The sequence below is a fragment of the Pseudopodoces humilis genome, chromosome 9 (genome assembly GCF_049639895.1).
Source record: "Pseudopodoces humilis isolate 2021_Gansu_Grassland_sample_001 chromosome 9, ASM4963989v1, whole genome shotgun sequence".
NCBI classification, from domain to species: domain Eukaryota; kingdom Metazoa; phylum Chordata; class Aves; order Passeriformes; family Paridae; genus Pseudopodoces; species Pseudopodoces humilis.
In genome coordinates, this window is record NC_142208.1 from 420,955 (window position 1) to 1,388,561 (window position 967,607).

The window sequence follows — 967,607 nt, forward strand, 5'->3', positions numbered from 1 at the left end:
CTATTATTGCTATATAATAAAGGAAGGCAGGAAGGCACAGAATTGCTGTTCATTTTAATTCTTATCCATAGGTCAGAAGCACATGTGTAAGTTTAAGAGTGTCTTTCCCCTTTCCTGAGGTGAACACAGATGCTCAGAAGTATCTGGTGATGTTCTCAGTGCCTCCACAGTCCATGCCCAGCAAGGCACTTAGGATCTCAGCTGATGTTGAGAGCAGGTGCAGTGTGCATTCTGTGCTGTTCCACCTCAGACATCCTGCTGGGTGCCAACATCAACTGGCTGTCTGCAGAGGCAGCCTGAGCCTGGAGCGGTGAAACACCAGGCACCCTGAGCCAGCTGGGGCTGGGGGCTGTGCAGAGAGGAGTGTGCTCCTGCTGATGAATCCTGAGGTGTAAAATACTGCTGAGCAGGTAAGGAATGACACAGTGTTAACCAGTGCTCCTTAGGCACGAGCATTCCTTTAGGTGTGCTGCTCCTGCAGTGAGCTGCAGCAGGGAGACACTCCAGCCCCACATGGAATCAGGATCTTTACAGACCTTGTCCTTGGACAATCCCCTCTTTGCCTGCCGGTGCTGATTTCAGTGATTCACTTGTCTTTGCCCATTTTCTGTCTGTCAGATAAGCTGCATTCAGCTTCAGAAAGGTTTCATTATTCCTTCGTGTAATTCTTGTTCTTTATTGAAATTGGTTCAATAACATAAAGTGTCAAAATGGGAGTTTTACATGGCAAGAAGGGAGAAGGATTAATTCCTTCTACTGTAAAATAGTCAGAATTGTCCAGGGCAAGAGGAATATAATTTTCTCGTTCTCCTTCTAAACCATACATAGGCAGTTTTTTTTGGAAAGGAATAAAGATGATGCACAGAGCTGATAAAAATCCGTCACTCAGCGTTCAAGAAATTACAGTAAATCGGAATTAAAACATTTAGAGCACATTCCATTTCAGATCATACATAAATTATGGACAAATGTTCATAATATAATTAGAAATTTTAAAATACCTTCTTTTATTTTTCTTTATTCAAATATTTATGCCTAAATAAAGGACTGTAAAATACAATAAAGCTCAAAAGTGAATTTTTTGTAAGAAAGTCATATTTCAATATAAATCTTGCCGTCTTTCACGTATCCCTCTTGGAACTAAATTGTTCCAGTTCCTCCAATCTCTCTTCATTTGCCTTTTTCTAGACAGCCTGTGTCTCCCTGTGGCCTTCAGTTTATTCACTTGCATGCAGTAATTCCAGTAAGGGATTCCCAGTGAAAGAGAGCAAACCCTTTCCCTGTATAACAGCACTGACTGCCCCCTCTCTATACCCCCAGCCCACGCAGCTCACAGCTGGGGCTGCTGCTGAAGGTGTCAGTACAAACTGACATCACCTTTGCAGGACTTTCTGGCTTTCATTTCAACTTACTGCCGTAGATTCAGTAATAAATTGAATAACTGGAGTTTGGAACTCAGGTTTGTTCTAAAGTGCTTTGCTGCTTTGTGCCGTATAAAGGAAATAGGAAGGTCCCTGATGTATTGCTGGCTGTGTTGTTAATGACAGTTCAAACAAATTAACAGCTCAGTAAAAGTTTACATTTCAGATACATGAATAGTATTTCAAGGTTCTAATTCAAAAATCATTCCCGTATTTTAAGGACTTGCTAAAATAGTGCTGAGGCATTTCTTAAATGTGAGGCATAGGAAGTTTCTGTCCATGTCTTGAGGCTCTGAGTGTAGTACATGAAGAACAAGTGGCTGTAGTCAGGAGTTGCTCCTGAAGGAAAATTCCCATCAGGCCTGGACACTGCTGACATTTCCACACAGCTCTTGCTGCAAGAGGCTCCCTCGCTGCCCTTGGCACTGAGAGCCACAGCCCCTCGGGCCGTGCTTATTCTCAAAAGGAGGACAGAAATTTGGGATTGTTGGTTGGCTACAGCTTGCACAAAGTTTTAATGTTGTCCTCATTTTCTCCATTTTAAAATTGCCTAATTTTAATATTCTTTTCAGACGTAAAGGAGCGTGATTTTAGATGGTTTAAAAGTCATCTGATGACATGGAGATGATTTCTGTTGTTTAATTAATTTATTGTGGGTGTTTCTATCACAGCCCATCCATCTGCAGGTGCTTTTCAGAATTTTTCTGATATTATTCAAACTATTATTTAAATTCCAGAACAAAACCCAAAAAATGAACATTGACTATTTTTCTTTGCTGGCCTGCATTTACTAAAAATATTTATTTTCCCTTTTGTGACATTCCCCCTGGTCACAAATGCTAGAAAATAGATTTAATTCCTATGAAATTTTTGTGAGTTTATATCACATTTTTATAATTTACCATAAAATTATTGAAGTACTTCAGTTATTTTAAGTTTATTGCCTTATGCCTAAATTTTCAGTGACACTTGTTATATGTGACTGTCAATTTACTGTCTCCTTTCCCACAAGGATATGTTATGAGCTCTTTTTACTTGTCATATAAAAAGGCAAGAGTCTATTCTTCCCAGCACTAAAAAAAAAAGGTTGTTTTTTTTATCCACCACATATAAGGTATTTGTTTTTTTCTTATCAGTCTTATGTAATTCTGATAAATCCAAAGAGGCTTGGACCAAAGTTTCAAATGGTATTTTGCTAGAGGAAATGTCGGTGTGCAGAGAGCCGGATTTGGACCATGATAGTCACGTGGAAGCTGTGTGACACGTATCTCTTGGCTCATCACACTGTTCAAAAAAAGGGAAGAGAGGCTAAAGCAGCCATGAGTTTCTTACATGTACAACAAAAGGCTTGAGGAAGGGGAGTGAAATAGGAGATAAAGAGTGGTGAGGAAAGACTATTAGAGTAGAGGAAGATTAGGTGAAAGAGAATATTAGCATGGAATAAAAGGTGAAAAAAGCATATGCTTTTTATATGCTGATTTATGCTGTGCTACTTACATCCCCTGTAAGGGGCCTATTAAATTTAAGCCACAAAGTGCTAACTGGCAGACAAAGGACATCGGTGTGGGGAGGAAGGTCGTTAGCTCATCTGAGTTTGAAAAGATGACAGCTTCCAGTTCCATACAGCTCTCATTTAATTTGGGGTTTGTTCGGGCTTGCTTTCCCCCAGACAAAAGCTCTGTTAAAGCTACTGGCCTGTACCCCCATGCAGGGAAATGCAGCATTCCTGCATCTACAACTGTCACTATTGCTGTTTGTTGATGGCACGTGGCTTTGATTTGAGATTTGGGTGGTTTCTTCCTAAAGCAGGACAGAGACTCCAGAGAAGTTCTGCAGGCTGCACACAAACTTGTGGATATTGGCAGTGCTGGCAGAAGACGAGTGCCTGGTGCAGCTGACTACCAAAGCCACACCATTTATTTAAGCCTTGCCTCAAGCTTTCTCTCCTGTGTGTGAGGGCAGCTCCTGAAATACTCTCACTATTTGAGGCTGCAGGAGGTGGCAGGCAGGACGGGATCCCAGCGTGGTTCAGCTTGGCACACACCTCAGGAGGGTTGGAGTGCAGCCCCGCTTGAGGCAGCTGGCTCTGGGCTGCACGAGGCTTTGTTCAGTCCCAGCATGGAGCCCACAAGGAGGGAGGCAGAAGCACCTCTGGGAACCTGGGGCTCTGCTGGGCTTTCTCAGGGAGGGAAAGGCCTTTCATCTTCCTGTTCCTCGAGCCCACAGAGCTTCTTCCCCCTGGCAGCCCAGCCCTCGTGTACTGACAGCTGCCCTCATTTTGGTGTCTGCACAACTGAGAAGTGTGTTCTGTCCCAGTGTGTTCTGTCCCAGGGTGTGTTCTGTCCCAGTGTGTTCTGTCCCGGTGTGTTCTGTCCCGGTGTGTGTTCTGTCCCGGTGTGTGTTCTGTCCCGGTGTGTTCTGTCCCGGTGTGTTCTGTCCCGGTGTGTGTTCTGTCCCGGGGTGTGTTCTGTCCCAGTGTGTGTTCTGTCCCAGTGTGTTCTGTCCCAGGGTGTGTTCTGTCCCGGGGTGTTCTGTCCCGGTGTGTTCTGTCCCAGTGTGTTCTGTCCCAGGGTGTGTTCTGTCCCAGTGTGTTCTGTCCCGGTGTGTTCTGTCCCAGTGTGTGTTCTGTCCCAGTGTGTTCTGTCCCAGGGTGTGTTCTGTCCCGGTGTGTTCTGTCCCAGTGTGTTCTGTCCCAGGGTGTGTTCTGTCCCGGTGTGTTCTGTCCCGGTGTGTTCTGTCCCAGTGTGTTCTGTCCCGGTGTGTTCTGTCCCAGGGTGTGTTCTGTCCCGGGGTGTGTTCTGTCCCGGTGTGTTCTGTCCCGGGGTGTGTTCTGTCCCAGTGTGTTCTGTCCCGGGGTGTGTTCTGTCCCGGGGTGTGTTCTGTCCCGGGGTGTTCTGTCCCAGTGTGTTGTGTCCCAGTGTGTTCTGTCCCGGTGTGTTCTGTCCCGGTGTGTTCTGTCCCGGGGTGTGTTCTGTCCCAGTGTGTTCTGTCCCGGGGTGTTCCGTCCCGGTGTGTTCTGTCCCGGGGTGTTCTGTCCCGGTGTGTGTTCTGTCCCGGTGTGTTCTGTCCCGGGGTGTTCTGTCCCGGTGTGTTCTGTCCCGGGGTGTGTTCTGTCCCGGTGTGTGTTCTGTCCCGGGGTGTGTTCTGTCCCAGTGTGTTCTGTCCCGGTGTGTGTTCTGTCCCAGGGTGTGTTCTGTCCCGGGGTGTGTTCTGTCCCAGGGTGTTCTGTCCCGGGGTGTGTTCTGTCCCGGTGTGTGTTCTGTCCCGGGGTGTGTTCTGTCCCGGGGTGTGTTCTGTCCCGGTGTGTTCTGTCCCAGGGTGTGTTCTGTCCCAGGGTGTGTTCTGTCCCGGGGTGTGTTCTGTCCCAGGGTGTGTTCTGTCCCGGTGTGTTCTGTCCCGGGGTGTGTTCTGTCCCGGGGTGTGTTCTGTCCCGGTGTGTTCTGTCCCGGTGTGTTCTGTCCAGGGGTGTGTTCTGTCCAGGGGTGTGTTCTGTCCCGGGGTGTTCTGTCCCGGGGTGTGTTCTGTCCTGGTGTGTTCTGTCCTGGTGTGTTCTGTCCCGGTGTGTTCTGTCCCGGTGTGTTCTGTCCCGGGGTGTTCTGTCCCGGTGTGTGTTCTGTCCCGGTGTGTTCTGTCCCGGTGTGTTCTGTCCCGGGGTGTGTTCTGTCCCGGGGTGTGTTCTGTCCCGGTGTGTTCTGTCCCGGGGTGTGTTCTGTCCCAGGGTGTGTTCTGTCCCGGTGTGTGTTCTGTCCCGGTGTGTGTTCTGTCCCAGTGTGTGTTCTGTCCCGGGGTGTTCTGTCCCGGGGTGTGTTCTGTCCCAGGGTGTTCTGTCCCGGGGTGTGTTCTGTCCCGGGGTGTGTTCTGTCCCCGTGTGTTCTGTCCCAGGGTGTGTTCTGTCCCGGGGTGTGTTCTGTCCCAGGGTGTTCTGTCCCGGGGTGTTCTGTCCCGGTGTGTTCTGTCCCGGTGTGTTCTGTCCCGGGGTGTTTTCTGTCCCAGGGTGTTCTGTCCCAGGGTGTTCTGTCCCGGGGTGTTCTGTCCTGGTGTGTTCTGTCCCGGTGTGTTCTGTCCCAGGGTGTGTTCTGTCCCGGGGTGTGTTCTGTCCCGGGGTGTTCTGTCCCGGTGTGTGTTCTGTCCCGGGGTGTGTTCTGTCCTGGTGTGTTCTGTCCCGGGGTGTGTTCTGTCCCGGGGTGTGTTCTGTCCCAGGGTGTTCTGTCCCGGGGTGTGTTCTGTCCCAGGGTGTGTTCTGTCCCGGGGTGTGTTCTGTCCCGGGGTGTTCTGTCCCGGGGTGTTCTGTCCCGGTGTGTGTTCTGTCCCGGGGTGTGTTCTGTCCCGGTGTGTTCTGTCCCGGTGTGTGTTCTGTCCCAGGGTGTTCTGTCCCGGTGTGTTCTGTCCCGGGGTGTGTTCTGTCCCGGGGTGTGTTCTGTCCCGGGGTGTGTTCTGTCCCAGTGTGTTCTGTCCCGGTGTGTTCTGTCCCGGGGTGTTCTGTCCCCTTGTCCGTGGCATGGGTGAAGGTGTTAAGGAGGATGAATCTCAGGATAGATCTGTGTGTGAGGTGCTTGTCACAGGCATCGAAAATGAGTGCATCCTTATTACCATCACCCCCTGATCTTTTCAATCCATCTGTCCAGTCTGTAAGGGCCTAACAAGAATTGTGGGAGATGCTGTTGAAAGCCTTGTCAAAAGAAGTGATATCCGATGCTCTTTCCTCATCCACAAATGTGGTTGTTTCACCGTAGCAGATCATCAGGTTGGTTAGGTTTGATTTATCCTCAGTAAATCCATGCTGACTGTTCCCAATCCCCTTATCCACTGTATGCCCAAAAATGTGTCCCAGGAGGACTCCTGCCATTTTCTGACTCACTTGGGTTGTCCGGCCTGTTCCCCACACCGACCTTTTGACATTTTTGAAGACACTTTCTCCAGTTGTTGTGTTTCTTCTGTTCTCTGTAAATTTCCAAGTGACAGAGAATGGCCTTTAAGGGACGCACCCAGTCTCCTCAATCCTCTCACGTGAGACTTGTCGGGTTCCTATGACTTGTAAGGATCAATCCCAAACGGTTTCTTGTATGTTACTGCTGGTTCAGTGGCTCTCAGAACCTCTGGAACCCAAGTGCAGAGGCATTTTTGGAGAAGGCCAAGGCAGAGGTGATGTTGAATAGCTGACTTTGTTTGTCTGCTCTTTGTCACCTCCTCATCAGGCAGCAGAACTGGATTAACCTCCTTCAGCCTCTGGCTGCTAATGAAGCAGCCACTGGGTTGAATCCAGATTTGTTGATTGCAGCAAATCAACCTGTAACAGTTTCCTGACTTAGGAGAAGAAGTTGTATTTTATTTTACAGGTATTAAAATTCTAGCCATCAGAAGAAAGACTGGAACATGAGGGCTTTACAAATATGAAAAATAATGTGGCTGTAAGGGTATAATATTTGAAAATAATGAACTATAATTGTGTTAGTGAATTATGAACTGTAACAAGTTTGTTTCTCTGAGCTGTGGGACAGTTTGTGCCTAATAAAGCTCCTGTTGCTCAAGTTGTTTTGTATGGCTTAGAAAGAATCAAATAGTATTTGTTATTTTCAGTGAAACAGATAACAAAAACATTGACTTAATTTCTCTTTTCTTTTTAGCTTCATAAAAAACTTAAACCATCTATAATTTGCATGGATATGTGATTTTCAGAGTTAGTTTGATACTTGGTTTTGAATTCTACTGTTTCCTGACACTGAATTTTTAGCTTATTAACATAAACAGTTTTTTGGTGTAGTTTCAGGGATTTAATAGGTTTATGCCAAGGACTGTAAAAGAAAAATTACATTATTTGTGCTAGTTAAAATTTTAATAAGGTTATTTACATGTTTTAAAATGAATCCTATATGTAATGAAAAGAGCATTTCCACTTTTCTCATCTCATATTACTTTTTTTAATTTCATACAATTATTTTCTTACATGCTTTAGATAATTACAGGTCTTATCTGTATGAAAAACCAGTATTGGCATCTGTAATTTCATGGCATTAAAAAAAAGGGAAAACAGAAGCCCAGGCTTTTGTGTTTGAAGGGAGGCGCTGCTTTGTGTAAGGGGACATTTGGCTCTTTGGAATTGTTTTGTATTTACGATTCACATTTGAAATTTGCTTTCCTAAGAGTGAAAAATCTGAAAAATCTTGTGAGTAAAGCTTAGCTTTGGATAACTGGAATTGTAAGAGTGTGTGTAAGAAAGTCACCCATACTGACTGAAGGTAACTCATTACAACAATATGTAATTTTCAATAAAACAGTGCAATTGAGGGTAAGTAGAAATTACATTGGCATAACATGAATTCAGGGTAAATGAATAAACAGAAGAAATGATCTATGTCCTGCTAAATTCTAAGCATGCCAACAAGATAAAATATAGCTTCTGCTCTGTGGTATCATTCCATTAGAGCTTATTTTTTCAGCCTTCAGTAACATCAAACATAGAAATACCAGTAATTATGGTGCGGTAGATCTTAGTGAGTCAGTCATGGGTTATTGAGGTTGCCTTTGGAAGGGGAAAAATCCACAAGGAGACAATTATGAGAATTTCTTGTAACTGAGATAGACACCACCATGTTAATGAGAATCCTAAAAAACTCAGGGTGTCCTTTTCCTGAACCAGGACACAAGCCAGACAAAACTGGTTATTTTTCTTTTCCATGATGATCAAATATCCTGTAATACAGCAGTTTTCACTCTGAAAGCGTTTTATACAAATGCTGGTGATCCTTCTTGCCTCCTAGAGTGATGTGAAGCACACTGGTCCTTTTTTGTAAACTCTCTGTGGTAAAGGAGCCCTTCTGTCAACACCTGAGATTGACAGAGCACATGAAAGAAAGTGCCAAAACAATATGATAAAATCTGTGTGAGACATTAGGTACTCGCAGGGATTCTGCTCAAATGCATGGTTTCCCTTGGTTTTTCATTTAATTTTCCAGAACTGAATGTTGACAGACCGAGTACAGAGGTGTTCTGCAGGGCTGCTGTTCCCCTTCCCTGCCAGGTATCCTCTGGCTGTTGAGGAGGGTTTGGGTGGACCTGTGTGGATGGTGCTGTGAGACACTTGGGAAAGGGACGGGGGAACACCAGTGCAGCCTGCCAAAATGCCACTGCTGCTGGGAAAAAGCTGGAGAAAGATTTACTGGCATTCTCTCCACCTATAGAAACAGACTACTCTTATATTCCAGTTAGGACCACAGATTATAACATTAAAAAACGTACACTAAAATGAGAACATGATACATTCCTTTCTTTGCCTTTGAAATCAAACTGAGCCCCAGTTCCCAGGCAGTGAACTGTGTGACTGGAGTTGTATTCCTTAAGCATCTTTTGAGCTAACAAAAGCCACTTGGACCTGTTTGGAGCAGCATATGTGCTTTTTTGCCTGAGACAGACCCAGGCATTTAAATACAGATCATGCATTTATATCTGGTTTAGGTGTGCACCTTGATTGGAAAACCCTTTGGTTTTCCCAGATATCCTTGTGAATGAAGTCCTTAAAAAATACATAACATAAAAGTTAGTAAATGCTCAACACTTCATTTGTGTTTGTTTAGTTCCAGTACTCTCAGATGGCATTTTAGTGCTGCTTCTGCAGCCTGATGACGATGGTAACAAATATCTGTGATAACTAATGTAATTAATTAGCTTAATTGTCATCGGTTTACTGGGATAGACACTTTTAAGAGGAGGCCTTAGCAGTATTGTACATGTGTTTTATATAAATAGACAGTTGATACAGTGTCTTTTACATGTGTTTTCAGACATGAGTGAGAAAGGTACTACACCCAGGGCCTTTCTTTCCCTATACTTTCAGAAAGATGGAATTTTTCCATCATCTTCCTAAGTCGTTTTTCTTTTCTTTAAAGAACAGCTGTGTCAGACTTCCTGCCCTCCCTCACTTTTGTGTAAAGCATTTTTCCTGGTGCTCGATGGAATTGATAGCGTATATAAAATTTATGGCAGCGAAAAATACTATCCGTTGGGTAAAGGGAGGTTTCCACATTTACCTGGGGAGCTTCAGAATGAGGGTTATGAAGAATATGAACTTTGATCTTGGTAACCCCCTTCCTTCCTTCCTTCCTTCCTTCCTTCCTTCCTTCCTTTGGAAACGTGGGAGGTCCGTGAGGGATTTTGGAGACCTGCCGCCACAGGCTGTGACAGTTCAGAGTCACCTGGGGTCCCTCCTGGCTGTCCATCCTTCCTGTGCGGGTTCTGCCCTCCATCCAGTGCCCAGCTCACTGTGCCACATGTGCTGGGCCAGTCCTCACAGCACTTGGGTTTGGTGAAGAATCAGCCAAAGGCCAGGAGCTCGCTGTGCTGCCTGAGCAGCAGGGAGCTGCAGGGAACAGACACCTTTTTACTGCTGCTTCCTTCGCCCCCTGCTCTCTGCCTGTGCCTGCTCACCTGTGAGCGTGCCAGGGGGTGACAGATGGGACCCAGCAAGGCCAGGCCAGGGCTTGTGCTAGCCTAGAGAAGAGTAAACCAAATTGTGCTTAGCGTGGAGTTCCTCTTCAGCATCCTTCTCTGCTTCTCAGTGCACCTGGGAAAACAGATGATTGTAGCCCTGCCTTTGCCTTCCAGTCTCTTTCCCACCTGGCTCCTCTGAGGCTTATTTTGTTCCTCAACCTTTCTTCTTCCTGAAGTGCCTTCACTTCAAACCACAGTGTTTTCAAGAGTATTTACACCATTTTTGTGAGTCATATGTTATCATAAAGTATGTTTTACTTACCCATTGAAACACTTGTTCACAATTTCTGCACTTCATAGTTGTGATAGATGAGAAATTAATAATATAGACAGGAGACTTTTATAGTGTTTTTTCGAGGCACCCTCTTTTGAATCTACCTTCAAATATTGCAAATGCTTGTACTGTCCTACAAGCAGCTCTCTAGAATGCTTGAGTGCATCTTGAGGTGTGAAACACACCTCCTGTGTGTGGTTTGGGTGCCAAATAGCTCAGCAGGTATGTTAATAAAAGTGTAGTTCAGTTACAATCCCTGGAATTGCAGGTCTCATTAGCTGGTTGTTTGGCCCATAACACAGGCAGAGTAAATGCATATTCCTGTGGTTCAAAAATATTAAAGCCATTGCTGCAAAAGAACTTTAAACATTTAATGGACTTTTATTTCCAAAATGGGATTTTTTCTCCAGCAGTAGGAAAGTTTTGGAAGCCTCTTTTAATACTGTCAGGGTAAATACAAGCATTTTTAATAATACTCTAAGTTCTTACAGCAACCCTTACTACTTTTTGATGTACACATATAGCTACCAGACCAAGATCCTTTCTGCAAGGTATTTTTCAAGCCTATTGCAAAGACAGGCTTGGCCCCATGGAGCTTCCAAAATGAGGGCTACCCTATAGCTCACTTGAAGCTAAATGTTATCTGGGGCATAGTTTTAATTGTGGATCTTACATGTTTAGAAGTGTGGGAGTTCTGTTTCCCTTTCTGCATTCCCCAGACATCTCCTGCTGCTTGTTCTTCCTCCAGGTTGTGTGTGAGAAGCTGGTGTAGGCAGGGGTTGGTGATCCAGAGCTGTGTTAGAGCCACAAGCATCAGCAGCCCTGAGCCAGGTAGATTTCTCTGAGCCCTTCTCACAGCTTCTGCTGAGATGGAACATACCTGGCAGATTTGTCACTGGCACCTAACTTTCTGTCCTCATCTGGAAATGGCAACTGTCTGTAATGCAGGGGTTTCAGTGGCTGTATTTTTCTGTGCTCCAAACAAGTAAACAAGAATGAAAGGGAAGGAGTAAACAGTAGCATTCATGAAAAGCACAAGTGGTAACCTTGGAGACTGAGAATGAAGGGTGCAGGGCTGTTAATTTATTTCCAAGCTGAAGTGCTCCAACAGCCTATTCATATTTCCTGTATAATGCAGACATCCCCATTCCAGGAGCAATGCAAACAGAAAGCACATCTTCCCCTTGCAGCTTGGAATGTGCCTCTAGGGGAGGAGAGACTGTGCCAGAGCAGCCAGGTTTCTGTGCCATCGGGCTGGGATGGAGGCTCTTGCTTTTCCTTTCCCTTTAGAGGTGGCTCTACCTTGGGCATGCAGAGCAGTGCCCGGTAGCACAAGGCATGGTTTTGGTTTTGAATAGAAAAGAGGCTGTGGGGAGGAGAGGTGTGTGTTACCTGGCTGCTTTCCAAACACGAGGAACTGCTGCCAGTCGTCTTTCCTTGGCATAGAAGATCTATCTCTGTTAGCATCAGGAAAGAACAGTTGTGCTGGTTTATGTTTATTACATAATGAAATGCTAATTGCTTTTACTTGCTGCTTACAGTGCCTGGGATATTTGGAGCTGGAAGTAATACTTTTGATATTTCTGTGATGAAAAAGGAGGTTTGGATCTGTACTCCTCTGCTAGCTATAGCTGGTTGTGATTTACTTATGGTGGGAGTGTCATAGCTAAGCTGTAGTAAGAGGAATTAAAGTTCTTGAAATGTGCAACAGAACAAACACTGTTCAGCTCTGCAGTTTCCATAAAATGACGTGCCACAGGTTCTCCTCTGTTGGTTGTGATATGGCAGCACGTGCGTGTGGCTGCAGCCCCAGGATTTCTTCTTGTGCATTTAATATATTTCCATTTGCTCCCAGGCTTTCGGCTTTGGAGCAGATGTTGGTAAGTGCATGGCCAGTGCCAGAGAGAGATTTGGTAGCTGGACTGGCAGCTGGGAGATGGTACCTCAGCCCTCAGGGCTCCTGAGGCTGTGTGGAAGTGCAGAGCAGTGCTCAGGCCCACAGTCCTTGCTCCGTGTCAGCAGCGTGAAGCCATCACTGGAGCCAGGGGAGTGTCCCCAGGTGATCCAGCCTGAGCTGCACCTGGGACAGAGCATCCCTGGGACAGATGGGGGCTGGTCCATCATCCCTGCATGCCTGGAGCTCCCTGCTGGAATCCAGGAACATCCATCACTTGTCTGCCTCTTGCTTGACTCGGGAATCTGAGCCCGATTTCTATTGCCCTTCCACCTGCTGAGAGCTGAACATCCTGCTTCATTTCCTGGCGCTGTGGAAGGGTCCCTGTTGTGCTGGGAACACGAGGAGCGCCGAGGCTGGGGCTGAGGGCACGTCCCTGGAGCTGCTGTGTCACCTGGCAGCAGTCTGACTCGCCTTGGAGCCTGCAGCCTCTCGCAGGGGAAAGAGCATCCAGCTCTTTCTTCTTAGGGTTTTCCATTTCATCCTTCTCCTCTGGAAATCTAGCTTCCTTGCTCACTTGAATCAGATGTTCTCTCTGTTCTCTTACAATATATTATTAACAAAAATTACACGTGAAAGAAAGATTTTTTCATCTCCCACTCAAAAAAAGAAAAGAATGTGAGAAAAACCCAACAAATCTACTGATTTTCTAATTCTTTCTCTGATTGTTATGCAAAACTTTCTGGGTTTGATTTGTCCCTTCTCTATCCCACTTCACAATTCTTTTTAGCGTTTTTCCTTTGTTTTCAGCTTCATCTTTATATAAATGAAAAATAAATGAGTTTTCTTTGATTAATTTAATTCTAGAAATTAAAATTAATTTAGGATTTGTATCAGTTTTACTGTTTCTCCATCCTTGTGGACAGCAGCATATATTGCTTTTCAGATTTTCAGGCTATGATCTGATTTACAGACGCTTCAGTGATTTTTTCTTTATGCTCATGTTTGAGAATTCCAAGAAGGACCAGAGGTACCTTTTGAAGGGATTTTTTACCACAGAGGAAAACTCAGCCTGGCAATGTAATTTTAATTGATGGTCAAATGGACTGGTCAGACTACCCAAAAGCCTAACATAGGCAATGCTTCCTTTTCTAAATGCTAGCTTTTCTAAATGCTACCTCAGTAACAAATATTCTTTAAATGCAGAAAGATGTGCAGTTAAATAATACTATCACAGAAGATTCCCAGATGCTTTAAGGTAATTCACACTGGGTTTGGATTGGTGGTTGGTTTTTGTTGGGTTTGTTTTTTGTCTGCTTTTTCTGCATCCTCATTTCCTCCATGGTGTGTCAGGCATATGGTAAAAATATTACAGGCGCTGGGATAAATCTTTCTGCAGAAGGAACAGCTCTGAAATGAAGGTTGTGAGGTTATTCCGTGGCATTGATTCATAGAAAAACAGATGGTTTATCCCAGAAATTAACTGGGATAGTTAATTTGGCATTTGCCATGGCAGTTCTTTCAGAAACTATAGAGTAAGTAATCATCTCAGAAGAGAGGATGCAGCGGAGAGGATAAATAACGTGATACCAGTGGGAACTTTGCACTGGACTATAACCTCAGGAAAATCACAGGAAAGCACCGTAGAAAGACTCAGACACAAGTGAGACCAGACTCTGAACATGATGGGATCTGAGAGAGGGAAAGAGGGAAATTCAGTTCAGCTGTGTTTAGTCGTGAATATTCAAAGGTTGAGCCATCGGGGCTTGTTGGCAGGACATGGGCACTGCTGTGGTGGAGCCTTCCTGTTCCTGGGCACACAGACACTGCAATCATTGCTGGCTGTGCAGTGGGAATGTTCCTGTTCCTGGGCACACAGACACTGCAATCATTGCTGGCTGTGCAGTGGGAATGTTCCTGTTCCTGGGCACACAGACACTGCAATCATTGCTGGCTGTGCAGTGGGAATGTTCCTGTTCCTGGGCACACAGACACTGCAATCATTGCTGGCTGTGCAGTGGGAATGTTCCTGTTCCTGGGCACACAGACACTGCAATCATTGCTGGCTGTGCAGTGGGAATGTTCCTGTTCCTGGGCACACAGACACTGCAATCATTGCTGGCTGTGCAGTGGGAATGTTCCTGTTCCTGGGCACACAGACACTGCAATCATTGCTGGCTGTGCAGTGGGAATGTTCCTGTTCCTGGGCACACAGACACTGCAATCATTGCTGGCTGTGCAGTGGGAATGTTCCTGTTCCTGGGCACACAGACACTGCAATCATTGCTGGCTGTGCAGTGGGAATGTTCCTGTTCCTGGGCACACAGACACTGCAATCATTGCTGGCTGTGCAGTGGGAATGTTCCTGTTCCTGGGCACACAGACACTGCAATCATTGCTGGCTGTGCAGTGGGAATGTTCCTGTTCCTGGGCACACAGACACTGCAATCATTGCTGGCTGTGCAGTGGGAATGTTCCTGTTCCTGGGCACACAGACACTGCAATCATTGCTGGCTGTGCAATGGGAATGTTCCTGTTCCTGGGCACACAGACACTGCAATCATTGCTGGCTGTGCAGTGGGAATGTTCCTGTTCCTGGGCACACAGACACTGCAATCATTGCTGGCTGTGCAATGGGAATGTTCCTGGGCACACAGACACTGCAATCATTGCTGGCTGTGCAGTGGGAATGTTCCTGGGCACACAGACACTGCAATCATTGCTGGCTGTGCAGTGGGAATGTTCCTGTTCCTGGGCACACAGACACTGCAATCATTGCTGGCTGTGCAGTGGGAATGTTCCTGGGCACACAGACACTGCAATCATTGCTGGCTGTGCAATGGGAATGTTCCTGTTCCTGGGCACACAGACACTGCAATCATTGCTGGCTGTGCAGTGGGAATGTTCCTGGGCACACAGACACTGCAATCATTGCTGGCTGTGCAGTGGGAATGTTCCTGGGCACACAGACACTGCAATCATTGCTGGCTGTGCAGTGGGAATGTTCCTGGGCACACAGACACTGCAATCATTGCTGGCTGTGCAGTGGGAATGTTCCTGGGCACACAGACACTGCAATCATTGCTGGCTGTGCAGTGGGAATGTTCCTGGGCACACAGACACTGCAATCATTGCTGGCTGTGCAGAACGTTCCACAGGCTCTGCTGGAGAGCCTTGTGAGGTACACCAGCGAGAACCAGAAAAGGCACTTTGTATTTTGCTGCATTTCTAGCATTCTGTTCCATTTTCTGGGTGGTTATGAGAATGTTTTGAGGGACATGGGCAGCAATACCACAGCCAAAGAGAAAGCCAGCATGCATTTCCAGTCATGACTGAGCTCACTTAACTAGCCAGCGTTTCCCAGTCTGGGTGCATGGAAATGTGTGCTCAGGTGGCAGTAAAGAGCTGCAAATGCTGTTGAAAATGGGGATTAAGGAGACTTCTGTGCGTGTTCTAAAAACATATGCAGCAGCAACAGTAAATTTAACCATGCATGTGGAGTATGATCAGCTTTTATGCTGGAGGGAAAACACTCGGGAGTGATACCTGTGCTTGAAGTGCTCAGGAGCAGGGATCTTTCTCCCTGGAGCCTCACATCTTGCTGGCTGAAGTCAACAGCCACATTGCAGTTAATTACAGAAGTGCAGTATCAAATTTATACAGCATTTAACTGCATGTTTAAGTGTTATGAGAATCTACAACGTAAAGGGATATTTAGAAATCATAAAATATAACCACTCATCACCGTATGTACCTTCCAAGTAATGACAATTAGGGAACTGTTGATAAATGAGCAGAATAAAGTGAAATCTCTTGCTAATATGAGAAATGCAGAGCTTCAGTATCGGTAGCACTGATTTTCTTCCTGTGTTGTTGTGCTAGTGGGTAGCTGAAAAGCAACAGCACATTGGATGAGAGTTGCAGTAGGTATAAATGTACATGTTAGAAGAACCAGCTGTTCCTGCCTGACAGGGATGTGTTATATATAAATATCCAGCACATAAAAATATAAAAATTCAAAGGTAGAACAAAATATAGTCTGTATGATTTGTAAAATGCACAGGTTTTATAGTATTGTAAATTCTTTTCAGAGACAATGGAAATGTTTAAGACATGCATATATAAGCACTAATCATCAAATAAGTATTGATAGTTAAAAGTTTGGTCCTCAGACAAAGCTTCCAAAATAAAAAGATGAGATAGTAAAATGACAGACACAGATCATAAAAGATATAAAACCCTTGAAGCAGTGATGAAGCTGAAAAATGATGTAATGTTTGAATTTGCAGCATCCTTTGGAGGTAGGGTGAAAAATAGAAGAGGAGGAGCAGAATGTCTGAAGGGGGCCTTGTGATAGTGTAGAGCTGATCAGGTGTAGGTCATTATTACAGTTTAAAGCTAAATCTTTGCAAAAATAGCAAAGAATAAAAAACCCCCACAAAACCAACCAACAAACAACCAAAACCAAACAGAACCCCCACAAAAAAACCCCAAATGAACAAAACACCCCAAACAACAAACATCCAAAGAAACCAGCCCGAGCCCCCGTATTTGATGGAGGGATGTGTGGTCAGAGATAGGCTCAGGAAGAAGAACCCCAGAACTGTAAAACAATGAATATGGTATTAAAGAGCATCTCATACTTCAGGGAAATAGTGCTTTTAAAGAGTCTCTATTTCTGCCATAAGAACACGCTGTGAAACGTGTTCCTAAGCTCAAGGAACATTTCACAGACAAATGGAAAGCCTCCTGCTCTGTCCAGCTTATCAAGTCGTATTCAGTCGCCCATGAATCCATGTTTTTTGAACACCACGCAGGATAGTGATTGGAGGGGAAAAAAGGGAAATTTTGAAAGCCCTCAGATTTCTCTAATAAAGAGGTATTCTAAGTTTTTGGATAAAATATTCCTGTTAGCGGTAATGCTATCAGATTGGCCTGGGTATCTCTGGAATTCCAGCTAAACTGCACAGAACTTGGCAATGAGCATGTGTCAGTCCTTGACACGGAGTTTAGAAGAGTGGTTTACTGAAATAACTCATCCAAACAGATGTATTTCTGAATAGCAAGAATGATAGGCAAAAAGGAACATCTTTCAAGTGACACTCTTCTTGGAGTTACTTGGCATTGCAAACTGCAGAGCATCTGGTTTAGTTTCAAATGCCTTTCCACAGAACCCCCTCTAATGGCCTGCGTTATTTTCAGCTGTGGAGGTACCCGTGTGTGTCTGGACCTACCCCTAAGGTATCAGTGGACCTGTAACAGTGCCCTGCATCCAAAAAGCTTTCTACAATGTAAGGAGAAACAAGTCATCAAGATGCTTAACATGCCAAGGCCCCCTGTTCCTTCCAAAGAAAGGTGGAGCAGCCCTTCTTTTCCCTGAAAAACTGCACCTGAGAAGGCAGCAGGAGCCAGGGGAGCATCCTTGAGGCTGTCAGGGAAGTTGAGGCTGGATAGCAGGAGGATGTTCTCCCTGGGAGGGTGGCCAGGCACTGCCCAGGCTCCCCAGGGCTGTGCTCAGGGCCCGAGGCTGCCTGAGCTCAAGAGACATTCAGATAACGCTCTCAGGCCCAGGGTGGGATTTCTGCAGGGCTGGGGGTTGGACTCGAGGATCCTGATGGGTCCTTCCCATTCAGTGTATTCCATGATTCTGTGGAATCTGTATCATAGCTCCATCTTCAGTAAATTGCCTTGAAATGTGCTTTGCTGATTTGGCAATACTGTGATTTTATCTCTTTTTCAGTAACCCTTGTCCCCATCAGATTCTTTTGCTGTGTTTGTTATGATATGGAGTGTGTTACTGCTTCAGAAATCTCCGTGTGGGGATGTAGGAAGTTTAAACCCCTCGAGACTCTCTGATCAAATAGGGCCATAGCAGCACTTACAGTGCTGATCAAATGCACTTTTTACATCCTCATCCACATCTCAAGTGTGGGATCAGAAGCTGCTTCAAAGGAGCAGGAGGATGGAACTTCTTTTAGACACTTTTGCAGTGCGTATCTCCTGGACAGAAAAAATCTTTCTAAAGCAACATTGGACACAAAAAACGCTAGTCTTTGCTATGACTTTTTTATTATTGTCTCCAGTGAAAATTTTCAAGAAATGCTTTCATTGGCCTCCTTTAGCATCTTATTTCTTGCTAAGGAGCTGATGTATAAGAAAGAAATTTAACTTTTGGACAATTACAATTCTGAAGTCAGCACATTCTGAGTGAGAAGGACCTTAAATAAGCTCTCACTCCCCTTTTGATCCTGGTGGTAGAATGGGCCCGAAATCCAGCCAGCTTTCCTCTCTTTTGAGCTATGAGTGAAAATGGAGACCCACTGTAGAAACTCGCCTTGTAGGCAATGCTCACATCTTTGCTCTCAGAAAAGGAGACTGATTTGTATCTCACTGTTCAGGCTGCTGTTGTAGATGGTGTACACGTTCTGAACAAAAATTAGGCTTCAGCCCCACAGGCTGTAAAAGTTCTTGGCAAGTTACAGAACATAGCTTGAAACAGAACAAAATTCAGGATGGCCAGTGCATCAGGCAAGTTCCAAGCCAGACTGCTGCTAGGTAATCCCTGTAGTTTATTATGAGGTATTCTAGAGACAGAGGCACTAACTGGCAGTGAGGAACAGATACTGCACAGAGCATGATTTATTCTGGTCCCAGCGCTGCTCTACAGCAGTAGCACAAGTGGAAGATTCACAGGAAGCTGAAACTACTTTAGATCAGTGAAACTCCTTCACAAGTGCCGTGCTAGATGCAATACCTCTGCTTTTGTTCTGGTGCTGGATTTGTAACTTGAAGGGATTCCAGTGGACCATGCCATGTGCTATTGCTTACATTGAGGGATGGCAAAGCTTCTGTAGGAGCCTTCAATGCAGAAGTGTTTGACCATTGCCACTGGCATCCCAGGCCCTTTGCTTTTTCTAGGGGTAGGAAATGGTGCTTCTTCAGCAGACTCATAAAGGAAGAGCTTTTCTGGGACCTGTTGAAGTGCTGAACATGTTGCCAGGGATAGCTTGTCCCTAAAGCAGTGGGGACCATCCAGCACAAGCAGCTGGCCAATGTTCATCAGCTCCACACTGTGAAGCAGTCAGCAGATGTCTCTTTTCTCCTGCCAGTGCCAGGTTAGTGCTGGGGCTGTGCACAGCAGCCTCTCAGTGCCTGGGCCCCATGTGGCCCACAGCTCCCTGGCCTCTTGCTGGAGAGGCAGAGATCATTCCTTCCCCTCCTTTGCCAGGCCACACAAGGCAGATCTGTCTCCTGCCAGTGTTGTTGTGCTGGGGTTCAGCTTGTGAGGACTCTTGTGAGGAATAAAGGCAGGAGAACAGACTGTTAGCAGAGAGCTGTTTCCACTTTTGCTGCTGGGGACAGACACAGCCTTCCTGCCTGCCGTGCAAGAGAACAGACGTGTTTGATGGGGTGCTGTGCACTGATGTGCAGGGCTCAGCCCTGGGTGTGTGTTCTGGAGTGCAGCAGCTTGTTGTGAACGCAGGCCTCTGTGCACTCCTGAGATTTACACATGTGCACACACATCCCTGGCACCAAGGAGTGCTGAAAACATCATTGACTTCCTTCCCCTTCTGGGACCGGCACAGTGGCATAATGAGATTGAGGTTTTAGAAGCTGGCTCAGCTGTACATGCAGTATTGATGTAGTAGAGTGGACAGAGTCTGGATGCAGTTGAAAGGCCACAGCAGCTGCTTCACCTTACATACAGCCTGTAGGGTTCTCATGGGAAAAGGAGAGGGACAGATGTCTCAGATGTGCTCTCAGTGCCTTGTCAGGACACCCTACCAGCTGTTCCTACCAGGTATCTCTTTGTTTCAATACAGTTTTCAAATGTTTCCATTCCAAAAAAACCCACAAACCCAAAAACCCAAATCCCAACCTTCTTGAAAATGTTTGCCAAGTTTACCAAAGGAGGAAGATGGTTTCAGACAAATGTTCCTTTACTTGCCATAAATAAATCAGATGTTGGCTACATGAACATGTCTTGTTTACAGCCTACACTGACAGTTAACCTCTTGGAGACTTTCAAGTAAAACTCATCTGCAGAAATCCAACAGGCTCTGAAAATGTCTGGGTTTTTTTGTTTGGTGGTTTTATTGGTGGGGTTTTTTTTGGCATAATGTATTGTATACCTCCCTGTGGTCTTGAAATTACCTGGTCGTCAAGAATGAGTTTACACACCTGTTAAAATGAGTGCACTCACAGATGCCAACAGAAAAAGATGCATAAGGATATAGTTTATGTATGCAGGTTGCACTCTAATAAAATCCCAGTCTCTTCATGTTTCCAGGTTTGTGAATATTTATCATCATAAGCAAGTAGCGGAGGGAGGCTTGGCTGAGGAAGTCATTGTCACCAATAGAAGACAAACATCCTAAGAGAAAGCAGGTTCTTGCAAAGTCCCAGGTAGAAGCTGTTGACAGTTTCCCCTGTGTCTCTTAAGTGGCCCTGAGCCAAACCAGCCCCATAAATTGAGGTGCTCAAGGACAGCATGTAACAGAGCAGACATCCTGCCAGCAGCTCGCAGGTGCCCAGTAAGGATCCCCTCATTTGCTCTGAAAGCAGCTGGGTGAGCTAATTGTGAGGCTAAGGAAGCATCAGCAGGTTGCAGGAAATCCATTAGTCACCTCTGCGGTATTCCTGCTAAATTCTGCTAAATTCTGAGTGCATTTAAGCAAAGCTGTTGCTCTCAGTGCTGCGGTGCAGAATCCAGACAAGTTCAAGGCTCTGGATGTAATCAGCAGATGTGTGTCAGTAACTAAAACCAGAAGCCTCTCTTGCAGTACCAACCCAGCACAGAAGAGCAGCAGGAGCAGCTGGAAGCAGCCTTTGCTTCCATGACTTTCCTAGGCACATGCAGCTTGTCACTCCAAGGGGATCTGGCACTCAGCACGGGATCCAGTTCTTGGAAACCACCCGTTGTGCGTGGGAACAAGTCCAGGGGGTTTTACGTTTGCACATCAAGTGTAGAACAGCAACTGATGCTGGATCAAGCATAATGGCAAGGTTGGATGAGCTACTGAGAGAAATGGTGGTACAAAGGTAACTCTTCAGGGAAAAGAGTAGATTATCCCATTTGAATCACTGTGTGAATTTATATTGAATCAGGATTTTGACTTAGGAAGTGTCTACCATGTTCTTCACCTCATTTAGAAGCTCTAAAGCTGGTTCATTTATAGTTTTCAGGCATTGCTTGGGTAAAGTAGTTTGGAAAAGTGCTGATATGCCAAGTGGAAAGTCTTCTAAATTCGTTGTGACTATTGAGTGCTAGATAAACCTTTATCATCACTCTCTTCAGCTCCATACACAGCAGGATGAGTCCTTACAGAGAGAGCAGTAACAGTTCGGTCATTTGTGCTCGTACTGAGCAGGGCTTGGCTCTACATGGATTTCCCTGGAAATCCCAATCTACCCAAGAGGGTGAGGCAGTGATTTCTGCCAGACTTGAGCCAAAGGGAAGAAATCTGCTCATTAGTTTTGGTCAGGCAGTAAAGGGATGTCTGTGCTGTTCTGCTGCTGATGCTCAGGCTGTGTCTCTGTGCTGCTGTGGCCTGGCTAAGGTTGCTTTTCTCCCCAGTGGTTATTCCAGGCTGTGCTCTGGCTGTGTGCTGGCAGCAGTGCTGGTGACACAGGGATGTCTTGTTCCTCTGGCCCTGGCCCCAGCCCAGCAGCGAGGGGCTGGGAGGGGACACAGCCAGGACACTGAGCCCAAGTGACCCAAGGGATGTCCCAGAGCCTGTGGGGCCGTGCCCAGCACACAGAGCCGGGGCAGGAGGAGGAGGAGGAGGGGACATTGAGACCCCTGGCAGTCCATGGGCAGCAGGGCATGAATTCCCTGCTCTGTGTTCCTTGTACGTGCAGCTGGGGCTTCACCCACTGAGCTGTCTGTACCTCAGCCCCTGAGCTTTCCCACTGTTACTCTTAGGATTCTGTCCCCATCCCAGAGGGGCAAATGAGTTAGAGGCTGTATGGGGCTGAGATGCTGGCTGGGGGTAAACCATGACGGTCTCTGAAGGGCAGTCTTTCAGGCTGAGGAAAAAAAATAGGTTGTTTGGTATCTGCAAACAACACTTCTTTCTTTGTTGTGAGTTACCAATACCTGAATGAAGTATAACATATAAGTATATATATTATATATACTTATATAAGTCCTGCAATTGCTCAGAGAAGGAAAAGAGGACATGAAATGTATCATGAAAGGGAACAAGGATGGAGCATTACAGGTCTGGTTTCCTCCTGATGCACATGGTGCAGTAGGAAAGGAGAATTTGCCAGGATGACACACTGGGAGCAGCTGCTCCCACCAGCACTGTGAGAAAGCATGCTGCTGGTTTCACAGATTCATGCTCTCAGACACTTGTGTAGCCAGTCATATGTCATTTTAGGTACATGTTTATATTGCCACACAAGCATCCAGGAGTAGCTGTCTGTGATTTTCAAGGCTTGATGCATCCTGTGGAATCTGCTCCATCAGTCAGGCTGTGGACAAGGAAATAGCATTATGGAAAGCAAACATCGTGGTTCTTGTCTGCCTCAGTCCAGCTGGTGAAGCTCCGAGTGTCCAGGAACACTTGGTGCACACAGAGCGTGCCTGGGACAAAGTGCTGCTGAAATGTAGAAGATGAGGGTACACAGAGTGTACTCTGTTCATGTGACTGACTGACGAGAACAGAACTGTGCCAGGGCTGTGCACGTGCCCTGTTACTGCTTTCCAGGCTGGAGAAGTGTCTCTGCAAAGCTGCGGTGGCAGCCCCTGCTCGTCACAGCCCTCAGGAGCTGCAGCAGCTGGCAGCTCTCCCTAGAGCCCCATGGCATTGCACTGCTGCCAAACATGAGGGTACAGGCTGAACCCAGCCTTGGAACTTGGTGGAATTTTGGAGTTGCAATTTTCAAGAGGTTCCCTCAGTGGTGTGGTCTGCTTCTCTTATTAAATGCAAATACTAGAAATGTAGTATTCAAGTCATACAATGTTTCTTCCAATGCTCTTACGAGAATGTTACCAACATTTCTAGTTTATTATATATAACAGAACAGAAATACTGGCTGTATCCTGAACTCACCACTTAGAATGCAAGTATCACGAAAAAGCTTTTAAAGTATTACATGTTTTGGTAGTGTTTGTGGAAATCAAACCTAATTATCGGAATAATATTATTTTTATATTGAATAAAGTTTTATATAGTTGAATAGTATTATTATTCAACTCTTTCTCTAATTATCCAGCATCTCCTCTGCACTGATGCAGCTCTGGTGTCCCAGCCAATGAAATGAAGTGAATGTTAAAGTTTATATACACATGCACAGTTCAGGTTAGCAAATGAAAAGTACATGTTGGATATGATGTTGCAGAAATAGTGTTTAATTTTGGTCCCTGACTCGGTCTCTCAGGCTGAACCCACGTGTTTGTGTCAGTGCTGTGGGGTCTCAGCTGGCTGTGTCTCTGGCTGCTGCAGGATGCTGGCTTTTCTCTGGGATCCATGCTGCAGTTCCATTTGAGTGCTCAGGGTGTGCTGCCTGCCTTGGGGCCGTGCTGTGGGGAATTGTTTCCGAGAGCAGCCAGCCCCTGGAGAGCTCAGGGCTGAGCCCTGCCTGGGACCCAGCTCCTGTGTGCCTGGGGACCTGCATTTATTTGTGCTTCAGCAGCCCTGCAGCACCAAAAGGGGCCTACAAGACAGAGCTGGAGAGGCATTTTTTACAAGGACGTGTGGTGACAGGACAAGGAGCAGAGACTTCAGAGTGAAAGAGAGAGGGTAGGTTTTGGTTAGCTAACAGGAAGGAATTGTTCCCTGTCAGGGGTGCCCAGAGCAGCTGAGGCTGCTCCATCCCTGGAAGCGTTCAGGGCCAGGCTGGATGGGGCCTTGAGCAACCTGGGCTAGTGAAAGGTGTCCCTGGCCATGGCAGGGGATTGAAACAAAATGAGCTTCAAGGTTCTTTCCAAGCAAAGCCAAACCCTTCCTGCGATCTGTGATCTTGGGGCCTTCAGTAGCAGTAACTTACCAGTCTGCCTGAAATACCCTGTTCTGTGCAGTTGCATGACCTGAAGCATCATCTGGTTGTTTTTGCTGCCTCTGCCTGCAACATGCCGAGTACAACAGCAATTTGCAGTTTACTCTCTTTTCTGCTTCTGCCACGTCCTTCACTGTGAAGCACAGGCCCTCAGTGCAGTAGCATCTGTGTGGGTCTCCAGTACAGAAACAGAATTAAGGTTTTTTTTCTTCCTTTGCAGAGCAAGGCAGTTCTTTATAGAAGGATCAGCATGATGAGCTCACTGGTTTTCATGCACTTGTTTGCTTGTATGAAGGCTTTTTCTGTCAATGGGAGGAATGTTTAGCATCTGATTTTCTGAACTGAAAAGATTTCCCATCTGTATAATTAGCCTTATTTATACAATTAGAGCTTAACCACTAATTGCTTGGTTTTTTTTCTTAGTTTGCTTCCTACCATGTAGAATATTAATCAGACAGCTGATATTGGAAAGTCAGAGATTGAACAACGTTGTTTTTCGTGTTCCTATGAGGAATGCACTTGTCACGGAAGCAGTGAATTTTTGAATGTTATCTAAACACAACTTAATGTCAGCATTTCTTCCTGAGTGACACGATGATGAATTCTGGAGAAAAACTTGTCATAGTGAAATTTCATCACATAAATAATCCAGTTGTGCCAGGAAAGTCCATAAGGACCTCAAGGCTCTGCAGCTGCCAAATACAGCGCTTAACATAAGCCACCCTTCTTGTGATACCTGGGTAATATGCACTGAACACTGCCAAATCTGCTTTCTATAACACTTCATGGACCTTTTTAGAACTAATTTAGTGTCTTCAAATGCATCAGTGTTTATAATAGCAGCATGTGTTCATGTTCTACATTGTCCTTCTCTGTGTCTCTGGCATGGCAGGGGCTGTGGCGCATCCTGCACGTCTTAGAAATCAGTAATTAGTAATTAGTGATTCAGTTATCCAGTAAAAACAAAACAGTGTGAACATCCTGGTGAGTGAGAGCAATCACACTCAGTTACAGAAAAAGACAGTCCAAACTTGAATGCCATCTAATAATAATTTACTAGGCTAAAAAGATAAAGCATTTAGTCATAAACTGGATCATCTTTATAGAAATCTGAAAGATTTTGGAGGTTGTGTAAGGGTAGCAGTGGAATTATGATGATAAGAAACAGCAGAGGCAGGGTTATTTCTTCTTGATCCCTAAGCAATCCTGCCCAAGAGAAAGCAAGGTACGCACAGTGGGAGCTGCTCAGCTGCTCGTGTTGGATCTCTTCTCTCAGAGAAGCCACCTGTGTGAGGCTGCACACCCTTGTGAAAAACATATACTTTAAAAAAATTATATAAATTATTTTTAATAATTATATTTTAATAGGAATTATATATTTATATTTTATGAAAATATAAAATAATTATATTTTAAATAAATATATTTTTAACATATATTTTTTATATAAAATAAAAAAGTTTAATAGACAATTAGGAGATAGAAATAAAGTAAAATGTACAAAATACGGCCGGGTGTCTCTGCATTCAGCCAAGAGAGCACACCTTACTGACAAAGGATTGTCCCTTAAAAACAGAACCCTCCTACATATCCATAAATTCTCATACATATTCACACATTTCTCTTAAGTTTTGGATGTTCCTTTGTTTAGTTTTTACCTTGCTCCCTTCCCAGGAGATCAATCTTGGCACCGCTGGATTTCACACTCCCTGAAAACAGAGGTACAATAAATTCCTCGCTTGGAGGGCTTGGAGGACTTGGTGTCTTCATCTGGACAAGATAATATAAAGATGCAGGGGGGGTTTCTGACTATCTTTTCATTCTCTGGGTTATATAAACAAAAGTAGTTTTTGCCTTAATAACCTTCTACAGCCTAATATATTTTATACCACTATTTCTAAGTTTTATCAATAACAGAAATAAAAGGAACTATATTAATACAGCAAAGTTTTCTAACCTTATACATATAACATTAATATTTGCAAAAAGCCAATAATACAATATGTATCTATAACACCCTGCAAGGCCTGCACCCGGCAGTGCTGTGCTGCACACCCTGCTGATTCCTGCTCATTAAATAGGAACAGACAAATAACTCCTGCTCCTCCTATCTGTAAAATGGAAATGACAGTGCTAAGAAGTTTGGATGGAAAAGTTGTGCTCAGGGTGGTTATTTGTGATGTTTTAACCCAGCAATGAAGGCGGGATTAATGGTCAGGCAATTTAAACAGACTTGCAGGATTTTCCCAACTGGGAGTGCCAGAAGTAGTTTAGCTTCAGTAACTAAAATCAGCCATTGATCCAGCTCTTATTACTGTTACTACAGAATATATAAATCCTACTGCTTCTGTGTGCTGCTTTGGTTTGCAGAGCCATACAGCCTTAGTTCTCAGCTAAAAGCACACCTGCCTGTACATGTGCCCCTCTTCTCGTCTGGGAGCTGCTCTGCTAATACCCTGACTTGTTTTCTGCTTAGGTGGCCACCCATTACCAGTTTGTAAACAGTTCTACATTTGGGGTTTCCACTACTTTTTATAGCCTTGTGAGGCAAAAAGTGTTCATGTTCAGTGCTTTCATTTGGAAAAGCCCAGGCTGCAGTGCTATCACCATTGTCACTATTTCTGGCTAATTCTGTAGAGAAATCCTTGAGCTTCAGTGAATTCATACAGTAGGATATGGCTGGCAACAGACAAAAATTCTGGTATTTCAGGCAATCTCATAAAAACTGTCAGGACTGTCATTAACTCATAACTCTCTCTGGAATGTCTCTTATGTCTTTTAGGGCTTCTGAGATCAGCCTTTCTGTTTTGCCAGGCTGAAACTTTTCCTTCACAGCATACAGCTCCCAAATGGCATATTTAGCTGTAGCTGTGTACTTTCCTTTGTTCACACCAATAGTGTTAACAGTATTGGGTTGAATTAAACTTTACTAAGACTGCACTTAGGATCTTCAAATGCTTTTCTCCAAAGCACTTCTTCCTCCTAAGAGAATTGGGGGGAAAAAAAAGCCAAAAGGAGCCTAATGCTTAAGAATTCCCATAAAGAACTTGATTGCTGTCACTTAGTGAACCAGCCACACATATCACACTGATCTGCAAAGTTTTTACAGCATTTTTTTCCCCTGCAAACTCACTGAAAGCATGGGTACCTAAAATGTGTGGACAAGCTTGAGGCACATTGAAAGTCTGAAATTCTGACCTCAGATTCAAGTTACATCATGAATAGCTTAAATTCCTTAGCTGCTTCAGTCAGACTGGATTGTCATATAAAATGTTTCAAATGAAATGAAGCAGAGGATTTCAGTGAGGGGTGGCTGCCCTTACCACTGTGTCCCTCTTGGAAGGTGCAAGGAGTGCAGTGGCTGGTTTCCCAGGGCTGAAGCAGCCTGGAGGGGATTCCAGCAGACTCAGGGCTCCTGAGCTGCTGCTACAAGGATATATTGGAGAAAAAGCCTTTTGTAGTTCAGTGCTGCTGCAGGACTTCCTGGCAGTGTAAGCTGTGCTGACATCTGCCAGGCTGCAGAAATTCCACAGCAGGGCAAACTGCACTCCAAACCCCGCTTTCCAGGTGGGATGTCACACAAGTAAGGGTTATTTGGAAACCAAAGTGCTTCTGAAGTTGGTGAGGAGCCCAAAGGAGCGCAGGTGAAGCTCTTAAGGAGTGCTGGCCTCAGGGCAGCCACTGCAGCACCCACCCTCCCTTTCAGGAGCCAGCTGCTGCACTCAAATAAGTGAAATAAGTGAAAGGACCTTTCTTTCATCTCCTTTCCAGGGTGGTGTCTGCTGTCTTTACACTTCTTCATCGTTTTTAGTCAAAAGTGGATCACTCTTAGTTTCTTCTGGCAGTTGTAGACTGCAGCACTTCCCCTCCTGGCCCTGGGTAATTCCCAGTGCTGGTACAGGTGCTCTGCTCAGGGTGCCAAAACATTCCATTAAAGGCAGAAACTCTGTTTCCATCACTGCTGTGTTCAGGACACCTCAGATCTGCTGCTTTGTGGCTAGCAGGCTGCCAGCTTCCTGGCAGTCACGAGTATTGATTCCCATACCCTTGTCTTGTAGGCAATTCTCTTTTTTAATCATTACTCACTGAGCAAACTGGATCCAAATAAATTGACATAATAGTTAAGGCCTCCTAAGAGCTCCACTCCCATCTCCTGAGGTCCTTCTTAGCCTCTAGGATTTTTATAAAGATCTATTTCCCCTAAAAATAATTACATGATAACCTAATTACTTTGTTACAGTTCTCATAATTAACCTTGCTGTGTTTCAGACTTGAAGAAATTAAATGGAACATACCTATATGAATGCTACAATGATAGAACACTATATTAATCTGAAGAACTTACTTCTGGTTTTTTGTTTAATTTTTTTGGTCTTGTTGATAGGTTCACTAAGCATCTTCTCAGCCACTGCCAAATAAAAATAATATTCACCTGATTTTCACTGTAAATCAGTAAAAACATAAGTGGTATAAATAGGAGGAAGGAGCAGACACATGGGTTTATGCTATTCTAAATTTTCATAGAATCGGCTAGTGTGCAACAAATGTTGATGGGCTTGAAGTGTGGAGTGGAAAAAGTGCATGCTGCAAATCCAGTGTCTTGTCCTAGTTTGTAGGTTGGGTACTTCCTTATCTATTCCCTTTACCAGTACAGAATTCTTGAATTCTGCTTTTCTTTTACGTTTTTAAAATTCTGCTTTCATTTGATACAGCTAGAGAACTGCATTAAAGCCTCCTTGGAACAGATTTAATTTTATTCATTGTTCATCAGTACCTTCAGAGTGGTCTTGGAAAGCAAATTTCCTGCTTACAGTTCCTGAGCATTTCAGATTCTTTCTGCAGCTTTGTGTTTGGCGACTGGGTTGGACCCACCTTGGACCTGCATGAGCAGAGCTTCAGGCAAGCAAATCCCATAAGGTGTGTGAAATGTTGACCGGGACACTTCTGCTTTTAATTCTCAGCATATTTTCTAAAATTTAGTAACACTTTGAGGATCAAGGATAAAAATAAATGATCTGAATACCTAGCATGTCTCTACAAATAGCAGTAGAGAGATCCCACTCTACTGGCTCTCAGAATGTTGGAAAATATTGCATTTTATTTTGTTTTCACATATAGAGAGTGTTTCAAGGAGAAGTCAGAGGGGAATATGGCTCTTAATTTTATGCAGGATAAAAATCCTTCGTGAGAGAGAATCAAACTTAATTAATTTTGCTATCCTATATTCAGTATTTAAAGTCTTTTATCATTTTCCATATAAACTAGATGTTTTGGGGGTTTTCTCCTATTATTTTCATAGTGGAAAATATATTGCCTTTTGTGAGGAACTCAGCTTGTTGCTGTGGGTGATTTTTGACGAAATTCCAGTGGAAGAGAGCAGAGCTCTGCTCCTCTCCTGTGTGCAGGGAGCGGTTTCAGCCCCAGCTGAGCTGGGCAGCAGCGGCTGCTCCTGCTCGTCCAGCAGTGGCACCGGGCAGCACCACGCTCCTTTCAGGGCCCAGTGCACGTGCTGCCATCTCCATGCACATTTCCCCAGTGGGCAGCTCGGGGCTCTCCAGCTGAAGGGCTGAAAATGGATGTTAGCTGCAAGCTGCTGATCCCAGGGCTGCCAGCCACAGAGCCGGGTGATACTGCAGGGAGAGTGAGCCCGGGAGTGGCCACAGCCTGGGGCAGCACAGGGGAACCAGGGGCCAGAGAGCAGCCAGGGCTGGCCTGTGCCCTCCTGCAGCCTCTGGAAATGCAGCACCTCTGCCCCAGGGCTTCTGCCCCATCACCTCTGTCCCAGCACCTCTGCCCCAGGGCTTCTGCCCCATCACCTCTGTCCCATCACCTCTGCCCCATCACCTCTGCCCCAGGGCTTCTGCCCCATCACCTCTGTCCCATCACCTCTGCCCCATCACCTCTGCCCCATCACCTCTGTCCCATCACCTCTGCCCCTGCACCTCTGTCCCATCACCTCTGCCCCATCACCTCTGTCCCAGCACCTCTGCCCCAGGGCTTCTGCCCCATCACCTCTGTCCCATCACCTCTGCCCCATCACCTCTGCCCCATCACCTCTGTCCCATCACCTCTGTCCCATCACCTCTGTCCCAGCACCTCTGCCCCAGGGCTTCTGCCCCATCACCTCTGTCCCATCACCTCTGTCCCATCACCTCTGCCCCATCACCTCTGCCCCATCACCTCTGCCCCATCACCTCTGCCTCTGCCCCATTACCTCTGTCCCATCACCTCTGTCCCATCACCTCTGCCCCATCACCTCTGCCCCATCACCTCTGTCCCACCACCTCTGTCCCATTAGCTCTGTCCCATCACCTGTCCCATCACCTCTGTCCCATCACCTCTGCCCCATCACCTCTGCCCCTGCACCTCTGTCCCAGCACCTCTGTCCCATGACCTCTGTCCCATCACCTCTGTCCCACCACCTCTGCCCCATCACCTCTGCCCCATCACCTCTGTCCCATCACCTCTGCCCCATCACCTCTGTCCCATCACCTCTGCCCCTGCACCTCTGCCCCATCACCTCTGTCCCATCACCTCTGCCCCATCACCTCTGCCCCTGCACCTCTGTCCCATCACCTCTGCCCCAGGGCCTCTGTCCCATCACCTCTGTCCCATCACCTCTGCCCCTGCACCTCTGTCCCATCACCTCTGTCCCAGCACCTCTGTCCCATCACCTCTGCCCCATCACCTCTGTCCCATCACCTCTGCCCCATCACCTCTGCCCCATCACCTCTGTCCCATCACCTCTGTCCCATCACCTGTCCCATCACCTCTGTCCCATCACCTCTGCCCCATCACCTCTGTCCCATCACCTCTGCCCCATCACCTCTGTCCCATCACCTCTGCCCCATTAGCTCTGTCCCATCACCTGTCCCATCACCTCTGTCCCATCACCTCTGTCCCATCACCTCTGCCCCATTAGCTCTGTCCCATCACCTGTCCCATCACCTCTGTCCCATCACCTCTGCCCCATCACCTCTGCCCCATCACCTCTGCCCCATTAGCTCTGCCCCAGCAGCTCAGGCAGCTGGAATCTGCACATGCACAAAGCACAGCTTGGGTAATGAAAGGAAGGAATTAACTGGGGTGGAGAAGGATGTGCAGAGTTGATGAGAGGAGTCAAAAGGGGATGGTTTTCCCCACTTTAACTTCTCTAAAAGCTGCTGGAGCAGAGCTGCTGGAGCACAGCTGCTGTACTCAATTCTTTTTGAGTGTCTTCTGTCACTAAGTTTGATTTGAGGTAGACTCTTGTATACTGCTGTAGAGAGAGGAAATTCCAGACTCTGAGTCTTTCCAATCTCCTTTACCAAAAATGCATGCAGGATTTTTTTTCCCATCTATACCTTTATTGTCACTAAGCTCTTCTTCTATATCTTCATCATTTTATGACCCTACAGATTCTCATCAGAATTCTTTCATCTGTGTTTTTTGTACCTTTTGAGAGCTGTTCCTTAAATATTTTTTATTTTTGTAAGTCATTTATATTGTATCTATCTACCTGAGCTTTTGGGTCCTGGTTTATTCATCTGGACATGGAACCACTTACTTTGCTGTTCAGAACACTGGGTTCTTCAGGCTTCTCCTAAGTTTCTAGTAGGTGAGATTTATTTGTGAACAAAGTTATTTCTGAACACCCTTCTTGCTGCCTCTAAGAATTTTACATGTTTAAAAACAAAACAAAAAAACAAAACAAAAAAAAAAAAAAAGAAAACCCTGTCCAGGCACTGCTTCCAGCAAAGCCAGGAGTTTGTTACTTCCTCCTCTCTGAGTTTCCTGGCTGTCCATGAAGTTCTGGTTCCAAACATGTGCCAGGATGTTTGCCACTGCTCTGGGCATAAGTGAAGCTCTGCCATCAGTGTCCTGCACAGCTGAAATACGGCAGTAACAGTGGTTTTCTTCTTCTTGCCCAGAATATCAGTTTTGTGGGATCACAGCTTATTAAACTCACTAGAGGCCTTGGCCAGTTAGTTTTAAACTACTCTAACATATGATTCCACTTACTGCTTGGTACAGCTTACTCCACATTTGATATATTCTTTGATTTTCACGTTCCAGGGGCTCTGATTGTTTTCTTTTCCACTAGGCATCCTGTATGTTTATTATTCACATATTTCATATTGTCAGTTCAAAGTGTGTAGGGCAGCAAGGAAGGCAGGCAGGTTTGGCATCTTACTGCTTACATGGCTGCAGAAAAACATGTAGAAGTTATTTTTAATCTCTGTAGAGCTGTTTTTTTAGGTAGAACTGTTGCTTTTCTTTGCTGTTTCCTATGTGATTATTTCTAGTTTCCACACTATCTGTTATATAACTTCTTTTGACTTCCCCAGAGAGCTCTTCTGCACCCATCAGCATTCTTCCACTCCTGTTTCAGCAGCTTTGCACAAAGCTGGGAGGTGACTTACCCAGCCTGTAGGCTGCAGCTTGGAGCTGAGCTTCCTGAGCCCCGAGTGTCGTTCCCTCGTGTGAGGAGGGTTTCTCATGAGCTCTGTTTCCAGCTGGGTCAGGAGCTCAGGAGGCCTGGAAGTGCTGGCTGCTGGGCACTTGGCTTCCAGTGTCACCCCAGGAGCTGCTGTGCTGTATCTCTTGAGCAGGGCAGGATATTCTTCACACTCGGGAGTTTTTAATTTCCCAGTGGACCTACGGCCTTTCCCAATTCATCCTGTCAGTGCTGGCCAGTGGGCTGCTATGGATGCTAATTTTAAAGCAGGCAGCATAGTGCCTGTGGAAATTACAGGCCACGTAGCTTTCTCTTTGCCTGGGAAAGTGGCCTGGGAATTCATAAGGAGGAATTAAAACAATCCTCAGAAATAGAAAACAGCCCTGCAGGTGCTGTTTGTCTGTTCCTTGTTTTCTTGCAAGAGAAGGTCGAGGGGTGGTGAACCCCACTGACCAATGATGGTGATGTGTTAGTTTACTAACCAATAAGAGTTTTCTTTTCTGTACTTTCACAGAAAGTATCGGTCTATAAAAAAGATCTGAGGCAATAAACTGAGAAAAATTTTCCTGATCGACTCCCAAGAGAGTCTGTGTCGTTCTTTCGCCGTTCCCAATAGAGTGACAGGCTGCTGCTTGTTTCCTTCTTGGAGCCCAGATAGACCGAGACAGCAAACTTCACCCCATTTCTAGCAGTGGCTTTGCAGGCTGAAAGCATGTATCTGCTGGATTCACTTTCCACAAAACAAGGCTAATTTCTATGGCAGAATCGGGGCTGAGGAATCCCAGGCAGATCTCTTCACACACACCCATGTGTTCTTGACATTCACAGTGTCTCCGGTAATTTGCCTTTTACACAGCAGGGCACCTCAGCAGGTGCCTCTTCCGTGTCTTCTCCCAAGTATGTTGTGGTGTTCAACAGCTTCTCTGTGAATCCCTTGGGATTGCATTGCCTGTGATTCTGGCTGTGGCTGCCTGATGTGCCTGGGGTGCGTGAGGAGGGCTCACTGCCCACGTTTGGTACAGCTCTATCGAGGGGCACGCTGCTGCAAGCAGAGCATGGGACAGGCATGCATTCATTCATTCATTCATTCATTCATTTATTCATTTATTCATTTATTCATTTATTCATTTATTCATCCATCCATCCATCCATCCATCCATCCATCCATCATCCATCCATCCATCATCCATCATCCATCCATCCATCCATCCATCATCCATCCATCATCCATCCATCCATCCGTCCATCCATCATCCATCCATCCATCCATCCATCCATCCATCATCCATCATCCATCCATCCATCATCCATCCATCATCCATCATCCATCATCCATCTATCCATCCATCCCTCATCCATCCATCCATCCATCCATCCATCATCCATCCATCCATCCATCCATCCATCATCCATCATCCATCCATCCATCCATCCATCCATCCATCCATCATCCATCATCCATCATCCATCCATCCATCCATCATCCATCCATCATCCATCCATCATCCATCATCCATCCATCCCTCATCCATCCATCCATCCATCCATCATCCATCCATCCATCCATCCATCCATCCATCATCCATCATCCATCCATCATCCATCCATCCATCATCCATCCATCCATCCATCCATCCATCCATCCATCCATCATCCATCCATCCATCCATCCATCATCCATCCATCCATCCATCCATCCATCATCCATCCATCCATCCATCCATCCATCCATCCATCATCCATCCATCCATCCATCCATCCATCCATCCATCCATCCATCCATCCATCCATCCATCCATCCATCCATCCATCATCCATCCATCCATCCATCCATCCATCCATCCATCCATCCATCCATCCATCCATCATCCATCCATCCATCCATCCATCCATCATCCATCCATCCATCCATCCATCCATCATCCATCCATCCATCCATCCATCATCCATCCATCCATCATCCATCATCCATCCATCCATCATCCATCCATCATCCATCCATCCATCCATCCATCCATCATCCATCCATCCATCCATCCATCCATCATCCATCCATCCATCCATCCATCCATCCATCCATCCATCCATCCATCCATCCATCCATCCATCATCCATCCATCCATCCATCCATCCATCCATCCATCCATCCATCCATCCATCCATCCATCCATCCATCCATCCATCCATCCATCCATCCATCCATCCATCATCCATCCATCATCCATCCATCCATCCATCCATCATCCATCATCCATCCATCCATCATCCATCCATCCATCCATCCATCCATCCATCATCCATCCATCCATCCATCCATCCATCCATCCATCCATCCATCCATCCATCATCCATCCATCCATCCATCATCCATCCATCATCCATCCATCCATCCATCATCCATCATCCATCCATCCATCCATCCATCCATCCATCCATCCATCCATCCATCATCCATCCATCCATCCATCCATCCATCCATCCATCCATCCATCCATCCATCATCCATCCATCCATCATCCATCCATCCATCCATCCATCCATCCATCCATCCATCCATCCATCCATCCATCCATCCATCCATCCATCCATCATCCATCCATCCATCCATCCATCCATCATCCATCCATCCATCCATCCATCATCCATCCATCATCCATCCATCCATCCATCATCCATCCATCCATCCATCCATCCATCCATCCATCCATCATCCATCCATCCATCCATCCATCCATCCGTCATCCATCCATCCATCCATCCATCCATCCATCATCCATCCATCCATTCACCCAGAGCCCCACAGTCACTGTCAGTAACACGGGGTTTGCACTGTCAGACACAAAGCACCAACTTGCCACTCTCAGAAGTGACTTTGGTCTCGGTGAGAAATAACAACTCCTGCAGAACATGGTTCATGGAAATGCAGCTCAGCCTGGGGTCACTGCTGAGGTTTGCCACCTGTGTGCCCTCCTGCTCCCTTCCAGTGGGCTCTGGGTCCTGCAAGCACATCAGCAAACAGCTTACAGGGACGCCTGTTTTAACAGCAAGGTTGAACATCTGCCTCTTGTGATCAGTCACTGTCCCATTAAAAAATCATTCCTGGCGCTCAGTCAGCCAAAGGTACCCTGAGAACAGCCTGGTGCTTGGTTCAGTGGGCGTTTGGGAGTGGAAGGAAAGCAGCTGGATTCACACAAAATACCATTTGGTGCTAAAGCCTCCCTTTTGTTGCTGGCTGGAGCCAGTGCAGACCTTCTCATGTTCCTCACTGGAATTTGGCACGAGCGAGCTCTTACAAACACGGCCCCTGTGTTTATCCAGTTGTCTCCTGCTTGTTTCTACCAACCTGGCTTAGGCCACAGTGGAGTTCTGTGTTTGCTGGTTCTTGTTAAGCGTACAGCTGTATATGAGAATTAATATCTGCTCAGTGAGTGCCTGGAAGGAATCCCTCTGTTCCCCTCACCTGCTTCAAGTCTTACAGTTTGTCTGGATATACAAATCAGTCTCGTTTCCTACTTCTGTCCTTTCAAATTTAAATTTTTTTCATGCTTTCTTTAGCCATCTCAGAAAAATTTCTGCTCTCGCAGACATTAAAATTTGAAACTAATTATGAATGTAAAATTATTGAGAAATAATGAAAATCAAATCAAATAGTCAACCATTGTGTACCAAACTGGCTGCACCGAGACCCCATAACATGCCCAGTGAGTATTTCTTGGATTTTAGCTTTGGTTTTGACTGCAGTAATTACACATTTGGAAATGGCAATACTTGATTTGTTTGAAATGACTGTTAAAAATACTTGCAGTTTTCAATATCGTAAAAATAGCTTTAAAATTTGAGAGATTGGATTTGTCTTTGATAGTCACAAATCTTCTAGCCTTTTAGAGTCAGATTTCAGGTATTATTTTCAGAGATTTTAGGTATTATTTTTGCAAGGCTAATGCTATTGGTGTAGTGTAAATAAGCAGACTTTGAAGATAGTAACAAATAACGTTTAAAAAACCACCAAAACAGCACTTGACAGATTTAAAATAGGTTTGTTTTCTCCCTGTTTTTCTTTTGTTGCTGTTGTGCACAGCCTTGCAGGCAGCATCGCTCCTGTCACAAGTTGAGTGCATGACAAATCCCATAAGAGAAAACCCAAACGCTCAGGTCTCACCCGGTGCTGCTGAATTCCAGGCTGCCTTTGCTGTGCCCGGAGCGGCAACCGGGTCCCCGGCTGTGGGCAGCCTCGGCAGGAGAGCTGTGGGTCCAGGGAGCCGTGTGCCCGGGGAGAGCTGTGTGCCCAAAGCCTGGGGGAGCTGTGTGCCCGGGGAGAGCTGTGTGCCCAAAGCCTGGGGGAGCTGTGTGCCCGGGGAGAGCTGTGTGCCCGGGGAGAGCTGTGTGCCCAAAGCCTGGGGAGAGCTGTGTGCCCAAAGCCTGGGGGAGCTGTGTGCCCGGGGAGAGCTGTGTGCCCAAAGCCTGGGGAGAGCTGTGTGCCCAAAGCCTGGGGGAGCTGTGTGCCCAAAGCCTGGGGAGAGCTGTGTGCCCGGGGAGAGCTGTGTGCCCAAAGCCTGGGGGAGCTGTGTGCCCAAAGCCTGGGGGAGCTGTGTGCCCAAAGCCTGGGGGAGCTGTGTGCCCAAAGCCTGGGGGAGCTGTGTGCCCAAAGCCTGGGGGAGCTGTGTGCCCAAAGCCTGGGGGAGCTGTGTGCCCAAAGCCTGGGGGAGCTGTGTGCCCGGGGCAGCTGTGTGCCCAGGGGAGCTGTGTGCCATGAGGAGCTGTGTGCCATGAGGAGCTGTGTGCCATGAGGAGCTGTGTGCCATGAGGAGCTGTGTGCCCAGGGGAGAGCTGTGTGCCATGAGGAGCTGTGTGCCATGAGGAGCTGTGTGCCCAGGGGAGCTGTGTGCCATGAGGAACTGTGTGCCCAGGGGAGAGCCGTGTGCCATGAGGAGCTGTGTGCCATGGCGAGCTGTGTGCCCAGGGGAGCTGTGTGCCCAGGGGAGCTGTGTGCCATGAGGAGCTGTGTGCCATGAGGAGCTGTGTGCCATGAGGAGCTGTGTGCCCAGGGGAGCTGTGTGCCATGAGGAGCTGTGTGCCATGAGGAGCTGTGTGCCCAGGGGAGCTGTGTGCCATGAGGAGCTGTGTGCCCAGGGGAGCTGTGTGCCCAGGGGAGCTGTGTGCCCAGGGGAGCTGTGTGCCATGAGGAGCTGTGTGCCATGAGGAGCTGTGTGCCCAGGGGAGCTGTGTGCCCAGGGGAGCTGTGTGCCATGAGGAGCTGTGTGCCATGAGGAGCTGTGTGCCATGAGGAGCTGTGTGCCCAGGGGAGCTGTGTGCCATGAGGAGCTGTGTGCCCAGGGGAGCTGTGTGCCCAGGGGAGCTGTGTGCCATGAGGAGCTGTGTGCCCAGGGGAGCTGTGTGCCATGAGGAGCTGTGTGCCCAGGGGAGCTGTGTGCCATGAGGAGCTGTGTGCCATGAGGAGCTGTGTGCCCAGGGGAGCTGTGTGCCCAGGGGAGCTGTGTGCCATGAGGAGCTGTGTGCCCAGGGGAGCTGTGTGCCATGAGGAGCTGTGTGCCCAGGGGAGCTGTGTGCCATGAGGAGCTGTGTGCCATGAGGAGCTGTGTGCCCAGGGGAGCTGTGTGCCCAGGGGAGCTGTGTGCCATGAGGAGCTGTGTGCCATGAGGAGCTGTGTGCCATGAGGAGCTGTGTGCCCAGGGGAGCTGTGTGCCATGAGGAGCTGTGTGCCATGAGGAGCTGTGTGCCATGAGGAGCTGTGTGCCCAGGGGAGCTGTGTGCCATGAGGAGCTGTGTGCCATGAGGAGCTGTGTGCCCAGGGGAGCTGTGAGCCTGAGCCCCCGGCACCGTGGGCAGCTCCGCCTGGGACACGCAGCTGGAAGGATGCTGCTGCTGCTGTCAAAAATGGGGCCTGGACTCATGAGATGGTAAAAACAAGAAGCCAAACTGTTTATTTGATGATAAAAGAAATACACCAACAGAACTGGGAGCCAGGCTAGCCTGAACTCCGCAGTGGAAACCCAAGGAGGACAAGCCCCAGTCTCGTTCTGCAGTCTCTTTTTTAAGTCTTCTCCACCCACCGTGTTTCAATCCGCTCCCCCTTTGGTCCATATTCGGGGGCTCTCATTGGCCTTTACCATTGTGCATCCTCATTCTCTCAGGGTGTTGAATGATTGGTCCTTCTCTCCACCAATAGTTGTCCTTGATGTGAATGTCATCCTCTGGGAGCCTGTCTTCCGGAATGTTCTTTGCTTTACTTGAATCCTTCGCCACCCGACATCCACTTCAAACCATTTCCATCCCTCCTCTAGGATCCCCAACCTCCCAATCACAAATGAACAACCATTCAACTCCCAACTGCACACCATTAATTAACTTAACTCATTAAAATATTTATCCTAGAACACTGATAACACTGCTGCTGCTGAATGCACAGCAGTGCTGCCTAAAACCTGTGAGAGAGCTTGAACCCTTCTGGCTCTTAGGGTGAGGTGTTCGTACCCCACACGTTTAATGGCAGTGATTCCCTCCTGCTACAGATCAAATCCAGCAGTACAGATAAATCCAAAAGGTAGCTTCAAACAATGGAGTCCAGCTAGATGTGGGGGCCGATGGGGTTTGTGCTTTATTTACCTTAAAAGATTTTTGAAGCTAAGTCCTGTGCAGCTGTTTGAAAATGTATGGAATTCATTTTGAAAGCAATCCACTTGGATGATAGACATGGCTGTGATTCCAGCTGTCAGTGCCAGGAAAGCCTTTGGTTTTGTCCTGTGAGCACTCTTTAATAACAAGTCTCACATTTAGGCTTTTGGCTCCTGAAAGCCAATGATTCCCTTCTTGGTGTGCAGCTGAGGGGGATGCAGCCTGCTGGTTTAGCTTTGGGTTTGTGGCTGTCCCTGGCTGCCCGGGGCCGTGCTGCGGGCACAGCTGAAGGACAGGCTCTGGTGGCAGCCCAGTGTCACCAGCTGCACCTCGGCTGCCGAGCCCAGCCCGAGAACGCTGTCACTGCCATTGCCTCTTGTACACAGATGGCCTTTTAAAATGTGCTTGAACTCCTGATAGATTTCCAACCATTTCCAATTGACAGCCTCCTTACAAATACCCGTTTTGAGGAACGGGAGCCAGCATTTCCATAATGGTGTTTGGTCGTTCGCACAGCCATAACGTTGGAATATAATGAGGAAAATTGGCTGTGCCAAGGCACGAGCGTTAATTGGAAGTAAATGCCAAAAGATGTTTTTGTAATGAATGCATCGGTATTTAAGTAGTTTCCCATCACTTTAATATCAAAAATGTGCCGGGATCTGCCAGCTCACTTGGTAATCTTGGCTGATTCCAGGGAAGTTGCACACAGTCAGTGGCCCTCAGCAGCGCTGTTACACGCTCCCCGGGAGCTGGCCATTGCTTGCTGCCTTTCACAGCCCTGGCAGCAAGTGCCAAAGGGACTGCAGCTTTTGTCTAGGCAGAGTGCCATCCTGTAATTCCAAGGGACACTCCAGGACACCACTCATGATGCTGAATAAGGACCTGGAACGTTTTAGTGGCCCTGACTTGGCTCAGTAGAATGTGCCTGCGCGTGGGGGCTGCGGTGCAGAGTGGGACATGGCATTTACACAGCTGAAGTGGAGGTGGATGCTGCTGCCCGGGAATTTCAGGGCTTGCTTTGCACTGCCCTGGATCCTCACTGTGCCACAGCACAGCAGGAGCAAAGTGAAGCGCAGCAGGGCTCTGAGAGCCACTTCATCTGCACAGCCCAGCTCTGAGCGGCTCTGAATTAAACTCAGCCTAGTTACAAAGCAGGGCTGCTGTGATACTGATCCTGTCTCGTGGCCAGTCACGGGCACTTCCACCCAGCAGTGCCTCCTTTTCCATTCTACTGGTGGCATGACAAAGCAGGGAAGTGTTGCCAGAGTTATACTCCAGCTCTCTCATCTGTCTAGAAACCGGCTCACCCTGGCTGTGGCAGTGTTTTAGACAGTATTTCCATCTTGTCCTGCTGCCCACTCGTGATTCCTTGGCAGGTGTTGCTGATTTTGCTCCTGCAAAGGTTTTTTGCTTTCTCTTGAGGCTGTGCCTGTTTCATCTCCCTTGCTTTTTAAGTGGAAAATACTTGTTTTTTCCAGAGAGTTTGAGGATGTTTCTTTCCCGTATTTTTCTGTATTACTGTGTAATTTTCCTGTTTTTGTGGGAGAAGGTGCTGCCTCAAGAGCTCCCAGAAGCTGTGGCTGCCATTTGATTTCTGTGTCGTCTTTCCTGTTGTGGGAGGTTTGTAAGGGTATTTGATGTAAGGGAGGGGAAAAAAAGTGGAGGAAAACTGATCTTACTTGAGGGAAGGAGGGTTTTGCTGTGAGCATTCAAGGAAGTAAATTATTTTCTGTCAGGACTCTCATCAGGTCTTAATTGACATTATAGGTAGATACATATCACACTAAGGAAGCCTAGTCATGCTCCTCTTTGAAAAAAAAGTTGCAACCCCTGACATTATTAAGGTGCACTACAGATAATTTTTCAATAAAAATAGCTGTATTTTCTCTCAAGTAGCTGATTTTTGTCTACCTTGTGTAGATGTATCATTCTTTACAGTGTTGTAATTGAAAATGAGGCTTAGTACTTGTTCTTTCCTTAAAGGATGTCAACAGTCAGTGTTTTCAGTCTATAAACTGACGCTCGGGACGGAGCTGTCGGTTCCCCTGGGAGCAGCGAGTGTGCAAAGGGATGTGTTTCCATGGCCCTGCTAGTGAGCACATGGGCTGCTGCTTCAGTCAGCTGGGCCTTCATTCCCGGGTGTGAATCCATCACCTTGGAGCTGCAGCTCACAGAGACACCGTTTCCATGGCCAGGTGCTGCAGGCAAGTGAGGCTGCTGAGCCATGAGTGGGCTTTGTGTTTGTACAGATCTTCCTGTTGGGACATCCAGTAGCCTCAAAGAGTCCAGCTGGAGTCCAGAACTCATCCTAATCATCTTGCAGGTGTCCTACACAGATGGAGATGTCATGGAAGTGCTTTTGAAGCACTCCTCCCTGTTTAAATACCATCATTTCTGTCTTCTCAATGTTGTGCTGCTGTAGCTGGGCTCTTGCCAGCACCGCCAGCCAGAGGAGTCTTGGAGAAGCCAGGAGAGAGCAAAGACCTAAGGTTTGAGCAAATGTTCCCTGTTTGTCTGGAAGTCTGCTATCTGCCCCTCCCACCCAAAGAGGAAACAAATATTCCAGTTTTGCAGCAGAACTTCTAAAGGACAAATGATTAATCTATTGGCCACGTATTGCTGCTTATCAGACCGGAACTATTAGACACTGATCTGTCTTGGAAGGACTGTGAAGAATTCTGTTACACTGTGTACAAAAATACCTTCACTCAAATAAAACAGGAGCTTAGTTCATAGGCAAGGGGCCTTGTTTGGGAATTTTTCCAAATCTATTTTTATCTCAAAAAATACTATCCAATCTGTGGAAATTTTTGTTTAGGGTCAGGTATTTCTTCAGGAGTTTGCAGGAGACAAATGCTCTGTCATGGAGTTAAAGGGTAATATTGGAGCTGGATGTGGATGGTCTTTCCCTGTGCTCTTAAGGATACAGAGCTAGCTGGCATGAGAGCATCCTCAGAAAGAGAAGCTGGGGCCTGAATTCTGTCATCTTAGTCAGAAAGATGTCCTTAGTCCTCGTCTCCCACGTCCCAGCTGCCCCAGGCACTGTTTGCTCTTTGCTGCTGTGGCCTTGGCACAGACACTGAGATGGGTGATGCAGTTGTGTGTCCAAGAGAGGGCAATTCCCCTGCTCCCACAGAAGTGCCAGTGCACTGTAGGGCTGCACTAGCAGCCTGTCCTGCTCTGGGATGAAATTGCACCGGGAGGGCATCACACAACTGCGAAATGGAGACATGGAGATGCTGGGCTTGAGCTGCTGCCACCTTCACCCTGGGAACTGCTCAGCCCTTCACCCTTCTGAGGGTGCTGCATTTATATGCACACCTTCATCTTCGTGACTTCTGGAGGGAGGCTCCCCTGTGACCTACTCACCCTTTACGGGACAGGAAAAATCCTTCAGGAATTGTAAGCTGCAGTTCTACTGAATTCCAACAGAGAAATGCAATCATCAGCCTGTGTTTAAAATTCTGGTTCTACCTTGTGTTGAGCATGGCTGTTACAATATCCTTTCGTCCTGCTCTCACACACAGCAGGAGTGTTTTCCAGTCCATTTCACGGCAGCATCCTGGAGAAAGCTGACCTCCTGACCGTGTTTCACTGCACCGCTCTGCTCGTTCCGCTGGGAGACGGCATGAGCAGCACGCTGCACACACACAGCGCATCCTTTAGGGAAGAGATGTGCCCTGGCAGCTTCAGCTGGGAACTGCACAATGACAGGACCATTTCAGCAATGTCTATTTTATCCAGGCCCAAAAGGAATTGCAGCCAGAAGAGCGTGCTGAGGGGTCCAAGCAGGACAAGCCTGGGACAGCCCCATCCTGCTGTCAGCTGCAGAGGAACTGTGCACACACAGCACTGCCAGCATTGCTGGACACAGCTGCAGTAGGTCACTCGACAAGAAATGTGTTTTTGTCACTCATCAGTCACTAAATTCCCCTAATATCAATGTCAGGAACGCCTAATTACACACAGATGAAGGAAGGGTTGCAGGGAAGTGGGCTCACGGACTTGCAGCTTGCAGGAACACAATGACCTTGTCCTGCAAGTTTCTCTTTCTGGGGCCATGAGAGGAAAGGTACAGTTGGATTTTGGTTCACACATACAGATAGCGATGAACACAAACATGGACGCTGCCTTGTGGTTACAAGGATCTGCTTTTTCTGTGCTTGATGCTCTAAATGTGTTTAGAAAGATCTTTATCTTTTCTCAGTCTTGGGAAAAAGTAAACTAGTAAGTTTTCTACTCCTCTCTGCCTTTCTCCTTTCCCCCTCATTTCTGTTTTGTAATTTTTACTGCTATATGATTTGGTTTCCTGCCCAGACAGAAAAATGAGAGTTTCCGTCTAGACAGGAGATCTTTACTCTTCCAGAAGACAGGTTTTTAAAGCAGAGGTTAGAACAACATATATCAATGTTATTTGCTCTACACACCCAGTCTAGGTAGAACCAAAACTCTGTTCCTTAGCTGTCACTTAGGACCAGAGTAAAATCTGGTCCCTCCCTGTGAGAGCTCACAGTGATTTAACCTTGTACAGAGCAGACTGGAAAATGCTGCTGCCACCATGCACACACTTGTCTGCAAAGGCTCCTGACTCCACTTCTCCCCAGTGTAGCTGGGAGCTGCTGCCTGGATGTGTGGGAACCTTGGGGAGACAGGGAATGCCATTGTGACAGCCCCTAACCCATCTGATCTCCTGGTTCACTCCTGCAATGCTTCCAGCACAGCCACTGCAAGGGTACATTTGGGGCTGGTTTACAGAGAGGCCTTTTGGAGCAGCTGCAGTGTATGGATTATTTTGTTTCAAGGAAGCCAGGTGAGATGAATGGATACAGCCAGAGGAGTCTCTCTGTTGGATTTTTAGTGCTGAATTTTTTGTTTACTTGAAAACGAACAAACTGCTCTTAATTATTTTTTCTTTAATGAGCAAAGTGGCTTAGATGTGCAGTGTATCAAAGCAGCTGTTGTGAAGGCCCTGATGCACAAGAAGGCAGGATTGCAAACAAAGCTGTTGGCTTTCAATGGCGTGGGAATTATTGGAAAGATAAGGGGAAAGAAGTGGAGAAGGATGCTGGGAAACACTGACTTGCAGTATCACTGTCATGAAAAAAAGCTTTATTTCCAGAGGAAAAATGCTGGGGAGCTAGAGGAACTGAACATCTGAAGGCTTTTCTTAAAGGAAAGCTGAGTTCTATGGGAAGGAAAGAGCTGCAGAGTTAGGGGAAAAGCCAGTTTTGTTGGCAGGCAGTGGATGGTAGTGGGTTACACTGTGGGCTGCTGTGCATCCTCTGCACATCACTGGGATTTCAGCAGGTGGAAATCCAACCAGATACGATGTCCTCATGTTACTGCCACAGGTCAGTTTTGTTGGAGGTTTGAAGGCTTTTACTGTCCTTGATGGGAGCAGCAGCTGCAGAGGGGCTGACAGCCTGGAGCAGGACTAGGGGTGCTTTGGAGGTGCAGAGGGATGTGGAGCTCACAGGACAGAAGCTCAGAGCTGAGAACCTGCTGCTGTGGCTGCATCAAAGCAGACATTGAGGCTCTCCTCAGCTCAGGAGTTACTTGGGCCACAAACAGCAGAGATGGCTGCACTTTGCTGATGGTTGTTATAAGTGAATATTATATTATTGGCTTTTTGCAAATATTAAAATGAATGTTATATGTATAAGGTTAGAAAGCTTTGTTTTACTAATATAGTTTCTTTTATTTCTGTTATTGATGAAATTTAGAAATAGTGGTATAATACACATATATGTTAGACTATAACATGATATTAAAGCACAAACTACTTTGTGTTTATATAACCCAGAGACTGAAAAGATAGTCAGAGACATCCCCCCTGCATTCTTAAAATTATCTTGTCCAGAAGAAGACAGCAGTCCTCCAAGCCCCCCAAGAGAAGGATTTATTGCATCCGAATCAGAGGATATAAAACCCAGTGGTGCCAAGAAGATTGATCTACTGGGAAGGGAGCAAGGTAAAAACTAAACAAAGGAACATCAAAAACTTATGAGGAATGTATGAATATGTATGAGAATTTACGGATATGTAGTAGGGTTCTGTTTTTAAGGGACAATCCTTTGTCAGTAAGGTGTGCTCTCTTGGCTGAATGCAGAGACACCTGGCCACATCTGTAGATTTTATTTTTATCTCCTAATTGTCTTTTTATTAAACTTTTAAATTCTTAATAAAAAATTATGAACCTCATTTTTCACATGGTTCTTTGGTGGGTTCAGGTATCTACTGATAAACTAGAGAAGACTTCAGCTTTTATTCTTTCTATGAAGGTGTTCACTGAAGGCAGGCACAAGGGTTAACACATTCAGGGCAAACCATCAGCTGCAGGAGATGTAATGGAGATGAGCAGAGTGGCACTGCTTCCAAGGAGATGCTGCTGATTTACAGTGAGGGTCTGCAACTCAGCCTTTTCTCTCCATTATTTTTGTCAAATAAATAGTATGTAGTTAGACAACAGGCTTGGAAAGATAAGTCAGGAAAACACACCAGGATATTAATGCCCTTGTAAGAATGATTTGTGTTTTGCTTCTCAGAGATTTGGGAGGAAAATGTAGCAAATGAAAAAAATGAAGTTATTACTGTATTATTAAAAAATCAGCAGGCTCCACAAAACCTGGAGCTGGATTGCTATCAAAAATCAGAGGTATTGTGGAGCTTGATCTGAAACTCTGAAAATTATTACACAAACATAAGTATAAATCTTGAGGCCAGTATTGGGTGGCAGTTTAGTCAATGACAGGTGAAAAATCAAAGTGAAAGCACTGTGAATATCTCAGTAAGGCAAAATAATATACATTTATCTAGCACTTAACATTTCCAGGTTGTATGGCCATTAAATCATGCAGCAAGCTGCACTGATCTCAGATGCAGGGAAAGAAAGGCCGTGCCATCTTTCTAGAGCCTCTGTAGCTATTGAACAAGCTGATGTTAGACTGGAGGGCCATGACTTAGAATTACAGGTAATTTCAAAAAGTACTAAGAGAATGAATGCTTTCTATCTAGGTTTAATAAAAACTAACACGTGCTTAGAAGTGAAGCCCTTGGAAAACAAAGTAATTGGTGTTTGAGACTGCAGTGGTGTTGACTGGAATGTTTTAAGAGAATAAACTGGCAAACAACAGATTATGTCTTTCTGAAGAAAAGTTAAAAAAATGCTATTGAAAAGTGCTTTAAAGACATTTAAGGAGCTGCACTGGTGAAGAGCATCCAGCATGCAGCGATCCCCAGTGTGTGTTTGCCTTCCAGCCCCTTCCTGCCAGGGCCAGCCCAGGGCCTTGGCCCCTCCTCAGCATTCCTGGAGAGCAGTGAAAGCTGCTCAGAAAGGCCGTGGGGAACAGCCTGGGTTGTGCCTCAAGTCAAGTACACACTTGATTGGGATTGGAGAAAAGAAAACTGAACCAAACATTGATAATCTGTCCAAGTAGAGAGGTGACTGATCTCCCTGGGGCTAATTCTGTCTATGAAGTTACATCCATGCCTAGAGGGTTTCCTGAATACATTCACAAACTTCATTCACTCTCAAGCTGTGGGAATAAATCAGGGTAAGATCACAGAAATTGGTGTCTCTTGGTTCTGAGTGACTTCCTGACGTTGCTGCTTGACTTCACTGCGGGAGTAGGGCCCGAGTTCTCAGGAAAGGGACCGTGTTCAGGGGCTGGGCTCTGGGGGGATTTCTACACTTCAGTCTCACACTAATTTATTCTTGTAGTTGCCATATGCGAGGGCTTTTCATAATTGCCATCTGTGGAATGAAAGGCAGTCCAGGCTGCAGTGTGCACCGTTGCAAATATTAGAAAATCTGGCTATTATAAAAAGTTGTAAGAACTTTATGCAAATGTTCCATCTCCAGTGGAAGGGCCAGATTCTAATATCACGCATGATGCACCGTAACAGATTTTTCCTAGGTATGCTGGGATGCCCACACTGTGCCTGAGATTAGAATACGTTCCAAAAATGGATTATTGGGATGTGAAACAGCCAGTGATGAGGAAAATCAGATTTTACTGAGCTTTCTTTTTTCTTCACCGTTACTATGTGAGAATTGGCTTTCAGCATAGTTCTTGGTCTTTGTAATTCATTAGGAAAATTGGCAATAAAATAATGTGACAAAATGTGAAAACTAGTTTTCCCCCTTAAGAAATTCACATCATCAAATTAGGACAGAGAAGTGATCTCTTTACATGCAGTTGCTCAGAGCAACTGGCAAATTTGGGCTCCAGGAAGCATCCTCTGAAGCAGAGAGCGTGGCTGCATTCCCAGGGGATTGCCCTGAGGTGCTGTCAGCAGGCACCGGTGGCAGTAAGGTTCTGCTGGTGTGCAGGTTAATTTACTCTGCAAATCCTATTATCAACTTATCTTCATTTGTTTAAATCCCCACATCTGGGACCTTTAGTTTTCCCCCGTATCCAGATACTGTCTTTTTTCTCTCGTCTCTTTGGGGAGGAGGTAAATGAGATTTGGATCCAAGCCATAATTATTCTGGGAAAATCACCCTGCGGCATTGATTTATATGCAAAATGTTGCCCTGCAGCAGCTTGACAGCGACACTAGGCTAGGAAGGCCAAGGCAGCCTTCCTCCAGGGTTTCTCTCCTTTTTGAACACTACCTTGATGCTCCTTGTCTCATCTTCAGCGCTCAGGGACCCAGGTTTGGGAACAGAAGTGTGGCTGTTGTGCACTCACCTCCAGGGAAGGCCAGCACTGGCCAGCTGAGAAGCTCCCCTAGGACTGGGAATACTTGATTTCCTAACTGGAGGGGAGCAGCTCTGGCAACACTCCAGTTCGAGCCCCTCCTGACTCAAACTTCTTCAGTCCTGAGTGGCAGCTGCAGCAGCTGTCCCTGGGTTTGGGATAAGGGAGCTTTCTTGGAATGCTCCTCATGGTGCACAGGGGTGGCTGATGCTCTGAGTGCGGTGTTCCCAATGATTCCCATGGAAATCACTGTAGCAGCTGGGTCTGAAAATCTGGTCCCTGCTCTGAGCCTCCCTGCAAGGGAGGGAGCAAACCCTCTGAGGTGTTTTGAGGGATCATTATTGCCCAGCAGCGCTGCTGTATCCAAGCTGAACAATTTTTCCTTCAGGATTCCTTCCAAGTGAGGGCTACCTGTGCACACCAACAGCAATGGCAGATCCAGGGGTTTGGTTTTTGGCTAAAACCAAAAGTGGTCCCTTCAAATCTAAATCTAAGAAATGGAAATGTTTCTCAGTTGTCCCTGAGAGCAGCACCTCTGAGCTAGTGATGGTCTCAGACCACCTGAGAGACGCTGTCAATCTTTAGAACTTGCAGGCAAAGTAACCAGATACTAATGGCAAAATGTTTCTGTCTTTGGGAAAATGTGATAAATCTGCCACTGTGAAGGGGCAGAGAACTTTAGCAGGAAATACTCGTTAAGACTGACTATGAATATTCAGTATACACCTGAAAGCCCACATAATTACTATATTTTAAATATTTGCTTTTCGAATGTTGTTTTAGGTAGTCATCTATCTTCAGATATTCTCAAAACATCATTCATCATACATCTGTCTAAGTGCTAGCCAGATGCTTTTGAACAAGTTGCTTTTTTTAGGTGTATATATTAAAGTATTCCTTTTCATGGAAAGTTTTGAGTATAAAAATTACATATCTGCTCATCTTTACATAACAGCATAAATTTCAAAATACTTTTTTCTTTATAACTATAGTAGTTTATATCAGAAATACCATGGAAATTAGCTGAATAAATAACTGCAGCTGTAAAATTTTAAGGTGCAGCATCTTCAAACAATTTAAATTATATAGGCTACAGCATCAAATGAAACTTGAGTGCTCTGCATCACGATGGTGCTGCTGCTGAGGCAGGATTGCAATGAGGATATTGTTTGTATGATGTTTTGAACTTCATAAAAGCACTTTGGATATGAGAATCCCCATATATTCTTAGCTTTTTTCATGAGTTCTCTGGTCCTTATGTTCTCTGCAGCCGTATTGTGAAAGAAAATAAGAACAGGGTATTGGGAGATATGGTGTGGTTAATTACGATCCCCTGCTTCATCAGGATGACATCGTGGGGTTGTTTTATGAACTCAGTCTACACAACTGTAAATAAAAGTAAATTTCATGTTCCACCATGTCTCTAGCAAAGGTGTCCCAGGAATGTAAGGATGGAGGAGCCAAAACCATCCCCAGTGGTGTGGCCCTAAATGTGAGGATCAGCCCTCTGCATATTCTCAGTCACGGAGTGCTTTGGGTTGGAAGGGACCGTAAAGACTGAGATCTGCATCATGTCCACTGCTGAGTGAAATGATCTCTGTGGGCAGGTCAGGTAACTGTCTCTGATCAAACTCTCCTTTGTGGTAAATCCATGAAGCTTCGTGTGCTTCACTGCACCTGTGTCAGAGGAGGAGTTTATCCAGATTCTTTCTCTGCAGCCTGTCAGTATGCTGAATGGACTCACAGTTACCTCTCCAATGTTACAGGTTCACAAGATACTTTGGACTTGAGAAATGAAACCCAGACTGATGAAAATGATTCTTTGACTGCCACACTACTGCTTTTAAGAGTAATACCAGCTTAATATTGAGGAGGTATATATCAAAACCCTAAAATGAGCAAAGTGTTGTTGCCAGTAACCACAGAGGTGTGTTCAACCACTGTTGAAAAGAAACACAAGATTGGCTACATTTATACTTGTTCCATCCACAGCTCTGTCAGGGATACAATTTCAAAAACTTTCCATGTGTAGATACTCAGTTGTGGGGTTTTGTTCTTTCTCTAGGCATGCATAGATTTTAGCCTGCTTCCCTTAAAAGAAAAAGGTTAGTCACAGTGAAATATTCCTTTAGGTCCAGTCACCTGTAAGAAAATTTGTACTTAATAGCTCTTTTTCAGCACAATGGGAATCTTCACTTTCTTCAGTACTTTTGTTGATTGAAAATGGTTATTCTAAATTATTGTTCTGTCAGCTGGGGGAAGGGTGGTCAGTAAAAGAGAGGCGTTACATCGGTGCTGCACGAGCAGAGTCAGCTGTACAGCCACGAGTGTTTGAACTGATGCTGTTTGCTTGGTACAAGGCTCTTCTGGGGCGAGGGAACTTCATTGCATTGCTTTTCTGAAAGTTACTGCTTTTGGAAGTGGAGCTTGGGGTGTGGTGGAGCTAGCAGTTTGCTTTATTCTTTGTTGATAGTATCAGGTTTTCAGAAAGCCACATCCAAGCGTGAAGAATGCCCTGTGATCGGTGTATTACCTCGTGTCTTGGACACTGTCAGTGGCACTGGGAGCACAGTGCTAGGACTCCTTCTCCAGAACATCCCCCCGTGACAGGCACATAAATCCGTGCCATGGGAAAGTGGAAACCTGCAGAAAGTGTCACACTGCATTTATTTTGTTTCTTCTGTGCTGTTCATGTGAGCGAGTGGAAGGAGCGAGTGCCCCAGCATCCCCTTCCAGCTGTGCCTTGCTGACTGCCACAGGTCTCCCCAGAACGGAGGGAGCGGTGTGGCAGGAGCTGCTAAAAGCACTAGTTAGCACTGTAATTAATGGCTCTGGACACGGGAGGAATGCTCTCCTCCCGAGCCTTGCAGACACAGTATTTCAGTTCCCATCAGTCTTAGGGCATGCATTACCCCCTTGGGTATTACCGAGAACTGCTGCGTTCCTTTATTCCTGCAGCTGCATGGAACTGCAGGGAAATGAATTGGCTGCTCAGACTCATCCCTGTCTGCTGCAGCTGCTTCTGCTGCTGGAGGAAATGAGGGCTCAGGGATTGCCTGGCAGAGCTGTGAGATGGAGAAGGGCTTGTGGAAGCAGCCAAGTTTGCCTTTCAGGGAGAGTAAGATTTGTAACGGGAGCAGAGCCTGAGTGGAAGATCAGGGATAGAAATAGTTTGATATTATTCAGGCAGCTAGCTGGTTCTCAACAGCTCTTGAACAAAGTCTCCAGGGATGGAAGGCACTTCAGGATCTGGTAGCAGGAGGGCTGCACACCTTGGGATGTGAGCAACACCTTGCAAGAGGTGCAACCCCTAGAATAATGCAATACCTGTATATGAGTGTAATTCTTGGAGGAGGAGCAAGTTATAATTTTTAAGATGGTAGACAGTTCACTGACAAATTCAGGTAGGGAAAAATAACAGTCTGCAGGAGTTAAAAAGAAATGAGAATGTATTCTGTGTAAGTCTTGGCTAAAGGGAGTCCACTGTAGGAAGAGAACACTGAAATGGTTGTGTTACTGAAGTGTGTCATTGATACTTTCATGTCTTGTTTTAACTCTTCTGCACATCCCCGTGATTTGCACGGAGGGCACTTGTGGTGCTGAGAGCAAGACCCAGCCAGGGAGGGCTGGAGGAGAGAGGCAGGGCTGGGCAGTGGGCAGGGCTGGGCAGAGCAGCAGGCAGGGCTGGGCAGGGCTGGGCAGGGCTGGGCAGGGCAGAGCTGGGCAGTCACTGGGCAGAGCTGGGCAGGGCAGAGCTGGGCAGGGCAGGGCAGTCACTGGGCAGGGCAGTCACTGGGCAGGGCTGGGCAGTCACTGGGCAGTCACTGGGCAGGGCTGGGCAGTCACTGGGCAGGGCAGGGCAGTCACTGGGCAGGGCAGTCACTGGGCAGGGCAGTCACTGGGCAGTCACTGGGCAGGGCAGTCACTGGGCAGGGCAGTCACTGGGCAGTCACTGGGCAGGGCAGAGCTGGGCAGGGCAGGGCAGTCACTGGGCAGGGCAGTCACTGGGGGCAGTCACTGGGCAGTCACTGGGCAGGGCAGTCACTGGGCAGTCACTGGGCAGTCACTGGGCAGTCACTGGGCAGTCACTGGGCAGTCACTGGGCAGGGCTGGGCAGTCACTGGGCAGTCACTGGGCAGTCACTGGGCAGGGCTGGGCAGTCACTGGGCAGTCACTGGGCAGTCACTGGGCAGTCACTGGGCAGGGCTGGGCAGTCACTGGGCAGTCACTGGGCAGTCACTGGGCAGTCACTGGGCAGTCACTGGGCAGTCACTGGGCAGTCACTGGGCAGGGCAGTCACTGGGCAGTCACTGGGCAGGGCAGTCACTGGGCAGTCACTGGGCAGGGCTGGGCAGTCACTGGGCAGTCACTGGGCAGTCACTGGGCAGTCACTGGGCAGGGCAGTCACTGGGCAGTCACTGGGCAGGGCTGGGCAGTCACTGGGCAGTCACTGGGCAGGGCTGGGCAGCGGGCAGGGCAGGACAGCAGCTGCCCTTGGCAAGCCGTGGCCCAGCTGAGATAAGTGACACTGAATGCCTCATTCAGGGAGCCTGGCCCATCCTAATAATGTCTGTTGGCCAAGTGCTGCCTTCCTCCCGAATGGCTGTACTTGCTGTTTCAGGGGAGCTAAGGCTGGTTAACCCTTCCCATCCCTGCCTCAGTATGCACTGAGCGCAGCGCCGGCTGCCCAAGCGCGGCCCTTCTGCTTTAGGAGGCACCTCGGTTCTTCTTTTGGGGCCTCTGGCAGGAACATCACAGCTCTCCCTCCTGGCTCTGAAGGGCTGGGTCAGTGCTTTGCTGGCAGTGTCACAGGATTATCTTTACAAGCTGGGGACGGGGGAGTTTTGTTCTCTTACATAAACGGGAGTTTTTGATGCAAACAAAGTGTCTGGATGTTTTAGGGAGGCATGCTGCTGCCACTGAATATAGGTAGCCTTGATGAACATTTGAAAATACTTGAGAACTGGTAAGTTAAATATTGCACTGCTAGGGGCTTCTCACAGTTAAAACTTAAGACCGAAGCTAGGAGTTGCAGAGCCTAATGCTGCTAAAATGTACGTGCTTCACTCTGAACTGAAATTCTGCTGCTTCAGTAACTAAGAAGAAGTATTTCTTACACTAAAAATACTGTGTTGAACATCAGGAAGTCAAGTTATATCAGCTTAATATTAAATTAATGTTCATTCATATACATCATTATCTGATACCATAAGCTGTGCAGCTGTTCATGAAATCTGCATCCATTCTATAGTTTGTGACACAACTTGACAGCTACTTTAACCAGAATCCCCACCATGTCTAATCTTGTAGTTATCAATTCAGCCATTTTTACATGTGCTTTTTAATAAATGTAAATCTTTTTCTCTGTGTGTATTCCAGCAGTGTGCCTGTATGTCCTAACTGTTACCCACATGGAATTCTCCTTCGAGATCCTTGGGCACGTCAGGAGCAGTGAAAAGGCACTCGGCACTTGGACATGTCATGGGCAACTTTAATCTTTTATGATGGAAAAAAAGCTGAGCCTATAGAATAAAAATAGTGCAAAAATTGTTCCTTGCTCTGGAAAACTGTCCAGATTCTACAGGCTGGAAGTAATAGAGCTCTAGAGAGACTGTGTTCAACCAGGTCACTGGGGGCATTGTGGCTCTTCGTGACAAGAACATGACCGCAGCCCTACAATTAGTAGCGATCCTCCTTGGTTTCCTGTGTGCCTTAGATTTTTCCAACTCACATGTGCACTGTTTCTGTAAAATTAACGTGTCCTGGTAGATTATTAAATGCAGTTTCCTGGGTATGGAATTAATTACTCTTGGCTAAGAACTAGAGAGAAACCAACCAATGAAGGTGGTTGCAGAATTTTCTAAAAAAGCATTAGACATTATTTTAGTCTGCACAGTTGGTTCCATACTGGAACAGTCTCTTTGATTGCATAAATGAAGATTAGATGTGGTCAGGTATGACCTATGAGAATATGTGAATATGAGATAACTGCTTTTTCTTAGGATGCCAAATCCAGCAGCTTTGGACAATCATGCTGCTATTTGTCTGGAGATTGATTACTGTGAAAGTTATTCTTAGGGGTTATTTGGAATTCTTGCTTACTTTCATGGCTGAAAACAGCCTCCTGTTTTCATGTCTCCAACAGCTCTAGGGAAAAAGGAAAGCAACATTCCTGTGGAGAAATTGTTTCCCCCCACATCATGAATTAACTTCAGCACTTAGAAATGAGTTCAGAGTTCATGAGTATCTGAAGCTCCTCGCTTTTCAAAAGCTTTGTTTCTCTTTGCTTTTGGCTCCATTTGGAGTAGAAGAGTGGAATGGAAATGTCATTTTTAGGGATTATGCTTGTTCTCCCTGATCTGTCTTAATTGTGTAGGAATTGAGACAGATTTTCTTCTTTCTGTTCTTTGACTGGGATCAGCAGCAATATAACTGATAAAAAATGGCATTGGCTCTGGCTCTGGAAAAAGGACAGTTCTTATGAGGAGAAATAGCCGTTCATTCAGGGACGAGACAGTACCAGCTGCAGCGACGTATTTTCCTACACAGATGAACTGTGAAGGTTTGTCAAGCCAAGAATATTGAGTGTGCAGAAAACCAAAAGTTCCCAAATCCAGCGTAGGTGAGCGGGAACCGAACGGGACCTGGGAAAGTGATGTCCTCATAGAAGTGAGAGCTTCTCAGGAACAAACCCTTGTCACTGCTGTAGATGTTTCATTGCATTTCTTCATCTCCAAGTATTTCTCGTACGCTCTGACATGGTGTGAGGCTGTGCACGGCTGGCAGCTCCCAGGGTTGGCATGGCTGGAGGGAGCCACACGCCGTGGAGACACCTGCCAGGGAGGGAACAGGCCAGAGTGGGTATGGACAGCCCGAAATAAAAACCTCCTGTAGCCTTTGAGGGGGTACTGCCAGCACAGGCCACTGCTCTGGACATGGATTACAGAGATCTGTGTTCAATCTCCTCTGGCAGCCATTGTAAATCACTGCTGTAACTTTCATTACTGCCTAGGCAGCTGGTTTGTTGAGTTCTATTGAATGGCATTAGTTAGTTGACTTAATTCTGAATTCCAAAAAAGTCACATTTAAATTTAACGTGTCTCGGGTTCAGTCGATCTGAGAAATAAAATACCTGAGAGGGTGTAAGAAAACCTAGCTGACATTTTACTGGAAGTGTGCCAGAGACAGTACTGAAATAATTCAAGTTATGTATGAACATGCATAGTTAACTCTTTTCCCCTCCTTTTCTCAGGGGGGCAAGAAAAGAAGGAACAGAGTAGTGCTCCTACTGTGTAATATTCATGAATGATGAGGATCACTTTATTTTTCTTTCTTTGTGCCTTCACAGGCTCACCCCATGCACAGTTCTTTGTGCTCTTCGTTCACGTTGCTGTCTCTTAAGCCAGTTTCATGGTCATGTTCCTTCTGGGACAGTAATTAACTGTTAGTCATTATATCCCTAGGGCTTCTGGTATCATCCTCTGCTTTTATGTGAAGGTCTCTGCCATCATCTCGACTTTGGAGCAGTTTTGGGTATCTTAGGAGTGACTTGGGGCCACTCCATCAGAGCTTGATGTTAAAATGTAGAGCATGGCCGTGACAGCGTTTGTCACATTCTGTGTCCTGCATACCTTGGTTCTGAGCCCACCATCTAGAGGCTATTTCTGCTGTACCTCTGGCTTTTCTGTACTCTAGGGTGTGTCCTCTTGCCTCCAAGGCAGCCAAAGCAGGAAATCTGGAACTAAAGCTATAAACCCTGAATCAGCTGGTGCAGAACAGCTGCAGAAGCCCTGGATAGGATCTACACCATGCATCCAACATGTGTGAGTGGATCTCCATTGCTGCTGCAGCTTCTGGGCAGCTTGGCTCTTCTGTATAGCAAACTAATGATCTGAAACTTCCTTCCTAACAGCTGTGCAGTCATCTCTTGTCTGTTATTGTCATTCCAAAGTATTTGTTAAACCGGTGTTCATCCTCCAAACTTCGGATGCAACAAAAGCAGAAAATGGAGCAACTCATGTAACCTGCCCTTGACTGCCATGTTTACACAAGATAACAGAATTGGAGGGGAGTTGGCACTAACTAACTGTCCTGCAGTGCAGATAGTGTCCTAATTAAGGGAATCTTTCCCTAATTCAGGTAAATTAATTTTTAGTGTTAGTTTTTTCTAAGCTAAGAAGGGGGATTGCAGTGGACAATTTTTAACTGGTATCTTTCTTACTCCATGGGGTAAAACTTACAGAGAAAACAGCAAATCTGAGAAGAATATTTATAAACTTCCATATGTAAAAGGATCTGTCATATAGAAAATGGCTCACATTTTTAGAAAATTAAATATCTACTTGAAAAAGTAGTAATTTTTTTAAAAAATGGAGTGTAAAGCAACCCTCTTACCATTGGGGTTAGGCTTAGGAAACACTGGTGTGTCACATATCTGTTGCACAGCTGTACTCAGGGCTCTCTGAGCTGCTCAGAGGATGGGGCTCATTTTAAATGCAGCTTTAAAAAAGTTCAGTAAGACTGAGCTGTCAGTAACTGAGGAACCTCTAATCAAATGTACTGGGAGGGTATGATACGCTCTAAAATCAAATCCCTGTAATTGTGCTTTCCTGCACCTGTGTGGAAGGGGTTTGTTCCATCAGGGGATCCATTTTGCCTCTGCCTGGATATGAAATTTTATTTTAAATGTGTCCCAGGGCTTTTTCAGTAGCTGTGAACAAAGTCCCACAGGGGACACCAAACTTCTGAAGTGGATGCCAGGGAAGCTTTGACCCTTGCAGACAGTATATTCTAGTGGTGATTGAAGAGAAATTCATTTGAATAAGGTAATTAAAATCAAGCTGATCTTGATAATTATCAGATATTTATTTTTCTGGATGAAACTGAAAGGTTTAACTCTGTGTGGCTCTAAAATGAATCGTGATGTCCTGCATAAAAACCCACCTTATGAAAAGTAGTAAACAATTATAGTAATGGTTTTACTGGAAGATGAAAGAATCTACCAGGTAGATACAGCAACACTTAAAAAATTGATGACTTGTGTATAAATAAAAATGGAATTCCCTCCTCCCAGTAGTGCTGTCCATTGAGCAATAAATCAAACACCAGAATCCCCCTTTCCAAGGCCCAGTTAACTTTGTGTTTCCTCTTGCTGGCTCTCCCTGACCACACAGTTCCTGGAGTGAGCTTGGTGATCACTGACCCTGCTCTTCCTTTTGCTCAGCGGTGCTTGTGGCTGCTGAGTGCTGCTCCCATCTGGGAGCTGCCTTCAGCAAGCCATCCCTCCCTCTTCAGCCCTGCCCCTGCAACAAGGACTCCATTCCAGTTGGTATAAAATAGCAGGTTTGAACTGCATTGTACAGCACCCTGCTGGTGTGAAAGCACGGCTTTATGGTGTTCTTTCCAAGGCACACCTCCATAACTCATCTTCTCATTTCTCTACATTCTGCCTATATGTGTTCTATAAATCACTTTACCTTTTATTGTCTCTGTACATCCCAAAATACATCGAAACCTAAACTTGGCGTGCAAAAGTAATTTATTCCTGAAAAATCCAATTAGTATTTATAATGTTAGCTGCTTGGTGCTTCCCCTTTTTTTGTGGCACTCGCTGTTCACACTGCCATCCTCCTTAGTCTGTTCTTTCAGCTCAGTATTTCCACGCTGTTATTAAAGAGTCTGGTTCAGATGTTTTGCATGGCAGCACCTATGCTCTGAATCCAGAGCACAAAGGAATATTACAGGGTATATAACTACCGCTTACTTAGAGTATTTTAAGTTCCACATGGTGCAGAATGATTAATTTCTTCACACACTCGAGGTCACCCCAGGTACTTTTCCGTACACATCCTCTGGTTTGGCTGTGTGTTCTCATTATTTGGTATCAGATGGAAAGGTACCTGCTGTAGGTTTGGCACTGCTTGCAGCCCAGCTAAGGGCCTTGTCTCCCGTGCTCTTGGTGTTTCTGTTCAGGAGCGGAGGGAGGGGGCTGCTCTGCCTCACTGAGGAGCTCCTTGGGGGGCAGCTGCCCCTTCTGCTCTGCCTCTGAGAGACCTCCCCCCTCCAGGGGACAGCAGCAGAGTTGTGCCAGTGGCTGCTTGGGATCTGAGCCCTGGGTCAGCCGGGTCCTCTCCCGAGTCACAGCGTGTTCCACGTGGTTCATTTGGTCATCGTCTACCTCTGACCTGGTCACCTCACTTTACCACAAGCACCTCGCTTCCAAGAGGAGCAGATATCTGCCAAAGGCCTCTTTAGAGAATCAGGGCTGATGTTAGAGTCATCCTGATCAGAATGCTGGCAAGCACTGATACTGAGTGCTTTGTGTGCTGTGTTCAGAGCAACCTCAGAGCCTCTCATGGTGCTGGTGGGAGGAGGTCCCTGTGGCTGTGCCCTGTCCCAGCAGAGCGCTCCCAGTGCCAGGCTGTGGCAGCAGGAGGGTGTTAGTGCTGCTGCCTGTCCCTCAGTGCCCCTGAGCACTGTTCTGCAGTGCACATTAGCTCCCCACTGCCTGCCATTGCACCTCTTTGCAATCGCTCCTTGGCACAGTTAGTCGTGTGGAAAGCCCAGAGCGCGTCCCAGCCCGATTGTTCCCTGAAATCAGGCCTGTCCTCAGTCACCAGCAGCCATCACAGAACCTTCCTGTCAGCCTCAGACTTGTCTGTGGTTAGGCTCAGGCACAGGATTTATTACAGCATCTCTCTCTCTTCAAAAAGCAGAATAGAAACGTTCTCCTGCTACATTCTGAATCTTCCCAAGAAAAGCAAAGTTTTGCCACAGGCAAGATATTTCTGAAACCCTTGTAATATCTTTTGGGATATTATCACTGGAATCAACATCCTTATTTCTTGAGGATCTTTATAGATATTCACTGCCTCAGCCATGCCTTTATTAATGTGTTCACCATTAGCTGGGCCCTGCTGAGACATCGTGAGTTTCCATCCTCATTTTCCTCAATACCTAGCAAAGGCATCTGCCCTTTCCACTGCAGCTTCACCGTGCCTGATATCCCTTCCAAGCTAGGTTGTAGTTCCCCAGGTTTGCATCACGTCTCTGGCTTTTGGTCTCAATCTTTGCCATATTTATTCACTGTTCTTCCACAAGAGTCTTTTCTGCAATTAAAAGATACGTTCTTCTTTAAGTGCAGCATCTGAGGTGGTCCTTCCACTGCTCTCCCCGTGGAATCTGAATGTGTTCCTCAGTTTGGAGACTTGCAGGAATTTGCTGCAGGAGTTTTTAGTCATCTCCTCCAGAGCTGCTGGTCCGTGTGCATGTGAGTGCCTGAAAACATCCTCCTCTCTCTGACCTCTGCTTTGCACTGACCAGCAGAGTCAGTCTCCTGCTGCCTCTCCCTCCCTGAGACCCAGGGCAAATGAAATAGCATTCCTGTAAAGCTCAGGTGATTTCCATTTCAGGAGCTCATGCTCTCCTCTCTGTCACCCTTGTTCTGCCTCGGGCTGTTCCAGAGCAGGAGCTCTGGCTGTGCCCCTCAGAGGCTCCAGCAGAGCTGCCCAGAGGAAGCCTGGCCATTGCAGGGGCCACATTGGTGTAGGCTGAGCCATGTGCTCTGTGGAGGCTCTGACACCACAGTGCTGCAATTCCAGAAAGTTTAACTGGCCATCTATGGTGTGTTTGTGGATGTGACAGAGAATTTGGGGGTTGTTTGGGGCTGGAACTTTGTACTGTGTATGTGGAACTCCTGGGATCCTGCAAACACTACCATTCATGTGGCACAGGGATTTCCAGTGCTGTACCTGAATTTGTGTAACTCTCAAATCTTTTAGCAACCATTGCATCCCTGAAAATTGTACCAGCTGCTTAGCTGTAGCTGGAGATGAAGCACATGTTGTTTCAGTAATTTTCCCTTAGAGCTGGGAATGCTAATAAGTGAGGAGAGCTGAAACAGATGCCAGAAAATTAAAATCAATTGATTTTATGTATAACGTTAACAAGGCATTTTATCTTGGTGACAAACAGTGCTATCTTAAGTAAGCATTCATTTGACCTGGTGGCTTTGATATCAGTTGCTATGAATATCCATGTAGCACCTATTAACAAGCCTGCAGCTTTCAAGGATTTAACAGAGTAGTAAAGAAATATAGATGTGAAAATAAACTGACCTGTAAGTGATATTTTTGTAGGGAAAAGGAAAAAAAGAGCATAGTATAGTGTGTGTGTGGGTATATGTACATATAAAATATAGTCAGTATATAGTATATGTAGTTCAACATAATGCAGGGCATTAATAACCATAGACATTTAATAAATACTGTCTCATGAACAGAAAATGGATATTAATGGTGACAAGTTTCCAAAATTAAAATTGGTCTCAGATGAGATATTTAAATTATGGAAGTTACGTTGTGTGTCCATAGGAACAAATCAAACAATGAATGGCTGGCCAGCATAAATGCATAATTAATGCTTTATGCCAAAAGGATCTGTACCAAAACAGTTTTCATGTTTCCATAACATTGAAGGAAATTCTCTAAAAGAAACTTAATTTGCGATACAGAGCTGATGAAATGATGGTTCTACTGTCTTTGAAGGCTGAAGGGATGCTTACCAATTTTCCTGAATTCTAGGGTAGGAATTACAATTACTTCAATGCCTTCCCTCATTTCACCAGCTGCATTCCTAACCTGATATAAGCCCATAAGGAATCTTTGAACTTCCTCCTCTAAAGGTATTGGAAAACTCATTTGGCAGGTCTGTGTATCAGCTTTACAGCTGTGTCAGGATTTATTTACACAAGAGGAAGTTCTTCTTGCAATACCTTTACTTTAGCCTAGAACTACATTAAACTTCAATAACTGGATCAACACCAGTTTATGTCAGGAAAATCTGCAGCTCAGCACATTTCTCCCTTTTCATTCTGTAGCTTAATATTGTGATGGTGTAAGTTGAGCAAAAAAAAGTTCTAATTGTTGATGTTTGATCAAGTCTGATGGTGCTAGGAAGAGCAAGGGCTTAATTCCTGTGCTTTGTGGGAATCCATAGGCTGTGAGAGGAGGAATCTGCCTTAGAGCTCATTGCAGGTAAACACAATCATTGATTTCTGCTTCGCTTGGTTGAGCGGGTGCTGATTTGGGTTTTTGGGTCTGTTTTGAGGGAATAGCATTAGGGTGGTTGAGATCTAACTATTGATTCACAGCCTAATCCTTTTTGATGTATTAACAGCTAATCTATGGGGAATGTGAAATGAAACACAGATGCTCAAACTTTTGTTTAGCAATACTGCATAAAGAGAAGTGTGGTTGACCCGACACCTGTTAATGCTGACAGCCTGATCCCCTCAAAGTAGGTGCCAGACTCCCTTTGGCCTGAACTGGGAAGGATTTTTCCATTTGCAAGAGAAAAGATTCAGTGCTCTTGCAATGAGATTTGATCCAGCTCCATCAAAAGTCAAAGTGTCTCCAATTCTGTTTAATGCAGTTTGCACTCTGTAGCCAGCATTACACCAAGTGGCCACTCCAGTGTTCCTTTAGAGCCCAGCAGGAGCACTCATTGACATCAGTGGCCCCACATTTCTGCTCTGAGGTTTCTCAGCACACAGTGGCTCCCTGAAAATACTCCCTGTTATGGTTTGAAATATTAAACATCAGGCAGGATTGCTGACAGCACTGTAATATTGAAGACATCTGTCTGTTTCATAAATATATTATATTTGGCTTCTCAAAAGCAATGGAATGTCAGATCATACAAGAATCAATTTAGACTGGGGAAGTTCAGCCCGGGTTTAATTCCAGGGCATCATCATTTACATTGCTCAGCGACAAGAACATGTTCTCACTTCCTTGCTTTGGAAGGAGCTGCATTTCTGTCTTGTTCTGTGCAGAGTAATCTCCAGAGATGCACACACTTAATCCTGAGGAATTTGCTGAGATGATTTGATGTTCTTTATGTTTAGATGGCAGTAGAGCTCAGGATGTTTGTGGCTCTGTGCCTCGCAGGTCTCCAGTGTCTGTACATTAGTTACAGGGGAAGTTGCCAGTTTCAGACAGTTGAAAAATACCTGCACCTCTTTTCATACCTTAATCCAACAGGTGTTCCTGCCTTGCTTCATTTGAAAGGAGTAGCTCAAGCACGAGACAAATCAGTGCTTAACTCATTACTGAGTGTACTGGGCTTTCTTGCAGGAACACCTGGGTAATAAATCCTTTCTGGACCTCGTCTTTCCTAGGAGATGCTGTTTTCCCCTCCAGTGACCTTCATCATCTCATTGTGTCGTGTGTCATCATGCAACTGTCTCAAAGTAACCAAAAAACATCTATAGTCCTGTTGTCTGAGGGTAGTTTAGGTACTTGGAAGGTATTTTATAGCAGGGCTGTGTACTTGGAAAGGGAATTATTCTGGACAGACTTAGGTGTGTTTTCCTTTTAGAGGACACAGTAAACAATTCTGGAGCTCATAGACTAGATGACCAAAGATAGTGCAAGCACTTCAAAAACAAAATAAAGGAAATTATCAATTGCTGGGTAATTACAGATCAGAGTATTTCAGAAACAGGCTTTTTTACGGTACTAACATTGGATTTGGTCAGATTTTATCCTTTTTTCTGTGAACAGTGGGGAAAAGGAAGAGGGTGGAAAGGCAAGGAGAATTCCTATATTCTAGTGCAAAGACTTGGGCTCTTAACAGTGCTTTTATGCCAAGCTAACACTTCCACCATGAGGAAAAATACACAGAGGCTACCTTTTGAAAGAGAAATGGAGGTCTCCTAGATGTGGTTTTGTTATCATTTCAGAGGAAGCTTTTTAAAACCTCTCTCTAGGCAGGGTGGAAGAATCTTAACATTACCATAAAGTGGATCTGTCATCCTTCAATCTGCTTCAGGAGTGCCTTTAAGAAAGAGAAGTACTCCGGGAGATTCCTTACCTCAAATTTTAACAGATAATCTGAGAAAATCCATCTAATCACTGGAGCTGGGAGAAAGCTTGTACAGGTGATTTGTAGGCTGTTTAAATACCCCCAGGTGAAACAATGCTCTGCTTTAGAAGGAAGGCTGCTTTTAGTAATCTTTCACTAGGTGTGTAGCCACATTTCTTTCGTGGCTTACTTCCTGCAGCTGAAAGGAGCTTATCTTCCCCAGCAGTTTGTTGTTTAATGAGATACAAATACCCCTCTGAAATGTTTTCATTGTGATAAAATTCTTTGAAATTGCATGATTTCTCATGATGTTTTACATTCGGTTTGTGTGTCCTGTAGAGCGCCGGGGATGAATCAATGTCATGTGATAAGAAAGACTGATGTTATCACTCCTCCTGCCCAGACTGCAGCTGGATCTGCGGGGTGAGAGTTTCAGGAAGGTAAAAAACATAGTTTCATGGTTAAGGCAGTCGAAAGCTGCCCCAGAGAAATGGAGTCTGGCTATGTATCATCTCAGCCCATGCCACAGCGTTCCTGTCAAATCCAGGGAAGTGGTCTGAGCTGTCATTTTCTTCACGGCCTGCTACTGACTTCTCAGGTGACAGCACTGAAACTCGGGGCACTTTCGGGAAGCAGCACACAGAGAACGATCAGATGGAGCATACACACAGGTTCTGGGGCCAGCACTGTCGAGGGCCCTCATTAGTCACACACTAATAATAAACAATGTCCCCATGGCAAGGGTGCAGAAAGGTGCAGGGCTGTGCTGCCACGCAGGGATCACACTGTGCTGGTGAAGTGGCTCAGCAGAAACCTCAGAGTTTCCCAAAAGGAAATACAAACAAACGGACACTTGTGAAGCTGAGGAAATACAGCAATAAAGGATTGAGAGTATTATATAAAGTATTTCTCTGGCAGTGAGCAAGCTGCTACCATTTCTTTGGGAAGGGAAATCTCAGCAGGAGCACTGTCGGAGAGCTGCACTCCGGTGTGTATCCTTGCTTTGGATTTCCCGGGTTTTAGATCACAGCTGAGCATCCAGTAGCTGTGGCTTTTTGTCCTGTCTCTTCAGGTAAAGGTATGAATAATGATGTTCATTTGATTTTACGTTGCATTAGTGATTGACCTGGAAAGTTTCCCTTCTCAGATCTCCAATAGCAATGGCAGTAATCCCACGTGCAATACCTGAGAAGTGGATTAGGGATAATGAGAGGCTGTTGTAGTTCCCCTCTCTCCTGACACTCTTGAGACCTCTAATGGGGACATCCAGAAGAGGCAGACTGCAGGGGGCTGGCAAGGACCTTTTTCACCAGCTAGTTTCAAAGAGCTGAGCACAAAGAACACAGTGGATATGAAGTCTTTCTAGATTGGTGTAATCTAGAAATAGAATATTAGGGAGTCAGAGAAAAATCCTCTACATAATCTAAAATCTTTACAGGATTTTTCAAATCTGTTCCTGGGCAAGTAGTCCCACTATACTGGAGGAAAATTAACAGAAAATGGCCTTATTAGTGTCTTTATTTATTTTTCAAGACTGAACAACTCAATGATTTGTATTTTCAATTTAATCACACCAACTGATGTAGGAAATAACTGGAAATGCAGGTTTGACCTTGCACAAGCAGACTGTGTAAAATTCAATGTAGCAAAGCTTGCTTATTGAATATTGTGCAGTAATAGAATGTTTTTTGCATTGTGCAGCTTGCCAACTATGTCAATACAAGATAATGATTTGAGCAAATTACACAAGTAAAGAATTAGAAATGTAACTGGGAAAAGGAAACATAATATTGGGTTTGTAGCAAGAACTCGTTTTCTATGATAAAACAAATTTGTAGTTTGATCTTTAAAGCAGAACACAAAAGGAGTACTGAAGTACTTGAGATGCAAGGTCTGTTACAGAATAAAGGAAGTGTGAAGACAAAGAAAGTAGTCTGATGGAAACCTAGACAAGGGCAAAGGAACTCTTGCTGGGCATTGCTAAACATTCCTAGCAAAATAATTTGGTTATTCAAAATAAGAAGTTGATGGAAATCATGGTAGGGAGAAAAAGAAATAATTTAAGAATAGAAAGTTCAGGTTTAAGAACTTAATGTAATTTATTGTCATTTTTATCTTCACTTAAATCTTCCTTAATACATTCAGGCAAGACAGGAGTCACCGAACTAGTGGAAGGGCAGAAATTCCTTCAACTTAGAAAGTACAGCTGCTTATTAAAGAGTTTTCCAGGCTCAATGTGCTCAGGCTGGAAAGGAGAGCAAAGGAATGTGTGTGACTTCACGGGCCTGAAAGGTGTGCCCAGAAAACAGCCTCCTGTGACAAATTCCTGATTCCACTGGAGCCTGGGCACAGCCTGGGGTAGGGAAAGGAGACCTGGCTGAGTCAGGGCAAAGGCACACTGAGCTGGCAGAGGTGCCCAGGCAGGGACAGAGGCTGTGACACACGGGCAGAGCAGCCTCCAGCCTGGGGACACAGGCTGTGACACACAGGCAGAGCAGCCTCCAGCCCAGGCAGGGACACAGGCTGTGACACACAGGCAGAGCAGCCTCCAGCCTGGGGACACAGGCTGTGACACACAGGCAGAGCAGCCTCCAGCCCAGGCAGGGACACAGGCTGTGACACACAGGCAGAGCAGCCTCCAGCCCAGGCAGGGACACAGGCTGTGACACACAGGCAGAGCAGCCCAGCCTGGGGACACAGGCTGTGACACACGGGCAGAGCAGCCCAGCCTGGGGACACAGGCTGTGACACACAGGCAGAGCAGCCCAGCCTGGGGACACAGGCTGTGACACACAGGCAGAGGTGCCCAGCCTGGGGACACAGGCTGTGACACACAGGCAGAGCAGCCTCCAGCCCAGGCAGGGGATCTGCTTGGGAAGCTCTGCAGGGATGCACACTGCTCTGCAGGCATCTCGGGTGTGCCACAGGCATTCCCTGCAGGCCTCCTTCCATCCACGTGTAGCCTCCAAATGTGAGCAGAAGAGCTCAGGGAGTGCTGTAGCCTGTCCTGGTGGCTGTGAGGCCTGATGAAGGAGGGGTGAGCAGTTTCTGATATGCTGTTCTACTGATCATGTTCTCTGCCTGTTACAGGGGAGCTGCTTTCCACACACTCCTGTAGGTCCAGAATGTCTGTGGGAGGCTTCTGTCTCCCTGACTCTTGAGGAAAGAAATTCTGGTGGGACATCAAGCATTTTCCTTTAAGTAGTAGAGTAAAACCTTCTCATTCCCTGGAACTTAAGAGGTGTAGAGTCATATTCAAATAATTAACTGGAAGAAAATCCTCTGAGTAACTGGATGTTTCCACTGATGTTGAACTCTGTTAGAAAATGACCTTATGGTCAAAGAGAGGTTGATTGCAATGGTTTGTGGTATTTCTTGCTAACAACACTGGTTATTTTTGTTAATCCACTCATTTACACTTCTGTGTTGGAAGAAGAGGGCCCAAGCCCTTCAGTGCAAACATCTTTCATACAAGGTAGATGTGTTTTTTCCAAAGGATAATTTCTCTCCTGGTACAGGTTCTCATGAAATTATAAATTCATTAATTTGTTAAAATACCTTAGTGGCCTGGCACAAGTGCAAGAGGGTGTGATTATTCCTGAGTTATTAAGGGAAGGATCATTTAGATACAGAATTTCACATTGCTTCATTGAAAAGAACTGTTGAAATAGGTTTTTAGTCTATTAGACCCCTCAATAATCCTTTGGGGGAACTCACTAGCGTGCCTGAATGATAAAAGGCATAAAGATAGCTTTCATCAAGTGAAATTGTTAGTGGTGCATATCATGCTTGAGATGCATTATAAACTGTGTTTATGATGTGAGAAACCTTGTGATAGCATCTGATGCACTGCATAAATCATTGCATCCTTGGGACATGATAAATGCAGAGAAATTTAATTCTGGGACAGTTCTTAAACAAAATAGATCACCAAACTGTATAAAAATTGCTCCTCACATTACTTTTTGGCCTTTGGCTTATAAAGTGTGAATAATGCAGTCCCTGTCCTTTTCCCATCCTGCTCAGCTTTAGGTACAGGGTGTGAGGGAAGAGCATCAAGGCTGGAATGTTTTGGCCTGCATCCTTTGAGTCAGGTAGAAATAGTTAATCACGTGGCAGAAGCAAGCTTTGGGCCATGATTAATCCCACATGTTGAGAATTATCTTTCAAAAAATTGTTTGAGAGAGGGCATGAGCCTTTTTTTGAAAGAAAATGAGAGCGCTTGCTAGAGAAGAGTATTTTCAACATCCTGTTTGTTCAGTAGATACCTAGTGAGAGAACTCAGCTGAATATGTTTGGAAGAATTATTATTCAGCAAATGAAACCCTTTCAGAGGGCTGTTATCCCAGTTTGAAATCTGATAATGTATCTTGGAAAGATGAAAAACACTTGGGAGGGTTCAAAGAGGCAGGGAATAAAGGACATTGCAGATTTTTGTTCATCATGGGTTTTTATGTTTACTGTATTTCAGTTGTGCTTTTATAATGAGCTGGCAGTTTTATCAGCTTTCTGCTTGTCAGTATTTATTTGGAATTTAAATTTCTCAGGAGAAGTCTTTAATAGCAGAATTCTCAAATTTTTTAAGGCAGGAAAATACCCCTCCAAAGCCAGGGCGTGCTCTTACAGCCTGTGTGTACAGTAGTCCGTGTGCAGACTGAGCTGTGAAATGGCTGGAGAAGATGTGCAGGAAGAGATCTATGCAAGCTGCAGAAAATATTTTAGTAGCTTTAATGAAATACATGAGTTCGATAAAGCAGTGTAATGTCCTGGGCAGAGGTACTGCATGTGTTTATTCAGGGACCTGCAATTGCTTTAATCTCTTCTGTAACAATGATAAAGCTGTTTGTGTTTTGTTAGCAGCAACCCCTGTTCAACCCAAATTCAACCCAAAATTCTCACCTGGTCTTCTGGGTTCATTGACACAGAGAGGATGAGTTACACTGCGGATTTACATTGCCAAGTTTCAGAAAGCAAGAGGCAACACAGAAAAGGAAATGCTGTGCTGCTGGATAAGTGGGGAAGGCAGGCTTTCTGTGCTAGAGTCTGAAGGGAATTTGTGCCTTGAATAGACTTCCCCCGTGTTGAGAAGTTCTGCTTTGTTTCTTTAATACCAAGAATATATTTGGTGACTCGATAACACTGTAGGGAAGCATGATCAAAGGCAGGCAGGGAGTTAGACTGGATTATCTGTTTGGAGCTGATCTTGTAAACAGGCACAAAGATCTTCATCTCTGGTGGAAAGGCCACAGAGTGCCATGATAGTCCAGGCAGGAAGAACCATCAGCAGAGTTTCCAGGAGTTTCAGAAGTTCTGAGCTTGTTTCTCAGGGGCAGAGTGCACAGAGTAGTTAATTTGAAAATGTTTGTTATGCCTATAGAGTGTATTATTCAGGTTTACACACTTTTATCCCACTTCTTCCTCAAGAATGGGCTTGTTTTATTCCTTGTTCCATTCAGTGAAGGGGACAAAGTGTTGCTTACCTGCCTGTGATGCACTTAACAGGCATCTTTTGTTCAGCTCATGGGTAAAACTGAATAAATTGAAGTTTACCATTTTCTCAGTGTGCCAATTGCTGAAATAATTCTGAGTGTGTTTTTTAAATGGTGCTGATTTGATTTTTTAAAATACTTTGCAACAATTCTTTTTTCCTTTGTCCACTCTTTTTGGCCCAGCAGAAGGTGGGCCCACCAGTGTGTCAGAAACCAATGGGTAAATAAAGTACAGTAGTTAATAACAGAACTTCTGCAGTTTTCAGTGCTGATGCTATAAAGCTTGCACAGGGGAAACATGAAGCAGATGTTGCCTTCCTTTTTAGCAACAGCAAGGTCAAAACTACACTATAGCCTTGGACTGTTGAAATCCATCAAACTGTTCATGGTTTTACATCCCCAAAATAGAAAGGAGGCAAAGAGCAGGAAAATGCAAAGTGGCCTGCCATCTTTAGCACAAATTTAAATTAGGGTCTCCTTCAACTATTTCAAAAATAGCAAGCTTCATACTTAATTTATGTCAAAACAAAGCCAAGGAATTGTGGTTCAGCATTTCACTTTGTAGGTGGAAGAAGACAGATAAGGAAATACCATATCTGAGAACACGAGACTGAAGAGTTTATGCACCTTGTTTTGACAACTCTTACCATTTTTACCTTTCTTTAGTGCATGTCTGCTATATCAGTTCTTGTCTCACTGTTATTTTCTCCTTATCATAGCACTCTAGAAGCTCTCTAGCTTTATCTCTCAATAATTTGAAATAGAAGGAAACATGCTAAATTGAGGGACAATTCCAGGTAATTTACTGCAGTTCAGAAACAGGAGACTATTGGCCCAATTACAAGTTCTTTGGTCTCTTTCGTTAACATTAACTCTCAGAAACATTTTAATAGCCATGGGGACCAGGTTTGTTGATTCCAAATTCATAGAGCTCCATTTATTCCAAGAATGGCAAATACAAAGAAGGCACTAAATGGTCACGAGTGTCACACATTCATTGGAAATCTCTGTATAAAATAGGGCAAATCTATATGAACATTAAAATAAATTATAGCTATATTAAAACAACACCTGCACTACTGAAATTATTTGGTAAATTGTTAAGATTGGTCCCTGTTTCATATTGATCATTGGATGCATTCCATTACAACATACAAAACAAGGAAGATCTGTATTAATCAGTGCAATAAGGTAAATCCTTAACATCTGAGTGTAGTGAATAAATGTTTTGATTAAAATGAATTAGAAGCAAGTCTTTCTTTAGTATGTTGCGTATTTTATATTGCCATAGTTTTAGATGTCCTTAAGACACTTAGATATTTGTTCAAAGAGTGGCAGTCTGTGAAAAACTAGGTTCACATATTTTTTATATAGAATTTAAAATTTTAATAGAAAGACAATTAGGAGATAAAAATAAAGTTAAGTATACAGATGTGGCCGGGTGTCTCTGCATTCAGCCAAGAGAGCACACCTTACTGACAAAGGATTGTCCCTTAAAAACAGAACCCTACTACATATCCATAAATTCTCATACATATTCACACATTTCTCTTAAGTTTTTGATGTTCCTTTGTTTAGTTTTTACCTTGCTCCCTTCCCAGGAGATCAATCTTCTTGGCACCACTGGGTTTTATATCCTCTGATTCGGATGCAATAAATCCTTCTCTTGGGGGGCTTGGAGGACTGCTGTCTTCTTCTGGACAAGATAATTTTAAGAACGCAGGGGGGATGTCTCTGACTATCTTTTCAGAGTCTGGGTTATATAAACACAAAGTAGTTTGTACTTTAATATCATGTTATAGCTTAACATATATGTGTATTACACCACTATTTCTAAATTTCATCAATAACAGAAATAAAAGAAACTTTATTAGTACCACGAAGTTTTCTAAACATACACATATCTCAGAGCCCTGTAGCATTAGGTGGGGGTTTTTAATTTACCATTGACTCTAGCAGGCAGAAGAAGATTTTGAGGGGAAGAAGCCGTGTGTTGGTGCAGTACCGCAGGTGCCGCTCGTTAGGCCGCAGACCCGTGCCGCTCGCGCGGTGCCGTGAGGGGAAAGCTCCCGCGGGCCGGGGCGGCGCCGCCTTGGCTGAGGGCAGGACTTGTGCTCTCAGCTGGAAAACACATATTCGCCGGCAGTTCTTAACAGCTCTGACTCAAAGAACGCCACAAAAAAAAAAAAGGGAAAAGAAATGCCAAAGTAATGGTAGTTGCTGGCTATAGCTGAGGGGTTTCTGTCAGAGAGGCTGTAGCTGGGTGGCCTGAAGGCACTTCCAGCAGCGGCGAGAAAAGATTTATCTGAGGTAATTTTTTTCTTTCTTTAATCCTTCTTCTATCTGCTTTGTATCTTTTGGGGGAGTAAATAATCCTTTTCCGATTTTGGGCCTCAGTGATCCAGCATTGTGACAGAATCTTGGGAAAAAGCTCTGGTAAAATTAGGCCTCAGTGTTAACCCTGATGATACAGAGTTCTCGTTGAAGAGCAGAGACAGCAAATAGTTCCAGGTAGAAAGAGAAATCTGTCGACAAAAGGTTGTTTCTAAGAGAAAAAGATGTAAAGAGATCTTAGGTTTTCTGTGGCATATATGATGATGACATGTGTTATGTGATTATGTTCTGGGAAGGGCCTCTCATTAGGGCCGTGTGGTACAGCGGCCATTTTGTTTTCTGAGGGGCTGGTAGAACATCAGTGTTTCGTGCTGCATCCCAGTGAGCTCCCCTTTATTCTCTTTCCTTTAAACTAAGAGAAATCACTGTAGACTGAAGATTTCTCACTGCTTATGACAATCACAACTTGAAGGGAAACTTCTTAATACTCCTGTTAACATTTCTATTCACAGTCTTGAGGGGGGAAAAAGAGAGTGTACAAAAAGATCCCCAACTATAACCCTTTCAAAATGAGGGTTTGATTTGGGGTTGTTTGTTTTTGTTTGAGGATCTTGTTGCTTGTGGGTTTGGGTTGGTTTTTCTGTGTGTGTGTGGTTTTGTGGTTTGTTTTGTTTTTTTTTTTAAATCTCTCTTCTCCGCTCTTCTTCTCCACTGTTAGTTGGCTAAGACTTGTCTGGCAAGTGTGAGTTGAGTCACGGGCAACAATCTGTCCTGCCTGTCTTTCTCTTGGTCTGGATATCAGGCATGAGTGTGGTTGATGGGAGTAAGGTTCCTGGATCCTGATGTTAGCTGCTCTTTACCTGTCAGATTAGGAAGATAAAACCAGGCACTTACACTTGGATGTGTTTCAGCTGAGCTCTGAGCGAAATGGTTTAGAATTTTTAGAGAAATCCGGGTTTGATTTATAAAAGCAGGTTCTTCTAATTTTTGTGTAGAGCTCCATCTGAGAGGGGCAGTGGCACTGTACATTTCTTTATTTCAAAAATCCAGTGGGAACACGGTAATTTTGATTATCTATCTGTCTAGACATAGGTATCTCCTGGTTTTGCCAGGGGGAGTATATTTATTTAATGATTGATAGCACAGTTTTCCCGTGTGTTAGCTGCCTGGGGCTGACACGGTGTTATTCTTGGGCAGGGGCCTCCATGCTCAGGTGTGTAGGACTGTTCTCTGGAGTTTCTTGACCTAGTGCCTCAAAATTGATTTACCCTGTGGCATTAGCTGCCTCTCACGGCATGTCAGCTTTGTCTTGCAAGCCAGTAAAGATCAGGCCCCGGAGCGACAGCAGCACTAAAAGCTCTCTGCTCCTGTTACCAGGGAGCGATAGGCGGGGTCAAGGCAGGGGCCTGGTTGCTCGCTTACTCCAGGTACTGTTGAAAGCAGCTACTCGTAAAGATCCCGTTAACTTTGCAAACGGAATAAACTAGGCCCAGCCTTCAGTGATTGAATGTAGATAACTCCTGAGCTCTCTGGGAGCTGTTGAAAGCTTGTGCAGTATCGAGTATTTGCTGAAACAGCAAATTAAGATGCCTGTGAGGTTTGAGCAGTCACCCAGGAGTGAGACCTTTGCAGTTGAGGCTGGCTTTGTGTCAGGATTTGTTCATATATTCACAGAGGGTAGAAGTCAGCCCTTCTCTGACAGCCTGGAGCTGGGAAATCCCTGGCCCATGGCGGCATTCGTCTATCTGAGACCTAACTCAGGATCCAGCTGGGCAGCTTTCCATATGTGCTTCTCACTATCGTTCAAAGCTGGTCCTGCAACCTAAGTAACTTCTTAGCTTGTCTCTGAGCATGATGGTACCGTCATGTTAATGTGTGTAGGGAAACAGGTTTAATTTTTTTGTGTTCAAATAAGTATCAATTTTAACTGTTCCCTTTAGTCGTTCTTTAGAGATCATCATTGCCCTTCCTCCTGAAAGAGCAGTAAGCTCAGCCTAAGTGCTTTGAGAGTGCTGTGTCTAAGAGCAGACACATTACAGCTCACTTCACACAGGGTAACTCCTATTTGCAGCAAAGTGTGTTGGCTGTTTTTCAGCGTTTCCCCTGCCAGTAGGACTGTTCTAGGTCCTACTGCTCACAGGTCAATGAACAGCTCAGAGAAAGCAGGAAAATCCCCATTTGTGATCAGCAGTGGCTGACTGCTTCCTGAAACCTGGGATCACACAGACTTTGTGTGTCAGTCACTGAAATGTATCCATTTTCTAATTTCTTCCTCTTCTCCTCCAGTGAATTGTCCTGGTTAATTTTATGTCGTGTTAAAGCATCCACTTAATCAGTTTTTAATGTATTTAAATGCAGCCTTGTGATTTCATTAACTGCCTCTTGTCTGTATTGTGAGAGAGCACTTGATTTACTCTGCCTGTACACTCCATTGCTTTGAGTTCTTCTGGCAGATCCCAAATTAATGAATCACTGAGGTGAATGGCATCATTTAATATTTGTTCACGTAAGACTCTCTGTTTCCCTAACAATGCTCATTGTATTCCTCTTAGACTCCTGCTGCTCCTGCTCTTGCAGTTCTGGAAGAGCACTTGTGGGTTCATAGCTTGGTTATAATTGTCTGTGTACCCTGTACAGCATGGCTCTTGTCTGTGTTCAGATGGCTTTGCACAGGCACCTCGGTGAGCTGGGGTTTGTGTATGAACTCCTCTGCAGTGGGGTGGTGTGACCCCAGTGGGTTTGTACATGAACTCCTCTGCGGTGGGGTGGTGTGACCCCAGTGGGTTTGTACATGAACTCCTCTGCGGTGGGGTGGTGTGACCCCAGTGGGTTTGTGCATGAGCTCCTCTGCCCAGTGTGACCCCAGTGGGTTTGTGCATGAACTCTGCAGTGGGGTGGTGTGACCCCAGTGCGTTTGTACATGAACTCTGCAGTGGGGTGGTGTGACCCCAGTGCGTTTGTGCATGAACTCCTCTGCAGTGGGGTGGTGTGACCCCAGTGGGTTTGTGCATGAACTCCTCTGCAGTGGGGTGGTGTGACCCCAATGGGTTTGTGCATGAACTCTGCAGTGGGGTGGTGTGACCCCAGTGGGTTTGTGCATGAACTCCTCTGCAGTGGGGTGGTGTGACCCCAGTGCGTTTGTACATGAACTCTGCAGTGGGGTGGTGTGACCCCAATGGGTTTGTGCATGAACTCTGCAGTGGGGTGGTGTGACCCCAATGGGTTTGTGCATGAACTCTGCAGTGGGGTGGTGTGACCCCAGTGCGTTTGTACATGAACTCTGCAGTGGGGTGGTGTGACCCCAATGGGTTTGTGCATGAACTCTGCAGTGGGGTGGTGTGACCCCAATGGGTTTGTGCATGAACTCTGCAGTGGGGTGGTGTGACCCCAGTGCGTTTGTACATGAACTCTGCAGTGGGGTGGTGTGACCCCAATGGGTTTGTGCATGAACTCTGCAGTGGGGTGGTGTGACTCCAATGGGTTTGTACATGAACTCTGCAGTGGGGTGGTGTGACCCCAATGGGTTTGTGCATGAACTCTGCAGTGGGGTGGTGTGACCCCAGTGCGTTTGTGCATGAGCTCCTCTACCCCTCAGCCACATGGGGTGGTGGTGTGACCCAAATGCTGTCACAACACCCCCAGCTGGCTTCCAGATTTAGTCACTTTTCTAATCCTAAATTTCCATAGTCACATCACTCATTATTTCATTGACTGGAATGGAAGCTGAACTGAGTCTTTTAATGGAATTATTAGTAAGGATGAAGTAATCCATACAAGCAAACTTGTCAAGTTTATATTGTCTTCATTTACGACTAATAGTCTTATCATAGGCAAAGTTCTGAAAAACAGTTCTTTGTGCTGAAAGAGGCTTCTGAAAGCAATGAAGCAAGTCATAGTTTAAAATACAACTTTTTTTTTAACTATTGGGTAAATTATAATAATAGTAACAAAAAAGTGCCCTGTATTTTGTCTTTTGGTCTTTTGCAGGCCAAAATACTATTATTTTTTAAAGATGGGTTTTAAAAAACATCAACCAGGTGACATTATATGTTACTATTATTTCTATTATTTTAAAAATTACTAAATTCTCAATATACCCCAGTTGATGATAATCCTGTGCTAATATAGTAAAAGACATTAAACAAACGTGGCGAAATTTTTTTTAAAAGAGGTTAAAGTATGAAGATCTCTCCCACTGTGTTGAGGAGAATTGGGGAAGGCAGTATTTTGTTATAATATGCAAATAAATATGCAGTATGCAAGATTCCTGTGTTTCATTACTGATTTTTGTCTCTCCCTGACACATATAGGCACTGTTTTTCAGACAACAATTTTTCACTTAATGGTGCTAACTCTTGTTTTTCTCTTAGAGTTTTTCTGCACCATGTTCCATAGCACTCCATCAGCTGAGTCTGTCACACAGACAGAATGTGTTCCTGTAAGCCCTCAAACGTGGCCCGAGCAGCAGAATGGTGCCTCCACCCCATACGGAGCCACAGGAGTTCAGGTGAGAAAGCAGCCATTGAAGCACATGAATTTTAGAGGTGAACTGCTTTTATGCAAATGCGCCAGTGCAAGTTGGTGATTCAAATGTCTGTGGGCTAGATGACAGAAAATGTGTTTCTTGGTTAAAAATTCATCATAAAGAACTTCAAAATACATTCTAAAACAAGAACTGGTAAAATAAATATCAAACAGCTGTAAAGCAGTTTGAAATATGACACAGTTTTTTTCCTTTCCATTACTGTTTCTAATTTTGATTAATATTATTAGGGTTTTTATTTTTAGATGAGTTATTTTTTAGTATCTCCCTCTTTAGTTTTTGCACTAGTTCGTCTGAGGTGATATTTTAAAGAAATGTCCTACAATCCATGGGGTATTGGCTTTTTAATGACATGGAATTTCCACTGGATTGGCAGTGGAGGCAGTGTTTGACTGTGCTGGCAGAGAGGTTCTTTTCCAGTTCCCTCTCTGGTCAGACAATTCAGAGTGGAAGTTAAAAGGTAAGATCAATATAGTGTTACAGCGATTTATGTGGATTCACAGTGAAATAAAGCCTTATTTACACAGTGAATATAATGATCATCAAACATATCTATCTTATTCAGAAAAGAAAGCCTTTTAAATTAGTACATCACAGCCAATGTGCTTGTACACTCTTTTTAAAAAAGATTTACCTCTCAAGGAGAGGATGCTTAGCTAATGAGTTGCAGTAATGATTCCTGACCTCTCTGGTTTGTTTTGGGATCTTTCATTTTGTTTTTGCTTTAATTTTTTTTAGTCATAGAGCTTTATGTCTTGAATATTGCACTGGTAGTTTCCACAGTGGTTTTGAAAGTGCAGTTACATTTTCAACTAATTATAGGTATCAAAATTTCTTTTTAGACTTGCTTTTTATCATTACTGGAGAATTGTACAAAAAAATTTAGACAAGCTGAAATCTTTTATTTCTTTATATACTGTAATACTTGGAAGTACTTTTGCACATAGGAAGTGATGAGATTAGTAACAAGAAAATACTGTAAAAAATTCCAACAGCTTTTATCTTAAGGTATTGGTCAGTCAGCACGTAGAGTACAAGTGATGTAATTTCCAAAGTAGTTTCTGTTCTGAGCATCCATGGTTCCCTTCTCCAGAAGTCTTGTCACTGGTTTCTTAGGATGGGAATCTCTGCTTCTGTCTCTCTCGGTTGGTGTACGTGGGTGTGGGCTCCCCCACTTTGTTTAAACCTGTCCCATTTCATTTTCACTAGCCTCAAATCTGCTTCACAGCCTTACCCAAAGCCATGACTTCGTAGACTCGATGTAGGGTTGTTTCCTGTACTTGTGTCACTCAGAAGATTCCCCAGTACTGAGGAGCTCCCAGCTGATTTGTGGGTAGCAGATATTCTACAGAATGTACTTACCTCCTTCAGCTGTTGCCTGTGAGCCTTTCTTTGTGAGGACATCATGAAACAGGAATTTTAGGGCAAAGCCAGCACAAGGGAAGTTCTTGACCAACAGTCATGTAGACACTGGAGTGAAGTTAAATGGTAAAGAGTGTAATTAAACCAAGGAGCATAATGTGTACATATCACATTTCCAGGTAGCACACAGTGAATTGGTTTTTCTCCATTCTGCGTTCTTGTTTAGTTCAGACAGGCTGTGGAAGACATGTAGACTGGAACTAAAAAAGCTAGAAATGGATAGAAATAAGAGAGTAAGGGCTTGAAAAGGTAATAAACTCTTACTGCAAATACTCATCTTTGAATATTCTTGTTAGATGCAAAGCAGAAAGTATTGAAACTTACTTACCTGATTACTTTCTACCGCAAGTCCAAGTGGAATAACGAGTTAACTTGTTCAGTATTTACTGCTGACATTCTTTCCCAGTAAGTAATGCCCCAAAGTACAACTTGCTGAAATCAATGAAAATATGTTTATTAACTATGAGGTTATACATCAGTCTCTGGAACAGTTTAACGTGATTTGTTACATATCAGTTAGTCAAGAGTTAAAAGCTTCTGCATGATTTTTTGCCTCTCAGCGCAGTAGTGGATGGTGACAACTGTCACAGTATTTCTAGAGCCTCTTTAGAAAATCATAATGTAGTTTCTTAAAGGAGATGCTGAACTCCCTTAAGAAGCTGCCAGTGTTTCAAAACGTACTAAAGCCTTTTCTGTACGCTTACCAAGAAAATACAAAATTTAGCAGTAAGTTTATCACTTACACGTAAGACTGATGTGGGCACAGCCCCAGTAGGTAAAGTGCAGTTCTGTGTAGGCTTCAAAGGTCACTCCCCACCTCTGGTGTCGTCAGAAGAGCTCTTGCTGTTGTAAAGCCCAAGTCAGGCAGAGTAATGCCCAGTAATCTGTAATGGCTTCAGAGGACTGGTGTACAGCTGGGCTGGCAGGATGGTCTGTAGTTCCTGCTGGTCACAGCCTCACTCTGTGCCTTTCAGCTCCGCCTAACCTTGCAGCCTGATGGCGATTCATGAGTTATTTGCTTTCAGGGATCTCATCCTTAGAGCATGGGTAACACAGTGAAGCCAGCTACAGAAAGATGCTCTGTGGAGGAGCTGGGCGTTTTAGAAATGCCAAAATGCAGGGTCATGGTAGGTTAGGATAAAAGCCTTGAAGTTCTTCGGTGAAAGAGAGTGAGGCTTCAGCACAGTCTTTGCTGCAGCAAATGAAACTGAAGATAAGGAAAAAGAGGATGAGTGCTCTGAACAAATCCCAGCAAGATGTATTGTAGCTGGAAGATGTTTTTTTACAGAAAACAAGGTTGTTAACCCCATTAAGGTATGGAGCCAGAATACTGAGGGACCCCTACAAAGGGGAAGTCTTACAGTAGAGTCCTAGAGTGCTCTTTTCAGGGGGTAAGCTGATAGCTTACAAACTCTTCCCTAAGGGCAAGAAAGGGGTGTGGGGGTCACAGAGCTGTTAGACATCTTTAGGGGCCAAGAAGTTGATGCCTTTGTTTTTGTTTTGAATGTCAGCTAACAGGGCATTGGGAGAATCTTTGAAGTTTTGTAAAGCAAAATATCTGAGAGGAAGCAATTTATTAATTTTGACTTCGCACTGAATACAGTTTTTAAAAAATTTGTTTGCTCCTTGTCTTTACACTCAGGACCCTTCCATATAGTCCTCCCTTCATTAAGCAGAATCTGTTTTCCCTGGGGAAATAAAACCCACGGAGGGACACTCTGCTTTTCCTCCCTGAGCAAATCTTCCTCGATGACTAATGTCTCAATTGCTATAAAAAATTGTAAAGATGACCATTAACTTAACCATTGAACATCTCATTTAAAAAAACAACATCCTGAAAGATGACACTCTTCTGTACTCTTTCATTGACAGCAAATGTGAAAACATAGTTTAATATTCTGAACCAGGTTTTCAGTTACAGAATTCCAGAGAGGAGAGAATAATAGTGAAGTTGGCAATTGGCATACCAGACTTTGCAACTCATTGTTTATATTATAGTTCACCTACTGCAAAAGCTCTTTGTATTGATGTCATTATTCAAAGAATGACTGCAGGTTTAGGACAAAATTTGGATTAAATGTATCTGTGCTCCAGAGCTGACAGTGGCATTGCACCACAGGTTCTCCTGTAGGTGGATGCTGGTGCAGGCTGTGCAGGGACACTTGAGCATTGGCAGCGCTGGAGAGGTGCTGGTCAAACACGAGGAGTTCATTGGTTCTTGAGCAGCTGCAGAGAATACACTGCACTTTCTGAAATCTCTCTGTAGCCAGGTTAGTTGCTTCTCATTCCCTCAGATATCTGAATTCCCTGCAATTAATCCTCATAGTTGCAATTTCGATAGTCTGTCTTTCTGCCGTGTCTTCTTGAAGGAGCATTCCTCTTCTGTCACTGCCTCTCAGGGACACCAGCCCGGGCCTTGCCCTGCACCACACGGGTACGTTAGACCTGAGCCAGCCTCTGTTTCCCGTCTTCTCTATATTCACAGAATAGTGAAAATGGATGAGTTTTTTACTCTCTACAGAAACACCCTGAGCTCTTGTTAAGCATCATGTGCCTCTTACTGAAGCTTGCTTGTAGAGCAAGTGCTTGCAGAGCCACCTGGGGTGTGTGCGCAGCGCGTATGCACAGCTTTGGCACAGGGACAAGGGCAGAGGCCTCTTTGGAGTCAGCACTGATCATTCAGAAGGGTGTGACCAGCAGTGCTCATGGCTCTTGAAATGGGGCAGAATATTCTGCTTACTGTATGCCATCTCTGCTCATGCTGTGGGAGTTTGTTTTGCAGGGTTTTGTTTACAGTTTTATTTACAGGCACAGATTTGGGTTTGGATTTTGTACACAAACTTAAGTTTTGGCAAAACCACAGCTCTTCTGCATACCAATCTGACTCCAGCATAAACAGTGGTGCAGTGTGAGGGCAAATCCTTCAGAAATTATTGAGGATGTTATGAACCTCAGAAATAAAATAAGGAGTTAAATCCCTTGAATTGAGATTCTATGAAAATGTAAAAATGATGGATGTTGGGTTCTTTATACGTCTTTTTTGCTGGTTCTGTAACGCAAGGCTGCATAATAATTTGTTAATAGGATCTGATAGGTAGTTTTGGCAAGGTGGTCTGTGATGCACAGTTTGCATAAAATCCAACCAGGCCAACCAGGTGAGTACAGGAAGAGCAAGAAATGCTGAGTTTTCCACGTGAATGTTCACTAGATACATAAAATACATAGGAGATTGAGATTTTGACAAAATGTAGTCTTGAGCCATTCCAGCATGGTTTGTATAGTGTTTGCCAAGCATCTTATTTCTGCCCTCTCCCTGTGTTCTGAGAAATTATGCTGTCACTCTCAGCAGATGACAATCTCCAATACCTGGAGGGAAGGAGCAGCACACATAACGTGGACCGTGTAGTGTTGAGCACTGGGATTTTAGAATTGTTGCCTTAAAACATGCATACAGATAGAAGCTTTTGAAAGGTCAAGGCCAATAAGAATACATACTTGCAGGTGCCAAAATTACATAGGGATTAAAGAGACTACATGGGTAAGTTAACATATGAAAAATTCACTAAGAGCAGTTATAAAACATATATTAGCTTATCTCTGAAAGTCTGCACTGAAATCCACTAGTTTTGGTTTTCACACTGAACCAGGGATTTGCTTTGAAGATCTTTGGAGGAGAGATTTCTTCAGTGGTAAAAACATGTCAGCCTCAGAAACATATTGTAATTGCTACCATGAAAATGTATACTACATTGCTTTCAAATCAAAATTTCATGCAACACTACAATCAACACCCCATCAATGGATATTAGAAATAAAATATAATGCAAATGGTAAACAACTCTGTATCTAAAAATCAAAATAAAAATGCACAGTTAATGCAAATTGCCACGGATGAAGGAGAGAGACTGGAGATGATTACAGAGCTCTGTTTCATATTTTGAAGTAATAACCTTTGGGTAATACATTCCTGCTGTTCATAAGAAAAATGTACATCATAAATTGTTCACAGCCCCCTAGTCACTCAGAAATAAAAAACCCCATTGAAAATACATTTCAGAAATAGTATGGTCTCTCTCTGGTCAGATTCCATCAGCAAAGCATGAATTCTAGGCAGTTTGTGTTCATCATCACCCTGCATGAACGGGATCCTCAGCAGTCTGTGTCTCTCTGGCTTCCCTTGGCTAGTGATGGGGGATGTATTTTCTGGGTGTGGGACAGTTCCAGCAGCTGTCAGCGCCCTCCCGGAGTTCCTCCACGTGTATTGATTCCTACATTTAGTGTTTGAGGTGGTGAAAAAAGACAGGGACTGCTTTCCATCCCAAAACAGCAAATTGGAGGGCACAGCAAAGGCAGCAGAATTCCAGGAAAGTGTTCTAATGAATAAGATGTTGTTATGATTGTAAATACAAATACCACAAACAGGTATCTCATGGAAGAAAGAATGAATGAGAGGGGGAAAGGAAGGAATAATAAACTGCTTGGAAAAACCGAATATCCTCATCCCTTGAAATGTAAACAAAACTGGAAAAGAGTGCTGTAAAAGTGAGGAGCTTTAAATGGAGAACTGCATAAAAAACCATAACACCCAATTTAAAACCATAGTACCCATAATGTTAGTGATAAGTCTTTTTGTAGTGAAACACGCTGGTTTTGCTAATTTTCTGGCAAGGAATCTGGAACTAATGTTCCATTAATATAGTGGAATACAAGAGGCATCAAAACAAAAGGAGTTTTACAGTAAGACCATATTTAAATAGTCTGTATTACTAGATACCATATTATTAATGTAGCAATATATCAATATATGGTACATCAAAGGGACAACAAGGCTGACTGTTGAATACAGTCGAGTATTTCAAATTAGGTTCAAGTCATCCACTGTCTGTCATTAAAGTGTGAATACTGTTTTCATCATTTTCCAGTTTCTGGATGAGAATTGGGGGCTTACTGTTGGAAATACTTCATCGATCAGCATGGAGAAAAGTATCTCTATCTTTGTTTATTTCACTTTTTCGAGGACAAAAGAAATGAACTGGAAAGCCTGAGGCTAGAAGCTAACCAAACAGAAAAGCTCAGGTGGAATGGGAGTGACTGATGGGATAGGAGGAGAAAGCTAAGCTGTTGGTGTGATCCTTGAGAGGTAGCTAGGTCTGGGTAATGAGCAGGATGGTCAAACATGTTCTAAACACTAGAAGAAAGTGATTAGAAAAAGCCTGTCACTTGTCCCTTCATTTCTTTCCTCATCTACTTAAAATACTGTGTCTGTTGGGCATCACCAAACATTCCATTAACAAAAGTTTCCTCTAGTAAATCCTAACGCGCTGTTTCTGGCTTCTCTCGCAGACAGGCTCAAATCCTTCACCTTTGCTCTGTGGTGCAGAGCTGGGAGCCCAGCTGTTCTTCCTTGCTTTGTAAGCAGAGGTCTCCTGAAGGAGCCAGAACTTTGAGGTGTTGGATGGCTCCTTTTTACAGTTGCACACTTGGGAGCCCAGCTCTCAGCCTGGATGTGTGGCCTGGATTAAAGTAGTTGCTGACAAAAGTAATCAGCTGAAGGACTCGTTTGGTGCCCATCTCTTAGGTTTGGGTTTCTTGCTGTTAAGAAGAGGCAGATCCACAGGTGTGCTGAACTAGAAGGAGAGTCAGGCGGCTTCCAGGGATGCTGAGAGAATGCAGAGTGAAGCAAATATCAGGGGCTTAATCCAAGTCTGTGAAATTGCCAGCCTTTCACGTTGCTGGCAGTGAAACCGCTGTCCTTGAAGCCAGCTAGTTGGTAATGTAAAATTCTGGCAGTGCTTCCCAGACAATCTGTTGAATCTGTTGATGTTTGCAGCTACAAAAGCTTCAGAAAAATGAACGCTTGTGTGTGTGGGCACTTCTGCATCTCTGTATGCCTATATACTGTATGTTTTATTCTGATAGCTCTCAAGTAAAAGAGCAATAAAAATTTTAAACAGCTGCCCCTTCTGATAGCTGCTACCTTGGGACTTATTCCAATGCTTGTTGAAAGTCAGTGACAGAGATCCCATTACCTTTACTCATGCAGGATCAGGGCCTTCTATGACGTGGTCAGTCCTGCTGAACATGTTTTCAAAGAATATTCACTTGGATTAGACCATGCACTGGGCTGCACTAACTCATTTCTGCTTTAGCTCTTCCTAAGTGTTCTGGTTCAGGCCTGTTGGTAACTAGGGATGTCTGTCCATGGAAACAGACCTAGCTGAGTAAATGTTGGAACAGGCTCCTGGAAACAGGTTGTAAATTTATGACCGTTCATGCAGAAGATCTGAGGAAATTCTTCCTAGCAAAGCATGCAGTTCATGGGTTCAGTGGTTAACACAGAAGTGGTTTAAACCCCAAATTCTTCCTGATAATGAACTGATCACATGCAGGCCACAGACAGAGAAAGATCCACCCATCCTGCGTGGAACAAATTTACTTGTCAGGGTGTTTGTTTACTTGTACTGTCCCATTCTCAACAACACAAAGCAAAATAATACCTAACCTTCTAAAAGATAATGCATTTTCTCCCTAACTGTGAATATGTATTTTTGGAGTATAGCATTTGTCCATGGAGGTGGCAGCTTCTTGCTTTGTCTTAGTAGAGTCTGCTATTTGTTACTGATTTTAATGCTGCTCTTCTTAAAACTGAATTTATTCAGACCAAAATGCCTCTACAAGAATTCTACATATGTCACATACATTATGTTATTTCAGGAGGGAATAGAAAAGAAAATCCTCTGCAGAATTGCTTCAGAAACCAGGTTTTGTTCTTGACTTTGTTGTTTTATGCACTCTGCTTCATTGTGGCAGGAGAACTGAATGCAAACGAGAAAAATCAGCCCAATCCCAGACACCAATTCTGTGGGATTTAATTTAGCAATTGAAGCTCCAGCTTGAATTTTTTCTAGAAAATTTGCAAGTCAGATTATTTGAAAAATCTAGACAGTCTAAATATTTTTTCCTAGGCAGAGGGGTGTTTTGGCTTTATCTTTCTTATCTATGTATTTTTTTGCAGAGACTGGTGACAAAAGCCCCCTGCTTTGGGACTGTTTATGGGAATGTGACATTATCTCTCTGTGCCACTGTCTCTCTAGGTTCCAGCAGAGTGATTTAGAAGTCCAGGGATGTCTCCTCCGTTCTGAGAACTCAGTTTTCTCTTGTTTTCTGTCTCTTCTTTCTCCACCTTGGCAGAAGCTGCCGTGCAGATAGTGCACAGATGAAGGGTATCTTCTGAAATCTGTGCCAGTATTTTCTATCTTTTGTAATTAACTTAAGACAATAATGCTCTCTTCTAGGAGAACATTTTATTTCACCCTGCATTGCTGTCGCTTTACACTTAAATCAGAAACAACACAACCTTTTGTGTGGAATTACTGTATACTGATACAAATGTTTGATCTTTTCTTCAAGGTGATTCTTTATATGAGGATGCATATGCAGCTGTTTCATTTGAAGGGCCCATTAAAATCTTTGCTCACTTTTTAGCTCTGGGACTGGATGAATTTCTATTCAGGTCTGCTGAGCTGGGACAAATGTGTTTGTATTTTAAGTAACTTCCATTGTTACTTAAAGTTACCAAAGTTGATACAGCACTGAGCTCTGAAAGTCTGGAAAGGAGATAATATTAATTTTGTCTAGGTCATCTCCATCATGGAAGTTGATAGCCACTTTTCCTTGTAGCTATTTCTGTGTACTAGACACCAGTTCCTGGGATGTGAAAAGCCAGGCTTTCTCATCGGCTGTTTGAGACTAGGCCTCTTCCCAGTTTCCATAGCCCTGCTCTAAATTGCTCATGCACTCATTTATTTCCCTGTTTTGACCATATCCTTTCCCTCCAGCAAAGTGTGAGAACTGCTGCTTGATTCACAACCACTAGTTTAGTAATTTTGCTACAGCAGTCTCCAGACAGTAATCCATGCAAACATATAATGTGCAAATTGGATTGGTTTCCATGGAGTAAAATCCAGTTCTACTCTCCATCAAGTGTGAGGTCTGGCTGTTGAGCAGGGATGAATGAGCACTGGAGTGATCTGCCCCGAGCTGGCTGGGTCCTGTGGGAGCCTGGAAAGAACAGGCGAGAGGAGCCCCTCTCTGTTCTGCCTTTCTGCTCAGGGAGGGACTGAATGACCTCTGAAGGTCCCTGACAGCTCCAGGCTCCCTGGATTTGATGATGACTTGTGTTTCATTCATCAACTTGTAGTTCATAGGGGATAGCAGCACATGCTGAGGTGGGACCAGCCGAGACTTTAGCGCTTCCTCTTTTGAACCAGAGCTGAGAGAGGGGATAAACTTCCTTCCCTTTTTACCCCCTCGGGATAACCTTTCTTTCCCCCATCCACACCTCCTACCTGTACCAGCTGTGCTCAAGGCAGGACACCCTCTTTCCCTGCTTTTTCTGCATTTGATTCTCCATTGGCCACTTCCATGTGTGAGCCTGTCCAGTTCTGCCCTAAGAGTTCAACAACTTCCAGCTGCACCTGCCCTGCTTCTTTGCCCTCCTCAGCTGCTGAGGGTTTGAATCTACCACACAAGAGGGAGGGTTTTTTTCCTGGACTGGTGTTTCATGTGGCGTGTGCATTCCTCTTAGCTGGCTAACACATAATTCCCATCTGAAAGGTTGCTTATTCTAGCCAGAGTGCCTGCAAGAAAGCGATCATCTTAATACAAAGGCATCATGAGTAGGTTGGCAAGTATCCTAAAAAAACAGTGTTGTTATTAAAACATTGCCTTGCTCACTCACCAAGTCTTTCAGCGTATCTTGTGGATTTTTTATTCTTTCTGAACATGTTTCTGGGTTATGCTCTCTGTGATCATCTCTTTGACTTCCTTTGCGTCTCCGAGACAGACTGTTGGTGTTGGAGCGTTGCTGCTGTAGTAGTAGTGGTTCACACAGAGTGCAGAAAATCTCAGCCCAGCTGCTGCAGTGATCCCTTTGTGAGCAAAACACAACTTGTGTTTGATTATCTAGGTTAGACTGCATGTTTACTATATGGACCTAATTGATAGGCACTGGTATTTATGAACAAGTCTCAAGAAAATGGTCTGAGGAAAGGAAGCCTCCTAAACTGTAATCTCTTTTAGATTCTTCATTAAATGATACCCTCATGTTTCAAGGCAGTTTAGTGTGCCAGTAGTTTTAGTGTTTAAACTAATCCACTGAGGAAAACCAGAGCCAAATGGTTAATATAATAAATACTGAAAGCAGATTATTTTACTCTTTGGATCTATTCCTACAGTGCTATACAAAGACTCCTCCGTTGGTTATTAAGAATTTAGGGCATGGATGAATGTCAGTGGGAGTCTGTGGAAATAATTCCTTTGACTTCAATTGGATTAGTATCAACTTCTTATGAAATAATTGTAGGAAATCACTGTGTAGGACCTATTGCTGAAATTCATAGAAATATCAGACTAAAAGGAACAAATACCCAAGACCATTTCCTTGTGAGAGACAGACAAGTGAGATGCCTTCCACGAGCTGAGAAACACATCTCTTTTAAAACATTTATAAAATGCTTCAGACATGCAGCCTTAATAAAATCAACGTTCTTTTGGGGATAAGCTTTACTGAATCAGGGCCTGGTAAATGTCTCTGGATTATGTAGATCTGCTGTCACACAGGAAACCTGTCTGTTACTGCATTCCAGATAATCATTTGCAGAAACTTCATAGCATTATGAGAAAAAGAATTTAATGATAGAGTATCAGATTGTTTCCAGATGCATGAGCAACTATACTTTGTTGAGCCTCTGAGAAAATGGTCTCTCACATTAGTAACCTGTAACTAAGCATTTGTCCAATTACTTAATGATTAGGTATTCTTAAAATTTCTTTTCAAAGGAAAAGTAATTGATCTAGATTAAAGCGATACTTTTCTTGAAGGGAAAGCTATGTCAGGTGTTGGAGAGGTGATGTAGTGACGAAATTAAATCTGATTGCATTTTTTGCTTTGCCGAGTTGTGTATTTATATTACATTTATCAGTAAAGAATTAAAATACCAATTATCGGTCTCAACACAAAAGCAGATGTTTGTGTCTTATAATTCAATATATACGAGATTGTTTTCTTCTAATTTTTGATATCTCATAGAAATACATTCAGTATTCAGCCAATAAAAGCATTTTTACATCATCCTTATTCCCTTCCAACCCCCACTGAACTTTAAAACAGTTGTCCTCAGTTGAGGAAAAGATTGATTTTTCATAGCCTAGTCTATTCTATTTTCATAGAGAAAATATTTTTTATTTACAGCTGAAGGATATAGAGATAACTATTTTTTGGGAACATTGCTTAACATTTCCATGTAATTGACTTTGAAAAGCATTTAAAATATCTCTGTAATTTTGAAACACTGTTGGGAGAATAGGAAAACTCATCTAGAAGTTTTTATAGAAGATGAAATGAAGACTCAGCTGTAGGTTTCTTTAGCAGTATATTTATTACCTGTATAACTAGGTGAAAGCAGAGACCTGTTTTCTTTTCTACTTGATTCGTGGCAGAAAGGAATCTTCTGTATTGATGGTAGCATTATGCAAAAGAGTACGTATCAGAATTCAAACTCTTTAATGCGTATTTTAAAAATTATTTGTGGTTTTAATGTATTTTCAGAGGTTCTCTATGCAGCTTCATTTGTACCTTGCAAGTCATAATGAAGGTGATGATCATTCCTCTTTATGTGAACAGCAGTGGGCAGCTGTCAGAAACATTTTGGTGTTTGTTTAGGGCAAGGGTGGCCACAGAGGGATGTAAAAGGGGAAAGTCAGTGTTTTCAGCCAATTCTTTCTATTTTTCTCAATGTAAAATGGAGCTACTCTAGCTTTGACATAGTTCCAGAGAGCAAGCTGGTTGGAGAAGAGCAAGTCATCAAAATTCCCGGATAAGAAGTCATCCCATTTTTCTTTCTGGCATTTAGTGGTGTCTGCCTCCCTCTGGGCAGGTTCTTCCATCTCCAGCCTGCTGCAGCAAGCTCTCACAGCAGAGGCTTTCCCCAGCTTCACTGAACCTCAGCCTGCAGTGTCTTCCCTGGCTCAGAGCAAATTGTGCCTGTGCGCTGAAGCAGCATTGCAGACAAAATCTTCCTGTCCTTCTGGGGTGCTGGATCAGTACAGGCATTCTCAGGAGTTCTTGCAGTGCTGGGAAGTGGCCAGGCCTTTGAGGAGGGTCTGTGTTCCCCAGTGTCTCCGAGCAGCCCTGGGTACGCCCTGCTTGCTGCACTGGGGCGCTGGCCACCAGGGACTGCACAGCCACTGATGGATGATGATGATGATGGGTGCTGTGCAGCCTTCCCCTGGCTGGGATTTCAGCAGGACATCTGCAGTAGTGCAGCCTGGGGACAAGCTGAGCTGCAGCATGTCTGGGCTCTTCATGTGCACGGTTCAGCGCTGCTTTAAAACAAGGAAATGGAGGGTGTTGCGTTTCAGGCTATGGCTAAACTTCATTAAGAGGTCGGGTTTCTTCAGGCCGAGTAGGAGCAAGGTTTAATCAATAATGTAGCTTTGCACAGGTTTGATTGATTGAGCCTTTCATGTACTCATGAGATGGAGGAATGAAGCACAGAATGTTCCCTGGAATAAGCAGCGGATGGTCCTTTCAGGGAAATGGCTGTTCTCTCTCCTTGGGGCACAGCCCCACCGTGCTTCTGCATGTGATTTATGATTCTGCGCACACTGCACCGTCTCGTGAGACAGGCTTGCACTTCCCGCATCGTCCTGGTGATCATTCACTTCATCTGTTCCAGCCTCACTTCCTCTCTACTGAATAGGAGAAATCTGAATGGCACCTTCTGTTTTAAAGTGAGTTTTCCTCTGGGTCGTGGGTATGACCTGATCTTTACAAACAGAATTTCAGTAAAAAAACTTTGCTGAGTTTCTGCAGAGCAAAACTCTGGAAACCCTGGATGGTGAAGTATCAACCCAGCCCTGGATGCTGCTTCCTGTACCAGATAGAAGTCTTCTAAGATTAACTTGAATTTTCCACATGAAACTGAGAAGTCTTCTAAGATTAACTTGAATTTTTCTGCATGAAACTGAATTTAACTATGCTTATGCAACCAGTTTATGCTGAAATATATATGTAAACATGGTACAGGGAAAAAGACACTTTTGAGGGGCTTCTGAGGATATGAATAAATTGGTAAGGGCACCCTGAAACTGATACACACGTTATGTAAAGGCAAACTACTAGAATCCATACCTTTGTAAAAAGAAAAGTTGTTAATGCTTCTACAATAATTTATTTATAGTATATTATATAATGCTCTTTAAATTCTGGTGACAAAGACTTGTGTAAGTCCCATATAGGCACTAGGATGCACTTCAGTTTGGTTCATTTACTGTTTACTGGGATTTCAATTCTGCTCTCCTCTGCCAATAGTTAATTAAAAACTTCCCTATTACTTGGCTACCACTGAAAGAATGTATCTGAGTGGATGAAAGTTCCAGCTCTACAAAAGTTGTGGTATTTTTATTCACAATGTTCCCTTGCAGTTTTTCTCCTCCATGTAATATTGGTGCTGATATTTTTAGCTCTGTCAGCCTTAAACTCCAGAATTTTGTTTGATAGTTCAAGAATGTTGCAAGATTTAAAAAAATCCAACTAACCAACCAAAACCAACAAAGGACGGGTGGCTTGCATGCTGAGTTTAAGATTGGCAAATGCAGTTTTGTTTTATTCTAGTTATTTTTGTTCCTATTACTTTTCCTTTCTTTTGGGTATTTTTTTTTAACGTCTTGATACACTAGGTATGTTCAGCAATGCATGCAGCATTTGAGAGGTTTTCTGAACACCCTGTAAATTTTAATTATCTGGTTAGCTTTTCTGCCAATGTCAGTATTTTTCTATGTGCTCTGAGCTAGGTAACCATCTCTGGTGACTAATTCACTAAGAAGATTTTTGTTTAGCCTCTAAAATCCAGTTTTTAGAAAATGGCCTTTCAAATTGAAATAGGTGTTGGTGAAGTTAAATGAATTTTGCCTAGTCTGCATTAAAAATGTCAACTGCATGAGTCAGTGTATTTGTTTGATTGGGTTTTATTTCAAAATACGAGAGTAATGGTTAAACAAAAACCTCTTTAACCAGTGCAGACCAGTCATGTTAATGAGAGAGTATTCCCAGAAAAAGCCTAAATCAGAGCTAGGTTAACCATGAGAAGTCGTGTAACTGGGACTAATTTGGCTCCTGTTCTCCTGGGTTCCTGCCTTGGATAGATAGAGTTGAGTGTCTTGGGAAGAGCTGTCTATATTCTGTTCACCTCAACTTCAGAAATACCTGCCCTTTTTTTTTTTTTCCTAAAATGTCCTGATTGTGCCTGTGCTTGGCCTTGTTTGCAAAGCAGGTAAGATTTCTGGTTTGTCAGCCCTTCTCTGACAACAGGGAAAACACAGTGCAATTCCCAAGTATCACCAGGCAGTCTTTTATTTGTTTATCTGCCTACACCAAAACAAATCCCAGCTGGTGGCAGCAGGTTGGCGTGGAGCCTTGGGTGGGCCCAGATTCCTCCTAGAAAGGTTATTAATACCCTTGAAGTAAAACATGTACTGAAATGTCTTAATGGGGGAGAAACACTCAGTTCCTCTTGGAAAAGTAAGCTTCTCTTTTTAAATATTTACTGAGTTATCAGTACACAACAAAGCTCTCTTGCTAACTGATCAAACTGCATTTGCAGGTGTCAGAGGTACCTTGCTACAGCAGAACCTTGAGCTGTGTCCATAACGTCCAGAGGTCTCATCAGGGATGAAAGTCACTCAGCATCCCTGGGTTAAAACATGGCCTTTGTCTTCTTACTCCTGGTTATTCACAGAACATGCTGACATTTTTTTCACATGCTAGAGTTATGCCTTAAAAGATTTCTCCTTTATGAAGCTGCTTTGCTATCTCAAATGTCAGCTACAGATCATCAGATTCATTTCTAAAATGAATTTTAATGTATCACAGTTCCTTCTCCTATTTATACTTGACTATCTCCAGCACAGAGCCTCCAGATACAAGATACTATCCAAATCCTACCTTTAATCTGTTTGTGTTTATATTCATAGTGTCAGTTAATGTTAAGAAACTGTATATGGGCGTTAAAATATATTTTACATAATCACTAAATATCACTAAACCTTTCCTTTGTAGAAGCAAATCCCAAGAATATACAGAAGATTATTATTTCAAATTAAGATACAGACAAGGCAGTGTGCATGGTATGCATGTTTACATACTTGGAGCTGAGGATGCAGGAGTGGCAGGCAAGGAAGTGGAGCTTTTTGTGTGTGTGAGGAGATGTGGTAAGCAAGGAGGAAGGACAGAAGTGAGGGCCAGTGATGGTTGGTGGGAGCACAGACGTTGAGCAGGACAGTGAGAGGCAGCTTTCGCTTGGTCAGTGATGTGTAGGGGCTACAGAGGAGAGCACAGGTCATTGCAGACAGGAGCCTGGGACAAGGAGTTAAAAAAAATAATTGTGAAAAGGAGCCAGAATAGAAGGGATCTGCTTGGCTTTTTACAGGAGTCAGGAAAGGAGAGTGGGGTCAGGCAGCCTTCCTGATCCTCCACCCTGAGCAGCCTCTGGAGCCCACCAGAACAGGATGGCAGCTGCCTGGCAACTCTTCTTCCCCTGGCAGAGCATTTCATTGCCTTCAGCCACTCCTAACACTGCTGGGAACTGTGGCTTTGAAGCTTACTTAGTTGGGTGTTTTCCCTTAAATTTTTAAAAATTTTTCATAACTTCAGCTTGGAGTGCTTGAGTTTGATGTTTTTAATATTGTATTCTGCAGAACAGTCAAAATCACTCCAAGAAAGAGATGAATCTATTGAGTAAAAAACAATGGTAGATATGTAATAATTTGGACATTTGGGTAGTAGCAAAGGGTAGCCAGTCAGTGCATAATAATTACTTTCCTGTTTGTGTTAGCACAGCCTTGTACTGTCACACTTAGAATTAATGTTACCACTGAGGTGGAATTGTGAAAAGGCTGTGCCAGCCAATTAAAATGGTAATATGACTTCAGAATCTGTTTGTGATCGTATCGATTCCTTCTTATGGAACGCTTCTCTGTGACCTTTTCCAAGCACATACTGTACTTTTCACACTTTTGTAGATTAATCTTGTAGAACAGTATTTTAAATTGTCACACAGTAGGCTTGTAGAATTGCATAAATTGCCAAAAAGATGATAAAAACTACAGTGATTCTGTGCTAAAGAGCATTAGAGCACTGCCAGCAGATCATGCAAAGTGCCTCTGAAAGTCTACTGGGAACCCCCCATAGCAGAATGAAAATCACAGTAGAGCAATTACGAAGAGGAAGATGTCTTTTATGAAGACACAGGTATTTGTTGTGGTGGGAAACTTGTTTTTAAAATGTACTGCAGCGTTAGCTTTCAGAGAAAATTTAGAATAAGAACAATTTAGAGTTCATAAAGTTTAAAAATATGAGTAAAAAGACGTTTTAAAATTTGGAGGAAAGCAGTCACTACACTGGAGTCTGTTGAACTATAAAATGTTGGACATGCACTTCATTCCTCCAGTACTCAGGTGTGAGAGACGGAACCTAAAGCAAAATCCCACACTGGAGTCCAACTCAGAAGCTTTACAAGTCTGAACCTTCAGACAGAGACCAGTGAGTTAGGTGTGATGGGAATTGACCTTTCTGGAGAGAATTCTTGGGGAAGGGATTGTGCAAATGGATTTTAATTGTGATGAAAAAACGCTTTTGAGTGTCATAAGGGCAGGAAATGAATGTGCTGCCAGACTTTCTAAGTTAAAGGAGATTCCTTGGCTCAGAGAAGAGAGGTAAACACAGATGCAGTGCTTATTTACTACTTGCTTATTTGAGCCAGCTCTGCCTGTTTTTCAGGAAGTAAGAGGAATGAACAGCAATTTCTTAAGTGTTTTCTTATAGGTGACAGCTTTGCCTTCCACTGCCAAGCTGGTCTGTAGGTCTCTTGTCCTTTAGAGTGCCCACACTGCTGAGTGTGCTCTTTACTGTGTGACTCTCACTCATTTCCTGCATACTCCTTGAGACCAAATCTCTTCAGAGCTCCCTTCAAAACTGGGGCTTTTTTGGGCAGTATTTGCTGGCAGCTCAACATTGTCATCTTCCCATCCGTCACCCTGCCCAGCATGGCCTGTGAGTAAAATAAACCCAAGCTGAAAGTGTTCTGAATGAGGCATGTGGCTTTATATGGGGTTTATATTCGTCATTCATTGGATATTTGATTTTAATTCTAAGCTCTCTTAACCATCACTTTCCTTTAATTTTTAATTTGTTACTACCTTGTCTCCTTGATTATCAAATTGCTGAAATCAAATTTCTGTAATCAAATTTCTTCCTGTGAAATACTTTGGTACTTAGCAGTAAGGGCTAGACCTTCCAGTTCATCATCTTTGTGATTTTTCTCATGCTTGGAGTATTTCCGTGCTGCTGGAGAGGCAGAAACAAAGGGCCAGCTTGCTGGGCAGTGTGTGCTGGGCAGGCAGCGGGGAGCTGGGAGCTGGTTTTAATCTACCACTGCTTCTGTGAGATGGACTCGCTGCCCTGGGCTGTGGGAGCGCCCCAGTCACTGCAGTGCTCTGGCTGGCACAGATCTGCTTTCCCACGCGCTTCCTTTGCAGCCAGGATGGCCAAAACATGACCAGAAGGCTGGGATTCCATCTTGTTTCCCTTAGTGAGTGTTTCCTGGAGAGACCTCATCAGAAGCAACCGTCTCCTTTCTGTATTTGCCTCCTCCCATCCTAGGCAGAGGCAGACAAAGAAGCTGTGGTGAATGCCAGACTGCTTTACCCGCCTCTCCCCTAAAGGGTGCTAAACCTGTCAGGTGAGCAGGGCGTTGTGGAAGCACATTTCTGTGTGCAGTGGGTGCTTGAAGGAACACTCTTGGAGATTCATAGATCTCCACTGGAATAGCCAGGTAGCCTGTGCTGGCCCAGGGAGGCCACAGTGCTGCTGCCCTTGCTGCAGACAGGTAGAGATGGGACTAGACTGGTCTTGGCTGGGCTTCCTTTGAGATCCTGTGGGCCTGTGCAGTTTGTGGGAAGGTCAGTTTAACTTGCTTTTTGATGCTTTTGCCCATCATGTGCAGTAATGTACGCTGCTGTGCATCTGCAGAAGCGCTGTGATAGCTTTGTCAATATGCTTCACTTGCTGGTGCAGGAAGATGTGTGTGGACCCAGAGAAAGGTAGGAATTATTTGGATAGTGCTGGGGAGTTGTTCAGCATGGCAGGCACCGAGGCTTATACCTAGCACCACTGTATAAACTCCCTGCAGTGTGAGTTTTGGCACACAAGGGACTGTGGGGAGTGTGGATGGTAAGACCAGAGCCTGGGAGCGAAGAGTTAAGTAAATAGGGTAGGCACACTCAAGTTTTGAAAACATCACAGATATTGAATCAGCTGAATGTAAATATATCTCTTTTACTTGAATATACTCCCAGGCTACATATCTTGCATTTTATTTAGCTTCAAGTCTGAATTTCTGCTAAGAAGATAAAGATTTCCTTGTTGGATCAATTTCCCATGACAAAATGTCTGATTTATAGACCAGTGCTACAACTGTCTTTGCAACCTTTGTCTGTGTAAATCTTGGATCTGATGGCTGTGCCCTCTTAGAGGTAGTATTAGCACGTCCTTTCAGAAATGCTCCCAGATCCACCTCTGAAGACTTTCTGCTCCTGGTGCTTTTCACCCACAGCTGAATTCCAACTGAATGAACACATAGGTATCGTGCAGTGGCAGCAGGCAGTGCTTGCAGCCACACAGAAAGCCTGGGGAAAGCTCATGAGCTGCATCACTTCTCCAGCAGCTCTCCCCCTGTCCATATGGCCTCTCGAGAGTTCTTTTGGCATCAGTGGGAGGTAATGGTGGGCAGTTTGCAGCAGGAGCAAAGTCCCCCCGAGCATCCCGAGCGGACACCGGTGCATTTCTCGCAGGAGATGCGGTGTGAGGTCTTTGACTTGGTGACTCATCGTTTCCGGAGGCACCTGGAATGCTGGGCTCACCACATCGGTGTGAGCCCATCTGGAATGATCTCTCAGCCCACATGACTGTTCTCGTGTATGTGCAGCTCCTTGCTGAAATTTTAGGGTAACTTGGTGTAATAACTGAAGCACGAGCTGGCCAGTCTCCAGTCTGGTGAGCCACTCTTGTCAGTCAAGTAGAACTCCATTAAACTATCAGCTTCTGGTTTCAGTATTCCTACATGAAAACAGATTTTCTCTCCAATATTCACAGGTTTGACAGAGAGCAAAATATTTCCGTTTCCCCCAGCAAACAGCTTGTCCTCATGTAATGACAGTTTTCCATCTGCAAGAACTGCCTTTTTGATACCACAAACCACCTGAGGTGAAAATGTAACTGACTTGCTCTGCTGTAAACCTGCCAAAAGTAAAATTATTTTTGCCTGTAGCAAGAACTGTTTTCGTGCCAGTGTATTTTCCAACTTTGCTAAAAGTTACATACTTCTGATTTCATCAGAAGAATAGCTGGAGCGTATCTCTTGGCAAATTAGCCTATTTTATTGTGAATCAAGGCAGCAGTTTTATTTGGGACTTCAGGCTTCGTATTCACAGAAGAAATCTCTGGTGTGTCAAATTATGTCTTGTAAGTACCTGAATCTGAGATTCTAAATCCCAGGTAAGACAGAGAAACAGACCCATTTCTGGAAATAAAGGGAACTGCAAGTTTGCATTTTCAGCTCCTTTTGAAGCCAAGGCATTTTTGTTTTGATTTAGTAATATAGATTTAAGTATGTAATGCATTAATTTTGAAAATATTTGACCTAGAGAATCATGTATTAGTTACAAATGCTCCAGTTAGAGAGAGAGATTTCCAGAAAAATGACATGGGAGAAGAAGAAAACAAAATGATTTGTGTCTTTAGAGGTCTGCATTGTGGTGTTTTGGCCAGCATCATGTTCTGACAGACTCTGAGGCCGATCTCAAATATAATTTTTTATTTTAAAATAATACAGTTTCATCACTTAGAATTGACTTTGAACAATGACTTTTTTCCACGCACTGCGATTGTCCTTATATTAGGAGATATTTAATAAAGAGGCATTACTTGCCCTGACCTTGCCAGCATTCCGGAGGATTTGACGAGATCTGTCATGTCCTTAATGCAGTGCAGCATTCTGAATTCTAAAGAAGGTATTCCTTGTGTGCCTGTGCGAACCTTGGCCAGCAAAGGGACTCTCAGAGCAGAGTGTAAGCCTCAGAAACCCGCAGGCTTCTCCTGCTCTCTGATCTAAACCAATGGCACTGCTACAGAGTTTTCCTTCCCATAGTCAGGAATATGTTGGTGCTGGGTAAAGCTTTGTTCTTGCCGTGCTTCCTATTGATGCCAGAATCCTTCTGCCGTGGTTCCTTTATGCCAAACAACCTCGCCTTTTCCTGGCGTTACCCACGGCAGCATCTCGCTTCTGCTTAGTTCCGTGACTGCCCAGGTCACAGGAAGGTGATTGTCCCTCAGAGGGCCGGGAGCTTTGTCCTTGTGCTGCTGCACACCCTGTCTGTGCCCTTTGTGTGCTCAGAGCCCAGCGTGCTTGTGGTGGGGCTCAGGGGCTCCTCCTGCGCTCCAGCCTGGGTCACAGCGTGGCCACAGAGCCCCTGATAGCAGCAGTGCTCTCCAGCCAGCATCATCCACTGCCGCAAGGATGGAGCTCCTAAATGAGCTGCTATGGAGTGTGAAATACAGTGAGAAAAATACCAGTACAAGATACCCAAGTATTCATCACAGTTGCTTCCTAGGAGAAAAATATTGCTCCCAGTGAAATCAATATCAATATCAGCATCTCTGTTGATTTTTGCAGAGCTGAGAAAAATTTCAGCATGGAATAATAAGCCTTGGCTGCCTCTTTTCCTGGTCCTATTTGCATTTCATCAAGTAATGGAGTATCAGCTACAGCACATTAGAAAAGCCAATCTATATTCTGACTGGCTGTGGACTTGGTAATTTGACAGCGCTTTAAGTCAACATTACTTTAAAGTATTTTTAATCACAACAACATGAAAAATAGCATGGATTATTATTCCACTAGGAAATAAATGTAAAAATGTGTAAAATGGCAAGACAGTTAAAAAACCCCAAACCCTGCTAGAAGAGACTCTTTTTAAAAATATGCAAGAAAAGCTGAACTCTCTGACAGTCTAAAAATTGACAGTTGAATCATCTTAAAATAATCCAGTGAGAGCTGTCCAAGTGTAGTCCATCAACAACTGCTGGGTACCAAGTGCCCTGGAAAAGGCATTGCAATCCCCCAAGTTAAACCAGGCATTCGGCATTTCAGGGCATCTCAGTGCAGTAGTGTTTGTGTGATAAACACGCAGACCAGTGTTAAATCGTGTCTTGACTTCTATTGAACCAACTAAAATGTTCCCCAAATTAAAATATTTAGAACAGAATATCGAGTCACAAGAAATTAAAGAGACATTCCACATATTGATGTATATTATATGCATAAATCATCTTGAAAGTATTCTGAGTGTCACATTGGATATAAGCAAAGAGTCATTACATTTTCTGTGTGAAAGAATTATTAGGCTGCAGCACCACATTGGGGCTGTGGTTGTTTTGATTTTGACAGTAAATCATTTCAATAGAGATGGAATGCAAAATGTTTCAAGCCAAACCTTTAGGGAAATGTATAGGCACTGTCAGCATATCCTTAAATATTCTAGAAAAGAAAAACAAAATTTCAAAAATGAGAAGATTCATCACGAAAAGAAGGACAATCTCAGTCTAGAATTTCTGGAAATGAAACTGCTGTGGTACTAGTACCAAATCATAAAGGTCACAGGGGTTTTTCCTTGGACCTGTAGGTCTGAATGATGGAACAGTAATGCCACACTTCCTTGGAAACCAGCAATAAAACACAGGAGAAGTCAGATGAAATAAGTTTAATATGAGGATCCTTAAATATCTGGTGGTTTTAACCGGTCTGGATTGATGCAGTTCTTACCTCAGTACACAGCATTTAGATCACTTGGAGCAGTTGCTTTGCTGTCCCTCGGTGTTGCTTTACAAGGCTGTGCTTGTTCTGAACCAGGGTTCAGAGGAAGGTCTGTGGCTCTGGCACAGGGTGGGTGTTCGTGGATTTTCACTGTAGCCTGTGAAGACAACACCAAAAATGTCTGCTCCTTAAAACAGAATTTTAGTTTGTAGTAAGGGCGGTGCCAAAGTGACACCTGTTCAGCAGCACAAAGCCTTAGGCTAACAAGTTGTAATGCATGGTAAAAACAGAGATGCAATGCACTTAGTACTGTTCTGTTCCAGTCCATTCTGAACAACAATTTTTATTCACAAATTGTTATAACACCATTCCAAGTACATGTAGTTGATCTACTGAGTAGCTTTCCAGCAACACTCAGTTGGTTTTGGGTGCCTTGTAAAGACTGCCTGACTTCTAAATCAAACTTGTAAATCTATCTTGTAAACTGCAGTTGTATAGTACAAGTCCACTTGCTCAGTCTGTTTCCATTCTGGGCAAAATCCTCCCTCCCTCTGGAAGCAGAAGAAACGTGGTTTAAATGTGGAGGAGAGTCCCCATGTCTAGGGGAGATCTGGAGGAAGTTACTGTTTGGAACCATGGGTCGTGTTCACAGACTCAGGCACCTCTTGAAAATCCTATTGCTTTCTCCTTTACCATTCTCTATCCATTGTGCTGCTGCGAATCCGTAATTCCTTCAGCCACAGATCACATCAGTGCTGACTTTGTACCTTTGAGCTCTGCATATAGCATCTCAAGATTACATGGCATTTTTGCTTTCTTACAGCTATTATGGACCAAGAATCACTGTTCTTTTGTGTTTCAGTCTTAACTGCAAGTGGTAGATGAGAAATGATGGGAACTATGCGTTCCTACATGTAAAGCCAGCTGTTCTTGCAAGCAGTCTGTGCTCTGCACTCCGGGCTCCACAGGTGCCATGGCAGTTGTTGTTGCTGTAGCATGCCTAGAAAAATCGGTGTGATCTTCATGATCTCTTGTTCATTGGGGTATCCTGTCAGTGTCAATGACCTGAGAACTGAAATCTGTTACAGGTACCTCATTTTCTTACAGGCATTTAAAATTAAACTCTCCGTGTTATGTTATGGGATCCTTTTTCTCTCACCCCCCATACCCCTGGTAACATCTTAAAAGCCTTTTTTTAATATAGTAAATAAAAAACCAAACCGGAACTCAGGCCTTACTGTGGGAAAAAAAGCCCAGAAGACTGCTGTTAGAAATCTCTTCTTCATTTGCAAACCTCATCCTGCGGTATAGTTCTGCTGGTCACAGTTTGTACGTTTGTTTGCAGCTGCTGGATTTCAGCATTTATCTCGAACCATTGCTGTCATTACCGACCACAGCACTAGATGGTTACAAATCCTTGAAAGGATCCTCTCACAGGTAGCATGGTCTTATGCTTCCTTTTTCCAACACCTGAAACCCAGACCTTTGATTCAGGCCTTCATTTTCTCAGAACTTTTTACTCAAATTATTTCCACTATGTCCTTATATAGAAGTTTTGGGCTTGGCATTTATACAGCTGTTCTGGATCTGTTCTCCAGGCAGTAGATTATTTTTCCCTTTGTAAATAACTGTGCCATTTATCTTTCGTGCTTTGGGGATCCAGATTTATGTTCCGCTTTGAACAAAGTCAGGAGAATCTGCCTTTCATCCAGACAGAAAGGCTGTGATGGCTCGTTCCTGCCATTAGTAGCATTTTACACTCATTTACATTCCGTGTGGTAACTGCTGCCTTTGGCTGACAGTGTCAAGGCAGGACCTGCTGCCTGCCTGACCAGGTTGGGGCTGCTTCTGCTGCTCTGCACTGCAGGAAACTGCTGCAGTCACAGTAATAATGAGAGCTAACGAGCCTGTCTGTCTGCTTGCAAGAGTCCTGGCCTTCGCTCGTTTATTTGTTTTCTGTGGTGGAATTAATGGGGACAGCTGTTCCTGTGGGCAGTATTAATAAGGTCACTATCATATAATCGGTCTAATAAAGTACCTTTTTAAAAGTTTAGTCTTAGATGCAAATAGAAGATAATTAGCTACATAGAGTTAGAGTGATCACTGCTTAGTGGTAACTGATGGATGAAAAGTGGTGGGAGTCTTCAGAAGCAGTTTCCAAGTGTTTAAGTGGTTATTAGTGTGAAAACCTGTCAGTGGCCTGGGAGGTGTATTAAAAGTTGTCAGATGCTTTTCACTGTCTTGTTCTCATGTTGATTACAGTGGGGGATTTTTGCGGATAGTAGAGAAATACTTCCATTTTGCTGTTTTTCTTGTAATTAGCAAACTGGTGTGGGAAGATGTCAGCGGGACATAAGTGATGTTTCCTGATGTGCAGGAGGTAATGTTTCAGAGTGCAATCAGCAGCTTCTTAAAATGGGTTTTGCAGCCATGATATGACAAGGTATCAAATTAAAGCACTCCAGTAATTTAATGTAGTTTATTTCATGTAGCTTTCACATATTACAGAAGGATTATCCATTCACTGCCTAGTCATTTCAAGATTTAAGCCAAAACAAAATTCTGTACGTATTCAACAGAGTATGTATTCCTTTTACTTATCATTGAAGTGTAGACAAACATTTTCCTACGTGAAAGTCAATTTGATAACCTAATAATGAAATAATTTTACCTTTGTGAGTACACACGTCATAGTTTATAAACTGAACGAGTTGCAAATACAGAAGGCCGTTTTCTCAACTGGTAAAAAAAAAAGGTATGATTTACAGTGGGTTCACATCTGTGAATTACTATGTGCCCATTGTCCCAGAAATCTCAGTATCCAGATAGAAATGCCATCATTTATATCAATTCATGTATATAACAAAAGAGTGTCAGAGATGGAGTAGTCATCTGCACAAAGGCTGCCTAAATATTTCGGGGCCAGGTTGAAGAATAATAATAGGGGGAATGTGACTTCTCAGGGACCCTATATAGGAGGATCTGTTTTCAGCCTAATAAAACTGCAGCTCCAGAAAGGGCAATTGGAGAAGCCTAATTATTAATTTATGATTTAATAAGAGCCTGCAGGGATGGGAGACTACCAGCAATGGAGTGGGATGTCACAACTGTAAGTCTTCAGCCACTTTGCAAGAAAAGACAAACTCTCTCTTATTGGTGAGGCCTTTTGACCTTCATTGCAGGCAGGCAGTCAGCCCTTGTGTGTGTGTCACTGTGACACTCAGACATCCTCCACGCAGTTCCCATTGCCTTCAAGGGTAAATGATCTTACCCTGCATTGAGAGGCTCTGGAAACAGCGCACACCGAGCACTCCGTACAAAGGAAAACAAGATGGCAAAGAGAGCAGGGAAGCGCATCCCAGTCTGAGATACCATCATTCCAGAACTCCTCACCTCACACACTCAAACTGCAGGGTGTCTGGAGGATTTAAAAAACATCCAGTGAGCTGCTGAGGACAGAGAAGATGCTTTATGACTCCTCTATGAGGAGCTGAACAAGAGGTGAACGAATGTAAAGCCCCAAGATAGAAAGCTGCTGCTAATAAGAAGACTGGAGCAGCAGCTGTCTCGGGAAGGAAATAGGAGATGTAAGGAGCAGGGGTGGTGGGGCAGTCAGCTGGAGGTGTCCTGATCCAGAAACTGATGAGAACCAGCAAGTGTGGGCCTGAAGTAAAGCCAAAGTGCTGTACCAAAGGAATTCAGTGGTAACAGAGTAGATGTAGCAGCTGTCATCATGCAGCAAAGGAGTGCTTGATTTGTGGCCTGATGAAATGTCCAGGGAACATGTTCATTGACTAAAGAACTTCAGAAATGCTGACTGAATCAGAACAGACCCAGTAGTTCTAAAGGACATTAAGGGGTATTCTGGGGACAGGAGCCTTCAGTACTGGGCAGAGACAGCTTGTGTGGAGTTTGACCCTAAACACGGGAATGATGCATCCACGTAGGGGCAGTCCTGCATGTGCTGCCGAGTGGACAGCACAGTGAGGGTGTTTGGGTGCTAGACAAGCTCACCTAGGCTGCCCTTTGCCAGATGATTTGTCACAGCTCCCTCCAGCCCAGGCTGTTCTGGGATTCTGAGCTGTGTAGCTGAGTCTGTGTTGGTGGCAAGAGGCAGAGATGGGACATTCTCCCCGAACAGGCAGGGTGCTGCAGGAGGAGCTGCCTGCAATGGGAGCACGTACCAAAGGAGCCAAACCTGAGTGTCCTTGGGGACTGGCAGCAGCAGGGGACACAATTATGAAGGCTTGTCTTGACAGAGAAATCTGGGAAGCTTTAGGAGAGCTGCCAGACAAGAAGCAGCAGAGGACTGAGAACAGACTATCTCAGGAACCACCGAGAGAGTCTGTAGGCATGACTAGAGACTTTTCACTTCCTTACTGACCCCTAAGAATGAGACTGGTTGGTGCTACCCTGAGAGGGGAGATGCTGGTAAATAGCCATTTCCTGTGCTCTATTCAGTAACCAAATGAGACAGTATCTCATGGCAGATGCCAGCTCTTCCCTACTTACGACTACCTGTACTCATTTTCATATGGTCCAAGGTGTTTTTCTTTCCATTTAACACCTCTGTACTTTTAGCAAGCATTAATGTAAATTAATACATTAATGGAGCTGTGGTTTTCGGGTAGGTGACAGGCCACAACCCCATAAACTGAGTCATGACTGTATCAGTTAAGGATTAAAAGAGCAGAGGTTCTTTGTGCATCTTACAGGAGTTTCTCCTGAATTTTGTCAGTTCACCAAAACAATCAGTATTTTTCATCATTTGAACGTGCATCCAGGTATGTACCCTGCAGAGGAATCAAAGCAGTGGAGAAAATCACCGGTGCTGCACCGGTTTTCAGTGTGGTCTCACCCTCCTCTTACTGCAGGAATGAAAGAGGGACCACAGGAATATTCAGAGCGTGATCCCCAGTGCTCTTTGTTGTTTTAAGTGAAAATGTTCTTCTGCAGTCGTAGGAGTGATATATTTATGATCATAACAGCTCACATTTCATGGTGAACATATTTGGGGTGATGGCAATTCTACTAAATACAGATTTCCTTTAAAAAGGTTTAATGTTGGCTCTGTTAAAAGAGAAAAAGCATGTTATGGGAGCAGATGGTGTAGCTTCTTTTTATTCTTGTTGCTGGAGTGGAAGGTTCAGAAACTATTACTGTTTTAAAGACCTGTGCTCTCTGTGGGAGTGCTTGGTAAGCCTGTGCTCTGTGCTTGGGTGTTAATACTTGACATGGGATTGAAATGATTGACCTCTTAGGTAAAATACCAAGTCCTTCAGAAATCTGCCTTTTTATTATCTCTCTGAGAAAGGAGCGAGAAGCAGCTACTTGGGGCTGTTGTAGTGCATGTCTAAGTGTTCCTCTCCAGTTTGTCCCCAGGAGGTGAGGATGGCAATGGCAGGTTTAGCAGTGCTGGGCTGAGGCAGGGAGCTCAGGTGTCCCCAGGGATGTGGGAGTGCTGGTGCTGAGCTGCAGACTGCCACAGAGCTGTGCTCCTGCCTGCTCTCCCTGCCTGCCCAGTGCAGCGGGCTCAGGGCCTTCCACGGGCTGTTCACAGCAGCCCTTCTCATGAGCTTTCAGTCCCGTCCCTTTCGCTGAGAGTCAAGGGTGCGCTGCCGTATTCTTAAAGCACACGGTGTAATTATTGGAAATGGTTATTAAAGGAGGTGCCATTCCTTATGCTAGCATTATCTTGGGATAAAACATAATTATAGTCATAGAATTACCGGGAGAAATTACTTCAGTACAAGTGAATGACATAGTAATGAGGAGGTGTATTAGGTGAAATTACAAGAGAAGAATCACAAGCGGAAGCAGCAGACTATTTTCACTTTGAAATAAAATTATTTATAACAAAGTGTTTCTCTTGCACTTGTTAGCTTCTGGGGGGAATATATTTTTAAATGGTGTTATAGACACAAGTAGAGCAGGTAATTTTTTCTTTCAAGACTAGCTAGACAATGTTTTAAGTAGGAAAACTCAATTTCCATCTCAGTTTTCAAATCTTTCTGTTGAAATGAAAATGTATCAGAATAAATTATTATTATAAGCTAAGAAGCAAAAGTTGTTTTTTAAAATTAGTATTAGTAACATGTAAAATGATAAGAAAATAGATGATACGTGATAATTTACAAAACGCAACATTCTGTAGTAATTTGGTTTTCTGGAAAAGCATTTGCACCTAAGAAGTTGGTTTCTATGGTAGACAGGCAGGAGTATTGTCCTGTTTCCTATCACTAAGCAGCAAGATGCATTTAAATTTAAACATAAATTTAAAAAAAGAATGTTGTTATTTCTTATGTCTAGATATTAAATCCAGTTGAAAATACGTATGTTTAAAAAATGCTTGCACTGGAAAAGTTTTCTTCTGTATACACGCATCCAGTTTTAGGTTCCACTTGTTTTTTTGCTTTTAGTAAGTGCTAATCCATGAAAGTAATCCCTGGCACTTTTTATTGAACTATACATTTTTATGGGGTGTTTCATTCTATTCTTAATTATCCTATTTTCACCCTTCTGTGTGAATAACATGCAGAGGTCCACAATGGTAGTGCTGCTTTAATATTTCCAACATTTCCCAGTTTTGTGTGCTTACAGTCTATTAAATTGGTGTCCCATAACTATACATACAAGAAGAGGTGAAACTTTGTATTTTTCATGGTGTTTTGGACAAGGAAAGAAAATGAACAGTAGAAGTTTTCCCAGCCCATCCATATTTTGTGCCTTTCCTGGTACGCATGGAAAGGGGCACGTACATCAGAGTTAAAAAGTCCCTTCTCACATTGCTTCCCGTGCAGAAGCCTTTCATGGCAGGTAATCAGCTGAAATTAGGGTGTCATGCACATGTGTTCACATGCTTGATTTGGGTCCCTCTGCATTTTCTTGTGGTGAAGTTCCTCCTGTTTGCCCCACTTCAAGCCCAATGCTGAATCAAAGCTTTTCTGCAGTAAAGACAGACAAGTTCCATTTCAAAATGGAAAGAATGGTTAATTAACATTTTGAGGACCCTTGACCAGTTGTCTTGAAATTTTACAGGATATTTGTCCTTACTCTTTTAAGCTATGCAAGGGCTTTTCAAATAAAAAACCAGTCTAAAGGTAATGAAGGGAGGAAAAATTGGAAATTAAAATGTCAGATGCACTTAGCAGTATCTCCATAAGAAGTCCATTCTCTGATTAAAGCGTGAGCAATCAAAGCTTTGTGTGTCCAACATGCTTTTAGGCCAGATTTATCATACTTTGAGAAGTGGACCTGCCTAAAAGCCAAACCTGAAATAGCTTTGCTAGCTGTATTTTAATTAGTATTTCTTTCTTGAAAGCCCTAAGATAGTGCTAAATGCTTAAATAATCTCAACACACTCTGTATCTGTAGAACTGGGGCACTGAAGAGAGAAACGAGGAACCTGCAGTGGTCTTTAAAACATCACCAAAATTCCCAGGCTCTTAACTGAGTGGGAGATAATTTAAGAGGCTGCTTGAAGCCTGCTGCTGTTATTTGATGTAGAACAGTGAGCTCGGGAGCACTGAGCCATCCACAGCCCCTTCACTGCTGTTTGGGGAGTGGGAATTCTCCTTTTCCTCTTGCTCGGTGTTTCCCAGCTGGGTTTGGGGTTCCCAGCGATGATCAAAGGGCTGTGGATCAGTATGTGAAAGTGGCTGCAGGTGAATGAAGCCTTCTTCCATGAGTGCCGTGGAAACCTTCCTCTGGGCCCTCCTCAGGCCACTGCAGTGGGCACTGGGACACTGGCAGTTCTTGAACAGAAGTGTCACAACATTGTCAAAAATCCTAATGAGGCTTACAGTTGAGGCAAATCAATAACAGTTTATTTCCCGTGTTTGATGTGTGAAAGATTAATAGATTACATTCCTTTTTTTAAAACATCATATCACTGTATTGGGATTTCCATTTGCTAAGATTTTCTTCTATATGCATTACAGATAAATTCTTACATTTCTAGCTGCAAGAAGAAGACACAAAACAGGCTCTCTAGTGGGGGTGTTTCCTGCCTGTTCTGGGAAAAAAATCCCTATTTTTGCATGTATGCGTCTTTACTGTTTCCACTCTGCTGTACTTGTAAATAAATTATGATCTCCAAAAGGATATTTCTTTTATCTAATAGGACTAGAAATACCTTTTCTGTGAGATATAAACAGTATTTTGTTTTTCATGTTGTTGTTTGTAAGCAGACAAACTTGTGTCTTTTTAATTCTTAAAATCAAAATTTTAAAATTCTTAAAATAGGTGACAAAACTCCCTGTGTGTGGATTAATTTCCTTTGAAATGTTTTCGCCACTGTTTCGTTTTTCACTTTTTATTTTTATTTTTGGGTTTGGGGTGGTGTTGGAGTTTTGGAGGATTTTTTTGTGTTTTGTTGTGGAGTTTTTCTGTGTGTTCTTATTTTTCTTTCTTTTAAACACCAGAATTCAATGGATGTTGAGTATTTTTGTGCTACTTCATAGCATCTGGAAAGACTAAATTTCCACTGTGGTGGTCTGCAGCCTGATGTAGCAAGACCCAGAGACATCCCGAGGTCTGGTATAAGAAAATTAATAACTTAGGAAATAGGAATACCTTAGGAAAATGACAGCAGAGCAAACATAAAATTGATGTTACATCAGTAGACTTAAATACCGGTGCCTGTTGCTCTAAAATACCACTCCAAGCATTCTGAAAGCTGCATTTAGTGCATGAATAAGAGCATGGGAGTAGAAAGCCACTCAGCAGGGGAAGGCAGGAGCTGCCCCAGGCCAGAGGCAGAGGCTGCAGCAGCCCAGAATGAAATGGCCCTGGTTTGCAGGTGAGCCTTGTCACCCAGCACTCCCTAAACAAGCCTCAGGCATCTCCAGGGGGTCCACTGCACACTTGCCACTCTTCCTTCTCCTATCTCCTTTTCTGCTCCTTCCCAGTAAAACTCCTTTTGTTCTCCTTTTCCACAGAGCTGCTTTTCTGCTTTCTCTTCAAAAGGCAGTTCCTGATTTTCTTAGGGCAACTTCTCCACGCTTGGAAATTGCTCTCGGGCTTGCAAGACTTGAGTTGTATGTAGTTCTGCTTTCTTTTCTTTGTGTTTCAAGTGCTTGTGTATTCTGTAAAGCACCTGAGTATCAGTTTCTCAGTAGCCTCTGGTTTATGCTCATCAGAAAAGTAATGGCCACCTACGTAGGTACAACTGTTGGGCAAGTGTTTCTTGGAATGGTTTAGATTTAGGCTTTCATTTCTTTAAAAAAACCCCAAAAATGCAAAAGAACGCCTATTGATTGACCCCCCCCCAAAAAAAAATTAAAAAATGTTGTTTTGAAAACCTACTATGCGCTGAAGGTCTGATTTTTAAAGCCTTTATTTTTGGTGACGTTAAACACAACAAGACACAGCAGAGGCTTACTGGCTTGATCCAAATCTCTCAAAATAGATCATATATACATTGTATAGCATTTTTCTGGGAATCAGGTAGAACAGATATCTCGTGGAATAACAGAATCTTACTCCAAGATCTTGTTCCCATATCATGGCTAGTGGTCTGAATTACGTCTGCTTCCTTGTGTTGAGGCTTATGATTTATATCCATTTCAACTTAGTGGAATAATAGAATTTCTCACAAGCAATTACATTACCAGAAGTGGTAATGGACAGAGCTAGCATTCACATTCATCCATAGTCATTTTTGCAAACAGCAGGACAGTGTCAGACAGCATTACTAACCTAGTACAGGGGAGGGGATTAAGGGATTTGCAGAATTGGTCATGTATGCTTTAAAGGATCACTAGTATTTAGAGCACTGTATTTTGACTGCAGAATACTCTTCTTCCAAATCGTCCTGCTGAGCCTCCCATAAGATTGGAGCATAGGAGCAATACAGTGAATTGCAATAAAAACACTTCATATTGTACAGTGGACATGGATCACAGTGAGTGGACAGTTGATTGCAGTGGATAAAAACTGATCAGTAAAGCCCAAGCAAATAATTCCAAACAGTTGCTCCTTCTGTCTAGTAGTTCCAAACTTGTTTTCAGTTTTACCAGTGTATGCAGCTGCTAATGAATATTCTAGGAATTAAAAGAGAGAAGCTTAGCATGAAGACACCACTGAGAATCCTTTAAATCAGTTTATTGGAATCTTGACAGAAGTGAATGTAAAACATGTTGGTGTGAAATACATAACTAAAGCAACACCCTACTGAGGTAAACATTGAAGAAAGAAATCAACCCTCTGTGGCAGCTGCTTGGTGACTGATCCCAGAACTGCCAGCCATAGAAAAGGTTCTCAGAACATCTAGGGCTTTGCTGACTTGCAGATTACTTGCAGGTACCTCTCCTGTCTCTCCAAATACTCAGAAGCTAGAAACTTCCACAATTAGGGTAATGATTTCTACCCTTCTCCATTTGCAGTCTGATCCCTGCACTCAGCCCCATGGCAGCACATTATTTCTGCAGCGGGCAGGTGCCTCCTCCGTTGCTCAGGAGATCAGTGCTGCTGGTGGCTGTGTGGGACAGAACCTGGCACAGAGACTGAGATACCCAACCCTCAATAAATGTGCAGTCTCACATTGGATAGATGAGATGCAAATTCTACAGGCAGCCTTGATTTTAACAGTTCCTACTGATGTAGCATTCAGTGTTGTAACTGTAATAACTTTTATTAAAATATTCTTTGGGTTTCCTACAGCTTTTTCAAGAAAAAGCTGAAAAAGCCCCACTCCACCAGGGCTGACTTTTTCATACCCTGGGGTCCCAGCAGTGCCCAAAGAGCAAAGTCTTGCAGGCCTGTGTTCTCTGCATGCTGAGATGGCGGTGTTGGGGATTACTCTTTACCTGCAGCAATTCCAGGACTACAGAGGACACTTGACTCTCAGGTTTCACAAATAATTGCTGGTGGAACTTGGTTTAAATTACTAAGAAACTGAGAGGAGAATATGTACACTGACTAAAAAATGCTCTGTCTATGTCTTTCAAGCTTTGCATTTCTTCTGCACTATCCCCTTCCATCCTGCCACAGTGAAGCCTTTTTGACAGAGTCATATTGTTCCCTTTTCCCTCCTGAGGACTGTGCCAGCCCCACTGGTGATTTTTAGTGGCACTTCTGCTCTTCCTGCCCTTTAAACTCTAGCCTACTGATAGCTTTCTGAGGTTTTTGTCCAGGCTGTATATTTGCTCTTTTTCTGTCCTAACAGAGAGTTGTTGACACTGTCCTATTGAAGAAGATGGGAAAAAGATGTCTGTAACAGAAAGAGCAAGCTGCTTTCAGATCTGTCTTCAACAAGGTAAAAATAAGAGGGAATTTCATATGCAGTCAGCAACTTTTTTTGTATTTGAAATGTATGTGTGGCGGCAGTAATTACTTTCCTCAGCGATCTTAAAAGATGCCAGAGTAGTATTGCCTGAGTTTCAAAAAGGGCAGTCTGGGACAGATTCATGACTTGGGTTTTGTGCAGAGTCCTTACATTTGTGAGAAACGTTGAATAGTTCTAAATGGATTCCAAATAGTCTAAAATACAATGTTAGCTAATGCTGAGAAGAGCAGCAAGGATAGCACAGTGTCAGTGGAAGATGTGTTTGTGTGCTGCCATGTGCAGTTCTGTGTGCAGCATGCCCAGTGCTGCGTTCCCTGGGGACAGGCTCACCCCAGGGAGGGACACTCATGGTCTGTCCGTGCTGGGAGGTGGCAGTGACATGGAGGGCACATGATCGCCCTGAAGGGATGGCATGCCCTTAGAGCACAGCTCCTCTGAAGGAATGTCTTAGAAGCTGCTTCACACATGTTTCTGCCTCTTACATACACACTTTCATTTACTAATTACTTTCAGCTTTAGTCTAAGGCTCTTTTACTTTAAAACATCTGTCCTTACACAGAGCAAAAAGATACTTTTTTCACTTAGTGCTTAGGAAAATTTTTGAATCTGACGCTGTACATTGTCATGTTAAAATCAAGTGTAAAAAAAAAAAAAGAGCTTAGTGTTGACATTACAGGCCAGAAAGTTACTACAAAGAGAGATATGTGCCAGAGAAGGTCTGGGATAAATAATCTGTGTCATAATTTCATATAATTTAGTGTATTTTCTTTGTTCATGATTAACTGGTAAGTAGAAGTAATCTTGAACTTCACTGGGGGAAAAAAAAAGTGATTTACTATTAATTATTTGTAGCAGAAGTCATGAAGATAGGTGCCTGGAAAAGCTGTCCGTTGTGTTGGAAATATTTAAGAACACATTAGACAGATGTGTCAGAATGGCTTAAGCAGATTGAGACAGCTGGTGAGGGCATAGGCTACAAAACTCCTGCTCTTTGTTACTGAAAACTACGAAGGCACTGGAGAAGTAATATAAATAATATGTAATATTTGTAGTGTCATGTACAGAAATACAGACAGATATTAACACAACAGGTGATTGGGCATTTCTGTGCAGCTCCAAGATTTTTACTGAGCTGATTCCATTCCTTAGTAATACTACAAGTTCACGGATTGATTTGGGGTGCTCAGTAGTGAGTAAGAATAGAGATAAATGGAAAAAATGGTAATGAAATGTGGGCTTTTTCAAAAACCAAAATCCACTTTTTACTCACTTAAGTGCCCTGCTCCACTGAAAATTTCAATTCTGGCACTGTTCCATAACATTCTCGTGCAGTTGGTGTGAGTTTAAGTATGCCATAAGCAAGTTAAGCTGTAATTTCTTTGCTGTGCAGGGTCACAGCACAGTTCAGATTCACAGCCTGCCCTCAGTCAAACCTCCTCAGCACCTTCTCTCTGACGCCTCAGAGTGCCTTAAACCTAATGATGCTTCCCAGCAGTTCTGAGAGTCTTAACTTTATTAAAAGCACATGTTCATAACTCTACATGGGAACACAATTTTCCTTCAGGGGTAGAAAGGAAAGGAAATAAATGTGGATGTGGCTTATTAGCCTCATGATAGCAATCAGTTTTCTTACCTTGCTGTTTCCCCAGCAACTGTTTGTGGTTGTCCCCAAAATGTGTGCTTTAAATAACTCTGTTATTTCAGTCTGAAAGACAAAGGGCCAACCTAAGAAAAATAGATTATCTATTACATATTACTTGCAGTAGAAATATTACCAGTTATTGATGTGCATGCCTCAAAGCGATTAATTCTGGGGGCTCTGGTATGGGTTTCTTGAGAACAAGCTGGACGTTATCTGGTGGTTAATTTTTCCCCACCCAGAACTGGAACATTTTCCATACTGAGCAAAGTGGTAAAGAAGCTGCTGTACAGACTGTATGGTGTTTGGAGACTGCTAATTACGTTTCCACTGGCTGCAGCAACCTCAGGGGTTGCTATGTTGATGTTCTGCTGAGATTATCATCAGCATTTCAGTTTTTGAATGCAAATCGTTTGATTATTCAGCTTAAGTTTGGCAATGCCTTTATGACACTAATGAAAGTGGTGTTTTCTCATGAAAATGTATGTCAGGACCATTGTGCTCACGAGAACTCGAGGGACCTTTGTTACCTGGAAGGGAACTTTCCTTTCCTGTCTGGAGCTCCCTTTCACAGCATGTCCTTGAGGGACCTTGAGAGGCATTGTCTCCTACTTCAGAGTGTGGGTTTGGGGCAGTTTTGTAACTTGTTAACTTCAGGACACCACTTTCTCTGTGCAAAGGCTGCAGTAATTTCTGCCAAATGAGCCTGCAGTACGCAGTGGCTTTCATTACATGACTGTGGAGCTGGTGGTCACAACAGAGGTGGAATATCTCCATGGAAGGAAATGTGATCTATTCAAAGACCTCTTTCCCCCGTGTCTGCCCTCCCCCCATATTTTCATTGCAGGTGAATGAAAGGCAGCTTCTACTTCAATACAAATTAAATTAGTTATTATCGTATTGATTTCAACTGGGCTAGTAGCAAGAAGCAATTATAATGAGTGGGAACTGAAAAGGTTTACTGCTGGCCATTTTAATTCACAAATGGCCTGTTTAAGAATGTCTTACATGGGAGAAGCTCCTGTGAGGCTTCAGAGGAAAGTGTGCCTGAGCAGCAGCAGTTCAACATGTAGGCAGAAGTGATGAAGCTTGGCAAACATCCATACCTGTGTTCTGGAGGTCTGTTATATGGCACACCAATGCAGTGTCTGTTAAAAATATCATCATTAAACTGATAGAAGAAATTACAGGAAGTGATTTGAGGAGGTGTAAGTAATAGTAATAGGAAGAAATTGATTAAAATAAACTATAGTAGACTCTTCAGGCTGGAGGGTAACTCACAGCCAATTGCTAAGGCACAGCAATTGAGTGTTCAGCCCGGTGGTTATTACACTTACTTCATGGTCATAGCCAACATTTACATGTCTTCATGCCAAGTCCAGAACAGAAGAGGAAAGAACATGGCTAAGGGTTCCTGTCCAGTGAGTGTCAGAATGTTGGTGCATCCCATTTCAACCTGTATTCACCTCACTCTTTCTGGGAGACTTGAGGCTCATACCCTCTGCTGCCAGCTTGCCCCATTGGTCAGTCCAGCTCTATTTCTGCTGCCAGGAGCCTGGATCAAACCAAAAGAGTTGGTTTTGAGAATACTAATGAGGGTCTGGTTTCTGGCTGCAGAGGAGAAGGTGTGAGTTGCCAGTCTGGCCACAAGGAAGGCACTGTGCCTTTTCACAGCAGGGAAGGATGAGGGGAGAGTTCTACAATAGCATCTCAGCAAGATGGTAAGAGATGTTAGTTTGTTTATTCCAGCTCAGGATCTGACCCTGGCTCTGGAGCTGTTTCCTGATCTCAGTATCTGTTTCATTTTAAGGGCTTCATTTTCGGTTTAGATTTCTAGGAGAGATGCAGAGCTATAAAGCAATAGCAAAGGATGAGTAAGAAATGTCTAATAATAATAATTCATAGATATCAAGGGGTTTCTAAGTTGTGTTTGTACAAGTTACACTTGTGCAAGTGTTTCAGTCTGTTGTAGGTTCTGTTTCTGCCTGCTGCCAATGTTAACCAGAAGAAGGCCATATGAGCATGCAGTCAGAACTAGATAAAAACCCTGCCTTCCCTGTCTCTGTTCTCTGTGCTGCTCCTGGTTTTGGTACTGAAGGAAAAACAAGCTACTTGGCACAGCAGCAAAACAGACTCCCTGCATTTGGGGATTTTGTAGAACTGCTTTGTTCTAAAGGTTTTCTTCTCAGTGTGTTGAAAATTTCAATCACAAAAAGTCAGCCTAAGTTGTAAATTGTAATGCAGTCTGTTTAGATGTGTCTTGTGATTCATCTCATGTAATCGGAGGTGATGATTCAGTGAGCGCTTTTAAAATATTCATTCTCACAATCGTTAGGAAGTATCTCAGGAATTCACAAAGCTGTCATTGCTCAGTTCTACTGTACTGTTTGCACACTGACAGTTTCTGGCACTTCAGCACATTATTAATGTGTGGCTTGGTTGTTCACTTAATATCACAAAATTATTTGTCATTATATAGAGGATACCTGGAAATGATACCCTCTTCCTTCTCCCTGTAATCCATGTGAACATCTAAACTTTGTGGGCAGCAGAGGTGGTTTCTCTAATGAGAGAAAGAGCAGTATTTGGTACATGCTAAAGCATTCTGAAGTGATCATCAGCACTTGGCTATTTAATAATTTTTTAATAATATCTAACGGTTCGTATGATACAAAATTTGAAGATATTACAGTGGCTCTGAGATGTAAACAATTAGCAAGAAATTACAACCGAAATAAGATTTAGTTCTGTTTTGGATTGAAAACTATGGTTTTGTCCTGTGGTTTGCATGGAAATCCTGTGATGTGTGGGGTACATAGCACTTTTTCATGAAATGAGAGAGCCTCTGAAAAAGTCTGGAGTTACTGTGGTGTCCACATTTGAGACTCCTAGTCCTTGGGGTGTAAAGGGCAGGGTCTGCAGCGCACCTCTCCATTCCCAGGGCAGGGCTACAACCTCCAAGGACTCAGGAGCTGCCCAAAAGCTGCGCAGGGTGAGCAGGATCAGTGTGGAGCTGCTTGGGCACCCCAGAGTGAGTGGCAGGAGCGGGGTTCAGGGAGCGCCTGGGACTCAGGGATGGCTTTAACCCTCCTTGAGAAGTGCTGTAGTTCAGGCCACAAAGGGAAACGGGGCTGAGAATCTCCGAGCACAGAGATGGGTAAACAAAATTCCCTTCCTCACACTTCTAAAAGAATAGAGCAATGCAGATGATGTAGAATTAGTTAGCATGGAACTCCCTTTTATATGGCTTTGTGAGTCATAGCAGGGCTGAAAACTGACATTTGCAGTTCCTTTCTTTGTGGAAAAATTATGTCAAGGTACCTGCTATGGGAAGCTTGAACCGTTAAACTGAAAACTGGTTTGGAATAGGGAAAGGTCCCTTCATACTTTGATGGAGGCCAAAGAAAATGTCTATATAAGTTGTGTTTGGCTGGGGTCAAAGCCTGAGATGGTGCAGGATTCCTCTCAGCTTGTTAGGAAAAAACCAGTGGGGTGGTCAGTGCCTTGCTCCATGGGCCACTGTTGCATAAACCCCCAGACCTCTGTCAGCTGTAAAATGAGGGGGAACTGCTCAGTGCTCAGTGTTGAGACTCCTGAGGTTGGGTGAGAGCAGACCTGTCCAGGGAGATTTTAATGCATCTGCAAAGCCTTTAAAGGGGGTGGCAGCATCTGAACTTAGACACCCCAAAGGCATGAGGCTGCTTCTTTGGATTAGAGAGAAGGGGAAGAGACAGTTAATTTCTGCTTCTGAAGAGAGAAACCCTTAAATCCTTTCTAAATCCTTACGGGGATCTGGCCCATTCTCCTGTAGTTTTATTATGTGCTTGATGGCTGTGAAATATTGGAAGGAGATTGTATGTGATGATATAATGAAGGGTCCATATGTAGTATTACCATCTTCCTTACGAGTGTGGTTGCTGCTGTAATTACCTGTGCTCCATGCTGAGCATGGCAGGAGTGAGATGGATACACATACCTTTTTGATTGTATCATCTATTTTTGTTCAAACATTATCTTACTTTACCATTGCAGTGTAATTAGATGCTCTACACAGTGAGATGGATGGTGGAATTTTTCTGCTTGGTTCTTCTAAGGTGCAGAAGGAGCCCTTGTTGTGAGCTCTGTAGCTCAGCTGCTCATGTGTTCAGTACATTATCTATAGCAACATGGAATGCCCTGTAGCTCTGGCAGGAGCCTGAGGGTGTGGCAGATACAGAAAGGGCGAGAGGCACCTAAAGAGATCATAAGCTGTTTGAATCCTAAATACTTTGGGAATTTTTTGGGTTAAAATTTCAAACGGGATAGGTTAGATTCAAACAGAAAAGAGCTATGATAGAAAAAGCCTGCAGCTACCACAGACAACATTGGAATAACTGGTCTGTTTTATACCAACCCTTAAAGAGCATAAATAGGTACAGGTAATTGTGAATTCTTTACAGTCATATTCTAGGTGTTGCTAGCACCACATATTTGGAATCTGGAAGGTCAGTTAGTGTATTTTTAAGACATACATACAGTGATCTTTAAAAAAAAAAAAAAACTTAAAAAAATGATATTACAGCATATTAATGTTAGAGTGGCTTTCAGTTACATTTCAGCACAAAGTATGTAAGCAGGGCTCTGTTAGGCACAATGAGAAGCACAAGCCAGCAGCTGAAAGTTGTGTCATTCCCTTCATGTATTAAAAACCTGAACAGAGACTGTGGTTTCTCTGCTGGCCTTGGCATCCAGGTTTTGCCTGGGAAATGAAAAACCTGGCTGTTCCACAGAGTGTTGCTGCCCTCTGACTGCCCCAGTCCTGCCCATGTGCCCTCCATTGCCATGTTTAAAATAGTTTGGACTCAGATTCTGCTGAATGTATGTGTTGCTGTCTGAAAAATGTTGGTAGTGGTTTGCTCGGTTTTCTGAAAGAGAGGAAGAACTAAATAAGTTCTGAAATGAATGCAAAACAGTTTAGGAGCGTTGTGTTTTCAGCTGAAAATTTTCATGTGTCACAAGTTCACAGGTAGTGCCGTATTTTGTTTTGTTTTGAAGGCAGTTCATGGTAGGATGACATTTCCTTTGTCTCAAAACAGAAATCTGTTGTTTTCTGTATACTGTCCTTGCTTTTCAGAGGGTCAGTTTGCCTTTTTGCAGCTCTGTACAGCTTTAATACTCCTGCCATCCACTGCCATTTCCAGCACAACTGAGTAGGACTGCACATGAGGCTTTACAGATCTGTGTACCTCTGTTCTGCTGGTGTTGAGCACCCTGCCCTCAGGGTTCTGCTGTGCCCCTGCAAGGCGTGCAGGAGAGCAGAAGGAAGGCTCTCTGGGGCTGCTGGATAAATGAGAACCAAGAGGCAGACGTGGCTCCAGGTGTCTCATACATCAGCTGTGTGCTCCAGGGCGGTGACAGTGGATTCAAATGGCAGTGTTGGGTGGTACTGTGCCAGCTGGCCCATGTCACACCTTCTGCAGGGAGCCTGGAGCCCCTGCCCAAGCAGGGGTCTTCTGCAAGTGCCAGGTCCTGTCAGCATTTCTACATCTGCGCTGCTGGAAATGGCAGAGAAACCAAAGACCTTGTGACTGACTGTTAAACACTGCTTGCTTCCTAAGGGCTCTTGAAAATGTGTCTTAAAAAGTCTTGAGATGTAAGAGTCCTTGATAGTCTTAGGAGTACTGCTAACTCTTCCCCACTTGTTGAAAATGTGAAAACTCCAGCTGCTACAGGCAGTCTAGAAAAAGCTGTCAGAAGCACACGCTGGCTGAGAGCTGGTGTGTAATCTGGTGAACAAATCTAGAGCTGTTCAAAAGTTCTGGTAAACATCAGTAACCTATTCTCAGTGATCAGTCTTGGCTGGGTCACTTTCAGCTTTGTTGGCCATGGTCTTTACACTGTTAGAGGTTCCTCTTTCTTGGAAAACAAATCTGTTACTTCTTCAGAACAAAATCTCCCTAATTTTCAAGGCTGCAGATGCCTTATCCCTGGGAGCAAAACTGACAACAAACCTATGTAGACATTGTAAAGTCATGACAGTTTTATTAAAGACCAGGGCAGAAGAAAAGCAACTCACATCACTTTTTTCTCCCATACCTGGCAGTGGCTTGGCATGCAGTTTGTACTGAGTGTGCTTTTGGGAAGGGTTGGCATGCAGGATTCATCCTCCTCTTGTAAAGAAGTGGTAGCAGTTCTAGGGCTTCATATGGGGGAGGTGGTGTCTGACTCATGGAAAAGATGTGTGAGGAACTCTTGGGCTCAGAGATGGGGAGGTTTGTGTTCTGCTCAATATTTTGTCACTTGCTGTACGGCTGTATTAAGGGTTTATTAAGTGTCTTAGTTTGATGTCATACACACCATCCTCCTAATAGATGTTTGGATTTGGAGCAGTATCTCTGGGGTGGACAATAAGTATGCATAACCACCTCATCATTTCTATGTAAATGATTAATCACGAGATAAATAGCATCAATAGTTTAAAGAAAAAGGAGTATGTAACTTAAAAAGACAGTTCTCCTTCTACAAGTGATTATGGAGAGGCATAATACAGAATGAAAACTCTTCTCATTTCTGAGTGGGATGTGGTTAAACAGCCCCTTCTGTGATGACTGGATTTTCAGACTGATTCAGGGTCTGATGGAACCTCATCTACACACACTTTTATTTCCCCTCTGTATCAGCAAGAGTGAGGGGAGGCGTTTTTGAGGAAAGTACTTGGGACCAAAGGATCTTAAAGAGCCGACAGATGTTACCTTTGCCATCACAGACATTTTCTTTAATGCCTGGAATTAGCTGAATGTGAGCTGGTTGTTCAGCCTCTGGAGAGCCCCGGTGCCTCCAGGGTAAGCAGCTTGGGCACAGCAGTTGGACCCTACAGTGAATTTCTGAGCACAGCCACGGAAATATCACCGGCTTTACCCCTTTGCTTTGCTTCTACATGCATGACTGTGAGAATGAGAAAATCAGAGTAAATGAAAGCAATCTGAATAACCACACCAGCAAAACTTCCTTTTATTTAACACACTATGCTTCCACTGTATTTATCAATTCTGTTTTACTCTTCACCTCTTACTAAACCTAAATTGAAAGATCAGAGATAAAAAACACAAAGAGAGGGAAGGATCAAGTTTTATCTCACTGAAAGGAATGGCAGAGGTCCCATTGACTTCAATGGCTGCATCTCCTTTTGTGCTTTCCTTTGATTCAGAAGTGTGCTTTTGAAGCACATCATCAGCACTTACTGTGCTTTGGCTCACATCCTGAAGTGTTTGTGGAGACAAACTGAGTTCCTTTGAATTAGACTGAGCCTTGAGGCTGCACTCCAGAAGTACCTCACGCACCCTAAGGAGCTGGCAGCCCATGGGAGGAGAGTAGGGCTAACCTAAGTGAAGGTGCTCTCTAATGGATGTAATGTTGGACATTAAGTTGTGGGTGCTGCTGTTTCATTTTGTGAGGCTGCTGCTGCTTGGCCACAGGATTGGCAAATACAGACAGTGATGCTGTCTGTCCTGCCGTGGTCACAAGAACTGATGCCTTGAGAAGGCCGACCTAGAACAGAGGCTGGACAGAGTTCAGAGTAAAGCAGGGACTTATTGAAAGGCCTTAAAGGACACACCTGGGGCAGTGCAAGGGCCCAAGATGGACCTAAAAATGGTCACCAAAAATGGTCCACTGGTCGTGAGGAATCACATTTTTATAAGTTTTAGTCCATCTGCACGTTGGGGTTAAGTGTCCAATCGCTATTTCAGGCTATGAAGTCCCATCCTTGTTTTCTCTCTTCAGCCCACTGCTGTCAATGCTTTTGGGCCTGAAACTTGTAACCAATCCTTGGTATGGAGCTAGAAAAGGAATTGTTCTGTCTGCCTACTCTATGAAGAGAGCTCACTAATACTTAACATGGAACTCAAAACTACACATCTAGGCAGCGCAGAATATGAAAAGTATGAAAGCTAAACCTGAAGGCAACAACATGAGCAGTGAACCCAGGATTGCTCTGGGTGGTCTTTGTTTAAAAGGCACTGTACTTCTTGGAGTGGTAATAGCTTCCTTTGAATGTGTTGACTGATGTGATGGCTTACAGAAGTGAGGAGTGTTTCAATTGAGATGCAATTTGAAATCAAAAATATGAGAAGAAAAGAGATATTTGAAATGAATTTGAAGCTATGATTCATCCTCTGCGTTTAAAAATGGGTTTTCTTTTACAAAATTGTTGTTACAAAGGTACTGTCAATGTGCTTGACTGATCTAAAGCATACATGTCTTGAAGAAGATGACACTTTTAGGATGCATATCTGCAGAACCAGCTTATCATCGTGAATTAAATACTGTGTTCAGAGTGAAATAGCTGGGCAGTATTTGCATTCTTTCTAGTACTGTAATAGTGCCTTGTGAAGCGTCAATGTTTAGTCTTTGATTGGTTTTTTAAAGGAAAATTTGGAAGGAAAAATTGGAAAACTCTTTAAATTGGAAAACTCTTTTGTGGGAGGGAACAGGAACATATGCCCAGTAGGTGATTTTGTGCATTATTTTAACTCTGTGTGGTCTTACAGCACATCTTTTTAATTGTGACGACTTTAAAATATAGTATTAGTGATCTGAATCAATTAGAGCTAATGTAAAAATCAAGGGCATAAAACGACATTGTCACATAGCATGTGTTTGCTCATTAAATATGACAGTAACTCTGCAGGGGAAATTAATATTGATATGTATATTGAAACAGAAATATGCTGGAGAGGATGAGAAGCTGAGCACTACTCTGCCATCATTAATAGCGGCAAAATAATTAATATTGACTACAACTTCTCATATGCTGAGGGTTTTATGTCTGTTCCTGCCATTTCATTTCCCTGAGACAAATGGTGATTCCGGTAACCCTGCTGCGTTCCAGACAAGGATTACTCCATAACTGGGTCAGTTTTCCTAGCTACCCTTATACTAAAATGTTTTTGTGAAAACTGGGAGACTGTGCTACAGCCTACCCAGGTTTTGTGGTGTATGTGAAAGCAGAAGCAGTCAGTGTACATACTAAGCTTGCCACAAACGTCTCCATTTAGTTATCTGTCTGTCTTTGCAGGGTAATCAAATCTGTGTCACTATTGCTGCTGTGTTCTCTCTGGTAGCAAGCCAGCAGCTCTTGTGTATTTGGGGTAGGGCAGCAGGCTTTTGGGCCAAACATGCTCCTTTTTGTTGCTTAATTTTCAACTGGGGGATTTAGAGCTGTATCAAGATGTATATCTAAATTGTATTTCAGGAGCATTTGCAAATGTTTTGACTAGCAGACTTTTGTCTTACATCACTGCAGTTGGGTAAAGCTCTAGTATATTTTATTTAATATGTAGAAAAATTGTTCAATAGTTAAATAGTTAAGAACATGAAGCACATTGTAAATCAGTGATGTGCTGCTAATCTTGCATGGTTGTTGCCTATAAGAAGTGCCTCATCTCTATTGGGATTCTCCAGTAGGACAGTAAATGGGACACAATGTGCTGATACGGTTTCCTATCGTTCTCCTCAGTTTCTTTGCTTTGTTCCTACTTTGTCTTTCTGAAATATGCATCAGATATAAGGAACTCCCACTACAAAAGTTCCCATAGTAACATCCCTGAGGAAGTGGGAACAAACTGCATGCCAGCAGCAGGCTCCTGGTTTAGACACAGCTGTGGTGCCAAGTGCCTTTGGTGGCTCAGGCTCTGGCAGCTGGGGGTTTCTCCCCCCCTGGCAGCTCTCCCAGAACAGCCCTTCCATGTGTGCTATCTCTGGCACAGGGGCCTGGTGCTGTAGCTATGCTGCAGTCACTGCTGGGAATTAAAACCTGAGCACTGCATGAGGGCTGCAGGATCTGATGTGCCTTGAAGCCAGAATGACTTTTTTGGTATGTGTGTGTTCATTTTTATAACATCCCTGAGTACCACAGGAGAGCTGGCTCCACTGCTCTGCAAAAAAAGTACTATTTTAGTAGTGAATTCTGACCTTTCTCCCATGTCAGATGATGGCCTGTGACCCAAAGGAGCAAGGCAGGTAATCAGACTCTTAATTACAAAACCGTGTGTTGTGGCTGCACTTCACCAGGTTTCTTACTTGTCATAACTTAGCCAGGGGAATGATAATGGAGTATTTCCTTTGGGAGCAAAATGATATAGATTGTTGAGCTGGCTCAAATGCATTTCACAGAAATAGCAGCAGTGCCAAAAAGGGAGCTCTAGTAGAAAAAATGTGTGCCTATGAACATGCAAGTGAGTGTGAACAGTCTGGTCATCTTCAAAAATCTGCTGCATGTGGAGTGTGTGAGCTTTGGGAGAGCTGCAAGGATTTCTGTTTCTCGTTTTGTTGATTGCAGGTGTAAAGGCCAGACCGACACAGCACTGCCAAAAGTTAGTTCAAAGCCAGTGATGTGCACTCTGCTTAGGTACTTGTGACTACTCCTTTTCTAGTGTTTAAACCTCTCCAAATAAGCCTGGAGTTAACAGATTGCTAGAAAGTAAGTTTTTGAGACAACTTCAATTTGGAAACAAGTACTGGTATAGAGGTACTGAGCTGGAAGTCAAGAAAACAGTTTCATTAATGGTGAAAACATGATGCAATTGCCACCTTTGTTAATGAATGAATGAAATAAACCTTCCATGCAGAAGATGAGGTATAAATCATTTTGGATAATGGTCCTCAAATGAACACAGGAGTCTGGAACATTTTATGGAGGTGGTAAAAATTAAGGAGGCATTATATGTGATGCATGTCAATCCATCAGCATTGTGATATAACTGTGCTCATTTGACAGCCACCTTTCTGACTGGCTTGAGTGCATCAAGAAAACACAGTGATTAGGAGCCCCACAGCAGAATATATGTCTGTGCTCTATGAACATTATTCCGGTTATCCAGTTTATGCTGGAAATTTAATTACAGAAAGGTGGACTTCCAGGAAACAATGTATACGCAGATCTCTTCAGCAAGAGAAAGGAATTTGGTTTGCTTGCTGTGCTGGGATTTTCAGATGTTACAAGCTGGGAAATGCAAATTGAGCTTTGTTTTTCATTCCAATACATGATTATTAATTAATAGAATTGTCTTTATAGGCATACTGTATATTTTATTACTGAAGTGTGGGAGCATATACTGCATTTTGCAGCCCAAATATCGTAGACACTTAGTTTTAGAATGAGTGTGCAAATCCAGGTGGAGATGTGGTCATAATGGGTTTGTTGTACAGCACCTTAACCACTTTCTTTGGGACTGAAAAAGGGCTCATGATTTGATAATCCTGTCATAACCAGGGCTCTTCATGTCGGAGGAAATGAGGGCAGGTGGAGAGAGAAACGTGCAGAGCAGTCACCGAGGTGTGATCATCGGGGGCTGCAGCACAAAGACAGACAAATCCAACTGTGACCCAGCTGATGAGCAGGAGCTGCACAACAGCCAGAGGATAACACTGAGCAAACAAAGACTCAGCTGTCCAGGTGAGCAGTGTGCTCTTCAGAGCAGCCTAGCAGTGCCAGCAGCCAGGGGGACATCACAGCAGTCATACACAGGGTTAGGAATATTGATAGGAACTGGAATAATGGGGTTAGGAAATCTCCTGTTTCAGAGGAACTTCATGTTAAATCTCGTGGACCTCATGCAGTCATTATGTGCAAAAAATCTCTTAGATAAATATCAAAGTCTAGGTAAGTCTACTTCCACTTCTGAGAGTGGAGGACTGTACAAACAGACACTAGTGTGTTCCTTTGCAGCCTGGCGCTCTATTTCTGCATCCTCGGGGAGTGGGGATTTCAAATGGACAAAAACATTTTTGGGTCTGTCTGGCAGAGTTTGGTTTATTTCCCATAATTTTATTAGTTTCAGTAAAATACAAAAGAAAGAGGGTAATATGCCAGAATAAATGTGTGAGCATAAAGACCAGCTGTTCTGCTCTAATATGAAAAATCCTTTTAAAAGAAGAAAGGGAAGTAATGAACCAAGTATTTACAGGGTAGATCCAAGGAAGCAACACTGTCACAGTTCCAAGACTGCTTGGCACAGGTAGCCCTTCAACTGGGAATTATTTATGATGTACACAAGTACTCTTGGCTGTGTGCAAAGTGTGAATGCCTGCTCAGTAGTGCAGTGCTGAAGGAAGGACTGTTCTGGGCATGCTATACCCCCCAAATTCTCTGCTTACTGCCTGGAGCCCCTTGAATCAGAATGTAGGTCAGAGCACAGCCGAAGGTTGTTTCCAGTTGTCACATGGCCCAAAGAGGCTTTCAGGCTGCACTGTAATTTATGGATCCGTGATTGCTTTCAGCTCTATTTCAGTCGAGCACCACTCTCAGAAAATAAAGCACCTACAACATAATAACTTGTAATGACATTCTGCGGGGGGATTTACCTCAGCTCACACTTACTCAGCTTGAGAAATGAGTACTGGCTATGTTTATATGACATGCTTTGTAAAAGGAAATCTTTGATGAGGAATTATCAGAGTATAAGTAGACTGCTGCTGTGCTGAAGACAGTTCTGGATTCTGCTCTGTACCAGTGTACCACCATGAAGTGTAAACTGGAGTGTTTTTTCTCTGAAGGTGCATGGCAAACAGAAGCTGTGCTTTCAAAAGCGTGCCAAAAGCACCCGGTAAAGCTGGGGCTTTGCAAGTGCTTGGCCTCTTGGCTGATGCTCTTGAGCTAAACATTAATGCTCTTCAAGGTGACAGGAATAGAAACAGCCCAACACCGGGCTCTTCTGAAGGGCTCTTGGCCTCCACACAAAGCTTCCAAAGCTGGGGAGAGGCCTTCAGAGGAGCGTCTGTGAGCTGGGAGCTCTGATCCAGCCCCACTTCTCCCCAGGACTGCAATCTCAGAAACCTGGAGCTCACACAGCTCTGGCAGACACGCTTTCTCCTCCTTGCAGCCGTGCTGCACAAAACCAGGACTGCACAAGGAGCTTAGACACCTAATTAAGAGTTTCATCTTCATGCCCTCATCTTCAGAGTAAGATTTGCTGCTTTTGTTTCCCCTTTGGCCCAGGTGTCATTTTAAAAATACTTTTTAAGGTTTCCCAGTGAGTTTTAAGGACATTTCCTCCTGTAAGGATTAGTTTCTTGTCTTCATCTGTCAGTTTAAATAGATAAGACTTTTAAATTTACGATATTGCCTTTTTTTTTTTAATATGTAAGATACTGTGTGTTGTGAAGGAGGAAACTGCAGGTTTTAGTTTACAGAATCTCAGAATGTGCTGAGTTGGAAGGGACCCACAAGGATCATCAAGTCCAACTCCTATTACTTAGTATCTGTTTAATTTCCTGGTAATCACTAGAGATAATTCTGATAGATCATAGCCTATTTATTTTTTACACTTTTTCCTGTGTTGGAGTTAGAAATACATTATTTTGCTTTTTGCACTGTTATTGTGGAGTTCTCAACTGGATTCTCTTGACTGGATTTTTGAATAGAGAGCATTGTCTCTTGATGAAAATAGACTGAATTGTGTTCTAAAACGCTACCATCACTTCCTAGGCAGTAGGTAAAATAACGATGTGAAATTAATTTGTCAGTGCCTTATTGCAAAACTGGTGCAAACGTGAACAAATGTGAAATGAGGACCTGCTGTGCTCACAGGATGTGTGAACTCTGCAAAGGGCAGACTCTGGGAGCTGGTTCAGAAATTTAAACACTCTGTGAGTGAGTGTTTAAAATAATTCCAGGGAAAGGCGTAAAACTCTAAAATAAAGCCAGCCCACCACCACAACAATAAACAAACAAACCCCCACAAAAACACCAGCAAAAACAAGCAGCCAAACAAAACCCAGCAAGTCAGTGAGGGTTTGCATTATCCACTGTCAGATCTTTCTAGAGGAAAGATTTGGAAGCATTGACATAGGTTGTGTCACGATAATCAGGAAAATCATGATAATCTTATGAAAGCTACTCTGACCTGTGCTTTTCAAAGGGAGCCTCAGATCTCTGTGATCTTACCTGCTTATGGGGAGTGCATGCTGTGCTTAGACATTGAGCTCCTGGGAAGCATCACTCAAATAGGGACTACTCAACATTTGTACAGTCCAGAAAACACCCTAATCATACCCAGCAAGGCTTGCAGCTTCTGTTTCTGCAGTGAATTCCACAAGAATGCTGTAGAATGTTACTTACTGGTTGGAAAGCTAACATTCTTCTTGGTGAGGGGGGAATCAAACAGGTTACTTTGGTAACCTTAGAGGTAGAAGGTGTCTCAGAGAAGAATACTTTATAAAGGAAAGCAAAACAAGACCATGGTTTTCAAACTGTCTGATAGTTTGGGAGTGGTAATCTGGCTTTGATGAGGCTTTTTGAATTCGTTACTGGAAGAAGGGAAAGTTGTTCTGAGGATGGGGTACTGCCAAGAAAGGTCTTGGGAAACCCACAGTCATGTAGAGTGTGACTCTTGGGGTGTATTGGGATGAAACAAAACAGTCATAGACCATTAAACAATTCTTTATTTGATAATGATGGATTGGAGATAGTAAATTTTATGTGGAAAGTGGGAAAGACGTTCTTTGGTGTTATGATATTGTCCTGAAAATTAACAATGCTTGTTTGGTATCACAGGCTCCATTTTGGGGGTTGGCAAGGCAAAATCCCAGTTTTAAGAATTTTGCTTGTAAATAGGGTTTTGAGATATTGCAGTGCTGAGGAGCAGAGATGCCAGGGTCCCCTTTAATGCTGATAGGGAAGAAAGGTATGAGGAGCACTTCAGACACCATTACACATGACTTAGGAGGAAATAGCTGTGTCTGATTATTTAGGATTGGAAAGGAATTATGTTAACTTGAAAATACTGTTGATGGCAATTACATTACATTTGAGTTTCTGACATTAAAGATAACGGAGTTGGAGAAATTAAAGTGACTGTGGAAGGAACTTTAGAAGGGCTAAATAATGATATTCAAATGCCTGTAAAAGGAAGGGGATGGCTTTTTTTTTTTCCACTTGTTTGCAAAATGATACTTGCACATTGAAACAGGTATTACTTTGGTATTATATTTGTCATTACTTAGCCCTAATAATTCTTATTAGAATTAGGTTGGTTTTCAATGAGTGTGGCACTCTCAGATCCTCATAGTAGCCTCTTTAAATTAGCTGAGACGTTGGAGTATGGCCTGGATAACTACAGTGGTATTTACTGTTCATGCCTGTTCATTGACCAAGAACAGTCTCCTTTAAATCTGCTTTGTTTTATTAACACCCTGTGTTAACATTTCCTGATTTCTGAGGGGCCATTTCGGCATTTTCAAAAAGTTGTTATTTCACTTCATGTTCTAATTTCCGCAAGTTAATCAAGTTGCTTTTCTGAAATGAAAGGTGATTGTGTGCTAAATGAAATAGCTGAAGTAACAGATGTAGTTAGGGATTGGAGTCACGAGTGCTGTCCTTTCCCTCACCTGCAGCTGTGAAGGGAAAATGCACAGCAAGTGCCACTGAATATTACAGGTGTCGAGGCCAGCAGTTGTGGTGTGGCAGCTCACATTTCCAGCTTTCAGTTGCCACAGACACCAAGGCTTATCTCTCAGAAGAGTGGCATGATTGAGCTGCTGATGTCATTGTTTTGGTTGTAGGTTATTACAGCGATGATTATTAGAATTATTTGTATTAAAAATGTGTATTGAAATAACCAGTAAATTTTATTATTTACAACAGTGATTGAAAACTACTTAAATTGTAGTCCATATGGATTGAATTTCAGTACACTGAGTTTTACTAGAAGAAAAAAGAGAAACTGAAGGTTTCTGTGCTGTGAAGTAGGAAATCCCTCGGCAGAAGCAGTGCTTTGGAAATCACGTGTGTTCCTTGAGCTCAGGCTAGATTCAGGTTTGTTTTGCCCCTCTTTGTCCCACACAGCTGCTGTGCCAGGGCCCAGCTGTGGCACTGCAGGTCCCTGCAGCGCTGCTCTGCTCTCCGTGCCTGCTGTGAGCCACACAAAACCACAGGAAAGCTTGGAAGAGCTTTAGCTACCAGATCATTTTCTTCTGAGTAGTTTGCATGGGGACTTAATTATATTATTCATTATTTATAAGTTACCCCTTTAATCCCTTTTCCCTTAAAATATCTGTTTCTTTCATCTTTTTGGACATGACTCTGAAATTGAAGTGCAAAAATACAACTGTGTCTAAATCTCTGCTGATTTCTTGGAATTAATGTGTTTCTTTACTTGGGTTTTTTGCAAAGAAATACTCTTCAGGCAACCAGCTGCATTGAGGGAATGAACAATTATGCCACAATAAACTCACAAGTTTCATGTCAGTCTGTGGCAGCTCATTTTCAAAGTGCAGTTTTGTGTTAATGTTGAGGGAGAAAGTGTGGAAGTGTGGTTTTTTTTTTTTCCTTTTTTTTTCTTCCCCTGCTTTCCCAGAGCCCCTCATTTTTTTGGTGATTTTTAATGCCATTGTGATATTACATAGCTAATTACAGTGATGATTTATTTTCATACAAAACACCACATAACCAGCCAGGTCAAAGGGGATGTAGTGGAGAAATTGTGGATGAAGCATTTAAAAGAAGTATCAATCGGAATGGATATGAAAATCCAGGAATGTCGTGTAGGATTAAATTGCTTATCTTTATTTAGGAATTGCAGGTTGCTAGTTGAGCATAAGGACATGATTCTAAACTGTGGGTGAAGCTTTAAGGATATTGAGTGTCCATGTTGTTAATAGCTTTTTCTCCCTGAGCTGCTCATGAGAGGAAACCTCCACATGTACTATTTTGAGTAGCTGGAGAAATAAAATCATGTTTCCTCTATGAATTAGCCTATTGTTTATTAAAATAAAAATTTCCTATTGTGTAATTCCTCTGAAATTTTGGTGGCTTTCTTCTGCAAGGACAAAGCCAGACCTATTCACTGTGTGTCCTGTGCTTTGAGCACTGCCTGTGCAGAAAATTCTCAGTTCAGAATGTTTGTAGGTGTTCTATTTAATTGTGGTGTCAAATCCTGCAGTTCTCTGTCGCAGTCAGAGGCGTGACATTTGTCCAGGGGTTTCAGTCATTAGATAAAAAATTGTAATAAAATGATTGCTCATTTATATAATGCTCTGAAGCAAACAGGAATCAGGTTGCTGCTGACAGCAGTAGTTTTAAATGAGCCAGAGTTCTTAGACAGGCACAGTAAACTCTTGTCCCAGTCCCTTGGAGGAGCTGGCCCGTGTTTGCTGTGCTGGCCAGAACAGCGACACCTGTGCTTGGGCTGCGGCAGGATCTGTGGTCAGGGGGACAGGGGGACAGCAGGGACAGTGCCAGGGGTATCAGGGGGACAGCAGGGACAGTGCCAGGGGTATCAGGGGGACAGCAGGGACAGTGCCACAGTGCCAGGGGTGTCAGTGGGTACAGGCTGAGGGACAGGATGTGTGTGCTGCTGTCCCAGTGCCCTCAGCTAGTGCAGTGCACTCTATCCCCGTGTGCCCAGCAAGTTCCTCCCTCAGCATGTCCTTGGATCTCTTGTGCTTTCCATCCTGTTTATCCAGGCACCTGTTACACTCCCTGCCTCACTGTTCCTCCTGTGTTTTGATTGTTCCATTAAAAGGAAATATTGCAGCATGTGAAACCTGGATCCCAGGCAGATTTTTGATCTCGTGCTACATCTGGAGCCTTTTGTATGTAGAGGTTTCTTGTCACAAATGTAGGCTTTACACTTGTTTTTAGCTTCGGTTTGGTTTCTGAGCTCCTCCCAGACCACAAGTCCATACACATCTCTGGACAAAAACATTTTTTTAAAACTTTCTTTAACTGTGATTTTACCTGAAGTGACCTTTGCTTATGAAAGCGAGATAGTTACTGGGATGGTGAAGAGGAGTAAATTACTAGGTACTAGAAATATTCATGTTCTGTTAAGATCATGACACCATTGCTAATTAAACAAATAAAATCTTAAAGATTTTTCTCTCGCTCCGTCCATTTAGTCTGGGGCTGTTCTTCATGATACTTACTCTGTAAATACCCAAAATGTTTATTGATCACCACTGGCAAACTATTCTGAGTGGAATTCATTAAATAAGCACATGGGAAGCAACTCCATCTGGCTGTAGAAAATGAAATGAGTATTTGGTAGTTTGTGAGTTCACGATGGCTGTGTAAGATCCACCACATGAATAGAAAGTGAGTTTGGAAACCTTAAAAGGTCATTACCAAAAAGTAACAGTTTTATTACAATTATTAAAACTTATATTGAGCAAAGTGAATCTTAAAAGTCCTGAGTTTGTAAGGTAGGTTTATTTAGAACTGCATTGTTCCATAATCTGCAAAAAGTAAGTACAATGGATAGTAGCTAGAGGCCTAGAAAAGTGAAGGGACAGGAGGATGGAGTAGGGATGAAAAACCTTACAAATACTGTGATCCTTGAAGAATCACATAATTCACAGTGCAGAAATTATACACACTGCAGGGGATAAACACAGGCTGATAAACACAGAGAAGGGACAAGGAAGAGGAGTATCCACGGAATGGATGTTGGCAGAGAGAAACAAATATTAGAATGAATACAATGATAGACAATAAAACTTCGCTTCAAAGTCCTAAAAGTACTTATTTTGAACTCCTATTTTAGTAGGGGTTTTCTGTTTTAAAGTCTAGACATATCCTAAAACTACAAACTGTAAAGACAGTGGTGTATCCATACTTAGTAGAACCTGTGCTAGGTACAACAACAGGCACAAAAAAGGTTTAGATCCAGTGTAGTCAGGGGCTTCTTTCTGGTGTAAGTTTTTGTGATATTTCTCATTTTTCTCTTAGTTGAATTTGGTTAGAAAATAGTGTGCCACAACAAGTGAATAAAGCAGAGCGTCAGTGGTTAGTCACTTCGGAATTTCAGTTCTAAGATACCTCATTCTTCCTACAGCATAATCTAAATTTAGCAGTGTAATTTTTAACAGAAGGGAGGGGATTCCTTTGATCTGATAAAATGTTCTTAATTTGACAAGCCTCTACTCAAATGCAGCATGTTAAAAAATCTTACAGAAAGAATGCTAACAAAAGATTAAACCAGACAACAGCATGGTGTTTGTAAGAGGAAAGAACTTGCCAAAGCAATCTTTCTACAGTTCTCTAACATTTTTCTGTACTGTAAGGAACTTGTGCTACTAGAAAGAGATTGGTAAGAAAATAAAGCTGAAATGGAAAATGCTTCTCCTAACAACAACAGTAGCTAAGAGGTAATTGTAGTTAAAAGAGTTCTCAAAGAGTGAGGCAGTGCTACATTAGCTTGATATCTGGTTTTGTTAGGGCAGATTTTATATTTCAAAGCCGTGTTAACATCAGTCATTGAGTTAAAGATCTAAGTGTAGCATAGCTGAGTCTAACACAATGCATTTGATTTTGCCTTTTGATAGTTCAGTATCCTGGAGGATATTCCTCATTTTCAAACAGGCTTTCCACAGACTCAGCATTAATCATTATTGGGACAGCTCTGTAATTGACACCAGCACTACTTTCTTCTGTTCTTGAGGTGCTTACAAGTTTTTTCACATTTCTTAAACTTGTTAATTCCAATACTAATATTTTTTTCCTCAGTGTTGACTCATTCCTTTGTTTCAGCTTACTGTGTTCTTCCCCTCTTTCTTCCCTGTGCTACTCATGGTCATAACTCATTTTCTCCACATCCATAAATGGCTCCAAGGAGCAGGCATTTCTAATTGAGGACGTTTCAGAAGTTCAGTTCAATGATTCATGAAGGAGCAGGTGAATGCCAGACTCCCAGGTTGCTGGTCCAGCATTTCACAGCTCTGCTGTAATCCAGATCTCAAACACATGGGCTCAGTACTTCCAGCCAGATGACTTCACAAGGCAGTTCTATTGCTTTAGCCCTTTCTGTAAAGTGGCAAAAACAATATGAGCAATAGGATTTTTTTCAATTTATTTCCTTCATTTTTAACCTTAGTAATTACTACTTTCTGTCTTAATTTAGATGTCACTGTTTTCAAGAGAGGTCTCCTTGCACAGTGTCACTGGTGAACACCGTAAACCTGTAGTGAAATACAAATGCTGCTGGATACAAACCTTAGTGGAGAAACCAAAACTCACACATGTCAAACAAATACCTGCTAGCTGAGATTGAAAGCATGGCTGCGTGCACAGCTTGTGCAGTTTGTTCTGAGAAGCACTGGACATGTGGTGATTGCCATAGCACTTGTTGATATTTAGAGCTAAGGACAAAGAGCTGCTTTGTGGTAGCTGTGTTAGGGCTTTGTACTGAAGGTCACACTGAACCACCCCTCTGTCTCTCCCTTTCTTCTTGTTAGGACAGAAAACACAGGAGCCAACAGAAACCATCAGACGCGCTCTTACGTAATGCACGTGCCTAAGCAATATTCAGAATTTCTCTTCCGTGATGCTCTCTAGATAAAAAAAACACTCACTTTAAAAATTCCTATTTCCTTTTTTTAATTGCCTGTCTAAGTACAGCATCTGCCTTTGAGCAACCAGAGGGCAGGTTCCTGTTAGCAGAACTGAGCTTGTGACAGGAATACATCAAGGCACAAAACACTGTCCCTTGTAGTAAATGATCAGTTTTTAAGGGTAGCTACTCACCTGAAGTTGTAACCAAGTGCAGTAGAAATCCTTGTGAGGCACCTGGATATATATTGAGGCATCTGCAGACCTTCAGCTGGCAGAGCTGGCAGCCACCTGTTGTCTGTGGAGCACCTGGAGACAAAGTGTTCGCTCATCAGTGCCCCGTAGCAATGCCCTGCTGCTGCTGGAGCGTGGGCAGGGAGCCAGCACAGTCCTGTTACACTCAGCCAGGTCATGAAGGATGTTGCTGGAGTATCCTGTGTTCGTGTTTTCAGCTTTTTGACTTGGCTTGCTTGTGTGAAAAATTTGATTAAGGAATGTTCTTGCTGAGAATTCCATCTTGTAGATCTTCTGTTCTTCCACATCTGTTGTTGTGCCACGGTCAGCGTTCCCAAGAGGTTGGAGATAAAGTCTCGAATCTTAGATTTGAGTGATCTGGAGCTTGGATGTTTTGTCAAGTATGAGAAATTGTGGGTTTAGATAGTGGTTACACATATCTCAAAGAATCTCTTCCAGTTGAAGTGAGAACCCCTCCTGTAAAAATCTAATTTCCTTGTTTTAAATACAGCTTTAAAGGAAAGCAATGCTATATGTTCTTGAGACAGCATTTCATCTTTTGGAAGGCTCAGAATTGTCCTTGTCTGGAGGGTAATTCTTCATGTAATAATTAAGTGTTTTGCTATGAAATACACTTCCAATTTTTTTGTCACTGCCTTTTGTTCTTCTGTTCTGGTGGTCTGTATATCCATGGGAAGTGAGGAGGGAGAGAAGAGAGGACTGCACTGAGTTATGCTTTGGTAAGCTGTTTTTGTAATGGCTTGATTGAGGTTCTCACTGTGAAAGAGCTCGCTGTCATCAGTTTTAAAGTGCTTTAGTGGCTGTACTACATCAGTGCAAGGTGATGCTCGTGTTCTTGCTCGCCAGTGCTACAGGGCGTGGGTCACGGCTGGCTGTGGATGGATGCACACGTGCTTGGACCCATGGAGAAATGGTGCACTGCTCTCACTCCTGGCAGGGAACAGCAGCTTTATTTCCCTCTGCCTGCCAGAGGCCAGGCAGGTGTCAGCCTTTAACTGGCAGAGTCTTAACTTTGGAGTTTTGTTTACAAAATCACAGCAGACAGGGGGCACTCAGTTTGCACAGGCTCACCACTCCTTCCACAGTAATAGACAACAAAGGTATTTTCAATTACTTTTGTGGCCCTTATTTAATTTTTCAGGGTTTGCTGATGATAAAACTTTTCTTTTTACTATCCCCTTCCTATTCCTTTTTTCATAACCCTGCACCACCTTTTCTTATTTAATTCCTTACGCTGTCCTTACCTCTCTCCTTTGAAGTGTAACTCCCTCAATTTACTTTGTCAGCTACCCTAGCAGCTGCTGCACTTCTTACGCTTTTTATTTACTTCCATGCTTTTTCTATCCCTGTCCTCTCCTTTCAGACTCTTACTCTTTTTTCCCAGTGTTGATTTTGCAGATATTCTGGAAACAAACAGTCCTTGCAAACCATTTGCTGCACTGGTTTATCTTTTTATTTTGTTTGCAATCTGTTTTACTACAGATTTCAAATTTTACAGTTTTGTTCTCCTGAGTTATTTTGCAAATGCTTAATGAGGAAAATCTTCATCTCATGGATTGTTTACTAATTGTGTCTTCCATATGTTTATATGATTAGCTTTTCTGTTGAGGGATTTCATCACTTTCATCACATGCTTAAGGACTGTTTTTTCCGGAGATGATTATATGTAGCATAGTGCTGGAAAAGAATATGGAAGCACTAAAATCTTTACTTTCTGTCAGATGGAGTCTTTGAGACCTTGCATGCTAAACATTCTGCAGAACCTGGTGTCATGCATATTCTGAAGAATACGGGGTTTTGCTGCTAATCACTTTGAAACCTACTGATACTAAACCCAGTCTTGTTAGCAGCTTTCGTCTGTATTTGGGTTTATTCTATGTCAGACACAAACATTTGTTTTTAAGGCACGAAAGCCAACGGCTGTGGCCACACAGCTGGCACGGTGTTTGATGCTGTGGTTTGGAGCAGACTTAAGAATCTTCAGGTTATACGTAGATAATCTTTGCCCTTTTACCTCCTCAGTTCAGATCTCTTGCCTTTGTTCATACCCAGCCTTGCATTTCCACTTCCCTATTGATTGATGTTCTTGAGGCCCTCTCAGCTTTTTGCCACCCTTCTTCCAGGGTTCACAGAGCAGGCCTTGGATTGCTAGGTTTCAGTGGGAGCCTTTGTCAAGCTCTCAGTGTTGAGTTGTTTTTTAATATGCTGAATCACCTCACAAACTAGCAAATCTCATCTCCAGTCACTTCTGGCTTTTGGAAGAGTAACTGGAGATGGGTGGACAGATTGAGTCAGCATTTCAAGTGGGCAGCACGTTGCTTAATATGATTTCTGCTTGTGTTTTAGTTTTGAATATGCCTACAGTATCTTGTAGGAGGCAGGGAAGAGCTAGAATTCTGCCTGTCATTGAAATTAAATGGGAGTTTAAGTCTATTAAGGGTTTTGGAAGGATTACAGTTTCTGCACGGATGAAATTCACAATTTCTTTATGGAACCATCCTAGAGGATGTGCCTAAGCAGTGTGAAGCAGTTCAAAGTGTAATGCTTATTGGTTTCAAAGCACAACATGACAAACATCGGCCAACTCCCACTCTGTGTTTATTTCTTTCTGATTGGGGAAAAAGAGGAAGAGAAATAGCAGAACAGGACATGAGTCTACCAGTCTGTGAATAACATATGAGCTGTTCTTGCCCAAATGAAGTCACTCACAAGGATCCGTTCTCTTCCACAGGGATATAAATCATCCTTTGTGGCAAAGGGTGTTCCGGGGGGGGTCTGTCTTAAAAGGTCCCTTTAAAATTGTACATGTGCATCCCTTAAGGCTGTAGTGCTCTTCTAAATCTGCGTGGTCTGGCTCTCTCTGCCTGAGTTTGGTCTGTGCAAGGCAGCAGAACTCAGCAGAGCTTCCCTAAGGCCCAGCTCAAGCCAGAGACTGACTGTGCATCCTTTAGTGACAGCCAGGGGAGCCCTCTGGCAGCAGGGTCAACCCCCATGTTATGGGGTTACACAGAGACCTGTGGGGGAATGTAGTTCCCATGTCTATGGCTTGTCTTCACAGGTGCAAAGCTTAGCTGCTTGTCACTGCTTCTTCATTTCCCTTACACATTTGTTCCTTTAGTTATTTGTTTAACGATCTCTGAACTACACTGCTGATGATATCAGGATTACAGGGACAGTACTTTGGCACCAGAGTGCCAAAAGACACAGTCCTGTTGTCATTTGGTCACTGGCCTAAGTACAGGAGTTTTTATGGGTTCAGCAAGAGAAGCTGTTATCACATTTTCTGTAAATAGGCTCCTGAGTTGAGTGAATTGCATTGTCCTTCAGGTCTCGAGCAGTGGGTCAAATCAATTGTGTTCAGCTTGTGCGTGCTTTAGGCCAGCCCATATTCAGAGCCCTGTGTTAGTGAGGAATTGAGCCATTGGCTCTGCAAGCACTGCATCTCTTGGCAGTGAGGAAGTAGCAGGCATCCTCCTCATTGCCTGTGGTACCTTTGCTGGGATTGATAAACAATTCAAAAGACCCACACAGACAGAGCCAATGAAAGAAATTGCTTCTTGAAAACTGACCTGACAGTAATGTATTTCCTGTTCAAAACACTGGGTGGTTTTGGATCTTGAAGGGACTAAGCCAAACAACACAAGCAGCCATTTGCTTAGTGAAACTTTGATGGAAGTCATAAGATTAGCCTGTTAATCACACTCATAGCCCTTCTAAGATAAAAGGGCAAGGCCAGTGTTGTGCTCTGTGCACAGCTGCACCAGACATTCATTTCCCTCTGCCTTCCGCTGTCCAGACAGGCGGTGATGTGCTGGTTGGAAGTGCTTACAATGAAGGTGATTTTTAGGGAAAATGTGGCAAGGTGGTAAAGCAACAGATTTACAGCTGGTAAAAACCGAAAACAAAGTTTGTCTAGAGTTAGTTCATAATTTTTCAAATATTAGATCAAGAGCTACCAAATATGAGAAATTACTGTGGGAAAAAAGAGACATTAAGACAGTGTGCCTTAAAATTGCAACAACTAAAGGCAAAACAAGCAGACCAGACATGTAAACCCACGGAGGATGCACAAACAGCTGCAGTAGAGCATCAGGTGGTAAGAGAACCTAAATATGCAAAGGTGAGCTTACCCTGGTGTAGGCAGAGGTTTGCTTCCTTTATGGGTTGCACAGTTACACTGCAGGCAAATGACAGAAAAAGGGAAGGATAATAAACACAGGAAGGGAGGATACACACAGTGAGACCCACTTCTTGCAGCGCTTTCCCAAATGCACAATTCTGCTCAGAATTCTACTCCCATTGAGGGATGGCCGTGCCAAGAAGGCCGATTGCTGTGGCTGCAGTTCACATGAGCGAGCAGGGAAAGCAAGCAAGGTCCCTGCCATACAACACAGACTGAGGGATTTGTCTTCAGTGGGAGCTCTCTTGTGCCTCAGCTGACACAGCTTGATACTGCTGAGGAAAAACGGGCTGTGGCAAGCCACGGGCAGAGGAGCTTTCAGCTGCCACCCTTTGCCTTGGAGCAGTGAGCAGAGGATGTCACTGAGTTATTCTGTCCCTGCACTTCACAATCCAATCTAACAGTGGCACAGGTGTGGAAGCTGAGCAATGCACTTAGCCCACAGGCTTCATGTAACACTGGATGACAAAATGTCAACTATCAGATGAAAAATAATAATGCTATTTATCTTCTAAGACATTATGTAAGAATAAAAAAAGACTTTAATGAATGATCTGCATAAAGAACGATTTATTAAAATTTATATTAAATATATGTAAGAAAATATTGGGTGATAACCATGAGGGGAAAAAACCCCAATGAATACTCAGAGAAGCAAATCAACAGATGTAACAGACAGCTGTGTGAATATGGAATAAAGACAGTCGCTACAATTGCCACTGTAGACCAGCTTTCAGGGGGAGAAATATATATATATATATATATATAAAAAAAGTTAAAATTCCAGAAGATGCTTCCAGTGCAATCACCCTGAGATAAAATGTTTCCCCTAGTATCTATGCTATGATTGTGCTGGTATTACCAATACGTTTCTTGTGTGTCTGGTGCTAAGCCATAGGTCAGGTTCAGATCTCAAAATCATGTCAAGGAGCAGTTTCTGAAGGCTTTTTTTTCCTGAAAACTGAAGATTAAAATAAGTCATTTCATGGAAAATAACTGCATGTCATTTAGCTTCCCAAAATGTATTAATTTTCCTTCATTGTTCCTGCACACAAACATCAAACTGGAAAAAAGGTGGAGTTTCTGGGGGGAACAGTCCAAATATTCAGATTGGGTTCTCAAAAATAAATAACATGATTAGGGTATGCTTACAGCTCAGCTTTATTCTTAGTCCATATAGGATGGATAGTTTGGTAAAACAAATGTGGTCTTCAAATTCAGTATCTCATTTTCGCTTTGGCAGTGTCTTTTTTCTGAAAAATCTACACCCCTGCCAACTCTTATCAGACAATGTTGTCTTTCATTTCACTGAACTAGAAAGATAATTTTGTGAGCCCATCCAGAAAGGGATGTTCAAATTTCTAGAGGTTTTTGGATTAGTTCATTTTTACTGTCTTGGACAAACTGAAGAATGTGATCTGAGCACTGAAGTAGATGGAGAAGTTCAGAAGAAGAATGAGATGTGTTCATGGACACGTGGACTCATCTGAGCAGTTTTGATATGCATTGTGACAAGAAAGCATTCAGAGATGCAGGATCCCAGAGCTCTCCCAGCAGTGTTCTGAGACAGCTGTGATCACAGACTCCAGCTATTCTTCTGCATTCAGAAAGTCTTTAATTACAAGGTAGGGCATATATTCAAATGATGTTTTAATTTCTAAAGGCTTTTTTGCCTTTGAAGAACTTGACCACAGCTGATAGACTTTATGAAGCCCCACAGCTCTGCTAAGATTAAATAAGCAGAATTGCTCATAAAAACTGTGGTAGATGTGGTAATTAATTTTTTTCCATCAGAGAAAAATGCCAGAGAGCGCTTCAAAGAAACAAACAAAAGACAGAGGAGAGTCGGCAGGATGAGCAGGGGAAGGGAATTGCGTGGAGAGCAGATGGGCTGTTGAAGGCTGTCCCAGCAGAGTGCTGCCAGGCTGTAAGGGAGGCACAGTCCGTGTCCTGTGCTGCAGAGAGGGTGGCAGGGCAGCACGGGGCACGTCTGGTGGCTGTGCCTGAGGCCAGCCGGGAGCTGGGTGCCCAGGCACGAGCAGCATCTGTGTGCTCCGAGACCCTCACACACGAGCACGGCCTCGGCCTGTGTTCCTGCTGCTGCTGGCAGCACATGGCTTGGTGGCCTGCCTGTGCCTCCAGCTGTGCCCCGCAGGGCTGGCACCTCCGGCTGTGCTTCCGGCTGTGCCGTGCAGTGCTGGCACCTGTGGCTGTGCCTCTGTCTGTGCCCTGCTGTGCTGGCACCTGTGGCTGTGCCTCTGTCTGTGCCCTGCAGTGCTGGCACCTGTGGCTGTGCCCCTGGCTGTGCCCTGCAGTGCTGGCACCTGTGGCTGTGCCCCTGGCTGTGCCCTGCAGTGCTGGCCCCTCTGGCTGTGCCCTGCAGTGCTGGCACCTCTGTCTGTGCCCTGCAGTGCTGGCACCTGTGGCTGGCAGTACTGCAGTGATGCTGTGCCCAGCCCCTGGGGCTGTGTGAGAGGCTGCAGCTCCTCTCCCAGGCAGGAAAGCCAGCCCAGCCCAGCCCAGCCCAGCCCAGCCCAGCCCAGCCCAGCCCAGCAGCAGCCCAGCCCAGCCCAGCAGCACAGCCCAGCCAGCCCAGCCCAGCCCAGCAGCAGCCCAGCCCAGCCCAGCAGCAGCCCAGCCCAGCCAGCCCAGCCCAGCCCAGCAGCAGCCCAGCCCAGCCCAGCCCAGCCCAGCCCAGCCCAGCAGCAGCCCAGCCCAGCAGCCCAGCCCAGCCCAGCCCACCAGCCCTGCCCAGCCCAGCAGCAGCCCAGCCCAGCCCAGCCCAGCAGCCAAGCCCCGCAGCCCAGCCCAGCAGCAGCCCAGCCCAGCAGCCCAGCCCAGCCCAGCCCAGCCCAGCCCAGCCCAGCCCAGCAGCAGCCCAGCCCAGCCCAGCCCAGCAGCAGCCCAGCCCAGCCCAGCCCAGCAGCAGCCCAGCCCAGCCCAGCAGCACAGCCCAGCAGCCCAGCCCAGCCCAGCCCAGCCAGCCCAGCCCAGCCCAGCCCAGCCCAGCCCAGCCCAGCCCAGCAGTGACTCTGTGTGCAGGTGACGAGGGGAAGGTGGCTCCAGTGTTCCTAAAGCACTGCATTAGATAGTAATAATTCAGTAATATCAGGGGGCTCCTAGGCAGATGTCTTGAAAGCAGAGACTGAATCACTGCTGTGAGGCTGTTTCAGCCTTGTGTTCTCTAGAGGCTTTTATGGTTGTGCTTGAATTTCAGTCTTTTTCCTTTCCATATTTGGGCTTTAGGAAAAGAGACAGATTTAGCACTTTACCACAACTGCTCTTGCATCAAGCAGGAATTGTTCTGTTCTGTGGCTACTAAAGAGCATTGCCCGGTGTATTTAGTTAGCTCTAATTAGCTGCTGTAAACATACAGGGATGTTTAGATTTCATACATTTATATGTATTATATATTAATTACCAACAGTATATTGCACACAAATAAGGTATTATTATAATATCATATAATTATAGTCTTCAGATCTGATAAGCATCTCCAAACATCCAGAGGGATAATAACTGGAAGTTGGAATGTGTGTTGGAAGGGAAAACAAAGTGCATTTGCATTGGCCCTAGCAACTGTGGTTTTCAGTCTGTGTTCTCTACTTTCATATAGCAATTTCTACTAAAAGGTACTTTTTTTTTCAGCAGAGAACAGGTTTTAAGCCACTTCTAGCTTCCCCTTACCTGATGATAGGTTCCCTGTGTTACAGTAAGTTGATTCCTTGGCTCAACAATCCATGCATTTGCCTGTTGAAAATAAACTCTGTTACAGTTCCTCCTCAGAATCCTGTGTTTTTATAATAATTTATTTAGTGGAAATTAATTAGTTAGTTAAAACAGAATTGTATGAGGTCTTGCTGAAATGTAGTCTGTACACTTTAAATCAGTCATGTGTCCAGTTTCTGCCTCATTTAATCAAACTCTTGGAAATTGTATTAAGGATCAGGAGAAAGGTTGTAGTGGATATTCCAGTCCCTAGAGACATAAAGGTTTTGTGTTAGATCTGGTCATGAATTCTGGTTTAACTGGCTTTATCAGGAATTGTGATTCATTAAACATTAGGCATCGTGTATGACTGCAGCTGTTAGAGAGGAAATGTTTCTCTGCTGGTAAGGATAGAGGTGGACTCAGAAATTGTGATTTTGGGGCTCCCCTGATGGCAAACCATTGTTCAAATTCTGCTCTGATTATTACTCTAATTACACAGTGGGACAGCTCCAGCAGGAAAAACTGGGATAAGCCTATCTCAAACTAATTCATAGGCTGGTTGTGTGGTGGCATTTATTAACATCGTGGGAGTTCCAAATTCAAATCCCTGTTCTGCCAATAAATGATACAATTATGGAGTTGTTATGTGTTATTTCTTATCAGCTAGCATTTTTCCCCCTGTTCTCAAGAGCCAAGTAAAAGGATGACATTAAAATGTAGTACAAATTGTATGATGTAATTTGCACAGGCAGAAGAGAAAGAGTTCCAGAAAAGCAGAAGATGGAAGGCACAGGATGGGCTCTTCCGATCCTCCCTCATGTGCTGTCTCTAACACTTTACAGCTGCTTCAGGCCAGGTGTCCTTTCTGCCCTGGGAAATTCCTGCTCCACTTGCTTTGTGTGTCATTCCCATTGTCCTGAAAGCTGTGTGTGAGACCTGTACACATCACATGTCTCAGGGGAGTCAAAGAAGTAATATATTCTATTTGGTTTTGTGTTGGGTGCTTTGAAATTGGGAGGAACGAGCTTAAAGGTCTGAGAACACTTCATGGCAGCAGTGGATGGCCCTTGGTATTCAGTACAGCTGAGGCTGTCTTACAGTGCAAATAAATACTCATTTAGGCACTCCGTGGCCTCACCAGATGCTGCTCTGCATGGTCAGGGGCTGGTTTATCACTGTTTTCTTATGCCTTATAGAAATAAACACAATTATATCTACGATAGCCACTTGCTCTCAGCCACACGGCATTGATGTTCAAATGCTCCTTAGCATTGTTCAAAGCTCAAAAAGCTGCTTTAAGGAACTGCAAACAATGGAATGCTGAGATAACTTTCACATCTTTCTCGTTTAACGTAGCCATTACTTCATTCCACATTTGGAAAAAGATGTGCTGTGTGTTTTTGTCATTGAATTGCACAGGAACAGAGAGAGAGGGAGGGGGTTTCAGGCAAAGGAGGAAGCGATTCCGGCGTGGAGGCGTATGCTTTCATAGCATTTTAAGGAAGGGGATGCATGGGATTAGGCATATCCAGCTTAATTCTGTGTAAGTAAGGATTTGGATCCAGATCTGCACAGGGTGTTAGGATAACTCCACTGAAGCAGACTGTTGGCATCAGCTTTGTTTCAGATTGCCTACTGGTACTGCTTGACTGTCACGTGCCATGTGTGAGCACAGGTTCTTTGCTGCTGCTTCTCTGCTCTAAACGTACACACCTGAGCAGGACTGAAACCAGCCCTGCTGAGACCTGCTACAGCTCCCACTGAAAGCTTGTGCCAGCGAGAAGTAATTGATGTTACAGGCTTTCACTGATTTATAAAGGAAAAATTACCCTAAATATTGATTTCAGTCTTCCATTAACTGTTGGAGTAAATGTTTCTTTGTAGGGCAGTTACACTTCAAGTTGTTGTAACAGTTTGAGAAAATCCAAATACTTGTTTCACTTGATACTGTTTTGTGGCTTTTGTGTAAACCTGTGTGAAATTCAATTTATCAGTTAATGGATAAAAGGTGTAGTCAAAGCAATATAAATCAGTCTTGTTTTTTGTGTTAGACTATATCCCTGGGAAAATCATGTGGCAAATTAAATAGAAGTTAAGTCAGAGAATCTGTAGAAGCTGTATACCTCTAAATGCTGTCTTGAAATTTCATTCAAGTATCATTTTTAGGTACTTTTCAGTTTGGTAATCACTGTAGGCCAACCATGAAAGTGTGTGCTTTCAAAGATATATTTCTATTGTGTTTCTTAAGTAATCCCACGATCTCCATGATTCTAGTTATTTTTCTTCATTTTGCATTCTTGTCTGAAAAGAAAAAAAAGGGGGGGGGGAATGATGAGAACTCAAATACAGTAAGAGAAAGTCAAGATTGATTCTCTGATTTTGACTGAGCCACTGCTTTCTGGTGTTCTTATCTGTGGCAGACTTGAGTATCACAGCAGCCAAAAAGCAGAAGTGTGTTGTAACATTTCTGCTGAGCTTTGTGCACTCCGGGAGGTTCAGACGTGATGGTTCTCACACAAGGACCGCTGCTCTTCAGAGGAGTCTCAGGAGCCTGAGGCTCAGCTTTTGGAGTTTCTGATGTGCTGTTGGGATGCAGTTGTGTGTAGAGTTCTGCCAGTAGTCCCAAGAGGAAGAGGAGCTCCAGGCTGGGAGCGTGGCCACATCAGTGTGAGACACGGCTGCAGGGCTGAGGCAAGCTGCTCCCTTTGGCTGTGCTCAGCTGGCTGGAGCCTGGGAAAAGCAGCAGCCACTGCCTTGGCTGAAGGGGCTCCTCATCCTGTGTCCTGGCTCTCTGCCAGCCCAGCCCAGCCCAGCCCCATCCCCTGCCCCCTCACTCCACAGAGGCTCCTGAGCCTGCGGTGACCCCGTTAGCACAGAATGCTGGGGTGGCTTGGCTTGGAAGGGACGTTAGAGATCATCTTGTCCCCCCTCCTGCCCAGAGCGCGGACACCTCCCCCTGCCCCTGGCTGCTCCAGCCTGGCTGTGGGCACTGCCAGGGATCCAGGGACAGCCATTCTCTCTGGGCACCTGGGACAGGGCCTCAGTACCCTCCTTTGGTCATGGAAGTGCAAGTGAAGAGACTTTTCTACTGATCTAGGTAGACTAACGTCAGAAAAACTGAAGATTACCAACTCTTAAAATGCTAGAAATGCTGTCAAATTGCCCTAGGTTGCATATAATTAAATCTGAACAAAACAATTTTGGTTGTTTTTTCCAATGAGCTCTGTTTTCCTGAGTTTTTCCCCAAACTCGACTTTGAAAATGTGTGGTATGCATTTAATTTTTGAGCCATATGTGAACATCAACGCTTGGGCTTCACATGTCTAACATTAAACCCCTTTGTTAGGGGGTGTAAGGCTTTTGTTTGATACAAAAGGCATTGAGACTTTTAAATTTTAAATTGCTTTTAAAATAGAATTCAGTATCCTAGTCAGATTCATGTCTTTGGAACTCTAACTACTAGGCAAATGAAAAGAACCTGAGAAAACAAAAGAAAAGCTTCTGGAAGTAGGGCGTCTAAATTTGCACTTTTAAAGTTTTCCTAACATTTGAAAGAATTGATTTGTGAAAAGAACACTAGGTATGATTCATTGAGAGGAAATGGTGCAAATTGTGTTAAATATACGCTCGTCCAGGCAGTGGAAGTGAAGATGTTGTAGCCAATATTTTTGGTGTGGTTGGTTGGGGAGGCTGCTTGACATGGTTGCTAGCAGGAATGAATTGTCCTGGGCAGCAGGAGTGAAGAGCAGGCTCTGTGCTTTGGAGCTGGGTGTTTATTCATTTCCCAGTCCACAGGGAAAACGAGGAGGGCACTTTGGAGCTGGGTGTTTATTCATTTCCCAGCCCACAGGGAAAATGAGGAGGGCACTTTGGAGCTGGGTGTTTATTCATTTCCCAGCCCACAGGGAAAATGAGGAGGGCACTTTGGAGCTGGGTGTTTATTCATTTCCCAGCCCACAGGGAAAATGAGGAGGGCACTTTGGAGCTGGGTGTTTATTCATTTCCCAGCCCACAGGGAAAATGAGGAGGGCACTTTGGAGCTGGGTGTTTATTCATTTCCCAGCCCACAGGGAAAATGAGGAGGGTTGCAGTGCTCAGGACTGCAGTGGGTCACGGTGTTTCCAGCCCAGAGCCTCCATCAGCCCTGGCTGCACGTGGATGGATTCTGCTCCAGCCAGCCAACTTGGGCACTTGTGTGCTGCACTTAGATAAAAGAGGAAAACACAATTCATTAAGGGGATAGAACATTGGAGGAGTAAATCCTTACAAAAGGAAGGCCATGTAAAATCCCAGCTCAGGCCTGTCACTTTGGACAGTAGGAACGGACTGTGGGAAGAGACTCAGCTGAAGCAGGGGTAGGAAAGCAAGTTCCATAAGCATTGGCTGTTCCCAGGGGTGGTGCTTGGCTGAGTGACATTGCTGTGATTTCACTGTTGTGTAACTGCTGAAGGCCTGGCTGCTCACAAAGGCCTGCCTTTTGCAGCAAGGCTGTTCTCCTTGGCACTGCCTGGGGACCCTGTGTCACACCAGCCTCAGTCTTTAATAGCCTCCTTCTCCTAAACCTTTTGTTTCTCTTCTCCATGATTATAGTTTAGATACCACGGGGTGATACAATAAAAGAAAAACATACTCTTTTCTTTCCTTCATTCTGATCATTCACTTTCCTCCATCAAGTTGCAACTTTACTTTCCTCCAGAAGCCCACAGACTGATGTGACAATCTTTGGAGTACTTTTGCCTTTTCATTTTCTCTTAATTGCTTACCTGAAGACCATGTTTGCAGAGAGTCTGCAGAAGTGACTTCCCTTGGGTAAGTCCCTTCTCCAGAGTGTTGGCTAAGCCTCCAGGAGTGAGCTTGGCCTCTCAGTGACTTGCTTTAGGCAGGCAGGACTTTGTTCCTAAGGCTTCACTGCCTTTTGTAGTTTTAATGTGTAAAAGCAGTACGAGAGCAGTACGAGATAGCAAAACTCATAAAGAACTAGCAAAAGGAATTCAGGACTGTTGGCAGTCAACTTCTGTGTTGAGAAAGAGCATCAGGAAGTGTAGGAGAATGGAAGATGTGCCTAACAGACCAGTTTGACACTCTGCAGTCACAACTGTGTACAGCCTGTGAAATAGGTAGTAAAGAAGCTCTCCAGTTTTCAAGGAGGGGTAAAAAAGGAGACCTCAAATTCCTGATAAAATAGATGTAATAATATGTTTCAGGACATGCTGTGTAGCATTTACCTGCCTCAGTGTTGGAATATACTCTGATTGTGATAGAGCTCACTCGATGAAATCTGCTTTTGTGCACCCCTGCTTATCTGAATGAGTGAATTAGTGAAAACAGGACGTTTATTAGATTAAAATTCAATGGGTTACATTCCTTTCACAGGGTTTGGAAGCCATGTGTGCTTTAAAAAATTCAGCAAGAAAATGGTGTGGAGAAAAGAAAGCAAAAGGAGGAAGGGATGAAGACTGCAGCAATCATATTTGTTGACAAAAACAAATCTAGGAGGGCTTGCTAACATTTGTGAAGTTGGACATAAAAGACTGTAGGAAGTACAGCAGTTAACAGAGAGGCAGATGTTAACAGAGTAAAATGCAATCAGGATGAATACAAAGAGGTTCTCACTCTGTAAAAGCCACCAGTGAAAAACATAAACCATGGGAATGCTGACTAAGAACCAGCATTAGAGAAACAGGATCATGGGAGTGCTGAATTGAACATAAGCATGCAGTGTGGGGGTGCTGCAGAAATGCAAACATGGGGATACAGCTGAAAAAGGAGACTTCTCTTTCTACTAAGAAGAGTGAGTTTTCTCAAAGACAATTCTCTGGCTGAAGCAGTATCATCAGAATTGTTAGGGAGAATGTTCTGCTGGGTCACTGCTTCAAAGCGACACTGACCCACTCCATGAAATCTTCCTGTCTTCAGAACTGGCTTTTCAAAGCCTTTGCAGATGGAACTGTGATCATTCATTCCCTCATGCCATTAGAGAAATTGTCCCTTACAGCCTTCCTGTCTGTCCTGCTTGCAGAGCACTGCTCCTCTTCTGCAGAGAACAATTCAAATTGCTGCTTTGTTCCGTGTAACCTGCTTATTGTTGTGTCTCCCCATTGAGTTTTCAGCCTCCACCTAAGGAGCATCCTAGAAGTTCTCCAGCAGCTGTTTTTCCATTACTTCCCCGTGCTTCTGCCACTTCAGCTGACCTTTTGTGCATAGTCTTTGCAGCTGAAAACTAATTATGCTACAAGGAATAGAGAAGAACTTTTTTTTAAGACAAAGGTTTTTGTGCTCTCCTTTGGTTAATCATCAGCTTTTCCATTGCCACTAAATTAAAATAAAGCCAGGGATGGAGGGCTGTATAAATTGGGATCCATAGGAGGAAAAAGGTGGATGTTTTGTATTAGAAGCTGGATCTTTCTATTATAGTTATTTCCACTTCCAGCAACTTTCATCTGACTCATGCTTTGTAAATGGTGTCTTGCAGAGATCTTTCAGAGGCTTCTTTGCTTAATTTTCTTTTTAGCATTCTGTTGATTTATTTCCTCTGTTGCCATCTGAATCCTACTTTATATGGCTTTTGACAGATGCTTCTGGTTTTAACGTGCTGCAAGCTATGGCTGTTAGTTTCACATTGTACATTTGCTCTGCTGTTGTATATTCTGGATTGCACTTTGATATTATTCCCTTTTGGTCTAATAATGCAAAGCCATGTGCAATTTTAGCTTCAGAGTTATGAACTAGACCCATAAAATTCTTCCCCACATAAACAATTGCTGTGTTTGAAGCAGAGGCTGTTCTGTGAAGCTGATGGGTGGTGTGCGTTGTCCTGACTGAGACACACGTCTTTCACTGAGCTCTCTTATTAGCAGCTCCTCGTGCAGGTGGCACAGCAGTTCTGTGCCAGGCTGGTGATGTTACTGTTCAAAAGAAACAAAGCTATTCTTGTAGTTACTTCTGAAATGATGTCTGTGTGCAGTACCATATTCACTTGTACTTGAACATTATCTAGGCTGTTGTACGGTGAGATTAGTTTAGTTACCTTGAAAAGAATTTAGAAGTTCCTAGTTCTGAAGTGATGAAAAATAGGTAGGGTTGTATTTTCTCTGCAAATCCCTCAGACACATGGTAAGCTTCTGTGGTAACAGCTGATGGTAGATAGAACTGCTGAGAAAAAAAGGACTGATAAATCAGAAGTATCACAAATCAGTGCCCTTACTGATAACAGCTGTGGTCACGAAAATTAAGAAAGATTTTTCAAAATGTTGGAATCAGAGACAGGAGGATGAAGGAGTCTCTCAGAGGTGACAGATAGTTCTGGAACAGCTGACAAAGACAGCAGCACTTGTGCCAGAGCACAGTCCAGAGCAAATGTGTTGTCAGGAATTGTGCATTTCCTGCTGGGGGACATCCCGTTCTTCATGAGCAAAGAAAAGTGGTGGACAAGGGACTGCAGTAAGTTTGCCCAAGTGGGGGGACAAGAAACTCAGGAAACAATTTGGTTTCTTACATTCTGTAACAAAGCTGTAAGGATCTTACTTCACTCTGGTCTTTGCAATTCAGTGTAGCTGGGGTGTGAAACAAGAACAATTAATGTTAAACAATGAGATTTGCCCTCTGGAAATTTACCTGTAAAGAGGCTGTGATAGACAGAGGGACTCCATCCTCATGGCCTTGGCTGTATCATTTATGGATAGAACAGCTTCTTCCATTAAACTGTAATTCACGTAGTTTTAAATGGAATCACCAAGAAATAATAAGAGATCAGGAGATACATGATTTGGAAGAAAAAAAAAGAAATCACATTTCCAGTAGATCAGTTTGCTTGGTTTATATCAGCAAGGACATTTAGATCTTTTCCTTTAATGGTGATTCAGCAGGGGAAGGTCTGGAACCAGGGAGCTGACACGTGACAGAATGCTGAAGACACTTAGGCGTGAAGAACGTGGTATGTATTGGTGGACTTGTCAGTGACTTCAGGAGAAGTCAGATCCACACTTCTTCAGTGAAGCACTGACTCAGAGTCACAGGAGTGGGAACAGAATAGCAGAAAGGCCCTTGTTTGTGCTTGGCTTTGGGAGAGACCTGGCATGTGACGCTGGACAATTCACTTCATGAACCTTGTTTGTTCCCCACTTGGGCTCTGAAGGGCTTGGCCAGGGCTGGCTGCTCCTCTGGGTACCTGCAGGCTCTTCCCAGGGGGGCTCTGCTCATCCTGGAGGCACCAACAGCCCTCCCACAGCAGATCCCAGTGCCTCTTGCTCTCTGCAGCTCAGCAACAGAGGGATCCGTGCTTCCAAGGACATGGGACAAAAATTCCCAAATTACCTTGCTTTAGTGACCTGCAGTTTTCCTTCTCTGTTCATTATTGTCTAAACACACTTTTCTATACTTGCACATCCCAGCAAAGCACAGTTTGTCGAGAAAAATCAGTGTAAGAAGATCATGCTGGCAATTTTAAGTCATTTCCAGCCTAAATTGCATCTATAGTGTGCTTCTGCTAGATTGTATTTCCAAATCATTTACTCAATAATAGTGCAGAAATATATATATATATCTATATATATATATATATATCTTGCAGTCTGAAGTCTTCAGCTGTTAGTTTATTGGGCTTTAATCCATTTTAGTGCAGAAGGCTGCAAATGTCTTAAAGAGAAGAAAAATGTATACTATTCTCTTCTGTAATCTTCGAAATTGCTATACCATGTTATTTTGAAATGATTAGTTGGAAGCCTTCATTAAAACTGAATGCTGATGAAGAAGGTGTTGGTGCTTGCTTAAGCACTGCTGTAAAGGACTAATAACAGTGGTAGTTGGTGTAATGTCACTCTAAAGAATACTCCATGATAATAAATAATCTCATAATAACTAATCACTCTGAAAAGTGAGAAAAGCGAGTTTGAAGAGGGCTGGTATGGAGTACTGCTGTATTTCAACATGAGCTGGTAGAAACAATGTAGGATTTGGGCCACAAATTAGAACTATGGAAAAGTCACTGTTTCAGCTATAATGTGAAAATTAAAACATGGCAAAAGGTAATGAGGAATTAGATGTGGAACATGACTTTTCAAGTTACTGCTGTACTGCCTTGGCCCAGTTCTTAGCAACAAATACGCAGCTCTGGTAGAAAGGGACCTTAGAAATGGAATTTATCTGCTTGCCCTTTAATGACTGATTATTCTAGCTGAAAATGCATTTTGTGGTATGGATTTGCATTTCTTGAAGTTTTAAATTTGCAAGTTATTCTTAAAATTGAAATTTGACTGTGGAGATAGCAAGTTGTATTAAAGCGACAAATATAGCTGAGAAAAATGAGGCACTCGGGAGCACAAGGGGAGAACCTCTGTGTTTATATTTGAGACATTGCCACCCCAGTTTGCATTTTGATGAGTAGAGTGAGATCTGAGAACAGGAAATCTTTTGCTTCTTAAAGAGAACGAGCAAATGAAGTGTTACCCCAGAGCTCCTGACTGTCCCATGCTAAGATCAAACCGACACCATCTAGCAAGATCAGCTCTAGTGAGAGTTTTCCAGCTCTTTGCACTGTCCTGCTGCATCCAGAATTCGCTGTGCTTGTTTGAGCCCTCCTTTTGAGGTGTTCCTTTTCACTCTGCCCTGTGTGACTGTGTTCTCCATTCCCTGGCACTTGTGCTGTTCTGCTTTGCAATCTGCCTTAGAAGCTCTCTCTGCAGCCCACGGGAAGTGGAAGATCTCACCAAATGGCTGTCTGACTCTGCTGTACCTTTTCTCTTCTAGGTCTTTGTGTTTTCTCTCACCAAACTTCATTCTTTCCCTTTCATCTCTTCTGGCTTTGTTTTTATTCTCTTCAGTTTAAATTTAGCTGTCCTAAAGTCAGTTTTATCTTCTTGGTCTGCACAACACGTGTCTTGGCCTTGACACTCCTTTTTTTTGTTTATTTACAGGTATTGCCCTGTTATCTTTCCTGCCAGTTAACTTTCTTCTGTGCCACAGGTTTAATGTGTTAGAAGTGAAATTGTGTGTTATGCTATTCTTGAAAACAGCATGGTCCCAGCCCATCTGGAAGGCTGCTTTCTCTGCTCTTCCCCCTTGCTCGTTATGTGCCACGTTATTTCTCTGTTTCTAGACCAGTCGTGGGAAGCACAACAAATCCCAAAGCCCTTTTACTTTATGGCCTCACTGTGGACTTAGCTGTGACATAATAACGTGAGCCCTGGGAAAGCTACAGTGCAAGTTTCAGGTTGTTAATTAGAATTCCCTTGCTCTTAGCAGGGAAAATGGGCATTTCTGCTGGATAATTCAGCACATCTTCCAAAGCACTCAGGGAGTTGCAGCAGGAGGTTTGAAGCTCTCCTTGCAGGGGTCTGTGGATGCTGACTGGAGAGGGAATCTGGCAGTCCATGCCCACCTGCCATCAGCCAGGCACCTCTGGCATGTCCCAGCTGTGTCCCTTAGCCCAGCTGTGTCCCTTAGCCCAGCTGTGTCCCTTAGCCCAGGAGTGTCCCTTAGCCCAGCTGTGTCCCTTAGCCCAGATGTGTGTCCCTTAGCCCAGATGTGTGTCCCTTAGCCCAGCTGTGTCCCTTAGCCCAGATGTGTGTCCCTTAGCCCAGATGTGTGTCCCTTAGCCCAGGAGTGTCCCTTAGCCCAGATGTGTGTCCCTTAGCCCAGATGTGTGTCCCTTAGCCCAGATGTGTGTCCCTTAGCCCAGGAGTGTCCCTTAGCCCAGATGTGTCCCTTAGCCCAGCTGTGTCCCTTAGCCCAGATGTGTGTCCCTTAGCCCAGATGTGTGTCCCTTAGCCCAGGAGTGTCCCTTAGCCCAGATGTGTCCCTTAGCCCAGATGTGTGTCCCTTAGCCCAGATGTGTGTCCCTTAGCCCAGCTGTGTCCCTTAGCCCAGATGTGTGTCCCTTAGCCCAGATGTGTCCCTTAGCCCAGATGTGTCCCTTAGCCCAGGTGCGTCCCTTTGCCCAGATGTGTCCCTTAGCCCAGATGTGTCCCTTAGCCCAGGAGTGTCCCTTTGCCCAGATGTGTCCCTTAGCCCAGATGTGTCCCTTAGCCCAGGTGCATCCCTTAGCCCAGCTGTGTCCCTTAGCCCAGCTGTGTCCCTTAGCCCAGATGTGTCCCTTAGCCCAGATGTGTCCCTTAGCCCAGGTGCATCCCTTAGCCCAGATGTGTCCCTTAGCCCAGATGTGTCCCTTAGCCCAGGTGCATCCCTTAGCCCAGATGTGTGTTCCTTAGCCCAGCTGTGTCCCTTAGCCCAGATGTGTGTCCCTTAGCCCAGGAGTGTCCCTTAGCCCAGCTGTGTCCCTTAGCCCAGATGTGTGTCCCTTAGCCCAGGAGTGTCCCTTAGCCCAGATGTGTGTCCCTTAGCCCAGATGTGTGTCCCTTAGCCCAGGAGTGTCCCTTAGCCCAGATGTGTCCCTTAGCCCAGGAGTGTCCCTTAGCCCAGATGTGTCCCTTAGCCCAGATGTGTGTCCCTTAGCCCAGGTGCATCCCTTAGCCAGGTGTGTGCAGCAGCAGCTGTGAGGAAAGGTGGAATGACAGCAGCAGGATTTGGAGACAGGTACATTCTCTTTCTTGTCTCACGGGCTCGTCTGAACTATGAACATGATTGTGATTTATACTCTGAAACAGTGAACTGGTCTCAACTTGCCCTGCAGAAATAAATCCCTCTGAATTTTCCTGTTTCTTTGCTTCTTTTAAGTTTGAACAAAGTCTTATCTCAAGGCATAAGACTTGGAAAATAAAGATCTGTTATCTCAGAGTCATGAACCAAACACCAAATTTAGGCAGGGGCTGTGAACATGTGAACAGCAGATGTTTCTTAATTCATCTGCTCTTTTTTAAAAGAGGAAGAAAGCAAAACAGAGTTACAGGACATAAGGCCAGTAAATGAAAGACAGTTCTTACAGAGGAACATCTTTCCAAGACAAATGCACAGGAGTAGCAATTGGCTGTTTCTGTGCTTTACATGCCATGGGTGACTAGCAAAATATTGTAACTTTGTAAGGTAAAGTCTCCTGTAGTTACCAATATTACACAATTTGTATTTTTTTTATAAAAGATATTATCATGAATCTCATGAACCATTTATTACTGCTTAGATTCAGGAACAATTGGGAGTTTTCTTACCTTGAGCTTACAGAGACCACATCAGGGAGGAGTCTTGTGAAAGGCATAACGGCAGTGCAAATGAAAGGAGTAGGGGTTTCTCTGTTTTAATTCATCCAGGTGTTTGCTTATAGAACATCATTGTACCTTCCTAGAAGGAGCAGCTTTCCCACAAAGTGCAGAGGTGCTTCAGGAATGGCCTGCACTTGATGGGATAATGGAGATTGCCAGGGGAGCAAGCAGCTCTGTGACACACCCGTGTGGGATTGTCTTTTAAACATCCCTTTCCCACACCCAAGTGCACCTTTGCAGGGGCCCAGAGCTACACCTGGGAAGGTGTCAGTTGTGTTTGATGGGAACACTGCATTTATTTCAGAGCCTGCAGATGTGCTGACACAGGATCTTTGTTGGGAAGGTACTGACTCTGAAGCTCTATTTCAGTCTCCAATTCGTGGTGCTCACCAGCAGCAGGTTTTGTTTGTTTAGAGCTAAACTTGTGGTGCTTGAGCTGAGGGAGGATGACCTGCAGTGAAGTGTTTGGGAGGAGGAGGAGGGGGTTGAGGTGATATTTTGCCTGTGTGCTGACACAGAAGGTATTTGCGTGGATCGGTGTTTGTGGTACAGCAATCCTCGTTGCGTGGTGCTGATGGCCATGTGCTCTCCACACTGGGGGCAGGTGTGTCTGCACAGACACACAGACAGACACACACACACAGACACACAGACACACACACAGCTTCAGAGCAGCCTCAGCCTGGAGCCCCCCAGTGCAGAGAACAGTGGGGCCCTGCAAGAGGAGCGGGAGCTCTGGCACCACACATCTGGCCTTGCCTCCCCCAGCTGCCAAGGAGCAAACTGCAGTTTAGCCAAAAGAATAAAAGGAGGTCTTCCAGAGTTCCAGGGAAAACATCTCACTTGGATAGTTTATTATTTTTTACTTCATTTTGCTGACATAACCAGGGCCTCAGGATGAGAGATGTGGAAGAGTTTATCCAGCATTAATCTCTTTTTAAACCAAGGGTTGAACAGCATGCGATACTTTCACATGATAGTGTGCTCTATAAGGAGCAATAAGAATTAAACAAAATAATACCTGCTGGTGCTTAATTGACCAGCATTCACTTTGAGCCAGAACTGAGGCTGGAGTTCTTTGGGAAAAAGACTTGTGATTATGTAATGAAAGATGATTATAGCTCAGGCACAAGGGAATATGGATTACATTTGCAGAGATACCAAATGCCAGAACTAAGATTATTTTTTGCACCTGTAGCATCTGGTCCTGTGAGAAAGTAAATTAGAATAAATATCCCCCCTGTTCTTGTACAATGACTTTCTTACATTCTTATGAAATATTTTTAATCTACACTTGTGGAATTCTTCCTCCCACGTGAGAGATAATTTTTACATGGAGCATCTGCCGGTCATTTATGCATCCAGGCCCACAGAATGCACATGAAAAGAATGTCTCAGGGAATTTGACTTGTAGGATTGCAGTGAGAGAGCTTCGACACATCCCTCGAGGCACCGTCCTCTCAGCATCGTGGTCATCCAGAAATGGATCTCTTGCTCAGAGAGCAGCAAAAATCCATCCCCCCAAGTCTTTTACTGTGTCACAGTCACACCTCCTCTGGTGTGAGGGATTTGCAGCTCGGCTCCCGTTCGTCTGCAGTTTGACAGGGTGGCACAGGGTGAGGCAGTATTCTTCAGAGATGATTCTCATGCTTTCAGACCAATATTCTGCTGGAATGAGACTTCTTTGGTGTCAGCAAGAACTCTGGAGTACTCAGCTCACTTTGTTCTTGAACTTATTTTCTCATTGCAGAATATGCAGACCCTTCTTATCCCAGCTCTGCAGGATGATTAGCTGCACTGTAAACAAAGGATTTGCAACCAGGCATTATTTTCTGTTCCATTTTAATGTGACTGTCCGTAGGGTACACAATTTAAGTTTTAATTGCTTATTAAGAGTAGCCATTGCAGTCAGATAATTCTGGGAAGAAAAGGGAAAACAAATTACTTGCAACTAATCTATGTTCCATTTTAGCACCCTGAAAATGAAAAGTTGCCAGGAGAGTGGGAGGGAGGAGGAGGAGGAAGAAACACTGGTTAAACACACATCATTCTTTCCCCAAAAGTCAATAACAGCTTACTCAAATTTATTTTCCAGATTTTCAGGGCATTAGGAATTTTTGCACCCACAGACAGTAGGTTGTTGGATGTGGAAAATTGTAATAGAAAGAGGTGGAAGCTACAGTCTGCAATTATGTAGTAAAGAAGAGTCCAGCAGTGTGTTGTAATCTCCTTTTCTCCTAGGAATAATAGCATGGTGGAAGTTGTTTTGTAGCACTGATGTGACACTGCTGTCTCAGAAAACAGGTTTTAGTAAGTTTTATTTTTAGTACTTCTTAGAGAAGCCAGCTGTGTGGTTGTCCTTATATAAAAAGTTAGGGTTGTTTTAAAAGTTCCTTTTGATAAACGAGGTGTAAGAACTCACCTGAAGAAAATGGGTTTTCTGTGTACTAATGAGTTTCAGTCAATACTTTCATAAGACTTTGTGATGGAAATTGTCTTTTCACAGTGTTTGCAAAGGCAGATAAGAAAGGAACTGGGCACCTTAAGATTTCCAGAGGAAAAGACAGTTGATGTAAGGAATTGGACCTTGGTCAAGGAAGAAGTCCAGAATGTGTCACTGATGGGATGCTTGGTTCTGTTAGGAAATATTCATGTGGGCTGTCTATTAAAAATGGTTTTGCTGACTCACAACCAGCCTACAAAACAATTGCCTTTGTGAAACCCTGAGAGCTAAGGGCAGAGGCAGCAGGGCCGTGCAGGGGAGCAGAGCCTGAGGCAGGCTGGCAGAGATGTGCTGTGTAAAGGGGGGTGCACAGCCTGCTGCAGGAGCGTTTGCTCGGAGCGTCTGGTGCCCAGGCTGGGCGGGGTTTTACAAGCCAAGGACCAGGCACAGTGGAGGGAACGTGTTTCTATACATTCAGTGGAGGGAAGGTGTGTCTGTACGTTCAGTGGAGGGAAGGTGTGTCTGTACATTCAGTGGAAGGTGTGTCTGTACATTCAGGGGAAGGAAGGTGTGTCTGTACATTCAGTGGAGGGAAGGTGTGTCTGTACATTCAGTGGAAGGAAGGTGTGTCTGTACATTCAGTGGAAGGAAGGTGTGTCTGTACATTCAGTGGAAGGTGTGTCTGTACATTCAGTGGAAGGTGTGTCTGTACATTCAGTGGAAGGAAGGTGTGTCTGTACATTCAGTGGAAGGTGTGTCTGTACATTCAGGGGAAGGTGTGTCTGTACATTCAGTGGAAGGAAGGTGTGTCTGTACATTCAGTGGAAGGAAGGTGTGTCTGTACATTCAGTGGAAGGAAGGTGTGTCTGTACATTCAGTGGAAGGAAGGTGTGTCTGTACATTCAGTGGAAGGTGTGTCTGTACATTCAGTGGAAGGAAGGTGTGTCTGTACATTCAGTGGAAGGAAGGTGTGTCTGTACATTCAGTGGAAGGTGTGTCTGTACATTCAGTGGAAGGTGTGTCTGTACATTCAGGGGAAGGAAGGTGTGTCTGTACATTCAGTGGAAGGAAGGTGTGTCTGTACATTCAGTGGAAGGTGTGTCTGTACATTCAGTGGAAGGAAGGTGTGTCTGTACATTCAGGGGAAGGTGTGTCTGTACATTCAGTGGAGGGAAGGTGTGTCTGTACATTCAGGGGAAGGAAGGTGTGTCTGTACATTCAGTGGAAGGTGTGTCTGTACATTCAGGGGAAGGAAGGTGTGTCTGTACATTCAGTGGAAGGTGTGTCTGTACATTCAGTGGAAGGAAGGTGTGTCTGTACATTCAGGGGAAGGAAGGTGTGTCTGTACATTCAGTGGAAGGTGTGTCTGTACATTCAGTGGAAGGTGTGTCTGTACATTCAGTGGAAGGAAGGTGTGTCTGTACATTCAGTGGAAGGAAGGTGTGTCTGTACATTCAGTGGAAGGAAGGTGTGTCTGTACATTCAGTGGAAGGAAGGTGTGTCTGTACATTCAGTGGAAGGTGTGTCTGTACATTCAGTGGAAGGAAGGTGTGTCTGTACATTCAGTGGAAGGTGTGTCTGTACATTCAGTGGAAGGAAGGTGTGTCTGTACATTCAGTGGAAGGAAGGTGTGTCTGTACATTCAGTGGAGGGAAGGTGTGTCTGTACATTCAGTGGAGGGAAGGTGTGTCTGTACATTCAGTGGAGGGAAGGTGTGTCTGTACATTCAGTGGAAGGAAGGTGTGTCTGTACATTCAGTGGAAGGAAGGTGTGTCTGTACATTCAGTGGAAGGTGTGTCTGTACATTCAGTGGAGGGAAGGTGTGTCTGTACATTCAGTGGAAGGAAGGTGTGTCTGTACATTCAGTGGAAGGAAGGTGTGTCTGTACATTCAGTGGAAGGTGTGTCTGTACATTCAGTGGAGGGAAGGTGTGTCTGTACATTCAGTGGAAGGTGTGTCTGTACATTCAGTGGAGGGAAGGTGTGTCTGTACATTCAGTGGAAGGTGTGTCTGTACATTCAGTGGAAGGTGTGTCTGTACATTCAGGGGAAGGAAGGTGTGTCTGTACATTCAGGGGAAGGTGTGTCTGTACATTCAGTGGAGGGAAGGTGTGTCTGTACATTCAGTGGAAGGAAGGTGTGTCTGTACATTCAGTGGAGGGAAGGTGTGTCTGTACATTCAGTGGAGGGAAGGTGTTTCTATACATTCAGTGGAAGGTGTGTCTGTACATTCAGTGGAAGGTGTGTCTGTACATTCAGTGGAAGGTGTGTCTGTACATTCAGTGGAAGGTGTGTCTGTACATTCAGTGGAGGGAAGGTGTGTCTGTACATTCAGTGGAAGGAAGGTGTGTCTGTACATTCAGTGGAGGGAAGGTGTTTCTATACATTCAGTGGAAGGTGTGTCTGTACATTCAGTGGAAGGAAGGTGTGTCTGTACATTCAGTGGAAGGAAGGTGTGTCTGTACATTCAGTGGAAGGTGTGTCTGTACATTCAGGGGAAGGAAGGTGTGTCTGTACATTCAGTGGAAGGTGTGTCTGTACATTCAGTGGAGGGAAGGTGTGTCTGTACATTCAGTGGAAGGAAGGTGTGTCTGTACATTCAGTGGAAGGTGTGTCTGTACATTCAGTGGAAGGTGTGTCTGTACATTCAGGGGAAGGAAGGTGTGTCTGTACATTCAGTGGAAGGAAGGTGTGTCTGTACATTCAGTGGAAGGAAGGTGTGTCTGTACATTCAGTGGAAGGAAGGTGTGTCTGTACATTCAGTGGAAGGAAGGTGTGTCTGTACATTCAGTGGAAGGAAGGTGTGTCTGTACATTCAGTGGAAGGTGTGTCTGTACATTCAGTGGAAGGAAGGTGTGTCTGTACATTCAGTGGAGGGAAGGTGTGTCTGTACATTCAGTGGAGGGAAGGTGTGTCTGTACATTCAGTGGAAGGAAGGTGTGTCTGTACATTCAGGGGAAGGAAGGTGTGTCTGTACATTCAGTGGAAGGAAGGTGTGTCTGTACATTCAGTGGAAGGAAGGTGTGTCTGTACATTCAGTGGAAGGAAGGTGTGTCTGTACATTCAGTGGAAGGAAGGTGTGTCTGTACATTCAGTGGAAGGAAGGTGTGTCTGTACATTCAGTGGAAGGAAGGTGTGTCTGTACATTCAGTGGAAGGAAGGTGTGTCTGTACATTCAGGGGAAGGAAGGTGTGTCTGTACATTCAGTGGAAGGTGTGTCTGTACATTCAGGGGAAGGTGTGTCTGTACATTCAGTGGAAGGAAGGTGTGTCTGTACATTCAGGGGAAGGAAGGTGTGTCTGTACATTCAGGGGAAGGAAGGTGTGTCTGTACATTCCCAGTTTGCTGTGTGTGCCATGGAGCCCTGGCCCCAGTGTGAGGCAGGAGGAGATCCCTGAGCCCCAGGAGCTGGGCACTGCTCCCAGCTGAGTGGTTGCTGGGATGCTGAGCCTGGGCCATGGTGCTGCTGCTGGCCTGAGGAGCTGCCTGGCCCTGCTCTTGGCTTCCCCGGAGCTGCTGCTTTGGAACAAACGCTGACACACATCTGAGTTACCTCCTGCCTTTTCCCCTCCAGGAGGATACAAGACACAGGCTTTTTATGCACCTCATTTAGTCATCTATTAATGCATTAAATCCTTAGAATAAAAGACTTCCTGGAGGACTGGAATGATATTTCTGTTTCTAGTCTGCTCTGCCAAACAACAGAAGTTAAAAAAAGGGAAGAAACTTGTAATAGCATGATTTCCTTCAATGCAACTTGTTGGTGTACTTTGAAATTACTGCTTAAGTTTTAATGTCAGTAATATTTGAGTGGTTTAGGTTGTTATTAATAATTGACCTTAAGTACTTGCAATGAGCTGCTCAATTTCTAATCTGAATTTATGAAGTCTTTAATAATACTGTGCTGGAAAGCAGTGATGAAAGGGAAATAAAGCATATGCTTCCAATCTTCTCATAAACCATTTTTTCTGCAGAGAAAATATGGGGTTTTTTTGGTAAGACTCAGTTCTTAAATGATAAAGAAGAGGCATTTTATGGGCATTGCATTTACATAGTTTTCTCACATTATTGTTTTTTACTTAAATTAGCCTTCTGTCACCTCCCACTTACCAGTTAGAGTGGTATTTTTGAAGGGAGATGTTCTCTGCAGTTTCCTAATTAAAATCAAAGAAAGAAGAACACACTCCTTTGGTTTATTGTTTTGGTTATTTTTTATGTGTTTTAATAAAAGATCTAGCTTCATAGATAGGAAGCATTGGGCACAGTATTACATCAGTATAGGTGCAGCTGAGATGGTCTGAGAACGCAAAGGATGAGTACATTTGTCCTGATGCTGTGGAGTTACTCACTGGAATGTGTTCAGCTATTAATCTCTAACAGCTCGTGGTGCTGTGACAGCGTTACCCCTGCTCTGCACTGCTGCTCCACTCTGCAGTTCTCCAGCATTAAAACCGGGGGAACGACTCCTTCCTTTCACCCTTTGCTTTTCCCTTTGTATAAAGCCCACATCTGGGGCTCTGAGGCTCTGTCCCCTGGGTGTGCCTGTTGAGCAGGGTGGAATCCTTCAGTGCTGCTGTTACACTGACTGTAATTACACAATAATAATAATGAACAGATTCTTACTTCCTCAGCGTTTGCCTTTGCTGCTCATTGTTGGGAGGGTGATTCTCTTCAGTGTGTTTTAATAAACCCCTGTTGACATTTTTTCACAACTCTTCAGCTCCTTGTGAGGATCCCTTTTCCACAGCTGCTACACTGGGCTTTTATTTGAGTTGCAGCTTATATTAGCTGACGAGATTTAGGGATTTTGTATGTAAATCAACCAATTACTCCACCTCCTTCCCCTTTCCCAGCGTTTGTGCCCTGGGAAATGGATGGCACTTTCTCAGGGGAATATTTAATGGTGTTAATTTTCAGAAGCAGAGAAAGGACAGACGCTTAGAGCTCCCCCCATAAAAAGTACACAAAGATGGATTTGTCCTTAGCATGCAGTCCTTAGACTGGCAGTGATGCAAGTTCATAGGCAGTGATTTCTGACCATATTTCTACTCCTGCTTCCTAGCAGGCAGATCATCAGTGAAATATTTAAAGATACAGAAAGAGTACCTGCATGAAAAAATAAAATGAATGCTAGTAGCTTGAAATGAAAATGATTTGTTTATGCTCTTTCACAGTAAAATATGTTTTAATTTTTTCTCAGCTGCATTGCTGCAGTGATTTGAAAGTTTACCAGGGGCATTATTATAAAACTGGAATTAAAGCTCAGCCTACTCAATTTATCTGTATCATAAAGCAGTCAAAAATGCTGGTGGCAGTTGAACTATTGATAGTTTATCAAGTTTTATGGACTAATGGAATGTAGATCACCAGTGCTTGTGTTAATAATGATTTTATAGCACTGTTTTTAAACAAAGGCAATGATTAAAGAGTGTTGGTTAAACAATGTGTCTGATAGTTCTCCAGAAAATATTTCTTCTTTCTTCTTCCTTTTTAATTGAACTGAGAAGCTCTAAGAGTGGCAGTTTACTTATTGAAGGAGAGAGTATCAATAACCATAAACTGGAGAGCAGCTAGTAAACATGCATGGATACTTTTAATGAATTCTTGATTGCAGAGTGGCAGAGCTTTGCCTCTGGATGCATCCTGCCCCCAGCTGCAAGATTGTACAACACAGCAACCACACTGACCTGCTCTAAACTGCAGAGCTCATTGTTTTGCAGTCAGATGTCACTGAGCTGACATTTGGTGGAATATGCAGAGTGTGTCTAAGTGTGACACCCAGCAGGATTTGCAGGAGGATTGCTTTGGCTGGTTTTTGTCGCTCATCCTGAAGGAGGTCCCATTTTCAGAAGTGGCTTGGGTGGGAGATCTGAGATCTGCATTATTGACTGCCCTGAACAGTGTGAAAAATGAGGTTCACATATTTTTTATAGAATTTAAAAGTTTAATAAAAAAAAGACAATTAGGAGAAAAAAAATAAAGTATACAGATGTGGCCGGGTGTCTCTGCATTCAGCCAAGAGAGCACACCTTACTGACAAAGGATTGTCCCTTAAAAACAGAGCCCTCCTACATATCCATAAATTCTCATACATATTCATACATTCTCCTTAGGATCTGTGGTGTTCTTCTGTTTAGTTTTCTCTTGCCCCTTCCCAATAGATCAATCTTCTTGGCGCCATCGAGATTTACATTCTCTGATACCAGAAATGCAATAAATTCCTCCCCCAGAGCTCTGGTCACTGCTGTCTTCATCTGGATAAGAGAGTTTACAAAAGAAAAAAAGGGTCTCCAGCTATCTTTTTCAGTCTTTGGGTTATACAGACAAAAGTGTTTTTTGTTTTAATGCTATGTCATAGCTTAACATATATGTATTATACCACTATTTCTAAGTTTCATTAATAACAGAAATAAAGAAGACTATATTGTTACAGCTACATTTTCTGATCTTATAATATTCATTATAATACTTGTGAAAAGCCAATAATATGATATGCATTTATAACAACAGGAATGGGCTGAGAAGACAAAAGTTCTGCCATGGCTGCCCAGGTCAGGCCTCTCATGCAAGGACAGCTAAACATGGGCAGGTTCCAGTGAAATCCCTTTGCAGGGACAGAGGTGCAGCTTCGGGGAGTGTGTGTGAGCCAGAGCCTGTTCTCATCGTGTCACAGCAGTCACAGCACTGCCCAGCCTCCGGGCCCTGGCACAGGGGATCACAAACACCACATCAGGCAGCTGGGCTCAGTCAGTACTTTCATGAAGCCTGGATTCTATTACTAAAAGCCAGAAGCTGGAATTCTCCAAAGCCATCTGAATAAGATGAAGCATGAGACTCGTCTGGGTTGCTGTCTGTAGGGCTGAGTCACTGAAACCCTTTCTTCTGGCTGTCACCTTGTGTCTGACAGTGCTGAGTAGAGCATTGTTTCATCTCTTCTAAGTGTGAGCTTGCTAATAGCTTGTAAGAATCGATTCTTGTCATTTTACTGGCATGGGGGAATTTGTTATTACCTTCAGGCCTCTCAGCTGTGGTTTGTATTGTACCCTTTTTTTGTTGGCTAGGGAGTAAATGCACCTTGGCATTGAGAGAAATTATTTTCATGCAGTAGTTCCTATAAAATTAATCTGAATTCAATACAAGGATAAGCATTGTCGTTCATCAAATAGCATATTTGTCAGGGGCAAAGCTGGCTTGACTTAGGGAATTTTCCTTAATTTATTGGCAACTAACACAGACTTAATTAGTGATCCAAATATTGAGAAAAAAAGCCAAGCAATTTCTCCCCTAGAGAAATGCTTTCCCTCCCCTCTCCCCAGGCTCGGGTTCAGCCCATCACGTTTCCATGTGCCTTCCTCCTGCTGTTCCTGCAGGTGTTTTCCCCTTGGCTCTGAACTGGAGGGGTGCTGGGAGGTGCTGGGATGCTGCAGTCACCTCTTCCCCCGATGGGATGGGTGCTCCTGGCCATGCCAAGGGCTCTGCAGAGCTGCCTGTGCCCGTGCTGTGGGCTGCAGGGAGTGCTCACTTCAGCCTGCCTGACACTCTGAAGGGCTTTTCTTTACTGTGTTGGCAGCTACCTTGGCTTTCTCCTTGGTTCATATGCCAGCCTCTTCTCCAGCGTGTTCTGGTGTTCTGCTGCTCAGTGTCCATCCTTGGAGGGCAGCTAGAGTGTGCTGCCAGGGCAGGAGGAGCTTTGCATTTCATTCACTGCTCCAGTTTTGAGGGTAGGAGTACTGTGGAAACAGAAAGGTGAGAAAGATGTTTCAGGTGACATTACCTGCTGTTGTACTGGCACAGCCTGGGTACGAAACCACCCAGTCTCCTTTCCTCTGTACCTGCTGGTACATCTTTTCTCTGTAACTTCAGAAACTCTGGAATAGCTTTCTTCAAATATTTTAAATCCTTGGGGGAAAATAATAGAAGGGATTGACTTACAGCTTTAAATTACTTAAATAACAGGCTGTTAATTTAAAGCTGCATTAAATGGCAGCATCCAGCAAGGGAAGAGCTCCCCTCTTCTCATAGCATATGCATTCTGGATGTTTACTTCATTCTTTGTTTGCTTTTTGGTTCCCATCCATCATCGCCCATTAAATCACAGGTCTGAGAAACTGAACCTATGAGGCAACTTTAATGTTTTTCTGTGTTGCTCACAGTAGAGGAAAGAGATGAAAAAACAAGTTGAAAACTCAGGCAGCCCCAAGTAAGCAAAATTCCTGATCCTTCAAAGACAGGGTTTTTTACTGAGTTCAAAGCATGCTGCATCAGACTGATGTTCAGCACGAGACACAAGTCTCACAGTTGTTGATGGTACTCCTTAAAGATTTCCTTGTGCAAATAGCTGAAGATCAAGCCTGAGCTACCTTGTGTGATATTTTTCCATTAGTTTAGCTTTAAATAATTGAAGAGTCAGTCCCATAAAAGTCATTAAGTACCTAGGCCCATCACATTTGGTGGGGAGTAATCTAGGAAGTCTCTAAGTGTTGACAGGACCCTGGGTGGTTTATTGGAGCTTCCTGTCAGAAGCAGAGGTGCCTGAATCAGTGTTGTCAGCTCAGCTGGTGCCTGCTGAGACCAGCTACATGGTGGGATATCTACACCTCAACCTTCTCAGACCCAGCAATCACAACTGCTGTGAGTCCAGGGACAAGGCTGTAAGGGGGTTGCAGTCAAGTGTTTAGAAGACATTTTCCCTTTTTGTTTCTGTTTTCAGTTGGTTTTATTAGGTTAAGGATATAAAACCAGGAAAGATCTCATGTTTTTTGTTATCTGTACAGTAAGAGTTGTAAGGACTGGTTGTGGAAAGGGCATTAGAAACCAGGGGATGGATGAATTTTCTCAGGCTGTCCTGGATATCATTCTTTTGTTAAAGTAAGCTGACTGTTTGAAATACACAGTGAAATTTTGCAAAAGCAGAGTGCTGGGTGGATTCCTATCCTTTATGCAGTGGCCTCTAGAGCTCCCTGGGTCCTTGCAGGCAGGGGGATGCTGCTGTTGGGATCCCAGCTTGCACAGCTCAAGCTGTTTGCCTGCAATAACTCAATAATGTTCCCTCACCTTCCATTCCCACCCAAGCCTCCTGTGTTGGTTTGTGGGATACATCAAGTGACTCCTCAGGCTGCTTTTTTAGGAGTTCAGGTTTTTCATGCTGTATTGCATTTTTATGCTTTCCTAAGTTTTTTGCCTTTAGTGTGGCCATGAACTGATGAAATGTAGATAACTCAGGATTGTGGATGACTTCTGAGTTAACAGAAGGTGCTTGTGATTTATTGATGTTGTTCATGTAAAGTACTGAAGGGCGGTTTCTTACAGATTTAGTTATGTTGTCTCATTATTTATCCAGCAGTTAACTGCAACAAGTTCAAGTCTATCTTAACACCTGTTTGATGATAGGTACTTGCTAAAAATACTTAACAATAAACCTCTGCTAAGCAGTAGCATTGCTAAGCAGGATGGGTTGGGATGTTAAAGGCAACTTTAATAAAAAGTGAACCAAGGAAAAAAGAACAAAACATAATAAAGCCCCTAGAAGTGGAGGGGTATTTATTGGAATTCATGGCATGATATTTGTACATTGATTACGGTGTAGTGTCACACATCAGGCACGTCCCAGAGGTTGTGTGTGTCAATACAGGGATTTGAGGGATCTCTGTAAAGTGCTAAGGAGTCAGCCCAGGAAACCTGAGAACAATTTAAAAGTCCCCAGCTGCCTGCTGAGATGAGCTGTGGAGGTGAAACACCCAGCTTAGAGCTGCTGTTGGGGTTTTCCTCAGTGTCACCTGTGCTCACCTACTGTGAGACACCAGGGCCTCTTGCAGCATCTTCTCCTGCTTGGCATTTAAGTGCCTGTGGTCAGACAAACTGTGCTGACTTGTTACCATTTCCTACATCCCAAATGCTGTTGGTGTGAGGGGAGAATGGCAGGATGTTCTCCTCTGGCTGATTCCAGTGTTAAAAGTAATAGAGAGCTTCCAAATAACCCAGAAAATGAGCTGTGAAGTTTGCAAGGCACAAGTGCTTTCTGAATGTCTTTGTGTTTATGAAGGTGCTTCTTATGGGGAGAAAATCCCTCAAGAATGTTAATAGCCTTATGCTGTTATTAATGCAAATATATCTCCTCCTCTTTTTCTTTCTCAGTCTCTTTTTGTCTTGGGCTGTGAAGTTTTATTAAGAACTGAAATACATTTTCTAAAGATTTTGCTAGTGCCATGGGTGCCTAGAGAATTTCTGTGTCATTGCCTCCAACAATTTAATCAATATAATAGTACTTTCCAGGCTCTTCCAAATGTGTAACCGAGGTGAATCTATTCCAAGTGCATTTTGATTTGTATCGTTCATCCTTACCTGAGTGATTCATTTCAAAGGTGAGGATGCAGGTGAAGAAAGGATTGTGGGGTTGCCTTGGTTTTGTATATCCTTTATTTCTACAAAGAAATTCCAGAGGAGGAAAGTACTGCAGATAGTATTTAGAAACTAATTGAAATAATAATTTGCTGTTTGGTTACGGCTGTGTAAGAATAAGTTGGCACAGCTCTCTTTGGCCCAAAACAAACACCTGTGCTTGGAGAGCAGGGCTTTGCTCTGGCTAAACAGCATTCCAGTTCCTCCTGGCCTGGGAAACTGGGGAGCAGGTTGTTAGATTTGTGCTCATTCCATGTTGAAAAAAGCTGGAAAACCCAGGGGATTGTGAATGAATTACAGTGGCTGGTTCTGACCAAAGTCTCATGATAGAAGCAGAAAGTCTGACTGTCAAAGTAAATTATTCAAATACCTGCTGAAGGCTTTAAAAAATGTATGCTGCTCTGAAGGTTTGTTATGACAGATAATATGGCAAATAATTCCTGTACTGTGGATCCTTGGAAACAAGTTCTGGCTCATCCAATATCCTAAGCAGGGCGAGGCAGTTTTGGTTGAAGAGGAGTAATTTGCGTTCCTGTGGCTGCAGGAGACCAGAGCTCCACGCAGAGAGCACGTGTGCTCAGCAGGGTGTGTTACTGAGGAGCTCAGCAGCAAACACAGCAGGCTCAGATGCTGCGAGCACCATTCTTCTGGACCTCCCCACACTTCCTAAAAGTAAACACAGCTGGAGCTGCAGAAATGCCCTGCTGGCTCTATGGTATATGGGGCCTTTATATGATTGATGGACAGATGGATTCTGTACTGTGTGTTTCCATGGCTGAAATAACGTGCAATTCCCTAGACTCAGCGTTTGGTCCATATGCATTCTTTTTTATTTCACACAGTACTATTCCAGGAAGGAAACTGCTCTCCCTCTTCTTGTTCATTAAATAAGACTTCCAAAATTTAGTTATTATCAGGAATAACTTTATTTTTCTTTTAGTTTTTAAATTCAAGCAGTTTGTCTGCTGGTGGCCTTGCACCTTTGCAGAACACAGTGTTTGCGAAGTGACCGTCAGCAGACCTAAAATCAGCACTGACATTGATAAAATTATGTCAGTAGACACAATCATTACAGGATTACAGCATGAACAGGAGTGGTTTTAATAGATGCAAAGGTGATGGTTTAGGAGGATAATATAGACACAGTGCTTATTTTATAGCGATTTCATTTTCCTGCAGGTTTGCAAAGTCAGTGCAGTACTTTGCTGTGCTCCCTACACAGCACTCAAGTTTCAACTTGAACTGTTCCTGGGGGAATGGAGCTTATTGATGCCAGGCTTTCAGTGGTGTAAACAAATCACACAGAAACATTTGTTCCACGTCCAGGAAATATGGCACATGCTATTACAGCCTAATTTAAAAGGAGTTATTAATAACTAAAAACTGCCCATCATCATTTATTCCAGAGCTTAATGGAGGATAAATGCTTAATATCACAGAGAACTGGCTCCCATTTTGCTGTCAGTTTGTATATGCAGCAATTCAGCCTCGGGTGACAGTGAGTTTGTGGGGTGGAGAAGGGAACAGTAATTTGAGTTTTAAAAAATATTTTAGGTAATTTAAGATCTCTTGTTAGAACGAGCTAAATTCAAATAGATTCATAATCTGAAAATAATCTCTCACAGTGGGGACCTAATTTCAGTAATATGATAGAGAACTTTTATTGTACTACTTAAGGCAAATTCAATGAGAATTTGTGTTAAAATCTATTTTTTAAGTGCATTGGTCAAGGTCCCACCACCATTAATGGCTGTACACAGAGCAGAGTCATTTCTTTGGTCACCCATTAGCACTGCTGAGCAGTTACACTTCAGTTTCCCTTTCAGCTGCTCCTGCAGTGACCTTAGCCTGGATGTATCTGCTGGCTCCTGAAGTGTCTGAGGTGAAAGAGGAAAGAGAAGGAACGCTAGTGTGTTAAACCCAAAGAGAACCATCTAGCTCAGGATTTGTAGCTCATGCCTTTCCTATGCTTCCTGTCACTGGTGCTGTTGACAGCTTCTGCCAGTGCTTCATTCATTTCTGTGAGGTTTGAGCTGTATCTGGACACACACATCGGTGGTGTCTTGGGGAAGGACAAAACTTGTTCAGGTTTACTTTGGGGGAGCCTTTCATCAGGCTGCTTTTGTTTGAACCTGCCTTTGCTCTGTATTTTATGTGTATAGTGAGACACTCAGACACTCGGGAATCTTCATGTAAGACCTAGTTTGTATGAAACTGGGAATTGTGACCTGTTGTGTATCAAAATGTGAAGTCTGTCTGCTGGAAGTGTGTTTGCACAAGTTGGGTGTGAGCAGCTATCAGTGCCACATAGGGGATCTCCAAAGTCATCCTGACATACTGATTATTTCTGAAAACCAGGTAATTTTCGTAGAAATTGGGACAGCAGGGACAGGGGTCCATGAAAAGAAGGAGCAAGAGGGATTGTCAGTTGTCTGTCTGAAAAGTAAAACATCTGTCTTCCGTTTGAACTATGTGCTCAGATCCTGGAAACTAGCTGGGTGTTTTTTCCTGGATTTCTGCTCATTTACATCGTCATGTATTTCCTTGTAATCAGCCGTATCATCTTCTTGTGGTTAGCTGTGGTAGGTTCAGTCATGGTCCCTGGAGCTGCTTTCAGGTCAACAGAGAGCTGACAGGAATCTGGAATGTGAGGGGGAAACCAGCCTGTGTACCGTGTCTGTGCCATGAGCAGTGACAAGGAGTGTGTTTCTGAGCTCCTGAGCCAGTCACACCTTTGAAGATCTAAACATTTAAACACTGATAGCAGCACAAGAGCTTCCATTCATGTGAGATGCACAAATGCATTGTGGACAAAAGCCAGTGTGAAGCTCCTTGGACAGGAGGTTTACAGCTCAAAGACAGAAGCTTTCCAAGTGTGATGGGTAAAATCCAGCAGCTCACTCCCTCGCCCCAGTGGGGCAGGGGGAGAATTGGAAGGGCAGAAGGGAGAAACCCTGTGGGTTGATAAAGTCGTTTCAACAGGCAGAGCAGATCTGTGCACCCCAGGAAAGCAGAGCAGGAGTTGATTCCCCGCTTGCCATGCTTGGGCAGGTGTTCATCCATCCCCAGGAGAGCAGGGCCCCAGCACATGTGACGGTGACTCGGGAAGACAAACTCCATCACCCTGGATGTCCTCCTTCCTCCTCCTCCTCCTGCCCCGGCTCTGTGTGCTGGGCACGGCCCCACAGGCTCTGGGACATCCCTTGGGTCACTTGGGCTCAGTGTCCTGGCTGTGTCCCCTCCCAGCCCCTCGCTGCTGGGCTGGGGCCAGGGCCAGAGGAACAAGACATCCCTGTGTCACCAGCACTGCTGCCAGCACACAGCCAGAGCACAGTGCAGACAAGCTGCTCAGAGGAAAATCAGCCATATTCCAGCTGAAAGCAGTGCACCAGGAAAGAAGGCCCAGGAGCTGGTGTGAGTTACTTACTCAGGGGAAACATGCAGCAGGAAATGTTAATCACCAAGTCCATGGTGAGTCTCCTCGGATCTGCTTGCTGAAAATAACAGTTCAATCCATTCTTCAGTGTGCAGGTTCCAAATCGGTGCAGGAGACAAATCTGTGTTTACTGGTGATCTCGAGCCATTCTCACCTTATCTTACATCTTCTTTCTCCTCATAAATCCCCAACTGCTCTTTGTTAAGAGGGCACTCCTTCAGACTGTGCTGTTTAACACTGACAGTGTGTGCTGCCTTGACTGCAGGAGGGTGTTGTCAGAACTTTCTTCCTATAATTACTAGAAAATTTAGCAACCTCAGAGGATGTCCTCTGAAAAATTTTCATTTCCAATGGCTGTGTATTACCAGCCTGTGCCTGCTTGCCTGTTCTGATTAAACATGGCACCTTGAGGCTCCTTCTGTTAAAGTTTAGTTAGGAATTACTGCCTCTGAGGATATACAGAGTTTTTCTTCAGCTATCCTGGCTTCTTTAGTAGTGTCAGCTTCTGTTACAGAAAGAAGCCAAGCAGAGTAAGCAGCTTGGAGCTTCTGTTGTCACCTCCTGGTGAAAGCCTTTACTGTCTCCTGCTTCCCACTTCATCACTAACATTCATGCTGGCCACCGTTGTTTCTGGTACTAAAGACCCAATCCAAACTAAGTCCAGCAGGAATAAACAGTCTCCAGAGACCAGGAAAGACAACTTAACGTACACATTCAGGGCTACTCTGCAGAGTGGGTATGGCTCTGAAATCACAGCAAGATCCACAGCTCCTGCTTCCAGAGAGTGCTTTTGCCTTTGAATTTCTGTCCCCATTTCAGGTGGAGCTGTGCCCCCCTTGGGAGAGAGCCCCCATTTCATTTCCAGGTGCTTGAAGCTCTGTGCTCTGTGGAACATTATCTACCCGTGTTGAGGCCATTAGCAGCATTCCCAGAGATTGCCAGGGGAGAAGCCTCTCTGCAGTTCTGCTCTCTTGCAAACTGTTCTGTTCCTCTGGCCTAGCACCTTCTTAGCATGTGCTCCAGGAATTGTCACTGAGTAAATAATGGTCTGCTGTCATCAGTCCTCAGCATCAAATACCTCAGCAGTGAGACAGAGCTGCCAGGGAGCTGAAAGCTTTTAATCCTACACACAGATCCACCACCCATAATTTCAGTCAAATGTCTTTTCAAGGATAGACTGACAGATTTAAATCCTAATGGCAGTCTATAAATTCTGCAAGACAGGCTTTTAATATCCTAGTCTATGGCTATACTTTGTAATTCTTGAGAATATTCAATCTATTCCTCCTTCCTCATCCCCTTTCTAAGAAGCCATCACAGGATCTTGAAATCCTATCATTATTTTATCCAGTTGCTATAAAATGAATCTCCTATACACTTTGATGCAAATGAGTTTTTCAGAAACTTCTCCCCATTTAAAAGAATGAAGGCTAGAAAACATTTTGAATTTTTTGATGCAAAACTTTTTATTTGGCGTGGTGTCCCTCTGGGCAGCAATTGTCACTTCTCAGGCTGTAGGGTGCAGACACCCACATCACATCACACCACACCACACCACATCACTGCAGCCATTCTCAGCAGGTAAGAACCAGTCTCGGGGAGTTCCAGGGCCTGCTGGTGGAGTTTCCTGTAGCTCACCTTTAAAGATGTGCTATTCCAGCAGACACCTGGATCTGTGTGAGCCAGGGCCAGCTTTACCTGCTCAGGTGCACGAACAGAGCATCGCTTCTGCCTCTGCAGCGAGCTCAGGGCGGTGTGGGATCCTCGGGCCTTGGTGTAACACACTAAAATGATACTGGATCCGTAACCTAGAGCGGGATTCCTTTGCCAGTGTCATTTCCAGGCCTCCTCAAGTTCTCCAGCTCATTCTGCCCCCAAACAGCAGTGGAAGCTCCCTCAGGATCCAGCTGCAGGCACTGTGTGTGATGGAAACGTGGCACAGCCTGCCCAGCTCCCCTCAGCCTTTGAGATGAACACTGACTTGCTCCTGCCAGGACCCAGAGATTCCAGTCAGAGTTATCTGTGGGCAAAGTCTTTGGGAACAAAGCACTGAGCAAATCACTCTCTTTATTTCTGTGAATATTCACTTGGACTTTTAAACTAATTTATGTGGAGTGCTTTGAAATAATTCTGTGTTTACTGTTCATTTTCTCTCCTGTGAATTCTCACAAGTAGCCTGAGCAGGATCTGACTGTGAACTACAAAATATGTGTATCAGAATTCCCACTGCTCTTATTATCTAAACTATTCAGTGAGGAAGAGAATACCATTTAATTTCACAAGTGATGGTAAAGAATCTGTTTGTGAAGATAACTTCGGAATGTGTTAGGCAAATTAATGCTGGTTAATAAATCTATTCAATACTTTTTCACTAGATGTGAGTTTCACCACGTTTATGAAATGACTCCTTTCAGTTTCTAACAGTTCCAGTAAGAATTGGGTCTGTGTTAACAGAATTGGCTGCTGAGGCCATAGACAAGAGCCTAGACCAGTTTAGTCTCAGTCTCCCCTGTGTAACACTGACTTTAGCAGTGCCAGCTTTGTTAGTCTTCAGACCAGGACCATGCCTTTACTCTGTGTTCATTAACTGCATGTACCCCTGTCTTCCATGTAATTCTTGTTAGCACTTGAGAAAAAAAGGACATTTTAAACAACAATGTACTAAAATATGAATAAATTATTTCTCCAGAACTAGGAAAAACAGCAGAGTTTATAGTAGATGCTTTCTCAACACATCTTCACATTTAAGAACGTTGAAGCTTATTAAAAAGCCAATGGGAATTTAGATTACCAGACCTCTGAAATAATTTTTAAAAATCCTTTAATACATACATATGGATATATATATATATATACCTATGTATACCTTGTATGGTTTTCAATGAAACATTATTATTATTATTATTATTATTATAACATGATGATGATGATGATGATGTACTTGAGCAGTGTTAAGCTGACCCACTAAGTTCATTAGGAAGGACTTTGCTTAGTTACTGTCTGATCTGTTCCACTGAAATATTCTTTGACTTCTGTCCAAAAGAGAAAGCTGTTTAGTACATTACATACAGAATTTCAGTAAGAAATGAGAATTTAATGAGGTGTCATGAGAAATACAGGGGGGGTTTATACACCATTACATGAAATAGGATTAATAATTTTAGGAAATGACCTACAATTATGTAGAAATACAGGAAGCAGGCTCGGGGTGAATTGTTGAAGAAAAGCAGCCTCAACAAAAGTGATTTTTTTGTTTTGTTCAGGAAGCTGCTACTTAAAGTAAAACACTTCGCTTTTAAAATTCAGAATTACATTAATGCTCCCTGCGTGTTCACTGTAGCAGTAAATTACAAAATTTATTACAATTTAGAGTTAAGAAAACAATTTGTTTTTGAGGTATGGTAGCAAGGAGGCAGCAATGAAGAAAATAATGAGTTCATGCAGTATATATGTATATACCATAGGGGTAGCGCTGCAATGCCTGTCCATCAGTACACAGCAACACTTGCACATGGTAAACACTGGAGTTTGGAGGCCACATTCTAACTTGAGATTGAAATCTGTGGCACTGTCAGAGTTTTACCCCCGCTGGCAGATAAGCTGCTTCTACCTTTTTAGCCAGGTTCTAATTTTTGGATGAACTTTTCACTCTGCTGCTGCCCCATGTCACCGTGTCAGCTCTGGCTGTGCACAGCTTGCTGTGCTCCCCTTACAGAGCAAAGTTTTGTGCTAAGAGACATTCCATGAACCTCATGCATCTGTGGAATTCAGGAAGTGCAGCTTGAGCTATGTCACAGGTGTGCTGCTGGAAATCTCGTGCAGTTCTGGAGGAGCAAAAGCAGAACCTGGTGTGAGTTCAGCAATGGCTCAGGACTGATCCGGAGCAGCTCTGCCAGTCCCTCTCTCACAGCTGACACCAGTACAAAAACACTTCATGTTTTCATGGAGCATTCAGCTGACAGTTCTTGCCCTTTCTTCTTTCTCCTTCTAAATGTCTCGTATTTTTTACACAAAAGTATTTATTCCATAGCTCCACTCTGTGGAGTTTAATATCTCTCCTACCTTACAACAGCATCTAGAAATACATTTTTTTATATGCAGAACCTTGGAGGTGTAAAAAAAGAACTGCAAAACCTAACTCTGTTCTTTTCTGGCTGATTAAAAGCACAGCAGTAGGAGTTAGCTGGCTAAGAGCAATCATTAAGGATTTCTTTTTAAGAGTTTCAGAAAGAGTTTCTTTGGATTCATTTTCACTTAGAGAAGTCTAATTTACCTCTTCAAATCAAACTTCAGAGGGAAATAAATAAACAGTTGAAATGTGCTCTTAGAAACTACTTTTTAGTACTTCTGATTTTGCTGCAGGTGCATCTATAAATGGAAAAATGAGATTCAAAGGCGTGATGTTTAAATGTCAGTAGACTTGGGAGGCAGTGTGATAAATGGGATTGTTGTGTGTGCTGTGGGAACTGCCTCATCCAGCCTTACTCCTGTGCTGGGACAGCTTTGTTCTGTCATCCTGCTTTGTGCTGTTAATTGTATTGGTGCCAGGACTTCTCTGTTTATCACAGACCTGCTACCTGGCTTCCAGTTTGGTGGCTGAATATTCAAGCAGCTGTTTGGGATTTGGGATTACAGATACAGTGCTGTGCTAATGCAAAGTATCCATTTTTGCTTGAATTCACTGCTTTTACAGAAAGTATATACTTAATCAGCAAACTTTGAGATTTGAGAGTGTCTCAGCTGCTAAGAATTGTCCCATATTTTTACTGCTATGTAACTTGTTTCCTGGTGATAATTACTCTTCTCATCCTTTACATTGAGACTATCCTGGAAAAAATTTAGTAGCCATATGCTGAACATGCTTTTCAACCCAAAAATAGCAATTCCAGCTTGTTTCCTTGCAGTTTCAGTAGTTTGTTTGTCCTGAGAGGAATCACTGTGTGTGGCTTGTCGCACACACAGTCAGGAGCTCTTGGATGTCCCTGTGGCTCCTGCATATGCCTTCTCCAGGCTGGGAAGAATCCAGAATCCAGAATGCTTGCAACACTGGGGGAAACTGTGACTAGAAAATGAACAGATAGGACATAGGCAAAAATGGAGCTTGCCTCTGGTGTTAATTACTGATACAGAATTACACTTTGATTAGGCAGATGCAGTAAATCACTGTCAAGGCTCCATATTGAAGGCTATTATTGATAATTAATTTGATAACTAGGATGTGTTTCTTGCTCCTTGTTTGCAGTATGTTATCAGTAAGCTTAATAGTCTTTGATTCAAAACCAACTGAAAATCATTTTCTGGCTATATAAAACAGTAACTTCTTCATTTTTCTGATGTTAATCTCTCTTTAATGGCTTCTGTGGAAGGATGTGTTTCATCATCTAGCTGGTGGCCTTAAATAGATTTTCCATTTTTTCTTGAATCTGACTTAGAATTGAAGGGAGGGATTACATAAATAAGGTTTTGACTTCTGGTAAGCTTCCTGTATGATGTGAACTGACTGCAGCAATCCATTTACCTTTCCCTCATCTAGGATGCAGTAACTCAGTGTATCCACCTGTGGGGGGCTGGCCCAGACTGGACAGCAGGTGCCCCCCAGAACTCCTCCTCTGGCCCTGCCCTCCTCAGCTGGAGAGGAGAAGGAAATGCAGTCACAGGCTCCTGCTACCATCCTGTGCTAAACAGACTCAGCTTGGGGCAGTTTGTTTCAATCACAGTAGGACTGAGAAGTAAAGCACCTTTCATTAATCCTGCCCTTCTTCCCAGGCTCATCTTCACCTCTGAGTTCTCTGCCTGCCTCCCCACAGAGGCACAAGGGGACAGGAACAGAGGCACGGTCTGTTCTTCAAATGTTCCTGCTGCTCCTTCCTCCTCAGGGGGAGGATTGCTCACACTCTTCCCTGCTCCAGCGTGGTTACAGTGTTAGTGCTGCCCCAGCTCAGGAAATCCTGACTGAGGCAACGTTACATGGGAGAGAGCTGATTTAACACCCCTGTCCAGGTCTTGTGTCAAGACATGGCACGGAAAGATTTCACATCTCAAATGCTCTGTACAGGTGTGCAGAACTAGGGGAACTGCAACCAGAGAGATCATAAGCATTCTTTATGTTAGAAATTTGTCTAAATAATACTTAAAGTTGTTAATAATGTAAAAGCCTGACCTATGTAAGTTTGGCAGGAAAAGTGCTGAGTGTAGCAGTTTGAGGGAAATACCAGCAGTACAAGCAGATGAGATTTCAAAGGTTAGAAATGCATGTGCAGGACAGGAAATAGTAAGAAGCTTTTGTTTTTGGTGATGAGGACAGCTTTCTCAAGCAGTCCTTTCAGCTCCCCCAGATTACTTCCTCACCACAGGGGCATTTCAGTAGCCAAGGAGAGCATGGTTACAAACTTATGGAAGGCAAGGTGTGGCTGGGGAGCTCGGTCACTGCAGTCCTTGTTGTTCATAGTGTGGTGGTGTAGGAGCAGCAGTGTAAAGCCAGGCTGTTGTACCTGATACACATCAAGTAAATGGCTCTGAAATGGAGATGGTTATTACTGCTGTGCTAAAGTTGGATTAAACCACGTTGCGGTGCTTTGCAAAGCGCTACACCCAGGATTTTGCCATGCTCTCCTCAGTGAGGACTGTGCCACGTGACAGCATAGGCTGTAAAAATACCCAAACAGCTCAGAGAAACAGCACATCATGTAGAGTTCTTTAGATCCTAGCTGATGTATTTTTCTTTCTCTTTTTCTAGGAAAACTTACTGGATTGAAATTTTTCAGTATTCCATAACAATCCAGAAGCTCATTGTACATAAAAGTGTGTCCCTCAAAGAGGCATGGATGAACAAACTGTGAACAGGCAAAGGCTTCTTCAGAGCACCCAGCAGTCCCGTCCTTCCTCTGCGTGTGAGCACGGCTGGCTTTGCTGCTCTGCTGCCTCAGGGTCAGCCTGTGCCTCGGGATCCGCCTGTGCCTCAGGATCCGCCTGTGCCTCAGGGTCAGCCTGTGCCTCGGGATCCGCCTGTGCCTCAGGGTCCGCCTGTGCCTCAGGGTCCGCCTGTGCCTCAGGATCCGCCTGTGCCTCAGGATCCGCCTGTGCCTCAGGATCCGCCTGTGCCTCAGGGTCAGCCTGTGCCTCAGGGTCAGCCTGTGCCTCGGGATCCGCCTGTGCCTCAGGGTCCGCCTGTGCCTCAGGATCCGCCTCTGCCTCGGGGTCAGCCTGTGCCTCGGGATCCGCCTGTGCCTCAGGGTCCGCCTGTGCCTCAGGGTCAGCCTGTGCCTCAGGGTCAGCCTGTGCCTCGGGATCCGCCTGTGCCTCAGGGTCAGCCTGTGCCTCAGGGTCAGCCTGTGCCTCGGGATCCGCCTGTGCCTCGGGATCCGCCTGTGCCTCGGGATCCGCCTGTGCCTCGGGATCCGCCTGTGCCTCAGGGTCAGCCTGTGCCTCGGGATCCGCCTGTGCCTCGGGATCCGCCTGTGCCTCAGGGTCAGCCTGTGCCTCAGGATCCGCCTGTGCCTCAGGATCCGCCTGTGCCTCGGGATCCGCCTGTGCCTCAGGGTCAGCCTGTGCCTCAGGGTCAGCCTGTGCCTCAGGGTCAGCCTGTGCCTCGGGATCCGCCTGTGCCTCAGGATCCGCCTGTGCCTCGGGATCCGCCTGTGCCTCAGGGTCAGCCTGTGCCTCGGGATCCGCCTGTGCCTCAGGGTCAGCCTGTGCCTCGGGATCCGCCTGTGCCTCGGGGTCCGCCTGTGCCTCAGGGTCCGCCTGTGCCTCAGGGTCAGCCTGTGCCTCGGGGTCGGCCTGTGCCTCAGGATCTGCCTGTGCCTCAGGATCCGCCTGTGCCTCAGGGTCCGCCTGTGCCTCAGGGTCAGCCTGTGCCTCAGGGTCAGCCTGTGCCTCAGGATCCGCCTGTGCCTCGGGGTCAGCCTGTGCCTCAGGGTCAGCCTGTGCCTCGGGGTCAGCCTGTGCCTCAGGGTCAGCCTGTGCCTCGGGGTCAGCCTGTGCCTCAGGGTCGGCCTGTGCCTCAGGGTCAGCCTGTGCCTCGGGATCCGACTGTGCCTCGGGGTCGGCCTGTGCCTCGGCTCCCGCTGGCCTCTAAGAGGAGGGAACTTGCCCTTCCCACACCTGCTGCTTGCTCCCTTTCAGTAACCACAAGTTCTGACTTCATCTACAGACACAAAGCGCTTCTCTGCTCTTCACAGTTGTTTCCTGTGCAGCTTCTGAAGGTTACACATGAACACTGAAACAAAACCATGCCAACGTTAATGTAGCACTGACTTCTTGAAGACAAATGGCTCCACAGCGTTGTTTGAGCTATCAGATGTTTGTCTGCATGTTGCAAAAGCTGCAGCTCCTGAGGTGCCGCTCTGGAGAGCAGCTGATGTGAAACACCTGAGCAATGACCCTGCTGGCCTCATCATCCCTCTCAGCTGTGCCTGAGCAGCAAAGGAGCAGCACCTGCAGCACAGCGGGCACAGCCCAGCCAGCCCCAGGCAGCCCCGTTCCTGAGGAGACAAAGCACAAAGGAGAGGAGAAGGGGAAGCTGTGCTTTAGCTGCTGCCTTGGAATGGAGGAGAGGAGTTGTGAGAACACCATTTCACAGCGCTGCTTGGGCTGCCTCTAGCAGTCACTCCCAGTGAGGAAGAGGAAGGAGCAACCCCTGCTGTAAATACAGGTGTTCTGGACTGGGACCTGGAAGAGCAGCTGCCAGCCTTGGGAAAACAAGGTAAGAGAACCAGAAATAAAATCACACAAACAGATGGGCATGGGGGCATGGAGTAGCACAGTACTTCCTTGACTTTTGGTGAAGACATGTTGGAAAGTTCTAGCACATCTTTACAGGTCTAGGATTATCCAGGATCCAAATGAGCAGTGGAGCCAGTTTTGGTTTTGTGACTGTTTATGGGGAGGATTGCAGCTGGTGCTGCTGTGGCAGGTCCCTGGCGTGCCTCACTGGCCTCTGGCAGGAGCAGCCCCAGCTGCTGGCTCCAGTGACCCTGGTACGTGGCACAGGGTGACAAAGGCTGCTGTCCCCCGGGCTGTGCTCAGGACACTGGGGTCGTGGCAGTGTGGCTGGGCTGTGTCCAGGTGATGTGCTGTCCTCTCCAGCTGTGGCTGCTCGGCCTGTTTGCCTCTGGGCAGCCTCTGTCCCCGAGTGTTGGCAGTGTTGGTGCTGCAGCAGTGAGCTCTGGCTGCAGAACAGGCCCCTGGAGCTGCCTGCTGCTGCTCCCTGGAAGCCATGGCCTCCTGGAGAACGGGGGACTGGGCTGAAATCTGGGGAGAGAACGGGTGAAACTGTGCAAGCAGATCCCTGGATTAGTGATTACACTCTGAGAACGTTTGTGTTGGAGTATAGGTCAGAGTATTGGAGTCGCTCTACAATCAGAAGCGTGTCTCAACTGTGAAGCAGCTGTTACTGCTATAAGGGCTGCTGCTCCTTGTGTTTATGTACCCACTCCCCATATATTTCCAAACTTTGCATTTTCTAGTGCTTTCTTTGTCATTTTGATGCACTGAGTGTAGGTAGTTTCAAATTTTTATCTTTCTAGAACTGCCGGTTAATGTAGAGCTCAAATGCTACCTGAAATTATCTTAATTATGGGCACAATACGGGTCAGAGTAATTTCCATATAGGTTACCTCAATAGAAGTACCTCTTGCACTTTAAAAATAAATGCATGTTCTGCAATAGCTCCTTATTACTGTCAGTATTGAGGTGTATCAGCCAGGTAGGGCAGAGCAAGTGCTTTTGGAGACACAGATTTATCATAGTTTACGTGGCCTTGTGGCATATGACAACTGCTAAAATTTCAAGGCTCATAACTAATAATGCTGGCACTGAGAAAGAGGCAAAGAAGTCATCAGGAGAGGTAATATTTTCCTGCCCTGAAACCAAGTAAGAGTGGTGAGGAGAGAGGCTACTTCAGGAGGAATCATTAAAAAAACCTGCCAGCATGGAAATGCTTTCATATTTTTCTCAATAAAAATAAAATTTGAGGATGACAGCTGAGAATTGAAGCATTAGAGTCAAGAAAATGTCTTGGCCTAGGAATAACTAGGAATGAGGGGGAAAAAAGGAAAGAGGGAAATAGGTTTAAAAGTTTTAACAGCTTAGAATCAGTAAGTTAATGTTTTATACAAAGTGTTTTCATTGCCTCAGTTGCTGTTGTGGGATTAAATCAAGACTTCTTGCAACAGATAAATGTGTAATTTTATTTTGGAGAAACCCTCAGCCTCTTTTGCATCATCTCTAAGAGATATATTAAAGGATTTACTGGTTTGTGTAAATCTCAGAGACAGCAGGACGTCATAATTTATAACTTGTTAATAATGCATGCTGGGTGTCTTTTATTGTAGAGTGAAAGATCATTGGGTTTGTTGGGTTTTTTTTAAAGAAACATTTGTTTCATTAGCAGTGTGCCTTCACAGACATCATATCTATCCTGCTCTCTTAGAAAGGTGTTGGAAAAGTTCTGGTTTAGGCCAGAATTTCTAAAACACTGACCATTACTAGAACATTCTAGATTTTCAGATCGATTTTATTCTTCAGTGTAACATAAGTTGCCTTCAGCTACATCAGTAGTTGTGGTCAGACACATTAATACTAAATAGCAGCAGGATAGCAGTTGTCCCAGTGTGCCATTTCACAGTTCTTCCTTTGGCACTTGGCAGGCCATGCCAAGCATTTCTCTGGAGCGCTGTCTCCCCTTCCCTGGCCAGCCTTCTGATGAGAGACAGCAACAGAAGCTTCTTCCCTAGCAGGCCAAAGTACTCAGCTGCTGAATAACTACCACCTGGCACACTTGGACCAAATTGCTAATTAAATCCTCCTCCCCCCAGAATTAATATGAAGTTGCAGGCTAGAATCAGAAGGATTCTATTAGTGCCTTCTAAATTCCATCTAGCAGAGAAAATAGCTGGTGTATGGAAACAGCCTTTACTGTACCTTCCACTCTGACATTGCAGTTTTATTCCTTGTCTTTCCTGTTCTTACCCCTTTTCTTAGGTATTCCTAAAATCTGGTGGTCTGAACTTTGAAAGCTTGAAAGTGTTCGTGGTGCATTTGGTTTATTCGTGGTGCATTTGGTTTATTCGTGGTGCATTTGGTTTATTCCACAGCTTTAGGCACATGGCAGTTTTCATTTCCACTTACAGTGCTGGAGACAAGCAGATGATGGTTTGAGTGAGCAAATGTTTTCAGTGTTCTTTCAGTTATTTTTGGCCTGTAGGAACCTGGGATTTCCTCGTGGGTCCTGAAATCAAGGAAATTTTAGGTATTGGACTGTCACTGTGGTTCCTGCCAAGAAGTCATGAGAAAGTTGGGTTGTAGGAGCTGCATTGATGAGCAGAGACAAATTGTTAGAATTACATTCTTGTATAATGAAATGTATTTGCCTTGCAAGTGCTGTGAGTGGGCTGGGCTTGTTTTCCTGAGTAAGCAGTTAAATGATTTGTAACCATTTGAATGGTACACATGAATAAAAAGAAACTGCTCATATGTGTATTTGCAAGGCCACTGGCAGGCATGTAAAACTTATTTTTGCATCAGCTTGTTCTGAATTTATCAGTTATTTAATGGGGAATTATATAGGAGAGCATTTTAAATGGAAATACAATACCAATCTTGATCGGATTTTTTTTTTAAATCTCTGTTTTCAGATCTGGGATGTGTTACGCTGTGGAATGGGAGAATTTACTGGAATCAGACCAGATACTTTTACCTTGGCTAGGAACATCATTGCCTGATGTGTATTGGTGGAAAACCACATAGTGCATAGGTGTAACTCTGACATTAGGAATTGCAGGAATTTGCCCTTACAGGAAACCTTTTCCTGCATCATCAGCTCAGGCTCTGTGATGCTCTTATGGACAGTGCCTGACACAGATGGGAGCTGTGCCTTCAGCAGCCTCAAAAGCAGGTTTTGATCACTACTTGAGGAGCTGGCTGCTATGCTCTTACCTCATTTATGTTACAAAAATTCAGTGCATTTTGTTGTTTTGCATGGAGGGGGTTCTGAGTTTTCCCAGTGATTGATAAAACACTGAAGGACTTGCATACTTAGTTTGGTCTAAATGCCTCTAAATTAAAGCTCCCAAATACACAAAGGAATGCAAACATGCGGCTTGATCAAATAAACTATCAACAGCTGGCTTATAATTAGAAAAATGGTTGACTTCTGTGATGATCAGCTCAGTTTTACTCGTATTTCATCGGTCAGAAAACACTCTGAAAACCAAAATCAGGAGGAGCTGGAGCTGGTTTCAGCACAAAGACGTGGCCAGGGTCTCCTGTGCAGCCATCAGTGAGCGGGAGGACCCCAGCAAAGAGGTTGTGGATGCTGCAGTTTGGAGAAATTCAAGGAATTGAGTTCATGGAAGACATGGCTGTGAAGAGATGCTGAATTTATAGAAATACCATCCAAGTCATGACATCCCTAGGCCAAAAATAGTTGACAGTAGAGTTTTACCTTAGAAATGCTTATTGCCTCTCTTGGAGGCAGGATGACCTTTGTCTGACAGAGTGCTGCTTTTGTGATGGTGAAGTTCTAGTCTCATTTTGCAGCTTGTACTGGCAGAGGAGTTGGAGTCACTTCTGTAGCCCAGATCATGTAAGATTTATTACAGAGTAATTCACTTAGGGGCCCCAGGGCTTGAAATACCAGTCCAAAAAGGAGAGAACTCACTACAATATTTTTTTTTTTAACAGACATGCTGTGATCTTGCTTATTTTCTAACCATGATTTGTTGGCATCTTGCAGCCTTACCCACTCAACTGACCTGTTAAAATGCACACTGAATTCCTGTTGAACTGTAGGAATATATAATATCTTTACAGAACTCAGAGAATTTTTACACAGATAAGTGGAAATTAGAAATCTAGTTTTGTACTGAAAAAATTTCTCTGAATTGCAGGACTATATTAAGCCTTTTCTACAAAGGTCAAGCCGCATCCACGACCTGAACATTCTCCACAAGAATCTGCTTCAGAATCTGTAGTTTTTCTTGGGCGTTGCTTTCACTGCTTTATTTCTGTCCCCTCAGTCCCTTTGTTTAGGAGAGCAAAATAATGAATTTATGAGAGCAGCAAGTGACTGGTGGGTGCTCTGATACCCAGCAGGTGTAGTTTGGTTTGTGTCTCACGAGCAGGTGGCTTCAGGAGCGGGCAGGCTTTGGTGGTGTGGGCAGATTTGGTTTGCAGAGTGAGCGTTCGGGTCAGGAGCCTGGCCCTGTCCCACTGGCACTTGGGGACAGTGAGGAACATCCCTGCCTCTCCCTGGGGCACTGCAGTGCTTCCCTGCAAGGCTCACAGCTCCTGCTCGGGCACAGCTGTGCCAGGAGCCCTGGCTGGCAGCTCTGAGCCAGAGGACGTGATCACCTTGTCCCTCTGCACTTCTGGGGCAGCTCCAGCAGCTCGTGGCTCCCAGGGAAACTCCAGACTGCATTCAGTGTGTGTGTCTGGCACACAGATGTCACAGAATGCAGTTCATGCTTACCTGAAACTGTTCTGATTAAAAATAGGAGATTTCCCTATGAGGAAATCCTCATCTCCTCATCCTTCACATGAGTCAATAGGGACAAGGTTTCTTCATACCTAGAGCGAACAAAAATTTGTTGTGTGCCTGTTTCTGTTTTCAAAGTAATCTTATGAAGGAGAAGGCAGAGATGCTTTCCATCCCCTCTAGTTTACTCTCCCCAAACACTGTAGGTAGGGCATGCTGAAAGACATCTTAACCAGGCATCATCTTCGCCTGTTCTTTTTCTCTTAGATCATTCCTTGAGCTCTCACTCAATGGAACTGAAAAAACCCTCTTTGTTTTACTGTGTCCCTAAAGCTCGTGCCATTTGAGTTTCAAAGAGTCATAGAATCCCAGTGTGTTTGGTGGTGCGTTCCATTCCCACCTGCAGGACAAAGCCATTTTGGGAGAGGCTCGACCTCTTTGTTTCCAGGGCAGAAAGGACACCCAGCTGACCAGGCTCAGAGGCTGCTGCAGGACCAGATGAAGCATTTCCTGCAGAATAATACATAACACTTCTGCAGTCTCAGAAGCTGGGGTGTTCCAGTAAGAGAGAGGAAGGCAAATTTATTTTAGAAAAATAGGTAAAAAATACAAACAATTCATGCAGTGGGTTACTATCACACATTTATCCCCTCATTTATTCTAAACATTTAATTAAATCATCTTTCTTCTCTTTGTTCAGCTTTGTTGCTTTTTATTTATAAAAGTTTTTCATTCTCTTAATGTTTGCTCTTTTGTCTCACACTTGCCTTGTCACACTTGCTCAGTTTAATTTTAGGGGTTTCAAGATGTTCTTTTTATTGTCTGCCTTCTTATCAGATCAGTTTCTCAGATTGCTGCTGCAGGATACTTAAGGAATGAGACTTTCATCTGCAATAGTTGGCAGATTGCATCAATTTGTGGTTGAGGGAGAAAGAAAGTTATGCATGTTTATATTACACAACTTTTTGTAGTGCAGAGATGTCTTTGCTGCTCACTCCTGTGTTAGATATTTTGTGTTATGGCTTGGATACAGCTGTGCTCCCTGGAATGTCACTGGGACTCCCCAGGGCTTCACTCAGCATCCCTGACGTGCTCACAGTGCTGTGTTTCATGTTCAACACATGATAAAAGCATTCTCCAAGTGCTGCAGTTCCACCACCTCCTCCCTGCTGCTTTCTTCCCCTCTGCTTGTCCCAGTCCCAAACCCAGAGTCGGTTTCAGTGACCCTAAGTGCGAGGCCCACAGAATTTAATGAGGCTGTTAAGCAACTTGAATGTAGGTAATTGCTTAAATACATTTCTGGATGCGTACCTAACCAAATAAAAGACTCTATTAATAGATCATTAAGAAGCAATTAACTCACTGTTTTTTCTTCTCACCTTGAGACCTGTGATTGTGACAGCATGTTATTAATTACTTCATAGCTTCACTTGGGACTCTGGCTGTATGTGATGTCCTCCACTGTTACAGTGTTTAATTTGGCTTCATTGGGGCTGGGCCAGACCCTGATGGAAGTAGAACTTCTTTGTGCAGTGTAGTAAATGGGAAGCCACGCTAAGAATGGCTGAGCCACAGCCAGATCAGTGCACCAATAGAAGGCTGTCCATTAGCAGGAATTGTGCCCATAGCACAGCTGGGCCTGTGCTTGTTGTAAATAAACAGCTCATGCAGCTCTGGCACGGGTGGGCAGTGCACTTTCCGTGTTGGTGTGTCCATGGGCTCTCAGGCTGGCTGGCCAAGGATGTTTCCCACTGTGGATGTGTCTCAGGCCTCCTCTGGGACCCTGTGCTGTTCCATCCCCCATTTCCTGGACACCTTTCTTGTTGGAGAGCCACTCTTGGGTTATTCTCATTTCTGGCATCACAGCTTTGGTTAAGTCCTGCACCATGGCTGGTCTGAGTGATAGAAAAGCCATTTCGAGCATTGTCAGCCACAGCCAAACACGAGTCAAAGGCTTTAGTGAAGCCAGCAAACAAGAGATGATTACTGAAATGTTTGAACACGACTGATTGAGCTCTTGAGGTTTGTGCCTTGTCCAAGAGTATGTCATACCAATCCACATCGATATTCTGAGTTGTTTTTTGATCTTTGCATCCTTTTTAGAATAACAACCTTGCTTTCATGCAGTATCAATGCCATTGATTTGTAGTTATATGTTTCTTTTAGTACTCTTTTGCAGGTCCTGGAATGTACATTGATCTTTTCCAGGGACCTGGCTGCCCTCCCGTTTCTCACAGCTCCCTGCCCATAGAAATCAGCTTTACACTGTTGCTGCTCAGGAAGCTGCATTGGTGCATGGTCCCCTCTCGGAGCTGCATTTTGTTCTCACAGCAGTGTGTGCTGCTGTGCACAGAGCAGTGCTGGTTCTGTGTTCCCTGCTCAGGGTGTGTTCATCTCCTCCTCACCCTTCTGTGCCCTGTGCCAGTGTTATTGCTGCCTGCTGCTGCTCGCTTCCCTCCTCCCCACACTTTCACCTTCCACTGGGTGTGTGGGACAGGAGCTTCCAGCAGCACTGCAGTGACTCTGGCAGGAGCACCTTGAGTCAAATGGCATTTCAACTTCTCATTAGTGGTACACTGCTTGAGCTCCTCCTCACTGCAGTTTCTTTCAAATTTTTGCTGAATTAGTGTAAATTATTCTCTAATTATATATATATAGTATCCTAAATAACACTTGGTAGCTTATCTAGGAGGCAGCCCTGTTTCTCAGTAATGCTCCAGTGTCATGTTTTTCAAGAAAATTTAGTCATATATCTTCCTGAAATTGGTTCTTCTACTTTCTGTTTGGATTTTGCTTTCAGCTTTATCAGTGCTGGAAAGGAAGTGTCAGTGCCTGCAGTTTGTGTTAACATACACAAAGCTGAAACTCAGCATATTCAGAACTTCTTTTCCTGCTGCTTTGTGCCTCTGGAGCACAGCAGTCACAACCTGCACTGGTTTCAGTGTGGGGGTGTACGTGTTTTGCTTGGACAGACTTCCAGTACAGAATTCCACTAGTTACCAGCCTTTCATTTTAGTTTGCTCTTATTCTTGACATTTTTCCTTCATCTTTCCCAACTTTGGTATTCACTAAGGTAAAATATTAAGAGCCTCTCCCTTTGAAAATACAACTCTTTTAACTCTCATTTGTTCATTCATTCCCAGTGCAGGAGTAGCTGTGTAGGCTGTGATTCCCTGCTGTGGTATGAAGGACCACTGTGATCTTTGCCAAAGTGTTTAAATTACTTTGATGTGACTCATGGCCAAAATTCCCAACATATCTGCTGGTTTTAATTGTATATCATTTGCTGTTAACGCAGTCATTGCAGTGCAAGATGCACAGAAATTACACCCACAGATGTCTTTTCTTAAATTGTATTGATTTTGATTTTTGCACTCAGTAGCCACTATATCTGAATTTGGCCAAGTTGCTGCATCATAAAAATAATTTCTCAAAGTCTAACCCTTATCTTCCATCCTAAACCTACTGATTTCCCACTTTGATGAGAGCAGGAGGGGATTGAGGGGCATCTCAGTGATTTCTGCACTTGGTTGGGTGTGTCAGGTAAATTCAGCCTGGCCTAACAGGAAATGAATTTCCCTCACACTGGAAAAGGTGAAGAGCTTTCTCTGTTTCTGTTGAGCAATCAGAAATTGCTTTTCCTATTCAAAGGTCTGTTTGGTTTACAGGATTTCTCCACCTTTAAGAGGATGCACCCAGCACTGTTGTGCTCTAGAACAGGATGGAGGTTTTGGGGGTTTTACAGATTTTAGAAATAAGGTGTGTTGTGTAAATACTTGAAGGAATGCAGTTCTCTCCATGATGTCAGAAGTGATTGTGCTGATGGTCTCACCAAAACTTCCTGCACGTGTTCAGCATGTTCTATTCTCATTTTGGATTATTTTCTGGCTCTTTTTCTCAGTTTAACAGCACAGTACTCTACGTGGAGGTTACACAAACTGAAGTTTTAAGCAGGAGCTTTTCTAATAGCAGCAGTGGCAATAAAGCGATGCCCTTAGTGTATGAAAATGGAAAATACATTCTAGAAGTCTCAGATCTCTTTTAAACAGCTGAATTAAATCTCAGGCATTCTTAGAAGAAATATTTTGATTTGGGGCTGTGGATATGAAAGATTAAGTTTAAGAGAAATTATTCTGAGACCAAGTTGACGCAGAGGAGATGATGGAAAATATTGTAAAGCCATATTGATAGCTTTGCCGGAGTTAGTGTGTGTGTACAAACAGGTGAATATATGTTGATTTCACAATCTAGACTTCATTCTGCAGCCTTACAGTCGTGGGTAGTGCTGCTTCTCTAAAAGAAAATGTCCTTTAATGAGTATCATTATTTTCTCTTGAAAAAAACTTACTTATTTCTCACGTGAATGCAAGGGATGAAAGGTTTTAGGTACTGGTGTTACTTTCCTGGGTTTCCTATTTCTGAATCAGCAGTGCTGTGCATTAGAATTTCTCCAGTGTTGTGAGCAGTAGATCTGTGTGAGGAGCAGGGCAGGATTTGGCTTTCCCCAGACAGAAATGAGAACTGTAAGGGCTGGAAGAGCAGAAGATCCCTTCTGCCTGCTGCTGGCACCACGGAGTGCAGCAGGTCAGGGGAGAAGGGAAATAAATGTGTGTCCTCAGTGAGGAGCTGCCATCTGCCTGCCTCGGGATCCAGATGTCACATTCCTCAGCAGGCACAGAATGCAACAACTGTCTCAGGGTTTACTTGGGGGGAAATTCCGCTTGCAGGGAGGAGGCAGATGTGAAGTAGACATAAAGATTTTTGAAAGTAATTAGAAAAGATTGGATATTCTGTTTTATACTCTGCAGAGATTTGTTCCACCTGGTTTACTGTTATTACAAATCTTGGGAATATCCTTGAAATGTCAAATACGACAAAAATGTTTATGCCTTTTTACTATATGTGCAAAGTGTTTGGGTAAAGGCTTTTGAGTGCTTTTTTTTAACCCAGCAGTCTTTCCACAGAGCTGAAAACTCTGTTGTTACTGAACCACTATTTTAACAGTGTGCTTTAATTTTAGAGAGTATTTACAACTGTGTCAGTATAATAATTAATGTAACCAGGATCTAAGAACTGAAATTGGTATTGCTCAGCAAAACATATTTGTTCTGGCTGAGGAGGAAGCTGAGTGCATTATGCAGAATTCATTGTACATCAGAATGTGCTCTGCCTACAACAGAAAAAACAAAATCCGTATTCAGTTAGAAAGTTGAAAAAGGGGGCTTAAATAATTTTGTATCACTAAGTGATGCTTTTTATCTACCCCATGGTTCTGTTTTGCAGCAGAAGTCAAGCTGGGACAGGGTTTGCACCAGCTTTTGAAGTCCAAATCAATTTAATTTCAGCAGTAGAGGGATGGTGGTGGCAGCTCTGAGGCAGCAGTGCAGTCTGGAGGGAGAAGCATGCATTTGCCTTCAGTCAGCCTGGGGCTGAACCTGGAGGCATCCCACCATCACTCTCATTGTCCTCAGAAATGTTCTTTCAAGTTCCTGTTTGTATGTGTGTCACACTCCAGGAACATCCATGCCAGAACTGTCCATCCCAGAATTTCTCACTTTACCTGGATGCTCAGCACTGCCTGTGAGCAGGGTTTGATCCTCGGATGGGCAAAAAACAGCGCACACCTTCAGCTCGCTTCTGGCTCGTTTCTTGCGGCAGCAGAGCATCATTGCATTATCCCTGGGCAGCCCTGCAGCTGGGCCATGGATCCCTGGATCCGGGATCTCTGCCCCTTGCAGTGCTGGGACAGAGCAGCAGAGCATCATTGCATTATCCCTGGGCAGCCCTGCAGCTGGGCCATGGATCCCTGGATCCGGGATCTCTGCCCCTTGCAGTGCTGGGACAGAGCAGCAGAGCATCATTGCATTATCCCTGGATCAGGGATCTCTGCCCCTTGCAGCGCTGGGACAGAGCAGCAGAGCATCATTGCATTATCCCTGGATCAGGGATCTCTGCCCCTTGCAGCGCTGGGACAGAGCAGCAGAGCATCATTGCATTATCCCTGGATCCGGGATCTCTGCCCCTTGCAGCGCTGGGACAGAGCAGCAGAGCATCATTGCATTATCCCTGGATCAGGGATCTCTGCCCCTTGCAGCGCTGGGACAGAGCAGCAGAGCATCATTGCATTATCCCTGGATCCGGGATCTCTGCCCCTTGCAGCGCTGGGACAGAGCAGCAGAGCATCATTGCATTATCCCTGGATCAGGGATCTCTGCCCCTTGCAGTGCTGGGACAGAGCAGCAGAGCATCATTGCATTATCCCTGGATCCGGGATCTCTGCCCCTTGCAGCGCTGGGACAGAGCAGCAGAGCATCATTGCATTATCCCTGGATCAGGGATCTCTGCCCCTTGCAGTGCTGGGACAGAACCTCCTGGGAATTGCACAGTGCTTTATGGACACGAGCATGGTCACACATGGGGTGCTGAGGTTCTTAAATCACACTTGGCAGCCTACAGTTTAAATAAATGTGCTGGATTTTGCACAATTGCCCCCTAGCTCTCTAACCTTCTTACTGTTAAAAATACACTGCTCCCAGCCCTTTCTTCTGTTGCCTCTGAGTCTTTGCCTGCTCCTATTTAAGGGAATGCTTTTGTGAGAGTCTCCTACAGGAGGCTCAGCACTAAAACCAGTCCTAAAACAAAAGGAACTTTTAGAGCTTTTCTGCATTCTAGCAAGAACAGAAAATGGGAAAATATTGGAGACATTTTTATGTGAAAAAACTGATGTTTGGGGTAGCAGCTTTCATCCAAAATCCCTGTGTTCAAGAAGGAGATTGGTTTGTCTCTCACAGCCTGCAGGATGTTTACAACTGCATAGTTTTAATCTCTTTATATCAAAAAAAAAAAGAATGTTACTGACTTAGGGTCTTGCCTTTTTGTCAGCTTATTGCTTCAACAAGCTTCTTAAGGTGACAGGGCATGAAGGCTTTCCCTGGTGCACATAAGCAGCTCTGTGAAGTAAGAATTCCTGTAAGTCTGAACTCCTTATTCCCGTGCTGAGTGGCTGTACAGCCAGTGTTACATTTGGACAGTCAGTGACATCAGTGAGTTACAGGTGCTGACTGTGTGCTGCTTTCTAAGAAAGGGAAATTCTCTTGTGAAATACAGATTTTTGTTCAGTTTTGGATGCTAAGCCACATATGTGAAAAATCTGTTTGTTTGGTGATTCTGTCTTGGCTTGTTTTATTATTAATTTTTCAACAAACTGATTGGTTTTGGCCTGTGACCTTTACTGTCTCAGCAAGGCCTTTGCCTCTGGCTGTATATGAATCTGAAATTCTGGGTTTATTACCCCACCCTGACCAGTGTCAATTTAAAACTGACTGCAAGATCATGCTATGAAATTAGGCACTGCATATGTATTTATAAAGTAATATGTGAGTCCCTGCAGTGTAGATGCACTTAATGAAAACCAAAAGCAATGTAGCCACTCTCCATTGGGCAGCTTTGGATCTGTGACAGGTGGTGGTACACCAGTGGAATTGTTGCTTTACATTAATTTTGTGTGTGATGAAGAGACACAAAGAAAATTATTTGAAAACCTTGACATGCAGAAGCCAGCAGATGCACAAAGCCAGCTTGTTACCATATGGTTCCAGTGTCCTTTGGCGTGTTTCGTAGCAAGTTCAGATCCAGATCACATCGTCAAACACAAATTTCAAGTAAATGCTTTCCTGCTTGAAGTGCCTATCATTGCTTGGCTAGAGCAATATGATATACTGTATATGATATAGTGAAATATGGCTGGGTCCAGGGCACCTTTCTGTTCAGAACTGCTAGAAAGAAGGGCACTTGTGTTTATAATTGTTATTTTTGTGTCCTTATATTTTTAAACAGACTTAGACCCTCCAGAATTGCAGCCCCCTAGATCTGCTTGACCAGTCACCCTGGCTGGGAGCTTTGAAGGGATCTCCTGAAAGCCACCAAGAAATGACTGAGTTATAGTGTTACACACCGTCTTCTCAATTCAGTCACAGCTACCAGATGAAACCCAGCTTCCATGGCTTGGATTTAATACTGGCTGGTAGTTCCCAAATTGCCTTTCCTTTTTCTATTTTCTCTCCATTCTCACTGATGGTGCATTTTTATAAAAGCAGACAAAGGCACGGGGCTGTGCTTTTGGCCTGGCTGAGCCTCAGTGATGAGTTTGCCTTTCTGTGAAGCTGATGTTGGTGTTGAAGCTCCCCCTTTCTCTGAGTAGGCAGAAGGGAGGTAATTATTCACATATCAGTCCATTGCTAGTGGTTTTGTTGATATGAAGCCTACAAGACACACTGCAAAAGCAGTATTTTGGTGTTACAGACAGGAGACCAGTGGTGTTCTTTTCTGTTCACACAACTGCCAAGTACATATCACTAGAGGAAACTGCTTTAATTATTTGGTATTTCCTTCTTTATTCCATGTGACCTAAAGCAGAATAGCTCCCATGGCATAAATGCGTGGTTAGAGGATTTTTCAAATGCTCATTTTGTACCATACCTATTCAGACCTGTTGGGAAACCTGTTGAAAATGGTTTATTATTTTGGATTTTGCTTTAAAATGGCACTGACAGGAGTAATTTTTATGGATGTCTCTGCTAATGGCTAGAGATTCTAAGGTGGAAGTTGTACCTGAGTTTCCATAATCTGACCTGCTGTGGTTGTGTTTTCCATGTTATTTTCATTTTGATAGCTTTTTCAACAAATAGTTGAACAGCATGAGCTATCCACTTTCCTCTGTGCAGTGGCCAAAAATGACCTGTAAGGAAGGGACTGGTGAATGTGCTTTGGATACACCTAAGAAATACAGCAGCCAACCTGGCCACTGCCTGGTACCGAGTTCTGTGGCTCCAGAGTAACATTTTAGCAGATTTCCCCGGAGCCCTTGATACCACTGAGCTGACTTGGACAACAGAAAAGTTCCCCTGTAGTGGTGCAGAATCTTAGGGGACAGTGGTTCTTTCTCTTGGAAAGCTCAGCAGCCTCAGGTGGGAAGTGTGGTGATGTTCAGGCATTTTCTTCCTGGCTATTTGAGCTGTGTCCCCCGTGTGAAAACCCCTTGGATCAGGGAGGATATGTTACAGGCCTGGGTTGTGTCCGTGACAGGTCAGTGGTTCAGGAGGAGCTTTTGTGCTCTTTCTATTTCACACTTATTTTGTTGAACTTTAGGAATCTGAACAGTGGAAGCGAGTCCAGCCCTGTTTTGGTGCTCAGTTTTATGGGAGGAATCCCTGGTTGTGTCTGTGAGCAGCAGCTCTGGAGGGTGGGGGAATGCAGGAGTCACAGGGGATCTGGGAAAAACGAGGTTCACGTATTTTTTTTATAGAATTTAAAGGTTTAATAGAAAGACAGTTAAGAGATAAAATATACCGATGTGGTTGGGTGTCTCTGCATTCAGCCAAGAGAGCACACCTTACTGACAAAGGATTGTCCCTTAAAAACAGAACCCTACTGCATATCCATAAAGTCTCATACATATTCATACATTCTTCTTGAGTTTTGGATGTTTCTTTGTTTAGTTTTTACCTTGCCCCCTTCCCAATAAATCCATCTTTTGTTTTACTGAGTTTCACATTCCCTGATAACAGAAATGCAATAAATTCCTCCCCCAGAGCTCTGGTCACTGCTGTCCTCACCTGGACAAGACAATCTAAGAATGGAGGAGGTCTCCAACCATCTCCTGCAGTCCCTGGGTTATACAAACAAAAGTATTCCCCACTCCAATACCATGCCATAACTCAACATGTGTATATTATACTGCCATTTCTAAGCTTCATCAACAACAGAAATAGAAGGAACCACACTAATACAAGAAAGTTTTCTAACCTTATTGGAATGAATGGTATATGTATATTTGCAAAAAGCCAACAATATAATATGTATCTATAACAGGTCCAAAGCTGGCCTCTGACTGAGGAGGGAAAATAGGGAGAAGTGTCCCTTGGGAATGGATCTTAAAATTCCCATTAAGGTGTGTCCTGCCATTATAAGTCACAAAGGTTATAACAGTTTTGCTTTTTAGGGATTACCTTTAATACCTTTTGGCTTCTGCTGGTGGAGGAAGAATGTTGTGTGAGAGAGGAAAATCCAAGTTATGTGAGAGGAGCTGCTTTTGATATTGTGACTTAGACTTTGCCTTCAGGTTTAGGGTGTTTAATAATCCCCTAAGATGAGTTATGACCAAGACAAATTCTTTAGCTGAATATATAAGCAGCCAATAAAGTTAGCTTATCATTACCATTTGTGTTTAAAAGCTTGATTAGTCGTGGTATTAATCCTTTGATCTAATTCATTTCATTTAATTCAAACAGCACGGGCTAACTTACTGGTGTACTAATGTAACCATTATTTGATTTGGCTAGTGAACATTTGATTAAGAAGCTGCAGTATAATTAGCACTTAGTGACACTGCACGTGCTTGTGTGCTTGTGTTCACTCCCATCACCCAGGGCTGGTGGGGGTGGTCTCCTGCAGGCACTGCCTCCCACCCTGCTGCTGTACTGAGAGGTCACCACAGCTGCCTGGGGAGCCGTGTCACTGGGGGACAGGGGGCACACAGGGGACACTGGGCACGTGGGTCACACAGCGGGGACACTGGGGCACACGGGGGGACACTGGGTACACAGGGGGGACACTGAGGCACACTGGGGACACTGGGGTACACAGGGGACACACACAGGGGGACACTGAGGCACACAGGGGACACTGGGCACATGGGTCACACAGCGGGGACACTGGGTACACAGGGGGCACACACAGGGGGACACTGAGGCACACAGGGGACACTGGGTACACAGGGGACACACACAGGGGGACACTGGGGCACACTGGGGACACTGGGCACGTGGGTCACACAGCGGGGACACTGGGTACACAGGGGACACACACAGCGGGGACACTGGGGACACTGGGGCACACAGGGGACACACACAGGGGGACACTGAGGCACACTGGGGACACTGGGCACGTGGGTCACACAGCGGGGACACTGGGTACACAGGGGACACACACAGGGGGACACTGAGGCACACAGGGGACACTGGGTACACAGGGGACACACACAGGGGGACACTGAGGCACACTGGGGACACTGGGCACGTGGGTCACACAGCGGGGACACTGGGTACACAGGGGACACACACAGGGGGGACACTGGGGCACACGGGGGGACACTGGGTACACAGGGGACACACACAGGGGGACACTGAGGCACACTGGGGACACTGGGCACGTGGGTCACACAGCGGGGACACTGGGTACACAGGGGACACACACAGGGGGGACACTGGGGCACACGGGGGGACACTGGGTACACAGGGGACACACACAGGGGGACACTGAGGCACACTGGGCACGTGGGTCACACAGCGGGGACACTGGGTACACAGGGGACACACACAGGGGGACACTGAGGCACACTGGGGACACTGGGTACACAGGGGACACACACAGGGGGACACTGAGGCACACTGGGGACACGGGACAAGTGGCTGCACTCCATCCAGAGCCCGAGAGTCACCACTCCAGCTCGGGGGATGCCATTCCCTTTGTAAATATTGTATCATGCTGTAATAAATAAATGCAAGTAGAGCTTTTCAAACAGAGATAACCAAAGTTGGATATCTAATTTAATCTTGAAAACAACTGAAATTTCTTTCAGAAGTGCCTACATTTATGTTAGAAACTAGTTGGTCAAGTGTTTATTTCTGCTTCTGAAGTTATTTGTAACAAAATTAATCTAATCTGAGTTTTACTAAGTGGAAAATTCATTTTCACTCTCTTCCTCACCAACAAAAATATTATTTCTGAAGTTTGATATGCCCATTTCCTATGCAGTAATTTTGGTGGGAAAAAATAGAAATTAAACATTTAATTTAAATGATGCTTCATCTTCTAATGGTGTTTCTGCCAATTTTCAATAGTTAATGGCAGTGTTAATGAAACTTGATTTCTGAGCGATTACACAACGAGTTTCATACTGTTAAATGAGTAATTAGGACCCTTTGTTGGGAAGCCAGAGTAACAGCTAACACTGTGTGTGGGGATTTAAAATCCAGCTGAAATTCTGTGCTTGTACCAAATGTCCAGGCTGGACACGGAATGGCAGAACCATAGAAACGTTGGGAGCAGAGTGGGCACGGGTGAGATCAGAGATCAGCGTGGCACAGGGAACGTTCCAGAATTCCATCACCCCGCATTGCTTGGGATGCTGCCTTGTGCTGGGACATGCAGAGGCTCACCTCGTGTGGGGCTGCAGAAGGGAGGAGAGAGCTCCCAGCCCTGCAGGAGGAGCAGGAGCCCCAGGTGCTGGGTGCGTGCCCCGCGCTGGGCTTTGGGCTTCGGGGTTTGCACTGGGCTCGCCCCTCGCTGCAGCACGGCTCGGGGCTCGGCTACTGCAGGAGCTGCTGCTCCCTGCAGGGGGGTCCTCACCTGGGCCAGGAGCCCACAGGCTGAACCTGGAGATGGCCAATCTGCTCACTGACTGCTCCTTCTTGGCCCAGGGCACCGTTCTACTCTACCTTGCAATTCCTTCTTGCTTTGAAAGTGCTGCTTTCCCTAAAGGCAGGAGAATCCTTTCCCTGAAGCACATCCCTGATGTTCATCCTCTTCTACTCACGTTCCTATGTAGGTCTTCAGTCAGTGGCCCAGAAGTCTGTCTGTCTGTCTTCTTCCCAATGCCTGATGGTTTTTCCCTGCAGTTCTTTCACTCTTGTCCCTGCAGCTCGAGGACTTGCTGTGTGTGTTCCTGCCCAGCCATTCCCTGCAGAGCTCCCCTCCCTTACAAAGGGCAGCCCAGCCCTTGAGTTCTTCTGCTTTGGCTGAGGAATTATGTTTGGGCTTTCTGTTTGTTTTCTTCCAAATGTTTCCCTTTTCTAACTCAAACTTTTGTGAGGACTCACAACATACAGGCTGCTCTAGGGGTTTGAGTCATGCTTTTCACCTCATGCCTTTGATTTCTGATTTTATTTCTTGCATTTGAGGTGCATGGAGTGTGCTGTGTTTAGTGGGTGGTGCTTCCACAATCCCTTGAACTTGTAAAATGCACATGTAATTATGTGCATTATTTCTGGCTTTCTGCAAATGTTTCTGCTTTGCTCTGTGCTACCAATTATTTCATATACTGGGAAATGTTGCAGGAAGACGTGATGCAAGCATTCTGTGACTTCATTGCTAATGTATGCGTTCTGAGATATATTAATCTGTTCTACAGAGCACTACAAGCTTTCCAAGGTAATTTGGTTTTTAGATTTCTTTAGGTTTAAACATTGAAAAAGGAAGTTTTCCCAACTGAGCTGATCTGAATACACAGTAAGAGGCTCTGATTTCTGTGCTGCTTTACCACCTTAGAAGAAACTTCAGTTACACTTATGGTTATAAATTATTGTTCTTAACTGCAGTAAAAATTCAGCAACATCCTGAATATCTGCTTTAATTTCTAAAGAACACAGAAATCTTTCTCAGTTTGATGTAGCCATTCCAGTTTGTAATTACATAAGGTCAGGGTAGAACATCAGTAGTGCTGAAGTATTCCACTGTGAGTACTGGGAGAGAAATGCCTCTGCTAAGACTTGCTTTATTAAGGAAATAAGCAGTGTATATACAAGGAGCTGTAGTCATGGAAGTATGTAACCAGGAGCAAATTAATTGCACTGCCTTCCTTAAATAAGATCTCAGTAAAAGAGGTGAGGTTGAAACTTGTTATTTCACCTGCTGAGTTTCTTCAAATCAAATTTAAAGGGTAATTGATCAGGAAGATAGGAAAAAAATTCCTGTTTTCTGTGGAGTGTTTCTGAAGAGATGCTGATGAGTGAGGAATCACCTCAACAAGGCAACTCAAGCACTCAACCACGAGGAACATGCAAGGCCTTTCCTTCTGCTGTCTGAAGTCACCTCCTGAAATCTGGTCAGCTTCAATTTTGCCAAACTCTGCTTGTGCCACTGTTTCCAGATCTGATTTCCAGATCTGATTTCCAGATCTGATTTCCAGATCTGATTTCCAGATCTGATTTCCAGATCTGATTTCCAGATCCTGTCTCTATTCAATAAATAACATGAGAATATTGGGTGTAGGACACAGGTTTTAGCAGAGGGTAGTGCAGGCTGTCTGTAGTTAGTAGGTGTGGAATAGGATTTGTTTTTCCTTATGCAAATCTCCTAAGTGTTGTCCATTTCCAAGCCTTGTAAAAGTCACGATTTGGTTATCCATGCAACCTATGCTTCCCTTGTCTGGCCCTTTCAGCTTTGCTTATCTGTGGAGGCTGCTCTGCTTTGCACAGTGAAATGTTTTTATTTACAGGCTCACAGAGGAAAAGAATTGAAATAAGGGTGCACTCCCTAGATCTAGAGGTGAGAGCCCATGCCCTTGTCACGGTGTTTGGTTGGTTGGTTTGCACTGGCTATGGGGCAGGGTGACACAGAACAGGTTTTTTGTGTTGTTGGTGCAGATGAAGCAGAGCTGTGAGCTGTGCTGTGTTCTGGAGCAGCCTCGGTGCTGGGGAGGCTGTGAGAGCCCCACGTACCCAGTGGTGCCCGTGGGCAGGTCATGGAAACGGGGTAAAATCAGGCTGGTGTGCTTCATACTCACCTTTTATAGCTCACATTGGGATAAAGACAGCAAAGTTTGGGCGTTTTTGGGGTTTGTTTCTGGTACTGTTGTGTTTTTTAAGATTAGCATGAACAGAATTTGTAGTGTTGGTTCCTATACTTGCTTAGATTATTGGTTAACATTCAATTTAAATAATGTCATTTATTTCTCCTGCTGAATGTTCCTCAACTTCTGTAATTTAGGCTGGAATAGCAGGTGGTGCCTTTTAGCTGGAATATGGAGTGCCAGGTGTAGCATGTGTCACATGAATGACACAGGTTACCTGTAAAATTTACTCCAGTGCATTGTGTCCTGGCTTTCTTTTCAAGGGGTGGCACAGCCCACGGCCTTTCCTGTGTCTTACTTAGCTAAAGGAAATAAAAGTGACTAACTGGAGTGTTGGTCATATGGGATCTTGAACAAATACGACACTTAGTTGTTAAATACTGAAGGAATTTTAATCTCTTTCTAAACACGAAGTCCCTTGACTTCTTCTCAAACAGGCCAGAGTTTATTTTTTTTTGTTGCAGTTTATTCTCCTGTCTTGCTCAGAACTTACTGTTAGGTGTAAGAACATTTCCCTTGTTCTCCAGCCATCAGTGCATCAGCAGTGTGCAGCCCTGACACGTCACATTGAGCTTGTCAGTCATTCTTTGTGTCATCTTAGGGGGGTTTCATCCAAGGCTTTTGGTTCAGATGAAAACTAAAAAGTTCTTCAGCTAAAATAAGTTCTCTGTGGCTGTCCTCTCTTCTGCTGTGTGTGACACAGGATAGAGTTCATGGTGGGAGAGTCAGAGAAGTGAGCAGGGTGATGAGAAAATCTCCTGGTGCTCAGTTACAGCAGGGAGCAGTTCAATCATCCCAGCAGTGCTGGGTGAGTGCAAACTCTCCCAGGAACTACAGACAGCAAAACAGCTTCCTAAAGGCAGGAAAAATGAAAGCTGCCTTTGAAGGTGCAGACATATGGAGTACAATAAAAACTTGTTGCAGTGGCAAAATCAGGTTTTGCCTTTACATCAATTTAGAATGGCTTTCATTATAATTAAAAGTTATTATATGATTATTATATAATTATAATTAAAAATAATTTATATTAAAGTTAATTATATACATTTTTAAATTACATCACTTGTGTTGCTTTATAATAAGTCTCAGGCCAAGTGACTTTACCAAGATATCATACATGAAAAAGCTGAGAGTCTTAAATTGTGCCTCATACTCTGGACAACAAATAAGCTTCAGCTCAAAACTTTTGGCACAGAATAAAATATAGTTAAAATGTGTGCATGTTAAAAACCATAAAGTCATACCATATTTGAACCATAAAATGTACTGCAGATGTGGTTTTCCTTTGTACAGTCTAATTAACATGATTAGTGGATGTGGCCAGAACGTGTGGACAGACTCCCTTGTTCCATTCATCTCCAAAATTCACCATTGGGTGAATAAAAGTGGTGGTTTTGCTGCTGTACTGCAGTGTAAGTACAAAAATCAATTTCTTCTGATTTGGAGATGCCAGGTGCCTTCTGAATGTGGTAATTAGTGATCCTGCAAAGATAGTAGAAAAAGTGAAAGCGATGTCAAGAGAAAATCCATCTGTAGAGGAAAAATCAATGTTTTTGATTCATTTCAGTTTCTCATTTTACAAACTTCATTACATCCAATTCCATTATGAAAATCTACTCTATCAATATAGGAAATAATTGGAAGAAGAAAGTTCAACTGGATTAGATAATTAATTTATCTAAGTCTTCGAATGTTTCTGGGTTTTTTTCAATCAGATATACCAAAATTACAGAAGCTCATGTTATTGGTCTCGTGCACAAAAGCTTTATCCAGATAGGTAATTCTGGTCTGTGCTTGTCACAAATTCCTACTGAACTGATCCCCCCAGAGCACAACAGTTTGCATGGTAGCAGGAGCTGCTGGGGGTGGAAAAGGCTGCCAGGCTGTTCCTGCTCAGCTCCTGCTGCAGTGCTGCACCTGGGGCATGGCATGGCCAGCGAGGTGTGGGGGCTGCTCCTGCTGCATGCACCGGGGGTACACTGGGGATGGACTGGGGAAACACTGGGGATGCACTGGGGCTGGACTGGGAATGCACTGGGGCTGCCCTGCCTTCCTGGTGTGCCGTGCATTTAGCAGCAATCCTGCTCTGTCTGCTGTCCTGCTCCCCTGCAGTGCCATGCATGCAGTGCTCCTGCTGGGAGGGGATAGCAGGGGAGCCAGGAGCAGAGCATTGCCTGCAGCCCCTGTGCATTGCCTGCAGCCCCTGTGCATTGCCTGCAGCCCCTGTGCATTGGGAGCATTGCCTGCAGCCCCTGTGCATTGGGAGCATTGCCTGCAGCCCCTGTGCATTGCCTGCAGCCCCTGTGCATTGCCTGCAGCCCCTGTGCATTGCCTGCAGCCCCTGTGCATTGCCTGCAGCCCCTGTGCATTGGGAGCATTGCCTGCAGCCCCTGTGCATTGCCTGCAGCCCCTGTGCATTGGGAACATTGCCTGCAGCACCTGTGCATTGCCTGCAGCCTGGCATGTTTTGATGGGGAGCAGTAGGCACTGCTTCTTGAACTTCCTTGCAGTGTTGCAGATCTGTTATGTCCTCACCTAGGTGGCTGAGGGAAAGCAAAGGGCTCCCCCGGAGATGCAGAATTAAAAGACAAGTACAAATGTGATGCTTTGGGGAGAGCTCAGCCTCTGAGAGCAGAGGATGGAAAGCAGTGTCTCCAGAACTGGGAGCCAGCAGGACAGAATTAACAAGCAGTGGCAGAAGTGGCTGAAGTATTTCAAATACTTCTGCTCATCCCCTTTGTTACCGTGGTTCTCAGGAGAGCTGGTTTCCTTGGGGCTCCTGTAACAAGAGATTGCAGTGCAGGGCTTCAGGAGACCACTGAACGATTCCTGATTGTAAAGGAGAAATCTTGGTTTCTACTCTCTGTCAAAATGTCTTGTTTTCTTTTATGACACATGGTTTGCCATCTGTTCTCAGAGCACACAAGTTTAAGGATGGGAATTTTTAAAAAATGACCATTTTCTAAACAAGGAAATAGTCTGGCTGTTGCCAAAGCACAGATCTCAGGGAGAAGCCTTGGCCACTGCAGTTAGGGTTGTTGACTTTGTAGGTGAGTGCTCCTCTGTAGGTGCTGCTTTAATTCTTCAGTGTTTTGCTACTAATCCCAGTTTTATCCTCCCTTTAGGTATCAGAATCTTTAGGCATTACAGTGGGCAATTAACACAGCTTGCCAGAACAGCTTGGCACTCGAGTAAAGAGGTTGGAGTCTTACTGCCAGGGAGGCAGTGTGGGAATGATGACAATTAGGCTGAAGCTGGCCAGTGGATCTTCTACTCATTTAAGGAGAGCTAACTACAATGGAAAATCTGTTTACAAGGGAAAAAGAGATATGTTGAAGAAATATAGGGAGCTTCTCTCTCTCTGCATCCCACAAGTTAGACAAGCAGGAGCAGGTTGGGATTATACTGATATCACAGGACAAAGAGAAACCTTTCACTCCAGAAGCAAGGATGGAATTCAAGTAAATATTGGACAGGTAGAAATAATGTTGAAAGCATTGCAAGTGATCCGAGTGCTGTTCAGCTCGTGTGCTTCCAGCAGGCTGGTCCATGAAGGTGTTAAACCAGCACTTGGGGATGTGTCAGTCCTAGCACTGCCTTTCCCCTCTGCCGGCAACGTGTCCCTTGAATCCCATCTTCAGAGAACTGTCTGGGGAAAAGGAGGAGTGAGCTTGGTGCCTTTCACAGTCCCGACCGCGTGCTGGCAGTGCTGGGTACGGGGTGGGCACGTGGAGGAGGAACTGCATGCGCAGAAAGCTGCCAGAGGCATTTCTGCAGGAAAGTAGCACTTCCCTCTGTCCCCTTGGGAAATGCTGCCCTAACAAGGGAATTCCAAACCTGGGATTGGCCACGTTCTGTGAATGTCACTGCTCTCCCCTTCTGCCCTGGGCTCAGCAAGGGGTGCACGTTGTCCCCTGCAGCAGATTGGCAGCAGCAGCAGTGCAGAGGAGAGCTGGGCTGGCTGCTGGCACCCACTGGAGTTCTGGCAGCCCACAGCTCCACAGCTGGGGTGAAGGTGCCAAACAGGGAGTGGGGACAGCTGGAAAGCGCCAGGAGACGGCTGTGGGCAGGCACTGGGAAGGGGGCCATGCCCAGGTGGCACAGCAGCTGGACTTGGCAGAGGTACTGGAACTGGCACCTTAAAGCTTTGCCTCCATTAAGTATCCAGCTCCAGGGAATTAGAACACTTTGGCTTGTGACTGGATTTCTGAAAACCTAAACTCCCGTTTTGGTCACAGGCTGAACCCATTTTACTGTGAGATCTATACCTGGGAGTATCCAGTGCAGGCAGTGGCTTACACACAAGCTAAAAAAGCAGAATAGAATAGAGAAGGGCTGGGACAAGAGGAGTGAACACAGAACAGCTTGGCAGGTTTGAGTCTTGAATTGCACTCCAGTGACAGGGTTGTCTACACTTTTTATTTTTAGGCGAGATGATGGGTTTAGTTCCCAGTGAGTGCTGCAGATGGAATCCCTGGGATGGATCCAGTGACTGAAACATTAGCACGTTTGTAGGTGCTGCATTCATTGCACAGCCCTGAGAACAAGAGGTTCTTGGGGGGGAACGGGGAAGAGCAGCTGAAGGACAGGATGCTGGGGGAAGTGAAGCATATTAGTCATTCTTGTTAACAACTACTTGTCTTGAAATTATATTGGCTTGTGTAATGCTTGCAGCTAGACAGAAATTATTTCAGTGATAATAGAGCTCACCCTAAGCCAAAAATTTGTCTCATTTCCCTTTCTTTTTATAGCATAATAAGTATGAATATCCTATTCAAACTCTTCAAAGGTTTGCAGACATAATTATTCTGTGCTTATTTTTAATTGCTGGGGGCTTAAGTTCCAGTCTGCTTTCTGACGAGACGCAGTTGCTGTACTTTTGCCATAGGATGCTAACACTTTTTTCCCGATCAGATAATTTAGAAAATCAGAAAATTGAGGCTGAGTATGAGAAGCTGCACCTTTATAAAGTGAAACATTCAGGTACTTGTGTACTTGCTAAGAATTCTAACAAGTTCAGTTTATCGATAACTAAGTAATATGTAATTACAGAAATATATTTAACTACAAATATATATTTAATTGGAATAGTTACCTGAATTTGTTACTTGTATTTTATGAATGTGTTACAATAGTCATTACTAATGTGTGTTGTAATAGGTATAAAATATAAACAGGTACATAAGAGAGGGTTATTTTCCTGGCAGCCAGGGCAGAGACATTATGGGCAGCTGGTTTGCAGTGTGTGCTTGGGCTCTGCCCCTCTCTGTGGTGAATATTTCTGCACAAAGTCTGTGGCACCTGTATAATCCATAAGGAATCACAGGTGTTGAGGGTTTGGAGTGAACCTTGAAGACCATCTTGTCCAAAACTTGCTGCTATCCCAGCTTACTCAGGGCCTTATCCAGCCTTGGACACTTCCAGGGATCTGGGGTACCACAGCCTCCCTGGGCAGCCTGTGCCAGGCGTCACCAGCACCCTCACAGTGAATAATTCCTTCCCCACATCTCATCTACAGCTCCCCCTTTCAGTTTGTACCCAAGATGTAAAGTAGCAGAGCTCTAGTCCTCTCTTTTCTGTCCTCAGCTCGCTCCTTAGTGCAGGCGAGTTAAATCAAAATCTTGCAATATGCACCCCGAAGTTCTCTTGGATAAACTGATGGAACCCTTCCCGGCAGCAAGTTGCTCTGGCTGTTTTATTGACTTATTTTCATTTGAGGTTCTAAGGAGCACATCCCCAGCAAGCTGCAAAGCCCCCGGCCCCAGTGATGGCTGGGAGGACGAGACTGGGTTTATAGAGGGAGTGGAAGGCACAAAAGACCTTTTGCTGTTTTCTCCCACTCTCTCAGCCATGCTGGCTGGTTTGGTGTGGTGCAGTGTGGGAGCAGTTTCCTATCCTATCCACTGGTTTCCATCCAGTGCTGGAGCTCAGGGAATGCAGCAGCCGAGGCACAGGGGCTTGCTGGAGCAGGGAGCAGCAGCTCCATGAACCCTGCAAGAGCAGGGCCTGTCCCACAGCCCCGAGTGCAGGGAACTGAGAAGTGCAGATCCTGCACAGGGCATCTCTGCTCTGCTACATCATCTCTGCTCCACCCACCTCTTGCACTGCAAGCTTTCATCTGAACTCCTGCTTTTAGGAAATGAATTCCTCAGCTTCCAGATCCTTGGACCACAGCACCACATTCCTCCTGTTGATGAGACATCTGGGGCTTTAAAGTATTTTCATGGTTTGTTTGCCATTTCTGCTTTGGATGTATTTTGTTTTTCTTCATGCCAAGAAAGCTCCCAGTGAGTTGTGGTTTATTATAGTTATTATTTGAAAGGTATTTTTCAGTGCAGCACCACCACTTGCGGTGCACGACACTAAACCCGTGGCTTTTTAATTAACACCGCTGCTGCATTTCCTGCCCTTTAACTAAACACAAGTGTGTAGCATCGTCTGCTTGGTCGTTAATTATTATTTAATCACTCATCTGCTGAATTGCAGATCAAATGAGTATCAAATGAGTGCTCTAGCTGTGCTCTGTCCCCCAGCCCCAGGGGCGGTGGGGGGTTCATTCCCTGTTGTGTGTACCCAGGCAGGGCTCTGGGATGCTGTACAGGATCCTGCAGGGGGCTGGGGGGGCTCCCTGGGGCCCCGGCTGTGCCAGAGCTGCTTCTCCAGCCCCGATGTTGGCACGCAGGGCTGCGGCAGGAACGGCACAGCTCGGGCACTCTGCGAGAGCCCTGGGACCCCTCTGCCTCTGCCAGCACAGCCTGCTTGCTCCCTTCTGCTTCTGAATCCAGCCAGAGGCAACAAGGGCTCGTTCAGCTCATTCCCTGAGCCTCACGCACTGCCAAGGCACCGGAGTTCAACCAGGAGCAGCACACAACGGATAAGCAACATCTGGAAGCAAACATAGGTTTTACATAGAATTTTATTATCTGCTGCTGATAAAGACATTTTTTTATTTTTTGTAAAAAAGAAAACTTCTAAAGGTTCATGAAAGAACTTGCTGTATAAACATTTCCCAAATGCTTCAGTTGTGGACTCAGAAAATGAAAGACACAAGCCTTTCAAAAAGCACTGCAGGACCTGTAAAACACCACTCCAGGCCTGATGTCAGGCTGCTCACTGGTGTTCTTTAGTAGAGATGCAGCTCTGGAGTTTGCCTAGTAGTACCAGGCTATGTTGGGAGAAAAACTACATCAGCTGTTGGGGAAAAAAAAATAAATAAATTCATATCTTTGGGATTTATGGAAATGACACTGCCCTGTCCTCTCAAACTAACGAGCTTCAGCAATGGGGCTCTCACCTTTCAGTGCTCTAGGGAAAATTTCCACTACTTTGCTCTGTAATGTGGCAATGGGGAGAGGCCAGGGCAGGCTGATGAAATGATCTGAGCTGCTGAGGGCACCGTGGGGGGATGTGCTGGTGAGGGACAGACAGAAACTGGGCTAGCAGGGAATGAGGAGCTGCTTGGACTAGAACTTACTGAGCAGTTCATCCTCCTTCCCAGTTCTCCCTGGTGGCAGGGAAGCGGTGGTTCCCTGCTTCCCAGACTGCCTGTGAGGGCTAATGAGCTGGGCTCCTTACAGCTCCAGGATTTCTCAGCCAGGAATAAACCTTTTCATTTGGGATTGAGTGGGACCCAAGATAAATTTAGTCTACGTTGAAATATTGTTCTTTTGGCTCTTCTCAACAACCTGCAGTGGGTTTTAAATTCCTTGTTCATTTAGAGGGTGTTTTTTATGTAATAAATCGGTGTGTTGAGCTCAAACTGGCTACTGAGCATGGCCAGGGTAAGAGCAGAGCCTGGCAGTGCAGGCAGGAGATGGAATGAAGCATGGAGAGTGCTGTGGGGATACTGATGCTGTGAGCACACCTGGCAGGCCCTGAGCTGCAGCCACTGAACCATTCCCACAGCACTGACAGCAGCTCCTCGGGGTTAAATTAGTAACGGGATCCAGGGCATCGGCTCTGAACGCTGCCCGGGGTCACTGCGGTCACTGGAGCCGGGGTCACTGGTGTCACTGGTGTCACTGGAGCCAGGGTCACTGGTGTCACTGGAGTCACTGGTGTCACTGTGGTCACTGGAGCCAGGGTCACTGGAGTCACTGGTGTCAGGGTCACTGGTGTCACTGTGGTCACTGGAGCCAGGGTCACTGGTGTCACTGCGGTCACTGGAGCCAGGGTCACTGGAGTCACTGGTGTCAGGGTCACTGGTGTCACTGTGGTCACTGGAGCCAGGGTCACTGGTGTCACTGCGGTCACTGGAGCCAGGGTCACTGGTGTCACTGCAGTCACTGGAGCCAGGGTCACTGGTGTCACTGCGGTCACTGGTGTCACTGCGGTCACTGGAGCCAGGGTCACTGGTGTCACTGTGGTCACTGGAGCCAGGGTCACTGGTGTCACTGCAGTCACTGGAGCCAGGGTCACTGGTGTCACTGCAGTCACTGGAGCCAGGGTCACTGGTGTCACTGCGGTCACTGGAGCCAGGGTCACTGGTGTCACTGCAGTCACTGGAGCCAGGGTCACTGGTGTCACTGCGGTCACTGGAGCCAGGGTCACTGGTGTCACTGCGGTCACTGGTGTCAGGGTCTCTGCTGTCACTGGAGCCAGGAGGGTTTCAGGGCACTCACCCCAGGGCTGTGCCAGCTGCCAGGGCTGTGCCAGCTCCCCTGCTGCCTCTGGAACCCCAGAGGAGCCCCCAAAGGCAGGAGACAGTGCTGAGACCTTGGTGCAAACAGCCTGGAGGGAACTGCAGCTGGAAAAGGTGATTTTCTTCCAAACTTCTCTCCTTTTGTTCCATTAACTGATTGCACTGTCAGGGAAGGTGGAAGAACCATCTGTAGAGATTTTAATTCACTGCAGTTTGACAGCCCACAGAGTCCTGAGCTTACACACAGCAGCCCCAAGGGAAGGGCACAGCTCAGGGTTGTTCTTGCTGCCCACACTGGGCTGGGTCAGGTGCTGCTGTGCAAACATGGTCAGGAATGACCTGGGGCAGCAGCCCAGAGTGTGGAGCCATCCCACAATGGCAGGCACACAGTGAGCTCTGGCTCTGCCTTCACCTCAGCAAATGCAGGAGGCCAAAGGATTTAATGACGGCCAAGCAAAGACATCTTGAGTAACAACTGCAGTCTGGGAAAAAGGCATGATGTGGCAAAAAGGCAAGTTAGGTCTGTCTAAAAAAATAAATACAAGTGGATTTCAGATTCCATAGTATTTAGAAAAATTAGTTTTTTGTAAGTACACCGCACAGGTCTGGCCTAGCAGGATTTACCCTCATTACACACTTTGAGTGCAGCTGTTCAGCACGCACCTGCATTTAGGACTCGTTGTCAGAAGGAACTTAATTCCCTACACTTGCTTTGGAAAAGTCTCCCCATTGCTTAGAGTCAATATTTGAGTATTTCACACACTGGTATCAGAATAATGATTTATTTCAAAGTTGTTCTTTCTTGCAGCAATTAGGGAAGTTTCTTATTGTTAATGTCTGATTTATCTGGCACTCAGCAGATTTATTGGGGCTCACAGAAGGGAGCAGGACACGGATCCCTGTTCGTGCTTCCAAAGGCCTCCTGAAGAGCTGCCATCCGTGCTGGCTCGCAGGCAGTGCTTTTTGTAGTGCATGATTCCATCCACTTTGTTCCTGCACTTCGTGTGTTTCACCAAACATTTTCAGGCTCCCATTTCCACGGCACAGCCCCTGGATGCTGGAGCTGGGCTGAGCAGCAGTTTGAGATGCTGTGCCACAAAGCAGATGTGCTGCAGTGGGAGCCTCTCTGACACTGCTGAATGAATGCAGCTGCAGCACAGACACCGCAGCTCGGCCCTGCAGGAGAATCTGCTTCCTTTTCACCTCTGTGCTTCTAATCAACCCAACAGCATTTCACATCCTTTCAGCAAGTGTTATCTTACAGATTTAGAGCAAAACATTGACATACATAATTATTAAATAAGTGGGGGAAAAGATGAAAAATCATTGGAAATTTAAAATAGGAAGACATAATAGCAAAACATTAGACCATTTCTCTGCCCCTGAATTCACTCATGACTTGCACAGGATGGATTCTCTTCTTTGCAGAACCTTTCCTGACAGCAGCATAGATTTCTTCCGGCTTCTCTCTTTTAATCAGGGGCTTCTTCTCTGGAGCCTTCATTCTCCACATGACAACTGGATGTCGTGGGCCGGCAGGACTCTGAATCTTGATGATCTTTGTGGATGCGATGTAGGACATCTTCACTGTCTGCACCACAGAATTCATGAGATTTTTGGCGGCCTGAATTAGTGAAGTGACGCTGTCCAGCTGTAACAGCAAACAAACAGCAGCTGAGAAGTCAGTGTGCTTTTAATCACAGCAGGCATGGGAATAAACAACAGTTAATAAGGAAAACTACCAGAGACTAAGCCATAACTTCTGTATTTTCCCTTGGTGTGTTTGATCACTGTACTCGTGCTCTGCTGCTCAGATTATTTGTGATGTACAGAAACTGGTGCTGGTGGAGCGTTTGGGAGATAATGCCAATTGTTTTGGTTTTTTCTTTGACAGGAATTCACGCTGCTGGTCTGCAGGGCCCTATTGCAGTTACTGCTGATGGGTAATGAGACCAACTTGAGGGAAGAGCTGTGAAAATGTGAGCCCTTGCTTCCTTCGTTTCAGCACTAGGTAAGGCCTCAGCTGCTCCTGTCCCATTCCAGGCTCACTCAGGAGCAGTGCTGGGATCCTCTCAGCTGTCTGGCTCTGGCACAGCTGCTGAACCTGTTCTCAGCAGTCAAGATTTGTACGGGACATTAGAAGTGGGACAGCCCCATTCTATGGAAATGGCAGTGCCTGTGTGGTCTCTCCAGCTGCTTGGGCAGTGCCAGCCGAGGGCAGAACAAAGCCCGTGGGCTGTGGGCACCTTCCCCAGCACTGGCACTGCAGGGTGTCATCCTCACTGCCATGGACAGCACACAGGAGCTGGGGAAGCTCTCCATGGCTGGGCTGGAGAAACAGCAGCATTACTCTCCAAAACGGGAGAGCCTTGGCACTCCAGCTGTGAAACATCCCCTCTGCTGAAACGTTTGTGTAAAAGCACTCAGGCCACTTCTCTGAAGGGTTATCCCTGGGTTTAGTGGCAGAGAGATCCCATCCTTTGCCATCCAGCCCAGCCCCAGAGCCTTGGGCAAGGTACAGATTTACAAACTGGGTTATTAGGAAAGGTGTGAGGACTTCTCCCTTTGCCAGGCCAAACAAATGGATCAGGTGAGGGAGGTGTGTTACTATTGTCTGGCTTCACTGCAGTTGTGTAACACAAATGCAAATAAAGCAGAATAAAAATGCAGCCACGAGGTTGGATTTAGTTGCAGTTTGGAACTTGAAGCTCTGAACTGGCAGAAAACTCTTGCAGTTAATACAACACACACTGCTGCTCTCTGGAAATGCAAAAAATAAAAAACCAGGAGGTATGTGATGGCAAACTGAAGCACTGGCAGAGCAGTAACACCACTACGAGACTGCTGGGACAAAGGAAAAGTTGGTTTTGGTTCTGTGGCAGATGGTGAACGGGCTCCAGAGGAAGTTCTTGCCCTGAAGTTTCCCAGTGACTCCAGCATGTGTAATTGCTGCACCTTTTTGAAGCTGCTGGGTGATAGAGGCATGTGAGGAGAGGGGTGGCAGGCTGGGCAGCAAATAAATTCCTGTTTGCATGGCAGGAAAAAGGCTTCTAGAAGAACCTGGAAGCATCCAGGCAGGATGCTACAGAACTTCTGTATTGACTTCTTCCTGTGGAACGTGGAGAGTGTTGAGGTGAGCACTAGAACTTAGCTGGCCTTTCCTCTCCTGTGCAAACTGAACAGTTCCCTCCTCCTGCCCCCTGCAGCTTCACAGATCCGCTGTGGAACAGCCCAGGGCTCCTTCACCCCACCACTGGGATCAAGAAAACTGATTCCATGGTTTCTTAAACTATAATTGTAGGTATCTACTACAAGCAGCAGAAGAGCTTGAGGGGTGCCTAGTTTTGATGAGGCTGTAACTGAAAATCAGCATGCAGCCATGTCAGCCTCGTGCTCTGGCACAGGCTCTGCGAGGGGACCCCTGTCAGCTCCAGTGTTTCAAATGCTCAAGAGCCAAAGGCTGACTCCAACCCAAGGGCAGAGCTGTTCCAAGAGGCAGAATTCCTGCCCTTGTCAGAGGAGCTGTGCCCCAGCACTCCAGCTGTACAAAAGATGCCCTGAGCCAGAGCAGTGCAGGTAGCTGGCCCCAAGCTGTGAGAACAGCTCTGTGTGTCCCCTGCAGAAAGGCAGTGACCTGGAGTGTGACTGAGGTGTGTGACCTGGGCTGGGCTGAGCCAGGACAGGCTGGGAGCTGCAGGGACACTCAGCTAACGCTGCCCTTTAGCACTGGCTGTGTCCTCGTGTCCCTTCAGCTTTCTGGTGCATCTCACATTTGCCTTCTGTTGTGTTGGGGCGGGGTATTAACTGCATTCAGAATCTTGGAGCAGCTTTTAGAGGTTTTTAGCTGTGTACTACAGATGGTAACAATCAGGCCATACATTCAGTCTCTTTTTGGGCTTTAGAGAGCAGCTGTTTTCCCACCTCAGTGCCAGTGACACTGAACAGTTTGGTGGAAATCTGCTCTTCTGTAAAACTGCTGTACTCAAGAACTGTCTTCACTTGGATGCTTCTATCTCAGATATTCAGCAGGCTCTTCAAGGTCTCATATCCAGGAAAACTGAAGAAATGAAACTTGGCATAAATGAAAGACTGATAAAATATTCATTGAGCGTTTAAGTTCATTTCACTTACAGAGATATAGCTGCAAACTCTGCAGTGCACAGCAAGCGGTACATAAAGATTCACTAGCAAAACAAACAAACCAACCAACCCCAAACTAAAAGCTGTTTCATTTTTGCCTAACTCCACTTCTGCTCTTTCAGCATTTTCCACGGAGATGCAACATCCCAGCCTCCAGTATTTTACAGGTCTGACTGGGGGAGTTAGGAGAGTAATTCATTAAAGGCTTTAGGAAAAACATCCCTTTGCCTGTCCTGTGAGCATTAGGACTTGGCTGCTGCTGCAAAAGGAATTGAGAATTATTCTGGCCACTGTGATTTCACACTGGGGTGGAACACACAAGATACAGAGCAGGTGAGAATATTATTTAAGAAAAAACAACCCCACCCCAAATCAGGCTGGCAGCTCTCATGCTGAAATCCACTCTCCCATCTCAAGTGCTTTTACTCCTCCTCTGCAGTAAGTCCTGAGAGCAAGCAGCAAACTCTCCACTGAATATTGAAGCTGAAGGAAATAGATAAGAAACTAATCTTGAAACTTTCAGTTTGTTTACACCTGTTGTAGTTCTCTCACTTCTATGAAGGGATTTCCTGTCTCAGCAGCAGAGGCAGTCCATTGCTGTGGAATGCTGAACAAGGTAATGAGTGACATTACAGTTGACGAAGAGAATCATGGCTTAGGAACTGAAGAGACCCCTTTGCTGCCCAGGTATTTTCTGTGGGGTGCATTAATTCACAATTAGTGAAGATTTAGGTTTTTCATACAGGTGGAAGCTGAGAACTGAACGTCAAATACGGAGTTTTTTAGCAATGTTTGAGGTCTAAACTTAAAATTCTTTTTGAAACAAGGTCAGTTATTAAGAATTGATTTTAATTGAAACGTGGGGTTCATTAAATACATTCCTAGAAGCAGATTTCCTTTGGTACTGTATATCCAGAGACAAAGACTGAATTTTTATTTCTGTATTTCTTAGACAGCTACATCTGAAAGTAACTCAAGTTCTACATTTTTGGGGAGAGCAGTGAGTGTGTGAGTAGTGCTGCATTTCAGGTAAGGAGTCCTTGCTACATTGTGCTTTTGATTTGAATCCTGCTTTTTTACTAGGCATAGCTGTTTTAAATCATTTTATGGTTCTCTCACTAAGGTTGCTATATAAAATAGTCATTTAATCCCTTAAGATTAAAGGTAGCAGAACAATCCAAACAGGTGCTAGGAGTGAAATCTCGCCTGTTGAAGGCACTGGAGTTCTTGCTGGGCCCTGGCCAGGATTTTACCACCACTTACTTGCCTGGTTTTTCCCTTTTTCCCCCAGTCAGAGTAGTGTTAATTCCTTTCCAGTGGGGATGCAGATCCTGTGATCAGCAGGACAGTGGCACCAGAAGATGGTGACTCCGTCACGAGCCGTGGGTGCCCCTGCAGCTGCCAGGGAACACAGAACTGGCCCAGGTCCAAGCCCACAACAGCTGGGATGGGAAATGAGCCAAAGGCAGCTTTGCCATCGTGGTTCTTTGCTCTGGAAACTGTTCCTCAGTGTACCTCAGCTCTGCTCTCCCTCTGCGATACTGCACAGATCTCATCCCCATGGACGTGGCCGCAGGAAATCTGCTTCACTGCTTGAGTGGCTTTTCAAGGAACTGAGTTTTCCTACAAATGTGGCCATTCCATTGGTTACCTGTGTCTGTGTGTCCTTCAGTGACTGCATTCCAGACCCCAGGGGGGTCTGGGGTTCATTCTATGTTTGCCCCATTTGGAGGTAGGGAAATTGAATCTAATGGACTAAAAACCAACCATTACCAGAGTGTGCTTCAGGCTAAGCAGGATTCAAAGAACTGAAACTGAGTTCTATAATTAGCCCAGGCCGGTGTCCAAGTTAAATGATAAACAAGTTACATTAAGGGCTGTGAAACTCTTCCTGTGCAGCACCATGATGGAGCAGATGCTCGGCCAGGCGGTTGCCTCAGTCCCTCCCCACTACTGCTGCTTTCCCTTACAGGGAGAATTTTAAAAAAAGGAATTTTTTTTTAAAAGACAGGCTCTTGAGAAATGGGAACAGTGGCTTAATATAAATCCTTTCCTTGCTGTTGAGGAAGAAATTGAGTGTTTGTTGCAATAATCTTGTACATACACTGAGGCTAAGAGCTGGGAGACACATCCTGGTTTTGCTAATTACAGGAGCAATTATTACTAGGAAAAGTTAGGTGTCCTTTAGCATACATTACCAGAAACACTTCCTGCTCCTTTCAATTAGTTTTTCTCAGTAGATGCAGTTTAGAAAGCAATAGTAACTGAGCTCTCTGTAAGTGATTGACAGGAAAATCTGTCTCTGGCTTTGCTTCCAAAGGCCTGGGTTTCTGTATCCACACACCTGCCACTGTGTGCTAGGCAAAAGCAAGAAAGGTGTAGTGGTACTTGATATAAAAAACCCAGAGTGAAGCACTTCTGTCAACTCTCAGCAGATGAAATCTTGTGTCAGCTCTTGGGGTTAATGTCAGCTTTTAGAACTTGGGCAGTTTAGCACTTTCAGAGTCAAATACTGGGGTAAGGCATTTCATTCATGCTGGGAGGCCCTGTAAGGAACATCCCCATCCATTCAAACAGGCTGAACCAAGAGCTCTCAGGAAGTGCCAAGGACAAACAGCAGCCAGGAGAAGGGATGTGGAGCAGGAGCTGTGCTCGGTGGCAGAGCAGCCACCGTGGATCTGAAGGGACGTGGGATGCTGCTCCACCAAAGCCCACCCAGCAGTGAGAGCAGGACAGCAGCACTGGAGGCAGAGGAACAGAGCAGGTACCTGTGGTGACTCGAGTAGGCTGTCAGGGCAGCCCCTGTTCCAGTGTGATTCCCAACTTGCTGCTTTTAGCCCCTTGTTCCCTCCCTCCAGTCCTGCTGGAGCCACAGCAAGGCTGTTGAGCCCATCTCACTCCTCTTGCAGGGGGAAAGCACAGCCAGGAAAGCTGAAAGGAGCTGAAATACACTGCTCCAATCTCTTGACCTGCCAAAGGGGCAGCTCCTCTCGGCAGCAGCTGAAGCCCTTGCAGTGTGGGGAAGGCGTGGGGCCGTTCCCTGGGGTCTGCACATCCAGGGACTGGGACAGTGTCAGCCAAAGGCCTGGGGACACAGATCCTCCCTTGTGTTTTTACAGCTTTGCTGCCTCTGTGTTCACCTGGGCTTCAGCCTTCAAAGCTGGAACTCATTCATTGCAGTGTCCTGCTGGAAACCTGTGATGTATCAGGCCTGGGAACTCAGGAAAGGAAACAGATACTTCAGTCCATCCCTGAAGAATGGAGTTAGACACATTAAAACAGCTGCATTTGGCACAGAAGCGGCCTGATGTCAGTGTTTAAGGTAAAGTCTGGCTCTTGAGATAGCAGGGACAAGAGCTGAAGATAAACAGACATCTGCAGGTGCAGCAGAGTGAAACAGCCCTCAGTGCACAGGTGAGGCTGGGGTAACTGCTGGGGGGCACTTCTGTGCCACTTAGCAAATTCTGGGACTCCCGAGAGCTTCCTCTTCCAAACCCTTCCCTTACAAGACCAAAAAGCTTTGTCTCATGTGCCAAGTACAATATAGAAGAAAAGATGATAACAACTCTGCATAGCACAAACCAGAATTGCCTGGCAAAACTCATGGAGTGCAATATTAGTAGGTAAGATATGTCCATTTTCTGTGCTGTGATACAGTTCTCTCTAGCTAAAGCCACTGTTGGACAAAGAGCAAGGTGGCAAGGTAAGGTGCAGTGCTTGTGAGGTAGCAGCTAATCCGCTAAGTGACTGTAATTACTGGCAATCTGCATACTGCAAATTCACCCCCTTACTTTGTGCCTGAAGAGGCACCAGTTTAATTCACACAAGTAAATGTCCATTTCCTATTTAACCACTCCTAATGAAGACTCAGTGAATCCTCCCCATTTGGACTTGTGCAGATTACAAGCAGCAGTACTCACTGTATGCCATGGGCCTGTGAAAGACTAAATAGTGAGCAAGAATTTTTAATGAGTGAAAATAACAAAAGTGCAGTGAATGGAGAAGGTGATGATCCACATCTCTTCCTCTCTTTCTCTGTACAGGACCCCTTCCAACCTCCATAATGGGGGCTGGCTGGAAATAAAGCACTGGAGCTTGGGGCTGGACAGTGAGAAGGCAAACTACCAGAGCGTGGGGGCTGAAGTCCAGAAGCCACTGCAGGAGGAGAGCAGAGGGAAGAGCTGTCAGCTGGGAAGTGCACAAAGCATCCCAGCTGCCCCAGGGCCTAATTAACCTCCACTAATGACAGCTGGGTGTGAACAGCAGGTGAGAAACCTTCCAGGCAGGGCAGACAGATCTGAAACAGCTGAGGAGGATTGAGCTGTGTTCGTGGATTTCAGCACCGTTTCTCATGTGTGTAATGCTCTTTGTTGCCTTGCAGTGCCAGGTGGAGCGTGCTGGCAGCCAGCAGCACCTGCCCCAGTGCAGGCAGGAACCCACAGTGCTGCCCTTGTGCCATGGCACCATCCAGGGCTCAGCTGCACCACCAGCTCAGGCTCCTGGAGCTGCTCCAGCACAGCATCATCCACAACTGCTCTGCTTCAAGGAGACGGCTCTTTCTTTTACACATCTGCAAATATGTGACACTACATCCTCTGCTCTTCATCCCTCCCTTCCTCTCAATTTCAGCTTCAAGACAGGCTGGCTGGGTTATTTTTTAATGAACCTTGTGAGAAGGAGTTTTCCTTGAAGGTGAGTTAAATCCAAGATCCTTGTGCACAGTCCTAGGGCTTGGAGAAGGGAGGTGTGGGGTGGATGTAAGAGCCATCTCAGAACAGTGCTTTGATGTGTGGATTCCAGCAGGCAGTGCTCGTTCTCCTTTTGTTTCTGCAAGTGGATTTGTCCTGTGGAAGTTGGTGGTGACCTATGGGAATGTGGAAATGTGTCATTTCTCACAGGAGAGGAGCTCTCCCCTCCCTCTTCTGCTCCAGAGCCTGTCCCAGCTCCTGCAGGAGGAGGGAGATGAGGGAGGGACTGTGAGGAGCCAGGGGAGGGGTGGATACCCAGGGAGGGCATTTCTGGCACACACACGAGTGCAGGAGGGAGCAAACAGTGGAGGAACCTGTGAGTATATGATTATTATGATTATTTCCTAATGCTCCTGCTGGTAGATTTCTTCTCCTGTAGCAGGTCTTCGCTGACCACAGGATCAGTTTAGTTTCAGTTCTTTGGAGAGTCACAAGTTTTTCTCTTAATGCACAATAAAACCTTTTTGATCAGCAAGGGCTGGGCCTCTTTTTTTTCTTCTTAATCATCTTGCTGACTCCTTTAATGATTCTCATTCAGAGAAGATCAGGACTGGGAGAAAATAAAACATAATCATATTCCAGCTACAGTTCTGGCTCCTGTATTTTCTGATGGAGTTCTAATACTGTCTTCTGGGGAGGGAGAAGGTGGGAAGGGGGAGAAGAACCCCTCTGCTTTCTCAGAGAACTTGGGTTTGTCACTTTTTTCCAAGGCCAGCTAACCTAGACATGAGATGAATTCCTAAAGCCCCCACATGCACTCTCAAAGCTGGAACTCGCTCCAGCTTTTAAGGAAAGCAATCCAATAACCAGCCATTCTATACCACTAGTGCATTCCTCTCCCTCTAGAGAGAAATTTATCTGTACAATGTAAATTCTGCTATTCTTCTAAAATGGAAGCAATTAAAACTTAGTTAAATTAATACAAAAGGCCATCACTGCTCGGTTGGGCTGCAGTCTCACATAAGGACAGTTTTAATTGCAGGGAGCAGCAGAGCACAGTCAGTCACAGCCTCCCCTTCCCAAGACAGTGACCAGGGAGAGTTTTTTTCAAGTTTCTAGAAATTTTTCATAACCACGGACAGCAACCAACTGTGTCTCTACTGTCTTTAAAAGGTGAGTTAGAAAGGTGAGTCTCTCTTGGTTTTTTTCCTATGTAGCACCCATATTATTAAAAAAAACAAAAAGAAAATGCTCCAACAATGACCGTGTTTAAAGATCAGTTAAGAGAGGAGCAACCTTGCAGAGTCTCACCTTGATTTCACAGAACATCCCAAGGCCTTTCAGATCTCTAAGCACATTCTTCATTTCCACTGACTCCCAAACTAAGCCCCCACCTAACTGTGTGTATTGAACCGTGTATGTTGAGCATTTACCTGAATGTGCAGTTGTCTTTTTCAAGTTTCTGGATGCACAAAGGACGAATTCTCACCCTCCTCCCTTGAAGCAGGGTTAGGACCTGCAGTCATCTTTTTGGGACTATTAGTGAAGGTAAATTTGGGGGTTCATTTTTAGAACTTAAAATTTTTGCACTAGGTGGATTATGGGCTGTTGACAGGGGTGACACAACAAAAAAGGTAAAGAACGTGAGTACTCTACAGCAGGAGACAGAAAGGGCAAGAACCAAACTGGGTTCCACCATTTGGCTTTACTGCAACCCACACCAGTCACAACTGCTTGGGAAAGGAAACAGGTAAGGAAGAGAAACTTTGCTAATGTGCAGCCCCAATGACAATAAGCATTTGCTTCAGAAATTAGACATTAAATTAAACTTAACTGTGTGTTCCAGAGGTGGTGTCTAAATTACCATTTGAATAGCCAGCACAAGTATCCTTACAGAAATGTTTCAAATCTCACCTCAGCAACAAAGGTTTAATTTCTGGTCAGTTTATAAACCATATAACATTTAATAATATTTTAGTGAGAATTAGGAGGCAGAAATAGGTAGGTGGGGATACTGATGGGTAGAGGAGACAGCTCTAGAGCAAGGTGTGGGTAGAGACAGGTGCAGGTAGGGACAGACAGGGCCAGGTAGAGAGACTGACAGCTCTGGATGGATGGAGAGAGGTGACACATTCGGACAGGTAGAGATGGGCAGTACCAGGTACTGACAGATAGACTCCTTTGACAGGGAGAGGCAGTGCCAGGTACAGATAGATCCTGACAGAATCTGCACCATTTCAGCCGATTCTGTCAGATTTTGGCAGATTCTGACAGACTGGCAGTGATGGAGCCAGATCTTTGACAGGGGTTGTGTCAGATACTGACACTGTACAGAGAGAGTGATACAGATGAGGACAGGTGCAGTAAGTGTAGCTGGACAGAGACATGTACAGGTAACTAATGATAGCCATAGATACACAGGTACAGGTGTGTGCAGACAGAGAGGTGTAGACAGGTAGAGCTACATCCTGCTGGGGGTAGATAGTTATGGACAGGTACAGCTAAGTGCTGGGAGGAGAAGACAGGCAGACGGAGCTACAGTTGGATAGAGACACATGGGGAGAAGTACAGGTACAGACAGGTACAGGTAAATATAGAGAGCTGTAGAGCCAGAGCCACATACAGAGAGAGGTACAGGTACATACACACAGGAAGACACAAGGAAAGAGAGACAGATAACCTGAGGTAGGTGTAAGTGGATAACTGATAGAGATGGCTGCAGTTGGAGCCAGGCAGAGCTGGATGGAGCTCGGTACATAGGGACAGCTGTGGAGCAGGATGCCCAGAGACAGATGTGCACAGCTGGCTGGTGATGGGTAGAGATAAAGCTGTTACCTCACACACACAGCAGTGCCTCACACATTGCTGTATTTGGATTGCAGGATCCATCACCTGCTGAAGTTACTGCGTGTGCCTTGCGGGGTCCCTCACCCACAGGTTAGAAGTGAACTTATTGATGTAACATGTTGAATTTATTGTTAGTGTTGGGTTACAAGTTAATTGTTATTTAATATGAAGTGTTTCTAGCCCATAGTTAATGTTTGTTGTTAGGGAGTTAGGGTTCCCATGGGTTTCTAAGGGAAGTGGGTGAGGTCTGTGATGGGTGTGGGAGGTGGTCAGGTGGAGATGGGGATGGTCCAGGGCTGGTCAGGTACTGCGTGGCGGTAAGAAAGGTTCAGCAAGTTAAAAGAACATTCCAGAACATGACCTCTGGGGTGATGTCTGCAGCAGGAACATCCATTGGTGGAGAAGACAACAAATCACTCGATGCCCTGGGACAATGATTGGTCTGGAGTGCACCATGCTAATGGACCAGTCCTGGACAAGGGGGAGGGTCTGTAAAAGGGGTGGTGGGGCTTCACTTGGGGTCCTCCTGTGGAGCCTGATCTAAGGGAGAGTGTCTGGCATTGCTGTCACAGGGTCCAGCCTGATCCTCACTCTTCTGTTGCTGTTTTTCTTCTTTTTGGTTTAATAGAGGGCTCAACTTTGTTTTTCCACCCATAAAGTCTGAGCCCGTTTCTAACACACGAAGGTTACAGCACACACCTCAGGGGATCCAGCACCCACGTACCCCTCTTGGGAAGCACCACCTTGCTGTTCCTTTATTTATTGCTGCAGACCTGTTGGGTGCCCCACAGCATTTTTATCCTGGCCTGGAACTCCACCCCTGCCATGTTTTTATTGTGTTCAGACACACAGAAGCATATTCCAGCTGCATAAGCCAATGCAGCACATTTTCAAGTGGATTCCAGTTCTTCAAACCCAGCTCCTTCAGAGTAACAGCAGTACCACAGTGTGCTTTGAGAACTTAGAAAGAAAAGGGGAGTGTTAGAAAGAAAAAGGGAGTGTTTCTCCTTTAAAGCCAGAAGTCTTGCGCTCCACTTTCGCAGAGTCTCGCTGTTGAGCGAGTGTTAGAAGAGGAAACGGGATTTGGAGTTACTGGAACACGCAGCAAGCACAGGCACATCCAACTCACAGTCTAACAGAGTGCTTGATGCCATTTTTCTACTTACTGCAGACATGATGAGCTCTCCACCAAGGTTCTGGATTTCTGCTTTAACCTGGCTGCAGATTTTGAGCTGATGTGAGTACAGCTTGATCTGTTCTAGGTAAGCCAGTAAATCCTGTTTGCATGACTGGTCTGGGCACTGAAAAGAACAATAAATAAAGCATTTCAGTAACTGCTGACTCAAAATGATCTCTCAGGAATCACATTAAAACTTCACTGAGAAGTATTCCATTTGCAGAGCTTTGCTTTCAGTGCAGCTGTATCAGGCTGCAAAGGTCATTCCTCTTGGGAAGGTTTTTAATGCTGGAGTTGGAAGCTCAGATTAAGCCTAAAATTCCCCATGTGCACGCTGTATTTAACATGGTTGTGCTTGCCTGAGCAGCATTTCTAAACACATCCTTTAGTGGATGGAGTCATTACTTCAGTTCCTCAGATGATCTCTAAGAAAACACCTCCATTAACAGTGATGAGGGCAATCCAAACAGATTTTGTGGGCACTGTAACCATACCTGCACAGGCATGTTAACATCCGTATCTCAGGTTTTATCTTGTCATACGACCTATAGGGGTTTTTATGTTCCATCCAAAGCGTATTGAACTCAATCTACAGATCTTCTCTAGCAGTGGGAGCAGCAGAATTAGAATGGATTATGCAAAACTCACTGATTTCAGTATTTTTAACAATACGGATTTACATTACAGAAATAAAGGCTCTTTCAAACCTGTTTTCCCCCCTAAATACTTGGAGCGTGGTGTTGCTCTGTGGGTACCAGGCCAGCCACAAAAGGCTGGGTATGAATTTCTCCCAAGGCTGATTTTCCATTTCTCTGGCAGAATACAGGGATCCTAAGGGGGATGGGAGCCCCTGCTGCGCTCCCCCAGCTGCACAGAGTAAGAGTGATAAAGAAGCAGGAGGTCCCTGCAGGTTTGCAGCCCTGGGTTTGGCCCAGGTGTGGTACTTCCATGATAAATACACCCCTTCCTTTCCACAGGAAACTCTGCTAAGCTCTGCAGACTGAAAAAGCACGATACATCCCCACCAACTGCACACTGCCAACAATCACCTGTGGTTTCACTGAACTGTGGTCAGTGGATTTAAATCCAAAACTTACCAGGAGCCAGAAAAAGCACCAACTCAACTCCAAAAATATTTCAGCTCCTGGCTTTGCTGAAGCATCAGCACCTGTTCAAAGGGTGTGGCTGCTGTTCTTCATGGCTATGCAAAAACGTCTGGTTAAGCAAGTTCACGCTTTAGACTTAGTGAAAGGTGACAGTGAATGAGGAAGCTCAGAGTGTTCAATTTCAAATTAATTACAATGACTTAACACCAGTCCTTACCTCATGTTCTGCTACATCCATTACTGTTTCCTGTATTTGAACACAGATTACAACAAAACCAGAGCACTTCCTTGACATGCTATGTGTGACGTTTTCAAAATGCTAGAACATTCTGGAAAACTGCTCTAAAATACGTCTTTATTTCTTCCTTAATAAGCACTGCTTTAATATAATATAAATATTTATATAATGGTAGCTCAGTCTTCAGAAAACTGGAATACTCACTGTTTATTTAATTTAATTAATAAATTATACTTCAAGTCCAATGAATGCAATGCAATCCCTTAGAGCATCAGAATTCATAACACCAAGAGGGTGTGCATTCCTGGAATGAGATTCGTCCTACTCCATTTTTTTCTTCCCTTAGTTACACTTTGTTTTTATCCCTGTGGCCAGAAAATGTCAAGAGAAAGGTGTACAGGGTACCTACATAGTACCTCACCCAATTACAGAAGTTCAGACAATGAATATTCCGCAGTTGCTCAGAAGCAGCTGCTACAAGCAGCTCTTGCTCACCAGTGAAAGCGAGCACTGGGCTGCAGCAGAAGGACAATCAGTAAGTTCTGAGTTTCACCAGCCCACAGGCAGCTGCTGGTTACCAGTTCATTGCTGCACACCCCTGACTGCAGAGCCCATCACACTCTGACAGGATTTCCCCACACATCCTGTGGGCAGGGGTGTTCTGTAAGAGCAGCATCAGAACTGACCTGCACCCCACAGATGCAGTGGTATTTCACCCAACAGTGTCCACCACAACACCCAAACAACTTGAGCAATTACAGTGATGTGGTGTTCCAAAGCAGACTGAAATCAGAATTCAGCATGCAGGTGAAAAAGCCACAGCAGTTGCACAGGAGCTCCTGGCCACAGACCACTCTGGGTTTGGCTTGCTCTCACTTCATCCCTTTGCCAGCAAAGGCCAGAGCATTTCTCTACAGAATGCACATGTGTCTTTACAGGGATCAGTGTTGGGGATAAGCACCCCCACCTACCAGGAAGGTGTGCTGTGCACAGACAGGAATAAGCAGCTCAATCCCAAAGGGATCATTTACACGGTGCTTTCCTGATCACCGTAATTAGCTGTGACAAACAGGGCTCTGAGTGACCCCACTCAGCACCTGCCTGCCTGCCTGGGATCCTCGTGGGTGCAAAACAACTGCAACATTTCAAACCAGGCTGATGTACTCCCTGCCTTCCTTGTCTTAGGGCTTCCAGGTCACATTAAGTAGCAAATTCTTCTGTCAGAAGGAACAAAACCCAAAAATCTTGTGACAAAAGGAAATGTTCCCTGATAATGAGTTTATAATGCACTTGAGATTCACGTGCACAGGTTACTGTTGATGCTGTAACCGTGAGGGTTTTCACCGTTGTTACTCTGAGCCATCCCAGAAGTGCCTGTGAGTGGACTGAAATACATCTGAGTTCTGCTCGTGGGACCCCACTCTCCCTTCCCTTCAAAAACAGCAACAGGGAGCTGTAAAAAACATACAGATCCTCTTCCACATAACAGAAATTCTACATAATTTAGCTGTTAGCAAAAGGCAACATGTGAGACACTCCACTAAAAAGTCTGAATGCTGCTCAGGAAGGCACTGCTGGCAAACACATTCCTGAAAGGCTTACCCAGTTTGGCCCAAATTCAGAGAACAGTTATTTGGTAGCCCAGAGTGATGTAAACTTCATTTTAAGACCCCAGGAGCCCAGGGCATAGGAAACCTGGCAAAATCACAGCTGAGAAAAGGAATTTGAAAATACCTTTGAGATAAAAAGAACCACAAGGATGAGAGAAGAGCTTTCAAAGGATAACTCTGCACAGCCAAAAAGGGTTCCAGAAGTTAAAAAACCTCTAGCCATGCAAGGCATGAGAGGATCATAGTAAGAATATCTGTAATAGGAGGAATAAAGCAAGATCCTCTTTTTTTCTAAGTGTGACACCTATCTAGCAATACTTGCCATGGTGTTCACCACAACTGGAAGGGCTGCTTGGTCCATCTTTTCATTTGTGTGTGGGTTTTCCTGGTTTTAATACTTACAATGTAATGTGAAGCTGCAGCTAAAATCCCAGCAGCACCTGTAAGTAAGCAGGGTCCTTGAGATGCACAGAACAAATCCCAGGGGTCAGTGGCTCTGGGTGTCAGCTGTGTGCAAGCTCTGAGCCAGGACAAAGGCAAGGAGCTGCAGTGAATTCACCAAAAGCTTCAATAACCTCAGTGATGTCACATTTCCCAGCAGCTCTGAGGGGACACAAATTATCACCACTGATGGTTCAGGAATACTTCTTCCTCACACTCATTGGTGCATGTTTCTAGTCTGGAACTGCTGTAGTAATACAGCTGAAATATTTTTTTCCTGAAAGAAATATTTCAGTGGAAGTGGATTCCCTGTCCTAAAACCAGCAAGAATTTATGACCCTTACTCATCTTTGGCTTTGCTATCTCATCGTTTTCTGGAACGTATCAGTGACAGGTTTGAATTTTAGTCTGTAATAGATAAAATCTTGAAAGGAGCTGCTGTCCAGTGCTGGAAGAATGTGTGTAAAGATCAGGAATAGGGAATCCAGACACTTTACCTGTTTTTTCCACAAATTCAATCATAACTGTATAGATGCAGAATAGAAATTCTCTGTTATGTGGAACTGAGGGAGACACACACCAACCACTAACAGACTGTGTTGTTTCCTAGCCAGTACAGCAGAAAAGCACTGAGCATGGAGATGATGAGTGAAGGGAAGAGACAGAGCACGTGAGGGTGTGCAAACAGTGACTGTCCTGTGCTGCCCTGCCCCTGAAAGGCAGCCACAAAGGAAGAAAAGCCTCAGGTGTGCCCTCTGCCATTTCCTGCACACCTGTGCAGGTGTTGCACGGCCCTAGAGCGACGCAGCCAGGCTGCAAGGGAGGCTGCAAGTGTGCTCATGTGTCACTGCAGCTCCCCGAGGCTGCTCAGCTACCCTGCTCCTGCTGGGCTTGTCTGGGGGGACACTGAGCCATCTGCTGACCTAAAAATCCACCAGCTGTGAGCACACCTTCCAGCTCAAACACTCTGCATTTCATGGTGATAAGTAACTCAAAATCGGACTTATTTAAAATAGCTATAAATAAAAATTAAATGCAAAACCAAAATTCACCTTCAAGCTGCAGATTTGCAGAGGCCAAAACAGCCAGTGTTGTGGGTAGGGAGCAGAGAAGGAAGGTACAGTGAAAGCGTGGACTCTAACTCTGCAGAGAGGGACAAGAAAGCGTTCTGGAGCCGGACAAGTCTGTCCTTACTAAGCTGAGACCAAGCAGCTGCCCAGAGCAGCAGAGCTGTGTGCCAGTGCCAGCACCTGTGTTCCCACAGCTCACCTGGAGCAGCTCCCAGTGCTGCCCCCGTGCTTCAGGCAGCTCAGTCAGGAGCCAGCACAGCCAGCCTGGCCACAGCAATCCTGTGCTGGGGAAGCTGCTGCTGCACAGGGACCCTGCAGTGTCCCAGCCACCCGCGTGGGGCACGGCCAGGACAGGAGATCCCAACTCCCCAAAGGCTATTCCACAGCAGCTCCATGGAGTGTTCATGTCCAGCATGGGGAACTCACCTGGAAGGGGCCAACTGCTGTTCAGGGACAGGCTGGGCACCGTCAGCACGTGCTGGGCCTCACATCTTTCTCTCTGCTCTCAGTCCTCTCTCTCCCTCCCTTCCAGCATCAATATTACTACTACTACTACTATTATATTATAAATGATTAAACTTCTTAGAACAGCCCATGAGGTTTCCTTTTCTTCCAGTTCCAGGAGTAGGTGACCAAGCAGCTGCATTGCACTCAGTTGTCAGCTGGGGTTAAACCAGGACAACAGCTTTTTGTACAGCTATTTATATACAATACACCTTAATATGTTAATAATAATGATGTATCTATTAAAGCAGCCATGAATATATATATATTTTAGATGTGTATATACACACCGTGTGTCTCAAGTGTTGCACTGACAGCTCCTGGGAGCTCACAGATGTTCACACATGCAGAAATGCACATGCAGCTCAGTGTGTGTGCCCAGACACGTGTGATGTGCGCACACATCCACGCAGGGTGAACGTGAGCACACCATTGACAGCAGCTCCACTCAGAGGTTCAGACAGGCTCTGTGTCCAGTGCCTCAGAAGTGCTCCAGAGGTGTCCCAGGCACTCCTGCAGGAGGTGGCAGGGCTGGGGGCAGCAGGGCTGGGGCAGGGTGCCTCACCTGCTCAGCGATGAGCCGCGCCAGGACGTCCATGCGCGAGCCCGACTCCGAGATCATCTTGGCGGCGTTGATGACATCGGATGTGTGCTTCAGTGGGCCTCTCCCCCTTCAGAGGAAACACAGACACTCAGAATAAATCACAGCCATGCAAACTAGCTGCAGAACAACTCAATTCAACAACTAATCCATACACAAGTGACAATAACTAAATCCCCCCACAACTCTTTTCATGTCCCACACATTTGTATTGTTTGGCACCAACGGGACGCAGAAGTACCGGGAAGATGTCACAGTTTCTTCATATTCAAAGTACAACCCATGCCAAATCCTGATTGTAAGAAGTTTCCTGGGCAGTTTGCTGTTCCCAGGGTTCCCATGCTCCTCTCCCATCCATGAATTTTCTAGCAGTATGTTCCAAGTTCAGCTCAGAGTATTCTGAGGGTCATTATGAGTATCCAGTCAGAAAAAGAGTGGGGTTGGTTTGGTTGGGCTTTTTAAATGTCATTGGTGCACCCAAGCACAAAGAGAGCTACATGAACAGAGCTGCAAATCAGCTTACACATGCCACTCACAACACAGCTAGGCCATATCGAAAAAACACTTCCCAAACAATTAGAGAATTTCTTCACAATTTCAGTCTAGGAAAACAGCCAAATTCTTGTGAACAGTCTGCCAAAAAGTCAGACTCTTTCTCTGTGTGCCACTCTCCCAAGCCCAAACATCTGCTTTAATTCCAGGAGAATTTTTCTAAGAACTAAGAAGTAAAATGTCAATATTTAATGTAAGAAGTATGACCACCCTTCTCTTGACATTAGCTCGAGCCTCAGCCTCCAATGCTGAACACTTCTCTAAACTCAGCACTTAATTTACTTCATGCATGTATAAAGTAAGCAGTGCCGCTGAGCTCAGCTTTGCCTTCCAACATCTTTAACAGGAATATTTCTAGTTTTACTATGCATTTAATTTCCAAAAGCCAAAATCAATTTACAAGTTCTGCACCGGACAAAGGAATTAGACAACATGAAAAAATGAATGTAACTCTTTGTTCAAATGAGAAGACCCCTTTCCTCAAAGTCAGGATGGTTTCACATGTAAAGAGCATTCCAGTAGAAACCTCATTTAGCCTAAAAACATTACAGTATGGACCAGTACAAACCCTGCAGTCAGGAAATGACAACATGGCAGATAATGTTCAACCTCTTCTTGATTAATCATACTGCTCAGCAAAGAACTGCTGGTCCTTGGGGGAAAGCATACTTGACTAATTACAGCTCCTTACCCTCAGCTTTGGAAGCCCACATTTATTTGGAATAACCTAGAATCCAGTATTTTACACATCACTGTCCTACAGAAAGGCACCTTCTTGTCCTGGCAAGCCATGGTCAGATTGATCAGTTCATAAAGAATTACAGTGTATGTGGGGAATGAATCTGCAAATGCAATCTCTGTATCTAGGATGAAGTCCTTGAACCCCCACACATATCCTTCACTTCCTTTCCTGGGATTTTCCCTTTGGATCCTTTATTTTACAACCCAGTTCTTTTCTGTGCCACTGGCTCCTCGTTCTTGGCACTGCAGCAGGTCCCAAGGCCAGAGGTTTGTCAGGCACCCCCAGCACATCCTTCAGCTGCTCCACGAACTCCCAGTGCCCACCCTCCTGGCAAGGTCCAGCCCAGGAGCACCAAAGGTGAACACAAGGCAGGATGAGAACGGCCAGAAAAGGAGAGATGGCACAAACAGCTCAATCCATTCTGCCTACGTAATTCTTGCATCTGCAGCAGCTGTGCTGGCATTTGAAGCTGGCTGAGTATTTTGAGGGTGAAGTTCTCCCAATAAACCAGCAATTTTCTTGTGCCCTCAGAGATGCAATGAGAATGAAACAATTCCACCCAAAAGAATGACTTCAGACAAAGGCAAATGAGCACAAGTGTGGCCACCCTCAGAGCCACCCTCGGAGCACTCAGCAATGACTGCTTGGAGACTGCCCCAGGAGGCACCGACTCCACCAGTGCTTCTGGTTCTCCCCTACAGCCCCTAGGAAATGTGGGGTGTGCTGCCTCTGAGCTGTCAGCCTTGAAATGGCAGTATTTAGGAATGCCTCAGCCTTGTGTTACAAAGAGCTGAACAGCACAGCACAGGAAGGTACAGGCACAAAGAAAGCTCCTTTGCTACACAGCCAAGAACTATCTGTGCTCCTTTCTTACCTTCCTGTAAAATCCAGAGCCTCTGACACAGAGCACAGCCTTAGCTGCCTTGGGGAATGGCTAATAATAATAATAATAATAACAACAATAATAAGCCCTTAGTCCCAGTTTATGACGTTGGGAAATTCTGAGTACTTGGGAAAGCACACCAGATCTGCTGAGTCCCTGGCCAACTGGAAAACGGAGAGAAAAACCAAAAAGCCCATGGCAGGATGCTGGTTCAACTGCAAACACTGAATTTGGCCATAAGCAATCTACTGCTTAGAGAGTCCCTCCAGCACTTCTGTATGGAGCCAGAGGGGCTGCTCCAGTGTGAACAGTCCCCAAGGTACACACAGCTGATAGCCCACACAAAGCTTTCCTGCTGCTTTCCCTGTTTGCCAAGGCTGCAGCTCTGCCAGGGATTCCAAGGAAGGGACACAACGGGAAGCTGTGCAAAAAGGACAATGTCACAAACATAAGGAGGGATGGAGAGTTTACACCCACAGCAACGTGCAGGTCTGGAGTGGGGCACAGGGAGAGCCTTCGAGGGGCTCCAGGGCTGGGCTGGGAGCAGGTTCAGAGCTCCCCTGCTGGAGGTTCAGCTCAGTGAGGAGACACAGCGAGAGCCTTCGTGTAGGAACCCAGAAATGGAGAGACATTTCTCTGTCTGTCCTGTTCTCCAAAATGACATTAATCTTGCCTGTCACTGACAGAAAGGCTTCCAAATATCCCTGGGCAAACCAGGATTGATAAAAAATTAAGTAGAAAGTAGTAGAACGTTTAGGATGTCACTGAAGTGAAAAATAGAGATTTTAGAGGGTTTAATACATGGAGTAAAGATGGAGGAAAAAGGGTGTAAGTTCTTAGCTCTCCTTCTTCCTTCTTCTCCAGGATTCTGCAGTTTTTAGAAGCACAAAGAGTGATTGGTTGAAGGTCAGTGACAGTTTTAATTGTGTAAGTAGATATAGAAAATTTATTTGTTAATTTATAAAAGCAATACACCTGTCTATTGTTAATTGGGTAAAAATGGATATAAAGATGAAACAGCCGCCTGCTTCGGGGCCATTTTGTGCCTTCAGAGCCAAAGTGAGGCAGGTTATGGTGAATTGAACTTGTGCAGAAAGTCTGGAGAGACCTGCCAAGTTCTGTGATAACATCCTAATAAACAGGAGAAACAAGATCCTAACGAGCTTTGGAGTTTTCTTCAGGCCCAGAGAACTGAGATAAACGGAGCTCCCATGGAGGAGTATCCCAAAGGAGCTCGGCTCAGAGGAGCTGAGAAATCCATTTGGAGAAGTGCAACATCAAGCAGAGAAAAAGTTTCAAGGGGCTCCAGGGCATGCTGGGCTGGGAGCAGGTTCAGCTCAGAGAGGGGCACAGCCCTGGGGTACTGCTGGGAGCAGGTACAGCTCAGTGAGGGGCACAGGGAGCAGCCCTGGGGTACTGCTGGGAGCAGGTTCAGCTCAGAGAGGGGCACAGCCCTGGGGTACTGCTGGGAGCAGGTTCAGCTCAGTGAGGGGCACAGCCCTGGGGTACTGCTGGGAGCAGGTTCAGCTCAGTGAGGGGCACAGCCCTGGGGTACTGCTGGGAGCAGGTTCAGCTCAGAGAGGGGCACAGCCCTGGGGTACTGCTGGGAGCAGGTACAGCTCAGTGAGGGGCACAGCCCTGGGGTACTGCTGGGAGCAGGTTCAGCTCAGTGAGGGGCACAGGGAGCAGCCCTGGGGCGCTGGCACCACTGCCCACGGAGGGTGGCAGAGTTCCATCCTCTGCCCTTACCAGCTGTAATTCAACAAGTTTCCTGGCTTTTGGTGAGTAACTGCCAGGTTCAATGCATGTAATGGTACCAGTGCAGCTGTGCACTTTGTGAATTGCCACTTCCCCTGAGTTAGCATGAACGCAGCATGTTCAGAATGCCACTAACTCACATTAACTCCCTGAATGCAGATGTTAGAGACACAAAGTCTATTAAATCATCTAGGTTGTTTTCCCCAGCCACTGCACAGCTTCCTACCAGTTTTATATGCTCTTGCACTGTTTTTCTGGCAAGTCTGAAGTATGAAAAAACACTTTGCCTGAAAGGTATTGTTTCCCTGAGCTATCCATCTCACTCTCAGGAATGCTTTTGCAGATATTTAGGTCTTTCTCTGTATCACTGTAACAGCCTCCCTTTCCTCCTACAGACTCTGATCCTCCTCCACCACATGCTGGAGCATCCCAAATTGTGGTGGCTAGAGCAGACCTGTGAGCAATAGCTCAGGCACCTACAAGAAATAAATATTAAAAAAAACAAGTACCATCTGCTGGCCAACATCACAAAATTTCTCCATTGTGGAGTTTTCCATCTCTTCCCCTAAAGAAATTCTAATTTGTTTGCTATGGAAACTGTGTAATATTTAAAAAAAATTAAATAAAATTCAAGTGAGCTTTAATCTTACTTGTTTTCCCCTGCTTCCAGCCTCTAATGTTTAAGGCCACACTTCACCTCACACTCAGTTACTGAAGTTTGTCCCCAGTGATTTCACTGAGTTCATAACCTACAACAGTAGCCTGCATTCACTGAAAGGAGGATCTAATACATTTTCCTCACAGTTTATTATTCCCAGGCATAAGGCCTTACAGGCTGAGCAAGCTGATAACACATTCAAGGTGATGAAAAACAAAGACGACACAAAGTATGATATTTATAAGCAATTATATCTCCCCAAGGTAGTGATGGATTGATACTAGAGCTCAAATCAACTGCTCTATCCAACAACAAAACTGGGAACAGGCCATAAATAATATAGAGAGAGACATCCAAGTCTAACAAGAAAGAAAATGGATTATGTACAAAGAAAGCAGTTTGGAGGACCTCAACAGAGGTACAGGAGAAAAAAAACCCCAAAACTTCACCTCAATGTTTCTTGAAAGGTACAATCACAGGAGGAAAGGAGCTGGACTGTGTAAATCAGTACAACACCAAGGGTTTGGGTAACTGTGAAAGAGAGCCTGAAGCCTCTCAAATCTCATCGTTCTTGCTCCAAGCCAGGACAAACCAAGAGCAACTCCATCCCTGTCTGCCTGAACTTTTCCACAGCCATTAGCAGACATGGCTATGGGGCATTATTTTCTGTTTTCCTTCACACTGGAATCTCACTCTGAAAAGCAGTGATACTCTTAATTCTTAGGCTAATGGAAACTTCAGCTCCAAACCATCTTTGCCATGACCTTTTCCAGGAAGAGAAGCTCTCCTGTCAGCAAGCAAGGCTGGTGGCAAACGCCCCATCCTCGCCCTGCAGCAGCAGCAGCTGGAGGGAGCTGCAGTGAGCAGAGGCTGAGGAGCTCCCAGCTCCCACCCCAAGGCATGGACACGTTTCACAGCTCCATGGGGTGAGCTGAAAGCCTCTCTGTCAGCTCCAACGCACTGCCCTGAGCTCCAGGCTGTGAGCAGCTGCCATCAGGCCTGCCCTGCAGCTCCCACTGCCTGCACCTTTGCCTGGGGCACTGCACAGGAGGCTCAGCTGCAGCCCAGTGCTGAGCCAGCAGCGTATCTCTGGCTCTTCAAACCTGAGCTCAGCACAGGAGTGGGTCTGGCAGTGCTGGCCAAAGCCAGGCCAGCCCCCACCTGAGCAGCCTCAGCCTGCACCACCTGCCAGGGCTCCTTGGAGGTGGGAGTGGACTGGGACATTTCCTGAGGTCAGGAAGGTGAGGAGCTGCCATCCAGGTGACCAAAGTGTCACTTCAGGTACACGTTTGTGCTAAGGAAAGCGCATTACTTACACTGCTGTGCAACTGTGTAAGGTACAGCCATTGCCTTACCCAAAGATACTCCTACAAATAAGAATTACCTTTTATAGACACTGCTGTGGTTCGTTAACTCGGTTGTCACATTCCAAGGTACCATTTGTACCTCCTGCAGTTCTTCCCCAAACACACCGAGTGTTTCTCCTCTCCTGCCTCCCACTGCTGCTCTGCAAGGCTCTTTAGTACAGGCATGGTAGGAAATCTGGATTCCAGTCACACATTCTGATCTCTATGCCATGAGCTGCTTCTGCAGTTTGCTTTTTGTTTTGTTAACCCAGTGATTGTGTGCAGTCCTGGGAGCGGGGATGAGGATTCACACCTCGCTCATTACAAGTGCTCTGAACTTACTGAGTCATTTGTTCCTGCCGGTCACTCTGCCTGCCCCTCCCAGCTGAACATGCACAGTTTCAGATGAAATCTCTGCTTGCTGTTCAAGGAGGAAAAACTAGGCTTTTTAGAACCATGGCTATAAACAAGGATCCCTTTTATTACACCTGGCTGCACATCTCTATCAGTTACACCTACTCAAACAGGAGGCAGCAGAGCTCCTCAGGAAATCCACATGGGGAAAAGGAGATTGCACAGGTGGATCCCAGAGCTGACCTCTGCCACTTTGTTACAGCTGTAGACACAAGAGCAAGAAAGATTTTTGTTTCATGCACTTTCTGTCACTGTCTGGGTGGACAGGTTTGGAAATTAGAACTCTTAATGCTGGCTAAAACTAAGTAACTGAATGAAGGCCAAACCCCCACTCGACATTTGCAGGTGCAGTGGCTGAATCAGATCTATTCCTTAACAAAATTAATGTAATACAAATGAAAGCGTGGCCAGATGAGAAAAGGGCAGAGTGAAAAAACCATTAAAAGGCATGAAGTAAACAACCATAAAATCATAATAAATAGTATTTTGTAGATAGAAATACCTCTTGTGAGTAAAGGAGTTGAAGACTACAAAAATATCTGGATTCTATGGACCCAAGAAGGGGCCAGTGGAGCTCTGGGCAATGTGAACACAGCATATACATGTCTCTGTCTACTGTGCAATTCTGGAAGTGAAAATGGGTTTAATTCAGGAGTTTCTCTTCCTTGCTGCCCTCCAGCACTGGTAATAGGGGCAGTCTGTGTCTCCCTCCAAGAAGAGTCAGGGAGAGGAGTCCAGAAGCAGCAGCTCTGTACAGCAAGAGCGGGGTGATGCACACAATCCCAACAGGAGTGCCTTGCAGAGGAGTGTTGGTAAAGCTGTTCTGGGCTGGTACCGCTGGGACTGTGCAGAAGCCAGCCCCTGCCCTGGTGCCCTCCCAAACCTCTTGGCAGCAATGCCAGCAGAGCAGCTGCCCCAGGTATCTGTCAGCTCCAAATGGTGGCTGCTGAGGGCAAATAAATCCCAGCAGCTTGTAATCAAACAAACAACAAACAGGGAGGATGTAACAGAGACGAGTAACAGCCCACATCATTTTTCAAGCATAAATATTGTCCCACTAATGGAAAATAAGCTTTTATGGCTCCTGGAAAGATTAGAAGCTGTAAATACCATGTATCTTCAGGCAGGGTCTGAAACCTTCTCCTGTTGCCTGAACAATACACAGAAAACAGATGAAGTCATTGCTAAGGAGATGCCAGACTTGGAAGAGCACACTCCAAGAGGGACTGGCTGCCACAGCGGAGGGCAGAAGAAAAGCAACTTGATTTCTGCCCTGGGCTTGGAGCTGCTCAGTTGTTCTTCATTCTTGGCTTGAATGAAGGGAATAAAGAGAATGCTTAATGAACTTACATTTGATACTGATGTGGAATAAAAAAGAAGCAGGTAATTCTTAATTCCAAATCTGGCCTCCAAGCCTGAGATAAGCAGGAAGAAAAAGTAAATGCAATGTCAAAAAAGATCCGTGCCCTCAGGTAGGAAAATCCAACACACAGATACACATGGAGAGTCAGTCCCTACATGCTGGAGTGAGAGGCACAGAGAGTGTGCCCTTATCTCTGATACCTGGCTCTGACATCCAAGAAAACACTGAATTTCACATCACACCCCGAAAACAACTGGTAAAGTTAAATAGAAAAGCTAGAAGTGTGTGTAGATTAGAGAGTTTTCTTAAGTCACTGGGTGAAAAAGTTAAAGTTTGGAGTTTAAACTAGTTTAGAGAGCAGAAGACAAGATGGAGGATTCAGGGTGTTGTCTCTTGTCCTTCTTCCTTCATCTACTTCTTCTAGAGGTTTTTGGGTGGTAGGTAGGTTTTAGGTGATTGGATAAAGAATGTTGCAGTGCAGCACTCAGGTGTTGGGTCATTGGGTCACTAAGAAAAATAATTTCCTTGGCATCTGTTAATTGGGTAAATGGGCATATAAGAAACCTTGGAGAAGATCTTTGTTGGCCATTTTGTACCTTTCTATCTTAGTGCACGTAGCTCCTTGTACCTTGTATATATGTAATGTAGATAAAAGAATAAACAACCGAGTCTGAACAAGGGAAAACTGCCTCTCTCTCATCAGTCTCAGTCCAAGGGGAAAAGAAGCCAACCACAAATGTCCTATCAAGACACACAACAGTTCAGTGAGAGGCCCTGAGATCACAAATCCAGCAGGATCAGCACCAGCTGCAGAAGAAGAGGCACTGCTTCCAAGGCTCAGTGTGGCAGGGGAACAGGCACCACAGCTGGTGCAGGGGGAGCTGTGCAGCACCAGTGACCCCCTGGCAGCTCCTGGCCACAGGCACCGCTCCTGGGAGCTGCACTTCCACACCCTCCCCTTCTCCAAGGAACAACGGGAACACAACTCTGCCTAAAGAAACAGTGAAAATGATGGCCAGTGCAAAAATGCATGGGATTAGTTAAAGGCTTTAGACCTCTGCACCAGTGAAATGGGAATTGAAAATTACTGTTATTTACAGCAATTTTTTTAGATCAATACAACTTTCTATCAGTCCTATGATGCTTTCTTTTTCTGCTCTACTATCTAGATACTCATTGTTGATCTCACATTGGTAGTTTTCTTATCTGGGTCATTCTTCTCTCCCCAAGTCCCCAGTGCTCTCACCAGCTCTACTAAATAAAGCCAAGCCATGATTTAGAAGGCTTTGCTCTGTGAGAGACCCAGTCATTTATTTCTGTTGCTCGCTCTTGCTGTCTTGTGCAATCCAAGACCAAAATACAGCTACCAAACATTTTCTCAGCCCTTCATACAGCACAGAAGCAGATTTTTCCAAGCCCCTCAGTGACCATCAATTTCAATTCTGATGGCCATGTCCAAGACTCCCTGAGCCTCAGTAAAACCACGGCCAGTTGTGGTCTCTGAGGAAAAGCTGAGTGCTGTGGTAATTTCCCAAAGCACCTGGCAGAGCCTGTGGTACGTGTGTAGCTCACCTCCAGCGGCACAGGCGTGCAGCAGGGCTTCCCCACCCACCTGCTGCTTCCAAGGACACGGTCCCTGCCTCTCTGCTCCCTGGGGTCCATCCTCAGTTCTGTTCCTGAGCTCCCAGGCCTCTCCCAGAGCAGGCCATCTCCAGCCTGTGACAGCCAGCAGGACTGCACCACGACAAACACAGCACCCTTCATCTGCAGTGCTGATCTGAGCACACAGAAACACAGCAGGGGCCCTTCCCTAACCACCCCCGAGTTCTCTTCCTCTCTGCTGGGATAAATGAAGTCACAGTCCAGCTGTTGGAACATGACAAGGACAAACAGGTGTATGTGTAAGCTCCCACACTCTGTTTTGTCTGCTGAATAAAGCTTGTTAGAGCAATCCAGGTGCTGAGAACTTGGCTGCATGGTCAAAGCTGAGCACTGCCAAACAACTGCACCACAAGTATTTCTGGTCCCCAGTTTTAAACAGCATAAAACCAGAAAGGAATTCCTGCTCCAGAATGCAGTCCCACATAGCAGAGCACTGCTTTATCATCCTGATAATATCACTTGTGGAACTGAGAAATCCTGATATCATTCAGAGGGAAAAATGCTGATATTACTTGAGCAGCTGCTGATAATAGTATTAGCTGTCAGGGATGCTTCACAATTTGCAACTGCCTGTTAAAACAGCATGGAAGAGAACACACAGCAGCAGCAGTCAGTCAGGTGGGAACAGAGGAAGGCATGTCAGGAGAGAAGCTGTACCTGCAGCCTGCGAGGCAGAAAAGCAGCTGAAACTCTGACTATGATTTGTTAAAGCACAATTCTGACAAAGTCATCACAGCAACAACAGAACATGGGAAGCGAAGCATCAAAGGGCTATGTCTGTACTGGTCTGACTCTGAATATTTAAGTGTGCAGCAACCAAACACAGCAGGGTCTGGATGTTTACATGCAATATTGACAGAGATGAAAAACAAAGAATTGTGGGATTTTCCCACACTTACACTTGTGCACACACACAGATAACCTTTCCCTTCACTTCTAGATCCCAAAGTCCAAATCTTCTCTAAGACATTTGCAGTTCTCTTGCAACCCTGACGAAATGAAAACATGTAATTTCTTTCCAGTTGAGACCAGCTGCAGGAGGTACATATATCAAATAAACAAACAGAACACCATATAGTTAAATACTTTTACCTACATATAAAAAAATAACATTATCAATATCTCATTGTGATCTAAAGATGAAAAGCACTTTACAAAGCTCTTTGTTGTTGCTAAATTATTTAATCAGTGATTAAATCAGATTAAACTGATTAAAAAAAATCAAGTCAAAAGCCTGTAGTGATGGAAAAAGGAAAGTGGAAAGAGAAGAAGTTGCTGTCCTGCAGCAGGTCTCAGCTGGGTATAAACTGGACTCTGACAATGCATCTTAGCAAAGACTGTAAGAGAATTCCCAATATCCAAAGGTGTCCATCTGTGTGCACAAGTCAAAGTATGGCATGTCTTGGATTTTCATCTCTGTAAGCGCGTATAAACATACAAACACTTTATGTTTGGTACTAGTTTGTTCAAAAGAGATTAAGTTATAATCAAAGCAGTGGTTTGTACAAGGTAGTGCACCTGGAGAGATCTGATTATGCCTTTTATAGGCAGATGGCAGCCACAAAGCTCAGTAATTCCAGAGGAAATGATTTACAGCTGTAGGAACTGGTTTCCCCAGTTTGCAATCTGCCAGCCACTTTTTGCTGTGGCACCAGAAAACTCTGGTTTCTCCCAGATTCCCTGTGATGTGTTTCTCCCAGCCCTACACAAACACCATTCCTACAGAGAGAGGCAGCCACAACATCTCAGGTGTTCTGCTGTCTCAGCCAGGTATCACCTGTGCCTGCCTCTCACCTCTTCTTGCTCTCATTATCTCCCAGATGTTTCTCCATCTCCTGCTTCCAGATCCAGCTCTTCAAAGGCCACTTACATTTCCCTGGCTAAGGCCAGCAGACCTTACCAGTCATGGGCTTTAATTTGGATGCCTGTCATTTTAATCACTGTTATATACCCACAGTTATTGTTTCAGGGACTGCAGAAAAGTCCCTGCTCTTTGCCTCATCAATCCGCCTTCTCCCATTTTTTTGTGTCATGAACAGAAATTATCTGGAGGTTTGAACCTCTCTAATACAGGAAACCACCCAAGAGCCTCACAGACTGGGTTTCAGGAATTTCTGAATGCTGTCTGTGAGCAGCAGCCATTGGGCTCTGACCAAGTATCATTAAACTTTGAGCTCTGAATGCATAGCATGCTCTAGAAAAAGCAAGTCTTAAGTGCCTGGAAGGAGAAAAAAATGCCACAGAGACTAATGAAACAAAATAGGGGTGTTGAGCAGTGCAGGGCTAAAACAGAGAAATGCCTCTTAAGTCAATACTGTCTTCTAAAATCCTCTGGCTATGCTGTAACCTGAAACATTCTCCTTGCTTTTAAAAGTGTATCTTTTCAGTTCTCCAATAACAACAAGCAAATAGATTGTCCTGAAAATCACTACTAATGTCTTTTCTTTACAAGAAAGGAAATCACCTACAGCCACATCTACACCCAGACTACTTCCTTATCCTTTCAGAGCGTGCCCTGCAGCAAGGCCTGCTCAGCAGCATAAACTCAGTGAATCCCAAAAGGTAAAGTTTATGGCTTTATGACTGCTGTACTATCATTTTTTAGGGTATTTCTTCCTGACTTAATTATGTCATTAAAAACAATTCCATTAAGGGCAGAAGTTACCTTTTGGAATGTCCCATCAGAGCACAGACACTCCTGAAGTGAGCAAGGCTGGAGTGGCAGGAGCCTGGGCTGGAGCACGCAGCAGGATCTGCTCTCACCTGTTTAACAGTGTGTAGGAACGAGCAGAGAGCACTTTCCCCCGGCCTCAAGCAGGCAAGAACGCTTCTGCATGCAGAAAATAAACCAACACCAAATATATCCCTGCCATTTAAAAACACTAACTACTTGAGGATCATTAGGTACTCTGGTAGATGCATAAACATCTGAATTCAGAAAGTCCAAGCTAGAGGTTGAAGGTGCTGATTACCCTCTGGACAAGGAGCTGTAAAGAATCTTAATTACATCATCACAAACCCAGTTGAAAATACAATGGTGCACTTTACATACCCATGGAAAAAACCATGGGTGGTAGCAAAAGAAAATGTAGCCACTGTGAAGAACTGGCTTCAAAAGAATTTTTAGATTTTTCAACAGCTAACAAAGCAAACTGATTATCCAAAAATAAACATTGGAAAACCCAAACTCGGAGTTCAGAGAGCTCTTTTTCACGAGCTGCAGAGACAAAAAGACTGCCATGAACCAGAGTCACAGCAGGAGAGCTCTGGTTCAGTGACACCAGGTCATGGTGCCAGCTGTTGGATACACCCGAAAAGCTGGAACCTAGATGTGCTCTCTGATCAAGCTGTCTTGTTGCACTTTACACTTTTAATCTGCTTTTTCCCCTAATCCAACTGAGCACAGGCCCACTGATCATCTGAGAGGATAAACTGCAAATCAAAGTAGATTAATTATTTTGTTTGCCACAGTTCTCATCATCAACCACCACATCTGTTTTGTGGTAAGAGAGCAACACACCTTGTGGAGCCACTGCCTACACGGAGAGAGCACCTGCAATCAAAGATCCTGTACTGAGATTTCAGCACCAGCCAAGGAAACTGGGAGCTCTGGGAAAGCTGACACAGGCACAGTGCTGGGGGTGTGAACACAGCTTTTAACACAGCTAAGCTAAGAGCTAAGAGCTGTGTCAACAACGCAATCTTATCTCAAATTTTCTCATTCCCCTTCAATAGCTCTTCAACCACAGGAATTAAAAAAAAACTCATCCAGATCTCAAAAACCACAAAACTGTCCAAAAAAGTTGTGCTGTTTGGATTACCAGGGGGAAGGAGGGTATTTTTGAGGCTCGAGACTGCACACTGGTCGTGTCTCCAGGTGTTTAACCTCTAATCATGAAAGCCCAAACCATTTTCCCTTCAGTCAAGGCTGCTGAACTGCCAGACTGCAGCCACTGGGGACACCTCAGAAAGAACTGACAACAAAAAGCACCTTCCTGGGTGAATCAGAGCTCTGACGGGTTCCTCTGCCCACGGGTCTCCAGAAGCACTCGTGGGGAAGCAGACACTTGTACCCCTCGATGCGGCAGGGAAGAGGCTGAAGTGCTGGACAGCAGCAGGAGCAGGGAGGCCACGCTACAGCCAGAGCTCTCAGGCACCCACAGCTCTGCCAGGGAGCCTCAGCACAGCCCCCTGCACTGGCCCTGACCCCCTGGGTTCTGGGAGCTGGCTCACAGATCGCTCCTGTCCCTGCCCCACTGGTTCCCTGCCCCACTGGTTCCCTGCCCCATTGGTTCCCTGCCCCACAGGGTTTGGCTCAGCCCTGCAGTGACCCCACCCCGCCCTCCCTACAGACACCCCCAGCTGCTCTAACAGCTTCACAACCCTCCCAGTGCTATTGTATTTAATAATATTTAATATTATTAGTAGTTAAATTAATTAATTAAATTAATAGTATTTAATAGTACTACTGTATTTAACTATGCAGAAGGGCACAACAAAGGGATCAATCTTCAAGAAAACCCCCAGAAAAATACAAGGTAATACCAAAGTCTGATTTCAAAACTCACCTGGGCTACCAGTGAACTGCCAACAATTTTGCTCCAAAAGATGTATTTGGCTAAAGGGATATTACATTATAGCAAAATTTCAGGGTGCCCACCTTGTGTTTGGCAAAGAAAAAAACACCATTATGAAAGATTCTGTAACTGTGATAAATGCTTTTTAAATTGGATGAAGTTTAGGATGCATAACATGGGAATAGGAGAAATGTTGGGGTTAGGCAATCAATTCTGTGGTAGTTAAACCACTGTATCTTATACCACTATTGTATCTGCATTTAACGAGTGCTCAAGTTTTGTCTTCAGAAAACAATGGCAATTTTTGCCAGACTGGCACATTTCCCAAGGGGAGCCATGAAGCTGAGCCCTCTGCACATTCATTATAAACTCAGCAGTAATTGGAATTAAGGGGGCTACTGAACCTAGAGAGGAACCAAACCAGGAGCATCAGAACCAAAATGCAGCCCCAATCCTGTAATGACAGGCTCTAATCTGGTAGTGGAAGACAGTAAAATTCACCTTTCAAAATTAGTTCATTCCACTAACAGAGTTGTATTTTAGAATTTCTCAGAAAACTGTCCTCACCCTGCCTGTTTTTTTTTTTTTTAAAATGCACTTTCAGTGTTGCAAACTAAAACTACTGGCATGATCTATACTGTAATTAAAACATTTTGTAGTAAAGAAAGAACAAAGTACTCATAAAAAATGTACATTTTATATTATATATGCACCTAGCACATCTGCTATGCCACTGGGACAGATGTTTATTAATATGGATATCTGATCATATTGCTAGACTGCTAATGGCTCAGTAATCCATCTTCTAAATACCACACCACTTTCTGATAATGTGCAGAACCAATTATCAAAATATTTCCAAAAAAGTCCTGCTTTACTGCTATGGCCCATGAAAAGCACCATTAATTTGCAGTTTGCTTCCAACAACAGGGCACAATAGTTACAGCACGTTCTGTTTATAACAAGTATGTTGTGTGAAAGACTTAGAGACATTCCCTCTAATATGGCAACTTAAAACTTCAAACTCTCAGGATTAGAAAATCTCCCCTCTTCTTGCCACAGTACTACAGATCATGCCCTTGCCTTGTAGTGAGAGTTTTGTTAGACAATTAGTTCAGTTAATTATGGAAATGCTGAGCATCAGCTGAGCATCACTGCTTTAAGTTTTCTCAAGCTGTATAAATAATGGTTTATTAAATTAAAGACCATAATAGCCTTTTCTAATATGCCAGCACTTAACTACTGATGTCCACTACACATTTGTCCTCACCCTCACTGTGGACATATTCTCTCACCAACTCTTTGAATTTCTAAGCTCTCATGAAGGTACAGATGAAGTTCACTTCATTGCAAGTTCACTAAAGAGGAAAAAGTACCTGGCTGTAAAATGCAAAGAGGAAAGTACTTTCAGAATAAAAATCTCTGCTTAATGACAAAGAACAGACTTAGAGTGAAATGCATTTTCTTTGTACTTCATCAATTTGATATGTGCCTTGCTCACACTTTGGGAAAAGCAGTAAGTAAACAAATTCTCATTGATATGGTTGACTCGGAGCTACCACCAGCCCTGCAGTCCCACAGGGAAAGGGCTGCTCCCATCCTGCCACATCTGCCCCATTTTTCATTGTGGGCTCTCCTCACTGCTGCCCTTACATAAACACAGTGTAACACAGAGACCCTGTCAATGGAATTTCTCTTGTCAGCCCCAAGCACTCAAGTATCATGAGTCAGGCTCTAAACCACCACTGAACTGGCATGAACACCAGGAGAATTGAAATGATACATCTGCAGTTCTTTGTATTTACTTTCTCTTTCCCAAGCCTTCAGGGGTCCCATTTTCAGGATTTGCTCAGCAACCGTGAAACTTAATTAAAAAATGCTGGGGGTAGGTGAGTTTCTCCTACAAGAACATGTCCCCAGTGCCAAGACATGAAATAATACACATACAGAGATTCTTAGTAACGTTCTGAGTTAGAAGCCATGATGTATTATATGAGTCTCAAAAAAGAGCAGTTAAAACATGTCAGGTCTTCATTTCTGTCTGCTCATCAAAAAGCAGCGAGGAAAGCTCTCTTACAGCCACACAGTGCTGAGAGGTAAATGGGAGTACGGCAGGAGAATACTGGTACTAAAAAAACCCAAAACAAAAAGAACCCAGGGCAAAGACCTGAGATAAATGGTTAACATGGGTGCTGTTTGCTAGAACAGCCTTTGGCAGGCAGTCCTGTTCAAAACTTACCTCACTTTGCTTTCCTCTCCACCATTTTAAGAATAAGGAATTTGCTACAGAACACTGGGGTGAGAAAGAGATCTCCCTGCCCACAATGATGCAAGAACTCACCTGCTGAAAGGCCTGGCTGAGAGACTGCAAACTGCAGCCAGAATTTGGGGCTTACAGAGATCATTCCTTACTGTTCTGGACTGCCTGGTGCAACCTCAGCAAGACAGGCCATTCCTGATTACATTAATTAGGATTAATTAATTACTTGGAGGTTTTCTTACCAACACAGAAGGCAGGAGACTTTTCTGAAGGGACACACAGTTTCTGCAGATGATTGTATTAACACAATTGACACAATTCAGCCAGGCAAGGTACCTGGCATCAGCATCATTGTCACTGACACTTTGCTTGTCAAGTGTTGTGTCAAGATAAAGCATTTGAAAATATGTTTGGCACAGGCTATCCAGTGAATAATTTTTTTTTCTTGTATCACATCAGGTAAAATTTCCTAGGATGGAAAAGGGGAAGGGAGCATTTCAATTGAATAAAACATGCCCAAAAAATAATGTGGTAGTTCTGAACAAAAACATCATTTCATATGATTTTTCCATCAGTATTAAACCACTTTTTTTTTTCCCTAAGGCCTTAAATTATAGCAGCAGCTTGTTTCTGCAAGCCTACAGGATTTAAAATTGAAGAGAACTTCTAAGTAACTTCTTAAGTTACTGCCTTGGCAAGAAATGCAGTACAACAGCTGCTTGTTCACTGAAATCGTGACAAAATCTTGAGGGTTTCTGCTGCTGAGACAGCAAAGATGTGAAGAATGGCCCTGAGTAACTTAGTGAGGACTTCCCTTACAACAACCTCATCATCACTCCTCCTCCTGTTGGTCTGCCTACTGTCAGCAGCCAGGGGAGTGGTTATCTGAGTGGTTCTCCCTTGGGAATGTGGGATGTGCATTCCCAACACCCACAAGGGGCTGATGCTCCAACAGCAGGCAGCCAGCACCAAAGAGCTTTGCCATCCTGGGGCCTTTGGCCTGCCATGTCCTGGACAGCAGCTGCTCTGATGAGAATCTGATGGACGGGGCTGAAGTGCCCTTTGAGGAAAACAACTAAAAGGAAAACACCACAGCTAGTTTAAAAAGATAGAGGAAATGAAAGAGAAGTAACTCATTGACTCTCTAATTATTCCAGACTGAACTGCTGGTCCCAAAAGCAAAGTTATGGTTTGTGCAGAGGAAAGCTGCAACCCTGTGTGGAAAACAGAACATCCCTGACATGGGCAAACTGCAATGACTGATCTGGACAGAACCTGCCTGTCTACAGCCCTGAACATAAATGTTCAGGCAGGCATAAATGCAAAATTCAAGGCAATACTGAATGGAAGCCCCTTCCAGCAGCAGCAGCTCCCTTGGCAGCAGCTCCTTCCTGCCACATCCTGTGCTTCCCACACCATGCCAAACCCTCGGTGTAACACAGCACTGAGCTCTCGCAGTTCCTGCTAACAGATGTCCAGCATCTGCTGTCTGCAGCTCCTGCCTTCCTGTACAAGCACTGAGAACCCTTTAAGGAAATCACTTGTAGAATATTCATGTTATCCTCATCTGCTACCTCTGACTGGCCCACTTGAAAAGCAGTATCAACACAGAGCAGGCAGAAATAATGAAGACATTCCAGAGAGAGAAACAGAATCATGCATATTCCGGTACAGAAACCTTGAAGCACTAAATTAACTGGCATCTATGATCTGTTTATAACTATTTAGCAAAAGAAGTTGCTTAAGAGCAGAGCATTACCATATGTCTAGCAATTACCAGAGGCCCATAGGTACCAAAGAGGTTTCTCAGCCATTACCCACTGAATATGCTGCTCTGCATAGATGATTCGGCCAACAGGAAAAAGATGTTTAAACCAATGAACAAAACTGAAAATAAAACACTGCTTAACGCTAGAAGTAGGTCAAAGCTGTTAATGTAAATGGCCAAGTCTCCTAATTTTATACCTAGCTTTCACAGTTTGCCTTCAGCTCTAGGGAGAGACAGGCTCCCGTGAGGGCAGCAACAGAGCTAGTGATCAAGGCATGCAGGTGGGAGTGGGAAGCTGATCTGAATGCTGAAAAGCAGGAGCTACATTTCAGTTTCCTCCTCCTGTGCCAGTGCACTGATCAGAAGCAGTTTCTCCACAAGAGCACTCATTCCTGGGGCAGGCCTGCAGGGAGAAGTGTGCTCACAACACCTCTCCCCTCCTCCTTCCAGCCCTGCTTGTGTTTTACTTATTTTCCCTCTTGGTATATTGGGGACCTGTGGCCTTTCCATCGGCCTAGAGAAGACATCAGTGACAGTGTCAGCTACTTCTTTTAAGGGAGCAATAGAGGTGCCTGTGCAGGGATGATGCCAATGGTCTGTGGCAGAACTACAGCAGGGATCTCTACACTAGCTTTTCACTAGGTTTACCACGAGATGAAGTGGCCCTAGTGACCTCTCAAGCTCCCTCCATTAGCTCTGGCCACACAGCAGTGTCTCCCCTTCCCTGTGCCAGCCCAGAGCTCCGCAGGCAGCGGCGTTACGGGATCCCATAACCCCCACGGCCTCCCAGCAGCAGGAGGGGCTCTCGTGTGACCTGAACAGAGCAGGACTGAGAGAGCTCTGAGAAAATCCTGTCAAAGAACATCTCATGTTTAAACCTACCATGCAGATCATCCCTCGACACTTCTGCCTTCAGCCATCCTCTTACCAGCTCAGGGCAGCCTCTCTCTGCCCAGCAGTCCTGTGCCTCAGCCTGCCAACGAGGCAGGAGGGTGGAGAGGTAAAACTGCTGCTAACCTTTATGGACACCAGTACTCCAGCTAAGGCTCAGGTGCACTGAGAGATGCCAAATGCTGCTGCCAGTGGCAATAAGGAAAAGGAGAGTTCTGATTCCCAAAAGGAGAAGGACAGAGTATCCCAAAAGTATCAAAACAGCAGCTGCCAAAGGTACTGAACTGAAAAATGTGGGTTAAAAAATGCCATATAGTTTTGGAAGAAGGAAGTGTGAAAAGCATTGGCAGGCTATGCAAACCATGAAAGGTCCTGGTTTAATTAAAAAAGGTTGGAACAGACTCCAGTTGTAATTTCAGCAAGAAACAGCAGCTCAGCACTGTTTCTGTTGTTCACTGTGCTCCCAAGGTGAGCATTTGCACAAGGTTTTTCTCAGAAGTATGCAAACTCCAGGAAGAAAACTAAACTAAAACATTACTAAATAAAATTAATTGCATAGGAAATACAGTAAGAGTGCTTGCAACCCTGCAGCTCCTGGGAACAGTTATGTTCTATTAGATGGCAACTCCATCCTAGCCTGACTCTTGGCCATAAAGAAACCAAAGGTTCTTTCCTGTGGAAACTATTTCCTGTGGGTTGAGCACTCAGAGAGAAGCAAGTCAGACATTTGGTAGAGTGAAGAGAGGGATGAGAAATAATACAGGAAAAGTGATTTTGGAAAAACAAAAGCCTTAGCTCTCTGAAATAACCATGCTTTCATCTGCACAGGGTGACTACAGCAAGTGCAGCAGTTATCAGGCTAGGGAGGAGGGGAAAGCAATAATAAAATCACTATTTAGGAACAACTGAAATTACATACTTCAGTAGAGGAAATTCCAACTGTACTTCTTCTGCCCAGCCTAGAACGTACTTCTGGCATGCCACACAACCAAAGCCAGACACACCATCTGGGGAGCCTGTAGCTGATTTGGATACAGCTGGGCACCACACCAACCTGGTTCTCGGGGTATGCTGTGCCTTCACTTCCCCTACACGATGAGAGCAGACATGTCCCAAACACAAAGAGACAAAACCTGGTTTTTCTCCAATGGATTTGAACTTATTGTACACGTGAATGTAGAAGAAAATTGTTTGTGTCATAAAATCTCTTTGCTTTGCAGAGCGTTACTTAAGGCCGCGATTTTTCCCCGTTTTATATTCCGATAGAGAAACAACCTTGATACACAAAGTTGACAGCATTGCTAAGGGAAAAGAAGCAGGGGGAAGTTGGCAGGGAGGTCCCTGTCCCTTATTCCCCTCTCTGGAGCGCCCACTTGCCTCCCCACCGAGATCAGAGTGGCAGTGGAGACACCAGCACCCCTTTACTGCAGTCGTCCCATGCCAGCAGCCACAGGCACCCCCTGAGGATATCAGCAAATCCTTGTCACCAGCTCTGCAAAGCCTATTCAGCCTCCAAAGCAATTCCCACTGATCTGCTTCCTTTCTGTTTCACTATCTCTATTTCACTAGTCATTTTTATGTACCCCCATTAGGGGCTTTTTGTATTACCAAGTTCACAAGCTCTGCAGTGACAGCTCCAGGCTTCTGTTTCACCAGCCAGGTCAACAGTGCACTAACTGCCATATATCTATTCTTCCACAATAAATTGTCCAGGGAAATGGGGGTGTACATCATACTCTGAATATGACTGATCTCTGGTAAGCAAAACTTCCATTTCAATCGGTATTAAATTCACAGGGAAAAAAGGTAATAATATTTTATGTCAAATTTCTGGTCCTAATTAATTCACTGCTGTGCCTACCCTTCCAATGAAGGGGCTGATAACTGCAAAAGTTTCCAGTCTTATTTCTTGGAAGCCTTCCAAAGGTTTAAGCTTCTAACTTCTGCTAATTAATTCAGGAGGAACCTGAACATATGGTGTTATAGCCAAAAATATATAACATATACAAAATATAGCAAATAAATCCCATAAAAATAGGCCTATATTTTAAAGGGTAAAAAGCTGGGAGAGGTGCTTTGCCTTTTTAATGACTGCTTCTTTATTTTCCTAGGAGACATTGCCGGGTGCTCTCACCCAACAACAGCTTGAGCAAAACAAACATAAAAACAAGACTTGCGTCAAGACACTGAAGCTCAAAAGGCAGGTTCCATGCGGTGCCTTTGGAGAAGGCACACAACTGCCATTGTTATGACTTCCCTGAACAGTGTCACGAGGACAGAATTGCAGAATTCCATCTCATCACCCATAAGCTCCATCCACCGCCCACACGGTCTCAGCTCCCGTTCTGAAGGCAGGGGCAGGGCCGAGAGCCCAGGGCTCAGTGAGCCTCAGTGGTGCTGCCCAGGCTCCGGTGGGCTCCTGGCACAGCCCCCAGCCCCAGTCAGGCTGTGCCCTGCAGCCCAGCCCAGCCCTGCCCTGGCTCCAGGGACAGCTGCCCCAGCCTGGCCCCCAGCCCTGCCCTGCCCTGGATCTCAGGGACGGCTGCCCCAGCCTGGCCCCAGCCGGGTGCAGCCCTGCCCTGCCCTGGCACCGGCTCCGTGTCCCTGCACGGTCCCCGGGCAGGCGCTGCCGGAGCTCACCCACCCCGTGTGTGGCGGTGCCCGGCACAGCGAGGCTCAAGAGCTGGGGCTGTGCTGGGATTACCCTCGGGCCTGGCCAGCCTCTCCTGGGACAGCTGGGGCATCCCCCAGTGTCTCAGCACAGCTCTCCTGCTGCCCCCGGTGCTGGGGAAGGCAGAGGAGCAGCCCAGAGCTCTGAACCCAGCTCTGCCCAGCCCTGGGACACGCTAAGCACACCCTGACCTGCTGCAAGGCACCCTGGCTCCCAGCTGGGCCCGCTGCCGCTGCCACAGGCACTGCTGGCACTTGCTCTGCTGTGCCCAGAGATGTGCCACCACAGCCCTGCCCAGGAAATCTGGTCTGGAAGATGTCAAATCCCTGCCTGAAGTCCTCTCCATGCTCCTGATGCCTGAGAGCTCTGAAATCCCTTTGTCCTCTGACTACAGCAGACCCTAAAGACGAAAGGCAGAAGAAGATGGCTCTTTGTGGCACAAGGCATACAGCCTGCAATGTACACTGTGACTTGCAGCTGATTTGCTTCTGGTCCTGGCTGGACAGAGGCTACACAGATCAGTTTGTCTGCCTTATCTGTCATTCTGCTGCACTTGACTGTGTCTCCATTCTATTCATTGTTTTTGACTATACATATGAAGCATGGACCATAAATCCTCATGATCCTCTTTGCCCAACCAACAAACATCTCAATCTCTTCACTTTCTTCCTCAACTTTCATGCTAAGGGTTGTAGTACTAGATACAAACAACTGTTCCACTGACTGTAACATGCTAAGAATGCACTGAAATCTTACACAGGACTACAGGAAAAATAAAAAGCAAACAGCTGTTCCCTGTGATTGTTTTGAAGATCCCCTGCCTCAGGTAAGTAGCAGTCCTGCCTGGAGACAGGGAGCCTGTGTCAGTACTGCTTTGCCCTGTGTGTGACTAACACACCAGCACAAACCAACAATTTCTACACAGACAGCACCATTAACAGCCTTGCTGTTTAAAATGCAACACATTTTCTTGGACTTCAATTTATAAAATTCTTTTAGGATGTGGAGCATGTAATTGCTCTAATCAGAGGGATTTATCTTCGCAGCTTCCATGACTACAAGGCATCTTACAGCAAGCAAGAAATGATTCAGAAGTGGCTTCACACAGTCCAGCAGTAAGTCAACTAAACACATCACACAAGTAAACCACCACCAGAATTTTTAAGCTGAAAACTTTTACACAAGACTTTTAACCAGATGACTGGGAGAATTCTTTTTGTGAGAATGTGTCTGGATTTCTACCTGTAGATATGAAATTTAGGAGACATTTCCCATTCCAGCTGCAAATGCCTGTTCGTTTAAAATCAGTTAAAACATTATCTTAACTTTCATGTCCACATGAAAAAGACTCCATTCATTAAAAAGGTTCAATTCCTGAGCCCTGTATCAATGTCTGGTTTTCTTGCAAGAAAATAAGAATTATAAAAAATGGTTTGCAAGCATTGGCAATATAAGAAGTTGAAACTAGGAAAGTCAAATATCAAGCTAAAATAATTTTTGTCACTCTTCTATCTAAAGTCTGACTGTAGCGATTAAGCTCAATAAAAGGACAGTATTATGTTCGCTTTCATTTCCTTTCCAAAGAAATGGAAGTTGCACAAATAAAGTACCTTTTTTAAAACAGTTTTTAAATGAAAGAACAAACTGTGAATGCCTCACCCTTCCAAGGAAAGAGGCAATAGATAAACTGAAATAATTACACGTGCCTATCGTATAGAAAGATATCCACAATGCAATTACGTCACTGAGAGAAGGAAGACATAATAACAGAGCATCTTTCTGTCCTGATATTCACTGAAGAGCTTTTATTTTCTCAGACACTCCAGAACAATTTCAGGGAGTGAGAAGTCTCTCCTGCCTGTACCAGAGCTCGGAATGTCATGTGCAGCCTGCAGTCAGCAGCATACTCAGAGCTGAGAGAAAATGCGTGCTCTGGCTTTGACAGTGACGGCAGAGAACAGAAGCGCCTAAAACGGTCGTGGTTAGGGAACAACAAGTGACACCAAAGAACAGAAGCCTGCAAAAACAAAGCTGCTGCACACAGGCCTGTGTATGTACCTGTCCTCCTCCTACTGTGACGCTGACAGGCAGCTCCAGTTCATCCTTTCCCTTCAGTGTGTGCACTCGAGTCGTGAGTCACAGCAGAAGCTGTTTCCTGAGCGCAGCTTCGCACACAGCTGCTGCAGGGGGAGGAAGAAAGGCTGTGCTCGTTATTTTGGCCAGCAGTGTTCACTGGCCTGGCTGCCAAGAGCCCCCCGTGCTTTGCTGAGCTGCAGAGAGCAGCCATGGCAGGGCTGTGCCCTGATCCCCACACCCTCTGCAGCTGCACGCTGCCGCCACCACAGCCCGTGCACCGAGGGAATTCTGACCGCTTAATCCCCATCAGAAGGATCTAAATCGCACTGAGCACTCGTGATCTACTGTGTTTGTTTAATAATACTGCTATGGATGGTAATTGTGCCTACTACGGGAAAGTAAATCCACTTAGCTTGCAAATTGGATATATAAATACTTGGAGTAACACTGTCACAGAGCCAAACTGTTAAATTATTTTTGTTTCTTTAAATGTTTCTCTTTTGGTTCTAAGACTTCAATCCATCAGGTGATTTTCCCTTTGGAATAAGGGTTGTATAAAGTAAGTAATTTTTTTTAGAGACTTTACTGTCGAAGAGATGAATATTTAGCACTTAATTATTAGAACTATATTGAGTAGCAACTACCAAATCAGATTAAATACTTGCTGGTGTATGTATTTAAGAATCAGCTGAAATTATTTCTACGATAAAAATGGCAGAAGCATCCACAGAAGTATCATATGAAATATCACATTCAGTGCAAGTACCATTAATGAAGACAGAGCAGTGGTGTAAAGGAAATTCAGGCTCGGTCACGAGTTTTTGAGACGGGCAGGAGGACACAGATACTGGATTTCCACCCCCAAAATCCTGATTTATCAGTGCACACATTAGAAGCTCTGGAATGTTCAGACAGAAGGAGCGGCATCAGCTGACTGTGCTCTGTGTTTTATCTCGCCACCTCTCCAGGATCTGTCACAGATCCGAGCCCGTGTTCACCTGAGAGCAACGCTGGCAGGACAGGGGCCTCTGCAAACCCCTGAGCAGCACTGCCAGCACTGCAGCTGATGCAAAACCTGCTTCACCCACCCTGCTGGAACAGGAAACCCTGCTGCCTCTGTTCCATGAGGCAGGGATGATAGAACACGTGCAGGTATGCACACAGCTGAACTGAACCGCTCAGGAAACAATCTACCTTAAAGAATGTCTTCACCTAAGGAACACAAGTAAAAGCTGCTCTTAACACAGAACCCAAAGGAGAGGTTCACCTTCTTTGCCCAAAATCATTGTCTCCAACATAACTGTCCTTTCTGGTAACTCAAAACTTTCATAACCTCCAATCTTCAATTGATTTTTGATGAAATCATTTAAAGCAGAAGTTGTTTGTTCTCATACACAGCTTATGATGCAGACACTGAGTAACTGCGGGCTCTCAAAAGCATCCCAGCCTGTTTAATGGAACAGGGCTGAGCAGCCAGCGCCCTGGGACAGCAGGGAGGGAGGGACAGGGGAAATTCCTACAAGTATCTCAAGCTGAACTGTGACTGCAGTGACACCCACTTCAGGGGCTTAGGAATCCAGCTACCATGACCTTTAGTGGCACTGGCAAACCAGACTGGTGACGGGGATCAGGCTGAGCAGGAGAGCTGGGACATGGGATTTCCACAGGGCTGAGAGGAGCTGATACAAATCTGAGGGCTGGAAGGGCCAGAAAAAGGCAAGGAAGGCAGCAGATTTCAGGGTGCAGTGAAAAAGCTCTGGAGAATTTCAAAAGCATCTGGCTGCTGGATGGGAAATAGGAGGATCACAGGTAACTCTGAAGTGGGAAGGGGCACAAAAGGAAAAGCAAATCAAATAGTGAGTTTTGGTGAGGAGTTTGATGGATGAACTCAACTAGGCATAGAACCCTCATCTGTCCTCTATGTCATCCGTGTGTCTCACGCTCTCTTTGAGTGCAGTAACTGCAGAACTGCCACCCTGGTTTGCTCTCCCATGCAAAGAGCAGAAGCCCAGATGAATTAAGGCTGAGGACTGTGGCTAGTGCCAGGTGAGGAGCCCTGCCCGACAAGGCAGCTGCACTTGGCGCTAACCAGCAGTACTACAGACAGAAAAGTTCAGCCAAGCTGCAATCCTTCAAGTACTAGAGAATTACATTTAGTCCTACTACAGGATACAGGGGGACAGCTTTTGGAGAATGACTTTGCTAGATTTATTTTTTCCTAGTCTTGTTAATTTGTTTTGATATTTTCACTATATTTCTCATATTAACTCCAATATTGATGCCATTTTAGAAACAAATGTCAAGAAGCAAGAACAAATATGAGATGCTTTCAACAGTTTGCTGAGAGCTGCACTCTTGTTTAAAGAAAGAGTCCATATGGCCCCATTTGGAATCTAACAGCCTACAGAGTGGTTAAGAGGTAAAAGCCCAGCGATTCTCATTTACTGCTTACACCACAGAAAAGTGAAGGGGATTGTCCCAGAGACTTGAACAGGCACAAACTGCAGCACCACCAGAATTCCAGCTGGTCACTGAGTTGAACCCATGGGCTGCATGCTGGCAGGACAGGCTGGGGACCAGCCCAGCCAGGTCCATTACCAGCACTGGTCTCCCTGTGCTGCATCTACCAAACCCCTGGGACACAGCAGCAAGCTCAGCCTGCTGTCCCAACCTTACCTGAGCCCTGGTGCTACCTTTCCTATCATCAGAGTGCTGTGAAAATCCTGCACAGAGACATCCTGCAGGTCTCTGAAGGAACTTTTCCTGCTACTCAGGGCTCAACCAGTAAAACTACTCAAAAACTTCACAGCAGAGCTCCCTTTATGCTTAAACCATTGACCTTTCCTTGCTCCTTTCTCAACAGGAATTCTAAGTTCCACTGTTGTGATCCAAAGCACTGCTTGAATTAGATACACATTCCCTTATATGAGCAAAATGTACTTAGGTATGTTTATTGGCAAATACCTTTTTAATTGTAGGTCTGCTTTGGCAATAAAAAACAAAAACCCTGCTCCACTTATTACACAAAAAGCTTAGGGAAGAACAGAACAAACCAAATGCAACCCTGGGATTTTTCTTGCACATTTTTAGCCAGTTGGGAGCAAAATGAGAATATTTTCACTAAAATATTATTAAAACCGTTACAGCAGGTCAGGCCTTTTCTTGCCATTTACTTCTACAGAAGACAGAGCAAAAAAACCCAAACTTTGAAAATCACTCACTGAGATTAAATACCAATGAATGCAAGGTAATACCATATGAAGAACAACAGCAATCAGCTTATGTAACGAGCCACTCAAATACAGAAATTTACTGTTTGTCTGAGTAGATTCTGATGTAACAAACACAGAATGTCAGGATCTTTTATTTCTTCCACACTCAAGAACTTGAGAGTTACAGTGGTGAGCTCAGACCCTAAGGTGAGTTGGTGCTTGCTGTGGGTTCTGCAATATTCATGCCCTGGGTGTCCAGAGAAGGGCAAAGGAGCTGGGGAAGGGTCTGGAGGGGCTGAGAGAGCTGGGAAAGGGGCTCAGCCTGGAGCAAAGGAGGCTCAGGGGGCCCTTGTGGCTCTGCACAAGTCCCTGACACGAGGGGCAGACGGGGGGTTGAGCCTCAGACTCTGCTCCCAGGAGACAAGTGCCAGGATGAGGGAATGGCTTCCACTTGCACCAAAGGGAGGTTTGTGTTAGGCATTAAGGCAAATTTCTCCACTGAAAGGGTAGTCCAGCATTGGAACAGGCTGCCCAGAGAACTGACGGAATCACCATCCCTGCAAGGTTCAAAAACATGTGAATGTGGCACTCTAGGACACGGTTTAGCAATGAACATGGTGCTGCTGGGTTAATGGATGGACTCAGTGACCTTAAGGATGTTCTCCAACCTAAGCAATTCTATGATCTGTTCCCAGATTTTCGCAGAGCAGGAGGTGAAGAGCCAGCTGTGCTTCTCAGCACATACAACTGCACCTTGGACAAGCAACCAGAGGAAAAGCCACAAGAGTTCACCCATTGCTCAGACAAATACAAGTCTTTTTTTCACCAGAATCCATCTGGCATCATTAAAGAAGCAACAAAACTTAGGGAGATATTAAAAACCAGCTTCATAACGGATCTCGGATTTCTCCATGCAGGTCTTTATCCCCTCTCACCTGCAGGTGGGTTTGCAAAGTGCCAGTGTGGTAAAACGCAACAGGAAGAGCCTGCAGCAGAGCCCAGCTCTGTCCCAGCTGGTGCAGCTCACTGACACTCACAGAGATACAGAGAGATTCTTTGTACCCTGCACCAAAGCACTGACCTTACGAGGCCCTAAGTGTCCTGCAAGAGGGGCTGTGTGCTAAGACTTCACTCATCAGCAACTATTTTACTGTTAACTAAGCCAGGGAAGGAAGGACAGACAGCACCACCAATACCTTCCTTTGTTATCATCAATTTGATGAGATTTACACAACATTTAATTCAGAGCATGGCAGAAAAAATCTCCTGCACTTAAACTTGTTTCCTGTTTTAAGAACATCACCAAGCACATACTGGCTGCAGAAAGGAATACCAGCTTTGAGAGCTATCTGCTGTGGTACTCTGCATTCTTTAAACCACATCCAGCAGCACCAGAGCTGTGATGGAAGCAGCAGCAATAATGGGGTATGAAATATGTGTGAGTCTGGATGTGTACTGTCACACGTGTACAGCGTGTTTTATGCTTGACAGCATGCTCTGATACAAGTAGAAAGAACAACAGATGAGACAAATCTACAGCTTAAAATCGAGATTATTTTGTTACTTTTTCCCTTTCACTGAGAGCAGAAATAGAGTGCTAAAACATGTGCAAAAACCTTACCAAGAAATTAATAAGAGAGGACAAGGGCACAAAACTGGGGATAAGTATAGTTCAAAACATGAAATCCCCCAACACTTCAGTGCTCCTACCTGATGTGTTGCATTAGCTGAGCCACTCAACTTTGCAGAGACACTGTGAGCTGACATTAAAAACTCTCTATTTGCTGCTGTAGCAGTGTGACAATGGCCTCCAGCATTTCTAAGTGTCCAAGAAGCCTTTTTTATGTACTTACCTTGTGAAGTCAGTCATTTCCATCATAATCACACACATCCTCTTGGCCAGAACGATTATGTCATTGCTGGTATCATCCCAGATTTCAATCTCAGCATCAAGCTTACTCTTGACTTTCTTAAAGTCAGCCACTTGCTCAGCTATCTTTTCCTTTTCAGCTTCAGGCAGCTGAGTCATCTTGGCCTAAAACAGAATAATTTGATTTGTAAAACATCTATGCCAGAGTTATTTTCTTTTTTTTAAACAAAACCACTACTGCACATTAATAAACACTGTTTAAACACACTATGGCCTGAGCCAACTGTTTGAGTTTGAGCACTTCTAAATTTCAAAATTTGTTTGTTGTCACTGGTTTGAGCCAAATAAATAATCTCAGTGCAATGGGGATAGTGCTGCTCCTGAAACCATTAATTTTAGCACAGTGAGAGAAAGAAGATGAAATTCTTCCAAAGAGCCTTTATGAAATATGACTGATACATTTTCCTATTTCTTAGGGCTAAGGAGCCTACGTAGATTTAGGTATGATACATGTAAAAGTTACAGAATGCAGTATTGATTCAGGTATGGAATAATCAATGAAAAGGGTTAATTGTCCTGAAACACACAGGTATGCTCACTGTCTCTTCTGAGAAGGTTCTACATTCTCATTTTAGGAGCTGAGAAAGATTTAATTGTTCACACATGCATCTTCTGTGTTTGCAGAAGACGGATAGATGAACATGTCAGAATTCAGGATGTAAGATTACCTAAAGCTCCTGAAAATGCAGCATGGTGAGAGCAATGTTTTTGCTTCATGCTGTTCCTGAGCCCCAGCCTGCTGCAGTCATGGCTCAGACACCCCTGTGGTGTCAGGACAGCCAGGGCTGGGACCCTGCACGGCCACGTGGAGCCGCTGGCCCTTCATCACAGCTCCTACCCCGGGAGACAGGGGCTGCTCCTCATGGCTCTCTTGCCACCGGCAGCTCACAGCTACACACAGCAATTATCAACACACTCCCATTACTCTGTAATTACACAACAAATATTTTGTCACTTATTCTTGTTTAGAAAACACCTATCACCAATAAAATGGAAAGTTAAGGCCATGGCTGAATAGTTTACAGTTAATAAAATGGGTAATCAGTTCTATACATAATGTGGATGTTTGTCCAGCCGTGCCTTTTCAGAGATTCTATTGACACTGGAATCACTGTCACAGGGTTAGCTTTCTCACTTACACAAATGACTGAAAATGACAGGTCTCCCAGCACGTACCTGTAACTGCACTCACAGAATCACACAATACAGAACGGTTAATGGTGGAATGAGCTGTCTTACAGTGGTCAGAATTACCCTACAGTCCCAGAATTATAAAGCCCAGCTATCTGAAGGCTACTTCTCCCATGCTGGCAAAAAAACCCAAAATGAGCTACAGAGGGAAGAGAACTTTTATGATCTCATACATGTTTGCTGATGGGTGGATGTCTGTGGTATTTCCTAGCCCCCAGCTTCAACACTGCTTGGAGTTCAAGATCACAGGCCTGGATCTTGAAACCACAAGAAAGATGACATTTTAATGAGGGAACTGTGACATAGAGCATCCTGCTACCTGCCAACAATAATGAGCTTCAGGTGGAATGAGACATTATCCATTGGAACAAAGGCCAAAAGGAAATTGTAATTCTGACCTCTTTTCTCTCCTTTCCCTCATACTGCTTTAAAACTATGTCTGACAAAATAAAGCAATTGTATGCAGAGCCTTTTATGTACAGATTTAATTTTGTATTGAAATATGCAATATAACACTAATTGTGAAATAAAGATCTAAACTGAATGACTATTACATCAGTGCAGGTTTATTTTGTCCAGCAGGAGAAAATTATTTTTTCACTACCTCTAAGACAAAATGTTATCATTACAGTAGCAGATAACAGTTAGGACTAGGTGAGAGGAGAAGTTATAGCTGTGGTATTTCCCTTCCTCCTATTAAAAAAAAAAAAGTACAGATTTTTTTTCTTAAATGTCTCTGACTTAACTTTTCTGAAGGCTGTTTGTCCCTGGTAGCTCCAACACTGGAGTTTGTGTTATTTGAATTGTCCCATTTGCAACCTGAGACTGCTGTTTCCTTTCATTACCTTCCACGTTTCAGTCAGTTCTCCATCAAAGAAACGAACTTTTAAGGCCATGTAAGGACACATGGGGGGAAATGGTGAAGATTTTGACTCTTCTCTCCCTGGTACATTGCTGGCCAATGACATCCCAACCCTAAGAACCACCCTTTTGCCTACCTCTGTCTCCAGCTGCTCTCCAAGGATTTGACCTTCACATAAACTTTGATTATGCTCTTGAAACCTCAGACTGACATACATTTTTTTCTTTCCTGACCCCTAAAACCAAACACCTGGCCAGATCCACACCAGCACCGTTCTTACCACTTACAGGGACCAGGAAGGAAAGTAAGGCAACAGAAAGCAGCACAATACATTCAAGCAACATCAAAGAATCTCCCTTGAAAATTATCTAACACTGCCAGCTTTGTAGGCTGCAATGTCATGTAACTCCAGGGAAGAGAAGAGGAAAACACTGTTCTTCTGCAATTTGGTAGGTTACAAGGAAACAAACCCCCGTTTCCCAGATGAGCACATGAAAAACTTCTCAGAGCTTTTACAAGCAAGAACACAAAATAACCTGCTCGTCACATACTGCAGTTATAAGGTAATGGCAGGGATCCCAGAAGAACGGATTCACATCCCTACTTTGTCTTGAGAGCTGAGGTTTTCATTCCACCAGAGCCTCAGCAGCCACAAGAAGCCCTCTGGTCTGTTCCTGCTCTCCTGCTGCAGTCAGCTGAATATTTGGTGGAAAAGAACAGGACCCCTGCAGATCACTCCAATCTATTTCAACCACGCTGCTTCACAACAGCTCCAGTTGTGACCCTTACCTGGCTTTTTCTTCAACAAACTTTGCAGACCACTGTTGTAAAACACACATGTGAGCTGGGCCCTGAGCAGCCTGAGCTGGTGAGGGGCATCCCTGCCATGGAATTAAATGATCTTTGAGGTCCCTCCCAAGCCAAATCATTCCCTGATCCTGATTCTATTTGAGTGCCGGTATGTTCATATGTGAAATCACCGAGACACCTCTGAGTCAAAAGGGATTCTGTTAAAATGAGTAAGACATGCCCACTACCTTTGGCTACAACTTTTCCAACCGAGGGAATAGCTCTGTGAGTTTGGAGAAAGAGGTGACAGGGATGATGTTGGATGTTCAGCATTCACAGCCAGGTGAATACACACCCCCAGAGATGAACTGGGAGGGTGTGGGATGCTGACAGTGGGGAGAGGCTGTGTTTCTTTACTACCTGCTGTCACCAGCTGCCTGCTCCCAGTTTCGAGAATTGCAGCAAGCCTGCTGAAGTGCAGCATTCCTTAAACAAGCTCAGAGTGCCTCGTGTTCTGCCATGACAGCTCTGCTGCATTTTTAGATCCAATATAATTGGATAAACTGGATTAAGAGGTAAAACTATTGGGAGATAGTAAACAAAGTGTTTAATGCCATTTTTGCATCAGCCTTCACTAAGAAGGTTGGCTTAGACGATGCAACTATGGCATATTAATGTAATTTCTCTCTGTCCCGGGGACACAGATAAAACAGCATCATGCCCTAGGTCTGGGCTTCAGCAGAGCTTCGCCATCATGTCATCCTTAAAAACAACCTGGAGAGGTAAGGGCTGGGTGTGATGTCCAGTGGTGATGTGATACTGGTTAGCAAACTGCTTGTAGAGCACTCAGCAAGAGCACAGAGCAAAGCAGGGGAGCCACCAGGAGAAGCTGTGGCGTTCACTGTCAGTGTTTGCCCAGAGCACACACCGCACACTCACAGGGGAAGGGGCTGGTTTACAACTCCAAGCGACCTTGGGAACTGATGTGGAGCTGTCACAGGGTGTGACACTGCAGCTGAGACAGGGCTCACCCCTGAGAAAAGTCACCAGCACACAGAGCTGACACAGAACCAGCCACAGGCAGCTGTGTGTGTGGCCATTTGGGGCTGATAAGAAAGGCAGACCTCATACAAAGCTCCTTCTGCACTATGCACACAGCAGGAAATCGTGCAAACCTCACACCTGAGCTGTTGAGAGCACAGGTGGCCTCACACATTTTGCAATATAAAGTATCTGGACACAACATTCAAGAATTCATTAAGCAGCTGCAGAGCACCCACAGGAGAGAGAGACAAAAAGGACATAAAGGAAATGCTACCTTGAAGAGTAAATAAAGGTTACTGGAGTTACTCATCGTGGAGTCTCCAGAAGAGACAGGCCATAGAAAAAGGATGTACAAGTACATTAAAAAACCCCAAACATACAGAAAGGAACCTCACAGTCTCTGTGCCCATTGCAGATGAGCACTAATGTGTTAATTGCAACACTTGAGGTGTAAGGACAAAACCTTCCAACAATCCACCCATTCCAGTAATGAGCTAAGCAGGCAGAGCGATGCAATTGTTCTTGTGTGGGTGTCAAGAAGAAGAAGAAAACTGATTCTGTCCTGGCCAAATGGCTGGATAAGTCAAGTTCTTGAGGTTCTTTCCAGCTCTACTTTGTACAAGTACACAATATACTGCTACCTTGAGTATTTCAGTAACTGAATCTCTCCCCTTTATGGAAATTTGGGTTGAAATTGGCAAGAAAATGAAATGCTTTTGTCTATCAAAAAATATTTTCAGTCTATCATGACTCCTGACAGGGAATTTTCTGCTATGTATCAAGTGTCAAAATTACTATTCATAGAACCTACTGAAAATTACAGTAGTTATTTTCACTAAGCTTGAATTCTTATCAGTATTTCATGCTTGTGTAGAGCTTTGATAAAAAATAAACTAAAAAAATATTCTGAAATTGGCTTTTTGATTAACAAAACAGCACGTGCTTCCTGTTAATGAACATCAGCATTTCATTTAGTGCAGGAACTCAGATGTACAGTATTTGCTACTTGAATAAAAATTGGTAACTAATCTGATGGCAACCCTAACTTCCCTTCTAACTACTTTTTATGCAAGTATCAACATCTTTTCTTGGTCTTTGCTAGTTTATCCAGGCTCTCAGAGTTTAGTAGATTTGTAGAGCTATATAACTAACTGCTGTATTTAAAAATGAGATACAAATAAAACAATGAAATAACTTAGCCTGGATTTTCTCATTCACAGAACACACTGAATCAACTTTTTATCTGCCCAAGTTGTTGCACAAACACAGTGTGCAACAAAACTGTGTAAAAAATTATCATAAGCTCAGACATTTTTGTCCATGAATTCACAAAACTGTCTGCAGAACTCTGAGAAAAAAACTGTGTGTGTGGCTGCCTGAAAGAGTTCTGCTCTTGCCATCTCTACATGGATTAAGTTGTGAGGTAAAACATTTTGCCTTTTCCTCAATATGTTCCCCTTAACCTGCAGCAGCAACTTAGAAATTAAGCAAGCTGTTCTCATCACTAATTTACCAACTTCAAACACTTGTAATAATTTTTCCTGGTCATTAACAGGTACGTTGTCTTCTAGGCTGAAAATGAACTGGGCAAAATCTTACTCAGGCTTCTCTTCAAGACAGAACCCCACAACAGGAAGCCACCACCTCCCTCAGGGAATTACTCTGATCATGATGGCATCAATTAGTCTGTGATAAACTTCCACAAACTGCACACCTGCACCAGAGGAGAGCTAACCTTCAGCTGGGGAAAACTGCACTAGCCCTTGGATCCACGAGCAGTGCCTGTTTTATAGCAGCTAAGGGCTTGATCCTAAGGAACCTCTTCTTCAAGGATGTAAAATCACCCTACAAATAAGCATCGGTATTTTTATGCAGTTTAAATACCCAGAGATCTCACAGCACATTGCCCAAGCTGACCTGGATCCCCCAGCCTGGGATGGTGCCACAGGCACTATCGTATTCATCTCAGAAATAGGAAATTATCTGAGGAAAAAGATCAAGGAAGAAACATTTTCAAGTTGAGTCAGGAAGATAAACACGGGGTCAAGTCTCAGTCCTGCTATCTCACCACCACTAACCTCTACTCTCTTTATGGAGATAGAGTCTGAAGGTGTGATTAATAATACGTAACTTCTTCATACATAAGGGGAACAGGATTTGCTAGTTAAGATGTAGCCTTTGTTACAAGTGGCATACTCACATCATATCTGGTTTTATAAGTTGTGATAAAAACAGAAAGAAAAAAGGCACCAGCTCCCCATTGGAGCAGTGAGAGATGTGACATCGAAGAAATTACAACACTCTTGACAAAGCAAGAGGAATCAAGAGTGTTCCTATGCAGAATGAATATGGAGCCAGATATGTATAAATAAAACTGAATTATTATAGCTGAAATGCCCAAGAGAAACAGCTCAAGGAGGAGAGAAGGCTGCTCTGCAATCTTGCCAAAGCACTTCTGTCAACACTGCACGCAGCAGCCTCCCAACAGGACCCAAACTGCACCACACAAAACCACACACTGCCTAAACCTTAACCTCTGTCTTCCCTACACAGAGCCCTCAGATTGCCAAACAGCTTCTGGGTAGAAATCTTCAACTATCAATATCAAATAGAGTTCCAAATAAGGAACAAACAAACCGCTCTTGTTTGCTGCTGCAGCAGCAAATGGATTTTAGGACCTCATAAGATGCCTTAAGATGTTTAAGATACCCTTTTTAAAAAAGTGTGTGCAGGTGTCTGTCAATATGATACTTTAGGCCAAGTGCATACATGTGTAATTTAGTCAAAGCTGTAATTTTCTGTTGTTTCTGGGGGGTAATGTGCCATTTATGGCCCCAATAACAGGAGCTGAAATCTAGGAAAATTGTTCCTTGAACTATAGTATTAGGCTTTAAGCCATGACCTCTATCTAGATGCCACAAAAAGGAACATTTACAGTAAGTGTATTATTTTAGGCAGAAATGGAAAAAAGCTAGAAATGTCCATACTATAATGTTGTGGCTGTATTAACCACAGTCTGTGTGTAACAGTCCCACCTCACGAGGAGAAGCACACCCAGAGACACCTCCCCACAGCACCAACCTGTGCCTCTGACTGCTGACAGCAGCTAGCTCCCTACCTGCCACTGTCTTCAGCATCTACTTGCTTTGGGCCCCCCAGGTATGCATTACTCACGGTTTTCTTTTCAAAGAAAAGCATTCCCTTCAAGGAAGTACTCTGGTTTAGCTAATATCTGCTTTAGACTAACACTGTGATGAAGTCTCAGTTTCAATAATGGAATTAGAGCTAGTAACAATTCCACAGCAGTCAAAGGCTGTTACCATACAAAAGTGTTGGAAAAAGCTGCTGTAGGAAAGCAAAATGAAATTTTGGTGGTGGTGGAGATCCCTGAAATAAAAAAAAATATTGCAAACTCACTTTAATTGACACTTATTAGAGAAGTAGATCACACATGAAACCGTGACCTTTGAAAGCTTTAGTGGATCATTTCTTACTCCATTTTGGTATCAAGTATCTACAAACTCAGGAGCACTCGTGCCTGTGGCAGCATTTGGCCACAGACAGGCCCTGCCCTGGGTCCCACTCACCCGGTCTGTCTTCCCCTCCGTCTGCACGCTGGTACGGCTGCGCGCATCCTGCTCGTCCTCCAGGTCAGACACATCCTCCAGCTCCTCGGCAGTCTGTGGAAGAGGCAGCACAGGGTTATTGTCTGGCACACCGGGGAAAGAGCCTGGCTGCCCGTGTCAAACACACCCGTTTGCTCGAAGGTAAGGTGTGACCAACACCAGCCGTCACTAAACTGTTTAAACTGCTGCTAGCAGAGGTGTCTAACGAGAAACCTTTACATGACAAGAATGGACTGTGCATGCATCACTTACCAGCTCCATTAAGCATTACGAGTTCCTGCACTATCAGAAAAAATAACTCTCCTTAATTTGCTATTTTTATACATGGCATTATTTCATATGCCACTGGCTGCTCCTTCTAGTCACATCAACTGCCAGTTGATTCTGTGGTTCTGTTTCATTTACTACAAAAAATTTTCTATACAATCCAGGTCTTCAGATTTATTTACTGCTTCTCTTTTACCAAAGTATTCTTAAAAGAAAAAGGATTTCATGCAGAGGTTCTGAATTTTATCATAAATAGCAGCAAAAACCCACAATGAACGTGACTTTATAAAGGACACTAAATAAAACATTAAAAGCAAGCTTCTTCTATCAGCAGAACACTGCACAATGAAGCATACAAGGTTTTTGGGATTATGAACCACTTAAAAAATAATATTGATTCTGCCAATGAAATAGGGCACTCGTGAAATTTTCCTTTATCAACTAAATTCACATTTTTAAGAAGCAAAAGTATATAGAACCAAGCTCCACAAAGCTCGTGACAGATTCACCACCACCACCTTGACATCTAGAGTTCCAATTAGAGGGAAATCCTGATGTTCCGAGTCCCCCAAAAGCCTGACATTCCAAGAGAAACCTGACAACACCAGGACTCTTAGATAACCTTAGTAAAATACAGGCAGAAAGAAACCCAGCCATTACTTTTACCCCGTTTCCAATCAAGTCAAATAGAACGTTTTTAATCCAGAACTGCTGTATATTCCCACCTTTACTCTGTTTTTACTGGCAAGGCATATACAAAGCTGATCTGTTGAGAGGGCACTGCAGGGTTCTGTCAGTTTATTTCTGGGTTCACAGCACGGTGCTGGCACTGCATCACCCTGAATAGATGCACCTGCAGCATCTGCATCCTTTGGGAAAGCTCCTCTGTGGCCCCAGGGCGGTACCTGAGCCCCAGAGCTCAACTGCAGCCTTGAAACGAGGCTCCAATCACACTCCATGCTGCAGCAGCACAGTTTCACTCACTGAAGAAAATCACCATTTCTGTAACACTGCGAGAAATAACTCGATGCTGGCGCACAAGCTGGCAGAAATAGAATGCTGGGGGTGATAAATACACCTAAACTTCCTCAAGAAAACAGGCAATCAATTTTTGGGACAAAGATAAGCATAAAGCTACACTGCCAAATTGGGGGAAAGGAACATCTTATTTTCAGGCAAAGACTAACATTGTGATGAAGTCTCAGTTTCAATACTGGAATTAGAGCTAGCAAGAATTCCACAGCAGTCAAAGGCTGTTACCATACAAAAGTGTTGGAAAAAGCTGCGGTAGGAAAGCAAAATGAAATTTTGGTGGTGGTGGAGATCCCTGAAATAAAAAAAAATATTGCAAACTCACTTTAATTGACACTTAATAGAGGACCAATAACATAAAGGATATTAAAACAGAGTAACTTCAGCTTCTCAGGATTACACTGACTCCCTCAGGCAGGTAGGAGCCTTGATGAAGTTTACAGAAAAAAGAAATAATATTCCTTTTAAAGTTAAACAATACTTGGGTTATTTATACAATTTTAAAAACCACGTGGCAATTTGATAAAATTAGTTTGGCATTTTCCCCCCCAGTGATCACAAAGGTGAATTCATGGCAGCAGAGCACCGTTTCTTCCTGGGTGAACAGGAGAATCCCACATTTCCAATACAGGGATTCTTTCTTCTATAAAACATGGAATTAAAAATATTGTGGCAGGGCAGAATGGTTAATAACCTTAAATCAGTCACATTATACATAATTGAAATTTAGGTAATGTGTTTAAGAGCTTTATACTACTTTTACCCCATAGCAAACTGTAGATATTTACAGAAATGGTTATTTTAGAGCCATCAAGAGAATTTTGTAGAACTCCATTGATCCCTTTTTCCTGTGAAGTCAAGCTATGTAAATTTTACCAGCCTCAACATGGAAACCTTAGCCAAGAGGTCAGCAAAAGGACAGCAGGATAAGCCACCTCTCAGTTCCTTCCAAAGATGCAATCATCACTGCCTTAACCCAATCTGGCACTTTACAAAGTGCAAATGGTAGAGCAGAGATCTCCTTGAGCTGCACTGGATTCCCTCTCCAGCTCTTATTCACATGCAGAACACTGGCTCAGGCTCTAAGTGCTGCTCTCCCAAAAACCCCTCGTGGCCTGAACGCTGTCAGAAACCTTTCTGGTTTGAAATTGCCTATGTCCTTTCCATGTTAGTGAAACCTGTTTGTGGCTGGGGTGAGAAGTTCCCTGCAGAAAGCCCACTCTCCCAGCCACAGGACTGCACTCCCATCGAGCTCTGCCCAAGTCATGCTCTCCAAAGCCCACATCTGCCAAGGTCTGAGCTGTTGGTACCACAGAACTCAGGAAAACAAAACAAACCTCTCCAGTTATTAAAGACAAAGGACATTTACAAGCAGAGGGAAGCTGTTGATTTATCAAAGCTTAAATCACAAAAAACTGTTGTTATTTTCAGACACATCAAAAACTGAAAAAACTCCCTACTGCAATAATGAGAACAACAGAAGTAGTTACTCAATTGTTTTCTCTCCTTATAAGCTCTTTTATGTAATCCAAAGCAAAATCTGTGGTTTCTTTTCATGTTGCTCTTGTGATCCACTATTTATTACATACCTGAGACACACTTGGATCTGTTAATACGAATATTCCACGTGCCAACACATGGCTATTCAAAAGGAATGCCTGATGACTGCATGGCTGAGCCGGTATGAACACAGAATAGTGTGCTCACATCAACAAACAAACTGCAGCACGGCTGGAGGAGAGGAGGGAGAAGCACAGAAGGAAGCTGAGAGTGTTGGTTCAGACTCACAACTGCCTGTGACAGGAGAGGGAGAGACCTGAGTACTGTAGTCAGTGACACAATGAACACGAGACAGAAATGGCAAATTCACAGTGAGACACACTAGGTATGGGATTTCCAGTAAATGGAAGGAAGAGTGCTGAAGGGCAAAATGAAGCATAAGACTCCAGCAACAACAGACTCATGTGTAACACAGTGGTAAACGGAGTTTAGAAACAAATTTGAACAGAGAAAAATGAAGTTTCCAGCGGCCACAGGAGCAGAACTCTTGAGTAGTCTCCCCTGGAGGTGCTGGAGGAGGAGAGTGAATTCATTCCAAGATAGAGCCTGAGCAGCCCACACTACAAACAAGGTGCTGGAGCAGCTGGCAGTGAGAGCGAGGCACGAGGGCACACAGGACACCTGCCCCAGCCCAGGAGGAGATTCCTGTCCTTGCTGAAAAGCCTTTGCTGATCCTGACAAAAACACCTTCTATTCCTACCCATCCATTCCAGGCTGTAATTCCATTACTGTGGCTGACAAGCTACACAAGTAGTATGTACTCCTGTTCACATTCCAATGACTGTAATAAATCTGCATTCTCTGTGGGTTTGCTACTGAAAACTCAGGCTGAGGACTCCAAGTCGTATTTATAACCAAGTCTAATATTGATGAATTTGACACCTTGCTGGTGCTCAACTCCAAGCCACAACAGCAAGTCATTACTACTGCACCCAGGTGATTTCAGGATATGAATTACCTTTCCATCTATGAAATGAAAACCACCCTCTGATGACAAACCTTTTAATTTGCTTTTCTACAAGGGTTTCAAAGAGAACAATTAATAAAACCAAGGTCTGGCCCTAGTCTTTAGATCTCTGCCAGTTCTTCTTAACCGGTTGCAAATGGGCTTTTTGGTGTGTCTGGTTTTTAATCCAAGCTTTGTAGAACAATTTGTTTGACTAAGTCTCACAGCATCTTCTCCAACACAAAGTTTTTTATGCAAATCCTCCCCTAAAGTAATTATCCAAAGAACTTTATCTGTATTATTTGCTTGTAAACGTCACATACAAGCCATGGAACCATCAATCCTGCCAATAAAGGCTCTCAGTTGCTAGAAGATAATGCACATACACAACATAAATGGACAAACAAGCACCATGGTGTGAAAGGAAGCCATCTCTTATCTAACACTCAGTTAAATGCTGACCTTCACACTGTCATTATATGCTTTTATGTTCTATCTTATCTTGGTGTTAACAGCCCCATCAGTCATTCTTTTTCACAGATCAATACTAAAACGAAGAGCAGACTAACACCATAACAGGAGCTAAGCTGATGAGTGATGTCTTCATTTTACTACTGCAAATGCAGCTATTTGTGCTAGGTAAATCCCACAGCAACAGCAGCAATGCTTGCATGCACTCCAGGAGGATCAGAGTTTGTCTATTATGTCCTTCAGTGAGCACACTATGGGTTTACGGAGATTATCTATTCTACTGTGGACATTTGCCTAACACCCAGATTTTGAATTTTCATTTTGAACGTTTCATCCTGTCAGGCTGCACGTCACTCAGTGTAACAAACCACAGTACATGTATCACAGAAATATAATGCTCTGCAAATATTTAGCTACCCAGTGATATTTTTGTGTATTAGTCACAACATCACCATTATCCCACACTTAATTCTGCCAGATGACACGCTGCCAGAGCAAGAGTTTTGATGCACTAGAAAGAGAACAAGAAACTGCAAGCACTGTTTATCTCTTCTGACTAGCTGAGTAAGAGCCTCACATAATTGTTGCTATCTCGTCATTTAAAGTACTTTGTACGTGTTTTTGCTAAAAGCAGCTGAGTGTTGAAAACAAGAAACCCCACATCATAAAGGTCAAATTAAAATTCTTAATCTGTCAATATTGTGACATCTCTATGCCATGGTAAATACCATCCCTATTCTTGAAATCTCTTCTTGGCAGTTCCCTTAAAATGGTATCTTTAGCGTACCACACTACTGGGGATCTTGTTACAAAAAACCAACAAATGATTAATTAGGGCAGAGAGCAGAATTCTATCTTTGACAGCAGTATTGTCACCAAGCACTGGCAAGGCATTCGTCATCAAACTACAGTAAAATCATTATCCTGCCATAGCCTGTACACATTTTCATTTTCAAATGTAGGTACTGAACATTTCTTGTTACTAACAGAGAAAATTCTGCAGAATACTTTTTTATATATTAAAGTTGTAATTCCCATTAAGCTCAGTGAAAATATAAACTTCGGTGAAGAACAAAGAATTCAATTATAAGTGGTGATCTTTGACACTAAAATACTAAACTATTTTCAATAATAAAAGATGTTGTAGGATGAAGAGTAAAACTAAGAAATGCTGTGAACCCAAGGTATGGGGCAAAAGTTGCCTCGTTGTTACTGGATGTTTGGAGGTTTGGTTTGCTCATTTCACAAGTCACAACATTCTGCTCCAGGAGATTAAGATTAAAAAAGTTGAAATTAATCACCATTAGAGACATCAAGGCAGATCAATATCCTGACTCCAGGTGACAATTCCAGGTCTCACTGGGCATACATTAGGATAACATTCTTCTCAACAACCAGCCAGGAGACAGGGCAGACCTGAGCTGAGGAGCATAACTGAGAAGTTTCAAGTGAAAATTCTGAGTACTGCCCTCTGAAAATCCTTTTAAATAAAAACTGTGAAGTTGGCATGGCTAAGTAAATTGGCACAGAAAGTTTTAGCACCTGTTTTCTATCCTAAGCTACATTTTTTTGTGCTGGGAACATACATTTCAGCCTTGTTTTCATTGCTTCCTCCTTCCTTTCCCCAACAGTACTTTGTATGTATGCCACTCTCACGTAAGGCCTACAGCAATTCAAACAGAGATTTACTCCTGGAAATACTGACCTAGTTATGCTGCACAAAAGCTCTGAACATATCTTTAACTCCAGAAAGTTGGAGGAAACTTGACAGCTGCCTGAAAATCCCATCTAGTAACAGTATTGCAGCCAAAAGGGTGGAAAGACACCAGCAGGGTAAGATTTATAAACAAGGACACAGTTTTATAAAACCAGCAGCATGACCAGAAAAGAAGCTAAGATTTCAGGGGTGCAAATCCTTCACCAGGTTATCTGAGGACTCACTTAGGAACCTGAAAGATTCTCTTTTCCAGGTACTTCATTTCAAGGAAGCCCTTTTTTAGGTGTAGCTTTCACAAAAGAATTTCAAATCCCTAGGAACAAAATATGATCAAACACAGGTATTACAATCACACAGCTCTGCTCTAAGCCAAGCCCCTGCCTTGATTCCACAAGAACCATGACAACTGCTACACAGCTTCATGCAAAGCACAGCCTCTACTTATGTTTATTAATTAAGAAAAAATCACCATATGGCTTAGAAGCTTCCATTTTCAACTCAGAAAACCAATACTTAACAAGAATAGAACCGGAGGTTTTAATACAAGTGATTTGCTCTTCAGCTATCTAAAATGTATTCCCTGTTTCCTCTGCTGGGTTGACACACATTTGCTCCATCTAGTGGGAAGCTAATTAAGACATTCATGTTAATGGAAATGCTTGTTAAGCTGTTTAAAAATGGATCATGAAAAACAAATTAAGCCATTGTTCTTTTGCTAGTAATCTTCATAAAGCAAATTATATATGGCCTTATATATGAGCAGTTTATAGCTGTGTTTGAAATAGGCTTCTAAACATCACCTCAACATTTGAAAATGAGAAGAGATTAGGCCTTGTTTTCCCTCTCAACTGCATGTATTAAAGATAAACTCAAACATCTTTACTGTTGGCCTAGCTAACCTCAAAGGCAGCCAGAGAGGGGCTCTGCATTTTGCCTCTGTGAGGATTCACAGTGGATTCATTTTTAATGAAGGCCGGAGGAACCAAGCAGCCGAGCACTGACTGCTCACACTGCCAGTGACCCTGGAGCCAGCCTGGCCCATGGTGCCACTGAGAGGGGCTCCTGTCAGTGTGTCCCAGGTGCTGGAGCCAGCCTGGCCCATGGTGCCACTGAGAGGGGCTCCTGTCAGTGTGCCACAGGTGCTGGAGCCAGCCTGGCCCATGGTGCCGGCTCAGAGGGCAGCGCTGCCTGGCTGGGCTGGCCTGGGAACCAGAGGAGCACCACGGCAGGGCTCGGTGGCAGGGCTGGCGCAGAGCAGAGGGGTGGCTGGAGCACTCTGCAGCCCCAGGGACAGCAGGCAGGGAAGGGCAGGGCTGGGGCAGAGCAGAGCAGAGCAGAGGGGTGGCTGGAGCACTCTGCAGCCCCAGGGACAGCAGGCAGGGAAGGGCAGGGCTGGGGCAGAGCAGAGGGGTGGCTGGAGCACTCTGCAGCCCCAGGGATAGCAGGCAGGGAAGGGCAGGGCTGGGGCAGAGCAGAGCAGAGGGGTGGCTGGAGCACTCTGCAGCCCCAGGGACAGCAGGCAGGGAAGGGCAGGGCTGGGGCAGAGCAGAGCAGAGCAGAGGGGTGGCTGGAGCGCTCTGCAGCCCCAGGGACAGCAGGCAGGGAAGGGCAGGGCTGGGGCAGAGCAGAGCAGAGCAGAGGGGTGGCTGGAGCGCTCTGCAGCCCCAGGGACAGCAGGCAGGGAAGGGCAGGGCTCGGTGGCAGGGCTGCAGCTGGGTGCACTGACACAGTCTGTGGCAATGGGCTGAAGGGAACCTTCTAGAACTCACCCAGGGAAAACACAAATATTGTCTCTAAGCAGACAGAAGCTCCAAACAGAACGAGCTGGGGCTGCCTGACTTTGGAGCAGACCAGCTGCAAAGGCCTTGGGCTCTCGGCACAAAGAACATCTGGCAGGAGCCAGCGGCCTTCCTTGGCAGCAGCACACAATGTCCTGGGATGGAGTGAGGTGTGGCAAGGTAAATCCACTTCGAGAACCAGAGAGTTGAAATTCTACTTTAAAACCACATGATAGATTCTGCCTTCCTGCAGAATCTCCTTTTCCTCTCCAGAAGCCTCCATTTTTTTTGGAGTAGAGTATATCCCAAAGCCAAAACAAAACCACTGTTTCCAGACAGATGAAATGCAGGAAAGAAACTGCTTTTGGAATACATCAATATATTAATGGTAAAAAAGGTGCAGCGAGTATTTCAGTTTGATGTGGTTAAAAACATCTCAGGGATCAGAAAAGACAAGAAACAAGAGACAAAAAGAGACAATTCAGAATTGCACAAGAAATGCAGGTTTATCAGATGAATAAAGCCTGAGCAATGGTAGCCCCCTCAACAAATATTTCTAACATGCCAGATCAATCTGTTTCTGTCACATGAATTATGCTAAATGATCACACTACAGAATCTCCCTTGGATACATTAATATATTCCTCAGCAAAAGGTTGCCAGTGAAAAGTGCATTTCTCAAACCAGAGTAGATGAAATTATTAACTGCAACCTCAACATCTGCTCAAGCCTCTCCAGTCTCATCCGAGCCTCTGTACTCTCTGAGCTGCAAGGAAAGCAGATCATCTTTGGAAAAGATACACAGAACAAGCGTGTCCATCACAAACTCCTCCCTCACTGCAAAATGCACACTGTAAGCACAGCCTGCTCCTCAGAGTACAGGTACCACTGCTGTCATGCTTCCCACACATTCCCACCCAGGACCTGACAATTCTGCTTTAGCAGCTACTCCTCCCAGACACTCAGGCAATGGAAATGAAACCATTCTAGCCATGAATCCTGTATCCATCACTTTAATTATCAAGAGGCTTCAGATGCCTGGCACAGGCACCCGCCCACCCTCAGTCATTCAGCAGCCAATGGTGCTCAAGTGAATGATCAGTGCCAGCTGACGTGGAACTAAGGGAGCCATTAAGGCCATCCCTGTGCAAACCAGCCCTCATGTCCCAAATCACTAATGGATTTGGGAGGCAGAGAGCCTTCCACACCAAGCAGCCTCTCCAAACAAAGTGGAATTATTAAACACACACCCACCCACCCAACTGCCCCTCAAAGAACACTAGCTCAGGTCTAGCTTCTGAACAAATTATCTATTACATGATTTCCTTAGATTTCTTGTAGATGCTAAAATTCCTGTTTGTATATGAAATGAATTCTTCCATCTGGGAAGGTTTTGTGAGCGAGTTCTGTGAAAGGCAGTACAGAATATTCCCCTCTAAGATATCAAATGAGGAAGTTATTCAGACCAGTACTTTGCACATTTTTTCATGATAGGCAGCTTTGACAGCCTCTTCTGCCCAGTGAAACAGGAGAGACTCAACACAACTCTGTCATCTGCTAACAGACTAACAGAGAGAAAACTGGCACAAAGTCAGACATGAGAGCCTTAATATGTATGAAAAATGACCAGAAATCTTATATGTGAAATTTGGTTTTCTTCATGTCCAAACTGAATCTTCCCCCTGCAGTCAAGTTTATTTTCCGTGTACCCGTTATGAGTATGTAACACAGATTTTCTCCAGTCTCGTACACCAAGATTTTGCATCAATGCAAACAACTATCCCATCTTCCCTTCTCTTCCCTTTGGTTCTCTGTTCCCTGGGCTAATTAGGACTGACACATTTGGTGTTTTTCTCATAGGTCACATTTTCTAATGATCTGATTATTGTGCTGCAGTAAATCAGAGTGCACTTGCTTAAACAACTAGGGAATTTTGGAGGTTCTCGCTGCTCATTTTGGCACATAAACCCCTCATTTCTTTTATTTTTAACTAAGGTACCTATGGAGCTGAATAACTGCAACCAATCCTAACTGAGTAAAACCTTGCTCGGTTGCATGGGCTGAAATTGGTCTTTCAGACATCTCCACTACTACCTGACTTGAACAGTGAGTGAACAGCAAGAACTAATGAATCTGTACACAAATTAATCATAAGCAGCCTAAATTGAATCAGTAACTGGCACTGATAGAAATATTTTTTATCCCATGGCAATAGATTTTAAAAAGTCTTTCTTACAACGACAGAACAGAATACAGGGACCTTTTCTTTAATGCAAAGAGGAAAACACACATGATGAATACTTGCTAGAAAAGCACTAGGAATTACAGGGCAGCACAGGCTAAAGAGGATGCAGCAGCATGACATTCCTGAAAATAAAGGCAAGCACACTGTTGTAAGTACCTGCTGGCACAAAGACAGCAAACCTTATGAAATATGCCCTCCCTTCAGCTGAGAGCTGAGCCTCCACTGCAAGTGCTGTATCAAGGGCTGGGCACTGCACTTCCCAAAGGAAGGACACAGCTGGAGAACAGGATCCAACAAGCAACAGCACAACATGAAAAAACCTCCAAAGAAACCCAAGCTTTGAGTGTACAGGAAACAAGCAGAAGGATATAATCCATCCTTGATGGACATGAAGTGCTTTAGGATGCCAGAAGGACATGTGTGGACTGGACTGAAGGAAGAACTTTCTAAAGGCAATGGAGTGGGGCTGACTGCTTGAAGGCACCTTCCAGCTGCCAGCTGTGGATGTTTCTAAGAACAGGTCAGACAAATGGACACTGGGAATTATTTAAGTTAATCCTGATCTGCACAGGAGACAGCATTGGTAAGAGTTAGTTCGGTATCTTTAGAGTATGTATTTGATTGCTTCATTTATCTTTGGTCAGCTAAAACTCAGAATTCATGTATGAGTTACCCTTTTCCAAAGAGCCTGGCACCCCGTGGGGAGGCCAGTTTTCAGGCTTTACAAAAGACAATTCCTACACTACCTTAGCATGAGGCATGAGAAGTGAATCTGCATATAAACAACACAAGACAAACTGTAAGGTAAGAGGAGAGAAAATAGAAAAGAAATGAAAAAAGGAGGGGAAGGAAAAGAAATTGAGAGGACACAACCACCGCTGTGTCAGGCAGGACAATGCATAGCAATGCCTGTGATGCAGCACCATGAGTCCTCAAAGAATACTATACTACATCTTTGTGGTAAGCTATTTGTGTGGGCTGCTGAACGGTCCCTGACAGGAATTTCAATTGCTCCTCTCACCTTCTCTTTGTGGAGAATGGTATTTTTTGGCAATTAATACTGCTCAACCTTTTTTCTTCCCCAGGCAGTAGACAAATCTCAGAGCTCATCAGCATACTCAAGAATAAACAAAAAGGAGCAGAAATGTATCACAGCCTAAAGCTGAACTCTGCCTGGTAAAAGCTGCCTGCCAAAGCCCTGAGATACGTGGCAATCCCACAGGCTGAGTAGGACTGACCCATTCCCCCTCTAAAGAGCTGGGCTGCAGGTACTACTCGCTGCTGAGCTTTCTGGAAGAGAAATACCAGGAGAAAAAGCAGCTTTTTACTGATCAACTAAACACAAACTAAAATTTCATCTCAGTTTTCCTGTACCAGGTGAGAAACGTGAGAATTTTGGAGGGAGAAAACAGTCCTGTGAGTTATAAATTCAGTATGTTCTACAAATGCACGGTTGCAATTTAATATGCCATTTAATAACCCCAACATGGAAACAAGACCAACACTATCATGCTGGATGATCTTTTCCTTCAGGAAAAAATAACTCCCTTTCTGCAGTTAAAAGGACAACCACAGTGAGTCACCTGCTTTCTGACCTGTGAGTTTCCTCTAACTGCACGAGCAAATCAAGCAGCCCAGTTTGAGATGGAGGAAGCTGGAAGATGCAAGGTTTAAGGCTGTATTAATGGAATGGAACCACCAAGTGGAAAGAAAAGCCTAAGTTTAGGCAGACACAATTTCAGGCTTCATCTCTCTTGGGGACTGGCTCCATTTCAGTAATAAGTGATTAACTGCAAACCCCAGCATTGGTAAATTAATACACAACTTCCACTGATGTTGCTGTGCTTAAAATCTGGGTAAGTTCTGCTTCTGGCTCCACTCACCAAGGTGACACACAGATGTTTCATTGGCTGCCCTCAGAGCAGCCAGACTGAGCCTCCCACTCCTACACATCCAGGGCACCAGTGTGACCTCGCATCACCTCGAGCACACAGCCAGTACCATGATGGCCTTACCTTCCTTTGCTATGTTTTGCATTCCCTCACTAAACTAGCACACAATTATTCATGTCTGTTTTTCATTTGGTGGATGTTAATTAAGTCTGATGCTTGTTTCTTTACACATTTGGAATGCAGCTTTCCCAAACCCACCAGCATTTCTGAGTGTATCTGACACAGGTCCCTGTGGGGCCAGCCAAGCTCCCAGCCACGGCACGCCCTGCTCAGGCGGGATGTGGGATGGGATGCCAGCCTGGCTTCTCCCTGGGGCAGAAGGGTCCAATCCCCACTCTGAGCACACATCAGCAACAAACATACAGCTGACACTTGCTGATTTCCTCCATGCACAAAGCACAGGCTGCTCAGAAAGCAGGCAAGAGGCAGGCAGAGGTGTGACAAACACAACACACACTGCGGAACAAACGCAATGCCAGCCCCCTCAGGGGCTCTGACACGAAGCTGTGCTGCCCCACCAGGGAGCCCCTGTGCACACAGGAACAAGGATCCTCCTGGAAAGGGATGAGATTGCTCACAGGAACGAGGAACCTCCTGGGAAGGGATGAGATTGCTGGGGTGGGGCCCCCCAGCTGCTCTGGCTGCAGGGTGACTGAGGCAGGGCCCAGGAGACAGAGCCGTACCTGTGTGCGGCCCCAGGTGCTACGGCCTCGCTCCGGATCCTTCCAGCGGCTCCCTGTCCCTCACGTGGACATGCTCTGCTGCATCCTGACGTGGAACTGGGACTCCTGTGGGTGCATTTAACACTGCAGCACATTCCAGGAGATTTCAAAGGCTAATCACACTGGCCCACATGATCATTTCTCATGTGCCGTTTCATGCTGGACCACGTTCAGCAAAAAGGAAGGCTTCTCTTTTGCAAAAGAATTATGTTCAACCTGCTAAATAATCCGGTTTTCTTCTATTTTCTGTAATTCTATGCAGACTACCTCATGAAGACCAGGATCACAAGGCACTTGGAGCAACTAACTCCTTTTAAATTAATATTATTGCCCCAGTTTCTAATAATTGAAGGACCTGGTACAGCAACTACCTTGGAGGCCGCCCTGTTGCTGTTTGCTAGGCTACACTGGAGGAATGGTGCAGTAAAACCACAATTTCAACCCAATCCATGTGCTAGAGGATACACAGCACTCCCCTGCTGCAACACACTTCCCTTCAGTACTCATACACACTGATTTTGCTGATAATATAATGAAGGGAGTCCTTTGTCTCTATTTCAAGAATATGCTGGAAATCCCAGGGTTTCTCAGGAAATTAGGTAGCATCAGTTTTGTCAACCTCTACCGAATTTTTTCAGGTAAAAAGGACTCACAAATACCATCATCAACCTGGCAGACCCAGTGGAGGCTATTTTTTCCCCCAATTCTCTGGAGAAGTTTTTCCAAGGTTTCTTTTTTGTGAATCATTTTCCCTGCTATCACTACATCTCCTTATGTCCACCTCCCTTCATCACTGCACTGCAACCCTGAGCACACTTTCAAGGAAACAACCTGGTGTGATTCAAGTTGGCAAGCAATGCTAACCTAAAAAACCCCAAACCAAAAGGAAGGAAGCTGTCATTAAAAGCAGAACCTCAATTCAAATATACCCATGGAACACTAAGGAATTCTAAAAACAGAAACCAAAAGAACTCAGGGAAGCAATCAAGAACCAGATGATTACAAACCTTTTCCCCTGTCACTGTGCTTTATCAGCAAGGACATGCATGACAAGAGGAGCAGGTCTGACACTGTTACACCAGTGTCAAGGCTCAGAATGGCACAGACCCCAGCACTGCTGCCCTACCCCTGTGCCAGTGGAGCTCAGAGCACAATCTAACACATATCACTGAACTCCTCAAGGCTCAGAATGGCACAGACCCCAGCACTGCTGCCCTACCCCTGTGCCAGTGGAGCTCAGAGCACAATCTAACACGTATCATTGAAGTCCAGGGATGTTCTGAACACATTTGTGATGTACCTCATTGCTTTTCTGCGCCACACCAGAAATATCCATCCTGCCACATGAAAGGCTCCACAGTGATAATGGCAACAGAGAGATTTCAATTAAGCCATAACCTTTCCAGAGCACTGTGATCAGGGGTGAAGGGAAATACAGCCAGACCCAGGCTGAGCAATGGAGATCTCTGAGGCAGAAGCACCAGCACTGACAGGGCTGCCTGCAGCACCACAGCTCCAGCCTGAGCTCTCAGTGCTGCTGAGAGCTGCACTCTCCATTCCTTGCCTTGCTCATACTCCAGTGAGCCATGTGGCAGGAGGCATATTTTAATGGAGTATCTATGATTTGTAACGCTTTTACTGTGCTTCCCCCAGTTTTGGTTCCAGTAATTCAGTCTTTCCCTTTTAACAGCATAATATTCATTCCATTTCTCTGGGAATATAATTTATATTAGACAGTAAGCACCAAATGGCAAGGAAGGAATACACATCATTTTTTCTTGCCCTAAGAAAAAAAAAAAAATCTCAGCAAAGATTTTAAATGTTCCAGAAAAAACTACTGTTATGTGCTTAAGTTTCCAATGAGCCACTAAACTAGAGCTATCAAATAATTCTGGAAGGTTCTGTCTTTGTGAAAGAGAAGGGCAATTTTGTGAACAATTAAAAGCATAATCACGTGTGACGCTTGCAATGTAATTTAATCCCTAGATGGGAAGAACTGACATTTAAAGGAGTATGTAAGTCCAAAGTGTTTATGGCACCTGTAAGCACACTGACTCCTGTATGTGACCCAGTAATCCCAGCACTGGGACATTTCCATGGAAAGGCATGTAGCAATTTGCTGCTGAGGAGCTCTTATTTCACAGCCCTGCACGATGCCTACGGCTGCATCGTTTGGGCAGAAGACAACACAGATTTGCCAGGATGGATAACTGCACATGATCTTACAATGGATGCAGTATGCAGGTGACACCACCACCACTATCTACCTCTGTATTCAGCATCTCTGAAATCATTTCTTATTTTTGTGTGTATGTACCCATAAAGGTTTTCCTTTTCTCTTTCTTTTCTTAAACAAAACACAACATCCTTTCCATTAGCTGACAAACTGGAAGGCAGGCTGAAGAAAATTTCATTTTTAACTGGAAAAGATGGGTCATACATTCCTGTGCTGAATGTAAACAATGAGGCATCAACACAGCCAACAATAGCCAAAGTATAGAATAGCAGCAGCATGCACTGTAGCAAACAGCTTCCTTACGTAAGCAAGCTTAACACACGCTGTTGCCTTGTTTGACCCATCAGTTCCCCATGGCTGTTCCAACTCTAACAGATAAAATGAAAAAGCAAACACTGAAGTCAGTGGGGCCCTGGATAACACTGCTTTCAGCAGCAGGTTGGACCAGCTGATCTCCTGAGGTCCTTTCCCTCCGTGAGCCTCTGTGCACACTTCTCTCCTCCTCCCCCGCACTGAGAAGAGGGTGACACCAGTGAAATGTGTGACAGTGAAAAGTAAGATGGGGTGCAACAGATACTGCAGTACTTCTGCCTTAAAAAGAAGGCTCCATTACCCATAATATCTTGGTTAAAATGAAGACCAACTGACTAGTATTAAAAGAGTTTAAAGCAATGGGGAAAAAGCTAACAGGTGTTAAGACAGATGAACTCCAGGTTTGAGCAGGGCGCTGCCCCAGCGCTGAGCTCCTGGTACTACTCTGAATTCTCACCTCCATTCCTGTCTGCAGTCACCAGGGTGGTGCACACGAGCTGCTGCTGCTTCTGAGACAAGAAATCTTCCCCATCAGACCTGTACACACAGCTGGCCTGACAACACCAAGTGCTTCCTCACCAGCTTATTAGAGCTGCAATTAGAGAGACTGCTCCTCCAGCACACGCACAGAACACCACAGGAGCTCTACAAACTGCTCCTCAGAAGGGGGCAGCTGCTTTGGACATCCCTCTTCCACTGCAAGATTTCTCTGTACAGAAATAACAGAACACATGGACATTAAAGGACCAGTTTGGAATTGCACACAGGAGGATAAAGGGGTGCTTGTTTTTCTACTGTTCATTCTGTATGTAAAAAAGATCCCAGAAGCTAAAACTGGCAATCTCCCTGTAAAGCCTGAGCAAATGCCTGGAGCATGGGAATGAGGCAGCAGTCAGAAGGATGGACAAAGAACTAAAAGTTAACTAAAAAGTTAAAACCTGTTCACCTCAAAGTGTAGAAATGCAGAAGCACACAAAAGCAGGCAATTTCTCTTGCCTTTTGTTAACAACAACAAAATAAAAATCCACCATTCCCAACTACCCTGTGGATGGACTCTACTTCAATGTTTAAACAAAGGGGACCTGAAGAAGGGGAAGGAGGGGGAGCACCCATCCTTGAGTGAAATAGTGTTTTATCTGTGCTCTGGCTTCCACTCCTGTGCCCTTGATGGGAAGGGTAAGCATGTGCTTTTTTCCTCTTCTGTGTCTCTCCCTGAGATGTAAATACACTACCTGTTTTTAAAATCAATAAACTATCTGTATTTCTACTCACCGTATTTTTTTTCCCCTTGTGGAAATACCTCAGCTTTAAAGACCAGGGGCTTGTTATGGCAATTGGGGAAACTCCAAACTAAAGCTACTTCTTAGGGTAGCATCCTGCCCACATATTAAGACAAATGGGTGCCACTTTCACGGAAAAAACAAGAAGTGGGTATTATTTTTTAATTATTATTAATTTATTATATACTTATATATAATATTATATATTATATTTATTAATTATTATTATTACACTACTGAGTAGCTCCTTGCTCTGTAAAGCAAGAAGTCAGCAACACTATCCCACCAAGAATCAGAAGTCATCTGGTTTGCTGAAGATATTAAAGGTCCTAAACCAAGGAAACTGAGACCTTAGAGAGTTTGTTACGTGGTACATAAACATGAAATGGAAACAAATTGATATGTACAGCTGTTTGCCAGAAAAGAGGGATTTGCTTTATTTATCTGGGAAGACAAACTCCCCTGGTACTAAATGGAGATCAGCATTTTTAAAAATGTCTGCATGCTAAATTGAAATGTATGCTGATTGTGTCCCAAAACTGTTTAGTACAGAGCATTTTGATAAGCTCTCTGCAAGGTAGAGTCATAATAATAATGATTGACTCGATGCTAATAGTGATATCAATTATAACATGGATTTGTACATTATGAGAAGGCTTCCTGGGTATCCTGTAAGAACACAGACATTTTTAGAAAGTAGGTAGATGAATTCAGATAAGAAAAGTAACCAGTGTGGGACAGTGCTCTAAGTTTTCCCAAAATGGTACTTCAAGGTTGGTGATGGTGACTGGAGATGTTAAAAGCCAGGGAATGTGGCAGGGACAAGCAGCTGCCAGCAGCTTTTACCTGCAGGTGTGCACACATGACCGTGGCACTGAAAGCTTTGAACTCACCTCTTAACTGGGTTCTACGGCACTAACTGACATTGTCCTTTTATGTGACTCTGCATAAAAACCTGAAAAGGGAAGAGGTGTCCAACTACCCCTAATAGACATCAGGTATTTCTGCTGCACTCTTTTTTGAAGACCTCACATGAGCTCATTCTTTTGCAGGCACACTGCATGCAGAGATACCAGTGTGTGGTAGGACTGAAGCTGACAAGGAGCTGGGGAAGGAAAGGTCCTGACCTACTCAGGTCAGCCACAACCAGAAAGTGCTGAGAGGTGCAGGACCAAGTGGCTAACTACTGCTGCAAAGGTTCTGCCTCTTGTGCAGCTGGTGTAGGACAGAAAAAGAGAAAGGTTTTTATCAAACTTCTCAATATGAGTTTTTACTGGATTAGCATCTCTCCTGTATTTCAGACCAACAATGAAGTTGAACAAGGCTGTATGAACTGTTCCTTGGCTGTCTGCTCCATGAGGTCTCAAGAACAAACAGCAGGACTGCAGTAAATGTCTGCCTTTCTCATATGTTTCCTTGTTTTGCTTTGAAACAGAGGTTCAATTCATGCCTGTTATTGCCTGCATTGGACAGGATCTAACTCACTTGGACTACAGAAGTAAAAACAGGCAGAAAACCCTGCAAGTGCAGATCATTCTGTCATTAGTAAAAGCCATGGTAGAATTTAAACTAGACACTCATTAACAGGCTGGAAGGTTCTCATCACTTGCTACCTTCCTGTCCTAGAGGTCCATGTTCTAAAACTTCCTGTACCTCTGCTGGGTGTTAGGTAATGAATTCTGCTGTCAAGTCTCTTACTGAGAGAAATCAAGCGTACTGAAGAACTCAGAAGTTCTGTTAAGGATGAATTCCTACATTTCTTTAAAACAGGATGAAAAACCACGCCAAATTTGCAACCAACAGAAGAAAAAAAAAAAAGGGAACCCATCCTAAGGATATTCTGAGAAAGCCAAAACATAAGAAAAAGCATTTATGCTGTAGACTGTTGAATGTGCAGCCAACCTGAGTCTCACTTTCCAAAGGAAATTAAACCACCAGTAAAAACAACAGTAAAAGACTGTTAGGTATAGAAACAGGAATATTAGGGATTTGAGATGCAGGGAGGATCTAATTGAAATGAAAGTATCTAGGTTAGACAGAAAAGAAGAATGAATGCATTTTTCAGTTTTGGGGGGCCTGGGGATGGATATCCCATACACCATGCTGCAGGGAAATCTAGGAACAACGTGCAAAACAAACTCAAAAAGCCTAACACCAAAAACTCTTGAGGGAACCTACGGTCTCCATGCCAGAATCCTGAGAGAAACAGCACAGAGAATACCTGTGCTGTTAGGTACAGCAGAAAAGGATTTTTAATAAAAAGCAGAAAGGATTTTTAATAAATGCTTTACAATGTTAAGAACAAGTATTTCAATACACATGCTCCACCTCTCACAAAATTAGGGAACATGGGTTCCTCACTGCTTCCAGGAAGATAAGAATAGTAAAAGCATTTTTTTGCATAGAGTGTATGAACCCTTTGCCCTCTTTTTGTCTCTGTAAAACCTGAACAGCTGCTCACTTGTTTATCCTCCAAAAAGAACAAAGAATTCTGTGAAACTTCTGACTTGGTGACTCTGTTTCCACTGTTCTTGGTGTAACTGTTAGGATGACTATTAGTGCTTCAGCTACCAGCAGTCACTATTCTTTTGAAGTCATTCCTTTCCACTGAGTTTATAGCCGAATGGGATACTGCTAGCTGTTACTTCAATCCCGCTGTCTCATGTTTTTCAAATAAAAACACCTCCATACAGAAGTTTTTGAAAAAGTTCAACCATTAATCTTAACGTTCTGCAGCATTTAGTATGTACTGTACCAAAAGCCATCAACCTGTTTCCTTTGACTTTTCTGCATGTTTACATGGCAGAATTGCTTTTAATTGTACTTCCTAATCTAACTTATTTCTGTGACATCAATACCCTGATTAAAATGTTATCCAGATAATGTACAAATGCTCCTGTGCAAGATCAAGCCCACAAAATCTCTAAAACACAGCAAAAATGAGATGCTTAGAGTCAAAAAATGTCAGAGAAATGTAGCTACACCCTGGATCAACTATCTAGTTATTGGAAATGTTATTAAGCATGTGAACAACTAAAAGCATCTTATGGGGAGCAGCATCCCGGTGCTCCAGAGGAATTTCTATTCCTGCTCCGCAGCACAACACATCTGCCACTCTGTAGCTGCTCTCCAGTGTTACATTACAGCATGCAGGATTGCAATGTATGTTTTATGTGTCTTTGGTTCAACTTGGACATTGAAATGCAAAGCTGATCATTTGCATTAACAATAGTATTGGGCAGCATTTTACAGTTAGGAACTCTATTTTTAAAAACGTTTTCTCTGTGTAATTATGTGTTTGAAATGCTTCCTGAGAAACTGATCTGGAGAATTTCTGCTTTTACTGCCACGTTTTATCACCCCCTGTGAATGAGTGGTCTTGTTGATTTACATTTCTCAATTATTTTTTGATTGAGTTCTTCCCCTGATTCAGCCTTGCACTCAACCCCCATAATCAGTGAGGTGCCAGAGTCAGCACACTGGCCACAGAACACTTCATTTCTTCACCTTGGCTGCTATGAACTGTACACCTGAGGAACCACCACACTGACTAAAGCTTCTTCCAGGAAACTGGCATTGTCTGCAATGTATCTAACCAGGAATGCAAATAATCCTGACTCAGAAAATGGATACCAGGGTTTCCTCAGCACTCCCTGTGCTGTCACTGTCTCTAAGGGAGGCTGGAGTAGCTGACTAACACTGCACCAAAGCTCAGAAAAACCTCCCCATGGCTGTGGCTGAACGATGGTATTGATTAAGTAGAAAGCTCCTGTTCTTTCTCACAGTTTTTGTAGTCTCCTGAGCTCTCATGAGGACCTGAAAGCAGCAGTGGAAGATGGCCCTGCAGAGCCACTCTATCACTGCTGTGCACTCCGGTGGTGTGCAGTGACTCACGTTCCATGGGTGCACAGCACAGGCACTGCACACCGGGCAATTCCTGGGATTTTCCTCTCATAACCCCTTTCTGAGTGACTGTCCACATACATACACCCACCACAGAGCACTCTGAGGAAATACAGCTTCCTCAGAGCTGTGTCTGCCTCCTCACAGAAACTGACTGAAGCCCTGCTACACTCCTCAGTGCGTTCCCAATTCAACAGAAATGCAAAACTCCTGAAAGAAATGCTCACGCATGACCATTCAAGTCTTTGAGGACTGGCCACAGAGAAGATTCAGATCTCACTGAGAAACAGAAGCAACTTTGTAATCTTTAAAGACCCAAGAGCCCCTCAGTCACTAGGGGAAGGGAGGGATGAGCAACACAGGCATTAATGGAACTTAAGTAGAAAAAAAAAGGAGATGTCCTACTGAAAACTTTTGTGTTCACTGACACAATAACTGAGTGGAAGATCTAACAGCATCATCCAGAGTCTGGTTTGTTTGGTTTGGAGCTACATCCAGCTCCCAAATTCTTACTGCTCTGGGGTACCTGTTGGATGTTTCAGGGTCTCTCTGCAGTACACAAACGGTTTCCTGACAACTGCAATAAGGATGAGACATTTTAGCCATTTTCCACATTTTAATTCCTACTTTAACTCCACACTGCAGTATGTTGAGACTAGTATTGTTCACATTGGAATGGTTTTGGTTGGAAGGGATCTTTAAAGGCCACCTAACCCAACCCCCCTGCAATGAGCAGACCAGTTTGCTCAGAGCCCCCTGCAGCCCGGCCTTGAATGCTTCCAGGGATGGGGCCTCAACCACCTCTCTGGGCAACCTGTGCCAGTGTTTCACCACTCACACTGGAAAAAATTTCTTCCTTTTGTCCTAAATCTCTCCTCTTTCAGTTTAGAAACATTACCCCTTGCCCTACCACACCAGGCCCTGCTGAAAAATCTGTTCTCATCTCATTTATAAGCCCCCTGTAAGCACCCAAGGGCTGCTGCACAGCCTCCACACAGCCTTCTCCAGCCTTTTTTGGTTTGAATTTTAAAAATAAGCTGTTCTGATTCAGTGTCTGAACTTCAGGAGAAACACAAGGGTAAATGCAGTGATTGCAATTGTGTAAGACAAAGAAATCAGGTTAAGTCTTCTGGTGTAAACTGAAAGAACTTGATATGGGATTATCAGAATCACCTGGAAATACTCTCTCCTACATTCCACAGGCTGAAGCTGAAGAACTACAAGATGATTTGGTTTTGAAGCTGTAAGTTAGTAATTAACAAAGCAAAGGAAGATCTTTACAAACCAAACATAACTACGTATTTTTAGAGAAGTAAATACATTTTTATGCAGCGTTCTGATGTGGTCCTCAGTGCAATTCTAGACATCTGGAGTTACAGTCACACATGTTTCACTGTAACCTGAATTTCCCAGGGCAGCTGGACCTGGATATGAGCCTGGGGACACTTATCACACACACACAGTTCTGGATGCTCCCAAAACGCCCTGACATCCAGAGCCATCCCAGAGAGGAGTATGACAAGAACTTACCCGGATCATCATGACGGAGCACCTGATGTTATGAATCGTATCGTACACCTTCTTAGAAACGTCCACAAACTGGTTGTCATCAAAGAGATGTGCTGTGTTCTTGCTTAAGCTCTCCAATGCAATATTTACTTGACTAATAAATTCTGGAATCACTGTTAAAAAAAAAACCAACACAAAATTCAGTGAGCATAAAAAGGGTAGGACATGTAATATTTTTTCTTTTTGGCAAAACACCTGACATTGATAAAAACTTTATTTTCTACAAAGCATTACAGTAATGGTGCAATTACTTTTAAGTGAGAACACACTTGTAGTTTTTATCACAGTTATAAAAATGCCCATGGTGAGCACATAAGCTGTGGGTGGTTGCACAGTATTACAAAGAAGAAAGAAATTTTAAAAGTGGAGCTGGGGAAGCAGCTGTAAAAATTTGTTGGTGATTTCAATAGCACTTTTACCCAAAGAACCAGGATGAATAACCTGGCTTGCAGTTGGAAGCATTGCCGAACAGACTGCCACTATTTCAGAATCTGCTTTCAGTCAGAATGGAAATGTAACTAGCAGAAAACTGGTGCTTATTCTTCACCTGAGGAAGTCCCCCAAGTGTAACCTGAATTTACCAGGGCAATTTATCCTGTTTGATTCAATCAAACAAACCGTGCATTTTGAGTCAGCTGGACATGAACCCGTGCTTTACCCAGAATATCCTGGGCATTTTCCTCTGATGCTGCAGGGCCTTATTCTGCACAGTGGCCTGGTAGCACCACATCACCCTCGACCCTTCACAGCAATCTGAAACTTGGATTCCAGCACAGAATATGGAGGAAATGCAGATGGAAAACCCATCACACACAGAAGGACCTCAAACAACCCCAGACCAAACTCATTTCCTGTCCCCTGGAGCCTGAACACAGAGAAGAAATAAATGCAAAAGGATAAAACTCAACTTGTGTTATATTCAGGATGAATCACAAACCTCATGGTACTAAAGCTCTGTCTCTGGCAATGGGCTGGTTTCAAACACTAACACACTGTTTGTGTTCCACAATTCACAAACTCATAACACATGAAAGCAACACTACCAATACAGTAAATGTGGAATGTTCCAGGCAAACTTTGAATTATGTAATAAATTTGTAGGCAGACAAAGCCTCAGCTGAAGACAACCAGATTTCTGAATTAGAAATCCTGGCAATTTAATACTTTAAGTAGTAGGAAAGGTGCTTCAATAATGCTTTCCCCCTAACTTTAATGAGGAGACTCACATAACCCTTGGAGACACTTAAATTCATTCTCAGATTACAGTAACTTCAGCAGTTGCCACGTGATTTGAAAAACAGGGTATTAAAAATCAGTGCTACCCTCCTCAGATTATCACTGAATAGTCTCACCTTCAAAAAGGTCTGTGGAAAGATTTATAACGAGACAGAAAAAAGACAAGGCGCATTTTTCATTTACAACCAAATAAAAAATAAAATAAATAAATAAAATAAAATAATTAAGGAGAACACGTGCGTATTTATTGTACGAAAAAAAAATTCAAAGAGCCACCACCGAATGAGAACCTTCCATCATTTCATAACTTCTTTTTCCCAGGTAAACAAAGATTTTGGCCCCTAGATTATCAAAGTAATTCAAGTGAGCAACCCAGGCTGCACTTGGGTACAAAGCCAGCAGCATTTCAGATGGGGCTTTGCAGCAACAGTGCTTTTACACAGACAATTTAAACACAAGACAATGCTGCAATTCTAAAATACGTAGGCACCAATCTGCAAATGAAGTGTGCAAATACATCTGGGTGACAAACAGGCCTGATTTCCTGGTCATTTCCCCTGGAAGCCATTAGATAACTCCCTCAAATCCAAGACTACTGGGATTTAGTTCAGTTCTGAGCTCCCAACCAATGATTTTAAAAACAAAACAAAAAAAAGGACATGTTGGTGCACGTATGAACTCTTACCCATGGATAGCTGATATCCAAAATACTTCATAGACCTTCATGGTCAGGCAACCCTCTGAAATACTGCTTTAAGTGGACCTGAATAACACCAGTAATTGTCCATCTTTCCCCTAGTGGATTTATTTTCCTAGGCAGCCTAAATATAGCGGACAAGTGGACGCAACTGAAAACAGGTGGAAATGATTCATTTTCTCAGTCTTTCAAAAACAAAATTAAACAAGTAAAATTTCAAATATCACGTGTTAGACAACTGGGAAGTACTATATTTTAATGGGGATTTGTTTATTTTATTTGTACATTTGTTTCTCCTGCAACAAAAATTAAAAGCAAATTTCCATATGAGCATCTGTAATTCTGCTTTCCCTGAGGGAGAAGGTGCAGAAAGGAGGATCTTTGCAAAATACCAATATGCTCATAAGCATAATGTTCAAAGTTCCTAAAGTAACTAAAGCTTTCACACTATCAAAAATACGTTCTTGAAATTAACCTAATTTGTTTTAGAATTTATCAAGTGTTCCCTAATTCCTCTGTTCTTTTAAACAGTATTATTCATATTTCCTTAGGAATGTTTTTCTTAGTTCTCTAAAATTTATGCTTGATTTTGTTATCTTCAATCCAAACCAACTAATGAACTCAGTGTGCAGTTTAACAGCTGTCAGGGCCCAGCTCTTCATACAGAAATCAAAACTTCACTCACCCCTTTATTCCAATTTGCAACTCTGTGCCTGTTATTTTTAACAATAAAGTGATCAGGAAAACAGAAGGCCACTGACAACAGGTGAGAGCAGGAGCCATGCGCTTGCACCTTTTAATTCAGCTCTGTTAAATGATTAACACCCCTTGAGGCACCATCAAAGCAGCCTGACAGTGAAAAAGCAACAGTCTCCAAAGTTAAACTGTTCATGTATCCAACACTCACCTAAAGAACATCTTAACAAACACACCTGACCAGTTGTGAACAGGCAACACCTCCTAGAACTGACCAAGAAAAAAATTACTTCTTTCTTTACATTCAAAAGATTTATGGTTTATACTCATGGGTTTTTATGATTTATAGGGTTTTATTTTATATATATGGTAATTTATGGTTTATATTTTATTTTTATGGTATTGATCAGGGAAAAAAGGGAAGAAACTGGTAAACCCACAATTTATCTCGAGAAAAAGAATCTGTGGCAAATAACCAAAGTTTCCCTTCAGTGTTTATCCACATGTACAAAGCCTGTCCTAGATTGACTTCATGATGCTTTATCCCCAGTGCTCTGTTCTGTTTAGGCTGGATATTGAGTTCTGCACTTTTAAGACTGGTTTGAGAGGGAAGGGGGGGAAGAAGCTGCAGTTTGTTTGCAGAAATTGCACTTGCTCCCCTGCACTCCTGCTCCCGGCCTGTGCTGGCTGCAGCACGGACAGACAGCAGGACAGAGCTCACCTTTGCTTTTTAGTCACTTTTTTTAAGCAAGCTGAGGCAGGGAAGTTCCCCAGCCTGGGGCTTTTCTGGCCCTGCTCTGGAGTGGAACCCCAGAAATGCCCCAGGAGCTCAGGCCTGTGCCCCACCGGGCCTGGGCCTCGGCAATTCCCAGCACCAGCAGGACCCGTGAGAGACAGAGAGCAGAGCTACACCCCACGACAAGGACTGTCTCTATATGACTCTCGTGGTTGGCTTCTTTTTCACCCTGAACTGAAGTTGATGAGAGGGAGGCAGTTTTTTCTCTTGTTCAGACTTGGTTATTTATTCTTATCTGCATTACATGGATACAGGGTACAAGCACTAAGATAGAAAGGTGCAAAATGACCATCAAAGATCTTCTTCAAGGTTTCTTATATGTCCATTTACCCAATTAACAGATGCCAACTAAATTATTTTTTTTAATGACCCAACACCTGAGTGCTGGACTGCAACATCTTCTACCCAATAATACCCAAAAACCTCTAGAAGATGAAGAAGAAAGAAGGACAAGAGACAACACCCCGAATCCTCCATCTTGTCTTCTGCTCTCTAAACTAGTTTAAACTCCAAACTTTAACTTTTTCACCCAGTGACTTAAGAAAAATTTCTAATTTACATATTTACATTCCTAGCTTTTCTATTTAACTTTACCAGTTGTTTTCAGGGTGTGATGTGAAATTCAGTGATGTCAGAGCCAGGTATCAGAGATAAGGGCACACTCTCTGTGCCTCTGACTCCAACAAAGGACTTGCCGAACCTGCCATCTCTTCACAACACGAGAGCTTGCATGTTTAATATTGTTCATTTTCTATGCTTGTTAAAGAAACAGGTTTTTTTCACTTTTCTCCAAAGAAACTTTTTCCCCAACCAGCTGGGGGAGGGCCACTTGAATCCGCTTTCTAGAGGGAGCCCTTTGGAAGCTCCCCCAAAAATAGCCAGTGGTGCCAGCAGACTGGGAAAAGGCTGGAGAGCTCCCACTAGAACAAAGAGTGAAGAACTACTCCTTCAAAGGCAGCTCTGAAATGCAAGTGAGAGCACAGGCAGTGACTGAAGCTCTCTGTGGCATAGCTTCAGAGCCCAGCTACACACACTGCAATCCAGCTCTGCCGTAACTCCACTGCCCTTTCAACACAGGAGGTGACTCTCCTGGGCATTCAGCCACCTGCAGACATATTCTGTACCCAAACAAAAATCATTAAAAAAGATGATTAAAAAAAAATAAATTTGGGCAAGTTGGAATGAAAATATGGTTTTCCTTCTAAAGACACAAAAATCGAGGCAAGTTAACTAGTCACAAATTCCAAAAAGCCACCTGAAGACAGAAGTATGCTCAAGTAAGGCCTAAAAAGCTCCTGGATGAGTTTCATTTGAAACTAGCACGCCAGCAGAGCACTGAAGTAAAGCAGCTGTGCAGGCAGGCAAGTTAAAAGAGGTGTGTGCAACCCAGACCTACACCAAGGCACAGGTGGTGGCAGCGTAAGAAGTGACTTGACACAGGAGGTGTGTACCTCAAGTGTTTTATTATTCCCCCAGAACCTCACCACCTAGCATCAGTCAGTGGGACGGATGGATACACAGGCTGCTTCCAGAGGATTTAAGCAGTTTTCCAGTTGAAAGAATTCACTAGAAGCGTATGATTGTAAAGATTAAAAACACAGCCACCTCTTAAATGCAAGGTAATACTAAAGAAAGTAAGAAATGTAGTTAATAGCCACACAGCCTTTATTCAGTACTTCTTTATTTAATTACACTCTGAGACCAAATAATAGTTCGCATTTCTTGTCATTAAAAAATAAGCATTTGTAAATTTCTTCTGGAAAGGTATCTAAGAATTTCAGATAACAGGAACACTGCATATTCCAGTAAGTCAATTTTACTGCTAAGTATTGTATCTACTCTTAATGTCAATTCAATCCAGAATAGTATATTAAGAATTAAAAAATAAAACCCATCTAAGCTGAGGCAACTGTGCTGGCTAAGGGACACCATGTGAAATAAAAGGGATCTGCTGGCAGGAGCCTGAGTCACAGCACCCAATGTGCAATTCAGAATGGAACAGATTGTTTCAGTGACTGATGGAGATTGCTTCGTTAGAAATGCTCCAAAATACATTGAAATAATAATGGAATTACTGAAAAGAAGAGTACTGGGCACTCACTGCAAAAGGTTGAGCTGAGTAACACGAACAGGTCTGGAAACTCCAACTTGTGACTGTTACAAATCCACATAATGCAATCCTAACAGCAAGATCAAGCTGCTTCTGAAGCTGATTGCACTGTGGTACAGACCCCTAACTCAAGCCACTCTTTCTGTGATACAAGGTTAAATTGGTAACTTTTTACCATGTAACTGTATCCTACAGCTCTCCAAGAGATACATTTACATATGTAAACACTCATACACACACGTATATATATACATATATGAGAGAAGCACAAGAGCTGTGTGATTACATGGATTTGATATACCCCTTATATTAGCCTTCATATTCAATCACCTCATTTGGTAACAAGCTTAGAGGTTTCATACAGGAAAAGAGATTAACTATTTGTGTAACCACAAGTTAAGCTGAAACATCTCGTACTCCTCCGGCAGTCTCAATCTCAAACCAATGTATGAGAGGCACAATCTCAGAATCCCCCATTGTGCCCACTCCTCTCCTTGACTATTTGGAGCATAAAGATCTATAAATTATCTTCATGGAACTCAGCAGTTCATGCTAAAGTTGCTGCATAATGACAGTGTAATATGCCATGAAGTAGCCCAGGCAGAGGCCTGATGCATGTGAAACATCTCCTAATAAAGCAAGCCGTAATCAGTATCTGCTCCTGGAAGCCAGGCTGTGCCAGCTGCAGCTGTGCAGAGGCATTTTGCAGCTTGCAAAGCTGGCAGACTGCTGGCAGCCCCACAAGCACACAGCTGAGCATGGAGATATGTAAGTATACAGAGAATTACCTAGCTGTATACAAATGGACATCAGGAGTATTTCTGCTGCATATGTTTACAGACATTTACACAAAAACTACGCTGAACACGACAGCAGTTCTGTGGTACTACATCTTCACAGCTAACAAGGGGAAGATTTTTAGGAGTTAACTGTCCTGAATATGAGAAAATATTGATAGTGAGTGAGACCTAATTACTGGCAGCGTGTGTAATTAATGAGTGACAATCCAGTAAATTGCTGCTTTTCATTCTGAAATGGCTCTAATTTATTCCTCCCCTAAACACACCCAATGGTAGTGATTCAGCTTCCTACCTGGAACACACAGTCATTCTGCTCTGCACTGAGAGTTTAGATGTACACACCAGTCCCTGCTCTCTGTAAAGCACGGGCACAGGGGACTGACTGACTGACTGATTGATTGTTTGATTGGGACTCTGGAATTCCTGGACTCTCCCCTGCACAGGTGCCCTCCCCACAAGCCTGGCAAAGGCCTGGAGCACTGCACCTGGGAATGAAAGCAGTGTCCTGCATCTGGCCATCACACTTGAAGGCTTCAGTGGGATCCCTCACAGGGATATTCAACAGGGCTCTCTGTGGGCATGCTTTTGAGGAAGTAGATGAGTTTCCCTGTGTAAGGAACTCATTAGAGACAGGTCAGAGCATTCAAAAGAGCAGAAAGATCATTTAAATCATTTACATAATCCTCCTTTTGAAGCCCTCTACCTAATACATTTTGCTGCCATGCTCAAGGACAGACTGACCATGAGATCCTAGAAGAGAATGGCATTTCCCCCTAGGAAAGATGAGAGCAATTTCAGAATTTCTTTCTCATTCCTTCGCAGACAGGGTGGACCATGTGGGCCTGTCTTGTCTCATCAGTCCCATGCTACAAGCAGGGCACCCATGAGCTGTGGAAACAAGCACCACCCCTCAGTTCAGCTCCCAGCCCAGAACATGCCCTCCCTTCCTTCAAGTGCAGTCCCTGGGTTTCATTTAGAGCCATCTGCACTACGTGCCATGGCACACAGATACACAGAAGCTATGACTAGCACATACCCAAAGTCTGTACCTAAAAAACCCCAAACACAGCCAGAGCTCAGGCAGCAAGAGCAAGGAGACAATTAACATATCAGGCAATTTCTACAGGCTGCTGACCAAGTACTCCCAAATTGGGGTTTTCCAAATGGACTGAGCAGGACACGGAAAATACCATAAAAAGGATATTAAGGTCCTTGGCAGGGGTGGGAGTGACTTCATTCTACGTAAGAGAGACTATCTGAACAGACAGCAGCTTTTTAGTAATTTAAGTGGGAAAGTGAAGTGCTGAGAGTTTAATAAAAATAAAATTGCAACCGCCCCAAACCCCTCTCTGTGAACCTTGTTTGGCTTCATTGTAGAAGCTTTGTGCTATAAAGCACCCAAGCTAGAGAATGTTAATTCACAAAACCCTTCCAGTCACCTGTAAGGGAGAAGGTGGGAAGAAACCTTTATTTGCAGATTTGCAGTTACTTGTGTGTGGTCCCCAGCCAGCACTCGGGAGTGCTCGGTACCGGCAGCTTTCCGTGCACTACAGGAACTTTAGCTCAGGACACAACACCAGTGTCGTTTCACAAGCTCAGAACAGGCAACTGAGCCTCATTTTCCCAAATATAACTATGCTGACGACGAGTTGGTCTTCAAAACATTAACAGCAGACAACAATTTAAACACTTCATTTTGAAATGCAGCCAGCTATTTTGGTAGATTACTAGAAATATTGTCTTTTTAGAAATGTGGTTCCCAGTGGGTGTAGCATCAACCTAGAAAACCTGAAAGTAATTGAATTAACCACAAAGAATAAAACTGCACAAGATTCCAAGCTTTTCTTGGCCCAACGACAAAAAAAAAATTGCATCCAACTGGGAAACATCAGAAAATTAATACAGCTTTTTCGGCAGAGTCAGATACCGTGTCTTTGACATATGTTAGCAAACAACAAAAACATACAAGACAAAATGTCCTTGGACAAAATGTATTTGTGAAAAGGGTCACTACATTTTAGTTCTATGGTTACTACAGTAACTTGGAATAACTGAAATAATTTAATCAAGAAGAATTATTTTTCATGGAAGACTGCTGACATTTAAAAAGTAAGCACAAGAAAAATACAGCTTGGTAGCCAAAATCTTCAAATACTTAATTACAATGAAATACCAGTAAATGCTGTCAACTGCAGAAAAGATATTTTTCTGAATGATGCCAGAAAAAGACTGTCTCTAAATGTATTATTCAGGGCTAGCCTCAGAATGATTCAGAAAGCAGTGATCGTGACAGACTGACTGTGTGCTCCTGCCTTTGCTGCAGCCCCTGGGAGCAGTGGGACTCTGTTTGGTGGGACCACAAACACTGGAACCAGCCCAAGGAGCAGGGACCCAAGGGCTGCACGACAGTCCCAGCCAGTGGCAATGGGTGCAGTGGATTTGGAATGGCTCTAACTGCTGAAGCCCACCATGTCAGCTTTCATTATTAGAATAAGGTATACTGAAGTGGATTAAAATCAAGAGTCAGGAAGGGCTGCTGGTGCACTCAGTGACAATGTTTAACTGCAGCACACAATGGCTCAAGAGCAATAAACCTGCTAGCTGCAGAAGGTGAAATACCAGTGGGCAGCTTGTTTGGGGCATGGTGACAAACTCCAGTGGCTCTCTCTAAGGGCTCAAAGCAGGAACCTGAAAGGGCTGCTGGCCCTCAGCATGCCGACCATAACTGCATCCTGCATTACACCTTCTGCCCTACAAAGAAACCCTGTCTTACGCAACTGCCCCAGAACATCAAAAAGAACCTTCTTCAGTATTTACCTGCAATCTTTCCATCAGCTGCTGCATAAATAAATCAGCAACATTTCAGGCTATCAGTGCTAACGCTGTTATCAGCGGGGAGAGGCTCCTCAGCTGAAGGCTGCCCTGCACAAGAACAGAAGGGCTGGAGGATCAGCTGTAACAGGAACTGACTGCTCTGCACGGCCACCTCGGGAAACTCCAGCTGCACTGGACTGCTGACCGACGACAGAGGGACTTGCCAGTTACATTTCCTGCTACATCCCATTCTGTGCAGAGGCTATGGAAAGGCTGAAAAGGTTCCCAAGACTTTTTTCTTCTTTACTTTACTTACAAAGACTGACTACAAGAAAGCTTCCTCTCAACCTGCAACACAGACAATCATAATTTTACAGATAATCGTAATTTTCCTCCAAGATACAGAACATCAGACTGTTAAAGATTTAAGAAAGTCAGGTATCAGCTCACAAACAGTGGTTAGAAACTGAATAAAACTACTCTGAATAGAACTAGCATTATTAGAAATGGAGTCAAACTAGCATGGCTTCTAGCACTATTAAGATACAAACTCTAAAGGTGTTTTTAGGGACAGGTTCTTACTTGCCTTACTTATCTCACACAATAAAGATATAAGGAAGACAAGCAAACAAACAAAATAAACACAAGAGGACTATGTTGTTATTTGAAAGAAATCTGAAGCGCTGCTGAAAATTTTACTATTAGCTCTAAGGAGAAGAAAGTAATTAGCACGGTTTGAAATGAGCATGCTGAAGAGTAAACAAACACCAAAAAACAGAGCACCTACAGGTTTTAGATGCTTCTTTGCCTACTTGGAAACACATCAGACTGAACCGCACTGATGGACTGTATCCATTTGCAATGTTTCTATGCTTGACCACTATTTAATACATAATACCTCATACAAGAGGTTTGTATTAGCATTCTGGAGAAACTTGCAGATTTTGAACCAAGTCTATGCAAGCATTTTTATACTCCAAGTCCTTCTCAATAGTAACAGTATGTACTTCTAATAACAAGCAAGTCACTAAGCAGAGAAAGAACTCTTTTCTAAGAATCTGAGATTACTACAGCAGAGTACGAATGCTCATATTAAAACATTTAATTACCCAGAAAAGATGGCTCTTAGGTGAATGCAGCTGGTGTCTAACAGGAAAAACCAGGTAAAAACCCTATATGCACAATTTGATAAGGACTCTGCGTATCAGCTCCTTAGACAGAAGGCCAACACAACATCACATCAGTCACAGCTTTGTCCAGCTAAGTCTTGAAAACCTTCAAAGGCAGAAATACCACTGCATCTCTGTTGCAGTGCTGCACTGCACAGAACACATCCCCTGCTCTGCCCTCTCTCTCCCTGGTTTTCTCCGCTGCACCTTGTGGCCACTGCCCTCAGTTGTGCCACCTGTCTCTGCCACCAGAGTCCCTGCAAGTCTCTTGGGAAGCTGCAGGTTCCTATCCCTTGTCCCTGCACTGCCACCTCCCAACTCTCAGTCTCTCCCTGCTCTCACCAGTCTCCTGCGCTAAGGCCCAGCCCATCCTCAGTATCCTCAGTTCTCCAGAAAGCTTTTCCCCAACAGTCTGAGTTTGGCAAGGCCTACTTGGCAAAGTGTACAGTGAGTACCATCCTCTTTCCAAGGGTCACATCCTTAGATCTTTCCCATCTTATTTCAGCACTCCTCTTATAATCCATGTATCAACTTTGATGTTTGGCATACAATCATGAGATATTATTTTACCATGAATGCTTCCTCAGAGATCTGTTTCATGGTACTTCCTGAAATCTAGCCCCCCCCCCTTCCTAAAAAAATAATCATATCAAATCCAGCAGTGTGCAGATATCATCTAGAATTGCTCACTAAACACTTCTGACTTCAAATCAAGGAATCAGTTCCAGGCAATTATTTTAAGCCTTCCTCAACATCAAAAATAAGGTTCCTGGGAAAACACTAATGTTCACAAGGTATAAGGAATGTTACTTGAAGCTTCAGGTCAGGAAAGAAATTGTAAAATTGAACCAGAAGGGGAAAAAAAACCCCAAAACCTCCAACTAAACAAGCTGTTGAAACATGTATGGGTTTTCCCCAAACATTCCTGTTGATTAGGAGGGTCATCATCAGTTTACTGCCTAACCTGGCTGCTATTCCATGAGCAAAGCATGGCTGCTACTTTATAGTACTTGGGAAGGGTAAGGAATTCCACAAAAATTTTTTGCACAATAGCCAAAATACAGACCTTCCCATCTGCTGACTGAAGCTGTCCACCTTTGAATTTTTAGTGCCTGACCACAATCTAAAAGGAGTGTGTGTGACAGTTGTACATTCCTGCACGAGACTCTGTGACAAATGCTTCAACTCTGATGGATGCATTCCTTACACTTCATCCACTACCTACTGAATTATTCCAAACAACTGCAGCTGTTTAACAGCACTGGCTAAACTCAGGAGGTGGTCTGCTGTTCCCATGTGACACAAAACAAAACCTGCAGCAAACAAAAGCAGCTTCAGAGACGACCTTGCCCAGCAGTGGGATTCTGGCAGAAAACAGAATAGTCCCCAGAAAGCGAGGAGAAGCACTATTTACAGAAATTTATTTGGCATACAATGCATTCAATGCCACTTCTCCAAATACTGCCATGAGTGGTGGTGACAGACTTACTGAGACAAGGTGAGCAAAATGAAGACAAGCTCATCATTTATGATTTCAGCAAGAATCAATTTTACTACATTAACAGATTTATAATCCAAACATACATACACAGGCATATATAAATCCTAATGAATTTATGCATATGCTCCCCGAAACAGGAGCTACTGCATCATTTCCAGATCTAAAAGTTCATGGTTTCTAGGGAAGGAAGCAACAAGAGCTGAGGGCATGCTGCCAGAAATGAATCACTAAAAAAATCTTAAACAGAGTGGAGTCAGATGCATGTAGTTGGAAATATTATTGGAGGGAGGCAGGGAAATAATATAATTTTATGATTATGATAAGGCATGTAAAATTATGAATTTTACTTTAAAACATAAAAATGTATTCTATGCAAAAATGAAAACTGTGAAAGATGCTTTTTGTGAATTCCCATTTGGAAATTATCTCTATGAAGAACTTAAGAGTAAGCTACAGTTGAAGAGCAAAAAGATACTACAATTTTTCAAGTCTTAGGAAATCCTTACCAAGACTGGATTCATATTCACAATTTAAACCAAAACAGTCCTCACAGATACTGTGAAATAGAAAATGAACTCTTAAGCACTGATAATTTATGAAATCAAGTTACCCAATTCACAATCCTGCTTAGGAAGCAGCAAATCATGCTCTGAGACATGTAAATGTTAGAAAAGCAAATGGTCAGAAGAGTGGTAAATCCCGAAGTATTTCAAAGTCTTTAGTCCATACTGGGAAAGGCCAGAAGGTAGATCTGACCAGCTGGCTCCAGGACACATCAGATGAAGCCAAAACTGCTCATTAAGAATGCTCCTAAAACGTTCCTATTGCGAAAAGCTTGTAAAACAGACAAAAATTTCAGCTTCTGTAAGAAAGATGCCATCTCTAACATACTACACTGCTCTAAAAGACAACAGGACAAAAGGATTCTTTAGATGTGGAATGCCAAAGGAAGCAAATGATCAGCTGGTGCCTGAGACACAGCAAGTGAACCATGGACAGGTGCAACAGACAGCACACTTGTAACTCCCCAAAAACACAGAGTAACAACAGCATCGGGGTTTGTAGGTGCAAGAGTGCAAGGTAATCATCATGGCAAGAGTCATGAGATAGAGCTGTGTCCCAGAGGCTCTGGAAAACACATTCCAAGTATCTGCAAAGGTTACACAGCTGGAAGTGAATGAAATGCCCTTAACATTACAGAGGTCAAGGCACTTAAGAGCTTAATGCAAGTAAGTCCCAGCTGAAATGAAGGTATGGTTTTGATAGGGGCATAGAGAGAACCTTGGCAAGTTTGGGAGTTTACTGCAGCGAAACACAGTGAAAGGGACAGCAGGAGTTCCCTGATCACCTATGGGGAGGGCCGTCATTAATGAAGGGACTCTAGTGAACCAGACTGGTCTAGAGGTCCTTGAGATCTAAAAGAGAGCTATATTAAAAGGGATATACTCAAGAATATACAGACACTGCGAAGTCACAAGTTACCTCTTAATGTAGCTCCGAGTGAGAGAAGATTTATCACAAAACATCACATACAATGACTACAGAAGGGCAATTCTACTTAAAAGAAGCCCAACAAACCAAAACCCCAGCCTACTAAACACTGGAGAGAGAAAAACAAAAAGCCATTACTATCCATTACTACAGGGCCTATGGAATTGCAGAAGCAAAGACAACACTGGCGTTCAGTGGCGCCCTGGCTTTAAGGAAGGCTTCCCCAAGTGTCCTCTGCTCCAAAATCAGACTGCAGGTAAAGCAGGCTTCACCAACTTAGCAAATTCATTACCATGGAACAAGATTTAGAATTCACCCAACATCCTCACTTTTCCAGTTTTTCCACCATTGTTGCTCAAACCAAGAGACCCTTCCCCCACCTCCCTCCCTCTCCCCATGTAACTCAAATGGAGCAGGACCACAGGTGCCAAATCCATGGCAGGTAACAGAAAGGTATTTACAATCCTAACCCAGGAAAACGACCTAACAACCAAAAACAAATCAAAACTCAATTGAACAGCACAAAAACCAAGTTACTACCTTCAGAAACACGGATTTATTTTGTAACAGCACTGCATTTTAAGCGCTGCTCTCACTAAGGTTTCTCTTGAGAAGGAGGAAAGCTCTTGGAGGCTCGGTGTATCCAAGGAGTGCTCTGAGCAGGGCCATCAGCGTTGGGCACTCTGAAGAGTCACTGAGCAAGGCCTGGGGGAGCAGGGCACTCAAGAGCAGTTTCCTCTCAACACTTTAAATGATCACTAAGTGCAGCAGCATTTTAAAGAAGCAGATGTGTAGTTAAAAGCACCTTAATGCCCACACAGTGCCCATAATCAACACGGGCATTATGCTGCTATTAACAGTGAAGCAAAGATATTTTTTGAGCTAGAGGAAAGGAGGAAAAGATTGACAAAAAGAAATTACAATGTTCAGGGTCATTTTTTGATTACCTGGAACTCCAAAAATGTTCCTACTTCCCCCTATTTTTCAGAACATTCTTACATCAGAAGCAAAATCCAGTTTTTAAAGCCATGATTTTTAACAGAATTTCACAGAAAGGTCAGAACACAGCCCTACAAAAAAAAGCCTCACTGCAGACACCACCAAATGGAGGTTACTGACTCTGTAACAGAGCAACAGCCACAAGAATGAAGGGTTATTGCTTAAGTCAGTCTTACAATCATCATGTAACTCATAAAAAAAGCATATTTTGGGCTAAGTCATGTAAATACCCTCAGTGGTTTTCTTGGCCCATTTTTTTTCTTTGTCCTTTTAGCTCTTAAAATAATTCTGCCAAACAGTTTCTCGTAAGCTGTTCCTTGTCTGGGTTGTGCACCAATTTCACAAGGTCACCAGTTCCATAACCTTGTGTGCTCAGGCCTTTCGCCTTCAAATGTTTTAGGGATTTTCATTTTTTTATACTTTGAAGTGACAGGAATCAATCCTCTTCTTCAGCAGTCTTTGGGCTTCATAAGCAAGGGCAAAAATCACTGAATACTAAACAGACTTGAACAGCAAGTATTCTCTTTAGATCTCATCCTGACACAGATGAACAGCTGGTGAAAAATAGTTTCTCGTTAAAAACTTGCCTTTCTAAATTAAGAAAAACTTAGGATTTTTTTGTGTGCCCCACAGAATGAGTAAGGTTCATTCACCTCGTTTTAGCCACCGCCAAATGAACAATTTAGAATAAATGTGGTCATATAGGTATCTTTTGTCCTACAACAGGAGGTAAGGACCTTCAAGAGCCCATTCATTCCATCTGAGGATCCAACCTGAAGCTACTTCTTGGGAAAAGCCAGTGAAGTCTCTGGAGGTGCTCCTCTCTCCCCATGCTGGCTCAGGTGGCTTTGCCAAAAGGTGACAAAGTAAGTACAAAGTGTCAGAGCGGGCAGGAGAAAACAGACGAGCCCCTCTTGCATTTCCTCTCTGGAGGGTGTCCTTTGGGTGAAAGAGAGTGGCATTCCCGAAGAAGAACAGACAATCCCTACTGCAGAACACTCGAGGCAGGGGACAAAGGAAACTGACAGTCATTTCACATAAGCTGCTGTGACAAACCCGTAAACTGGAATTGAAAAAGTCAAGCGAAGCAGCCAGGAAAATACAAGCCATTAGCCTGTGCACGTAAGCTTGCAAGAAACGGGAAAGGTGAATAAAAAGCCCGAGATGGAAGGAGGCTTGTGTCACAAAACACCACTGTCTTTTTATGGCTAAGATAAATTACCGTTTCCCAGAGAAAAGCAATGCAGTAGATTTAATCGACCCTGGAGAATCAATTAATAAATTACTGTCCAGGAAAGCTCTGTTTCAGGTGTTCAATACTAATATAGGGCTGTACAAGTGCCCACACTGAATGGCCTATGAAGGGAAAGGGGAGACTGGAAGGTGACCAAAATAGCAATCTTGGGACCAGGAAATAAATACATGCATTAATGTAAATATATAAATTCATTCATACTGGCACATAATAAGATGATAAAATATGCTGCCAAGAAAGTAACTGAAGCCTTTGAAGGTTTTAAAGAGAATCACTGAACACAAACCCAAGCACTTCAGGATGTCTAAAAGCCTGATGGCTTTGGCCCACTGCAGACTTGATGCAGTTAAAATACTTCCCATCTTTTGTCTCCACCCTTTTCCTTGATTTTTTTACAAGATCTGTAGACATATAAGTAACTAAAGAATTTACATATGTATTTACACGTATATGTATATCATTATACTTCGGCATTAAAGCAGGACTGCAGACCAAATTTACAACGCAGACTTTTTACTCTATCAGCAGATATATGCCGTAATATAAATTGTTGACTTAAATTTAACTCTGGCACACTCTGGCAGGCAATAAAATAACAGAGGACACTGGTATTTAAAAGTACAGAACAAGATCACCCTTCCAGTTTTGAAGAAGAAATACCTCAGGATTTTATAAACAGAGTTCCAAAAGGTTTTGTTTTGCTTTGCTACAACAGTACACAAACCCTACCAACAGCTCATACATACACCAGACTACACCTGAGCTCAGAAAACACACCCCAGTTTTTAATACTCACTTGGTGGCAGTATTAAGGTAACACTGTTGAATAGCTCACTTCATCTTAAATATGTCTGATGTCCTCCAGCTGAAGAGACAGATTCACTGATCTTATGCTCTTTCCTCATAGACTACAATGCAAAGAATTAAACATCTTTCTTTTCTTACAGATTACCTCATCATATATTCTACAATTTAACCTTTATCTTTGTTTTAACTAACCGTTAATACATCTGATGGTCTTTATGCACATTTTCTCCCATCTGTTACCTCCAATTTGCATCCTTCCTATTTCTTCTCCCATTCACTCTTCCATTTTTGTTTTTAGTTCTCTGCTATTTCCACATATGCTCCTTGTCTGTAGTTTTTTCACTAATTCTAGACTCTGCCTACAATTTCTCATCAGTAACATTTTGCCTCTTCCTCAGGGATGTTCTCTTCCTAAAGGATGTCCTTCACTGCCTGAGGTTATCTGTGAAAGTTAACTGAGGAGGTTATGGCAGCATAAACACAGAGTTCTCTCCTCGTGAAGTGTCCCCTTGCGATCAGCTGGGCCTGAAAGACCCAGCTGGGATAGAATGGTTTAGGTTACACCTGTGGGCTGCAACCTACCTGCATTTTACCTGTGAGCTGAAAAAGTTCAATAAAACAAAAGCAAGCAGCACTCCCACAGCTCTGTATCTGTTCACTGCAGGTCATATAAATACAGCTGAAAGTGACAAGTACACGTGTCTTTTTTCACTCCTATTGAACAACATAAAACCAGCAAATTCTTTGAAGTACTGTGAAGTCATTTGAGATGTGACCGTGCTTGATGTTCTCTGAAATAAGCAAACATGCCAACCACAACCAGTTTTATATCTCCCTGTCTTCTGCAGACAGGCAGGTTTAGGTATATTATATATATTACTGCCAAAGCAAGGCAACAGAACAGAAATCAGTGTCAACTCCTAATGTCTTTAAACACTATCAGTTTCAAGAACAACGGGCTCAGCTTTTACATGAGAATCAAAACTATGCTTTTCTATGCTGTTTCCCTCTCAGTATTTGTCACAGGACCTCCAAATATCATCAAGAATCAAGGAGTGCAGTGGCAAAAATTTTGCAATTTTCTCATCAAAATACCAGAAAACAAGATAAAACCAGGCAAGCCTACTGAAAACTCTTCCCACTGTTTCTGTCTCTTTTGCCACTTGACTGCAATGTCAGTTTACTCTTGTTCACATGAAGACAATTCTGCCCTGGACGTATTTGAACTTACTAAGAAAGAGCTCAAACAAAATTCCCATCTTTTCTTGTGGTAAAATAAAACAAATGTCAGTTAAATGTAAGGTACTAGACATTGTTTAGATTGACTGAGCTAGGAATTAGACTTCTGAGTTCAGGAAGCCAAATCCTATATTCTAGAGACTTGCCAGATCTCTTAGGAGCAGTTTAACTGCCCAACTGTTAGACTTGCAACCATTTAAAATATGGAAGTACTGGGAACTAAATAGATTTATTTTTTTTTATTTTTTTTTAAATTAAATATACATTATGACAAGCCAGAGATTCATTTATGGAAAACACAGGAACCATTTACAGAATAGTGCAGTTACACCCCCTGTGGCCAGTAAAGGCATTTTCCAATATAGGATGCCCTCTTTTTTAATATTATGGAAATGGAAAGGAGACTACTAAACATTTTAGAGCGTTTCAATTTTGCTTTGCAAAACTGAAGACTTTTTGGAGTATCTGATTACTCCTTAACAGTGTTTTAAGTGGAAGTAGACACAAAGCATGCACCTGATTCTCTGAGTTTGTCTTTCACCTGCTTGAGCAGGCATGGTCAGGCCAGCGCAGGGAAGTGGGAAGCTGCCACCTCATTATTTACAAGTCTCCAAATAACATTCCACGCATTAATGACCCCAGTAACACTCTTCTATAACTCAAGAAACCTCACAGAGACCATGTAATTCAAATAAAATTTTACATATTTTCCATTTTTGCTCCGCATGGTCTCGTCCTAACTCGAGAGCTCGCCACAAGGAGAGCAGAGCCCTCAGAGGGAACGAGCGGTGCCGCAGCCGCGCCCAGAGGATTCCCTTGGGAGGTGGCAGCTGAAGGGAAGGTGACACGCACTGGAGCTCCAGCCCCCAGCCTTACCAGCCCTGCTGAGATGCTGCACGTGCACCATGACTCCCTCGGTGTAGGCCCCTGGCTCGTAGCTGTCCATCTCGCCGGCCACGATGTGAGCGACCCTGGCGGCGCGGCCGCGGATGGCGCCCGCCGCGCGCTCCAGGCCGTCGGCGTCCTGCTCCCGCAGCGCCACGATGCAGCGGTTCACGTCCTCCAGGATGTGGCTCTCTGCAAGCACAAGGGCACAGCTTTAACACCTCCTCGGGCACCACACACCGCTTACACAGCTGGGCTGCACAGCTTACAGCCCCAAACCTGCGCTTCAAGCTCTCCAAGCAATTTACTGCTGCCTAGAATTCAGAGGCACTGCAATGCTCTCCTCCCAGCAAGAGCAACAATACAAAAAAATACAAAAACCACAAAACCTTACCTACAAAGTAAATATTTGCAAAATAAATAAAAATTTATTAAAGCTGCTACTTTATTGTTGAAACCTTCTTAGGCCACTGTGACAACATCTTCCATAATGAGATGTGTCTCCAATGACAAACAACTGCCCAACAACTAAATTCACTTTTTAAATCAATGCCTTAGGATGCTCATGCTAAATCAAACTCTAAAGTAAACTACCACCCCTCTGTCTTTCCTAGATATACATTTTTCAACTGGCAATAGTGAAGTTGTATTTGTGCTTACCAAACCAGCCTTTGATAATCAAGTATGTAGAAATGGGGAAACAGCAGCAGGAAGGACAAAGGAGAAAATACTGGTAACTAAAGACTAAAACCTAAACCAAAGCATAAGATGCACAAGTAAGGATTCAAATCAAGCTAGAAGACAGCAGCGTCAAGAACTACAGAGAGTACAGTTACATAGTATGTTAGTATTTCCATCTATACAACCAATATTGAAGAATGTACTCTTCTTTTTCAGGCAAAGTAATGCAAATATGAAATTAAACTTATGGTACAAAGGTAGTATCATAAAATACATTTTAAAATGATAATATGTTTCCTGCTTTACAGCTTAAACACGTCCTAAAAACTTCCCTACTAGCTGGTATTGCATTTCCTTTCCTACACAGATTTGCAATCTGCTTTGTCTCCCAAGAGAGCGTACTACAAGAACATCAGAAGTGCACTTTGTGAAGGCAATAGATCTGCTCTGCCTTCAGAAGTACCAGTGAAACTTCCCTTGCACTAAGCCAGGAATTAATTCAGAACTTACAGTTTTCCTGTTAATTCACATGACTGCCATTCTGTACACGAATACTAAATTATGTTTTATGTTATGCAATAAATTAGACAATCACAGTAACTTGGACAGATAAAACACACCATTAGGTAATCCTGAACTACTACCTGGGTCTGGCACGACTATCTTGGGATTCTGCCTATGCAAAAACCTATGAACTCTGGTTCAGCTTCTGAAATGGCTCCATCACAGAACATCTCTGGAAACATAAAACATCCTTATCCTTTTCAGCTCCACATCACCACCTCCCCAGTGTGCAGAGGAAGAGGAGTTTAGCAATGCTGCCCATGTCAGCACTGAGTGCACAGCGGTAGCTGCACCCAAGGAGTGCCAGCTCCACACAAACAGGGCACTCAGAGCCCTGGCAGCTGCCTCGGCCCCTCCAGTGTCAAAGACAACATGACCAGCTGGGAACAAGGGGCCAAATGAGCAGGCACACAAAGGTGTTCCAGGCTCTAACCTGTGCTCTACAGCTCATACCCAGCTTTCCTTTGCCAGCCAGCTCTTCCTGTGGGCTCCCACAGGAGGAGGTTTACGAACAAACTGGTTTGTTAACGTGCACAACGATGGGGAGAGAGGGCTGACATGCACAGAACGCAGGAGAAAAGACTAAACAATCCCACTTCTGCTGCCACAGTTACATCCAAAATGAAGCAGTATGGGCCACCATTGTATTAGTTTTAATGCTGTCCATGTGTTAGCAGAGACAGTGACAGACTGGACAGTGCAACCACCATTTCAAGGGCCTTGCTGTGAAGGGTACACTGCTTTTTATGGTCCAGCAAAGACAGCAATTAAAGAGCTTAATCCTGTGTAAACAGAAAGGCAGGGCTCTTCCAGGTCCTACCAAGCAAAATCTCATAATGGAAAAACACAGTTACCTGGTTATTTCATATTATATGACTCTCAGGGGCATTAAAAAAATAGAACTGCGTGTGGCCTCAGGGACATACTGTATGAATGGAACATGTGGTGGAAAGCTCACAGTTTCCCACCTTTCTAAGGGATGTTTACAAACAACGCTCTTCTAGAACAGCAAACCTGAGAGTGGATGCTCAACAGAAATGCAATTAGACCTGGGTGTTGTAAGCCTGAGATTCCCATCAGCAGCTTCCTTCCGAACTGACAAGACTACTTTTAAACCATTTTAGAGCTGGATACAAACTACACTGTGAAGTCTGCTCTCAGGAACAGATATCTCAGGTATCTGTGTTCCAGAGATGACAGAGAGGGATACTGATTTTATTAATCTTGTACTGTCCATCCACCTTGTAGGAGAAAAGCAGCACAAGAGCTTTTCTTGCTCCATCCACCCACCCCCAGATCACGGGAAGGTGCCCAAAGCCATGTGTGCAGCACACACTCCCAAGCCCTTGGCAGCACAGCACCACATACACCCTGCACACTCAGAAATCACAGGGGAGCCTGTCCCCAGCACAGCCACAGCCAACAGGCAGCCTCTTGCAATGTTCTCAAGCTCTTCCCAGAGGAGCTACTTCACAATCAGTAAAACCTGGCTTAATTTCATTTTCCCAAGGCACAAGTAAGCTTATACATTTCCCTCAGGAGATCTAATAGAAAAGAAATAGCACTGATGTCCAGCTGAGATTGTCTCTGCCTCTATCTTTCTTTCAGATACTTCTCCTCCTATACCAAATGCATGAGGTCAACTTTTGATTTCCAGCCAAGTATCTTACTTTCCAAAGCAGAAAAGGAAGATTAGGATGATGGACCATCTCTTTGTCACAAGTCAATGTCTAGCAGAAGAGTTAATTGTAGCAGCAGATTGATAGATGTTTAAGGAAATTGTCAGATTGCCATGGTTGCCATGGCAGTTATCACAAACAGTGCACTGCACCTTCTGATTGCCCTCTAGGATTTTGGTGTTAGTCAATAATGGCCAAAAATCATATCTCAGCTGAGCTAACCAATGGCTAATAAAGCTGTCTGAAAAGGCCATGACTCAGACTGTCTCTGGGACAAAATCAATAGCTCTTCCTCTGCACGTCATCTAAGAAAAAGACAGGTGACGCCCTTCCACTCCACTTGGCACTGATAAGGCCTCAGTTGAAGCACTTTAATTAAACTTTCTCTGCTCAGCTTAACAAAAAATAAAATTGTGAACTAAATGGAGACATTATGAAAAAAGAAAAGATAAATAATTACTAGAAATTAAAAAAATTTAGTACCTGAAGAAGCATTATAAAAATCAATTTGGTCCCCTGAAGACAAGACAGAAAATAAAACATTCATTTCTGCAAGCCCTAAATCATAAAATTAGGAATGTAAGTAGTGACAGTCTGGCCAAAAAATGATTTCTATCTTTTCCCATCTGTAGGCATGATAAAACGGGAAGCACAGCAACTTTGTACAAGCAGTCTACTTCCCTTCAGATGACTCCTATTCCCTGGGCATGGTACCTTGGAGCACTCATCAGAAAAGGACCCCATGTTTTCCAACAATGGCACTATCCAGCATGGCAAAAGATATGCTCCCACAGATTTGTAATGCTTTGATGAACTCCAGAAAGATATCTGACACCAAGAAAATGGTAAGAACATCCATACTTAGATTTAGCAAGTTTAGTGCCAAAGCCGAGAGAACAAAACAACTAAGTGGAAAGTGCAAGTCCCGGTAAGCAATTCCTCGTTATCGCCTTTCTTGTATTCAGATAGGAAAAAAAAACCAACCCAACAAAACACAAGTTAATCTAATTCCCACCTTTTTGCTACATACTGAAGTTCAGACAATGCTCAAGGCTAAATCTCCATCAGCAATCTTATGAAATAGATTTTCTTGGCACTTGCAGCTCTTTTAATAAAATATCAATATTCTACAAGCAAGACAGTGTCTTAGTCACTACTCAGAAACAAAATCACTGGTAATCACTTAATGTCCAAAGCTCCTGGCAATTTCAAGAGAAAAATTTTTAAATTAATAGAAAAGTGTAGAAAAATAATTACTTTGAACAAGGAAAATACATATCCTTTCTTCTCTAATTGTATTGATGTTCTTCATCTGCCAAATCTAAGAAACTAAATGATAATTCCTAATACTGTTTGTTGCTAATCCATCTGACAACATTGCCATTCTGTCTCAGAAAGGTGGTACTATAACAGGCAGGGTTCCCAATTATCTGGTATTTAGCCAAATGCATTCACACTTCCAAAATTCAGCCAAATGCAATTCACACTTCCACACACAAAGCTGTAGAAGCGTACATGTGTCTACTGTCCGGCTTAAAAGGCAAGGAGCACCCAGAAAGCCACAGGTTAAAGCTTCACCTCAGTCCCTGTAATAATTATGGAGCAAGACCTCGAGGAAAATATTTCCAGGCACCAGAAGGGCAAGAAGATTATTAGGAATAAGCAGTACTGATTTACTACTGGGGGCAAATCAAGCATGGACAGGCTGCTTGCTTTCAGCGATGAAGGACTTCCCCTGCCTGGGGATGGGGCCGTGCCCTGGTCATCCCTGACCCCAAGGACACTTGTGCCAGTGTCCCCAGGCTCCCCACAGGGAAATGATGGGCAGGAGAACAGGAGTCAGGCCTGCAGGCTCACTGAGGAGCAGGACAAAGCTGCATGAGGACAGCTGCTCCTCAGGAAGGCCAGGAGGAAGCTGGCACCATTCAAAGGCCACACAGAAGCCACCCTGAGCAGCTCTGCAGGTGACATCGACCGGGCAGCCTGGCTGGTTTGTACCCCAGAGGACCGGGCTGACACCCAGAGCAACCCTGACAACCTGGACCAATGCAACAACAGGCTCAGCAGGAAAGCAAAGGAAACTTGGGACTTGATGCAAGGGAATAAAATAGTTTCTCCATTATGAGCATGAGGAAACATTACTTCAAATTGCCTGTGAAGACCAGAAATTAACTGATGCAGACAAGTGGGTGCAAATGCTGTTGTTTCTAGATGCTAGAGAAAATTAATTTATTATTCCCTTTGTGGCAGACTTTTTCAGCACTGCTTAACTATAACCTCCCTCTGAAAGGGGAATTGTGACTCCAAGAAGGATCAAGCACACACATGAGAAGCTTCCTAAATTAACATGTATGCCTCATGTTAATGGGACAGATTTTCCTGAAGGAACATGCCTACAAAATTTGCCAGAGTGGTCCAGGAAACAGCAGGCTAACTTGGAAAAAAGGAAAAAATCTCAGAGTATCCAGTACCACAGGACGTAAGACAGAAATATGGCATCTGTCTCTAACAGTGAGCTGGAGGCTGCAAGCCAAAAGCTAGAAGACAACAGAAGAAAAAGAATGGAAGCTGACTGTGAGGAAGGAAAAGAGGGAATAGCATAAAGGTACCCCCCTAGGCAATGTTCTTCAGGATCTACCATTATCTGAGCGGGTCCCTACAGATTATTTTTCAGGGAAAACAGACACATTACTTCATACTTTTAGAAACTTCAACCTGTAGTCTGAAAAACTGGCTTCAGTTCTGTTCCCAGAAAATACTAACTGAAGTGTGTATTTCTTCCAAATTTTACCTTAGGGTGAACAAAGCATTGACTGAGTTGGCAGCTTCTCCTTAAGGTTCATTTTCATTCGCATATGCATGAATGAATCTTGAATGTCAGTATCTAAACTCATGAAAGCTAAAAAACACCCACAAAAAACTCACAGAAAAAAAACCATCAACAAAAACAACCCAATCCACACAGTAAAACCAAACTCACCCAAAATTCTCTGCCACATCACCACGAAAATAGAAAGTATAAAAATAAGTCTTAAATAAGTATCTACTAATTACAGAGTTGGCAGCCCAAAATTATCAGTTTAACTGGCTGACAAAGGTTTCAGATTACAGAAAAATTTCTCTCCCTGCATGAGTGAGAATGTTACAGTAGTATTAATCCTTTCCAGAGCTTAATCTCTTTCCCTCATTCCTTTTAACATGATTACAATAAGATTTGGTTGGTTTGAGATGCTAACTACTTCAACCCTTGTCCTCCGTTTCCTGGGCACAAAATTCGGCCGGGTTTCTGGACTGTCAGCTTCCCTGTTCAGCATCCAGATGTATCCCAGAACCTTGCTGAAATGAAGGAAGCACACTCTCAGCACGTTTCAGTGTCTCTCCTCTCCTAAAGCTTTACACAAGCCAAGCCCAGAGAGCCCTGAAAACAGGGAAAGCACACAGGCCAATTTGGATCTAGGGAAGGATCTGGAGAGAGCATAGGCAGACAAGAAGCAGACCTGGAAGCACGAACACTGGGAAGGCAGAAAAAGTGTCCACACAACAGCTGGGCAGGGGACACTTGTCCATCTGCAGACTTGAGCTGTCCCCTGGGCTGTGAGCCCAAGGAAACCCTTCCCTCCAGACACTCACGGAGCTCAGCCCAAACCCAGCCCTCCTCAACACACCCTTCTTGTGTGGGCCAAAGGAATCACTGCTTTTAGGACAATCCACCTCACCCTCTACACACACACAGAAAGGTCTGCAAGGACCCAGGTGCCCATTTCTCTTCTCTGCCTACAATCACCTAAGAATGCTTAGCTCCGTTTTTATTCTAAACTTACAGGAGATGGTTCATACTTACCCTCAACTGTGTACAGAGGCAACATAGAACTTTTAATGTATCAGTAGTCTCTAAAACGCTGGTGACTCTGTAGGACCAGACGGGAAAACCAAAGAATTGGGAATGGTAGCAAGACAGGAAAGAGGAGACACTGGAGAGTAAATAAAACAGAGCATCCTTGTTTAATCCTTAGAAATCACTGTAACCACAAACTCCTTTTCAACTGCTACTAAATTCCAGAATGAACATGCAAATTTTACTCAGACTAGGCATGCTTCAGCTATGAACCTAGATAATTTTATGCTGATAACCCATGTAATCATGTTATTAACAATTATCTTCTAGAAGAGCACTATCCTCACCAAAGAAGCTATAACCAAAACCACAGAATTTCTTCCAAGAGAGTAATTTACCTTAACAAATTCATCAACTTCAACTTTGAGAAGTACAATGGAATAAACCTCTTCAACCTTAATTTGACCACATTAACCCCTGATAACAATGACCAGAATGCCATCTGGCCAACATGAGGCAGCAAACCTTTTTCTAGGAAACCTTTTTCTGTCTCAGCTACAGCAGGGAGACTGATACTTCCATGTGCAGTTATTTACATTACAATTCTCATGCTGGGGTCTGGGACTAGATGAGTTTCAAGGCCCCTTCAAGCCCAGACCACTCTATGATCTCCTAAATCTGCTCACAAATGTGGGGACTGACAAATAGTCCCCATTTCCTCTTCTATAGCAAGTCCTACTTCAACTAACCTGCTTTATTCACCCAGGTTTGCTAAATTGCTCCAAAGAGTAGCTAATACTGTATTAGGTGTAAATATTTTAAGTACTTCCAGACAGATCCAAGAAGCCATGAGGTAATCTGCATACATCCTTCTCCTCTGTCAATGCTTTTTAGGTATTTAAATTTTAGTGAATTCTAGAAAAACATTGCCACATAACCCTAATTCTGCATTAACAGGTTAATTTGCCCTGGTTTTTCACCTCTTCAGTGGGAGGGTGGCAAATGAGCCGTAACAGTCAAAATGAAGCTGCTGAGGACTGGGGTGGGACAGATGGGGAATCCCTGCAAGGACCATGGGATTCACCATTCACAAAGAGCTCAAGGAGGTTGTTCTTGTTCTGAATACAATACGGAGCCAGCTGTGAGCAGCAGGATAGACTAGACCTTCATGTCCCATGTTTCAGGACTGTGTGATGGAGAAGGAAGAGCAGTGAGGATTGCTGGCCAAGAAGAGCAGAGGCATAGCAGGCTCCCGAAGGACTGGAACACGCCCTTCCCCAGCAGCAAGGCCTTTTACAGACTGTGACATACAATTGCTCTGAACATTTGCCACAGACTGGCAGCCTTCATTTAGGCTTTTCTTTTGAGCTTGTTACCTTAGATGTAATAATTACTTTTCTCTCTTCATTTTAGCTAAGGGATAATGGAGAATCATTTGCCTTATAAAATCCTGTCACATTTTCCCTCAGTATGTGGCAGCCAGCTCAAAAAATACGCAGCATAACCATTTTCTTTATACTCAGCCTGGGCCTGTTCCCTTCATTCCACCACACTGCACAGCCAGAGCATTCATTATTCTCCTCAGAACATTCCCTCTCAAAAATTACAGGAGACAGTTTCCCTTTCTGTTACTTTTATAAACCTCAGGTAAAAATTCTGTGAGGCTTCTTTTTTCAGGAGACCCTGACCTACAGAAGGGGAGAGACTTTTCCTGGCAATTTTCTCCTTTGTTTTTTCATTACCATTAGTTTTGCAGCAGCCTGCTGGAACTGTCTGTGGGAGAATGCTGAACTACAGGACAGCATTTTCCTTCAGCATGTAAGCAGAGGACTGTGTTATAAAAATGCTCCAAAAGCCTTTGCTTGGTCTTTTGTGCCTCACCCTCCTGCCCGGTTTCAATGCAGAGTTGCTTAAATGCCCAATTAATAAAAGCAGATAAAAGCTACAAAGGGAAAAAATAACATAAAAATTGCAATAAATAAATAAATAAATAAAAAGTTGTATTCTCAGTGCTGTGAAAGTCGAGATTCAATTTTCCATATCATTTCCTCTGCCAAAAGAGAAGAACTGAAGTCTGCACTTTTATTGCCCCAGGTGAAATATGAGCTGGCCCTAAATAGGACATAAATAAATTTGTTTTCTGCCCTTCTATGGCTGGGAAATAGAAAATTTATTGTTGCTTTCTAAATTCTGCATTCAGAATCCAAATCTAGCTAAAATATTGTCTAACTTCATGAAAATATTTCTTAAAAACTCAGAAAGGCCTCAATAAATCATGAGTCTTTAAGTCTAAAATGGCAAAGGCATGTTTTCTCAGTAAGGGATTATCTGAAGGATTAGTTTATGTCAGGAATTAGACTGAGACTTATGTCACTAGAAATGAAAAGTCTTTGGAACACGGAAATAACTAGCCAGATTACAGGGAAATAGCTCATAGCACCTACCTTACAAATCAATGCACAGCTGATATAACCTAGTTCATAATTTCAGGGCAGATGCTACAGAATGAAGAGCTGGCAATCTTCCCACTCTGGACCAAACAGCATAAGAAGAAATTTGTAATTACTAGGGAATATTCAGTGTCTGTCTTTGCATCAGCTGGAAGGTTGGACAATTCGTCACCTTCAAAAGATTTCATTTCCTCTGGTGGGCAGAGGGGAGAATTAACTAATGTGGTAATATCATCCATTTCCTTCTGCAAGATCAGGGGTGTAAAATTGGAGAGCTTTGTGTCCCCTGTTTCACAGTGTGTGCAACAAAGCAGACTATTATGTTAAATGGTGGCTATTTCATTGGTCTATAAAATATTGTTAAAAGATAACAGCCATCTGCCACTGCTAGATAATTGCTCGGGTGAAAATACCGACTTTATGGTAATTATGGTAATATTCTCTTGTTACAGTTTTGTACCTGCTATAGTAAGCATGTGATCAACACCTAATAATACTTTTCAACACACAACAACCAATGCACCAAGGGGTGAGTGTTAACAGAAAAAAATTCATTGATGAGACAACTGGGGTAGGAAACTCCCAAGTCTCCCTACAGAAATGGTAACTTTTAAGCTGTGACAAACTTTGTGTCTGTTTTCCTGGTGGATAGTCCTCTGCAAATTGCATTGTTTGTGATTGAGGAGTTACCTCTCACCTGCAGAGAGAAAAGCTGCCTCCTCCTCATTAGATCAGTTTTCCCACGGAAGTCTAGGCTGGTACCATTTTTGGTCTTGGTGGAGGACAGGTGCTGCTGGTTTGTTTTCAACTTGTTGCAGTTTCAGAGGACCTAAGTTTGAGAGGTGAGCTTGGTTTTATTGCACTACCATCCACCAAATTTCTGCGACCAAATCTGATGTATCTGCTGAACTTAGGGGCAACAGAAGTCAGGGCCTAAGTCAGCCTTTGCATACCCCACGTACTCAATTAGCACTCTGATTTCATACCTGGTTTTTTCCTCCCCAAGTGCTAAGGGTTCCCAGCTTTGTAGCAAACGAGCACATGTCCTATCCAGCTGCTGGAGGTTCCAAAGGTAGGCTGCCTTTGGATGATCAAGAAAACTCCCTGCTATGCTAGTGCTTGATAACAGCTTCACAAGAGGGGACCTTCAGCGAATACATCAACAGTCAGCTTCTGCTCATCTTGTGCACATCTGCAAGTCTGTTTTCTCATGTTTCACCTTGAAACAACAGCCAGATCTGACATGCTGCTTCCAGTAATAAAAGCACACTCCAGTTTCAGAACTACAACACAACTGGAACCTGCTCTCCCAGATAAAGATTTTCTATCTTATCCTTGAAACACAGTCCCGCATTCTGCGCCACGGTAGCACTGTCACCTTAAACTCTTAATGCCATTGACCAAAATCTTCCCTTACTATTTGGTTGTGATTATTTTCATACCAGTTCTTGGGAACACTTGTATACGTTTCCAGTAGGCCTCCTTACAAAAAGCAAGCAAAACAATTCCTGCAAAGCTGCACAAAACCATTAAAAGCTACTGCCACAGCTGCAGCTGGAAAGCCATTAGCAAGCAGCCTGTTAGGAAATAAACACACAAAAAATTACTCCAAATCTCCATCAAACCCATGCATCTTACACCATGCTTCAAAGGCTGCCAAATCTCAACTCAGCCAAATCCCATACAAAGTGAATTCCAAATGCATCAGCCTTCAAAACTTTTGAGGAAGATGCCAGTAGCTTGCAAAGCTTGTGATGAGAAACTAATCTCAGCTAACAAGGTCTCAGCAGCAACTTACTGAAATTCAGTAAGAACAGAGCAGGAATTCAATATGAAATTTCAGTTGCTAGATGGAAACCTCAAGTCACTGAAATGCCAAGTCCACTGCTGTACTGCACTACCCAGCTCCTTAGTCCTGCCTACTTGCTCAGTCACTTCGTGCATCCCATTCACTCTTGCCTTCTACAGCTCTCCAGAAGTTCAGCACTAAAATACTCCCACCATAACCTCGCTAACAAGCACAGAAAATGTCGATTTAGAAAATACTCATTTCAAACAGCAGGTTTTCATGGGACAACACTTGCCAGAACGGTTCCCAAAATCAGCCTGTGGCACATAGTCAGATCTGCTGGCTAGGACATGGCATAACCAAGCAGTCCCTAAGAACACAACCACTGCCTAACAAGCATAACACATTGTAACGTTTGCCCTTGAGTCTAAGCCAGGAGTGCTGCTAGAGCAATTTGCATTTAAATCACCGTATCAGGACTGCAAGCTACTTCTGAGCTAAGGACACAGGATACTGATATCGAAGGGAGGCAGGAGACAATGCAAGATTTTCAATTAAAACACAATGGATATCGTGACATCAACAAATCTGTCGGAAGAAGACATTCCTCTAAAGAAAACTGAAAATGACTCGTTGAACTATCTGTTTTGACATGGAGCATCACAAGCTCTATTTATTGTAATAAGAGAGTAAGAAAGATAGATTACTGTGGTGCTGACTTTTGAGGTGGTTGGGAGGAATTCAAGGCAATCAGAAAGGTGTTTCTGCTGGCAAGCTGGTATAAACCACTGTATAAAAGAGGAGAGAGAGATGGGAATAGTACAAAATGAAGAAGAGTCCAAGTAGCTCTGTAGAGCAGAAAGCTGTGAATCACAAACTGGAGGCACCAGGGAGGAGTGAGATAAGCACTGCAGCTGGTAACTGCATGCTGGATTTCCAAAAGGCTCTCAACTGCTACTCCCCGAGAGCTGAGATGGCATAGGATAAATGACAGATTTACTGGTGTTACTCCTTACAAGAGACAAAACAAGGGGCAGAAACAAGCAGACAGTCTTCCCAACTCTGTAAGCCAGCATTTCCACAGGGATTGGCTCTGAAATAGTGTAATTCAAAGCCTTCAAAAGTAATATAAAAGGAGAGTACTGAAGTAATAACAGAGGGAATTTTTCTTGTCTTGTCTCATTCCAGGCAGTCAAAACTGACAACAAAGAACTGAACACGGAATCACAGCACCAAGTGATCAGTGAATTAAGCAAACCAGCTCAATGCCAATGAACTCAAATGTGTAATGAAAAAAACCCCAAAGCCAACATAAAATACTGACCTGACCTATAAATTGGTTACTGCAGTTGAGCACAGAAATTTCTGAAGCAAATTAATAAAACTAGAAACACACCAGCTCAACAGTACTTAAAGGCAAATAATGCTGTGATTTCCCAAAGATATATCTTTACCATCAGGTATTCTAAGATTCTGCAAATAGTTCTTGTCCTTACTTCCACTTAGAAATACCCATTTTAGCAAGCAGCAGAACTAAACCTCCTCCACCTCCACAAGATACATCCCTACGTTGTCGAAATGACAGCTATTATAATGTTGTGGAAGAAAGAGTTTAAAAGAAAGTGTATGGAGAAGTAGAGGGCATTCCCAGAGAGGACAAAGCAGTATGATGGTTTTGACAGAATTTCCAGGCAGGTCATTAACAGCTAAGAGCTGCATCACCTACACACAGATCCAGCTCTTAGTCCTGATTAAAAAGGAAAAATTCAAGGCCATTTTCTTACAGGCCAGGTGAGAACAATGAAGAGGGAGCTTAACCATTTTTTAAGTTTAGCAAATTCATATTTATCCTGAAGCACATTACAGTCAGGCTGAGTAAACCTGATTTAAAACTTACTGAAATCCACCATGTAATTTACCTTCCTGTTGGAACTGTAATTAAGTGCATACATCTCTACTTAGATTCTTATGCTTATTCTCCTACAAAAAGCAAGGCATGGCATTTTGCTATTGCAGGTGCCAGAAGGCCAGCATAAAAACATCGAATTTAATCTTAAGTCTCTGAATAGCATCTTGCTGGTTTGGGTTTTTTTCCCCAGGATCTCCATTGCTATGCTAAGGGCGAATCTGTAATTGGCAATTTTTGTGATGTATTTATCTGTAAACATGCTACATGGACTGGAAAAGTGGTAATAAACTGAAGCAGAACTTTAAACCACCGGTGGAAAACAAATTATATCACGAGAGGTAAGCAAGACAGAAATCTGAATCATTCCCTTACTCCCTGCCCAAGTATTTACAGTGTCTTTTGCAGTTTGAGTGACCTCAAATGTCCAGATTGCCATCAGAATGACTAAAACTGTTCAAAGTGATGTGAAACAGCCTGGTCAAAATCTAAAACTTAATGCTATTAATACCTCCATGCTGAGACCTGGCCTCACCATACACAGAAGTGCTGTTTTTTTAACATAATAAAAGATGTGGCAATGTCACGAAGGAAGGGTGATCTTGGCTCTACAAACAAGCCCTAGGGAGCCCCTTGGATCTCTCCATCTCAGAGTCCAGTGTATTTCAGTACCCACAAAGATGAAAATTACTGCATTATTACCTTATCTATTTTGGTTAGCCCAGATGACACCCAACACTTTGTATCTGACTTGAGCAGACCTGTGCATTCTGACAAAAAACAAGTGACCAGTGAGGCACATAAAGCTGTGCCTGTAGAAGCACAGAACTGCACTAACCTCAGACTACCACGCTCCATAATGCAGCCTTAGTGTAGCTGTTCAGCACAATGAACACTAACAAGCATTCCTGAATCACTGAATAAAACCAAAACACAATAAAGTGCATCCAAAAAAAAAACCAAAAAAAAAGATGTAATGTGCTGTTTGCAAGTGGCTCCCTTAAATTAGCAGACAAAGCATTAAAATTTTACCACTCTACCCTACCCACACGCACTTTGCAGAAGGCTCTTTCATTTAGTTTTAATGAGAAAAGGAGGAAAGAAGGAAGGACACTAGAAATTCTACAATATAAACTTCAAAGGAAAGAAATTAGATTTTGGTGTGGAAGAGGAAAGAAATGAGAAATTTTCATGGAAAAGCACACTGAAAGAACCAAGCAAATTTAGGAATAAAATCAGGAGAAATCACTTGTAAAAAGGTTTCTAAACTTCAAAATGCTACAACACTGGATACAACCTTTCAGAACTTTTAACCTGAATTTCAGCACTTGCCATTAAATAAATTTCTGAGCATATCTACAACTTCCAATGGCACGTGAGAAGAATGTGTAGGGATGGACAGGCTCTTCCAGAGTAACTACCACTTTAGCTTGGATGCAGTTTGCTGATGTGTGACCTTTAGGATCACAGATCCTAAAAGAAGCAGGACCACTGCTTAGCAGACACAGTGAACAGAGGTTATGTTAACCACCTCTGCTGCTCTGCACCCTCCTCTCTCAGAACATCAGAGATTAAGTTAAATTAAGCTATTTTTAGCTTGAAGTTTGCTGGTTTTGTTGCAAACAAGAAAAGGGGGTTTTACACTAAAACCCCAGGGCTTTCTCCTCCTTTCACTTGTAACAAAAAGATATTAACACCCCCTTCATTTCTTGGCCTGTTTCCATCCTGCCTGCCTGCCTCCTATGGCAACTATAAATTATTCTTTCAGATTATCTGAGGTTCTGGGGGAGAAAAACCCAGCACTGGGTAGACTATGACACAATCATGGATAAATGAATACGATGCCAGCATCAAGGAAGTTATTTCTTAGAAACACCTTTATACAGAATGTGACACTGGGGAATGAAGAACAGTTCAACAACAGAGTAACTACCACAGGGCAGAGATAAGGATGGCTGGGTGATATTCAGAGAATATAATAAAACCTGGAAAAGTACTTGCATGTAATTGCATTTAGGGATATGAAAAGGCAGACAAACTAAACGGACACTAGTTGGTTTTTTTAAAAAAAATGACTGATGCAAAGTAATTTTGAAGAAATAGGGGAAAGGTCTGCCTCCATTGTACAAAATTGGATAATGCTACAGATCTGCTACATATTTGAAAAAATCTAGCTACCAAGAGGAAATACATCAGACTGGAAGATCAAGGGGAGAATTAATAACATTTTATATTAGTCTAATCTCAGTAAGCGTTTTCTTATGTAGGAGAGAATGACTGTATCATCCAGAACTCTCCCAAAATGAGCCTCTCTGCCCACTGAGTACCAAACAAAAACAAGGAAGACTAAAATTTGGAAATGTATTCAGCTGGAGATGGAGGAAGAAATGCTCAGCAGACTTGGTAAAAAAAAATAAAATCACCTACTTAAGAACTACTTTTTCTAAAAAAGTTATGATTCATAACAAACACTGGGTTGACACTAATGCAGAGATGATTCTATGAAAAGCCTGCAACTGTCTAACTTAAGGTCTCTTAGGGATCAAGTGTGGCAAGAGTGACAACTGTTCAGTGCAGTCAATGGTGCCTGAGTGCAGGGCAGTACGAGCCAAGAACAGCCCAAACTTCACTCAGCTGTTTTATGTTAATGTCTGTTTGTGATTAATGCCATAAAGCCTACAAAGAACACCAGCAATATACACAGGAACAGAGCTGAGACACAGAAGTCCATCTCATGTAGCTCCTCCAAAGAATGCAACAAAAACCAAAAGTAACCCTTAAAGCCAGGAACAGCTTGGAGAAGAACTTCACTGAACAGATACTGACTTCTGTGCAATCCAGCCAAGAATCAGTTCAACAAACCAAGAGGTTTTTGTCAGAATCTTTCCTAAAAGGGTTCAACTGGTTTAGTACTACACAGAAATAACAAAGCACTAGGTCCCCATTCTCCATCCTCCAAAAAAACCTCTTACAGAAATACACTTACATGAATCTACTCTTAATTGATGTGATTCAGATGTACTTCATTCTTCTCTTAGTGATGCAACCAGGAGAAGGGATTTGCCAAGTAGACTTTTTTTACATTTTCTTGCAGTGGATTAATACTAGTTCAGTGTTGGATTGCTTAAGCTTTCTTGTACAATAATAGCTAAGAACAAGCTACAACCAAGATTTGGACCACATATAACTGAAGAAGTTTCACACTAAATTTCTGTAGGATGTTGGAAGTTTGCCCTGCTCTGCACAAGATGCTTTAGTAGAGAATCTCCAGAGCTCTCTTCTAATCCCTATTAGTCTTTAATTCTGCCATTTCGTACACACCACACGGTCACAAAGCCCACCTGACCCACTCTTTCCTAATCAACTACTGAAGATCTCTCCCAGCAGTAGGAACTGCAGCAGCAGCAGCTGGGGCTCCAGACCTGGAGCTGTAAATGCTGGGGGAAGAAGCAAAGCTGGCTATTTGCTCCCTCTGTGACATTGGTAAATTACATCTTTAGAAATAGGCCTGTGGATAAAATACATAAGGTAGGTTCCTTTTTCCTGATTATTTTTGCTCATGTTTAACTGAGAAATCTTCACTCAAATCAAACAAAAGCAGTCAAAAATATGGTGCCTTAGCTCTTGTTCTTGTTGATGGCCATAAAACTGCCCCCACAAAAAGGATTTTCTCCAACGGCTTTACTGAACATCCAATCTTTTGCTGCTTTCCTTGAATTAGAATTAAGTTTATGATGGCACAGGCTTACATTAAAAGGCAACTTTTGTTCTGACACAATGGCATCATACTGTTTCCTACCATGCTTGGAAAAACGAAATTTTTAGATTCCAAGGTAAAGATTACAAGATTGGAAACGTATCTGGCCAATCCATTTGGTGGGAGAAATGTGCAAGGTTTCCCTGGATCTGCTCTGAAAGTCTGTCCATCATCCCAGAACAAGACTACCATAGCAAAGTGAACTATGGCTCTTCTTGTCAGGAGACACTGATTGCTCTCAATTCTTCAATAAAAATATTACTCCATTTGACCTTCTCAAGTTATCGTGAATGATCCTTAATCTTATCACAGAACTTCTGCAGCAGTCTCTGAAGCCTTTTCCTATTTAAGACCCCTCAGGCCAGTTCCTGTAAGGAGCTAATGTGTGGGGGCACCTGTGGATACATTATAAAATCCTGTTCTGTTCACAGCCCTAAGAGTGGCAGACTCTCCAGATTCCGGTGCAGATGGATTTTTGGCCTGTGGCCACCTTTGCCAGTATCAATTTAGCAGTGGAAACTGCAGGGGGGAATTACACAAATCCTCACCTGCGGCAGAAATGTAAGTCACTGCACTCACTGTGACTTCATCAAGTAAAGAGCAGCAAACAAAACTGCTGGTGGGGAAACAACAAACTGGACATCAGACAAAAACCTCACAGTGCCTAATGACTTGTTAACCATTGTTTGGAATGCATTTACCTTAAAAGTAGCTCAATTAAAAGTGCTGATGCAATTACAAGGAACAAAATGCACTTCAGACAAATTGTATTTTAAGAAGGTATATAGAAGGGCAGAGAGGATAGACTTCATTTTACACAACAGAAAAAGGCTCTGTGTCACTTGCAGACTGAACTTGAAGACAAACTTACTCAAACATGAGTAGGAATGAGAAAAGAGATTAACAAGGAAACGTTTTTATGAAAACAAGGCACTTCCATTTTGGCAAAAGAGGAGCTACTATTAAAGGAACGTAAGCATTGTGATATTATAAATATGACAGAGCAAAACTCAAGACAGCAGAGAGGAGGCTGAAGAGAAAGCCCAGCTGATGAAATAATCTTAGTTTGGGCAAGGACATGAAGAGAAGGACACAGAAGTAGCACACAGGTCTGTCATTGCAAGCTCTTCCAGAAGACAACAGAAAAGGGAAAAAAAACCCAAAAACACAGGTCCTGAGAATATTGTGTATATAAACCCACTCCAGATCTTATTTATATGGTCCTTGAAAAAGTTAATTCTGGGACTAAAAGATCCAAGTCTTTTCTTACTTTTCTAACACATGATAAAATTTAAATACTTACTAATTGCAATTAGCCTGCCATTACAATTTCACACCATCATAAGAAGAGGCCAGATATACAAAGGAAGGAAATACAGACATTTCAGATTTTCTACCTACATCCACTAGGTTTACTAAGGCAATTTTGAATAAAAGAGTATTAAACACAGAAGAATCAACATTAGGAAACAAGCCTCAAACTCCATTTCAGGCTAATTGTATGAGGGAGAAGACACTAAAGAGTCAGTTTACAAAAGCAGAGTTGAGGATAAAACTTCAGATTTACCAACATGAATGCAATTACAAGCGTAACAAAACCTGTTTCCTGGAAATTCATGCATCAAATGCAACAGCACATTTTAATTTATGAATCTGTAGACTTCACACCATCATGATAAATGGATGACAGTAATTTTTAAACTTAATGTCAGTGGGTTGTAAAGATTAACACCCACATTCTTCCCTGCATAAATTAACTATCCAAAACCGACAGGCTGAGACTGATTCTCTGTTCCTACAAGGTGTAACAAATCTATGAACAACAGTATCATCATTTATAATGTTTCATAATTACAATGACTTTCTTTTTTTACACAAGTCATTAACTCTTCCTTTCCTTTATAAGGAACAGACCTCCAACTATTTGCAATCAGACCTCTTTTTCACTTGTAGAGACCTGATTTCATCTTTTTTTTGGTTCTGTAGTGCAACTGTCCTTTGAATAAAGTACCATATATAAATAGCAAGAATAAAACACAACTGAAACAAAAAAAAATAACCAATTTCAAAAAGATGCAAGAATCTGAGAAGCAAAGACAAAAAAAAACCCAAAAAACCAAAATAACAACAAACAACAACAAAAAACCACAACCATAAAAAACCCAAGCAGACAAAAGACAGCCAACCTTCCAAATGCTCACAAATCTCCTTCCCTGAGTGCCAGCGGGACAGACAGGAATGTCAGAAATATCTCACCCCTCAATGAGTTAGAGAAGAAATTTAAAATGAACGTGAAAGTAGGCAATTCTCTTGTATGATGGAAAGTTCTGGGTCACCAGAACCACTAGGGAAGATGTGTTTATTGTATTCCCTAAAAAGTGTCCTGTAACTCTGAATGCAATTCTGACCCTTCAGGATTCCTCAGCATCTGCAAGCTCAGCAACTCCAGCTCACACATGAGGAGCTGATTCGTTGGCAAAGCACAGAATCTGTTTCCAAAGGAATCTGTCATTTCAAAAGGCATTTCTCGCCCACAATGCCCATGTTGGCATGAGATGTACAATGCTAATATCTGTAGAAAAAATAGGGCCATTAAATACAGGTTCTGGAATGTGTTTCCTTTCAAACACGATGCAAAATCCTCAATGCACTTTATCTTTCCTAATTACCAAGTAATTTCCAAAAAAGGGCAGATACCATCTTCCATTACCTTTCTAACCTTTCTATTTAGCCAGAGCAGTATATGAACGTTTTAATCCCTCAGAACACAGTAATGGAGCTAATACCCAGTGGAGTAAACCAAAAGTGGATTGCACTGTTCCTTACGATTACTCCTAATAATTACTTCTTTGTTCGTGAATGAGTAAAAAAACCTTCCCAAAGCAAAATGGTGGCACTGCCATAGAGAAACACCTTCTCAACAGAGCACTTAAGAACAAGCATGACGCTTGGAAGCTTAAACAAATTAAATTAACATGTGCCAAAGGGTTCTACCAAAGCTTACAGAAGATGTTCTACACACAGTTTAGAGCAAATACAGCAGTGTTTACCTTTCTTGGACCTCATGGCATGTAGGCCTACGCATCAGTGCTACCTGAATCTGTTTCTGCTTTCACTTACTGTGAAATATTGTCAATCATTCAACTGTTTTCAACTAAAGAACAGAAATATACTAAAGAGCCAGGAGTCTTCTGTGAAATGAGCAGCTGCCCAATGACAGATTTTTCTTTCACACAATTATTAGAATGCTTAATTTTATTCTTCAAGAATTAAAAAAAAAAACAAACTATGAAATGTGCCATTTCAATGAATCATAGCTGTATGGATAAAAAGAATCATTTAGCTCAATGAATCTGACAGAAGGCTTACTACTACAAAATCTCCTGAGTTTTAAAGAGCTTCATGTATTTTATTCATTAGCAATTGACTTGTTTCATCTCTTTATTAACAGCTTTAGCAATACCTGCATAAATTTCAGGAAATTTCAGAAACGGAACATTTGCACTGTAAGCAAGAGGCAGGTTCATAAAGCACTTCCATCAAATGCTAACTAACACTGGGAGAAAACAACTCTCAGGTTATGCTTCGCTGTACAAAGATGCTGAGATACACACAGGAGAGCAGCTATTAATATCTCAGCCACACTACTTGCAGCAAGTTCTACACTCAGACCAAAGTCACTCAGGTACACCAGCTGACCTTGCAAAGCAAGGAGAATCTCCATGCCCCCAGGAAAAGTCTGTATCCCACACCAGCACACTCACCAAGGGCCTGTGCTCACGCTGTCTGCACTTGAATAGCCACACCCTGGTGATGCTGCATAAACCAAATACTACTAACTAATGGAACTAAGCCCAAAGAGAATGGGCAAGCACAGGGCCCACTGACCATACAGACACACAGAAATTAAACCACATTTAAGGCAGATGACATTAACTTCTCTTTCCCTTCCAAGTTACGCAACTTTAAGAGAAATCAAAAAAGGAGAATTATACAAAATTTACATGTGCTTCACAATATAAAGATTTCTAAATTATGCATGTGAAGGTGTATTTTAGCTGGAGCAACACAACAAACAGGCACTGGGCAACCGAAATGCTTTTGTTAAATACTTTTCCTCAGTGAGGAAAAGTTCCCAGTTCCTCAGAACTGGGATCTTTAAATTGCAAAAAGAGAAACAACTGTTTTCTGTCTTCTTTTTAAATGCTGAAGACATTCACTGCTTCAGTAAATACAGTTTACTACCCAAAGCTTCCTCACTGAAGAGATCTATAAAAGTACATTTTGGGTGACAAGTATCTGTGGCACTGAAAATTCCAGAAATTGTACTGTGCATTCCACAGTAACTGGAACACAGCGTATCACAAGAACCCCTTGTTGGAGATATATGCACAGGGATACGCACTTCCTTTCCTCAGAGACTTCTCACAGCTGCAGAGAGGATCTGAAACTGCAGAGGCAGATGAAGCTGTGGGGATGGATAATGTACCCCTGTCACACCCGCCTGGTCAGCCCCAGGGACTTCTGCCCAACTCTACACTGTGCACAGCAGGAATATGCACTGGTTGGAGACATGTGAAATAGCAGCAATGGTTTCACAAATCATTATAAAGCCCCATCTTCCACTGGTTTCCTATTGGAAAGTGATGAAAAGTTTTTAAAGCATATAAAACAACAGCTAGATTTTGAAAATTATCATACCTGATACAGCAAGGAAATCATCAATACTTGTTATATCATCCACAGCTTCAGTAAGAACACGGATGTGATTCTCCCACGTACTCCTATACATCTCCATGTTGTTTTTCACAACTTGACTTTTTGGTCTGGCAGCAAGAGCTAAAGCAGCATTAATAACCTGTACCAAAAACAGACAAAACCAACTAAATAATTATTTCTTCAGAAATCAAATCTTACATTCTATTTAACATAGCAAAGCAGCATTCCTGTTCTCCAAACAAAAGCTTTGCCCAGTTTTTGGTTGTGTTCTCAAGCAGGAAAATACCAGTCAGACGTTGCTTAGGCCACTTTCCATTTCAACTTCAAAAAAAATAAATTAAAAAGCTGATGGAAGAAGACAGCAAAATCCCAGCATTCTGGTTTTAGTTGGAAAATCACACTGTTCCAGTCTGCAAGATATCAAATAAAGGAGGTTTTACTCACTCACACACCCTTCAGGCACACATTTACCCAAACAGCCAATATCACTGCAGTTCTGAGTTTAAGCTCTTGAACATCAAGAGCTTGTTGTGGAGTGCCTCCATTGAGAGAGAGAATCAGCCTCTGCCATGACAAAGTGAGAGGCTTTGCCAGAACAACAGGTGTGGCTTTTAGGATGAGAGGCACGGGATGTAACTCATACAACACCTAGATAAAAGCAGCAGACTGGCTGTACTAAATCAGCTCAGACTAAAACCAGAAATTATATCCACAGATGAGGGTAGAATCCATCTCTTTCAGAAAAGACTAACTGAAGATGCAAACACTGGATCCCAAAGTGATTATTTCTACAGATACTCCTTCAGCCAATTAGCTAGAGAGGTTTTTTCCTAATATGGAAGTCTTTTGATGTTATATACACAAACATTTTTAAATTAAACTCACATATACACTGGGTTGAGGCTGAACATTAACCTTGCACTGCCCTTTTTTCCCTTCTGAAAACTGCTTATTTATCAAGGGAGGAATGATTTTAAGACAACCAAACACCACACAAAACACAGGGAGAACAAAAACAACACACCCTTGCTGCTGAGCACAGGATAGAATTAAAAAGCACAGGAAGAGCAGCAGGAAAAGCAGGAAAAAAACCAACATCTCAAATAAAACATACTACAAGTTATCTTTTGCTTTCTGAAAAAGGAGGCAACCGTCCAAATTGCACACTGGCCCCAGAAAGAGTCACAAAAAGACTTTGCAAGATACTTTAATAAACCAGAATATGGTGATGCATTTACAAGGACAATTCTGCCTTCCCCATTTTGGTCAGCTGGGTTCCTGACTTGGTAACAAACATTTGTTACAGTAAAGGAGAAGAGCAGATGCTCTGATACTGCCAGGTGCAAAAGGCATCAAGGCTGGGATCAAACATGCACCACCTACATGAGCATGCAAGTTGTAATTAATAGTTTTTCCAATTCTAACCCTAAACACCTGAAAATGTTGGAAAGCAGGTTTCAAGCAGTCAGCACATGTATTTCTGTGCAAATCATACATTTTGTTAGGATGCACAGCAGACCCAAAAACTCCATTCAGTGCCTATCCCTACACTGTTGCACACAAGGTATCACCTCCTCTGTTTCAATAGCAATACCCAAGATACATAACTTTTCACATGCAGTGCAATATATAAAAGCTGATTCCCATTTGGCTCTACAGCAGCTTCCCCAACACTTTTTAAAGTAAGAAATTTGTAGGAGTTCAGGTTTTAACTGTTTTTAGGTTTTCATTCCTATCACGCTTGATCCAATTTCACAGGATCAATTTTCTAAGCCAGGAGCTCAAAATTTCACCTCAATAATTCTTAGGTCACATTGGTCCTGTTTTGATTTACCACACTAACTAGTTTAGGTTTTAAAATGCATCCATCAAGACTGAAATACTGAACAGGTAATTTCTAACTTTTCTGTTTAAGCCTGTAATTAGATATTAACTGAAAGTCAAACTCTATTTCTGGTCAAATACAATAAAGTCTCTCTTGCTGCATTTTCTTTGTTTTAGCAGATTTACCAGGTTGGCTCTGCCAAAATTAACAGTGAGACTGAAGAAAGCTGTTTCAGTATCAGAACCGGCACGTTTTATCTTGCCAAAGATAAGAAGAATCAACCTTCGTCTCGCCACACACAATAAAGAGGTGAACTGCTTGTGAAGATCACCAACACTGTTACAGAATGTAGCCAACTTTACAGCTGGGTGCATTTAGAAATGCTGATTACTCAGGTATCTCTGGAAATGAAGTCCCAGAGCCTGCAGTAACTATAGCCCAGACAGGTGGGCACCTGCTCTAACAGCAGACACTGCACTGGCACATCTGATGGGCTGCAAACCATCACCTCTGACCACCTCAACAGCACAAATCAGAGCATTTACCTAAGGCTTCCCTCAGCAAATTCACAGCTGCAACTGAAAGCAGGTCCATCCCACACAAAGGCAGCTAATCCTAAATTAAACAATAAAGGTGACACTGTCCCTTATGGCTTCCCTGGTAAGTTGCTCTAACCCTTAAAATCTTATTAATAAAATACTTAATTGCACTTGGGATAAACATGGCTTCTGCAAGTGTGGAAACAACTCCTAGGAAAACAGCACAGAACAATTCAGACTGACAGCAATGAAATCATAATCCTGTCATATGTAAACTGCAGAGCACACTACAGCTGCCTGGGAACCACATCAAGGTACGAGCCTTGTGAGCCAAGCAAGGCTGCTGAAGTTTGCTTAAGCACAGATCTACTGTCAGCTTTGCTCTATCTGGAACTGTCCCAAAGCCGTGATCCCCATGCATGGTTCAGACCGTGTACTCTCAATCTGGTCTAACAAACCTGAAGACATACATTAACAAATAAGTAAAATGAAGGCTTTAAAACTTTTTCTCCTGTAAAAAGAAGAAAAAAAATCAAAAAAGGAAAAGAAAACTTCACCGTGGGGCATACTCAGACTCACCAACAAAAGCCCAAGTGAAAAATGCCACTTTCTTAGGCTTCATGAAGTTTATTAGCTTTTCTACTTTACCCCAACTATCATCCATGAGGTAGACTTTTCATCTGAATTGGCCTGAAGACACAATGAGAGCAAAACTTACCCAAAGCTCCTGCTTCCCCACTACTTCCTGATCTAAAACAAGACTAACATTTGTTACTGGCCAATTACATATAGCCTTATTCTACCTTATTACAGCATATTAGGCTGTTCAAATTCCATTATTACTTCTTCCCCGTTTGTATTTCTGTGCACAAATCTCACAGTCCAGGCGACCAGAAAGCTGCTACTACTCCTGCCCACTGCTGGGGCATTTCACTAGGAGCTAAATTAACAGTTTTGAAATGAACCCTTGGACTTGTGAGCAGAACCCAGGCGAGGACAGCAAATACAAGCTGCACAGCAGTAATATCCATATGTCCAGGATACATCATACTCTATACATTCCATCAAATGAAAAGCAGCCTCTGAGGTTTAACAGCGCAGCGATTACGCAAGTTGAGAGAAGCTTGAGGACACAGCAAAATGATGACAGCAGTAAGATAATCCTACCTGTTACTAACTGCTGAACAGCTGGTTGCTACATCAAAATGCAGGCAAGTTAAAATGAAATCTGAGGCGTGCACAGACGTGCAGCTTTCAGGGATGTTCTCCTGTGCACAGTGGGTTAAAACAGAATGTGTGGGGCAGAGAAACAAAACACTGTGACCACGACAGGCCCACAAGCCCACACCTGGACACTGCTCACACTGCCAGCTTAAAACTGGGACAGTTACTCCTTTATTGCAGAAGTCACAACTTGGGGACAGCACACATTCATCCTGCCACACAGGCAGGGAAGCAGGGCTCAGTGAGATGGTGCCTTTAGGGAAAGATGAATCATCCAGCCAAGGTCAGGCAGGAGACAACTCAAGGGTAAAAAGTGCATATGCAAGGTCGGGTTGACATTACAAGAGAATACCTCTACAGTCTCTCAATTAAAAAAAAACACAGAAAGAAACTATGGCAAATGTCTGTTATAGCAGTGACTACAGCAGAAGAAAACTAGAAATTTCTGAGAACCTGAATATAAGGATATTCTGAACACCAAAAACTGTTAGTCCCTCTAAGCAAAACAAGAAAAATACCTAAATTAATGCCTCGGGTTTTGTTTGGTGATTATCTTTCTTTTCGGATGAACAGGAACTGGCCACCCAGCTTTACATTCACTTGCACATCCAGCAGATTAATTTCCAACAAAATTAGGTGGGCAAATACATCAACTTGACACTATAACAGCAGAGCCAAGTTCAGTAAAATATTTCTCAAATATGCTCAAGAAATTTACCTCCAAGAATCTAGGAAATGTAATGGAAATGTAAACAGTGCAACAACACCATGACAGGATTTCCTAGGTCACCACTAGGACACAATGGTTCTGCTCAAGAAACCACAGAAACATGCTGGCACTCTGCTATTTTTGTTCTTTTAACACAAAATCATGGGGAACTTATTCCTGTCAAGCTGTGCCTTGTATTTCTCTTAACACAGTGGGGGAGCCTAAATACCCAGATATACCCAAGCTTTGCAAAAAAAGAGTATCTATTTACCACTAAGTAAAAAAAAAGCAAACTTGAAAGCAAAAAACTCCACTATAATGGTAAAAAAGTGCAAGGATATGTGACATTTGCTTTGGCATCTGGCCTATAAAGCTGCAGTAACACAGATACAAAAAACCCATAACAATTTAAGAGCTTTGAAAGCTGAATATCTTGTATACAACATATTTTAATCATAAAATGCATTTCAGTCAATATAAACAAATAAAATCGAGGTCATATTGATAACAGCTCTAAACAATACAGACACATTTTACCCAAGGGCTAAGTGCATTCCAAGAGTAAATAAATTACTGGCTATATTTGTTAATAAAACTGACTCGAATTGTTTTGTAAATTCAGAAGGTAAATTCTAATCCCCACTGGAAACAGCTGAAAGTAGATGCAGAGTAAAGGGAGATTGTTTAATCATTGTATCAAAAGTGACATATCAAGACAAAGCAAGATTGTACTTCCACAAAAAACTGTCATCCATTTCTGAACACAGGAGAATTTCCATCCACAGCCCACTCCTTTCCTCACAACATCCCAGCAAATGCTACCTCAGCAGCATTATCTAGTCCTGACAGTTATGAGGAGCTAAGTCTACATCACCATAAAGCTTCACATTATCTTCAAGATTAAGACACCTACTGCTACAGAGGGACTCAAAAATCCAACAAGAAACAATGACACAGTAAGAACTCAGCAATCCCTAAAACACTAAATACAGTGGTGAAAACAATTAAGACAAATTATGATCCAAGATAAAATTTCCAAGACTATTTGCAATCACTACTTTGGCAGAGCTAGTTTTTGAAGAACTTACTAAGACTTTCTCCTTTCCCACAATTTAAAATGCAGGAAGGAGGGATCTCACTCAAGGCACATGGTTTAACAGTGAACATACCTGACTATGTTTGCTAATAAATTCAATAAGTTCATTATAAGTTTACTTGCTCTGAGAATATGAGGCAACTTGAAGCACTGCAAAAAACAGTAGTGAACAAAGAGTTACATTATCTCACTTAAATATCTAGCAAAAGCTTTCTTGATACCAACAATTAAAGGAAGATTAAACTTCTACATGGTTATTAAAAGCTACTGGCCAAGGAACTTGTGGCTGAATTAAGAGCGTACAGATAAAACAATCCCTCAAGAACAAACAAAACTGTGGGCAAGGGGGTAACCCAGCAATTCTACAAACATTATGGTCTGATACCCCAGGCAAGAAATTAGACACAATTCTGCATGGCTTTGTCTCCTGGTGTCTGGGCAGTGGCTGCCAGTGATACACAGAAATACGTAATCATTACACCAGGCAAAGTTTTTTTGTATTTTATTAAAGCAAATTGTACAATTTCACTCAAAAACAAACCTTGCAACATAGTATAGGCCTGCTGAGAGGCATGATGCACTCCTCAGGAACAAAACCAAACCCACAGACAGCAAGCAGTCCTCTGAATCTCCTCCTACCCCTGTACACTCCTGTTTGGCCTTTACATAGGGACCACATACACATTTCTGAATTCATTTGGAACCCTTCCACAGAAAAGGTACACAAAGTTATCTTTAACAAAACAAACATTTCCATTATTTTAGTTTAAAATGCCACAAAAGAACTGACAATGTAGGCAAGTATTCAGTATTTACATTTGGGTGGATAGCCACTCTTTTTTGGAGACAGACAACAGAATAGGCTGAACACTTACAGCCTGACTCTTAAATGCATCCAACAGCATTTTCCTGCCAGAACTTACTCACTTGACCTGACAAGTGAAGCAGACAACAGATCCAAAATAATGTTGGGATTTTTTTGCAGGGCAGATTTCTGGTTTCTGATTTGCCTGGAACCACAATTTCAGTTACTTTTGCTTTCCTCATTTTGCACTACTGAAACTCAGGTTAACAGAATAAATATTTCTGTTTCTGCCTTTTAGAATACAGTGTCTGTAAGTGACCCAGGGAATGTTTTGGATAGGATTTTCCAAAGGTATCAGGATGGATTGCACAAATCCCCTAGTTTATTTCAAGAACTGAAGGTGCATTTTTTGACTCAACCAAAAAATCACTGTTCCTCTAACTGTATTTTTTGAATTAGTTATACACTCATTTTCTAGGATCTCACCTAGGATCCAGCAAATCACTGGACAGTTACTTTAAATAATTTTAGCTATAGCTTGAATGTTCTAACTAAACAATTCTTTTCTTGTAGCCACAGTTTGTGTATGTGGGGACAACTGGATTCTGCTCAGAAAGCCACAGAACATTTCAGCCAAGCTGATCAAGAATCGAGCAATTAATTCTCAAAATTCTGATTTCAAGGTAAGCATATTCTTAAAATGGAAGGTTAAAATAATCCTCAAGACTTACTGATACATGGAAGAGGAAATTAAAAAACCCAAACATTCTGAGTTCTGCTTATAATGGTTTTGAATATAGAAAAACAAAACAGTGGAAGTCATATCTTCAAAAGTGCTCCATCCAGATCTGGATCTCAGCTACCTGCAGTTCACTATAAATACACTTACCTTTGTGCTCCAAGCGTCTTCATGCAGCAAAGCTTTCTAGAAATGTCAACCTTTTCTACATTTTCTTAGGCTGTGTAAATGCCCTATCACAGCACATCATCAGTGCCAACTACATTGGGATAAATCTTCTTCCCACAGGGGATAGCTGGGTTTGCTGACCAAACTGCACTGAAACAAGGCACCAGCACACATCACACTCCCACAGCCATGGTACAGCTTCCCAGCACATGCAGGCATGACAAAAACTCTCCAGGAATTATTCAGTCTAAGGACTTGATCTCAAAAGGTGTTCAACGTAAAAAGCCCCCGTGCCTAAATACAACAACAAGTATCAATCAAATTAGCTGCATACTAAAATTACAATATAAAACTGAAGCTTATGTAATTAACCTTCTGTTTATTGGATTTTATATACAAGTAAATCTTTAGTCCAATCTATAATGTAATGCATATAAAACAGAAAGGTCCTTGTGGACTATTCACCCATGTACCAAACTTTGGAGAGATGAAATAAAACTGCAATAGAACCTGAACAATTGCAGTCTAACTGCTCTACGGTTACAGTTGTTAAATATTTGCTATGATGAACACACATATGAATTACATTTATAAACTGGGAGAGAGGGACATCAGTAAAGTTCAATATGTATGACATCTACCACTTCATGTACATTTTTAATTATATAATACAAAATCCCAACCAAAACAGCAACAAGAAAATACAACCAACCTACTAAATTAGTATTAATTAGTTCCTCATTCCCTCTTGGGATTTCTAACAAAACCATCACCATTACAAACAAAACTCGTCTTTAATAATTATCTGAATGCCCATGCCCTTCATTTCCTGTAGTATCTATAAGCTATGGTGTGGTCTGAGCTGAAGAAACGAGCTGAAGCCAACAGCAATCTTTCAACCTCACACAAAAACAAGTTACTGAAATGATAGCAGAAAGCTTTAGGAGAGTTACACAGAGACAGGGACAAGGAGGCTGAAAAGCCATCATGTGCCTCTGGAAAGAATGGGTAGAAACAGTCTGGTAAAAAAGTGGGACTCACAGACATCCTCAAGTATATTCCACACCACTCACACAGTCAGACAAATTCCAATTTTTCACCTGTTTCTGCCACAGTCAAAGATCTAAGCAGCAGCAAACACATGCCCTTTCTGGTCCTGGAGGTTTTTGCTGTCCTCCCACAGCCTCACTACATGCCTCTAGCCCCCACTGCAGGCTTCAAGGACCTTGCTAAGGCTTTCCTTGCTGCAGCCTACAAACTCTAGGATCTTCCTGGGCTGCTCCTCTCTCCCAGTTCAACACAACACAGCTGTGAACAGACGAAAAAGCCAACAGCCCATGCAGACCAGATTGCTCCTCTAGCAGGATTAGTGCCAGAACATCACTCAGGTGACGTGCTTGTCTTCACTTACAGCAGGACCAGCAACGGAAAGAGCCTGCTTGCATTAAGAACATTCAGTACTTGTGGTTTAACCCCAGCCAGAAATTCAGCACCACACTTGAAGCCACGCATGCAAGCAAAAGAGAACAAGGAATTCCCATCTTCCAGCACACATCCAGCCAAGCCCAGGACAACAGGGCTCCATCAGTGGTTTTACACACGAAGCCATGTGTGCGTGTTCTGATGTTCTAACAGCCATGTGATCAGAACACTCTCTACCGTACATCCTCTTACTGTCAGAGGTCCATTAGAGCCAATTGCTGTGCAAGACAGCAATCACCATCCTGTTAGCCAGGTCTCATTCCATCTCCTGGGTACCAGAAGCTACACAGGATAACAGTTCAATATTCGAGGAAGTTACTGAAAGGGACAGTTAAAACCCAGAGTAAGGCTATGGCATACTAGGCAAACATATTGTCCACATTATTTTCCTACTAGGATGCCAATATCAGCACATGTGGGAAATAAAACGTGAAAACCAACACCACCAAAGGTTTTCACAGAGCTCCCAAGTCTAAAATTATCTGCAAGTACACGTCGAGTTGCCTCCGTAGCCTACAAAATTTTAAGAACAGTTTTGAAAGTGCTACAATCCCATGATACATATAATGGCATAACCTTATCTGAAAACTGAAATTTAATTCCCATCAATTCATAACATAAAGATATACTGGGGGTAAATAAGCTTGGTAAACAACACCAGAAATTACTCTGTTTGCAACAGTAGCAAAAGCTCTATGACGTAAAACAAAGCTTTTCTAGCTCAGAAGAGCAAATTAAGACTGCCTCCATGTCAACAATAATGCACAATCATCTAAGAGACACAGGAAGCAAACAAACTGCTGCTGTACTTGCTACTTCTACTATTACTTTCAACGCTACTGTGACATCTCCTAATTAATTTTCATTAGGAATTTAGTAAAGCGAGCAGTCAAATTGCTAATATTTTTGCAAACGCAAAATGGGACACAAAATCCCCTTGCAGATCTCGTTACCTCTCTTTGCCACATTTAATGACATTACAGCATTGTAGTTTGCACTCAGAAATTATGAAAACACAAGAAGGGTAGTCATCCATTACCTTGAATTTGATTCTGCTGCCATAAAACCATTTAAAAGCTCTTTTGAAAATCCTGGCAGCTCAGATACACAAATCAAGCAACATTTGTATGATTTGCTCTTTCACCCCTCTCCAGGTCAGATACTCCACAGACTGATGGAATGGCAGGGGCTGGAAGGGCCTGCTGGAGGTGCCTCTGGTCCAACTCCCTGCCCTGGCAGGGCCACCCAGAGCCAGCTGTTCAGGACCACATCCACACAATTCCTTCAATATCCTCCCTCACAGCTCTGCCAGAGTCTCCCCAGAGTCTGACCCCGCACACAGGGCAAGGGAATAGCGTGCAGGGAACAAACAGAAATTGCTGTGCCTTTGCTTTCCAAGCTCATGCAGAAGGCAGTAGAAAACTCCAGAAAGCTTGTTCCACAGCTCATGGGACAGAGGCACACACAAGAACGAGGCCCATGCAGCCCATCCTGCCATCACTGCAGCTACACCAGCTTGTGTACCTCATCCACTTCCCTAAGCGCTTGCCAGACTAAGTGCTTCCATCTGTTCCTACATCCCAGGTGACTGTAGGGTGCTGAGCACTCACAAGAATCCCCATCACACTGCCAGTATTCCTGCTGGAAAACATCTCCATGTTAGCTGCAAAGCTGGTAAGAGAGATGCACAGCTCCCCAGAACTAAGCCATGTCAGATGGATCCACGGATCAGTGATTTTAGCTCCCTGCTTCAACAAGAGCAATGAATTCCTTTGTCAGCCTATGCTATTTACACCGATTACTGCATGCTGCAGCTATTTACATTTTCAGCTCTTTATTGCTGTCCATCCCTCTCTTCCAAAAACCATGCAGAAGTCCATCTCTTAACAGTGGAATTATTTTGCTGTCTTGTACTACTCTAGGCTTTCCTACCCTCCTCCCCAGACTCAGTAGGTTTTTTACCAGGAGCAGTCTCTAATAATGATACTTTATTGCCATTCCTTCCCTCCCTGGCATTATGCTGTAGGAACATCACCAACGAAATGTAGCATCTCAAACTAACTTATAAATTCAGACAAAAAGGATGAAGCTGAAGAGATAAAAAAAAAAACTCCTTTCTAGGAAAAATACTTTCAAGTTTTAAAGGCAAAGGGAAAAACAAATTGTTTATAAAACATTCATAGCACTTTGGTGCAATATGAATTTATAGCAAATGCCCTCCAGCAACTTGAAAAATCTCAGTCTCATATGTTATGCTCACTAACTGCAGGTGAGGCAAGAAGAGGATAACACAGGACAGCTTCTGTACTGCTACAGAAGCTGAGGCTACCCAGGGTTTGTATTTTCATTTAATATTACAAAGCGAGAATTTGTTGAGAATTCTATTCTAACACAACAGATGCTGGAAGATGAAAGTTAAGATGGAAAACCTCAAGGCATTTTGTAGTTAATTATTCTTTCTCCAAGTCCTATCATTAAAGAGCCAAGCAGTCACAGCCAGAATGAGAATTTGAGCAGCACCTAAGAGTAACGGTGGGGGGGAGGTGTCCTCCTTCCAACTGTTTATTAGAGAAGCTCATGCCAAAGCAAACATCTAAGTCTATTTGTACAGAAGCACAAAGTACTGTGCCTTCCAAAATATTTGTGCTCCACAGCTTTAGGATTCACAGTATCCCAATGAGCTTGCTCCAAGGTTTTGAAAATGACAAACCTAAATTGCCATAAACTGAGCAAGATAATGTCCTGCAAATATTAGTGTCAGTACATTATGCTAGGGGATATAAAAAAGATGGCATTCAAAATCACAGCTGAATCCTTCACAAATGTGCCAAGTGTTACACACTTTTCATTAGTTACATAGAATTGCTTCTCATCTCAGTTTATAACCAGATGGTTTCTATCTATCTCTCAATACTTCAGAGAAAAACAGAGCACACCAAAACATTAAGATCCAAGGTCCTACTTGTATCAGTGTTTACATCTCTTCTTTAAAATATCTCGTAATGACTTGGGATCAAATGACTTTCTAAATTTTTTATCAACATCTTGATTAAGCTAAATCATAAAACACTTTGTGTGGTTTTCTTGCATTTTCCTTCCTTTCATGATGTTCCAGGAATCACCCTGTACCACTCCAGTAACTAGCAGCAAGCTCCAGTGAGAGCTCCCTTTCAAAGGAAGTGAGCCTAAAATTCACTATTTCAGATATAGTTCTTCTAAAATATGCCAAAACCTCTGCTCCATACAACTCTCCAGGAATCTTTATGCTATTAAAAAGGCTCTAGGCAGGGCCCTCTGACAAACTGGAGATCATCTCAGCTGTTGCCTTAGGACCACCCACCTCTGATCTCCATTTGTGTTGACACAACTGTTCCAGCTTTAGGCTCAAGGTCGTTCCTCTCAAAAGCAGCAGCTCAGGATTTGAAAGCCGATTAGACAACAAAAATGTAAAACCCTATGAAGAGTTTAGATAGAGGAACCAGATTCTCATCTGCTAATCTCTGGTTTCCCACAGGATAATTCTCTCTATGTTGACAGGTTTACCATCAGAACAACCACACTCTTCCCCAAACACACCACTGAACTGAAGCACAAGGGTAACAAACCCAAAATGGGTATTAGCAAAATAGCTCTACAGATGGATAGCCTTGTTTTTAAAAAACAAAACCTTGTTTGTTTCTGTTGCTTCTTTCCCATGCACTCATTTGAAGTCGAGATTTTGCTGGCACACTGAGACAGTAACATGGATTCCCACTACAACTGACACTGGCCATCTTACTTACCTGACAACAACCAATTCTCACAACCAAAATTGAGTTATATGAAGAGAAATAATTCTTCCTTCATCAAATCATATGCAAACAGGTCTTAATTTTTTTATTCTATTATTACCGATTAAACATTTATGAATGTCATGAAACATTCGTAACATTGCAGGGTCATTATGTGTTTTGCATTGGCTCTAATATAAGTGCCCAGCTTATTTCATTTGTTGAGCAGTCAAAATATTTGATAATCATTTCATTTGAGAAAACAAAAAAGAGGGTTCAGAATCAACCCTCTACATTTTATCTACAGTAGAGTATGATTAATGTAACAAATGCCAAAAGGCTTTCCCCTCCAGTGTTTGCCAATTCTGTAGCTGCCTTTTCCTCCAAGGTGTTTTCTGTAAGTGCTAGGGTGTCTTTTTGAGGCATTTGCAGTGGAGAGGTTTTACTTTATTTCTACTATATCAGATATCGATCCATACACCATGCTTCCCTTCAAGAAATATTTTGCAAAACACATAAAATATCTTTCTTTTCGCTCTGAAGATTTAAGAGCATTGCAGAGTTCCACATGTGAATTTCCCCATCCTGAATTCTAACTGACACGCCTCAAAGGGAATCTAAGAGATAATTATTTTCCCTACGGAATTTTTTCAAATGATATGGAATAATCTGATGTACTGAAAAAATGCAGGGGCTTTAATCTGCTATTTCTTACTTAGGTAGAATGTGAATTGCTTTCATAGGGCATGGTCCTTATCTAAGAAAGCAGAAAATCCTGCACAATGAGCACACCATTAGTAGCAATATAATCTTATCATGTACATTCCACATTCTCTTTTTAGTCAGATCTATAACCATCAACTAATTCGCCCCAGTTTTACCTTGAGATTAAACAAAAAGGAAAGAAATAAACTTGAGAAACTTTCATTTTATTATAGGAAATTAAAAGCCTAGAAACTTAAATGGCTGTGAAGAAAAAAAATCAATATTTTAGTCAAAGTGAGATTTTAGGAGTTTCTGGTATCAGATATGGAGGCTTCAATTTCAATTAAAAAGCTGCATCTGAATGCATGATAACCCATTATAAAAGTGCACCTGACCCCTGGAGAAACAAAGAAGCCTTGTTACAAATCCAGTAACACATTAAATCATGTAGGAGTGTGATGTGAAACACAGAACTCTTCAAGTTTTAAAAACACACATTGAAACTGAATTATTCAAGAGAAAACATTGATTTGTAACATTTTGAAAACATCACACTTCCTTTCAAAGAAATTTCTTTCTCCAAGACTTGCATTTATTCAAGAGGCGTAAGACTTCTCAAGCTTGTTATTGAACATATTAATATTTGCTCTTCATCTTTTATTTCAACTATATTACCACAAAAGGGTAAGAATACTTATGCCACTATGTAAACTAGAGTGTTCTTCAAAGAACTAATGATCTTGAAATTATGCAGCCTCAAGGCTGCAACACAGATCAGATTCACAGGAATCAGTAAAATCTTTGCTCTAAAAGATCTAACTGCAGAAGTTTTTATATCTCTGTAACTCTGAGCATGAAAAAGTGAACACATTTTTGGTACTTAATATCTTAGAAAAAAGTTTATCTGTAGCTGTGCTTTTTTTCCATTCATTTCCTTCAGACAAAAGTTCAGGCTTTTAAATGGGTGATAATCACAAGAATTCATACTTAAACGTTCACTTACACAAAAACCAAATCAAGTGGTGAGTCTTTCAAGTTAAAGGCCAAAATAGGTGCCGCTTTTTAAGAGTAAATTATTCCAGATTTCTCACATTACAATGTTTATTTAATCAGGTGTGATCTCAGAAACAGAGCAGCATGTTTTTGCAATTGCTGTTTTTATAGCTTTTCAGAACTCCCAACCAATGCAGACAATTAACCATTTCTATGTTAACAGAACAAATGAACAGATTACCAAGTATCTGCATTTATCATTTAGTCTCCATTTGCTAGGCAGAGCTGTGTAAATGGAATGGGAACTCAGACTAAAGGAAAACAACTAAACATCCGCATTGTGTGACAATACCACAGTGTATGGTGAGTGCACCGCTGTGGGAATGAAGAGAACAAGGCCTACCTGTGGGCACAAAGTCTCAATGTGATTAGCTGCCATTTGGACAATTTTCGTTCCATCTTCATTTGTTGACAACGAACAAGCAAGATTGGCAACCTTAAATAAAATAAATAAACAAACTTAAATAAGCAAACAGCCTGGTAAGCAAGTACTCCTGCTCAGACTTCAAGCTTGCCAAAAACAGGGAAACCGTGCAGGAGGAAAGAAGAACTGTGGAAAGAAGTGACAGTGATGAGAAATCTTATGACCTCACCCCAATTTAGACTCAGCAGGTAACAGCTGCAGAGTGGTGTTTAGAAAATAGAAGGAAATTTTAAAGCAAGAGCCTAAGGTTTCAGCAGGTTGCCTGTGATCTTGCCCCTTAATTTTTCAGAGCACTTCAAACCATAACCACCTTTTACACTTTTCTTCTTTTAAATTTACTTTAAAGACCTTAAAGCTCAAATAGCACTTACTTTGACTTGTAATTAAACACAAAGTAATTTCTGCCCCGAGCTATCCACAGATCATTCTTTTAATTAGTGGTATGGTTTTCAACTGAAATGATCTCGTCATATAGCACATAAAGTGCAACCAACAGTGACAACGTATAGGAAAACCTGAAATCCATGAAAGAACAAATCTGTCTTCTGTTGTAACATACACCATAGGGATTCAGCTTCCTTTAAAGGAAAAATTTCTTGCACCATGCTCCACAAGTTTAAATGGACCAACAAAAAGCATCTCACTCCAAGTGAGGGTACTGAGATCCAGCAGATCTTTTTATCCTACTGCAGTAGTATCAAGTCCTTCTGTAAACTACTCCATGCCTGTTAACCATCACACCTTCCCTGAAGCGGCTGTACTGCCTACAGCCACTCTAATGTTAATGCAGACCAAAGCCAGCCTGAGAACCAGACCTCTGCAGCGCTGCAAATACAAACACACACCGCCATAGTGGCTTTGGAGTTACCCAAAACTCACACAACGACTTCTACAGTTCAGCTACTGTGAAATAAAGCAAATCGACCTTTATCAACATTTTAGGACACCACTACTAGTTCAATAATGATCTACTACCAAAGGCTTTTATTATTCTTATTTAACTGATAAAAGTAATTACTAGGCATTAGTCAGTGCATAGACAAATTAATTACTTGTCCTATTGAAAATTCAGAAGAGATTAAGAAATGCTTTATGAAGAGGATGACATTTAGAATGCAGGGCCTTCCACATACACCTGCACAAAAATACATCATACAACTTTCCCTGGTTTCCCAATACAATTCACTGGTTCCCTACCCATGTTAAGGATTATCTTTCCACATAAAAACCAATGGCTAAGACCGAAGAAATCCAGTTTTCATCAATGCACTGACACTGTATTTTCTTTTATTTGAAGTAAACTGCCATGGGTTGTTTTTTTTTTCCTGCAGTATCTTAAAATAATGGGTTTGCTTCTATGCTTTCCTCCATGACTCTTCAGCTTAAACTACCCACACGTGACTTTACATCATCACAATACGACCCTAAAAGACGCTACACTACTCCCTCCCTTCAAAAAAAAATTAAAAAAAAAAAATAGTAAAAAAATAATAAAACAGTTTTTCTTTGGATTGAAGGTCTGGAGTTTTCACTACTGGTCCCAACAATTAATTCATATCGGCTTCAGTGTTTTAAATTCCTTTGCCCCAGCCACTGAGGTGCTTGTGTATCCCTAATGTAAATCTGTGTTCGCTCACATTTTGTTCCTACCCCACCTATGCAAAATGAAGCCCTCTACAAGACTCACTGCAAACATCACTGATTTAAAGAACTCTTTATGTCTAAAGCAGTAACATTGCAAAGGTAAGATAAAAAGGCAATGCCAGCCATTTTTTGCCCACCAGGGCAAAAACTATCAACAGCTTGTTTTTTTCTCTTTACCATAAGGTTCCTCAGGTTTTTCAAATTCATTTGGCAGCTTCCAGAAACACTTTACTTTCATTTCTTGGACTCCACTACAAACAATGTGTGCAATACAGAGCTCCTGTTTATCAGTGAGGTACTGCTCTAAGCAGTTTTGTCCCTGTCTTGATGAGCAAGGCAGACACAGTTTACAGCAACTTTTTATCCTGTTTCCTAGTTACCCTGGCTCCAACATTTCAGTACAAATGCAGTCCTTGATGTAAATTGTATCACAGCCACAGAATAATAAACTAGGATGAAAGAGGTTTCCAGAGATCATGTACTCCAACCCCCTGTTCAAAATATGAGAATGAACTCAAATCCAGTTGGTGCCAGAGGCTCAGTGTAACAGAGCAGCATCTGGGAACAAATTCTCTGTGTGTTACCAGACCACGTGGGAGATCAGAATGGTAAAAAAAGGGTGGCTCTTCTCTGACCAAGCATGTTCAGGTTGGGAAGGAACTCTTAACCCACAAGTACTCCTTTTTATTTGAAGTCAACAGCAATAAGGATTTTTTTCTAATATAAAGAGGAACAACTTTCTGATCTTATGTTTCCCCTCCTGATTCCTCAGCTCTAAGCATTGCTGGGTGATTGCCCAATTCAAAATAGTATTCCCAAAGCACAAGCAGCAAACCAAGGGTGTAAGACTAGGAATTTACTTTAGGCCATTTTTCAACAGCAAACAGAGGTTTGTATTATTTATATTAGGTGTCTTAAAAAATCTATTACGTTAAACAAAGTAGTACTGACTGCTTTGGAATAAACAAATGATGTATTTTGGATGTGTATCTGGAGTTCATACTACAGTGCTACACGAGCAGCAAATTTAGACCTTTGCCTTGCATTTTAATCAATGTTAATAAGACTTCTGTTTCCACGAGAAAATACGTAAAATTTTCTTCTCCTGCCATTGAAGCAGCACTTGTCCACATGTACCTTCTGCCCAAGTAAAAGGGCTCACAGGCAGTCTCAGCAGTAGGTGATAAGGCTCACAGCTATTCTGCCCAAAGACAATCCAGATCCCTGGAAGTCATTAACATCGTCTCAGCCATCAGTACACTCCCTGTTGGTACTTCCCTCACCAGCTCCTGAAGAGAAGTCCTTAACACAAATCCAAAACACAGTAATTCGAATAAATCCCATGGAAAGAGGCAAACACCTGTGTGTAATTCTTCCAAGCAGGTGGAAAGGCATGGGAAAACCTGAGGTCTCTTTTGAGGATATAAAGTTGCTAATAAGGAGCACAAGCTGTTTCAGCAATAGTAGATGTCTACAGTCCATAAGAAAAAAAACAAGCCCTAGCATGGGTAAGACCTTCCTCTTCATCAATACCATACAAATTTTTACAATCTGAGAAATCTTCATTACACCACAGTCTCTCCCCTAAGCATTATAAACTACACAAATACATTACATTTCTTTTGTATTCTCTAGGAGAAACTAGCTTTTCTTAGAGGAACTTTAAACTCAAGTACACTGAAGTCCCCTTAGAGAAACTTCATACTCAAGTACACTGCAACTTCAAAAACAAATAAAATTGCAAAATGAAAACCCAAGCTTCCTCTCAGACAGAAAATAACTGTCCTTCTGAAGAGCAAAGTTTGTCAGAACAAAGAAAAAGCTTTCTTGTAGGCTGCTCTGATTGAAAGCAGAACTCTACCAAAAAAAATCATCATAATTTTCTCCAAACATTTTTAAGATACTAAAAAAGCAGTTACACAGCTTTTCCTTGAAATCAACGAACAGAGAACAAACCATCCTTGATGAGGTTTAGCAACATCAATTAATACACTAATTAAGGCGCAGTGGGAAAGGAAGGCTTTGAGCATGTAAGTGCAGCACTGGCAGTAGATTAAGTATTTCATTAACCTGATGGATTTTTAGATTGTGAAGGCACCTAAGAATGTATTTTTTGATGCCCATTACCTGTACACAGAAGATATGCCAATGCAGATTGCTTTTATTCCAGCAGTTATTAAACAAGCTTCTTACAGGCACTTTAACTGGTGTTTTTACTGGGTGAGGGTTTACCTTTCTGTACTGGGGAGGGGGTTCCTCTCTTTAGCATATGGTGACCCAACAGTTTTTCAAGGTAGAAATTGCTGAAGAGTAAGATTTGTGTATAGCAGATATACTCGGTTAAAAAACCAATTCAACAGATCATACCCCTCTCCTTGATTTACACATTACGTGGGACTTGTGTATCTAGTAGAGAGCACAACTGCAAATGTGTGCCCAGATTTTTTCAATTCCTTTACCAAACAACTGAAAGGCAAAGAAAGATGCACTTAGAGGCCGGGAGAGATACAGCGTACATGAACAAGCTCCCTCTGCTGTCCAAACTTCCTTGGGGTGGAAGGCTTTTTCCCTTGCCTGTGCTCACACAACTGCATTCACACTGTGAATCCCCTAATATTCTCTCCCCAAGCCGAGGATGAAAGCTTTCAGTCATCCTCAAGCTTCATTCAATTTCAGATTTCCCAATGCTTTCCACCTGGTATCAAGGCAAAACAGAAAACACCTGTAGGCAGAACACCTTGGAGAGCCACTAATTACTTGCAGTGGATTTCCAGAAAGGTGTGGTAATTGCCAACAGCCAACTCCCTGAAGCTATCTATAGCTGGAAGTGACAGAGATAACCCGGTATCCTTTCTGGAGACAAAAAGGATGTGTTCCAAATCCCTTAAGAGCCTCAGGGGAAGTGGAAGTTAACATGCAAACCAAGACTGCCTCTTCCCCCGGTGAGGAGTCTTATGTAGGTTCTGCTGGAAAGGAAGAGAAATCCTTGGGAGAGACATTCCAGCCATGACTTAAGGATGTGATACAGTGGTTCAGGAATCAATCATAGTTCATTGTTAACTCCAGGGCAAAAACAAAATGCAAAGTCAAACACAACACAAAAGTGAGATTTTTAACTAGTCAAGGAGCAAATAATCACAGCACTGCCTCACCACCTGTTTCATTCACAGCTGAGAACAGCTTTGCTAATCTACTGTCCACACTGCACAGCAAGAATTAAATGTACCCCCGAGGATTTTTTTCAGTCAAATTCACTCCATTAACTCCCAAAAATAAGTATTTGCTCAGGAACAGATTGTCTGCTAACTAGCAAAATTCTTCTTCTATAAATTGTACAAAATGAGGCAGTATGTTCTCTAGGTGTGATCCCTTTTGCTCCACCAATAGAAGTTCAGTTTCCTTTCATTATTTTACCCAAAGTCCCAACTCACTCATACCATACTGTAAATCACTAAGGATAACCAAGTCGTTAATTCCATTAAAGTTTCTGTTTCCTCTTCTTGCTGAAGATCTCCTGTCCTTTGTATTAAATACCTCCTCCTCAAAAAACTCTTTCACTGAGGAAAGACCTTCCAAAGCTCTGCCTAGGCCAAAATTACCCAAGTCCTTCACTACTAAGGCCAAAGTCTGTAGTTTGGAGATTTTTTTATCCTAGTGTAAAGAACCCACTGATAACCCTACAGAAATTCTTAGTACCATAGTGGCTGGGAAAGTGCTACTAAAATAAAAACTGGCATGTTTCAAATTTCACAAAAAATGAACTTGTGCATCACAAGATTTCAAATACAGTCTTTAGGAAGTTTAAAGTACTGATCCTATCATTTTGCCTCTTTTTTTTTTTTTAACACATAGTAAATATCAGAAAAATTTTCTGATTTTCCACAAAACCAAGCAGAAGTATTTCTTATACACACCTCTAAAGGAACACAAATCAGTTATAGTGTCACTTCAACATGTATATGAATTCTCCCTGGCACTGGGAGGGAGCTAAAAAGGCCTAAGGAGGACAGTGCAGAAATAGACATAAAAACAGTCCAGTAATCCATCGAGGTAGAGGTTAATCCTGAATAATCACAATTCAGACAATATTTGATTTGTAGGAGAGCAACTGAATACTGAGCTAAGGAATACCATTTGAATTCCAGCATTACAGCAGTCAATACAGCTTTCAATATAAATTATATACTCTGTATAAACTCATTATTACTGTTAGCCTGCTCTCTTCAAATCATAAATGAAAAAATGTACTCATGTATTTCCTGCTTCTAATTTCGTGGTACAGAGAAATATCTTCTACAGGTTTTTTTTATGTGTTCTCAGTTTCTACCACTAGCTTTATTCATGAAGCCTTAAGAAGTCTTTTGAGGAAAATGACTGCTCACAAAAAAGAGCCAAAAAAAAAAACCTTCAAAGGTCAACATTAAATAATGACTATACTTTTTCAAGAAAAGCTACACTGATATATGTATGTCTTACAGTCACTGCTGCATTTTTCTATGCATTTATGATTACTTTGTGCATTTTTATGGGCTTAATAAAACTTAGACTACAGTATTTGTTTATAATGAAAAAAAAACATTCCTGTGGACTAAAAACTAACCTCTAGTGCGCAATAAAGTAATATCACAATGTTGCTTGTTTTCCAAACCATTATTCTACCATAAAACTAAATTTCTTTCCCGATCAAGTCAAGAAGTTATACCTCAGGTCGAAAGTTACACTCTTCCCTTTTATTAGCTTTTACTTTTGTGGAGAAAAAATTACAAACTCTACTCAAATATGCATTTAACCTGTATTATGCTGCTTTCCCTGCCTCTATTACATTTTCACCTTCCACCCTTTCAGAAAGACTCTTGAATCTGCTAATTAAATTACAGTAAGGGGCTACACACCTGCAAGCTTCTTCACTCACCTTTCGATTTCTTTCGTACTTCTCCCAGTTTTGCCTGTCTCCATCTCCTTCCATTTTCTGCAGAGCTGAAGTACCCAGCACTACGTCACTGTACCAACCCACCGCTGACTTGACCAGATGAGCTCAACCTGCTGCACCTGAGGCTTATCCCTGCCCCTCCAGGTGTTACCAATCACCTGCTTAAATGGCTCAAACTCCTCAGAGTATTATGCAACTTCAACTCTTTCCTACCAAGCATGTCCAAGATTCTGCTTGTGTAGTTAATAAAGCATATATAAATACCCATGGACTGGATTGTTGAGTTTTGCTGTGGTTTTTTTTTTTCCTAACAGCACAACTGCAAGTGGTTTATTTCAAGTTCCATATGCTCAGACAATTCTTATACAAGTTCGTTTAGGAGACCGTCTTGATGAACTGTGCCTCAACCAAAAGGAAAATGGGTAACACACGCACTTAGAGACAAACACAGCACACATGTAAGGGAAAATACTGCCCAGTAAAATTCCAGAAACCATTTCCTTTTCAATAAAGGTGTCAGGCCTGATGCAGAGCCCCATTAAGCTTTCTCTCAGTGCTTTAAGTCACAGTTACATTTGAGGAATTCAGGTAAGGATTCCCTCTCTAGACTCTGAGCTCTGTTTACAGCCAAGAATAAAGTCTGTATTTGTATTATATAATCATGCTCTGGCAAGCTAGCTGAAGACTCCAGTGAAATAAAAACTGCCTGCAGTTGTGACCTGTGTGTCACTAATGGTCTCTCCAGAACATGTCCCATCTGCACCAGCACCAGACTTGATCCACTGCAGTAACTGAAGTGGCCTCTGATCCCTGAAGAATTCCACAGGCTAAATGTAGCAGCAAATGAAAGCTCTAAAGGTAAACTACTTGGTGAAACCTCCCGCTCAGCACCATTTACTGGAGTGTTAGCAACAAGGGGCTTTCCAGAACTATGCAGTATATTAAACCAGAAAAAAGCAGGGTTTTCAAAAGGATAAAATGGCTATCCCAATTCTGTAATCACATAACCTTCTCCTTTTCTTTATCTCAGCCAAAAAACATGACAAATAAGACAGCAGTTAACCACGGAGCAAGAGGACACCAGTCATGCACAGAAGTAGCCAATTCCTTAAAACAACCGTGAGGAGGAGTAATCACAATTCCCTGCCAGAATACACAGCTCTTGGAGGAACAAGGCACGCACAAGTGCTGAAAACCAGATTAATTAACTGCCCCTAACTGTCTGGCAGTAGCAAAATGTGATCAACATCTATGTTATGGATGAGCAAAGCAATGGCTGGCTCACACAATTAAGGGATGAATATTATGTGCACGTTAAGAAAAGGTTTAGTGATAGATAGTTATGTTATTGTGATATATCTTCCCATATATCTCTTTCCCCTCCCCCTCGTATCGTTGTGACGGGATGGGCTCGGTAGTCGGGGAATTTGGGGAGGGCCGGCAACACCAGACCTCCGATCGAGATGTAAGACAGCGATCTCCACCGAGAGATGGCAAAGGAGGAGCTCACTGACATGACTTAGGGAAAGGCCGGGAGTGTAAAAAGCAAAGCATCCATTTTTGTAGAGGAGCACGTGGCAGATGGACAAATGCTCCCGGTGCTGTGTCCCTTCCCTTATTCAGTCCTTCTGTTGTATTTTGTTAAGGTTTAATAAACCTTTTTCAGTGGTGAGCATCGTTTCTCACAATCTATCACCAGTGGAACTCAGTAAGGATCAGGATGGGTCGAACAGCTCTCAAAACTGCATGAAACCCTCCATCTCCTGCGCTTCAGTAATAAAGAGTAAAATACAACACATACAATAATTTGTCAACAGAATACTCAAACCTGCAGGCCTTTTTAATCTATAAAGCACAGTGAAGACTCAAACATATGCATGAATACATCCTTACATGTTTTCTTATTACTCGCTAGTCAAATATGCCACAAAAGGAGGAAAAAAATAAAGGTCATCCAGCTTTCCATATTCTGCCAGTGGCAATATCTGAAACCCAGCACTCTGAATACCTTCCCAGAGCAAGTACAAGTCCATCTCGCAGTTTAAAAGAAGAAATTTACTGAAGAAAGCAAGTCAGAGCCTAAGGCAGCTTATGTAATACAGAACCACCAAGATCTCCCACTTCACACAAGTACACATCATGTGCATTTAAATAATTCTTTTCAAGCGGTGGCTTTTCAGAAAGAAAGCCAATCCCATTTCCAAAGCTTATCAGGAGTCAATTCCCTCTTGCAGTACTCCTGGAATCTCTCTCCAACCCAAGTGGCTCCCTCCAGCCTTTGGAAAAGACCTTTAGTCTTTTGTTGTCCTGCTTCCCCTAAAGAGGACTCGAAAAAGCGGTAAGCGCAGGTAATACTCCATCCCCAGACAGCTTTGAACTAAATGACAAAGTGTAGAAACTAAACCCCAATAGCAGCCCAAAACCACCCCAGAGCGGGCTGCCTGTCCCTCACCATTGCTGAGCCGCACCCCTTCACCTCAGCGGGCGCCATTTTGCCTCCAGCGACGGAGACTGAAAATTTTATAACTCATGGGGGAAAAAAAACTCCTAACATATTGTTTTCTCTTGTTGCCTCACAGATTTGCTATCTTAGAACTTATGCTGCACACAGTTACCCTTTAAAGCAGCAAGGCCACCAAGGCTCCCCCGTTTCAAACCAGTAAAAACCTCTCCACGTAGAGGACAAAGCAGAAAACTCACGACTGTGGGTGGTTTCACAGGCCCGCCCTGCCCGCAACGCTTCCCCTCAGCACCGGCGGCCAAAAAGGTGGAATTCCGATGAACAAAACAGCTTAATTCCAAAGGCAGGGACAGCAGGATTCCAGCGGCAGATGACGGAAACTCGCGTTGCAAGCGCCATGCGGGAACGCGAAGCCAAAGCCGCCCGCGGCAGCTGCGGCCCCCGCTCCGAACCTTCCAGAAGTGAGCGAGGCGGGCGCGGCCCTGAGCGGCTGCGAACGGCGCCTTATTGCACCCAGCGGTGTGCGGGCTTGTGAGAGTCCTGTCGGTCAGAGCTCCGAGTGCCTGGGGCTCCCAGTGCCTGAGGCTCCCGTCGCTCACAGCGCTCTGTGTCTGTGTGAGGGTCCCGTCACACACACAGCTCTGTGTGTCTGTGTTTGTGAGGGTCCCACAGGACAGACACAGCTCTGTGTGTGTGTGAGGATCCCATCGCTCACAGCTCTGTGTGTGTGAGGGTCCCACAGGACAGACACAGCTCTGTGTGTGTGTGTGTGTGTCCCACAGGACAGACACAGCTCTGTGTGTGTGTGTGAGGGTCCCACAGGACAGACACAGCTCTGTGTGTGTGTGTGTGTGTCCCACAGGACAGACACAGCTCTGTGTGTGTGTGTGTGAGGGTCCCACAGGACAGACACAGCTCTGTGTGTGTGTGTGTGAGGGTCCCACAGGACAGACACAGCTCTGTGTGTGTGTGTGTGAGGGTCCCACAGGACAGACACAGCTCTGTGTGTGTGTGTGTGTGTCCCACAGGACAGACACAGCTCTCTGTGTGTGTGTGTGTGTCCCACAGGACAGACACAGCTCTGTGTGTGTGTGTGTGTGTCCCACAGGACAGACACAGCTCTGTGTGTGTGTGTGTGTGTCCCACAGGACAGACACAGCTCTGTGTGTGTGTGTGTGAGGGTCCCACAGGACAGACACAGCTCTCTGTGTGTGTGTGTGAGGGTCCCGTCACACACACAGCTCTGTGTGTCTGTGTTTGTGAGGGTCCCACAGGACAGACACAGCTCTGTGTGTGTGTGTGAGGGTCCCATCGCTCACAGCTCTGTGTGTGTGTGTGTGAGGGTCCCACAGGACAGACACAGCTCTGTGTGTGTGTGTGAGGGTCCCACAGGACAGACACAGCTCTGTGTGTGTGTGTGTGTGTCCCACAGGACAGACACAGCTCTGTGTGTGTGTGTGTGTGTCCCACAGGACAGACACAGCTCTGTGTGTGTGTGTGTGTCCCACAGGACAGACACAGCTCTGTGTGTGTGTGTGTGTGTCCCACAGGACAGACACAGCTCTGTGTGTGTGTGTGAGGGTCCCACAGGACAGACACAGCTCTGTGTGTGTGTGTGTGAGGGTCCCACAGGACAGACACAGCTCTGTGTGTGTGTGTGAGGGTCCCACAGGACAGACACAGCTCTGTGTGTGTGTGTGTGTGTGTCCCACAGGACAGACACAGCTCTGTGTGTGTGTGTGTGTGTCCCACAGGACAGACACAGCTCTGTGTGTGTGTGTGTGTGTCCCACAGGACAGACACAGCTCTGTGTGTGTGTGTGTGAGGGTCCCATCGCTCACAGCTCTGTGTGTGTGTGTGTGAGGGTCCCACAGGACAGACACAGCTCTGTGTGTGTGTGTGAGGGTCCCACAGGACAGACACAGCTCTGTGTGTGTGTGTGTGTGTCCCACAGGACAGACACAGCTCTGTGTGTGTGTGTGTGTGTCCCACAGGACAGACACAGCTCTGTGTGTGTGTGTGTGTCCCACAGGACAGACACAGCTCTGTGTGTGTGTGTGTCCCACAGGACAGACACAGCTCTGTGTGTGTGTGTGAGGGTCCCACAGGACAGACACAGCTCTGTGTGTGTGTGTGAGGGTCCCACAGGACAGACACAGCTCTGTGTGTGTGTGTGAGGGTCCCACAGGACAGACACAGCTCTGTGTGTGTGTGTGTGTGTGTCCCACAGGACAGACACAGCTCTGTGTGTGTGTGTGAGGGTCCCACAGGACAGACACAGCTCTGTGTGTGTGTGTGTGAGGGTCCCACAGGACAGACACAGCTCTGTGTGTGTGTGTGTGTGTCCCACAGGACAGACACAGCTCTGTGTGTGTGTGTGTGAGGGTCCCATCGCTCACAGCTCTGTGTGTGTGTGTGAGGGTCCCACAGGACAGACACAGCTCTGTGTGTGTGTGTGTGAGGGTCCCACAGGACAGACACAGCTCTGTGTGTGTTTGTGAGGGTCCCACAGGACAGACACAGCTCTGTGTGTGTGTGTGTGTGAGGGTCCCACAGGACAGACACAGCTCTGTGTGTGTGTGTGTGTCCCACAGGACAGACACAGCTCTGTGTGTGTGTGTGTGTGTCCCACGGGACAGACACAGCTCTGTGTGTGTGTGTGTGTGTCCCACAGGACAGACACAGCTCTGTGTGTGTGTGTGTGTGTCCCACAGGACAGACACAGCTCTGTTCCCCCACACCGCAAGGAGCCGCCATCCACAGGCACACACGGTAAATTCTTATGTGTTCCATCATTACTGCGTTACAGTACGTCCTTATGCATTCAATATAGCTTACATTTCAAATATCTTGTAAAAATGTAATTAGTCCTCTCCTTAATTTTCACCCTTCCTTTATCCCTTAAATGAATCAGTAATTTTCTTAGGTTTATTAGTTTTTATTCTCCTCTTTTTCTACTCATGAAAGCCATGTTTCTGTGGCAGTGGAAGTCTCTGTTTCTGTTAATGGAGTTTAAAGGTTCATAAAACATTTTATAAGAAACCCTTGACCAATTTTTGGTGTGTGATTTCTGATCTAGGAAATGTGAAACTGATCACAAAGAAAACATTTAAAACTGTTCATAAACCTTCCAACCAAAACTCACATATAAAACTGTCCAGATTGCAAACTGCAGATTGCAGTGCTGTCTGAAGCGTCAGTGTGGGCTCACCCAAAAGCATGTGCATAGAATTCAAACTGCAGAAATGTGATCACACTAAGTTCACTGAAAAACTCCTGGGGGATTCTATCTTTACAGTACACTGGCCTTGAAAAGAGGCAAATGAGTTGACTGTTTTTCACCGTAGAGTGATGCCCTGACAAGAAATGATCCTCATGCACAGCAGACACCTGTCCAACAGCAACCAAACGACATGCAGGAGTCACATTTCAAAGGAAACAAATCTCTGTGCAGGGAAGTCTAGAATTTAAGTCTACAAATGAGTCCTGGTTAATTAAGCTAAATCTCAGAACATGCTGATCTGAACTTCCTATCACAAAAGGTCCTGGGATATGGCTACTGCTGTCCTCTGTCCCCTCGGTGCCCCAGCTGGGTAAGTGACGGTGATAGTGTGACTGAGGACAGCTCATATGGCGACAGCATGTCTGCACAGGTTAGTTCTGCCTGCTGAGCCTAGCAAGGACCTTCCTTACACCTAGCAAGACCAGCCTGTGTTTTTCAGAAGGTTTTAGAAATTTGTCATTAACTCAGTATTTTGAATGCTAGCCTAACAGTTATTAAAAAGCCATTAAGTACAATGATATTAAAATGTAAGCCATGTGAATTCCTTGGCAGTAACTACACTGACATTACTGCACATCACTCAGTTTTGATGTTCAGATTCTTTTAGAAGACTTCTGCAGAAGATGAATAAAACCAAAGGGAAGTACCTAGCAGGTGTTCCTTTAGTGTCAGCTAAGCTGTCATAAACAAAAACATGTCCAACTTCCTGATAAACAATGATCATTCACCTTCCTTGTAATCAGAATTCTACTCCATGGCTTCCCACAATGTTTTCTGAAATTTTCCTTACTTTTTTTTCCCCCCCCAGCCACTCTTTTTTTTTTTTTTTAATTTCATTTATGCTGCTATGCCTGTATTATAAAAGAATTTGCCCTACTTTTTGCTTTCTTGTCTCAAATACAAGCAAGATATGACATAGTTCCTCTAGGTATTGTGTACAAACTGCATTTCAGAACATAAATGTTTATGAGTTATTTCAGCGTATCTAGAAATTCATGTCACAAAATACAGTCTTGTAAAAAGCATCACCCAGGCAGTGGCAGGAAAAACACTGGTTCAAAAGCCATTTGCCATTGGTAAAATAACCAGGAAGACTCCTAGAGAGGTGGTTAAATTGAGCAAGCCAAATCGTTGCCCAGTCATCAGGAAAATACCCTTTAAAGCATAGAATGCTTTGGGTTGAAAGGGATAATCCAGTGCCATGGGCAGGGACACATCCCACCAGGCCAGGCTGCTCCAAGCTCCGTCCAGCCTGGCCTTGGACACTGCCAGGGACGGGGCAGCTTCTCTGGGCAGCCTGTGCCAGTGCCTCACCATCCTCACAGGGAACAATTTCTTCCTCCTACTCCATCTAAACCTACCCTCTTTCAGTTTAAAATGATGAAGAGTAAACCTCTTCCTTTAACAATTATTACAGCATTCATATTCCAAGGGAAAAAAATAAAAACAAGCCATCTAACCCTAACAAATGAACAGAGAGACTGGTTTGGTATTTGTGAAGCACAAGCTGTAGTAAAATGATGTCAGTATTTTGATGATGAGTGCCTTTTTTGGCACCTTTGGAATTATTCTGTTACAGCTGACTGGCTCATTACAGATCAATGTATCAAAATTATGAGACTTCTGGGGATATAATGGAATCACAATTATCACAATTTCTAATATGCTGAGGAACTTCTAAATCTGGTTTCTGCAGTAATAAAAGGCAAGAAGTCAGTGCCAACACACTTGTGTCAGCTCTCTGTACAGTATCACAGATGTTAAGCAGTGTATCCTGCTGGGGAGGCCACTTCCCTCGGGAGCTCCTGGAACCCCAGCATGCTGCACGAGGTGCCTGACACTTCCAGCTGTTGAAATGCACCCCTCAGACACAGAAAGTCTGCTAAATCTTTGGGTTGTTTATCTGTTTTTCCCTTGCTTCACTTAGGCAATAAAGGCTGTGATTAAGAGGATTAATGAAAATGTCACCATTTATCACCTGTAGTTCAATCAGTAATAGGAAAGTTGGACCTTATTTGATTAATTATACAGAGGTACAAAAATCTTTGCATTATTAATTCAGGACTTGCTGCAAAATGCTAGAACTCTGTGAGCCCCTAAACAGCAAGGTTCAAAGTCTTAAAGCTTACATACACTTAGAAGTACATGCCTGACTTTTACTGAATTTTATTGAATTCATTTTTTTAATTCGCTGTCTTGACCACATTAGCTCTCCATTGGGCATCTGTCCACTAGCTGCAAAACATCCAGAAACAAGTTACCTGTCTTTAAAGGCCTCCTTCCATCTGCCTGCCACCTCTCAATTACTGTTGCCAGACTGCTTCTATTAGAACAGGGTACTTTTTTACATTTAAAAAGAATTTGTGCGTCATTCCCGTGCTGCCTTTAATTTTAGAAGTAATTCCACACAACCCTTCCCCTCAAATACCAATACCATCTTTAGGTGAGGCACCTTTACCTGTTGCAGGCTCCCTGCAAACACCCCCCAGCTGGAGCAACAACTGGCAGCAGTGGGTTTGTAGGCTGCCCCCACAGACTTGGCAAACTCACTGCAATGGGAAAGCTGGGCTTTACACCCAACTCCTGGGCTTACCACCACTGCCTTTGTGTTTCAGACACTAAAACTTTGGTTTTTAAACAGCTGCAGGAAAGAAAAATAAGTGTCCCTTAGTAAAATGAGGTAGTGCTTTTTGGGGTTGATTTTTTTTTTTTTTTTAATTTTATTTTGTAGTTAGATTAGTATTGCTAATCACAGGCTTGCTAAAACTAGTGAAGTCAGCAGTCAGGTTACTCCAATGGGTCCACTGAGGAGTCTGGATTGAACTGAATAAGAAAGGAGCCCCCAGTGCCCACATGTCCCTCGTGGGGCATTACCCAGCCCTGCCTGCATGGGGAGGCGGCACACACGGCTCTCCTGAAGGCCAGAAAGTCAGACAGCAACAAGGGGAGACCAAATGGCAACTCCCAATCACACCAACTGAGGAGGCACAGAAATTACCAAATGAAAATTGGGTGCTTTTCCTCTCAAGAACAAAGCATTAGCTCACTAACAGAGAGGAAAAAAAATAAATTAAAGAATGTGGTGATAAGAGAGGAGGGTTAATTAGCATGGTAATGTAATGAAAATCCACTTCCCATTCATAAATGTTGATCGTGCTTAAAAGAGCTTATCTTATTTACAAAAATGACATCTTAATCTGCTGACAGACACATTTTATTCCCAAAATGCTGACCGCTGTTCTGCATCCCCATCTCCATATGCCAACTCCTCCACAGTTGGATGCTCTCTGAGCAGAAAGCCACGCTGGAGCTCAGTGCCTGCAGACCCCCTTGTGCAAAGGGACCCTGTATCCTCAGGACAGCTGCTGTGCATGCTTCTGTACACAACTAACAGGCAAACACTACCACAAAACTAGATATGAGGATATATTCTACAGCTTGCAGTCTTCAACTGCTATTTTGACATATATGATCATACACTGAAAGTAATAATAATGGGTTAAAGAAGAACAGTAAGTGCAAAGGCAACAGCAAAATAATGACAAGCCCTTGACTTGGATCTTACATCTGGGGATGAAAACCCTTAGCACTGAACAGCCTGAAACTAAAAACTTCCACATAACAGGATTCATGCTTCTTGTCCTCTGATTATACTCCAAAGGAGAATGATAAAAGATTCTGCTCTCTTCTGATATTCTGATAGTTAATAAAGATGTTCCAGTAATCTGTCAGTTTGACCTCTACACACACGGTTTTGAAGTTCTGCCATTGTCAGAAGTAGTTTTGTTTTTCAATGGCACAGTAAAATCAATATTAAAAAAGAGGCAATGAAGGATTAAAATGTTATTTTTACTTTGTGTTTACCAGTCTGGGATTAAAACTGATAGAAATAGGAGTAGTGCTGAGAATACTCAATTCCCAATTGTCTTTGAAGGTGGTAGAAAGAAATCAGAGTCTTCCAATTGACAGGACTTTGTACATGCAGTACTTTGATATTACTTTTTACAAGGCAAAATTAAAGGATTGTTAAATCCATTTTAGATTAAGCTGCTATCTGTCAGGAAACTATACAAGCATATATTTGGTATCAAATCAGGGGGGTTGTTGTTTTTCAGAATTCAAAGAGTTCTATTTCCATGGACCTTAGCTTTTTTGGGGGTGAAAGAACGCAGTCCTTAAGTACTGGGTGTTCAGAGGCAAAAGTAGCAGCTGTCACAGGCTGCTTGAAAGTTGGTTGTTGTACACTCAGGAAAGTACAAGAGTGAGATGATTTGTTTGGGATGTTTTTGTTTCATCTTCCAGGCCTATGGAAAGTTGCTCTCAACCCAATTTTCTGGGTAACTACATTTAAAATCGGACATAGAAGGATGTATCAAATTACATCCAAAATCAGACAAGGTGGCGAATAAGAGCTATCATCTTTTACATGCATGGCAATAAAACAGACTGAAGTGTAAGACTTTTCCCATTGTACTTAAAGAGAAATAGTTACTGTTTGTATAGAAAATAATCAGCAACCTGTTAGATTTTGCAGATTCCATGTTAAAACTGACTTTTGGCAGAGCTGTTTTCCACAAGAGGCAGATGTAGACAGCTTTAGTTCAAGAGCCAGTGGCTGTGTTTTACCTTTTGGGAGAAAGGAAGGATTTTCTTCAGCATGCTTATGAATTTATTGTCAATATTATTTTTGGTTACCAGATACTTGCTATTGTTTCCACTGTCCTCAGTTTTGCAAACATTTTGCAAATGAACTGCAAATGCTGAAAACATTTCATTTTACCATATGTAAGTTCTTCGATATTGTTTGCCAAAATGGCATTGTAATTCTAACAGCATTAAATGAAACATCATTTTTAATCTATGTATATCTAGAACCTCAATATCCTTATAGAAATAGAAACAATATGCATTTTAATAACTCATGGGCTTTTTCTCCTTTACAGCTTTTAGTTTAGTTTTTCTTAAATGCTCTCTTAAGGACAATTCACCTTCAATAGGAATCTGTGCACTAACTTGCAAATTTGTTTTTTGAGCAACACTCTGTGTCCTGCACGCCTCTGTTGCTCTATATCAACACCTCACAACACTGATGCACTTAAATATACCTGCTGTTTGTTACTGTCCCTCGTTTGTATATTGCAATACAGGCAAAACTGAAAAACACATGGCAAGAATTAGGCCACGGGCTGAAGTGTCAAATTTATGTATTGGCAGATCTGAAGTCAGTATTATTAGATCAAACGACAGAGAAAAGGTATATTCGTGTACCGAGGGAAGGGATGAAGAACACAAAGTTCACTTCATCATCGCCTCCACTTCTATTAAATCTCTCTGCCTGGTATAGCTGACCTTTAAACACCGCAGTGGGAGATTTGCATCTGTGCCGAAAGAAAAGATAATCAGAGCATTCTTCCCTGCTCCCATCAAATTCCTTTTTTAATCTCAAGTTCAGCCAGCCTATCACTCCTCCTCTCAGAAAGCATTACATCTCCGTGATGGATCAGCTCAGGAGAACAGGCTGTCAGCTTCCCCAAACCAGAAATTGCCAGTTGCACCAGGCCTGCTTTTCTCCTCGTGTAGATGTGACATTTCAGTCTTCTTCTTACCTATTTTTTGTTCACTGGTACATACTTGTTATCTCAACAGCAGGATTTGCTTTTGTCTTTGGTGGAAGTGAACCAGAGGCCAGAATGCTCCAGTCATCAAAAACAGGCATGTCTCACAGGGGGCTGGAAAGTACACCTGGGTCCCATAACATTTCTCATTATTATTATTTTGCCTTAATTTTCATAATTTAAAATAATGTTTATATTCTGAGATTATTTTGAAATGTCCTAGAAGACTCTTTGAAAATGTTTCCGTACAATCAAATATTTCAACTAGATTTGCAATTTAATTGCAACATTTAAAATGAAAAGCAAATTTCCAAGCAAAAATTAAATGTCAAATCTGAAAGTACTTATTCTTTTATATTATATATATATATAAAATTATATAATATTTTGAAATTTTTTTTTTCAAAATTGCTGCATTTTAATATGGAATTCCCATTAATAACAAGCATTTTCTAAAAAAAAACAGATCTGCGAAGAATTTTTTTAGCCAAGGCTCACAAAGACTTAGACTGCAGAGAGAATCTTAACCCAAATCTTTTTTCATCCTGCAATATATTCTAGGGTTTTTTTCAATGTTACATAATCAATATTCAGACTTAGAAGTATTTGATGCAGTATATGAGGAATATCAGGCACTGCAGCCTAAAATAACCTCCATCAGAAGAATGTTTACCGTGACCCTTGGTGCTCATCAAAACGCTTTAGCAGCTGAGCGTTCATTGCATATGTGGGAAGTGTCCAATGTTGTAGCCCAAGTGGGCAGCTGAATGTGCTTCTGGGGCTTTTTTGCTGTGTAACCAGGACTATTCCTCTTCCTCCACGTACCTGAATACAGCCCTTGCCCTGAGAACAGCCCCTGGTGTGTGCACTCACTGCAGCTGCGGCAGAGTGAAGGTGTCAAGCACTGCAGCTCCAGTCCTTTGCACACTCTGAGCTTTTCCAGTGCTAGTGCTGCCCTCAGAGGCCCAGCTGATGCTCCTGGGAAGCGTGGCTGACGCTCCAGCCTGTGCACCTTTGAACCTCCTGGCTGAGAGCACAGAGCACTTCATAAACTCAGCACAGAGGAAACCTCAGAACACAAGAAAGAAGATAATTACTTGCTACAACCTCTGGAAATAGTATTGCCCCAGAGCTGGTATGGTGCTGTCTTTCCATCTCACTGATGTTTATATACACGCTTCTGAATTGTATTCCTTTGTTATGTCTTAAATCCATTTTTGAAGGAAGGCCTGTAACTTCCAAATGCCAATTCAGAAGGGAGAAAAGAGATCTCGCTGCTCAAGGCGATTTACAGAGGTCTCTGGCCTATGAGGATACTGTTTGTTTCTTAAATTACAGTGTGAGCAGTGAGTCAGTGTAGCAGCAATTTAGCTTAGCTCAATTAACATTTCCTATTCAAAGAGGGCAAAAAGTACCTACTTTCTCAAGACTTGTTGTTTCTATTAGAGAATTCTTCATTTTCAGATTAAAACAGAAACCACACAAAATCTCTCTTGATATTTTAAGCAGTACTTCTAATTTCCATGCCAAATGCACTGTTGGATTAACCTTTGTGAGAAGATGAACTTTTGTTTCTATAATACCCAATTCAGTCTATTGTGTTTATATACAAAACACTTCATAATCTACTCTTCAAGTATCCTCGATCTTTCAAAAACTGATTCAGAAACAGCCCTCAAATACAGGATAGGCCTGGTTTAAACTGCTACACAAAGCATAAGAAAATGCAACATAATGCACGTCTCAAAACAGGCCAACAGTCAGCTCTCAAGGTATAAATCAACTCACCTGATTTCTGGCATCTAAAAATTAGGCATCCAAACACTAAGTTAATCATTTAGTCAAAGAAGAAACATGTGCTTCATTAATCAAGAGAAATCTTCGGAAAATCTTTATCTTGGGTTAAGAGTCAGTGGGGTAAATAAGGTTTCAAACTGAAAAAAGACCAACACAATAAAATCTCAGAATAGCTGCTTGAATTGTTAACTTTGAAAGAAGACAAAGCAAGCAGAGCACCGAGAGGAGTGATACTGGTGGGTGGGTACAGGCCTGGATTAGTACAGGTTTTAGACTGAGCACATAAGGAAAAGCTTAAACTGGAAATAACACAAATATCAATGGCTTGTTTTACTTAAAAATGGACTTAGAGCCTAGTCCTGTAACATCAAAACCATTTTATTACTATCACCACTGAACTTGCTGGCTGCAATAATAAAATCCATTCTTATGTGGCTGGAGATCTGGCTACACAAATACACTGGTCTTTGTGGTCCAGATTCAGAAACTTATTTCTGCATTTACATTTCTGCAGTCAAATGAAATACTGTGACAGGAAAATTAAATGCTGATGGTTTAATCAATATGGCAACAACAGCATATTTACAACTGAGCCATAGAACAACATTGACAAAGGATCTATGAGAGTAGGCAATAGCACTGTGCTGATTCAAATTATTGCTCACTATATTGGGAATGCAGTATCATCTCTTTTGACATGTTGTTCTGCCTTCACTTTCAAATTACTATTATCAAATTCAACTTTGGTGCAACACTATCATCATCAGCCCAGCTCAACCTGAAGCCTGACAAGTGTGTGGAATGTGTTCTGCTGGAACACTGACAGGACAGAGCTGAGACACTGCTTTTTAGAACAGCAGAATCACTGAACTTGAACTCATGATTGGATTCAGGAAAACCTACTTTTTTTTAAAAGAAAACACTTTTTCCTTAATTTGGAGAGAATTAAACTTCAGCATTCATTACACAGGTGATTTCACAGCATGTATCTTCAAGTGCAACTAGTTACCTTTATAAAATGAAAAGGAAATAGTCATAAATCTTCCTTATGCCATAAATATCTTTTAGAAGAGCAATGTTAAGCAGGAATGGACACCCCAGTTTTCATACATGAAGGCAGTGGAGGAATTAAAGGTCTGGACTACTGATTGTACCGTGTATGAGATCCAGGCATGTGGATGCCAGACTCCTCCAAGAATTAGGGTGCCTGAGTAATCAGTAAATTCCCAGGTGATTCAGACAGATTAGCTTCACTTGTTTCAGCCTCAGGAACAAATCAACAGGAAACTGGGAAAAAGCTGTGAAACAGGATTTTCCTTGTGGTCGTGGTGTCTGCATTAACTTGTTATAGATTTTGTTTACACATATTTTAACAAGTTATTTGGAGCAGTAAATAAAATAACTAATGAAGATTTGCAAAAGGGTGTCATGGTGCTAGATGACTAAATGGTAACAGGGATGAAATGCGGTCTAGAGGGATTAAAAGTGAGTCATTTTGTGAGGAAAGAACCAAGTTTCTGTGATTCTATGAAATATCTGGACTGTGTGGATTAGCACACACAGTTCTGCCCTCCCACCTCATGGGCTGCAAGCTGCTGAAAAAGGTACAGGGAAGGGAGCAAACTGATCCTTTTGTGGCTTCCAAAGAAGGAAATTTTTAAAAGAGCAGAAATGCTTTGAAAACAATAAAAAGAAATGAAAGAGTAAGTGGCATGGAGAAGGAAAATAGGGACTGGTGTTCATTTTCTCTTCTGATACCAGAATTCAGAGACAGCAAAAGAAAAGATCATGTATCACAGACACTCCTCTACACAATGCACAGTCAGGGTGTGGAACTCTTTACCACAGGATGCTGAGATATCAAAGTTGACAGTGGGCTCAGACTCACACCTGGAGTGCTTTACAGTCAGAAACAAAGCACACTCAGAATGCAAATGAGGTTTTTCCTTAGCTTTTGTTCCCCTAGACAAAATCTAGGGATTGCCAGCATCTGAGGTGGTTTTCACCTCTCAAAGGTTACAACAGCTCCGCTGTGTCAAATGCCCCACAAAGGCTACTTGCAGCTGAAAAAAGAAAAGCCACCCTTTTTAAATTGTGTATTTAACAATATGGGCAGTCTCGCTCGCATCACTGGCCTTTGCTCTATCAACTGGTTCCCACAAACCACCCAATTCCCTGGATGTCACAAACACACCTAGATGGTAAAACTGTTTTCACAGTTGTATTTCAAAAGCCTGATGTCTCATCTCCCTCACCATCAGCCTTCCCTGGTACACTTGCTGTTCTGTACCTTTCTTTGCAACGTTTTTCTCAGCAGTTTAGCTTTTAAAATATTTTAAGTATACCTACTGTCTCTTAGTATTCCATAGGCAGGTACATGGCACCCATGATCCGGCACTTCAATACTTAGATTATTTTCAGGAGCAGAGATGAAGCCCATTTCTGCAATGGCACACGTGACTGGCCTTTGGAGTTGTATTCCATGACCTCTGTGCTGTAAGGGAATTTGTTGGCTCTTGTATCAGTGCAGGAAATCAACACCAAAGGAAGGAATGTGAGGCCTCCCCTGCAAACACACATACTGTACCTGCCATTTAAGAACCCCCTAATAAAATACAGTAATGCCTGGCAACTTGCTCCTAAGTTACAGGAATTTCATACTGGATTGGATCTCCAATTAACCTGCCATCCTACTCCAGATCTTACAGAGAACAGCCAACACCACACTGTGGAACACTTCCCTGGCTAAAGGCTGGGCTCCTGTCCCAAAGGGGACAAGTGGTGCTTATACATCAGAATTTTCAGCAGGAAACATAAATTCTGGGATAAATAAAGGGGTAATAGAAATAGCAAGGATCCAAAGGCAGCTCTTTTCCTTTTGATCTGTCCTGCCCTTCTGGCAGAATCAGGCTCCCTGCTTTGAGTAGCACTTTTAGCCAGACCTGATTCCTGCAGCACAGGCACTATCCATGGCCCCGTGTTCAGCTGGAAACCAAGCTCCAAGCATATTTGCCACATCTCAGTTCTGAAGCATGTGTATGTTTAAGTACAAACGTTTCTGAAAACCACAACTAGTCAGATCCAAGTCTGTCTATACTATTTTCCTTGAGAAATAAAAGCAAGAGTGCAGTGCTCCACTACATCAGTTGAAAAATACATATATTCTCATCTTAACATGGTTTAGGCCACTAAAATCCAAATATGCTTCCAGTTGGAACTGCTGTAGCAACTGCTCTAATCTATTTAAAAGCTATTACATTTACATAAATTTAACTGGTATTAAACATTCCCCAAAACAGCTGCTGTGCTTCTCTCTCTTACATGGTGCTGTTGGAAATGACTGGATTTTTCTTAAAAATTAGATAAATCTGTTTATCTCCACAAAGCCCCTTTGTGGCCACTTGCTTAGCTGTTAATGCTTTTTTCATTTTTGTTCTGTTTTACCTCAGATAGGCTCACTGTTGATGGATGCAGTACAACTATCACCTAATTAATTTGCTGGAGAGTTTAGCAGTTGATAAATACAGTTTATCAAAAAGCCATCAATCAAACTCTTGCTTAGAGATACTGGTAAGGGCATTAAACCAATGTAAGCAACTTTTAAATGAGATACTTAGTTCTACTAGATATCCCAAAGATAACATAAAGTAAAATTGAAGTTAATTTTCAATAGCAGCCCACGATATAATCCCCAGTAAAGGGACATTTGGAACAACTAATACAACAATAGGAGTTGTGTAATTCAACAAAAGGAGACTGTGTGCAGTCTCTCCTTAGAAGTAAGTTTTCTGCACCGTAGGCAGCACTCTGAGTCACAGCATAAATATAAATATGTACACACACTCACTGTGTGTTCACACATACAGCAAGATCAGTCTGGACTTTGCAGGCAGTGAATCTGTGCAGCCATCAGTCTCTAATCACACACCCACACTCCTGGCCAGCTACTCCTTGCATTTGGGACACAAATTCAAACCCATGAAAGGAAACCAATGCTGGATTTTAGGGTTATGTCTTCTAAAATGAGTAATGATTTGGGTATTTCAGCTTGACTCAGAAATTCAATCAGGTCACTTGATCTTCAGTGAGTACCTGCTCTTAAGTCACTTCAGGATGGTTTAGCTTCAGTATTAAAAATCAGAAAAGCTTGGAACTTGGAGTTTCAGCTTGATTTTGCAGCATGGTCAAAATCAGATACTCTTGTGAATCAAAGAATAACAACTGTTCTTATTGTGTAATCATGTGACCACGAAGAGAAACATAAATGCAATACCTTACTTTTACTTTAGCTCTTTACCTATTTTTCTTTCATTTTCTCTAGATCACTCAAGGTGAATTACTAATTCTGACCCAAATAGTTTTCCTAAGTAAATTTTCAGCTGCAGAGTGAATTCATTGATTTTTTCCCCCCATTTTTGCATTACTGCACACAAAAGCACCAGAAGCTAAAAAACCCCACAAAAATTACTTATGCATTCCTTCCAGGCACTTGAGATAATATTGCTGTGAATTTTTGACTTTAGTATGCCAGCAGTGTTGCAAGCTGCAGCTGAAATGAGTTTGGGTCAGTGCATATTTAGTCACGTTTGCAGGACTGATTGTCCAACAAACCAAAATCTCCCCCAGCCGTGTTTGCAGATCTCTTAGTGCTGAAGAAGAGTCATTTATAAGCCATGAGGAAGTAGAGCCCTTAGAAATGAGCACTGAGTCTCCAGTGTAAGCAGGGATTCATTTAGCACGCAGGCAGGAGCTGGGCTCAGTGATCTGTGGGTCACCTGGATCCATATTTCCACCTGGGAATACGCAGTGACCCTGGCAGCGGGCTCCTGGCTCTGAGCTGGGTCAGAGCCCCACTTCCCCTCCAGCACATCCCTGCACAGCTCACAGACTTTCCCAGCTGGCAAACAGCATTAACACAGTGTCTCCTGAACTCTGGGCAGCAGCTCCTGAGTGCTGTGAGCCAATACTCCCAGAAACACACATTTAGTCAAGCTCCCACAGAACACCTTGGTGGAAAGGCTTACACCGATTTCTCAAATTCTAATTCCACACCATCTAATTTCTATGCAGTGAAATGCTACACAAGCACAAAGCCCTGTGTTCTACTACATACCATTACAGGAAAATGGAGTACATTCACTATTACCCAAGGCCACTTATTTATTCCTTCCTGAAATGACAGCCTTGAACATTTTTTGATAGCTGCCAGCAAAGGGAGTGTTCAGTGGCAAGCCACTCACACCACATATTCCAGAAAAAGTGCAATTCCATCAAACATACCTCCACAAGCCTGCTGGTATGTTCTCGAAATATAGCAGCATATTCCTTTATTTCTTTCTCTCTTCCATTTTTAGCAGCTTCAATGAGAACGAGCAGTGGAACGGTGGTGTCTAGGAAGGAGTCTGAGATGTGATCTATGATGGCTTTCCGGAGCTGCAGAAGAAAGCAGTACATCAGTACCTGCTAACTGGATTATTCGTTAAAGTCTGCTGTAATTATTGTCCATCCCTATTTCTAACATCAACACCTACACGCTGTACTCCTGCGTTATTGGCAATGTAGGTCTGAGACCTGTGGCAGCTACAAGTTCTGTGTTACACAGAGAAATATATTTCATTTGAAGGACAACTTTAATATGCCACTAGGTAAATATGCCTGTTTGTAAGTGTTTGTACAGATAGATAAAACACTACAACATGTACTGGTTCTCTTGAAATCCAGGGAGCCAAACAAATATTCCTCCTCCTCGATGAATAGGCTACTTAAGTGATTTTACATGTGAAAAATTAGTTAGCCCAGACCTCGTATCTCCTGGGTATTCTCCCTTGTAATTCAGATGCCAAGGGAGAAGGCCATTTAATCTTACAAAGAAAATATTAATTCAATCATGTTTGTACTCACAAAATAGCTACATCCCATGACTTCATAATTGCAAAACTACCCAAGTGTTTCTGGGAAACCCAGTGACACGGTCTGGTTTGCAGAATGGCAGCCTTCGTGGTAATTATGTCAAGGAGATTACTGATTGTGCCACCTGATAATGTATTAATAGAGCAAGAAGATCTATAAATGAGGCTGGAGTTCAATTTTCTCTGCTTAAATTAACTGTTCTTGAACTTCTAACTTAAATTATTAAAGAAGTATAACATTCTGCTATAAATTACCTGTCTGAAATTCGGCTTCAGAGAAGCTTGTAACCAATCACTGGGACGTTACTTCACTTAAAAGGTTATTTTGCATGTTCCCTACACATGACAGCTGCTCATTTAGATCATGCAGCAGTACAACAAACACACCAACTGGAACAATAGATGAAGTGCAATTCATTATTAAATGCACTGAATTTCCTACTCCCAGTCCAGTATTTTTGCAGTATATAGAGAAGATATTGATTGGAACGGGGAAGGATGTTAATGTTTCTCAGCTCATCACGCTGTTGCCAAAGCACCATTTCCACTTGGTGTTTTATTCCAAGGTATCTGTGTGAAAAATCAGTAGAAGTAAAGGCTCCTACCAGGAGAAAAATAGAAAAAAAACACAATCTTTTTGATGCTGCTGTGTCTGCAGGTAGGGCAGTGACCATGCACAGCAGAAAGGGTAGTGGAGAAATCTGCTGATTCTCAGACAAGATCTGGATATGAATTCCACCACTGGCTTTCAGATAGCCTCAGCACCTCAAGTCAGCTCTCCTTGACTCCCCAGAGGGACAGACAAACACAGGCAATTTATGTTTGGAATGGTTTCTTTGTCTCCTAACCTACTGCAGCCTACCACATTAGGATACACTGTCTGGATACACTGCATGTTTGCAAAGTCATTTACAAAGACAGAGGCTGTTGGATTCCAATACAAAATTTGATTTCTTACATTCTCAGCTTTATTCAGGCTAGAATTTAAAAAAAAATAAAAAAAAATGTTATTAGAAAGTTTCACTACCAGAAATAAAATACATTGAACCTCTAGTCCTGCCAAGTTACCTGCTAAGATTTCTCTGTTGTAAAGGCTCCACTAAAGAAAACAGATATTCTTGCCTGTTTAAAATTAGGTACATGAATGTGACCTTGAAGAGTCACAGTTTAAAAATTAAGATTGCCATTTACAAAAAACAACAACAAAAACTTGTGGAACCGTCATACCTATGGCAAATGATTCGTTATCTCCAACAGAAATATTCTGGAGTTCTTCCACAGCCTTAGCACAGTGTCACTACAATAACCTCAGGCACATTTGTGGTGAGCTTCAGGTACCCAATTTCAAACCAGCAGCCTCATTTTATCTCTCATTACATAATTCTTTGCTATAGCTTTTCACTGGTTTTCTTGGCTTAATTAACCTCTCACACAGAAATTATCATTACTATTTCGTTCTAAGAAATGCTCTATCCTGCAATTATGCAGCAAAATCACTTCTTCAAAAAAACAGAGATAATGCTGTGTCTTTGCTGAACACAAACAAGTCTGAAATTATGTTCCTGTTGCAGCTCTGCAAAGGAATACGTGAAGCTGAGCATTGCAAAGGATGCCTTGTGTAGCATTAAAGAACAAAGAAATACAACATAGAAAAAGAAGGAAAAGACGAAAGAAAAAAGGAGTATCTGAGGCAATATCTATTTCTTCTCATGCTAATCCTAACAAGCATTTCTCCCATGACTTGGTAAGTCTGTTTCTGACTCTGGCCACTTGTAGGGCCAAATGCTAAAAGCTGAGTAGCCAGGAGGGAGGCATAGGAGCAAAGGACAGCACCAGTAGTGCCAGCACACAATCCTAGGAAAGTTGTGCTATAATTAAACTTCTTCTCATATTTTTAAGTGAAAGAGACACCATCAGAAGAGGGAGAGGAGGGGGAGGAGGATGTCTGACAGATTGTTTTCTTCTTAAGATGCAAGGTCTTACCCTTTGAGCACACTGTTAGAGAAGCATGGAGAATTTTTGTTTTGATATCAAAATGCATTATAAGAAAACCACCGGAACATGTTGTTTATAAAACATGGGGCATAAGGTTGTCAAAAACAGTGGAGGGTAGAGAAAAAAATGCCAGCAGCTGTTTGCAACACTATTCAACATCAGTACTGATGAGCACAGAAAACTCTGTTTGCCTCCACTTGCCTCTTGCCTTACTAGATGACCCTGGCAAAAGTCCTGCACAAACCTCAGAGCAGTTTTTCCTGAGGGATCTCCCTTTCCCGTTTTGAAGCAGAGCCAGCAAGGCCATCTCTTCTGTGTCCAGAAACAGCTACCCATGATGAAGAAATTACATAAAAACATAAGAATATCACCAGGAATAACATTTATTAAAACAACCAACCAGCCAGAACTGCAGAACAACCACAGGAGAAACATCTGTGCAGTCCATTCATGCTACGCTGGGAAAGAACTGGGAGGCAAGAACTGAGTATGGTAATTTCACATAATTACAAATTGGAAGGAATATGCAATTCCTTCCTGGCTGTTTGTGCAGCTCTCCTCGGCAGGGAAGCAGTGATCCAGGTAAAACTGCACACACAGAAATGACACGAACATCTCCAGCACAATACAAGTTAAAATCAAAACAAAGATCAGTTTAAAATCCGTGGAAGTGCTGGCCAAGCTCCTGAAATGAATGCAAATAACTTCCCTTGAAAAGCCTGAGAGTTTTGATAGCTGCCTGTTGTGGGGACAGCTACTGCTGCCTTCAGTCTTGCCAGACACAAGCCTCCCTTCTATCCCCTCGCTGTGGGGTGCAGAGGTGCTCCAGAGGGGCCCAGGGCAGCAGCTGACTGGGACAGCACCTCTCTGGTGGTTTGCTTTGTTGGCTACTACTGAAGAGATTTTAAAAATACAGCTTTATAAGGTTTCATCTTTAAGGCCAGTTTTGCAGAGTCCCAGTCATGCCTGAAAGCAGAGCACACTGCACACCACAACCCTGAATCCACTGAGAGCACCTGATGCAACACCAGCACAGGTACAGAGTATACTAAAAAATAAAGTATCATAAAAGCTGTAGAGTAGAGCAAACAACAATTTTCGTGTTTCTTGTAAAATTGCTAGGAGACAGAATAACAAATGTTTGTAAGTGAAAGCAAATAAGACTGGTGCAGTATCTGCATGCACAAATTCACTATTTCTTGTCTCCCAGATCAGGAATTAGGCATGCAGTAAGCACTCCTCCTGAAACAATTCTTATGCAATTCATATGTATGAATATAGAATTGGAGGAAATAGGTAAAATATTTCTCATAAATGCTTTCCAGTGGAAAAAATGTCAAGAAGTGCAGAGCTGTTCTGGTAAGAGAAAATTACTGGTTCTAGATTGACTATAAATTGGGCATGATTACATCCAGCCTGAACGTTTTCCAAAGGTTTACAGAAAGACACAAATTGAATTAGTGAACAGCTTTTAACCACTGTAACAGAGTCAATAAAGTGTTTTAAGCTAGAGTTTAATTAACTCTTGGAAGGAAATGAATGGAAGGGTTCCTAGATACACTGAGCTGGTGATGCAGGGCTCTGCACTGAACACATTTTGGACAGAATCTAAGCAGAAACCAAATAGCTACTTATTTGAAAATACTGTATTTATATGATATTCTCATTTTTCAAGGCTTCCCCTGACTGATTATGGGAGCAGGAGGGAATTTATTCCTCATCTTGAAGCACAGGCTGGCTTGCAAGACTAAATGTGAAGTTGGGAGGGATAGTCTTCCACCAGGGAGCTGATAAACAGTTTGAGCTGCAGACAGGATGAAAGAGGTGTGCTCTTGTTCTGTGCAGCTGTAAATTTTCATGCACTTGGTTGGGGCAGCCTGGCTGAGAGCACTACTGACTTTCCAAGTGTCTTCTTTCTCAAAAGGCACATTATACACTTCCAGCATAATTCACAGTTTTTCCCCAAGATATTTATTGCAGAGAAAGGGCGTGAACACAGCTGATGCCTACTGCTAACCTTCTTCCCTTCACTGAAGGTGTGGATCCTGGTCCATGTTTCACATTAGTTTTAGGACACTGGGATGTAAAATGGGGGGCAGACTGTGGACTGGGTGTTCCAAGGACCCTCTTGTGTGGTGAGAGGTCTCACAACCATAAAGACCCACCCATAGTGATTCAGTAGTTCCTTCAAGGTGTCTGTCAAGATTATTGAAAATTAAATATATCTTGATGGCCAGAGTACATTACTGATAGATATCTACAGCAAATGTATTTAAACATGTATACATACAGATATATATTCAGTATCATTTGGCAGGGTTTTCTCAGAGTTTTAAAAACTGGTATGTAAATATTCTGTGGAATGGTGTAGTTGTCTTCAATACATTTTATTTTGGGGGAAAAAAATATATTTTCAAAATGCATAAACTGAAAATAGCACATTGGAGAAGACTCCCTGAAGGCCTTTTCCCACCTTTCACTGGCCCAGGTGCTCACCTGCCTGCGGAGGTCTCTGGTCCTCTTGCACATCCCTTCTATGGCCACGTTCAAGGCATCGCTTCTCTCTGCCTTGTCAGCCTGCAACCAACAGGACAGAAAACAGTCACTGCCTGCCTGGGATCCCCCAGCAAGCACATTCTGTGTGTCCCCAGCGCATCAGAGCATTTGGGAAATCGGACATGCCGAAGGATTTTTCCAACATTCATAGTATTTTTCATACATTTCAAGAGCCAGTAGCACACTATTCACAGAATGCCAATTTGTGATGTTAAGCATAATTTGCTGAATCAAAACATATGCTTTAGAAGCAGTATACAGGAACAAAATAAACACTTCTTAACTTCTGAATTGCTGTAATACTCCCAGGGTAATCAACAACATGAACAGAATTATGATGATAGTGATGATAGTGATGATGATGATTAATAATAGTAGTAACAATAACAACGACAATATTTATGGCAATCCATTAATACCCTATTCAAGTGAAAAATAATGTTCTCTCTCTATAAACAGTGTATAAATTCAGGTGCCCACAATGCAGTTGGGTTATGCTTTTGTCTGCAGTGTTCCTTATTTTCCTTCTGTAAAACAGAATGGGCGAGTTTCAAAATGTCCAAGATGTTGCAATGCAAACACTATCCATGAAATGGCAATCTCTTCATCCCACAGCACATTCATCCTCAGCATCTAGTAGGTTGAGTTCTTGAGATACTTGAGAGGTCTGAAGAGAATCAGCTTTACTTTCTAAACAATTTTATTTTTTTATTTCCATCTAGAAGGAAAGTGCTTCTATCATCGTTACCTATTTGAAAGGTGTACTTCACACTCCACTGGACTGCCCAGCCTTTGTTCCCTACAATTTTACCGTAATACTCCTGTGCCTACTAGCTGGTTTGAATTTGGTTTTCTTCCTGTTAGTACAGAAACTACATGAGAATCCAAAATGCCTGGTGAACTTTGTTTGCCTAAAGCAAGCAATCATTGCTCCCTACCTTGGAGTGCCCTGGTCCAAAGGAAAGAACCACAAATAGCTTTACACAAAGCCAGCACACATGACATTTACAGCACAAAGAACCAGACTCTCATAAATGCCAAGCAAAAGCTATGTACACTGACCACGCTATTTGGACTTCACTTACCAAACACTGGGAAGTCTCTATTATGAGCATGACTGTCCCATTTTATAAATAACATTAACATTAATAGGAAAATAATAATATCTCAGTAGGCACCCAGGAGTATAAGCTCGTTATCTATGTATCATACTTCAATCAGAGTTATTTCCTTACTAAAGAAACCTGTGAACAGGACAATAAGCTTAATATTCAAACACAGACTATAGGTGGCAAGCAAAGAACTCTTATATTAAAATTGAATGTGCAATGTCATAAATGCCTTGAAATTATTATCACATATCTATCAACTGAAAGGAAAAACTGCTTTAAAAATTGAGCTTGCATTTTCAGGGAGATTTAGAAAATCTCCTATGACTTATCTCTGAAACTGCCTACAGTCTTTGCAGGGAACAGATGATCAAAACCAGGTCTTGGAGAAAGGTCTGAACTTCACCTTAAAACCTTCAGGGAATTCCTGGAAGTGGATACTCGCTTTTGTTCCACAGCAACGCCATCATTTCTTGTAGCAAGGCTTACACAGGAACTGAAGTATAAATAATGACTCCTCTATTATGCTTTGCAAGCTCTTGTCAACCTTGACAACAAAATGATCCCTTCTGAACTGCTAGGTAAACAGGGCCAGGAAAAACCCTGTGGGTATGACTCAGCTAATGCCTATGCATTTTCAGACTACAAAAATGCACTGGCATATCCTATGAAAGCTTTATATTTAGAGCCTATTTTTCTACAAAAATAAAATAATTGTAAAATATTGGGATATTTTTCGAATTCTCTGGTAATCTGTAACTTCAAAGGTGGCCAGTAATGATACAACTGGCTCTAAGCTAACCTAAACCTTTGAAGCAGCTAATATTAAATAACCTCAGGCAGCAAGCGGCATAAAATATTGAACAGTGAACAAGTTAAAGACACTTTATTCTCAAATCCTTAACATAATGGTCAATGTCTAGAAAGCAAATATAACTATAAATGAAGTTCTTCTTCACCTCATGTTTTCCCGAAGAAATAAATCCACCACAAATGCACTGTAAATGCAGCTTCAGGCTGGAGAATATGGACAGCCCAGACTGCAGGTAACCTCATAACTGCAGACTCTCATTCTTCCCTGAAGAAATGTAAACATCAACAGCCCCACACTCCAGTTTGGGTAAATCCTTAGGAACTTCTAAACCGTGTGCAGTCTTTTCCAGTCGGGGGACACGTGAGATCTCCACCTGGGATTGACCCCAACACCTCCACACTCAGCAGAGTGCGGCTGGCTCACCCCCAGCCATGGAACCCACATGGCTGGGGGTGAAATACTCTGCATCTGCTTGGCAATGAAATCCTTCTGGTGACTGCTGGACTTCAAACAAGCCTATCCTGGAATTGTTCCTTCTTGTACAGAGTGACTGATTCAGGGAAATGTGAATTATGCACATTATTCTGGGTCTGGAGTTTAAAAATCAGACAACTGAGCCTTTCAGTTATTCTGCACTCACCTACTGGTTTTTTCCTGTAAAATATAACATAGTATAATAAATATAATATAATATAACAAATATAATACAATAAATATAACATAACATAACAATATAATATAATATAATATTGTATAATACAATATCACATCACATCACATAATATCACATCATATCACATGACATAATATTATATTATATTATATTGTATTATATTATATTACAAAATATAAAAAAATACCAGCTATGTGGCTCCCTTGTGAAGATCCTAAAAGCAATATCTAGTTCCTATTTCAATGCATTTTTAACATTTGAAACATTTTACAAGCACTAAGTCACAGTGTTATTAATATTCCACAGAGTGAAAGTAAGTATTTTTAATTAACACTGGCTAGCCTGAAGATAAATGCTGGGTACTGCAAATAATACAGGCCCATCTATTTTCCACACTGGCAAACAACATTAGTTGAATGTCACAAAACCCACATGTGCAGAAAATGGTTCCTGCTGGATTTCCATGGAGAGCAGGACACACTTGGGGGCAGATTCTCAGCAGGAACGCGTGGCCGTGTCCCCTCTGGTTTGATGGAATTTCCAGCAGCGAGGTTCTGTGACCTCGCCAGGCACTGCAGAGCCTCCTGCAGCCCCAGGTACACAGGTACAACCCCTGATGTCTGCACAGCCTGGCAGGACTCAACAAGTGTCCAGCCAAACCTCTGCGGGTGCCAACAGCCACCAGCGGCAACAAGGGCTGCAGGAATTGCACACTTTGTAGAGCTGATCTTATACAAAGGACTGGATAGATACTCTGAGGAGGGCTTTAATTTCACTTTGTTGATACTCCTGAAGGCCCACAAATGTTTGCCTGATAGTTGCACTGATCAGGAGATTATAAGGAAGATATGGGCAGAACTACTTGAGTGATCATCTCATCTCTTCTAGTACTTAGGCTAATGTTCCCATATTTAAAGATCCATGCCAGAAATTAAGCACGTGTTCTGTTTCATGGGATATGTCTGTTCCTAAATGGTCATTGCACAATCTTGGGAGGAATAAATAGAAAAACAGTCCAATCTACTAGCATGATTTTCTTTGTTTATTCCAGAACGACAGAACGGTTTGAGGTGGAAGGGATTTTAAAGCCTATCTCATTCCAAGCCCCTGCCATGGCAGGGACAGCTCCCACTGTCCCAGGTGCTCCCAGCCCCAATGTCCAGCCTGGCCTTGGGCACTGCCAGGGATCCAGGGGCAGCCCCAGCTGCTCTGGGCACCTGGGACAGCCCCTGCCCACCCTGCCAGGGAGAATTTCTTTCCCCTGCCCTCTGTCAATCGTCTCCAGCAGCTGTACCATGGCTCTGTGATGAACAGCTTTTGATAGAGGTCCATGTATCCAAAAACAGGATTAGTTAAAAGAAGACTAGCACATTTATCAAAATCAGTTCTCTATGGAAGTATTAAAAAAAAGAAGCCAAGCTAAAAGGTAAACACCAATCAATACTACAATAACTTTATAAATGTCAGAGCTCTAATTAAATGACTGACTGTTTCAGCCTGCGTGTTGACTGAAAATAACCCCACACTCAGCAATTAGAGAGTCCCATACATTGCAACTTAATTTCAAAAAACCCAAAAAACAAACTCTCTTAGGTAGGATTTTAAAGCAAAGTCACAGCCTCTATAGAGACACCAACCTTTTTATTTGTTGTCTGTTGTTGCAATTCTGCGTGTAACGTATAATGTTTGGGGTTTATTGCATATGGAATTTATAAATGGTTCTTTTTTGATTTGGAAAGTCACTGTGAATTCTAATAAAACCATAAGATTATAAGAAAATTGTATAAAAAGCAATTTTACAAATTATTTTGCATGATGAAGCAATTTTGTCATTACTTGGGACATTTCCACACTTCTTTGTTTTTTTTTTCATATACAACTTATAGAAACCCTGATCTTTCAAATCCTGTTGTGGAACTCAACTAAGTAAAGACATCTGCAACATCTGTCTCAAAAAAGCCCCAAAGAAGCCCATGAACCTTTATAAATTCAATCCTGTTGCGGTTTTCATTTACCCCAGCTGGTTCACAGCTGCCAGAACTAGTTAACACTGTGCTTCAGCCATCAGTAACTAAATAAAACTAATGCCACTTGCTACACTCTTTGCTAGGAGGAGACAAAGGGTTTGTCACCTTGAAGGTCACCCAAAGAGAAGGAAATCCCAGATGACTGTTTGCCCATGTGAGAAATGCCAAGCGTGGGGCAGAACCTCCTTGTATTCCTTTGTACCAGTCTGGATACCACTGGGCCCTGGGATTTGTCACTTAAATGCAGAATTCATTTAAATACTATTTTACCCTTTGGTTTTTCAGCTTGTTGTTCAAAGTGCAGTGTCCAAGTGAAAGCCAGGACTGCTGGTTGGAGGTGCCAGGTCTGGTTAAACACAGCAGAACCAAACAACGAGCTCCTCCAAACCTGCAGAACTCAGTGGACAGGTCTCTGTCAGGCTGGAACTCAGAAATAAATGCACCAGTTGTTTACAGTTCTTCTTTTCGAGTATGTCTCATGCTTTCAAACCAAATGTTTTCCAGACCTCTTTGTTCTCCCCCATCTGGAATAACTCCTCGGGCACAAGCAACCCCAGTGAAACATGGAACTATTTCTATTCACATGGAACTATTCACTGCCTCAGAAACCTCTCACATGAACATTTCAGAAGTTATTCAAGGAATCCTCTGACGAGGCAGTTAAGGCAGAACCTGACATTTCTGACATTTTTCCTTTGAAAAGGTAAAAGCTCCCAGGCCTTTTCATGCAGCATTTCAAAGCCTATTTTCACTGTACATCAAAAGCCTGGGAAGGAAAATTAATTTAGAAGTACATTTATTACCTTTATTTTTTAATACAGGAAACACAAATGAATAACCCACAAGTACTTTAAGATGAAAATCACCACCTCCATCAATGACACAGATTCCCTACTCTAAACACGCCCACCCCGGTGTGACTTTTTTAGGACACCTGGCTCAAGAAAACCTATTTCTGTGATAAACAGGTAAGCATATTTTTTTGAAGGGGTATGGAAAATCACATGCAAGTGAGCAAATAAGGACTCCTTCATGTGGAACTGTTTCTCATTACAGACAGGGCTTTTTCCTCAACAGCTTCAATATGAGATTGTCATTTTCCTCCTCTCCAAGCCCTCGTGGAATACTCCCTATGGATGTAATGCTGTGAGACGTGAAGTACCTCGTAAGAAATTAATTATCTCAACTCCACTGCTACAACTGGAGTACTGAGGGCTCTCCTTCCTGTGTCAATTACCCTTTTCCAATCAATGTGCAGGAACAGCCTAGAATTTAAAGCCTCTCAGCACAACTATTTTTTGGCATTCTGTTACATATAGTTTGTAAGACTCCAAAACAGATTTCGAATTTCATTCTAGATAAGCACACATCAAGCAGCCTAAAAACCCCAGAATTTAGAATGCATAACCTTTTAATTATTAGAAAAAAAAATCATTGAAACACTGAAATCTGCAGATCCAAATTAATCCTAAAATCTCAGAAAGAACTATGTTGTTGGAATATGCATAATACTGCACATTTTAATCCACTCTCCAAAACACTGGTGTCAGTCAGCTGAAGGTGTGGAGGGTGGCCAGGTTGTCTCAAAGGACAGAGCTGGGATCTTTGTCCCTGGGATAATAAATTCTCTTGGAAGTGACTGGGATCCAGTCATAAGAGAAGACAAGAAACCTACACCATTCTAAATTTTTATTGTTTCTTTCTAATACCTAAGACAAATATCTCCTTTTATCAGTTTTTCTCCTACTTTTTCACATTGGGGATGTTAGAAAAGTTCAGCATGACTCCAAGGCGATCCTGAAAAAACACCCAGACTTTTCCAGTACTTATTTAGGGACAGGTGTCCCAGGAAGTGTCACATGTGTCACAACCAGTGCGTTGCAGAGCAAATACAACAATCTCTTATTAACAACCATCACTGACTACTTCTAAAGCAAAACCCAAATGCCACAGGCGCTTCATATTTGAAATATGATGGTCTTAAAACCTTGATATCTCTTGATAGAGAAACCTTAAAGGCCAGTCGTACTTTATTTTGGTTTGTCTTCAACTCCAGGCCTATCAGAGGAATCAGCAGGGAGTAAAAAGGACATTAAATTTCTTTTAATCAGATGTTAGTGTCATTCACAGATGATGCAGGAAGGAAAGGCAAACCTAAGTAGAAATAGAGCAATACTATCGAACTGACAGCAAGAAGTATACTTGAGGTTAATCTGCCTTTTACTAAGAAGCAATTTTCTAAGTTTCTAGTATGGAAGTTTTTAATTGAATATCCATCTACCTTTCACCAAAGTGTTCTGGCAGTTTTACAGCAGCAAAATAGAAAATTAGTTGGAAAAAATCTCGTTCTACAGCAGCAGCATAAGACTCTCCTATGATGAACTATCATATAAATTGCTTGGAGATTATATGCTGCTATGAGAAAGAGGAAGGGGATGGAGGGAGAAGAGAATTCAAAATAAAATATAGTGGAGTGCTGAGACAGTCCTTCTCATCCAGATTGTTTAAAAGTCTTAGCTGTACTCTAAATCTGAAAGTTATGGTCTTAAACAGCAGCTATAAATAGGGAAAAATGTCCAGCAGCAAGGCACTCTCATTCTGCCTTACCTAGGGACAGGCTGACTTAGTGCAGGTTCCAAAGTGGCACAGCAAAGGCACAAACTGCATTTTTCAACGAATCAAACACAAGCTTACTGTGGCTTTTGAGGTGGTATTTTAATGTACAATGTGCTACACAAATAGATTCCTGTAGTCTTAAGAGGAGTGGATCAGCACTCAAATCAAACAGCATTAGAAATACATATAATATATATTTAAAAATATATAGGGTTATAGGGTGACTAAAAAATTGTAATTTTTTCTAAAAAATATCTTCCAAGTCCTCATAACCATTCCATGCCATCCAGTACCCTCACACTTTCTCCTTGTATTTCCACTGTATCAAAGAGTACCATGGAGAGATAAGGAAGGTAGAACAGGAAAATTTAGAAGTTTGCTGTGTTGACACACTCATTAGTCTGGGAAAATCTCTATGATATTGTTCATGATCACTCACAGAACAGACATGCTGTGATACTTCTTAACAGAAAACCAAGCACACTTTGATATCACATTGGGTGGCTAATGAAGATTGAGCTCCCTGATTTTCCCTCCCACATAACTTTAGCATTTCTGTGGAGTTCCCCACAAGGAAGCAGCTTGAGATAAATATGGGTGGAGCCGTGACAGAACTTGGCCTACAGACAGAAACCTTAGGAAACAGCTATTTATCCAAGACTTCAGCTCTGAACCAGGCACAGCTTGGTAATTTCAAATAACACACGTGTTATGGATGTGGCTCTGTTCAAAACTGTACTTCTAAATAACAGCTAAATACTGAAACCCCAAACAGACCAAAAAATGTAATTCCATTTAATTATGTACTAATTGTATTAGTTAATCCCTTTCTAATCCAGAGTAATTAATTTCACGTAACACCATGCTGTGATGCAATTTGGGAATGTAGGAGGCTGGGAGGCACAGCAGCACGTGCAGTGAAGGCAAGTCCAGCTTTTAGGGACAGGACTAAGTTAAGTTGTCAAATTTACAAACACTTGAGCTGAAGAGTATCCAGCATCCTGTGTGTGCAGTGAGTCCAGACTGTGTGAATTCCTGTGACACTCGTCCAGCCTGTACAGAGCACTGTAAGGTAAGAGAGGAACACAGGAGGTTTGGGGGAACAGTGGTAGCTGATGCCATCATCTCACTGGGTGAATTCAGTGGCTCCTGAACAAAACACACCCCTGTTTGCAGCAACACAATGAAACGGCTCCAGGGTGGTTATTTACAGACACTCACGACTGCACGTTTCAAATACTCAAGTGATATTTAAAAATCCGCTATTGTTAGCTAGAGAAGATCTCCTCTAGCTCAGAAAGTTTCTGTTGCTAGCACTTGTGGGGAATGAACACAGAGAAGATTGGTAGAAGAGCACTTGAATGATGCTTTTCCACTGAGGCCTGCCAGAAAGGGGCCTTGCAGAGCCATTTACTCAGCAGATGGATTTGGAGAGTGAGAAATCAGTGCATTACTTGGGCCCTTGGATTAGACTCGCAGCACGAGTTTGAAGGTCCTGGGTTCTACAAGAGAGAAAAGCCCCAGTTTGTTAAAAGTAGCAGCTACCAAATGGAACAAGGGAGGCTGTATGGGATGGCATGCAGGGAAGACAACTGAAAATTACAGTCTCCTGCAGGGCTGGGATCTGCAGAATCCTGCATGAGACCAGGAGAGTCTGCTATTCAGGGCATACTCCTCTGCAGTCCTATCCAGAAATACCCTGGGCATTTTCCCTATTTATTTATACACAGGAAAAACACCCAAATGTACCAGTGGAAACATTCAAACTCAGCACGCAATATTTCTGACATTCCGACACAGCAATCATACTTCATGCTGGAAGTTCATTTTCTGCAGTACTTTTACCTTAAATGTTATAGAGAATTTTCATCTAAATTAAAAAGGCAAAGTTTCATGTTTATTTTTTTTTAACTATTCACATCCCAATTAGCCAAGGAATTAATTTTTTATAAATTAATCTAAATTTTCATATAATTGTCATCAGCTCCATGGAAGAATATAGCAAAAAAAGGAAAGGAGAAACATAGACTCCTAGACTTAACTAGAACAGAATCAGTAGAAAAGTCATTAGGAATTATGTTGGTTAAAGCAAAAATATTATAGAGCTCAATTACTTTTTTCCTTTAAGAATTATACTAAGTCCTTCAACTTCCAATGAAATAAATTAAATACCTGGCTGAAATCTAATGAGTAACCTGTTCTTGCTGTAAATGTGTGCTACTGAATTTCAAGTGAAGTTTAAGAAACATTAAAAATACATTAAAAATTAATCAGAAGATTAAAAGCAAAAGGTTAAATAGAATCTTCATAAATACGGTTCCCTAGTTGTACATGACAATTCAAACACTTATAGTTTGCATTTCTATATAAATGCATATAAGATCTACTTATATTAAAGAAATATTCAGGTTGTGTGGACCTGCAATCAAGAAGTGGGCACATCCCACATCCCGGTGTGTAAGGTCTGAAAGGTTTCCTCAGGAAAACCAGCGAGTGCCTGCCCTGGGATGTCCCTCCCTGTCCCTCAGCAGGAACTCGGCACCGATGGATGGGGGCTTGAGCAGGAGTCAAAGGCCAGCCACACTGCCAGCTCCAACAGCAGCTCGCTGCTAAGGAAGTCTCCTTCTTTCTCGGCAAGTGCTTGTGTTTGTCGCTGCAGGGGCAGCCAGTTATCGCTTTTCATTTATTAGCCGGCAGGTAGTTTTGAAGTTTCTCGTGTAATTACTGATGAGGCGCCACCGTGCCAGCAGCCAGTCCCCTCCTGGCTGTTCGCAGGGGCAGCAGCATTTTACGGAACCCTCCCATCTCACCGTGCTCCTGCTGCTCCAAATCTGCTCTAGTGCTCTACATGCATGTGAGCATCTCATCACACAGATACACTCTTCAAACACATCGCAATCCTCACACACGCATATGCAAAAATAAATAGAGGTGAGTATGTCAGACTGCATTTAGCTTACATTCATTATAAACCCACTTTGGACTGAAAGAGCTGCCAAAACCTCAGGCTGATCTGATGAGAGGCTCAAAACAGCAAGTGTACAAACCTTGTTATTTACCGTATTTGAGAGCCACGTTTAAGCATTCCAAATCAAAGAAAAGCCAATTTTATTTTCATTTGGTACAGAAATACTGTTAGTAAGTTCCACGAAAAGAGACTTTAGCATATAGCATGTAGCATGTAGTAAAATTGGAGGCATGATTCTGAGAATGAAGACAATGTAATACTTACTAGATATATTTACTTCAGACTTCCATGAACAAAATCCTTGCTATCATACCAGGAACAGTATGGCAGAATGGAAACCCTCTTCTGTAACCCCTCCCCTCCACCCCTGTTCCACCAAAAGATATCCTGAGCTCCCAATTCTAAAATCACAAGAATTTGTGATTTTATGTCTGTTTGTGTATGTCTGTTTGTGGGGGAGAAAAAAGTGGAATCACTTCAAATATCAACCATTTGCAAAAGTATGAAACACATTAAAAGGCCCGGTGCTGAAAGTGTAACTCCAGTTTGGCACCATCTTTAGTATATAATTATATATAGTATAGTAAATAAATACACTTTCAAATGCACTTGTCTGGAATAGACTTCAGGGTGCCATGCTTCCAGACTGCCACAACAAGCACTGCCTAAAAACAAAGGCTGGAAAGCTCCTTTATTAACTCACTAGAATTTTCACATGGAAAGTGTACATTTAAACACTTCTTTTTCAGGGATATTCAAGGGTGCTATATGTTCATTTTTAATTAGAGTATATCTTCCAAAGTAGACAAATTACCTCTTCAATCACATGACAACATTATATAATTAAAAACAAGCAAAAATAATCATTGAACAAAACCACATTAATGGGATCCAAGAAAACACAGGAGCAATTTTACATGAAAAGGCTTTATATCAGATTGTGCTTATAACTTAAGAGAAAATGGATGCCGTAGTAAACCATATTACTTAAAGCATGAAGCTGATGTGACACTGTGTCTGCAAAGAATGTTAATAAGAGCAAAATCAAAATCATTAGAGAATGAGAATGGGAAAGCTAAGCAGAAAAGGCAAAGTGAATATTCTGGGCAAGGTTTCTTCTGTAATTACAAAAAATAAATTAAATTATGAATTATGGAAGAGTTGTTTCCTACTCAGAAGGCATGAGAGAGAAGGATACTCGAAAATGAAATGAGTTTGCAGAACCAGGGCTTAGTTTTGCTTGCTTAAGACTATCAAACTCCAGCTCATAATTTTTTTAAGGTTACTGATACACTTCTACACTCATCCAAAACAAGAGCAAATTGAATATAACAGAGGTTTTTGCTACCCTCAAGAAACCTCAGGTGGGCACTAAGATGTAAGAGCCACTGCAGGCAGGCAGAGACATCACCTAAATACAAAGTACTGAGCTGAAGAAGCCACACCCAGCGCTCGGGCCTGTGAAAAATAAGGTTCACATATTTTTTTTGTAGAATTTAAAAGTTTAATAGAAAGACAATTAGGGGATAAAAATAAAATATACAGATGTGGCCGGGTGTCTCTGCATTCAGCCAAGAGAGCACACCTTACTGACAAAGGATTGTCCCTTAAAAACAGAACCCTACTACATATCCATAAATTCTCATACATATTCAAACATTCCTCTTAAGTTTTGGATGTTCCTTTGTTCAGTTTTTAACTTGCCCCCTTTCCAATCTTCTTGGTTCTATCGAGTTTCACATTCCCTGATAACAGAAATGCAATAAATTCCTCCCCCAGAGCTCTGGTCACTGCTGTCCTCACCTGGACAAGACAATCTAAGCATGCAGGAGGGTCTCTAATTTTTCCAGTCTTTGGGTTATACAAACAAAGGTAGTTTTTGTTTTAATACCATGCCATAGCTCAACGTACATGTATTTTATACCACTATTTCTAAGTTTCATCAATAACAGAAATAGAAGGAACTATATTAATACAAGAAAGTCTTCTAACCTTATACATATAACATTCATTTTAATATTTGTGAAAAGCCAATAATACAATATGTATCTATAACAGGCCTGACAGCCACAAAGGCTCGTGCACCTTGCAGCATTCAGCCATGCTGAGCACGGCCACTTGGCTGAGAAGAGCCTCAGAGCTTCCTGGTGGTCTCTCTGCTCATCCAGGCTCAGAAACAGCTGGCTCCTCACACACCATCCAGTGGAACTCTGACAGCTAGACAAAGCCAGAGAGAAGCACAGCACCGAAGCTGGAAGACATGCTGTGATCCATACTGCCCAGAACTTCTCCTTAGCTGAAGACATTAAGCCTGTGTTAGCAGAGCAGGTGCCAACTAAAAGATTCTCTGGCTTTGGGGAAATGCCATCAAATCTCTCAGCAGAACCACTTGTGCCCCGAGTGATGCAGAGAGGAGAACAGCAGAGCTGCAGGGCACTGGAGCTGTGTCTGATTTACACCAGCCTGAGCAAAAGGAGAAAGGAACCTTGTGTTGTAAATGACACAGTCAAACAGGATCACTTCATGTACCCCACAGTGGCCAAGTCCAAACCCAAAAGCTGACAGATGTCCAACAGGATGTGCTGTCATTAAGCCATCATGCAGGCATGTAAAAAAATAAGTGTTGTCTCTCTTAAATGAGTCCAGTTTGAAGCGATACTGGTGGATAGAGGCTGAGCAGCTTTTAAAAGGTGTCAGTGAAATCCACCACAAGCAGAAGAACAGCAGTGCTCTGGGAAATCCCTGACGACGTGTGGGCAACGTGCACTGGGAGCCTCTGGGTGCTCTTATCCTGTTTCAAGGAATTTTGAGAGGGAAGAAGGATACTGTAGTGCCTGCACAAACTTCAAGTGCAGGTTTTGTTTAGAACACGTGAGTGCATACACACTCTGCAGAAGCTCAAAAAAAGATGCTTCTAGCTCTGTTCACTTTGTGGATGTTTTTGCAGCAAGCAGCCAACACCAACCTGAGTGCCAGCAGAAATTATGTGCATGGGGGAGATCAAATAGGCTGAGGGAAATACACTGTAATATCCACTTAGTCCTTGTACAATAAAAAGCTAAAGATCCCATGTTATACAAAATATCTTTAACTACTTATCAAACTATATTTATGGCATTTACTGAAAATGTTGCACTTTTAATTTTGCATTCTGAACAGTTTTAAAAGTAGTTTGGTAGCAATCACAAGGTTGGAAATGTGCAATACACAAGTAAGTGCTATGCTTTTAACAAATTTCATCCACTAAAAAATGATCCAACCTAATGCCATCCAATAAAATTTTGAAAGATAAATACACTCAAATCTTACCTGTAACCTGAGCCTAGATAAAACCAAGACAACAAAACTGAAAGGTTCAATGCATTAGTTGAAAGAGCTGGTAAACCTCAATACACTGTACACAATTTTGCTGATAAAGCTAAAAAAAAGAAGAAGCTTCTAAGCAGCACAAACAACACTTTGCTTTCACTTTCATATATAATTGAAATATCAAAGAGAAGCATACTCAGGGGCTCTAAATTATACATGATGGAAATCAGTGATGAAACAAAAATCAAGCAACTCAATTCCAGCATCAATGAACATTCAGCGTGGGGCAGAGAAGGACAGGAACTGCCACAGTTCTCGCTAACTTGAAATTTTGGAGGTTGTTTACTTGCTGACTTATTAGAGAGCAATGTGGTCTTGAAAAGCAGGGCTTTATCAAGCAGTTTTTCTCCAATGTTTTGGAAGAAAAACTGAAGTTCAAGAAACAAAATCATTGTTAAAAATATGCTTCTGTTGTTACAGAAGCGGTGAGCATCCATTATAGTTAGCAATAATTAATCCTCTCTCATTAGCAATTAGTGTCCTGTGACCCCCACCCACTACACCACAGCTCACACAAAATATGGGTCACGCAGTGTTGAAACAGGTAAAGTGCAAGAAAAGACTGATCCAATTTTTAATTCATACTTAAATGAGACAAATTTCTGATTCAATGTACTGATTAATAAGACAGAAAATACCCTAAATTAAATATGTGCACAACATGCACTTATTTAGAGCACAAACAACACTGGTACCGCTCCTGGAATTTGTATTTGAATTAATAGGAAATGTTGCCAAACAGAAAAATGCTTCTAATTTAATTCCCCTCCTGAGCACTGTGTACTGTAAAGTTACAGGAGCCAGCACAGAAGACTCAGAGTGAAACTCTAAAAGCTGCTGGTTCCTACAAAGGATGCTAAGTACCATCTGTGACCTCATGAAGAATTCACCTCCACAAGTTTTGAGACTATCCACCACATTTCTGACACATTCTAAAAAGCTCTTCAGTTTCTGCACACATGGCAGAACCAAATTCAAACCTTTCTTACTTTGTTTTGCTAACAAAAGTCTCATTCACCTAAGGCTCAATGAAGACTACTTGATTCAATTACAAACCAAGATCAGCGAGTTTTGTAAAATACATTTCCTATCTGGGGACCACACTGTGCTAAAGAATACCTAAGTCCCACTTCAGTTTTGACAATACAAAACCTATAAATATTTGCAGATTCTGCTCGGGATGATGCTTCTGTCCCTTTTATTCTTTATACCTTCAATAAAACCCGGCTAGTCCAACGCTACCCATTGTCACCAGTTCCTGAGTGTGTCATTAACACATATCTCACGTGGCCCTAGAGCACAGCGATGCCTGTAGTGATGCTTTGCCACGTTCTCCCAGAGATGAAGGCAGCTCTCGGTAATGGAATGCCGAAGAACAGCTACCCCTAGTGATCACAGAGGCCGGAGATGAACTTCAAAGTCCTTCGTTGTTTACAGCCATTTCTCATTTTCCTCAACGAGCTTGTCTCCAGACACAGAACACACACCGAGCGAAGACAGCACTCAGTATCCAAACACGTATTTGCATTGCAAATAATTTCACCGGGAAGAGCTTTGTGCATAGGTTTGTGTCACATTGTTACAAGCAGGTCAGAACTCCAGCTCCAAACACTAATAAACCTAATAAACCGTCATCTAAAGAGTGAAAGCCCAATTTAAATCGCTCTGCTGTGCCTCCTGCCACAAACAGATCCTTCCCAGGGTGTCTGTGCAATACCAGGAATCCTCCAAGGCACACAGTGCAAGACAGAGGACATCAGTGTGCTCAGACTGCAGCTGGTAGAGCTCCAGATAACATCAAGGAGATCTAGAGCCTGGCACGGGAGAAATACGGAATCATTGAAACGTTTAGCTCAGAAAACACCTTTGAGATCATCGAGTCCAAACACTGAATCAGCACTACCGAGCCTAGCACTAAGCCATGTCCCAAGTGCACACACAGGCACGTCTCACACACCTCCAGGGCCAGTGAGTGCCCAGTGGCAGTGCTGGGGACAGTGGCAGGCTCAGCCTTGCTGCCCCCCGGGCACACCTGGGCTCACGTTCAGCCTCTGGCACCAGCACCCCCAGGGCCTTTCCTGCTGCCTTCCAGCCCCTGTGCCCAGCCTGCAGCTGCAGGGGGTTCTTGTGACCCAGGGGCAGGACCTGACATTTGGCTTGAACCTCACGCCCCTGGCCGGGGCCCACGGATGCAGCCTGTGCAGATCCCCCTGCAGAGCCTTCCTGAGCTCCTGAAGGTCACCACCGTCCCCCAGCTCGGTGTAGGGTACAGGGGTGGCCTCGATGCCCTTGTGCAATAAAGCACAAAGAGCAGCCCTGGTGCCAGCCCCAGCAGGCTGCAGCTCCATGCACAGCACTCCCTGTGCCATCAGCCCAGCAAACAGCAGCTGGCTGAGGCCTGAGCAGAGCTCTGGGAATCACTCCCCAGCCAAACTCCAGGCACACAATTCCTCTTCCTCGTGTGTTGGGGTGGGCACCTGGGCATAGAAGGAGCTCAGGCTGTTCAAGCAGCACCAGCCTTTCATAAACCCAGGCTGGGCTGATCCTCTGGTTGTCCACTTTTCATAAAGATGGGAAAAATTAACATGACTGTTCTGCAGGGCAAGAATGCTCTTCACCAGAGAATTAGGAATGTCTAGGGCAAGCAGCAGTCTTGGTGATTTGTCTCCCCTGAGTGAACACACAGCATGCAGTCAAGCCAGCTAAACACTGTCCACGAGAAGGCATTCCTGATGGATAATTTAGTACCAGCAACACAGACTGTTTGGAGATGTTTTCACCTGGAGCTTTCTGACCACTATATGGGTTCTAATACTTAAGCCCCACAGTTACTTTCAAATATGCATAATACACTCTTTATATCCATCAAAAGAGGGGTACGGGACTAGGAAAACAATTTTTACAAAGAAGTTAAGAAAAAAATTAGCATAAAGAATGTGGCAGGAAATTTAAAGCACACAAGCTGCAACAGCAAAAAGAGATAAAAGTGAGGAAGAAATCAAACATATACTCTCCATTTACCTGAAATAAAGGAGAAAGATGTTTCAGAGCCCCAGTAGAAAAATTCTCCCACTGACCTTAGTGTCATATCGCTGAAAAAAATATGAAATGTCTTTCCTTTTTAAAGTAAGTATTTTAGCAAATTATTTTCTATTACATGAAAACACTATTTCTCTTTTGAAAGGGAAATTGGACAAAGTGTGCTGGCCAGTTAGAAAACAGGGAAGCATATTTTCATCTCTATTGCTCAAAGGAAAATAAGAAATAACTTTAAAGTGTTACTCCCTGTCCATTATTCACCAGCAGGTATTCACTGGGCATAGCTTAACATGAAAAACACAATATATGGAGACAGACTCTTACAAATTCACCTTGGGTGGAAAACAGTTGATATCAAGGAATATTACTTCTAGGGCCAGGGAGATGCGTCTGTCTGCCAGGAAATAAAAGCAAGGTCAAGCCACAGATACAACCAGAAAAAAATGCCATTCAGATGTAAAACTGGAAGTAATTTGGAGCTGACACAGGCAAACACAGAACAGACAAGTGCAATTACCAGCCTGCTTTGATCTGCAGGACCACGTCCTTCCTGAAGCTTCTGTGCTACTGTAGCAAGTGAATTTTACTGCAGAGTATTATGAAGCCTGATGAGAAAGCAGAGACACAGGCGATGCAGCAAAGAGCCGGAGCTGTTTTGGTAAGACAGGATCAGCTGTCACATTGATCATGCCATGACACCGTGTCTCTCATGCTCACCTGCGTGCATTAGAAACTCTGCAAAGCCTTTTTATCTCCTTACACACAATGCCCTAGCACGAGATCCCCATTGGGAACAAGTGCACTGGAGACAATATTCATTACAGTCATGGAGCACGGCTATCAACCTTCTCATCAGCCCTTGTCACAGTGGATGCTCCGAGATTCTCACGTGTGCATCTTTAGTCTATCGTAAAATAAGAATTATAATACTTGAAAACAGAGAGGACTGGACAAGGAAACAGTACAACTTGTAATACCTTCAAAAAGCAGTTATTTCCTGACATACCAAATATGCTGTAATAACAGGAGTAAGACTGCACCTACTGGGCTTACTTTGAAATATTTACACTTCAACATCACAGTCAGGTGTTTATTCAGAACTTTACACTGAAATGGTTTCACAGGCTACACTACAAGTGGCTTTATGTTAACTGGTAGAAAAGAACATTTACATATTCAAACTGTATTTAGGAAGCTCTTTGACATCCTTGAAAACTTGACTGGGTAATTCTGGACTGAGCAGACAGGCTGCCAAAACTCGGTGGGCCAGATTGTTGAACACAGGAACACAATGTGACAATCACAACACCAGCAATAACAACAACAACAGCAACAGCTTCCTGTGACAGCAGGTAAGGCTGTGATACAACTAGAAATGCATTCATATATTTGGTCTCAACAATTTTGATAATACAGGACTCCCTGAGGGCAAAAGAGCAAACAGGATTTGAAGCACATGACGTGAAAAAGCCCGAGTGTCTAATTATATAAAGCACAATGCAGTGGATTGAGCTTGCCTGCTTTGTGCCTCACATCCCTGTTCACCAGTGAACAGGATTGTCACTCAAACTCTCCAGATAAACACCTCTACTGCCTCAGTGCTGTGCATCACCTGGCACCAGAGGTTCACACGGCAGCAGCAGTGCTCTAGCACAGAGGCACAGCTTAGCTGCAGTCTGGCAATCACCTTTAGCACAAGATTACAGGGCTTCGAAGATTTATTGGTTTTCATTCTAGTTTTATTTTGATTTTCTTGTCTGTGCTTCATGAGGATGACCTCTGATGGCCACTGTAAAAGTGGGAGCAAGAATCCTATCAACTACTTTCCTAATGAACACAGGTGAATTTGCACTCTGTGGCCACTACTGAAAATATTCCAGTCATTTCTGGATCACCTTATATGCAATCATTGCAAGCCCTTATGCATGTCTTAGTTTAAAGTGACTGTGATTTAACTTTTTTATTTTGCATTCACATTTACACTATTGTTTAGTGATTTAAACTTTCTGAGGCTATTTCAAAGTCTTCTCTGACAGGGGCTATGAATGTGCTCTGGGCCTCAAACCTTCTCCACACCTTTAAGAGTTCACTTGTGACTGACTTTTTAAAGTTTCTTTCTCTTGTTTATTTTAATTCCTCTGTTCCAAATCAAGCACTAGCACCCCAGATGTTTTTACTTTTGCTGTTTCTGAAAAGCTGCTAAACTCACATGTTACATCTCTACCTGTCCACTCTGACACTTCATTTTTGCAGTTGTTGTGGAAAATGTGTGTACTGTGCATGTTGAAGCTGAAATTTGCTGTTCTCTTCCATTTTCTTTTCCTTTCTAATTTTTTTTTTCCAAAATAAGTGTTCCCAGGACACATTCATATTGTAGCACTTCTACATTAATCACCTGCCAAATGTTCACCGTTCACTAAAAACCTTTCTGTGTTAAAGGAAGCCAATGGAAGTTGCTCATGAAGGAGTAATTCAACTTCTGCTCATAGCCTTTTGTCATGTGGCTTGCTTGTTGAAATTGCCACTAATTTAGAAGTTTTCTAACGTGAGTATTGCTGCTGATTTCTCGCCACTGAACATTTAATTAACAAATAAAAATATACACACACATGGAAAGGTGTTACAATTAGCAGCTGCTAATTCCATTTTAAAGGTATCAATGGCTTTTTCAAGTATATTTGTTATAGACAATTTAGTAACATTAATTTAAAGGAAAAATATTTTTGAAGGCAAAAAGCAAAAATCCTGGGTACTCTGGGATTCAGAGACAATTCTATGAACTTCCTGGTTTTGGCTAGGCCATACTTTATAAGGAGAAAACAAATTAAAGGTGTAAGTAATGTTATTACTCAAAGACAGACCTCTCTGAGACTGATACAAATCACACAACAGACAGTGAACATAGGTTCAGAGATGACAAAACATGCAGGTACCACTTGCTACGGAAGTGCCCAGCTGTAACAAGGCAGCAAAGCAAAATTTAAAGCAGCTTAGTCTCACGTAACAGAGCACTCTAGATACGAAGTATATAATCAAAAGGGTAAGCTCAGATGTACTGCATACCCCCTCAGAATTATGGCATGGAGACACACAGAAAACTTTAATGCTGCTGTTAAAACCCACTCATTAAAACCTCTGTAAACACAGAAAAGAATAAAATCTTATTATCTGCCTTGCTCCTGCTTCTCCAAAGCAAATAATCAGCTTGAGTCTGATGACACCAAATAGGTGTTCAGTAGCATAAGATCCACAGTAGCTTTTCTCAAACTGTATCTTCTGATCCTTTAAGTCCAGAGTTGAGACAATTTTAAGCTCTTTCCTTTTTACAGACTGAATGAGCAGTCCCTGAACCCAGCACAGAGAGCCCATAGCTCAGGATTTACAAAGAGCAGAGACACTCCTGAGAGACACTCGGAGCTCAGTGTCCACTACTTGATTGTTTCATTTACTCTTCCTGCAGAAGAATCAGGTCTAGAGCCAGAGGTTCTTCTGTGACTTGAGTGGCACTCAAGGACCCATGGGTATGTGCACTTGGTTGTTCTGTCAATAGGATCAGTCTGGTGTCATCTCTCATGCACAGGGCAGTGGGAACCACTGCAGAACTGGCAAATCCAACAGCCAGAGGCAGCTCTTCCACTAAGCCTTTCTCACAGGGCTGCTCAAGGAAAGCAAGAACTCCTCCCTGAATTCCCCATGAGGAAACTGAGGCTCAGAATGGTGATGTTATGTGGCCATTGTCACCTTCAGGCCAATAAAAGCCAGAGATAGAAAATAAAACTAAGAAAAGCAATTTAACTCAAAGGGGTCACACCTGAAAACACAACTGAACACACACACGGGGTAAATAACAGTGCAGCCAATGCAATGAACTAGAGCACAAATCTGGATTTCCTGAGACAAGACTCCCAGTGAAGTCAGCATTTCACACCACAGACTCAGTATCCACCAGTTGTCACTTTAACTCACTGCAGTGAGGAAATGCAGTATCACATGAACAGCTGCCATTATCCACCTAACAATCCTAACAAGGCAGGCATGGAAAACTGGATACACAGCCTCCAGTTACCAGCAGCTGAATCATTTCACCTTTCAGTCTCCCTGCTTTTGTGTTCATAAAGCCATGTCTTCATCTTCTAAACATTTTTCCCCCCTTCAAACAGCAGATGGGTCTATCTTCTACTTTGACTTGCTGAGTAATGGAAAAGTTAGCCATCAACCCACAACAAGGTTAAGAGGAATGGGAATGTCAACATCCCTGGGTTTTTCCAGGCAAAAATCAATCTAGAACAATTATCAGTACAAATTCTATTATATTTCCTAGCAGCAATAAAAAGTTTCAAAGAATAAAGGCAATAGCAGGAAAACTTTGGTAAGAATTAACGTTTTGTTGAAGAACAAAATCATCTGCAGGTGATGCAAACTAGAACAATTAGAATCCATTTATTCTAGAATCTATTTATTCTGCTTAACCTGGATCGTACTCTGTGCAGCACTCATCCAAGGAAGGACACAGAAATTAGATGTATTTTCCTGAATAAATCCATACAAATTCCAAAAATGTATTCTGCAAATGTTACAGAGTTGTGGCTACAGAAGGAACCCGAGTTGGCCAGACTACTGATGCACATTACAAAGACACAAATTAAATATTACAGCAAAAGCTTAAATCAATCACTTCCAAGACAAAGGAGTCCCTGCAAGTGGTTTCAGTGTACATCATATAACCTTACAGGCACTGTCATCCCTCTGTCTTGGTCACCATTAAACAAGCAGCAGTGAAAAGCACTTTCTTTTATTGTTTTGTTCCGTGGATTTAGGGATGGATCAATCTTATTTAAGCTCTCTAAAGTGACAGTTGAGAGTGTTTTGGATGAACAGTTCTTTGTTTAGCTATGAAACTACAGTCAAAAGGCAGGTCAGAGCACAGCAAGCTATCATTCATGATTTCTTCTTCTCTCACATTAGGAAGTAACTCTCAGAATGAAATTAATTAATTTTACCCGTCCACACGGTGCTTCCTTTTGGGGTTAAGATAATAAACAAAGATGCCAGTAAATAAAAGTAAGCACTGCCCTTCTGACTGCAGTTGACAGACCCTTTTTTAGCAGAACAAACACAACAAAACACATGTTTTGAAGTTTTTAAAGGCAGAGAACACAACCCCAGCAGCCCTTTTCCTTACCCCTCCCATTCTCAGGTGTTGCTGTTCTGGTGTGTTCAGAGCCCTGCTGAATATGAAAATCACGTGTATGCTGAGGTCTGTCTCTCCAAAAGGACAAAGGATGCCAGGACAGACTGGCTCTGTCCCTGCCACAGTGGCTCAGAGGTTTATCAGCCATGGTGGCCCCAGGGGCTCCCCCAGCACCTCCGTCCTGCAGGGAACAGGCAGGGAACAGGCAGGACTGAGCTCTCAGCAGTCACAGATACCAAACCTGTGCTTGGAGGGGAGGGGCAGAGGTCTCTCTGCAGTCTCCTGGGGAAAAGAGAACAGTGCTGCTTTAAAACTGCACTCTCAGAGGAATCAACAGTAGAGCATCAATACAGCAGCTGTCTGACAGGCACTGTGTACCTTAGAGTGACTGATGACAAGTTAATGCAGGGCACATCAAGTATAAAACCGTATCAAGTCAAAAGGTGAAGGATGGTAGAGTCAGAAACATCCAGCCCAGGCTGACAGCAGCTACTTGTGCACATCTTTAACCTACCACAACAGCCAGTTTGGACAGATTATCAATCACTGTTTTATGAACTCCAGACTATGATCACTGCTACACAACCTTCAGACAGCAGGTATTTTTGGGTCACTAATAACTTGATATTCAAGCTACACCTACAAGAAAGTGGTAAAAGTCCCTAAAAACTGTTCTGTCAATCCCTTCCCTAATTGAAAACATTTCATTAGGTGGAATATTCAGTACAGTGACACTTCCTCTCCTGCTACAGATCACCTGGCACAAAAGAAAGCACAAATCCATTATGATGGGATCAAAACTGGGCTTTGCAGCTTGAGTATAGTGGCTTAGGGAAAGTCTGCAGTCACAGGGCCCATGGGGATCCAGATGTGGAGCCAAAAGCCTGTCCTGACCCCACTTTCCTGGGAGCATGCAGGCTGTATTGCCTGCTGCCACCTCAAGACTGCAGAATGTTATAGATACATATTATATTGTTGGCTTTTCACAAATATTAAAATGAATGGTATGTGTATAAGAACGGAAAATTTTGTTGTACTAATATAGTTTTCTTTATTTCTGTTATTGATGAAACTTAGAAATAGTGGTATAATATACATATATGTTAGGCTATGACATCGTATTAAAATAAAAACTGCTTTTGTTTGTGTAACCCAAAGACTGAAAAAGATAGCTGGAGACCCTTTTTTTCTTTTGTAAACTCTCTTATCCAGATGAAGACAGCAGCGACAAGAGCTCTGGGGGGAGGAATTTATTGCATTTCTGGTATCAGAGAATGTAAATCTCGATGGTGCCAAGAAGATTGATCTATTGGGAAGGGGCAAGAGAAGACTAAACAGAAGAACACCAAAGATCCTAAGGAGAATGTATGAATATGTATGAGAATTTATGGATATGTAGGAGGGCTCTGTTTTTAAGGGACAATCCTTTGTCAGTAAGGTGTGCTCTCTTGGCTGAATGCAGAGACACCCGGCCACATCTGTATACTTTACTTTATTTTTTTCTCCTAATTGTCTTTTTTTTATTAAACTTTTAAATTCTATAAAAATTATGTGAACCTCGTTTTTCACAAGAAGAAACAGCCAGAGCTGCTTTACAGGCCTGACAAGAGGGATGCCATGCTGCCTGCACAGCTCTCCACTGTTCCACAGAGTGCCTTTGCCACACAGGACTCCCATCACAGAGCTAATAAGCCAACTTTTACTGCATTTAGCCATGATAAATCCTCTGGGCTAAAAGGCTGTTAGCATTATCCAGTTTGCAAAGTGTACTTTGCAGTTATGAAATGTTTACGACCAGCCAAGCCTTTGTTAATAACTCAGCAGGATGATCCTGTAATGTAGCTCCTCATATAATGGGAAAGGCACAGTCTCAGTGCTGTTCATATTTTGCTTCTGCATTCTTTATGTGAGACATGCACATGAAATACTGTCCACCACCATTACAGGAACACAATTATTTGCTACATTGAGACAAATAACTTTGGAGAAGATTTTGAGTGGCCTTCAGCACAGGAAAAAAAAAAGATTCTCAGACACCTGGAATCAATTTCAGAATTGATTCTAAAAGCAGAAGCTTCAGAAGCTTTATATTTCTTCAGAAAGCAGAAGCTATAAGAATATAAAAATAACTACTATCAAACTTTACAGAATGACAGGAAGTACAGGAACAGTTCAGTTCTGATATAAGGCTAGTGGCAATTTACTGGTGGGCATGTCAAGTAGATTTGCTTAAGGTAAGTAATTATTAAGAATGAGAAAAATTTGTATAGTTTACTTGCGATATCACATGGAATAAAGTTTTTAAAAAATATCCTTTTTAGGGTCTTTTTTATTGCTCCTACAAAATGGACTCAACATTACAATTGCATTACACTTCACTATGATACAGTATCTTTATTATAGCCAAATTCCCTTTAATTTTCTCAGCCTTTAAGACACCAATCTTATAGAGCTGCATTGTGGTTATTTATTTCTTGTATTTCTTCTGTTCCTAACTTGGTATTCATTTTCTACCTCAGAGTCATATCCATTTGGATGAAGGAGAAAACCCCAAGGCTTCCCAGTTCCGCACTTGACCACCACAAAACTTAAATTTGTTTTCCATTTACTTTCAAATGATTTGTGGAGTGTTTGAGATTTACACCCAAATGGGCGTAGCTCACTGATACAGTCAGAGATCTTGGAAATATCAATTCCCTCTGAACCGCTTAAAAGCTGCCCTGAATGTAAAACAGAAGGGGAATATATGCTGGACATCTAGCATCACATTCAGAAGTGCAAATTCAGCTTTCTAAAACAACCTATATTGTTTAGGATAGTCTCAAACAACTCACACCTACTCCCCTGCTAGTTCATGAGATCTCAGAATTTCCTGTTTGCATTATGTTGACAAGTTTGGAGGGAGGAATATATAGGAATTTATACTTCTGATCTTAAAGGCTAGTTATCCTCTGAATTCTGTTCCAGCATCTTGTATTTTGATGAAGCCCATTAATCTCTAACAGTACAAAACTAACAGAATGAAGGTACTGACCTATTTAGACTTCCCATTAGTCAATATCTGAAAGGCCCTAGTGTATCAAATGTTTGCTACTTTAAATTTCAAGTCTCTGTTTTTATTATCTGGGTCCATTGATTTGTCAATGCTTGGTAACACAACAATGAGGAAAATCACATATTGAGTGCAGCAAAATCCCCCTTCTCACTGTTATAGATACATATTGTATTATTGGCTTTTCACAAATATTAAAATGAATGTTACATGTATAAGGTTAGAAAACTTTGTTATATTAATATGGTTCCTTCTATTTCTGTTATTGATGAAACTTAGAAATAGTGGTATAATACACATATATGTTGAGCTATGGCATAGTATCAAAACAAATATTTTGTTTGTATAACCCAAAGAATGGAAAAGATAGTTAGAGACCCTCCCTCCATTCTTAGATTGTCTTGTCCAGGTGAGGACAGCAGTGACCAGAGCTCCAGGGGAGGAATTTATTGCATTTCTGTTATCAGGGAATGTAAAACTCAGTGGAGCCAAGAAGACTGATCTATTGGGAAGGAGGTGAGTTAAAATCAAAGCCTGCAAAAAACAAAACCACAGGTGCCTTTATTTTTGGAAACAGATGATGTCACTAGGAAAGTTTTTTTCACTGCATAACTGTAAATTAAATGCCTGGGTATTTTTCTGTTTTGGTGTTTTGGGGTTTTTTGGGGGAAAAAAAAGCAACCCCAAGAAACAAAAGCAAAAACAAACAACAACAACAACAAAAAAAAAAACACCCAAAAAAACCCACCAAACATAAAATGCATGTCCCCTGAGCCAGGCAAAGTTTTTACTATTTCTTTAGCCACTAAATTAAAAAACCTGAAATTGGCTACTGGGAGAGCTGGATAAAAACATGCAGAACATACAAAAAATATTTCAGAAATTTGACAGAAAAAAAATAGAAGACAATGCTGCATCCACTGAAGGCAGCAGGAACACTACCACCTGTCCAAATGGAAGCAGAACTGAAGATTTTTTTCACAAGAAAACTTTGAACTACTGGAAACTAAAACACCTCTTTTCAAAAAATACATATTTTTTTGAATTATACACTCAAATTAACTACATTTTGCTGAGATGTTTTTCATTTCAAAAATTCCAAAGAATTTATAAAGCATAAAGTTCAATTGCATTTTCCCAATCTAAAAGTCACACCAACATACTCTTTTCCAGCAGTCCAAGGCATACAGGAAGATGTAGCTTAATGTAGAGCAGCTGGCCTTGATGATTAGAGTGAACTGATCTGCTGAATGACAGAAACTGAGTCCCTGTGTCTGCAAATACAGGCAAATTTTCATCTGCTTTTTTTTGTTTGTTTTGTTTTGCCCCAGGAAGACATGCTAAAGAGCTTGGAATTTCACTACAATTAAAAATGTGGAATTAAAATATATCTTAATAGTATGACAAATTATCTGCTGTTCAGAATCAGCCTGGTTCTGTATTCTCATTTTTGAGGATTAAACTCCTGGTCTAAAACTTCTTTTTGCCTGTCCTAGATTTGGCTCTTTGGCTGTTCCAGATACAATGTCTGAGACAGAAGAAGGGCCTGACTGCCCAAGTACCCTCCTCACATCACAGAGGAAGCTCCACTTGCATCCCCAGCAATAGGTGTGAGGATCCAGGGGAGTGAAAGGCGTTTCCCCAGAGCTGGACAGACAGACAATCAATGACAGACAGACAATGGCAGAAACACAATCACCAAGCAATCACCAGCACACACACGGCTGTTCACAGCCAAGATACAACAGGACATTTCCCTTAAGGCCTGAGATAGTTTGTTCTAAGCAGCAGAAATAACATGTTCTTCTGCACAATTAAGTAATTTTGCTTATTATTCAGAGCAAGAGGCTGGTGTATGCCACAAGTCACTCATGTACAGCCCCTCCACTGAGCAACCTGGAGGGGGGTGTACATACTTATGCAGGGATAATAAAATGGGAGAAGGTGTCCCATGATAGCATGTGCAGCCTTTGTTTACAGTACATTTTACATTGATGGATTTCAAATAAACTAGCTATCACTTCCCCCCCCCAAGAATAAAAGAAAATGGCACATTGCAGAGCAATGCTATCTCCAAACAACAGCTGTACGGGTACTTTGGCGATGGATGGAACTGGCACAGAGCCCCGGCAGCGCTGCCATTCTGGCATTCCCCAAAGGGAATCAATGCCTGATTACATTTAGCATGGCCTCTCTTTTGCTACCTTCGTTACATCTGCTATGAAATCACAATTCTCTCTTTTCATTTCTTCCCTAAGCTTTCTTTGTCCCTGAATTCCTCTGATTACTAGTCCCCTGTTCACAGACTTCGTATCTTTTAAGAGCCAGAGCCTACCCTGGAGGTATTTCATGTAAGGTTTTCCTCCTCTAAATGTGGATCTGCAGCCCTTCATCCCAGGAACTGCAAAAGATCTCAGAGCACACAGTTTGGGGCCATTCCACTGCCTTAAGATTGTAGCTTGTGAAAAAGGACAACAAAAGTTTACTGTTCTGCCTCCATCCCTCGTTCTGGAAGGTTTGCAACTGCAGCAGTCTCTGCATCTCCTCTGGGAAGAAGCTGAAGGAGGCCTGAAAATCTGGGGGTCCTGATGCTGTTGGTGACTTCAGGGAGAACCCAGCAGTAGCTTCCTGTCACCCAAAATGCCTCTTCAGGTTATGTGACAAACTGCTCCTGCAAAGCCATTCTAGAAGCACCACTGTCATTGCTGTGTACTGCAAAGGGTCTCAGACACACCTCTGGCATGCCATTAAGGGTGACAATTAAATAGGTATCAGGTTTTATTAGTTGTGTATCCACCAAAGCCACCAAAGTTAAGTAACACTACAAGAGCACCCTGAAAACACTCACTCTCTTTTGCCCCACTTCCCCTCCCTTGAAGCCAAAAGCTGTAGCCCTGCAGTGGAAGTGTTATAAATGAAATTAGTATTTCAGACAACTAGGTCTATTGAGTTAACAACAGTTTGATTAAAAATGAATACAATTTAATGAATTGTATAGTAATTTGGTATAAAAGAATACAGTTTAGTAAAAGCATACAATTTAGCAAAAAAATTACAATTTATGTATGTAATTTGCCAGTAATTAAGTATGATTAAAGCATAAGCAAAACTGACTGGGGTATGGAGAGGGCTTCTCACCCCATCTCACATACAAAATAAAACAAAACAATTCAAGCTAAATTTATATACTGTGTGCTTATACATATTCATTAATGTTTCACATAAGTCTCCTCCTATTTCTGATTTTTTTGACTTTATGTCACTGTTCCTCATGGCCTCACTTGTTGTTAGGGGGTCTCCAGTTCTCTTTTGGGGGTCTTTGGATGAAGGCTCACACTCATCCTCACTGTCCTCTGGATAACCTCACAGGTTTGCATGTGTGTGCTAAGTGTTGTGTTATGTAAGTCCACTAATCAGTCTTACATTTCATAATTTTCAGGCCCTATGCTTAAAGTCATTCTGACTTTGTCCATCTCAAGGTCGATTTCATTTTGGGACATCACTGATCTCAAAACTACATCCTGTACCTTAATTTTAACATGCAACGTCTGTAAAGGGGCACATCTGCCTTGTAATACTGATTTCTTTGATTGTTTCTAATAATAACCTTTCCAAATAATTACAATTTAGTTAGCATGAATCAATTCCATTTATTACAGAATATTAATTATTAATTATTACAGAAGGAACATGGCCAAGCCTCACAGCAGTCCTATCATGTGGCTGAGGTGAGGGCACAGGGTGTCTGCTGCTTACCCACTGCCTGGGTTTAAGGTAATAGGAGGGGATTCAGGGTACATGAAGGGAGAGCAGCACACTCCTCAGGTGCAGTGTGCTCTCAAATCCGTTCCCTTTCCTTTGGGATTACCAGTGATTACTGGTGCTCTAACAGCACTGACATTGCACATGGGCAAGGATCCCCTGTACTGCAGACAAACCCATTTACCACCACAGCAGTGCTGAATACCTGGGAGAACACATGGGAAGTCTCTGGGATGTCCTCAGGGCTCATCTACTAATCCTCCATGAACACCCATTAATAGCTAGAGAATCACAAGAATGCTCCTCACATTATTTTCAGAGGTTTTCCTCTTACTATAGCATATAGTAAGGTATGAATAAAGCCCCAGGAGACAAGGTAACACAATGTGAAATTCAAAACCTATCAAGAGTAAAATCAGCTCAGAGCTGGCACACACGATCCTGACTGTTCTTAGAACGATGTGTAAGACTGAAGAGGCCTCTGAGAACTGAGCAGAGCCTGCCCACAGCAGGACTTGCTGGGGATGTGTAGCAAGGGGGCCCCACAGTCACCAATGTAACCATTTAAGCCTCATTTTCCTAAGAACCCAAGCTAAACAGCAATTATTTTGTAAAAGCCTCAAGCCAAGAAAACACATCAAATAAGTTTTCAATTTTAAGTGTGAAAAAGTCCAATCAAATAAGCATAGCAGAGGGGGTTTGAGTGCAGTAAAACTTTGCACACCAACAAAAAGAGATTCCTCACACTGACCTCACCTTCTCCCAGCAACAAGTGAAGCCAGCACTGGAAACCAGCAGGACAGAACTAATCAGCTCACATCAGTTCCTGTGCTGGTTTTGTACTCATCTCCTTGTCTTTAGAAGTTTCCCTTGGTTATGGTTATAAATACAGATATTTTTATAACCAAAACAATGTATACTGTGTTGTTGTAGCATTCATTCTAATCTATATACATATCATTTTCATCTGAAGCTCAAACAAAATCTCAAGATGTGGAAAAACTGGTTTTGAGAGAGTTTTTTTTATTGATGATATAACCACTAAAATATGGCTTTACATTGCTAATAATAGTAGCTAGAGTTGTGTTAGTGGTATTGCCTGCAAGAATACACAATAAAATGCAAATAGTAGCATATAAAAAATACCAATTACTTATAACACATATGAATAGATAAACAAATTCAATGTGCCATTAAAATGATGTTGTATTTTTTTACTATATTTTTCCCTCTTTTTCCTCACAGCTTTAAACAATAATGGAAAATGTACTGTCATGCAGAGACATTTACCATTTGTGTACAGAACTGCATTACAAACATACAACCTGAATTTATAATAGACTAGAAATAGAGTTGTGTGAGGAAGCCCTTAACAAGAGGGAGGAATGTCTTCATGAATAAGTACGAAAAATTAAAATGAGTAAGTGCCATATTGTTAGTATGTTGTTGTTCCTAAGTTCTGTCTTTCTATTCAGCTACTCCAAATGATACTAAAAAATACTTATTATTATTATTATTATTAGTCCCTATTTTCCAAACTTCCAAGTCATTGAATTTTGATATGACTTTCTCTCAGCTACCACAGAGGCCCATAAAGAACCATTCACTTAGTTTACAATGGTAAAATGAACAAAAATAATCTTTGCCATATTTCAGTAGAACAATCCACCTGACACAAAAGCAAACCATAAAATGACCCCATGTATGATGTTTGTGCTCACCCACGATTCTTTTTCAGTTCTCCAAAAGATCAGCCCCAGTTAATTTAGTGCAATGTTACACCCAACCACATCCAAAAAAGATCCACAAGTGTTTGGGATTTCACACAAATACAAGAAGGAGTGTAAGAAACCAGGCCCCATGATCCTGTCTCTGACAGAAATCAGCCAGAAATGTTAGGGAAGGTATGTAGGACAGAAAAAACACACACTGGTAATTTCCAAATGATGAGCTCCCACCTGTTGGCAATGTGCAGTACGGCTCGCTGACCTTGGTGAGGCAGGGCTGGCATGCACCTCTCAGCACAACTCCACAGAATTCATTACTCTTCAGCCACTGAACCTCAAAGCAGAAACAATATTCTCTGACCCAGGTGAGCAACTGCACGCCATCAACAATAAATTGCAAGTAATTCAAGCAAACAGTTTATGCCCAAGGGCTAGCATTTGTTCACAAACTATGTCAAAGTTGATAATATATAAGTGAAGAGGAATGCTTGCTCGTGAGCGATTCACAAACAAATGCTGCTTTAGCCTTTCCTTGTGACAAAATGTTTGGCCAAATTCTGTGCTTGGAGGGCTGCTAATTTTCAGTGTTCTCCCCTTTTCTTCACCCCTCCAGGTCTCATCAGGAATGCAGGGATGGGGACTGCAAGGAAACTCCATCTCTTCTGACTCCTTTACTTTGTGCAGCATGAGGCAAACAGAAATCAGCCAGGACCTCAGCCCCACTGTTTTCCATGAACAGTCACTAGCTCAAAGACTCTCCTCTTTTCCCTCTTTCCCCTCCCTCCAATTCAAGATGCTACCTAACACAAGAAACAAAAACACACGTCAGTGACACATGTGTCTCCTGGAATTCCTACTCACACCTCAATGATACAATCTGAAAGAAAAGCAGACTACCAGAAACTGGCTGCTGAAAAACACATTACCTATAGCTTGCACTGATGCTGATTACGTAGCAACAGTAGAAGCCTCTTGTGAATGTTTGTTCCAAATTCCATGTACATCTTCTTAATCCCCGTCAATTTGCAGCACTTTCAAACTACATTTCAAAACAGCTAGAGGGTTTAAACTCAGAATTTGTACTGAGTGGAGGCACAACTGAATTAATCCTGGAATGCAGAACCCGCTCCTGCACTGGAAATTTCAGGCTGGATCCAGGCACCCACGTGAATTTCTCAATGCATAAAACCGGAGGCCATCTAGAGATAGCACTCTACATTCCCTCTATAATCAATCAATAGGGAGAAGACAGCCAGCTCCCAGAGGGCAGTTCAGAAAATGATACACACAAAGAACAGCTACCAAGAGATTGTTAGTAGGAAGGAACAGTGCATCCAATTCCCCTCCTCAGTCAGAAATCAGACACCTGTCTCAGGATATCACACCACTCAGCCTGACATGGTTTCAGGCTGTGCCTCTTGCTTCCAGGTCTCACATGCAGACAGAATAGGTCGGGTAGGGCAGTGCTTCATCTCAAAACAAAGCTAAAAATTCCCTTTGGTTGGTTTTGTTTGTTGGAGGTGTCACATATGCTGTTAGATTATTAAAATACAAGAGGAGGAGGGATTGACCCAATACTACTCCAGTTAACCAGAGAAACTCTGTGCCATAACAAGCCTTAGCTACTGGATTTCTCATGACAGTCCATAAATTAGGTTTCTAAATCACTTGCACAGCTTTGAAAATTTCATATTGAAATACTGAAGATTCCTACAAGAGTCTCCTCCTCTTTTAAACTAAACAATAACATAACACACTAACTAAAACATATATTGAAGTAAAAATAATGCACAGTAAATGAAGCCAGAGAAACAGAGTATTTCCAACAGCTATGCAAATTACTAAAAAAATTATACAGATATTTTCATTCTTCTGGATCTTTTCCACCAAAATAAACTTTGTAGATTATCCACTTCACAGTTCTTAAAATGCATATGCCACTGTAGAAGTATTCACTGTAGACACCACTACTATTTTCAATCTTTGCCATGGGAATTCATGAGTGTCAGCAGAAAGCACGTGCTTCTAGATGCCACTTATGTCTTAGTTTAATAAATATTCTCACACATCAGAATTCCTCACTGTTCTGAACAGTGATGAACAAAATCTACCAGTGCTAAAGATCCTTGCCATCACACCAACCACATTCTGTCAAGCACTTCGAAAAATATATTTTCCTTGGCCTTCCAAGTGCAACTACAGAATGTGTATGAAACCAGCCCCTTAGAAATGGAGGTCTTTTCATTAATAACTGAAATACCTATCAGTGAATCTAAATGTTTTTGTGACCCAAGGATAACTGCCTATGAACAGATGCACGTGCAGTTTGCTGTGCCTGCTTAATGCATTTCCTGACAGAGAAGTCCTCAATAACGCTAAATTTGCCCTAACAGCTAGTGCTCTATAAGCACTAAATGGAGATGTAGGAACTGTGAGGGAGTAGAGAACAGCCCTGGGAGGGCCCTGAGCAGCGAGGGAGGGCCATAGCAGCAGCCCTGTGCTGCGCAGGGCAGAGGAGGGACACCCCCAGCTGTCCTGGGCGTGCTGGGCACTCATCCTCAAGTGCCACACAAATGTCCTCTCCAAGGAACACTTGTATGTCCCCACTGTCTCCCATCCCACCTTACAGAGATCCACTCCTCAGATCTCCTCCCTCAGAGCCTGATCCCTCATGTTCATGCCTTAACCCTCTGCAGTTCCCAGCTCACAAATCCACAAGCCCAGGTACTGACCTTGCATCCCAAAACACTCCATTTTCACGCAGCATCGCAGGTCTCCAAGGGCATCTCCAAGTATCAATACTTTTGCTTTTGTTTCTACTTCTCACAACACCTATTCCAAAGATCTGACTTCACTTGAAAACATGCATGTCTACAAAGGTAATTTTAGTTATCATACACATATAGTGTCTCAAACCTATATCTGACTGGGAAAAATCAAAGAATTGCTAAATATTTCTGAATGCAGAAATCTAAGCCTCCCGGAAAAGAACACTTTATACTCTTACAGCCTATTTCTGAAGTTCCACATCTCAGATCAAACTATTAGCAACATTCCTGCAACTTAGATTTCAGCTTTTGACCCTGGGATGGCAATTTGAAAGATTTGCAATATTTGGGGGGTTTTGGGTGGGGTTTTTTTGCCCATCAAAGTTAATGCTAAACACCAAAGCTAATATTTTCAAATATTTCAATAATTTACAAAACACAACTACAAGCTTATTTTTATTAAATGACTGGGGTTTTTCCCTATCATTTAGCTTCCAGCCCCTATGGTAAGAATCACACATTCAAAAAAATTCCTTAGAACAAACTTTCCAGACTACAGAATGATAGAGCTGGATACATTTATAACATCTATGGAAGTGACCGAGGAATGGAGACTTCAAATCTGGCATCCTAAACCTCATTAAGCTCTTCTACACTAGAGAGAACTGCAACTATTTCTCCTAAAATCTGACTCTGACCCTGAGTGGGGAATCAGCACTGGCCAGCCAAAGGACCACAGCCAATGCCCTCTGGCCCCCGAGGATTTAAGGAATGCAGTGATGTGACACAGATTGCTCACAGCAGCTTGGCTGATGTGGAAGATCCAAAACACAAGGTTTCCTTTCTCTGGCTATTAGAGGAAATCAGATGGGTTAGTTATTCAGTCAATGTTAACTTGTCAAACCACTAAACAAAAATGCATTTCTATTACAGTAGAAAAAAACCATCAGTTATTTAATTTCCTTCAGAGCCTACCTAAAGACAAGAGCATAAGCCCTGTATTAGTTGAACAGAGAAGTCTGTTCACAGCTCTGAGCTGCACTGGTATTTACCAGCTGCAGGAGGATTTTAGAGCAGTGGAAGAAGCGTGAAGCTCAGCCTACCTCCTTCCCTTAATTAACTTTTGAAATATCCCAAAAATGCAGCGTACCTTCAGGGAAAGAGAGTTTGTCCAGCCCCCCAGGCACACTGGATTAAAAACTGGGCCTCGGCAGCAGACACGAGTGTGCCGGGGTGATTGCTGCCAGAATATTCAGATCAACCAACCTGAAAAATTATGCTAGCACTGGTGGCATTTAAAGCTGTATTTTTTACCATCGGTAAGTTAAAATGATTTATATTAATACCATCTTCCTTGAAAGAAAAATAAACCTCAGTACTGAACCTCTTCCAAAGCATCCTCCCTCACTGCAGCATCAAACCATTTAGCTGTTATTAACTCAGTCACACTAAGGCAGATGAGGAATTTACCAATAAAATCTAGGAACACAGTTATCTTGTTCCTCACCTCTGATTTTTGGAATCTAAACAAAACAATAAAATCACTGGTTTCTTTTATTGTTACCAGCGTGTCTTATTTTGCAACAATATTGAGCTGCTTGCTGTCTCAGGGGATTTATGTATTCAAACATCAAACATTTTAAAATTCAACTTCATCTGAAAGTGCTAATGTAATGTGTGTAATCAATTAAGACTGTTTTGTATGTGCATTAGTTTTTATTAATTCTGTATTTACTAGGTGTTAGTTAAATCCAGTTTTCCAACTGACTTTAAAGTAAATACCTTTCTACAGTCCCGAGGAATGAATTGCATTTTGCTGCAACAGCAAAACCCAGTGACTAAAATGCTTCTGACAGAACTTTTCTAATTATTTCAATTCAAATACCTTCCGCTGTGGGAGGCAATTTGGCTGTGGTCTGAGAGCTCTATCACCACAAGTGTCCAAGGATATCACTTTAATACACACTCAGAAAGGAACAAATGCTGTTTATACAAGGTGTCATTCCCACAGAGACCAGACTGGTAGGCAAGTCTGTGTTCTTATAATTCCATTCTTCCTCAGGGAACAATTTCTGCCATAAAAGTTTTATTCCCATTGAACAATTTTAACTTCCCTTAAAGAGAAGAACCTTTTCTCGCTGCAGGATAAACACAATTTTAAAGATTTAGGACAGAAGTTTAACTCATTCCATGCGGGATCCAAGGTTACCCTGCAGCCAGCCAGTTTCTCTAGCTGGAGCCTGCTCAGCATGCCTTTCTGCCTCCCAAGTTGCCCACTGCTATAACCCCGACTAGGGGAGAAGAAAACCACTGTGGCCTAGGTTAGGACCCTGGGAGATGTGCATGCCTGGAGATGAGCATTCCCTGCCAATATGAGAAACGCTCACAGCCTTACGTACTACCATGAAGTGAAACGGTGAGGATGGACAGAGAAATGCTCGCTTCGTTCCATAAATAGTTACAGCTCTGGAAAGAGAAGCAGTAATAAGACACTACTAAATATTCAGTGATTCCAAAGAAATCTCTCAAAACTCTATCACCACAGAATGCAGGACAATATTTTGAATCAAAGATGTAAATGCACCAAGAACTGAAATCCAAAGTACAGTTGGGTTTTCCTTTTCCTCTAATTGTCTGTCTGCTGTCAAATATTCTTCTCCTATCTGTGCTAAGGCCAACGTTCAGGCAGAGCTGGCAGGATCCACTGATTTATCAGTGTATAAAATGCTGTGAAAGTGAAGCATTACAATTCTAACAGCACTGAAGCTGCTGTATGTGCTTTCTGTCTGTTGCAATAGCTTCAAAGCACTAATTAAATAATGGCAGCGACCATTCTGAACTTCCCATTGAAATCAATATGGATCCATGATGTCAAAGCATCAAGCTGTACAGGTCGGTCTATGAGCAGTTCTGAAAAGAACAGCCATATATGTCACTCTTTGTGAGTTATCTTTTGATAACATCTGTCATGTTTTTTTTCAGTCATACCATGAGCTCGTAGGGCTGCGATTAACCCTTTCCATATACTGTTCACTCTGCTCCAGCCAATAATTTATACATTAAAGACCTAAACAGAACTTGTGCTATTATTTGAAGGTGTGCTTGCAAGTGTTGAAGATGTTACTCTTGCCTTAAACAGCATTTCATTCTCTGTTTCATGATCCTGATCCACGATGAGCAGCCAAGCCTAATACTTAATACCTACCTGAACAGAGTATTAAGCCAGAGACTCTAAGATCAAGCATTATACTTGACCTTTTGAATTTTGTTCCAATCAATATCTCAAAAATTGATTTTCTCTTATTCAGTATACCCAGGTGGTTTCATTAAACTGAAAGATTACATGACCTCCCAAAAGGGAGAGGCCACCAGAAACTATTCTCTAGTCTGTGTTATATAAAAGCCCTAATCAACAATCAGTGAGTATCTGAGAATAACAAACACATCCACCTCAATTATTATACAGCAGCCATACCAGCAGTGGTGTCCAGAGGAAATTATGACTGGAATATTAAACTATCAAATTTTTAGACATAGTTAAATGTCTGGCAGCAGAACTCAGCTGGATTTGGGCCGCACAGAAGTGCAACAACAACCCCTGCCAGTTCATTGTAGTAACAATGTGAGACCACGTCCTGAGTCAAATGTATCCAAGGATTCCCACACACCAACTCCCTGGGAAGTGACAACTTCCCCCAAAGTGCACTTTTAACCTCCAGTAAATGAGATGAGCACATTACTGTGACAATTTGTCCCCATCAGCTTGTAAATGCTTTAGTCCTAAGAGGTGGTGAGGTCCAAAGGATAAGCCCCAGGTCCCTTCCCACGGGGCAGCTCTCCAGCTGCTCTGCCCCAGCCTGGCGAGGTGCATGGGGCCCAAGGACAGCACCTGGCACTGACGCTTTTGTACTACTGGATCCTGGCACTGGCCTAATAAATGGAGAGTCCTCCTATTAAAATATCAGAGATCCTGTGGACACATATAAAATAAAAAGAGAATGAGGAATGGCCTTCCTGCAGGGTGCAAACAGCCTTTTGTTGGTGTCATTGCCTTAAAACAGGCTCTCAGTGTAAGCAGACCAGACAGTATTTTCTGAGATCTCTCCCTTGTCCCAAACCCACTTGTTTTGTACAAACTCTCTGCTTCAATCCGACACCACAACCTTCTCCACAGCTCTCATCCCTTCCTGGAGGTGTCTACTCCAGAGCTCTTACAATTCTAATCCATGCAAGAATTTTCCCCACATACAGAAAACCCTGTCTGACAGAGTTCCCTCCTAATCTTCTGCCCTAAACTGCCTCAGTTTCTCATTTACAAGAACCAGGCTTTTTCATTAAAGCTGATTACAATTAACGCAATCATAACTTCTTGGTGCTAAAGAAGTGGATTTATGTTTTTACTATCAGAGATCTTCTGCTTTTGCTTTCTTCCAAAAATACTCTTGCAGATCCAGCAGTCTCCTTTCTCTTTCCTTTCTCTAATGCTTTTGCCTTTGTAGCATCTGCAATTATGTTCTTCTAGGCTAATTCCACAATGCCTACAATCTGGAACTCCTTTATGCCAGCCACCCTCCTGTTGCCTCCTTTGCCTATTTTCTACCAAAAAAGCAAACCCAAAAAAATCCAAAACCACAAAAAAACCCCAAACCATCACACCAAAAAACTCAACATTTTTGAAACTTGAATTTCTTTCAATAAAATTGATTGTAGAAAATATGAGTTAGGATTAGCCTGGTGAAAAAAAAAAAGGTCATTTTTTCAAGCAGCCCTCAAAATACCAAGCATAGAAAAATAATAAACAGAAATTTTAAAAGTGCAGTTTAACAAATGTTTGATCTCAATGAATCATCAAGTCAAAGGAGGGAAAAAACCCAACAAAACAAATTTATTGCATGGCAACACTGAAGTGGTGGGAGTTTTATCTGGCAGAGAAGAAAGAAGAGAAGGAAGGTTAACCATTCAGTGCCTTAAATCAAAGCTGTTATCTTTTATTTCCTTAGTTCATTCCAAACACGTTTGTCTAATTATAAACTCTGGGAGATGCCAGCATTGAAAGCGGGGCGTTGTTGTAACGCAGGGCAAGGACGTGGCTCTTGTGGAACCTGGCACCTGGCAGGCCTGCAGCCCCCTGGGTGCTCCTTCCAGCCCTTCTCCTGCACAGGTGTCCCAGTGGCCCAGCTCCAGTCCCCTGTGACCTCCCCAGTCAGCCAGTGCTGCTGGGAACTGACGGAACGGGGCTCGGGCAGCGCCTCTGCCGGCTCCCGCAGGACCCCTGGGGACCCATCTGTCCCCTTGCACCTGTGTCAGAAGCATCCATTATTGTTTCAGCTACATCTAAATGGGAATGTCAAGGACCTGGATAAAAGGATTATTGCATTTCCCTTGGAATCTTTTTGCCAGAGCAACATCAGTTTGTGACAGTCTTCCAAAAAGGAGAACATCTTCCTTGCCTGCTATAGTAAAACTCCTGTACTAAAGATCATGTGGATGTTTAATTACTTCTTTTGCATTAGAAAGCGATTCAAGTTGGTTTTAGATATTGATTAACAGACATGGCAGGGAGAAAGAAAACACCTCAAGTCCCGGAACAGCACTGACATGAGGCTGTGAGGAACCTGAGGGCTGGTGTCTGACAACTGGTACGGGCGGGACACACACACAGGAGCTACTCACACACGGTGCCATGTGGGTGAACATCAGCAACTTCAACCGACCTTTAACTGCGACCAAGAGGGGCTGAGAAAGGTGAAATATGCCATCTTATATTCTCATCTGCTCTGCAGAAATGAACCTTGCAAACACAAACAAGAGCTGTCACTTTTCACAAGGTGGTGCTAATCTGGCTATCTCAGCCTCTTCCCCCACAGAGCGCTCATCCCAAGCAGCCGGACACAAAAGCTCCCCTCCAGAATGTCTCAGAAGTTACCTGCTTCAGTTCCAGGTTAATTGAGATGCAAACTGGAGACACCGTGTTAGAGCCAGTCTCCCAAACCCTACACAAAGCCATCCAACAGCGTGAGGGACAGCTACCTACAAGAGAAGAACATCTCCCATGCCAGTACGTTTGGACTAAGCAGTGCACACCCCTCGTGGCAGCAGAGCCAAGAACATTTCAGCTCTACGGTGTTTTCATGGCTCCTGACTTCAGCGGGCAGACTGCATTTAACAGAAGAGTCATACTGCTTTTTCATCACATAAAATAATTCCCTTTCGTGGGGAAGTAAAGAGAATGAGAAGCCAGTGCGGCTGCCTGATGGATGTCAAAACCTATTTCATTAAATATAGGTAATGGCAAAACTCAGGAGAGGCAGCAGCACTTTATAGTGATTTCCCATTTATTCATTTTGTTTCAAAGCCAACAAGAACTCCTATAGTCTTAGACTCCAAGAAAACAGAATATTTGCATTTCAGATTTTATCAGTCTTCTAAAGACACTACCTACAGCACACACAAGCATGTTTAATGCATCCTCACAAGCTCTTAGGGAATTATTATGCGCAAATTCAAAATGCATGAATGGAATCAGTATAAAATAAGATAGATGAATCACGCTGAATATCAGGAGCAAACCCAAACAGTGACTAATGGAAGATTTACCTCTGACCTCTGTCCTAATCATGTAAAGTACAAATTAAGAGACAAGCAGAGACAGTAATTAATTCCATAAGGAACAAAAACCAGCACAACATACGCCCAGTAAGTGTTATGCTAAGCCATAAAACTCGGTCAGTAAGTTCCTCCGACAGACACAGGCACACAGGTGTGGGAGGACACTGCTGCTGTGCCATACACATCCCTATCCAGGCACTGCTATTCCTGCTCATCAGCACTCCTGGAAAGCCCTGAAATAGTGCTTCACTCCATATCATCATGTGTAGAGCTCTCCAGAATTTTTTAATTCGTTTGTGTTTGAGAAACTCTCTAATGAATTCATGAATGCTTTCCTTTGCATTCTGCCTCTCCTGAATGGCAACAACAGAAAGAAAGGGAACTGAAACAACGCAGATTCCTTTGCTGCTGCTGCTGGCTGCTTTTGCATTAAACTGTGGCAAGTAAAATAAGGCAGCACGGACACACACGACACTTGGAGCCAGCCTCTGACAAGGCAGCGGCGCACGGAGCCAAGCAAATTGTGCAGAAAGCAAAAGACAAACAGCAGAAAAACCTGGCAGAGACTGCAAACCTGTAAAGCACTAAAAACATTTACTCTTTTTCAAATACATTCTAGGCACAGTGGGATGGAAGGCATCTCATACATTTTTGCTGCAAGTGACCTAAAGTAAAAAATACCAGCTAAGTGGCAACCTAAGCAAGGAATACAAATGTCCCAGAGAAGCACTTGAAAATAAAACATAAATAAAAGACTCGTAAAGTACTCCCAGGGGCTGAGCAAAAGAACAGCAACAGAGGAAAGGTCACTGCCATACCTATCAAATTAGATGCTGAACATTTAAAAGGCTAATTTTGACATACTTAAGAGGATCAGCGACTCTCCAGCCCTTGATCTCTGCATATAACATATTGTATTAGTTCATTATATAATCTGAGATTTAATATTCAAAAAGAGAGAAAAATATACCCATGGAGAATCCCCTCCCATTCTGAAATTCTGCAACTTAACCACATGATAATTAATCCTGTCAGCAGTTGAGTCATTACACTGGAAAAAAACCCTACGGAGAGTAGGAATTCTCCCATTCTCTGCATCCCTGATGTAATTTACAACAACCTTTCCCAAGTAGAAGATCCACATTGGAAGTTTATCAGTCCTAAGGCAATTCCCACCACATAAGGAATGGGCAGTGACAGAATGAAGCTGCAACAGTTCTCCCCAAAGTTACAATAACCCAAAGTTCTCCCCAGAGTTACATCGCAAGCAGATTTGGACTTTGTGAATAACCCCAGTAGTAACAGTTATTGGAAACCTCTTCTAAAGCTGGATTCAGGTAAAACTTGGTTTTATCAAAATTAAGAAGTCTGCAGCTCAACTGTTACAGAGGCTGGTACTCACTGTTTCTCTCATGTTTCTGTGTTTATGAAAGGGTGAAATATTAAATCCTGGTCTTTACATGAACATATGAATTACCGTCTTCTTTAAAATGTTAATCTTTTGATCACCAAGTATCTGCTGCAGAATTCCAAATACCATGGTATTTATGTAAGGTGCAAATGCATTCAAGGACATTTATAGTTTTCTCTTTGGAAATGCTCTGAGGCAGTGGTGTTCTGATACAATTCCAAGAGTTTTATCCGTTTACAAATATCTCAATTCCAACAGCGTATTTCTACTTGACTTTAAATCGCACTGAGAAGAACATTGAAATTGCTATGTCAGATAAGAGCACTGGATCTCTTCCAGCTTTCAGTCTCGGAGCAGCAAATCCTGGGTATCTTAAAGCAAACTGCAAAGATCTTCGTAGGAGACAGCTCTTATTCAGTAACGTGGCCATAGGGTACCTTGGTTTTTCCTTTTCCTGCAAGCTGTGGGTTACTCGCTGGCTTTTACACCGAAACACGAGACTTTTATGTCTTTTAGCTTCTACTGAGTACCCCGTGTGAACTCTTTATGCACTTGAAAGGCACCAGGGCACACCACCTTAGAAGTCCCTCAGGAACCGTATTGTGGGGTAAAATTATCATAGTATGAACTAAACTATTCAGCTGAAATGAGACATACTGGTGATGCAAAGAAAAAACACAAAGTTATATTTATTTGGCTTTCCCTGAAAAGTTCTTCTTTCCTACTTTTCTTATGAATTTCAAACTAAGTAACACTGTAGCACCACTCTATTTACAGCTGCTCTGTATATTAGATTTGTACACAGTTATCTTAAGATTTGAGTTGTTTTTAGTTCTGCATTGATAGAATAAATCACATTCATTTCCCAGAAGCTTTCAGACTTACAAAGAAACACAGGAAACTGCTCATCCCAGAGCAGCAGAAATGGCCACAGGAATCATTTTTGTTGTGTTAATGATATTGGCACGTGTCTATTCCTGCTCTGGATTTCAACCTGGTCAATCTGTCTTTTAAACCACAAATAAATGATGACACAACCATATGCTGGAAGACAAAAGAAATTTCCCTATGACACACAGAGAAGATCCTCGTGTCACGAATCTGTGACAGAAGAGGTTCTCTGTAAGAGCAAGTGGATGGAGGTGCCCCTGCTTTCAGTCTGCCTGGAGGAAAAATGGTTTTAAAACCACCCAGCCCGTGTTTGCCAGTGTTTCTGTTTTCTGCCTGTTCCTGTCACCATTCAGGGACACAAAATCAAGCTGTTGACTCACTCAGGCTCAGCTCTCCTGCGTCTCCACCACATGGGCTGGCCACAGTGCCCACCTGGTTATCAACTGCAGCATTTCTTGCTTTCTGACCAAGAAATTCCTGCACAACTAAGCTGCAAGAGGAAAAGGTGCTTTTAAGCCTCTTACTTACTTAGGAGGTATAGAATGCTGGATGGAAGGATTTAAAAAATACAAAAATACAACATGCCTATACTAATATTCTTGCAAGGAAGAGAAGAAAGAGTGAAAACTCCTTCTCTTCATGTCAGCTTCCTCTCCTCTACCCTTCAGCACTGTGTCCATCAGCAATTAACGGTTTGCAGATATTTACTGTTTTATGCACTTACCGAGTCACTTTGAGTTGGTTTGACATTTCTTTGCTGTCCTATCCACTGGGTGAAAGATATTTAGTTTTAATAAACAGTAGAGTACCCTGACACATAATCCAAAATAAATATGCTGGAACCCAGATTTTTTATTTTTTATTTATTTAATTATATAGAAGTCTGTTGCACGTTTTTTAAAAATCACCCAAACATGTTGGGGTTTGGTTGTATGGTTATTTTTTTTTATTTAATCACGTTTAATTTAAGACAATTATCTTGGGTGACATGAGAAGATGAGCTAGTAGGTCATTTAAATCACATATGGTGATTCTTCAGAGCTCTGTCTGCCAGACACCCCAATGGGAAAAGAAAATGGGAAAATACAGAAAGGAACAGTCAAAACATACCTGCCTGTATTTTATTTTCTTTTAAACCATAAAGTTCTAGTCCACCATTGCTGGCATGGATGAGTGGCCCCTGCCTAAGCAACAGCTGATTACAGGCTGGTTAACTAAGACTGTCAGCATAATTAACGTTCTGAGCCTTCTCAGGAACACCAGGCTACCAGAGCTGGAATATCTACAAGCTGCCACAGCTCACTTAATTGAAAAAGACTTGACTGAATTACTAAAAGCTAAAAAATCTGAAACTTTTGATGAAAAAGAGCACAAACTTTTATTGCAGGAAAATGGCAGAAAACAGCATCAGGCTGAAGCCAGGGAAGGAAGTGACTAAGCATGCAACTGCAGCCACTTGGAATAAATAATTTCTATGCCAGTCACGGTGGGAATGAGCACAATTATATGCTTCTTAACTTTGTTCATGTTTTCCTCTTTCAGTTGCAAATCTGCTCAACTGTCATGTTTAGTTTTCTCTTCGAAATGTTACTAATGCTGTCTAATAACACATCACTCTGACTGTCTCAGACTGGAAATCACAGCCTCAGAACACCACACTGAAGTCCAAGCAGGAGTCCTAACAGAGGAAAGCTGGAATCCCTTTTTTCTCTGTGGAGGTTTTCATGCATAAGCAAGTCAAAGGAGAGACTGGAAAGTATTTTAGAATATTTCAACGTGTCAAATGAAATCATTCTACTCTGCCCTCCTGGCCCCTGTATGCCTGTTTATGCTGAAGAGCAGTAAGACTAGGAAGTACACCTATAAACATCTCCTACTAATTTGGGTCTGATCCTAAGAAATGCTACTTTTATCTTTTGTTTCAAGACACTAAAAATGCGTCAGTTGCAATTTTTGTATGGAAAAGTAAAGGTAATATTCAGTGAATACTGAGGTAATTTTCAAAATGGTACTCTTGTAACATTAGAAAGGTTCTGTAAGTGAACAGACATTGGCAAACTTGCTAACCACAGATATAAGATAAATCTGCACTTTAAATACAAGTCTGTGTTTCTGTATTTGACGACTACACTGTCATCACATGGAATTCTGCTATTTGGCCACTCGAGCTCAAAAAAAAGGCATCCAAAAAAATGGCTCCCATAACAAGCAATAAAAATCACAGTAGATACAGAATAACTTGTGCTGGAATTCCAAAAAAGGAACAGACAGCTCAGCTGATGAAAGGGTATATGTTTGGATATAACTGATGCTGGACAAAAAGTCATGCAAATCATCTATTATGCTTATTATAAGTTATCCTTAAGATTATAAGGATAACCTTATAGAACAATTACATGCCACTATTCTTCTCTCATAAGTGAAATATGAGAGACTGGGACCCCACAAAATTAGCATAAAAGCTCAGGTTTAGAAAACAAGTTATAGTGGTTTCTGATACAATGTGGATGTCATGGGTTTCCTACAATGAAAGTTTTTCCCAGCTGCTTCCCTACAGCAGCCAAGGAGCCACTGCAACCAAGAGATGTTCCAGGGCTGACCCGACAGAATAATTAATTCTACAGCCTCAGCACATAGCGAGATATCAAGGCAGCTTCATCTGGAGCCCCACAGAGTTAAATGCATGGCAGGGCACAGGTCTGAAACTCCTAAGAAATGTGTGAACATGCATCATCTATGTGCACAGCTCCATGCTGTGCAAATGACAAATATTAATCCCTCAGAGATGTACGAAAAGGGCAGGAGTATAAAGGAGCAGCTACAGGCAAAGGCACGAGAGCAGAGGGAACGGCTGAGGAGGCAAGGCCAGCCCTGAGGGTTTTAACTACACATTCACATGGAACACTGAAAAGGTCTGAAGTCTGGCAAACAACAAACCTGTGCAAATGGTCACACGGCTGGCACTGCCCTGTCTTTAGTCAAGCGTTACTGTTCCTCTTCTCACCACCACGACATGCTCAGGGCTCACTCCTTTCCCTGTGCCCACATCTGGACACTGTCAGCATTATTGCTTTTCCCTGGGCCCAGGCTGCAGCTCTGCTTGGATTAGTTACGCAATGACTCCACACCGATGTCCCAGCCCCTGTGGACTCCTCCATGGACAGTTCTGTGAGGTGTGTCCGTAAATCTGGCTGCCCGGGAAGTTCATTCCCTTTGCCGTCCCTCACATGCGTATGCAGAACTGTCCTAGCCAGGCTTAAGTCAGATACCTCAGGAGGCTGCCGTGGCTTCGGGTTTTTCATCTTCATCATCTTTGTTACCCGAAAAGAAGACGCTGTGGGGAGAGGAGGCTGCCGCCCGGGGGGTGAACAGTCGGCAATTCCGATACAAAAGAACAGGCCAATGCTTCTAGGACTCACTGCAATCCTGCAGGGAGGGGAAAGGCGGGGTTGTGCACTCGCTTAGCTGAGTGGGGCTAGCTCAGGCTGGCCGAGCGGGGCGGCTCGGGCTGTTCCTGCCGCTGGAGCCGTCCTGCCGAGGGGCTCGGTGCTGCTGCGGAGCTCCCCTTGCTGCCCGGGACTCCGCCGCTCGCAGCCGCCCCACAACCGGGCCCTTTCGGCGCCCCTCACACCTCCGTGTCTGCGGAGAGAGCACCTCCCGGCTGCTGACTGGGATCCCGGCGGAGTAGCGCCAGGATACGCACGATGTATCGTGATACACAGGAGTATCGCACCGCACACACGATGGGGAAGGCGAAGCGGGAGCCCCCTGTCCGCTGCCGGGGCCGCCATCGCCCGGCAGGCGCGGGGCCGGGCCCGGCTGCCCCGAGGCGTGAGGGAGGCCCCGCCGCCAACAGCGCCCCCTGGCGGCCGGGCTGAGGGGAGAGCGCTGAGCGGCCGGGAAAAGGAGGTTACTGCGCTTCTTCGGGTTTATTATCTTTTAAAATAGCTTTTGTTGTTGTTGCTGTTCTGTCTTGTTACATATATATATATATATATTTTCTAGTAAAGAGCTGTTACTCCTTTTTCCCATACTTTGCCAGGAAGCACCATGGTTTTCAAAGCGAGCGGTCATCTTTCCATTCCAGCGAGGCTTCCACCTTCCTTGGCAGGTATTTGTCTTTTAAACCAAGACAGAGACAAATGGTTCTCCTCAGACCAGCACACCTCATGGAGATACCTGAGGCCACACAAACATTGTGTGGACAATCAAGACAGCAGGCACTCTTCCAACAAAGGCATCCTGGCCCATGGAACAGTGGGAAGCATTTGTGACAAGCCTGGGTTTATTCTAACCTAATATCTCTGGCTCCTTTCACAGAGACTGCAGGCGCAGCCACAGGCAGAGGCCACCAACACAGCCCTGCCTGTCACCCCATCACACCTCCAGGGCACTTATGGTGTGGATCATTCATGCTCTGCAGGTTGAAGCACTGCATGGAACATGTAATTAATTTCTAGCTAACTTCCGTGATGATCTTTCATCCTCCAGCACCTTCTGTTGCTTCTACTCATATTAACTTTTTGGGAAGATGCTGGAGGATAAACCTGAATGGATCAACACTAAATCCACTGAAACAGAAGTGGTCATATCAATTTCAGAGGGAAAGTAAAATGATAGTTTTGCATCTCATGGTGTGTCTCTGGAGGACGAGAATGAAGCACAGGCTGCGCGCCCTTGTCAGAAAATTAACCCACAAACACCAGAGGTTTATGTCCAAAAAGGAGACAGGAGAGTCCTGTAACTTTATTTGAATAAAGGGAGAGCCCATGGGGCATTTCCCCTGGGGTCTTTCAAAGTCTTGGAGCACACAGCCTCCTTTGTATCCCAATTTCCCGGACACACGTCCCTTTCTCAGGGACACTGAGAGGTACAGACTTCCCAAAACATCTAATCCCCAAGACCCCTTTCTAATGTATTACCCCTCTCTTCTCTTCTCCTTGTGTCAATCAGTGGAATTCCTATGGAATTTATGGTTCTTCCCATTGTTTCTTCCATCTCTCAGTATCCAATTTAATTTATCAGCAGACCTAGAGTTTGTTTGTAAAGACAAGTCCCTCACTCCTTTCTCCCTCCAGCAGCTTCAAAGGACAAAAAGCCAGCTGGGGAGCAGGTATGTGTCCAATGCCCCATTAGGATCCATCCCAAAGGATGCAGGCAGTGGCTGCTGTGAGCCACGGTTTGTGCGCAGCCTCACCTCCCTCTGGGCGGTGCAGAGGCCCCTGGGACCTGTCCACAGTGCTGAGACTTCACCAGGAGAGCCCAGCTGGAAAAGCCTCCTCATCCAACAGGCTGTGACAGCGGCACGTGTGTGCTGGTGTCCTCTGCGAGCCATCCCACAGCACAGGGCACACGGACTCACATCTTGATGTGTGTCACACGGGATCCTTCCACCCTCACTGAGCCTGCGGGAGGCCTTGCAAAAGAACAGTTCTTAGCAGAAGAGCAAGAGAGTATTTTAATTTATCCACCTCCCTCAGCTACAATTGACCACCATGGTCCTTTAGGGCAGTACAGATGAACTCCTGGAATAAGATCCTCTCTAGTCTCAATCCTCTTTCCCTATTGCTTCAGAACATTTTCTGGATTTGCCTCGATTTCCCTTGCCTGCATGTTCCCTGGACCTGGCTTTCGCTCTTCTTCTGTCTGCCTTCAGCAAACGCTGCATCCTGAGCTTCCCTCTGCCATCCCACGCTCTGATATTTACACTGGGAGTTATACACCCCCAGCTCTAATCTGATCCTCATGGAACAGCAGGTTCATTTAATCACTGGCTCAAAAATTGCAGACACATTTTATTAGACTTATCTCTCTTAACGATACAGCGATAGCACACTACAGTACCATTCAGAGCAAGCTACTACTGCTCACCCAGCTGGCTCCTGGCTTCTTTATGGGGGAATAAAGTCAAGGGAACGACACCCGGTGTCACTTCATAAAGCCAAAGAGAACACAGCGCGGCACTTGCTAACTGCAGGTCCCCAAAGGGATGTGTGATTCACACATAAAGGCACTCCCTGGCCCCAGAGCTCTGTCTGTGAGCAGAGAAATGCCGTGTTCTGGTCTAGTCTGAATTCCAGACTTTGTGCACTACGAACATAATGCCCTGTAGAAAAGCTCAGACTGCATTCCTGAATGTATTTCTCATGGAAGGAACAGAAACCTTTTAATTCTTTTTCCTTTTTCTCCTCTGTAGCATCATCATTAAATGGATTTTAAAGAGTAAGCACAGAATGTCCTGAGGAAGGCTAAAGTGAGCCATGTGACAGAACAGGGGAAGGCTTTTGATGGATTTGCATGGATCCCTCTAGCAGCTGGTTTCTTGCACTCTGGGAAGTTTGCATCCCTTCCCTGCCCCCTCACCCCCATCCTACTGACACTGGTAATTCTGTCACCCCCTCTTTCCAAGTGTACATAGCAAACAGGTGTACCTGGCAATTACAGCTGCCTTCTCATAATCCTAAAAAACGCACAATTTGCTGATTCCCCTTTCCTCTGTGAAAAGTTTCAATTCCAAGCCAGCTTTGTAGAGGAAGAGGTTTTCACAGTGAATGCCACCTCTTGTTTCACCATTTATTATTTTGGCTGCAGTTCATACTAAGCTTTCCACAGGGAAGTTGCATCTAGGTACAGAGAACTCAGCTGGAATGAATGGAAAAAGAAAACACGCTGTAACCTAACCACGTTAAGAAAACCCAAAACCAAATGTGAAATTAAATTGAAGTAAATTAGTGCAAAATCAGATAGCAGTGAAATCAATCCAGAACAATATCCAGATGGAAAACCCACTGAAAGTTTAACACCAAGAGAAAAATCTGGACTATCACTACCTTAGCATAGTGCATCATTTCCAAACATGAAATTTGAATTTCTCTGTGGTGTAGACAAAGAAAACTATGTGTTCATCACAGGCTCTGCCCAGCACATCTCTTTTCATCTGGATGGATGTTAAGGCATATCTAGTAACACGTTTGCCACTGTATTTCCTGATCTATGCCATCTTCCCCTCAAAAAAAGGCCAGGAAAAAGAATTAGAGTGATCATGGAGTCGTAAAACTCAAAACTTACAAGCAACTCAGGTTCTGTGGTATCTCAGTTTGTGTTTAAAGCTGAAACCCCAAAACACAGACTTGAACTTTGTGTTCAAGACTACACAAATAAATAGAATCTGGCCATATACACTATGACAAACTGGGGGTGCACTGACAGACAAGGTGTAGCTGATACAAGGCAAAGGTATCTTCTCATGTAAAACACAGCTTTAACTTAATTCTCTGTTTGTCACAGTTTATATGGCCAGATCAGTCTGAAATTTTATAAGGAATGTTTCGTACTGGGATTTGTTTCGTACTAGGAGCTTTATTTCCACAACTGGAGAAGAACTTATTGTGCTGTATAAAGATACGGAAATGTAATTTTAAAAAACTCTTTATCAGACTCTGGCACTTTTCCTGCTTGTGTAATTCAAAAAGGATCTCAGTAAAGAAAATTCAATTTGGCAATCCATTAACATAGATTTGATGCTCTCTCTGTTCATGTCTTGATGTCTCACCCCTTTCAGAAAAATGAAAATAACTCTTGGTAAAGAGTGGCTGTTCCCTCTTATTAGTCCAGTATTTTGGCAATTATTTAAACCCTGGGAAAGCTGCTGAAGCTCTGCTGACTCATGGTGGCCAAGAAGCTGCTCTTTAACTCCATAACCAAGGTGGAGGAGGGAGAGGAACAAAAAAAGGAAAAGCCAGAGTAAGGTAAAGTTTGGGAAGAAGGCCGAGTGTCAGCTGTATGCTGAGTTGCACCAATTCTTCAGGAGAAGGGATCTGGATGTCACTGAAAGTTTTAGGTGCTGTGTTTGAACCAGGTGAAGAGCCAGACCTAATTTCAGGCCATTTAAGTTTAGGAACCTAAAAGAGTCACTTCAATGAAGAATTTACCTCTCACAGGCATCTACTGTCAAGAGAGGAAGAGCAGCAGTTCCAAAAGCCAAACTGACTTCCCAAAGGTGTGAAGTGTCCTCTTGCTGCTCCATCAGGAGCAGAGACAGCCCAAGGCAGGGATGGAAAGCCTGTACCAGGACAGCAGACTGGCACACGATGCTGCTGGCAGCAGCTCTGCAGCTCCCCGACCCCAGGACCACACTGCAGCACCCCAAAAAGCTGCAGCACACAACGGGAGATGGTGATGCTGACAGAGACTGATGGAGCAGATAACCCCTTCCCTCTCCAGCAGCCTGTCCCAAAGAGAAGAATTCTCACACAATGTGCCGTGACACAAAAATGTAATTCTGACATGAAAGAAAGGCAGAAATGACTTTCCTCATTTGGGGACTCTGGTTTGGTGCATTAATACCGGTGGGATTACAGCAAACCTGAGGTCATTCACAGCCTAAGGACTAGCACCTGAATGCCTGGAAAATTGTAGCTTTCACCTAGTTTTAAGTTATTCTATTCTCACAGCAGTGAAAAATTAGGGAAAAGCCAGAGCACATTATTCCAAGGGTAAGGATTCTCCCCCAGAAAGGCAGAGCAGTTCTCAGCACTGTCTGGTCGCATTTGAGGACTGCACTCTGCACTCCTAAGGAGCACAACACTTCTCCTCAGCCTCCTGCCCGTTTGTGCACAACAAAGAGCCAGGATTTTCCACTTGCCCACCATCATCTGTGATCACATCCTGCTCGCTGGAGGCAGACTGCCAGCCTGGTGTATTTGCCATTATTTGTAACCATTATTTGCCATTATAACACCATCTTACCCTTGCTCTGCCCAGATGAGAGGATGTGCTCTTTCCCTCCAGCACCCAGGGAAGAAGGGAAAAGTAAGGAAAGCCAAAGTGGCTCTCTTGGTGATATTTGAGGACTGTAGAGCATCACACACAGAAAAAGCTCATCATTATTTATTCACATAAAATCCTGTCCACGTCCTGAGCGACAGTGAAAACAATTCACCTCATTAAGGTACTACACCAGGCTGTTTAGTCTCTGTTGTAAAGCTTCTGGAAGCCTGTGGTTGGGGTGTTAGTGTTGTGGAACAAAGTGACAGCAAGTTGGGAAATAAATGAGCACAGTACTCTCTTCTAACCTCCTGGCACTGAGCCTTTTAACAGAGAAGAAGAAAGCAAAAAGGCAAAATGTCAGCCCCAAAAACATTTTTCACGTTGTGAAAAGCAGTGTCCACGCTAAAGCACTCGCTAAAAGACACACCGAGAGGGCTGATACTTCACTGAAAAATAGCGAGCAACTGCAAAAAGGTTACATGAGGCAGCAAGAAAAAAAAATCCTCCCGACCCAAAATTTCTATCCATGTCCTACAAATGCCACGTCAGCCCTTGAGACCAAAGTCTCAAACTCTCCAGCTCAGGGGTGTGGGGCAACGCACACGGGGCAGCGCACATGGGGAGTGCACAGGGGACAGGGCACAGGGGACGGGGCACAGGGGACGGGGCACACGGGGCAGGGGACACGGGGCAGGGGACACGGGGCAGGGCACACGGGGCAGGGGACACGGGGCAGGGGACAGGGCACAGGGCACAGGGCACACGGGGCAGCGCATAGGGGACAGGGCACACGGGGCAGCGCAGAGGGGACAGGGCACACGGGGCAGGGGACACGGGGCAGGGGACAGGGCACAGGGGACAGGGCACACGGGGCAGCGCACAGGGGACAGGGCACACGGGGAAGGGCACACGGGGCAGAGGACAGGGCACAGGGGACAGGGCACACGGGGCAGCGCACACGGGGCAGGGCACACGGGGCAGGGGACAGGGCACAGGGGACAGGGCAGACGGGGCAGGGGACAGGGCACACAGGGCAGCGCACACGGGGCAGCGCACACGGGGCAGCGCACAGGGCACAGGGCGGACAGGGCACACAGGGCAGCGCACACAGGGCAGCGCACACGGGGCAGCGCACACGGAGCTGCCCCACCGCGCGGCCGGCTCTCTCTCGGGAGAACTCTCTGGCTCATTTGCAAGGCGAGGCAGGCACTGCACATGCCCGCGGTGCCGCTGCCGCTGGGGGCAGCTTTACATAAGGCTGAGCCCGCTGTCGGCCCGCCCCAGTCGGCCGGAGCTCTCGGCATGCGAGCGCGGCAGCGCCGGAGCCGCGTCCCGGGCCGGGCTCCCCGCACCTGCCGCGCCCGGCCGGCAGCGAGCCCGGGGCTGCCAGCATGCGAGCCCGGAAAACAGCAGTAGAAATGCCGCCTTCCTAACTAGAAACATGCTAAACCGTAATATCCGTGAAGATCCCATTACCTAGGAAGATTTTTGACGTTTTTGCTGCGAAGGCTGTGTTGGGATTGATTTATCCTTGGAGTGTTCTGCACGGCTGGCAAAGAATAATGTTCCAAAATCGGTCCGTCTCCCAAGGGGTCCAATTTTTCTTCCTGGGTGTCAGCGAGCCCTGACTCACTACGGTGCAGCTGACAGGGGCTGCCATGCTTGTGGCACACTAAGCAAAAAACAAAAGACCTAAGGACGACCTTTGAACAGCACAAAGGATGGGTATGTTTTTCACGTTATCTTTTTAATTTATAGTTCATAGTTACTGCATAGCCTGTGCTTTAATTACTCCATAGACTTACATTGATGTGATTTCTTATTATGCTTAAATGGCTTAGGGATTGCACCTTTTACCCGACTGTTTTTCAGTACCTGTAGCAAGGTATTCTTAAAAGACCAAAAAAAAAAAAAAAAAAATAAATAAAAAAAAGCTGAGTAAAAAAGAGAAACACAAAAAAATAAAAAAAAAAGCCACTGTGAAAAGCAGTCGAGTTGAGCTAGGGCTTTGTAAATGATTGTTAAGTAGAAGATTTTAGCATGATTGAAAGAAATGACTGATGTGTGGGGGGATAACTTTTCTAAGTTGTTTTTATTTCCAGGTTTCAATGTAATTAGGCTACTGAGCGGATCAGCTGTAGCTCTGGTAATAGCCCCTACTGTATTACTGACAATGCTTGCTTCTGCTGAACGAGGATGCCCTAAGGGCTGTAGGTGTGAAGGCAAAATGGTATATTGTGAATCTCAGAAATTGCAGGAGATTCCCTCAAGTATATCTGCTGGTTGTTTAGGTTTGTCCCTTCGATATAACAGCCTCCAAAAACTAAAATACAATCAATTTAAAGGTCTTAATCAACTCACCTGGCTCTATTTAGACCATAACCACATCAGCAATATTGACGAAAATGCTTTCAGTGGAATACGCAGACTAAAAGAGTTGATCTTGAGTTCCAACAGAATCTCCTATTTTCTTAATAATACCTTCAGACCTGTGACAAACCTCCGGAATTTGGATCTGTCATACAATCAGCTGCAGTCTCTGGGATCTGAACAGTTCAGGGGCTTAAGGAAGCTGCTGAGTTTACATTTGCGCTCCAATTCCCTAAGAACCATCCCTGTTCGAATATTTCAAGATTGCAGGAACCTTGAACTGCTGGACCTGGGTTATAATCGCATCCGAAGTTTAGCGAGGAATGTCTTTGCAGGTATGATCAGACTGAAAGAGCTTCATCTGGAGCACAATCAATTTTCTAAGCTCAACCTGGCACTTTTTCCAAGGCTGGTCAGCCTTCAGAACCTTTATTTACAGTGGAATAAAATCAGTGTGATAGGACAAACTATGTCCTGGACCTGGAGCTCGTTACAAAGACTTGATTTATCTGGCAATGAAATAGAAGCTTTCAGCGGACCCAGCGTTTTTCAGTGCGTGCCCAATTTGCAGCGCCTCAACCTGGATTCAAACAAGCTCACATTTATTGGTCAAGAAATTTTGGATTCTTGGATATCTCTCAATGACATCAGCCTTGCCGGGAATATATGGGAATGCAGCAGAAACATTTGCTCTCTGGTAAACTGGCTTAAAAGTTTCAAAGGGCTGAGGGAAAATACAATTATCTGTGCCAGCCCCAAAGAGCTGCAGGGGGTGAACGTTATCGATGCGGTGAAAAACTACAGCATCTGTGGCAAGAGCACCACGGAAAGGTTTGAGCTAGCACGAGCTCTCCCAAAGCCAACGTTTAAACCAAAACTCACCAGGCCTAAACACGACAGCAAACCCCCTCTGCCCCCGAGCACGGGGGCCACGGAGTCGAGCTCGGAGCCCGAGCACGACACGGAGCACATCTCGTTCCATAAAATCATAGCGGGCAGCGTGGCTCTGTTCCTGTCTGTGCTGGTGATCCTGCTGGTGATCTATGTGTCGTGGAAGCGTTACCCTGCCAGCATGAAGCAGCTGCAGCAGCGCTCTCTCATGAGGAGGCACAGGAAAAAGAAAAGACAGTCGCTGAAGCAAATGACTCCGAGCACACAGGAATTTTATGTAGATTACAAACCTACCAACACTGAAACCAGTGAGATGCTGCTGAATGGAACGGGACCCTGCACGTATAACAAATCAGGCTCCAGGGAATGCGAGGTATGAACCATTGTGATAAAAGAGCTTTTAAAAGCTGGGAAATAGTGGTGCTTTATTGAACTCTAGGGACTATAAAGGGAACGTTTCTCTCACTTTTCTGGCACAGCTCTTCCATGTCCCTTTTTTTGTACATTCATAATACTGGTCATTTTACTCTCATACATAATCAACTCATTGAAATTTAAATACCGCAATCAATGTGAAGCCTGAGCTCTGGTTTAATACAATACCTATTGTACAAACCCTCTACTGATTTCATTAAACTCTCTCCTGTTTTTAAATAGAAAACTTCTTTCCTAAGTAATCCACTGCACCTGCACAAACTGTGCCTCTGTTTAGGGAGAAAAATGACAACCATGAAAAAAAATAATTATAAAGACAAAGTCAGGGTGTCCCCCTCTGCCTCCCCAACCCCAGTCCTTGCTCTAAAACTCACTTTTTGAGCCCAGAATGAAGTAAAGACCCAGGTACTGTAGCATCATATGAATTCTGAGTTGTCTGAGGATAGAGATGGTGCAGGAGCAGCTCTGAAAAAAATGCCTGTTTGCTGCCCAGCACAAGAGAGACTAAAAAGCACCCTTAGGTATCACACCAGAGGCAAAGCAGAGGGAAACCTAGGCTTAATAAAAAATTAAAAATGAAAAGGTACAGTGGGGTTTTCCTGTAGTGCACTATAACACAGTGTTTCTGGGGCTGATAGCTAGCAATTGGAACCTGTTTGTGTGACTTCATACAAAAGGTGCCAGTGTTTATCCCTACATCCAGTTGCCTTTCAGAAAATAGTCAAAAGGCATTCATTAGATGAGGAGCAGAAATTCCTTACTGATGCAATTAGAGGAACTCAAATGTGCAGCAGCAAAAGCAAGACCACTTCCTGCACACATTTGTTTCAGCTCTCATTAGGAATTCTCTTTTCAAGCCTGTCAAAGGCATTAATGTAGCTGAGGAAACCATTAAAATCCGTCATTTTCCTCTATTTCTGTTTATTTGCTGGGCTAGGCTTGCTAAGGTTCTGTGTTATGTTTTGCACAGGGTCCCTCCAATAACTAAATAAAGCTTCATCACTTAAAATGCCAAACACTCTGCATTTTAGACATACTACAGCTGCAAAGAGCTTTCAGAGAAAACTGGTTACTCACTGGTGTGAGAGGAGTACACCCAAAATTCCTTTTACATAAATCAGTGACAAATCATTTTTCTCTCTTACCAAAACCCTAATGACATTTCAGAATTCACAGATACTCAGTTTTAATGTCTTGTCATACCCCAGTGGATCGGGGAAAAATACAGATTTGTAACCCAGCTGTTCCCTGCCTTCCTTCTCCCCAAATAATATATTTTGTGGCTGCAGAAGAATATAATCCCCCCCCATAATTGCAAATAAATCATATTTTGATTATCAGGATTATCAGGAAGGGAGGGGATGAAATAATACAGCAGCACCTTTATAGAATATAGAAGCCAGTAATTTAATTATCTCAATTTTGCAACTGGGTTTGGCTTTGTAAACCCCACCTGGGAGGGAATATTTATACAGGGCTGTTTCACTGCAGCAGATTAGGAAAAGCAAAACCTTAGCAGAAGGTTCTCCTGAATTGTTACTGGAAAAAACCCACTCACAGCTGATCACCTTGAAACATGCTTGATACAATGAAAACAAAGCTAGAAAAGAGCTAAACACACCTGGAGGGGTTTGGGGTGTTGGTTTTTTTTTTTTTTTCATGGAATGAAACCATTGTCATTTTCAAGGAATGCAGTGAGGGAATAGCTGAGGGTGGAAGCTGAGCCCTACAAGAGATTTCCCATTTCCCTGGGTACAAGGCCCCCACACCATTAACAGTGAAGTGCTTGAGACACTTGAGCAGCAGAGCTGTGCCTGAGCTGGACCTTGGAAGCTGCTATTAAAAAGTCAATATACATTTAATTATCTCAGCTACCACAGGATTCCCTTTTCCACCAGCACATCTTGGTTATCTCTGTGCTGAAGGATTAGAGTTTGCTATAAACTTCACGTTCAGAACCATCCCTGTACTTCAGAGGCTTTCATCTCTGCAGTGTGACTAACATTAGGCACAGCCAAAACACGAGAGATTTGCCCCAAAACATGTGTATGTTCATATAGACAAACACACATGTGTGTACAAATATAAATACATATAAAATTAAGATTTTATATTTAGTTTTAGGAGTTCTAACTGCAATCAGAAAATCATTTCATACCATTCCTTTAGAATTTTTGTTATGCAAAAATATTCAATACATCTTCTAAAACTTCTTACTGTACCGTGATTGTGAGAGTGGTCTGTAATTGGGTTGGACTTTATATGCTTTCTTTTGTGTTTCTTTAATGCCATTTTCTAAACATAACTGCTCAGAAGGAACCAATCCACAATCTCCTTCAGAAAGTGATACCTGTAAAATCATCACCAGCTCCCTTTGAAAAATACTCAATTATAGGCATGAAAAAGAAAATAAGGCCAGTCTGCCATTTACCATGGATGGATAAAACAGGATAAAAATAGAGTAAAACTCCAGCATCTCCATTCATGCACATTGTCAGCTAATTCCTGCATTGCCTGGAGAGGCCAGCTGCAGGTATTGCCAAGCACCTGGCAGTGTGGGGTCAGTGTGTAACTGCACAGCCCAAGGCCTGTGAGCCAAGCTTTGGGATCCCATTCTAGTGCCTGTGCCTTAGGAATCCTCTTCAACCAGCCTTAAAACTCGTTGTGAACTCCATGTTTTCACATGGGCAAAACCCACGTGAACCCAGCTAAACTGAGCCTGGCCACTGCCAAATGAAACACTCCAAGAGCGACTGGTCCCCAGAGTCACCAATTCTCATCATCTTGTGGGAATGACTTTGGTCTCAGCTGAGCAACTTGGAGTCCCTGTGCAAGGCTGCCCCTCTCCTGACTGCAAATAAAGCCTCAAAGGCTCCAGCAAAGAAATTCCTCCTTTGCTTCTCTCCTGGAACTAAAATCTTGATCCCGCTTTGTCTTGGTTTTTTTGGATGGTTTGGTGCCAGTCTCTCCCAAAATTGTTAAAAGCTCGCTGGGGTGATGCCAAGCAATCCTCAGAGGATGTCAAAGTAAGAGCCCCAGCAGCAGCTGTGACACCTCCCACAAAGCTGGGAGCCTTCACAAGCACTGCAGGCACCACCGTGAGGAAGGAGATGTGACTGAGTGCCTTCAATGACCTGGCTCCTCCTTAATGGAGCTGGCACCACCTAAATATTGAAATTTCAGGAGAGCAGCAACGGGTTTTGAGGGTGTTTGCAATTTTATTTTTGTTTTTCTGTACGTTTTTGGGGTTTTTTAGTAATTTACTATTCCTTTTCCCGAGAAGTGTGTGGTGTTCTGGGGCTACCACTGAACACCAGGGCTTTTCAAGCTGCACACAAGTGCAGGATTCTTCCATGCCCATTGTCATTTTCACTGGGTTTGCATCCACCTGCATTCTCGAGACAAATGTCAGATGGAATCACCAGACTGCTTCATTTTATTGTAGCACCCCAAAAACGTTAAGGGCAGTCTGACTTTCTCTGTGAGACACAGAGATGATGGCAAAGAGATCTGAGAGATGTGAGGTCATTTTTTGGGTCTCACCAGCAGTGCAGTCCAGTCCCCTGCACCAAGACATCCTCCTCCTCCTCTTCCTCCTCCTCCTCGCTTGGCCTCTCAGCCACTCGGCTCCTGGAATATTCAAGTGCAATTTCAGAGCACTACAGCACACAGAACACACTTCTCTGGGAAAAGGAAATAACTAATGTGCTAAGCAAATTTGAGAAGACTGGTAATGTTCATTCACTGTGTTGAGATCACCTCCAGCAACTGCAGAGTAAGAGAATAATAATGAGAACAAGTGGCTTGAGTATAATGACTGCAAGCTTCTCTGCTGGCTGCTTTTCATGACTCACTATCTGCACTTCCAGAGTCATCACAGCTGAAGGCTTGGCAATGCTCTCTTTTCTTATTGCTATCAAATGGTGAACCTTGATATAAAATCCAATTGCAAAATGAACATAAATGTACAATATTCCTGCAAATACAATTAGAAATTTTCAGTTTGCTGCAAGCAAATGGTCTTTGCTGTCAGACCTCAGTGCTAGATAAATAGTCCGTGGATGAATTTCTGTGGAACAATAGTGACATCCAGTGGGTAGGGAGCTTAATCACAGGTATTTCCTGCATAAATCAACTCACACAGAGATGTGTTTGCCTTTTCCCTTGGCATCCTTCTGTACCACACGGGAGAGGCATCAAACTCTCGCAGCACAGTGATTTCTGAAGTGGGTCTGTGCACAGGAGCCATAACCCACATGCAGTGAGGACATGGAGAAAACAGGAGCAGATGAAAGCTGCCAGGGAATGGTCTGGCCAGTGTGTCAGTCACTACTGCCAGCAAAAGTGTACAAGGGCAGGAGCTCTAACAGGTTTGTGGCCACTGATTTAAAGCTTATTATTTATAAAACACCCCTTTACTAGACTAGAAAATAAATTCAGGCCACAAACAACTCATTCAACTTCCTAACAACAGAAAACTAAAGAAAGTAATTTTTTTTAGTTTATTTTTATCATAATGAGAGACAGATATTATTAGACATGAAAGGAAGGGCAACTCAACACCTGGGAACAAGTCCAAGTTAGAACTTCCTCTCCAAACCACACGATGTCCAAAGAGACGAGAACAAAACGATGCAAGAGCAAATTCCCAAGCAACAGCGAAGTCATACAGTGGCAAACATGACATAAATGTACAGCAGATTTGCTTGGGCAAAACGTTTTGCTGGGTCTGCACCAGGTCTCAGTAGCTCTGGGCCAGTGTTACTGCTGTGATCCTAAAGCACAGTGAAGGAGAGAAGACAATGAAGTCAGGATTACAGCTCTGTTGATAAGACTCAGATTTCAGTGCCCCTAAGAAGGAGCACAGGAACTCATTTCACTCCACCCTGGAGGAAATACAGTTGTAATTGTGACTTCTGATGCCTTCAGGTGCATTGGGAGGTCACTTCCACTGCTAGAGAGGCTTTTGAGAGTGGGGCAGAATGGGATTGTGGTGTGATTGTCTCCTGCAGCCCAACCCTTCCCTGCCATCACCACCAGAACACAGTAGGGCACACCAGCAGTAAAACGTGACTGAGCTCCACAGCTGTGACCTGAGGAGAACACAACACAATAAAAAGGATTTTATCCAATTTTATCCTTTGGGACAATTAGCTGTGAGCTGCTGGCCGACGTTTTACCTACCAGAGAATCTGCAAATCTCACCTGGAACGAGCACAAACACCATAAAAGCAAGAATGAAAAAAAGATTTGTGAGTAGGCAGTATCTTTTTATTCAACCAATCCATCACAGAAGTCGTATCTGTCTGCAAGTCTTGTCCTGCTCGTGCTGTGATACTACAGTGACCACAGCACTGGCATTCTAATGTAAGAATAAGCATTGTTTACTGAGGAAAGACAAAAGGCTAGTTAATTCCTGTTTATTAACTTCTTCCTAAAGAGCTTAATGACCTACTGATGTTTTTACAGGAAATATTAGATATTCCTGTGAAAAATCACAAGTTTAAGATTCTTCATCACTAAAATCAACCAATTTCTTTAAAAAACCGAAATATTTTATTATTTACTTTGCTGTTTGTTACTGTCTCCCACAAACTCTGTTTACCAAAAAGCAGCTGAATGACTGGAGGTGTACCCTTGAAAAAAACTCCTCCAAACCCCCTCATGTGTCACCTTCACCACTAAATCCATTCCCTTCCTGTGTCCATGACCCACACACTGCCCGTGCACCACAGTTCACACTTCTGCCCGAATTTCTGCTTGTCTGAGACCATGTGTCACTTCACAATTACACTTTCACCTTGCTAATTTTCCCAGTGTTTTGGGACAGCCAAAGTCTACTAATACACGGAAGGACATGAAATATCTTCATTACCCACCCAGGCAGGAAATGCATTACAAGGTTTAGTGCTTCACCACAGCACGGAGAGGGAACCAGCTGCTGAGTTCTGTGTGCAAATCCTTTTCCTCCCCAAGCTAAGAATCCCACTAACTAGCTAGGTCAGTCTCTCAGGACCCTCATTCCTCAGTGCCAAAAGAAAGCAAACCCAACTGCAGTGGTAGTGGCATTTCTGCAGCTCTTGGAAGTATTTTAATATATATATTTTTTTTTTAAGTTGCTACTGTCGGGTTCTGGGCATCTTTAGACATCAAGCAAAAAACCTTCTCTTTTCTTTCCTACCTTAGTAAATGAAAGGAAGAAAATACTTTCCTAGAATGTAAGACATTCTTTCCAAAGCTGTGTGGCTGAGATGTTATTGGAAAAAATCGAAACATATTCCATCTTACTTTGGTTGTTTCTTAGGTGATTATTTCCAGCACCTGTAGGAATACTTCTGGCAGGTAAAATGTACATTATCCTAGCTGAACACATCCTCCTGGCATTTATTTTGTGCTTCATGGCAAGTCCTAGGTTGTGCTGTTGGCTCTCACACGTGCCCTTAGGAATCCAGAAATGGAGAGACATTTCTCTGTCTGTCCTGTTCTCCAAAATGACATTAATCTTGCCTGTCACTGACAGAAAGGCTTCCAAATATCCCTGGGTAAACCAGGATTGATAAAAAATTAAGTAGAAAGTAGTAGAATGTTTAGGATGTCACTGAAGTGGAAAAATAGAGATTTTAGAGGGTTTAATACATGGAGTAAAGATGGAGGAAAAAGGGTGTAAGTTCTTAGCTCTCCTTCTTCCTTCTTCTCCAGGATTCTGCAGTTTTTAGAAGCACAAAGAGTGATTGGTTGAAGGTCAGTGACAGTTTTAATTGTGTAAGTAGATATAGAAAACTCATTTGTTAATTTATAAAAGCAATACACCTGTCTATTGTTAATTGGGTAAAAATGGATATAAAGATGAAACAGCCGCCTGCTTCGGGGCCATTTTGTGCCTTCAGAGCCAAAGTGAGGCAAGTTATGGTGAATTGAACTTGTGCAGAGTCTGGAGAGACCTGCCAAGTTCTGTGATAACATCCTAATAAACAGGAGAAACAAGATCCTAACGAGCTTTGGAGTTTTCTTCAGGCCCTGAGATAAACAGAACTCCCTGTGACGGGGTATCCCCAAAGAGCTCAGCTCAGAGGAGCTGAGAAATCCAGGAGTGAAGAGAAGTGAAGAATCAAAAGAGAGAAAAAGTTTCAGGAACAACTTAGTGAATGTTTGAATGCCAGCTCTCTCCCTAGTGTCCACAGCAGTTAGCACTGGAGAATTCACAGCTCGGATTCTTTGGCCACTTGGATTTTCCAGTTCCCTAAAGGCTGCAGAACTCCCAAGCAGGCTCCACGCTGTGGGATTTCCACCCCCTCCATGGATGAGCTGAGGCAGGGCAGGGAAGGAGCAGAAAGCTCCAGGTACAGGCCAGGCTCTCCAGTGAAAGCTGCTCCCTTTGGGATTGTATCCAGCTGGAGGTGAAGGAGCTGTGCAGCCTGAACACTCCAGCGTAGATAATCAGCAACAGTAATACATCAGTGATAGAAATCCACTGAAAACCAGAAATACAGACTTCATCATGTATATTCTAACATGCACACCGTCTCTTGTCTGCTTTTCTTTGTTAAAATGCATTGTTGGCTTTGCAGAAGCAGCTCCTTGGCTGAGCTGTGCAAAAGCTGCAGGTGATACAAGTAGAGAAAGGGACCACAGTTTACAAAAAGCAGACTGGAGTCAAAGAGAAAAACACTTCTGATTTCATCTTAATTAGTGTGCTGTGACTCTCTTTTCAGGCTCCTATAGACTATCCTGTTTAATTTAAAACAGATTGTAGCAAAGGATTGCAAACCTGCAGATGGGAATTTAAACACCCAAATCTCACCCATTTGTTGCACCAGCCAAGCACTTAACCTGTGTTGCAAAATATTATCTCCTCTCCATTTCTGCCCAGGACTGGGCATTTGAGCAAGACTCAAGGGGCTACAAAGTACTCTGGCCAGCTCCATGAAGCCACTCTAAAAAATGACCTCCCCAGAGATTTTGGCAAATTCCCTTTTGGGTGAGGGAGCAGCTGTAGCTCGGTGAGGCGCAGATGGGGCAGGGACAGTGCGAATTGAGAAAGGGTGTCACTGCAAAAAGGACTCACACTGATTCCTGGCATGCAGTTACACTGAACTCACCTCAGAAAATAATCAGCTGTGGTTCACTTTAAAAACCAGCTACAGATTCTCAAGTCTGGTTGGTTTTTTTTAGTCAGAAAAGTTTATTCCCCACGTTCCTCACTAACACCACTCATAGTATTCTTACACAAAAACACAGTTAAAATGTGAGAAGAAGATCATATTTTCCTCTTCAAAGAAGAGTAACATCAAATAAGCATTCCAGAGTTTAGTTAGCACTATCTGTGATCTGACACTTTCGGATGCCAGCATTAGCCTTGCAGCCATCTGTGATATGAGTCATATCCTCAGAGCAGTGCAGCTTCATCCTACCCTGCTCCAGAGCATCCAGCCTCTCCTGAACCCCCTGAGCTGCCCAGCCATATCCCCAGCACACATCCCAGCAATTCCCACTGGGGAAATTCATCCCTCTCACGCTGGGACACCCTTACTGTGCTCCTTCCAGCAGGGGATCCCTCCAGACGGGATGGGAACCCATCTCTGAGCCCTCCTCCCTGGCACAAACAGCTCTCTGCTTTGGGGACTGATGTTTACTTGTCCCTGCTTCCATTTCCCTCCAACAGCAGTTCCCAGGTCACGTTACTGATGCCAAATGCAGCAGAACCTAGCAATATTATTACATAAGTTTGGTAGCTCCAGCTCCCAGACAGAAACTTGTCCTTCATTCAGGACCAGCTTTACCCCAAGCTGTCACCACCCTGTAGCATCCCTGCTGGTGCTGGAGCAGCACCGAGTGCTTCCCTTTTCCAGAGAGCGCAGGAAACGGGAGAGAATCGCACGGGAGAAGCTGAGAGCAGAAACCTGGCAGGGAAAAGGGAGTGTGAGTGCAGTGCAGCTGCCCTCAGCTTGCAGGAACTCAGGTCCAGCAGTTTCCATGGAGTTCTGCTGTTGCTGGAGTTGGGTAAAGCACGGGAATTTAGGCAGCTCTGCACAATTCCTTGTTATCCAAGGATAGCTGCTCTGTAGCCGTAGCGCATCATGGTGAGTTCTGATGTATGAAAGAACCTGAACTCCTAATGGGATGGAGTGCACTGTCAAATCTGAAAGCAGGCTGGATTTGGACTCTATCAGTATCATAAATGAAAAACATCTATATATCAGTAATATTAATAAAATGTATTTTTCCAGAACTACTGATACGTATGCTTTGGCTTCACGTACAAACCGACATGGCAAACTCTAAATTTAACAGAGCCAGTTTCTTTTAAAGCCTCATCACACTAATTACATCCATCAAGTGTGTAAAATACATTTTGTCAGCTGAGAACAGAAGACTTAAATTAAATGTAAATCCTTACTCAGCACTTTAGGCTGTTAATGGCTGTAAGTCGTTAATGAGATGATGAAAAGAAAACGCTCCTGCAGACTCTGTACTGAGAATTTATTACAAGTACTCATTACTTCCACCCAGTGCATATTCTGAAAGTGTCCCACATTTATGTCAACACCCCAGTGTCAACAGAGAAAGATACCACAATAATCTTGTTTGCCTGTAAACGTTCTCGTGTGCGGAAGTGGGGCTTGACAGGCATTTCCAAGGGAGGTGGATGTCCTTCCTCCCTCACCCAGAGGCTCCCAGAAGAGCTGGGGAAAAGGCCTGCAGTAGGGGACACTGCCAGAATGCTATTTTAGCTTCAATTTCTACCATTTTAATCCATCAAACAGTATGAACACTAATGGCTGACGGCACAGCACGCCCAGGATTCTGTGTTTTTATGTGGAATTTTGATAGATCCCCTATGAGAATTAGCTCAGAATAGAACTGGAAAGAGATTTACAGAGCTAAGGATGAACTACAGCAAGAATGGGAAGGACAAGGGAGCTAAAGGAATATATCCCTGTTATCCACAACTTGCAAATTTAATTTCCATTTAGTAACATAAGGATTTATGAATTTTCATCCTTTTCACAGACGACAGGATTTTCTGTCTCTGCCTATAACCTTAAGGAGGGTTATTAAGGGAAACTTCCCAATTGCAGAAAACCCCTAGATCAGGCTTAGTTCTCACTGAAAGGAAAAATGCCATTATTTGATTTCTTTCTTAGATTTCTCTCTCCCAGCCTAGTCCCTTCTTTCCTTCAGTCAGAGCTCCTCTCCTCTCCTGATGAGCTATTTCACAGAAAGGAAAAGAAAATCCAAGAGCTACACTTAAACGTACCAGGTGCCCTCGAATTTCTACCGAGTTGTGCCCCGGTAAAGCCTTGTTTACAACTTCAGCTCCAGCAGCAAGTGAGCTTCCAGGAACAAAGAAATGTTAGAGACATTTTCACAATAGTTTTAAATTGCTTCCCCCAGCAGAGAAGTCTCGTTGATCAAGTAAATAAAATGAGGTACAGGGAAGTGATTCATGCTCAAACACTATGACAGAAAAATAAAATAAAGCAGTGTGGAGTATTTGTACCCTCTGCAGGAACCCTATCCCATCAACTTTTACTGAAAATTAACAAAATGTTCAGAAATTATTATGCATGAGGAAACAAAAGCTATCTCAGATGAGATGCTGTAACAGGATGCTGCTCAGCTAACAGAGAATCGAATTTTTGGTATCAGTGCTTTATTGAGTCACTGTATGGATATGACAGACAAGACACTTCCTTCCACTGCAAAAAGGAAGCAGATTTGCCTGAAATTAATTCCAGAATAGCTTAATTATTAACTAATCTCTCCCAAAGGGATATTTGGAAATGCACTTCAGAAGACCTGTGCAAACAGAAGTGCTGGGTGTATGGACAGGACGCTTTTGCAGGCAGGCAGGGATGCTGCAGTGTATAGCCAGCATTCCTCAGGCTGATGGCTTCATTAAAATGCATGACTCTTACAACTGCAGCTGGATAAGCCATGATCCCTTCTCCTCAGTACCACAGAGCACTTGGTGTCTATTTAATAAGGCTGTTTCAGGATTTAATCAAAGATTTACAATCTACACCCTGGAACAAGGAGTCTCCCCTTTTTAAAAGGTTTCAAATAAAACACTCTCTTTTTTTTTTAGAGATTCTTTCTGAATATCTGTAGCCTGTGCCCCTTACCTGCACCTTCTTTCAATTTAATGCCCATTTCATGCAATTTAATGCTTCCTCTTCCACTTCTCTGCATCCCCAATACAAAGGAAACACAGACACTGTCACGTGTTCTTTCCAGCATAAATCTGTGAGTCCGATTTTACTGAATGAATTAACAGCTTTGAAGGGAAAGATTAAGCAGTGAGGTGCAGGAGCTGATGGAAAGCTGTGCCAGGAGATGAGATGGAGCGGGATTCTGTGGAAATCCACCTGCTCTGGAGCATTTGCTGACACACTGCAGTGCTGCTGCATGCTAGTGCCAGTGAGAAAGGAGGGGGTTTGCACATCTCTGAAGATGTACTGCCATTAAACTGTTTGGAAAACAGTCTGCAAGAAAGGAATGCCTCAGCCAAAATCACTTTATAAAATAGGCCCCTCACTATTTCTGTTATGCATTATAAAAATCACTGGGATAATTACAAAGCTCATTTAGCCAGTAATGGCAAAACGTGTGGACAGACACCTGAAACTTATCACCTTCAGTTCATTTCAGCCCTGACTGTGTCTGAGTCAGATCCTTCCCATTTTGGAGCCCAGATAATTTCTGGCAGTACTCTGAAATGATGCTCTGTTTCAAGGCCAGGTTGGGTAGGGCTGTGAGCAGCCTGGTTCAGTGGAAGGGAGGTGGAAGGAGATGATCTTCAAGGCCTTTCCAAACCAGCCCATTCTATGATTCCCTGATTCATACCCCTAACTCAAGAGCTCTAGTCAAACACCTTCACTAGGCTGGCCTGTGCATCATTCCAGCAGTGCTGGAAAAGGTTCCACCTTAGCTCTCATCTGCTTTCCTGGCCAAGCAGCCTCCTCCCAAAATGCCTGAAAAGAAACTGTTGGCTAAAGATATATTTACCTTTCCAATGGGCAAATTCATTAGAGCTCCTCTTGCAGCTTGCAAAAGGGTACAGGCAGAACCCCCCTGAAAGGGTGTTGAGGGCAGCCTGACAACCCCAGCAAACACCTTTACATTCTCTGTGTGCCCCTGAAGCAACACAGGTCAGGGAACAATCACAACACGTGTCCCTTCTGCTGCCTTCATTCTGTTCAGGAGTGTGGAATGGACAAAGCCAGCTTGTCCCAGGGTCTCCAAGAGCAGCTTTCCCAGGAAAACTGTCAGGGCAGGTGTGTTATTTTTTAGGAGGTGTTGTTTTGCTTGACAGTACTAACGCTGACTACAAGAACAACAATCTATAACTGCCTTATGCCTTCCTATTCTGTTAGTGTTCCACATATCCAGGCTTGCAGAGCCTGTGGGAAAGAAGCCAGTGACCATTAACCTTCACTTTATTTTATGCTTTTATAATTTCAGGAGTTTAGTTTCAGGCTTGCAGCCTTCAGGGCTGCAGAGTTGAGACGAGTAAAATCCAGCAAAGCAGCAAATGTTTAGCATAAGTTAAAAGAGCTTTTCCCGAGTCCCCGTGTCTTTTCTCCTGGCCCTAATGCAAAATTCATTTCAAGGGATTTGATATTTTTTTTCTCAACTTGAAATAAATGCATCAGAGATGCTTTCTGCTTTAGTAAAACAAAGAAATACCTCAAATAAAACTGATAGTGGCCAGTTCAGTAAGTTCCCAAGAAGTCACACTGAGTAGGCAACACCTTGACTGTCTTTCAAAGCCTGAATTTCTTGGCAGTGGACAAGATGAATCAAGGCTGGAGGGATGGCTAGGACAGCACATTCAAACCTTTGTTTCTTTGTATGAATCCAGCAGAAAACCCTATTGCTATTAAAAAGCAGGAAATCCCACTTGTACCATCATGCTCCCCTTTTCTTTGGCCCAGACTGATCCACTGAAGTCCAAGACAAAAGCTGAGTTTTTCCAAAGTGTGCCACAAAACCCCAAGACAAAGCTTAGCCAGAACCCACTGGCCTGAGGACTTTGGGGCTATGGTTACCATAAAGTGCTGAGGGTGTTTTGGGAAGTTTACCCTTCATACATCCTTCATACAGCAGATAATTCCAGACTCCCACGTGCTGCAGTTAGTGAATCACTGCCCTGGAACTGCGGCAGTGCTGTCATGCTCACACGAGGCCTTAGCATTTTTAACGATTTGCTCACAAAATGAGCTTGACTTGTGGTGACTGCAACAAATCCAGTCCCCCCAGCATCATCTTTCCAGCACAGCCTTCCCTTCCCAGCAGAGAGGGGCTGAGTGAGCCCTTCCCACAGCAGCCAGCACACTCTGGAGGGCTCCAGGAGCTGGGATTGTGCTGCTCCACTGAGGGGCTGGCCAGTGTCACACTGTGTTAGGAACCGCCAAATGATGGCACAAACTCTCCAGCTTCAGCTGCAAAAGAGAGCAGAGAGCTGCTTTTTGTTCTTCCAGATCTTCCTTTATAGTTCCCAGAGGATCTGAAAAGGTAAACCTCTCGTTGGCCATGGAAGCAACACATCATCACTGGGAACAGCACCCCTTTGTCACTAGAGGATACAAAATGATTCACAGGAACACCTCTCAGTATTAGAACAGAAAAAAAGGTACTTTTGTTCTCTGACTCCAGTATTTAAAGATCCTTGACAATGACCAGGGATTGGATAATTAAGTTACCACCTTCCCAAGCACACTGGTCATGAGAAATGTCCATCAAAAGACCTTTCTTAGAAGGAATGTGATAAACAACTTATGTTTATAGAACTTCCATGGGAAAGTAACTAAAACTATGAAAACATTATCAGAAGGTTTAATTTTCAGGGCTACACCCCCTGACTGTTTCTTGCAAGTAAACAAGGAACAAACACCACCTGCAAAGGTTGTTTTCCTTCTCCAAGGACTGTTTGGATTCCTCCTTATGATTTCCCAGGCCAGAGTGAAAAAGTTGTGTACTTGACTTTCTCTCAGGTTCAAGGCAGTGCCTGCAGCCTACAAATGTCGAATTTGAGCAGTTCCCACAGGCAGGAACACCACGAGTGCCCTTCACTCCCAGCCTCCCAGAGAACTGCAGCCTTATCCCCGTCCAAACCGGGGTCCCTCATTCAAGGACAGAACAGTTTAATTTAACTTTTACACCATTTCAAGGCTGCACAAGGTGCAAGGCAAGGCAGCAGTGCAGAGAAGGATGGTTTCATCACAAACAGCCCTTGCTGCACGCTGTTTTACAAAGGCCTGAGCCTCTCTGCAGAGGGAAGGAAAGAGGCACCACTGATTCCTCACATCTCCTACAAACCAGGGTCAGGCAGTTCAGGCCATCTTGACCTGGAGGTGAGAAACAGATAATAATATACTGGGTGTCTTGTCCCAGATTCTCCTCAGGGAAAAGAGCCTTGTGTCCAAAGGGTTGGGTTTTTCTGAGTTTTGCAGGCTGAGGGCTTCCAGGAACAAATTCTGTTGGCTTTTCTGTCATTCCCGTGCCTCCTGCTTAGGAAGTTAGTACACAAGGACATCAAGATTTCTTCCAAATTTTATCTTCTATAGGAATTCTACATCTCTCCTCTTTCATTGCTTTGCTCAGTGAATGCAGAGATCATAGCTACCAAGGAAAATATTTTCCTTATTTGGAGTTTTAGTATCAAATGTGGAAAAAAAAAATTAATTTTCCAGTAATTCCAAACTGAAAATAAACAGCTCATCAAGCCAGTTATCTATCAATTAATAAATTAAAGATTATAACATTTCCCCTCAACTGCTTCAACAATAGAATTAATTAGCTCTAATTAGAAATAAATGTCGCTCCTTCAAGTATCTTTCCATCAAAAATGTTGCAGCACCTTTCATGAGGGAGTCTGCAGACACTTTGTGAGACATCCCTGATGCCATTTCTGGTGAGCAGACCCCTGGTGTGGGGTCCTTCTCAGGCTGTGGCAGCGCTGGGAGCGGATGCTCAGCCTCCCACTGCTGTGATTTTACTGATTGTTTCCTTACAAAGGAAGCAGAAGCTGCCTGGGAGATGAGGCTCAGGTGAAGTGAGAGCACAGCACGATGCAGCAGCAAGGGAGCCCCTTCAGACACCTCCACCCAAACTTAGAAAGGTACAGAATTTCCTAAACTAAAATGTGCCCTTAATCCCATAACAGCACACTTGTACAAATGCTGCTTGAAAGCCACAGCCTGCCAAGCCATAAAATACAATTACTCAGAGCTTACAATGGCCACGTAGCCTGTTGTGGTTTGGCAGGCTCTCCTCCTCCAGTGGCAAATATAAAACAGATGATGGTGGCCTACAGAACTTTGGGGAAACATAATGCCTGACAGCAGAGCAACACTGCATGCAAAAGCATTCACCTCCACCAAAATAAACAAGCCAGGACTCTCACAGGATTCATAGCAGCACAGTCATCACCACTGTAACAAATAGAGGGTTTCATTTTACTAGCTTTAAAGGACTTATTCCACTTGGTGAATTATGGCTGTTTTTTTCTAAAGTGGCTCCTAATCTGATTGCTCAGAGATTTATGTACAGTCACAAGGTTGAGAAATTATTATTGGGAATGTCTATTCAGATGAGAACTTTCTGAAAATTGAGATAGGGACTAAAATCAGATTTGATACTTCTCATTTAACAATCTATTATTAATGAGCTTTCTCATTGATGCCAGTGGAAATAATAACTTCGTATTCAAAGTGCCAGACAAAATTCAGTTTCGTTGCTTAACCGTACATGTCCTTCCCAAGGTGACTTAGCAAAAGCATCTTGGTGCTGTGGTAATCATCCAAAATCCCCAGCCTTAAACACAAGCCACTCAATGGGGGTGCTCACATCAGCACCAGCAGCAGCACCGAGCCTGCCTGGGACAGGCTGAAATGGAAATAAGCAGTGATGCAGCTGGCAATGCATCAGCACTCACTGCACCACTGCTGACACGTGTGGCAATGACAGGTGTGTCCAAAACTGCAGTACACCAAGGAATGTACACCCTCAGCTCACAGCCTGCATCCCCAGAGGGGTCAAACTGCCAAAGGCTGCTTTTCCCCACGTGAGGAGGGGGTAGAAGCTGTGTTCTACAGGCTGAAAATTCTCATCCAACTTCTGGTAACCCCACAAAGGAGTTGGAATATTAATGAGAGGTGGCCCTGGAGAAACTCAGAATCAAACCAGAACAGAAGCCAACAGGAAAATTGTTTTCATTCCATTGTGCCCCTGTTTAAAAAGCTCAGATTATGATGATACATGACACAATAACCTACCTTGACTGCAAGGATGTATTTGCATAAGCACAGACAATTGCAGCACCTCACAAAGGAGAGAATTCATACACAGGGCACTGAACTGTTTGTGCTTTCTCCTGTATCAAAGATACCACAATCACAGTAGGAAATGTCAGATCAGACATGCCTAGCAGGCTTTCTAACTGGGAGCAACCTGTGTATAACAAGCAGAAACAAATACTTAAAAAAAAATCCAAAAAGAACCCAAAAAAACCAAACCAAAACAAACAAAATAAAACCCAGACAAAAAAAGACAGCTTACAACAGTCAGAAAATGATGTCTCAGCCCTTAACATACCCCTGCAGGAATGTGGATCACGTATTATACTTCAAATAACATACCTGTAAGTGTTCTCATTACACACTTAGAAATGAAATCTTTTTGTACAGAATTTCCACTAAAACCTTACCATCACTGAGCTCTGGCAGCAAGTTCTGCAGATGAATTTTGGATTGTGAATAACAATATTATAATAAGCCATTTTAAAATCAATTCCCTGTCCCTTGAATCAAATGCTCCTAAACATTTTCCTCAGCAAACTCCAAACCATTTCTGTTTCAACTCATTTTCCCTGGTAATAGGTAATTAGAACTGACCTCAGACTCAAGAATAAAAGGCAAAATATTTACACAAAGGCATTATTAACGTACTCTTCACAAGCCTTTTGAACTGTGTCCAGAAGGACACAATACTCTTTTTTCACTGCTAATGCTTTGTTAAATACTAAAACACTCTTTTTTCACTGTTAATGCTTTGTTAAATACTAACAGCAGATGTCTATAGTTAAACTCATTGCTACCATTGCCACCAGGCAACACTTCCCATTTGTGAATTGATTCTGCTCAGTACACTCGTGCTCCCTCACTTGCATTCCTAGATTTGACTGACCCAAACAATTCCTATTACCTGCACATTTTGCCATTTTCCCTTTCACAGACACTTCAACTTGTAGCACACAAATCTAACCTGAATACCTGAGGGTTCCCTGCTGTTAACCTTCTGCTGTGTGGAAAATTGACCCCTCTGTTTTCCATCTCCAGATGGTTCTGACCACAGAGGAGTAGCTCCCCTCTCACTTCAGCAATGTTTAGCATCCCAAATAGCCTCTTCTGAGGAACTCTAGCAAAGGCTGAGTGCAATAAATTCTGTCAATGTGCTCTCCTTTACCCTGGCAGACAGTACTGATTAGCTGTTGTGCTAAAAGCAAGAAAAGAAAGAAAATATTTTCTGGGCTGCTGCTACTTGAAGAGATCAGTAGTTAGCAGCCCCCATTTACCACAGCCCCTTGAAATGCCATTTAGGGGACTGATAAACTGCTGTACCATCTCCCAGGAAACACATCTGGACTTCCCAGCAGCGCTTCTGGATTCCTCCCTATGGCAAGGCCAGGTAGTTCCCGTAGTGTTATCCTTAATTTAATAGTTTGAGTTGTTTTCTGATTTAACTGTGAGTAGTGCTGGTTTACAGCAGGCTGTGTTTCTATTAGCCTAGACGTATTACCAAGCACTAAGGCTCTGCAGGGTGTAAAGATGTTTTTAAAGAGCTGTTCCCTTCAGCCACACACACTGCTCAGGTTTGCCCTGCCATCACTCCCCAGGCTCTTCCACCTGGGACAGGAATATGAAAATCGAGACTTACCAGGCTAAAAACCATCATTCAGTGATGGGTGTGGAATTCAAATTGATTAGGGTCTTATTGATGTGCAATGCCAAAGTGTGTAAGTTGCAAAAATGAAAATCTATTTGTTTGCGGTTGGCAAATGGAAGCTCGTGTAACACCAGACACAAACAGCAGGCAGGTTCATGAGCAGAGCAAATGTTCAGATCAAGGCAGAGCTACTTCAATTTCTGTTATTCCAACAATCCATGCATGGCTTCCTCCAGAGTACACCAAAAAGAGAAGAAAAATAGCATTATGTAAATATTTGGTTATAAAACACATATAAAATCTGTCACATTTTTTTGTTTATCTTATTAAAACACCATCTTATGAAAACTGATACTGTCTTATCTATTTTCCCCTGAAAAGACAAATGCCCTCTTTATCCCATAAATACATACAGCACAGATTAACATACACTAAGTAAACATTTACACCCTGCACATGTAAACCCATGAGCTGCTGCTTATTAAGCACAATAATTAACTACCACTAAATGGTATGCCCAGATATCCTCCTGGCACTACAGTCCAAACAGAACCTCTTTGGAATGCTGCTCCACATAGAAAGCCAGGCCTGTGTGGAAATGCTGTGCTGAGCAGCCACTGCCATTCCAGATGTTGGAATCCAGAAATGGAGAGACATTTCTCTGTCTGTCCTGTTCTCCAAAAAGACATTAATCTTGCCTGTCACTGACAGAAAGGCTTCCAAATATCCCTGGGTAAACCAGGATTGATAAAAAATTAAGTAGAAAGTAGTAGAATGTTTAGGATGTCACTGAAGTGAAAAAGAGAGATTTTAGAGGGTTTAATACATGGAGTAAAGATGGAGGAAAAAGGGTGTAAGTTCTTAGCTCTCCTTCTTCCTTCTTCTCCAGGAGTCTGCAGTTTTTAGAAGCACAAAGAGTGACTGGTTGAAGGTCAGTGACAGTTTTAATTGTGTAAGTAGATATAGAAAACTCATTTGTTAATTTATAAAAGCAATACACCTGTCTATTGTTAATTGGGTAAAAATGGATATAAAGATGAAACAGTTTGAACATTGCCCATAGATGTTTTCCCCTCACAGTTCCATGTAGTGTTCATTCTTAAATACTTCATTATCTGTAGATGTACATTTAGGAAAGGCATACCCTTCCAGCATCCAGAGCCATTATAATATACCTGTTGAGAGAAGCTTCAGAAAATTGCCTGATGTGCAAAGGCAGAAACACAGCAATTTTCACAGTAATAAAATGCAGGCCTTTATTTACAAAGAAATAGAGCAATATCTACCTTGCAGGTGCTATCAGAGCAGGGGTTATTTTTACTTTCTGTAATAAACTTAAGCAAACAAAATTGAAATGAAAAACTGTTTGCAACTAGGTTAGAGAAATTTTAATGTAATATGGAATATTGTGAGTTCATTGCCAGCTATTATCAGATCAGGATTAGGTGTATTTGGGCTAAGGCTGTCCTTACAGCCCTGTGGAAGGTTTAATATGCTTTCATTCCTGTAATAAATCAGCTGTTTTCTCCTTGCACATAAAATGTTACATACTTGTAAAACAGCATCTGGTGGAGAGAGAAAGGAGGGGATGTGATTGACACAGGAGTCCAAAATCTGCTGTTTTGGATCAAAATCCCATTTTATGATACAGCTTTAGGCATCCCCTGCAAAAGCAAGACTGAACACTTGCTTGCATCGTTCTCTCCATGATACACTATTGACAGTAACAGCTCCCATTATTTTGGGAAGTGATTTGGACAAGCTTCCAGAGCAAAGCAGCATGGAAAAAATATTTTACCCTAATTGTTTGGGGTTTATCCTTCACCAGCCAGTGAAGCATTCTCTTTCATAGCAAAAACCACTGCAGCTCCCACTTGTCCTTGTAGCACCTGCCTGGTATGTCTTAAGTGAAACAAAAAATGTATCAGATGCTGCCAACAAACAGCATTCCTCACAAGGGCCATGGATTTTTACCAGTTTCAGGGCAAGTCTTCAGCCTCAGCTAAGCTCAAAATCCATCACAAAAACATATTAACTAACACTGACTCAAGAACGGATCTAAGCTGTTAATTTTAATCATTAATTTGAATCACCCACCCCCTTAACATAAATCCATAACAAAGCACAGACACTCATCAGTCTGCCTGCAAAATTCATCTGAGAATATATTAACACTTGCAAAAGGAGCTGAGAACCCCCAGGGAAAGGGCCACAAGTGGGGAGACTTTGTCTCCTCTTCCTCATCTGTCTCCAGGCCCAAGGGTAAAAAATGCACTGGCCAAAGTCAAAGGTGTGTTTTCCAAAAGTGGCAGAAGGCAAAAGAACCCTAACCAAATATGTATGTGTTTCTATACAGATGCTGAAAAGGTTAAAAAAGGGATGGGTAGATACCTGTAAGTATGTTTTAAATAATATCAAACACCTGGGGGAAAGAGGTAATTATTGGTACTTTAGAGAAAGGATTTTTAAAAAATGCAACAGCTCAGGTCAGCACAGGAATCGTGTCAGGAAATCACATCACAAATATCTCAGAATTGTATCAGAGCTTGGTGAGATGTACCAACAAGTAAAACAGAATCTCTGTGGAACTCTAAGTCCATGCTCAAATACAGGAAAAATACCTTGTTAAGGACAATCTAATCATTTCCATTTGAGAAGAGCAACCCTGTTGTGCCCAGAGAAACTGGAAGGATTGCTAGCACAGGAAAACAGCAGTAATGGCAGGGTTTAGTTATTTCAGACATGCTGGGTGACAAATCTCATCTGCAGCTTGTACTTCAGGCAGTGACTAGATAAGGGACCCACCAAAAAAATCCACCTTGTGACACAGCCACAGCAGTGTCAGGGTCCCCATCAAGAATATTACTACCAAAAAATGGCACTCTGTAAGGGAGCCTGATACAGGAAGATTCAGTATCTCTAAAGCAGATAAAAGTTTTTTGAAAAAATCCCACTTGATTTTAAAAAGGTGATGCAACTGCAAGCTTGTTAAAATAAACAAAATTTCAAATGTGAAGTATTGGCAGGTGTGTGAAGGTTATGTGAGCACAGCATGCTGGAAGGTGAATATGCACTCACCTGCTGAAAGGCCAACAGCAAAACAGCTTTGTGTTGGAAAGGCGGGTCAGGGAGGGCATTAGCAACAACAGCACCAAAAATGATCATAAAACACACATGGAACAGAAAGGAATATAAACCTTAGCGGGCTAGCTGTAAAAAACACGGTATGACAGGCCACAGAAGACTTTAAGGACAAAACTGCAGCATCACAATAATATTTCACACACCTTCACCATTCCATCGGGAGCAGGACAGCTGCCAGATCTGGGGGACCAAGCTGGACCATCCACAGAAAAACCAGTGACTGTACAGAAACCAGATGGGTCTTTTTGCACATTTAGTACAGAAAATCACTGGGAGGTTTCCATCAATGAAAGGGTGATGCAGCTGAAAATGTGACCAAAAAATGAACTGGCATTTTATTGCAGAATAAATTGAAATAGTAAACGATAAGAACTTGCTAGGACCAGCCATAATTCACCCAGCAATTCAGAAACAATTCACAGATAAAATAATAACCTAATCACTATAATACACATTCCTACACTTTGAAACCTCACCAGCATCAGAAGAACAAAAGACAGCACAAAGGACAGCTTCTTATTAAGAAGCCTTTACCACGAGGACCAGTACAGATGAAACCCATCCAGTGTGGACTGGTAGGTAGGAGCAATAATAAAGGACCAAAGCAACAGGCAAATGGACAGGAACTGTGTCAATTATACTGGACAAAAGGTTAGGGAGAGTTTTTAAAGGAAAATTCATACCTCATGAAGCTATTGAAACTTTATGTAGGACTCCAATAACAGCTGGCAGAGCTTTAACAACTAGCTCTTAATTAAAAGATCTAGAAACCTATTAAAATGATGTCCCTGGAGAGACTGACTTGCAAAATGTAAAATCAACAGTGGCACACACAGAGAATAAAATCCAGCTTTCTGGACTCTCAATCCCACCCGCCTCACCTGGGATTTTCAAAGGTTAACAGGACTGGGCACCAGTGGGTAATTGTTTAAATACTGGAACTGAACATTTTCTGACGTGGTCCTGTGACAAAGCTAGCTCCAGCCATTCCACTAACAACTTCCTGCAATCACTTTGCTATTTCAAGGTATAAAATTGATTCCTGCAGCGGTGCTACTTTTCTGCTTGAACACTGTAATTATACAAATCCAAGTTGCTATTCAAGTTTAAAACAGACACTTTGTTTTTCTTTTGCCATCCCTGCTTCCCTGCCTCCAAAAGCCCTCCAGCCCTGATTGATGGCAGCCCCACGGGTGACACAGTGACACGGTGACAGACACCTCACACAAACACTCTGGAGTTTACAGCACAAAATAAAGTCTGCAGGCAGGGAAGGTCTGTGAGCTCTCCTTTCTCCCAAGCCCAGGGAAGCCTGTGTGTGAGCTGTGCCCCCAGGGAAGGCTGGGGCAGGAGCTCAGCAAAGGAGGAGGGAGATGGGTGGGGGACAGGGTGTTCAGAATCCCCCTTGGAAGCTCTGTTTCTATTCCTCTCCCTCCACACCAGTGCCTGTGCCCTGTGCAGGGACAGCTCTTCTCCTCCTCCCTTAACCCTTCCCCATCTAAACCCTGCACTAAACACAGCCATGGGGGCTGCTGCCTGCTCCTGCCCTGCCCCTGCCCTGCTCCCTCTGAAGATCAGGCACCAAAAAAAGCCTTAGAGACTCACCAAATCCCTGCAGTTTTGCAAATCTAAACCAAAGTGCATGGTGGGTCCTGCATACACTTCAAAGGAAAAAGAGATTACAAATGGATCTTTAAATCTGTGCTAAAAAGCAAGAGTGTAGAAAAGTCGTACACTCACTGTTTCCAGCCCTTCACAGCCATCTCCACTTCTCCACTATTTCCTTAAACAGACCCTTGGGGGACAAGAAATCCCTCCCCTGCTCAGGACACTGAAGGCACAGCAGGCAGTGAGAGCATCCATTCCCTGCCCAGGAACGTTGGGCAGCTCGTAATTAAACTGCAAAGCTTTGGAATGTTTTTCTATTCACTTCTGCAAGACAGTTTTAGACTTCCAGACTACCACTGTGCCTTCCAGAAGAAACATTAATTTAATATGCTATGCTAGTACTTCTCTCACAACACTAAGAGCAAAGAAAAAGCTTTAAAATGCAGGAGAGGTCTGGATTTAGCAATTAAACCTTCATTTGTGTTTAATTTAGCAATATGAGGATTCTGCCAATTCAATGTCTTCAGAATGCTTTTAATATATCTGCATTAATGCACAGCCCATGAGGCAGCAGTGCTGCCATTTCCTCATACAGCTGCTGGATCAGTGGGGAAACCTTCCCTTGGTGTGGCTGGATTCTCCAGTCAGCTTCAGGGAAATGAAACACAAGCAGCTCCAAATTTCAGCTTCAGAAGAGCTGGAATACTTGTTCCTAATCAGAAGGAGATGATCTTTCAAACACACACTCAGTGACCCAACATTACTGTTCAGAGTAGAACGTGAAGCAATTTCTATGTGGAAACAAGAGCCTTTCAAAATACAGGGATGACTGTAACCCATCTATTTTTTATGCCTTAAAAATGACTTGGAATGTAAAAAAGGAATGATGCAGTGTTCCCTTTAAAGCAGAAAGGAATAATGACAGTTCTATTAGTCAGCTACACAAAGGGCCCCATGTCCAGAGTCTCTGAGAAAGCCAAACCGTGAAGTTAAAAAAAATCTGAGGGAGCGTTTTGCTCAGGGAGATGCTTATGAGATCTATATTGCCTCGTTATACAAATGTAAATTCCAGGATGCAGAATATGAAGATTAGCTCAAAGAATGTGCTCCCTGTCAAGAGTGCAATAGAAATCCATTCTTGCAGAGATGCAGGAACAAACCCTCTGTGCAGCAGCTCTGCACAGACACAATCTGCATTTTCTGGCTGCAACTGGGATTGCCCAAATCATGCAGATCTTCCAGAACAGCCTGTTAAAATTGATACCTTATTACCAACCCCTCTTCTCTCAGCTCCCCATACTTTTATGAGTGATAATGTTTTCCTGGCCTGAGTCACAAACTTATTCTTTTAAAACATTTCACATTTATATGAAAGCCAAATTGGCTATCTTCTTGAGCAGTCATGAAACTTGAGTCCTCCCACATGACTCACCCAGACAACACTAATATAATATCATCCCTTTTTTTTTAATATATATATTTGGAATTAAACATCAAGACAGAGTAATTATTTTATTGATCACCAATACTGAAAAAAATAATACAAATGAAAATTTTATTAATTTAGCATTAGAATCTACCCTCCCAACAGTGCAAGATCAGCAATTACAGTACAAAGCAAATTTTTTGTTGGGAAGAATTTTCCCACATCTAGAGTTAGTCAGGGCTCATGTCTCCTTCAGATGTGTTCTAGGTTGTTATAAAGAAGAAAAAGCTTCAGTGCCAGCCCATGATCCCCTCACTTCTTTTGGCTAATGATAACCAGAGGTGTTTCCTGGAACTCCTCTGAGCACCTGTGCCCACAGGGGCTAAGGACACACCACTGTCTGAGTCTGAAAACACAGAAGATTGGGAATAGAATAGAAAAAAATGACCTTTTAGGACAATCCAAGCTCCTGCACGTTCAAGTCTCTCCTCCTGCCTGGAGAACAGAGTCTAGGGAAGAGCATTGCAGGGAGGGGAAGCAGCAGCAGCTGTGCTGGGACAGCACAGACGCCCAGGAGATGCACAGAGACCTGGGGCATTAAAAGGTACCAGGCTCAGGTACCACTCTGAGGTCTCTGATGTACCTGTGAGCACTGCTAATGATTCCCTCCTCCAGAGGAAACCTCTGCTTAGCCTGACAAAGCACCAGTGAGGCTTTGATGCCCTCTTTGTTCTAGGAAAAGATGAAGACAGATCATTTAGCTATTTTCCCTATGCCTGGGACACTGTTCTAGAAACAGGTTTTAGAAAATCAGCTCTTAAACCCTGGGCTGTGCCTGAGATGGGCAGCTGGAGAGAGACAGACTGCTGGGAGGCTTTGCTGTGGTGTTCTTTATGAAATCTGTTCTTTTCAAAGCAGGTAGAGCTGTGATTTAAAGTTCATTACCGCTGTTCCAACACAGCATCTTAACTACCCAGTTCCCCACTCTCTTTTTGAAATAACTCGGTTCCTTTCATCCAGCTGATGAAAAGTTCCATTTTCAGCACAACCCAAAGTAACCACATTTCTCTGTGATTTTGGTTTCCTTGTTTTAACTATGCTGGCTCAGAAGCATCCTCAGGGCGAAGCTCCTTGTGAAGGCTCCTGCTGACAGCAGAGCCCAGAGCAGCCAGAGCAGGCACAAAGCTCCAGGAGCAGCAGCGCAGGGCCAGGGGCCAGCAGGGAGGAGCAGGGTGGGAAGGAGCAGTGCCAGCAGGCTCAGAGCACCCAGCAAAGCTCCAGGGACAGAGGGCTGAGCCTTCAGCCAGCCCCTGCTGCTGACACAAGGAGATCTAAAGTCCATCTGCTCTCTCCAAGGCCTTCAGGACAATTAGCAGAGTAGATAATGAGAGAGAAACTCTTATCAAGGAGGAGAATTTACTGATCTTTTCCACTCCAGGCTGCAGCTTCACAGTTACTTTAGGCTGACCTAATTACAGACTGATGAAGATGACTCTGGATTTTCTCTCTGTCCCTTGCTAGACCTGGTACTGAGCACACTGAGCAGGATTTGGGGTTTCACACAGCGCCATCATTCACTCAAAAAGTAATTTTCCTGCTTTTTAAAGTTCTTAAAAAGTTACTGCTGGGCTGGATCAGTTCCTTCCTTTGGCTCAGCCCAAGCACCTCAAGGGAGCATTAGAGAAAATGAGGTAGAAACCCCATGAGGAGAAGAATTCAGCTCCACCTGGAGAGACAGAAACAGCCTGAGTTCTGGGCACATGAGTTCTGCACCTTTTCCCAAGCACTTCCATCCTGCTCAGGACTGTCCCACAGCAGGAGGCTCACACAGAAAGGCCCTGTGTGCCCACCAGGCTGGAAATAACAGCTCCAGGGCAGCAGTGGGGAGTGGTGACACATCTCAGCCTTCCAGGAACGTGACACAGCTTAGCAAGATGTCAGCAAAGAACATTTGGCTATCAGGGTTCCATAAAGAGCCAGTTTGAAAAAAGCTGTTCAAGTTCTAGAAATCTGTCGCTTTTCTATTTTCACTTCTTTATCTCATTGTTTCATATGAATGTTCAGAGCAGACTTCATACTTGTAAGATCTAAAATGGATGTTTTTGTGGTTTTGGGCTAGAAGACAACATTCTTCACAGTTACCAATGGTCAGAAATTAATCTGTGTGATAAATGAAAAGAGGAAACAATTGGCAACAGCTCCAGTTCTGCAAATCAATTAGTAATCATTCAGAAAATGAAGTAAGAATATCTTTATAAGCAGAATTGCTATCTTCACTTGTCTGCAAATAAGCAATTCACTTATTACCAGCACCTGGTCACACAAGCCATATTTGAAGCTTCTCCTTGGTGTTTCTCAATGACGCTAAATAGCTCCAAAAATTTCCTTTTGGTAATTCCCTAGGCCCTTGGACTTGCTTAGCTGCTCAAAAGCCATTTTTTGGGAAGGAATCCCTCCCTGGCAGGGTGGGCAGGCCCTGGCACACTGCCCCTGGATCCCTGGCAGTGCCCAGGGACAGGCTGGACATTGGGGCTGGGAGCAGTGGGAGGTGTCCCCGTGGATGTGCCACCCAATACTGAGAGCTCATCCCTGCAGAGGAAGGTTTAGGAACCCAAATCCAATTTTGCAGAGTTTCCATAGTCATTTCCTGAGCTGTAATTCTGCTGCCTTATTACACTGAAATAACTGAAAGTATTTCAGCATTTTCTTGGATCACTGTTGCCATGAATATTTAAGGCACTATTCAGGTACACTCAAACCTAGCTTGGGCTCCTCAGCACTCTCACAATTCAGTAGATAGCAAGAGAAAGAGCAAATTCTCTGTCCTGTAGGCATAGAACACTTAGAAACAAGGCTTGTCTGAAAGATGATGCTTCACTTTGTGAGTCCCAGTACAATTTGCTGTAGGATGATGAATAATACAAGTTTTATGTAATTATAATGTAATTATAGCACATGTCTTAAGCTCATCTAAACCAGCTTCTTGGGCTTCACAGAGAACAAATCAAAAAGTTACAGAAGATCATTTACCAAAATAGTTTTTGAGATTGACAACACACAGTCCCCAACATAGCTGCTTTACTGAAAAGTGAGATCAGATTATTCTTAAGAGAAGAAAAAGTAGTGTTTTCCCTTATGTCTTAACCACCAGGAAATATCCTTCCCCTTTTCCTTTCCTATTAAAATAGAGGTGAAGTTAGTGACTCAAAGAAAACTAATGCTGTAAATTATTGACCTCCATAGGTCTGAAATGATGGCTGGTACCACTGAATCCTTGAAACATGGTTGGAAGAAGTAAGTGGAAAAGTTTTCTACGCTACTGTAGAATTTTCTAGTGGTGTGTGCACCTTGTGAAGTCTTAAATACCTGCCTGACAGTACAGACAGAAGTGATTTTCAACAAACAAGTTCTGCTCAAAAGTAGCTTGCACTGAGCTGACTGATCTTCATTTAACATGATTACTTAGCCATGAATTAAAATCAGAACTCTCTGCCTTTTCAGCGTGAAACTCCATTTATCCCAGAGTCTTTTACACTCGATGAAAAATGAAAAGATAATTTCCTTCTGTTTCTTTATGTAATGTAAGCACAGTTAACACGTGTTTGCTGCACCATTCCATTACCCAGGTTAACATGCAGCATGGAATGCCCTAGCAGTGTGTTTATAGAAAACAGAGCTTTTTAAATGCTGCTGAGTGGAAAGAGAGAATTGGAATAAGATGAGTGAAAAATTCATTTGTTCCCTCTCCCTGAGGACAAAGGCATCCTCAGTGGGAAATGAAGAGGAAAGCAGGGAAACAGCTTTGCAAACGAGGATGTACAGAGGTCTGATTTACAAAAATAAAGCGCTCCAGTTAATTCCATTAACCTCTGCCAAAAAGCAGCTTAGGTAGGATTCTTACAAATCTTCAGCCTCACAGAAAGGCAAGAGCTTCTGAGAAGGCTGGATGAGAAGGCCAGGAGTGCTGGCAAACAGCTCGTTCCCCAGGGAGCCCAGAGCAGTGGCAATGTCCCCTGGGGAGGCTGGAATTGCTGTGCTGCTGCTGCTGGGGATGGATAAACACAGGAGCAGGCATGGACACACTCTGGAAAAGTCAGATTGACCCAGTTAGGACATAAATGAGCCCATGGTGTCATCTCCCCGTGCAGAGAGCAGAGCAGCAGCATTTATTCTATGGAGGGCAGGCACAGGCTCAGTGCTGCCCAAAGCTCTCACACCAGCACAGGAGAAAGGCAAGAAAAAGGAACCTCAGCAAAATCAACATGTCTGAAAAGTGCTTTGGGTTCATCATGCAAGCAGCCCTTGCTCGCCTTTCTCTTGTGGCTTTTTTCATACAAAAAGAAATAAGATTTCTGAATTTTAAATGCTGCTAAGTTTAAGCAGTGCAAGGCAGCATAAAGAGGTGTTTATTGATGATATGCTGATTAGCCATCAGCCAGAAAAACTTGTCATCCAGAAAAAAATCCCTGAGCTTGTAACAACAAATACAGCTGACTTCAGTGGGAATGCTGGATAAAATCTAGCACAGGATACAGCTCAAGCTGTAAGCCCAAAGAAATAGTCTTGTGCTATTTAATTGAGAAGCTGAAACTCTGAAATACCCTCCATGAGTTAATGAAAGCCTTGCCCAGGGAGTTGTGAGGTGCCTGAGCTGTGTCTGCTCCCCTCTCCCCGTGTCTGTAGCACTTTGGGGAAAGCAGCAGGCAAGGGGGAATAACTCTGATTAACCAGAGAAAACAGCTGGGAAACCAATTCCCATAACTAATATCTCTGCAATTCCATGGTCCCCACCAATAATTCACCCTGAAGAACTTAAAAAAATATCTGAGAACAGGTCAGAATGAGGGTTAAGAGATATCAAAGCTACCTAATCCACAATGTGTGACTATTACGAATATGGGTCATCAAAATTTTCATGCATGAGACATCGTTATCTTTGTTACTTAATTACATTTCAGTAGAACTGTGGATGAATGGGAGCATCCTTAAAATTCTTCCCCACCATTCCAATTAGTCTGGCACACTTACATTTAGGAGAAAAAAAAAAAATCAAGAAAACCTGAAAATAATGCTGATGGGAATGATTATATTAAAAATTGAATTGGGGGAGAAAAGAACAGAGAGCAGAGTTACCTTCCAATTGGATAAGCCAATTAATATTGGCTCCAGGATATTTTATATAAAGCACAGGAGGTCTAGCAGAATTATTTCACTCAGCTGTTGTGAGCTGATACACTGCCCTCATTTTGCATTTCACAGAAAAGAAAGAAAAAGGTAAAATAATCTAGAGAAAAGAAAATCAGAATATATTTTTTTTGAAATTACCTACGATGTGTTGAACCAGTTGCACTCAGAAAAGATTGACAGAAACCACACAACAATCCTCCACTTGACAAAAACATTATCAATAACAAATGAGGGGGTGGGGAGGGAAACAAGGGGAAAAATCCAGTTATTTGCAATCAAGATTAGGCGGGGTGACCAAAAGAGCTCCTTCCACCTCCAGCTGCAGATTTCTCTTGAGGTTCCCTTCCCCAGGGGGGACAGGCTGGTGTTTGCAGCACATCCTGCACCTCAGGGCAGCTCTCACCTGCTCCAGCTGAGCTGCCAGATGTTGGCAAAGGATACATAAGCTTCTTACAAATAAACCCCACAATTTATCCCAGCTTCTAGGCAACTTTATTACTTCCTACGTTAGGCTATCAAAAATATGAAGTGGTCTTAGGTGAAAGCAATTCAATGGATTACAAATTTGACGGAGAAAGTAGAAAACCAGGCTTAAAAAAAAACCCCAGCACAGATCTACATCTGACACAAAGAGTTTGCTGCACCAACAGATCAGCAGATGAGGTGAACAGTGAGCTTCCAGCACCAAGGAATGACAACATGTCCTAGAAGTTTCTCTCCCCTGGATCAAGCAGTGAAATCAACATTTATTCCAGTAAAGAGAGATTCTGAAACCGCTAAATATAGAAACTACAAATCACAGATTCAGCACAATGAGTAATAAAGATGCCTCAGAAATACAGGAAAAGCAGAAGAAGCCAGCTATGATGTCATGGAGCTCATTTCACATCTACCTAAGGCTAATTACAGCAGGCCAGGCTCAGCACCTTGCAGGATAAATCAAGTCTGTGCTCGCTGCAGGGTGAAGAAACGTGGCAAAGGGATAACACAGATCCCCGATTCCTTACGTGTCCCTGAAACTGGGAATGAGTTCAGCTTTTCAGGGCACACCTTTCTCTCCAGAAATGGCAGTGGTGCATTTCAAGGCAGCTCAGGAGTGCCTCTGGCATCATGCAGAGGTGGTCAGAGGTGACTGTGACCCTTTATCAAGTGTAAATAAATGATAGATACAGATAGAAAATACAGCTGGAGGGTATTTAGCTTCTGGAGGTACAAAAGGGTAACACTGAGCACAAGTGAGGTGTATGGCACTAAGTGTGGAGTCCAGTTTGGTAGCTCATGTGTTAAAGGGAAAAAAAACAAATCAAAAAACTGCTTAACTCATCAGGGAGTTCTGAGGTACAAAACAACCCTTGAATGAAGGGACTAAAAACTTACAATAACCTTGCCTTTGTTATGAATGAAATTGAAATTAGACAGCTAGGTCTATTGAATTAACAGCAGTTTAACTAAAAATGAATACAATTTAGTGAATTGAACAGCAATTTGGTACAAAATAATGCAATTTAGTTAAACCATACAATTTAGTAAAAGCATACAATTTAGTAAAAAATTACAATTTATGTATGTAATTTGCCAGTAATTAAGTATGATTAAAGCATAAGCAAAACTGACTGGGGTATGGAGAGGGCTTCTCACCCCATCTCACATACAAAATAAAACAAAACAATTCAAGCTAAATTTATATACTGTGTGCTTATACATATTCATTAATGTTTCCCATAAGTCTCCTCCTATTTCTGATTTTTTTGACTTTATGTCACTGTTCCTCATGGCCTCACTTGTTGTTAGGGGGTCTCCAGTTCTCTTTTGGGGGTCTTTGGATGAAGGCTCACACTCATCCTCACTGTCCTCTGGATAACCTCACAGGTTTGCATGTGTGTGCTAAGTGTTGTGTTATGTAAGTCCACTAAACAGTCTTACATTTCATAATTTTCAGGCCCTATGCTTAAAGTCATTCTGACTTTGTCCATCTCAAGGTCGATTTCATTTTGGGACATCACTGATCTCAAAACTACATCCTGTACCTTAATTTTAACATGCAACGTCTGTAAAGGGGCACATCTGCCTTGTAACACAGATTCTCTTTATTGCTTTATAATAATAACTTTCCAAATAATTACAATTTAGTTAGCATGAATCAATGCCATCTATTACACCTTTTTAGCATGTCCACCCCTCAAATCCCAAAAGCAAATGGAATCAGACTTGCCTCTCATGTCCCCAGTGCACAGCACAGGCTCCAGACACAATGGGCACACCCAAAACCTGATCCTCACAATGAAAATGGAGTTAAGGATTGCCATTTAACAAAAGCTTTCTGATGTTCTCACCTTCCTTCCACCTGTTTGCACTCAGTGGAATTAATTCAGCAGGCAGATTGTGTAAAGGCAACAGATTATCTGAGTTCAGTTTTCCTCCCTTGTGCCATGCAGTGTTTCTGCCAGCAGCTGGTTGGAAATGCCACCTCGGCAGTCCTGGTGAAATCATGGAGCTCGACAGCACTTTGGAATTCCAAAGCTGCAGAACATGAATATGAAATACCATTGGAAATATCCAAACTGTGAAAGCAAATACAGATGGATTTCCAGAACAGGAGACTTACACAAGTCTGCCTGAGCAAAGGAAATGTGAGCAGAGAGTATTTGACTCAAACAGGGCCCTGCAGCACATGGACAGGACAGCCCATCTCATCCACGGGACTTTGGCACTTCTTAGGTCATTCCAGCAGCATTCCATGTTGCTCTTCCACAGCCCAAAGGTGTAAGAAATTCACTCTGAGAAGAACAGACCTTGTGGTGCATGGTTGTAGAGCCTACAATGCCCAAGAGCTGTTCCTTGCCTGGACAATAGGACAAATAATTTGGGGGTTTTGCCATATCAAGACAAAACACCAGTTCTCCACTTGCCCATACCACGAGGCACTAAAATTGCTATAAATGTCTTATTTTCAATGAATGAATAGTTCTGCTTCTTGGTCCTTACCTAAATTCTCACCTCACAAGCCAACAGCCATAGGTCTTGCTACGACCAGACTCTGTTCCATGTAATAGAAAAAAGAGAGGAGTAGAGAACTGACCTTTATCAGTCCTGCAGAACCTAAACCAGGAGAAAAGGGTAGGCCTGGCTAACCCCAGCTTAGCTGCTGCCAAGACTGCCCAGTCTCCAGGAGAAGCTGGCAGGGAAGCTCAGGTCCCACGGAAGGGAACTGTGTCTGTGCAGGTTTCCCACGCAGAGCACCGGCCGGGCTGTGCCTGAACAGAACACTGCAGATTGAAGCAGCAGCAAACCTCAGTGCAGAGCAGAGCAGCTCTTGGATCAAAACCCTAGACCTGAGCAGCAGCTCCAGCTTTGGAATGTCTCAGTGCTGGACAGTCCTCCTAAGGAATACACTGCAGGCTTTGGGGTCTCCCTGTGCTCAGAATCCTGCTAGGATCAGGCTGGGAAGAGCAATGCACCCCACCCTCATCACGAGGGATCGTGGCAGTGCTGTGTGCCAGGGAATAAGGGCAAGAACAAACGAGCTGTTTCCACAGCACACAGGCACAAAGGTTTCCTGTGAGACACAAAGTATCTGCAGCTCTTCACTTTTGATTCCAGATGTTCCCAGGGTATTCTCCCAAGAGGTGAGACAGATATGACAGGTATGATGATGTGTGCTGCAGCACTGAGGTCACATTAAACCATGGGCAGATCCAAACCAAAGAATGATGGTGCAGATTTGACAAGGCAGAAAAGCAAGCACTGGCAGTCAGATGTGCTCCATGTGCACAGCCAGAGAACATCACAGGACACGGTCCTGGGAACCCTTCCCCTGTATTTGCCATACCCTTGTACCTTCAAGCACTGAAATCCGCACAGCAAACCTCTGCGGACAGGTTTGCTTTCCTTTTAACTCTGCCACAGGAATCCCAGGTCAGGAAAGGTGCAAGCATTTCCCACTTTATTACAGGGAACCAATCCCTTCTATTTCACAAACAATTCACTGCTTTGGGCTTGAAAAATAAACACATGCATTGAGATTGATCTTCCTTGTAGTTACACAGTAGCCCTCTGTCCAGCTTCATCAGACATTTATCAGATTTTTAGCTGCAGGTTACTCAGGAAAGGCCTTGTTCTGTTGCCATTATCATTGTCAAGTAGTTCAATCAAATTTAATGGCATGATTTGTTTAATAGCAGTCTACCCAACACAAGAAAGAATGGATAAATCCAGCTCCCAGTCAGGTTTCTGTCTCATCCCAGCTGGAATTACGCTTCTGCTAACCACACACACGTTCCATGGTAATTTTTTTCCCATCCTTCCCCTGTGCTAGCTTTTCAAGTGGTTCTTAATTAGCTCTGGTTTATTTATGAAAGCATATTTTGCTAGACTTTCCCCAAGAGCTTTAGTAAACAGCTATATTAAGCTCATATTTACTTATCACATCTCCTGTAATGCTTCCAAGGAGGAGGGGGAAGGGGAGATGGTTTAGAGGGGCAGAGCTGTGTTTGGGCTCTGAAGGCTACTGCTACTTGGAGCCCATCTCCTAAGCCTAACTTCCACTGAAAATCTTGTTATTCCAAGCATGGCTGTGTGCAAATGTCCATCTGTCTCCTTTCTCACTGCTTTTTAGCCAACTCGCCTGTTGTGGCCTAATTCAGCAGAAGGAAAAGCTCTTCTTAAAAAAATTCTTACGAATTCTGTGAACAGAATATGGGAGAGTGCCTGTATGAATATTCCCAGAAACACCAAATCTGGGAATGATTTCACCACACACACTTCAGTAGAGATCCCTCTGTGCCCATTTTCCCCCTTTCCTGTCACTTTTAACCCTGTTCTGGCCCAGTTTGACCTCTAGCATTTAGCTGATTTTTATTTTGGAAAGATAAAAGGTGGCACAGTTTGTGTCATTTAAAACTGTTAAGTTCTACAGGATAGGCAAATGAACATGAAACTTAAAAACTTTGAATTTTTACAATGCTTGCCTTTAAAGCACTTAGAAATTAAATTAAACTAAGTTGATCCAAAAGCTGAGCTGCAAAAATAATTTTGCTCTTCTAGCTGACTAGAAGTAGGCTCAAAGTGGAAAAAATTAAAATATAATTCAATATTTCTCAATTTTTAAAACATGTTTATAATTTTTTTGTGTGTTGAACAAAGATGTCAATGAAAATATTTTTTAAAAGAAAATATGCTAAAATATAACTTTTAAATCAACACATTAAAAAAGGGTCGTTCAATTGGTCGGCACTTCTATTCCACAGTGCCAATTTTCTGTTTAACTGAATGGAGTAAATGAGCTTTCTTCTATTTTTCTGACCTTTTATGAGTTGTCTTCTATGAATAAAACATATTTCTGATAGACACCAGGGTTCTCTAAACAAATATCAATGCTTTCCACTTCTGCCTCCCTGGCAGACTCCCCACTGCTTCAAAAGAAACCTCCTGTATCTGCAGCCTTCAGCTGTATTTCTGTTTCAGGATATATGAAAGTTAGAAGCTACAGAAGACAGAAATAAAATAAATATGTATCTTGAAATAGGAAAGGTACAAATGCTACCTCCAAGATTTTCATTGAAGTTCACTGGAGTTAATGTTAAAAACCAACAGGAGTGAATCAAGTAGGATTCCACCCACATGCTCACATTGCTGGTGGCTGGAAGCTTTTTGAAGTCTTGGTGTCTCTCAGAGAACCACTTGACATCTCTTAGAACCACTTCAGTAGCTCATGTTTATTGAATCAAGCAGCATTTAGGAACCTTTTTCAGAAGTTTTCACATTCCTGGCTTACAAATGTCTCAATGATGATGCAGAGCAGTCACTGTAAGTCAGCACCCCTGTGGCAGACACTGATTCCTGCCCAGGGCTGCTGAAGGCCTTACCCAGGAAACTCTGGCACCAACAGAGAAGGGATTTTTCCTTGGAGAGAAAGAAGGGATACATAACCTAGACACAAGGCTTGAAATGTACTCCCATGACTCTTCCCAAAGTTCTGAGAAAGTTAGCTAACTCCTTCCCTTCAACTTCCCCCTCTATAAAAAGGGAATATTAACATTTAACGACTTTGAAGGATATGATGAACATTAAGGCTCAGCTGTAAACTGCTTGAAGGCTAAAAACACTATCTAAAGGCTAAGTATCATTCCCATCATCAGAAATTCATGGTGTATCCTTTCCTCCTCCGTAGATATGAAGGCAGGAAATTATCTTACCAAGGAGATTGATGGCACCTGGAAATTGTAGGCAGCCACCCTCTAAATTACTGTGCATGAGTCACTTTAAAGTATTGCAGTTCTTCCCTCAGTGGGGCTGTACTGGCTCGAGTGTATGTTGTCAGGAACTGATTCTGGAGATGTTTGTGAGGGAGGAATTGTTCCTGAAGATGGCCTGTACATAAAGCACCTGGGGCAAACCTCCCAGCGCTGGAGGAGCTGCTGGCTGTGGTTCAGGATCCCCATCCCAAAACAAGTACTTCAGATCACACCAGACAGCAGCTGTGCTGGTGCATTACACCACCTGCAGCAGCAGCAGAGCCAGACCCAAATCCAGACCTGTTCCACTGAGCTGCTGCAGCTCTCCATTCCTTTCTCCCCATGGACATCATTACCTCTGCACACCCTGGTGGAAAAACCAGTCAAGAAACACTGAAGGTACCGTAACACATCAGGGAGGGAACTGCCCACAGGAAAGATACAAAGCGACTTTAGAGTAAGAACTATCTCTGACTCTTTCCTACAATTCACAGCAAGTTTAAATATTCTCAGCAAGTCTGAATTAGGACAGTTTCCTTGATGTTAGGGGAGCTCTGCTGCTCGATGGGGGATGAAGATCAGTGATTTAAACTCTAAGAAATAACTAAAGCAACGCCTGAGATATCCTGGTAGATGAAACTCTGCTGAAATTTCTTTCATAGCTCCATCTTTTGATGGTCTGGATCTGTTAGTCTTTGCAGGAAGCAGCTCCCCTCTGTTAATTCTGTCACAGTTTCAGTATAATGCTTGAGCCCTTTGGGTTTGATCCTGTGCAAGTGAAATAATATTGAGTGACATTCTATGGAGCAGTGCCAGCAGGTTCATTGAAGTTTAGGAAACTGCATCAGCATCTTTGAGCTATCCTGACACCCACCCTGTGTGCCCAAACTCTCATTTGTTTTTCTGGAATCTACCACGAGACAATCAAGGGTTTGCCCGAAGACCAAGGAACTTTAGTTAAAAATATTTGTCATTCACAAGCTCAAAATCTCAGGAGCAGAACAGTAAAAAAGGAACAGCAAAAGCCAGAGTGTTTTTTCTTACCTCATAAGGCTGCAAAGCGTCTCAGATTTTGGGTTTAGACTTGAAGCCCGGCCATTTGACTTCAGGGGTTAAATTTAAACTTCTAGGATACATCATGAAGGCACTGAGCAAGTTCAACAGTATTTTATGGACTGAAAAACTGTTTTCTTCACTTTCCATCTTACTGCTTCTAGACTCAGAGAGTCCAGCTCTTTCCATCCTTCCTCATATGTATTACCACCTAGGCCTTTTATTCTCCAGCATGTTTACATCCTGACAGCGATGCCCAAAGCCAACACAATGTATTTCCCAAACTAAGGAGAATCCAAACTGCCCTTCCCCTAAGCAGGAATATAATAAGTTTTTCAGCAGTATCTGTTACCTTTGTAAAAATAGCTACGAGCCTCCCATCTCCTGAGATTTTGGTGTGTGCGTGTTTTCCCAGCACGCAGTGGTGAGAAAAGTGAATTTTATGTTACTACATAAAAAATAATCCAAACCTTGCTCTCTTGGCTGTGAGGAAAAGAGTGAAAAATTGAAATGAGCAAACACTGAAGGCTCCAAAACTGAGGCAAAAAATAAAAATAACTTTTAAGTACATTTAATTGCTTTAAAATTCCTCATCTCTGTTTTCCAAGCCTTATACTCTGATTTTGGACAGTACTGTTCATGCCTTTTGACCATTTCCGAAAAATTGCCAGAGTTTCATATAAGAATCAAAGCAAAAGGCATCCCTGAAAATTCCTTTTTTCTGCTGCATTTAGAATAACAAGATGTCTGGTGTTGTCCCAGCGCTGGAGTAATGGAATCATAAGTAACTCAATCCCTACTATGAATTTTATAACTTGATTCTTAACGTCACTTTGCATTTCCTGTTCCCAAAGAAAAACGAGTCCTGTCACGCATGGCTCATTAAGAAGTGTGCTAGGCCGCTTTACACATCATGATTGATGTTGGGAAGAATACTCTGGAAAAACTGAAGCTGAAAATCTCATTTGGATTAAGTTCTTTCACATGATCTCTAAAAATGAAAAATGGTTTAAGGCCAGAGAAAGCAATTTCCACAAGTATTTTCACTGTGCACAAAAGACATGTGAAGCTCTGTCTTCGGGAGATGCAATTCTTCAAATTTAATGTTGATTTTGACTTGACAATTTTAGGGGTGACACGAGAAAAGTAATGTAAGAAAGCAGAGACACATGGAATCGTGCCAGTAGAAGTTAAGGGCTCAAAGCACTTCTCAAGAGCACAAGGTTAAGAAAACCTTTCTATTAATCTTATTTAACACTGCATAGAAAGAGGTGCCAATTTATTCCTAGCAAGCTTTTTTCTTCAGTTGTGCTTGTTTCCACAGGCGAGAAAAATCAAATATATTTTTAACCAACCAGCAACACAGCACAAAAAGACCGTAGAAAAGGTGAGGAACCACTTAATTCTTAAGCTGTCACAGACAAGAATAAGTTTTATTTCTATCAGGAACAAAATAAAGCAAAATGTTGCCGAAGGAATGGCAAGGTACCCGTTCACCTTTCATGTTCAGTGGTGTAGCCAGTGGAGCCCTCAAAGCGCCCTGGAGGTGTCAGGCACTCCTTCCCATGCAGCTTGTTCAGCCACAGCAGAGAATTGGTGTTTGTATGAGAGCAGCAGAGCTGGTGCTGGAGGTGCAGACACCCTGCCCTGCTCTCTGTGCGGAGCCCCAGCGCTCCGGGCACGCACCTCAGCACCTCTCCCGCATCACACCTCACACATACCTGCACTAGCGCTGGTTCTCCATCTCTTCTCCCTCCAGCTGGCCCTTTGTGGTACTGGAGCAGCACCTCAGCACCTCCTGTGCCTCCTGCTCTTCTTCCTCCTGCACTTCTGCTGTGCCTCCTTCCTGCTCTGTTCCTGGCCTTTCCCCTCGTGCTGTACGCAGCAGCTTTGGGGTCTCGGCGCGTGAGAATGCAGCAGCCCAAAATCCCCTGTCACTGCTAAGCTCCGCTTTTAGAAAGGTGTGGGTGGGCATGAATAATTAAACACTGCTAACGAGCCCCAGCTCATCACTAAATCAAACAGCACTGCCCAAAGGTCAGTGCTAACACCTGTAACCAAGAGATGAGCGAGCTGAGCTCCAGAAAGGGGAGTCCCAGACGTGACCAAGCCATTGGCAGGTGACAGGAGCCAGGCTCCCTGCAGCTCACACCCTCAGCACTGGACAGAACTCCAAACAGCTCAGCTTCACTGAGCCTTTGGAAACCCAGGCAATGCTGCTAAAAAGGAAATGCGTCAACTCAAGCAAATAGTTCACTGTTGAGGATAATCACCTAAAAATGGTCACCTGTACTGCTGCTTTCTTTGGTTAGCTGAGGTTTTCTGGTAAACTCCAGGATTATGTAGGTACAGCATATCAATCATGAAACACAAAACCAGCTTATTGGCAATAATGCCACCTTTGAAGTGAGAGTTTAAAAGACTCAGTACTGGAAACCCATCTCCAGTAGAAGCACAGCTTTGGTGCAGAGCAAATGTGGATAAAAACCACGTTCTTTATGAAACTCCAGCACTGGTACTAACGAACAAGGCAGGCAGGTCTCGTTCACACATCCCCACAAAGCTCTGGGAAGCCTCAGGAGTCCCACCCAACCTCTGATGTCGTGGCATGTGCCTTCCAAGAGTGCTTCTCCAGTGGATCTCAAACATTTCACCATTCCTGGATCAATTCTTACTGTTCATGATGTTTCTTAAGCCTGCTGCCAACCTAGGGAAAATGTTAAAATGGAAGTTAAAATGTTAAATGGAAGTTAAAAAGTTAAAATGGAAGAAAATGACAGGGAAGAATTTCAGCCCCAGTAGAGCTGCCAGGCTTTCGTTAGCACCTTTCAGGGGCAGTAAATAGCAGGGCCAGCAGGAGGATGTGCAGGTCAGGGACATTAACTCCCATTAAACCTCTCTTCATTTAGCCCAGGAAGTACCATCTAACACTGATTTTCTCAAAGAGCACCTGAAATTTGGGATGTTTCAGGGAAGATTCCACTGGTCTCAGCCCAGTCTGCCTGCAGTTAAAGCAATCAGTGCCTTGTTGACCATCACAGGTTTAAAAGCTGTTAGATTTATGGATACAGCAAGAGAAATAAAAAGGTGCTGCTGTCTCTCTTTACCAAATAATTCCATAACCCATCTCTCCAGTAAATAACCTATGACTAGGGCCAAGCAAGTCCTTGCAGCAAACTCTAAGATTAAGTGACGATAAAATAAAATACAGCTTCTGTAATGGCTTTTTATCCTTCCAAAAATCATTTAGAATGATTCTTTCCTTGACCACAGCAAAACAAGTGCAGTGTAACCTTACTGAATGCAAAAAAACAATGTGAGGCAGAAATGCTGGAAGCTCAAAAGACAGAAAGTCTTTGCTGCTTCAAGAAAATAGTAGGTAAAACACTTTACTTGCTACGCTGTAAGGAGAATCAGCATCAATTTGAAATTCATCCATTTGATCCAGCATGCCTCAGCTTTCAGCACTGCCCTGTTTCAGGTGTTTAGGAAGCTGTCAGGATCAGGGCAGTGGCCCACTAGGACTTTACATTCCCACTGGTGTTTATGGCCTGAGAACACCAGCAGGCTCTGAAAGCACTGGTGAGTAAAATTTACTTCATGTTTCTGAGTGGATTTTACCACTCACTCCTCTGTCTTCTCACCCAGTGCTTCTCTCATACAGCAATCACTAGTTTTCAGTGATTTTAAAATAACTCTGTGATTGAATAGGTATCTACCAGCATTTTCTCAAAATAATTGGGCGTCTTAGTCTTCCAAATAAATTATAGTGCCAATACAAAGAATTAATCCTAATGAACTCTCTAATAATGGGCCAAATCTTTGGATGCCATCAGTGGAATTTTTACACTGGCAGAAAATTTGGCCCTACAGATTTAATAATGCATCAGCAGATAACTTTTCAGCATTTTTTGGAGGCACAAATTGGAACTCACTAGGTTTCTGCCTAATGGAAGCAGCTGACAGCCAAGAAACTCATCAGCAGTATTTGAAAATTAACTTTCCTCATCCCCTCCGTGCATTCTTAGTGCATTGCCTTCTCCTCCAGCTGCTGGAAGTCACGCTTTTGGTGGGGAACAAACCTGGGCAACAAGGGAATGGCTAAGCCAGCCAGGAATCATTTAGCACATGAAAATGTGCTAAAAGCTCAGCCTTATGATATATTTCCCACCAATGTCTCAATAGTTATAGAGGAAGGATAGGTTTGATATGTCAAAATGTTATACAGCTTGTCTGTGTTCCCACTTTAGTTCATTTAAAGTGAACTTCTGAAAGGATAAATTACAGTATTTGTAATTTTCTTTCAGACTCTTAATATCCTATTCACATCTAAACTGCACTGGCTCTATTTAATAAATGTAATCAGATTTACAGCTTCATCCATTCATTTTTTGTAACAAATGCCATGGAATAAGCTCAGATTCCCAATATGAAGTCTCTCACCACCTGTGTAAGGTAGGAGGAGCAGGAGACAAAAGCAGCAGGTTCAGCTCACGGCCTCTTGGTCTGACTGAGGACTGCACAAGCTCCAGACTGAGGCAGCTGCAGGAACAAAAAGAAGCACCACTTCTTGATGCTATGTTAATTGTTATAATCCAACTACGTCTAATTACTTCAATACTCAGAGTCTAAGAGAGTCATCATTTTCACACTGAATACAGTTACAGCACTTAGACCTGGTTTAATGATGCAGCATCAAAGACACAAGAGAGGTCTAAGTCAGCAGGAACAAATTCATTGCATTTTTCAAGCAAAGAAGCAGCTCTGATTCCTGAATTCTGCCACTTTAGGACAAACAATGTATTTCCAGTTTGATTTCCTACAGGAGGTATCAGCTGAGAGTGAAGGATTTTGCAAAGTACAATTGCCAAAGCAGTATTCACCCAATTTCCTCAGTCAGTCTACAGGTGCAGTGCTGGCTCCTGAATGAAAGGAAATAGAAATCAGTTTTGTATGAGAAGTGCATTCCCTGAGGATCAGCTGATTCCCTTTTCAGGGGAGGGTGTTACTGCCCCAAACTCTCAGCACATGCATCTGTAATTCCTTCTAAAACCTTCCCTGAGTCCATCAAGCCATGTTACTGGCACTGCTGCCTCGTCATGTGCCACAATTAACATCTAATTTCTGAGCCTCACCCCTGGGAAGAACTGCTGCTCACCAGTGCTAACAAAGATGTGCCACCTTGATAAAGCAAGAGACTAAAAACCCTGCTAGTTCTGGTGGAGATGACAGTTAGCAATGGGAATTCTGTGGTGGATAAGCTTTAGGGATAAAGTTTAAAAAGAAGCGAAAATTCAGTGTTTGAATAAAAAAGATTTTTATCAGTGTTTGATAAAAATCTGGTGAGAGATTGTAAGATCATTAATGAGCAAAGTAATTTAACAAAAACAAGTGAATTTATACTAAGGCAATTTGATGATACACCAAGTTATGTGGTATCATCAACACAAGGACACAATTATTATGTTGAAAGAGGGAGATGTCACAGAACAGTGCAGTAAAAAAGGAAAATATTAAAATTGACGGGAAGTAATACAGTCATGCATTTAGAGACTATTTTTTTCCCTGTAAACAATGGGCTTATTCACCAGAGATAACAGCAGGGGAAAAAAATAGGAATGTATTCATCAATTCCAACATTAATATGAGGGAGTAATGCAGTATGGCTTGGAAAAAGGTGAACCTGATTCTAAACACATCAATTGAGTAATTTTCAGTAAAGCAAACGAGATGTTAACATTATTATGAGAGGTACAAGTAATTTCTCCTGGATAATACATCAGGCTGTTCAGCTGTATTTGAGAAAGGGATTCCAAATGAATCTCTGATGGAGAGAACAACCTTTATGACAATCACTAGGATGGATGAAAGGAAATTAACAGCTTGGATTTTCATTATACAAAAGTTAAGGACAAAGGACAAAATTCAGTATATCTCAGTAAATAAACCTCAGAGAAAAGGCAGGCCAGTTTAAACTGGAAGCCAGTGAAATGTCTTTATATTGACATTGTATTTATATTATCATGTAATCAGAAACTGAAGGATTTCTAAAGCAGGAAGATGAGGTCCTACAACAAAATTAGCGGGAGAACAGGGAAGGGAAGAAACAAGAGTTTCAAGAATGAGCTAAAGCAGCAAAAAAAGAGGAACCTCCAGATTGATGTTGTATTAATCCCAACACACTGCTAGGCTGCAGGAACCCCTAGAGATTATCAGTGTAGGTCCCTGAGCTGGCAGGAATCAAGAGCTGGATTGAGCAGAGTGCCATTCCACCAGTGATAAAGCATTTCTCCCCCCAGGTTATGTGTGGCAGGATCTCACACCCACATTAAGCACACAGGATTTTAGGCTAACCCCCTTCCTGAGGTTCTCCTGACTGACTTGGTGTTCATCCCAAACAGCTCTGCACTCTGGGAAACCTCCGAGCTCTGACAGGTTCAGTGCCAAACTGAGCACCACACACACACAAGAAATGCTTACTGAGCTATTTTAAACTAAGACTTCCAAACCTGAGTTCCTTGGCCATCACAAGATTGAATCCAATCTTTGGGAGATGCACAGACCTTTCTCTAGGCCCTAAGAGGTCCCATTCAAACACAAATGAAGATGACTACCAAAAGGAGCAGGGAACATAGCCTGGAACACTTGTTGCAGTCCCCCAGTGAGGCAGGACCTTCAGACAGACGTGTTCTACATTCCCTTTCGCTCACAGCATGCTGAGGGTCACCATTGGGGTTTCTGCAGTGAATCCTCAATTATGAGAAGAGTAGAAATAGGTTTCTATGGCACTATTTCATTCATTTACCAAACTCCTTAAAGGTGACATTTCCCCCAGGTGCTTTCTTGACTGTGTTATTCCAGAAGTTACACTAGTATAAAATCTGGTTTGATTCTCAGGGATTTGAGGTGATGAATGACAAGCCTTAGCACTTAAGTATTCCTGAAGCAATGTGGATGCAAAATATCCCACTCTGTAATGCTTTGATGCTTCTCCAGAGAACATCAGGATTATAATAGAAACCTGAAAGCAGGGGAACAGATGACTTTCCTGAATTCACTGACTTTTAAACTCTCTTGTTTACTGAGGCTGTTGTAGCTTTCAGACAGATCACAGTAAATGCTCCAGGCACTTCAAGTACTTGCATTTGAAAACCCCAATGGCAATCCAGGAGCCACAGGAATCATGGAGTTTATTCATTACCAACAACACAGTCCCTACCACTCTGATCTGTGCTGACCTGCTGAGAGCTGCTGTCCATTAACTGTGCCTGTGGACTACTAAACTGGATGAGGAAAAATTATTTTAGTGTGTATGGCAAAACCCTCAGTTTAAATGGTTGGGAATTTCCACCTCACCCATCTGAACGTCCGCGTGTCCCAGAGCACTCAGCTGAGCACTCCAGGAGCTTTTCACTTTTGGGCTGGCTTTGTGCAGGGCTCTCAAAGCAAACCACACAACACACTACACACAAACTGCAGCCAGCTGAATCAGAGGATGTCCCCCAGGAACGCTGCAGCTGCTTGGGGTGCTCCCTGCACAGGATCAGAGGAGGTCTGACACAGGCAGTGCAGCTCCTGGTGTTCCTCAGCAGTTCTCCAGCCCTTGGTGGTGCTGCTGGCCAAGCCAGCTGTGCCCGTGGTGCCTGCAGAGCTCCTGACCACAAGCTCTGCCCAGCAGCTCTGGCCCATCTCAGAACAGTGGGAGCTGAGGGAAGTCAGTGATTAGCCACAACTCTTTCTGCCTAATGAAAGACAGAATAATTTCATCTGGTACTGTATCACAAGGAGACCCTAGAACAAGGTTAAAGAGTAGAAGGAAAGACTTAATTTTCTCTCAGAGCACCACCCTGAAACCCAGAGCCACTGTTCCCACCAACAGCTCTAAGCTTTCAAACTACCCTGTGCACAACAGGCCATTTTACAATTCCTATTTTCAATTCTTCAACCTGTTCCACAGCAGCTGTGATGACTACACAGTATGAAAGGCTAAAAAAATCAGGCCACATTATTCTTTCAGTAAAATTTGACATTTGAATCAACCTCATTAAATGATTTGAGTCATAACATCAACAAAGGTGCATAAATAACACCTAATTACAATTGCCAAAAAGTTCCTTTGACAGAGTAAAGAATGCTTTGTCCTTCACATCACATCGATTTCAGACCTTTTTTCATAACAAAAATGAAATATACATCAATAGGGAGAGGCACAGACTATCCACCACTACTGTAGAAATGTCCAAAAAGAAATTATTTCACCGGTCATTTTCTTCGTAAAACATCTGAGGCAAAACAAAACTTCTCATATGCTCTTGAGATAAGAGCTCCTCTGCAATATTTCTTGTTGAAATAGTTTCAGGCTGGGCTGTTGAGGAAGGCAATCCAGAGAGAGCCAGGTGAGAGCAGGGCCAGCGTGAGGAGGTGACCTCGGAGCACTCACGGCCACCGCAGTCTTTGGGGATGGCAGCGTGACGACAGCACGGCTCTGCAGTCACAGTGAAGTCATAATACTGGGAAAATTTAATTGGATTGCTTGGCATCTCAGTAAATTACTCACACAGGCCCAGCTGGAAACTAATCAAGCATTGACTCAGCAGCACTTACTCACCGGTGCCATAAAATGATAAATAGTGACTTTCAAAGAAGATGAGGTGTGAGAAGAGGGGAAAGGTAATGAGCAAATTGCTTTGTACACAACTGCTGGGAGAGACCTCCCTAACCAACAGATGCTGCATTCATCACAGTTACAAACAGGCACAACCCAAAAATATGTTTATTTTGGTGGCATTTGAATTATAAACTCATATGCAGATCCCAAGCACTACAATACAAATAATTAGGATTTGCATCCATTAGGATCTGGATGCAAATTTTTCAAATCAAGTCTATTTCTACTAATATTAAATAAATCTTTTAATTTCCTGAAACCACAATATGCAGGTACCCATCTAATGGGGGGCAGGGGAAGCAAGAAAAAAGAAAGAAAAAAAGAGGAGATAATCAGGTAGCCGTATTTACCTTCTAAAATACTCTTAACTAATACAAAACTCTCCAAGGCAGGATTTACCTTGTTCTTACACAATGCACAAATGTTGATTCCCACACCTTCTGGTGATAGTGATATGAAGTAAGCTTTTATGTCTTTGTGAAATTAAGAAAAATTCTTTGTAACTTAAGAAAAACACTAAGAAAAACTGTGCCAAACAGGATTTCATAAACAGAGACAGTGGGCAGAGGAGAAATCTCCTCTGGATCTGTGCCTGAGGCTGTTCCAGGTCTGAGAGCAGGTATGGACAGCCCTTCTGCTTTGCCATTTCACCTTTCTCAGCTGCCAGCAGCAAGAGCCAGATAAGCAGGATTTGGGTGTGATGTATTATCCAGGGATGTGTGATAACTCATATTGCTGGAGTATCAAACTCCCCAAAAGGCACGTCCTGGTTCACTCCTGAAAGCTCACCTGGGAATTCTTTGAAGGTGTTTTTTCTAGATTTTCTGACTGCTTTGTTTTTGTGTTAGACTTCACAGGGTTGGTTCTTGCATCCTTTAAAACCCAGAAATGCAAAATCCTTAACACTCAGTGCTTATATGTGCACATACTCAGGACATAAATTCTGCAGGACAAATTGAAGTGAAATTAGGATTTGCTGGGCCTGTCACTCCTGTGTTCAGATGGTTCCTGTCTCACAATTTCTTTTATATGGGTTGATTAGATTTTTCCTCCAAATTTATTGAACAGTTACTGTGTTAGATGGGACACACAATAAAAAGTTATGCTAAAAATTAACTTTATTATAAAAGCAAGCATTTCCCATGGTGTGTTGAAGCCAATAACTAAGAAAAGCCCTATTCTCCCCTCATGTAAACCTTCCTTTAAACACTGAAACAAACAAAAAAATAAATAAAAAAATGCCATGTAGGAGGTAAACTTATGGAAGTCCATATGAATTTCAAATTAAGTTTGTGACTATCTCTTCCCCTTCTTCACAGACATTTCAGTCCTACTTCAGTACCTGAAAAAAGTGACTTTTCAAACACCTACTGCACATTATCCAAGTAATACACATTAAAAAACTGGAAAAAATGTGGCACAATTTAAAGAAGCACAAACCTTTCTGTTATGCCTAAATGATCCATATTTCAGAATATGGAAAATATTTTAAAAGACAGTGATAAATCCCTTAACTCAAGGCTACTCTTATTAGATTAGCTTTTCTCGGAATAAATGGAGTCTTAATGAAAACTGTCACTAGAAAATGGAACGCAATCATTAGATAAACTATTGAATTACAAATTCCACCCACATGTGAATGAGTACATAAAGTTTTACAATTTTATAAAAGTATATTTCTGCACCAGGGTTATTAAGGAGCAGAGCTAAATGATTTTTCCTTCCCAACAGTTTATTCACCACAAAAAGTTTGTAGCAGCAGCCCTGATGTTGATTTCCTGATTTCTGCTCATTTCCTTGCAAAACTCCATTGCAAATGCTGGTAAGAGTAGTTTTACTCCATGACATAAAGACCAGCCTCAGACTGAGGAAGAGGACAAATTCAAAAAGACAAATTGATCATTTTTTAGTAAAAGCATGAGACTTCAGTCTTCTCGTCCCAAATGACTTTAGATTTATCTTATTTCTACTTTAGCTCAAACACTAAACATCTGCTTATGAAGATATTGGTGTGACTTCTATTCACATTTCATTTACTGTATTGCTGTGACTCTGTCATAAACACAGCCATGCATGAGATTAATGCAGTTTATGAAATAAGAACGTCACTTGTTTAATTTGTTTCAAGTAATTCAGCCCTAGTGCATTTAACAACATAATTAAGTGAACACCAGCGCTGTTCTCTTCTGCACTGTGTCAAGAAGTGCTGCACTTAAACCCGCATCAAGGTCACCTTCCCCCATAACTCTCATAATCCCAAATCACCACACAATAAAAAACCTGCTGTCAGTGGCTGAACAGATTGGTATTATTTTTAACAGCCTCCCAGTATTAAAGAGTTGTGCCACCTCGAAGAGAGGCCAGATTTTAAGGTACGAGGCACGTAGGAATATTAGACACGCACTTAAAATGAATTACGACACTTCCCACATTCCATAAAATTCCTCTTCCTCCGAGGCTCTTCCAGGCCCCTGGAACTGCCCAAAACCTTGCTGGGAAAGGAGGAGAAATGACTCATTACACTAAAACTACCTCACCTAAATGTATTTCCTGCTGCTTATTTGAAGTGCTGTCAGAGGCTGTTTTGGAGCCCCAGCAGGGTGGAAAGGAGAGATCCACGTGCATAACCAGGGCAATCAGCTCCCCACTGCTGCATTAGCAGGCCTGCAGAGAGCTCTCTCAGGCAGTCCAGCTCCAAAATGTGCCTCACAGACTCATTAGACAGGACATTTTCTAATTTCCCCTTTGAGCTCCCAGTACATGTGGCATAGATGGAAATATATAGGTGGGAAACTTTTGTACTCATTTCCCCAAAATTGGCTTCTGTTAGATTTTAAAAGGCTGTGAAATTATCAGGCTCACAGAACAGGATTTGCTAAGTTAAAGGTCAGAGTCCCAAAGACTTTTGTCTGTCCTCATCAATCCTCACCCAACCTAAATTATACTGCCATGCCTTGATTCCTTGAATTAAGGCTTCCAGAAACAATATATTCTAAGAATTCTACCAGGGCATTTGCCTCTACCCAGATTTTTCAGACTAGCTGATTAAAAGCCTCCATTCCTGCCAGCTGTATTGTGTACCTCCCCAAGAACTCACAGTCTGTGCCCTTTTGGGTACCCCACAAACACTGTGCTGCTCCTGAGCTCTTCCTGCTGCAGAGCCCTGCTGAGGGCAGATCCTCCAGAGGCTCCACAAATAACAGCCCTGCATTTCACAGGAAAAAAATAATCAATCATAATATGAAAATAGGGAGACCTGTATAGATCACAATACATTTCACTATTTCATTCCCCAAGTCGGTCACAAAGGTAAATGGAAGCTGTTAGGTAATATTTCTACTGAGTTAGCATTCCTGTAGCTTACTCTGCAGGACAGCAGCCCCCACGAGCTGCTAACTTGAATAGATCATAAAGGGAAGAACCTTTTTGCTGTACAAGTTCTTTTTTTTTTTAACTGTACAATTAGTATAGAAAGGCTGGCAGAGAAATCCTTTGATCCAGGAGGATAATACTATAGAGAAGACCAAATGATATTTTTCTGAATCCCATCACTGGGCAAGAAAGATTGACTTAATCAATCTGGATTTCTGGAACTACTCCATTTCTGCTTTTCTTTTGATCAAGCTATATGTGTAAAGATGCAGTAACTCCAGGCAGGCCAAATTTATGCACCAGCTTCTTTGAACTTCAAACGAGCTTGCTGGACCCTTTAAATTCAATTTTATCTGCAACTCAATTATGGAGAAGTTGTTCTCTCTCCTCTGCCTAAGAAAGTATATTTCCATTTGCAGCATCTCATAATTTCATATAAGCTCCTGTGGAATCCTATTTCCCTTGTCAAGTACGATCAGCTTCCCTGGGAAAGTTATAGACTGGAGTTAGCAACGTATTTATTCACAAAGCTTTTGGTAGTCTTTGCTCCAGGAAAGACGATTTCAACATTTCAAATAACCCCATTCTTGTCACACAGGAAAAACTGAAAATGTTATCTCCCAAGTTTTGTACCATCAGTTTAGTTCTCCCTGAGATGTTGTAGGGAAATCACCTGCTTCAGCAATGAAATGCCTGTTCCAGCTGCCAGAGAGATGTGGGCAGGCAGCGGTGGGAGGAAAGCCCTTGGGAGAGCAGTCCAGCTCAGCCCAGCAGGGGTGGGAGCTGTCCTGAGCCCCCAGGGCACAGCCAGCCCCGGGATAAGGGCCAGCACAGGAGGAGGGGCAGGCGGGACACGGACAGATGTGCTGCTGCACATCTGCAGCCCCGCTGCAAAGCCCCCTTTGCCAGGATGGCAAAGCCCCTCCTCGTACTGCAGCACACAGCGCTGCTGACAAGCACTGGCACACCCTCAGGACTGCTCCTAATCCCTCTGGCAAATCTGAAAGGTGTCCCCTTGACAGAAAATCCTCACCTGCCCTACACAAACTGCTCCAACACTATGGCACTGTTAGTATAAAACCAAATGAAGATGCTGCTCGCCCTCGCTATGTGAGCCCAGGAAAGCAGCTTTTAAACCCGCAGTGTGGTATCCCCAGCACTGCTATCAGATTCCTGCCCTTCCAGTTATGAGTGTTGCTGGTAAGAGAAACAGAGATGGGAACTTCCTACACCTTGTGCTTGGAGAGGAAACTCATGGTACCTGTGCTGCACACGGGCTGTGCCTCCACACTGATCCTCACCCACCGTGCTCTGCCTTCCAGCCACAGCGAGGAGGCCAAAACTGGGAATCTGCTTCATTTCATTAGCTGGATTACGACAAACCAATCAATCTTACCCAATAAAACTCCACTGTCTTTGCCAATAACTTGGCTCTCTAAAAGCCTGGGCGAAACTGTTACAGAGAGATGAAGATAAATCTTGAGGCCAATTAACAGCTCCTGAATTTCAAGCGGAATTTTCGCAATTGTATGGACCTGAGCTCTCAGGAGAAAGTACACAGAACAGACAGCAATTACAGACACTCCCCACTGCTTTAGAAGCAATTACAGATATCCCCCAGCAACTGAATAATTTTCTTTACAAATAAATCTGACAGTGAGAACTTTTTAATCCTTTTTGAATTTGTCCTTAAGCAAGTAGCCTGTGCCAGCTCAATGCTGCTTGCACACTCACTGTGCCCCAGTACTGCAGCACACCGAGCCCACTTCTGCCACTTGCAGAAGAAAACAGAAGAGAGCACAGCCCAGGAACTGAGGTTTCTGAAAGATGCACCAGCCAGGAGATGCCCAGCTTCCAAGGGACAGCTCAGGGCCCTAGAGGTACACATCTAGTTTTGCAAATTACCCAAAAGTTATTTTAACAGTTGTGGTGAATGTATTAATGTAATGTATTAATATTATAATTATTCCCAATGAAATATATCAACAGATTAACCCCCTGATTTCCTTTTACATCCACTGTGCTATTGGCATAAAGCCAGATAGATCAGTTTTGATTTATGATACCGAAAGCAGGAGAATAATTAAATCCATTAACCCACTCTCCCAGAAATAAGCTGTGATATACAGCATTCTAAGTGGCTTGATGAGGAGGAAAAGATTCCATCTAGCCCAAATCTTTTGTAATTCAAACATGAAAGCCCCTGTGCTGTTCATCCTACGTGACTGTCTCTCCCAATTATTGCTACCGCTTTCATCCTCTTTCTTCAGGACAGGGGAAGAGAGGAATTCTATTAAAGCTGCTGCAGAGAGCACACAGAAATGGCAGACATCTATTCTGAGCTCATCCAAACCAGTTCAAGATAAAAGAGAAATAACTTCTTCCACTAGGAGTGAGTGTCTCTGGTGAGAGGCAATATTCTCCCACTGCTCCAGGGAGCCACCGCCAACCAACACACAGAAATGTTCCTCAGGGCCTCGCACAAGGGAGCTGGGGTCCGGTGCAAATGCAGAATTTCCAGTGTTACAAGCTCGCTCCAGGTGCCACCTCTCAGTCACTCAGCCTCTGAAGACATTTCCAGGCTTCAGGCTACCCTTCTGACACGGCTGTGCCCTGCACTGTATGCTGGCAACAGAGGATTCTGCCCTGTTTGCAGGCTCATCTGTTGCCCTAAGCTCTGCTGAGGTGCAGATCACATTTTTCCCAGTTTAACTCAAGGAGGAACAGCAGAGGTGTGATTAGAACACACACTAACAAACAGACCTTGCCAAGAGCCCTGAATGCAGTTTCACAGCCAGCTGCAGAAACCCTGGGCAGTGGGGTTGTTGTCTCTCTCCAGAACAGCACACTTGTTCCTTTACCTGCTCCCCATTTGCTGAAGACAGTTTCTTAGGCTTCCCTGAATCAGATTATTCCTGGTGATTTTACCACCAGTGGAACCTCTCAGTTTCTGAAAGTGAAAACTCTTGTGATCCCTGCATTTGGAGAGACAACCAGCACGACTCCAGCACTTCAGTCACAGTCATGTCTCCATTTGGAGTGCAAGCACAACAGAGAGGTGAGAAGAAAACAGAGCTGAAGAAAAAGTGAACAGATGGGACTTTGGCAGGAATGTCTCTGATCCCACATGAAACACAGCTATCTCCAAATTCTCTTTCAACCTACTCATTGCCCTGTTTCTCTTACAAGGACTATCCTCACTCCAAAGTGTATTTCTTTGATCTACACCTTCTAATTCTGGGAACAATCAATATCACTTGCTAAGCTAGGAACTTCTCAAGAGTAAAAAGTGGGTTTTTTTCTTTTTTGGAGGGCTGGAGAGTGGAGGGCATGGAATGCCAATGCTAAATTCCAACAACAAAAGCCTTCTGTCTGGAAGCTTACAGAAATGTTTAGTCCAAATGTTTAATCCAAATCAGACTTGACAAACACATAAGAGAAGTAGTTTGGTGCCAATTCAAAGTGTCTTTGCAAACTGGTATTTTGGAGGGGCTGAGAGGAGCTGGGGAGATCACCTTTTCCATCACTTGCCCCAGCAGCAATGGCCACAACGCATTCTTGACAGAAGTCTGGCTAATCTGCTTCTGGCTTGGTTCCTGTGAAGTACACTTCTCTATTTCCTCTGGCAGCTATTACAGTTCTTAATTATCCCTAACAGGAGAAGTTTAATCCAATTTAATCCTGTTTAAGACCTGCTTCTTGTTTTACCCACCACTATGGTGGAGAACAGATCTTCCCTCCTGTGAATATCTGAAGGGGTTTATCACAGGTTACTTCATGCTCTCTTGATTGAAGACTCCAAATCATTCTTCTAAGTCATCATTTTTCTAGATTCCAGTTTCTCCCAGTGCTGTCCTTCAGGAAATCTCTGATTATTCTGTAGCTTTACTGACACAGCTCAATGGTTGACATTGTTCCTCTCCAGCCAAGGCCTCAGCAGTGTAAAACATTAAAAGACTGAAGTACCTCATGTGACACATTTTTTTATACCAACATGCTGATGGTGCCCACACAGACTTTGTGCTGAATTGCCCCTCAGGCAGCTGTTTCCCCCAGCACAGGGACCCAGCTGAGCAGTCCCACGTGGGGGCAGAACCAGGCACAGCCCAGCTTTGCAGATCACCTCTCCCAGCTGCCATTCTGAAGCCGAGCTCTGTCCTACATCATTCCTGCAGTCTCCTCCTGCAGTTTCCATCCTCAGCTCCACACATGGAGGAGAGGTTTCTGCAGGCCTTCCCTCGCTGTTCTCCTGACCTGAGAGTGAAACCACACAGCTCAGCTCCCCCCAGGCCCTCACCCACACCTCAGCAGGATTTAATTTCACATTCCCTACCACGCTGTCTTTCACTGCCGGGTTATCCTGCAGCACACATGAACAGCCCTATGTGCAGTACCCACTCTAGCACTGATTTTCCAATTTAGGTCTGCACAGTGGCTAGAGAGCCAGCCAAGGTTACAAACACACCAAACCTCTGCTCTCTAAACATGCTATAAAATACACAAAGCAGGCATTCACATTTCCCCTGCTGTGTTTGTAGCTTCTCTGGCTCTCAGGAAGAAAACTGTGATGCTGATGCTGTGTACCACAAGCAGCCTGAAACACCAGGAGTTTCTGGTATTCCACCAGGAGTTTCTGGAATTCCACCAGGAGTTTCTGGTATTCCACCAGGAGTTTCTGGAATTCCACCAGGAGTTTCTGGTATTCCACCAGGAGTTTCTGGTATTCCACCAGGAGTTCCTGGTATTCCACCAGGAGTTCCTGGTATTCCACCAGGAGTTTCTGGTATTCCACCAGGATATTCTGCTGTTGTGACATTCCTGGGACAGGTGCCAAGCCAGGTATGTCCCACAGCTGTGCCCAGCCCCTGGTGGGGCTGTGGAGCAGGACCCCTGCACTGCAGCTCAGGAGCACACAGGCACCCTCCAAATCCTCTCTCTGCCATTTTAATATACTCGAGTTTGAGAATTCACACGAGAACGTGCAGAAATCAAATAGAAAAGAAGGGCTGCTGTGATTATAATAAAAGCTAATTTACTCACCATGCATTTGTCTACTGCTGCTGTGGAAATTGCTTTAACCAGTCCTAGCTGTGGGCTGAGAATGAAATACACTCTTTTCAAAGCTCATCAGAAGAAATAGGCATTAACGAAGCACTTTGATTTCAGAAGTAAATAAGAAAATTGGAAATTAAAGTTCCCAAAGCAACTAGAAGTCTGTCATATTGTATGTGTGTATTGAAGTGAAAAATTAAAATGCACATATGCACAATGGAGGGACTTAAAGAGCTGCCATGGAAGAGTTAACAGCACAGTATTTCTTCAGGGGCAGAATTAAAGAGATTTCTGTTTTGCCCCCCACCTGGGAAAACAGCAGACCCCAAAAGAACTGAGACCCAGGTCCAGAAAAAGGATTTCCTTGAAAATCAGAAAAAGCATAAGGACTTGTCACCTAGACAGGTTTGAAATCTCCTTTAGTACTGCTCTCCTGGCCAAATGGACTTTTCCAGAGAAAACGTTCTTCCCAACTGGACCAATTCCCATATTAATTCATGTCTGATTGAGCTTTATGTGCTGCTCTTGGTGGAAAGTGGCATCACTTCTGGCAGAGCAGATGTTTCTGCAATCACCGCCGATGAACAGCGAGTTCCCAGGCACCGCGTATCTCACCCTGCTCCCTCTGCAGGGCTGGAGCTTGGGAGAGGCAAATGCAGCTGTGCAGGGGAGCCAGGGGATGGGAGAAGTGGCAGCCAGGGTACAAACCTGACTGTGGCCTTGAAAAATTCCCTGGCAGTGAGGAGATGTCCAGAGCCACCTATCAGAGTGAGGTTTTGTACTTGATACCCCACTATCATGTACTGAGCCCTGGTGTCACACTCAGGTGGGGATCTCTGAAAGGACACCAAATCATAAACTGTTCAGATACTCTCAAATCTTGATTTAGTAAATCCTCTCACCCTGATTTATAATAAGTGAGTGATGATCCAAAGCCTGGATTTGTGGGATTATCCAAGGACTAACAATATATTTGTCAATGAGAGTGAACATATCTGCCACTCTCACTGTTAATTCAGGAGTTGAAAACATTATTATCCACAATGCTTTAAAGGCCAGGTCAGATGAGACATCATCAATTCTTACCATGTATTTGAACAGAGATGTAGTAATGTGTCACATTTAAGTAGGTGCCATAAAAATTGGAAATGTCTGTGAAACTGGTAAGATATTAGCAATTAAAAGAATAAAGGAATGTTTTACAGTGACTAGTTTAAAGATCCCCCTCCTATACTTTCAGCAAGATAACTTGGCAATAAGCAGCCAGTAACATTAGGAATAAATATGTATATAGTTCTCTAGTGTAAACAGTCTTTTTGATCCAAAATCTACTTCTGTATAATACAGACAACACAAGCAACTGCTCAAGTTTCAGCCAAAAAACCAAAAAAAAAAGTGCAGCAGGAAAACCACTATGCTAAAATCTTTCTGTGAAAAGATTCTCACTTAAAAAAAAAAACAACCAAAAAATGTAAATTAAATGGAATTTCTGTTATTCAGTCCAGATTTATCTGTCAACAATCTGCCACTTCCTTTGTTGAGGCTGCAAAGGCTGAACTCTATGAAGGACCCAATTCCCCCTTGGTGGCAAATCAACATTAGATTTGCTGTGAACGTAGCGGTTTGGGATCCCTTTTCAGACATCTGGTAAAAGACCTCTTTGCATACCCTATTACCTGGCACACGAGAAGAGTATTTTGCCCAGAAAAACAGAGCTGGTATTTGATAGTATAAATGTATCAGCCTCCTTTTATATTTGTCACATCTACATAAACATTATAAAACATACATTATAAACATACATAAAAAGAAGGGTAATGTGTGAGGAGTCAGGACACGAGGTAAGGGGCACAGCATAAAGAGCCTCTCCCTCTCTGTGCCCCTCTTCACTTGGTGCTCCAGTACCATGCAAGCCAAGCAATCCCTCATGCCCTGGCTTTCAAGTCCCTCCTGAGTGACAGTGTTTTGCAAAGGAAAGGTGGAACCACATGCTTGAGTCGGGATTTTCCCCCCTGAAAGAAGAAGAGATTGGGATCATCAAAAGGAATGTAGGAAAAAGAGGATAAGCGTGTCCCATCCAGACTTATGGCACCTTAATATCACAAAATATATCAGAAATTTTGGGTGATGTGGACAAAACAGGGTTAACGTTGGAGATGTGCTTTATTTGACTGTCCAAAGCGGTGGTGCAGTGCTGAGCAAGGGAAAAGATGGCTGGCAGGGGCACTGTGAGTTGTTTAATTAAAAGAAGCTATGTCCTGGCCAGGCCTTTGTGTTAAATGATTTGCTGTTTAAGCAACCACCTGTTCCATCAAGTTAGAGTTGGCTCTGACTGAGGAAAAAACATTTAGAGACGAAGCTGAGAAGTATTCATAATTCTCCAACGCTGAAGAAACATCAAAAATTTGAAAGGACATACAGTTCTATCCATCAAAGCAGAAGATTCCATAAAATCAGTATAAAACACATTTGTTGAACGCATTTTAAATGTCAGAAAATCCACTGAGCAAGCACATTCCTGATTACAGAATAAAATGAAAGCAGTAAAGACTCTGCCAATGCTCATTCTAGCACACTCATATGACAGAGCTCTCAGAAGTGCTGAGCTGAGGCACAGAGGGACACCCAGCCAGCCACCAGCTCACACAGCTCTGTCAGCAGCAGGGCTCAGCTGGCCCAGGGAAAGGGACCAGGAATGAAAGCACAACTCAGTGGGTTTACAGTCCCAGCACAACAGGCAGATTAAAAAGAAGCCCTGGCCCAGGGCAACACCACTGGAGAGATCCAGCAATAAATTATTATACCATGGCAAAGATTCCCACAACTCTGACACCGAGCACTGAGGCTCCCAAACACTCCTGCTCCCACTGCATGAGTTTTCCCAAACTGGAAACCCAGACAAGCTTAGCATCTTAAAACCTTCCTACAACACCTGCACCTGTGCTGCTTTTCAGTGCAGGTCCTGCCCCAGCACTATCACCACTCCTCTCATCCTTTGGCTGATTTTTGGCTGCTGATTTCCTTACCTCCTTTAATTTCTCCAAGCAAGCTGCAGGAGCTCAGGATTCCCCTGCCCTCTGGACAGCTCTCCTGGGCTCTGGGCACTCAGGGCTGGAGCAGCACGGCTCTGTCGTGCACCTGCAGCACGAGTAACAAGCTGGGGGCTCAGGTGCACTCAAAATCCAACAGTGCAGAGGCTCTGCTTGCTGCAGGGAAACCAAACCAACATGAAACAGCAGCACATGCTGCTCAAACCTCTCCAGGAACGGAAAGGAAAAAGAAGGGACAGGTAGATTAAGGGTTGAGCCTAGAATGCTCTCAGGATTTGTTTGTCTGTCCTCACTTTCAGTCAAACAACATATGTAGAAACAGCACATTGATTAAAGAGCAGAAAATAAAGAATCTCAGAAACTGACAATCTATTAGGCTGTATGTATTGCTCATAAAGAATAAAAGGTAATTTGTTAATGAAGAAGAAATGAACATATCAACAATTCAATGCAAATCATCAGCCCAAGCAATTGCGTTAGCTTCTCTGAATGGCAAACAACTTTTACCCTCCTCATTTTTGCTCTTTGAAGCTTTTCTTTTTAAACAACAACAAAGAAAAGACAAAGTGTGTTATTTATTCAAAGCACATAACTGCTTTTCAGAAAATGAATTTATTAGAGTGTTTTGAAAGCTCTACTGCAATTTTTACATTTACTCCAGAAAGTGAATGATGGCATCTACTAGGATGCTGAGTGGTTTATCTTACAGATACAACCCAAGATTAAAATTAATTATTCCTCCTTTCCTTGCTGCACTCTTCTCAAGCTGCCACTTACCCTCTGGAGTAGTTCACAAGATTATTCTTTTCATCCCTTTCCTCAGTAACATCAAGACAAGGGTTATGTGTAAATACAGCGTTCTTCATAATTTTACTTTCTTTTAAAGCATCAGTTATTATTTCTATATAGGGCAGCTTTATGGCTGTTGTGAGATGTGGAAGACAGTCTGGTCTGTAGGAGCAGAGAGAGTCGATGCAGCCCGGGCTGGCAGTGCCCCCTGGCACCCAGCCCTGGTGTGAGCAGTGGGGTCTGAGCTGCACAGCCCTGGCTGCAGGGCAGGAACCTCGGGGAGCCCCAGCAGCCAGGAGAGTGATTTCCTGGCACTGAGTGCTCTGCACAGAGCTCTCAGGCAGCCAGAGCCCAGCCTGTGCCTTCCACTGCCCTGCCAGGAACACCATCCTCAGCTGGGACCTGCCTCACACCTCGGGGAAGGGGAAAAACAATGAGAGAGAAAGTTCTCATACGGGAATTCATAGAAGTGAAGTGCTTCAACAGTCAGTAACTTGGCTCTATCTTTTCTCAATCACGATACTCAATTATTTGATCACCTTTCTCTTCCAACACGCTGCCAAATCCCCCGTTTCCACCAATAATCCTGGGAAAAAGCTTCCTCAGCTTCCCTTTTATAAACCCGTGCTTGTAAAATCGGAGTTACAAAACGTGTTGCTGATGTTCATGAGGAGAATTGGAGATTTTTTTTCTGTACAACTGAAAAAATCCATTGCTAGAAAACAAACGTGACCCATTCCAGTTAACTTTACCAGCTTTGGGGTAAAAAGTCTTTCATGGGGAATTTTCCAATATAAATTTGAGACTGGCAGATTTCTGCACCAGCCACCTGCATCTTTGGGTAGCTCAGCTGAATAGTTCTCTGTTCATCTATTTTTAATGTGCAAAGCACATTAGCAAAAGGAACAAAATGATAAATAGCAAACTATTCTTTAAAAAGGCAGAAGACATCTCTGTCACGTCCAATTCTATCAAACATTTCTCTCTTATTCTAAAATCCCCCTAAAGAACTTCTGACCAAGTATTTTAAAAAGAGGTTTGTAAATTAGATGTGACCTCTGCTTGAAAGCTGATTGCGAAACTTGGTCAGAATTTCAGCCTGCCTGCTGTGCATACTAAACCACACAAAAGCAGATTTTGAAAAAGCAGTACTAGAAATTAACCGAGCTTTAATCATTCCCATGCAAGCTCTTGTAGTCGAGGTTTCACACGAAGGCTTTCAAAGCAAATGGCTTTAGAGAGGGGTTTGTGAGAGGTAAAGTTAGCTGAGACAATTCTCTGTGGAATCCCAGGGGTGCCTCCCCAGGCCCCTGTGCAGCACTCAGAAACAGCCAAGCTGCATTCCTGCATGGCTCCAGGCTGCAAGCAGAGCTGCAGCATGCAGCACTGCCCAGGGAACAGCCCAAGGCATGCCTGCAGCCCCTGCCTGCACAGGAGAGCAGCTGTTCAGAAGGGATGTCCTGTGGCCCAGGACTGTAGAACCACAAGAGCACTCCATGGTGACCCACCACATGGAGAATTCCAGCTCTTCCCTCACCACAGAGGCCACTGGAGCCGGGAATGCCACAGCAACATGTGAGCAAGCTGTCACTGCTCCTGTGGCAGCAATCCTGGCAGAGAGCAGCGCTCCTCAGCAGTGACACTCCTGACCTCTTGGTGCTTTAGAAGAGAATTTATGGCTGCATAGTCACACTACCCAGAACCACTTCTGCCTTGGAAGTCCTGACACTGCATCAGAGTGCCACCAGAGCTCTACATCTGGGACAAGTCAGGGTCTGCACCTGAGTGCTCTATTCTGAGACAGTGCAGAAATGCCTAAGGAAATGGAAAGGAAAAAAAAGGGGTCCAGGCCACATCCTGATGCATGACACACATCAGACACTGATCTGCCCAAGCAGCCAGGTGATAACAAACAACTGACACAGGGATTAGCTGCCTTCTGTCCTGACAACTTCATTAAGCCATTTCATTAGTAGCAGCCACCAAGCATTGCACTGGCACTGTTAGTAACTCCATCTATTGGTGCTAGATAACCTTTTTTGTCTGTGTTTAATGTCTGAGATGAGATGAGATGAGATGGTGCTTTGTGACCACCATCCTGCTAAAGGCACGATGGCCTGAGCAGAGGAACCAATCCTTGAAATTATTCTCAAGGCTCTCAGAACTGGTCAAAACACACAGATGGATTTTTTTTTCAATAGAAAATTGCAATTAATGAAATTAATTTAAAAAAAAAGAAAAATATATACACCATATCTCACTAAAACATCTAGAACATTTGGATTAGACTACAATGTTCTCATTACAATTTTAATACACTACTGCCATTTTACAGCTTTAATCAAAATTTCAAAAATCAATTTTGATAATCCATATTGTTGAAGGTTTAATTACTAAGACAGCATGTGACAAAAACCAGTTAGAACAAAATATTCTAATTCAAAATGAAAATATGTCCAAAATGTCACAAGTCCTTAATTGTTTTTTTCATTCTAATTCACACCAGCATCTCTCAGCTTCTTGAATCTCCATCTAAGTGGAAGTTCATGTTCCATCACCAGGATCTCTCCCTAGAGCGAGTGAAGGTGGAATGTGAGGCCTCAGAGTGTAAATTTCTCCTCATTTTGCAAAGCAGCACTATTTCATTATCTTTAACATGCACAGACCCATTAGCACGGGTGGCTCACACACAATCTTACCCTCCCCAAGCACAGAGGGTGATGATTGCCAGCACAGCTTTCCCACTTTGCACCTGCAGCAGGAAATCCCAGCTCAGGCCCAGCACACCCGCACTCCCTTCTCCCTCTCACACAGCTGGGCCTGGCCCCTGAGCCCTCCAGGCTTGTCCTGTTCTCCACAGAATCCCCTCCCTTGTTCCAAGAGCCCTCTGAACAGAAACACATCCTGTCTTGTAAATTCTGTGCAAGTTTCCCTACAGAATTCATGTGTTTAGCTACGTTGTTTGTGCTACTGTCATTTGTCCCAGAAGGATTCAAACTCCATTCTTCTTCTCCAGACCAGAGCTGCTGGAAGCACTGCCAGTGCTGTTCCACACCCATTCTGTGTGCTCCCCAAAGTCCTGTGGGCTCTTGCTGGACATGGGGGGGTTAATACTGTTTAACATCTCAGGCTGCATGAAGAGAACCATCCTCCCTACTCACAGCACCAAAATACTGCAAGCAGCTTCCTTCATCACACAGCAACACAAGCCCATTTTGACCCCAAGGAAACACACTGACCCAAAACAACCGTGCAGCAAGGGCTATCCACTGCTGAAATAAGAAAATAAACATATTCGTATGGGTTCTAGCAAAGATCAAAGGGACTGGGTGTAAGTGGCTGGCTCTAAAGAAATATCCCAACCAGTCTGCCTTTCCCTCACTGCTCAGGGTTTCTTTGAAGAGGAAATTCACTTTACCTGCACAAATCTGAAAGGAATACACTGGCACCAAGTAGTGAGCAGGATGGGGCTTTAAGATCCTGTTTTTTAGGCCATGAAGGGCAGCCCAGAGAGGCAGGGAGGCTGCTCCTGTCACAGCAGCGGTGCCATGAGGATGGTGCAGGAGGGAGCTGTGCCCAGGGCTCAGCACCACACGCTGGGCTGAGCCCCTGATGCCTGCAGAGGCTGCCTGGAACAGAGCTAGACAGGGGTAAAGGAATAAAGTGGGTATTTATTAAAGACCTTCCAAGGATACACCCCGGGCAGAGCAAGAGCTCAGCCGTGGCTCCAGCCAAGATGGGCACCCTGTCAGGAGTTTTCCCACTTGTGTAAGCTCTGGTCCATTTCCATACTGGGGTTAATTGTCCAATTCCAGCTCCAGGTGATGCAGTCCCATCCTCCCAGACTGCTCTCCTCAATTCACTGCTGTTAACACTTCTTGGGCCCGAGGCTGCAGCGGTGTCCTTGGTTCTGGGGCTGCAGAAGGATTGCTGTGTGTGCCTGAGCTGTGACCAGAACCTGCTGACACTCTGTATGAAGTTCAGAGTTACACACTAATGCAGTACAGAATCTGGAAAACATGAAAGCTAAAACTTGAGGCATCAGCCTGGACACCTGAACCTGTGAAACACCTCCCCAGGGCAGGAGAGCAGCGCTCAGGACACCTCCAACAACACCAGGGCTTTACCCCCGGCAGGATGTGGCTCTGCAAACTGCTCTGCTCACCCTGGGGGCTGCCTGCACACCTCTGACACGGTGACTGCCCCTTGAAACCCTGCCAGGGCAGCTCATTAGAGCAGCACTGAGGAGTGCAAAGGACAGCCTGGCTACCAACAAACCATCACTTCAGATTCCCAATGCCTGGCCTGGATTCTGGAGTTAATATTAAACTGGCCAAGTGATGCTTCCCTGCCCTGAAAATTTCGCAGTCCTATGTTGGAGTCTGAGGCACAGATTGTGCCTTCGTCTCTGACATCCAAGAAAACACTGAATTTCATATGACACCCTGAAAATAACTGTTAAATAGAAAAACTAAAAGTGTGTGTGGATTAGAGTTTTCTTAAGTCACTGGGTGAAAAAGTTGGAGTTTAGAGTTTAAACTAGTTTAGAAAGCAGAAGACAAGATGGAGGGTGTTGTCTCTTTTCCTTCTTCTTCATCTTCTTCTTCTAGAGGTTTTTGGGTGGTAGTAGGGGATTGGATAGAGAACACCACAGTGCAGCACACAGGTGATGGGTCATTGGGTCACTAAGAAAAATAATTTACGTGTCTATTGTTAATTGGGTAAGAATAAGTATAAAGATAAAAGAACTGCATATTTCAAGGCCATTTTGTGCTATTAAAGCCAACTTGAGCCAGGCTAAGGGGGGTTGAATTTTTGCAAAAAGTCCAGGGCAGGGAAGACTTGCCAAGTCTTTTAATTATATATGAATAAACACGAGAAACAAGAAGCAAACGAGCCTTTGGAGAATCTTTCCTGAAACAGAACTGAGATAAGGGAGATTCCTTGTGAGGGAGTATCCCAAGGGGCTCAGCCCTGGAGAAACCAAAATCCTACAGCAATAAGTAATACAAGTAGTAGAAGAGCAACAAGTAATACAGCATCCTAAACTGAAGAATTGTTTCATTTTGGACAATTTAATACACAAACAGCCAGCCTGAGTGCCACACAAATGTCAGAGCAGCAGAGCAGTCGATATGCATGGCAGAAATATTTTAACAAGTGCAGATAGTAATACATCTTAGAAATAAAAAAATCTAGCATGTACTGATATACTGCTTGGGAATGTAATGCAGCTTTTTCCCTCAAGAATTACACAGTGATAAAATGTAATAGGATGGCCTGTCAAAGAGGGAAATAAGTTAAAAAAAGGAAATTTTTTCATTAGCATCAATATCAAACAATGTATGTACAGGATGCGATGGTTAAGGAAAAGAAACAATCTATTATTACTTCTGTCACATCAGAAAATAACAATTTTTTATCAGTCAGGTATATACAGTAACCTTATTAAGAACCTTTACTGAGAACTGGTTGATCAGTACATCCCATGCTCCCCATCCATGAAATTTATAAATTATATTAAGCCCTGCTCTTGTTTTTCAAGCTGTGTCTGGTATTAGTCTTCTGTTGTAGTGTCATTCAATTTTTAACCAACATTTTTCTTTAATTTACTTAAATAATTAAACAGAGCCTATTCACTAATGTAATCGGAAATACTTCACTCAGAAGAGTTTTATAAAATTATATTATTCTGCAGAAGTAAACAAAAACCAAAACAAATTATCATTTCATGGTAAAGCCCAAGAACCGAGTCTGATAAAGCGGTATTCTATTTAAACATTAAATGTACATTTCACTTTTCTCCTAGATATATTCTTTTCTATTAAATTGTTGACTTTTCAGTTAGAAATTTTTGGTTTAAACTCTTCCACGTGTTGAGTGTTTCTCCCAACAGCCATTAGGAAGTCTCTTCTCTCTGGGTGAACATACCATTTCTCCTACCACTAACAAAGAACGAGGACTTGATTCCAAGGAGAGCCTCTGCCAAAACTGCAGAAGCATTTTGGCATCATTCAAAGGGGTTTTTGAAGATATATGAAAATGCTCTTGTTCCAACAATTAGAAAATATCGATATGCTGGTGATTCTACTAAAGTGCAATGGTAGCTATATGGCAAACTGGTCTTTTGCCTATTTTTATTATTCTTTGAATAGATTATCATCCACTCCTCTTCGAGCAACACAAACCCACCTCACAGAACAAAGGGAGGAAGGATGTGAGAAGAAAACCTGGAATTCTGTGCAGCATCCATTACATTTGCAATGAGAACAGCTGCACTACACAGTGCAAAATAGACTTCAAATACAAAACACTGCCTGCAATAAACAAACCATTTTAGTTTCAGCAAATTATTAAATCCCAAGGGAATCTGTCTGTATCCTTCAACTAATTCAAAGATTTACACGCAAAACTGGGCATGTGGGGCACATCTGGATTTGAGTCAGGTACTTCAAGGGACTTTGAGACCATAAAAATCAGCAAATGGATTAAAGCAGTCTCAGTATAGGCTTTCCATCTCTGACAGGTACGCCTGGATTAGTCACTGGAAGAATATTACTCATATTTTAAGCTGATTCAGGCTGTCAGTGTTAGATATTTAAATAATTTGGAGAACACTGTGCACAAAGCAACACCACTCCATAGAAACAAACTGTTTGAAATGTAGAGAGGAATTTCTATTGCAACACGCCTGGGACTGAAATCCAAACCCCAGGATTAACACCCTCATTGTTTCCTGTGCCCAAAGAGGCACTTTGAAGTTATGCCTTTAAATGATTGCACACACCAGACAGCTCCAGGCGTGCTTTGGCTCAGCACAGCACCACGAAACGCAGCAGGACACAGAGGTGAAGGGGGACTGAGGGATGGAGGGGCATTGTTTGTGTTTCTAAACCCTTCTCACACACTTCCTAAGGCCCCAGGGTTTGAGATTTACATGGGAATATCCCTGATGCTGTATCACTGACCACTGGATGCCTCAAATTCCCTGGCAGCCAGCTGGGAGTGCTGTGATAGCAGCAGAGCAATGGGACTGCAGTCCCCTGCAGCAGCTGAGGAACATCCTGCCTGACACACGCCAAGCTAATGAAATTCAGCGGGGCTGCATCTGCAGGAAGGGCTTTGCCAGCACACCTCTGCCAGAGCAGTGTGACAGGATTCTGTCAGCTGCAGGTGGGACAGGAAAATCTCTCCTCCAGACAATATCAGGAGAAAAGCATTGAAAAGATCAGCTTTTCATTGTTTTTTTGTGGGTTTTTTTAATTGGTACCCCATGTTAATCTCAAGGTATCTGTAATACAGAATACAAATGAAATACATAGTTTGTTTTCAACTCAGTTTCTACATGCTAAATTTGGGGAAAATCAAGCTAGCAGAGTAAATAAGGCCTCCTCTTGCTCTCAGACACAATACAAATCCCTCTTCATTCCAGATCTACCAGTCTTGTGGCCCTGGCTTACGATATGGCAGGGAAATGCATTTGATCCAAACACTCGTCTCGTTAGGTGAGCCACAGCTGGCTCCAGCCTTTGCACAGCCCCAAACCACAATCACAGCAGAACTGGCTCAGTATCAAGGGCTGACAACTAATACTCAAAATTCAGAACCACGCTGTGTGGTTGCACTGTTTGTCTCAGCACCACCAGACTCTCCTGTAGCCGAAATATCTGCTGTATTTTGGGATACAGCACTTAAGAGAGCATCAGGGCACCTCAGTGAAAGCAGCCAAAGAGACAGCGTGGACTGCAAGGAAGAGCAAAGGTGAATGAGATAATGGCAGCCAACATCAGTATAACTGGAAGATGGAGAGCTCACACAAATTATTAATATGGTCAGTAATAAGAAGGATTCCTCCTCCCTAAGACAGAAATAGAGTGAAAGCTATAAAACTGAGCAAGAAAGATTAAGGTTTGGAAAGCAAGAGAGAGAAAGGGCAAAGTGTAAAAAGGAAGACGTTGGCATCATCACTTTGTCAAGTTCCTTGGTATTTTCTAAACCCCCTCTTACTGGGGTTTTAATAACTTCAGCTCTCACTAAATTTCAAACTTAGCCTTCCTAGTTAGATACACAAACTATACAAAATGAAAAGTAAAGAACCAGCTAAAGATTGTATCAATAAAAACACCTTCCTTTTCTCAAGGTAAACCCATGATCTGTGGAGTCTGGGTTGCGGTTCTGAATATTCAGAGTAGCTAATACTTCAACTGCTGGTTCATTCAGTGCTGTTTATTCTGCTGCTGGTTTATTTCTCTGTAAACAAGCCTGATGAAAATTAATGAGATTGCCTGTTACAGTACTTAGGGGATATGAAAATTGCCTATTACATTGAAATAATTAGAGAAGGAAATAAGATCATATTAATCGCACGCTACAGAAGCCTACCCAAGGTATGCAAACCCATCCTCTGAGGAATACAAAAAATTCTACTTAGAGCCCACCCATGGCCCAAAAAGTTCAACCATCAACCAAACCAGGAACAATTAGTAAAAATCTGTGCAGATAGCCGCAGCTGGTGCTGTAAATGATTGGATAGTGCACCTGGCAGTAGGGTTCAGTGGGTTTTGCTGGTTATGAGAAATACCTGATTACCATGCACAGACCTTGCTCTCCAAAACACAAAATGTGCCCTTGGGCCTGGGGAAGATTTGCTGCAGGACCAAGCCTCAGGCTCTTTAACTGAACAAGGCACCCTGATGTTCAACAAGCCTGGTGTGGACAAGATTAGAACAACTTTTATTCACTGCTTCTTCTACTTTGTGATCCAAGAGGTTTTGATTTAAGGGAGACAGACCTCCCCTAAGCATGAAACAAACCTGGAAGGTAAATCCAATTAATTTCATTGGTTTTCCTCTTAGCATTCTAGAACTTTCAGAGAAGGGAAAGGGGTGCAAGGACCTCTTCCAGGGTCTGTCCACACGAGTTACCAGATGTACAAACACACATTACCTACATGTGTGGCTTAAACACCCCTTCTCTGAGACATCTCTACAAATTCACTTTGCAAAGGTGCCTTTCTTCATCTTTTATTCTTACAATTCCCTCATATTTTAAGCTGACCTACTGATTGCCCAGCAGAGGATTATAACTAGGATATAGAATGATGCTCAGGTTCTCCAAGCTGCAACAAACCTTACAAAGACAAAAGACAGCTTGTTGTGTGTTTTTTCCAGGCACCACTTGGATTGGAGTCCATCATTTATCCAGCATCTAAAGTAAAAGCTTTATCTGATTCACTTGTAGTCCCACGAAGTTCAGCGCTGCTGTTTTTAAATGATACCTCAGTAATTATGCCTTCAGAGCCTAGCTAATAAACACCAAGTCTTGCATACAAATTAAAAACAAATGAGAAGCCTAAAAAGGTTAGTGCTCAGTTAGATATGGATCTAATTGTAATAACATTGTAAAGTTACTTTAGGATAATGCACACCTCTATTAAATATTATGAGCCATATTTCAAGCAACTGAATGAATTAATTTTTATTTAGTCACACACTCTCATACCTACTTCCTTCATTCACTTTACTCCATTAGAACTTGAAGGACTGCTATTTAAAAGAAACAAAAATCCAAAACTGCGGGTTGTTCAAATTAAAAACAAAACCAAACCAACCAACAAATAAAATCAACCAAAAAAATCCACACAGACAAACTAAAAAAAAAAAAAAAAGCAAGGAGATATTTGTCAGGGAGAAGAGTTCTTATAATTTGTTCATTTTTCTAACATCACTAGCAAGCACAAGTGTCTAACTGAAAAAATGGGGGAAAAATGTAATACTTACTCCTTTTTCAGAGCCAAGCATGCAATTAGAGCTAATCAAGACACAAGTTGTTCTCATCTTACAAATGTCACATTCTTTGCAAGAAGGAAAGATCTTAAGTAAATATCACCCTGTTCAACTTTTAGGAAAATTAACAACATGCAAGACAAAATGTCCAGCAGCTAGGAAACCATGGCTCATTATGTCTTAGCTTGAACCCCAGTGGACTGAATCAGTGAAACACAAAATCTTTTCCTTCTGCTTTCTCCTCTTCCTTATCATAAAACGAAGAAGAGAGGGCTTAGCAGCTGTTAGCAGCTGTTTGCTCTGGCATTTCAAAAACTGGTGAAGGTGGCTGTCAAAAGTAGTATGTGCAAATTGCTGAATTTTTTTTTTTTATTCCTTCTACTTTATATCAAATTTACATTGACATAACAAGAAAAATAAATAGAAATAGCCTGGCTGTCCCATGGAACCTATCAGTGGTTAAATGCTCTCTGCACTCTCTTCCAGCTCTCAGAAAACACCAGTTTACTGTTCAAGTGTCCAACATTCAAAGCAAAGCTTCAGAAATTCTGGTCTTTGTTTGTCATGGTGATTTTTACTTTCTAATGCCATCCTAGGGCAATCCTAGCACATTTCCTAGGGAATGTGCTGCACCACAAATTACTAAAAAATCATGTTGAACACTGAACAGGAAAGATTCCTATTCAGATGGACCGTAATTCTAATCATGCACTCAGTAAAGATATTTTTTAGTATCAATACAAGCCATGGGCATTCAGCCACTGAAACAACTGAAGTTCAGACACAACAGCTGCTTCAGTAAGAGGTTTTATTTTGTTTCTACTGCCTGAGAGACACTGGGTCCTCCTCTTAGAGTGACTCAGTGATGGTTTATGAGTCTGAAGAGGTTTTCAGGTTCCTCACCTGCCCTTTGCTGCCTCACTCAGGTCTTTCCCTGATGTGTCTTTCCCCCAGGGATGTGCCATTTAGCCAGACACAGCAGTGAAGGGAAGGCACAAAAAACCTGGTTGGGTTCAGCTGTGCCTCACAATGTGGGACCCCAAGTTAACCACAGATGAACATGTTAGAATAGAAAACCTGCCAAAGCCAAGCAGGACCCGTGAAACATTCCACAAATGCGTACCAGAAAAAAAGCAAAGAGTTCCTCAGTACTGAAAATTCGTGCAACATCTGGACAGGTGTGCCCTTTGAAAAGAAAACACAATTCTCCCTCACCAAGAGGGCATAAACATTTGTGTGAAGAACCATTTTGCTGGTCAGTGAAAGCTACTCTTGCTGCCCATACTTTTGGTAGGTTTTTAATTAATTTTTATTATTTTAATAATTTAAATAATTTAAAATAAAATTATTTTAATTAAGCCTGACCTGAGTAGAAGATGAGTTTCAGAGAAGCAAGAAAAAGCCTGAAAAATCTTTGCCTTTGCACTCAACTCCTCCGTGCCACTGACAAGGAAAACTGGCTGACCTGCCACCCGTCCCCAGGACGTCTCGTGCCCAGGTTCCCACCAGCTGATCCAACAATGCCCTGTCCTTTACCAGGCTTTCCAAATTCAGCCTTGGAAAGGCTGAAGTACACGAAAGAACCACCTAAGAACCGAGCAGTTTGAAGGAAAACTGAGTGGCTGGAGATTCCTGCAGCTTTTTTTCAGCACTTTCAAGGGACAACAATTCAACCCAAAGCACTCACTGCCTTCCAGTGTGGCCTCCTGACAGCGTATACAAATTACCACAAAAAGTAACTTCTGCTAGCTCTACCCCCACAGCTGAATTACTCCTTGGTAGGGGAGCCAGAAGGATCTGAACTCTAAATCCAAGACTGTCACAAATTGGCTCTAACAGATTTATCAGCTCCTTTAACAGAAGTTCAAGGATCTCCCTTGTTTCACAGCGCAGTGGTTTAAAGTAAATAAGTGCTTGAAGAGGCAGACAGTGAAAGAAAAGTCAGACAGGTATTTTCTTTTCGTAACTGGCTATCAGACAGCTCTAGGGCATTCCAGAGAGAAATTAAGGGACTTGTTACATGCAAGACCTGCCTAAATCACTTCTATTGCTTCCATCCTTCAGCTCATTTTATTCTCCTGTTTCAGTGTGGTTTTCTTATTTCCATCCCTCCTTTTCACGATCATCTCTTTTTCAGCTCTATTTCTGTCATCTTTGTGGAAAATATTCCATTGCCCTATTGTAATTTGCCATCATAACATTCTCAAGCCACTCCAGATCTGTGCTGTCCCCTTGTGCCTTTATTTTCCAAGTTTTCATTCTCAGGATTCTGTGGCTGAGTCTTGAAATCGCCCCAAGAGGTCTGAACATCCCACGTCCATGAAATTTAACAAAATACCAAAGTCCTTAGGCTGAAAATATTGCCTCTAATTCTAAACACAATGCAATCAGAAAAAACCACAATTTTGTGTCTAATGAAAGCGCAGCCAAGGTCAGGCAATCAGATCAGAACACAGGCACAGCAGCAGAAGCTTAATAAATGCTGCAAGGCCTTTGCAAGAACCTTTCCCATCTTTGCTGAGATATTCATCTAGAGCTATGAGCGTTCCCCTCCCCAGCCAGTTCAGAACCAAACACACTTCTGCAGGCTGGAGAAAATAACCCATTTCCTGCAGATCCCTGTAATTGCTACAGAGAGACCAGACCCAAATTATCTGCCTCTTTTTTTTTTTTTTAAGAAATAAAACAAAAGGACTTTTTTTTTTTTTTTAGTCTGTGGTAACTTTTCAACTGCCACCGATGATCAAAAGAGAAATTAAAAATAAATAGATTAAATAAAAGAAATAAAAATCAATATTCCAAACACCAGACTACATCCTTTTCAGGACTGAACAGAATTATTTTTTAAAAAATTCTGATATGCCATACAGTTTTGTAAGTAGAAACTTTTAGCTGCACTTTCCATGTAAAGTAAGTCTAGAGCTTTACACTCCCCACTGAAAAGACAGAGGGTTGTGGGAACTTCCCCCTCACTGCACAGAAATTCAATACTATGAATGAAATTCAGCTTGCAGAAGAGATGCTTGAATAGAAACTGCAATTTTAAGGCTTCTGAAGTGCAAATCTAAGATAAGCTGGGGCATTCTGATGCTCGTCTGAACCTGAACTCCAAACAATATGAAGCTCCCGTGTCGCTGGTGATTAAACACTGCAGTGGGTTTTACTCCAGAACTGCTGTCAGAGATGAGAACTAGGCATTCCAATTGCTGGGATTTTATTAGGTTATTTATTCATTTCAAAGAACAGGAGGTTCTTCATGACTAGAAATTTCATTGAGGCACATCCCCTGAGGAATGAAAGCAGGAAGGAAAGATGCACGGGAGGACACAAATAGGGATGTTCCCTGTTTAATTGCAATGCCGGGAGGGTTGAGGTCTCCTTCCCCAAGCAGGAGTATCTCACCTGTATTTCCAAAGGTTCCACAGTCAGTGACAAATTCAAGCCACTCACTTGAAAAGGCACTCACATGAGTGATTATAGCTGAGGTTAATTACATTCTAAAGATAATTGAACTTGAATCCCATCTGAATCTTCTCAAACACATCCAAGAGCACGCACAGCCCTGGCCCCGAGATTGGCAGTGCTGGAGTCAGGGTTAGCCCATGCTGGGGTGGGCAGGGTTTGGGTGGGCAGGGTTTGGGTGGGCAGGGTTTGGGTGTTGTAATGCAGTTAGGAAAAATGGTATGACACAAAAAAAGTACCCTGAAAATGTAGAATTGTAAGTTTCTTCCCCTTATCTTGCTCTCCCCAGTTCCCCTTATTGGTTGTGTAAATTCCTCCACCCCTTTCCCCCTGCCTTCAAAAAGGACTGCTTATCCATACCTCTTCCTCTTTCCCTCCTGCCACCTCACCCCGAAGGATCCCAAGAAATCAAGCTGTGACTGCCCTCTCAGCAAAGGGAAAAGAGCTCGTTTTTAGGTTCTTCTTTGATAAGCTAATCTATCTCCCCTGTCTCCCTGGCTGCTGTGGGTCGGACAGCGGTGGCAGAGTGAGAGGGGACATTGGAAATCATAGCAGAGGGGTACAGAGGGCAGCCCCAGCACCACTCGCTCGCTCACTCGGTAACTGCCCGATTCTCCGCTTTGCTCCCGCCGCAGATCCCGCTGTCCATGAACGTGTCGACGTTCCTGGCCTACGACCAGCCCACGCTGAGCTACTGCGGGGTGCACCACGAGCTGCTGGCCCACCAAGGCTACGAGAGCGGGCGGGACGAGGCTGCGGCCGCGGGGCTGGAGCCCGAGCTGGACCTGAGCACAATCACCACGGCGGCGCGCAGCAAGGAGCACGGCCAGCCGCTGCCCTAGGGACCCCAGTGTCCCCAGCCCGGGGAACACGGGTGACACCGGCTCCCTGCGCTCTGGGAGCCCTGTGCTAATTAAAAGCGAATCACAAAGATTAATTGCTTCCGGTCTACAGTTTGTAATTAGTTCCGTTGTGCAGTATTTTTTTGACTTCAGAGTATGACCCTTGAAGTGAGTCTTTTTCAAAACTCATCCTACCTACCTGTATAAACTGTACAGATGTAATGTATTTTTCATATTGTAAAGTTTCAATTACCGAGAACGACTGGTATGTACAGTACCATAATTTAATTACATCTTCCTTTACGAGCTTCAGTTTCTAAAGCTTCAAATTAACAAAAGTTATTTCTTGTGTTATTAAGTTACTCTGTTTTGTAGGGATCATTTTGTTACTGCTTTTGTGCCCAGACAACTTTAATCTAAAATTCTGTCCTTTGCAGAATATGCACCATTTTTACTGTGTTTAATGTGTAGAATTTTATCTACTGCTTCCAGAGGGAGGGTTTAACTATTCAAACTTCTAGGAAATTCTTGAAAAATATAGCCAAGTTTTCCTAGAAATCAAAATTTTAAAAAAGAAAAAAATTATTATTCTCCTCAAACTAACCTGTTGCCTTGAAATACAGCCTGATTTTTAACAACAAAGCTTGGTTATGCAACTGTTAGTCAAGGCTGATGATATTTTATTGAGTCTCACTGTTCTGCAAGACAATACAGGACAGGAGACTTCACCAGGCAGCTACGAGATCTGCTGTGAGAGTCTGCCAAGTCAGGCATTTGTATTTCTGCTCAAACACAAAGGGGTCCAAACCTACTTCTGTCGCAGGCAGCTGCTGACAGAACAGTTATTTCTGTTATTGACAGGCAACAGAAACAAGCCCTTGTGCCACTCCTAGAATGCAAAATGCTACTCAAAAGAAACACCCACTTGCTGACAAATGCAGTGATTTGGAACAAATGGTCAAAGTTTAAATCCTTTAACATTATGATAAAGCAAACAGGGAAAAAAAAAAACCCAAAACCTTTAAAGAAAAAAAAAATTAATGTAGTATTAAGTCTTTAACAATTACTACATTGCTTATTTGTCTCTCATTTAATATCTGGATTGAAGCATTCTTATATCCCATTCTTTGGTTTTAAATCTTCCAAACTTCTCAATACTGTATGAGAGTAACTTTTTATACCACTACCCACTACCCTGTAATCATAAAAGATTACAGAAATTAGGAAGACATTCTATCATGCTAACTCTGTGAAAAACAAAATGGGAACACGAGCCTTCCAAAATATAGGAAAAAAAAATTTCATATGGTGAAGCGACTTTTTTATAATAAAGAGAAATTATATAACCACAAATCTATTTTTCTGGATCTTTATCCCACCATACTTTCATGTAGCTTCAAAGTGGAAGACTGAATTTTAAAATTACAGGGCAACTGTTTGTGTAAAACAAGGTGAACAGAATGAAAATTAGCTTCAAAAATTGGTAACTAATCAATCTGCATTCAGTGCCTGTTAAGTGGAAACAAAGTGTCAAAAGAGAACACATTGTACTGCTTATTTATTAGCACTTAGATTTTGTAACATATTTTGCATAAATTATTTCCTCTCCGAAACATTAATTGTCTTTTTAAGACGCTTCTTAAACCTTCACACTTCAGTTCCGTATTTCTTCGCTACACTGGTTCTTGAACGTGTGGTCACCTTCCACGGAGCTGGAATTTTCCTACCCGTAGTTTGGAAATAGTTTTGTTAATTTTCCACTGCCAGCAAACACGAGGGAGTCGCTCTGGAGCCCGGTGGCTTTGGGGCTGCAGGACAAAATTACCTGAACCACTCCACAGCAGCTCTTGAGGTTTAATGTTTTGGAGCAAGCCTGAGCTGGAAGGAGCAAATACCACCCTCCCAAAGGTCATTTCAGCTGCTCTTCCTCTGTCCTTCCCATTCTGTACTTCCACCCCCTGCCCTCAGGTATTTGTGGTGTGTGAACAAGGACCTGGCACTAACTCCAAGGTTCCATGTATTTTATGGAGAACTGTACACCATGAGCGTTCCCAGAGCTGGACACCGGTGACTTTAGACAGGGAAACATCAGAAAGTATTTTCTTATGCAGAGACACAACACGTTTTTGATGTAGCTGCTGAAAGAGGCACAGCTGGGTGGACATTCCCATACACACCAACATTTCCCCTTTTCCTCAGTCATGCATCAAAGACTCCCAGTTCCAGACCCACGTGTCACAGGAGAAAGGGTAGAAGCAGAGTCACACAGCTGGCCCCTCACAGATTCCTCATGCTCTCACAGTCACTTCCTAAGCATCTGAAGCTCCAGGCTCTCTGCAAGCCCAGCAGGCCACTCCAGCTCTCTGCAGGATGCATCCAGCATCCCAGGGCCCAGAGCAGCAGGGGGTGTGTGCTCACCCCACTCCCAGACTGTTAAAACATGACTTTATCTAAGAATTCAGTGCATACCCTTTTTTTTATAGCCTGAAACGTGTTATTCTCAGCAAGATGGATGTCTTCAAGAAAGCCAGATGGCAGGTAAGTACCTCCTCTAAAAGATCCTCACCATGAAAAATCCTAAAAGGTTTGGCTACCCCAGAACCAGAGTGACTCCTGAACTCTGACCCGTGTACCCCTGCTTGCTGACAGGCCGTGCCCAGCTGTGCTCAGATTCTTGCTGCACAGGACCAGAAAATGCTCTCATTCCATGGGCAAAACAAAAGTTTGTAGTGGAGTTAATAAAGCCCCAGCCTTGCAGCCAAGCTGGCAAGAAGAAAGGAATCTGTGGATTCCAGTGCTTATTAAGAGGGGGTCACTTTGGTGTAGCCAAAGTGCTTTGCAGTAAGGGCCACACACCAGGAACGGAGGGAGCCAGCAGCACCCAGCTCTGTCCCAGCTGAGTGGCCATACCCTGGTAGCTCCTTTTGGCAAAAGAAGGCTGGGGGAAGTCATCAAGCTTGAAAAATACAGGCTGAGAGACAATATAACCTCTAGCAATAAAAAACCCCAGACAATTTTTACAGTAAGCCTAGGTCCAGGCAATTCCCACCATCATCCATCAGTGGATCACGCTTGTACGTGGCTCAAACACCCATTAGCAAAGCAAGCCCAAGCATCTGACTGGAGGTCCTGTCTAGGGAAGGGGGTGTAGAGAAAGATTAATGACTCATTTGACAAATTTCTGCATGTATCTCAAGACAGTAAATTAAAAAAAAAAAAAATGCATTCATCTATACAAGAAAGCAAATGAGTGCTTCAATTAAAAAGTTATGAAAATTTGTAGTACAAACTATTCTCAAGGGATCTGAGAGCTACCACTAACATAAAACCCCCCCAAATATATCCAGTTTTCAGACACATATTGTAAATATCACACTTCTTTTGGCAGCACACAACACATGGAAAATGCCAGCCTCAGAATCTGTGTACCAGGCTTGCTCTACTCAGAGTCCCTCCATTTCTCTCTTTCTCTCCCAAGGCATGTTTTACCTCTTATTATTTCCAATCCTCAGGCTGGACACGAGAACAGAAGTTGTGCAAAAACCATAACAAGAAGGCTAAAAAAGCCAAAACAGAAGTGCAAGGGCAACACCATGACCTGTGTGATAAGCCAGGATTCTGACTGTCACTGTCACTGACCTGTAATAAATTCTGGATATTGTCTGCAAAGATGGGGAATGTAATTAATGCCATGATCATCTACAGTATCACACACCAGCAGCTGGATTTGGTTCCCAGCTGGGGTAGCAAAAAAGGTGAAAAGGCACAGCTTTACTCGTGTCCTGCAGCCTGATCCTCCTCTCTTGAGGGAAAGATCGTTCTGCTCCACAGTTTTGCACAGGTCCCGGGGGCTGGGGCTTCCTAGAGGCAAATCTAACCCATAAAGGCTGAGTATAATAATGGCTTCACTCAGGCACATCACAGGAACACCTGTCTTGATAGGACATTTGTGGTTGGCTTCTTTTCCCCTTGGACTGAGACTGATGAGAGAGAGGCAGTTTTCCCTTGTTCAGACTCGGTTGTTTATTCTTTTATCTACATTACATATATACAAGGTACAAGGAGCTACGTGCACTAAGATAGAAAGGTACAAAATGGCCAACAAAGATCTTCTTCAAGGTTTCTTATATGCCCATTTACCCAATTAACAGCTGCCAAGGAAATTATTTTTCTTAGTGACCCAATGACCCAACACCTGAGTGCTGCACTGCAACATTCTTTATCCAATCACCTAAAACCTACCTACCACCCAAAAACCTCTAGAAGAAGTAGATGAAGGAAGAAGGACAAGAGACAACACCCTGAATCCTCCATCTTGTCTTCTGCTCTCTAAACTAGTTTAAACTCCAAACTTTAACTTTTTCACCCAGTGACTTAAGAAAACTCTCTAATCTACACACACTTCTAGCTTTTCTATTTAACTTTACCAGTTGTTTTCCGGGTGTGATGTGAAATTCAGTGTTTTCTTGGATGTCAGAGCCAGGTATCAGAGATAAGGGCACACTCTCTGTGCCTCTGACTCCAACAAACACCCAGCCTCGATAGCCTGCCTGGCACAGCAGCTGAGACATTGAACCCAAAGGATACAGACCAAAGCCCAGAGCTGGCTTTCCCTGGAAAGCCCCCACAGATCCCAGCTCTCTGCAGGCCAAGGACTTGCTGAGCCAAACCCCAGTCCCTCTCTGAAGTGCACACAGCTTCCTCAAAGCCACAGCCCATGCTAACATTTACAGCTGCTGCAGCAAGGACGTCTACTTTGACATGAAAAGCTGCCTCTTCCTGTTCTGGCAGCAAGGAATGATTTCCATTTTCAACACAGAACTGGGACTATGGTTGTAATTAATAATGACACACTGCCAACTTCCAGGGAGCATGAATAACATCCTCTCGGTCACCTGGAGGGCAGACTTCATCCAAAACCCTGAGATTTCTCTTAGGGAGGGTGGGGGAGTGTCTATCTTACAATCCAGATTCAGCTAACCAGAAAGGAGAAATGCTTTTTCCCAGCTTTCTCAAATCCATCACAATAGCAAACAAACAATAGAAGTACAGCAAACATTTTTCAACACAGAAGGATCCTTATGAAGCTCTAATAGGTACAAGTTTGACCATAATGATCCATACTTAAAAGCAGATGTTTCTTAAATTCCTCAAAAAAATTCTAACATTTGAGAGAATTAATAGCTCTATTAAAAAATAACAAGGTCAGGTTCCATTTTATTGTTCTACCTAATTACAGAACCTGATGAATTTCAGTTATAAAGTTTCAGAATAAGGTGAACATAATCAGAGATCATGATTAATGTTATTCTAACGAGCTCCCAAGAAATTAACATTTTAGCACTACAACTTTGCCAAGAATTTTTATGTAAGCTGAAGTGCAGCGTGTGCGAGTGTGAAAATCCCACATGGCACGGAGCTTCTGTTCTACTCCATCACCATCAATTTGGTATGTAAATGACCCGCTCTGAGAGCTGCCTCGTTAGGCGGCAACCACAAATGAGCCGGTGACACACAGCTCAGCACCCCCAGCCCTGTGACAGTAAAGCTCCCATACATCCTGACAGGGGACACTTCCGAGTGCCACCACAACAGATGTAACACTAATAATATACAAATGAGCGGTAATTAGTGTAGCTTTGGATTAACAGTAACGTGTGATGACTGCCTTATTAATTGCTCTAGGTCAGCTGACATGAACAGGATGGATGATCTCCTAATAAACACCTAATAAACACCAGAATTCAGTGTGCACTCACACAGGAGTATGTTCCTTCCAGCTTTCAGAGAGAGTATCTCCCACTTTGCATTCCCCAAGAAACAGACTTTTAAGGTGGATGCATTTCAGCAATAGTTCTATCTACAGTCTAATCATAAAATGAAACTTATTTCAAAGCCCAATAATTTAAACATCGTTATACACTAATTCTGTGTTTCTTAGAGAACAAAACCTCATCAACTTTTGCTGAGAATACTCATTAAAAGAAAATGATGTGTCTCTGTAGCACTGTGCATTTCAATAATTTCAGTAGTTTTATACAAGAGTGTGTCATAAATGAGGCATGGAAAGTCATTAACTGAACAATTCATATTGAATCATTTGTTGTAATTTATACTTTCAAAAGAAATAATGAAAGTGATTTATTTTTCTAGTAACGATGATGCACCTCCCTTTTATGTCTGGCTGTTGGTAACTTCATTATTAAAGAACCTGTAAACTTGCACAATTAGACCAGCCTCCACTGCCCAAAAGCCTTATTCTCATTGTCAGGAAAGGAAAAAATACAGCTAATAATGGTGTATCTGAATATGAAAATAGCATTTGTGAACAAGATTTATTTTTGTCTTCTGCTTCAGCATTACCTAGACAGTTCATACTTGTCTTTGCCTTCTGCAGCCTTGCTCTTTCTCCAAAGTCTGGCTGTGACAACAGAGACTGCCAGCAGTAAAAGAGAACTATTCAGATCCTGGAGGGAAATGCCTCTCAGGTATCCACCTCCAGAGCTCAGCAGCTTTGCTGCCAGCCAAGCACGTGCTGAAGCTCGTCTGACTCCTTCCCTTCATCGCTAGCTCTTGCAAATACAGATTCATAAATATAACAATGCTAGAATATGCTAATAAAAATCAACCTTTTGTTTTTTTTTTTCATTCTAGCACTACACAAGGTGAGGTAAAGTTTTGGGGTTTTTATAATCTCTTTGCAGAGATTATAAAAATCTCTAAAAACTAAAAACACAGCTAAAGCAGTGAAGAGATACGACTAACAACTGTCAGCATGAGCTGCCCTAATCCCACCTTTATTGAGTGATTAGAACAGAAACTCTAGAAGTTTCTGGAAAGGATGACCAGGATGCCCTGCCCATCTCAAGGCAAATCCAGCTGTACAGGTGTGTCCTGCTGGGCACGAACAGGAGCGGGCAGGGAAGGAAGGTGAGGGGAAGAAGGGACTGAGCCTCGCTCCCTGTGAGATATGCGAGCAAAAGGGCCCTGCTGTGTCCAGGGAGCTGCCCTCGTGTGCCAAGGCTCCTGGCACAGCCCTCCAGGAATTCCTGGCACCCAGGGATGTTCTGTGCCCTGAGTGGCTGCCAGGGGAAGGCTCTCCAGGGACAGGGATGCCAGCATGGTCTTTACAGTGTGAAAAACGACATTCACTTTCCTGGTCAGTTTTAAAAGGCTTCATAAAAAAGACAATACGAGACAAAGACAATAAAGCCAAGGGTTAAAACTGCTGGGTGCCTGGCTCTCTGATAAGAGCACACCTGTTGCTTTGGAAACACCCTTTATATACCATTTCTTGATGCCTATTCATAGACCTTTATGCATATTCAAACTTTTCTATTAACTTATATTTTCCAGAAACTGTTTAACATAGCCAGTCCTTGGGTCCACCTTTTTGGAGCATGTGTGTTTCTTGGCCTGTGGGTTTAATCCTCTTCTTACCACCTTCTAATCTGGGCCTTGGCTCCTTCTTTCCACACACAGTGAGTGCTGATAGCAGCAGGGTCCCCATCATCTGTTCACTGCAGTTATCCTAACTGAGCAGACAGCTCAAACACCCTATACAGACTATTTACAGCAAAGCAAATTTAACATTATACACACAGCATCCATCTTAATACTTGCCAAAGGCCAGTATTACACCATGGATCTGTAACAACAGCAATCTTGCACCTCACGTGTAACATATGTTGAGGAATAAATAAAAACTGGATTGGTCCTTCTCAAGGTGTTTCCCTAACTTCTTCAAACCCCTTCAGTCTCTGGGGAGCACAGTATCTACATCAGTGGAGTGGAATTTGTGAGCCGGAGAGGGAACAAACACTGAGAAAATTTGCTTTGTAATCCCGTCTCCCACCTGGCTTCATCACTCCAACGCTGCCTTCTTCCTGAAACCTTCTTCCACTTCTTTGTTTCTCCAAAGAGCTCCCTGAATCTACAGTCTCACTGAAGATGCCTGGATCCCAAAGGGGCAGGAAGAGCTGCCTTGTCCTGCGCTGCAGAATCCATCTTGTGGTTCAAACGTGAGGAGCTGCCAGCCTCCCCTCCCACGCTCCCACCTCAGCACTCCTTCACTCCTTTCTTCCCTACCTGTGTGCATTTTGCCTCAGCAATTTTGAGGCTCTGCCTTTATTTTAGCCAAGAATTGAATTAAATTTAAATTAAATAAATTCAATTTTAAAATTTAAATTAAATTTAAATTAAAATACAAGAATCGATTTCAGATAATTTATACTCTTGAATTACATTCTAAGATTCCTTCCTGTAATATGCAAGTATCTTACTACAGACCAAAAATATTCTTTGAAAAAAATTTTTTTTTGCTTGCCAGAAATAAGCATTAATGACCCACTTTGAGAGTTTGTGTCTAAGTTTTTCTCTTACACAATAAGGAAGGAGAAGGGGAATTTATGCAGGGGCATTGTTAATGCTACAGAAATACAAAGGTTCCAAAAAACCTCACATTGCAAGCTAAAACTCGAAGATTTAAATGCAGAAATAATTCACTATTAGTCCTGAGAGAGGATGTAAAGAAAAGGGCTATAAATACCACAGATGCAACTAAGTTATGCCGCAGGAACAAACAAAAATGTGTTTTCAAAATCTGTATGGGCCTCGAAGAGAAGATATTCAAGGCTGGCTTTTAAAAGGAGGTACAGGCTAATAAGGCACAACATAAAGCAGAGGATGAGAAGGATTAAATTGAAGTCTGGACTGGATACACACAGACAAAGCTGAGAATGGGATCCACCTTTCCCAAAGTGAAAAGTATTTCTATTTTTTTTAGCACCAAGCGTCTCCTGCATGTGGCAGTGATCAGTAGGACAGCATCTGAATGTAACCCACTGTCAGGGATAAAAAATTGGCCTTACATGAACTACAAGAACCCAGAACTAAAAGATTCCAGGAAAAAAAAAGCAGACAGACATCTACAAAACTGCTCAGGGAGGCAAATAAATATAATGAGGCTCTAATAGATCTGTATTAGACCCTCAGTTGAGTGCTTTTATGTTAAAAATAACATTGCTAATGGCCTCTTTCACCTAAGAGGACTTCAGAGAAACCAAGGGAAGTGGAAAAGCAAATCAAAGGCAGAATTATTAATAAATAATAATACATGTAAAGGCACTGAAGTATTGCTCATATGAATATTAATTCAATTAGATGGGACATACAATGCTGCCCATCAAGAGCTGATCAATGGTCTGCTTCAGTGGTGTGTTTTGCCATCAGCATCACAGTTTGCTGGACTCTCAGTTAATAAAGGTAACCTTGGGAAAAGATTTAAAAAATAAGAAAGCATCATAAAGAGAAAATCTTTACCACAACTATTGCAGCATCAGTGGTTAACTAAGCTGAAAGAGCAGGAGCTGTGTCTGACTGAAGGGGTTCAATAAGAAAGGGTCAGCAGTGAAGCAAGAGGGGAACCCTTGGGAACCTTACCCTCACCGCTCCCCCAAAGCCAGCATGCCCATTGGAGCTGTCCAAACAGAAATCAGCATCTCACTGGAAAACACCTGCAGCAAAAACACCCAAGAGGGAGAACAAACTCATTCTAGCTAAACAGCAGAAGGGATGGATGTGTAAAATGCAAAGAAAGGAGGGAAACCACAGAGATGCAGATGGAACAGGAAGATCCCAATGATTCGGTGAAGAAAGACTTGACAAAACCGTAACTGCTCATGGTGGTAAAGGATTAAGGTAATGAAGGGAACAGGAAAGAATGAAAATGATAGAGCACAAACCCAGTTACTCCTTACAATGGTTGGAATGCCCTGGGGCAGGGGAGGGAACACACAACATCTGCACCCAAGGAGCTGCACTTCACCTGCCAGGGCTGTAAAAGCAGGTGTTTGTTCCACCAGGACAGCACAGCCAGCACCATTCCAGCTGCTGCCATCACTTCAGCTTGAATACCTCCTTCTGTCTGGACACCTCAAGGCAGATCCATTATTTTCCTTCCTTCTAAAAAAGCTTAGAATTTGCAGCAAAAACTTGCAAAAAAAATTAGGTTTAAAAAAATGCACTTTCTGCCTCCAGTAAAAGCGCACCAAACTCCATAAAATATTCTGCTCCCAAAATTTTTATAAAAATAAGAGCTTTGCAATCAGATAGATGTGATTTAAGGATAATGAAGCAGGTTTTATGGGCTGCAGAATATTATAAATCTTTTTCTGATTTCTTTCAGGGTAGAGGGAAAAGGGGAATTGTTGAAGGAAAAGATGATAGATCACATCTGCCTGTGGGTAATAAGGCTTCCTGTAAGGAGAAATGGCATTCTCTGAATAATTACATACAGTCTGAGGCCAAAAGGGACAGACTCTAGTCCTGGTCAGGAATTCAGCTGCCAGAAAATACTTGTAAAAAATGGGTGAGGAAAATAGGATGAATTCTCACTGGTTATCAACAGTTTTTCTTTTGCTGATTTGCTCAGCTTCAACGCTAGGGTCAAACCATCATTTCTGCTTTCTGCTTTGCAGAATTTTTTCCATTTTGCATCATAAACGTCAGCAGAAACACCAAAATCACAGCACCATTCAAAGAAAGAGAAAAGGGGGAGATATAACCAGGAATTTAACAAACAATTTTTGCTGAAACAGTATTTTAGCAAAAATAATGAGTGTATTTTTCAATTTAAGTTTGTAAGGTGCTACAATAAACCAGAGTCTCAGGCAATATAGGCAAAACCAAAAAAGAACAGCATGAAATGTTTAATAGAGACCATACTCTTTAAAAAAGTAGTAAGAGCCCCAAGAGGTGAGCTGAACTCCTTGAAAACTAGGTGATGCTCTGGCTCCATTAAAGACAGTTGTGTTTGGCCACTGGCTTTAGAGGATTTGATATTCTCAAGTATTAGGAATTTTTGCCCTTGTACAGGAGGTAATTGAGAGTCAGCACCAGAGCTAAGCACGACAGCTTTATGCAGCACAGCTGGACACAGCCCAACACACTGGCTGCTCTCAGAATTAAATGCTCACCTGAGGCTTTTCCAGGTATTCCCTGGAATCAATGAATATTCCCCACTTTCCCCACAGTCTCCTCCAAGAGAGACCAGTCCCCAGCTTAGGAAGCTCCAGAAGTTTCTCTCAGATGAGCATTTTCAGCTGTTCCCAATGAAAATGCCTTCTGCCTTCCTCCCAAAAAGCTCCACCTGAGCAAGGGTCAGAGCAGCAACAAGGAAATTAAGTGACCTTTCTCCCTGCCTCTGAGCCGAAATATAATGCACTGTAACATTCAGTAAAGAGTAAACAATTTAATAACAAAAATTATGCTATCGATCACACCATCCCAGAACATCAAAAGTCACATTTTATATCACAGTTCATAGATCAAAAGCACCAGAATAAGTTATATTTTTCTTCTTCGTAGTTTCAAGAACTTTAGGCTATTTTCTAGGTTGCCATATGTCTGACTTCAGCACAAGCTAACGAGATATTGAGTGAGAAATCATTAGCAGCTGGTCAAGTAAAACCACTCCATCAATCATTTCCATTTCCTTAATGTCAACAATTCTAATTTCAACTCTGGAAAAAAGTTGTGTTTTAAACTGTGAAATACATCACATAGAACAGTGACATTTGATAGCATGCTTTTAGATTCTCAGGTTTATTGTGAAAAAGTCAGTTCAACACATAATGAAGTCATTCTTCCTTTATAACCACCAAACCCAATTCTAAGGAGGAAAAAAAGCTGCTTCATCTAGAGCAGGCAAACAAACTATCACCTATTCCAGAATAAATCTGTAGAAATCCAGAAATGGAGAGACATTTCTCTGTCTGTCCTGTTCTCCAAAAAGACATTAATCTTGCCTGTCACTGACAGAAAGGCTTCCAAATATCCCTGGGTAAACCAGGATTGATAAAAAATTAAGTAGAAAGTAGTAGAATGTTTAGGATGTCACTGAAGTGGAAAAGAGAGATTTTAGAGGGTTTAATACATGGAGTAAAGATGGAGGAAAAAGGGTGTAAGTTCTTAGCTCTCCTTCTTCCTTCTTCTCCAGGATTCTGCAGTTTTTAGAAGCACAAAGAGTGACTGGTTGAAGGTCAGTGACAGTTTTAATTGTGTAAGTAGATATAGAAAACTCATTTGTTAATTTATAAAAGCAATACACCTGTCTATTGTTAATTGGGTAAAAATGGATATAAAGATGAAACAGCCGCCTGGTTCGGGGCCATTTTGTGCCTTCAGAGCCAAAGTGAGGCAGGTTATGGTGAATTGAACTTGTGCAGAGTCTGGAGAGACCTGCCAAGTTCTGTGATAACATCCTAATAAACAGGAGAAACAAGATCCTAACGAGCTTTGGAGTTTTCTTCAGGCCCAGAGAACTGAGATAAACGGAGCTCCCATGGAGGAGTATCCCAAAGGAGCTCGGCTCAGAGGAGCTGAGAAATCCAGGAGTGAAGAGAAGTGCAGAAGAATCAAAGAGAGAAAAAACAAATTTAAAAAGTTATAGAAATCCATCATTTTGTACCTAAAGCACCAAGTACACAAAAGTGAAGAACATGTCAGTATGAGAGAACAGCTCACACATTACGTTACACAAATGCACTTTGCTTGCTAAAGTTTTAATCTTGTAGAGAAAAATTCCTATTTTCTATTTCTTGTACTTAAATTCCAGTTTATGAACAGATTATAGGATGCAAAATGGTTAGGTAGATCCTGAAATATTAAATTTAGATAAATCTCTCTAATGTGGTTATAAATTTGTCAGGATACAAAAACTCCTGCTGATACGATAAGCTGAATCATTGTTAAATGTACTATTTTCATGCAAATAGATCATGAGAAAATAAACTCCTAGCATGCCTACAACTATTAATAGCTTCTTTTATTAAGCAGCTTTCCCCAGCTGCTTGAACACAAAACTGTAGAAAGGCCAGATTATTATCTGTAGATGGCCTGGAAATTTAAAAGCCCCACCAAATTTCACTCTGGCTTTGATCAGTGCAATGAAAAAGCATTCACTGTCACAAACCTACACTAATCTGTGGGAAAAAGAAATTTCTAGTAAGGAAACTTCCCAAGTTACACAGATTCAGTTAAATCAGCTGCTTCCTACTCTTTATAAGTTCTGGAATCCTTGCTTGGTTTTGTTCCTCTAATCTAGCCTTGTTATTCTTAAGCTGTGATGGCCAGAATTTCCCACTGAGCTGAGCCCTGCTGAGAGTTCATTTCATTTCTGATTTTCATATGGCATTGGGAGCTGTAGAGCAGTACCAGTTAAGCCACAAATGATGCATTTTTATTTATACACTGAACTTCTTCCCAAGGGTCATTGCTTGCACTTATTTCAATTGCAGATTTCAGACCATTTCTCCAAACAAAAACAAAACAAAGCAAAATAAACTAAAATAAAAAATAAAAAAAAATTGAAAATAAAAAATAAAATTAAAAATAAAATAAAATATAAAAATAAAAATAAATAAAATTTTAAAATAAAAAATAAATAAAATAAAAATAGAAATATTAAAAATTTTAAAAATTAAAAAGTTAAAAATTAAAATATGAAAATTGAAAAATAAGAATAAAAATTAGAAATAAAAAATAACAAAATAATAAAATAAAAAAATAAATTATACCATACAATAAAATAAAATACAAACCAAAAAACTTTAAAAATAGAAAAATAAAATAAAATAAATAAATAGAAAATAAAAATAAAAATAAAAAATAAAAAATAAATAAAAAAATAAAAAATAAAAAATAAATAAAAAATTAAAAAATAAAAAATAAAAAATAAAGTTTTTATTGACCTTTGAAGTTGCACCAGGGTAGCATGATTCAAATTCTGCATTACGTCCACTCTTCATTCCCTAAGCCATTTATTTACTTCTATTTCATTTATTACTAATGAAAATACACCATACATGTGGGTCCCAGGCCAGTCCTTGAAGAATCACAGTTCATTAAGCTATCCCAAACTGCCCTGCCATGGATTAAATACCAATTCCCAAGGAACATCGTTTTAAGTGAACTCTATTTTCCCTCATTATCCGGTAACTGTGCTCAGCACCACCTTCTTATCCTGAGCATTTTTTAGGAAATGAATCCATAAGGATTTCCTGCTGCTCTTCACGGTTATCTAAGTTACAGGGACTGACCTATAAACTCCCTAGATAAAGGGAATTTATCTGTGAAGATAAATTTGGCTCTTTTGTTACTGGAAATACTCATTCCTCACAGATTTTTACAATCAAGGCAAATGGTTCACAAACTCCTTTCTTAAATATTCCTGCAGTCTCTCTGGCACGTACTCACCTTGCTTTATTGACTGCATTAATTTTTCCCACCTATTTACAGGAAGCCTGAAGCAGGTAGGACAGAGTATTTCTGAGTTCCTGTCCCACATTTAGAAAGGTCTTTACTTTCCCTCCTATTATTTCCTTCTCAGTTACTTCCAGTTATACACAGACTCTTCACTACAAGAATAAGCTAGAGGGCAAAAAAAATAAAACTTCCTTCCTTGATTAATGGACAAAACAAAAATCTAATTCCTCCTGGTCATTTTTTCAGCCTCCCCATTTTACTTCAGTTGTAATAGCTACTTAGGTCTGTAATAGTACTTGACCAGATCTGCATCTGAATAAATGCCACACAAATAATTGTAATATCTGACCTTTGCCAATCACATTTCATCCAGACATGGAATGAGAAAAAGAGGGCTTACTGTTTGCTTATAATTCTATCAATCATTTAAAATGGCATCGACAATGCTACAGACTAACCAGAAAACAGCAAGAACTGAAGCACAACATCAGAAATCAGGATTACAGCTGGAGATTCTCCAGAGGAATCTTTCTTATATTAAATCCTGCCAATTTATCAAAAGCAGAATCTTCCATGGAAACAGAGAAAGCACAACAGATCTTCTGACAAAACACAGGCATATGCTCTGCCAGCTCTGAAAGACAGCCTTGGGAGCAAACTCTGAAAGCTTCAGATCTGCTGTTCCCAGGCCTTCTGGGGAGAACTTGGAGGTATCAGTCCTTGAGCACTCTTGCTCTACAAAAATTCCACTCTTAGAGCTGAGAGAGGCAGGTGCTCCAAGGATCATGATAACCGAGGAGCCAAACAGCCTCGGGCCCTGGCAGCCTTACCCGGGCTGTGTTGGGATTTTCCATGCTCACTCTCATGCAGCAGCACTCTGCTTTCCCCTTGGGATCCAGGCTGGTTCTCCATCCCGAGGATCTGGGCAGCTGCTCCCCAGCTCTCGAGGAGAGGACAGGTAAGAAGCTGCTCACAGCCCTGGCAGTGGCTGTCAGCATCACCTCCTGCATTTCATTTCCCAGCCTTGTTGCGATGAACAGTTGCACGGTTGCACACAGGAGGTGGCTGACAGACTCCAAAAGATTATTGGGCTTCCTGTGTTTCAAATTAGAAACAAGTTTTTCTGATTACTCCAAAGCTGATAAATAAAGGTTCCATTTCCCTGCCAGCTGTAGGACACATGTGAAATGTGAAACGTTTAAATGATGACACGGCATTCCACGTTTCCTTTGCCTGTTCACACCCCTTTCATTCACTTTCTACAGGAACTTTGCAAATTTTTCCCCTATTTCACTTCCTTATTCCTGCCAACAACAGACTGGAAACAGCAGTGTAGAACCAAAAGGGTTCTGTGCACCTGCTCTCTCCTGTGAGCACTGTCCACAATGCCCATGCACTGTCAGTAAATAATGCACATTAATAATGCATTTTTAAATGAAAAAAAAAACCACCAATCAAGTTCAAGTAAATCAAGAGATTTACCTTGTTTTGTTTTCCATTAACTGCTGCCAGGGTATATGTAATTATTACAGTTCTTTTATTTACATGGAATAAAAAATCATTATTATTCTTCATTTCTCCTGCAATGAGCTGAATATATTCAAGAAAATGAAAGGAAGGATTCCTTTACCACTTATCTTCTTTTACAGACTGATAATTCCTCCCTTACAATATCAGGGTTTAGAAAAAATTAGGAACATCGTTACTTGATAGAAAAGATAATCCTAGATTATTCCTGAGTACAGCTCCTAGTCAAGTAGCTGACTTATCATTTCTTTCCATCTTTGTTATCAATCTTCATTGGTTTTAATCCTGATAATGGAACAATGGTTAAAGACAATTAGAATGACCTAAGATAGCAAGGATTTTCCAGTAAATATAGCAATTAGGATCATTTATTTAATGTATTCCACTAAGCACCACAGCTGTCTGATTTAAGACATTTATTTTCTCTGCATACTCAAGGAAAATGTGCCAGTTGGCAACTCAGGCTTAGGAAACAACCACGAGAAGAAGTTCTTAAGAGGTGATCTTGAAAGGACTAAAGCACATTTTTTTATTAATATCATGGGGGGATGGTTCAATTGTTTACTTTGCCAGCCTTCTGATCATACACATTGGTCACAAATGTAATTATACAAAATTATATTCTTCCTTTTTATTTTAATTAATTAAGGAAAGAAGAGTAGCATGTCAGGAACAACAAACAACAACTGGAAATGAATTCACTAAAAGGAAGTTAAAATAAAAGGGAAGTGCCAATAAATGCTGATTGTGACCAAAGACAAGGATATGGGGTTTTTCTAAAAAAAAAAAAAAAATTGTTTTGGTTTTCTTTTCAGAAAGAAGATGGAAATGTGGAATTGGGGTTTAGATCTTCAAATTCCTGATCTCCTTTATTCTTTTAAGATCTGGCTGAAGAATTAATAGCAAGAATTACAATTTTTCTGCAATATGATACAGTACTGATTTCATGAAAAGTGACCATGAACTATTTGACATAAAACCCCATTGTTCATTCTTCATAAAAAAAAGATCAAGAGAAGCTGGGCGAGAAATGAAGTCCAAAAGTCAGCTGACAGCTCTGCAGGTATCTCCATTTCTATCGAAGAGAAGTCACTTCTGGTACTATAAATTAACTATAAATTAACAAGTGCAGCATCTGACAGGGTGCTGGCACACAATATCCTAAATTCAAGTAACTACAGGAAAAGCATTTGGCTTTAGCCATGCAGTAGACCTCAACTTAGGGAGAGCTTTTAATCAACCACTTCCCAAGTGGCTTCTACAAGGTATTTTTTTATAGAGAGAATTCATTACAACAGAATTTAACACACCAACTACTCCTCTTTCATCATCTGAAAATTACCAGAGATTATTAAAACTAAATAAACTTTCCTTTTACTACTTTATGTCATCTCTTGTCCTGGCTTCATTACCTGAATAGCTTTCAATCTTCCATTAGTAAATAATGGGATTTACTGTACATTAAAAGGAGCTGGCAGGGTCACCCAGGACATTGCACAAACACTGGAATTTATTCAAATGCTTAGCATCAGACTCCACAGACTGAAAACAGCAGCAAAGTCTGGACATTATCCACTGCTTAAAGCAGAGTCAGCTCCAGCCAGCTGGGTTTGGGTTTCGGATGGGCCTACAACACCAACATTCTGTGAAGAGTTCCCTGAACTATCCAATTATGATTGGTCTTTTCAATTAGAACTGCTACAGAAACAAAAAGTAACTTCCAACCTGAAACAGAATGGAATTTAGAAATGTATTTGGACAACAGGAATCAGCTGTATTACACCAGAGGACAAAAACCAAAATAAATGCATCTGAAACAGCAGACTTCAGAAGCATTCCCAGAAAAATCTTATGTAGTAACAACCATTTTCAATAAACCCTAAAAACAGGAGAATTCTTGTAAACTAAACAGCTAGGTAGATGCTGAGTTAACAAATACTTGATTATTTTTAATGCTTGTTCACTACCATAATGAAGAATTTATTTTATCTTGGGGAGAGCAAATGTTGCTTTATTGAAGGTTTCTTGAAAAAAAAAAAAATTAGCCTTCAGCAGCCCAGTATATTTTCAGTGCTGCCAGGTATACTAAATACAAATTACTGACTCTGGTAGTGAATCATCCTCCACAGAGCCACTGGTGCTCCTCATGCTACGTTACCCCAGTGCAAGGCTCAAGTTCAGATCTGATTAATCCTGAAATAGCTCAGCTCAGAAGGGTTCAACAGGATCAGGGCTAAAGGAGAGAAAAACTTTCATTATCCTTCTCCTGCTCCCATGAAGAGATCCCAGATTACTGCAAAGGCTGCAAGAGCATCTATAATCAGGTACATTTAACTGCAGATTATTTTTCAGCTGTAAATCTATTTGGGGAATTCACCAGGCTACTTCTGTCTTTTAAGTACACTTAAGATCCTCCTCCTTAACAATTCATATCTAATTTCCCCATAAAACAAAATGTTCACTGAAAGTTAGCATTTAGAAAAATAATTTTCAATTACACATACAGCATACAAAAAGGAAGAAAATCCTCTGTAGGAGTGTTCAAAGTCAACTCAATCATCCACTCAGACAATGTGAACACCAAAATCATGAAAACAACATATTTTCTTGCATAAATGGCAGCATAATATACAATATGGGCATAGCAATTTTACTGGACTACATCCTTTTCTGAAAAACATAATACTCAATAAAGTCATTAAAAAAAAAGCCACGAATAAGAAAAGAACTGAGTGACACTTCCCACCCACACAGAAATTCTTCTAGCTCACATTTTGACAAACCTCAATTTCAAACTTCTCTGGAACACCAGTTTTCTTAAGACATTTGAGTACGAAGAGGACAGTAAAGTAAGAGCATTCAAATCCACTCTTTTGGTAAAAAGGCAGGAATGCAAGTGGTTTTTATTTGTTCAGAAATGAAATAAAGGATTTAAAAACAAGGATTTCAACAAGTCAGTTATTTCAAACCCTTCCATGAATAAGCAACAGCCATTCTGCTCTTGAAGGTTATAACAACCAATTTCTTCAAGCTCCCTGTCAATCCAGTCCAACAGGTTTGGGCCCAGTTCTTCAGAGAGCAGCTACACAGAACTTTGCAAGGTACAGATTTGTAAAAGAAAGCAGAAATAACCACAAAGGACAAGGCCATGATTCCCATTTTTCCCTCCTCAGGTGTCGCTGGCAACCCAGGAAAGCGTTAAAAGTCTTCATCAGGAAACTGAAGTACAAGTAATGTTAAGTTGAGGAATCAGGATGCTTGAGGCATCTGTCCATGCTTGTACTCTCCCCAAGAGTAAGAATGGCAATAAAATACCACAAAAACCATTATTAGTCACAGTCTCCACACCCAGTGGGTGGGTCACTCACCCACTTGAGTGGGTCACACTCAAGTGGGTCAGACCTTGAGCTGCTGTTGAAGAGTGCTCAATACAGAGACAGAACAAAGCATTAGCGCCCCACAGCAATCAAATTTGAGAGTTGAGACAAAGAGCAAGGCCCAAAACTACACCACCAATAAATAAAACCTCCTGGTTTTTCATCTCCTTTCTGGTTTTGGATTGGCAATGCTCAGGTTCCAGTTTGTGAACAGTCAGATCTGAAATCTAGAGAGACACAACAGCCCAAGTCCCAGCTATCCACAGTGTCCCACAGCCAGCCCTTCACCATGGCTACAGCAGGCTCTGCACTGCCCACCTTCTCCTTAAGGGCTCAGCCCCTGTCCCAGGTACCCCTCTGCTTTCAGGGACCCTCATCTCACCCTCACAGCACTTCAAGCTCGTGTTCTCAGGCCCAAACAGGTCTCATAGCCAGCAGCTGTGGCCATGATCCGCTGGTGAAGGACAAGCTTCAGAGCCTTGAGGGAAGCCTGTTCTGTAAATCTCCAGCAGCTGCATTCCCAGCAAGGTTCAGGTATGCCCTACACACAGTACAGAGCAAATCTGACCATTCCTGAGCTCTGCCACAGAGCACACGACATTCCTGCTCAGCCTCAGCTGCCTTAGGCTCCGTGGATGGCCAGGCTTGATTAGCAGTAATGCTAATAATTAAATCTGTACAAGGTGGGAAACTTCACTTCCTGATCTGCCTCAAGGTAAAATGTATCCTTATTCTCCTCCCATTTTCTATCTGGGAGCACCGCTGGTGTGAGAAGGGCTGGTTTGGCTCTGCTCCCTGCCACACACACGGCACAGCTGTGGGACAGCAGGACACAGCAGCTGTCACCACCTGTGGCCTTCACGAGAGCCACAGGCACATCCAGGCTAAATTACCCATATCTGACCCAAACATAAAAACCCAGTAAGAAACAAACATTTTTGGAGTACACAAGAAGGAAGTGAAATCAGAACTGATCAGAAAAATACACTGACCCACATATATATACACACACACATATACATCTCCAACCTCTAGCCATAATGAGCTGAGAAACTGTGAGTTAAAACCAATGAGGCTCAAACATCATGAGACAACATTCAAACAGTAAGGGGATTTCAGTTCAAGAAGGCAGCTCTCATATCATCAGTGTATCTGACCTTTCTTTGCCAGCCCTAACAATCTCAGAGTGATCTCTACTGAGGATGCAGAGAAATTGTTGAGGCACACCTCCCTGTCTGATGATGGCAGAGTCAGCAGCACCTGCAGCCACTTAGTGCTGCTCACAAACTGCACTCCCACTCAATCACAGCTCCATGACCCCTCCTGCCCCCAGGGAAGAAGGGATGTCCTCACTGTGACTGAGTAAAACACGGTGCAGGAAACATGGAGTTCATGTTGCTGCACTCCTCTGAGCTCAGTAACTTCTCATTGTAAAGGATGAAGAGACAAGAGCCTGTCATTAGGAAAAAGCACGTGCTTATAACTATAACTGGCTGCTCCAGTGGATTCATTATTCCATTATTACCCACACTACAGTATGATTGTGCCATTGATAAGACATCAGACCCACAGTAGTAATTTCTGTTACAGGATGCCTTAAAATGCAAATATATCCCATAACAACTATGAGTATGTCTATGAGTAAAACTCAGACAACAACACTACACAAATAATTTCAAAGACTTTTTGAAACAATTCAGAAGAAAAACAGTTGCCTTTCAGAAGAATTATAACTGTATTTGGAATTTACTCTGAATTGCTCTGTGAACAGAAGAACTCACAGGTTCTTGTGGAGAGCATTTTGCTTCACTTTCCATTGTACCATTCACTGTGATAAAACCTCTGTGAAAAAACAGACACTCGCATAAAAGCAAGTATCTTCTGAAAAGATGTTTCTCCCAGCTTGCATTAAAAACTCCACACCAACAAGCTCTTAATCTTCCATGCCCTTGAGGCTTATTAGACACTCTAAATAATTGAGGAAAGTAACAAAAACTATACTCCTTATACTGTTTCAAATGTTAGGGCTAATAAATCCCAAATTCCTGTACAATTTGTCAGGAAAATTATTCCACAAACACCAGAGGTTTATGTCCAAAAAGGAGACAGGAGAGTCCTGTAACTTTATTTGAATAAAGGGAGAGCCCATGGGGCATTTTCCCTGGGGTCTCTCAAAGTCTTGGAGCACACAGCCTCCTTTGTATCCCAGTTTCCCGGACACACGTCCCTCTCTCGGGGACACTGAGAGGTACAGACTTCCCAAAACATCTAATCCCCAAGACCCCTTTCTAATGTATAACCCCCCACTTTTTCTTGAGTTCATCAGTGGAATTCCTATGGAATTTATGGTTCTTCCCATTGTTTGTATCCTCTCTCAGTATCCAATTTAATTGATCAGCAGACCCACAGTTTGTTTGTAAAGACAAATCCCTCTCATTCCATTCATCCATCGGTGGAATCTTTCCCACTGTTTCTTTTGTTTCACTCTGCTAGTTTCATCCACTAGCAGACCCACAGTTTGTTTGTAAAGACAAGTCCCTCACTCTTTCCAAGTTCAAGCACAGCTCCCAAAGAACAAATGCAGAACCTACAGAGAATTTGGGCAGCCAAGTCCTTGGCAATGTTTAAGCTCAGCATTTACCAGGCAGGGCACGTCCACCACCAGCACCAGGGGACCCTGGACGTCACCAGCGCAGCTTCCTGAGGAGGACCTGGGGAGGTGGCACTTCCCGGGTGAGGTGTCCCAGAGGCAATGCAGCTCCTGCTGGCAGCACTCAGGCAGGAAGAAGCTTTAAGGCAAGTGATGAAGCCAATGAGAGAGCCATCTCCAGCAAAACAAAGCCTTTGGAGCAGCTGACCAGTGCAGCTGCTGAGAGGGAGCACCGAGGGATGCAATGGCAGCGAGGAGGCCACGCTTGGGAGTCACACACCGGGAGCACCGATGGAGCAGAGCTCGCCCTGTGTGGATGGTGGGCAGGGAAAAGCTTCACTCACCTACAAGCTGTGGCACAGAGGCTCTGGAGCTCACTCAGCACAGGCCCCAAGCCAGGAGGGCACTCACAAACACCCTGCGGTATTGCACAGAGCACCCCTTGCCCGTGGAGTACAGCAGCGTTGCCAAGGAGAGCAAGGAAATCACAACCCTTAAATTGTGCTACGGTAACAAATGGCTGTCATCATCTTTACGGCTCATTCAATTCCCAGGCCTGGCTTATTGCAGCTACTAATAGAAAAGCCAAAAAGACACTGATAAATCAGCACTGTTTCCTGGTTCTGTCGTCTCTTCTTCGGCGAGTTAGAGCTGTGAAATAAAGTAATTGACATCTGATAATCTTCTCATTGAAAAACTTATTTAACACAGTCTCAGTAACAGCCATAAACTATTCTCAGTGAGAGTGCTTCCTTTCAGCAATAATTGTATAAGATCAAGGGCTCTAAGAGAAACTAAAAACTTTTCATTCCCTCCTGTTATGTAACCTCATATCTTTAAATCTTTTGTATTTTTCCTTTCTGCTTCATTGTCTTTGCCCCCTTGTGCAGTCACTGAGTTCTGCAGCAAATGATATGACATTTTCCCTTACTGTCATATTTCAATAGCTGCTTTCTGATTTTCTCAAGTCAGTGGGGTGGGTTATATATTATTCTTTTCCACCTATTGCACATTACGTACCCTTAAAACCGTGGTTATTTCTGAAGTAGAGAAGATCATCACAAGTTTGTTTCAATAGTCTAAGAATTTAAGACCATTTGACTCAAAATCTTGTAGTTTCACAGCAGACGGGAAAGCGTTCCTGGGACAAACCCAGAGCAATTCTCTGGACTAATACGGAATGCTGTTGACCACATCTGCATCCTGCCAGGTGCTCTGGGTAGAATCAAAGAACCATTCATGTCAGAAAAGCCCTTCAAGGTCATTAAGAAGTCCAACCATTAGAGAAGGAGGCCTTCCCATATAAAACTTTCAGCCACTTAACAGCAAACCCAGACCCACCCTAGAACAGACATTGCAAGAGAAATCCGCTACAGCAAAGTACCAAAGGCTTACATTCCCAGCTAACCAGAGCTGAAGAAATCTCACTCTCTAACCCAGTGTAAAGCACTTCCAGAGAAGTTCCATTAAGGCTGCATTCAACAGCATTTTGAGTAAAAATTTTATAGCACCTTTCTGTGGTATAAGGCCTGAAAGCACAACTTGACTTTAATAAAGCATCTGTAAACCCCCAATAAATAAAGAGAGATATCAAAAAGTACAATACCTGTGAGATGAAAAAAAAAATAGGATATGCATAGATTATTTTAGTCCCTACACTACATTATCCTAAAGACAATTAAGTAAGACAAAGCAAACAAACAGCCTCATTAGAACAGCTTTAGACTGTATTAACTGCTATGACTTACAGAACTGAAAGGAATTCCAGCTTCCCAAAAAGGGAACAAATATCTGTATCACACAATTGTTCTCTCAATGTGCTTGATGAATCATCCTGAGGTATCTTTAGAAAAGAACATTATGCCTACAGAAAATGTTTACAGATGAAAAGCATGAGATTAGCATTGTGTACCCATATTAACAGTATTGAGTCTCCACTGTTTCAACATTTACCTGCCAGACATAACAAGTGTCAAATCCATTCTTTGAATCTAAAAGAAAAATCACTTTCAAAACGCAAACTACGTTCCTTTTCTAACGACTCACAGCTACAAGCATGTCAGACAACCAGATTTCTGGATTTACACAACACTCCTGTCTTCCCAATATAGCAATTTAGTCATTCTAACACTTGGAAATCGGTGCTCTTCTCCTCTTCTGGTGTCAACACCCTACTTGAAAACAACACTAACAGATTGCTTACCTTTTAAAAAACAATTATTTAAATCGTTGCATTCTGCGGGAACAGAGATTACATTTTCAAACTCTAGTCTAGAAGTGGCATTATGAAGAAATTCTTGTTTCTGGCACATAAAGGATTGTCTGTTGTGAACCAGTGACAGCTCACAACAAGCATAAAATAACCCAAACACGTACAGTTTATTTGTGGTATGGCATTTTCCACAGACTTCATATACACCATATAACACAACTCATCCTGGGGATGTGTATTTAGCTTTTGCTTAGATTTCTGGAGGAAAAACTTTCTCCAGAAAGTTCTCAGCAAACTGAGTCCCTTCCAGCCTTTTAAAGAGCACGTAGCGAAACGCTAAAGCGTGCTTTAATTGTTGGTTGAACACTTATCTCCCCAAGCAGGAGGTGCTGAGGCAGCCCCCAGCAGGTTCCTGTGCTGGTTACTCACGGAGCAGAGGTACTGGGCCAGCAGGTGCTGCAGGGCCTGGCGGATGGCGCTGCACTCGGCGATGATGCGCTCGCGGTGCGAGTCCCGCGTGCACGAGGAGTCGGCCAGCAGTGCCGCCCCGCTGATGATCGCCTCCAGCCGCTGCTCCAGGGAGGGCCTCACCTTCTCGTCCTTCACCACCAGAGGATCCAGGGCTATCAAATTCTGCACAAAACGAGGAGTACAGCTGTCTCATTAAGGACTTTTGGGTTAGGTTCTTTTTCCCTTTGGACTGAAGATTGACGAGAGGGAGGCAGTTTTCTCTCGTTCGGTCTCAGTTGTTTATTCTTTTCTTATCAACATTACAGGGTACAAGGAGCTATGTGCACTATGATAGAAAAGGGTAAAATGGCCAACAAAGATCCTCTTCAAGGTCTTTCATATGTCCATTTAGCCAATTAACAGATGCCAACTAAATAATTTTTCTTAGTGACCCAATGACCCAACACCTGTGTGCTGCACTGCGACATTTTTCATCCAATCACTTAGTACTACCCAAAAACCCCTAGGAAAGAACATGAAGAAGAAAGAAGAAGGACAAGAGATAACACCCTAAATCCTCCATCTTGTCTCCTGTTCTCTAAACTACTTTTTTACCCAGTGATTTAAGAAACTTTCTAATCTATACCCTTACACTTTTTCTATCTAACTTTAACATTTGTTCTCATGTATCACCATGAAAACATGCTCATGAATTCCATGTCATATGAAATTCAGTGTTTCTTCAAATCCTAGAACTAAGTATTAGAAACAAGGGCACACACTCTGTATCTCAGACTCCAACATACAGCTAAGAAAGTCAGTTCAGTGAAGCTGCTGCCGTGTTTTTTACCTGCAGGAGATGCAGTGATATCACGGTTCCCAGATGTGCCACTAGCCCTTTCCACTGGAAGCATCCAAACTACTTTTGACCATGACAGGTTCCCTTTTCCCTAATGGGGCTCACAGAGGACATTTGTACCCAAACAGTGTTTTGGTCTCTCTGCCATTCAGAGCCTCAGACCAGAGCTCAAGCTTTGTTTGAAACAGGGGTTCAGTGCCTATAAACTTCAGTCTTTTAGAGATCAGGAGAATCACTGGATTTAACTCAGAGCCAGCAGTGCTCAGCTCACAGCTGAGAAAGTTAAGTCAGATTGCATGAGCAGTCTAATTCTGCTGATTTTTAGTCTAATCAATCCCACACTGTGGCAGAAGTTCACCGCTGCCACTTTTAACAGGCTGAATATAGACAGATAAAAACTGCAGCTTTTGTTTAAGGACATAAATAAAGTGTCCAAAGGACATAGATAGAAGTGTCCTTTTGCTTTTCAGTAGGTAGGGTAAACAAAAGCAGACAACTCTTTTGCCTTGATAAAATTAATTACGTTTGGGTTGTAAACAAATATTCTAAAGAGAAAGAAAAGGAAACAGGAGGTTTTCATGAAATGTCAAAGTAAGTATATTTGAGCTTCAGCATTTGAAGAAACACAAAATGTAATCACTGATGTAACTGAACATCTGAAATGGTGTCATTATAGGCCTGATCCCCAAACCTACACTCCACATACATCTGTTCACCTCTTACATCACATCCATGGGTGATTTCAAGCTCTTAGAACAAATATTAAACAAGAAAACGATACCCTGACGTGGAATTTAGGTGATCAGAACTGATCTGCGCTTATCTAGTATGTGCCAGACAAACTGTAAACTGGAGGATTTTAATTATATTTTTTCAATTTAGATTTAATAGGACAATTTCAGGGCCTGTCTAGCTTAAGCTAGAAACAAAAGTGTTGTATTAGAACATAATACAAAAGCTTAAACAGTGAGGCACGGAGACTTGAGTGACAAGCGTGTGCTGGAGATCTGAAACTCTGCCTCCCTCATTCCTGTTAGAGCCCTGAACACCAAGGTGTTGTGGGGTACTCACATCTGCTCAAGCTGTGCCACATGGTCACTCTTCAGGGCAGCAGCAGCTTCCCTTCAAGCTCCTGTATCTCAAGCAGCCCCCTCAATGCCAAGCTACACATATGGTGCCCACCCTAATGCAAAACACACCTGGCAGGCACGGTACTCAACGCCGCTGCAGAAAAAACACCTTCATTGACTGGGGAAGACTCAGACACACCTGGTGGCCACAGCAAATTATCCAGTCAGCTGGAAAAATGACCGCCTTCAAACCTCAGCTGACCCAAAACAGAAATGTCCTCCTTCGGGAACCAGTTTGGAGAAAGTTTACAGCAAGAAGGACAAATAGCACTGGCCAAAAAGCTACTATGGTCCATCTCTGAATAAAAAAAATCTAGGCAATAACAGCCAGGAAAATATGAGTTCAGACTCTGCCCTACAGCTTAAATTCTTCAAATAATTTCTTCACTTATTCATCATCAATACATCTACACAGGAAAGACTCAAGAAGACACCAGACACACAAGAAGCAGTCTCTTGGTGGGTTTGATTTAACAGGCTAAACAGTGGTCAGTTATTCTTAAGTAGCTTAAAGACTCAAGCATAAGGGAGCACTTCAGGGGAGAGATTCGATCCCTGTGTTCTCCCTCACTGGTACACAGAAACTCAGCTGGATTTGGTGAAGTCTGGAGGGACTTCCAGCCTGTTGGTGTCTCACACAAAGCTGCTCAGCTCAATGGCCACGGTCAGCCAAGGACCACAGAGCAGCTGAACACGCTGCCAGAGATTCAGGCAGGCAGGACCTGCTCATTTTGTGAGAATCTCTTTGCATTCACAAGATGAAAGCCCAAGGAAAGGCATTAGATAACCTGCACCCAACACGCTCTTTTAGAGGATCTTAATATGCAATTAAATTTTAAAGTTATAAATTTGTGTTTATTTACAAATGACACGGTAGTTATAGGGAGCCTTTAAGAGGAATTGTTGAGAATCTAGTGATTTAAGAGTCAGCTGCTCTAATTTTACTGGTGGTTTCCTCACCTATAAATCTTTAATAACTTTCACGGTGCCAGCACTGGCAAAGGAAGAATGATATTGCAAAACATCTAGATACTAGATTGTTGGGTAAGCTCCGAGATACATTTCCACGCTATAAACATTTAATGAGATTTGTTCCCACCAGACTATTTACTGCATCAATCTATTTCATGGCACTGTATTCTCAACAAGAAGATAGAACAAAGGTTATTTCAGGTCCTTAGCCAATGGAACTTTCTGTAAAGCGAGAAAAGTGTCATCATCTAATTCATAAAATCATTTCAGAAGTTAAATGCTCTATAAATTGTGCTTTATCTAACTCACACAGCTTCAATTCCCATTTGTGTAACCTAGGTAAAAATATATTTACAACTTGATAAACAAATGGCTTTTTACAACCGTCAGACTTCTATGTTCTTACATTTCCAAGTAAAAACAAATTCAATTCAAAATGTGATTTTTTCCCATTTTGTGATTATCACAAATTTCAAATTTTAGAGCAGTAATAAATGTTATTGCATTTTGAAATAGTGCTGCTTACATAGAGTCAAGATTAAAATAAAAATATATAAATAATAAAAATACAATCCTTCTGACATTTCTTTTTTTTTTTAATTTTTAAGTAATCCAGGTAAATAGTGGGTCTCTTATAAGGCATCCCATTTGTCATTCACAGTTACACTATAACAAGTCATGTATTAGTCTCACATGTTTCTTTTCCCTTCCATTTATTAGGAAAATAGACTAGGAATTGTAAATTTAAAACCTGTTGTGAGAAGCGAGAACGGATGGCACGTAACGTGCAATTGTAGCCTGTTCCTTTGGGAGGAAAAACCTGACTTTGAACATGACTGAGAGGATCAATAAACTGCCACTACAGAATTTGTGGCATATTTCAATGTATTTCTTTAATTTTCCATTGAAAATTTTAGATAAAAATCTACTACCACCAGTCCTAACATCAATTTTCCTCAAAATGTATCACAGTCTTAGCGCTGGGATGCAGAGATCTGCTAAGTCCAAGAATTCACAATCAAAACCACCCATATTTGCAATTGTCTTTAGAAACATTCATTCCTTTTGTTGATCTGGGCCTACATCAGTTACACCCCATGAGGATCAGGGTCTCACCTACAGGAGATCTTTTACCACTTGGGGCAGGACAACGGAAAATTACACTGGTGGGAGCCAGAGCATGAAAAAAAAGAGAAATTCCACAGAAAAGCTTTGGATGAGGAACAGAAAAAGTGCTGCCTTCCCCCAGGTATTTGCTTCAATAATGGAAGCAGGGATGCAGAGGTGGTGGAAGCATATTGGCTGTGTCACTTCATTTAATGATAAGCAGCAAATATAATGAGGTTTGTGAATTGCTCGATGACACGAATTACAGGATGATCCCAGTGCCACATTCTGCAGACAAGGACTCCAGCCTGCATGGAGCAGCTCCAGTGGGCACTGCCAGCTGAGAATCACTTCAGAGCAAACTGAACTGAACTGCTGGGCTCTGCCCTGACTGCAGGATGTGACACAACTGCAGCTAACTCTGCCCTGGGCTCGAAGGGAGCCAAACCCTGAACACACATGAAGCCTCAGCTCCAAACTCCTCTGAGGAAAGAGATTCCTCTCAATGAAATCATTCCAAGTGATGCTATTTAGACTAGGACTAAGCAGAAAAACAATCCTTAATGCCTTTAGGCTCATCATTTATGATATCAATAGTTATTTTTTAAAAAATAAATAAAGCTTTTTTCCCAAAAATATTGTAATCTCACATATTTACATACCTCAAGCTCATCAAGTGCACTTCCAAGAGTAGCTGTGCGAGATGCAGGTTGCTCCACTTTATTTCCAACTCCTTGGGAAGCATTAGAAATTACATTGAGAGCATTCTGTATTTCATTGCAAATTGAATCCTTGCTGGCTGTAAGGGATGCAACATCTGAATGTTCCAAACAAGCTGAACATATTGAATGTAGGAAAGCAGAATTTTCCTTCAGGGATGCACGTGCTGCAGCAATTTCATCTCGCTGATTGCTAGATTTCAAATCCTGTCAGCAAAAGAACATGCTGTTTATTTCCAAAAGCACTCCAAAACTGACAAGTATAAACATTTTTTCATTTCTATCTCTACTCTGCTTAAGGAAACATCAAGTTAAATTCATCAAAGTTTGTGAAAATGGACTGTAAGGATAGTTACAATTGAATCATCATTACCCCATGAGGAAGGAACAAAGTATGTGTAAAAGAACCACAATTTTTAGTGTGTCTTACAACCAGCACCATGAACTGTCTGTGGTTTTTTTGTTTTTAAGCAGTTTTCCTCTGAGAAGCTGCCCTGGAAATTAGCAGCCTTTCCTCCTGGCCACGTCTTTCTGCAGCAGCAACAGAGAAGGACAGAGGTGCCTGAGGAGTCAGGGCACTCTGCAAGGGCTGCATCTGAACACATTTCTGTGCTGCTTTCCCTGCCCCAGCAGCCTCTGTCTCCAGCACTCTGCAGAAAGGAACAGCAGGTCAGGGATAGCAATCCTGCACTCCAGGGGAAGGGGAAGCATGGAAGCCACCTTGAGGTGCCACTGCCTGCTTCCCTCTGTCCCTGCTGTGTACACACTTAAAGCATTCAGGGATCTTACCTCATCCTATTTTATTATTGACATTTTACCCTGCTCCTCCTGCATCGTGTCCCTCTGAAAAGAAAACTGATAGATATTTGTGAAATGGCTTGGGTGAAGGAGACAGTTAAATCTGGGGGAAAAATAAAAAAAGGGAAAATAGCACATCTGAGCCTGTGGCACCAGATTCAAATGATGAGAAGAGGCACAATGAAGGATGAACAAGTAAATGCATACAAAACTTCTCACAGCCTGCCCACAGGCAATCTGAAGTCTAATTATTTTCCTTTGCATTGCATCAGGATCTATATGCATTATTTACAAAAGCATCACAGTAACCACTTCTCACTGCATCAAGTTTTTAAGTTTATGGCTGAAGAGCATTTGATAGTAAATGAACCAGTCCTGTATTTTTAAAATCTCATTTACTCCAAGATATGCTTTGGACATAGGATTGCATCTTACTTCCTCAGGATAACTTGGAAATCTCGGGGATACAGTAACAAAAAACCAAAAGCAAAGCAAATGAAAGAGATGTAGTCTTAAGCAGGAGTAGACAACAGTTTAACCAACTGATCATGTGAATCAGAAAACTCTTTTCTTGAGTGTATTAACACGTAACGTGTTTTTAAATTTTTAATAAACAAATATATAAATGAATCACCACTGTGCATGAATGATTTTATTGCCCAGTGTGTTCAAAGCCAAATACTACTGCATCTCCAACCTCAGTGAAGCAGCTGTGATTTGTCCAGTGCACTGGGGCCTTGTTCAGAAAAGAAATGTTATTTAAACACTGACTCCGGCTCTAATTAGCGAATCTATCTTTCCTGCAATTATTACAAGACAGCAGACTGCCCTCTTTTCTCCTGTGCTACAAGGAAGCCACAGACCCAGAGATGCAATGGAAAGTCAATGCTCTAACACTTCAGCCTAACTTGCTTCTATTATTAACCATTTCTTACTTTGCCACATCACAGGCAAACAACCAAACCCAAAAGCCTTTAAAAATCATTTTCCCCTGTAATACAGTACTGTCTAATCAGGGCTGAGGGGTTCACAAGAAAACCAAAACTGGTAAGCCAGAAGCACAAAGCCCATACCAGCAGTCAGTAACAAAGTCTGCAAGGTTCAGTAAGTTAATGGTTTTGTTTCACACAGTACTGTGGAGAGATTCAGAGTCATGGCATAGATAAATTATCCTACAAAGAGGCCCAGTTTTCTTCAGTAACATGTTAAAATAAAAAAAAAAGCTCAGACCAATGAAATTCATCACTGCTTTGTTGTTTAGCTGTGAGCTTGGAGAACCCCCAAAGAAGCTGTAGAGCCATTACTCCTTTCCATATTGAGGAAGAATTTATTCCCTGAGATTTTTTTTGTGTGAAAAAGAAGAAACATCTGATAATCTTAGTCTGATCTTTTGCATAAATGGACCAAAAAAAACCCTTGAGATTGAGTGAATCTGCTATCAAAGCTATGCATATGTGGATTATCAGAACAATGAACTAGTTCTTTGAAGGAGGAAGTTAGTCTCTACAAATATCTGCAGTTCACAGGTATTTGTAGACAAATATTTGCTCACAAATGTTCTGCAGCTACTTGACTGCACTTCAGGCTATTTTTTTTTTCTTCATGGTTTAGCACTTTCTTCTTATTCCAACTTCTTTTTTTCTTCTACCATGTGTTTTTCCACACTAAATCATGTTAAGTCATGTGAGACCAGCTGAGATTAAAGATAATCCCATCTCCAACCCCTGCCAATCCAAGAGACCCACTATAGTAACATTTCCCCAGGCTGCTGTCCCAGTCCTTCCAGGACATACTTCTGTGTCTTCCTTATATCTGGTTGTCCATGACAAGAATGGAAAATAAATGGATAATCAGAGATTCCCAGCTGTTGATTGTTCCAGCTAAACCCAGTGAATGGACAAGAAGACTTTCAAGAACTTGAAAACTACCTTCATTGTTAAGCTTTGATTATACTACTTCAATAAGGAGAAAAAAAAAGAGGAAAAAAGAAATCTGTTCTTTATCCCATATAATACATCTAAGGTTTGACAGCCCAATCCAGCTCCTGTTCACTGAGCATTCCCATCAGCACAGCTCACAGGGGCTGGCATCACCATGGGTCCAAATCACGCTGCTGTGTTTTGCACCAGCTGTAGTTTCAAAGCGCACTGCAGTAGCCAGGCTGCTCTCTGCAGAGCCAGGTGTTACCAACCTGAGCTCTGTATCCAGGGAAAACACAGGCACACTAACCCCCACAGCCTCATACTGCTACAGAAATAGGGGACAAAAGCAGTAGTTTTTATCACAGCTTAAACCTGGGCTTTAGCATTCAGCTTTCAATCAGAAGTGACTGCCAAATCGTGCGTAGTTGCTGATTCAAAGACCATAACAAAGCTCAAACTCTTCCAAGTGCATTCATGCACTGTTCATCTGGGCAAGGCTCCAGATGACATATTTCCTAAGTATTGTGTTGTCCTTTTCAGTGGAAGAAAGCATCTCACCAACAGAAGCAAGTGAAGAAGATCAGGGGGCGACACTGACGGGAGCTGACCCCGCGCTGTGTCAGTTCTGCCGAGGAGCGCTGCTCACCCCGGCGCTGGAGCTCACACAGATGCCGGAGCTCACACGGGTGCCGGAGCTCACTCTGGCACTGGAGCTCACCCCGGCGCTGGAGCTCACACAGATGCCGGAGCTCACTCTGGCACTGGAGCTCACCCCGGCGCTGGAGCTCACACAGATGCCGGAGCTCACACGGGTGCCGGAGCTCACACAGATGCCGGAGCTCACACAGATGCCGGAGCTCACTCTGGCACTGGAGCTCACCCCGGCGTTGGAGCTCACACCGCTCAGGGCTGTGCCCAGCCTCAGCTGGGAGCTGCAGCCACACTCAGCCCAGGCCCTGCAGCCCCAGTTCCACAGGCCCGGCACCTTCAGTCCCGCTCCACAGGGGTGCCAGGCTGCGGCTCAGCACAGCCCTGCCAGTCTGAGCTGTGACCACGGCACTGTGAGTCAGCACGGGGCTCTCACCTGGTCACAGCCCAACCTCAGAGCCTGCCTTGGGGCTGCCCCGTGGCCACCGAGCTTCCTGTGGAGCTGGCTGGGCTGAGTCTGGCTGCCACAGCCGGCACTGCCCGGCTCCTGCCCGTGTCTGCCCAGGGATGCCCTGCCTCGGGGAGCAGCTGGGCATGGCTGCACCCCACAGAACCCTCTCCAGGTAAGCGTTTACCATCAGCAGGGATCACCTGGAGTCAGCTCCATCATAAACCTGGCCCTGCCAGCTCTACAAAATGCTCCATTTGCAAAGCTACAAACAGCATGACCTGGTGGCCCCTTTCCTCCACATGAGGCTTTTAAATACATCTGAACCAATGGCATAGACAAGTGATCATAACCACACAAAAAAGAGACACAAACAAACATTGGGGAAAACAGCTGGCAGGATAAAGGCTTTGTTAGCACAAATGAAACACCACTGGATGATAGAGCTGTACTGCACTGAGCACCAAAGGCTCCCTTGCATGCATTCACAGTTAGTTCAACACCATTCAGCCTATCCTTACCAAGCACGATCATAGTACATGCCTGACTGTGAGGAATTCCAAGCTAACATCTAATAAAAAAGTCTTACCTGGCCTTTAAACTCATTTTTTCTGACCTGAGAAATGATTGGCAGCTCTCAGTGTCTCATGGTGTCACTACACTACAGCATGTACAGAGCACAGAAACACCACATACACACACAAAATACAGACTCGGTATGGACAAAACTGCAGGCAGAGCTTGCTTGCATCACAGGCATGAATACACAAAATACGAAGTGTGTATCCATATTACCATAAACTCAGGCCTTCAGTAAACCCCTCAGTCTCTCTCTCAGAAGTCTTTATAAAAGCAGATTATTTGAGATTATTACCGAGAGCAAGCAGGGAAGGGATTCACAGGACCGAGGTTCCCAGCAGAACTTGCTCTCTGTATCCACACCTATTCATTATTCCTCTGACAGGTGTGATACATGACACCAGAGAGCAGCAAAGTTATCTTATACAAAGCCATGACTGCTTAACACCCCTGCTCCTGCCATTTATTAATGTTTTCCAGGAATTTGTTGTTCAGACAGGGAAAGATGCAGTTTCTTTTGATGATTTGGTTGCATCAGATTGCAACTACTGCACAGTATTCTGTCTCCCCCATGCTCTGGCAACTTCTAGCCCAGTTACTGATGCTGGAGCAATGCTTGCTGTCACTTCTCTATCTGCTGTTTCAGGATCTGGTCCCTGCACTCCAATACCCTGCTGTTAACTTGCAGTCTTCCTAGATGAAGTAGCTGATTTGGAAAGGTGGCAAAGCAATTTCTTCCCTATAAGAATTAATCTATTAGCTCACAAAGGTTTTCACCTAGTACAGCTACAGTCACATTTGTCACCAATGAGCTTGCCCAGAACTAGAGCAGGAACCATTCATCAAGGAGAGGGCTCAGGAGGTAGGAACCTCCAGAAGGTCTTATCACATCTGAAAGCTTTAACTAAGCCATTAAAGCTTTCAGGAAATGTTCTGGCTTGGACTTTTTTCAGTGGAAGATGATTCACTGAAAAATGCAGCAGAATGGCATTCATCCACAATTGTTTTTTCTCAGTCTTATTAAACATTTATAATACCATACGTGATTATTTTACTTGTTTCTTTTCTGAGGTTTTAAACTTAGAAGGGATTTGGGGATGTTTATTGGATTGAAAACTCGTTTCATTCTCTGCCTTAGTGGTATTAGGCTACTTACAAACAGCCTAAGTAAATTATTACTTCTGGCAGATCACTTCATACAGGGTCCTCAAGCACTTTCACTGATACACTTCAACAGACAACAAACATCACTTCCACATTTAGCCTGTTCTCTTTTCATAGAGGTGATCATGCCAGAACATACCACATCTGCCACAGGAGTTCAGGATCTCTCCTCCAACAAATGAGCTCAAGTTCCCCCAGGTACAAGCTCCTCCTCATTTCAAGCAGCACATGGTTCTGTTTTTCCTACATTTATTATCTTATTATGAAAGATGGGAAATAATTTACAATAAACAGGTACAGGACTCATATCAGGCAGTTCCACCTGCTCTTTCTTCACAGGTTACATACTCCACAAATCTTCATGCCCTTTTCATGCCCTTCAAACCCTTTTTAATATTAATTTTTAATATTAATTATAATTCCAGATTTTAAAACCATGTACTTCCATTTTTTCTAATTAAAAAAACCCCAGAGCTAAAACCAGCTGACTCCAGTGAATGGGTGAGAGCCTCCTACAGCCTCAGATGCACCCAAACCAAACTGCAGGGAAGATTAAGCTCCTCTAACTTGCAGACACGTCCGACTGACGCGTGTAAAGAGCGTCACTCAAGCAAACAGGACTGAAGTGCTAATCCATCAAAACAAGCTTATTAGCATTACCAATTTCAGCAATGTTAACAGCAGGGTTTGTTTTCACTGCTCAGCTGAAACTGCAAAATGAGCTGGTTTCAGGTATTTATCATGGACAATCCCCCTTTTTTTTCCTGTATATCAATTTGGGTTTTTAAATTTTGTTTTCTGCATACCTTGCAAACACTTCCAGGACAGAAACTCAGAGCGAGAAAGAAGCAGCCATAAGCCCTTGAGCTCTGAACTGAATGTTAATGCATTATATGTGATAGATTTAATACAGAACTGAGAATAAATGACTTCCAGCAGCTGCACTCTAGACCTATAAATTGCTGTGGGTACTACAAAATCCATACAGAGGAAGAACAACTGTATAATTTATAGCATCAGTATCTGTCAAGAAATGCTGCAAATACAGAACTTGATTTCTTCCTTTTAATGTTCCTATTAAAATTAGAAATTATCCTTACCTAAATTCCATTTAGATTAGGAATTTTATTCATCTTCCCTGGTGGCACATCAATGCAGAAGACCATTTAATTCTTACCCCTGTTAAACTAAATTCAAAAAGCATAAACACCAAAAGAGTTTGATAAAATAAACATGTAACAAGTTAAGGACTAGCTTGTGTTTTACATAGCAAATGCTTTGAGGAGATGAGAAAAGGGCAGTGCTCTGATTAGTTATTCCACACAGCAGGCATAAACCACACAAACCCAGAGGATTTTGCATCCCCCCTTCATGGCACAGTGTGAGCAGCCCCAGAGTTTGACCCAATATACTATATTAAATATGTTATATATAGATATATATAAACTACATACATAAATATACTATAAATACATAATGGTAGCTATGAAAGTGGGATAAACTGTAACCAGAATCTAAAAACTGCACAATGCCATTCATTTTATGGAAACATTTCAAAGTTTTGGGTCCCAAATTCACTCGAGCTATAAACAGTTGCTAATGGGTGGGCACCAAACAAGGGATTGCTAAAGGAGGAACCAGACCTGAATTTTTCACTAAGTACCTCCCATCAGCTTGCAGACACACACCAGCAAAGGGGGAAAACTTGTGACTTTTTCCAGACAATAGACACTGCAACAGTTGTTTTTATAAAAATAAACACACAGCACAATCTCTATTAATATCCTTATTAAAGTAATTTCAAAATCCATGGAGGCACAGTGATTCTGTTTTGCTGAAGACATTACAAACAGCTCCAGGACTGCAATCAGTATGGGACTGCATTGCTTAGTACATTTATTTTACCTTAAGAGACTACTGTCTGTTAAACCTCCAATTTAAATTGTAAGTCAGCTTCAAACTTTTATAGCTGAACTGACCCAACTTTTACAGTTTAATTGACTCAATGACTTCCAGGTCTCCCCAAAGTGCATTTTTTATGTAGCAGTAAGGTTGGTAAATGCTGTTTTCTTGATCTCTAAACAGTGTTCAATATAAAAAATAAGGTGTTCAAGTCCCATGAAGAAAATCCAGCTGACTTAAACTGGTCTGAAATACCAGTTTTTGTTTGCAATTTTCGTTGCAGAAAGTCAGAAGTTTCAATACATAATTTCCATTTTCCTAAACTGAATGCCCTGTCAGGGGTTCAGTCACATGAAAGCCCTTCAAACAGGTCAGAACTCAGCCTCACCCCTGTGTCAGACACACAACACTAAAAACAAACCAGGAAACCTGTTTGTAAGTATTATCCCACATGGCATTATTTTCATAGATCTCTCCTCCATCCCCTCTCCATATAAAACTTCAAATTCCAGTTAAGTTTGGTGAAACTTAATAAAGAAAAAATTGCAGGTGAGAAATTAAGTCTGAAAAAGAAAGTTGGCTTACTTTGCACTGGCTTGTGTAACATTTTCCATTACAAAACCCCTGCTTTCACCTGATCCTAATTTTGACAAGTTAATAGGTTAGGCTGAAACTTCTCACATCAGATCTTTGATGAAGGCTGTTGAATTTTCTTTATTTGATGGGGGGTTTTTTGTCCAAAGAAAATATGGGTTCAAGCGCTTTCAGGTTAAAGGCTAAGGAAAGCATTCTCCCCATGTGAATAAAGCCTGAGCAGTATTTTCTGGAGAAAATACCCTTTTTGTGGGGTTTTTTTTGGAACAACTGCTTTAAGATTTGCTTCCTTGAATACTACATAAAGTTGAAATAGCAACAATAAATATAAAGCACAAAACACTACAGAGTGATGGTCAGAGAGAAGGAAACTCTGGCTCCAGGGTCCTGCTCTGAGAGGGTGCACAAGGTGAAGGAGCAGAAACAGCATCCCCAGCTCTTCCCTATTTGTTTTGTCCAACTGAGAATACTTCTTAACTTGAACACTGTCACAAATTCAATGTGAAAAAGCAATTTTCTCTAAATTGGTTTTAAAAACTCTTCTTTAAGAAAGCAAGTTATTCCTCCCTACTAATTATAAACCATGGTATTGAAGCAATCACGTACTATTCTTCCAATTAGTCACTCGGTGCAAAGCTCGGCTATTTCGCACAGAAATAAAGCAAAACTGTACAGAATTAAAGCAATTCTCTGTAATTGCCATGTTGAAGTCTTTGAAGGCCTGATGGCTTGCTGTCTGTAGGATCTTTTATTTTTTCTTGCTGCATCCCACCAAAGCAGGGACATTTCTCAGCCCTCACCTGCAGCTCTGTGCACAGCACCCTCCCTGCTGGGCTTGGGTGAGAAAAGGCTCCACACTGACATGGGCACATCACACAGCACCAGCTTCTTCACTCTCACCACACACTGCCTGAAAAAGGCATCTCCTCCAGCCCTCACACCTTCTCCACACACTCTTGAGAAGAAGAGACTGTCACACCTGGCATCCCATCATGTTAGATGAACCAACAATTGAGGGGGAAAACACTTGTAGAGAAGAGACTGAGGAGGGGGAAAACAGGGATGGAAAAGTTACAGAGCGGGAATGCTAAAGGAAGGAGAGGCTGGGGATTCCTCAAAGGCACCAAGCAGAAAGAACAGCAGGTATGGCACAGCAGGACACGTGGCCATCGTGCCTTGGGCAGCCTGAGATCTTCTCAGGGTGTGGGATTTGACAGGTGAGCACAGCAGCCCCTCCTGACCAGGAGGAGAAAGACATTCCAATATCCCCAAGTCACAGAACACGGAAAGCTCTGTTTCTCTGTCCCATCTCCCTCTGCACAAGACTCTTTTTGTCTCTCCAGCTGTGTGTCAAAGAAGAAAACAACATTTGGTAGATGGGAGCAGAGGCCAGCACCCAGCACTGGAACTACTGCCAGAGAATAATCACAGATCAGACTCCTTAGATTTCATCTAGGAAGGCCCTATTAGCAAGATGAGGCTAAGAAAATCAGTCTGTGCAGTACCAGATTTCCCAAAACCAAATAATTTCTCACATGCAGGACTTAGATACTGATTTTTTTCACATATTATACAGAAACTTAACTTCATATGTCCAGCAAAGCATCAGGACTTTGTGCTACTGTGAGCTTCTCACAAGCAGCCACTCCTGTGAGATGAATCCCATGTTACCAATGATCCCACAGTTTTCCAGTGTCACTTACAATTTGATTAAACACAAATTTGATCAAAAATCCTCTCAAGCCAAGTGGTAAGTACTACATAAGCCTTTGCAAACAATGTGAGTAAATGACCACAACATAAACATCAACAGCATCTTCTTTTATATTTCTGGATCTACTCATTTAAGAGTTGACTTAGACATTTCTTTCATTGACTAGCTAAGTATTGCCCAATTAGTTTAAATGTAATTACTTTCCTCTCATTAAAGTCTCAAGTCTTTTGTTTGCAGCACACTCACAGATTCCAAGGCTTACAAGTACCTATAGGGCTTTTCACTTAGAATTCTGGATGAGTGTTGTAATTTCCCGGCTTGCTGAGACATATCATCTTATAGTTTCAGGACTCTGAATTCCATTTATATAAAAACTGCAGTAGAGTTCTTTTGTCTTGGAAAGTTTATTTAACATAAAAATAACCTTTCTGAAATGTTTCCTTTCTTCTAGATCATTCTTGTGACATATTAATGCAGCATTAAAACTTTTTTCATAAGACAATACTTCACTGTTAAAATGATAAATCACACTCAATGACTATCTAATCAATTTACCTTTTAGATTATTATTAGAACATCGTTTCTGAAAAGTGAACAGAATTTTTAAGAAGTGTAATCCTTCAGAGACCTGATCTTCAAAACTAAGAAGCATAACTGCCACCTGAAAGGGAACAAATCTTTTGTATTTCATTATAATAGTCAATTTTTGCACAATATTGAAGACATTATTCTTGCTCAGGGAAAAAGTTCCAACATTTCTAATATAAATTTCTTTCGTTAGGAATGTGAGATGAGTTGTGCATCTGTATATTTCAAAAGTTTCCTGGATGTCCTCCCACAGTGGATTTGAAGTCTGTGGCCCACTGGGAGCTAAGGTTGCAGAATCAGAGTAAGAGCAGAGGGAGAGGATGTCCCTGCTCTAGCTGGCAGTGGGATTGAGAGCAGCAGCCAGGAGCAGAGCCCCAGCACACAGGCACTGGGAACCCGGCAGGAGGGACAGCAGCAGCTCATGTCCTTCACAGGTGAGGGAAACATGGGAGCAGAGGGAACCATCACTCCAGCCACACACTCAGCTTTTTGTGCTCACCATCAGGCCAGGGGAGAAGGAAGAGAATGGAGGAAGCAGGAAGTGCCCGGGACTGCAGCAATGTTTGGAGGGCTTGCTAAACACATGTGACATTCTCAGGACGCCCATAATGGTAACAGTAAAAAGAAAAGAGATTCCTTTTAACGATGACAGAAATGGGGAGAAGAGCGCCTGGCACAGGGCCACTCGATGGAGAAGGAAAGACCGGTGTTCCCAGGAGAACAGCGGCCAGCCAGGCTCCTGCAAGCCCCAGCCCTGCTGGAGGCTGCCATGGTACTGGGGCTCTCCCCAGCCCTGCTGGAGGCTGCCATGGTACTGGGGCTCTCCCCAGCCCTGCTGGAGGCTGCCATGGTACTGGGGCTCTCCCCAGCCCTGCTGGAGGCTGCCATGGTACTGGGGCTCTCCCCAGCCCTGCTGGAGGCTGCCATGGTACTGGGGCTCTCCCCAGCCCTGCTGGAGGCTGCCCCAGCGCTCTCCCCAGCCCGGCTGGAGGCTGCCATGGTACTGGGGCTCTCCCCAGCCCTGCTGGAGGCTGCCATGGTACCAGAGCTCTCCCCAGCCCGGCTGGAGGCTGCCATGGCCCGGGGCTCTCCCCAGCCCTGCTGGAGGCTGCCATGGCCCGGGGCTCTCCCCAGCCCTGCTGGAGGCTGCCATGGTACCGGGGCTCTCCCCAGCCCGGCTGGAGGCTGCCATGGTACCAGAGCTCTCCCCAGCCCTGCTGGAGGCTGCCATGGTACCAGAGCTCTCCCCAGCCCTGCTGGAGGCTGCCCCAGCCCCGGGGCTCTCCCCAGCCCTGCTGGAGGCTGCCATGGTACTGGGGCTCTCCCCAGCCCTGCTGGAGGCTGCCATGGTACTGGGGCTCTCCCCAGCCCTGCTGGAGGCTGCCCCAGCTCCGCGGCTCTCCCCAGCCCTGCTGGAGGCTGCCATGGCCCGGGGCTCTCCCCAGCCTGGGACACGGACTGGGGAAGGGGCTCACAACACCCTGGCAGCCACACTCCTGCAAGCTCAACAAGCCTTCCTTCCCTCCAAGCACTTCTCACACTAAGCACACAGAACTACAAACTACTCCTCTCTCATTCTAAGCCACGTGGGGGTTCTTTCTGCATTGTTTTGGGTTTTTTTAGAGAGTTTTTTTGTTCTACTTGAGGCTTTTATGTCATTTTGGGTTGGGTTGCTTGGGAACCATTCTCTGAAGGCAAAGAAATTTGTTTCAAAATTGCCCAGGTCTTCAACATAATTTTAATGTTCTTCATCACACGTTCTCTCTATGGAATTATGACCAAACTGGAAACTTTTTAAGTGTAGCATTCTCCTGTTAAACTGGTAGTCATATACTAACATCAACAAGTTAAAAAAACCCACCCAAAAAAGCAATTTAACAAGTGCATACACCTGCATTCTGTATACTTACTCATCTTACAACACCCACACAGCAGCTGTGGCATGTCTGTTATTAACTGTTTTTCCTGCTTTTTAGACACTCTTCTTCCAACTTAGACAAAAATAATCTGTCCTTGTTAAGCAGTCACAGAATGACAACTTCTAGATTTAAAATTAGTCTCATCAATCATTTCAGCACAGAAAAATGCCCCAAATTCAAAACATTTGAAATTCTATTGAGCAGTGTATTAAACAGCTAGCCCTGAAAACTCAGGTTTGTGAAAGTCAGTGAAGTGTTTTCACATCTGCTGCTGATTCAGCCTGTTAGTGGCACAGTAATAGAAAACTGCCAAAAAGCCAACCACATAATAACAGTTGCCCTGGAAAACAATTTTGGTAATTACAGTCTTCTCAAATAATCAAGTAAAAAGCAATTTAATGTCTCTATAAGATGGGTTTTTTCTAACATAACAAAATTATTTCCATATAGCACTTGGATGTTGCATTCAATGGGTGCTACATTGCAAGGAAACTTCCTGATCATTCATGACCATTTACAGTAATTACACAATAAGCAGCAAAACAAAAATACACATTTCATCTGACCTGGCTAAACTGGCGGTTTCAGTAAGCTACAAAAATAGCGGCATAAGTAGATCTCTATAGCAGAGAAAAGGCTATCAGCATGAGAAAACCACATAGCAAATTAGCAACATATTATATGATAAGGGGAACAAAGTTCATTATCTGTCCAGTGTCTAGGCACTTCTCCCACACTGGCTGCTGCACGAGGATGGTGCTCTGCAGGCTGCCTGCTCACAGACACCCCCCAAGAGAAAATCCTGGGGCATACGGGTTGTGCAAGAGACTTTTGTCTTGCTGTCAGCTTGGAAGAACTGCAACACTCCCTAATGCCCTCTGGAAATAATGGGACAATTATCATTAGTCCCCAGTGAGGCTGCTTCATTTCCCCAACACAGATTGCACATTTCCTCCTCCTTCCCCTGAGAGTTGGTACCTGAGAGCACCACAGCGAGCAAAACCTTGCTAATAACATTCTTACTCAGCACTTCAGTGAAACCTACACGGACTAATTAGAAGCTTCTAGAAACCTTTGCAGAGGTGCAGCTCCAAACAGCCCAGTATTCTGCCTAAAATACTCCCTCATCGCACCCCAGTGAAAAATCAGCTGGTGAAAGTTCCCTGAACTCCAGCTTGCTCCAAGTGGGACATGGATGAGGTTAATGCTGGAGAACCAGCGAGAGCTCTGACCTCCAACACCTGAAGTCATTTCTCTTCTGGTTAGAAGTGTTGGAGTCTGAGCCACAGAGTGTGTGCCCTTGTCTCTGATGCCTGGCTCTGAGATCCAGGAGAACAAGGAATTTCATGTAACATGAAATTATGGACATGTTTTCATGGTGTTACATAAAATCAACTGTTAAAGTTAAATAGGAAAGCTAAAAGTGTGAGTGTGTAGATTGGAGAGTTTTCTTAAGTCACTGGGTGAAAAAGTTAGTTTAGAGTTAAACTAGTTTAGAAAAGCAGAAGACAAGATGGAAGATTTGTCCATGTTGTCTCTTCTTTCTTCATCTTCTTCTTCTAGAGGTTTTTGGGTAACAGTAGGTGATTGGATAGAAAATGTCACAGTGCAGCACACAGGTGATGGGTCATTAAGAAAAATAATTTATGTGTCTATTGTTAATTGGATAAGAATGAGTATAAAGATTAAAAGGCTGCACAGTTCAGGGCCTTTTTTTGCCATCAGAGTCAAAATGTGCAAGGTTGTAGTGAATTAAACTTGTGCAGAAAGTCTGGAAAATCTGCCAAGTTTTGTGATAACATCCTAATAAACAGGAGAAACAAGATCCTAACGAGCTTTGGAGTTTTCTTCCTGACCCAGAGAACTGAGATAAATGGAACTGCTTGTGAGGGAGTATTCCAAAGGAGCTCAGCTCAGAAGAGACCAAGAAATCCAGAGGTTTGAGAAGCACAGCAAAATCAAAAACAGAAAAACAAGTTTCAAGAAGAGGGCCTAGAGTGAAGGAACCACCCAGGATGCTTCTGCCAGGTGGAAAGCCAGACAGAAACAATGCCTGTACAGCTCTGTGTTTCCCCAAGCTTTCACTTCTCAATGGTCTTCACTGGTATAAAGCAGGAGAAAATGAGAACTTCAGAGGATACATCACTAAAATAAGTTTTAGCTACTTCTGATGTGAAACAAAAACAACCTGCTTCCAAAATGCAGTAATTGACTTTTTAAAGAGAACAAACCCAAAAGTTCAGTGTGACTGCTCTTTGTGAGAGCTCCTTACCAATACACAGACCAATGTCCTGGCCTATTGGTCCCTGTCGTGCTCAGACTTGGTTCCCACACACAGGGCACAGATCCAGGAGAAACTGAAGAGGATGACTAAGCTTTTAATCATTGAGCTGGAAACAATACCAGCCACAGCATGACCTTCAAATGAGGATTAATTTATCTTCAAAGAACTGGCCCAAACCTTAGCATTAGGTTAAGTAATAATTTATTCAGCAGTTCCTCTCCAGGGAAAGGAACAGAATTTTCCCACAGACTATCCATTAAGGCTGAGGAAAACTCTTCCAAAGCCATTAAAACTCATTATTTCTTCTGCAAGGAGCATTTTTTAGAAATAACTTAAGATAACAAAGGAATTGACTCATGAGGTACTTTGAGCCTACTCAGTACTAAGATGATTCTCTTAGTCAGGCTCTGATTCAGCAAAGGCCCACAGGAGCGTCTCTGAAAACAGGAGTGACTCCATGGGACTGGAGATATAGCTGCTGTTTAACTCAAAGTAAGTATGATGTGGGAGTTGGTAGACTAATAAATGGACAGACAGAACTGCTGCTGTGTGTCATCTCTAATCATCAGAAAAAAGTAAGATTTGAAACTCTGGACTTCAAAGTGCTCACACACCGGTATCAAATCCTTGGACTGTACAGTTCATCAAGTACCATATGGCAAAAATCAAATACTCCAATAAAGTCTTCCTACTCAGTAAGGAATCCTAAAAGAAAATTCATTCTATCACTTAGATGGATTTCTTGGATTTTTCCAGATTCTTCTATTTTAGAAAAGGTTAAAGATTTTGTTTTTTTTAAAGGAATACAAGGCTTCTGATTGATAGTTTGCACAAACCACAAAGCAAAGAGATCATTAGAAAAACCACAGGTAACAAGTTTATCACCTTTCTGTTGTCCAGTCAATAAAGAAAAACAGACATTTAGCTGAAATGAATAGAAGATCTTTGCTTTTCATGATACCAGTTATGAGAAAGCCAAGAACTAAATTATCACAATATGGTGCAGTTAACATAGCCAACAAATCAAAGCAGCCTGTCTGGTATATAAAAACACAATCAAAGAATAGCCAAAATTAAACTCCCTTATTTTCCACTTTCCACGTGAGTGCTCTGGATCTCCAATTCTTCCAGCCAGAGATACCTTTTTTGTCAGGATTACAGTTGTATATCCTCACACCAATAGATTAATTTCTGTAGGACTCAATACTCCAACTCTGTAAACCTTTTTGAAACATTTTTGCTTGCAGCTCCTTGGTGAAACACCCAGTTGAAGGAGGATAAGAGTGTTAAAGGAGGATAAGAGTGTTAGAATAATAGCTATACAAAACTACTTCTCTATTTATGTCACCTGCAGTTCTCTAAATCACATGGATGCGTGCTTTGAAGAATATTATACTTTTGCATTTGCAGTTTACTATCACAGTAAAGGTCAAATGGAGAAGCTACAGTTGACTAAATTACATTATGCTACTGCTTCATTAAGAAGTTTTATGCACAGTCACGATGTAATGAATTACTCACAATATTGAAATCACTAAAGAAAAAAAAAAGCTTTACTATACTCAGAAATACTCCAATGGGTTACAAGCTGAAAACAGATTCAGTAACTCATTCTGTCTCTATTTTAAGTCAGAATTTCTGAACAGTTCCATTTTCTCAGTTCCATTATCAAAAATATTTGCTAAGGACAGTCAGAAAAAAATATTTAATTTGTTGCAGCAGCTTCAGTGCCAAGCAAAAACACCTGAAAATGAAGAGCACATGGGATTTGCACTTACACATTTTACTCTGTCCTCCTACAGCTTTGGTTAGTTTTCTCCTTCAGCAAAATAAAAAGGATGGCCTGGAAAAAATATGACTTGGGCAAACACAGGGTGACCTATGACAAACAGTCACACTGTGGGAAATTGAGAAAAAAGGACCAAATGGATTAATCATCAAAAATTTCCTTCCCTTCTCATGAGAATGAAGGTAGCCTATTCAAAACAGAAACTCTGTCAGATACTAGAATGAAATATAAAAGAATAAGTCAAACACATAAAGGACAAAAATCAACACTAGCAAAACTTAAAAAAAAAAAAAAATTGAATAAGCCAGGGATACCAAACACTGCAAGAAAAGTTCTGGAAACACTGAGTAGGAGGAAGTTGAAGTAAATGCTGGAGAACTAAAGGGAAATCTCTAGAGGAGTCAGATTCTTCTTTGAAAGATAAGTTCACTGAATTTTTTTTTCCCCTGACATTATTTCCAAGATCACTTGCAATCATAACTTAAAAACAAAAAGGATGTAAGATTTCAGATTAATACTGGAAAAAAAACACACGGAAGAGTACTTAAGACAACTTGGTATCCTTCAAATTGCCTAAACCTGTTTAGTTTCATCCCAGCTTACCCTGACCAAGCCTGAGGGTCATAAGTGATTCACCTGAGACCTGCTGGAGTACTAAGGAGATAATTAGAGGACTAGGGGAAAATATTCTATCCTTAAAGTGAGGATTCCACAAAAAGAGGAAAGCAAGGAAGATCAATGGAATAGAAGTCTAACTACAACTCTTAAAAGAAAAACCCACTGCAATCACAGAAAAAGAAAACTGAAGGTAGGTTACACTAACTTGGGCTGGCTCAAGCAATCTCCTTTCTTTCTCTAATAGGACCAGGGGGGTGTGACTAAAAGGAGGTGGCAGTAATGAATGCCATTCCTCTAGCAGGAATGTCCCATGACAAATGAGGTTCAGGAAGCAGGTTCAAAGAACATGCTCTAAATGAAATCAGTGTAAGAACTGTACAAAAACATCATCAGGGAAAACATGCTGGAATAGACAATGAAGGACCACAATCAAATGGAAATATGTATTAAATTAAGGCTTATCAGACCTTTTTTTCTGCAACTGGAAACAACCCTAAATATTGTCAACCAAGGTCACGTAAAAGAGAGAAAGCCAAAAGAGAAAACAAAGATTACAAAGGGCAAGATGAAAACTGAAATAGTCTCAATAACTAGCATAAGCAGACCTACACCTAAAAGCAATTTAGAAACACACATTTCAACATGTCCAAATTGGAAAAAACAAACTGCCAGCTGTATTGCAGGCCTACCAAAAAAGAATCACCACAGGGAATTCACATCTTAATGCAATGGAAACATGCTGCCCTGTTGTAAATCCATCTCCCATTCTGCCTGAAACAAACAATATTGAAGAGAAGTGAATTAATAGATTGTAGCCTGTAGGAACATCTGGTTACCTTTCATCATCTTTAACAATGATAAATCCACAGCTGAAGTGATGTGGAATAGTCGTGGGCACTACAAACCCTGCTCTCTTCCCCCCTCAAAAACTCTTTCCAAAACAAGAGGGGAGGAGAGCACTGGATGTGCACAACAGTCCTCAAAAAAGAGCATTTGGATTTGGAGAAATGAGGAAACTGAGGCTGCAAAGAAAAAAGTTACAAAAACTGTGGGTCATTTTCAAGTATATAAAAAGGAATTGAATCATCCGTTCTCCGTGGACAGGAGAAAAGAAAAAACACAAATATTTAAATGGAAGGAAGAAAAACAAATAAAAGGTGAAATACTTTAACAAGCAGGATAGTGAAATACCAGTACAGATTACACTGAGAGGTTGCAGCACACATAGGGATAGACATTCTACAGGAAAAAACCCAACTGTTGGAACTGGTCTCTTATATATAGTTCTGGTTTGGGACGGATGGATTCTGTAAGACTTCCTGTGCTCCTTTCACACCTACTTTTCTGACTCTGTGAATACACATTCTGAAACATAACAACTATCACAACTCTCCACCAGACTAAGCAAAGAGATTTCACAACCAGTACAGAAGGAAATGTGTCCAACAGAAGAGAGTTACAAAGGCATAAAACTGTTTCCATTATGGGTCAGTAAACTAATCTCAGTTATTTTGGTCACAACCAAACAACTGTCTTGCACAGACTTGTGTAAGAATATCAGGCACTTTGTCAGAACAAGCCAGAAGCACACAGGGTCTGTGTTCTGTGCTTCTGCTCTGTTCTGCAGACGCACAGACAGCTTTGGGGCTAATGACTCCAGCAAATGAGTTTTGCTCAATGCAGCAACTTGCACAGCTCTAAATTAAATGCTACAAAACACAGAAATTTTAACTAATCTAATGAGTAAGATGCCGGTGAAGTACAATAATCTAAAAAGAAGACATTAAAAACAACCATTTAACTAAACATACACATTCTTTTCATTCACTGTGCCTTAGCAAGCTTCTAAACTGCAATACCAGCTAGCACAGATTGCAGTGCCTGGTTCCAGGCTCCTCATTTCAGCAGTGCTCACATCTCAAATCTGTTCACCAAGCTGACCTGAAGTTATTGCACAGAGCAGTGCTTGCTGTGCCAATGCCTGGCCCCCAGGAACCCCTGCCCACACACAGGGTTCACACTTTGGGCTGTCTTACCCAGGACAGGGATAGGAAATCCAGCTGTACTAGCCTTGTGCTGGTGCAGCTGCACGACTTTGGGATCCTTGACCATCTCTGTAAAGCTGCACACACATATGATAGTTTGAATCATCGGTGATGATGGAAAACCACTTTCTTTTGCTTAGTTGTAGTTAAATCTGATTTCCTCCCTACACGTCAAAACCAATCCATACACTCTGTGTCCCTGAAATACGAATTCCAGAACTGTTACCAAAATATATGCAGTAGTGTTTGCTGAGAGGTATATTTATCTTTTTTCACAGAACTTGTGAAAAATAAATAATGACTCATAGTAATATTAATTTTATTATTAACAGTAATAATTCAGTGATGTATCTTCCAAACTTCCACATAACCTGTTCAAAAGCTGTTAGTCATATTTTGGAATCTGTAATGTTACAGTTCTCAAGCTTAGCTCCAAACACTCTCACAAGCCTGAGAGTTTCTCAAACATTCCTGAACACATCTCAAAACTTGTAACTGAAAAATCTCTAGTAAAACACAACTGTTCCATGATTTAAGTGCATATCCTGGCATAGCTTTGCACACCACTAATCCACAGCATCTTTACACGTCACGAGAGTGCTGTAATTAGTGCTATACAAACTGAAAAGCAGCAGAGAGACCTGGTTAAACATCAGCAGGGAAATGGTTTTGCTAAATGTGAAAGGTTGCACAGAATTCAACAGGCATCCATCTCCATCAAGTGGTGCCTTTTCTCCCTCACTGATTAAAATGATGTGCCTCTGATGAGCCTCTGCCATCATCATCTGCCATCATCCCTCCTCTCCAATTTCCACATCTAAGAGCCCTTTCTTTGCTTGCTTTATTGGTCTTGTGAGCGAGCAGGCAAATTACCGACATTGCATTAATCTGTGCTGAGGGCACTGCAGGTCTCACAGCCCTCTCTCTCCTGCAAGCCTCTAACACACAATGTTTACAATCATCTGTTATTATCCTTTTAGACCACCCTGGGTCTTTTTTAACAACACCAAACCAGTAATCACCCTGAAGTGTCTTCTCTCACAGCATGTTTAGGTCATAGCCAGGTCAGCTCTGCATTTAGTGATTGTGAGACCTCGCACAATTACTTCCATGCAAACAGAGTCATTCACCATGGGTTTAGGCTCAGGAACTGCCTTACTGACACTGATGAGCCTCCAAAACTCAGCTTGTTGGTACCCAGCAGCCAGGAGCAGGGCCTGCCCTGGAAGAGAGTGCGTGGTCTCGGGAGGTCTGTGCTTCCAGGGCACCCAGGGGCACGGAGGGCACACCCCAGACAAGGCCAGCAGTCAGTGCCCATGGCTGAGGAGGGAAAGAGCATCCCTCCTCAAAAGCAATGCCCTGATCAACTCTTTCCATTCACACCCCAGCACACAAGGGAACCAGAGAATCATGCTTTGTTTTACAGAACACCTCACTTTAGTCTATACTGGCTCTATTTTAAAATAAGTTTTTGCATATCCCTAGTCATAATTCATGACACCTTCTAATTTTCAAATACAACATTTTTCAGGCATCTTCCTGCTCCCCAATTTCACACCCATCCATAAAGCCATGTCAATCCATATGTCTCCCATTTTCCATCACCACAGCAGTTTGAAAGAAGACAAAGGGGAGGACATTTAAATCACTTAACATGCATTTCTTCACTCTGTGTCTGAATAAATCAGCAGAGAATACAAAAATGACTGCTTCTTCAAAATTACATGGGGAAGGATAGAGGGCTAAGACACTTAGCATTTAAAATATTTTGTTTTCAATTTCATGTTTACAGTGAATGAGTCACCTTCCATTTTCATTTCCTGGAAACTCTGGGTAGATTACTAAATGGACATAAATACTGACACACTTTTTGCACTAAGATCTGAACAGCTGTTATACTCTTTTTCTCCTTGTTGAGTTGTATCACAATCGATTTTGTAAATCCTTTGCTAAATGTGAAAACCTGTGCTGTTAATTTGAACCTGTCAGATTCCTGAACTGATTTTCCCAGTCTGGGAGTCAGCTCCCCAGGCTCAGATTGCCATGGCATAGCCTCTCTCCATCCATGTGAGTTCTGTGTTCTCGGTTTCCCCTCTCCAGGGCAGACAGCAGATGTTTACTGAGCTCACCTGCAGCGGGCTCGGGGGCTGACCATGGGGGCTCGGTCCTGTTTCACTGCAGCACTTACAAAATGTGGTGAGTCAGGCTGCGAACACAAACATCAAATCCAGCCTTGGGGAACGCCCAGCTCTTCAATACCACAGCCCTGCCTGCCACACAGAAATCTGAGTTCATATAAAGCCCCTGAAGTTATCCTTACTTTGGCACACAACCCACAGCCTACCAGAAAGCATGAAAGAACTTTTCAGAAAAGGCAAGGCTGACTGCAAGATCAAAACCATTTCCACCTACATACTCCCTATCCTTAGTGACCTCAAGACTGACAGCTGAAAATCCTAAAATTAAAGCTTCAAAGAAGTTATTGTTGTAATTGCGAAAATTCAGATTTTGAGCTGAGAAAGAACAAGCCTTCACACCTCTCTACACATTTCATAAACAACAGTCACTGCTCAGCAGTCTGTCACTTGCAGTCTTACTTCCTTTTTTTTTTTTAAATTATTAAAAAATTACTTCCTTAATTCCCTTAGTATGTCCCTACAGAGATAAGGACCAGCTTTAAAGGAACACATTTCAAATACTTGTGCTGGCACCCTGGCCCCATCAGAGCTTCAGCACTGACTTAAACAAAAAATGCTCTTCAGATGTCATTTATAAAGGAAAATACTTGTTGGTCACAAGGACATCTTGCAGAAGAAAAGGAAAAGGCCAAGATCACTTTCTTCTGCCAGACCATAAGAAAGAAATTCCAGCATTTGTGACACCTGTAAACAAATAGCAGAAATATCTGCAGCACTATTGAGCTGGCATTTCAATTTTAAAAATTACTCCTACAAATATTATAAAATCAAAAGACTCCCTGGAAAGTAATGATTCCAGTTAACCCACACACAGTTTCAGTCCAACCACTACAATTATGACACAATTTCAAATCTCTCAAACAGCCTTGCTTCGATAATGCACCTCAAGCTAAAATCAGAATGTTACAGCAGCAGAAGAAATGCCACATTCCATCACGAGTGCTAAAATCAAGAATTAGGAAAAGAAATACAATGTTTTTTTACATTGTTTTGGAGATCTTCAGTAAACAATGGAAAATATACCTACTAATTAGTTTACTGAATGTTAGATTCCTCGAAAACTTGGTGAATATGGTAAGAATTTATGTTCAGTAAGGTAACCAGAAAGGCCGGTTTAGTTTGTTTGACAAGCTGCAACGCTAAGCAATTTTTGAACATTATAAAACTGTTAAGGTTAGAATATGTCTTACTGAGTATCCAGACAAGCGAGTACTTATGAAATCCAGTGAGGGATAGATAATAACCATTGCACAAGGATTCTTCCTGAGGCGCTCTGTCAGAAGCACACCCTGTCAGCAGACAGTACGACCATTCTTTAGCAAGTCAGGTTTGAGGAGGAATGCAAACTCCAGCTCTGGAATTTACAAACACCTTAAATCAGACGTGCCAGAACTGCCCAGGAGATGCATGCTCCCACAGACCAGAAAGCCATCCCTACACACCAAGAGGTTTCCTCATGGTGCAGTGGAAGTGCAGTCTTCCTCTCCTGGAGCCCTGTTTCCTCCTCCTCCTCTACCCTCAGTGCCCCACGTTGGAGTCTGAGCCACAGATCGTGTGCCTTGTCTCTGATGCCTGGCTCTGAGATCCAGGAGAACAAGGAATTTCATGTAACATGAAATTTATGGACATGTTTTCATGGTGATACATGAAAACAACTGTTAAAGTTAGATAGAAAAGCTAAAAGTGTGAGTGTGTAGATTAGAGAGTTAAGTCACTGGGTGAAAAAGTGAAAGTTTAGAATTTAAACTAGTTTAGAAAGCAGAAGACAAGATGAAGGATTTAGAGTGTTGCTTCTTTTCCTTCTTTCTTCTTCATGTTCTTCTAGAGGTTTTTGGGTAACAGTAGGTGATTGGATAGAGAATGCCACAGTGCAGCACACAGGTGATGGGTCATTGGGTCATTAAGAAAAATAATTTATGTGTCTATTGTTAATTGGATAAGAATGAGTATAAAGATAAAAAGGCTGCACAGTTCGAGACCATTTTTTACCATCAGAGCCAAAATGTGCCAGGTTATGGTGAATTAAACTTGTGCAGAAAGTCTGGAGAGACCTGCCAAGTTTTGTGATAACATCCTAATAAACAGGAGAAACAAGATCTTAATGAGCTTTGGAGTTTTTGTCCTGACCCAGAGAACTGAGCTAAACGGAGCTCCCCATGGAGGAGTATCCCAAAGGAGCTCGGCTCAAAGAAGCTGAGAAATCCAGGAGTGAAAAGAAGTACAAAAGAAATAGAGCAGAATCAAGAGAGAGGAAGTAACAAATTTAAAAAGTTCTAAGTGGTGCCTCGTGTGATTGGCAGAGAAAGCTCACAAAGGTCTCAGCAACACTGAGGGAGGAAAAAAAGGGGAAGCAGCTGGTTTTTTTAGTATGAGATGGGGAGATGAACTTGCAGGGCCAAAGAACAATGCTGGCAGTCCCAGTGGTGACATCCACCCAGGGAGGATGCGTGTACAAACAGCCACTGCTGTCTGAGTGGAAGAAATAATTAGGCATTTAAGATTCAAATATTTATGTATTTACATAAATAAATTCCAAATTTGTTTCTGGAAAAGAAACTCTAGGAAAGGCACAGTTGGCACAATTTCTGAATAAATTATGTATACAAAAAGGACAGAAGAAGATTTCTTCAGTGTGTATCATCTTTTATGGTCACACTAATTTAACAAAAGAAATAGAAATGTATATAACAATACACTAAAAAGAACTTGTGTTATTTCACAAAGCCAAGGAAAAACCTGAGAGATTATTCACCAGAATTTAAATCCATGTTTCCATTTGATTCATAAAATCATCTATGATATTGAAAATGCTTCTGAAACTGCAAAAATATATGACCTCAAAAGAGATCAAATAAACACTACGAATACTAAACTGCACAATAAATTTGGAATAAAAAATTTAAGTATGCTCTATTCTTCTGGTGTTTAGACTTTGCCCAAATCTGCAGGTCAAAGATGTTAACACTCAGAACATCCCTGCTCATCATCCTTTTTATTTTCAGTTTGTCATTGAAAACAGCCTGGTATAATGTTGTCTCACTAGCTTTTTTGTGCCCAGATCCTATAACTTTACCTCCCTAATGGCTGCTGTGATCAACCATGTGAAAATCATTGCAGCAAATGTTGAAATTGGAAAAAAAAATAAGATTAATTGTGGCTGTACCAGAAGGAATATGTAAAGCACATCACACTGCTCACTTTTAAATAGGTCACGAGCTAGAAGGGAAACGAACACCTCTCATGCACCAGGGAGCTGGGTAATGTTAAAAATGTTACATTTTCTCTGACACCCTAGAATGAATCTACTGACTTCTGTATTACTGTGACAATACTGAAGCAGTTTCACTTTGATAAAATCTATTCATTTAAAAATTAAATACTGTGAAAGCCAAAATAATTTCTCCGTAACAAAATGGAAAGACAGCCACGTCCCATGGTACCCAGGAACAGTCAGATTTCTGTTCACATAGAACCAGACACTGCGGGGCTCAACTCTCAGATCTTTTCAGCCTGGATTTCACCTCAAGTCCTGGAAGATTTACACCCACTGCACATCAGGTATTGACTGAAAGGCTCTCATGTACTTTTTGAGAATGCTTTGGAAAGAATGGGTTATGTCCCAACTCTTCACAAGCTCCTGAAATGCTGTCCATGAAGATTTAGGCCAGCACAAACAGGAATGCTGGCAGCTTCCTGTTAAACCCAGTTTGATCCAAAGCCCAACAGACAGAGCCTTCTCTGAGAGCATCAAACTCTGCATTAGTCCCATGCTTACACAGCTGCCCCTATTTTTGTATTTTTCAAGCTCATGATTTAACAGCAAACACATTTTTCAGGGAAGGTCAGAGGTCCTACTGTTCATAAATCCCTTGAATCTCTTCTCTTTGTAGAAGACAATCACATAACTACATCATTTGGAATCTGTCCTAGAGTGACTTGGTGTTGCTTGTACCCCCAGTCAGCTGATGCTGGATATTGAGTTCTGTGCTGCCAAAATGAGATCTGAGAGTGAAGGAGGAGAAGCGGTGGAAGGTCTGAGGTGGCTGATTCAAACCAGAGCAAAGAGCTTCCGCTCTCCCTCTGTCCCAGACTGTGCTGTCTGCAGCACGGACAGCAGGACAGAGCTCTCCTCTGCTTTTAGTTACTTTTTTAGCTAGCTGAGGCAGAGGGCCCGGGACACGGCATTTTCCAGCTGATACAAAACTAAAGGAGCCAAACTACACCCCACAAAGAGAGCTCTCTCTCTAAATTTGCCATCTCTTCAAAACAACAAAAAGTTCAATTGTTTAATATTATTCATTTTTTATGCTTGTAAATACTTGTTACATAAACAGGTTTTTTCCACTTTTCACAAAAAAAATTTACCTCCTGAACTTGTTGGGGGAGGGAGCTCTTAAACTTGCTTTCTAAAAAAAACACTTCAAAAATTTCTTCCCAAAATTTGCCCTAAACCAAAACAAACACACTATCATACTGAGCTCTCTCTTCACTGATTACGGAATTCTTGCCAGGACATCCCACACTCCCTTCATTTTTAATCATCACACCACCACCAAAAGCATTAGAATGAGTTCTTAAGAAGACTAAATGTGGTTATAACTTCTTCGTCACAGATACCTGCCCTCTTCCACACTTCTACACTGTTATCCAAACACGTTTAGTTTTACCTATGGGTACTAGGTACTACTGCAATTCCTGAGTAAACTTCTCTGAAGCTCTGAAATACTTTCAGAAGCAAGCACAGGTCAAATTTCTTCTTCAAAATTGTTGTCAAGCCAGCACATCTTTCAAACCATTAAAACAATTAGTGCTAGCACTGAACAGAATCTGTGCTCCTAGATCTAGGATCTCATTTCAGTCTGACCTCAGCTGTCACGTCTATTTTAAATGCAAAAGATCCCTTCCAACCCAAACCATTCTGTGATCATTAGCTGAGGACCTACCCCTGGAGAAATGCTGCAAAAACAATGAAGAGAATTTTTGCAGATTTAGAAACACACTTAACATCAGATGTCACTAAAAGAACGCTGCTCCGATTCTCAATCTAAACTACTTCCCAAAATAAAACACTCTGGGTAAAAAGTAAAGTGGAAGTATCATTATCTAAACTCCTCTGTTTTATCTAGAGAAAACTAAGCTTTCTGCCCTCAACAAAAGAAGACAAGGAGAGGCATGTTCACCCTCCAGAGAACACAGTGGAGCTGCAGCAAAGCCCTGTCCAATTCCTGCAACAGTGAGAGATCAGACAAACACCTCATGTACTTCCTGGGATGGCTGAAATAGCTCTGCCTGAAGCACAGACCCAGAAAGCTTCACTTGCTGCAGGGGAGCACAAGATCTGGATGTCTCAAGGTCACACAGAAGCAGTGGCTCTGAAATTTGTTCCAGTAGTACTGATTTACCAAGGCCCTGGAGGGCTACTAACCAAAATCACAGTAAATTTCGTATATAGCCTCTTCTGGCTACTGTTTTGGGAAAGAAAAAATACATGAGAACAAGAACAGCTTAATGTGTGTGGTAAGGGACAATGACCACTTAGACAAGGAATCATAAATTACTATAATTAGAGAAGTTACCAAACGTGAGTAAAACTAAACAAGTAAAGGAAACATTTATTCATATGTTTCAAACATACCTGTGGATAAAACCTCTGGATTACTTCTTACATTTCATGTTCTGAAAGCTTTGGGTTGCAACACCTGAAGGAGTCTTTTGATCTGATTTTGTTGATGCAAAAGGTAGGTACTGACAGCATAGAGCTGCAGTATTTTGCCTGATTGTTTATTCTTTAATTGGGAGTGATGAAGCAGAATCTGCAGCAGTTTGTCTGCTCTCCCACATGTACTGTTACCTATTTTCAGATATGAAATTACTCTAGATAGGCACCACACATTCTGCAGGAAGATTATTCACTAATTCCCTTTCATTTGTATGTGAGCACTCATTTTGTCTCCACACCACTCCTGGGAACTGAGAACTCCTCAGTGCTGCCTTATCCTCCCCAGCCATGGTGACAGTGGTTCTGGTGTGAGAAGCATGAACAGGGCAGGTCAGGATCAGGCAGCAGTGATGAGTACAGTGTGTGATGGAGAATTAAAGAGAACTGCTACAATAACTGCAGTCTTGGATGGCCAGAAATAAGTGATGGAAGAAGTAGGATGTAAGGGATGTCTCAACTGGTTGCTTCTCCACATTGCTAAATCCCAAAATGGCACAGCTACATGACAATGGACTCGTGGAATAATATCTTTTCAGTGCCACACAGTGCTAGAGCTGAAACTTGAATGGTGTTCTTTTGTCTAAACCTGAAATGGTTAGTCAATGCTTGGATTTTATTCTACAGAAGGAAACAATCCCTTATATTCAAAATACAAATTCAGTTCACAAGTCTCACCGCCAGTCAAAACTTAACTGCATTTTGCTGCAGCTTTAACATTGCTAATAAAGTTTCTGCTGATTTCACTAACAAGCCAGAAACTAAAGAACCATGTAAAATCAAAGCTTTTGATTTTACAGCCTGCAGGCTGTTTTAAATTTGCATCTATTTGAAACAGCCAGATTCCTTGCTGTAATTTTTCAGTAATTGCAAGTAGGCCAGCACATCAAAAGTAGGCGGAGCAGCTACACGACGTGTCCATGTCAGCAGCCAGCACCGCTGCGCTGCACAAGAAAGGGCTGCACAACAGGTCCCCGAGGATCAAATGTCATCTCACTGCAAACTTGTGCAGCAAAGCATTACAATTAGCACCGTGGAAAGCTCCTTCCATCACAGTTATCTCCGTGCAGATGTCACTCAGCGCTGCTTTTTAAAAGCCACTTCAAAAAGCATATCCCACCTTCTGCAGCACAGCCCTAAGGTCTGTAAGTATGTTTTCACCAAATGTTCTTCTACCACTAATTTTTTCCTCATTATTTCATCAACCTTTCCCAGCCTTTCAGTTCTGTGGAAAGGGAAGGGGAAAAGAGTTTTTTGTTCCTTCTACACCTCCTGCCCTCTGGTCCTTAGCTTTGCCCAGACATGGTCTACAGCAGCAAAGCTGATAAGGACATGATTTAGGAATCAGCTGGAATACCTGTCTGTTTGTGGTTAAAAAGGCACCCAGATGATAGGCTCAGGCAGGACTCCAGCAGGTTCAAAAAACAACCTAACATTAACAAGAGTCTCCACATTTCTGGGTTGTAAAGATAAATAATGAGCCCTTCTTTAGCTTTGGGCAAGTTTATTTAAAATGGAAACTGTATCTGCCTGTCTGCAGCAGCTGCTGTGATAAAAACATCAGCATTCATTACATGAGTCAGTCAAGAGGGAAAACTGGAGCTGGCAATTCTTTTAAAAAAGTTACCTTAAAATTATGCCTGAATGTGGATGTTACGGTTCCTTAAGAATTCAGGGATTGGTTAAAATCATATCAGAAAGATTAATACAGACTTGCAAGGTATGTACTGTGTGCCATTTTCAAAAGAAACTTTAATCCTAAAAGCACTAAAGCACATATCAAGACTTTATACTGAGTGCTGGACATACCCAAAGCTAACTTATAACAATCTCACAGAGTAGATTAAATTTCTGTCTTCCCCATCACTTTATGAATAAAGGGACTAGACACTGTTTTTTTCTGCATTCAAAAATAAGTTCACCTTTGAGAACAGGTCATCCATGAAAAATTTCAGCCTTAAGGATGAATATTTTGAAATCTCTGAGCATATAAAATAGAATGCCAAAAGAGAAATAGTGTTTCAACTCAAAACATGGACTGGTGTGTTGAACCAACAAGCTTTGAAGGGAGAAGTATCTTCTACTGCAATTTTCTCTTTCCTTGCTAAAAATAGTGATTAAAAAGAAATTCTCTTGATAAGCCACTCATTTTGGAAAATACAGTATTTTTGTTTAAATAATTGCATCAAGGACATATTCATTCCCCTCTTTCAGATAAACTGCATGCAACTAGGAAAAAATATGTACAGTTATTACTGATTCATAGAACTAGTATTAATAGCCCGTAGGTAGCTTTTTTCCCCCACAGAGAATTATAATGAGTCTCTTTTGCACTTTCTTTTAATGACTCCCAGCAAAGACCAGGAAATCTTTCTCTCATCCTTTCCATTCTAAAGATTATAACCTGAAAGTTCACTCTGTATGAGGAAATAAACTGAAAAAAACTCAAGTATAATTTTATCTATCTATTTAGTTAAAAACTTCTTACACCATTTCAGGATTACTATCTCATATTCATGCTGTAGTTACAGGTACCAAAACAAAACCAATCTGATTCTTGAGATACAAGTGTGGAGAGTTTTGGTTTTTATGCTTACTGACTCATTATTCACTGGGTTTATAGTGATATGTAATTCCAGCAGATTAAAACTGGTCTGTTGCACTGTGGTGCAATTCATTACTGTGTGAACATCTAAAGGACCAAATCCCAACCAAATGCCAGTTTTAAGACTGAAGATTATTTTGGTGAATTTTCTGCATCTGCAGTAAGAATATTCAGTGCAGAAGGCAGAGACAAATGTACACCTGTACTGTTCCACTGTTAATAAATCATTTTTCAGAGAACCTCACTGTATGATTTAGCTCCTTTCCAGAATAGCTTGACAGCTCAGATCAAAGTGGCATCCTGTGATAAAATCTCACATATGTGTTAAAGAACAATGTACCTGTCACAAGTTTATGAACTTTAAAAAAAAAGAAAGCCAAACCAAAGCCATGCACAAAACCTACAAGCACTACACACTACAAACTAGTGCTACAATAATTTGCTTTAACAATAAAAAAAATGCTAACAATATCCCTGCATTTCTATCACTAGCAACCTTACATCCTTTTATTTGTTAGAAGTGAACCTGGCAAATCTAACAGCAGTCATAACCTCTATTTACTCCATCTAACCAAATGTCAAGCCAGGGTTTGGTCTGTCTGACTAAATACAGAAGTGCACAATATTTCCCTGTTTCCTATCATGGAAGATTTTAAGAGTTAAAAATCATTTTCTCAGTTGTCACTCTGTGCATGCATGTGTACTGACAGTAGTGATTTCCTACTAAACTTACCCACCTTACAGGAGCTCTTGAGGACCACACAACTGTGATACTTTGGCAGCTCTTTTGTGGCAGGGTCACTGGAAGGACTTTGCAGCAAGGTTCCACTGTCAGGTGACAGGTATGTGGGGATCAGAGGCAGACTATTCTGTTTATCTGTCACTTGCTGGACATTAGTAGAGGAGGAAAATGCTTTGAGCACAGCACATACAAGGCAGGAGATGCAAGAATATCGTCTGTGTCACTACTCCTTGTTGCCAGAAGTATCATGGAATAAGAAATATCATTTTGCAATGCATTTCAAATATCTCCATCATGTCCTATATCCCCTAGAAGCAATTCTGATTTGTTTTTGTTTTCTTCTATTGTTACTCTTTGCATAAATAATTAGGATGCTTTAAACAAAAACACTGTTGAAAATGAAGGTCCAAAACCCTTTGTGTTCTAATAAAACAGGTACAGAATCTCAAGCTGTGTTGTGAACCTGACTTCCACAAATTGTTGCTATCACTGGAAGGGTAAGTTAGCCTTGTTTTCATCTTACAGACTAATTATCTTTTTGATCAGTCAACGTGGTTGTTAGCATATACTTCTTATTACTGTGATTTTATTATTTATCCTGTATTTAGGTACCACGGTCTCCATTCTTTCTGCTCCCCTTTGTTTCAAAGCAGATGTATCAAGACAGATCGTGAAGTGACCCAGAGGATCCCTAAGTCCACATAAAGTCAGTATCTGGTTCCAGTATATGAAATAAAAAATATCAAGAGCATTTAAGATCATAGCAGCCCTGTGAATGTCAGGAAGGACTTAGGAAGGAATCTTGTTTTGAACAGCTGACTGTGGTCTTGTTCAGTGAGTGACTGAGCTGTGCTGAACAGAACTTTTCATCTTGCTGCAGGTGATTAACATTATCTTGACAACAAGCATCGAATACAGCAATTCTACCTGGTCAAAACTCTTCCCTTCTCCTCCCCTGCCTTTATTTTTTTTTACCCCTTTTCTAAAAAGTTTCTCAGAGACAAACTGTTAACAAAATTAAAATAATGTTATGCAATGGAAATAATATTGTTTCAATGGAAACACACTTTTAAAAACAAAATTATTTTCCAGGTTTTTTCAAGGTAAAAACAACTCATAAACTTCTAGAGAGCTCCTGCACCACTCCATGCATATCAATCTACTTAGACATTTAAACAGCTTCACTGGATTATGGCCACAAAGACTGATGCTTTAAGTCTCTGGGTCTCATTTGACTCAATAGGATATTTGTCCACTAAAAAACTGCAGAACCAAAGCCATATGGCCTTTTGGCTTGGATTACAGAATCATAAGAATATTGTCTCTTTACTCTCCTAAGGGTGAGTTAACACAGTCATGGAATATGACCCTAAGGAATTATTTGTGCCTGAAAGCACGAGCCAACTCTGTAAAGGCACAAAGCCTGTTCCTTCACAGGCATTCCTGAAGCAAAGCACTGGACTTCAGTCCAGCAGTAAAAACTGTTAAGAATGGTTAAATAATTTACCATATCAATATGTAATGTACTTACACCGGTTTGGTTCGTGCTCAGCACAGAATCACACAATGTCCCGTGTTGGAAAGGACCCACAACAACCATCAAACTCCAGCTCAACACCAACCAATTTGGAGAGGGATGTGAAAAGAACCTCTTGCTTCAAGGAACCAGTTTGCAGGTCAGCTGTTCCACGATGCTTAACAAGGGACCCAGTAAGCCTGCTTGTGTGAATGATGCTTTAATTAGCAAACCATTAACAGCCCACAGGCTCCACAGACAGAGAGGAATGGAAGTAACAGGTCATATTTCTAAGCTGGTGATCTTATGTCTGTCATAAATAAATCTCAGTCATTTATATCCCCACTAATATCGAGCTTGATAAAAGCCCCACAGTTGAATATAGCAGCCCTCCCCAGTGCACTGTACCTCAGTGCTAATATGAGTGCCCTGTTACAACAGTGCAGCTCTCCCAGTTTCCATCACTGAATTCCTCAGAATGAAGATGAATGTTGACTTGTGTAAACCCCCTGCTGCCCTGTACACCTGCAGACTGCCTTATGCAGCTCCCCTATTGCCCAGAGCATCTGCTCACATTTTACCTTCAAAATGTACTGCTTCTTCACATTTTGATTTCTCCTACAGCTCCTTAATAAAATCTTTCTGGAATCAAATGATGAAAAACTGTAAGCCCAGCAAACTGCCTTTTTTTTCAATGGTAGATTTTGTAGTACCTGAAAAACCACTCTACTTCATCCCCTTGAAACACTGGGGTTTTGTTTATTAATACATTTAATGCAAGTAGGGGCCACCGAAACAACTTATTTCCCAGATGGGAAGGACATAATCTGAAAATACAGAACACTTACCATCTAAGATTTATTCTGCCACTATCTTCTAATTCCTTTCTGAATTTCTTACAACAGCACCATCCATATAATTAAATTCCCAAGAACATATAAACCATTAAAATATGATTCCAAGAATTTGTAATGTGCTAAATAGTCACAGTAAATTCTGTTGAGTTTTGCCAGCATTGCAAAAAAAATACAAGTCATAAATAGGTCACTTGAACCAAGCTCATCCTATACAAATTATTCCAGACAAAAAAAAAATTAGGTTTTTTCCAGCTAGAAATGTGTCTGTAACAGTATTCTATCTTCAATAAAGCTAACATCTGGCTTAGGGGTTTCCTATGAAAATTAAGTCTTTTCTAACCATTCACAGTGAAGAAGACCCTAATCTTAAGGAAAAAGCCCCACAGGCAAACAGTTAAAATATTGTGTGCCACAAGGCAAATAGACGAAAAATTAAAGGAACAGTATATGCTTAGCATTAATGCAATATCATTAAATCTCATCATGACTATGCACAGTATTTGACAAGTTAACATAATATGATGCTTTTGTAGGGTTGGGGAGGGGATGTGCATGCTGGTTTTCAACAGTGACACCCAACATATCCAAATGAGCTTTCAAAGCCTGGGCTCTGCAGGAAATTTATGCAGATTTACTGTTCCTTGCTCTACTTCCAGCCCTTCCACTTCAGGAACATTACAACAGCAAACTGAGGCTGCTGAAATGAAGCAGCCAGGGAAGTTGGCTGAATTGTATGGTGGCAAAAGGGGAGAGTCCCAGCTTGCTGCTCACACACACCAAGCACCAGCAGAGCAGGCTGCAGGGCTCACTCATACAGCCCCACCTCAGCACTGCCAATATCAGATCAACAGAATCAGACACGAGGAGCAAACACAAGAGTGACATTTTCACCATAACAAGGATAAAAGATGGGGGATTGCTTCCCCAGGCTGCCTGATTCAAAGCATGAGCATTCTGCTCATAGAAGCAAACCAGGGCTAAACTGGATCCTTAGACTGGAAGTCTTGACTTGGTCCAGTTATGCAGTTACATATCCTTTTATTAACATTATTTTTGCATTTGAAGAGACCTTTCTATGGGCTCCAAATTTTTCAATACCACAAAAACAAACCTAATAGGTAATGTAAGACAAAACAGAAAAGGTACCCATTTCTTTGCATTGTCTCTGTCTTTAAATTCAGAATTAAACAGCATGTGTATGTCACACAGCATCTGTCTCTCACAAAAAGAAGGAATGGTAAAATTGTAAAAATGTACTCAATAACATCATTTCACTAAGCCACTGCCCACTCTATGGAGTACCAAGCTTACAGAAAACAGGTGCAATGACTACTAGAGCTGTCCCAAAATCCTGTTCATAAACCACATCTAAAACTTCTGGTTTCTTCTTTAGAAATTGTTCAAATATTCACTGTTCAAATAAGAACAGTGAATGATTCTCTGTAGCAGGGAGATTATTGCCATTCATTGTTCTGTTACAGTGCAGCAACCACATTTGTCTGTTCCTGTCATGAAAGCATTGCACTGAATGGACCTGATATGAAAATACAATTTTTCATTTTCTATTACAAAAAAAGAACCTTTCCACTGTGCCACATAGAAATTCACATCAATGTCTAAATGAATTACAGCATACAGGTAAAACCTGTCAATTAAAAACTTCTCCAAGTCTCTACCCACCATCTACAGAAAGATTTAATAGTGGAGGTGGCAGAAATTCTGTCTTATGACAACTCCATTACTTCCACAAGGTATTTATTAGTGCAGTGTGAATAGATCTACAACTACATAGCTATGAGTTCCACAGTTCTTTCGAACTATACTAGTCTACTCTATATTCAAAAAACCTATGGATTAGACATACTGGAAAATAATTAATCTTCCAAGGCAATTGCAAAACAATTGTTACATAAGATTAAAGCCTTTTCCACCCAAAACAACCACATGCTGGACTGACAACTGATTCTACCAAACTACTGAATTTTAAGTCATTTGGTCTGCCACTGCTGCACGTTACAAAATGAAAGCAGCGTACAGGGCTGCAGGAGAAAGTTTCTACAGGTGTAAAAAATAAAATAAAACACAAAAAGCAGCTTTATGATACTGCCTTTAACAAGCCCTGAACCACAAACACATCTAGAGAACAGAATTTATAAGCTCTATGCACTGTGCTGCATTTAAAAAGCATTTTGCACAGGAGAGATGTGCAGCAAGACAGAGTCAAGGCCTGCACAGCGCTGCATGGCAGCAGAACGACACACAACAGGCACAAAATGAAAAAGAAAGCCACAGGTTAGATAAAAGCAAAATCTTTTTCCCTGGAAGGACACCCCAACAGTGGAGCAGGTTGCCCAGAGGGGCTGAACAGTCTGATCCTCAGAAAATTTCAAGGCATGCCTGGATAAAGCCCTGAGTAACCTCATCTGACCCCCAAACTGATCCAAGCTGAGCAGGAGGTTGTACCAGGACTCTCATGAGGTCTCTTCCAAACGAAATTATTCTGTAATTCTCTAATTACAAAGAGAAAGCAAAGGAAGTGGTAGTCATAAATAAATCATTGGGACATTTTTGTGACATATAAAATAATATTGCAGCAAAATTATTATGCAGGGGTATAAAATCTTTATATGAAGGTCCATAAACCATTCTTATAGTATGCATAAACACAGTAAAATTTATGTGCACGGTAAAAAGTCTAATTTAAAACTTTTATGAGATTTAACTAGTTACATTTTATTAGCATTACTTCTTTCCAAAAAAGAGGATTAAGTATTACAATTAAGTACATCTTGCTAAGAGGCAACTAGGCATTTTATTATTTAAGTGATGGACATGCTTCAGCTTTTAACTTTGATTCTCTAACTAAATAAATTTTGTATATGCCAGAGAATTTTACAGAACAATTCCCACCAGTGCTACTAGCACTGCCTCTACAGAACTCACATCATCAATCCCAAAGGCAGCTCTAAGTCAAGCTACATCCTTTGACTTGGAGCACTTTTCATTTTGCTCCCTATGTCCATCATTCTAATTTAACTACCAGAAGAGCAAATGTGCTGCAATAACCCAAAACCTTGTTTTGCTTAAAGCTAAGCTCAATTCACCTAGACCCACCTAGAAGAGGGGTATTTTGTTGTGTGGTTTTTGTTTTGATTCTGGTTTTGTTTTATTAAATGGTGCCTTAAGTGTTTTTATACCTGACTATGCAGAACGTGGGTCAGTTCCATCCCTGAGGCAGCCTTTTGAGAGCACGCAGCCATGTTCACACACATATTTCCTACATCTGTCAAATCTGTATCAGAAAAGACTGCAAACAACGAGATCTTGGCAGAGCCCTTCAGTTTCACAGGACGCATGCACACTGCAATATCCATAAAGAAAAAAAAAAATAAGAATAACCTATGTTCTTCCCCCTGTGGAAAAAGATTAGGCAGGATTCATGCAGCATGCAGGCACAGGCACACACACACTTCCTTAAATTTGTCTTCATTTGTCCTCACCTTTTCAAGATTCTTCACAGCTTCTCAGCTAGGTCTTTGCAATTCTAATGAAGCATTTTCCAAAGCAAATAAAACACTTCCATTTCATTTTCACTAAATCAAGAAGGTGGCCAAGGCCAGGATCAAGAGCTCTTTAGCAAGCCTTCAATTATTGCTCTCTCTAACTCCCTTCCCTGACCGCCCAGGTTCAACTCTCTTCATGCCCTAGCAGGGAACACACCCACCCTTCCATGATGAAATGCAGTTCACTTCCTCCACAGACACTCCCCAGGAGCTCACAGGGGAAAACCTCAAGTGCAGAAGGATACTTGGCTATCATTTTACTTATGTTTAAAAAATATGAAATAGAAAATATTACTCCTTATATTGTCTCTGTACCTATCCTCTCTAATCCTCTCTATTAATTCAGCAATAAAACATCATCAGCATCTCCAAGATTTTGGTTTGCAATCAAATTTTATTTACAGGGAATTTAGCTCTCCATTTAGGTTCAGCTCCTTGACATCCAAAATACTGCTTTAAGAGCCCCCAGTTCTCTTTACCTGAAAAGACAGGTAACTGTACTCTTTGACTATGTGGTCTCACAACCTTTTCCACCTTAGTGAATCCAGTGCTGAACTTCACAACTGCAGATAACCTAAGTTGATAAATGCATTTATTTTTATTTTTTTTTTTGCAACTGTTTGTGATCTAGCTAAAATAAACTACATAAAATTGACCTGTGGTACAGTTTGTACTTCTCTCTCTCACAAATAAAAAAGGATCGTCTCTCCTCCAGTGCTAACCAACCAAGTTACAGCTAAAATTAATATAATTGTTGTTTCATATATAAATATTGACTGAAGTAGGATTTTATTACATGCTATCTCTTAAAAAGTTAGCTCCATGGTTAAATTAATGCAGAACAAACCAAATGTTCTTACTCAAGGAAATAAACAAATTTAAATTGGACACAGGAAAGCTTTCACTGTTCCACAGCCAGCAGAATTCATTGTTATGAGTTTAAAAGCATTGTTACAAGAGTCAAAATCTTACCTACAGAGAAAGTTTTGTTCCCTAATGAGCATCTACAAAGGCCCAGCTTCACTAAATCACATGAAGGCAAACTTGAGGATAGATCAGCTGGGTAATAGCCACTGATAGCTGAAAAGTAACCAGCTGTAGCACTCTCAAACTATAAAGAACTTACAATACAGACTCGTGTTCTAAAAAAAGCTAGACAGCAAATAAAGGAAAACATCAGAGCCTGGTGAGCCCCATCAAGCAAGGCCGAGGTCTGACTGCTCTCCCAAGCCCCTGATGAGAAAAAGAGCCAGAGATGACAGGCCTATCTATCACAGACAATCAGGTGCATTTTGGCTGGGCTGTGACAACGACCTGGACTTCTAGAGCGATGGAGAGGAGGAAGTCAAGGTCGGGAAGGCCCAAATTAGGTTGGGGCAGTGCCCTCTGTCATGACCCAGGCTCTGCCCTCCTTCCTGCATGCACAATGTCCCTGTGAGCTGCCTGTCCACACGAGCACACGCTCCAACACCTCCAGCTGATCCTTCAGAGCCCAGGAAAACACGCTGCTGTCTGTGCGTGGACAGACAGGAGAACAGACAGCAGCTCTGGGGGTGGGACTGTTGTGTTTGTTTGAATCTAATGTGACAAGCACCTTTCTGTGAGCAAAATGAATGAGTCAATACCTTTAGAATGCACCAACACAAACGAGGCGTGGATGACAGATGACAAAGGCTCGGAGGAAGAAGGAGACAAAGTAAGCAAAAAGTGATGCAGAGAAGAATGGATAAGAAATTTAAGTGGTAAATGACTAGAGTGAATTTTAGAAGGAAGCTGCACATGGGATTATACAAATGCAAAATACAGAATGCAGCTTGATGCAGAACGTGCAGGACAAGGGACAGGGATGTGTACAGGAGAGACAATACAAAAAGAAGGCCTAAGTAGGCAATTTGACAAGGTCACGCAGACTGCAATGTAGGAATATCGTCTTGGACTTGAGACAAAACTAATAAATAATTTGTCAGGGTATGTAACAGCGATTTCTCTCTTTAGGGTTTTTTTCAGCCCAGTGTAGCATTGTTCCAGCGTAGCCAGAACCACTGGAATCCAAAGGCTGAATGATTACCAAGGGTCAGAACCCTCAAAAACAGAGCTAACAAGTTCTTCCCTCCAAACAAGGTTGTTAGCCAGGGAAAAGCTAAGAAGCTCCCCTGGCACATAATCCTAACTGGTTACAGAACTTGAGTTCCACAGGAGACAGAGATCCCCACTCTACCTCCCAACCTGCTAACACATGAGAAAAAAACCTCTACACCCTGCACAAAATTCAAGTTTTTTATTTCCTATGTTAATGCTGTATGTACTAAAGCCCTGAAGAATGGCCAAGTACTATGAACTACCACAGGTTTGTCCAGGCCACAGCAGCTGCACACAAGCTTAGATAATGACAGCAAGACACAACTGCTCCTGGCAGAGTCTGCTCTGGCTGCTGCCTGCTATGAGTTCCTGGAGCAAACACATCAGGAACAGCGCTCCTGCAGGATTTGTCCATCATTCCCAAGCATTGTGTTCTCAACCATTTTCCATTCACAGCTCAGTCATTTTGCAAGGCTTTGTATTTCACCTAATCTGATTTTTACGGAGAGCCAAAGCGGAGAAACATTTTATGTGAGAATTAATTTTTCTGTGAGAAGCTGGTGCATGTCTGTCAGGCTGGGATCAATACAATATAACAATCCCCTCCGATAACTCTTTCACAAACTGCTGTTACTGTCATTTGCACCAGGACATAACATCATTCATTAGCCACTCTTTAGTAATCAGAGCTCTGCATTCCAAACTGTTATTGCACTTCTAACTTGCATCCTTTCAGCATCTAAATAGCAGTTTTTCCCATACTAAGAATAAAAAGCACAAAAAAATAACCCAATCCTCAAACAAAAGAAACCTCCCACCACAAACAAAAGCAGTATCTGAGACTACACACTACATACTGCCTCTGAGCCTGCAGAAATGTCAGTTGTCCTCAGACTGAACCTTTTACCTAGGCTGACATAAATCTGTCATAGCCTGACAAAAGGAACTTCAAATATCCACAGAACCTTACCAGCAAGTCCTTACACACCTGTAAATCTTTAACTCTTGGGTGGATGTTAGCAATGTTCTGCAGTAGATCTGGTACTAAGATGCGTGCTCAAGGTCACACAAGACAGCTGTGAGAAAGCAAATCTGAAAATGTTAACAAGATGTTTATATACGTATCTCTGACTTCTCTTTTCTTCCTTTAAAATTCAATAAAGAATTTTTTCTTACAGTCACCACTCTCTACTGCCCCAAGCCATTTACTTTTAAAAAAAGGAAAGAAAAGAGTGTCAAATCCAAATAGCACATACATCATTTTTATAGTGTTCAACAAAGGAAGCATCCTCTCTAAATCTTGCTTTTTCTGTAGAATATGCAGATATGTTACTTCCCAGAAAATTAGGGAATGTATTTTCTCTTTCAATTATGGCTAAGAATTGTATATCACTTTATTAGGTGATGATTTCAACTCATAAAAACATACAAAGCTGTAGATCTAGGAGAGGGACAAAGAACTCAGCACAGTCTTTGAAAATAACATTCCTTTATTACTTCCAGAGATATGATGTCAGCACTTAAACCTCATCCAAACATAAATATTGCTTCTCATGCAGAAGTATGAAAGTGTTACACTTTATAACATTTATAAGATTTGATTTTAACGAAGGAGGAGGATCTGTGTGAAATTCTGAAAGCCACTGCAGTTTGGTGTTGGCTCTCTTGGAGAGGGCATGACAAAAACCTGCCAAACAAACAGCAACGTGTTTCCTATGGAGCGGGCTGAATGAACTCCCCCGGTGATGACAGAGAACTTGGGCTGATCTGCGTGACAACGGGAGACTGAGAGGAAGCAAACTTGACCAACCCTTTTTCAAAGGCAGAAACCAAGCAATTAGTTCAGTCAGCTACACTTAGATTCCTGGGGAAAAACAATTACAGCAAATAATGAAGGATGCTATTTTATTCATCTAGAAATAAATCCAGGAATGAATAATAGTCACCACAGGTTTGTCCAGACCAAGCCCTTCCAAATTAGTCTGGATTTGTAGTCATAGGATTAGTAGCAAATATCTCATCATATGACTGGACTTTTACATAAATAAATGGGAAAAAATTGATTAAATTTCTCTGGAATCAATGGAGATTTTGTCAGAACAGTTACCAGTGATCCTCTGCAACTACAGAAAAGCTTTAAGTCGTTTTTCTGCAGGGGTGTGTTTTGGTTCCTCACTATGGAGCATAGCTTGGATAAGAAAAGAGAAGAGAAAGGGATTTCCTGAGGGGAAGAGAGGACAAGGAACTATTAGTGCACTGTAGGGCAGGATTTGAACTCACAGTAATGTTCATAAATAGGTGTGCTGCTCTCAGATAGGATACTTTAAGGATGAGCACACGTCATCACATGTAGGCAGGAACAGTCAGCTGCACAATGGATGATTTGCAGCAACCAAATAGGCAGCACTTCACAGGAAAGTGAAAAGCTTCACCTCACCTCTGCAGTATAAAACTGCAGCTTTGTTTTTTCCCTTGAGACACTGCTGCCTAACAGAATATTGCAATTGTCACAAAATCAGTTATCACTGCTTCATTAAGAACCATTCTCCTTAGACTCTGACCCCATTTACAATCCCCAAATTCTGGTTTTATCCCACATTAGCATAAGCATATCACAGGAAGTATGATTATATTTCATTAGAAGGAAAAAAATAAGACTAGAGTGCTTATTTTAGCTACTCCTTACTGCTGAGATAAGCCACCCAAGACATCAAATTTCAAATAGGAGACATATATGGTACCATAGGAAATGTTTATGTACAAAATCAGTGGTGTTTCCAAGTCCCCCATGGAATGCACTCAAAATTCTCAACTTTTTAAACTTTTTAAGTCATGTCCTTTTAACGCTACTTAGTTGTCTCTGCAATTTAATTTCTAGCTGAAGATCTCATTTCCTTCCCACTGCAACACTCAGATTTGTATTGTTTGTTTGTTGTTCGAATTACCTGGCAACTTCTTGGTTGAACGTAAGGCATTATCCATCCTTGGCTCCCAAGATATTTCAGCTACATTTATCAGAGACAAGACTAGACTGGAATCTTTTATTCAGACTGAAGGCATCCTGGGCACAGCCACAACTAATTCAGCTTCATAGAAACAGCAACAGTGTGAGCTTTGGAAAGATGAGGGGAGGCATGATGCTTTTCCTCAGAGGCTTAGCATCCGTGCAAAGACAGAAGAATCGCACACATGGAGATACAAATTAAAATCATTCAAGCCTGGAACTGACAGACACCAATCCAACTGAACAAGGGAGCTGTTAAAACCATGGCACAGGCTGGGGCAATGTTGACGGGGGATATGATAAGCCTTCCCTCCACCACTCTGAATACATATAAAAAATTATAAGCACAGGGAATATGAGCACTTTCAGGTGAGCAGGGAAAAGGAAAATCTCTTCACCCATTAAGCAAGCCACAGAGATACTCAGGACAGACAGAAGCAAGGAGCAAATGACAGAACTATAATCATGGGATTACTAAAACAAGTCAGGTGGCTGAGAACAGAATTGTAGTAATTTTTCACTCTCTTAGCTACTGAGACTAATTTGTTGTTTGCTTTTTTAAAAAATGGATGCATAAATCAACTATTTTAATTACACAACATGATAGATGTTGTTCCTATGTCAGGGGGAGATAAGTAGCTACAACCTATAGTCTCATTTTATAATCAATACTGTGTGACCACATATTAAAGGAGAAAACAAAAGAAGGCATCTTCAGAAATCTAATAGGAATCAAATGCCTATATGTCCTTAAAATTACTTTAGAGTAAAGTACAAGGCTTCTTTGAAAATTCCTAAACAAGATCTCAACACATCCAGCCCTAAAATCTAAATGATTAGACAATGGTAGAGTGGTAAATACAGAAGTGAACAAATTCACCCATTTATTAATCCAGGATGGCAATTCAAAAGACGTAATTCTGCCTTTACCCTCCAACAAACAAATGTACTGTCATTCTTAAGTCTGTAGGAAAGAAAAAATGAATTCTCATTCACATTCATTCAATAGCACAAGCCATAAGAAGATCCATAATTCCTACCCTTTAATTTGCATCTCAGTTACTTCACATCTTTTTGAAAGGCATGGATAATGGACAGAAAAGCTACAAGCAGTGATTAATGTACTGCACCTCTTAACTAGGCCCTCTCAGTAGTTAATTGTCAAAAACGTTCATTTGTTTTCTGGTTTGAACTTGTCTTACTTCCATCCATTGGCTCTCCTCATATTTCTGTGTACTAGAATAAAGATTTAGTTAAGTACCTCTATTCCTGACATTTCTAAGCCATAACCCTTTCCAGACAACTTAAGGAGCTCAGTCATGAGCTTTCTATCATCATGCTTGTTTTCTTGACAACAAATAATTCACCCTGAACTCCCTCCAATTTTCAGCATACTTTTAAAAGGTCTGCCACAAAATAAACCTGCCAGTTGATAAGCGATAATCTCCTTCAAAAACTTGTCTCCAGCTGCTGGAGTGGAGCACTTCAGTGAACAAATCTCATGCTGTGCTGGGAGATGGTTAATTTTCTTCTCCGGGCTGTGCTTTGGCTGTGTGCTGGCAGCAGTGCTGGTGACACAGGGATGTTTTGGCCATTGCTGAGCAGAGCTCACACACAGCCAAGGCCTCCTCTGGCCCTGGCCCCAGCCCAGCAGCGAGGGGCTGGGAGGGGACACAGCCAAGACACTGAGCCCAAGTGACCCAAGGGATGTCCCAGAGCCTGTGGGGCCGTGCCCAGCACACAGAGCCGGGGCAGGAGGAGGAGGAGGAAGGAGGACATCCAGGGTGATGGAGTTTGTCTTCCCGAGTCACCGTCACATGTGCTGGGGCCCTGCTCTCCTGGGGATGGATGAACACCTGCCCAAGCATGGCAAGCGGGGAATCAACTCCTGCTCTGCTTTCCTGGGGTGCACAGATCTGCTCTGCCTGTTGAAACGACTTTATCAACCCACAAGTTCTCACTTTCACTCTTGTGATTCTCTCCCGGCAAAGAGAACAATCAAAGGTGAAGAATAAAAGTGCATGTAATCCATTTTAACAAAAAGAAGTGCTATTTGACTGAAGAAGCAAGTCTTCATTCAAAATTAAAACTTTCAAAATGCAAATTTGACCTGTATGCTCATGAAGCCAGCTGCAGTAGTGGTATTGAGGGACTGTGTGAAACAGAACAGGGAATGGCTCTGCTCCATCTTCTGGAAGTACTATTTCCCATGAGCCAAGTAAATTACTGTGTGCCCCATAAATATCTTTGATTCAGCTCTTAACTCCTGCAGTTTCCAACACAACTTTTAAAAACATTTCTAAATATAACAAACATCTGAAAGAAATCCTAAAAAGATTTTTAACATGGATTAATTGAAATGATTTCCCATAGATTCAGTCCTTAAACACACAATTTCCCTGAGGGCATACAATCAACATCAAACAAGCAAACCTTAAATCAGAATACTTTACAACAGGATACTGCTTTTGTGTGTGTGCACATACTAAAGTCCTGTTGTCAACTATTAGATGGCCACATTGATGGAGGCTTCTAGTCCAGACCTGAGTGTCTTTGGACTGTAGCCAGCACTGCCACAGGCATCCTAAAGGCACTGTTAGCACTAAGAACAGCAGCAACTGTGGCAATTTTTCAGTTTGACAGGTGCTAAATACCACTGAACTTCTTTTTAAGTCCATTTTTATTGCAGCTATTGCCCAACAGTCCTTAAATGACCTTACAGCAAGATAATTATAATAAACAGCCTTAAACCAGTGCCATTCCAGCTGAACAATATCTGGAAGACTTCCCTTCAATAGAAGGGAATAGAAAAGGAAGCGTGCACCTACTACAGCATCCCGAGAGCAGAGCTGGCATTTGTCACCGAGTCCTGTCTTATCCCCAAGTGCTTTACCATTTTGTCCTCTCAATTCCCCTAAAAACATTCCTATTGTAAAGGTGTTAATATTTAGGTTGATACAAGCTTTACTTAGCTTTTATTGGATGCATTCCACGAAGTCAAAGAGCAAGAGAAGTTTTAGTACTCATTGTGGCCTGTAGCTATTCTTTGTAGGCAAATTTCAGAGATGAGGCAGTAGAAGGAAATAAAAAGCTTGTTTTAATTCAAAGCAATTGCCAGACTATCTCCTGGACAAGAAAGAAAACGTACATTTCTCAGGCACAGGTTATCTCCTGGCACATTTCAAAATGGCTTTATAGCCTGGCTATAAACAGATATTTTCAACCCAAAGGAATTTCTCTAGTGGATGCAGCCCAGCCATCAACCCAAACAAGTTTGCCACTTGTATACTGCTACAACTCATAGAAGTTTGGTCTATATTTATTAATCAGTCAATGTGGGACATTTTGAACATCCTCTAAAAAGCACAGCTTTGATTTCCCATGTGTCCTGTAAACTTCCCCACTGAAGTACATTGCTATACTGCGCTTCATGGCTCATGTCTGAAGAAAAGGTACAGAGGCAGGTAACTATATTTCTTTCAAAAGCAACATTCATTGCTTTCAGCATATAAACCACTGATTTTAGCACCAATGGATTCACACTCAGATCATGTACAAATCTCCAAACAGATGCAGTTATTCAACATTTTGCCAGAGGACAGAATATACCCTTAACCTAATACAAGTGCATATCAATTGTTATCAATTAAACGTGCACACTCCACAAACATGTCCCAAACTCACAACAGCTTCAGTCCCAAAACCAGATCAGTGATATTTGCACAGTAATCCAACCAATTCTCAACCTTTTCACAAAAAGATTACATTCTTTTCAAAGCAGGACAAAATTCAAAGTATCTTTTACACTAAATACATACATGCATGCACTTTTGAAATCCCTCACTGCAGATTCTCAGGTGGTTTCTACTGAAATGGACACCTCAGTATCAGCAAGCAGGTAAAACACTCCTCACCAGAGCCATGTAACTACTGCTCAGATAAACAACACAAATTAACGAAGACACAGGTAATCTAATCAATTACCTGACATAAATAGCTGCAAGTGAGCTGCCCCAAGCACATGAACTGCTTAACAACACTGACACCAAGTGACAAACCCATGAAAATACAAACCTCAACGACCCCCTCATGGAAATGGCACAGCTTTTACCCTCATGCTCTGGAAGAGGTTGAGTCTTATCATCAAGAGAAAAAAGTAGTCAATACCCACAATGAGAGCTGATGTTTTCACACAAGCTATGTATAACTAACAGAATATTCAACATTAAACATGTTAACAATTCGATTTAACCTTGATCTTGCAAATGCAAGTCAAAGACCACGTGCACTTCCAAGTTTGATGCATACTAACCTCATAAATTCCATTTCCAAAGAAGAAAACATTAGTGGTTTGTATGTACAAGAAGTATCGGATTCCATTAACTTATGTGAATTTGGTTAATTTTCCAAGTAAAAGACTGCAAATAGTACTTCTATAAAGTTCCATTTAGAAAAGTACGTGTTCGTGAGACTTTTAATGTCTGCTAAGTCTCACTTGTTTTGCCTGTGCTCCTCTCTGCTGAGAAACCAAAACCCAGGCAGTCCAGCACCACAAGCATGAAGCAGACTTGGCCCTGCTCCTGCTGCCTTACCTGACACTGCCCAAAGCACAAAACCCAGCTGAGAGAACAGTAACTCTATCAAACGCAGCGGGTTCACCGCTCCTCCTGTTTATGCCCAGCATTCTGTCTTCATACAAGCTTCCACAGTCTTACCTGCTGACGTTTGTATGCCAAGTAATCAAGATTTTCCAGATCTTTTTGAAACTTTTGGTAGGTTTTCTGTAGATCAGATTTACTGGATACATTTCTTAAAGATTCAAATGTTCTTTGAAACTGTGAGGGAAAAGAGAAACCAACAAAAAACTGTCATTCATACAGTTGCTGTGTTTCACTCTTATTACAATTAGTTTCTACTAAATGCTAAGGCTATTGAGCTTTGTCACATCTAACCTTTCACATATTCCTTCTGTTTTGCTTTGAAACCAATCACAGGACTCCAAGCATTGTACAAATGCCCTCTTCAATTAAGTGAAGTCTTAAGTTCAGAGGTCAGACAAAACACAAGCAATCTCTAAAGGTGAGGTCTTTTCCTATGCCAGGTTCCAAGAAGTAATATATTCATACAGATTTAAATACTTTCTTTTCAACTAAGAAAAGTGTATGCAACTTTATACAGACCATGAACTCATTCTATCTATAGAACTTAGAAATCACAGGGTGCTTCTTATGAAGTTAATTTACTTAAGAGTAATTTAAGACCAGATAATCACCTTGGGCAATGTGCTCACATTCTGCGTGAAAACTGTGACAACTCCAATTATACTTCATTATAGACCTTACTTTTAAATTTAAAAGTTCTTTTATCCATACACTATTATTAAAAATAGGACTGGTATTTTTCAGAGACACACAACTCCAGCCCAGCTGTAGGAACTGTAACAGAAAGTTAAGATTTGTGTCAGAGGAGAATTAGATTGGTGGTCCACCTTCCTTGCTACCTTCAGAAAATCATGAGCCTTCTCCTCTGGCTTGCAGTTTTTCCAGCTGTAAATACTCTTCTTCATCTCACGAGCATGTGACAGCTGCAAAGCTGCAGGTGGCTCAGTAATATTTTGTTATCACTGCTATTACCATCAGAAGCAAGTCTATAAACATGTATTTACACTGATATAATCAGGAAGAACTACACACTTGTAAATCCTTCCAAAATATTGACTTAGCCTAGTGCAGCTCCAGGGCCCCAGATGAAGCTCACCTGTGGTACCGGTGCCCAGGGAATGAGGCAATGGACTGCTTTTCTGTCAGCTCTGGAAAACCAAGCACTTCTGGAGTAACTACAGCCCACATTTTTCCATCCCTTTGCTTAAACTACAGCAATAATAAACTAAAACTACAGAATAATGAACCACAGGAGTAGAAGAAAAAAAACACAGAACCAAACCTCCACTCATCTTCTGTCCCTCTTTAAGAAGCTGACAACATAACTGACAGCCAGTGCTGATCATGGATCATCTGGAGCACATGGAGTGCTCCAGAGCCCCTCATTCCTGAGCACGTGACTGAGCTCAAGCCCAAGCTGCACCTGATGCTGAACAGCCCCCAGGTACTTCTCCTTGGAATAATAATAATAATAATCATCATCATCATCATCATCATCATCAGCTGCAGTGGATTTCCACTGACAACTTACAACAGCTTGCCTGGAAACTTCAGGCAAGCTAGCACATCCTGTTTGCCACTCTGCAGCCTTTATTTTGGTCTTACTGCTCTCATAACCAACAGGCAGTGTTCTTATCTACTTGTAATTTATCTTGCTTCTACCTCATTCAGCACTACTAGAGGTTAACTGGACACTTTCTAGTTGCATTTAAAGTGTTTGCTACCAAAAAATAAAATAAAACTCTCTCACCCAAAGTTGTGAATTCTGTGCTGACATGGCTGACAGAACACAACACACATGCGAAGACAAAAGTGCAATACCCTTTATTCTTTCCAGTTGGACTTCATTATCTTCCAATTTTTGTAGGATTTGTTGCTTTCAGATTTTATCTCTGCTCCAGAGCTGATGTGAAAACCTTGCATTTGCAATGTTTGCTTTCACCAGTTCCCACTCCTGGCTATCCCCTTAGCTGGAAGCAATTTAATTACAACATTTGCAAACAAGACCTGAGTTTAGTTGAAGGTAACCAAAAGCACTCCACAGTCCTTGCTTTTTTTCAAGTGTGTATGAAACTGCTCATAATGTCTCTGGCAAGTTCATCATGCACCTTCTGCTTCAAGCCATGACATATTTCTCCAGAGCTTAGGCCAAAGCGGTTGTGCCCTGTTGTGGGATTGAATAATACAGGGAATAAGGTCTCCAATGATCCCCAAACTCACTAAATAAACGTAAGGTACAGTCCTTTTTTGAGGTGGTTGTTTTTGTTGGTTTTTTTTTTAGATGATCATCAACATGTTAGACTAAAATACAGTTGTAGAATCATCATCATCCTTTTAAGGATGTACTTAACCCCACAGCTTCAATTCTTCATTAGCAGGAGCTCTGCTAGCAAGATCACTCGCTTCCTTTCGTCCTGCAGCAACCAAAACATTAATAGTGCATTTGGCTCTCTGGAAAGACATGTAAGAAGCAGCATAAGAGCATGAGCAAATACAAACCAAATGTATAACTCTAAGGGCAACATGCTTCAGTAAAATTGATGGATAACTGCCAGAACATGCACATCTGTCTTCAGATGCAAGGGAGAAACATTTCTTTTAAAAATTTAACTCAGAAGTAAATAAAAAAACAACCAAGCAATTTTAAGAAAACCTAGATAAGCTCTTTCCCCTGCCATCAGCAGGAAATCAGAAACTGTACTTTGGACATAGAAAGGTTATCAGCACATGTGTTAGACTTAAAACTACATCTGGATCTTTCTGCATCATACTTCTATCAGTGTGAACCAGCATTTTGGGGTGAGTGGTAAAAAAACCTCTCTCATCTCTCCTGTCTAGAGGTGAAAAGAAAATTAGAATTCCTGACTGTTTTTTCTCTTACCAATAATCACATAAAATAATGATAAGAGATTCACAGGAGCTCTTTTCTGCCTGTCACATTTCCAAAGTGCTTTGAAGTGTTTCTGGAAGCTGAGAAACTTCCCTTTATTACTTTTGCTCTCCGTGGCACTACTGAGGTAGCTACCTGGACTGATTTTCCCTCTGTGATAAAATCACCTCTCTATGATTTTGTCAGAGCTGCTTCTGTTCGTCAAGTTACCACAGATAACTTCATAGCACAGACAGTGCATAGACAACTTCTTAAAGAGAAGAGCAGGACTTTATATTTGCTAATGTCACAGCACTCCTCTCACAGGAAACCCCAGCCCCACCAAATGGAGAACCAGAGCCCAGCACCCCGGCCCTAAAACCCAGGGTGGATAAGCAGCCCCAATGTCCTGGGCAGGCACCAGCAGACACGGCTGAAGGAAGGCTCCGTGCTCATCTCACTGGAAACCAACGCACAGAGAATGCTTCAACTAAGGGAAGCAACTCTCACTGTCCCATTTTAGGTATCACAAAGCAACAAACACCATCAGAGCTCTGAAAGTGATGGGGATCACAAATGTGGATGGGCCAGAAAAGTGTTACCAACACAGCCCCCTTGCAAGTGTGATGTTCCTGATTAGCATAAGGTATTCCTGCAGCCTCCTCTCAGATGCTGACCCTGGCTTATCTAATTACTAAATATGACTGTAAGCATCAAGACTGAAACTCCTGTGGTCTCACATCTCATACACTGCAATGTCAAAGAGGAGAGACGAGCTCTGACTGAAGTTTCTCCTGCAGTAAAGCAGATTAACAGCTGAGAATCCTCTGCTGTCTTTATGAGCTCCTGACGTAGCATTTTTGAGGGTTTTCTCCACTACTGCCCACGTTCAGGAGCCTTGGAACTTCTGCTCTGCTGTCGTGTGTGACGAAAATGAGACAATAAGATCAAAGAAAAGAGGCTGATACAGAGTGGCTGCACATTTCAAAAGGAAATCATATTAAACTAACTAATCATACTAAAATTTTGATACTGCTTAAGCCAAAATTTACTAGGTTTCATCTCCAACATGAGCCATGAAAATTAATGGCTTACCAGCTAAACAGGAGTCCAGGACACAAAATTATGAGATTATAAACATGCAGTGCAAAGTGCTTCTCTGCTTGTAATTCAGAAACGTGGGAAGCAACACCATTAAATACAGAGTACAAAGCCATATTCCTGGTAACCACCTTACAATGTCCATATAAACAGGAAAAGGGATGGGAGGCAGCAGATCCTGCTTCTCCAGTTTGTGCATGATGCTACTGGACAGACCACACACCTTCAATGTCACTTTATTGTCTAGCTTTATCAAGATGATGTAATCAAAGGGCCTGCTGCACTTCCTTTATGTAGTTTCCTTCTACACAGGCTGGTTCAGATTCAGGGCCAGTGCTGCAGAAGCCACTCTGTTATTCATAAATTTGGAGAAATGGCTCTTTTTCGTCTAGAGCTGCACAAGTCAAAGAGTATTTGTATTTCAGAGTATCAACATTATCGTCTTCCACTGCACCGGGCAGAACAGTAGCACTATTGAACTATTTTTTCCCATTGGTAAAATATTTCTCTTTATTTTCACATGGATTAATATGAGTTAAGGACAAGAAGCAAATTTAACTTCCATTTTGACATAAGGAAGATGTCCATTGAAAAAATATACCTTCCTGTTTTGATAAGGTAGTGGTTCTTTAAAAGACTAAATTATACCAAATGTACTATTTAAATTACCCAGAGATATGGTTGGAAAAAAACCATTCACAACCTCTCTTAAATTCCAATTACTGAACACACATGCTTATGAGAAAAAAGCTGCTCTTCTCATATTTTGCTGTAATGGAATGGGCAATGTGCCTCCTTTGGAGAGGTTTATGGAGAGCAGCTCACAGCTTTTTCCATTCAGAAAATATCAGATGATTTTGCTGTCATTTTAAAAAGGTCTGAAGATGTACACTCCGATGATAAAGCAGATACTGTTTGTTTTGCATGCATTTCCTCATTTCTGCCTCTCAAAGCACAAATGAGCTATAAAATAAATTTCTCTAGATCAGAATGATCTCTGCATGCTTGAATTGTTGAACAGACAAGCCATTCTACATTACACCAACATTGTTGCTGCTATACTACCAATAAATAATGTGCCAGGAGAAGATAATTTCCCAAGATTATTTTCCCAGCCCGGAATTTGCCTTGCCATATTAGTGCTCCAGGGAAGGAAATTTCAAAACATCACTTCCCTATTAGTGTCTCACAAGCACAGCACTTCAGTGGTAGGTGTGTGCTGCTGCAGAGGCCAAATACAGAACAGACACTCCGAAGGGAAGCCTTTAGCAGTGTTCTTTCCCTGACAGCTTCAAAGAGAGTCGACTGCAGTGCAGCTCTGGTCACTGACTGGAGCATGCAGGCTCCAGTCCAAGCAATCCTTTCAAACAGGCCTCTGCTTTTCTAACATCCCACCTTCCAACTCCATCACCAGACACAATCCGGATTTCTCACACTCAGCTCTACTTCTGATGACTTCAAGCATTCTATTAAGCTCTTCTACAAGCCACCTTTAGGTTACACATCTCCCCAAGCTCTTACAACTTAACATTCCAGTTGGAATTTATTATCCCATAGCTTGACAATTATTTATTTTTACAAGTTACAAAGGAGCAGTCAAGAGGCTCCTATACCAAGCACAGAAGTGGATCCAGATTCCTGCTGTGCTCAGAAGGATGCTCACTTTGCAAAAGCCAACTGCTAAAATCTATTCTTTGGAAGCTGCTTTTCCTCTGCTGTTTACTGCACATCACAGAGTGCCACAGAATTTGCAGAGTGTGATGATAAACACTGTATCCCTGATTCCAAACTACTGCATCCCACGTGCCACAGACAAACCTCTGATTGGCAGCAGGAATCTCTGTTTGATGAGAAAATAAATAGGAGTATGAACTAAAGGAGGAGCCAAATCTTCTCTCAAAGACTCCTGTCACCTTCTTAACACTCCTTATGCTCCAGAAGTTCCCCTGCCATGGGAGTGACCCACAACCAACAAAGGAAGGTGGCAAGAAGTTAGAATTTCATCTGGCTACTGCTGTAAAAAACAAGGTTTCTATAAACACGTTAGGAACAAATGGAGGGCTAAGGACAATCTCCATCCTTTATTGGATGCAGTGGGAAACACAGTGACAAACAAATAGAGAAAAGTCTGAGGTACTTCTCTGTCTCGGTGTTCAGTAGCAGGACCAGTTGTTTTCCAGGTACCCAACCCCCTGAAGTTGAGCATGGGGATGGGGAGCAGAACGAACCCCTCTCCAATTCAAAATGAAACATTTAATGACTGGCTGCACCATCTAAGACTCACACGAGTCCATGTGCCAAAGTGATCTGCTGGAGGGTAGGAAGGCTCCACAGATCCAGGGATCTGGATCAGTTAAGCACAGTTCTGAGAGTTGAACCAAGCCCTTAAACCTGAAGCACAGGTCAGCCCAAGATGACTTTCCTCTTTCATTCCACGTAACCCTGCCAAGCTCCTGCTCAGAACATTTTTAATGCTGATGAATAGTCTGCAGGAAATGAGGGAACAGACAGCACTACACTCACAGGGCCCAACTTCACAAGTTGTTTCTTATCTCTAGCCATTCTCTTTTTTTTTTCCCTGGCAGTTTTAAATAAGTCTAAGCAAGCATTTTGTAAAGATCATGCTGTCTGAGGCATTCATGAAAAATATGAAGACTTAGACAGTAAATCTACAAGCATGACATGAAGGGGAAAAAGACAGATAAAACATGTTGGCTCAGCATGGTCTGAAACCGATTAGAGAAAGACAGACTGCCAATGCTCTTTGAATGAATTCTCCAGACTTGTTACTTTCCTGCTGTTCTCTTCCAATCAATAAATTTAAGCGATTCCATTAGTCTGTTAATTCACTTAATTAAATAATATCGAGCATTACTAACCACAATAGATGAGCTGCTAACACAGCTCTGAATCAGAGAGTGCAATACACAAGACAGCCTGACCACATTTTTCACAACTCAGTTGTTTCTTTAGAGACTTCAAACTCTTTAAGCATGGAAGAGTATCAGAGATAGATATTTATTTAAACTCTTCCCTGTTTTAAAAGAAAAAAAGTTGTTTAAAGAAGGAAAAACCTTTCTTTTTGGTGTGATGTACTTTATTTTTTCAGTGAACTCGATAAAAGGATCTTCCTTGTTTGCACTGCACCCTCACAGTCTTACAGGACGGTGAATTCCACAAGTGGCCAGAAGTGTTCTGTGCCAGAATGTGATCACACACTGAGAGCTTGTACTGGCATCTAGAATGCATTATTTACACACACATTTATTCACTCTTTGCTTGGTGAGGATCTGATAGAATTCATTAAACAGCCAAAATTCTCTCCACTTGATTAACAAAACTTCTAAAAAAGCTGATTTCCTGTTCACAAGGCTAGGTTTTTGAACATTTGGGTTGAAATTCCCACCAGGATTATCAAATCATTTCAAACTCACCCATTTGTCTAGTTTTGAAGAGTCACATTTCATTGTGTTTGTGACAAAAAATATTCCATATTTTCAGCATTACCCACTGTTTAATATGAAGACTCTATTACACAGAATTCAAAACCACTCCTAAGCCTAAGCAAAATGCACAGAAAACAATGTTGTTAGAGACTACACAAACTGGAAGGAGACAGCTGAGGTCCATCCTTTTTTCCTACATATTCATCAGCAGACAGCTGTGACAGGTAACAGCAGATGAGGCTTTCCATGACAGCCAGTCACACTGTCTTTGTTTTCTTTCTATTTTTATTCCCAGGTTACCGAGGAAATTAAAGTTTAATGATCCAGAGGGTATTTTGTCAGTAGAAAAATGTATAGTTTTAAACACCAGTGTTGGAATTAACTAGTTTTAGTGAGTGACCAAGGCTAAAAACTTCCAGCACTCTTTGATAAATAGGTTTGAAAAATATTAGATACTTAAAAAGGTAATTCCCCATTAAATGCTTCCATATTGAGCAAGATCTCACTAATACTGTACAGAGTTCTTTGATGATGCTGAACCAACTTCTTTCCTTTTATACATCCAAATAAAGAAAACGTCCTTGATGAGAATTTTTATGTCTTTTATTCTACTATTACGGGTTTTTTTATTTTTCAAATTAATTTTGGCTTAGTCCTTTCTAATGTCTTCATTCTACCCCATGAAAATGATAGTGCTCAAAGACATGGAAATAAAGAGCAATGAAATTTCCCATCTCTAAAATGATAACAGCTGTAACACCCATGTCTGAAGAAGAAGACAATATGGTAGAAATATTAAGGTTTTAGAGCAAGTGCAAGGAAAAACAGCTAATGACTTTTAAGGAGCTGATTTTCAAGGCATATGAACTTGCAAAACCCAAGAGTATTAGAGCTGATACAGCAAAGACAAGGTCTACTTTGACACTGTGTGAATACAACATCTTCTTGTGGGAGCAAGTCCATGTTGAAGAAAAATTGAATTCCTAAGGGAGTTTTTAAGTATAATGATTTCAGCTAAACACTTAGGATAGAGCCAAGTTGAAATTCATTAAAATTTTTAATTGCATTTAAATCTGGCTCAGTTAGCTGTGACCAAAAGTTGTTAGAAACTGAGGGATGTTCAATAGCATATGTTGAAATTGCATTAAGTCGATTTCCTAATTAGATGTCAACATAAAAAGACACCATTACAGCTAATACCACTGTTGTCAAGTTCAACAGCCAGAGCAGAGACTAAATAAATATGCAAAATCTAACACTCTCCTCTAAGAACTAGGGTGAGTCTTTTTGCACAGGCATTACTGAGAGCGTTATACCACAGTAATTTATTCTAAGGGTCCATTTACAAATTCAGTTCTCCCTCCTATTAAGAGGAAGTATGGAAGAAGATGACAATTTAATGGCACTATTTGCAGTGCTGGGGCTCTTCCTGAATGATACTCTGCATTCTTTCATCATTTTCAGTTATTTTTTGTTTTCATTTTCAGATGGAAAAAATGAAGTAAATTAGACAGCTGTTTAGAAATACTGAAACTCTAGTAAAGGAAACACCTAATTTTACTTCTCTCAGGTAAAACACACTCGATACATCTCAGAAGAGAGCATCTAGTATTATGAAAATAAACATTAAAAATGTAATAGATTACTGTGAAAATATTGTAATTTAAGAAAATTTTTCACAAACAGTACAAAAGACATAGGCCATTCCTATTACAGCTGACAAATTTAAACATATAGAACAACACAGAAGTTCCTGCAAGTCAGTGCTCATTTAGCCTGTGGTGCATCTCTAGCAGCTGTCAGTGGAAGATCTCTCAAGCCCAGCATTGAAACCCACACATCGTTTTATTATGAAACACTTCTTCTACTCTGATTTGGAGCCAAATTTTCATTCTCTCATCCTCACCAAGTTGAACTTGCTTCAACATGGTCCTCTAAGTCACTGTGGTCTCCTGTGCCAGGAGGCATTATGAGAAGTGGCACTGATTATTCACCTCTGCCCTGAAATATTAGGAAGTCAACCGAAACTTGTGGTTTTATCAGTCCCTTATAAATTACTGAAAGTATTAGTGGAAAAAAAGGAACCAGAAGTAGATCAAGTCTGCTGAGCTGCAAGTAGCTGAGTTTTCCTGGTCCATTTACAAATCCCATCTAGAAGCTAGGCTTGCCCCAGGTGTTACACGTGTGAGACCCGCAGGGCTCCAGTGCAGGAAGAGTTTGAGCAGCCACACGTGTGGCTGACAGGAGCCTGAGGCCAGCACAGCCCTACTCACCACACTCAGGTGCTGCAGCAGGTAGGCCACGTCCACCATGTCGGCCAGGATGAGGAGCCTGGTGACAGCGGCCAGCAGGGCACGAGCTGCTGGGACAACAGCCTGCCTCCTGGGCAGGGAGCAGGGATCGCTGGTGAACGCCTCTGCTGACACCTGCAAGGCCTGACCTGCAAAAGGAACAAACATTTCCTTAGGCTGGATGGCAGCACCCAGGAAAAATGAAGTCACTGAAGTTCCTCCAGTTATTTGGCAAGTCACCAGTACTGCAAATAAATCTGGTATCTCTTTGTTGCCCTAATGCCTTGAAATGAAGGTCAGTTATTTCAGATCGTGCAGGTTAAAGTTCCACATCTTCCATGATGTTCCCTTTCTGTTCTACAGCATCATTTAATTCTGAAATAATTCCCTTGGCCTTTTCACTATTACTCTTAACTGTACACAACAAAGCCAGGGCCTTTGTTGAACTTTCCTAGTCACTACTTGCTATATTACTATGTACTTTGGTGTCCTTGCTATTAAATAATTCCTGGTCACAGAAGAGAATCAAATATTGCTCTTCTCATTGCAAATATAAGTTAATGGAATGAAAACCTCGTACACTCAGACATCTGATTGACAAAGTGAAACCTGTGCCATGGAGCTAGTGACTGCCAGTGGACAGCGATACACCGCTCTCCAGTGTGAAGTTTGGCAAATGAAATTCAGCAATGTGGACAACAGCGACAAACATCATAAATACCTGAAGGGAGGTTGAAAAGGAGATGGAGCCCACCTGCTCTCAGTGGTGCCCAGCAAGAGGGGGAGAAGCAACAGTCACGAACTGACACACAGGGGATTCCATGTAAGCATCAGCAGATGTTTTTTCACTATGAGAGTGACTCAGCAGTGGCACAGACCAGCCAGGAAGGCTGTGGAGTCTCCATCCCGGGAGATGTTAAAAACCTGACTGGACACTGTCCTGGGCAGACTGCCGACCCTCCCTGACCTGGAGCATTGGAGCAGGTGACCCCCAGAGGTCCCTTCCACCCCTCAACATTCTGCAATTCTGCGAGCAAACACAAGTCAGAAGGGTCAGACTATGACCAAGCCCTTAGAAATGAGTGTGACAGAAGCTGGGATGGCCAGATGAACACATAAAATCATAATCCTAAAGCAGAGCCATGAGATGCAGGATAGACAGATAGGAGCTACAAGTACAAACAGCAGAAAATGACAACTCCAACAACACATGATATCAAAACTTTCTTAAATTGCAGTAGACAGCATGACAGTCTGATGCAATTTAATCTATTTTTAATTCCCATGAAGTGGATATTCTTCCATAATTACATTTGTCACAAACCATGAATCACAAAAAAATGCCCATTTAGTGGCACAAGTAGGAATTCAGACAGACAGCAGCATTCATAGGATTTCAATTATTTTAGACAATCAAACAAAAAAGCAATTCAAAGAACCAAAGCCAGGATCTATCATAACTACACAATCACTGTCAGGCAGATATTTCCAAGACTGTTGAGCACACCCAGATAGATGACTCCCAAAGTAAATGTTGCTCTACCATCAGCTCATCAACGACTGACAGCTACTGCTGTGTCAAATGACTGCTGCTTCCACGTGCCTACAAAAATCTGCTCAGGCACAGGGAAATGTAAAAACACTCTTCAGCCATATGTAATTTTTTAAAAAGTTAGAGGATTCACACCCTCCATCCAGCACCAAAAAACATCCAAAAACTCAAGATGAAAATTCCTTTAGAAACAAGTGAACTGTGAGGCTGTTGGCAATCAGCTGCCAGCTGGTGCCGTGTCTGTACAGAGACTTCAACACCGCCACCAACCGCGGGCAGCGAGCGCCCCTCGGAGACAGCGCTCAGCATCACACTGACAGCAGCCAAATCCTCTGCACTGGTTTAGGAAAGATCAGCGAAATTATGCTTTCTTCTTTTATTTCTTTGAATAGATTTTCTTTCTCCTTTTGAAATCCCATCCAAGCATCACATTTTTCTCTCTTCTGTTTGCATTTAAAACTGGCTCTCTGCTCTCATTTTGTAATTTTAACTGCAGCAGTGTGAAATGCACATGGAATGCAGTGAACTTTATGCCATTCTTGTGTCCTCCTCCCACAAGGAGGTACTGCTGCCAAGAAAGTCCTGTCACCCACTCCTGAACTGCACTATTAGAGGCTGATGGTCTTACAGCTCCAGAGAAATAGTTGACAATAGGAGCCCATTTACTAAGGGGTGGGGACAGACATACCAAAGTAAGTAGAAAGCATTTCCAACATTTCAGTCTCAAACTCGAGAGAACAGAAATACAAACAAGCAAGAAAAAACCCACAATGGTTTATAATACAGAATCCTAGAATGCTTTGTGTTGGAAGGATCAAAGATCATCTAGTTCCAATCCTCCTGCCCTGGGCAGGGACACTTTGCACTAGCCCAGGTTGCTCCAAGCCCCATCCAATCTGGACAATTCCAGGAATGGGGCAGCCACAGCTCCTCTGGGCACCCTGTGCCAGTGCCTCAGCACTTTCATAGTGAAGTATTTCTTCCTAGTATCTGATCTAAAACACCCTCTGTCAGTTTAAAGCCTTTCCCATTCGTACAAAGTCCCTCTCCAGATCTCTTGTAGGTCCCCCATGGGTCCTGGGAGCTCTGGTAATGTCTCCCAGAGCTTTCTCTGGGGGCTGAACAAGCCCAGATCTCTAAACCTGCTTTAACAGGAGAGGTGCTCAACTCCGTGCATCGTCTTTGGGGCCTCCACTGGACTGGCTCCAACAGGTCCACGTCCTCCTTCTGCTGAGGGCCCCAGAGCTGTGCAGTATTCCACATGGGGTCTCACCACTAACAGAACACTTATTAGCTCTTACTTACACTGCCAGGTACAGCCTCAAATTCTGCCGGCATGAACTACCACATTAAGCAGAATAAGTACCAGAGAAGGTTGGGAGTCAAGGTCACATCACAGCACAGAACAATCTACCCTTTCTAAAAACACAAGATTAAACAATACAAGTCACCAGTACAATCACCTCTTCTGTTCCGACAAATACCATCTCCGTCTGCTACAGCAAATAAAAGGATTCTGCTCCAGCCAGCCAGCTGAAGTGACACTATCAGTGTCAGGGCACAGCAGATCGATACCTCCTGCATGTTCCTAATATTCAACACTGTGATAACTCAGATTCTCACAATAGCTTTCTGGAGCTGTTACAGGACATTTCTCTCCTGCCACACAGTCTCTTATTCCACTCAGATACCACTGGATTCTGTTGCACTGCAACTATTTCACCACTGCATATCAGGAAGTTCCATTTCCACATCTCACCCAGTTCTTCCAAAGCGTTAATCAGAGCCACCACACATCCCCATCGTGCCTTACACCCACATCTTCATTCTGCCTTTCCCACTCAGGGGCACCTGACCCAGTGATGCTGATGTCAAAAGCTGTTCTGCAGGGGACCTTGCTCTTGGGTTGATGAAAGGAGTGTACAGCACAGGTTATTTTAAGCCATTTGAGTTCTGCCTCCCAGAACAAAAGTCCCTTAGATGCAGAATACACACATGTACCTACCTCTTCATGTGGAATGAGAAAGTTAAGTTCACTTTTTTTAGATGAGGGGAGGGACAAATAAGAACACAAGTAAGAACACAGCGTAATACAAAAGATCCCTAATACCCTTCCTTTAGTAAATGCCCTTTTAAGTAAGCTCTCCCCTTCTTGCCAGTGAATGGTAGTGTTTTCCAAGCCATCAAACCCTTGCTTCCCCTGTTTAATATCAAAACATATTAAATATGGCCATTCAAAACCTTAAAGTTTTTGTTAGAATTTCCTTTTCAAGAGTAACTTAAGGCTCAAAATGTAACTCCAGCAAGTAACTTGCTTTCAATTCACTGCTCTGTGTGATGACAGGCTTATCTGGGAACACACATGAGCATGATAACAGCTAAACACAAGAAACACTGACACTGCAATAGATAGAAACAAGGCAGACAACAACTGTTGTGTTTCTGACTATATATAGTCAGTCAGCAATGGCAGTAAATACCAAACATTTCAGTTATGCCCATGCAACTGCTTTGAGAGCTGTAAGCCATCACACCTTAACATAAATGTAAAAACTCATCATCCAAAGGATAATGCTAGACTTCAGATTTCTACAGCCACATTTCATCACATGAACAGCAGCACAGTTTTGCCTTAAAATTGATTACATCTCAGGATGAGGACATGAATTTGAGGTTGATATTTAGTGTCAGAAGCATTCAGGGTTGAGCAGTGCTCCTTACACCCTTTGCATAGGGGTCAGCTATTCCACAGAACACTGAATTAGAAGACAATCCTTTGAAATGCTGCACGGGCACGAAATCCCTCAGTGAGAGTTTTTCAATACACTTACTTTGGGGTTTATTACACTATTTTAGAATAAAACTGTGGCCATAAGTAGCCTCCAACAAAGCTTCACCAAATCAGATCAACAGGAAATGGTGGCAGTTCTTCAGTTACATGCATACAATCCACCACCCACACACCTTCCTGCTGACCCACTTAGCATAGCTCCAGAAAAAGATGTTATCAAGATGTGGGTAGGCCTTAAAAAGCACTTTCTTGAGAGGAAACAGAGAACCACTATTATTAAAATGCTTGGCTCCAAGCCTATAACTCTTTGGTAAAACTTTGCAGATGTCAAAGGAAGCAGACACCGTATTTATCCAGGTAACATGTCTGTCAACCCATTATAGCAACACCTTCTTTCAGAGGTCACTAATAGAATCCAATTGAATTTGAGACTCCAAAATCTCATCTACTGACAGTGCCAAGAGCAAGCTGTAGTCAGTGAAACTTTACTCATGTAAATGATTTCTGAAGACCATGAATCACACACAGGTGAATTAAACACAGCAAACATTACCCCCAATCTTCATTTTTATTCCATTCATTTCCTCCTTTATTCTCCAAAGCGTTATTATGAATTGAATTGTCAGAAGCAGATCAAAAAAATTCTATCACTCCTTTAAAAGGAACCCCAAATCAATGAGCTCCAAAAGTAACAAAGAAGTGTTTTCACACTGGCAATTGATGTTCCAAAGGAATAAGTGTTTAATGCTCATGTTGCAGCCCCAGCTGAACAAGTTCAGCGCGTGACACGAGGTGAAACACAAGAGGAGGTGAGACAGGATTTATTCTTTCCAGATCTCAGTGTGCAAATCTGAGTTAGGCTGATGTGAGCAAAATTATCTAAAGCATTTCTTCAAAATTCCATTATCCAGGAAATACAAGCTGTAGCCATGTAAAAAACTTCCTAATTAATTAAAGATTGTCTTAATAAGAGTCACCATAGTGCCAGTCCCACAGAAAATTAAACACTCTACGCTGTACCATGCGTGGCAGGTGGCCTCATGAAAGCTGGGCTGATGACCCACATCCCTTCAAAGAGCTTGAAGTAAATAACATGAGACATTGAACAGCAGCAGGATGTGGCCTGAATAACAGGCAATAAAGCTGCATATGATGTGGCATACCACAAATTAAAAATAGCACACAGCTTCAAAGGTTAAAAATATCTGAAAAATTAAGAAAATGCTACCTTTTTTACAATTGTTTCAACGATTTCTTAAAACTAACCTGTGCAGTTTGGCAAATCCTTGAAGGGAGATGGGCTGCAAGCACTCACTTCATCATTGCATAATGATAGGTGATAACATGGACTTAACTTTCTTTTAAAATGTATGAGGGATATATAATCTACTTTATATATTATTTATTTTTGTAGTTACCCCTGGTCTTGGCTGAGAATCAATAAGTAATACAAAAATATTTCACATTTTCAATTTCTCTATGTATAAAAATCAATATAAAACTATATATTTTATTCTTACCTTGTGTTATCAGCCTGTAATGGATGGGCTAACATTTTAAGAGTACTCCAAAATGAATGATTTTGCAAGAGCCTCAGCTGCTCAGTGTGACAGATAACAGTGATACTTGCTGGTCATAACACTTTTAATCACAAAGGACCTGAAGGTATCTCAGACACCATATGCATAGATCAGACTCTAAACCACAGCCATCTTTGGATTCAGAGGAAGCCAAAAGCAAGTAATCACTGCCCTGAACAACAGCAGAGACTCAGAAACCACCCCAGCTGCATGTGCAAGATGACTAAATAAAATAAATTCAAATTCAAAGAAAAACCTGATTAAGTGCCATCTTTAGTAAGGACAGGATGATATAATTAAAACATACATGAACTTTAACTTGTAATTTCTGCAGGAACACATTTAGGATGTTGGTCATGTGACTCACGGCCTTCGTGCTCACCCAAATATTCCCAGTTTCCACGGGGAAAAGTAAAACTCAAGAAAACAACAAAGAGCCTGAAAGAAAATGGCTACACCATTCTCTGCAGATCACAAAAACTAGTCCAGTTCTGGGAATCAGGTTCAAAATGGAGAGATTAAGTCAGGAGGACACAGAATATGACACCAGTCACCTCAAAGGAGATGCTCTATCGGGAGGGGATGACTTGTGGTAGGTTAAAGGATCTATCCTCCTCCTACTCTCAAAACATACCTCCACACTGGGCTATTATTATACCTTCCCAAATTAAATCCTCACTAATGCACAAAAGTGGGAAGATTTTAGGTTTTAAATTTTTAATGAAAAGGCTTTAATCCGAGATTCAGGTCAACAGTTCTTTTCAAGAAGTTAAGATATGCATTAACTTTCAGTCGTGTTTAATGCTCATGTGTTTAATCATGTTTAGTGTTTAACAGCCACTAAAATGATCAAGAGGCATCCTGTCCTCATGAAGAGAAAAACAAAACCACATTCCAAAACACAAAACTTTCACTGATACATGTATTTTTTTCCCAATGCAGCCCAGCTTGCGCACTTTACCTCCTTATAGGTGGTATCCCAGAATACACAGTTAGACAACTCCGAGTTCAGACATCTGCACATCACATTTCCCACAGATATCCCAGCTTTGCTTTGACACCAGGCATGGTTAAACCAGTTCCTGAATTTACTTACTCTCTTTCCGCACATCAGCGAGAGCCGTGTGAAGTTCCTCTTTAAACACAACTGCTTCCTTGGCAATTTTTTCTCCCTTGTCCAATAGATTCCAAGTGGCTTCTTCCACAGAAGCAAGCAAGACACGAGCTCTTTTGGAACGGCCCTTTTTCTTACTAGAAGGATTCTGTGGACAGTTCACTAATGTTGTAACCTACATTTAAAAGAAACAAGAGGGACAATAATGGTTTAAGTCCTACAAGTGAACTTTTATTGTTTTTAAAATTAAAAAAAAAATGTAATTAAGAATAAGCAGAGAGATTCCCTCTGTTTTAGAAACAGGCAAGCTCAGCATTAATAGCAAGAATGGGCAAAAGCAGTGAATTCAATCTGACACAGTTTTACTGAATACACATCATCTTTGTGTTCTTCCTTCTGTAGGATCAAAGCAAAGTCAACAGAAATGTCATTGTTCTATTAACCCTGATGCCAACTCCTGCCACTGCTTGTTTTAAAATGTGCTCATAATAAAATAAAATAATACCAGTGCTATCTGAGGAGGTTTCAGCAAGGCAGGAATCACGGAACCATTAAGGTAGGAAAAGGCCTCCAAACATCAAGTCCAGCTGTTGAGCTAACATTGCCAAGTGCACCGCTAAACCATGTCCCTAAAAACACCACATCCACGTGCTTTTTGAATACTTCCAAGGAGGGTGACTCCACTGTGTCCCTTGGCAGCCTGTTCCAATGCCTGGCACTCCTTTCAGGGAAAGAATTTAACATCCAATCTAAGCTTTCCTTGGTGCAACTTGCAGCCACTTCCTCTTCTCCCAGCACGTGTTACTTGGGAGAAGAGACCGACCCCAGACTCTTGTCAGGGAGTTGTAGAGAGCCACAAGGTACCCCTGAGCCTCCTTTCCTCCAGGCTGAGCCTCCTCCTCAGCAGATTTGTGTACCAGCCCCTTCCCCAGCTCCTTTGCCTTTCTCTGGACAGGCTCCAGCACCTCGATGTCCTTCTTGTCATGGGGGACCCAAAACTGGAGACAGGGTTCGAGGTGTGGCCTCACCACTGTACAATCACTGCCCAGGTCCTGCTGGCCACACCATTTCTGATACAAGCCAGGCTCCCACTGGCCTTCTTGGCCACCTGGGCACAGGCTGGCTTGTGTTCAGCTGCTGTCAGCCAAGCATCCCCAGGTTCCTTCTCCTCGGAAGTGCTGAGTCTTCCCATACTTTCAGCGTAAGACTTGCAAGGTATCCCAGAACAAATACCCAAAATGAGCACAGACACCTTTCAAAATGCTTCCTCTCATTACAAAGGGGTATCCCAGTGGCCAGAGCTCTACACTCCAAATTCTTCAGGGTGCTCTCAACATTAAAATTGTACATCAATTTGCCCAGGATTTAAATTTACTGCAGTTTAGTCCAAATTATATTTTTACCAATGCACTTCAACATCCATAAAGAACTTATTTTTTACAGACCATCCCACTCCACATTCCTCATCTTCTGAGTACAGCCTCCACACTCCAACAGAATGCTTCTGAAAGACTATTCTCTAAGGCACTGCTTGAGCTGTAACACTAAGGAAAGATTCTCAAAACATTTTTCTTAAGGGTTATAAAGATACTTTAAAGCACACCTTATTTTCATGAAGTTCACCCATGCTTTTTAATCCTCCTGTTCTCTCTGCCAAGACATGGGTAGTACAGTGCTACAAGTGCCTTAGCTCACCTTCAGATCTTGTCCATGAATTCATGCACTTGAGTGCTCTTCATGAATCATCACTTCTAAACGTAACTGACAAATATCCTCAGGGTAACATTTCTATAAACACATCTATAAATGTAAAAGCCCTGACCCCTGTACCATTCATGTGCAATTTGGGGGAGGAAGAACCATCCACTTGACATCAACTGCTCTGGCATGTCACAAGGGAGAGAACAACATAAATAACTCAGGCTCAGATTGTTAAAGAAGGCTTGGGTATTTTTCTGACTGTGGCTCAAAGGAAGAAAATGGAATTATTTATTGCACATAAATCAGCCAGCTGGTAGAGAATGCACTGGGAATAAAAATCTTTATCTTTTATCTTCTCTAATGTCAATTTCAGAACATTTAAGGCAGTTTCAATGACCACATCTTTAACTGTGAGTTAGAGATTACAGGCTGATATCCAATAAGAAAGGCATAAAACACCATCAAAAATTAGAAGCAGCCCCAAAAAATCTACCAATTAAAAGGTATTTTTTAAATTTTATGCATTTAATCACTATTTCACTAGAAGATATTGTATTCTACTTTGCAGGTTTTTACTGTAGTTTTTTTAAGTGCAAAATATCATTCTATACCCTGTTCATTGATATGTTGAGGAGGAAAGGAAATAAAACAAATTAAAAAGTATAAAAAAATAACCATTCCTGCAGGTGAAAACTCTTGACTGTAAGACTGCATCTTCTGCATCACTGTCAGGAAATACTGGAGGCAGCAGCTGATCTCAAATACAAGTCAAAATTTGTTAGATAGCTCTTTGCTCATGGAGATTATGGAAAACAGAAAAACTGCTCTGAATTCTCCAACACAGAACCCCAGTGAGGAATGTAACAACCTTTTACAATCCTACCCAGAAAGGACTGAACCACAGACTAATACAGTGTGCCATTGTCAACAGAGCTTGCTTGTACTGCAGTGGCAGAATACACAGTCACTGACATGGTTATAAGAGAAAAGAAAAACACATCCCCATTAATCCTGCTCAGGATTTCCCAGCTATCAACACCTTCTTGTTGCCATGCACAGCAGGTCCCTCAGCCTAGCTCTGGGAGGAGGAACACACTTGTGCTAAGGGCACAAAGGGTTTCCAAGCCATTTTCTAGGCACGTGCCACCACATCCACAGAGCTGAATCGTGCCTCTGGGACCTGTTATTGCCATTACTTATTAGGCTGAAGGGGTGGGGTTTCTTGTGGGGTCATGGTTATGCCATATACCAAGTTTCTAGGAAACTCTGCAGCAGGTCTTCCAATGCTACATTCAGTTACTGGCAGCACTTAGAGACAATCTCTTAATACTGCAGTAGCTCAGGAAGCAACGTCTTGATACCTTGAGTATCCTAATACTTCACCCTTATCTTACTATAAAAAGTATTTTTAAGCATCAAAACATTCTTTTTTTGTTAACAAGGTAGTTCAGGGTAGCTAGATGTCAATCCCTAGACATTTAGGAAAAACAAGACATTAATTCAGTGGCCTAATGACAACGGCAAAAACCCTGCCCACTGTTTCAAATCCAAAGTATTTCCCATACAAACACTGGCTAATCCCACCCAGTGAGGAGAAGGTGAACTCACCATCTGTAGAACTCCAACCAACAGTGTGTGTTTTCCCTGTGAGCAAACCTCTGTGCTGTGGATAACAGGTGGGAACACAAGCCTTTCAACTTGCCTGTTCTTCATCAGTGATCCAAGGGACTCCAAATCCAAATCCAGGGATTTGTCTACACGTCGTGTCAGCTGAACCATGCTAACTCTGCCAACTACCTTTTCTAACATGCCAGATGCATTGACTGAGAACTAGACTGAGAAGCCTTCCTTTCAAAACTAACATCCTCAAAACACCTGGAATAAAAGGCCACAGACAGAGGGAAACCCCCAGAGCAATTCAGGGAAATTGTTTTATTCCAAGGATAGAGAAGTTGCCAACTCACAGAGGGTTTTACACAAAACAGTTGCTATGTTATTTTCAGAGTTTCATAGTGATCACCACTGCCAAGTGCACGTTGCAGGGAAGGGAGTCAATTCAGCAAGTGATCTGCAGCTATTTCCACAACTGCTTCCTCGTCACTTCCCGGGCTGGTTTTGCCTCCATTTTTTCCTGCATTGGTGCCCTAACACTTAGCATAACTGGCTAGAACAGACTTCAGAGAACCTCAAAGACTTCCATTGTTTCTTTCCTGCCACAGCATTACAAGACTATTAAAAAAATAAATTACAAGAGAAATCTCAAAATAAAGTTAAACTGTGTTCCAAGCAGCAGTTGCTAAAGTGAATCTGGCAAGAAGATAATTTTTATCTGTGACTGGTCCGATTCTCTTTCTAATCACAGATTAATTTTCACTTATTACCCTTCCAGCCTCTCAATCACCCTTTAATCCCTATTTTTATATTTTTAACATTTTCTTTCGAAGGATCCACTCAAAACTTAAGTTTTCCTTCCACAGGTCTGAAACAAGCAAAGCATTAAAATTAAGAGAGGGAAGAAACAGTCAAACTATTCTCCTAGAACCAAAGCATTTCCAATTAGAACAGCCTCAAACTTTTCAATGGTTGAGAAGAGCTGGGAGGAAAAAAAACCCCAAAACTTAGATGGTTTCTTTGTTTTGTTCTGGAACTGCAATTCCTTTGTTTTGTCAGGTTTCTTTGATCCTGAAAAACTCAAATCAAAATTTTCTTTTCTTTGCCTCCTCTAAAAACACCCAGAGTGTTGCAGATGCCTGAGCACAGTCTGACCTACTGGTCTACAGGAGGTTTTTAAGTTCAGTCTATCAAGACATCTATTCTTACTACTCTGAAACTAATTTTATAACCCATCCACATATCCTTGACGACTTCCACAAACCACTGACCTGTTAACTGAGGGTTTTTACACCATCAATCACAGCCAGGCAAAAACAAATAAACAAAGGCAGACAAAATCAGAGAGAGGCAGTTCAGTTAATAGTAGCTGGAAATGAAGTCATGATGGGAAAGGTTACTTTCTGAGGAAAGTAACCTTCCAGAAGGGAAAAGTGAGTAAGGGAGGAAAAGACAAAAAAAAAAAAAATTCAAATGTGACAATGAATAATTAATAAAAGAAAATAAATTGGATAAGCTAGGGAGAGGGAAAGCATCAAATGGGGAAAATACAAGTTTATTTTTAAAGAATTACTTATTTCATGCATTGGAAATCCATTTTCAGTGTATTCTACATTTAAGCCTCTCCTAGAGAACACTGTGCAAGAGACCAGCTGGAACACACAGCATTTACTGTGGCAGACTGGGTGGCAAAGTTGGAAGTGACAAATGAACGACCAGATCTGGAAGGCAGAGCCCTGGAGATCTCCTGAGCCTGAGAAAAGTGCAAGTGAGCTGTGAGTGTGGCTTTCAGAATAGTGTCCTTAGTCAAAGTTCTCCATCCCTAATCCCTTCCCTCCATGGTTACCCAGCTTACTTTCTGCAGCTCTAAAATACCTGAATTATCAGCGGCTCCAGTAATTTCTCCACCGTAAATGTCTGGATCTGCAGATCCCGAGGATCAGTTTTCAGTTTAATGTTTGGCACTTTTGTCGACATTTCACCTGGGTACAAAACAAGAGAAAGGCAATAAGCCAATATTAACCATGACTACAAGCCTCACTGCCTTCTGACAGAGCCCAGAGACTGCCCGTGTGAGTATGAACTGGTTCCATAACAGGCTTAGGATTTCAAGAAATACATTTCAACTTTTCCCACTCCCCATTTCTAAATTGTGAAAAAAAAATATGCTGATACTTACATAAACTGTAGAATCATAAAGTACATATAACTCCTTATATTCACTCACAGATTTCTACATTGACGACATGTTAAAAAAACATGCAAGGATAACTGAATTAGAATACCATTGAGTAAAAGTCCTCTACTAGTCTGAGAAGCAGCTTTAAAGCAAAAATATTAAATTCCATTACTGAATTTATCACAAAACAAAAACATTAATGCATGTCCACAATAACTTCTCCCATAACAATAATCTTATTCCATGTGCCAAATTACAGGGGTAATAATAAGCACCTTAAGAACAAGCAGCATATACAACAGCCCTTTAAATTTCTGGAAATTAACAGCAGGAAAAAAGTGAAACATTTTGTTATTTTATACCCTGCAATAACAAATATTTTTTAAGTGTCAAGACAGATTAAGGTGAGAAAGCCTATTACTGAAGTCAATAAGATGGAAGTAAAGCTAAGTAAGGTCTTTAAGGTGAATAAGTCACTCATTAGGAACTTGATGCAGAATCTACTGATGTGAATTAATAGTTTTCACCAAGTTCACTGGGCCATGGCTCAGGCCATTAGCCTGAAATGTGTGTGTGTGTGAACAAAGAATTACAACTGCTTTAGTTGGATTGCAACCGATTATAGTCCCAAAATAAAAGACATTTTAAATTTTGCAGCAACTTAACTTCCCATAAAACACAGCATGGCAAAGCCTTTTTAACCAATAAAGACTTCAAACACACAAATAGTGGATATCTGTCCTTTTTAAGCAAGACTTATTACAACCATTGTTGCTGTATAAGACAGTAATAAGGTACTGCAATTGTTGCAGGCTGAAGAGATGGATTGTCACCTTCCAGTGAACCTAGCACTGATTTAATACAGTGCTGCAGTTTAGGGTTTCTGTAGCGAGTGGTGTAGGAATGGATCTGGAGAGTTATCCACATTTCACTTACAAGCAAAGAGAATATGAGCAATAATTAAAGAATTAAGGTATAAAGCAATTTAGGGTTTTGCCATTCTTACTAAAGGTTAAACAAGTGCCAAGCTTTTCTTTTATTACAAACTATACTAGCAGCAGACCCAAGTTCCCACAAATTCAGCTGCATCCAGCCAGGTGATAGCATGTGGAATGAACTGATTTTTCAGTTTTAGTTCTGAACCAAAAGACAAAGGAAAAAGAAACCTGAGATCAGACTGACCAGCAAAAAAAAAAACAAACCAAAAACAAAAACAAAACCCCAGTATTCCTTCCACAGATATGAATGGAAAGGGAACTCTAGAAACGTCAAAGCAAATTATCTGCCCATATTTCACACATTTAACAAGCACCATAAAATTCGGGCGTGTGAAAACTGGAACTGCCAGCGGTTGTCTCTGTGCCCAATGCTAACAAGTGGCTCTGGAGGCCGCTGATGTCTGTCGGTGCCACGCTGGGTGTCCGGGGTGAGCTGCAGCCCGCAGTGCGCCGCTGCTGGAGCGCCCCTGGCTGCCCTGCAGCGCTGCCAGCGCCGGCTCCGGCTGTGCCTGGTGCTGCAGTCTCCGAGCACACGGCACAGAAGCTCCCGAGCCGCTTTTGTTGTGTCCACCCCCCTTATTCAAAAGGCCTTTTAAGTCAACGGGATGCCGTCCTCCAGCTTCACTGGGATTGCATCAAACCACAGCATTGTGCGCTCTGGTAAAGACAGATCCTTTTTAGCCATCTGCAATTCACTGGTTTTCTAAATCTTTGGCCAATATTTAATAAATCGCTTTCTATTCACATTAGGAAAAAAAAAAATAAATCTTTATGATAGTGCTGGTTACCAACCCTTATCTTCGATATTTTCACAAATCTCCCAAAATATGGGCACTTCTTGAAATCCATCAGAGCAGTTGCAAACAGATGGTATCGACTGTGCTGTGGATTTTTCTCTGGTCAAACATCCATCAGTTACAAGGGCACAGGTAAGCTGGAAGGAGACAGCGCTTCGTGCTTCTACTGAGACCTAAAGAAACCACCGGCTGACTCGGTTATTTTTCTGCAGACACACTCATGCTTTAACCCTGCAGTGGCTTCCCCACAGTTCCTTGACAGAAGGGTGTCAGCACCTGCTTTACTCAAAATAGAGAAGTTAAACCTTTTTGCTGCTTTCTCTCCATCCTCACAGCACAATCTGCAATAATCAGGTCTTTTCTCAATTTTGGAAGATAAATATGTAGTTGTAATTAAAGTCAGTTCCTGTTACTAGAGGATCACTGTGCTCCAGATTCCCACCACAGAGCACTCTCAAACTCGGGAAGTATTAGAAATCTAACCCCGTTTTTGCAGGTCAGAAAAAACGTGAATCCATGTGTCATGACTTCCCTTTTCTGGGTCGTTCTGTGTTTTTTGCTTGTTTGTTTGTTTCTTACCCTCAGCATATTGTCTAACATCAGCACTTTTATTCTTTGCTTGAGCCCTAAGTTCAAAAGCCAGTTAAGCCAATAATAGCTTTTAGCCTTGAGTCAGGCCCATAATGAATCATCAACTGAAAGTCAATTGCAAAAACTATTGTCTCTGAAAATTTCAGTTATATTCTAAGATATAAATAACTCACTTAAGGGCTCACTTGCTGATTCCAGCAATAATTTTTAAGTAGAATTCTAATGCTTCCTGAAACTTCCTTAAAGCAGGAAGATAAAAACAGCTTTGCAAGGCAATGCAGTGAAAACTACAAGATCTTAAACTATTTTGATAATCTGACTACATATTTTTAGCTTACCAGGCTCTCTTTACTGTTATATACCATATTGGGTAATCAATATTTAAATTGGATTCTTTAATTTATTTATTTTTTTTAATTAAGGTAAGGATAAGAGGTGATAGAAAGAGAAGTACACAGCCAGCAAAGATCATCCTGGGATTTTCTCTGGCATTTCCGCTTATTAAGTGAACCTCTGTCCTTCCAGATTATATTCATTAAGATGACAAAATCTCATGTATGTTTGCCTCAGAAAAAGAAAATCAAAATCAACATTCCACCTTCCCTTTTTTTTTTTTTTTAATGCATTTGTCTACTCCAATATAACATCCCCCTAAGTTCAGCAGGGCCTTCACCGCGAGATATTTTGGTAAAAGGCTGTCTGAGCTCCCACTCCGTTAGATTAACCTTTGCAGGAGGCAATCTCAGCCCTGTACACCAGCAGCTCTTACAACACTTAGGATGTTAAGCATGTGTTACAAGACACAGCTGTGTCCCAGAACAGCCAGAAAAGGAACCACCTGCACACTCCTACCAACCTCGAGATAATGAAAACTTTGTCTTTTCATCAGATGTCAAAACTACTGAGTCTTTCGGTGTAAGAAGGAAAAGACACTGGAAAAACAGCCGAAGTCTACATCCATTTGCAATGCAAAGTGAGCACAGCACCTGCAGCTTTTTTTTAGAATCTGTAAGTACACTGTATACAGACATAAACTAATAAGTGTCAGAAAGCAGAGCCAAAGACATTCTGCATAAATTAGAAAACCTTTACTTCAGAACCCATTTCCTGCTAGATTGTTAGAAAGCCAACAGTGTATCACTCACCTATCCTAGAAAACACATGGTCCATATTCAGCACTAAAGCAACTGTCTATGCAATTCCCTGGTGTGGGGGACTCCAGTGCCACTGCCTTGGCTCACTACTGGGCTCCTGAGGCATCTGCAGGGGACTGCCCGACCAGCTCCCAGTGTATTTCAGGATGACTGACGGGACACAGTGGCTGCTGGACGGGTGGCAGGGGGATGGGCACCCTTAAAGCTACATGGTAGAGCATAGTCAGCGTGGCATCAAAGTTTAGAGCTGGAAAGGTTTTGAACAATTAGATGACACGGAGCATGAAATTACTTACACTTCCACTGGTTATTCCTGGAATTTTCAGCACAGCAACTGTTCTGGCACGCGTTCTGACCGTGTGCCAACTTCAGTCTGGAGGCAATGACTCACTCTCAGACCCCTGAACTGGACAGCAAAGGGATTCATAAAGCTCCCACCCAGGAACCTGGCACCGAATTTGTTTTCTCTGGTGTTTTTCTTTCCTATTGTATGGCACTCTACAATATATTATCCTAGCAATTTCAGAAAATGCAAAAGCCCATTGCCTTCTAAATAACAAAGAAAAGTTAAAGTACTCAGGGTTTGTATTTCTTACCAAGATACATATGGACAGGGAACCTGAGGATTTCCAAGATATTAAACATTGCTGAGAATATGTAATAGAATGTTTTTACTATTTGTTCTTCATTTCAGTATTTCCTATACAGCTTCATTAATTGTCAACAAAAGCACTGAGGGAATAAAATTTGTTAGCCTTTTTGCTACAGTCAGTAAAGCAAGTGCAAATCAGACTTCATAGAAGCCACAAAAACAACTACTGCATTTTCCTTTAATCCTCTAGCTGACACATGAAATAAGATATTCAGGATGCTGAAATCTTCTAGTTCAGGCTAAGACAAGTCCAAGCTGTTGTACTGCAAAGAGAAGACCTCTTGTACTCTGTGGGCCAGACCATGCTCTGGAATGGAGCAGCATCTCCAACACCTGGGAAGGACCTGGCCCGTTTAACACCAGGTAAAACCTATAAAACACCTATAAAATTATTTAAATTTCCAGACAAAGCTGTCAGCTCTCTAATCATCTCAGATTTCATCATTATTTACCACTAGCAACAAGAAACATGTCTATTAATGCACAGACAGCACAAAACAGAGCTGGAGAAGGTGGTGAGATTCAGATCCATTAGTAACATTTATTCACTGAAAGCTACTTTATTTAAACAGGCTTTGCATATCAGTGCAGGCTGGCAATGAAGTAACTGGAAGATTTTTTTAATCTTAGCCCCAAAAATTAAAACCAAAAAAACACAGCACTTCTTTTTGCATTTCCTTTCAATTCTGCCTGTGTTTACTTTCTCCCTAGAGCACTTTTTCAATCCAAATTTGAAGAGCAGGTAAAACTCACAAGAACATAAAATTTCCACCAAGTTCTTCAACATAGTTCTCAGCATAAATAATGTGATACATCATACCCTGCAATCACTCTACCAAGGAAAAGAAAACAGCCTAAGCCTAGTTCTGTATGGATATTGGAGAATCCCCATGGCAAGCAATGGATCATGATTGACCTAGTGGCATCAAAAGGTTTAATTATGGTTTATGAAAGAAAACCAACAAACTTTTGAGGTGGGACAAAGAGTCACACCTCAACGAACTTGTCTCATGCAAACTTTCTTATATCCTGACAGTATCTCACTACCAGTAAACCAAATAATTCCACTCATCAGTGGAGTTTCACTGGCTATGCACCATTGTGGGTGACAGCAGAATTAAAATAATAGTGCTTAAGCTAGAAATACTTTAATAATCTAATGTTTGTAACATTTCTTCCATGCACATTTTTGCAGGTACTGGAGGTTTTGGTCTGAAAACTAAGAGTTCTAATATTTAAGGAAAAGCATTTACCTTAAAAAACAAAACAAACAAACCAATACACAAAAGAAGGTGGTGTGACATCAGATGGCAGTATTTCATTTAAAAAAAAAAAAAAAACCTCATTAATATTTTTCATTAAATTCTGAAATAAAATCCCCAAATCCTTCCCCATGAGAATCAGTGCTATTTTCACTGCGTGCAGCTTGGGCCCAGGACAAGGACTCCTCTCCATTTGAGTGGCACATGGTTCTGCCATGGATGGCTATCTGAGCTCCTAATGATAGGTTAAGGAGGTCTGGCTCCAAGCCCTCCCTTTGGTTATCACATCTAAAGTGTTCCTATCTGTGTTCAGAACCAGAGACCCTGTTCAAATAAAGCTCAAGTTGACCTTCCACTAAAAATAGGATATTGTTCCACTCATTAAAATATTAGACAACACAAATTCCATGAGCTGCTACTAAAAGGTTTCAAATTTTATTTCCTTTAAATACAATTCCCCGTTTCCCCTTATTGCTGTTTGCTGACAGTTATCTATTACAACATTACACTCTCCTTTTTTGCTTCAAAAATGTATCTCAGCTGCAAAGAGGTAAAAAAAACTGGGTTTCTTCTCTTTGTGGAGCTGCTACAAATTTTGCCAACAGATTTGGTTGCTTCCTACCCCTTCCCTACCCCAGGATGCCTCACCATCACATACTGTTTTATATAACTGTTCTCTAACTGATATAAAGGTTTGCATTATTTGTTTTGTCCAGTGACCTAAGTAGTGGTTTAGTATTCTAGAACAGTATCCTTTTCCACTGCTTACAGACACGCCCAAAACAACCCCAAAATCAAGGGTAGCAAATGATTCTTTATATATATATATATATATATATATATATATATATATATATACATATATACATAACATATTGACTCAGATATGCTTGAAAATAAGAGAGAAATGATTCTTAGAAACTGCCTCCGTTTCGATGCTGGCAAGCAGCTCCCAAGCAGATACAAAATCACAATCTCATGAAAAGGGACAGAAAACAGCATTTAAGCAGAGCCACAACCCCTCCAGGCCGTGCCTGCAAACATGGACAGCCCTCAACACCCAGCTTAACTCTTCCAGCAGGGTTCCCACTGCTGCACAGCACCCTGCTTCCTCCAGCAACTCCTCAACCCGTTTCAGTTCACACCAGGGCTCAGTAGAAAACCCCAGCAAAGCTGACAGAGCTCTCCTGGTGGAACAGCTTCAGGAATAGAGCCCAAGGACATTCCAGCCCATCCTGAACTCCCAGTGCAACTCAAAGACATCTGGCTGAAGAGCAGACGTGAAAAAACAACCAAAAAACAACCTGGCTCTGTTCCAAGGTGAATTAATTTCCCAACATCGATCAATGGATTTGATCTAGGAGAAAAACAGAACGAATTCATTATGGTTTCTTCCTAAATGCCTAATTCTTTGTTGTTGGATGTGTCTGGGGCTTCACTAGGTCTGAACACAGCTCTTGTCTTCAATTTTACCTAACAGAGAAGTGTGCTCATAAGGGTTTTGAAATATGCACGATGTTACACTGAATACAAAAGCTTTCCTTCACCCCTCTATTACAATAAATATTTTTTTATATCTTGAATTTTTTTTTAAATGGTATAAAACAGTGCAGTAACTCATTATTTTCACACTGAGGTGTGATAAACACACTTTTACACAAACCTTCCTTCAATTAGGTGCAACTTCCAGCAGATTACCAAAAGGTAAGCTTAATTTTTTTAAATAATAGCATCCGTACATTTTATTCTTCCTTTCCCAATATTCCAAAATGGCTTCTCTTATTTGGAAAATATGCAAACACACTGCACAACCTCAGCTACTGGCTTGAAGTGATAAGATTAAAATATTTAGAATATTCAGAGGGTTTTTTTTTAAATCGTGTCTAGAAATTAATTTTTCAGAAGGCTGGATGAGAAAACCAGCCTTTTAACTTTCTAAACTTTTGAAGTGATTCTTTTATTAAGCCGCTGTAGTTCCACTTACAGCTTCATGTACTTCCAACCAAGAGGAAAACTTCTTACATCCTTCCTACATCCTCCTTCAATCTTACCTTCTGAATGAAGACTCCAAGGAGAAAGGAAACGGCTCAGGGAAGAGCTCCACTTGTGGCAGCTGGACTCCTCGGGCACCGACGGCCGCCTGTCAGTCCCGGTTGGTCGGGAACAAAACGGGAGGGCAGCGCTCAGCAGGAACTCCTCCCAAAACGGTACAGCCCGACTTCACTGACAGCTACTGAGCGCGACACTTCGGGACACCCCAGCTCATTCCTGGCCTTGCAAACCGGGTTTGACACGGGGCTTTTAGGAACTCCATCGGACACCAGGGAAGGCAATGGCAAAGCCCCCGCAAAAATCCATGAGGTTTTAGGCTGAACACGGGAAAGGGGAAGAGGGAAAGCAAAGGCCACCACTGTAAATCCACACTCAAATATAGATGCAACGTACATCTCCTCCATTCACCTTCACAAAATACTGAAAACACAACCCCAGACGGATAATCCCTCCATCTGTAAGGTTTTCCACCGAGACAGCCATTTAAAAAATTAGATATGAGTCAAGTTTTGCTAATCTGCTAACACAGCAAATTAGAGCACCCTGAAGTGCAGTTTACAATACACAAAGAGGACCCTCCTAAAACTCCCAAAAGGCAGAGGCTGCCCAATATTTGCATCTATTCTGCTAGAGACTGGAGATCTTAAATCATTCCCACTGAAAATTTGTACGAGGTCCATGTGTCGGGCTGAATTTTCATTTTGGAAAATTTCAACCCAAGAAGTTTGGCTATTTTTAGTTGATTTAGAGGTTAAAAGAGCACAAAGAGCCTCAAGGCTGAGTAACCAGACACTACCTAACAGCTCTGGGGAGATTCAACAAGGAATGAGGGGGGAAAAAAATCCAAACTTCAGGAAGGAGCACATATTGTGACTACACAGAAGAGAGGCAGGGGTAAAAAAATTACTTGGACACATACAAGATACAGTATTGAAACAGTTGCAAGGAACGGGGGAAAAAAACAATCACATTTAAGCCCTGTCATGTAATGGCCAACTAATTACAAAGTCATCTCTTCTGCACTTAGAGATGCATAGAAGGAATGCAGCAGAAGGGATTATAGATGCAAAAGCGTCAAATATTATTCATATAAACTAAGCAGACTTTCCTAGATTATATAATAATTTATAATGGGGAATTGTACTTCGTATTGCCAGATTAAGCTTACAATTTTATTCATAATTCATTCCTCTCAGGTTCATAATTGAAACTTAAACCCTGAAAAAAAAAATCCTTCTTTTCTCACCTGCAACTCATGAATTTAGAAGGCATGAACAACAACAGACAGATAAGAAAGCTGCTGGAGTAAGATTTAATTTTATGAGTATTGTATTAAAACTATATCATGCAATGCAAGTATAAATCTCAGCACCTGCAGTATTTCTCAGCATTTCTTAGCTCTCTCATTTACCTCATGAATATTATTATTTAGAAGTTAAGAACAAAACCACAATTCACTTCACTGCAAAATTCAATACAGAAAAGTGGATTTATGTAAATGATCCCCATTACACTTTTTTAATCACTACATCTTTGTAAGTGCATCAGTGTTTTATTTATGAAGCAAATTACTCAAGAGGTGAACAGCAACGCTCTTTGTTTTGATGGACTCACTAATGGGAGGTGTGGAAAATGCTCATTTTATTTAAAGCTTTTTGACCCATCATTTTGAGTCATCAAATGAGGAATGGGATTCAGCTGCTTAAGCTAAACACCTAAAACCATTTTAGATACTGTAGGATCCATCAGAAAAGCCTCTCAGACACCCCAGGCCTCCCACAGACTTCAACCACATATGCAAGGGCTGGATGTGGCCAAAAGTGTCTAAAATGGTGCTAAATACCTAAGTTCAGACACCTCTCACAACCGGAGAGGCAACGGTTTTGAGTTCCTGGTGTTTATTAAGAGGGATTACCTCAAAAGCTGTGGTAAGTCCAGGGCAGCAGTCAGAATTGGCAGGGTTTGGACAAGGTTCTTGCCATCCTAGAGCAATAAAAATAAGCACCTTCTTACAAAAGACCCTGAAAGCATTTTCAAATATTGGTGAGGCACCTGCTGGTAAGACTGAGAGGAGTGTTTGTACTAATATGCCAAAAAGAGGCAGCACGGGCAATTATTCATTTCACTGGCAAGATGAATGAAAGCAGAAGTCACTATACCAAAGGAGACCCCCCCAAAACCCCTGGATAAAATATATTTTTGCCTACTTACATGCTCCTACCATTCGTGCCACAGAAGTCAGTCTGAAATGCTGAAAGCTTTGAGCAAAAGACAATCAGGTCCAGGATGTACCAGAGCATCCAGAAACACCCCTCCCTGAGCCACATTCTCTCAGTTAGGAGGGACTTCCATATGCGTCTTTGGCCCGAAATCCTCCCCAGTTTCGTTTTTTTTTTTAAGGGCCGTCGGCCTCATCAGCCTCCTGAAGACACGTGCACCTGCTTTCCAAGATGTCCAGCTCCCCGTTTCCACTTCCCTTGGTTTCTTCTCCTCCCACAGGACACAGAGGTCCTCTTCCCTCGTTCCTTGGGGCGGGCGCGGCAACAGGAGCCAGGAAAACCTGAGGGGAAAAGGGCGCGAACCTGAGGGGAGTGGGGGGGCAGACCTGAGGGGAAAAGGGCGCGAACCTGAGGGGAGTGGGGGGGCAGACCTGAGGGGAAAAGGGCGCGGAGCTGAGGGGAGGGGTCCTGACCTGAGGGGAGCCGGCGAGAGGCGCTGACCCGAGGGGAGGGGTCCTGACCTGAGGCTGAGCGGGGTCTGGCCTGCGGGACCCGAGGGGATCGGACTCGACCGGAGTGCTCGGTCCTGAGGAGGGGCCGGCCCTTGCTCCTGCCCCGCGGGGACGGTCCCGCCGCTCTTCCTTCGCCCCGCCACAGGTAGGTCCCAGAGGGAAGCCGTGCACTAAACCTCTTTGTCGGGTTTGATTTGAAATCATTTAGTGTCAGTGTTCACGTATCCTCTCTTCTGTCTTACACTGGGTTGTTCCAGCCTCCCGTGAATCCCCCTCCAGTTTGATTCAGCAAACAAAGTTCTGCTTTTTTATCTTCTGCTGTAAGACTCTGGGTAGGATTTCACAGCTGTGAATGAGAGCTAGACCTATTGAGGCACTGCACTTACGGCAAACACGATGAAAACTTAATCAATTAAGGTACCCATGAAAAAAAAGCAAATTTTAAATCAGATATAGTATTCTTATCTGCGTTGGGTGAGGACATTCCCAGTCTTGGCCAGTGATCATCCAGGTAAGGAACCTGGCCAATTCACATTTCCACATCTCAGGTACTTGAATTTCATTCCCACAGAAGGCAAATGAAAAATTCCTGTCTGGTGAATAGCTAAATGTACCCCCAGAATGTCAGCAGGGCATGACTGTCTGACCAGACACATCACCTTAGACACAACCCTGTACCCACCAGCATAGATGCCATCATATTTTCTAAAATTATTTTGATTCAGCTAGGCCAAAGAAAATTTTATAATCAGATTCTTTAACAAAATGTTACACTCCTGCAATAACTTTTGATGTTAGTTGTCACTTGAAACAGTTCAGAAATAAATCTGTTTTTTTAGAGAGAGCACATTCCAATATTCTGACTCTCCATTTGCCTTCAGCTATTATCAGTAAGTAAATCCAGTAATTAGTAATTTATTTCTATTTTCAGCTGTTTACACATCTATTTACTTCTAATGGAAGCACTGAGTTAACATATTTCATATTTGTACGTTACTATTTAATCAGCCTTGTCAAAATGATACTGAATCCCTAAGACATAATTTTATGCAAACAATAAATAATATTACCTAAAGAGATGACTTGAAAAACAGCCTGCTCACAAGGCACTAATTCCCATTCCTACTGAGAAACCATGCAGTGTGAAGTTAGTAGCTGGGAGTTTAAATTGGAAAATTAATAATATCACCATGTCAGAAGTGAAATAACAATGACTGACTGAAATTCCTAAACTTAGTTCTGGAGACTTACACAAACCTCCAGACCTCCCATCGCTCAAGTTTTGTTTCTTCAAGCTACCTTTTGGAATTTTCACCAGGAATATTTTTCTTGCCTAGGAAATGCAGGCTATTCAGGTGAGAATAACCAAAGATTAAACAGGGTTATTCAGGAAGATCCCAAGGTTCTCAGACAATTCAACAAAAGCGCATCACCACTGTGTTCCTCCACCTGCAGCCCACCAGTGACAGAAACCAGAGCTGTAAAAATCAAACTTCCAACCCTGAGTGCTAATACTGTACAGCACAGATTTCTGCACAAGCACAGCAATCATACCCCTCACGGGAAGGGTGTGATTAGTACATCTTTAATAGTGTAAAATAACCCATCTGTAGTGGCTTGAAATGGGAGATTGAGCTGAAAGACCCAACAAACTGGAAAACAATGATTAAATGAACAATAAATCAAAGACAAAGTCGTGTAATTTAAGATTTGAAGCAGACAAGAGTAAATCAGGGTCTCCATACCGACGTCTGTGCTCAGAGTGGGGACAAAAGCAGCAGGGAAGGGGAGCCAGAAGCCTGTTTCACTCTCACTGTTCAGCTGGGAACAATGTTACTCTTTACAGTGTTACACACACATCACGAAAGCCAAGTCTCATTAATAAACCTACCATGAGGGTGTTTTTGGCCCAGCGTTTCCCTACCATACTCAGCACAGTCGGACTTCGAAGGCGTATCCGTTTGCCTTCTGTTTTCATAAAAAGGTAGGAAAGGTGTGGATAAACCAAATAGGAACGGGCTTCTTGTTAAAAATCCAGTCAGTCTGGTAAAGATGTATCAAGGGAAAAAGGTTCCAATCCAGTAGCACGCACATGCCCAAATTTGTTAGGAGTATTTGTTAAAAACAAGAATGCAACAAAACATTCTGCTGCATTGATGCCTACAACAACATTCAGTGATACAATTTGATAATCTCGTAACACTCAGCCTGTCATTTCATTAAAATTAAAATAGAACTAATAGCATTTCTCCAAAACTATCTATTACAGAACATGTGATTAGAGGCAAAGGCAGATTCAACAGTCTGCCAACTTTAAGAGCCACATTTTCAACAGCAAAGTGAAAGCTTTAGGATAGAATTGTACAGCTCTTTTTGCACATGCAGGTCTGCCTTCACTGAACAATCAGGCAGGAGCAGCAGCACTTCCTCAACCCTGCCTCGTGCCAGCAGCCTCAAATCCTTGTGCAGGAACACTTGGCTTTACCTAGCCAGCAGAATTTTTTTTATTGCTCTTCTAGGTTTATGTTTATAAAATAAAAACCACCATGGGATGCCAATTAATTCCATGGAAGCTCCCCAGCAGCCATTATATCACAGCAAATGTCGTCATCCTTGACAAACAAACAAGGAAAAGTTGTTCTACGTGTCCTGACCAAAGGAATGAAGCCACTTTGGATTCTCTACCTGCAACTCGCCCCCAGATCCATTCTTAGGCATTCACAGAATGTGAAACTTTAGCCATATATTGAATTTTCTGTAGTAAATTCTTTTTTTTGTTGGCTGTATGGTTTCAGCTTTGCTAAATGATCAACAAAGCTAACAGACAGGAACAGGAGGAATACAGAAGAAATATTCTTCAGTGTGCAGCATGAGTTTTCCTACTGTTACTGGTTTTTTTCAGGGAGAAAACACAAAATTCTGTAGTCTTGTGGTGTAAGCATTATCTGTTGCAGAACACGATTTATGCTGGAGCCATCATTTCATTCACATTCTTCAAGGGAGATGTAAAATTTACTCTTGAATATTCGAAGTTACACATAAGCCAACACTGCTTTAAGTACCTGTTAACTTAGGCAGAATCTAACCTATTTCTTCTGTTGCAAGCATCATAGATTTCCAACAGGAAGAAATGTTAAAACCACTGAATTTGTAAAGCTGATCGGTGTTGATTAAATAAAAGGCCACAGATCCAGTGGTGGAGAAGGGAAGGAACAAGCATTGCAAAAGCTGACACGCTTTTTCTTAGTTCTGCTAGGAAATTAACGCAATTATTAAGAGTGCTTTTTGAGCAATAATTTATACCAAAAAAAAAAAAAAAAAAGAGGGTGGGAAGCACAGTCAGCAATATCACTCCAGCTACTTAAAATAATAATGAAACAAAAACTCTGACCACAGGAATGAAAAATCAGGTAGAATTATTATTTTTACCCACTGCAACACAGGTAGAAAGCCAAATGAAATTTAATTCCCGCTGTGCTACTGCCGGCGCGATTGACTGTTGCGAGCGTAAAGAAATGATCTGCCGCGAATTAAATTACATATAAAGGTCATATGACAGAGACAGCTCGTAATGATTGAAAGAAACAGTAAAACCAGGAGAAATGTTTACTGCAATCTAACGCAACCCCAAATGGCCGCTGTCTCCTCCGCCTCGGGACTGACGCCGGCGGGGCCGCGGCCGCCATTGCTGCGGGGCGGGGCCGCCATTGCTGCGGGGCGGGGCCGCCGGAGCCCATTGGCGGCTCCCATTGGCTGCGCGGGTTGGGGGCGGGGCCTGCGGCGGGCGGAACGCCCTATAAGGCTGCGGCCCGGGCACGGCAGCAGCATCAGCAGCGATGGCCGAGTGGTTAAGGCGTTGGACTTGAAATCCAATGGGGTCTCCCCGCGCAGGTTCGAACCCTGCTCGCTGCGGCCCGGATGGGCTTGGGCTTTTTTTGTTCCTGGCCGGTCCTCTCCTATTCTTTGGCGTGTGCAAGTTTTACCGCTCCCGTCTCTGCCGGCTGAAGGCCTCTGCGGCAGCCAGAGCGATTACCTGGGACGGGGCAGGTCGGAAGCAGGCTGAGCCCAGAGCACACGGCAGGAGCGCGGCCGGACGCCTCTGGATTTTGGCCCCTGGGAGAGTCTCCACAGCCTCTCTGGTCAGGCTGCTCTGGTGCTCGGTCACCGCTCTTCCTCGAGTTCAGGGGGGAGTTCCAGTGCAGAACTTTCCGGCCATTGCCTCTTGTCCCGGTGGTCCCGTTGCTGGGCACGAGGATGCACATACACACACACAATAAGTCATTATGCCATCAATAACCATGAAAAACAGAAGAAGGCAGCATTCCCCGGCCTTCTCTAATTGGCTTAAACTTAGCTCTCACCGCTCAGACGGCCCCAGCACTAGTGAAGGGCTGAAAAATTTGCAAAGTCAAGAAAGAAACAGCTGGAAATATAAAAAACGCCATTTCCACAGGGGTCAAAATAGGCCAGAGCAGCAACAACCACTTTTCACTCCTCTCTCCTTTAAAGACATGAGAAATCCCAACACAAACATATGCAAACCCATTTCCTCTAGCATATTTTGCCTGTGCAACTTCATTTAATCAAGAAACAGAGGCAGGGAAAGAAGAACAACAATAAAGAACGAGGGAACAAACAAAAGTTATTTAAGCTGGCAGCAAAAAGAACGTTTCCAAGTGCTCCCTAGTGAGGCTCCCGGGGATTTCAGGCTTGGGTGTTTGTTTCTCCTAGGGCACACGCAAGTGCGTTGGCAGAGGCAGGCCAAGGATGGACGTGGGGATCCTGGGGAAGGCTCAGATCCCTCGGAAGCGAGAGCCTCCAGCAGCAGCAGGCACCAAAGGCACCCAGACCCAAAGAGCTGCAATAGTCCCTTACCCCTCTGGCCATTCCTGCTCATTCTTCACGTATTCACAGATATCAATCACACAAAGGCTGTGAGGAAGAGGAGGAGCTCACAGTCCTTCACCCAGCAAAAATCTGAGGGCTTTGTGGAAGCTCAGCTGGCAAAGGGGCAGCTGTGACAGTCCTAACAAAGTAAACGTAGTCTGTGGAAGGACTGATGGCCGGAGTCAAACTGCATCTCCTCAGAAAAGCTCTGTCCTTGCTGCCAAGAGAAGCACTTCTGACAAAGCAGCAAGTAAATTGTTTTATTGAAAATGTTGAGAACCACAACACATGTCAAGTGTGAAAAACGAGGTTCACATGATTTTTACAGAATTTAAAAGTTTAATAAAAATGACAATTAGGAGATAAAAATAAACTATACAGATGTGGCCAGGTGTCTCTGCATTCAGCCAAGAGAGCACACCTTACTGACAAAGGATTGTCCCTTAAAAACAGAGCCCCCCTACATATCCATAAATTCTCATACATATTCATACATTCTCCTTAGGATCTGTGGTGTTCTTCTGTTTAGTTTTCTCTTGCCCCTTCCCAATAGATCAATCTTCTTGGCGCCATCGAGATTTACATTCTCTGATACCAGAAATGCAATAAATTCCTCCCCCAGAGCTCTGGTCACTGCTGTCTTCATCTGGATAAGAGAGTTTACAAAAGAAAAAAAGGGTCTCCAGCTATCTTTTTCAGTCTTTGGGTTATACAGACAAAAGTGTTTTTTGTTTTAATGCTATGTCATAGCTTAACATACATGTATTATACCACTATTTCTAACAGAAATAAAGGAGACTATATTAATACAACAAAGTTTCCCATTCTTACACACATAACATTCATTTCAATATTTGTGAAAAGCCAACAATATAATATGTAACTATAACATCAAGACTGGAAACTTTCTGAAGGTCTGCAGCAAATTTTATTTTCTAGAAGGAACCCTCTCCTTTACTGCTCTGACAGATGGAGAGAGAAAGAGCAAACCCCTGTGAAGATGGAATGGAGGAATGAAAATTCATTTTCTGCAGCCTCCACCGGGTGTGACAGGTTAGAGCCATCAGAGCCCGAAGTGAGAGCTCCCAGTTGTGCCGTGCAGCACTGCCGTGACTCAGACACGAGCCCGGCAGAGCCGGAGCGAGGGAGGGAGGCGAGGTTAACACAGCCAAGGGGACAGCACAGGGAGCCTTGTGCCAACAGCAGGGGGAGTGTGTGCACCGGGCTGCAATAAAAATACCCAGCAGAAACCAACCGATAATCATCTGCCCAACAACCCACCCAGTGGCTTTATCTTCTGCTGTGTAATTTCATCAGCTTTACAACGCTGCTTACACTTTCATATCCTGAAATGAGAGATGAGCCTGCTGGGAAGGTGAGATAGCAATGTTGGTGCTCAGGAAATTAAAGATACACAGTATCTCTTTTAATAATCAGGATACTTGCTTCTATTATAGAACATATAAACTGCCTTTCTAAAAAAACTCATTTAAAGAGGAAAAAAAAACAATCAAGGAACGACCGTACCTATCATCCAGCATTACTCAGCCTGAGATTTTAAGTCATATACTGTCAGTATTCATCATCCAAACTAACTCATACACTGACACTTGGCAAATACTGGCAAAACAAATAAGGTTGAGAATGGTTTTATTCTTGACAATCTGTATTCTGCACTTGCACAAGTAAAAAGGCTGCAAATAGAGATATAATAATTTTATATAATTCCAGAATCCCCCCATGCTATTTAGTTTCAGTGTAAGTAAGTGGATAATTGGTTGCTTATTTTCTGTTTGAAATAGCTTCAAAGACCTAGAAACACAGCACTGAGCAACTTTTATCACCATCATCACCATCCACCTGCACCCCACCTGCTGTCTCCTAACTTCCAGGTGAAAACTCCTCAGCCTTCACAAGTCCAGTAAAGGCCAGGCTTTAGCAACACTTTTCCCTGGGCTCCAGAGGACCTGGGCTCACCTCACCACTTGATTTATGTTCATACCAAATCACTCAGAGCTACAGCACAGTAAAAATCAGAGCCCTCATGTACCCAAAACATTCAGGACCCTTTAGTGCCCACCTAAGCACTCAGAAGGGGAACAAAAGACAAAAACAGGAGCTCACCATGCCTTGCAGAGAGCTGCCCTCCTCCAGCCTGAGACTCCCAGGCCCAGATCTAATAAACAGTGTCTGGGTTTGTTGCTGTTGTTCCCCACCCATACTGACAACCCTTTGCTGCTGTTTCCACTCTGCAAAGAGAGTTTAAAAATCTCAGTGGGCCCCTGAAAACCACAAACTCCTCTGTTTGCCTCAGTCACACCTTGGCAGAGCCCGAAATCCACCTCACCAGCCCTGCCCCAGCTGAAGATCCAGCAGGTGAATTATGTTTGGTGCTCACCGGTGCAGGGGCCAAAGCACCACAGTATTGCTGTCAGCTGCGACATTCGCTGCATCTTCCCACCCTACCAGCAAAAAACTTCTACGCAAAAACTTCCACAAAAGTGCAGTCTATTTAAAGAAACAGATGAGCAGGTTGTGCTTGGGGTGTGATCTAACACTGACTAATTTATCAGGTGCATGTTTCTTTACTTTCTAATATGTGAGAGAGAACTGGGCTGCCCACTCATTCCAATTAACTGTTGTTACTGGCCAACAAGTCAGGTCCCTCGTGGTTTTGGGGAATAAAAACAGGCTACACAGGCTCCCCCTTGTTTTCCAGTACATCTGGGTTTGCTCTGTTAGGAACAGATTCATTCAATTTAAGAAATACAGACAATTGGACCATTTCAAGTTTAACATTTACAGAAATAGGGAAAAAAAAGAAGTCTACATTGGTGGCATTGATGTACTGGAGCACCAGTTAGAACCTGCCCTCCTGGTGAGGGCAAATACAAATTACAGGACTGATCTTGAGCAGGTTGTTGCAAAACAAAACTTTTGCCATGAGCTTGTACTGGCCTAAGAGCCTTCCAAATATCTGCAAATATTCATCCAGAACAAACATCCAAAGGTTCTTTGCCAAAACCAACCACGCAATAATTGGCTAATAATGACATCAGTTTAATGACACAGACTATTAGTTTGCTGTTCAAAGGTCTATTGTATGTTCACTTCTCAAGGGAAAGCAGCTCGTTAGGTGCTAGATCATCCATCCATCCATCCCTTTTACCTTTACCAGCAAGTGAAATGGGCAGAGGAGAACCTGGGCTGCTGTCTGATTCAAAGTGCTCCAGCTGGCTGCATTCCCACCTTTTTGTTAGAGGGAAAATTGTTCCCTATTACTTGGTATCCTTCGCATACAGTAAGAGTTTCTTGTTACTACTGCTTGTCATTGTTTCCAGTCCCTCTATAGAAAATGGACCACAAGTCTTTCTTGAGCAAACACCTTTGTATGAAGTAAAGCAGCAAATGCACTAGATAAAAAGCAAACCAGTCATGTTTAACAGTTGTTACACAGAATTATTAATCTCATCGCTCTCATGCACTGAGGCACGTTCCACCTTGGTGAAGCGCTGCACCAACAAGGATCCTTATTGAAATACCGAGGTAAAAACCCCTTCTCCCTTAACCGCGTCCGGCTCTAGATTTTTAAGAGCAGGAAAAGGCCTCCCACTTGGGTGACAGTCTGTGGCAAACTGTGCCTCAGGCAGCACAGCCACACACAGCCCTGCAGCGAGAGCCAGGCCTCACATTGATTCCGCGTGGGGACAACACTGCACTTGCCAGGTGCCACTTCCCATTGCACTGCCCGCGATTCCTAACTGCACTCCTTAAGCTTTTACCCACTGATAACACAAACAACAAGGAATTCCAAAGGAATCTCTGTGGTGGTGGGGGATTTACTTGAAAGGATGAAAGCAACCCCTTTTCTGTATGCATGAAGTTTTATTTGCTGCTGATGGAATCATTTGCCTGCACAAAACCACAATGTCAACAGCTGACGTATTAGCCAAGTTTCCAAAGAAGAAAACAAACACAAAATAAATAAACAACAATGTAGAATTTGAAAAGGTGCTCAAAGGACCAAAAACTTTTCATGTGAGATTCTGTACACGTTAGTGCTGACTATTCTGATTCTTCATTCCTTGCCATACAAAACCCTGATAAAACCATGTCTAGCACATCTGAGCAAGGAGGGGAAGTGCTGTGAAGCCACAGGACAGTGCTGGCACACATACACAGGGCGTCAGTTTTCCACCAATACATCTTAAGACAAAAATTGCTCTCTGGAGAAGTTCTGGAACTGCCTTCCAAAACAAATAGCTGGTCCAAAAAGTGTTCTTGTTAAGGTAGAAGACGAGTGATTTTTAGGAGTGCTTGATCTGTCAGAGAGACCTTGGGTAACAAGAACCTTCTTATTTCATCTATAACATCAGATCACAACTCTCCTACAAGTTTGTAATGGGTACATTATAAATCACTGCAGTGAGTACAATGCAATGGAGATGTGAAGCAGAGCAGAGTTGAGACATAAGCACAGTTCTGTTTACAGTCCATTGTCATAAAGCTTTCAGAAGATTCTTGCTGAGTAGGATACCCTGGAGCCCAGGGCTCTACTGAGAGTATGTTTTTTATAACTTCACACTATGGAGAGAAGTATTCATCACTACATAATATTTGAGAATACAAGAAACAATATATAAGATGTTTGATAACTTCACAAAATCACTTAATGTTAACACTGGAAAAGGCTTTGCTTACTGAACAGAAAAGCCTCGATCTGTAACGCTCACAGCATGTGTGATAAACCAGTATTTAGACATTGGCTGGAACAACACACTACAATCAAAGAATACAAAAGACAAATAACTTATAACTGCTGACAAAAAAAAAAATACTGAACTGTTGAACAGCTGATGTCATGCTCCTGTGTGTTTCTCATTTCAGATCTCATAGTTTCTGAATTTCCTCAGAAGGTCTGATGGAGCATCGCCGGACCAGCGGAAACGCAAGTGCCAGTAATTCCCCTCTGAAAATCCTGAGGGGGGGAAAAAAAAAAGAGAGAAAGACAACTAAATTATTATAAACATGCATAAAATTATATTTTCTGAAATGATACTTGACAGTCTTCCCAAAAAACAAAAGGTAAGGAGAAAAGTGGTCAGTTCAGTGCTCTTGACTAGCACTGACAAATCCGAGCACTGGGTTGGAACAAGAGCTCAAACCCTGACCTTCAGGACAGAGATCAGCTGGGAAGGGTCTGAAGGAGGACAGCAAGGGCCCTGGCAGTCCCTAAAGAGGACTCACAAAGGAAAACTCAACAAATTGCATTGGCTTCATCTGAGGAAGAAGATGGTGATGTGATAAATCTTCCTTTTCCAGCAAACTGAATGCTATGAGCAGAGCTGGTGCTCAGAATCTCTTGTTTGAGGTGAAATAACCATGTAGGAGGTGGTCCAGAATTCATCCAGGCCAGCAGACAGGAACAGACAATACCACAGTTTCAAAGTAAAACCCTATGTATAAATTTTTGCTGGACCAAAACAAAAATATTACCAACATCCTAACATCAGGTATAAACACTGAAGTGCATATGCATCCTGTCAAATATATTAGAGTGTTAACTAATTATTAATTTATTTATATCTTTACATTAACTTATCAATGTAAATATATGTCACTGGATAAATAAAGTATGCACTTGATGAGTTTGATGTTTTTCCCATTCAAATATCTGGAAAATAAAATTTAAAATAATTGAGAAAGAAGGTGCCTGCAAAGAAAATTCACCATTACATGGAACAAGATGATGTCTTCTTTACTTCAAAATTTCACTGTTCTACAAAGGATACAGGGATGATTTAATTACAAAAAAAAAAAAAGGTAAATAATATTAAGAAATAGAGCATAATTTTTCAAAATCAAGTTTTCAGTTAGGTCTGAAATACACTTCTTTGTAGAATTTTCTTATCCATTTTCTGCCTTCCACAAATGTTTGGGATTACATCAGGTTTTGCTCACCTCACAGTTCACCCTAATTTCCTGTTTGATCAAACTGGGGAGAAATGCCAGGACTTTGTTGAACAGTAGCTCCATGCTAACACAGGCCTAGGATGATGGAACTCCTGAAGGATCAGGCAGCCCATGGTGCTACGGAAGTTTTGATCAGACCTAAACCACAGCCAGGAAGTGCTGACTGGTAGGGGACACTTTTGAAACACACATTTATTCTGGTGCATACACTACTTAGAAAAAACAAAACTGTTTGAATACAAGAGAAGCCTTCAAGTCTTAAATGTTAGACCTCATTAACTCATCTAATACAAACTGTGTGAAAGTACTGAAAACTGGATAAAAAACCCAAGACTAAAATATTTTACTTAACAGTTTTAAAATTTATTTTTAAAAAAGTCACTGAAAATAACTGCCTTCTCTTCTTACTTTTCATTTTCATATATCAGAAAAACAAAATTTTACATTTTGGTTGAAGCATTTTTTTTTTTCTTCTTATCCAGTTGCTGCTTTTACTAGCAAACAAACAAAGAAATTTGGGATAGGGAGGAAGGAGTGTCTGAAAACTTCAAAATTAAATAAGTAATCAAAAGCATAAAACCCAAACCAAAATGCCAACCCAAAACCACATTTAAAAAGCTACAAGCTAAACACACTGTTCTGGAGGAGACTTTCTCATGACTGAATGCCCCCGTTTCAGGCCAATCCCTGGATGCTGCAATTTTCTGTAACTGCTGTTTTCACTTACTTGGGGAGTCTGGGTTCTTTGAAGACTCTGGTTGCACATCAGGAATTGCAACATCTTCCTGCTCCCTGCTCCCTTCCAGCAATCCATCTCCTGTCTGTTGGGTCCACATCTCATTGGTCATGTTGTTGGTATTGTCAAAGTCGGGAGCTTCCAGCATTTGGTCCTTCTTACTTTGGACAGCCCAGTGCATTGACTAAAGGAATGCAAACATAACAAAGAATGAAACCCTGTGTTTTAATGGGCTTTCAATTACTTTCTGTTTCTTAAATCACTGCAATAAATGGTTAAACAAAGCCCACTGAGAAGCCTGCAGGTCAACAGGAGGGGGGAAAGCAACAGCTGCCACCAACAGCATCGGAGAGGACACTTCGTGTCAGGTGGAGAGAAGAACAAAATGTGCATCAGAATTTTAAGGGCTTTTAGTCCAGTTTCTTCTGTCATGAATTCAGACATTTTTTAAAAGGGCTTGAGTGGCTTCAGAAATGCTCATTTTCAAAGCTGTCCTTGACTTCAAAGTACCCTTTGAAGGCAAGGCAATTTGAAAAGACTTAATATTGAAGTCTGTGGAATAACATCTGTTTGGAACTGAACTAAGCTTAACTGGATATTTCCAGCAAACATTTAAGATCAGGCATAATGCTGCAGTTGAAGTGTCTCAAACCTCTCTCCTAAACAGAATTGAGATGGGCAGAATTGACATAGGAAACTTCTATTCACCTGCTTAAAAATATGACCATGTAGCCCTGTAACTATCATTCACTCTAATAAGGCAGGAAAAAAATAATCCAATATTATGGAATTGAGCACTACTAGGGACATGCTACCAAATCTTCTCAATAGCAAAATCAGGAGGAATTTTATATATAAAAAATTCCTGCCTCTGTCCTAGGTACCACAGTAGCCCAGCAGGGCCCCTCCAAAGCTCTGTGGGAAGCTCAGGGTTTCAAGGAACTATCTTCTGGATTTTGTCAATGGGATCTTTATTTAATCAGACAGCATCATCTGATAAGCAATATACCAAAAGGAGAATATATTACAAAAAGGTCCTAGCTTTAACATAACTTTGAAAAGAAATAAAAGTTTCCTACAAAAGCGAAGTGTACCAAAGCATTTGAAAACAGCCCTTAAGTTACTTTAACTTTCTATAACACACATAAAAGCAGCAATTTGATAAATTCACTCTAAAAGTACTGGCCTAAAGCTCTTCTGTGAATGGGCTTCTGAAGCCCTGCAATTTTTCCTGAATTTCCTTAACATCCATAGTGCAGGAATGTCTCTGCACGACTCCCATCCCCAGACCCCGGCACTGCAGCAGAACTCAGAACTGTAACTCATCCCCTCACTCTCTGCAATCTTTGTTTGGGGCCAGCCCTCCCTCCCCCCGCTCCTGAGGGCCCGGAGTCACCACCAGCACGGACCGTTTTCACGGAGCTGCTCAGGGCCTCCCACTGCTGGAACGGGATGGAGACTTTGCTCCGGCGCCAGAAATCATAACGTGCCCGGCTCTCTTCGTTAGTCAGAGTCTCCTTGGCTTGCTGCAGTTTCTGGAAATTCTCCACTAGGACACAGACCAAAAGGACACCAAAGACAATGTTTGTTTGGCAAGGAAATGATGCAAAAGGGGACCTGGCAGCAGTGGCTCAGAGCAAAGTAGAGGAGAAGGCAGAAGAAGAAGTAAGTGGCCAGGGGATGTGGTTCTGGTCCCAGCTTGCACAGTTCTGCGTGGCTTTAGGATCACGGCACCTTTGGTGGACTTGAAAATCAGGACTGAAATGTTTCTTTGTCTACCAGCTTCAAAAGCCCCTAAATTTAGGTTGAGAGAAACTTAGAGAGTACACAGGAGAAAGGCACAAGGCAGCCCCTGCCGACCACCTTACAAGCGTAAATTAGCACTGCTTAGAAAGAATACACTGAGATCTACAGCAGTAGAGGCAGAGCACAGCAAAAACAACCATGAGCAGGGAGAAAAAATGATAAGCAGGAACTGACAAACAAGAAGAATAACCTAAATATAGTTCAGATTAATTAACTTGTGCATGTTATGAGGCGTGTTTTCTACGTGCGCTAAAATGTTATCCAGACATTGAAAGAGAGCTCTCGCTTTTCCCTACAGGGTAATTCTTCATGGAATGGTTACTAAGGATGCAGCTGCATGTTTCTATTTGTGGGAGGGTTATAAAGATTTACACTTTATCTATGACTCACCTATGTTACAGTTCTCTATTATTATTACAATCATTCATTTATTCCAGTTTACAAATTAGAGAGTTCTTTTGAAATACACTACACCCAAACACTAATCAAAACTGATAACTGCAAATCAAACACGAGACTGAGGGAACAATTGGATTAGGTTTTCTTATTCTAGTGTTACTAGTTTTCAACAAATAAAAAGTCTAATTACTCTTTATTAAGCTTTAAGCTGATGAAATAAAAAACACAAAGTAAATTCTCACTAGTACTGTAGAAAGGTATTTAAAGTAAATAAGGCATGTCCAGGTAAAGACAGAACGTAAGATTTCTTTGTGACAAGCAAAGCTGCTCTGATATTTGGCACTTGGCTGCTCTTTTTTGTAGCTCAGCCTTGGTGAGCTCTGCCTGGGGCTCTCTGTGGTTATGACTGGCTCCAAATCACTCAGGTGCTGCTCAGCCCTCCCAGCTCTGAGGAGCTGCCCCCCTCATCAACACAAACATCAGCTGCTGCTCTGCAAACAGAGGCTCCTCGTGGGGCTGCCTTCTCTTCACTTCCAGTCATTAAATTCCATTAAAAGAAAATAAACCACATTTTATGTGTTCTCATGGGCTTGTTCCCGGCAGCAAATTAACTGATTGACGCAAGTGTGGCACTGGAAAGCCCCTGAGCGTGGAACTGCACCAACTCCACAGGCCTAGGAAGGGACATGCTCCAGAAATAAATTCTGTGTTAAAAGATGATCTACTGTAGAAAGAAAAAAATAATGCAAGGTTCTAGAAATCAAAAAAATCCAACAAGTGTCTTCCTGCTCTGTCACAGAGGGGTGTGCAAGTCTTAGAAAGAATATCACAAGCTTGCTATTTAAATAGAACACGCTCATTGTGCACAATGACTGAAATACATTGAGGGGAAATAAAGTTTTAAGGCTGAATTTATTATCTTGGCCATGCTAATAGAAGAAAAAACAGATTGTTTTTACACAGGAAAGAATACATACCTGCTTTGGGGTTTCCAGGATGCTTGTCAGGATGACATTCAAGGGCTTTAATCTTATATTCGGCAAGAATCTGTTCAACCTAAACAAAATATTGAGACAAAGTGAGTAAGCACAGAAAAGATTTGCAACTTCTCTTTTCAAAAGAGGCTGGGAGGAACAACAAAGAATGCTGAAAGATTCTGTCCTGTTCAATTTTACAAGCAAAGTAGGTAACAACAACCATCTGCCACCAGTGACACTGCTTATTTAATCTCATTTCCATGCGCTCATCCTCAGTCTTGTTTTTGTGAGGCTCAGTCATCCAATATGGATGTGCAAAGACATCTGACCACGGAGGCAAAATGCATCACTCCAGCTGCTCTTTACTTTGTTTAATCAACTCTAACTTTCAACAAAGTCTCATAGCAAGAAGCAAAGGCTCTCTGTATTGCTGAAGGTCAATTTGTGGGTTTAGGTGGCCTCCTTCATATCCTCTTCATAGGAAATTCAGCCAGCACCCCAAGAGGTTTCCATCTCGGACACCCCAAGACAACTTGCTCGATAACCAGTAGTTCACACTCTTCCTTCAAGTTAATTTTCCATGCAAGAAGTTTAGCTTGGAGTAGAATAGATTTATAATCAACATTAGAACATTGGCATGGATTACTTTATCAGTTAATTGCAAATTCCCATAGTTTGTTATACCATAAAGTATTAATTGAAAAAACTAAAACATGGTAACAGTTAAAATACAGGAAGCCACTGGAGTGGGCAGCAGCTTAGATTTTCAAATGCTTAGTGTTTTTCCAAGTATCTTGCTGGTTCTTACAATTCAAAAGCCAAAACCTCTTTATATCGTTCCAGTTCAGCTCAAGCTTTCACAATTTGCCCTAAGGCACCAAATAATTACCATTCTTTCCCATACTACAAAGGCTGTTTATACAAATTCCTCATTAGTCAAACCATGACAGCCACATACAATTTAAATTATTTACTTCCAAATTAAGTATTGTAATATTTTTTATTTAGAATAAAATTACAGTTCATTCAACCAGCTGGACAAATTTTGTTGGCATCAAATTCTGGGAAAAAAAATGTGGCCTACGGTAGTATCTTAAGAAATCTGCACTTTTCATCTGCTCAGTAGCTCCTTCCAGAGGGACAGATGTAATGTGGTGTATCTGCAGTCAGTGAGACACTTTAAAACATCTGTAGAGAGAACTTGGTGAGCCTGGTTACTGTATAGCCAGCTACCATCTCAAAAACTTAGTTACTTCGGGGGGAACTTTAAAGTTCAAATTGGTACAGAGGGTTAAAATGTAGCAGAAGGGTAGCACGGAAGTCCACAGCTTAAAATAAAAAACAGTAGAAAGAAAAGTTTATATAACATACATGAAATTAATATAAAATATACAGTGAGGTGTTTTGGCAAGAAAGATATCCAATACCCACTATACACAAATGGCATTGCTCTTGAGGAAGAATGAGATTAAACCTCCCCTCTTCCTGTCACATCTGAAGATGAAGTAGGTGTCTGTGAGCTCAACTCTACCAGAAGCCAAGAATGAACTTGGTTTGTGTTTACTTGAATACAACAAAAAATCTGTAGAAACTGAGAGCATTCCTGCCTAAGTTTAACCAGGTCCAACCAAGAGCAGGATATTCAGCACCTAGATGAAAGTGCTGCAGCTGGGAGTGTGCTGTGTGTGCCCACAACAGCCTGTGCCAAATGTTTGACTCCTGTACAAACTAGTGAGTCTTCAAAACCCCGGTAGTGCTCCACATTTCTGTGAGACCCCAGAAGAGCTGTGCAGGGTCCTGAGGTCAGCCTGGGATCTCTGAGTTCTTTCTCTTGTGTCAAAAACAGTGCAGCAACATCTGCTGCTTCTCCCAACAAATAGTACTTGACAGCTTGTTTTTCAGGACCCACTAGCATTTATTCCAGCTCTTTAATTTCATTTTCAAGCGATTTGGAAAAATCATTCTCACATGTACTTGAACTGTTCATTAATTGCTAAGCCCTTAAGGAATTAGTGCGAGGTAGGAAACGAGAAAGAGCATCTGCGAAACAAGGCTGCGTGGGGACTTGAGCACTGCCCTCTGCTGGGATCACTTCCAGCTGTGTCCTCAGGAAAAGCTTTCCATTTCCCTCTGGGACACACCGAAGATGTTTAGTCCTGATCTTTATACTTCACCACTAGGACAGGTGAGAGCATCTGGCTACATTTACTGAGCAAAAGACGGCTTTTATCTCCATCCCTCATTACAGCAGAGTAATCAAAAGTCCTTTTCCAAGTCAGAAACACAATTCCAGTTAATGTAACAGCTAAATTAAAAGAAAAAAATAGCACACTAGACTAGCAAAAGAAAAGCTGTATGGACACTTTTAACACGATGCACACTTCATGTAGCTGCAAATCACTCAAAAAATAGCTGAGCTAAATCTGCTGCATGTATCTGCTACCAAAACAAATTAGTACAACTAGTGTTTGAATGTAATTAAAAACAGCATTTAAAAAACATTAGTATGGTAAAAGATATAATGTTTTTGTTTTCATCTGAACCAGTGAATACATTTTAAAGCCTATTATATGTATAAAGCCCGAGAAACTCAGCAGCATTATCAATGCCCTAAAGCTATGAACTTTCATTGTATTACTTGTACATAAATAGCTCCTTTTCAGTTTTCAAAACCAATCATATATATTCCAAGCTATTATCTGGATGCTGTCAAACACATGCAGTTGGCTCTCTCCATAATCCGGTCCTGTTCTACAGGGCATTTTCAACCTAAGCCTTACTCCTGGCTCTTAACGTCAGAGAAAACGCAGGAGGGAAAACTGAGCTTTCCAAGGGAGATCCCACAAGTGGCAAGAAAGAAGGTGCACGAGGCATTTCTAACATTCCTGCCCGCAGCTTCCTGCAGATTCACGAGCACGTTCAAACTGCGAATAAGCTGGCGCGGAGGGAGAGAGAGGCTCTTACCGTCGATAGCTCATCGCATCCCAGCAAGTTGTAGTAATCCTCCAGCTCCTCCGGGTTGCAGTTCAGGATGGCATCCATGGGCACCGGCGCAGAGAGCTCTTTCCAGGCGGCGGGGAGGCTGTGGAACAGAGCGGCGAGGGAGCGCTCCCACGGGAGCCGGAGGCAGCCCAGGGCAGCAGGCAGCTCCGGGCGCGGGCCGAGCTCCGGCCGCCGCTTTTGAACGCTGCGAGCCCACACGCACGGAGCTGCCCGCTGCCATTGGCCCCGCTGGCCGCGCCCAGCCGCTCCCGGCACTGCTCCCTGGGATTTGTAGTTGCCACGGGCACTCCCGCTGTGGCTCCCGTCCGCACCGCAGCTCTGGACGCTGAAACGTGGCAGAGATTTCTCTCTCGCCGTCACCTGCGCAGCCACCGCAAACCAGGCCCACACCCAGAGGCTGCCTGCCCTGCACCTGAGCCATTTTCCGATCGAGTTTATTTGCGACTTTTGCCACCATCTTTGACCAGATGGTTAGATGGGGAATTATAGAAAAGAGGATTACTTCTGAAAAAACAATGACGAGGTGCAAACTTTGGGGAACGAAGCACCAACCTTGCAAAAGCCTGTCGGAGGCTTGCCAGTCACCTCAACAAAAAGGGGGCAACCTTCACTCCCTGCAGGCTCCCTTGGGTGACCAGACCTCCAAACCAAACAGCAGCAGTACATCAGTCACACCTGACAAATTGAAACTACCCGAGGACATGAAATACTCAGTGTCTACTAGCAAATGAAATACTCTTTCTCATGCTAAATTACTTTCAGACTGGGTATTGAAGGTCTGCACTGTGCACAAAACACGTTCCTTGTGAAGCTCATTTTACATTGAGGTGAAATACCTTAATTTTAAACTACGATTTATGACCAAGGCCTCAGCCCAACAGAGAATCTGGATACCTTTGGTGTCACCCATGATATGTTGATTTCAAAAGATTACTTCCTAAGCATAATCACCTGCTGAAGTTTTCCCCTGGAGCCTTAGGAGTTCTGGTTTTACATTTCCCAACCCTGCAAGAGCTCTGCAACCTGAGATGTTCCATGTCATTAAACCCTGATGTTTCCTTGACACTTACAAATAGATGCTGTGAGTAGTTACACAGTTCTAGATGCTGTGACCTTGGAGGAGAACAGATCCCTAGGATGTGACCAAGGCTGGAAAAGGCCATGTGTGAATCAACAAAGGACCCAGTGGCATTCAGAGCTATTTAGGAATAACAGATATATAATCTGTTATATATAATATAATATAATAATATAATATATATAATATAATATATAATTCGCATCCACAAGTGCTTTAATATCTGCGTTAATAATGTTCTGCAATGACATTTAATATGAAGCTTCTGCCATTTTCTCTTCAAGGTTGCATTGTCTGAAATCTGCTTTTACTGCATGTTCAGATAGCCCACTAAGATTATAAAATATACTAAGTAACCAAAAGCAATAATATTAAAAGAAAGAAGTGCAATCCTTGGTGAAACCATTTAAATCTGATAGAAAACTCTACCAACATATTTCTCTGAGGAAATAAAACAGTAGAACTTTTTTTTCAGTGTCACTACAAGTGGAAGAATTAGCCATTACAAATCTCTCCATCTCCACCATTCATAACTTAATAACCAGAAAATACAGGAAAGAAAGTCAAGTCTTTTAATAACAGAACACGTAAATATTTAAATAGGTTGTACTCTGTGGGAGGACAAAAAAACAAACAGCTTCCCTCCTCCCAACAGCATTCCTGTTTCCAAGTATTTCCAAGTATTCCTTGTGTATTTGCCTAAGGTGAAAGGGAAGTTCTTTAACCCTTTTCCTCTGTGGCTTCCAGTGGCTATTTCCGTGCTGCCAGGTCCTGGGGCTGCACTCCAGTGCCAAAGCTGGGACCTGGCAGCTGTGTGTTCCCAGGAAACGAGCTCCCTGGAGCCTCAGGGCAGTGCCCACACCGTGCCCCCGCCCCAAGAGATCACAAAGGCCATATGCATCACACAAACATTAGTCCCAGGACATAAAGTTCATTTAAAAGGGAATTGCAGCACAGGAGATGGCACAGACTATTGCCTTCACATGTGGTTGGTGTTGATCAGGATGTACAAACTGTTCTGGAAGTGAGGAAATCTCATATTTGTTCTCTGTACCCAGCCACCAACAGAAGCTGTCTCTCAGTTCTGACACAAATTGACAATTCTGTTTGTTTAGAGCCTAGAGCAAATCTAAATTCTGCTTCAGTGTAACGGGACATTTACCAACAACTTGCAAAAGTCATAAATATCCCTTTGAATAAAACAGTAAAGTCTGGAAAACTCTATTTGAATTTATTCCTGTAAAGTGCATCAAATCTTCCAGGACCAGTTCTCAACTGACTTCATGGGTTTTACTTTCAGAGGGCAGACACATTTACGAGAAGTGCAAGGCACAATATTTGAGTTCCATCCTTGTCCTCACACACAAGCTCAGAGCTGCAGAAGCGGACCCAAGCACTGCCAAACTGACTTCCCACAGTACGGGTAACTCTGCTGCTAACGCAATGTCTGCAGGATCAGAGGAGGCTTTAGGATCCCCGAGCCACTCCCTCACCGATACCTTCACAGAAAGCCTCAGATCCTACATCTGCACCACCTGGATTATTTCTTCCTTAGAACTCTCTTCCCATAAATGACCACCAAACCAATCTTAAAGCCCTGCCTTCCTTTTATATACTGACAAAAGCACCTTGCTCGTGCTTTTTAAGAAATACCAGTCTTGCCTCAGCTTCCAGAGGCAAGAAGGAAAAAGGATGCTTGCGTACAAAGTTCCTTAGAATAATAAAAACTTGCTGATCTGCTAACTCTGCAGCTTGTTTGGAGAAGCAGGTAGTGTGAAAAACATTATGTGCACTATTTTTCAGGGTTGTTAACACCTTAAAAAAAATACAGGGGAAACAAAAACAACTAAACTTCCCTCCCCCTACAAAGACCTCCTATAAAGTTAATTATCCATAAAGTAACTCCTTTTAAAGTCGTATGTATCAAAAACTTTAACCCCGAGTTTTTTTAAAAGCTGTTGGTTATCAAGACCTGCAAGAGGGAAATTCCACCTGCCTAACCTGGGTCTTGCCACTAAATTTAGGAATTCCATTGTATTAAATCCACTAATACTATTCTGCAACCAGCTTGTGATGTCGAACAGTAACAACAAACCAATATTTAAATTTCTATCCACGAAGCTTACACCAAAATTCTGTGTTGGTGGCAGTCCCGGGGAAAAGGCCGAGTTCTATCCAGTCTGAACTCCCAGGGGGAAAGAAACTACGCCACGGAAAGTCCACGCGTGGCACCTCCTGTTGGCTGAGCAGGGACGGTCCCGGCGGGGCACCAGGGATTGCTCCTACACCCCACGGGACAAGAGATCCCTGGGAAACCAGGGAGACCAGCGGCTCACACCCCTGCAGAGCACGGGAAACACCGGGAATTTGGGGCCGTTATTCGATCAAATCCCAGCTCTCGCCGCTTACCATCAGGTCCCTCCTACACCGCGCAGGCTCCATTCCCCAAGCAGCAGTGGTTTAGACAGGTGCTGACCGCCCAAAAGAGCTCCCTGCATCCCGGGAGCTCGAGTACCGCGATGCAGAATCCCAGGTGGGGCTAACGTGTTATCCCGCAGGATGAGGGGCAATACCCTACAGCCGTGCGCTCCCTTAGCAGGCAGGCAGGCAGCGGCCGTGCCCTGTGAGCGCCCTCGCCCTCAGCTCAGTGCGCTCACGGAGGCCGCTCCGAGCCCCCGGCCCCGCTGCGCGGCTGGGAACGGGCTCAGGGGCAGCCCTGCAGGGCGGGTTCCCCCTGGCCCGGTGCCGCACAGCCCAGCATGAGGCTCCGCAGCGGGGAGCTCGCTCCCGGGAAGGGGCACCGTCTGTTCGATACCCTGACGGAGAGCGAGCCCTGAGGGTTTTTCACGCGGCTGGCGAGGAGCGAACAGCGGAGCCGCCATTTGCCGGGAGCCGTCGACCGGGGACCGCGGAGGAACCGCGGCCGGGCTGTGAGCGGCACACGGCACGGACGGGAGGGGAGGGCACGGGGGCCGAGCCGGGCAGGTCGCGCCCCTCAGCGCTCCCTCAGGCTCCTCGCGCCGCCATTGCGGGCCCGCCTGAGGGAGGGGGTGTGAGGCGGCACGAGCGCCACGTGACGCCGGCGGGGCCCCCCGGTCACGTGCCCCGGTTTGTTGTTGCCCGGTCACGTGCGGCGGTCACGTGCGGCGGCGCGGCCCGCGGCGGGCGGGGGGGGCCGGGCGCGAGGGGGGCGGCGGCTGCGGCGGCGCCAAGATGGCGGACGGGGACGCTGCGCCGCTCCGCCCGCGCGGCCCCGCCGGCCCCGGCAGCGACGGCGCCGAGCCCGCGGCCAAGCGCCACCGCCGCGGATCGGGGAGCGCCGCGCCCGCTCCGCGCCCCGACCGCGCCGCGGGGCCGGCGCCCGCGCCCGCCGCCCTGCCCGCCGAGCCGCCGGGGGAGGCGGCGGCCGCGGCGGCCGATGGCGGCCGGGCGGAGCGGGAGGACGGCGGCCGGGCGGCGGCGGCGCGGAGCGGCGCGGACAGCGGGGCCGCGCTGCGGGGCCTGGCCCGGGCCGGGCCGCCTCCGCGGCGGGGGCAGGGGGAGGGCGCGGAGGCGGCGCCCGGCGAAGACGCGGCGGAGGCGGCCCCGGGCTGCGGGCGGGCGCAGTGTTCGAACGGGGCGGCCGCGGCGCCGGCCCCGCATCCCGGTGAGGGCCGACCCCTCCCTCCTCCCTTCCCTCCCCTCCTCCGCGGGTCCCTCCTCCCCGCACGGGGCGCGGTGTCACCGGGCCGGGCGCTGCGGCCGCGGCTCCGCCACCCGGGGCAGCTCCGAGCCCGCCGTGCCCGGGCCTCCTGCGCCCGGTGCCGCACACGGACAGCGGCTCGGCTCTCAGCCCCCAAAACATCCCTTCTGCTGTCCTGCTGGCAACAAGTTATTAAAAATGAAAAATCATAAGCTCGGTTTCCTTTTCATAATCTCTGCCGTGTTAATTGTTTTATTTCTGGTCCTTAGAAACTTGCACATAAGCTCAGGAGCAGCAGTCTTGACCGGTCCTTTAAAGAACTGCAAGTGACAGTCTTGGCTGAGGTTTCAGCGACTGCAGCACAAAACTAAGCTCTAATCTTTCTAAAAAGTTTCTTTCAGATCATAGTTGAAGTGTACTGGTGGGCAGCGTCACTGTGAAAGTACCTCACAGTAAAGACAGATCAGGTTTGAGTTGTTTCTTGTTGGAGTTGTTAATTTTGGCTTTTTTTATTTAAAGCAGTGCTTTGGAAAGATTTATTGAAATGTGTCAGACGCTGCATTCTGCCAGTAGAGTCTTTACATTTTACCCTGGAATGCAGTTAAACATATTTCATCTTTGTAGTAAAATGCTACAGAAAATTTCTGTCTGTTCAAAAGAAATTCAAAAGGAATGGAGATACAGGATAAACCTGGAACAGCCTTAGTATTTAAAAACTCCATTGGAACAGCTCAGAACAAAGTTAATGATCTCTTAGCAGTGCCTTAGACGAGGCGTTTTGCTCAGGTCTCTCCGAGCCTCGGGCGTGTTTTGCTGTGCCTGGCTCGGTTCTGGGCAGTATTACCCCCTCTGGTCCTGCGAGGAATACACAGGGAGTGTTACAGTTTAAATTGTTACTTTTTCCTGCTTGTATCTGTCAGTGTTTCTTAAGTCCCGTGTGCTGTGACCTGTGTGTGAGGAGTCTTTCACAATGAAAGCTTTTGGGTCTTGGTACAGAAGCCATAAAGTCAAACTGGCATCTCACAGTTACTGATGTGTGTTCTAATGCACTTTTTCCTTCTCCAAAATTCTCAGTATGTTCATTGACTTCATACATAACGAGATAGAACTGAAATGCTGTAGATTAATAGGAAATAGTAATGTCCATGAGCACCTGTGGCCTCAGAAAAACAAGACAGCAAGAACCAACAGAAATTTCTGTCCAGTGACCTCTTTCTGTTCTAATCAAAAATAAACTATGGCAACAAGGGAAAGGACAGCACAACCTCTGAATAAAAGTTGATGCTGTTTGGTGTTCCCTATTTGAGAATCAAGTGGAATAACAGCTAAAATAGTGTAGGGGGTTCTTCAGACAGAGACTGAGAACTGCTGTAGTGCTTTAGAGAGCACAACTGAAATTTGTTCTTTGTTCACACCTTAGATTGTCAACAAATAAAGCTACAGGTGCTGAGGCTATTTCTAATAAAGCAGATAAAAAAGATTGAATAGTGTAAGCTCTAATAAGGTGCTCAGGTTGGAATTTTGATTTCTCCTTGAGTGTGAGCTCAGTGACACAAGCACCTGGTTCTGCCCTGCTTCATCAAGGGTTGAGATGAAGTTAAATTGAGTTACTCTGGCTTAAGGCCACGGGCTGAGCCAGGGTGACTCTGTCACTCTGAGCCAAACCCAGCTGCAGGGGCAGATGGACAGGAGAAATTTAGTGAGGGTGGTTCGAGGGAGCACGTTCTGTGTCACTGAAATATCCTGAGTTGTGTGTGTGCTCAGCAGTACAGCTCAGCTGCAAGGTAACACCCTCACAAAATGCTCTTAAAACCTGGTCAAAGATCTGTCTGCTATGGTGACATGTTTTCATCTTACCCAGATTTTTAATGAGCTGAATGCTGTGAGAATTGTAAGGGAAAGACATTTTAAATTATACTTTTAAAACATTTGGATTTTTTCCTATGGTGAAATGTCCATCATGCCCAACACTTCAGGGAATGAGATTCCACCAAGGTCAGCATCCAGCCCCCTGAAGCCCAGCATTAAGGTAGCAAACCCTGCAGTAAATCTGCCGACAGCTTGAAAGCATATCAATAAATGTGAAGAAAAATAGACATTTTCTGTACCTAAGTGACAAAACTGCTGATTTTCGTTTTTGTGATCTATTTGAAGATATCCTGTGCCCTTGGGCTGGAGTGTAACCCCCTGGTCGTGCTCTCTTGCAGATAACTTCCTCCTCAGTGATGAAATCATAGCCAATGGCTTTCACTCCTGTGACAGTGATGAAGAAGACAGAGCCTCACATGCAAGTTCCAGTGACTGGACCCCAAGACCACGTATAGGTAGAAGCCTGGAGCATGTTCTTAGCTGCTGCTTTGCCTTTGAACAGTCACTTTATCCTCCCCAGTATTCAAATTATTTTTCCTGTTGCAAAAATATTGGCAATTAGTGCTTCTGAACAGCTTAGAGGTGTTGGCTGTACCCTGTGTTACTTAAGGAGTTTAAAAATGAACCCCTTGAAACTTGCTGTATTGTGATTAAAATGGTCTATTGTCTTCTTTTTTTCTTGAATAGAAATCCTGCCACGATCCCTATTAAAAGCATAAACACAGACTCACTGAATTAAACTAATTTATGGCATATTTCTATAGCCTGCCTACTTAGTATTAATTCTTTAAAGAACAGGAAGATGATCCCTGTTTGATTTTAGGATAGTGAGCCTTCATCTCGAGTGTTTCTGCAAAGACTGATTTAATGGCTTGAGGAGGTCATGTCTGAAATAATTCATGTTAGATGACCAAAAACTCAACAAAAATCCATGGATTGCTGGGCTCTGTGTGTCTGTTTAGAGCTGTGGTTTATAATACCACTGGAAAGTATATTTCAGCTTATTCCTGTAAATACCAAATGTTGGGAAAAAACAGATGGAGACACATTGTGAAAATCCTGTTGCACTTCTAAAAGAGGTTAAGTTTGCTGTGAACTGGGATTTCTACTTGACTGACTTTCTATGAAATATAAAGATAAATAAATAAAATGCCCAGCTCTCACTTCAGATTTTAGACCAAAATACAGGGGGGTTTGATGAAGGGAGCATCAAATTGGATTCATGGCATTGTACTAGCAAGCATTAATAGAGGGAACAATGAGTGTGATCACCTGCAGTACTTGACTCTGTTTTTAACATCTGTATATTTTAAATTTTCTTAGGTCCCTACACTTTTGTGCAGCAGCACCTGATGTTAGGTACAGACCCACGGTCGATTCTGAAGGACCTGCTGCCAGAAACGATCCCCCCACCTGAACTGGACGACATGACTCTGTGGCAAATCGTGATCAACATCCTTTCAGAGCCACCCAAAAGGAAGAAGAGGAAAGACATTAACACCATTGATGATGCTGTGAAACTTCTGCAGGAATGCAAGAAGATCATGGTGTTGACTGGAGCTGGGGTAGGTACTGCTGCCATGTGAGAATATGGGGACAGGTTGGTTCAACACTCAGCACAGTGTGCAGGGATGGGAGCAAATCACTCTGCTGGGGGGAAGAGTCCAGGCCACTGCAAGGACTGGAGCTGCCATTGGAAATTGCACCACCTCTCTTCTCAGAACAAAATATTCTTACACATAGAAACTTGTAAACAGCTGCTTCCATGCAAAATAGTTATGGAATAGGAACACATTACCTGTCCAGAGTAATTTTCTATCCTTTGTCTTCAGATGGTTTTTTTAAACAATTTTTTTTAAATCCCAGATGGAGCTTGAGGGACTAGAAGAATAGGATTTAAAAAGAAAAGAGTTGGGGGACAGAGGAGGCTGATCACAAGGACAGTTTGATCAGATTGCAGCAGCCTGAATGTTACTTTGAGCACATGCTGCTCTGTGATGGTGACAGAGCTGCTCACTGTTTGACTGAAGAACATTTCTGAGCTGCTGCACATTTGCAGCTCTGTACCTGTGCACCAGATCATTTCTTGCTTCTGTTGTTCACACACAGATGGTGTGACACGATTCAGAGCAGATGAGTAATTCCAAGCAGCTTTTAGACAAGCACTGCTACTCCCCATCTTGCTCTTTCCATACCCCTGTTTTTCCTCCTCTTCCCATGCTATTTTGGGGTAGTCTGAGACAATGGTTTCAGTCCTTACTGATTACTACAATGCTTTGATAAGCAATGTTGATCAATAAACAACTTTTATCAAAAGGGGTTTGTTCTTCAAAAGTAAGAATAGATTTTTCAAAAGCAGGACTATTCTCTTACTGTGTTAGCATGTAAAAAAAATTGAAAATATCAACCACCATATCTAAGCCTGAGTTGGCAGAGCAGTGAACACTTATTAATTAAATTAAATGCAATAATGCTCTCAATTTTTGTTAACATCTTACAGAACTTCCAGTGGTAAAAGCAAGTTCTGGTATCCTGTTAGTACCTGTGCAGAGTGTACTAAAGGGTTTTTTGTAGACTTGTCAAATTTTGTTTCTGCACTGTTTCTCCTGATTATGATTTGGGAATTGTAATATTGGACCAAAAAAAAAAAAAAAAAAGAAAAATAAATACAGAGAAGCCTGACTGATTTTATTCTTAATGTTTCTGAGCACACAGGAATGTGGTTTCCCAGAGCAATGCCTTCTAGTCCAATTCAGATTGCAAAAATATATTTCAGGTGTCAGTGTCCTGTGGAATACCTGACTTTAGGTCCAGAGATGGCATCTACGCACGCCTTGCCGTAGACTTCCCAGACCTTCCAGATCCTCAAGCAATGTTTGATATAGAATACTTCAGAAAGGATCCCAGGCCGTTTTTTAAGTTTGCAAAGGTATGGTTTTCCAACTGTTCTTGTCTTGGTCAGTGAAGACAGATGACAATATTAAAATGCATAACTCAGGTAAAAACTAGAAATGTTTTTACATTCTATTTTTTCAGCTTATTTTACTGCTCCTGTTTTAAGTTCATGATATAAACAGCCATTTCAGATGGTTGAAAAGATCTCAGTGATATTAAACTGTTTCAAAAGCAGTGATTATATCTCTTAGACAAGAAGGAAATGTAGAAGCTGTAGACATATGGAGAAACAAACCAAAAAAAACCCCCAATTGCATCTAGTCTTCAGTTTCCTTGGGACCAAAAAAAAAATCAAACCCAAGATGTAAGAATTTCTACAGGACCAGTAAGGACTTCAGAAAATCAATCACCACTGTGCTCATTTTTTTCCATCTGCTCACAGTTCATTCTACTTGTCTGTCATGTTACAGAGGCTGGAAAAGAAAACCCAATGCTTTCTTTTTCTGCTTGGCTTTTTCTGAAAGCCTCCCATCCAGATGCTGTTAAATTTTGATGCTCATTAGTATACTCTGTTCCTTTGGGTTTCAATATTAAAAAAGCACCAGCCCCTACAAACAGAAAACCTACCCCAAACGAAAAAACACAACAGTGAGCAAAAAAAAATCAACTTACTTGAAGCCTGTCTATGCACAGGTTTTACCAGAAAAGTCCAAATCAGATTTAGGTGATACTTCTTAATTTTTTACTTTTTCACTCCTTCTCCTTTTCTGTCCATCAAAATAAATGTTTCTGATAACATAATTTTGATTTGTTTTTGATTTAATTTAATTCTCAAAACCAGAAGGAGATCTGGGCATTGCTTTTATGCTGTGTAAAGAACAGAATCCCAGCTTGCACGGGGCAGTTTGTGCTGCCACGCTGGGAAGTGGAGTAGGATGTCAGAGCAGTGCAGAGACCACGGGAAAGGGCTCTGGGATTGCTGGGGACTCTGAGTATCCATTTCCCATGTCTAATGTGCTTCTGAATTCCCTAGGAAATCTACCCAGGACAATTCCAGCCATCTCTCTGTCACAAGTTCATCGCTTTGATGGATAAAGAGGGAAAACTCCTTCGCAACTATACTCAGAACATAGACACACTGGAACAGGTTGCAGGAATCCAAAGGATAATACAGTGTCATGGTTAGTGGGTTTAGTTTCACTTCTTTTCCCTGTGGGAATTTTTACTGGTGCATGTGACAAGGAATTAAACTTTCTTTCCTTGAATTCCTGTCTCTTGCTAACAAATATTCTGATTTTTAAATGGTGAAATTTTGTTTTAGACAGCTTACATATTTAAACCAGAAGTGTTTCAAGGAGAAATAACTCCTTTCAGGAACTGAGCTTGATGAAGCATCAGTGAAGACCCACACCCTTTTGGCACAAGCTTAGACTGTAACTTCTAAAATGCATTTGGTGCTTCTTGATCTGTGTGAGAACATAACATGGAAAGCAATCCTGCCATAGGTCCCTCTCCCATTCCCACAATGGAATGGGAGTCTGGCTGTTACCTGACTCTTTATTTAGGTTATATTCCACTGAAATCTTAAAATACCCTGACACTTCAGTGACTCCACCTCATGTATAAAACATTGAGGATTAATCACCAGTTCAGTTGAACTGAAGATCATCTTGTTATACCTCCAGTGTCATACACATTCTGTAATTACAAGGACTAATTAAGTGGAATTGCTTTAATTGCTTGATATGCTTTCCATTTCCAAGGACTTGCATATGTCAAGCTGAAAGTCCGAGGATTAATTTTCAAGAAAAGTATGCAGAAAATTACTTCTTAAATGCATGTTTGGATCATTTAGTAAACTTCAGACAAATAAATCATGTAACAGCAGCCCTGGCATGTTTGTGAGGCCCATCCATCTAATTGCACCTTTGCCAGGGGCCGAGCTCACGTGGTTTCCATACCTACAGAGCTCAGCTCAGTGCCAGATCCGTGGGTTTTGGTTCCCCAGGGCTCTGAATGGGGCCCAAGCAGCACACAGCAGCACCCACAGCCCCAGGGCTGCTTTCTGTCTGTGCTTTGTCACATGTTTTCTTTTGGTTGCTGTTCCAGCTGAGGCATTTATCACAAACCTCTTACCTGGCTGGGGTTTTGCACATTGCTGCTGGGCTCGAGCTCCCCATGGGATCATTTTTAGTGTATGTCCTCTAGAAGGTGATTGTGAATGAAACAGATGATTTAAAAACACGTGCAGTTGGAGATTTTGAGGCCTTTGGAAATTAGCAAAGGTGCTTTTGAGCACATCAAGCTTCATCTGACCTACAGCTGCTGCTCTTTCCCAAATGGTCATTGCCTAATGGTGGTGGCTGAAGAGAAACCAAAACTCCTTTGGGGGTTCACACCACTGCATTTATTCTACTTTTTCCTCTGGCTGGGGAATGGCAAGTTCATCATGAGCAGTTAACAAAGAGCCTTGCAGTGATTTGGGGAGTTCTTACATGAACCTTCAGACCCATGTGTCACTGCAGACCTCCAGTGCAGTTCCTGCTATGAAAACTGTGGTGTCTGAGATGTGTTCTGCTGGATTCGAAATGGCTCTTGCACTCAGCCAGTGCAGCTGGAATTAGATTGTATTCCTTGCTGGAATTGCTGGAGCTGAGTGAGCAGAGACTGTGGTCTGCTGGCTGGGAATGGCTCATGCATGGGCACCAAACTTGTGGTGGTGAAAAATAATTCACCTAACAGAGGTGCAGGGAGGTAGCAGCAGAGTTGGGTTAGCTGAATTGTTACTGTCAGCTAATTGGGATAAACACATAACTGTCATACCTCCCATAGGCCTTGATTCCCTCATGCTGGGGGAGCTGCAGTGCTGAGCAAGGTTTCAGAAGCTGTGCAGTGATCAGCAGACCTGAGCTGCCAGTTGCTCATAAATGATCTGCTCCAGGTTTTTCTGTGCTTTCACTCTCTTTGTCTTACCCAGATACAATGCCCTGAAAGCGTATTGTCTTTACAAACGCATTTTCTTGGTTATTCTGTGCTCCAGTTTGTGGAGTTGCTGTGGGTTGCTGTTTGCAGCACCTCTGTTGTGTCATGAGAAGGACAATTTCTGTTCTCTGCTCCTTGTCTGTGCTTGCACAGGTCAGGGGAACGAGAGGACACAGAATCATTTGTATTAACATGCATGTGGTATGTGGCTACTCCTCAAACAAGATTTCTGCTGACACCTAGAAGAACAACAACTTCTAATATTACAAGGATCAAGTCTTAATTTTACATTACCTTTTTTAATGCCTGATTTCTGTAGCACTGCAACACAACAGCCTTTTTGTCAAATCGGTTTGGGTATAAGACCAAATCTGAATGACTGAAAATTCTGATGCTACCATATGGGTTTTTCCCCTCAGGTTCCTTTGCAACAGCTTCCTGCCTGATCTGTAAATACAAAGTTGATTGTGAAGTTGTTCGAGGAGATATTTTCAATCAGGTAAAAAAATCTACTTTAACTCACTGCAGCTTTTTAATAAGTAATTCTCTCAAAAAAACCCCAAACCAAACCCTGAACCACCACACTGAGCTTGCTTACAAGATCTGCTTTTAAATGTCTCCATCTCTCTGCATGTATTTTATGAAAGTGCCTCTCTGTATTTTAGCATTTCCTCTGGTATTTAAAGGTATACTCAAATACTCTACTGCAAAAACTGGCAAAAATCAGAACAAAACCTTAAGAGTCCATTTTTAATGGCTCCTCTGATAAAAAGTAGAGGTTAAATGGCAAGTAGAAAGTTGGATTTATACCAGGTTTGTGCAAATCTGAATTTAGAGTCACGCTGAAAAAGCATCCTTAGCCTTTTGTAACATTGGCTGCTCTTTGAGCATGTACCTGTATTAAAAACATGTTTCAAACAGCAGCTGATACATGGAGAAATTGCCAAGCACAGAGCAGGATCTAGGCAAGGATCAATCCTAGGACTCCTGAACTCCTCCATGTTCCAAACTCCCCATGTCTGGGTGCCAAGTGACCCAGGACTGAGGCAGGAGTTGGTTCTGCTGTTGGAGCAGATGAACCTTTGACTTGCAGACACCCTCTGTGCCTTTCTTCCCCTTCTTCTGAAGGAACAGACGTGGTGATTCTCTGAGCAAAAAGATCTTGCTTTTGCAAATGGAAGGGGACTCTTTCTGCAGGCTCCTTGGTTTTTTTGATAAATGCCTCAGAGTCCACAGCTGCAGCTTCAGATGAGAAACATGGAAGGGATGTAAATCCTTCAGGCATTACATTTGAAATGGAATTCAGTGAAAGCCTTTCAGAAGAGATGTTTGAGTTAAAGCTTTAAGAAATGCCAATCTCATAAGCCTGAAGCCTTGTAACACAGAAATACTGGATGTGAAATCTGGTTTACTTTGCTAGTAAGAATATTATTTTTAAGAACATCATACAGATATTTTTTGCTCTTTTACCTCCAGAACCAGCTGGCTGGAGTTAGATTTTCTTGCTAATATATAAAGATCTGAGGAAAAAGTTCATGACTCGTTTTAGCTATCTGCTCCTTTTTGGGGAATCCTTTAGCTGGTTTCCCTTGACTGTGGGATTACTGGGTGCTCTCTTGCTCAGATGCAGGGTGAAGATCTATATTAATTTTTTCTACAGCTGTTCTCTGTATAGTAGGGACTTGTTATGCATTTAAATATCAGTTTTCAGGTACTTTTCTATTGCAATAGGTAATATACATATCCTTATACCTTTGTAGTCTAATTTGTAGCTTGTTTTGGCTTCTGTATGATTGCAGCTCCTTGGATTTATTGTGAAATGTTACATTTTAACACTACAGCCGAAAAGACTTGAACTATTAGAAGGAAATTGCTCGGTATTGTCTGTAGAGCTATCAGTCATCTTCTTGCTTTTCTTCCCTCTTAAAAAGTCTTTAGATAGGAAAGAGGTGCCAAAGATGAGAAAACTCCCTGGCTGAGGAGGAAAGGCAATCTACTTCTCCACAAACCTCACTAGAGTCCCCTTTTGTTAGTGAAGCAGGATTTTCCTCTATTTCTGGAGGAATTAGAAAGGTTTAGAATGGAGACCAAGCAAGTTCTGCCCTCTGTTCTTGTTCTGTATGCTCTTAGGCAGCTGCCTGCCCCAGTGCCCTGCAGCTTTGTGTAACACATGTAACCTTTTGGAGGACAGGAGAAACTCCAGGTAAAGCTCTACAAAAGGCTCTTGGACTAGGACAGTGTTTCTATCACATCCTCAACTGGAACCTGACAGCGAAATCTAAGTTTTTGCTCTGATTAAACCAAGAAAAATCCATTCCTAAATGGATTTTTTGGATCCTCCAAATGGGAGGTGTGCTCAGTTGGTGTTGAGCACGACTTGTAGCCTTTGGCTTGTGGTAGAGACCTGCCTGTAGCTTTACTTCCCTGAGCAGGTGCTGCAGGCAGGATTAAGAAGCGTAGTCACCCATACTTCCCCAGAACAGTGAAATAAGGAAATATCACTGCAATTTCCCCGTGTGTGCCAAGATCAGTGCCTGTGAGATGTGAGTTTTTCAGAGCCCTGCAGAGCAGTAAGAGTGGGTGTTGTGTGCAGGTGGTGCCCCGCTGTCCCCGCTGTCCCCCCGAGGAGCCGCTGGCCATCATGAAGCCGGACATTGTGTTCTTTGGAGAGAACCTGCCCGAGCAGTTCCACCGTGCCATGAAGTACGACAAAAATGAAGTGGATCTCCTCATTGTCATTGGGTCTTCACTCAAAGTAAGACCAGTAGCATTGATCCCAAGTAAGTGACCAGTGTCTCTGGTAATACTTTAAAAAATTTGGATCAGAAGTGGAATTCTCGGTTAAGAAACTCCAAGCTCTTAGAAACACCTTTGGCTCAATTCAGTGAGCATCACCTTTTGTAAGATGAAAGCTGCTTGCCTACGTAGAGCTGAAATGCAAAATTGAGGAAGTAACAAATTCTAAGTGCTTTTTCTACACTCCAGGTAGAGCTCAAGGTAATTAAATGATTATTTTAAAAACCACTCTCTTAAACCTGAATGACTTTGTTCTGAGATTCATTTCTCTCCCTGCTTGTGATATGCTTTAGAAAGGCTTGGAGGCTTTAGAAAGGAAGCATCTCAAAAGCAGTGTGTTCCTCATGTGCACTTAAGTACATAAAATAAATGCACAAAATCAATGCAAGAGATTACAGTATTAATTTTAATCTTTTGAATACTGCCGTGTTTTTAATATTACTGTACAACAGTTAATATTTATTTAATTAATTTAAATTTTTATTTATTTAATATTACTGTAGCCAGTATTTCTGTGCATGTGTTCCTCAGTGATGCTTTGGACTGCAAAAAATGGTGGGGGGGGGGGGGGGGGGGGAAGAAAAACCCATCTAAGCAGGCTACAGTAGGCACAGCACCTCAAACCTCTGTTGTTAAATTTGGGACTGGCTTGTCTTCTTCCTGACCTGGCTGGTTTTGTCTTGTTGCAAGTGAAGGCTTGAAGAGAAGCCTGAGCTTTCTCAGTAAAAAACTTTGCTGGAAGTAAAGCCCACGTGACTACCTTTGCTCTTTTTATCTATTTTTATCTATATACACCTTTTGCTCTTTTCCATCTCTAGGTTCCATCCCCCATGAAGTGCCTCAGATCTTAATTAATAGGGAACCTTTGCCTCATCTACACTTTGACGTGGAGCTTCTCGGAGACTGTGATGTAATTATTAATGAATTATGCCAGAGGTTAGGTAGCGAATACACAAAACTGTGCTACAACTCCGTAAAACTTTCGGAAATCACGGAAAAGCCTCCGCGGCCGCACAAGGAGCTGGAAGCGCTCTCGGCTGAGCTCCCACCAACCCCTCTGAACATTTCAGAAGGCTCCAGTTCACCAGAAAGGATGAGCCCACCTGAGAGCGTGGCCGTGTGCCAACATCCACCCGAATGTAAGGTAGAAAACTGTGAGCCTGCCTCAGAAACTAAAGGGACCTGCTCGGAGGAGACGCTTCAGGACACGCAGGTGGCATCAGAAAAACCTGAAAATCCTGCTAGTGAGCTAATGAACTCTGAAACAATGAAGGAAAATGGATCTAACGATGGAGAAAATAAAGAAAAGAGTGAAATATTGAGGAAGTGTTGGGTAAACAGATCTGCAAAAGAACAGATTAGCAAAAGGCTGGATGGTAAGTGTTAATGCTGTTCAGTTTTTGCCTCCTTTTGGCTGATATGTTTATGCTAGACTTACTTCAAAGTGATAAATGAGCTACTCTTGAGGCAATCAGTGGGTTTTGGTGGCTATTTTTGTTCAGACCAGTGTCTACATAACTCTCACTGAACCATTTATTTATTTTGGAGAAGCCAGTAGGAAATATTTTTTGTATTTCATAATAGGTTTTAAAATCACTGATTACATCCTCACCTAAAAGATCAAAGTTTAGGAGGCTGAAGGTAGGTATCAAAAAATAAATCCCTTTGTAACATTCTCAGATGCATTTTCAGAAAAGTTAGTTTGATCTCGAGGTGTTTGGAAGTTGGTCACAGCAGAGCACGATTTGATGTTGCAGTAGAGGTGGAAGACAAAGTGATGACAGCACTTAAAAACCTCACAGCTGGAGGGAGGCACGTTTTTAAGGAAAGTTTAAACTTTCCAAGGAAACCCTCCAGTGTGTAGTCTTGTAACTGATGTAAGGAGTCAGGAATTAAAGTGCCATTTTCCAAAGGAAAGGCTGGTTTAGACTTTGCCTGATGCTCCATGCGGGAGCTCCCGTTCTGTCACAGGTAGAGCAGGTCCAGCTGGGAATGTGTTGCCATGAAAAAAGCTGCTGAACCATCAGCATAAATTCTCTTTGGTGTCAGAGGGAGGGGGAGGAGGAACACTGACCTTTCCAGTGAAGCATTTCATTTGTCCTTCATAATAAATACACAAACATGGACATAAATGCATTTTCATGTCGGTTAGGAGTCACCGCTGAAACCAGACCTATGCAGGCAGGCGCCTTCTAACCCCAGTTCTGCCAGATCTTGCATCCAAGTCATTTACTTCAGCGTGTCATTGACTGTTAAAATTCTGTTGCAGGTACTCAGTATCTGTTTTTGCCACCCAATCGCTATATCTTCCACGGTGCTGAGGTTTACTCGGATTCTGAAGACGATATCATATCTTCCAGCTCTTGTGGCAGCAGCAGTGAGAGCGGCTCGTGCCGCAGTCAGAGCTTAGATGTGGAGGACGAGAGTGAGATGGAGGAGTTTTACAATGGCATAGAGGATGAGGATGCTCCCGAGAGGGAAGAGGAGCCCGGATTTGGGGAGGATGGAGCAGAACAGGAGGAATTGGCAGCTGAGGAATCAGCTGAGACAAACGAAGCTGCAGGGACGGAACATCCGAGCAACGCGCTGTAAAGAGATCGCCGACTGCTTACAGGAACTTCCCACCAGCATTAGGAGCTTTGGCATGTCAGAATGAATGTTTACGTCTGAATTTAGAGCAACAAAACCATACGGACGTAGTTTATAAATAACTAAAACAGATTTTCATGCTTAGTTTTTTACCTTTTTCAATAAAAATCTATTACTGCGCACTCAACACTAACTCATCTTTTTTTCTTTTTTTTTTAAGGTATTAGGATTATCTAAACAACTGTCACTGTGTTCACTTTTAAGTTCATCTGTCTGATCAGCCATCCGTGTATATAATACATATTTTTGCTTAATAAATTTCAGCTTCTATTATTTTTAAACCGTTTTGAGAAAGCCATTGGAATGTTAAACTAATATAAAGGGAACAGCTAATTTAGACCAAAGAATGGTATTTTCACACCTCTTGCTTTGTAACACTTTGGTTGATTTAAAATCTTCTTACGCTTCTGCTAAACCTTTCATTCATGCCTAGTCTGTCATTAAACACTGGCATTTTCTAAGACCTACTGTGGCAGCTAATTTTCTTTGCTTTAAACAGTTACTCTGTATGTTTGAGACATACTTAATTGCGAGCAGATAGCGAGATGGAAACAGACAGCAGCACTTGTGAGGAATCCAGTGGTTGTGAGGTTGATCAAGGAGTGCTGTGAAAATGCTTGGGTTTGCTGTGTATGACTTCCTGTGGACGTGAAGCGTTCTCGACGTTGGCTCCTTAGCAATTAGAATTTTAAACAGAAAGGATCCCCCCAGTAAAGTGTCTGTCACGCTCTATCCAGCGGTCACATCTAGAGCAGCTTGCTTTATAAATAGCATTTGAGGAATTGCCAAGGCTCCAGTGTGGAAGCAGAGTTCAGAAGAGCGCGTGAGAAGGCGCAGAAATGAAGCTCTTCCTTTGTGCTCACGGATGCACCGAGCCCAGGAGAGACTGACTCCGGTGGTGGGAGCCTCCTGACGCTGCCAGGGAGCCCGGTGGGATTAAGGACCTGCTGGCCTGACCTGCTCCATCCAGCTGGGAATTCTCCTCCCAGCTGCCAGCTCCACCTCGGACACGAAAAGCGAAGCGGCTCCTCCCACGCTGCGGTCTCAAGTGCTAGGCTGCCTTAAAACTGGATGTTGCAAATGTTCAAGTGCAGATTGTTTCCAAGCCTTTAGAACTATTTTGTACAATTGCACAGTGCAGTAGTCAGTGAAACGGCATTTTTCTATAAACCACTTTTTCAACGTTGGCCCAAATGAACTCTACGATGTAGATTATTCATATACTTTGCTTTAATATTTATTACATTTTGGAAGATGTATAGTAGCTGTTCTTTGAACATAATCCAACAGTTAATAAATATTTAAGAACAGCCTCCTGTATTCATCGGGAAATGTTGGCATGTTGTCTCATTGTCCAAATTTAATACAGCTCTTATTTGGCTACATTAAAGAATGCAATATGTTTAGTTTTCACTTGCATGTCACAATGTATTAGTTTGTGCTATAGGAGATATTTTAAATTGAAATACTTTGTTTTAAATTATTTTTACAGTGAGGATTGTTTTCTGCTCTTTTATATTGTATATAGTGTCTTTTATGTAATCTACTGGCATATGTTTTGTAGAAGACTGTTTAAAATGACTGGCTATCTTCCTGCAACTTTTGAAATACAAAACCAGTGTTTTATACTCGTACACTCTGTTCTAAAGTCTATTAAAATTGTCATTTGATTTCTGGTTTCTGTTAATTTCTAGCTCTACCTTGCAAACTTCCCACAGATGCCCTAGAAAGCCAGGGTGTACTCTGGCTCGTGGCATATTGTTAAATACATATATAAAATATTATATATATATAAAGAAATATATATGCTCTGGCATATTATTTGAACAGAAGAGGAATCCCAAACTACCTCCTACTCCTCCCTTTCACACACTGCCCTTTTCCCCACTTCCAAGGGTATTTAACACAATGATGAGGCAAATGCTGGGCATGAGGAAACATTTGCTATCACAGTTTTTGTCATTCCAAAGTACTCAGCACCTTGCATGAAGTTTGTCAGGAAGCACGGCAGAGCATGTCCAGGTCCAGCTGTAATTTGTACAAGCTGAAAAAAGGAGATCACTTATTTTTCTGGTAAGATGCCCTATGAAAGCATCTTAGCCTTTACTATTTATATTGAATAGATGCACTGAAATAAAAACAAAGTACAAGCATTTGTTTGCCATTCCCCAGCCACTTTCCAGCCTATTCTGGTACATTAGATACAATAATGACCTTGCAAAAGTACTTAAATAAACACATATTTAAACATCTCATCATAATCTCTCCTTAATGGCCATTTATTTTCTATGGATCTGGTTTGAGCTCAGTACATTTTTAATTAGTGTTTCTGTTAATGAAAAATATATTTGTAAATGCATGACAACAAAGGGACAGACAACATCCAATGAGGAGGGGCCGTAGGAGCACAAAATTCTAATGAAACCGGAACTCAGAATCAAACCGAAAAAAGTGATAAAAGGAAAACCCAGGGAGTACCTCAAGCTCAGTAATCTATCCTTAAATACTGAACCAGAACAGAAAAGCAGTTGCATTTACTTGCATGAGAGACTTCTCTACAAAGTGACTGGAGAATTAAACCCAGTGCGAAATGCTGAATTTCAGGCTAAAGCAACCGGCCATGTCCAGGTAACAATGGGCTCTAAGCTGGCTGTAAATCTAAATCCTTCAGAAATCATGTGGTTTTACCCTGAGTTACTCTTTGCTAGGCAGTTTCAGGAAGACATAGTCTGTTAGGACTCAGTAGGAAATAGTAATAATAAATAATAATAATAAATAAACAGTAATAATAATCCTAATAATGGTGCACCAAGGGAAAAGAGTTGCTGGCAACTGGAAAAGAGTTCCCCCAGCATGAGGCCGAAGGCTCAGAAAAGCAGAGGCACTGAAGTAAAGCATGGGTTTTTTAACTCTGCACAATTATTACTCACTACCCTTTTCAATGGCAGAATTTGCTCAAAAAAGGGAAGGAAACTTGACTTTTGCACTCCAACTGGAATCTTTGTTAATCTTTTGTTTCCTCATGTAATGAGGCACATGGAGGGAAGCAGTGAACACCTGTGGACATTCACTGCACAGGTGAGGATTCATGACCTGCTGCTAAGACCAGCCTGCAGCATTGGTGAGGTAAATATCCCAGCACGGTACACATCAACAATGCTGAAATTACTAAGTTGGTAGCTCCTACGTGGAATGAGATTCCCAAACCTCATTTTCCTAATCTGAAAATGATGTGATTTTGGCTGGAGAAAAATAATGATGCTGAGTGCTGTCCTAGCTAATGTAAGGGGCTCTGATGACACCTGCCACACCTTATTTTGCTGTTTTGTAAAGTCCATAGTTATGTTCAAACCCAGGGGAGATGCAGGAACTGTTCAGACCAGCAGGGCCGGAGTTATGGTATTTCAGCACAGTTTTAGTGTGTCTATTGTTTATTGTCAGTTTGGTTTAGGTGCTCTCCCCCTCCAGAGATAACACATCCTTCTCATCCACCACTTGTGCAGAAATGGGCAGGCAAAGGTTTGCAGTTTCCAGGTTTTAGAATGCTCACAGGAAGGGAGTCAGTGCAAGAGGGAGTGGCACAGAGAAAAATTGTGTTTAGGCACAAACAGGCTCTGTTCCCCAAGAAAATAAAAAACCTGAGGACTCAGTCACATGCTCAGGGAACTCAAGTGCACAGAAATGCTGGCTCTGGAGTTACTTTGTTGATTAACTGTGCACACAGAGCAGGCAAATAGTCAAGGGGATGTCCTGGGGCTCTAAGGTGATGTATTAATCTGGTGATGGCAGGTGGCAGAGGATGCTCTACACCTTTCAAGCTCCAGATTTGACCAACACAAACATGAACAGCAGACTAAAGGACTAAACAGAGCAGGCTGGCAATTACCCAAACCCCACTCTGACCTGGCAAGTTAGAAATATCCACTTGGTAAGCAATGGACCCCGACACTTGTCAGGGGAAACAAGTATTTTGTTTTTCCTCTTCTTTTTTCTCCCCTTCAAAAACTGAGTAAGGCAATTCCTCACAGTATATACAAGTAAGTCAACAGAGCCACTCTTGAGGGGTTCAATTCCATACCAGTGTTCAATGAAAGTTTTTATCCACACTTAACTGCAGAACCTCATGTGCCTTTAAGGAGCTCTCTTTTGTAGTGATTTACATTTGATTACATTAAACGTTATTTATTACTGATAAATCAAGTTTATTGCAGCAGAGAGCAGTGCAGTGAATTAAAACCCTCTTCAGAGCAGTTTATTAACACTCTTAAAGGGAATACCATGGCTAGAAGCTTTAACTATGATCAGTAACAACCACATTAATAGCAACTCTCACAAAGTGCCAAAGGAGACAAATCATTTTGCTTAAGCTGGGCTCACTGCTTTAACAGTTCTACGCTGTGTTCTCAGCTTTGCCCTGGAAAATGAGGGACAAACATCTGCTGTACCTGTAATTCAAGAAGCCTGGGTAGTTCTGCCGTGCAAATCCAATCTCCACACTTTCCTAATGTGACTGGTGCAATAAATCCCGTCCATGAGTGCACTGCTCGGGTGATAGCAAGGCTCCTTCAGTAGTCATCATGGAGATGGACACAAATGTGACATGCAACTGGTCTCCTCCAGTGAGAACTCTGCATCTTTATCAGATGATATCAGAGAAACTTTAGCAGCAACATGAAGCACTCAGTTTAGTCAGCAAGAACTGCACATCCAAAATAAAGGGTATTTATGATGTCTAGTGCATCCTAAATTGGGCAAGTGAGTAACAGCTTGGATTCTGCCTCACCTACAGAATGAGGCTCTTCAGTCATGCCTCAGGTTAATACTGACATTGATTAAAAATCCAATACAGCAAAAAGCAGGGAATGTCTCCCAGGGAAATGAACTGCACACGTGTACTAATGGATTTGGATATTCACTGAATATACGGATATTTATAATAAATAAATTATTAATAAATTTATAATAAATTTATTTATATAAATGTATTTATTTATAAGAACTAAATTATTAATAAATTAATAAAAGTAAATATTTAGATATAAATAAATAATATGCACATAAAGCCCCTCTTATTCAATGAATGCCAACTGTGTGCAAGACTCCCATGGGAAAAAAACCAGCACCTGGACATGCAATAAAACATAAGGAAAAAAGGAAGAAGATAGTTTTACACTAGCCACTTCCTAATTTTTGAATATCTACCTTTGCAATCTTGACATTTCACAACTAAAAATGGTGTTCTGGTATTACCTGGTAAAATGACTGCATAATACCTTTATTTTTTTTTCCTTTTTCTTTTCTCCTTTTCTTTCTTCCATGTCAATTAAGAGTAAAGCTGCTTTAGTATTTGCTGGTCTCTTGTTTTTTGCAAGAGGGAGAATTTCCAAGCCAGGTAACAAATGGTGGAAAAGATGGAATATGGGCTGCGCACAAAGAAATTACTAAGAGGTTATGAGAAAGCTGGAAAAACAGTGTTAAGGAAAAAAGACTGATTTTAACTGTACTGACCTTTTTTTTTTTTGTATTATATCAATATGTACTGCCAGCACAGAAACTGGACTTCATATAGTTTATTAAATGACTGCATTTCCCTGCTTTTCCTAGTTGTACTCTCCAATGTAATGCACTGGAAGTTGCTCTCCACTTGAAGAACTCTGCATGCTGCAGGCATCCGTACACACCACCCAACAAAGGTTTTCATTCAAGTCTTTTATTATAGCTTGAATTTTTTCACTGCATTTAAAAATCTAAAAAAAATAAATATTTGTTTCACAGCTGCAAGTCACATATGCATTAACACCACAAAATCTGGAATTGAACCAGAGAAGGAAAAGTCAAATTCGAAAGTGTCCAGCTAAGCACAATCGTCTCAGGGCAATTATACTAAAAATAAAATCTTAAGAAAAGGGAAGAGGGGTGTTAAAGGTTATTTCAAATGCATTTATCTGGAAAAAAGTGAAAATTCTATTAGAAACCATAAACTACGCTTTCAGCATTTAAAAATAAACGTTTAACCTCTTGACAGCAACAATTGGCTGGTGCATCTTTTTCTTCTTAAGCTGTATTCTTGACACATGACTGCAGAGGTTTCAAATGATTAAAATTTTAACCTCTTTTACAATTGTGTCCACTTAATTACAGAATCAGTCCTTAAAAATAAAACAGTGTCTTAAGTCAGCTTGTCCACCCACATATTAAAAATGCCATTGGATGCGGTTTTGTATCAGCACTAAGTGACTGCTTCATGGATTGTACATTGTGAAGATGAATGTCTCTTAAACAATCACTTTCATTATTAAGGTTCTTAAAACAAACCAGAAAAATAGATATCTTCAGAAATCAGAGTAGTCACTTTTTTTTTGTTAAAAGCCATAAAATAAGCTCATATTCAATTACAAGCAATAGAAACCATACTGCTATTGGAACAGAACTATTTTATCACAAAAAATTTATTATTTACAAAATGAAAAGTTACCAAGTGAATTTATCAGGGAAAAAATGTTCTTACTAAGTGATCTGAAAAACTGAAGCAAGTCTCTCATGCACTCTCACACGCCAAATTGTTTGCATAAGGTGAAATGTTAATTCCTGTTAGTGAAACTTGACTCCCGTTCACGATACTCTCGTTTTTATTGTAAGATGGCAAAATCCACATGGCTCTGTACAAGAGGGTATATATTAAGACAGTTCTTCAGTTTTGGAAATGGTTGGTTTTTTTTGGCTCCCATGAATATCCATACCACTGAACATTTTTTGCAAATAATCAGTTATATTATCAACTGCATCACTTAATCCACTGAATTTACCACCACAAGAAAGACACAAAAACTTAATGATCCCACGTTACACAGAACTTTCATTTCTTGAGTTATACTAAACTGAAACCTTCATAGTGGTCTATGGCCTGGATCAACTTAGATTTCAGGGTTTCTTTATCTGTGTATTTTGGAAGATCAAGAAGATTAAAGCAAGTGTGAGCTACTGGCAGATAATCCTCTCCTCCTCCTGTTGGCTGGATGACCAGTTTCAGACACTTCATTCCAAGGATTGGAATCCGATCACTGCCTGTCAGAAACACTGTCAAGAGAACACAAATGCTTGTGACCAGCTGAATTCTAACACTGTCTTGTGTCACAAAGGCAATTCTCATCACTGCTGGCCTTTTTTTAAATCATTCCAGCAATGGCCAGCTCCTCACGCCCAAGTTCTGTCAAGTTTGGAAAACTTAACTTGTTTTTGACTTAACCCTGTCTCTGCCTTCCACATGTGAGCTCATAATTGTAATACAAGTGATCCACATAGGAAAGTATTTCATTTTAGCATATGAAACCAGACAAAATTAACAAAATACTATAAAGTTTTTCATGCAACAGAACCTTTTAACTTAAAATCCACTGGTTCTATCTTTACTGACCATTTCCAAGGATCTTGTAAACACAGAATTAATTTGTTCAATAAGTAAATTTCTTTGAATTGGAAACTAATCTGTGACCTATTCTATAAGCAAATCCTCACTCACAGCAAGCTTTGATTACTTTATCATCTGTACACTTCCACTTACAGCAGTACCTTGACAGATTTACAATCAGTTACAACTCCAAATTTCCATCTCTGTGCAGTGAAATACCTGGAGGATGTGAACTATATGTCAAAAAAAACCACAGGAAAAAATATCCTAGTTACCAAATAAATGTCAGCAGCAGATTAGGCTGCTGGTGTTTTGGGGGGGTTGGCTTTTCTTTTTTTTTAATGCTGCTCTGAGCTACTGCTATCTTTAACTTCCCATGACCTAGAATGACTCAGGACACCCCCAAGAAAATCAGAGACAAGCTCACAACCAATTTCTTCTACTATGATTTTTTTTTCTGAATACTTAATCACATCATTACAGACAAATACTTACTCTGACAGCAAGAGCCTGAAATCCCAGAGACCCCAGTTAGAAACTTCTGTGAAATAATTTCAAGTACTTACGCAAAAACTGTTTTTTCTTCTCCAAAGACAACTCATGAAAAACCTCCCAGAATATTTTAATTGTAGGATGGTCTGCCCAGTATTCTCCTTTATATTCAGTATTCTAAAAAGAGCAGGAAATGGGGTTACTGCTTGCTCACACAATGGCTGGATAAGCTGACACTGCAGCAGAATGAATGCAGTTTGTGTAAAGGGACACAGCAAGTGACACACTACTACTACAACTACTACTATTACAACTACTACTAAACTATTACTGTCCTCACTCCATTTTCTTCAGCTGTTCAGTCTGAATTCAACATAGGGACAGATGCCTGCAAAGCATTTTCAATCCCAACAGAGACCTAGTCTCACTGAGCTCTGGCAATCGAGAGTATTTACTTTTCATATAATTTTATTTTTAAAATAATTTATATTTAGTAATTTTATTTTTAAAATAATTGTGTGCAATCACTTCACTTTCTCATGTCTAACATGAAAGATTTTATAGCTGCCTCTGGGTTATGTGGATTTTTTTTTTTATGTGGATTTTTTTTGCCTCTCTTCTGATTTCCTTCAGAAATGAGATGGAAAAAGTTAAAGCAGGAAGTTAAATAATATTTTAACATCTTCACTCACTGACATTTTAAGATGTCTGAAAGTAACAGGAATCACATTAATTAAAAGGAACTCAAGAAGACACCTAGCTTCTTTTGCACCCTGAAATTAGAATTCTACAAAAGCAACAGCTAACTGTGGCTCTTACCTTCTCCAGCTCCTTCCAGTCGTAATTTGTGTTCCCAATCACCATTGCCTGCAACTCGCTGGGCTGGAAGAGCTGAAGAACTTTACCTCCACACACTTTGTGGAAGCCTTCATGGAATGCACTGTACAAGGAAGCCACAGATCTGTTGAAGATGTAATCCACATATGCATCTACAAAATCTTGCCTGTACAAAGAGAAAGAAAGAATTATGTTGAGGAAATAAAGAGGAAGCACTACGTGTCATCCTTCTACCAATAAACCAGCGGCCACTTCTGTACAGAACAGAGCACAGAAAATGAGGCAACAAGGAGCCTAATAAACTGTATTGTCTGCTTTATGTTACAGCCACAGTGAGGATAAAATGCCACAGGAATTTATTTCCCCACCACACCCCCGAAGGCAGAGTCTGCAACAGAAAAGCAGGAACATTTACTGTTCTCAACTTCAGGCACGACAAACATTTCCCTTATTTGTGTGCATTGCACTCATTGGCAACCAGCTAAAAGGCCTAAATTCCAGGGAGTGTCCTGAAAGCCACTAATCAACCTCGCTGTTCTGTGTTTTCTCAATTAAAAAGATTACCATATTTGCACTGAACATGCAAATCAACTTCAAAAGGACATTTGAGTCTTACACAGTAAAAAGACCAGTGCCAAGGAGCTGGGATTCAGAGAAACAGATGGCCTGTTATCTGTGCTTTGGTACAAGGAGTTCTCAGATCCTGCTGGAAACATCTTTGGCAGCACTTAAGGGAGATCTAAAATTTCTTGATGTGATACAGTATTTATGATAATTTTGTTGAAATCAATCCCAGTGAACACTGTTTATTTTCTGCACTGCCAGTGACCTCAGCTGTAGATTGCAGCTATCCTACCAACAACATGTGCAAAGAGAGAATGCCTTTCAACACCACCCCCAGCCTTGGAGCAGTATCACCAGTACTTTACAGAATATCAACACATTTAGAAGATACATTTCTTCAAGCTGCTGCACTGAAAATGCTGGAGATGACCCAAGTGGTGACCCACACTTCTCCCCTTCAGCACTCCATGAGATCTCCCTCTTACCCAGGCTGTGTAATCACAGAGGGGAAGGTAAAACTTGTGGAACACTAACAGTGTAAGGCTGCTCCAGGGAAAAATCGCAGTGATAAACTGATGTATATTATAAAATTAATTAAAGGATCAGGAAATACTTAGAGCTTGAGAAATTGGAATTCTTCATTGCTGCAAGACAATATGTGTTAACAATGCAGCAGGCATTCCATAGGCTTTTTTTTAAACTTTTCCTTTAATTCAACTCAAATTTTGCAGTCATTTAGTGACAGAACATCAAACCTACACCAGAGAACTGCAAAGCTACGGTGTTTTCCATGTGCATTCAGCTCCCATGGAATGTGCTCTTTCCATTCAATTCTCCCTTTACTCTGGGAGAACTACAAGCACAGAGAGTTCATAAAGATTAAAGAACAGACTGGAAAATTCTGCAAAAAGGGGATAAAAGCACCAGCAGGTATGTTCTGCCTATCCTCCAGGAGCAGAAGGGAAACAAAGGGCAGGAAAGGCTGTTTTCATAAATAAATTTACAAAATCCTTGACTGAGTAAAACACCCCTCCTGTCAACACACACCTCTGACAATAACACTGCATTAATTTATCCAATGTTATCTACTCCACAGAGGGAAGATTTCACTGAAATAATATCCATGTATGAATGAGCAGCTGCAATAGTGGCCTTTAAGTTCTCATCATTACTCACAGAGTCTCAATATGTAGCTCATAGGCAGTGACGCCTTAAGACTTCAGCTTTTCTGTTTTTCAAAGCCTACACTGCATTAGTGCATTAACTCCATCCCAAGTGTCATTTTAGTGAGACAAAACAATCCCTCTGGGCCTGTGATCCAAGGACACCCTACAGCCTCAGGCCCCAAAAGTACCAACAACAGCGAATTGGGGAGGAGCAAACTGGGGGAATGTGACTTCATCACCTGAAGCTGTAATTGGAGGATTAAACCCTGATATGCCAATTTATATCTGTCTGAAAAACTGGTGACCATCACCCATCTTGGCTGTAGTCTCTGGGAGGCTTTTGGCTGCCCAGGGTGTATCTGTTGTTAATAAATACCCATTACTCTGTTATTAATAAATACCCACATTATTCTCTTAACTTTCTCCAGCCTGTCCTAGTAGCCACTCCAAGGCATCAGCAGAACCACAAACGTTCTTAATCTTATAAAATGTCTATGACTGGGGTTGGAGGGGACCTCTAATCCAACCCCCTGCCATGGGCAGGGACATCTTCAACCAGTCCAGGTTGCTCCAAGCCCTGAGCACTCCCAGGGATGGGGCAGCCACAGCTTGTCTGTATCAAGACAAGACAACAGCTAATTCAACAACACATGGGAGAAGAGCTTGGGAAAACAGCCAAAGTAGTTTTGCCTCCAGCAGCAGGGTCAGAGCTTGGCAGAGGGTGTTCACAGCAGCCCAGCAACACCCCCAAAGCAGACAGCAACACTGAACTACCCTGTAACCCACACTCACCTATTTTGTTTGACTACAGGAATGTCAGCACCTTTAGGAACAAGCTCCTTAATTTCCGTTGTACCAAAATTTTCCACAGTGATCTATTTGAAACAAACAGAAATAGCATAAATCTTATTTACTGCATAAAGTACTTCTTTCCACCACTTAGTTAACAGCAACATGAATGGCAGACACAGGAGCTAATGGCAATCAGCTGCTGATGCTTTTGTTCAAACACTCCATCAGAGGTAATTTAGAATAGATGGAGTGAGCTTGGCAAGACATACTTCAAACACTGTATAAAACTTACAGTAAAATTAAGACAAAATGCTTCTTCTATGTCATCCTCTGGATAGTCCAGTAGCTGTTGCATTCCCCTGCAAAATAAGTTACAAAATACTTGCACCAGGGGAAAGAAATTTATTTTCCTGCAGCGTTCTTTATGCTTTGATAATTCAAATTTAAGCAGTATCTTTCTACTGTTATTTCATTTATTATCTTATTGACTTGCACCTTGTGTACTGCTGGGAAATCCCAAGCAGACACTTCCTTTTGATTATCCCATGGGGTGAGAACATTCCTTCAAGCTAAGGGGCTCCCAAAGCAGACGCAGTTGGTACTTAAAAACCACTGACTGGCTCTTCCATTTGATTTCTCCAAAACTTTGGCATCCACAACACTGAGGCAAAATCAAGCATCCTTTTCTGCTCATTTGAACCTCCTACCTGCTAGTCCTATTCAAATCCCTAGTCAAAAGTAAATATTTAGCATGTATTTGTTCCTGAAATAAGCAAAAGTATTTCCTTGATGGATTTAATTTAGAACTGAAACTATGTTCACACTCAGGCTGATAAAATAAATGGCTAAAGCTCAAGGGGTTTGAATTTCAAGCTTTTTTTTTCCCCCCTGAATTTATTGTAGGATCATAAAACAGAAGGGACAAACTTCAACACCAAGCACTCTAAGTAACAGCAAGTGTCAAATTCATCAAATGACACCATGGCTGCAATTTACTGAGCTCTTTACCCAGTTACTGTGGAAAAGAAATGTTATGTTCTTAGAGGAAAATGTTGATTTCAAAATTAATTTCTAACAACACCCATTCTTCTTTCTTGCTTACCTGCCAACATCTGGCATCAATTCTTTTAAGTCATCCAGGGATGGTTTCTTATTCAATAGCTTTTTGTACAAAGCCAGAGGAAAATGAAGGTCTACAATAGTAAAATTATATATTGCTAGCCCACAGACAACACCAATCAAATGAAACAAGTCACTGTCTTCAAAGGTCTAAGAACAGAAAACAGACAAAATGGTTTAAAATAAAGAAGTTATTTTAACCTTGCAGAGTCCAGGAAGAAGTGTACAGTACAGTATAATCTGAGTGAATTTAATTCTTATTTTCTTTAAATATGTATCTGTAAGTACCAAGGAAAACAGGATAAAGTTTAACCAGCTGAGACTGATATCCAAGGGAACAGAATCCTTTCTACTTAAAATTCAAAAGGCTGAGCTGCAGCACTTTCTGTGTTACAGGGGACCCATACTGCCTTCAGATTCTGGGTTTGTCACTGACTTCCTATTGCACTATTCGTGATTAAAGATGCCCATTTAAAAAAAAAAATATTTTGGGTGTGAAGAGGGAAGAGACACCCTGAGAATTAATTAGCAAGGCTTTAAATACATGTGTGGAAATGTAAATATTCAGATATTTGGGATCTAGCCACCCCAGTCAGCGCTCTCTGAAGGAAGACTGAAAAGTCAGGGATGGAACCATCCAACAAAGTACAATTCCATGATCATCTATCACCCAGAAATGCAACTGCACACAGGAGGACCTGTTCAACAGGTCACTTCAGGAATTTATCTCTGCCACCTTGACTTCCTGATTCTGCCCTTGGAATCAGCCTGTTCTGGCTGCTTCTCCCTAAAAAAACTGGTTGCCCTGGGGACAACCAGTAAGGAGTAAACCAGGAATGGGGAAAGCCAAAGGGGAACAGCAAGGAGTGCGGGAAGTTTTGATATAACAATGAAAATAAACTTCTTCTGACAATACTTGCTTCAGCTCCTACTCTTGAAATAAAACAGCCACAAACTACAATGTTCATGTATTATTAATATGACTACTCAAGTTAAAATGACTGAATATAGATCACAGCCTACCTTATCAGAGAACCAGATCAGCCTGGACTCCTCGTAGTACCTGAACATTCCATATTTGGGATCTAGCAACTCCCTCATGATGAGCAAAAAAAATTCTTTGCGAACGCCTCCCGCGTCGACGGCTTCCTCCCCTACAAAAATAACCTGAAACACACAACTCAGTGAGCCCCCAACTGCAAAGGGATTGGAAAGCATGTCCAAAACCATCCTCAATCACTGTGAGCACTAACTGCACTGCTGTAATACCTTGAGTGGCTTCTTGTAGTCCACGTTCTTTGTTTTCCTGAGCACCTCCACAGCGTCGCCCACGATGTTGTCCCTCCGGACCATGAGGATCAGGCAGGGATTGACAGATTCAAAGACTGGCAGGAAGAGAGAAGACAAATTCTGCCTGTGGGCCTGATCGACAGCCATCTGGAGAAAAACAAAATGAGAGTGTCAGCAGGTAGGAAAAATTCCTGCCCATATGAATTGTCCAGCAGTCTTGTCTGCAAAAGTGCAGCTGGCAATAATTGTTACAAGAGCTACTGAATTTGCCTAAGTTTTCTTTGTATTCCTTTTATCAGGAAGTATTTCATTCCAGGAAATATTTTTCCTTTACCCATTGCTCCCACCAATGCTAAAGAATGCAGGTTTTGACATTCTAGTCAAAATACTTTGGACAACAAAAGGAAGCAAAAAGATCCTGCATTTCATGGAATGGAGGGTAAGCTGTTTATTATAAATCTGGCATGAAAACAAACATACATTAAAAACTAATTCACAGCAAGAAAAGCAATTTATTTAACTTGCACGATTGTGACTGTATTAAAATGGTTTGAAAAAGAAAATGCTGTTGCAAATGTTCTGAATATGGCAGAGAACTGGAGAGTTTGTGTGTTTTAATACTATTTAATATTGTTAATAGAAACATTTAATGGGAACATTTCCCTGAATCCATCAAATGTTGGTATTGACTGTGCATGTACATTTTTAAAGGCACATGAAATGACTTTTATTATTAACTACAAGAGCAAGGCAGTATTTTCCTAGAAGAGCCCATTACTTGAGCAGGACTAAGATCATGTGGTTATTTTCAGACTCAGATCAATGACCCAGGTAATATTGCAAGTCTGCTCATATGGGAGCTGGGGTTGTTTTTTGGTTGTGGGTGGTGCTTGGGGTTTTATGTTTTTTTGAGGGTTGTGGGTTTGGGGTTTCTTTATTGCTGTTTGTTTGGGGGTTTTGGACCTGTACTATGGGTTGATAACACAAAAAAGCCATCTCACTACTGAAAGGAAAAGAAGTTCCTTGGAAATATATACAATTACAAAAGTCTTATTTCAATGTGATCCCAAACCCACTACCCTCTATCATGTACATACGCAGAGATTAACACTATACCCGTGATTTTTATGGGGGAGAGATTACACAGAGTTCAAAAAATAAACCCACAAAAACAAAACCAAACCCAACATCATAATAAACCAACCAGCCAAAAAAAAAAAACAAATCACATCACAACAGGATCCCCCAAGGTCCCCAACTCAGGAAAAAAATAATGAATTTTATAACACTGGAAACTGTTACCTGCATCTGTATGATTGCATCTGTTTGCAAGAGAGTTGTCTTTGCCTGGGCATCAAATACAAATGGGTATGTGCAAATTATAACAGGAATTTCTGTTAACTGGAATGAAAAGAACCAATGTCATAGTTTAGCTTATTCACAAAAGCCACAATCGTGGTTAGAAAAGCCTTTGCACTCATGTAATATCTCTATTTTACTGGAAAGAAAACTCAACCTTGACTTATTATCAATGCAGCACCAAAGCATCTTAGGAACATTAAGTAGATTTTTAATTGTTTAGTACTTCAGCCAAAAAAAAAAGAAAAAAAAAAACCCAGAAAAATTTTCCAACAAAACTCAATCAAGCCAAACCAAATCAAGCCAGACACAAACGACACTCTCACTTAGCACTTTTTAATTTCAGAACTGTTATTGCAGCTAGTGGGTATAAAAGTAGCCCCTTTTTTCCAACTGCTGCTCCGAATTTGCAATACAGACAATTACATATTTTTGCACCACAAAGAGTTTTTATTTAGATTACAGCCATGGCTAATTTGAAGCTTTACTCCCAACAGAACACAGCAGACAATCCTTGACATTCACATTTCTGATTTCCTTACATTCTTGAAAAGAAATCAGATTGCAACCAATCTTACCTCAGTTAATCCATGGTTGACATCCTATGACAGCATTTGCACAAAGGTAGCAACAATTAAGATGAAAAAGCAGCATTAGTGTCTGCATTAATTACTCATCTCTGATGTAGAATTTTAAAAATACTTATTTACTGCTTCCCCCCAAGAGAAAGCTTACTGAGAAATAAACATTAACCATAAACATCCTAATTCATTTATTACATACAAGCTTGTCTTTCAACACCCTCTTTATCAGTCTTTAAGCACAGGGCTGTTATAGTATCACGTCTCCTTGGATGCAAAAAATGACACACTTAAAATGTTCACTTCCACACATTAATTAATGACATCTATTGGTACTGTTGCAAAAGAATAAAAAAAGGGTGGCTAGGGAAAGCTTATTAAATTACTTACAATATTCTTTCAAAGCTAAAGTCAAGGAACTGTGGCAAAAACCTATCCAACTCACTAATTCTCTGCACAGCCATTCATTTACTCCCACTTATCACTCCTGTGTTTACAGATGCAGGAATTAATTATCTCAGTTGTGGCTGCTAAACTCAAAGTAGAGAATTCCACCAGTTATCTGCCCCTGCTGCACCTCCTGACTCATTATCCAAGACAGCTGCAGCTTTCTCACTGCTGGACCTGTCTAATACAGCAATGCACATCATTCTGGATGCTCTCCTCTTGTGGAATTATTACATTCCTGACTTTCTTGACATGGCAAGTCTCCAGCGACAGCATTTTAAATCACTTTTTAACTGACAGATTCAAATATATTGAGCAGTGTCAATCCTAAGAGTGATAGCCCAGAAGAAACACATCTTAACAATTCTTCTTTAGCCAGTACCTGACATAAGTCTGTTCAGCACTGGTCATCTGTGAAGGTGTTTTTATGAAAAAAAGTGCCCAGACTTAGAGAATCTATGGACTTCTTTAAAGGGATAAAGCAAACACAAAAGATGGGAGGGAATCACCCACAAAAACCCAAATAAAAATCAGCACAACTTACCATTCCCAATACCTGCTGCTGGAACCAGTTGGCATAGTCATTTCTGATATCTATCAAATCTTGTATCTCATGAATGTAAAATCTGTCATACTGTATAACTTGTCCTCTTTCATTTACCTAAGGAAGTGCAATTTATTTTTTTTATTAGCTTTCAAAGGGATATTTTCCATGTTTTTCAAGCATCTGATACTTCAGCCACAGATACCCAGCTACTAAAAAAATTCTAGAAAAACAACAGTGCCTACAAGAAAGCAAAAAACAATGTTAAAGACAGGGATAGATGGACTATTCAAAATCCCATCAAAGAGTGAAGAAAAACACAATTAACTGTGGATACAGTCTTGCATAACAGGGCTGCCACTCTGAAACACCGTATCACCTCCCAGGAACAGTGATAATGCAGATATTCCTGTACACCACGGAATAAATACTTGTTCCTGTATTCACACAGGTTTAAGAGCTGTGATTCAGTAACCCTAGTCTTAGATACAGTATGAATACTATTACCTGTGAGCAGAGGAACAGTTTCCATTTAAAAACATTAAGCTTAAAAAAAAGAGAGATGTGGGAAAAGTAACTTTACACAGAGGCTTGTCTCTACAGTGTAATTTGAATCCAGAAGCATCCACATTTTCCTAATACACACTTCTTTTCCCAAGGACTGCTAAGCACTGCTAACTGGCAAAGCAGGCAAGATAGTTATGAGGATCCTGCCTTTATAACCAGATAATCTAAGCCTACTTTTCACAAATACCTCCCACATCCCCCTCCAAACCACCAGATAATCAATCTGCAAAATACCCCAGAGCATTTTCCCCCTCTCACTTTAATCCATACCCTCAAAGATGCAAAACTCCGTGCTCCCAAAAAATAGTTAATTGCATCATCATGTCAGACTGGAATACAGAATCCCAACAATTCACAAGTCCACATGGAACAACTACAGGTGTTTCTGTAGATGTAATTCTGATCTTTCAAAGTGATCAGTAACTTAGCTTCTACCAACAACCCAGCACAGAGATGCTGACAAAGCCAAGCAGCCAAGGAAATTTAGAAGTTTAGGAATTTAGGAAATGCCACAAACATACTCTGTGCAGTATTTCCAGCACTCTGAAGGCTGTGTGTAGGAAATTGGTGAGCACTCTTCTGTCAGAAGGTGGAAGGCCCATCTTGCACAGCTTCAAAAGGTGCACTACGACATCCTTGTAGAGTTCCACTATCTTCAGGAACAAGGGAGGTTCAAGTACAGACCACCAATTTTCTGTCAACACATGGTGAACACTGAAATTTAGTGCTTGTCACTGTTATCTTTTTAACAAAGAAACATGTTTGGGTCCAAAGCATAAAGCACCAGTCACTACAGACTCTGGAAAAAGCTGTAACACAATAAATGCTCTATTGTTACACATCAAATCTAAGTCCCTCAAAGTCTGTTCATCCAGACTAAACAGCATCACAACCTAACATTTGATACAAACAGATGGCTCAAAACCTGGAATTTTAAGTGAACAGTAGTGAGAGCAGTATAAAATGATGGAAAATGATCTAGAGTTAAAAAAACTATCAATTTGCTTTTCTTCACTCTCACCAAAAACCACTGAAAAATCCTAAGTGAGATTACAAGGCAAAGCATAACTGAGGAAAATGAAAGTACCCTCTTGAAAAGAAACAAATTAAAAGCAAAATATTCTGAAAACAATTCTTTAGGCTGAATTTCAGCTGACAGGAGTCACAGCAAGAAAGTGCGAAGAAGTAGTTAAAATACCAGAGCTATTCTCAGCTGTAAATTTGAAGACATCTTGGCAGCAGCAAGAAAAGATCAACTGCCTCAGAACAGGTGCTGTAGTCACAACCAAGACAATTCCACATCTGCTCTGCAACACTTCTGTAAATTGCTTGGAGCTTGTTAGCTGTCTGACCACATAATTTTCACTTTAAAGAGCAGAGACACATATCAATTACACTGAACTGCACGGTTTAATTCCTCCCAAATGGCATCAGTCCAAAAACTACAATACCAGATGAATTCACAGGGATGGCCTGTTAACTCACCCTGAAGCAACAGAGTAAGTGTTTTCTTACACCAAGCAATGTTAAGCTTTAACTTTCTCACTGGGGAATTGTACACAGCTGTAAATACACAGCCAGGTCCTCACTGATGTAATTTCTGTACGTTTTCACCTGCAGAGCCTTAGTTTCAACAGTAAAAATTCAGTTTCTTACCAAGAACTTTGAGAGGAGCTTTTTCTAGGTTCAGAATAGCTGCTCCAAAAGGAATAGCTAACGTTGTGAAGTTGTTTTCATCGCTCATCAGCGGGCACTCTGGTAGAGTGAGATACAGCCTCAAAGCTTCAACATCTGGTAAGGAGCTGGTCAATTTGGGAATAAGGTTCTTTTCCAAACTAGCTGCCACCTATAACACATCAGAAAATACTGTTTATTTTAATACAATTGAGATTTTAAACAAATGTCCATGTATATGAGAACTAATCTAGAAAACAGTAATTAAAAGCTTTGGTGAAAACTATTATACATTTAGAAAATGACAGTAAATATTAAAATAGAATATGCTGATGTGTCACCTAATTGTCACAACAAAATACAGTTTCAGGCATTTGCAGTCAATATATTATTGAGTAAATAAATCTATTTACAGGGTTGAACCTAAAATTAAAATTCTAAAAGTAGAATTTCTGGAGAGCTGCAACCCAGAAAGATAATCCCAAACATGAGGAAAACACGCAGCACAAACCTGTTGTGATATATGAGTATGCTCAGGCTGTATGAGTTTGTGAAAGAGTAGTCTAGCAGCATTCATATCAACCCCTGAGAATCTAGTGCTGGTTTTGTAATGATCATCATTGCTGCAGGAAGAAAAAAAGAAACAAAGACTGAATCCTGTGTTCTCAGCAACTCGAGATTTTTCCCCCTTGAATTTTAGACCTACTGACTAAGGATTTGAAATATATCAGATTTCTATTTTTTATATGACCTTAAAAACAACTGGAAAAAAAAATTCTCTAAGTGCAAGAAAACCATGCAAAAAGACTAGGATGTCAAACAGCCCAGAGCACCAAGCCCCCTTGAATGACAAATAACCTGTGGCTGACAAACGTGACGAGCTTTGCTGGCTTACATGGCAGCAGCCAAGAGAGGCACAGGAGCCATTCTCCCTGGGGCAGCTGACAAAACACAGGGCAGGAGAGGAGCAGGAGTTTCAGCTGAGGGTATCAGAGCACCAGTGAGACAAAGGAGCCCTGGGAAGGTGTCCCAGCTGACACAAGGGACACCAGGCAGGCAGCCACCACTAATGCTGTCCACAGGAACACTTACCTCAATGCCAAAAAGCTCCCGTTCAGGCACCCAGCCGAGGAGAATGTTCCATCAATTTCACTGAAATTGGTCACGTGAAATGTTACATTTGGTTTTCCTTTTAAAAATCAGCACTTGCAATAAAAAAGCCTGTATTTAATCCCTAATAAATGACACAGTGCAAAGGATGGGACTCTGACTCGAATGTGACTAAACAATACCAGATAAAACCTCCATTCAAGACTCAACACTCAAGACAGCTCAAATCACAGCCAGTCTTGGAATTTAATTGCTTTGCATACTCTTTTATTAAAATAGAAGCAATAATCTTTGAGTTGTTCTGATATTTCTTTACATGTCTTGCTATCTTTCAATGTGCAATTAGATACTTAATTTCATCTTGAATAGTTGTCTAAACTGGAGCAGAGATGACACAGTCTCAAGGACCTAAACTACTCAACAAGCATGACAATGAAAGCACAGCCAGAGCTCTGCACGTCATAAAATCAGTAATTAAAAATAGCTCTGCTGTGTATGCCCAAAGCCCCATTAATGCTCAATTCAGAATCACCAAACACCATTTCTTTCCCTTACTTCACTTACTTAGCTATCTCTACAGGAAGTCTTCCAGATGGGAAACTCAGCAATCTTTGAATAAACGTTTCATTCACAGTCCAGATCTGCTTCCAAAGGTCAGGATTCCTAAAATCATCTGGTGGTACCATGTTCTAAATAAATTTTAAAGAAAGCATAAAGAATCAGGCACACAAAATTGATTTCCAGAAAAATCAGCCCTCTAGTTGAGATATCTTAGCTGACAATTTGCCTACCCAGACTACTACTACCCTAAAACCATCTCGATTAGGTGTTAATTCACACACCTTGCTTACTGGCCACCTCCTTAACCATCAGTGTCTCTGTGATGAACACTAAGGCAGCTTTAGATGTGAGCAGCAAACATCTCCTCTCCAGCCACCAGGAGCCACTTAGCTCCCTGCCAAGCTGGGAGCACACAGAAAAGGAGCCATTCAATTTTTCAGACAGATGTTCTTCCACCCCACTTCCATCAGGCTCCTCTGAGAATGAATCATGCTTCTGTGAACATGCCCTGTATCATCACAGGAGCTGCACTTGGAAGTGCTGCTCGTATAAAATGAATTCCACTAAGAGCTGTAATAGTACAGAGGAAGAGAAACGAGATCTTTGTTTTCAGTAGGAGCACTGGTTCAAAAAGAGATGGCAAATGGCACCAAAAATAAGGTAAAACTACCAAGAGGAAACATTTCTCCTGAGGGTGCCATCTGCCAGCACTGATCTGACTCAGTGAGACAATGACTATCTGCTGCCAAAACCCTGCATTTCTGAACCCATCCTACAGCATCAGGACAAGGAACACTTCTGCCACTTCCTTTCTGTCCAGCCAAAGAAAACAGCTCAGGGGACTGAGCTGCCCAAAAACTGACTTGAGAAAACTGATTTTGGCTGAGCCCCCATAACTGGCAGGGACACACAACCCCCAGGGGTACAGTACACACAGAACTCTGGAAGAACTCAACACAAATTACCAAACTAAAGAGCACTAAAAAGGATATTTCTGCAGCATCAAAGCTCATCTACTGCTAATACTTTTTGTACAGAACAAACCACAATAACTGCATTCACACAGTCTCCAGTTCACCTCAAACAGTCAGTCAGAAACTACTCCAGTGATTATGAAAACTGCACAAAAAGTTTTTAAGGAAGTTTTAGTAGACAAGTTTTGAGTCTCTATTGTAAGAAATTTTCCAGTTTATACCTGCTAAGCAAATTTCTCTCAAATACAGCAAGGGCTGAATCTCTGTCAGAATTTAGAAAAAGAACCAAACAAGTCAATCCTAAAAAAACTGCTGATTCTGTACAACCAGAACAGGCTCTGAGCACAAAGCACTGCTGCAAGTCTAACCTGTACTCAGTTTTTCTTCATAACCATTCCCTGCTAAAATCCATTTTCTCTTGTGTCCAAATTAAGTTTTCACCCACCATACTCAACTCTTGATGCTTCATAAATCCCCGTGGTCTAATATCTGCTGAGCTGTACTGGAAACAGTCCCATGAATCTTCACCTTGTTTTTATTTTATCCCCCTCCAATAGCATTTTCTTTCCATCACACTTCCACATTGCCATTTTTACAGTAAAGTCCTTCTAGACTCTTTTACATATTAGAATTTAAACAGATCAATTCTGGTTACTTTAGAACTTAAGCTTTAAGACTATGCTGAAACTGTGACATAAACTATGTCACCCCCAGTAATTTTTAGCAAAAATCTCCATTTGTTTCCTTACCACTGTGGTACTTTAAAATGGCTACAGAACAGAAGACACAAAAGCTGCTGCTGTCAGGAGCTATGAGGGGGACTGGGCAAGGAGCAGAGAGCTCAAATATTCAATCAATTCTTCCCTTATGACATGAAAATGAGTGCATTCATCCATCAAGAAAAAAGCTTATGTCAAAAAGTCTCAAGAGCTTCCTGACTGCTAAAACACACTAACTGGATCCAAGTCCTCCAGTTGCCTTTTGCTTCCACACTGTTTTAACAAACTTTACAATATATATGCACCTTCAATGTCAAAATCCTTTAAAATGCATCAAAAAAAACCCCTAAAATCCAACTTGCACAAGCTTTGGAGCCAAATGACACTTAATTTGTTACCTGTGGATAAAAGTAGTGTGCAAAACTTTGGTCGCCACCAGAGAAAATTCTCTTAACACAGTAGCACTCCTCACTGTCTGCAATAGGAATAAAAGACTGTGAAAATGTGAAAATGAAAATTATTAAGATGCTGCAATCAACACTCAGTCACAAAAAGCTTCCCTTGTGGTAAATCTCACTGATACAACAGTTAAGACCATCTTTCCCTGAGGTAAGTTCCAGGTCTAGTGCTACCAGAGGCCCTCACCCACCATGTAATTCCTACAGCAGGAAGACAGTGGAATCAAATTGTTTGGAAGAAGTGATGACAGCCCATATTTAGTTTAAATCTCGAGAATTTTAAGCCACTACAAAGGAAGAGGCAACCAAGAAGTAAATACACCAGAAGGTGCTTGCTTACCTGTGCTCATTGGGCACTGAGTACTGTAGGGAATCCAGCTTCCTTTCACTGTGAAGGGACTTTTCCTGTTACTGGTGGTCCCTGTACCCAACTGTCCATTGCCTCCGAGTCCAAAAGAGTAAATTCTTCCAGAGGAAGGGACGAATGCAGTGGTGTGCTGCCTAGGGCAAAGAGAATTCAGTAACACACACCGATGCACTGGAACGTGCTTTGTGCAGCCTGGCCAGGGATTGTGCTGAACAATTTAACAGTGTGTTAAAGGTTCTGTCACAGCCAACACCTCCAGTGCCCTCCTGCAGTGCCCTGACACTGGCAACATTCCATTTATACTCCAATAGGCCTCCTCCTTTTCTATGGAAAGGTTCCCGGAATGGAGCTGCCAGTGCTTAGCCCCTGTCTGACCTTTAGAGCAGAGCAGAAATGAATGTCTGGAGACTGCCTGCACCTCCTTTCCCTTCCCATCCTGCTCACCTCTGCATGCCCCCTTCTCCTATCACAGGCCCGTGAAGAACCAGTGGGGAATTGGTGTAAAGTACTCTGTACTTTCCCAAACACACTTGTTTTTCAACAGGAAATGACAAATGCTTTCACGCCTCACATTATTGCTCACACTGCCAGTTCAGAAAATCCCAGCCTCTCAAACATACAACTTCCTTTAGCACTTCTGTGAATGCTTTTAGAATCCCCAAAACATCACTGAATATCTTTCATTAGGGGTCATTTTGTCTTCCCTGACCACAAAGGGTAAGAAACCCCCCACTTCATATTGCAAAGTTTTACACAAAACAAGTGAGCTGTAAGATTCACAGGTTTAGCACAGAATAGACCTTACCTGCCACAGGTAATTTGTGTGACAACGCTTCCCATAAGCTCAAAAACTTTCCTTGGATTTATCTCATGGCTGGTAGAGTTATGACCCAACTGCCCATAGCCTCCAGCTCCAAATGTAAAAACCCCACCTTCCTAAACAAATAAATTTGTTATATTAAGATGATTGTATATCCCAGAACAAGAAACTTCACAGTAATAGGTGTTTAATAAATCTTTTCTGATGATCTTGGCATGGCAGGGAAAGGACAGAAAATATACTAGAGGGCACAAGAGGTTCCTGAGACACACAAGAGTCACAAGTTAACTGGAGTTATGAAAATGTGGCACAGCTATGAAGTATTACCTTACTTAAATCACACTCATCTAATTTCCTTATCACACAACAGTCCTGCCAATAACCTGTGTCATTTATACATCCTAATCCTCATTTTTCCTCTTTTCTTGATGAACTTCACCTGTATACAAACTCGCACTATCAAAAAGACACTTTGAAACTCTGAATACAAAGTGATTAGCAAACAGAAGCTGCCCTGCTCAGCAGAGGATACAAAGTAAGACTGAAACAGCCTCATGTTTGAAAGTATAAGAAACCAAAAATTGCAGTGCTGTTGTAAGGCAAGTAATTTTTAAGTGCTTTGGATTAATCGAAGAATTAACCAGCATCTTCAGTGTTCAAACCAGAAACGTTTTCAGAAGCTCTACACTTTACCTCACACCAACACTGAGACCTGCCATTTGCAGATGCTTTGAAATTGTGAATCTGTTTCTTTCAACTCTACTCTGCATCAGCCAGGCCCTCAGCTGGAAACCATCACCAAAACTGCAGCATCCACTGGGAAAACCCAACAGGCTCAGTCACTGAGGCCAGACAGCGAACGGAAGCAGGTTTCTCTGAACCTCAGCAGGACCTGGAGAATGTTCACCCATGCCCACAGTACTGCCCACTAGAGCTGTATCAGCCCCCGGCTCTGCAGGGGACAGGGGAACCATCCACATGGGTGACAATCTCTACAAACATTCACAGTACACTCAGGATCTCAGCTGAGCCTACCAGCTTTAAACTGAACTTCTATGCATGAAAAAGGAAAAGAAGCATTTAGAATGCAAGATTTCTTGTATTTGGGTTTTTTTTTTTCAAATATTTAACCATTCTTCCAATCTTTCCTCAACTTAATCCCATAAATTTAGAAGAAATTGTATTTAGCATTTAGTTTATTATTTCCTGTTCAGGTAGCATTTTCTGGAAACATTAAAAAAATTGGAGCACAAACATATCTTTAAGTTCTGTACCTTTGTAAGGGCAGCAGTATGATCCTCTCCACAACATATATGAACAACCTTCTGACTTCTCAGGGACTTCAGCAGAGTAGGAACATACCTGTCTGAAAGGTTTAATAAAGAAAGGTCAGTTATTTTGACAATAAAAATCAAAACCCAAATAGTTTTGGGTTTTAGTCAAGCAAGCACTTTAGATAAGGCAATCACTGTGACTGAGTTTATGGATCTTGGAGATGGAAGTGTTACTACAGAAAAAAACAGGGACTACTACACTGAAAAAGTTTGTAGCCCATTTTGTAGCTCTCATTTTCACTACACAGGATCATATGTCAATACACAGAGCACTAAATATGTAACATTACATTAGACCTGGCACTAGCCATAAGAACAGAAAATAAATGATCATTGTTTTGAATTTCTTGTGTGTTTCATGTTTTTCAAACGTTCCTGTATGTTGGTATTGATGCTTTTTCATGTGTCCTAAACACCAAGAGCCATACATGGTTAAGGGATGAAAGGGTTTTTACCTGAGGATTTAATAAGGATAATTATTGGTGCACCACTTGGCCAAGGTGGAACGTGCCACAATGGCACACACGGTAGATGGCCTACACAATTTACAGACCTTCCAAATCAGCAGATCTAACAAGGAACCCCATGAGAGGCTTGAATGAAGAGGGTGATATCCTCCCATTCTGAAGAATTCCCTCCTGGATGGGCCAAATCTTAGCTTACAGGGTATGTCCTAGAGCAGGCCCTGGTTTCTCAAGGTAGTGTAGGGCTTTCTGGCCTCCAGGATTTCTGGTCTCCTGGCCTAGCACAATACCAGGACTATGCTAAATTATCAGGCTTAAGGAATTACAAGAATGCATCCTAAGAGTACTGAAAACACATTATATGAAAGGTGATATAGGAAAGGAAAAGTGGTACAGGAAAGGAAAAGTGGTACAGGAAAGGAAAAGTGGTACAGGAAAGGAAAAGTGGTACAGGAAAGGAAAAGTGGTACAGGAAAGGAAAAGTGGTACAGGAAAGGAAAAGTGGTACAGGAAAGGAAAAGTGGTACAGGAAAGGAAAAGTGGTACAGGAAAGGAAAAGTGGTACAGGAAAGGAAAAGTGGTACAGGAAAGGAAAAGTGGTACAGGAAAGGAAAAGTGGTACAGGAAAGGAAAAGTGGTACAGGAAAGGAAAAGTGGTACAGGAAAGGAAAAGTGGTACAGGAAAGGAAAAGTGGTACAGGAAAGGAAAAGTGGTACAGGAAAGGAAAAGTGGTACAGGAAAGGAAAAGTGGTACAGGAAAGGAAAAGTGGTACAGGAAAGGAAAAGTGGTACAGGAAAGGAAAAGTGGTACAGGAAAGGAAAAGTGGTACAGGAAAGGAAAAGTGGTACAGGAAAGGAAAAGTGGTACAGGAAAGGAAAAGTGGTACAGGAAAGGAAAAGTGGTACAGGAAAGGAAAAGTGGTACAGGAAAGGAAAAGTGGTACAGGAAAGGAAAAGTGGTACAGGAAAGGAAAAGTGGTACAGGAAAGGAAAGGCAAAAAATGATCATCTGTATGAGTTTGGCTTCTTTGGAAAGTATTTACACAAGAAACCCTATGAAGACATTTAAAAGGGATTTCATTGAGAAGTGATGCTACATAAAAATCCGGGGTTACATGCATTCCCAAGAATGTGCAGAAGCACCTGAAGTCTCCCATGATTTCTGAAAAATAGCTGTAACTTTCTTATTAAATGAATGTGACAATTTTTAAGGCATTCAGATGGGCATTTTATTTACAGCCCATGTTTCCTATTTTAAATGGTGTTGACAACAGTGAACCAGTAAGAAAATCTGAACTGATGAACCATCTATAGATTATCCATTACTAAACTGTGTATTCCAGGACCCTGACAGCAAACACTGCCATCCTAGAGCCCTGTGAGGAGACAGTGTCTGTAACACAGCCAATAAAGAAACAATTTTTTGTCTGACCTACCCCTTGCTAAAAATCATTGAGTGTCATCCACCTAGCAGAGGAAATTTTGGAAATTTGGTTAGCCAAAAATTGTGAATGAGTATCAAAAGTGGCCTGAGAAAGGAAAGTAAAAGTAAATGGCAGTAAAAAATGAAGATGCCTTAAATGTGACAACTAAGGACAACCAATTAGTTTTGACAGATTACTGCTTTTGCCAAGAAATTTCATCCACAAAAAATTCAGTTCAAACTGTAACTACTGCACAGTATTTTTAATTCAAGCCCATTAAGTCACAGGAAGATGTAGAACAGGCAAAGAATGCAAGTGAAGCAGGCAAGAATTTCAACATTACGCTGCCAGCAATCTCACTGCAAAACAGCTGAGGAAAACACCTCTGTGTCTTCTTCATGCAACCTCACGTGGCACTGGCACACTCCAAAAATACTGAACAAGGTTTGTTCTCCCTGGATTCACAACCCAAACCCTTCAGCATGAAATTCTCCTGAAGCAATGCTTACTTACCATTATCATCGTTAAGACCCAGCTGCCCAAATTTGTTACGTCCCCATCCAAAGATGGCTCCAGAAAGAGTTAGTACAAAACTGTGAGCTCCTCCTGCTGCAATCTGTGCAAAAGGGATTCCCAGCAGAGATTTAATCATTTGTGGTGAGGTTTGTTTCTTATACTCATAACCTAAGCCCAGCTGGCCATATTTGTTTTGTCCCCAGGAAAACACTTCACTTCCTGTTTGAAGGAAAAAATAAACAACCAAGAAATACAATTAATATAGTTTAATAATACAATGTTTATCCACTGTAAGAAAAGCTAAAATTAGACTGTCACTCTTCAAATATTTTTGAGTTTGAAAAATGCATACAAATTACTGACTTCTGAAGCTAAGCATTCTTGTGTAATTTGCAGGCATTCAACTCAAGCATTTAATCAGACTGGAAGTACTTAAATCACATTCAAACCCCTCAAAACTGCTCTTAACATTCCTATTTCAACAGTGCTGGATCAACTGAGTTTGGTTATCACAAAGCAAGACACTGCTCCATGGAAGTTCCACTACTGTACAGATGTTTATGCAGAGATCTGTTAAAGCTTCACCCTGGACATGGAAAATTTTCAGATTTCCAATCAAAAGCATCGTTTAAGGTTTTCTAAGGCAAGACACTTAAATTTCCACACACAATTTTAAGAGATGTATATTTTTAAATCCTGTCTTCATTATATGATCAATGAAGCACAAAGTTTGTGACGTCATTTGATACCTTACAAAGAAAAAAACATTTTGAAGAATGACAATCAAAGACCTAAATTTTCATTCTAAAAATAAAATATTCTCTTGAACAACCAGTATTTTGCCTAAAGATGAACACAAAATAATTTACTTTGGCTGATGTGGCATGTTTTCAAGAGCAGTGTTACCTTCAAAATGTTTCCTATGTCTCTCACATCTCCACCTTTGCAATAACAGTTTTATCAAGCTGGGGAAACAATGAAACCCATCCCCTGGAGTAGTACTGATCTCTCAGATTTCATTTATTTATATTATTATTAACAACTCAACCCAGAAAACCCTACGGGGCACGCCAAGAACAGAAAGGGAGCTGCAAATCCATGAACTGGATTAAAATAAAATAGTGATGTTGTATTTAAAACACTGAGGGAATTTTAAATCACAAATTCCTGTGATGCTCTTGCACCTTTGACCAATGGAACATTAACAACAAAACTCTGCCACTCCCACTTTTTACTGCAGATCTTAACTCAGGCAAAGGGTTACTACTCCTAAAGCTCTGCCTGCCCTGAAAACAAAAACATTTATTTGGGTTCTAATGCTAATTACACCTGGAAATACATGATGGCACAGGAAATGCTCAATATGAAGCCATGAAGAGTCACATACAGTATCCAGGCACATATAACCAGTATAAAAAAATATATTTAAAACTACTGTATTTAAAGCCAAAAACACAAATCATTCAGCATACAATGATCACCTGCCTCCCCAACGTTATTTGGTTCCTATTTTAAACACAGATTGTTCATAAACACTGACAAACTACAAACTTCATGGAATTCTGTTTTAAGTTGCTAAATTCCCTTTAAACCTTTTCAGCTTTTCAGCAGCCACTTCTTCCCAGTGGAAGTTTTGGCCACAACTCTCCTATCTTGTGATGAGACAAGCAACAAGCAAATTTTAATTCATTTTTGTTTCTGGAGAGCTGCAGTAACCAGACATGGAGGATAAGTGAGGCTAACTCAGCATGTGCTCACAGCCCCAGCAGAAATTTGAAGTTAGGTATTTAAACTTTCAAAAGGTGGCTTGTGTGTGACATGGCATTTTAGCTATGGAAGCACCAAAAAACAGAGGCTTTGCCATAATAAAGCACACAAGGAAATCACTCCTGTAACTTGAGGGTACAGGTTAAAACAGACCAGGGACAGAGCAACATCCCAGCAGGATGAGAAATATTTGGGACTAAGAAAAAGAAACAAAATAAAAAGGAAGTTACGTGAAAGCCAGATGATAAAATTAAAAAAAACAACAACACACACTCCCCCTGAAGAAATAAAAGCACAACTCAACGCGTGTTTGTACATTTGTTTTTCAAATTCAAGCTTCCATTGTTAAATTGTCTAATAAACATGTTTTCTTAAAAAATAAAAAAGGAGATAAAATAAATGTTGAAAACTTTTGAATTCCCTGGTAAGAAACTGCACAAAACTTCAGGAGAATTTGGCTTACCTTTTGAGAGTGCTAGCGAGTGATAATAACCACAAGCAACTTGAACAATCTGGATCTCTGATAAGCTTTTAATATTTCTATTGGGGTAAGAAAACAGAAAAAGAATTAAGCTACCAGATCATGGTATGAAATTAATGTTAATATATAAAATGTGAATCCCTTTCACTGAAGTATACTAAACATCCCAGCTTTAATTAGATGCTATTTAGTAAAATCTGAAGTCAGAACTGCTTCTTCTCTAAACCTTTTAAGGTCAGGTTCTGTGTTATTTTCAAATAGACAGAGTCTGTAAAACTCCATAATGAAGAACTGGGGAGGTTCAGGTGCTGGGAAGGTGATCTCTGAAGGGAGAAATGAAGGGAGGAATGAATACAGAATACAAGAGGAAACTCCTTCTTACTTTCTGGTTTCCAAAACTGCAGTTTACAGAGCTAATACATATTGCACGATATTACAAAGAAGTTGCAAATTCACCCACATGTGCACTAAAACTAATAATGCTTTCAACTTTGGATGAGAAAGAAAAGTTTCTGAAGGGCCTGTGGGCTTTCAATTTGATGTACATAGAACATTTTTAACATTATAATCATGAGTAATTAAGGTTCCAAGGAACTGTTAGTTTTGTGTGTGGACTTCATGTAGCTGGAATGTTCATGGCATTCTGAAAACAAGCCCATGACCCTGGCCAATATGAATTTTTTTAACTAGAAGGTGCATTATTCTATCAAAGCTGAAAAGCTTTGGGGCGAAAACCAAAGTACAAAGAGTGAACAGCAACTGTACCTTCTTCAAATTGAAAGTTTAACACCCTACTTCTCTTTAACTTTTCTTAAATGGCATTCATACTCTTAAAACACCCATCCTACATCTCCAATGTAAGTCTCATCTTTAATGGAGGATTATTTAAAAAAATAACACAAAGAAAAACACCCCAAAAAGCAGCAAACCAAACCAAGCACACCTGTAACACATTTCTAACATCAGATGACATTTTGAGAAAGGAAACTGTCTACACACAACATTCAAGTATCACAGCTAATATACATTTTCTGTATTTGTATGGCTTTACCTATAACAACAGAATAGCTTCACCAATATGATTTAAGCACATTATTTTTAAAAAAGAAGGCAATTTATTATGTACTATTTTTAACCTGGGCACTCTGACGCATTCCTCTGTTCCTGGCAAGCCAAGCTGTCCATCAGTAGCCAGACCCCAAGCATATACCTGACCTTTGTCATTTAATGCAAGAGTGTGGGCTTCTCCACATGACACAGCTACAATATTTTGGGCATCCAGTGCACCAACATGTTCTGAAAAAAAAAAATAAAAATAAAATTAGTTGGTTTAAAAAAAATAAAAATAAAAAAGCTAATGACAAACTAGGCTTGTTCCAAACAGTTTACACAGTACTAAGACATTAGCTGGCATGACGTTCAACTAATCCCATAAATTCTGCTGAAACACCCTTTATTTAAAATTATAAACATGTGAATCTAGGAGAAATAAGTTAAATTTGACACCCTGAAGTCACCAAATAATGATTGTTTCTGAAGCAAAACACAGAAGTGCACGAAACCTGCTTGATTGTAATGGTTCCTTCTAATCTTGCCATCTGAAAATGAGTGCAGAAACTCAATTAACAGTAAGGTCAAACAGATTATTGTCAAATGACTACACGTGTAGACATTATGTAAGAGGAAAACATTCTACCACAGCAAATTAAATTCACCTATTCATTATTAAGAAAGAGCCTGCAAAACAAGGCAGGGCAAATTACAGACTAAAGCTACTGATTTTGCAACGAGCTACACAATGTCTTCTTTATAATGCAAAATACAGTAGAAACAGACCCTAAAGAGTAATTTTTCTAGACATACAGTGCATGCCTCTGAAAAGCATCTGTGATTTTTTTCCAGCACCAATGCATTTGGAAACACTTGAAGCTTGGTTTTGGGCTTATCATTTGCGATCAGGAGTCTAACATTTCCATTTCAGCAATAAGTAAAGCGGACAAATATCATCAGGGCCTGTCATTAAGGCTGGAATTTTTAACAGCTCCCTTAAATACGAGCCTGCTTGGACATTTTACTCCCAGTTTTCAAACACAAATTCTATTCCAGCCTAAGGATGGCACACCACTGAAAAAGCCTGTGTATCGTCAATTCTACAGGCACTCTAAACACAGCCCAAGTCAACTTCAAAACAGTAGCTCACATTATCTGCAGCACGACAGGCACTCAGCTTCCAAAATAAACCAACACAGGCAGCAGATATAAGTTCTTTTTATTACATCCAGCTGGTCTGACTGAAGAGGTTACCACCCCAATTCACCCAGCAGAGCCTCCCACAGCTCTGCCGGTGGGAGAGGTCATGGAAGCGCTCTCCAGCTCGGGCACCAGAACATAGATTATTAGCTCAGGCAATCTCCTCCAGCTGCTGAACCAGCCAGCCTGACTCTGCCTAAAATGGATTAAGGAATACTCATGCAGTCCCTATGGCAAGCAGAGCTCCAGAAGGAGGAAAGAGGAAAGGCAGTGGGGACAAGGAGGTAGCAAAGACAAACAGCAACAAAATTATCTTCAGTTAGCAGAAACACATTCAAAAGAGAGCATCCACCCATCTGTGAAGATACCAAGCCTCTCTGCACTGTGCAGCTGAAGTTATCCCAATGCTCTGGGCTTCATACAACACTCAGCAGTATTATCAGTAACCTCTGGGTGAAAAGAAAATTAGGGAGGACATTACAATCCTCATGTGTCTGAGCACATTTAAAAAAAAAATAAAAATTACAGCAGGTCCATTATATATGAGAGGTCGTGCAAATTAAAATATATTTTCATTGTAACTTTTAGATTTAAAAGACCATTCAGCATAACTTTCAAAGTGGGTAACAAGTAGTCAGCTTGACACCCTGAGTTTCTCTTCATGCTCATGAAGCAGATGTTTAAAGTTTTGAAGGATTAAAATTTTAATTAAAGGATTATCAGTTTTAATATCCACATACTGTTTCCCAACAGAAGTTGAAACATTAGTTTAAAAAAGTTACATCTCAGAAAATAAAATAAAATAAAAACTAGCAACAAAACCGAAACTGTGTAAAAGAGAACTACTAAAATACCTCCTGACGCCACATTTCCATTTGAAAAAATCGTGGCAATTATTGAGCCAAGCAAGTTGTAAAAGTGCTCAAGGAGTGATGAGAATGGAGTCTCAGTAAGCCTTTCCAGTTTGTGAGGTTGTGCTGTAAGCAGAGAGCAGCAGTGTTCCCTGGCTCTCAGCACCAGCTATGACTCACAAGCAAGCTCTGAAGGGAGCCCATGTGCACACTCCTCTGCAGCCCCTGCGAGATGTTTACCCACTTCTGCTCCAGAACTGCACTAGGAGGGAGCAGAAACACACACACAACATGGGTGGGAAGAAAAAAAGCCCCAAGAAGTGTTACACAGCATCCTTCAGGCTTTTCCAAATCCTCTCCCCGTAGTGTTGCATATGCTGATAAGTCTTTTATCAAAAGTTTTATTTTTAGTTCTTAAAAAAAGAGAACATTGCTTTAATCAGACCTGCTGTACACCACGTATTAGACAACTAAGAACACTTTTCTCTGCTGTGATATGCCAAATACTCATTTCCACCATACTCCAACAGCCAAACACAAATGTGAAGTACAACACCAAGCCCTGTATTGCATCAGGTCAGCTCCCCTTGAGATTAAAAACAGCCACTGAGTCTCCCATGGCCGTGCTCAAAATAAAAAATAGTGGCAGTGCCATGCAAAAATATGGGGGGACTGTTTCCTAGCTGCTTGTTTCCAAGTGTCACAAGAACCCATCCCAACAAAGCAATGCACTTCCTGCTAAAAATATGTCCATCCTTGGAAGAACTGCTGCATGTGAATTTGCCACATGCATAGGCAATCCTGGCTTTGGTGGAGCACAATAAAACAAAAGCCACACACACCACCACAGAGAATCTCCACAATTCAGCACTTCTCAACTTACCGGGTCTTTTCCTGGCTTTTTCATGCCCTAGTTGTCCTAGATCATTGCATCCACATGTATAAACAGTCCCATCATCCAGGACAAAAACAGTATGTCTCAGTCCGCATCCTACATCTCTGACCCTTTTATTTAGGAAAAAGTCACTTTTTCTGGGTTCTAAAACAATCTCTTCATCAATTCCACCCAATCCAAGCTGTCCAAAAGATGCATTGCCCCAGCACAACATGTTTGCACTTCTTTTTGAGATCTTCCAACTTCACTTTTATAGAATATTCCTTCTGCGTAGCTGTTAAGAAAAAAGGAAAATGTGTATTTCTCAGTATTGTACCCAACATTTATGTTATTTTCTATAAAGCATGTATTCCATGAACTCATTTTCTCTATACCAATGTATTAAAACCCTGAGCAATTTTTTAAGAGTGTGATTTGCTTTCTTGCACAGGATTTGCTTTGACCCTGTAGCAAAATGATTTCTTTCCCATTTCAGAAACAACTTTCAAGATGTGCAGGTCACTGGTTTTACGTAAATTTGTCTCAAAAACTTAAAATAGTGTAAAACTTCTTTAATCCCTAATCCAAATTTACACAAACTTGCAGTTGCACCCAATTCCAATGGAAACATCTTCAAATATCTTCCAAGGAGACAGTACAGCCTCCTTCCTTTACTTGAAAAGAAATGTGCATGGCCTCAAGATCATCACCAAAAACAACTCTTGACTCATAGCTTGGAAAAAATTGGTCAGCTCTGATCAATCCAGTTATGCAATAAAAAGTCCAATATGCTGTGTCAGTCATTACATTTTAAACAACTTGGAGCGAACTGAACTTACAGTTTAAAAGAAAATAAATAGCTGAAACTCAAGTCCCCAGTCTTGCACTGCAATCAACACCAGCTTCAGTCACTCTGCAGTAACAGGAGGCCACATACACCAACTACCCCCCAAGCAAGCCCACACCCCTAATCCCTAAATTACAATTATCAGTATTTGTGCTGACCAGACTGTACCATTTTGGAAAGGATTCAAAGCTGCCCTTCTCTTCCGTTTGCAGTAGTGCATAGGACAAAGAATTGGTGACAATGTTTTTGCTACTACTTAAAAAACACATTCCCATGATAGTAAGTTTCCCTGTATTTTCAGAGCAATTTAAAAGTCAACGTTATCTAATGTTAATTTACTACAAATTTTCATTTGTGACCATTATTCAGAAGACATTCTGCAGGGTCATAGCACGTATAAACTACCTAAATCCCAAACTGCTCAAAGAAGCAAGCCAACACTTAACATCTAAGCATTACATACACCCAAGGGCAGAATTCTTGCCAGCACAAGATAAACTATTTTTCTCTGCACAAGTCAAAACGCAGTAAACAAGACAATTATTTTTAATAATTAAAAAAAAACCCAAAGCAACACTGAACCCAAACATCTTAAAATATATTGCATTCTATTTACCTATCTCAGGAGGTGAGGCATGATCAAATATTTTCGTAGCTATATCCTACCACATTCAGAAGGGGACATCGAAACGAAGATGTCTTCATTAAGACATAGCTACACAACAGCACATGTCACACATCTGCAGCAGTGACTTGCTTCAACCTGCAACACAAGAAATTAGGAAAGATGAACTATTAATAATTCTTGGAGATTTCTGCAGTGAAGATTTAGCCCCATCTCCAACAGGAAAAAAAAATAAGCAAAGTTTTCCTCCCCATTGAACTGTTTACGTATATCCACGGAAGGCGGGGTTGTTTTGTATCGTTTTAGAGCCAGTAGCCAAAGTTCCGTACTTTGATCTGGAATCACGGCAGTCTTTCACCCTGTGCGTGGTGGTCATGAGAGCCAACTCGCGCCGCCAGCTGCTGGATGCTCCCGCTCGTGACGCCGGGAGCGGCGCGGTGCCGCCTGCCAGCACACACCGGGGCCAGCACCGCGCTCGCCCGGGGCCGCCGGGGCGCGGGGCGGCGGCAGGGAAGCGCCTGGAGGCTTCTCGCGGGCTGCGGCCGCTGTGGGAGCGCCGGTCCCGTGTGGGGGCCCCGCCCGCCCCAGCGCCCGCCGCCGCCCCGCGTTCCCTCGGCGGGGCTCGGCTCCCCGGGCCCGCCGCTCTGAGGTGCGGAAGGAGCGGCGGACGCGGCCCGGCGGCGGAGAAGGGGCGGCGGCCGGCCCGCTCCGCGGCTGCTCGGCGGCGCCGCCCGGCCTGCTCCAACCGCCCCGGCCCGCACCTGCCCCGCGGCACCGCCGCCCGGCCCGCCCCGCTCCCGTGTCCCGCCGCCCGGCCCCGCCGCCCGAGCGCGGCCCCGGCCACTTTTCCGTCCGCCCCGCGGGGCCCCGCGGCGGCGGCGCCCAGCTCCGCCGAGACCCGGCGGGACTCACCGGTGGCAGAGAAGCGCTCCGCTCCTCTCCTCTCCTCCCCGCGGCCCGCCCACCGCAGGCGCTCGCCGGCCACGGCCGGGGCGTGAGCAGCGTGAGCAGCCCCGGGCGCGGTGACAGGGCCCGGCCGCCGCTGCCGCGCAGGCGCCGGCTCGGCGGGCGGGGCCGCAGCGCCCGCTGCCCCGCCCGCCTCCCCCCGGCCCGGCCCCGTGGGCAGGGGCGGGGACGCGGCGGGGGGCCGGCGGAGCCCGGCGGAGCTCAGCGGAGCTCCGGAAGGGCCGTTGCGCTCGCAGGCCGCGCGCGGCTCCGTTCCCGCCGTTGGGCCGTGAGGGGAGGCCGTGAGGGGAGGGCAGAAGCGAGGCTCGGGAGAGGCCCGGGAGCGCCGCAGTGACGCTCTCCGCTCCTGGGCTGCTCGGGCACCGCAGGGCCGAACGCGGAGCTCGGCTGTCCCCTCCCATGGGGACTGCAGCCGTCTCTCGGCATGGGAACACATGTGAGAGCGAAAGTACAGAGCCCTCGTTGTGTTGCCTCACGGGTTTTAGAGTGAGAATTAAAAAAGTTGAGTGGGTTCTGGAGCAGATAGCTCCCTGAGAAGAGGTCTTGGTACGGCGTGTTTCGTCCGCCTTGCAGAGCCCTTCAGACCCTTGGGCGCGTGTTGCTGCTCCTTATGCGTGTGATGTACGGAGATCTGCAGAAGCCTCTGCTTGATCTCTGAGGGCACGAAAAGAATGAGAGCAATGAGTGGGAAGGAACTGGATCCGCCGGGGGGATGCAGGAACAAAGTGTTCTTCACACTCCAATTAAGCGTCATTAACTCGTGGGAGCGCGGAGCCGCTCCCCGCGGGTGATGGGCGCTGCTGCGGCGGGGGCAGCTCGGCCCTCCACGGCCTGCCCGCTCCAGGCGGGGCTCTGGGGCTTTGCTCTGCCCCTCCCGCAGAAAGAAACGCAGTTTTCGGAATTTCTCACTCTGGTTACAAGCTTTTCTCAGTAGCCATACGCAAGATGGGCATGGTGAAACGGGTTTTTTCAATCGTATCTCTGGTGGAACCACTAAAAGAGAAGTTTACATGCCAGGCACATTTCTTAACCCCCTTTTTTTTTTTTTTTTCCATGCTTGGTACTGGGAGGAAAATCCATTGCAATTTATGTAATCGGACCGGGTTGGTAATCCAAATGAGATTTTCTTATTTAGCAGCCTCTTTACAGAAGGGTCCTACCTTTATGTAGGTCGGGAAATGAAAAAAGGCCGGGACCAGGCTACTTAACAGCAAAGTGATTTTGTGAACTGTGAATCTATGTTTGGTGTCCTTCTGCCCTTTTGTTAAATGGAAATAATTTCACAAAATCCCAATAAATGGGATGTTTTGGTCCAGCCATTAAACACTCCTTTGTAAATAGGTAAGATTCTACAGGACTTCTTAGGGTTTGTGGTTGTAGATTTATCAGTAAAGATCCAAACCAGAAATACGAAATTCATACCTAGAGAAAATGAGATTGCTGCATAGCTGACACAAGCTAAATGATGCAGCACTTTTCAGGACAGCAAATACCCGGTTTTGCTATTTAAAGGAGAAATGTGAGTGATTTACCTTTTGCCATTCTGCATCTAAGACTGGCAGGATAGCAGGAGTTGTGACACAGAGCAAGTGGAGGAAAACGTTTTGTTTGTTATCTTCTAAACTTCCTTTTCCCTTTATTTGTGAGCCCAACGGAGTAGTAACTGTGAATAACTACACTGTGAAATGAATTTTAAATACTGGCATTCGTTGTGCAATGTGTCCTCTGACCAGCATGTGGGGATATGCCCAAGTACTTGAAGGGAACATTATATGCTCACTACAATTTTATCCAAGGAAAAGTCACTTGGTATAACTGGCTTAGGACATTAAATAAAAAATATATAAAGCATGAAACTACATAGAGTGTTGCACAAATCTCAACTTCCTTCTGTAACAGACATAGCACCAAAGTGCCACAGTGAAGTTCTGCAGCTGCAGTGCTCAAGGGAGCTCTGGGGCTGCTTGCACCTCAAAATTCCCAATGTCCGATCTAGCACCTGCAAAAAAAACCTCAGAGGTGCCAAATCCAGCGAAAACAAGAAATGTAAATCTGCTTAACTTCAGGGAAGGACTTTATTTCCTTGTAAGTGCCTTAGCACTGAGGGTTTCCTATTACCATTGCACAGACTTCTTATTGATGGTCCCAACAAGCAGGGAACTATTTTCAGTTCCCCGGCCATTATTAAAATAGCAATGCCTGGCTACTGCCTGGTGATAGCTGTCAGCACAATTGTGGTTTTAAATTGTATTCCCATTAATCCCCCACTGAGATAATAAAAAAATGGGGAAATAACTATATCTAGGGTTAATTAATATGTAATTTATGTTTAATTGCTAGAAAACATCTTTCAGTTAATACATATCTTTTTGAAGGCTACAGTGTTATGGCATAAAACTTTCTGTATAGTTAATAACAGATATGGACTCTGCTCTCTTCATCCATTTTCTCCTGGCAACAGCCAGGACATACTTTGTAAACTTTCATTCTGCATTTCAAACCCCTTTGCTTTATACTTTGATGTGTCACAGACTACAGAAAATAGAAATGGGTGTCCAGAACAGCTGATAACATGAAATTAGAGATGTCAGCATTTTGCTGTGAGAAATTACCAACCTTTGTGTGAAGCCTTTGTGTAGAATATTCTTGATTAAGACAAAGAACAGGCTTTAGAATGCAAATAGCCTTACAAACAAGGGATGGTCAGACCCTTTTATGCCATTTCAGTTTTACATTTTGTCCTCAGATTCTTCAGTTTCCATGTAGAGAACTCACACATACACAGAGTATGTGTTTTATATGCTTTATATCCTTTATAGCTGAGTGTGCTGTAGTTCTCTCTCTGCCCACCCTGCTCACAAACAGTTCTGATCAAATGCAAATGTGCTTACCAGTAAGACAAATTATTTATTAACTGATGGCAACATGCTGAAACAACCTGAACAGTTTCTGACCTGTTTGTGAACATGAATCACTACAGAAATACTAAACTGACAACGTTGCAAGTTCTGTGCTTAACTCGAGGCACCTGATAAAGGGAGCTGGTTAAGGGAAAACTGAGGAGACACCTTCAATTTAAGATAAGCAAACCCAAAAACCTGCAACCCCACCACTGCCCTCGTCCTCTCAGGCCACAAACTACAGCTGAACCAAAGGAAAGCTTTTCATAGGAGGCTGAGTGCAAAGAAAATGAAAAAGGATGAGGATGAGCCCTGGATGTGAAGTCTGTAATGAAGGAAAGGAGCTGACCTTTGTGTTAGGGACGAAGTTCTTGCATTCACAAACCCTCGTGTGGATCCAGTGTCCCCAAGCCCACACAAGCTGGCACAGAGTGGCTCCCCTGTGCCCTGGCACTATGGCAGAAGCCACACAAGTGCTGAGGCACCTGCAGGTTGGGGCTGAAGATGCTGAACATTTCTGAGCATCCTACACAGGGTTGGGAGTGCAGCCCCTTCCCACATGTTCCTATTGAAGTGATGTTCTGCACTATTACATGTATTTTTCTGTTATAAATAGATCAGCAGGCCAGGTGCTAACTGAGCACCAGGAAATTCCCATGTAGTCTTTTGTGTTTTCCAGTTTAAGAGCTGGATGCTGTGAGACACCAGTTCCCATGTGATTAAACTGGGCTTTTGGTCAGGCCAAAAGTGACTTTTGATTTTGAAGGTGCAAACCTCCAGGAATACAATATCAATAATTGAGAGGGTTGTGCCCTGCAGAGACCAATTTGGTAACACACTGAACCTCAGCTTATAAAATAGCTGCAAGTGGTGCCACATGCTGCTGATTCTGACATGACACTGTGTCTTTGCACGGCAGCATGATGAAGCACCCTAAAATTAGCCTTCTTACTATTTCGTAAAGAGCAGGCAGAAAAGGTAGCAGCCTGCACTGAGGAGAACAAAGAGGCACGGGACAGGACCAGAACTGAGGCTCACACACAGCCTGGTCACAGCTCTTCATGGTGAGCACTCTTGGCTTCTTTGCAAATTTCCATGTTGGATTGTTTAGTTTAATTTCTTATCCCAAGCACAGGCTGACCTGATTAGAAAGAAAGAAAGGTGCTCGTGTAAACAGAGGTGGGGAGGAAGGACCTGTTCTCTCAGGGGGATTGGGATTCAGCAGAAGGGAAAACTAACTGTGAAAATTACATGGATGGTCTCTTTTCTTCGGGGTGTGGTGGGAGCTGGCATTTAAATCACAGAACTGATTTTGTTGTTACTGGAATGTAACTGGGAATGGAAGAAAAAAATGGGCTGATATGAAAATTGGAAACAACATGATCAAGTCTCTTTCTATTGAGCCAGAGTGATTTTTTTCCTGATACTCAGTTCTATCTCTACCCCACTTACTGCTTGATAAAGTCCTAAAATAATAAGATTTGAGAGAAAAAAAAAACCACCAAAAAACAACAATTCAACTTAGAGGCAGTAGGAAGATAGGGGTGTGGATGTGTTTGTGTACAGGAACAGAAATAGTGGAGGGAAAGATCCTAGACCAGACTAACAGATCTTAGACCAGAACTTGCAGGTGAGGAGAAAAAAGAAACTGTGAGGAAACATTTGAATAGAGGAGGGCACAAGAGGCATGCCATGAAAAGGGATGTGAGCACTGATTGCTAGCAGGGAAGGAGGCACAGCACAGTCTCTAGGAAGCAGAGGACCCCCCAGCAGCTGGGTGTGACAGCCTGTGGCCCCATGCCCAAACAATTGTCAGTACATGCTGTTTTCTCTATTCCTGTGGTAGCACACAGCAAAGAATAGCTGGAAGAAAATAACACCAGGGCATAAACTGTGACTGGTACATTCAAACTACATACAGCTGTTTCTGCTATTAGTTATCACTCAGAAATATGGGCCTGTTTTGCTACTCAGATATTTTTGTGCAGTAAAGATGATTGGACAGTACTCTGCTGCTTTTGTAATTTAATTCGGGACAATATTCATGATCTCACATGTATCACAGAGAGGCACGATTCTATACGATCTCTTTTGTGCTGTTAGTAACCAACAGATACTTGGTGAAGCATGGACTAAATGTGCCAAAGTGGGACTGAATCTATGACATTTGTATCAACCACAGTACAGGACATCTCTGTTTGTAAAGGGGATTAAATATTCACAGTGGTCAAAGAGTCTTGGACAGATGGAAAATTAAATTTCTCTTGCAGATGTTGTTAAGGTGTTCCACAGAAATTGTATGTGAGCAGTCAGAGTTTGGAGTCCTTGAAGGACTGTAACTCTTAATTTCCTATAATGTAAGTCTCAACCTTGGCATTAGAATAAAAAATAAAGAAAAAAAAAATTGGAGACAGAAGGTGAGCTGTATGAGCTGAGCAATCAAATCCTCATAACTGTGTGAAAAATGGAATCACTGCTGCTCCCTACACACAATTCCTATGCAGAGAAACCCAGTGACTCCTCATGTTCCCAGAGGTCACCTAAGTCAATATTTACTTTATTTAGGAAAGAAAAATTGCCATAAATTTGTAATCTTTTGTTTCTCTTTACTGACACTGGAGTAGTGCAAAGTGCAGCCAATTTTGTTGTTGAATTTTCAGCACGAGTGATTTGGATGCTCCTATTTCACTGCAGAAGACTTTGGGTCCATGTTTTTGGGATAATGTTTCTTTGTTTATTTGCTCTACCAGCATAGAACAAACTGCTTCCATTTAAAACTTGAAGCTTGAAAGGGGAAGCCAAAGCAACTGTATCTCTTTTGGAAGCAGGAACAGTTGAGCAGCCACTTGTGCCAAACCCCCATTGCATTTAGCTGTGCTTTTTGCTTGGATGGGGAAGGAGGCAGCAGTGATTCATCACCTATGTCTGCCTAATGAAGGCTTTCTTATCTTTCATGTCAGCAACTCACCAGGACACCACTAAATACAGTCCCAGGCAGAAATGATCATTTCAGGGGCACAGAATACTCCTCACTTCACACATACATACTTACTGTCCTAGAACAATAATACAGAGTTATTTTCAGCTCCTGGTCGAGGTTCTAGAGCAGCAAAATTACTCCTAGACATACACAGATACGAATTTGGGAGTAATCCTAGAGCTCAGGACCCTGGAGATTTAAGTGAGGTGGTTTCTGAGACTCTCAGAAAAAGACAGAGCATTTCAAGAGTATCCAAGTGACACAGCAGCTGCTGCTCACCCCATGAGCCAGCAGAGACATCCAAAACCAGACAGATTACAGGAGACTCGGCTTGAAACACCAATTTCCTCAGGAAACAGTTACACATCATATTTTAGCCAGTAGACTTACCAAAAAATATTGTGCCCAAACATGATAGAACTGCAAATACAAACAGTTCAATGCAAACACTATTAGGTGCTTCTAGCTTTCAGCAAACTCAGCCAGGCAAACTTGTGTTTTAACAGTCAGTATCAATATTACAAATTCAATTCCTTGGATTATAACTTATTTTCCTTTTTTTTTAAAATAAAATAAAGGAAAGGAATGCTTATTTGTCTCATGAACAAGCTGTTGCTTTGTAGCAAGCAGCATTAGGATTAAAATTCACTTTTCTGAGAGGCAAATGATGTGGTCTTTGTCATTTTCCCTGACCTCTTGTTCAAGTTTGAGCTTCTAAATAGCTCATCACCATTATAAACCTGTTTTGTGTTGTCTTCTGTGTTTATAATAACCATAAGCATTAAAACAGTCTGTTCATGACTATAATAGTCCTGCAGAATTATAATAGGCAAGAACCTAGAAATGTTCCATTTATAGCCATTACAAACAGTTGTAATTTCCAATGTGTTGGATCAGCAATGACTCCTCAAGAATCCAGTATTTGGGATTAAAGTGTCTGGACAATTTTCAAGTCAAAGTTATGAATATATATATATATATATATATATATACATAATATATAATGTTATCTTTTCGCAAGGTTTCAGTTTAGGATAGTTAATAACATACAGTTTTAAAATCTTCATTTTTGAAACTTCCCACAGCAGTAATTTTACACCTAATTTTGACTGGATACAGAACTATTTGCCCAAGTAACAACAAAACAGATACTGTTATTATAATGATTTCTGATGTTTTCTAAAAAACCCACAGCAAGTTAAAAGAAATACCTTTTGACAAATGGAATTAAATGGATTTTAAAATATAATTTAAGTATATATATTTTGAAGTGAAATTTTCAAGTTCAAGGATTATAAAATAAATTTATTTTTATAGCTAAATTTTAAATTTATTTTTAATTTTTAAATTAATTTTAAAGATTCAAATAGCGTGCTTGACTGCTGTAATTCCTTTGGACATATATTGATCAACATAAAGAGAATAAAACCAGAAACTAGTAATATATTCCTCATCAAATATTTTCTGATATAAACCTTTGGCTTCCTCAAATCCTCCATCTCAGGATCTATACCAGAAAGATCTTCACAGCTCTGCAGGAGATCCAAAGGTTTTCTCTGGTGCCACAGAAAGAGACACCAAGTATTTCAGGATTAGGAAGCATGCAGTGTGTAGAGAGTTTCTTTCCTGACTTTTTCAGGAAGCAATCCTGTTTGGAGCCCTGTTATCCCTCCAATAACACAATTGGAAGGAGCATGTGGGAGTGCACAGAAAATCACTATATCTGCAAGAGACTGTCCTTAGAGTGCTCATTCTTGGGAGTCACATTATTATTATTATTATTATTATTATTATTATTATTATTATTATTTTCTTGAATTTTCAACTTTATTATCTTGACTACAGCTGGGAAAACTCTGGAAGTTCTTCCTGCTGAGTCCTTTCTCTTCACCCTCAAAGCCATCATTTTCCCTGCTCTCCTTTCCTCTAAGTCAATCCCTGAGCCAGGTCAATGGCCAGTTTGAACCAGCTGAGTCTGGATGGGTTTACATCACAGCTCAGAACCCCAAAACTGAGTATGGCAGGTATGAAACACCACATTTATGCTCCTTGCATTTCATGAGAGCAGCAGTTCTGGCTCCCCTTCCACTCCAGCCCCCACTTCTCTATTCCCTCCAACACTTTAAATCCTGCTCAGCAGCAAAATGCACAACAAATCCACTCCACACAGGAGGAAGAGTTTTCATACCCACAGGTTATAAACATCGTGGTTGGGACTTTCTGAACTATGGGGCTTCAAAATATATATTGTCATTTTCAAAAAATGGTGAGTAAAGATTTAGGTGACTGCCTGTAGTCATTTTAACATCAAACTCTCAGCCAATATGAAGGTAAATACCTCAAATGGGAATATACAAGTGGATCTACACAGGCAAGTCCGTAGATTTTCAACAGAAATGTAATAACATTTAAAGCTTATCTTTCTAACTATTTAATAAAAATATAGTCTTGGTCTTTATATCCTGTCTGACTTTACAAACTAGTAAATATTTCTGCATCATATAGATGTTTGCCTGATTTACCATGCTGTCCTGATTTAACATTAAGAGCATTACATCTAAATTCAGTTCAAATGTCGAATTTCCACAGCCTCACATCACCAATTAAGCATGCCAGAAAGGTTTTGTTGTGCTTTAAAAGGCGTTTGCTAATCAGATTAAATGAAAAACACTTACCATATTTGCATTTTCTTTCTAAGTATCACAGTTTGAAGTCTTCCAATATTTTTCCTTTTCTAAAGCAAAAAAAAGAGAGACATTTAGAAAAGGATTTCCAAAGGCACCGTAGCCAGAAAGAGAATTCCTTTCCATTAACTCGTGGCACAGCACAAGGCATTAATATATATCACTGAGGTTCCAGTTGGTCTAAACTTGGCTTGCAATATGCATGGTTTATCAGATCACAATGTATTTTAAATCCTGTGATAGATCTTTTGACTCCTTCTGTTGAGTAAATAATGTCTTGATTGGTATGAAATTAGATGGTTCTGGAGACTGGCAACTGAGTAAGCAGAACCACTGGCCTGGGAAAGTCATCGATATTTCTGATTACAGGGTGATTTATTTGAAATAAATTAGGGTTTTTACTTAAGGTTATAAAAGAAAAGGCATCTCCTCCTTTCTTTTTCTTATCCTCACTCTTTCTGTGTCTTATCTATTTGTGAAAAAGTCACCTGTGGCACAGCTAACCGTCTGCTTGGCTAGTCACAATGGCCAGTACCTCACACTGTTGTTGCTCTGAGGGAATTTTCTGAGTCATGATCATGTAAGTGAGTTTACATTACCTGAATGCCATTTGATTCTGATAATGATTCTGATAATGATGGAGTTTCATAAGCTGGTACTAACAACTTCCTTTAATTCTCATCTCTGTTGCTTCTGAAAGCTTGCTCGTGTTTCGACATGAAAGACCTTTTTTTTTAAAATTAAACCTATTAAATCTGTCAGTAGAGCAGTAACCCTTAAACCCCCTGGTGTTCTGAAGCTTCATCATTATCTATAGATAAAATTTTGCAGTGCATCGTCATCCACATTTTTACAGTTGATGTTATAATGCAAGTCGGTTTGGTGTTACAATGCAACATTGAAAGTGGGAAGGTGACTCAGTGGCCTGAGGGAAGGCGTTCCAGACAGATGAGGCAGCAGAAGGGAGGGAGTGCCAGGATAAACTGATCTCAAGTGTGCACAGTAAGGTGACACACTAAAGTGCTGGGAAAACAGCAACTCCAGCAGTCAGAGTTTGGTGATGATATCCTAGCTATGGTTTCATATCAAAATGATCCTATTTTAAATAAAAGGAGGAAAATTTTCAAAGCCCTAGGACTCCTGCCAAGGGCTTTTCCCCTTGTCAGTGCAGTCAGGTCGCTGTTCACAGAGCACTCAGCAGGGCACAGCTCGATTCCCGAACACCACGGGCCATTCCTGACATTTATTTCTTGGCACAAAGACTGCCACGCTTTTCTGCTGCCCCCGTGTGTCGAGATGCGAGGTTCCCTGGAGGTGTGGCTATAACCTGGCTTGGCCAGCTGTGTCCGCTTCCCTCAGCTCATCCTCTTGCACCTGCAATACACAAACACAGGCTCTCCTTTCCATGGGGTTTGTTCCTGTCATATTTTAGCAAGCTGGTCCCAGACCATGCTCTCCTGCTACCTAAACCACGCATTTCTATGCAATCCACCTAACCGAGCTCTTATCTCTAGCCAGTTCTCCTTACTGAACAATGGTGTTGCTGTTCTCCAGATTATGTGAGGTGATGCCATGACCCCAGGTTCAGAGACAAGCTGATTCTCATGCCACTACCGATAAACACTGAAACTCTCATCTGAATGTGCCTGGAAAGCAAAAGGTCTCAAGAAATCATTTTTAAAATGTAGACAATCCATGAATGTTCTCTCCTTATTTTCATCTACCAATGATTTTAGACATTCTTATTAGGGGTGTATCTTGTGAGGTACAATTTCGACAACAGAGTTACTGAATATTTGGTCCTATTAAACATCTGACAGAGCTGGCATTTGTTTTCTAGACAGTTTTGCTTGTCTAGAACAGGTGATGCTTAAAACACCAGCCACTCATTCTGGGTTTGGGTTCTCTAAAATCCTAAGGGTCTTGATCTACACTGCCACACGCTGAGCTCCTCCTCCTGCCACCTGCCCGGCCCTCTGGGATTAATTTGCTGTGAGCCTCAGGGCCTCTAACACAGACCAAACAACACTGGAAAGACACTACTCCTAAGCAGAAAAAAGGTATTGAAGGTACCTATATTTTATAGGTAATGCTCTTAGTTCAGACAGAAATCAAGATTCTTTGGGCTTATTTTCCTCATTACCATGCAACTTACATTAATTTGGTTTCCACAAATAACAGCCACACTTTGTTTTGTTCTTTCATGTTAAAACCACTTGGAAATAGACTCTCAGTGAGAGTTCCCTGTTCTTTCAGGGTTTGGGAGTTTATTTGCAGGGAACCTGGGTGAAATACTGCTCTCTGTTCTAGATGTATGAAGCCATTTAAGTGATAAGAATAAGGAGTGAACTGTAAATCTCTGTTTGACAAATGTGTAATTGGAAATAGAGACTGTGGTTACAAATATGCCTCCCTGGACTGACTCTTAATCCACTTTTAAGAATACAATTCACAACATGTTGTTGTGTTAATCTCATCCCCAAGTCAAAAGCATCCATGTTCCTGTCTCTGGACAACAGTAATGGGTTAACAAAGGCAGACACAGATGTCATATCTACTTAATATCAACCACAGAAATACCTACCAGCAGAAAAAAATTAAACTTTCCTACAAGTAACACAAGAAGAAGTCCAAATAATCAAAATATAAAGTATATAATATGGCTTTCACAGTAGAAATACTCCAGTATTTCCTTTTCCTTTAGATTTAGTTAAGCAGATACACCACTCTGTACCAGCCACTCTGACAACGTGTTCAGCTGGTATTAATTATGGCTATGAATATCCTTATTATATGTTTTGGAGATCAATGTTCTAAGGAATGGGAAAACAAATTGAAATGGATGGACCTGTGTTTGGCTTAGTGCCCTCTCTGACACTGAATCCCAGGAAAACAAATCCATTGGTGTAGCAGCATCGGGCTGAGGCAGTTCCAGCCTGGGCTGGCTCAGCTGGAGACCTGAAACAACACAGCAAAATTAGCCTTGTCTGCTACACCAGGTTCCTGTCAAAAACAAGAGAAGGAAAGACATGAAAGACAAGAAATAAAGGGATGAAGTAAAAGAAGACAGGGAAGGAGAGGGGTCACAGTAGGAAGGCAATCCTCACACAGCAAGAAGTGTCCAAAATTAGGTGAAGACAACACCAGAACTGGCATTATCAGATCCCTTCTAGGCTCTGTTTGGTCTAATCATGCCTTGCAATCAGGACAGTGAAATCCTATAGTGTGAAAATGGATCCCACAGTCTCTGGTGATGCTGGGAGCAGTAGCCCTGACAGTAAATCTCACACTTTTCAATCAAGCTGGTTGTTTGGCATCAGTGTCAAATCAAGCTTCCTCCTGCTTCACTTGCCCAAAAAAAGTCATGAATGGGGGAGCACATACTCAGTAATCAAACCCAGCTTCTGGGTTGTTTTAATCATTGTTTTCTGATCTTGTGCTTCTGTCAATTACCAGACATAATCTCCAATACATTGAACTGTATAGATAGGAGTCCTCATTAGTTTTATCTCAATTTCTAAATTAGTTTTTAAAACCAGTCTGATATAAGTGCTTGCATCAAACTTTTGCTTTTTGGGCAGCTGCCAGTCTCTGTGTGTTGGTATTTGCTGTGTGCTCTACAATCATTGAGATGTGAGGGTGCTGAGCACGGGAGGAAGGCTGCTGTGAGCCAAACTCTGCGCCCAGACATGGTGGTAGCTGCCAGGAGATCCTCCTCAGCCACGTGAGCCTTTCCAGGGAGAGCTCATGTGTGTTCTATTTGAACCATGAAGAGAAACTACCCACTTGAAAATCTGAATCCTAGCAGCTTGTAAAATGTTGGTTAGATATCCCAACATTAAAAAAACCCCACATGTAATTTCCCTTAGAAAAGGAAGAATGTAGGAGAAGCTAATGAGATATTAACTGTACAGGAACAGCAAAATGCCTGTGAATGCTTTTTTGCTAACTCTTTAGTGTCAGAGGCGTTTTTGAAAGGCTGATATTTGTAAGATAATGTTGTACAATGGCTAATAACAGACAAGAAAAAAATATCATTATTTAAAATAAGGACATGGTGTTCTCCATGTTTTATTAGGCAGGGAATCTGCCTTAAAGAACCCAACACTTTTACAATTGAGTAGAAGCTTTTTACAAGAAAAGGGATTTTACAAATCAGCTTTTACAATTGCCACCCGTACCATCAATTACTTCATATTCTGGGGATTATCTATTTTTATAACATTTTTCAGCTGTACTTTGCCTACTGCAACAAAGCAAACTACTGGTATATTTTGAATAATAATATAACTGAATAATTTTGAAAAGCAAATAGATAGAACACTGGGGGTACAAGAGGTTGTGGTTCTGTGTGGATGACTAGAAGATTGCTTTCATTACTGTAGTTAAAACTTTCTGGAAAAGTCTGACTCCTCTCCTACTGATGATAGTGACTGAACAAGCTCTGATTTTATTGGAAACAGCATCAGGGCCCCATAAATCACTAGTACATTTTATCTAAATAATAAATAAGACTGAAAAAATTCTCTGCCAACACTTGGGCAATCCTCAGATGAGGTGAGGATTGAAGCTGTGACAAAGTCTGGTTTGGGCTGGGTGCAAGGAATGTTTTAACATTATTATTTGTACTTTCTATAGAAAAGAGGTACCATTTCTATCATCCTTCTAATATGTCTCTGCTTCTAAAATTAGAATCCAAATTAGGATTACACAATACCTGGCAGACTCATGGTAAGAGATGTGCTGCATAGTGATATGAATAGAAAATACCCAACTCATCTTACACAAGGTTTGTAAATCACTTGAAATAGCTTTTCCAGGAACATCCAGAAATTTGCCATTAACACTTTTCTTACCAAAGGCATAAGGGCCTGAAGATAATTCACTGAAGTCTATAAAAGAGAAACAGGGCTTGCCACTGCTGTTCAAATTACCCAGCTTTTAACTGTAGCTATTAAAGCAGCAACAGCCACTGATGCTTCAAGAAAAGACATCACTGCTCTTGCCCGAAGCTGCAGAGGTCAGGAGTAATTCACTGCCCTTGGAACAGTCTAACAAAAAGCAAAGTGGCCACTTTGAGAGTCAACATTCACACCTGGCCAGCAGAATGGTCAGAGTGTAAGCCTCTCTTCTGCAGGTACTCCTTCAGCCCATTGGAACAAGCCTGGCTGATGCACTGCTACACACTACCTGTTAGAAAGAAATCTGATCAGCCTTGGGAAGATCAGGATCAGCTCTTGCTGGGATGCAAACCAGGAGTGGGCAGCAAAAATTTTCTCCACAGGGCTCTGGATGATACTTCTTCTCTGCTTTTAATGTTGCACTTCTCACACCTGGATTTCTCAGCTCCTCTGAGCCGAGCTCCTTTGGGATACTCCTCCATGGGAGCTCCGTTTATCTCAGTTCTCTGGGCCTGAAGAAAACTCCAAAGCTCGTTAGGATCTTGTTTCTCCTGTTTATTAGGATGTTATCACAGAACTTGGCAGGTCTCTCCAGACTCTGCACAAGTTCAATTCACCATAACCTGCCTCACTTTGGCTCTGAAGGCACAAAATGGCCCCGAAGCAGGCGGCTGTTTCATCTTTATATCCATTTTTACCCAATTAACAATAGACAGGTGTATTGCTTTTATAAATTAACAAATAAGTTTTCTATATCTACTTACACAATTAAAACTGTCACTGACCTTCAACCAGTCACTCTTTGTGCTTCTAAAAACTGCAGAATCCTGGAGAAGAAGGAAGAAGGAGAGCTAAGAACTTACACCCTTTTTCCTCCATCTTTACTCCATGTATTAAACCCTCTAAAATCTCTATTTTTCACTTCAGTGACATCCTAAACATTCTACTACTTTCTACTTAATTTTTTATCAATCCTGGTTTACCCAGGGATATTTGGAAGCCTTTCTGTCAGTGACAGGCAAGATTAATGTCTTTTTGGAGAACAGGACAGACAGAGAAATGTCTCTCCATTTCTGGGTTCCTACACTGGAGAGATCTGCAAAATCACTGGAACTTGACTGCAAAGGGCCTTAAGGAAGCTTTCAAAGAAATGGAATGTCTCATTTCATAGTTCAGCACATGCCATTAGTAGAACAGTATTCATTTCATCCTAATATCTAGAAAATCAAGAATTTTCCATTCCTGATAAATCCGTGGGTTGACAAATAAAGTCGGATAATCCTACTGAGGAATAACAGCCAACCAGCCATGTACAAAGTTCCATTTTAAACTCACTTCTTGTGAGTCTTGTTTGAGCTTGTGAAGGTAGTTTGGGCTTTGACAGCCAAGATCTGGAGAGAAATTGTGCTCATGTAATTTATTCCAGGACACCATGTCTCATTCTTCTGCCAGCCAGCAAAGACAAAAACGACATAAAGCTGGAGGTCATCATATTTTGAAGTGATTTTTTTAGTGCTCAGCAGGCAAAAGCCCGATTTCAATTTTTTCTACAAATGTAGACAGAGGAGCCACTGTATTTTCATGGGCTTTAGACTTTTAGTTACCAACTAGTGAACCTGAAATTCTCTGGTGCTGCTCTATCAAAATGCCAGCTCTGAAAGACCTGGCACATTCACAGTGTATGCTCCAATTTTTTGTGTTCCTGAAATTTTTGGCCTTGTACACCATCTGCTATTTCAACGGTCTGTCTGCCACAGTAAAGCCTCATAACTTTTTGTGGTTTCTCAATGCTGTACTTTCTGCATAACCCTGAGCTTATCTGTCACTCAGATTATTCAATTTTGCAATTCTAGAATCTTAAACTCTGTCTTAAAAGTGGAAACGTTTTGCATTTTTTTTCATCAGCTTGAATAATGTTGCTTATCATGCACAAACAGCACACAAACAGCAAGACTCCATGGTAATAATTGCATCTCAGCAGAATTCCTTGTAGGTTTACAATTAGTACATCAGGCTTTGTTTTCAGGCTGCAGATTTTGTAGCCTAAACATCTACAGACGCTGTCCAAACCACAGCAGCACAGGGTACAGTATCAACAGGCAGCTCCTGCCAGCACTGTATGGCTCACATCTACTGTTACAGATACTATAAAGAATATCTTAGATCTCTGTTCCAGGTATAAAGTTACATCAGACATCACCCAACCCAGAAAATGCCTCACCTGTGCCCAAAAGAAGGGCTGACTTCACTGCACAAGCTTCCCATATCTTCACCACAAGCTCGTGCTCATGGGGTGTTCTGTCAGTGGTATTTGTGCTGGTTTTTGCTGGGGTAGAGTTACGTTTTTCCCCATGGTAGCTGTTGCTCTGGCTGTGTGCTGGCAGCAGTGCTGGTGACACAGGGATGTCTTGTTCCTCTGGCCCTGGCCCCAGCCCAGCAGCGAGGGGCTGGGAGGGGACACAGCCAGGACACTGAGCCCAAGTGACCCAAGGGATGTCCCAGAGCCTGTGGGGCCGTGCCCAGCACACAGAGCCGGGGCAGGAGAGGGACATTCCAGGGACACTCAGAGTCATGGAGTTTTGTCTTCCCATGTCACCATTACGTGGGATGGGCCCTGCTCTCCTGGGGATGGATGAACACCTGCCCAACCATGGGAAGTAGGGAATGAAATAGGAATAGGCAGATCCATCAGGCCAATGCATGGCTCTGAGGTTGGTCTCAGTGGAAAAATGTGGGGGTTGTTGACCATGGGAAGATGTACTCAACAGCTGCTCTGCTCTGACACCTGACTCGGTGCACCAGTCTCAGGGTGGAAAAGGAGCTCTAGCACAGGGGCTAGCAGGCTCATTGACAGAGCTTTAAACCAGCTTGGAAGAGGGAAAGGGACATAACCAGGCTCACCAGTGCCAAGGGATGGGATGCTGTGCCAAAACTCGAAATGATCGCTTACAGATCCCTCAATCTGCCTCACAAGGTGCTGGCTACAAAGTACCACACCTCAAACGTTTCTAATGCACACAGTAGCAGGGACAAACAAGAGCAGCTCCTGGCTTTGGCCCAGTCCTGGAGTCTGACATCATTGTATGAGTGAAACCTGGAGTGATGAGTCCTGTGCCTGGAATTCCCTGCTGGATGCTCACAGGCTCTTCAGGTGGGAGAGGCAGGGCAGAAGAGGCAGAGAGGAGGCGCTGCATGGAATAGAAGGGCTCGGATGTATGGAGCTCACAGATGGGAAGGACACAGTTGAGAGCCTCTGGATAAAATCGAGGAGCAAACCGAGTAACAGGGATGTCATCGTGGGAGCCTTCTACCAACCTCCTATGCAGGACAATGACACTGACAAATTTTCCTTTGAGCATCTATGGGATGCTTCCAAGTCAACTCTCTGTGTCCTCATGGGGGATTTCTACTCTCTGCCAGAAATTAACTGGTACAACCCACGCCGGAAAATTCCTAAAAATCCCAGATGACAACTCTATGGAACAGGTCCTGAGGAAGCCGACTCAGGAAGATGCCCTCTTTGACCTGCTGCTTGTCAACAGGGAGGATCTTGTGAGCAAAGTGGGGATTGGGGCTGTCTTGGCCACAGTAACCATGAAGTGATCGAGTTTAAAATCTGTGTTGACAGGAGGAAAAGTGCCAGCAGAATTTCAACCCTAGGCATGAGGAGAGCAGACTTCAGGCAGTTCAGGGAATTAGTCAGCAAGGTCCCCTGGGAATATATTTTTGCAGGTGCTGGGGTCCATCAGTGCTGGTCATGGTTTTTAAAGATCACTTCCCAAGTGCACAATGACTCCCAAATGTTGGAAGTCAGGCTGGTGAGGCAGAACAGGAATCATCTCCTGGAAATAAGGCAAAACAGGAAGGTGCATGCCCAGTGGAAGCAAGGCCAGGAGACACGGGAAGAATACAGATATGTTGCTTGCCACTGTAGGGGTAAAATTCACAAGGCCAAAGCTCAACTAGAGTTGAAGCTGACAGAACTGTAGGAGACAATGAAAAGGGGTTTTTTCAAATAGAATAATGGCAAGAGGCAGTGTAGAAATAACACCAGCCCGTTCCAGGATGAGGATGGTCACCTCACAAACAGGGACATGGACAAGGCAGAGCTGTTTAACACATTCTTTGCAACACGGGTGACGGACCAAGGGGGTCTCAATGCCTTGAGCTGGAGGACCATGGCTGAGGGAATGCTCAATTCCCAGCTGACCCTGAAACTGTGCAGGATCTGCTGCTCCAGTTGGATCCCTACAAATCCATGGGGCCTGATGGGATTCATCCAAGAATCCACAAAGAACAGATGATGTCATTGCAAAGCCTCTCTCTGTGATTTCTGAGCAATGCTGGGAATCCCAACTAACTGGAAGCTGGCAAATGTTGTCCCAGTTTTCAAGAAGGGAGAGAAAGAGGACCCTGGAAACGAAAGCTGTCAGTGCCTGGCAGTGCTATGGAGAAGATTATTCTGGGAGGCATTGAAAAACACCTGAAAGAATGCAGTTGTTGGTCACAGCCAGCACAGCTTTGTGAGAGAGAAGTCCTGCTTATCAAACCTTTTATGACAAGGTAGCCCACCAAGCTGGTCAAGGGAAGCCTGTCGATGCCATCTTTCTGCATTTCAGTAAATCTGAAATTTTGATGCTGTCTCTCCCAGGATCCTTCTGGACAAAATGTCCATCCCACAAACACGTTATGGGATGGGAGAACAACCGGCTCACGGGTCAGGTGCATGGGGTGACGGTCAATGGGGTCACTGACAGACATCAGACTGGTGACCTGTCACAAGTGGGGCTCCATCCTCAGCCCTGTGTTCTTCAATATCTTCATAAATGACTTGGATGCAGGACTGGAAGGGATACCGAGCAAATTTACAGATGATACAAAGCTGGGAGGAGCTGCTGACTCTGCTGGAGGCAGGGAGGCCTTGCAGAGAGACCTCGACAGATTGGAGGACTGGGTAATCATCAAACATATGAAGTTCAGCAGGAGAAAGTGCTGGATTCTGAAGCTGGCACAGGGCAACCATCTCTCCTCTGTGGTGACCAGTGACAGGACCTGGACAAACAGCCTGAAGCTGTGCCAGGGGAAGTTTAGGATGAGTTTTAGAAAAAGGCTTTTGAAGCAGAAGGTGGCTGGGGACTGGAACAGGATCCCCAGGGGAGTGGCCAGAGCCCCAAGCCTGACAGACCTCAAGAAGCGTTTAGACAATGCTCTCAGGCACTCTTGGGGAAGGTTCTGTACAGGACCAGGAGTTGGACTTGATGATCGTTAAGGATCCTTTCCAACTCAGCTTACTCTATGATTCTATGGGAAACCCTTGCTTTTATCTGCTTGTGTGCACAACTTTTGTTTTATTTATTAAACTGCCTTTATCTGAGTCTGTAAGTTTCCTCACTTTCTCTCTTCTGATTCTCTCCCCCATCCCGCCAGGGGTTGGGAGTGAGCAGCTGAGTGGGGCTTTGTTACCAGCTGGGGTTAAACCACGACAATAGTTTACAAAAAGAGAGAGAAATAATAGAAAAGTATCTACAATGCTTCAGGAAATTTTACATGCAAGAATTGCCTTCCTCTCTGATTTTCGTACTGTTATGACTCATAAAATAACTTTCTGAAGAGCTCCATTCCACAGATGAACACCTTTTCTAGCACAGGTGCTCGCTTGATAATGTTCTGAGAGATTTGGGAGAAGGTCAAGAAGCCAGCTCTTACATCATTAGCTATGAAAAGGCTTATATATCAATTCCCCATCATAAATGCATAATATTTTAGTAATCTTTTAAACTCAGAATTGTGACAAGCATTTTTAATAAAATATCAACAATCCAGCAGGGTGACAAACTGTCTAAAATGACAGACCACTTTTTGTGTAGGAAGAGTAGAAATGAAAATTTCATCTCTGTCTTTACCAAGTGATGTGGCAGGTTTTAGCCAGTCAAGGTTTAAAGCAATGAAATTCTATATAGTAACAAGGTTTCTCTGTGTACTGGTTCGAGTGTGTCAAAGTTATTCCACCTGTGTTTCTCTCTCAGTTTTATTTACTGATTAGCTTTGATTGCCTCTTTTAATTGCTTTTCCTCCAACAGTTCATTTCTGTGCATTCCGTAACAAATTTAGACGTTCTAGCTTTTTGAGCATCTGTATTTTCGGGTCATCCTGAAGGATTTCCGCACTCTTTCACTCTGTTTATTAAACAGAACACTCTGATGAAGTCAGGAATATTTTATTATTTAAATCACACATTTGCAGAGTTTGCCTTTGGAGCCGCAAAACTTTTATGTTGTTACCAGCTGATGGTTTTCCCTGCGACTGTAACCTTGGAGTTCTGATGGAAACTTAACGAAAGAGCGATCACTAGTAATTTGAAAAGGCTGAAGCCTAAAGCAGCTGCCAAGAGCGATACAATGCCACCACAGAGCCTCTTGGATGAATCAGCAAAACCCACATATGCATCTATAGGGGCTGTTGCACGAGCCAGGAGCAGGCATTTGTGCCCATAGGTGCTGTGGGAGCAGCGGATTCCCTGTCCAATGAGGTGGAATGCTCCGCGGGCACATGGTTTACGCTGCTCAAAATAACTTGGGACCTGCAAACTGACAAATGCTATTGCTCCGGTGGTGACAGGTTGTCCAGCTCCTTCCAGCCATCCTCACAATAACCAAGGTTAACTTCCTTCACTCTTTATGGACTCCTCCTAGCTGTTTCTGTTCCTGAGGACTCGGAGGATCCCCTCGCTTCCTTAACTTTAATCTCACACTTCTGGATAACTGTCAGCGCTACTCACTGCCAGGGCTGGGCAGCAGCAGCAGCTGGAGGAATTAAAAAAAGGTAATCCCTCAATTTCAGATTGGTCTACATTTTGATTTTGCAGAGTGTAGCAGAAGGGTTTGATAAGATATATATTTGAATGCTAATTTTAGCTGCTAAGGCGTATACAGGGAACAGATACCTTTTAAACTGACTTAGATTGTGCTGAGGTACGTGCATTGCAGTGAAAGAGAAACGGTGTTCTGCGGAATTATAAAGGACCTGAATAGCATTGGTGGGGTTCTCAAAATCCCTCGGAGCCACTCTGACTCCTCTAAAGAGTCAACAAGATTCTAATGACCTGAAAAGTTCCTTGCTGGGATTCTTCCCTCTTCCTGCTCATCTTCCCTTCATGAAATAATGGAGGAGTGGAATATTTACATTCATGTATTCAGCCTTAAACCAAGATGCCGTAATTTGGAATTCCTTCTTAAGCAAAATCAAACCTAATTTAATGTGACGACCCCCCCCATAGTTAAATGCTTTCTATTTATTTAATTATTTATTCTGTCATGTAAAATGACCCCTGTGGCTATATTTAGTGCAGGGAGATCTGCTCTCTGGATTAATGTACACAACAGCTGCAGAAACAGTCTTGCTAGAAGGGCATAGCTCTCACCCTTGAGCTCTCACTATCTCCTCTGCTCTCTTTCTCTCTCTCAGAAAAGTATTTGACTGTCAGTAGCAAATGTTTGGCCCAATATATTGCAACATTAAGCAGTAATCAGAAGCTCATGTTAAGTTTTACCAAATAATATATCAACAATTGACAGAGAACAGAAAGGCTCCTGAGCATATGTTACTAGAACATTACACAGATCGTGCTAAAGACACTGATTTCTTTATCAGCAGTTTTGTTTCGGTCATTTGGTTTACATTTGTGAAGATGCTCTAGAGTTTAAGAGTGAAAACAAAACCAGCAAGTTTTAATGGAACAATTTCATAAACCTCAACTCTGCTCTTCTCCCTCTCCTACACCACCTGAAGGTTCCTAAGGTCAGGATATTTCTTTGGTTTTGTCTGTCTTTAATTTGTTTGTTTTTTAACTTTCAGAAACAGCTAACAAAAATAAACAGCAATAGTAAGTGTGGTCATTCCTGTAGCTGAGCAAAGTAATATTTATATATAAAGAACATTTATAATCAGTTCAGGAGTTAGGTCTTGTACAAGGCAGAGTACCAAGCACAAAGGGGAACTGTGTGCTCTGTGCTGGTTTTTATTCCTGTGCATTCTTTAGGTCTTGCTGTGGTACTGAAGGAATCCTTTTTTATCAACAGCTGATAACAATTAGTAGTCTAGGCATGTTTGCACATAGATACTACATTAAGATATTTTTTTTTAAATGTACACAATACCATAAAGGCAATTGGGCAATGCAACCTCAATTGTAATCTAAACCATGGGGTGGGGGGAAAGAAAAAAAAGAAACCATTTTACTTTTCTGTTTAAAACTTAACTGGGTTAGTGCTTGCTTTCATAAAGAGGAATATTGGACAGGACTGGGAAAATTATTCCTGTAGAATAGAAATCTCATCTAAACATTGCAGTTTGAAAATATGATTAAAATACAAAGGCTTTTATGTTACAGTGTTGTTAGAGAGACTGTTGAAAATACATCAGAAAGACAGAACAGTGGACAAAAAGAAAGGCACAACTGAAAAAGCTGAGGAGAAAAATTCAATCCAGACTTCTTCTGTGTCGAATTTAACGCTTAAATTCCCTTTTCCACCGGGAACCCCTATTTGTAAGAAAGCTGTAGCAGTCCTCAAGCACATGATGTGTGGGTTTCTGCACTGCTCCCACATCCTGCCAGCAGGACTCACAGAAATGACTGAAATCATTTGGCTCACAACCCATGAAAATGGCTTTGCAGTTTTAACCATGAGAAAAGGTGTGCAGGGTGCTGTGTCTGTGTTTGAACCAGGATAAATGAATATTGGTGCCTGTTAGTTATATTTTCATTGAGGAACTCCCTATGTACATTCAGCACCAAATTGTGCATCTCTGCTGCAACTGTTTTGGCCTTTCATATAAACTTTTTCTCCTATGGGCAATCCTTGAAGGAAAGAGGGTTGTATACATTACTTAAATCAATAAAAACTTGTTCTACACTGTGAGCACTTGAAGTACACTCAGAACTTGTCCTGATATCTGAGGCCTGGCTGCAGGTCAGCGGGAGAGGAGGATGCAGAAGCATCCCAGGCAGGCCTCAAAAGAGCCATCACCTGTCTTCCTTTCTCAATTTCTAATTTAAAAATCAGCTGAAAATGTATTTGTTTCATTGAGATGTTGTTTCTTCAAGATAATGTTTGCCTTGCAGTTCATGGAGATTCACTGAGGAGGAAAAGGGAACTTGAGACATGGGATAAAGGGTCTCAGCTCTCATTTTGAGAATTACTGAGGGACAGTATTAATTAATGAAATAAGGAAGACTTTTTGTGATCAGAGTGAAAAATAAAAGGCCTTTTCATTATATGAGAGTATAAAAGAAAGGTTGAAAAAGTTAAGAGAGCACTTAATGTGCTTTTCCCTTGAAACAGAGTTGGGTATTTCCTCCTGCTCAGGGTGCCCAATACTGTAACAGTGAGGTCATGGGCCAGGGCACAACTCCAAGTGCACACAGGGCTCTTGCAGAGTCTGCCACAGAGTAACTTGGGGAGAGGATTTATCCCATCCCATTTCTGAGGGATTTTGTTTCCATGAGTTGTTACACTCCTGAGTCTGGAGATTCTCCATTTTCCATATTTAATTACATTACTTGGAACTGGGAGTTTAGTTATCTGACTCATTGCAGGGAATGGAAATCAAAGCCACTCAAGTATCTGAAACAGAAAAGTAAACCACCCTCCTGCACACAGTTTTCTAAACACTGTTTTAAAAGTCTCTCAAACACACGCCCCCAAGCACAAAGAGGTGCTAACCCAAGTCCTCTACCCCAGCCTAGCCCTTCCTGTGTCTGGAGGCTCAGCACTGTCTTGCAGCAGCCACAGCTTGTCAACATTGTCACCAGAATCGGTGACAATGACATCTGCTAAGTGAGAGTTCCTGCAGGCACACCAGAATGCCACTGTCATCATCCACGGTCTGCAAGGCAGATGTGTCAACCCTTGCCTTGTTTTTCATACAGTTGGAACAGCCCCATAAATGTTAAACTCTCCGTGGGTAAATGCAATTTATGTGCAATTAAATTAATCATGAAGCAGATATGGCCTCTAGTATTTGCTAATTTTTCTGGTTTCCACACTGAGGTGCTGGGCATGCAGAGTGTTGCTGTGTAAAGGCCACAAAGGTGCCTCTCTGCAGAGCAGAAGCAGCAGTTTGCTTGGCTGGGGTTGCACACAAAAGCACTCCCAACACAAGTAATGGAGCTTGAAAAGCTGAGACAGGAACAACATGCACTGACTGAAATTTCTCCTTTTAACTTTTGAAAGCCAAAGCAGGTGTTCCAGTGCTTCTGGCATTAAATCTGCTAATTGTATACAACCTGTTTATTCTGTCACAGAAGGAGAATTTGAAAAATTATCTTTAGGGCATCAAGCATGGGAAGCTGTTCTCACCAAGTAGAACAGAGATATATCAGATATATCTGGGATTCCTTTAAGCTTGCTGAGATTTCACTGGTGCTGTTTCTGTAGGAAAAGCTCAGATTCCTTCAGTGGTGACTCAGAAATAAGTATAAGAAAACTCAGACAAGAAGAAAGTCAAGTGTTTGGAGTCACACTCTGCAAGACCCCCGTGGCACATATTTCCTCCCTTCCATGCAAAGATTTTCAGGTCAAGCCACTGCCAAAACAAACTGTGGAAACCAATTCTACCTTTGTGAATATTTAATCCTAAAGATCACTTGGCTAATAAGAGAACATTGCCATAACTATAGGCTCTTGGAAACTCAAAGCTTGTTCAATTAGTTGCCTAATGGAAACTGAATTAGCAGAGTGAAGAAATTCATGGAGTCAGTTTTGTTCGTGCCATGCTCTGGTGCCTTTCAAGACAGCAGGTGCCCAAGGTCAGTGCAGCTGGTGTCCCAGGAAAGCCAAAAATGCCACCCTCACACTGTGGTTTGGGGCTGTAGGTAATGAGCCAGTGAAGAATAGAGACCCAGAGGCTGCTGCTGGCCCCATTTCCCCCCCAAAGAACAGCAATTAAAGACATTACCTGTAACCAGCAATGCAAGTCCTGCCCTTGATACAGCTTCATCACAATGCTTTTCCAGTCAGCAAAATGATTGGTGCTTTCACTGCCACCACAGATTGCTGTCTACTGTGTTTTGACTGGTTTGTTCTTCTTACTGCCTGCTCAACACAGTTATCTGCACTTATCCGCTCAGCAGAGACATCTGCAATTACAATTAGCACAGTTCTTTGGGGGGGAAAAAAAACCCCAACACAACAAACTGGGCATTTCTCAAGGCAAAAGCAAGGCAGAATTAATAACTGTAATGGGATTGCTTGGTAGCCTCACAGCAACCCACACTGAAACTTAACATTTTCCATTAAATTAAAAATATCAAATAATTCAAAATATTTTAAGACTTCGGTAGACAATCACTGCCTCAAAGTGCTACATTTGACTAGAACCCAACTACTTCATTCCTAAAAATAGAATAAAAAGTCATCTTCTACAAGATGAAAATAAAGAAGAGTTAGATTTAAAATTCTGACCCTGGATGAGCTCTAAAGAAAAGTGATGGCCCTCTAAGTATTGAGAATTTGGCATCAGATTTGTTCTCATTAATATCTTGCTTTCCAATTCTAGAAGAACTCTGCTCCCTTCTACCTCTTCTGCTCCAGTGGGCAGAAGGAAGGAGGTTGTTCCAGGTTCTTAGCTGGGGAACTGTTTGTTTTCCTCCCTTTGCTATCAGACAATGGTTTCCTCACCAGGATTTTTCAAGCTAGAATTATAAAACTATTTTGCCTAAACAGATCTTTGAGAGTAGCTCCTGATGTTGCAGCAATACTCCTTTAGCAAATTAGCAGAAATTATTTCTTTCATGTTTCAATGCTTTCAATTCATCAAAAGATGAATAGAAGATATCCAAGAACAAAGTCTCAAATAACCAGACTGAACACACAGTTGCTTTACTGTGGTTTCCTGCAGAAAAGCTACACTGTGATTAACAACCTCTGTTGAAACAGACATAGCAACAGAGGAAAATGAAACCCTGAATAGTCTCAATATAATTTTCATATACTCTTTAGACAAAAACATTGCAGGAGTTCTTCAAGTTCATTTGACTTCAGGTTTCGATCACACAATATTCCTTCCCTACTTGGAGCATCCAGTGTTCTCTAAAGATCTGCATCACCTTTTTTCAGCTCTGATGACCTTTCCAGACACTGAGATGAAGATGTGCCATTCTGAAATGCTGCAGAAAGAGTGGCCAAGAAATGCAGCAAGCTCAGTTTTGCCACCTTGTAAAATCCATACTTCTCCAGCCACGTAAAATACAGCCTTCCACTGTGTCCTGTAAAGCTACAAAGAGCTGGATGTTCTAATTCAGCCAGAGCCACATGTGGGGAGGTTCTAGGGCTGCAGTTCATTCATGGGACAGGTCTCTCTTCCAGGCTGTAAACTCCTTATGTTAAATGTACTTAAACTCTTGGGAGCTGAAACTAGCTTTAGCTGTGACCTTTCCAGCACATAATCTGTGATCAGCACATAAACAAGCTGAGAGAGGCCCTGAAACACGTCCAGCTGCACTGAGGTGGCACAGCTGCCCAAGGAGTGAAAGCTGAGCAAGCAAAAGCAGTTTCCACTGAGCAGGAACCTTAAACCTCGTGGAGGCCTCTTTGTACTCTTAAGAGGTTAAATTATAAACTCTGTCCAGTCATGAAACAGCTCATGATATTATCTCATGTGGGCTTCCCAAATCAATGTTCTCTATGTGCCACAGATAATTTAACGCCAAGTGTTCAATTAGTATCACAGACCCTGGCTCAGCTGCAGGGACTGGACAGGGTGCTTAAAAGCCTACAGTTTATATTCAAAATATATTAAATATAGCATTTTATTCCTCATTCTTTGTACAGGTACAAATTTAGAAATATTTTGATTGGGTGCCTCTGTAGTCTTAGTGATTTTCTTTGTCTCATATTACAAAAATAAAATCAACAAATCTAAAATGCCCAAAATTTACATAAGGAAAAGGATTTCAGTATAAACAAATGTGCCTCAAGCAGAGGGATTAGGGTCTCAAAATGCACATCTGATTAAGATAGCTCTATGTTCATTCATTGAAGAAGAATATAAACAGCTTAAGTTGAAACCTTCCTTTTTTCGTAAATAAAGAATGAGGGCTGGCACTCACACTCCAGGGAGAAATACTGCAATATGAGACATGACCACTTCATTTGCTCTTAACCAGCCCTTTTCCAGGGACAATTGTCCCACCAGAAAATCCCAAAGCCTTTCAAAGCAGAGATACCTTTTTAATTTCTCTATCCCTGGTAACTTCAGCTGTTGCACAAGGCTGTGAACGGAGATGGCCAACACCAGGGCATGGATGTTCTCTTGATGCCACGACAGGAGCAGAACCCTCTGCAGTGTGATAAAGCAGTGTGAGGGCAGGAATACCTGAAACTGCAGCAGGATTTGCCACACCATAAATGAAGGAGGAGGGAGATAATGAGCACTGCATAATCTGAGAGACAGATCCAGTAAACAGCCACGCTCTTGTTTCAGTATCTGTGAGGAATCAGCTCTCTGAATGGGGTAAAGAGCAGATATTTGTATTCCTATTTCAGCCCCAGAAGAGGAGGGTGTTAGCAGGGTGTCTGAATCCCTCTGCACCCATCATGGTGGGTCATATTTACATCTTGTGTAAATAAAAGGGAGAACACCACACAGGGAGAAAACCACTTGTTTAAGTACCAAAAGGGATGCTTTAGCTTTGCTGATCAGGTGTGCAGGTCAAGTAAGAGCTTCCTGATGCTCTCATCTCTTTTGGTACAGTTTTTCAGAATCAGGATGACCTAAGAACATGATTCTGAAAGCTCTGTAGTACAAATTATGTTTCCATCAAATAATGACACAGTTCTCTACTTACTTTAAACAGCTTATTAGAAATAATACTGGATTTAGGAAGCTATGGAGCACCATTATAGCTTCCTAGAATGCATTAAAAATTGTCATTATAGAATATTTTAGTTCTTTCTCCTTCCTCCTCACATCCCTCTTACGATTTTGAGGGTTCATTTACTTACTACTTCAGTGCTTTTCAAGCTAAATTTACTTCACTTTAAAGTACTGTTCTTCTCAACAACTTTCAGTTCCTGAAATAGCCAACACTTAATCTATCCCATGAGATTGTTTCTTAGCTAAGAAACACACATCAGCAATGATGAAGACTTGACATTGAAACTCAGTTAATAGCTCTGTAGCTGAAGTTTTGCCTTGCACAGAGTAGGAAATACCACACTTAATTTATGTGAGGCTACTGACAGCAGAAAGTGATGAAAGATGAACTTTACTGGGTAAAAGCAACAGTGTCTGGCAGGATGTGCAGAAACAGGCCTTTAACACAGGGCCACCCTTATGCTTCAAATATTACAAGTACTTGCAAGTATTCAGCACACAGATGCAGTTTGAAAATGTTGTGTTCTGCTTTTCAGAAGCCTGTCGTTGTGCTCAATCCAAAAAATTGCTATTGATAAGGCGTGGTCCTATTTGTCCTTTCTGTTGGCAGCATGCAAGACGACAGTTTAGAAACCTCAACTTCAATATCTCAGCTTCTGAGAGAGAGTTATTTAGCAGAAACTAAGCATCAAGGGAAGAGTGAAAGAAGCAGATCAGAGCCAGTTTCTCATAATTTCCACTATGGCAATGCTTCTGGTGATTCAGATGAGGTAGCTGCCCAAGATGACCTCCCAGATCTCTCGGCCTTTTTGAGCCAAGAAGAGCTTGATGAAAGTGTAAACCTGGCAAGACAAGCTATTGATCAGAATCCACTGGAAACTAAACAGGATGAGCTTCAGGCACATTCACAGCGCCCCCCAGATCAGCTGAACGACGCGGGGAAACACAAACAAATGGCCCAGTCTACAGCTTTGAAAACATCAGACAATGGCCTGCACTCCAACTTCTGTCAGGAACATGTCAGAAATACAAGGGGGTCCAAAGGGAGCTCTCAAGATCTAAAGAAACACCACCTCCCTTCTGAGTCAGAATCCAAAAAGGAATTCCTGAACAAGGCGGCAGATTTCATTGAGGAGCTCTCGTCGCTTTTCAAAGCTCACAACTCTGAAAGAATACGACCCCGAACATGCAAAAACTACAAGAGCAAAATCGATTCTAAGAACAAGTCTGCTCAAAAAGGTAGCTCCAGCCTGTCTCTCACATCAGAAAACAGAGAAAGGCTTTCCATTCCAACACCTCAAGACTTGGAAAACAAAGCAGAGAAAACTTTTGAACAAACAGATGATCAACAGGCCGCAAACCTGGAATCCATCGCTCAGTTAACAAGCGCAGAGCTGAAAACAGAGTCAGAATCTGCATCTGTATATTCTGACGAGCCCCTTGGACAACCACCACGCTTTACTCAGAAACTGAAGAGCAGGGAGGTTCCTGAAGGATCCAAAGTGCAATTGGACTGCATTGTGGTAGGAATCCCAGCACCTGAAGTCAGGTAAACATAATTCTGCACTTGTCGTTTTGTATTTCTGTAATGGTAGGTGTGTGCAGGTGGGAAATCCTTGGTTGGGAAGAACATTATTTCTTCTATTTCTACTATTATTTCTACTTCAATCTAAACCTACTGCTTGAATTAACGCTTTCGAGCCGTTCCCCTGGTGGAGCTTATGCCATTACAAATGTTGTATTGTGTTCAGCCCTGAAACTCGTGGAGGAGTCTGACTAAAAGAGAAAACAGTGCCAAAAATTCAGGGGGTTTTTAACAGAAAACAAGCAGGAAATATCATCCCCTAAGATATTCACTCTCTGAACACTTCTCTTGCTTATTTCTCTCAGCATTTGCCTCGATAAATCCTTTGGATAATAAAAATATCAGTAGGATCCCTGGAAGAGAGAAATTACTTTTCCAGCTTTCATCATTCATAGTTTATAATGCAAAGACAACAAGTGAAATCATCTTCTTTTACATATCTGGACCTGTACACAAACTCAATCTGGCTTACTTCGTACTCAGAACACTGAATGGCTTGTTCACAGACTGTACTCCAACACACAATGTTCAATTCTGGTATTTCTCCAGAAGGCCACAACACTCCCCTTACACCAGCAGTCGTGTTTGTGCTGTTGACATACATAAAAGTGACAAGGTGTTTGTGTCATCCAAGTTTAGGTGTTTAACAATCACCAGAATTAGAAGCTGACACTACAAAGTCACCGAAGCCTCGCAAGGGCAGAGAGGAGAAGCTGGGAACGAGGGCTCATCCTGGAGGTATCCAGGGATGACCAAAATGCTGGTGTACCCAATTCAGGAGCCACTTGATGCCACAGGAATGGATATAACTTGGGTCTATTTTTGCCCCCCAAAAATGGAAGCTTTTTAATTGAAATTTCTATTTCAACATTTAATTTTGGTAATTTTGATTAATTAAATAAGCTACTTAAGTGAATGCCATTCAGTACAGGAGCTACTACACTTCTGCACAATTCATCAGATTAGGAAATTAGGGACAGGGAGAAAGAAGTCCCCTAGGGAAAGTTAGTCCCAAGCAGTTAAAACTCAAGAGAAAGATCAGGCTCAGCTTTCAGTTTCACAATTTAAACTAAAAAATAAAAGATAAGTAACAAGGGGGGAACTCTAAACTCTCTCTTGTGTTTGTGTGTATATGTCTATTAAGGAGAAAGCTGGGAATGCTGGCTCCTTGAACAGTTTCCTGATCATAATTATTTATTAACAAAACTTTGTCATGTTCATCCAAAATTCTTTCAATGTGCAGAAGTAACACTAAGAGAGGGCGTAAAAATCATCACTTGACTGAGTGATAAATATTCACATGCTTCCAGTGATCGTGGCCTTGTTAGTCACTGCCACAGCACTAGGAAATCAGAAAACAGAATGTACTTTGGGGTTTGTGTACCATTAATCATGGGGACCAGGAGAATGCAGCACTTTTTCCCTAAAAATAGTGCTTATCTTTGATCTGCTGTGCAAAGCTTCCAAAAGAGTGAAGGAGGCATCCTGTTGGCTATAGCTGTGGAACTGTGAGCAGAACTGTGCTCAGACCAAATGTCTTGCTTGGAGGGCAAGAGTTTTTCAAGGTTTATGGTGAGTTAGTTCAGTGTTTGTGGAGCTGGGCAAGGACAGAAGGATTTTAATAGATTTTAATAATTTTAATAGGTAAAGGGAATAAAAAAAATCAGCAGTCCCAGGAAAGAGCTGACAGGCAAGGTAGCAACTGATGAAACCAAGCTTAATGACCTTTGACTTAAAATGGGCTTCTTAAGCACAGAAAGGCATCCCAAGTGACTTGTAATGCATTTATTAGACACAATTACTAAGTGGAAGTGGTACTGTGGGAACCCAGAGCATTGTGAAACAAGAACAGGATTCAGCAAGCTCTGTAATGGAGTTAATCAGTCAACACTAGGAGCAGACTGATGTAATGGGGATTATAAGAGAGAAATTAGAGACAGGATATTTAGAAAGCAGCTGATCACAGGGATAGAAAGGACTGGAAGATATGAGGGGCAGATATCACGTTTGAAAGCAAGATAGTACCAAATCCAATTGATGTAAAAGATGGTTTAAATGACATTCATGATGGATCAGGGTCAAAAAAACATTTTGATTATTTATCAAATCACCAAACCATGGGAATGATAAAGCATTACAGGTGTGCTGCATGAGGGCTCACTGAGGGAAAGAAAACTGGATGGTGGAGCAAGAGAAGAAAGGGGGAACTCATCTGAAGCACCAGGATATGGAAAGCCAAGTCCTCTTGGCTGAATACAGAGAGACCTGCCCGATTGTTTTTTAAGGTAACTCAGCCTTAATTTAACAAACCCACAATTCAGAGAAAGCTCATTTGGCCAACCCATCCAGAAATTTGTGTGAGAAATTAGCCATTTCTCAGTATCATCATGAATGCAGCATCACAGAAGTGACAAAGACTGTGACAAAGCACAGGATGTGTGCCTCAAACCCCAGCTGGCAATTGAAGAGCTCTGCTACTGCTGAGTGCTTTAGTCTGACTGTCCTGGGTTAGAAACAAGCCTTTGAGAGAAAGGTGTAGTGTATTTCCAAAGTGCTCGATGACCTCCTGCTCATGCTCCCTTCTACAGCTCTGCTTCTGTATGAGTAATGCTAGGTGTGACATTTACTCCCCTCTGGGAGAGTCACTCCTTTATCCCTCAAGTTCAGAGGTGTCTACATTTTTCCAAACTGTTTGGCACATCACTCCTAGGTTAATTTTACTGATGAATCACATTGCATGGTTTGGCATACACAGCTATCCTGGAAGTGTCATGAGGATTTAATGTTCTAAAAACAGGCTGTATGTCATAAGGTTTCCATGAAAACATTCTTTAACATAGGCATACAAAGCTTAAAAGCTGCATTTTATGCTGCTTTGATTGAGGAGGCCAGACCTGCAACTAATCACAGAATTTTAGAAACTCTGAAACCCTGCAAGATTAATTAAGATTTTTCTTCCTGGCTGCCAAATGAAAGCATTTCTCTGTTTTAGTGCTCAAAGTCTAGAGCCAAACTTCTCTTACATTCAGCTCCAGTCAAGTCAATGGATTAAGATCTAGGATGAATTTGGCACAGGGGGTGACGCTGCCTGTGCTTAATGTGAACCTGCCTTGCACGAGGAAGCTCTGGTTGCAATCCGTGGCAGGAATGAAATGTCAGTGGCAGAGCATTGCTCCTTCAGCCGTGCCACGAGGCTCAATGTCAGAACTCCCCCTGACATTTCACTGCTGCCACGTACCACGCTCTCAGGGCAAGGAAAAAACCAAATGTTAACAAGGAGAAGGTATGGCTGGACCAAAGGTTTCCATGAAGCTTCACTTCACGTTGGTTTTGATTTGTAAGCATTACAAAGAGACAACATTTGCACAACAAACTCTTTTTTCCAACTTAATCCCAAAATACTTGAACATTATGATGGAAAGAGCGACTACAGAACACACTAAACACAGGAGTTAATTCCTGAAGTTTTAAATCACTGATGCTGCAAATTTAGGACTAACTGAAGGAAAAAAAATAACAATTAACTCGATTCTGCTTCACGGTTTGAGTCTACTAAAGGAACATAATATTTGTATACTAATAAAAGAAATGTAAAAAATTGGCTTACACAGTGGTTTTAAATTTGCTTATAGGAAATTAAAATTAAATTGTGCCTCACAAAAGCATGTGATACAGACTTTGCATAAACACAACAGGTTAACTGGAAAAGCTGATCAGTAACACAATGACTTCGACCTTAATGGCAATGATATCACAGCATTCTGTGCAATGTGTTTTGCTCAGTGTGCCACTTAGGTAAGAAAACACATTTAAATGGACACAAAAATATGATATCACTGTACTATGCAAATTATTTTAATGTTCTGAAAAGATGCTGCTGAAAATGAAATTAAATCCTAGAACATGAGTACTCTCTTTAATGTTTATTCATATCTGCTAAGGCTAACACCCTAAAACAAGGCTACAATATAAGGAAGAGGCATGAGGTAGGTATATAAAAAGACATGAGTAAGTGCCATGACTCATGTCCCAAAGTACACAGTTGCCTACGTGAATTACACACCTAAAAGGCAACTTGTACATTCATGTACCAAATTTGTGCCTGTAGTCACACAACTGCATGCACCTTCTCTCCTGATAATGTGACCATTTTCAGTGGTCACCAACTGCACTTCTTGAGAATAAACCACATTGTAGATAGAATTTTAAGAAATTCTCCCTTCAGTATCACAGGAACCCTGTGTAATTCCCAAGTCTGGAACTCAAAAAGGCATTAGTAATTTGAAAAGGACATTTTTCAATGGACCCTGTAATGCACATTACCATACTTCTCCCTTGGGAGTGCTAAACATTTCCTCTGCTTGCTCCTGGCAGAGTTGTTCATCTATCCCAAGCACTGGAGGTTTGTGTTCTGGATGCCAACTAGGAGCTATGGTGTCTGTACCTACAGGTGTGTAAGGACAGCACTGAACAGAAAAGAAAATGTGATACTCACTTCTGGGGAACCAGTCCAAAAAAACAAACCCTTTGTATCCAAGTGTTACTGGTAAAAATCCCAGATTTGGGCAAGCCACTATGGACAAAGTTTAAAACAGATGTAGCTGTTCCTTCTGTTTGAAGAGGTTTTGTTTTAGAGGATCTGACAGGACTGTGACAGAATGTGACCACTAGAAGTCAATCAGAAGGTAGAAAGGTAATTTTGAAATGTATTTTGAATGAAAATGCAAACCAATAGTTTCAAAATAAAGATAAAAATTAATAAACAAAAAATAATTACAGATTAGTATTTTCAAAATAAATGTTAGCAAGGAACCATACTGTCTAATCTACTGGAAAATAATGGCAGTGGTACTGTGATCATGAAATCCTCAGAGGGAGAAGTAGTTTATTAATAATGATTTTAACACCAGTGATCTCACATTTTTAGAACTATTTTTAAGTGCTGCTTCCCACCTTGGGAAAGAAGTTAAAGAGGATGGTTACACCCTCCAGAGCAATAAGTGAATTTACACAGGTATACATTCCCTCTGTTCTTACACCTCCCTGCAGGGTCTGTTTTTGGCCAGTGGCAGGGGAGCCTGCTGGCTTAGGTGGATCTGTAACCCGAGCCAGACCAGCCAGGGGGTTCTTCCTCAGCCTTCCACATGTGCCAGCTCACCTGGCATCTTGGATTTGCGCTGCTTTTGCATGAGCTCTCCAATTTCCAAAGGTGCTGCCATGGGTTTGGTTGGTGGCCAGAACTCTGCATCCCAAACAAGTCCCACTGAGGTTTGAGAAGCAGCGTGAATGGCTGCTGAAAGCTACCTGGAGGAAAGTGCAGAGTGAGCACTGACAGAAGGTAGCTCAGGGCATCTCTGGTGTGGATGAAATGCAGGGAATGCCCTGTGTGCTTTGAGGAAGCTGTGTTGGATGGGCACAAATAGGGCCTGGTCCTCTGCTCACCCACAGAATCGGCATTTAAGTGCTAGATCTGTACCCCTCATACCTCAGAGACCCCTTGAGGCTCCTTCCTCAATTCTCAATTATACTTCTGTTATATTCTGGGTTTCTGCTGATATGGACTGTTTAAAAAAAATTTTTTTTTTCAATATATTAATTTGGGTTTTTTTCACACTTAATTTGTAGCACAAATTTGTTTAAAAGTTCTGCAATTGAGTGGTCAAACAAATTATTCATGTTTTTCTTAAATATCTGAGATGGAAATGTATTGAGGTACCTTATAGTGTAAGACAAGAGATATTAATTATTACAATTTCTTACTTAAAAACCTATCCTTATCCTTTCCACAACAATCTTATTTTCTGTAGTATCAGTCAGATGTTGACAGGTTCTTTTACCAAGTTACCATAAAAGATGGATGAAACTTTTTCTTAAGTCAATTGAAGAAAGAATATTGCCAGTATGACAGCCCCCACCCTCACATGCAGAAGATGCATTAGCTGATCACATGTAATTAAGAAAGTCACATTAAGAAAATACAAATACTTTTGAGGCATTTTTTATCTATCTATCTATCTATCTATCTATCTATCTATCTATCTATCTATCTATCTATCTATCTATCTATCCATCTATCTATCTATCTATCTATCTATCTATCTATCATCTTTCTTTCTTTCTTTGAAAAGTTACAGTGAAGATGAATGCACTGAAGTTTGGCTTTTCAAATTTAGCTAGTTATCTATAAATACAGATATTTCTGAGTATTATCTCAAACATTTAACTCTGGATCTTTACACATAGCAATACATCTTCTTTATAAAGCCCAGATTTAATCTGGATCTTTAATTCTCCAGACCCACCTGCTTTTTGTGCTTCTGTTCTGCAGTCCTGCCCTCCCCTCCTACCAGCTCAGAGTGAGCTGCTGCTCCCTGCCAGTGACACGTCCTGTAGAGCTCTCTGTGAAGGAGCTGCTTTTCCTTTTGTGTGGATTCCTGCATTTTCCACTGAAACAACCCTTCTGAACCCTGAGGGACTTAGGAATGCCTGAGATCAGAGTGTGACAGCTCTAGAGGGCCCAACAGATCCTTGGATATGCAGCAGTGTTTAAAGAGGAGCATCGTGCAGAACAGCATTCCTGGTGCAGCTGCCTCACTGGCTCTTTCTGTAACAGATCAACTCTCTTACCTTGTGATACACTTCTGCCATCTTTTATAAAAAGCAGGTTATGTTAAATACATGGCAAAGCAAAGACAAATTTCAGTCACATCCTGATTTAACATGAAATTACGAAACACAAGTTTGAGGGATATTTGTTAACTTAGGGTTGGGTGTTTTTCGCTGCACTTTAAGCCACTACACAGATCTGATTGTACCTCAAGAGAAATTCAGAGCTGTGTTACAAATTCAGAGCTCTTTTACTCTTTATTTAATATTATTAAAATCATCAATATTTTATTCCTATGACTATTGATTCAACACTTGCCTGCAGTACTGTCAGAATCTTCAGGCTAAACCTACCAATTTTACCATCAGAAAGACTCCAAACATGATCATCCTAGTTATCCACTTGTTTGCATTGAAAAACAATTTCTTTTTGCTTTGCAGGTGGTACTGTGAAGGGAAGGAGCTTGAAAACTCACCAGACATTCAAATTATCCAGACAGGGGATCGACACTCACTGATTATTGTTGAAGCTTTTGAGGAGGACACAGGGCGTTACTCGTGCTTTGCTTCCAACATCTATGGAACAGACTCCACTTCTGCAGAGATTTACATAGAAGGTAATGTTACAAGTGTTGCAAAAAACTGATGGTTGGAACTGGTCAGACAGGATTAAGAAACAATTATGTATCTTGTTTGCTAACTGTGCTAGTTTTGTCTTTAAAAAAAAAAAAAAACATAGCAGGAGTCAACACTTTCCATCATTTACAAATATAATTTTTATTTTCCTGTAAAACACTCTTCAGACAAGGGACCAGTCTCTTCAGTCTCTCTTCAGACAAGCCCTTACATTTTATGTGTTGCTTCCCAGAGATTTTATATATCTCACTGCAAGATCCAAGTCTAAAAATATTCAGATTCTGAAAACACCTTGTATTTTTTGTCTGTGGAACTCTACAGAGGTGTAAGAAACTAAACTTTGTGTCTAATTCTTATTAATCCCTTTTCCCTACAGTCATTATTACAAACTGAATGTAGGACAGCTTCCTCTTAACTCTTCCTTGGAATCTTTTAACCAAAATAAATATGCCATCAGTTTGATATTCTACTTGTCCAGTAGATGCTGTAAATCAAACAAAATATATATTTGCAGATTTAGGTGTCTTTTCTTTCTCCTTATTCTTTTTACTACACCTAGGAGGCCTAGGAGTGGTGTATTTATTACATTTCCTTTTAACACTTTCTTGGGTAAGATTTTAGACTGAACCCATTATTGTGCTATTTTATTAAAATAAACTTAAAATAAACACATAGGATTTTTTTTTCTTTTTTTCTCTCAGAGAAACATACTGAGAGCACCATCACTAAGCACAGTGGGACCATTCATAAATTACAGCACTGCCCTAAAGATGAATTTTGTTCTGCTGTTACTCTTCTTCCACGTCTCCAATTTGACAGTGGAAGGACAAATCCTTTTTTTAGTATCTGCACTGCCCCTGACATTAACGGGAGATGTCTGTGCTTGGCAGGGATTTACATGTTCTAGAGACAGGGGCCAAAGTCTGCTTTTACCCAACTCAGAGGATGCTGGATGGGAGCCACGGCTGATGGAGATGTTCACTGGCAGGAACTGCGGAGAAAATGCAAATTCAAGCACAGTGAAGGCAGAATCAGAAGTGTAAAATGTCTCAGTAACTCTCAGCAGTCAGTAAACAGAGCTAGTATCTTCTTCATATGGTGGTACAAGGCACTAGCTGGAGAATAACAGCTATGATTCCAGGTCTCTCTCTTTTTCCTTCTCATCTGATATATCAGGTGTCTGAGAGAAGAAATCTCGTACTTGATTCACAACAAATATGGACTAAATGATTTGATTTAGTTTTTGACTAAATCAAAAACCATGGTGGCACTTGAAAGAGAACTTGAGGAGCATCCAGGTATATTCAATCCCTCTTGGATGTTCTCCTTATTTCAATTGCACCTCCTCCCAAATCTGCCTTATCTCAACAGCAGTTCTGTGCCTTGCACAGTATGGAACGCTGGGTCACTTCCCCTGCAATGGGATCTTTTGTCTGGACACAGATTTATAACACATATCCATAGAGTGCTCCACAGGAAATCTGAATAAAGCTTTGTGGCATTCAAAGAGAACCTCAAAAACCCCTCTGCTAAATGATATATTTTAAATTCTTTCATAGGCATCTCTTCTTCTGACTCTGAAGGTGAAATCATCAGAGACGAAATGGATCAGTAAGTTTAAAATCAATTACATCCTCCACATTTCTTACAGTTAAAAAACCCACAAGTGCAGACATTTCAGTTTGCAGCTTCCAACACGTTATCATTCTGTTTAGGATGAGTTTGGACTGGTTGGGTTGAATTTTGTTTGGCTGCTTGTTTGTTTGCTTTACAAATAGCACGGAACAAACATTTGTTTACTTTTGTGTCCTCTAGATTAATAATTGAAATTTTAATATTAAATATTTATATAAGAAGGAAGATGTTACCATAAAGATTGAAATTCTAAAATTAATTTATTTAAACAAAAGCCATTTGACTAGATCCAGCTTAAATGCTGATTTAAGTGTTTGATTTGGACAAAGAACAAAGTACAATTTCTCACAGGAAAATACACAAATTTTTTTGGCAGAATATAGGTGGAGACTGATTATTTAGATTTAAGATTAAGAAATTAATAGACATGCACTAGAGTGAACTGAAATGATGCTATAAAAGACTGCTTAATTATAAAAATATGTGAGATGCAATCTAAAATCTGGGAAATGTTTATTTATTCATTTATTTATTTTTCCTAAATGAAGTCCATCCCCTGATGGTTTAGAACCTGATCCAATGCTGTTAAATTTCTTTCAGAATCAAAGTCCTTTTATTAGCTAGAAAGGGAGTCAGACTGATTGAAAACTAAAATAATCAGTCTTTAATTTTGGGCTCCTTTGTATGCACAGATTCCACATGAAAAGCAACCACTGCTTGATAAAAGAGGCCATAACCAGATTTGTGCACCCAGTTGGTTATTTCCATCTCTAAGGAGAATTGCACTCATCACAAATGCCAGTTTTTAAAATGTAAAGAGGAGACATTTGCAGTGTATTTGACTGAAGGCCTCTGGCTGACAGCAAATCCTGCTGTACGCGATTTAAACTTCAAAGTCACAAAATACTCCAGGTGGAATTGGTTTATGGACTTTGATGAATGTTAGGGGTTAAATCTCAAGCCTGATGTACTGCTGATTGGTCTGGGATGAATGCTGAGGTTTTCCACTCTAGCTCAGACTTGTCCAAATGGCACAGGCATTTTTTATTTTTCACACTCATCTCATTAGGGTTGACCATGATCCTGATCACTTGAAGGCATCCCTATATCACTTACCTCATCAAGCTGTAATTTTTTTCTCAGAATGCTGCTCTGACATCATAGTAGGATGTCCTCAAATGATCACATTTTGAAAGACCAGGTTTGGGTATAAGGAGAGTGTCTTCATTTTTGCTTAGCTTCCAGCTGTCATCACAGGAATCTGAACACCTGTACCTAAAGGGGGTTAATATGAGAACAGCTGCTAAAAGATGTTCAAAAGAGCAGTCAGTGATCACAACATTTGTATCTTCAATCTGAGGAAAGCTTCCCCTGTTTTGAAGGCCAGCTTTACTGGCGTGACCTCAAGCTGAATAAAAAGATCAGCTCTTCACTGTCTGCATTATTTCACCTAGCAATAAAATTTCAAAGTGTTGAGTCTTGTATTTCCATATATGAGCAACCACAAAGTGAAGAGGTGTCAATCTGTACATTAGCAAAATTGATGCTCTGTTGATCAGAAAGCATGTCTCTTTTATTTTTCAGCAATTAATTACCGAATTTGTATCCAAACAATGTGTGGTATTTTCATTACCTTCATTGCCCAGCTCTTCACAAATTAAAAAATAGCAGTGCCTTCTGTGAAACCAGCATTGCCTTCTCAAGCTGCTCTGAGCTGCTGACAGCCACAACTGGGTGAATCCAGGACATTGATTGCATTTGGCATAGCTGAACCAAGAGATCTTTGAGTGGCCAGATATGCAGGCTGAGTTTAAAAATGCAGCTTTACCTAGGAGTAATTTAGGAGTAACCAGCTCAGAGCAGGAGGAAATCAGCCCCAGGAGTGAGGCTGGGGTTGACATGTAGCTGAGACAGACGTAACTTGGGGACACACACACAGCTCTAACTTGTTCTTGGGTAATATTTCACAGCAAACCAAAGCCAGCCAACACCTCTGTGAATGCAGCAGCTCCTGCTGTCAGAACTGCAACCAAGCATCAGGAGAACACCAGGGCACCATCAGCTGTGGCTCAGCCTGGGCCTGTCCCTGTCCAGACTGTGTCAACACCAGTTAACCAGGTAGGGGGGACACCATGGTGAATTCCAAGGACTAAAAACAAGCTCTTCATAAAGTGTTTCTTCTACAGTTTGTGACTGAGAACCCCAAATTTTCTAGCATTTGCTTTGCTGTTGAAGTTCAGCTTTGAGCCTGGCAGCCATACAGTCCACAGACGAGTTAACCTGGAGCTGCCGGCCAAGGGCAGGGCACCTTCCTCCCCCAGCTGCAGGAGGAGCAGGAGGCTCAGCCAGCACTGGGAATCTGTGCATTCCAGCAGCTCCATGGGATCCAGCTGCATTCCAGCAGCTCCATGGGATCCAGGTGCACTCCAGCAGCTCCATGGGATCCAGCTGCACTCCAGCAGCTCCATGGGATCCAGGTGCACTCCAGCAGCTCCATGGGATCCAGGTGCACTCCAGCAGCTCCATGGGATCCAGGTGCACTCCAGCAGCTCCATGGGATCCAGCTGCACTCCAGCAGCTCAGGGGCTGGAAGGGCACCACCAGGATGTGGAGTCACCTTTGTGGCCTCTCCTCATCGCAGACTGGCTCATGCACTTTCCAGCCTTGCATGTTTTCCTCTCCCTCGCTACAGAACCCACTTGAAACCTTTTCCTTTCAATGAAACTTATTTTAAGCTGAGTCACTCACTACTATACTTAATTTATATGTAGATAAGCTTGTTTGCCACATAACATTTTACAATGCACATCCAAGGGTTTCTAATTAATGTCACCATGAATTTGGAGTTGCTTTTGTTGCATATTCACAGCTGTGAATTCTCTCCTGATAAGAAAGAGGAGCCATACTTAGTTAAAACTGCAAAGTTCACGAGCTTCTGAGTTTCTCCCTTTACACTGCCTTTTCAAAGTTTATAGCCCAGAATGATTGCACCATCTACTTCCTTTGGTTATTTCCTGAGATACTGAATCATTAATTCTGTTCTGGGGCAACTCCTAGTGCACTAAAATAATAAAAGCTATATTAAATACTCAACCTACATAACAAAATTTTCCAGGAGGAAAACAATTCCATTCTGCTTTCACTGAGTAGGATCAACAGGTTGATATCCCACCTCTGTAAAAGGTTTGGTTTTGGTAAAGGAGAAGAATTATAGTAGCAGTCACACATGTGACTTAACATTTCCTTATCAACATCAATAACTATTTTGTAACTAAGAATTTTTAAAACAAGACTATGACCAAGCAGACAACATATATTTGAAGACTGAAGAAAAGATGTTACAATACACTGTGCTAAAGCTTTTCTTGCCATGATTAACTGAGTAGGGCAATAAAAGTAATTAACAGCATTTTTGCTGTTATTCCATCCAGGAAGATCAGTTGTCCGCAATAGAATTTCTGTTCACTGCATTAGGTGTTTTGCTTTAGACTTCATCCATCAAAATCTCTTTTATGTTGTTCCAAAAGCACATTTCTCTTGTATATGAATAAAATAATGTCTGTACACCTAAACATCATCTTGTGATGTTTTTTAATCCACAGGCTCAAAGCCCCACTAACTATTTGCAAGGACTGGATGGAAGACCTATAATTGCTGCTCCTGTATTTACAAAGGTAATTTCTACTATGACATATTTGCAAAGCAGAGGTCAGATAATTGTAAAAAAGAGAGAATTAAAAATTAGCTCTCAAAAAAAAAAAGAAAAAAAGCTTTTCCTAAGCCATTCAAGGGTTTAAGTGTCTTTATTATTAAATCTTACTGAAATCAGTACTACATCCAGACCATTAAGACATTTACTGACTGTCTATTCATTTTCTCTATTAGATGTTACAGGATATTTCAGCTTCTGAGGGGCAGCTTGTTGTTTTTGAATGTCGGGTGAAAGGAGCTCCTTCCCCAAAGGTTGAATGGTATAGAGAAGGAACACTGATAGAAGACTCTCCAGATTTTAGGATATTACAGAAAAGTATGTTTCTTGTGTGAAAATATTGTGTCTAATAAAATATAGGCAAGCAACAAAATTGCTAACATAGCAGCACTGTGAATTTCTTACTACAACTGTAATTTTAATTTTCAAATGGAGTCAGAACATCTGCAATTTTCTCTAAGTTGCTGAAATGCTAAAATTGTGACAATTCAACAGAAATTCCTTAAATACTGCACTAAACTAAACCTAAGTGAAACAATGGTTCATCATATCTTGATTTCACGTGGGTCAGAGTTTCAGAAATTGTCTTCAAGACAAAATAGAATTGTGCCAATACTGGAGAATTTATTTCCTATTCCTTCCCAAGTTCCCAACAGTGTTCATATTGTTCATTGGCTTTGACATACCATTGAGTGAAAGGCCTGGCTGTCTTCACCTCCCCTTAAACAGAAAATTGGATCAAAAAGAGTATTTCATCATATTTAGAAGGTCAAACTTTATATTTAGTGCTTAAGGAAAAAGAAATATTGGCAAAAATAACTGTATTCAATCTAATAATTCTCCTCTTCTTTCCTTTAGAACCACGATCTATGGCTGAACCAGGTGAGGATCATCAAAGGCTCATAATTTTTCCATTACATAAATGTGGTGGTTTAACCTCAGAAAACATTAAATATTAAAACTTCATTATTTAATTAACATAATTTCTTCTTTTCCCCATGTTCTATAGCTACTAGTGACACACATTTCACTGCAGACTGTACCACAAACATGTAATTTGCATTAATTCAGTCTCTTTTGAAGAAAAGTTTTCATTCTGCTTGGACCCACTTTTAACTCAGGATCTAAATGAGCTAAAGATTAATAAAATTAATGTATGAGGGTCCCCTGTACATCTGAGGTCCTGAAGTACATGAGATGAGGTAGACCTGAGCTATTTTTATCTAGTTTACCAGTTAGGGAACATTGCATCAGACGTTTAGCCATGTCAGCCATTCCCTGTGCTCCCTACCAGCGTAATGTGAGAGTACCACATCAGGTGTTCCATCCCTGATATCAGCAAATCCTAAAAATGTGGCTGGATCTGCTGATATCAAGGATCAGGGCAGAATGTGGACTGCTTCACATGGTTGGAGCAGAGGAGCCACAAAGCTTTGATTATTTCTCCATGAGTTTCACTCTCCTCGCTATGTGTTTTGCCACCAAAAATACGAAGCCGCCCCTCTCAAGATGGAAAATTACCAAAGGAGTATTAATACTTATGGAATATAAACTACTGTATTCTCAAAAAAAAACTTCTGTATTTACCCCAAAAAGAGTCTCTCTAAAGAAACTGTCTCTGTGTGAGATTCAGGACTGAAAAAATGGAGCTTGTACCAGAAGGCACCGCCACTGTTCTGTTAGTGTGCAGTGGCATCACTGCTGAGTAATGTGAAGCAGTTTTTAGGGGATAATCAGTTGGGTGCAGTTGTCACAGACTCATCACCTGCTGCTCATTCAGAAGGAATCTGGATTTCCATGCATGCAGTGGTTGGCAGATCCCAGCACGATAAACTAGATACTATAAAGCCTTCAACTAGTTCTGTTATCATCCTGCTATAATAAACTATTATTCTCCTATAGTTGATAGCAAACAATCTCTTTGTTGCTATTAGGTTTTCCTTGGTGATGACATGAAACAATCAAATTTAAGTGTGTTATAGCCTTCTGCAAAAGTACTCCCAGAATATTTATCCTGGAGGGTTTTAGGAAAGTTTATTGTTGGAAAATAGTCTCTGAGTAGGTGAAGAAATTTTATCAGCCCACATTTTAATTCACTTTAGATGTTACTGTCCCTCCTCCTCCTCCTCCCAGCTACACAGCCAAACCAAAAGATTTCAAATCCCACCACAACAGGTATTTATTAGCTGGCACTGCTGCCCAGACCTGTCAGGCAGGAATGTCATAAACCCAGACTGACTTTTCTAGATGGAATATCATTTTTCCTAGTACAATTTTGCTACCGTATTTTTGGTGCCCATTGGACATCTTCACAAAGAAGTCAAAAGACAACTTTCTGTAAGCACAATCCCCTCTATCTGCAAACCTGCACTGCTATTTTTGAGAACAACAGTCTATATGCATGTATTTTACATTTCTCCCCCTTACAGAGTGACTCCACTTGAATTGCTCCCAGGCAATTAAAATTAATCTTTCAATCTGCAGAGATAAAAATACCTATATTTTAGTGAGCTGCGAGCGAGGAGTACACCGTATATTTTTCCAAATTAAATTTTAAGTTCTTTTAAGTCTGTACTTTGTGTGTTGGGAAAACATTTTCTAATGTTTTCCACACACTGCTGACACCTGTTCTTTGCTTTCATTGGGCATGCTGGAGCACAGAGGGTACCAGTTGCTGCAGACAATGCTGATAACAGCTGCTGCACACAAAGGCTGCCAAAATTGATAATACTGATGGAACTAGAAACAAACTGAGCAAGGTGGAAGACCTTAAGGAAATCTCCCCAAAGGCAGTCAGGGTTTTGTGTGTTCACTGCATGTTCACTTCATCCTGACTTTTTTTGCAGAGGAGATTTGTACTCTGGTGATTGCTGAAGTATTTTCAGAAGATTCAGGCAGTTTCACCTGTACTGCGAGCAATAAATACGGCACAGTGTCCAGTATAGCTCGTCTGACTGTCAAAGGTAAGAGCTGCTTTGAGTCCTTTGCTCCCTAGCAAATACGAGCAGAGCAGGTACAGAGCATTTATGCTGTGTACTGTTGACTCCAATGCAGCTCAAGTTCTGCCAATGTTCTTCATAACTGAAAAGTGTGAGAATTCTCTGGGGGAAAAACCAAACAGTTTGTATTTCAAAGATGTAGTGGGATAATTCACTGGGGACGTGGCTGAAGATCACTGATTGATTCTCCAAGATTTCCCTTTTCCTTCTACCTTTACAACATTCCTTTTCCAAGGGAATTTGTTCCTAAACAAACACAGTCTAACAACTCAGTGCAACAGCTGGAAGGACATCAGAGTGAGTTTTTCGAACCGTAACTCCTGTGATTTCATTTCACTATGATTTCTGGCATTTACATATCCCACAGGTCTCACCTTTCCTCTTTCAGCACCTGAAGACAGCAGTAACGCTGCTGCCCTTCACACCACGAGCTCCATCGACTTTGTCGCCACTGAGCACCAGCCTCCCCCACAAACTCCTGCCAGCCAGGGAGCAAATCAAACACCCAAACCTAAACTGGAAGGGGTTCTTGTCAACCACAACGAGCCCAGGTCGAGTTCCAAGGCAGGGCTCCGTGTCCACTTCAAGCTGCCTGAAGATGAAAAAGGAAGTGAGTTGTCCTCAGAGGATGGACCTGGCGCCACAAACCAAATCAGACCCAACCATTTCCCAGAGAAGATAAATGGACAGCCAATGAAAATAGCAGAGCCAACATCACCATCCAAGGAACCTCCCCCAGTACTGGCTAAGCCAAAGCTGTAAGTAAACAAAAGTCTAATTCTCAGGAGCATCACTGGTAGTTTTTAGTATTTATTGACCATGACACTATTGCACTGGAGCAAAAACTCAAATGCAGAATAAAAAGATTACATGGCATTGGCCCAATTAACCATCATCTTAGAAAACAAATTCTCCAGCACTAGATTATTTTTTCTGTATATCCCTGTGAGGAAAAGTGATCTCCAATTGAAAAAGGAAAATGTTTTCCCTTGGAAATGTTACTAATTCCACAGCGTTTTCTGCTGCGATCAAAAGGTGGAGAACACTGATCTTATGCAGGCAAAATAAAAGCAGGTTCTTCAAACATATCTCACTCAATTCTGGGTGTGAAATATTTCCCAAAGCCGATAAATTCAGTCTTACACACAGTACAGACTGGCAGCCAGCGAGAAACTGTCATCCCAAAGGCCGTGCCTCATGACTTGTACGTCCCACAAACGTCATCTCCTCCTAAAACAGATAAAATACTTGGAAATGCCTGATAATGTGAAACCACTTGAACTAAAAAGCACCTGATTGGTGCATTGGGAGATGAAGGGGAAATTAGAAGAAGTAATGTCGTTTTCTTAGAGGACAATTGATGGAATTCACGCTGCAGTTTATTAAGAGAAGTATTTTCAGCATTTTTTTCAACCTCCCACATACAGCCTAACAAAAAGCACACAAACATCTTCATTTCATTTCTCAAATAGGCAGAAGTTTTACCTAAGGGCTCAGGAAGGACTTTATCAAGTAATTCACTGGTACTCTTAAGCAAGGATGTAATTTCATAGCATAAGCATTACAAGACAGAACTTGTATTCCTGGTAGCAGAGGAAGAACTTGGAGCACAGGGTTTTAATTTGTGAAGCTCACATTCACAGCCCTACATACTTCCTGAGCTATAGTGAGTTTAAGGGGGGAGGCAGGAGCTGTATTTAAGTACCCAATACTTGCAAAAAGCAGAATTTCTCTCAGCTCCCCTTCCCAAAAAAGCTGTGTTACAAAGGATTGCTTTATTATGTGAAGGGCACAAAATCAGGCCCACACAGCTACTAACTCTCTACATTCTGCTTTATGAAAGCTTGAAATTGCTATCTTTATCTGCCTTTAATGGGGTTTTTGTTTAGTACATTGTAGAAACAAAGACTTTTAACTAAAACCAAATTATGTTGAATATGTATTTGCTTTGTCAGGAGCAGTTGTGGTTGGTCTCTACATCTACATTTTCCACTTGTTATCAGTAGTTATTTAATAGTCCATCGTTTATTACACAATCATTTTCCATATCCTCTATGTCTTTTCTGGCTTTGGAAGGGAAAAAGCTCTCCTGCTTTTCATGTGCTATATTTCCATAGACACAATAACAAAATAAACCGCTTGACAAGACAAAATGATTTTCCTTAATTGCCCTGAAAAACTATCCAGTAGGTAACATCTAGAAAATTAACAACTGCATGGAATGCAAATCCTCTCTGAATTATCCTCTCCTGCATGTCAACACCACCTAAAGTACGTTGTTAATATCTCCTATGGTGGATTATTACAAATCTTTATCAGTCCAAGTGCTGGTTTCAGAACTTCAGCAGGAGGTAAATAATGCAATCTGGTTTACAATCACTCATTTAAATTATGATACACCAAATCTCACTCTTAGTAATAGAAGCAGAGGTCCATAATTGACTTTGACAATGCTACCCCTTAAATATCTCCGAGTAAGATTTATACTTATATTTCACATGCTAAAATGTAAGAATTATCTTCAGTCAAATAATTTGCAGACAAAAAGCTTTGGTGCCTCTGGCAAAGAAGGAGAGATGAAGGAAAAGGTTATTTTAGTAGCAAACTAATACTATGCTCTTCTCATAATGTTAGAGAACGTCATGTTGCATTTTCCTGTCTCTTAGTGTATTACAGGATATAGAATTTTTCTCTCTGAATTCATACATGGAAGCGCAGCAACTGCTTCATTCGGGGCTCATAACCAATTCTGTTCATCTTTATTTTCTGTGCAGCGATCAGAGCCAGTTAAAACAGCTCCACAACCAGGTCTTGCTCGAACAACAGCAGGTGCAGCAGGCATCTCTAAGAGAGTGGTCATTCAACAGCACTTTGGTGAATTCTGCTACTTCCCTCTACCAGCAGTCCACCTCAACCCTGTACAAGCAAAGCTCATCCTCTGCCTCGCCATCCTTTGGCTACGGCCGCCCCAAGCAGTTCCTGGCACCGCAAACGCCGCTGCCGGCCAGCCCCTCTGCCAGCTCCTCCAGCACATTCAGCAGCATCCCTCAGGCGGCTCAGAGAACAAACCACATGGAAAATTTCATAGCAAATCCTCCAGCAGCCCCGTCCAGGCCGTCAGGAGGCTTTACAAGCAAAAGCGAACAGTCTCTACCAAGCCCTAAGGAAGCGGCGGTGCCTCCGTTAGCGTTTTCTGCTTGCAGTGTAAAACAGTTCCAGCCGCAGACTGTGACCCCCGCTCCCCTCTCCCCAACCGCACGCATCCAGAATCCAGTCGCTTTCCTAAGTGCTGTTCTTCCTTCACTTCCCACCACGCCATCCACCAATGCCATGGGACTGCCCAGAAGCACACCAGCCACGTAAGTAGCAGAAACCACACGCACAAAAGCAGGGAGAAATCCTCAAAGGAAACCAGGATGTGTTTCTGTTCAGGTGGTCAGTGGGGGAGTCCCTGAAAGGCAAGTCTCTTGTAAAATAGAGAAGTGACTTATATATTCTGGTCATTTAATCTAATCTTTACATCCAGTAAAGAAGGGATAACACCTTCTGTAATAATACAGAATTCAAGATAGAGAAATGGGATCCTACAAACAGATAAACAAGAATGTGGGGGCTCAGACATTCAGAAGACCCCACCAGTGTGAGAAAAGAGATTTCATGAGCTTGCAGGAAAAGTCACTATTTATACCAGGTATAAAAACATTCATACCTACTGTAAGCAACAAATAAAACTTTAAAGGTACCTTATACTGCAAGTTGTTTTATTTTCAGTCCAGGTGAGTCTAAGAAATAATTTATGTAAAGGTCTTTTTCTGATTGCAGTACTTTCTACATTTGAAGTCCCCCAGAAAATTTCAGGAGAGTTAATGGTTTGCCCATAAATACTTCAACTAACAGCTAGCATGACTTCTATGACAAAATAGCTACCAAGATACAAGCAAATAAAGATGATGAGGTACTGGCAAGGTGGTGGCCTTAAGAGTTTCTACTGGTGGAGTTGAAGCAAATTTCCCTTTTGTGGACTATGTGAACTCTGTGTTAGCATGGCTAGCACCTGTTCTTTGGTACAACTATTTACCCACAGAACTCCAAATCCTGCACAAAGTAAGGAATATTTTCCCCTTTTATCAGTGGTATATTTTAAGGTAGTGATAGCCACCAGCAAGTCACAATCTCCTGACTATCCTGCTGATTACAACAGAAAAATGTGTCCCTGTGTCTGTCTTTTACTATTTTCAAACCTTACTAAAATTAAACGGACCACACCTATAATATAAAAACAAAAAATAACTGTTGCTGTTAGGGCAAGAGAAATTAAAGAAGTAAAATTCCTGGAAAGGGTAAATGATCGATGAAGATGTGAGATAAAGATCAATGAGAACTTGTATTAACTTGTATTAATTTAAATTATTGCCTGACACCAGTCAAATGTACACATTGTACACCTAAGGTAACACCTACACTCACTTCTTTAGCATTTCCTAATAAATATCATATCATTATTGATATCATTATTGCAGGATAAATACATATGGAACTTAGATGCTTATTGTAGCATTACAACCCTTGTTTTCTTTAAGATGTGTGTTTTTAATTTCTACTGCATAGGAATGGGATGCCCCATTATTATAGTACCAAAAATAATTATAGGATATTACCAATAATAATATTATAGTCCCAAAAATAAAAAGAACCATATCCTGTATTGTGCTTTGGCTTCTATGTAAATAAATAACAGGTTCCACCATAACATATCATATCATATATGTGATGAAATATATATGTGCTGGTTGCTGCATGTTAGTATCAGAATTTTCTTTTAATAGCCCAACCCAGGGATTAACAAAGAAAAACCTGAAGCCTCTGCCATTAGCAACAGAAGATTCTATTCGGGAAAACAAAGTTGCACTTGTGAAGGACCTGGAAAGAAAACTGCATTTCAGAGAGGATGCTAATCAACAAAGTGGTCAGCAGGTAAGAAAACCGAGACTTATTAAAATAAATTTCACTCATGAACAAGAGGTATATGATGATGTGGGAAAATAGGTGTTTGTGTGGGTGAGCTGCTACACTGCTTTGGAATAGGAAACTGGAGCTTTAAACAGAAACCATGAGGGATGCAGCTGTAGAAAATTTACCATGTGACTGAACAGCATTTTTCATTTCTGGTCATCTCAAAGGCTGGTGTGAATGTAAAATTTCTTTATTTTCATGGAAGCTTCTGGAAATTGGCTTTTATTTTATTGCTTTTCAAGTCGCTCAGTTCATTGCACGTTCACATTTGTACATTCTATGTTTTGAAACAAAGAGTAAAGTAACAAAACAGTTTAGGATAAGGTTTTTGGTTTTCTTTTGGTTGAACTAAAATGGGCTTTCAATTTTTTAGCATTAAACCTATTTTTCCAAATTTCCAAACTTATATGAATTGACAGGGACTTCTCGGAGAACTTTATTGTAAGAATTTAGCAAAATAAAAGACCTTTTACAAAGTTCAAGGAACAAAATATCAGTTCACCCTGAACTGAAATTGATAAATTCACCAGATCTGTGCACTGTCTATGAAACTAAAGAAGAAATAAAAAGTGACACAGTATTCAGAGGTGGAAATGACTGTAAATCAGGTTCAACTCCCTCAAAAAACAGTAGGACACGCTAAGGACTGTTAGATAGCTGCTCTGCCTGCAGGTGATTATTCTTCTCTCACCTTGGCCATGGAGCCCTCCATAGCTGTCCCACAGCTCAGGATTAGAGCAGCAAATCAGGGTTTGGCCTCATCTGTTGTCAACCAAAGAACCTTTCCCAACATCCACCAGCCCCTCTGACAGAGAACATTCACAGAGAAGCAAAACGCCACCGAGGCTCGGGAGCAAAGTCCCCTCTGAGGACAACTGCAGTGTAATCCCTGGGGGTTTTTAATTTTGCTGCTGACCTTTCTTTCTGGCAGACAACACTGCCAAAGCACTTTGAGTAAAACAACTGGCAAGCAGAACGTTTTGCAGATGAATCACAAGTGTTCCAATTTGTACTCGCTATGCTAGTAAGACAAATTATTTCGAGGGCTACTGTGAAATACCAGGCAGTGTTTGGAGTTAACTGCATGATAACCCCTTTAGAAACAACCATCAGTACTAGTGGCAAAGTTATCTGCTGACAGCAAAAGCTATTTATACACTTATTTGCTATTCTGTATGAGACCAAACCTAAATCTTGATACTCAAATTCCTCGAACATGGAAAAAGTTCAAAGCTGGCACCTCTCTAATTGTTACAGTAATTAGAATGCCAATGGCAATGAAGTAAAATCGATAAAAGTTTCCTCATTTTCCTCTCAATTCCCAACTTGAATCCCTTCTGACTTTACTCCTCTCACCTGAGAAAAGCCTACTCCAGCAAATTCAAGCTTGAGTCTTCTCCTCAATGAAGGCAGTGATCGTTTCAACAGATGACAGGATCCAAAGTTCCTATTGCTTTACACTATATAGAACAACCAACACCATCAGAATAATATGCTGGAGTGCTGGATTCACACCCATATATTTTGTCCTGTTTTTTCCTCTCACAGTTAACATAGAATTAAAAGGCAGATATTTTCATTCCACAGACAGAATTATCTGTATTAAGTTAATTATTGTAATGGTAGGAAAGGGCTTACCCTCTCATAAATACAAACGCAAGTCTCCTCTGTGTGAGAGATCACTGCCTAATGCAGTACAGCATCCAGTAAGAATCTCAAATGTTGGTTTCCTTGTATTGTCTACATGCTATTTTTAAAATTCCTTCTCATAAAATGTGTCCTCTGGTGTATTTTTACTTAGAGCATTGTACTGGGACCCCACATTTCAACAGCAGAGTTCATTCTCATTTAAAATACCTGCAGAGCATGCAGGGATCATCCAGAACAAACGCTGCAGATGACAAGCCTGTGCCTTAAAGTCCTGGTATTGTCTTGTATTACCACATAAAGGGCAGTAATGAACAGGAGGGATTTGCATTCTGGTGCTCTATTTATTGTCTAAAATTGACTTCCATATGAAAAATGTTTAGCTCACAAGATGAGCTTTTCCTAAGTGTCAGCATTATGCACTCAGCATGATATCTGATAATCCAGATGTACTCCTTCTGCTTCATCCAGTACATCATTCATCACCAACAATAGAAAAATCCAGGATCAGAGCATAGCTGGGAATTTTGCTGATGCTGCATGAGACAGAACAGATAAGTCTCTGGGCTTCTACAGCTATGATGACCAGGAGGTGCTGACAGAAATACAAATACGACTTCGCCAAGATTCTAACTGCAACTTTGATCAAGTACATGCAATAACAAGCTGTCATTTTTACCAGAAAAAAAACATCATACCTGTCACTTCTGCAGATGGTGGCATGCTCAAGTGCCAGGTGAAATTTCATCACAATTAAGAGTGCTGGAAAAAAATGTGATTCAGTTACACCCAAACATTTTCAGTCAGATTTGCTCAGTTCTTTCAAACAAAGGGTGCCCTAATGGCTTTGTGCAATCACAGGAAGATGTTAGGACAAATCCCAGGATAGAGGAGACTTGACTCAGTGTCTTCCTTGGCTTGAAGACAATTGAATTCATAACTCTGAATTCCCATAAGGACAGGCTTCATTCCTTGCCAGTGGGTACGTGTGGCATTGGTGCTGTCCCAGGTTGCTCAAATAATTAAGCATTCTTTAACAGCAGGAGAAAAATCTGGAAATTCCACCTTTCAGAACAGCTTCTGTAACAGGTGACCTGAGCTAGAAAAGCTAGAAAGCTAACTAGGTGGTAGAATGACACCTTCTCCAGCTCCAAGAATAAAACTTTAGACTCTCAGGCACCAAGAACAGGCCCTCAATTAGCAGGATATTTCAAAGAGCATTTCAGCTCAATGATGAGGGTTCCTCTGAGGAAGCTGTTAGAATTTTTTCTTCCAGCTTGTGATGGAGAAAAGGAACAGAGAAATAAAAAGAGAATCACTCTACTGCTCAGAAATGAGGATAAAAAACCACCTGCATTCTTGTCCTTGCTGTAGTGGATGTTTTAGTATTTCTGCAAAGTGAAAGAGGACAAGAAGGACAAAGAACATCCCCATGCACTCCTCTCCACCCCCAGAATGTTTTATTGGCACAAAGCTTGGCGTTTTCTCTTGGAGACTGAGATTGAAATGCTGTGAGACCAAGCATCCAAGTCTCATAACCTCAGTGAGTGTCAGGTAACTGCAGCATTTGATGGAAGAATTTCCATCTCCACTTCCCAAAATCTGCCAGTCTAGTCCATTGGGACTTTCAAGTAAAATATCTCAGTAATGCTCAGTCAGAATGTGTCGTGTAGAAACAAAATGTGTGGGGAGAAAAGGAAAGAAGGAGACTTTGGCAAATGGAAAAATAGAAATGTGTAAATGGAAACTAATTATTTTCACCTGGTATTTGAGAGCATCCATGGGCTTCACTAATATAAATACATTGATAAATATTTCCTCTGTTAACAGAGAAATTCACCTTTACAGGCAAAACTTAGAAATGAATGGTATTATCTCCTCAACATTTTGTTAAACAAATAATATAAAAGAGAAAAATTAGGTAATTAAACCTCAAAATCCTGTACAGTAATAAAACTAAATGAATCAGCCATGCATTAATAAAGGAAAGCAGAGTTAAATACTTAGGGCCTGGTTTATACATTTTGGTTATCAGAACTAAAAACCATGCTCAAATATCTGTGTCATTTACTATGAAGAATATCACGTGGCAGTGCTGACTGGTTGTGCCTTATGTAAGACACAGATAGCAGCCTTATTTTTAGGACAAAGACAAAACCTACAGCTGTTTAGAAAATGATGCACAGCCCTCACATGAATATTCTTTACCTTTGCTAGAGAAGGCTTGATAAAAAATTTCAGAGCAGAAGAGATGCAGGGTTTGTCCAAAAGCTTTTAGATCACTAAAAGCCAAAGCCATGTGCAGATCCCAATTCATCACACAGGCCCTGACACCAGTAAAACCTCAACACTGATCCCACAGAACCATCTCCTTGCAGTTCCCATATTGAGCCCCCACAAATCACCCAGAACCCTGTTCCCAGGGCACAGAAATTACACTTCATTCAATCACTCCAAAAATCTGGCTCAAAATCAAGCTTCACATCATCTCTCAAAGGTCAGCAAATGTAGGCAATTTTAGACTCAGGATGGGAATTTGACCACAAAGGCTCCCCATGGAAACTTGTCTGCTCTGTACTAAAAATGAACAGAGATTTAAGAATCTGACCAAGACAAATTGATATTAATATGTAGAAACTCCCTGTACTTGTGGCAATGAGCAGTGGAACAACCGCTTGTGGCTCAAGACCTAGATCTAATCAATAGGAAAGTACAGACAGGTTTTCATGGTAGGGATCCTGGCTTGCAGAGCTCACATTGGAGAGGGAAGCTGAGCTCTTCATGCTTGCACAAGCTCACTGCAGCTACAAAGTCTGTGGGAATTGGAGATGGCAACTCCATTTGCTTTCTCCTCCTTCTTGCTTAATCACTCTGAACTGTATTTTGAATATTGTCTGACTAGACAATGCCTTGCTAGGCTCTTTGTGGGTTTGTGTGTGGGTAAGCATGAGATTCATGCCATATAATTCATCTGCAGGACATATATCACCCCAGTGCTACCTCTTCATAGGGCATGGCAAGTGGAGAAAAGCCTGTGCATTGGATCTGCGGCTTTTGGATTCCCACTGCTGAGAGGGGAACAGGGAGAGGAGAGAGAATCCAAACTAATCAGGAGATTTCAGCCAGAATAGCCAAGATTAGACTGCGAAGCTAAGGAGTGCTACAGCTTGGAAACAGATGCTGAGATGCAATACATGCCATTTTCTTAGATAAACTGTTACGTGGATTTAGAATAATTCTGCCAAAAAGGCAATCTAGTAAAAGTTACAAAACTGGGATTAAATTGGGAAATTTGTCTAGCGTTGGCATTAAGTTGGCAACAGAATTGTTTTTATATAGTACATGAGAATCAACATTTGACTAGAGCTCCCCTAGCCTTTCTGTTTGTGGTAATTTCCCTGAGTTACTATGCTAACATGAGATTATTTTGATTCTACAAGCTTCTACTAACTGCTAGTATGTATATCCACTGAGATCCGAATCCTGACCAAGATAGATTTGAACTACAACAGATGCAGGATTTTAGAACTCATATTTTTACATAAAGGTGCTTAGAACCTAACAGGAATTACTGCACTCTATGCAATTCCTCCTTTTTGCCAAAAATGTTCACAGGTAGCAGAAAGGCCCAGGAGTTAAATTATTCCACAAGATCTAGGAGACCATGATTCAGCTCTCTGCTCTGTCACAGATTTTTTTGTGTTACCTTAACAGGTCCTTCAGCTTCTTTAGGCTTCAATTTCCCACAGGTAAAATGCAGTCCACAGCCCTGCCCTGAAGGGTGCTGTGCTCTCAGATTGTGAAAAATGATGGTGATGGAGCCAAACAGACCCATCACAGAGACAAAATGATGTGAACCCTTTCCTTCAGCGAGATTGGCATTGAGAGATGATTTTGTTTGTTGTTCAGGACAAAGTACAGCCACCCACCAGCAGCCTACAACAACATTGCCAAGGCAGAGCAAAGGCAAGCAGAAGGAAAGCTGCATTGCACTTCTCCATCTGCCACAGAGCTCCACTAGAACAGTACAAAACCACTCCAGATACATATTCAGTATGTGTCCTGGCTTTGCTTTGGCCAGTTTCAAGTGTTTTATCCTTCAAACTATACTGTGACAATATTAACACAAGCACTGCTGCCTACTCCCCTCTTGCACATTGTGCACACTAAACAATGTGCATTAGAGGTAGGAGAAATAGCTAGGTTTCCAAAGCTGCAATCTACCCAGCCTATAGAGATAAATATATACAATTACAGATGCATTATATACATTATACTTTGTACAGAGCACCACACCACTGAACTGGAGCTTGAATTTGTAGCTGGTAGATATCATAATTTAAATATCTGGCTACTGTATTGAACAAATGTGCGAATTACAGCCTGTGAAAGTTTCATGTTCTAGGAAAGCTGCCAAAAAAGGAGCTGCAATGCTACATTTTTTTATTCCAAACCAGGGCTTGAACCTTTGTACTCTTTCCCTCGGTCTCCTCAGTAAGCTGAACTGCAGCCTAGTTTTAACATTGTACCCCCTGGCTACAAGGGCTTGTTCTTTGTGTGACACTTTACCAAATACTTGTCTGAATCACAACAACAACACTTTGCCCTACACCACTTTTGTAATCACATTCAGAAACAGGCTTATGGCTTCTCTGATAAAAACTGTTCTTCAGAAAGCCGAATTAACAACTCCTTTCTGCTCTTGCTAATCCTAAAATAAAACCCCACCAAACAAGCAGAAACCTCCAAGACTATACTCTGCATACAGAAGTGTATTCTCACTTATTTCAGAGATTTCTGTTCTTTCTTTGGCCTCTGAATTTTGGCATTCAAATTTTCACAGGAAAGTTCACTTGGTCTTGTTGGTTTGGTCGTAAATTTACACAAGCACGTATATGCACACAGAACAGGTTTAGAAAAGCAAAGTATGAGGGCAACACACAGGAAAACAGGGGCTGTGGGAACCCTGACTTCAATGTTTTCTAATTTAACATGTATTTTAAAAGTATTCTACTTTTATACCTCTGTGTGTGTGTGTGCACACACGTCCAGGGTCACATGCAAAGAAACGTGGGAGAAAACTCCTCCATGATTAACTTCAAAGGGTCCCATGAAATTAATTCCTTCCTCTGCTGTACTTTCTTCTGCAAGCAGACATTTGAAAAGGAAGAAGTGCCCATATTTCTTAACGGAGTAATTTGTAGGAAGTTAATATCCTCAGCACATCATGCCAGGAAAGAAAATGATCCACTGTGTTCACAGAAAACTCCTTAGGGCCTAAAGCAGATGCAAGGTTAATTTGGTTACATACAACTTGAAAATGATTGCTCTACATTTTATTTATGTTAGTTGGTTAGATCACTTAAGACAGTTTTGGAGTAGAGGAAAAAAGAGATGCTAATTGCCTCTATCAGCATTATTTGATTTCATCTGTAGGCCATCATGGCCATGCTTTAAATTTCTTGCAGCATACCATGACTTCTTTTGGACAGCAATGATTCTAGAAAAAAAAATCCATATGAAAAACTGCTGCCTAAACTCAGCTGTCTATAAACAATAATGGACAGTGCCATCAGCTTGCAATATTTAAAAATTTAACTCTGTTCTGCAGCATTTTGTTCTGCAGTCAACACCTTCCACATTAACGTGATGCCCTGAAAGTGTAATGGCGATGCCTTCATGCCTTTCTAGCCCCATTACTTCCCTCTGCTACAGCAGCCACTCCCTGATTCTTACACGATTCTGCCTTCCTAAAAAAGACACAGGCCTGTTCTCAGTATCAAGGGTAAAACACCGATGGCTTAGTTTTCCCTTGGAACACCAGAACCAGTTCTTGCCACCCACAAGGGAAAATGATCCGCTTGGTTGGTGAGGAATCAGAGAAACTCCAGCTTTACACTGGCTTTAATGAGACGGGAATTTGATCTATAAAGCAATTTGCTGAGACCTGGGAGAAGAAAAGCTGAAGGAGATGAAACCCTAGCAGGCTGTTTGGTGCTGCCCAGCCCCCGGGGAGGTGGTTGGTACCTGGCTCCCAGCCTCTGGCACGTCTCACCCTGGGACAGAACAGCCAGCTGAGAGCTCTGCTTGGCACAGCAGGGCAGTGGCAGAGAGCAGAGTGGCCCTGTCAGAGCAGGGGAAGGTGACAAAGGTAAGGAAGGGATCTTGGAGGGGGCACTCAGCACCCTCAGCTCCCTGTGAGAGCTCCCGGAATGCTGCAGCTCCGCGCTGCTCTGAAGCTGCATGGAACAAACAGCCCCGCAGCACCTGAGAACAAGGCACCAGTGCAAGGAGGAGCAGCTTCAGCCACCAAATTCCTTTCTTACCACAGCTAACCTTCAAGCAACCTCCCCAGCACAGACATTTTAGATGAAAACACACAACATCTACCACTCCAGTTCCAAAATAAGATATTGCCAAGGCTGTTTATCCCACCACAGCGATTTCCAGCTTTTTCTACTTTGTGGCTGCCACATTTTCCTCCTCTCACCCCCAAGTCTGACAAATCCCTGTCTCCTCAAAACTCTGCTGTAATGTCTAAACTTTTGGCCACTGCTGTCTCCTTGGTCTCCTGAAGAAAGCAGAAGAGTTTGTCTGCTAAAATTTTTTGCAGCCTCTCCATCTTTTCTCTCTGATCCCTGGAAACTGTTGGTCAAAGGCATAATCAGCAGTAAAATGGAATGGCTAAATGATCATGGATGTAATCACCAGCATTTTGGGATATCTGCTGGTCCTTTAATTAACATTCTATAAGATTTCAGACAAGATGCATTTTCTGAACCTTGTTTTTTTCAGCAAATTGAATATATCTAAGGATTGGCTACACCCTTATTTACTACTTGCTGGTTTTTAAAATTCCATTTTCAATAGAAGCAGGAATGCAAACTCTGGGCTTAAAACATGCACAAATCCAGCTCTGGGAAAACTGATTTTTCTTTTACAGGTAATACAAGATTTCCCCCAGCAAAGGCAGTTTTGTAATGACTTGAGCAAGGAGCTCAAGAGCTACCTGAGAAGTGCATCCAAGTGTAGCTGTAGGGCTCTTGGTCTGAGGCTTCACAAGTCACAGCAAGAGACATTTGATCAAATGCCTCCTGGTCTAGACAGGAGATTTCCTCATGCAAAACAGCTAATTGATATTTCTAATTGAATCCAGGGGATCAGGAGAAAGTTCATAATCACATCAAACTAGAAATGTTCATTTATGTAGGAATATGCTGGTTTTATTGCATAATCTGTTTCATCTTCTAAGAATTACAATGTAATATATTTTGCATTCTCAGTTACACCTCAGCAAGAAATCTGTCCAAGTTTAACCTGAAGTTAATTATTCTGAAAATATTTCCCTTTCTTCCTAATTTTCTCTTTTAGTAGGTATAGTTCCCCTTACTTACTTATGAACTACAATATACGGCATTCATTTCTATAACTAGCAGGTGACTAATATTTGAACACAAAATCCCCAAAAATTTGATGTGTTTTAGTGATTTCTTTTGATCAACAGCATGCAAGAGTATAATTTTTTTTTTGACAGGGACTTAGAGGAATTACATGTTTGATTTCTTTTGCTGCCTGTGAAAAAACTCAGCATCATTACACTGTGCAGACCCCCGATACCTAATCCGTGCCTGCAAACCAAATTCAGACTGTTTCAGGATGCCCTAGGTTTACTTAGGCTTTTTTATTTTTGCTTGTTGTAGAATTAGTCTAAAAGTGGCTGCAAATAGCCCAGGATAGGAGTGGTCTTGCTGAGACCTGTGCCCCTCTCACCCTGCAGGAATACAGGATTTCAAGCTTTGAGCAGAGGCTGATGAACGAAATCGAATTTCGCCTTGAGCGGACACCGGTGGATGAATCAGATGATGAAGTCCAACACGAGGAAATCCCTACAGGCAAATACATAGCTCCCATCTTTGATAAGAGACTCAAGCATTTTCGGGTAATGGAAGGATCTCCTATCACATTCACCTGTAAAATAGTTGGAATACCCATTCCCAAGGTATGTCACTCTCACTGCAACTGGTAAAGGAATAAAACCCAACCCCACGCTAGTTTCTGTACATCCCTCCCAAGCACGTGGCTCTGTGGAGAGAGCTCCCAAATGAATCATTTCTAAAATAACAGTATCTGCTCCTGAGCATGCATCAGGCCTTCAGGTCCAACTACCTGGCTCCAGCAGATGCAGAACTGCACAGCCCCCAGAACTTTCCAGAAAGATGAGAACTGATCTAACCAGAAACATGCCTAGAGCCAAGAAAAGACAACCTGACAGGCCCAGCTATGATATGCAGCTGCCCGAGTTCAACCTGGAAACATCCTGTTATTATAACTGATCTGTGAACTTTATAATATTCTAAAATTTTATTAGCTATCTCTCAACTTCTGTTATTTTGCTAGTCACAGTTACGTCATGGGGATGTGTCTGATCACTACAGGTCTACTGGTTCAAGGATGGAAAGCAGATTTCAAAGAAAAACTCCCATTTCAAAATGAACAGAGAGGAAGATGGAACATGTTCTTTATACATTGAAGCTGCTACTAATGATGATGATGGCAACTACACGATCATGGCTGCAAACCCCCAAGTAAAGTGTTTTATTTTCTTTTACAAAAATGCTTGTTTCATCTTTTTCTAATATATGTTCATAGGAACACAGATTAGGCCACATACTTGGTCATCAAGTGGTGATTATTATCACAAATCAGGTGCTTCAGAGCATAGGAGAGGAAACCATGATGATGACTGATGAAACTACTCCCCTGTTATACAGACAGTGAAAAGCACTAAGGACATTTTTTCATGTTGGTAACTCATGCCCTATCTCCCTCCCACTCCCAGCTGCTGATGGGTACCTTTTGAGACGTGCTGACAAGACAGACATGATGTTTCAGGCAGAAAGAATAGAGCAGGGACAAACAAATAGTTACACCAAATTTGGAACTGTTACCAAATACAAATATATTCTTTATCCAGGATGCAAAGGTGCAGATCTGCAAACAGTCCCACTCCCTTACACCATTCTCCTTGACCCCATGTGCTAGCTACAAGTACATTCATCAGGCAACTTTTTCCAGCTTAAATGCTTCTCTTTTTTTAGAAGATTCTTCTTTTCAGTTTCTATATGGCTGCATTTTGAAGTAGGCCAGCACAAAGGTAGCAGCAGTACCTGTGGCATGAATAAATAAGCAGGGACAGGCACCACTGCTAAATGCATTGCCACAGCCTGGAGGAGTTTGAGAACCTACTGCCTCAACTGCAGGCTAACATTACAATAACATATATAATAACATATATAACATAATAGCATTTGCTTTGGGGAAGTGGTATTCTCACTATGGTTCAGCTACTTTATAAAAATAAATCCTAATGCACTGTAAGTGTTCAATGTTTCTACTTTAAAATGAAATAAGCCATTAACCAACTATTAATTCTGTTTCCATTGTGAATTGCAGGGGAGGATCAGTTGCTCGGGACACCTGATGGTTCAGAGTGTCCCTTTTCGGGGACGAATATCAACAACTCAGCCTCACAGGTGAAAGAAAAAAGTCAAAAAGTCCTGCAGACCTTCTTTGTGCTTTTAATGAAGGCATCCAAAATAACCACTGCATTCATTGAACTTCAGTTCTCAATCATAAAATGGAAATAACAGCAGCAGTTCCCTCCCAGCAGGTCACTTCTATGTTTTTGAAGGTCATCCTCAAATACAGGGAAGTTTAAGTAGGATTTCATTTACTTCTTGTAGTGGAGCTAAAGGGATGGATTAGCAAAATGAAATTCAGCCAAAAAAAGCAAAAAGAAGCAGAGGCCAGCTTGGGAATCTAAGGATACTACATTATATAGTTAATTTGATAATCTTTCTAAATGGAAAATATGCAAGAATTAAATGACAATCAGCCCATTTCTTTCTGCCCTTTTATGTAACTCAAGCAATCTCTCCATCCTTTTCCTCAGTTTCTTCCTTTTTTTTTTTTTTTTTTCTTAAGCATTTGGGGAAAAAAAATTGACTTGCAAACACACACATGTGATTTTTGTGTTGCAGAACACGACCCCGGGTGCCAGAAGGAGACAAAGAGGCAGTTCAAGAACGCTTTTTCAGGCCATACTTCCTCCAGGCTCCAGGTGACATGGTGGCACACGAAGGGCGGCTCTGTAGGTTGGATTGTAAGGTATGAACTGCTTCCTGTGCTCACTCTCACTTTCCCTACCTCTCTACAGGTAGTGCTGTGTGTTTTCATGTTCTCTGTTGCATCCATGAGCATCTTCCATTCAAGTTCAAATGCTTCATTTTAAAAACTATTTCTTAATGCCATTGTCCTTGAGATGATTCCAGGGATTTCTTTTGAGCAAATATTGTTCAAAACAATACGAAGATGAAGAACACAGAAAACACAACCCAGAAACAGAATGCTCACTTACAAGATTGTTCAAATTACTAGATATGTTCACTGTGTCCTTTACCAGTATGAACTCCAGAAGTTCTGCTCCATTATCAGATTCTTGAACATAATCCAGAACAGCACAAAACCGTGAGAAAGAGAGGATTCAGCACGTTGCTTTGTGTTCAAACAAATGTCCCCATTGTATTGGACTGAATTACTGAAGATTAGCACTCCCTGAAAAGAGGGAACTGAGCCCAGCTCATTTGATGCTTCCCCAGCAGGCACAGAGGCAGAAACATCCTCATTTACTGATTGAAATCCTGGCATGAAAGAGCTGTCAGAGGTTAGAGTACACAGAGTGAACATCCTGTTACTGAACACCTTTAAGAGAATCATCTGTCCAACATTTTCTGCTAGCCCCTCCACGTCCCTGCAGCGCAGCAAAGGTGACAGCGCTGCCACTGACCTCCCTACCCTGAAGAAGGGTAGAGGCTCTGAGGCACAAGTCAGTGCCCTGAAGATGAGCAAGACTCATTACCAATTAATTTATGATGCAGAGTTTACGAGGATCATGCCAAAGAATTTGGTTATTCCTAGCTCTGCTCTCCTGGCAGAGCTTGGGAAGCCTTCAAGCATGTCTGGCATTGCACAGACCTGGGGAGAGCAAGTCCCACTTCCCTCTTTCTCTGCTTTGTAAAATGCTATGTGGAAAGCAGTATTTTAGACATGAGTAAGTATTGCTCCCTATTGAAAAGGTTTTTAATACTACAATACGGTCTAATCTACCAAAAAATACTTAATTTGTAGTGTTCTAAAGCATGCAAGTTCAACAGCTATGAAGAGTTGTATCATTCTTCATCAAATTTTACAAAATACAAAGTAATTTGTATAGAACTTTTTCTTCATCTGTTAAATTCTGCAGGATTTTAGATCGAGCAATTTGATTTATATTCAGCATCAAAAAAAGGAAAAACTAGCAGATTATTAAGAGTCTTTTGTGAATCTCATATTCTAATTTCATATTTCAAACTAAGTTTCTTCCTTTCTGACTAAGAAAAATATAGATTTTTAATATATTTTTTAATCTTTTTGTTGGTTGTTTTCTGGTTTTCTCCCTTTTGAAAGCAGTCAGCAGAGAAACAAAAACAGAAATAATTTTTAAAAAACGAACCACCATTCTGGTCTAGATTTTGACATGATTCAGCTGGCATTTGTGAAAAGGCTTAGCTCTGAATTTGCTAACTTCTCTCTGTCGGTTGGACATTTGTCTCGAGCTGTTTCCCTGTCTCTCAGGTGAGTGGGTTACCAACTCCAGACCTGACGTGGCTGCTGAATGGCAAACCTGTGCTCCCAGATGGCAGACACAAGATGCTGGTCAGGGAGACTGGAGTGCACTCTCTGCTCATCGATCCTCTCTCCCAAAGTGATGCTGGAACTTACACTTGCCTTGCCACCAACAAAACAGGACAAAATTCATTTAGTCTGGAGCTCACTGTTGTAGGTGAGAAGCACTGAAAAACTAATTTCAATGATAAAGTTATCTGTATGCATTTCTTCAAACTGACCTTGCATTGTTTCCCTACAGACAAGTATAGATAAATAATGCACTGAGAGTAGGAGAATCCAACAGCTGTAGATACAGATATGTAATTTATATTTTTATATATATATATATATATATATTCCTCCTCAGATGATGGAGGGAAATGCACCTGGTGCTCAGATGAGTGCACTCCTGTTACTAAGAGAGTGCCATAAGAATTCTGCCTCATTATCATCCTTTCTCTCTTATCTGGGCAAAAGGACATTCTTAACTTTCTTCCCAGAAAATCCTCAGGATTTGAACTCATATATATGTGAAGGTATTCCAGATCTCAGCCCAAATTTTATTGGTTTAAAAATGTTTCTAAGTAGAAAAATTTAATCTGAATACTGCTCTTTAATAAAGCCTTAAAGTAAGGGAGATATTGAAATTCATAGATGTGGCATTAATTTCCTGCAATGGCAGTATGTTTAGACCCATTAGACATGCATATGTTGTTTTATGAACTACAGTTCTGCCTGTTATTTACTTTATGTTCCCTTACAGAGGTTATATCGTGGCATTTCACTTCCCTTCCAACACCCCACTAAAAACTCACAACCTACTTTGGTATCACAAGAGTAACTTTCATCGTGTTCTTCCATGCTACCCAAAGAGAAACAAAGAATAAAATATCTCTTTTTTTTCCAGCAAAGGAAGTAAAAAGAGCCCCCATGTTTCTGGAGAAGCTTCAGAACTGTGGTGTTCCAGAAGGCTACCCTGTCAGATTAGAGTGCAGAGTTGTGGGAATGCCTCCTCCCATATTTTACTGGAAGAAAGATAATGAGACCATCCCATCAAACAGAGAGAGGATGAGGTACTGTACCATGACATCCACGCCTGAAGCTTCTTGTGGCTGGACCAGCTGCTCCCATGAAAACCTCTGTGATAAGTACAGATGCCGGTGCTTTGTAACAACTCCTTTCACCCCATAAAGCTGTATAAATCTTGCTTCCCTGAGGGGTGAGCAATGGCTGTTTCTGCCTCAGAGAGCGGGGACAGAGCCTGTGGACCACAGGCCAGACAGAATTCATGAATCTCCTTCTCAAACACACTCTGAGAGGGTATTTTAATGCAGGGCAGCACCTTATTCTCTCTGGTTTTTCCCAGTTTAGCTCCAACAAGGTATGAATTCAAACTCAGAACAGCTTCAGTGCCCCAAAGCATGGGATAATAGAGAGTTTATCAAGTCAGACAGAGAAACTTAAGCAAGTTGGTCACAAACAGAGGCAAAGACTTTGATCCATGCTTACAAAATACAAGGTTCCAGTTCATCTCTTGCAGTCAAACACATCACTATTTTTTAACTTCCACAAAAAACAGCTGATGAAATAATGTGCCTGGCTGTAACTAATGATAAATTGTTTGTTTTGGTTTTTTTTTTTTAAGATTTCTACTTCAGCATATATCTGATCTTTAGTATTTTTTTAACTTGGTTCCAACTAACAGCTCAGTGCAGTCACTGGATCTTTGAGATCAGCTTCAAGAAGTATCACTCTTCCCACACATAGCTAAAGGCTGTCAGTACAGAAAGCTGGCTCTGCACAGCACCTCTTAGGGATGGACACCAATCAACTCTTAGAAAACTCTTTCAGTGAAACTGAAACACACTGAGACTGCTGTCCCTCTCCAAAAACCACAATTAACTCTGACCCTCTACAGTCTATATGGTTTGGGCCCAGTCCTGTTTAATTTCTCTATAGGTAACCTGCAGGAGGGGATAGAGTCTGCCATTAGCAAACTCATGGATGACACCATGTAGATGTTCCCATTTCATAGGGATTGTGGTTATACACTGTAGTTACAGGAAAATTAACAACTGTCCTAAAATGCCATACTTCCAGTTGTTTCACAAAAGGTTAGAAAACAAATTTTTGCTTCAGCTCAGCAGGGGAATGTCTAAGGGAAACCTCCCACACCTCAGGGTACCAGGAGCAAGCTCTGGGGTTGGGACAGCTCTGCTGTTTCAGCCAGTTGAGACCAGAAACCCCAAAGGCTTCCAGTGGCTCTGGACAGACCCACAGGAAGCATCATCCCTGTTTGTCCCTATCCTGCCTCACTGCCTTCCTGCCTGAAGCCAAGAGAGGTTTTTGTATCTCAACAAAGGGTAAATGCTCCCTTTTTTGTTAGAGCTGCTAGAAGCACAAAATGTCCTCTTGTCCTGCATGTTCGTGGTATCCTCCCAATTCCTACAGAAACAAAATCTCAAATTTCAGAATGTCCTGGAACTTCAAGTGTTCTGAAGTGCTCATCTCACAGCTCTTCCTTTATAATGAGAGAAATACTTGCATTGATAAAAAGGACCGGCCTCAGCCTAGAGAGCAGAGGAGTCTCCGTTCTGTTGTATCGTGCTGAAAAGTTTTTCCTGGAAATTGCAGCCACAGTTTTAGATCACTGGAGAGCAAAGGAAGTGGAGGGAACAATGAAGCAGGTTTCTTTTAGTGTGTTGGCTAAACAAATCTTTCTGATTTTCCTACTTGGTCATTTTCTCATAGACAAGGGTGCCCCAAGAAAGTTTCCCCACTGGCTCTGGTTGCTGTTGTGAAAAATATCACAACTTTGTACAAGTGCTCCTGGTATTTAGTAATGTTCTTGTTCCAGCTTCTGAACCAGCAAAGAATACAGAATGATTGTGCAGCAGGTTTAGCTCGTTAGCATTCAATAAATCATGCTAATATTAAGATATACAGAGTAGCAATTCAGCTCCCACAGTCACACCATGGCTGTGCACAACAGAGGAGCCAGAACAGATCTGAGATTTCCTCATCCTTGTTTGAGGCTGTATGAAAGCAAATCTATTGACTACACACTGCTACCTCCTTGTGACTAGAGATGACAACATATCCATTTGTATTTCATACATGTATTTTAAAATCTGAAAGCTGATGTGCTCTACAGAAATGTTAACTCCCAAACACTTGTTTTCCAGCATGCATCAAGATACAACAGGGTATGTCTGCCTCCTGATCCAGCCTGCCAAGAAAGCAGATGCTGGCTGGTACACCTTGTCTGCAAAGAACGAAGCTGGCATCGTCTCCTGTACTGCTCGACTCGACATATACGGTAGGTATTGGCTGGGAAAGAAAACAAGGCCACTCTTAGTCTGGGTTTTGCAGGGATTAGAAACCAGCCACAGCATGGCCACAGCTCAATAAGGCCCCAGAAGAGATCTAATGATACAGCTAAACGGCCAAGGAGCTCTGCTGTGTCAGGGTAAAGGAGAGTAAGGACAAAAATCCAAAGCAGGAGTTTCACACAATATCCTCTACTCCCATTTTCCACCTCCCAGAATCCCTAGACACACAAGCATGTATTTTCAAGTTGAACCTTAACTCTCCTGCCTCTGATGTGTCTGTGCTACAGCCCTGACCCGACAGAGTAATTACGAATTTATTTAACAATAAATTGCACACAAGAAAGCAGAGCCCTTCTCCCACAGAGCACAGGGGTTGCAAACCAAGCCTAACTGATGGGGGCTACTTTACATCCAATACATTTGTCTAGGATTCAAAAGGCCCCAGCCCTCTTCAAGAACTACAGCACATCATTTAATTGTTATCTCTTCAAGGTGGAATGGAAAAAGCAGTGTATTTTGATCACTTAAGCAGCATAATGAAACGGAAAGCACGTTCCACAAACTGAATTTATATATATATATATATTCCACAAACTGGTTGGATTAGAACCAGACCCTTAAAGGAAAAAAAAACAAAAAGAAAAAGCTCATGTTTTCAAACTCATATTTCTATTTTGTTTTTTAAACCCCACCTAATTATCAGAAGTCACCAGTGCATCTCTGTCAGCCTTCTGCCACCTCGTGGTGATTGGGCAATAGTGATGGAAGGTTCAAGAGAGGGCTAAGGAGAGGCTGATTTAAGAAAGGTGAAACAAAATTTAAAAATTCTTTAGGTATCTAAATGTTGAAAGACATAAATTTTCAAATGAAGGATTCAAGGCAAAAACAGGAAAACCACAGAGATCAGGAAATGCTCCCCAATTCCAACCACATTTTCTAGGATATGCAACTCACACCCCAAAGTGAGTGACAGGAGTAATTTTATTTTGTGCTGTTTTGAATGGGTGGGGTCGAGAGGTTGAAGGTGTGATCTGATATCTGCAATTCTGGGTGCAAAGTAAAACAATAATGAGTAAATAATGAGTTCAAGTAGAAACAAATTGGGCACTGCAAGAAAAAAGGAGGCTCTTTTTAAAATACTTCCAGATAGGGTCAAAATTCAGCATGGAAAGAAATTTCCTGTCAACGCTTAACATGTAGATTGTTGTCTCCCAATTAAGATACTCAGGGCATTGGAGCCTGAGCTTGACTTCCATTTTCATACCCTTTTATTTTATAGACAGATGTCTATCTAATTTGGGTGCAGACCCATAGAGATAAACACTGGGAAAGATAATATAATTTTCCCTTGTCTGAAGTGTTTTAGAGATAACTACTACTAGGCATTATGTAATATAGTATTTTTACAAAATTTTAGCAGTATTTGTTCCTATAGGAACATGTAGAATGCTACTTTGAAATTACTGAATATGTCTTTGGATTAAATTTCTTTCAGTATTTTAAAAAAATCTAGATAACATGTGAGTAGTTGTAACCACTGCATGGCAATAAAAATTGTAATCACTTCCTTGAAGAAAAGCCATCCAGAGGATGAAGCAGTACAGAATCAGAGCCCTGGCCACTTTGTTCATCTCTGTTCATGTACGTTTTTAGTTTTGATTACAAAGGCTTTAGAGGAAGCTCCAAAGATTCAATCATTCAATTTTGGACTTTGTGAAATCCATGCAAACATTGCCATTGAATTGAACAGGGACAAAAATTTTACCTGTAGCCTTCAATCGAATTACTGAACATACAAACAATGCCAATGATAATATTTGAAAGAGCAGAGACCCTAACCCAGAAAGAACAATGCTGTGCCCTCCTCAGGGATGTTGGAAGCAACTTTCCAGGGGTGTGTAATGATTTCTACTGTTTCTTTGTGACCTGAACTGGAGGTTTATACAGCTCACTGTGTTTCTGTCGCTGCAGCTCAGTGGCACCGTCAAATTCCACAAGCACTCAAGCTCCGTCCCGGTGGCAGCCGCTACACAAACCTCAGCCAAGGACTCGACATCTTCTCTGCCTATCCAGCTCCTGAGAGCCCCATGCTGTTTTCATCCCCAACCCAAAAGTTGGTGGAGAGTGAAGAACTTTGAAAAACAAACACTCGTTCCAGTTGCACCTGCGGAGATACTTAGAACTGTGAAAAAACTAAATAATAATAATAATAATAATAATAATGATAATAATAAAAAAAAGAGGGACAACTCACGATGCTCAAGGTTTACAAGCAACTCGTTTGTAATTAAGTGTTCTGCTGCTGCAAATGCTGCAAGTAATATATGGTACAAGACTTTTGCATATGATTTTAATGCAGGATAATTGTGGTATGGAGTGTTGTGCAATAAATTCAGTACTGTGTAGTTTGCTAAGAATTACATAGTAAACATAGTTTTCAGCACCTAAAAGCCAATACCACTTTTACTTCTTGAATTAGAGCTACTGCACTGTAGCTGCCATGGTAAGGATTGATGATGATTAGCTGGATTACTGCCAGTGAAAACACTGACATTACAGTAACACCAATCCTGAATGAGGGGTAAACAACAAGACTTTGAATGTAATTTTAAAAACATGACAAATAATCACAAAGCACAAGTTAAATGGAAAAGATGTAACTCATTTTTATATACGATTATTATGCCAGCCTATTCTAGAATTTTTGAACTCCAGACTAGATAAATATAGCATTTCATGTAGGTACAGGTGTATATCCTAAATATTTATATCTCTGTGTGTGTACTCTTGGTGTAAGGGTTCATAAAATAAGGTGCAGGGTGTGTGCATAAGGCACATAGCAAATGGGAATTCCTCTTGTCTGAAGCATGCTCTCTTGAGCCCCTAGCTGAAACTATTTTCCAGATGTGCCTCATACTTTTTTCTTTACCATGTTAGTGATCCTTTGATTTTGGAGGATACCAAACCTTGTCACTTCATGGCTTTTAAATATCAGTCTCTTTTTCCTTATTTTTAATGTGCATCTACCATCCAGCTCATTTTATAGTTAAATGAAAAGGAACTATGACCTGGTAAATTTTCACCACCATTTAGGAAGCAATCACAAGTGTGGTGTCTAATAGGAAGACAGAAAATTCTGTTAATATACAAAAGTTATAACATTAAGGAACTGTTATATGCAAAAAGCTAAAAAACCCCAACAGTTATAATAAATAAGGCAAATAAATGAAAGCTCAAGAGAAGGTGTTAAGTGACAACACTTAATGATTGATTTAAATATATTTGGCATCTATATAGTTACATTAATACCTCCAGTTGTTAGAATCTGTGAATGTTTAAGATGTTTTCCTGCATCTTTAAATTACTGCTAAATTTCTCCTCTAGACATTGTTTTCAAGCACTTCTTTCTTACTGCTTTCAACGTGGCTGCAGAATGCAACAGTCAGGATCAAAGCCACAGAGATGAAAAAAAAATTTAACAGATACCTTCATTTTAGACTGTGTCTTGGGTTACTTCAAATTTAAAATTTTAACTTAAAAAAATTCCATATGCAAAGAAAACAACGAAGAGTTATGTTAAAAGCAAAAGAATATTGGATATAGCCAGAGACTGAGAAAGAGAATCCTTTTCACTGAGCTTCCCACAAATACAGCTTCTGTAGTTCCTAACTCTTGATTCCCTCAGGATTTAGAGGAAGTGAATTTCTTGTGCTGTTTTACTTCCCACCTGAGTGAACACAATAAACAAAACCATGATTATAACTCTCATATTTTTGTTAGAAATCTCAGCCAACCCAACCCAGACTGGACATACCAGAAAGCTAAAACACAAACTTATCCTAAGAGTTAAAAAAGCTGCAGGTATTTCCATGGGAAAGCAGATGTTGCCCATGTTGTATCTCTTCCCTGGCAAACAAAATAAAACTCGTGGCTATTAAAAGTGATGCATTGAGTTAAGAGACTTCAGCAATGAGATGCACAACTTAAGATGTACTGTGTGTCTGCTCCAGTTACCTTCAGCTGGCTTTAAGGATGGCATAACGATTCCAAAACTACCCCCAAAATTTCAATTTTCCAATATTAGTTACTACTCTTGGAAAAATTAATCCAAGAAATTTTATTGGATTTTGCTGGCTCAATTCAGTGCTATTGGGAAATGGAAAGGCAGGAAATTAAGACACAAAAGATCAAACTCACATCTACAGCCCTGGTCTTCCCATTATTTCACAAATCAGAGGGAGGGTTTGATCTCAAGTATTCCAGGTTGTATCCTGGCCATCAGGATTCATCCCCAAGCCCAGTCAAGAGGTTGCCTGCTTGGAAGTCCCCTGTGGCCCCTTTGCCTGGCTGAGAGTGAGGGGTTGGACCAGGCTGGACCCTGAGCTTTCTTCAGACTTAAATCACTCTATGCTTCCTAAATTATTTTATTTTCCACTGCCTAAATATCCTACCTGCATTAAGTTACCTGTCAGCTGAGTAGAAATTAAGAATTCAAGCAAGAAAAAACTTTTTCTTTTTGCTGGAATCTAACCTATTAGGCAAGGCCAGCTACAAGAGTTCTTCATAGAGTGAAGAAACAAGGAATGCCAGTACTCACCCCTGGCAAGTATCTGGTTCCAGTGCTGGAATCCTACTGATCAGTATTACTGACAGCAGCAGTGATTTTCACATTTTACAACATCAGGCATTGCTGACATCAAAAACTCAATGCAAATTAAAAGACAAAGTGCTCAGTGAAAACATGCAAACCATATCTCTTCACCTTTTCTCTGAAATATCAGTGGAGTGTCTCCAAACTCACATCATTATAACCTGAGCTGATATTTTGACAATTAAGTGGTACAATGTTAATGAAAATGCACATTCAGTTCTTTGGAAGTGGGAGGACAAGAAGCTGAAAGACCTTTCCCAAAGATCTGTGTAAGAAGGATTAATCCGTAGTCATTCAAGAAGGGGCCCCAGAAATCTCAGTGAGAGTCAGACTACAGAAAGCAGATCACCAAAAATGCGTTAGCTGAATTATAATATTCTCTCCTGATCGATATTTCCTGGCAAAAAGATCCAAACCCTTTGCATTTCCCTACAAAATGCAGAAGTCAACAACTGCAATTCCTTTTGGTAGCTCTGATAAAAACAAACCCATGCTCTGATCCCAAATGGTCTGTAGTTGTTACATGTTGATCTCTAACCGCTACAGGACATTTCTCCTCTGTGTGTACAGCGAGCCTGTAAATGCAGCTCGTGGGAATGGATGTCAATGCTGTTTAACAATGTGCTCACCACAAGGAAGAGCTTGCAAGAAAATGACACCAAAATTACATTTGTGTTGTTAAGTGGTGGAAAAGACGAGGGGGGATGGCCTTGTAGGACAGTGCTGTGTTGCCACACCGTGCCAGGATGTGCTAGAGCCACTCTTCTCCTTCCTGAGCAACCTGGCAGCTCATTGCTGGTCTTTACTGAATAACCAGTTCCACTTCACACTAACACAGCTTTTCATTCTCTTATTCAGGGCAGGCTACTGCAGCAACACAACTTAATGTTAGACCTTCCACTGAAGTCACTGTTAGTTATGAACCTCCACAAGTCCATGAAACCACCACAATGTGGAGCATTGTGTAAGTGTGATATACAAATGTTCAGCTTTGTAACCTCCCAAAGTTACAATCAGTTTGTCTAGGGATTCACATTCTTGTAGGTTTATTAATTCCCCATTTCCTCCTAGTCCTGGTTTTGCATACAACCAGTAAGAGGCACGATATATTGCAGACTAGAGCAGAAATAACATCTTTTGCGTTGCAGTTCTAGATTTCAGAAAGTATTATTTCTGCTTGAAACTTTTGGTCCAGAATGATGCAAACCCAGCCTGCAGCAGCGTTACATCTGGGTCTGCATGGATACCACTGGACCTCTTCCCTTAAAACCACTGGATTGAGTTCCCTGCTTCCATGTGGAAGGTGGAGCAACCCTTCTGAATGCCTTAAATCTGCTAACAAGAAGAGATGAGAGCACACACTGCAAAAAGGAAAACCCAAGTTTTTGCAGTTTTCATCCTGATACGTAAACAACTGCCAGCCTCAGTTGTTTACAGTAATTCTAGGTACTTCAACCAATAAATCTGATTCATACAGATTCATTTAAGAACAGTGTTCTTAACGCTATCAGGTTTAAAAGTGCTAGTTTCTGAAAAACATCTTTACAAAACCTACTGAAATATTTATACTGTTAATACTGGAGAAGTGATTCATTGATAATTGCTTTATTATTTCCAAATACAAAAATGTTCACTTTGAGCCTTAAAATTCTAGTTAATATTTCTTCTTGATCAAAGTTGATTTTTTTTACTTTTTTCCTAAAGTCATTTTCATTGGGAAGAAAAATGCTCATGTCAGTTTTATAGTATATTTTAAGTGCACTTGAAAGGAAAAAACCAGTAATGTAGTTCCCTTCATCTCACCTGAACTTAAATAAATGCTTCAGAGTTGCATACAAGACTGTGTCCTTCACATGTTCAAATAATTGTGAAAATGTGCAACAATGCCATAAGTTTTCTCAGAACCTTGCTGTGACAGCTGATTAATGAAATCAGACATTACATTATTTAGAAGAAAATCATAACTATTGTCAAGTTGTACACTGGCCATGCACCTATCAGGTAGCTAGAAGCTGTTTTGCTGCTTTTTTAAACAATTCTTGGTATCATTTCCCATTGGTTTTAAAATATATTCCTACCTACAGTCTGCCACAGCTGAACTCCATCGTGTCTCAAAATGAATCTGCCTGTTCCAGTGGCCCCACCCTGCCCTGGAATACCTGTTTCTGCATCCACACCAGCACTGCTGCAGCTCTCTGTGCACTCAGGCACAGGGCACTGATCTCTTCAACCCCTGGCTGTGCATCCAGAACCTGAAGAGGAAAAATCTGAATGAGGGCAAATCAAACACACAAACCGCACTCCAGCTCACTCTTCCCTATGCATGTCCTCAACACAAAGAATTGAGAATCTTCTTTGTGTAAGGGCCAATTAATACATTTAGGAATGGGTTTGAAAAAGCTGCAGATGCAAAACAAACTCTTGAAGGAAAGCTGGATCTCATAACTCAGATACAGAAGAGAACAGGACCAAAACCAAAGGATGAGTCCTGTCACTTTTGCTCTCCCATGTAACCATGTTTCTCCATTCCCACCTGATTTCCATGTACTTCTGTGCCTGCCTTCACATTGCACCATTTCCTCTGAGCAGCAGAAGTTGCTTCTATTAATGCCTTTCTACATCAAGTCCACTATAAAGAAACATTTATTGCATAATCCAAAGAAATCTTGGGCCGTATGTGTGTGAATTTAAGTTGCCCACTTACACTAGTGGGAATTCTGTTCAGAAACTCACCATCCTTTATGATGACACAGTCTGCTACTAACAGGAAACACAGTTTTGTAAAGAAATGGAAAAACACTGAAGACAATCTGAAATATTAGAAGAAAATATTATTATACACCCCAGGCTACAGGAAGCCAATTGAAAATTTTTACTCCTTGGAGTTACCTACAGAGACACTTCAAGCAAACTTTTTAAGATACATTTTGCATGCTAATTCCTGTACAAATGACAACTGAACCACAAATTATAAAACAAAAATAGTATACAATATTAAAATGTACTCTTTAGTAGAAGAGACATTAAAATATTATACATGGGGTTGGTTAGGGGTTTTGAAGCCAGGTTTGCTTGAAACGTAATTAAAGTTTAAAATAGTGAGCATTTTTTTAAAAGTCCACAAGTATCAGGTGAAATCAATGTTTGTTTTAAGATACCTGTGCAGAGAAAACACTGGACTGGTTCTTCCATGAATAAACATGCCCTCATCCTCAGTGCACTTGGTTTTTTCCCCTGGATATTTTGTAGAAATAGAAGAATTGAACATACTTAGAGCAAAAAGCAGCTCTTCCATGATTTTTTTTTTAAATCTGGGTAAATTTCACTCCTAAACTACAGAGAACCAAATCTGTATTGCTTAGCTAAGATAGCTGGAATCCCAAGAGCAAGGGTACCAACATTAAGGCAAAAGCTTCCTTTGCTTATTATTACTATTATTATTATATTATATTCCTTTGCTACAAATTTTAAATTTGTTCCCAGTGAATCCCATCACTGGAGGGACTTCCACAAAGATTTCACAAGGAAAGTTTTACTTAACAAGACAGAGGGAGCGAACAAAATATTGAAATAACTAATGGTACTCATGCTTCCCCACAGGAGGAAGCTGCAATGTCACTGACATTATGAATGTATGGAAAGATGGACTGTGCACTAGATACCTTCTAAATGGTGAGATGGAAGACAAAAGCCTAAAAAATTGGAATGAATGGAAGTTGAAAGACATGCTGATGATGAGAAAATATTGACTTCTTATTACCAGTTCTGGGAATGTGCTACTCTAATTCTGCTTTCAGCCACTGCAAAGTCACTGCAGTTAAAAATGTCACTCCAGTTCCAAGCTCAAAAATAACTCTGGGCATGTCAAAACAGGGTAAAAGGGACAAGTAAAAGAATCATAGAAGCAGAGTCTTTGTAGCTTCAAACAGAAAACCCTGCAGAAAGTCCTTTCAGAAAAACAGAGGTTAATTTCCCACAAATAGTATTTATATTTGTAAAGTATTTGTGAAGTATTTGTAAAGGAAAGCTATGAAAAGAAAACAATGATTTACTGAATAGTTGATGCATTTGACAAGTCCCAAACCAGCATGGATATTATCTGCTTTTCAAACTGCACTCAGGAAGAATTTTTTAATGATCAAACTTTGCCATCACCTCAGCTGACTCCCCAAAAGGCTTTGACAGGTAATCAATAGGCAGACAGCTGTCTGTGCACTACACAGAATTTACTCTGCTGCCTTCACTACTACAGCAAACTGAAAATCCCAACTTCAACACTGCACCCTGCCAAGAAACAAAACCAGTACAGAATTAGATAAAATCACAATTTTCCCAGCAGCAACATTACTAATTATAAATAAAGGCATCAGTAAACATTCATGTCCCATTAGCACAACGAAATCTAAGAGAATGGGGATGACAGGGGATTATAACTTTAACATATTGTTCATGACCTGGTTTATAAGTGCTCACTACCTACACTGAAGTGCTTAGCAGGGTTTCAGTTTCAATTCTTCATAACTTTTGGTAAGACGAGCACAGATACTTTATGGTTTGTGTTGCTTTGTTCCTTTTCATGAGTGTTTACTACCATTTAATCATTCCCTGCATACTAACCCATTCTTTTTTTAACTCTATCATCATGTGCAGTAGAAAATAAAGTACAATGCTGCACGGAAGAAACGAAAATGGAAGAGAAATGGCTGTTAAGTACGTTTACCTGAATGACTGCAACGTCACATCCCATAAAAACAAATCATATGCCAGTAGCACAGAAGCATCACTCGTGTTCTTGCACCCTACTTTGGCATTTATCCTTTTGTACTGTATTCCCCCCTTCATACCTCAGCTTTAGGCAATCTGTCACTAATCCAAGTTCTCCATGTCATATAATCACATGATTTATCTGCATCCTATTCCTGTTTCAGTATGGCAAACCCACTGCTGTGTTAGCAGCTCAGTGAGACAGTGTCTGCCTGAAGTTTACAGCTGATACATTAGGGTAAGATAGCACAGCATTTAATTAAGCATTGTATTCACTGTTACTACATACATAAACTTGCCACTTAATGGTAAAAGTCACACAGTAACTTGACAATATGATGGACAACAATTAATTCTACTGTCTGAGTAACACGACTTCATATCTCTGAGGTTGAATCTACTTTCCTTGCTGTTAAAGATCTAATGTAATTCACACAAAGCAAAGGCCCACATTTTAATGCTATTCATTACCTTTAGAGAGGCTAAATATACATTTAAAGCCCCTTTCCTGAATGCCAGGGTTTAAAGGAGACAGTTGCTCAGAATACACAGTGTGTTTAAGCCAGCCTGAAACCCAGCCTCCATGCCAGGAACCAGGGGAGCCTGAAACAGCAACCGAGAGCGAAACGCCAGCGAAGGGACAGCCACACAGGGAGGGCAGGTCTAACTTCTGCAGCACAGTCCCTCTCCCCCCAAAAAGGGCTTAGTTCCTCTTAATGCCTTTGTTCTTCCCTGAAAGCTGCTTAATTGTCGAAAATAACTCCTATCAAAGCTATTCATTCGTCGTTTGAAAGAATCCTAAAATATCAGACATGGCAGCAGCCAGCAGGGAACCCACAAGCCCTCCCTGCTGGAGATCCACCACCAGCTGTTGTGGGACAGCAGCTCCCTTTCTCCTTCCCTCTCTGGGCTGACACCAGGGAGGGTTTTTCTCTGGGTTCTCCCCTCAGCAGCACCAGCAGAAGCACCCTTCAGCTCCTCAGTCTGCTGCTGCCACACCAGGCACGGACAGCTGAATCCCTGCAGACACTGCTGCTTCCCCAGCCATCCTCTCCCAGTTCTTTCATCTTCCCAACCTCCTTTCCTCCCCAGACCCCTCTATCCCCCACAAGTGAAAGCAGCAAGTAAACAAAAGGCCCTTCAGCAAATCATCGGGGCTGAAATCAATCTGCAAGAATGTCCCACAATTTTTTTCCCAAACTTGTACATAAAATAGACTCCTTACAGTAGCTGGGAAGAAAATGTCATTTGCTGGTTGGTTTTTCAGCACATTAAACTGCCAGGAACGTGATAGAAGTAGTATGACATTTGGGGTAAAAAAATCCACTACTAAGTAATTCCTAGGGTAAGGATTTCAGATATTTGGTGAGGACATAGCATATAAAACATTTTATTTAAGATTTACAAAATCTGTTATTGTTTCCAGATAACATAAGGTTAAAAAATAAAATCCCATCATTTAAAGCCTACAAAAATCTAGAAGCTTAGAATATTTTCACGCAAGCATTCTCATTTATGGTACATAATCACACGTGCTTTTACAACCACTGAAAATAAAACATTCCTTCCATGACTTGAAATCAGCTCTTTTTCGAGCATACAAGAGACACCATAAATTGGATTAAAGCAAACCTACACAACTTTGAAACCCATATGTCAAACTTACAAAGTTTAAGAAAGTTAGTTCTCTGAGGACTAGAACTCCAATACATTATAAAACTTTTTCCATGTGAGCCATTTATGGGAAAAGACACTAAAGAACAACTTTAAAGCTGACATAAAAAGAAAAACATGGAATGAGGTTCATTTCTGGTGCTACTCCACTCAGTTACACCACGGGTCAACTTGTCCCATGATCTGTAGAAATACTGTCATGATTCATCACAGTAAAAAAAAAACCACCAAAAACTTATTTAATTAAAGCATCAAATACACTAGACAAACTAGGAAACAACTGTCAGAAATATTTCAAATTGAAAGTATAATTTCCACCAGCATTAAATACATTCAATCATCTTAAATGCCTTTTGATCTTACGTTCTCAGAGCAAATTTATTTTGTCAAATTACCCTAAGATGCAAACAAGAAGGAGCTATTATAATGCCAATATTACCTCCATCAAGCAGATTAACTTGCCAATTATTAAATTACACATCTGGCCTGCCAGGTATTCTCAGCTGGCAACAAGTTCTAATTAGCTATTTGGAAGTGCTCGGGGTGGTAGCCGAACAGCCTCTGCGCGTAAGGATCGCCGCTGGCCGCGGGTTTCTGCGCCGGGCGCTGGTGGAAGCTGTCGGCGTGGAAGTGCTCACAGTGCAGGCTAATCCACTCTCGCTCAGTACTGTACCTCTCAGCTTCGGCAAGGATCCTGGTCAGAGCCATGATGTAGCTCAGAGCCATCTGCAGGGTCTCATACTTGGACAGTTTCTTGTCCTGCCCCCACTGCGGAACCACCTTCCTCAAGCGGTCGAAGGCCGTGTTCAGTCCCTGCATCCGTCTCCTCTCGCGGGCGTTGGCAGCCAGTCTCCTCTTGGCAGCGTTCTCCATCCTTTCCGAGCTGCACTTCACAACGCAGCCCCCTCCACTCCTGCACGCCGTGTCTGACTCCACAGCCGAGTCCAGCTGACCAGATTGACAGGTTTTCATGTTTGATGCAGCTTCACTTCCACACACACACACACACACACACAAAGATCACCTAGCAAAAATTCGCTGTCTAAAAAGTGGTAAGGAAAGCACTCATGGAGTAGCCTTCGTACCTCTGGAATCTGTTTCCTGATATCAATTATGGAGTATTTTTCTTGGCTTCTAAAAAAATAAATAAAAGTTCTTCTGGTTCTTCTGGAAATTGTTTCTTATTGTTGAAAGAAAGAATGAAGCATTTTTTATGTCTTATGCTTTCATTCTTTTAATTTCTTTAATCTCAAAGAGAGAGAGAAAACAGTGAAACCTCCATTCTCAAAATGTACGTTACTGAAGAAAACGGTCCGTTTAATCCAAGAAGGATCTCACTGGATTAAAGGCACAACAACTCCAAGTGGCTGTTTCAAATGAGAGAAGTTCTGATTCAGTTTAGGAGAGCATTCTGCGATGGTGAAGGCTTGTGATCTAAAGACGTAACTTCCTAAGAGAGATCTCTTTTTTCCTTGGCCTCTGCCGGCCAGCAACGATTGTGTCAAGGACAAGAGGAGGCTTTATAGAAACGGCAAAAGCTAAACAGGTGGTAGCAGGTGGGTGGGCGGCACGCTGCTGCCATCCCAGCACCTTCCCACCCTGGGAACTACAGGGGGAAAAAAAAGCCAAACAGTAAAATCCCAACATTACAGCCTTCATCTGGTGAGAAGTCTTCCAAAGCCATTCTGTCCAGCCCTAACAACTTGCCATCTGGAGTAGTGTCTGGCTGGCCCCACAAGACTCTGGGCAGTTAAGCAAAAGATCCTTTCAATGGATAATCTGTTGCAACTCAGGGAAAAAAAAAAAAATCTCTGTGCATTGTAGTATTTGTACATTAAAACATGTGAAAATTCTGCCTAAGTATTGAGGATAGAGGAAATAATTGTGTTAATGAAACAGGAGAAAGAGCTAAAATATACATGGCCAAGAATACCACTGTTTTGCACATATGGCACCAAAAGAAGTAAACTCAAATTATTAGAAACCTCTGGCATTCGCAATTTTAATATTGTATAAAGTACACAATATTGTGACCAGAGTAGTATCCTGAGGAAAAAAAAGGATATATAAGGATAATAAATTTGCCTGTCAGCAAACTCCAAGTCATTAAAATAATTTAAATATATTTAAACAGTTAAAATATAGCTATAGGTTTATCTAATAATTGCAAAAATACTTAGACGGGTTATGATAGCTATACACAAAAACATGTAAGAATACAAATCACCTGAAAACTGCCCTTTTTAATGCAGCCTATTCAAGTATATATGTGTATTTTATGTGAATGAAAGGTATCTTTTTAGTAACATCTCTAAATAAGTGACAAGAATAAAAGAGGATGTGAAAAACAAAACTTCTTGCTGGCAGCAAGGGATCAATTCTGCTACCAGCTGTAATGACAGAGAAGCCACAATATACACACACCCATGCTTCATAATTAAAACATCTTTCTTTTACTGTACTTGTATTAATAGAATTATAACTACATAAACTTACAAGGAAATATCATATAATCGTTTCATGATGTACGGGAAAGGAAAAAAAAAAACCCTGCCACATAATAATTTATTATCTGTATTGATTTCAAACTTAATTAAATTGTTACCAGCATTCATAAATTAGCAACTTTTTTCATTAGAGACTGAATACTGTATATTTATTTAGAACTATAGTTCAATTGTTTTCATTATGACTCCAAAACTTGGTGTAGTTGTAAACAGCTGATTAATCCCTAGCAAAAGCAATGACAATGAAATGAGGTTGAATAATCCAAAAACAATAGGATGCAATTGAACACTAATGGACTCCAGCATGACAGATGTTGGACGTCGGCTGTTACGCCCAGTTGCTCTGCTCTTAATATTCCACATCCTAATGATCATGAACGGAGATGATAGTTGGGGTAGGGAGTCTCCATTATTCCATTATCAAAATGTATGCCGCTTCTTCAATTTTTAAAGAAGTGCAACTTCATCACGTTTCATTAGAAATGTTCAACTTGGCTAGCTGTGCGCGCTGACCTATTCTCCCAAACATAACGAGCCACTGCCACACGCTAAAATGCCACTTTCTGACAGACAACTTCTGATTATCTGTGTGAGAACAGCTCCCTTCCAAAACCCACAGAAACATATGCCTTTCCCAAAAGGATCAGCAATTAGAACTTGTGAGATTTCTGTTTCTGAAGATGCTCCATGGGAAGTACCGCATGTGTGGTAGAAAAGAAAATCCACATCTGATTTCATGCTATTGCTAAAGCCCATTTTAGTGCTACTGCAGCCTTCTAACCCAAATAAGTCTGTGAGTTAAACCCTTTGTCTCTGGCAATGAATGTCAAATGATTTTTCATGTAAAAAGCACCAGAGAATTAAGGTGTTCTGTAAGCTAATAAATACTGTGTGTTCTCATGAAATAGCTACTACTCAATTCAGGTAATTAATCACTCTTCATCTTAAGACTGCTGTTAATGTCATGCCATAAATACAGAAAGCTCTCCTTTAAAATAAAGAACTGTATTTTTTCACTTGGCAGCAGCTTTCTTTTTTAACTCAGTATGTCCTGCCAGTACAAATTACAATGAAGACTTCAAATATATTGAAAATCACAGTGCTTCAGAAACTTTGTATTTTACTTCACTAACACACAGTAACACAAGACACAGCAGTGCTGTTAATTTCTCCCTTCCTAATTGATTCACCACCATTATCATGCTTTGACTAACATACCACTGTAATCTCAAGAGAGAAGCTGTGATTTATCTCTCCTGCTGAACACACTCTAACTTCAGCTTAAATGATTTACTATCAAATCACAGGACAGATCCATTTAGACTACTAACAAACTAATAACAGGATTTTATAGCTCGTAGGCAAAGCTAAAAAATGCTGGCTGATCAAAACACCTGCTTTTCAGCACTTAAAATTTTGTAAAGCTCCTGCTTTATGAAAGTGAAATATAAAACGTATCAAGGTCTTATCTACACCAATCTGGTTCATTTGCACAACCCCCTTGCACAGCTTTATGATAATGTTACCTCAAACTAAAAAAATATCTGCTTTATTGCTCAGTCAATAAGAGAAAGGGTAGCAGTTGGAATTTCCACAGGTTTCCTTCACTTGGTCTGATTTCCTCTATATTTCAGCTTGTCTCAATTAATGCTTACATAATCTTATTCCCTTCTCCCTTTACTTTTAACAACTTCTCATATATATTACTATTCAAAATACTTTTTAAATTATTATCAATATTTTTATTTTATATATATATATATATATTAAAAGCCATTACTATATCCTGATGTGATAAACTGCTGTGGTGCTAAAACCTTTTCTTAAATATTAACTTATATTAGTTTCATGGGGTTTGCACATCAACCATTTCTCAAAAAATTCCCTTTTACTCTCCTATTTTTTCTCATAAAATAATCTCAAGCCAGAAAAAAAACACAGAATCACCACAAAGAAGTTCTGTGTCTACCCAGCTGCTCAAATTTCAATCTTTGATTCTCTAACTGTGCAGGTACCAATTTAGTGTTATTCCACGATCCTTGCAGCATTATTCCTGGGTCACATTTTAATCATTAAACAGTATCATTAACCAAAATATTATGTTTCCTACAGAGAAACACGAGAGCCAGATAACAATGCTATTTCAGTCATAAACCAGATTATTTTAGCAACTTTAAGTCACCACCAATATTAGGAAATAAATAAAGGAGAGTTTCAATCCATAAAAGAAATTAGCTAGTTTCAAGATTTATGACTACATACATAAACCCATTCAAAATTGTCTGCTAGGTATCCAGGTTAAAAACTCAGATGCAATTAGTGCAGCACCCACTAAGAGATGAATGGCTTTCACCTTTACTACTATGGAAAATACAGTCTAATTACTTTTATTGGGGATTGACTGGGGCCAGATACTGAATTTAAAATGAAATGAAAGCAATATTTCTGGTTAAAGTTTACTCCCTCTCTACTTTCTCTACCTGTATTTATAAAAACATATCCAAGCAACACATCAAAACAAGAATCTTACCTGTCTCTTCTAGCCAGAACTATTTCCTCTCAGGTAGAGCCTTTCTAAAAGCCTCAAGACTCCTCACCACTGTCGTTTACAGTGAGCAAAGCAGAAAGACTGGCATGCTGCACGCTGCCTAATTAAGAGCAGGTGGGTAACTACCAAAATATGACCATCCTTAAGGGCCCAATTTCTTGTAACATTTGACTCAGCTCACAAGACAGGCTAGAAATCCGTGGTGTGCAGAATCACTTCTTTTCCTGCCTTGCCTATTTGCATTGTTTTCCCTGTCAGAGCTGCAGGACTATCCCAAAGCAACAATTCACTAGAGAATGTTGTACCCTGAAGGGACACTCACTAACTAATACTGGAAATGGAATAACAATCTACAGCTGCAGGAGGAGTTTGCATTCATTTCACCTGGGGCTTCCCACCCTTTCCTATAAAGTGCTTAGGACTGTTCACTCTTCAGTCTCTCTGGGCTGAGCTCTTGTTCTAGCAGCTCAGGTAAGTGTCCCACATACTCTTCAGGCTCTACCTGCTGTACTGTCCTCAATTCACCCATTTCTCTTCTGTTCCACATTTTCCTTCTCACTTCCCTCAGGTGAGGCTCAGAAACAGAGCTTGCCCCAGTGATCCTGCACAAAACAACCTTTAAACGTAACTTTGTTCAAAAGCATGCCTTTACAACAGGAAGTCAGAAACCTCTTAAAAAACCGAAAAGGAGAGAGGAGTCCTTTTGCCACATGACTAGAGGAACCTATCTTGAACATTTAACTGTTTCTCACCTATGTTATATATTGAATTTGGTTACATTATGTACCTTGATACAAACACACTACAGATCATGAAAGCAGTTTCCACCTAGAATAATACTGCAACCCTCTGCACCACTAGAGCAGCAAAAAAGCTCTGACATATTACAAAGCTAGTGAATTATCCAAGTATCATATAAATCTCATGTGCTTAAAAATACAGTTTTCTATCAAGGTCAACTGCACCTGCTTAGCAATTTGCAAAAGCTGTCCTGATGTTTTTCACAAGGGAACCTACAGACACAACACACCAGGGCACACACAGCGACCTGGCACAATGTTCACTGGTCACTGCTCCAGCAGAACTGTGCAAGGAAGCTGGGCTGCTGCAGCACTACAGCTGTGGGGGAGCTTTGTTCCACCAAGTCTGGGTGAAATACTGACTCTCTGTTCATCTATCACCTGGGAATTAACTTGATCAGCAATATCTGCAGTAACACCAGGCAATACAAATTTTAAAAAAGTTAGTTAAAAATACTTAAGCGTTACATAGGCATTCTGACACAGGCAAGAGCAGAACCTGTTCATTTAAGATGTAGTTCAGTTTCTTTAAGCACCTTTTATTTTCCTGTCTACTCAGTTTCAATGAGACAAGAGTCTTCCAGAGAAGACCTTTCCTTACTATATAGCTTGAGGCTTATTAAAATTATGCAAAAAGCACTATGCATACTCTGCACCATGAAACAGATGGGGCAAAGAATCTACTTTATCCTCCTGATTCCAGACAGGAATTACTGTTCTTATGACCTCTGATAGATGTTTTCCTAACCTGTTCTATAAAACCTCTAACAGGGTAATTAGCAGCACAAGTGCTAAGTTATTACCTTTTCACAGATCAGATATCTCAGGATTAGAAAGATGAAGTAGATGTCAGGACTTACTTCATCAGCTGATTTGACCACATTTCCTCACAGCAGAAGGAATTATAAACTCAGGACTCTTGGGTTCAGTGCCAGATTCTGGAGAGAGCAATTTTCCAGAGGTGTTTTTTACCTCTCAGTCCTGAGGATCTTACCTCAGTCCTTCTCTCTCTTGTGGCCCCTCCCCTTTTTTAACTTTTTCAGGTGTCTCTGATCCAATCGTCACCCTGCCCATTCCTCACACCTGTGCATCACAGTCACCTCTGTAAAATACAAGGAGATCTTTGAGGTGACAGGGATGGCAACTCCCATGTTTACCCCCTGTTCCCACTGCCTTCCAAATACAATTGGTTGGTCCTTTTAGCCTCCAACCACAGATGTTTGTTCCAAATGGATTCTGCAAAGATGGCAACAGCCAAAGCCTATTTATAAACCTGCCTGAACCTAGGATGTGTGCACTTGTTTTTAGAACTTTATAAATGTAGCTAAATTTAATGAGATGCTTGTCACTGAAGCAACACCAATGCTACAAATGAAACAAAACAAAAAAATCCCAAGATTGCTGCAAGGAGTGAATGAACCAAAATATTTTAATAGGAAATCAGCTGTGTTCTTCCTTAATCAACACACATGGTCAGACAGCCTCAAGCAGAGGGAATGATTTGCTATTACACTGCCCCTGCTGACAGGTCAGCCTTTTGCTGGATCAGGTGGTGTTAGGGCTTTCCTGTCCCTAGGAGCTGCTTCCTCCCAAACACCAGCGTGGGAGATAACACAGCAGTCATAGATTGAGCTGGTTCCCCACACCAACCTTGTGAAAAAACAATCTTTCTTACCCTGTAGTAAGTTACTCTTAAATTACCTATTTGCCATGACATCAGAAGCACAAGAAACATTAACATAATCTAAATACTAAAAAAAAACCCCTCAATTTAATTGGTTCTACATTCAAAAATAAAAAATACCAAGACCATTAATGAGTTAGCCTTTTTTTTTTTTTTTTTCTATTTCCTTTGGAACTGTGTAGGAAGCCTACAATAAGTCCTAAAAATAGCAACTGAATGGGTAACTATGCTGAGAGACAATATGGAAATTCATCATGGAACAAAATTGCTTCCCTAGAAGACTCTCCCCAGCTGTTTAAGACCACCAAATATCAAGATGTGAAAACCCAACCCCTTTTTATTTTCTGATAACCCTTCTTCTCTTAATATCTGGGGATTGTATTCCTGATACACAGGAGAACTGAGCCTGTTCATAGAGTATCTACAGACTTTAGTACTGGCAATGAACTGACCTAATCACAACCTATGGAAGAGAGAGATGTTACAGGAGTAGAGCTTTCTGTTTACTCTTGAGGGGACAAAACCTAGCAGAGAAAGGGAGATATAAAAGGTGTGTCATGGTATTGAGGGGAGATGAGCTCCCACTGAGTTTCCCGAAAACCTCATCAGAAAAAATCTTATTTATAATCAAGAAAACAAAAAACCTGCTTGCACATGCAGATTCTGGTCAAGCAAAGAGTTTGGTATTCTTCAAAAGCAGGGAAAAAACTGCAGCATTTTATTACTGAATTACATCCTATTTTAATATTAAAAGTTTGTAACTGTGAAAAAATTTCTAACTGAAAAAAAAAATACACTCCCTGAGTAAAAGCACCATTTCTCTCCCCAGACATGAACAGCTCATCCACCTCAGTTCTAGCGAGGTTTTTTCCCCTCACATGCCAACTGTCCAAGGAACAGGACCAATGAGAGCCACTCTGAACATTCAGCTTTTGATTCCTTCCACCAAGAACATTGATTTTCTCAATTCTTTCCTACACTGAAAAGTCACTGTCTATTGAATATTCTCTACCAAGAAGCATAAAGACCTCAGACTGGAGCTGACATCTTCCCTGTACCTGTTGCCACAAAACCCAAGGAGATATGGAAATATGAGTGATGATTCACGGGACACTGGGACTTGAGTAGCTTCTACAACATAAAGACTTTGCAACCTCCTTCACTCCAAATACAGAAATAATCAATGTGCAGAACGATACAAGGTAGTTTAAGGATGAAAATGAGTGCTGAAATTGTTGCAAATACAAATACTTCTGGACAAGTAGACAAAAAAAAAAAAAAGTCAGCAGAGAATGGTCCCCTTTTTGAGAAGCAGAAAAGTAGACAAGGAAGAAGCTCTGTGTGGGATAAAATGTAGTATCTAATGCCATGAACCTCCAAAGACCTGAGTATATTTAATATTCAGCCCTAAGTAATCTCATTGCATTGAATTGTTGGAGTCTGAGACACAGAGTGTGTGCACTTGTTTCTGATACCTAACTCTGAAATCCAGAAGAACACTGAATTTCATACAATATGAAATTTATGGACATGTTTTCATGGTGATACATGAAAACAACTGTTAAAGTTAGATAGAAAAAGCTAAAAGTGTGAGTGTGTAGATTAGAGTTTTCTTAAGTCACTGGGTGAAAAAGTGAAAGTTTAGAAAAACTAGTTTAGAAAGCAGAAGACAAGATGAAGGATTTAGAGTGTTGTTTTTTTTCCTTCTTTCTTCTTCATGTTCTTCTAGAGGTTTTTGGGTAACAGTAGGTGATTGGATAGAGAATGCCACAGTGCAGCACACAGGTGATGGGTCATTAAGAGAAATAATTTACGTGTCTGTTGCTAATTGGGTAAGAATAAGTATAAAGATAAAAGAACTGTGTGGTTCGGGGCCATTTTGAGCTTTCAAAGCCAAAGTGAGCCACAAGGCCATTTTGTATCATCAGAGCCAAAATGTGCCAGGTTATGGTGAATTGAACTTGTGCAGAAAGTCTGGAGAGACCTGCCAAGTTCTGTGATAACATCCTAATAAACAGGAGAAACAAGATCCTAACGAGCTTTGGAGTTTTCTTCAGGCCCAGAGAACTGTGATAAGCAGGACTCCCCGTGAGGAAATATCCCCAAGGAGCTCAGCTCAGAGAAGCTGAGAAATCCAGGAGTGAAACAAAGTACAGAAGAAATGCAGCAGAATCAAGAAAGAGAAAAAAAAAAACAAAAAGAATTTTAAAAAAGTTACATGAATGGCAGTCTGCTTACAATATTAGACACCAGCACCTGGAATTTCAGGGAAAAGAGAAAAGTGGTGAAAGGCAGTGGGGAAAAACAAGGGCCACAAGATGAGATATACGCAGAGATACAGGCAGGAATAGAACGTGACAGTAACAAAACATGGGGAGGTTTCAAGCAGACTGAGCTGCAACAGTTTACAGTGGCAGGAACATGCAGTCCCTAAGATTAGGAAGTGTTTTTGTTTTATTTCTTCTCAAGCCCTCTGACTGATTGTTGTAACATGGAGAAGAGAATGTGATGCACCTTGGAAATGAATTACAGTTATACAGCTGGTTCCTAGCCAATTAGGAAGAAGACTCTCAAAACTCTTCATCTCCCAAAAACGTAATTAATGCTACATTTAATGTTGCTTGCTTAAAACAAAATCGTGTCTAGATTGTGCCATAATTTATTGACTAATAAAAATACAAGAAGGAACAACGGAGAGAGTGATGCCAAAGGATGCTGTGAGCTTTTTATAAAATCATTTTTCACTTCAAAAGGAGTTATTTTCTTGTGTAAACAGGCATAAAATTACTACCCAGTGCCCTGCTTCTCATTGATTTCTATTTGGCACAGTTTGCCAGATGCTGTTTGGTCTCTGAGTGCTGCCTTGACCTCCACTGGTGAGTGGCCCCTTTCTGCTTGGTGGCTCAGCATTTTCCCAGCAGGGAGGTCCCACCCCTCTCATAGTTCGGTTGCAACTTTTGCTAAAGGCTCAGAGGTTACCCATATGTTGTAGTGGAGGGGCCAGCCTGGCTGGAATTAACTCAGGAGTGGCGTCCAGCTTTGTGGCTGGAGCTGGCCCAGAGGAGATTATAAATGTCCCAAAACTAATTAAATATTTTGTCTCCTGCTGGTAAACAAAAGCGAATGAGGGCAAAAATACGAAATGCCTGATTTAACTAGGATCTGTAAGTAGCTTGACAACAGCAACCCTGAAGTCAGTGATGCATGATTTAAAAGCCCCTAATGGGTCAAAGCTGTTACACAAATGAGACTTTTGTCGATTATCCTTCACTTTATATATTTGCAGAACTGTTACATAAATGTATTTCCTATCAGTTTTCAGAGCACTTCACACGAGCATTTCTGGGCTAACAGACATGCAGTCCAGATTATTTCCCTGGAAGCTTTCTTAACTTTCACTTTTGCACTGAAGAAATACAGAAATAACCACCAAGGAAACAGGTACAAATAGGAAGTGACAGCATTTTCAGTAACATTTTGAAGGCTCTGAACTGTCAAGTGTTGCTTCATAAAAATGAGAGAGAAGAATTCTCTCAGTTAATAACAGATCCAGTAAATTTTTTTCAATTCCATTTTCTCAGCTAAGTGCCTTGTTCCAGGCACATCTATTTAAATATATATATAAAATACATATAGAATATATATAATCAGTTAAATTATTTAAATGCAGGATAATATATATTTAATCAGTTAAATTATTTAAATAATGGCTCAAACACTTTGATATGTATAATTCAGAATTCATGTATTCAGTTGTGTAAATCAAAAATCCACTCTCATGGCATTTTAAATATTGTATGTCCATAAGGGTATACTATATTTTAAAATACACTGCTGCATACTCAGTTTCTTTTCTCTAAGAAATATGTAAGAATTGTCACATAAATATTCCATGACAAGGTTTTAGAAGGTTAAGTGATGAAAAGTCTCACAAAAATCCCATTATTAAAGAAAATGAGAATTCTAATTTGATGTTCTGTACGCTGATTTCCCATTCATGCTTAACTTCACGTGTTTCTGTAATCCTCCTGCAGCTAGAGGGAATAATCCAGTATCCAAAGGTAAAAACAGATGTAAGGTTTGGTTGTCCAGTGCATAATGCTGTGAACTAGAAAGTGACTTAGTAATGAAAGCAGAGCATTCACCTCATCGGGGGGGCATGTATTCAATATTTATATTTTCCATAAGCCCAGTTTTACATGCTTTTTCTAAAAAAAAACCTTTACAGTAAGGTTACCTTTATCTGCTGAAAGTTGAAACTTACTCAAAAATGGCAAGGATCAAGTATAGGAGGAAAAGAAAAGGAAACCTTAAAACCAATTGTATAAATATATATATATGTGCACACATATATAAAATACACAAAACATATATATATATAGATCTTACTTCATTTTTACTGTACTTTACCATTCGATTTTTCCATTATAATTTAACTGTTATGCAAATGAAGCAACCCTCAGTCAGTTTAAGTAATAGTTTATACTAAGGGCTGATGTTGTAATTACTGCTTTCCAAATTAAGGAGGAACTCTTGTAGCCCTCTTGCTCTGTGCCCTGCCCAGACAGCTGAGCGCCCACGCACACACTCATATTCCACATCTGCTCTTTTGTCTGGACGGACAGCAGGACGCCACAGAGGTTTCCCCATCAAAAGAAAGGCAATTCTAAAAGATTAAGATGTTCTAGTTAGGCACATGGTAACATTTGATGTTTCGGATTTTCGGCTCTCCCGAGTGTCACATCCGCGAGCTCTGACGGATTGGATGTGACGGGTTTATTCTAAAAGCTATCAGGAAAGGCAGTTGTGAATAAAGAAACACTTAATGTCGTGCCTGCTGATAGATAATGCTGCCTCAGAATGCACAAAGGACAAGGTTTCCCACCAGGTACAACAGAATAAAGTAGTAATCCTTGGCTAGGAGAGCAAAAATCTCGCTGCACTCCATGCACAAACCACTGAATATTTGATATCAAAAAGCTTGGTGTTTGTTTATTTTTTTCTTGTGAAGCTAATTGTTTAATTCCTTATTATTTCAGGATTTCAAGAGTCTTGAAAGTCAGCATTCTGTCAGATTTCAGTAGAATTTCCTTCTGAATTCTACAAACTCGAGGATGGGAAAGTTAATTATTCTCTCAGTGGAACTTCATTATTATCACTGTGGAAATTTCAAATTGAGAGTTCTAATAATTTTATTTACAGAAATATTTTCATCCACTGCTGTTACACAAGTTTCCTTCTTCCATACAAAATTACACTAACATTATTTAATTGCGTACGCTGTGGTTTATGTCATCAACTACTCATGGACTTTAATTCCCACAAAAAATGCAGGAAGGCAGCTCTATTTCTGTCACAGCTGGCCTCATATATAAGTAAGAAGACAAGATGAGAAGTAAGAAGATAGGTATTACTTCTTTTTTCTTACAATTTAGAAAAAGAAGTCTGAGCACAGTAATAATCATACTTACTTGTGTAATTCAGACTCGCTAAAAACTGTGCCTCCGATAAAAGCGCTATTGGTTTGAAGAATTAGGGATGCTTTTAAAGTCAAAAACTAGGAAAACTTTTAAGGAATATGGGTGACAAAAAAGGGAACGTGAATGTATGACTGACAGGGGACACGAGCTTGTCTCTGTTTCTTCAGCAAGGTTCTCCATACATTGTTCAATACATTCCAGGCCCAGCTGGAAGAAACATGTAAAAAAATTTCTGCTAGTTAAGAAATGACTGGCAGAATCAGTGTCAGGTCTCACCAAAACAACTGAGGAGAGGAAATAAACACAGAGAATTTATGATACCCCCAACTTTTCCTCAGCTGGCAGGAAAGGCTAACAGAAGCAATGAATTCATACTGTACTCTTCTAAGGATCAAGATCCCGCTTTCTTTTTGTCCATCTCAAAATCCTAGGGCATAGCACAACTTAATCCACATTCCCAATCAGCTGGGAATGTAGCCAAGACTACACCTCCTAAAGTACAGCTCCCTCTGGAGCTCTTCCTGGAACCGGCTGTACTCCTCTTCAGTCAGTGCTAATGCTTGAAAAGAGAATCAAATCCTTTGTTAAGAACTTCCAAAATTAAACAGAAATACCAATTAACTGCTATTCTGCCTGGAACTAATTTAATTCAAAGGCGTCTTCTGGTACCTTGGGATATGGTGTGTTCTGCTCTGGAGAGAATCAATCGGTGAGAGATTGATGAAGGGGTGGTGAGGTCAGGTTTGCAAATACAGAACCATCTGCAGAGTCTCCTGGGTTGGTACCTGCAGCACAGTAATTTACAGGAGCAGGTGTTCCCTTTTAATCTACCGGGTTTTTTTCTGCTGAAATTGTAACTTTATTGAGAAGTGCCTGCAGTTTGTTACTAAGAGGGTACTTTGTTCATTTTTGCTATTAACTAACTGCTGAAAGGTTTTTGAAAGTTTTAATGCCCATAATCCTTAAAAACACAGTTAAGAAAGGAGGCTGTGATGTTAAATATGGAAATCAATCAGACACATCTTCAGAAAACTGCAACACATAAACATAATAAAGCCCAAAAGTCTGTTCTTAAAACAGAATTGTATTGTTCAGGGATGAGCCATTTATTCCTGAATAAGGGTGACTGAAATTATCCTAGTCATTAAGATTATAATTTATTTTTGTTCACAGACTTAACTAATTATGGAGAAAGGAAGCTTTCTGAAGCAGCAAAAAAATTCAAGAATTCCAGCTGGAATTTCCCACCTGAGTTGAGCTTGGTGGGATGGGCACTCATACACACTATGGACTATCTGGTCACATGCTGGGTTTTGTTCTTTCACTTTCCTGTTCTTTGGAAAATTTTATTTATGGTTTGCAGTAAACTTCAGGAAATAAAAGGACAGTGACTCAGCAACTGAGAAAAATCCCTTGTTCTGTGTTTTTGTCTAAGTCTCTTAATTAATTTCAAGACAGATTTACTCCTCAGGGGGAAAAAAATAGATGTGAGAATAAAATGTGCTTAATTGGCATATTTTCCAGTTTTTAATTGAATTAATTTAATTTTTACCTGACCAAGCATCACCCTTTATTTCAATTTAGGGTTGTTTTGGTTTTTTTTTTACTTCTGGGAAGGTTCTCTCTGTTCCCGGCGTGTTTCCCTGTCACTCTGATGAATACTGAGACAAAGAAATCTTTCCCAGAAATAACTGCCTCATCTGTTGCTAATTTCCCTTCCCATCCCTTATGGAACACATGGCTCCTTCCTATGACCTCTTGCTGTGTGCACATTCATGAAATCTTTAATTTCCTCTTCTTGCAAAACTTCCCAAATTTAATAACAATTTTCAATGTATGTTTTCTGTCTATTCTCATCTAAATAACGCAAAAGAAATGCAAAGTATTTTCACAACTCCTTTAAGCAAACCTGTTAAATGGCTTATTGAATAAAAAAAATGGCTTCCCATTTTCTTTACATCCCTTTTAGCTCTACATTCATTTCCACAGCAACAAACTTGTATGGTTTTTGCTGCTCACTAATGTTTCTAGTTTTGCCTCCTTCCTCATGGCTGTGTGCTTTCCTCCTGGCTCCTACATGAGCTGCAGAGGTGCATGCCAAAGAAGCAAAATAAACAAATGGGTGTTTAAATGTTCATGTCTGGGCTGCTGAAGCTTCTGTTGGACACTCTCACAATAACTAACACTCAAATGCACAGGAATTTTTGGAATTGTATTTCCCTTCACGTAATTTGCTCTTGGTTCAACACACCTCTATGCCACCAGTCTTAATTAAGAAAGCAGCACAAAATAGTTTTGCAAATCCTCTGCACCAGAAACACTGAACAAATCCTTTGCAAAAAGATGTGAAACAAGGCCACACAAGTTCTAAATAATCTTAAAGTTTGCACAACCTATTTTTTGTATTGGAAGACAGAATTTGTCACCAACAACCAATTTCCTTTACTGTTAACTGAAAATGTGCAATACATTAAAATAAGTCTTAGTGAATAATCAGGATCACCAGGTCAGCTACACAATATTTCATGAGAAAAAAGTTGCTCCTCAGAAAATAAGTGCTCTTTTTCTTGCCACTCTCAGCAGCCTTACTTGTTTTGCATATGGTTGCATGTTTAATTAGCAATCTTTCTGTAAGTGTCTGCAATTAGACAACGATGATTAATAAAATAACTCCTTTAAAGCTCCATTTAGGCAGCAGAACTGCACAATCAGGTATAATTAATTCATCATTAATAAATCATGGCTGATTAACTAATATGTTGATTACAAACACATTACTGCATAGCCTCCCACCTGAGCTCTGGTGATTTTTCTATCCTGAAAAGAAATAGAGACAAAGTAGTAGTAAAGTATAAAAAAAAAAAAATGCTTTAAGCAGCAAAGATGTTAGTTTGGTCAGGAAACTTAGATAACAAATCTCTTTAAAATGTATGGGCCTTGTTCATTATCAGTCCTCTTGAGTAACAGAAATAATTGTACTATTTGTTATATGTGGATAGGTGAACAATAACTGGTTCTTTAGGTCATTTATATTGCTAAGGAAGGCTTTTTTACCACAAGCATCTCTGATTATGGGCCAGAGGAAGAATTCAATGCAGCACCACAAGTGTGGTCCATGTCCCATGGCAGACAGAGCACGATCCGAGCTGTGAGGAGAGGAGGCCAGGCCTAAAGCTGCCACAGCAGCCCTGCTGCCTCCACAGCTGTCATCTGACCACGACTCCATGTTTATAAATCATACTGCAGCTCCAGCAACTTCAGCAGGACTGAATACAGGAGAAGAAGGTGCATTTCCATTTGGAGACTCCTTCTGCTTGCCACCTAGCCCCTGACCTGAGTAGTGCATTAAAATCACATTTTTGGTATGTTCTTTGTAGCTGCAGGAGACAGAACTTTCTATTTAAATTAAGATTCTCACGCTGTTACTTGTCCAGCTACTTGGACTTAAGTAAGGTGTAAGTAACAAGTTCTGATAAAATTCAAAATAAATGGAAAAAAGGGAACTTGGCACAACCAAGTTCCTCATGATTTATAATGGGATGACAACCAACTGTTCCCATATTATTAGGCTGACTTTTGAATTCAAAACACGTCACACTGAAATACTGCAAAGAACCAAAGCAAAGCTTAAGACAGAGGTCACTTGAAAGGGAAAACAGTTTCAGCTAGAGTAACTGAAAGTTCTGGATTCCTAACAAATCCAGTGAAAGACCACATCATGATAACAAAATCTGAAGCAGTACACTCCATGAAGATTATAGAAGAAACTTTCAGTTTAGGAGAAAATCTTCAGGTTTTGAAAAATAATTGACACTGCTGCACCCAATAATTCAACTAATAAATTTCAGATCTTAATCAGCTTTATGTGCATCACAAGGTCAACCTGTTAAATCTTTCTTCTAAACCTTTAATTAAAACTATTGACTAAGCAGCAATGCTACGATCAAAGACAATACCATTCAACTTTGCAAAATACTGTTCATAAAAGAGAACCACAAGGCACATTTCTAAACCATTTATATATTTTCATAATTTAATTCAAGCAAGTTAATGACCATGGCTGTCATTTCAATATACAGCTGGAAAAAAAATCTTTTTTTTTTTTTTTTTAATTAATTCAGATTTCATGAAATTTCAATTCTCAGACAGATGCTTACAGTTTAATCCAGCGAGCGGTAAGGGCTTTTAGCATGGAATTTGGAAATAATGAGAAAAATAATTTAAAAGCAGAAAAACAAGATAGCTGCACTTGAACACTTTCAAAGGTCAGTGTACATAGGAAGTGGCAAGATGGAAGTGAAGAACACCGAGGATCTTGAAGATCAGAAGTGAGTACTTCCAAGCAATTTTTAAAAATGGACAATGAATAATCAAAGCCTTTTGAGAACAGTACTGCTGTTATTCTGTTAATTCACTGCCCAGAGCTGAGATAAAATCAGCATAATCAGAGTAACATAAAGATTAGTGATTAGTGAGAGAAGAGGGAGATTAGTGCCAGTTCTTTCAGAAAGTCAGGTTTCCTTTTAACACAACAGCAGTTTGCCCCGCAATGTCAACTCTTCCGTCAGTGCGCACGGAAATCTTCAACTCTCCTCCACGGCGGGAACATTGAAAAGCTAAACAGAAACAAGAACCCAGAGTTAAAAACTAGTGTGTATCACAAATTATTTAGAAATCCATGAAAACTCGAGGAAAGGAGGCTTCTGGCTGCAGAAAGCAAGCAGCACCAGGGCAAACAGTGCACCAGGGAGACCCTGGAGGAATTGCCTTTAGGGATGGAGGTCAAGCTGAGGATGTATTTCAAACTAGACCTTGCCTATGCAGTCTGACAAAACTGCTAATTAATACAAGTAGTGAAGTGTAGTTTGCTTTGTTGTAGCAAATTAAGCTTCTTCTGTGTATCTAAGAAGTCTTGAATCCTCCCTTCATGGGATACACATTTTGGGGGGAAGAAGGAAGAACACCAAGCGTTATCTACATGAGAATGAATAACCATTTAACTGGCACTGAACTCCCGAAGTTGATATTGCATCCAAAGAATCTACCTGGCTAAGGGGTGAATAAGCTCACAAAGGCAGTGGGAAAAGTCTACAAAGAAACACAGATGCTGCTTCAGCTGTCACAAACTGACACCAACTTCTTACACAGGCAGCAACAGATACTGACTTCTAGAATCTTGAAGACATAATTTAATACAAGCAGATAAACTTGAAGTAGAACCAGCCTCCTGCTTGTAATTGCTTAGAGAATTAAGCTTGTGCCTGAGCTGTTGAGCCATACACAGGTGGGATGATGTTCACTTAGCACATGGAGCCCCTAACTTGTTCCAGCAGTCCCATTTTAGTTGCATGACTTGACCAGAAAATGGTCTGGTTCAGATGGCATTTAGAAAAGGTTTGAGTTTTCAGTAGAGTTGCTTTTTTGAAAGGCTCTAAATGGATGAAGAGGAAATAATGTTCAGTCTCCCGACTCAATGAACTCCCAACTGCTCCAGAAGTTGTCCAAAGCTAAAGGGCACATTTTTCCTCTCAAACCCGCACTTGATAAATTGGGTAGAGATTGTATTCAGATCCCAACAGAGCACAGGCTTTCTGATGGCATATTGCTGTATGCTTTAAAACTATTTCTCAGCCACTGCTGCTAAGAAAGCTCTTCTTTGATCAGGAGATTAGATTCTCAGACAAAGCAAGCACTCCAAAAGAGAGGAAACAGGAGCTATTTAGAGACTGATACTGATACTTTCTGTTCTTTTCCATTTACAGAACCATGGGTTGTTTTTAACTTGTCAGGACACCACCTCTGAATGCAGTAATGCTTCAACTGAGTATTTTAGACTCTTAGAAGACCCAGACCAGCTAAAATTCATCAATTATTACTGCCAGGTGTGGAGACACACCTAATCTTTTCCACTCTCAAATGACAGCAGATTTAAATAAAAGAGATTATTCAACACTTCAAAGGTTGTTTGGGTTTGTTTTTTTCTTCTTTAAATGTTCAAACTCTACCTCTTTCATGTCAGGATTACTAAAATTGTTTTGATATTGCTCCATTTTATTATGCTTTTAAAGAAACTTCCAAAGTAGAAGAAAAACGAAAAATAACCCACAAAAGAAATTTTTAGCCAAGCTTCTATGAAAATAATACTTGATCTATTCCTTGTCTCACCCAGAAGCACTGATATTTCACTCTGTGTCCAAGAGTAAACAGGCCTGCACAAAACACTTCAATACCTAGAGGATTTCATTGAACAGCAGTGCCACTGGAGGCATTCAGGCATCTTTGAAGTGCACTCACCATTTAAATCACAAAGCTGCTGCATGCTTTTCCATGCTTGTATTTACCAGAAATATCTCATACTATATAGATTTTATACTTATCTTCTATGAAAACAAGTATGTACAAGTGTACAAACAACATTCAGCAGCTGAACTCACAGTGCCCTGGGCTCCTCTGTGGTTAACCTGACACACAGGAAAGTTTAAGAGCAGCCACCAGGCCCGTGAGGTTGAGTATGCTGATATCACAGTATCACACTCCCTGCACTCACCCAGCAGCTGCTGGCCTTGTACAAACATTATCCTGCTGTTTTGGAGCTTCTTTCCAGCCTAGATGGAGCCAAATGATCCCTGCTAATGAATTTAAGGACTAATGGTTTTTCTTCATAATGTCATCAGAATGACATCAAGCCAGGAAGAAGTGGCACTCTTGTAATAATATTTATTTTAAGAAATCACTAATATTTTCTTTGAATTTCTTAAACCCTATAGAGGAATGCTGAAAGAAGCACTTGTTCCTTAACCTAAGTGAATATCTCCAAGACTTTTTTTTTTTTTATCTTAAGAAAGAAGATGGACAGATCTGGTGATTGATGAAGAAAAACACCTCTCCTTTGAAGAAATGTTACACTTGTGCACAAATCTGATGTTGTCAATCTGTATGCTGAGATCACTTGGAAAAGATGAAAGCTGAAATGAAAACTCTTGACTTCATGAGAATTCAAATTAGCAAAAATTTAAATACAGGTAGATTTATTGTTTCTTAACAAAGCATCTTCTGTCTTTTTATGTGTTTTGGTGGTGGTGGTAACGTTGGTGGCAATTTTTGTTTCATTTCTGCCCCCCTTAAATGCTAAAAACCTGTTCAGTACTGGAAGGAAACAGAAGTTAAAGGCAATAATTAGAAACAAATTTCCCCACAAATTAATACTTCAGTTGTCTGAATATGAAAATGTCTTGTGTAGCAAGATTGCCCTAACTTAACCTGAGATAAAAACTGTCCTGGATAAGCCCTGTCCCATCACAGTAATTAGCAAGAATCTCTAATTTGTCTGGTTGTATGGAGTTCCTCATGCAGGTTTATAAATGTTACTTTAGAAATATGACAACAGTGTGAAGGGCTGGATACACAGCTGTTATACACTGCCTTCACTAGCAACTGGGGAAGTCCATACATCTGTGAGATTATAACTTGTACACATTGCAGAGACTCCTCAAATGAAAGAAAGGACTGATACAAAACTCTGATTTAACCAGCAGCTTAAATTCAAGGACATGTACCCAGTTTCAAGAAAAGATCATAAAGTGTTTCACCTTTTAAAAGTACTGGAAAATTCTCTTTGTAGTTGGTGGGGGTGGTTGTTGTTCAACAATTTAGTCTAAAAAAAGTAGGAAGAGAACCCAAACACAGGAAATTAAGTCTGATGCTTCAGCAGAGCTGCAGCTGACCCCTCCTAAAGGCCTCAACAGCCAGAGAGATCTGACAATAGATTTAATGTTCCTTATTTTTATATTATTTTATATGTAATCTATTTGGGAACTAACAGATCCTTCATTTTATGGAAGAAATTCTTCCTTCATTCTTGCAAAAAAGAAGTATCGGATATTACAGATACCACAGAGGTTTCTAAAAAGTCCAAAGCCTCTCTTATTTATTAATATTTGGTGATATGGAATATCCTTGAATGCCATCTACCTTTTCCAAATAATCTCATTAGTAATAGAATTTGCCCAGTACTACCTGATACCTCTCAGATAGACACAGGTAAGGGAAACTTATTCTCATAAACATACATCAATTTAACTTGTATTATTTTAAACAGTTTTGTATGATTTCTGCCACAGAAGTTTGAGGACATATATGCATGGAATATGAATTTTAAAAAAACCAAAAACAACACAAACCTATCTTGTGGACAGACAGGATTTTTTTTTGTTCTAAACACAATGGAGAAGCTGATTACAATATCAACTGTAATTGCGGCTGCTTGAGCTAGCTTCTCTAAAAGCAGAAATGGGACAGTACATACAAAATACATGAAAATGCAAAACCAGTACAAAGTGTCCGTTTTAAGTACAGACAGAATTCCAGTCTATTTGAGTACTTAAAGAAGCACTGTCAATGTATGGTGTGGAGAGTTCAAATTCCTCATTAACATCCAAAAATGTCAAAATCTCCTGAGAAACGGCCGGTCCGTAAGGACACGTTACCAAAGACAGTTTTTCATCTTCAGAAAATATATTGAGATTTCCCCCCACATTAGCTTAACATTATTTAAGCTATCACAGATATTGTGTGGTGTAAATGCAAATACAAGATCTTTGGGACAGAATGTTAAATCTTTCCTTCAGTCTGTGATGGAGAAGGTCCTGTTCATGGTGGATCCTTTAAAGACTTACCATCCTCAAGAAAATTCATTCTGAGATTCATCTGACCAAATGCAGGAAGGCTTATACTCAGGGTAGCTGTTTGTTTGGAAAAGTGTTTACTTTTATGCACAAAGAACCTTATTAGATCAAGTAGCCAACCTCTGTTCTAAACTAAATGTGACCAAAGGCTTGTGTGCAGAATTGCCCCCTGTCCCCTTCGTGGGGCTGAGGGTATTTTGCATTGCTTCTTTTGCTCTTCTGCTCTCTGGAAAGCACTAGAAACAGGAGAAGCAAGGAGTCACCCAACACCTCCTCATCTAGCATTGTCTTGTTAACAGCTTCTCTTGGCTATTTTCCCACCATGTTCTTAGGTTTCTTGCTTAATAACAAAGATGTGATCTAATAAGCATATCTCATTGATTGAACCAAAACACATAAACGACATCCCCTGAGGTTCACCAAGCTTCAGCTATGATGAAAGGCCATCAGAACTAAAATCCAAGATCAAAAACTGACTGCAGAGAGTTATGATCCAGAAACTGACACTTCAAACTCCCTGGGGCGTGATGTGTCATGGTGGTGGATAGGAAAGAAAGCAATTTCTCAAAGATTACCTCACACACAAAATACTGCATAACATTCTATTCATCTTGAGGAAATGGATAGGGAGTTATCGTTATAGTTTGGATTGTAGTAGTAATACAACCTTTTCTTTTCTAGTGAGTAGATTTACATAAATGAACAGCTTTGCAATAAAACAGTTTATCTTACCAAGCATTTCTTTCTTCCCCAGCTGGTCTGACCAGTAGCTGCTTAAAACAGCGTGAGCAGATCCTTAAAATAAATTGGAAAACAAAGTACAGAATTAAATTATAATCACCACTTTACAGAGTAAGCATAGTCAAAATGTAAATATCATAAATCAAGTGCCACGTGTGTTTAGGGTAAAAAAAAAAACTAGAGTTTGCACAGCAGCCAGAACTTAAGGCTTTATAATTTCAGTTCATGGTAAAGCAGTATTACTTCTATATCTTCCATTTTCAATCGAAATCTTGCTAGGTGAGGGCATCATCATTAGCCACAACTCTCAGCGGACTAATAATTAAATGGTACCTCAGCAAAGGACACCATCCTGCAGCAATCATCACCACAGAGAGTACAACATCAGAAGAACAGACATGTCTTGCTGCCCTAAGCATGCAGCCAGCTGAGCTCTCATAGGCCTGAGAACAGCAGCAGTAAATGAAAAAAATTCCTAGTCGTGAAACTAGGGATGGTCTCAGCTGAAACGCACAGGGAAAAAACCCAAACAAAAATCCAAAGTACCACAAAAAAAAAGAACACCAACAGAAGTGGATATAAATTTTCCCTGCAATGCTCATCCAGTACTGAACTAGTCTCTCACTTTTCTCTAATTGGAATACTTGAGGGAAAAGATCTGAAAAAGACTCGAGAATATCTGACCTAATGACAGCAAGAGCCGAGTTGATTTTTTTCTGAATGAGGTGGCCTCGGTCATAAAAGTTTTCTGTTTAATGAGCACTCCTGCTATCCATATCAACCAATGATTTATAGGAGACTCCAAAGTACAAAAACAGATTAAGGAATTTTAGTAAGAACCTTTTAAATGAACTGAAACAGAAGTACGAGTTGCGTGTCACAGAAACACATACCTGTAACAGGGTCTTCCAGAACTCCATACCAAGGTGCAAAATATCTGGAGTAAAAATCATGGCCTGTTCCACTGGAATTTCCCTTAACAGTGAGAATGAGTCCTTTCACTTTTCCTGTCTTTTCAGCTGACAAAAATCGTTGTGCACTCACTTTCAAGTCTTCCAACACAGACCTTGAACGTATTTGAATGAAATTGAAAATCGAAATTTTAATAAAAAATTGAAATTTTAATCGCCCATATTCTTCATTTTACATCAATGTAAGCATTGAAAAGAAAAATAAAGCTATAGAATCATCTTCTCTACAGTTCCAAACCAGCCCTAAAATATTAGAGGAGACAAGATTCCTAGCTTTATCCTCCCAATGGTATTTGACAGAAAATCACCTTGAATCTCATATGCTCTGAATGAGCAGAGAAAAAAAAACCCCAAAGCATGTGTTTCCTATTCATTTCTGAAAAGAGAGCATCCTGAAATAGCAAAAAAAAAAAAAAAAAAAAAAAGTTTTAAAAAAAAATCACACTTTGTTTGAACATTTTTAATCACTGAAAGAATTATTGCCTCACTACAGAATGTGCCAAGTGCTCTACCTCCTTTCAAGAGCAGGCAAATAACTAACATCATTCAGGTCTTCATGGCATTCTAAAGCAGTCTACAACTGGCTGATACCCCCCTAAAAAACTGTCTGAAAGAGTGAAATTTTAAGTACTCAGCTGAGAATATTTCTTTTTCCCCATTACCCCAGACTTTAACCACTAGTTAGGCCAAACCTCAAGTTTGTAATAATAGTAATTTGGCCTGACTAAAACAGCTATGTTTTGGCAGTATGTACCTAAACCATTCCTGAATTAACAATGAAATTCAGATGAGATTAACAAATGCTTTGGAATAATTTGAATTGGAATTTCCTCTCTAAAGCTACTTATGGTGCTGTTAAGCATGTGTAAGCAGATCACAGTCCAATGGAAGTAAGAACCCCTGGCATTCTCTGTCAGTGTGCCCTGGACTGAAGCAGGACTCCCAACTTCCTGCCAGGTTACTGGATCATCTTTACTCAGATGGATGAGAAAAATATACCATCATTAAAACTGTTTCCTACACCTCCTTCTCTTGAAGACAGATTTCAGAATGATCTTATTCGGCTTTGCAGCTTCAATAAGCTCATACTAAAAGACAAAATAACCACTTTACACAGAAATTTAAATCAGAGGTTTTTAATCTCCACCTGATTTAAAACCAGATAAAAGAGCCTAGTATGGAAGGAATAGAGATTAAACAGGCCAACTCAATCTCTGCATCCTTGATTAATAAAATTAAGAGAGTGTAAGACACCTTTCATAAGTATCACTGAGGCGGACTAAGAGCTTCTTCGTGTCGGGAGAGTAACGGACATCTTGAACAATCATGTCACCAACAGCTGCCTGGTGGAAAATGAAAAGGAGACAGGAAAAAACCCATCATCACTTGAGTAGAAAACATTATTTCCTTAGCATTTCTGTAGCTAGAACATTCCCTGCTAGAAGAGGGCTTATGCAAGGTCTTCCACGCAACCCTCAAGTACAGGAAAAGCAAATTCACCAAGTGCACGAATGGATATGGGGGAGTCACAAGCCCCACATATGCCAATTTGGGAAGAAATCCAAGACCTAGAGAAGGGCAAGGACACAGACCGCCCTCTTATGCACACAAAGGGCTGAAAATGCCCTTTATTATTGAAATAAATACTGACACTTGGGTCAGTGGTAGTGGGAGACACAGGTTCAGCTGCAGCATTTTGGAGAATTACACTCCCTGACCTACTGACTCATGACTGAAAGCTTTGAAGTCTGGTGTTTCAAATTCAGGAGTACATCGAGCAGTGCCTTGTCACCATTTTTTAGCCATTTTAATACATAAAAATAAGCAAAGCTATTATAAATGTTTTTTCTAAGACAACTGATGGATTCTTCTTTTACCTTTATTAATTCTTCTACTTCCTTGAGTTCCTGAAGAAAAGAAAAACACACACTGTAAATAAATGCAGTATAGGCAACTGCAGACAGACACATATACTGACATACACATGCAAACAAAACACTTTCCCTGAAAGCCTATCATGAATAAATTTTGACTAACCTGGGGGTAGGCTGTGTAAAGTGGCAAGTCCAGGACAATATGATCTTTCACTTGTCTGGCCTTTAATTCCCCACTCAGCGTTACAAATGTGAGAACTGAATTTGTGTTTTCTAGAGAGAGAACATTACAACATTATCAAACAAAAGAATTTTAATCTAAATTATTACAGCCCTTGGAGTAGCTCAGAAAAAAAAAAAAGTTATGCAGCTCAAACATATCTAGAGTAACTCTGTATTCTGGGCAAAATTCCCAACTAACTCAATAAATCTGCTGAGACTAATAAACACAGCAATTGTCAGGGAATCACTACTCCTGCATATGCCTAGAATACATGGGAATGTCCTTTCAATAGAAAGAGCAATACTCTATCCATCAAATCCTCCTGTACCTCTCCCAGATGACATTTGCATATTTAGCACTTTATTCTTAAACACGAGTAATAGCAGGGCATTGGAATCACAGAGCACAGGCTTGTAACTACAGAGCAGTAGTAAAAGGCAATACCCAGGGTATCTCCATTTGTGTTCCTATAGATGTTCTGAGTGTTTAATTACCAAAAAAATAGAGGTGTTAGTTAGAAGAAAATGTTCTAAAAAGTTATAGTAATACACAGGTTGTAAACCTACTTTGTACATGAAATAACACAGCAGCTGATGCAAGAGTAGCATGACCACAGAGAGGAACTTCATTGGCTGGGGTGAACCACCTGAGCCCAAAGCAGGAACCTTGAAAAAATAAAATTCAGTTAGTGCTATTAAGTGGGAAAAGTCTATTTCTTCATTTTATCTCAACATCTAGAGAGTGATGATGCTTCAGTTAATCAAAATAATCAGTTTTGCTCCCAAACACACTTTCAGGTACCATTTCACACAGATTTTTAAGAATAGCCATGCCTTTTGAATCAGCTCAACAACCTTTGCATGCTGCACAGATTTTTCTTTGTCCTAAACAGATCTTATTTAGAAGATAAAGTCTCCATGCCCCTGTGTATTATGAAATCCTGCAAAGGCACAGCCATGATTTGTATACACCTGCAGGTCTAGTTACCACTGAGGTCACGGATGGTTTTGTTGGTAAAATGGAACCTGTACTGGAGTCAGCTGAGTTACGATTTATGTTGCTTAAACCACAAGTCTGGTAAAAGTCTCTAGTGTCTACTAACCCTTCATTTCACTAGAAATCATTTAAATCCTATTTAAAAAATTTGGAACACATGTGTATGATACTTGGTTTCCTGTAGCTTTTGCAGATGCATTTCAGGTGAATAATTGCCATAAAAACACTATCCTTACAGTTACTACTATACTTAATATTTTTAATTACAGAGACTATACAAAATCCTACTCCCTGTACAATCCATCAAACAACAAACATGATAAATATGACTCCTTAACCTGGAATCTAAATCCAGACTAGTGGAGTCCCAGCTCCTTGGCTCGTGCTCCCACACAACTGTCAAGTGAGCAGATTCAGATCAGCAAACTGACTCAGCTGAAAATTAATCCACAGAGTGAGTCTGAATGAATTCTGCATATTTATCTGATGTTTTCTATCTTGCCCAATGTCCCTCCAGTCCCTCTCCCAACTCATGCACTACCATCAAACACCAGTCTACTCCCTCCATTTAAACCAACCCAAGGAGCAGCCTAAAGAGCTTTGGATCACTCCAGAATTCCCAGCTCTGTTAGAAACCTGCATCTTCCAGTATTGGCTCCACAGACACCTTATTTGTGACAAACTCAAATAACATTATAGTTACCCCAGTCATGATTCTCTAAACAGCCCAGACAGATTCATCTCACTTTGCAGTCCTGTGCATATGGAATGAGCATATTCCATGTCAATTCTTCTGCTTGTATAAGGAATTCTCTCAGGGTATTATTAGCAAAAAAATACGGGAAATATTAATTGGAAGATGTCTGCTTAGCATTTTCTTGCTTATTTAGTAAAAGGCATTAATGGTCTGAATTCTGAATAAGTATGTTTATCTTGTAAAATAAAATTGAGCACAAACACTTGCAAGAATTCACATGCAATGGTCTTATTATGATCTTAAGATACATCATGATTTCAAAACTTTGTTTTGCTGTCTTACAAATTAGCACCATTCCTTATAAATGTACCCAGAGTGTCTTCCTATTCTTTTGTTAGATATTTTTGAGGGCAAACAGAACCACCAACTTTTGGTAAAGTCATCTCCAGGTTTGAGTTTTCTGATGAAAGCTGTTTCTGAAAGGTTCATTTCTGTTGCAATTTTTTGGTGCAAATCTTCATCCAAGTCCTAGGGATGAAACAACAAATCCAATCAAGAGCAGGCTGAAAAAATGCAGAACCAGACTTTCTGTCAAATACAGTCTTTTAATTTTCTAATATAATAAAACATAGATGTAGTTTAAATTCAAAATACTCTCTAAGAGTAAAAAAAATAAAAGTGGGATAATACCTCACCCCAGTAGGAGCTGAGAAGAGACAAACTGGGAAAAAAACAAACAAACTGCTGGAGCTCAGTAAGTACCTGTGATTTAAGCCAGTGAACATTGATCCCAAGATCCCCAAGCCCCAGGGATTGTATAACATTCTCCCTGGCCCATGTTCCACTGCTCTTTCCCCACGGTAATGCTGTCAGACCAGGTTTGAGAATGTGATCTTTGAAATATTCAAACTCAAGTGAAATAAAGTAGTAAAGGGACCTGGTCAGGTTCAGCCTCTGAGAGATAAAATGTGCCCTCTTAACTTTAATTACTTCCTTTAATAACTAATCCTTTTCAGGCAATAATCCCATAGTACAGCTTCCAGCCAATACACTAGAGCTGTACTTGCAGACTGAATTCTGTGCAGTTAAACCACATTCTAACATTTTACAGTAGTTACATTCCCTTTATCCCAGGAAGAGTTCTGTCAGTTACTGTAAAGATCCTAGACCAGAACAAAAAACAGTAAAAATGTGATTAAAAATAACTTTTTTTTTCTTTTTTAAAAAAACATGGAACTTTGTTGAAATACTGCCATCCTGTGGCACCTCTGAAACTCAAAGAGGACTGGTTTTGCCTTTCTTGCATTTCTCCCGATTTTTTCCTGTAAAGCATCTGCCGAGACTCTGGAGGGAGCACAGAACAGTTGTTTTGCATGGCTGCCTCACGCTTTCTTCAAGCTTAGAATAAAATGCTGAATTAGGATCTCAGCTTTAGCTGTCACACTAAAGCCTTTACTTCCAGGAACTGTAGAAAAAAACTTTTTAAACGTCTGCATTCCAAAGACATCATGCAAGTAAGGTGGCCTCAGGATATATTAATGTAATAAAGCAAAATTAATATTAAAAAAATGCAATTAGAAGCTCATAATTTTAAAGCAGAGATAATTTTGAGAGTATTTAGATTTTATAGGGCCAAAAATTCTGAAGAGAGATATTCCCAGTAATAAATAACCTGGAAAGCAGGCAATCTTATATGAGATTTAGACAGACTTAGGAACATTTACAAAAGGTTCATATTGACATTACAACCTGTTGCCATTGGCTACTCTACACATATTTTCAAATTTACAGTTTTTATCAGGAGTTACTATGCAAACAATGAAATTTCTGTAAATTTCTAATCCCTCTTAATAATTATCTGTTAGAAATCAGTACCAGTTAGAACTAACCGCGTTATTTAAAACTGGTTACCCTGATGAGAACTACTGTCAACTGCACCAAAACTGCCATGCAATATGGAAGCAATAAAAACTGCTTGTTTAAACTTGGCTAAAGCTGCACTCAACACACTAATGGCAAAAGACTCAAATCCAGGTCTATACCTGCTCTTTTTCTTTCCAGAGAACGAGGAAAAATGAAAGAAAAAAAAAAGGGAGAAAACCCACACAAAAAGCACACGCCGGAGTTTAATCCTTCTAGTGAGTACTGATTCTGTTTTACGGCGTGACTTTTCAGATTTCACTCTGAATCCTTCTTAACCCTCCAGAATCTTTATTCTGGATCATTCTTGAAGAAATTAAGCCATTTTTCTTGACTTAACTCAAAATAAATCCAGTCTATTCCTTAATAAAATATTTTTAACAGCCCACAAAAATTCCGATGTTGTCTCGTATGACATAGTTTTGATGAAAAAAAGAGTACCCCTGTGCTAATTACTCTATATTCTGGCGCCACAGAACAAGTCTGGAAAACAGAAGTCTCGAGTAAAGAAAGCAAAGTCTGATGCAGTGCTGAGCTTTCTCGCCAAGTACAGAATAGCAAATGTCGTCGCAGTACCTCAAAAAACAGTTGCTTTTTTTTTTTTAAACTTACATTTTCAAGCAGACAAACTGCCGCGGGATTTCCAGAAAATGGCCGGTTTGTAAATGCGTCAACCGTAAAAATTGGGATTTGCATTGTCTCGTGCACCCGTTTAGCCGCAGGCTGTGCTCTTAAAACTACTCTCTAACCTTTTTTACCTAAGTCGACAGCCGAACTCCAAGTTAATGTTTTCCTGACGGCAGGCGGAGCCAGCGATCCCATCCCGTCACTTCCTAGCGCCGACACTGATTGAGACTCCTTTCTACGCCCCTGGGGACCCGCACTGATTTATTTTTTTTTAATCAAAACACACATTTTAGCCTCCCTCGCCACCAGCCCCTGAAGGCCTCAACGCGCCCTTTCACCACAGCGCCCGGCCCGGCCTGCCCCGCACTGAGGGAGGCGGGATCCTGCCCGGCTCGGCAGCTCTGCTGAGGAGACGTGAGCAGCCATTGCGTGCGCCCACAGTGGGCAACCTTCCTCATCCTCGCTCCCTCCCAAAGCTGCGCCGAGGGAGAAGGACGCCCTGAGAGGGACACAAGCTCCAGAGCCCGACCGGCCGCCAGCGCGGCCGTGAGGCGATGGCAGCGTGAGGCGATGCCGGGCGCGCGCGCTCCCGCTTGGCGCCAAAACGAGCGGCGGCGGCGGCGGCCGCGTGACCGAGGAAGGAGCGCGCAGGCGCCCAGGGCGGCCCCTCAGCAGAGGAGGCGGCGAAAGGAAAAGGCGGGAACGCCCCCTCCCCTACCCAGCATGCGCGTTCGCTCCCTTCCACCGCCGGCCCCCCGCTTCTCCCCCCGCTCCGTGAGTCGCGCGTGCGCGGGAGCCGCCCAGGCGGGTGTGAGGCGGCGCGCGGCGCGGGTATCGCGATAGTCGCGCGGCCCAGACTCTCCGCTGCCCGTGGGCGCTGCGCAGGTGTGGGCCCGCCGGACGACTCGGCAGCGAGGGAGGAGGCGCGTCCTGCCCGGCGCGAGCGGCTGCCGGGGCACGGCCAGGGGTGCGCGAGAGGCTCGCGGTGAGCGGAGAGGGCGAGCGGGCCGGGCGAGCGGCGGCAGGGCCCGCCCGGGGGGAGGCACGGCGGGCGAAGGGCGGCGGGGGTAGGGGCTCGGGGCCCGCACGGCGCTGGGTCGGGCCCGGCGCGCGCCCGCGGGCGGGGGAGGGGTGGGGGAGGCGGTGCGGAGCCTCGTTCCCGATCGCGGCCGCCATTTTGAGCGGCGGAGCCGAGGGCGGCGGCGGGCCCAGGAGAGCGGCGGGCGGGGGGCGCTGGGGCGGCGAGGGGGTGCGGGCCGGGCGGCGCAGCGCAGCACCTCCGAGGCCAGAGGTGGGCGGCGGGACGAGGCGGGAGGCGCGGAGGGAGCGAGGCAGGCGAGTGGCGGGCGCCCCGGGGAGGCGCGGTAAATGGCGGCGAGGAGCAGGCGGGGGGTCAGGGCCGCGGTCCCGGGGAGGACGGCGGGAGGCGGGATCGCGATGGGCTCCGCGCCGGACGAGGCGGCGATGGCGGCTGCCTTTGTGGGGACGGCGGCGGTGCCGCCCTTCACACGCCCCCGTCACACGCACAGACACCCCCTCCCCCCCTCCCGCCGCCCCCGGCTGAGGGCAGACAAAGGAAGGCCTTGTGGTGCCGGCCCCTTCCTCAACTGTCACGCTTCAAGGAGAAAACACAACCGAAGAAACAAAACCCGCAAAGCTCTACTAAGGAGCGGGTGTGAATGTACTCGGAGTAAATGCCGGGCTCTGCGTGCCGTGCCTGCCCACGTGCTGCCCGCCGGCCACGCGGTGCTCCCCGGCGGCGGGCTTAAATCCCCTCGGTGCGGGGCTTAAATCCCCTTAGTGCGGGGGTTTAGATCCCCTTGGGATGCCTTTAGATGCACGGTTTCGAATCAGAAGTAACGCTCGTGATCCGTTATGCTAGTTATCTAAATAAACAAAACCTAACAGATTTCTTTTTAAGGGAGGGACTTAGGCGTGGACGGACATTCAGGAGTTTTTTATTTCTGTTTTGCTGGGTTTTGTTTTTTTTAGGGTTTAAATTAAATCAAAGATGGACTGGAGTGGAAAACACAATGGGCCCAATGATACAACCAATGATGGAACAGTGGTACGACTCCGAGGCCTGCCATTTGGTTGCAGCAAAGAAGAGATTGTTCAGTTTTTCCAAGGTACCTCCAGTATAGTCGAAGTGTAGTGGGTTTCTTTAGAGGTTTCTTTGTATCTTTTACACAATGTCTTGTACATGTTTAATAGCTGTTAATGGGGTGGATGGGGAGGGATTGTGTTAATCTAGTTTGTCTGAAGTAAGATTTATGCCCTGTAAATGAAGCGCAGATAACCATAGACGTAGTAGGACACAAAATGTATCTGATTTTGTCGAGGTGGGAAACATACCGTGCATATTGGGGTAACCTGAATGTTAGCATTTGGATCAGTTAAATTGCTTGATCGGTAGCTATGTTTTCTTCATGTAATTGAAGTTTTGGTGGTTGCCTTTTTGTATAGTCTAAACAGAAAAGAAATACGGCTAAATCCATAAATGTTAAATGAAAGATCGTGGGCTTGTATTGTTGGGTGATGGGGGAAACAAGGTGGTTTTCTTTTTCGTTGTTGTTGTTTAGATATGCTTTAAGTATTTGCTACAGATGGGAATGTTTCAGCCTTTAACACTGTTCCCCTTGACGGGGTTATTTGTCCTTGGGTTAAAGGGTTGGAAATCGTGCCAAATGGGATAACATTGACGCTGGACTACCAGGGGAGAAGCACAGGGGAGGCCTTCGTGCAGTTTGCTTCAAAGGAGATAGCAGAAAATGCTCTGGGGAAACACAAGGAAAGAATAGGGCACAGGTGGGGATGGAGAGTTTGGGATGGTGTTAAATCTTTATTTTTTGGGGGTTGTGGGTCAGTAATGCTTTTGGGGGGTTGGGGTCCATTGGGGAATTGGCTGTTTTTAAGAATTTTTGTAACTGATCCTAAGTTAACTTGGGAAATACAGTAGATTTGGGGGGTGGGGGAGACAGTATTGCACTGGGTAGTTTGCTAAACTCAGAAAATTGTTTCAATCATGCTTGTGTAGGGTAATTTGTGATAAATGACGCTATAGCCAGACATTGTTTTTCAACAGTATGCTTCTCATACTGGAAAGACATGTTTTAAGCTTAATTTGTACAGCTAGAACTTTCACATAGTAATTTTTGCCACTGTAAAGTGGGGTTTTTTTAAAATACACTTAAGATTCTTACAGTTTTGAGGAGAAACTTAAGTTGTATGGTATTTCTAGTCACTGCTATTGGCTTGTACATTTAGCTCTAGAAAATGTTGTATGGCCTTTTGTAAAATTCAGACTGCTTCTGCTTGTGTTCTTACTGGTACCTTGAAAATCCTCTTTTATTAGATACATTGAAATCTTCAAAAGTAGTAAGAGCGAAATCAGAGGATTCTCTGACATGCCAAGAAGAATGATGGGACAACAGCGACCCGGACCATATGATAGACCATTAGGAGGAAGAGGGGGTTATTATGGAGCTGGGCGTGGAAGTATGTATGACAGAATGCGTCGAGGAGGTGGTGGATATGACGGTGGTATGTTCATCTAATGAACACAGGTTCTCGTGGCAGTTTCATGTTTCTGACATACTTGTCAAGAAATAAGAAATGGCAGTAGCTGTAATGCCCATTAGGTTGGATGTATTTATCTGAAAAAAAATTGTAATATATCAAAACACGTGGCTTAATATTCAAGATGAGTGTTATAATAATAAGGGAGCTATTTTCATTGAAATCACATCTTTCCATTTGCATGTTTCAGTCTGTGTTACGTAGAAAGAAATGTACTTTTGCACCATGTTCAGAAATCCAGGTTTGACAGTCTACAGAGGCTGTTTGCAAAGTGCTGGGTGCCCAGAAACTGCAAAATTGAGTGTTGTGTGTGCACTGCTCTGTGAATTCCAAGCAGTAATGTAATCGCTCCTTTCCTTCTCTCCATTGCACAGGATATGGTGGCTTTGATGATTATGGTGGCTATAATAACTATGGCTACGGAAACGACGGCTATGACGACAGAATGAGGGATGGGAGAGGTAAAAGAAATTAATAGTTTGTCTAAAAAGGTTTTCCCATTACTCGAGTTGCAAGACACAGTATTTCCAAGAGAGGTGATAGTTCCATTCTGCTGTTTGGTAAAGAAGGCCGTTCAGAAAGGGGAGGGGATTGGGGAATCGTAAGAAAAGGTAAACAGATGACTCAGGAGGGCTTCTGGTTGAGGTTTGGGTCGATACATGGGAGGTGTAAACACCGTGCATTCACTGGTATAATTCAGTGCTTTCAGAAGAAGAGTAGCGATGACTTTTGGCTTTTCATGATCTTAGAGGCGTGTGGGTTTTTTTTGTTTGGGTTTTCCAATAGGCATGGGAGGACATGGCTATGGAGCTGGAGATGCAGGGTCAGGGTTCCATGGTGGCGGTCATTTTGTTCACATGAGAGGGCTGCCTTTCCGAGCCACGGAAAACGATATTGCTAACGTAAGTACCACGGGGGAAAGGGCTTCCTCATGCCAGCAGTGTGATTGTCCCGATCTGTCCCAGTCCAAACTCGGGGAGCCTTCTCAAACAAGTCACTGCTACATCTGCACAAAGTTAACAAGCTTTTATAAAGCTAGTGTCTGAGGTGGGATTACCAGAGAAGTCAGCAAAGCTATATTTAACATTAATCCTTGCACTCTCTGCTCTTTGGTTTCCATGAAAAGTGTATCGCAGAGACAACAGTTGCTGCAATCGGTATCCTCTTTTTAAGGCCTTCAGGATTTGTTTAAGCTTATCTGATTTTGTGAAAGTGACAGAAGATTTGAAGCTTCAGTTGCTTAGTTTGCATATTTATTTGTTGACCTGAGACTTATTTCAGGAGGGGCAGGGTGGGCAGGCTGTAGAGAGCTGTGCTGGTTTGGAGAGGACTGGATCCCTCTCGTAAGGGAATCAGGGTGGCAGATGAAAGCACATCTGCAGGATTTTGGGAATGCATTCTTGTGTCAGTGCAGGCGTGTTGTTGTTGGATAAGAAGCTTTCTTGGGATACAAGGCCTGGTTTAAACGTAGCACATCCTTGGGGAGAGGCTGTCTTGCCAGTTGCACCTATGTATCATATATGCAGGGCTCCATTCTTAAGCTTGTGCTTGTTTGCTTTTGTGGGTGGGTTGGTTTACTTTAATGGAGGTATATTTTCTTGTGCCAGATTGTTTCATTTAGGGTAAAGACTCTGTGACAGCAAGGGCCAAAAGTCAGGCTTTGATCTGGAGCAGTGCAGTTGACAGACAGCTTTTCTTGAGTTCCATGAATGTGTGTCCTTGCTTCGAGGAATCTGAAGAAGCAGAGGCAAATGAAAACCAACTGATCATTTTCTTGTCCAGGATGCCATTGCATTTTCTTGCTCAAAGCAGTGTGTGTCAGCAGGAGTTGTTTGTATCTTTACTTTCAGAGAAAGCTGCTCAGGCTCTGTAGCTGCACCTCTCCAAGCTGTGCAGTAACAATGGGTTGTAAACGTAGGCTGACCTGATATTAAATGTCCCACAGCCACTGAGTACTGCTTGAGAAATGAGTAGTTAAATTTATGTGGTAGGATGACGCTGATGTAAAGGAGTGCACTGCTAACAGTGGGAATGGAAAAAAGTACGTGGCTTGAATTCTGCATTAACATTATTTGTTTTTTAATTTGTTTTTTTCCCTAGTTTTTCTCACCATTGAACCCTATAAGAGTTCACATTGATATTGGAGCAGATGGAAGAGCTACAGGAGAGGCAGATGTGGAGTTTGTAACACATGAGGATGCAGTAGCTGCCATGTCCAAGGATAAGAATCACATGCGTGAGTGTCGTGTTGCCTGGCAGGGCTGTGAGCAGCAGATCCACCCTAAGGTTTTCCCAGTTTACCCCATTGCAAACTCGCTTGCTCCTGGCCTTGTGTCTGCTGCCTGCCTGTAAGGGGTTGTGGGGTTGCTTTGTATCTCTGCTTCTGGTCTGGGAAACAAAATACAAACTGAAGCTTCTTTTACATCTTACAGAGCATCGATATATTGAACTATTCCTGAATTCCACTGCTGGAGGTGGCTCTGGAATGGGAGGCTACGGCAGAGATGGAATGGGTACGCATCAGTTGCACATTTAGCCGATGCTTTGCCAAGTCTAATGAGTTCAGAGCCTGTAACATTGCACTTTTGGCTTTGCAGATCAAGGTTACGGCTCTGTTGGGAGGATGGGAATGGGTAGCAATTACAGCGGCGGATACGGAACTCCCGACGGCTTGGGCGGATACAGTAAGTACAAGTTCTCTTTGACGTGTTGGAGGGGAAGTGTGAATGTCTTCTGACAGAGAGGGGAGGGGGCAAGGGTGCTTTGGGCCGGGAGAAGGGAAAGAGGAACAGTGGTTTTTTAAAGCTGAATCTCTGGGGGCTTTACACGTTGTGCTACTGCAGCAAATGCTGTTTAAGAGCAGTGGTGCTGGAGTATTGTTAGTGTAAGTTGTCATCTTCAACCAATTGTTCTGTATTACCCATCCCATTTTTTCTTTTTTTAAGGTATGTATGCGTGACCTTGTGTCAATTGTTTGCAGGTCGTGGCAGTGGAAATAGTGGAGGATACTATGGGCAAGGCAGTATGGGTGGAGGAGGATGGCGTGGGATGTATTGAAGGATAGCCTTGTTTCTGCAAAACACCTTGGAAGAAACAGTCTCTGGTCTACTAGACTTTCTTACAAAATTTAATTTCTTTTGTATTTTAAGAACTTTATAATGACTGAAGGAATGTGTTTTCACAATATTATTTGGTAAGCAACAGATTGTGATGGGAAAATCTGTTTTCTGTAGGTTTTATTTGTTGCATACTCTGACTTTAAATAAATTTTTATATTCAAACCACTGATGTTGATACTTTTTATACTAGTTACTCCTAAGGATGTATTACATATTCAAGACTACAGTCGGTTTAAAATGTTGTACTATGGTTCCCTAAAGGTGGTTGTACTGTAACTCCTATGAACACTGATTCAGTTCTATGTAATCTTGGTCTAGTGAACAAATTTAAACATTCACTTGTTTAAGGGGAGAAGGGTAGATGAATAGGTTAGTTTATTTGGTAATGACTTTCCTGAAACCCTTTTGATAAGTTGTATGTAATAAGTGCACCACAGCACCAAGCTGTGGAGGCTCAGTCATTGTTCTGGCTTCCTCCTGCTGCTGCCAGCACCCCCCAGCACATGCACACCTCTCAAGGAGCAGCACCCCGTTTCTGCCTCCACATTGAGCAGCCACGTTTATTTCCACGCTTTGCTGTAGTGCTCTAGAGCCTGCATTTCACACCTGTAACCTGCAAACCTAACCAAAACACTAGCACAGCTTTTTGCTAACACAACCTAGGTCAAATTCTAGTTCATTTTACGCTTTTTACTTAGTATTTTTTTCACAGACATGCTTCTAGGAAGAGTGGAGGATTTGGAAGCAAGTTACTTTTCTTTCTTGAATTTACTGTATTTAAACATGGTTCAGCTTTTTTTTTTTTCCACTGCACAGAGCTGATTTGTCTGTTCAAAGTTTGCCAAGCCATTTTACGTAGGAGCTCATTAGAAGCCAAGATCTCTAAAATCTCTATAGGCCCAATACTTTTTCAGTAACACACAACCCAAACACGTTGATAAAACTTTCTGTGCATTTGTGACATGTAAGATATGTAAGAAACTAATTGTTTGAAGACACTTAACATACCTGATGTGTAATGGGAAAAGGTATTTATTCTTCTGAGCCAGTGTGATCTCCCAGATTAACTGCTTTGTCCTCAATGCCTCCCTTAAAATGTCAAATGTGATCTTGGGTATTGCAAGTCTGTCACCTGTTTTGCTAGTACTGTGTTATATCTGTAATAAATGTCTTCTTGTGGGAGAGAGGAGAATGGAGTTTATTTCACTAGAGAATGTGTTTGGGTGTCTGGGACTGGAAGAGCTGAAAAGGGTAACTGGCACAGGAAGCTTTCCAAGCACTGGAGCAGTGTTGGCTAGGAAGGGGAGGGAAATGAGTTCTTTAGCACTTGAACCATTGTTGCTCTGCAGATATAGGGGGCTCTTGGTTCCCAAGTGGCACCAGAGTTAAGTGAGCTGCAGGAGAAGTAGTGCAGAGTAAGGTGGAGGAGAGGCGCGCTTGCGGGAAGCCCCTTGTTACCGGGGGCACAGCAGAGCTCAATCCTGCAGCTCTGCAGCGCTTCCTCCTCCCTCGGGAACACCTGGCCTTCCACCTGGGGAGGAAAGCCCTGCCAGCTGCCTGGGACTCACCTTTGGAGAGCGGGCTGGGGCTGTGCTTTGAGCTCTGGTACAAGCCTAGGGCAGCGAGTCCGTCCTGTCCCGCACGCTGCGGCCGGAGCGGCGAGCAGCCCTGAGCCTTCCGCCGAGCGGAGCGGCACTGGAGCGGCAGAGGAAGCGTTCCTGGGAGCCGCGAGCAGAGCTCTGCCCCTCCCGAGAGGCCGCCGCAGTTTCACTGCCGTGTGTTGCAGCCCCGGCTCCTGCCGGGAAGGGCCGGGCGCTCCCTTCGCTCCCGGGCAGGCGGAGCAAACACGGGCATTGGGGCGGGAGGGGGGAGCAGGAGCAGCACCGGATTGTCTCCGGGGGCTTGCTGACAACGCCCCCAGAGCAGGAAGGCAGAAGTGGCTTCCATTTCCCAAGAGGAATAAAATGCTGCTCTGATCCTGTTTGAACAGTTCCAGGTTCTTGTGGGTACCCCACAGCTCTTGCAGTGCTCTGAGAGAAGGATTCTGAATCAAGAGCGGGGTTTTACAGAACAACAAAAGATACAGCATTAATCACAGTGGTATCCAAAAGCCTTAAAAGCAGGCCAGGTATGTAGTTTGATGCCAAGGGAAATGAAACCATATGGAACATCCAGCATTCATTTGGTTTGAGGCAGAAGCCTTACCTGCAGTCAGTAACAGCAATCTGAATAATTGCACACTTTTCCTATGCAAATAGGACAGCATAGAGGGGAGGAAAAGATGGCAGTTAAGTAACAATTAATTTATTGCACATTATGGAAATGCACTATATCCTTATTTTAAAAGACTACCTATTTTAAATTATTTCTGTTTAGTTGCATCCCTTTTGACAAGTTACTTATTAAAGCAGTACAGATTAGCTTTATCCTACCCTCCCTATCCTGCATCAAACCCTGCTGCCTCCATGCCTGCCCCATGTAAAGCTCACCTGGAAACACACTCAGGAAGCACGTGAGCAGCACCTGATTGTGTCTTCAGCAGGGTACTCCACTCCCCAGCACAGGCAAAGGCTTTCTAAGCAACTTGAACAAGTCATAACAAAATAAAATACTCTGAATAACAATTTTAAATTAAGTGGCATTATTCTCAGATAACTTAAATTTATTTTTTTCCAAAAGTTATTTACAGATTTACAAGTATTTGTGTGGTATTTTACAAAAAGTTACATCAGGTCATTTTAAAAACACTTTCCTTTACAAAAGCTACATAAGCAACTACATTGAGGTGTTAAAAAGAATAGCTATGTTAGCTTTTAGGATATTCACTAAATCCCTATCCTCAGAGACAAAGCCAAGCTAAACAAAGTGCAAGGACAACTAAAAGAGCTGTTTGCAGCCCCCCTTCTGCTGCCAGCAGTGCCCATGGCTGAAGGAACTACAGGGCTGGTAATTCTGGAGCATGGAGGGTCCAGGGCTGGAGTGGCTAAAGGGAAGAGGGCGTGAGGGCAATTTATCAAAGGATATTATTTCTATTTGCCTATGGAAAGAACAAGGATTTTACATTCCTGCAAAAGTTACTATCAGTGACATGAGTGGTTAGACTCAGAAAGGCTCAAAAGTGCTCTGCAAAAAAATGAAGTTTAGGAACCAACTCTAGAAGTTTGAGAAAGATGGTGACAAAATAAGGAAGAACCTCCCAGTCCAGCACAGAAAGGATGTGATCCCCAGTATTTAATCCCAGTCTTTCTAGTTGGTTTCTAGAGCTATGCAGTGACTCCACGGACAAGCCTGAGAGCATGACTTGCGTGAAAACAACGCGGAGACTTGTTCAAGGTTACAGACAATGTCAGACGAGAGGTGTGTGGTGAACAGCTCTCTTTCAATGGAAACACACAAACATCAAATTATTAGTTGATGTGAAAAAAATCATTCAGCAAAACACACCTTCCCTCAGCGAGTGCCCCGAGGCACTGCGTGTTCCCTGGCTGACCAAAGCTCCAGTGCAACATTCTCGGATGTCTCAAACCCTGCCAAGTGAAGAGGAAGCGAACAAGTACTCGGTATTTGGCAATAACTTCTCACACCACTGCATTAATTGCTATGGTTTTTTCCAGTACCATTTAAAAGCAGCTGCTGCATGGTTTTGCTTCACAACATCAACGTTTGTGCTATCACAGGCACACTCTGTGGCAGAAGTAGGTTGGACTTGTGGCACACCAGCCTGTAGGAATATCACCTTTCTCCAGATCATCTTAACAACTAAAATACTCATCCAATACACATTAACACTGAGTCTCTTGTATAGACTGCCCTGCTTCCTCCCAAAATAGCTGCTGAGCCATTTGGTAGACCAACATACCCAGCTAGTTGTTTTTTTCTTAATTTTAGATGTGTGTTTTGTACATTTAGGTCCCATTGTCTCCATTTGTTTCAAGAGGAAGCAGAGGAGTAACTCATCCACAGTACCTTGAAATTGCAACTTTACACACTGCTTACTTGAAAAGTCTGGAAATACTGCTGTACGTTCTTTAGTTGGTGTAGTGGTTTTTACAGGATGAGCTAAGCACCAGAGTTAATAAATATCTTATGGCATGTTAGAAGAGCACCTCTGTATAAGTATTGCATGGCAGGAGTCACAGACACGGACAGGCTTTGGTGAAGAGGGCAGAGGCAGCTCATTGTCAGAGCAGGCATTGCAGAAGATCTCCCCACAGTTCCTGCAGTGATGCTAAATCGTGGGCAGAAGATTGAAAATTTAAATTTACAATGGAAATGTACTTGGTAATTGGATACTGACAAACAACACACACAGAGCAATCCAAGACAGAATTCCTTCCACTTCTTGGGTCTGAGCATGGAGTCAGTTTGCAAAAGATAATTCATCTACATCCCAAACTATGATGCAATCCTACACAAATGAGGTTTGTCTAGGATTGCATCAAAGACAGATACAAATTTTAGTTTAATTTTACAATTTTTAACAATGCTAATACATGGTTTTTGCAGACATTTTTATATATATATGTAAATGTGCTTTGAAGATTTCATTCAAACCCTGGATTATGGATGGATTCTGCTATAGAAAAATACAGCATTGAGCCATGATATCTGAAACAGTGGATGCTTCTGTCAGGTAGGTAATTGAGATTTAACATAAAAAGGTAAAGAAAACTTCCTGCACACATTAATAGAGCATAGACATTAATGTCACATTTTACTTTAAAATGACAATAAACTCATATTTTCTCACTCTAGTATATAAAAAATGCCATAAAAAGACTTCTACCCATGTCAAAATCTAACAGGGCCAGAGCTGATAAGAATTTGAGATAACAATACCACAAAATAAAGTAATTTTTAACTGAGTTGCTTAAAGTGCTTTATGGTACTTCACCATGACACTGTTTCTTTTGAAATTAGGGCCCAGCTGCATTGTACATATGAAAGAACTAAAAAAATATCTCAAAAATAACCCTGCATTCACCTGATCATTGACATTTCATGCCACACCTCAAAGATCATTAATAATTACATCATACTTGTAATAATAATTACATAACACTTGTAAACAAGTTGGAAGAAATCTTGTTAAAGTTTTACCTTCCTTTTGGAAAGCGAAAATTCCTTTTCACACAGCTTGCAATGAGTGGCCTCTTTGTCCTTCAACCAAACCTGGCCCTGGAGAAAAAATTATCATAATTATATGTATCTGATCAAGTTAAACTTTGAGCTCTAGAGGACAAGACAAATCCAGAGTAGAACATTCTGCTCAGTGCCCTGGGACCAGCATAATGTCACAAAGACACTAAAGCAGCACAGGACTGCTCCGAAAGTGCAAAACCTGAGGGGACAAGACAGAGCAGAAGTGCAGAGAGAACGTGCTCAAGGTGCTAAAGCTGGGCAGTGGCTCAGCTGGAAGAGCAGAAAGGCATCCAAGCCTCAGAGTGAAGCCAAATTCCCTGCTTCTCACATGGGAACAGTCCTCAAGATGCAGGGAAGCAAATAAAAAAACCCAGGACAGTGTCAAGCATTGTCCGTTTCCTTCTGTTTAAACCACTTAACAAACCCAGAAGTCTGCTCTTTCAGACACTTTTACCTGGCCTGCAGTAATATGCCAGGTGACACACCAGATGATCAAACATTTGCAGACAAAACCTCTGCTCTCAAGTGCTGCCTGCTGTCTCTAAGAAAGTCCTAAACCTGCTGACATTACACATTGTATTTTATCAGCTTTGGTGCTACAAGTTTATTTATTTCCTAGGATGATCAAATATTTATTGATCACTGAGAAGTTGCAGCTCAGTTGGCTTCACATTCTGTCCCAGATACACTGTAAATTATACCATTGCAAGAAAAGGGCCAAAATGCACAGCTGTGCATCATACAAGGAAAATCAAAAGCAAATGGATTTTTTTCCAAGGGGGTTACAGGGAGTCTGTGGTTCTCTGCCACTGGAGGAAATCATACAGTGAGTCTCTCTTGTTGGAGAGGAAGTCTTCTCATGCTTAAGAAAGATTTCAAAAAGAACAGTTAATAAAGAAGTTTTTTTTCTCAAAATGTTACTGACCTGTAATGCCTTGTTTGCTTCTTTTATATCTTCTATTTTCAGCTTTGATCTGAATAAGAACAAGATAATGCTACTTCAAACTTCTACACGGTCAGTTATGCTCTAACAACTTAAAAATCTGATTTAGGTACTTCAAAAAATTTTAGCCAAGCCCTCTGAACAAGAGTACAAAACCACATAATGTCATTTGGGAGGAAGCAGCCTCCCCACAGCCATCCAGTGCCAACCCACCGAGACCTGAGTCACAGGAGACACACACAAAGTTATTCCATCAGAGGCCACAAAACTACGAGAAATCATTAAATGAATCTTCAGCACCACGGAACAATCATGAGCAGGGCTCACACAGAGCCAAGGCCTTTCCTGCTCCCTGTAGGGCCACGCTGGGGAGGAGATGGGAGCGATGGGAAGTGAGGAGCCACAGCCAGGACAGAGGAGCAGAGGGATATTCCAGAGCAATGGCATCATGCTCAGTGTCTAGGCTGGGGGAAAAGAAGGAAGGGGGGCATTTGCAGTGATGGAGTTTTGCCTTCCCAAGGCACCATTCCACGTGATGGGCTCTGCTCTCCTGGGGGTGGTTTAACACCTGCCCAACCATGGGCAGCAGTGAATTCATTCCTTGTTTTGCTTTGTTTGCATGTGTGGCATTTCTCTTCTCTAGTAAGCTGTCTTTATCTCAAGCCTCAATGAGTTTTCCAGCTTCTGCCTCTCCAGTTCTCTCCCTGATCCCAGTGGTGTGGAGGTGAGTGAGCAGAAGTGTGGGACTTGGTGTCTGCCTGGGGCTCAAGAGGAGCAGCACTGCCCTGCTGGAGCCAGAGCTGTTCCCTCCTCCTTGAGGCTCCTCTGGGATGCCAGAGCTGGCCAACCAGGCAGCTGTTCTCACTGCAGAACAAAGCCTAATGCCCTTCAAACCAGGATTTTCAGTTCACAGCACTGTCTTTACCCAAGAGCTCACAGCCACCCCACCAGCCAAAAATAAAACTTAACAGGCCTGACCTAACTAGACACATTGATTTCTGATAACTGGTTAGCTATCATCATCATCATCTTCATAATAATAATGTCATATACTGTCTAATATGCTTTACCACTGTCCCGCTATTTTTCTTAATTCAAGTGCGTATGACAAAAATAATATGTATAAGTCATCATGAATAATGAAATTACTCGCTCAGCTTAGATGCCAGTTCCTGGAGAGCAGCTTCCTGGTCCTCACATATGCTTTTCAGGTGCTTGTTCTTCTCCTGAAGTTTCAGGAACTCCTTAAAACAAAACAAACAAAATAAAATGAAACCAGATTATTCTCAGCTTGTGTTTGCTCTACTGCCTAGAAAGCTGCTCCTACTGAAGCTGATCTTGCTGAGAAAGCCAAGGGCACGAGTGATCCCTCACACTCCCTCCAAACCCACCCTGAACAGCAACTGCTCAGGATTAAACTCTCTTAGACCCCAAGAGATAAAGAAACCTTTCTGCCTCTGTAGCCCACTCCAGGGAGAAGATAAATAAACCTGACTGACTGGAGAGCCATGGGTCTGGCCTATAGTCAGATGGCAGAGCCTTCAACACAGCTGAGAAGGGAAAACAAGGATTTAATTTTTCCTTATCCAAAGTAGTGATCTGAGGACTAAATGGGGAGTAAAAAGCCCATTTTTTTCCCCTCATCCTATTTGTGAGAATGCATTCATGTAATCTTTCTTATATATTGGCAAAAATTCTTTAAAATATGGTGTCTAAGTCCATAACTAACTTTGCAGTCAATTTCTAAATTACTAGTCAAAGTTTGCTGCAGAATTTACTTTCTTAAGGTTAACTATTTCTTGGGTCTCTGTTCTCAGATGAGATACAGTTTCCTTTTCCTTTTGAAGATCATCCTCTAGGGTTTGCCGCCACTCTTTTTCTATCTTCAGATCTGTTTCCAGCTGAAGCCTAGAACAGGGAGAACAAAACAAAACAAACATCACTGTGCACAACAGTATCGCTTTTAATAACAAAACTGAGTTTATTTCTGGGTGGGATAGACTATTATCATAATAAGCTATTAATTTACATGTTTTCTAAAACAGAAAGAATGTGTCAATATAATGATATTTTAGGTATCAGTGTAATAAACAAAGCATTGTCACTTAGAAAATGCTTTTCAGAGCAAATCTATTTAAAGGACCAGGAATATGGCATAATTTTGAAGAGCTGGCCTTTGAAATAAATAAGAAAAGACTAACCACAAAATTCTAAATTATTTTTACAACATGCATGAGGCAAAGACCCTTAACTTCATACAGCTTGTTTCTAAAATAAACCAAACCTACCAGCCACAGTGCCATTGGTGATGCAGACAATCATTGCAAGTATCTCTGATACGATAAAATGTATTTAATTTTATACCCTTGGGTGTGAATCTTCTATTTTAGACTAAGGTTAATGGCATTTTGAACAGAACTGAAAATAAAGGAGGAAGGACTTTAAATAACTATTTTTTATTGAGCTTTCTACACAGCTGAGGTTCAGCATGAAGAGGGATATGGATTCTATTTGCTTAACTGAACTTCAGTTAAAGGATCAGGGCTACTCTGATAGAAGACCCATTCTAGCTGGAATTTTACTATTGGTTTCATGGAAGAGTTGGTGTTTAGAAAGTTATGGAGAAACCAAAGGGTGGAAAGCACACTGTTCAACCTTCTACATCTAAATTGTGCCAACACAGCAAAAGAGGAAAAAAAAATCTGAGAGTATTCATGCAAGGTCTTTTGATGGGAAACCTACATCCACATTAATTTTCCTGTTTTAAAACCAAACCCACTTTTAAAGGAAAGACTTACATTTTGGGACACTACCTCAGCATCTGGCTGGAAAAGAAGTGAACATGACCTGGAGGTTTCAGAATTGCAGAATTCTAAGGCTGGGGTCTGAACTGTTCTTTTGCCCAAATCTGCAGAGATGACTGTGGTAGTAAAGCGAACATTTGTCATTGCAGTTGAACAAGTGGATCGACATTCAGAGTTTTGAGAGAGGCAGGGGAGGGCTAAGAACTGGATTGGAAATCACTAATTTTTAAGCCCCAATCTTTGTGCCAAGGATTTACTTAAATAACTGACTTTTTATCTTCCCAAAGAGGGAAAACACCTGTCCTTACAGGGAGCTTCTGATGTTACATACTGATTTAAATTAGCACTGAAGGATGTAACAGGAGAAAGACTAGAGGGTTGGCTTTTACATTAGCCTTTAACTTTTATGGCTCCACTGGATTTTCACTTTTTATTTCCTGTGCAGTGGTAGTTAAACCACTTCTGCCTCATCCTTAAGTTGGATCAAACCATAGTTGTGCCATTTCTATTTAAGTTTACCCTACTCCATCCTCGTGGGCTTTGTTAAAAGTCTTTTACCATTCCTCCACTATATATTTTCCCCCACTTAGGATAATTTCCTCCTGAATTAAGCTGGCACTTTTAGCCAAGAAATAATGCTGTTCTTCCCCTTCCTTTCAAGCTGAATGTCATTTTAGAGGCACCCAAATCCAGCTCGGTTTCCTTGGAACGACATATTTTCTTCTGCCTTGCCAGTACCTGACAGGAAGATCTTTAGTATTTACATTCTGTTCAAATCCATTTAACAACAAGCAGCCTGTATTGGGACAGAGGACATATTGCAATGTGGAATGCTCGCTGCCATGCGTTTTTCCAAACAGGAAAGAAATACTCACAGCTGTTTCTCCTTCTGGGAGAATTCTTTCTGCAGGCTTTCAGATTTATTCACATATTCCTGTTTAAGTTTCTCATCCTCAGCCTCAGCCTCCATTTGAGCCTTCTCTGCTTGCTGCAATCTGGTGTAATTCAAATCAACTTTGGGTAAAACTGAAGCTAGAACTAGGGTGTAGAGGGTGAAGAAGACAAATAAAAGAAAAATGGGGAAATAGAAACATTTCTAAATAAAAACAAAGTTTGGGGGAAACTCACAAACTCAAACGAGAAATCCATACAATGCCTAGAGAACTTAGCTCCTGGGTTTGCATACAGTAAGAGAGTAATCACTGTAAGTAATAATTGCTTTATTTTACGCTCATGAATAACAGGTGCCAAAGCATGATACATATTTTAGAATCGAAGCATTTAACTTGATGCTTTTCTTTTTCCTTTAGCATACGTTCATGTGTTATTTCTGAAGCTCTTTTTTTCCCCCCAGGTACATTCTGTAGAAGTACTTGGCTTGCACTGATCACCCATTAAGACAGGGGAGAGCATTTGTTGTGCAAAAGCAGCTCAAAACAACTGAGGCATAAGGTTGCATACAGAGCACTGCAATCAGACAGCGAAAAACTTGACTAGCCTAATACAACAAAATACACCCTGACAGGTCCCACTACATTTATAGAACTACCTCAACTACATCATAATTAATTTAGAGAGTCTGTATTAAAAATAATGCATTCTTACACTGGTTAAAATAGCTCCGTACTATAGACAAATCAAAGTGATGAATCAAGAAATGAGGGGTTGTTATTTGATTTAATCTCCTCTTTCTGAATTTCAGCTTTGTTCAGCTGACAGTCCCCTTGGAATGCATTAGTTCACTGTGGTTCCTCTCTGGTGGATGCATTGTAACAAGAAGTAAATGCACTAGAAGGGGATTTGTGCTATATTGTGGTTCCACCTGTCTGGAGAATACAAGAGCCTGTAAAATCCCAGTGAATGCCCCCACCTGATGCACCGTGGCCTGCAAAACTGTCTCAAGGGAGGTGCTGGGAGAAATCAGTGAGATGGTTGATTTCTCCCTTCCCAGCAGCTCACTGAACACAGACCAACTCCCAGCTCCCAGTGTCAGCTAAAAAGAAGATGTGTCAGCAATATGTCTGTGTTTGTGCTTCTGCTGATGAGGTTGCAGCAGAGGGAGTTTCCAAAAGCTGCCAGCAAACAAGGCTGGAGTTAAACTACCTTATCAAGGGTGCAATGTCTCACTCTGCTATCCCAGGGGCTTGAAGAGTGCTCCCAGTCACACCTGCAATGGTAGTGCACAGAGGGCCGAGCCATGGGAAAGAGAATATTGGGAAAAAGCAGGTCACCCTCCCCTGTGCAACACCAAAAGCATTTTAAACCTTTCCCTAAATCACAAAATCAACTGCAGAGTTGTTTCCACAAGCAAGGCAGAACAGGAGCTTGCTACCCCAAAGCTGCAGCATCATCCCCAGCCCAGCACCAGGGCTGGCTGCACTGCTGGAATTCAGGCAGATGCTGAGCTGGCCCCAGTGTGCAGCTGGATTTGGCATTCAGGTGATACTGTGGCAGATACTTGTTTGCATAGATGACAGTGAGGTGGATAAGGCTCCCATTTCTGCCATGGCCTTCACGTTGCTCTATTCAGTGTTTCTGGTTTGGGTTTTCTTTGAAGATGAAAGATATTAATTTGTATTTTTCAGTAGCCAGCTCATGGTAAAGGCTCCCTCTGCCTCCAAACCAAGGAATAAGCTACTCTATAACCATGCAGTAGAAATCCTTTCTGTATTATTGCATCCTGTCCCCACTTTTTCAAACACATCCCCTTCTGCTGCAAAACTCTAAGATCATTTTCCCAGCCAACTTCCACTACCAGCTTCAGAGCAAACATCAGGGAGTGTATTAAGAGCAGCCAGCAGCCCAAACTCCTCTTTCTGCAGTGCAGGCAAGCAGCAGCTCACAGCAGAAATAGGAGCTGTAAAGGCTGCCCTAATGATGGGTGGAGGGAGGGAAAAGGGATTGGGCAGAGCCAGGGGTGTTGATCTCAGCACACACAGCCAGGCAAGATCCTCAGCTGCCAAACGGGTTGGGCAGGTTCAGGAGCTGGGCCCAAACTGTAAATCCTGCTCACTGCTCCACCTCCCAGGGCAGCTGTGCTAGGCAGGAGCCACAGCTACAGAACATGCCTGGAGTCCCTCAGCAATCAGGCTCCAAGCACATTTTGACTCCAGGAGAATATTTTACCCCAGGTGGCAGCAGGGAGGTGGAACTGTGCTGTAGCTGTTGGATGCCCAAAGGCTGTCAGCCTGCACACACAGGACACGGAGGGTGGCACCAGCCCCTTTCCTTACACCCATCCTTCGGAGAGCTCAGCTCCCTCCCTCCAACTCCTGCCACTCTGATTTAAGCGCTAGGTACAACCACAAAACCCAACAGAGAGCGTGCTTTTGGGATCAATACAGCCTAAAAGTGAAAGGAATAAGCAGGGGAGAAGGGAAGTATTAGCCAGAAGGGCTACTTTTTAAATCTCTTAGTACCAAAGAATGGGAAAAATCACTAATTAGAAACAAGTGCCATAAAAATGTACAGTCAAAGTAAAGATATCTAACCTCTTAAAATAAAATTTGACAAAGAAGTGATTCAATAGCATTAGAAAACTAGCTTACATTTGCAATAATAGTGCAGTAATTTACTTTTTTTTTTCTATTTTTTTTTTTTAAGGAGGGGTAAAGTGAGATCGGAGATGATGTTCTTTCAGAAAACAAAACAGAACCCAGCTACGATCAGTTACAGTGCAGGATTTCTAATACCACTTTCAAGTTTTAATTGGAAAATTCTCAAGTCCTGTTTTATCAGCAATTATTTCAACACAAGAGATCTGGAGGAGCTTTCAGAATGATATATCCTTGACAAGTTTATACTGGTGCTGAGCCTCATTGCTGGCACATTTGACGAATGACATTGCAATAGTCCTAGTTTGAGTTAACAGATCTTTGTCACTTCATGAATGCAGTGGACAAAAATCAAAGACAGATGAAGGCAGCAAAACAGTAAAAACAAAAATTGGGATAAAAGGATAAAAAGAAAAAGAAAAAAGAGGAAAAAAGGATGTCAATAAAAGAATATTCATGTCACTAAGTTTTTTTAATACATAAGCATGTTTTTCATAATCAGATTTAAATGAAAAAAAAGACATGTCAAACACCAACATGACAGGGCTTATGGATATGTTATATTTTACAATTAGAAAGATCAATGTTGCATATAAGGCCACTAAATTAAAACGTGTGAATCACATCTTAATACTTTGTAGTACATGCAGTCTAATCATAATGTAAATTTATATTCAGGAATTTTAGTCTTTCACTTTTCAACCTTTCAGCGTGAAAACTCATTAGGTCATTGAAAATAATGGCACTTCCAAAGCAATGGACAACAATTATAACAGCTTCAGCAAACAACCAGTGATCCTTGAAGGCATTAATGTTTATATTAAGCATATGCTTAAGTATAAGCAAGATTAATGCTTCAGTTTCTATTGCATTTCATTCAGGTGGGGAAAAAAACAGGGAGGCAACAAGGAATCGGAATTTTGAAGCAACTGAAAGAACAACTTCTGATATTCTGATATCAGCACAAAAACCTAGGACCAGAAGAAAGATGGTAGAGGAAGAAAACTGAAAGATTAAGTTTGTATTTAAAGTGAGTGTGTTTGTCAAACAGAAAAAAATAAAAACAGCCCAACAACAAAGCACTAATTAGAAATTTCAGGAAGGTTTGGTTTAAATGTTCTACTTGAAAATTACATTTCAATGGCAACTGTAGGAATGCAGTAGGATGTAAGGGGGTGATGCTGTGAATGAAGAGAAACAAAGAAGGGGCTGTACCTTTGTTCTAGCTGTTTCATAGTTGCATTAATTTGATTGGTCTTATCCTCTAATCGACTAATTATTTCATTCTTTTCTTTCATAGCATCTTCAGAAACCTGTGTCACAAAAGAGGTTAAAACTGAAATTGGTATAATTGCACCATTACCTCATGGGAGCTTTTTCTTCAGTATCTGAAGGGGCAAATGTTAAAAATTACTTCAAGTTTTGATTCTCTTTAAGGATTGCCTTCTAAAAACCCATGAGGACAGTGGTAAAATCTTATGCCTAGAAAATTTGTAGTTTTATACTTTGCAAGTGTAGATGCTATTTAATATTTAATAAGTATAAATGTTCCCCTTTGGTTTCCTTCAGAACTCAACTTCACTGATCGGCCATTAGAACCTTACCAGTGAAGAGCAATGAGCTTAGAACAAAAATCACAAAGGTTCTCCTACAAATCAACCTCTCCAAGATCCTAACAATGGAGAACATTCTCTTATTTTTCTCTCCAGCTCTATTTATATTTCTCATCCTCTGGTCCAGTTTCCTCACATTTGCAGATGGGCAAAGTAGAATCCTTTGTCATTTCAATTATCTCTCTGCAGCATACTAATTTTTTCCTCCTCATTCTGCCACAGATTTGACTGGTTTCTTGTGCTGGTTTTCATCATTTATTCCCCAAATCAACTTCATGTTTTGCATAAATAATTCACTGGTATTTGGTCATTTGTTAACTGCATCTGGGGTCCCTGAGATCCATATTCTCCCAAAAAAAGTCATTTCATTGTTAAGAGATTTTCTTAATCTGTTAACAGATTTAAAAGTAAACCCAAAACTGTAATTAGCTTTTTTTATTTAACATATTCTTGTCTTCCTTTCCCTACTTTGGAAGGTCAGGGCTTCTCTTCAACTCCTAACTATGTGCCTACACTCTTCTGTTTTTTTTATACAACACAGGCCAAAAAAATGTTCTTTTTACAGTAAACTATTACTCTCTCTATTGCACACAAGATATCATTAGGCCATGAGCTTATCCTCATGCTCTTTTCTTCACTAAATCCAGTGAGTGACTGCCTTAAGAACTCCTCTGTATGAAACCATGTTTACATAGGTAATTTTCCAAAATGTCAAGCTGACCTAAGAAGCACAAGGAAACCAAAACTCCAGGGAACAGCAGCATTCAACTGAACAGAATGGTAAGAATGCATTTCTCTCTCTGTGTAAAACAGTTTGACGGTAGATTGTCCCTTTACCTGCAGCTTTTGGTACATTTCCACGTTAATTGCTTTAACTTCATCAAGCTGCTGCCGCAGGCCGATGAGAGTGTCCTGCTTCTCATGGATATCCTTCTCCAGCAGCTTCATGGCAAGCTCTATCTCATGCTTCATGCTAACTTGAACCACTAGCTCATTCTCCATATCCTATCAAACACAAGCACAATGCAACGCAAAGGATATTTCAATAATTACAGATAATAAATTTTTTTTTTTTTTTCTGTTTTGGAACTCTAACAGAGCTGCAGCACCACCTATTTTACCACTTCAGAAATTCTGCTCCTCTTTACCTTTGCAAATTATCCATAAATGTAAAGACATGTATATAACAAATATATACTCACTGACCAGTGGGGGTTTTTAACTATGGGAGAAGACAACTCACCTTGTAAGAAATTACCCTGCCAATGTTGTACAGAGTTCCCTAAGCATTAATTACAAAAACAGAACTGAAGAATTTGTATTTTCACAGGAAATATTTAGCATAGATAGAGAGCATACAATGTTGCTAAAAGCTTACCTAAAAATTTATCAAAGAAAAAGGTGGTCGCTTTTTTACTGCTCCACAGCAGTGCTACCATAGAAATATTGATGTTCTGTAAAAATTCCCTTTTTATCACAGGCACTTAGAGAAAAGGCTGCTGAAGTAAATGAAAGGCAGCATCTAAACTCAACAGAAGCAGAAATATTGCTGCAGTGAGTGCTCTGCAGTGCCAGGGAACACTCACCTGCCGCAGCTGTGCCTCCTCCCGGAGCTGCCTGCGAGCCTCGTTGTACATCTCATCCAAGCCCTGCCTCGAGTGTTTGTACGTCTGAAGCTCTGCTTCCACATCCACTTTAGCTGCCTGCAAAGATACACAGGTTCTGTCTTTCCTCATCCTGAGTTCTGCAGTTTAGTGACATAAATTTAACACTCGTGGGGAGTATGAAGAAAAACCTACAAATGCATCCTACAAAGATGGAAAGAGCTGTTTCTGCTCTGTGGCCGCTGATTTGGTAATGAGAACTGAGTAAAACCAGCAAAATGAGCATCTAAACTGCAGCACTGTCCTCCTTTGGTGTCACTTGAATACACTACACATGCACATGGTTGTAAAACAATCTACTGTCCTACAATTTTAATTTACTTACACCATTTAGAAAGCTCCACAGATTCAATAAGTCCTTTCCCTCATTAAAGTTGTTTCAGATTTGCACAAGTTAAGCTTACTTGAAGTTGAGATGTACAGACTTTTGAAAAATAATTAACCACGTTATGTTGCAATATCAAAAGTGGTAAAACTAACATACCTCTAGATGATGCTGTGTTTTCATTAAAATCAGGGTATTTTCACTCCTTAATTGATGGTTCTCTTCCTGAAGTTTAATTATATTGTTTTTCGCTATTGCTAACTGAAAAGAAACAAATTAAAAAGAAAAAAAAAAAAGAAAAAAAAAAAGAGAAGCACTGTGACCACTTTTGTGGGTAGAAATAAAAAAATGTTCTGATTAATGCAAGACCAAGCCATCCTCTGCTCCATTCTCCCTGTCTGCCAAACAGAGGATTAGTTGTTTTTAAAGGAAGCATGAAGCTCCTGGTTTTAATAATGAGTCACTTTCATTACGCAGCAGCAGCATGTTCAGGATACTTCACTGTTTCATGTCTGGTGAAGAATGTGCATTCTTTTCATTGCTCCAATGTCTGTTCTTTCCACTTGGCTTCAAGTTCATCCAGTTTTCATTTTCTTTTTTGGACATCTTAATGTATCATATGGAGCAGCTTACCTAAGAAAGCTCTCCCATATGAAAAACGTATTTATAAAAGATGACATTTTTATAACTGGGCCCTACAGTATATAACTTAATGTCAGAATTATAAGCCAAAAAATCAAAACAGGTGGACAGTTGGGCTGAAGGCTTACAAAGGAAGCAGAATACTCTGAGAATTAACACTCAGAAAAAATGTTTTCACTCTGTCTGGATACATTATCCCCAGATTGAGCTAGCTGTCCCTTCAGCAGCTGAATTTAGAGCTTTCAATTTTCCCCTTCATTAACCAAAAAAGGTGCTCTCTCTTATGAAGCTAAAAATATTGGAAACTAGTCAAGTATCAAACAAAATCAGAAATATAGGCTATAAACACCAACCCAGAACCAGACAAGTCTAAAAGCTGTATGTAAGCATCCAGTAAACAAGCAAGGAACAATCCTTTGGCTAAAGCTGAGAACTGGAACAGAATTTGCTTGGTGAACTACTTTCTGTCTCTTTGTAGCAACTGGTGCAACCATTCTAGACTAGTCATCTGCACAAATCAGACTGACAGCTGGCATTAAGAAAGGATTCTCTTCTCATTTTGTCCAAAGTTGGAAATTGCAGTGTTCTACAGAGTTAATAAAAAAAATGTACCGGTGCTAGAGGCTACGTAGCTGACTACAAATCCCTGCAGCTGCTGCCCCTCTCTTCTTTAGGCCAAAATAAAGCTATCTGAATATATTATATAGAACTTCCATAGCTTAAAATAATGTAAGAAGATTCAGAAAAACAGTCTTTCAGAGAAAACAAAATGCTACACATTACTAAAACAAAAAAGTACCTCTTCAATCAGTTTAGTGTTTGATTTCTCCAGTGAGTCAACTCTTGCATGTAGACTGCTAACTGTGCTACTGAAAGGGAAAAAGAAACAATGGTATTCAACATTACATCAAAACTCATTCAAGCAAGCTCAAAAGCTTTAATGCAAGGTACAGTGATTAATGGTTAAGAGCTGTGAGGTCTGTTCCCATTATTTCCTGAACAGAAGAAAATGACTCTCTTTTGTTGAACATGTATAAACAGTTCTTTTCAGTTCCCAGTGTCACCCCTGTCACAAACTCCTGGTTAGCTGTAACTTCCCATGCACTCTCCCTTTCCTTTATCCTCACAACTGCATTGCATCCAAAAGATAAATGAGCTTCTCCCCATAGAACACCACCATTCTCCAGATTCTCTTCCTCCAAGATACATTTCTTTTATAAAATCATTTGTTTCTCTGCATTTTTTGAGATTTGTCCTCAGGCTCTTTCTTGATGCTTCTTGACTTCATTTAGGAGTCTCACCGGAGTTTTATTGCCTTTTATTACTCTGTTGCTTTTTATAGTATCAAACTACATCCAGGCCTTTTCCATAACCTGATTGCCTATTTCTGCAGGAAGCACCTTTTTCTTAGGCTGCACTTCACCCAGAGGGAAACAGAAAACCTATCCTGTAACACCATCTACTTTTTCACATATTTCTCTGTGGAAGTTGCCAGTTCATTAGGAACAGCAGGGCAGAGAGATTAATGCATTTTAGGATGTCTAAACACAAACAGCTGAACTGAAATAAAATAGGAGAGCTGCTGAATCACTGATGTGGCAGGAAATTCTAGGCACAAACCAGTGTACAAGAACACACAGAGACTCACCTGGATAATGACATTACATAAACACCACTGCTCTTAATTGTCATAGCTCCTTTCTTCTCCTTTACTTTCATTTTGCTCCTACTTGATGTGCTCAGCTTTTCAAGGTTTCTGCTAAGTGACACCATTTCAAAGCAGAATATCCTTACTCCAATAGGAGCCTTATAGTAATGAGTGATCCAGATTACCAGCATTAAAAGTTTTAAAAGATAATTACATTTCAAAAAGGATCAGGATCAGCTGTGCTACAGATGCTACAGAAGTTCTCTCTGGTGCTGTTTGGTTTGATTTTGTTTTGTTGGGGATTTGTAGCTCCTCATTAATCGTTTAATTTTGTACAATACTCCTCAGAGAATTTAAATCATTGTTCTTCTATTTGCACAGTAACAAACACAGTGGTGAACTAGGTTTGGTCCACCCAGCAAAGAAAGGGGAAAACGCTGCTTTCCTGAAAAAATTGTGGTTCCTATTGTTTCAATTAATTCATTAATGCCACAAACTAAAATATTCTGGAAGGCAAAGAAACAAAAACATGGATTCACTGGAACACTCAAAACCACTTTTGGCAAACTGTTAAATAGAACACAGCTAGAATCCAGACCAAGTTTTCACTCCTGTGAAGTTATGGACCATGAGGACCTTCATCACTTTGGCCTGTTGGTTTTGTGTTTCTTTGAAAATATAGGTTTGGACTGTCCAAAAGCATGAAAACTGACACTTCCTGAGCCTCTCCAGAAGAGTGTCTGCTCCTACTTCACTAAATATTCAGTCTAAACATGGAGAAATTGCAGCTCTTTCTCTGAAGTTCTCTCACAAAGCTTACAAAAGGCCTGTAAGCCTGGCCTGACACCCATACTTCAAAGTAATACTTACTTCAGTTGCCTGTTTAGTTCCTCAACATAATTCTTTTGGTCCAATATTGCAGCAATCTGTACATTCCTAAAGCAAGCACAAGATAAAATTAACTTTAACAAAATGATGTACTAAACTATGGACTGAAAATGTACGTCTTCACCATAGGCAAATGTCCATCTCAATTGTGTTTTTAAAAAGAAAGGAAGCAACTTCTTCTCACACTCATGAAGGCAACAAGACACGTGTTGTTATATCAGTGAGACACAAATCTCTAAATGCTTTAACTGCAAACAGTTCCTCTACATGGAACATAACATAAACAGTCTGATAAGGATGTTTATTTACTCTGCCATAACTCTGGTTCTTTGGAACTCTGACTAAATCGCAAGCTGAGGGCTTAAAGATCTGCAGGCTCCTTTTCACTGCCACCTGGCAAGCCTCCACTACTTGGAGGCAGTGGGTGATGCTGCTGAGGTTTGCTTCAGACTGCAATTATTCTTCCAGCTAATTAATAACACAGAACAACACACTGGGGCATTTTTCTCAGGATCAGAAAATTTCATCTTTAGGGAACCTGACTTATTTCTAAAAGAACAGGCCCCAGACAAGAAATGGTTTGTTAACATGTGAAAGAGGAGGTGTTTTGTGAGGACATACCTTTCTTTACCCCCAATGTCATCATCACTCTTCAAATACACAGAAAAATCGATCACCCCAACCTAGGGCAAAGCAAAGGTACAGCTTCATATCATACAAATAACTGCTGTTGATATTTACAACTTTGTATTTATGCAACTGATAAAATCTCAGTTACAGCATTTTTAAGATTCATCAAGTTTCAGCCAGAAGCTGTAAAACCTGAACTATAAGACTTGAAACAAGATTTTACTAAGTTTAATATTTACTTGGTTTATACAATGTTCTCCTGTTCGTTCTTTCCATGTCTTTTTAGAAAAACTTCTTCTCCAACAACATTTTAAAAACACATTCTTCTTATTAAAGCAAAACATAATTTCTAATAAATAAGGTAAAATGTTCTATCTATAAAGGTTACTTTATTTCAGCTCACTACAACTACATAAACACATTTCACCATTGAGTAGCATTTTTTTAACATACCAAGACTGTGCTCCTGGGTTGTGACTTCCATCAAGGCTCAGAAATTTGCCTTTCTTCTCAAGAAAACCTGCTCCTTCTGGCTTCTCTGAGAAGGTGCCTTCCTCACACTACTCTTCACAAACAGAATTATTCTGGACATTTTACAGATGTCAGATCTGGACACACTGCAATCAGAATCTCATCTGCACAGCCACTCTCAAACTGAGTTTTCTCTCTCATGCAGCAAGGCCACCCAGTGATAACAGAGGTGTAGCCAGCAACAGATTTTGTTATAATACACATATTTAATTCTCAACACCAAGAGCAAGCAGATAAGTTTCCTGGAATTACAGGCCTGTCAATGTAATATCTTCTTTTACACAAGCTCGGTCCCTGACACTTACACTAAACAGTAACTAGAACAAACAACTGAGGACAATTAACCACGTGATTCAAAAGCACACACACCGAATTAGTTGTAACTTCTCTTTCCCAGAGGAACTGTTTCTTTCATCAAATACATGATGAAATAATATAATGAAATAAATAATAATGAAAGTAATAACCACTAAAAAAAGCTACTATGATTTTTTCCACAAAGAAGCGGAAAAAAACCAATCAGGGCTGAACACAGGCTACATTTATTTACAAATACCTGTGCATCTGCCCTTAAACAGAATCTGTTAATATTTTCTTGGAAAAGATCAGGGTTAAAAGTCAAAGCCCATCCAAAGCAGGAAGAATTCCAAGTCTTGCTTTGCAGAATCAAAGCAGTCACCCTCTTAGGAGGTCATAAGAGAGTATTTGTTTCAGGTCCCTGCATTATTCTTAGGATGTTCCAGAACAACAATAAATGAACCAAGCAGGGTAAACTGGTCATGGAGCTATGCCTGTCCCACAGAGGAAAAGGATGGGTCACACAAGTCAGATGGAAAGAACTCTGCCTTGCTACAGCTGCTCCCATTTGAGGACAAAGCACAAAACTTCACCCTTGCACTCTGACCATTATCTTCATTTAAAGGTCTGACCTTGCTGATAATGAGGTCAAGGCAACGGCCCCACAGCTCCAGGAGCTGGATCATCACACCCTCAACAGTCTCTAGTAGGATTTCTAACAAGTCACCACTCCAAAGCAACAAAATTCACAAACAGAAGGACAGAAATATCTCACAGATTGCATCTACATTCCTTTACCTGCAGGGACTTACTTGTGAATCCAGGTCCTCTCCCTTCACACACAGGTTGGCATCGATCACATTTAGCCCAACTAAGAGCCCAACAATAACTGCTCCTTCTTCCTCCATCATGAGTGCATGATACTCATAAAACTCACTGTGTCGAAGCACAAAACTGCATCTTACTGCTGTATTCATTATAGATACATCCAATAAATAAATCATAAGTGACTTATACACCTAAATTTTCTCTTATTGTTGTTACTACAACATCCTTAAAGATGAACTGGGCCTGCCCATACTTTCACTTCATAAATATTTAAAAATTCCAAGTGCATTAAAAATTAAAGTGCATGGTTTGTCTCAGAGGCTATTAAAAGACAAAGATACTGCCTTAGGCTCCAGATGGCTGGGACACTGTGGGGAGAGTGACAAGATTTACTTTGACTTTAAAAGAAAACAAAAAGAAAAAAAGAACAAAACCAGAAAAGGCCCTTCCATACTGGCTATTAGCCAGTTTTGAAGAGGATACTGCAAGAAATGGATGTTTGGCCACACTGAGTCAGACAACTCTTTAAGCTGTTAAGAAGCACTGCAAGCAATGCAAAAGGAGAATGGCAAAAGAAGTACCTTTTGGGGAAAAATACCTGGAATTTAGCGAATACATGCTTGAAATTCAAGGACCCAAGGAAGATATTAAATGGATAAAAGAGAAACGTAAAGGGCTGAAATGCTGAAAGGGTTTTTAAAATATAAATACTACTATAAACAACAGAGTATCAGCATTTCTTCTTGAACTTGTAAAATAACATTTTAGATTCTATGTAAAAAACTGTCTTTTCACTGGAAAAGCTTCTGAACATCAACAACAACATCCCAACATACCAGTGCTATCTAGGCACAAAGCCAGTCTCAAAAATAAGTACAGATTATAAAACTGAAATTAAGAAATATCTTTCTCCATTTGTGCTGTAATTACTCCACCAGACAGGAGAAGTTATGCTAGAAGAGAGCAATGCCAGTGTTAGAACTGTGAAAGCAAAGTTCAGAGCAAGAGCCCTCCTGTCAATGGCAGCTCAGTGGAAACCACACACATGGTAGGGATGAAGTCACCTCCTCTCCTGTGCTTATTCTTCACAGTGGGGGAATGCAGGATTGTTTTTTAGGAGGCTAAACCTCTAAAAATAAATTGCAAACGAAATCTAAGGAATTGTGTACCTGAGGAGGTCTCTCTGAATGATTAAACAGCGAAGATAATCTGCCATTTTCTTCTGCATCAGCGCTAGCCTCAACCAGGCCCGGGCACGGCCCAGCGGTGTCCTGAAACAAAGGGCATGCAAACAGTCCCAAATTAATAACATGCTGATTAAATCATCATCTTTAACACCATATCAGTCTTCTGGTGGAGCAATTGGTGCTTCTGAAAGGGTATTTTAAACTATCAGTTGAGCACCACCATCTGGAAAGCCATAATGTTTAGGCTTTGACTCCAAGCTTTGGGATAACAGGCAGATTTTCAACGGAGCTTGGGAGCAGACCCTAGAAAAACAGCAGTACAGAATGCACAAGAGCCTGATAATCTTGATAATGTCCTGTTTTCTGCTGAAGTAAAATGTTTGCAACAGTTGAGCCTCCTTTCTGCAATTTGTTTATTAAGAGTTGAGGGGAATTGCAAGAAAATTAACCAAATGCCCATCCACAAGCCACCACTGCAGCTTTCCTTCCCAATCCCACTCTCTGGCTCCACCCAACACTTACTCAACCTACCTTTAACTGTGTACAAATTCAGTGCTACCTTAGGAAGACAATGCCAAAAAATAAAGATGAAGACATATGTAACTGGCAAACACTAATACCCAGCAAATTACACCTGTACCTTTAGAATTTCCTCTTCCAGGGCTTGTTTATTTACATGTGGTAAGCACATGAATGAAAAACACCTCACAAGTTGTGTTAGGACAGGATAGGAAGTGAATAACACACTTTGCAAAGGTTATTACTGCCTCTGGCTTGCTACAAGAGTAAATAATAATTTACATGTCTACGTGCTTTAGATAAGGTCTAAAGCTATAAATTAGAACCCTTCTGCTGCCATACACCAATCAGTGTAACCAAGCCCTTTTGGAACCTCATGTATGGCCAATTTTAAAGCTAAACACAAAAGCAGAGTGCAGTGGAATGGGAGGAGAATAAATTCACATTTGAGCAGGACTGGGCAGGCAAAAATCTCAAAAGCTGCCTAATTCTTTCCTCTTAGGGATGTCACCTTTTGGTTGGGTCCAGCCTTTGCTGACTGCACTCATTAATGTTTGCTGCAGTTCTGGACTGCAGAGTGGCTGATGTCCAAGCTGCTCCTCTTTGCACTGCTGTTATCCACCTCCCGTTCACATGTGCTCTCCCCCAACACCATGTGCTAGATGTTCAAGGGCTTGACTAATGCCAAATGAAATCATGAGACACCTGCAGATTCTCAATCAGGTCCTTTATTTTCCTGCTGCATTTTACCAATGCTACTTACTTAAGGCCAGGCAAGTCCCTGACACTTGCTGCTATTTCCTCAGCTTCTGGATATAATTTCTCCACAAGTTCCAGAGGACCCCAGATGGTTTTATTGTAACTTAGGAAGGATTTTCTTACTATGAAGAGAAAAATCAAGTAACTGAATTAATTTCAATTACTGCAGTAGCTTCCTTCATAATATCTGGTGTGTGAAAGGGTTAACTGCTGAGTCCAGAGCTCCAGATAACTCTTAACTGAGATGCTGGTCAGCTCATCAGTATCCAAAGCCAACTTCCAAATTACTTTTCTGTGAATATAAAGTTGATACGCTAGAAAAAAATAATATTAAAAAGATGTCTAGCTAAAAATATACATTACATATATACATGCAGTTGGCAAACCCTGAACCACTTAAAACAAATGCTGTACACAAGAACAAGTTGGTAAATTTGGAAATATATGTGGTGAATAATTAATAATTACACTATTCATTACAAAAGGTGACCATTTGCTTTTTTTTTTCCCAGTTCTTTATGCAACATTACACATTTTTTTTTTAATCTACTTCCAGAAAGAAAGGAAGAAAAATGGCATGTTTGGGATGGGAAATATGCAGCTAGACCGATTTCCACACCTTTCAGGCCATGCTTCAGGCAGTGCTCCATAACAACAAAGAACTGCTGCAAAGGTGGGTAGTCAGAATCCAGAGTGCGCCCAAAGCTCAAGGCTGATTCAATGAGTCCTTTGATACTCAGTTTAGCCATGTTCAACAAATTTGCTCTTTCAACAGCTGTAGGGTCCTTTACAGCTAAGACAACAGAGAAAAAAAACACATTATGGTTCAAATTTTAGGAGTGACACAAAGAAATTAAGTGCTTCACATCCACCTTGTTCACAGAAAAACTTACCTTAACCTAATCAACTCAACAGAACAAATTCAGGAGGTGCTGTAAACCACCATGTCATAGAAAAGCTTCCAATCCAAAACACATTCTTAGTGTTTGAACAAGTGAATGTTACCCTAAGGCACTCCCAACTCTGCTGCATGGCTGCAACCAGTGCCTTTCCCATAGTATTAAAGGAGCCTTCCTATTAATTGATGGATTTATTTGGTGTATTACAGCCTACCTACAGAAGTAGACCTCATACTTTTAATATATAATCACTTTCCACTTTAAATTAGCTTTAATTTTTCCAATTTAAATTAGCTTTAAATGCACAGTGACACAAACACAGACCTTCCTTCTCAGGCTGTACAGAGTCTCTGCCACTAAGCCAGAAGCATTTTCTGGAAAATATTACATACTGAAAATTCAGTTTCTCATCTAGCCACCAAGTATTTTCTACACATAAAATCTTAAGAATTAAAGGTTTTGCTTTAACTCGAAGTTTTTTGGTAAACATTACAAAGTGTACACTGCAAAAATATATTTGAGGATTAAATCTAGTCATTAAAAAATCCGTAGTTTTTTACAATCATCTTAGTCTGGCTGAATGGACAAGGTTCCTCTTCTCAGAAGTCCTGCTACTGAGAACAGAGTGCTCAGGAAATTCTTAAGCTTATTTTCATTTATAATCAAGCAATTCAAACATTCAGGCCAGACCCTATTTTCTCCAAGCCAAAACAAGCCTCTGTTTATTCGCTATCATCAAAGTACCCTGGAGGGAAACAAAAGAGTTGATGGTTTACTGTTTAATTAAATCCAACAAGTGAAGTAAAAAAACAAGCTTTTTTTTTTTTTTTTTAAGACATTGAGACACAGAGATGTCAAAATACCTAGAAAAAAAACGTGAGCCTGTTCCTTTGCAAATCTGAGCATTGGTACAGGACTGTATCTGTTTGCACATCAGAAAGCACAAAGAACCCAAATCATCACAACAGATGGATATTTTCTCAGTTCCTCAACAGCAATGAAATTACTTGTCTCATTTCCTGCAGACTTTAGATATTTAGGGGTTGGATATTACAAACCCTGAAAACCGCTTTCTAATATTCTGTTTCCCTAGTTGCCTGCCAAACACCCAACCACCACAAAATCTATCTCTGCTTTCCAGGAAAAATAACTCCTGAGATTATGTACCTGTGACAGCCTTCAAAACTTCGCTTATAGTTCCCCAGAACTTCAACAGAAAACCCCAGAAGACATTAGAAAACAGTCAGATAATGAGAGACAGGGCTCTGGCAAAATTGTACCCAGTTAGCAGCCACTGCTTTGTCTCTTCCCTCCTCCCTGCTCGGCTGCTGGGGACTGAGCAGCCCTACCCGGAGCAGCACTAGCACAGCATCCCTGGCTGGGACAGCTGGAGGCTTTGCCTTTCAAAGCAAACATCCTGCTTTTTTTATTAGCTTTGCTACTGCCACTATTAAATACGAGTGGTAGCGGAGGAAACGCCTTGCTCAAAGCAGACTTCAGGTGGGTAGCTCTCCCCTGCTACTCATCCTGCCTATTTCCCCAAAGGCATCATGAAAATTCCTTTGTCAGGTGACCTCATTTTGACTTCTGGAGCTGATCCTCCTCAGACAGACTTCTATGTCTGCTGTCCTTTTAATTATCAGCCCTCTCGTCTGTTCTTTCTGAGCCGAAATGCATTTTAGGTCTGTTTCAAAGTGTGGTCTGCCTGCATGTTTTTTCTTCACCCGCTCCTTAAAAAAAAATAAAAATAAATGACAAACGCTTTTAAAATTTAAGATCAAGATTCAGAATTTAACATCGTGTGTGAAATCCTAAATCGCAGCTGCTGCTCGGCTACCGTACGGGCTATCACCGACAGCAGAAGGAGCTCCGCAGGGCTCTTCTCCCCGGAGCAGCAGCCCCCGAAAGGGCTGTGGCCAGCATCCCCGGCTGCGGCTGCCGAGCCCCGGCCCGTGAGGCGGCCCCGCTCCCGGCCGGCCGAGCAGCCGAGCGCCGCCGCTCCTGCGGCCTCTCCCCCGCCCGCACTGCGGGCCGGGCCCCGCCGCTGCTGCCCCTCGGCCCGAGCCTCGCCCCTCGCTGCCCGGCGGCCCCCGCCCATCCCGGCCCCGCTCCCGGCGCCGCAGCCCCGCTCACCCATGGCTGGAGAGGAGGAGCCGCCGCCGCCGCCGCTCCCTCAGGGCCCCCGGGTCCTCCCCCCCCCCCCCCCCGCCCCGCGGCGCCCCCGGCGGCGGGAGGACCCGCCCCCGGCCCTATCGCGACAGCAGCGCCGCCCCCGGCCCTATCGCGACAGCGCAGGGAGAGCGGCATCGGCCACAGGGTAAGAGCGCCAGGGCAGCCTTGGGCGCAGGAAGCCTCGGACAATCAAGCTTGACGGTTCTCTACCCTTCTCTTGTGACATAAAGCTTCCCAAGCATTTATTCCAAGTAATAATATTGTAGCATTGGATAACACGTATCAGAATCAATAATGTTGTTCTAGAAAAATCTGTGGGTTTAGTACCTTCAAAGGTAACATGCTGGGTATCAAAATCAGTATTTAAAAAAAAAAAAAAAAAACAACAAAAAACGCTTTTTGGGGTTTAATTTTGAAAAGCCCTAGAATGTGAGTCTGGCTAGAAAAGCTGTTTATCACCAAGCATGTTTGTCACGTCCAGATGGGGTGTCAGCTGATGCTTACTGCAGCCTAACCACCACGATATGCTTTGCTTCATAATTATTCTTTCCTCTCACCTTTTTGGGCAAGGTTAACCAGCAACCTGTAAAATAAAGAGGTGTTCTTTACCTTGCCCAGCCTCAGAGACTGCACAGAACAGCACCAAGGGTGTCACTGCCTGGGTCTGCAAGGAAGGACCAAAGCACAGACAGAGGGACAGACAGAGGGACAGAACACAGCCCACGGTGACAGGGACACTTCTAACAGCCACTTCTTGTATGCATTCCCACCTCTTACAAGGAAAAAGGAACCTATACATTTACACATGAAACAATTCTAAAATAGTCACACCCTGATCCTGCTAGTCTGGCATAAAACAACTTCCTTTTTGGGTTTTTTTTTTTCATTTTTGGGAATCCCAGGAACGCATAACACAGTAGGCATGCATCTGCATGTTCTCCAGCAGCATCAACAGCTACTTCTGCATGAGGAAGCTGTTTTAAAGGCAGCACTCAGAAAAAGTGACCCTTTGCTGCTAGAAGAGACTTGCTATGCATATTCACTGAAACACAGAGTGTTTTAGAGAATCACATCTCAGTTTTGTTTGAGACTACCAGAGCAAAACAGCGTTTCATCTGTAGACTGCTGCTCAGTCTAAATTCTACCACTTGACAAGAAGGAAGGATGCATTTTGTAAGTGGATAAGGAAATGTTCTTGTGTTTGTTTCTCATGGAACTTCATGATGGGATGGCAATACCTCTAATTATTTATTAAGTTTTTAATAGCATGCAGACCATTTCCTGGATAAGCATTACTTGGTCTGAGAAAACACATTAGCCAACTCTTAAGAGCTTTCTACACATAGATCCTAAACACAGAAAGAAATTCTCTTCTAGAAAAGTACTCTGATGTCATTACTATAATAAAGAGCATATTTTACCCTATTTTTTTCATCTTTTGAAAGACCCAGAGCACAGGTGCAGTTGATGAAGCTTGTATTTTCACCTGAAAAAGGAGGATATCCTGTCAACTTTTCAAATTATTGCTGTACTGTTCTAAATATTTGCCTTGCATAAAGCGAAGTATTAACAAAGTATAGACAACTTTAATGAAACCAACAGCAAACTTTTATTATTTCCAACATTACAAAAAGTTAGGGAGCAGTTTAAAAGAGAGCAAATGCTCACATTTAACAAGTTTGTCTGCAACTGTATTCACATAGCTACTTGACATTGATCCAAGAGAAAACAAATGCTAATGATTCTGAAGAATCAAAAAAATTGATGTTTCCACCAGCAACCTTGGAAAGAAACTTCTCAGTCTCTTCGGTCTAGAATATGAGGTAGCATAAAGAAACTAACACAGATCTCTCAAGTAAAAGGTGTTTATACACCATCATCTTTAAAAAAATAGAAACTGAGCATGTAAACTTTAGTCAGCAAGCTGCATATCTTCTTTTCCATCCTGGGAAATTTTATGTTTTGAAGACCTACAGATCAGACAAACTGAAAACAAAAGTCCTACTATGAAGCATTTCCCTTCAGACTGATCTGCTGAACACATTAGTTAGTAACAGGGGATTAAGTGAATCAGCATCACATTTCTCCCTGATGTATGCAAAATCAAGAGATTAGAAATGTCATCAAGGGATCTTCACATGAGACATTAATTACATTATGTATATAAATATAAAAGACCTCACCATTTTTAAAAGCAGAAGTAGACTTCAAAGGACAATGTGAGGCTTTGAAGAAGAGGGAGAAGTTTTTACTATGTTTATTTTTCCAGACAGCACCTTAATTAGGAATTCTAAGAAATGGAATTATTGTATGTAAACTACATTTTCAACTTTTTAAAACCAAACTGAGCCCAGAGAGCTGTGACTCAATACAGCACTGGTTTACATTCCCTTCCTCTTCAAGTGTTTCCTCACTCACTTCTGCAGGTGACTCTTCATCAAGGTAAAAGAGAATACAGCAATATGCAGTAATGGAAGGACCAGAGTGCTTCATTTTTCTGGTTTGTCACAAGTAAGCTGGGTGCTTTAGTACTGTAACCATCAGCTTTTTCAAGAAATGTCTGTTATTTTCCTGAAAGGAAACTTCCAAATAATTGAAAGCTTCCTGTTTTGGCTGCCTCCCGACCAAACAGTGCACAGCAGCACTAATACCCCAATTACCAGTTATTTTCATTAAACAACAGCAGAAGAAAAGATACAAAAGCCTGTAAAACTTTCCATCTTCACACTCATAAGATGTTACACTTGTGGATACTTTCATGAGCCCCAGCTGGAAGATTCAAGATGTAGCAAGTTAAGGAAGCATTTTGACAATGTTTTTCTTTCACAAAACCTGTTTGAATATGCATTGGTGTTTAAAAAGAAAGCAGCTAACAAGGTCCTTTCCCATTTAAATAGGAGATGGAAACAGCAATTGCTAAAGCTTATTCAGTACAATGCCAGAGAGGAAGAAAAAATTACCAATGTCATCTGAAAGTGACACTATTTTCCTTTCCACTGAGATTATTTATGAAGCAGATGTGTTAAGTGGAAGAAAGCAATCACACTGACGTTGAGATGCCAAGAAACTTGAAATGATCACAGGAAAAAATGAAAAAGCATTAAAAATTAAAAATTCAGGCCTCAAAATCAAATAATTATGTCAAAGGTGACTTGCAAGTCAGCATTGACTTTTTCTGCTTTTGAAGACAGAGAAGGTTCTAAACCCATCCACTAGCTTGATCTCAAGTACATTTCTGGCAAATTTAATCAGCACGTTCTGTGCTGTGTTGCCAACCACTGCTAAAAGTATGACCTAAATAATCAAAGAATTTCCCATTCTTACCTCAAATCTCAGGAAGCCAATCTTACCTTTCCCCTTCCCCAAACTAGTATGGAGAAAAAGGATATCATTGCCTGGGACTGCAAATGGCAGAGGAGCTTCTCCAAGGGAGGATAGCAGCACAGGGATGGAACACAGCCCACCATGACCAGCTTGTGCTTGGCTCTCGTGATAGCAACATTCAGGCGGCGCCAGTCCCTCAGGAGGGTGCCAAGCTGCTGAATAAATGTCACTTGCTTTTATTTTTCTTACTTAATGCACATAAACCACTCATTTTCCAAAAACTGGAACTGAGTTTATTTGACCAACTTACCTTTTCATCGATACTGTTCCTAACAAAAGACACAATTATGATACTTTTGTCTCTTCCTTGGTATTTGTCAACCGTGTTAACTTCCACTCTGCTCTCCTTCCATTTTGCCATCAAATCAGTGATTGTTTTTAACTGATGTCTGTAGGGTGATATAATGCCAATGTCTGAGGGTTTACAGCCAGCCTGAAGGAAGAAGAAACCGGAGAAAAAAATTGTGCAAAAATTTTTTTGCTAAATTAACTGCAGTTGGCTCAGGGTAACTCAGCATGGCCAGAAAGATTTTTCTAAATTTTCTGGTTTTTTAAAACCAATGCTGCAAGATATTGTATCTACACTAATGGAACTGTAGGTGTATTAACTAAAGGAGATAGAAAACATCAGTTACTGCAAGCTCCCAAGCTTTGTCTTGACATAGCACAAAGACAGATATCCTTGAAATCCTCATTTTTCTTTCTTCTTTAAACTGCAAGGTGAACACTCAGAGCTCCTGGGTCTATACTACTAGTGAAGCTGACTGGATGAAACAAGGAACAAAGGCAAATCCTTTCCCTTCCCTCCCAAGAAAGCCCTCATCTCTTAAAGGAATTTGGCACCCAGCTTTTGTTTTTGGCATCTCAGATCCAAGCAGGCAAGGGACAGGGAAGGGAAAGCAGACCTCAGGCTCCCCACTACACAGACATGAAGCCAATCTTCAATTTATCCATAAGATTATCCCAATACATACAAGAACTACCCAACACATCAGTCACCACCACTAAAGCAATGTAAAAATGTAAAAATATTAGTTATGAAGCTCTCCTTCCAAACCATGTAATAAAGAAAAAGATACCTTAATAAACAAGGATGTGAGGAAAAGCACTATTTTAGCTTCTGTCACATTGCTTATGCCACCTTTTTCTGCACGTTCTGGTGCTGGGACCTTTAAAAATACAAACAGAAAATAATGACTTTTGCTGTATTTTGCTATATTCTGTCCCTAACTCACTGAGTCGTATGTGGATTTATACTAATGGTATTAATTAAAGAAACAAAGTTAAATGCTAAATTTTACCAAACAGAAGAGCCTGTACTGTAAATTAACTTCAGAATACTGCAAAATTTTGCAAAAAAATATTGCAAAACAAATTGGAACAATTCCTCAAATGAGTTTCTAGCACTTGCTTGTCACCTTAAGAAAGTTTCAAAGTTTAATCCTCTGACTTTTGCAGTTCAGCATTATACATCATAAATCAAAAAAACCCAAAATTATTTTTTCCTGCTGATAAGGTAAGAGAGAAATTGTATTTGACACGGGACTTCTGCTTTAATGCTTTCCATACAACATTATTTACGGTGAATTTTCTTCATTCCAGGGCATAAAGGATAATTTTTTTAATATGTTAGAAAGCCTACCTTTAAAGCTAAAGCAGGAACTATCCCAAATGGTAGTATTAAATTGAACTCCCAACCTTTAAATAAAGTAATCACTGAATTTACCATTTCTTAACTATTTACCTCCCATTCTCTACATCATGTATGAGCAAGGCCAACAAGCTCAAACTCTTGTCACTGTAATGTCACAGTTTTGTAATTTTTTTTCTCTTTGCTTGACTCTTGCCTTCTCTAAAGCTGAAGTAGCACTAAAAGCAATTAATGTGTGTTTGGAAGCCTCCAAACTCCATGTGCTCAAGTTCTCCTCAAGCAGAAGAACACTGTTTTACTGCACAGGTAATCTCTGACCACACTGGCATTAGTGTAGCTAAAAACAACATAAAAATAATTTTAGGAAAAGTTCTAAAAGTTGTGTCATGCTTATGGTAACACCTGCTTACATTTTTATTTCTCCTGTTCCCATAGGACACCAGCAGAAACCAACAAAAAACAACTTGGGCCTAGAAATTCTCAGGAGAGTTGCCCTAAAGTAAGGATGCCATTTTTCAAACAGCCAGCCCCAAGCTGTCAGAGAAGTGCAGACTGACACAGGGGTTGGCAGAAGTGAAACAAACAGATTTCCGACTGCTGTCATAAACACGTTGCATTGTTAAGCAGGGAACAGTAGAAGCTTTTTCCTCTTCTTTTTTTTTAAAGCCAGCATAATAATTGTAAGCTTTTTAGTGGTGTTTTTTCCTCTTCCTTCTCTCTGTTGGTATCCCTCCCTCCCAAGTCTACTTCTTCATAAGCATTTCTTGGTTACACTATAAACAACACAGGGGGAAAAAACCCACTATGAAGTCAAAGGAAATAAATGTTTTTGTTTGTTGTCATGTTCAGTGGGGTATTTTCCATTTCCCCCTTCATGACTACCACAATACACGGAGTTCTGACAGGAAGTCCAAAAGGATAAATGATATGATAGCCTCATGTCTCAACAGATCAAGAATATTTTGGAAATAAAAACTTTCCTCCTGGCTCTATGAAGAGGACAGCTGTCTTACACTTGAGATGAGCTTTCTAGAGGAAAAAAAACCAAAATGGAACAGAAACTCTTTTTTTGTCATTAACAATTTTGCTGTGATTACTAGATAAACAGTGTTTCAGCCAGATTCCTATTAACAGGCCTCTTCCCTGGGACCAACTGTCTGCTTTCCTGGGAATGGGACTGCAGCTGTCGAGGCATTCCTGGAAAATGTCTCTGTTTAATTTAGACATTTTTAGAAATTTCTCTAAGCCATTACAATAAACACTGCTTCTTTTTAGGTCATTGAAGAGATAAAAACTGTTGTAAAAAATATTAATTCTGCACAATGTCACAGACAGGATAGAAACACTGGTGAGTTCTAACCAGGGTCAGCATAAAAAATCATCAGTTGATATAATTATTGACAGAACACAGTACTGATAGGAATCAACACTAAACCTGTTAAGGAGGGACAAAGACTCAAATCATAATCCAATCACTAATTACAGTGACAAGTACTAGAGACCACAAACAGGCACTAATTTATTAATCTTTTTCCTCATGCATTTCAACTCGTCCTCATTTTTCCTGCCACTCAGTTTCTTTGCAGATTTTTTATCCACACTAGAATTTTACTTTCCCAGCAAAATGTTGAGTCTCCATGAAAGGCCACACGTAAACCAATTTATTCATCCCTTACATTTCAATGTATAGAATGTCTGCAGAATTCCATGGAGAACTGCAGTTATTGCTGCCACAGGCACAAAGCTGTGACACCACTGACCCTTATGGAAATAAGGCCATTCCCTGGTTGTAAGGACATCCAGTACAGATACACACTTTGAGCTATGCTTTACAGGAAAAACAAAGTTTCAAGTCCATTCAATACTTCCTGAAATAGTATCTAAATTCAAGTTTTCAGCTGTTCTCAGATGCAAGGTTTCCAGCAGCTGTTGTACCACCCCTGCTCAGCTCTGCCAACAATACCAACAGTGTTTTTGTGTGCTGCACACTTCACGTAATCCTAGAAAAACACTTTCTGAAGTTCTCTGTTTTACCCTACCTAAGCTGAATGAAGTTTTGCATGTTGACTGTGTTGAGAACTTGCCTCAAAATACAATGTTTGAAAGAGCATAATGAAATGTACCTTCTCTGTGTTCAGAAAACACACAGGTGTGTCTGGATCAAGGACGTCTTTCAGCCATGTCTTGGAAGCATCCCCAAGGTCCAGTTTCAATTTCTTTAGGTTGGGCAAGTTAACAGTGGCATTTGACACCTTCTCTGAGCCACATTCCAGTTTGCCTTCATATACCAGCATGTTACTCAATGACATAATCTTACTAAAGATTTAAAAAACAACAAAAGGCATAAAAATCTCACCATTTCAATCCCACATTAAGAACACAATTTAATAAATAAACGTTGAAAGTACCTATTCATTCTGTATTGCACAGTTAATTGGACAACAGCATTTTGGTTTTGTTCCAGCCTTTTAAATAAGCTTTCACTCATGCCAAGATCTCTGTTACAACACAAAAACAAAAATCAAAATGTGTCAATCAGAACACTGCAAGAGCCTTCCCAGAATTTGTGACTAGTAATTGTCCAGCAACGTTTTATCTTACCTTGCTTCTGCATTCAGCACAAGTGGAGGCAGCTGCTGATGATCCCCCACCAGCACAAACCTTTTGGAGCAGAACAGTGGGCCCAGGCAGATGAGCTGGCTTATTTGGGAAGCTTCATCAACAATACAGAAGTCAAATTGCTTCTGAACGAAGATGGGGTGATTTACTCCCATGCAAGACGTTGCTACCACTGGCTGAAAATTGAAACATGCTTCAAGGATAAAGTACATTTTATATTCTTTAGCACTATCTTCTCCATATTAAAAGAAAAAATATTTCCCATTAATTTTAACTAAACTGTAAAATCACAGAAATCAAATTATTAATCCTCAAAATCAGATCAGCAGAACTTAGACATATATTGGCCTGACATATTCTTGCATCAATTGCAAGTGACAAACAAAACCAGCTTTAGAGCAGACTGTAGCAAACAACTTGTTCCTGTCATGTGTTCAAAATGATGCCACGTTCTATTCATGGACAAGTCATGGAGTGTGCTGAAATGACTACTGTGAAAAAAATCAGGTGGTTTGGGGTTTTTTTCAATACTGAAGAGAAGATAAAACAACAACAGCAGCACAGTTCTTCCCACTGCTCTGCTTGCACTGCAACCCAAAATGACTAAAATAAGAAATGTTAGGTCATTCCCCTTATGACTCCAGTCACTCCCCTGCAATATTTATCAATAAAAAGTAAATGGCAGCTTTTGTGAAGTTGGCATTTACTCCAAGTACCATCAAACTTTATTCTTCCAGCAAATTTAATTTAAAGCTTCCACTGACTCATATGACCCAGCTCCCATTATGGTTTGCATTAACATTCACACAGACAGCACTCATCTTTCAATCAAAAATTAGGGTTTGGCCAGGTCAGCTCTGCAGCATTCCACTTCCTCTTCCCCATCTGCTGATTGTACTAATGGCACAAGGAGCACAAGTGGGAAGGAGACAGGGACAAACAGTAAATAATGCTAAAGGAGGCTGCAGCAGCCCATGCACGAGATCTCAGATAAAAGCACTGGAATCTTTGGGGCTTATTACTTACAATGATGAGTTACTTTGTGTGGACATAAACAAAGCTTCTCAACTTGCAGACTTAATGTAGGTCATTACTGGCTATAAAGAAATTGAAACAATGCAGAGGTTGAGTATCTCTTTCAGCTCAGATTTCTTACAGCAGTACACACCCTTGGGATGGGTTCCTTCTCTACAGCATCCAAACAAAATACTACTGTAATTATCTTTTATAATTTGTAGGGCTAACAAAAAACATTTTTCTCACCTGACTATTATAGACCTCTTCCAAATCTGTTACAGATTTAATTGATCTGGACCTGCAGATTTCTTCTTCTGTATATTTCTGGATATCTGGATGAACCTTCTGAGCTCGCCCCAAGCGCAAGAAACCAACTTTGAATTTGGCCAACTTAAGCAGGACATTGTCTACAGCTGTGTGTGTAAAACTGGTCAGAAGGACACTGAAGCCACAAGCAGAAAGAATTCTCACCTAATGAGTGGCAAAGGGAAAGAAAAGGAGGTGTTAGTTCATCTGCAAGAATCAACAATCCCAGGTTTGATAAGGTGAGAAATGGAGGGAGCCCATAACAAGCATGACTTGTTGTGCTTGCTAAGCATGATATGCTGAAGATAGCAGCAGCTGTCTGCTCTCCAGCCTCCTCTTTCCCCAGGAGCTGATGACAACTGGAAGCAGGATAATACTGCACACAGATTCAGCCCCACAGGTTCATGCAATTTACAGTGGACTGGCTTTTCAAGGAGCCCCTCTTTTGAGCTATAACTCAGGATATGAAGACTTGCTGATATTTGGAGCCAAAGAATTTTAACACTAAAGCATCACAGAAATGATTAAATATTACACTTCAATCTCCTCCCTCCCACATATATTCCTACACAAGCAATAGACATTCCTACTCCACAAAATCCAATTTTAGTTCTACCAAATATAGGTTAAGCAAAAAGAAGTGTGTTTTCTTCCTTGAAGTTATACAGATTCTAACCTCTAAATCTCACCAAAAAAAATTAAACACCAAAGGTACATGATCTTACTAGAGCACATATTGTAGTCGTTTTTCCTGTCCCAGGCATACCCACAATAAGTGTGTAGTCTTTGGAAAGTAGCACTTGTTTCATTGCCTGTTTCTGAGGCTTATTTAGACCTTTCAGAAGAAAAAGCAAAATTAAATTACTACACTTCATCATAATTGTAATAATTACTAAAGTCAGGGCAAAATTATAATTTCCTCCTTCACTAAAGCCCTCAGTAGAGACAGGAACTGAGCAAAGTCTGTAGGTTCTAATGCAGATAGGACATTAAACACAATACACCAGATAAGCAGTAAAGGGTCCATATAGCACTACAGTCCTCAAAATAAGTCACTGAAGACATTTGTATTTTTAGACCTTTTGTGACTTTTTATTTCTAATATTGACCACCTCCATATGTTGTGCCTGGGCATTGGTGTTTGATCATACCCCTCTGACATTCAAACACACAGCTCACAGCAAGGGGTGATGGGTTGCACACACAGCAGCACGTTGTTTACAACAAACATTACAGCAGAGTTGGTTTGCCCCAGTCTGATGCAAACAAGCAGCATGTTTCAGCTATTTGGACTAAGCAAAGCTCAAGTAAAATAAGACTTCAAACTGAGTTTTTATAAAAAATTAAATTTGCTCTAAGAGAACTCAGTTAAATTTATTTTTTCACTGGCAACTCTGTCAAAGAAAAGGAAATATTTCCACCAAACACAAGATACTGCCTCATACCTAAACAAGTTTTCTTTTTAAATAAGTGCCACAAAGTATGACACCATAGAGCTGCCAACAGGTCAGCAAGAGTGATTATACAAGTGAATGTTCCCACCAAAGCCCATCTCCTTCCTTTCCCTCAAGCTCAGCTTCCCCCCAGCTGCCTCTGCTCATTCTTTCTGTAAAAGTTACAGAGGTAAACATATGCAACTGCATGCTGCAGGCACTAACAAAAGTCTAATAAAGTTGTGAATAAGTATCTGATTAGGTCTTCCTGTGATTAAATGAGTCTTCAGCTAGTTGGAGGACATTCAAGGCAAGAACTTGGTTTTAATTTTTAAGCTGAAAACTGTCACTGGACCTCAAAGTAAGAAAAACTCCTTATATTTAGCATGATAAAAACTTTGGCCACAGAGACATACTACTAAGAAGAGTATTGGGAGAAAAGTCACTTTGTACCCTTTAAAATATTTGCAACAGTTTCCTTTGCTTCAGGAGGAAGCACAGAGCTCAAGTGCTGAATAAAATGTGGTTTCTGGAAGTCAATTATCAAGTTGCGGAGCCTTTCGCTGTGGATAAAAAGAAGACAGAACTTATTAACAGAGTTACAATAAGAGTTACCAGCTGAGAAACTTTATCTGAAAATACTGAAAGCGTGAAATTAATTTGATTTTTTATACCTGACTGGGGAATCTTTCATCAGTTTAGAAAGATTTTCAAAAGGGACTCCTTTACCAACATCTCCTTCATCATGATCCAGCCTAAATATGGTGTTTTTGGGGAGGTTTGACAAATTCCTGAAGGATGACAAGGACATGGAAAAAATAATTTGGTTTACCAGATGCATGTTGAGTAAAGACTAATTACTACATGTTAAAAGATACCTGCCAGAGATCCCAGAGTGAAGCAATAGCCAATTGAAATACACAATTAACTGATCTAAAGAAAGCATGATCCCAATGAGGGATAATAAAACACAAACTAAATTTAAAGACAATGTAGACTGAACAATGGAAGTTACTATTAACCCAGTAATCACTGTATGCGTACAGATTCATGCTAGAGATGTGAGTAAATAGTTTAGATGTGCATTTATTCAAATAACCTTGTTAAATACATTGACCAAGTATTATATAAATATATATAAGAATATATAAATAATATATAAATATTATGACCAAGTACTGACAGTTTCAATCAAGACAAGAGAATTTCTGAAGGGTTTTTTCCAATTTCCAAAGCCAGCAGGAAGAGTCAGACATGTCACAGCTTTTTGGACACCTAGCAGCATCATTCCTCAAGCCAGTGCCAGTGTTTGCAAACAGACTATTTTTCTTTTTATCCTATTACCTGCCCAACAAACAGGAGACTTTTGTTCCACTGACTTCTCTAACATAGCCAGTAGCCAAACCAAGTAAACCCTTTTCCTCTCCACTCACAACCACTCGATCACCAACCAACAGGTTTGTTCCAGGTATGGCACCATTTCTACGCTGGAAAAAATGTAGATACTGTCCCTCGGATATTTCATGGACTTCATCAACTCTGATCATGTTTCCAACACAATCTCCAGCCTTCTCTCTGAAGGTATTTAAGAAATAAATATTTTAATATTAAGATTCTCTCTGTAAGAGAGCTATTAAGAAAAAAAACCCGACAAGTTAAAAAAACACACCACCCACAACCAACTATCAAAACCAAAATACAAAACAAACAAAAGGAAGGAAGGAAGCATCATTGGCAAAAGTTTAGAAATTACACCTTACCTTTCCAAAGAAGGTACCAGCCATATATTTTTGTATCCCTTTTTATGCTCTCCACTTTGTAACTCCAAGGTTAACATCAGATACCAGAGGCTGAAATACTCTAAGTGGGAGGGTTTCAAGTGCTGGGTCTCTCTGTCAATGACAGGCACCATAGCAGGAGGAAAGGCCACACTGGTCATCTTCTGCTCCACAGCTCTAGGAATAGAACCAACCACAGGAAAGGCTCAGCCTAGATCCTTTTTCACCTGCAGGTCCATATGTACATAACAACAATCCAATCTGGTATACTGTAGCATACCAGAGAGATTAATTTATCATTATTTGAATAAAGTTGGATCTGTATCCTCTGTTCAGATGCATAATCTTATATGAGTAACTTCACATCAGCTCTATGATTTGGAAGGGCAGTAAGTTAATCAGAGACCAAATAAAGGCATTTCAAAGATAGCAGTATATACATTACAGAGTTGACCTTTTACTCCTTTTATTGCAACATACAATTATTTTGATATTTAGCTAAGCAATGGGGATTTAATAGTTAATACACAAGCAAACATCAAGTCCATTTATTTCAAAGCTAAATATCAACAGACAGTATACCAAATCATGTATACAAAACATGAGACAGAAAAGCTTATTCAGAAGTAAATAGCTACCCAGCTATAATCCTGCTGCTGCAACAACTGAGTATTAGAAGCAGGATTTCACAGAAACATATCATGTATCCCCACAAAGCTCCCTCAACATACACTTTTACCCCTAGAATTTTAAAAACAAACAGGCATTCTATTTCCAGAAGACCACCCCAAAGGCACTCCTGCTCTAACATACCTCATTTGACCTCTTCCATATACAATTTCGGTTGTTTATTGTCCAGCATAGAGACAAAAACTTGTAACAGTTGCTAAAAGAATTCAGTAACTTTGTGTGCAATTTTATCAAATATTTGCTCACTACTTCTCTTGAACAGGAGACTCAATAACACTTCAGCAGAGTAGTATCAATGTATCACTTGTGTCATATCCTACAGGGAAACAATCCTCTAGGGAGCGAACCTGAAAAAGCAGTTCTCCAGCCAGAACTCAGGCCCAAAGATTGCCTCTTTCAGGGAGCTGCAAGAATATGGCTTTTTAAACACATCTGTTATTGTCATCAAGTATTTTGTTGAGACTTATCTCAGATTTTGTCTTGCAGAAAGTGTACCTGAGCAAGTGTATTAAGTCTCTGTGAGATCAGGAGCTAAATGTTGTAGAGAAATCTGTGGAAGATTCTTTTGGGGTGGAAAAGTCCTCAATATATACAAAACTGTCAACCACAAAAAAGAAATTATTATATCAAAAGATACAATTATTCAATCCCATTTAAAAACGTTAGTCAAACTTTTTTTTTTTTTTACCTGCTGTAGAGAAAGCAGTTGTGCATTTGGGAGCAATATTTACATGCTTGACTGTCATCAATCACAGGAGGCAAAGCAGCAAGCTGTGAATTCTGCCTTCCCACCTCAGATTTATAAGTACTGTGTGTTAAATAGAAGGCCACATGATTTCTTAACTTCATTAATTCTGTCAAGGAAAGAATAAACTAAGCTGATGTTTTTGTTTGTAACAATTTCTACCTCAAAAGTAATTAGCTATCAACTTTTTAGTCAGCTAAAAAGTTGATTGCTCATAAATAGCAAAGTCTTTGCACTGTATTAATAAAACAACTGAATTTTTAACATATGCTTAGTAACATTATAGCAAGTGAGTCATCCCCAAGTATGGCTATTTTCATAACAGTAAACTTTACAGTTATAAAGAAATATTTTAGTAATGTTTAAGAGAATTATGGTTTCCAGAGAAGGGGAATAACTTTACCTCTTCGGTCCATGCGAGCTCCAGAAACAGGATACATTGTACCAGTTTTTAGATAAAGAAGAAATCCAGCTTCAGGATCTACTCTCCGCTCTAAATTCAACAGTGTGTACAGAATAACCTGAAAACATCATACATAAACTTATTCCAATATAGTCATTATGGTTTAACCCCAAGCAGCAACCACACATCTGCTCACTCACTTCCCCACCCTTACTGAGGCTTGAGATAAAGACAGATTAAGAGGGAAAAGAAATGCCACACATGCAAACAAAGCAAAACAAGGAATGAATTCACTGCTGCCCATGGTTGGGCAGGTGAGCAGGGCCCATCACGTGGAATGGTGCCTTGGGAAGGCAAAACTCCATCACTGCAAATGTCCCCCTTCCTTCTTTTCCCCCAGCCTAGACACTGAGCATGATGCCATTGGTCTGGAATATCCCTCTGCTCCTCTGTCCTGGCTGTGGCTCCTCACTTCCCATCGCTCCCATCTCCTCCCCAGCGTGGCCCTACAGGGAGCAGGAAAGGCCTTGGCTCTGTGTGAGCCCTGCTCAGCAATAACAGCAACATCTCTGTGTTACCAGCCTGTGCTCAGCACAAATCCAAAACACAGCCCACACTTATCTACTGTGAGGAAAACTATTGCTAACCCCAGTCAAAACCACAACAGTATTAAAACCAAAATACATTCTAAACTGTATTTAGTTCTTCCACGATTTATATGGCCAAACAGCCATTGTTATCACAACTCTTCTAGAAGCTGTAAGTAGCAAGGACTTAGCCAAGGATTTAAATTAAAAGGCATCTTTAAACTCTTATAACAAGGCTAACACCTCTGTAAATCAGGCCAGCTATATGGAAATACATATATCACTAGTTCCTGAAACAGTTTGCTTCAACCTAATATTTGAATGTAGTAAGAGGCTACAGAACAGGCATTTCAGCATAAAAACTCAGGTGTGTTTGAAAGTGGTAAATGTACATACTTCTTACTACTCAGTTCACTTTCATTTTATACCAGCAGCTTTGGCTGTGCCAGGATGAGCCAATTTAGACCATACCACATACAAAGTGTTTCATATTCCTAAGACAAAATAAGTCACCTAACTGAAAAGCATACACAGCCACTGACAAGTGAAATTAGACATTTGGTGTTTGTACCTGACTTCTGTGCTCTATGGAGTTTGATTCCTTGCCAGACTTGAGCTCTAAAGGCATTATCCGAGACTGTACTCCAGACTGGCTGTGGATTTTCACCCTGGCTGTAACATCAATCTTTCCCTTCAACCCAAACCTGGGAGACCAAATGTTCTCCTCAATGTCCACGATATCTACAATCTCTATCTTAGAAGAGACATCTTCTGTTTTTCCACCATTTGACCTAGGAAGAAAATTAAGCCAGAACTTAACAATATCCCTTAATCATTAATATTTAAACATATTATATATATATATATGATATAGTTAGTTGCAACTAAATATATAATATTTCTGCATTAAAAGTGCCTTTTAGGCACTAACTTTAGAAATAAAATGCATCAAGTTTCACTCAAACCAATCTTCCCATTAACAGAGGAAGCAACATATCAGAAACAAACTTCAGTTAGTTTTGCTATTCACCTAAAATGAGACTTTAAACTGTTTTTAATAGTTTTTGGTCTTTTCTCAATATATCTTACACTTGACAGTAGCATACAGGTTTTACTCAGACCTGCCATTTCACTGAAACTTTAACACCCTATGGGTACTACAACCAACAGCAAGAAGCCACAGACAAGAAGAGTTCAGCAGCAGTTGAGTAAAAGCACCATTTCACCAAAAAAAAAAATTTATTCCTTATTTATTTGATTAATAGTTTCACATTATGATTTGTAGTCTTGCTCATAACTACAGTAACTCCTAGTTTAGTCAGCAGCTCAAATATCCTTGCTCTTCAACTCACTAAAAGCTGCTTTTACCAGAGTTGTTCACAAGGATTTTAAGATTTGTGAGTCAGTTCATCCTCAGGCTTCATGTCTTGCCCAGTACTCACAGTGGCAGCTAAACATGCAGCATGAGGTCAGCTCTAGGGTCACTGAGACCATGAATTAGCTCCAAATCACCCAATAGATGTGCTTTAAGAAGTTCTAAAAAATTCAAGTGAACTAAACAAGATATAAAACATAGAATGGTTTAAACTTATAATTCTGGCTTCTTACAGTTTTAGTTGCATTTTGTTTTGGTTTGCTGGATTGTGCATGAAGTCTTCTGCCCACTTGAAAAATGATGGCAAATATTCTTCTACTTCTTGCATGATTTGTGCTTGTTTCAGATTTAAGTGATACCTAAAAAAAAAAAAAATTAAAAAAAAAGACATGCACATTTAGGAAGGAAAATGTTAAATCTCTGGCTGGTACTAAAGAGATTTGCCTTGAGTAGCAACAAGTTCATTGGAAGTAACTGTCAAGTTTTTATAAATATCTATGAACTGTAGATAATGAGAGCTTCATAGAGGTTCAGCTCAATTCATTAAACTATTAACTGAACATCTATTACAAGAGATATACTATACCAGAATATCCATTTCTGATGTAACCTTTGAAACAACAGGTACAGCACAGTGAGAGCATCAGCATGGCAGATGTGATGAAACAAAATTAACAGTTTGACTGCAGGAAAGGAGTGCCAGACCCATGCACTTAAAAATGGCTATTCATACAATTCATGCAGTATTGAAAAAAAAAATAATAAAATGAAAAGACCATTTGCTTTTAGTCTGAATATCCTCATCTGCTCCTTACATGCATTTTGACAGAACATGACACAGAATCTAATCACGTGGCGTTAGATAATTCTGGCAATCACTGGAAATAATGTCATTATTCAACAGGAACAGAGAAATACAAGTGGATTTTGCACAAAAAGGCTCTAAGAGTGTAAATGACCACAGGCAGCAGATTTAAGCAACTTATTTTTCAATCCCCACAAACAGTAGCCTACATATGCAAAAAGGAATTGCAAATTAGCAGTTTCACAGAGACCCAGAAGGACATAAAGGCCTTTAAGTAATCTTAGCAGCCACTATTCAAAATACTATCTTCATAACGGAACTAAGAGTAATAAATCTTGCCACTACAACTTTAACTTCTGACTCATCTGGGACTAACAGATACTGACATTGCCCAACATACAATTTAAAACAGTCTAGATATAATGATTTTTAATTTACATGAGTAGAACTGTATTTTAATCAAGTCTGCAGTAAAATGTTAAAACTGAAAGCCATTCATCTTCCCATTTTCTAATGGAAATATTAAGATTATTTGTTCAAGGTTCTAGGTTCATTGCTGATGATCATAATTAACCATTTGTCTCACTCAAATCAGCTGTGGGAGATGCCCGGAAATCTTACAGACACAAACACTGCAACCTGCTTGGCCTGAAAGTAAAAAAAAAACCCTGACACATAGTTACTCTAAAAGACTAACTCAGATCTATAGAAGTAGCTCAGCAGGGAAGGCAAATAAAATTATCAAGTGGGGAATTATCTTACTAAAAGATCCCCAATTTCCATTAAGCAAAGTCATTTTGCAGAATGATAATCTCTCCTGATACCAGTGCTACATTTTTTAAAGCATAGCTTAATCTGCTAGTTCAAAGTGTTCCTGCCCTGTCCTCCAAACATAAAAGACAGCTGTAATGCTACTTACATTTCTTTGAGATACTTTTCTCCATACACAATTTTATTTGCTAGTTCTTGTACCTTTTCTTGTGTCAAGTTATTGGTTACAGATTGCTGGAAAATGTCATGAAGAATTGTACCGACGAGCATTTGGCGTGAACCCGACTCGGAGCCCTGCAACAGATGTTATCACACATGAAGATTTATGCCCATTTCATGCCAACTTCTCTGCAAAATTTCTGGATTTTATTTGCTGCACATCAAGGCCTGCACTTATTTAACTACAAGATCATGACAGCTTTCACCTCACTAATGATTATCTAGTCAAACCTGCCTGTGAAAGCAACTGAATTGAAATGGGTCTCTCCTACTGCTTTATGTCACGTTTATCCCAACCCTGACAATGTTAGGATACAATCCCTATGTGATTGGCAGGTGATAAACAAAGGCACAGATTAAAATGAATTTTGAGAAAGCTTTGCCTGTGGGCATTTCCTAATGCAAACACATACCTTTACAATCTTACACATATTTCTTGCACAAAGCAGTTTCCTGTCTGTTACTAGCTCACAGGAAAATCATTTCATGTATCAGCAACATGGCTCAGAAACCCATCAGTAGGGCTGGGCTCTGGAGACTCACAAGAACTGAAAGTGGTAGTAAAGAACCTTTACAGAAGTCACCACCAAACAACTGGAAACCTAAACATTGTGGTATTATGGATCTCTTACAGAGCAGACACTTGTGGATTGCACTCACAATCTCTTATGCCAGTCAGGACCCTGTGCATTGTCACAATTATTTTATTCCCCTTACTCCTCTAATAAAGGGTTGAATACCATTTAATAGTCTTAATTTCTTATACTTAATTTTCTTGTTTCAGTCACAGGGTCCCACCCAGGCTGTTTGCCACTCTGTTAACACTTCCTTATTTATTTGGATTTGTATTCCTATCCTGTCTGGAAGTTTTCATCAGCTGAAAGTGGAAGATGTTGCTTTTCTGATTATCAGCATATTTCTCATGTATCAGCAAGGATAGCAACACAAGAAACTTCTACTCTTTCCAAGATCCAGCAGCTGGATTCAGGTTCTGGATTTAGCCAACACAAATTATTAACTGAACTTGATAAGTTTTTCAGAAGCTCTTAACTTGGCCCAGTGTGGTTATATTTTCATGTGAATGGCACATCCCTCACAAAGGATTCATATCCATGCAAAATGTGGCAAGAGATTATCAAAAAAATTAACAGAGTTATAAGAGGAAAGACCAGTTTGTTAGCCCAGTAGCTGTATTTAAAGAGTACTGCATTATTTCAGGTGAAATTCTCAAAAAAAAGCAAGAGAAGCTCAACCTGATACAGCTTTCATCCCAAATTAGTCTGTGTTGTAAACATAATGAATTGCTAATAATTTTTTTTTGCTAATAACATTTTGCATTCACAGCCAGATTTAATAAGCTAACCCACCAGTCTGAGTGGAACAGTAACTCACTGACAGTCTGGAATCACCACTTACCCTGAAACGTTCACTCAGCACTGCCCTTCTCATACAGCGAATGCTGTTTGAGATCGTAGTGCCCGAGAGCAGCAGGTCTGGGTACAGGACCAGGTATCCACACTGGGCATTTATCAGCCAGGTGCCAGAGCTGCACTCCCCTTCTAAATGAACAATGTCCCCTGGAACAACCGGCACAGACTCCCTGCAAGTCACAGATACAATCATTTATAAGCGACAGACGCAATGTATAAGAAATAACACATTAACAGAGCAGATTCAACACTCTTTGAAATATTGGGGTTTTTTAAGAAGTTGACCCTAAAGAAATCCTGAAAGTGAATAAAGGCATTTTTTACAATGACAAAACTGCAAGGAAGCAATATCTACTCAACACACATTACCTGACATCAGGTCTCTCGAGATGATATCCATTATGCTAGCATACCAATAATATTACATTAAACAAAGATTGTTTCAGGATCCCATATCCCTTTTAAGGCCGTAAAACTCAACTCAAAGACACAAAGAAAATTGAGTTAATAATCCAGTATTTAATTCTCTTTTCAAGCATCTATGTATCTGTATGAATTACCAGCCATTCCTAAGAATGCACAGTTCTGTATCTTCCAGCGAGGGAGATGCTGTAATTATCAGGTGTTTCTCAGGGTCACTTCCATTCCTCTGTACCACATTGACTTCCAGAACACGGTATCTGTTGTTCAGCCCATTCCTGAGGATTGTATCAGGCGAGTCAGCCACTTTCTTCTGAAAACTGAAGTAGCAGCTAATTACAAAGACAGAACACCACACTATTTGAAAATAGCCAACCTACATACAAAAAGAGGGAAAGCTTCAAATACAAACAAAATTTTACTCCCCTTCAATTCTTATAAATATTTTGTTTGCTTTTTTTTTTTCAGTTCTGTACAGGCAGAGAGTGGAAAATCTCTATGAATACTAAGCAACTTGCTATTTATTACAGTTAGTGCTTCATTTTTGTGTCCACGTGTCCGTAAGCACTAATAAACCGGTTATAACTATACTGCAAACCCTGTGCTTGTGAGAAAGCTTATATCTCCCTGTACGCACGAACCCCCACAGTCACACGAACACCTCGAACACGGAGCAGTGAACTTTTTTTACCCATTACCCGAAGCTGATTAGAAAAATGACGTTCAAGGCTCAGTTTCCAGTAGCCAAAACAGGAGATAGAGCGGCCAAACCTGCCGCTCTCCTATCTCCGAGCGATGCCTGGGGGAGCTGCAGGGGGAGCGGGGCAGGGCCCAGGCCGGCTCCCCACAGGCGGCCGTGCCAAGGGCGCCAGCGGCGGCTTCCCCTCACCGCTTATCCCCGCCAGTCCCGAGCGCTTCCTACCTCTCGCCCATGCCCGGGGAAGGCCGGTGCCGCCGCGGCAGCCCTCAGAATCTCATCCCGCCTTCCCGCGCTTTAAAGTTCGAACTCCCCGCGCTCCCGGCCGTCCCCGCCCAGCTGTGGTTCCCGGCACCCGGCCGCTACCTCTCGGCCATGGGCAGGTCCCGTGCGGCGCTCGGCTCGGCCCGGCCCGGTCCGGGTTGACTCGGCTCGGTTCGGCTCGGCCCGGCTTCACTCGGCTCGGCCCGCGCGCAGCCCGCCCAGCGCGGCCAATGGGAGGCGGTGGTTCCCGCGCGCGCGGCTCCTCGCGCCGCCACTCGCGGAGAGGCGGGGCCGGCGCCGTGAGGGAGCGTGAGGGGCGGCGGGTCCAGAGCCGCCCTCGCTCTCAGCCGTGCCCGCCCTTAATTTCCACTTTGGCACCCCCGACCTCACTTCTGCTGCTGGGGCGGTGGTATAGGGTTAAATATTAGAGGTGCCTTCCGCTCCCAGTTTGCCTATGGGCCAATCTGAGCCCGAGAGTTCAACTTCTCCCCTCACAAAGATGCGCGCTCGCTGGCCTGAGATGTTATTGAAGCTTCAGATACACAGGTTTCACACCGCTGCAAAAAGGACAGTTTTGGCCTATGGTTAGATAGCCCAACAGAAGGATCAAGTTCAAATTGATGAACTTTAACAGGTGAGAACATTCTTAAAATTAGTCCTTTCAGTTTTCTTTGGGATAGTCCTGAAATACATGCAGTAAACTACATTAATGTTGCTTCCCGTTCCAATATTGTTCTCTAAGAGAAGCTTAATTATAATTTAATAGTTACTTGTTGATATTATTAAATGCAGACATAACGTGGTGCAATATTAAGAGGCTACATAAATTCTTTGAACACTTGCTAAACCTGTGTACTGTAGACTACTTCATGTTGCCTATACACCTCCCATACACCAGAAAAGAAATACCTCAACAGAATATGTTTATGAAATACAAAATACACTTTAAATATCTTTTTGAAGTTATCTAAAATGCAACCAGTCTGAGGGATCAATCTCTAGGGAGAAAGTTGGACACAAATGTTCTGACACCAGAGGTTGTGAAAAATATTTGCAGTTTTGATACATCAGCATTCTCAAAGTATAACCGTGTAAATTCAGGAAATTAGTATTAAAACACTTTCACTTTTTAAATTTTATTTTGAAAAACTAATTCTGAAAATACAGCAAAGTTCCATCAAATAAGTGTGTTTTTCACATTCAATACCAGACTCAAATCTGGTAAAAAAAGTCAAGACACTTTTTATGTTCTCTTCCTCTCAGGCATGAACATGCTGGGTTCTGCTTTATTCTGCATAACAACTGATAAACTTAGCATGATGGTCCTCAAATCTATCCTTGGTAGCAGAATTAGGATGTAAAACTCTTAACTTAATAATCCCTAACAGTATTCACGTGGAAAAAAACAGGCTTATTTGCTCACACAGCAAAACAATACAGGGGAAAGAAAGGCACCTTAGTTTTTCTAATAGAGTGGATTTATCTCTACTCCAAGAACTTCAAAATGTAAAAATTCACTGTGATATTGGCTAGCTTTCCTTTACTTGAAACTAAAGATAAAATGAAAAAGTGTATTTGATGTCAAATTAAAAATGACAATTTTGTACTTATCTACCTGTTAGGGCAAACACAGTTCACTCCAGAAACATATATTCTTCCTGGTTGCAACATACACAAATCACACAAAGACATTAGTTCAAAAATTTTAATAAAATATATCCAGATACATTTCATTCTCTGTCCAGAGGTACACCGTAAATTTCAAATAAATACATGTTTTTAAGAAACTGGGGGAAAAAAATTGAGCCACAGAAGTTCGTATTGAATATATAACTGAAAATCCAGTTTGTTAAATTTGTCAGAATTAAGCAAATCAGTCCTACCATCCACCACTTAACATAACCATCGCCAATTATAAGACACTAAAATATTTACAATAAATAACTTACATGAAGTAAATGCTTTACAGTTTCCTGAATCAAGTGAGTAAAATCAAGAGTACCAATGCGAATTGTGTATAAAATAATTCCTTCCAGAAAAGGAATTATAGGAGGAGGCAAAACATGCAATAGTCTATTGCATACCATACTTCAGAAACAGTACGTACACACACCTACAGACGCCAATACAATCTTAATTTTCCTTTCTGTGTGAGGTTGGATGTGGTCCACACACCTAAACAAGTAAATGCAGCAGCATGCAGTTTTCTTTGTCGCCATGGTTTAAGGTAAGTAAAAACCTGATTACACCAGCTAGTACTGGGAAGTACATAACCTACTCAGCCTTGAATAAACCAAATCAAGAACCTTCAGCTCCACAGAAAAGCTTTCCAAGATTAGGCCCCTACAACCTGCCACATGGACATCTTTTCTCTGTAAAATTCCCCCCTGCTTTTATTTGTGTAGTACAGCATTTCTTAGAATGTATGCCAAGAAACTGGTTTCCAAATTGCAAGATTTCTAATACTGCTAAATACATCCTGCTGATTCCAACTGAAATGGCTGAAGACTTTCCTGTGTAGCAGTCTGAAGACAAATGCATTGCTCTTGCATACAGAAAACTTGTACAGAACACAAATAAAAGGCTGCTTACACTGTGATCTGCCAAGCTCAGCTTCTGCAGACCTGGCAAGCATCTGAATGCCAAAATCATGGCATTATGTTCAAATCAGTTTATTCCATTTAACTTTTAAATAACAACAGATGCCTAATTAGTAGCTTAAAAAGCAGCATAATCAGCAGCATGTAACTCCTGGAATGGTGATAAAGCTAAATAACTAACAGCTTGGAACCCGTATAAAACATGGGTGTCATCTCCAAAACTGTGTCATTCCTAAAATTCATCTAATGAAGCCTAGAAGATCAAGTGCAAAAAAAAGTGTTTGGAGCTAGCTAATGTTTATTTTGATGCGTCACCTGGTTTTGACTCCAGGAAATTAACTGCATTTTGGCAAATAAAGATGTCAGACAACAGCAGGTCCACAGTAACAGAAAGCTGTTTTTAAGCTTCAAGTAATTTATTCATCAAGATCATTTGATGATTGATATTGTAGTTTTGATATTGTAAGTTTTTTAGTCTTCTGAAAGAAACAATCAGTTGAGGTGCAAGAATTGTTTCATAAGTTCATATGTGGTAAAAGCCACAGCCTGGGAAGGAATACAACGAATGTAATTTAAGGATAAACCACGGTACAGTCCTCTTCGTACTCCATGTTGCTGATACACATATTTCAGTGTCTGCACCATTGTACTGGAAAAATAAGAACTCAAATCATTAGTGGATACACGTATTCAGTATCAAAATAATTTTCTTTAATTACAAGACACTTTTTTACTTGGGTTTTAAGAGATCCATGGAGAAAAACCCGTGGCATTCCACATAGTAAAGCCACATATGACTAAAAAGACAACTTAAGCTTCCTCAAGGAATCTGAACCTAAGGGTTGGGAACTGGAAAGAGGACAGTGCAGTCTCAGCTAAACAAGTGTCAGTCTGAAAACATCTACCCTACAAGACATATTAAGGTATTTTACAGCAGAACAGTCTCTTGCCTAACGGGCAGGAAGAAGCTGAGAAGCATCAATTCCTTTTACAAATAATAATCTGACTATATAATATTTGACCTTATTAAAAGCAGAAATCACACTGTATACGCAAAGAGACCTTTCCTCACATGCACTGAAACTAAGCAAACAATGTGAAATGGAAAGCACTTAAGGTGCTTGGTATTTCCATGCTATTGAAGACAGTGCTCTTGGAGAGCATCTCCCATATGTTCCAAAGCTTTGAGGCTTCCTGCTTGCTTTTTCCTATCATCCTCTAAAGATATACCTGTGTCTGTACCTTCAAAGCACAGTCACAATAAAATTGTTAAATTGGGAATCCTCAGGTCTGTAAAAATAGTCCTCACAAACGCAAAAACTAGAACCTTGAGAACAATGAACACATTTTTATTTTAAAAGTATCAGAAATGGATAATAGCAAATTTTTTTTAAAAATGGCTGGTAAAGAAAACAGAACTTCTTCACAGTTAAACAACATTGAGGTTGTTTGTGAAAGGTCACTCAGGCTGTTCTTGGTAGGTCCAACTTTCCACACAGGAGGTTCACAGTGAATTGCACTGGATTCAGACATACACAATTCCACAAGATTGAAACTAACCAAAACTGTCCCAGAATTGAATTTGATTGAGACAATTTGAAATTTAGAAAGATTCTCAAGATGAGAGCTGATTTAATACTATTCTGATTTTTAAGGTATTATGGTGCTTCCACTTCTACTGGAGGAACTTCAGTGTGTGAGGTGTAGAAAACTACTGCAAGTGCAAAAAAGCTCAAATAAAATTGTATTATGCAAAATCATCTTATAGAACAGACTCTGCACCATTAAAATACACACTGAAACTATTTCATTTCAGTAGAAGCATTCAGTCTCTTTTTCAGAGATCTTTCTGATATTAAAGGTAGCACAAATTGCATTAAAATACAAAAAAAAAACCATTTTACTAATACAAATACAGGATTTACTAACAAGGGTGCCATTGTTATATTTCAGGTACTTTTTTAATCCCAGATTGATAATGTCAGCTTTTGTCTGTGGGGAAACTTTTTTATTAAAAGAATGAAGAAATCAACAACATAGTAGTTCAGGGGGGTGGTGATTTTCTTATTCTGAAAGGTTTAAATTAAGAATTGAACTTAGCTCAGACATCCAAGAACTCAGTAGAGATGCAAAGGAAATACTTACAGGCACTTTTCAGAGTCTGGGAGAACCGCTCCCAACTGCATTCGCCTACGAGTTACATCCAGGGGATATCTGCAAAGAAGATATTTAAACAGCAGTTCAAGCACATGTGTGACAACTGCTTGAATATTGTTTACACAATAACACTAAGGAGTCCACCTGCAACCTCCAAGCTCCCCTTTCAGTGAGTCAGGAATCCAGCTTAGATTCTCAACACAGCTGAAAGCTCTCCAAAAAGGGAGACTCCCCTTACACAAAACCAGCAAACCAGAGCTCTTAATATATTCCATTTGGCATTAGTAAGGAAGACACATGAAGATCAGATGAGAGTATAAAACAGTCTGTAAAATGCTGAAGGGGGAAGACACCAGCATTGAAAATAAAATTAACAGTTTAAGGATTAATAGGCAATTTTATTTGCAATGCAGTGATTTAATGAAAAATCCATGCCGTATAAGTCCATTAAATTAACTTATTTTATGGACAAAATAAAATAGAACAAGAATAGGTGAGAAAGGAAAAGCAAAGTAATAAAAATACCAAAAACACTATCTGAAAGTCTGTCAAAGCAGACTTTTTTGCTTTGATTTTTTTTTTTTTATTCCTATGGCTTCATAGGTCACATAGATTTGAAAGTAAATTGGAATAATGAAATTGTGCAAATTATGTTCAGGGTCAAAATTTTTTATCTTTACAAACAAGCTAAGAAACAAGATTGTTACTAAAAAAGATTCCAGTGGATTTTAGGAGATTTGCCTGAATTTGTTTAATTGACTCACTGGATAACTCTTAAAAGACCCTGAAGATTAAATAGATATTTAGTAACTGCAACAATAGGAAATACCTGAATTTCAGTATTTCATTTAAGAACCTTACTAACAATCAGACTTAGATTAAACTGTGTAAGATAAAAGTTTCTTTAGAATGAACAGCTACAGAGATGAAACCAACCCCATACCCAAACTTACGATATCGTCTGAGCTATTGCTCCAGCTATGCCACCACACAGCAGATTTACATGTGTTTTCAAAACTAAGACATCGGGGTTATCTAATGAAGGCCGTCCAAGCAAGTTAGGTGCTTGAGCAAGTCCAATGCTCTTTAAGGTACCAAAGGTAAAAAACGAAAAACCTAAAAGGAAATTTAATTTTATGTACTTGTTGATGTATCATCATAAACAAAAAGCTGCATTTACAAAATGAGACTATTTTTGTCTTAAGCAGAAAAATAGATAAACAGTATTTTGAACTTCTGCAGTAACTTCTGTCCAAATGAATTTGTGTTTATACATAATGCTACAAGTTTGCTTTAAATAAGCCAGACTGCGAGTTTTAAGTTGCTGTATTGCTGTCAAGAATCTTTCCTTGCTCCTAAAATCTTTCTAACTGAGGGACACCTCTCAGCTTTTAAAAACGAGTGTAGTTTAGCCAGGCTGTTGTGCTCTGTTCCACATCACCGCCGCTTTACATGCAGGAGTATTTACGGAAAAGCCACCAGGAGATGGAGCCAATACGGAGGTTATTTACAGAGTGCCCACTCCCAAGGATCTGCCTGTTTGAGAGAAACAGCCTCCATGATTTCTTGGGGGAAAACTGGGAAGGACAAGACAACCACTAGTATACCTTTCTCACTCTGAATTCTAGGTTTTGACTGTTGAAGACACTTTTTAAGAAGCATCATTGAAGATGATTTGGACAGAAGCTAATTAACTAGGTGTGCAAATATATTAAACAAATTTACTAGCACACAAATGCTGGAGGACTGCCACGTTCTGGTTTTAACTTACCTGCATATGGCGCCATTCCCACCACAGTTGGCATCAGCCCTCTGTAGAACCCTCTAAAACCACCTTCCTTTGAAAGAAAAACACAGCAGCATTTGTGGCAAGAAAAACCAGTGTCTTGAGTTACCCAGCTGTTCATACGGACTCCCACGACAGCAATCTGACTAGCACCATCTACCACCAAAGAGCTCATGTCATGTTCTGCTTCCTGTGCCTGAAGAAGGGACAACTGCCTGGCTCCACAGGAGGTAAGTGAAAATGAAGGAGAAACATCTACACCCAACATTGTAACTGGAAACATTTATGCATTAAACAGAGCCCTCCTCCCCAAAATCTTTTTGGTAACATAAGTAGTTTATTTGAAAAGCAGCTTCTCTGCTGTTTCTGACCTCCCACTTACATGAACCTTAGCTACAGCTCAGCAGCCTAAGTCAAAAGCAGCATCCAAATAGCTTTTTATATTAAAAAAATCAAAGTGCACGCAATGAAGTCACGTTATTTTGCACTAAGCCATTATGTTCAATGCAGTGCAACATTATTTAAAGAGCATATTTTGGTTTGACAGAACTGAAGATTAAAAGAAAAAATACCTTTGTGTAAATCATCTTGAATGCATGGATAATTCCCATGTACTTGTGTTCCCCTTTTACTTGGAACGCCAGGCGAACTCTAACCATATCAAGAGGGTAAGTACAAATCACTGCTGTAATACCTTTATTAAAAACAAAAACAAAACAAGCAAACAAAACTCACCTACACCTTATCTGATTCTAGGATTATTTTGAAAAGTAGAAAAATTCCTTTTCTGGCAGTGAATACAATAGCATATACAAACTATTTTGTTCAAGAAACACTTAAAGTCACTTATAATCAGTACACAGGAACACTAACTCCAGCAACACACAAAGGATTTATGTTTCTACTTGGTGTTCACTGAAGCAGCACACCTAGACTTTCCAAGATTTATGGGCCTGACTATATTCACCTGAGCAATCTTTTTGAAATTCATAGCTCCTAAGAATCAGGCTAGTCAAGTACATCAGATTTGCTGGATTGCAACCATGAAACCTAATCCTACCATATTAAAAACAAAAATTCAAACCACCAAATTTACATGTTTTATTCCAAAAAGGTTCTGCCAGAATTTGGTGTGATTACTGGGTATAGATACGTTAATTTATCTACTGTATCTGAAAATACTAAACATATTCTAGTAGCACACTAAATATATTCTAATTACATCTAAAACAGAGCTTCATACTGAAGAGAAGTATTTAACTGTGTTGCATTACTGCATTTTAATAGTTCATATTACATCAGCACTTCTATTTTAAAACTGAACAGAAAAGCTTTCTGGACTTAAGATGCAAGATGAAAGGAAAAAAAAAAAATCAAATCTTAGAACTCATCCAGTTAGGAGCTGCTTCAAAACAGCTTACATGCTGGCCAACTTACAATTCTGGAAACACAACTCCAGTACAAAAAACAACAATTCTAATAGTTACCTGAGTAACAAATTATTTCCAACTGCTAGGTATTGAGGTAAACCACTTCATGGCTGACAAATTGTTTGGAGGGAATAGTTAAAACTGTTGACTGACAACAGTGGTCATTTTCTGATGGTACACCACAGTCACCAAAAAAACCCCAAAACTCAAACACAAAGAAAATCTGGGAAAAGGTGAAAAAGAATGTAAAAACCTTTGTAATTGGCATTGTTTTCTAGCAACTGCTCTGATACAGCCAAATGTAGCTTTTTTAAACTGGTCCTGCAGAAGATAAGCATGTTTTTCATTCTGGCAGGAAATTGTCACTTCCTCTTAAGTTTTAATAGTCTCTCAATGACACCTCTTTTTGTAGCTGTATCATCTCCCCTCCTTTCCACAAGGCCAAGACAAATCCATAAAGGGGAAGAAAAAAAGCAAACACAAACCAACAACGGAATCCAAACACAACTCCTGCAAACAAGCTCTTCATAACTTTTATGCCTGGAGTCAAAAAACCAAAAAACTAAAAAACACTGCTCTGATAATCTGAATGATCTGAAAGTTATCGGGATTAGATGGTGAGGAAAAAAACCACTGTCAGTGAGCTATCAAAAATCTGACACTGGTCAACTCTCAATTGAGAGCCAAGTTTGTGAGATTCTGGATTATCCCACCAGTAATTAATTTCAGAAGACAAAAACACCTCTTTTGGAGATTTTGGACAAGTCCTCTGAACAAAAAGCAGACATCTGCAGTTTATTTCTTAAGTTGTCTCACCCACAGGATTCAAAAGTTGGAAGCTGCAAAACACTTCAAGACTGTTTCCACTGACTTACATGAAATGCAATCCCTCAGTCTAGAGCCTTTCCTTAATGGATTCCTTGACATGTCCAGAAATATCATAAAATAGATTAATTCAAGCAGTTTTAAGAAAATAAGGGGGAGGGGTGGGGAGGAAGCACTTTTACAGAGCTTAAGAGTGCACAGGAAAGTCATCCCACTCCAGAAAACAGACTTTACCCTCACTTCTTTCCAATCATGCACTGATATCTATCCAGGAACCTCCTCTGAACAAAGGCTAACAACAGACCAACCAAGAGCTTGGCAAATGCACTATTTAGTGAACATAGTCTATCCCCATTCATGATAGCTAAGCCAAAAATCTCTCCTGGCTTAGGTTAAACAGGCCAGATTCAAGAGATTCAACAGTTCAGAGATGCATGCAGCAATTCCCACTGGCTTATCTGAAATAATCATCATAGGGGAACGTAGCTGCTCCCTTCTTGAGGAAGAGCCACTTCCTCAAAACTAGCAGACTTTTTCACTGCCAGTGCTGACCCAGAAGCCAGGGAAAGACCACTCTTCCCATATTGTCCTCAAGCACTTTTGACCACTCTTGGGGACAAGATACTGGGTTACATAGACTAAAGACAGGATGACAGTGAAGCACATTAGTCTGTCCTTGATTTGCTTCTCAGGCTTTGGGAGCTAATAGTGAGATTAGCTCTAAAGGGATTCATCTGTCTCCCAATTTTCCTACTATCCCTCTGTTCTTAGTAACTTACTTTCTTTGGAAAGAAAAATAAAAAAACAAAACAAAACTATCTGGAGCAAGAAAAAAACACAAGCAAAATACATTTACATTACAAATACAGCTGGTATGCAAGTTTTTATCATCTCTGTATCATGCTCTTTGTACTTTATCAGTGGCTCCAGAGATCAAATTAAGCCAGGAGATTCCAAGGAATAAAGCTCAAAAAGGAGTAAGCACAAGACACAGCCTTGATCTCAGGAAGATTTGCTCCTTAGCAAATATAAAGATTAATTTAGCCAAGTAGCATCTTCTGAACAAAAGAAAGCTTCAGAAACTGCAACACACAGAAACTGTTGATGACAAAAAAACATTTATCAGACAGGTTAAAGAATGCCTAATTCATCGGCCCAATTATTTCTTTATGTCCAATATGTAATTCTGTTTCCCTCCATAGTGCATCCAAAGAACTAGACCAGATTTTTTTTTAAATGCTGACTGTAACTGTTAATTACATACTATTTAAAATGGAGACAGCCAATATCCTTCCTAGATAATACTAGGTCAGTACTATTTTCAATCACTTTTAGTAAAAGTAAAAAGCTAAAAACAAAAACATACTTTCTGTATTAGTTTAATGGGACTTGAGTTTATTCTAGATAACATCTAGTCTTTTTTGGCTTTGTTATTTTGAAGTTAATCAAGTGCAGAAGAGGAAATACACATTTCTGTCTTTTAATTTGGATTTGTCTATTAGAAAACTTAAAAAAAAAGTAAAATCATCCTGTGATGTTTTATTTAATGTTACTTGTTCATTTTTGTTGTTATTTGATAATTTTCTTTCCTAAACCCCATAAACCTCTGTGATTTCTCTTCTGCCCAGCTCTGTCCTTCCTTAAAGAAGCTATACACTGCTTACCCGTTAATGAAGTGTTACAGCTGAAATTTGAATCACACAAGACTCAGGAAATTCAGAGTTAGAGTTTCCACAGTAACTTTAACTTGGTCTCCTTAAATATATGCATTACAATAGGCTTTTCTTTTCTCTCTCTCCACTACCCCCATCCCCACTTCCCCTGTGGATATGCTTTTGATCCTGTTTATCACTTACAGAAGACACTGAAATGTTTCCCACCGCTCTGAAGCCGATTCAGGTCTGATGACCACTAGTCATGTTGGAAACACTGACATAAACAAGACTTAAGTCACTGGGTACAGAGAAGTGAAAGCAGACAGCTGCCTGGCTAGATGGTGGAGAGGGAACAAGAAGTTAAAATAAATACAGATTATCTATTCTCAACTTCTTAAAACTGCAGCCTGTGAAGCTGTGAAGACCCCTCTGCACCAGCACTGGGGTTTGTGCAGCACATCATCTTCAGTGTGGAAGACACAGAAAAAAATCCTTTATTGGAGCCAGTGCAGGAAGGAAGGCAAGAAATATATTACCAATTGCTTTTAAATATTTTCTTTCTTGTTTGCAAACCTAGGAAACTTCTGTACCAGATTTCAATCTCTCTACTCAGCGCCTCCTTCCTCCCCTATATCTCCTTGATATACTTAAGATAAATCCTCTGCCTCTTATTATCTAACGAATATCCCAAGAAGCAGTTAATGCCACCAAGTAAACAAATAGTGAGACACTCACATGTGACACTATATATATACTTAACTGCTGTGTTGATTTCACCCCCAACTGAAGCTCAGTTCCTCACTTTTGGGGTTCTAAAAATGGAACTATTGAGTATATTGTACTTAAACACACCAGATAAAGCAGATTGTGATTGCCAGATAGCTCTGTATATTAATTTATTTCTGTTACTCTAACCACACAAACCAGATTTAACCAGTAAGGTGCTTACAAAAATGCCAGATGCTATTAATTTATTTACGGGAAGAATTCCACCCCATCCAACACTGACAGATTAAGCTGATTATTCAGGGTTTTCACAGTGCCTCCCAAGCCGGGTTCCTAGTCTCTGACAAAGCTCCTGGAAAAGCTAATAAAAATAATAATAATAATCTTCTGGGTGGATGGGGGGAAAAGTGAATTTCAAAATGTTTCTCAGAACAGTTAAAGCCAGGGGAAAGGAAAAAAGAAAGAAGAAAAAAAAAAACTATGGATCTAGGGTTTTTTTGACTTTTCAGATAGAAAGCCAGCCAAATTCTGGAACATATCTTACAACAAAAACAAACAGGTTTTGTTAATTTTTAGGACTCTTCTTATTGTTTAATTTCATTCTCTTTCCTCTGATGCCACACAAAGCCAGACTATTTTTATGAGACCTTCCTAGTTTAACTGAAGGTAGTATTAAAAAATCCCAGTATTTTCTTTCCAAAAGAAGCTAAATATGAACCCATAACTATTTAAGGACTGTCACTACACAGTACTAAGCCTATTTTACAAATTAAAAGCACATTAGAAGCCCTTCAATTAAAACTCAGTCCACTATTACTTACCTTCCCCTGTTTTTTTCTTAGCTACCTTTGACTCAATGACTAGTAAGAGGAAAACAAATATATAATCATAACATACACTGGCAGTTTACTGATGGGTTTTTCTGCTGCTACTGCACTAATTAATAAATGAGAGATTTTAACATTCACATATATGATCTAAGGAGCATCATGACAATCCTGCACTGGACATGGAAACGTACAGACATTTCTGGCAAATCCAAAGAAACTACTCATTTAAGAAGCCACAGTTCTCTGTTTCTGTGGGCTTATATTCAACCTAGCAGCAGTGGCAGAGGGGCTGATGAGCTAATTCTACCAGAACCTGCAGCTTTATACTTACATATCGATGCCCCTGGTTTTTACACTTTTTTAAATGCCATAATAATAAAAGACTATAAAAAAACTGTGCTTAACAACATAGCACAGAATTCACCACTTGCACAAATATATTTTAAAGAATACTCTTAGACAAACAGATTTCAATTAGGCAACCACATTAAATTAACCATTTACTAGTACAGTTGCTTAATACAAATTTGCAGGAGCTTGACCCAACAATACATCAAATCATTCTCCGAATGAATATTAACTTCTCAGCAAAAGGCATGTCTGAAATCCAAGTACAAAACTATACCTGCCATGGATCCAGCCATTAATCGATGCACATGCCCAGAAATCCCAAGCTGTTTCTTTATTACCTACACAATATGGAACATTTACAGTAGTCAGATATCAGAAAAGACAGGGAAAACACAGCACAAAGTTTATTAGCACATTAGTGCAAACTCTGCAGCGGTTTCCAAGAAATTTACAATGCTACAAATTCAATCCAGGACATTTAATTACTGTTAGAGTTTTTTAACTGCTGCAGTTTCCAATTTCTTATTAAAAGCATGGAAGTACTAAAATTCTACCAAAAGCAAAACAATGAGTTGAAAGTATTTGTACTGTTCACTTCAGAAGCTAGATTGTTTATTTAGTTATCATTAATGTGTGTTAAACAAAGAAAACTGAACATGTAGAGAGCAAAGGACACTGAACAAAGTTGAAAAGTAAGAAGAGTCAATTTTTCTTACATGCACATCATGTGAAACACTCCCATAAAGATTTTAACTGGATTAAAAGAAAGAAAAAGAAAAAGGGAGAAATAAAAAGGAAGAGAAAAAGGACAACATTTCAGAGCAAGAACTTGCTAAGTTAATTATGGCCTGGAAGGAAGTTAGAAATTAGCTTCCAGGCTTTTATCAAAAAACTGAGACTTTCTGCTATAAATATCATTTCATATCTTCCTCCTTTAAGAATTTTTTTTTCTTTTACATATCCATGCAAAATATTGTGAAGGTTTCTGGTCAATTAATAGATAAAAGAAAGTGCTGTGATACTAACTGGGTTCTTGAAATTGCAGATTCATAAATCATTTCAATTATAAAGCATGGCATGCAGTCTTTTATTCCACATGACATAAAACATGCACTGATCAACAGGGTTCATGATTACAGCACAAAAAAAAAAAAAAAGAACCCACAAAACCCATTACAGAACTCCTTTGTATCAGTCTTCTGAAATTTACTCTTAGGGAATCAAAATTTCAATCCCACTGTCCTCAGTAAATATTATACTATTGTCTGGGTACTAAATCTGACCTTTCAAACATGAAATTTCTCCTCACTAATATAGCAAAATGGCATTTTTTTACCACAAACAGCAATGTTTAAAAACACTTTGATGCTAACACAACTGACCTCCATGAGATAATGCAAAGATTTATTATGAAAGGGTAAATGCAGGAAAACAGAAAAGAATCCACAAATCTTGCAGGACCCTGGAATGAGCATTTTTATCTTCAAGGTCATTTTTATCTACAACCTGACATAATAATTTGTCAGGTCAAATAGAACAGTCATATCCAGACTTTCAAGTTTAAGTCACTTCATCCATGAAGTACTAAGAATCCCAACATAAATACAATAAAGTTGTTTCATTCTACATTTTTTCCTACATTATTCACAAAGGGCTACCTCATAGCAATACAAATAACAGAAGACTTTAAAACTACCTTTTCTTTTCATCAAAAGAAAGGGTATTATTCTCAACAATACAAACATTTAGAAGTCAGTGTGAATTTCTTTTTCCTTAAGCAACATTGCAAAAGCTTGCCTGTTGTTTTTAATGAGTAAATTGTGATAAAATTAAGCAACCTTAGAGAAGATGTGTAGCTAATTAATAAGACACAGAAGTTTCAGTGTTTGTTTCACTCACTCCACCAGTCTGTATTCATTGCAAGCAGAAAAAAAAAAAGAAGAAAAGGAAAACAATAAATTCAGTTACCTTTTTATATTGGTCAAATGCCATAAACTGAATAGCGCCATAAGGAAAGATTCTAATCATCATCGCCCCATTTCCTTTATACAGCCCAAGGTAACCTTCCTTTTTGGGGACAGCACACAGCGTAGAAAATACTCCTGCAGCAATACAAAGAAAGGTCTTTAACACTGTGGGGAAGGAAAACAAAATCAAGGAAATGCTACTGTAATGAAATTAAGCATATAAAGTTAAGGCTGCATCACGTTGCTCATGTAACTGTGGAAAATCCACTTTCAGTGCCCAGACACTGCTGGAAGGGAGAGCCTAAGGTTAAGTTTTATCAGTTTTCTCATCTCCCAGACTCAGTGAGGCCTGGACTGTGAGCAATCCTACTGCAGGTGCCACTACCCACCCACAGCAGCCCAATGCCAGCAACACACGGGAGGGAACCTTGTGACTTACAATTCAGTCCCTTCTACATAAATAAATAATACTTTAAAATCTAAAACCATGGCAAAACAATCTGATATTGCTACATGCTAAATTGCAGATTAATTAAAATTCCATCACTGAGGAAATCAAGTAAACATGTTGAAGACTGTCATTACTTATGACTTAAACATCTCACAATCTTTATCTCAGAGTTGTTGCAACAAGAAACAATCCTACTTCCTTTTAATTGGTGTGAAATAATGCAAGATCACACAAAGTTTGGGCAAAAACGCATAGTTTTACTGTATAAACATTAGCTAGCACTGTTGCTGTCAAACTCACTTCTTAGTTTGATTCTAAAAAAGAATTAACTATGATAGTCAAACAGTTTTGGTTCATATGCAACCACTAAATAAGAGCAGAAAATGAAAAAGACATCTTGTTTTCAGGCAGGAAGAAAAGAGTGCCAAACTTTCATTTGAATTTCAAACAAAACAAGTATAGTTTCTGGGATTCTAAGAATATGAATAGATTAGTGCACCTTGTTACTGTATCACTGTATAGGAATATATTATTACATATTTAATAGTTTATTTACTTTTAAGATGTCATGCTTATTACATGCCTCTGAACTTATTTATGCCAAGACCAGAATTTCTCTCTATGCTGCAATGACGAGTTACTGTTTCTCTTTCCTAGAACACACCAGAGATCCACATGGCACAAGCTCCACAAGGGAAGGGTATAAAAACACATAGTGAGGACTTTTGATGAACTGACCCGTCGTGTCTCTGCATTTACAGGTACCTCATCCACATAATTCTCCTTTTTTGTAACACGGACACACATTCAAATCAGGCACCGTTCAAATAATCAGCATCACATCTGACTCCCAAAACAGGGAAGAACATGAGATTTTAATTGCCAACTATGGCACAGTACAAAGCAAATTGAAAATGAAGATTAAAAATCCCAGTCAAACCAATTATTTCACCCTTCAAGTCTTAGACTTGAGTGTATACTTGTGTCTTTATTACTAAAACACATTGCTTGTGTTTCCCTTTTTGCCATAGCGAATATATATATATATATATATCCACTGAATTTCATGATTTAGTAATTAATTATTTTTCCAACTTTTAAAAAAACATTATCTTTAGCATCTAAGTTAATAACAAGTTTAGTTACATGCAAAATTAGCCAATTCAATTTTTTTTTTCTCCCCCATAATTGCAACACTTAAAATTTGGAGCAAGTTACGACAATATTTCAGTAACATCTGACACAAATGGCTCAAATACTCTGCACGAGAGGGCACTGTTACAGCCTGCAGAGAACAGCTCTGAATGTGAGTTTGCTCTCTCACCGTGATGAAACACAGATGCTGAGCACAGACCACCTGCACCTACACCAGACACAAACCTCTGCTCTCCAATTCCCACCAGCCATCCCTGTCTGAAAAACAGGATCCCCACGGCCCCTGGGAGCTGGCACCCACTGCAGCAGAGTTTGTACTGAAATGATCCAAGCTTTGAAGCTGTGATTACCCAATCTCCTGCTGCCTTCTGTAAGCAGCAGATCAAGCCTAGCTCTTACATGCCTTATTGAGGATTATTCTGACATCTCTAACACATCAACTGATACCACAACTTACACAGGGCTTTGTCTTTCTTCTCAAACAGTAACAAAACATGGCACACAGCCTGACCAGACAGATACAACCTGCTGTCTGATAAGCACCTTTTCTATCAGACTCATCACTGAGGAAATCAATATACCCAAACCACAAACACTGCATTTAAAACCAAAACTGAGACACACCGCAGCCATCTTACCTAGATGTTTGTAATGGTGGTTATGAGCTTGCAGCAAAATCTTTACTCGATCCAGTGGTGCAGTAGTTGTCTTGGCACAACATCCTGCAACACCTTTCCAAGAGACAAACAGAAAAGTGACAGGATGAAAAAAATTCTTGAGGTCAGCAGTTAAATAAGGGATTTTTCTAATGTAGTTAATTCAGTCAGGAACTGGAAAAAGCCCTAATGTCAAGTAAACAGCTTCTATTAGATGTTACAAAGCCTTTGAAGCCTTAGTGAAACATTTAAGCTACTTTTCCTGTTTACAAAAACCCAGGCCACTGTCTGTCTCAGCTGCTAAGGTCATTGCAGAAGAAACTTTCCTGCAAGTTACTCAAGAGTTTTCATTCCCATTTCCTCCTTCCCTTTTGCGGGGAAACAGCCCTTGCTGATGCTCCCAAGGAGGTGGGCTACGTGTCTGAGAATGAGATCAGAGAGGGCGGCATGATATAAGAACTTGAAATAAACGCACCCTGCTCCTACCTCGATCAAATCAGACAGCTGAGACAACACCTTACACGAAGAATAAACAGGCTTTTCCTCTAGGAGATTATTAATGTGGCTTTGTGCTTGCCAGGCTCGCCCCTTCACACCACCTTCATGTTCTCAACAGTCTGAGGATAGGGATAACCCGCCCTCTCCGAGCACCCCAACGAGGGTTTGTGCTCTGGGAACATTTAACTGGCGGCTGACCGCGGCTCCTCGCTGCTCCTGACACACGTGCGAGTCACTGGCGTGCACCGCGCCACCCGCGCTAGTTCCTTAGGGGGGGAAAGGAAAAGAGAGCTCCCCGCTTCCCCAGGCGATGAGAGCCGGCGGCAATCTCACCGGGGACAGCGACACCGAAGCGCGCCTGCCGCCGCTCCCAGCCCGGGGCACCCACCTCCGGCGATGAAGGAGCGCAGCCAGTAGAAGTCTCGGCGCGCCGCGGCCGGGGGCAGCGCGGCTCCGGGCGCCGCGGCCGCAGGGGAAGCCATGGGGCCGGGCCGGGCCGGGCCGTGCCGGCTCCCGCAGGGGCAGCGCGGTGCCCCCGCCGCGCCGCAGGGGCGGAGCTCGGGGCGGCCCCGCCGAGCCGCGGCCGGGCCACGCCGCGGCGCCTGCGGGTCGCGTCAGCGCCGGCAGCCGGGCCAGCCCTCCGCAGCCTGCCCGCGGGAAGGGCCGGCTTAACCCCGGCCGAGCCGCTTCTCGCCCTCTGCCCGCGGGAAGGGCCGGCTTAACCCCGGCCGAGCCGCTTCTCACCCTCTGCCCGCTCCGGGGCACGCCTTTGTTAGTGCCCCCGGGGATGGCTTGCTGCCCCTTAAAAACATCCATCCGCACGCTTCGCAAACAGATACCTGTATTTAGACCTATGGGCGCACATAACCAAAACCTAAACGGCTCTAGTTAAGACTGTACTGTAAAATACATCGATTTCTTTTTAGCCGTTTAGATAGCTACTTCAACTTCGTGCTAGAACGTGAACATTCCTTTTGTCTACAATTATGATTTCATGCTCAGAAAAAATTGCTCACTATGCTGATTTATATGCAAGCTTTAAAATTCACCAGAAGGGTAAACACTGGAAAAAAAGATAAAAAAACCTGATTTTAGAATCAGAAAGGTCAAACGCAGTATCATTCTGCAGCTGTCAACGTTTTTGACAATTTTTTAGATTTTCTACAATGTCTCTCTTGAATACAGGCTTTCCAGGAGGCATTTGACCTTTTGTCTTCAGCTCTTGAATTAAAAAAATAAACACAAGTGCATCCTCTGAATGCTGGTGCATGGAGCAAGGGGAGAGCACACACCTGATGCCTGCTGACAGCTGGTGAAAAAGCTCATGGGGTCAGCTTTACTCTTAGTTTCCTGCTGTTATTCACCTATTCCTTATATACTTTTTGCCCTATACATCTTGACCTGGATTTCAAGTATTTTACATATATTAATATACCTTTTTTAAAAGTTAGTCTTCTAAAACAAAGAAACCAGGGAAACAGATCTCAACACTTGCACCAGTAAAAGGAGCCACTTTCCAAAAAAATTGCCAGAATATTTTTGTTTCCTTTTCCTTTTTCCTTAAATTGTGTCAGATTGTCTTTTAAAAAAATCTATTCATTTTTCCCTTTAGTAGATTATATTCCTTAAAATTAAGCATGTGACAGAATCAAGACAACTTCATTTTGCTCTATTTGATCATTGCATCATTTATATGTTTGGGAAATGGCTGTTAAAATACTCATTCTTTTAACAAAAATTTTAAAAATAGATTTCTTCTACAAAACATTAAATAAGTAGCAGAAAACCCTCAAGCCTTTTTACCTTTTGTAATACCTCTGCAAAATTAATTTTTTTTTAAGTCACTGTAAGTCTCTAATGGAAAGGCAACTGTTCTGTGAGTTATTGAAGCAGGTTTTTAAGCCACTGTTAATGCCATGTTCTCCACCCAATTTCTATTCTTTTGGGTTTCTGCTCAGGAAAAGCCTCCTCCCACCACAGCAACCATACTCTGTTAACAGCTCCAGCTGTAGGAATGTAATTTACTGATTTCACACAGAAAAGCATTGCCACTGCACTAACAGCTGAAAGTCATCAAGTTTCTAGAGTTTCACCACAGACTAGAAAAATCAATAATCACATAGATGGGCTGTTACTTCTCTTAGCTACGGGCAGGATATTTCAAGATACTTTGTCAAGCCTCATAATTTAGGGAAGGGTGCCTCATGTGTGCATACTCTTTAGAAAAAGCAGTAAAAACTCGCATTGCAGAGCTAAACAGAATGTCTTACATAGATATGTTAACACACAAAGGAATTCAACAATGAGCTTTATGTGCCTAGCTTTACTGGGTTTTTTAAAATACTTACTGGCATAAAGTGCTCTCAAGGTCTGTTTTCTTCATTAGCCCCTGTAGTAGTTCATTTGCACCTTTAAATCTTAACGTTCTCCCAGTTGTCACTTCATCTTTTTACCTTGAAATGTTTACACCTTTTACAGAATTTCTCCGGTGACATCTCTTTTATGACCCATTCTTAAAAGTTATCAGCAATTTTAATATAATTTGCATTACACTCATGTGTGACACTACCGCATCCTCCCCCAGTAAATCAACAATCAGTAGGGGAGACATTAAAATTACAACACTCAGGAGCAGAGCTACAAATTTGAAGAAAAAAATCAAGCAAGTAGGTAGTTTTTCAATTGTAATTTGTTCCTGATTTTTTTGTTGTTAAAGAAGCTTAGTTTTCTAAACACATTTTAAATATATATTAATTAAAATAGACTGGCAATGTTCTAGTTAGGTAAGCTCTCCTCACAGTAGTGGTTGCTGAAAAGATTATTTTCAGTGCTCTTAAAATGCTGGTGTACACCAAGCCCTATTTTGGGATAGCTGTACAAATTACCATCAGTGTCATATCTCTGGGCAGTAAGCTTTTTTTAAGTCTTTAGACTTGCTTCTGGTCTTTACTAATTAGTGATCTGACATAATACCTATCCAGTTGCCTGTTTATTTGCCCCAAACCACATCTACAGACATCAGAAGTGTGTTTCCCCACACGAGAATTATTCTTCCCCTACCACAAAAATCACAGCTTGCAGATTACAGCTACTCTAACAAACCTCAGCTCCTTGGCACTGTGCTGTCTTGAACTCTCTTTACCTCTGTCAGCAAGTAGACAGAAGTGTTTTTTCCTGAGGTGAGCAAGGAGCCAAATAAGACCACAGCACACGAGGTCCCTTCACTGACAAGGCACAGTCCTGCAGAGCTGGGTGCTGGGAACAGGCTCCAGCCTCAGCAAGGGCCCAAAGCAGCTCTATGGTACATCTAGGCAAGAAAGGAACAGAAGAGAAGGCCCAAAACAGAGCCAGAGACACACCAGAGGATCATCTAGAAACCAAACTCAAACAAATAAGACTAGAACCAACACCCAAAACAACTAGTGCCTACACCAGAGCTTATATCAGAAGCAGTTACCTAACCAGGCCTGAGTTTAAATGCTCACCCACCAGGAATCAAGTGTGTAGTGGAAGCCCCAGGTGAGGCTGGTCATTAAACCTTGTTGATACCCTCAGGACCCCAACAGGCCCTGTCAGTGGGGTCTTCAGTGAACAGAAGGATTTGACTGATCAGAGTTACTGAGTCTGCAGTAATACAGTGAGTGCCAAATTTCTCTGGCTAAGCAGGTCCCTTTGTTTCTTTCAGGTGGCATGAAGAGGTGTTCCCTATGTGACCCCTGTGTCACATGGCTTACTGCAAAAGTGCAGTAGCCTTGAAACGCCCAAAACTCTTGGGTCTGTACATGCACAATTAACCATGTCTTGCCAGATGAAGTGTAGATGTAGTCCAAGGCACTACACAATTGTTCTGCTGTAATGCTTTTTATTACTCATGCACAATCATGCAGTGAAGATTTCCAATGAAAATAGAAACTGGCAGCAAACTGTAGTCCACTGCAGGTCAGAAACATCTGTCAGGAAATATTTAGAATAAACACAGTGGGCCTGTATAATGGGTATCACAAGCTGAAACCATAGTCCCTCCTGGCCTTATTTCATATAAAATAGTGTTAACGCTTTAAATATCTGTGTTTAGTGTGCCTACAAACGTTAACCTGTTCTCAGTGCCAATCAGGCAGGTAGATACTATCTTGAACCAGGGCCAAGAAAGACTAAATGAAAAAGTGATTGTCAAAAGCACAATTAGAATTCAAGTTTCTGCATTAAATTCATGTTGTTCAAGACTCTTTCAGATAGTGCCAACTAACAATGCTGTGGGTGCTTTATCTGATCATCTGTATTACAAATCCAGAGGCATTAACAGTGTTTGGCCAGTGTTCAGCTGGATTCACAGGCACAGCAGCACACACCAGAGTGGCACACAGGTCCCTAGGTCACATCTGGGCTGGGAGCAGGCTGCTCACTTTGTCATGCTGGAGCCTGAGCCAACAAATGTGAGGCAGGCTTTGCTAGAAAGTGGAAGTTGTAATCTGTGTTTTGTAATCACACAAATAAACAGCCCTAATGTTTCAGTATCATCTTTCCATGGCAAGGAAAGCAGGGCTAGCTAAGATAAGCCTGGTTAGATCAAATCTGTCCCTTAAAAAGAGCTTAGGTGTCTTTGCATTGTAATTATCAGAGCTTTTGGTTTGTGAAGGGCTAAAGCTCAGCATCAATCTAACCTTTCTTAGCTTGGACTGATGCTGTGCCTGTTGCAGATGACTCTGCAGGACTAATTTAGGAACAGCATACCTGAATAGTTCTGTTTCCAGGGTCAAGGGCCCAAGGACACTAATAGGTCTTAAGGGACCTGACCATCTGCATCTGGAGTCTCCACCCACATCCTTTGCCCAAGGGCCCAGGAGCTCTATTTAAGCTCACCTAGCGAAGAAACAAGCTTTGGTTGTTTAGGGCCTTGGTTTGGGCCCTATGTCTCTTTAGTGTCTATGGTCTGTTTATTATTCACTCAGGTTGTGTGTAGTTTTTCTTACTCCATGGGTCTCCAGACTTGCTTGTGACCTGAAGACTGAGTTCTTAGCTAAACTCCAGACTTGCCCCATGTTCTGGAAGCTGTGTTATTACCTGGCCTTGTGCCTGAATGCAGATGGTGCCCCTGGGCCTGTTCTGTTTACCCTGTGTGTGTACAGTGGGGCTGGGTGCTGGCTGGTGAGGTCCTTGTCCTGCTGGCTATTGTGTGAGGCTCCCTGTCTCCCAGAGAGCAGCTGCCACACGTTCACCACAGACTCAAACTTTGCCAGAGCTGCCTGCAATGCAGAGCTGCTTACAGGTTTGTGCACTTTATTGCCTTGAACAATGTTGTTCAGTTTCATTTGTTCTGGTGAAAACTTGCATTTCCTCCTGGAGAGTAGCATAGGGATAGCAGCACTGTGTCAGATCAAAGGTCCACCTGTTTAAAACCCCACTCAGAAAAATAGCTACTACCGTATACATGGGGAAGTAGGCTTGGGTAGCCTACAGGGCATTTAGTTACTCTTTCAGCTTCAAGTAACACATAGTTAAATTTTTGCTTTAAAAAAACCCAGCTCCCTAAAGTTTTTTGCCTCTTTAGTGTGCTGTAGTAATGAGTTCTGTGGTTGGAAAATATGTTGCATGAAGTTGCTGTCCGTGTTCTGATTACATGTTTGATACGTTGCCTTGATACCCTCTACTTTAGAGAAAGGGTCTTTGTTTCTCTCAACACACATTAAGTGAATGAGTATCTCTCTCTGATGTTACTTTCCATGTTGTTTTTGGTTTTTTATCATATTAGTTGAGATTTCATCCAGATTGCTGCCTTTCTAGGGTGGAAACACTACCCTAGCAGTGCATTTAGCTGCTTCATGTGCTTTTAGGTACATTTGCTAGATTTTTATGTGTCTTTCAAGTTTCCCTTTGCACCTTTTAAGCAAAGCAGAACTGCACATTATATTTGAGATACAAGTAGACAAGAGATCTGGGCTAAATAATGATGGTGTAGGGGTGTTTGCTGTTCACTTCTTCCCTTCTTTTGTAATGATCCCTGACACTCCACTTGAGCACACAGAACAGCTTCACTGCAGCACCTGTCACAGTACCAGGATCTCTATTTTGAATGGTAGGAGTTGAGTCAGAGGCTGTGATATTCATGTTTCATTCCATGTGGCTCACTTTGCTTTTCAGTGAAAGGATTTAATCTCATTTTATTGCCCAGACAGTGTGGGATCTTCTTCCAAACATTTATACTTAGCTTGTCTTGGTAGGCTGAGTACCTTACCGCTGCCAGAGAAGATTGTGATCTGGTGCTGCTTGCTGCCCAGGATGGAAGACCTGAGACCATGAGCACATAAGTCTGTGGGTGTGAAAATTAATAACTTAGCTCTTGCTTGCTTCCTAGCCCTTAGCATGTCTTTAATGAAGCTGTGATTGTGCATGTTGATGTTTGGGTGCTCCTGTTAACCTGCTTATTCTAAATAAACCTTAGGCCTCTTTGTTTGTTGCTTTCCCCCAAGTTATTAATTTCTTGCTCTGCATTTTATTCAAGCTCACAACCGCTGACTTACTGCCATCTCCCTGAGAAACATATTCTGATTATGTAGAGTTTTATCATCAAGTTCCAGTTCCTTCAATTTCTGCTATGTGCAGCAGTTTGAGAGCAATGACTCTTTTACCTCTCAAATTACCTGTTATTTTATCTTACAAAAACAGCTTGTGCTACCTTATATTTTAGCAGGACAAGTCTTTGGAATGATATCCAGTCCTAAGGAAGAGATGGAATGGTTACACCCAGCAAAGAGAACTTGTGCATTGCTAGAATTCCCTGCCACTGAGAGCAGCTACTCAAAATTCAGGTGTCTGTGGTGTAGGTTTCCCCTTGTTTCAACTGAAGTGTCTGTGAGCTTGGTTAAGATTCCCGGATTGATTTCTTCTTTCACTGCAAGGATGTGTAGGGTGGGTGAGAAGAGGATGGAGGTGCAAATTGGTGATAGGCTACCTATCCACTATCACTGAAGAGCAGCAGTGACAAGGAGTTGTGCAGATCTGTACCACTGCTTCTCCTTTATCAAGCATCACTTAAACCAGCAAAATGTTAGCATTTAAAGCATCCCTAGGAATGGATGGATGTGGACAGCACTGCTCACTTGTGTGCAGCAGAAACTCTGCAGGCTCACATTTGACTGGGCTGGTTCACACTGGAAGTGCTTTATATTGCACCGGCTAGAGTTAATAATAATGAAGCCTTTCTAAAGAAGTACTGCTTGGGTATATTGTTTCACATATCCCATTTCCAACATCTGTTTTTCAGTCTGAAGAGATGTTAGATTTGGTGGGCTGCATCTCACAAAAGGCTGTGGTGATAACGAGGGGTGGAAAGTCAGTGGACTGACTCTTCCTCTTACCATAACATTTTACTCACCCCTTTCCCTCTGGGAAGGAGCAGCAAATATCAGTGGCTCTTAATGAATGAGGTGGGGGATGGGGAAAGAGCAAGGCTCATATTTTACCTCCTTGCAGGAGGGAGAGAGCGGCTTAGCAGATCTTCCTTCTCAGCCAGCATCTTCCTGGTGCTGCTGGGAGTGTTTGCTCCAGGCGTGCGATGGCCGGGCCCTGCTGGACGCTGGTGTTCGAGGCTCCTCCTGGATGGCACATGTAAGGGGAAGGGGTTTGTCCCCCGGTGAACCCCTCGCCCGTCACGGCTGCCCAGGCTTTCCTCCTTCCAGGCTAAAAAGAAAAGGGATGATTTTATAGGGTGCCATCACCGTGGCTGGCCGGGGGGTGTGCGGCGTCAAACCACAGCCTCCGCGACTAACGGGATAATTTGCTTTTTCTCTTATTACCATCATTTAATTTCGTCCTTGTTGGTAAATAACCCACGGCGTTACCAGCCTGGCACGCCGACGGCGGCTCTCGTGGGCAGCCGTGGGAGCACCGGCGCCTCTCTCCCGGTCCCCGGGGGCCGTGCCGTGTCCTCCCGGGGCGCGGGGGCGTGGGTGGGGTGTGGGGGGCGGCGAATCCCGCTCCGGCCGCCAGGATCCAGGGCGCGTTTTGCCGCCTGCCGGGAGGGCTCGGAGCGGCGAGCGCCCCGCCGAGCCGCCCCCTCCCCGCTCCCTCCCGGAGGGTCCGGCCAGGGGCGACGCCGCCGGAGCACCGAGCACGTTTCGCGGCCCGGGGCTCCTCTCCGCGCCTGGGCTCGTAGCGCCATGGGAGCCGCCCGCCCGCGGGGGCCCGGGCCGTGACCCGTGCCTCGCCCCGCTCCGAGCCATGCCAGCATCGCCCCTTCCTGAGAGCTGCTGGCCGGCCGCTCCGCAGCCCTGGTACGTGTGCGGGACGGGTCCCGGGTCTGCTGCGGGCGGGAGGGGGGAACGGCGAGGACCTCTGCTCTCCGAACCCCACATTTTTTTCTTTTTCTTTTTTTTTAATCCCTCTGTTTTTTCACTCCTTCCCCTCTCGTTTATTCCCTTGGCTAGTTGCAAAGTTGAGCTCCGGTAGAGTGGGGAGGGGGAGGCAGGGACACCGCCGCGGCCAGGCTCGGAGCCCCGCGGCTCGGGCCGTTCTGAGGCGGGGAGGGAAGGCAGGCTGGGGGTTATTCAAATGCAAAACGGAGTTTGTTGGCCGAAAAAGCGAAGAAGTCCGGTCTCCCTGGCTGTGCTGGAGCGTGTTTGAGCTGCAGCAGCCAGAGCCTGCCCGGAAAAACCCGCCAGGCAAGAGAAACTGCCTGCAGCTTGCGTGGAGGACAGGGAACAATTAAAAGAGACCCTGCCCGGCCGTAGGGGCCCCCGGCCAGCCGGAAAAACCCCGGAGCCCCCCTCCCACCGCCCCATAGGAGCGGCGAGCGAGGGCTGTGCAGCATCGCCCTGTGGAGGTGCCGCTGGTGTGCGGGGCTGGGGGGAGCATCCCCGCGGGAGCTTCCCCGTCTTTGCAGCCGGAGAAGCCGGGCGCGTCCGGATGGGCGCTGCGGGTCCCCAGCGCCGCCGCTGGGGTCGGCCCCATTGTCTGCAGCCCCGGGGGGGGCTCCCCGGGTTGGGCGGGCACGACCAGCGGCGGGGCCGGGCCACGAGGAGCCGCTGCCTCCCCCCCAGGAGGGCCCTGCCTGCCCCTTCCTGCCTTGGGGTCCGCCTGCCTGCGCTAGAGGAGCCAGAGCCCTGCAGGGTTATGGGCGCTGAGTGCTTGTCCAGCTGCTCTTGGAGCTGGGGGACGAGAGGTGGTGGTCTCACGGCAGCTGGAGGCTTGGTGCTGGCGGGAATGCTCCCTGCCGTGCTCCTGAAAGAACCAGGGGAGTTAGCCGAATGGCTGAGGAAAAAGGACGAGGTGGCCTGCTGGGAGGCAGGAGCAGCTATAACCTTACGGAGGTATGGCTGCTGGCTCCCGAGGAGAACAGGATGGGTTTGCGAAGGGACCAGGCGCAGCAGTAGTCAAAGGAGACGCGCCAATTGTGTGCCCAGCCTGTCCTACACTCAGCCAGCCTATCCTGCTGCACCCCAAAGATATTTAAAGAGCAACGTAGTCAGCATCACTTGTATGTCGGCCTACGTAGCAGCTAGCCAGCGTGGAGAGTTTGCTACTCCTTTAAGGAGGAGAGGGGACTGCGCACCAGTGTCACTGGAGTGAGGCTGCTCCTGTAAACAAGCTGGCCAGGGTGGCTGCACCAGCGTGCGTCTGGCTAAAGAGCTCTAACTCTAGAAGTTATAATACAATAATGGTAAAAATGGGCGAAGATCGCAGCATTAGGGATTTAAACGTGACTGAGTGGATTTCTAAGGCGGAGGTGTCTCTTTAAATTTTCAAGACAATGGAAAAACCTGTGGAAATGATGATAATAATAATAATAGTAATCTTCCAAATAATAATAGTTCTCTCCGGCTGTGCTCCGTGATTTTTTGAGGTACTCTTGTGGAAAGGCAGAAAGCTATTCTGTGGTTTAATTACCCTGTTTTCATTATGTCAGTCTACACGAATTAGGAAAACAGATTGAATTGGGAAAATTTAGCGTTTAGTCTTGGTCCGGGCAGATTGCCTGGTCGACCCTAACTGTAACGGAGGAGAAAGCTGGTTTATGCTTTTCGGAGGTAGTTGCTCTGCCAGCACAAGGGGTGTTTGTGGTGGTTGCTCTTGGGTTGAGGGTCAGTCCCTCAAGATAAGAGGAGTTTTTTGTGCTTGGAGGAGACAAGAGCAGACTGAGTTGTGCAAAGCAGGTAACTGGGGAAGAACTCAAGGTGACATATACCAGGGAACTTTGATATTTATTCATAGTTTCTGTAAGACCTAATTTTTCACTGTGTAGTAATTAAAAATCTTCACTAGTAGTGTTTTATTATGACTGGCATGGTACCCTTGGTTGTTGAAGCTAGCCTAAGTACTTCCATCCTGCTTTCTGTTTTCAGATATTTAAAATTTCGAAACACCTTTTAGGCTGAAATTTTCCAGGCTTAATCTTTGCCTGGAGGCTCTTCCCTCCACCTCCCCCTTCTTTTAGCTGAGTTTGAGATAAGGTGATTCAGTTAATGGTGGGGGTTTTTTGTTGTCGTTTTTAAGAAAAGGCAAAATTCCCGGAAGAATGGAGTCATATTATCAAAAAGAAATGCAGTCCTTTAAACAGCATAAATGCAGAATTAGAGAGGCATATGATGAACTGCGGTGTTCTGTTTGGTTTGCCTTCTTTTTTTTGTATTCAAATATATCTGGAGTGTTCTGGTGGATGGGTATTTTTCTTCGATGAGCCTTTAGAATTTACTTGGTATATTTTTACTTTTTAGCATTTCCCCCTGTGAAGATCAGTGCTTGGCTGCACTGCACATAGGTTCAAGTAAGCCTGTGCTGCTGCTGCCTGGCTGAAGGGAGGATACTTGCACATGTGGTGTGAGTCTTCACAATGGATTTTTGGCTCAAGTTGTTTGTCTGAGGCTTAATCTGGTTTGTGGTTTAGGCATGTGCAGTTCCTTGCCACGGTTCTATTTTTTTTTTTGTTTTTTTTCCCCTAACTGTTCTGATAGCGCTTTCTCTAAACTGGGAGGAGGTTTTTTTTTATGGTATCTTTTTATCTGTGTGGCTCACTGTGTAGTCTCCAACGTGCATGAAGTCATGACATTCAGAATGTTAACCATGGACATCTCCAGCTGAATTCACGGAGCGTGCCTATTTCACAGCAGCCTCCAGCTCCTCACGCAGCAGGGTGGCAGCCCTGCCTTATCCTTCAAACACACAGGTGGCCTTCGGGGGCCAGCAAGGACAAAAATTTAGGATGAAGGCCTTGGTGCTCAGTGTGCTCAGCATCATCTTGTGTTGCTGATGAGTGAGTACAGGATTGTGCTTTATGTGCCTTTGTCTTTGAGCAACTGGGGTGGCATCCTGTGGTGCCTGTCCCACATTTATACGTGCTGGAAAGTGTCACCGTAAGACAAAGTTTGATATATGTGGATGAAATATGTCCCTTTGCTTAAGGATGGCATAGTTCTGTAACATAAAGCAGAAAACCTCTATGGAGAAGAATGGAGTGGGGAGGCCTCTGTGTATGAAATAATTGATGGTGTACTGAGATGGCAGATGAGAAGTTCCATTTTTGTTTCTTACCCAAAACCAAATGTGTATTCAAGGATTAAAGAAGGGGGAAAGGGAAAATTGAAGCTGATTCTCCCCTCCTAACCCATTTCCTTTCTTTTCATATACGAAGTGTTCTACAGGGCAATGAGTAGATGCAGGGAACTGGGCCAAATTGGAAAGCAGGTTGGCTTTGGTGCAGCTGGGAAGAATATGCAGATGATAAGGCAGGCTTTTGCACCTGAGGGTCAGATTTTTTAAATGTCTGTCTTCTCTGGTATCTCTTGCATCTTCCTCTAGATCATTTGCTGCCAGAAGATGAGGTGTTTTCAATTCTAAATTGTGCATCTGAGCTTATGTGACAGCTTAGTCACATTGTGGCCCTTATTGTTTGGGACCTGCATATTATTGAGTGGCTTTTATGAAAGCTTCCAGATCTGTTTCTCCTAAGGGCAAATCTCAAGGGACTTTTGAAAAGATACCTGAACACTGAAACAAGATGCATTTAAATACATCTAGCTGTAGTGAAACCAGGTGACTAGTCAAACTAGTGACTGCTAGCTGTGTCATTTTTTTTTCCTATACTGCTCTGTTTGTTCAGGAGTAACTTTCCATTTTTCACAACACCATAAAGAAAAAGCCACCATTTTTTATGAGGACACATCTTCTAATATCTTTCTTTTATCCCCTGCCATCTTCCAGCAAGAATCAAGTTATGTAACAGAGTCTTGATTGACACTGTCTCTAGAATGAAAATTTGCTTTATCTTTTTTTTTTTTTTAAATCCATTTGTGTAAAGTGAAACATTGTAGTTGGGTTTGGCGTGTGGTTTTTTTGTTGTTGTTTGTTGGTTTTGGGTTTGTTTTTTTCTGGAGGCATTCTGACAGTGTGGGGTTAAATTTCTTAATTACCTTGTAGATAGAATTCTCATTATAATTGTTTGGAATTTTGACCAAGACAGGACTAAAAGATTTAGCCTTTGATTAGCTTTTTTAGCAGTATTTGTTGAGGATTATAGCAGTCAGTGGAATTGTTACAGATTTATTACCATGAATGAGCAAAACTTAAGCAACTGGCCTTACAAACAGCTTTCAGCTTTGCACATGGATTAGGAGAGAGAAGTTGGTTCAAGAAATAGACAGCTTCAGGATGATATTATCTAGGGCAGTTCCCTGCAAAACCTCCTGTCACCTATTGCCTCTTTTACATCCTGCAGACACCTGTGCTCCCCTTCCAGGGAAGGCATGGCAAGTCTCACCAGGTCTGGCTTTCAGAAGAAAGCACTGAAGTAAGTTTGTTTCTCTCCAGGATGATAGAAAACGTCGTTACATTGCCCCATGAGGTTTATGTTTTATAATCCTGTTGAGTCCATATAGATGTTTTGGAAATGGAATTGTTTGTTGTGAAATATGACTGATGCGATAAAGCCATTTGTGGTCCTTCAGAAGCAGCATGAGATGATTTGCAACTGCTGCAGATATCAACAGTCCTTGCCAGTGCTTTAAATGGAAAAGGGAAGGTAAAATATTTCCTACTGTCACAGGAAACAAAATTTGAATACCAACCTTGCAGCTACCTAATATTCTGTTCTAACTGTGGAAGAGGAAACAAATAAATAGCAATATAACATATAGGACAGGTTATTTAAAATGTCAGACAGTTTTTAGCTAGCAGTGAAGGTGGTTGTGGCAGACCAGTATTCAAAGCTAGGTTTTTTTTAAAGGGAAGCAGAGATCTCTTGTTGACAACCATTTTGCCTGAGATTGTAAGAACACCTTACAGGTCAGGTACTCAAAGTCCCAGACATATATAATTAAAGTGAAGCATTAACCCCCTACCCCTTAAAAAATTTCCTTTGGGGGGTCTATTCAGATCTCTTCTGAAAAAGCTAAAGTCACTCCAGTGACAAAATTAAAACAAAATGGATAAAAGTGTTCTGTTCTTGTGACCCTATGTTGTCATCTCTGAGTCAGACAAAGCCTTTGCCATCTTTTATAATGCAGCATTTACACCCAGGCAATTTCCTACGAATATCAGCATTCTTTTTTTAGGAAGAAAAATGGAAGTCTTGAGCCATTCTGTTCATAGCCTCTCTAATTTTGGCCCTGAAGAGAAGCAATGCTTTGGCATTGATAGCTTTCTACATTCTTGCCAGACAGGTGTGTTTCTCTGTACTAAAAGATTAAAAGAAAAAAAGACAAAACCAACCAACCAGAGAACCCCAGGATGATCTTGCCTCTTCAGTCCTGAAGCAATGGTTTTGCAATTTTCAAATTGTGCAATGATAGAATGGTTTGAATGGGAAGGGACCTTAAAAATCGACTCATTCTAACCCCCATGTCCTGGGCAAGGACACCTTCCACTGGACCAGGTTGCTCCAAGTCCCATCCAACCTGGCCTGGGACATTTCCAGGGATGCTTCTCTGGACACCCTGTGCCAGGGCCTCACCACCATCACAGGGAACAATTCCCTGCTCGTATCTGTTGTGAACTTGCCCTCCCTCCTTCACTTTGAAGCTATCCCTCAAATGCAAGTTAAGACATATTATCATGTAATTGTAGTAATGATTTAAAAAGTTACCAGATTGTTATAAATTAAGTTTCTGATTGATAATTTTGACTGTCGTGCTTCTTGAACTTCCACAGTAACAGTAGCAACTACTTGTGTAGGCAAACAATATGAGCAAAGCATCATTCACATGCAGTATGCTCAAAAACCCAGTCACCGTTTCCACTGCAGACCTCCTGTATTCTCTGGTCACTCTGCTTCTGTTTTAGGGCTGATAAAGAGAAAGACTTTATCACTTCGGTCCCCCTCCTGATTCACACATTGCCATGCTGCCTGGCCTTTGTTGATGCTTGCTTTCTTCCTTGCTCTCCTGGCTGTAGGCTGTGAAAGTAGCTGGCATTTCTTCTCCTGCCACTATTATGTAGCTTCTCTGCTAATGGCTGCAGATGTGCCTGCTGCTTGCTTCCAGCTGGTTTTGCACCCCTACAGGCCATCCTTTGGAATGAGGATTCCAGTCTCTGTCACAACCCCAAGAAACTGGGGAGGCTTTTTGCAGGCTGCCAACAGCTATTTCATGGACCTGCTGATGTGATGCCCTCTTTGATTCACGGAGTGACTCCTAATGGCCACATCCCCCTTCCCCCATGTGCCTCCAGAGAAGGGTGGGGGGAGGAGAGTACTCACATTACCTTCGTTTCAGTGTTGTATTTGTTTTACTATTTCACTGTCTGACCCAGCTTTTATAGAGAGCTTCTGTGGGAGCTGTTCAGGTCTCTTCTGTGACCTTTGAAGCTTCACCCACGACTATAAACAACTGCACGTGTCTACTTAGTCTTTCCAGGTTGGATGTGTTGCTGTGGAGGAGGGATGCTATTTATTCAACTTGTTTATTTTGTGTTTGGTGGGCACTGTTTTCTGAGCCGACCTGAGAACTATTTAGCCTTGTCTTGTGCAGTACTGCTGGCTCTAAATGGTATTTGTGTGTGAAAAAAAACTGCTGTCTCAGTAATCATGTCCATCTGATAAGCAATGTGAAGATGTGATACAAGATAATCACATGGTGTTTAGATAAGATGCTTGGTTTGTATGTTGTAGTACAGAGGATCAGTTAGCTTGCTACAGCTGAATAAATAAGAGCCAGGCTTCAAAATGCTTTGAATAAGCTACTCAAAAAGAGTTTGGGGAGTTACTGTTAGGCACGGTGGGTGTTGTGGGCTGCCCAGGGCTGTGGCAAAGCAGCTGGCCAGAAACAGGCTGGCTGCTGGTGTGCTGCTTTGGGGAGCACTGAGCTGGTGGCCCCACACACAGACCATGGGAGTTGGCTGTGCCAGCCCATCCTCTCAGCAGGATAATGAGCTTCTCTTGGGGCAGTGCTGTTTGGGCTGCAGCAGCAAAACTCCCCACCTTCAGCAGAGCTCAGACCAGGCTGTGGGCAAGTGCAGCCTCTGTGAGATCACCCTGTGGGCTTCAAGGTGGGGATTGAGGTCATAGGAGGTGATGTCAGGAACCTGGTAACACTCTTCTTTCCTTTTCTATTTCCTTTAGAAACCAAGATTCCCTTTCTTTTACTTCCAGTTGAGGTCAGGATTTTAGACATCATCCCCATAGTTCTTATTCTTCCTTTTCTTGGCCTCTTCCCATCAATGAGAGGTGCAGAAGGCCTGGTGGTGACTTGAATTCAAATCACCTCCAGTGGTTTAAGGAATTTAAAGAAATGATGGTGAAGGGAAGGTGCCTTCCTGCTGGATACTATAGAGCCTCTGGATCTGCCTGTTCCCATTTTAAGGCTGCCCTTGTCTACCACATGATCTATTCAAACAGCTAAATAAAGCTTTAAAAGCCTTCTACAGGTGCTTAAAATGCACTAGGTGCTTAAAGATTTGTACTTGTGAGAACTGCTTTACTTTAAAAGAAAACCCCAACCCACCTTGAAGGAAGTTGCTTTGGAGCATGAGAAATGTGTTGTATCTTTTGAGATGATCCAGTTGTGTTTGGGGGCTTGGGGGACCTGTGCATTGCAGTTGTGTCTGGGGACAAAAGCTTGTGACAGATGTATGGTGGTTTTTTGAAGGTAAATTTAAGTTGTAGTGGTGAAGCAGAGACCTCTGCCTTGCATGAAACATCTGGTACAGGCAGACAGTATGGAATCCAGGGTTGGAATGTAATGCAGTGTGCTGTGAAGGTATTCTGGAAGATAACATTGGGAAAGACCGGTACTTCCCTGGTCCAGTTCCCCTGTAATACACACAGATTAATCTCTTTGGGGAGTGTCTTGGTTCTAGAAGACAGGTGTCTGCTAGGGAGAGCAGGAGCCTCCCTTGGGATGAAAGAATGTAGACCCCCTCCCTCCGAATTATTATAAATTTGAAATCAAGGGGCTTTCCAGGCAGAGATCTGGGGATAGGAATAACAGTTCTTTACTAGTATAACCAGGCAAACAAACAAACAATAACTACAGCAATAACAAGAACACAGAACCAGGGACCCCGGGACAGCCTTCTCGGCTGAGATGGGATGGAGGAGAGGTTTTGTTTTCACAAACCCCCTCGGGCAGTCAGTCCCGGTGCTCCTGCAGGGCTCCGAAGAACAGTCGGCTGGAACAGCAGGGACGAGCTGAGATCCTGGGCCGGTGGCTGAGGTGGATCAGCAGTTCTGCGGCGGTGCCTGGCACTGCCACACGTCCCGGCAGGGCAGGGGCTGCGAGGCCACCAACCAAGAGGGGAGAAGGAGAAGAAGCAGCAGCTCTGTCTGGGTGATGGCGAAAAATTCCCTTCTCTCCACCACAGCAGCTCCGCGACCCAGCACACGAATGTCCTTCCCCGAAGCCAAAGAAAAGCCAGCTAAAAACTGTCCCCACCCTCCTTTTCTGCCCCCTTCCCCTCCCGCCCTGGGCCGGGCTACTCTTTGTCCGTTGTCAATCACCCCTAAGTATGGGTAGTTAGGTTGTCCCAGCACATAATGGGTAAAAATTCCCCGGGCCGGCCAGAACGACAAAACAAAAAAAAAAGGACACCTAACCCTCAACAGGGAGCTAGTAACTTTTATCTGGAATTTATCTGGAATTTATCTGGAATTTTTCTGGAATTTATCTGGAATTTTTTATCTGGATTTTTTTTATCTGGAATTTATCTGGAATTTATCTGGAATTGTACCATGTTATCACATGAGCTACCAGTGGATGGCGGAAGAATGATAGGTGCCCTGGTGACGATATATTGAGTACACACAAAAAATAAATTCAGCTTTGTTCTTTTGTTCCTCAGTGTCCTTACACTGACAAATAGTAACTTCTCCTTACTCAAGGGAAGTTTATTGGTTAATGAACTGTTAATAAAATTGAGAACTCAAATTTTTTAGTACTGACGTAAAATAGTGTGTGATGTTGCCTGGCCATTTGAGTTCAGTTTGCTTCTTTTTGTTACAGACCTTTTATTTTGTAGCATACTAATATTTTCAAAGCTTTTTTTGTGCATCTCAACACCCGATACTGCTATTTCTGATTCTACCTCTGTATTTTTAAATACTAAGAATGGTCAGTTGAATATATGTGCACATTTTATTAATTAGAAAAATATTAATGCTGTTTTGTATATTTTTCTGTTTCAGAGTTGACACTGTATGAGCACAGAAAGCAGCAATGGGAGTGTGCGGTTTTCTACTGAAGAGGTCTCTGAAGAGCTCATGATTTTTTTCCATCTCTCCTCTTAACATTCCTCCTGCTCCACAGACATGGCTCACCATGCGAGGCCTTCCAGATCAGCCAAAAAAGATGAGTTAGGCAAAAGGAAAACTAACCAGAGCAAAAAGAAATCTAGCCAAGTGAGAAAGAAAACCACAAAGACTTCCACAAAAGCTGTTAGTTCTGGAAAAGGTAAAAAGCCAGTGCAAGAAAAAGATGTTAAGAAAAAACAGCAAGAAAAGAAACCAGTCATGAGCTCTTCAGGTAGACTTCTCAGGAGCAGTGTAAGCAGAACCTTGTCTGGAGTGTCTTGGGTGAGTTTGGAGAAAGCTGACAATATCCTCTTTCACAGCCAGGATTCTTTCAACATCAATGGCTTTACAATGTCTCTCCGTAACCGATCCTTCTCCCAAAGATTGTCCCAAACTCCCATAATTGCAAAACCCAAGAAAGCTGCAGCACAAAAAAGGCTAGAAACAAAGGAAAAACGTGAACAAGAAGCCCTGGCAGTAGTAGAAGAGAAAAGCAATGAAACAGGTGAAATAACTTTGATACAAGATTTAGCTCAAAAGGATTTAGCTGCTCTGCCTGTAGAAGGCTGTCTGTGTAGTGAAGGCGAAGAACCTGTTATCCCATGTGCCGGTCAGGACAAGGAGGCAGAAATATCTGAAACAGATGACTCAATTCCAAACTGTCAGGTAACTGATGATGGTACGGGAGCTTCAGATGTGAAATCTAAGCATGAAGACCTGCCCTGTGAGCAGATACCCAGTGATCTGGATACAGGCAGTTTGGCTGAAGAGTTTGTTGAAGGTGCTGCGCTGGTGCTTCCATCTTCTCCTTCTGACTCTGTAATTGTCTCTGAATCAAACTCGAAGGTGCATACAGAGACTCCCTTCAATGTGGTGCCCAACTGTACAGAACCTGACTTCAGTTCTGTTGATACCTCAGACCTCAGCTCAGCAGTACTGATCGAGTCGGTCACACTTGCCAAATTCCACATTGGAGCAGGGTTGGACGTGGTGCTACCTAGGGAAGAACAAGACTTGCATTCCGCATCTCTAGTTACCTCTGAGTTTAACTCACAAGAACATTTATTAGAAGATGCAAGGTCACTTGCAGATTCTTGCATGAAGGCCGGCTGGGATTTGAAATCTGGGAATAAAGACATTGGTTCAAATTCCAGTTCTGTAGCTGCCTCTGAATCAAATTTGCTTTTACGTTTTGGAGGTGCAAGCTCGCTTGCAGAATACCCCATGAAACTGCTCGTGGATTTTGTACCCATTCACAAGGAACTTGATTCAAATTCAGATTTGAGCTTTACAAAAGAGAATTCAGAATTTGACACACAAAACATATTTACAGTATGTGAACCAGTCTCCAATACCTCTTTAAACAATATTGAAGTAGAGGACATTGAACAGCTTGTTAAATGTATTGATGCAGAGACATTAATTTTGAATTCAGGCTATGTCCCCACTTTATCTTCAGATTTAGAAAAAAGCACAGTTGATAAAATCTCTGCTGAAAGCTCTGGACAATTCTCTGCAGGTTTTGTTTCAGAGTTGCCTTCAAGCATGGAAATCTCCGCTCTTGCCTCAGAAAAAGCCATAAATGCAGATTTGCCAGCTGACTCAAGACTGCAGCATAATGATTATTCATCACAGCTGGGAAGTGTTGGAGTAAGCTTGAATTTGTTTCAGGACAACGTGAGCAACAGCACCGAAGCAGTTGAGGCCTCAGGGCTGTCCTCTCTTAAAAATCCAGCTGGTGGTTACCCTGTTCCATATTCATCTCTGCTCCCTATGCTGGAGAAAAAGAAACGAAGGCGTTGTGGAGTCTGTGAGCCCTGTCTGCGGAAAACAAATTGTGAGGAATGCAGCTGTTGCAGGAAGCGCAAAACTAGTCACCGGATATGTAAAAAGAGAAAATGTGAAGAATTGAAAAAGCCACCACCACCAGTCATGCTACCTTTTGAGGTAAGAGAAACAAGTTGCAAATTAAGTCACTCTTTTGAGGCTTGAGGTGCATCTTAAAGTTTTGCAAAGGGAAATGCTGGCCACGATTCAGCTTGAGAGAGTTCAGCAGGGTTACTGTTGGTGCTAACAGGTTGTACATTAACTTCCTCTTGTCATCTACAGAAGTGTAGGTTAGAATGAGCTGGAGTTAGTCTTGCTCCTGTTGTGTAAATCCATAAAATCAAAGGTAAATGTGGCTTTAACTCTGTGTCCCAGATATTGGTATGTTGGCCAAAACAATTGGAGTGCATGAAGGAATGAGAAAGGGTTAAGCACAAAATGTGGGGAGAAGGGAGACTGAGGGTAGTGTTAGGAGACTGCGAATTACTAGGGAGAGTGTTGGTATTTTATAATACTGAGGGCTAAAAGCAAAGGAAGGCAGGTTGTCTGCTCTTTGGTTCAGTTAAAGTAATTTGCTTGAGATGACAGATTTGGTGGAAATCAATTTATAAACTTCAGGGCCAAGTTGTAGCTGCATTTTCCCCTTTCACATCTGTCTGCCTTTCTAATTGTCTATTCTTCTGTTTCTCTCATTTCACTTCTCTTTCCTCTCTCCCTTTGTCTTTTACCACATTCCCTATACGTACTTTCTTTTTCTGTGTTTTATTCATTTTTCTGACCCATCAGCCTTTTATAACCCAGGTCATAACTTTTGGAACAAAGAGGAGGGGAAAAGACAGTCTGTATGCCCATGTGATAACAGCACTGACCTTCTGAGGGATTTCAGTTTCAAGATCAGGCTTTAAATCAGGTAAGTAGGGAGTTGAACATAGATTTCCCACATCCCAACTGAATTCCCTGACCTCTGAGCTGCAGTGAAACTCTGCACTGCCAGGTCCTGCTGGGGGTGTTCTCTTCACGTGATCCAATAGTACCTGAACCACAGAGGGGGAGAGGATGTCTTGGTAGTTAAATCACTGGGACATTTGCCTTGGGATGTGGGAAACTGAGGTTCAAGTCTCTGCACCAGTGTGTACTCATGAGTGGAGCAGTTCACACTGGGGAGAATGCACCTGCAAAACCTTTCTCAAGAGTAATTTTGTTAAAATGGTGTGTTCTTAGAGCAGGTAGAAATTCCTGTCAGCTAAAGAGATCTCAGGAGACCTCCTGTTTTCACTGCTCTGTCCTGTGCTTACCAGAGTTGGCAGAGAAGTCAGTTCTGGTTTTAAGGTAGGCAAGCAGAAAGAAGAGTCCTTTAGTAGTGAGGGAATATGATATATTCCCCTTTGTGGTGGAAGTGTATCCTAAGGTATGATTTAGGGAAGTAGGCTTAAAAAGTTTGGCTCAGAATTCATTCAAAAACCTCTGTCTCAACTGCTCCTTAATGCTCTGAAAAAATCATTGAGGAGAGGGACAGCTGTAATGTGGTTTAAGATAGATATTAAACCAATAAAGGTGGTAGAGACTTATCCTGACATTTTACAGCAAAAGAGTCATTGTATATTTAGTCAGAGGGATTGAAGAAAAGTTCATGGGAGAGGATTCATGGAGTTGAGGTAGGAAGTGATCTAAAAGCCTTGTTTTAAAAAGGGTTTTGGCAAGGTCAGTGAAAGGAAGCACTCCAGCATTTCTGTCAACCTTTGTTTTCCAGGCTAAACATACTTCTTTTCTTGTTGCTCAGCCTGACCTTCTCCTTGCAGATTAGCTTTGCCCCTTCACCTTTGTCCTCTCTAGGCACTCCTTTTGCTTTCTTTATGAGAGATTCCTTGTTTTTATTCTTTTCTTTGGCAGCTTTTATTTTGGTGTGCTTTTATTTCATTAGACTGGTCACATTCTGTATGATGCATTCAGAGCTGCACCAAAGGCCTCCTTAATTTCTCGTTAAATCTTGTATGAAATTTCAGGGTGGTGCAATGGAGGAAATTAAGTATTCCTGGCATTTAAGAACATGTCAGGTATTTTCTTATAAAATTGTATTTGAATGAAACCTGGTGCCTTTTCAGATGTTCCTAGAAAGAGGCCCTGTTTCATTTTCAGTCTCTAGAAACTGCTCTGAGGAAATGAGAGAGTATTTCTACAATGTTACATCAGCTCTTTCAAGGTGTTGAGATACAGGAGAAGGTGTTGGGGGATGGGGAATGCTATCACTCAGTTCAGCAGCTGTCCTTTAGATAAGATTGCAGGGAATTCCATTGTTTTCCCAGACTGGTAGGACTGGGACTTCGGTGACAGTGAGGTGTTTCAAATAGAAAGCAGCTGAGGAAAACCCAAAACTGTAGGTCTCTGTCCATGGTATGGAAACTGAACATAAATAATTAAAAGAAATGAAGTTGGCTTCAGTGTGTTCCTTGTTCAGAAGAGTCATGCTTCTTTCTCTCATGTTGGTGGAATGTAAGCATTTTTTGGAGGTGATTCACTGGGAGGAGGGTGTAGGGGGATAGAGCAGGGAGCATAATTTAAATGTTGGTGTTTTGCCTTAAAGGAATTCTCCCCCCATTCTAACTAAAAAATGCAAAAGTCCCAGTGAAGTCAGTGAGAGCTGTGTGCATTAAATGGCTGTGAGGGTTGGCAGTCCATACCTGCTGCTTAGGAAATAAAAAGTATTGATTTTCTTTAGAAGTTTATGTGGATTTACAGTTATAGGGAGTAAGGCCTGGCTGGTAGAAACCATGAATGTAAACTGAAGTGGATATTCCAACACCCATGCCCAAATGTGCACAAGCACTCAGCCCTTGGAAAATGTCAGTTGTGTGTTTGGAACTGGCATTAGTTAGGTTACTGTTATTTCCATTAATTCACACATAATCCAGATAAAAGATTTGAAAACTATATTGGACTTGAAAAATACCATTTAAAAACAACAGCCACATAAACCTTCAGTGATATTGAACCTTCCTGAATGTAATGGGTTTTGCAGGGATGTGACATCATGAGAGTCTGGATAAGGCATTGTGGGCTCTAGTTCCCAACCCCTGTGTGTAGTAATATTGTTGCATATAATGCCCCTCTTCCTGAGGAATTCACACTGTGCCTCTTTGGTTTGGAGCTGGTAAAGGAGAATACTAAAATATATAAGGGAAGACATTTTTTTTTGCTTATTGAAATTTTGGAAAGAGCAGCCCAGTAAATAAAATGTAGGGAAGCTTTCAAAAGAAGAGGAAAAAGGCTTTATCTTGGGTTGCTGTCCCTCTCAGAATGAATAATGCAGGAATACCTCACAGTGAAGAGTCTGAGAAGCTTACCCACACAGGATTATGACACTGCCACATTTTTGTCTTGTCTTTAAAGGACTGCTGTTTTCTGAAACAGGATTGCAGTTACTGGGCTATTTCACAGCTCTTTTGTTCCCTCATCTCCAAGGCTGCTTTTTGCAGGGCTTGTCAAGGCAAGGTGCCTACATTTCAGAGTCCTGCCTAGGCAGGGAGCCCTTTTGGGTTGGAAGCATTTGCTGGGGAGAGCTTTAATTCCTATTAGAACTAAATAGCTAAATTTAGTGGGACCTGTAGTCAACAAACCGACCAAAAAAATGAGGTCACTGAGTGTTCAGTTGGGTTGCTCAAGGTGTCTCAAGACATCTTATTTAATAGCTGTAATCTGAGTAACATGAAATATTAAATAACAAGAGGAGTCTGCTTGTCTGTGGGTTTTTAACACACTGTTGAAAAACCCAGACCTATTAAAAAAGGATGCTGCAATTCAGGCTGGTTGGGAACTTTCCAGTAAGCCATTCCTTGATTGGAAAATGCTGAATGAACAGGAACCTTTCACAGCTACTGTCTTAATGCAACTGTTTTTGGGGGAAGTTTCTCGAGGCTTGAGAAATGAAATTTCTGTTTAAAACTTAAAATGGGGATGAGAATTATTAGAACATGTTGGTGGTAAGGGCTTTTTGCCTGATGCAGACCAGGGGCTTGAACTTTGGTCTCCCACATCCCATCTGTCTCCTCTTGAATTTTTGAAAGTTTTGCTCTGCTTTGGAACAAAAGCAAGTGTTGAAATCTCAAAAAAAAAAAAATCTTGTTTTCCAGCCAGGCCCAGCTATAATCAAGAAATTTAGACTTTGTGGTATTTATTTTACAGTATACTCCAGAAATATTTAAGCCAGTTGAATTTTAAAATGAGTGCACATAAAAACACTCCCGAGTATGATAGCTGAGAGTTTTATAAGGGTCTAGCACACAGCTAGAGGAGTTTGATAATGTGTGTGATCAGCAAAGCTGCATCCAGCCTTCCCTACCCCACAGATGCAGGGCAGGGAGTTGGAGTTGTGCAGCTTGCTCTTATTTTACACAGACACTCATACTCTGTGGGAGTATAAAATAATTACAACTCACAGTACTTTGCCATTTCTCTGTGTTCCTGGGTGTGGACTATGATGCAGCCTAAATTACAGTGAGATGGATTAGTTTGTGCTCTAGTTATTTTCAGAGGCTGTATTTAACAAGTTGCTTCTTCACTGCTCCTTATTTTCTGTGTTGGTTCTTAAAACTTTTTGGAGGAAATTATTTGAAGAGTTTTCTTTCCTTCCTTGTGTCTGAGGACCCCTAACATGAGGTTACGAGGAAACCTGAAACTTCTGTCCAGTGCATGCACCAGTCTGGGGACTAAATCAGAATATGGGGTCTTAGGTTTCTAAGCAAACAAAATACTGTTCCTTTTTTCCCCCTGTATCATAAAGCATCTTAAGCAGCCAAAACTACGAAGAAGAATCAGATTCCTAAGTGCATGCCATTTCCACTCTCTCAATTTTAATGTGCAAAAAGACCCTTGCAGACTTGGGGTATTTGGGGGGAAAAATATAAGTCAGTATTTTAATTTTACCTTATCCTAAATCCTATTTAATACATCACTCTGGTGCAACAAATGAAGAGCTTAACTACGAGGTGGCATCAGACAACAAAAAATGGGTAACATCTTTCTCTGATTTAATCGCCATGGGGAATGAGTTGTGTGTCCACGTCTGAGCATTTCTGCTGATTTGCACCAATAAGGGGACAGTGATTACAGTGTAGCACTAGATAAGAAAACAGATTGCAGTATGTAGCTGATGAAAAGCTGTTCTCACTGGTTTTTATCTTTAGTGCATAAATCCACCGTTCTGGTTTATATGTCAGCTGCGAGTTGTTTCAGCGAATACTTTGGTGACTGCAGCGTTAGATATATTGTTATTTGTTTGTTGTCCCGAGCCAGAGAGTGTCTGTGTGATCCGTGAGGGCTCGCTGGGACCCCTCCGTCCTCCTTCCATCCGGATGAGCCTTACAAGCAGGTGCAGTTGTGGGAAAACAATCGCAGTTTATGTGGGGGCCAGTTCCCATGGCAGTCTGTTTGGGATATGGTGGCTAGGTTCCCGTGACACTCCGTTTGGGATATGGTGGCTAGGTTCCCATCACAGCCCGTTCGGGATATGGTGGCCGGTTCCCATGGCAGCCCGTTGGCAGTAGGTTTGTTCTGTTGGGTGCTGTAGGAATGGATGAAGACAGAGGAGCATCTCTCAGCGGGCCAGCGGTGGGAGGGCAGGGGCCGCCGGCTGATGAGTGCGGTGGGCGCGGGGCTCCTGGCCCCAGACTGAGATGTTGGAGGGGGTTGCTGCAGCGTCGCGTCCCCTCGGCTTGGGAGAGCAGGTGAAGGCAGGCCGTGTGGCTGCGGCCTCCACCATGTGAGCGGCGATTTCCCCTCTTCCCGGGACGATGCGGCTGCGGAGCCCCACCACGGCGATGCATCCCCGGCGCTGCTCACGGAGAGGGTCCGGGCTGTGCCGCCCTGTGCACGGCGGTGTGCGCACGCGTGCGGGTGCACGGGGACCGTGTCCTCGCCTGACCCCGTTCTCACTGCGGCCCGAGCCGAGCCGAGCCGAGCGAGCCTGGCCCCGGTGCCCGGGGCGGGTGACCCGCAGCGGCCGTGCCGTGCCCGGGGCGCGGGGCGGCGCCGGCTCCGCGGGCGCGGCGGCTCCGGGCCGGCTCTTGCGGGCGGCCGAGAGGGAGCGCCTTTGTTCGGGCGGGGGGCCGCGGGGGGGCGCTGCGGGGCTCTGCGCGCTCCCGCGGGGCCGCTCGCGGCGCGCGCCCGCGCGGCCGCCGCTGCGGCAGGAAGCAAAGATGGCGGGGCAGGGGCGCCGCCGCCGTGAGGGGGAACGCGGGGCTCCCGCGATGTGAGGGGCGCCGCGGGGGCGGCGGACGGGCCGCCGGGAGCCGCCGCCGGCCCGTGGAAGGGCCGCGTGTAAAGCACTCGGGGTATTGCAGAAATATCGCTGTTCCATAATAAAAATCGGGAGTGTCTGCCTGCCTTTGTGACCACAACTTATATTCTGCAATTTGATGTTTTTTTAGGTTCTAACAGAAAACAAAAGGCCTCAGAGGAGGAAGCAAAGAGTTTTAAAGGTAACCGATGATTGCTTTGATATTTATCCTCTCCCGTTTCGAGCAGCATTTTCTTGTCATACAGCCCAGGAAGGCAAAGGGTTAAACGCTGGGTAGCGGCGCTTTCCAGCTATTAAGCAGATTAGCTAATTTTAAAAGCACAGAACATGTCCTTTCTTTCCTCTTTCTCCCCAGCATGTTGGAGACATATTTGACCCTCCCTGCACAAGTCTGCAGACCAAAAGTTTGCTTCCCCTTGCACTGAATGCTCGTTCCCTTTAATTTCTTCTGTTCCTAGTTTCATACTTCCTAGGGTAACAGTTAAATGTTTTTAGCCGTACAGGTTTTATGGCGTCTGAAATTTCATGTGAGAAGTCAACGTTAAACTGCGAGCCAAGTTAACAAAAGTGGAATTTTTATACTTACTTTACTGAAGTTTTGATTTCCTCTCTTTCTTTAAACTTCAGAATACCTCAGCTGAAACTGAAAATTCTGTAAAGTTAAAACAACCTTCAGTTTCAGTGGTGACATGTTCCTTCCACACTTTTAAGACGGCTATCTTTCGTGGTAACAAATGATTGGTCTTTCAGATGCAAATGTCTTAGTTTTTATACCAAAATACAGACTTGCTAGACTCATGGTTAACGTTTTGGGTTGTTTGGGTTTTTTTAAGTAACAGGTAGTGTATTGATACTGCTTTTCTCAGTTAATCTATAGAATGTTTTGAATCAAAGTAAGTAATTTATTTTGTTGTTGGAAACGTGTTGGAGGATGGATGGGGCAAGTAAGATGGATGGTATGGGTAAGATGAAGCTAGTGAAAATGCAGACAAAAAGTATGTTAAACTTACTTTGTTGAACTATTCTCTTATACCAGCTAAATATAACATAGCTTAGTGTTGTTTCAGTACACTAAAATTTCAGAAGTTATTTGACATATGGGATTTGATAAATGCCGACTGGTCTGTAGTGTCATTTTATTTGAAAACATCCCAATTTCTTAACAGTTGTGTTGTCACTGTCATGCTTTACAGAAACTTTGGTAAGAGAAGCCAAAGTTAAGATTAAGTAAGGAGCAAATAACCTGTCCAACCTCAAGGGTGTCTGTCTTTCCACGTGGACTAGTTGTGCTAACACTAACTGTGGTTGTACAATGCTAGCAAATCTTAGTGGGCTTTCTTTTGCATTAAAATAAGCCATTAAAGTATTAGTATTTTTTGTTGTTCTGGGTATGATTTTAATTATGCATTTTAATACTGCTGCTCTTTCTAATATAGTACATGGATGTAGCTAAAACTTGAAGTATTTGCTCATTCTGTCTTTTGTGCTGTTGACAGTAGCATGCAAAATGCGTGTTTGTGAAGGAGTCAGTTTATAATGTGTAGTTGGTCTGATGCCTGTTCTGGCAAAGTGTGGGAAATGTGTTTTTCTTTGGTCACAGACAGATACCTTGTGTTGGGTGTCTGTCTGCAGTCATGGCTCATGGTTGGTGTTGAGCTTTTCCTCTTGAGTTCATTTTGCCACTGTTTGTGATTTGATGGCCCAACAGGTTGCTATGTAATATGAGTCTGTCATTCCTCTCCTTTCCAAAATGCCTTCTGGAGAGTTTTTTTCCACCCTTGGCCGTTGAATGGAAAGGCTTGTCTGGTTCTGTGTGTGTGTGTGCGTAGTGTCCATGTCAGTCGTTGGACCTGACTTGATTTCTGGTTTGACTTTCCCTTTGCTGAACTGATTCTGTGGTATTTCCTCTTTGGTTTTAGGTACTGTTCTTTGTGTTTTCTAGTGTTTGTATTTGTTTTGTGGTGCTGAAGTGTATTTCCTAAGAGTTTGTCCAGCTGCATCCACCAGAGAAAGTGCAGTACCTCTGAAGGCATCTCATGGAATGCTGGATTGGGGTTGGTGGGGTTGGCCTTTGGTTTTGGGTGGGAGAAGGGAGGCTGGGCATCTTAAGTTACACTGCAGCTCTGTAAGCTTTCAAATGCTGCATAATTTGCAGACTTCTTTACTGGGGCATTTTTTAGAAGTGTGATGTTGTGTTATATGACTCTAACCTGGCTTCTGCTCTTGGTGGGACAGCCATGTAAAGTGGTGTCTTATCTGTTGAATTATGACTTCAGTGTTTGATTTTACAATTGGTTGTGGCTGAGGGCATCTGACCAGTGACATTTGCAAAATTTCAACAAGATATGTCCTTTTCTCTTTGTATTTTCTTTGAGTAGTATTCTTGAGCTTCTTAAAGGAGGATTTCTAGTACTTTCTTCTGATAATACATGGAGTTTAGGGTTTTTTCCTAACTTTCTGAAGTCTTGATAGATGCACGTTTATTTACTTAGAGGGCTCGTGTTCTAGCTGTGCTGCTGAGGACCAAGCCATTCACAAATTCTGTACAGGAGAAAATAAGCAGTGCTTTCCAGTTGCAAATAGATTGGACAGATAGAAAGGAAACTAAAAGTGATACACACTATTATACTGTACCCTTTTGTGTACTTTATAATTTTCCATACTCATGTCTTAATGCTCCTTTCTGGTTATTGGGCGACTCGTTTAGGAAATTCATCTGTGCCATAAATACTGTATTAGGTTCTCTATATTTATTTTGAAAGAACATCTGAAATATTCATCACTTCTAGCAAGTGAGTGCTCATTAAAGAAAGAGTCTTTCTCAGCTCACAGTAGTGGATACAAGGGAAGGAATATACTTATTTTTCCTTAGGGTTTATGTTGTGTTCTTTTCCCAGTTTTAAGCAGACACTTCTATAATTTTATTCCTGGTAATGGAAAATCTATGTAGAAGGGATTCATACTTAAAAATTCATTTGCCTGCATTTCAAAAGTCACATTATACACCCTGCTTCACTTAACATCATCCTTTTTAGCCACTTACTGGTGTTCTGGCTCAATTTGGGCAGTGCAGGCATCTCTTCCTTAGGATGGGGAAATGCCTGCACTCACTTCCAAGTTCATTACCACAGAGCTTAGAAGAATGGGACAGCTGCACATAAATCTACACTTACCACGTGTAGGCAGCAGTGGCACCAGTGAGGAAACCCCAGAGATCAGGAGGCAGCTGGTGAAGCACAATCCGTGCTCTTTCTTGGGGGTTCTGGGGAGCCAGGGCTTGCATGGCTGTGAGTGTTGGTTGCCCTGATGGAGATGAAAGAAACCCAAAACAACAACAAAACAAAAGGAACAAGAAAAAAAGGGAGGGGAAAAATAGGGAAGAGACTGTGGGAGAAATCTAGAATGACATATGTAGTGCTAAGTGAGTTTTGTGGCTGCCTGCACAGTCGGTGTTCTCTGTTGTGTTTGCATGATTCTGCATAAACGCTGCATCCGTGATCGGGGGCGCCAGCAAAGTGTGAACGGTGCCTGCTCACACTCTGGAAAATCCCCTCAGCTGAAGGGAAGCCAAAAGGCAGAGATGACTCAGTATCTGGAACTTTGGCGTTGTTTATAAACATCATATTAGGAACATGGAAGTTTCATTTCCATCAAGGCTGCAAACAGTGGATTGAGCACCCTCTTAATTTTTCTTCTTCACATAGATGAAGCATAGTTTTGTAAAAAGCCCAACTTTAAAACATAAAGTAGCTTGGCAGACCTGCTGCTGCCCTTTTTATGATGCAGTTTTAGTTTGATGATGAGTTTCAGCTCAAAGAAACTAAAAAAACACTTTTTTGATCAAGGTCATACATATGCTAACAAGGTTTAGGAAAGCAAGTGCTAAAGTTCAAGATAATGCTTGGAGTGAGCAAGGATTGAACTGATTTGGAACATTTATTCTAAATTACAGTGTATATTTTTAGTGCAGAATATCTGCCAAAATATTTAGCTGGATGAAATTAAATTTTATTACTTTTTTCCCCTTTAAACTGAGTCATGAGCAAATCAGTGGATGGAATTGCACTGCTGTGGAAAGAAGGAAGAATGGTACAATACAAGTTGGAAAGGATGTTGTCCAGAAAGGACTTATCATATTTGTTGTGGTTTTTTTTAAATAGACATTATCACCTTGGAGCATATTCCTTCAGTAAATACCAATTAAAATTGCTTTGAGTAGCGATTGAAAGTTTCTGCCTGTTTTTTACTCGCTGTCTTTTGCTCCCCTTTTTTGATAGGTAGACCTTGTGGTATCAGAGCATCCTACACAAACCAGTTAACTTGCATTTTTAAAAGTAAGATAATTAACTTAGCTGTTACCTGGATTTTTTTCAACATTTTTTGAAAGAAACACTCTCATTTTTTTACCTTTTTCATGTTGAATGTGCATCTGTCTAAATGGGATTAAATCTTTAAACTTTTTTGCTTTTGATAGACTTATGCAAACACTTGATGTGAGCAGGCACGATTATGGTTGTGATTTAGCACAGGGCATTTGCCTGTGCAGCTTTCCCAGCACTTCTACATGAATGCACTCGTGAACATATGAAGCACTTGCATGCTGTTTGTACAGTTCTGCCAGGACTACTCATGTATGTAGATGTTTTTGAGTAGAGCTCTAACAGAGAAAGCCTTTGTAAGTGATCTGTAAATTATTAATCTTACTCTGGTTATTTTCTAATCCTTAATTTTTCTGCTAGAGTTGAAGCATGTCCCTTGCAAACTCTTTTCCTGGGGTGTGCAGAGATGCTGTGCTTGCCCCCCATGTTCTTGGAGGGCTCCTTTATTCTGTGCTGTTTCCTCTCCCATCCCTCCTGTCGTGTCCCTGTGCTGCTCTTTGCCCCACAACTCCCCAGAAGTTGAGGGAAGAACCTAGGGAGGAGCAGGGGTTTCTGTTTTAACTCCCCTGTTGCTGTAGCAGAGCAGTTGTGAGGATAGTGCCACTCCTCAGGGATTGCAGAGGCTGGGAAGTGTTGAATAAGGCCAGGCTGAACCTCATGGTTTTGAAGGGGTTTGCATGCTTTCAGTCACTATTTATTTGTAGATCTTGGCTCTCATGGTGTGTTTTACTGTAGGGCCTTCCACTTTATTGTATTTATAAGTGGAGCTTCGAAAAAGCTAGGAAATGTGTTTGTGATCAAAAATGTCATAAAATATCCATTAAAAGCAGCATAGCTTGTGGAAAGGGAGGAGAGGGTACATGTGGAGATGAAGGTCGGTTGTGTAGGTATACTGATATGTTGTTTAGATGTTCTTAATGAAATACTACATAATAAACATTGATAAAATTTGATATTGTTTGCATTCACTACTGCATTATGAGCTTTATTCAGTACTTTTACTTGCTGTATGTAATGCAGACATTGAAATAAGTGAGATGGCTCTGCCAGTTCCAGTAATCTGTTCTCTGTGTGCTGCTGGCCATACAGTTAATGACTGTAATATCTAAAAAATACTTTGAAAATGGGTGCTACCTGTTTAGGATCTGACACCATATTGCCAAGCAAGTTTGTTTATTACTTTTAGCAATTGATGTGGGAGAAAAATACATCTGGTTACCTAAACTTACCTGAATTGCAGTGGATTTTTCACATTTGTGATTGTTTTTTTCTTTCTGCCATGTTATACCAAGATTTTTGTTTAGTGTTACTGATGATGGGAAAGTTAATTTAGCCAATACAACGACAACAAAGTTTCCCATTGATATTAGTAGGACCCTTGCTTTAGTAGGGACCAAAAGTCATACTAAAAGAAATTCCTAATTATGGGATTTCATTGGGAAGGTAACAAGAGCTTATGTTATCTTTTTAAATGTTAAGTGCATGAAACTTAAATGATGTAAAGAAAAAGGAGAACAGCATTTACGTATAAGCAACTATCAATAATCCCTTTTCATCTATTTATGTAAAATTAGTATATAAACTATATAAAACAAGGCTGTCCTTGTTGTCTTAACAACTTCAATATTAGATCTTCTAGAATATGAGAATATTCTAATATTTCTATTAGGATATTATTCCAGGTTTTTTTTTGAAGCTGACTTACCACTCAGTAGTGGTTTGTGTCTTGACTGAATTCCTTTCTCAGTATTTTGTTGGTGCTGTCTGTATTGCATTATAATTTAATCAGTGCCCTATAGTAAAATGGGGCTCTACATTTAATTTTCCTAAAATAAGGGGTTTGCTGGATGTGTGAATAAGAGGAAGAACTGCTCTGTGTTTATAATGCAAAGCACTCACTTTTGTGACATGCTCACTGTCTGAATTCTGCAGTGCTGCTCCATAACAGCATTGCTGTTATGCTGGGATGGGAGTGAAAGCTGCTACTCCTGTAAAGAGCAAGTGGAAGTTACAGTGCAAATTCTGCCTTGGCTTTTACTTGAACCGTAGGTGTGCAAGCTCTCAGACAGAAAAGGAAACATAATTTGCAAATTTTTAGGCTTTTTTACCTCGTGAGAGTAAGCAAAAATAGATCAAAAATCCTGACTAATGCTGCCTTGTAGCCTGGTGCCTTTAGAGATCAGCATGACTATTTCTTTTTTTTTTTTTCTTTTTAATCTGGATTAGGTCCTCTGACACACCTGTCACTAAGTTTTCTATTTCTAAGGAGTGTTAGTTACTCCCTTTTGTCTTGTGGCCCCTCATCAGCTTTAAAAGCAGGCTAGAATGGTGTTGTGTGTCCTTAGCAGTTCTGCTCTGAGAGCTGCTACCAACATGTAGTAATTTATAAATAATATAATTGGTTGTACAACAGGCAGCAGGGCACGGAACCGTGGTCCTAAATTAAGGAGCTGAATATCTTCCTGCTTAGATTACAGGAACTGTGGAGAGTTATGTTTTTAGTAGTTTGGATCTTTACTGCACTGAACCTGAAGAGAAATGAACTTGTCTCAGTTTGGATCACGTGTGGTAAACCCAGGAAAGATCATAATGAACACTTGTTCTTGTGCTGGGAGGTTGTAAGACTGTATACTTTTATTTGGCTTAAACATAATTTTTTTTAAAAAATAGCTGAAAGAACTTGAATTTGAAAATTCCCATGGATGAAAAGTGCATCCAAACACCTAACAAGATGCTTACAAAAAATTCTTTGCTCTCTCTCTGTCTTGTTGCAAAAATGTGCACCATAGTTCAAGGCCAGACTTCTCCAGCCTTAACTTAAAGTCATTGAATCTTGTTATACTTTTGTCTACTAGAACAAGGAGCCCTCTGTTATCAGCATTCTTTTCCCCATAGACTGAGCAGGAGTTTGTGGCTTTTCAATTTTCTTTCTCTTTGCTAAATTGGAGAGAGTGAGTAGAGAGTGAACTTGAGGCTTTCACTTCAAGATGTTTCGATCCTTTGTCGTTCTTGTGGTCCTCGGAGCCCTCTCCAGCATATCAATGTCTCGCTTGAATTGGGGATGCCAGAACAGGATGCTTTATTCTCCTAGCAGGTGCAAAAGTGCCAAGTGCAGGATTGAAAGTAACCAGACTTTTCCTATTTATATTGTTATTTATGCACCCAAGAATCTCACTAACCCTTTCAGCCATAAAGTTGTACCAGGAGTTTCTATAGTTACTGTGCAGTTGATAATTGACCATGTTAATGTCTTCCTGGAAGGCACTGCTTTCCAAGGTAGAAACCTGCCTTTTGTAAGTACAGTCCCATGCCTCTCACTAAATACAGAATTTCTCTTTAGCTGTAATGAAATGGCTGGCTTGCCAGCTTAATTTATGAGGCATCATGTCTGCTCTTTGACTTATTTGCTATTTTTTATAAGTATTAATTTACTGCTCTTTCAGATTGTTGCTAAGAAAGTTCCACATGGCTGTGATTTGCTCCCTGAAGCCCCTGTTATGAACACTTTGATGATTCTCCATTTTCAGGGAAGGGCCAGGCAGCAATTCCTTAACACTGTGCTGATGGTTTCATAAACAAGTAGACCACAAGAGACCTTAGCTAGGGTGGGTAAATTCAGAGGCTGAATTTCTTTCATCTCTGCTTTTGAGCTAAAGCACATTAGGGGAAAGTTCTGTTAGGGAATACATATTGCTGCTGATTGTATCATTTTTCTTTTCTGGTTTAATTGAGTGTTATATTTTCTAGAGCTGCCAGGGTCTCTTTGAGTGCTTGGTTTCAATGTTGAAGGCAAGTGATTGAGTAATTCAAAACACCAGTAAAAAACAAACCAAACCAAACCCAAAACCCAGGGAAAACAAAAATGACCAGGCAAGATGCTTGTTTATATTTGCTTCTGTGGCAGAAAAAGTACTGTAATGTTTGGGGCTTTTTCTTTCTTAACAAATTCACTTCTTGGATGCCTGTGAGGGGAATATGGTGTCCTTCACTCTCTGTTCTTTCTTACTCCTGTTTGTAGCTTTTCCAAGATAGAGAAAGGAGTTGATGGAAACAGTAATTTGAGTTTATGGCTGAGAGAGTCTATTTCCAAGTAGTAATCCAATAAATACATTTCAATAGGAGCCACCATTTGAAACCTTTACAGTCAGAATTAGTGTCCTGTAGTTTTTAATTTTGTTATTAAGTGTATCCTTTTGGGTCTGTTACTGATCTGTTGATCTTTATAAGTGGTCTCACTGAAGCTGTTGCACAAGGTGGGTGGGAGGTCTTTGCTCTGGCAGTGCTGTAGGAGAGAAAAGGATGAGAACAAAGTTTAAAGACTTTGAGGCCATAATGTACTAATTCCTCCTGGAAAGAGACAGTAAGGAGCTTTTTGGTGGGAAGGCTGACTTGTGTTGGAAGAAATGGCAGAGAGGATATAAATGTAGATTAAATGGAGATGAAACTGAGAGCTAAGCTGTAGCTTGGAGAATATTCTTTGCTGTTGTGGTTACAAGTATGGGGGGAAAAAAGCAACCAGCAACCAGAGCAGACTTTTCAGCTGTAGTAAGATCCAGTGTGAAGTGCTGCCTGCTGTGATGCTCAAGTTGGTAACTGGGTGATTTGATAGGCAGGGAAGTTGGAAGTGAGGGGGATACTTCCAGGAAAGTGTTTCTCCAGATTTGCAGAACTTCTTGTTCTCTGAGTTTCTGTATAAATCAGCTTCTGTGGTAAAACTTGTCAACATAATTTTGCCAGGTCCTGTCCCTCAATGCCATCTGTGAACACTGCTCTCTTGAGGAACAAAACACCTTGTACATTCAGGCTGTGTTACAGTAACAAAGGTCCCTGATCTGTTCCTGTGCACTAAGACCTGTAGAAAATGTGCCTTAGCTGAGCCACTGTAGGACTGTGGTACCCTGAGAAACTCCTTCATGTCCACAGTTATGCAGTGTGCTGGTACCTGCTTTATGCCTGTGCTGAGATTGATGGGGAATGTGCCCCAGCTTGCAGCTTGGCCCTACTCTGCTGTTCTGTCTTTTGGGAGCCTGCTTGGACACCTTGCTCAGGCTGCAGCCTTGGGCAGCAACCTACAGCATGTTGCTGCTGTCTGCATTATTGCAGTAGTCAGGCATGTTATGTGGTCTGAAATACAAGTTTATTCTTACTTGTATTACTGTATCTGTATTTAATGAAAATAATAATCCAAGAAGAAAACTTAGCAGTATTCAGGAGGTGACCTATAGCTTCCACAGCATCCCACCTTCTACCTGCCTCTGTTCTAACCAGTGCATGGTGTCCTCCATTGCGCTCAGCATAAGCAACTGTTCCTCCACACCTCTGCTTTGTCTCCCTGATGCCTGTCCTACCCATGTCTTATCTCCTTATCCCTGTATGTTGGGTCCTGTCCAGTTCAAGTCCTGGATTCTGCTGAATTTCTGTGTGTCCTGGGGAGCAGACAGTGGACAGCAGGAATAAATGATGGAAGAGTAAATTCCTGCTCACCAGCTGCTCGGTGCTTTCTTGTCTTTTGGTAAGACAATGATACCTGACAGACCATGAGCCAAACACTCTGTTTGAATGTTAGCTGAAGTACATTTGGGTCTTTTCCAAACAGTTTTTCTGAAACACAACGCTTCTCTTGTTGTTTTTGATCTCTGAGGAGCTGCCAGCTGTGTCCCAGCTTGGAGAGACATGTGGGGCTGGCTGTGTGGCTGCAGACACTGCAGCAGGATCCAGGCTTACCCATGGCACTGCTGCTTGCAGGCACTTCTCACCCACTCATCCTTTTGTGCTGATGAATGTTGAGACCCTGACTCAATGTGTTTTGAGTCATCCCAGTTTTGGCACAAACAGGGTGTGCAAGTATTGTTTGATGTGTTGGGCACTGTATTTGTACAGGACCTGGGCAGAATCTTACAGGGAGAGCTGCTTACGAGATTTGGTATTAGTTGTTGTGTTATTCAAGACTTGCTTGTAGAGCCATTTTATCAGTGGCTGGACAGGGCATCATCTGTTATTTCTTGTTTATGAGATTCTGGTGGTGTCCTTTAGTGTAGTGTGTGTTGCTACCACCTGTAGAGGTTTGGAATGAGGGACACAAATCCATGGCCTGCTTGCTACTCAGATGTGGAAATATATTTGGGGCAGCATAAGCATTACATTTTGCCTGGGAATTGATAAATTCTGCATTACCTCAGGGGCATCACATGCTAAAGGAGAAGTTAATAGTAAGTCTGACTCTTCAGAATGTCAAATGATTTGCTGTAACTGGCTGTTTGTGTGCGCTGGAAGCATTAGCTCACCGTGAATTCTTGTGTGTGTGTATATACAAGATAGTGTTTGAAGTTCCAGTAATACAGCAATGGCCACAGCAGGCTCTGTGCTTCCTGTCCCAACAGCACAAACTGCTGCAGAGCCAAGGCTTGAGCATGATTTGTTAGTGGCTCGTGTCTCCTGGAGAGGAGAGCTCTCCTTAACGAGAGAGAGAGAGAGAGAGAGGAAATTTCTGCTATTGATCTGCTTTATTTATTCTTCAGCTTTGCACTGCGTTTGTGTAAAAGCCTTGGAAGCTGAGAATGTTAACGCTGTTGCTTGGGGTTGTGATATCCTTGCCTGTAGTTGGCACTGGGTTTTTTACAGGCAGATTGAGGACTTAAAGATAGATTGTTTCTAGGTTGAGGGGAAGAATCAAATGAGCTCTGTCCCTGGTAGTGTGTCTGCCTTTCTCTTTGTGGTGGGAAATATTAACTTCACGTGCTAACAGAATATCCAGTGGCCCTTTCTGTTTGAGAGGGAAAAGCAAAGGTATCTTTTAGGATCCACTGCAGTTTATATTAATATATAATATTTATATTATTTATTCTAATGGGGGATAAAGCAGCAGAGTGCTTGAAAGGCAGAGTTAGATTAAAACAATAACATTTAATTTCATGACAATATTTTGACTTCATGTGGAAAAATAGAATATGAACTAACTCATGCCAGTGATATGATTCATCTGAGGTTTTTTTTCTTCCTCATTGCACGTGGGCAGCTTCTAGTAATGTCAGTGGAAAATATGAAGTATGAAGAATATTTTTTTTTAAAGCAATTCCACCTTTGCTGCTGGAATCATTGGAGGTCTGTAGGGACACAGCAATACCTGTGCAGTGCTAGCAGATGAGGGAATATCCTGAGTATTTTTGATCATAGCAGTGCTTTTTGATGAGATAAAGTGTTTTATTGAGGAACAGACTAGTTGGGAGGACGGTGATGACACTTCTGTACTGGGTGCTGATTCTGTGTCAGGTCTTCTCATCTCTGCTAATTGTGGATGAAGCCTCTTCCTTCCCTATGCCTCTTACTGCTCCCAAATTACCAGACTTAAGTTATTAATTATTTTAATGTGGTGAACAGTCCCTATAACGATGAATGGAATGCAAAATGTGATGTTGTGTTGAAAATGTGCAATTGATGGGGAATTAATTTTCATCTATTTGATTTTATGTCTTTAGCCTCCTAATTGTCAGATTAAATAATTTTTAATAAAAAATTTACATGGTTGGGAATCTTTTGGATTGGTAGAGATGTACTTTTGCCTAAGAATAACAATTCTACTTCTTTCTGAAGTTAAGGTAATTGAAATTCAGCTTTTGTGCAGGTGTAGAATTGTGGGGTTCTACTCTTTTATGGTGAACCCTGAAAATATTTTCTTCTACCAACAGAATGGTGGAACCTGTTCAGCTTTGGTGGATCCTCAGTGACCCTCTGGTCTGGGAATCATTCACTGAAAATCACCAGGACCCAGAGGAGCTCACTGACCAATAGTCAGGATCAGTGTGTACTGAAAAGACATTAAATAAGGAATCTTTTTGTATATAATATCTATAGGCTTGACTTAGCTGCACAGTGCTGGACATGTTTTTACATAAAATTTCCATGAGAAGTTAGGATGCCTCTCAGAACATTTAGGATGTGCTGTGGATTCCTGGGTTTGTGTTTCAGCAGTTGCAAGGTAACCACTGAGCTCCAGCTGGAACTGCCTTGTTTTGCCTGGGGGTTTATGGCAGTTCCATCTTGATGGTTCTAATTAATCATGAATCTATTTTGCATTTATTTTCCTGAGTTCTGTCAGAAGTCCATGGCATTTGTTGGTAGGAGCACAGAACCATCTCTGAATTCTACTGGGTGGCATTTTCTGGGCACTGCTGTGAGGTCCTGTGCCTACACAGGGTTAATTAGCCCCTCATGTTGCTGATACCTAATTTGAAAAGCAGTCCTGGTTTTCTTTTAAGTACACGTTGCAGAGGATTGAAGAGCTCTTAAATGTTGCAATCAGATAAAAGAACAGCACTGTCTACTGTGATTCAAAATTATTTTTTCAAAGGAAGTTTAATATAAAATTTGAATAGCATAAGAAAAAATGGATTCCTGCCTTAATTACTGTTTCTGCATAAGTTTCTGCCTTAATTAGTTTTAGTTTTGCTTTGCATAACTCCTTTCTTCATATCCATAATACTATCTTAATGCCCATATATATATATATATATATTTTCTTTCCAGGACACAATATTCTGACTCTGTCTAGATTTTGACATTGCTTCAACCACATGAACTGTGTAATGTCAGTGAAGATGAAGAACTTATTTAACAAAATACTAAAATGTAGCATTTACTAAAATTCAGTTTTGAATAGCTTACATGAGAGACTGTTGAGAAACCTGGAAATTTCCATCTACATACAGAAGCTAAACATCTGTTTAGAGAGTAACTTCCAAGTGAGCTGATGTAAATTGGCTTGCTATTCATTTCTGCTTAGGGTTTGTAATTATTTAAGGACTTGAAGCAAGATTGTCTGGTTTTCAGGATTAGCTAGTGTCCAACCAAGTGGTGTATTGGTTAAGCCAGTTTATTGGTCTAGCCAAATGAATGTAATTATGCCAAATTACTGCTGAACTTTGTGATATAATCCTTTGCATTTCAGTCTTGCTTTTTAACATAAGTTTTTTACCTTTTTTTAATCTGATCATGCAAATTAATTCAAAATTGAATCCTTACATCTAATTCTAAATGCTAACATCCTTTATCTGACTGTTCATTTCACTAGTCTCCCACCACCACATTTTCCCAATTTCTTCCCCTGTACCTCAACAGTGGGGAAAAATAGCTATAAATATGGATAGGGTCTTTAGCCTTCAGGTTATTTTATAACTTCCTGTTTTGTTTATTTTCCAGTGTCTGTGCCTAATTAGGCTATTCCTCATGTCTGTCAAAGTAGGGATTAATTGCTGTAAATATGCAGCTTCTTATTCTTAATGTGCTTTGAACAGCTGTTACAACAAGGGTTTTTTATTATTGTTTTATAGGCAAATTTAGAAAACAAAGCAGTAAATGGCCGCAGACCAGAACTCATGGAATGCAGTATATGTGGTCATGGTGAAAAATACAGGGTGAAGACAAGCCAAGCAGTACCCATTGAAAATGTGCAGTCTAAGGAGAAAGAGAGAATGACTGGCTTAGAAGCAGAGAAATGGGCACATAACGAGAAGTCATCCTTCGGTGTCCACGTCAACGGCGACATCCATGGAGCTGTGACGGGCACGGAACACTTGAAACACGCTGGCCACAGTGAAAGAGCAGCCTCTCCCGGTCAGTTCACTGAGCCAAAAAAATCCTTGGTGCACACCATCAAAAATGGCATTAGAACCCTGCATTATTCACCACCAGAAGCAGTTGCTTCACTGAAAAATGTATCTGCAGAGGAAAGGACAGATTTGACAAGCAACTCCCACGTGCAATGGCCGAAGGGTAGCAATCTGAATAATGTAGTAAGCACTCTGACGAGTGGCACTGGCTGTGTTCATCCAGAAAACCAAGGGAATGTTTTGATGAAAGAGGAAAACTGCACCTGCAGCATCTCTGAGTATTCTGATCAGTCAGTTTTGCAGACAGGTTCCAGCTTGGATGTGCAGGAGAGCTTGTGTTGTCCTCCGCTGCCTGAAGAGGAGCTGCAGGCAGGGAAGGATGGCATTAAAGTACCGAATGTGGAGACGCTGCCTGAGAATTCCGCACTCCAGCCCACTTTTTTGTCCCTGATTAAAACCAGAAATTTAACTCTGGAGCAGGTTGTAGCTATTGAAGCTTTAACACAGTTGTCTGAAGCTCCTTTAGAAACAACTTCACCAGCTAAAACTGAAAGTACTGAATGTACAGGAGAAGCAACTTCCAACTTGCTCCATAGTTTTAAAAGGGATATCTCATCCTCCTTTACATCCTCTGCATTGCAAGAAATCAAAGACACTTATTTAGAGAATGAACAACAGCTCTTGGCTCACTGTGCTCACTCGCAGAAGCAGCTCCCTAATAAGGCAGTGTTATACAATGGCCAAAGTTCAGTGTCTGAATTGTGTGATAAACCTGCCAATCCGGCTGGTGAGATGTATAAATTACAGTTATCCTCAAGAGATACCAAAACTTTATCTGACTTAACATCTAATGCAGCATTTTCAGGATATGATTCCAACAAAAGTTGTGCTCATAAGCCAGTCACCCTCACAGGGTATTGCAATGCTTCATGTGATGTCCAGCAAATAAGGAACAACTTGGAAGCTCCTGGCCAGTTAGAGCAAAAGCCAGCGTGTAATGATTCGAAATTGGAAGGTAGTTCTTTGATTAAAGAAGGAGGAATTCACAGCCAGGATGAAGAGGATGTAGCTGCACAACTAACTCAACTGGCAGCACTGATTGAATCAAACCAGACAAATCCAGAGCAGAAGAACGATATAAAGGCATCACTGCTTAATCTAATATCACATGAGAGGCAGCCAAAATATAACCAAGATGTGTTGCAGAAAAAAGAAACCGTATTTTTCAGGCATAATTATAGTTCCTTACTGTTAAAGCAAAAACAAGCAACAAATAAGAAAGGAAATGCTGTGCCATGGAAACCAAGACACAAAAAGAAGCCTCAAGAAGCACGCTATCAACAAAATAATCAAAACCAGCTAGAGCTGTTGTCATGCCAGCATAGTGAATTGCAGGACATTTGGATATCATCAAAACTGCACAAGCTTGGTCAAACTGTGCCACAGGATTCCAGGGTGGCTCCGTCTGAAAAGAAATCTCCAAGAACCAAAGTACAGAGAGCGCTCAGTCAAAATACTTTAGCATCACAAGAAAAAACAAGATTATTTCTCCCACAAGCACAGATAAAATTCCACAGGTGTTTACCTGAGGAGAAAAAAAAAGACAGGTTGTTTGGCTGTGAGGTGGTGAATGAGCAAATGAAAACTGCGGGCTCCAGTGACCCACTAGGCACTGATGCATTGAAAAATGAAGTTGTTGCACGTAGCCAACACAGCGACCTGTCCTCCCGTAATCCTCTGGCTGCTTCACAGCTGAAAACAGCATCCTTGTTGAAAAGACCAACTGAAAACCTACAGATGTTTACAGAAAAATGTAATTCTCAGGTACAGCAAACAGCAAATGTCAGTCAGGCGCATCCTTTGCCACCAACTTTTAACCAGTCTAACCTGAGAGCTAACGAAATGTGTAGTGAAAACAAAGCCTATGTTCAGCAGGTCAAACAGCAGGTAGATCCGAAGTCCCAGGTGCTGCCTGTTCCCTGTGGTGGGGCCCAGGTGCCAGGTGCTGCTGAAGCTCTCAGGAATATGGAGTGTGTGGGTGAGGTGACCGTTCTGACATCAACCAGTTTGGGTACTGACCACGCCCAGAGCACAGGCGACTCAGGGTGTTCCCCAGCAAAAAACACGCTCAGCAGTTTCCTTGAATCACCCATGAAGTTTCTTGATACCCCTACAAAAAATTTAATAGACACACCTACCAAAAAAGGACAATCTGAATTGCCAACTTGTGACTGTGTTGGTAAGTGTTTTCACTAACTGTTGCCTGTACGTGTCAAATGGAGGTGTGCTCATGTTGCTTCCTTTAATGTGAGGAAGTGTATGTGATGTTGCACAAGAATTGGTGTTTCACCATTAGAAGACAGGAGGAAATTGCCTTTCCCCTCCTTTGTAACGTTTGCTCGGTGTTCTTTGGCCCTGCAGAGCACAGCAGAATTGAGTATTTTATTTTTTTGTACTGCAGCTGGCAGGTTTAAATCCTCCACTTAAATTTAACCCTGGAGGAGAGGGAGTTTTTCTGTTCATTGTTCTGCCATTGCTGGCTTGTGCTTTATGTGCACTTCCCTGTACTGGATCAGGTCATGACTTTGATGGTCTAGAACTGGTTTGTGCTTGAGTGGGCTGGGCAGCAGTGTCCCAGTGTATTTTTCTTGTTGCCTAAATCTGCTAGACAAGCAGGAGAGGTAACTGGCCTTGCTCCCGTCACTGTTAGTCCTGATGGCCGCTGTGGGATGGCCTGGGAGAGTCCATGGCCAAAGCTCCTGACACCTCTGGCCACAGGAGGAGAGCTCAGGTGGAGTCAAGGTGGGGGCACTTGCAGAGTGACTGTGTTTTGCAGCAGGAGGTGACAGAGCAAGCTCTGCATGGAGGGTTGTGCAGGCACAGCTTGGCTGAGGGTGTGAGATGTGCGGTGTTGTCACTGCCAAAGCACCCAGATGGGAAGACAGGTCAGAACCTTCACAGCAAATCATCTGCAGGCAGATTGTTTCACCTTGGCTTTGTGTTCTGAATCAACTGAGTGCTTGTTAAGAAGCCTGGGTTATGTTTTCTCTTCTGTAGGATATGACTAGCTGTTAATTTATTTTATTGCCCTCAATTCCCCTTTGTCTAAAATGAATTAATAATGTTCCTACCAACAAGGATATTGGGAGTTTTACTTAGGAAATGCCAGCTCCTCTAATGAGAGTTTTAAAGAATGCAAAATATTGCTATATTTAGGGTTTTACTTAATAACATTAAAAAAATGCTAGCAAAATCACTGGAGGAAATAAGCATAAAATAATTCCAAAGCGACTGAAGAAAAAAGCCTGTCATACCCTTCATGATATTTCAGGGTCAAACTCTGTGTTCTAATTTAATTTGGAAGGCATTTCCATAAACTGTTTCTAAGTTTATTTTTAATGGGGTAAATAAATTTTGGATGTGCCAACACAGTTTTCTTTACCTGCTTACAGAACAAATTATAGAGAAAGATGAAGGCCCCTATTACACGCACCTCGGGACAGGACCAAGTGTTGCTGCTGTGAGAGAAATTATGGAGAACAGGTGAGGAGAACTCAGCTTTTAATGCTCATTGTATTTTTGACTGTCTAAACAGGGAAGAAGTAGAGCTCTGAGAAATGAAGTGCTGTGTTTAGCTTTGTTTCGCTGGACTTTTGTCAGTACTCATTTGTAAAGTGTTTTCTTGTTCAGATGTGCATGAGGTGAGCATGAGCACTTCAGGTCCAAACTCGTGTGTCTTTTCTGAGCCCAGGGCTGGAGTTCAAGTGCAGTGTGTTCTGAAGTACCCTTGAAGTCAGTAGGAAGGACAGAGATCAGCAGCTGGCAGAATAAGGTTTTCTGGTGTCCTACCTGTGAAGAAGCTGTGGCAAACTGGAAAGAAAAAGGTCATATTAGTTTAGATTGCACTATGATCTGTATGCAGATACCATTTCCTAAGTGGCAGAAGTTTATCAGAAGAAAGATGTCAAAAGCTAGTCTTGCAAGTAGGGTTTTAAATTAAAAGGTTTTTTTTTTCTTTATAAATACTTTGTTTATAAAATACTCCAGTAAAAATAAATTTATTAGTCTTTTACTGAAAATGTTTCCTCTTTTCAAATGGTCTACAGTAGTTTGTTTTACTCATGAACTTTTTTTAATGCAGGTATGGAGCAAAAGGAAGCGCTGTAAGAATAGAGGTAGTGGTTTATACAGGAAAGGAAGGAAAAAGCTCTCAGGGGTGTCCAATTGCCAAGTGGGTAAGTTTTTATATTAAATCAATAAAGTTGTTTTGTGTGGCTTCAAATGATGTGCAGTCCTTGACCTAAAATCTCATCTGATCTTTAATGAAGATCTGATTTTTAATTGATTGAAAAGTCTGCCTGAATGATGAAGCTAAGGAAAACAATTTTTTTTACCTTTTTTGTTTAAATTTAAGGTGCGGAGCTGTATGTTATGTACTGTGGTTTGAATGAGTGTGAAAGGGAGAGGCTTAACAGAGCTGGCAGAGATGAACAAGGGTAGAAATACTCTGACAGTGTCTGAAAGTTGGAGTGTTTTTTGAAATAGGTCACTGGGAATTGTAAAAGAGAGAAGAGATGGTTGGGGGAGTTGGAAAACTATCCAGGAACATTTTTAAAAACCCTTCTCAGTTGCATTACCACTTAAAGAAAGAGTGATGGAAGAATTTCAGTCTCATATGCCAAGGGGTTCATTACTATTTTTGAGGAACTGAACTCAGTGAATGTTATGATGATAGTTTTCACCAAAGTCTTGTCTCACATTGCTTCATAGGAGCCAGGAAATGAGGTAACAGACACAAGCTCCAGGAGAGAGCTTGGAAAGAATTGATTGTCCTTAATCTTTGCTGAAACCACTGAGGGAGGTAAAAAGTAGACTGGAAATATTTTAAATTGAGTTTTGGAAAATAATAAAAGAACTTGGCTGTTAAAAAAAATTGTATTGCTGTATTTAGGAATTTCAGACTTGATTGAAAAAACTGTGAAGGTAACTGTACAGTTGATAGGGTAGTGTTTGTAACTACATGCCAAAAATAAGGTTATTGCTTATTGTATGTGAGTGAATTTGCATGTTAAACATTTACTGCTTGTGCTTGGAACAGTCAAAATGTGTTTTTTATACTCGATACATAAACTGTTTTTCAGAAGGGAATCACTTACGTGATTGTGCTTCAGATAATATTTAATAACAAACCCAGTATGCAAGAAAAAAAAAAGAAAGTAATTTCATAAACAACTAAACCAAAAAGAATGGAAACATTTTTCTCAGTGTTTCAGCTAAGTAAAACACTGAGTTTTAACAGAGGACAGGAGCTAAAAATTTCACCATAGAAACAGTTGAGAAGGAAGAAGGCATTTAAAATGAACTCTTAACCTTGATTTTTGTGTTGCCAGTATCAGCAGACTGTGTTTTGTGTAAGGCAGAACTGGCAGCATCTCTGGTCCCTGAGCGTGGCTGGAGGGGTCCTGCAGGAGAGGGCACTGGGGCAGTCAGAAAGCCCTGGGGGGCCTCTGCAGAGGGCTGGTTTAGGGTATGGGCACCTGCTCTCCAGTGAGGTTTTCACCTTCCTGTATGTAAAATGTTTGTGAGGTGTAGCTTCAGTGTTCATTTAACCAAAGTTCTAAGGAGCAGTGACTTTCTTCTGTGTGAGTTCACACCTAAAGAGGAAGAATGGTTTTCCAAGTGTGCTGTTGCTGTGTGACTGTTCAGTACAGGAGAGTGAAGGGAATTTCTGACATCTGTAGAACTGTTTCATCCAGTACAAGATCCACATTTTGGGTTGATGTTTTTAATGTGTTGCATTAATTTTTCATGGGTAGTGCTACTTTTAATCCTTTCATGAAGCATATTTGGGTTTTGGCTACAACCAAAGAAACTGGATGGCAAGATTTGTTTGAAAGCATCTGGAAAAGGTTTGCTGTTCTCTTTGATACTTGCAGCCATGAGCTCTGTAGCTGCACAGGGACTTTCACTTACTCATTTCCAGTGTCCTTTGGAACAGACTCATTTCTGCTTTGCAGATGGACATGCTCCTGCCCTTAGGGCTCCACAGGGACTCACTGCTGAGAGCACTGGGATGGAGCTCTGCTGAAGCAAACAGGATAGGAGAATGGAACTTATCTGTTGATCACATTGAACTATTTTTTCCCAATTAATTTTCCCCATTTGCACTAGGGTTATTTTATCTTTTTGGTTTATTAGAAATATTTTAAGATTAAAGGAGGCTTTCTGAAGTACCTGTGTCCATCCATTCTTCTGTTAGTGACTGCATTCCATAATACCGATTGTATCTGAAGTTACTGTCTCTTAAGTGACTCCCAAGATGGACCTGGTGTGTTAAACATCTTCTGGGACAGATTCCTTCCTTAGATTTCAGGTTGCCATAAACTTTCAGAATTATTTCTCTTTCACTCTTTTAATAATAATAAGCATATCTACTGTATTTTTTTTAATGTATAATATTTTAGGGTGATCCTTTGCCCCTCTGGATATGAACAAGAATGCTCCTATTAGCTAAACATTTTCAGTAATTACTGCCCAGGGCTGGAAACCTTGTGCCTGTTCTATGTGTAGGTATCAGACTGACACCCACATGAACTGGGGAGATGAGCTTGTGAGTGTTTGCACTGCATGAGGCAGCAACAACAATTGCTTGACCTCTAGGGATTTTTTTTCTCCCCATCAAATCATGTTGTCACATTTGTTTGTCAGAACAGAATTAATAGAGTTTTGCCACAGATTCCCAATGTGTGGATATCTGTGTAGGTGTGTGGTCAGAAAATAACTTGCCGTCCTGGGACACTTGCTGGGGTAAATGTGTTCTTCCTTCGTTTCTGTTTGGATTTCTTTTGCTCTGTCCAAGTCATGATACTGTTTTGTAGTACATTAAAGAAAAGAAAGCTTTGAAGTCCTGGAATGACCAGCCTGTCACTCAGCAGCCTGTAGGTGTAATGAAAGCTTTCATGTTACTGTGCTTCCCTAGAACCAGCAGTGGTGACTGTTTGATCAGAGCTTCAGCTGGTAACAGATGTGTTGTGGTTTGGTTTTCTCCTGCTCTGGGTGATGTCAATTACAATTACCTCAATTTATGTGAAAGGGTTGATGAGTTTGTGAGTGGTTCATGAGTAGCTCACTGTAGGCATCATCCTGCAGCACTGAAGCCAATGGTACATCAGTGCTGACCTCAGAAGGGGTTGAGATTTGGGTCTTGCTGGTTTTGGATTAAATCCATTTCCTGTGGGTTTCTTCTCCTGGTTTCAGTGGATGTTGACTTGGATCACCTAAGGTATCATTGCTCTCTCTTGCCTTCGTTTGGAGTTGCAATGCAATTTTTAAGGCTCCAGCTCTGGGAAAAAAACCAAGGGAGAAGAAATGACAAAACCTTCCAGGTCAGGCTGAGGTTCTTTTTGCCAATGTTGTGTCTCTGTGGCTGATCAATGGCACAAAGGTGGAAGAGAAGGACAGCTGCCTCCCAGAAGGCTCACTTGGTTTGTAGTAATTCACAGCTTTGTGCTTCCCTGAGCTGGAGGCAATGTTTTTGTGTTCAGTTGCCTTTCATGAATGTCATCTTCTCCCTTTCCTTCCTGTTCCCTCATGCTGGAAGTTAAAATGCTGGCAATAATGATTTCAGCCCACTGCTCCATTCGTATTAATTCCTTGCAGTTGTTTTAGCTTTTTCACTGATGCAGAGCAGTGATTTGGCATTTCCATAGGCCAGATTCTCATTCCTGTATGGTAATGCCCAACTCAGAGTCCATCTCTATCCAAAAACAGACCCACAGAAACGCTGAGCTGTGATTTGAGAAGTTTGAGCTCTCGCAGTGTATCAGCTTTGCTGGGTGATCCCTGCCTTGCCCACACTGACACAGGCTGATGCCAGCACAGCATCAACTGATTTCCTCCAGGGGCTTTCCACAGAGCTGGGTCCTGCTGGGAGAATTCAGGCCCTCTGGTAATAATGTATAAAAAATCAAGACAATGCACATCACATTTAATACTGCAGTTGTTTCATCCTTGACTTTCTTTTGTGGGTATCAGCTGAACTTGGCAAAGTCCTGCTCTTTGGGGGTAGGACATGAGGGTTTGGATTTTGTTTGTGTTTGTTTTTTACAATTGTCCTCTAACCATTTTTGTCAGGGCTTTAACTTCAGAAAAAAAATTGAGTGTCCTCTGTGAAGCTTTTCTGACATGGGAATCTTTCCCAACTTCTTGTTTGTGAACTTCTAAGCCTTATCTTCTCTGAATGCCTTTTTTTTCTGTTTTTTTTTTTGTTTGTTTGTTTGGTTGGTTTTGATTTTTGGGTTTTTATTAACAGTTGGATGATCTGTTGTCCTTTTAGATTCTGTTATCCTGATGGTAACCCTAATTTCTTTGAAAATACAGTGTTATGGTGCTTTTATGCCTTTTGGATGTTGTTTCTTAGCCTCTTTCACTTGTGTACTGTTTTCTGTCTTTTATGAGTTTTTTAATTATAGCTTGACAGATCTTTATTCTCTTTATTTTGGCTGTTTATTAGTAGGCTGTATAAATAATAAAAAAAATAGGGGTGGACTACAAACAGATAAAAGTCCTCCTTACACCCCTGTACAAACTTGAACCTGATATTAGCCACTAAAAATAATGATTTTAGAGCAATACTTAGCCCACAGTTATAATCAAGATTTCCTAGATCACTGAACGGATAGGAATTTGTAACTAAATGCCAGAAACTATAATTTGTGAAGTGCTGAGTAAGCATTAATAACAATAAATGTGTCCTGTAGATGCAGAGCAGATTTTTTTTTTCAGTTTGCTAGTTTGGTTTGAGTTGAGAAAGTCATTGAAAGTGGGAATTGAGAAAGTGAGGAAATGGAGAAGTTACTCCTGCCTTGTCTGTCTCTCTGTTACTGTTAGTATTAGAAGAGATGTGTAATCCATTAAAGGGAAGTGACTCTGATGGTTATTTTCTGTTCAGGGGTCAGGAGTTCTGCTGCAGTCCTGGGGACCGTGAAGCTGTCATGTCATTTGGAACATGAGTGGGGAATTTTTAAAGTAGATTTGAAAAAGACTTTAAACTAAATTCTGCTGGACTGACTGTCTCCTAGACACAGGTGGAAGTAGGATGTGCAGTTCCATTTTGCTTTAAGCAGCCTACTGTACTTTGTACTTTTATTTCATTTATTGAACTGTCTTTATGATGAAGTGATGCTCTCCATAGGAGAGGTCTTCAAGGAGATTATTTTTAGCAGATAGAGAGAGTGGTTGGTGGGGGTTTCATTCACTTTTTTCAATAGTGTTTTCCTAGAGCATCCCTCTCTTGCCATAGTGTTGTACCTCATGATGGTGTGTGGAGCTGTGCAGGCACTGTTTTCACTGTTGGCTAAATACAGAATTAGAGGAGTTTATTTTGGACAGAAATGTTTGTAACATCATCCAAAGTAAAGCTGTTCATTAAGTAAAAGTAATAAAGTAAAAATGGAGAAAAGCTGTGTTAAGGTAAACAAGGTTAAGTATTACTAACGAGCAAGAATTTTGGTATTATCACTACTTTATTTAAAGCAAAGTGACCTCTGAACAATCCCTACCAAAGCAAGTGCAGCTTTCCTTGCCTGCAGTCTGGCAGAAGGGGAAGTTTGAGGGAGTGAGGAGGGGAAGGGCACTGGGAGCTGAGATGGGGATTTTGTCCTCACTTCTGCAGTGCTGGTGGCATGACTGCAGAAGAATCACCCTGTATGTGCTGCAATCTGCTCATCTGTCACCGCTGCAGCACCGGTGCCAGGAGCAACTGCACAAGAAGTGTTTGCAGATCACTGCAGATATTGCACAGCAGTGATAGTCCTGCAGAAATGGCTAAAGAGCTTTACAGGATTGGATTGACAGCAGCTGTTCAGAGCTAACTCCTTTGATGTAGTCTGCTAGCGCTGAGAAAATTCAGCACAGTGGAACTTACTTCCATTTTAATATCTCTTAGACTTGCTGAGAATAAAAGGATGTAACAGTAAGAAAAGAGTTTTAATGTGATTTAGTGTGTGTTTAACGGGCAATTAGAAAAAAGGAGGGCAGACTCCTGTGACAATCTGGGCCATTTGTCCTGCTGTCTGTCACAGCACCAGCTGCCAGAACAGCAGCAGCTTTGGACAGCACCTTGCACTGGTGGATTATTAAGGAATTGTAACTTAGCAGAGTCTTGTTCTGCATTGAGGGATCTCTATACACAGACTGTGTACAGAGGCAAAATCTGCAGGTTAGAAAACTTGGAGCCACAGTGCTGTAAGCTAGTTTCCTATTTCAGGAAATTACAGGGAACAGTTAAACGTGTTCTCACTTTGAAATCAATTACTTATACTCTGCAAAGCAGACAAAGTTTATTTTACTGAAGAAATTCAGAATGGGCTGGAGGGAATACTGCAGTGGAACCACATGGAAGTGGAAAAAACCTAAAAAGGACCTTTTTGTTGGTTTTGTTGTTGGTGGGGAGGGAAGTTTATCCAGTAATTTACAGGAGTGTATTTAACACAGTTACAATTTTGTGCTCTTTGCTAGCAGTGTCTGGTTTCTGTCATGTTAAAGGTAACACAGCTCTTCTGGTAATGGTAATTGGAAAGTAATTTCTCATCCATGTGGTAATTCAGCATCTGGTGCACTGAGCTTCTGCAGGCTGACTCTTAGCTACTTTCATATGTCGTGTACGTGCTAATTTAGATAGACTGGCTTATGTCTCAGGACACTTTTACTCGCAGTGGACTTATTCCTTGTTCTAGAGCTCCTGCCAAGGAAGTAGAACTTGAGCATTTGGACAGCTGAAGCAGGTTTTATTGATAGTGTAACTTCACTGATGTTGTTCACTGCAAACCATTTAGAAATTGTTTGAAAAACGAGGGAGACAGTAGCCAAACTGCTGTTGATAAAAAGTTTAGGATAATGAAGAGGAGGGACATCATGAAGAGCAGGAAAGACTTGCAATCAGAAAAAATGGCCATTAAAGTAATAGCTAAAACTGACTCGATAAATACAAAAGTCCCACAAAAAGCAGTGTTGTGGTTTCATCTACACAGTGATGGGCACTGGGCTGTTGGTGCTCAAGATAATGGTTCATTAGACACCAGCTTGTTCAGCTGTGATGGGAACAGCAAAAGAAACCAGTGAGAATTATTGGGGAGGAACAACAAAATAGTGGAATAGTTCTGGCTCTGTGAGAAATCTGTTGCACCTCAGGCTGGCTGGGTCTGGTCCTCCCTCTCCAGAAAGCAGAGCAGAACTGGGAAGGGCAGGTGCAAACTGGCCAGCCTGGCAGGAAGGGAAGGGGAGAAGAAAGCAGGGCTGTCTTAAGTCTCCAATGGCATGGAGAGCTCAACAGCCATTGTCTTATCCAGTCTCATCCTGGACCAAAACCAGAGGGCACTGGCAGGGAGTGAGCTGGAAGGAAGGAAAGGCAGTGATTTTTTTTCTTTCACGTAATCTGTAATTAAACTTTCCTGGTAATGTAGTGGGTGATGTATTGCTTCATAGATTTAAAAATAAGTGGAGAAATGCAGAAAAGGCAAATCCTTGAAAAGCTGGGAGAGAGCATATCCCCTGAGCTGCTGCTGGGTGGCTGGAAGGTGCCTGGCTTCACTGAGAACCAGCTCCACATCCCAATGTCTTTTTTGCTGCTCATCCATAGGCAGCTGCTGTTACTCAAGCTCAGGATCAGGATAAGGCTGGGCAGGACAGTTTGCTGCCCTGACCTTGTTCTTGTACTCTTCAGTTTTTAGAATCCCTGTCTCTTCACTATTGTTTTATACAAAGGCGTGAAAAAACTTCTCTTGTTTATCCCTAACTTGTTGCTGAGTTGCTGGACCAAATTCTGCTATGTAAGGCTTCAATAAGCATGCTGCAGTTTTGGCTCATGCTTTCTGGTAAGAAAATTGGGTAAGCCTAGACCTTTGTGGCTGTAGAAACAGGTGTAGCTGTGGTATGTTGCCTTAAGATCTGTTGATTGTGTTTGTGTCTGAGTTGGTTGTGGTTCACCTTGAAGGCTTGCTCATATTCTCAGGTTCTGGTGTTTGAGACTATCTGGGCTAGCTGATAAAATGAATGCTGCCTTCCTCTGGATGTACACTTCAACAAGGACACCTGGATGGCTGGAGGAATGCAGAACGTGGTAGTGGTGGGTGCACAGCTACAGCACCAAAGGGATGGTCCAAATAACTGAGCATCCTGCCCAAATGAGCAGCTGCAAGGATGGTACTCATGGTATTGTGTGTCCAGCGTGGGAGTGCTCCAAGGGGAAATGTGTGCAATGTGTGGAGGGGGCTGTGCCCCATGTCAGCGTTTGCTTTTTGTCCCAGCCATGGTCATGTTGGCACCCAGGTGAGGGAGTGGCTAGCCTGTCACTTCATGCCCCGTTACTGAGTGCAGAGCGGGGCCAGTGGGGATCAGTTGAGCTTTGTGCAGAAGTTTGTTACGTTTTGTTCTTCCCAGAGGTTCTGTGTTGCAGCTGAAACAGATTATTCATTGTTAATGTGGGAGTCTTGGTGGATGCTTAGCACTGATGACATTGAGTGCTTGCTGAAATGAGCTCAGGGCTGGTCTGGCCCTGCATAATTCCAAGAAGCTGACCATGGCATCACAGGATCATTTATGCTGGAAAAGCCCTCTAGGATCATTGAGTCCCATCATTAACCCAGCACTGCCAACAAGCACTACACCACATCCCTAAACACCACTTCTGTGTGTCTTTTAAATTCCCCCAGGGATGGGAACTCCCCCATTGCCCTGGGCAGCCTGTGCCAAGGCTTGACAGTCCCTTCTCTGAATAAATTGTTCCTAATATCCAACCTAAACCTTCCTTGGGGAAACTTCAGGGTGGTGCTATTGCTTGTTGCATTTAAGTGTTACATAATGCTTCACAAACTTGTTACAAGTCTGTTTTGTTGATTATGTTATTTTTTTAGTGTGAGTCAGACAGTCAGTCATGGTTAGCTTGTGTGGAAAAGCAATTGCAGGAGAAAGGTTTTTATTTTCCCATTCTAAAAACTGAGCTTTTCAGTTCCCCCACTTAACAAATGATTACTTTCTCATGCCTTTTAAATGCATTAGGGACCAAAATTAAACAAACTGAAGTACTAAATGATTTACTTTATCACAGTTGCTAACTACATCACAGAAATCATGAGTAATACCAAAAACCTTTGGACACAAGGTTTGCCAGCTGATCGCTGCATTGTTCCCAGTCTGAGGAAACACTCGAGAGTTTGGTCCTGCTCAAAACTGCTTTTCTGTACATTGAGTGTGGCACTGCTGAGGATTTCTTATTATTACACAAGAGAGACTCAGTTTATCACTTCTGTGAGAATGTCAGGGATGTAATGTGGGGAGAATCCTCAGTTCCTGTGGGAAAGCAGCTCTGGCTGTGCTGCCCCTGGCCGTGGGTCTGCTCTGGTGCAGAGTGGGCTCTTGTGAGCCTGCACCAGGTGGGAGAAGTGCCTGATCTCCAGGACAGGGTGAGCACATGGTGTAACCTGACCCGCAGAAACAAAATTCACACAACTCGTAAATCCCTTCCCTGCCTTTGTGGCCTCAAAGGTGATGCACTCTAAAATGTTTTGGGGTCAAATAAGTGTATTGGATTCTCTGCTATATACATAATGAAGCAAATTCCAGCTACACTGAACTCCAGGGAAGTGTGCTCTTGGTTTAAAGGAAATAATAAATTTTCTTTGTGTTCACTTGTCATTTTTCCTGGACTCTGTTTCTAGTTTAAAGCTGTAAGAGAACTTAAAAAAGGCAACCTGATGTTACACAGTACCAGACAGTGCTATTGAAGTTACACCTAGAAATAAATGTCAAAAAAACTAATTAATAAAGAAAAGTAAAAGCATCATTTCACACTGAGTAACAAAATTAAGTTGTTCTGGCTTGAAGGAACTGTGCTGCCTCAGGAATGTAAAACTCACATTGACATGAGTAACCTGTATTGTTTATCAGCTATAACAGATTTCTGTAAACCTCACCTAAATGTAAATGAGTTAGATTCTTTTTCTTTCTTTATAAAACATACTGAACTGTTGGGGAGTCACAACCAAGACTCCTTTTGAGGAATGGTCTATCAGAGGCATTTACTCATATTCTCATTAAGCTTAAGGCTGATTTTAAGAGTATGTGATTAATTTTAGAAGGGCCATACTTTATCTCTTGACACAAATAAACTTTAAGCTTGGGTCTTCCTGCTCAGCCTGCACAGTTGCTCTCTCCACCTGCTCATCTGTTGCAGACATTTTCATTTGCAGATGAATTGCAAGTGTGCTTTGGTCCCTCCTTTTACAGAGTCCAAATGACTTAGATATTCAGAGGTGATCAGGCTAGGGGGTCACATATGAGTGACAGCTGCACATCTGGCAGCAAAGCACATTTTTGACATCAGTCCAATAGGGGATCTGCCTGAAAGCTCAGCTATTTGGAGGTACTGAAAGAGAAGGTGAACTGTTGCCTTCCTGCTTTTGTGGGAGCTCTGGGTGAAGGCTGGGCTGAGCAGCTCCGTGCCTGCAGCAGGTGCATTGCAGTAGAGCTGGCAGAGAGGAGCGCAGGGTTTGGGCACTCACTGCAAGAGCCACACGGGTCCCCAGCCTGTATCACAGGCCTGAGGAGCATTGAGCCTCTACTGCCTCACAGAGCACCAGGCCTGTGGTGTTTGGAGCTTCACACTGGAAAGTTGAAATCTTTGCTGGAGGCTTTGTGCTGGCTAAAACACATTGGATGAATGAATAAACCTGTTTTCCACAACTGTGTTCTAGTATTACCTATGCTTTAATGCATTTTTGGTGGTCTTAAATGCAACTGTGTTTCAGATCGTGGCAAAAACCTAAATTTGTGGGAGTAGGACTATAATTTTTCCCCATTTTTTTTCAGTGGTGCACTGTACTCTTCCATACTGGTTAGTCTGTGTGTGAGGAATAATGTTGTGTGTATCATACAGGTTAGTAAAAGCTTCAGCACTCTAGGAACTCTAAGAGGTAGTCTAGGGATGTGTTCTGAAAAATCCCATTCCTTCCCTCACTAAGAGCACAGTCTGTTTCATCGTTTTCTTCTAATTTTTCTTTGCAAGGTAGGAACCATGTTAGATACTGATCTGTAACGCTGGTGGCTGCTCTAGCACTGTGTGTGTGCCTTTGGAGTGTGTTTTCATGTACCTGCCTTCTGGAGTGTTTGGCACTACGCTTTCTGCCATATTTTCAAGGCAATGTTGGGTTCTCAGGGGATCTGTTGTCCTTCTAGAGGTTGTTTTCCTTGTAATTCATCTTCTTTATTGCTTGTGTACAACACCTAAAATATTTCTCCTCCTGTAAAATGTGCTGCTATTTCTACTGCAGGGAAAAGAGCAACACAAAATCGTGTTCTACACCAGAACTGAGTGATGCTGTCCCAGTGATGCTGTCCCAGTGATGCTGTCCCAGTGATGCTTGCAGTGGACACTCTGGGCAGCATTTCTTGCTTTTCCAGGCCTTCTGTGTCCAGAGAAGAGCAGCTCACGAGGCGATGCCCGTGCTTAGCCAAGAATAATCCAAATGATTCTTGCAGGTGATCCGAAGAAGTAGCGATGAGGAGAAGTTGCTGTGCTTGGTCCGTCAGCGCGCGGGGCACCACTGCCAGACGGCTGTGATCGTGATCCTGATCCTGGCCTGGGAGGGGATCCCGCACCTCCTGGCGGACACGCTCTACAAGGAGCTGACACAGAGCCTGCGCAAGTACGGCTGTCCCACCAGCCGGCGCTGCGCCCTCAACGAAGAGTGAGTCCCTGCCTGGGAGCCTGGAGGGTTCTTGGCCATTCAGGAGTTCAGCTCCTACATCTACAGCTCCAAAGCACCGCTGTCATTTGTGTCACACCTCCCTCCTGGCTTTTCCTGGAGGAGAGGCTCTCAGTGGGAGTTGGGTGTGCCATTTGTGAAGTAGACGTGAGGTTGAACACTCAAAACTAGGATCTTCCTCTCTGGGCCTCTGAGAGGAATTTAGTTTAATTGATTAGAGAATATATTGCAGCTGCAGTGCTGCCTATGTGCTGATTTCTGTGCAGCCCACATTTAACAGACTCTGAGAGCTGTTTGGGGACCCGAATCTAATGCTTGTGTTCTTACAGGGTCTACTCAGAAAGTCAAATCAATTTGGAGTTAATGGTTTTGCTGCACAAGAACTGTTGGATTTGGGGTAACCTTAAGTAGCAGGGCTGTTTTCTTGGTTGAAGATGTTACCCACCTGAAGAAGTCATAAGGAATGCATGGGTGTATTTATATAGCTGCAACTGAGTGTTTGTATTTCTGTCCCCAAAATGGGTGTTGGGGAAGTTGAGACTGTCTTTGTGGAGAAAAGTCAGCCCTCTACACCTGAGTATTTTTTTAATAGAAAATACGTGGTTAAGCCATGAATTTCACAAATTCCTTTGTTACGCTCTGTATTAGAAAAGAAATGGCAAAATAGCACTGACCTAAAAAACTCCTAGACCCAAGAGCTGTGTTGCCAGCTGACCTGATGTGTCTTTATTATGTCCTTTTGTAGTCGTACTTGTGCATGTCAAGGACTTGACCCAGAAACTTGTGGAGCATCATTCTCATTTGGCTGTTCATGGAGTATGTATTTCAATGGCTGTAAGTTTGCCAGGAGCAAAAACCCCAGGAAATTTAGGCTTCTCACTGATGACCCTAAACAAGTAAGATTTATTTATCTTTTTTTCTCAAAATGCCTTTTCTGATGATTTTCAGAACTAGACATTCTCCACCCTTTCTCTCTCCCACATGTATGTGTAACTTACCACAGACTCACACCCAACAAGATTTTTGTAACTGTAGCATTTAGAATAAATGATACTGAGATTTCATTCAGTGGAATAATTACTATGCATTTGCATAACATAGAATTATTCTTAATGTTCTTCTGCATGCATATTTAGCTCACTGTGTAACTCTGTGAAATTTTAATTCTTTGTAAGTAAATGCCTTTTTCTAAGGGCCAAGTCTGTAGCTCAGGGTTTCAGACCTTTTGCCTTGGCACAGAAGATGTTGTACCTTGGGGTTGCACTGCTTTCCCACTGCAGTAGGAGCAGCTGACAGCCTGGGCTCCCCTGTCACCAAGAGAAAACTGGTTTTTCCTGTGGACAGTATGTTTTTCAAATAGTTTTGAAGGAATGAATATGCTAAAATGCAATGCAGTGAAATGATACCATAATTGCTGCTTATGAGTGTTAGTGGTGCCATAAAGGTGAGGCAGCACAGAGAACAACAATGGATTATGTGAAATAACAAACCTCTAAAAAAAAAATACCCAACCACATTAGTTACTTTACATTGAAAATACCTTCCTGAAGAAGGAACAAAGTGTTGTAAGCTGGTGACCAGTGCCTGGTGAACAGAGACTTCCCAGGGTGACTCCCAAGTGCCTTTTGTTCTGACTATTGGTGTCTGTAACCCCACTTTCCTGTGGAGCTCCAGGTAAAAGCACCACACCTTTCCCAGCTGCTGTGTTTGAGGCACTCTTGGGCACCAGGGTCTCTGTTGGGGTCATGCTGCCAGTAATCTGTGTACACACAGTGTGAAACATCCCTTCGTTCTTGATGGATGTCACTTGATTTGCTGCAGGTAAATATTCCTCCCAGCTCCTGATTTATGTCCTAAAAAAGCCTATGGAACATTTCTCATGCACATGAGTGCAAGCCCTCAGTCTCCTGTGGGCTGTGGGGAGTCCATCACACTGTGGGTATCCACAAACCTCGGTAGGGCCCGAGGTGGAGCTTCAGCTCAGCACAGCAGAGCAAACACTGCCCTTCTGCCCTCCTCACTGAACACCTGCCTGAGGCACTACAGGCCAAACCCAGCTCTGCTTGTCTCAAGAGGGAATTGGTTTGATAAACTTGTAGTTTCTAGGAAAATGTATTTATGGGGCATTCTTTCATTTTAGGAATCCCGTTCCTTAGCTATCCTTTGCCACTCCTGTGTGTTTAGGTTCTCCCCCTGTATAATGTCATGCATGGAGCATTCTGTGCATGCATTTTCTCTGTAGGTTTCTGATGCTGAGTGAGATGAGGTTAAGGGGGTAATATACTGAGGAAAGAATTGCTCCTAGGATGGATAATTAAGGATACAGTACCTTTAATGTGGTTTAGAAAACCTTTTGTGGTAGCCATTTATATCTGATAAAACTGGGTTTAGTATGAGTTAAAAATACAATATGGTCTTGCAATGTAACATCCCATTGAAAAAAGTGAGCTCTCCTGGTGTTTATGCTGGTGTTTAGTGTGTGGTGATAATTGGGGTTTTTTTAAACAAAATGAAGCAAGCTGTTATTTTTTGCCACTATACACTGTGAGAAACTGAAGCTGCAGTTGTATCTCAAAGCCTGGTCCTTGGAGGAAAAGAAATTAGGGAGTCTGTCCCTGCCCTCTGCTTTCCCAATTGGCTGGTGATTTTCCTGGAAAAGCAAATTAGGGTGATTGTTTCTACAAATAAGGGCTTAAATATGACACTGCCATAGAGGCCCACTTAGCTAATTCTTGTATTTATATGGCTTAGCCTAAGGAAGGGAATATTATTTCTGAATCTAGTAGTTATTTCCATTAAGTCCTGATTTTTGTCTCTCCAAAAATAGTTAACAAATGTTCCTGTTAGAAGTTCTGCTACAAGATGAGAATAATAGCTGAGAGAAGACCTAAAAGCTGAAGTTAAATGCTATTAGGAGTTTCTCACATGGTGTGTCAGCATAGGCTAAGGCCCCATAAGCAAAACACTAACAGAACACCTGGGCTTCTGTCCCCACTCAGCTTGGGGTATGATTTTTCTCCTCTGGATGCTACTTCTGTCTTTCTATTTACAACATACCTCACTCCTTGACTGCCTATGGAAAACAGTGCAGAAATCAGTTCCTCTGTGCTGGGTTCCTGACCTAGCAGGTACCCTCTGTTGTTTGGCTGATTCCTGTTTATCAGCTTTGGTGGCTTAGTCATGCAAAAGTAGACGTTTATGGTCAGTGGGGCAGCAGAACAGAAGTCAGTTTAATAAAATAGGAGGTAGAAGCTGAGATTCTTTTAAAGCAAACTGCAGCACCAAATGTTGCCTTTCCCTGCAGGAGGAACTTCTTGAAAATAATTTGCAAACGTTAGCGACTGATGTGGCTCCAGTTTATAAGAAACTCGCTCCAGAAGCTTTCCAGAACCAGGTGGGTGTGAGACATCCAGCTCTGAGCAGTGGTGCAGTTCCAGTCCACGAAGCAGCCCCAGAGCTGCAGCCTCATGGTAGCTGTGAATCCCAGTGCATTTGGCACCTTTCCTTACACTGCACCTCTTTACTTCAGCCGGTGCTTAAGTAGCACTGTATTTTTAATGTGAAAAATGCTTAGAGATAATACTGTTAATAAAATAAAATGGCTTTACTACCCAAGACATTTTGATTGTGGCTGACTTGATTATCTCATTGCCATCCAGCCACGAATGTTACATGTTTCATGGGAAAACAACAGTCACTGAATCTGCCTGGCTGCCTTGATTCTGTCACAGAGCTGCTGGTGGCTCGTGGGGTTGCAAAGCCGCACTTTCAGTGCCGAGTGTCTGTAGTTTGTTTTCCTTTCAGGTGGAAAACGAGCACATGGGCCCCGACTGCCGGCTGGGCTCCAAGGACGGTCGGCCCTTCTCGGGTGTCACGGCGTGCATCGATTTCTGTGCCCACGCCCACAAGGACACACACAACATGCACAACGGGAGCACTGTGGTACGTACACGGCACCTTCTCACTGCTGCTCTTCACTGGCGTTACCGCGAGCTCCACCGTGATGCTCGTGAGTTCATTTGCATCAAGGGTTTGAAGTTGTTTCAAAATGACCTGCATGTTGCCATTTAATGATGCCCATGTGTTGTTATTTTATATATGCATATGGTATTTGCATCTATTTGTTACTGTCTACAGAGGACATGAGTTCATCTTATTGCAGAACAGATCAGAAAGGGGATGGGATTGATCCTTCCTACAGAATACCTCCAATTCTGTAAAGACACCTGATCCTTTGGAGAGGCCTGGCCAGAGGGCAGAGAAGTTATTCCTGGGAGAGGGCTGATGTTCAGGGCACATAACTGTCTAACCAACCAGCCCTCTGTAGAGGAAGAGCTAAAACAAACTAATTCATTACTAACTTACCTCCCCGAGCTCATCAAATTCACTCCTTCTTGCACTGGGCACTTAGCAGGCTTCATGTTAATGTAGTTACAGGTCAGGAAGTAGACAGTGTGGATCATGGTGGAACCACACTACAGTCTTCAAATCTCAGTGTGAAAGAAAAACCCACACACTGGTGTGGCTGTTGTATGAAATGCCTTGATAGATTGCCAGTGAGAAAATTGGTTGGGAATTACTCAGTAAAGTGATCTTCTAGAAATTTAGACCATAGTGTTGAAGAAAGACAAGGTCAAAGCAGAAAAGATAAAACTGGCAGTGTTGTTTGAGCAGTAGGAGCATCACAGTGCTCTGAATAGTAAGGGTGACTTCCTGTACAGCAGTGCAGGTAACAAGAGTAACCTTTCTATCAAAGGATGTTTATCTGGAAAAAAATCTATTTAATATCATTGTTTACTCTAGAATTTTTTTTAAATGCAAATTGAATTATTGTGTTGCTGCAATTCAATAAAATGTTGCATTTACACCTGTAGTTAACATTGAGCATTTGTATGTGACAGCAATGAAATGATTGGTACAGTTGTTTAATGTTAATTTTGTCTTGTAAGGTGAGCAAATGTCCATTCCTTTAAAGTATGGAAGCAACTCTGGGAATCCACCAGGAATGCCAGTCCTCAATAGACTATTATTTTGCATTGCAGAATTGCTTCTGAAGCATAGGAATTTGATGCCCTTAAAGATTCTAAACTTGCAAATGAGATCTCCTTGTCAGACAAATGGCACGATAGGCTTTTTGATGAAATTTAATTTAGATGTTCTCAAAAGAAGAGTTTAAGAGCTCCATTACCTCATAAATTAAAAACTAAATGGCAGCTGAGTCTGCTACTCATTTTTGCCATACTGGATCCCAAAAAAATAATAAGTTATGGCCAGAAGCACCTGGAGGGACAATTAAACCTTTTTTGAGGAATGTATTGGGAAATAGTTCTACAATTGCAGTTATCTGTAATCATCTGATCATTTACCTGATCTCATTTCAGCTTCACATTATTCTTGCTGGAGTTGATGCTTTATGGATTGTATGTGGTGTGTTTGCAAGTAGTTCCAAGTCTCAGAAGCATGGAACATTACAACTTGTCCATTGTATGGACCAGAACTTACCTCTATCACTTTCTACCAAGTTCTGCCAAATTTTGTCCGTTTTGCAGAACATGACCAAATGATTAGAGCTGCTGAAAACTCTGCCTTGTAATCTGGTTTTCATGGGTAGCCCACTCACAAATAAATACTGCATACCTGTGTTCTCTTTCTTTAGACAGGATTTCTCTTTATTTCACTATACTTGCAGCAGGGGGCTATTTGTAAATAGAAAACAGCTTTAAGTGTCAACACTCGACTTTACCTACTTGAATTGGGACATTATGAAGGTGAATTTGGGTTGGGAGTTGTGGCTGTGGTCACAGGACACGCAGTGTTTGCTGTTCCCTGTCTGTGCAAAGTTACAGTTGTATGAATTGGAGGCCTAAAGCAAAAAATGTTAGTTTTTGCAAACAGGGTGGCAGGACATGCTGGGCTTGCTTCAGTCCAGATTTTCATGACAATCAAAATTAGGGTTGTTAATTTTGGCTTATAACCAGGTCTGGTAACACCATAGGAAATCTAGTGGTAAGGACACAAAAAGAAATTAGTACATGTGATACCAGCACCTCCTGCATTCCTGTCTAGTTCCAGAACTACTTAGCTTAAAATACATGATGATTTCTTATAAATCACTGATGATAATGATGGAGGGGTTATTTACATAACTATTGAGGTATTTTGTCTGTAAAATGTACTGAGTGCAAGTACAATTGTGAGGTGACAGCTCTCACAGAGATTGCTTTCTCACAGTGTGGTAATGAACAGAATGAGAACAATTTGCACTGCACTAAAACCTCCAGCATCCATGACTTTGCTATTTTTCACTTGTTTTTTTTTAACTGCTTGTCACGCCTCACATTTTAAGTCTGTACAGGGTGTACTTGTCATCCTGGCCATTGTTAGTGTTGTTAAGATTTCTTCCCTTTCAACTTAGGCAAACACAAAATACTTATTTATAAAATCTAAAGTTCTTCAAGGCTAAAGAGGTTACAGTAAATACCTTGTAAGTTGATAATTGCAAATGCTGCTGGCTCTGTCAGTGTGACACTAACATCGGTGGTAAATCACTTTTACCACAAGTATGACAGGAATTCTGAATGGAGCACCAAATGTAAAGGAAAACCAGGGTCCATTCAAATTATTTAAACCAGGCAAAGACATAAGTTCAACAAAGGACTTAAATGAGGTTAATAATAAGGGATAAGTTTACTGTACCCATAAAAATATATTTTAAAACATTCTTGCATTCTTCTCAGTGTGTTTGATCAGCTGCACTATTTGTATGTGACTCTGAAAATAAATCATCCTGTAAAGTTGCTGTTAGCAGTGGGAGTGTCTTGGAAATGCCCTCTGGAGATACAAGAGAGAGAATAGTACATCTTAACTTAGACAAATTGGGGATTACCACTCCATGGTAATTACCACTGGATATCTGGGTTGCTGAATGTTGTTCCTGGCTAGCAGAGTCAGGCTCTGAATTTATACTGCTTCTGGTAGAAAGCTAAAAACAAACACTCCCTGCTTGCTCTGTAGTAGAATGACACTTCTACAGAGATGTAAACTAATGTGTTTGTCTGAAAGTAGCAAAACTCATTTCTGCCTACAAATTGAGTTTTTAAAGAACCTTTAAGGCAATAAATATGCCATTCACTTTTACTTAGACTCTTTTGTCATCTCTTAACATTCTGCTACTGATGTATGTTACAGCTACACTGTTAGGGTGTGTGTTCCTTATGGATATGGAGCTAAATGAGCAACACAGATAAAAGCTTTTTATAGTTATTGATGGAGTGTGTGAAATCGAAGTACTTTTGTTTCTTTATCAGATTAGCTGTGAAGGGTCACCTCCTTCATACGTGTGGGAATCCATTTAAGGCACTGGCAGTGCTCTTTTTGGGGTTTAAAAGGGACAAAAAGGCTGTTGCTGGTTCTGCAGCTCATATGTGGCTGTTGCTCATCCAAAGGGGCCCGGGGCCCTTGTTGCTGGGGCTGAGGAAGGAGAGAGACCAGCTGCAGTTTTTTGTAATCCCACACAGTCTGCAGCACACTGGGAAGAAGGGGAGGAAGATAAATCTATGCTTTGAGGGCAGCTACAATATGTAATTCATAACTGGCAGTAGAACCAAGCAGTGACAATCACCAGTCTATCAACAAACTCTTCCTGCTTTAGAAAAAGCCACCAAACCCTCTGTTTTTGCCTTACCTTTCTGTATTTCTGCAGGCACAGCCCATCACAGTGTTGGCACAGGGCTCCAGGCCTTTGCAGTAGCTGACAGGATGTCTGTGCATGGTTACACCCTGCTCATTCAGGAGCTGCAGCAGAACCAAGTGCTTAAACTGGTGCTTCAGCTTCTACCAGGCAGGAGGAAAGATGAACCCCATGGCCTGTAAAGGAAGGATTTCTGTTAGGTTTTTATATTGTGCCAATGGAGAAACACGAGTTGTTCACTGCTAACCTGAGTTCCCAGAGTGCAGATCCCGTGCCATACCCATGTCACCTGTCTTAACAGCACAGCCTGGGGGCATGAAGTGGGCAAAAGGAAAATATGTTTGGAGCTCTCTTTGGTTTTGTTCAGGGTAGATCAGACCAACAAAACCACGTGGTTTGTCTTGGCTGCAAAGGAAAAGCAGAGATGTTTTTTGTGTAGCGGTGGGCAAGGCTGCAGCAGCACCTGAGTCCCCAGTGGCACCACTCTGTCTCCAGCTGCACAGGGAGGCATGTGTAGGAAACATGATTCCACCTCTCAGGTTTAGAAAGGCTGCTTGACTGCTCTGCTGAAACTTGATTGTAAAACATTTGTTATTACAACACAGTGGAAAAGGCTCCATCATTTCTGCATGTGAGGTTCAAGAGGACACAGGCAGATCAAAGAGACCCAGAATAACACTGAAGCTGTGTGGCTACAGATGGATGTCTGGAGGGAATTGCATTGAGTTCCTGGTGCATTTGAAGTTTTAAAGAAGGGAATAATAATAAAGTTTCATAAACATGTAACTTTTACCATGATGTCACTAAATGGTAATGGGTTTGATCACCAAGCACATTGGAAACCTAAACAAACCATTTGGCCAACATTTCTTTGGCCTTTGAGCATCCTGGATGATTTAGCTGCCAGTTGTGGAAAAAGCACAGTAGCAGGATATGCAGCCTCATGCTCTAAATGGCCTTTAACAGACTTGATGGTTTTATCATGTTTGCATTTAATTTTGGTCAGTTTGCAGCAGTGTCAGTACCAATGGAAAATATTGCTTTTTCACTTCTCAGCAATAGCTTCTATTTAATGGAATATTTTGCACAGATTTGAATATTGAAGTATTTTTTTTAAGCAGGTATTTCTCATTTGGTGAATTACCACCTTTAGCTGTAAGTTTTTAGGTTATCTATACAGCCTTAATTTATGGCTGGTTTTCCCATATCATTATTTTCAGTTATCTGTTTGCCACAGTGCCCTCACTTTTATGTTAAAATATATTAAGGGGGCAGTGACTGTGGAAGTATACATGTATTAAAACTGGTGTTGTTGTATTTAGGCTGTAGATGTACTGGTCTTCAGATCTGGATACAATTTTGGCTACACATTAATTTCCTAATATGTATTCAAACTCAGTATTTAACATACAGGGTGTGCTGGAGTTGGCATTACTTCCACCATAGTTCTGGCAATATACTACAGCCCTCATCTTGTTTAGTTCCTCAAAACCAGGTCATCTTTCTTGTTCTAGAGGGTGTTGGCTTTTGCATGGAAATGTATAAATGTAAATTGGATGAGGTTCTCAGTTTTCAAAATAATAAATATTGTGGATTGAATCCTCAGGACTTCTTTCAGATGAGGCTAGACATGGTATTCTAAAAGATCACTGCCCAGTTTCTGATGAAAATGAGTGGGAGCCAGGCCCCTCCATGCTGGCTTTATTCCTGCTTTTGTTTATAATTTAGAAGGGGAGAATGCACCAGGCTGAGAACATCACTCATATATAATTGTGCTCTCTATATGTCTGACCTTCTCTCACCCTTCCTCAATAATTTGGCATTTGCTGGCCATTTTCAACCGGATGTCACAGAACTTGGCAGAAACTGAATTGTCTTTGGAGGTTTTTTAACCTCTTGTTGTGGGTTGTGAAATGTCCCTGTTGAGTGAGGGGAGCCTGGGTCCAGGAGAAGGTGGCCCCAAGCCTGAGGCAGGCCCTGCTTCCCCTGGCCAGCAGGGGTGGGAGCAGGGGTCCCTGCTGGGCTGGGGGGTGGGAGCGCGGGCTGGAGAAGCTCACAGGAAGCACGGTGCCAGTCGCTGCTCACGGAACATCTTGTTGTTTTTCCTAAATGTGCCTCGCAGTGCAGAGGCTGCCCAGAGGAGGTGAGTACGCATGGAGCCGGCACCTCAGTGAGCGCCACAAAGCTGCTGCTAACTGCCCTGAAGCCCCCTCTCCATCCCTTCCAACTACCTCCTGAAAAGCTCTTCCTTGTCTCTGCCCCTCGGATTTCCTCCTTTTGCTGCTCTGCAACTGCCAAGCTTTGCATAGAGCTATTGATAAAGCCTAAGCCACCACTTTTTTGGTTCAGGATTTTTTAGTTTGTGGCTCTGTAATTTTTACTTTTCTAGAAATAATTGTGTGACACTTTTATGCAAAAGCTGTGCTATAAATGAAAAATGTTTGGGTTTTTTTCACCCCGTAAATAATAGCATTCTTCTCCCCTGGAATGTTAAGCATGGTGACAAGATTCTGGGAAATTGGACGGGCTGTTTATGATAGGTGTCAGATTCAGCCTACAGAATGATGGAATGATACGCTTCCATTTAGGGAGTATCATCTCATCCTTGGATGGTGCTCCTATTCCTTTATGTGTGTAGTTAGTAACTCCTGTGGAACAGCAGCTTCCCTGAGCCATGCTATCAATGCCTGGCTTTCTAACCATGTAGCAGCCCCTTGGGAATGGAAGTGACAGAACTGCAGAAGGGTGGATGTCTGTACAAGTGCTCAGGCACAAGGAGCTGTTGCTGTCCCTTGGGAATGACACCAAGGATCACAGCAAAGAAAAAAGCCCTGCTTTCAGGGGGAAGTTAGGGTTAGTAACAGCTGGAACTCAAGGAGTGCTGGAAATGTTCAGCATTTATAATGACAATAGGAAAACAATTGCAGTAGGTTGGGATATATATATATTCACATTTCTGATGTGCTCTCATCAAACCCGATATAACCAGCACTCTCCTCTGGGCTCCAGGATCTCACAACACAGAATAAGAGGAAGTAGGGCACTGGCCTAAGAGAACATTTCCTGGGTCCTGTGAGTTAATTATAGCGGGCTGTTAATTTAAGAAAGTATTGAGAGAGGGAGAGAGAGCTGAGATTTGCAAAACATATAAACATATAAAACATATAGAGCAGTGTGAATAACTGTTTGTGCTGGTTTGGGTTTTTTTTTCATTTACCAACCAAAACAAAAACCAAAACCAATTCTAAATCATAGAATAAATTGCAGATCATAAACGCTTCTTGTTTAATGCAAAAAATAATTTCCATCTTTTGTAATATTTAAAAATTAATCTGAACATCAAATATGTATTTATGTATTAAAATAATAATCTGAACGCTTAGGAACTTTGCAGTATATTTACCAAGGCTGGCATATATTTGTGGATACTGTAAGCTGAGACAAAATTTCACTTTGCCATCCAAGGCGTGTGCCTTGATCTTAAAGTACTGATAGTTTTTCTGTGTCATGGTAGATCAAACACATGTGATTGTGTGTGAGATGTTTGCATTAGAAAGCCCCACAGTGTTGAGGCCACAGAATCCGAGTGAGCAGTGAAGCCTGGGATGACTGCCTGAGCCTTTATGTAACTGGTGTTTGGTGTGTGTGGTTTATTTGTAACTGGCTCTGCTCCTGCCAGGTCTGTACCTTAACGAAGGAAGATAACCGGAGAGTGGGGGTCATTCCAAGCGATGAACAGCTCCATGTGTTGCCTCTTTACAAAATCTCACAAACAGATGAGTTTGGCACTGAAGAGGGCCTGGAAGCCAAGATAAAAGCCGGAGCCATACAGGTGCTCACAGCGTTCCCCAGAGAAGTGCGAATGTTGGCTGAGCCTCTCAGAGCTACCAAGAAAAAGAAACCAGACACCAGGAGGACCCCGAGTGAAAAGCAGCCATTAATAGATAAAAAATATTCAACGCCAGTAAAACTGAAAACTGAAGCCCCAGAAAATCTTGGCAACACTTTGAATTGTTTAGGTGAGTGATACTTAGGAAATTCTGCCAGTGTGTTCTGATTCTCTGTTCTCTTACATATCTAATGGGAGAGAAAAACTCCTTTAAAATAAACCATTTGTATATTCTGTGTTTTTGGGGTTAATGAACAAGTCACTGTAGCCAGTGTTGTCTCATGGGGCAGAAGAAACCCCAGGTGATCACCCAAAAATAGTTTGTTGTTGGTCTGTGAACACCTATGTTCGCCTGAGTTCCCTTGTTCTAACAAATAATGGCAGTTTGACAGTCTTTAAAGAACATTGTTGGAATGTTTCCCTAAATAATTTCTGTCACTTTAAAGTACAAGAACTGTGTTCTCCACTTCCTATGGCAGATAACGGCTTTCTCAGAATCTGAGCTGTGATACTTCCCTATCAATGGCAAGAACCCTGCTGCACAGCAAGAGATGTGTCAAATCCCCCAGGGTTTATCAAGTGACTGCTCCTGTTGGCAAGGAGCAGGTGCCAGCGAGGCCGTGTGGGCAGCGCAGAGCTGTGCCTGGGCTGAGCTCTGTTACCTGGTGTCACTTGTAGGACTGTGGGATGGGACTGGGCAGTAATGAGAAGCAGAAAAGAAGGAAGAGGTGGAAGAAGCCGTGGTCTTAAATTCTCTGATTAGCAGGTGAAAAACAAATAAAATGAAACCCTGTCTGTTAGGAAGAAGAGAAGAAAATTAGCCCATCTGCTGTAATTTTGATTTTTTTTTTTTTATCCAGACCTATGTAGCAGATTTAAGGGGAGGAGTGACAGGTAAATGTGTTTGAAAAATATCTGCTTTTTGGGGGGATAACATTTAAAAAACAAATAAAAATTCATTTGCTACTCTTCTGTAATTGAGTACCAAGGGTTGTTAAAACTTATTTTCACAGAACACGTTTCTCTCTCCTGAGTGATGGAATGCAATTCTCAAATGCTATGTTTAAAATTTTTAGGGCAAAGGCCTTGCTCTGTGGTGGGGGCTGTTAAAGTCATTCAACACTTTGTGTTTTATTTCATAAAACAGGTTTTTAAAGAGTTGATGTGGCCTCCTCACGTCCCCATACAGCTTTCAGTTTTTGCATACTGTTATATGTCATCTCACTTTGACTTTTTTGCATTCCTATTGGAGGAACGTTCTTAATTCATCGCTAGTTTATAAATTACTAGGAGATAGAGAGTAGAAGAAAGAATAATGCTTTTACACTGTGTAAAACAATTAACCATTCTGTGTATTTATGGGATAAACAAGAAACATTGACAGTCTTCTATGAGAGTAAGCAAGAGCTCTCTGTGGGGTGCCAGTCTGCTGGCAAAACACATGGCAAGGCATTGCAAAGCATGATGCAAAGCCCAGCAAAGTCAGTGGAATTCTTTCCCGTTACTCCCATGGACTCTGGGCTGAACCCAGATGAGAATCAGAGCCCATGATGAGAATCAGTCATGCGAGGAGCTTGTTCCCAGTCAAGCCATGGCTGGAAATGGCTTAAGGAACAGACACTGAACAAGGATGTATGCACAGAGATCTGAAATAGTGAGGCAATTAGATGAAAAGATGCAAGACAGCCAAATCACGTGACTCAAAATCCATTTTATAAGGATGGATTTACCTGGAGCATGTTGCCAGAGACTTTTTTTTTTTAAAAAAAGGCAATTTCTGAGTCAGTATTGGAATGCATGAATCACTGTAATTCAGTAACTGTTTTTGCTGTGATGGACAAGATCCATAAACATGCTTTTTCCTTGGATCATTATATGGGGTTAAGGCAGGTCAGAATTTTGACTGATTCATAGGCTGAATTTCATCAATTATGTAAAAACTGAAGGCCAGCAGTCAGCTGCTGGGAAGCATATCTGTAGGACTGGGCTGCGTGAATTTGGATTCAGTGGTTATTTCATTTTATCTGTTTATTTTCTTTATCCCCCTGTGAAGTACCTTTCTGTTGTATATACCAGCAGCCTGATTGGAAAAGGTTAAGGCATTAATTGAGCAAGGTTATTTTAGATATATATATATATATGTATGCATATATATTCATGCTAAATAAATATACATTGTATGAATATATATGTATGAATATATATATATGTATATATATTCATTCAAACTAAAAGTAATAATTTTGAAAAATCTGTAGTCAGTGTACATTTTTCATGTTGGAAAGCAAGTATGAAAATCTAAGAGAGGTACTTTATTGATTGAGAAGTACTTACACTTTGGTGTGCATTTCTTCTAGGGAACAAAACAGATGCTTTAAAACCTGGAATAAAAATGGAGACTTCCAACCACCTTTATGCCATGAAACATACTTCAAACACTACTAAAAATTGCTCTTTATTAAAACAGTACACGGCTTCCTCCCCCTTTAAAGTGGATAGTTTACATCCTTATCCATCTCTCGCACACAAGTCTGGCCTAACTGCAGTGACTAATATTCAACAAGATTTTTCAGTTCCCTACGGGTATTTTGAATGCAGTACCAAGCAACCTCACGTGGCACCTTACGTTAACTGCAAGAGCTTTGATGTGTCAGTCAAAGATTATACTGGAATTCTGCTGAACGATAAGGTGAATGGAGTGCCACCGCTTCTTCCCGAGGTCACTGCTCCAGGCCCCCCAGCCCACAGAGAGCCCCTGCCCACTATACTTGAACATCATCAGCCAGACAAACAGAATTGTCAGCTTCAGCTGGACACTTCTCCTTCCTCAGAGATGATCAGCTCTTGTGACTCATCAGTACCGCTAAGCTCTTCGGCAAAGGACGCCGTGGGAACCGAAGCTGGCTGTTCCCATGGATGCCCGGGGGAAAAGGGCAGCTCCCACCCAGGGCAGATCTGTGACTTTGACTGCGTTGACGAAAAGCAAAACAGTGCACTGGGACAACCAGCTGATTCTGAAGAAAAGGCTGAGGAATTGTGGTCAGACAGCGAGCACAATTTTTTGGATGATGATATTGGTGGGGTTGCTGTGGCACCTTCTCATGGTTCTATCTTAATTGAATGTGCAAGACGTGAACTCCACGCTACCACACCAATTAAAAAACCCAACCGCAATCATCCCACAAGAATTTCTCTAGTTTTTTACCAACACAAAAATTTAAATGAGCCAAAACATGGTTTAGCCATGTGGGAAGCAAAGATGGCCGAGAGGGCGAGAGAAAAAGAAAAAGAAGCGGAACGATTAGGAACGGAGAATCCTGAACTGAACTCTAGCAACAGGAAAGCAAAGCAACCAAGTGAAAACAGAGATATTTTTTATGAAGACAACGAGTTCAACCAAATTCCATCCCGCAGAGCATTGACAGTAACCAAGGATAACGTGATCACAGTATCTTCATACGCCCTGACACGAGTGGCAGGGCCCTACAACCATTGGGCGTAGGTGTCGGTGTGGTGTGCCCCTCCCGGTGCAGTTACACGGTGTTTCTTTAAGGTGCTGTTAAAGAACAAGTCTCCTGTCGTTTACTATTTGCTCATCTCAACCATTTTAAGGCTGAGGTAAAAACACAAAAAAAGGGGGGGGGGGGATTTCTTCTTAAACTGTGACTTTAACATTTGGTGGTGCTCAAGCACATTTTAAGCAAAAAAAAAAGAAAAAAAGTTGTATAGTTTTAATACATTCTAAAAAAAGATTTTGTTTAGGTTATTAACCTTGATTGAATCATTCAGTTTATTACCTTTAGGAATTTATATTTTGGTGCTTTAAATCGTCTGTTTACTACAAAAATCATTTATAGGTATTTTAACAGGTTCACATTTTATGGTGTTAAATCAAACTATACAGTTATAGCTCTACACAGCTCTTGGTGCTTAACCACATCAAACAGTTAAAAATAAATAAGCTGAATTATTACTTCATGGTGCCATTGCTTTAACAACTTCCAACCATTGCTGTATAGTCCAAATTACAGACAAATCTTTTAGAAAACCAATTAATTTTGTTCTTTAGATTCGTCAGTAGAATGAGGTTATTGGTAATGATGGCTGGAAGTTGTTTCTAAGCTGTAAATATATATTTTAAAAGCACTTTCTATTTTTAAAATTAACTTGAAATAGTATAGTATAAGGATCATATTGTCTAAGGTTTGTGCATACTCTACAGAAGAAATGATTTTGTTCTTGCTGTGCAGAGTTCCATGGTGTTACAGCTGCAGGCTGTATGCTGATAGCATATGTGGTTGTGTTTAACTTGCCCTTTTTCACTGAAGATTTTATGTTGCATTTAAACAAACAGTAATGAATTATAGAGCCTTTTTTATTCTTTTTCAAGAGAGCGTACAAACATGAAATGAGGAGATGTCTGGTCAATACGTGTGTTGCTATTGGGAGTTAGGAATATTATCTGGTTTTTTAAAAGGCAGCATTTGTTATGGTTTCTTTGAGCAATAAGTGCATCAGTCTCATTTGTTTGCAGCATTCTAAGTTAACATGGCAACCAAATGTTCCTAATGCCTCAGGGGTAGGATTGTTTTGGGATAAAAAATACCCCCTAGAGTTGCCTTATTCTATTCTGATTTAAAAAAAAAAAATTGGGAAAAATACAAAGGAAGTATTGGAAAACTATCAAATTTCTGATATTTAGCAGCAAAGTTTTTGTTAAGAAAAACCTATCTGTAATATTCACCAACTTTCTGAGTTCAATTATTTTGCAAAAATGTTTTGTAAATTTTTGAAGCAATTTATACATTTCACGTGGAAAGGGTTGTATCCTTCCTTGAAATTTATCTTCTTCATTTCTGTTTAGAAAGTGACATATCACGAACCAAGTATTTGCTAAACCAGAGGAAAAACAGACACTCCATTGCTTTTAAATACTGTAGCATCCCACCCTTCTTTCTGATTCTCCTCTCCTATGTATTTCTTGTTTAAACTTATTTATTTAAACAAATTACCAAATGACAACGTTAGCTAAGGACTGACCTCATCCTGCAACTTCTTCCATGCGAGCCGGCTGGAGCCAGGAGGAGCAGTGACACCAGGACTCGCTGGGGTCCGAGCGCTGCAGGATCAGGCCCACAGACAAAGCTGTCCCCTCCTTCTGCCTCGGCGCCCGCCCTGGCTGGGGATCCTGTAGGTAAAATGAAGTCACTTTTCCAGTGTGGAAACATACTAATAATATACTTGATAATATTATACTGTAGTGGTGCTGTATAGAGGAATACAAACTATCTGGATCTGCTTTATTTAAAGACGAGGTGCTTTTTCCTTGAGAAGCTGAAGTGCAAGAACTCTTATTTACAGTTTTGGTACGAAAAGTACATCAGTGGTGTTTGGAACACATAGTGCCAGTCAGGACCTTGGTGCTACAAATCCTTTGGTGCGGCTGTAGATCCATGAGACTGTTTTCCTGTAGCCATGTGCAGCGTTTGCAGGAGCCAGGTCTGAAGTAGCAATCGCTATGTAATGATCCTGGGTTCAGCTCAACTGATTCCTGTTCAAATTAACCAAGCTATTAATGGCAGAGGATGGAGGAATTGAACCAGTTCTTTGTATCTTACCTATTTTAAGTAAAACCTGTAAAAATTGGGTATGCTGCAAATTTTAGTTCAAAGCTTAATATTAGTTCGAATACAGGATATGAAGGGATTGTAAATAATGATAAAACAGAACCAATATTATGCCATTGTTTTGTACCAGCAGTTTTATGCTTACTGACTGTGTAATATACAGTATACATCAAATCATTATGGTATTTTGTGTGCCTTAGATTTCCATTTTAAAACTTGTATATTTTTGGTGAGCTGAAGATCTGTAGGAATTGCAGCTGTCCATACAGTGAGTAGTACTGTACATTCCATAGCTGTTCCAGTCATGTATTTGTCCCACCACGTAACAATTTGTTTATTGGTTTCACTGATAAGCCCCAACACCTTCAGTTTCTGTAATGCTGTAATTCAGCACTCTCATGTGATAAATTTACTACACAAAATTGGTAAGCTACAGAGCCATCTCTTTACCTTTTTAAATGTTCATACCATTAAAGTGGATCATTTTTACTTGAATCTTCTCCTACAAATGCCCACATTTAACTTACTGGAAATTTCAGATAAAAACGTTCCATTGAAAAACCAGCAGCTTCCCTCTAAGAAGTAAGGCACTGAAAGGTGGATCTTAGAGGATCCCTTCAAACCTTTTTTTGAACTGGCAGTTCTAACAAAGAAATGTGTATCTTAACATAATACATACTATTAACTGATAGGTGCTAAACTCACAGTTACTACTTCATTAATATTACTTACATGAGAGAAATATATCATCTATACAGTAACATATCACCCACGGTGCTCTTTCCTTGGCTGTCTTTCACCTAAACTGCTTTTTAACACATCCTACCAGGCAGGTTGGCCACTTCCACTTCCTGCTGGACATGTAATGGGTTGTGATTTGAGAAGCTGATCCTTTCTATTGCTGTACTGCAGTATAGAAAATGCACCTATTTACTGGTTTTACAACCCTGTGCTATTTATCGCAACACTTCAGGATATTTTTCAGTCTTGTACACAAATTGCATTGCTTTCAGTAAGGTTATCATTTTATAACAGCGTTGATCTCTTAAAATCTTCAACTCTGTGCGTGTTCTTTTCTTTGCAGCCCACACAGCCACGTGTAATTTGCTCTTAGGTTTTAACCCAAGTCCTTTTTGGATAGCCAGTCCAGGAGCTGGATCAAAAATTAAGGCAGCTGGCTAGGTCAGACCTGCATGTTTTATTTGATTTCCATCAGCTGGCACAATGTTCTGGGTGAAAAACCAGCATGTGGATTCAGGTGTGGGCTGGAAGTGGGGTGTGCTTGTCTTTGGATCATTTTTTACAGTATTCCAGGAAAAACTGTCAGGATCCAACATAGGACACCTCTGACTTCCCAGAAGAAATGTGTCTCATCCCTTTGTCCACTGGGTCCAGTACCGCAACTCTGCTATGGAGGGGAGGAGCAGGGCTTGTTGCAGGACCAGTTGTGTTTGACTCCATGTGGGAGTCACTGCAGTTGTGTCCAATTAAACAGTGAATTTACTGATTTTTCACATGCTAGTGTATTGCAGGAAATAGAAATACTTCTGTAAATACTTTAGTCACAGGAACCAAGAAGCTTTGCAAGTCCTTAAAAATACTTGCAGCTTCCAACCTGTAACAGTTGTATTCTGATTTTTTAAGGACTTCCTAAGAACCATAACTGCTGGTGAAAGTCCTTGTGTTAGCTATGACAGTGCTTCTCTAGATGTAGCACAGGAAATAACTGTAGCATCTTGAGCAACATTTTATGTTAAGCATGGGTAAATGACAACTTGTCTAGTACTTAAGATTCTTCCTAGCATACAGCTGTATGGGGTTTTCTAAAGAACTTTTTAATTTCATTGCAGTATTAACTAAATATGGTGTTAGATTAAGGTTGGGTGCTGTTCACACTGCTGCAGCCCTGCTGACTGCAAAGTGTTCATTCATCAAGTTTTCCTGCAATTTCCATATTTAATTGGATGGGTATGGACAACATCTGTGTCAACTCAGAGGTCAATCCTGCTCTTTCACTTCCCATGCAACTTCTCTAATATTGCAATTAACTCTGTTTATCAAGTGGTCATCAGCTTTGTAATCCATTTTAAATATATGGTTGTTTCTTTTCCGCAGAAATCCTGTAATTTCTAGGCTATCAGAAGGAAATAGCTGTGCTTTCAGATACATGAAAAACTCAACTGCATGGCCACTTTCATGCTTTGTGTACGCTAACACCAGTTACATTCAGGCAGTGTGGGACAAACTCTTTCAGGCTTCTTGTGGTCACTGAAATTCAGATAAGGGTCTTTGTGATGTCTACTCCATAAAACTGTGTTTTATTTCTTGTGTGAAAGCTGTCTGCCAAGCTGTGACCTGTGATGATCTGCTCTTCAATAGCAATTAGAGAAGAGGAACAGTCCAATCACATTTGGGAATTCCTGCTTTATCAGGTGTTGATCTGACTTGCAGGAGGAAGTGTGGAGGGAATATCTTTCCACTGATTATTGTGACACCATGGTACTGCACTGCAATGTCTGTGTCACAGCACTGCTCTAACCAGTGAGATGTTTTGTTGTGGGTATTATGTACAAATTCACCTCTTTGCACAGTTCCTTCCACAGGCAGAAATCTCTCCTTTGGTCTCTGCCTGGTTTAAAAAAATACCAAAAGAAGGAGAGAGTTGGCCTCTGTTTTTGATAGGCATAGACAAACAAGGTAGCAAGAACTGCTGCCCTTTGCCACCATCAAGATGGAGAATACAGAAAGCTGATGGGATGTTGGTTGGACTTGATGGTCTTTAAGGTCCTTTCCAACCTTCATGATTCTCTGCACAGCGTAAATAAATCACAGGCAAAGCTGTGAAGGTACAATTGGTTTTTGAGTCAATCTTCTATGTACGTGTAGTTGCCATGGTACTTCTTTATACTAACACTTCTTTTGGTCCATCTGACTTTAAATTCAGTAGCTTATTTTATTTAGTCTGTGACACACTTACATTCTCCTTGAATCTAAAACAGTGACCAGGGTCAAAAATCTAGAGGATGTGGCTATTTAATTCTTAACAGTTCAGGAAGCGGTTTCAGTCTCTTCTGGGACTACCTGATGTTTAGTCAGTCTTCACAGATTGTCTACATGCTGCTTTAGGATGTTGCTACAAAATTATAATTACAGAAAGGAAAGAGTTTTACATTCAGGGTTTCCTGAAGGACCAAGGATTTCTAATAGTAGAACCTGATCAGGCACCAGGATACATATGGATCACTTCCTCTAAGGAGTGGTTGAATATATGCTGTGTTTATTACTTCCCTGTAAAACTTCTTTGGTTCTCTTAGAGAAGAGGCAAAACTTTTTAATACTGTCACATACCTGACTAAATTATGAAGACTTAGTTCTATGTGGTGCTGTGTTGTCTCCCTGAAAAACACTTAATATGGCTAGTAGGTATCACTTTCTACTCTGTACAGGTGACAGTGGATACTCCAGCCACCTTTCTCACTCCATGTCCTTTCTGGATCATCAGCTGTGGTTAGCTATGGTCAGTTAGTGCTGGCTCACTTTGTCACCTGCTCTGGATGCTTTCAATGCTTGTAACTACTCCAAAAGTTTTTCCCTTGGCAGATCTGCTTCAGCACTCACCATTAGCAGCACGGCTGTCAGCCTGCCTGTGAGTCCCCCTGCACGCTGTCCTGTGTATGGAAATCAGCCATCTTCATCTCAGGAATGTCACATGAATCTATTCTCCTTGGGACTCTCCCCCTAAAATCCATTTATTTCAGTCACCTGGAACAGGCTGCCAGGAGAGCTTGTGTATGTGCCCCATCCCTGGAAGTGTCCCAGGCCAGGTTGGACAGGGCTTCAAGTAACCTGGTGGAGTGGAATGGGGGGCAGGGGGTTGGGAAGAGGTGAGCTTTAAGGTCCCTTCTGACCCAAACCAGTCTGATTCCTTAATCTTATATTCTATAGGTGACAGTTCTAGGGCTTTTACTTCACATTTTCTCATACAGGGCCTAGAATATCACAGTTGGGATTTTTTTAAAGTCTAGTAGAGATGGACAATTCATAATCTGTCACAATCACTGTTTTTATGCTTTTTAAATCAAATAATCAGTTTTCCAGTTAATGTTCAGATTTTTTGATGTAGTTGTTACAATCTGTTCTTGTATCTGCAAGTAGCCAAACAAAAGAGATTGCAAGACTAGAAAACCATCATCCCCTGAGAAGGAAAAGTCATTCCTTCTCAGAGCACAGGATTTTTTCATGTTGGTAGCATCTCTGTGTTCTCTTGTCTTTCAAGTCACTTTTAACAGCTCTGCTCAATTCCTGACATGCGACAGCTGCTGCAGCCCCTGCATGATTGCAAGAGCAGGAGTGTTTCTTTACATCTTCTTTAAACCTTAGATCAGTCTTTGTGAGATATCCAAGTGTTTATGTAAGATAAATGCCTGAACTAACACAGGACTGCTTGGAAAAAAGATGTTCTTCCTTCTCTGGCAAAAAATGGAATGGAAAGAGCTTGAGAAGAAAACAATTAAGGTGGTTACTGCCTTTTATTGAAGGGTATTGAGGTGTCAGCATTGCTGTTTCTTTGTCTTTCTGAGAATAAGGACTTTAGGATTCTTTTTCCAATCCAGTTCCCCAGTTCACCATCCCAACAATTGCTCATGGTGTTTAATCATGTACTGCTAAGCTTCAGTTTTAAAAGATACAAGATGCTTCTTGATGCTGTATCCTTAATTCTTCCAGACAGTGTCTTTTCCTTTCTTCTTCTACTGGGCCATTACATATGGCATTTTTCCACACACACTTTTATTCAAAGGCCAGAATCTTCCAACAGCATACTTGCAGTGAGTGCAAGACTGGGGTGCTAAATAAGGTGAAGGGGACTTGCTTTGGTGTGACTGATCAACGGTGCTTTTTTCAACACTTTGCACACCTTACAGACATTCCTCACAAAGTCACAGACTGCAGGTGTACACCTCAAAAACTACACATGTAGGGAGTACAGGTTTGGCATTTCAGCTACAAGTTTAAGAGTTACCAGTTACAGCAGATGAACTGTGTTCCCAAGATATGTTGTTGCAGTGGAGCAAAGGAACTGCTAGTTTTGATGTTCAGTAGTGCAGTTGTTGCCACAGAACGTTTTAATGCTGTCGTGGAAAGTTTTGTGACCTGGTCAATATTTTACATGTATATCTGTATTTTTGTTATATTGTAATGGAAAAGGGGTCTAGGGTTTGGGAGTTGTCTTAAAGTAAGAATCAGGAGTAACAATCAGGAGGCCCTGATTGTTACTTATACTACTGTCCTTTGTATTGCATTGGAAGGATAAAGGGGCCTTAAATGGATGTCACTTTAGCTTACATCCTCTGGAGTATCCCATCACATTGATCAGAGTATAAAAGGTCAGTAGTATAAATAAAAACAGTTACTAAATGATTGATTTGTACAATCATCTGAAATAAATTTCATTGTATCCTTACTGTGCATATACTGGCCAGTAACATCCAGATTGTTCTTAGTTTAGAAATACAGGTTGAAGAGAGACCTGCTTGGGTTTTACCAGGTTTTAAATAGTTGTTTATATTGGCTGTCCTTTGCCCAACAATGTGGTAAAAGATTTGTACCTGTAGGTAATGGCCAGCCCAGAAATTTCACCAAATTGTCAAAAATGCTATTTTTATGGTAACTTTTCTTAAAATACTTGCTACCCTTTATCGTAACTTGGATCCCTTTTACTTGATGATATAAACTGGGGTTGTGACAATCTACTGAACTTCCTTCTGTCCTGACTTCACACCCAGCAGAGTGTGCGGTGTTGTGTGCTGTTGTCACACTCTGCTGAGTTTGGGGACACAAAATTAAAGCCAACACTTTCTGCCTTCCCTGACTGTGGTGCTACTTGCCAGGGAAAACCCTGGCATTGCTCTGCATGCCCGAGTCCTGCAGAGCTCCCCTTGCTGCCCATGGAAGCTTTATGTATACAACAGCCCCTGCTACATTGCAGTTATGCAATGCAAACTTCTCGTTCAAAAAAAGTTTGAGGAAAAGGAAATATTCTTTCCTTCTTAAATTTTTACACTGCAGTGATACTGCAGAGCCTAATGAGAACAGATTTTGTAGCAGCTTTGAGAATGACTGTCTAATCCATGCAACTCAAAAGGCAGCAGCTGAACTTCATGAAGCTCTTGTCCTCTAAATGAAAATATAATTGTAGTCAAGAGGAATAAATGGGATATGCCAGTACTGCTAAAAGAAAGCCAGTTCCAACCAATGCAAACATTCATACATTTCAGTCTTTACCAGTGAATTATTCTACAATTATTTTTCAGTTTGGAAGAGGCAGCTCTTCATAATGGGACAATATCACGCCAGGTCACAAGCACTGATTCAAAATTTATTGTCATTAAGAAAGAATATAAATATGTAAGGACATGCTGTACTGAAATGCTATGGCTAATGAATTCCTTCCTGCTTTGGGAAGATAAAACATTAACAATATGCCAAAGCAAAAGATAAAAAGAGTCATGGGGGTTTTTTTTTCCTTCTCTCTTTCTTTTCAATCTTTCCTTTCTTTCCTTGGGATGCATTTGATATTTATTTTTCAGCTTTAAATTTGAGGTTTTATTCCCAGTTACCAATGTACTGTATTGAAATCTGGAACATAAAAATAACAATTTCAAGCAAAAGATGATGTACAGGGAGAAAAAAATCAGAAAGAAAAAGCACTTCATTATGTCACAGTATTTACAGGAGAAAGTGTAAAAATTACTTATTTTCTAAAAAACAACATTTGGGGCCTGATTCTTTCCTAGTATAACTGAGCATAGCTCCCTGAGGCTGGTGGAGCTGGGCATGGTTATGCTAGCTGAGAAACTGAACCTTAAAATCTTCTTTGCAGACAAGGGAACCCTTACCAGCAGTACTTGAAGACTTGTGAGTTGTGACTGCATGTTACTTGAAAGATCTAATTAAGCTATGTTTTTTGGTGCAAGCAGTTGTTGTACATGATTTCATGTTTATGTAGCAAGATGCATTGAAATGTTGATACTAGTATTGAAACATACATGTAAAAATTGTCGTTGTGGAAATTGTCTGTTCTGTTCTATTTTTCTTGTGTGTCTCATCTGTTTAGAACGTAAACTTTCTTTTTTTTTTATTGTCCTAACTGAATAAGGCTAAATGAATACTGTAATTGAAAATATATTTTAAATCTTGTCATGAGTTTTTAAAAAGACTATTACAAATTGTATCATTCCTGATTACACAGAACTTTGTGGGTGGTTTTAAATAAATTTTATACTTCTATTTTGCACTTAGTCGTCTAATTTTTCTTTCCTGCTCTTAGCAATAATAACCACTGTCATGTGTAGAAGTGTATTTGTTAATTATTAATAGGAGCTACAGGGGCTTCACCCAAAAAGTCAGCAGGTTTCTGCACTAGAAGGGGACAGGCATAAATCCAGTGCCTGTTCTCAGTCTGCCTCTGCTTCAGGCTGGACTGACCTGTGCCCAGAGAAGCAGCCAGAAAATCTGAACTTCATTTTCTGGCTAAAAAGGACAAAACAGTTTGTGAACACGTCTGTACAGCATCTCTTTTTGCTACCTGTCTGGCAGAGCAAGCTAATGGGAATCATTTACTGTGGTATTTAATTACCAGCCACTGGAAATATTTCAGGTTTATTTGCTGCAAATCAGAGTGGGTATGGTTGGGGGTTTTTTGTCAAAACAGACCTCAGCACTAGCCTGCTTTACTGACAGTGTAGTGCACAACAATACTAAACAGAATCCCTGTTGTTTAGACCTGAAGAAAAGGAGGAATACAACTCTTGACTCTTTTCCTGCTTTACTACACGCAGCAGCAAAATAATAAGCAAAAATAATCTTCCAGGTAACCAGAATCTCCTAGGGAGCAGCAAAATGCTGGTACCCTCTGGGTGCACTAATGCCCTGGAAAGAAACTCCATTGTGTGATATGGTGCATCTAATTCCTGGGGGGTGGATGTGATCATCCAACAGGGAGACCTTGACCTTCCAATGTAAGCTGCTCTTTTACATAATCGCCACTGCTGGGGGTTTTATGGCAACATCTCCCAGGCTGCCCCAGGCCCTCTCTGAACTGCACTATTAAGTCCTTGTTCAACAGAGCCACACGTTCCAGGGTTCAATGTCAGAGTCAGGAACCTCCAGCACAGGTGTCTTAAGAAAAGCACATGGATTTTGAAAGGCACTTCAAGCCTTGGACCAGACCCAAGAACATCACTGCTGAGGAAGAGCTAGCAATGAGAAACATTCCCCAGGGCCTTTTAAGGTACTGCCAGCCACCTGCCCATTGCCTCCCCCGGGGCATTCCCACCAGGCAGTGTGATCCCAGTCAGAGCTGCATTTCCTCATAGATCATGGAGTGTGTTACAGAGAGGTATGAAAATGTACCTTCATCTCCACCTTATGAAAACAAAACTAAACCAGATTTACCTGCCCTGGCATCCCAGTTGCCAGAAGTTAGTTTACCACCTAGAGATGGCTTCAGTGCTTTTTTTATATCCTGGATTTCTGATCTACATTATACAAGGTAATAGAATATTGGTGTAGTACAGTTGGTTGCTTTTACATTCTTACGCCTTAGATTGCAATTCCTACTAAAATGGTGTTAATTGTTAACAATTAAGCTGCAAAATAAGCTTTTTTGCTGGTGCTATAGTTAAAAGTTTTCTCTAGTACTGCTACACTGCTACATATCATAGAATGCCAGGATTTGCTGTTCAACAGTGCTAATGTTGGTCACTGCTGTTGAGAGTTAATATTTAACACAGAGTATTAGTTTACATTCAAAAGGGTATTCATCAAAATATTGGGGTTTCTGTGTACTCTGTCTATCAGAACAAACAACATATTCAAATGTTATTTAAACACAAGCAAGGTATTGCTTCAATTAGTGTTTTGGTTCAGGACGCGGCCTAGATAGTCTAAAATAAAATACCAGCAATCCCCATCTGTGTTTTTAATCTTAGACAAACTGAGAAAGTATTTAAAATGTGGAAATTTAAACCTGGCTATTTTAATAACCATTGGCTGGAGCACAGTTCCCAAAATGGGTCTCCAATTCCATGTCCAGTCTGTTTACTTCTGTATACTCTTTTGTGAGATATACCACTAATGCAAACCCCTTCCCTTCAATGCTTAGTGCTTGAATCCTTGAAAATGTCCATGTCTTTCTACACCAGACCAAGAATTACTTACAGTCCTGCTGTACCATGTGTCCCTCTCCATTTGTAACGTAACTGGGTAACCCTTTCATGCTGTTTGATCCTAAAGGAGTCCTAAATTGCTGCTAGAGGCATGATGTAGCCTTTTTTTTCAGCTCAGAACAGCAAAACCTTTGTTTCCTGTAGTGTAAAAAGTCAGCAGTTCAGTTTCTTGCTTTACACATAGCTGCTGTTTTTGCATGAGAGTGACTGACTCCCTTCACTTGAGGAATCCCTTCAGGGAAATGAAGGCCTAAGCCAGTGCTTCACCAAACACACACTCTGGTGCTGGACCCTAACTCACTTCCACAACAGCAGAAAGCCTTGTAAGGACTCACTTGGATTATGGCTCCTACAGATTTGAAGGGTGGGATTTGTTGATTTTTTGTACTGTTGCAAATTATCTTGTTCTATGAGGGTAAGAGGCTGTAAGTGGTTCAGGTGTGCCATTGCCTAACAATCCTCCTTAGGCCGTAGCTCTGCTACTCACGGACGTTTAAAACCAGAAAGAAACCCCAAGGGTGTTGTGTGTAAAGGGCTGACCAGCAAACCTGTCAAGTGCCAGAGGCTCTGGAACCCCCGAAGAATACAGGCAAGTATTCCCTGAATATGCAACTGCTATTGCATCTGAGCAGAGTACAGATCTGCTTCAGTCGTGCTCCTTTGCTGTCTCCCACTGCAGGAGGCCTTACCTGGGCTCTTGTTGCACACAGTAGTTCTCAGGATGCTCCTGTTCTCCTCCTGTGCGTTAAACCCGAGTCTGTGCACTCAGCTGTCCTGCACCAGGAGCTGTGTCTGTCTGTCCTGCAGATCTGAGAGAGGCCTGTGCTCTGCTGTGGGAAGAGGCTGAGCACTGCCGGCAGTGGTGGAAGGGAAATGGGTTCCCAGCTCTCCATCTCCTGCTTCTCAAGCAATGGAACTGAGATTTTAAAGGCAGTCAGGATTTTTCTTTCTCTTGCTCTTCTCCATGGCCTGTCTAAGGATGTACCTTTACTCTGGCTTTCATATGGCTGGCTTACCCCAAGACTGTAAGGGGAGAGCTGAGAAGTCTTTTCTGTGTGTGCAGTCAAATCCAACTTAGAAAAACAAACCCAGGGCCTTCCTGAAGGTACTGAGGATTTGAATACAAGTCAGACTGGGTAAGGGAAAAGGAATCCTTAAAACTTATGACTTTATGAAAAGCCACTGTTCTTGTGGTTCCTGGGCAAGGTGAATTACATCTCTTTTTTTAAATGTGATGTTCACAATCACTCCAGGTTGGTGGGGACCTCACACCATCACCTGGCCCCACCTTTTGTGGAAAAGAAAGTCTAGGTGGGATTTTCTAGCCCCCTGCCTAGCTGTGTCTGGAGAACTTCCATTGATGGGGACTCTCAATTGCTCTAACTGAAAAAAATTTCTCTCTTTTACGAAGATGAAAAAATTTCCCTTCTGTGCTTCTGGTGTCTATTACCTACAAAATAATTAAGAATTACTTTATTTGTGCTATGACATTTTTACTCATTTAAAACTTTGTCAGAAGTCTGTTCTCAATGCATTTAATTTTATTGCAATACAGCAGACCACAAAAGCCTTTCTGGTCTTACCACGGGACTCTTAAAAACAAACAAACAACTGAACAAATAATCTTTACTTGCAATCAGCTGAACCTGAGCAGGTTGGTTTAATTCTGTTATGTCCTTCCTGTATTCTTGAGGGGTCTGGCCAGTTTAGAATAATTTTGTCAAATATTTTGTACAGCAGTATGTAATAAAGTTCAGTTTATTATGTTTATTATTAAATTTCAGTACTGACTGTGTCACATGCTTGGCAAAGTGTGAAGTACATATGGCTGCAGGCAAAAAGACTACAAGAGAAAGTTTTGTGCACAAAAAAATCCATAATAATTTGCTTAGATGCTTACATGCTGCACTTTATTACAATTGAATCATCAAAAAAGCCATTAACTGGACATACCCAGAAATGTAAAAATGTGTTTGATTCTCTGAATAATCTCTTCTGGCCTTCTGAAGAGAATAAATAAACAACCCCATCAGGAGCTGCAAAAATCAGGTTCCAGTAGGGACAGGTTTAGATCTGCAAATTAATTCAGAAATTGAACACAATGCATGGAAATGTATTTCCAACAAGAATATGGAAAAATATATATAATGATTTTTCATCTTCAAAATGGAGTGAAGTATCTAAGATACCTGAAACTAGTTTCATTCTGCCTGATGCAGGAAAATATCACAGTAGTTCTGTTGCTGCTGTACAGGGACAACTGTTTAGGGCTTAATTTTTGTGTAAAGGACACTCTCTAAGAGGTGTTCAGTCATAATGCATTGATTATGGTATTGAATTCTCTAACTCAGTTCTACTAAGTTCTCCTCTTTTTGCTTTTCCAGTCATCTTTGTTAAATGTACTAATTGTGCAAAAACATTTGTCATGTTCTTTGATTATAAACTCTAAAAATTATCATTTCTCCCCACAATAGCCTCAGCAGATTCTGAACTCCTGTAGCCACCAGAAAAGCTGGAAGCAACAATTTGCTTTATTGTTTTGCCTTCTAGTTTGTATCTTTTTCTCAACCTGCCTCATTATTAAGGTAATTTGTAGAAATCTCATGTATTTCAGACTTCTGTCCTCACATCAATTTTGGATTAAATTGTCCAATCCTCTTAAAAGATACTCTGGGGGCCTAGAATTATTTTAAGAAACAAGACTAGAAGTGCATGCATTTTTTCACTGCCACTTCCATGACAACTGTATTTCATCACAACAGCGTGGCTTGTCTAGAGTAGAGGATACAGAGACCTCAACGATTCAGAAGGAATCATTAGTGTACTAAAAATGGCAGTGGCAAAATCTGCCTGGTAATGGTAGCAGTGTGTATCTGGAAAGGAGAAAGTACACAAAATATTCTGCTTGAGGTACAGGAAATCAGGATTGTGGATCCTGTGAGCTTCTGAGGCTTTCTTGGAGAACCTTTACTGTCTGATAAAAAGACCCTGGGGCAGAAGAGTGAAGAATAGAGCTACTTCACTACACTGATATTCACTGACAATTACTTTTTACTTTAATACAATTTTGCCATTGTCCTTTTCACATACGGTGTGGGAGAAAGTCCTGCAACCTTTTTAACATTTAATCTTATCTCCAGGTCGAAGGGTACAGATTCTGCTTTAGTCAACTGACTGTGCTGGATGGAGTTATGCCAGGAAGAGACAAGGTTTAAAATGTGTAGACTTAAAAAGAACTATGCTTCTGAATGTGAAACATCTAAACCCTCATCTAATTTGAAATATATTTTAAACATCAACGGCAGACCTGTCTTTATATATTATTAAGTACCAAATGCTGGCAAAAATTTACTTGCACCTGGTGATCTGCTTCTTTATCTAGATGCCGTCCTACAACATAATCTGCCTCACTGCAAGTTGAGTTTGATGTTGCTGCTTCTCAGGACTTTATTCCATCACCAACTTCTATTTTTAATGACAATGTAACACTTCGAAGTCCTATTTGCATTTACTAAGTGCGTCTTGCTGACTTACTCTCAAATGAACGTAGGAATTCATGTGTCTATTTCACTTCAAAACAAACTCGTGTGAAAAACTATTTATGGGATCGGCAGCTTTTTGTAACAACGCCAAGGTCACGGGATCAATCAATGCCTACATGAATCGGCCACTCACTTTAAGAGCTAGACTCGACGATTCTTTCAAGTCCTTTCCAACTCAGACTAAGAAAGAAGAGAAATTACTCTTGCCCAGAACTCCTGAACTACTTACTGCACTGTTCCTGGCCGCAATTTCCGTTTCAAAGCATCTTAAGAGCTTTGATGCGCCTCTGGTGCGTCTGCTCTGCCTTCACCTCAGATGACTCCTTTCCCCCCCTCACAGAACTGCCTGAGCGTTTGTGCGCCTACAGCCGGCTATCAGGGGAGCGGGATGGGGCTGAGGGCTGCCCCTCTCCTGCGGCGATGCGGCACCGTGAGGTGGCCTGGGGTGTATTTGAGCACTGACGAGCCGCCGGTGGGGCGGAGAGGAGCCCCGAGAGGGCCCAGCCGGCGCCAGCCCCGCGGCTCCCTCAAGCCGGTCCCGCCGCAAGATGGCGGCGCCTCGGCCCCGCCCGCGCCCGCCTCGCCCAAGATGGCGGCGGGGCCCCTCCCCCGAGCCGCGCGGGCCCCGCACGCGGCAGGGCCGGGCGCGCGCCGCCTCGCGCGGTCGCAGCCGTGGCGTGTGCGGGGCAGGGGCGCAGGCGCGGCGCGGGCGGCCGGGGCGGGCGGCGATGGCGGCGGCGCGGCCCCGCGCAGGTACCGCGGGCGCGGCGCGAGGGGCCGGGGGCGCGCGGGCTCCGGCGGCTGCCCCGGAGCGGAACCGGGCCGGGCCGGCCTGGGAGGGGGGCGGCGGGAGGGGGAGGAGGAGGAGGAAGAGGAGGAGGAGAAGGAGGAGGAGGAAGAAGAAGAAGAAGGGGTGGGAAGGCCGCGCTTCCCGCCCGGCCCGGCGCTGCCGCCGCCTCTTCCCTTTGCCTTTCTCCCGTGCGGCGCTTTCCGCCCGGCGGCGGGGCCCGCGCACGCGGCCGGGAGCGGAGGCTGCCCGGGGGGTAAAGGAGCTCTGACGGGGCCCGGTGGCGAGCGGGAAGCGGGCCGAGGGCCGGAGGGAGGGATAGAGGGAGGCAGGGCCGGAGGGAGGCGGCGGGGCCGGTGCGCGGCCCGGCCGTGCTCGCCGGGCTCCCCGCGCTGCCGTGCCCGTGTGCGCCGGGACGGGAACAGCCCGGGGGTAACGCGAGCGGCGTTCTGCCGCCTGCGCTTCCCCGCCGCGGCCCAGCACAGCCGGGGAGAACAAACAGCAAATCTAAATTCTTGGTTCCGCAGAGTCACCCTTCCCTTAATCTTCCTGGAAATGGGAATGCGTTTTTGGCGTTTTGAATCGCTTTAGTCCCATTGTTAAGAAGTGGGAGATGGAGGTTGTGCCTTAGGGAAATAAAATAACTTGCTTTACAACTTTCTGTGTTTCGCATACGCGATGCATGTGCCCACGAGGCTTTACGGATGTAAAACTAATATTTTAAGACCCTTTCTTTGATTCTTTCTTTGCTTTCATTTTCTGGTTTTGAGGGTTTTTGTTGATGATGTTGTTTCGGGGTTTTTTTGGTCGTTTTTTTTTTTTTTATTTTATTTTTTTTTTGGCCCAGAATTAAAATAACCTGACGGTATTTGTTTCGAAGATTGCAACTGCGCTTTATTTTACTAGATTGCAGTTCCAGAAGATAGACACCCAGGAGATTCTACCTTCTGCCATGGCTCAGTTTGGAGGACAGAAAAATCCCCCTTGGGCTACTCAGTTTACAGCCACTGCGGTGTCTCAGCCAGGTCAGTTTACACTCGATGTTTGAACCCTGACATGTAGCAGATTTGGAGATTCCATACTTGGGTATGCACTTCAGAGTGGCACGATGCTAACTAACTAATCTGCAGTCTATTTAAGTGGTTTAAATCGGGAGTTTTTCTCCACAGTAGAGACTTTAAAAGCCGTTGCCTAATAATGTCTGTTGGTTTTTGTTGGTTACTTGGTTTTCTTAAGGACTGTGAGTGAAATCCCAGGTGAATCTGTATTGATTGTTTCAGTCAATAAATAACGTATCAAGTTACTCATCTCCAAAGATGTGTAAATCAAATTACCTCTTATTAAATTACTTGGTTCTAGATTAAATAATATCAGGTCTAGTAAGGCATTACAGATTTTTTAAGTGCTGCCCAGGTTTCATTTCCTGGGCAGCCTGAATCAATGTTTATAAATTATTTTTCTAATTTATTTTATTAGTAGATTAGACATAATCCATGTAGTGGAAAGTCCTCTGAAATTTGTTACTTGGGTGAGAAGGGAGGCATTTATTTTTTGATGCTAAATTAGAATTTAAAGGTCCCTAAAACCAGAGGTATTGCCCTAATAATGGTAGAGAGATTCCTTTGATTTAGCTAATAAGTGTTATTAACTGCAACCACTGTTTAAAAACCTAGCTGGCTCCATTTTTATGTTGATTTACAGCACAGAAGGTTTGAGGCAAGAATGTGAAGCTTGATGCATGATGAATTTTGGTGCTTCCACTTCCAGTTCTGGAGTGCCTTTTGCTTTTGAGTACGAGTAGTTTGTTAATTAAATGTTGGAGTTACATTGTGCAGTGTGAAAAGACTTCAGCAAAGCTGTGGTACTTAGAGGGTTCAGGATGTGTGGTTTCTGCAGTTGCTCTGATTTGATATGAAGTTCACACTTTGATATGTTCATTCGATATGATGTCACACTTCCTTTGTCAATGGCTTTGTATCTGGCAGCCTAGCAAAGGTTGGGAATGTGTGACATTCTTTGGAGGAGTCTGGGGTGGGAATCTCTCTCCTCTTCTGACTCAGTTTTCTTTCGAAAAGTGAATCCTCAGTCTCCAGTTTTTCCCTGGGGGCACTGATCCAATCACACTGTGCATCTTCAGGGAGTGACCACCCACCATGTGCTTCACAGCACATTATCCCGGTGTGCCTTTTTCTTTTCCTCCGTGCCCATTCTGCTCCATTCCCTGCCTGAGCTGTTGCTGTCCCTAAGCAGCTGCCCACAGGCAGGTTTTCACCGTTTCTCTGAATAGCTCACACTTCCCTTATCCAAATGACACTATCTCCTTCTGTAAGGAAATCCCTAACAGCTGGAAAGGGTTGGGAATGTGGGAGAGACAAACTTTGCTTTTGGTTCTCATGTCAGACTGGGGGAGATGTTGGAGCAGTGAGAGTGGGAGCACTTGGGCTGTTCTTGATGTGTTGGCTGATGTGACAGCTGATGAATCAGAAATAGTGGTGGAAGGTGGAGGACCAGCTCCATGTCCTGTTCCAGAGGGAAAGCTGCACAAAACCTGCCAAGGGGAGGAGCTGGCATTCATCTTAGAGCTTGCTGAGGTAGGACCAGGAGGGGGCCCTGGAGGAGGGGTGGATGGAGCATGCATCTGCCTCTTACCCATTTTGCTATGCTCCTACCCTACTTCTGAGCCTCCTTAAATTAAATACAGCACAAATATAACTGGGTAGGACTGATCAGCATCGGCTGCTGTGAGAGATTTCTCACCTGCTCCATGAGGACAGTATCTGCAGGGATTTATAGCTGCTCATCTGACCCAGCAGCACCTGACTCAAATATGAGAGCCATTAAAGATGTAACATTTGGTTGCACTTTTACACTCTTCTTGTGCTAGCTCCACGTTCCTTCATGTTCCTGGTGTCCTTTTCACGTTGTAGTGTCCTTTCCTATTCCTGCTGCAATACAGTAATGTCACCATGTCTGCATCCTCTTTCTTTCCTGTGTGCTTTGTTGAACCCAGTCCCTGGGATTCTTCTGCCCAGCTGCTGTTCAAGTACATACTTGTTCCCCTGCTTTTTTAATTGGTTATTTTGATTTATAATACAGAGCACAGGAAGCATCTTTTGGAAGGCAAGCAGTGCTCTTTGGCACTTCTGGGAGCTGAAGAACAGTGTTTCTGGTGGAACTTGCCCCTTTTGGAGTTGTGACCTTCCAGAGAGGCAGTTTTCCTGAGGAGGAGGTGCTGTCAGTGCTCAGGTGTGCTGATCAGCCTCAACTGCTGCTCACCTGTGTTGCACCCAAGAAATTGTGCAAATCGGCTTACCCTTGTGAATTTCAGTGTTAACTCATAAAGTATGTTAAAAACATGCTTTCAGAGGGTTGGCCAAAGCTGTTATATATATTTATGCATGCTAGCTGTTTCTGTCCAAGTGTCAGGTTCCTTCAAAGCTTTGAGGTGCTTGGGTATGAGGGAAAGAGGTCTCGATTTTTGTAACACAAGCAACATGATACGTAGTTTTTTCCAAGCTGTCAGAAGAAGTGAATGATGGTGTTAGACATTTTTTGCAAAAAATATCAGTGGTGGGGGTTTGTGTTTTTCATTGTTTTGGTTTAGGGATTTTTTTGGTGAATTTTTTTTTTTAATTGCTGATGTGGATGCTGCCTTGGCCATCCCTGGTGAAGAAGTAACTAAATGAGTTAAAGCTCTTAATTATTAAGGTGTGACACGCTAGTTGTAGACTGACATGCTGTGTAATGAAGGGTTCTGGGATCCCTTTGAGAGGGCTTATTAATTACTCTCTGTGCCTGTGGTATTAGAAGAGAGATGGGTAATTCCAGATGCCAGCAAAGATCGATGTGTGAAGAGAAACTCCTACACGTAACACAGTGAATTTTTGTCTACTCCTCATCTCATGCTTTTATGCATCACAAGACTGAAACCAGAATAAATCCCCCACCATGCTGGTTAAGCATTGTTAAAGCATAAATTAAATTATGCCTACTACAGAAAATTACTTTTAACTTGCATAATGATGGGCAAACTCCTGAAATGCCTGTGAAGGAGAATTCCCTCCTCCTCTCTAGCTCTTCATTTTTGGCAACTCTTTGGTTTTTGTCGCAGTGCTCGCCCTGTGCTGTTTTCAGGGTTGCGATGAAAAGGCTGGTTTTACAGGACTATAATTCTGATGGAAGTCCTGGCTCTGCTGTGTTCTGTAATTGGTGCTGTTGTCTTTGCTGTATCTAGGTTTCATTGCATTGGAGTGAAGAGCTGATGAGAGCTGAAGTGCCTGGAGCTCAGTGTCTTGTTATTGCTGGTGGCCCCTGTGAGGTGACTAAAGCAAAGTGTAAGAGCAGGGTGAGCATGTGGTGAATCTCAGCCCACTAAGGAATAGTAGCTGGTGCACACTTTGCTGGCTTGCTGTAAACAGATGTCCCATGACAAATGCGCTGAGCCTGGTTTCCAGTGCGTGCCTGTTAAGAGGATTTTTGGAGTAGTTTGTGTGGTGTTTGTATTGCAAGAGTGTGAAGCTTAAAGAAACTCGAAAGCCCAAGGAGCCAATCTCACAATTTCTGACAGCTGTGAGAAGTGTCCCAAGCCCTGTACAGGGTACTCTTTTACTGTAATTCTAATAAACCTATGTCACTTACCAAGGAGACATATGTAGCTATGTACTTTGAAGATATTTCCCTAACTTTTATTGATCTTTAGGGTTTAGGAGTAGAAAGAGGGACTGGCTTTGTGTTTGTTGCAATGTCTAAATGTCTATTCCCTAACCCAGAGCTGCAGCCTAGGACCCCAGCTTCTGCCTGAGCCCTCTCAGCTGCAGTGCCACGCGGTATTTGTTGCCAGTGGGAGTTGTTTGCACTGCATTTGAAGGAAGGCATCTCCATCACTGGACTTACTGCGATCATTACAAATCCTAAGATGCTGTTGTTTGCCACTGCAGATGCTTGTTGCCAGTAATAGTAATATGGCAGTCAGATGTCAGCTCCAGACTCAGTCTGATTCATTCTCTGTCTCTTGGTTTTCTGTGTGATTTTTCCTTTTTGTTCTCTTTCCTTTTCTTTTTAACTAGTAATGCAAACTCAGTTGTCTAATTCATTGGAGCCTGTTTGACCAAGATGAGTACACAGATGAAAGTCAATCAGATGAAAGTCCTGGAATACTTCAGGGCAAATCAGTGGGAACAAGATGCAGCTTTGAAAAACCTGTTACTACAGGTGTTATCCTTTGAGAGGATCTTGGCTGTCTTTTGTCTTTGCCCTTTATTAATAAGTAAATCTAAAGTGTTGTAGACAATAGATGCCCAGTTAATATTAAATGCTCAGAAAGTGACAGTAGAGATGGCAAAAAAAAAAAATTCTGGTTTTTCTTTAGTTGACCAAATGGGATAAGGGTCTTAGGATGGGCTGGGAATTGCTTGAGATAATTCTGGGCTATGCTGAAATGGAAATTGCCATAGTGAACCTGAAGAGTTGAATAATCCCAAGATCTGGTGTTGGGAGTAAGCGTTTTTGTGGGTACCATTGATGCAAAAAGTAGGAGAAAACTTGTGAGATTTGCTTTTGGTAATGCTTCCCAACTTCATCCCCCTGTGTTGGAGCAACATCATGTATTCAGACTGAATGACAAAAACTGGAATAGTCACACAATGTTCAAAGGTAACAGCATGGAGCAAATTTCTGCACTGGTGGGAATTTCTGTTTGGCCTGTGGAAGTAAGAGGAGAAAGATGAATGCATTGGTTTATTTGCCTTGACTGAGCCAGCAAAGTATTGCAGCCAAGGAAAGTGAAAGCTGTCCCAGGATGCAGCAGCAAAACTTCAGAATTATATTTAAAGGTCTGTTTAAGGTGTGCTATGTGAGACATCGGTGAGGACCCAGTTGAGAGTGGCCTTCTGGATGGTCCAAACTGCACATTCAGATTGAAGCTGGTGATCAAGCAGGAGGCAAGAGGCTCAAGACAGTGGAGGGTCTGTCAGGAGAGAAGCCTCAAATTTCGTTTGCTGGCTTCTAAAGAAATGCAAATTTTGGAATTTTTCATGGGGAAAGTTAATTAAATGCCGTACACTGCAGAATGCTTGATTTCACTTTTAAAATACTGTTACTTCCTGGAGTGCTTATGTGACAATATTTGATACAGATCATAGTGATAGCAATTATTTTCAGTGCTGTTTATGTATTTCTTTCCTGATTCATTACAAAATTAAAAGATGATCAGTGCCATCAACAAAGACTGCTCTGCTGGAAAGGGCAGTGTGGTAGGAAGGATTACATTATTCAGGACCTGTTGAGTGGGGGCACAGCATTATGGTAACAATCACCAACTACAAGCAGTGTTTTACTGCTTGCCTGGATCAGGGAAGAAAAGCTGTATTTTGCATCAGTAAGAACAGTGTGGAGCACAAACTGCAGGAATACTGTAAATCTGTTCCTCATTCCGTTGTGTGTCTTTGATGGCTTTGGAAGAGAGAACTGTGTTAATCTTGAGCATTGCTCAGTTCTGGAGATGGCTGGCTGACCTGTTTTTGCTGGCAGTGTGTTTCCCTGCTGAGTTTCTCTCTGGTTTTATTTAAACATGTGGACTAGACTGATAGTTTATGATCATGGAGTTTTGATCATGCAGCTGCCGATAACTTTTTGAAAAAATCTTGCCAAAGAAGGAGCAGGTTTTCAGATCTCATTTTGAAGGGTTCTTTGTCACCCAAAAGATCCATCTGTAAGTCTTGAGCATACCTTGTTCAGAAGCACAGCCTGTGCATAGCTGCTCCTTATGATTTGCTTATGTTCTGTGGCGAATTAAAAGCTGTCATGACAGTAAAATAAACTAATCTTTCCTTCTAGGCAGTTTGAGTCTGGGCAGCACAAATCCTTCCTGTTAAGAGCTGGAGAGAGCTTGAGTTCCCTTATACATGGGGACTGATTAAGCTCTCTGTTGTTCCAAGGCTGTTCCTTCCCCACCAGCCCCCACTTCACTGGAGACAAAGACAGCACTGAGTGGAGCAAAAACTTGCGTGATTTCAGAGGACACGTTCCATAGGCCTCTGTTTCATAGATGCTGTTACAGTAAAGCTTTCTCTTGCCCTTGGATAGAATGAAATGTATTAATTTGCAGAGCAGCAATCTTCATTTGGCTCATCCAGAACCAGGCCTACCTTCAAGAAAGTACATGGGGGTGGGTGCAGCTGTAAAATGAGCAGCTCCAGAGAAGGAAATGTAACTGTCTCTGTTCCTCTGCTGTGGGTTACTATTGGTAGATGAATTTAGAAGAGAAGCTAGGGGGGTGCAATCCTTTATCTTGAATTTTGGAACTCAATCGATCTCCTCTCTGAGCTCGACCGAGGCGCAAAGCATCGCGCGGCGCGTCCTGCGCGAGCCGGGCTGGCAGAGGCGCTGTGAGCGCTCACTGGCCCTGTTCTCTCCACAGCTGCCCTGGGCGTGCAGCAGCCCTCGCTGCTGGGAGCCTCCCCGACCATCTACACGCAGCAGACGGCGCTGGCAGCCGCGGGGCTGACCACACAGACCCCCACCAACTACCAGCTGACGCAGACCGCCGCGCTCCAGCAGCAGGCGGCAGCCGCGGCCGCGGCCCTGCAGCAGGTAAAGCAAACACAGCGGCCGGCGCTCCCCGAACTTCGTAAAGCTAAAGGATCCAGGAGGAAAGGAGAATGGAAAATGGTGAACATTGCAGTGTGAACCTGTCTTCTCAATGGTGGGGGTTTGGGTTTATAGCTAGCGGAATTGGTCTGCGAAGGTGGGAGTTTGGGCTGTGGAGGAGCTGATTTTTAGCTGTGGAAAGCCCTTTGGGAGAGCGAGTTTTGCTGCATCTAAAATGAGAATCTCCAATATCTCCCATCAGTGTATATATATATATATATATATATCTCCTTTATGGGATTTTGCATGATTCATAATGTGCCCTAAATACTCTTAAGTGTCAGGCTCAACAGAAATTGCTGACTTTAGCTAGAAAGAGAACATCAGGGCCCACTCTAAAGGCTCAGAATATTTGTTACAAAAATAATATATGTTGATATTATTAGTTATTTTTTAATTAAAGTTGTTAAATGTTAATTGTTTTTATCTAGAACTTGCTAAGCAGATAACTTGTATTTGATATTATTGTGGCAATAATTCTCCTGTTTATGAGATATTTTGCTTTTATCTGTTTCAGCAATATTCACAACCTCAGCAGACTCTCTATAGTGTACAGCAACAGGTTTGTCTGATTCTTACTGTGTACATCACAAATAACTTTAAAAATAATGTCAATTGTGTGTCTTGTAGGATTTGTCTCCGAAATCATCCTCATATGGGAAGTTGTTAAAGAAACTTAAGTAATATTTTGTGTAGCAAAGGAGAGCTTGAAGTTCATAAACCTGGAAAGATGTACGCAGAATGGAAACCTGCCTACCTTCATGCAAAAACAAATTTTAAATATACATGCTATTCCATGAGTAAATGATTCTCTGCTGAACTTTGCTCTAAACAGGGCCGTGTATTTTAACTGCTGGAAAGACGCTGTCCAAAAACGTTCCCTTTTGGATTTTTATTATGATCTTCAAACTTAACAGGATTTTTGAAAAAGAATAAAAGTACAAGGGAATTACATGCCTAAGCTGTTTCAGTTGCCAAAATTTTTTTGGTGTTGCTATTAACTTTCAGTTAAAAAAAAAAATTAAGCATTTCTCCTTTCTGAATAAACCTGGGTTACACAATCTTAAAATTAACCCCACAAGCACAGTTTTACAGATGTGCAAACTGCTGAAATGACCAAGCCCTAAAGGACTATTAACTGACTCAGATTAAGGAAAAACTCTTACTTGTAAAGAGGAGGTAGAATTGTACAATTTCCTTAAGCACATAAAATTAATTTATAACTTTATTTATTTTAAGTTGCAGCAACCTCAGCAGACCCTTTTAACTCAGGTTAGTTTGGCTTTATTGTTTGGTCTTCATCCCCAAACACAGATAATGCAAGATTGCAAATTTGTGACATCTTGGTATTTTAATCTGTAAAATGAACTAATCTGAATGGATATTTTATTGGTACAGGTTTATTTTATCCAGATGTTAAAATATGCATAGCCTTGGTTTCAAAAATTAATGGCAACCACTCTTCCTTAATCTTGAAGGGAACATGTGTGTTGATTGTATTTTAATATTTTTTTTTGTTTGAACTTCAAGTGTCCAGTTGTTTTGCAGTAAATAGCAAATGGGGAAAATCTTTTCTATTTAAAGGAATTTAGCAGTATGTGTATAACCAGGTTTAAAAAGAATCTTGCTGAGCTTGACAGGTTTAAAATGTGCAGCCATTTAACGCACTGCTAATTGCTCTAGTTCCATTTTCACTTGAACTTTTAAACAGGCTTTAAAAAGGTAAAAATGTTTGACCTGATTTCATTATCTTACCATGTTCTCCTTTACTAAAAAGGCAAGTACATGAACTGTTGATTTAGGGAAGGGTTTGTGTTGGCCTCAGCCTTTACTGACTTCTACCACTACAGGTGGGGTATAAATGCAGAATGACCTCTGAAGCATTTATTCCTAGAAAAGTTGGGAATTTATCTCCACTTCAAGCCCATTCTATGGGTTACCTGTAGACAATAATGCAGTCTTCATGCTTTCTGTCTGGACAAGGTACATTCTTGGGGGAAGCTGACTCTTGTAAAAAAGGATAACAAAGCCAGCCTTCATTGAAAGTAAGAAAAGTGTCACCTTCCAAAAAACCCAACAACCTGACAAAAAACACAAAAACCTTCCACCATCTGAAAACGTCTATTCTAGGTGCTATAGTCACTTGAAACTGCTTTCTCCATGACTAAAGGACCTGTTGTTCCCTGTCAGTCTGCCAGCTGCTTCCAAGATTGAGAGTTGGCTTTGTTTTGCTTGCAGCCAGCAGTCGCTCTCCCGACCAGCCTCAGCCTGTCCACGCCCCAGCCGGCAGCTCAGATCACGGTCTCCTACCCGGCTCCCCGCTCCAGCCAGCAGCAAACACAGCCACAAAAGCAGCGTGTCTTCACTGGGGTGGTGACTAAGCTACATGATACATTTGGTTTTGTGGATGAAGATGTCTTTTTTCAGCTTAGGTAAGCTGTGAACACTCGCCTGCAGATGTACTCCATGATACTCTCAGTAATCAAAGGTTTAGATGATTGCACGCTAATTCTGTGACTCTGCTGATAGTGCCTGCAAGAGTCTGTTGTTTTCATTCAGAAGGGAAAGTCAGAGAGGTTAATAGATGCTAAGTCTGAGGTCCTTCATGTGAATTTTTGATTTTTTTTAATACAAAGCCCAAAGGTGGGAAAACCAGAGGTTATTAGCTCCTTGTAATAGGAAATTGCAGAATTTGTGGGTGATTAAAAGCATAAAACCTGCTGTCTGCGTGTGTTAACTTGGTACTCTTTGGAGAACTTCTGCCTTAGGGCCAAAGACAGGGAATTACTAAGTACCTGTGCATACCTTGAGCTGAAGCAAGTAATATTAATGCTGAATTTGGGGATAGATGCTCTTCCTATGAGCTTTTTTAAATGAACTTTGGCTACTTTCTCCCAGCTTTAAATGTAACATGCAAAAAACCTAACTAAGATAGACTCTCACATACGTTTTCTGTAATGTTTGCAGTGCTGTTAAAGGAAAGACACCTCAGGTGGGTGACAGAGTTTTGGTAGAAGCTACTTACAATCCTAACATGCCATTCAAATGGAATGCCCAAAGGATCCAGACCCTCCCAAACCAGGTGAGTGGGGTTACCCAGTGTCCCTGGCAGTGGCTGGCTCTGCTGAAGCTCTCTGCCGACTCGCTGTGTTTGCTGTCAGAACCAGAGCCAGGCGCAGCCGCTGCTGAAGACGCCGCCGGCCGTCCTGCAGCCCATCGCCCAGCAGACCTTCGGGGTCCAGGCACAGCCACAACCACAGTCCCTGCTGCAGGCACAGATCTCTGCAGCTTCCATCACACCTCTGCTCCAGACACAGCCTCAGCCACTGCTGCAGCAGCCACAGCAGAAAGGTGCTCCTTCGGTGCACGCCTATTTTGGGGGGAGGTCACTGGTGTTTAGTGGGTGATGGTTGTTTTCCTCTTAATCAGAAAGGTGAAATAATAGCTGAAATAAAATGGAAGGGACTCAGTAGAGTTTTTTAGATTGAATATATCTTCCTGCAGCTCTGTGCAAGGCACATTGCCTGCGGTAGCTTAGAAATCACCTGGTCAGTGAAATCCCCACAGAGTCACGTTCATGTTAAGATTTTGTAATCCGAAAGCAAATTCAATGTAATTTTTGTTCTTTCACAGACAAGTTGGGGAGTTGAAAGTATTAATAGCAGTGCAGTCCTTCAGCATCTTCAGTGTTCCACAAAATCAGGTTTTGCAGTTGTATTGTTAAAGCTGTTACTTTGCTTATTCATTTTGGTTAGCCAGGTTGGCATCTGAGAGAAGAATCACTGCCAACCATGGCAAATCTAAAACAAAGGTTGTGAATTCTCCTCCACATTGAGTGGCTGAGGAATCAGTGATAGAAGTGATAATATTAGGACTGTTCTTACCACAGTAAAAGCAAGGGTAGATGAACTGAAGCAGAATTCTTTTGCATAAATGCTTACTACAATCTAATTAGTCCTACTTGTTCACTGGTGTTCGGTAGCATTTGCTCCACTTAAATTAGTTGGTTAAATGTCTTGAGACAAAGAAAGTATGTTCTGAAGGACTGATGTAGCGGTATAATACATTGATTTAGGAGTAGTTTTTCAGGATGCCAGTTATTTTTATGTATGAATAGCCTTAAAATGAGGATTTTAGTGGTCCTTCAGTTCAATGAGTAGGTAGTGTATGTCTTAAATTAAGTTTTCAAAAAGGCTTAGCTGTTTATTAAGATGGATTCTATATGCTTAGGTTATATTAGCTTCCATCTCAAGAAGATGCTTTTAAACCAATTTCACTTAACTAGAGTGTCAGTTTGCCTCACTGAAGAAAAGCTTAGGTCTCTTGAGTTTCTTTGGGTGGGTGTTAACAATGGATAAATTTGACTGTAGTGTTAGGTTAGAAAACGTACACAAGTGAAACAGCAGTAAACAGCAGTGTTTGCCAAGTGTAGGGAGCTGCCCCCTATTCTGTGTTGATGCTGTACATTTTGTTTCAGGTGGTTTGTTGCAGCCCCCAGTCCGTCTGGTTTCACAGCCACAGCCAGCTCGCAGACTAGACCCACCGTCCAGATTTTCTGGGAGGAATGACCGAGGTGGAGACCCCATGCCAAACCGAAAAGATGACAGGAGGTATGTAAACCAGACCGTGATCCAAGCATTCCATAAAGACCTGTCCTCACCCAGAGCTGAGCTGCTTGCTCCAGAGTGAGTCAGCAAGACCCACAAGTGGTGTTACCATTAAGAATTAGGGAAGAGTTCTTGTCTACCTGAAAGTAAGGAGCTGTGTGATCGGTTTCTCTCATAAAGAGACGGTACTGAACTTCTTCCCTTGTTCGAGTTGTCTCTGACAGGTGTGGCTTCTGTTGTGCTAGAAATAATTTTGTGTTACCAGCTTGCAAAAATATTTGTATTTTGTGTGTGTTCTTTAAGTCGTGAAAGAGAGCGGGAGAGACGTAGGTCCCGGGAAAGATCCCCCCAGAGGAAACGCTCCCGAGAGAGATCGCCCAGACGGGAGAGGGAGAGGTCACCACGGAGACCCCGGCGTGTCGTTCCTCGCTACACCGTTCAGTTTTCCAAGTTTTCATTGGACTGGTATGTTTATAGTGCCAGATATTTACCTACAGTTCAATTTATCAGCCCACGTTGTGTGTAAGTGGGTGTTGAATGATGATCCTGACTAAAGAAGGGTCAAATATATAATGGCTAAGAACCTTGTATGATAAACTTGTTTCAGGTTCTGTGTTACTTTAGAATGCTATTGCAAAATAGCTTTATAGTGTTGTTTAATGAGTATTCTTAACATGCAGACACCTGAATTAGAAGAGTGTTTAATAGTAACTTCATCCATGACATTCAAATGTAGTCAGTGCTCTTGAGATTTTATGTATAGAGAATCAGATAGACAGTGGTTGTATTGCCAATAAATATACCTCTTAATGATGTACTTTGTTACTAATTCTTCATTGGTGTATCTTTCAAATAATGCTGTGTCTTTCAGCCGTAGCTGTGATATGATGGAGCTGAGGAGGCGTTACCAGAACTTGTATATCCCGAGCGATTTCTTTGATGCTCAGTTTACATGGGTGGATGCTTTTCCTATGTCTAGACCATTTCAGCTGGGAAACTACTGTAATTTCTATGTAATGCATAGAGAAGTAGATCCTATAGATAAGAACGCTGCTGTCCTTGATCCACCTGATGCTGATCATCTCTACAGTGCTAAGGTTTGTATGCTTTTCCACTGATACCACTATTGATTAGAAATGTTTTGAATCAATAGGGTGCAAAAGTGAGTATAACTGACCTGAAAATATTCTGCAGTCATTTGAGTAAAATACAGTTTTAAACTTTCCAGTAAAAATCTGGTATGTAGAGCTTAAAGAACCATGACTGAAATTCAGTTTGTTTTTCTGTTAGTAGAGCTGTGCCACATTTTGTGTTTACAGAGGGCTCTTCCATTCTCTGCACACAGTTGCAGAGATGTGATTATAGGAAAGCCAGCTCCTGCAAGGTCTCTGATTTCTTAGGCAATTCATTTTGAGTAGTTAACAGAGTCTTTTTTATTCCTTCAAGGATACTTTCTGTGCAGTTTGTGTTACTCTGTTCAGTGGTATTTTCTTTCCTTCTTTCCTATTAGTCTCAATATTTATTGAAGTAAATTGAGATCTGTCTTTAACATAATACTTGCAACACAGATTGCCTTAAAAAACTTAGGTCTGTTTTAATGATAGACTTCAAATGGAACAGGTTTTAGGACAATGTTTTGATAAAGGGGTCTTTTATACATAATTATTATCCTTGATGCAGCATATCTTGACATTCTGATAAAGAAACACTTAACATACTCGCCTTCTGTGCACAAAAATCGTAAATCCTTTGCTCAAATATCAGACATCCTGGCTTTCCAGTCAGTTTATGCAGAACAAGGGTTGCCTTTTTAGAAGAGCTTCCAAACACAGTAAGTCAGAAGGAGCATCCTTTTTTATCATAGACCTGTTCAGGGTATAGAGCAACCTTGTGAGGTTTTGCTGTGTGTATTTGCAAGTTGTGGCCATTATCAGTCATAGTGAGACCTTCACCAGCCTGCTCTGACTTGCACCACAGGTGATGTTGATGGCTAGTCCTAGCATGGAAGATCTCTACCACAAGTCATGTGCTCTGGCTGAGGACCCCCAAGAACTTCGTGATGGATTTCAGCATCCTGCTAGACTTGTAAAGGTAAATATGCTTCAATGCCAGACGCTTTTGGCAATGAAGGTTGGTTTTAGAGCTTTACCATTTTTGACAATAAGAGAGGAACTTGTATACAGCTGAATGATAACTTCATTTTTCCTCTGAAGAGACCTAGCTTCTACGTCAATTCTTTTTCCACTTTATAGGAGTTTCACATTTGCTGCTTTGTTCAACTTAGTTAAACTCAAACAATTAACTTTGTTAGCGGCTTTTTACGAGCACACACTTGTTTTTTGAGGGCTCAGCTGGGAAGAGAATACACATGAAGCAACAGCTAAGCAGCTGTTGTGTTAAGTGAAACAGCCATTAAACTGAACAAGCTGTATGTGCTGGGATGTTTCAGGACAACAGAATTGTTTTCCAGTTAAATTCTAACTTACTGCACACAGGAATACTTTCATTCATAGGTATGATGCTTTTGTGGTCTCACCTTTCCTAGCTTTTCATCACTTCTAAGCAAGCTCATGTGTAAATGAGTATCAGAGTTAAGAAGCAATTTAAATTACTGTCTGTCTTTTGGGTTAGAGAGCTTGTAAGTGCAAAGGAACAAGCCTATACCAATAAACAAACATGATGGAAAATCTTGAAAGCAAGAATGAGTGATGATGTTTTAAACCTATTCCATTGCTGAAATAATCTGTGGAAAAAAATAACTGAACTCTTTCTTGACTGATTTTCATTTTCAGATTTCAAAATAATTTGAAGGTTTACTCACGGATTTCAATGTGTGTGCTATGAATTATTCTTTGCACTTTGGGAAAATGACTTTTTACCCCTAGCAGGGGAACATTCAGAAGACTCTTTTTGTCTAGTTTTTAGTGGGTATGAAAGGCAAAGATGAAGCTATGGCTATTGGAGGACACTGGTCCCCATCACTGGATGGACCTGATCCAGAAAAGGACCCTTCGGTGCTGATAAAGACGGCAATTCGTTGTTGCAAGGCTCTTACAGGGATTGACTTAAGTGTATGCACTCAATGGTAAGTACTGTACTGTAAAGCCAAGTACACTGTAGAAATAAATACTTGTCTGTTACCAGGACTTGGAGGGGGAAAAAAAAAGGCAAAAAAAAAAAAAAGCTGGAAAAACACTTTTTTTCTTTGTCAACTGCTCTTGGTAGTTCAGGTAAACTACTCAAAGGATGTTCTGTTTGGTAATCAGCTTGATTGGTGCCAACTGTGCTGAATACTGCATTAAGAACTAATTAAAAAATGTGGGTTTATTTTGACATGTTATACTGTAATTTTTTTTTTTTTAATGAATGTGCGTTGAAAATATTTTTCATTTTGTGCATAGCTGGAGAGGATCGTCAAGAGAACTTCATTTCATTGTTCTTTTGTTATAAATAAATAGCCGTTTGTTATACAGCCATATTTTCTCTTGATGACTTTCTGTCCTGCATTAACACTCTCTTTAGTTGTACTAATACCAGGAAAGCCTATTGTATGCTAAATTCAAAGTTCTTCAACAACTTCTTTTTTGCACATAAAACCTACTTGGGCTAAACAACAAGTTGTATAAAAAGCATTTTGTTGGTTTTCCTCCTTTTCAGTTGCGATACCTTTTACAAGCGTGCCAAAAGAGAAAATATGGCTTCCATAATTTTTTTCTTTAGATAAACCTCAAGGTCTTGCAGCAAAATTTCTTTACTTGATGTGCTACAAGTGATCTAGGCTCTTTAAAATGTATTGTAGAATTTTTTTTCCAACATGCTTCTTCCCTTGCAACAGGTACCGTTTTGCAGAGATTCGCTACCATCGCCCTGAGGAGACCCACAAGGGGCGTACAGTTCCAGCTCATGTGGAGACAGTGGTTTTATTTTTCCCGGATGTTTGGCATTGCCTTCCCACCCGCTCAGAGTGGGAAACCCTCTCCCGAGGATACAAGCAGCAGCTGGTCGAGAAGCTTCAGGGTGAACGCAAGGAGGCTGATGGAGAACAGGCACTGAACGCTAATCCCTTTTTCTATTTCTGCTTCTCACAGGCACAGGAACACAGGCACAAAATGCACACCACATACTACACAACATACATACATAGGAGGAACATAACTGGTAACAATGACTGGTAAACCAGCTTTCAGCAGTGTAGTGAATGTTGCTTTTTATTTTTATTTCAGCTAGTTCACTAACTTTAAACGTGTATGCTGATATCACAAACGGAATTAAATTGTGCTTATGATGCGCAGAAAATTTCTTATCGTAGACGTAGTTGCTGGAATCTGGGACCAGTTGTTGAGTGAGATTCAGTTTATGAATAGCTGTCTTCAAACATTTTGCCATTTTCTGAAATTTCTAAATTCTCTCTTGTGGCCAGTTCTAATTGTGATATTTGAAATTGAACAAACACTAGTCTGAAACATCTGAATTTCAGGCCATGTGGCTGATCAACATCTTGGCAGAAGGGAAGGTCTGACTGAACAAAGAGTAATTTGGGGGATTTAAGATGTGGGGGAAGATGACCCACTGTGTGGTTACTGGAGACCAGCAGTGTCTGTGTAACCCCAATATCCTTTGTGGTGTTGCTTATCACCCTTTTGTGTTCCACAGATCTGGCTTGTATTGGCTGAGTGGCACTGTGATCATTTATAAAGTGGTAGAATGTGTGTGTGAACTTGTCTAAATAATAACTTTAGGAGAAGACTATCTGAAACAGTTGTGACCTTGCACAGATCAGCAACAGAATTTTAAAAATAACTGAAATGCTTTCAAGCTTTCTGAATGATAATTTCTAAATTTTATTTGTCAGGATGAAGAGGAGAAGGATGATGGGGAAGCTAAAGAGATCTCTACGCCTACACACTGGTCTAAACTGGATCCAAAAACAATGAAGGTAACAAACACTTCTTAAAATTTGATTCCATTGTATTTTTTCACTTTTAAAACACCACCTGAAATGCAGCTGTATATGTTCCCTTAATTGAGCAAAAAAGGGTTCAGAAGTCTTTTGCTGAATTTGTAGGCACTGGATGGGGTATCAGAGTATGCAGGGATGACTCCTGGTTATAGTCAGTGAATACAGCTAATTGAATCTATTCTGAACTTTATACAATTAAAGGCTATCACAAATGATACATTAACTGGAAAATGAGAGTTCTTCTGTAATCTGCCAGATTACAAATTACATTAAAAATGTAGGGTCTAAAAAATACATTTTTATACAATTACTGCCTTTTTAAACTAAATCAGGAAACACAATAAAAAAATTCCTTGAAAGCAACGGTAAAACTATTTTACTCTTACAAAATCCTTTCTCTGCTTCTGTGAAAAGTTCCTCAGCAAGAAGTTTCTTTGTGGAAAACATCACTTTAAATGTAATATGTTTTTGTTATCAGTAACTATTAGATTTTTTTCAGCACATGTTTAAAAAAATACAGTTGACTTCTCAGTGCTGCTGATTTTTTTCCTCACTTTCTCTACTAAACAAATGTTTTGTGATGTCACTGCTTGATACCACTCACAAAGCTTTTATTTATCAGGTAAATGACCTTCGCAAAGAATTAGAAAGTCGAACCCTTAGCTCTAAGGGACTGAAATCTCAGCTGATAGCTCGACTCACAAAGCAGCTGAAAGTAGAGGAGCAAAAAGAAGAGCAAAAGGAGCTGGAGAAGTCTGAAAAAGAAGAGGAGGAGGAGGAGGATAGGAAATCCGAAGATGATAAAGAGGTTAGGATTTGGACATACTTGGTTTAACTCCCTAGTATACATTAAATATATGAAACATTTGTATAAATATGTATAAACGTAAAAAATAGAGGCATGTGCCTGCTTGTGCTTGGATTTTGTTGTTACAGGTGACTTACTGGGAACTTTTGCTGTGCCTTGAGCTGCTGAACTGGGAAGAAATCTTGGCCAGTTTGAATTACTTTATATCAGCCAAATCAGCTTAAATGTGCAACTGCACTAGGGCATGTGAATTAATGTTTGACTTTAAATGTAAGGAAAAATAAATCCCAGCCTTCTAAGAAGGGCTATGCTCAAAAAAAGTGAGCAAGACTATAACTCCTTAAACCTACGTGAAAAGCAGTTGCTCAGTTCTGTTGGCCTCTGTGTCTCAGTCCATCTTCTTCACGTGGCAGATGGTTTGCTTGGGTTTGTTTTCCCTTATTATGAAGCTTTAATTTTTCCTTTTGGATACTTGCTGTGCATTGGAGTTTCTCAGTTTTGCAGTTTGTAGCTGCAGTGCTTAGCCTGGTTTGTTGTTTCACAAAGATAAAATCTGTGCAGTAAGCTCAAAGCTCAACCACAGAAAAGGGGCAGAAATGTCTGGAGAATGGTTTGTGCTTCAGTTGCTTTTACACCTGCCCTTTTGTGTGTTACCTGGTAACCTGTATGGGGTGATTGGAAGTTTTATATTTTGATATAGCTCTGTAAACCTTGCAGAGGGAGGAAAGGCCATGTGCTTGCTAATTCTGTCAGCTGCTGCCTTCTCCCACAGCTTGGATGGGGTTCAACTAGCTTGGGTTTCTTGCCACAGCTTTCTTTAGCATTGGAGGGGAGCTGTGATTGTGCTGGCTTTTTATAAAGCGCAAGCTCTGCCATGACTTTTTTTGTAGTCAAGAGACTTAAGTATTTGTCTCTTGGCAATCAGTAAGATGGTGGCATTTTACCTTTTTGTAACCCTTTGTTTCATTTTTGTCAGGTAGATTGTGTTTCCCATAATCAAGAGTTAAGTAAATTGTCATCTGGTAATCATTAAAGCTGTGGTGGGTGTCTTTGGAGAGATGAGGTTTCTTTTCCTTTGTAAGGAGTAAACAGCTCGCTGTGCTGTACAACTGTGCGTTGCTTTCAGCAGCTTAGGCTTTCCTCACAGCAGTGAGTCCTAAAAACTAATGTAGAGGCTGAAACTTGAGCTTTGGACTATGCCCCATGTTGGTTTTTGGTTCTTAGGAAGAGGAAAGAAAACGCCAAGAGGAGCTGGAACGTCAGCGGCGGGAGCGACGCTACATCCTGCCGGATGAGCCGGCCATCATCGTGCACCCAAACTGGGCAGCAAAGAGCGGCAAGTTTGACTGCAGCATTATGTCTCTGAGTGTTCTTCTGGACTACAGATTAGAAGATAATAAAGAACATTCCTTTGAGGTAACTCAGCTCTGCTACTTCCAGTTAGCTGTTCTAGTTTGTTTTTAATTTTTGTGTGAAAATATGTAAATTGCCAAGTCTTTGGTACATGGTACAATAGCAATGGAGTTGCTGCACGGTATCCAGAGGAATACACAGGTTTTCAGACACCAAATGGAATTTGTAAAGCTGTTTAAGGATTCCATATTCAGAACAGATAGTGAGAAATCTGACACTCCATAGAATTCTGGTATGATGCAAGTTGTTAAGATGTCACCTCATAGCGATTTTATCATTATTATATACAATTTTAATACATGCTTTAAAACTTTATCGCTTCTCTTTTCTTCTTTATGTTACAGGTATCATTGTTTGCAGAACTCTTCAATGAAATGCTTCAAAGAGATTTTGGTGTCAGAATTTACAAAGCACTGATTTCTCTCCCAGAGAGAGAGGACAAAAAGGACAAAAAAAGCAAAAAAGATGAGAGAAAAGAAAAAAAAGAAGAAAAAGATGATGAAACAGATGATCCAAAACCTAAGAGAAGAAAATCTGGAGATGATAAAGATAAAAAAGAAGAGAGAGATGAAAAGAAGGTCTGCAGTTAGCTCATATGCAGTTCTAGCCTGTCTGGATCAATATTAAAGTGTTTCTATTTCAGTTTTACATTATTGCTTTCAAAAACTCAGCTCTTACAATGCTAGTTAATTGATTTGACTTTCTGATCTATTAAAATATGCTTCAATTATATTCAGTAATTAAAAAAATTTACAGGTGTATTGGGAATATTTTAACACTCAGCTGTATCACATAGATTTGTATCTGTGTTCTTAGGTGACTAAGCAGAAATGTAGGCAAATTTTGACTGACTGGTAGTAAGGTTTTTACTTTGCTGCATTTTGATTCTGACTAGATAAATATTTAGGAACTTCTGTTACAGAGGGAAGATAAAAGGAAAGATGATTCTAAAGATGAAGAAGAAACGGAAGATGACAATAATCAAGAGGAGTATGATCCAATGGAGGCAGAAGATGCTGAGGACGAAGATGAAGGTATCTTGAACTATGAATTCTGTGACCTTTCACAAATTCTGTTTTATCATCAGTGATTATGTTCTTTCAAGCTGGAGACAGCGCTGCAACTAGGCAATTCAAAATTTCATTATAAAACTAATTTTTTTTTAGTATTTCTGACCACTTCTACGTAAAATGTAAGTACCTTTATGCCTAGGCATTGTGTGAACGTAGTTAATATAAAGTAGCTGTGGTGCTCTAAGTAAGGCATGCATATAGAAGTGGTTTTATTTTTTTCAGAATGCAGACCACTCGCAACTCCCATTGAAGTCAGTAGGAGATGTGAGTATTCAGCACCTCTGAAAAACCAAGCCACTTTTACATGCCTAACTTCTTACTCCTCAGTTCTGGAATGTCATCCTGGTTTTGCTAGGACAGAATGTAGTGTGGGTGCTCTTTAGCCCATGTTACAAGAAGTTGTTTTTTGTTTGGGTAGAGTTGTGTTAACCTGAAGAAACAGGGAAAGGGTCTGGAGGACTTTGCAGGCAACAACAGCAGCTCTTTCCCTGCTCAGAGATTCAGAAAACATGATGCCTGCTTTTGGTTTGTACTTTGGGGTAGTTGCCTTTCTGTGGAGAGGTTTTGCTAGAGATGTGGGTTTGAACCGTGTGGATATTGCAGTCCCAGCATTTTTCAGTTGTATTTTTGGCAGAGAACTGCACCAGCCTTAAAAAACTGATGCTGATCTGTGGTTTCCAGAATAACTCATATTTGCTTATAATTTGTCTGTAAGAATGGCCTGGACTTGTCTGTCCTGTACAAGTGCTGCTGCTTCCCATAATCTGTCCTTGTGCTATTCCCAGTCAAGAGTTGCTGAGAAAACCCAGCCTGCATGGAGGTGCAGGAGAAAGCAATTGGTTCCCAGAAAAGAGTTGGTAAAATTAGCCAAGTGTTGTAATACATAGTTTTTTCCAAAATTTTCCTCACAAGGAAGGTGAGCTTAAAGCAGGAGTTGGTACCTGATTTTCTGACCCAAGACTTGCACATAAGGTACAGAGCTGCTTGCCATAATCCATCCCAGCAGCTGCCTCATCCTTTCCTCTCTTTCAGTCTGGTTTTGCTGTACCACCTACCTTCAGACAAAAAACCTTCCATTTGTAATTCACATCTAATAAATTATGTGATCTGTAACTTCTTGGAGAATCTAAGTCATAGGAAGAGTAATCTCTCACTCAACATGAGTATAAACACATGGTTTTAATTACATAGTTTATATGGGTTATATTATATGAAATATTTCAGAGTAAATAATGCTGAATTTGAATAGGAATAACCATAGCTGAGTGCAGACTCTGCCAAGCCTCATTAAGGAGAATTGTGGTAATTTCCTGCACGCCACTTAAATAGATGGAGATATTGGCAGAACTCATTTTGTCCTTGTTAGCATTTGTTTCGGCTCTTCTGTCTTGTGTTTGAAACAGACACAGGGAAAAGATTATAAATGGCTTATGTAAAAATAAGACTAGAGAAAAATCAGAATTTAACAGAGCTCACTTCAATGCATTTTTTATTATTTTTCAGGGAAGCGTACTGCAGATGTTTCGGGATGTTTGTTATGTGGACTTTTCTAGTGGCCACATCTGTTTTGGTAATAGTTTGCTGTGGGTATTTTGAATTTTCTTTCTGTTTTGCAGACCGGGATGAAGAAGAAATGAACAAACGGGAGGACAGAAGAGAGGGAAATAAGCATTGTAAAGAGAGGGCGTCTAAAGATAAAGTAATTAACACCTTTCTTAACAACTGCATAGACCTTGTTAGAGGTGTCCTAATTACAGCTTAGCTTTATTTTTGTTGTAAGACCCGTTTTTCCCTTTGAAAATAGCTGTTAAGTAAAGGATTGAGGGCAGAAGAGATGTTTCCTATTTTATAATTAGGTTAATACTATAAGCATTTTTACATACTAGCATGAACAAAAGGAAATTGTGTCTACCAGCTATTACTATTCACTGTGGTGTATTTCTTTTAAATATTGAAAGATTGCTTGTTATATATTGCTTAAATTAGTCTTAAATTATGTGATCTAAGTAGGTAAATGCTAGTAATATTAATTACTTGACTGAACAATAAAATGAACAGAGAAAAAAACTTTTGTTAAGTGAGAAGTTGGTGTGTTTTTTGAATGGTATTTTAACTCCCTAATGATCTTATAATCAATTTTTTGTAGGAGAAAGACAAGACCCAGATGGTGACTGTTAACAGGGATCTCCTGATGGCTTTTGTTTATTTTGATCAAAGTCATTGTGGATACCTTCTGGAGAAGGACATGGAGGAGATCCTGTACACTCTTGGACTTCACCTGTCACGTGCTCAGGTTTTGTATACTACTAAAAATCTTCCAAACTATTACAGGGATGTTTTAAGTGGGAGAAATGTAATTTAGCTTCTAAAGGCTTTGCTTACATACCTGATCTCTTATTTTTATGCAGCCACTTCATGTCTACAATGAAATACTGGTTCAATATTTTGTAAATTTTCTTGGAGTGAAAAGGTGAAGTTTGCAGCTTATAATATGCCCATACTGTATATGTAGCTTTTGTCTCAAACTTGTATTTATTCTTTTCCTAGTTTGTTTGCATTGTAAGCCCTAGTATGTTAAAGTTCAAAAAGTGATGCAATTTCTTTTAAGTTTTCCAAGCTAAAGCATTCTTGTTTAGGTAACAGGATGACTGGGTATTAAATAACACTATTATTTTTTTCCCATGGCTGTGTTGTAGGTCAAGAAGCTGCTTAATAAAGTAGTGCTTCGAGAATCTTGCTTTTACAGAAGACTAACAGATACTTCTAAAGATGAAGAAAATCAAGAAGAGTCTGACGAGCTACAGGAAGATATGTTAGGTGGGTTTTTTGGGGTGTTTTTTTTTGCCATGAATTTCCAGAGAGTTATTTCTATGGGAATGATACTGAGAGTTCTGAGGAACTGGGTTTCTTGCAGAAACTAATTGAGCCAGTTTGGAAAAGTAAATCTTTGACAGTTCAAAAGTAACAGTGTTTGTGCTTCCAACACATAATGTTGCAACTTTAGGATAAATCTTAATATCTTGGAACAGGAAAGAGGACAAGGTTAATGTTCTACACTGATGAACATCATTTCTCATTGTTAGTTTTGAAGTCAGGAGGCTCAGAGCTGCAGGAAGTAGAATAGAGCCTGAGTTTTTAAGAGAAATTCCTGCAGGAAAGAGGCATAGAACGATGCCTTGAAAAAGAGAACGCTGCTTTTTGGCAGGGAGCAGAATTAGGGTCAGGGAAAGGAGGGAAATGTGAGGGATAGAGCAGCAAACTTGTATTTGTCCTCATGAGAAGTTTCTGAGGTTGGTCACTAAGGAATGAGGTGAGGATTATTTCCTGGTGCTGCTGACCCCACTGCAGGGAACCGCCTGCTGCTGCCGTCGCCCGCTGTGAAGCAGGAGAGCAAAGCCGCGGAGGAGAACGTCGGGCTCATTGTCTACAACGGAGCCATGGTGGACGTGGGCAGCCTTCTGCAGAAGCTGGAGAAGAGTGAAAGGGTGCGGGCAGAGATAGAGCAAAAGCTGCAGCTGCTGGAAGAAAAAACAGGTGGGATGTTGCTTTGAAGGTAGTTCTTCTTACAGGGGTGCAAGACACTGAGAATTTTTAAGTAGATAAATCAATTTGGGTAATATTTGTGACCTAAGTTTTCTTCGAGAATTGAAATGTTGTCAGAATTAAGTATTATCAAATGGTAATTCAATGCAGTTTTTAATGTTCTTTAAAAATAAGTATTATGGTGTTGCACACAAATAGAATATTAAGATGCAAAGCGCACAGAGTTGGAAGTTACTTGATGTTTTCATTTCTTCCCTTCCTAAGATGAGGATGAAAAAACTATACTGCAACTGGAGAATTCTAACAAAACGCTATCTGCGGAGCTAAAAGAAGTAAAAAAGGACCTTGGCCAACTGCAAGAAAATTTGAAGACCTCAGATGATAAAAAATTGCAATTTGAGGGTCAGCTGAATAAGACAATCAAAAATTTAGCTACTGTTATGGATGAAATACAGAGTGTTCTCAAACAGGTTAGAATTGTCTCATTCCATTTTTTTTATTGTTGTCATCTACAAACTTCTGTAGAATAATTATTGGAACAAGCACTTCAATATAAAAACAATTTTGACATGAACTCAGGGCAGCAGTATCTTAACATATATAGAGAAGAAGCTTAATGTTTGATTGATTATTTAAAGGTAGCAAATTAAATATGTATTTTTCTTTACCTGCAACATACATTCCTGGATTCAGTGTTTTTAGAAAGGTATAAATATTAATGTAGATCTCAAACTGTCTCTTTTCCTGTCCTGATCTTGTCCATCCTCAGCAGTCCAAATCTACTCCTCTGTTTGACTGGTCAAGAGTACTTTTTCAAGGCAGAATTCAACTCTTTTAGTATGTGAGAGTATGTCAGTAAAATGAGTTTTAAGCAAAACATATAAGCTCCAGAGCATTTCTACCCCTCAGTTTTTCAGGAAGATACTGGAATTGGTTATAACTAAACTGAGTAGGATACCAGTTCACATAGTATTTTAAAGGTACAGTGTCTGTGTCTCATGCTCCTTTACAGTTCTCATGAGAAATACAGCTTGTACAATTCCTCTCACTCTCTCCCTTTTTCCTTTTAAAGGACATCGTGAAGAACGAAGATAAAGATCAGAAATCCAAAGAAAACGGAGCAAACGTATGATAAACTGCTGCTGTTTAGAAGAATGGTGTTACATAATGTAATATAAATCATGATACCAGAATGTATGGGAAGTGATGCATGTTCGATTTTAGTAGTATAAATATCTTAGGTTCCAAAAGATGTATAAAGTTTTATGAATGTGAGTGTCTGCTCCAGAAGATTGCTTGTAATTCTTAGCATTCAATTTGAGACACTCCTCAAGTGAAAATAATTTTGCATTGCGAAAAGTTTTAGGATGAACTTTGTTATAGTTTTAACCCTAATAAAGTTCATCAACGTAATGAACAGTAGCAAGTATTTAATTACCAAATGTTTTTCATTGAAGTCTAGTGAAATCAAAATTTTCATTATTTATAGACTTGCCATTTTTAGGTTTTTGTCTTTATTTCGGTCTAATTAGTCTTTTTAAATTCAAATATAAATCACAAAATAGCATGCTGCTTAATTTTACAAGTAAAGATTTTTTTTAAAAAAAAGCTTCTTGGATTTTTTTTGTTTTGGTTTGGTTTTTGTTTTCACTTGTCACAATTTTTTTTCCCTTCCATATATAACTTTCTTCCCCAAAGCTGCTTGTATTAAAGCCTTGTAATATACAGTAGTTTGGATGAGTTAAGAAAGCAATAGAAACCTACCAAAATACTGGTAGGGTTGTGAGATTTATATGAAAATACATGGGCCTGTTTTAAATGTGTCATTTGTATTCATTAAATTGTTCTTATCTTTGGATTAATATATATATACACTCCTTTTTAATAACAAATGCAGTATATTAAGAGGTACAGTTGGATACTGGGCCAGTAGATGTCAGAATAATGCCTTACATGGAGAAAAAGCTGCCCGTGTGAACTGCCTTGGGTTAAATTTGGACCGACAAAGTGTGTCATAACTGCTAAGCCTTTAGTCCAACAAAAGAAGTGGCTCCAAACAAAAGAAGTATCTATACTGCATACTGTAATTACAAAGGAGAGGGACAGTTTGTTGAGAATGGGTCAGACAGCCTTTCTTTGTGTTCACAAATCACTAGAGATCAAAACTCATGAGTTAATGTGACTTCCTTGTCAAAGGCAACTTACTCAAAGAATGTGAAATATCAACAGTTGTGTTTTGGTGCAACTTTCAGGAAAATTAAGGGGTTTGAAAATTGGGACAGCAGTGTTCTCTTAGAGAAATGGTTAATTTTAGCAGATGTTTTCTTTTTTAGCCTAGATGTCCTAGGTAACTAAATACCTGTTAGGAAAGTCCAAGTGCCATAATATGTATGAATAACCTACATGGAAACTCATGTAGCTTTAATGAGATACACATTAAAATGCCTGAATTTATGTTCAAAAGAGTCTAAGCTGGTGCTTTTATCACTTACCTTTCTTGGCTCTTTTGGAGCTAGACAAGTGAAATATCTTTCATTAAAGTAACATGCATAAGCTTCCCCCTCATTCATCTCATTTGAGCCATTGTATAATACCTGAACTCTTCATAGTTAAGCAGGAAATACTATAAAAACACTAATTGTATATAAATACACAGAAAATACATGTTTTAGAAATTGGGAGATAACATCTCAGAATGATTGAATGAGGATGGTGATAAATTTATCTTCTAAAAAGCATTATCTGTGGTGTACAGATGGTGTTAAATTCTTTTGTAATCAAATTATATTTTTCACCTTTACCTTTGTACAGATTGTTGACAGCATGTTTAATTTTTGACGTTGAGCACTGTTTATGTAAATGGACTTGAAAGAATTGCATCTGAAATACGTTGTCCCTGAATTTCAGCAGTACGTGTGAACATACAAGAAAATGAGTTTAAAATTTAAGATAATGACATTTTAGGCACACTAAAACGTCTGAAATATTTTGCTTGGGTATTTTTACCTTAAACTGCTGAGCTGAAAGCAGTTGTTAAAACAAGCAGGCCTCCTCATCTCGTCCTTCAGTGAGGGGCCCTGTGAGATGGTCGCTAGAGTGATAGAGATTTTTACAATATTTAAGAAGAAAAGTATTTGTTAGAATGACTGTAATCTTTCTCTCTATTGATTTGATGTAATAGTGTTTCAAATACTATGTACAGTCTGCGTTTATGTTGGAAAGGAAATTTAATGGGTAAAGAATAAAGGAGAAAAAAAAAACAAGGAAAAGTTTTACAACCTACACAGAGCTTGATGAGTCTGCTGAAGCACAGATAATCTGAGGAAGAGCAGGCGCCTCTTACAGACTCTGTGACTTGCTGGACCAAACAGCACAAGGTTCTGTACATGACCCACATTGATGCTGTGTATTAGCTAAAGCTTCTTAGTATTATTCCCAGAAATGTAACTAATTCTAAGGAAAATTGAATGGAGTATCAGTAACAGAGGTTTGGAGAAGCAGTCTTTTGTCTGTTTTGATTTTTGAACATTTTTATATTTCATGTCTGCATTTCCCACCTTATGGTCTTTGCACTTCTGAGTCATTTGTTTTGTCCCAGTTACTGGCAAAAGGCTGCTAAAAGTGAGCCTTGGCATCCCACTTGTTTGGACTCCTGAAATTATCACAGATGCTTTGTAGAAAGTAATAAATCTTGGACTGCTTTGTTCTGTAGAGAAAGCCCTGCTACAGCAGGCTGGTAAATGGAATCTGATCTCTGTTTATAAATTTATTTCCCTCCCCTTTGCCATTTTGTCTAATGAGGGCAAATGAATGAGTTTAACCCTTACAAAATTAAATTCAGCCCTGTGATGTCTGTGAATGAGTCTGGGAAGAAAGATCAAAGTGCTGCTTGCATGCAAACTGACCTAGAATAACACAGGCACTCTTGAGCCCTCTTTGCTTTTGCTAGAGCACTGGAAAGACACGAGTCTGTAGTTTCATTGCTGCGTAGAAACAGTGGCAGTGGTGAGGTTTTGCCAGCTTTCTCTAGTGTTGAGGATTGCATGTAGTGTTGAGGAGATGGGGCTGCTGCCAGCGCTGCTGCATGTTGTGCCACGATGAAGACACCCAGAATTTTTTTGCCTCACCCAGTGTCTGGTGCCCACAGTGCCCAGGCCCAGCTGCAGAAGGTCTCCAGGACTGCAAAATGACTTCCCAGTTCTTGGTTTGTCCAGTGTCCTCTGCCTCTGGAATGCCCTGAGTATACAGTGGAGAAATTGGAATTCTCTCTTTGGTGTCTGGGGGTTTCCACAGATCCAGCTTTTACAGTTGAGTTCTTTCAGTATCTTCACCTTATAAATCCTAGTCCTTTAACATAACTTCTTTTTCAATGTTTAACTGCTTTAACAGAGAGGAATGGCTTCCAGTCCTTTTTTCTGCTGAGTAATGTGCCGTGTGAATAAGTTTGGACTTACGTAACAGTTAACTTTCACTGATAATTTTGTCAGGAATGTGCACAAAACGTGTTTTTTCTCTTGCTTTTCTGAACTGTTTGTGTACCCAGGTCAGGTTCTTACCTTGAATTAATTTGTTCAGTGCAGTTTATATTTTAAAATATAAAAGATAAAATAATTCATTTTGAGTGACTGAGTCTTACAGCCAGCAATAGATTGCAAAATGTGTAGGTAGCACAGTCACTACACTTACACTGGTATCTCTTCCAGAAAACAGAAGTGAATCAAACAGAAATTCAGCTGGGACTTGCATATTGCCATGGAGTGTGACAATAAAGATGCCATAAATAATGGATACTTTTAGTCAGCTATGGAAACTGCCAGTGTTTTCCCAACAAGCTTTTATGTTTCTGCATACTGGGTTTCATTGATGTATTGCACAAAAGTTGTTATAGTAAAAAGCTCTAATAACAAAATGCATTGCTTTCAAGTAAGACCAGTTTTCCTTATTTATTCATCCACTATATAATTCACAGCATCACAATACAGAGTATAAACTAGAGCTTTGGAACACACCAAATCTCACCTGATGTGTTGTGTGTTTGGTAGTGTTGTAATTCTATCTCAGAATGTTGCTTTTCAATTTCTAGGTAGCTAATACCTGAACTTAATTTTGAAAGTAGGATGCTGCTTTTGATTTCTTATAGCCTGCTGGTTTTAAATTGCCTCTAACAAATTAATTGTAACTTGTTTGAGGATTTGGTTCAGGTGCTTCACAGTAGGTGTAAGAACCAATACCTTTGCAATAATATTGAGATTCAATAATATTGAGACTTGTTGTATCTAGTAAAATATTAATTCAGCCCTCTTTATTATTCTCTTTAAAAGGACAGCAGAATAATCCTGCTGGATAGATTTGTTTGTTGCATGCTGCAGATTAATATTTATTTGTAGAAATTTCCTGAGCTGGATTCCAGCCAAGGTGACACAGATTCCCAATGCCAGGTGTTCTGATAGGAAATTGATTCCCAGGTTATTTTCCCCTCAGCCTACTGAGGGACACAAGTACAAGGATGCTTTTGACTTAGTCACTGTTCACATTTCTTCACCAACAGTTGTTGGTGGAGGGGAAGAGTGGGGAGGAGGAAAAACTGCAAGGAATCCCAGTTGGAAATCACCCCACTGCTCTTCAGCAGATATTTTTCAAGTGCTAATTTGCTTTATGATTTTGTTGCAACTTTTTTGGTGGTATACAGGATTTGTTTGAGTGACAGTTGGGTTTTTTTACCTGTATTGCTTTAATCTTCTTGGTTTTCCTGACACAGGGTCATCCAGATACATTCCTGTTTTATCATGCAAGGAGCAGAGACAGCTGGAGAATGGCAACCTTCATTTTTGGTCCCTTTTTAGTAGGGCTTGATAGTAGCCAACAAATCAGCCTCTAAAAAAAGCAGAAATTGCTGCCACATGTGTTACAGAAATGAGCAGCTGGAGACAGAAACACCTTGCAATGCTGGTCTCAAAACTTGTCTCACAGACCAACCTGCTTTTCTGTAAAACAGTCCATTGCATGTGTGCACAGGACAAGGTAAAGGAGAGAAAGCAATTTTCCCTTTAGGTGTCAGGTACCCGTTGGGTAGATGCATTGTTACACTTCCAGCTTGGACACTAATAAGAAACAACAGAACTTGGAAGTTCTCTTAAGCATCTGGAAAGACTTCTGTCTCTTCATGCCTTGTTTTGTTAAAGTACTATTTGGTGAGTTAAAATATTAAATAAATAACATTAAATATAACTATTGGAATATTCATATTACAAGTTGAAAAATCTTGGGGAAAAGTTTCCAAAAGCAGCTTCAGGGTATTGATAAATAGATAAAATGTTGCCTTTGTCAAGTAGCCTCTCTGGTATAAGAAACTTACATATAATGGGACTAAACAAGTGCAAATACAGATTAGCTGCTTACCAGTATTGAACCTGATTTTTCTGTCAGTGTTCTTCCTAAAATCAAGCTAAGAATTAGGGTTTTTTTTTTTTTCTTTGAGGGAGGGGTGATGTTTTCATTATAACAAGGAGAGGAAAAATAAGTGACCATTAATACTGGGACACATATGGATGGCAGCACATCTGTAAATTCTCAGACATCCAGTGATATGGTTGTAAGGAATGTGTAGTGAGCATTTTCAGTCTTCTGATTTGGGCATGTAGTGATGGACAGTACAAAAGGGGACTTGTGAGGGTCATACAACGTGCAGTACCGGTGATCCATGTACAAAAGCAGAATTTATATAGTGTGACTTTTGGGTAGCAGTGGCTCAGAATATGTAGGATTGGTAAGAGGTGGCTGTGCAGATGTTCTGAGCAGTGAATTAATTTTGTTACCTACTTCACCCTTTAAAGAAAAGGAAGATTAATCCACTTTAGGGCTTATTTTCAAAGAAGACAGTTGAAAAAAAAAATTATTCTAATGCAACATGGAATTTAAGAACCTATAAAAATCCCCTAAATAGCACACCGAATTGGACACCAGATTCCTCTGCGAGCAGCAGGTTCTAAAGCAAGCTGTGCTCTTACCTTGTCTGTCAAGGATTTTGCAGGGTGACTGAGAGGATGCCGAGCTCTGCAGAATAGGAACAACCTGTGCAAGTGCCTGTCACCAGCGTGCAGGGCAGGGCTAGAGCGTGTCCTGTGCTCTGCACCGGTGCCTCCTTTGCCTGCTCCGCCAGCCCTCGCTTCGTGCAAATGTAATCTGAGACAGGGCAAGAGCCCTGATCCTGGGGGAGAAGGGGGGAGGGAGTCTTTGTCTCTGTGAAATCTTAGCGCAAACTAGAGGCAGGTTCCTCAAGGCCAGAGTGGGATTCTCTGGAGGGGGAGTGCCCCGCTCTGGAGCTACGAGCAGCCGGGACAGGGGCGGAAAGCTGGGGCAAGGCTTGACCACAGAGGCAGTGCTGGAGCCCTCCGGTGCCACCGAATTTATTTGCTTTCATCTGGACTCATTCCTATCTTCGGATACGGCGTGTGTGATCCCGATGGTGACATCCTCTCTTGCGGAGCTGCCATCAGAGGTTTCATCAGCTGAAGCAGCAAACCACTCTCTCAGGGCAGGTTAATTCCTGCCTCGGGCATTTTGTGACTGGCCGTGTAAATCCCGGCAAGCAAAAATCCCTGTAGCCAGGCTGGCGGAGAAGTGGCGAGCAAGCAGAGCATCACCTAGGACAGCTTTCTCCAAAGGCACGGCCTCCCCATCAATCG

The 967,607-nt window shown here is 42.1% G+C and overlaps 14 protein-coding genes, 2 long non-coding RNA genes and 2 other non-coding genes across 58 annotated transcripts; 10 read left to right on the forward strand and 8 right to left on the reverse strand.

Annotated features, from left to right (window-relative positions):
* The first annotated feature begins 175,330 nt into the window (after positions 1–175,330).
* On the forward strand, positions 175,331–198,755 carry LOC148183728 (uncharacterized). The gene is made up of 3 exons (XR_015773197.1): positions 175,331–175,943; positions 194,992–195,041; positions 198,471–198,755. It is a non-coding gene; the product is annotated as an uncharacterized LOC148183728 (long non-coding RNA).
* A 5,109-nt stretch (positions 198,756–203,864) lies between these two features.
* Positions 203,865–598,807, reverse strand: CTNNA3 (catenin alpha 3). Of its 12 annotated transcripts, none has more exons than XM_088059429.1 (18): positions 598,562–598,807; positions 588,541–588,647; positions 583,336–583,528; positions 576,299–576,465; positions 566,664–566,783; positions 520,600–520,863; positions 515,849–516,052; positions 365,218–365,298; positions 360,098–360,250; positions 335,007–335,099; positions 320,531–320,687; positions 299,160–299,360; positions 280,635–280,786; positions 258,645–258,737; positions 251,095–251,276; positions 222,373–222,478; positions 216,828–216,962; positions 203,951–205,637 (listed from the first exon to the last, which is right to left on the reverse strand). In XM_088059429.1, exons 1-18 carry the CDS (start codon positions 598,572–598,574, stop codon positions 205,350–205,352), a joined length of 2,709 nt encoding a protein of 902 aa, XP_087915555.1. In that variant the 5' UTR covers positions 598,575–598,807; the 3' UTR covers positions 203,951–205,349. The 12 variants fall into 12 exon arrangements, with proteins under 12 accessions (XP_087915566.1, XP_087915564.1, XP_087915567.1 ...); XM_088059430.1 differs by lacking the exon at positions 598,562–598,807 and adding an exon at positions 596,350–596,445; XM_005530493.3 differs by lacking the exon at positions 598,562–598,807 and adding an exon at positions 592,376–592,509.
* LOC148183729 (uncharacterized) lies at positions 342,125–343,412 on the forward strand. The gene is made up of 3 exons (XR_015773296.1): positions 342,125–342,249; positions 342,407–342,519; positions 342,692–343,412. It is a non-coding gene; the product is annotated as an uncharacterized LOC148183729 (long non-coding RNA).
* Positions 417,386–492,704, forward strand: LRRTM3 (leucine rich repeat transmembrane neuronal 3). Of its 4 annotated transcripts, XM_088059698.1 has the most exons (4): positions 417,386–417,797; positions 418,175–419,706; positions 447,139–447,189; positions 491,182–491,298. In XM_088059698.1, the coding sequence occupies exons 1-3, from the start codon at positions 417,794–417,796 to the stop codon at positions 447,142–447,144; spliced, it is 1,542 nt and encodes a 513-aa protein (XP_087915824.1). In that variant the 5' UTR covers positions 417,386–417,793; the 3' UTR covers positions 447,145–447,189; positions 491,182–491,298. The 4 variants fall into 4 exon arrangements, with proteins under 4 accessions (XP_087915824.1, XP_087915823.1, XP_087915825.1 ...); XM_088059697.1 differs by lacking the exon at positions 447,139–447,189 and having other exon boundaries at positions 491,182–492,704; XM_088059699.1 differs by lacking the exons at positions 447,139–447,189; positions 491,182–491,298 and having other exon boundaries at positions 418,175–419,712.
* A 4,104-nt stretch (positions 598,808–602,911) lies between the features above and the next one.
* TRNAS-UGA (transfer RNA serine (anticodon UGA)) lies at positions 602,912–602,993 on the forward strand. The gene has a single exon. It is a non-coding gene; the product is annotated as a tRNA-Ser (tRNA).
* Positions 602,994–607,787: 4,794 nt separating this feature from the next.
* Positions 607,788–620,647, reverse strand: DNAJC12 (DnaJ heat shock protein family (Hsp40) member C12). 2 transcript variants are annotated; one of them, XM_005530494.3, is made up of 6 exons: positions 620,350–620,647; positions 616,824–616,941; positions 613,860–613,938; positions 612,087–612,226; positions 610,669–610,861; positions 607,788–608,946 (listed from the first exon to the last, which is right to left on the reverse strand). In XM_005530494.3, exons 2-6 carry the CDS (start codon positions 616,899–616,901, stop codon positions 608,852–608,854), a joined length of 585 nt encoding a protein of 194 aa, XP_005530551.2. In that variant the 5' UTR covers positions 616,902–616,941; positions 620,350–620,647; the 3' UTR covers positions 607,788–608,851. The 2 variants fall into 2 exon arrangements, with proteins under 2 accessions (XP_005530551.2, XP_087916083.1); XM_088059957.1 differs by lacking the exon at positions 620,350–620,647 and having other exon boundaries at positions 616,824–618,058.
* Positions 620,648–621,153: 506 nt separating this feature from the next.
* On the forward strand, positions 621,154–636,483 carry SIRT1 (sirtuin 1). Its single transcript, XM_005530529.3, has 9 exons — positions 621,154–621,586; positions 623,830–623,946; positions 624,815–625,056; positions 626,268–626,420; positions 627,420–627,567; positions 629,788–629,867; positions 631,962–632,148; positions 632,983–633,540; positions 634,434–636,483. The coding sequence occupies exons 1-9, from the start codon at positions 621,154–621,156 to the stop codon at positions 634,754–634,756; spliced, it is 2,241 nt and encodes a 746-aa protein (XP_005530586.3). The 3' UTR covers positions 634,757–636,483.
* A 4,024-nt stretch (positions 636,484–640,507) lies between these two features.
* Positions 640,508–671,134, reverse strand: HERC4 (HECT and RLD domain containing E3 ubiquitin protein ligase 4). 3 transcript variants are annotated; one of them, XM_005530495.3, is made up of 26 exons: positions 671,009–671,134; positions 670,088–670,234; positions 668,634–668,919; positions 665,786–665,945; positions 664,632–664,708; positions 662,399–662,620; positions 659,937–660,028; positions 658,648–658,778; positions 657,816–657,976; positions 657,416–657,492; positions 655,328–655,452; positions 654,746–654,805; positions 654,165–654,276; positions 653,636–653,825; positions 652,501–652,673; positions 651,413–651,529; positions 650,419–650,442; positions 649,784–649,882; positions 648,461–648,628; positions 648,215–648,358; positions 647,175–647,341; positions 646,365–646,431; positions 646,073–646,155; positions 643,533–643,716; positions 642,788–642,890; positions 640,508–641,890 (listed from the first exon to the last, which is right to left on the reverse strand). In XM_005530495.3, the coding sequence occupies exons 3-26, from the start codon at positions 668,857–668,859 to the stop codon at positions 641,682–641,684; spliced, it is 3,171 nt and encodes a 1,056-aa protein (XP_005530552.1). In that variant the 5' UTR covers positions 668,860–668,919; positions 670,088–670,234; positions 671,009–671,134; the 3' UTR covers positions 640,508–641,681. The 3 variants fall into 3 exon arrangements, with proteins under 3 accessions (XP_005530552.1, XP_014114725.1, XP_005530553.1); XM_014259250.2 differs by lacking the exon at positions 671,009–671,134 and adding an exon at positions 670,426–670,523; XM_005530496.3 differs by lacking the exon at positions 650,419–650,442.
* A 3,780-nt stretch (positions 671,135–674,914) lies between these two features.
* On the forward strand, positions 674,915–743,759 carry MYPN (myopalladin). 3 transcript variants are annotated; one of them, XM_014259249.2, is made up of 21 exons: positions 674,973–675,026; positions 691,220–691,349; positions 699,013–699,951; positions 707,035–707,210; positions 708,789–708,840; positions 710,835–710,982; positions 712,467–712,538; positions 712,750–712,891; positions 713,432–713,455; positions 715,420–715,536; positions 715,961–716,330; positions 718,347–718,931; positions 720,399–720,546; positions 730,010–730,231; positions 730,668–730,817; positions 731,686–731,765; positions 732,273–732,399; positions 733,906–734,113; positions 734,846–735,011; positions 737,124–737,257; positions 739,242–743,759. In XM_014259249.2, the coding sequence occupies exons 3-21, from the start codon at positions 699,014–699,016 to the stop codon at positions 739,406–739,408; spliced, it is 4,026 nt and encodes a 1,341-aa protein (XP_014114724.2). In that variant the 5' UTR covers positions 674,973–675,026; positions 691,220–691,349; position 699,013; the 3' UTR covers positions 739,409–743,759. The 3 variants fall into 3 exon arrangements, with proteins under 3 accessions (XP_005530555.2, XP_014114724.2, XP_087915640.1); XM_005530498.3 differs by lacking the exon at positions 691,220–691,349 and having other exon boundaries at positions 674,915–675,026; XM_088059514.1 differs by lacking the exon at positions 691,220–691,349 and having other exon boundaries at positions 674,983–675,026; positions 698,939–699,951.
* Positions 743,760–748,875: 5,116 nt separating this feature from the next.
* ATOH7 (atonal bHLH transcription factor 7) lies at positions 748,876–749,331 on the reverse strand. The gene has a single exon (XM_005530499.1). The coding sequence runs from the start codon at positions 749,329–749,331 to the stop codon at positions 748,876–748,878; it is 456 nt and encodes a 151-aa protein (XP_005530556.1).
* A 16,062-nt stretch (positions 749,332–765,393) lies between these two features.
* PBLD (phenazine biosynthesis like protein domain containing) lies at positions 765,394–778,496 on the reverse strand. Its single transcript, XM_005530500.3, has 9 exons — positions 778,097–778,496; positions 775,993–776,092; positions 774,438–774,536; positions 773,812–773,921; positions 773,652–773,681; positions 773,029–773,117; positions 771,697–771,869; positions 770,795–770,857; positions 765,394–765,994 (listed from the first exon to the last, which is right to left on the reverse strand). Exons 1-9 carry the CDS (start codon positions 778,178–778,180, stop codon positions 765,882–765,884), a joined length of 861 nt encoding a protein of 286 aa, XP_005530557.1. The 5' UTR covers positions 778,181–778,496; the 3' UTR covers positions 765,394–765,881.
* Positions 778,497–778,886: 390 nt separating this feature from the next.
* Positions 778,887–784,975, forward strand: HNRNPH3 (heterogeneous nuclear ribonucleoprotein H3). 6 transcript variants are annotated; one of them, XM_014259260.2, is made up of 10 exons: positions 778,887–779,096; positions 780,104–780,240; positions 780,781–780,919; positions 781,467–781,609; positions 782,065–782,151; positions 782,477–782,592; positions 783,791–783,926; positions 784,123–784,203; positions 784,288–784,374; positions 784,671–784,975. In XM_014259260.2, the coding sequence occupies exons 2-10, from the start codon at positions 780,123–780,125 to the stop codon at positions 784,745–784,747; spliced, it is 984 nt and encodes a 327-aa protein (XP_014114735.1). In that variant the 5' UTR covers positions 778,887–779,096; positions 780,104–780,122; the 3' UTR covers positions 784,748–784,975. The 6 variants fall into 6 exon arrangements, with proteins under 6 accessions (XP_014114735.1, XP_014114734.1, XP_014114738.1 ...); XM_014259259.2 differs by having other exon boundaries at positions 778,887–779,078; positions 781,467–781,654; XM_014259263.2 differs by having other exon boundaries at positions 781,467–781,654; positions 784,636–784,754.
* A 2,477-nt stretch (positions 784,976–787,452) lies between these two features.
* Positions 787,453–811,872, reverse strand: RUFY2 (RUN and FYVE domain containing 2). 4 transcript variants are annotated; one of them, XM_014259274.2, is made up of 18 exons: positions 811,816–811,872; positions 809,403–809,576; positions 808,788–808,905; positions 807,488–807,589; positions 806,303–806,426; positions 804,654–804,715; positions 804,015–804,080; positions 802,296–802,362; positions 801,014–801,115; positions 800,452–800,568; positions 799,703–799,870; positions 798,468–798,565; positions 794,574–794,693; positions 792,673–792,802; positions 792,044–792,138; positions 790,877–790,925; positions 789,910–789,987; positions 787,453–789,037 (listed from the first exon to the last, which is right to left on the reverse strand). In XM_014259274.2, the coding sequence occupies exons 1-18, from the start codon at positions 811,817–811,819 to the stop codon at positions 788,894–788,896; spliced, it is 1,818 nt and encodes a 605-aa protein (XP_014114749.1). In that variant the 5' UTR covers positions 811,820–811,872; the 3' UTR covers positions 787,453–788,893. The 4 variants fall into 4 exon arrangements, with proteins under 4 accessions (XP_014114749.1, XP_005530559.1, XP_087915662.1 ...); XM_005530502.3 differs by having other exon boundaries at positions 802,296–802,365; XM_088059536.1 differs by lacking the exon at positions 811,816–811,872 and adding an exon at positions 809,677–809,924 and having other exon boundaries at positions 802,296–802,365.
* Positions 811,873–813,499: 1,627 nt separating this feature from the next.
* Positions 813,500–832,778, reverse strand: DNA2 (DNA replication helicase/nuclease 2). Its single transcript, XM_088059632.1, has 21 exons — positions 832,551–832,778; positions 831,628–831,807; positions 831,054–831,237; positions 829,567–829,712; positions 828,076–828,201; positions 827,039–827,258; positions 825,881–825,998; positions 825,421–825,586; positions 824,025–824,219; positions 823,609–823,839; positions 822,939–823,055; positions 822,718–822,827; positions 821,557–821,666; positions 820,772–820,996; positions 819,491–819,684; positions 819,298–819,387; positions 819,013–819,205; positions 816,318–816,407; positions 815,489–815,671; positions 815,242–815,390; positions 813,500–814,637 (listed from the first exon to the last, which is right to left on the reverse strand). Exons 1-21 carry the CDS (start codon positions 832,559–832,561, stop codon positions 814,583–814,585), a joined length of 3,093 nt encoding a protein of 1,030 aa, XP_087915758.1. The 5' UTR covers positions 832,562–832,778; the 3' UTR covers positions 813,500–814,582.
* Positions 832,779–834,139: 1,361 nt separating this feature from the next.
* SLC25A16 (solute carrier family 25 member 16) lies at positions 834,140–852,954 on the reverse strand. 4 transcript variants are annotated; one of them, XM_088059727.1, is made up of 10 exons: positions 852,678–852,954; positions 851,884–851,988; positions 849,020–849,112; positions 846,777–846,910; positions 845,083–845,146; positions 839,564–839,685; positions 838,977–839,043; positions 838,159–838,321; positions 837,194–837,262; positions 834,140–835,697 (listed from the first exon to the last, which is right to left on the reverse strand). In XM_088059727.1, exons 4-10 carry the CDS (start codon positions 846,837–846,839, stop codon positions 835,541–835,543), a joined length of 705 nt encoding a protein of 234 aa, XP_087915853.1. In that variant the 5' UTR covers positions 846,840–846,910; positions 849,020–849,112; positions 851,884–851,988; positions 852,678–852,954; the 3' UTR covers positions 834,140–835,540. The 4 variants fall into 4 exon arrangements, with proteins under 4 accessions (XP_087915853.1, XP_087915851.1, XP_087915852.1 ...); XM_088059725.1 differs by having other exon boundaries at positions 852,638–852,954; XM_088059726.1 differs by lacking the exons at positions 851,884–851,988; positions 852,678–852,954 and adding an exon at positions 851,339–851,455.
* A 1,596-nt stretch (positions 852,955–854,550) lies between these two features.
* Positions 854,551–929,609, forward strand: TET1 (tet methylcytosine dioxygenase 1). Of its 4 annotated transcripts, none has more exons than XM_088059345.1 (12): positions 854,551–854,801; positions 867,141–869,192; positions 875,495–875,545; positions 889,070–891,587; positions 892,801–892,891; positions 893,490–893,583; positions 904,883–905,091; positions 905,855–906,005; positions 908,414–908,503; positions 908,914–909,051; positions 916,479–916,818; positions 919,046–929,609. In XM_088059345.1, the coding sequence occupies exons 2-12, from the start codon at positions 867,264–867,266 to the stop codon at positions 920,188–920,190; spliced, it is 6,756 nt and encodes a 2,251-aa protein (XP_087915471.1). In that variant the 5' UTR covers positions 854,551–854,801; positions 867,141–867,263; the 3' UTR covers positions 920,191–929,609. The 4 variants fall into 4 exon arrangements, with proteins under 4 accessions (XP_087915471.1, XP_005530562.2, XP_087915473.1 ...); XM_005530505.3 differs by lacking the exon at positions 854,551–854,801 and adding an exon at positions 857,735–857,805; XM_088059347.1 differs by lacking the exons at positions 854,551–854,801; positions 875,495–875,545 and adding an exon at positions 857,735–857,805.
* Positions 929,610–936,044: 6,435 nt separating this feature from the next.
* On the forward strand, positions 936,045–962,385 carry CCAR1 (cell division cycle and apoptosis regulator 1). 8 transcript variants are annotated; one of them, XM_014259268.2, is made up of 26 exons: positions 936,045–936,127; positions 936,778–936,896; positions 943,289–943,539; positions 944,036–944,080; positions 944,758–944,790; positions 945,757–945,950; positions 946,486–946,600; positions 946,680–946,869; positions 947,996–948,128; positions 948,429–948,590; positions 948,997–949,222; positions 950,103–950,216; positions 951,044–951,210; positions 951,961–952,171; positions 952,978–953,061; positions 953,708–953,893; positions 955,118–955,309; positions 955,651–955,884; positions 956,229–956,340; positions 956,602–956,643; positions 957,996–958,078; positions 958,526–958,672; positions 959,076–959,196; positions 959,728–959,913; positions 960,187–960,392; positions 960,995–962,385. In XM_014259268.2, the coding sequence occupies exons 2-26, from the start codon at positions 936,824–936,826 to the stop codon at positions 961,052–961,054; spliced, it is 3,567 nt and encodes a 1,188-aa protein (XP_014114743.2). In that variant the 5' UTR covers positions 936,045–936,127; positions 936,778–936,823; the 3' UTR covers positions 961,055–962,385. The 8 variants fall into 8 exon arrangements, with proteins under 8 accessions (XP_014114743.2, XP_087915479.1, XP_014114744.2 ...); XM_088059353.1 differs by having other exon boundaries at positions 944,764–944,790; XM_014259265.2 differs by having other exon boundaries at positions 936,047–936,127; positions 943,289–943,461.
* LOC148183731 (small nucleolar RNA SNORD98) lies at positions 950,829–950,892 on the forward strand. The gene has a single exon (XR_015773312.1). It is a non-coding gene; the product is annotated as a small nucleolar RNA SNORD98 (small nucleolar RNA).
* Positions 962,386–967,607: the final 5,222 nt, after the last annotated feature.

What these genes read in the sequence shown, in the direction of transcription:
- CCAR1 (XM_014259268.2), top strand. Translation starts at nt 936,824, where the DNA reads ATGGCTCAGTTTGGAGGACAGAAAAATCCCCCTTGGGCTACTCAGTTT. An exon ending in GATGTCTTTTTTCAGCTTAG is followed by an intron (nt 945,951 to 946,485) that starts GTAAGCTGTGAA and finishes TAATGTTTGCAG; the next exon opens with TGCTGTTAAAGGAAAGACAC. An exon ending in GCAGCAGCCACAGCAGAAAG is followed by an intron (nt 946,870 to 947,995) that starts GTGCTCCTTCGG and finishes ATTTTGTTTCAG; the next exon opens with GTGGTTTGTTGCAGCCCCCA.
- DNA2 (XM_088059632.1), bottom strand. An exon ending in TGCTGAGTGAACGTTTCAGG is followed by an intron (nt 829,713 to 831,053) that starts GTAAGTGGTGAT and finishes CATCTGTTGCAG; the next exon opens with GGCTCCGAGTCGGGTTCACG. An exon ending in GTCTCCTGTTTGTTGGGCAG is followed by an intron (nt 823,056 to 823,608) that starts GTAATAGGATAA and finishes GTCATCCTTCAG; the next exon opens with GAATTTGTCAAACCTCCCCA.
- HERC4 (XM_005530495.3), bottom strand. Translation starts at nt 668,859, where the DNA reads ATGTTGTGCTGGGGCAATGCATCTTTTGGACAGCTTGGATTGGGTGGA. An exon ending in AAAAGCCAGGAAAAGACCCG is followed by an intron (nt 665,946 to 668,633) that starts GTAAGTTGAGAA and finishes TTTTTTTTTCAG; the next exon opens with AACATGTTGGTGCACTGGAT. An exon ending in TCAACCATGGATTAACTGAG is followed by an intron (nt 649,883 to 650,418) that starts GTAAGATTGGTT and finishes TTTTCATTCCAG; the next exon opens with TTAACAGAAATTCCTGTTAT.
- TET1 (XM_088059345.1), top strand. Translation starts at nt 867,264, where the DNA reads ATGGCTCACCATGCGAGGCCTTCCAGATCAGCCAAAAAAGATGAGTTA. An exon ending in CAGTCATGCTACCTTTTGAG is followed by an intron (nt 869,193 to 875,494) that starts GTAAGAGAAACA and finishes ATGTTTTTTTAG; the next exon opens with GTTCTAACAGAAAACAAAAG. An exon ending in TGCACAACGGGAGCACTGTG is followed by an intron (nt 909,052 to 916,478) that starts GTACGTACACGG and finishes TGCTCCTGCCAG; the next exon opens with GTCTGTACCTTAACGAAGGA.
- DNAJC12 (XM_005530494.3), bottom strand. Translation starts at nt 616,901, where the DNA reads ATGGATGCCATCCTGAACTGCAACCCGGAGGAGCTGGAGGATTACTAC. An exon ending in GATGCGATGAGCTATCGACG is followed by an intron (nt 613,939 to 616,823) that starts GTAAGAGCCTCT and finishes TATTTTGTTTAG; the next exon opens with GTTGAACAGATTCTTGCCGA. An exon ending in AAAGAACCCAGACTCCCCAA is followed by an intron (nt 608,947 to 610,668) that starts GTAAGTGAAAAC and finishes TCCCCCCCTCAG; the next exon opens with GATTTTCAGAGGGGAATTAC.
- SIRT1 (XM_005530529.3), top strand. Translation starts at nt 621,154, where the DNA reads ATGGCGGACGGGGACGCTGCGCCGCTCCGCCCGCGCGGCCCCGCCGGC. An exon ending in CGTTTTTTAAGTTTGCAAAG is followed by an intron (nt 626,421 to 627,419) that starts GTATGGTTTTCC and finishes TGAATTCCCTAG; the next exon opens with GAAATCTACCCAGGACAATT. An exon ending in ACCAGTAGCATTGATCCCAA is followed by an intron (nt 632,149 to 632,982) that starts GTAAGTGACCAG and finishes TTCCATCTCTAG; the next exon opens with GTTCCATCCCCCATGAAGTG.
- CTNNA3 (XM_005530493.3), bottom strand. Translation starts at nt 592,400, where the DNA reads ATGGACCATGTGTTTTCTAGGATAG. An exon ending in TGATTTCCTTGCTGTATCAG is followed by an intron (nt 299,361 to 320,530) that starts GTATGATAATTT and finishes TTGTGCTTGCAG; the next exon opens with AGAGCCACATCCTGGAGGAC. An exon ending in CGCGGCTCATCGCTGAGCAG is followed by an intron (nt 216,963 to 222,372) that starts GTGAGGCACCCT and finishes TGTTCTTTTCAG; the next exon opens with TGCCCAGACCAGTCATGCAA.
- HNRNPH3 (XM_014259259.2), top strand. Translation starts at nt 780,123, where the DNA reads ATGGACTGGAGTGGAAAACACAATGGGCCCAATGATACAACCAATGAT. An exon ending in AAGGAAAGAATAGGGCACAG is followed by an intron (nt 780,920 to 781,466) that starts GTGGGGATGGAG and finishes CTCTTTTATTAG; the next exon opens with ATACATTGAAATCTTCAAAA. An exon ending in AGGTGGTGGATATGACGGTG is followed by an intron (nt 781,655 to 782,064) that starts GTATGTTCATCT and finishes TCCATTGCACAG; the next exon opens with GATATGGTGGCTTTGATGAT.
- ATOH7 (XM_005530499.1), bottom strand. Translation starts at nt 749,331, where the DNA reads ATGAAAACCTGTCAATCTGGTCAGCTGGACTCGGCTGTGGAGTCAGAC.
- PBLD (XM_005530500.3), bottom strand. Translation starts at nt 778,180, where the DNA reads ATGCAAATCCCAATTTTTACGGTTGACGCATTTACAAACCGGCCATTT. An exon ending in TTTACACAGCCTACCCCCAG is followed by an intron (nt 773,682 to 773,811) that starts GTTAGTCAAAAT and finishes TCTTTTCTTCAG; the next exon opens with GAACTCAAGGAAGTAGAAGA. An exon ending in TCTGGAAGACCCTGTTACAG is followed by an intron (nt 770,858 to 771,696) that starts GTATGTGTTTCT and finishes ATTTATTTTAAG; the next exon opens with GATCTGCTCACGCTGTTTTA.
- RUFY2 (XM_005530502.3), bottom strand. An exon ending in AGGGACTTGCCTGGCCTTAA is followed by an intron (nt 807,590 to 808,787) that starts GTAAGTAGCATT and finishes CCTTTGTTTCAG; the next exon opens with GACACCGCTGGGCCGTGCCC. An exon ending in ATTCAGAGAGACCTCCTCAG is followed by an intron (nt 806,427 to 807,487) that starts GTACACAATTCC and finishes GCTTCGACACAG; the next exon opens with TGAGTTTTATGAGTATCATG.
- SLC25A16 (XM_005530504.3), bottom strand. Translation starts at nt 850,017, where the DNA reads ATGGCTTCCCCTGCGGCCGCGGCGCCCGGAGCCGCGCTGCCCCCGGCC. An exon ending in GCGCTCCTTCATCGCCGGAG is followed by an intron (nt 849,113 to 849,923) that starts GTGGGTGCCCCG and finishes TCTCTTGGAAAG; the next exon opens with GTGTTGCAGGATGTTGTGCC. An exon ending in CCACCATTACAAACATCTAG is followed by an intron (nt 846,911 to 849,019) that starts GTAAGATGGCTG and finishes GTATTGCTGCAG; the next exon opens with GAGTATTTTCTACGCTGTGT.
- MYPN (XM_005530498.3), top strand. Translation starts at nt 699,014, where the DNA reads ATGCAAGACGACAGTTTAGAAACCTCAACTTCAATATCTCAGCTTCTG. An exon ending in ATCCCAGCACCTGAAGTCAG is followed by an intron (nt 699,952 to 707,034) that starts GTAAACATAATT and finishes TTTGCTTTGCAG; the next exon opens with GTGGTACTGTGAAGGGAAGG. An exon ending in CTGCTCCTGTATTTACAAAG is followed by an intron (nt 712,539 to 712,749) that starts GTAATTTCTACT and finishes TTTCTCTATTAG; the next exon opens with ATGTTACAGGATATTTCAGC.
- LRRTM3 (XM_088059696.1), top strand. Translation starts at nt 418,126, where the DNA reads ATGACTGATGTGTGGGGGGATAACTTTTCTAAGTTGTTTTTATTTCCA. An exon ending in CAGGCTCCAGGGAATGCGAG is followed by an intron (nt 419,707 to 491,181) that starts GTATGAACCATT and finishes CTCCCGCCGCAG; the next exon opens with ATCCCGCTGTCCATGAACGT.